This window comes from Narcine bancroftii, chromosome 8 (genome assembly GCF_036971445.1).
Source record: "Narcine bancroftii isolate sNarBan1 chromosome 8, sNarBan1.hap1, whole genome shotgun sequence".
In the NCBI taxonomy this organism is placed as follows: domain Eukaryota; kingdom Metazoa; phylum Chordata; class Chondrichthyes; order Torpediniformes; family Narcinidae; genus Narcine; species Narcine bancroftii.
Window position 1 is genome coordinate 149,479,121 of NC_091476.1, and position 993,682 is coordinate 150,472,802.

The following is a 993,682-nucleotide window of genomic DNA, read 5'->3' on the forward strand; positions in this document are numbered from 1 at the left end:
GTCACTACGGTGTAGCCTGGGAGAAATTCCAGTGGAAGAAGGAAAACAATACAGGGTGAAACCTACGGCTGGTTTTGAATTCCAGTTCCTGGTCTGGGCGAGGATGTGGAAGAAGTCTCAGTGCTTGAAAGTGGGCCAATCAAATGGCACGGAGCAGGGTTGAGTCATAGAGCTAGGACAATCTGATTGGGCAGCCAATCCAGCTCTGATCCACAAAAACTCCCCTCTCGCTACGAGAACTGGTAATACACCTGACTGAAGGAGTGGTGTGTGTTGATCCTGAATCAGAGCAAACCCTTCCTGAAGCAGGCATGGCAACTGTGAGGAGGAAGCTGGTGGTGGTTGGAGATGGGGGCTGCGGCAAGACCAGCCTGCTCTTTGTATTGAGCCGGGATGAGTTCCCTGAAGATTATGTCCCCACTGTCTTTGAGACCTACGTGGCAGACATTGAGGTGAACCAGAAACAGGTGGAGCTGGCTCTGTGGGACACAGCGGGGCAGGAGGACTACGATCGCCTGCGACCCCTCTCCTACCCTGATACCCACGTCATCCTGGTCTGCTTCTCGGTCGGCAGCCCTGACTCCCTGTGGAACATTCCAGAGAAGTGGATGCCTGAGGTCAGGCACTTCTGCCCTGGGGTACCTGTGGTGTTGGTGGGCAACAAGAAGGACCTGAGGAGCGATGAGAGGACCAGGCGGGAGCTGGCATGGAGCAAGAAGGAGCCGGTGAGGTGGGAGGAGGGCCAAGCCATGGCGGAGAAGATCGGCGCCCACGCCTACCTGGAATGTTCAGCCAAGACGAAGGAGGGTGTCTGGGAGGTGTTCGAGATGGCCACACGGGCCACTTTGAAGGAGACCCAGATGGGATGCTTTGACTGCCAGTGCATCTTGCTGTAACAATGTACTTGAGCAGACAAAGGGAACTCGTGTTTACTGAAGACTGGTGATCTGGTGCAGGGGCAAATGACTGCATCAGACAGAGGACAAGCAGCATCAGATAGAGGTGACAATATTTGTTGAAAATACTATCAAGGGATGTGTAAAAACTTGGATTGTCAGTCTGTGAGAAAGAGAATGAATTTTAAATGTTTTCCAGCCTGTTAAAACTGATGTGTTTAACAGCTCTTGATTTCTTTAGTCAAATTCTAATGAACAAACAAAATAACTTTCTGTGTTGTGTACAGCCGTTAATTAACCTAAATTGACCCTCTGGTCTCTCTAACATCAGAGGCTGAGCCTGTTTTCTCAGGTGGATTGTTTCTCAACACATTCCTTCTCAGGACGGTGGAGGCACCCAGCAAGTCCGGCAGCATCAGGGAGGTGGATACAGAATTCGATGAGCCTTCCTCAGAACCAACAATGATTTCCCTCCACAGATGCTGCCCTGGCTGAACAGTTCCAGAATCATCTTTTTGAAAATCGCTAGAAATCTGCAGGTGCAGGAAACATGTGATTCAAACTCAGAAAATGCTGGAAGGTCCAGGTCGTAAAAGATTGTCATTTGTATGAAGGACATTAGCATGGATTGGGATCATGGAAGAGGTGGGTTGAAGGGCTTTACCAATTTATAATGCCATGACTCATTGAATGCGTCAGGATGCAATAGTATGTGTAGGCATCAAAGTTGGTGTTTAATTTGGGACTTGGAGGCAGGAAGGATGATGCTGTGTGGACCTGCTGCATGAGGTTGGTTGAGGTGTGGGGGGGGGGGGTAGTGGTGGCTAGGCATAAGTACCTATCTTGCTAAGTATGTACCCCCCCCCCCCCCCACAGAGGTGGTAGCTCTATTTGGCTTCTGTTTTCAGGGTTGGGGAAAGAGATGGGAGAAAAGGAACAAACCCTAGTGTCATCCCCAAATAACCATCCTCTTTTCTGTGCATTTACTTTGAACTGGGGTTAGCTATAGCCTCTGAAGTTAGAGCCCACAGACTCTTTTAGTCATATAGAACATGTGGCTGTGAAGTATGTTTGCATGATTAGAGTTCAGGGAGACTGTAGACAGAAAAAAATCCATCCAGAACTAGCATTAATTAAGTATAAACCATTCTGGAGTACATTAATGAAGGGAACTGTATCTTTATTTTTGCTGTATAAAGTACACTGTTTCACCTGCTGAGTTTCTCCAGTGTTGTCATTTTACTTCTCCATGGTGTCTGCAAACTTTCATGTTTTACCTTTAGCACCTAGTTACTTGTCTGAAATGTATTAGATTCCTTGTATTCCTAGGACGGGATCCCAGTGTGTACAGGGAAGAAAACCTTTTGAATAATGTGTGTATAATAGTTTCAAAAATATTTTTTAAAAGATATTATTTAATTGTTTTTGGTTGTAAAATTATATAATCATGTTTTTTTTTACACTGAAAACTAAACACTGAAGCAGAAGAAAAATAAATATTTCACAGCAAATGGTTGTGTTCTGTTTTGGAAATAAAACTTTCATTTGAATAAATTAATTTAATATAATGAAAACCTGTGCGGTGGTGTCTGAGTGAAGGTCAGTTTTGATTGAGGGGTTACTGAAGAGCAAAAGCTATACCCAGAAATTTCTGGAGCTGTGGGAGTCACTTACCTTTCAAAGAAGCAGTGGAGGAATGATGGTCTGTTTCCTTAATTCAAGATGGCAGGAGCTGTGGATTTGGAAAGGTTCTATTTCCAACCATGCAAACTCAATGGAGGTGGTGTTAGTGGATGAGCATAAGAAATAGGAGCAGGAGTCGGCCATCCGGCACGTCGAGCCTTCTCCACCATTCAATAAGGTCACGGCTGATCTGATGATCAGCTCATCTCCACCTATCTGCCTTTTCTCCATATTCCTTAATTCCCTTACTATGTAAAAATCTACCCAACCTTTGCTTAAATATATTTACTGAGGTAGTCTTCACTACTTCAATGGGTAGCGAATTCCATAGATTCACCACCTTCCAGGAAAAGTAGTTCCTCCTCATCTCTGACCTAAATCTACTACCCTGGATCTTGAGGCTCTGTCCCTGGTTCTAGTCTCCCCACCAATGGAAACAACTTACCTTCTTCTATCTTATCTACACCTTTCATAATTGTATAGGTTTCTATAGGATCCCTTCTCATTCTTCTGAATTCCAGTGAGTACAGCCCCAGACGACTCAATCTCCTCATAGGCTAACCCCTTCATCTCTGGAATGCAGTGGGAAAGAATTCAGTTCAGTTGTGATGCCCTCCACAATCTGATTGATAGCTGACTAAGGTCACCAAATAAGTTATGGAGATAAACTACTGCTGAAACTTGCAACAGAAAATGATCAAGGTTTTTAGAAGAGGGGGGATGGGGAGGCTTTGTCCCAACTCACACTAACTCCCATGAGCCCCTAAACTTGTTCTGTGTGGATTACAGGTGACTGATGCCATGGCTTTAAAATTTACACTGCACCTTTTAAACCCCTCTACTATCCCTCTATCTCTCTCTCTCTCCCTCCCACCCTCCCCATTGCTGATCTTGACATCCCTCCAGTATTTGAATCCTGGTGTGATCCTGCCATCGGGAACTGTACTAGAATCTGAAATCCCCTCAAATTCTCACCCTCATTAGCATGTTTTTCGAAGCCCACTGTTTGGACCTAATTTGTGATCACCTGACACCACATCTATTTTAACAACTCAGTTAATGGTGTCCATTTATACTGCTGAGATTCATCTTAAGGCACTTTCACAAGGACAGAAGCAAATAGTAACAGGAGAAGGCCAATGACCTCCTGCATCAGATCCACCTCAAATAGGGGGATTAGACCTCAAATCTTCCTCTTTCAAAAATGTATCTCTCTTTCCCCCACTCCCCCTTTAAATCCCTCCAGTGATCTAACCTCCATAACTTGCCACAGTGGAGATTCAAAGTTCAAAATTATTGTCAGAGTAAATACATGACATCACATAAAACCCTGAAATTCTTTTTCCTGTGGGCCAGGCAGAATCTCTACTTAATCGTATCTGTAACTGTACTCAGGCAAAAAAAAAAGAGAAATGTAAACAAACTACCAGTGCAATACAGAAAAAAAAATTCAGTAATAAATAATGTGAAAAGAAAAAGTCCTTAAATGAGTCTCTGAATTTGTTGTTGAGGAGTCTGATGGTGGAGAGGTAGCAGCTGTTCCTCAACCTGGTGGTGTGAGTCCTGTGGCACTGATAACTCTTTCCTGATGGTAGCAGTGAGAACAGAGTGGATGCTGGGTGGTGTTGATCCTTGAAGATTACTACTGCTCTCTGACTGCAGTGTTCCCTGTAGTGGGGAGGGTTTTGCCTGTGATGTCCTGGGCTTTACACTCAGGGTTATTGGTGTCCCCATTCCAGACCATAATGCAGCTGGTCAGCACACTTTCCACGACACACCTGTAGAAGTTTGTCAAGGTTTCTGATGACATATGGAATCTCTACAGTCCTGAGGAAGTAGAGGCACTGAAGTGCTTGCTTCACGATGACATTAGTATGAAAGATCCAAGAAAGGACTTCCGAGGTAGTGACTCACAGGAATTTAAATTTGCTCAGCCTCACCACCTCTCATATTCCAATGATCAGGGCATTGTATACCTCTGGTTTTCCCAAATTCTTGGTCTTGGTGACATTGAGCGAGAGATGATGAGAGATTCACCATTTTCAACAGGAGGAAAGTCCTATACATCACAGTTAGACATCATCATTTTAAATAACCATCCCTTTATCTTGTATATGGGTCCTTTCATTAAAATTATTCCCATTAGCAGAAATATCTCAAAGTCTATCCCATCATACCTCCTTAGGATTTCACATGTTGCAATAAGATGACCCCTATAAACTCCAAGGAATTCTGCAGTTATGACTGCACAATTTTCCCATCCCACAAATTAGCCAAACAAGTCTGTTCTGGATCAAGTCCCAAGCTGCTGAAAAAAAAGAGATCAAAACTAGACAATGCACTCCAGATACGGTCTCCACAAGATTCCTCTTTCTATGTTGAAGGTTCAATGCAAATTTAATTTTAGATAAGGACATCCAGCAAGGTAACAGGCCCTTCTGGCCCACAAACCCTTGCCACCCAATTACACCCAATTGACCAACAACCCCACACATTCTTGAAGGGTGGTAGGAAACTGGAACATCCGGAGGAAACCCACACAGACTCAGGGAGAAGTTACAGACTCCTTGCAAACTCCTTAAAGTCAGTGCCGAATTCGAGCCTGGGTCATTGGTACCAAATGTGTCACCCCAATGCTAATGAGTTGCCGGAGAGAATTAAACCTACAATGTTGCACTTGGTTGCTTTGAGCTAGTAAAAGGAACCATCTTCACTGAGTTCAGCAAAAGTGCCCAGAAAGTAATAAAACCTGAATGAAGAAAGAATAAGGTTAACAGGAATTTTTAGGGTGAAAGGTCAAGGTGCAGGACCCCATAAACACGAGATGAAAGCAGAAAGCCGACAAAAGATGGACAGAAGGAGATGAATGATGAAAGGTCATCATGGTTGTGGTTCATAACCTTCAGGAATAGCAGCAAGGAAAAGATTTGGTTCAATGGCAGGGTCTATTGTGATTATTAGCTGATAGGCAACCCATGACTGGGTTTTTAATCCAAGACATTTTGATGCCATCCCGCCTCTTCTAAAAACCATTATTGTAAAAAAATCACAGCTGTAGAGGCACTGTCTCTGTTCGGCACTATTAGTTGCCCCAATAATTACAATGACAAAGACTTGAGGGGAACGATAGGCTTTGTTGAACAAAAGACTTGAGCTGGAAGTCTAGGGAAGTTCAGGGAAGGGAAATGTGGCCCAACCTTTATGACCTGGGTCCCAGGGGAGGAGTCCAGGTAAGAGTGTCATCAGGAGGCGGGCCAGCCCGAGCCAATTAGCATATACAATCCATACCATTACAGTCTCACAGCACTAGAGACTTGGATTCAATCCTGATCCTGCCTGCTGCCTGCGTGGAGTGCGGTGCACATTCTTCCTGTGACCTTCATCTCACATCCCGGGCTGTCAGGTCACTTGGTCATCTTATGTGAGCAAGTTGTACTATCTGCGGGGGAATTGAGGGGATGTTACGAGGATAAACCGGGGTTTGTTCACATTGGTGTTGATGGCTTGCTTGGACTTGATGGGCTGATGGATCTTTTCCTTGCTATATCTCTCCATTACTCTATGAAGTGAAATCTGCCTTCATCACCCGATCAGACTTAAATGTGACTGGATCCACCAAAGTCAATGATGCCAACGTCACTCTGGAATGAGCAGGCAAGCCTCAGAGTTCAGAGATAATCATGTCAATAAAAGCGAAAATTGTGCAAAATACTCAGCAGATCAGACAGCAGATGCAAAGAGAGAAACAATTTTTCTCTTCAGAGGTGGGGTAGGGTCGTTGCATCCAAACTCAACAAGACCCATTGATCATTGTCCAATTTCTCAGCTGGAAAATAATTCTAATGTTCTCTGAACTGAAACAGTACCTCGATTTCTTTCTCTCCACAGATGCTGAATGTTTGTAGCATTTATTGTTTTATTTCATTTTTCCATTGTCTGCATATTTTTTCATTTTGATCAGGTCAAAAAATGTTAATCATGTCCTCAATGTTCACATCCTAAAAACAAATAAATCCCATATATACTGACATATATGATGGTACTTGAACTTTTAAAATGCCATCCCAAAACTATGGGTTGTCTTACACTTCAAGTATAAAATCCAAATCTTAACACTCCTCCACGTGTCCATTCGTCTCGTTTGACTGCCATCAGGTTTTAAAGGGCCTGTTAAAGGAGTTGACACTGGTTTATTTTAAAATATGCTATTAAAATTTAAACTTTACTGGGTAATTTGCTTTTAAAATATTTTGAATTAGTGTATTAAAGCAGCGTCACTCCACTGGTCAGTGGGAAGTCCGAGACTTGGGGAAGTCTTTATACAGCGAGGACATTTTAGGTGGAAATTCAGGGGGTCGTCTGATGCATAGCCGATTTATACACTGACCTATATCTGTTTAGATTTTGAAAGCTCATGGCAGTGAGTCCTGGGATGGGGAAGAATTTATGGGGAGCCTCTAGTGATTAAGAGAGGATAAATTCATCGAAAGATAAGAGTTGGGCAGTGCAGTTCATTAGACTTGCTGGAAAGGCATCTGATGGAGATAATTTAAAAAAAAATAATTACAACATGGTAGAAGCCGATTCCAGCCATTTAAACCTGTGCTGCCCAGTTACACTGAAATGAACCTACAACCCCATATGATTTGGAAGATGGAAAGAAACCAGAACATCTGGGGAAAACCCCTGCTGACATGGGGTGAACATACAAACTCTTACAGACGGCGCAGGATTCAAACCCAGGTCACTGGCGCTGAGGAGATGGGGTGTTTAAAACACCCCTAGATTCTAACACAAGGGTGCAGAATCTGGTATTTAAACTCTATCAACTTGACTTCAAAAGTGCTGCCAGAATTTTCAGAATCAGAATTTATTGTCATTAACATATGTCACAAAATTTGTTGCTTTGCACCAGAATTACAGGTGTAAAATTTGCTTTAAATAACATTAAAAACAATTAGTGCAAACACAGAGCAAAAGTGAAATAGTGTCTATGGTTCATTGTCCATTCAGAAATCTGATGGCAGAGGGGTAGCTGTTTTTTTTTACCATTGGGTGTTTGGCTTCAGGCTCCTATACCTCCTTCCTCATAGCAGCAATGGCCTGGGTGGCGGGAGTCCTTGATGGTAGAGACTGCTTTCTTGAGACACTGGGTCTTGTAGATGGCCTTGATTTTGAGGGACTACCTGGCCTGTTTCTGAAGTAAACTCAAGCTGTTTACATCTTTGGCCTGTCCTGTCACAAATATTTCAATGTTTGTTTTAAATAACTGCGGATGAAGAGGATAGTTGATGATATGCCTGTGGTTGTTGATGTGGATGAGAGATATTAGTGAACATTATCAAAATAGTATGTGGCTTGAATCCAGCTGGTAAAGGAAGGCGACTTCCGAATGCCTGTCGGCTCGAGAGTCAGTTACAACAGATTGAAAGAATGCAGTTGAATTTTTTATGATCTGACATTACCACATATGGGCCTGGAACAGGTCTTCCGTTCTGGTTAATTCTCACCCTCCCACTCATTTCCAACTGCTTCTAACTTCATTGCGACGTGGGGTGTGTCTTCTTTTTCCACAACACACTCCTTCCCATCCCAACCACCTTTCTGAAATGCCTATTACCTCTGCCAATTGCTTTATAACCCTCCTGAGAAGCAATTTGGCACATCTGATGTCAATGCAACATGTTGTCGGAAGGGAACACACCAAGAACGGCCTCTTGTGGAACTCTGCACAGATATTGGAATGACTAAGGTAATTCTGAGGGTATTTGGCTCATTATAGATCATTCACGCTGCATCCAATGTATATTTTTAAACCCTTCCAGTCCTTTGCTACTCTCCACAGGTCCAATCAGTGCTGTTTCAAGGATCTTGCAATGTATGTTCATTGCCACTCACCTACATTACAATGCTGATGAGAACTTACCTCATGTATCCTACTATTAAAAAAGCCCAGAGGTTCTGAATGATGTTAAAACTATCCATACAAGTTCTTTATTATCTTCAGATTCCCATTTTCTGATGGAATTTGGTAGGTCACCAAAGACTCTTGAAAAGTTCTACAGGTGGAGTGCATCCTGTCTGGTTGCATCACCTTCTGGTATTGAGGGGCCAATACAAAGACAGGAATAAACTCCAGAGAGTTGGGAACTCAGCCAGCGACATCACAGGCACCAGTCTTCACTCCATCAGGACATCTACAAGAGAAAGTGTCTTAAGAAAGCAGCCACTATCCTCAAAGACCTTCACTACGCAGGTCATGTCCTCTTCATACTGATGCCATCAGGAGCCTGAAAGCGAACACTCAGTGGCACAAGGACAGCTCCTTCCCTTCTGCCATCAGATTTCAGAGTGGACAATGAACCACAGACACTACCTCACTTCCTCCTATTTTCTTGCACTATTTATTTACAAATGTAATTTACAGCAATATTTTCACAGTCACACTGCTGCAAAGAACACATTTCGTGATTTGTTCATGACAAAAAAAATTCTGATTCTGGTTCTTCTTGGAGAAGTAAAACCTCAGACACTGAGTGATGAAGTAGAAAGACAGCAAAGGTGGAGGAACTCAGTAGGTCTCAAGGCGTCCACAGGAGGTAAAGAAGTACCAACCGATGTTTCAGGCCTGGGCCTTTCTTCAAGGTGATGAAGTGTTTGGTGACTGAAATACTTGGTTTGAAGGGACTCTGTCTGAAATGAATTCCTGCTCAGAAGAAGCCTCTTCTTTGACTTAAATGCACAGCACTTATTTCCAAAAGTAAATAAGTTTATAATAATTAGTTTGCCACACTGAAATTCTCTCAGGAATGTTAAGATAGGCAGGAATCAAATTATTTTGAACTAGTTAAAATTTAGATTATGTTAAATGTCCCGGCGAGACCTTGCCCATTCTAAAATCATCACCGCCACTGAGTTCTAGTTTTAACTCCTGTCTCTGGGTCTCCTTCCAGAACTCTGTTGCCTGAACCTAATCTACAAAGTTACATTCCTTTATGGCCCCTTGTTTACCTGTAATCTAACTTTCCTATCTCTTCCAGTAGCAGGGATCCACGCCAATTTTATCCTGTCTTGGCAGGATGTGCTGGAAGTATTTCTCAAGGCTTGACCGTAGAGAGATGGAGACAAACTAAATAGTCAAGAATCAAGGGCCCGAGCTCAGTTTCTCAGTTCCTGAATCACTTTTGACTTCAGCTGTTGCTTAATTGACAGTGTGTAAAGGGACTCTTGAAATATTCAGTGTGCCATTCCTTTGCAAGCAAAATCTGATTCGTGTATTAGCTTACCCCACTGCCACCTCCAGCCCAATCCCAGGCCTTGTCAGTTCCCTGTTTTAGCCACGGTCTGACAGCCTGATTTCATGCCTGAGAACTGAGCCCAAATGATTATGTCAGGAGCTCTGCTGATGGATTCACACAGCAGTTAGCTGGTCTCATCAGCCAGGTACCTGGGGAGCTCTCATAAATGACATACTCTCAACAAAGTTGACATCTGGGGCCAAGGCAAAGGCAGGTATGACTCATCATTTATTTTTAACATGTTGCGTATTGTGATCCAGTTAATGACAGACCAGTGAGTTGTAGATAAGGTTCTGCAAACGAATATGAATAAGACCTTGGAGCATCTGAATAGGAATGAAACACAGGCCATTGAGCCCTTCTCATCTGCGCTGACCTACAACTATCTATTCACACTAATCCCATTTTAGTCTCCCCTCATTCCCATCAACCTCTCGCCCCCTCATTCCCATCAACCGCTCACCCCCTCATTCCCATCAACCTCTCACCCCCACATCCTGCCACTTGGCAATTACCCAACTACACACATCTTTGGAATGTGGGAGGAAATAGGAGCATCCTGGAGAAACCCCCAAGTTGATAGGAGAAGGTGCGACCTTCACACAGATGGGGCCGGAGGTCAGGATCAAACCTAGGTCACTGGAGCTGTGAGGCAGGAGCTTGACTCCCTGTGCCATTGTGTTGTCTGAAAGGTAGTCATTAAAGGTAGGCCATTACATCCATGACTGGAATCTTCCCAAATGAAATTGTTTCATTTCAGGATGGAGATCTTGACAGGGACTCAGAGCGATGTTAGCTTAAGGTTAGCAGAGCTGGGACTTTTCTCTTTGGAGCGTAGAAGGAGGAGAAGAGATTTGACAGAGTTCTACAAGATTATGAGAGGCATAGATAGGGTGGACACCCAGCAGCTGTTTCCCAGGGCAGGAATAGTAAACACCATAGGTACAAATGACCTAAGTACAAATTTAGGGGAGACATCAGGATAAGGTTTTTGCACAGAGAATTGTGGGTGTCTGGAATGCTTTGCCAAGGATGGTGGTGGAGACTGGAACAATGAGGGGAAGGGGTGGCGGTGGATTTAAGAGATTCTTAATCAGGCAAATGGATGAAAGAAAAATAGATGGTTATGGGTAGGTTAGGTTTAGTACTTTTTTTTAAGGAATATATGGGTCAGAACAACATCAAGGACTTGTACTGTGCTGTAGTATTCTATGATGTTGCTCCATGCATTGGCATCTCTGTAAAATTATTGACATTGCATTTGCATTGGTTTGGCTGAAAGGAACAGATAGGGTAGAGTGCCATTCTTAACTTTTTTTTGGCTATGGCCCCCTTGGGACTCTGCTCAAAGTTGATGTGCCCTCTTTCCTGTGAAGCAGTCAAGTTTTGGTTTGTTCCATTCTCCTCTCCGACTGACTACATATATAAAAAAAAATTATATCATGCGAGGTGAAAAGAAAACAAGGCTTTTACTTAAATGTGCCGTGATCTCCCCAGGGGGGCAATAGTAAGGCCCCCGTTGAGAATGGTTGGGGCAATGCCAACTGCCTGACAGATTGTAACAACTGAGAGCCCCATCTTTGTTTAATGTTCTGTAGCGTGAGGAAGGCCATGAGCCGGCTGGGGGAGGCAGAGCTGGGGCAGGGGTGAAGGGAATAGTTAAATATAAAGAGCTGCTTTCAGAAAGTGGCTGTGTGGAATTTTTTCACCATGACTCATGCAGCCATGCATGTAATCAAACTCATCCCACAGAGAGCAAAATAGTTCGGAATAACAAGGCAGAGCCTAATGGCCAGCAATAGGCGACAACTTCCACACACTCTCATATGAATGGGAAAAATCAGTGTCGATTAAATTCTGCCTCCACCCCCATTAACCTCAGGCAGGCTTGTTCTTAGACTGGCAAAGCTCTGGGGATCTTGGTCCACAATTAAGTCCAAGCAGGCAGGATGTTTTGGTGCACCATTGAAAGCAGACTTGCTAGATGCATCACAATGGGGGCATGAGCTGCTCTACTCAGGAATGGAAGAAGCTGCCGAAGGTGGTGAATACAGAACATCATTCCTTTTCTCTATGGACTCCATCTACATCTCCCACTGCCTTGGAAAGGCAGCCAACCTACTAAAGGACCCATCACACCCTGGACACACCCTCTTCTTTCTCCTCCCATTGGGTCGAAGGCTTAACAGTGTGAAAGTGCACACTAACAGGGGAAGTTTCTGTTACTTCCCTGCAATCACCAGGCTCCTAAATGAACCCCTCAGCAGTGTTCTAATGTTGCTTTTATGTGGTGCTTCCCATGTGGTCACAGGAAATACCACACTTGTGCCCACACCCCCTCACTCACCACCATTCAGGGCCCAAAGAGCCCTTTCAGGTGAATCAACACTTCACTTATGTATCTGCGGGAGTGATCTACTGCATCCAGTGCTCCATTTCTGGCCTTCTCTACATCGAAGAGATTGGGTGCAGACTGGGAGATCACTTAACTGAGCACCTTTGCTATGTCCACATCAATGACAGATATCTCCCAGTGGCCAACCATTTCAATTCTGCACCTACTCCCATGCTCACATGTCTGTGCATGGTCGCATGTACTATCCCACCAAGACTATTCATAAATTTGAGGAACACTTGATTTTCTGTCTGTGCACTCTCCAACCGGATGGTATTAACATCGAGTTCTCTAGTTTCTGCTAACCTATTCTCCATTCTCCCTCCCTTCCCCATCCCTCTGTCTCCTTTCCTCTCCAGCTCTCCACCCCCTTCCCTCTCCATTCACAGAGCTATCCCGCCTCCCCTTGCTTGCTGGTGTGCTCTCCCCTACCTTATCTCCTGCCTTTGGGACGGTGCTCCTTCCCCTCCCTCTCCACCAACCCACCATTTTGTTTTGGCGCCCCTGCCGACAGTTTTTCATACATTGATGAAGGACTCAAGCCCAAAACGTTGGTTATGTATCTTTATCTTTGCTACATAAAGTACACTGTTTGAGCTGCTGAGTTTCTCCAGCTTTGTGTTTTTACTTATGTGGTGCTAATAGAGCTTCCTTTTCATTATAATCCTGTATTTTGTAAATTGTGCTCTTGACAAAAGAATACCTGATAGTTTGCCCATTGAAGAACCTTTCTCACTGTACTAGGTTGTTACTTGTAACAAATACATTTGAACTAAGCCACACACAAAATTCTGGAGGAACTCAGCAGGCCAAGCAGTATCCTTGGAAAGCAATAGATAGTCAATAGGACCTTTCAAGCAAGGAAAATGCCCGACTATAAAGGCAGAGGTTCTTCGCCCTTACGCCTCGAGACTTACCTTTTTGATTACATCATGGCGGGCTCTGAGGCGCCAAATCCAAACCTTCTCGGGGAAGGATTTTCAGCGGAGCGCAGCGCTCCACCGCCTGGCTTGAATGTACAACTGCTGCAATTGTAAAATTGAGGCCGCATTCACCACTTCAGCTGCAAGTTTACACTCCCACCACTCTCTGTGTGAAGAAGTTCCTCCTTATATTCTGCCTAATGTTTTACCATTTTTCTCCGGTTTGCATCTCACCTACCCTCAGTGGAAAAAGCCTACCTACATTTACTCTGTCCATCCCTCTCATAATTTTAAATACCTCGATCAAATTTCCATTAATTCTTCAATGCTCCAGGGAATAAAATCCTAACCTGCTTAATTTTCCCCTGTAACTCAGTTCTTGAAGTCCTGGCAACATCCTAGTAAATCTCTGCACTTTTTCAATCTTATTGATATCTTTCCTGTAGTTAAGTGACCAAAACTGCACCCAATACTCCAAATTTGGCCTCACCAATACCTCATACAACTTTACCATAACATTCCAGCTCCTATACTCAATACTTTAATTTATGAAGGCCAATATGCCAAAAGCTCTCTTTACAACCCACGCCACTTTCAAGGAATTATGTATCTGTATTCTTAGATCCCTCTGTTCTGCTGCACTCCTCGGTGCCCTACGTTTACTGAGTATGTCCTTTTTTGGTTTGTCCTTCCAAAATGCAACACCTCACAATTGTCTGCATTAAATTCCATCTGCCATTTTTCAGCTTATTTTTCCAGCTGGTTCAGATCCCTCTGCAAGCTTTGAAAATCTTCTTTGCTGTCCACAACACCTCCAATCTTGGTATCATCTGCAAATTTGCTAAACCAATTGACATTATTATCATTGATATAGATGCCAAACAACATTGGCCGCAGCACTGATCCATGAGGCACACCACTAGTTACAGGCCTCCAGTTTGAGAAGCAACCATCAGTACTTCAGAAACTCTGTGGGACTCAAATATCAGAGCTGGCCTGGATGGGGGAAATGGGCCTCTGTCGGGAGCTTTTTCACATGGGACAGACTCTGTGAATGTCGCAGAGGAATGCCAGACTGAAGACTTAGCTTCATGTTTTATCCTTCGGGCAGAGAAGATTTCCACAATTACGCAAAAGTAAGTTTAAGAGAAATTTTTACATCCTGAAGTTGACTGATTTATGCTGCAGTTCCAGGAAAGGCCAGTACAGGCAGGAATGTGGCTCAACAAGGAGGCAGGACCAGGACCAGCATCTCAACCACCATGTAATTGAGCTGAGAACCTACAGGGGCATGGGCAGGCAGCCCAAGGTTAGTAAACATTGTAGGCCCTTTCAGGTGGCCTGAACACCCCCTTGTAAAGCCGCCGAATCTCTCCCCTTGCAACTATAGACACACTCACCTGAGTGCGCCCAGAGCACCTACGAGGCTCCTCCGGGAGGGATAATCAGCGGAGACAGCGCGAGAAGTAGTAGCACGAATTTTAAAAGTCCGACATTGTGCATGGAGGAGATCAGAGATTCATCAGCATTAATGGCCTTACCAAGGATTCGGCATATCTCAGACTGAACACCGTGACAGGCTGATAACATGATATGCATTTACCTTGCCTGCTCCGGGTCCGCCATAATCCCGTGCTCTTCTGCTTCGGTGCGGTTCAATTGATGTCACATTGGTGGGCGGAGCTACGGGTCCAGACAGCCATACTCCATGGGCTTCGGGGGGGGGCGCACCTTTCAGGTGGACCAGGTAACACTGCAAGCAGCCTTTTAGGGGGCTGCCACCTGAAAAGTGAGTCAGCAGTTTAAAATCCATTCCTGCCGCTGCTCTCAAGGCAGAGGGTCCATCTGAAAGGGCCTTGTGATGGACTTTCAGACAGATAGTTCCTAAACTAGTGTAAACGCCAAGGCTTCTTCAAATCCTTTTTATCTGCTTACAAATTAGGTAGCAGCCTGCAGTCATGAGCTGTCTGATTCTCTGATGAATAAACACACTTCTTGGTGTGGCCCTGAGCTCCAAGCTCATTCTGTGATGAGATGTTGGATCCCGAATGTGCACAATGTTATGGTTGGCATGAGGATTGGCCACCTGCCAGGGACACTGCTCTTGATAACTTCCAACTGATTTTGATGATATATCACTAGGTGTTTTTGTGGTGCAACATTGCATTAAACCTGGTTCATTGAAAAAAAAAGGTGAATTTACCTTTTTATGGAGAAGGCCTATAAGGCTGATCCAGCGTTGCCTTCATAGAGCAGCACTGGGAGTCATCTTCTGGAGTTGAGGGAGGCAGGGCAAGTGGTGCAATCGCGCTGCTCATCGTCATGACATCATCCATATGCACTGGCAAGTAAAACATTAATGTAGACATTTCCTCCCACCCAAAAGATCAAAAAACTTTAGCCACCACTAATATGAACAGAGTAATGATGTGATTGATGTGAGCAATAAGTATCTGGACACAATGAGCTCCTTAAAATTCGCTCTGCTGGGTTGCAGGCTAACAACGTCATCACGACATCATCAGCCTGCCCCTTTGAAGCTGCTTTCAGCAATATTGCCTTCATGGAGGAGGTGGAGAGGGTTGCTCCACCTCTGAGTGTACCCCCAGGCGGATCATAGTTTGCCTGCTGAATCCGCTCTCAGAGCTTTCATGAAGGTAAGTGAAGGAATGTAAAGGCAGAGAATATATTACCTGTATATATTGTTTAGCTATTAATTAATTATGTAGCTTTTAAGCTCTTCAGCGCTTGACGTCCTGCTTTGCGGAAACTGCCAAAATGTTTGGCCTGGAAGTCAGCCTGAAGAAAACTGAGGTCCTCCATCAGCCAGCTCCCCACCATGACTACCAGCCCCCCCACATCTCCATCGGGCACACAAAACTCAAAACGGTCAACCAGTTTACCTATCTCGGCTGCACCATTTCATCAGATGCAAGGATCGACAATGAGATAGACAACAGACTCGCCAAGGCAAATAGCGCCTTTGGAAGACTACACAAAAGAGTCTGGAAAAACAACCAACTGAAAAACCTCACAAAGATAAGCGTATACAGAGCCATTGTCATACCCACACTCCTGTTCGGCTCCGAATCATGGGTCCTCTACCGGCATCACCTACGGCTCCTAGAACGCTTCCACCAGCGTTGTCTCCGCTCCATCCTCAACATCCATTGGAGCGCTTTCATCCCTAACGTCGAAGTACTCGAGATGGCAGAGGTCGACAGCATCGAGTCCACGCTGCTGAAGATCCAGCTGCGCTGGATGGGTCACGTCTCCAGAATGGAGGACCATCGCCTTCCCAAGATCGTGTTATATGGCGAGCTCTCCACTGGCCACCGTGACAGAGGTGCACCAAAGAAAAGGTACAAGGACTGCCTAAAGAAATCTCTTGGTGCCTGCCACATTGACCACCGCCAGTGGGCTGAAAACGCCTCAAACCGTGCATCTTGGCGCCTCACAGTTTGGCGGGCAGCAACCTCCTTTGAAGAAGACCGCAGAGCCCACCTCACTGACAGGAGGCAAAGGAGGAAAAACCCAACACCCAACCCCAACCAACCAATCTTCCCCTGCAGCCGCTGCAACCGTGTCTGCCTGTCCCGCATCGGACTTGTCAGCCACAAACGAGCCTGCAGCTGACGTGGACTTTTACCCCCTCCATAAATCTTCGTCCGCGAAGCCAAGCCAAAGAATTATGTAGCTTTTAATGTAATGCAACAGAGAACAAGAGTAGAGTCAACCTTTGAGAGATACTCAACAACAACCTCCTCTACCATACAATGCCCAACCGCAAATTGTCATTGTGTAGGATTTCAAGGTGGTGACATACTCCACAGAAGCAAAATCATCTGGAGTATTCTGTGCTAAACCATTTGCTCTTATTGTGGGTGAATAATCTACTGCTTCCTTCCCTGATATCTTTATCAAATAGCAGTTGAATTGAAGAAATAATTAGCCAGGCCTTCTGGTTTCTTACTCACACCCTGTTTTGAAGTTCTAGCCTTTCTAATCATCTCCATACTTTCAGATGAAATGAATTGTACTGTTGCAACATTTCAATCTGGGCAGGGAATTGCATTGCAGCTGAGGAAACCACAGGATCAGAATAAAAGATTTGGACAATTGGCTGCTCTCTTTCCTCTTGAGACTACAGAACTTTGCACATTAAACACCACAATCATCTCATTCCATTAGGTGTATGTTTGTGTCCAATTGGACCAGGATTTTGTGAGCAAGTTGAGGCCACTCTGCCTACAACAAGCATGGCAGCTCACCATTGTTACACATAGCCACTCTGCCCACAACAAACATGGTGATTTAACCCAACCCCAACCAACCAATTTTCCCCTGCAACCGCTGCAACCGTGTCTGCCTGTCCTGCATCGGACTTGTCAGCCGCAAACGAGCCTGGCAGCTGACGTGGATCTTCGTCCGTGAAGCCAAGCCAAAGAAGATATGACCACTCTCCCTAAAACAATCATGTAAGTTCTGCCTGAATAGTGTTACAGAGTTCTGTTCTGAGCATTGACCTATGTATTGTGTGGCTTTATGTTAAAAAGTGACAGTTTGCCTTTGAGAGCCAAGGTGAAGGTGGACTGCTGAGAGAGTGGGAGACGGACTGGGCATGTGCAGAAAATGATTTAAATATTTCTGGACTTGGACAATAAACCACCACTGGGGGTGCTGTGGAGTGGAAGAAGGCCCAGAGCATGAGTCATGGTCTAGAGGACAGTTTAGAATGTTGGGATTTCAAAAAGGATGAACATTCTGAAGGCAACCAGAAAGATCCAGACCAATCCAAAGGTTCCTCTCTCTGTAAGCAACACAAGACAACTTCGAATTTTGTGCTTTCTCTCTCTCAAAGATCTTTTGGCTTCAGTTTACCAAACAAACTGAATTTTGTTTATGATCTTTGCTTTGGATGAGATTGAAGTTTTGTGAGTCTTGTGTGTTTTGTGTTTGTTTTGTGTCTAAGTTTTTCTGTGGGCTGGTTGGAAATATAACTTAGACTTTAATTACTTGTGTTATATTTAGGCTGGGGAATTTATTAGTTTTACTCTGTTATAGGAATTTGCATAGTATTGTTATAAAAGGGGGGATTTTTTTGAATTAAAGTTTGAAGGTGAATTTTTGTTAATAAAGTAATTGTTCATCTTTACTCCTGTGTGATTTGCCTTCTTTGTGGTTGCTGGTTTGATCTTGTAACATAATTTGGGCGTATCATCCGGGATCAAACCAATTTGGAAGCTTTAGGGGCGATTGACTTGTGCTTAGTTATGTCATCTGAGTTTGACTCAACCTCCAGCTTGAAATTAAAAATAAACGGTGAGTGATTAGATCACCAGCAGAAAAACCAGTAACTATGAATATTGACCAGGTCATAGGTAATCCTTCAGTGGTTAATGTAAAAATGGCTAAAAAGTCAGAACTGATGGTTATAGTTGGCAAGTTAAAACTTCTTACAGTAAGGACTGGGATGGAAAAAAAGGAAATTGCCTGAAAGATTGTTAAGCACTATGTAGGAAAGGGGGTATTTGACAAAGCTGCATTAGAACAGTTTCCAAAGGAGAAAACTTCAGAGGAAGTAAAGTTGGCTTTGAGAAAACTAGAAATAGAGGAGAGAGAGAAAGAATGGAGGCATGAGCTAGAACTAGCTAAATTAAAGCTGACCCTAATGCAAGGAGAGGGAGAAGCCCAAAACCAACGTGCTGGTCAGGAGGAGAGGTTTCTGGTCAGTAGAGAAGTGAGGTTAGTTCCTCCATTTGAGGAAGCTGAAATAGACCAGTATTTCCAGCATTTTGAGAAAGTAGCTGTAACTTTAAAATGGCCACCAGACCAGTGGTCCCTCCTGCTACAAAGTGTTCTTAAAGGGAAAGCCCAACAGGTGTATTCGTGTGTCACAGTACAACAAGCAGCTGATTACGAATTTGTAAAGCAGGCTATACTTCGATCTTATGAACTAGCCCAGAGGCTTATAGACAAAGGTTCAGGAGTTTAAAAAAAGCAGCAACTCAATCTTACCTGGATTTTGCTTATAGGAAGGTTGTATGTTTTGATGAAAGTAGAAAATAACTTTGATTTATTGAGGGAAATCATTCTGATTGAGGAGATTAAAAATTGTGTTCCTGCCGATATTCAAGTGTACTTGGCAGAGAAAAATATAAAAACTTGGTAAGAGAAGAGGGCGCACAAAATCAGTGAACCGGTTCGGACTCGAAAGGCCAACATGGCCTGTTTCCGCTCCGTAAATGGTTATATGGTTATATGGTTATGGTTAATTGGCTAAATTCGCAGAGGAATATGCTTTAACCCACAAGCCTAAGTGGAGACCAGGGAAAACCTTTCAAAGGAATACTGCTGATAATCCAAGTAGAGTAGAAAGAAAATCTAGAAGTGAGGTTAAAGGAAGAGAGGAAGAGAAATTGGTGAAGGAAAAATATTTGCCACTATTGTAAGAAGCCAGGACACATAAAAGCAAATTGTCCTGTAATGAAAAGGAAGAAAGAGAAAGGGGTGATACCAACTGCCTGTGTTCAGAGTGAGAAAGTTAGGGATATTTTTAAACCATCCATGACTGAAGGTTTCATTCTGGTTAAAGAAGGATCCAATCAAGTGCCAGTTAAAATCCTGTGGGATACTGGATCAGCCCAATCACTTGTATTAAGCAACGTTTTGAATTTTGATGAGGAGACGGATACTGGAGATGTGAATTTAATTAAAGGCATTGGTGATGAAGCAGAGCCTATACCTTTGCATAGAATAGCGATCAAATCAGACTTAGTTAATGGCCCGGTTACAATAGGGATTAGATCAAGTCTGCCAGTGGATGGAGTTTCTCTTTTGTTAGGGAATGATTTAGCAGAGAGTAAAATCATACCTGCGGTGAAACTCACAAGTAAGCCATTGGTTTATGAGTCCGAAAAGGATTTGGAAATCTACCCTGCGTGTGCCATTACTAGAGCCATGTCTAGAAAAAAAGGTAGAGGTAGAGAAAGTCTGTGATGATCCTATAGTGGAGGCAAGCATTGAGGACAAACCTAAGGATCCAGCTTTGCTGTTGTCAAGAGAAGAATTAATAGTTATCCAAAAGCATGATTCTGATCTTGCTGGGATAAGAGATAAGATTCAGTCTAACCAGGAAATTGAAACTGTGCCAGTTGGTTACTTTGTTCAAGATGGGATATTGATGAGAAAGTGGAGACCACAAGTGATACCTGCCAGTGAAAACTGGGCAGTAATAAGGCAAGTTGCAATTCCCAAAATTTACAGGAATGAAATATTCAAGTTGGCTAATGGTACAACTTTAGGAGGTCATCTTGGAGTGAAGAAGATGGTAGAAAAGGTAAGAAAACAGTTTTATTGGCTGAAATTAAGAAAGGATATTGTGAACTTTTTGTAGAACCTGTCACACTTGTCAACTGGTGGGCAAGCCTAATCAAGGATCACCAGTGGCATCTTTACAACACATCCCTGCTTTCGGGGAACCCTTCTCAAAAGTGATAGTAGATTGTGTTGGCCCATTGCCAAAAACCAAAGTGGGAAATGAATATTTGTTAATACTCATGTGCACAGCTTCAAGGTTTCCAGAGGCTATTCCCCTGAGAAACATTAAAGCAAAGACGATTGTGAAGGCCATGCTAAAATTTTTCACACTGTTTAGCCTACCAAGGGAAATTCAGTTTGACCAAGGGAGTAATTTTATGTCTGGAATATTTCAACAGGTGGTGTATGAAATGGGAGCCCATCAAATTGTGTCGTCTGCCTATCATCCTGTAAGTCATGGGCCTTGGAAAGGTTCCATTTAACTGTGAAAAATATGATGAGGGCTTATTGCATGGAAAATAAAAAGGATTGGGATGAAGGAATCCATTTATTATTGTTTGCTGTTAGAGAGGCCACTCAGGAGTCTCTTGGCTTTTGAGTTGGTGTTTCGTCATGAAGTCAGGGGTCCATTACTATTGTTGAAGGAACAGTGGATACATAGTGATATACAATCAAATCTGTTGGATTATGTTTTCAAACTTAAAAACAGATTACATCAGGCTTATGAGATGGCAAGGAAAAATTTAAAAACTGCTCAGAGAAAAATGGAAATTTGGTAGGATCAAAAAAGCAAAAATTAGGGACATTAAACCTGGCGACAAAGTATTGGTTTTGTTTCCAATGCAGTCAAACCCTTTGAGAGCTCAGTTTTCAGGACCATATAAGGTGAAATCAAAAATTAACCAGGTCACCTATGTCATTAAGACGGCTGATCATCGAAGAGAGACACAGGTCTGTCACGTGAACATGCTTAAATTTCTTACTTTGAGAAAATGACTGAGGAGGAGACTAGGATTCCAACCAAGGTGCTAGTATAGAGGAAAGTAAGGAGGAGATAAGTTTTGTGGAAGGTCATGGAGCACAGAAAGTGATAAGCCCCAGGCTGGAAAATTCTATAGTTTTGCAAAACTTAGACACCAAGTTAATGCATTTGTATAAATCAGAAAGGGAAGAAATGAAGACATTACTTATGAAATTTAAGGTCAGTGATGCTAAGTCTATTAAGTAGGATCCTCACCGAGTTAAGATGGAAAAGAGCAGATTGTTGGATCAAGAGGTGGATTATATGCTCAAAAGTGACATCATCTGAAAATCAAGTTCAAATTGGAGTTCACCCTGTGTTCTGGTACCTAAGCCAGATGGCTCAATTAGGTTTTGTACAGATTATCGAAAGGTAAACATGGTGACAAAGACTGATGCATTCCCTATCCCCAGAATAGATGATTGTATAGATAAGGTGGGGAAGGCTAAGTTTCTTACAAAGATTGATCTCTTAAATGGATACTGGTATATTCCTTTGACAGAGAGAGGCAGGGAGATTTCTGCATTTATTACACCTTTGGGATTGTATGAGTATAATGTTATGCCTTTCAGGATGAAAAATTCACCTGGCACATTTTAGAGAATGATTAATGCAGTAATTCAGGGTTTAGAGCTCACAGGAGTCTATATCGATGATTTAGTAATTAGTATGGACACATGGGAAGAGCACACATTTGAATTAGAGCAGTTATTTCAGACACTGATGGAAGCACACCTCACAGTGAATTTGCACAAGAGTGAGTTTGGACATGCCACTGGAATTTATCTGGGTTATGTGGTAGGACAGGGACAGGTGGCACCGATTGGAGCAAAAGTATTGGCTATCACTGTGTTCCCTATCTCCGGTAATAAGAGATTTCTAGGTATGATTGGCTACTATCATAGATTTTGTAAAAACTTTTGCAGAAATTACACTCCCATTAACAAAACTTCTTGGAAAGAAAGAAAAATTTATCTGGTCAGATGCAATGCCAGGAAGCATTTCTGAAGTTAAAGGCCATTTTATGCCATCACCCTGTACTTGTGTCCCCTAATTCTGAAAAGCCATTCTCTTCAGCCGTGGACGTCAGTGATGAAGCGGTTGGTGCTGTACTGTTACAGAAGGAGGATGGTGATGGAGTAGAACATCCTATTTCGTACTTCTCAAAAAAGTTTTAACGACCATCAACAAAATTATTCAACCATTGAGAAGGAGTTATTAGCGCTTGTTTTAGCGTTGTTACATTTTGATGCTCAAAAACCATTAATAATAAATACTGATCATAATCCATTAGTTTTTCTATCTAAAATGAAAAATAAGAACAGACGGTTATTGAACTGGAGCTTAATGTTACAAGAGTATGATTTAATTATTACACATACAAAAGGGAACAGATAACATAATGGCAGATTGTTTGTCAAGATGTTAATCTGGGTAGATATGAATCTAATCACATACTTACTGTAAAAAATTGAGTATTTATTTTATTGTATTTATGTAATACCTTTATTAATTGTTAAAAATTTGTTCTTGTGGACAAAATTTTTTTTTAGCAGGGGAGGTGTTACAGAGTTCTGTGTTGTGTATTGACCTATGTGTTGTGTGGTTTTATGTTAAAAAGTGACAGTTTGCCTTTGAGAGCCAAGGTGAAGGTGGACTGCTGAGAGAGTGGGAGATGGACTGAACATGTGCAGAAAATGATCTAAAAATTTCTGGACTTGGACGATAAACCACCACTGGGGGGTGTTGTGGAGTGGAAGAAGGCCCAAAACATGAGTCATGGTCTAGAGGACAGTTTAGAATGTTGGGATTCTGAAGGCAGCCAGAAGCATCCGGACCAAGCCAGTGGTTCCTCTCACTGTAAGCAACACAAGACAACTTCTAATTTTGTACTCTCTCTCTCTCAAAGATCTTTTGGCTTCAGTTTACCAAACTGAATTTTGTTTATGATCTTTGCTTTGGATGAGATTGAAGTTTTGTGAGTCTTGTGTGTTTTGTGTTTGTTTTGTGTCTAAGTTTTTCTGTGGGCAGGTTGGAAATATAATTTAGACTTTAATTACTTATGTTATATCTAGGCTGTGGAATTTATTAGTTTTACACTGTTATAGAAATTTACATAGTAACCAGTGGGCATTGTAATAAAAGGGGGGGGGGGGGAATTTTGAATTAAAGTTTGAAGGTGAATTTTTGATAATAAAGTAATTGTCCATCTTTACTCCTGTGTGATATTCCTTCTTTGTGGTTGCTGGTTTGATCTTGTAACAAAAGTCATTGCCACACTATACACAACAACCATAGAAGACATGACTGATCAGCCCACAAAAAACATGGCAGATTACCCAAATATTTAAATATAAATTTAGATATACAACATTGTAACAAGTCCTTCTGGCACACAAGTCCATTCTGCCCAATTATTCCAATTAACCTACAACCCTCATCTGTTTCTTTTGAAGTGTGGGAGGAAACCCACATAGACATAAGACAAAAGTACAAACTTCTTACAGACAGCACCATATTCAAACTCAGGTCACTGGTGCTGTAATAGCGAGGGCCTGACCTCTATGCTAACTCTCCTGCCCTATACATTGCTATTCTGTCCACAAAAAAAACAGCATTTTTCTCCTATAGGTATGGCCACACCATCCACAACAAAGATGAAATTTGGAACAGAACCATTTGCAATATGTCTCACCATCAACAAGTAAACAGCATGCTCACTGGCTACACCTCACCCACCCCTGCTTTTTGATCTTGGAAAATGACATTGAAACCCAGCCGCTTTAGCAAAAGTTCCTTACAAGAAAAATCCAGAACAGAAAATCCATCAATGGCAAATTACACAAATCCCCTCCAAGGTTTTCACAAGCTGACGTGACCTCTGGTGCCATCTGTGATTGAAGTTTGTGTGATCTCCCTGTGACTATGTGAGTTTTCCTGCTGTTTCTCCAGTTGCCTCCCACATCCCAAAGATCTTTGACTTGGCAGTTTAGTTGGTGACTGTAAACTTCCAATAGCGTGTTGGTGAGGAGAATCTGGGAAGGGTTGATGGAAATGCATTGAAGATAAAATGGGATTAGAGTAAATCGTTGCTTCATGGTTAGTAGGAACTTGATAGACTGAAGGGCCTCTTTCTGTGCAGTATGAATGCAGGACTCATGAGTCTGTTCCTGCAGTGGGTGAATGTCGCAGTGGTCTTTCCATGGTGAAACACACACACACACACACACACACTTTCCTGGGCATTATAAAACAATGTCTCGTAATATTATACAATTGCAATAAGACTGCAAAAAACTGCACACAGTTCCAAAAATCAAGCTCATTTCTGCATTCCTTGCTGCTCTTAGTATCCCCCTCTCCACACTTTCCCATCCAACTCCATGATCATTTTGTCCCCTGAAGGCTCTGAGGCTTCAGTTCTTGCTAGAAGAGAGGCCAGCTCTAAAAGTGTGGTTTGTGGAGCAGGCTGTTGTTGCATCCCAACTCTGCACTACCTGGCTGGGCTTTGTGGCAACTGTCTAATCTCCCCAGCTCAGTGGGTATCAGAGCCAGCACCACCAGGCTGGGAAACACCTTCTTCCCATGGGCAGTGAGACTGCTGAGTGGCCAAAGGGACTACTCGCACTAACCATCCAAGGCTCCCACACTAATAAAACAATACTTAGCAATTTACTTGTATATATGAATATTTATTCTGCATATGTATTTTTATCGGTATGTGTGTTATGTTTGGTTGTGCATTTGCATGTTTTTGCTCTAACAATTGGAGAATGCTGTTTGGACGGGTTGTACTTGTGCAATCAGATGATAGAAAACTTGGGTTGACTTGACTTAAAACTCAAGACTTACCTCCAGCATAGTTGGTTGAGGGAATAAGTCACGGCCACTTCCCTGCGCTTCTTTGAAGATATTCACTAGGATCCTTTACATCCACCCAGGATTCTTGGTTTAAGAACGCAGGGCAGGGTTCATTAGAGGGTGGGTTTTAAGAGATGGGGAGATGAGTGCAGCAGTATTTGGTGCAATGGACGGCATCGCAGGCAAATTTCATTGTTGTCTACTTTAACATAAAAGGAACCTAAAACAATCATTGTTATTCCAGACCACGTTCAGCAGAACTACAAAAGGCTGTAATTCACCTGATGACATTAACGCCATTCAGGAGCCATTTACACATCCAAAATAAATTAATGAATGATTATGTTAAAATAGCAATGGATTCTTGTCTCAACAAGGCCTGCAAGTCACACCCGGATTACTAAGTAATACAATCTATCCCAATAAAATTCTTCCCTCTATTAGACATTGCTTCAGCTTATTAAGTTTGGGATACATTAACCTCTCACCATTCTTATCTGGAAAGGGAGATAATTCCAAATTTACTGAGTAAACGAGTTTACCTGATATCATATGATCAAAGAATGACGCAGTACAGGAGAAACCCATTCAATCTACCACCCTCTGCTAGTTTTTTGAAATAAATATTCATCCCACTTTCCTGTCTCATAGATTTTCTCTTTCAATATTTAATCAGTTCCCTCTTGAAAGGTATTATTGAATTTGACCCTGCCACTGGGATTCACTGGTAATGTGTTGTGCTGATGGCTGGCTCCTCCCCCATCTGCTCACATATAACCCTGGGTTCCCACCTAAACCCAGAACACTTCCGAAGATTACCCATAGTTATAAGCTAATAAAAGCGTTTGTTCTACCTCCAGTCGTGAGAGCTTTTATTTGTGCTACACCCCCTTTCAAGAACTATGTTCCCAATTTGCTCTAAGACATTTAAATTTCCTTGTTCTTTTGCAAGTTTGTAAGGATGTGAGTTCCAAGTTACAGATTCTCCTCTCACCTTGAGGAAGGACTTGGATCTGAAATATCGGCAATATTAATGATTTGGAGGAGGGTGTGGTTAATTGGGTAAGCGAATATGCAGATGATACGAAAATAGGGGGAGTGGTGGATAGTGAGGAAGGTTTTCATGGATTACAGAAGGATTTGGTTTGTTTGGAAGAGTGGGCTGAAAGATGGTGGATGGAATTTCATATAGACAAGTGTGAGGTGCTGCATTTCAGAAAAAATAACCAAAATAGGACATATACATTTAAGGGGAGAGCATTGAGGTACACAGAGGAACAGAGGGACCGGGGGGGGGGGGGGGTTATGGTACAGAGTTCATTGAAGGTGGATTCCCATGTAGACAGGGTGGTTAAGAAGGTATATGGTTTCTGGCCTTCATAAATCATAGAATAGAGTATAGGAGCTGGGAAGTGATGCTGCATCTCTTTAAGGCATTGATGAGCCCAGGTTTGGAGTATTGTGTTCAATTCTGGCCTCCAAATTACAGAAAAGATATAGATAAGGTGGAGAGGGTGCAGAGAAGATTTACAAAGATGTTGCCTGGCTTACATCATCTAGATTATAGAGAAAGATTAAGGAGACTAGGACTTTATTCATTGGAACATAGACGGCTGAGAGGGGATTTGATAGAGGTAAATAAAATTATGGAAGGAATAGATAGACTAGACGTAAATAGACTCTTTCCCCTGAGGGGAGGGGAGGTTGGAATAAGAGGGCATAAGTTAAGGGTAAGGGGGAAAAATATTAGGAGAAATATTAGAGGATGCTTTTTCATCAGAGAGTGGTGGCAGAATGGAATGATCTTCCAGAAGAGGTAGTTGCGGCAGGGTCCCTTCTATCATTTAAGAAAAGGTTGGATGTGTACATGGAGGGGGTTGGAGGGTTATGGGCAGAGAGCGGGAGGGGGGAGCTAGTGGAGTTGTTCAAGTGAACAGGCATGGACTTGAAGGGCCGACATGGCCTGTTTCTGTGCTGTAAACGGTTATATGGTTATATCTTTACATCCTTTGAACAATGGAGACTGGTTGAATTCCTCCAGCATCTCTGTGCTTTTACTACAGATTCTCTTATCTCAAGAAACAGTTGTATTCTGGAAAAATCCATTAATGATTTAGAAAGGTGACAACCATTCATTGAAAAGGTTGGATAAATGTACCTGTACATAACATCTTTCTAAATTATAGCAATCTCCTCACATTTGCATTGAGGAATTACTCTGGTTTATTGTAAAGAGAAGGAGACGCAGAAGATACGAACCTACTGGATGGTGACCATGGTGGCGGACCATTGAGGGGCTCTGCAGCTGAACAACACACAGGCAGCAGGCTGTTGGCGACTTGAGGTGAGGAACCAATGCAGGCTGCAGGCTGCTAGTGACTTGTGGTCAGAGGACTCACACCAAGCTGCAGATTGCTGATTACTGGCTCGAGACTGTTTGAAGGGATACTAGGTATTGGAACTGGGATGTGAGAGGTGCTGAGGGCAAAGGGCTGTGGGCACTGAAGGGTTTCTGATTGTGTTGGAGGCTTGCATCTGGAGCTCAGGTTGCCCAATGATTTAAACAGGAGTCTGTGTAGCTGCAGAGGCTGTGGCAGCACTGGATGTGAAACCACAGACACTCAATGACTCTTGTGGTGAGGGGGGGGGGGGGGGGCACGACTCTCTTTTGCTTCTCTTTTTCCAACTATAAGGGGTGCCAGGCAATTTCTTCTGATGGCGAATCTGTCTGACTTAAGGCAGACTAAATGCCATTTTGTGTAATATTACATTTATTTTATTACATGATAATGGAAGAGTAAAAGGAATCTTGATTTAGTAAACCTTGATTGAGCCTCTTTAATCTGTGTTTCAAAGACAACCACCAGATACTCCACACTTTCCTTGGAACTGATGTCTTTCCTCCCTGCTCCCATTCCAGGATATCACTTACACCACATCACCAAAGTAAAAAGGTTTCTAAATCCCACACTGTCGGTAAGGAGTTTATACATTCTCCCGTGCCTGCATGGGTTTTCTCCGGGGGCTTCGGTTTCTCTCAACATTCAAAACATACTGGGGGTTTAGGTTAATGGGGTGTAAATTGGGCAGCATTGACTTGTGGACCAAAATGGCCTGTTACCGTGCTGTATATCTAAATTAAAAAAAATTAAAGTGTGGTGCCCTGAAACAGACCGAATATTCCAGCTGAGAAGAGAGCAGCTACCTTGGTTTCACTCTGTGCACCCAAAATTCCCATTTGTCTTTTTCCACAGATGTCATGAAGTTGTCCTGCTTTCTGCCAGAACCCTGCTGCCCCAAAATGTGTCTGTTTGAAATGTACTATCACACGACCCATCCAAGGGAGGATTAGGACTGGTCAATGTACTACAGTGAAATATCCCTTCCTTCCTGCCCTCTTCATGATTCTTTGCTTCTTCCTCATCCTGTTTGGTATTTGTCTGACCTTCAATGTACCTTTTCAGGATTAACTTTCCTTTACTTCACTGGGGTTAAATGAGTTGTTCTGCTTCTGAGTGGCTCAGAGTCTGACCTGCAAGCAGGCTCGACACAGACCAGACTCTAAACACTCTCCCACTTATCAACATCCCAAACTTAGCAAAGGCAGGTTTAACTCCTCTGATTAAGCAATACCTACAATCAATGGAACAATTCCCTTCAGCACTGTGCAGTCTGGAAGTTGAATCGAGGACTCACTGGACTGTGTGTCACATCGTGTTATTACAGGTTGCTAGAACTGTGTGCAACAGCATGTTATTATGGGTCACCAGGACTATGTGTTTCAGTGCATTGTAATGGGCCACTAGAACTGGGTGTGGGAAAGCATTGTTAATGGCCAGGAGGACTGTGTATTACAATCGGTGATAGAGTGAGCTATTATGAGAGGAAATATAAGGATGAATTTAAACTTACCACAAGAAGTGCAACCTGTTGGGAATTTCTGGCTTTTTCTACTCCAAGTGGAGGAGGTAAATTTGGGAAGGCACAAAGATACTTTGTGTCAGCAGTGGAAAGAGAGCCCCACCTCACAAACTACCCACTCATCCATTCCGTCAACTTATCCCCTCTATTGGAACATCAGAGGTTCCCACATCATCAGTCACATTGGACTTCACAAAACTGTAGTGGAAATAAGTTATCCTTGATCCTCAGGAACTGCCAAAGTAAAAGACAGAGCACCACCAGAACTGAAGGTTATTTTGTGCGAACGGGTGTTAGGTTAAATGTCAGCTGGTGCGGACCCAGGGAGAAAGCATAGAGTGGAGACACAGAGTCCTACCATCCAGTCCTACTGCTGACAGCTCCATACCGGTTTAAATGGTTTGTTAAAGAAGCCAATGGTGTATTATTTAAAATCCCGTGACCACAAGGTCTGAGACCAAGATGGCAGCAGCAGTCTCGAGGAGAAGCCCACTCCGGGGAACAGTGGTCTGGCACAAGGCACCTGTAACAGGGAGAATACCGCCCATCAAGTAGAAACAGAGGAGATGATGCTAAAGATGCTGACCACGGTGGCAGACATACGAGGGACTCTGCAGCTGAAGGACACCCACAGGCGATGTTGATCTGTTGGCGACTTGCGGGCGAGGAACCCACACAGGTTGTGGGCTGCTGGAGACTGACACATGAAAATAAGATATTGAAATCAGGATTCAAGAGGATGCTAAGGGCAAGGAGGGCTCCCAAAGGGCCCTGGGCACTGAAGGCTACCTCATCATGTCGGAAGTTTGAATCTGGAGCCTGGGTTGCTGATGGTTTGGACTGAAGTCAGTGGAGCTGCAGAGGCTGTGGGAAAGCTGGAGGTGAATCCAGGGACACTCAGTGACTCTGGGGGGGGGACTCTCTTTTGCTTCTCTTTCTCTGCACTGGGCAATGCTAATGGAGAATCTTTGTCTGCCTTCTGGTAGACTGAAGGCAACTTTGTGTAAAATCACATTTCTGTTTTATTACATGACAATAAATAGTATCTGATCTGAGCGAGAAACACCAGTGGATAAAATCATATTTACTGTTTGATAATCCCATCAAATACTGGAAGGGTTGTGAATCTTGACTTCAGAAGCCATTCATGGCAGAGACTGGCCACTATGGAAATTAAGATACACTGATTGATTGATACTGATTTCTGCAAATGGCAGAGAGGCTCAAGTGGACCGACAAGCTTATGAATTTGGAGTAGGAGTGGCCCTCGAGTTTGTCATTAAGTGAGATCAATAAGGGGTTAACAAGAAAGACTGCAGATGCTGGTAAACTGCAGCACCACCCCAAATGCTGGAGGAACCCAGCTGGTCAGGCAGCGTCGGTGGAAGGTAATAGTCAATGTTCGAAATCCTTCATCAGAAAAGGAATATCAACGAGGGGGAATCAGCTGATCTGAATGTATCCTGAACTCAGTATTCTTATCAGACAGTAACCTTTCACTCCCTTGTTTATCAATTATCTGTCTGACTTTGTCTTAAAACTATTCAAAGAATCCCCATCCACTGCACTTTGAGAGAGAGAGAGAGAGAGAGAGGTCAAAAGATTCATGAGGGGAAAAAAAAATCACATTATCCTTGTCTTAAGTGGGTGACCCCATACTTTTTAAACAGTGTCTCCAAGTTTTGGATTCTTCAACAAGTGGAAACATCCTCACCAGATCCATCTTGTCAAGACCTCATGGAAAGTAATTGTTTCAATTAGGTCTCTTTTTAAAGCTTCAGCTAAACAGGCATCACTTATCCAGCATTTTCCTTTGGATGATAACCCAGACATTCCAGATTCATTCTTATTTGGTTTCTGTTCTTGCTGTAGATGAGAAAACAGTCCGGGCATCTTCTCCCCAATCCCACTGAAAGCCTCGATGCTATTTAAAGTTAACAGCCACCATTTATGCTTTTTTTTATGCAACTGCTGCGTTCTGGGAAATTATTCTCAAATTTCTGGAATGCAGCCTGTGTAAAAGGATCAGAACGGAAATGAGGGACTCATTCCCATTCCAAAATTTTGCCTCCTAGACCCCTCGTACATTTTTTGGAACTCCTGCAGTCTAAAGTTAACTGCAGGCATTCCGGAAACAACAGGCTAATGAATAGCAGGTATTTGCAAGTCCCGCCGCTTTAATCACTGCACGTCCTGTATGGGGGGGGGGGGGGGGGGGGTCTAAACTCACGTAAGGAAATTGAGATTTTGAGTTTTGGTCGTTCATGTGTGAATGGCCCCTCCGGAAGTTAGGAAGACATTTTTGAATAGAAAAGAAACAAAAATTCGATGTTAAAAACATAATTGATTGGAAACATTTGGATGTGTCTCCTACTGCATACTAACTGTAGCTTCAATCACTTCAGGCTGAAATTAACATGTTCTATTTCCCAGGCCATCATCTCACATGGGTTGTAAAACACAAAAGTCTGCAGATATCACGAGTGAATTAAAAGCACAATGCAGTAGAAACTCAATAGGTCAAGCAGTGTATCTTATATAGCAAAGATAAAGATATATAACCAATGTTTTAGGCTTAAGCCCATCATCATGGACGGGTGAAGATGGAGATGAGTTTTTTTTTGTCTCACATGAGTTTGTGGGGATCTTGCTGGGCAAACATTGGCTGCCATATTTCCATCATTGAAATGGTCTCTTTCTTTCTTTGGCTCGGCTTCGCGGACGAAGATTTATGGAGGGGGTAAATGTCCACGTCAACTGCAGGCTCGTTTGTGGCTGACAAGTCCGATGTGGGACAGGCAGACACAGTAACCACTGCTCTAAGCACACTTCATGGTCTTTGTGATGTGCAGGCTTGTGAAAGTTGTGGTGTGCTATTTAATGAGTCATGGGAGGTGTAACATGAACCATGTTTTTCTCAACGGCATTCATGTTACAATACCTTGGAACAGCATAGTTGGCCCTGAAGGCCTTTGGCATGAGTCGCTGATACCATTGAAGTGAAGGCCTGAACAATGAGGGGGTGGGGCATGAGACGAAAAGGAGAGGGCGAATGAGGAGGAAACTTGAGCATTCAGATATTTTTGTTTCCACCATCAATAAGTGACATCATCGAATGACATAATTGAATCCCATGGTCAGAGGGTGGGGTTGAGAATGGGGAAAAGTCAAAATATGGTGATGCAGGATTCTCAGTAAAATGTTAATTTGCCATATTACCTTTTGTGTCAACTAACCTGCCAAACAACCTCTAATTACCAGGTTTGCATGACTCAGTGTCATCTCATCCTGTCAAAAGCAAAATCTGCCAAACATCATTTCTGGTTTTCTGTGTGTAGGAGAATGTCATGTAGTGAAGTTGCTTTTGCCTGCAAAATTAAATGTGAAAACATGTTTTGCTGATTTTGACAACTTCCTCTGGCCACACAATGCTCTCACAAGATTGGAGGAGGCTGCAGAAGGTGGTGAATGCAGATCAGAATTCCCTCCCCTCCATCTACATCCTTCACTGCCTGGGAAAGGCAGCTAACCTACTGAAAGAGCCATCATAGCCCAAATGCATTCTCTTCAGCCTCCTTCCAGCAATGGTGACTCCGGTTAAAGAGAGTTTCTTTCCTGCACCCATCAGGCTCCTGAATGAACCCCACAACAGTGCTCTTATGATGTCCTTTCTCTGTATTAAGTTGATCTACTTTAAATGGCTGTATGAATGTGTCGAATTGACTTATGTATGATCTTTTCTTACTGTGCCAGCTATAACATAACAATAAACCTAAACCAATGCTCTGATATTTGCATGTCTGAAAATCTATGCCATGTGCATTTTGATTCTCTTCACCACACTTCTGCTGCCATACAGGCAGTCCCCGGGTTAAAAATGATTTCCGTTACCAAGTTCTGTTTTTAATTCGAATTTGTATGTAAGTTGGAACAGGTACATATGTTCCTTATTTAGCATCAGTTAGTCAAATATTTATCTTAGTATATAGTATATATTTTAATTTTATATGTATATAAAACACTTCCCAATACACTAAAGTATCTTAAACATAATAACACAGTTAATAATAGAGCAATATAATAAAAGTAACTATATGTGGTCACTTGATTTAAAGTTAACACTCACAGGAGAAGATGATGGAGAGGTGACTACAGTACAAGAACCCCTCGGCCCCCCCGAGTCTTTGCTCCTTCTGATCAGCACCCAGGTTCCTTCGCTTGCTCCTTGCTCCCCCCTCCCTCCCTCCCTCCTCAGTGATGCCTTGCCCACCCGTTGCTTTGCCCAGGCCACGTGCTGTGTAGCCTGACAGCGGCCTCGCCATGGTGCATGCTGCTGCTTCTTCTTCTTTCCGCCCTCCCCTCCCCGCTACTGGGCTATTCTCCCCCTCACCCACCCACTGCTTTGTCCAGGCCATGTGCGGCATAGTCTGACAGCATCACTGACCATTTGACATTGAGGAGACATTGGTAATCTATCACACAATACTATGACTTCAGATGTACGTAGGTCAGATATTGGTTATCCTTCAGAGAATAACTTGGTTCACCAAAGCTTTAACAGCCATATTAATTAGAAATCTGCTGTGCAGAAACTTAATTCAGCAGATATCTTAAAGTTAGCTAATGGAAATTGAGGTCTGCTCGAACTGGAAGGAGACGTCATTCTCCTTCTGGTCGGGTTGTTGGCTCGTTACTGTGGGTTGTTCGTAAATTGGACGTTTTCCACCCGGGGATTGTCTGTATTTTCCAACCATTGAGATCCTAAGCTTTGGAATTCCTTTTCCAAATCCTTCCCTCTTCTTTAAATTTATGTCTGATTAAGGTTTTTCCTGCCCTGATATCCCTTTAAATGGCTTACTGACCTTCGATCATTGAGTGAGGACATGGACAACAGACCTGTCCAATACTTGCTCTGATGGGAGGATCTGCAAAGCCAATGAAGCAAGATCAGTTAGGCAATTTATATTGTTCACCAGTTGGACAGACACACTGCCAGAGCAGCTTCTAAACAGGATGGAAACACAAAACCGATTCTTTTGTCGTAACTTCAACGTGTAATTATTTTTCAATTAACAATTCAATATCCAGAGAGGGAAGAAAGGACGAGGTCAAAGGAAGAACAGATGAATGGAAGAATGAGGGGACGCCGTCCAACCCCTAAAATCTGCTCCATTCAATTAGACAGAAGAATTCTGAAACGATAAGCAATGAAGGAGAATCGTCAACCCATCCATCCTACGATCTGAAATAGTGTTAACAGACTGAGTCACATCATTCTTCAGAGACAAACAGACCATTGAGGAAGAAAATATATTAAGAAGCTGATGTAACGTCAGACACATTTTGAACTTTTGTTGTAGGATCCTATCCTTTGTATTACATTTCTGAAGTTGCCAGACCCTGCACCAAAGCATACACTATTTGTTACGAAAAGACACATCTGGAAACCTTACATTCACAAAGTCATATTTTTTCTCTCATTTTTGAGGCACAAGTGCAAAACTTCAATTCTTAATGAATTCAAAAGCCTCTGCAAGGGATATCACTTGAAACAAAATCAGCAAATAAAATGTTTTGTCATGTTGAGTAGGGGGTGAAACACGAAGGCAGCTGACGCTGTGATGGAAGTCATGTTGAGAAGTTTATAATGTTCTGTAAATAAATGAATTGAGAAGGTGCCAGTACCCTTGTTCTCTGTTCTCTGGAACTCTCCCATGCAAAAGCACAAACACATCCCTTCCCACCCCCCCCCCCCACCCCCCACCACCCATTGACATCGGTCAACTGGAGAAAGAAACTTCCTCTTGCAGATATCTAGTTGTGACTCAGTTGACAGCACTTTGCCTTGGAGTCACAAGGTTATGTGTTCAAGTGCAATAAACAAAAATGGTGGAGAAACACAGAAGGTTGAGTTATTACCCTTTACTTCATATCAATAAAGAGGTACTCCTTTATGTCGGAAAAACACACCAAAATGTTGGAGGAACTCAGCCGGACTTTCAGTGTCCGTGGGAGATAGATACATTGCTGATGTTTCGAGCCTAAGTCTTTCTTCAAGGAATAGGCAAAACCCCCCCAGGAATTCTCAGAATACAGTCAATGCTGGCTGGAGGAGGGTCCAAACCAACAAAAGGATATGATAAGGGGAGAGGTGAGAATGGATTATGTATGTGTGAGACAGGGAAAAGGGAAAGAGACAGAGCTGGGGGAAGGTGACAGGGGAAGAAGTGAGGTGGGTTGGGGGGGGGGGAAAGTGGTTTAACATATGCGAGCAAAATCAATATTAATGGCTCTGGAAGGTGAGGTGTTGTTCATCCAAATTGCAGGTGGTCTCAGTCTGGCAGTGATCGAAACCATGGACAGACATGTCATCAAAGGAATGGGATGGGGAATTGTAATAGATGGCCACTGGGAGATCCATGCTGTTGTGGTGGGCAGAGCTGCTATTTCCCATTGGAGTATCAGAGTTGTCATGACCAGGTTGAGGAACAGCTTCTTCCTACAGGCAGTGAGAAAGCTGAACAACCAAAGAAACTACTCACAGTAACCGACAGAGACACTCATATTTCCAACATAATATTTATTTATTGGTATATATGAATACTTGTCCTGCATATGTGTTGTATCTGGTTGTGAGTCTGTGTGTTTTGCACTGGGGACTGGAGAACACTGATTTGTCAGGTTGCACTTGTGCAATAATAAACTTAACCTGATAAATGCAGTAGGGCTCAGGTCCCAAATGTTGGTTACCTCTTCCTTCCTATAGATGCTGCGTGACCTGCTGAGTTTCTCCAGCACTTTTATGTATTGCACTACAGTCACAGCATCTGAAGACATTCCTGTTAAATTTATGTTCAAACCCTGCTTCCGACCAAACTCTCGTGCAGCACACAGAGACTCTGCTGGACTCCGCTGCTGCTGTCTTTCAGATGAAGCTCAATACAAGATCCATCTGTTCCTTCAGGTGGATATAAAGGTCCAGTCATGCTGTTTTCAAAGGAGAGCAGAGGGGTGTCCCCAGTGCTCTCGCCACTATTCAATACCCAACAGAAAGCATCTTGAGCCTTTTGCCCAATTCAATCAGATCTTCACTGATATTTGTGCCTTGGCTTAGTTTATCCTCCTTGGTTTTCATATCTTGTTATATTCTAAGCCAGCCAGTCTCAATGGACACCCTGGGGACCACAGCACATTTAGGTCGAGGGGCACAGACTGAAATCATAAAATATTTATATAGTCAGTAGAAAAAAAAACTTTAAATTGACTGCTTCACAGGGAAAGGGGCCATAGCTGATTAAAGATTGAGAATGGCTGTAGTCTAAGTTTACAAGACTCCAACAACTTGAATTTAACATTTTCAATTGACCTCTCCCCTGCCTCTCCCACCCTTGAGAGCTTTTTTGTTTAGAGATGGGGAGTAGCATCGAAATTTCCACACCTCGCAAGCCTTTTCTGGACAATGAACTCTATGTTCATCTATTGACCTCGGTATGTGGTTCACTGATACTAACTTCAAACTGAAGTGGCTGAACAATAGCAGTCTATTTGACCTCAAAAGGCATCACAGACCTCGCTCTTTCTGTAAAGATGTCTGCCCTTTTTAGAAGTAAAAAGGTTGATTGGCACATCTGATGAAGAACAGTGAAGACTCCTATGGTGCCCTCCACCACAGCTGTCCCTCATTCAACTACTGCTAATAAGGTCACTATCACCTGACTTGCTCTGGATTCCTTGTTTGCTGACACAAGAAAAATGATGGCAGAAGCACTTTATTGTAAAGTGCTTTGAAGAGTGCTTTAAAATTCCCAGTTTTTATTTTTTTCCCAACCTCGCGGTTGCCAAGGACACCTGCCACATAGAAAACCAGCCATCTGCAATGTATGATTGCACACAATGCATCCACAACGTAGACCTGCTATTTTCAACAGGGCTATACAGATCCCACATTTAAAGAGGGAGCATGGACTTAAATCCTAAATTTTTTTATGTAGTCAGCAAGAAGAAACCAACTAAATGTCTGCTTCACAGGGAAGGGAGCCCTTAAACTTTCACTAGAGTCCAAAGAGAGCCCATGGTCAAAAGTCCAGCCATTCTCAACCTTTTCTCAGCTCAGGCCCTCCTCAGACTCTGCATGGTTTATGGGCACACTTCCCTGTGAAGCAGTCAAGTTTTGGTTTCTTCTGCACTTCTTTCCTTCTGGGCACATAAAGATAAACCATAAAAAATATTTTTCATCACCCAAGGTGAAAAGAAAACAAGGCATTTATTTGAAGGTGCTGCGGGGTCCATGTTGAGAATGGTTGATCTAGACTGTAGTAGAGCCTCGTAACATGAACAAGCAGACTGACAATATGGGAATATTAATTATTTTGCTCAATCAGACCAATGTTGTCCGCATGCCTTGTTTAAATGTTCAAACATCTGGTGCAATAGTTAATAGCATGAAAAGAGAAATTCAGCTTTCCCAAGGATAATGACAACAAAGTTTAAACATAGCTGCTTTACATCAACATCTGTTTTTCCTGCATTGAAGATGCTTTCATTCAATATCACTTTTGTGCCTTTTATTTATTCTTATTTATGAACATTTTTGCCTTAGCTGCAGGGACACTTTATGTATTGAATCAGTCACTTAACAGTTGCTTCACCAGATGGTACAAAAGTATTATGTTTCACATGTATTCTCACAAGTAACTTTTCCATTAAAACCCCATTTTGTCAAACAAATATCAGTTTGTCTGCATTTATGCTTCTGGAAAATGCAACTAATTTTAAGGAAATAAGCTTGCCTTTTGGAATTCTCACCCTTAATTTGAAATCTCAATCTCCCTTCTCTGAAACTTGCTTCTGTGACAAAACTTTTGGTCATCTCATCCAAATGCTCCTTTTAAATGAGACATGGGAACAGAATTAGGCCATTCAGCCCATTGCATCTGCTCTGCCATTCAAATCATGGCTGATGTACTTTTCCTTTCAACTCCATTCTCCAGCCTTCTTTTGAGACTCTTACAAATTAAGAACCTATTGATCTCCACTTTAAATAACCCAACGATTTCCTCAACACCCATCTGTGGCAACAAATTCCACAAATTCACCACCCTCTGGCTGAAGAAACTTTCTCTCATCTCCAATGTAAAGGGGCGTCCTTTTATTCTAATACTGAGCCCTCTGGTCCCAGACTTTCCCTCTACTTGAAACATCTTCTCCGTGTCCACTTTATCTATTCTAGCCCTTTCGATATTCAGAAAGTTTCAATGAGATCCTCCCTCATTGTTCTAAACTCCAGTGAGTACAGGTCTGGAGCCATCAAACACTCCTCATAAATTAACCCTCCCATCCCTGGGATTATTCCCATAAACCTTCCCTTGGCTCTCTCCAACACCAGCATATCCTTTGTTAGATTATAGGTTCCAAAACTGCTTTCAATACTCCAAATATGGACTGACCAATGCTTTGTGAAGCTTCAGCATTATTATCTTTGCCTTTAAATTCTACTTCTCTTGAAATGAATATAAACGTTGCATTTGCGTTTCTTACCTGCAGGTTAACCTTTAGGGAATCCTGCGCTAGGATTGTTAATGAGCTCCCTTTAAACCTCTTTCTGAATTCTCTCCCCATTGAGAAAATAGCCTTCCTTTTACCAAAGTGTATGACTATACACTTCCCTACGCTATATTTCATCTGCCATTTCTTTGCCCATTCTCCCAACCTGTTCAAGACCTTCTGCAGACTCCCTACTTCCTCAACACTACCCATCCTTCCTATCTTCATATCTACAAACCCATCAATTCTGACATCTAAATCATTTACGTACACCATGAAAAGTAATGGACCCTATATCGACCCCTGTGGAATATCACTGGTTGCTGGCAGCCAGACAAAAAAGGCCCCTTTATCCCCACTCTTTGTCTTCTGCCAGTCAATCTATCCATGCTAATACCTTTTGCGTAATACCTTGGGCTCCTGCTTTGTTTAGCAGCCTTATGTGTGGCACTTTGATGAACATCCACTGACTCTTTTGTCTGTCCTGCTCCTTACTTCCTCAAAGAATTCCAACAGATTTATCACCAAATCATTAATTGCTTTTTCCCTAGTGGGCTCAACCACAAACTGCTCTGAAAGCTATCTCATAGGCATTTGACAAATTCCTTCTCTTGGCATCCAGTGCCAACTTGATTTTCCCCATCTATCTGCATATTGAAGTCCTCCATGACCAGTGTAACCTTGTCTTTTTTACATCCTTTCTCTAACCTGGCTGCTATTTGGTCGTTGTGTGTAATTCTTATCAAGGTCTTTTTAACCTTGCATTTTTTTAAATTAAAATTTTTAAATTTAGACATACAGTCCGTTAACAGGTCATTTCAGCCAATGAGTCCATGCTAATCTACACCCAATTGAATGGTGGGAGGAAACCAGAGCCCCCAAGGAAAGCCCATGCAGACATGGGGAGAAAGTACTGTTATGGGGTATATTATATTTTATGTTATCTATAAATGTCTTTAAAAAAGATAGATTGTGTGTGGGGGGTGGGGGTTTAGTGTGTAGATCACTTCACAAACAGAAGGCCCTTTCAGGTGGGCTGAACACCTCAGTGTAAAGCCACATATTCTCCCCCAATACGGCTAAAGACATACTCAACTGAATGCTCCGAAAGCGCCTCCGAGGAGCCGACACTAATCCTCCTCAGGGAGGGATAATTGGTGGATTGCCAGGCTCCGCCGTAGCTTCTGAATGTGCAGCCGCTCTAAGCGGATGCCTGGGGGCGAGCTGATGACTCTATCAGCCGGCGACCTAACTCCCTGCTGCCTGTCAGCCCCCCACCACATGACCTGCCAGACACACTCCCTGCTGCCTGAGAGCCACCCCCGTCCTGCTGCCTGAAGCCTCCCTCCCTGCTGCCCGACAGCTGCTCTCCCCGCTGCCTGACAGACCCTACCCTACTGGGGAGGAGAGGTTGGCGGTACGTTGGGGCAGGGGCAGCCGGGGTGGTGGGGGGGGAACATCGGGGCAGGGGCAGCCGGCGGGGGATATTGGGGAGTGGTTGGTGCGGGCTGTCACAGTCCGGCTGGCTGCTCTCTGCAGCTCAAAATGTGACATAGTAATGGCGGTCTTCCCTACCCATAATCACCCAATTATCTGGAACTGTGTGGGCAGTTCCACCTGCGTGGGGAATTATGGGCATTGCTATGGCGCATATTTATGATGGGTGGCGCTACGGCACCAGTTTCCCCACCTCCATCTGATTTGGAGGCATTTAGAGGCCTGAAAGGTGAGTCTGCAGGTTAAGATCTGCTCCTGCCACCACCTTCGAGGCAGAGGGTCCACTTGAAAGAGCCTTGTAACACCACAAAAGAGATCTCATTTAAAACGCAAGAGCTATGGAAAGAGAGACATAATTTCCACAGTGACTTTGAAGAAACTTTCAAGAATGCCTATGAGACTTCACAAGTAGGTGTTAATTGGACTGATGTTGTGGAGTAAATGGACTATTATGTTTAAAACAATGCTAGAGATGGCCAGGCTCAAGAAACTGATTCTGGTACCGGAAATCTGTCTGGTTGCAGTTTGCTGTTCTAAGAGGGGTCGTGTGGGGGCTGATATAGGGCTGTGAGGAGAGCACGGGGGAGTGGGATCAGTGTGGGGACTGATACAGGGCTGTGGGGAGAGCACGGGGCAGTGGGATCAGTGTGGGGACTGATACAGAGCTGTGGGGAGAGCACGGGGCAGTGGGATCAGTGTGGGGACTGATACAGGGCTGTGGGGAGAGCACGGGGGAGTGGGATCAGTGTGGGGACTGATACAGGGCTGTGGTGAGAGCACGGGGGAGTGGGATCAGTGTGGGGACTGATACAGGGCTGTGGGGAGAGCACGGGGGAGTGGGATCAGTGTGGGGACTGATACAGGGCTGTGGGGAGAGCACGGGGCAGTGGGATCAGTGTGGGGACTGATACAGGGCTGTGGGGAGAGCACGGGGGAGTGGGATCAGTGTGGGGACTGATACAGGGCTGTGGTGAGAGCACGGGGGAGTGGGATCAGTTTGGGGACTGATACAGGGCTGTGGGGAGAGCACGGGGGAGTGGGATCAGTGTGGGGACTGATACAGGGCTGTGGGGAGAGCACGGGGCAGTGGGATCAGTGTGGGCACGTCCCACGCTGGCCGCCCCAATGCTGGCAGCCAGCCATCCCAAATCTGACAGCTCGAAGGGATAGGAACAGGAGTGTGTTCTGAGGCACATCCCGTGAAGCTGTCCCTTTCAGATGGCCAGCGGTGCGTTTTCAATGCTGCTGCTGAACGACCCTTCCACAGGTCTGAATCCGCTTCTGCAGGCGCATTCTTGGCGGAAAATGCACCTGAAGAAGCCTAGAGAAAGAGAAAGAGAAAAACGTGATTCTTTGGAGAGAGAGGGAGAAAATTCAGTTTGAGAGTTCAGCAAGAGCAGCTGGGACTGGAACATGGCAAGCTGGCAGGCTTGTTAAAACCCCATTTTGAAGATGGGTTGTGAGTTCTGAGTTCAGCCTGTTCAAAACATTTGTAGTCCTTACAAGAGGAAATAGCTGGCTAGAGGGTTTCACCTGAAATAATAGAAACAAGTGGAACTCTGTGGTGACCTGGAAGAAGAGGTTATCATTTGGAAAACCCATGATGGGGCAAGTTTCTTCAGCAAGACACTGAAGTGACTGTTTGGAGGAAATCAGTTGTGTGTGTCCAACGAGCAACAAATCTCTCTCTGAATCCAACAAGAACCTTCCTGAGTGGTAACCATTTACCTTTAAACACCAGAGCTTGGTGAAAATTCATAAATGTTAAATTCTGTACACAGTATAAGAATTGCCTGATACCAATGAACTTGGAGAAGTGAGATTGGACTGTGAATCTAAGAACTTTCCTGAACATATACACATTACACATACGTGCACTTAGAACTAGAAGGGGGGGTTAAGTTAAGTTAATAGTAATAAGTTAAAGTTTGATCCTGTTTTTATGTTTAAAGAAAATTAAAGGCAACTTTTGTTTAAGTAACCATTTGTCTTGGTGAATTTCTATTGCTGCTGAGTTTTGGGAACCTGTGGACTTGTAACAGTACAAACACCTTACAGACAGCACAGGATTTGAACCCTGGTCCCAATCGCTGGCGCTGTAAAGATGATGCCCTAACTGTGCCGCCCTTCTCAACTTTACCCACAAGGATTCTACCTCCTCTGATCCTATGTCCCTTCTCGATGAAGAATTGATTTCATATTTTACCAACAGAGCCAGCCCACCCCTTCTGTCCACCTGCCTCTCTTTTCAATTGGATAAAACATGAAAGCCTGCGGATGCAGTGATCGAAGTTAAAAACACAATGCTGGAAAAACTCCACAGGCCAAGCAGCACACTTTATATATCAAATATATACAACTATGGTAGTCTTCAGCTGATCCCAGAGGGTTTCAGGGGACGAGTCCGTGAGGCGGATTGCATCCTCGAGCTTTGCTTTGAGGTTTGCCTGGAAGTTTCCTCTCACATCGTCTGACTGCAGGTTTCCAACATTGAACCTCTTTCTGGGGGCTTTACTGTTCCTGGACTTTGGCTTCAAGTGAAGGTTGAGCTTGCAGCGAACCAGCCGGTGGTCAGTGTGGCATTCCGCGTTGGGCATGACCCTGGTGTGGAGCACATCTCGTTTGCCTCTTTCTCGCACCAGGACGTAGTCCAGGAGGTGCCAGTGTTTGGATCGGGGATGCATCCAGGTAGTCTTTAGGCTGTCCCTCTGCTGAAAAAGGGTGTTTGTAATGACAAGCCACTGTTCTGCGCAGAGCTCCAACAGGAGGCGCCCATTGTCATTGCACTTGCCGACACCATGCTTGCCCAGGATTCCTGGCCAGGTTTCTGAGTCTTTGCTGACGCAAGCGTTGAAGTCGCCAAGGATGACAATCCACTGAAGAGGTACTGGGCTTCTCCTCCAGGAAAAACAAGGACTGGTTCAACGAAAACAGCCAGGAAATCCAGGAGCTGCAGGCAAAGAAGCGAGCTGCCCACCAGGCTCACCTTACAAAGCCGTCCTGGCCAGAGAAGAAACAAGCCTTCCGTCGCGCATGCAGCCATCTTCAGCGCAAACTCCGGGAGATCCAAAATGAGTGGTGGACTAGCCTCGCCAAACGAACCCAGCTCAGCGCGGACATTGGCGACTTCAGGGATTTTTACGAGGCTCTAAAGGCTGTGTACGGCCCCTCACCCCAAGTCCAAAGCCCGCTGCGCAGCTCAGACGGCAAAGTCCTCCTCAGCGACAAGATCTCCATCCTCAACCGATGGTCAGAACACTTCCAATCTCTTTTCAGTGCCAACCGCTCAGTCCAAGAATCCGTTCTGCTCCAGCTCCCTCAACAGCCCTTAAGGCTAGAGCTGGATGAGGTCCTCACCCGGGAAGAGACATATAAGGCAATTGAACAACTGAAAAGTGGCAAAGCACCAGGTATGGATGGAATCCCCCCAGAGGTCTGGAAGGCTGGTGGCAAAACTCTGCATGCCAAACTGCATGAGTTTTTCAAGCTCTGCTGGGACCAAGGAAAGCTGCCTCAGGACCTTCGTGATGCCATCATCATCACCCAAAAACAAAGGCGAGAAATCAGACTGCTCAAACTACAGGGGAATCACGCTGCTCTCCATTCCAGGCAAAATCTTTGCTAGGATTCTCCTAAATAAAATTATACCTAGTGTCGCCGAGAATGTTCTCCCAGAATGACAGTGCGGCTTTCGCGCAAACAGCGGAACTACTGACATGGTCTTTGCCCTCAGGCAGCTCCAAGAAAAGTGCAGAGAACAAAACAAAGGACTCTACATCACCTTTGTTGACCTCACCAAAACCTTCGACACTGTGAGTAGGAAAGGGCTTTGGCAAATACTAGAGAGCCTCGGATGCCCTCCAAAGTTCCTCAACATGGTTATCCAACTGCACGAAAACCAACAAGGTCGGGTCAGACACAGCAATGAGCTCTCTGAACCCTTCTCCATTAACAATGGCATGAAGAAAGGCTACGTTCTCGCACCAACCCTCTTTTCAATCTTCTTCAGCATGATGCTGAACCAAGCCATGAAAGACCTCAACAATGAAGACACTGTTTACATCCGGAACCGCACGGATGGCAGTCTCTTCAATCTGAGGCGCCTGCAAGCTCACACCAAGACACAAGAGCAACTTGTCCGTGAACTACTCTTTGCAGACGATGCCGCTTTAGTTGCCCATTCAGAGCCAGCTCTTCAGCGCTTGACGTCCTGTTTTGCGGAAACTGCCAAAATGTTTGTCCTGGAAGTCAGCCTGAAGAAAACTGAGGTCCTCCATCAGCCAGCTCCCCGCCATGACTACCAGCCCACATCTCCATCGGGCACACAAAACTCAAAACGGTCAACTAGTTTACCTATCTCGGCTGCACCATTTCATCGGATGCAAGGATCGACAACGAGATAGACAACAGACTCGCCAAGGCAAATAGCGCCTTTGGAAGACTACACAAAAGAGTCTGGAAAAACAACCAACTGAAAAACCTCACAAAGATAAGCGTATACAGAGCCGTTGTCATACCCTCACTCCTGTTCGTCTCCGAATCATGGGTCCTCTACCAGCATCACCTACAGCTCCTAGAACACTTCCACCAGCGTTGTCTCCGCTCCATCCTCAACATTCATTGGAGCGACTTCATCCCTAACATCGAAGTACTCGAGATGGCAGAGGCTGATAGCATCGAATCCATGCTGCTGAAGATCCAACTGCGCTGGGTAGGTCACGTCTCCAGAATGGAGGACCATTGCCTTCCCAAGATCGTGTTATATGGCGAGCTCTCCACTGGCCACCGTGACAGAGGTGCACCAAAGAAGAGGTACAAGGACTGCCTAAAGAAATCCCTTGGTGCCTGCCACATTGACCACCGCCAGTGGGCTGATATCGCCTTAAACCGTGCATCTTGGCACCTCACAGTTTGGCGGGCAGCAACCTCCTTTGAAGAAGACTGCAGAGCCCACCTCACTGACAGAAGACAAAGGAGGAAAAACCCAACACCCAACCCCAACCAACCAATTTTCCCCTGCAACCGCTGCAACCGTGTCTGCCTGTCCCGCATCGGACTTGTCAGCCACAAACGAGCCTGCAGCTGACGTGGACATTTACCCCCTCCATAAATCTTCGTCCACTAAGCCAAGCCAAAGAAAGATATACAACTATATAAACTATGAAGTATATGTAAACTATATAGAGTACACTGTTTGACCTGCTGAGTTTCTCCAGCATTTGTGGTTTTACTGCCTTTCAATGCGTTGTATCCTTGGATGTTCTTTTATCCACCCCCAAATCTCTCCATTATTTCAATGCTGTTTGTGGGATCTTGCTATGCTTCCTTCATTGCAATGATTCGGAAGTACTTGACACTTTGGAGCATCCTGAGGTGTTGGAATATAACCCTCTCCCCTTTTGACTGCTAGTAATTAAATTGGAATGGGATGATATGTCAGCAATTTTTCAAATCAAGAGACAGTCTACTGTTAAAACTGGCTGCAGCCTTCATTTTATTTTACATCAGGTTTTACAAAATTCAGAGTGTTAATCTTGTACAGCAATATTTTTGAAAGATAATGTGTGGCAGAAAAGCTGTGATACACATTTAGAAGGTTGTCAAAAAAGTTTTAAGGCGTCTGGACCAGTGGCTGTATTCACAAGACGTGTCTAAGCCTTGGAAATGGGCTGAAACTGGAGCCACCTCCCTGTCCCCTGTTCCTCGCTGCTTATCCCCACCTTTAGCCTGCTATGAGTGGTTCCAGGGGCAGATGAGTTTCTTCACTCTGGACACCGGTGGCCTGCACAGGGGTCAATTGAGGCTGATCACTGGCACCTCCCCTGCTCATTTTCTGAGTGGCATCGGTGGGATTTGGTCGCCACCAACTGGTGGTATCCCTCCATCGCACTCTCCCGATGGAAATAAATTGCCGTCACCTCATCGTCACTGAGCCTACTTTCTGGCACTTTCCTCTCCATCAGTTCTGTGGGAGCACTTTAACCAGCCAGGTTGCCTTAATCCCTGAAAGGGCCTTTCTATCTCTTTATCAAGGGCCTGTAAAAATGGTCACCTTTGCCACCAATGCCACATTCCAAAAAACAGGCCAGCTACCTTTCGGCTATGCAAGCTGGGATAGGGTTTATTCTAGGGTGCCCCGAGAGGAAAGGTTCAGCATCCAAAAGTGTTGTTGCAAAAAAATCCAAGAACTAAAAGAGCACTTCTTGAGAGATTTCCTTTGGTGTCTGATGAACTCAGTGACATTAAAGGGAAATGATTACCAATGGCCCCAGCTGGAACCTAATCCAACAAACTTCTGCTCTTCACTCAACCAAGGCTTGTCAAAGGCTACATTTTTTTAAAAACTGGTCCCCAGACTTGGATTGTGTGGATCTTCCTGCACTAATAAGAGGGCAAACATCTACCACCTGCCAGATTAAAGACACGTTTCCATTTAATAGCTAGTAACCAGACTCCTCAACGGAAATGGTGGAGTGACTATTAGATCTTCCTGGTAATACAAAAAAAACATCAAGACCATCCCCACCCCAGATAGCTTATAAATGTTAAACAGCACAAAGACCACTAGACCTAAAGACATGGATACAAATCATTGTCAGGATATCACAAATAGGCTGACACCAAAACCTTCTCACCCAACTTTGCTCCTGCTCATGTTTCACCCTGTGTCACCTCCCTGGTTACTCTCCCAATGCATGGAGGATTAAGTACCCCACAATTCAGACCACAACGTCACAGGGCCACTCCCACTACAAAATGGCAATCATTTACCCCAAAAATGCAACAGGGAAAAATGATCCCTGCTCCTCCCCCAAAAAATTGTGGGATAGAGAATTAATGGCGCTTGGATATCTTGAAGGTTATCTCTCTTACAAAGTACCTTGTATCACCTCAACAGTAAGCACCTCAGAACAATGAGGATTACTGTTGCATTGGGTTGCAGTCAAAGAAAAGCCAATAAGTTGAGACCTGTTGACAAAAGAAGATTTCAGGCCACTTTTAGACTGGGGGCACATTCTGTGAGGTACCAAAATAGGTACCAAAACCTATTTATGGTGAATGGAATCTGAAGAAGGGCACACTATAGCCAAAATCATCAAACAGGTCATCAGCACCAACACTGGTTCTGACCAGATAACTCAATAATTATAGAAAGAATGAGGTACGGGCCCAATGATTTCAGTTGGACTTGTACTCCCACCGGATGTCCCATGACTGAATCATTCTGCTCCTTCAAAAATAATCAACATTATGTACAAACAGCCCACAGTCAGAACACTCAGGAAAGCAAGTACAGAATTTCAAACACAAAGAGAACGCAAACTGTTTTCTGGCACCCGAGAATGCTCCCAACCATCTCGTGGATCTTGGTGCCACAGCTGGTTTGATGGCCTTGCCTGTGTCCACATCTTCCTGGTGGTCAGATGAACACCACAAAACACCAGTTGGAATCGGAAGATGTGCAGCAGTCTTTGCAATCCAGCCGTCCAGAATCAGCGTGGGCAGACTTCGTTGACAAAATTGCAATTGCTTCTTTCCAATTGGACAGTGGAAACACACACAGGGCCCAATTTGCTCACCTGACTGGCTAAAAAAAACTGCAGCTACACAGGGATCAATAGCACCACCCTCCACCCTTATTTCTCTTGACCTGAGCTATTGCAGATACCACCTCCTTGTAAATTTTAAACATTCCTCTTTCCAAGGGCATCTTTGCAGGGGGAAGGACTGCTTTGTGAATACAGCCAGTCATTATGGACATCCAACATCAGAGGGCGCCAGTATCCCTGTCTAATCCTAAAAAATTCTCTGGGCTCTGTGAAGTTTCAATGAAATTTACAACTGGTTACCACTGAAGTTTCACTACAATCCTCTTGTACTTCATTTTTTCTCTCTCTCTCTCTCTCTTTGTGCCTCTTGGAGCATTCTTATTGTTTGACAAAATTCCCAAACGTGCCTGCTTTTGACAGTTGGTTGCAGACTGAGTCCATGCCCCTTGTTTTCTGCACCCCGGTTCCTTTATGACCAGGATGTCCCCTGTTTATTCTGACCTGGAGAGGAAAAGAAACTGCAGTCAATTCCATTTGCATCCAAAAGAAGAGATTAGTTCAGTTTTATAAAGGCTTGTGATAAATGCAAAAAATTCAGCAGGTGTCCATTGGAGGCAAAGATACATAACCAATGTTTCGGGCCTGAGTCCTTTGTCAAGGTATATGACGAAGGTTTCAACGTTGCCTCTGGGGAGACTGCATCAAATCTGGTTTAACATATCACTGATGATTCAATGGCATGATGAGCCCATCCTGTTGAATATTCTTTGCCATAACATATAATTTATGACCAGTATAAATAATCATACAGCACAGAACCAAGACAGTGGCCTAACTTGTCCATGCCATCAGGTCGCCTGTTAATATGTCCCCTTTGCCTGCAACTGGCCCATATCCTTTTAACCCTTTCCCAGAAATGTACTTGTCCAAGAGTTTTTAAAATGTTGCAATTATACTCACCTCCTCTGGCAGCACATTCCATACAACTTGCACCCTCCCCCCGCCCACACACCTTGGATCTGCGTTCTTTTGCATTACCCTGGGAAAAAGACCATATTCACCTTAACTATGCTTCTCGAGATTTAATAAGGTCACCCTGAACATCTCAAAATTCAAACACTCCTGTTCTGAAAAATAAAAATCTAGGAACTGCAGTCCCAATTGATAAATGTGCAAGGAAAATTAATGGGGTACACAAAATGTTTCAGATAAACAGTAATTATTGGGAATACTCAGCAGGTCATTTGGCCCCTTTTAAGATGTACAGAATAACATTTCAGATTCAGCTTTATTGTCAGAGTTCGCACGTGACATCACATACAACTCTGAGATTCTTCTTCCTGTGGGTGCAGCAGATTTATCACTGATTGGTAGTGCAAAAAAAACCCTGTACATAGCATGTACATATAAACAAATAAAGAATTGTCAACAGATAACGAATGTAAATAAACTGTGCAATAAGGAAACAGAATTTATTTTCAAGAATGTCATGCGTTTTGGGGTTTTGTGACAGCATAATAATGCAGACATACATATTGTAACCATCTTATGACACTACTATAAAAATAAAATAATAATAATAATGACAATGACAGGGCATGAAAAATAAGGCAATGTCTTTGGTTCATTTCTCATTCAGGAATCTGATGGCAACAGGGAAGAAGCTGTCCTTGTGCCACTGAGTGCTCGTCTTTAGGCTCCTGTACCTTTTCCTGATGGTAGCAGAATGAAGAGGGGATGGCCTAGTTGGTGGGGTCTTTGAGGATGGAGGCTGCTTTTTTCAGACATTGCCTCATGTATGGAGTGAAATCTGGTGCCTGTGATGTTGCAGCCTGAGTTAACAACCCTCTGGAGTTTATTCAGAGAGAATAAAAAAAGAAAATCAATAAAGTTCACAATTAAAAGTCCTTAAATGAGTTTCTGATTGAGTTTGTCATTGAGGAGTCTGATGGTGGAGGGGAAGCAGTTGATCCTGAACCTGGTGGTGCGGGTCTTGTGGCACCTAAATCTCTTTCCTAATGGCAACAGCGAGAAATGAGCATGTGCGGTGGTGAGGGTCTTTGATGATTGCTGCTGCTCTCTGATGGTAGTGCTCCCTGGAGATGTTCTCAATAGTGGGGAGGGGTTTGCCTGTGATGTCCTGGGCTGTGTCCACTACCTTTTGTAGAGCTTTACGCTCAATGATATTGGTGTCCCCATACCAGACTGTAATTCAGCCGGTCAGCACATTTTCCACACCACACCTCTGTAGAAATTTGCCAGGTTTTCTGGTGTCATACCAAACTTCCGCAAACTCCTGAGGATGTAGAGGCACTGACGTGCCTTCTTCATGATGCCATTGGTGTGTTGGGTCCAGGAAAGATCCTCTGAGATAGTGACTCCCATAAACTTAAATTTGCTCACCCTCTCCACCTCTGATCCCCCAATGATCACTGGATTGTATATGTATATCTCTGGCTTTCCTTTCCTATTCAATAATCAGCTCCTTAGTTTTGGTGACATTGAGTGCAAGTTTGTTGTTGGTGCACCATTCAGCCAAGTTTTCAATCTCCATCCTGTATTCTGACTCATCCCCTTCCTTTATACAACCTACTACTGTGGAGTCTTCAGCAAATTTGTAATGGTGTTATTGTCGTATGGAGTCACACAATCATAGGTGTAAAATGAGTAGAGCAGGGGGCAAAAAACAAAACCCTGTGGTGCTCTGGTATTATTGGAGATTGTGGAGGAGATGTTCTTGCCAATTTTCACTGATTGTGGTCTGGCGGTGGAAATCCATAATCCAGATACATAGTGGGGTGTTGAGGCCCAGGACTTGGAGTTTTCTGATCAGTTTTGAGGGGATGATGGTGTTAAATGGGGAATTGCAGTTGATAAAGAGCATCCTGATGTAAAGTTAATTCTGTTTCTCCTTCCATAGTTGCTTCCCACCTTACCTTGATGAGTAACTCCCTTGGTTTTGGATCTACCTTTTAGATTTCCAGCACTGTTTCTATTTTTAATTTTTCTCAACTTCCCTGAGATTTTCCTTCTTGGAGGTTGTTTGAAGCCATGCTAAAGTTGACACTTTCTAATCCTTGTTAATTGAGGTCCATTGCAGGAGGCGGGCAAATTTATCTGATACGTCAAATGTAAAATAGAGCTCACACAACTCCTTTTGCAGTGCCTTTGACAAGACACGTCACATCAATGTTTTTTTTGTTTTTTTTAAAATTTTTTATTTTTCACACCATAAATCACATTAGCCATGATATACACTATTTCTTTTTCACACATATACAGTGACTTTTTCGCCCCCCACCCCTCCCTCCTCCCAAGCCACCCCCCCACCCCCCCCCTCTCATCCATTTTAGGTATACAATCTAGGTTGCATTAAGCCAGTCAGACAATGTTGTCATTCAACAAAAATACACCAGAAATTCTACTGAGTCCATTCTTTTCTTTCCTTCTCCTTCCATCAACTTAGGTAATGTTTGTCCCCGGTAGGTTTTTGCTATTGTATTTAATGTAAGGCTCCCATACTTGTTCGAATATTTCAATATTATTTCTTAACCTTTCTGTTATTTTTTCTAATGGAATACATTTATTCATTTAAATTTAGTAGTTTCTTCCTTTTAATTTGGTTATGTATTCCATTAATATTTAAAGTCATATAGTTCAGCGTAGCCATTTTATATTTTGTTTATCTTCTCTTTCCGTTTTTCCATCATTACCTTTCCTCCTTTTCCATTTCTGTTTTCTTATTTTCAACTCTTTATAAGACAACATTCCTACAACATCCAACATTTTCCTTATTCTCCTATTTATATCTTCTTTATCCCCAATCTCCCCTTCCCCTCCTGAGTTGTCCTTTATCCCTTGTCGGACAGCCACATCTCCCCTCTCCATTTGCATTTGCGAATCCACTCGCAAGCGTCAACTGATTTTGCAGTGACCGCTATTTCCCCCCACCCAGCGCCCCCCAGAAAAGATTTCACTTTTCATATGTCACAAAGGTCACTCTTTTAATTCCCTCCTTATTCTCTCTATTCCATTACCTTCCCTTATTAATTCTTGTCTATACTATCTATATTTTCCTCTAAGTACAGATACATTCACGTATGCACATTGTCTCTATTCACTCTTATACCTCTTTACCCGCATACATATCAATTGTGATCATTTTTACTCTCATTACCCGTCTTCATCCCTCAGTCTATTTTTGTCTTTACCCACATACATATCAATCGTGATCATTTTTACTCTCATTACCCGTCTTCATCCCTCAGTCTATTTTTGTAATTGTTCTGCAAATTTTCGTGCTTCTTCTGGATCCGAGAATAGTCTGTTTTGTTGTCCTGGAATAAATATTTTCAATACCGCTGGATGCTTTAGTATAAATTTATACCCTTTCTTCCATAAAATCGCCTTTGCTGTATTGAACTCTTTTCTCTTCTTTAGGAGTTCAAAACTTATATCTGGATAAATGAAGATTTTTTGCCCTTTATATTCCAGTGGTTTGTTGCCCTCTCTTACTTTTTCCATTGTCTTCTCCAGTACCTTTTCTCTTGTAGTATATCTTAGGAATTTTACTACAATAGATCTTGGTTTTTGTTGTGGTTGTGGTTTAGAGGCCAATACTCTATGTGCCCTTTCTATTTCCATTTCTTGCTGTAGTTCTGGACATCCTAGGGTCTTAGGGATCCACTCTTTTATAAACTCCCTCATATTCTTGCCTTCTTCATCTTCCTTAAGGCCCACTATCTTTATGTTATTTCTTCTGTTATAATTTTCCATTGTATCTATTTTTTGAGCTAGTAGTTCTTGTGTTTCTTTAGTTTTTTTTATTAGATTCCTCCAATTTCTTTTTTAAGTCTTCTACCTCCATTTCTGCTACTACTGCCCGCTCTTCCATCTTGTCCATTTTCTTTCCCATTTCTGTTAAGGTCATATCTATTTTATTCATTTTCTCTTCTGTGTTGTTTATTCTTTTTCTTAAATCATTAAATTCCTGTGTTTGCCATTCTTTAAATGACTCCATGTATCCCTTAATAAGAGAAAGTACCTCCTTTATCTTGCCTTTCTTTTCTTCTTCTATTTCACTGTTCTCTTCCTCTTCTTCTTCCTCTGGGTTGGCCATCTGTTGTTTCTTTGTTGCCCTTTCCTTCTCTTTTACTTGTTTCTATTGTCTTCTGTGGTCTCTTCTTGCTGCAGGTGTTCTGCAGCTGTCGTTGCCGGCTGTGGAGATCGACTCCCCAGCTGGTCCCCCCTCCCGTCGGTGTGTTTTTTTTCATGCGCATCGTGCATGCGCAAGGAGTCGTGCATGCGCGGTTGTGCACTTTTACTCGGCTCAGCGAGCCATTTTTGTTAGTCCATTATTTACCGACCTGAGGGAGCGGGTTTCTCTCTCCGCAGCGGGCCTCTTCGGACAGGTAAGGCCTTCACCCTTTTCCTCCGTTGTCTTCTCTTCCTCTCTTCTTACCATTGATTTTGATTTTTCTTTTTTTGTCGCCATCTTCTTTCCACCTTTATACTCACTTTTCTGTAACTTTTATTTCTGTGCCTTTGTGTTTTCCTTTGTTTTTCCCGACTTTTCTGGAGAGGGCTGGAGTTCACCGTCCGGCCACTACTCCCTCACGTGACTCCTCCACGTCACATCAATGTTGACGGCAACATTTTACGTTAAACAAGAAAATGCAGACGCTGAGGTTGAATGAGATACTCAAGCATGTTGGAGAAACTCAGCAGATCACTCAACGACTGAAGGAATTAAAGGGTAACCAACATTTTGAGCCTGGGCCCTTCACCCACATCTGCAGGACAGGGACTGAGTGGAATTGCCGTGGACTTGACTTATACTTTGTATTCAACCCTTGACTGATCCCCACCACGCCAATAAATTTTCCTACGTAGGTCTAATAAAACTCAGGTACTAACTACAGTGAAATTCCATGCTGGAAAAACTCAGCTGGTCAAACAGTGTACTTTATATAGCAAAGATAAAGATACATAACCAATGGAGAGGGAAGGGAGTGGAAATCAGGAGGAAAGAAGTCATAGTGATATGGAAGAGAGGGAGAACGGGCAATGGTCTAGCAGACACCAGAGAAGTTGATGTTAATGCCATCTAGTTGGAGAGGGCCCAGATAGAATATTAGGTGTTGGTACTCCAATTTACAAGTGGTCTTGGTTTGACAGTACATGGAATGACGTGCCAGTGTGGGGAGTGGGGCACAGAATTGAAATGGTTGACCTCTAGGAGATCCCTGTCATTGATGCAGACAGAGTGAGGGTGCTCAGCGAAGCAATCTCCCAGTCTCTCAGTGCAGTGGCTGTTTGGTGAACTAGCCCTCAGGAGGTGGAACGTGAGGACCTGCTCTCCCAGGATCAACCTAATGTTCACTTCCAAATTTTTCTGATAATCTAAGGCAGCTGAAATAGTTAAAGAAAGAAAAAAATCATGAAATGTCATAAAAACATTTTACAAATATAAGCAGATTAAAAACATTAAAATAAAGAAACAAAAAAACCCCCGAATAATTTGCCTTTGCCACCTAGCTTGGCCAAACCCATTTGATGAAGGGAAGTATTAGATACTTTTTGCTCAACATAGCACCACTTCATACTGCACTCAGTGCTGAGTCCAGCAATGGAGTGTCTTCCATCCCTCATGCTGTTGCCCACAGATGTTGAAAGCCAAGAGCAGATTGTGGAAATTCCGAACGGGACTGCTAGTATTATCGGAGCACCATCCAGCCCATTAAAATGGGCCAATAACAGAGCAGCATTGAAGTCATAGTCACAGAAATGTGACCCAGAACGCTGAGTGGATGCCACAATTAGACCAATCAGAACACAGGAAAAGAAAGAAGTTGTGAATAGACAGATGAGGGTTACTTACCAGTGCTCCTGGATGGAATTCTGAAAGAGAAGTTAATTCATTTAGTCAATTTGTTATTCTGCAATCTTTTTGGAACATTCTAAAATAATTCCATTTATATTACTTGTGGTGAAACACAGTAGTGCAAGTGTGACCTCATTACACTGTACAGGCTGGCCCGCCTCCGATCTTGTAGCTCCTTCCCGTCGATTTCCAATAAAGGCTGATGGCCCTAGTCTCCTCCCTCCATACCAGCCTTTGATCTGAGCCAGCAGAATGTAGACACATGCCTGATGTTTCTGGATATTAAAGCCTTTAATCACTTGCTTCGTGTCTGCTTGTGGTTGTTGATCGCACCACAATAGTATCCGAGAGTTGACTGGTCTTCTTGCTCTTTGAGAGTCTCAATCTCCAGAAAAGGGTAATCATCTCCCATTTGTTATGGGCCAATGTGAACAGTATAAAATAGGAGCAGGGGTAGGCATCCAGCCCAATAGGCCTGCACTACCATTCAATGAGATCATGGCTGATGTAATGATGGGCTCATCTCCACCTACCTGCCTCTTCACCTTATCTCCTAATTCCCTTACTATGTAAAAATCTATCTAACCTCTTAATACCCTTACTATGTGAAATCTAACTAACCTTGTTTAAATTTTAAATTTACGTAGGTATCTCAGGAATCAACTTGGCGAACCTCCTCTGCACTGTTTCAAAAGCCAGTACACCCTTCCTCAAGTATGGAGATCAGAACTGCATGCAGTACTCCAGATGTGGCCTCACCAGTACCTTGTACAATTGCAACATAACCTCCTCAATTCATATTACCCGACTTTGACCATCTGAACAAAGTTAGTTGAATTGATCTTCACCATAAAGAATTCCTGTAAACAGCCTCATGGCAAGTTTATGGTTTGACACCAGACTTCAATAAAAACAATATGAACTATTTTGTCATTCCATGCATCGATGAAAAATAGAGCATGTCTCACAGATGATTAAAAGGATTTTATAGGAAGGAACAACATTTCCTCCAACCTCTGTCCATTTTGGAGATAATAAATCAAAACTATTTTCACAAGGGAGCTTGTTATTTTTTTGAAGTTTCTTTAAATTTTGGAAGTCTTGGTTTGAAATATTATACTGAAGTGAAACGCGGAAGTTTGCAGAAGCTGTGATTGTAGTAAAAACACAGAAATGTGGAGGAGCTCAGCAGGTTTTGCAGCGTCCATGGGAGGTAAAGATATATCTATCTCATTCCTTGAAGAAGGGTTCAGGCCTGAAATGTTGGTTATATATCTTTATGTCCTGTGGGTGCTGCCTGACATACTGAATTCTTCCAACATTTTTGTGTTTTTACAGTAAAACCTCTGATATCTGGCACCTATGGGGATTGGTAGGTGCTGGGTAAGTGTACTTTCCGGTTGCTTGAGACTTACTTTTACAATGCCTATAAATAATGCACATGCATTAAGAATTAACAGTTTGAAAGACAAAAAAAAATATACTGAAAGTGAACAAATTTCACTTGCATGAATATATAAACCTTAAAGCATTTTACTTTCTTTTTGTCACATTCTTTGAAAACATTAAACTATCATTGCATTTGCAGGACCCCCCTCCCCCCCCCACCTTCCACAGAGCCATCTGAAAGATGATTACAGATAATGATCCCCTCCTCCCTTACAGATAAAGCCTCTGACTTGGGCCAGTCTTACTAAGCAGGGATAAGGAGACACTTTAAGGAAGTCACCCCAATGGCGAGCGGCAGTGACGAGCTCTTTCTGGGCAACACCATTACTGCTTCCCCACAACTTTATTTAAACAGCTGCTCCGAGTAAAGCACGACCAAGGCACGCCACTGGCTGAATATTTGCTCCCATCTTCACCAAAGGTTAATGTGTTACTTTAGAGAACATTTAGTTTTACAATTTTAAACACGTATTTTTTACCTATTATTTTATTCTTATTTATTTTACATTTAAAAATTTATTTTCCTCTTTTCTTTTGCCGGTGCTTGAGGCTGACGGATGCCTGAATTCCAGATACCATTATTACTAACCTGCTTTTAATTGGACTTTACTAATTTGGGAATTTTGAAATATTGTAAGTTGACGTAAAATCATGAGAAAATCTGTTGGGGTGGTTTCAGTGATTGACTTTGGTGAGTGACTGTTACAACTGAGGAATCTTCCCCAATCCTCTTTCAACAGGAAAATATCACCACATCCATATACTTCCTTGTCTAACTGTGCATTAGCCATTGTTATTCATTTCAACATGAATGCAGGAGGTATGATCAGTAAGTTTGCATATGACACAAAAGTGGGTTGTGTTGTTGATAGTGAGGACAGTCACAGGTGAAATAATGACTTTGGTTGGTTGGCTGGCTGGGAAGAGCAAAGACAAATAAAAGAAATGCACTTTGGGAGGATTAACAAGGATTGGACAGACACAGTGGGATCGGGCATAAGGAAGAGCTGATAAAAGAGGGTTCTTGGTGTAGAGATCCAAGTATTCCCTGAAAGTGGCAGCATAAGGAAATAAGGTGGTGGGACATTTCCCTTCATTGGTTGAGGCACAGAATATTGTAACAGTGAGGTCAAAATACAACTTCATGAAACATTTTGTTCAGCTACAGTATGCAGTTCTACCACCGCCACAGGCATTGGACCTAAGATGGAGCTTCACGTTTACATTGAGAGACTGGAGGCTGGACTTGCGGAGGGAGGATCCTGATGGAGCCATGCAAAGTCATGAGGTGCAGAGAAGGGAGAAATGGAATTTTTTTTCCCTACAACAGAGGTGTCTAAAACTTAAAGGGCATTAGTTCATGGTCAGGCTAAAAGCTTTAGAGTACCTCTGAAGAGTAATTGTTTTGAAATCTAGAAAAACACAAACAGAGTGAGACAGGTGCCCTCACAACTGTTAAGCAGTATCTGGATGAAAAATGGCAATGCTGCAGGAGCTGCTGTTATGGCTGTGCTTCCACTGGTGTAGCCCCATGACAGTGGAGAACGGAGACACAGCACTGCTCTGAAGGATTCAACCGCCTGCTCCTTATACTGGCATCTCCGTTCAGGCTTTAAATGGTCTGTTAAAGGAGCCAAAGGTGTTTGTAAGATTATGGCGCCTGTGCTTGGTAGCAGTCACAGGGGTTGCACACTCTGGGAGAGCAGCAGACCTGTGCAGAAACGGGGAGAATGATTCCCCCCCCCCCAGTTGAGAACGAGAAGCATAGGAAATGCTATAGGATGGTGACCATGGCAGCTGACCAGTGAGGGCCTCACAGACTGAAGGATCCACACAGGCTGCTGGCTGTTGGCTACTTGCAGCCAGGGTCTGTGGACTGCTGGAGAATGGCTCATGGGAACCAGGTTTGGGAACTGGGATTCGTGGGGTTGCTGAGGGAATGAAGGGCTCCCGAGGGCCTCGGGCATTGAAGGCTTCCCCGTCGTAGTGGTGATTTGGACCTGGAGCTCGGGTTGCCGAGTCTGTGCTGCTGCAGAGATGGCGGGAGCGCTGGTGGAGCATCCACGGGCACTCAGTGACTCTGAACGGACTCTCTTTTGGTTCTCTTTCTCTCTTACTGTAAGGGGCAGCAGGCAACACTAATAATGACTTTTTGTATTTTTTCTTTCTTTGGCTTGGCTTCGCGGACGAAGATTTATGGAGGGGGTAAAAAGTCCACGTCAGCTGCAGGCTCGTTTGTGGCTGACAAGTCCGATGCGGGACAGGCAGACACGCTTGCAGCGGTTGCAGGGGAAAATTGGTTGGTTGGGGTTGGGTTTTTCCTCCTTTGCCTTTTGTCAGTGAGGTGGGCTCTGCGGTCTTCTTCAAAGGAGGTTGCTGCCCGCCAAACTGTGAGGCGCCAAGATGCACGGTTTGAGGCGTTATCAGCCTACTGGCGGTGGTCAATGTGGCAGGCACCAAGAGATTTCTTTAGGCAGTCCTTGTACCTTTTCTTTGGTGCACCTCTGTCACGGTGGCCAGTGGAGAGCTCGCCATATAACACAATCTTGGGAAGGCGATGGTCCTCCCTTCTGGAGACGTGACCCATCCAGCGCAGCTGGATCTTCAGCAGCGTGGACTCGATGCTGTCGACCTCTGCCATCTTGTGTACTTCGACGTTAGGGATGTAAGCGCTCCAATGGATGTTGAGGATGGAGCGGAGACAACGCTGGTGGAAGCGTTCTAGGAGCCGTAGGTGGTGCCGGTAGAGGATCCATGATTCGGAGCCGAACAGGAGTGTGGGTATGACAACGGCTCTGTATACGCTTATCTTTGTGAGGTTTTTCAGTTGGTTGTTTTTCCAGACTCTTTTGTGTAGTCTTCCAAAGGCGCTATTTGCCTTGGCGAGTCTGTTGTCTATCTCATTGTCGATCCTTGTATCTGTTGAAATGGTGCAGCCGAGATAGGTAAACTGGTTGACCGTTTTGAGTTTTGTGTGCCCGATGAATAAAGGAATCTTGAATTACCAGGGCATCGAAAGCTGCAGGCCAAGTGCTGGTCAATGAGATCAATTTGATCGATAGCCAGCACATATCATGTCCTACTCCTGCATTTTATGGCTCCATGCATCTATCTTCATTATGGATCTCAATAAATGAAAAGGATTGGATAAACATGGAACATTACAGCACAGGAACAGGCCCTTCAGCCCATGTGTCTGTGCTAAACATGACGTCCAAATTAAACAAAAAAAAATTCTGTTGCTTGCATATGATACATATTCCTTTCTTCCCTGCTCTTGAGAGGGAAAAGTGTGAACTGTTTGGTCATAAATAGGAAGACGGGGACTAATTGGATTTCTCTCTGAACAAGCTGGAACAGGCATGGTGGGCCATACGACTATTTGTATGGTGTACCATTCCATTGGATGCAAGGATCGACAACGAGATAGATAACAGACTCGCCAAGGCAAATAGCGCCTTTGGAAGACTACACAAAAGAGTCTGGAAAAACAACCAACTGAAAAACCTCACAAAGATTAGTGTATACAGAGCCATTTTCATACCCACATTCCATTTCGGCTCCGAATCATGGATCCTCTACCGGCATCACCTACGGCTCCTAGAACGCTTGCACCAGCGTTGTCTCCGCTCCATCCTCAACATTCATTGGAGTGACTTCATCTCCAACATCGTAGTACTCGAGATGGCAGAGGCCGACAGCATCGAATCCACGCCGCTGAAGATCAAATGGCGCTGGGTAGGTCACGTCTCCAGAATGGAGGACCATCGCCTTCCCAAGATCGTGTTCTATGGTGAGCTCTCTCCACTGGCCGCTGAGACAGAGGTGCACCAAAGAAGAGGTACAAGGACTGCCTAAAGAAAGCTCTTGGTGCCTGCCCCATTGACCACCGCCAGTGGGCTGATATCGCCTCAAATCGTGCATCTTGGTGCCTCACAGTTCGGCGGGCAGCAACCTCCTTGGAAGAAGACCGCAGAGCCCACCTCACTGTCAAACGACAAAGGAGGAAAAACCCAACACCCAACCCCAACAAACCAATTTTCCCTTGCAACCGCTGCAACCGTGTCTGCCTGTCCCACATCGGACTTGTCAGCCACAAACGAGCCTGCAGCTGACGTGGATTTTACCCCTCCATAAATATTCGTCCGCGAAGCCAAGCCAAAGAAAGAAAGATGGTGTAGCATTCCATGTTTTGTTTCAATGGAAATTACCACCAGGTTCAATCCCCTCAGATCCCTCCTCTCTCCACAAAAAAGAACTTATTTAGTTCCACTTCTTAGCGCATTCCATGGGCTGGGGACACCTGGTCAAAGATGAGATGACAAATCTCAACCAGGAAGTAGAATTGACTGCATCTGTGATACAGAGCTCTGATTCCTTGTGGATTTATCCCATTTACCCCATATGAACCCTCTGTGGTTTCAGTCTCCTCCAGGAAGTTATACCTTGTCAAGAGGGACAATCCCAATTTCTCCAGCCTCCCCACATATGTAGCCGTAAGCGCCAGATCCAAATGAGTAAAAGGGAATAAAAGGGAAAGAACTATTGGCAAGCTTTTGGACCCAGTATTAGTTTGACAGGGAGGCAGTTAATACACAAGGGGGTCAAAGGTTCCACAGCTATAAATAGATTCTTCCCACACAGCTTTAACCTGGCTTCAGATATTCTACAGGTTACAAATCAATTACACTGCTCTCCTGAAGTTTCTGAACTATGTGATAAATGAGTTTCCAATCTATAAATTACTGTGTTAGTAAATATCACTGAAAATATTAATTAAAATAGAATTAGTGCAACGACACAGTATTGCAGATCTTGCTCTCCCAGATCCAGTTCATAATTAATCAGAGCTGTCAACTGACATCTTCTCTGCCTGAAATCACAACTGACAGCCTTCTATCCTATGGAACCCTCCCTCATTTGGTAGACACCAAGATAACTGTTCTTAGACAGCAATGCTCGCCTGAAAACAATGGCAGTGAACACTAGCGGCACTGTAAACTGCTATGTTTACCTTTTGTTTTGTGTCACCAGCAGTGGAAACGTATGAGTATCGAGTTTACTGTTAGAAGGTTGCAGCTAAATCATTGTTTTGAAATATTATTTAATGCTTTTCAATCTTAAACAATTTAGAAATTTAGTGACTGTAAAAGACGCTGATCATGTATTAAAAATAACAGATCAATAGGTACAGTGAATTTTACAATTTAAGCCTTTCTGGGTGGGATGACACTTGGATCGGAATAGAAATTGCAACCGTTCAGCCTATAAGCTTTCTGACCGAGTTTATGTTCCTCTCATGATGCTACCAACCGTGCTTCATCTCATCAATGCACTATTTCTGTGTTAGTGTGTTTGTTACAAGGAGATTGGATCTATTTGGAGCTCAGTGTGGGATCTGATCAAAGGGCAATCTGACTTCAAGAGAACAGCTTGGCTTTTCAAATGAATCCCACGTAACTAAATCCCACTGCTTCTCTTCACATAAGTACACACACATACACATGAACACACACAAACATACACGGCACATACTTACACACGTATATACACACACACACACCCTCACACACACGGGCACACACTCACACATGTGAGTTTGCGCGCACGCACACACACACACACACACACACACACTGCACACAGATACAAACACATACAGTACAAGCACACATATACAAATACACACCACCTTCCTGCTCTCAACATCTGCTTTTAATACTCAATCCAAAGGATGGGAGAGAAATCCCATGGAGATAATTAAAGGAAAAGAAGGAACAAAAAGTGTGCTGGACGAGAATGAAGGAACAGGGAGGATAAAGCAATGGAGAAAGGGGAAGGACAAACACAACTTGGAATGTAAGGAGCATTAATCAGCTTTCATAATGAAGAATTAATTTTATGTTCTTGTTAGTTTGACATGAAATTTACTATTCCAGTTTCAGTACAGAGTTCAAATATGGAAATTTATGCAAAAATATTGATATGCAACCAAGGTAGAATTATTCATTCTTTAAAGGATGATATACTGCAGTTTCTTTTCCAAGGCTTTGTGTTGTATCCATGGGCTACAATAAAAAGATGAACTTACCTTATGAATTATAAGGGTCTTTCAGTGGTTAAAAAAAATGCTGCACAGATGGGGGACTTAATAGGTATTCAACGGATAAAAAATTATTCATGAATTGTAGATGTGGTAAATTCTTGGGCACCCCATGGTTTGTAATGAGTGATGTATTCTTCCCCTCTGCCATCAGATTTCTGAATGGACAATGAACCACAGACACGACCCTACTTTATCCTATTTTCTCACACTATTTATTAATTTTTGAAATGTGAAACCTCGAATTTCGTGACATGCTCATGACAATAAATTCTGATTCTGATTTCATTGAACCTGCCTTGGGAACAGTTAGAAGGTGACGTTGGTGTTAGACAGTCACAAAAACTGCCCCTTGGATCCATTGAGTCTGCACCCACCACAAAGCAACCATTTATACCAGTGGTTCTCAACCATTTTCTTTCCACTCACATCCCATTTTAAGTATTCCCTATGCCATCGGTGCTCTGTGATTTGTAAGGGATTGCTTAAGGTGGTATGTAGGTGGAAAGAGAAACGTTGAGAACCACTGTTTTAATCGTTCCTAATTGACTCGTTACGTGCACAGTTTCATAACTCCAAAGGAAATGGGCCAATGACAATGTTTCTCAAGCAAAATATTTCAGTAACAATTGGGTCTAGAGCAAAGATTCTCAACCTTCCCTTCCCACTCACATACCACCTTAAGCACCGATAGCATAAGGATTAATTAAAGTCCTACACTGATTGTATTTTATTTTCCCCATATTTCCAAAGAACCCCTTCCTCCTGGGATTCTATCACTCAGCTGTGCACTGGGTGTGTTTTATAGTGGCCAATAAACCGACAAGCATCAAGTCAAATTTATTGTCACCTGATTGCACAAGTATAACCCGACAAAATAGCGTTCTCCAGTCCATGTTGCAAAATATGCAGACACACAACCAGACATAGATACAGACAAATGATACCTATTCAGGACAAGTATTCAGAAATACAAATAAATAAATAAACATTGTTTCATAATAGTTTGAGCAGCGTCTTTGCTTGTTCTACATTCTCACTGTCCGTGGAAGAAGTTTTTCCTCAGTTTAGTGGTGCTGGTTCTGAGACTCTTGTATCTCTTTTCTCATGAGAGCAGTTGAAAGATGCTGTGCGCGGAGTTGAAGGGGTCCTCAATGATTTTGCATGCATTTCATTGAGGACCCCTTCCATGACCGCTATTAAACACCCCTCAGGGAGCCACTGAAGGTGCGGTCAAAGTTGTGAGGTTCAGCTGGGTCTTCAAAACCATTTGCTGAGTCAAAAAGCTGCATTTATGTGACTCCCATCTCACATACACGTAGTTCTGGGAATATCAGATTCAAACAAGACCACACCATTAAATTGTATGAAATGTAACGGACACTCAGGGTCAATAGATTTCATCCCGAAGCAAAGCAATTTGTTGGGGAAACTCACCAGAATCAGGAAAACAAGGCGGGCTTTAAAGTCTGATTGTGGAGCAGAGCAGGACCTTCACTCCAGAAGCCTCCTCTCGGAGCATCATGTTGAATCTGACAGCACACTAGTACCTATGGCTGGTATTTGGAAGAACAGTTGGAGCCAGGGAATGGCATCAGGACTGAGGGTTGGGAGATGGGGGCGAGGGAGATTTTCCCATTTGGCTTGTTCTCTGCTGGTTCTTCTTTTATAGCAGGTGTCAGACCAGATAGATTTTGAGGGCATTGCCCCCATCTCCCCTTATGTTAGTCCTGGGCACTCCCCCACTCTCCCCTTGTGTCAGCCCCGAGCACTCCCTCATTCTCCCCTTGTGTCAGTCCAGGGCACTCCCCCCACTTTCTTCTGGTGTCAGTCCCAGGCATGCCTCCACTCTCCTCTTGTGTTAGCCCCAGGCATTCTCCCACTCTCCTCTCATGTCAGCCCTGGGCATTCCCCCACTCTCCCCTTATATTAGCCCTGGGGACTCCTTCACTCCTTGTATCAACTCCGGGGCCCCACCCACTCTCTCCTCATGCCAGCCCTGGGCACTCCTCCATTCTCCCCTTATATTAGCCCTGGGGACTCCTTCACTCCTTGTATCAACTCCGGCGCCCCACCCACTCTCTCCTCATGCCAGCCCTGGACACTCCTCCACTCTCTCCTCATGCCAGTCCTGGACACTCCCCCACTCTCTCCTTGTGCCAGTCCTAGGGCCTCTCCCAGGCCTCCTTGCCTCCTTTGATGCCAGTGCTGGTGCTATCTCTATGGCAATAGCTTCAGTCCTCTCTCCTAGAGATGGATCAGACCTTGAGAGACACGAAACGGAAACAAAACCAACATGCAACTGGGCCAGAGGTGAGAAAGGGGAAGCTGGATAAAGAACCGAGGACGCAATAGGAACAATGTGGTGATGGTGGAGTTGGAATGCTGGTGTAAAATCAGGCTGAGGAAGTTGGTGTGAAGTAAGAAGCCTGGCTACATGACTTCTTTCCATGTCAGAGCCTCAGTGTATCTCCATGTGTCTGTGGAAAATTTTAAAAAGCTACACAACTGTTTGTTTGAAAAGTACCAATGATTCTGTTCATTTCCACCTTTGCATGGCTTCAGGAATATCTCATTTTGACAATGGACATAATCATCTCTCCCCTTGCCTCCAACCACACAGAATGATGACTGAAGGTATGAAGGGCAGTAAGAGCCTAGGAAAGGTTTGGAATCCAATTACTCCATTACATTGTTACAATTCATTGACTTATATAAATTGGAAACAGACCCTTCAGCCCATCAAATTCATGCTACCATCAACCACCCATGTACAAGAATCCCAGTTTTTAAAAATCTCCCCATATTCCCATTGAATTCCCCCAGATTCTGTCAGTCACCTTCAGACTGGGGATAATTTACAAGGAGAAATTAACTGACCAGTCTAGATGTCCTTGGAATGTGTGAGGAAAGCGGAGCACCAGTGGGAAAACCACATGGTCCCAGGGGGATCATGCAAACTTCGCACGGACTGCTCTGAAGGTGAGGGTTGAAGAGCAGAAGCTCTGTGAGGCCCTGCTTGGAACTGAGGAGAGATGGTGTGGTGGATGGGAAGGGGCAGGGGGAATGAGTGGAAATGGAGGGGCTTGAGGATCCAGTTCCTCACTCTCACCACACTAGTTGGCAATGGAGATGAGAGAATACTTACAAATGCTGCGCCTGTGTTTAAGATATTCAAAGCTCGCTGGCTCTGAGCTTTCCTTGTTCCCCTGTGAATGCCAATTAGCAACAGCCATCACAGTAGAGGGAGCAATAAAATTAAAGATGTTTCTCCCAGACAGGCATTAAAAATAAAAAATGGATTATTATCCTTGGATAACATCTCCCAGAGGATCCGCACCAGACAGACATGGGAGGGGGAGGGGTTGGAAAGCACCACAGCCACTGCTACCAGTTCCGCGGGGAATGTTGATGATGCCCTCTCCCTCCATGTGAAACACTTACGTGTACAGAGGCTGCAACTGTAAATGAGAGGTCTTCTGAGGGGCTTGGTATCCATAGGAGTCAAATCCTCCAATGAAGTCAACTGGAAACAGAGAGAAACTGTTTTTATCCTTGAAGTTCAAAATAATTACTTACTTTCTGAGAGATCAAGCCCAGCAGAAACCTATTTACTTTGCATTTGCTAAACACAGCATCTCTACGTTAAACCCTACCCCTGAAATGTGGCTGCTTTGACACAGAATTTTGCAACAACGCACATGTGTTAATCATTGTTTGATTGATTTAGTTTTGGAGATACAGCATAGTTACAGGCCCTTCCGGACCATGAGCCTGTGCCTCCCAAATATACTACAAACCCTGTTCATTTTTGGAGGGTGTGGGGAAACCGAAGCACTTGGAGGAAATCTGTGTAGGACAAAACAAAGCACACTCCAACAGGCTGAAAGAGTTTCTTCACCACAGCCATCAGGCTCCTGAATGAACCCCATCAGAGTGTTATCAGGCTGCCTTTGCTTGGTGCTAATGATCTTCCTTTTCATTGCAATTCCAAAATCTGCTCTTAACACAGCGGTATGAATGTTGGAGGTCTGCTCGCAGAAGACTTCTATTGTAACAAATACATTTAAACTTAGATATTACATCCACACTACACACCTGACCTGCAATGTGCAGGAAAGTCACGAGATTGCCACTGTCAATAAAGTGATAAGTACAGTCATCTCAAAAGCCAAGGAGAAGCAGGTCATCCTCAATAAAGTTCAGATGATGTTAAGTGTGTATTAGTGGTGGATTTTACCAACACCCTCCATTTAACTGACATCAGCATTTAATTTTGAATTTCTTAAACCAGAATTCTAGCCACTATATTGCCAGGACCTGGAGCTTTATGAGTAGTTTTGGGATCCTCATTTAAGAAAGGATCTGCTAACACTGGAGAAGATTCAGAGGAGGTTCACAAAGATGATTCTGGGAATTAAAGGGTTAGCATATGAGGAACATTTAATGCCCCTTGGACTGTAGTCCTTGCAGTTCAGAAGAATAGGGGGGGGGAATGGAATTCATAGGAGGATTTAAAATGTTGAAAGTGCTGGTGTCAAAGTTGCTCCAATGGTAGGGAAGTCTAGGACAAGAGGCCATAACTTCAGGATTGAAGGATTCCCATTTAAAAACAGAGATACAGAGGAATTTCTTTAGCCAGAGAGTGGTGAACCTTTGGAATTTGCTACCACGGACAGCTGTGGAGGCCAGGTCATTGGGTGGATTGAAGGCAGAAATTGATAGGTATCAGAATAGTCAGGGTATCAAAGGTTATGGGGAAAAGGCAGGGGAATGTGGCTGAGTGGGAAAATGGATCAGCTCATGATGGAATGGCAGAGCAGACTTGAAGAATCAAATGGCCTACTTCTGCTCTTATGGTATATAATACAAGGAACTTCTGTCTACTAACTAATGTTATACGGGCTGGTAGCTTGGTTTGTTTACGCTTAGGAAGATCCCACAAAAAAATGGCAATTAAATCCAATTTAATGATGCAGACTCAGGGATATATGGTGGCCTCGACACTAAGAGGACTACCCCAAAGTGGAGCAGAGGATCCTTTAAATTCAGCCAAACAACCAAGCTCAATAAATTATTCGAGACAAACACCTACAACTTTGTAAAGCAAATGCACTGGAAGTTCAGTTGATGTTTTTATTCGAAAAATGTTCAAAACCTCAGAGACAGCTGCTATATTTCACAATGAAATTAAAAAAAATTACTGTAGGATTTCTACATACATAAGTTATTCCAAATCATCAGTAATCTGCCAGGGATCTGGCATTTACCTGGGCCATCTGTACTCATTAGAGATATGCATTTACATTTCTGATTGGAGCTGGTTCAGTATTTGGAAGAAACAACTTTAGCCTCCTCAATGTGTTTTGCTGAAATAGGTACAATTTGTGAGGAAAAGGGTATCAGAAATATACTGTTAGAAGCCTTGGCTTTAATTCCCAATCTCTTCTGTGCTAGTTTTGTAATTAGCATTCTTGGGTGGAATGTTTCTTCAGGTTCAGAGTTCTCGCTGAGTTTGTATTTCAATTCCCTGTGACATTACCTTTTGATCTCAAACCCTCAGAGAAGGTGGAAAGAAAACTGCCAAACAGAGAACATTTACTAACTCCTTTATTGCCACATCACCCAGCTTAATGACTGATGCTGGTGTTTAATCCCCCCCCTCCACTCTGCCTGCCATGCTAGTCCAAGCTGACCTGGATAGTCCTGTTTGCTTGTGCTCAGCCTATAATCCCTCCTTTCATATTAGCGGACCGGACTAAATTACTTTGAAGACAACAATTGTCCCTGTCTCCTTCACTTCCTCTGGCAGCTCGTTCCATACATCCACCAACCTCCATGCGAAGAAGGTACCTCCTGGATCCCTTTGAAATCTTTCGCCTCTCAGCTTAAATCGATGCGCTCTGGAAAATTAATTTTATCTATTCACCTCATGATTTTATAAACCTCTGCAAGGTCCTCCCTTGGCTTCCAACACCAGGGAGAAAAGTCCCTGCCTTAATTATATATCTCTTGTAGCCGGCTCCTTGTTGCGCTCAAGCTCTATGATCCTGTTCTGGATTCCTGGCCTTCATAGTTTTCCGTCTGAAACTTTCCTTTACTTTACTTGTACCTTGAATAAGTAAAGTGCCCAGGTTTGAAATGTTGGTAATATGGACACGATGAGACTCGTTGAGTTCCTCCAACATTTCTGTATGTCTTTATTACCCTCTCAAAACTCACACAGGATCGAAACTTCATGGAAATACAAGTGTCTGCAGATGCTGGAACCTGGAACCAAAAAATACAATAACCTGCTGGAGGAACTCAACAGGTCATCTGTGGACGGGGTAAGGAACTGTTGATATTTCAGTCCCTCATCAGGACTGAGAAGGAGGAGCGGAGACAGCTAGTGGAAAGGAGGTGGGAGCGGGGAAGGCTGAAAGAGGAACCAGTAGGTGACTGGTTCCCCCAGCAGGGGGGGGGTGAGGGAGTGGTGAGAGTGGGTCAGATGGAGCCAGATGTTGGAGTGGGGCAGATGGAACCAGATGTGGGAGGAGGGGGGATGGGTGGATGCAGACTAAGGAGAACAAGGCATAGTCAGGTGGGGGAGGGGAGGATAAGCAGACAGCTGCTGGTGGGTAGTAAGTAGAAACACAGAGGTTGCTAGTGTTGGATTCTGATAAGTAAAGGCAGGTGATAATGAGGGGTGAAAGATGGGGGGGCCAGATAGAATCAGACAGGTGAAGGGTTCCAGTGGGTGAATCCTGGAGGAAGAGTGGGTGAAATGCATGATGAGGGCTGGAGTGCTCTCCTCCTCTCCCTTCTGGTTCCATCGTCCTTCATCCACCCATCACCTTCCGCCCCCTCTCATTCATTCCTGCCCCTCTTTCCCCTCTCTGTATTGCAGTCAGTTTGTTTAAACTTCTTTATTTTTTTTTACATATGTACGCATCTTCTTGAGTACAGTTTTTTTGCCCAATCGATAAGTGGTAATTCTGAATGTCCCGCAGGAAAAAGAATAACAGGGTTGTATGTGATGCCATGTTTGTACTCTGACAATAAATCCAAACTTTGAACTTTATTTCGCCAGCTTACCATCCTTCTCCACTCAGTCCTGATGCAGCCTCTCAATGCAAAGCTTTAATTCTTCCCCCCACCCCCCCACCGCAGATGAGCTCAACTCACTGAGTTACTCCAGTAGTTTATTTTTTTCCCCATTTTATGGATAGATTACTCCCAAAAGTAACAAGAGCACTGACACCCCTTTGCTAACGGAACTGAACCTGAAGGCAGTAGCCCTAGATTGTCAGAAAACTTTTGAATAAGATGTTTCACCATAACTTTTTTCTCAGGAGGATGTAAGTGCCCTTGAGACTCATTCGATGAGGAGTAGGTACATTCTGTCAGTGAGCTGGTGAATGTTTATCCCTTAAGAAACAACCAAAAATAAATGATCTCATAGCCATCGCATTGCCCTTGTGTGAGATCCTGCTGTCTAAAAATGAGCTCCCTTGTTTCCCACCTATGGGTCCCTGTAAGTACTTTGTGAAAGGCTCTATATAACTGCAAGTCTTTCCCTTTTTCTATCCTTGGCTCTCTGTACTTTCCTTCAATCATTTCTCAGCTTTCCCTTCTACCTTCCCACCTGTATCCACATTTAACCTCTCATATGTTACCCTGTGCTGCTCCCCCTTCCACCATCCCCGCCCCGATGAAGGGCTCAGGTGTGGTGTCGATGGCCTGGATGCTTCATAACGTGCTGAGTTTCTCCAGCTCTTTTGTGTCTTGCTCTAGACCCACATCATTGACAAATTTTTGGGTTTAACTCTTTCTCCTCTTCACCAAGAACCTGGGCTGTTTCTGAAGATTCTTGGTAGCTAGGAGGAGTTTATGCATTTAAAAAAAATTCTTGCTTTCATAAAATTTGGAAAGCTTGCATCCACAATGTGGTGCCTGTGTTAAACTATTGAAAGAATAATTTTAATTCAACTTTCAAATTGGAGCTGTGCTTCGCAACCTTCTGAGACCTGCTCTCACAACTGTAAACATTGGTCAGTCAAACTGGGGGAGTAAGAATGCTGGAATTCTGCTGATTCCTGTAGAGTTTGCACATGCAAGAACTGGGTTAAAGTAGCCAATAGGTTCCATCAGTGTTACGACAGAAAAGGTTCAGATACTTACAGCTGTCTTCCTCTTCCATAAAGACTTTACTGACGTAACAGGCGTAAACAAAGCCACAGAGCTGCAAAAGAATAGAATTGGTTATTAGCCACCATTTCAGTTAATGTGGTAATGAGTTGGAGAGGAGACGAGGCATCTAACATACAGGAAACAAGGTATATTTACTGGGCAACAGAGCCAAATGAAAGAGCAAAGTGAAGCGGAACTGCAGCAATTTCTCCCCATAAAAGCAGTGTAATTTCTTTAGAAAATTATAACATGCTGCACAGAAAATCAACCTTGGTAGCTCAAACCAGCGTGGTCATTGGATTGTACAAAAAAGCTTAACGACCAAGACATCTTCTCTCTAGCTGGTTAGAGTGTGGTCACTTTGCTGACGATATTGACCCAAGCTGTGCGACTGACTTGAGAGGAAACTTTTAGTAGGCACCATGGCTGAGAGAAGCATTACTTGATGTACCAATGGTCATGGGTTGGTATAGAATTCAAAGGATCCTGGTGTGCAAGATCAAGGAGGGAGGAAAGGAAGGTGATGAAGAAGGCATGTGGATGCTTGACTTCATTGGTAAAGGCACAGAATGTAAGAGCTGGGAGTCATGGTACATCTTTATAGGCCATTGAAGGGGGCACAGCTAGAGTATCGTGTACAGTTCTGGCTAGGAGAGGGTGCAGAGGAGGTTCACGTGTTGCCTGGGTGGAAGTATTTCAATAATGAGGGGAGACTGGATAGGTTGTGTTTGTTACTTTAGGCTGGAGGGGGCTAAAGACAGTACACAAGAGACTACAGATGCTGGAATCTGGAGCCAGAAACACACTCCTGAAAGAACTGACGTCAGACCCCAACCCAAAGTTTTGCCAAATCTTTTGCCTCCATAAATGCTGCCTGGCTCGCTGAGTTCCTGCAGCACTTTGCTTTTTTGAGGCGAAGGGGCTGGCAGTCTGACAGAGCATTGTGAAGTAGCACAGGGTGCAGTGGTACAGGTGCAAAGTGTAGGCTAGAGAGAAAAGAACAGTTGAATAATGCAAGGACATAATGTAATTCAATCCAATTGAGAGTCTGCAAGAGTAGGAGGAAATCTGTCCTTGAATCTGGAGGTTGAAGATCATGTATAATCTGCCCATTGGAAGGAGGTAAAAGATAGTGTGACTGGATTGGGATGGGTCCTTTAATATGTTGGCAACTTTCCTGAGGGGTGCAGATGAAGTCCATGGAGGGGAGCTTGGTTTGTGCATACACTAACTCTCTGCACTTTCTTCTGGTCTTGGGCAGAGTTCCTGTACCAAGATGTGCTGCGTCTGGACATGACACTTTCTATGGTGTATCTCTCTGGCAGTGGTTTCCTAAAACAGAGGACATCAGTTTGCAAAAGGGATAAATGATTTAGAGGGCACCAGAAGAATAAATTTTACATCCATATTATGTGGGACATCTGTAACTCAGCACACACTTCCTGAGCATATGCTAGATGCAGGTACTCTAACAACAATGAATAAGGATCAGGACAAGCAATTGAATTAGTCAGGTACAGAAAGTGGACCAAGTGCTGGTAAATGGGATTAGTGCGATGTGTACTTGATGGTCATGCAAACAAGGATGGCCAAAGGGCTTGATTCTGTGCCTTTACATTACAGTAGAAGTCCAAAATCTAGATACCAGAAATCGAGACCACCCGAGAATCCAGACTTTTCAAAAACTCTCAAACTTTTAAAATTTAGTGTTTTTTTTTGTGTATGTGTGTGCATGCATGCGTAAGCGCCACAAGGGACCACGAAAGTATGTTACTATAAATAAGATTTATTTGTATAAAATAACTTCTGCTTTCATTTGTACACCGTATTTGATTTCTTTTACAATGTTCATTTTAAACATTTTAACCATTACAAGCTCTTTCTTTTGTAGTGAAAACATTTTATGTTTACATTTTTGTCAAGTGTTGACTTTATTTTTCTTTAAAATTGCTCATTTTGATAAATGAAACATGCTGTATTTGCTAATGGTTAAACTAGCAAAATTTATCTGTTCATCTGAAAATCCGGACCAAACCAATCCCCAAGCAGTCTGGATTTTTTGACATCTAGACATCACTGACATCCATCTATGCACCCATGTCACTGACATTCACCTGAACACCTAGGTGCATCCACCCATGACATTGCATCACCTGACATGCATGTTTTCTGAAAAGATGTAATTTTTCTGAATGGATAAAAGGTCCCCACCTGAAACCATTTGTATGCTGCCTGGCCTACTGAGTTCCTTCCAGCAGCTCATTGTTTATTCATGATTCCAATTTCTGCCAACTTTGAGCTTCTCTCTAATTTTCTTAAGTTTGGCTCACGGAATCCAATCTTCCAAAATTTAGTTTCAAGCACCAGATGAAACATCAGAAGGCTTTAACCTCAAACTGATACATTTCCAGTTCATTAACTACTGGAGGAAGTGTTAGGAACTTTGCTGATTTCCTGAGTGACTGAGATCATCCACCATCCTCCACTGCCTCTCACTCCCCACTGCCAACTACCACCCCTACCTATCCTCTTTCATGTGGAATCCGGCCTAATGATACTTCATTAGAAGTTTGAGGAGATTTGGTAAGTCACCAAATACTCTTGCAAACTTCTGCAGGTGCTCATTTTGACTGGTTGCATCCTTGTCTGGTAAGGAGGGCCCAATGCCCAGGATTCGAAAGCCTACAGAGAATTGTGAACTCAGCCAGTGCCATCATGGGCATCAGTCTTCATTCCATTGAGGACACCTAAAAGAGGCGGTGTCTTGCTTCCATCATCAAGGACTCTCATCACTCAGGCCATCCTCTCTTCACACTGCTACCATCAGGAAGGAGGTACAGGAGCCAGAATAAAAACACCCAGTGGTACAAAAACAGCTTCTTCCCCTCCACCATCATATTTTTGAATGGAAATGAATCACAGACACTACCTTACTTTTTCCTCTTATTTTGCACTCATTTATATATTTTAAAAAAATGTAAATTATGGTCATTTTTGCACCTGTAATGCTGCAAACAATGAATTTCGTGACACATTCTCATGATAATAAATTCTGATTCTTCTTCTTTTTCTGAACTCAAGCAAACTTACCAAACCAGGGACCATATTTCTCCAAGAGAAAACTTCATTCTTCAATAAGTAGTAGTTGTTCTACTCACACTTCTAATTAGAAAAGGGATTCCATATCATGAATAAGGCAATTTATGTAGGTGAAATCATATCTAAAGACCAGCAGTACATCACGTCGCCTCGTTGTTATAGCAAACTTTAACAATACAAAATATAATGGGAGCTCCTCAAGGTTTGCCTGTGTCAGCTTTAATCAGCCAAAAATGTCAAGCAGAATAATAGATTTTCACAGTACGTTGAATAATAAGCAAAGCTTATTCTTCTTTTTGTTTTATACATTACAACCCAGAACTTTGATTCTTTGTTCAAATGCTAGGAGATTAGGAAGTTATGACTGAATGATTTAAGGTTAAGAGGTGATGCTTGCTAACATTTGTGTTGTGTGATGTTAGAGAAGTCAAGACATCCCTTCAACAAGTTTATTATGTTAAATTCACACTATGTGAAGATTGTTGGTTTGCCAGAAGGTATGGAATAACAAGATCCTCTTCGTTTTTTTACCGAATGGATTCCACAAATACTGGGGCAGGAATTTTTCTCTGGAGGTCTGGTATTGGAAAGAGCTCATAGAGCCTCAAGAAGAAGACCTCTGTCTGGTCAACCACCGAGACCCGTGATAATTCGATGCTTGAACTATTTGGATAGAGAAACAATACTTCGTCTAGCAGTGCAAAATGCGAGACAACGACAAGCCCCGTTGATGATTCAGAATAGTAGAGGTTTTTTCTACCCTGATTTGAGTCAAGAGTCGATTTAATCCAGTTAAAGAAATTTTGTGGCGTAAAAGTTATAAGTCTACTTTTCGCTATCCGGCAGCGTTGAAGGTGTTTTGTGGAGACTTTCAATTTCGGTTTTTTGAGAATGAGTGTGAAGCAATGAGTTTTGCTGACTCATTGCCAGACGTAAGAGGACAAAGACGTAGCCCACCTAAAGAAAAATCTGGTTGTTCTGGAAATTGAAGAAACGGCAGAAATGGGAGAAATGGGAATGGAAAGAGTTCAAGTTCCCTTGAAATGGGGTCGCCGAGTCTGGAATCTCTTGGATGAATAGAAGAACGTTTTTATTTTTTTTACTTTCTTTTTATGTTATAATATCTTGTTGTTATTCATTGTTTGGCTGGGGAGGGAGATATTTGCTCTATGTTCTATTAGTCATCAGCCACAGGTGGGTGATCCACTCCCAATTTTTGTTTAGGGATTACTATCTTTTGGCAGTTTTTTTTTGGGGGGGGGGTTTCTTTTTCCTTTTATCTTTTTTTTAATTTTCATTTTATTTAGACTTTAATTTGTGGTTTCTTTTTCTCCTATTGCAGGGCCTATTTACGTTGATCTGAGTCTTTATATATTGATATTATTAGTTTTTAGTAATATTAGTGGATATGTCAAAGTTGAAGTTTGCTACTTTTAATGTTCGGGGTTTAAACAGTACAATTAAGCGTAAGCGTATTTTTATCAAGTTCGATTTTTGGTAAAACATGTGTTTGGTAGCGATATGATTTTACCTGAAATGACTAAATTTGAGACTTTTCTTATGAGGGTACTAGAGGAGGGTTATATTTTAGTTATGTATCAAATATTACAGGATGGTATGGATTAAAAGGGTTGGGATAAATCTAAAGGTAAATGGGAAGTCGATATTGGTTTTATTTTTTCCGAGGATGACTGGTTAGATATTTGTTATGATAGTGTAACTAGACTGATAAATGCATGTTATGCGATGATTAATTATAATTTTTTACATCAACTATATTTAACACCTGAAAAATTGAAAAAATATGGTCTTTAGGAATCAGATGTATTTAGCGCTATCTGTAGCGAAAAAATGTATTGCTAGTATGTGGAAAGATACGAATATGATTGATATTAATAGATGGCATAATGAGATGAAATATTGCTTAATAATGGAAAAAATTACATATGTTTCACGTGATAACTATAGTTTTTTTTATTAATAAGTGGTTGTTATATTCAGAATATTTACATTTTGATTTACATTGACTAGATTTTAATATGTATGCTTTACTTTTCTTTATTTTTTTCTCTTCTCTTTATGTCTCTCCTTCGGAGAGTTGGCTGAAAGGGGGGGCAGGGTTTCTTTTTTCTCTCTTTTTTTTCCTTCCTTTTTTTATATATATAAAATATAATGTTCATGCTTTGTTTATTGTTATATATGTTACTTATTATCTGTATTTTGAACGAATAAATAAAGTTTAAAAAAAAAATTAAATTCACACTGATGAAGTTGGGATGTTGACAGGCAAAAGAGTGCTGTAGAGTGGTGCAGCAGGTAACATTGGTGCCTCAGCTCCTGTCACCTATGTTCGATCCTGACCTCCAATGTTGTCCATGTGGAGTGGATGACTCCCTCCCCCCCCACCACCTTGTACTCTGGTTATCAGTTTGTTGAAGTATTCTTTCACTTCCATCAACACCTTTCATGGTTAATTGGTTCAGGCCTCAACTAATCCTCCTCTTTATCATGTTCCATGAAAATGGGACAATATGCTGTTCTTCATGTTTAGAACTTTTCATTCCCGGTAAAAATGCTTACCAACTCTTTCCCACCTACTACAACACTTCACCTGGGCTTAAGCAATGATTTATTTTTGTTGGAAATTTTAACTTTTCTTTTCTTTACAAATCCTCCAGGTAAAAGATCCAGAATCCTATTTTATGCAATCATTCATTTTGGTAAAATAATGAAAAGTTTAAGATTCAAAATAGTCATATTTTTAACAAAAGAGGAGAGATTTATGGATGAGGAAGAGATCTATATAAAGGATAACAGGCATGTACAATAAACACACATGACAAACATGTACACACCTAAATTCCACATACATGAACACAAATATGCACACACACACACATATATATATATATATATATATACACACACACCTGTTCTTTGAAGCTTTGAAGGATGTTTCCAACACTAATCCTCCAATTGACTTAAACAAGAAAGTCTGCAGATGCTGTGATTGTAGTTTAATATACAACAGTGATGGAGAAATTCAGCAGGTCATATCGTTGCTTCTGACACTATGTGACCTGCTGAGTTTCTCCAGCATTTTTGTGTATTAAAATAATCCTCCTGTATTCAGTTTCAAGCACCAATCATTTTATTTTATCCTTTAAGTCTCAAAGTGGTTGTTTTCTAGTTCTTGAGAACAATCCACGATGGGTGTTGAGAGGTCAGCAGAAGCCTTTAGTTATCAGGTCAAGGTATTAAACTTGTGAATGACAGCAATAACCTGCAATCAGAAGTAAGCACTGGATTTAAGAGTAATTTGACTTACTTCCATTTTCTCTCTCCTGAACATGATAACACCTTGTTGGGGAGCAGTTCCAGGAGCACAGATTGTTCACTGGTTCCTTGCTCATCTGCTCAGTATTCATGACGAATATCTTCCACCTTTGATGAAGTGCAGACTAAAAACTGACAGGCCTTAAATGAAAGTGTCCTGTTTGCATTCGATTGTTCACTGCTTCTCATTTACACTGCTTCACAATATCACTGAAAGTGGCAGCAGAAATGTTGCAATTGATGGAGGAGAATCCACAGATGCTTAGTGACTCTGAAGGGACTTCCTTTTGCTTCTCTTTTTCTCTTTCGGTAAGGGGCGCCAGGCAACACTAATAGCAATTTTTTGTCTACCTTATAGCAGGCAGAAGGTACTTTTGTGTAATATTTCATGTCTACTTTTATGACAATCAAGGTTGGGACATAATAGGGATATGGGGAAAAGGCAGGTAGGTGGAGATGAGCCTATCATCAGATCAGCCATGATCTCATTGAATGGCGGATAGGCTCGATGGGCCGGATGGCCAACTCCTGCTCCTAATAAAGGAATTGAGAATCTTGATATTATTACTGTAAATTATAAACATTGAGAGACTTTGGAGAGCACCTTAATCTCCAATCTCTCTTTATCAAGAAGAAAGTGTCAAAGGCTCAATAGGAGACAAATGAGAATAAATTGAAGGTTGCCACAAATTAAGACTTTGTAGCTGCATCAAGGGACAGGGTAATCCATCCAACTCCTGACGTCTGCTGGGAGTGAGGACAATTGATATCATCAATTTTTGATCCATCCTTTACAATGACAGGCTCCAGTCCAAAAGGTCAGTCCATGGTCCATAACAGTAGTAATTGTCTGTTATGGACCATGGACTGATGTCAGAAATAGTTTAACAAATCAAACAAACTGAGAAATCATGAACAAGAACCTAAACAATTATTCAAAGATAAGAAAGAAGCTTTCCCACAAACTTGTTAACAAGTGAATAGCCTTCAAATGATTACAGCAGTTGTTGACGTACCATCCTTCTGCTTCTGGTAGTTGGCTCCAAAGATTTTGTAGGGCGTCAAGTGGCCCTTGATGCTGGGATGGTGCTGCGGCTAGCCCGGCTTTGGCAGCCCCTCCTCCAGCGTACATGGATTGTAGCTCCCTGGCCTCGTTCTCTTCTTGTGCTTGCTGCCGCCAGAGATCCACCTGCGCAGCCATGACCTGCTGCCTCTCAGCGATCAGCATGCACTTGGAACACATGCAGTTCTTGAGCACCGAGACCACACTGTGGTGGCAACAGTGAGCGCATTTTAGGGTTTGGGGGTAATGCTCGGCTGAGCCTCAGAGCAGCAGGACAGGAGGCAGACCTCAGACCCACTTTTTCATTGTTCACACCAACTCATCGTGACGTGTGATGGGTGGTGACGTAGTAACGCCATCATGGAGACACAATCTCGCAGGGAATCATGGCCACAACCTGCAGTACAAACTATGTCTCTAAAAGCATTACTTGTTTACTGAAATGTTTGGACCCTAATTTAGGTAACAAAATAGTATTTGTAATGAAAATGATGTTTACAAAAGTACTGAGATATCTTTGGCGGATTGGGCCCCTTTACTCTCCAGGACCCTCGGCTTCAGTCTCCTCAGCCTAATGGTTAATCCAACTCTGATTTTGGTTTGACCATGTAGACATAGTCCCCTCATTTCAGGACATCATAATATTTGGGACATAGCAATGATATGTATATTAATCATGTTTAGTACTTTAATTCATATCCCTTGCACACCCAATGATTGCTTGAAGTCTGTGATTCATAGACATCACTAGGTGATGAGTATCTTCTGTCATCAGCAGGGGAGGGTCTTCTTTGGTTTACCAGTCCCTTTGCAATTACTGAGCTCATCAGAATGATGTTCCAGATCATTGATTTTTGGTAATCCTAAGGCTTGGGAAATGTCTCATACTGTTTTATTCAGGATTCATGAATTTCCTGACTTGTTCATGACAATAAATCCTGATTCTGATTCATCATGGCTTCTTTGACTTTCATGGGCTTAAGCTCTCTTAAACCTGCACCGATAAAGCAATTAAACATACCTGAGTCATCACAAACACCTGTGAAGCCAAATGTCCTAATTGACAAAATACCTACACAAGAAGTTATTCAACAATATTAGAAGCTAATGCATTTTAGGAAATGGCTTGGATTATGGATGGGTTAACAGACAGTAAGCAGAGGATAAGGAGTAAATAAGTTATTTTCAAACTGATGCAGTGTAACAATGGGTGTGTGTGGGAGGGATTATTACTGGGATACCCACATGTTCACATTAACTGTAACTGATTTGGATGTGGAGACCTTGGTAAAATGATAAAAGTAGGGTTGAGCTATGAGATGTGAGGAGGTTGTAGAAAGGCAAGGTTCATGGGAAAGGGCATGGAAGACGAAAAATAATTCAGTAAAGTACAAATCTTCCCCTTGACAGAAAAGCAGAATTTTTAAATGGCCAGAGATTAAAACAAAGAGTGGGCATTCAGAGAGACTGAAATTTAATATGCAGATACAACAGCAATTGAAGAGGTCCCAGCAATGTCAAACAGCAGGGAATTCCTCCTCTCTCTGCTATGGCGCACCCCAAGGATGCGTGATTAGCCCACTGCTCTACTCGTTATACACCCACGACTGTGAGACCAGGCACAATTCCAATGCCATCTACAAGTTTGCCGGTGAGGCCTCAGTTGTCGGCAGATGATGAAGGACAACAACGAGATTCTGGATTACATGAAGAGCACCTGTCCATGAAAGCTGATATTGATTTCTAAGGAAAATCAACGGCTCAAATCATTCTGTATTCCCTCTTGCATGTTTTGGAGCCTTGGAATTCCTACAGTTAAGAACCCCAGCACAGTGTAGAAATACCACTTTGCCTTCATCAATTAGTTTAGAACCTACAAGTGTGGAGACAAGTCATCCTGAATCAATCCACTCAGTTTCTTGAGGATATTTCTGAGTTCCTTGTACTTTGAAATGAAGATCACAAGCTCTGGTGTTCCTTTTCTCCTTGTGCTACTTTTAACATTTTTTTACAGTTTAAAAAATTTATACATACAGCACGGTAACAGGCTTTTTTGGCCCACAGGTCTGTGCCATCCAATTACACCCAATTAACCTATACCCAGTATGTTTTGAATGGTGGGAGGAAATCGGAGCCTCTGGGGAAAATCCACGCAGGCATGGGGAGAACGTACAAACTCCTTACAGACAGTGGGGGAGTTGAACCCTGGCCCCAATTGTCCCTGTTTTACGCACTGTAAAGGCGTGGCGTTCACCACGACACCAACCATGATCTGCTCATTTCAAACACACAGTGCTGCTCAGCTCTGAATTCACAATTCTAGGTGTCCACATATGATATATTCTGGCAGTAAATGAGAAGTGTGCAATGCTTCTGTTGAATTTCACCCCTTTTTACTTCTCTATTCCAATGTTCACAATCTGGTCTCCAGTTCATCCCAAACCTATTCAAACTGGGTGGTATAGAACATTGACAGAGACTTGACTCCATTCTTTCTGAGGAATTCAGCAGGTTTAGCACCCATTTTCCATCACAAGCGGCTCTGGAAAATCATTATTATGAAGGTCGTTACAAATATGAAATCAATCACTTGAGATGTAGAAGTGTCCATAGGAGTGGCTTATCGTGGCAGCAATGTGAGGTTCCAACAGAACCACATCATCCTGAATATGTTAACAATGTGTCATCTTCACATTCTCTTTTCAACCCAGGAAGGATGTGTCTGCACATCCGTGAGAGGGTGAGGTCATGTCTTGCCTTGGTAACAAGCTGTTGGTTTGTGACTGGGTTACTGCCGTATGATTCCAGCACTAACACAGTTCTATCCGGTGTTCATGTCTGGAGGTGTGCCAATTGCAAGCTGACTCAGACCGACCCACTCAGATCAGATCACACCACTTAATCTTGTACTTTAGAATGTAGCCACGTGCATAGAGTGTTGATGCTTATTTCTGTGCTTTGGTTGAACACAAGGTGTCACCGAAAATGCCTTGCAGAAGCTTGTAGTACATGCTTAACCATGTCAGCGTTTAAGATGCTTGAGGGACCTTGACACTTGAGGGTGGCATGGTTAGTATAGTGGTTAGCGGAATGCTGTTAGAGCACTAGTGATCGGGACCGGGGTTCGAATCCCATGCTGTCTGTAAGGAGTACGTTCTCCCCATGTTTGTGTGGGTTTCATCCAGGTGTTCCGGTTTCCTCCCACCCTTCAAAAAAAATGTACTGGGGGTTGAAGGTCAATTGGGTAGTGTGGGCTTATGGGCTGAAATGGCCTGTTACTGAGCTATATGTCTAAATTAAAAATATATTGATATAGCGAAGTTAATCTTTGCTCAGATGTGAGGGTCCTTTCTCTGCTTTGGAAAGAGACATTGATACAAAATTAAAAGGTTGTTCATTTTCCTTTTCCAAATGGTAACACCAAACTACATCAAAGCCATGAGGCAATGTGTCACACCTACATAGTGCTAACAACTTCCACTTTCACAACAGAGTTTGCACGATTCCTTGTTCACTTCTACATTCCTTTGCAGGTTCAGCAGCTAGTTCTGACATCCAAGGTAATTTCAAAGTTCATCGTGAACCTTGTTTGTCCAACCAACTTTGTCCTTAGTTGGCGCAAAGCCTGTTAACTAAGGTAAAGCTTGAGGGAGCAGGTCATCATTGGAGTTGACGGAGTCAGAGTGGAAAGGCTTTGGCATAAGGGGCTTCGGCGAACAGGGGCTAAGGTGGTGGTGTAGGAGTTGAATTAAGAAAGGGGCACCCTACACCAGGAACAAAAAGCACTCAGCAGGTAGGCACAGGTTAAAAGGTAGGTTTTATATATATCTTTTTTTTTCCCTTTAATCATAGACAATAGAAATAGTAGCCAAGGCCAGGCAGAAATATCCCTGATGACTTCATCTGCGAAAAATGTATCCAGCTGCAGCTCCTGACAAACTGAAGCTGGAGTTGGATGAACTGCAGATCATTTGGGAGGCAGAGGGGGTGATAGACAGGAGTTACAGGGACACTATTACACCTAGGAGGCAGGAGGAGGGTAGATAAGTGACAGTCAGGAGAAGGAAAGGGAACAGGCAGGCAGTGCAGGGCACCCCTGTGGCCATTCCCCTCAATAACAAGTATATTGTTGTGGGGGACCACCCCCAGGCACAAGCCATGGCAATGAGGTCTCTTGCACAGAGTCTGGTCCAGTGGCTAAGAAGGGAAGGGAGGAGAAGAGACGAGCTGTAGTGATAGGGTATTCCATAGTGAGGCGGGCGGATAAGAAGTTCTGTGGAAGGAGACATTGTGCGATTAGTGAAACTTGGTTGCAGAAGGCACAGGACTGGCAGCTCAATGTTCCGGGCTTCCATTGCTTCAGATGTGATAGAACAGGGGGAATGGAAGGGGGAGAAGTGGAATTGCTCATCAGGGAAAATATCACAGCTGTGTTCAGACAGGACAGACCAGTGCTCATCTGCTGAGGCTATATGGGTGGAGCTGAGGAATGGGAAAGGTATGACAATACTCATGAAGTTGAATTGTAGACCGCCCAATTGTCAACAAGAATTGAAGGAGCAAATCGGTAAAGAGATAGCAGACAATCGCAGGAAACATAAGGTTGCAATAGTAGGAGATTTTAACTTTTCACATATTGACTGGGACTCCCATACTGTAAAAGGGCTAGATGGCTTGGAGTTTGTCAAATGTGTTCAGAAAAGTTTTCTGTATCAATATATTCTGTTTCTCAAGCTTTTTTCCCCCACTCACATACCACTTTAAGTATTCCCTATACCATAGGTGCTCTGTGATTAGTAAGGGATTGCTTAAGGTGGTATGTGGGTGGAAAGAAAAAGTTTGAAAACCACAGTTTTAATCATACCTAATTGACTCGATATGTGCACGGTTTCATAACTCCAAAGGAAATGGGCCAATGACATTTTTTCTCAAGCAAAATATTTCAGTAACAATTGGGTCTTGAGCAATGGTTCTCAACCTTCCCTTCCCACTCACAGACCACCTTAAGCATCCCTTGCTAATCACAGAGCACCAATGGCATAGGGATTACTTAAAGTGGTCTGTGAGTGGAAAGAAAAAGCTTGAGAACCACGGATATAGAAGTATCAACTAGAGAGAGTTCAATACTGGTTCTCCTATTATAGAACGAGACAGGAGAGTAACAGAAGTATATGTAGGGGAACATTTTGTGTCCAATGATTATAATGCCTTTAACTTCAAGTTAATTATGGAGAATAGGTCTGGGCCTTAGGTTGAGATTCTAATTTGGAGAAAGGCCAATTTTGAGGAAATGAGAAAGGATCTTGAATGCATGGATTGGGATAAGCTGTTTTTGGGAAAGGATGTGCGAGTTAAGTGGAAGACCTTCAAAGTTGAAATTTTGAGAGCATAGACTTTGCATGTTCCTGTCAGGATTAAAGGCAAAGTTAACAGGCAAAGGGAACCTTGTATTTTGAGGGATATTGAGGATCTAGTTTGGAAGAGAGACAAAAGACATGTATATGCCACACAGAGCAAATCGGGTTCTTGAGGAGTGGACGAAATGCAAGAAAAAAAAACTCAAGGAAGAAATCAGCAAGGTTAAAAGAAGAAACGAGGTTGCTTTGGCAGACAATGTGAAAGAAAATCCTAAGCGTTTCTTCAGATATATTAAGAGCAAAATTGTTCCCCTCGGAGATCAGAGTGGTTGGCTTTGCATGGAGCCAAAAGAGATGAGGAGATCTTAAATGTTTTTAAAAAAAATCAGTATTCACTCAGGAAACAGGCATGGCATCAAGGGAAGTAAGGAAAAGAAGCGAGGTCATGAAACCAATACAGATTAATGGAGGTGGTGCTTGCTGTCTTAAAGCAAATGGGGTGCATAAATCCACAGGGCCTGACAAGATGTTCCCTTGGACCTAAGGGAGGCTAGAGTAGAAATTGCAGGGGCTCTGGCAAAATTTTTAAAAATTGACCTGAGCCGCGGGTGAGGTGCTGGAGGATTGGAAGGTAGCTCACTTTTTTTTGTTGTTTAAAAAAGGCTCCAAAGGTAATCCTGGAAATTATAGGCTGGTGAGCCTGATATCAATAGTAGGTAAATTACTGGAAGGTGTTCTAAGAGATTGGATTTACAAATATTTGGATAGCAGGGACTGATGTAGGGATAATCAAAATGGCTTTGTGCTTGGTAGGTATTTGTCGAGAGGTTACCAGGCAAGATGATGAAGGAAATGCTGTGGATGTTGTCTACGTGGAGTTTGTAAGGCCTTTGACATGGCCTCTCAGAGGAGATTAGTCAAGAAGGTTCAGATGCTAGGTATTCATTGTGAAGTAGTGAACTGGATTCAACAATGGCTGTATGGGAGAAGTCAGAGAATAGTTTGCTTCTCAGACTGGAGGCCGAGACTAATGGTGTGACTCAGGGATCAGTGCAGGAACCATTGTGGTTTGTCACCTATATCAATGATCTGGATGATAATGTAGGAAATTGGATCAGTAAGTTTGCAGATGACACTAAGGTTGTAGCATTGTGGACAGCGAAGAAGAGTTTCAAAGTTTGCAGAGGGATTTGGACCATCTGGAAAAATGGGCTGAGAAATGGCAGATGGAATTTAATGCAGACAAATGTGAGGTGTGTTTTGGAAAGATAAACCAGGATAGGACATACATAGTAAATGGTGGGGCACTGAGGAGTGCAGTAGGACAGAGGGATCTGGGAATACAGATACATAATTCTCTGAAAGTGGCAGCACAAGTAGATAGGGTTGTAAAGAGAGCTTTTGGCACATTGACCTTCATAAATCAAAGTATTGAGTGTGGTTCAGAGGTTCTCAGCTGCTTCAAAAGGGCATCTATCACCCTGGTGCCCAAGAAGAGTATTGTGAGCCTCCTCAGCACCCAGCAGCACTGTGATGAAATACTTTGAAAGGGTGGTTATGGCTAGAATTAACACAAGCCATCAGATTCCTGAATAATCAATGAACCAAATTCACTGCTTTACTTTTCTTACACTTTTTAAAATATTATTGTTGTAAAATGGTTTATAATATGAAGGATTGGAGTATCATACTTCAGTAAAAACAATGAATTTCGTGACTTGTTCATGACAATAAATTCTGATGGGAGTTGGAATGTTATGGTAAAGTTGTATAAGACATTGGTGAGGCCAAATTTGGAATATTGTGTGCAGTTTTGGTCACCTAACTACAGGAAAGGTATAAGATGGCAAGAATACAGAGAAGATTTACTCATTTTAAATTTTTAGACATGCAGCATGGTAACAGGCCCTTTCGGCCCATGAGCCCTTGCTTGCCCAGTTACACCCAATTGACTTATAACCCCTGTACATTTTGAATGGTGGGAGGAAACCAGAGCCCCCAGGGAAAGCCTTCCCAGACACGAGGAGAGAGTACAAATTCCTTACAGACAGTGTGGGATTTGAACCCCAGTCCTGATTGCTGGTGGTGTAACAGCGTTGCGCTAACCGCTATGCCAACCTTTCCACCCAAGTATGTTGCCCAGACTTCAGGAACTGAGTTATGGGAAAAGGCTAAACAGGTTAGGACTTTATTCCCTGGAGCGTAGAAGATTGAACGAGGAGTTTGATGAAGGTATTTAAAATGATTAGGGGGATTGACAGAGTAAATATTATACACTTTTTGCACTGAATGTAGGGGAGATAGAAACAAATGGATATGGGTTAAGAGTGAAAGGGGAAAAGTTTAGGGGGAATATGAGGGGAACTTCACACAGTGATTGGTGGAAGTGTGGAACGAGGTGTCAGCTGAAGTGGTGAATGCAGGCTAAATTTTAACATTTAAGAAGTATTTGGACAGGTACCTGGATTGGAGAGATATGGAAAGCTATGGACTGGGTATGGGTCAGTGGGACTAGGCAGAAAAATGGTTTGGCACAGACTAGAAGGGCCGAATGGGCCTCTTTCTGTGGTGTGCTGTTCTGTTCTATGGTTCTACTGCAAACAATGACTCACTCATCTTCCACTCAGTCAGTCATATTTCTACTTTTTTGAAGTCATTCTATTCCAAAATGTCTTTTCCAATACTAACAATGTCATCCAGGTTGCCCATGACACCTAGCAGACACTGTCCACTGTAAAATGCTTGGATATGAAGTCTGTTGTCTTGGTAAATTGGAAGAAGTGCAAAGCAGTTGATACTGTTGTTTGTGAAGATTTGTCCTCCCAAAATATCAAAATGATCAATCAGAAATAAGGGGCATCTGTCTACCTCAAGGCTCCTTTTAAAGTTCATTAAAAATGTACTTTAACTTTTGCCTGCTGTAAGACAAACAAAGAGTCATCATGTGTATTGCCTGGCATCCTTAACAATAGGAGAATGAGAAGCAAAAGGGAGACCCTTCAGGGACATTGAGTGTCTGTGGATTTGCCTCCAGTGCTCTTGCAGCCTCTTCAGCTGCATAGATTCCTGCTCTGTCCATCAGCTCCAGGTCCAAGCATCCGACATGATCAGGAAGCCTTCAGCACCCAAGGACCTTCAGGAGCCCTTCTTGCCCTCAGCACCGTCTCGAAACTCGGCTCCGATACTTTGTTCCCATGAACCAGTACCTGCAGCTTATCCAATTCACCCTGGAACCAGAGGGAACTGCCCTTCGCTTCCCACTCCAGGATCACACACCCTTGTCTTGGTTTGCTTTCAAGCTGGTTCAAACTGTTGACAAATATTGTCACAATTACTTTATTCAGACTCTGTCTGCAATAATTACCTGGGGATCACGTGCACCATCTCACCATTAACCAGCTCATGTGTACCAATAATTACCTGGGGATCACATGCACCATCTCACCATTAACTAGCTCATGTATACCAATAATTACCTGGGGATCACGTGCACCATGTCAACATTAACCAACTCACGTTTACCAATAATTACCTGGGGATCATGTGCACCATCTCAGCATTAACCTGCTCACCTGGGGATCACGTGCACCATCTCAACATCTCAACATTAACCAGCTCACGTGTACCAATAATTACCTGGGGATCACGTGCACCATCTCAACATTAACCAGCTCAGATGGTTTCGAAAGAGCCAGGCCTTTCCTTGTTAATACACTGAGCCTTCATTGCATATTGATATGAATCTGGTGCTTCTTTGACCATTGCCTCCACTGCCCGAACAACTGAACAATATTGAATGCCTGCTTCATACTTACTTACTTCTCAGCCTCCTTTGAGGATGCACATCACAGATTCCATGTGATCCTGTAATATCTTTTCCAAACCTGAAAAATTCTCTGTGTTCCACAATGCGTCTCAGATGTGACACAAACTCCACAGTAGTTTTAAATTTATACCTTTGAGAAAGGAGTGTGAGGGACGTCAACTGTTCATCTTGCTTACTTAACTTTCAGATGTGTCATCTCTTGGATTGCCTGGAGCCAGTGAAGTTTTTAATTAACTAGACATGACCTAAGAAGGAACCTTTCTTTCTGCAATATTTTTTATTGCAAAAACAAGAGGCATAGGGCATGAAGACACACGTTCAACATTATAAAAACAGCTTCTTCCCCTCTGCCATCTGATTTCTGAACAGACAATGAACACTCCTCCCAGAAACACATCAATGCTTCACCCACCCTAATGAAACAGAGTCTAGTCAAGAATGCATCACTATTTCACCACCAGCTCATTTCATCTCTAGGTCATTTCAGACTTCTGCATTGATTGGAACGTGCATAGACATCTGAAATGGGCTAAACCCCAAGTGCCTGCTGGTCAGGTATTCCCTAGTGAACTTCTCGCTGACAGCCAGATCGACTCTGCTTTTTACCTTTGCTGTACTTTTGCAGGCCGCTGGGAGAGAGCAGGACAGCAGTATTATTATTAAAATTATTTTTCCTGTTGTCCTTCTTGCATGTTTTGTCCGAGTTTTAAATGCTCACCTGTTTTAAATCATTTTCTTCTTTGTCTCACCTTATTTGAGTTCTGTGTTATCTGATTGGTTTAGGAAGGTAAGCTTTCAGCATCATTCAGTGAGGCTGGTAACACTCCAATTGCAAAGAAAGGTAAGATCCTATAGAGTACTCCTCCTATAGACCATTCTCTTTATTAAATGTTGATGCTAAAATTTTGGCTAAAGTTTTGGCTTGTGGATTGGAGAATATTTTACCTGTGGTGGCCTGCGGCAGCAGCAATTGAGCTGGTGCCCCGGGGGGTGAGCACATCCAAAGGCCAGCAGCCCTGGCCACAAGCGAACCGGCAAGTGAACTGCAAGGGCAGCTTAAAGGCCAGCAACCCAAAAATGGTGCTGGCCTTGCTGCACAGCCAACGGACGGGGACTGTGAGCGAGGAATAAAGGCTCACAGTACCCGCACACGGGAAACCTGCTTTTGTTATGCATGCTGTGATGTCAGCCAAGGGGAGGGGGGCTATGGTGGGAACAGTGCAAGTATAAAAGTCAGGCCTGAGCCCTAATAAAACTCACTGTGTGTGTGTGTGTGTGTGTGTCTTCTTTTGAGTGGCACGTGGCTACATACCATCAATTATATCCGAGGATCATACAGCTTTAATAAAAAATCATTACTCTTATTTCAATAAATGTTGCTTATTTGACATTTTATGCTCACCCTCAGGTGAGGTTCCTGAATGTGTCCTTTCTTTAGAAGCAGAGAAAGCATTTGACTGTGTGGAGTGGAGATAATTATTTATGATTTTTTTTAGAAAAATTTAATTTTGGTCCAAGTTTTATTTGCATGGTTAAGATTAATGTACGTGTGCCCTTTGAATCTCCAATGGGGAACCTGTCAAGGGTGTCCTCTAAGATCATTACTTTTTGATTTGGCTGTAGAATCATGAGCAATTACATTTTGAAGCTTCAAGGACATCTTAGGGATATGGAGGAAGGAAGTTTCCCTTTATGCACATGATCTCTTGCTCAATCAGACCTCTCTTATTCATATGTTTTGGACATGCCCAAGTCTTTAAAAAAAATGGAAAGATGTTTTCCAAACCTTATCCTTAATCCTTAATTTAAATCTTGAATTTAACTCGAATTTGTTGCCCTCTTTGGTACCACTGGAGCGCATGACGTTCGCTGGACTCTAATTACATTTCGGGTTCAGTCTTTTGCCTCTCTTTTGGCCAGATGTGTGATATCTCTAAGATGGAGGGATGTTACCCACCCTTGCTCAGTGGCTGAGAGATATTATGCCCAGTTTAAATCTAGAAAAGATTTACATTTTGTTAGTAACGTCAACATCAGGTTTCAAAACCTATGAGGACCAACTTTCAGAATCTCTAGTTTTTTATAAAAACTGTCCTCCAACATTTTATTATATTACTCCAAGTTCAAGGTGTACTTTAATTATTGAACGTTGGATTGTTAATGGGTTCAAGAAATGGGGGAGAAAATGAAAATATATTTTTCATGATAAAATTGTAAGATGTTCTTAATTTATATCGTCTATAAATTAGGCAACTTTGTTGATTTCTCTATATTTGACATCTCTGTTATGTATTTCACAAATTTTCTGTGTGTTTCTGTTTACTTAATTAAAAAAAATATTTCAAAAGGAACTGCTCACCTGTAAATACAGTTTTAAAATAAGGGCCACCTACACATCCTTACCCGAGTTGATCTTGAAATGCTGGATTGCCCTTTTACACAGACGATGTTTCAACCATGTTACTAACTCCGCTGCTGGAGTTACTAACTCCGCTCCACCCCCCATCATTCCATGTCGGTGCTTTTTATACAGCAAGTGTAGTGTAAAAAAGCCACAAATATGCCGGCTGTGTCAAAGACTTTTCAGATTCCAGCATTTTCAGAATCCTCTGTCTCTCAGGAAGTTTAATTTTTTTATTGTCTGTTTGGCTACAGAAGAACATGGGGAGCGGCTGAAGCTCCAGAGGTGCTGTAACCGTCCATAACACAATTACTTCATCAGAGAAAGGGAACTGATTGGAATCGGGTATGAATGGGAGTGGTGGGTGAAGATAAATGGTATTCTTTGTGGCAACTCCATTGAGAAGGGGATGAATTCTATTCATTTTATGGAAAACGCTCTTCATCTGACACCAGTGTGACTAGCAATGACAGTAACATTAAGTTAAGTGTGAAAGAGCAAAGAAATTGTCTGGAGTGGAGATGAATGATTAGAAATTTTCACTATTCCAACTCCATAAATCTGTGAGATCCACTGAAATGATTAAAAATGTCAAATGGAAACCATTGAATGAGATCGGCCAAACAATATTTATCATGTCAATCTCAATAAGGAACCAGACACCCTGCATTATACAGGAACAGTGGCATGAATTAATCAGTCATACCGTGCTTGGAAAGCAAAAAAGAGGCATCTTGATGAAGAGTTCTGAAGTTGTAACTAATTTATTTGAATTGCAACAGAATTAGAATTTTTATCATTTTGTAATATCTGCCACTGCCTCCAGCACATCTCTGAGCCATTCTAGCTGATCACAAATAATCTTTCTTACCACCTTGAATAATTGAGTTTGCAGAGGTCACTGGTTAATGTAGAAATTGTTAAAGACCTGTCCTTCTACTGTCCTTGTTAAAAAGTTGAAACTCAGGCAAGACCAGAGAGGGAAGAAACTTTGGCCAGGGGTGAAAGCAGAATAATAATTGAAATGGGGAAAAGTAACTTACAGAAATAGAATTAAATTGGAGCATTAACTCAGTTTTCTGCAAAGCCAGTGCTCTGCTTGCTAGGCATTTCCAACAGATTCTGCAGCACTTCCTGTCTCTCAATTCCAAATGGTTACTAAATTTTTAGATTTTTACATTTAAATTTAAGGTTTAAATTTTTTCACTTAAATTTCGACATACAGCACACTAACAGGCCCTTTCGGCCCATGAGCTATTTACACCCAATTAACCTACATCACCAGTACATTCTGGAAGGTGGGAGGAAACTGGAGCATCTGGAGGAAACCCACGCAGACATGGAGAGAACGTACAAACTCCTTACAAATATCAAAGGATTCAAAGCCTGATCCTGGCTGCTGGCGCTGTGGCAGTGTTGCGCTAACTGCTACACTAACTGTGCTGCCCATCTACTCTCCCCTCCTCAAATTTGTGTCTCATTCAAACAACTTTAATGATTAACAAGCTGCCACCATCTATCTCAACTGACACCAGCACTTGGGTCACTCAGAAGTCCACAAGGCCAGCAAGTGTAGTCAGCATGGAACATCTTGCAGCCACCAAGAGGAATTGGTGGTTCCCTGAGCCAACTGTCCAGATCATCTGGCAAAATGCCTCATTGCCAGTGCTCATGAACAAGCACCAGGACTTGGCCTGGCTGGTGGTGAGAGGATCCCTCTCAGTCAGATCCATCCTATACAACCGGAACATCACCCACCAGGCACGTGGTTCCCGAGATGGCTGCACCCACCCTTTTTGCAGAATGCAGATTTGCTAAGAGTATGTGGAGAAGGATGCAGGAGTCCTTGTAACAGTTCATCCCCAGCAGCAGCGTGGCAGACTCTCTGATTTACAGTTGCTCCCGGGTCGCACATAGAGACAGACATCTAGAACTGCCGGAAGACCATTAGCTTGGTGAAAGATGTAATTTGGTCTGCCAAAACCTGTTGATCTTTCAGTACATGGAGATGTCGGTGCAGGAATGCTGCTGACTGGCACATTCCAGGCTGCAGGAGAACATGCTGAGGCTTGGCACAGCCAACAAGAGGGCACTGTGAGGAAGGATCACAGTCTAGAGTCCACCCATTATCAGGCATTGAGGGGCTGAGACCGAGTGGGGAGTAACGACAAGATGCCACAGTGGTGGTAATAACGTAAATATGAATGAATGTAACAATGTACAGTGATGGAAATGTATGGACACGAAACTAAAGGCAGGAAGAGACTGAACAGTTTTCCATTTTGTAAATAATTTATTGTGAACGGTCTATTTTAGGAAAAAGATTCAGTCTCCCTTGGTCTAGACATTTGCATTGCCTTCTCCACTGCTCTCCCCTCCTCTGCAACATGTTCCATGTCTACTTCTCTCAGCTCTGATGAAAAGTCAGTGCCATGAAATGTTATCACTGCATTTCTCTCCACAGATGTTGCCCAACTCACTAATTTCCTTGTTTCTTTTTTTATTTATTTCAGATTTTCAGTTAAGATTGAGTGGTGGGAGTTCACTGTTTGAAGGACGTTAGCAGTGTTTAACAAGGAGGTAGGAGGATCAAGGGAGAGAAGGGAAAAAGGGTGAAATAGTGAGATACAATTTGCTCATGTTACAACAAATCTAAAGCAAAATAAATTGTTGAAAATACTGATCAGTTCAGGTAGCAGCCTGGAATACTGAGTGAATGTTACAGCTTGATAATCTTTTTTTCAACCAGAGAGATTGGTAATCTGAAATTGTTGAGTTGAATATGGCAGCGAACCAGTAGCTGAGGGACCCACACAGGCTGCATCGTCTTGCAGTCGAGGGATCCACGTGAGCTGCTGGAGTCCAGCCCATGGGAACCAGGTATCAGAGCTGGGATTCGAGAGGATGCCCAGGGCAAGAAGGGCTTGGGGCACTGAAGGCATCCTGATCGTGTCAAGGGTTTGGATCTGGATCTCAGGTTGTTGATAAATCGGACAGGAGTCTGTGCTTCTGCAGAGGTTGTGGGAAGGCTGGAGGCAAATCCACTCAGCGACCCTGAAAGGATTCTCAATTGCTTCTCTCTATCTCTTACTGTAAGGGGCACTAGGTGACATTAAGAGCAACTCCTTGTCTGTCTTACGGCAGGAAGAAGGCAATTTTGTGTTATATTACATGTTTTGTCCTATTACATGAGAAAGAAGGAATCTTGAATCATGCCTATTTGGGCAGGGAAGTGCTGTTGCTTGAGTTTCTGATGAGGGTCATTGGCATAGAGTTGGAAGCCAAAGACAGGCTGGGACAAGGATGGAGAAGTAAAGTGATATGCACTTGGAAGCTCAGGGTCACAGCTACAGAATGGATGGAGATGTTCCTCAAACAGGTCACCAATTCTGCGTATGGTTTTTTTCATTGGCAATTATTGGGTTGGTCTTAAGTGAGATTCATACTCTGTTATGTACTTTAGTAATGCACTTGCTCTCTCTGGAGATTCCTGATTGCAAAATATTGCATTTTAAAGCACTGTCCATCCAAATGGTACATTACATCAATGGGCTGCTTAAGCCTTTTCAACAGATGGTATCACTCCCCATTTGTATCGGAGTCAGAAATTTGCACTACAAAACATGAGGCATTTCAACCAACGTCAGTGCTTCAAAAATCTTTCAAATTGTCACACTCTCATGAATGGCCGAGCATTTTTTTTTTTAGGTATCCATCCAACCCTCATGGAAGTTACTTTTGAATGTGCTTCCCATCCTTTCAGATAGTGCATTCTTTTTTTTTCAAAAATAGATTTTCTTTGCAATAAATTATTTACAAAAGAGAAAAACAGTTCAATCCTTTCATATCCATTGTACCAATAATATGTACACTGCTGGATTTGCTCTCCAAATATATTAAGAGCAAAAGGACAGTAAGGGCCAAAAGGGATGGGGGAAGAGTTTACTTGGCTTTTTTTGTTTGCATCAGTATCCACTCAGGAAGCTGGCACAGAGTCAAGGAAAATAAGGAAAGCAAGCAGTAAGTTCATGGAACCTATACAGATTAAAAGGGAGGAAGTGCTTGCTGTCTTAAAGCAAATAAGGGTGAATAAATCCTCTGGGTCTGACAAGATATTCCCCCAGACCTTGAGAGACTAGTGTAGAAATTGCAGGGGTTGTGGCAAAAATATTTAAAATGTCCTTAGCCACGAGTGTGGTGATGGAAGATTGGAGGGTAGCTCACGTTGTTCTGTTGTTTAAAAAAGGCTCCAAAATTAACCCTGGAAATTATAGGCCAGTGAGCCTGACATCAGTAGTAGGTAAATTATTAGAAGGTGTTCTAAAAGATTGATATACAATTATTTGGAGAGCCAGGGAATGATTAGGGATAGTCAACATGGCTTTATGCGTGGTAGGTCATGTTTAACTAATCTTATAGAGATTTTCAAGGAGGTCACCAGGAAAGTTGTCTACATTGGTAAGTCTTTTGACAAGGTCCCACATGGGAGGTGAGTCAGGAAGGATCAGATGCTAGGTATACATGGTGAAGTAGTGAACTGGATTCGACAATTGCTTGATGGATGATTACTTCTTAGACTGGAGGCCTGTGACTAGTGGTGCACCTCAGGGATCAGTGCTGGGACCATTGTTGTTTGTCATCTAAATCAATGATCTGGATGATAATGTGGGAAATTGGATCAGCATGACACTATGATTGGAGGCATTGTGGACAGCAAAGAATGTTTTCAAAGCTTGCAGAGGAATCTGGAACAGCTGGAAAAATAGGCTGAAAATTGCAGATGGAATTTAATGCAGACAAGTGTGAGGTGTTGCATTTTGGAAGGACAATCCAAAAAACGACATGCACTGTGAATGGTAGGGCATTGAGGAGTGTGGGAATACAGATACATAATTCCCTGACAGTGGTATCACAGGTGGGTAGGGCTGTAAAGAGAGCTTTTGGCATACTGGCCTTCATAAATCAAAATACAGTACAACTGCAATTATCCAAAAATCAGATTCTCCAAAAATTTTTAAAATTTTCAGATAAATGAGGATATCCAAAACAAATCAGAAATTCTAATTTATCCGAAACTTTTTCTGAGCCAAACTCACCGGGGGTGTCAAGCGCCCGGCGGCAGCTCGGACTTTAGGCTCCCAGAGGTAGCGTGGACCTTGGGCTCTCGGCAGGAGTGCAGACTTCAGGCACCCAGGCAGCAGCAAGGACCTCAGGATCCTGGGCAAGAGCGGGGACCTCAAGTTCCCGGGCAGGAGAAGGGCTTTAGTGGTGTTCTGCAGCAGCCAGAATTTTTTTGGTGAGAATTAAACATTATTTAAATAGTTAAAAAGCCTTCCCTTGTTGTTTGTTGTAGTTTAAACGCTATTATAAGTGATTTGCTGTTGCTACTGGACTGTTTTTTAAAAATGACCAGTTCTCCAAAAAATCTGCTTATCTGCCTAAGGCCTGGTTCTGACCATTTTGGATAATCGAAGTTGTATTGTATTGAGTAGAGGAATTGGAATATAATGGAAAAGTTGTATAAGACATTTGTGAGGCCAAATTTGGAGTATTGTGTATAGATTTGGTCACCTAACTACAGGAAAGATATCGATAAGATAGAAAGAGTGCAGAAGAGATTTAATAGGATGTTGCCCAAACTTCAGGAACTGAATCACAGAGAAAGATTAAAGAGGTTAGGACTTTTTTCCCTGGATTATAGAAGAATGAGGGGAGATTTGATAGAGGTATTTAAAATTATAATAGGGATGGACAGAGTAAATATAGGTAGGCTTTTTCCACTGAGGGTAGATGAAATATAAACCAGAGAAAATGGGTTAAAGGTGAAAGGGGAAAAGTTTCTTATTTTGACATACAGAACGGTAACAGGCCTTTCTGGCCCACAAGCCAGTGCTGTCCAATTATACCCAATTGACCTACAACCCCAGTACATTCTGAAGATTGGGAGAAAACCGGAGCTTGCAGAGAAAACCCACGTACAAAATCCTTACAGACAGCGCTGGATTCCGGATTCTGTTCCTGGTCACTGGCTCTGTAACAGTGTTGCGCTAACTGCTACACTAACCATGTTGCCCTAAAGAGGGATTATAAGTGGGAACATCTTCACACAGAGAGTGGTGGGAGTGTGGAACGAGCTGCCAGTTGAAGTGTGAATGAAGGCTCAATTTTGACATTTATGAAAAATTTGGACAGGTACACAATGGGAGGGGTATGGAGGGCTATGGTATGGGTGCAGGCCAATGGGACTAGGCAGAAACATGGTTCAGCATAGACTAGAAGGGTTGAATGGGCCTGTTTCTGTGCTGTAATGTTCGATGGTTCTAAATACACCATTACCAGTACTGTGGCACCTTGTCGCTTTTCCCTGTTCTTTTAGTTGAAGGACTTCCTCTCAGTTCCAGCTCTTCAATGCCCAGTAATGGAAGGATTGAGCTCTTGTGCAGGCAGTGCCAAGCCTCAGTGCAAGCCTTAGCATATACTCCTGCAGCCTGGAATGTGCAGTAATCCCTCACTGACATCTCTGTGTGCTGAAACAGGCAGACCAAAGGGCATCTTTACAGAGTTGTTGGTCTTCCAGCAGTTCTGGATGTCTGACTCTGTGCACATCCCCGGGAACAGCCCATCATTCAGAGAGTTCTCTGTCATACTTCTGCTGGGGGTGAACCTTGCATTCTTCTCCACACATTCTTCGCAAATCTGTGCATTCATTTCCGAATACTAAACTTGCTGCATAAAATGAGACCTCTTCTTCTCCCCTCTGGCTTATTTGGCAATTTATAAATCTCGTTACCACCTCTAATGCTGCTGGGAACGTAACTATACACAAAACTCTTATTGCCTTCCTGCTATGCAATGGGAAGCAGTCCTATCCTGTCAGATCACCAAGCACCTTATTGGAAATAAATGGGAATAGAATCTGAAATAAATTGAAACACAAAAGGTCATATTTCCACTTAATCTTAAAGTACTTGTAAGGGTGGAGTAGAATGGTTTGCAAATCTTATTTTTGATCAGTTGCTGATCATTTCAATGTTATATTTACAATTGTGTGAAAAACTGAAGAGCTTTGTCCCCCTGCCCCATTACTCACAGTTTTAACTACTGACGTAGCTACCCTGTGAAGGTCACTATTTACAAGGACAGGCAGAACAATATAGAAGGAAGATGAGAAATTTGTGCATCAAGTGTCTGAGATTTCTCTTGAGAGGCTGTTAGTGCCAGAGGAGTGAGCTTCCAACAACATTCTCACGTAACAATTGAAACATCCATTTGCAATACATTTAGTTTGGTTGCTTATAAATCATAACATGCACTCAAATATTTGTGCAAAAATTACATTATTTGACCGAACACCTGCTATTCTGACTGATATATGTCAACACAGCAGTCATGGTTAACAAATAATTTTCACAATGATTGCAAAGATTTGAGTCAACACAGTAAAACTGTGTGATGAGTCATGGGCTCCCATTGGAAGTGATAGGACCCAATGGGAACATTCAAAGCCTAAGGTAGGGACTTGTCCAAGGATCCACGTTGAGCATAACAATGGAGGAGCAATGAGGAGAAGTCTCACAAAGCCACATTAAACCAAAGTATCAGCTATGGTTCAGATGGAAAGTTTCCAGTCCCTTGAGTTCAAAGTCCTAGTGTCCTACGATATAGAAAAAAGCCCTTCAGCCCACTGAAACAGCAGGTTCCCATCTTATTCTCCTCGCATTCCAATCAACTACAGTTCTTGTTGCCTCATTAGAGAAAGCATGTAGATGATTTAGAGAGGGTTCTGAGGAGATTTACTAGGATATCATCTGGATTGGAGAACATGCTTTACCAAGCAACGTTGACAGAGCTAGGACTTTTTTCTCTGTCGTGAAGAAGGATGAGAGATAACTTAATGGAGGTACATAATATCACGAGGGGTTTAGATAGGGTGCACAGCTAGTACTTTTTTCCCCAGGGCAGCAACAGAGAATCAGATTAACATGGTAGCAAAAGTAGTATTTCAAGGACCCTGCACTAAATGCTTGCGCGGTGACTAGAGTACTGCACCTGCTCTATAACTATAGTGCTATACTGCCTTCAACTTTTAACTGGGGTTATTATTTTAAACACAGTAATTAAAGGGAGTTCAGTGTCAATGGCCATCTTTGTTACCCATAATCCCCCACGCAGCTGGAACCACTCTGCATTTTCCTGGCGCTAGGAGAGCGGTTCCAGCTGCATGGGGGATAATGGGTAACGAAGATGGCCATTGCACCCTCCCGCCTCAATGAAGTGTCGAAGCATCGGGTAAATTTTAAGTAGTGAGTCTTCACCACTCAGTTTACCAAGGTCTAGAGGATTGTGAATATTTCAATTCAAAAATTAAAAATTGCAGACAGAATCCTTTGAATTCTAAAATACAATGGTTTTTTTTGTCTTTTCAATTCTATGTTTTTGTCTTCAATGTACACACTTTGATTAGGAATGCATTTTCCTGGCGCTAGGAGAGCGGTTCCAGCTGCATGGGGGATAATGGGTAACGAAGATGGCCATTGCACCCTCCCGCCTCAATGAGGTGTCGAAGCATCGGGTAAATTTTAAGTAGTGAGTCTTCACCACTCAGTTTACCAAGGTCTAGAGGATTGTGAATATTTCAATTCAAAAATTAAAAATTGCAGACAGAATCCTTTGAATTCTAAAATATAATGGTTTTTTTTGTCTTTTCAATTCTATGTTTTTGTCTTCAATGTACACACTTTGATTAGGAATGCATTTTCCTGGCGCTAGGAGAGCGGTTCCAGCTGCATGGGGGATAATGGGTAACGAAGATGGCCATTGCACCCTCCCGCCTCAATGAGGTGTCGAAGCATCGGGTAAATTTTAAGTAGTGAGTCTTCACCACTCAGTTTACCAAGGTCTAGAGGATTGTGAATATTTCAATTCAAAAATTAAAAATTGCAGACAGAATCCTTTGAATTCTAAAATACAATGGTTTTTTTTGTCTTTTCAATTCTATGTTTTTGTCTTCAATGTACACACTTTGATTAGGAATGCATTTTCCTGGCGCTAGGAGAGCGGTTCCAGCTGCATGGGGGATAATGGGTAACGAAGATGGCCATTGCACCCTCCCGCCTCAATGAGGTGTCGAAGCATCGGGTAAATTTTAAGTAGTGAGTCTTCACCACTCAGTTTACCAATATTTCAATTCAAAAATTAAAAATTGCAGACAGAATCCTTTGAATTCTAAAATACAATGGTTTTTTTTGTCTTTTCAATTCTATGTTTTTGTCTTCAATGTACACACTTTGATTAGGAATGCATTTTAACAATCTGTTTACTCACGAGATAACTTTTTATAACAACAGGTAGTCTACACTTGCGCAAGGCCATTTTAAAAAAACGTATTCTCATATGGTTAATTATCGCATGCAGAGGCACAGTTTTATGTGTTTTAATATTTTTGTGTATTTTTTAAATTTAGGGCCCCTTTATAACAAATACTACAGGCCCCACACTAGCTTATTCTGGTAGAGAATATCAGAGGATATTTGTTTAAGGTGAGTGGAAAGAATTTTATTCACTTTGCTGCTAACTTTCACTCCAACCTTAAAATCCAGTGACCATCTCCCTTTTCTTGATCTCTCTGTTTCTATCTTACTTCAATCACTGCATCTACAGACTTTCATGTTTCACTCCAGAAGTTCAGGGAAGATATCTGCAGACATTTTTGGTTTACTCAAAATACATAACATCTGTCAGTCTTTGAAAACCCAGGTCATAGCACTGGAGAGCACCAAGTTCCTTGGAGTCCATTTAACTAGTGACCCATGTTGGACACACAACACCTTCTCACATGTCAGGAAGGCACAACAGTGATTGAATTTCCTGAGAAGACTGAGAAGTGGGCAAGGCCTCCGGCCGCCAATATGGCAATCTTCTAGAGGAACTCTCTCAAGAGTGTCCTGGCCAGCTGCTTCTCAGTGTGGTGGAGCTGCTGCAGAGAAATGGATCGGAGGTCAATCCACAGAACCATGAGAGGCAGACAGGATCACTGGGGTCTCCCTTCTCCCCATCGATGTGATCTATCAGGATCATTGTCTGAAGAGGGTATGTAAAATCATTGAGGACCTCTTCCACAATGCACACAGCATCTTTCAGCTGCAAATGTCGGGGGAAAAGATAGAGGAGTATCAGAGCCACACCATCAGGCTGCAAAACAGCTTCTTCCTACGGGCAATGAGAATGCTGAACAACAAAAGGAACTGCTCATGCTAACCATCTAATACTCTGTCTGAATTTTGCGCCGAGGACCAGAGAACACCGTTTTGTCAGGTTATACTTGTGAAATCAGATGACAATAAACATGACTTAGCCATTCATCAATTCTGATTGACTTCATTGTAAGCCCTGCTCTGCTCGACCTTGGTGCTTTCCTTCCTGACCTCGACCATGTCCAGAAACTTTCCAGTATTTAAAAATAAGAAGCTAAGTTGTGGTGTTCATACTCAACACTTTCCATGGCCTCGAATTCTGCTGTGAAAGGCACCAAGATCAGCACTTACTGCAAGCAGGATCTGTACAGAACTGCTGGTGACTTCAATGTATTGGTAGTCAAGCAGGCATCCTGTCACCGTGATAACATGATGGTCCTGGGGAGCTTGGTCAGCGGGGGTCACTGAGGTCACCACACATCCTGGTCCATTCTCCATCCACCACGAGCGGTGCATAGAGGTGTTGAAGGTCATGAAAAAGTCTCTGTCCTGGAGAATGAGAACACAACAAAATCCATTAGCCACGTGTGGAAACATTGGGAGAGCCATCAACAATGTGCGTGGAAGAGATTGAGACTTTCCCCACTGTGTTTATTCAATGTATAGTAAAATTCCTGGTTTCCAGCACCAACTGGGATTGCGAATGCCGATTATGAGAATTTTCTGGTTGCCTGATATAGATCCTTACATTACCTAACAAACCTGCATTAATAAACAGTTTAAAAAAAAAGACAGGGGAAATATAATTAGAAAAAACAACAGCATTGTCGTCCTTAATTATGTAAAGTTCACTTTAATCAGGTAATTCTTGCAACTTACAAAATTTAAATTTGAACCCCAGTTGCTGACACTGTAACAGCAGACCTCTAACCACAACGTTAACGGTGCTGCCATCATAATGAACACCCCCTTCCCCACCAAGTTTACATATAAAGCCTTCTGAATATACTTAATAACATACTAATAAAGACTCATACTAAGCAGGGATAAGGAGATTCTTTGGGAGAGTTCCCCAGCGGTTAGCGGCACCGACCGGCTTTTCATCCTGGGTGCTGCCATTTTATTCAAACACAACTTTATTGAAACTTTATTCAAATGGCTGCTGCGGGTAGGGCACGACTGGGGCTCTCCACTGGCTGAATGTTTGCTCCCAAGGGAATGTTGCTTCGGAGAACATTTACTTTTATAATTTTAAATAATCATCGAATTAAAAAAAAATTATTCTTATTTATTTTAACCTTTATTTATTTGTTTATTTCCTCTTCTCTTTTGTTTTGTTGCCACTTACATGGAGCTGCCAGTTGCTTGAATTATGGATACAGAGGACTTTACTGGAGTAATTGACAGGAAGAATTCTATCCTTTGAAGTGTTGGCTCTATTAGATAAATTATTTTTGTTCAGGGACCACAATGAATTTACAAGCACTTATTTACATCCCAATTCTCAGAGGATCTTTTACTTGAAGTAGCTTCACATCTCCGCACTTCCAAGCGCTGTCTCTTTACTGACGGTACAGCTCCACAGGTAAGGTGATCCTTGCAATAGAGATCCCTCGCTGTTTTATGGTTTTCAACAATAGCAAAGGGTTCCACAGGTATTTATTGGTTAAAACATAATACTCAGCGGGTCAAACTGTGTACTTTATCAGAATTTACTGTATTGAACAAGTCACGAAATTTGTTTTTTTCTGGCAGCATCACTGTGCCAACATTCATATCAACCACTTTTACAACAATAAATTTTTTAAAAAGTGCTTGAAAAGTAAGGCAGTGTCTTTGGTTCATTGATTATTCAGGAATCTGATGGCAGCGGGAAGGAAGCTTTAGGCTCCTGTACCTTTACCCTGATGACAGCATAGCGAAGAGGGCCTGGCCTGGGTGATGGGGGTCTTTGAGGATAGAGGCTGCTTTTATAAGACACCATCTCTTTCAGATGTCCTCGATGGGGTGAAAGGCTGGCGCCTGTGATGTCGCAGGCCAAGTTACCAACCCTCTGAAGTTTTTGTTTAGGAAAGATAAAGATACATAACCAATGTTTTGGGACTGAGACCTTCATCAAGGTATGAAGAAAATGTAGGCAGGCGCCTGACAAAATGGTAGGGGGGAGAGGGTAGGGCGGAGCAACACAGCCCCACAGACAGGAGGTAATAGGTGGATAAGGGAGAGAGGGCCCACCAGCAAATGAGGTGATGGCTCAGTAAATGCAGAGGGAAGGGGGTGGAGATCTGAAGGAAAGAAAAAAGAGGGAAGGGGAAGAGAGGGAGAATGGGGAGTGGGCTAGAAGAAACTGGAGGTCAATGTTAATGCCAACAGGTTGGAGAGTGCCCAGATGAAGAATTAGGCATTGCTCCATAAACCAGAGTCTTTTAAAATTAAAAAAAATTTTTCACCCTATGAACCATTTTGACCAAAATACACAAACATTTCCCTCTTGAATATACAGTGTCATTTTCTCCCCTTTTCCCCCCTCCCTCCTTCCCACCCCCCCTCCCCACCCACTCAACATTCAACATATACGATACATTAAATCCATTAAACAATGTCATCACACAATGAAAATAAAAAAGAAATTTGTGTCATCTACTTTTACACACTGGGTCAGTTCATTTCGTCTTCTTCACATTCTGTCATTTTAGGTGGTGGAGGTCCGCGGTAAGACTTCTCTGTTGTGTTCCATGTACGGTTCCCAAATTTGAATTATATTTCTTGAATTATATGTTATTTTTTTCCAATGGAATACATTTATTAATTTCTATGTACCATTGATGTATTCTCAAGTTATCTTCTGATTTCCAGATTGACATAATACATTTTTTTTGCTACAGCTAAGGCTATCATAATAAATCTTTTTTGTGCTCCATCCAAATCGAGTCCAAGTTCTTTACTTCTTATATTACTTAGAAGAAAGATCTCTGGATATTTTGGTATGTTGCTTTTTGTGATTTTATTTAATACCTGATTTAGATCTTCCCAAAACTTTTCCACTTTCTCACATGCCCAAATTGCATGTACTGTTGTTCCTGTTTCCTTCTTACAGCGAAAACATCTATCTGATACTGTTGGGTCCCATTTATTTAACTTTTGGGGCATGGTGTATAGCCTGTGTAACCAATTATATTGTATCATGCGTAACCTTGTGTTTATTGTATTTCTCATAGTTCCGGAGCATAGCTTTTCCCATGTTTCATTCTTTATCTTCATGTTTAGATCTTGTTCCGACTTTTGTTTGGGTTTACAGCTTATTTCCTCATTCTCTTTCTCTTGCAGTTTGATGTACATGTTTGTTATAAATCTTTTAATTATCATTGTGTCTGTAATCACATATTCAAAATTGCTTCCTTCTGGTAACCTCAGCCTGCTTCCCAATTGGTCCTTCAAGTAAGTTTTCAGTTGGTGGTATGCAAACATTGTACTGTGAGTTATACACTTAATTTGCACTTCATTTGTTCAAAAGATAATAATTTATTTCCTGAAAAACAATTTTCTATTCTTTTGATCCCTTTTCTCTCCCATTCTCTAAAGGAAAGGCTATCTATTGTGAAGGGGATTAGTTAATTTTGCATCAATATTAATTTTGGTAGTTGATAATTTGTTATTTTCCTTTCTACGTGAATCTTCTTCCAAATGTTGAGCAGATGGTGCAGTACTGGTGAATTCCCATGTTGCACCAGCTTTTCATCCCACTTATATAGTATATGTTCAGGTACCTTCTCCCCTATTTTATCTAGCTCTAATCTGGTTTTTCCCTTGTTTGATAAAAATCTGATAGGTATCTTAATTGTGCTGTTCTATAATAATTCTTAAAGTTTGGTAGCTTTAAGCCTCCTTGTTTGTACCATTCTGTTAATTTATCTAGCGCTATCCTCGGTTTCCCCCCTTTCCATAAGAATTTCCTTATTATTTTCTTTAGCTCCTTGAATTTCTCAGTTAGGTGAATTGGTAACGATTGAAATAGGTATTGTATCCTTGGGAAGATGTTCATTTTAATGCAATTTGCCCTTCCTATCAGTGTTAGTGGTAAATCTTTCCAATGTTCTAAGTTGTCTTGTAATTTCTTCATTAATGGCTGATAATTTAATTTGTATATATGGCATAGATTATTATCTAGTTGAATACCTAGGTATTGGATTGCTTGTGTTTGCCATCTAAATAGTGATTCTTTCTTAAACTTTGTGAAATTCGCATTATTCATTGGCATCGCTTCACTTTTATTTGCGTTGATCTTGTACCCCAATACTTCTCCATATTCCTTCAATTTATTATGTAATTCTATTATTGATAATTCTGGTTCTGTTAGTATACTATGATGTCATCTGCAAATAGACTGATTTTATATTCCTTCTCCCTCTTATTTTATTTTCTGTTGTTATCAGTTCTGCCAATGGTTCTATAGGTAACACGAACAGTGAGGGAGATAGTGGACATCCCTGCCTAGTTGACCTGCTTAATTTAAATTGGTTTGATATATATCCATTTACTGTCACCTTCGCCAATTGTCCCTTATATAATTCTTTAATCCAATTAATATATTTCTCTGGTAGGTTGAATCTCTGTAGTACTTTGAATAAATAATTCCATTCTACTCTGTCAAAGGCTTTCTTTGCGTCTAAGGCAACCACCACTGTTGGCGTCTTGTTTCCTTGTACTGCATGGATTAAGTTAATGAACCTACAGATATTGCTGTTCGTCCTTTCTTAATAAATCCAGTTTGATCTAGTTTTACTATTTTTGGTACACAGTCAGCCAATCTGTTTGATAATAGTTTAGCTATTATCTTATAATCTGTGTTGAGTAGAGATATTGGTCTATACGATGCTGGTGTTAGTGGATCTTTCCCCCTCTTTGGTATTACTGTATTGCTATTTTGCATGAATTTGGTATGTTTTGAGTTTCTTCAACCTGGTTCATTACTTCCAGGAGAGAAGGAATTAATAAGTCTTTAAATGTTTTATAGAATTCTATTGGGAGTCCGACCTCTCCTGGCATTTTATTGTTCGGTAGTTTTTTTTTTAATATATCCTGTATTTCCTCTATTTCAAATGATTTTATTAATTTGTTTTGCTCCTCTTCTTGCAATTTTGGTATTTTTTTTTGTCTGCCAATTCTCTTTTTGTTGTATCTTCCCTTGTTGCTAATTATTTTTCTGTACTTGCTATTTCCCTTTCCAGCTGTTCTTTTTCCCGATTGTAGTCCTTCTTCATCTTAGTTACATAAATTATTATCTGCCCTCTGATAAACGCTTTCATTGCATCCCATAGTATAAATTTATCTTTCACTGATTCCGTATTTATTTCAAAGTACATTTTAATTTGTCACTCAATGAATTCTCTAAAATCCTGTCTTTTATGTAGCATGGAGTTTAATCTCCATCTATACGTTCTCGGTGGGATCTCCTCCAGCTTTATTGCTAATAACAGGGGTGAGTGATCCGATAACAATCTAGCTTTATATTCCGTTTTTCTAACTCTCCCTTGGATGTGGGTGACAACACGAACATACCTTGAGTATGTTTTATATCTACCCGAATAATATGAGTATTCCTTCTCCTTTGGGTGTTGTCTCCTCCATATATCCAAAAGTTGCATTTCCTGCATCGATTTAACCATAAATTTAGTTACTTTGTTTTTTTTCTGCTAGTCTTTTTTCCAGTTTTATCCATCTTTGAGTCCAAATTAAGGTCCCTTCCTATCAGTATATTCCCCTGCGTATCTGCAATCTTCAAAAAGATATCTTGCATACATTTTTGATCCTCTTCATTAGGTGCATATACATTGAGCAAATTCCAAAATTCTGAATATATCTGACACTTTATCATTACATACCTCCCTGCTGGATCTATTATTTCCTCCTCTATTTTGATTGGTACATTTTTATTGATTAATATAGCTACTCCTCTGGCTTTTGAATTATATGATGCTGCCATTACGTGTCCTACCTAGTCTCTCCTTAATTTCTTGTGTTCCACTTCAGTTAGATGTGTTTCCTGCACGAATGCTATATCAAATTTTTCTTTCTTCAGTAAATTTAACAGCCTCTTCCTTTTGGTTATGTATTCCATTAATATTTATAGTCATATAGTTCAACATGGCCATTTCATACTTTGTTTACCACTTATTTCCGCTTCCTCATCACCACCTTTCCTCCATATCCATTTCTGTTTTCTTTTTTTGAACACACTGTAAGACAACACTTCTAAAACATAAAATATTTCCACTATTCCCACATCTAAAATTCCCTTAACCCCAAATGTTCCCCCCTTCTAAGTTGCCCCTTGTCCCTTGCCAAGCAACCACAATTCCCCTCTCCATTTGGATTTCGAACCCGCTCGCAGGTGTCAAATGATTTTGCAGTGACTGTTATTCTCTCCCACCCAACCCCCTCCAGAAAAGACTTCTATCTTCACATATAACAAACCTCACCCTCTTAATTCCCCCCTTACTTCCTTTCTTCCCTTTTATTCCCCTCCTTAGTTCTTACTTATATGTTATTTTTCTTCTTTATATGAAGTTTGTCATCATTCTTGTTCTTGTTACATCTCTTCATCTCTCTTTCTGTTTTGCAGGCGTTCTGCAAATTCTCATGCTTTCTCCGGATCCAAGAACAATCTGCTTTGCTGCCCCGGGATAACTATTTTAAGCACTGCTGGATATCTTAACATAAATTTATAGACTTTCTTCCATAGGATCGATTTTGCTGCGTTAAACTCCTTTCTCTTCTTCAGGAGCTCAAAACTTATGTCTGGGTAGAAAAATTTTTTTGACCTTTGTATTCCAGTGGCTTTTTGTCTTTTCTCATTTTTTTCATTGCCTTCTCCAATATATTTTCTCTTGTTGTATATCTCAGGAATTTTACTAGAATGGATCTTGGGTTTTGTTGTGGCTGTGGTTTAGGGGCTAATGTTCTATGTGCCCTTTCTATTTCCATTCCTTCCTTTATTTCTGGCATTCCCAGGACATTGGGGATCCATTCTTTTATATCTTTGCCTTCTTCATCTTCCTTAAGGCCCACTATCTTTATATTGTTTCTCCTATTATAGTTTTCCATTATATCCATCTTCTGAGCTAACACCTCCTGTGTTTCTTTAACTTTTTTTTATCAGTTTCTTCCAATTTTCTTTTTAAGTCGTCCCCTTCCATTTCTATGGCTGTTTCTCGTTCTTCCACCTTGTCTACTCTTTTCCCTATTTCTGTCATGACCAGCTTTAATCTACTCACTTTTTCTTCTGTACCTTTTATTCTTCTTTTTATTTCACTAAATTCTCATGTCAACCATTCTTTTAATGCTTCCATATATTCTTGAAATTTTTTTTATCTATGTACTGTCCATTCCCTTTATCTTCTATTTCTCTGTGCAGAGCTTGATGTTCTCCTTCTTCTTCTGTGTCTGCTCTAGGCTTTGTGTCTTCTACTTCTCTTCCTTGAATCTGTGTCTCTTCTGACTTTCTTGTTGGGCTGTTTGTCTCAGTTTGTTGGGTATTTTTTTTAATATGGTGTCTTGATGTTGGTCCTCTTCTTCTGGGCTGGTTATCTGTTGTGTCTCTGGTTTACTTTTTTCATTCTCATCCCTTCCGTTCCTGTTATTTTCTGTATCTTCCCGCTGGGAGCCCTGCTGTCGGGTCTTTCTCAGCTGTTTGTGCTGTGGAGTGGAACTCCACAGCTGGTCCCCCCTCCCGTCAGTGTTGTCTTTGTCGTGCGCATGCATGGTTGCGCACCTCTGTTTGGCTCCTTGTAATCCTGCGTTCGGTGAGTTGCGACCCTGCGGGGTTTCCACTGACCTCAGGGAGTGGGCTCCTCTTTCCACGGCGGGTCCCTGCTTCTTCGTACAGGTAAGGCATTCATCTTTTTCTTCCGGTGTCTTTCCTCCTTCTTTTCTTCCTGTTGTCTTTGGCTTTTCTTTCTTTGGTGCCATTTCCTCCACACCTTGATTTTTTATTTGTTGTGATTTGTGTATCTGGGGCTTTGCTTTTTCTTCACTTTTTTCCTTCTTTTCTGGAGAGGGCTGGTATTCTCCTACTGGCCACTACTGCATCACGCGACTCCAAGTAAACCAGAGTCTTGATGAAGTTTGTATATTGCATTCAATATGTAGGCAGGCAGGGGGAGGTGACAGAGAGCGGAGGTCAGAGGGGGAGTGTGACAGAGAGCGGAGGTCAGAGGGGGGAGGTGGCAGACAGAGGAGGTCAGAGAGGGAGATGGCAGTCAGGGGATGTCAGAGTAAAGTTGGGGGTGAGACGACAGGTTCAAGGGCCATGGGGATGGGAAGAAAGGGGAAGCCCAAAGGAATAGAGGGGTTGCGAGCAGGGAGTGGTGTGAAGGGACGGGCAAAGGTAAGGAGGGGTGGTTTTTGGGGTGGGGGGGGGTGGAGAGATATGAGCCTGTAGGATCCAGCAGTAGAGGAATCCAAGGTGCCAGCCTTGCAGAGGCTGAGGTTTTTATTTGTTTTATTTATTGGGGCACAAGTTCCCTGGTCAGTGTGGAAGTGGCTGTGTCACACCTCTATCACACATTCATAATCCATTATATGTAACTGTGTATTCTACTTAGTTTCTAAGCCGCACTGAACACACCTTCAGTTCTCACAGCTCTGACACCCATTCTACTGTCGCCACTTCTCTTTAATACATTCTCAGCTTGGCCAACATTTCTGGTTAGTCCCCAATTGCCTCTGAACTAGGCTGATCTCACATTATGAGCCAACCATTTGGTAGATTTCTCTCCCTGAGAGAAGACGGTGAACTACAACCTTTTTTTAATAAATAAAAGTCCAGCAGTTTCATGGTTCTAAAAATAATTTGGATAATGAGTTCTTGGCCTGAAATATTTACCCTGCTTCTCTGTCCACAGATGCTGCCTGACCTGATGAGTATTTCCAGCATTTTCCATTTTTATTTGTTTTTCAGTTGTTGCCCTCACCATTGCTCATTTTTTGAGTCCATTGAAGGTGAATGCTCCAACTGATGTCACGTGCTTAGATCAATTATTCATGCCTCAATTTACCAGTCCTGCAATTCCATCACCATATTCCTGCACTCTTGCACTGCGGAAATGCTTCACGCTGGGCGAGCGTTCGGTTATTAAATATCCCACTGCTGATGCAACTATTATCCTAATTGAAATACTAAGTTATTTGCATCAAAAGGTACATTGGATGAAGCCTGTGGTTTTCCTTAAGAGAAAAAATTTGATGAACTAAAATACAATAGCGAGCAATTCTATTTTTATTTATCGGAGAAGAAATTTCATAGGAACGCATGAATGTGGGTTGGTAACATAGCAGTTAGCACGACGCTGTAACAGAGCCAGTGATCGGGACTGGGGTTCGAATCTGGCGCTGTCTCCAAGGAGTTTGTATGTTTTCCCCGGGTGCTCCAGTTTCCTCCCACCCTTCAAAACATGCAGGGTTGTCAGTGAACTGGGTGCAATTGGGTGGTACGGGCTCGTGGGCCAGAAGGGACTGTTACCGTGCAATGGAATAAACAATGGAATAAAATAGTGCATGCGATTTGACTGAGATTAGACTACACTATTTTCTTATTGATTTGCGGTTTGCTATTATGGATGCGTTACAGGCAACTGAATCAAAACAAAACTCAATGCAGAGTTATATTGATTTGAAGTAACTCGTGGATTAATATTCAAGATGTGAATTTTTTAAAAAATGCTACAGCATTGAAAATATTGAGGGAATGGAACCACAATATCACCACTGATGACACAGGCTTTTAACACCCAACCACACGGTCATCAGCTTGGCATCCTCAATAATCACGCACAAACCAGGGTGCTGCAGGGAAAGAGCTTGAATGGAACTATTTAGAAGATCAATAATCTCTGAGGCAGTTCAGGAATCAAAAGCAACAGCTCCCACTTATGGTTCTCTCAGATGGGGGGGGGGGTGGAAAAAGGTGGTCAAGAAACACACCAGTTTCCCTTGCTCATCTAAGGTTACTCTTCCGGGACTTCAACGATCTTGCAATCAGCGTTGATTTCAAGGGCATCATTATTGAGAGTTCGTGCATCGATTCCCCTTACAATCACTTTGTGAACTTTGCTGCTTTTTGAAAGTCACTTCCTGGCTTCCATCTCCACTGCACTGTATCTTACCTGTTCCATACTGTACATATGATGGGTGTGCCTCGGTATAACAACAACACCATCTACAAATTCGCTGACGTATAAAAAGGGATGATGAGTCAGCATGAAGGAGGGAGACTGAAAATCTTCCATCCACTCTCACCAAAACCAAGGAGCAGATGGTTGACTTCAGGAAGGGTAGGATCCAGTTATCATTGGTGAAAATCGGAGGTGGAGAAGGTGAGCAAATTTAATTTTAGGAGTCACTATCTCAAAGGATTTTTCCTGGACCCAATACATTAATGTCATTGTGAAGAAAGCACATCAGTGCCTCTACTTCCTCAAGAGTTTGCGGAGGTTTGGTATGACACCAGAACCCTAGCAAATTTTTATAGATGTGTGGTGGAAAGTGTGCTGATATGAGGACACCAATACGCTTGAGCATAAAGCCCTGTAAAAGGTAGTGGACACAGCCCAGGACATCACAGGCAAAATCCTCCCCACCATCGAGAACAGGTACAGGGGAATCATCAAGGATCCACACCATACAGCACATACCTGGTACTTGCCGCTACCATCAGGAAAGACTCACACCACCAGGTTCAGGAACAGCTGCTACCTCTCCACCATCAGACTCGTCAATAACAAACTCATTTAGGGATTCATTTAAGGACTCTTACTTTTGCACTTTGTTTTTTTTCCCCTCTCTCTGTATTGCACAGTTTATTTACATTTCTTTAGCTGTTTACATGTGCACTTTGAGTACCGATTATTTTGGACTACATGATTAAAAGCTTGGTCACAGCAGAAGTTTTTTTTCCATAGCATCTTGAAGTGAGGTAGAGATACAGAGAGCACAAGAACATCAGAGAGAAGCAGGAGTCGGCCAGATGACCAATTCTCACTGTCTTCCCCCGTGCCACCCAGAACTGGCTGCAAGTTGATTAGATTTAGATTGCAAATTTATTGGATGGTGAGGGATGGAATAGAGGGTGTCGTATAGGGTAGGGTAGGAAGGTGCGGTTAGATGGTGAGAGAGCAGTAATTCTGGTGTGCCCGCAGGAAATAGAATCTCAGGGTTGCACGTGAGGCTGTATGTACTCTCACAATAAATCAGAAATCTAATTGATGCAGCCAGTTCTCGGTGGAACGGAGGGGAAGACACAGTGAGAATTGGCCAACTGGCTGACTCCTGCTTCTCTCTGATGTTCTTGTGCTCTCTGTATCTCTACCCTACTTCAAGATGCTATAAAAAAGAAGTTCGGCTACGACCAAGCTTTTAATTATCTGTTTGAAATAACATCATCTGGCTTGGCTTGTTGACAGAGAAACCTTGATGTTTCAACCAACGCTCAAGCAAGTGTTAAAATGACTACAGGGGAATCATGTCTAAGCTGCATTGGGCCAATTTGCGATTCACAGGGGGCACTCTGGGCGACAAGCTAAAATGCTGCAAGCTGGCAATGTTAACTCTGGCTCGGTATATCACTAGGTTGTTTGAGGTATCTTTCCCTACAACTCTGGGAACTAATCCCTCAAGACTAAAAACCTACCTCTGACTCAGAGGCTGCAGGTGGAAGGATGACAAATCACATAACGGTTTCAAAGTGACATCAGTGTGCTGATAACAGGAATATCACCTCCTTGGCTTCATTTTCTGTCAGTACTGTTTAAATGTGACTTTACTCTTGCAGGTCAACAGTGATTGTTGGGCAGTCGGAAGTTTGGGTTGTCGAGGCTGGAATTTCTACATTTCCCTTTGCTTCCTTCCCAACTTGAATAGCAACTTTCATTCAGACAGCATCTTTAATATGGCAGAAATGTTGCTTCTGCTCAAGGATCCCTCTCTCTTTCCTGAGATAAGTTGAAATAATTTTGAGTTGTTGCTGTTTGCTGGTAGATTTGACAGTTGTCGCTGGCAAGGGTGGGGGGGGGGGGGTAAAGGGTGCAGTTGGACAAGGGAATGGGGTAGATCGTTAGGGGCTAGAGGGTGGGGGCTAGAGGGTGGGGGCTAGAGGGTGGGGGCTAGAGGGTGGGGGCTAGAGGGTGGGGGCTAGAGGGTGGGGGCTAGAGGGTGGGGGCTAGAGGGTGGGGGCTAGAGGGTGGGGGCTAGAGGGTGGGGGCTAGAGGGTGGGGGCTAGAGGGTGGGGGCTAGAGGGTGGGGGCTAGAGGGTGGGGGCTAGAGGGTGGGGGCTAGAGGGTGGGGGCTAGAGGGTGGGGGCTAGAGGGTGGGGGCTAGAGGGTGCAGTTGGACATTTTGGGTAGAGGGTAGGTTGAAGGTTGTGGTTGGATGGCAGTGGTGGAGGGTAGAAAGTTCCATCTATGATTCCTTCTTATTACTGTGGAAATTCTGTACAAATGAATCTGGTATAGATGCTTGGGATGGGGGAAAAGGGACATAATCATAACTATTATGCTCTCCAGACCTAACATTACACTACACCCAGAAGAAACCAGCAGACATGGCCCTAAGACAGGGACTATGATGGTGGACCAGTGAGGGTTCTGTGGCTGAAGAACACACACAAGTGGCAGGCTGTTGGCAACTAAGACAAATGATTCACACAAGTCTGTGGGCTGCTGGAGAATGGCTTATGAGAACCAGGTATCGTATCCAGGATTCGACAGGATGCTGAGGGCAAGGAGGGTTCCCGAAGGGCCCAGGTGCTGAAAACTTCCTCAGTGACAGAGATTTGGATCTCACCTTGGGTTGCTGATGGCTTGAACTGAAGACTCGTGCAGCTGCAGAGCTCTCTGGGGGGACTTTCCTTTGCTTCTATTTCTCTGACTGTAAGGGGCACAGGGCAACTATCTGTCTCATGGTGGACTCAAGGCATTTTCATGTAATATTACATGACAATGTAATCTGATATCTGATCTGGAAGGAGGTTTGTGGTAAGAAAATCAACATTGAAAAATGTATTTATTTATATTTTGGGATCCATCTCTAATGGCCCATTGTGAATATGATTGGAGTTCACCTTAAATCATTGTCCTCCAAAAGTCACGATTATTACATAACTGAGTAAAACCACTTCAGAGTGAAACATGAAAGTCTGCAGACACGGTGATTATAGTCAAAACACAGAAATACTAGAGGAACTCAGCCTGCCTCACAGCATCCATAGGACGTAATGGTATATTTACCAACCAACATTTCAGGCCTGACCCCTTCCTCAAGGCATGAGTGGAAAATAGAGACATCTGAATTAAAGGCTGAGGGATGAAAGGGGGACGAATGAGAGGCAGAGGAGTACAGACCAACAGATATAATAAAAGGAAAGGTGAGAATTTCCCAAATGTCAGTATAGGTCCCAAACCTTTTATCCAGGATTGTCGGGCCCGGACATCTGCCATTGTTTGGAATTTTGATTTTGGTCCCTTTAAGCAAATGCCTCACACCTAGCCCCCACCATCCGTTTCCCTCACTTCCTCCTCTGGCTGTCCATCCATCGGCTGCCCCCACCCCCAGGGCCGGAGCCAGACTATATTGCACCCTAGGCCAGGCTGAGAAGCAGGAAGGGTGGTGGTTTCGACGTGCAACCTACATGAGGCTCACGACCAGTGTGTCGATCAGGTGCAGGCTGGAGACAATGACAGGATGGGCCGGGAGCTTGGCCAAAAAAAGCTGTCAGAATCGGCTGCGAGGAGCCAGCAGCCAAGTGGGGCAGAAGGCTATACATGAGGTGCAGGGCTGCAGGAGGAGTGGGCTGTCGAGACGGTGGTGCCAAATGCCGGCGGCTTTCAGGTGCTCCACCAGCTCGTTGGGTCAGCCCTCAGGCACACGCTGACAGTGCAGCGCCGTCCATCACCCGCCCCCATCTAACTCCCGATGCGGCATCAGGGGTGCAGTGCTGTTGAGCCTGGAGTTCACCGAGCGCTGCACCATATCACATTGATGGCTCAATGTGGAGCCATGGCTATTTTCATTATCCATAATCCCCCATGCAACTGGAACCGCTCTGGCATTGGCAAAGTGGTTCCAGCAGCAGGGGGATTATGGGTAAGGAAGATGACCATTACTCCTGTATTGATCCAGCCACCACCTGCTTCTCTCCCATTGGGTGCTGGGGGCCAAGAGTCATCTTTCTCCCAAAGGTAAGAGAGGGTTCTCACAGGGATGGGGATGTAAACAATGGGGAGTGGGTCTACCTCAGAAAATTGAGAATATATTATGGGAAATTAAGATTACTTATGTATAATGCCATCTAGTGAAAAGAGTGTTGGTTTTTGGAGTTATTGGTTTGTGGAATTCTGGATAAAAGGTTAGGCACCTGTAATATATTTTTACCTCCCATGGACACGAGTTCCTCCAACATTTCTGTGTTTTGAATACCACTTCAGAGTCTGCCATGCCAAACTCCTTTAATTTAAACTTTCAGAAATGTAAATGTCCTCAGCTGCCAGGGTGGGATTTGAGCACAGGTCTTCAAATTACGTCCAGTATTTCACCTCTACATCATGGCCACAGCTAATTTTATAGCGAAAACTGGCATTTTGTGAAGATAGGTTTCCTCTGCCTTTAAAATGCTCCACTTAACTGCATAAATGGTCCAAAAGTGAATTGGTGGGTCCCATGAGATCCAGGTTCCCTCCGCCAAGGGTGGTTGTGTCACAGGTGGAGCAAAGTCGCTCCACCTCCTGCATAATAGGGTTGTCACTGAAAGCAGCTCCAAACAAGAAGGTAAGATGATTGATGTCGTGCTGACAGCCCCGTCGCCCTGCTCAGCTGTCACAGAGCGGCCGATGGATCTGTCAGGCTGCTCTTGCTCAGTCCATCACACTCATCAATCAGCCCCGCTCTCTCCCACCCCACCTGCTTGCCCACGCTGCCCTGCTCTGGCAGGCAGCGGGGCGGCAATGCTGGCAGCCAGCAGCCGCTACTGTGCTACCCATCCTGCCCCCTTTTGCCTTGGGAAGCTGGCACATTGCTCTGGGCTACATAAAAGGACCGTGTGATCTGCCTTTTCCATCCTCTGCATAAATATGCCTTTTCTTTTCAAAACACGAGCAGGCAATAATGTGGTTTTTGTGTATAAAAACCCTACTGTGAAGCAGATATCCAGAACAAAAGATCTGTCAGGTAAATCATTTACATTAAAACTCTAAGCAAAATGCTCCAACTGCCCCAGTGCTCATTTAAAATCACTCATATTCAGGAAAAATAAAAATAATTACTCCATGCGACTGACAACAGCTATATTTTTGATGCAGAGCAGTACAGGAAATAATGGCTGCACACACTGTAAACTTTAATCGTTTACTGCTGTTGAAAGTCTATTAGCTTGCATTAACAGGGAATGTACACACCATAAGTACCTTTGGAATGGAGTCACTGGCATGCTATCTGCCCAGCCCAGACATGGGCTGTTGCTGTCACCCACATTTCACACAAGGGAGGGAAAAAGCTTTTTTTAATCCCAGGGAACTGTGTCTGCACTGGTGCGATAACGGAAGACACAGAGCAAAGTAATGCTTTAAACATTTGGTTTAAAAATAAACAGCAGAAAGCTATTTATCCAGATATTGCCACCTTAAAACGTTGGTCATCAGAAGCCCATAATGGAGTTATCAGAATGGAGGGAGATATTCATTAATATTACAACCATGCATGCAGACTTCCTTTCACCTCATGAATTTTATCTCAGGTGCTCTGGTTCAACTAAATCTGATCATTTACCAGGTGGTTAGTGGGATCTGCCTGCAGGTCTACAGACTTTCTTGTTTAACCCCAACTTTGGCACTGTTAGTCCAATGCTGTCACAGCGACAGTGACCTGGGTTCAAATCTGGCATGTCTATAAGGAGCTTGTATTTTCTCCCCGTGTCTTTGTGAGTTTCCTCCGGGTGCTCTGGTTTCATCCCACCCTCTAAATACATATGGGATTGTAGGTCAATTGGGTGTAATTAGGTGGCACAGGCTTGTGGGCCGAAGGGCCTGCTACTGTGCTGCCTGTCTAAATTAAAAATTGTCAAGATCAGTTTGAACAGGGAATTAAATATTGACCTGAGTTTGATGTAGCCTCCTCAACCATTCTCTTATTCCCATCTCCAATTGGAAGATAGGGCTTCAATTCTCAACAGGATGCACAAAATTCCCTAATTTGCTCCCATTTCTTCAGCTGCCACATGATGTATTCTGAATTTATTTTTGCTTCATTCTGGAAATTGTTTTTGGATATTTTGGTCAATGAAAAGGGCAGAGTACGAGCAAACAAAAAGATACACAGGAGACGGTGAATGCTGAAATCATAAGCCAAATATGTTCTGCTGGAGCATCAGTGGGAGAAAAATAACAGTTGATGCTTTGAGCTGAAACTCCTCAGTTCAGATTTAAATTAAAAAAAAATTAGACACACAGCACAGTAACAGGCCATTTCAGCCCACAAGACCATGCTGCCCAATTTACACCCAATTAATCTGTACCCGTGGTACATTTCGAATGGTGGGAGGAATTTGGAGCTCCTGTGGAAAACCCGTGCGGACAAGGGGAGAATGCACAAACTCAGGATTCGAACCCTGGTCCTGATTGCTGGTGCTGCAGAGGTGTTGCGCTAACCGCTAAGCCAATCATGATGAAGAGATTTGGCTCAAAACATTGATCATTCTTTTCCTCTAACTGATGTTGCTTGACCCATGGAGTTCCTCCTGCAGAACACGTTTGGAACCAAATGAGTCGAGGTGCATATGGCTGGCTGCTTTAGAGGCCCATCTCACCCCAGGGAATAAATCCCATTATAATCATACCTCCTTGATGTATCCACAAGTGGCCTTTTTTATTAAGTATAGCCTAAAATGAGGTTAGAGTGATGAGACAGCTGAATCTAATCAATGTTTTGTAATCCACTCCTAGGATTTTGAGCCTTTTAAATGAAAGATTTCATGGTTTAGAATGTAACTCTTTATGTGTTGACAGCTACAACTTCTACTCTGCTTGTAAAATTAAAATGGAGGTTCGGAAGGAACGGGCAACTTAGGAATGGTGAGGCAGCTCGTGGAATAACCACAAGACAGAGCAGAAATAAGCTATTCAACCCAATGAGCAAGCCCTGCCATTTAGACATACAGCAGGGTAACAGGCCCAATCAGCCCACGACTCTGTGTTCCCCAATTTTATTCAATTAATGTACAACCACCCATATATTTTTGAAGGATGGGAGGAAACTGGAGCACCCGGAGGAAACCCACTTAGACACGAGGACAATGTACAAACTCCTCACAAAGAGTTGGTAGATTTGAACCCCGATTACTGCCTCTGAATCAGCATTGCGCTAATCGCTGCGCCAACCATGCTGCCCTTAATCACAAGCTGACCCATTTTCCCCACACAGCCTCACTGCCCGGCCTTCTCCCCATAACATTTGATGCCCTGGCTAATCAATAACCTTGTACTGTCAATAACCATGGGGCTTCTGCAGACTTTTGCATAATGCCCATGTTTTCCACAGTTAGAACAGACATTTTCTCTGGCAGGGCAGAGGGCTCTGGGGTGCTTTCTTTGTCCACAGAAAAAAAGCACTTGGGACCCTCAAGGTTTGTTGCTGCTGCTGTGAATTCCTGTGAGGCAGCATATTTTTCTTTTCATGAGGCGAGAGAGTCCAGCAGTGTGACATTTGTCCCAGCCCCAGGGTCCTGTGAGTACTCCTCCAATTCTTTCCTGGTGCTTTCTAAAGCTTCTGCAATAGACTCTGCCTCATCTAGCGGCACCATTCCTTTCTCCAGCAATCAATGTCTCGTCTCAGTGGACCGCATGCCTGCAACAATTCTGTCCCTAATAAGGTCCTCCGCATACTCCTGAGCTGATACTGCTTTAACGTTGCAGCCTCTTGCCAGTTCTTTCAGATAGAGTATAAAGTCTCTGGCAGACTCCCTTACTTGTTGTGACCTGGTCATGAGTCTGTACCGGGAGTGGAGTTCGCTATCCCCCTTACTGTAATGCCTCTGTAAAATGCTCATTGCCTCTTGGTAGGACCTGGCATCCTGTATAAGGGAGTAAGGGTGGTCTCCCAGCTGGGCTAACAGCAACATTAATAGCTCTTTATCCGATGCCTCAGCACCCTCCATGTAATTCAGAAAGCATCTCTACCAGTGGCCGAAGTGCATGCCGGCTCCAGAATTTCTGGGGTCGAGCTCCAGCCTGTCTGGTCGCAGCACGTGGCTAAGCCACAGTCTCTGGTCCCTTAGGTGTAGCAAGGGTGGACGGACCCTGGGGTACTGGTAGCTGCTGGTAGAGCCTCTGTGGGGCTTGTGTCTACTGGAGGAGTAACCTGGGTGCTTGGGGCTGTTGGCTGAGTCTCTGGCTTTCGGACATTTGCAGCGGGCTTGGGGGGGTGGGCATCTCAGCGGTAGCGTCAGGTCTCTGTGGTACTGGAGAAACTGCTGCTGGGGGAATGTCGGTAGCGGTGTCTGCTTTCCCTGGCTCTGGAGTGGTCGGGAATTCTGCACATATGTGGCAATCGGGAGCATGACTTGTGGAGATCCTTTCACCCGTGCTTGTAGTGGCCTCTTTCTGATCGGACTGGGGTTTAGGGTCGGCAGCGCCTATATCAGTGAACCCACAGGCAGGCAGGGCTCTTGGCCATTTATTACCTGCCCTATCATATTTCTGTGGTCTTCCCCCACATTCCACCACGATTCCAGTACAGCGGTCCCTCGCCGTCTCGGTCCTCGGATTCCATTCCTCAGGAAGAGTCTCCAGGTGGTCGGGAATGCGCATTGCAGCAGAAACAGCTTCCATCCTAGTAGCTATCATATTAGTTTATTAAATTGTACTGACAATAACCACACCAGAAGTGTAAGCATAAGACAGCTTTAAGAAACTAATATGTACACTAAGAGGTCTTGTCTCTCTGCAAGACGAACCTGGAAGGCTAGACTGTAGCTCGGGACTGCTTTATATACAAGGTCACTGGGATGACCCCTAGTGGTGTAATTACATATCACCACAAACCTATCAATTTCTCTCTTATTGTACCCAATGACCTGACCTCCACAACCGCCTGATGCAACAAATTCCACTCATTTACCACCCTCTGGCTGAAGAAATTCCTCCGCATCTCTGTTCTAAGCAGACACCCTTCAATCCTGAATTTGTGTCCTCTTGTCCTAAACTCTCCCGCCACAATAGATTATGTTGAAAACAAACATTAATGCTTAACTCAATCAGTGCAGATATAATGGGCTGAAGGGTCTGTATCTGTGCAGTACTGCTCTATGTTCTATTAGTTACTTATTTTTGTGCTGTTTACGTTTACAGAAAAAATTGGAGGTGATGCTGGAGATGCTGCACTGGAAGCATTGCCACTGGGAGAGTGGGGAGTGTGGACACAGCGCTGCTCTGCAGAGTTCAACCTCTTGATTTGAATGCCAGCAGCTCTGTACGAGCTTCAGACGGCCTGTTAAAGGAGCTGACAGCATAAGAAAAATCCCGAAATCTCTGTGGCCAATATGGCGGCACCTGTACTCGGCATCGGACATGAGGGGTTGCAGACTTCGGAGGAGCAGTGTCTGGTGCAGAGCTCCAGAAACAGGAAGAACAGCTTTCCCCCAACCCTGGTGAAAAGGAGAAGTAGAGGATCCAACCTCACAGGGAAGGTGACAAATGGTAGCAGACCAGTGAGAGGCTCAGCGACTGAGGGACCCACACAGGCTGCAGGCTGTTAATAACTAGAGGACCCACCGGGGCTGTGGGCTGCTGGAGACTGGCTCATGGGAACTAGGTATCAGAGGCAGGATTCAAGAGGGTGCAGAGGACAAGAAGGGCTCCCGAAGGGCCTCGGATGCTGAAGGCTTCTGGATTGTGGTTTGGATCTGGAGCTCGGTTTGCCAATGAACCGAACAGGAGTCTGTGTGGCTGAAGAGGTTGTAGGAGCACTGGAGGCAAATCCATGGACACTGAATGGGACTCTCATTTGCTTCCCTTTCTCTCTTACTTCAAGTGGTGCTGGGTGAGACGAATGGCAAGTCTTTGCCCACCTTACAGCAGGTAGAAAGCAATTTTAGTTCGTTCTATACTTTATCATGGCAATAAAAGGAATCCTGAATCTTGAATTTTGCAGTCTTTCAAACCCATGTTTGTCAAACCTGTTTTTATTCACTCTTTCAGCATATTTTTGAATATTTCTGAATGTCAGAGATCACTAGAAAACTGTATATATGTGAAAAAGCTTTGACATGTGGTTGAACATCAGCTTCTGGTTCAAAACCTTTCACCCAACTTCCATTCTTCAAGAGAACTCAACACCTCAACATCTCTTTGTGCAAAGAGACTGTAGATTTCCAAATTGACCGAGTGAATGATTTTAACATTACGTTGGGTAGGAAGGATGAGGAGGTCCTGCAAAGAGAGTTTAGGGAGTTAGATGCAAAGCTGAAGGATAGGACCTCTAGGTTTGCGATATCAGGAGTGATTACCTGTGCTGGTGAGGCTAGAAATAGGAAGTTAATTCAGCTAAATGCGCGGCTAAAGAGACGGTGCAGGAGGGAGGGCTGGACAATGTTCAGAACCTGTTCTGATGGGATGGTTTACACCTGAACTGGAGGGGGACTAACATCCTTGCGGGTAGGTTTAGTAGTGCTGCTCTGGGGGTGGGGGAGGGTTTAAACTAGATTAGCAGGGGGATGGGAACCAGAGTGTTAGAGTAAAGAGTGAGGTGGAGGAGGATAAAGGTCATACGAGGACTAAATGTATAGACAGAAATCAAAGGTTTGTACATGATAGACGTGTTCTCAGGTGCACTTATTTCAATGCAAGGAGCATTGTTGGAAAGGCAGACAAGCTTAGGGCTGGATTGGCATGTGTATAAGGAAGGAAGGGAAAGAAGCAGTAGTGGCATGGAACATATAGAGATTAAAGAGGAGGAGGTGTTTGCTGCCTTACAATGAATAAATGTAGATAAATCACCCAGGCCTGGCATGATATTGAGGGAGACTAGTGGAGAAATTGCAGGGGCCCTGGCTGAATATTTAAAATCTCCTTAACCACAGGTGAGATACCAGGGGATTGGAGGGTAGCTCATGTTGTTCTGTTGTTTAAAAAAGGCTCCAAAATTAAACCAGGAAATTAAAGGCCTGTGAACCTGATATCAGCAGTATATAAATTATTAGAGGAGTTCTGAGAGATTGGATAGACAAGTATTTGAACAGCCAAGGGCTGATTAAGGATAGCCAGCATGGATTTGTGTGTGGTAGGTCATGTTTCATGAATCTTATAGAATTCTTTGAGGAGGTTACCAGGAAAGTTGATGAAAGAAAGGCTCTGGATCTGGGGCCTTGCCAAAGTAGGTTAATTCAAAAGGTTCAGACACTGGATATCCATGGAGAGGTTTTAAAATGGATTTGAAATTGGCTGGATGGGAGAAGACAGAGAGTGGTAGTGGATATTTGCTTCTCAGACTGGAGGCCTGTGATTAGTGGTGTGCCTCAGGGATCAACGTTGGGACCATTGTTCTTTGAACTGTGGATGAAAATGTGGGAAATTGATTCAGCATGTTCACTGATGACTCTAAGATTGGAGGTGTTGTGGACAGCCAGGAAGGCTTTCAAAGCTTGCAGATGGATTTGGACCAACTGGAAAAATGGGCCAGAAAATGGCAGATGGAATTTAATGAAGGCAAGTGTGAGGTGTTGGATTTAGGAAGGACTAACCAAGGTAGGACATACATAATAAATGATAGGGCACTGAGGAATGCAGAGGAACAAAGGGATCTGGAAATATAGGCATCACAGTTAGACAGGGTTGTAAAGAAAGCTTTTGGCATCTTGGCCTTCATAAATCAAAGAATTGAGTACAGGAGTTGGGATGTTATGGTGAAGTTGCATAAGACTTTGGTGAGGGCAAGTTTGGAATATTGAGTGCAGTTCTGGTCACCAAACTACGAAGGATATCAGAAAGATTGAAAGAATGCAGAGAAGATTAACTAGGATGTTGCTGGGTCTTCAGGAGTTGAGTTACAGGGAAAGATTATATATGTTGGGACTTTATTCCTTAGACTGTGGAAGAGTGAGGGAAGACTTGATAGAGGTTTAGAAAATGATGAGGGGTATTGACAGAGTAAATGCAAGTAGGCTCTTTCCACAAATTAAGAGAGATAAATACGAGAGGACATAGCTTTTGGGTAAAAGGGGAATAGTTTAGGGATAACACTCAGGGGAACTTCTTCACTCAGAGAGTGGTGGGAGTGTGGAACAAGCTGCCATATGACGTGATAAATGTGGGCTCACTCTTAAGTTTTAAGAATAATTTGGATAGGTATATGGATGGGAGTGGTATGGTGGGTTATAGAATGGGTGCAGGTCAGTGGGACTAGAGGAATGATGTTTCAACACAGACTAAAAGGTCGAATGGCCTGTCTTTTTTATGCTGTAGTGTTTTATGGTTCTAAATCCTTCTCCTGGATTGTAACTATCAAAACCATCCCAAGTACTGTTTCATACCCCACACCACTCTGGGGCAGGAGAACCACCAACTGAACCTGGACACTAGGTCTCGATTCCTTCCATCTTGAGCTCACCATGGGACATTAATAACCCAATGCAACTTTAATATCAACTTTACAGCCATGAACTTGACTGGCACCACTGAGAAAACACTGGCATAATAACATGACAACTTTAAGTAAAAAAAAAACTGCACCTGCGGAGGTCTGTGCTCAAGATGGTGATGCCAGTCCTTGGCATCAGCCACAAGTGGCTGCAGACTCTGGGGGAGAAAGGGACTGGCGCAGTACACTAGAAACTGGGAGAACACCATGCCCCCTCCCGCCACCCCCACTGAGAAGTAGAAACAGAGGAGACAACACCACAGGGAAGTTGACCATGACAGAAAAACAGCGAGGGGCTCAGCGGTTGAAGAAACCTACATGACAGTGACTATGGCAGCAGACCAGTGAGGGGCACAGTGGCCAGTTACTGAGTTCTTTTTGATGAATATAGAAAGTGGTCTCGTTCGAGCTTTTGGGAGCTTTCTGTATAATAAGCTTATATTTACATTGTAAAATTGGTCATTTCTAAAGCCATCCATAAACCCTCTAAAGTGAGCAGTGGGATTTCACAAATGATCTGCTTAAACTGCAACTGCTTATCTTTCTGTGTCAGCCTCAAGATCCCAGGAGATCAGAGGCACGTTTCCAATACTGCTTTAGAATGCTCTTAACAATATTAGCATTTTTAAGTATTTCTCTTTTTTGGTTTATTTTCTTTCAGATCATACAGAGATCAGAAACCGAGTGACCAATGTTTATCTCGCTGGTCAAAGTCATCCATCAATGCCTCAGGATAAAGTTTTGCCAGTTTGGAGGAATTGAATACCAATCTCCTACGCAAATAACAGCCAGAAGAAGAAAAAAAAAATCAAGGGGCTTATAAGTGATGGTATGTTATTTTCTTTGAATATTTCTGAGAATGTATTCTGAGATGAAACTATTGGGCAGAAAGAAAAATGCTGCTTGAATGGCTGAGGTGTGAATCTTTTGATGAAACATCCTCGCAGGACCGGTTAAGTCTTGACAATATGGGGATCATTGATGTCAGGTTGAATTGTTTGTCTAGAAGCAGCTGGGCGTCTCGTACATAGTACAGCAAGTAAGAAATGCAGAGTTACACAGAGAGATCAGTTGGTACAAACAAAAGCAGCAGAATTTTACTATTAAGAGTCTGATGATGGCATTAAAGATACTGCTGTTGAATTTTGTGGCATGTGAACTCCAACTTGTTAATCTTCTTCACGGTGGAAGGGGTGAGGAGAATGCGGCCTTGGGTACTTGGTTGGTTTTCCGGGTAGCAGGAGACACCACAGGGCTGCGTGCTCAGCCCACTCCTATTCACACAACTGACCCACGACTGCATCGCCAGATCCTACTCCTACAGTGTCATCAAGTTTGCAGATAACACAACAGTAGTCGGCCTCAGCAGACACAACGATGAGTTGAACTACAGTGAAGAGGTGGAAAGTCTCGTGATATGGTGTGAGAGTACCAACTGAGTCGCAACATTGTCAAGATGAAGGAGATGACGGTAGACTTCAGGAGCACCAGGAGCGACCACCCTCCACTACACATCAACAATTCTGTAGTGGAGAGAGTGCAGAGCACCAAGTTCCTTGGCATTCACTTAACTAGTGACCTATCATGGACGCTCAACATTCCCTCACTTGTCAGAAAGGCACAACAGCAATTGCACTTCCTGAGAAGACTGAACCGGGCAAGACTACCAGCCACTTTCATGTCAACCTTCTACAGGAGCTCTATCGAGAGTGTCCTGGCCGGCTGCATCACAGTGTAGTATGGTTGCTGCAGAGAAATGGATTGGATCAATCCACAGGACCATAAGAGTGGCAGAAAGGATCACTGATGTCTCCCTCTCTCTCCTCCCCCCGCCCCATTGACATGATATTCTGGGATCATTGTCTGAGGAGGGTGCACAAAATCATGGAGGACCCCTTCCACCCTGCACACAGCGTCTTTCAGCTGCTCCCATCGGGAAAGAGATACAGGAGAATCAGAGCCAGCACCGCCAGATGGAGGAACAGCTCCTTTCTCAATGCTGAATGACCAAAGGAACTGCTCACACTAACCATCCAAGATTCTCATATTCACAAAACAATATTTATTTGTACATATGAATACTTGTCCTCTATGTGAATTGTATGTCTGTATGTGTGCATTTCTGGTTGTGTGTCTGCAATGTTTTGCATCGAGGACTGGAGAACACAGATTCTTCGGGTTGTGCTCGTGCAAACAGATGACGATAAACCTGACTTGACTTGAGATACAGATGGAGTCGTTAGGGGAAGGTGGGAGGGCATGATGTGTGATGGATTGAACTGAGTTCACTGCCTTCTGTAGTGTTTTTTTGTTTGCAGTTCTTGCATCACCTGGTCATGCATCCTGACAGAATACTTTTAATGGTGCATTTATAGAATTTGTTGTGCGTGGGTGACATGTAAAGTTTTCTTAGGTTTCTGAGGAAGTAGAGGCGCTCATGGCCATCATGTTGACATGGGTGGACAGATCAAGTCACTGAAATGCTGAACCCCCCCCAGGAACTTAAAACTAGATGGAGCCTTTCTTTCTCATGCTTTGGTATGGGGAAAATAAAACATGTAGTACTCAATCGATTTTCCCTGTCACTGCAAGGAACTGAAGTCACATGCAAAAGTTCTCCTTCCTGAATAAAGTTAGTATAAATACTGTTAAACAAGCAGATCTGTAGATGCTGGGGTAAAGTGCTGGGGACACTCAGCAAGATATGGAGCATGGATAGGAAATAAAAAGTAACCAATGTTTCAGGCCTGGTCCCTTCACAAATTCTTATGCACCTCTGCACAGCGCAACTCCAGTGCTTTTACAACATTTCATCATTTCACAGTAATTTTAAGGGGACATTGAGTGTGGTTTTGTATTTCACAACCTGCAGTGTTGATGGGCGTGAATCTTGGATTTGTAATGTCACAATCAGAAGTAATAGGTCAGAGTACAATGCATAATTTCTAATGCATATAGTTCAATGAGTTTCTATTCCAGGAGTCTGTACAGGAATTGCCCGGTCCATCAGAAGATGAACCACACTCTGTCCTTATCCTTTCCACAGAAAATGCTAGGAACATTCACAGGCAAGGAGGAAAAATAGAGGGTTATGGGGTAGGGAGGGTTTAGTACTTTTTTAAAAGAATGTACTGCTCAGCACAACATTGACGGGCTGAAGGGCCTGTACTATGCATGTGTGCCTACATGCACACAAGTGACACATGCCAAAACCTGGAAAAGCCTGATAAGAGCTAGGATTTCCTTTTAATTTGGTGTTTGGTTTAAACAGAGCAAAAAGGACTTGTGGTTCCTTGTCCTCACAGCAGTGCTGCGTGCCTATCAGTGGTAGTGAATGATTTTAATGGAGCTTCCAGGGTTATGGAAACGCTAGGAACTAATTGAAAATAACAGTAGAGATCCCTGGCCTTTTATGTGCTTGCCAATTTTGTCAGTGGTGATCCCTGAATGTTTAAATGAAACAAATCTCGTTTTAAATGCTTGGTTGGTGCTTCTGGGAACAAAAAAGGAAAATGTAGGTTTTGTACAGATTTTTGATAGACTGGTTACTTGCATTCACTGCCTCCAAATCCAGCAGATTTTATGGTATTTAAATGTACAACCTTAGCATCTCATTCAAATAGACATTAGCGGAGTTCTGTTCATCTCGTTAAGCAAGGTATGTCAGTACCTAAAACGGAGAAGTGAATGTTTTACTTCTTGTGTTGAATAAACTTAGATTGCATTCTATTTGTTAACCATGTGCAGTTATAGAGAATGAAGAAGTGGACAAGCACTTTACAAGCCCCTGCATCTTGAATTCTTACATCCAACATTGAGAGACAATCTTTATCCTGGTAGGTAGGTTGGGTTGAATTGAAACTCAGAATTCACTTAATAACTGAAGCACCACCTCCCTTGACATAGAACATAGAAATCTACAGCACAGTACAGGCCCTTTGGCCCACAGTGAGGTACTGACCCTATAACCTATTCGAACAACTACATAGAATTTTCTGACTGCATAACTCTTCATTTTTCTCAATTCCATGTAGCTGATTGCTGGGTTTGATGACAAACCAGGCTGCAATGGTCATATTTAACCCTGAAATGAGCTTAGGACCAGATGTCCACCCCATCACTTCCACCTCAATAAGTACTGATAATCCTCCATTTCACTGATACAAATTATGCATGATTAGATGCTTGGTAAGTGGCCCTGGGGTGGTGGCTGATGGTGAAAGAAAATAATTTATATGTCACTGGTTCCAAACCTGGCAGATATTATGCCTCATGTCTATAAGCATTTATGATTTGTTACAGACATTTATTTACCCAATTCATATCCATCTTAGCTAATACGCTGCTGTAATGTATCTCTGCCTGTATCATTCGTACTGTTGCTGCACCGTTCCAACACAGTTCTGATTGGTCTCTTTCTGCACTTAAATAACTCGTGATCTCATGCCTGTTTCCAAACTTTCACCAGGTCTTCTTCACCCACGACTTTATGCTTGCTACCCACACTGACTCCTGCTTAAGAAAGCCCTCTGCAAATTCCTTACCCCTTGCTATTCCTCAACCTCCTGCAATTTCTGAAATCATTCAATTCTGGCCCCTTGAACAGCTTCTGCCAAGGCCCAAGGTTCAGGAACTCCCTCTCCGAAACCCCTTGCTTCCTTCTCTCCTTCCTCCTCCAAAACCTGCTTCAAGCCATTGACATTTATTATTAGGTTACCTTTACATTTTTCTGATAACCCTCTTGTGAAGTGCTTTGGGATGTTTTCATTAGTGGTAGTTTAGAAATGCAGAAGTAAGACATGAAAATCTGTGGAAACCATGGTTGAAGTAAAAACAATGCTGGAGAAACTCAGCAAATCAAACAGAGTACTTTATACAGCAAAGGTGAAAATACATAATCGACATTTCGCGCTAGAGCCCTTCATCAAGTTATGGAAAAATGTCGGCAGGCATGCGAACATCTCTCCTCCCCTTAACCGCTACTGTCCTCTTTCTCCCTTCTTCACCCATCACCTCCTGCCTTTGTGACCACACCTCCCTCCCACTCTTCTGTTGGGATACCTGGCGACATTTTTCCATACCTTAATGAAGGGCACAAGCCTGAAGCTTTGGTTATATATTTTTACCTTTGCAATATAAAGGACACAGTTTGACCTGGTGTGTATATAAATATAGGTTTTCTTCAAGAAAGAAGCAGGTTTGACAGATTTCAAGGTACTAATGTAATTCTGGGGCAAAAATACAGTCTGGTCATCATTTAAGATTCAAGATTCCAGTTATTATATACACAAAAATATTCCATTTGTCCACCCTAAAAAGGCACACAAAGAGTGCTATTAAATGTAGTGCCACTATTAAAACAAGAAGCAAAAGGGAGTGAGTCCCTTCAGAGACATGAGTGTCTGTGGATTCCATTTCCTCCTTCCACACTCTGTCACAACATATAACATAATGTAAAATCCTTTGAACAGATCAATGCCTTATAATCAACCCCAATTGTTGAGATATTATCTTAGATATCCATACAGCAAATGTAAAAACACAAGCTGGATTTTGACAAAAGGTATTTTTCTGACTTTTGAAAGAAAAAGTTGCTTTAAAAACAGATGATAGCAGGAGCAAGAGTGATGGGCAAGCAGATTGGATTTTTGTTACAGGCACTTGACGGTGGAATAAATCAGCTCTGCCTTCACTGCAGTGATGACCGGAGTTTAGAAATAGATTTCTTTTGTTACACTTAATTAGTTCCGAGCATTGGTAACATACATCAACTGAGCTGAACCATGAATCAAATAGACAGCACCTATCTGCTTGTTCCCAACTGCTGTGCCTACTCAACTAAGCACAAATGATTGTCAATCTTCCCCACAAATTTCTGGAAAGAAAAACTGCATTCTGTACGTGTGCAAACAGCTTTAATTTTCACTTCTGATTACTTTTTTATGATGTGTATGAGTTGATGGGTCAGACGGCAGTTAATAATTCTAAGTCACTTTTAGTGAAATATGGCCTTACCATTCTATAAATTGCAACAAGCTTCAACCTGTTCTATTATTTAACAGGCTTGCACTGGATTGCACTGGTGTTGGCTAAAGCTTGCCACTGCAGAAGGATTTGGTTGGAATGCAAATGGTACTGGCTTTCCCATTCAGATCCCCCAATGTTATTTGTAGTAAAAGATATCACCCGGATCCTGGACAGCACCATGGTTTCAGTGGCAGCTCTCCAATACCCCAACTTCCAATTTCTTATTGATGGTTTCCAGACTTTCTGTTGAATTGTGAAAGGAGAGAGAAGGGAAAAGAGAGAAATAAGAAAATGAAAGTAGACAATTCGGGAATGATGGGAGAAAGAAACAGAGTGAGAAATAGCAAATAAGGAACAGATGTCATGAGAGGGAAAAGAGAAGACAAGCAATAACAAGCAAAGATGAAGAGAGAGATTTTATGGAGTGCATTTCCAAGTGCATATACCATTGAATTTAGCAGTGTAACTCCATGAATAAAAGGTGTTTGGATGCTTGGGCTTGTATATCCATCAGCTTCCATGTCAGAATTACTTCTGAGGCTTTTTGAAGTTCAAAGATGTAAAGCTGAGAATAATTGTGAGGTTTTCTGTATTGTTCAGATATCACACCTGCGCCAGTAGAACAGAGAAGGCTATGAGGAGATCCTTTATGAAGGTGAAGAAAATCACAATAAACGTGTCATGCCAGTAGATTATCATTATTTATAGGAAATGATATCATCTATACCACACCATCAACTTGCATTTATATAGTCAATTCAACATAGAAATTCAGCCCAAGATATTTTGTGGGAGTATAATCACCTACGGCTCCTAGAACGCTTCCACCAGCGTTGTCTCCGCTCCATCCTCAACATCCATTGGAGCGCTTTCATCCCTTACGTCGAAGTACTCGAGATGGCAGAGGTCGACAGCATCGAGTCCACGCTGCTGAAGATCCAGCTGCGCTGGGTGGGTCACATCTCCAGAATGGAGGACCATCGCCTTCCCAAGATCGTGTTATATGACGAGCTCTCCACTGGCCACCGTGACAGAGGTGCACCAAAGAAAAGGTACAAGGACTGCCTAAAGAAATCTCTTGGTGCCTGCCCCATTGACCACCGCCAGTGGGCTGATATCACCTCAAACCGTGCATCTTGGCGCCTCACAATTTGGTGGGCAGCAACCTCCTTTGAAGAAGACCGCAGAGCCCACCTCACTGACAAAAGGCAAAGGAGGAAAAACCCAACACCCAACCCCAACCCACCAATTTTCCCCTGCAACCGCTGCAACCGTGTCTGCCTGTCCCGCATCGGACTGGTCAGCCACAAACGAGCCTGCAGCTGACGTGGACTTTTACCCCCTCCATAAATCTTCGTTCGCGAAGCCAAGCCAAAGAAAGAATCATATGTAAGTTGACACCGAGACGCAGAGATACTGAGGCATCATAGTCAAAGAGCTTGGTCTGAAGCAGCTCTTTAGAGTAGTTTAGAGTTAGACAGCAGAGGATGTTTGGGGAAAGAATTCCAGATCTCCTAATTCTATTTGCATGAAGGCACAAACCACTAATGCAGGGAGGTGGGAAGTCAGATATGCACCGAGGATTGGTCTGAACGAATGCAAGTCATGAGGTTTGTAAGGAGTTACAGAGGCAGGGAGAGGCACAAAAGGTTCCGAAAACAAAGAGAAGGATTTTAAAAGTGCTGGACTGAAAGCTGGAATGGGTGAGCAAAAGCAGGCAGTTTTGAGTAAGCAGGACATGGCAGGGATGGAACATGTCTGTGGACCTTTGGATTAGTAGCTCTGTTGAGTCTGACAGTGGGAGCTATTTGACGCAATGCGATGGCAGGTTATTGCTTGGAGGCATTCTCTAGGTACCCTGTCACATTTCTCTTGGCCTGTTAAACAAAATGAACGTGACATTTCCACTATGGATTTGGGGAACTACACATGGGAGTAACCGATGTGTATGTGTGAATTCACATGTGTCACATTTCTCTTGGCCTGTTAAACAAAATGAACGTGACATTTCCACTATGGATTTGGGGAACTACACATGGGAGTAACCGATGTGTATGTGTGAATTCACATGTGTCACATTTCTCTTGGCCTGTTAAACAAAATGAACGTGACATTTCCACTATGGATTTGGGGAACTACACATGGGAGTAACCGATGTGTATGTGTGAATTCACATGTGTCACATTTCTCTTGGCCTGTTAAACAAAATGAACGTGACATTTCCACTATGGATTTGGGGAACTACACATGGGAGTAACCGATGTGTATGTGTGAATTCACATGTGTTATTTCCCTTTGCCTCCAAAACTTTATTGAGCTGTCACTTTTCATTTCAACTCCAGCTCCTGTGAACAGCAAAAGAATCTGTTGCTATTTTACATCATAAAAAAGGTGAAATTGTTCTCCAGGTGCAGAGAAAGCAAACATATAGAACACTAAGAGGGGGTTTGATCAACATTGATGAATTATTTCACTGGCAAAAAGATTGGTAAACATAAGGCTTAGATTTGGTTCATGAACAAATGAACCAAGGGTAGAAGTGTATTTTTTTCCCCCAATGCAATGAGTTCCTGACATCTCCAATCTGAGATGGCAGTGGAAACAGATTGAAGATTCATTTTGAGAAGAAACATTGGAAAGGCAAAGAAGGAAGAGCAGGTGAATTTGGGACTATTTACTGCAGCCATTTTGGCTATGGCCTCCTTAGGACTTTGCTCAAAGTTTATGAGGCCCCTTCCCTGTGAAGCAGTGAAGTTGAGCTGGTTTCTTCTGTTCCTCTCTCCTACCGACGACATAAATAAGACTTAAAAAAAAAATGATTTCAGACCGTGACCCACCCTTAAAAGCACTGTGCCACACACACCCCCTCCACCCCCGGGGGTGGAGTGGAGATCACATGACCCCCATTGAGAATGGCTGAAAAAGAAAACACCACCCAAGACTCAAAATGGGTACTGGGGTTTCAAGCTTTTCATCATTCCTTTTGCAAATAATCCACGTACTCAGCCAAGGGGAGCCTGCAGGTAATTGCTCTGAAGGAGCAATCATTTGGCATTCCTTCAAAGTCCACATATGGGTCAGTTCCAATGTACTTGCCCACCAGTCTCTCGAGGTGACAGAACAAGATGGTTTTCAGATCATCACACTCAGTGAAACATTCACACAGCTGGCCTATATGTGATAACCCAGTGATTTACTCCCCTGCTGTTAACGCTACAATTATGCATAAAACGCTTAAAGTTTGAGCTGATGGTTTATTTCCATTTTAATTAGTATGATGAATGCCGCATTTCGTCACTAAATGTGTAAATCAGTTTTATGTCAAGATTTAAACCAGTTTACACAATTGCAACCAGCAGAAATGTGTGAATCTAAATTGCTTCTTTAATTCCAGACAATAAATTTTGTACGCTTGGCCTTTAAAGGGAGGGGCCCCTGACTGCTTCAAATATTCCAGCTTTGTTCCATTATCCATCTGCGGACTACCCTCCCTGTGGAGAGGAGAGCGACGCCGGCATCATAAGGCAGCTTTTAGATTGCACGCCTGCTGTTTGGGATTAAAACAACTCTGTGTCATAAGCAGGATGATCCATTATCTGAACATTGCAGTTCTTCCTGGTTCCACCTCTTCTCACCAGTCTGCCTGATTTAGCCATGCAGCCTGCTGTTTGGGGAGGGAGGTTCCCCACTTGGCCTTAGATAACCCGAGTTTGACAGGCTGTTCTCTTAGAAGAACCCTTCTCCATTAACAATGGCGTGAAGCAAGGCTGTGTTCTCGCACCAACCCTCTTTTCAATCTTCTTCAGCATGATGCTGAACCAAGCCATGAAAGACCCCAACAATGAAGACGCTGTTTACATCCGGTACCGCACGGATGGAAGTCTCTTCAATCTGAGGCGCCTGCAAGCTCACACCAAGACACAAGAGAAACTTGTCCGTGAACTACTCTTTGCAGATGATGCCGCTTTAGTTGCCCATTCAGAGCCAGCTCTTCAGCGCTTGACGTCCTGCTTTGCGGAAACTGCCAAAATGTTTGGCCTGGAAGTCAGCCTGAAGAAAACTGAGGTCCTCCATCAGCCAGCTCCCCACCATGACTACCAGCCCCCCCACATCTCCATCGGGCACACAAAACTCAAAACGGTCAACCAGTTTACCTATCTCGGCTGCACCATTTCATCAGATGCAAGGATCGACAATGAGATAGACAACAGACTCGCCAAGGCAAATAGCGCCTTTGGAAGACTACACAAAAGAGTCTGGAAAAACAACCAACTGAAAAACCTCACAAAGATAAGCGTATACAGAGCCGTTGTCATACCCACACTCCTGTTCGGCTCCGAATCATGGGTCCTCTACCGGCACCACCTACGGCTCCTAGAACGCTTCCACCAGCGTTGTCTCCGCTCCATCCTCAACATCCATTGGAGCGCTCACACCCCTAACGTCGAGGTACTCGAGATGGCAGAGGTCGACAGCATCGAGTCCACGCTGCTGAAGATCCAGCTGCGCTGGATGGGTCACGTCTCCAGAATGGAGGACCATCGCCTTCCCAAGATCGTATTATATGGCGAGCTCTCCACTGGCCACCGTGACAGAGGTGCACCAAAGAAAAGGTACAAGGACTGCCTAAAGAAATCTCTTGGTGCCTGCCACATTGACCACCGCCAGTGGGCTGATAACGCCTCAAACCGTGCATCTTGGCGCCTCACAGTTTGGCGGGCAGCAGCCTCCTTTGAAGAAGACCGCAGAGCCCACCTCACTGACAAAAGGCAAAGGAGGAAAAACCCAACACCCAACCCCAACCAACCAATTTTCCCTTGCAACCGCTGCAATCGTGTCTGCCTGTCCCGCATCGGACTGGTCAGCCACAAACGAGCCTGCAGCTGACGTGGACTTTTTACCCCCTCCATAAATCTTCGTCCGCGAAGCCAAGCCAAAGAAAAGAAATAAGCAGTGACTGTGCAGCTTGACTTCCTCGGGTGAGGAAGTGCTAGCAACCGACCAGCTCAGGGAGGGAGACTCCCCTCTGAAGTCAGATTCTGCATTTTAATGCTTTCCCACATGCAGGGGGAAATGTAAAATATCCATTGCAGGTGGGCAGTTGACAGACGCAGCAGCAAAAGGGGAGGGTGGGGGTTTGGCTATTTTGAGAAGGGATGCTTTAAGAAGGAAATGCTGTTGGTAGGTCAAAGAGAACACAACGTCACTCACATATATATGCATATTTCAATAATATGTACAAATGTACATTTATGAATTTATCCACACAGACATAAATACACGTATGATCCATGAGCAGCCTGGTAAGGGAACTGCTCCAAACAAGACTTCAAGATGCTGCATAAAGTTGTAGACAGAACTCAGGCCATCACACAGACCATTTTCCCCTCCCCAGTTGACTCCATCTTCACCTCCTGCTATCTAAAAATAACTGGCAACACATTACAGGACCCATCTCACCCTCTTCACAGCTTGAAAACATATAGCCCCAGATTAAGGACAGTTTCTTTCCTGTTCTTATCAGGCTCTTAAATGGACTTCTCACTCCCAAACTAAGACACCCCTGCACCACTTAACAATACTTTTCTCCATATTCTGAACATTATCTTTGTAAAACGACACCCTGCACTTCTGTTTTATTATTACATGACTTTCTTCTCTTAGTAAGTATGGGTTGATTGGTCTGGATGGCACACAAAACAAAGCTTTTCTCTGCATCTTTCTACATGTGGCAAGAAACAATGTAATTCAAAACCTACTCACCAATGCTCATTTTGGGCTTTGCCAGGATCATATGGGCCCAGATTACATTCGTACCTTCTTTGTATCACAATCATTTCACCAATGACTACCAAAATGTTGTTATAAAGGAAAATAAACTTTTATTTAATTAAGTACTTAATATTCAGAAGATATGTTTTTTCTAACCTCAGTTCATTTGCTCTTGCAACATCTCTAAAAACTTTCTGGAACAAATGCAAGCACTAAGCCTATTTATGCAGTCTTACTGACCCCTGCCACAATGTTGACTGAACTATTGTCATAAATCTCCTTACATCTTTCTCCTGGGGGGGGGGGGAAGAAATAATGCAGATTTCACTGTTTAGCTGAAACAAATATGGAATCTCAACAGGTGCTGTAAAAGCACATAGATCTGGCTGTGCTTTTCTCTCCTTGCAGAAACTGGCATTGGCCCCTTGGGATGCACCGTTGTTACTTCAGTTCTCGTATCTTACTCTGGGGATTGTGCGTCTCTCTTTCAATTAACTGAAGCTGTCGTAGGAACTTGCTATCGGAAGTGGTGAATGCATCAATGATTTTTTGCTTCTGTGCAGGACGGGTAACGAACCCTTCACTGGTGCACCCTTCCACGCCAACAAATGTAAACATTCAAAGTTACGGAATTCCTTGCATTTCCTGAAAAGTTCTCAAGGGGGTTTACAAAGTTCTCAACTTTTCCACTTTGTGCTTACAAAGATAGTAATCTCAGCTTCCAAAAACCTCACTTCTTTGTAACTATGCAATTTCTGCAGACTTAAATTATAGCTCAATATCAGTAACTGAGAAGCCTTGATTTCCAAATCGAAAGACAGACCATTTAAGTACTCGTGGCAACATTGTAACAATAATCAAATGGAAATTGAGGATAACTCACGACAAGCCTTAGTCCACAGTTGTGTCACAGTGTGGTGCTGAAATAAAGTTTCTTTACTTGCCATACTTGGATGTGCCAAATATATAACGCTTTGAAATGTGCTGTTTAAATTAGGCCATTAGAGACAATCACTGCTCCTTTCACACTTGCATCCTACTAAGTTGGCCATTCAGTGTCCTGGAATAGGATCACTCTTCACACTTGCAAGGAGCCATCCCTGAGGTTAGGACTGTTCTACCTTCTACCAGTGACATCATGACACATTGAGTGATGGTGGACCTGCCCTAAATCCTGTTCAAAGTATTATATTATGCTTGAACAAAATTAATCATGCCCAGTTATAACACGATTGAGCTTTATGTACAGCACAGTATGAGCCCTTCAGCCCCTGTTGTTGTTGTTTTGCCAACTTATATAAACCTTTATAAGGGACCACGGGAAAGAGGTAGCAATAAATAGCAATAGCGGACATTTTTTTTAAACAGGGTGGGAAAGTTGCTAATGCTATAGTGCGCAATTTATATAGCATGGGAAAGTTGGTAGCACTATCACGTACAATTTATAAATATCATGGAAAAAAGAGATGACAGACCTGCCCTCCCAGAATTCCATGCAGTAGAGAAAGAGCTGTATGCCCAGCTGCATGCAATAGCATTCATAGATGGGTTTCTCTGCTGCATGGCATTCTGGGAAGTCAGGTCCACCATTGATTTTTCCTATGATCTTTATAAATTGTGGGCTGTAGCACTACCAACTTTCCCATGCTTCATTTTAATCTCTTTTTCCCTCATGTTCCTGCACTCATGCAAAAACTTGGGTCATTTCAATCCCACAATGCAATTACCCGTTTCACACTTACATAATTGCGGCGCTAGTGTCTGCAGATGTCGGGGATTGTACAAGAGGTCAAGGGCGTCAATCCCCAGTGTGAAATGACGTCATCTGATGCTGGTGTTCAACTGAGTTTGCTTTCATATGAGGCATTTTAAAGGCCAATTCAAGTGTAAAAGGGGCTTCAGACAATATTCTGTGCCAACATGTGTCAAGTGAGAAACTGGTACACTAAAAACATTATAAAAACTGGAAATAAAAAAATAAAATATTGGGTAAATGTACAGTGTATGCAAGTTTGCTTGGCAGAGGCAAGCTCTGGTTGTGAACCTGGCACAAGATTCTGCAGGAAGTCCAGTTATTGCAGTGTTTTTCCCTGAGGACCAAGGACATTAGCTTGATCAAGATCCCTTGACATTTATGAAGAGAAAAAGAAAACAATCCAGATTGATGATCGTAATGTGAAATTATTAAAATCAGTATGTCTTGAGTGCTACAATATGCCAGTTAGAACAATGGTTCCCAACCTTTTTCTTTCCCACTCACATACCACTTTAAGTAATTTCCATGCCATTGGTGCTCTGTGACTAGTAAGGGATGGCTTAAGGTGGTATGTGGGTGGGAAGGAAAAGTTGAGAATCATTGCTACTGAAATATTTCGCTTGAGAAAAATTGTCATTGGCCCATTTCCTTTGGAGTTATGAAACTGCGCATATAATGAGTCAATTAGGTATGATTAAAACAGTGGTTTTCAAACGTTTTCTTTCCTTAAGCAATCTCTCACTAATCACAGAGCACTGATGGCAAAGGGAATACTTAAAGTGGTAGGTGAGTGGAAATAAAACGGTTGAGAAGCACAGAATTAGAAGATGTGATGTGGTTCTTCAACCCTATCCCAGTGTCACAGGAACAGTCCACAATGACAGAGTGGGATGGAGAATCAATGGCAGACAACAAGGCCAACCACAGGCATTCTGCCAATGTAACTCGATCTTCTTTTGGGTTCTAATTTGCTTCACCTGGAAGCATGTTTTGGTCCCTAGATAGTGGGAAAGGAGGAAATAAAATGGCATTTACTTCCTTTAAATGGTAAAGTGCAGTAAGATGGGGGGTGGGGGGGGGGGGGGCTGGAAGAGAGTTCGTGAAAAGTAGCAGAAACCACTGTCTTTACAAAAAAAAACATTTCCTTCTTGGTTGATTCTGGTTGAGATGGTGAAGACAATATTCAGACACCTCTGATTTGTCCCATTGACATTTGAGCTGAAGAACAACTCAGAACTGTTTCATTTGTACCTTCATGATTAACTGTTGCCAGGCCGTGTTTCCAACTGGAAGTGTTTCACAGTCATTAATTTCTTGCAGGAAACACTCACAGGAAACAACATCTGGCAGGTAGGCTGTAATCAATGATTGGCCAACACATCATTTTGACTTGTTTAGACAATACTTTAAAAGAAAACCGTACTCTGAATACCATTCTCAAAAATCTCTCCGGTGTATAATTTCCTGAATTGAAAACCACTTATTCCTCCAGTTGATGATCAGTTTCAACATTCACTCTATCTTGTCCATGTTACAGGAATCAGAATCAGTTCTTATTATGAACATGTGTCGCAAAGTTTGTTGTTTTACAGAAGCAGTAGTGTGAATTACGGATGCAAAAATTGGTATAAATCACATTTCTGTAGAAATACTGTTTAAAAATAAATAATTAGTGCAAAAGAAGAGAAAAAAAAAGTAAAATAATGTTTGTGGTTCATGGCCCATTCAGAAATCTGATGGCAGAGGGTAAGAAGCTGTTTGTTTGTAACTTGGGTATTCATCTTCAGGTTTCTGCACCTCCTTCCTGATGGGGACAGTGAGAAGAGGGCATGGCCTGGGTGGTGAGGGCCCTTGATAATAGATGCTGCTTCCTTGAGACACCACCACTCAAAGATGTCCTCAGTTGAGTGAAGCCTGATGCAGGCCAAGTTCACAACCCTCTGGCCTTTTCTTGCCTTGTGCATTGGCACCTCCATATCAGACTGTGATGCAACCAGTCAATACTCTCCATGCTACACCTGTAGAATACCCACTGGTGAGCTGTCTTTATGATTGTACTGCAGGAAGTGCAAAACTTGACCCTACAAGTCCCTCCCTCACCTCCACTCAGAGCCACAAACAAATCTTCAGTAGCGGGTGAGCTGACATGTTGATGAAGTAAAATGTCAACTGATCATTTCCATCCATGTCTGCTGTTGTCACTGTTGTTCCTCGTTTCTCATTAATGCCTCATTTCCACTTTTTGTGATGCTGATTCCTTCCCACAAGCATTTGTCTGCAAAATGATTGCTCCTTTGCACTTGTTAGACAGACAGGTACCAGGCCCTTTGGGCCCACGAGCCTGTGCCGCGCGGTACCAGGCCCTTTGGGCCCACGAGCCTGTGCCGCGCGGTACCAGGCCCTTTGGGCCCACGAGCCTGTGCCGCGCGGTACCAGGCCCTTTGGGCCCACGAGCCTGTGCCGCGCGGTACCAGGCCCTTTGGGCCCACGAGCCTGTGCCGCGCGGTACCAGGCCCTTTGGGCCCACGAGCCTGTGCCGCGCGGTACCAGGCCCTTTGGGCCCACGAGCCTGTGCTGTCCAATGATACCCAATTGATCTACAACCCCCATACAATTTTGAAGGGTGGGAGGACACTGGAACACCCTGAGGAAGCCCAGGCAGACAGTAGAAAGTCTATTCTGACAGCGCCAGATGCACTAATCGCTATGCTAACGATTACAATTATACCAAAGGCAAAAGCAATGACACCAAATTATACTGTGCCACAATTTTCTCATGTGAAATACATGGTTCCTCCCACAGTTCCAACAATGAATTCTTTGAGTTGCTTCTGCCAAAACTGGAAGCTTTTTCCTTTCACCTGACAGAGTTCTTTGAGTTTATATTCTGCCCTCTCATTCTCTTGTCGACTCACTGATGACTAACTTGTACCATTTGTCTTTTCTCCAAGGACAGGCTGGTTTCTTTCTTGGATCCTAGACTATGCAATTCCAAATGCAAGGCTGTCTTTGAATTTTTCTTCCTGCCCCCTTCAGTGAGTTTTCACAAACATTTTCTGTTCAATTTATGTTTCTCAAAGGAATTTCCTTTCTGTGGTTGGCAGGACTGAAATTTCTCACCTATAACCTTGTATCTATTACTCTCTTTAACTCAGTGTGTCGAAGTAAAATAAGCTTCATATGCGTCCATTCTCTCACAATAATACACACATGAAACAGGAGTAGGATTAGACCATCTGTTCCTCCATTCAATAATAACATGGCCAATCTGGCCATGTTCTCAGCTCCATCTATGTGCTTTTTTTCCCTCATAACCCTCAATTCCCCAAACTAGGCAAAAATCTATCTAACTCGGTCTCAAATATATCTAATGAGGCAGACTCCACTGCCTCCTTGGGCAGAGGGTTCCACAGTTTCACAACTTGATGGGAAAAACTGTTCCTTTTCATCCCCTTCCTAAAGTTACTCCCCCAAATCTTTAGACAATGTACCTTAGTTCTAGTCTCAAAGTGACTAATCATGGTTAAGGAGCAGAATTCTGAAGGTGAGAACATAATGATCACCCTTCATGTTATTCGGGTGTGTGGAACGTCAAGGGATCTTGATCAAGCTAATGTCCTTGGTCCTCAGGGAAAAACACTGCAATAACTGGACTTCCTGCAGAATCTTGTGCCAGGTTCACAACCAGAGCTTGCCTCTGCCAAGCAAACTATACATTTACCCAATATTCTTCAAGAACCATCTACGGTGGAGCATTTCTTGAACTAATTTTTCCACACAATCATGTTTCTGTGTAATATTGAGCACAGAACATAGAACACCACAACACACTATGGCCCTTCAGCCCTGAATGTTGTGCCGATCCATATATTCCTTAAAAAAAGTACTATACCCTTCCTATCTCTATTTTTCTTTCATCCATGTGCCTGTTTAAGAGTTTCTTAAATGCCTCTTATATTTCAGCCTCCACCATCATCCCTGGCAAGACATTCCAGGTACCCCCTAAACTTTCCTCCCTTCATTTTGTACACATGTTCTTTGGTGTTTGCCATTCCTGCCTGGCAAAAAAGCATTGGATGTCCACCTTATCTATGCCTATCATAATCTTGTACACCTCTATTAAATCTCCTCTCATCCTTTTTTGTTCCAAAGAGAAAACTCCCAGCTCTGCTAACCTTGCCTCATTAGACTTATTTTTCCAATCCAGACAACATCCTGGTAAATATCCTCCACCCTCTCCGTAGCTTCTAGATCCTTCCTACAATGAAGTGACCAGGACTGAATGCAACACTCCAAGTGTGGTCTCACCAGAGATTTGTAGAGTTGTAACATGAACTCTTGACCCTTGAACTCAATCTCCTTATTAACGAAACCCAACATCCCTTAGCCTTCTTAACTATCCTATCAATCTGCACTGTGACCTTGAGGGATGTATTGATTTGGGCCCCAAGGTCCCTCTGTTCATCCACACTCTTAAGTAATTGACCATTATCCCTGTACTCAGCCTTTTGGTTTGTCCTTCCAAAATGCATCACCTTAAACTTATCCAGATTGAACTCCATCTGTCAATTTTCCACCTAACTCTGTATTCTGTCCACATCCTTTTGCACCATCCATAACTCCTCCAACCTTTGTATTATTGCAAATTTACTGACCCATCCTTCCGTCTCTTCATCTAGGGAATTTATAAAAGCATGGAGGACCTTGTCAAATGCCTTATTAAAATCCATGTAGACTACATCTACCGTCTTTCTCTCATCAATTTCTTTTGTTACCTCCTCAAAAAAACTCAATTAGGCTTGTGAGACATGACCATGCTAACTACTCTATTCAAGCAACACAGCTCACTCCAAGATGCTCCCCAAAATGTGGTGAGCTTCGGATGATACAGTGAAGAGAAATAAAGCATGATGTGAGTTTGAAGGACAAGGAAATTATTAACTAAATTGCAGAAGAGATCGCAGAGCTTTTTGATGAAATTGTTGCAGAGAAGGTAGTGTAGCTCAAACTTAATCTGACATTCAGTTACACCAAGACCAATCTCAGCTCCGTTCACTTCAACCCTATTCTTGAATATTGTCTACGACATGAAAAGATGAATGTACTACTGTTGTAGCAATGTTGGGAGCAAGCCATCCTTGCTGGGACTCAATACCCCTCTGTAACTGGAACCTGGACTTCCTCACAGAAAGACCACAGACTATCCGGGTCGAAGCAGAACATCAAGCACCATTACTCTGAGTGCTGGTGCACCCTCAGGGTTGTGTGCTCAACCTGCTCCTGTTCATGCGATTGACCCACGAATGCATCGCCAGATCCAGCTCCAACAGTGTCAAGTTTGCAGATGACCCAACAGTAGTTGGGCCTCATCAGCAACAACAATGAGTCACATTATAGAGAAGAGATGGAAAATCTTGTGAAATGGTGCAAGAGTAACAACCTGAGTCTCAACATGGACAAGGAGATGGTCGTGGACTTTAGGAGGACAAGGAATGACCACCCTCCACTATACATCAATATCTCTGTAGTAGAGAGAGTGAAGAACACCAAGTTCCTTGGAGTTCACTTAACTAGTGACCTACTATGGACACTCAACATCTCCTCACTTGTCCAGAAGGCACAAAACCAACAGCACTTCCTGAAAAGACTGAATTGGGCAAGGCTACCAGCCACCATTATGTTAACGCTGTATAGGAGCTCTATCGAGAGCATCTTGGCCGGCTCCATCACAGTGCGGTACGGTTGCTGCAGAGAGATGGATCGGCCCCCTTCCACCTTGCACAGAGTTAATTTCAGCTGCTCCCGCTGGGGAAGAGATACAAGAGTATCGGAGCCAGCACCACCAGGCCGAGGAACAGCTTCTTCCCATGGGTAGTGAGAATGTTGAACACCCAGAGGAACTGTTCACACTAACCATCTGAGACTCTCATTTGTAGAGAAGAATATTTATTTATTTTTACAGATATATTTGTCCTGCCATATGTATTATTTGTTTGCATGTGTGTTATGTCTGGTTGCATGCTTATGCACAGAGGACTGGAAAACGCTGTTTCGTTGGGTTGTACTTGTCCAATCAGATGACAATAAACTGGACTTGATTGGGTTACAGGCAGCTGGTGTGAACTGTAGGTTGTCCAAAACATATGAATTTACTTCAGTTAACTCTGGTACAAGTCCATCTCTCCCAAATCCAAGGATTGCCTTCAGGAAGATTGTTGAATAAATTCTATCCATGATTTGCCCAGAATCTTTCAGTTTCAATGTTTTATTTAAAGCCATAAATTTCCCTTAAGTTAGTGAAACAATTAATGAATAGTTAGTTGCCTGAAATCCATATGTTGGGGATGAATATCACAAACTGGGCTGCTTCTCCTTCCTTTGTGAAAATACTGCAGAGTGAGCAATGCTCCTTTACAATTCGGTCTCTGTGAAGGGTTACTGTGGCGTCCGACATATCTGTGTAATGCCTGCAGGACTTTGCACAGAAAGGTCAGATAATCTAATATCACTGGAAAATGAAGGATTGGCTGTGATGGTGCAGTAGATCCCAGCTTTTATTAAAGTGAAGAATGATATTAAGGTCTACAATTTCTGCTCAGCTATTTTTGTCAGGAGGATTTCGAGCTCTGAATGTTCTTTTAATTTGACTGATGTGCCAATGGTCGGTCAGTAGAGGCAGTGCGCCGGAGACAGCAAATGGTTCAAAATTACTGATTGTTCTTTACATTGAAGCAGTTCCATCTGTTATCTCCACAAACAACCTTGAGTAATAACCTAGTAAATACTCAAAAGTGCTTGAGAAACCGAGTAGGTCCCATAGCGTCCATAGGAGGTAAAGATATATAACCAATGGTTTGGGCCTGAGCCCTTCATCAAAATGCAGGGAGGCAGATGTCAGTAATATCCTGCATCTTTTCTGATAGGACAAAGGTACAATGCTTTGAGCACAGAAGGGACAAATTCATCTGTGCCCTAAATTGGTACATTCATTTGTTTATCTTTTATGAGCTATAGAGTTGTACAACAGGCCCTTCGGCTCAACTCATCTATGTTGTCCAGTTTGGCCTTCTGGCTGTGCCTTTTTGCCTCCATTTAAATTTAAATTTTAAATTTAGACATACAGCACAGTAAAAGGCCTTTTCGGTCCACGAGCCTGTGCCACCCAATTACCCCACAACCCTCGGTACACTTTGAAGGGTGGGAGGAAACCCACCTAGACACGGGGAGAACAAACGCCTTACAGACAGCATGGGATTCAAACCCTGGCCCTTACTGCTGGTGTTGCAACAGTATTGTACTAACCTCTATGCCGGGGTGGGCAACATTGTTTTTTAAAACTCACATTCCACCTTAAGTATTCCTGATGTCACATGTGCTGTGATTAGTAAGGGATTGCATAACTTGGGAAGTTAAGGCTGAGAATCACTGCTCTAGATCCAATTGTCATTGAAATATTTTGCTTGAGAAAAATTGCCATTGGCCCATTTCCTTTGGAGTTATGAAACCGTGCACATAACGAGTCAATTAGGTACGATTAAAACAGTGGTTTTCAAACTTTTTCTTTCTACCCACTTACCACCTTAAGCAAACCCTCACTAATCACAGAGCACTTATGACATAGGGAATACTTAGAAGTGGAATACAAATTTTAATAAAAGGTTGCCAACTCTGTTCTATGTTAACCAAGCTGCCCAATTTTTATCCATATTCTTCCAACTCTTCCTGTCTGTATGTTTGTCCAAATGTCTTTATAACATCAACATTGTGCTCATTTCTACAATTTTCTCTGCCAGCTCATTCCAGATGCAGACTGACCTTGGAGTTAAAAAAGATGCTCCCTAGGTCCCTCATAAATCTCTTCTTCCTCGTTGTGACATATGCCTTCTACTTCCATAATCATCCGCCCTGGGAAAAAAGTCTGAACATTCACTCTCCATGACCATGAAGATCTTCTCAGAGATCAGATATACAATTATTTGGATAGCCAGGAAGTGATTTGGGATAGTCAACACGGGTAGGTCATGCTTAACCAATCTTGTAGAGATTTTTGAGGAGGTTACCACTCCCCTAGCTCTGGAGTTGAAGGAGGACATCACCACCTGGCCCACCCATCCCTTCTTTAACTTTGTGTTCTTGTTTTATATACTGGGTCTACTGCAAAAACACTATGGTGATCTGCATTTTCCTAAGGTGTGTCAAGACTCTCTTTTGCTTTATCTTCCATTTATCCCATTTACATTAAAACTCATAAATTTGACTTTTATCCAGAACCCCAAGATCTTTCCATTGTTTTCTCCCTCATGATACTTAACTTTTGTCCAATTTTGCTTCCATGGGCCTCCAATGCAGGCGGCTGCACTCCACATAAAACTTAAACAAACTAAAGAAGCTAAAATCAAAAAACTTAAAAAAGAAAATAAAACTCCAATACCCCTCCACTCTCCCTCAGTCACACCTTCCCCTTCCCGGCACCCATACTCATGCAACTGGTGCCAATTACCTGCTTCTCAAGCGTGCCCTACGCACTCATTTACCTACTACTCTACTCCTCCCCCACTTACTGAGCACCCCTAAATGAACTTTAACATCAATATCTTAACAATACATAGCCAATCCCCTCCATTTTCTTATCATACACAATATATACAGCCCCACAATCCATTATTTTCTTCCCCAGTCCTCATTACCTTTAGTCCCTGAGGATATCCCATTTTTGGCATATTTCATCGCCTCCCTTGTGACCATAAAGAATTTCTTATCCCCTCCTGGCCTTGCTATTTTTAAGATAGACGAGGGTGTATTCTATTCCTTTTGTCTCAACACCTTTTTTTTACTGTATCAAATTCTTTTCTGCACTTAAGAAAAGCGCAGTGCTAATATTAGGGAAAAAGAATACCTTATCCCCATCCTACACCACTGCCCCCCACCCCCCCAACCTTCACTCCCTCTGCCGTTGCCTGTAAATTTTTTTCCCTGTCCTGGTAGTGAAGGAGTTTGACCAGGACTGAGCAGGGCCTTTGACCTGGAGCCAAGCAGGGGATTAGAGACCGGTGGCCTCTCTCTATATCCAAATTGCCAATTTTGTCCCTTCCAAGGAGCTCCAGTATCCACTTTTTGAACTCCCAAATTCTACCTTATCCCTCTCCCATGCAATCCACTTGCTCTCCCTTCTTTCCAATCTCTCCTCCACTCATCCCATTCTCTCCTTCACCATTGTAACTTTTGTGGTTAATTTATCCATCTTTTCTATAATTTCCTCTGCCCTCCCAATATTAACATTTTAAACTGTATAATAGCATCTATAAATTCTTTGATGGAGGGGCCCACTCCCTCTGTATCCTTCCCCTTCCCTTTTTCTGTCCCCCAGACTTTCTTTTTGGTTTCTTTTTTCCTCCTCTGTATCCTCTTCTACCTCCTCCAGCTCTGCCTGGAGGTGCCCACAACCTCCAACCAGTCCTCGGGATCAACATCTGACCACGTGAATTTGTGACTGATGCACCTTTTTTGTTTTGCATTTTATACTTTACTCCCGAATGCGTGCATTGTTGGGCCCCACCGGGCCCAACAATTCTATCCGTCGACACCACCTCACCATCATTCTCCATCCAGACTTCTCTCAGCTCACCTCTACCAGATAACTATTCTTTTTTCCTTGACAACCTTGGGGGGGCCTCCACCATCACCGCCATCTCTGTCGACGCCGCCGCAGCTCCCACGTCATCGTGTCCCCTCTTTCAATTGCAGGCCTCTCCCACTGTCCTCCTCACACCAGCTGGCACCCCAATTCTCCCCTCGCTGCCTCTTCACGGATCCAGCAAAATCTTGCCACCTCGGGGCCGTCTAACCTTGACCTCCTCTGGGACCTCTGCTCACTTGGGAGGTTCAGAGGCTGCATCAACGCTGCCGCTGCTGTCAACCTGGTAGGCCCATCCTTCTCACGCTCGCCATGCGGCAGCCCTTTTCATGAGGTAGGTACTTCTCATCCTCTTCTCTCTCCAATTTTTGTTTTCTTCCCATCTTCTTGCTTTCTCTATTTTTTCTTTGACCTCTGGTCTGAATTCTGCTGATTTCTGTGGGGTTTTTGATGCTTTTATTATTTTTCCTAAATCTCGCTATGGGGAGCTCTCCTAACCTCTTACTGCTCTACCGCTGCCATTTTGCTCTCCCGAGGGGAAACTTCTTCACCCAGAGAGTGGTGGGAGTGTGGAACGAGCTCCCAGCTGAGGTGGTAAATGCTGGCTTAATTTTAACTCTTAAGGTACATGCATGAGAGAGGTATAGAGGGCTATGGATTTGGTGCAGGTCAGTTGGACTAGGCAAAAAAAAGATTAGAAGGGCTGAAGGGATTTGCTTCTGTGCTATAATAGATCTAAGATCACAGTGAACTTTGCTGTTTGTTAAACAGTATCCAAGATTCATGCACGCATTCGGGAGTAAAGTATAAAATGCAAAACAAAAAAGGTGCATCAGTCACAAATTCACGTGGTCAGATGTTTGAGATTTTAGCTGTAAATATTTATGAAACTTGCTCAATTGGAATTATAAAATTGATCTAACATTTAACAACAGGTTATGACAGCACTTCAGCCAAATGCCTTAAAGCTGATTTGGATTTGAGTTGAAAGCAAATCAGTTCTTTGACATTAGAATGATTCATCCAGAAATTGGGATTGATCTGAAATGGCAGAGTTTTAACTCTCTCAACTCATTATGATTTACCAACATGACAACAGCAGTGAGAATTCAAGTGTGTTTCACTGGCTGGGAAGCACTTTGGGATATCCAGTAGACAGGAAAGGCATGATACAATGGCACAGCTTTGGAAAGCAAGCAAATCAGGATGCCAGTAATCTGAGGTAAAAAGCAGAAGTGTTCACAATACTCAACAGGTCAAGCAGCACCCAAGGAGGGGAAAACAGCATTAATACTTCAGCGCTGAAGGTTATCAACCTGAACCACTGACTTTGTTGATGACCTTTCTTCAGTTTTAGGAGGACCAGGAATGATCACCCTCCACTGCACATCAACAACTCTGGAGTAGAGAGAGTGGAGAGCACCAAGTTCCTTGGAGTTCACTTAACTAGTGACCTATCAAGGGCACACAACATCTCCTCACTTGTCAGGCAGGTGCACTTCCTGAGAAAACTGAGACAGATAAGGCTACTGGCCACTATCACATCATCCTTCTACAGGAGCTCTATCGAGAGCTGTACTATCACAGCATGGTTGAGTTGCTGCAGAGAATTGGATTGGTCAACAGTCCACAGAACTATAGAGTGGTGAGAGGATGACTGGGGTCTCCCTTCCCAGCATTGATGTGATCTACTGGGATTGTTGTCTGAAGAGGGCATGCAAAATCGTTGAGGGCCCCTACCTTCCAGTACAAGGTACCTTTCAGCTGATCCTGTCAGGAAAGAGATACAGAAGTTTCAGAGCCAGCACCACCAGGCTGATGAATAGCTTCTTCCCATTGGTAGTGAGAATGTTTCACACTAACCATCCAAGACTCTCATATTTACTTAAAAAATGTATTAGTTCATTTTTTAAATTTTTGTTTACTTGTCCTGTGTGTGGTATTGTTTGTCTGTATATGTGTCATGTTTGGTTATGTGACTGCATGTTTGGCACCTAGGACCGGAGAACACCATTTTGCCAAGTTGTACTTGTGCATTCAGATGACAATAAACTTGAACTTGCTGTATTTCTCTCTCTGCAGTAACTGACTGGTTTGCTGAGTACCTCCTGCACTCGTTTCTTATATTGCAATTTTTTTTTCCAGTTCATAAGTAGAACAATTTCAACTTCTTACCTCCTAGCAAGAAAGCCTTCATCTTTATCCTGATTGTTCAACTTCTAAAGGGATCAAGTTTGAAAATGATTGAGAATGTACAATCATCAGGGCCCAGACCAGTCCTTCCAAGAGGCTTCAAAGAGAATACATTCGCAAGTTCCAAATGACAGCTATGTTTAACCATCAAGCGAATCTCTAAAAATTTAAAGGTTTAAAGGCTCAGACCCAATTATCAAAAGCTAATAACCAACAATGGTGATGGGACAGGAATTTCTCAGGCCAAGAAAGATGATTGAACTGGAAAAAAAAGTACATTGCAATGGCATTTTGCAAAGGGAAACCAATGACCATTGGTTTGGCATGGCAGACACAGTGGACAATCATATGAGGTTTTTGGACACTTGGTATTAATCATGAGAATCTGGTAGTGGTGCATGCAGTGAGGTTAATGTCTACATTTAAAAGGCATTTGGGTGGGTACCTGAATAGGAAAGGGGCAGAAGGAAAAGAACAAAATGTAGCTAAAAGGAATTTGCATAAATAGGCATCAGACAGTATGAACATGCTCTTGGGAGTCATCATCTTGGACCTGACATCCTGATGTCAACATGAAAGAAAGCACATCAGTGTCTATACTTCCTCAGGAGTTTGCAGAGGTTTGGTATGATATTGAAAACCTTGGCCAACACCTACAGATATGTGGTGACTGGCAGCATCACAGCCTGGCATGGGGGGGGGGGGGGAGGTGGTGGTGGAACCAATACCTCTGACCGGAAATCTCTGCAAGAAGTACTGGACGCAGCCCAGGACCTCACAGACAAAATTCTCCCCACCATTGAGAAAATCTACTTGGAACGCTACCATTGAGAACAGCAGCAATCATCAAGGATCCACATCACCCAGGATATGCTCTTTTCTCACTGCTCCCATCAGCAAAGAGGTATGGGTACCATAGGACTCATACCACCATGTTCAGGTACAGTTGCTATCTCTCTACCATCAAACTCCTCAACAACAAACTCAACCAGAGATTCATTTAAGGAGTCTTGTTTTGCACATATTTTATTATTAAATTTTTGTTATGTATTGCACAGTTTGTTTACATTTCTCTTTTGTATATGTGTCATTTCTTGTGTACAGTTTTTGCACTAGCTGCAAGTGGTAATTCTGTTTGGTCCACAGGAAAAAATAATCCTAGCGTTGTATGTCATGTCATGTCTGTACTCTGACAATAAATCTGAATTTTGAGTTGGGCCAAAGGCCCTGTTTCTGTGTGCTGCACAACTTTATCTCGCTATGAAAGGCTTTTTTCTGTTAATAGTAAGCTTTGGGTTCAGCTGATGATCTTCTCCAGCATTTTGAGTTTTTATTTCAACCATGGTGTCTACAGATTTTTGTGATTTACTGGTCTTCTAAGCCTGTGTTCTGGGAAAGTCCATTAGCTCACAATGCTTGATGCTCTAACCCAAGTGCAGGGGATTATTATGTATAATACTGTATTATTAACAATTATTATTGTATAAAAATTGATACCATGTAAAAGTCAATCCACCCGACTATTTATGGCCGAAAAATCAGGTATTTTAGTCTCTCACTTCAGTCCCAACCACCCACCCATTGATGGTCCCTATGCCTCAACTGTAGGCTCTTGCCTTGGCCCCGTACGCCTGCCCTCTGAACTCCTTACGCCTCAAACGTGGACTTACCACCCGGTCTCAGCAGACGGCCACCTATTGGAACACTGATCGTCGCAGTCAACGCTGTCAAAAGTAGTATCCATGTAATAGTTGACCCCATAAATGTAATGTTAAAAAGTGGTCCAAAAATCGACTTTCACATGAGTACTAATGTGGCGCATGCCTGCCACCTCCACTGGATAGAAGCTTGGTGGTTGAGTGGGATGCCAATCATCAGCTCCTCGGGATTTCTCAGCTTTCAGGCTAATTGTCCAATTGAACAATAATTCCTTGCTCATATTTTATTAACTTCCATTTTTTTCATTGGAACCTTGGAGGCAGTGGGGGGTGGGGGGGGGGTGGTTCTGCTGTATCTTCTGTGAAAACAGACACAAGTTATTATTTTGTTTCTTTGTCATCTCCTTATTCCCCATTATAAATTTTACCAGCTGTAAGGGCTGTATTTGCATTGCTAATCTTTCTTTTATAGTTCAGAGAAGTTCAGATATAAGCACACTGTATAATATTTGTGTAAAACTTGATACCATGCAAAAGTTGACTCCCATATTTTTGGGACAAAAATCTGGTATTTTCCATGTTTCGTGCGTAAAGGTAGAACTTGGTCTTTCACCTCAGCCCCAGTCGCCCACAGGCCAGAGCTTCCGACACCTCAAATGCCGATTTACCACCTGGTCCCAGCCACCCACCCATTGGAGCTATCAACGCCTCGAATGCCATTTTCCCACCTGCTCCAAGCTGCCCACCTATCGGTGCTCCTGACACCCTGAACGCGGACTTGCCACCTGCCCACTGGATCTCCCTACGCCTCTGACGATACAGGTACTTACCGTGGTCAAAAGTAGTATCCATGTAAGAGTTGACCCCCATAAAAATGGTCTACAAAATTGAACTTTTGCACATGTACAATAATTGTAATTTGTGCTTAACTGAATGTCTTTGGGTGAACACTGACCCTCTAGAGACAGTCCGAGTAATGTCTCTTTCATGGTAAAAGCAGCCAATCAAAATACTGCTTAACCTACCCAATAAAGGTAATAAAACAACCCCTTATGAAATCAGAGAAAAGAAAACAAGTTCTCTTTGCCGTAGGTTACTACCCTGAACGTACAATGAGGATTGATTTGGGATGAAAACCATAGATCCAAGGAGGAATGCTCAAGAGAATTACAAAAAGTTGGAATAGGGGAGCATCAACCCAAAGACCCAGTAACATCAGTCATCGGCTCAAAGCAGTCCAATAAACTCCTCCAATTGAACCATAGAATCATTAAGGAGCAAGGAGGTGATCGTTCAGCCCTCTGAGTCAATACCAGCTCCAAGTAGAGCAATGCCCTCAGTCCCATATTGCTCTGTAGCCTTGCCAATGATCTTCTCTCACGTGCCTAACCAAATCCACTTTGAAGGCTGACAATGTACATTATTAATCACACTTTCAGTGTCAGAGAAATTATGATTAATATCTTGGCTATTACACGGATCTTTTTAAAACCTACCACCAAAAAAAGCAATTAAACTTTGGCCTTCTCAAGGCTGTATCCATCACAATAAGAAATTCAAGACTAGTTTTTCCATATGATAACTGTACGTTTACAAGCAGGGCCACACAAGGCCCAAGGTGTAACACAAGGTGCTGCGCATTTTCCACATTCTCATATTTTAAATCCTAAAGGTAAATATTCAAGTGAAACACAAAAGTCTGCAGACCCTGAGATTGTAGTCAAAACAGCGCCCATTAGGAGAGAAAGATAAATAATCAACGTTTCGGGCCAGAGCCCTTCCTCAAGGTCTGAATAAAAAGCAGGCAGGTGCCTGAAAGAGCAGGTTAGAGGGAGGTGGGTGGCGGTGCGGGGGGGGTGGGGGGGTGGGGGGGTGGTGTGGGAAGGGAGAGTACAGACCAACGGACAAAAGGTGATAATTGGACATGAGTAGGAGGGACAGAAGAGGAAAAGTGTAAATTTATCAAGATGGAGTGACTTTGTGAATGCAGATCTGGAAGAAAGGAGAAATAGGGGTGGAAGGGTTGTTAATGGAAACCAGTCGATGTTCATGTTATCTGGTTGGAGGGTGGCCAAAAGGAATACGAGGCGTGATTCCTCTAATTTGCGGGTGGCCCCAGTCTGGCAGTGCACGAGACCGTGGACAGACATCGGGAAGAGAATGGGGCAGGGAATCGAATGGGGTGGGCACTGGGAAATCCCCGGCATTGCGGAAGACAGAGAGAAGGAGCTCCAGAAAGTGATCTATCAGTCTGCCTTCAGTCTTTTATGATGGAGAGAAGGCCACAACGGGAGCACCAGATGGAGTAGATGACTCCTGCAGACCCACAAGTGAAGTAATGCTTCACTTGGAAGGACTGGTCTGGGCCCTGAATGACGCAGAGTTTATTTTCAAGTTAATTATCACATTCTATCTGGCTCTGTCTTTAAGGAGACAACAACTTGCAGGTAATAATTCCTTGTTAGGCCACACTGAGCCCACCCTGTCACAGCAAGGCTCTCCTGCTATTGTTGGCTTGATTTGCCTATTGAACAGGCAGTAGCTTAATTTTAAAATAGTCACCCTTATTTTTAACTCCCTCCCGTTTGTATGATACCTCCTGACAAGTCTGAGGCTTTGGCACTTCTCTGCTGCAAGCCTCAGATCTAATCCTGATCTTAATCACTCTATCATTCATGGTGGTGCCTTTAGTTAGCTACCTGCATCGGAGAGTCTGGAATATCCTTGCTGAATCTCCCCCATCATTTTTATTTTTGTCTGTGCTAAATCGAGCTGACAATACTCCCACAAAATACATTGGGATGCATTGCTGTATTAAATACACAGTATATCTGAAAATTACTGTTTGGTCAGAGAAATTCATAATGCAATCAATTGGGAGCTCCCCGTTAGAGCCACCTACACAAAATCAAGATTATTGCTATCTTCAATATTTGTGCAAAGTTGTAAGCTCTAAACAAATTTTGTTGCACATGTCACAGGATAGCATTCTGCCTCAGTATCACCGGGTTCACTGTGGACAGTGAGTATTTATTAAGTTCTTTAGATGCATTGTTTCTGGAGACGTGACCTACCCAATGGAGGACCATCGCCTTCCCAAGATCGTGTTATATGGCGAGCTCTCCACTGGCCATCGTGTCAGGGGTGCACCAAAGAAGAGGTACAAGGACTGCCTAAAGAAATCTCTTGGTGCCTGCCACATTGACCACCGCCAGTGGGCTGATATCGCCTCAAACCGTGCATCTTGGCGCCTCACAGTTCGGCGGGCAGCAACCTCCTTTGAAGAAGACCACCTCACTGACAAAAGACAAAGGAGGAAAAACCCAACACCCAACCCCAACCCACCAATTTTCCACTGCAACCGTGTCTGCCTGTCCTGCATCGGACTTGTCAGCCACAAACGAGCCTGCAGCTGACGTGGACATTTACCCCTCCATAAATCTTCATCCGCAAAGCCAAGCCAAAGAAAAGATGCATTGTTTTCTCAATTAGGCTTTTCTCAATTGATTCAAAAGTGCCACAAAATAATAGTCAAAATATTTTGCTGTTTTTATGCTTCACTTTAACCACCAGCAGAATGGATTAAAAGGATTCACTGATGTCTGACTCATGACATTGAGCAAAAGTCAGATTCAGTGCCTGGAGATGTTTCAACCTACCTGCAAGTCTGATCCCAGGAGATCATCACCTTAGGGGTTGTCATTAATACTGGAACGCTTTTGATTAAAGGACTATTGTCAAGCCTCTTGGGAGGATAAGGTCATGGATGATCAAAAATGCCAGATTATAGCTTGAGGCTGCATCAAATATCAATGACATGATGCAGGATAATTACCTTTTGATACTGTTATACAGTAAAATGTTTAAAACAATAGGGTCATGACAAGATAATGTGTTACTTGTGGACAAACTTAAGCATAAGGTGAAAGGTACAGTTAGCGTAGTGGCTAGTGCAATGCCATTACAGTGCCTGCAACCCGGGCTCCAATCTGTCTGTTAAGACTTTGTACATTCTCCACATGACCTGTGTGGGTTTCTTCCAGGTGCTCCCATTTCCTCCCACCTTCCAAAACGTACAGGATTGTAGGTTAATTTGGGTGTTATTGGGAGGCATGGGTTTAAATGGTCAGAATCGGCTTCTACACATCGGCACAACATCGAGGGCCAAAGGGCCTGTACTGTGCTATATTGTTCTATCTTCTACCGTGTTATAAATGAAAATGAACTTGAATTTATGCGGTGCTGTTAATTTAGAGTTTAAAAAAAAAGAACAAAGAATAAAACTGATAGCTTTTCTTAAGTGAGGAATATATATTAAAAAAAGCAAAAACCTTTAACACTACGAGTAAGTTGAATTTTATTTCTCACAAAGTAATTTATTCACAACAGGGACCCATTCTTGGCACACACAGCTCCATATTATAGGTGAATAGCATTGAACAGAGAACGAATGGAATGAATATTTGGAACAGAAACAGAAATTCTACTTCTGTAAATGTCGGAAGGCAAGGGAAGTGCTAATTAAAGGCTGCTACAGTGCTGTAGTGGATTAGTGGAGTTCTTGGTAAGTTACTTAAAGTTGCCAGTGATCAGCACCTTTTCCCTCTGTCAGTTGTTCTTTGACGTTATAGATTCACTAGAAGGCAAGACTATTGCCAGTTTAAGAGTCTGGCTTTTTGTAAAGACAGGGATTCTCTTTTCTATATATTTTTTAGTTCAATAGAACCATAGAAAACAGCCCATTTGGCCCATCTAGTCTTGTGCTGAAACACCATTCCTCTAGTCTCACTGACCTGCACCAATTCCATAACCCACCAGACCCCTCCCATCCATATATCTATCCAATTTATTCTTAAAACTAAACAGTGATCCCACATTTACCATGTTAGATGGCAGATCGTTCCAAACTCCATCACTCTCTGAGTGAAGAAGCTCCCTCCTAATGTCCCCCCTAAACCTTTCACCCTAAAGCCATATCCTTTCTTATTTATCTCTCCCATTCTAAGTGGAAAGAGCCTACTCACATTTACACTATTTCCCACATAATTTTGTAAACCTCTATCAAATCTCCCCTCATTCTTCTACAGTCTAAGGAATAAGGTACCAACATGTTTAATCTTTCTCTGTAACTCAACTCCTAAAGACCCAGCAACATCCGGGTAAATCTTCTCTGCACTCTTTCGATCTTACTGATATCCATTCTGTAGTTTGGCTATCAGAACTGCACACAATATTCCAAATTTGGCCTCACCAATGTCTTCTACAACCTCACCATAACATTACAATCCCCCCCTCCCCAGTCCCCCTCCCCACCCCCCACTAACTACCCCAAAAGAAAGAAGAAAGGAGTTCCACACATATAACAATCAACCAGTCGCCATGTTTAGTGCAACCCAAACAAGGGAGGAAAAAAAGACTACTATGTATTTAAACCCATATGTTTCATATACAGGTTTCACAGCTTGACAAATAAAGAATTATTACATAAATTATATGTCATCTTTTCCAATAGAATATAGGTCCTCATTTCCATCTGCCATCTCTGGATACTTAGCTCAGTTTCATTTTTCCAAGTAATAGCTAAACATTTTCTCGCCACAGCCAATGCTAATCTTGTAAACACAATTTGAAATTTATCTAATTTTAATTCCACACTCAGTTATTTAATATAACCCAATAAAAATACTACGGATCAAATGAAAATTTAAATTTAAATAAACCTTACAAAAATTCCATAATTCTACTCCAAAAAGAATTCACTGTCTCATACAACCATACTGAACGTAAAAAGGAACCAACTTGTTTACCACATCGAAAACACAAATCAGAAGAAATAAATTCATATTTCTTTAATTTCTCAGGAGTTAAATAAAGATAATGTATAAAATTATAATGAACTAATCTGTATCTTACATTCACAACTTTAGTCATACCATCTTCACATTATCTTGAGAAATTGAAACAGACAAGTCCTTTTCCCACTTAATTCTCACTTTATAAACATCCGGCTTAAATATCTTATGCTGAAATAATGCATACATCTCTGAAATAAATCCCTATTTACCTCCTTCAGTAAGTAAACTTTCAAATCTAGATCGTCTGGGTAATCTTAATGTACATCCAAAATGATCTAACAGCAAGGCTCGAATCTGCACATATTCGAAGAAATCTCATATTATTCCTTCATTCTATGAAATGAGATAAAATACCCATCTTCATAACAATCCTCCACCAATCCAATGCCTCTCTGTTCCCAAAGTTTCAAAAGTTGATTATTCATTGAAAAGGAAAAAAATTATTCTGATACAAAGGAGTTTTGGCTAAAATGTTACATTCAGTACCTATGTTTTTTTTTAATACCATGACTCCATTAAATGTTTCAACACTGGTGAATTATAACTTTGCAGAAGCTGAAAGTTCCATTTATATATAAACTGCTCCATTCTTTGTTCATTAATCTGAGCCATCTCAATTTTAGACCAAACCAAAGGTTTATTCACTTCAAACATTTTAATAATAAATTTTAGTTGTGTCATTTCATAATAATGTTGAAAATGTGAAAGTTGCAATCCTCCTAAAGCATACTACTAAGTCAATTTTTCTAACAACACCCTTGCCAATTTACCCTTTCATCAAAAATGTCCTCACTAAAGCATTCAAATCTTTAAAAAACTTTTTTTTGGAATTTTACACAGAATCGATTGAAAAAGATATTGTATATGGGGAAAGATGTTCATTTTAAACACAATTTACTCTCCCTATCAAAGTTATTGGCAAATCTTTCCACTGACTTAAATCATATTTAATTTTAGTCAATAGGGGAAAATAATTCAAATCATATAAATGATGATAATTATCATCTACAATTATTCCCAGGTATTTAATTTTATCAGACCACCTATATTTTGCAATCTGCTTACAAGCTGAATAATCTACCGTGCTAAAGGCATTATTTTACTCTTGTCCCAATTAACCTTATAACCTCACAATGCACCATATTGTTCCAATCATGTATGAAGACACCCCAACGATTGCATAGGTTGTGTTAAATATATTAAGATGTCATCTGCAAATAAATTTATTTTGTACTCATCTGCATTCACCTTAATATTACCATCTTGTCTAATCATTTGTGCAAACAGCTCAATAACCAATGCAAATAGAGCTGGTGACAAAGGACACCCCTGTCTAGTTGATCTAGATAATGCAAATGAAGAAGATACTTGCCCATTTGTCACCACCCTAGTGATGGGTTTTTATATAAAGCTTTTGCCCAGCAAATAAAAAGTGGCCCTAATTTAAAAATTTCCAGTACTTTAAACATAAAAAACACATTCCACTCTATCAAGGGGCTTCTCAGAATTGAAAGCAACTATCATAGGTTGGCCAGGTTGCCCCGAGAACTATTAATTAAAGAGATCAACTTTACAATGTTATCCGCAGATTACCGGTTTTTAAATAAAACCAGCATGGTCTACATGAATCAAATCCAGTAAATACTTAGCCAATCTATTAGCTAGAACCTTGGCAACAATCTTATAGTCCACATTCAATAAGGAAATAAGACCCTACATTTAATGGATCTCTATCCTTCTTAGGAAGAACCGTAATCAGTGCTGCTTTAGAAAAATAATCTGGAAAAGAACAGCTCTCAGTGGTCTGTTTCAAAACCTCCATCAATAAAGGAAACAACAAGTCCTAAAATTCTTTATAAAATTCTGAAGTAAAACCATCCTCACCTGGGGATTTCCCACCAGGCATTGCTTGCAATGCCTCTAACTTCCACAACTATAAAAAAAGCCATCAAAATTTTTAACCTTTGCATCCTTTAAAGATGGTAAAGCTAAATCAGACAAAAATGCATCAATTTTAACATTATCTTCCAAAACTTCAGAAGTATACAACTTCTCATAAAATAAACTAAATTCATCATTAATCTCCTGTCGTACCCTGTCTAATAGCATTTATTGTCCAAGAAACCTGTTTAGTCTTCAATTGCCACACTAACATATTATGGGCACATTCACCCAACTCATAATAACATTGTTTAGTTCTCTGTAATAATTTTTCAAATTTATAAGTTTGCAAAGTATTATATTGTAACTTCAACCTAGTTAAATGAGCTTTTTAAAGTTCCATTGCATCTTGCATTACCTATTTTCCCAACCTATCTATCTCTTTCTCCAAGTCATTACTCTCAACCAAATGCTGTTTTTAAATTCTAGCTGTATAACTAATAATTTGTCCCCTCAAGTAAGCTTTCAATGCATCCCAAACATCTCAATTCCTGTATTCAATACTTTGATATATGAAGGCCAAGATGCCAAAAGCTCTCTTTACTTTACAACCCTGTTAACCTGTGACACCACTTCCAGGAAATTATGTATCTGAATTCCCAGATCCCTTTGTTCCTCCACACTTCTAAGTACCCTACCATTTACAATGCATCTCATACCTTGATTTGTCCTTCCAAATTACTACACTTCACATTTGTTTGCATTAAATGCCATTTACCATTTTATGGTCCATTTTTACAGTTGGTCCAGATCCCTCTCCAAGCTTTGAAAGCCTTCCTCACTGTCCATAACTCTTCCAATCTTAGTGTCATCATCAAACTTGTTGATCCAATTTCCCACATTATCATCCAGATCATTGATTATAGACAACAAACCACAATGGTCCCAGCACTGATCCCTGAGACACACCACTAATCACAGACCTCCAGTTTGAGAAGTCATCATCCACTATCAGTCTGTCTTCTCCCATTCAGCCAATTGAGAATCCATTTTACAACCTCTCCATGGAGACCTAGTGTCTGAACCTTCTGAACTAACCTCCCATGTGGGACCTAGTCAAAGGCCTTACTAAAGTCCATATAGACAACATTCACAGCCTTTCCTTCATCTACTTTCTTGGTAACCTCCTCTAAACAAGATTTGTTAAACATGACCTACCACACACAAATCCATGTTGACTATCCTTAATCAGTCCTTGGCTGTCCAAATACTCTCCAAATACTTGTATATCCTGACTCTCAGAATACCCCCAATAATTTACTCACTAGTATGTCAGGCTCACCAGCCTTTAATTTCCTGGTTTACTTTTGGAGCCTTTTTAACAGAGCAACATGAGCTGCCGGCAATCATCTGGCATGGTATCTGTGGCTAAGGACATTTTAAATATTTCTGCCAGGGCCCCTGCAATTTCTCCACTAGTCTCCCTCAAGGTCTGAAGGAATATCATGTCAGGCCTGGGTGATTTATCTACCTTTATTTGCTGTAAGGCAGCAAGCACCTTCTCCTCTATATGTTCTATGCCACTGCTACTTCTTTCCCTTCCTTCCTTGTATACCATGCTAGTTTCCTAAGTAAATATTGATGTTAAGATCTCCCCCATCTCATTAGGCTCCACGCGTAGACAACCACCCTGATCTTCTACGGGACCAATTTTGTCCCTTACTATCCTTTTGCTCTTAACATACTTGTAGAAACCCTTCGGATTTACCTTCATATCATCTTCCAAAGTAACCTCATGTCTTCTCTTTGTCTTCCTGCTTTCCTTCTTAAGTATTCGCTTACATTTTCTATACTCTTCTAGTACCTCATTTGCTCCTTGTTGCCTAAATCTGCTATCCACCTCTCTCTTCCTCTTTACCAGATTGCTAATATCCCTTGAAAACCAAGGTTCCCTATACCTTTTAACATTGCCTTTAATCCTGACAGGAACATGCAAACTCTGCACTCACTGAATACATCCTTGCCAGAAATCCACTCTTCCTAGATCCTTCTCATTTCCACAAAATTGGCCTTTCTTCAATTTAGAATCTCAACTCGAGGACCAGACTCGTCCTATTCCATAATTAAATTGAAACTAATGACATTATGGTCATTGGACTCAAAATGTTCACCTATACATACTTCTGTCACCTGACTTGTCTGGTTCCCTAATAGGAGATCAAGTACAGCATCCTCTCTTGTGGACACCTCTATATATTGATTTAGAAAACTTTCCTGAACACATTTGACAAACTCTAAGCCATCCAGCCCTCTTTCAGTGTGGGAGTTCCAGTCAATATGTCGAAAGCTAAAATCTACCATCATAACTTTTTGTTTCTTACATTGGTCTGCTATCTCTCAACAGATCTGCTTCTCCAATTCTCTCTAATGGGCTGTCAATAATACAACCCCATCATGTAGTCACACCATTTCTGTTCTTCACCTTCACCCGTGTGGCCTCTATTCAGGAACAGCTGCTCAAATATTCTTGATGCAAATTAATTTATTCTCCCCTGATTCACATCAGACTGGGTTTCCTGAGAATTATCCCTTCAGATAATCTTATATTATTTCTGGGAACTCCACAACTGACTCCAGATGAGCCACCTTCTTGATTTGCTGCAGTCAATGTGGCAAAGCTGTCCCCAGAACTATATAGCAATAGATATCTGTTTCTGAGTGTATGGTTTGGAGGGGAACATGGAAAAAATGCTCTTTTCCTGTGCCAGGTGCCCTTGTCTTTCCAAGCAGCAGAGCTGGTGTCTTTGGCAGGTACTCTGAGAAGTGAGTTGAGTGGTAAATCCCTCACTGTAGTGGAGGGAGCGAATATTAGTGTTGTCCTTACCAGTATTGAGCTTTGAGAAATAATATACCTGCATCCACCAGGGCAAGTACAAAATTATCCATCAGACCACTGACTGGAGTGTGGCAATTAGCAGAGAGACTGTGGGAAGTCAGGAACTGTCCCAATCATTCGAGGCTATCCATCCTCTGACTTGTTCCAGTCGCTTGAGCTGACGAGACAGCAGAAGCACTGGAGGCAAAGCCATGAGCATTCAGTATCTCTCTTCTGCTTCTCTTTCTCTGGCTATAATGGTGCTGGGCAATTTCTGCTGATGGCAAATCTTTGTTAGCCTTACAGTAGATGAAAGGAAATTTCATGTTACATAATATTTTCTGTTTTATTACATGATAATAAAAATAATCTTGAGCTGTCTCCATTAATGACGGAGGAATTAGACACAGATATTAGTGGAAGTGTCGAAGGCTAGGCTTAAAGAACACTTCAAATGGAGGAAACAGCACCTTGCATAATTTAATTCATACCTGATGCCACAGCATGCTGAAGTACCTTGGGACTACTGAAGTAGAGCACAGGAGAAGCACTATAGGTTCATGTACAATTTGTCGGTCTCCTTGAAATGCAGAGATTAATGCAAACATGAGCTGGATGGGAGGGATAAACAGATTAGAGGGGAGAATGGGATAAAACTCATTCTGCCAACTAAGGAAATAAAAACACACAGAATACAAAACCGTTGTTTTGTGCCAAAGCCCTTCTTCAAGGTACAAGCAAAAAACAGGCAGGAGTCTAAGAATGAGAGAGAATGGGGAAGAATGGGAGGGGGAAGGACTCAAGACCAACAAACAAAAGTTGTTAATTGGAAATAAAACATTAAAGAAAAAGCAGCAAAACAGATGCGAGTTAGTTGCTAATTTTAAATCAATTAAAATGTTCTCAGAGCAATGAATTTGGAGGAATAGTCTCCTTTTGTAGTTGGTACAAATATTTTGGCAGTAGCATACAGATTAAACACTGGTGAGCATTTGACAAGAGTATTATCAGCCATTACAAGGTTTACCAATATGAATAATGAGGGAGGATCAGAAGTGGCTGATTAACCTATTTCACTCATTAATTCTTTCTCCACACTCTTCCTTCATTGCTGATCAAACGTCAGGATTGAAATGGATGCCCGGTGTCTTCAGTCTACCGTTGACGCAAGGTCTTTGCTATTTGTAGGAGAAGCCATTTCTGTAGTTCATTGCACAAATGCTTTGCTTTCAGTTGATTTTGGGGCCCCTTACTCTGGATTTTCCACCCACAATGGATTTTAGGAACAGGGAGGGAAATTGCACAGAAATATCTAAATAGGGACCGAGTGCATAAAATGTGCAATTTTTTCATCAACACCCATTAACATGAAGGAAAACATAGTGAAGGAAAACAGTCAGGCTAGTGTAATGTTTTTAACAGGGAATGTCTCCAATTGCAGAAATACAACACGACGATACAGCATTGTCCGGTTGGTGCAAAATACACGGACACACAAGCAGACATAACACAAGTACATATGCAGGACAACTATTCATATCTACAAAAAATTAAATAAATATTGTTTCATAAATACAAGAGCCTCGGATGGTTAGTGTGAGCAGTTCCTTTGATTGCTTAGCATTCTCACTGTCTGTGGGAAGAGGCTGTCTCTCAGCCTGGTGGTGCTGGCTCTGATCCTCCTGTATCCCTTTCCTGACAGGAGCTGAGGTGGGAAAGGGATGTTTAAAATATAAAGTACCAACCACTGCCCTGTCCAATTTCCCATAAGGCACTCCTCATGAGCTTGATACATCATTAGAATAGTGTGAGCACACGATCATGGCCTGATGTCTCCTCCTCTGCCAACTCCCTTGGTTGTCAGTGACAGTCTTTGTCCCATTGCTTCCCAATCCCTCCTCATGCTCTGTGCTGTGACGAGTCCCCTTGCATTCTCTGTCTTTACTTATTAATTCTTTGTGTTCACTGGCAAGGACAAGAACAAGGACAAAAACATATTATTCACTCCACTGAAGCTCATCCTTGCCCTGACTTCTACATGTTACACCAGGTACATACTGAATGACGTTTTGTGCACCTCCAGCTCAGTAAATTAGCAAGTTCCTGCGTTGCATATGGCAACGAAAACAGACGCCAGTCCAACTGATGTACATCAGTATTTACTCTCTAAAAGACCTCTTCCCCTTTTTTCCTCAACTCACACTGGTACCAGATTTACCTCTTCCACCTTCCTTCTTGTTGCACCACATTTCTGGTGTACCTTCCTCACTAAATTTATTTCTGACTTTCTTTCATTTTACACACATAGTTTTTCAATTCCTCACATGCAGAAATGCCCTTCCCCCCCCCCCCTCCAAATATCTCCTAATTTTGAGGTCAGCCTCCAACGACGTTCAGTTATCACTCATTGGCCATGACTTGGCAGTAATATTTTGCAATATTCTTGATACTTTGTCCTCCTTCACTTTATGTTGCCATATTTTCTAATATATTTCTCACACTCTTTTTAAAGTTACATTAGCAAGTCGAACGTTTAGATGTGGCGTGAAAGGAAGTAGAATACAAGCATCTAAAACGAAATGAAACACAACTCCGGCACATCATGTTATTCCTTTTCCAGTGCAATTTTTCTGGACTGCAGCAAGACTGAGATTTGGGGAGACCTGCTGAGTTTCTCCAGCTCTTCAGTGCTATTACTATAATCACAGCGCCTGCAGACCTTGTATTTCATTGCAGGAAGACTGCAAATGTTGACAGGTCAAATTGTGCCAGCACCAAAATTTGACCAGCCGCTTTGGTGCACAGAAACACAGCCCTTCAGCAGTGCACCCTTGGAGGCCTGAAACAATTCCCACAGGAGCACCAGAAGGAACACAACAAACTTTGGAGCACTGTGGGGAGAAATTACAATCTATTGGTCTCAAGAGTGATGACACTGGATAACTCCAGGACAACTAAGTCTTCACAATGCAGAATTGGACTGAAGCTCAACTTCCATGCCTCCTTTTTACCCAGACAACACCCCCCTCCCCATTCCCTACCCATAACACCCTTTGGGAATCTCAACCTAATAATCTTATCCATGAATACTCCAAATAGCTATACCCTATTGACCTGATCACTGAATTTCCTTTGCCCCCTGGATCTCAGATATCCTCTCCTGTCACAGACATGAAGTCCTTGTGGCTACCATCCCTCCCTCCCTGTCTCATCCACTTGATCCTCCAGACCCTCACTTTGTCCGGGGCAATGCTTTATCAACCTGAAAGCTCTCATCAGCGTCCAAGATGAATCCAATTTGTAGCAGGTACAGGGCCATGATTAAAATGGTCATTGGCATCACTACATCAGCCATGTCATGCAGAGGTGATTCGCCTCCCTCCCTTCTCCACCTCTCATCCCCTACTTTTGCCAACCCGACCCCATCTTTTTATTCGGACACCTGCTGACATTCTCATCCCTTGAGAAAGGGCTCAAGCCCAAAATGTTGATTATGTATTTTTACCTTTGCTACATAAAGGACACTGTTTGACCAGCTGAGTTTCTCCAGCGTTTTGTGTTTTTACAGATCTACAGATTTTTGTGATTTACTTGTGGCACCTATACCTCTTTACTGAAGGCAGTAGTGAAATCATACAAATTAAATTACCACACAAGAGAAAAACAAAAAAAAAAATCAATGATTTTTATCACATTATTTAGCGCAAAATAATGTGATGTTTATAACAATGCTGATGGATCTATGGTGGTTCTGGTATCGTGTTCTGGTTAGGGAAGTTCAGGAGCCTAACTGTTGTTAGAAAGAACTGTTCTTGAACCTGGATGTGCTGGAACTCAGGTTCTGTTCAAAAGGAGGAGTAAGAAGAGTTTGTTACGAGGGTAATGGGGGTCCTTTGTTACGAGGGTAATGGGGGTCCTTTGTTACGAGGGTAATGGGGGTCCTTTGTTACGAGGGTAATGGGGGTCCTTTGTTACGAGGGTAATGGGGGTCCTTTGTTACGAGGGTAATGGGGGTCCTTTGTTACGAGGGTAATGGGGGTCCTTTGTTACGAGGGTAATGGGGGTCCTTTGTTACGAGGGTAATGGGGGTCCTTTGTTACGAGGGTAATGGGGGTCCTTTGTTACGAGGGTAATGGGGGTCCTTTGTTACGAGGGTAATGGGGGTCCTTTGTTACGAGGGTAATGGGGGTCCTTTGTTACGAGGGTAATGGGGGTCCTTTGTTACGAGGGTAATGGGGGTCCTTTGTTACGAGGGTAATGGGGGTCCTTTGAGGTCTTGGCTGATTTCTTGAGGCAGCACATCACAACGATGTGTTCAAAGGTTGGGAGATCAGTGCCTGTGAGGACTGTCTCTTTCTTTAGCCTTCTGACCTTCTGGACACTCAGATTTCCAAATGTCTCATAATATTTGTTTTCATCCTGATCAGATACGGAGCAGGAACTGTTACTCAATTTGGAAACACTTCTTTCTCATTTAATCATCCCTTTGGAGTTGGCGTTTCTCATCTTAAATGAGCATCTATTTTAAAATATAACAATTTTTATGTTCCTCCTTTAACATGCCACTCTATTCAAATAATTTCACCCATTAACCTGCCTGTCAATTTTATCTTCATTCAACTGCTCTGGCCAGGAGGACAGACAATCTTAAATTCACTGATCTGATATTCAGCTCTTATAGTGGAATCCAAGTTTTCAGGGGAATGTCCAACTTTTATGGATGCTCCTGAGATGGTTACAGGCAGGACCTTCTGCAGGAAGCCAGCAGCCTAAGATGTATCTGAAGTGCGGTCCCTTCAACAATACTGGAACACAGTAGCCAATCAGTGTAAGGCAGGGTAGGATTAGTAGCAGTGTTAGCTACAAGTAATTTGTTTTAGGATGATGGTTGCGTGATACATTGTGATAGTATGGGATACTATCACCCATGTATATATTTGTCTATATTTACATAGACTGAGATTGGCTGAGAGCTGTGGCCATGCCTACTGGCAGGTCATAAAGGGCTGCTCCAGACCCAGGTCAGTCTGGACAGGTCGATCAACAGGACGCTCCAGTCGTTGGTTAATAAAAGCCTTGGCTTGAGTTAACAAGTCTTTGAGTCATTCAACATGCTACATATAAGAGCCTTCATCAAACTGGCATTCTGGGCTTTATCCATTTAGTCCACATGCTTCTAACCCTTCTTATCCAGATATCTGTCCATGTTTCCTTTGAACATCATCATTGTATCAACTCTTTTTACCTTCTCTTTCTCTGACTGTAAGGGGGGTACCAGGCAATGCTAATGGAACAAATCTTTTTATGTCTTATGGCAGATTAAAGGCAATTTTGTTTAACATTACATTTCTGTTTTATTACATGAAAATAAATAGAATCTCATCTGGTATCCAAGTTTTTTGGTGCCACACAACATGGAACAGGCATTTGGCCCAACCCATCCATACCAACCAAGCTGGCATTCAGGGCTCGTCCCATCTCCCTGAGCTTATTCCAGATATGGACCCCTCTCTGAATGAAAACATTGCCACTCAGATCCCTCTTAAATCTCTCTTATTTCTACATTCAACCTATGCCCGATAGTTCTATATTCATCGACCCTGGCAAAAAGACTTGCATTCACATTATCCAAGAGCTTCCTGCCATACTTCAAAACAGTAAGATGGGTTCTTTAAAGTTCTTTCAGGGATGAAGGTGGAACTTTGGTTAATCACTTATTCTGAAATGCAACAGTGCTCCCTGACTAACGCATGGTGCGTTAGCATGGTTGATGCCCTCAAGTCTCTGTAGTGGGACCTGAAGCCACAACTGCCTGACTCAGACACATCAGACACTATGAGCTAGTAGATGCGCCATCTTGAGAAAAGGACAATAAACCTGTATTGATGATCTCAACAAATCAAGGACCAAATTAGATCCTGTGATATATTCAAATACTAGGTGTGGTCTCAATTGTGCTAACCAATTTATGTCAAGCTTTATGCCAACAATGCAAAGAAAGTGAATTTAAATCTTTCCCTTGTCCAGACTGACTGGAATGTGTCTCCAGTGGCCATCAATGTGGTTGATTCTCAATTACTCTCAAATAGTGCCTCAAATATGTTCCAGGAAATGTGAGTGGCACGGATGGCATAGCAGATAGCGCAACACCTTTACAGCACCAGTGATAGGGTCTGAGTTCAAATCCTGCACTGTCTGTAAGGAGTGTGCACGTTCTCCCCATGACTGTGTGGATTTTCCCGGGGGGCTCTGGTTTCCTCCCACTGTTCAAAAATATACCAGGGATGTAGATCAATCGTATAGACCAATATCTCTACTTAACACAGATTATAAGATAATCGCTAAACTATTAGCAAACAGATTGGCCGTCTGTGTACCAAAAATAGTAAAACTAGATCAAACTGGATTTATTAAGAAAAGACGAACAACAGACAATATCTGTAAGTTCATCAACTTAATCCATGCAGTACAAGGAAACAAGACGCCAACAGTGGCAGTTGCCTTAGACGCAGAGAAAGCCTTTGACAGAGTAGAATGGAATTATTTATTCAAAGTACTACAGAGGTTCAACCTACCAGAGAAATATATTAATTGGGTTAAAGCATTATATAAGGGACCATTGGCTAAGGTGATAGTAAATGGATATATATCAAACCAATTTAAATTAAGCAGGTCAACTAGGCAGGGATGTCCACTATCTCCCTCACTGTTCGCGTTAGATATAGAACCACTGGCAGAACTGATAAGAACAGAAAATAAAATAAGAGGGATAAAAATAAAAGGGAAGGAATATAAAATCAGTCTATTTGCAGATGATGTCGTAGTATATTTAACAGAACCAGAAATATCAATAAAAGAATTACATAAGATATTGAAGGAATATGGAGAAGTATCGGGGTACAAGATTAACGCAAATAAAAGTGAAGCAATGCCAATGAATAATGCGGATTTCACAAAGTTTAAGAAAGAATCACCATTTAGATGGCAAACACAAGCAATCCGATACCTAGGTATTCAACTAGATAATAATCTCGGCCATCTATACAAACTAAATTATCAGCCATTAATGAAGAAATTACAAGACGACTTAGAACATTGGAAAGACTTACCATTAACACTGATAGGAAGGGTAAATAGCATTAAAATGAATATCTTCCCAAGGATACAATACCTATTCCAATCGTTACCAATTCACCTAACAGAGAAATTCTTCAAGGAGCTAAAGAAAATAATAAGGAAATTCTTATGGAAAGGGGGAAACCGAGGATAGCGCTAGATAAATTAACAGAATGGTACAAACAAGGGGGCTTACAGCTACCAAACTTTAAGAATTATTATAGAGCAGCACAATTAAGATACCTATCAGATTTTTATCATTCAAGGGAAAAACCAGATTGGACCAGATTAGAGCTATGTAAAATAGGGGAGAAGGTACCTAAACATATACTATATAAGTGGGATGAAAAGCTGGTGCAACATAGGAATTCACCAGTACTGCACCATCTGCTCAACATTGGAAGAAGATTCACGTAGAAAGGAATAAAACACATTATCAACTACCAAAATTAATATTGATGCAAAATCAACTAATCCCTTTCACAATAGATAACCTTTCCTTTAGAGAATGGGAGAGAAAAGGGATCAAAAGAATAGAAAATTGTTTTTCAGGAAATAAATTATTATCTTTTGAACAAATGAAGTGCAAATATGGTATAACTCACGGTACAATGTTTGCATACCACCAACTGAAAACCTATTTGAAGGACAAATTGGGAAGCAGGCTGAGGTTACCAGAAGGAAGCAATTTTGAATATGTGATTACAGGCACAATGATATTTAAAATATTTATAACAAACATGTACATCAATAGAACTGCAAGAGAAAGAGAATGAGGAAATAAGCTGTAAGCCAAAACAAATATGGGAACAAGATCTAAACATAAAGATAAAGAATGAAACATGGGAAAAGCTATGCTCCAGAACTATGAGAAATACAATAAATACGAGGTTACACATGATACAATATAATTGATTACACAGGCTATACACCACACCCCAAAAGTTAAATAAATGGGACCCAACAGTATCAGATAGATGTTTTCGCTGTAAGAAGGAAACGGGAACAACAGTACATGCAATTTGGGCATGTGAAAAAGTGGAAAAGTTTTGGGAAGATCTAAACCAGGTATTAAATAAAATCACAAAAAGCAACATACCAAAAAATCCAGAGATCTTTCTTCTAAGTAATACAAGAAGTAAAGAACTTGGACTCGATTTGGATGGAACACAAAAAAGATTTATTATGATAGCCTTAGCTGTAGCAAAAAAATGTATTATGTCAACCTGGAAATTAGAAGATAGCCTGAGAATACAGCAATGGTAAATGGAAATGAATAAATGTATTCCATTGGAAAAAATAACATATAATTTAAGAAATAACATCACAGTATTTGAACAAATTTAGGAACCGTACATGGAACACAACAGAGAAGTCCTACCGCGGACCTCCACCACCTAAAATGACAGGAGGAGAAGACGACGAAATGAACTGACCCAGTATGTAAAAGTAGATGACACAAATTTCTTGTTTATTTTCATTGTGTGATTACATTGTTTAATGGGTTTAATGTATCATACAAGTTGAACTTTGAGTGGGTGGGGAGTGGGGGGGGGGGGGTGAAGGAGGGAGGGAAGGGAGGGGGAAAAGGGGAGAAAATGACACTGTGTATATTCAAGAGGGAAATGTTTGTGTGTATTTTGGTCAGTGTGGTTCATAGTGTGAAAAATAAAAAAATTAAAAAGGGATGTAGATCAAGTGGGTGTAGTTGGGGGACACTGGCATGTGGGCCAAAAATGGCCTGTTACCATGTAGCTTGTCTAAATTAAAAAACTTTAATTTAAAATTCTCAAGTCACTGGAAATGGCCAAAATGGTGGCTTTTCAAGTGACCCAGAAAATGAATCACAGGTCCGAACCAAATTGTAAAGTTCTATTTTCCCATTAATGCAATTTTCTCCCTGATCTTTCAGTGAAGAGGCACATAAATATTACTAGATACGAGATTAAAAAAATTATTCAGCTAATCTAAAGTTGAAAGTCTACAAACTCCCCCAACACACTACCATCATCAAATACAACAATCAAATCTTTGACTCTCTCATAAGGGTAAAGAATGTCAGTGAGGACCTTGATAATCATAAATGGCAATAATCTTAATTAATTGCTCGGGTAGCTGAGAATTAGAAATAATGAGCTCCCGGAGCAATCGTCAAGAAAAATAATCCTTTCTATCTAGTTCTATGTTTATCTAATTCAATGCCATTTTATAATTTCATGGTCTCTTATTCATTTGACTGTGACTGCTCCATTGAAAGTATTTCAAGGTTTCAGGAAAACATCCATCAAAGTATTCTACAGACTCTATTCCTGTAACACCTTCCCTCCAGGAATGGGTGTAGTTGGCTTTTCAATAGAATTCCATTGTTTTACATCATTTACCTTGTTTGTAGCCTGCATGGCCACCTCTTTCTGGGGGCTTTATTGTTCCTGGGCTTTGGCTTGAAGTGAAGGTTGAGCTTGCAGCACCACCTACGGCTCCTAGAACGCTTCCACCAGTGTTGTCTCCGCTCCATCCTCAACATCCATTGGAGCGCTTTCATCCCTAACGTCGAAGTACTCGAGATGGCAGAGGTCGACAGCATCAAGTCCACGCTGCTGAAGATCCAGCTGCGTTGGATGGGTCACGTCTCCGGAATGGAGGACCATCGCCTTCCCAAGATCGTGTTATATGGCGAGCTCTCCACTGGCCACCATGACAGAGGTGCACCAAAGAAAAGGTACAAGGACTGCCTAAAGAAATCTCTTGGTGCCTGCCACATTGACCACCGCCAGTGGGCTGATAACGCCTCAAACCGTGCATCTTGGCGCCTCACAGTTTGGCGGGCGGCAACCTCCTTTGAAGAAGACCGCAGAGCCCACCTCACTGACAAAGGCAAAGGAGGAAAAACCCAACACCCAACCCCAACCAACCAATTTTCCCCTGCAACCGCTGCAACCGTGTCTGCCTGTCCCGCATCGGACTTGTCAGCCACAAACGAGCCTGCAGCTGACGTGGACTTTTTACCCCCTCCATAAATCTTCGTCCGCGAAGCCAAGCCAAAGAAAAAAAGCCTGCATGGCTGAGCATTGTATAGTAACAAGATTTACTGAATAGCCTTAACCAAACTTGGCTGTTTGCAATGCCCCATGAAACTGTTCACTGTTGTGATGGACACATATTTAAAGTATCCAATTAATATCATCTTCCCCACATGTCAGTCTACTCATAATAGCATTTTGGTCATTATCTATCCCCCACAAAACAATAAGCAAAACTCTGATCATTTTTCACATTGTTGTTTGCAGTTATTTGGCTGTGCACAAATTGATATACTCTTGTTCCACCCCAACCGTGGCTTCAGATTGCTTTATTGGTTGTCCCACCATAATTACTTGTCTTAAATTGGCCACCTCTGACACTGCAGCAGTCAAAACTTTGCAATATTTTGTTTATTATTGCAACATATTTCTGTTCCTTCTTTCCCTAATGCTTCTTCCTTCCAATAACCTTGAGTAAACTATATTCGCCTATGGTTATAGTTAACTATATTGGTCACGTTGTGCTCTGCTTGATACATTTCTTCTTCCTGAAATTACTCCAGGTAACCTTTCAATCTTCTCATTTTGTCTGTATGAACCTTGATAGCTATTTGACATTTTAAGACCAAATGCAATCAGGCCTATAAGCGTGAATTAGATAGCAGAGGTTTCTCGCTTGATTTTGCTATGCAAACATGCTGTTTCAAAGTAATCGGTCTTCAAAGGGAAAACTGGAGATCATATAAACAGTGGGCTGCAGATGAAATTGTTAGGCAAATGATCTTGAGTGAGAAATGCTTCATCCTTCAAGGCAAGAAGCTAATCTCACACTTACGTTGATTGCAATCAATCTTTTATTTTTAAATTTTTTTTTAACCAGTTGAGGTGGATTTTTACCTGTTTCAGGTTGTCATTTTTACAACCTGTATAACTTCACTCTTGAAATACCCATACTTGCTGGAAAACAAAAATGCATGGAGACTCTGTACCTTCTCCCTGAGCTCTGTCTCCCCTCACAACAAGATAGCGCACTACCCACTGAAAAATGAACCTAGGCCTCAACCAAGATTCTTCTCAGGAGCAGTAGCACACAAATCCTGGCATAAACCACAAGAGGTGTATTGACAGGGAACAAAACCTTGATCATGGTCAAAAGTGTGAAGGAGTACCTTAGGATTAGGAAGACAAGAGGTGACCATTTACTCCCTGGTACCTCAGTATCATTCAATGAGATCATGGTTGCCACGTAACCCAACCTCAATTTCCAATTTCCTGAACACCAAGGGGAATAAAGTCAATTTCTACCAGAATTAACCTACATATATTCCCATATTCTTCCCCATCTCCTTTCCTCCAGTTTTGTCTCTCTCTCTTCTTTTCCTTTCACAATTCTCAACTTTCCTCTTATCATAGCCATCTAACATCTTTTGTCTGTTGGCCTGTACTTCCCCCCCCTCTCCCAATTCCCCCCTTTTTTACTCCACCCTTTAATTCAGATGCTTGTCTTTCTTCACTCATACTTTGAGGAAGGGCTCAAGTTCAAAAAGTCGGTAATATATCTTTACCTCCTATGGAGGCTACAAGCCCAGATGAGTTCCTCCAAGATTTCCGTGCTTTAACAACAATTACAGTGTCTACATACTTTTGTGTTTCACTCCAAATGCCCACCAACCTTTATATGGAGAGGAGATTCCAAACTTCACTTTTGAAAATCTGGACTTTAACTTTTAGATTGTGCTCCCTCATCTGAGGGATCAGCTTTCCTCTTCTTACACAATCAATTTCCAATAACATATTTAAAAATTGATTTAAATACAAGTGAACCATGAAAGACTTCAGAGACTGTGATTGTAGGAAGAACTCAGCAGGTCCCACAGTGTCTATAGGAGGTAAAGATACATAACTAATGTTTCGGATCTGAGCCCTTCATCAAAGAACACCTACACCAAGTAAAGTCAAGGTTATTGTCATCTACTTGTACAAGTGCAAGCCGATGAATCAATGGTCTCCAATCCTTGGTACAAAAAAGAGACATACAACCTGACTAACACACATACAGACAAAGAATACATATGCAGAACAAGTATTCATCGATACAATAAGTAAGTAAATAAATAAATATTGCTTCCTGAATATGAAAGTCTCGGATGGTTAATGTGAGCAGTTCCTTTGGTCGTTCACCATTCTCACTGCCCGTGGGAATAAGCTGTTCCTCAGCTTGGTGGTGCTGGCTCTGATCCTCCTATACGCCTTACCCGATGGGAGCAGCTGAAAAGATGCTGTGTGCAGGGTGGAAGGGGTCCTCAATGATTTTGTGCGCCCTCTTCAGACAACGATCCCAGTAGATCATGTCGATGGGGGGGGGGGGGGGGGTCACAAGGCAGAGGGTGGAGGGAGACCCCTGTGATCCTCTCTGCATCTTATGTAGGTTGACCTCTGAGGACCTTTGCTCCAGGGAATTCTCCACTTTACTCCCAACTCTTGACAATTTCATGGTAATCAGAACCCCTGCGTCTAAACCCTCCATCACTCAAAGACCTAGTCCTTTCCACAGTCAGGACTCAAAACTAATTTCTCTCCCATTTTCTTTCCCCCTCTTCACAGCAGAATTGGAGCCACATAAAACATCAAAAGATAAAAGCTTTTTCACTTTCATTCAGCAAAATGCTATCTTTATCCTCGAAAACCTGAGAAAGATAGAGTCTGGTAAATGAGTTTTGGATTGCATAGTATGATTAACTACACTGTAAGAATCATCTTTTTGGAACATAAGGTTGATAATTACCTGTGACAATTGGCCAACTTCTAGATAAAAGCAGATGATGAATGTGTTCCAAGCCACCCACAGCAGCAGCCAGCCTGCATACTGCAAAAACAAAGAGAGAAAAAAAGCACTTTAGATTATTGAAAACTCCATTGACACAAAATAAATCTGATGAATATTTTCAATCTTCTGTTGAAGCAGCACATTTCTGGACAGTGCTAACCATACTCAGCTATAAGCAATCTTGTCTCTGTGTCAGCACAATGGGTTCAAGCCCAGCTCCACGTGCAACTTGCGCCAATCCGCCAATGCAGGTCGATGTGAGGGAGTGATGCATTCTGGGATTGCCGGATAAAACTCAATTACATTCTCAGCTGGACATTAGAAGAACTGTTTCATAGAAGGGCAAGGTGAGGCGAGTTATCCTTGATGTCCTAAGAACATAAGAAATAGGAGCAGGAGTCGGCCATCAAGGCTATTCTTCCGTTCCATAAAATATGGCTGATCTGACTGTAGCTCCACTTACCTCTCTGACCCTAATTTCCCTATTCTTCAAAAGTCTATCTCTGTCTTAAATACATCGACCAAGGTAGCCTCTAATACTTCATTGGGCAGAGAATTCCAGATTCAAATTTCTCTGGGGGAAGCAGTTCCTCCTCATCTCTGCCTTAAATCTACTCCCCTGGATCTTGAGTCTATACCTCCATGTTCTAGTCACTCCTGTCAGTGGATGCAACCTCCCTGCTTATATATTTCTTCTATATGTCTCCATAGGACCCTCAGCCTCATCCTTCTAAGCATTAATGAGTATAATTGAGGACTCTTCTCATAAGATAATGTTTTCATTTCTGGACTCAACCTGGTGAACCTCGTCTGCACGACTTGCGAAGCCAATGCTGTATATCTTTTTACAAGTAAGGAGATTAGAACTGCTTCCAGATGCTGCCTCACCAGTACCGTGTATAGTTGCCGTGTAACTTCCCTGGTCTGTAATTTAATCCCTATAGTAATGCAGGACAACATCCAAGTTGTTTCCTTAATTACTTGCTGCACCTGCCCAGCTAGATTTTGTAATTCATGTACAAATGCTCCCAGTTCACTCTGCACAACAGCATGCTGTAATTTTTTCATCATTTCAACCACACTACATAATAAAATGGATGGTCTCACACTTAATAACATTTTATTCCATTTGCCAGATCCTTACCCACCTAATTAACCTATTTATACTCTCTGAAGACTTTTGTATGTCCTCTGTACAACTTGCTTTTCACTCAGTTTAGTACCATCAGCAAACCTAGATATGCTACACTTGGTCCCCTCTCCCAAATCAGTCATGTATATTATGAACAGCTGTGGGCCCAGCACTAATCCTCAAGGCATCCCATTTACCACAACTTGTCAATCAGAGACACACTCACTCATCCCAACTCTCTGCTTTCTAATGGTTTACTAATCCTCTATCCATGCCAATACATTTTCCCCAACTCTGTGCACCATTATCTGATGCAGGTCTTTTGTGTGGCACCTTACGCTGCACAGTTAGCGCAACACTGTTACAGTGGCAGCGACCAGGGGTTGAATGCTGCGCTGTCTGTAGGGAAATTGTATGTTCTCCCTGTGACTGTGTGGGGTCAGGTGCTCTGGTTTCCTCCCACCATTCAAAAATGTACTGGGGTTGTAGTTTAATTTGGTGTAATTGGGTGGCATGGTCTCGTGGGCCAAAAGGGCCTGTTTCCCTGCTGTATGTTTAAAATTAAAAATTTATGAAAATCCTTCTTGACTGACATCATCACATGGTTGCTTGTGGCAGTGTGTGCTCAAGTTCATAACACTGAATATCCTGCATTCACTATCAATACATTGACTAGCCATAAGCAACTTTCAATATCCTCAGACTGTGAAAGTCTTTTTTTCTTTCTGTACATGACATGCTTTACTTGGTAATATTGTAATGATGGTTTTCAGGGGATTCTTTGGCTTGGCTTCGCGGACGAAGATTTATGGAGGGGGTAAAAAGTCCACGTCAGCTGCAGGCTCGTTTGTGGCTGACAAGTCCGATGCGGGACAGGCAGACACGATTGCAGCGGTTGCAAGGGAAAATTGGTGGGTTGGGGTTGGGTGTTGGGTTTTTCCTCCTTTGCCTTTTGTCAGTGAGGTGGGCTCTGCGGTCTTCTTCAAAGGAGGTTGCTGCCCGCCAAACTGTGAGGCGCCAAGATGCACGGTTTGAGGCGTTATCAGCCCACTGGCGGTGGTCAATGTGGCAGGCACCAAGAGATTTCTTTAGGCAGTCCTTGTACCTTTTCTTTGGTGCACCTCTGTCACGGTGGCCAGTGGAGAGCTCGCCATATAACACGATCTTGGGAAGGCGATGGTCCTCCATTCTGGAGACGTGACCCATCCAGCGCAGCTGGATCTTCAGCAGCGTGGACTCGATGCTGTTGACCTCTGCCATCTCGAGTACTTCGACGTTAGGGGTGTTTTAAAACGTTAGGTAGTTTTAGGGCTGGAATTATCATGAATTTCTGAGGCTCAAACTGGAATATTATAACAATGTAAAACTAGGACCGCTTACTGAGCATCTCATTTAGAATCAGAGATTATGGCAGCTGACATCCAAACTCAATTGGGATACCACATCCAACATTGTTCTTGGTATGATGGTGAAAACAGTTCACTGTAATGTGAGTGCAAAATCACAGCAGCTTTGTTTTGACTGCCGTCAAAACTCCCAGAAACTCTACAAATGTCAATAATGTCTCAGGACATAAACATACCACAGGGCACATCAACCGTCCAGCAAGATCCCAGCCTTGATCACTGTCAGAATCTGCCACAGCTGAGAGGTTTAACTGCTTGGTTGGAGGTATGGGGAATAGAGAAACCGGTTTCAGATTCACACTCAATCATCAATCTACTTTGAACCAATTGGAAAATTTAGATTTCTGACATCTATATTTCGTGCATTTTCGAGGATGTTGGAGTCAATTTTTTATTTTTTTTATTTTTAAAAAACAGCCAAATACCATGCAAGAAAAAAAACATACAAATCAGAACAGCTAAAACAGATTCCAGTGAAATCGTAATCTCATCCCAAGAGGAGTATTGTATGATCCGATTTATCCTGAATAATCAAAGAACCAAAGACACTGACTTACTTTTCGTGCACTTTAAAATAAAAATTATTGTGGTAAGGTGGTTTATACGAATTTTTGCACTCTGATTCTGCTGCAAGACACCGAATTTCGTGACTTGTTCATGACAATACATCCCGATTCTGATTATATCGATTAGTGATAATTTCATCGAGGTAGTTTGTATCATTTAGGGCAGACAAAGAAATTCTGGAGGAACTCGGGTCACACAGCAACCACAGGTAGAAATGGGCAGTCAATGTTTCCGGTGTGAACTCTTCATCATGAGAAAATTAGTTCTAGTTCAAGTTTATTTGTCATCCGATGGTACCAGTATGAGAAACATTGATGCAGAAGAGTCCAAAGAAACGGACAGACATAAGACACATACAGACAAACAATACATATACACAGTACATATGTAAATATATTAAAAGAAATATTATTGATAAATAGTTGAGTCACAGAAAGTAGTTTTAGCTGTTATTCAGTATTCTCACTACCTGTGGGAAGAGGTTATTGCTCAGTCTGGTGGTTGTGGCTCTGATACTTTCCTATCTTTTACCTGACAGGAGTAGCTGGGTGATGCTGTATGTTGGGTGGTAGGGGTCCTGAATGATATTGTGAAACCTCTTCAAACAATTGAGGGGAGGGTGGGGGAAGGGAGACCCCAGTGACTCATGGTCCTGTGGATTGACCTCCTATCTGATGCTCCACAGCAACTATACCATGCTGTGATGCAGCTGGCCAGGATGCTCACAGACATGATAAAATCTACCTAGTCCCTTACCACACCTTTTATTGGTATGGATTCCTCCCCCATTGTTTGAATTCTGAGACTTACTGATATATCCTGCCTCTGCCTTTTCAGATTTTTTTTTGAAGAAGGGCTCAGGCCTGAAATGTCGGCAATATATTTTTGTCTCCTATAGATGCTGGAAAGACCAGCTGAGTTCCTCCAGCATTTTGGTGCTTTTACTCTTGAAAGAGCTCCTGTAGAAAGTTGACAGAATGGTGGCCGGTAGCTTCGCCCGCCTCAACCTTCTAAGGAAGTGCTGTCGCTTTTGCTCCATCCTGACAAGTAAGGAGATGTGTGTCCAGGATAAGTCATTTTTGAGGTGCTCCATTACCAAGCTATAAAGGTAAAAGGAAACTTAGGGAGGGGCCCAGAGGTGTGTGAAAGAATGTGTGAGAGGTGGAGAGACAAGTAGAAGGAGAAACCATTAGGAAGGGGATTGAGAAAGAAGTTACAGAGAGAAAGAAAAAAATAAGTACAGGGATAGGTTTTTAAAAAAAGAGATGGAAGCAGTAGAATCAGGTAGGGAAGGGGTTACCTAAAATGAGAGAAATCAATATTCACGCCATTAGGTTTATGGCTATCCAGGAGGAAAGGGATGCTTTGATGGTTAAGTTTACATCGGTCTCACCCCGACAGATCAAGGACAGACATGGCACAAACATTTTTACCTTTGCTATATAAAGGACACTGCTTAACCTGCTGAGTTTCTCCAGCATTGTGCTTTTACCTTACGTCACTGCGGGTATGGTTTGGCGAGTTGAAACTTCTGAAAATAAGAGAGCGCAAGGTTTGGAGGCCTACTCCAGAGCTTGGAGCCTGTGTGGGGGTACACCACCAGCCTACTGCAGGGGGAAACGTCTGTACCTGCAGGAGTATAAGGGGACAGGACAACACCTGGCCGGCCGTCAATCAGTTGGCCTGAATGGATCACAGCAACAGCACACCTTGAGGGTCCAAAGTACTTTTTTCTGTGGACAAAGAAAGCACCCCAGAGCCCTCTGCCCTTTCCAACTGTGGAAAACGTGGGCATTATGCAAAAGTCTGCAGAAGCCCCAAGACTACAGCCAAGGCCCATTCTCATGTTAATGAGAGGCGGGAAAGCTCTTCTTTCCCCACAGATAAACAGAAGAAGAAGAATGCCATGTGCAGCCGGCCATCTTGCACAAATGCTACAAAGCAGAGGACACAGTCTTCAGGAGACGAATATGACGCTGAGTACTATCGGATGGAAGGACACGCCAGACTTGCTTCCCTACGCATGAATCAGGCGAGTCCACACAATTTATCTGATGCCACTGTGTGCATCAAAATTAATGATGTGAGGGTAAATTGCTTAATAGATAGTGAAATTTTTATTGACCAGGGGTTAGTCAACCGCCTTGCCCTCCCCACATGCCCGAGTGAGCACCAGATCCTGTTAGCAGCCCACAGCCTTGTGGCTGAGGTAAAACAGTTTTGCAGGGTTACTCTAGAAATCCAGGGCACAAAATATGAAGGGTTCATATTACTAATACTCCCTCTCCTCTGTGCCCCGGTACTATTGGGATTAGATTTTCAGTGCCAGTTAGAAAGCATTACAATAGGGCCTCAACCCCCGACTACACCTTACGAAGAAACAACACTGCAGCCTGTCTGTCCTGAACATAGACCCCCCTCCGCTGTTCACACACCTGACCACAGAATGCACACCAATAGCCACAAAGAGCAGGAAGTACAGCCCGAGGGACAGAGCCTTCATTAGGACAGAGGTCCGCAGGCTACTACAGGAGGACATCATAGAGCAGAGCACCAGCCCCTGGAGAGCCCAGGTGGTTGTAGAAAAGTCACAAGTAAAACTGCGCATGGTAGTGGATTACAGTCAGACAATCAACAAATTTACACAACTAGATGCCCACACTCTGCCACGCATAGCAGACATGGTCAACAACATTGCACAGTATAAGGTGTTCACCATAGACCTGAAGGCAGCATCCACCAACTGCCCATTAGAAACAGCGATCGCATTTACACGGCATTAGAGGCAGATAGCAGGCTGTATCAATTTCTGTGACTCCCCTTCGGTGTCACCAATGGAGTGTCCCTGTTTCAGAGAGAAATGGACCGAATAGTAGATGAGTTCCAACTGAAAGCGGTGTTCCTCTACTTAGACAACGTGACAATCTGTGACCATACTTAGGAGGATCATGACACAATTTAAAAAGCTTCTTCCAGGCAGCTGTGGAAAGGAACCCAACGTACAACAGGGACAAATGCGTCTTTAGCACCAGGAAGTTGCCAATCCTGGGCTACATAGTGCAGAATGGGGAAATCAGCCTAGCCCCAGCCCGTATGCGTCCTCTCCTGGACCTCTCAGTGCCACACATGCTGAAAGCACTAAAAAGGTGTTTGGGACCCCAATGGATGCCCAACTACGCCTACAGGGCCCACCCACTTATAAAAGCCTCAGTTTTCCCACTGTGCCCAGCAGCCACCAGAGCATTCAGGGACATTAGGGACCATATTGCTAAAGCTACCATGCGGACCATAGATGAGTTGATCCCGTTTCAAGAAGAAACAGATGCATCCAACATGGCTCTGGCAGCCACCCTAAACCAAGACTGACTACCAGTGGCCTTTTTCTCGCGAACCCTACAGGGGTCAGAGGTAAGACACTCAGCAGTAAAGAAGGAGGCCCTAGCCATTGTGGAAGCAGTAAGGTACTGGCGACATTATCTGGTGTTCAAACACTTCACCCTCATCACGGACCAATGGTCTGTGGCTTTTATGTTTGATAACCAGAATAGGGGGAGAATGAAGAACGACAAGATACTGCACCAGCGGATAGAATTGTCTACATTTAACTACAACATTCTATACCACCCCGGGAGACTCAACGAGCCCCCGGACGCACTGTCCGGAGGTACTTGTGCCATCCTTAACCACACGTCCCAGTTCAGAACTTGCACAATGAGCTGGGCCACCCGGGGGGGCGGGGGGGGGGGGGGTCGCTAGACTGTTTCTCTTCATTAAAACCCAAAAACCTTCCTTTTTCAGTAGAGGAAGTGAGGTCAGTGAACAAGAGCTGCCCCATCTGTACGGTATGCAAACCACAATTTTACCGGCTAGACAAAGCCTGATAAAAGCTACCAAACCTTCTGAGCGCCTCAGCCTCGATTTTAAAGGCCCGCTCCCATCCAATAATAGAAATGTCTATTCCCTAAACGTGATAGATGAATATTCCCATTTGCCCTTCACAATCCCATGTTCTGATGTATTAGCAGCCACTGTTATAAAATGCCTCCTACCCATCTTCAGCATATTTGGGTATCCGAACTACATACACACAGACAGGGATGCTGCATTCATGAGCACAGAAGTACAGCAGTACCTGCACAAGAGAGGGATTGCTACCAGCTGCAATACAAGTTACAATCCAAGGGGGAATGGACAAGTCGAAAGGGAAAATGCCACTATCTGGAAAACAGTCTTAATAGCAAAAGAACTGCCTGCTACTAGATGGCAAGAAGTGTTGCCAGAACCCTACACTCTATATGTTCTTTGTTGTGTACTGCCACTAACATGACCCCACACGACCGTATCTTTTGTTTAACAAGAAAAGCCACAATGGGCACAGCACTGCCTAAATGGATGATGACACCAGGAACTGTTCTCCTCCAGAAGCACTGCAGACCCCACAAAGCGGACCCGCTGGTGGATCAAGTGGAGTTGAGGTACGTGAACCCTCAGCACGCCTTTGTCACTTTCCCAGATGGAAGAGAAGACTCGGTGGCCACCAGGGATCTCGCTCCAGTCGGGTGTGTGAACAACGCGGAGGAAACACAGATGTCTACGGATCAACAAGGAGCACAGCAGCAGTCACTAGAACAGTCGTCCATCGAGTCACCCCAGAGGACTATACCACGCACCCCAGAAATCAGGACCCTGGGTACGCCCGCCACACAAAATATCACCACCCTAGACTTGATGGCAAGACCTAATCCCATACAAGAAGATCCCCAGCCCACATGGCCATCTAGTACTTCCCACTCCCACACCTCCACCAAGAAATGCCAAAAGGCAGACCGCACTCCCCACCCCTATACCACTACTGAGGAAGTTCAGAAGGCAACGGAAACCACGAAGCATTTTGGACATGAACTTACAAACAAGGAAAGGAGGACCGGAAGGGGGGGGGGCGATAATTTTTTAAGGGGGGGGGGTGGTGAATGGGGTGATATGTAATTATATCACTAGGTCACCAGGGGTCATCCTGGTGACCTTGTATATAAAGCAGTCCAGAGCTACACTCCAGCCTTCCAGGTTTGTCTTGCAGAGAGACAAGACCTCTTAGTGCACATATTAGTTTATTAAAGCTGTCTTATACTCGCACTGCTGTTGTGGTTATTGTCAGGACAACACCTGGCTGGCTGTCAATCAGTCAGCCTGAATGGATCAAGCCCACCCGGTTGGGTGTCAATCATCCTCCGGGATATAAGCCTGCACCGTTGGCCTCACTCAGAGTTGCTGCAGCCACAGCCAGCCTGGCTCCGTGGAAGTCTGTGGATTTAAGTCTGTTGTACAGTCTTTGGCCTGGAAGTCAGCCTGAAGAAAACTGAGGTCCTCCATCAGCCAGCTCCCCACCATGACTACCAGCCCCCCCACATCTCCATCGGGCACACAAAACGGTCAACCAGTTTACCTATCTCGGCTGCACCATTTCATCAGATGCAAGGATCGACAATGAGATAGACAACAGACTCGCCAAGGCAAATAGCGCCTTTGGAAGACTACACAAAAGAGTCTGGAAAAACAACCAACTGAAAAACCTCACAAAGATAAGCGTATACAGAGCCGTTGTCATACCCACACTCCTGTTCGGCTCCGAATCATGGGTCCTCTAACGGCACCACCTACGGCTCCTAGAATGCTTCCACCAGCGTTGTCTCCGCTCCATCCTCAACATCCATTGGAGCGCTTTCATCCCTAACGTCGAAGTACTCGAGATGGCAGAGGTCGACAGCATCGAGTCCACGCTGCTGAAGATCCAGCTGCGCTGGATGGGTCACGTCTCCAGAATGGAGGACCATCGCCTTCCCAAGATCGTGTTATATGGCGAGCTCTCCACTGGCCACCGTGACAGAGGTGCACCAAAGAAAAGGTACAAGGACTGCCTAAAGAAATCTCTTGGTGCCTGCCACATTGACCACCGCCAGTGGGCTGATAACGCCTCAAACCGTGCATCTTGGCGCCTCACAGTTTGGCGGGCAGCAACCTCCTTTGAAGAAGACCGCAGAGCCCACCTCACTGACAAAAGGCAAAGGAGGAAAAACCCAACACCCAACCCCAACCAACCAATTTTCCCCTGCAACCGCTGCAACCGTGTCTGCCTGTCCCGCATCGGACTTGTCAGCCACAAACGAGCCTGCAGCTGACGTGGACTTTTTAACCCCTCCAGAAATCTTCGTCCGCGAAGCCAAGCCAAAGAAGAACAGTCTTTATCTTTGATTGTGTCTGATTCTGGCTAACAGTCCACCACAGCCTGGAAGGTCAATTATGAGGGAGTGTGGTGAAAGTCAAGTTTACTCCAAAAAAAGTATAGATTATCCAGTTTTATATTAGTCTTGAAGGGTTCACACTTGAAACATTGACTGATCATTTCTACCCATGCATGCAGTCAGACCTGCTGAGTTCCTCCACTTATTCTTTGCTGAAGATTCCAGCGTCTGCCCTTTTAGGGACTCTCTTACATTCATTTACAGAGGCACGAGACGAGAGAGAGCACACACTTTATCAGGAATGTGTGGAAAAAAAGCCAGAAAATAATGAATGCATTGGTTTGGCTATGTCCATCCTTCATCACCATACTATTTAAGTTTAACTGCATTTAACTTGGGCTAACAGGGAGGAAGCAAGAAAGAACATTTACAGATAGGCAATTCAAAGACAAGAATGAGCAGGAAAATGTGGGATTAAAGATATTTCCACAGGGCATGGTGATGGTCTGAAACTCACAGGCCAGCGAGAAGAAATAAAGTCAAAAAGGAACTGGACATGTGATACTGGAAATCAATTCACAGTTTTGTGGGGAAAGTGAGAACTCGATCAATTGGGCTGGTGTGGGGATACCAATGCCCCTGAGAGTAAAGCCCTGCAAAGGTAGTGGACATCACAGGCAAAACTCTCCCCACCGTCGAGAACACCTACAGGGATTGTTGCTGTCGGAGAGCACCGGCAATCAACGAGGATCCACACCACCAGCACACGCTCTGTTCTCACTGCTGCCATCAGGAAAGGTGTATAGATGCCACAAGACTTGCACCACCAGGTTCAGGAACAGCTGCTGCTCCTTCACCATCAGGTTCCTCAACAACAAACTCAATCAGGGACTCATTTAAGGGCTCTTACTTTATTAATATTTTTTTCCTCTCTGTATTACATTTCTTTATTTGTTTGCATGTAAACAAATTTAGACATAGAGCACGGTAACAGGCCATTTCGGCCCATGAGTCTATGCCACCCAATTTATACCCAATTAACCTACACTCCCAGTACATTTTGAATGGTGGGAGGAAACTGGAACTCCTGGGAAAACCAATCAGATATGGGGAGAAAATACAAACTCCTGACAGACAGCGCGGGATTCAAATTCTTGTCCTCATGACTAGTGCTTTAAAGGAGTTGCCCTAACCGCTCTGCCAATCGTGCTGCCATTGAGCACAATTTCCTGCAGGAAAAAGAATGTTAGGATTTTGTGATGTCATGCATGTATTCTGGCAATAAATCTGAAACTGATAGACTGAGATCTGTCAGAGACTCAGTGAGCAGAATCACCTCCTATTCTGACACTGCATTATGACAGGGAGAAGTTAACTGGCCAGAACAGAAGTTACCAAACCTGTGGTGGAACAGATCTCACACACTGGGATTTCATGCTGGTGAGGAGGTGCAGAAAATACTCACCAGGATATTACTGGGGATGGAATGTTTCAGTTATGAGGAGGGACTAAATAGGCTGGCTTTGTGTGCTTTGGAGCAGAGATTGAAGATGGAAACTGACAGATGTAAACAAAATTATGAGGGGCATTGAGAGAGTAGATCAGTGGTTCTCAACCTTTTTCTTTCCACTTTAAATAATCCCTATGCCCTAAGTGCTCTGTGATTAGTAAGGGATTGCTTAAGGTGGTATGTGAGTGGGAAGGGAAGGTTAAGAATCACTGCTCTTGACGCAATTGTTACTGAAATATTTTGCTTGAGAAAAATTGTCATTGGCTCATTTCCTTCAGAGTTATGAAACTAGGCACATAATGAGTCAATTAGGAATGATTAAAACAGTGGCTTTCCAACTTTTTCTTCCCACTCACATTCCACCTTAAGCAATCCCTTACTAATCACAGAGTTACAAAGATATGGGGAATGCTTAAAGTGGTATTTGAGAGGAAAAAGTTTCAGAACCACTGGAGATCCATTTCAACAAAACATATTTGGTGGTATTTTTCTTGGTTCTGTTGAGAGCACCAGCTCTCCCGAGTTAAATGGCAGTGGGGTTAAGATCCACACTAAAAGACCAGTTGCTGGCTTAGTCCTCAACACAGAACAGGAATCTAATTACAAATGCATAGGCTCATTAGTATGGGCTCATCCACACCATAATTTACTCAACTTTCTGCATCTGTTTTTCCATTCACAAGATGAATCAAAATATTTTACAGACAATCAAGGTCTTTTTGAACATAATGCTACAGCCAATTTGTATACAGCAAGTTCCCCAAAACAGCAATATGATCACCAGTGAACAATGGCACCACAACTCTCCACTTCTCTGAAGTTCATGGCTGTTTCATATCCAGACTATGTACCACATCTTCAATCGTATTACCATTCACCCAACTTCTTTTTCATTACATAGACCATGGATAAATATTGGCTAATCCACTGGATCAAAGTTGCCTGCTCTTCTGTGAAATTGCATCATGGGATTGTTTTTATTCACCCAAATGGCAGATAGGTCTCAGCTTTTTTTTTGTTAAAAAAGGTTGCGTCCACTAACAGAGCAATGCTGGGGGAAATCAATACAACTTTGAGGGCTTAAGACTCTGAAGAGGGACTTCAGCCCATAGGCAAGAATGCAGTCGACTGAGCAATAGCTAACACGACTTGTTTTTATGTAGCTCCTTTAAAAGAGTACAATGTTCCAAACCATAATTCGTCGAATCACTCCAGACCTTTGCAGAAAAGTTGACCCAAGTTAAAGTTTCAAGTTTAAGTTTATTGTCATACACAAGTATTGATCCAACAAAAGTATTACAATTGACGTTCAAACATCTTAAAATAAGAGAGCAAGATTTGGGGGCTGAATTCCAGAGCTTGGAGCCTGGAAGGCTGAGGACTTGGTCAAAAATGACAGGTGTGGTGAATCAGTAAAGCACACAAGGCTAGAATTTGAACCTACAAAAGGTTACGGAGATAAAAAGGTGGTTGAACAATTCATATTTCAGATACACATTTTCTGATTTATGGTCAGAGTACATACATAACATCAAATACAACCCTGAGATTCTTTTTCCTGCAGGCAGAATTACCACTAATTGGTAGTGTGTAAAAAACTACACAGTGCAAACATGTAAAGAAAGAACTGTAAACAGATAACAAATGTAAACAAACTGATTCTGCAATGCAGAGAGAATAAAAAAGAAAATCAAAGAGCATAAGTAAGAGTCCTTAACCGAGTTTTTGATTGAGCTGGATTTTGATGGAGGAAGGGTAGCAGCTTTTCCTGAACTTGATTGGTACAATAAATGGTAAGACCATTACTTCAACAATTTTAACCTGTTACAACCTAATCTTTTAAGAGCCCCTTTACAAATGTTTGTTGCCACAGGAAATTTTAACATTGCAAGTTATGAGATGAAGGAATGGTGTGTGCAAATTACAGAAATAAATTTGGCTAAAAAAAATGTTTGACCCACATAGCCGGGCTGTGACATAGATAGAGGGGGGTTCATTATGGAGTGAATTTAGTTGCCTTTGTTTATATATGCTGTATCTGCCAGATGTAAAATCAAGCTCACATTCACCGTTCATAGTGACAACTTGATTTATATCCATATTATTAAAACACTTATTATGAAACACATGTTCAGATTTTTTTTTTAAATCTCTCGTATTAAGTGCTGTATGACAAATCCAAGTAAAAATATCCACATTCTGCTCTGTTACCTTTGTTGTTAGTCAATTACAAAAAAGACATTGATTTGACAATGGATTTGGATTTATAGATTGAAATATTGTCTTTGCAGTCTTGATAGTTAATAATAAGTAGAAAGTCTAAGAAGTGGAAATGTATTGATGTTTTGTCTCCCAAATCTAGAAATCCATCTATTCATAAGATAGAGAATTGGTGGCTTTTTAATTGGTCACCTAATACCTGGCTTTTACTGATTACCGATAGACCTACATTTGACAAAATTGATTGCTATTATCAGGAAGAATAATTGGAATTTTGCTTAATAATTTATTCATATCCAAATTGTGTTTCATTTTATTCAGCATCGAAGCTTGAGCTATGGGTCACCTAACAAAGCTATTTATCTCCTGCCATAACCCTTTGATGTATTTTACTGTAACTGGCTGGTGTCTGATTACATTCTCAGGCATAATAAAAATCAGCTCTAATTGGTACATTGAGTGGTCCTAAACTATTTGATGAAATTCATCTGTACTAGGAAAACAGAATTCAAATAAACATTTGATTTAAGCAGCTTGAATCTAAAATTTATTAACACATGAAGGGTCAACCTATGACAGAGTGCATTGAATTTCTTTACTAAAATAATTCAGTGGCCAAAAAATAACTTTTTGAATGGTCAACAATGGACTGAATCATGCTTCCTAGTGAATAATGGTTCCATAGAGGGAAAGGGAAGATGGAGGGAATCTGTGGATCAGGCAATATCCATGGGTAGAAATGGTCAGTCAGTGCTTTGGATTGGTACCCTTTATTGAGACTGTAAGTGAGAAGGTGACAAAACAAGTATAAAAAGGAGTATTTTACTCCAATGTAATTAAATTGTTTGACTTATATCTTTTCCACGTTCCTTATATTAACTTTTTTTTTTAAAACCTCCATTTTTCTTTTAATACCAGTCATTAATAGCATCAGGTAACACGGTTAGGTAAGGGGTTTGAGTTTTTCTCTACTATTTTCTTCTTTTCTCCTTTTTCTTTTGTATTATTAGTTTTTTTCTAAGATACATACTATTTAGAATATGAATTATGGATATGATTTACAATTTATGTTTTAGTGATATATGGGATATCTTTAGTTTATGTAACTATCCATTCTCTCTTTTTGAATTGTACCCTTTTTGTTTGTACAAGTTCTTTATTAAAATCAATAAAAATATTTTAAAAAGGCATGCTGTCCAGGAAGAATATGATATTTTGTTCCTGAAGTTTATACTTGGCACCACCCTGGCAATGAATGAAGCCAAAACAGAGATGTCAGTAGAGTAATGGTGAAGGGAATGAAAATGACTAGTGAGAAGGAGTCCCAGGCTGGAACTAAAGATAGAACATGGGTGATGGAGAAAGTAGACATCCAATCTGCATTTGACCTCACCAACGTGTTGCTGCTGGAGACTGCTGTCGGGAAATATGCGCTGGACTGAGGACTGCTGGAGACTGGCTCGAAACTGGTTGAAGGGGTACCAGGGATCAGGTATGTGAGGGGGTGCCAAATGTGCTGAAGAGTTCCTGATTGTGTTGGGAGGTTTGGATCTGGAGCTCGGGTTGTCAATAGCTTGGACTGGACTCTGTGTGGCTGCAGAAATGCTGGAGGCCAATCTACAGACACTCAGTGACTCTGGATGGACACACTTTTGCAACTCTTTCTCTGATTGTAAGAGGTGCTTCAGGCAATTTCTGCCGAGGGCGAACCTGTTGGCCTTACAGCAGGCAAAACCAATTTCATGTAATATGACACTGTTTTATTACAATGACAATAAATTGAATCGTGATCTTAATGTAGAGCAGGCCACATCTAATCTACCCTGCAAGTGTACTTGGCTGGGTACTGAAAATCTGTACAAACTAACTAGCTGAAATGTTCATGGACATTTTCAATTTCTCATTGCTGCAGGATTCCACCTACTTCAAAGGGGTATCAATCATCCCGATGCCGAAGAAGAGCAGAGTGAGTTGCCTCAATAACTATCACCCAGTAGCCCTCACAACTATTGTAATGAAATGCTTTGAGAGGTTGGTCATGGCCAGAATTAAATTGTACCCAAGTTCTGGTCCCTCTGCAATTCAGCCACTGCCACATTTGCTCCACAGCAGATGCAATCTCATTGACTCTCCATTGAACCCTGGATCACCTAGACAATAACTTATATACAGTATCAGGCTGCAATTCATCCATTACAGCTCAGCTTTCAACACCATTAACCCTTCAGTACTGGTCGGCAAACTTCAAAACTTGGGTCTCCATTGAACCCTGGATTACCTAGACAATAACTTGTATACAGTATCAGGCTGCAATTCATCCATTACAGCTCAGCTTTCAACACCATTAACCCTTCAGTACTGGTCGGCAAACTTCAAAACTTGGGTCTCTGCACCAGGATCATTGACTTCCTCATTGGAAGACCAGTCAGTGTGGGTTGGTAACAATGCATTCTCCTTACTGACAATCAACGAAGGCGCACCTCAAGGATGCGTGAATTCACTCTCCTCTCTCTACACCCATGACTGTGTGGCGAGGTGCAATTCAAATGCCATCTACATTCATTTTAGTGCAACCCATTCTCATATGTAATTTATGATGGATACATTTAGAATAATATTTTGCCTTCAGTTTTTTTGATGCTTAATTTTATTTTATTTTTTAAAATTTGGACGGAGATCCAGTAATAGCAAAGCCCTCACTTCTCAAGGTGTCACAAGCTCTTGATTTATCTTTCCATTGAGGCAATGATGATGAATGGAACACATTAATAAATCTGAACTGCACCAACCAAATAAAGTCAGGGAATAAAGACATCACTAAATGCTTTGAAGTTTAAACCTGTTTCAGGAAAGGCTTTTGGGGGACAAGGGAAGAAATTACAGAAATTATAACATTTCTGAAATATCAAGTTATTCCAATCAATTGCCTGCAACATTAGGCATTAACCTCCCCCCCAGAAAGAGCCTTAGATTTGAACAGTGGCGAAAGCTCAGTGCATTACAAGTCCACTTTGGACGCAAAGAATTGCTTTAAGTGACCTAGAGATGATTAAAGCACAAATTGAAGTTAGATATTTTAATCAGCTTTGTTCCATTATGAGACAGATTTTCTGTAACCATAAAAACAATTTAGTTGCCTGCTTAGTTACTAGGAATGGCTTGGAGGAACTCTATACAATAATGACACACATCATTCCCAGCAGAAACCAGCCGCAGTCCTTTGCTCCTGAGCAACTTTCCAATGAAGCCTTGCTTTGTCCATCTCTGACACCATGTGACTGTCCTCGAATTGTGTTTCATTGTGTATAGAACAAATGGACAGAGGCAGGTACAGTTACAACATACAAAAACTTCTTGCAAAGGTGTATTGATAGGATAGATTTTGAGGGATATGGGCCAAAAGTTCAACTTAATGAATCTGTGAATTTCCCATTGTAGTAACTCCATCATTGCCGATTGTACCTTCATCAGCTCAGCCATGGGCATGGAATCACATCCCTAAACATCTTCATATCTCAGTCCTCCTAGGATATGCTTCTAAAAATGTAACTCCATCTGGTTTTCACTTATTTACTAAATATCTCTAACTTCTTGTAGATGTTGAATCTCTAGACGTCTCAACCACAGATGGAACTTAAAGAGGGGGGCAGATAATGTTTTGATAGATTAGAGAATTGCAGACTCCGCAGAAGTGGCACCAAAGAGGAGCAGAGACCAGGAACAGATCAGCCATGATCATAATAAAAGGTGATGCAGGCTAGAGGATTATAGTGGTCTACTCCTGCTACCATTTTCTTCTGCTCTAGTTGCCATATTCTGTTGAATATATCCATACGAAACATCTTGGCATTGTCATTTCACAACTACTATACAAAGGCACCTTAAATATACTTCTGGGCCTAAAGAGTGACTTCCACCACATATGCTTTTTACACAGCCACTTCCTTCTGGGATATTATTCCCTTCCCCCCCCCCCCCCCCCCCCCAAATGTGTAAAAAGCATGGAATTGGAATAGGGATGCCATTCCAGTCCCTTTTTTTTCCCCACCAAGGCACCGAGTCATTTTCCTGAACCATCTGCAATGTAAACTGCATTGCAGGCATTTCTTAGTATATTGTGTCTAGTAATTTTTTTTTTAGTGCTGCCTGCTCTCTCCCACAGTGCACAGGCCTGGTGGTCTGCTGCCTGCTCGATGATATGGGCTGCTAAGCCTAACCCTAGATCTGCCAGATTGTGAGCAAACTGGTCTGTGGGTTCATTCTGTTTGAATAGAATGAAGCCCACTGTCCCATTCCCCCACCGACAACCTGCCACAGCCCCCAATGAGATTTAGCAGTGATTAGTAAGCAATAACTTAAGGTGGTATATGAGTGGAAAGAAAAAGGTTTGAAATCGACTCCTTTAGATCAATACTTGCAGTAGATTTTCCCATGCTCTTATAAATTGTGTGCGTTTTCCCCACTCTTTTATACCTTGTGCGCGTACGTGTTTTATTCCTGCTATGATCCTCCCATTCTTCTATTAATTATTGTGTGTTAATAAAAGTAATATTTAATAGCAAACCCTTGTGTCCAGACTCATCTCTCACAAACCTGACATTTCAACACAATACTGTCCAGTGTGGGGACCGACAGCATTACTTGTCAGTGTTACTCACCATAACCAGAATTTAAACCTGGATTCCAAGACTGAGCCATTTTAGGAGAAAAACAAGTGGGTCTAACATGCCATCAAATACGATATGTTGTATGCGACATTAGATGTAGGTGCCAACACTGTTGAGTTACACATTCTGCCCCTATTGTTTTCAGAATGCCAGCTTGCTGTGTAAAAACATGCATACTCCAAAAAAATGCTGGATTTGTTTGTTTCTGTGTGAATGACCAATGGTGACTCATCAAAGGCTCTTCATAATGGGAAAAAAAAAAATCACACAAATACTGCATTAAACCTAATAGAGAACCAAAATAAACTTCTGGAGAAGTTCACAGGTCAGGCAATGTCCCTCCATGGATACTGCCTGACCCACTGAGTTCCTGCAGCAGTTTGCTTTTTGCTCAAGGTTCCAGCATATGTAATTTATGTCCTCTACTGCCTATTGTATTTATCTATTTCTCCTTGGAACCGTTCCTTCTTCTCTTTACTAAATATTAAAATAATTTTTCTTCTTTCAACAAGAATTTACCCATAGAAACTGATCATTCAATTCATTTAGTCAGTGCTGGCATTAAAACTTACAGCAAGCCTTAAATGCACCAATCATCTCAGCATTTTCAGCATGTACTGTTCCAACTTCTCTTGAATTCTCTGATACTATTTAGAAGTGGTTTTTCAAACTTTTTCTTTCCATTCAAATACCACTAAGTAATCCCTATGCCTTCAGTGCTTGATGCAGAGAAAGTGTTTGATCGAGTTGATTGGATATATTCATTTGCAATCTTAGAAAAATTCAATTTTGGACCATGTTTTATTACATGGATTAAATTATTGTATGCCCTATGGCTTCAATTCCATTTAATTTTCAACAGTCACAACCTTTCAATCCCCAACAGGTAACGTGTCAAGGGTGTCCTCCAAGTCCATTATTTTTTGACTTGTCCATAATCATTAGCGATTGTATTCCAAGAGTGCAAGATATTTCAGGGATTTGTAGGAAGGGAACTGAACAAATTTTTTCCTTTATGCAGATGATCTTCTGCTTTTCTTTTCAGGATACAGATTAAATCTACATAAAAGTGAACTTTTCTGTTTTTAATACACCTGCATCAGTGTACACTAATCTTCCTTTTAAGATAATTAAATTGATTTTCCACAATCTTGTTATGACAGTTACAAATAATCAAACTTTAAAAAATATTTTCTTACATTAAAGCATGTGAAACAGTCTTTAATACAATGGTTGTCCATTTCTATATCTCTGGTCAGTTCTATTAATGAACATCTTACCTACACCTTTATATCTTTTTCATTCGCATATCATTTTTTTGATTCACTTGATTCAGTTTTATCATTTTGTATATGAAGGGCAAGCACCCTCGTCTAAATAATGTTCCTCTTTAAAAATATAAAAGGAATGATGGCAGATTTTATTATTGGACAATCAATATACGTAACCTTGTGTTGTGGTTACATTTTCATATCTGAGTGGACCGTCCAGTACGGATTGCAACTGGGCTGAATTCTGTCAAAACTTTTCATTCCAGCACTTTTGGGATCCTCACTTCCCTTTTCTTTAAGTAAATCAATTGATAATCCTGTTATCAGGCACACTGAGAGTGTGGGTGCAGTTCAGAAAACACTGGACTACATGGTTTTTGTCTTTCAAGTCCTATTTTATCCAATCACCTTTTCCAACCTTCTTTGTATGATCTTGTTTTTCATGAATAGCATAAATTGGGGTATTGAACATTTCAAAGATCTTATTATTGATAACAGTTTTGCATCATTTGAACAACTTTCTGAAAAGTTTTTTTTCCCCAGATATCTTCAAATCAGGCATTTTCTTCAATCTCAGATATTTGATTTTCCTGGGGTACCTGACACAAACATTGTTGATTTTTAAAAAATATATAAAGTTTACAACATTCTCACAAAGGCTTAATACAGTGAAACCCTAATTTATGTGCCCTGATTTAATTCAAATTCAGTTAAAACGCGGAGTCATTGAACTCTGGCGTCGGGCCCCCAGATTGATTTAAAATTCATACAGAATAATGGGGATCTTCCAAGGAGAAATGGAAATGCTGGTATGCAAATTAAACCAGCAAATAGTGAAACTCTATTTAGTGCAACCCTGCTTTTTGTGATTAGATTTTATGGACCTCAATGATTGCGTTATAATGGGGTTTCACTATATCCAGCATTTATGCTAAATTAATGTGTTTGAGACATGCCCCTCTAGTTAAAATTAAAAATGTTTGGGAATAGGATTTAAACCTTTCATTATCGGATGAGGTTTGAGATTTAATTTTTAACATGGTTAATACTACATCCTTATGTGTCCATAACACTTTGTTATTCAAATGCAAATTCTTGTTGTGATAAATGTAAGAGAGGAGAGGCTTATTTAATTCATATGCTCTGGACGTTTCCTTGCTTTGAAAAATACTGAAGGGAGGTATTTCAAACTTTATCTTTAATTCTTAATGAAAATCTAGAGCCAAATTTTTGGTCGCTTTTTTTTGGTACAACTTTTAACTCCTAATCAAGAGTCGTAGTCTGACTGACTTTTGGCCAGATGTGCAATATTTGTTAAATGAAAAGATGCTGCCCCCCCCACCCCCACCCCCCCCCAACAACTCAGTAGCTGGGGGACATTATGTCCTCTTTAAATTTAAAGAAGAGCTGTTAGTTAATAACTCAAATACAAGATTTCAAATGCTATGGGCACCATTCCTGAATTATTTTCATAACCTCTAGGCCTAATATTAATCCTGAATTTCAGTACTTTGTCATTTTATTTCAGGAATGAAGTACTTTTTTTCTTTAATCATACAGAGTTTGTTTGGGAGAGGCAGACCTATACATGATAACATTTTCTTTTCGATGTACTTTTGTATTATGGATGTGCTTTTATATTTTGATTTGTAACTTGGCATTATTGTGTATTCCATAAATGTTTTGTACATGTTTATTTGTGTAAAATCAATAAAAATATTTAAAGAGAAAAAATCCTAGAGAGCGAAGTCCAAAATCAGGTGACCTGGCATTAATTATCTTTCAGCTAAGATTAACGTGGTCAAGTTCTATGGCCATTGACTGGCTGTGGAGCTTTCTGTGCAGAAAAGTACAACAGTGTTGAGTAGGTTGTACAATTGAGCCAGATAATTGCACATTTTAAACATCTTTTGGGCATGTTGTTGAAATCAAAGCTCTCCTTGCTAAATTAGTTGATTCACTTTGCAGACATAAATTATCATTGCTCCTCTGGGGTGCATTTTCTCCTTATGTTGCTGGGACATCACTGAGCCATTACCATTCTTGTGTAATTACCACAAATTGTCCCTGTTCATGTGTAATTGATGTTAATGTGACTTGTATGCCAGTCATTAAATCGGAAACTTAAAATAGAAATAATTTCAAAATTATATGTACTGCACCCACGATTCATAACCATTTTAGAACTTGTTTTATGCTTTTAAGTTTGTGTTTTGTGCACTTTACCAAGCAAATTCCCTAAAACAGGATTCAAAGTCTCATTCTACGTTCAACAACAGATGTTTATATTTTAGTTTTCTGCATCAGTGCATGATCACCCATTGTTTTTAAGTAGGAATTTGGACCACATAGAATTAAAAAAAGACAGATGAATAATTAGCATGGGCCACAAATCCATGGGTGTGTGTAATAAGTTCTTTTTGCAGTAACAATTCTACGAAACCAGCCATCAGATCAAGATGTCCCAATCCACCACAGCAGGCACTTTGGAGAAAAAGATAGTCCCAAAAATAACCCAGTCAGTGATCACTTTTAAAATATTTCACTTGAAAGCTGGGTGTAATCTTGAAATATGTATGCCGTCATATGTTGTAAACACTTAATTGAATGAAATTTATTGTTTTATTTTATTGTCATTTAATTTAACACTAGCAGGTGACTCAAAGCAAGTTATGTTTCCATCCTAGCTGATAGAAAAATGAGCAATAAATATCTGAATAGTCAGGGTATCAAAGGTTCCGGGGAGTTGGGGTTGAGTGGGATCAGCTCGTGATGGAATGGCAGAGTGGCCAGCAGGCCATATAGCCTACTTCGGCTGTAAATCTTGCATCTCATCTTAAATAAATAAAACCCACAGGAGTGGCAGTTCAATTAATAATTTTTTTTTAATCCCTCCTGCTTGCTCATTCCACTAATTATTACATTAAAGCAGAGATGTTAAAATCAGCCAAAATTAATATTGGCTCATTTTACATAATTGTACCATCAAAATTATCCATTGTTTGATAGAAAGGCTCTGGTAGATCAATCTTACTGGTGTTTGTGGTATTAGTGCATCATTTGAATGCTCTCACTCATTTTTCCATCATCTAGATGGAACAGAGGCTCAGTGCATGACGGATGGAAACAGAACTTGCTTCGAGTCACCCATCATTAGAGGTAAATTAAATGACAATAAAATAAAAACAAATTTAATTCAATTAACTATTTACTCTACAACATAATGACAGCACACATATTTCAAGATTAAATCCAGCTTTCAAGTGAAATATTTTAAAAGTGATCACTGACCGAGTTGTTTTTGGGGCTACCTTTTTCTCCAAAGTGCGTTGGATTGGCAAAACAGAGGGTCTTAAACACAAGAGGTGCCCTCGTTGCCATGGTGATGACGAACAAATTGGTGCATTCAGACCAGTGTTTCTGGATCTCAGTGTTACATCGTTTAACGCTGTACTGACATTTGTCCTTTCATCTCAGATGTCCAGATACAAAAACAAGAAAGTAAAGCAGAAAGGGTCACCTTGAGATCCAAAGGCAGGGTTAAACTGTCGATTATTACCAGCACAACACTGGTCCCTCACAGCTCCGTTGGTCTGTCTATGTGGAGTTTGCATGGTCTTCTGACAGCAGGGGCTTCCTCAAACAGGTGTGTAGGTGGCTGTTAGAGCCTGGGGAGAATCGAGAGGTGGGGGCAGGATAAAATGGGACAAATGTAAAATCAGTAGGCTGAGGGCCTGTTTCCATGTTGTACGACTTTGTAACTAGACTGCGTCTGAAGTCACGGAATCTGTAAGTTCAGCATCCATTGGGGAGAGAGCTGATCAATAATAACTTAGAAATGTAGGGGTGTATGTCATGTTGAAGTGGAGCAATTGCTCAATTCTTGAGACTGTTTTTAAGAAGCAGTACAGAAATCAAAGCAATTCCACTAATGCAAAGAAAACTTCTGACATGGTTATATGATTCATTGCGAAAGATGGAGATAAAATAGCTTTAATTGTGTGGGTTGCAAATGACATACGCATCACAAGCCCTTCAGGGATACGTTATCTGGCTTCTTCACTAAGTCCCTTCAACCTCTATCCATTTGCCCCATTGTTTATCTAATTCAACACACTCAAGGTCACAATTGGTCACATAGTCCGGATTCCAATGGAAATGGCATACGCTCTCCATCAAGACAACATCGTTCAGCTTTGCATAGATTTTGAATTTAAGACACGCCAAAAGGATGAACTTACCATAACCAAGTACTTTGGTCTGTACTGGATGGTTCCAAAGATACCAAGGATGATTGCCATAATGTGTAAAAAGTTGGCCAATATAGGAACCCATTGGTAGCCCAGGAAATCAAAGATCTGTCGCTCCAAAGCAGCTACCTAAAAGAAAGTGAAAACAAATTGACTTTGCAGGAATCTGCACCAGATTCTTCATTTATAGCAATACCACTCTACTGTCCCACCGAAACTTTGCAGGTGACATACAGAAACAGATGGAATCAAATATTGGTTTGAACTGAGCTTCATTATTTTACCATTGAACCATCATCATTAACATATCATTGAACATTATCAAGTTGCAGTTGGCCTATTGTAGTAACCGGTCTACGCCATCTCATTGGCTCTATACAAAGTCCTGGAACACTGGACAGCAAAGATGCATTCATCAAAATGCTCTTTATCAACTAGTTTGCCATTTAACACCATTATATCCTCTAAACTGATCAGCAAACTCCAAGACATGGCAGTTAAAACCCCACTGTGCAATTGGATCATAGATTTCCTCACCTCCAGACCACAATCAGTGAACATTGGCAAGAACATCTCCTCCACAATCACTATTGGTACTGGAGCACCACAGACCTTAGGCCCCTGCTCTACTCATTTTACACCTACGACGGTGTGGCTCGGTACGACAATAACACCATCTACAAATCTGCTGCTGATACCACGGTAGAGGGTTGTGTAAAGGATGGGGATGAGTTTGCATACAGGATGGAGATTGAAAACTTGGTTGAATGTTGCAACTTTGCACTCAATGTCACCAAAACTAAGCAGTTAATTGTTGACTTCAGGAAAGGAAAAGCAAGAGGTATACAGTCCAGTGGGGGAGAAATCAGAGTTGGAGAGGGTGAGCAAATTTAAGTTCATGGGAGTCATTATCTTGGAGGATCTTTCCTGGACCCAACACATCAATGGCATTCTGAACAAAGCACATCAACCTCTTTAATTCCTCAGGAGTTTGTAGAAATTTGCCTTGGTTTCTGGTGTTATACCAAACCTCCAGAGGTGTGGTGGAAAGTGTGCTGACTGGCTACATAATGGTTTGGTATGGGGACACCAATACCCATGAGCTTGAAGCCCTCCAAAAGGTCGTGGAGACAGTCGAGGGCATCACAGACAACACCCTCCTCACCATGGAGTACATCCAACGCTCCTGTCGGTGAACAGTAGCAATCATCAAAGACCCAGCGCATGCTCGGACCTCTCTGCTGCCATCAGGAAAAAGGTATTGGTGCCACAAGACTCATACCACCAGGTTCAGGAACAGCTGCTACCCCTCCACCATCAGACTCAATGGCAAAAAAACAGACTCATTTAAGGACTCTCACTTGTGCACTTTATTGATATTTTTTTATTCTCTGTATTGCACAGTTTGTTTACTTTTGATATCCATTTACAGTTCTATATTTGTTTACATGTACACATTGTGTACAGTTTTTTTGCACTACCAACTAGCTGTAATTCTGCAGCAACTGTAGGAAAAAGAATCTCAGGGCTGTACGTGATGCCATACCTGTACTCTGACAAATCTAAAATCTGAATGTTGGTTCAGTGAACCTATTTCCAAAAGCATCTTTAGGGCGGTGTAGTTAACATCATGGTTTTAGCACCACACTATTACAGCATCAGTGATCCAAGTTAGAATTCAGCATTTTCTGTAAGGAGTTTGTATGTTCTCATGTCTGCTTGGGGTTTCCTCCAGGCACTCTCCTTCAAAAATATACTGGGTTTGTAGATTCATTGAAGTACTTGAGCAACATGGGCTCTTGGTCCAGAAGGACCCGTTTCCTCCAGGCACTCTCCTTCAAAAATATACTGGGGTTGTAGATTCATTGGAGTACTTGAGCAACATGGGCTCCTGGTCCAGAATATGAAGTTTTCATGATCCAGGCACCACTGGGCAAAGCCCTGCACTTGGGAAGCAAGTGATGAGCCCACCTTCTTGAAGAGCCTTCAATAGTCCTCCTGCAACGCTGACAGATTAAGATTTCTAACATTTAGACCAGCGGCAATAAAGAAACACCAATACTTCTCCAAATGAAGATGGTGCAAGACTTCAGAGGGGACTCTTCATATGGTAGGGTTCCAATGCTGCCATCGTCTTGCTTGTAAATGTTATACATTTAGGAGATCTTGTTAAACTGGCTTGAGTGACAAATTGCAGAGCACTTTCTCAGGAAGTTGTGGAGGTTTGGTATGACATGGGAAATACTACAGATGTGTGGTGGACAGTGTGAAGTGACATGATCTAATGGTTTGGGCCATTAGAGGCACAAAATGAAACCTTTGGGAATTGAATCCACCAAGGGACTGTCTGAATGAGGTCCAAGTATTTCAAGAACAATGGCTGGGCACCCTACGCTTGGCAATGGGCAACCAGAGTATTGCTATTTTGCACTGACACTATTACTGGTGTTACACAAGCACTGTGGATATCAGTGGTGGGGAAAATGCTGCAGCCCATTTTCAGAGCTGTGGTCATGGGGCAACAATAAAATTATATCTGATTGAATCAATAGAGATTCAATGAAATGGAAACCATATTTAAGATATATACTGGCATTTTTAAGGTTATAACTTAATAGTGGATGTAGTGAAATTGGATTTTCTTTTCGCAAAATCTTTACAGGAGCTCATTGCAGAAGACTGGTGCTAACACATTAGAATTGATTGAGGGTTAACTAATAGATTAAAAAAATGAAAGCAGGAACAAATGGCTCAACATTGAAATGGCACCTGGAAAACCACAAAATTGGCACCACAATTCATGCCCAGGCTTCAGTTATTTATCAGTTTTATCCAACAATGCACTTGAAGATTGGATTTTGAAATCAGAAACATTTCCACACCCTTTTGCCTCACTTCAGAGATACAGCAGTGTATTTTAAGCAACAAGTCACTCTTTCACACAGGATGACAGTTTGCTGTTAAACTCCTTTCAGAGCATGGTGGAGAAACTTAGACATTGGTGTGTTGGGAAAGGCCACCATTGGGATGATCAAGTTTTTGGTTAGAAGGCAGCCATAGCTGGTGGATTGGCCCATCAGGCACATCCATTACTGATTTTTTTTTCTTTGAGGAAGAACAATCCAACAATATCTCCAATTCCTCCCTGCTTGATGTTGCTGCTTTGCACAAATCTCAAACCCAGAGTCCAATTTCTCCAACTCCCACACATCTGAAACCTCCAGCTTTGCAAATGCCAAGGGCATCAAGGAAACCCTCCAACTCCTCTTCTTTTCCCATCCTATCATATCACCGATGATGCTATGCAGACCCACTTCCATTGCTTTTGAATGGTCATTAATTTGACACATTTCACTCTCACCCAGATGATTGCAGGATAAGCTCTATTCCTCCTGACCAAAGATACCAACAATAACTTGATCAGTAGCCAGTAGACATTCCTGCAGAGAGTTGTGACTGCAGCTCCAGACCAAACTCTATCCTATATGTCCCACCCATACCTTCTGCAGCCATCAGATCCAGGTTACACTCTCTTCTCTCCTTTTCCATTGGGCAGAAATGGGCTTGAAATACCATCTTCAGATTCAAGGACAGTTTATAGCACGAGCACACACTGTGATGTGGCCAGCCAGGTCACTCTCAATAGAGCTCCTTTAGACAAATTGGTGGCTGGTAGCCTTGACTGCTTCAGCATTCTCAGGAAGTACAATCACTGTTATTATGGTCTTCCGGACATTGAGTGTCCACATTAGGTCACTAGTTAAATGAACTCCAGAGAATTTGGTGCTCTCCATTCGCTCTACTACAGAGTCGTTGATGTGTAGTGGAGGGTGATCATTCTTGGTCCTCCTGAAGACCAGGATCATCTTTGTCCACATTGAGACTCAGGTCAGGGTCAGTGCCAGAATGTATGTTAGAAGGAGGCATTAATGATTTTGAGGGGAGCTTGTTCAGTAGGAGCAGGGACCTGTCAACCAGGGAGGGGTGTGGGGTGTTCTGGCAGGGAACTACCTGGCGTTAACACCATCTGCCCCTCGGATGCTTTTTTAGTGCTTGACGCACACTTGTGATGCAGTCGGGGGCTGGATAGAGTGAAGTGAAGGCTATAGTATCGTCTGTCGAACAGTTTCTTCTTTAGGCAAATTGCAATGGATACTACATCTCTGGGAGGTGTGCTTTGATGTGTTCCATCACCAGACACCAAGCATTTCATAATGGTGGTCAGTGCCAAAGGGCTGTAGTTAGTGAGGCCTGTTATCATCACCCTCTTGGTTTCCAGGATGATGGTGGCTGTCTGGAACCCTGTGGGAACGATGGACTGCTACAGTGAGATGTTGAAGATATCCATGAAGACCTGTCATTTGGTCTTCAGTACCTGACCAGATATTTGTCTGGCCCCACCACCTCATGTGGGTTCACCTTGGACAGGGTTCTCCTCACCTTAGCCATAGCTATGTGGGGGGGCCCATTCATCAGGGAGACATGAAGCTTTCTTTAGCATCATCCTGTTCTTCTCAAGCTGTGCATAGAATGTGTTCAGTATGTCCAGAAGGGAGACTTCACGGTCCTTAATTTGCAGGGTTGACTTGTGATCTGTAATGGTCTTGATCCCTTACCACATGTGCCTCATGTCGCTGGTGTCGCACAGGTAGCTGAGGAACTTCTGTGCGCACCCTTGGCCTTCCAGATTGCATGGGAGAGTTCAGCCCCAACTGATCATAGTACCATCTCATCCCCTGTCCTGAAGGCAGTATCACAAGCTCAGAGAAGGCCCCGGACCTCTGCATCCAACCAAGCTTTCTGGTTAGTTCTCAGGCAACTGTCTCTCAGACAGGAAGAGCTGAGATGAACATAGGACAGCAAAATACAAGGAAGAAGAAATAAAGTATTCAAGCATCAAAACCCAGGTATCTGATAAGCTTCTTTGCCATGATCTATAATTAAAAAAGTAAGATATAAACAAGGTCTGTGATTTTGAGCATGAGATAAGTGTGATGTGACAGATAGAATTTCTGTTACTTCAGCTGGTTCCCAGGTTTTTATTGTCTGAGAGGATGGCTAATACATTTCTCTTGGGTTCATTTTCCCCACATTTATCCAGCCCTCCATTTTATATGTGGCATAGTCAGTTATTTAATGATGAATGTAGTTATACAGAAAGAACAAAGCTTGTCATAATACCTTTCACACTCATGTCATTCCAAGACACTTCAAACGGCAATAAAGAATTCGGAAGTGAATACATCATGGGATACGCAATCCCACAACCACGGGGCACATGGTAAATGATTGATGTCATTTAGATTACCCCTTTTCTGTGGGATGGTTGAGACAAAGTGGGAAACTTTAGGTCCTTATTTTAAAGCAGCCATTCTTAACAGGGGCCATATGCAACCCACACACAGCACATTTAAGTGGGGTGGGGGGGGGCACAGCCTAAAAATCATAGAATTTAAAAAAAATCTTTGTAATCAGTAGAGAAGAAACCAACTAAACTTGACTGCTTCACAAGGTAAGGGGCCATAAACTTCAAAAACAGTCCAAAGGGGGACATAGCCAAAAAAAGTTGAAAATGGAGGTTTGAAAGTCACATTTTATAGAGTTCAGGTGCAACAATCTGTCAGTACTACTATGAGGTATTGGAGTTCAGATCCAAATCTCTCGATGAGATTTAGGCAGTCATAGGTAGTCATTGAGCTTTGCAATCTTTTCACAAAACCAGTGAATATCAGGAGCTAAAACTAGCAAAATAGGATTAGCTAATACTGTCAACATTAGAAGAGTCATGGATTGAGCAGAGGCCCTTTGACCCATTTTGTCCATGGTAAACCAGGCAGCATTCTGGTTTAGTTCCATTTGCCTGCATTTCAATCATGTCCTTCTGAAACCTTTGCAGCCATATATCTGTCCACAAGTCCTTTCAACATCACAATTGTTCCCATTTATAGATTTTCTTCCAGCCATTCTTTCCAGATGTGGACCGGGCTCTGATGGATCACTTTCAAATTTCTCCCATCATTTTAAATCTATGCTTTCTAATTCAAGAATCATCTGTCCTGGGAAAAGCCTGTGAGCCTTGATCCATGGCCCTCATGATTTTACAAACCTCTGCAAGGTTACCCTTCAGCCTTTTATGCTCCAGAGAATAAAGAGTCAGGTCAATGCAACCTGTCTCTGGAACTCAAGATCTCCAGTCCTGTCAACATCCTAGTGAATCTCAAGCCCACCGATTCCAATCTATTGGTATCCTTTGTCCATCTGGGTGACCAGCACTGCACACAATAGTAAAACATGAAAGTCTGCAGACATCCTGATTGAAGTAAAAACACAATGCTGGAAAAACTCAGTAGATCAAGCAGTGTACTTTGTACAGCAAAAATAAATAAACAACCAACATTTCAGGCTTAATCCTCTCATCAAGGTATGGTCAAAATGTGGGCAGGCACCCAAACAAGAGTGATGGGGAGGAGCTCAGTCCCACAGGATTACTCCAGCACTTCCCTCTCCATTCATAGAGCCATTTCCCCTCCCCTGTTTGCTGATGTGCCCTCCCTCCCTTATCCATCTAAAGTCCCCTGAGAGACAGTGCCCCTCCTTCTGCCCCGACCGCACAGTCTGCCTACATTTTGTCCACAGCTTGAAGGGCTCGAGCCCGACACATTGGTTATGTATCTTTATCTTTGCTATATAACATACACTGTTGACCTGCTGAGTTTCTCCAGCATTGTGCTTTTATTACACGCAAAGCTCGGACTGTGGTCCCACCAATGAATTAGACAGCTCTATCATGAAGACCCAACTTTTGTACCCGGTTTCTCACCCAGTGAAGGTCAGCATGACAAGAACTTTCTTCACCACTCTTTCTAACCAAGGCATCTCTTTCAGGGAACTTGGGCCTGGTTGGCTGAATATCCATTTCATAGGTATACCCTATCCATGGATTGTCACCTTGTCATAGTGGAGAAGCTGATGTTGTCCTGAGATCCCAAGAGTGATGCCATCTGGAGCTCTAACCCGGTAGGGTCACCCATGGCTGTAAAGTGGAGGAGGAGGTCCCTGACAAAGAACAATCCAACCATGACCTCAACGGTGGAACAGGTGGATGAAATTACTTCAAACTCAATGACTAGGAAGGCAGATGAGGTCTGCAACAAAACCAGCACTGTAATTTTCATGCCTTTGGAATTAGTAGATTGATTTGTGAAGTATCATTTGCTTCTTGGGAGTGCAACATCAAGTACATGTTAAAGAAATACATGCACAGACATCTTCACTCTGTGGGATCAACGAAGACCATCATTCTTGACTGAGGGATGGCCATCTTATTCTCTTCATTGATCAACACCCCCCAATAATTTCAAATGCTGAGAGTCAATTTAAAAGCAAAAACAGATTTGAAACATTGAGGAAATAAGTAGTTGGACTTTAATCACATTGATTTCACCATATTTTTATTTATTTATTTATGTTCGTGTCACAATTCTGTGACCAATTCCAGAGTAAAATGGTCATATTTTGCAAGCCAACTCCTTTGCTACTTGATGCTGATCATACTCTAGTAAAATTGGTGTAACAATACAATCTCTCCTTCATCACTGCCTAATTAGCTTGCTCCATGGTACACTAACCTGTAATTCTTTGAACAAACCGTTCTGCTTAATTGCAGTATCTGCTGTCTTATTGTTTATGTACCTGGGGATAAAAAAAACATTTTTTCTTGTTTCTATGCGAAACAAAAAAAATTCCTTCATTTACAATATTTGAGAAGAAAACTAATTTGTGAAACTGCTGAAGAGAATCCTGTGAATTTGAAACAATTGATGGTGTGATTTTGGACCAATATCAAACTTTACCCATCCAACTTCAATTACACTGGACAACAATTTCAGGTTTGATTCCTGATAATAGACAACTTTAAGCTGAACACAAAGATAACTTCAGATTTGTAGCATTGTGAAGGAAGTTGGAGAAGCATTAAATCAACTTTTGTTGAAGTGGACACTCGCCACAAATGTAACTGAATGTATCATAGCTATTGCAACATTGACAAGACATTTCTGATGTATTGCATCTTCCTGAAGACAATAAATACTATTGTTATGTACACTCACTATTCTATTGCCTGAAGAACATTTGCATCAACATGCATTCAATCAAGGCAATACACAGCATACGTGTATGTGAGCTGCTTTCCTAGCCCATCTGCATCTATCCTGTGTCCACATGACTAGGTCAAAGACAAAATTTGGATAGCACTTGCACTGAGTGCATACCCAGGCATGTTTGGACTGACCAAAGCAGCTTGCTTTGTGGGCAATATACTGGTAGACAAAATAGGACAGGAAATCACAAATAGGTTATTTCCTAAAAATGATACATAATAGGAAATTTTTAAGGCAATTTTTTGTGATCAGCTGCCCAAAAAACAAAATACATCCAAAAGTGTTCAGGAAACAAAATCTCCATTGTTCAGTGTAATTTGACTTTTTAATGCTGACAAAAAGATTTTCAATCTGAAACATTCATTCTGTTCTCTTTCCATAGATGCTGCAGACCTCCAGAGTGTTTCCAGCATGTGTTTTTATTTCAGATTTACATCTGCAGATTTGGCTTGAAGATGCAATGCACAGCTGGTAGAGCTGTTGCCCCAGAAATCCAGGTTAAATTCCAACCTTTAATTCTACCTTGGTGGAGTTCACACATTCTCTCAGTGATTGTATGGGCTTCATCAAGGTACTTTAGTTTCTTCCAACACTGGTGCAGAATAGAACATTATTGGCCAATGGAAGTTGTAGAATAGAGGAGCAATTTTAAATTTAAAATAGACATACAGCATGGTAACAGGGCATTCAACCCCACAAGCTCGTGCCACCCAGTACAGTACAACTCAAACCATGAGAGAAAACCCACGCAGGCACAGGGAGAACATACCAACTGCTTACAGACAACATGGGGATTCAAAGCCCGGTCCCAATCACTGGCGCTGTAACAGCGTTGCACTAACCACAACACCAACTGTGCCACCCACATCTATTTGGAATGTGGGAAGAGTAAAAATAGGATTTTGGTAAACAAGCACTTTATGCTTAATGTGAATTTGATGGGCTGAAGGACCTTTCTCAACTTTTATGCTGCTAACATCTAAGTGTCAGGTCACCCGTTGTGCACAATAAGCCTGAACTATTATGAAAGTTTCAAGTTTTAAATGGGCCTTCCTCATTTTTAAAATACTCCACTCATGATCTCCACAACATTACCACCCTCCACATTCAACAGTACGTGGCATGATGAGGAAAATGGTGCTGTGAACTTGGCACATGGAGGTTCCTGTACTGTCCATGAGAATTTAGCATATACCACTTCCTCACCCCAAATGGCCTTGGCTGCATCTGTTCAGGCCTTAAATTCTGCAGTCTCATCTCATTAATCTCCATTAATGTGACCTAGATGTGCTTCGTAAAATTGTGCTCATTGACACATACAAAAGGACGATGTACAGATGCAATGAAAGTCTTTTGGAACAGGAAAGTCTGCAAACATTGTGAATGAAGTAAAAACACAAAGCTGGAGATAGAGGCCACTGAGCAATCCCTGTCACCGATGCAGACATGTAGACTCTGCCCACATCAGTAACAGGGATCTCCCAGTGGCCAACAATTTTAATTCTGCGCCCCGCTCCCACACTGATGTCTGTCCATGGCCTTGTGTACCATCAAACGAAGACCACCCACAAATTGTTTGAGCAAACACTAATTTTCTGTCTGGGCACTCTCCAATATCAGCTTCTCCAATTTCTGCTAGCCCACTCCCTCCTTTTCTCCAGCTTTGCACCCCCTTCCCTCTCCTTTCACAGAGCTAGCACCCCTCCCCATTTGCCAGTGTGCCCTCCCTCGCTTATCCATTTCTTACCTCCTGCCTGTGGGCCTGTGCTCCTCCCCCTGCCCCGCCACACTCACCATTTTGTTCGGGCAAATGCCTACACTTCGATCATACCTTGATGAAGGGCTCAAGCATGAAACACTGGTTATACGTCTTTATCTTTGCTATACAAAGTACACGGTTTGACCTGCTGAGTTTCTCAGTCTTACTTGCTGCAGCTTCCCAGGAACAAAATACACTAACAAGAATTTACACAGACACCATGAAGAGGAAAAAAATAAAAGGATGAGTATAAATAGATAAGCAACATTTGTAGTGGCCTCCTAGAGAATAAATAAATAAATATTCCCAGTTCCCAGAAAGTGCACTGTGCCAGTCATGTAGACAGATCTTTTATGGCCATGCAATAATGTTGTGGAGAGGTTCAAGAGCCTGACCAGCCTCTCACTAGGCATCAAAACACCAGTTCTAATGGATTGAACCATGCCACCTGTGGAACTACCATCCTCCTGCCATTGAAACTGACCTGAACCCAGGAGCAGGCAATACAAGACTGGAAATTATCAGTAGTTTCTGGAGATTCTTCAGCACTACAATGGGGAACAACTAATGTGAACCTGAGGTATGTCATTTTGTACATGATCAGATACACCATTGATTTTATTGAGACTTCTAGGCCTGATGCAGAAGCAAAAGACAAAGGTATATTTTAAATTTTTAACATTTCAATTTTGTTTGGCTTTAATTCTTATTTCTGAAAATATCTTTAACATTTATTCAATTCAATTTTGGTTGTTTAAAAAAAATACTTGAACCTCAAACATTGAAAGATCATTAAATTCAATGATAATTTGGACAGCTTTGCCCCCATCAAATGCGGTCTCATTTTCTCCATTAAAGTTGCGACAGACAAATAAATTTGAATAAAGGTGACTCCTGTGTGCATGACAGCAGGGCAGTGAGGGGACTGTTGTGTTCCTGCAATACAGTTAACAACACAATTTTCTGCGATGCCGAGGCTCAAATGTGTCAAAAAGTTGAAAAATGTCATGCACATTTACTTTTTTCCCCCCACCTAAATTTTGAGAGAGCAGATTTTTATTATGTATCCCAGATTTTTGATTATAACTTACGAATTCTGTAAAGGCAGAATTTTATTACTTGAACTGTGGTAACATGATAGGTCTTACTAATTCAAGTAAAACACCCATTACCTCTTCTGATTCCCTCTCCCCACCATTTATTCAGGTGCCTGCCTACCTACATTTTTTTCATACCTTACAAAAGGCTCAAGCCTGAACAGTTGGTTTTACATCTTGACAATATAAAGTATGGTGTTTGACCTGCTGAGTTCCTCCAGCATTGCATTGCTAATTCAAGCTCTAGATCCAGAGGACCTGGTGAAATAAAAAGGAACCTGGAAACTGCTTCTTGCCTTAGAATTGTGTGGGGGGGGGAAGGAGTAAGGAAGGAAAAATAAATTCACCTGCCCCAACCTTACGCCATGCCTTCATTCCCTTTCCACAGATCTGTTCACTGAGGGAGAAATTGATGCTGCCTGCTTGAAACTTATCCCCCAAATCCATTGATCTTGATGCAATAAAAAAAAAATCATGCTTGGCTTCCTTCCTGAACTCAAGTTGTGCAGCCTTCACTTTTAGCACTTAAATCATGACCCAGATGAATCGGCCATTCTCCTCTGATATCAAAATTATTTTGTCATAGACTCTTCATATTCCACCTGTTTAAGCATCTGGCCATAACAAGACTGGAGGTCATTCATTAGCTTATGTGAAAAGCAGGTTGATCCATCAAGGGGACAACCAACTGATGGGTGAAAACTGTTTCTAGTCATAACCTTCTTCCTTGTTTAACTGGTGACTTCTGTTGCATAGCTGATGCTCTCCAGTACCACACAAGGGACGAAATCAAAGATCATCTGAAATTCATGATGTACAACCCAAATCCATTATATTCATGCATTCCCTTTGCTTCTTCCCTTAAAGGATCTCAGTAGATATATTAGATACAAAAACCTTTCACAAAGATACATTCACTTAAATTTATATTACTTATAGTCAGATGCTATTGAATTGCTGTAGATGTCAGTCTAACAAGCCTAAAATTCCCCAGAATGATGCTTTTTACAAGATTGAAACTCGACAAATATCACCTCTCATTAACTGAGCTTCAGAAAATTTATACTACAGGTACTCCCCAACTTATGACCATAATTGGGACCAAAGGATAGATCTCATCTTGAAGTGGATGCAAGTTGGAATTTCGCACATATACATGGAGTACTGAAGTCTTAAAGCAAACTTTTTAAAATCAAACCTTTGTTCATTGATGATTAAAACTTCCTGAATTTATAGATTAACTTTGGCGGATTGTGGTGAGGGAGGAGGAATGGGCACAAGTGTTGCACCTCCTGTGAGCACAGGGGAAGGTGCCAGAGCTGCGATGGGTGGGGAGGGATGAGTGCACGAGGGAACAGAGGAGGGAGCAGTCCCTGCAAAAGGCTGAGAGAGGAGGAGCGGGAAAGCAGTGGGATCATGCAGCATGCTGGAAATTCCGGTGGATGATGTGCTGGATGCAGAGGATGGTAGGATGCTAGGTGAGAATGAGGAAGATTCTATGCTTGTTGCATCTAGGGGCAGAGGGGACCAGGGCTGATGAGCAGGAAATAGAAGAGATGCGAGTGAGGATTGAGTCGATAGCGATGGAAGTGAAGCCATGTTTGTGAAAGGCAGACATTTCAGAAGCTCTGGACTGGAAGACCTCATCTTGGGAACTGATGTAGTAGAGATAGAGAAATTGAGAGAAGGGGATGGGCATGGTGTGAGGAAGTGTTGTCCAGGTAGTTGTGGGAGTTGGAGAGTTTGTAGTACATGTTGGTGGAAAGCTGGTCTCCAGAGATGGAGACAGATAGATCTAGGAAGGGGAGAATGTTATTAAAGATCAGCCAGGTTATGATAGTGTAACTAAAGTGATAAATGTACATTATGGAATAGTTCATTATAATTTTTAAAAAATTTTATTTTATTTTTTTTAAACATCAGTTATATTCGACTCCAGAGAAAGTGGATTTAGTAATTCGGATTCTGGTTTTAAATGTGGACTATGTACTGCAATTTTTTTTTTTTTTTTTTTTAAACATGCTGTTTGGTCTTGTTTTAAAGTACAACATTTTGGGAAGGAATTAGATTGGTTTTGGAAAAATTATTTAAGATTAAATCTTTTTGTTGGGATAGATGGTTTTTTGAAAGGACTAGGGTTGGATGAATTTCAAATTGCATTTGTATGTCTAGTGTTATCTGTCGCACGAAAATGTGTAGCTGGTACTTGAAGGATAATGTGGAGGTTAATATAACACGCTGGCATAATGAGTTGAGAAATTATACTATTATGGAAAAAATTACATGTAATCTGCACGATAATTATTCATTTTTTGTTAAAATGTGGTCTTCTTATTTGGAGTATATGAATTTAGAAATACTTTGAAATATTCTTTATAATCGCTGTATTATCTTTATATTTGGCTCCCTTTAAGGGGGCTGGCTGAAGGGGTGGTTGGGTTTTTTTTTAAATATATCCAAAAAATTGTTTCTTTTTCTGTTATGTTTGATTGTAAGTTGTCTAAATTCTTTTAAATAAAATTTTCAAAAATGGGCCAGGTGAGTTTGAGCTCGGGGTGGAAATTGGATGCGAAGTGGATGAAGTTGACAAGCTCATTATGGATGTATGAGGAGCCACAATATAGTTGTTGATATACTGAAGAGTTAGGAGGTCTTGCCTGTGTAGGCTTTTAGCATAGATTTCTCCACAAAGCCTACAAACAAGCAGGCATATCTGGGACCCATGTGGGTACCATGGCTACTCCTTTAATTTGGAGGAAGTGGGATGAGTTGAATAGAAGTTATTGAGGGGGAGGACAAGTTCTGCCAGGAAGAGGAGGGTGGTGGTAGAGGGTGACCTGTCAGATCTTTGGTCCAAGAAGTGAAGTGCTTTCACACCTTTTGTGTGGGTAATAAAGGGATTGGACATACATCGTGAAGATGAAGTGGTCCAGTCTGGGGAATCTGAAGTAGTGGAGGAGATGAAGGGCACGTGAGATGTCGCAGATGTAGGTGGGGAGTGATTGGACCAGAGGAGAAAGGATAGAATCAAGGTAGGATAAAATTAGTTCAGTGGAGCAGGAGCAAGCAGAAACAATGAGTCTACCTAGATGGTTGGGTATGTTCATCTTGGGTAAGAGTAGAAATGGGCATTGATGGGGTGGGAGAAAATGAGGTCTGTTACAAGTACACTCATTTTAGCTCTTACATGCCCTGTATCCTTGTTATAGTTTGTCAAATACAACAAACTGTGTAAACTTTTTTTTCCTTCTATTTTAAAATAAAAATTGGTCATTTGTGCAGATGGACACAAGTCACATAGATTGCAAGTCAGGGAGTATCTATATAGCACCCAGTGGCCTTGCTTTAATTTTCTTTCATGATCTTTCCTTGCTGATTAGGCACTTCTAACATTCAGTAGCTCCCCTTGTATTCCAGGACCAATTAGTTATTGATTTCTTGTTCTGCATTACTGTTCATTGTTTCTGGGTGGACAATGTTTTCCTCGATCCAGGGGGTGTTGACTCCGTGGAATTTGTTGCCGCAGTTGGCTGGGGAGGCCAGGCCATCGGATATATTAAAGATCGGTTCTTGATTAGGAAGGGAATCAAGGGCTACAGGGAGAAAGCAGGAGAATGGGACAGAAAAGGCTAATAAATCAGCCATGATGGAACATGGTGGCAAACTCAATGGGCTGAATCCCTTGACGAAGGCCTCAAGCCTGAAATATTGATTATATATATCTCAATCTTAGCTATAGAAAGTACAAGGTTTGACCAGCTGAGTTTCTCCAGCATTGTGTTTTTAACTTCAACCAGTCTGCAGACTTTTGTGCATAACGTTTGATGGGCTGAATGGCATATTTCTGCTCCTATGTCTTGCGATCTCATAGTTGAATACTTTGGTCATATTTATAAGATGGAACAATGCATTTTGCCTGCTGACCTGATTCATTGGATTATTATCCCTCATTTGGACAGACATCCTGGAATTCTCCTTCAACCAATTATGAATGCCCAGGCACTTTTCAATCCACCTGAATTGACTTAGAATATTGCAATATCAGACTAAAACTTGATTTGGATTTTGTATGCCACCTACTCCAGTAATGATTTCTCAACCCATCTTTACAATCCAATAAGTGAACTGCAAAACTTATTCTTCCATTTTATTCTACTGTCCACACCTCTCATGAGCATAATGAGACATAATAAGCCAAGAGGAATTTATGGAATAAAGATCTGCTACTTTTCTATATATCAGTATGTATCCCAGGATTTCCCTCTCAAACAACCTTAGCTCATACATATCCACAGGAAATTGTTCCTGCCAATTCTGCTCATCTGTCTCTTTCTGAAGTCTAGTCTCATCCTCTTGCTTTCTTGCAACCAATTCTAAAGAATGTGCATCAAGTCGAAAAGGGGATGAAAGGGTACAGAGAATTCAAGGGCAGAGGGGTAAGTTTTTAAAAGGAGGGAGTTGCAAATTCTAGGCAGCAATACAGACATTGCAGGAGAGAAATGAACCCTTGTATCTTAGCAGTCATTAGCACAGTCTTGAGTTGTCCTTCAAACCTTGACAGCCCATTGATCATCATTTTTATTGTTGCATTTTTCTTGTACTTTAAGCAAGTCCTAGTAAAGCAAGGCTGCATCCTCGCACCAACCCTCTTTACTCTCTTCAGCATGATGCTGAAACAAGCCATGAAAGACCTCAACAATGAAGATGCTGTTTACATCAGGTACTGCACGGATGGCAGTCTCTTCAATCTGAGGCGCCTGCAAGCTCACACCAAGACACAAGAGCAACTTGTCCATGAACTACTCTTTGCAGACGATGCGCTTTAGTTGCCCATTCAGAGCCAGCTCTCCAGCGCATGACGTCCTGTTTTGCGGAAACTGTCAAAATGTTTGGCCTGGAAGTCAGCCTGAAGAAAACGGAGGTCCTCCATCAGCCAGCTCCCCACCATGACTACTAGCTCCCCACCATGACTACCAGCCCCCCCCCCCACATCTCCATCGGGCACACAGAACTCAAAACGGTCAACCAGTTTACCTACCTCGGCTGCACCATTTCATCTGATGCAAGGATCGACAAAGATAGACGACAGACTCTCCAAGGCAAATAGTGCCTTTGGAAGACTACACAAGAGAGTCTGGAAAAACAACCACCTGAAGAAACACAAAGATCAGCATGTACAGAGCCGTTGTCATACCCACGCTCCTGTTCGGCTCCGAATTATGGGTCCCCTACTGGCATAACATATGGCTCCTCGAATGCTTGCATCAGCGCTGTCTCCGCTCCATCCTCAACATTCATTAGAATGACTTCATCACCAACATCGAAGTACTCGAGCTGGCAGAGTTTGCAAGCATCAAATCCACACTGCTGAAGACCCAACTGCGCTGGGTGGGTCATGTCTCCAGAATGGAGGACCATCGCCTTCCCAAGATCGTGTTATATGGCGAGCTCTCCACTGGCCACTGAGACAGAGGTGCACCAAAGAAGAGGTACAAGGACTGCTTAAAGAAATCTCTTGGTGCCTGCCACATTGACCACCGCCAGTGGGCTGATATCGCCTCCAACTGTGCATCTTGGCACCTCAGTTCGGCGGGCAGCAACCTCCTTGGAAGATGACTGCAGAACCCACCTCACTGACAAAAGACAAAGGAAGAAAAACCCAACACCCAACCCACCAATTTTCCCTTGCAACTGTGCCTGCCTGTCCCGCATTGGACATGTCAGTCACCAACGAGACTGCAGCAGACGTGGACATACACCTCCATGAATCTTCGTCCGCGAAGCCAAAGAAAGAAATAAAATTAGATATTTCTGGGAATATTTTGGAACTTGAAGTTTAAACTGCAGAATAAAACACTGCTGTAAATTGCACCAAGCAGTACTGACAGCAGTCATTCAAACACTTCTACCCCAGAGGTCTCTTTTTTGTGCTCCAGTTCAGCCTACCTGCACTGCTCCATCCCACCCTATCAAAATAACCCAATTCTATGATACCTTTTGAGCTTTCTCTCAGATGTTGGCATTATCTCAACTCCAGCATGTCGTCACAAATTTCATAATCCAGCCAATTAATGGATAAGATACTTTTAACTGGAATCATTCAGGGCATTGGTATCCCAATTGTTCTGCTCGTGGACCACTAATGGAATTTAAATTCAATTAATTAAATCAACTTGAAATAAAAGCTAACATTAGCAGTAGTGACCATGAGTCAATCCAATTGTTGTGAAAGGCTACTGGGTTCATTAACATCGCTCAAGGGAAATAATCTACCGTCATGCCTGGTCTAATCTGGTTGTGACCCATGATCCTGTAATAAAATGGCCAACTCTTCTGTGGCCTCAGCAATGGCCCAGAAAGCTAATGAAAATTGCGGGCAATAAATAGTCATCCTCAGCAAAACCTACATTCTCTGAATGAATTAATAATATTAAAATCAATCTTAAATGTATGGATTGACCCAACAAATTACACATGTGATTCAATATGAAGTGAATATTGAGTTAATATTTTAATCTCAAACTGGGCTAAGAGGATTTCCAAATGCAATCCATAATGGAGCAGTACTTTCTAATATGAAACCATTTTGCTGTCATGCTGTTATAATGTACAGCACCAGCCTCAACCCCACAATGGAGTCAGAGTTGGTTGGTCCTGTTAAAAAGACAGATTTGAACTTGAAGTGGAAATGAAGGAGTTTAAATGGTTCTTATGGGGGAGCCTGCATGCTGGCCTTCCATCTCAATGATGGACACTCTCTCTGGAGAGAGTTTCTTTTCTTGGTGAAGAATCTCAGGTGGGACACATTATTCAAAAAGTGCTTGACTGCAGCAATACATTTTCATTACATGACTTTATGTAGAATGTTCCACACAGGAATGGTGCAGGTGGGAAAGAGCCCACAGTCAAACTTCAGCAGATCCCTTGCCAACCACCCAAGAGTGGTGGGTGCTTTATTGCCCTGACATTTCAAGAAGTCTTCATTACTGAATTCATTGCAAGGATCCTTCAGTTCAGTATTCATGCTGCATTGAGAGTGAATATAATTGGACAAATATCATCCCACATATAGTCTCAGAATGAAGAGCTCCCAATAAAACATCACACAATGCTTCATCGAAATTGAGTCACCTTATTCTTGGCAGTTCAAATCAGCCACACAGAATTGAAAAGGCCATTTGGCCCAACCTCTCCATGCTGACCAAACTGGCATTCTAGGTCAGTCCCATTTGCCTACATTTAGATGTTATTCTTCTGCACCCTTCCTACCCAAGTACCTGCCCATACAGCTTTTGAATGTCAACAATCGTACTTGCTGTCTCTGCTATCTTATTCCTGATTCAGACTGCCCTTTGGGTGAAAAAGCTGCCCCACTGGTCCACAACCCTCTCCCCAACTTATCTTAAATCTCCATCCTGGTTCTAGAATCATTTACTCTGGGGAAAAGTGTTCGTCATTAATATTGTCAAAATTCTAATTACCTTGAGGGGTGAAAACTAGACAAGAAATTATAGATTTAAATTCTCTTGCAGAGTGCTAAAATTACCTAGGTAGACAGATGTTATTGCTGGAGGGATTTTAAAAATATTAATTTTAATTTGGACTCTCCAAGGGACAGCAGTGAAATGGGAGTGCACAGGCTTCACATACTTCTTTCTTCAGGACTATACACTCACAAGCTTAACACGACTGAAGTGTCTGGAAACTCTCAAAGTGAAGAAAGGCTCCTTGGACAAACTATCAGACAGAACCTCAGCAGGAATTTAAATGGCCCATTGTTTTGGCTCTCAACTGCTCTCAGCAGCCAGAGACAAAAGTCAAACCATCCTGAAGGAACAAGGCATAGAAACAAGCCCTTCCGCCTACAAATCCCCAGCAAGCTCCTACTATCCATTTACATTAATCCTGTATTCTTATCAACTCTACACTGGAGAAGCTCATCAAGTCTCACAACATAGAAAGTAAAACATTTCAGGCCTGACCCCTTCAAATTAATTTTCCATCTTTAGGCAAATTGATCCCGCAATAATCAAGATTAGGTCCCTTTCTCACCCTGTTTCTTTTAAAAAAAAAGTCATGCTAATGATCTGTACAATAGGCTGGCCCACTACATTTCTCATTTCCCTGTGACATCGAAGGAGCCATTCAACCCAGCTCTCAGGAATTCCATCAGTTTCAGGCCCTCTATTTCCCAGCAAACCATTCTTTTTTGCAGGCCCATTGACAATGACTCCTCCTTTATTTCCCTATTCCTCGGAACTTTAAGGATTATATTCCAATATGCCTACTACAGCAACAGGTCTACAGCAAATACCATTTCACTGGCTCTACACAAAGCCCTGGAACACCTAGTCAGCAAAGATGCATACATCAGGATGCTATTAATCATTTACAGTCCAGCATTTAGCACCATCATCCCCTCAAAATTGATCCGCCAACTCCAAGAGCTCAGCCTCAACACCCCACTTTGTATTTGGATCTTGGATTTTCCTCACGTCCAGACCACCATCAGTGAGGATTGGTAGGATCTTTTCCTCTACAATCTCCATCACCACAGGGCTGCGTTCTTATTCTCCTGCTCTGCACCCATGACAGTGTGGCCCAGATAACACCAACAAATTTGCCGACGATACTAAAGTAGTTGGTTGTATTAAAGGGGTGATGAGTCAGCATAAAGGAAGGAGATTTAAAACTTGGCTGAATAGTGTTCCAACACCTCACTCTCAACGTCACCAAAACAAGGGAGCTGATTGTGGACTGTAGGAGGGAAAAACCAAAGTTGTATGATCCAGTGATCATTGGGGGTAAAAAAGAGATGGAGAGGGTGAGCAAATTTGAGTTCCTGAGAGTCACCATGTCAGAGGACAGTTCCTGGACCCAACACGAAAGTCATCGTGAAGAAAGCAGGTCAGTGCCTCAACTTTCTCAGGCATTTTCAGAGGTTTGGTAGGACTTGAAAACTTTGCCAAACTTCAAAAAAGTGTAGTGAAAAGTGTACTGACCAGATGTATCACAACCTGTTACAAGAGCACCAGTATCGGACTTGAAATCCCGACAAAAGGTAGTGGACACAACCCAGTACATCACAGGTAAAACTCTCCACACTATTGAGAAAATCTATGTGGAATGCTGCAATCAGAGAGCAGCAATCAATCATCGTGGATCCACACCACCCAGTTTGGTTCTCACTGCTACCATCAGGAAAGAGGTATAGGTGCCTCAGGACTCACACCACCAGGTTCAGGAACAGTTGCTCCCCCTCCACCATCAGACTCCTGAAGAACAAGCTCAATTACAGACTCATTTAACAACTTATTCTGCACTTTATTATTGCATTTTTTTGTACTGGAGTCAGTTTACATTTGCCTCTTTGTTTAGAAAAGAGATTTACAGAGAGAAATCTAGAGTACAGTTTTTTTTTTGCACTAATGACAAGTAGAAATTCTGCCTGGCCCACAGGAAATGAATCTCAGGGTTGTATGTGATAAGATGCATGCACTCTGACAATAAATCTGAACTTTGAAATTAGATCCGACTGAATTTCAAGAGTTACCCCCTCAGAATAGGATCCAGATATGAAAGGGAACTAAAGACCAACTCACTTTTCAAGTGGCTTAGGGTGTTTTAGAATTTAACTTATCAACCAGCAAGACATTGGGGTGAGAGTGGGGAAACCAGACACCCAGTCACGGAAAGAATGTGCAAACTCCACACAGATATTTAATGCTGTAATTGAACTTGGGTGGCTGGAACTCTGCAGTGTAATGCTGTCCCATGCAGATTCAAATAGAGGTCTCTCGTATTATTTAATGAGTGACTGCAGGGACTTCTTGCACCCCAACATTTATCCCTCAAAATGATCAGATCACTTCTTTCTTGCTGATGCTGCGCTTGTTCCAGTTGCACACATCCCAGATATTGGGACAACTCAGCTATGGCATTCATGCTGGTTAAAGTCCCTCTTCATACTCAGGTGAGGAAACAACAATGTGCATTGATACAGCACCTCTATCAAGGATGTACTCCATGGTGAACCAGTATTTACAGAAGAGGCAAAAGGAAAAATGTAATGGATTCAGGCTGAGGTGTGGCATGGGTCACAAACAAAATAACATAGGAGGTCAGGCTTAGAACACTTTACATCAACATTTTACTTGTGTAGAATCTTAATGATTCTTAGCTGGACAAAGATGCCCCCCCCCTTTACTTTTATGTTTGATACCACTCCTTCCCATTCTAGTCTCAATAAAACTCCCAAAGCAAAAGGCTGACTGTTCATTTCTTGCCATGGATGCCACCTGAACCAGCAACTCCCTCCAGTTTCTCATTGTTGGCTCAAGATTCCAGCATCAGCAGATCTCATTTCTCTTCCACTATGTTGCCCCCCTGGGCATTTGTTCATGTTGATTTTTTTTATTTTTTAAATCCCCTCCTGTTCATTCAGACACGCTTCATTCTTTGGGTTAAAACTCCTCTCTAGTCCATGATCAATTACAGGTAATTACATGAGAGGCAGCAGGTTGGACATAAACTTGCTTCCATTATTCAAAATTAGAAAAATGTTGAAAATATACAATTAGAAAATATAGCAATTAATCTTTTGACTATTACTTAAGTAGCTATTTTCTGTATATACATGACATTGCTTCGACACTTTAAGAGTTGAGCATCCTCTCGAGTTTCAGCTAACATCAACATTTCGTGCTTGATAAAAATCAGCCTCTCACAAGTCCCTATTGATTGCAAGGGAAAGCACTGAATTGGGTAATTGGGAAATTACGATGAGTCTCCAGATCACCCAATTCAAAAGCATTAGCAGACAAAATACAACTGTACATTACATTCCAATTGTAAGAGTATACTTTTGATAAAAGAAGAAAAAACAATATCCTTGGAGCAGAGCAACCTGCAACGATCATTCCAGGATTAATACAGTACTCCCTCTACACCCATGACATTTGGCCAGGCACAATTTAAATGCAGTCCACAAATTTGCCGAAGACACCATAGTCATCGGCACAATCACATTAGGCAATGAGGAAGCGAACAGGAAGGAAGTAGATCAGCTTGTTGGATAGTGTCACACCAACAACCTTGCACTCAATGCTGGCAGAACTAAGGAGATGATTGTGGACTTCAGGAGATCATGAAACATCCTCACTGAGGGATCAGCAGTGGAGAGGGACAAGAACTTCAAATTCTTGGGTGTCATTGACTGAGGATCTGTCTTGGAGCTCCACGTTGAAAACTCGCCAGCAGCTATACTTCGAGAGGAGTTTAATGAGATTTTTTTGTGTCACCCAAGATTTGCAAATTTCTATAGGTGTACCATGTAGAGCATTCTGACTGCATCATTGTCTGGTTTGGAAGTTCCAATACACAGGATAGGAAAAGGCTACAGATAGTGTGATGTTGATGGACATCACCAAGAGGCCACCTTAAGCACCTACGCCATGCCCTCTTCACACTGCTACCATCAGAAGGAGCTACAGGAGCCTGCTCCATTTATTTATTTTGTGTAATGTATAATAATTTTTGGACTGATGCTGCTGCAAAGCAACAAATTTTGTGACATGTTCATGACAATTAATTTTGATTCTGACAGCCATGGACCTGACCAATATAATCAACCTCAACAGGCCACAGTCACTTTCCAGAGTACATTCTCCTTGAAACACTGAAACATTTGGCTTTGGCAATTAACATTTCACAATTCCAACATCTTCCTCCCCAAAACCACCCACCCCCACCAAAGCTGCACTCTACTCTTCACCTGGGAGACTCAGTTGAAGGGCTGTAGTTCATTTCCCAAGAGTCTGTAAATTTTAAATGGACCAGAAAATGCCTGTCCATGTGAGGGATGGAGGAAAGAGGAAATACAAAATTGCAATCGACCTCAGGACCTGTAGACTTTGTTTTACTCCATTGTAAATGACTGAGGACTTGGGGTGAAATTACTTAGCTCATGGAATTGTTAGAAAGTAGAGAAACTAGAGTTATTAAGTGCAGCACAGTTGACACTGTGGTTGGAGCAACAATGATACAGCACCAACTATTGGGACTGGGGTTTTGAACCCTGCATTGTCTGTACATTCTCCTGGTGTCTGCATCGGTCTCTCTGGGTGCTCCGGTTTCCTCCCACCATTCATAAAAATTAAAAGTACCGGGGGTTGTAGGATAATTGGGTAGCACGGGCTCATGTACTGAAAGGGCCTATTACCATGCAGTATGTCTAAATTAAAAAATTTAGGGCTTACTACATCAAGGTGTTGCAGAAGTAGCACTGATGGAAAAATCCAGGAGGAAAAAATGAAGAGGGAGGGTTTGGTGATAGGTTGATACTTGTGGAGCTCAAGCACCAAGATCAACTAAGACACCTGGCCTGTGTCTCCCTTGAGTTCTCTTTGAAACTGTTGCCTAGAAGCTTCGACGAAACAGTAGACAAAAAGGCTTGCGTACTATGGGAAAAAGTGGAAAGGATTGACCACGTATGGAATAAACTGGGAACTGGAGAAGATATCCTGGCAGTAATGGGAATTTTCAAGACTCACAATTGAGTGAGTGATCATTTCGTCACTCACTGTGATGGGGAGCAATATAAACAATTGCCTCTAAAATTTGATTGTGTTTACTGGAGATTTACATAGTAAAAGAGCATTAACCTGGCTTGCTAGCTTTAATTTTGAACTGAAGTGGTGCAGTGAAATAAAGAATTTAAATATTTTCTTTGCTCAATATCTTGTCAAATGAGGAGGTAGGATGGGATAAAATGAGATTAATAATAAGGGATTTTAATGAAGTGAATTGGCCTTCACAAATGGGGAATATTGATACATGGGAGGTGGAGGCCATTCTGCCTTCCATGCCAGTTCCTGAATTGAAAGATTCAAGGGGAGGGAGAAGAACATTAGGAGATGAAAAGTATTCATTTAAATACAATTCTGTAGCGGCAGCTACACTGCTACTGAAAGAACACACAACCAGACGGGTTGAGCTCAGTGAACAGAAAAACTGGTTTATTGCTGGTTGCCGGGCTGGACTTGTACTCCCAGCCTGGACTTGGCTGAGAACTGTGCTGGGGGCGCTGACGTTACTCGGGTGTCACGTGGTCCCCCAGGGCGGGCTTCTGAGCCCAGTGCCAAGAAGGGGAACCCCTGATGGTGCCATTTTGGTCGGCTGCCCCGTTGCATGGATTACAAGCGGGGACAGTTCGCCTGCCTAGTGGCATGCCACCACGATTCCATGGTTATTTTGTACATGTTTGAGATGATTCACAATCCTCCCAGTTTGTTAATGCTAAAGAAATTGGAGATAAACACTTATAAAGGTGAGAGTTCAGTCACAGTGAAGGTAATTTTACTGAGTTTTACTGCAAATGACAATGGCTCGTTTTCTCACAAGTCACAAATTATTCCAACATTTGCTTCCTCTAACCATTCAAGAGGAAGAGGAATGCAATCAGATTGCACAACGGGGAAACTTGCATGCCTGCATCAGTTTTATGGAAAAAAAACTATCCGATTAATCACAGACCTCTCCTCATTCCCCACAGCCCAGCAATTCTCTCCCTTTGCTGTGACCAAGTGAATCCTTTTTTTGAAAATTAAATCTGCTTCAACCACTTTTTCAGGCAGGGTGTCATAAACCGTAACAATTTGTTGCATTAAAGTGCCTTTATACATCAAGTCCTCCAAATACAGATGGTCTTGCCAGAGGAATCAATTTTTCCCTCCTGCTCTACAATATCTCAGAATTCTGAGTATCCCTGTTAAATCTTTCTTAACCTTCTCCAAGGAGAACAACCCCAGCTTCCTCATACATCTGAGGACAACTCTTTGGGATAAATCTCATCTCTTACAAGGTTCAATTAAATCTTCTTCATTTTCTAAACATCAGTGAAGAAAGAACTGACAGCTCTCTTTTTCCACAGTGCAACCCTCTGTTGCTGGGGGAAAAAAGTCCTTTAGCCCAAGTCTACACTGATCATCAATTTATACTACACCTCCAGTAATCCCATTTTATTCAACCAACATTCCCATAATTTACCCCCAAACTCATCAACACGAGGGCCAATGAGTGGGTTGTGGGAAGAAATTAGAGCATCCAGGTGAAACAGTCACAGGGAGAACACGTGAACTTCATACACCCACAGATGCTGGACATAATGCCATTAGATTAACTAGCTGTGCCACATGCATTGATTCCGATGCGAATGTCATCAGTCTTGACTAAGAATTGAAATGAACAGTTCTCTTGGTGCCATCGCATCAAAGTCCTTTATGACCTCACAAGGTCTTTCATTTTTCTCTTCAACCCCTTGCAACAAAGGTCAAAATCCCATTAGACGTCGCCGCTGTGGGCAGCTCCTGCATTTTTAAAATTTAGACATACAGCATGGTAACAAGCCATGTCAGCTCATGAGCCCATGCAGCCCAATTTGCACCAAATTAACCTACATCCCCAAGACATTTTGAACAATGGGAGGAAACGGGAGCCCCTGGGGAGGACGTACAAACTCCTTACAGGCAGTGTGGGATTCGAACCCCAGACCCAATTGCTGGTACTGTAGAGGCATTGCGCTAACCGCTACGACAACTGTGCCATCCTTTCATTGTTCATAATGAACAAGCATTCATGGTTTCTGAACAAGCACCATCCTTCCAAGGGTCACTGTCTAGTTTTCACCAATTAAAAAAAAAAGTGGTTTATCATACTTCCTCTCCAAGTGAATAATTACATATTTTCCAAAATTTTACTCCATTAGCCATCTTATTGTTCACTCATCCAAATGGTTTAAATTCCTTTGAATACTCTTTAAACCCTCATCATTGTGACTTTCCATTCCAGCTTCAAAAATATCACATCTAATAAATGGATTTTGGACTAGAATAGCTAGTCTTCTATCCATGTCAGGGGTTCTAGGGGCCAGGACCTGGGCACACAAGGGCCAGTGTTCCAGAGCAGCCCTGAAAAATAGTGCATTAACAATGGTCTGAATATTAAAATAAAGCAGATTCTGGGAATGTGACATAAAAACAAAGTTCCAGAAACACTCAGCAAGTCAGACAGGATCCATGGAACCCATGATAAATATATATATTTTAAAAAAAAAATCAGTTGTTTCTCTTTCCACAGTTATGGATGATGGTCACAGAGTTATCCAGTATAGAACAGGTCCTCTGGCCCAACTTGGCTATGCCAACCAAGTTAGAATTCTGGGCAGGTCCCATTTGGTCCATATCCTTCTAAGCCCTTTCAATTGATAAATATGCTCATTTGTCTTTTGAACATGTTTATTATGCTCCTTTCTATAGTTTCCTCTGGCAGCTCATTCCAGATGCAGACCACCCTGGGAGCAAAAATTGTCCAATCCTTCAATTGGGAATGAAACCCCAAACCAGTACAAATGGTCTGGTAATACATTTATGGACTTGGTGTCTTCTCTATCGATCTTTGAGAATAATTGGATTTTCTTGTAGTCAAGATTTTTCCTTCAATTGATAGTACGAAAATTGCACTAATTGGATTATTGATGGGTCCAGAGCAGGAGCAACAATATCATGGCTCCAGCAGTCTTCCTGAATGTCATCATCATATCAAGTAAAATCAATACTACTCTGCCCACCAGTGGAAGGATCCATGATAATGTTGGCCCTGCTCACATACTGAAATGTGAAGTTGGGTCGTCTATAACTGAACAAGGAAATGTGATCCTCTACCTAAGGTGGCCATTTTCCAATTTCCAAAAATGAGGATATGGTTGTAGGTTTATATAAAAATCGTTTATTAAAACATACACTAGATTGCAAAAAACAAATGCAAACATGTATGTAAGTGCATGGGTATGTATGGTAATCTATGACCATGTTCAGCTTTTTGGAATGGCCACCTTATCTCTACACCTGCTGAATTATCTAATCAGTTGTTTGAGATAACCAGTCAATCATACATTAATGAAACATCATCTCTCAAATGGTTAATGACTTCCAAAGAAATCCATTGGCTTAAAAGAGCATTGCTACAACTTTGGGCAATGTAATCACTCATAAGACATTGATGAGAAATTGCACATCACTAAATTATTGGCAATTAGATTCTTGTAGTAGAGAGCTGATGGAGTAGCTTTGCATTGATTTTCTGTACTAATCTCTTTAAGCTAAAGCAATAAAGTTAGTTTGATATAATACAACAGTATTGATGATATTTACCTGTTGGATTTTATTAATATATTCTCAACTTAGTAAGGACAATGTTCCCTGATATCAAAGTTTCTAGTCTTACATATTTAAAAGATACCCACAGGGATGAGACAAGAACACAAGAAATGGGAGCAGGGGTAGGCCATCTGGCCCATCAAGTCTACTCTGCCATTCAATGAGATGATCATGGCTGATCGGATGATAGGTTCATCTCCACCAACCTGCTTCCACCCCCACCTCCCCATCCCTTAATTTTCTTACTATGTAAAAACCTACCCAGCCTTAAAAATATTTACTGTGGTTGCCTCCACTGCTTCTATGGGCAGCAAGTTCCACAGATTCACCATCCTCTGGGAAAAGCAGTTCCTCCTCATCTACTTCCCTGGATCTTGAGGCCATGTCCCATAGTTCTGGTTAATTCCAGAGTTTCTTGAATAGAGTGGAGCAGAGTCAGGACCTTCAGGGAGGAAAAAGAATCATAGGTTTGATGAGAAGTTCTCACCTCTGAGCAGATATTTCCACTTTGAAACAAGGTCATTTAATGATCACAGTTTTGTTGCAGCAGACCTCCTGTCAGGAGGCCAAATTCCACTGTGGCAATTTGTTCAATAGAATATAGGTCTGGTTATTTGCAAGCTCCTGCTGCAAAATAATTTAAAGTTTTTGGAATACTGTATCTTAAAGATCTTTAAGGAAGTGAAGCAGTTACTTTAATCTTTGGTCAGCACATAACTGCAGCCCCATATTGCCCTGTAAAATATTCTCCATCTGGATGTGAAAATGCTCACTATCGAAGCTACCTGAAGGAGCAAACCATGAACAGCTATGGATAATGTCAAGTCATCAAGTTTATGGTCATCTGATTGCACATGTACAACCCAACAAAACAGTGATCTCTGGTCCTCAGTGCAAAGTACAGACATACCACCAGACAACACAAACATACTGTATCTGCAGGACAATAATTCGGATATTCAAATAAATAGTTTTGTAAATAGGACAGTCTCAGATGGTTGGTGTGAGCAGTTCCTTTGGTTGTTCAGTATTCTCACTACCCGTGGGAAGAAGCCATTCCTCAGCCTGGTGGTGCTGGCTCTGATCCTCCTGTATCTCTTTCCCTGACAGGAGCAGCTGAAAGATGCCATGCTCAGGGTGGAAGGGCTCCTTTTGATGATTTTGCATGCCCTCATCAGTCAATGATCCCAGTAGATAGTGTCGATTTTGGGGAGAGGAAGGACGACACCAGTGATCCTCCCTTCCACACTTTGGGTCCTGTGCATTGACCTCCGATTTAGTTCACTGCAGCAACTGCACCACCCTGTGGTGCAAATGGCCAGAATGCTCTCGATAGTGCTCCTGTAGAAGGTCAACAGGAGGGTGTCGGTAGCCTTGCAGATAGGAGGACAAAAGAAAATCGGATCAGGAACAGGGGTATGCATCACTTATTACCTGTATTCAAGACAATTGTGGCTGATGTGACATTGGCCTCAGCTTCCTTTTCTTGCCAGTTTCTCATATCTATCAATTCCATTATATTTCAAAAATCTGCCCAACCCAGACTTTATTACAACCATAATTCAAATTTAATTCCTTGGAGATAATTTAAAGATTAATGACTGTGGGAAAAAAAAATTTCACATCGCCTTCCTAAATGTCAAGCTTTATTCTTGATCATCTCATTTGTGGCAAGATATTCTCAACACTTACCCCGTCTAGTCCAATCAGTATATTACAGGCTTCAAAAGAAGATCTAATTCAGTGAAACTCCAACAAATGCAGTCCCATTGGGCACCTTCTTCACCTCATGAGTTATAGAGTAATATAGCACAGAACAGTCACTTTGTACCAACTTGTCCAGGTCATTCTGGACCCACCCCATCCCTGCATTTTCCCCATATCTTTCCAAATATTGTCCTGCTCAAACATTTCTCTAATGCCCTGAGTGTTTGCTTCAATAGTTTTACCCAAGGCACCTCATTCCAGATACAGGCCACCCTGAGTGAAAAAGTTACCCTTCAGGTCCCTTTTATAAACTGTTCCCCTTTCATTTTAAACTTGCACTAGTACCAGAATCAACAACTTTTTTTTGGTGGGGGGGGTTAAAACATTGAAAATGAGTATTTTATCCATTCCCCTCATAACCTTATCAAGCTCTACAAGGTCACCCCTCAGTCTTCTACATCCCAGGGGATAAAGACCCAGCTGATCCTGAAACTCAAGCACAACAGACCCTGAAACCTTTCGATAGGTGTTCATGGTTTGCTCCTTGATAGCCTTACTGTAGCTGGGCAACCAGAAATGTACTCAGACCTCCAGGTGCAGTTGCAATAGCATCTTGTGGAGCTACATCATGAACCTCAACTTTTATACTCAATACCTTGCCCAATGAAGGCAAGTATGCCAAAAGCCACCTTGCCTTCTCTTTCCACCCAAGCCTGATAGTTCCGTGAAACTATCAAGTGGACTCGGAAACTATCAACCTTCATCCCTTGGTCTCTGTTCTGCAACATTCTCCTGGGTTAACTCAATTACAGCATCAGCCCTAACCTGGTTTGATTTACCAAACCACAACACTTCACACCTGTCAGAGTTATATTCCACTTGCCACTCCCAAGTTCACCTTCCCAAATGATCAAGATCCTCTAGTAAACATCAGTATCCTTCCTCACTGAACACCATACAACAATTTTGGGGATCATCTGGACCTTTAATTTATTAGTGATGCCCATATCTCAAGAAAACTCCCCCTACATCTTGGTCTTCTGCACCCATCAACTTTCAGAAGGTGATTATATTGTCACACGAGTATCTGTGGTACTTTTGTAAATTACTTTTCTCTATTTTTGTGCATTGGCAGCTGCCACTGACAGATTAAAGGATATCAAACTTGATATTGTAAATACTGTAGTAGGCCAACACTCAGAGGTCATTAAGGAAAATTGTTGAAAGACTGGCAGACTCATGACCCCCATTGGAATGGACAGAAAGTTGAAAGAAATCAAAAGGCACAAAAATGCTCGCACCGAGTGATTTAAAGTGGGTTTAAAGATATTCTCAGAATACATTTACTTTTTGGCTTTTCCTTCCATTTAAGTGTAAAAGCTTGCATATTACCTCTGCTAGATTTCCTTGAACAGTTTTCAATGGAGCATTATTCTTTTGAACAGAAGATGGGCATCATTACAGGCAAATCTCCAAAAGAGGCATGACCAATGGATTATACACAGTGAGAGTAAGCTGCTTGAAGTTAAGCCACAGAAACCTCAAAATTGGAAGACTAGTTTGAATCAACATTAAATGCCTTTAATGTAATAGGCATTCTTGAACACTTCAGAGATAGGAGAGGACAGGGAGACTTTGAAGGATCAAAAGTTTGATCAAAAATATTTTCTGAATCCAAATCTTTGAATGCGATAGAGGAAGGGAACAATGCAAAGACAGGTGAGCCTAAGAACTCAGTTGGGCCAAGATGGGCAAAAATGGAAAAGAAGAAATACAAGGGAGGCAAAGATTAGAGGAGCAATGAGAAGGTTTTGGGTCAATGACCTTTCAATGCATATGACCCAATTGTTTAAAGTGCAGCAAGATATATCACGTGATATTATCAACCATTCATTCCATTTAACTTTCCAGTGTGATTCATTCCATAATCTCACTGTAGAGTGTGCCGAAAGAACTAAAGACTTGTTGATCCAAATCAAGGCTTTTATTAACTAAAAGACTGGAGCATATCACAAGTAGGTCGACCAGTCCAGAATGGAGCAAATGGAAGCAGATACAAGTTTGGGTGAAGTAAATCACAAAAATTTGTAGACATCATGGTTGAAATAAAAGTGCTGGAGAAACTCAGCTGGTCAAATGGTGTCCTTTATGTCTTTGGCTTGGCTTCGCGGACGAAGATTTATGGAGGGGGTAAAAAGTCCACGTCAGCTGCAGGCTCGTTTGTGGCTGACAAGTCCGATGCGGGACAGGCAGACACGATTGCAGCGGTTGCAGGGGAAAATTGGTGGGTTGGGGTTGGGTGTTGGGTTTTTCCTCCTTTGCCTTTTGTCAGTGAGGTAGGCTCTGCGGTCTTCTTCAAAGGAGGTTGCTGCCCGCCAAACTGTGAGGCGCCAAGATGCACGGTTTGAGGCGATATCAGCCCACTGGCGGTGGTCAATGTGGCAGGCACCAAGAGATTTCTTTAGGCAGTCCTTGTACCTTTTCTTTGGTGCACCTCTGTCACGGTGGCCAGTGGAGAGCTCGCCATATAACACGATCTTGGGAAGGCAATGGTCCTCCATTCTGGAGACGTGACCCATCCAGCGCAGCTGGATCTTCAGCAGCGTGGACTCGATGCTGTCGACCTCTGCCATCTCAAGTACTTCGACGTTAGGGATGTAAGCGCTCCAATGGATGTTGAGGATGGAGCGGAGACAACGCTGGTGGAAGCGTTCTAGGAGCCGTAGGTGGCTGTCCTTTATGTAGCAAAGGTACAAATACATACCTACATTTTGGGCTTGAACCCTTCATCAAGGTATGGAAGAATGTCAGCAGGCATCCGAACAAAAGGATGGGAGGGGGGGAAAGGGGCAAAGGCAGGAGATGATGGGGAGGAGGGATGGCTGGGTGGGTGGAGAGGTGGAAACAAGAAAGGGGAGGGGAGAAAGGGGCAAGCAGGTTAAAAGAAAGTCGATGAGTTTCCAGATAGAAAGTGCCCAGATAGAAAATAAAATGCTGTTCCTCCAATCTGCAGGTGGTCAGAGTGGGAGAGTGCACAAGACCATGGACAGATATGAGAGCCTGGGAGTCTGACTCAGATTTGAAATGGCTGGCTACTAGGAGGCCTCAGCAGAGATGCTCAGTGAAGCGATCTCCCAATTTGTGACCAGGCTCATAGAGAAGGCCGTAAAGGGAGCACTGGATGCAATAAAAATCAGTCCTATGGCTATACAGTGAAGTTGTTGCTTCACGTGAAAGGCCTGGACTGTGGAGAGGAAGGTGGTGTGTGTGCAAGTGTTGCACTTCCTGTGGGCACAGGGGAAGGTGCCAGGGTTGAGGGTGGGGGTTGGTGGAGGGGTGAGCACACAAGGGAAACACCGAGGGAACAATAGTTTGGGTGAGTGTGATAGTACAGATTCTATCACCAATATGTATAGATTGTAGTGCAGGATGACTGTGATTGGCTGAGATTGTAGCCACACCTACTGGCAGGTCTTAAAGGATTGCTCCTAGCCAGATCAGGTCATTCTGGACTGGTCGACCTACTTGTGATATGCTCCAGTCTTTTAGTTAATAAAAGCCTTGATTTGGATCAACAAGTCTTTAGTTCTTTCGGCACACTCTACAGTGAGATTATGGAATGAATCACACTGGAAAGTTAAATGGAATGAATGGTTGATAATATCACGTGATATATCTTGCTGCACTTTAAACAACTGGGTCATATGCATTGAAAGGTCATTGACCCAAAACCTTAACATTGTTTCTCTCCCCATGGATAGCAGCTGACTTGCTGAGAATTTCTAGAATTTTGTTTAATTGGCTATTCCCTGATCCATGGCTAGACCTGGTTTCACTTCCATCACCTGTTTAGCCAGATCAGGACAAGCAGAAGTCCTCATCCGATATGAGCCTGACGAGATCCACATCAGCCTCTGCCGAGAAATCCTCTTCATTCAGCTGCCGTATTCTGACAACTCAAAGCTTGGAATTTTGTAACCAAGATACATTTCCATATCCCCCTCTAAATAACTGAATATTTGAGTGATTATCATGTAACAAATGAACCTTTTATTAACCTCACCCCTTGACCCTTTCAATTAAGAATATAAACCAAATTGATTCGTTTTTTTTTGGCTTTAACTCAAAGTTTGGGGTAAAGGTTAAATGCCTTCCAATGAAATAGAAATTGTTCTTGCTGAGCCAAGACTATTCAAATGTTGTAAATAATTCTGAAGTCAATATTCAGTGAGATAAGCCTGGTATCCAGGTTAGATGCCTATGCTTGAAAGAAAAATCAGAACTCAATTAGAAAAGGTGATTTTTTTTTCCAGGCAATTTCTTGCATGTTGAATGCTTTATTTGAGTTTAAAATTTTTAGTTTTTAAAATTTAAACATACATGAGTCCATACTGCTGAATTTACACCCAATCAACTTACACCCAAGTAAGTTTTGAATGGTGAGAGGAAACTAGAGCCGCCTGGGGAAATCCCACATTAATAGAGAGAATGTACCAGCTCCTTACAGACAGTGTGGGATTTGAACCCTGGTCCTGATCGCTGGTGCTGTAAAGGCATTGCACTAACTGCTATGCCAAATGTGCCAGCTTCTCAGAAGACTAAAACCCTGAAACAGGTCCTTAAGACTATCTAGTCTGTGCCACATTTATGCCACACCTGTTAAAGAGAACAGAGGTGCACCAAGACAAACGCAAATATAACTGCAAAAGCAAACTTCCGCTTTGTAAAGTGTAAAAACTGTTACAGCATCGAGCTGACAACTTACTACAAAAGAGGCGACCTCTTGTCTTACAAAATCCCTTAATTTATAATCTCTAGTTTCTGCAACATTTGAATGGGCTGCTCCATTCAAGTACATATCCTGAGAGAATTTGAAGGAATATGTTAATTGGTCTCACACCACTCTGCCAAATAAGGACCTCCTCATCACTCTTATCAGTGTCTATGCTCCAACCCTTCAGGCAGAACCAGCAGAAAAAGGACAAGTTCTACACTGATCTGCGCAAGTTCATCCAACGCACCCCTACAGCCGACAAGATTGTCATCCTTGGCGACTTCAATGCTCGCATCAGCAAAGACTCAGAAACCTGGCCAGGAATCCTTGGCAAGCATGGCGTCGGCAAGTGCAATGACAACGGGCTCCTCCTGTTGGAACTCTGCGCAGAACAGCAGCTTGTCATTACGAACACCCTTTTCCAGCAGAGAGACAGCCTGAAGACTACCTGGATGCATCCCTGATCCAAACACTGGCACCTCCTGGACTACGTTCTGGTGCGAGGAAGAGACAAACAAGATGTGCTCCACACCAGGGTCATGCCCAGCGCGGAATGCCACACTGACCACCGGCTTGTTCGCTTCAAGCTCAACCTTCACTTCAAGCCAAAGTTCAAGAACAGTGGAGCCCCCAGAAAGAGGTTCAATGTTGGAAACTTCCAGGCAAACCTCCAAGCAAAGCTCGAGGATGCAAACTGCCTCACGGACACGTCTCCTGAAATCCTCTGGGATCAGCTGAAAATGGCCATACTGCAATCCACTGAAGAGATTCTGGGCTTCTCCTCCAGGAAAAACAACGACTGGTTTGATGAAAACAACCAGGAAATGCAGGAGCTGCTGGCAAAGAACCGATCTGCCCACCAGGCTCACCTTGCAAAGCCTTCCTGGGCAGAGAAAAAAATGAGCCTTCCATCTCACATGCAGCCATCTTCAGCGCAAACTCCGGGAGATCCAAAATGAGTGGTGGACTAGCCTCACCAAATGAACCCAGCTTAGCGCCGACATTGGCGACTTCTGGGGTTTTTAATGAGACACTAAAGGTGGTGTACAGCCCCTCACCCCAAGTCCAAAGCCCTCTGCGCAGATCAGACGGCAAAGTGCTCCTCAGCGACAAGATCTCCATCCTCAATCGATGGTCAGAACACTTCCGATCTCTTCAGTGCCAACCGCTCAGTTTAAGAATCCGCCCTGCTCCAGCTCCCTCAAGAACCCTTGAGTCCGAGAGCTGGATGAGGTCCTTACACGGGAAGAGACATCAGCTCCCAAGCTGATAACAGATGAAGCAGCACATCCCCTATTCTCTTCCAGTCACCATTTTAAAACTTGCATTTTGTTTACATTCTAAAATCTATTTTCTCACACCCAATGGGGTGACAATTATTTGATGTCTCAAAAAAGAATTCTTCATCAAGAAAATGACAGATATTTGGGGGGGGGGGTGGTGGGGGCAGGTGAAGAAAATCAGGAATTGGACAAAGTTGAGTGAATTTTCCCTATCCCAATCATCTTCCACTCCTCAGGAGGTTTGTTGGGATCAAGGATGACTTGTTCCCACTCTGGTGTTGTGGTTCTGAGGCAACCAATAAAACCCAGTTTTATTATGAGATGAGTGACAAACTCTCATTAAAAATCTTCTGCAGACCAATATTACACACACAACTTTTATCATTTGGGGAAATTTCATGAAGTATCAGATAAAAAATTGCACCAATATTGAGGTTACATTTCTTGATGGGAGCCAATTATTCAGAACTATATTCAATTGCTATATTCCATGTTAACCTGTTCTTAACTGCTTTGCATTTGCTTTTATTCCTTTAGTAATTCCCTCAAGAATTACTATAAAGTTTGATCATATTGTCCCTTCAAGTAATAGATGCTCTCAGTGGAACAAGCGCGAGGCTTTGTAACATTGAGATAGCAGAGGCATTTCTATACAAGTGCATTTCATTTGAAGTAGATCAAAGGCAATTCCTTCTGGAGAGAAAAGGGACAGAGTTAAGGAAAGTAAAAAGAAAGCTTTATAGCTATTATAACTGTCAATGTCCTACTTATGCAGGACACTGAACATAGACAATGATGCATGGATTTATGCTGCACCAAATGAGTAACCTTTTGTACATCTGCGTTTCAGTAAGATTTTTTTGTATTAAAGGCACAGTTTGATGCCTGTGTTACACTTATCCTTTCAATAAAAATTTGAAATGCTCTTAAAAAAAATGCCCGAGACTGCTTTGCTACTCAGAAATCAAATTCCTTTTCATGGAAAGAATCTACAGAATTGTTTCCCATTAGCTGAAGAAAAGCACTCTTGGTAAAGAAATTATGCTTTTGTAGCAACTGTGTTGTAGTGCAAAAGAGAAAATGATCAGACATAGTCGAAGTTCAGTAAAAGTCATTAACTCAAACAGTCACCTCCAGCTTTTGAAAACACCCGCGCATTCCAAATGACGTAGTCATTCAGAACCCCCCCAAGCCCATTCAATCAAGTCTCTGGTGAGCTGCTACATTGCCCTCTCCCTAAACCAGCGATAGAACTATTACTGTCCACTGCTCTTGAGCAGTCATCCACACCTTTGCATCGGGGGTCGTGGCAGTGGAAAACTGCGGAGTGACAATGTCCAGAAACTCTGCAAGAAGTTTGGCAGATTCATTATTAGAGTACTCAACAGTGACTAGGTGGAGGGCAGAAAGTTGGGAACATTGTGGTGTTCACCAACTGGCACCCTTTTAAGTCGACCATCAATGAGTGGTCTCTGAGGAGATCAGAGCTCAGCAGTGAGAATGAACTTCCATGTGAACTTATTGTTGCTGAATTGCAGGGGTATAATCCATGTGCCACATGTACAAATCAAACTGTTATTCACCACTGTGAGTGCAAGACCTGCATTCCTGGCACAGGTGTCAAAGGATGAAGTAGGATGGACACTAACCTCCGCACCCATGTCGACTAGAAATTTGCACTGGGAGAGAGTTTGTCCCAGACGTAGAGTAGGCTGTTACGGTGACCAGCTGCTGTAGCCATTAGCGCCAACTGACCATGGAGTTTCCTGGAAAAGAGTGGGGGGGGGGGGGTTGGCAACAGTGAGCTCCAGAACCCCCAGCGCAGATAGTAAAAATGGCAGGTGGTTATCAGAGGGAACGTGCACCCTCGTTACCAGTACTCAGAGCCTGGGCATTTGGGTGTGATGCAGCACTTATTTCTGTTGGCCTTGCTGGTTTGCACATCACTGAATGTCTACATGAGCAGCCACTGTTCAGTACTTATCAGCCAATACGAAGCTAATGTCTTCTGGCATATGCTCTAAAAACAATTGCTCGAAGAGCAAGCAAGGCAGATGGCCATCTGCCAGTGCCAACATTTTGTTCATCAACTCCAGAGGGGTGCAGTCCCCCAAGTCATCGATATGGAGGAGCCACACAGCTTGATTGCGCCATTAGAGACCATAAAAACAGATCAGGAAGGCCTTTAGGGCTTCATACTTGCCGAGGGCTGGTGGGTCCTGAATGAAATCCATTATTCAGCCAGTCCTGGTCAAGGGTGCTTACCAATTAATAGTACTTAGTGGTGTCCACTTCTATCTTGCAAATGTGGAACTGTGCCTCAGGTTTAGTGGTCCAAAAGACAGGCAGTTTGAGTTAAACTGTCTCATTTCCATGTTGGGTCCAAAACACAGGATCACTGTGTTGTAGTGCAAGATGAAGAATGACACAATTATCAGATGTAGTCAAGTCGAAGTTCAGTAAACGTCATTTACTCAAACAGTCACCTTCAGCTTTTTAAACCAAATTATGTCATCACTATGTAGCATCATTCAGATCCTCCCAAGCTGGTTCAATTAAGTCTCTGGTGAGCTGCTACACTTTAATCTTTAAAATCTGTAAGATGGGCTAGAAATGTCATAATGCATTCAACAATAAATGATTTTTTAAAATGTAGACATACAGCACGACAACAGGCCTTGCTGGCACATGAACCTGTGCCGCCCAAATACACAAATCAACCAAAACCTCATTGTTTCTTTGAAAGGCGGGAGGAAACTGGAGCACCCATTGAAAACTCAGGCAGACATGGGGAGAACAATATAAACTCTTTACAGACTGGTCCAGTCTCAAACCCAGGTCGCTCATGCTGTAATTGTGTTGTGCTATCTGAATACTTGTCAAGAATATAGAAGGACCTCAATAAGAACTGGAGTTGCTATTTTAGCAGGGTCTGTTCTCTTTATTCATGGAGATATACACTACAATGTCACCTTCTCATAGAACACTACAGTCTAGGAACAGGCCCTTCAGCCCATCTAGTCTGTGCTACACTTATTCCACCTAGTCACGTCAACCTGCAATTATTAAAGTGGACCCAAGGTGCTCCAATACAAACAAACAGCTTAAAAAAATTTTAATCACTTTGTAAAGTGTAAAAACTCAATTACAGCAAGAGACACAGCCACGAGCTGCCATCTTTCTACAAAGGAGGTTACCTTGTGGTTTACAAAATCCCTTAATTTATAAACTCTAGCTTTTGGCACATTCAAATGGGTTGTTCTATAAAAGTAGATATCCTGAGAGAATGTTAAAGAATGTCAATGTTTCACACCACTCTACCACACAAGGAGCTCCCAAGCTGATAACAGAAAAGAATGCAGCCCATCCCCTTTTCCCTTCTAATCTCCATCTTAAAAATTCCAACTACCATTTTAAAACTTGTATTTAATTATTATGCCAAAATCTACTTTCTCACACCTAGATCCTTCCCATCCATGTAACTATCCAATCTTCTCTTAAATGTCAAGATCAAACCATATCCAGTATTTCCACTGGCAACACATTTCATAATATCAAAACCTTTGAGTGATGGGTTCCTAGAATCAAAAATTATCAGGAAATTCATTGTTTGCAGCAGTGTCTCACAGGGCAAACATTCATATAAACCACCCAACAACAATAAATTAAAGGAAGAAAGTTTCTTTGGTTCATTGGGATGCTCTTTGGAACATCATTAACATTCCCTTTAAACATTTCACCCTCAACCCAAACACAGTAGAAAACTGTTATTTACATTTGCCTTATCTATACCCCTTATCATTTTGAATACCTTCATCAAATCTCCCCTCATCCCCCAGCACTCCATGGAATGAAGTCCTAACCTATTCAATCTTTGAAACCAAAGCAGAGCGTGCAACAATTATTAGTGAGCAACGCCACTCAGTCTCACCATGGGAGGAAAGTCTTTGATGAAATTGTGTCTAGAATATCACCTCAATGAACTCCTGCAACAACTTCTACACCATCGGCATTCCGGCAGTTACCAATGATGAGAATTTAAGAGAACCAGTCAGTACCACAAATACGTCATTTTTTTTGACGAGAGACTCCCCAGCTCCTTTCCACCCTTCACAAAGCATAAGAAAAGTATGCAAGGGAACAGTCTGCATCTGCTGCACAAGTGAAATTTCATCAACAGCCAACAAGTTCAAGTCCACCAAATAAAGCATTTGCTTTCAAACATTACCCACCTCTACTTCTTTTCTCTTTGGCTTGGCTTCGCGGATGAAGATTTATGGAGGGGGTAAAGTCCACGTCAGCTGCAGGCTCGATTGTGGCTGACATGTCCGATGCAGGACAGGCAGACATGGTTGCAGGGGAAAATTGGTTGGGTGTTGGGTTTTTCCTCCTTTGTCTTTTGTCAGTGAGGTGGGCTCTGTGGTCTTCTTCAAAGGAGGTTGCTGCCCGCTGAACTGTGAGGCGCCAAGATGCACGTTTTGAGGCAATATCAGCCCACTGGCGGTGGTCAATGTGGCAGGCACCAAGAGATTTCTTACTACTGACTCACCATAGTAACACTGTCCATTCACCACAACTCACTGCCCATTCTTAAGCAGCATCTTACTCCTTCTGCCATCCACTAAGCCAATACCAAAAGGTTAATTACATACTATGGTCTTCGAGTTAGCTACTGTTGTGTCGCCCAACAAGGTTTATATAGTGATCATTCCTAATCTATCAGTCTTTGAACTGTACACCTGTCAATAACGTGCCCTTTGTCTCTGTTGAAAGATCTATTGGAGTGAACACTGCATTAATTCACAGGGCAATAAGGGTCCAGCTGATGTGATTTGTACTGATTAATTAAGTTGTTTTAATTAGCTTGCATCACAATCTGTCACTGGGTTTGACATTCAGCTGCTGAGAAACTCTGTTCCCTCATTTAGGGCTCTATGTTAGCAGGTTCCCACTAAATAATCTGCACCAAGCATAGTTTCTTTGAAGAATCATTTAATTCTTTGATCCTAACAATCGCAGCAGAGAATTGGCTGAAGATGATGAGAAGGATCTTGTTTTCTCTACCCTTAAACATAATGTAATCCCTTTGTCCATTTCAATGCTTCTTAACTGATTCCAGTTTATGCTTTATCTCCACTATTTGCAAGATGGCAACATGTGGTCATTACAACTGGGGAATGAAATTGATCTAATTTTCTTTCTCATTGCACCTGGGGATCAGAATTGGTCTCATTTTCTTTTAAGTTCAAGCCTATTGCAATCAATTGGAGAATCACTGTTGTCAAGGGAACCAAAAACCATCTCCTGTATGAGAGACTGCAAATGTAAGCTGGGATCCTGGTCGATCTGCAATTTCCAACAAAGGATATGCTTTACACCCATTTCAACTTTTAATCCGATGTCAAAAAAAAATTGTAAGATGATCTTTCTCAGTAAAAACAAGGCAAAGGCAGTGATGTTGTAGCAAGTATGAGACAATCTGCAGCTGGGAAAGAGATAATGGTCCACGTGTGTCATTGTGACCAGTTCCAATGGATTTTGAGTTTCTGACAGCACAGTACAGGCCCTTCAGCCCATGATGTTGTGCTGACCTGTATATTCCTACCAAAAAAAACTAAATAAACGAAACCCTCCCTCTACCTCATAACCCTCTAGTTTTGATCCATGTGCCTGCCGAAGAGTGTCTTAAATGTCCTTATTATTCCAGCCTCCACTACCACCCCTGGCAATACATTCCAGGCACCCACATCTCTCTGTGTAAGGAATTTAATCCTGATGTCTCCCCTGAACTTTCTTCACTTTGTACAGAGGTCCTCTGGAGTTTGTTATTCTTGCCATGAGAAAAAGGCGCTGGCTGTCTACCTTATTTAATGCCTCTCATAATTTTGCAGGTACTAATTCTTCCAGGTCCTCAACATCAGCACCTTGTTAAAGTTCCATTAACCCTTTAAAGCTGCAAGTGCACTGTCACCTGGTCAGTAAAGTGCAAAGATCAGTGGAAATGGGGACTCTGTTCCTTCTAAAAAGTTGTTGACCTAGGGTTGATTGATATTTTGAAGGCTGACATTGTACTGACAAGAACCACACCAGCAGTGCGAGTATAAGACAGCTTTAATAAACTAATATGTACACTAAGAGGTCTTGTCTCTCTGCAAGACCAACCTGGAAGGTTTGACTGTAGCTCTGGGCTGCTTTATGTACAAGGTCACCGGAATGACTCCTGTGACCTAATGGTGTAATTGCATATCACCACAGACATCATCAGGTTTGAAGTAACATAAAAGTCTGTAGACACCAAGGTCGAAGTAAAAGCAAAATGGTTGAGAAACTTAGCAGGTCAAACAGTGTACAATACACAGCAAAGACAAAGATACATAATGAATGTTTTGGGCTTGAGCCCTTCATCAAGGTATGAACAAAATGTCCGCAGGTGCCCACACTAAATGGTTGGTGGTGGAGAGGGGGAGAGGGGGGAAGAGGGTGACACACCATCAAAAGACAAAGTTATATAGAAACTGATAGGCTTTTATTAACAACATAATGAAGGCAGGACCATGCTGGTCAACTGTCCTGTACTGAGAAGGAAGCTGTGGCACAGTCACCTTTTTTCAGGGGTCTGTGGGAGGAGCCATAGGCGCAGTCAGCAAGAGGTGTGTCCAGATGGACTATTACAAGTACAAACACAGCCAAAACATATATACAGTGGTTTAACACAAAGCGGCACAGCCCTGCAGCCAGGAGGTAATAGTTGGATAAGGGAGGGAAGGCATACCAGCAAACACATGAGTGGGGGTGGGGGTGGGGGTGGGGGTAGGGTCTGTGAATGGAGAGGGAAGGGGTTGGAGAGCTGGAGGAAAGAAGATAAAGGTAATGGCTCCATTACTGTCACATAATTCTACATTTGGAATGTAACGTGCATGAAATTCTTTAACTTTTGTCTACTGTAAAGCAGACAGAGAGCTGTCACTTTGTCCAGCGCCCCTCACAGAAACCCACAGCACCTGGTGTTCTCAGGGAGTCTCCCCTTTAGGTACTGACCAGACATGAGCCTGCTTAGCTTCTGAGATCAGACTGCCTATGAACATCAGGTGCCACATGGGGAAGAGAGGGAGAACAGGGAATGGGCTAGCAGAAACCAGAGAAGTGTTGCCCAAAGATGCTGAAGGTCAAGGAATAACAGAGTTGAGATGTTAGTACTTTGGAGGCTTTAGGCATTAGAGCTGATTGTTTTTTGACAATCCATCTTCATACTTCCCATGTCTAATGTTAGCTGCAATTGTGGCACCGATGCACTGGATGGGAGAGAGAAAGCGAGATCGTTTGCTTGGGTTTTAGAGTTTTACAGCATTGAAACGGGCCCTTCATCAATCCAATAATGTTCACTGGGAAGTTCAGTGAAATATAAACCAGGACACCTGAAACGGACAAGCCAGTCAAAACTGAGAAGAACTTTGCTTTTGAATGCCAGAGGTAAACAGATGTTGGAGTATCAGACTCTTAACCTATTCCTGTTAAGAAGTCAGTATTAGGAGGAGTGTTTGGCAGTGGCCCTATATTCTGGCACTCATTTAAGTACAACCAACTATTGGTCTCCTCAGATATCACATATCTTGGAAAGCAGCAGTTCCATTTCTCAGCTGCAGTTTCCAGAGAGCAGCACTTGTAATTCAGGCATACTTGATTGGCAATATTACTTCTCCTCCATGGAGGAGAGGCATTCAGGGGAACAGATTTTCATCTTCCCTTTCAATTAATGCACCTTCATCCTTGAGTCAGAAGGTTATGGGTTCAAAATGTCCACTAGAAACCCTGGCACATTCAGGCTAATGCTCCAGAGCAGTATTAAGTGAGCATCCCACCGTCAGAGTGCGTTCCTATGAAACATAAAACAAAGGTTTCATCTCCCCCTCAGAAACATTGAGATACCATGTCATAACTTTTAAAGAGCGGAAATGATATTGTATGTTGGCCAATATTCATCTCTCATCCAACATCAGTGCAGCTGACTGCACAGTCATTCTCAAATCGCAAATTGTGAAATCTTACTATGTACAAATTGCCCGCAATCCCAGTGATTGCATTCCAAGGTATCTCATTGGGTATGCAGCACTGTAAAACATGCCACAGAAATGACATTGCACTCTCTCTGTCTACAGCGCTCTCCAGGATCCTGTCATTTACGAGTGGGCCAACGGCTGTCTTAATGCACATTAGAATGATCCCATTTTACTTCATATGACATGATCTTTCAGAGAAGCTCTGAGACAGAAATTTATCCAGGAGCAAAAAGCAAAAATTGGCAATGAAAAGCAAGAATAAAAATCAAGTGCTACATAATTTAAAATGAAAATATTCATTTCAGTTGGATTTTTAAGCATCCGGACCTGTGCTATTATCCAATCTGCATTCTTCGTCAGGAACAGCCACACTTTCAGGGCTCATTTTCCAGAATGACTGGACACTGTTTGCTGGATCCTGATAAAACTGACTTGTTTTAACTTCAGTGTGCCCACTGAGGACTTCTTTCATCAAAATACTTCTGCAGAACTGTGGCACATAGCTTGGAATTTGCTATTTAAAATGAGTTTGGATAACGATGTTCGTATTCAGTAAAACTCCTAGTATTCAGCACCCTTGGGGAATGGTAGATGCCAGTTAAATATATTTTCCAGATGCTTGAGACTTAGTCTTACAATGCCTAAAACTTGCTTGCTGCCTCGATCTGCTATTGGTCCTCACCAGACAAGTCTAATATACAGACACAATGGTGAATCTTGAATCTGCTAAAAACCAAGCCATTTGAAAAAAAAACCCGTGCCTCAATATTCATCTTCTTGTGGAACTCCTTTCCTTTTTCATGCAACATGGGTCCTGATATGCCACATTTCAACCTTTTCAGACAAAAAAAACCCTGGTCGGGGTAAGTCCATCTTGGAGGTGAGAAGAGTGTGACGTCGCTAAACACTTTTGTCAGCGTCAGATTTCATATAAAACTGCTTAGTTTTCTGAGACTGGGCCTTAATGTCACAGATGGTTGATGAACCAATGTTAAATTCCTCCATAACCACTGTATGACTTTCACTTTTTTCCAGTCTCTTATATTTCTCCATCCTCTACTAAAGGGTATGTACTACATGTTTGCACCAGCCTGATTGTTTTTTTTTCAGCATGGTAATGGCTAGGGGGGAAGTTTGTCCAAAATAATGTCCTGTGAAACGGAATCTTTTTTTTTATGTTGGTCACAAGGCGGGAACTGGTTGCAGGTGTCGCCTGGCCCGCAAGTGGTGGATTGGCGAACTAATGGCGAGGCGCATCTATTTGAAACATATGTATTTTTGATCTATTATTTTATTCTTATTTATTTATTTATTTATTTTAAAAATGTTCCTCATTTTTTTTTTGGTGGTTGCTTGAATTCTGGATACCAGGGGCTTTACTGTAATTCTCTTCCACCTTGACCAATCTTGTATGGGAAGCCAAAATATTTGTGTGGCCAAAGCAAAGTGGGAAAACCAACAATTAATCTGGCTATTCCAGAAACAATTATTGGATTAATCAGTTGACTCGATTACTGCTTCCTCTGTCATTGGTCCAGCACAGGGTCAATTAGATGATTTCTTTCATTAACTTGGGTCTTGGACATGTCATTTGTTGTGCAATTCTTGGTTTATCCTGTCTCCATTAAAAAAAAATATTCAATACAGGGAAGTTTTATAAACACTGTGGGGACAAATGCCTTTCAGTTAAGGACTTGATGGAAAACTTGAAGTCACTGTTAAGAAATAAAATGGCATCCAAACATTTATATCAATGGACTAAACACCAATATTTTTCTTGTGGCACCGTTCCTGTTGCAGCTTCTGTCAAAATGTGATGGGCGCACCAACTGCAGTGGAAACAAAATCTTTTCAAGTCTGAAAAATAATGAAGCTCTTTCCTGACAATTTGTGCTGCAATTAACAGATTTATTTGACACTGGATGGATTCATCTTTGTGATCTACAGAAAAGACTTTCAGGAATTCAGTCATGCATTGGACACTTACTGAAAACTGACAAAAAATCTTGTGTTTGTAGAGCATCTTTCATGACCTCATAACGAAATGTGGTTTACAGCAAATTGCAGTTACTGTTGTAGTGTCGGGGAATAAAATGGCAAAATATCAGACAATTCTAGTGTGATAAATAGCCTCTTTATATTATAAAAGTTGGTTGAGGATGGAATATTAGATAACTTTCTTGCTCCTCCATTAGCATGGCACTGGAGTTAATCAGAGATGGAGGGTGATAGATGATTGGATATTGATAACTGAAGATTCCAGAAGAATTAAAAGAAGCATCAGAATTTATAGTCATGGACGTATCCACGACATCCGTTATTTTGTGGCAGCAATCACAGTGCAAGTATTGGTCTGAAATTAAATTTAAAAATAAATAAATAAGTTCAAAAATAAGAGAAAGTTTTTGGTAGTTTCATTGTCCAATTAGAAATCTGATGGCAGAAGCTGCCCTTGTGCCGCTGGGTGTTCGTCCTCAGGTTCCTGTACCTTCTTCCCGATGGCGGGAGTGTGAAGAGTGCAAGGCCTGGGTGGTGAGGGTCCTTGAGGATAGAGGATACTTTCTTAAGACACCACCTCTTGTAGATATCCTTGATGGAGTGGAGGCTGATGCATGTGCTGGTCGAGTTCACAACTCTGTAGTTTTTTTCTTTTCCCGTCGTGTACACTGGCACCTTCATACCTGACAGTGATTCAACCAGTCAGAATGCTCTCCTGTAGAAATATGCAAGAGTCTTTGGTGGCAAACTCCTCACGAAGAACATCTCCTAGTGAGCCTTCTTTCATGATTGCATCGACATGGAGGTTCCAGGACAGATTCTCAGAGATGTTGACACATTTTCCACTGCTGACCCCTCAATGAGGACTGCCTTGTGTTCTCTTGATTTCCCCTTCCTGAAGTCTACAGTCAGCTCCTTGGATTTGCTAATGTTGAGTGCAAAGTTATTGTGACACCACCAACTAGCTGACCTATGTCCCTCTTGTCTGCTATCTCATTGCTGTCTGTGATTCTGCCAACAACCATAGTGTCATCAGCTAATTTGTTGATGGCATTTGAATTGTGCCGAGCTACACAGTCGTGGATGAACAGCGAGTAGAGCATCCTTGAGGTGCCCCTGTGTTGATCGTCAGCGAGGAGGAGACGCTGTTTCTGATTCATATTGACTGTGGACTTCCGATGAGGAAGTTAAGGATCCAGTTGCAGAGGAGGGTGCAGAGGCCCAGGTTTTGGAGTTTTTTGACCAGCACTGAGGGTATAATGGTGTTGAAAGCTGAGCTATAGTCGATAGCCTGATTTATGTGTTGCTGTATTCTACGCGATCCAGAGCTGTATGGAGAGCCAGTGATAATGCATCTGCTGTGGAGCAATTATGATGGTAGGTGAATTACAGTGGGTACAGATCTTTACTGAGGTGCAAGTTAATTCTGGCCATGACCAACCTCTCAAAGCACTTCATCACAGTAGATGTTAGTTCTGCTGGACAATAGTCACTGAGGCAGCTGCCCCTGCTTTTCGTGAGCCCTTTTGCAGAAGATGGGACTGTGGGGGAGCAACATAACCACTGGGGAGCTTGCTCTAAATTACGACCAGCTTCATCTGTACCAGGAATCTCTGCAGCACACATGACTTTGAATCAGAAGGCTTATGGCTCATCCCATCTCAGGCAAAGAGACCATCACCAAATCAAAGCAGAATTCAAGCTTGACTGATGGCAGACTCCAGATGCTGGAATTTCGGACAAAGCAGACTGTGAGGAAGCAGGACGTGGAATAATTGCTGATTGTCAATTAGTTGCTAAGTTGATGTGCTTGTTCACAGCTCTTGAGGGAAACATGGAAGTCTGCAGATGCTGTGATTGTAGTAAAAACACAGAAATGCTAGAGATACTCAGCCAACCTTGCAGTGTCCATAGGAGGTAAAAAAATAGATTACCGACATTTTGGGCCTGAGCCGTTCTTCAAGTTATAAGCTAAAAGCAGGCAGGTATCTGAATGAAAGACTGGGGAGAGAAAGGGGGTCGAATGGGAGGGGGAGGAGTCCAGACCAGCAAACAAAAGGTAATAATTGGATAATGGTAAGAGGAAAGGTGAGAATTGATTTTGGCTCTGTGAACGGAGAGAGAGGGAAAAGGGAGGAGAGAAAGAAAACTAGAGGAAAGGAGACAAGGGGGGGGAGGGAGGGAGCCAGAGAAGTTGATATTAATGCCATCTGGTTGGAGACAGCGATGAGGCACTGTTCCTCCAATTTGCAGATGGTCTCAGTCTGGCAGATCTTGGACAGATATGTCAGCAAGGGAATGAGGTGGGGGATTGAAATGGGTGGCCACTGAGAGATCCATGCTATTGCAGCAGACAGAGACGATGAGCTCAACGAAGTGATCTCCCAGTCTTGCACCCAGTCTCTCCGACGTAGAGGAGACAGCTCTGCCCATTTTTAAAAAAATTCTGCAAAGAAACTCAGTTGTTTTGAAAAGAGATAAAAGAACTTCATCCGGTATTTTAATTATTCATACAGAGGCATTTCAATGTACTTGTCATCCATGATGTCTTTATTCCGAAGTCTTATCAAGTTTTTAATTTGTCTCCATGGCAGCCATATTAAATTTGCAAAAAACAAATAAAACCTTTGAATTGTGTTGGGTTCTAATTAAGATTTATATCTCTTGATTTCACTGAACTTTGGTACTATTAATCGCTGGAAGCGGTTTTGTTTTGGCTGTTGCGTGCACTGGGATTTTGAGCACTTTTGCTAATTATTGGGCCATCCCTTGGAAATGAATATTTACATAAAGATCTCGCTCAGCATGAGATCTCCAGAGATATTCAGGCATGCACTGGGATTTTGAGCACTTTTGATAATTATTGGGCCATCCCTTGGAAATGAATATTTACATAAAGATCTCGCTCAGCATGAGATCTCCAGAGATATTCAGGATAATACCAATGGTTCTTCACAGAATTTGCAGTGATATACTGGTAGTGTCTTCAATCAGATATTAGGAGTGAAAGGTGGATGAGGCATGTCTAAAACTTTTCCAGTGCAAAGTTAAGTAACTTGTTCAGATAAAAGGAGCATATTTCTGTTCACGGTGGAAGCCAATTAGTATAAGAAAGGATTTGCTAGCATTGGAAGCAATCCAAAAGAGTTTCACGATGCTAAATTCTGAAATAAGAAGGCTGCACAATTGTGAGTGTCCAGTAAAATTAGTTCTATATTCTTTGAAGTTTGAATGAGGGGTGATCTCATTGAAAGATTTAAAATCCAAAGGGTGGATATCGAAATATTTTTGCTGGTGGGAGAACTTTGAACATGGAAACAAAAGATTAAAGATTAAAATTAAGGTGTGCAGAAATTTCAGAGATTGGTGAATGTCAAGTTTTCTACCCAGGAAGGATGTGGAGACTGAACCACTTGTGGGGGAAGGGAGGAGGTGTTAAAAAAGAGGTAAACACATTTTTGAAGAACTGTACAATTGAGGAGAAAATGCAGTGCAGTTTTGGGGGTGGGATGTGGTGAATGGTCTATTGTTGCTCCTGCTTTCTCATGTGCCTTTAAAGGTTTGAGACTGGGATTGTGCCCGTGGACACAACAGTGCTGCAAATAACCACCAGTGTCTTCTATTGATGCTCGGGATAAGTACACTCAAAATGGTGGTACAATCGGCTAGAATATGCAGGAACAGCATTTATTTGAGAGATAAGGGGTTCACAGGGAAAACCAGTATTTAATTGCCCACCCTTAACCGCCTTGAGGTGTGTATGTAGTTGGGGAGAGAATTCCACGATTTTGACCCAGTGACAGCACTAGATTTCTAAGTCAGGAAGGGTGAGTCTTGGACACCAACTTCCTGCTGGTGGTGCTCCCCTATGCTAATGCTGCCCTCCTCCTTCCAGCTGGTAATGGCCGTCGACTTGTAAGGTGATGTCTCAGGAATCTGGGTGAATTGTGGCAATGCATAGCATGGATGGCGCAAACTGCTGTGACTCTGTGTTGGCGGTGGAGTGACAATTTAATGGAAAGTAAGGATCACAGTGTCAGTCAATGGTCCCATAAAAAAAGGAACTGCCTGCCAACTGCTACAGTAGAAGACATCAATCAAGTCAGGGTCGGTGCCAAGGAGGGTGGGGCGGGGGGGGGGGGCATTCGCAGGCATTGACCCTCAAATGAGGTATTGTGACCCCCCCACCCACTCACGACCATTGCCCCCACTGCCTCAGCCCAGCGTCGCTAGTGTCTAGTGCTGCTAGCATACCCAGCGTCGCTCGCATGTAGCGTCACTAGTCCGCAATATAAGCAGCGTGTTTGTCTGTTATGTGGGGGGGAGAGGGAGGGGGAAGGCGGTGGCCCATGGAGGAGGTTGATGGCTGGAATGTAGGCTCCATGAACCCCCTCCCCCTGCTGAGGAAGTTTTTGAACATCATATTGTGTCCTCCCACACTTACCCTACTCCCCCCACCTTTTTGAATCGGGGAGAAAATCAAAGAGAATGTTACTTCTTTACATCTTCTTTCATGAGATATGAACATTGCTACCCAGACCAGTAATGGTTGCCAATATCTGCCTATGAACTGAGAAAACAGTCAGGAATTAAGCAGACTGGTTGGTCTAGACTCTGGAGTCACATACAGCCCAGACCAGGCAGATTTCTTTCCCTGAACAACATTAGTAAATTAAGTAGTCTTTCCAACAATATGGTAAGGACAGAAAAGCAAAGGAACATGAAGAATTTAACAGGAAAGAGAGGAACATTCCAACAGCACTGGAGCATCACAGGGTTGTGAACTTAGCCCCTGCTCTACTTCTGCTACATCTCTGACTATGTGGCTCAGTACGACAGCAATACCATATACAAATTTGCTGACGTTACCATCATAGTAGCCTTTAATTCAGATGTCTGTCTTTCTTCACTCATTCCTTGAGGAAGGGTTTAGGCCCAAAATGTCGGTAATATATCTTTACCTTCTATGGTCGCTGTAAGCCTGGCTGAATTCCACCAGCATTTCTATGTTTTGTTGTATAAAGAGGGGTGATGAGTCAGCCTACAGGATACTTGGCTGAATGATGCACCAACAACAACCTCCCACTCAATGTCACCAAAACCAAAAAGCTGACTGTGGACTTTAGAAGGAGAAAACCAGACATCTACGATCCATTAATCATTGGGGGAGTTATTATCTCTGAGGATCTTTTCTACTAATGCCATTGTGAAGAAAGCACATCAGCATCTCTATTCCTCAGGGGTCTACAAAGGTTCAGTATGTCATTGAAAACCTTGGCAAACTTCTACGGATGTGTGGTGGAAAGTGTGCTGACCAGCTGCATCATGGCCTGGTAAGGGGGCACCAATACCTCTGACTGGAAGGCCCTGCAAAAGGTCATAGAAACAGCCCAGAACATCACAGGCAAAACTCTCCCCACCATCAAGAAAATTTGCTGTCAGAGGGCAGCAGCAATCATCGAAGATTCACACAACCCAGCCCATGCTCTGTTCTCACCGCTACCATCAGGAAAGAGATATAGGTGCCATAAAACTCGCACCAACAAGCTCAGGGTTAAATGCTAACCCTCAACCATCTGACTCCTCAACAACGGACTCATTTAAGAACCCTAACTTTGCTTATTATTTATTACTGAATATTTATTTTCTGTATTTGCATAGTCAATTTGTTGATATTTCTTGCTTTGTTTGCATTTCTTCCTTTTATATACATTTCTTTCTTCTTGAGTACAATTTACAGTTACTGGTAATTAGAAATTCTGCCTGGTCTGAAGGAAAAAGAATCTCAGGGAAGTATGTGATATCCTATATGTACAATAAATCTGAAATTTAAGATGGCCTCTGTGATGCCACAGATGTCAGTCCAGACACAAATGCCTCTCCCTCTCGCTACTGTGTACATCCTCCCTCACTTCCCACTGCACTTCTGTTTGTTGCTGTAAAATGACGCACTGCTCCAGACAAATTCAGAGCGGCCACAGCAGTTAATGTTTAGTGTGCATTACACTGTCATCTACTTCTGTAATTCATTGCACAAAATGAGCCGGGAGCAAAACATAAAGGGTTCTCACCTTTGTTTTAAAAAAAGGTCAGCAACATGATCTTTCTCCACTCCCCATACCCCGTGTGCATGCAAACCGTGGCCATGGCAGAAAGCTCGTTATCCAGATAGCCAGGGACATGCCAATGAGGCAGCTGGGCCTTACCACCAGAATAATTGACCACCCCTGTTGTTCAGCATTTGGTCCCATTCAATGGGAATGGTGTGAAATTCACATCAAAAAAGTCAAGTCACTGTGCAGAGAAGGCACCAAGATGCAATTTTATCAGTGTTTGTGCTCAGGCTTAATTTTAGGGGAATAACAAACAGGAATAACAATCTCTACCTATTGATGTGAGGATGCATGTTTTTACTCTCATTAGAGAGAGTAAAAATATATTGGCGTCTCTGCTTTAGCAGAAGGTCCAAAATTCATTTTGAAAATTTCTCATTAATGGGTGGACATCCTTGAGTAAAGACCTCACAGTGTTCAGTTCGAGAATTTTTTTGGTTCATTGTGACCATGGTAACTCTTTCCCAGGACCATGCAATATAAATACAACTGTCTCTCTTTTCCCCCAATGTTTTGCAGTTTCCTATCATTCTATCAAAAAAATAAAATGGCGGTGCTGTTCGAGCTGCTGTGACTGTGCAGCCCCGTGGAGAGCAGGTCACATTGTTCTTGCGGTGTCCAACTGCCCTCAGCTCCGTACACGCTTCAAAAGGATCCAATAGTGGTTTTATTAAAAACTCTTTCTTCTTTGGCTTGGCTTCGCGGACGAAGATTTATGGAGGGGTAAATGTCCACGTCAGCTGCAGGCTCGTTTGTGGCTGACAAGTCTGATGCGGGACAGGCAGGCACGGTTGCAGCGGTTGCAGGGGAAAATTTGTTGGTTGGGTTGGGTGTTGGGTTTTTCCTCTTTTGTCTTTTGTCAGTGAGGTGGGCTCTGCGGTCTTCTTCAAAGGAGGTTGCTGCCCGCCGAACTGTGAGGCGCCAAGATGCACGGTTTGAGGCGATATCAGCCCACTGGCGGTGGTCAATGTGGCAGGCAACCTTAATAGCGCCTGTGCTCAGCAGATGCCACGAGGGTTTACAGGCTCTGTGGAAGCAGAGGACTGGGGCAGAGCACCAGAAAACGAGGAGACCACACCCCCCATTTGAGAAGAAGCAGAGGAGAAGTCTACCGGGACGGTGACCACGGAAGGGGGGGTGGTCTGAGGCTGAAGAACACACTGGCGGTAGGCTGTTAGTGACTCAAGGGTAGAATCCCATGCAGGCTGTGGACTGCTGTCAACTGCGGTCGAGGGATTCACACTGGACTGTGGACTGCTGGAGACTGGCCCAAGATTGGCTGAAGGGGGACCAGGTATCGAAACCGGGATGCAATCGAGCGCCAAGTCTGTTGAAGGGTTCCTAATCATGTCAGGGGTTCGGATCTGGAGCTTGGGCTGCTGATGGTTTGGACTGGCTGCAGGGGTTGTGGGTGCTTGAGGCAAATCCACGGACACTTAGTGACTCTGAGGGGACTCTCTTTTACTTCCCTTTCTCTGACAGTAAGAGGTGCTTTAGGCAATTTCTGCCCATGACGAATCTGTCTGCGTTACTGCAGATGAAAACAAATTTTGTGTAATATTGGACTACCTTTATTACATGACAATAAATTTAACCTTGAATCTTGAATCACTCAAATATTTATCTAAATTACTGCTTTCTTTTGAAATAACTGCAGCACACATTCTGTAAACAGACAGAATTTTAACTGGAGAATTAGAAGACCTTTTGTTTTGTAAAATTACATCAGCCTTTGCAAGGTGAAAGCTGAGCAACTATGGAGAAAGGAGGAAGGATTGTGGTGTCAATGGTGAATGATGTGCAAGTTAAAATTGTTCCAGGAAAAACTGAATGAGATTAGGAAGGTATTTGTTTCAGGCGGGAGAAGATCTCTACATAGTGCATCTAACACTGCCTTTCTAGTTCTTCAGAATCGAATGTGTTGGCAGGAATATTGGAAAAGCCAAGGTGGAAAAAGACCCAGGTACTTTTGTAGTTCAAAGCAAGTATCAAGTTGTCAGTGATACATTGGCCTTCATTGCAAGTGGACTTAAGTAGTGGAGAGAGTAGTAAGCATCAGGTTCCTCAGAGTCCAATTAAGAAGTGAACTGTTCTGCACACACAACTCCTCATTTGTCAGGAAGGCGCAACAGCGACTGCACTTCCTAAGAAGAGAAAGGTGGACAAGGCTATCGGCAAACATCATATCAACCTTCTGCAGGAAGGAGCTCTATCAAGAGCATCCTGGCCGACTGCATCACAATTGCTGTAGAGCACTGGACTGAGGACAATGCACAGAACCATCAGAGTGGCAGAGAGGATCACAGGGATCTCCCCTTCCACCCCCCTCCCCCCAATGACGTGAGCCACTGGGATGGTTGTTTAAAGAGGGTTCACAAAATCATGGAGGACCCCTATCACTCTGAAGTGAACTGGGATTCACTAGAAGTGTGCTGTACTGTAGTCCTGCCTCCCACCTCCTCCCCCTGGGGAGGAGAATTAGAAGACCTTTTAAGTTGTCAGCTAATAAAAGCATTTGTTCTCCCTCCAGTCGAGTGTGAGCTTTTATCTATGCTACACACCCCGCACACAGCATCTTTCAGCTACTCCTGTTCGGAAAGAGATACTCGAGTATCAGAGCCAGAACCACCAGGCTGAAAATCAGCTTCATCCCACGGGCAGTGAGAATGCTGAACGAATGATAAACTGCTAATAAAAAACCCTCTGAGATGCTACTATTCATTAAACAATATTTATTTATTTGTATATATGTGTTGCATATGTTTCATTTGTCTGTATGTGTGTTGTGTCTGGATGTTTGTTTTCATGGTTTTGTGTGAGGACCAGAGAACACTGTTTCATCAAGTCAAGTTGTCACCTTTATTTGCCATTCATACCGCAACTACTAACACAATGCACAATGAAGACGAGATAGTGTTTCTCCAGGTTCATGGAGCAGATTTACCTAGATAGGAGTTAACTGGTTGTACCTGTACAATGGATGATAATAAACTTCAACCTGCAGCTGTATAGGAGCTTGCTGAGACTCTATCTGGAGTATGCTGAACAGATTTTGTCCCTTTATCAGAGGAAGGATGCTCTTACCATGGAGGGAGTGCAGTGCAGTGAAGGTTAACCCGACTCTGACAGTAAGACTGATAGAGAGATTAGGTCAATTTGGCCCATATTCATGGTTGTTGAGAAGACTGAGATGGGACTTATAAAATCATAACAGGACTTGACAGTTCAGAAGCCGAGAGGGTGCTCCTGAACGTCAGAGTCCAGAACCAGAGGGTCACAAGTTCCGGCAATGGGTTATGTCATTTGGAATGAAAAGCCAGGAGAAATTTCTTCAGCCAGATGGTGGTAAAGTACAGTAGAGTGAGGATGCCAAGTATTCCAGAAAGAGCTCAATGCTTTTTCTTTACACCAAAGTAGTCATCCGATATTGGGAGAAGATAAGAGCAGGATCCTGAACGATCAGTCATGTTGGTGTTCAAAAGTGGAGCAGTCGCCTCTCCTGTTCTTATTTTCAATGTTCCCATATAAAGCCTTATTTGCTCCAAAGGTATGCTTCAAACTTCTAAACATGCGATCAACAGCCATATAGAGCAAGAAAACATTATGTTTTGAGAAGGAAATATATAGATTCTTGCTAACAAATTATGTCTGAGTAACCAGAAATGGACCAATGCACAATGAGGATGAAACACACACCACTTGAATTCGAAACCTCCTTAATCGTTTTCCAGTTTTTCTCAGCAACAATTTTAAAGTGTGCTTCTTTCTTCTTTGACCACTATCCCTCTATGTTTCCCCAACCAGAGAAATAATAGTTTTTCTATTTCATCATCCTTCATGAGTTAAAAAAACAATCACTTCTAATTTCATTCTCAGTCTTCTCTGCTCCTGCAGAGATTGTGCCAACTTCTCCAATTTCTGACAGTCATGGAATGTAATGGAAATCCGTTCACTTTCCAACAACAGTGAAGATGGCGTGTTGGATGTCAACGGTCAGTTGGTTGGGGCAGTGGATTATGTGTCAACACCTTTGGAAAAATGGTAACTTTAGTTTTATTCCCTATTAATCATAAGTAATGCTTTGGGGTTCATTTTATTGCCAAAGTCCAGGGAGTTATTTGAACCAGTAAATTTCTTTTAGATTAAATACAGCATACTGAAAAACAAATGTAACAAGGCAAGTGGTATCAGCGGCAAGTGAAATAAAGTTTACTTTTCAGGACAAAGCACAATGTGGGGAAACTCAGCAGGTCAAACAGTGTAGTCTATATTTACAAAAATAAAGATACATAACCAACATTTTGGGCTTGAGCCCCTCATCAAGGTATGAGCAAAATGTTGACCTGCAGCTCCAGTGACCCTGTGTGTGGAGTTTGCACGTTCTGGCTTTGACTGAGATTTCCTGGGACCTTCAGGTCACCCCACACACACCCCCCCCCCCCCACCCTGTTATTCCAACATCTCCTTTCCCATTGGTGATTTCCTACTCCTGATGAAAATGAGTGGGAGAAGATCAGGGTAGAGCTTTTGGGTATATGTGAGATCACTAGATGATAGGACATGAGGACATTGCAAGATAGTTGCTCCAAGGGGCTAAGTAAAAACAACCACCTCGTTCCAAAGTAAGTAATTATATGTGAAAGATAATGCAATTTAGAGATAGGATGAAAAGCTTATATAGACACAAACCTTTATTAAATAGGTTCTCCCAACACATTTTCTCATTCAAACTTAAAAGGGTCTTGACGCGATCTGTTGACTGACCACTTCTGCCTGACCTGCTGAGTCCCTCTAGCATGTCAGAAATATTTACTGGTCATTTGTTCATCTGCTCTTTGTCATATTTTCCTATGGAGAACATGTTTGCAGGCACTAAATATTTGTCTGTGCCTCCATTGGGAATTTCTACAATTACAAAGCCCCAAAATAAAGGCAATTTCTTCCCTTGCCCAGAATCAGGTCTTCCCAGATTTGCCATCAGTGAAGAATGCAATAGCCCTGATGCACAGTCCCCAAGTGGGAACTCACCAAGGGGAAAGGGGGTGTCTAGGCAATGCTTGGGAAGAAAATAGAGGCTAAAACTTTCTATGAATCTCTTGGCTTCCAAGAGATGTGAAGTGGAATTAGGAGAAAGAGCTCTGTTTCCATTGCTATTGACAAGGCTTTTGAACTTTAAGCTTCAATGACACAAGAACCACATTAAGCCTTTGAACTGTTGTACCACGTTATCTCAACCTCATTACTGCAATTCCTTCCAATCTATTGACTCCATCACGTTATTACAAGCTAAGAGAAAGCTCCAAAGGAAACTCCTTCATCACACACCTGATGAAGGGACCCAAGCCTGAAACATTGCTTACCCTTTGCTTCCTGTGGATGCTGCGTAACCAACTGAGTTTCTCTAGCACATTTGTGCCTTACATTCAACCCGAGCATCTGCAGACTTTTTGTTTAACTCTAACACTTCCAAAGATAATGTCTGCTCCATACAGTTCAATAACAAAAGCAGCTAACCTTATTCCCTAATTTGAAAATGATGCAAAGATGTTGGGGTGTGATCCTCCCAGTGCAACTGACCACACCAGGACATTTGTTTCCCTGATCCAGTGACAAATGATGAATGAATCTCTCCATCCAGTATTGCCACCACGCTCTGTGCCCGGCAGCATGTTGGAGCTCTGCCGAGTGCCTGAAATGAGGGCATTTATCACTTGAACAGGTTGCTAGGTGACTGCAAAGAGACCTGTCCTCGTGAAACAGCTGCTGTTCAATGAACTCCTTGGCTACCTGCTATCGTCATAGCCGTCCTGTGCACAAATACGCTTAGTCAGAAAATTAAACTAATGCAAAAAGGTCCTCACTGCTGTTAACAGTTTCTCATTCTCTACCTTGGTGCCTTCCCCTCACAAACAGACATGTGGCTTGATCAGAAGCCATGATCCTGCTTTGGTCGATACATGTGAAGGGTCCAATTAAAAATGGATAATCCTTTCTAATCAGGATGATGTAACCTGGAGCTGGTTGTTACAAAGTTCATCGAAAAGCTTCAAATATTGTGGGAAAGGTGAAGTGAGGTGAGGTGGTGCTTGGCAGCATGTGCACCACAGAAACTTTCTGTCTTCTTTGGATTTGGTGGGAGAGTGGAACAGAAGAGGGCCAGATATATTAGATGACAGATGGACAGAGAGTTGAGCACAGCATCTTGGCTGATGCTCCTGTACACTGCTGAGAAAGGTGTATGAGACATTGAAACCTGTCTAGCCTGTAATGCAACTGTAAAAGATCCAATGGCCTTTATTTCCAAAGGAACCAGGAGATTTTCCCTCATTCTTTGCCAACTCCCATTAAGATCAAGATTCCTTTATTGTCATTTAATAAAATAAGTGTAATATTACACGTTATTTGCTTTAGTCTGCAATGTCAGATGGATTCAGCATCAGTAGAAACTGCCAGCCACCTCTTAGAGAGAAAGAGAAGGAAAAGACAGCACCACCCCCCCCCCCCGCCCCCGAGACATGTTCATGGATTTGCATTCAGTGTTATGCAGCCTCTTCAGCCATACAGTCCAAAGCAGATCCGAACCACCGACATGATTGGAAGCCTCCAGTGCCTTTGGCACCCTCTCACATCCAAGTTCCTGGTGTGAGTCTTCTGACCGCAGTCGCCTGCATGGGTTCCTTGCCTTGAGTCACCAACAGCTCACCGCCTGTATATTGCTCAGCTGCAGAGCCCTCGCTGGTCCGCCACCGAGGTCACCATCCCATGGGTCTTCTCAAAAGGGAGAAGAGTTGGACAGGGGGTGGTGGTTTCCCCATTTGCTGGTGCCCTGAGCCTGTCCTCCGCTTCCTCAGAAACTGCAACCCCTTGAGGTTGCCGCTGAGCATAGGCATGGTGCCACCGTCTTGGGCCCAGACCCCACACTCGCAGGATTTTAAAATAAGCCACCATTGGCTCTTTTAACAGACCATTTAAAGCCTTTACAGAGTCATCGATAATTGTTCTGAGTGATAGAACCCTGCAGAGGAGCACTGTGTCTCCACTCCCCACCCTCCACGGATCTGCACCAGTTCTCAATCAGCAGTTTCAAACAGAGTTGCATTTTCTTAACAAAATCAATCTCTGTGTCCCCAACCCCTGTCCCCACTTAGGGCGACATGGCTGACATAGCGTTTAGAACAATGCCCTTACAGCACCAGTGATCGGGACCTGGGTTCGAATCCTGCACTGTCTGTAAGGAGTTTTTACGTTCTCCCCGTACCATGGGTTTTCCTTGGGTGCTCTGGCTTCCTCCCACCATTTGAAACACACTGAGGATTGTAGGTGTAATTGGGTGGCACGGGCTCATGGGCCGAATTGGCCTGTTACGTCTAAATTTAAATTTAATGTAATCTGGCCACACATTAACAAAGACTGAGAAAGACACAACAATCAACCCATTATGGAATGCCTTCTGTACACCACCACTCTAGGATTGGTGTGCTGGCAAACTGGCCAACGTCACTGATAAATAAACCAGCATAAAATTACAAAGAGTAAAGAAGCAATTCATGTGTGGCAGTGACAAGCAGATTTGCATGCCAGTGCAGTCAAACCCACTGAAAAGGAAGGTGCTTGAAGGTGAACATAAACCTAATAAAGAGAAGGGAGGAAGCAATAAGCACAGAGATATATCACCAGCTGCTCAATGAATCAGAATACCAGGCTCACATCTGTCATGCCAGATCACGATGAATTTTTAATATTGTCAGGTCTTGGGATGCCAATGACAAGTTCTCTTGCCAGACACTGATGGAGTAAATGATGAAAAAACTGCAGTAGTAGATAAAGATGACGGGCTGTCAATTTGCATCGAGACTGAAGCATTTTATCAACACATTACATGAGTGGATACAGAGCATTGGACCAGGAGCAGGCACCCTGACCCCTTGAATCTACCCTGACCTTCAGTAAGGTCAAGGCTGATCAGATTTTTGGCATCCACTTTCCTGCTCCTTCCCCATAATCCTGATTTCCCTGAAATCCAAAAATTTATCTATCACAGTCTTTTATAGACTTAATGACTCGACACCCGCAGTCTCCCAGATAAAGATATCCAAAGAATCACAGCTGGCTGAGTGAAGAAATTCCTCAGTCTTGCAGTTTTAACTGATTGACTCTTTGTCTTGACTGTGTTTCCTGATCCTAGATCCATTAAGGGTAGGGAGTATCCCGAGCATATCTATCTTATTAAATCCATCTTTTGAATCTTCGATGAAATCACCTCTCACTCTTCTAAATTTCAGAGAGTACAAATTCATTTTGCTTAAGCTTTTCTGATAAGAGCATTTGTCTATTCCAGGAATCAGCCTTATGAACCATTACAGCACTAGGGCAAGTTAAGGCTTCTTGAATAGAGACTGAAACCATCAGAGGTGTTTCAGGAATGGTCTTGCCAAAGCATTGTACTAACATAATGCTAACAAGTTTATTTTCATACACACAAGTGTATGCATGGTTAGTGCAACACTGGTACAGCGCCAGCAACCCGGGTTCAAATCTGTAAAGAGTTTGTACGTATGTACTTTCTCCTGTAACATATAATCTGTTATATGGCGAGCTCTCCACTGGCCACCGTGACAGAGGTGCACCAAAGAAAAGGTACAAGGACTGCCTAAAGAAATCTCTTGGTGCCTGCCACATTGACCACCGCCAGTGGGCTGATAACGCCTCAAACCGTGCATCTTGGCGCCTCACAGTTTGGCGGGCAGCAACCTCCTTTGAAGAAGACCGCAGAGCCCACCTCACTGACAAAAGGCAAAGGAGGAAAAACCCAACACCCAACCCCAACCAACCAATTTTCCCTTGCAACCGCTGCAATCGTGTCTGCCTGTCCCGCATCGGACTTGTCAGCCACAAACGAGCCTGCAGCTGACGTGGACTTTTTACCCCCTCCATAAATCTTCGTCCGCGAAGCCAAGCCAAAGAAGAAGAAGACTTTCTCCTTATGTCTGCTTGGGTTTCTTCTGGGTGCTCCCTTCAAAACGTAAGGGATGGGGGGGCGGGGGTGGGGAGGGAGGGGGGACGAAGGGTTGTTGGTCAATCGGGGCATGCACTTTTTTTGTTTTTTGCAGAAGTACCTGCTTGACTTGAGTAGGAATTTCAGCACGTGTATACATTGTAAATTTTAAAATTAGACCTATATCACGGTAACAGGCCCTTTTGGCTCATGGAATATGTCACTCAGTTGACCTACAAATCCCCCTCCCCTCCCCCAACTTCGGTACGTTTTGAAGGGTGGGAGGAAACCCGAGCAAAAAAACAACTCTAAAGGTACACATTGATTGAGATAGTAAATATAAAAGCTGGCTAATAAATGTTCACAGTTACAGTTAGTACCAGATAAAAATGGGTTTCACTAGTGCAGACAGGTAGCTTTGTGAATTGTGGATGAGAACATGTGGATCCCCCTTCCACACATTCTCTCTATTCACATAATAATTTACTTGTTGATTTCTCTTACTGAAATGCACCACCTCACATTTCCCCACATTAAACTCTGTTTGCCAGTCTTTTGCCCACTCACTCTCTCTACTTGTACTTTGACGCAGAAGCAGTTTCCTTATCGCGTTATGCCCTTCCATCTGTAAAGATGAGGCACTTTCCTCACCATCAGCACTCTTTGTTTCCCATCTGTTTCCAGACCTCTTGCTGTTATTGGAGACACACTGGATGCAGCCGATGCTGGAAACTGAAACTTCACACAATCTGCTGGAGGAACTCAGTGGTTTGACATCCATGAAAGAATGGTTGACATTTTGGACCGAACCCTTCTATCTGACTTGATGAAGGGGCTCAAGCCTAAAACGTTGATGGTTCTTTTTCTCCCACTGAAGCTGCTCGACCTAAATCACTCCAGCAGATTGTGTTTAGCTCTTGCTATTATTTTCTATTATTTTTCTTTTTATTGAACTTTGTAGTAATCTTCAAAATGTTTCACTGCAGCTGGCAAACATTCTCAGTGAAATTATTTGAAATTTGGCACAGTGGAGAAAATAGTGTAACAATTTAATTTTTCATACTTCGTACAACTGCTGGGTGTAGATAATGAAAAAGGAAAACAAGCCATTCTACAGTCCTCTTCATGTCTTTTGTCAGGAAGCCCTAAAGTTATTAAAATCCTTCTAAATCACACATGTCAAACTCTGGCCCACGGGCCAAATTTGGCCCGCGATATAATTATATTTGGCCCGCAAGATCATTTCAAAAATGTATTAGAGGTGGCCCACCCTACAGTGAGAGCCGATGCTGTTTTTTGGTAACGTCACCCTCACCATCCTCCCCATTCATTGCACATCCTTCCCCATTGTAACACGAGAAATTGTAACACGAGAAGTCTGTCGATGTCATCAGCTGGCAAGCCAGTTGGAAGGCTCCCCGCACAACCAGTCATTTCTCCCACCTGTCGAGCGGTGCGGCGGATTGGCGAGCGCCTGTGATTTCCTGTCGGCGCGACGGGCATGGCAGGCTGCGCACGTCCCCCGGGCAACGCGAGCCCGCGCGACTGGCACCGGACGGCCCTTCCACAGCAAGAGCGCACTTCTCCCAGTCGCCACGGCCTTCAGCGCTTGCACCCGCGCGGACCCCAGGGACGGCTGGTTCGGCCCTGCACGTGAAGAGAGAGATGGTGGCTGTCCGCAAAGGCTGATCAGCAGCGCGCTGGGCCTGAGTGAATGGGTAAGCAGGGGTGGGCAGAGGGTGTAGGTGAGGAGTAATGGGCAGGGGAAGTTATGGTGGTGCGAGGGGCAGTTAGAGGGAGGGATGAGTAGAAGGAGGGGTGGATAGGGAAGAGGTAAAAGGGGAGGGGCGGGGCGAGTAGGGGAGGGGTGATTAGAGGGTGAGAGACGGGTAGAGGGAGGAACAGGTTGAGGGGAGAGGCAGTAGAGGGGCGTGTATAGGATGGGGTGGGTAGAGGCAGAGCGAGTGGAGTGAGGGGTAAGTAGAGGTTGGGTAAAGGACTGGTCAGGTAGAGGGATGGTGGGTCGAGGGTGAATAGAGGCCTAGAGCCTGAGGAGTGAGCAGGAAATGCTGAGTCCTGATGCAGGCCAAAATGGACACAGCCTGTGAATGCTGACTACATCTCCACAGGGACCAAATAGGTTTCCCTCAGGTCAAGCAAAGGGTGAACTTGAGCTACCTACTCCTGACCTGTAACATTATCCTCCTAAAGTTATATCCTAAAGTTTAACATTACATATGTTGAAAGAAGAGAAAACATGCAGATGTTGTTGAAAATTTTCAATAAATATTTAGTTCGGCCCTCGACTTTGTCCAAGTTTTAAATTTTGGCCCTCCGTGAATTTGAGTTTGACATCCCTGTTCTAAATTGTAGATGGAATAAATTGTAGATGTTTAAAAATTTAATTTAGAGCACAGTAGAAGCTGATTCCAGCCATTTAAATCAGTGCCCCCCAATTATACCCAAATTAACCTATAACCCCATATGTTTTTTTGGAGGGGAGAGGAAACTGGAGCATCCAGAGGAAGCCCACACAGACACAGAGAGAATGTACAAACTCATTACAGGCAGCGCCAGATTTTAACCTGGGTTGCTGGCGCTGTAATAGCGTCGCGCTAACCACTAAGCTACCCGTGTCACTAGATGCAAGAAACACAACAGTTAATTAGTACACAGCAAGCTCCAATGAGGACTGTGTTCATGTCCCGATAAGCAATTAGTGTAATATTGAAGGACAATTATCAGCCATGAATAACTCGCTCTCCCACCTCCTTCTTGAAATAATACTGTGCAACCTTTAATGTGTGCTTGAGAGTGCAGATGGTTGAACACCAACTGTTCCCTTCAGTCCTGTGCACGAGGCCTTTTAATGGTACAGGAAATCCCTGTGATATGCAGTGGTTTCATTCCTGAGAAAGCTGCCGCTCTCAACCTTTATTTGGCAATTCCCCTGCTGAGAACTCTGGACAAAGTTTATGGGCTTCCTTTCCTATAAAGCAGCCAAGTTCAGTTGGTTTCTTCTGAACTTCTATTCTACATTAAAAAAAAATATAATATGATTTTAGATCCTTTAAATGTGCTTCGTCCCCAGTTGAGAATTGCTGCTATAAACCAATATCTCTGCAAATTGTAAATGTCTGTTTCTGTAGTTGCTACCAACATTTGCGATAATTCTTTTGTTTATCAGATATTCACTCAAATGCTACAAATAATTAAATTAATGGAATATGAAAGTCTGCAAGCACTGTGATTGTAGTAAAAACCCACAGAAATGCTGGGGGAACTTAGCAAGAGTTAAAGATATATAACTGACTTTGCAGGTCTGTTCCCTTCCTCAAGGTATGAGTAAAAAACAGGCAAGTGTCTGAATTAAAAGGCCGAGGAAAGGGAAGAAGGGGCAGGGGGAGGCGCACAGACTGACAGACAAAAGATGATAACTAGATATTGATAGGGAGAGCAGGAGAGGAAATGGGAGAATTGATCAGAGAAGAGGTGGCTCTGTGAATACAGAGCTGGAGGAAGGGATACTGAGGGAAAAGGAAAGAGAGAGAGAGAGAGATAACTAGAGGAAAGGAGGGATACATGTTGGGGGGGTGGTGGATTAACAGAAATCGGAGTAGTCAATGTTAATACCATCTGGTTAAAGGGTGCCCAGGTGGAATATGAGGTGTTGTTCCTCCATTTTGTGGGTGGTCTCAGTCTGGCAGTGCATGAGACCAAGGACAGGCATGTCAGCATGGGAATGGGGCAGGGAATTGAAACAGATGGCTACTAGGAGATCCACGCTTTTGCGACGGACAGAGACAAGGAACTCGACTAAGTGATGTCCCAGTCTATGTCCAGTCTCTCCAATTTAAAGGAGACTATTATACAGTATCAAGGCATAAACAAGCAGCGCAAAATATTTTATTTTTACCATCTTGAAAATTGCTATATACATGGAAAATTGCCATAAAGTTGGACTTTTGCAAGTCATCATCCAGAACACCCAAGATTCAGATCAGATTTCAGATTTATTGTCAGAGTACATACATGACATCACATACAACCCTGAGATTCTTTTTCTCTGCAGGCAAGGAAGATTTACCATTTATTGGTAGTGCAACAAAAAAAAACTGTACTCAATGTAGACATGTAAACAAATAAAGAAATGTAAACAAACTGACTGTGCAATACAGAGACAAAAAAAATCAATAAAGTGCACAGTAAGAGTCCTTAAATGAGTCCCTGATTGAGTTTGCTGTTGAGGATTCTGATGGTGGGCGACAGCATGCGATGCCACGAGAGATGACACACAACCTCACAATCCCCGTGGGATTAGTTAAAAAAAGTACCTATTTACAAAAGTTTTTTTTAAAAGGATTCTGATGGAGGAGGGGTAGCAGCTGGAGGTTACGAGCTTTGTGCCGCCTATACCTATTTCCTGATGGCAGCAGTGGGTGGTGTGGATCTGTGATGATTGCTGCCGCTCTCTGACAGCAGCGTACCCTGTAGATGTTCTCAATGGTGGGGAGGGTTTTGCCTGTGATATCTTGGGCTGCGACCACTACCTTTTGCAGGCCTTTACGCTCAGGGGTATTGGTGTCCCCACACCAGACTGCGATGCAGTTGGTCGGCACACTTTCCACCGCACATCTGTAGAAATCATACCAAACTTCCACAAACGCTTGAGGAAGTAGAGGCGCTGGCGTGGTTTATTCACGATGTCAATAGTGTGTGGGGTCCAGGAAAGATCCTCCAAGATAGTGACTCCCAAGAACTTCAATTTTCTCACACTCTCATTGGATCGTACATCTCTGGCTTTCCCTTCCTGAAGTCAACAATCAACTCCTTGGTTTTGGTGACATTGAGTGTGAGGTTGTTATTGGTGCACCATTCAGCCAAGTTTTCCATCTCCCTCCTGCATGCTGACTCATCGGCTCCTTTCATACAACCCCTTTTTATACAACCCTAGAACCAGAAGCGATAATCATTGACTCTGAGGGGCAAGAGTCTTGACCACAGGGATGTGGATTTGATTTTTCTGATCGTGTTTCTGCGGTATTCCTCAGCAGTTTGGCGCAGAGAGAACCATTTCACTAGAAATGATTTTTATGCAGACTGACTGACCAGCAGCTACGATAACATACAGAACAATCAAGTGTAAGTGGATAGTGGAAAGATACAGCTCAAAAAGATACTATCAGTGCATTTGCTAACTCTGAAATAAATGATACAATTAGTCCCACTCTCCCTGGTTTCTTTATAGCCTTGCAAATGTTCCTTCCGAAGCTACTTCTGTAACCATTTCAAGCTCAGTATTCTGCACAGGGCCTGGAAGCAAAGTGGTCAAGTCTCTTGTGTTTTATCCAGAATGTTTAAATCACATTAAAAACATACAGAACTGCTCGAGGAACTCAGCTGGTCTCAGAGTCCATAGGAGGTGAAAATATATTACCAATGTTTCGGGCCTGAACCTGCAACATCGGCTGAGTTCCTCCACCATTTTGGTGTGCAATTACTGCAATCACACATCTGCAGATTTTCGTGTTTCACTGGAATCACGTTGAGCCAGGAGAGTTATTTAAATTCAGATAAATCTAGAGTTAACGATAAAGCTGGTCTCCATAAATAGTAATAACCATGAAACCATCAGATTGTCATAAAAGCCCAACTTGGATCATTAGTGTCCTTCAGAGAAAGAAATCTGCCTGATCTGGCCACTCTGGTTAACTTCTCAGCAGTTGGGGTGGGAACTCAGTCACAGATTCCACATCCATCGATTCATTGATCGGGGGGGGGAAACAGCCTGAACTTCAAAAAGAATTCCTCTGTCTCCCACTTTGGATCAATGCCACTAATTTGTATAAGCATCACATGACATCATCTCAACCGGTTCAGTGCAATGAAAATTCTTATCGTTGGAGGGACTTCAGAGAGAGCAATTTGTACAGGATAAAATGCCTTTGATGGAGAATGGCAGTTGGGGCCTGCTGCAAAGGTAGTATGGACTCAAATCTCTGCTCAAGAGTGCGGCCAGCTAAATCAAGTTAACTTCTAAACCGTAGAAGCATACATTTATTGAGAGAACAGTTCAGTAGCGGAAGTGGGCTGGGCCTGCGTTACAGCAATATTAAACTACCCTGCGTTTCCTTCTCAGTAACTCTGTACCTTTCACAAGCTCACCTGACCAATTTTCTTAGGAAGGAGAAAATAACATCTGGCTCAACTATTCCCTCTAATTAAACATGTTCCAGCAACTCGTAGTCGAAAGAGATTCTCCTTTGCACCTCTCCTCACTTTTCTACTACCATCTTTATTTGACAGGACTGGAATTGTTCCCATCACAATCCACCACCCTCCCATTACCATTGGAACAATTCCAATCTTTCCCAGGAGGTAATCTTATTGAGATATATACAATTCTAAAGGGGTCAAACTGGATAAGATAAAGCAAGTAATAGATAAGGAGCAGTAATAGAGAAATAGGCTATTCAGCCCATCAAGTCTTCCCCATCATTCATTAGCTAATCCATTTTCCCACTTGGCCTCAATCCCGGGCCTTCTCACCATAATATTTGATGCCCTGGCTAATGAAGAACCCATCAATCTCTGTCTTAAATGCACCCAATGACTTGGCCTCCACAACCGCCTGTAGCAACAAATTGCACAAATTCCCCTGCATTTCTGTTCTAAGTGGACACCCTTCAATACTGAAATTGTGCCCTCTTGTCCTCAGCTCTCCCACCATAGGAAACAACCTTTCCACGTCTACTGTGGCCATGCCTTTCAACGTTCAAAATTTTTCAATGAGATCGTCCATCATTCTCAAAATTCCAAAGACTACAAGCCAAGGGTTTCCTGTGGTGATGGAATGATGGACACATAGTCATAGCCTCAGTTGTTCAGTGAAGGGGGAGATGAGGAATGAATTCATATCTCAGAGGGCTGAGAATTTTTGTCATTCCCTCCCCCAGAGAGTTGTGGATGCAGAGTCATTAGGCGCTTTCAAATTACAGCACCTGGGTAGCCCTCCTGGGACCCGAGTGAGATTACTGGGTTATGTGTGCCCACTGCACCTTTCAAGTAGCAGCCTAACCTACTTGTTAAATCACCAACCCAGCAATTTAAGGGGGAATCCCACCCCTGCGATGACATGATGAGTGACACGTCACACAACCACAGCGAATCCCCTGTTCCTGTGTTCTTTCTGTTCCCTTTCTGTTTAAAGTTCCAGTGTAACTGGGTGAGCCATTTCCCCTTTCAAATAGGGAGAGGAGGACGCCAGGGTATGTTTTGCTGGGTTCCCTGACCACCTTTGAGGTAAGTCTAGGAATTGGGTAGATTTTGTTCGGGTTTGCCCGGTTCAGCCCTTTCAAGTAGTCCAGTACTTCAACCTACTAAATTGCCCAGTTAACCCCATTTTACAAGGCAATTTGAAAGGGCCTATTGAATGGACTCAAGGCCAAGATTGACAAAAGGACACCTATTCTTTAATTCTTAGACTTTTTTATGCATTAGAACCCCTTTAAATGCAATGCATACATTTACATTGCACCTATAACAAAAATGCATCTCATAGCATTTCATGGAATAATTTTGAAACTTAATTTGACAATGAACCATGCAATAATGAGATGTCTTATTTAGGGTGCCTTAAATGAGAAGAGAAAGAAATAAAGTTTAGGAATGAAACCAATTAATTGTACTTCTTTAAAAATACCCTGAACCTGCACCATGTTTTTCTATTTTTCTCTCTATCCTGCATTATTTGATTTATTGTAACATAAATCCATGTACTGCTGTTTATTTATTTGCTGCAGTGCACTAATTGGTGTGTGAGTTGACTAGTCTGGATAGCACTCAAAACAAAACTTTTTACCATATCTTGGTACACATGACAATGAACAATTCAAAATTCTGGTGCTTTAAAAAAAATCAAGTAAAAACAGTAAAATAAAACAAAATATTCTCTTGTGTTTGTTCTTCATTCAAAGTTTCAGTCAAATGAAAGTTGACATGAAGTCTGAGCTGCAGCCTTGACGCAATGATGAGTTCAGGAGGTCACGTGAGGCAGAATCGAAGCCCCCTGACCTCCGCATTGAGGTTCCACAAAGCAGTGCCAGGAATCCACTGACCCGCATTCTGGAACTGGATGGTGGCACACAGCAGGAACTATTGCAGACAACACCACCTCTGGCTATAAACAGGGATTAGGACTGCCTCTGTGACCATCAACTCTGGGGAAGTTGTAAATGGTCCTATTATTTTATGTGAATATGCATTTTAAGGTTAAAGCAAGTTACAACATGCTTTCCCAAGTGTTTTTATAATACATAAAATTGGTGGAGGAGCTCAGCAGGTCAGGCAGCATCCGTGGAAAGCAATAGGAAGTTGGCATTTTGAACATCAGCAATGCCATCTTTCAGATTTCATCAGGCATTTTAATATCTTTACTTTGGCATTAGAGCTGTGAACATAGCTCTGGCTATCACGCAAACCAACCTCCCATCTACAATTCGGGGAAACAGCCGCCATGTGAAAAGCCCCATCCCACACCAATCACGCTCTCTTCTCACCTTTCCCATGGGGTTTGGAAGCATACACCACCAGATTCCAAAGGCAGTTTCTTTCTAACTTTTATCACACTACCGAACAGTTCTCTCATTACTGAAATGATGCTGGTCTTGCACTATTTAACTGAGCTTGTTCTCTGCAACAGTATACCCTGCACTTCTGTTTTATTTTGCCCGACCCGTTGTATTGAAATATAGTTTGACTCATCTGGATACCCCACAAAGCAAAGTTTTAAAAAAATCTATCTCCATACATGTGGCAACAAACAATTCAATTCATGTGAAACATGAAAGTCTGCAGATGCTGTGATTGTAGTAAAAAAATCAGAAATGCTGTAGAAACTCAGAAAGTCTCGCAGCGTCCATAGGAGGTAAAGATAACTTGAAGAACAATGCATCAGCAATCACCGGGAAGTTGGCAATCTGCGATTCACCACAACATCAATTTAAGAAGAAAATAATCAGTTCAAATAACTAAGACGACGATTTCTGAAAAGAGCAGAATAATTTTTCTGGAGAAAATATCCACCGAGTGGAGGAATGTTCACTTGGTAGTTGTGCGTATAAAATGAAACTGTCACAAAGAGCAGTGTTGTCATCATGTGTGATTGACAGGAGAGCTGCCAATCATCATTCTGCCTCTTGGTACCTATTGTCTGAGATCCTCTCTTGGGATCGCAGCACCGACTTAATGAGAAGGTGTTCTTTCTCCCTCTCCGTCCCAACTTTGCCTTCCTTCATTATTCCTCAAAACCTAACGCATTTGTAACAGATTTTGGTTCTAACAAAGGGACTCAGGCCTGAAACATTGACATGGTTTCTTTCCCCCTTCTCTTTTGCCACTGCCGGAGTCTTTCAATCATTGTCTGTTCCCAGCACCCACTTTACGCATAACTGCTCCAAAAAATTAACTTGTAACAGTTAACGCAGGAGATGCTTTCTAATCACGCCATCCAATCTGTAACTGCAAACAGAGATGCAGGTCACTGGGCAAAGGCTTATTCTGAGAAGTGTTGCTGTATGAAGGGATGCTTAGCAGTCTGCGGCTTAGACTGAGAGGTAGGTAATACTATAGAACCTAAATGTTCTGATGAAGATTGATGTAATGAATGCTGAGAGGATTTCAAAATCTGATACTTTGAGTTCAGTAAAATAAATGCTGCAGTGCCAGTTACCATCATTCATATGAAACCTTAAAAAGATGCACCACCTGTTTCAGATGAAGCGGGGGCCTGGCTATCGTAGCATTTAGCATCACACAGTAACAGTGCCAGTGACCCAGGTTCAAATCCTGTGCTGTCCTCAAGGAGTTTGCGCGTTCTTCCAGTGTCTGCGTGGGATTCCTATTGGTTAATTAGGTGTAAATGGGCGACACGGGTTACAGAAGGGCCTGTTACCTTGCTCCATGTCTAAAATAAAGATGAACACAATCCATTCACAAGGTTCTCTGTGGTGACCTTGCCAGTCTTTGACCATCAATAAATATCAATAAGGGCAGAAGATTATTTGGTCATTATCACTTTGAGGGAGCTTTCTGGTTATGAATCGTCTGTTAGATTTCCATTTAACACCTCAAAAACAGTTCATTATAGAAAGCCCGCAGGCATGTGCTGGGTAACTGCAAATCTTTTCCTTCCTTCTTCCTTTGGGGGCAGGGGCAGAGAAGACAATTAATCCAGCACAGCACACTATAATTTTATCCCTGGGTATTACATCTATCTGGAAATATTGATACAAATAATGAAGCATAATTGAAAAAGCAAATTAGTCAGATCAATTTTCAAATTAGAGCACTTAAATGATTTTAATAAAGTAGATGATGAATTGAGGTTGAGTGTACATTTCATAATAGCATTTGCCAAAGTTGAGCTATCTATCCAGATGGGGTGGTTTCTATTTGAACAGCAGAACTGATTGGACACACAATATCTGTCTATTTCAGACCAGCAAAAATCTCAATGCACTCTCTCAAAGTGCTCTCAAACTATTGACATTAAATGAATCAGATAGCACCTTTACATAAAGGTTGAAAACTTAACACATCAATTTTTATATATGGCACAATTAAACTTTATCAAAAATGTGCGTGAGCCTGACGCAAGATTTTAATTCCACATGTTTGATGCGGGAACACACTGAAGGTTCTAGTTGCCTGCAGTAACATCAGCTGGAGTGCCACACATTTTGATGAAATTTGCACAAAATTCTTTTCCACATACAAGGATGTCAAACAGCAGAAGTCTCGCACTTAAAAGCAGACTCGCTTCTATTCAGAACTCAGCCAGCTGTGAGACGTAGACCAGCCTGATGTCACGGAGGCTCAATCTTTTGTTGGCTGTGTGAAATTCTTGTGGCATGCTTTTTTTAAAAAAAATTAAGTGCCTACTCCAATACTGTCTGACCACAAATCAATCTGCAGGGAGGCGTCTGACCTCAAGTTATTCATTTCTCGCAATATCTGTGAGGACCCCTACCACAGGATTATACAGCTATTCCTGTCGGGAAAGAGATACATAAGTATTATAGCCAGAACCACTGGACTGAGGAACAGCTTATTCCCATGGGAAATGAGAATGCTGAATGGCTGATGAACAACTGAAAAGCTCCCCTTGACTCTACTATTTATTAATAATATTTCTTTTAATATATGTATAAATGTTCCGTGTATATCTATTGTTTGTCTGTATGTGTGTTTGCACTGTATTGCACTGAGGAACGGAGAACACTGTTTTGCCAGGCTGTACTGATAGAAACTTGTACTTTCAAAAATAATGATTTGCCTATATTTGTACCTTTTATTCCTTTTCATTTTGAGACTCAAGTCAAGTAAAGTTTATTGTCATCTGATTGTACAAGTACAACCCATCAAAACAGCGTTTTCCAGTCCTTGGTGCAAAAACATGCAGACACACAACCAGACATAACACACATACAAGAAAAATCGTACATAAGCTAAGGTGGAATTGGTGCCCCGCCATCTTGGAGGCTCGATCTCAATCCTTCCATTGAAGTTTGCTTCCAAAATGCTTTCTTGGATGAAACACAGAATCTGTTGAATTATTGTTCAGTCAGAGTAGTTTAAATTTAAAATTAGACGTACAGCACGGTAACAGGCCATTTAGACCCACGAGTCCGTGCCACCCAATTTACACCCAATTAATCTGCATTCCTGGTGTGTTTTGAACAGTGGGAGGAAAACGGAGCCCCCGGGGAAAACCCACACAGACACAGGGAGAACGTGCAACCTCCTTACAGACAGCGGGGGATTCAAACCCCGGTCCTAATCCTTGGCGCTATAAAGGAATCGCTACACCATCCGTGCCACCCAAGTCACTTCCTGACTCTGGCCTTCTATAGTAGGAGCTGCATGCAGGAAGCTTGGCCCAAAATTTGATTGTACATTTATTAATTGTGCAAAATGTTCATTTTGTTGCTGTCACTTTCTGTTGAGCTCCCTCACCCTCACCTCCCACGGACCCTTGGTATGCATTGAATTATCCTGCCCATTTGCACAGTTGTTTCTTAATTATTTTGCCTCCTGTGGTTTGCTTCCCTTTGCAGAGGACATGACAGGAATAAAGATTTGTTACATCCAGTTAAATGATCTCTGGTGATTATCACAGCCATGCATCTCTCTGCCCACATTTGACATCTGCATTTAGATGGTTAGCAGACGTCATTATCCTCGCCATTTCTCTTGCTCTTCAATTCAGTGCAGTTCCAAGAGCAGCATTGTTTTAAAATGAGGCTCTGAAATTATAATTTCTCTCTAACTAAAACATTGAGTGTACAAACCCTCTAAAGCATGAATGCATTCGGACTTTTCATTTCACCTCTCCACACCAGATCTCAATCCAAGGTGCATTTACCAATCACCCCTACATACACAGACCAATACTGGCACCCACTGTTAAAGATTATACTTAATCTTCACACATGCAACAGCATTTGCTCAATACTGTGGCCAAATTTTCCCCTTAATTTACCCCTTTAAAAATATCACCTGGTCATTCATCTTTGGGTCATAGAGTTTTTGCGCATGGAAAAGAACTCACTGGCCCAACTTGTTCATGTCGACCAGGTTGTCCATCCTAACTTGCCTACATTTGACCCATGTCCCTCTAAACCCTTCCTCTGCAAGTACCTTTCTGAATGTCTTTTAAATGTAGGGTAAGGGAGGCAGGATGTGCCTGAAGGCAGGAGGTTGGGGAGGTCCTAAATAAAAACTTTGTGTTAGTATACACAAGAGAAAAGGTCGTTGATCATGGTGAGGTCAAAATTGAACAGGCCTTTGAGCTGGACATTGTGGAGGTTAAGGAAGTGGAAGTATTCAATCTTCTTAGAAAGATCAAGATTGATAAGCTCCCGAAGCTGGACGCAATATACCCCAGGTTGCTGTGGTATGTGAGAGACGAGATACCTGGGGTAGTAGCTATGATCTTTGAATCCTCTTTAGCCTCAGGGGAGGTGCCTGAGGATTAGAGAATGGAAAATGTAGTCCCCTTCTTTAAAAAAGATAATAAGGACAATCCTGGGAATTATAGACCGGTGAGACTTTTGTCAGTGATGTATAAACTAATGGAGAGGATTCTTAAGGATAGATCTATGAGCATTTGAAGAAAGTAGTCTACTCAAGGATAGTCAGCATGGCTTTGTGAAGGGAGGGTCATGCCTCACATGTCTAATTGAGTTTTTTGAGGAGGTAACAAAAGAAATTGATGAGGGTAGGGCAGTAGATGTGGTCTTCAAAGATTTTAGGAAGGCATTTGACAAAGTCCCCCATGATAGACTCATCCAGAAATTCATGAGTCACGGGATTAGTGGAAAATTAGCTGCATGGTTAAAAAATTGTCTTGTAGGAAGAAAGCAAAGAGTAGTAGAGGAAGTGAAGTATTCTGTTTGGAGGTTGGTGACTAGTGGAGTGCTGCAGGGATCTGTTCTGGATGAAGAGGTGGAAGGATGTGTCAGTAAGTTTGTGGATGACACAAAGGGTGGAGGAGTTGTGGATGGAGCTGAAGGTTGTCAAAGGTTACAAGAGGATATAGACAGGGTGCAGAGTTGGGAAGAAAAGTGGCAGATGGATTTCAATCCAGATAAGTGTGACTAACCAGAATGCTGAGTACAGGCTTAATGGTCAGTTACTTCAGAGTGTGGATGAACAGAGGGACCTTGGGGTTCAAATCCATACATCCCTCAAGGTTGCTGCACAGGTTGATTGAATAGTTAAGAAGGTCTATGGGAGGCTTGGATTCAGGGGGATTGAATTCAGTAGTAGAGAGCTCATGTTACAAATCTACAAATATTTGGTAAGACCACACTTAGAGTATTGTGTTCATTCTGGTCACCTCATTATAGAAAGGATGTGGAAGCCATGGAGAGGGTGCAGAGGAGATTGACCAGGATGTTGCCTGGATTGGGAAACAAGTTTTATGATGCAAGGTTAGCAGAGCTCGGACTTTTCTCTTTGGTCTGTAGAAGGATGAGAGAAGACATGATACAGGTCTACAAGTTTATGAGAGGATTGACAGCCAGTGCCTGTCACCTAGGATAGGATCTGCAAACACCAGAGGGCTTATGTATCAAGTGAAGGGAGGGAAGCTTAGGGGAGACATCAGGGGTGATTTTCTTTTTACACAGAGAATTGTGGATGCCTGGGATGTCTTCCTGGTGATGGTGGTGGAAGCTGAAACATTGGGGGCATTTAAAAGACCCTTAGACACGTGAATGAAAGAAAAATAGAGGGTTAAGAGGTAGGGTTTAGTACATTTTTAAAAGGAAGGGATATATGAGTCAGCACAACATCAAGGGCCAAAGATCTGTATTGTTCTAGGTTTTAGGTCACCATTGCACATGGCACGACATCTTTCTCAAGAAGATTGTTCCATTGAACCACCATCCACTGTGCAAAAAACATTACCCCTCCGTTCCCTTTCAAATCTTTCCCATCTCACTTTCAACCCATGCCCTCTTGTTTTAGACTCTTGGGAAAAAGACTGTGACCATTCACATTATTTTGACCTTCATGATTTTATCTACCTATGTAAGTTCACCCATTGGCTTCCTACCCTGCAGAGTAAAAAGTTCCAGCCCCTCGTTGTAATCCAAGACCCCGCCCCCCACCAGTCCTGGTAACAGCCTTATGGATCTTTTCTCCAGCCTTTCCAGCTTTGTGGGACCTCCCTGTATTGGAGGTTACCATTCTACAATTCTTTGAGGGATCCTGAGGATGTGGAAAGCGGAGTTGAAAAACAAATGTTTTTGCTTCTCCTCGGAACTGGGACTAATTGTTTTACCACATTGACTGAGATCAAATATTGCACAGACTTCAAAGGCAACCGGGATTTCCCCATCTGCGCTACTTCAGATACTAGATATCTTTCGTGCATTGGAAACAGAATCTAAATGTGTATTTTAGCTGTCTGAGCAGCAGATTAATCTCACTAAGTGAAGCCTCTTATTGAGTTTTTGTCACAGTATCATACTGTGTTAATAGCAGAGACCGTAGAAGAGAACGAGATTATGAAGCAGGTCTGGAGACTTGAGCTCACCCTCACAACAGGAGTTTGTTCACAAACTCCTACTTTATAGTCCACGATGAGTTACTTGCCAATAGATGCATGTCCTTGGAGAGGAACCCCTTCAATTGTACATTTACGCTGATCAGGTCGACTTCCATTATCTTATCAAGTACAAGTTTGAGTAATGAGAAGATTTTTAAAAAATAACTTAAATGTTGGAAATGTGAAATGAAAACATAAATGCTGGAAATAAACAGCAGGCCGGGTACTTCTGTGGAAATAGGATCAGTTAAGGTTTGAGGTTCCAGACATTAACCCCGACTCTCTCTCCCTACAAATGATGTTGGACCTGTTGAAGGTTTCCGTCCATTTCTGTTCTTTTAATTTATCAGATCAGATAGTATCTATTGTCAATACAAGTTGAGTACCCCTTATCCAAAACGCTTGGGACCAGATGTTTTTCGGTTTTGGGGTTTTTTTGGATTTTGGAACAATGGAACGAAGCAGCACAGTAGCATCAGCAGGGATACCCATATCAGTGGTTAAACGGCAACAACAAACAACGACAGGCTTTTTGAGCGTTGGCGTGACGCCACAAGTGGAAAATTCACATGAAATAACGTTTAGTACTTACCAAAACAAAACTTGACCTCTGCTCACGAAAGATGCCTCCCCGACATCTCCCCACTGCCGCTGGCGGTACCGACACCTCCCCACTGCCACCACCACTGGTCACCAACTATGGACCCTGCTCCTACCTGAGAGCCCGAGGCAACTTCTTTGATGCAGACCGCACTGCACCTGATGTTGAGAATGAAGTCACCAATGCTAAAGACTTGCACCCAGCTCCATTTAGCACTTCTCGGCCAGAAGCAAAGATTTTGTAATCAAACTGTAATCAAATTGGTGCCAAAAGAGCATCAGAACCCCACATGGGCAATAGGATGTTGAATTTTTTTCCATTTGCGACATCATGTCGGCGCTAAAAAAAATTTGGTTTTTGGTTCTTTTCTGATTTTTGGAAAAGGGCTACTCGACTTCTATTACACAAAATAGCATTTAGTCCGCATAAGGTAGACAGTAACATTGTCTGGTGTCCCTGAAAGTCTGAGAAAGAGAAGCAAAAGAGAGTTCCCACAGAGTCACCGAGTGCTCATGGATTCACCTCCGATGTTCCTGGAGCCTCACAGTCTCCTATTCAAGACATCGGCAACCCAAACCCAGATCTAAATACGATGAGGAAACCTTCCCCAGGGCCCTTTGGGAGCCCTACTTGTCCTCAGCACCCTCTGGAATCCCAGTTCAAATACTTGGTTCTTATAAGCCAGCCTTCAGCACCCTTTAGCCTGGTGTGAGTCCTTTTACCTCAGTTGCCAACAACCTGCACCCTGCATGCGTGTGTTTTTCAGCCATAGAGCCGCTTGCTAGTCCACCGCCGAGGGCACCGCCCTTGGGGTTGACTCCTCTGCTTATGAGCAGGAGTAATTTCTCAGATACATGCCTGGATAACAGTGCTACTTGAACTAGTAATAGCCAATCCAAAATGGGGCTCTTTAGGTAACTCCCACTTTCTAACCTCTCACTCTGTAACCTTGTGGAGTGCCATCTTCAGGTCCGTTAAAAGTAAGGATGCTTTCTGTAGTGTGGATTTGTGGAGGGTCATGTGACCTCTCCAGTGAGCCAGAGATCAGAAGTGGCACCACCTGCCAATCAAAGGTTAGATCTGCCTACCTGTGAGACCAACATGCGATTGGTCTGAGCAGGTCACATGAATGGGCCCTGCATTGATTAGCCTCGCATGGAGCCTGTTTGGTCCCTTTTTTCCTGCTGCCTTGAGACCAGCACTGAAGCCCAGGCTGCTTGCCACAGGCAGGCACCAAGGGTGGTTAGCGCAATGCCATTACAGCACCAGGGATCACGACCAGTGTTCAAATCCCGCACTGTCTGTATGGAGTTTGTACGTTCTCCCCATGTCTGCATGGGTTTTCCTTGGAACTCTGGTTTCTTCCAAAAAGAAGTGGTCTGTGGTCAGGTGGAGCAGCGAGTCTCCTGGCTGGTTAAGGGGCGTGCAGAAGGGGGGAGGTTCGTAGTGCATGGACTTGGAGATATGCAATGGGTGGCATTACCAGAGGAAACAGGAATGATTTGTCTACAGGCACACACACAAAAACTAACCCAGAGAGAGTGAGTTTCCTTCATTCACGGGATGATTTGCCTCCGGGTGCTGGAAGCGGTGATGGCGGCACTGAACAGTGGTTGGATGTATGGCTGATGGACTCACCAACAACTTGAATGCTACCGAAGGACTGCCATGAACACTGATCCCTGCCGACACTGAAAACAGAGACTCTCGGGGCAAACTGTCCAGATCTGCACGTTTTGGGAAGGTAATGATCACCAGCCAACTTCACCCTACACCAACCTGGCCAATACAAATTCCCAACTCTCATAGTGAGTCCCAAACTGTGAGCAGGTCTTAGGAATGTTTGTGCAGATGGTACAGCCAGCACTGCTCCGAGCAATCGGTGGGAGTGTGAGCAGGAACAGTATCCAGGCACAAGAGGATCTGCAGCTGACAGCCCAGTGAAGGTGGGTGCTCCCTGGAGGCTAAATATATGTCCTGGATGGATGGCTGCCGGACTAACCCCTGGTTATCCATGAGACAGTACAACACCTACTATCTGGGATACATGCCATCATTTGCCTCGTAAATCTGAAGGAGCACCCAGACGAATGGCCGCCATAGTGGAGATGCTGGCCAATGAGGTGGCTGTGGTACTTCGGCATAAGGATGGGTCAGGATGGCCTTGGACAGACAACCTGCTCGCAGACGGAGGTGGTGTTGTTGATAAATAGTGGTGTACTTGCGTTCTGGCCCAGTCGAGGAATATCACTCACTCACCACATATGAGAGCCGGTGAACAAATTAAACCAGCCAGAGACCAGTCCCTTGGACACAAGTCCCCATGGGGAGGCTGGTTGACCTGTGAGGCTGGGGGGTAGTTGGCAGACCATCAGTGAGTATGGCTGTGTATAAATACAATATATATATATTGTATGTATGTATATGACCAAGAGACAATGCAGAATAAATGCTTTATAATGCGTGCTTTATCATCTCTCTTTGGTTCTAAATCTGACAAACAGTACTGTAGCCACACAGTAACTCTGATCAAACACCATTGGCATAATCTCGAAAGGATTTTCTGTCTTACTCAAATTTTCTGCAGTTATCTTTCTCGTAAGGGTCATTTGCAGAACAATCACAGAGCAATCTGCAGAAAATGTATGCATTCGGAAGCTGATATCCATGATTAATAGAGCTAGATACATAATGGCATGATGGTGACTGCTGGCAATCTGAGCAAGATCACAGATTGGCGAAACTCTGGATTAGCCAGAACAAAAAATACAAATCAAAGAAATTGCAATTTTTTTTTACTTGTGGAAAAACCAAAGGCAAAACTAAAATCCAATCCATACAGTAGTGAAGATCAATCATTAACTGGTTGAACGGTATTTATTCTAAAGGATCTCACTGAACCTATCTACAGAAACACAACACCCAAATTAAAATCATTTGACATTGTCTCCTGTTTGCAATTCTAAATGTAAAAGATTGCCCAAATATTGCAAATGTTTTCTAATTAAAAATGGAAAGCAGTTTTGCATATTTAAGACATTTAATTATTTTTGAAAGCTTTTTGCTGTCTTGGTTCCCCTGAAGCTTTTCAGTTGAATTTTTTGAAGATAGATTTATCTTCTCAACCTTAAGCAAGTATCTTTCAGCATCTATTTCTTCCTTTTGAAACACCATGGGATAGAGGCTACCTCAGTATAAGTTAAACAGGACGCTGATACTGCAGTGCAATAACCTGGAGAAAATCAGCAGGTTATGCAGTGTCCTCAGAAAGCAAAGGGCTGCAGCCAATGTTTTGGGCCTGAGCACTTCATCAAGGTAAGAGCAAAAAGCAGGGAGAACATGCAAACTTCACATGGACAGCACCCGAGATTGAGATTGAAATCAGATTTCTTAAGTTGTGCAGTCCTTTAGTCCAGCCATTCTCAACCTTTCTCTTCCAGCTATGCCCTCCCTCCCCGGTTTCTGCTCATAGTTAATGGCCCCCCCCCCCCACTTCCCTGTGAAGTAGTCAGGTTTTGGTTTCATCCGCACTTTCCTACCGACGACTTGAAAAACATAAAATATATTTCTGTTACGTGATGTGAAAAGAAAACAAGGCTTTTACTTAAATGTGATGTGGCCCCCAGGAGGGCTGTAAGCCCACCATTGAGCATAGCTGCTTTAGTTGATAGAAACTATCAATGCTGACTGGTCTTCAAACAGAGCAATGCCTCACATTTGACATTTTAAAAAATCTCTTCTTATCAGAGTGAAGATACCATGTGGTTCTGATAGGCAAAGCCATGGCATTATTAACTGATTGCAGGAGTGAAGTGTACGAAGAAGGCTTGCCAACAGCTATACTTTGTGAGGTGTTTGAGGAGATTCAGTATGTCGCCAAAAATTCTCAAAAACTTCTGTGGAGAGCCTTCTGGCTGGTTGCAATAACTGCCTGGTCTAGAGGTGCAAACGCTCAGGACAAGAAAAAACTCCAGAGGGTTGTTGACTTGGCCTATGACATCACAAGCACCAAACTTCACTCCATCGAGGACGATGACTTAAGAAAGCAGCCTCAATCCTCAGGGACCCCCACTGCCCAGGCCATGTCCTTTTCACCCTGCTACCATCTGAGAAAAGGTACAGGAGCCTAAAGACGAGCCCTCAGCGGCACAAGGACAGCTTCTTCCCCACTGCCATCAGATTCCTGAATAACCAAAGACACTGCCTTACTTTTAGTGCACTATTATTTTATTTTATTGTTTATAGTAATGTCATAAGCTGGTTATAATATGTATCTTTGCACTGATTCTGCTGCAAACACCGAATTTCATGGTTTTTCATGACAATAAATCCTGATTCTGATAAACATTAGGCAAGAGGACTTACACAGTTGTTATGATCTGGAATTCTCTGCTTTACAGAGGATGGAAACAGAATCAATGCAGACTTTTAAAAGGGAATGGGATGGGCAACTGTGAGTGGATGGTTTGCAGCTCAATGGCAAAATGAAGAGGAGAGGGTTGTTCAAAGTCAAAGCTAGGATAGATTTCATAATCTGCAGGAAATTCTTCTACTGAAAACATTCTATAATTCTGCATCAGACATTTGTATTCACAAAGACACAAGAGTAGGAATACGAGTAGGACGGCATGGCTAGTGTAGAGGTCAGTGCAGTGTTGTTACAACGCCAGCGACCAGGGTTCGAATCCGACGCTGTCTGTCAGGAGTTGCTATATTTTCCCCGTGGCTATGTGGGTTTTCTCTATGGGCTCCGGTTTCCTCCTGCCCTTCAAAAAGTATCAGGGGTGTAGGCCAATTGGGTGTTATTGGGCTCATAGGCCGTGCTGGGAATTTATGTCTAAATTTAAAATAAGAAGCAAAAACAGGGGAGATGTCCCCTGAAACTTCCTCTCCATGTTATTAAAGTCATGACAAGCTAAATCCTATTTCCCACACATTCACAATTTTTTTTGGCATTCAGAGACTAAGAGCTTAATGATAGCTAGAATCAATTAACACAGGGTTGGGCAGAGGGACATCAGATGTTAAAAACCTGGAAATCTACAGGAATCCATATTAGACATGGAATTAAATGGGAGAAAGGCACACCTACACATCTCACTGCTGGACAGCAGCATTATCTATTCATGAATTAAATGACAAATCAATGAGTTTAGGTGAATTCGTTTCATCCATTGCTATTGCAGTTACTTCTTTAGGCTGCAGGGAAATGGAGTTCCTGAAAATCCAAGTGCAATCAACAAGCTCTTAAAACCAGGCCACACTTACCTTCTGACCTTTCTATGATTTTATTCAATTCCTGCTTTAATTGTTCATGATGACACATCAAATGTTCCTCTCCACAGTCATCGAATGTTGTTTCTGCTTATATCATTTCTCTAACGAGCCAAACAAAATTCACTTTCAGACCAAACCTTTAGCAACAGAAAGAGGGATTTAATTCTATTGTCAAACCAGCTGGTTTCAAAGAGTTTCAGAATGAACGAATCAAGCTTTACTTATGACTACAGCAGAAAGACTAACAGAGATGGATCCTGCCCCTATCTCTGAGCTCCAGAAACCAGGTAAAGTTTGTGAATATTCATTTTATCATTTAGAGGTATAGAAAATCAGACTGATGGGTACACATCTAACAGTGAGTAAACACCAGATGTAGTGAAACACTAAAGTCTGTAGATACTGTGATTGTAGAAAAAAACCACAGAAAATGCTGGAGTAACTCAGCAAATCTCGGAGTGGCCATAAGAGGTAAAGACATATAACCAACGCTTCTTCAAGGTATGAGTGAAAAGCAGAAAGGCACCTGAGTTAAAAGGTGGGGAAAAGGAAAGAAAGAGCAGGGGAAGGAGCACAGATCAACAGACAAAAGGTGATAATTGGACATGGATAGGAGGACAGGAGAGGAAAAGGTAAGAATTGGTTGGGGGACGGGTGGTGGCTCTGTGAATGCAGAGCTGGAGACAAAGGGCAAAGGAAAGAGAGAGAGACAGACCAAGAGGAAAGGAGAAACAGGGATAGGTTTGGGGGGGTGGGGGGAAACAAGGGAGAGTAATGGAAACCAGAGAAGTTGATGTTAATGCCATCTGGTTAGAGGGTGGCCAGACAGAATATGAAGTTTTGTTCCTCTAATTTGCGGGGTGGTCTTAGCCTGGCAGTGCATTATTCCATGGGCAGACATGTCATCATGGGAATGGGGTGGAGAACTGAAGTGGGTTGTCACTGGAAGAAATGGGAGATCCATGCTATTGTGTGGACAGGTGGGCCAAGTTGATAGTCAGCCATCAACCTGGAAATGATCATGAGCAAGATTTTAACATGGCCCAACTGGATTTTATGTGAAAACTGTGAATCTGAAAAATTAGGGGCCAATTTCTGGACAAATAGAAGTGATAGGGTGGCATGGGGAAAACTGGGATGATATTGAGCAGTTAGCGTAGTGAATAGTGCAATGCCTTTACAGCACCAATGATTGGGGCTGAGATTCGAATCCCGCATTGTTTATAAGGAGTTTGTACATTCTCCCCGTGTCTGCATGGATTTTCCCTGAGTGCTGTGGTTTCTTCTCACTGTTCAAAATATACTGGGGTTTTAGGTTAATTGGGTATAAATTGGGCGGCATGGACTCGTTAGTCAAAAAGGTCCATTACTGTGCAGTATGTCTCAATTTAAAATTTAAATTTAAATGATATCCCAAATTTACCTCACCATGAATGTTGCTCAGTGTTCCTCTGTCTGACATCAAGAAGTGGAATTGTTTAGAAACCAATCTGATCTTCAGTCAGTTCCAGAGGGAAAAAAAAATCTGAAAATGCAAAGCTAAACCCTACTCAACCCCATTGTCATCAATATCACAAAGCATATTTCCCAATATTTTCTTTCCTCTGATTCCGTTGAATGCAAATGATCTTTTTCTTAAAAAGAAACACAATGAGATGGCATTACATAGACTGTGAAACTCAGATGCAGGTTTTTTGGCCAAACTGATCAATGTGTTTCGGTCAATATCTTCCCAGTTCTCCCATGCCACCCCTATTCCTTTCATCCTTATGAGATTATCTAATTTCCCACATACTAGATGCTTTAATATTACTTCCCTCCAACCCCCTTCAGGCTAATGAGTTCCACATTCTCTCCACTGGATACGAAGGTTATCCTGGCTGTCATATAGGAACTATCAGTGAATCCCTCACATTTATGTCTCCCTCAATTTGGACAATGATATCTCATCAGTTAACCTATTTCAATAAATACATACAGCTGCAGTTCGTCTCCTGAACTGTGCCCAGGACCGATAGTTACTTTGAGTTGTTATTGTATCAGCCAGAATCTTATAATTCCTGCTCCAATTAAGTAAATAAAGAACAAATGCAATAACATTTTGTTGGGTAAATCTCGAGGCTTGTTTCTGGATCTTACACTTTCGATGTAATAACAGGAATTGTGCATGAACTCACAAAGCAATAAACGAATCCATCTATATTACCTCCTTTGACAGTTGTGCAAATGAATAATATTTTCCCTTTCCCATGAGGAACTACCTGCCAGTGGAATCTATTATCATGAACAATGCACAACTGTGCCTAATTTATTGGTAATTATTCATGTGCTCATTCAAGAATCCATTTCATACATGTTTATTCACACTGTCCTCTTTGCCTCAGCTACAGTATATGCTCAATGACCTTCTTTGGCTTCTGACTCAACAGTATACAAAGTTCAGATTAATTGTCAGAGTACGTTCATGACATCACATAAAACCCTGAGGTTCATTATCTGTGGGGTCAGGCAGAATTTCTACTTAGCGTTCATGCAAAAAACTGTACTGGAGAAAAGAAATAAATGGGATGCACGGTTAAAAAAAATCATACTGGAATATATGCCACAGCAGGATTTGAACACCAGATTGTTAAATCAGACATCAATTTAATTAGAACACTATTTGCAACTTCCTACCCAATATATTACCTTCATAAAAAGGATGGTAGCAATTCAAGTTCAAGTTTATTGTTATCCGACTGCACAAGTACAACCCAACAAAATAGTGTTGTCCGTTCCTTGGTGTCATACATGCAGACACACAACCAGACATAACACACATACAGACAAACAATACATTTGCAGGATAAGTATTCATATATAATAAATAAATGAATGAGTAGATATGAGAGTCTCAGATGGTTAGTGTGAGCAGAACCTTTGGTTGTTCAACATTCTCACTGCCCTTGGAAGACGCTGTTTCTCAGCCTGGTGGTGCTGGTTCTGAGAGCACTGTTTCTCTTTCCCGATGGAAAAAGTTGAAAGATGCTGTGTGTGGGATAGGCCCTTTTGTCCACAATGTTGTCCGACCTTTAGACCTTGCCTCCCACATAATCCTCCACTTTAATTCCCAACATATGCTTGTCCAGTGGTCTCTTGAAGTTCACCAATGTACCTTCATCCAACACTGACCCATGTCCATGCACCAACCACTCTCTGGGTAAAAACCCTTCCTCTGCTATCTCCCTACCCATGACCTTAAAGCTATACCCTCTTGTATTGAATGTTGGTGTCCTAGGAAGGAAGCACTGACTGTCCACTCTATTTATTCCTCTTAATATCTTGTATACCTCTATCATGTAACTCACATCCTCCTTCTCTCCAAAGAGTAAAGCCCTATTTCCCTTATTCTCTGCTCATAATGCATACTCTTTAAATCAGGTTTCATCCTGGTAAATCTCCTCTGCACCTTTTCCAATGTTTCCACATCTTTCCTATAATGAGGCAACCAGAACTGGACACAGATCTCCAAGTGTGGACTAACCAGAGTTTTGTAGAGCTACATCATTACCTCTTTGCTCTTAAGGAAGGAATAAGAAGGGATTTGGGGAGTATTGAGTGGGACAGGATATTTTCAGGTAAGGATGTAAATGAAAAATGGAGGATATTCAAAAAAGAAATTTTGAGGGTACAGAGTAGATATGTCCCAGTGAGGATCAAAGGAAAGGCTGGAAGTCATAGGGAGGCTTGGTTTCTAGGAATATTGGAAATTTGGTTAGGAGAAAAAGGGAGGTGTACAAGAGGTATAAAGAGCAGGGAGCTGAGAGTTTGAAGGAGTATTACAAGGAGTGTAGAAGGAATCTTAAGAAAGAAATTAGAAAGGCCAAAAAAAGGCACGAAGAGGCTTTGGCAGACAGAGTAAAAATAAATCCAAAGGGTTTCTATAGTTACATTAAAAGTAAAAGATTAGTGAGGGATAAAATTGGAACCCTTGTAGATAGCGAAGGTAGGCTGAGTGAGAAGTCAGAGGAAATGGGGGAAATTTTGAAAGATTTCTTTGCCTCGGTATTCACTAGGGAAAAAAATATTGAACCAGATGAAGTAAAGAAAAATAGTGGGGAGGTCATGAAGCATATAAGGATAACCGAGGAGGTAGTGATGGCTGTGTTGAAAAAGAAAAAGGTGGATAAATCTCCGGGACCGGACAAAATATTCCCAAGGACACTCAGGGAGGCTTGTGGACAGATAGTGGGGCCATTAACAGAGATATTTAGGATGTCACTGGTCACAAGGGTAGTGCCAAAGGATTGGAGGGTGGCGCATGTGGTTCCGCTGTTTAAGAAAGGGTCCAAATTTAAACCTGGGAATTATAGGCCTGTGAGTCTGACGTCTGTGGTGGGTAAGTTGATGGAAAGTGTTCTGAGGGATGGTATTTACAAATATTTGGAGGTACAGGGATTGATAGGGTGTAATCAGCATGGTTTTGTCAGGGGTAGATCATGCTTGACAAACCTGATTGAGTTTTTCGAGGGGGTTACAAAAAAGGTTGATGAAGGGAAAGCTGTGGATGTTGTCTCTTTAGACTTTTAAAGCTTTTGACAAAGTTCCCCACAGGAGGTTAGGAATAAAGGAGGAAGCATTAGGTATAAAGAAGGAGGTAGTGAAATGGATTCAGCAATGGTTGGATGGGAGGTGTCAGAGAGTAGTGGTAGAAAATTGTTTGTCCAATTGGAGGCCGGTGACTAGTGGAGTTCCTCAGGGATCGGTCCTGGGTCCACTATTATTTGTTATATATATTAACGATCTAGGGGTGTAGAATTGGATAAGCAAGTTTGCGGATGATACAAAGATTGGTGGTGTTGTGGACAGTGAGGAAGATTACCGTAGATTAAAAGGTGATTTAGGAAAGCTGGAGGTGTGGGTGAGAAATGGCTGATGGAATTTAATACAGATAAGTGTGAGGTGTTACATTTTGGAAAGGCAAATCTAAATAGGTCATATGCATTACATGGTAGGCTATTGAGATGTGCAGAGCAACAAAGGGATTTAGGAGTGATGGTAAATAGTATCCTCAAAGCTGATTCTCAGATAGATGGTGTGGTGAAGAAGGCATTTGGAATGTTGGCCTTCATAAATCTGAGTATTGAATTCAAGAGTAGGGAGGTTATGGTGAAATTGTACAAGGCATTGGTGAGGTCAAATTTGGAGTACTGTGTACAGTTTTGGTCACCAAATTATAGGAAAGATATAAACAAAATAGAGAGAGTACAGAGAAGGTTCACGAGAATGTTGACAGGATTTCAAGGTTTGAGTTACAGGGAAGGGTTGTGCAGACTAGGGCTTTTTTCTCTGGAGCATAGAAGATTGAGGGGGGATTTGATAGAGGTGTTTAAGATTTTAAAAGGGACAGACAGAGTAAATGTGGATAGGCTTTTTCAATTAAGAGTGGGGGAGATTCAAACTAGAGGGCATGGCTTAAGATTGAAGGGGGAAAATTATAAGGGGAACATGAGGGGAAATTTTTTACGCAAAGGGTGGTAGGGATGTGGAATGAGCTTCCGGCAGACGTGATTGAGGTGGGATCATTGGTTACATTTAAGAATAGACTAGATAGTTACATGGAGAGGAGAGGACTGGAGGGGTATGGACCGGGTTCTGGTCAATGGGACTAGGAGGGTGGGAATTTGTTATGGCATGAACTAGTAGGGCCGAACTGGCCTGTTCTGTGCTGTAAGTGGTTATATGAAAGCTAACATCCCTTAAACTCTCTTAACTACCCTGTCTACCTGTGAGGCAACTTTCAAGGATCTGTGGAGATGCCCCCCCCCCCCCCCAACCCCCCAGATCCCTCTCCTCTTCCACACTACCAAGAATCCTGCCATTAACTTTGTACTCTGCCTTGGATTTTGTCCTTCCAAAGTGTACCACCTCACATTTATATAACCATATAACAATTACAGCACAGAAACAGGCCATCACAGCCTTTCTTGAACACATACTCTCCTAGTCCCACTGTCCTGCATTCTGCCCGTAAGCCTCCATACCTTTTACATCCATATACCTATCCATATTTTTCTTAAAAAGATAATATTGTATCTGCCTCCACCACCTCCACTGGAAGCTCATTGCACACAGACTCCTCTCCCTGAGTAAAGAAACTTACCCTTGTGTTGCACCTAAACTTTTGCCCCCTAACTCTCAGCTCATGTCCTCTTGTTTGAATCTCCCTATCCTTTATGGAAAATGTCTATCTACATCTACATTATCTATCCTCCTCAAAATTTTTAATAACTCTATCAAATCCTACTCCCCCCCACCCCCCCCCCCCCCGCCCCCCCCCCCCAGCCTCCTAAACTCCAAGGAATAAAGACCTAACTTGTTTAACCTTTCTCTATAACTTAGGTGCTGAAACCCAGGTATCATTCTGGTGAATCTTCTCTGTCCTCTCTCTATTTTGTTCACATCCTTCCTATAATTTGATGACTGGAATTGAACACAATATTCCAAATTTGGCCTCACCAATGCCTTGCACAATGTTATCATTACTTCCCAACCCTTATACTCTGATTTATAAAGGCCAGCATTCCAAAGGCCTTCTTCACCACCCTATCCACCTGAGATTCCACTTCTAGGGAACTGTATACCATTATTCCTAGATCTCTCTGTTCAGTTGCATTCTTTAATGCCCTACCATTCACCATGTATGTCCTATTTTATTAGTCCCACCAAAATGTAACACCTCACACTTGTCAGCATTATACTCCATTTGCCAACTTTTCTAACTTGCCCAAATCTCTCTGCAAGATTTGAAAATCTTCCTCACTATCCACAACGCCACCTCTCTTAGATTCATCTGCATACTTACTAATCCAATTTACCACCCCATCATCTAGATCATTAGTGTATATTGCAAACAACAATGGACCCAGTACAGACCCTTGAGGCACATCACTAGCCACCAGCCTCCAACCCGACAAACAGTTATCCGCTACCACTCTCTGGCATCTCCCATCCAGCCACTGTTGAATCCATTTTACTACTTCCATATTCACACCTAATGATTGAACCTTCCTAATTAACCTTCCGTGTTGGACCTTGAACTTCATCTGCCACTTCTCAGCCCAGTTCTGCATCCTATCAATGTTACTCTGCAATCTTCAACAATCCTCTACATATCTATAAAACACCACCAACTTTTGTGACGTCTGCAAACTTGCCAACCCACCCTTTTACCCACATTCAAGTTGTTAATAAAAATCACAGAAAGCAGAGGTCCCAGAACTGATCATTGAGGGACTCCACTAGACACAATCCCCCCCAATCCAAATGTATTCCCTCCACCACAATTCTCTGCTCTCTACAGGCAAGCCAATTCTGAATCAACATGGCCAAGTTATCCAGAGCATTTCATGCAGTAGTTGAAGTGCACCACATAGGGACAACTAAGAGAAAGCTGGATACATATTTGGGAAATGGTTATATTATGATTCAAAATTATTTTATTTTATAATCATGTCATAAAACAGAAAATGTTATATTTCATGAACTTTCCTTTCATCTACCATAAGGCAGACAAACCTTTGCCATCGCAAAACTTGCCCACCACCCTTGACAGCCAGAGAAAGAGAAGCAAAAGAGAGCCACGAGATAAAAAAAAGTCCATGGATTTGCCTCCAGCTCTCCCGCAGCTTCTGCAGTCACACAGCCTTCAGTCCAAACTATCAGCAACCCAAGCTCCAGATGCACACCTCTGATATGAGGCACCCTCTCGGATACCTGGTACCCCTTCAACCAGTCTCACGCCAATCTCCAGCAGTCCACAGCCTGGTGCAAGTCCCTTGTCTGCAACTGATAGTCGACGTGGGCTCGTCGCCTTGAGTCAGCAACAGCCCGGAGCCTCTGCATTTCTTCAGCCTCAAAGCCCTCACTAATCTGTCACCATGGTTACCGTCCTGTGGGTCATCTCTTCTACTTCTTCTCAAACTTGGGATGCCCTGCGCCAGTCCTCCATTTCTCTGGAGTCTGCAACCCTTCGTGGTCGCTGCCAATCATAGGTGATGCCATCTTGGGCCCAGACCCCACAGTCGCAGAATTTTAAAATAAACCACCATCATAACAGGCTATTTAAGGCCTGTACGGAACCAACAGCAGTTGGACTGAGCAATTGGACCCCTCGGGTGAGCACTGAAACTTAGCTCCCTGCTCTCCGCAGGTCCACACCAGTAGCAGTACAGCCATTACAGCAGCGCCACCATTTTTAAAATGCTAACAGGGTGAGTTTAAATTAAGTTAGAGATCTTGAGCGGAACATAAATATCAGCAGGGATCAGCTGGGCCAGTGCTTGTCACTATAATGCAGATTCCGTAACTCTGTACAACTGAAATGTATTTTGATATGAAAAGAAAATTAAGAATCCCTTCAAGGCCCCACAATTATAATTGACAAGAATACAAAAGCATGGCAATGAAGTGGCTGGTAGCAAATCAATCTAGTTCCAATCTTGTTTTCACATTAGTATAAAATGGAAAAAAATAAATGTGAGCTTAACAACTGAATGTTGAAGCTGATTGGGACCATGTAATCAAAATATTGGATTTATAACAATGCACTTGTAATACTCATTTTAAAATCCCGAGACAAGAATGATTTCAAGGTGATATTTTCTTGGAGGTTATGCAATCTGCAAATATTTATACCAAATACAGTACGATGAGACAATGGAAAATTTCCCTCACCAAAGAGGCTAGAAGGTCAATTAAATACCAATTGAGAGGATGTGAAGGTGGCTGGGTCAATTTCCCTATGTGATGGTGAGAGGTAGAATCTAGGGTGTGTTGGCGGGTAAGTAAGGAGAACAAAATATAGGATTAATGCAAGATTAGTGTAAGTGATTGGTTGATAGTTGGTGGGGACTTGATGGGCTGAATATTTTGGGTTTTTTATTGAGTCCAAAGTTAGATATTCAGAGACCATAAGACCATAAGTTGGGGAGGTCCTAAATGAATACTTTTCTCTGCATTCACAAAAGAAAAGGACATAGATCAGGGTGAGGTCAGAATAGAACAGCCCTGTCTGCTGGACAATGTGGAGATTAAGGAAGAGGAAGTGTTGGATCTTCTTAAAAACAACAAGATTCATGAGTCCCCGGGGCCAGATGCGATATACCCCAGGTTGTTGTGGGAAGTGAGAGAAGAGATAGCTGGGGCAGTAGCGACGATCTTTGAATCCCCTTTGGCTGCAGGGGAGGTGCTGGAGGATGGGAGAATGGCAAATATAGTCCCTTGTTTAAAAAAGGTAATAGGGAGAATCCTGGAAATTAAACACTGGTGAGTCCAACGTCTGTGGTGCGAAAACTATTGGAGAGGATTCTTAAGGATTGAATCTATGAGCTTTTGGAGAAGTACAGTCTACTCAAGAATAGTCAGTATGGCTTTGTGAAGGGAAGGTTGTGCCTTACAAGCCTAATTGAGTTTTTTTGAGAAGGTAACAAAAGAAATTGATGAGGGTAGGGCAGTAGATGTGGTCTACATGGATTTTAGCAGGGTATTTGACAAGGTCCCGCATTAGAGACTCATCCAGAAAGTCATAGATCAGTAGAATCTTGGCTGTATGGATAAAAAGAATTGGCTTGCAGGAAGAAACTAGAGAGCAGTAGTGGAAGGAAAGTATTCTTCATGGAGGTCAGTGACTAGTGGAGTGCCACAAGAATCTGTATTGAGACCCCTGCCCTTTGTGATTTTTATAAGTGGCCTAGATGAAGAGGCAGAAGGATGGGCCAGTAAGTTTGCAGATGACACGAAGGGTGGAGGAGTTGTTAAAGGTTACAAGAGGATATAGACAGGATGCAGAATTGGGTAGAAAAGTGGCAGATGGAGCTCATTCCTGATAAGTGTGAGGTGATGTATTTTGAAAGGACTAACCAAAAGGCTGAGTACAGGGTTAATGGTCGGTTACTTCAGAATGTGGATGAACAGAGGGACCTTGGGGTTCAAATCCATACATCCCTCAAGGTCGCCACATTGGTTGATAGATAGTTAGGAAGGCCTATGGGATACCGGGCTTTATTAATACGGGGATTAAGTTCAGGAGTAGAGGTCATGTGGCAATTCTACAAATTTCTGGTGAGACCACACTTAATTCAGTTCTGGTCACCTCATTGTAGGAAGGATGTGGAAGCCATGGAGGGGGTGCAGAGGAGATTTACCAGGATGTTGCCTGGATTAGAAAGCAAGTTTTATGGAGGCAAGGTTAGCAGAGATTTGACTTTTCTCTTTGAAGTGTAGAAGGATGAGAGGATATTTAATAGAGGTCTACAAGATTATGAGAGGCATAGATAGGGTGGACAGCCAGTGCCTGTTTCCCAGGGCAGGAATGGCAAACACCAGAAGATATATGCACAAAATTATGGGAGGTAAGTTTATGGGAAACATTGGGGGTAAGTCGTTTACACAGAGATTTGTGGGAGCGTGGAATGCCTTGCCTAGGATGTTGTGGAGGCTGAAACATTAGGGGGATTTAAGAGACTCTTAGACAGGTACATGGATGAAGGAAGAATAGAGGGTTACAGCTTAGGATGGTTTTAGTACTTTATTTTTGGGGATATATAGGTGGGCACAACATTGAGGGTGAAGGGCCTGTACTGTGCTACAGTGTTCCATATTCTAAGAGCAGAAAAAGGCTGTCCCGCCATTAAATCATGAACTGATCCATTTTCCCACTCAGCTCCACTGCCCGGCTTTCTCACCATTACCTTAGATGCCCTGGCCAATCAAGAACCCATCAACCTCTCCTTTAAATACTCCTAATGATCTGGCCTCCACAATTGATTGTGGCAACAAATTCCACAGATTCACCACCCTCTGGCTGAAGAAATTCCTCCACATTTCTATTCTAAGTGCTAACTTCAATCCTGAAGTTGTGCCCTCTTGTCCTCAACTCTCCCATCATGGGAAACAACCTTTCAACATCAATTTTATCCATGCCTTTCAACATTCAAAATGTTTCAATGAGATCCCCCCCACCCCCCCATTCTCCTAAATTCCAATGAGTACAGGCCAAGAGCGGTCAGCTTCTCTTACGGTAACCCTTTAATTCCCGGAAACATGTTCATGATGCCTCTCCAACGTTAGCACATCTTTTCTTAAATGAGGAGCCCAAAATTGTTCACAGTACTCCAAGTGAGGTCTCACCAGTGCTTTATAAATCCTTAACATCACCTCCCAGCTCTTATATTCTTTCGTCTTGAAGTGAATGTCAGCATTGCATTTGCCTTCTTCATTTGCCATCTCAACCTGCAAGTTTACCTTCAGGCAATCCTTCACGAGGACTCCCAAGGCCATTGGCATCTGGGAATTTTCAACAATGGAATTATTGACCTTTGAGAGTTGTGTATGCTCACCAGATGAATCGCTGGAAAGAGGAAAGCCATAGATTTGGGGACAAGCTGTAAAGCGAGAAAAGCACAAGATTGCTGTATGGCAGAACACACTCATGGTGCCTTTTGCTTCTATTTTCTTATATTCTGAGACACTATGAAGACTTCAAAGAACAATTTGCATGATCACTTTGTATTTCAAACTATGTCCAATGTCAGGGTTTCATTTTCAAACAGTGACGCACGTCAGTTCAAGCCATCCATCACTGATCAAACTTGAGAAAGGGCACAGGCCTGAAACGTTGGCTGCCCTAATGCCTTCCAAGGATGCTGCGTGACCTGCTGAGCTTCTCCAACATTTTTGTGCACTGTTTTAAATGCTGAATCAAAGCTGGCTTGTACTTTCTAATGTGAAGGTACTTTGTGGCTTGAAGTGGAAGGTATCCTGCCACTAAAACTGATGATCATAAACACCAGCTGGTTTAGAAACTTGCTTTGCATACTGCTGTGGTTTATTTAGCTGGAGCCTCAGATTTTCAGATTTCAGGTTCATTGTCAGAGAACATACATGACATCACGTACAACTCTGATATTCTCTTTCTGTGGGTGAGGAAGAATTACCACTTATTGGTAGTGCAAATAAATGTGTATACATGTAAATAAATAAAGAACTGTACACAGATAATGAATGTAAACAAACCAACTGTGTAATATGGAGATAATAAAATAATCAATAAAGTGGACAGGTAAGAGCCCTTTAATGAGTCCCTGATTGAGTTTGTCATTGAGGAATCTGATGGCGGAGGGGTAGCACCTGTTCCTGAACCTGGTGGTGCGAGTCTTGTGGCATCGATACCTCTTTCCTGATGGTAGCAATGAGAAGGTGGGTGGTTTGGATCCTTGTGATTGATGCTGCTCCGTGACGGCAGTGTTTCTTGCAGATGTTCTCGATAGTGGGGAAGATTTTGCCTGTAATGTGCTAGGCTGTGTCCACTACCTTTTGCAGGGTTTTACGCTTGGGGGTATTGATGTCCCCATACCAGACCATGATGCAGCCAGTCAGCACACTTTCCACCACACATCTGTAGAAATTTGCCAGGGTTTCTGGTGTCATACCAATCCCCTACAACTCCTGAAGAACTAGAGGTACTGACAAGCTTACTTCACGATGCCTTTAGTGTCTTCGGTCCAGGAGGGATCCTCCGAGATAGTGTAAAGGTTCCATTATTGTCACATAATTCTAATTTTTGTCTATTGTAAGGCAGACAGAGAGTCGCTACTTTGTCCAGTGCCCCTCACAGAAACCTACAGCACCTGGTGTTCCTTGGTGGTCTCGCCTCCAAGGAACTGACCAGTCCTGTGCCTGCTTAGCTTTCAAGATCAGATAATCCCAGGTGTGCTCAGGCTATGATTCCCAAGACCTTAATTTGCTCATCCTTTGCACCACCAGTCCCCCAATGATCGTTGGATTGTATTCTTCTGGCTTTCCCTTCCTGAAGTCATCAATCAGCTCCTTAGTTTTGGTGACACTGAGTACAAGGTTCTTTTTGGTGCATCATTCAGCCAATTTTTCAATTTCCATCCTGTACGCTGACTCATCCCCTTCTTTTATGCAACCCACTACTGTGGTATCGTTGACAAATTTATAGATGGTGTTATTGTCGTACTGAGCCTCACAGTCGTAAGTGTAAAGTGAGTAGAGCAGGGGGCTAAGAACGCAGCCCTGTTATGCTCTGGTACTAATGGAGATTGTGGACGAGATGTTCTTGCCAATCCTTAGTGATTGTGATCTGGAGGTGAGGAAATCCATGATCTGATTACACAGTGGGATGTTGAATCCCAGGACTTGGAGTTTGCTAATCAGTTTGAGGGGATGATGATGTTAAATGCCGAACTGTAGTCAATAATCCTGATGTATGCATCTTTATTGTCCAGATGATCCAGGGTTTTGTGTAGCGCCATTGAGATGACATCTGCCATAGACCTGTGCTACGATAGGCGAACTGGAATCTATAAATGTCACCACTCAGTAAAGAAGCAGATATGCTCAACACTTGATGCAAGTGCTATTGGCCGATAGTCATTAAGGCCGGTTAAAACACTCTTCTTGGGCACCGGTATGATTGATGCCTGTTTGAAACAGGTGGGTACCAAACCCTTCTGGAGTAGTATGTGGTAAGGCAGCAATAATGAGGTTTTTTTTAAACCAAAAATAGACTTTATTCACAACAAATTATTTGCAAAAGAAAAACTGTACAGAATCTGTTCCCACCCTATTTTCATATTCATACATTCCAGTCACTGTGCCTTGTTGCATTCAATTCCATTTACACCATTACCAGCATGGTGGCACCTTGTCACATCCCCACCCCCTGCTCCCCACCCCTCCCCCCCACTCCTCTATTGTCTGATGGACTTCCTCTCATTCTCAATCACCTCAATGCCCGGTAAATGAAGGACTCAACTTGATTTGAAATTTACCATTTGCAGAGGAGAACTGGGACACAATTTTAAATTTGATTAACAAGTTCTCTTTCTGTGTACAGTATTGCTTGTTGCAATTGAAAGCAGTGCACAGAGTACATTCTGCATATCCAAAGTTAAATTATCTCACTTTTATTCTGATATTAATCCATTCCATTATGTGATAAGGGGAAAATAATTTTGAGGCTTCACTGATGTTTTGGGCTTGCCCTAGTTTAGAAAAAATTTGGAAAAACATTATTCAAACTTTATCACTGATTTTAAAGATCAAATTAGAACCATGTCCCTTAATTCCTTTATTTAGTTTTTAACAAAAGCAAATTCTAGCTTTTACCTCTCTGACAGCTGGATGGGCAATTTTGATGAAATAGAAAGACAACATTCCACCTACTCATTATTCAGTGGTTACATGATATTATTGCCTCTCCTAAGTTTATTAAAAAAATTCAGATATAACGTTAAAAATGTAAAGTTTAGTTTTTATAAGGTGAGGGGCCTATTCATGGATTACTATCATAATTTCAAGAATTAAGGTGTTTGGGTGTTCCTGGGATGTGTTGTCCCATTTCTGGATATCGTCATTCAATTCATATGTATAGTATTTATATACAAGTTAAAGTTTAGATTAAATGGGGATTTTCTTCTTTATTTATTAGTTATATAGTATTAGATAAGTAGGAGTTTAATTGAAAATTGTAAACATTGATTATATTACAGAAGATAAAGTTAATATCTGAGAAGTATAAATTCCTTTTTTTAATAAGGGAATTTTATTCATAACTTACTTTCTTTTAAAAGAAAGTATTTTTCTGTCTCAGGTTTTATTGTTTCTTTTTCTTTTTTTTAACTCTCTGCCTTACTGGGGAGATTCTTCTTTTCAATATTATCTTTGACATATTATGAAAAAAGTGTCGATTGTTAATTCAATCCAATCTTAGATATACTGTTTTGGCTAAGATTAAGTTAGCTAATGATTTATGGCTAAGTTTTCGATTTAAAATTTATGTAGGATATGTCCATGATGTGGCTAAGGCCATCCATGAGATGATTATGTACATGGGATTTTTTAATTAAACTCAATTAAAATATTTTTAAAAGAAAATAAAAGGAACGACTCTAGTCTGTGCTCCTTCCCCACAGCACGCTCGCATTGGCTGCGCCAAGCCTCAGTGTGTCCCTCAGCACTTAATCCGCAGCCTGGAATGTGTCGTCGATGGCAATAATGAGTGGCATGCCCCCAGGATTGAGTTATTACTCAGAGCCAGCCTCCTGATGGTAAGATTGTGTGATTCCTGCTGCCCATCACAGTAAGAGAGATGCAAAGATTTGAAGGCATTTCATTATGCTGTGGATAGTGGCAGTCTGCAAAGCCTCACCACATGGACGGGCAATGACCATTGTGCTTTCTATAGGAATCAATCTTTTGAAGTGGAAGAAGATACAGTACTCTGTAAAATGCAGAGGCAGAAATGCTTCAGAAAGGTGAGGTGAATAGTCTCCTTCTTAAGTAATAACTGAGAGTGAACTTGCCCACTAATTCAGATGTGCTCTGCAGAAGAAATTAAGGTTCAAAAAAAAGACCCTGCTTGGAGTTAAAGCCAACAAAGAGCCAAAATTTGGAGACAATAAAACAATTGGGACCAAAATTGTGAAGCTGGACACAATCCTTCAGCACAAGACATACATGTTTGACAGCAATGTACACTAAATGTCGAAACATGTCTCTTGAAAAGCTAAGGTGTTAAGCTCGGAGAGATAAAAATCAAGCACTTACAACAGATTTTTTTTAAAATCAATGGTTCACACACTACAGCCAAGGTGTAACTGTTCATCCATTTTCCAGAGTTTTCATTCCTCACGCTAACAAGGGAAGAGAAAAACCATGGCAACTTCAGATCGATGGTAAAAGACTGCATCAATTTAACTTTTTCCTCATACAGCCAGACCAAATGAGATAAAATGTTCACCCATTAATTAGTCATGAGCAAGAAAGTTGGCATTTAATTAACTTTGGATTCAAAGCACCAGTACATTTCCCTAAAGACTTTAAAACTCAGATCTACCATCAGGTAACCACTGCCTCCTGATATCATTCAGCCTCCCAGTGCTGGGATGCTGACTTCAAAATTCAGATTGATTGACAGAGTGCAGATATAACTTCACATATAACCCTGAGATTCTTTTTCCTGCAGGTGAGGCGGAATTACCATTAATTGGTAGTGCAAAAAACTATACTCGAGAGAAAAAAAAATCAATAAAGTGCACAAGTAAGAGTCCTTAAATGAGTCTGATTGAGTTTGTTGTTGAGGAATCTGATGGTGGAGGGGGAGCAGCGGTTCCTGAACCTGGTGGTGTGAGTCTTGTGGTACGTATACCTCTTTCCTGATGGCAGCAGCGAGAACAGAGCGTGTGCTGGGTGATGTGGATCCTTGATGATTGTTGCTGCTCCCCAATGGCAGTGTTCCCTCTAGATGTTCTTGATGGTGGAGAGGGCTTTGCTTGTGATGTCCTGGGCTATGTCAATTACCTTTTGCAGGGGCTTTACAATTGGTGTCCCCATAATAGACTGTGATGCAGCCAGTCAGCATGTGGAGATTCAAGTTCTGACCAAAAAATTATTTCAGGTGATTTGCAAATTATCTCCATTTATTGGTTCCATTGTTGGTGTAGCCAGTAGTTCAGGATATTGAATAAATGAATCTATTTCTCCCTCTTCCAGAGGGTTGAGAGTTCACTAATGTCCACTGAAGTGCCAGCGGAATTATCCCCATAATGATCAAATCTTTACAAGTATGCTTCTGAGTTCCTCCTCAAAATTGATAAAGATAAATCAACCTCACAAATACAGGGTAAGCAAGTTGAAAGGAGACATATGTACCACTGCCAATTGAAAAACACTTGTCTTCTTCTGCATAGAGCGATTGAAAAATAGAAAATAACACTGGACAATGAAGATTTTGCTTCCTGAATACTTTTTGGTGTATTTTTTGGATTTTGGGTTACTGATCATCAAAATCACCTTAAAATGTTCCTATTGGGAACCATTTTTTTTTTAAGAGACAACTTATTTTGGTGATTTTCAGTCATTTTAAGAATATTTCAAGCATACAAAACCATGAAGTGCAGCATGCCATTGAAAATTAATTTTCTGCATTCACACTTGGACTTCTTCCCTGTTGATCTTAGTGCAGTCAGTGACGAACACAGTAAAATGTTTTACCAGGCGATTGCGAAAAGTGGCATCAGGGCAACTGGAATCCATCAATGCTGGCCAACTACTGAGGGACACTGACACAAGGTGCATCATTCACTGAGTACAAATAAAAATCAGCGGCAAAATATTTTTAGATCAATTGAACGTGTCAGCATCATTTTGCGATTAAACATGCTAAATTTAATCAAAGTTCATTTAATGTTTCTTCATCTTCCTACATGATACAGCAAATCTGAACTTATCTTTGTGTTCAGCTTGAAGTTGTCTATCATAGTCCCCAATTTTATTTTCAGGAATCAAACCTTATGGAAAAGATAGATGTCCCATTGGAGACACAAGAGTATCCAGACACGGGAATATTTAGCAAAATACAATCTGCTTTGCAAAGGACAATTGCAGAACTCAGCAGGTCCAGCAGATTCAGAGGGAGAAAAAGAATTATTCAAATATCCTTTTTATCTTTCAAATTAGACAGCGAAATGAATTCAAATTCACCATGTAAGTCCTATTGTGAAACCTTTCGATTGTTGTAAAAGCCCAAAGCTTTATGGGCTTTTATGGAAATCTGCTGTCATTACGTCATCTGACCTGTTGGTGAATCTCTTTCCTAAGTACCTCCCTGCATTGGCTTAGTACTCCACTCAATTATATCTAAATGAAGGAAGGCTGGAAGAGAGTAATTTAAACAGAAGGGCAAAATATGGTGACCTTGCCAGTGACAACCCCATCCTAAAGATAAAGTAGAAAATATATCAGCTTAATCAGATTCAGTAATGATACGAGTCACATTAACATTTGCAAAAACTGTTCCAACAGATGGTCTACACCTGAGTCATTAACTCAGCTTCTCTTGTTAAAAGATGATGCTGCCTATGTTGCGTGCATCTGACGACTTGAGCGCTGATCATAAACTCTGCTGGGACCATCAAAAGATCTGTCTGGGCTATTGAGACATCACTTATTTACTAGCTCTTTTACGGCATATTGTGGCAAGTTAACTTATACCATTGTAGTTGGTGTATCTAATGTACCTGTTTGGCTGCAGCAAGAATTTTGGGGCATTTGCACATTGTACGTGTGTATATGACAATAAATAATAATAAAGTTTTGGTGTTTTTGGTATGGCTCTCAATTTACTGCAGAGTTGTGCAAATACTTTAAGTGTCCCCAGCAACTGGACTTATAATGATCAATTACAATACCATGCACGCATTATCACAGCACAGTGCCGGAGACCTGGGTTCGAATCCGGTGCTGTCTGCAAGGAGTTTGCATGTTATCTCTGGGCGCTCCAGTTTCATCCCACCCTGCTAAATGGGGGTTGTAGGTCAATTGGGTGGCACAGGCTCATGGGCCGGAAGGGCCTGTCGCCATGCTGCATGTCTAAATTTAACATTTTTAAAAATTATCCGAATGGGTCCTTGCTTCACTCGAGTTGCCTTGGGTCTGTGCCAGGCATCTTTTCCTTCATGGCACACACGTGTGCAGGAACTTGAATTTAACCCCTTCTGGAGGGGCATGTTGAGCAGACAATGCCATATCCTGAAAATGCTCACTAATTACTGTGTGCGAAAACAGGATCTATGCAGTTCCTATCTGGACACAGTAATATTGTGCATTCCATTCAGCTTATTGGAGCTATTGTGAATTACTGAGTACCTGTGCAACTAACATCCCCAAAGTGCCATCAAAGCAGTAAACATCACGGACAAAGCAAGTGGTCGGTCATGTGATCAGAAATTATTCTTTTACTGCACATTAAAAGGGAAATTTCCACCAAAAATTTGATATCACATTCAGGCCTGGTTGCAAGCGGTCGGTGCTGGGGCTATGAAAAAAGGTAGTGTTACATTAGCTGTCAAAAGGGGTTCCGAACGGCAAAAGGAGCACAAGCACCATGATACTACTCCAATGGTGTTGAGTCATGTTTTTTCAATGATAGTATCATTTAAAATAATTGGGAGTAGTTCTACTCATCTTGAGAGATGCTCTCTGAGAACTGATTGTTTTACCTCTCAAGAACTAATGTTTCTTCCTTTGCAAATCTGTAGCTGGAAGTACCCATGTCTCTCATTCCCTGTCCCTCTATCTCATTTTCTCCAGCTCCCCACCCCTTTCTCTTTCTTCTATCAGAGATCTATCTCCTCCCTTATCACTTCTCAGCTTTTATCTCTTCTACTCTCCCAAAATGCCCACACCAATTGCCTCTTAATACTAAACCTGTCCTCCTCCCCCCACCTTTTTAGAAACATAGAAGATAGGAGCAGGAGTAGGTCATTCGAGCCTGCTCCGCCATTCATCTGCCTATTTCTTTTTGTTATTCCTGACAAAGGGCTTTTCATCTCATACACCTCTGGTTTTCCTTTCTCAACATCTAAAATCAGCTCCATGGCCCTGGTGACATTGAGTGTGAAGTTATTGTTAGTGCATTATTCAGCCAGGTTTTCAATCTCCCGCCTGCACACGACTATCAGCAAAATTGCAAATAGTGTGGCTGTCGTATCGAACCACACAGTCATAGTTGTGGAGGGAGAAGAGCGAGTATGGGTGGTGCTTTTACGTTTTTAAAGAATAAGGGCAGTCAGGGTTACAAGGAATAGGCGGGTAAGTGGAGTTGAATCAGCAGCCAGTTCAATCTTGATTTTATTGAACGTGGAGCAGACTCAACAGGCTAGATGGCTAACTCCTGTTCCTATTTCTTATGTGCCTGTGCTTATGCTCAAGTAGGAAGGGAATCGCATATGAAATTCAAAAGTCAATTTTCTGATCCCGTGCAGGCAATATATGAATGATTGTTAAAATGCAGAAAACCATTTCTGCTGTGATTTGTTCATCAAGGCATGCATTTCATGAGATAATTGAACTGTCATAGAGGGTGGGATAGTTTAGAAGAAGGCTGATTGGCTTTAGGTGGGTTAAATGGCTCTTTTTAATTTATGTTATTAATTTAGACACACAGCACAGTAAGGCCCTTCTGGCCTATGCGCTTGCACTGCCCAATTACACCCAATTAATCTACAACCCATACATTTTGAAGGGTGGGATGAGACTGGCGTACCTGGAGGAAACCCATGCAGACACAGGGAGAACATATAAACTCCTTACAGATAGCGCCGGATTCGAACCCAGCGCTGTAAGTGTTGCACTAACCGCTACGCTAACCGTCTGCTTGGCATAAATAAGTAATCCTTTTGAAGTGCAGTTACGTTACCCTCCATCACCACCAAAGGTATTCATTTTTGCTTTCAACATGCGCTGTAGAAATCTGTCATTGTCATTGCTACAATGCCAAAATGGACTGCCAGAAAATAAGAATTCAGACAGGAAATTGGATCAAAAGGAAAACAACAAAAAAGAAGGGGTTTGTGGAATGGCAAGGACTGGAGAAGTTGCTTTAAAATATTGCTTGCTTTTGATCACGTCTATCATCACAGAGAGCAAACCCCACAAGAAAATCCCCAGATCATCTGATCAAAAGGATAAATGTGAGCCAAAACTCCTTTGATGCGATAAACCTGGCAGATTCGTATCCGGAAGAAGAAAAAAAAACGGCTGAATGAATGTGGCTTCAGAATGACCAGATTTAATCATTAATTTTGATTAAAGCAAGCGCCAAATTTACTGAAGTTGATGCTTCTGGGGACTGGCAAGAAGAACATTTGTGGGAGGTTACTTAATATTTAAATATTGCTGAACAATTTTCATGAGGCAAATTCTATTACTGATACTACGGTGTTCTAAAATTTCCCACTAATATTGATAGGAACAAAATATCTCTTGGCCTTTAGTTTTGCTGAATAACTAATTAATTGCATGTGCAACTGATTTAATGGAGGATAGGATTTCAAGCCTCACCATCAGTTTGTTAACTTGTTAGGGTTCTTTGAAAAAATATTTATAATTTTAAGATAGTCATCTTTGTTTTTCCATTCTTGCTATTCCCCAGATTGAAAACCACCTCCTTCCCAACACCCTCTGAGTTTTCAATGCTCTCCATATTCTGTGCTTTTACACACCCCCAGTGTTTTTATTATTTCATCACTGGTGTGTTCTGCCATTGGTTGCCAAGTTCCCAATGGAATTCTCTCTGGGAATGTTCCCTCTCCTCCTTTAAGGCCCTCCTTGATATTGATGGCTCGTAGAGAAGAAGGCCATTCAGCCCCAATATCTACCTTTCTTTTCTTTTTAAAATATTTTTTATTGAGTTTAACATATAAACTTACATACAAAAATTTTAAGGAAAACACACAAGTCATCTATATATACACACATGTATACACACACACACACACACACGTACAAAATAAAGATGGTACTACATTAGACACTTCCTTAATCCACATGAAAAATAAGTTATTGGATGAATATATATTAAACACATATTTTCCAAATTAATCCAAATAAAAATTGATAAAAAGAGAGAGAAAAAAGAAAAATAAAAAAATCTAAAAACTGAATCCCTCTAATCAAGGTAACCTTTGTAAAAGAAAATGGAAATTATGGAATGGATAATGACCTCTAGACTTCGGACAGAGAATCTCTAGAATATGCAAAATTCTTAATTCTTCAATCATGGCAGTATTCCATTAATGGGCCCCACATCTTTAAAAATTGAAAGTTTCTATCTTTAATGTTGTATCTAATTTTATCCAGGCTTAAATACGACATTACATCATGTAACCAACTGTGTATGGGTAGGCGAAGAGTCATGTTTCCATTTCAATAAAATTGCTCATCTGCCTATCAGCGTGGTAAAGGGTAAAACTTTCTATATCTACCTTCCCATGGCTGAACTATGTCCTCAATGCCACTTTCCCACCCAAAACTCACATCACTGAATTCCTCAAGCATTCACAAATCACAAAAAATGTGGACAATGAAATGTCCTTCATTGAAAAAATAATATTCCAGAAGTAGTGGATTATATTGAAAATGGGATCAGAGAGGATGAGGAGGTTATTCAATTGGAGAGATTAGTCTGACATACAATGAGCACTAACTAATCTGGTAGCATGACAGAAAGCCAAAGATTTTAGTGTTTTTTTTTAAATTTAGCGATCCAGCAGAGTAACAGGGCCCGACTGATCCCGAATCTGCACAACATAATGACACCCATGATCCATTAACCTACTAACCCCATATATCTTTGGGATATGGGAGCCAAATAGAAGCATCCAGGGAAAACCCACACGGATGCTCCTCATAGACAGTTGTAGATTTGAACCTGGGTCGCTGGCACTGAAAGAGTGTTGCACTAACTCCGATACTAACCATGTCGTCCCTAATAATAAATGATTCAATTAATGTAGAGAGCCAGAAATTAAAGAATTGTTTCAGTTCACAACAATTTGGGATAGATGGCCAGAGGGATGAAGCAGCAGGAAGAACACTCAAGAGATGCTACCTTCTGGTTGAGGATTCAAGTGCATTCAATCATCACAGAGGCAGCACAGTATTATGTGTGGCTGAAGAAGAGATTGAAAGCTGTAGCTTGTAACTACAAGCCCAGAGGAGCTCATCAAGGTTGTGCGAGCACCCATCCATTCATAGAGATAGAATCTCTTCTTTGGCTTGGCTTCGCGGACCAAGATTTATGGAGGGGTAAATGTCCACGTCAGCTGCAGGCTCGTTTGTGGCTGACAAGTCCGATGCGGGACAGGCAGACACGGTTGCAGCGGCTGCAGGGGAAAATTGGTTGGTTGGGGTTGGGTGTTGGGTTTTTCCTCCTTTGTCTTTTGTCAGTGAAGTGGGCTCTGCGGTCTTCTTCCAAGGAGATTGCTGCCCGCCGAACTGTGAGGCGCCAAGATGCACGGTTTGAGGCGAGATCAGCCCATTGGCAGTGGTCAATGTGGCAGGCACCAAGAGATTTCTTTAGGCAGTCCTTGTACCTCTTCTTTGGTGGACCTCTGACACGATGGCCAGTGGAGAGCTCGCCATATAACACGATCTTGGGGAGGCGATGGTCCTCCATTCTGGAGAGGTGACCTACCCAGCGCAGTTGGATCTTCAACAGCGTGGACTCGATGCTGTCGGCCTCTGCCATCTCGAGTACTTCGACGTTAGGGATGAAGTCGCTCCAATGAATGTTGAGAATGGAGCGGAGACAACGCTGGTGGAAGCGTTCTAGGAGCCGTAGGTGATGCCGATAGAGGACCCATGATTCGGAGCCGAACAGGAGTGTGGGTATGACAACGGCTCTGTATACGCTGATTTTTGTGAGGTTTTTCAGTTGGTTGTAATCTATTTATAAGGAAAATACAGACACTGAGTTTGCATTGCATTGAAGGTGATTCCAATGAAGCCATACATTGCTTGTACATTACAAGTGACACTGTTGAGAAGCAGCAAGATTTAAATAAGCGACTATGGATACAACAATGGGTTGTTTTATCATGCACAGAGATAGGATATTCAGTTAGTTATCATTGACAGGAAGCACATTTACTCTCTCAAGGCTCTCGAAAGCACTGAATGAGATAAGACACGCAGCGTTATAACAGCCAATAGTCATGACTAACTACAGAGCGCAACCAACAGCTCAGCAAGGATGAGATAACAAAAGTGAAGATCGATTGGGCAGACACCATCCAGTACAACTGCAGAATTTAGTCAACACACAGGAGACCTGATGATGTTGTATCAGGAGCAATAAAACAATCCGCTTGAGGAGCTCAGCAGGCCGAGCAGCATCAGTGGCGGAAAAAGAATTGTCAATGCTCTGAACCAGAAACATATTCGAGCCACCTCCCTTCTGCACTCTCGGTCCTGGTGAAGGGTTCTAACCTGAAACGTTGACCCGCTGAGTTCTCCCAGCGAGTTGACACTACATTCTGTGGTAATAGACGATCTTCTGAACAAAATGTAATTGTGGATGCTTTATCCAGGTGACCATGAGAATATTCTGGCACTGAAAAAGACAATATGTCTTCACTTTGTGAAGAGTAGTGTTATGAGCCCAGAGGACCCCAAAACCCAGCAGCAATAGATACTCACTGACAAATGGTGACTTAAACAAAAGTTGCTTTTAATTATCTTTAAACATGAAAACAGAATCACACCTTAGCTTATCACTATTGACTTAACTAACCTAATGTGTGTGTAAGTTCAGAAAAGTTCTTTGATTCATAGTCCAGTCTCACTTCTCATTCCTCCAAGTTCACTGGTTGCAGGCAATTCTTATACTGTGCACAGAATTTAACATTTGTAAAGTGCCCCAGGCTTTGGTGCTTGAAAGATAAATGGTTACCGCTCAGGAAGGTTCTTGTCCGTTTTCAGAGAGAGATTTGTTGTTCCAGGACATCCACAACTGATTCCTTTTTTTATCAGCCACTCCAGTGTCTTGCTGATGAAACTTTTTCCCCTCAGGGTTCTCCAGATGATAACCTCTTTCTTTCAGGTCATCACAGAGTTCTTTTTTGTTTCACTTATTCCAAGTGAAACATTAGACAACTAGTCCTCTCCTCTTGCATGAACCACAGGGGCTTTGACCAGGCTGAACTAAGAACTCACAACCAGTCTTCCAAATGGGGTTTTCCACAAGCTTGCCAGCTTGTCCTGTTCCAGTCACAGCTGCTATTGCTGACTGTAACACTGTAGGATGATCTATCTCTCTCTCTCTGAGAGAAAGACTGTTTGACTCTCTCTGCTTGAAAAAACACATGACCTTCTTTAGAACAACAGCAAGTTCCCTTCCAGACAACATGCAGCTCCGATAAGCTATTTCATCTGTTGCCTTTTTATAAACAACAATCCATTAGTGGTCTCTTGCGCACTCTCCAAAGCTTTTGCAAAAGCTCTGAGGCTCTGACATGTCTAGCATTGGCAGAGCTCCAGTATTTTAAATAGGATCTGTTTTAAAGTGTTTGTAAATGACCTGCACTAACAATCCCTGCCCCAATTTATCTCCCCAAAACATATCTCTATACTCTGACACAGTAGTGATAATGCTTCTCAACCTCACTGCATAAACCACAGAGACAACACAGAAAACCACCTACCCAAAACACGTCCAGAAACACAGATTGGAATAACTCAGATTGTTGTCTCAATATGACATGCAACTTTTTTTACAATAACAAGTTCAAAGTATCCACTGACTAATGAAATCTGAAATGAGGACATAAAATACAGCAAGATGTTTTCAGTAGTAATCTATTTCTGGTTTCCTACTTGAGTAAGGATGTTCTGGCTTTGGAGGCAGTGCAGAGGAGGTTCACCAGGTTGATTCCTAAGAAGCCATTGAAGAGAGAGATCAAATCATCTGGGACTGTACTCTCTGGAATTTAGAAGAATGAAAGGGGATCTTATAGAAATATATAAAATTCTGGAAGGCATAGATACGATAGAGGTAAAAAGTAAGTGGTTTCCATTGGTGGGGAGACTAGAACTAGATAACACATCCTCCAGGTTCAGGGTAGTAGATTTAGGACGGAGATGAGGAGGAACTACTTTTCACAGAAGGTGATGAATCTATGGAATTCACTGCAAGGTTGGATAGATTTTTACATAGTCGGGGAATTAAGGGATAAAAGGAAAAAGCAGGTAGGTGGAGATGAGCAGATTATCAGATCAGCCATGATCTCATTGAGTGGCCGAGCAGCCTCAATGCTTCTATTTCTTATGTTCTTAATTTGCTGAGTTTGGATGAACTACATTCAGAATATACTCTCACTGTAAACATGAAAACTATTGCAAGGGGATTTGTAAAGTGACCAATTATTAAAAGGATCCACACAGTTTAAAATTAACAAATACTGTCTGTCAAGATTATGGATTGAAATCGCCCAAGATATGTTATAAACATGGAGGGAACTAATACAACTATTAGTTATATCCACTGTGATTTTTTTTTGTTAATGCGATAATGACAAATCAACTGGACATATTCAGATATCTTTAATCACCTTGACTATGGTGCAGGTACCGCATCTCTTCACAGTAGGGGCGGCTGATATACTTTTCGTCGCTTGTTAATCATCTCCCTCTTTGAGCCATCATCTGGTTCAGAGAGACTTAAAGTTGACAGTTAAAATCCTACTGTGGAGATTTAGATGCACAAGCTCCTGAAGAGGAAAAACAACCTTAAAATATGGAACATTCGCGTCAAAAGTGATCCATCGGCTGAAGCGCTGGGAGATTCTTTGACATAATGAAGCATTATAACAATACAGCTTAAGTGCTCAGATCATTACATCACCAATCACCTCCATCATCAGGAATTCCTTCATCTACAGTATTTTATAAAACAATTTCAGCTTCAATTTTCGATAGCAGTGACACCAGGGTTTTATCCAAAAGGCACATCATCAGCCAAAAGTGACTGCATAAAGATAACATCTTTCAATGCAAATTGTGGCTGGTCCAAAGATAAAAAGTACTTCATGTGCCTTGCTGTAATATTACACAGCAATACTGAAAAACAATCTGTTAAACAATCCATGAAAAATGTGCAACTTTGCCTCTGGTTTTCCAGTTTGAGATGCCCATGGCCTTGAAACTCATTGGCACTGCTGGTTAATGAGTTTCTAATGAGTTCACTTGAAGGGTGGTGACACTGACAAATACAGCAGTGCTCACTACATCAGTGAAGGCTTCTGAAATTGGCATTCAGCCACGTTACTGGCTGAAGCAGGCTACTACTTACTCTCCCTATCATGGACCTGGGCCCAGAGTCATTTGGCCCATGGTGCTCGCATCAGCTTGATAATCCCATCAGCCAATTAACCCGGCCCTTTGCTCTCATGCTCCAAGTTTACTGACAAAGGGCTCGGCCCCGAAACATTGATTGCCTTTTACTGCGTGACCTGTTGGGTTTCTCCATCACTTTTGTGGATTGGCAGGGTACTGAAAATCTGTGCCAACCAACTAGCTGCAGTGTTTACGGACATTTTCAATCTCTCATTGCTACATTCAGAGGTTCCCACCTGCTTCAAAAGGGCATCAGTCATCCCGGATCTCAAGAAGAGTAGAGTGAGCTGCCTCAGCGAATATCGCCCAGTAGCACTCACATCTACCGTGAAGAAATGTTTTGAGAGGTTGGTCATGGCCAGAATTAACACGTACCTAAGCAGAGGTCTGGACCCACTGGAATTCACGCATCATCATAATCACTCCCCAGCAGATGCAACATACTGGCTTGCCACTCAGCTCTGGATCACCTCAAATACAGCAAGTACATACAGCTGCCCTTCATAGACTACAGCTCAGCCTTCAACACCATTATTCCCTCGGTGTTGGTCAAGAAGTTCCAAATCCTTGGCCTCTGCAATTGGATCCTTGACTTACTCATCGGCAGACCATAGTCAGTACAAATTAGAAATAAATATCTCCTCCTCACAGGCTCACCTCAAGGATGAGGGCTTACCCCTATTCACTATACACCCATGACTGTGTGGCCAGATACAATTCCAATGCTATCTACAAATTTGCTGATGACATCATGGTTATTGGCTAAATCATAAACTGTAATGAGGAAACGTACCGGAGGGACATGGATCAGCTCATTGAGTGGTGTCACACCAACAACCTTGCACTCAACATCAGCAAAACCAAGGAGATGATTGTGGAATTCAGGAGGAAGTCAGAAGAACACAACCCAGTCCTCATTGAGGCTCAGTAGTGGAGAGGGTCAAGAACTGCAAATACTTGGGTGTCAACATCTCCAAGGATCTGTCCTGGAACCTCCATGAAATTGCAAAGAAGGTTCACCAGCAACTGTACTTTGTGAGGTGTTTTAGGAGATTCGGTATGTTGTCGAAGACTCTCAAAAACTTCTACAGGTGTTTTGTGGAGAGCATTCTGGATGGTTGCATCTCTGCCTGGTACGGAGGTGCCAATACTCAGAACAAGAAACAACTCCAGAGGGGTGTTAGCTCAACTTGCAACATCACAGGCACCAGCCTTCACTCCATGGAGGACATCTACAGGAAGTGCTGTCTAAAGAAAGCAGCCTCCATCCCCAAGGACCCCCATCACCCAGGCCAAGCCCTCTTCACTCTGCTACTATCGGGAAAAAGTTACAGGAGCCTAAAGACGAGCACTCAGCCACACAAGGACAGCTTCTTCCCCGCAGCCATCAGATTCCTGAATGGTCGATGAACCAAAGACACTGCCTTACTTAGAATTTTCGTGCACTTTAAAAAAATTATTTTTATAAGATGATTTATCTGAATGTTTGCACTATATTGCTGCTCCAGAACAATGAATTTTGTGATTTGTCCCTGCTTCTGATTTAGATTGCATGAGACCCCTGCATCCATGGATGCAACTGTTTAATTCCTCTCTTCCTCCACCCAGCTTTGCTGCCGCCCCCAGTAGACACTATGACTGATATGCCCCATGCCTTCCCTTTGATTCCACTCCATTAGTACAGGACTAAACGAGCTACCTACTCTTGAGATCGCAACTGAAGTACCCATCTTGCTTCAAAAATGTAAATGAACTCAGTGCACCAGTACTAGTGTGACTCTGTTTCCAATCATCGCTATGCCAACATCACATTCCAGTTAAGAAGGAATTAGTAATTGGATTACCGATAGTTACCCAAGTTTTTCTGTGCATTAAAATCAAGCATAAATGAAAGCATCATTGATGTATAGAGGGATATGGCGGGACCTGATCCATAGCTCCCTGAAAGTTCAAGTTGATTTATCATCTGATTGCACAAGTGCAACTTAATGAGACAGCGTCCTTGGTGCCAACATGCAAATACACAATCAGATGTAACGTCCATTCAGACATACAGATGCAGAAAAATATACATATATAAAAATAAAATAAATATTTTTCAATAAATAGGAGACTCAGAGGGTTAGTGTGACCAGTTCCATTAGTTGTTCAGCATTCTCACTGCCCATGGGAAGAAACTATTCCTCAGCTATGATACTCCTGTATCCCTTTCCCAAGGGGAGCAGCTGAAAGATGCTGTGTGCAGGGTGGAAGGGATCCTCAACGATTTTGCGTCCTCTCTTCAAACAACAATCTCAGTCGATCATGTCAATGGGAGAGGGGGACCCCCCTGTGGTCCTCTCTGCCATTCTTATGGTCCTGTGGATGAACCACTGATCTAATTCTCTTCAGCATCCATACCATACTGTGATGCAGTGGTCAGGCACTCTTCATAGAGCTGCTGTAGAAAGTTAACATGATGGAGGCCGGTAGCCTTGCCTACTTCATTCTCAGAAAGTGCCATCCCTGTTGCACCTTCCTGCAAAGTGAGAAGATGTTGTGTGTTCAGGATAAGTCACATATTAAGTGAATTCAGAGAAAATGGCCACACAAGTAGAACTTGTGGGAAGGACATGCAGGCTTTGGAAAAGCTTCAGAAGAGATTTTCCAGGATGCTGCTAAGATTGGAAGGTAGAGATATCACAAGAGGTCAGGCAACTTGGGTTGTTTTCTTCTGTAGCATCAGGGGCAGAGGGGCAACTCCATAGCAGATAATGAAATGGTAAGAGGCACAGAAAGGGGAGACCGTCAGAATTTTTTCTCCAGGGTGGAAGTGTCCATGCAAGAGGTTCATCCACAGGACCATAAGAGTGGCAGAGAGGACCACAGGGGGTCTCCCTCTCCCATTGACATGACCTTCTGAGATCATTGTTTGAAGAGAGGACGCAAAATCGTTGAGGATCTCTTCCACCCTGCACACAGCATCTTTCAGCTGCTCCCCTTGGGAAAGGGACACAGGAGTATCAGAGCTGAGGAACAGTTTATTCCCATAGGCAGTGAGAATGCTGAACAACTAATGGAACTGGTCACACTAACCCTCTGAGTCTCCACTATTTATTGAAAAATATTTATTTTATTTTTATATATGTATATTTTTCTGCACCTCTATGTCTGAATGGACGTTACATCTGATTGTGCATTTGCATGTTGGCACCAAGGACGTTGTCTCATTAAGTTGCACTTGTGCAATCAGATGATAAATCAACTTGAACTTGAACTTTCAGGGAGCTATGGATCAGGTCCCGTCAGATCCCTCTATACATCAATGATGCTTTCATTTATGCTTGATTTTAATGCGCAGAAAACTTGGGTAACTATCGATTTAAGAAGGGGAAAGTAAAGATCATGGATATTAGGGGCAGCAAGTCCCCTCCCCTGCCCCCCCCCCCCCACAGAGAGAATGCTGGGTTCCTGGAAAATGTTCCTGTGGCTAATAGTGGAAACAAATATGTTAGAGGCTTCTGGATAGACACATGAACATGCAGGGAGTTGAGGTAGATTGTGGAGCTGTTCTTGAACCTGGTGATGTGAGTCTTATGGCACCTATACCTCTTTCCTGATGGTAGCAGTGAGAACAGAGCACGTGATGGGTGATGTAGATCCTTGATGATCGCTGCAGCTCTCAGATGACAATGTTTCCTATTGATGTTCTCGATGGTGGGGAGGTTTTTGCCTGTGATGTCCTGGGCTGTGTCCACTACCTTTTGCGGAGCTTTATGCTCAGGGGTATTAGTATCCCCATGCCAGGCTATGATGCAGCCGGTCAGCACACTTTCCACCACACATCTGTAGAAATTTGCCAGGGTTTCTGATGTCATACCAAATATCCGAAAACTCATGAGAAAGTAGAGGCACTGACATGATTTCTTCATGATGACATTGGTCTGTTGGGTCCAGGAAAGATCCTCCGAGATAGTCCAAGAACTTAAATTTGCTTACCCTCTCCACCTCTGATCCCCCAATCGTACACTTCTGGTTTTCCCTTCCTGAAGTCAACAATCATTTCCTATATCTTGTGATGTCCCATCGATTTCATGAACCTCTGATATTAGCTTAGCCCTGGACTCAACCAATTCTCTTTGCAAGGGTAAATAGTTGGTGGAAATTACCTAATAACCTTTTCTTAGGATATTGAACAAAGCAGAATCAGGGCAGATGGATCATTTTTGCTAGAGGGAATTATTTTGCATCAGTTTCAAAATAACTTCCTCTGGCATGCACTGCTTTAAGATGAGACATCATGTCATGCATGCAAATTTCATGTCCAATTTTATTTGCCTCATAGATTCAGAAGTAGGGTTCCTGTGGATCCAAGGATAAATCAGAACAAGCTTGCAAAGTTGTTTCACCATTTTTTCATGGACACACAGCATCTCCTCACTTGTCAGGAAGGTGGCACTTCCTGAGAAGACTGAAGCGGGCAAGATATTGACATCATTATGTCAAACGTCTACAGGAGCGCTATTGAGAGCAGCCTGACCAGCTGCATCACAGTGTGCTACAGATGCTGCACAGAAATGGATCGGAGGTCAATCACAGTGGCAGAGAGGATCACTGGAGTCTCTCTTTCCCCCACTATTGATGTGATCTACTAGGATCATTGTCTGAAGAGGGTACGCAATGACCCCTTCCACCCTGCACATAGCATCTTTCAGCTGCTCTCATCGGGAAAGAGATACAGGAGGATCAGAGCCAGTACCACCAGATGGAGGAACAGCTTCTTCCCACAGGCAGTGAGAATGCTGAATGACCAAAGGAACTGCTCACACTAACCAGCTGAGACTTCCATAGTCATTAAACAAAATTCATTTATTTATAGGTATGAATACTTGTCCTGATACGTATTGTTTGTATGTATATGTGTTATATCTGGTTGTGTGTCAGCATGTTTTGCACCAAGGACCAGAGAACACTGCTTAGTCAGGTTAAACTTGACCTGAATGCAGGTATTGCAGACAAGGCTAGCATTTATTCTTCATCCCCTTGGCTTTACTAGACCATGTCAAAGGACATTTCACAGATGATCATATTGAAGGAAATTAAAAAGAAATTGCAGGGTTTTTGGAAATCTGAAATTAAAAAAAAACAGAAAAAAAACTGGGAACACTCAGCAAACCAGGTAGCATCTGTGGAAAGAAAAAAGAGTTTACGTTTCAGTCAGTCCCTTTGGGTCCACATTAAATCTCAGACTGGGTAAGAATGTCAGATCTCCTGCTCACCGGACTGAACGTGCAGAATGCTGCCACTAGCTGACAATCACTATAACTAATACAAGCTTTTAAAAAAAGCGACTTTTTGTGAGTTCCCAATTTAGCATGCAAAACCAAGCTTTGTGCTGTTTCTCTGTTTATGTGGCAATAAACAATTCAAATTCAAAAACTAATAATTAAAAAAAGATTAATTGAAATTCCCAATGGTTCTGACAGGATTTGAACTCAGATCAATTAATCAATGATACCATACATTATCGCACCAGAGTTCGTTGTTGACCAGGATGGATTATCTGTGCGTTTGATTAATTATTCCCTCTAAAAATTCAAAAGACTTCAGCTGCAATGAATTATTTGATGTACCGTCACTCTGCAGAACCCTGATAAAGTCATCCTGCACACAGTAAGATCCCAGAATTAGTTCAAGGCCTGGAATTGTGATAAAGGTGAAATGAACAGTGTTCACCATTGTTTTACCAAGCAACTCTGGGGTTTCTGAGTGTGTAGTCATTCAGCCCTCCTCCTCAGATTCTGCAGTGTTACAGACATTGCACATATATCCAGAAAGTACTACATTTAGATGTCAATGCCTGAATGAATTTTTAAATAGTGTATCAAGCCATAATGTCTGCCTAGTAAACTCCCAAGTCCTTGAAAACTAATTTTATGTGCAGTTCATAATTTATGTAGATTGATATCTCAAAACACAACGGGCTATTTAAAAAAAATACTGTATTTCAGTTTCTTCTTTAGGGTTTTTTTTTTCCATGCTTTGTAGGTACTTCACTCTGTGCTGGAGAGAATGGCTAATCTTTCCCTGTTGCGCGGTCCACAGATCACAACATGGCTGCATTTTCTAGCTTTCTGTGCATTTTTTTTTACTTGAAAGGGTCATTAAGATTAAAGCTGTGCCTTCCTCCCGACCTGTAAGAACCCTTTAATATGATTGGCTCATCAGCCAGCTTGATGATTATTCAGCACCCGGGAACTGCCGTGCCCATGATCAGGGAGTCTGTGTCATGGTGGTTATTAGATCCATGGGTCCAGCTTTCTTGGAGGGGCTTATCACTTGCCAGTAGTTGCAGAGACCAAGATCCTTAACTATTCAGCCCCTTGAAAATAATATCATGGTCGATCCAACTTGCTCATTGTCAAATAAAGGTGTGGGATTGTCAATGATCGGCAGCAGAACCCTTGGATATGAACAGTTAGTGTGACATCTTGTCTGCAAAATGGAACAACTAACAGGATAGCTCTCTCTCCGTGACTGTACACGAGTGTCAGCCAGTTACTGATTCAGAATCCCCATGAAAGCTTCAAAAGTCACTGCTGCTCTGACCTTGATGCAAGAGTGCTGTTGGCCAAGACAAGCAAACATGTTTATGAGACTGGAAGCAGAACACTGTGAGGCGACTTGTCCTGATTTCAAAAGCAATGTCTGACAGTGTGAGGGCAGTCTGAGAGAAAATGATTAGCAATCAAAAAATAAAAGTTTCAGGTGTATGCAATTCTTCCGAGGCAGAGATGCAGCTTATTGATTCTACTGTGTGCAAATATGGGCAGGAATACATCTGCCACTGCACTATTAATAGAATTAACAGGAAGAATTTGTGATATTTTAAAATATGTGATCCATTCAAAGTAGTATCTGACTTAGACTGTCAAATGAATGTACTGCATGTCTTACTTCAGAAATCCTACACACACGCTGAATGGGATTCTGTGACTGGTGTTGAAGTTTGTCCTCTTAATCCGATTTCATTGCTAACAAGCATTGAGGGAGCATTCCTCAATGCTTCCTCCTCATCGTCGCTCCACCAATGGTGAATAACCAATGGTTACCTCAGCTGTTACCCCTGCAACTTCTTCCCCATTCTCACCGTGTTCCTTTCTTCCTCTGAGCCTCACCTGAATATTGCTGCTTTGACCAATCTTCGGTTCCTATGTTGGCAAATGGCCCTAATTTGGACACCACAAAGAGGCTGGGCAGAAGTGGCCTGTTTCCATCTTGTATGACTCTAATTGAAGATCATTTCCCCATGTAAAATCAAAGCTACTGCAGAAACCTACATTTTGACCAAGTTGCACTTTTTTCTGCCTTGCCACGATTGGAGCACTGGGAGATCCATGCTTGTACTGTAGATTAACAGTAACGATATAGCTGATAATATTTCATTCAACTGAATTGCAACATTCAAAGGCATCAGCATGATCTTCACAGCTCAAGGATTGGAGGCAACCTGTGCTTTATTTGCACCTTGAACTGAAGAAAGCATTTTATATTTGGCCATGGTATGACCAGCCATGTCAAGGTAAGCTGAATGTAGAATCAATCTGGTCACAGCTGTGATGCTCAGTCTCATTGCCTTTTTTCCCCATGGCCTGTCCAGTTTGATTAACATCCAAGTCTCCTCTGAGCTGTAATTTACTCCACAAGATAACATGTCCTTCTAACTTTGATCTCTTGTGCATCTTAATTTTCATTGGTCCATTACAGTCAGTTGTTCCTCCACTCAACCTCTCTGTTTCTTTATTTATGCCATGCCATCTTGTCCAAGCCCATGGTGATCAACCCGAATAGTTTGAGGTCAACTTTTATTTGTTAATACTTCAAATAAATTGAAAACTTAGCTGCATGGTGCACCAACAAAAACCTCATATTCAATGTCACCAAACTTTCTAAGCAGAGCTGACTTCAAGAAGGGAAGACCAGAGGTGTAGGATCCAGTGATCCTTGGGGGAAATCAGAGATGCAGAGGGTGAGCAAGTTCTTGGGAGTCACCATCTCAGAAGCTCTTTCCTGGACTCAACACTCTAATTTCACCCTAAAGGAAGCACGTCTGCACCTCTATTTCCTCAGGAGTTTGCAGGTGTTTGGTGCAAAACCTTGGCAAATTTTAAAAGATGTGCAGTGGAATGTGTGCTGACTGGCTGCATCACAGTCTGGTATGGGGACACCAATACTCCTGAGCGTTAAGCCCTGCAAAAGGTAGAATGAAGCACAACCCAGGACATCACAGGCAAAACTTTCCACACTGTGGGGGACATCTACAGGGAATCTGCTGTCAGAGAGCAGCAGAAATCATCAAGGATCCATATCACCCATCACATGCTCTGTTCTCACTGCTACCATCAGAAAAGAGGTATAGGTGCCCCAAGACTGGCACCACCAGATTCAAGAACAGCTGCTATCCCTCCACCATCAGACTCCCCAGTGACAAACTCAATTAGGGACTCATTTAAGGACTCTTACTTTTGCACTTCTTAACTTTTTTCTCTTTGTTTTGCACAGCTGGTTAACATTTCATTATTTGTTTACATGTGTACGTTGAGTATACTTTTTTTTCACTACCTATAAGTGGTAATTCTGCATTGCCCACAGGAAAAAATAATATACTTAGCCCTGTTCTTTGCAAAGCTACAAGTCATGGTTTTGAAGGAAACACTCTCATCTAGATTGTAGGTTCAAAGTCCCCTCCAAGCACCTCAGCTTGGCCAATACAGTACAGTGAGAGTGCTGCACTGTCGAGATGAAGTGAGAGACCTCATCTGTCTTCCTTGATGCGTGTGAAGGATTCCATGGCATTATCTTCAAAAGGAGCAATGTGTAATCCTATACTTTGGCTAATATTGATCCCTCAGTATGTACAACAGAAATTATTTAAATAAAAATACAATGCTTGAGAAACTCAACGGGTCAGACAGTGTACTTTATACAGCAAAGTTAAAGATATATAACCAATACTTCAGGCCTGAGTCTTTCACCATGCTATGCCTTGATACCTCGCTGAAAGGCTCAGGCTTGAAATATTGGTTATTTATCTTTGCTCCCGCATCGGACTTGTCAGCCACAAACGAGCCTGCAGCTGATGTGGACATTTACCCCTCCATAAATCTTCGACTGCGAAGCCAAGCCAAAGAGAGATAAAATACACTGTTTGACCTGCTGAGTTTCTCCATGTGATAGTACAGATCTATCACCAATGTATATAGTGTATATAGTTACAGTATCTAGACTGTGCTTACAGCGATTGGCTGAGAGCTTAGCCACGCCTACTGTCTGGGCCTTAAAGGGTTGTGTCCCGAGCCAGGTCGGATCATTCGGGACTGGTCGACCACCTGTGAAGAGCTCCTGTCTTTTGCTAATAAGAGCCTTGGTTTGGATCAACGAGTCTTTGGTTCTTTCGACGAGCTCTACACTCCAGCACTATGTTTTTACTTCAATCACAGTGTCTGCAGACTTTCGTGTATTACTCACAACAGAAATGATTATTTGCTAAATGATTTTTGTTTACTATGGGAGCTTGCAATGATGCCATGTTTCCAAATTTGCAACAGCAGTTGCTCTGAAAATGGCCGCAAGGCAAAATGGAGAACGTTAAAGAGGTGACAGGAAGTGCACGCCTTTCAAACTTTTTAAAGTCCAGTGGAAGCTGAGAGATGGGATTAAAACTCTCTCACCAGAACTTAATATTTTTCCACATATAGAAACAACCGCAAAATGGGGTCATTTTATCCAACATCACCTTGAAGATCAAAACAAAATATCTTGTGGTTATATTAAAAGAAGGAACTTTAAACATGATAGACACTTTTGACTGACAAATTCCATTACTACAAAGCTGAATTGAATTGCCGCTCACATCTTCCATGATCTTCTAATTTTCTTGTGTAATAAGTACCTCTGTGAAACCCATACAGAACCAAGATATGCCTATATTAGCTCAGTTGTTTCAGAATCTATTTTCAATAAATATCACCACTAATGTTGCTTTGTGATAGTCTTTCGTTTGCCCCCCTGATCATCCCCTGACTGTAGGTGAAGTTGTGTTATACAACTGATGGTGCAACAACCAATGGCAGCACATTCGATGGCATTTTCATGGTTGGGTTATCCGAATCCCAAGAGGTATCCCAACCTGCATCCAAGTGTGTGTGGGCAATAAATGGCAACCAACATTTCCTCCTCTCCTCACTTGTAGTATTGTGAGCAGTTTTGAGCTCCTCGTTTAAAACAGGATGTGCTGAAGATGGAGATGGTCCAAATGAGGTTCGCCAGATGATTCCAGGAATCCAAGGATTATCATATGAAGAGCTTTTGACAGCTCTTGGCCTGTACTCACTGGAATTTAGGACAATGAGGGGAAACCTTTTGAATGTTGAAAGGCAAGGACAGAGTAGATGTTCCCCATGTTTCCCATGGTGGGAGAGTCTAGGACAAGAGGGCACAACTTCAGGTTTGAAGGGTGTCTGCTTAGAACAGAAATGCGTGGAAATTTCTTCAGCCAGAGAGTGGTCATCCTGTGGAATTTTATGCCATAGGCAGTTATGAAGGCCAAGTCATTAGGTGTATTAAAGACAGAGATTGATAGCTTCTTGATTAGCCAAGGCATCAAAGGTTATGAGTAGAAGGCCAGAAAATGAGTCAGAAAATAGATCAGCTCACGATTAAATGGTGAGGCAGACTCGATGGGATGAATAGCCTATTTCTGCTCCTAAGATTTATGGCCTCTCTTTTCTGATTATTTGTTTTCCACTGGCTTTTTGTTCAAGCCTTTGTGAGTTTTCCTGTGCTGGTGAGCTATCTCAATGGTACTGAAGTGGAGACAATGGATAGCTTCATGTTCTTTGGAGTAAACATTTCCCGTGACCAAATATAGTCCAGCCACATCAAAGTGCCAGTTAAGAAAGCACACCTGTGCCTCTCCTTCCTTAGAAAGTTTGGCATGTTCTCCATGTCCCTTAACAATTTCCAGAAGTGCCACATTGAAAGCATCCTTGCTTAGATCCATCACAGCGTGGTTACAGGGGCTGCTGCACTTACGATTGGAAGCAGCTGCAGAAGGTGATGAATACAGGTCAGAACAACAAACAAACTCCTCCCCCCTCACCCCCATCAGTACTTCCCATTGCTGAGGAAAGGCAGACAAAATCCCATTCCATCTAGGACACACTCCCTTCAGCCTCATTTCTTACCCACAACCACTAGGTTTCCAAATGAACCCTTCAGCAGTGATCTCATGTTTCCCTTGCTCCGTGCTAATCAGTCTTTTCACTGTAACTGTTACTGTGCTCTTCTACTTTGTACGGTTGTGTGCACAAGAAAGTTGACATGCTGGACTGCTTACAAGACAACACTTCTCACCATACCAGGTATAAAGTAAAATAAACTTGAACAGCTCCTCTTTGAAAACCATCAGGCCTCAATCATTACCAAACATCAAGAGTATAGATTTTACCTATTTTGATGCAATCCAATATAGACACCTTGCAGATAAAATGAACCCGCTGAGTAAATTCCATGTCCATCTGGGAATTCATCAGGGACATGGCTAAACATCTCATGCAAAAAACAACCTCTCCACCTGTATAAATAGCACTTTCTCCATCCAGAGCTCAGTCATCAAACTTAAACTTCTGTCCTTCTGATTCTCAGACAAAGGTATTAACAGTCACATCATTGCAAGGCCATCTTTCGGTATCGCAGCTTGGAAAGGTTTTGCTTTTCCTTCATCAGTTCTGACTCTCTGCCTTCAATCTTCCTGTCCAACAACACTGAGCTTGGGAGGCAGAGTGGTTATTAGCAATGAAGAAAATAAAATGTCAGTCTTGTCACTAATGCCTTTTTTTTTAAAAACGAAAAAATTGGGGCAAGATACTGTTTAAACTAAACACAGGCATCAAACCCACACAAGTGGGAAGTGTTAAAGACAGCTGCAATATTACAAGAGGTTGCAACAGATCATACCCAGGCTCTATATACAGTAAAACCCTTGGTATCCAGCACCTATGGGGATGGATATATGCAAGATAAGTGAATTTTCCAGTTGCTTGAGATTGCTTGTTGCATGGATTCGGTGAGGTGTGCCAATTTTAAACTTTTGGACTTTTACCTCTTTATTTTCTGTGATTTTTTTTCCAGTTGCTTGAGGCAGTGGTGAGCATATCCAGGACAGATAGGCTTGTTCCAATGTGGATACCCAGGCTTGATACAATCAAGTAAAAGCTCTGGGAAAACAATGAGAGGAATAAATAATATGCCAGAATTAAGGCTCTTCAAGCATGCACGACAGGCTGTTCAAACAAAGGAGGAAGCATTGAACAATGAGTGGTGCATCTGACAGAAAATGAGCCATAAAGAAAACAGTACAAGATGAAAGCCCTCGATATTTAAGTGTGTTAGTGCAGGAGCACCATATGGCCATTGAACAGTGTGCCAAAGCCCATTTCACTTGGAAGCTCACAACAGGATTTGAATCTTTCATTCTCAGATGAGTTCTATATGCAATCTGATTAATACTACCTCCTTTCGTGCACGATACTGTTGCCATTTAAAGTAGTCCATAGAGAACATGTGTCTAAAGTTAAATTGTCTTGTTTTTATTCAGATATAAATCCTCTATGGAACAAATGTAAAATTGGTGAGGCTTCTTTGGTTCACATTTTCCGGACTTGCCCTCATTTAGAAAAATTTTGGAAAGATATCTTTCAAAGAGTATCAATGATTCTCATGTTCAAATTAGAACCTTGCCCTTTAATTGCTCCATTTGGATCATTTTAAGACGATGATACTTTACTGATTCCAAATCAAAACTGAATTTAATCTTTTACTTTATTGATAGCCAGTCGTGCAATTTTGATTAAATGGAAAAACAATACGCCACCTACACAGTGGTTAAGTGACATCATGTCTTGCTTAAGTTTAGAAAAAAATTAGATATGCCATTAAAGAGTCAAATATTAACTTCTAAAAGATGTTGGGCCCATTTATGGACTGTTATCATAACCTAAAGAATTAGGTTATGAAGCTTTGGTGCTCTGCTGTCCATATCCAGGTGTTGTTACTTGATTCCTATGTGTTAGCTTTCAACCCTGCTTAGTGGTCCGGGTTCTGAACTAGAAAGTTTTTTTTTGCTTTTTATTTTCTTCTCTTGAATTTTACAATACAATCTATAACTGTACTGTTCAATTGTGCAGAATGTAAACATCAATAAAAATATTTTAAAAAGAAAGAAAAGAAACCCACTGCTGCCAACTTCATTAGCACCGGAGTCCCAAAGCACATTGAAGGAAAATGCCATCTGAGACAAAGGAGGAAGGGGAATGGGATGCAGAGGTGGGGGAGGGGTGAAGAGTAAAATCTATAAGGTTTACTCTGGCATAGTGCGCTGATGCACTATATTTATTCTGGGAGCAAACAGTGCAGTCTTATGCAAGCCATGAAAATGAAATTGTATCAGGTGTGCAAGTGCAATCCAGGAAAGAAACAAACTCAGATAACAACTGGACAATGAAGACTTTGCTTCCTCAACACTTTTGTATTGTGTGGATTTTGGGCTGCTGATCACAAAGAATCACCTTAAAATTCTTATCATGTTCCAGATTTTAGTTATTACCTATTTTTTTTTTGATTTCCTGCTCTATTTTAAGTCTACTTCAAGCACAAGAAACCTTCAAGTGCAACATGACATAGAAAATTCATTTTTTGCCTTCGCCCTCGGACTTCTTCCCTGCTGATCTTGGTGCAGTCAGTGGCAAACACGGTGAAGGGTTTCACCAAGACATTGCGACCGTGGACAAACAGAATCAAGGCAAGTGGAATCCATCACTGCTGGTCAACTATTGTTGGACACTGACATGAGAGGCATTACATGTTGAGAACAAATGAAAATCAGTGGCAAAACATTTTTAGGTCAGTTGCAATGTTATCATTATGCAATTAAACATGGTAAATTCAACAAAAGTTAATTTCATGTTTCTCCAACTTCCTATGTGATACAGCAATTCTAAAATTACCTTGAAGTTGTCTATCATAATTCCCAATTTGTTTTCAGGAAGCAAATCTTTTGAAACAGTCTTATTTCCAGAGTGATGCAAAGAAACTATAAATTGTAATTTTGCATTTCACTCATGGAAAAGTGTTTCTTCACGTGGCATTAAAACTAACCTCAAAGTGCGATTGAATTTCACATCACCAATATTTTTTCCTCAGAAAGATACAGCACAGAAACAGGCCCAATGATTCTGACCCAACCAGCGACCCACCCAATTTGCACTGACAGGAACACAAGGATCTGGCCCGTCAAGACTGCTCTGCCACTCAATAAGAACAGGGCTGATCCAGCCATTAAAGTAAGTTCTACTTACTTGCCTGTTTGTCATATGTCTCAATGCCATGATTATTCAAAAATCTGTTTGTCTTGGGGCAGAGCGATTAGCTTGAGACTCCATGTTGTGTGATTGGAAAACTCATGGAGAGGCACGCCAATTTAAAATTTTTGCATTTTTTACCTATTTATTTTCCTCATTTTTTTTTTTTGCCAGTCGCTTGAGATTGCCAGCTGCTTGAATTCGGGATAACAGGAGTTTTACTCTATTTAGGATGTGGGAGGAAACCAGAGGATCCAGGGGAAACCCATGAAGTCACAGGGAGAAGGTGCAAACACCAACACAGACAGCACCAGAAGTCAGGATCGAACCCGGGTCTTAGGCTCTGTGAAGCATCCGGTAGGAAAGCATTTTATTTTCTCATATTTCCAAAGGCCATATTTATAGGTTTTATACTCCTGAGTGCCAGGCTGATATGATTTGCTATAGTGGAGTTTCAAATTGAAGTCTTGTAACAATCATTAATTTATTATTTCTCTTCCCCCTTACTCCCCATCCCCACCCCCCCCGCCCCCCCACAAACCCCCCGGTTACGATAATAGGCTAGATCCAACTCTAAAGTGATGTCTTATATTCATTGTGGCAGGAAGGTTGGTGCAAAGATTATTAATGATAAAGAAAATCATATCAAATGCAGACATCATGTTCCAAGAAACTGTGAGAACATTGTTCCCCCAAGTACACCAAACCAGTTGATATCTTCTTCTGGACTGCAGACTCTAGAATCAGGAGCAAAGAATGAGAAGTTGGAGCGACTTCGTACAGCATCCATGGAAGGATGGGACACTTTTTCATACTCTCCTTCGTTGGCATTCCCACTGATGAGCTACCACAGAGATGCAGAGAAGAGATAGAAGCAGGAGATACTGAACTGAAAGACCAGATCCACATCAGTGTCCGTCCCTCAACTCTCCTCCAGGGAGAGCAGGAATAAAGTGAAGTTTCCAACCTTGATGAATGGAAGAGCAGGGAACAGGTTTGTTTACTTTTTTTTCCAAATTAAATTCTAATATATTAAATTTTATTTAAAAAATAGCTGATGTTAAAATGTCAATATGAAATAATCTGAATAAATTCCTAACATCTACAGTTATTTAAAAAAAAATAAAAGTTTAAAGTTTCTTTGAAAGCAGTGAGTTGGCAAAAATTTCCACGACTGTTTAAAGATAGGACTTCAGACTTTGCAGTCCAAGACCTGGTTATCACCTGTCATTTGTGGCCAACTTTGCCTTCTGCTTTGGGTAGTTATGGCTGCCACACTTCAAGCCTCATTAGAACCACGGGGGTATGACTTCCAAGCCTTGGCCATTGGTGAAGCTAGAGGTACGAGTGTGAGTGGAGCCCCAGATCAAACACAATCCAGCCCTGGGTCTCAGATTTCTGTCTGTAGTCAGTGGGGCTTTGATCTTCAAGAATTTGATAGTCTCTTCCTCCAACCTCTGAAATGTAATTGCAATCATAGTCCCGTACTTCCAAGAGTCATTAACCCCCAACAGCAAACGGTGGCAGCAAGCCATGCAGCAATGATTCACGTGCCAACAATAGGCAGTAATTTATCCAACAACTAATACAGATATTGTGGAAATATGAAAGCCCGGAAATAAGCGAACAATTCCCAAATGATAAAGATAATTCATCACCAAAAGAATTTGGAATGCTTGAGCTAGTCTCATTAGAGCTTCCAAAAGGCATGGATAAAACCTCCAAGGCTGATTCCTTCAGCTGATGATTACCAGAATTCTTTGTTTACTCACTTCTTGCTATCGATTTTGCATAATCCCTTGAGCTCTCATTTAGCTGTTACCTTTTCCTGCCATCCTGATGTGTAACATCACCAACACTGCCCGCTCATCCAGGTTTATGAATTCAAGTAAATAAAGCCAACACTTTTGGGAGTTCACCTATGTGAAATACTGGCCCTCATTTTACTGACTCAGGGAGGCTATCAAGATTGAATCAATTAGTGTCTGCTGTGCACATGTTGTTTATTCCCAATTACCAACCAAATTTCAAAGAGCAATCCAGCAAATACAAAAACTGAATGCGCCATTGCTAGAATTAATGGCTAATTAGGGAACAATTCAGAGATTCCAGTGGTCTATTCCAAACCATTATAGATCGGCTACAAATGTTTATTTCTGCACACAAAGCTATTCTTTCCACATCCAAGTTCTCATTGCATGTGACTAAAAAAACTATAATTACTCCCAGGTATCCATTATTTCCTCATGTAATCTCTCATCAAAATTCTATCTTCCACTGATATTTGAGTGGGGGATACTATTGTATCATTAAATAGGGAAAGCATTGGTGTTATTCTTTACTTTATTGACATATAACATATCAGGAGTACAGAATGTTTTGTATATATCATACCAAGTCAAAAATTAAACTAAAAATCAATCTCTAAAGAAAAAAAATAACATATCCTTGAAAAGCTTAAAACAAATTTATGGAAATTTGGATTAAAACAGAAAATATTCTAAATGCTCAACAGGTTAATCAGTATCTGTAACAAGAGAGAATTAATGTTTCAGGCTAAATATCCTTAATTAAAACTGGGAAAGAAAGAAAACAAGTTAGCTTTAAGTTGCAGAGAGATTTTAAGTTGCAGAGTGGATAGGACAAAGGGAATGGTCCTGATATGGTGAGGCCAGGCTTTCAGAGGGGATAAGCAGCTGATCAAGTTACCTGATTGACAGGTTAATGAGGGAAGTTAGAGGGAAAATAAAACATAAAGAAAAGAACAAACATTACATAGTTGCTTCAAATGCCTAGCAAGTCCAACTAAATTATAGTCTACAAATGAGCACTTCAGGGTTCAAACAGGAAATGCTCTTCCTCAAAGTTGAAACGGGAAGTGCTCTTCCCCTTGGTTGAAGTTGGAAGTGCTCTTCCCCAAGGCTGAAAGTGAAGCAGTGCAGGCAGCCAAGAAAAGAAAAGACAGAATGGTTGCAAGGCATAATTAATGCAACTAACCACCAGGGCTTTGAATCAATCTTGTGGATTCAAGTGTTCTGAAAGATGAATTGTTATATCACATTTCCAATACCCTCCAGGACTTTAGCTTGTCTCATTTTCTTCATCCATATGCAACTTGTCTGTGCAGCATCTCAAGTGACCCTTTATTAACTGCTTGATACCCCCCATCACTTGCAACATTTCACAAACAGAAAATGAACCAACTTGACCATATTTTATTGATTGTGTCAACTTAAACATTTTACTCAATTCCTTGCCTTTTCATCATATCCCCAAGGTCTCCCCTTAAAACTCCTCACCTGAGATTGATTTTAGGCTGCCCTGTATTCCAGATTTTCACACCTCTATGTGAGACACTCTTTCTGGCATTCATTGTTAACTCATCAGATTTGATTTACAATGTCACCAAGGATTTTCCCGCAAGAGAGAACAGTTTTTGTGTGTGTTACCAAAAGACAAAGGTCTTTTTAAATTTAATTTATAATATATACAGAACAATGAAGAAAAGGTAATGAAACTGAAAATACAATATCACACACACACACACACACACACACACACACACACACACACACACACACACACACACACACACACACACACACACACACACACACACATACAATATTTCCATAATTGGGATTGTTTTTCATTGTACAAGCTGCAGCTCAGTGATAACATCCCCTTGAAGACACGTTCTGGATGCTTGAGTAACAGTCCAGATCATCGTTCAAGGGAATGCTCTCACTTTGTTGAAGGTATTAACTCTTGCTGAGACTGCAGGCCCTGCTTGGTGTAATTCAGAAATCTCAATCAAATTGCAGGGAAAGATTAAGTGGTGAGCAATGCATGGTAATCTTCACAATATGTATCTCTTGAACAGCACCATCATATGGAATATCAATTAGTAATTAACTTCATAATGTCCGTATAATTCAATGTCCTTAAAGTTGCTATAAACCTGGTGGTTCAGGCTGAATACTCTGGCTGTGGGAGCACCGGAGGCAAATCCACTGACAGTCGATGACTGGAAGATCTCTCTTTTTCTTCTCTTTCTCTGGCTATAAGGGGCATTTGGCAATTTTTGTTGATAGTGAATCTTAGTCTACCTTATGGTAGACTAAAGGAAATTTTGAGTAATATCACATTTTCTGTTTTATTACATAAAATAATCTTGAAATATCCTGATATTGATATATATGGGTCCATGTACAGAGAAAACAGAAAATGTCAAAATGCTCAGAGCAGACAGCATCTGTTGAAATGAGGAACCATTTCAGGTCAAAGATGCTTGCACACATTGTATAAACTTGGTTCCCCCATTCACTGCAATGGGTGAAGACAGAAAAGATGTAAAAAAAAGTATATAAAACCCCACCTAACCTCCTGCAGCCAATGTTTTGTGGGGCTAGCAAATGTTTTATTCCATCCAGCTTGGGATCACTCACCTATCAGTGAGCTGCACAATAGTTAGCGTAGTGATTAGCACAGCGCTATTAAACAATTGGCCCAGGTTTCCATCCAATGCTGTCTGTAAGTAGTTTGTATGTTCTCCCTGTGTTTGCATGGGTTTCCTCCAGGTGCTCCAGTTTCCATTCACCTTTCAAAATGTACGGGGGTTGGAGGTCAATGGGTATAATTGGGTGGCACAGGCTCATGGGATTGAAGGGTCTGTTACTGTGTCGTTGGTCTAAATATATAATTTTAATTCATCTGGAGAATCTACATTGGAGGGGAGGTGGGAGGAATAGAGGAGCATGAAAGGGGAATGGGGGGAAGGGTAAAGGTAGACTAAAGATGATGACTTGAATGGAAGAGAGGGAGAAGAAATTTTATGTGACTTTGTATAACTTCCAGTTATAAAGCATCTTTCTTGACCATTGAATATCCCGAATCACATCAAGTCCAATTATGTACATTTGAAGAGTAATCCCCGTTGTATTGTTGGAAAGTTGGCAAACAATTGTGCACAGCAAGCCTTCATAAACTGCAATGATAAATACCGCACAGTCAGTGTCGTTTGGTGATATTGGGAGAAGGAAACCTCGACTGCACTTTTTTTTCCAAAAGAAATGCCAGAAGGACACCAAAAAGAACAGATTTCCTTAAGTTAACATTTCATTCAAAGGTTAACACTTTCACAATGTGGCACTCCCTTGAATCTTTAGTGAAGCATCAACCCAAGCTTCTCAAGATTCCTTTATTGTCATGTAATAATGCAAATAAAAATTAATATTACATGAAATTTTCTTTTGCCTACCGCAAAGCACTCTGCTCTCAATATAGAGGGGAGTGAGATCATCCAGTATCTGGTCTGTCAGTCTCACCCCCTGCAATATCAACCCATCCACAGTCACTGCTCCAATGCAAGCATCCATTAGGGTTATGGTTGAAATTAATCAGCAATGGTTCATTGATGGGTTGAATTAAACAATATTGTCCAATCAATATACAGTGAGATCCCTTTATCACATCATTCCGATCCATTACAGGCACTTGGAGATCTTTGTAGTTCTTGAAGAATATGAATGGACCCTTCAACCAACCTAACCCATTAAAAATCACATTTTAATACCATTTCAAAGTTCAAATTACAGATTACATATGGTTGGGCAGTACAGTTGGCGTAGTGGTTAGCGCAACACCTTGACAGCCTCAGTGATCGGGACCAGGGTTCAAATCCCACACTGTCTGTAGGGAGTTTGTACATTCTTCCCGTGTCTGTGTGGGTTTTCCTGGGGGGCTCTGGTTTGCTCCCACTGTTCCAAATGTACCGGGGGTGTAGGTTAATTGGGTCTAAATTTGGCATCACAGACTTGTGGGCCGAAATGGCCTGCTACCATGCTGCATAACTAAATTTTAAAAATTAAATTAAATTAAAAATACATTACATCACATATAACCCTGAGATTCTGTTTTCTGTGAGCTAGGCAGAATTTCTACTTATCGATAGTACAACAAAATTGCACTCAGGAAACTGTACACATACAAAAAAAAGAGAATCCAGATGGACACCTTCAACCAATAAAGATCTATTGCTCCTCATTAGTTAGATTAGAATGCACCTCAGAACAGACTCCAAAAAGAGTATTACAAGGTTCTAGATGAAATTCTATCTCCAAGATACTGAAATTACTTTGCCTTTCATTGTATAGGTTATGCACTTTAGCCCTTATTGGATGGTAACATTTCAAAATATCAAAAGTGCACAGTTCCATGTGCTCTGCTGGAAGGCTGAGTCCAGGATATTAAAGGCCTGTCCATATTTCTCTATTGATCCAGAGTCTTCTAATTTCCTATCATTTCTGGGTGAAGGTCCGGTCCCACTTTCATTAGTCATTTTCATAACCAAAACAAGTCAGAGTGTAAAACACCTAATTGCGTCTCATGAGTGACAGCTCATCAATATCAAACATATAGGCTGTATTAGTAATCTGAATTGACATCTCATCAATACTCATCACCCACTTCAGATTCTGCTGTCTCCTGCTATTCATTTTCACAAATTTTCGAATAGCACCACACGCTAAATTCTTTTTTTCAAACAGTCACTCAGGGTCAAGAATGACTGACTTTCATTCCAGTTCACCTGAAATTACCAGAGATAAATAGGAGAAATGCAGACAATTCCATGGGAAGATGGGGTGAGTGGTTAGTTGGTAAGGCCATGTCCACCTTCTACTGAGCTTGTGTACTCCAAATGCATGGATCCAAGGATCTCAAAGCCATCCCAAATGCTCCAACTTAATGACCATGGGCCAGAAATTTCCAAAAATCTGAGGAGACATTGTATTTTTCAAAGCAGCTTTGAGCACACCATTGAATCTTTGTCAGTCTATAAATCTCCTACCATGACAGAGCTTGAATAGAGATCATTTTGAATATCTAGTGTCAGGCATGAGTATGACATTGCCTGTCCAACAGAGTCAACTAATGGCCTCAGTGCTGGGTTTGTTGGCTATGGAGAGTTCACTGATAAGGTCAAAGAGAGGTACAGCACAGAACATGGCCCATTGAGCCATAAAGACCACACCAACCATCAACCATCCATTTACACAAATCCTACATTGGTCCCATTCTCCATCATCTCATACTTTCTATCCACTCCACAGATTGTAGCACTCACCTACACACGAGGACCAATTTATGGTAGGTTACCAACCTGCACATCTTTGGAATGTGGGGGGAAAATAGAGCACCCAGATGAAACTCATCCAGTCACAGGGAGAACATGTAAACTCCACACAGATAGCACAAGGATAGATTGAATGCAGGTCTCTGATGCTGTAAGGTCATGGCTCTACAAGCTATGCCTCAGTAGTGTTGGGGTTGCTTATCCTTTCAGTGGATATCACAGATTTTGTACAGTATCAGTGTGATGCCTTCTGTAGGTAGCCCAGGACTCAGAAGCACATGGGTAGGTGGGGTTCATTGTTGTATCACTGCATTTTAATGTCTATTGAAACCTTACAATCTAACTCAATCACAAAAACAGTTAATGAAAGAAGCCCCGCTTTATCCAAACGTGACTGCCACGTAGCTAAGGAACCATGTTCATAAAATTACAATTGCCATGCAGGACACAAATAAGAGTGATGCGAGCCATTGAAATGTCACACTGTTGGCTGCCTTTCCCAAAGATAGATCAGAACAAAACTCTACACCACATCATACCTCATGCATTCATTACTAAAACAGAAATCAAAAAGTAGGAAAATAATTTAGTTCATAACATCTTAAAGTTTGATCAGAGCAAGCAGGGGTTTAGGATGAGTCTATTTAGACCTTTGAGCCTGCAAGTCCATTCAGTTACATCCGTCACTCAACTGAAAATCTTTGATTCACAAAAACATTATTAATCTAAGTTTTAAAATTTTCAACTAGCCTATCTTCAATTGTCTCTACCAGGCGAGATTTCAAACTTTGTCCCATCCTCTGTGCCCATTAGCATTTCTTAACTTCACTCCTGACTTTCTGACTACTTCCCTTGGACCTAGATCCCAAGAAAAAAATAGTTTCTCTCGATAACACTTTCAGTTGCCTTTAAGAAAACATTCATCAAATTATTGCTCGACTTGACAAATTCCAGGGATGACAAGCTGGTTTGTATCATCTATTTTGTAAAAGCAACTCTGTAGTTTTAAAAAGGAGAAGAACAAAATCACAGAATGATGTGATTTTCTTCAGTCGTCCAGGCTTTTTTTATTCCAAGTCAAGTTCTGGCCAAATCAAGTGACTACCTGCATCCTGATGCAACTTTTCTTTTTTTTAATGCGGGACAGAACTCTGTTGGACTTGTCTTGTTCCAGATTATCCCATCCATCATGGCTGAGTACCCTTTGCAGTGCAACATTTTCTATCAATTTTTAATCTAATACTTTCCTGAGGTTTCTGCAGAGGTGCAACTAGGATGGGTTACTGATTGCTGAAGGGCACCATGCTTTGTTTTATATCACCTCAAATCCAATAGCTTTACAACAGCCAAACAAAGTCAGGCAAGATCTAATTTCCTTGTGACTTCTGCATTCTTAGAGAAGAATAGTCAAAACAGTAATTTGGAAAATGTCTGACATGTAACACTGGACAACAATTTTTTTCAAAAGGTTTATTTCCTGAAAAAAAAATTGGGGATGGGTTTGGGATGTGCGGATCCATCATGCATCCCTCAAGGTCACCAGAAAGGTTGATAGGATAGTTAAGAAACCCCATGGGATGGTGGGATTCATTAATAGGTGGAATGAATTCAGGAGTAGGGAGGTCATGTTGCAACTCTACAAATCTCTGGAAAGGCCACATTTAGAGTATTGTGTTCAGTTCTAGTCACTTCATTATAAAAGGATGTGAAGCGGGTGCAGAGGAGATTTACCAGGATGTTACCTGGATTGGAAAATAAGTCTTATGAGGCAAGGTTAGCAGAGCTGGGGCTTTTCTCTTTGGCATGTAGAGGATGAGAGGAGACTTGATAGAGGCCTGCAAGATTATAAGAGGTATAGATAGGGTGAACAGCCAGCACCTATTTCCCAGGACAGGATCAGCAAACACTAGAGGACATAAGTACAAAGTTAAGGGAGGAAAGTTTAGGAGAGACATCAGGGGTAAGTTTTTTTTTACACAGAGAATTGTGGGTGCCTGGAATGCCTTGCCAGGGATGGTGGTGGAGGCTGAAACATTGGGGGCATTTAAGAGATTCATAGACGGAAACATGGATGAAAGAAAAATAGAGTCACAGGTAGGGAGGGTTCAGTACTTTTTTTAAAGGAAGGAATATACGGGTCGGCACAACATCGACGTCCAAAGGTCCTTTACTGTGCTGTATTGGTCTAAATAGATTATATCTGAAAAAAAAAAATCAGTATGTGATCGGAAAATGTTAAGGTGATTTTCATGATCAGTACCCCAAAATCCATAAAATACACCCAAAAATGTTCAGGAAGTAAAATCTTCATTGTTCAGTGTTGAGTGAATACGAGTGTATTACATTTCTACAGCAATCACCCTTCTGACCAAACTATCCACACTGATCATGTTGTCTACCTGAGATGGTCAGATTGTCTACATTTGGTTCATATCTCTCTGAACCTTTCTTATCCACCCATCTGCCAAAATGTATTTTAAAGGTCATAATTGTACCTGCCTCTTCCACTCCTCTGTCTGCTTTACTGAAAGAGTCTTGCTGTCAACAAAAAGTGTTAAGGCTTCTCTTTGTCAAGAGTCACCTGAGGCTGTACCCTCTGGTCCTAGATTCTCCCGCTACTGGAAACGTCTTCTCCACTCCATCGAGCCCTTTCAATATTTGGTACATTCTAATCAGGTCCCTGCTCATCCTTCTAAACTCCAGAATGTACAGAGGCATCACACATTCCTCATTCGTTAACCCTCTCATCACCGGGATCATTCTTATAAACCTTCTCTGGTCCTTCTCTGATGTCAGCACATCCTTCATTGGATATGGGGCCCAAAACACCTCACAACACTCCATATATGGTCTGACCAATGCCTTTTAAAGCCTCGGCATTATATTTTTACATTTATATCCTTGTCATCACTAAATAAATACTAACATTTGCCTTCCTTACTATTGACACAACCTGCAAATTAACCTTTTGGGAATACTGCACTAGGATTCCTAAGTAAATCCCTTTGGATCTCTGCTTTCTGAATTCTCTCCCCATTTAGAAAATACTCTGCACCTTTATTCCTTCTCTGAAAGTGTATGACCATACATCTCCCTAAGCTGTATTCCATCTGCCATTTCTTGCCCATTCTCGCAATCTGTCCGAGTCCTTCTGCAGACTCCCTACTTCAACACTACTTGCCCCTCCACCTATCTTTGTATCATCTGCAAAATTGGCCTTAAAGCCATCAATTCCGACATCTAAATCATGTATGTGCAACTTGAAAAGTAGCAGACCCAATACTGAACCCTGTGGAATACCACGAGTTCCTGGCATTTCATTACCTCATTAAATCCAATTTTTAATTTAAAAATTGACCATGGAACCATCATATTGATAAAACACAGCTGATTTGTTGAGCTCCTTAAGAGAAGGACATCTTGTCAATGTCCAAGTCCTCAGCAACTCCAATCTCTCGTCAGCTACTCCCACATTTGGTGAATGAATGAATATTTCTTTCTGCATGAGGATACTTTATAGAACTGAATTTAACAGTTTAGTCAAGATAAGAAGAGTGCCACGGTCCGTTGCTCTCAGTCCCTGAAGTTCCTCCTACCGCTCCTCCCACCCTTGTGCCACATCCTATGTTAAAGCAAGCCTCAAGCAAAAGTACCATCTGCCCGATGTTTTCTTCCATCGAGACGTCTCTGTCAATGTCCAACAAATTTATCAAGCGAGAAATATTCAGACAGCTTAGTTTTATCATTATTAAAAAAATTAATTTCTTGATTAGGACAAATCAAAAATTTACATGAACAATTCATGCACAAAATGAAAAGACATTGAGTGCACTGATTAGTATCTGTGAGACTACACTCTCGACCCCAAGAGCCACACTTCCATTCTTAAACAGATTCGTTGGGGATAAAATATACAAGACATTGCAACAGACTGAAGCCCATTTTGGTTTTGCTTCAGAGGGACCAAGCACAAGAAGATCTTGAATTTAAAATGTAATTACATTATTCTTTCTCTTCTCTCAGAGGACAGTGGCCAATGGAGAGAAGTTAATCCACAATCGAGCTAGTGACCTCACCAGTTCAAATATTCAGTAGACCTCACCAACTTCCACTGTTACAGGTCACAACTATGATCGTGTTAAAGAATTTGCCACTCTCACCAGGCTGGGGTGTTGACGGATGGATTCAGCATCCATGACTGAAGTTGTACAGTGATTTCTGCTCTGGGGTTGGTGAGATCACACATGGAGAAGTGCATGGAGTTGAGGTTGCCCAGCTCTGGAAAGGACATTAATACATTGGAAACGGTGAAGAGGAGATTCACCAGGGCTGAAGGGCTTTAGTTATTGAGAGAGAGACTGGGTCTTGGAGAACAGTAGGCTGAGGGGTAAGCTTTATGAAATCATGAGGGAAAAGGATAAAGTGAAAGATCACAGTCTTTTTCCCTGGACAGGTGATTCTAGAAATAGAGGGGTTAGATTTAAGGTGAGAGGAATGAGATATAAGAGGGATCTGAATGGCAATTATTTCCACTCAAGTTCGACCTGCCAGAGGAAGCTAGAGAGTGGATATAATTATGGCAGTATAAAGACATTTGGACCAATATGTGGGTTGGAGGGGTTTAGATGTACCAAATGCAGGCAGATAGTACTCGCCCAGAATACCGTCTTGCTCAGCACACACAAGTTGTGTCAAAAGGCCTGTTCTGTATGATTTGTTTGGATTAAAGTGCAGAATTCTTTGAATGGGATAAAAATCAACTAAGCATTATAACTATGAGAGATAAGAATTCATCACTTGCAGATTCCCCTCCAAGCAGCCCGCTATACGGATGTGGAATTTCCTTCATTGTTGCAGGGCTTACAAACTCCTACTCACAGCACTCATAGGAGAACTATTGACAGACAGACTGACTGAAGCAATTCCAGTAAAACACACAGAAATGCTGGAGGAACTCAACCAGTCTCACAATATCCATAGGAGGTAAAGATACATCACTTTTGTTTTGGGACTGAGCCCTTCTTCAAGGAATAAGCATATAACAAGAAGGAGTCTGAATAAAGACGAGAGACTGGCTGGGGGTGGAGTCTAGACCAACAAAAGGTGTTAAATGGATATGATAAAAGGAGAATTAATTTTGCCTTTGTAAAAGGAGTCAGAGGGAAAAGGGAAGAGAGAGAGAGAGAGAGAGCCAGAGGAATGAGAGAGAGAGTGAGAGGAGAGAGAGATGGGAGGGAAGAGAAAGAGAGAGACGACGCGAGAGTGAGAGAGAGAGAGAGAGAAGGCCCTTTTATAGGGTAAAAAACTGTGACTGTAATAGTGGAGATTTTCCAACCTCGCGTCGCTGATCCTACCTTCATAAATGCTTCAAGAGCGGCACCAAGATACCGATTCCGATCCTTCTAGGGGATAGTCCCAGCAGTGGAGTGAAGCGCACCACCTCGCTTCATAAATGTACAGCCGCTGCAAGTGGCTGGCTCGGGGCAGGCTGATGGCATCACGGTGATGGGGTCAGCCCACGCCCCAGGACCTAACAAAGCTGTTTAGTGAACCTGTGCTACACAGTTTGTATCAGGCAGTAATTCCTGCAGACATTTGCCTAATGACCCTCCCCTGAGGTTGTTGCTCCTGTGGCTGCCTATGCTAGTTCTCCCCCCCACCCCCCTCGCCTACCCCCTCCACCCCTGTGAGCAAGATGGTGTTCACCTCTTTCCGGGGGTGCATGGCTGTATGCCCATTTTGGGCTGACCACGGACTGCGGTCCCGGTCTCTAATGATTCCCCTCCCCCTCTTCTCTCCCTCCCCCACTAGTCATCCCAAGAGAGAACTCTGCAGTCGGGGGTTGGAGGAGGAAATGGAAGGCAAGCCTCAGGAGGAGCACCCTGTCAGCTTCACACACTGGAGAGGTGGTGCTGAGAGGATGCGCTGGACACAGGGTAGAGCTGGCATGCACCCCCAGGGACTGCAGGCTCTCCTGCTCCGACTTGGTGGTGGCTGAACTATGAACCTGCTTCCCCCCCCCACACCTCCCTCTAGCCAACCAACCTAAATCATGGGGATTCATCAGCAACATTTCACCTGTCGGCTGGGAGCAGTAGGAGGGAGGTGAGGTGTGGTAAATGGTCTTCCCTCATATTCATGCATGAATCTACCTCCCCCCTCCCCACCTCAACCAACCAGCCGAAATCTTCTTGGGGGTGCCTCCCTCCCTCCCCCACCAGTCACCCCATTCCAAGAAAGAGCTCTGCAGTTGGGGGTCAGTGAGAGGATGCATTACTTCTTCTCTCCCGTGGTCCTGGTCTCTAATAAGAATGATCAATGACCAACTTCATTAACCATAATCCCACACTGCATTTCCCAGAGCAGTTCCAGCTGCATGGGGGAATTATGGGTTATAAAGATGACCATTGCTCGCAGCGTATTTATGCCATCATATTGACGGGCGGTCTCATGGCAACAGTCGCCCCACATACAGTGGCTCCGGAGGATGCACTGAGATGCCGCTCCATATAATAGCAAAACTGGAGCAGCTTTTTAGGGTTGCTTTATAAAAAGGTAAGTTCAGATTTGTCTCCATGAAAGGAGTCAGCCTTGAAGTGGAGTCCCGGCATAAAAACAGAGAGAGAGATGGGAGAAATATGACAGGGGAAGAAGAAAGTGGGGAGAACTAACGGAAACTGGAGAAGTTGATGTTAAAGCCATTTCCTTGGACGATGCCCAGAAGGAAGAGGAGATGTTGGTTCTCCAATTTGTGGGTGGTCTCAGGCTGGTCGTGCATGAGATCTTGGGCAACATGTCAGCAAGGTAATGGGACGGGGAATTAAAATGGGTGGCCACTTGGAAATCCACATTATTGCAGACAGCAGTTCACTTGCAGCATCTCAAAGGTAATGAGAGATGATGAAACTAAGTTGGCTTTGTCAGCAGTGCTCTCATCCCATCAATGATTAAGACTAAGTAGGTAAGACTGGATCTTTGGTCGAAATCACCAAATCTGGAGATCATGGTTCAGACGAGCATCTTGTCATCTCTTCCCATGTTCCTTTCTCCCTCAATGTTTTTTATCCAGTTTTCTATAAACTATGCCCAGGGCACATTTTGCTACAAAGGCTGTTAACAGAAAATGTTTCAAGATGGGAAGGACTACGTTTTGGCCAGTGAACCTCCTTTTTCCATGCCACCATGGGCAGTCCTGTCCCATCCACACTGTTCTACTTCCCACCACAATTCTGCAACCAGACTTCCCTGATTCAAACCTAATTCGACTCATGATCCCCAACATTCCTGTCCAACAACCACCTGGACCACCCCTGAACTGAGATCTAGCGGATGCTTTCTTGCATCACACTGCAACAGTGTAGCACCAGAAGGGATGTGTACATGAGCCCTTCACCAGCACCTGATGGATCTCCAGCATAGCTGCATTACACTGCAGAGAGAGCTCAATTTGTCTCCAAGATCTCTGACAACATTTTAATATTCAATTAAAAATAACTCACAGGGTGATTCTAGTTTCAAACATCCCCCTCAACAACACACAAGAATTTAAATATTTTCCAAGACTTGCCTTTTATGTCACTCCTGCCTTTTATGTCTTTCCTGTCACTAACCTAGAGCCTTGTAGCGTAATGCCATGGAGCATAAACACTCTGCATCAAGTGGTTCAGGGCCTATTCATTAGTATCAGTTCCAGCATCTTATTTAATAAACCAATCTCAAATTGAGACTGAGTGCGTGAATGACACTTCAATCCATTCTACCATTCTGCTCGAATCCTCAGACCATAAATCAGATGTTCCTTTCAGGTCAGTTCTCTTTTTTTTTCTCCCTAACCAATTCCGCTTTCTATCTGACCAGGGTAATTGGTCCACTCTGAAATACCACAGATATCATTCACTTTCCATTCCTTAACAACCTTCAGGAAAAATGGGTCAGATATTTCCCCCCACCCCCAACCCTCACTATCTGCAGTTATATTTGAATCTTGCTTCTCCATTTCTACGCAGTCTCTCACTCCATGTTTCTCAATTCTGTAAGTGATGGGACAGTGCCAATGTGTAAAGGTCAGATGAACAACAATGGAACACAGAACACAGGATAGACCTTTCAGCCCACAGTGTCAATCTAAACCACGATGCCAATCTAAACCAATCCCATATTCCACATCCGTCTATTCTCAAACAGAATAGAGTAAATATTTTTTTAAACATTTCCAAGGGAGGTGGTAAAAGGAGATTTGATGGCAATGCGTTTCAGGTACCTACCACACTGTGTGTAAAATTAAACATACAAATTGCCTTTAAACTTCCCCTCTCCCATTTCAAACACATTTTGGGGAGTATTTGATATTTCTGTCATACCCTGATCACACTTTTCAGAATTTTACATACCTCTATCCTGTGATGGTACAAAAAATGTGTAACACCCTCGGGGTTGTAGATGTTTGGTGCCTTATAAATCCCAGTGAGAGGGACTACACTTTTTTTTTCTACAGTTCATAAAACATATACAAAGATTGATTTCTTTCTTATATTTCAGTCACTCCGTTGGTGTTCAATGTGCAATTGGCAATATTATAATATCAAATCAGGCTCTCAGTCTAAGAGAATATAGTCGCATAGATGGAGATTTAATTCATCCTTGTGACATGATTCAATATTTAGGAAAGCATTGAGACAATAAATCAAGGAGTATTTAGAGTTAAATACACCTAAGGCCTCTTCTTCAGGGATTAATTGGGAAGCCCTGAAGGCAGTTCTAAGGGGATAATACTATTCCACATACAGTACTTTTTATATTAAAATAAACAGAATAATCAGAAAATTACAAATTTAGAAAATAAAATCAAAGAGATTGAGATAAAATTGAAGCAGCAGATGTCATCCAAAGACTTGAGAGAATTAACACAGATGAAATATCAATACAATCTAATATTATCCCAGAAAGCAGAATTTTGGCATTTTAGGGCAAGACAAAGGCCATTTGAATTGGGGGATAAAGCTGGCAAACTTCTAGCAAAGTATAAAAAAGGAGAGAGAATCAATGGCAATCATCCCAGCTATGAGATCAGCAAATAGAATAGTTGCAAGACTGAAGAAGGTACATTGTTTCATATGTTTTCATCACACTCTTCTCTTTCCATCTATTGGAAAAGTATTTTTCATTCCTTGTCTTTGGTTCTTAATATTAATTTTATTTTTAACCCTTTTCTTACCCTGTTTGGAACGAGTAAGCCAACTGACTTGAATTTGTCTGGGCTACAATGCCTTTGCTCTATCGCTAGAAGAGCTATATTAATGAGGGAAAGATGCTGTCCCTCCTACTCAATGGCTCTCTGATGTGATGGCATGCCTGACTTTGCAAAAATAAATGTTCTACTACTGAAATTAACTTTAACTTTGTAAGTTTATGGGGTTCTTTTCTTAATTATTTTCAAAACTTATATGATTATTTGGATCCCATTTTTTGTTTTGGTTGTTTTCCCTTTCATAGTAGTGGAACACAAATGTTCAACCAATATCTTTCCAAGAAAGGGGTTAGATTATTAGCATAATTTTTTTTACATGCTGTGTCTTTTTTGTCTTTTTATCATAGTTTATTTGTAGCCATATGTAATAGTATATTTACTTTGTTGGATATTTATTATTATAACCTATGCATAATTTACTTATAAAAATCAATAAAAATATTGAAAAAGAGATCAGCAAGTGGTGATATTTTGACAACGCAAAGGTATTTATGATGCATTTCAAGAGTTTTATAAGGACCTATATATGTCTCCCTCCAACTCTAGTGAAGACGAACTTGATAGTTCATAACCATAGGGTTACCTAAGTTGACAAAAGAACAGCAACAATATGTCAACTCAGCTACAGCATTGGAAGAAATTATATCAGTGATTAAGATGTCACTTACTGGGAAAGCTCCTGGTCCAAATGGATTTACTGTGGAATTTTTAAAATCTTATGTGGAGGAGCTACTCCCACAACTGTTGAATAAGTATATCAAGACTATAGAGCAGGGTAATTTATCCCCTACGTTTATCACAAGTGCTAATTACATTGATTCTGAAAGAGGGTAACGACTCATGTAAATATAAGAATTATAGACCCATTTCCCCAATTCCAATAGATGTGAAAATCTTATCAAATGTTTTTACTAAGTTTAGATACAGTAATAACTTTCTTGATACATAGTGATCAGGTGGGATTTATTAAGGGCTGTAGCTCATATGATATCAGGGGCCTTGTGAATATTATGTGGTCGGTGGTCAATAAACCTATTGCAGCTATTTTCACTCTATGCTGAAAAAGCTTTTAATTGGGTAAAATGGGAATATTTGTTTAAGATTCTTCATTTTAAAAAATTTGGACCCATCTTTTTAAAAAGGATTAGATTGTTATATAATAACCATGAGGCAGTGGTTCAAACTAGTGGTTACATTTCACCTTATTTCTCGCTTCGGAGGGGTATCCGACAGGGTTCACCATTTTCCCCATTATGGTTCTGTCTAGCTTTGGAGCCCCTGAGAGCAGCTATTAGAGAGAATGAGAATTTTGTAGGGATATCTGTGGGAGGATAGATTCATAAACTGATACTTTATGCGGATGATATTTTATTATTTGTGTTGGACCCTGGTCAGTTGGTGTCATGCCTTTTGAATATTATAGTCTTATTCTAGATTCTCAGATTATAAGGTTAATTAGACAAAATCAGAAGTATTATTGATGACTGCACACTGCTCGGCATCTGCTTTCTTGGCCAAAGAAGAGTATACGATATTTAGGTATTAATTTTTCCCTCCAAATGGAAATTTTGATCCGTTATTGCAGAAAATTTCATGTGATCTAGATAGATGGTCACCATTGTACTTGTCAATGTTGGGAAAAGTAAATGCCTTGAAGATGAATAGTATTCCAGAAGTTAATTACCTGTTCCAATCATTACTGGTGCAAATCTCATTAATGTATTTTAAGCAACTTGATAAAATAATTAAGGCTTTTATTTGGAATGGTAAATGCCCACACTGAAACCTTGATAAATTACATTTGCCAGTTGAAGGTGGGGGGGGGGGGGGGGTCGGTGGCTTAAGTTTCCCAAAGTTAATGTACTATCTTTACGCTTTTACTCATAAGCATTTAGTACATTGGTCTCTCCCTCCTTGAGTGTTCTGCTCTTCCTCCTAGCCCTCCATTACAATGTTTGTCTGTCAATTTACCTCCTGAGGCAAGATCTCACCCAATTATATCACATATGCATTTGTTCTGGAATAAGTTATTCATATTATTTAAATTTAATTCCTATTTGAATGAATCCTCGAGTATTTGGATGAATCCAGAGTTGTGTAATGATTATCCCTTTTTTTTCTGGAGGGAATGGGAAGGGAAAGGTATAATTAAATTGGGAGACCTTTATAAAGGAGACAATTTAAAATCTTTTAATCAATTAATCCAACAGTATGATATCTCTGGGTCACAATTCTGGAGATATCTTCAACTGCATCATGTGCTACTCATAACCTTTGGTTCTACACAGCACAAGCTGCTATACTACTGTCTAATGTTCTGGGTGCATATGGTAAAGGTCACGAAGCCTCATTTTATTATTCAACCTTAACCCAAATCTCAGGTGATAAACTTCTGTTGGGTATTCAAAGAGCATGGGAAATAGACCTGAGTGTGGTTTTTAAGACCGAAGAATGGGACAAAATTTGTAGATATCAAAATAATGTAAAGGGAACTGAGAGTGCACCTAATTCATTTTAAGAATCTGCACCATTTATATTGGACTCCAGCAACCCCTGAATGCTGACGCTGTGAGATGGATAAAGGGGACTTAGTACATGTGCTTTGGCCTTGTCCCAAAATTCAAGAATTTTGATTATGATACACAAATATGACTGCAGTGTATCAGGTATCAAGTTTCAGGTATCCAAATTCCTTTTTTCCCCAGACTCTTTGTCTTGGGTTATTTGGGAATAAGTACTCTCAAAATTTGATTCAGACAAGTATAATGGTAGAAAGACAAACTTAGAGATTGGAAGAATTTAGGGTGAACTATTATTTTAGGGCCTGTGAAATGGCCCTAAGTGGCAGCGTTTGAACGCATGTCTGACAAATAGTTTGATAAATTGGACATATCGATACACAAAAATGGGGTAAATATCTAGGTTTCTTGCGGGGAAATAGTGGCAGATGGTGGTGAAGCATATTAATGAACCGCAGTTTTTTTGTTATTAGCGATCTAAATAAATTCACAAGGATATTATATTGATATTTTTTGCTGCCATGTTTGTTTCTACTTCATGGATAAGTTTATGTTTTGTAATTTATGATTTACATAACTAACATTGACTCAAGGATTTGGGGAAACTATTTTTTTAAAGAACTCAATAAAATTTAAATCATTTAAAAAAAAATCGCCATCAATTTTTTTTTAACCACTTCCCTTGTCAATGCGTTCCAGGTTCCTCTGTGTAAAAAGAAACATATACATCACCTTTAAACCTCCCTTCTTCCATTTCAAACCCAAGCTGGGGAGTATTCTGTCATAGGAAAAAGACCATCTATCCTGTCCACACCTTTCAGAATTTTACATAATCAGGTTGATCCTCTGCTTTCAACACTCCAGAGAAAACAATTCATGTTTGTTCAACCTCTCCTTCAAGTTAATATTCTCTAATCCAGGAAAAATCCTGGTAAACCTCTTCAGAACCATCTCTACATCTTTTCTGTAATGCAGCGATATGACTTTAATTAATCCCTATGTCATCGGTGCTCTGTGATTAGTAAGGGATTGCTTAAGGTGGGATGTGAGTGGGAAGGGAAGGTTGAGAATCACTGTTCTATACTCAACACCTCGATCAAAGAGACAGGCATGCCACATGACTTCTTTAACCCCCTTTCAATCACCTGGCCAGTCTCATTTCCCAATACAAGGGCCAGTAAGGTCACCTTCCCTGATTGGACAATCTACACACCATTTCAAGAGGTCCTCTTGGATGTATTAAACAAATTCTGAACATTTAAACAATTGGCAGTTATGGAATTCCAGTCAATATTAGGGTAATTAAAATCTTCCACTGCACGATCCTGTTGTTTTTAATACATGAACTGCTTACATATTGGCTTCTCTACATCCCACTTGCTGTTAAGGAAGGTGAAACATAAAATGTCAGAGTGATTGTATCTTTCTCTTTCCTGAGTTTTATCCACAATGCCAGAGAAGGATTCTCATTCTCTCAGTGCTTATTGCACAAGTGATGCTTTTCAGTCCATTAGAAAAGCAGTCTCTAAGATAAAGACTGTACAAATGAAAAGTCAACTGCAAATTGTGAACATCAAAATTCCATGATGTATCAGCTGTTTTTTTTAAACTTTTTGCTATAGTAACAGTGTATAATGATATTAGCAACAAGTAACAATGTCCTCGCTGTGCACATACAATTTATGTGATGATAGCTTAGAATTGTTCCACAATGAAGGACTTACAGTATATTAAGAATGTTTCTTATACTTCAAGAAGGGAATATTACCCTTGAAGGGTTTGCAGCACTTAACCCAAATGTTTGCCACATGCAATGTCTTCCAACAGCTTGGAATCACCTCTGGATCAATTTAATTATACAACTTACCCAAAAAGCATTAACATTAATGGCGGCACAGTTAGCGTATCCGTTAGCATACTGCTATTACAGCACCAGTGACCCAGGTTTGAATCTGGCGTTGTCTGTAAGGAGTTTGTACATCCCGCCCCGTGTCTGCGTGGTTTCCTTTGGAGGCTCTCATCCTTCAAAAGTGTACGGAGGTTGCAGTTTAATTGGGTGCAATTGGACTGAAAGAGTCTGTTACCATGTTGCAAGTCTAAATTAAAAATTAATTTAAGGATACCTCACCCAAACTGGTATTTCCAATTCATCTGCAGCCAGCATTTTCAGGATTCTCATTCTCTTATTGCTTATTGCACAAGTGATGCTTTTCAGGCCATTAGAAAAGCAGTCTCTAAGATAAAGACTGTACAAATGAAAAGTCAACTGCAAAGTGTGGAAATCAAAATTCCATGATGTATCAGTTGTTTTTTCTTAAACTTTTTGCTGTAGTAACAGTGTATAATGATATTAGCAACAACTTGAATCTGTCCATCCTTTGGGTGGTCCCAGAGCTTTTCAGAGACAAGATCTCCATTAGAGGTTTTCTTTGACAGTTATAGTCTCACAGTCATATGACACACATCATCCAGTGTCCAGCTCCAAACTCTCTCCATCCAGGATGGATGATGCCAGGATTCCCACAACCAACCAGGACTCAAGCTTTTGGCTTTTTGTATTTAAACATTTGCTTTTTTAAGTCACAACTGAAATACCAGTCATTGGAATTAGGTTATTGGGGTCAAATAGGATTGAAAGATCTTGCTTCCTGAACACTTCAGGTGTATTTTAAGGGTTTTGGACTGCTGATCATGAAAATGATCTTAACATTTTTCTATCATGTACCGTTTTTTGGGATATAAGCTATTTTTAAATCATATTTTAAGTCTACTCCAAACACACACAACTAGGAAGTACAACATGTCATTGAAAATTTACTTTCTGCATATCTTGGTGCAGTCAGTGACGAACATGTTGAAAGGTTTCCAACAGACATTGTGACCATGGAAAAGCAACGGCAACTGAAATCCATCAGTGCTGGCCGTCTATTGTTGGAAACTGACGTGAGAGGCATCAGATGCTGAGTACAAATGAAAATCAGCAGCAAAACATTTTTTAGGTCAGCATCATTATTCGATTAAACATGGTAAATTCAATAAAAGTTTATTCCATGTTTCTCCAACTTCCTGCATGATACAGGAAATCTGAAAGTATATTTGTGTTCTGCTTGAAGTTGTCTATCATAATCCCCAATTATTTTTCAGAAAACAAACCTTTTGAAAATATTTGTTGTGCAGTGCAATTGTGTTTTTTTTAAATATACAGCGCAGTAAGTAATAGGCCCTCCTGGCCCACGAGCCCATGCTGTCCAATTCCACACACACCAATTTATTTGCACATAGTTAAAGTTTAAGTTAGATAATTGTATATACATTTCATTAAGTTTAGATCATTTAGGATCAACTGCAAGATGAAAATAGAATAATTGAAACATTGCAGATCCAAAATAAAAATTTAGCAAAAAAGGTTGATTATTTGGAGAATCAATCTAGATGGAACAACGTGAAAATTGTTGGTTTGCCAGAAGGCATAGAAGGACCAGATCCAAGAAAATTTTTTACTGAATGGATTCCACGAGTGTTAGGACAGGATAAATTCCCTGAAGGTTTAATACTGGAACGTGCTTATAGAGTTTTAAGAAGAAAGTCTTTTTCATGACAGAATCCAAGATCTGTTTTGATCCGTTGTTTAAACTATTGTGACAGAGAGACAATTTTACATACGGCTATTAGAAATGCCCAGTAATAGATCTCCTTTGATGGTTCAGAATAATCCTGTTTTCTTCTATCAAGATTTGAGTCAAGAAATTATGTTTCAACGATGCGAATTTAATTCTGTGAAAGAACGGTTGTGGAAAAAAAGACATAAGGCAACATTCAGGTATTCTGCGGTACTGAAGATTTTTTAGGATGGAAATTAGCCAAAGTTCTTTGACAATCCTAAAGAGGATATGGACTTTGCTCAGTCTCTACCAATCATGCAGTTTCAGGAATTATGTAGTCCTTCAAGGTCTCCAAAGAGAGTAGAGATGTAAGATGGGATCCAGATTTTTAAAAGAAATGGAAGCAATGGTGACTGAAGTGGTAACGTTGATTTAAAAAAATAAATCTTTTATCTTTTTTTTGAGAAGAGTTTAAATAGTTTAAATAATGATCATAGTTTAATGAAATGGGAGTTGGGAGAGGGAACTGGGTGGGCACTAGTTTCCAGAAGTCATCAGCTACCTGTGAGTTATCTCACACCCAATATTTTGGGGGAGTTACCGCTTTGGGCGGTTTAAACAGGAGGAGGTAGTTGTGACCTCCGACCTGTTTTTTTTTCTTTTTAATTTTTGGGTTAAGAAGTGAAGGTTTTTTTAAATATTTTTTTAAAATAAATAATTTTTTTTTAACTCTTTTTGTTTTCTGATTGTAATTGAGAGGGAATTAGGAGGTTTTTTTTCTCTTTTTTGGGGGGGATTTTTTTCTCTTTTTTCTTTCTTTTTTAAGAGGATGATGTCACAGAAGATAATAAGTTAAAAATTGAGGATGTTGAATTAGATGAAGAGGAAGATGAGGGGAAAGGTGATAAGAAGAAAAAGAAGAAAATTAAGTACAAATACATTGAGGGAGAAGAGTTTAATAAAATTAAGTTAATTTCGATAGAGAATTTTGAAGATGTTATAAATGAAGAATATGGAGAATTTTATAAGAGTTTGAACGTTTTTTTCTTTTTTTTATATAAGGGGAGGGGAAGGGAATAAAAAGTTTATCTGATTGTTTTTCTAAGGGATGTTTTTGTTCTCTCGATGAATTATAAAGGAAACTTGGTATTAATGGAAATTCTGTATTTATGTATTATTAATTATGATTTTTTGTATAACAGATATGTGGTTGATATATGATTTTAATATTTGAACTTAGTTTTAAAGTGGATTTCATTTGTTAAATACATGTATTATGTTTGATTTAAATATATGTTTAAGGGTATTATTTTAGTATTGATTTTTTTTTGTTGTTAGTAATTTTTTTTGTTGTTAAGTTTTATCCTTTTTTTTGTAAGTGGGGTTTTTTCTATTTTATTTACAACATTGTTAATTAATTCTTCACTCTTTATTTTGGGGAGGGAGGGTTGGACTAATTTTAAATTAGATGATTAATGTTGTGTTATAATTATTGGGGGGGGTTAATTTGTGTAGTTTAATGATGTAGTATTCTAATTTTTATTATCTTATTTTTTATTATTTCTTTAAATGTCATTTTTATTTTATTCATGTCATAAAATTTTAAATAAAGTTTAAAAAAAAAGTTTAGATTATTTAAATAAATTAGAGTAGGTGTTATATAATTGTTAATTAATAACTAAAATATTATTTTAATATCCAACAATGCCTGGACTAATCTTTATTACTGCTGTCGTGTACATTACAAATCTAAATACTTCAGTTCCCAAAAAAAAAACACAGGTGTCACCTGCGTCAAGATGACATTTCTTCAACATAAATTATGCATGGTTAAAAATACAAAGTGAATCTACAATGGTGTGCTGTGTAATTTAAAATGTATTGATATAGGTCAGAAATAAACAATTACTTGGCTAGCTGTAGGCGATTGAACAATTAGATTATTAGACTCATTGTTTTGATTGCTCTGAAGATCTACCTTGGGGCACTCATTTTGATGCAATCATGAAAAAGGCTCAGCAACAGATATAATTCATCAAGAGTTTGAGGAGACTTGGTATGACACAAAAGACTCTTCCAAATTTCTACAGGTGTTCAATGGAGAGCATTCTGACTGGTTGCATCATTGTCTGGTATGGAGGTGCCAATGCACAGGACAGGAAAAGGCTACAGAAAGTTGTGAACTCAGCCAGCACCATCATGGGCACTAGTCTTCATTAAGGACTTCTGCAAGTGGCGGTGCCTCTAGAAAGCAGCCGCTATCATTAAGGACCCTCATAATCCAGGCCATGCCCTCTTCTCACTGTTACCATCTGGAAACGGGAACAGGGTCTTGAAAATGAACACCCAATGGTACAAAGATAGCTTCTTCCCCTCTGCCATCAGATTTATGAATGGACAATGAACCACAGATACTACCTAATTTTTTCTCTTCTTTTGCACTAATTTTTAAAAAAATGAAACTTATAGCAATTTATAACAATCTGAGATTATTCCAGCAGAAAATAAATTTTTAAACATTTAAGGAGCTGCGAGAGCATGATGAATCACTGCCCCAATGACCACATTGGACCAAAGCAAGTATAAGAGTGAATTGAGAGGATTCTAGAGAAACACAACGGCAGATGTTGGAATCTAGATAAACATTGACAAGCAGGTCAGGCAACGTCCATGGAGAGATATGGAGAGTCAATATTTATCGAGTTTCGGACAAAGAATCCCAACTGAAACACTGACTGTTCGTGAAGCTGCTTAACCTGCTAAGACCCTGCAGCTTCTCATTTTGAAGAGCATGATGGTTGGCAGATTCAGAGAAGAAATTGATAGTTGCACATTTGCCAACCTTGCTTGGACTTCTGGAGGAGTCGTCATTATCTCTTGTCCAAAACTACCACCTCCAATTCCATTCCCCCCACCCCACCTCACCTCTGTTTATCCTTTCCGTGTCCAGCCTTGCTGGAAACATTTTGACATGGCTATTGCCTGATTGGATAATTATGTATTGTCAGTCCAAATATCAGTGCAATGCCTTTACAACGGCAGTGATGTCTGTAAGGAGTTTGTACATTCTCCACGTTTCTGCGTGAGTTTTCCCCGGGGGCTCCAGTTTCCTTCCACTGTTTGAAACGACCTGGGGTTGTCGGCTAATTGGGTGTAAATTGGGCAGCACGGACTCATGGGCTGAAATAGCTTGTTACTGTGCTGTACGTCTAAATTTCTCTTTAATTAAAAAAATAGATTTTACCTATGGTTAATATTTTTATGAATAACTCAATGAATGTGTTCATAAAGAGTTAAGTTTATTTTAAATTCCCCCTTTATTACTTTCTTTCCAGGTGTTGGTCATACAAGATCTTAGAAATTAATCACTAATTGCTGGAAGCTCGTGTAGACCTGGGGAAATAGCAGCCGGAATCCGTTGTGGCCCACTTCTGCTCCAGCGGCCAGGCTGACTCTCTTTGCACTGACAGCTAAAATAAAGAAAATTGATCCATTGCTCAGGGCCGCATCTAATCTTGAAAGAGATTATTGGTTCTCTAACATGCAATAATACTGCTATTTTAGCTTATAGATTTTGATAGACACTTAATATTTCATCACACCAGGGTTAATAATCATCAACACTGATATCTTGCACCTTGGTGAGATTCAATGCGATTGATTGATTTTAACAGAGTTGGAATTGTGGGTGTTGACACTGTGTTGAACAAGAGGGAAAAGTGGAACAAAATATGTGTTACTTTTCTCTCCTGTCAGGATAGGAAATGAAGACTCAGATACCAATTGTGTAGGAGTGCCAGAAAACTGATAGAACTAATGGCCAATTTGGCTGGAATCCGACAGCTACCAAGGGAAAGGAACAATTAAGACAGAGGTAAATATTAAGTATATTATGTGCAAAAAATAACGGATTTGAGGAATAACAATTTAATGTAGCATTTATTTTGGAATGTGGATTTTCTGATGAGGACAAGTGAGATTAGATTTTCTCATAGTGCCAAGTTATCTAGTCCCTGTTGGCGTCAGGGGAGATGTCTGTAGTTTTGTCAGTCCAGTGGTTACATTCTTGTCTCTGCTTCAGAAGGTTGTGGATCTGAGATCACTGATGAAAATGGGCAGTTCATTTGAACACTGGGTTCAAGAGCAAGCCAGAGGCTAGGTATCTTCCCAACACCCCAAGGAGTTTCTACAAAAGTGTGATGGAATTCTCATTACTTGCCTGGAATGAAGAACATTTGCTCTCTCAAACACCTATAACAATTGGATTTTATTAGGATACTGCAGGATTCTAAAATGTGTGTGCGTGTGTCACACGTATGAAAAAGTGCCTAGCAGGAAAGTGCACACTTCCATTCCACCATTGTACATGCATTTACCTGAAGGACTGTTAACTTGTGAACTGGGATTGTGTGTATTTGTCTTGCCATGAGCCTTTGGGTGTGTTCTCCCTGCTTATGGAAGGCTTGAGACGGAGTCTCCAATGGTGTTTCCTTTCATAGCATCTATCACCTTGATTAAATCAGAAGACCCATTGAATTAAACCTTGAGGCATTATGAAACAAAAAAAAACATGGTCAGTGCTGGATGAATCTTCTAGTAAAAGATCAGGAACTCTTCTTTGGACTGACTGATCAAAAACAGCAAAACATTTGATTTCTGGCAAAGGACCAATTAAAAATTAATTTTGGCACGAACTACTTCTGAGGAATAAATCAGCCTCAGTGGTCAGGGATAATAGCTGAACATCAGTCAGATGATCTCGTTGTAGAGGTGTATAAAATGTCAAACATTGCTGGGCAATTAAATTGTGCATGGCCATGAACACTTAATGTGAAAGATGATTGTCAGAAACTGCTTCAGATGATGATATCAAACCAGAAATGGAATTCATGCACAACACCTCGTCATTGGTTCTGATTACTTGCTATATAACACAGCTTTTTTAATGTCATCCATTAACCTCAGAGGGAACAGGGAGAAATAAAAAGATATCTATCTAGATTAGGGAGGAAAAATAAGGATCTGAATTTTTACACAGCAAAAAAAGGTTTAATATGTTTGAAATCTTAAATTTAGACATATAGCATGGTAACAGGCTATTTTGGCCCACGAGCCCAATCTGCCCAATTTGCACCCAATCAATCTACACCCCCAGTACGTCTTGAATGGTTGGAACAAACTGGAGCCCCCAGCAAAAACTGTCACAGGCACGGGGAGAATGTACAAACTCTTTACCGACAGCGTGGGATTTTAACTCCACACCGTTCGCTGGCACTCCAAAGATGTTGAGCGAATCGCTACGTCAACCATGCCTCCTCTCCTGTGCATTGAAGTGCATCAAAAATCGCCAGCGGCAATGTTGTTCCATTGTGGACACTTCATAGCTAGAGCTGAAACAACTGTGCAAATCACAGTTACTTGCATTTATACAAGACAGAAAAATATTTCAAGGTGTTTTTATTTCTGTTATTATCCTGGATTTTAGTCAGTGGGTTATAAAACTGACTTGGGCACCAGCCTTTCTTTGAGCTTGTGAAAAGAAATAAGAGCAGAACTTGGCAATCCGGCTTGTTGAACTTGCCCCATCATTCAGCAAGATCATGGTTATTTGGACATTCACTCAGCTCCACTTACTTACCTGTTCTGCAAGAATTCTCAAATCCCCTATTCTTCCAGCACCTCTCTGTGTCTTGAATAAAATTAATGAGGTTGCCTCATTTGGCAGGAAATTTTACAGACTCACTACTCTCTGGGAAAAGCAGTTAATCCTTATCTCAGTCTTAAATCTACTCCCTTGAATCTTGATGCTATGTCCCCTATTTCTAGTCTCACCTACCAATGGAAACAATCTTCCTGATTCTGTCCTATCTATTTATTTCATAGGTTTATATGTCTCCATAAGATCCCCTCTCATCCTTTAAAATTCTAATGGGTATAGTCCAAGACTACTTCATCTCTCCTCAGAAGCTTAACTCAAATTTCAGAATTAACCTGGAGCATCTCCTCTGCACTTCCTCCAAAGCCAGGGTACTGTTGTAGCGGAACCTCCCTGCTCGTAAATTCAGTGCCTCCAGCAATAAAGGCCAAAATCTCATTTGCCTTCTTGATTATCTGCTTGACCTGCAAACCATCTTTTTTTAAATTCAGGCACAATCACTCCCAGGTCACTCTGCTGTGACATTCACCCCATTTTAAAGTTAATTTTATTTGTGTGGGACTTTCAAGAGAACAGATTTAACAAACTGCCTGCAGAAACTGAGCTGGCAGGCTGAAGACATTGGGTTCTGAAGATGGATACATTTGAAGAGAAGCAAAGCAGCATCTCTAAAACCTAGGTGCAGAGACCATGTGACCAACAGATTAAGAATGAATACACAGGAGTGCCTGGAGGCCATTATTTATAGGAAGCAGCACAAGAAAGACATCTCTTCGACCTCCTCTGTGGGATTGAGAAACCCACTCTGCCTCATTGTGTGGTCATAGATAATACTGTCAGAGTTCCTCCTTTCGCTTACCGAGGAATGAGAGACCACTCTACTTCTACTGACCCATGAAAGGGGTTCACATTGATGAAGAAGGCACTCATCTAAGAAGGACATTTCTCTAAAGCCCTTCAACCAGGGTGTCGTGAGTAATCAACATTCTGTCTTCCCTGGTCTCTTTCACCCAGTTCAGGAATATTAACTTCATCTAAGTCCTGTGTGCCTCAACTACACACACACACACACACACACACACACACACACACACACACACACACACACACACATACACACACACACACACACCCACACACACAGACACAAATACTAATATATTCACGCATAAAGTTAGACAATTGTATATAAATGTAAAGTTTAGATAAGTTAGTTATGATCCATCAGTTAAACAAGCATATGAGTTATATAATTGTTAATTAATAATTAAAAATATAACACCTTCTGGGCTAATGGTTATTGCTGCTGTCATGTACATAACACTGCAAAACAGCATGCAGCGATATTACACCATTTAAATAATGGTGTTTTACTTTCCATAGTGGATGACCTTAGAGCTGCTGACATTGTATCCCTTGCCCACTTGCATCTTATCTATATCTCTCTGCAGACTTTCTAGACTCTGCACAATTTACATTTCTGTTCAATTTAGTCTCATCAGCAACTTAGACACACTACACTTGATGGCCCCATCCAAGTCATTTATGTATATTGTGAACAGTTGTGGGCACAGCACCAATACCTGTGGCATCCTCTAGCCACTGATTGCCCATTTGTCTCAACGCTCTGTCTTCTACTGGTTAACTAATCCCCTGTTCATGCGAACAGATTACCCTGAACTTGATGCACCCTTATGCCAAAGCCCTTTACCTGGCATTTTATTGAACACTTTTGGGAAATTCAAGTTTGCAATATCCACTTGTTCCCCTTTATCTACTGCACACATTATATCTTCAAATAACTCCAGTAAATTAATTAAACATGACCTGGCCTTCTTGAACCCACGCTGCATCTGCCTGTTGGAATAAAGTCTATCCAGATGTCTTGCTGTATTTTTCCAACTACGAACATTAAGCTAACTGGTCTTTCAAGCTAGTCAAGAAGAAAGGGTCCCATCTTCAATTTCCCACTTGATCTCATATTTCTGATTCCCTTTACACTCCTCAATCTAACCACAAAAACTCTCAGCAGAGCCAACCACTTCCAGAAAAGAGTTCCAAACATTTGCATTCTTGAGTTGAGGAATATTTTTATCATTCCAGTCCCTTACCTTGAAATTTAACATGAAACTTTTCACCACCCCCACCACCACCACCCCTTCCCCAATACCCTCCCCCCCCCCCCTCCCCAGTGACACAGCCTTTTAACATCTACCATCTCTCCTGGAACCTTCTACATTTCAATGAGATCACATCTCATTCTGAAAGACATCCAATTCACTATCCTCTCACAGGACAACTTATTCAAACCAGGCAGCAATTCAGCCAATGTGGCCATTAACATTTACCTCTGGACCTCCTGGCCAAACTTGAGTTTTATGCTGCTTTTTAAAAAAAAACTCCTAAACCAGAGGAACAAGTTTTCCCTTTCAAATCCATTAATCCCGTTAAAACCCTTCAAATCACATCTCCTCAATTATTTTTTTTCTCTGTGTGATGCAGCAGTATCTAGTTTAGAGGTACCATCACGACTGACTGAAACAACGGTGGAATTCTTAAAATTAGCCCTATGGCTCCAAAGTGGAGTGTAAACCAAACCCTTTCTTACAGTCCAGGTCAATATTCCTTTTCAAGCATCTACATAAATATAGTTTACAGTTATTACAGATACTGCTCTAATAACTCCTTCTGTTGAATGTCTACCATCTGTGCAAAGACATCGCCCCCAGACTCTCTTTAATTCTGTTTGTGAACATCTTGCTTATTTGCTTTTTACTGCTGTCTCACTAAACATTGATCCTTGGCTAGACACAATCTATTGGAGGAACTCGGAGGGTAAAGCACCATCAGTGAGAGAAAAAGAATAGACAATGATGAAGAAATTCAGCCCAAAATGGCAATCTTTCTTTTTCTCCTACTGATCCTGATTGCCCCAACAACTTCCTCAAGCAGATTGTATTTGGGTACAGGTTCCAGTATCTGAAGTCTCCTGTTTACTCCATATTTTTGAGCCAGGAGACACAAATATCAATCCATCACGAGTGAATCAAAAAGGATCGAGTCCAAGAGCCGTGAGGTAATGTGACAGCTGTACAAAACCTTGGTTAGTCTCCACTTGGAATATTGTGTTTAGTTCTGGTCACCTCATTAAAGGAAAGATGTGGATACTCAAGAGATTTAGTGGAAAGAGAAGTGTTACAAGGACGTTGCCTGGATTGGAGAGCACGCCTTAGCAGGATAGGTTGAGTAAACTTGGTTTTCTTCTTCCTAAAGCCATGGAGGATGTGGAGTGACCTGATAGAAATGGACATGATAATGAAAGGCACTGATCATGTGGATGGTTTGTTCCAAAGGCTGAAGTGAAGGAGCATAGTTTAAAGGTGTATGGGAGTAAGTACAATGGATCATTTTTTTCATGTCGAGTGGTGGGTGCATGGAATGAGCTGCCATCAATGGTAGGTACAATAGAATCTTTTAAGAAGTTATTAGGTCACAAGGAACTGAGAAAAATGGAGAGTTATGCAGTAGGGGAATTCTAGGTAGTTGTTAGAATAGGTTATGAGGTTGGTACAACACCGTGGACCAGAGCCTGTGTTTGCTGTAGATTTCTATGTTCCATATCAGGCACAACTTCTTTGCTCAGAGAGAGAATGTGGAACACCCTAACACAAAGGGGGATTAAAGCAAGCAGCTGAGATGCAAGTCAAAAGCCGGAAACTGCATCAGAGAGAGTGAGAGAAGGATGTGGAAAGGGATGTGCTAACACAAGATGAGAACAGATTTAAAGGATATACAAATGCTGCTGCCATATTCAGCTGCATGGCCTATGCCTGGCCTTTGGACTCTTTGTCATACCAGCTGTATCCTATAATGAACGTTGCTCATTTTTCCTATATTTTTACTGAGGGGTGACCAAAAACATCACTACTCCTCCAAAGGCACCTTGTAAAGGGCAGCTGCATCTCCCCATGTGTTCTTTCTCAATACATACAAAGCTAAGAATTCCATTTGCTTTGTAATTAAACTACAGTGCCTGTCAACTTTAATGCTCACACAAAGACTGACCTTCCATTATATTTTAGAGTTAATTGCCTCACATTAATCTACAATGAACTGCAGTAACCATTTAACCACACATTGCATTGGCTCAGAACAATATTAAAACTCTGTTACAACATGGTCTTTAATTTTTTTTTGCAATTATTAAATTTGCATTAGCATATTCTGATATTGTTACTTCCCTTCTCAGCTCCAGATCATTTGTACAGATACACTAACCAATAAAAGATGAGAATTCATGTAAAATGTTGTAAAATTTGATCATTCAACTCCAATATTGCATCTCCATCATATTAATGTATCATGTTCGCTGTGCTGTAGAGTCATAGAGAGATACAACCTGGAAACAGGCTGATCGAGCCCACAATCAACATTCATTACTAAAATGAACCAACCCCTAACCCATTTAATTCACTTTATTGACATGTAATAGTACAGAACATGAAATTTTACAGCAACTTGCCTTGTGATTGCTGTAAGACAAAGAGTCACCACTGGTGTTGCCCAGTGCCACTTACAGTAAGAGACAAAGAGAAGCAAAAGCGAGTTCCTTCAGAGAAATGGAGTTGATTCACATCCTCAGGTGCACAGACCCCTGTTTGATCCATCAGCAATCCAAGCTCCAGATCCAAATCTCCAAAACAATTAGGAAGCCTTCAGCACCCAAGGCCATTTGGGAGTGTTTTTGCCCTTAGCACCTCCATGAATCCAGGTTCCCATGAGCCAGCCTCCAGCAGCCCATACAAGTCTCCTGACTGCAAGTCACCTACAGTATGGGTGGGTTCCTCAGCCTCTGAGCCTACTTGCTGATCCACAGTCATAGTCACTGGACTGTAGGTTTGACTCCCATGCTCCTTCTCAATTTGGGGGGGGTTGGAGTTCTTCCCATTTTTGGTGCTGTTCACCAGTGTCTACTGCCGCCATATTCAGGACAGAGATTGTAGGATTTTAAATTAAAAAACCGTTGGATCCTTTGAGAGGTCCTTTAAAGCCAGTGCAGAGCCACTGGCATTGGGACTGTATGGTTGAACCCTTTGGATCAGTGCTATGTCTTTGCTCTCTGTTCCCCCAGGTCTGCGCCAGGGTTACAGCAGCTCTGGCAGCATCACCCTTCTATCCTCCCCACATTTCTCTCAATTTCCCCCAAAATTCTACTACGAGGGAGTTAGTTGCAGTGGCCAATCACCACCAAGCCACATATTTTTGGGTTGTGAGAGGAAACTATTACATGAAAGACGAGAAAGCTTTGGAGAAGGTGCAGAGGAGATTTTCCAGGATATTGCCTGGATTAGAGAACGTGACTTATGAGGTAAAGTCAACAGAGCTAGGGCTTTTCTCTTTGGACGAAGAAGGATAAGTGGTGACTTAATGGAGAGCTACAAGATTATGAAAGAGATAGATAAGGTTCCCTGCATGACAGACACAAATACCAGAGGACATTTGTTTAAGGTGAGAGGAGGAACATTTAGAAGAGATGCAGAACATAGAACACTACCGCACAGTACAGGGCCTCGGCCCTCAATGTTATGCTGACCCATTTATTCCTTTAAAAAAGTATTAAACCCTCCCTACCCTGTAACCCTCTATTTTACTTCCAGCCATGTGCCTGTCTTTCTTTCTTTGGCTTGGCTTCGCGGACGAAGATTTATGGAGGGGGTAAAAAAAGTCCACGTCAGCTGCAGGCTCGTTTGTGGCTGACCAGTCCGATGCGGGACAGGCAGACACGATTGCAGCGGTTGCAAGGGAAAATTGGTTGGTTGGGGTTGGGTGTTGGGTTTTTCCTCCTTTGCCTTTTGTCAGTGAGGTGGGCTCTGCGGTCTTCTTCAAAGGAGGCTGCTGCCCGCCAAACTGTGAGGCGCCAAGATGCACGGTTTGAGGCGTTATCAGCCCACTGGCGGTGGTCAATGTGGCAGGCACCAAGAGATTTCTTTAGGCAGTCCTTGTACCTTTTCTTTGGTGCACCTCTGTCACGGTGGCCAGTGGAGAGCTCGCCATATAATACGATCTTGGGAAGGCGATGGTCCTCCATTCTGGAGACGTGACCCATCCAGCGCAGCTGGATCTTCAGCAGCGTGGACTCGATGCTGTCGACCTCTGCCATCTCGAGTACCTCGACGTTAGGGGTGTGAGCGCTCCAATGGATGTTGAGGATGGAGCGGAGACAACGCTGGTGGAAGCGTTCTAGGAGCCGTAGGTGGTGCCGGTAGAGGACCCATGATTCGGAGCCGAACAGGAGTGTGGGTATGACAACGGCTCTGTATACGCTTATCTTTGTGAGGTTTTTCAGTTGGTTGTTTTTCCAGACTCTTTTGTGTAGTCTTCCAAAGGCGCTATTTGCCTTGGCGAGTCTGTTGTCTATCTCATTGTCATAATCTCAAGCCATGAAAGACCCCAACAATGAAGACGCTGTTTACATCCGGTACCGCACGGATGGCAGTCTCTTCAATCTGAGGCGCCTGCAAGCTCACACCAAGACACAAGAGAAACTTGTCCGTGAACTACTCTTTGCAGATGATGCCGCTTTAGTTGCCCATTCAGAGCCAGCTCTTCAGCGCTTGACGTCCTGCTTTGCGGAAACTGCCAAAATGTTTGGCCTGGAAGTCAGCCTGAAGAAAACTGAGGTCCTCCATCAGCCAGCTCCCCACCATGACTACCAGCCCCCCCACATCTCCATCGGGCACACAAAACTCAAAACGGTCAACCAGTTTACCTATCTCGGCTGCACCATGTGCCTGTCTAAGAGTCTTTTAAATGGCCCTAATGTTTCAGCCTCCACCACCATACCTGGCAAAGCATTCCAGGCACCCACTGTTCTCTGCATAAAAACCTTACCCCTAATGTCTCCCCTAAATTTCCCTTCCTTCAATTTGTACACATTTCCTCTGCTATTCCTGCCCTGCGAAAGAGGTGCTAACTGTCCACTTTATCTATGCCTCTTGTATCTATGAAACTTGTAGACCTCTATTAAGTCTCCCCTCATCCTTCTTCTCTCCAAAGAGAAAAGTCCCAGCTCTGCTAACCTTGCCTCATAAGACTTATTTTCCAATCCAGCCAACATCCTAGTAAATCTCCTCTGCACCCTCTCCATAGCTTCCACATCCTTCCTATAATGAACACAATGCTCTTAAGTTTGGTATCACCAGAGATTTGTGGAGTTGCAACATGAACTCTTTACTTTTGAATGCAATCACCCTATTAATGTACCCCAACATCGCATAAGCTTTCTTAACTGTCCTATCAACCTGTGCAATGACCTTGAAGGATACATTGGATTTGGGGACCCCCCACCTCCAATGTCCCAATGTTCATCTACACTCTTAAGTAACTGATCATTAACCCTGTACTCAGCCTTCTGCATATAGTAGTGGGTGCCTGGACTGCATTACCAGAGGTGGTGGTGGAGGCTGGTACAATGGAGATATTTAAAAGACTCTTAGACAGGCACATGGATGCAAGAAAAATAGAAGGTTATGGGTGTGAGGTAGAGAAGATTGAGATGTATAAGTTGGCACAACGTCATGGACTGAAGGGCCGGAACTATGCTTTAATATTCTATGTTCTATGAAACTGATCGAATCAACCTGTGAATGAATTCCAAAATGTTAGACTAATTAAAGGGTTCATAGTCATCAACATTTGTAATGGAATAATGAAAGTAGAATTTGGACAGATCTGGATCTTTTGATGGAAATATATCACTACCCCTTTCTTTTTACTGTATCACAATCCGAGAACCCTGCCCAAAACCACAGTGGAAAGACCTACCATAGAAAGACGGTGCAAAAAAAACGATTGCCACCTCAACCTCTTCAATGGGCAATTTTGATGAAACACAAGTGTTAGCCTTATCAGCCATGCCCAAATGCTAAAAAAAATTAACTATTTTAACAAAAGTTTCAATCGCCTGATCTCATATGCCATTAAATGTGAGCACCCCCCCCCCCACCCCCCGCAACCCCACCTAGGGGCATTCTGGCTGGTTGCAATACTCTCTGGTACGGAGGTGCCAATGCTCAGGACAAGAATAAACTCCAGAGGGTTGCTAACTCGGCCTGCGACATCACAGGCTCCAGACTGCACTCCATCTACGTGAGGCGGTGTCTTAAAAAAAAGCAGCCTCTATCCTCAAAGACCCCCATCACCCAGGCCACGCCTCTTCACTCTGCTACCATCGGCGAAAAGGTACAGGAGCCTAAAGATAAGCACTCTGTGGCTCAAGGACAGATTTTCCCCCGCTGCCATCAGATTCCTGGATAATCAATGAACCAAAGACACTGCCTTATTTTTCGTGCACTAATATTTTTATTATTATTTTATTTTTATAGTAATGTCGTAAGATGGTTACAATATGTATGTTTGCACCAGGATGCTTCCGCAAAGCACCAAATTTCATGACATGTTCAAGACAATAAATCCTGATTCTGATTTAGTTTAAAAACCAGCAGCTGATGGAAGAACAGGCTTGTTCATTTCCCCACTGAGGAGTTAACAATGTTCAATTGCAAAGGAACAGAATGTTGGATGGATTTAAAAACAATGAACTGGTAAATGAGCATTGGAATAAAGGAATCAATGCAAGAGGCTTTCCAGATCAGAACTGACCCAACCTCTGCAATCAGTCACGTCTCTGCTTCATAGCCAAAAGAATGATGAGAACAAAATGTACAGTCGTGGAACACTGGGAACCACTGTAATGGGAAAACAGATAGCAATTTAAATGAAAAGTCTTAGATGGCATCATTAGCTCTGACCAAGACCTTAGGGACTTCTGGATGTGGATGTTCATGCAACAGCCGAATTAAATTGGAAGAAGAAACTCACTGTTAGATTACTTTGGAAGATCGACTTTGTATCTTTTTGCCAAAAATATTAATTTCTTGGATTAGGTTTAAGCTCTCTCTTTCCCTGATCCTTAATCATTTAATTTTACTTTGTTTTCCTACGTTGTGACCAGTGATCCATAATTTAATTCTCATACACATTTATTGTGAAACAGACATCCTTAATATACAGAAGTATAATATCCATAAGCAAGAAGTTTAGAAATTTGTGCAAAAATTATAGGCAGACCATGATTCGTCAAAAGAACTCCCACTGGAAGTAAAATACAAAAGTCTGCAGACACTGTGGTTGAAGTAAAAACTAAACACTTGCCGACATTTTTCCATTCCTCGATGAAGGGCTCAAGCCTGAAACGTATTTTTATCTTTGCTACATAAAGGATACTGTTTGATGAATCCATCGAGAGAGGAAAAACTGCTGATTTTTCAGAACTAGAAAAAGATTGGAGATGTGATACACGAGGTTCAAAGGCAGGTGGGGAAGCAGACAGGAACAAAGGAGAACAAGTGTGATTGTTTGCAAGGCAAGACTGACTAAAACTACAATCTGAAAAGGAAATGGAAGCTGTGGACTTAAACACAAAATGGAAAAAACACTGCGGATGCTGCAAATCTGACAGCAAAATAGCCAGGCAGCGTCGTGGAAATTATTCAGTTCTGATCCTTCACAGCCCAGGACATTACAAGCAAAACCCTCCCCACCATCGAGAACATCTGCCATCGGAGAGCAGTAGCAATCATCAAGGATGCACACCACCCAGCACACGGTTCTGGAAGGAAAGAGGTTTAGGTGCCACAGACTCGCACCAGCAGGTTCAGGAACAACTTCTCCCCCTCCACCATCAGACTCCTCAACACCAAACTCAATCAGACACTCATTTAAGGACTCTTACTTGTGCACTGTGTTGATTTTTTTCTCTCTGTGTTGCAGTCACTTTGCTTGCATTTCTTTATTTGTCGACATGTGTACATATCTTCGAGTACAGTTTTTGCACTACCAATAAGTGGTCATTCTGCCTCACCCACAGGAAAGAGAATCTCAGGATTGTTTGTGATGTTGTGTATGTACTCTGACAATAAATCTGAATTTTGGAGTAACATCCTAGAATTGCTCCATCTGGACTTGAGGCCACCCTACAAATGGTGCAGGTGCTTAGCATCAAGCAGCCTGTTTTTAAGCATCAACTGGCTATACAAACAAAATAATTGCTCATAAAGGAAGCAACCAATCTTCCTGTCCTCTCAGAGATAAGATAAAGTCAAAGCACTGAAAGTAGCAGCCTGGTCAAGAGCAATGGAGATGGAAAATCCCTGCAGGGCAACTAATGCTGAGAATGGGGAAGTTCTTATAAGCAACCCAGGGGAAAGAGACTGTGAAAATTTGTTAAGTGCCAATCATGCTTCACCAACTTACTTCCAGAATGTTAACACAAGAGTTGGACAACATGGCTAGAGTACTAAGGCAGGGAAATGGGCTAGAATTGGATAGAATAGGTTGGATAGACTCACGTTGCTTCCTTCAGGATTACTATGGACTTCAATTGTCTAGGATTCATTGCAAGAAATGGTGAATTCAAAAAGCCTTGTTGCCTGTCCCAGCTCACTGAATAAATACATATTTCTAATAGCTGGAAAGCAAATAAAAAAATATTCTTGCCCGAATGCAAGAATAAATTCAGACTTTCATCACTCCTGCAGAGTGTACAATGTAATGGCATTATTCAAATACAGCACAGAAAAGAGAACCAATAATAGTCTGTGGGTGCTCTAGCATGGAGGGGCGAGAAATATCAATCAAGCTTCCTTATAAAGAAAGCATGCCGATCCCGTGCTGTCTGTAAGGGGTTTGCGTGGGTTCCCCCCCCCACCACCCTTCAAAACATACCGTTGTAGTTCAGTTGGGTGTAATTTGACGGAACGGGCTCGTGGGCCAAAGGGGCCTGTACTGCGCCTAAATTTTAAAAAGAATTAGTAGGCCAAATTGCATTATAAGAAATATTGACAAAACAGCCATTTGAACTGAAATAAAAGGCTGCAAGCTGACGAGCAAATCCAATCACCCTGGATCTTAAAGTTAGAAGCAAACCAGTTAAGTGAGCTTGATTGAGATACATCAGTGACATCGTTCCCAAGCTCCAGTGATTCTGATCTGCCACAAAACAACTATCTGCTATTGGGGGCTAGGGAGATGGGGGTAATGGAGAAAGATTAATTTGCTATAAAAACCAACCAACCCCAAAAATGAGATTATGCATTATATCTGTCAAACTTAATTGAGGACATCTGAAAGAATGATTGATGTGTTCTCTCACCATCTTCCACAGTGATTAACATTTTATTGAGCTTTTCACATATTCCCTGTGGGCTGTTATTTCTCATTCCTGTTCCCGACAGAAATGCCTTCCAAAGACACACAAATGAAAAGATAGGCAGAGGAAGAGATGCCAATTATAATCCAGATGCATTCATTCCCAACTGTTGGAGTAAAACAAAACTCACTTCTCAAATAGGAGATCATGGTCACCCATAACAGACAGTGCCAGGAATAAGGGTGAGAACTTCAGAGACTTCTGCACAGAATGCACTGAATTGGCTGGTCAGGTTTCGGAAGCAATATCCCTGACTCTCCAATGCTGGCGTCTTTGTGGGCACCGTGGTTCTGTCGTAGCAGTTGGTACTGCTGTCCTGCAACTTCAGGAGCCAAGGTTCAAACCAATATCGGGTAATACATGCCTGGAACTTCTCAGTTCCTTCTGTGACTACCTTCCCAAACCTCAAAGATATACATGCATATGGTGTTTTCTGACATGTTAATGACAAAAATAATATAAAAAAGGATATGCGTAAAAAAAATATGTTGCAGTGAATGAAATGCAGGGAGATGGAGTAGGATTAATGGGATTGCATCCCTGCTGGTCAACACGAGCCCGATGGGCTGTATAGCACTCAAGGTCCTGAGAGCCTGGTGGCACGTGCTGAAATTCTCCAGCATGATTTGCACCCGACAAGTCCTTGCTTTTGAATGTTCGCACTGGATTTGTTCAGGTGAAGGCGGCTGGAAATCCAATCTTCTTTTCTCTCAGAATGAGATGTTGGAAGACAATCGAAAACTCTGACACTGAGCTTGTTGGATTATAGTTAGGCAAAGGAATCAAGGATATAAATGAATGGCAGAACAGGCAGCAAAGACCTCTCCAAGTGTACAGCTAGGTTTCACTCCGCTCCATCAAATCATTGCTCAGAAGTCAGCAGACAATTTGTGTTAGGGAGAGAAAATGATTCAAAACATTGAAGAGCATTCACAGAACCAAATGAGATTTTGAGTATATTGTTTTCATTTGCAAAATTACCTTTAAATTGTTCATGAAAATTGGAATAAGGGAGAGATTCAATTTCTCATGGGTTCCCGTACAGAGCACCCTGAGACATTTTCCATTTGTGGCAATGCTTACGGTGTTAGCTTTGGATTTCATACAAACTTCTCTCCCACTTTCCCATCTTCATGATTAGTTGGGCTGATTGATTTGTTTCTGTGCTGATATTCAAACAAATACTATTTTATGCTGGTCTCTCATGTGATTGGAAAGAGTAAGGGGACAGGGAGACAAATACAGCAATGGCCAAGTTAGGCCAGAATTGAATAAATAGTGTGGATAGTCCAGGGTGGTGCTCTTTTCTTCAACAAATGTACCGTAAGAAATGGAGGACTCAGACAATAATCTTTATTTACCCTCCCCACCGTATGGAGATCAAGGAGCTCCCCAAACATGCAATTACATCAGTTTATAGAGCCCACCGCAATCTGACAACCAATTACAAAGCAATCTTCTACCATGTGATAATCCCTAATCAGCATTAAGCTACACACTATTCATCTGCAAATTATGTCATTTTGTGAACTGGGATCCCCCTTTCTTCAGGCATTGTTCTTGCGAGTCACCCGATCTGGGGAACTCCGGCTGATGGAAATTTACTAGCTCGGTTGGAGTTATCCGGCAACATGCGTCAAGGAGCCCCTCACTTCTCTTAAAAATATGTACAACCCCCAAAGCACACGTAGGCATCATTAACATTTATGTTTTTTTTTACACCGAATTCCAGGAAATTATTCCCATTTTCCCAGAATGCATGCTGATGTAAAAACCTTGGAGCATGAATGAGGCTGCCATTCCTGTTCCGACATTTTATCTCCGGCATTCCGTGACCAAGGGGATAATGGATACGATGTAACGATGACACGGGAAGATGCACTGCCGGTATGCTATCTAAACTCACAGAGAGAAACGGAGATTTGCAATTTTGGTTTTTCCTGTGTGAATGACCATTGCCGGGATGTTGGGAGACTCTTCCTAACAGTAAAATCCCACAAAGTCTATGTAAAAAACACATTTGGGTCTACGCCAGGCAGAACCTTATTTCCACAATAGGTTAAGTTGACTCAGAAATACCATCTTGCGTGACTATAGAATGAAAGAGTGAAGCCCCCAAACGATATTGAATTTGCACCCTTAACTCTCACGCATGTGCTAAATGAACTCCAATACGCCAACATACCGCGCATGAGCCAAACAAAGACTCGCGCATGAGCACAGGAATCAAAATGGCCGGCCCCAGCCTACAAACCCGAGGGATGCTAACAAGGTAAGTACGCACATTTTGGCTCTTACATGCCCTGTGTATCCCTGTTATACTCTGTCAAGTACTTAATCCGCATAAAAATTATATATTTATTTATATTTTAAAAATGTTTGGACGTATGTGCAGATGGATATAAGTCGCAAGTTGTGGAGTACCTGTACTGTATCAGATGTTTGGGGCCTGAGCCCTTCTTCAAGGCAATCCTCGGGGCAGTGGAGGGCACTTTCATTCATGAGTATAGTGATTTTCTTAGCCAAAAGATTGTCGTTTGTGAAGACCTTCTCAATGAAATTCAGAGCAATACATAATTTCAACCAGAGGAATTCAGTGGGTTGAGCATTGTCAGTGAAAAAAAAATGGTCAACATTTTGAGGCGGAACAGTTCACCAAGCATTCTGGTCTAAAACATTGACCATTTTTTTTCTCTCACTATTGCTGCTTCAACCCACTGACGATGGCAGATTGTGTGTTGTTCCAGATTCCAGTATTCGCAGTTCCTCATGTGCAACTTCAAGTTTATTATCACCTGATTGTACATATACAACCCGATGAAACAACGTCCTTTCACACTGAAGGGCACAACTAAAATCCCACAATACACAGCACATAATGATCACCTAAATAATCAAAGTCCAATTCCGATTATCCAAAATGGTCAGGACCAGGCCTATTTTGGATAAACAACATCTTTGGATTACAGGTCATCTTTTAAAAACAGCCCAGTAGCTACAGCAAATCACTTGTAACAGTCTTTAAACAACAAACAACAAGGGAAGGCTTTTAAAGGATAAAATAATGTTTAGTTCTCACTAAAAAAGAACCTGAAAAAAAATCAATGAATTCAATACCAAAAATTCAAAATTCTACTCAGAGGTTTTTACAAAATTCCGAAGATTTTTCTACCTGTGATATCCAGTTTAGCTTTTAAAAGAATTTGGATAAGTGAAGATTTCTGACTGTTTCAGAAATCCTCATTTATCCAAAATTTTTCGGAGGCAAAATGACGTAATTTCGGCATCTAAATTCTTTCAGATAAATGAGGATTTCTGATCTTTTTTAAATTCTTAATTATCCTAAAAAGATTTTGGAGCAGAACAGACGTCATATCTGGGTCCAAAATTTTTTTTAGATAACTGAGGATTTTGGATAATCTGATTTCAGATCATTGGAGTTGTACTGTATTATATATTATATATTTGGGATAATTGTCACGGTTACAGCCTGTGGGAAGAAGCTATTCTCCAGCCTGACAGTCCTGATTTTGATGCTCCGATACTTCCTTCATGATGGTAGAGGGTTTAAGATATTGTACAATGGATGAAAAGGGTCTTCTATAATCACTTGAGCCCCATTTAGACACTGATCTCAGAAAATGTCGTCAATAGGGTAAAGGCAGATTCCAGTGATCCTCTTGGCTGTTTTAATGATCCTCTGTACAGACTTCCAGTCTGATGCTTTGAGCATCATGTGTCTCCAGTTTAATGAAATTCAGTCAGCCAAAATTGCTCTCTTGTTAGTGAAACCGCACAACTACTTTCAATGGTCTTTAAAAGCATTTAAGTCATGTTTGTGAAGTGATTTACTTTAACGACAGGCAGTTTTTTTTGTTAAATATACATCACTGGACAATGGCAGCTTTACTGCAATTCAGGAAAGTGAGTGATTCTGTGCATGGGTCACTGCAAGAGCAGGTGAGCTCTGAGTCTGAGTGACAAGCCCCAGAGGTTACTCAAACAGGGATGGCCAAGAGGATGGTCAGAGACCTCTGTGCAACCATGGGAGGCTGAGTGAGAAATCGGAGAGCTCAAGAGTGGCCAGAGATTCCACGAATGGCTGACAGGAAGGTCACATGCCTCAGGAGCACAAGTGAGTCAGTCAATTCAACCTAATGAGAAAGAATATTTGCAATCTTACCCACTTCAGCCATGCACTTTTAATGAAATCACCAACCGTACTCTGCAGAGAAAATGGCCAAGTAGTAGACCAAATTCAAAAATAAAGTGGAATCTTGAAGTTTTCTTTATTTCATCCCCAGTGGTGTAGAATATCTCATTTAGTTAGTTGTCACTTAAAGAAGAGTTTTCTTGCACTGTCTGTCAAGTAGGGACATCTAATTAGTGTTACATGTATGGGGAGCACAGTGCTAGGAATTCATTTCTATGAGGAAATGAGAATTGTTTCTCACATTTTACAATAGATCTTTAATGAACCACGGTCTGTTGATTTTCTTATGATGATTGGATTCCCCTCCACCCCCCTACCCACCCACCCCGAATCCATATCACCCAAGGGCAGGATGTGAGAAGGTCAGCATGTTTCTCTCAGCAGTAGAGTCTACACTTATTGATCAGAGTCTCATGGAATCCAACCAGGCAACTTCACAAAATTCCTGGCTTTTTTCATTTTTTTCCACTGTTATTCTTCATATAGATATTTAATTGATAAGAATGATTTCCCTGATTGAGGTCCATGAGAAAAATAGAAATTTGTAAAACTTCCCTTTACAAATCAGGTCGACCATTAGTATCTGCAACATCTTTATGTCAATCGCTGCAAAAATGAATGAAGACATTTGGCAGATAGATAGAACCCCTCATGGAATAGCTTAACTGCTTTGGGTCAGGAACTTGCACTTTCAAACCCCACTCTTCAGATTTAAGTGTGGAACGGGGAGAAAATAGAACTTATGAAAATTAAGTTTGGTGACAAATTTATTCCTTAATTTAATGGAACCATCGATCTCTTTATTTTAATGAGATAAATCAAAGAATTTGACAAGTTGTCCAAGCAGAAATATTTTAGCAGAAAAATGGCTTTTAGTTTATGGCCTTCGTTTACATTAAACCACATCTCATTTCCCAAAATGAGCATCTAAATAAGTTTGGTCTTGATGATGGAATAAGCCATTTGCCTCGTTGGCAAGATCATTAGCCACATGGAAATATTATTTCCCTTAAGTCACATAATTGACAACTCAATGGCATTGTGATCAAGTTACTGGATGAGCATCATGCCTGGTCACTAAACTACATGCCTTGGACATGAATATGAATAAAAAAATAGAGGGTTACGAGGTCAGAAGGTTTTTGTACTTTTTTTTGGTAGGAATATATAGGTCAGCACAACATCGAGGGCCGAAGGGCCTGAATTGTGCTGTAATGTTCTATGTTCTATATTCAGTATAGAGATTACATCCCACTACAAAGAGTAATTCAGGCAATTAATTAAGCTTAGAACAAAATATCACCATAAACCATCATGAAAACAAAAGGAATGAAGAGTTTGGTCCCTTGATGCCTCATAGGAAATTAAATCTACTCTCTGTGTTCCCATAGTTCTCAATTTTACCACAGACTCAAATGTGTTTGACACTTCACTACTTTAGTTCAGGTGGCACTTAGAAATGGATAATAAATTCTTACCTTAACAATAATGTCTGCTTGAATAAATAAAATAACAGTGTGGAAATGCATCAATGGGTCTAAATCATCACTGGGTCGAAATCTTTGTACTTCCGACCCAATGGCATTGTGGAAGAACTTTCACAATTAAAGGCTGTAGGAGATTAAGAAGTTCTTCCATCATGACCTACTTGTGGGCAATTACGAAGGGGAAGAACATGCTAGCCTTGTCAGGAACACCCACAAACTACAGAGGAATAAGAAGAGGAATGTTTGGATACACATCCTATTACATGTGAGGCACAAGGATGGCAAGGAGGTTCAACTGACATTGAGCATCTTGAAAACAGACTATGTGAGCAAGTGAATTTCTCCCCATTACCAATCCTTTTTCAGGATTCAGGTTATACAGCCAGAGTGTGGCTGATCAGTCACATACCAAATATCATAAGGAATGTTCTTTTTTTTTGCCTCCAACTCATTCTTAACTCCTGTACAACCCTAGGCATTGATGGCCCAATGTTTGAATGTTAATACATTGTTCAGCAATCTTTCTTAATGATCTTCTAATTTTGTTAAACCTAAACCATTAAACAAAAACTCGCCTTCATACATTTGTACACTTGGCCTTGCATTAATGAAGTGCTGAGAATGGCATGGAGTATGAAGATCAAGGAAGATTCAACAATGATTCAGAATAAAAAATGGATTTCTGTTCCCGGGATAATCCAAAATGTGTCTGTCTAATTGTTTTCAAACCATAAAGCATTTGTGTGCTCAAAAAACCTTGCTTAGCAATTTGCATAATCAATACATGGTGGAAACAACATAACATGATTTATTAGTGCTACAGGGATAGACAATGTCAACAGAAGAGAAAGCTATCATGCCAGCAGAACGAGAAGGAAGCTTTTTTCAGGCACTTTTGAAATAGTTCCAGTGCAATCAGGATTCAGGTTAATTTTTGCACCAAGCTTTTCTAGAGACAACACAAATCGCAGCAAGAAGTGGGCATCTGCATGTGTATAATGAGTAGATTGTTTATTCACTGGTTGAGCGATTTAACTAGATAAGCGGGAGATAAAAGCAGAAGCCTGGAAATGCACGCACAGAAACACAATTAGCAAGACTTGTCACCAATCCTTCCAGCTACCAGTCAATGCTCATGAGGTACAGTAGATGACATACAACTAAAATCTTCACATGGTGTGACAGTGATGTCAAGTCAAGTCATTGTCATCTGATTGCACAAGTACAATCCAAATAAACAGCATTCTCCAGACCTCGGTGCAAAACATGTACTCAACCAGATAAGACAAACAGGACAAGTATATCATCTATACAATAAAATAAACAAATATTGTTTCATGAATGAGGGTCTCGGGCGGTTAGTGTGAGCAGTTCCTTTGGTCGTTCAGCGTTCTCACTGCTCAGGCCTGAAACGTTGGCAATATATCTTTACCTCCTATGGACACTGTGAGATTGGCTGAGTTCCTTCAGCATTTCTGTGTGTTCAAGTTCATGTTTATTTATCATCTGATTGTACCCAAGACAACCTGATGAAATAGCATTCTCCGCTCCACAGTGCAAAACACATAGACATAACACACATACAAACAGTTACATATACACAGAACCAATATACAAATATTAAAATAAATATTATTAATAAATAGTGAGTCATTCCATAATCTCACTGCCTGTGGGAAGAAGCTGTTTCTCAACCCTGTGGCGCTGGCTCTGATAAACCTGTATTTCGTTCCTGACGGGAGCAGCTGAAAGATGCAGTGTGCTGGGTGGAAGAGGTCCTCAATGATTTTGCGTGTCCTCTTCTCACAATTATCTCAGTAAATCATGTCAATGAAGGGGTGGGGTGGGGGGGGGGGGTGGGGGTTGGTAAGGAGATTCCAGTGATCCTCTCTGCTACTCTTATGGTCCTGTGGATTGACCTCAATCCATTTCTCTACAGCAAACGTACCACACTGCGATGAAGCTGACCAGGATGCTCTCGACATGATGCTGTCCATGCCAAGCATGGGTCCAATAAATTGATTGTCTCAGTTGTAACAAATAACTTGAAAACTCATCGATTTTAAAATTCTCTCCATTTCACATGCACTGAGATTCCAGCAACTTCCCAGGTACATGAAACACACTGACAAAAAAAAAATTCTAACCATAATTAGCACAAAGGTGCCACAAAGAGAAAACAAAAATAAGGAATATAAGAGGAAGAGAAAGAAAATCAAATAAATATGTATTCATAGCTGGGTGGTGGTGCTAAAAATGAGCAGTGTCTGTCATGGAGACAGATGGTCTTGGAGGTGTGTATGGGGATGTTCGGGAGACTGAAAACTGTGGGTGGGGGGGCGGGGAATGGGACAGTTCATTTCTGCAGAAAGTCACAAAGGTTCAAGGTGCACAGAAAGGTTTGTCTTTTTTGGTATTGAAAAAGAAATTTGGAGAGGAAAAGAGAAAGGAGAGAAAAATAAACCTCAAACAAATTAAAGAAAGCAGCTGTTGCTTTTGTGCCACATTTTAGGTTCCTGACTGACATATTAAAAATAAACAAAAGACTTGCCTGCTTAATAAATTTGTCAAAAAAATAATGAAGCCAAAAATACTGTCACATTCCTCCCACTGTTTTTTTTTTAAAAAATGTTTTTTATTCATTCTATTAATGTAATCAATGAATCTTAACAGATTTTACAATAGTGCAGCAGAGGAGGAGGAGATTATTAGGTGAAATCTTAGCCTCCGCATTCTAAATTAATCCCTCCTCCTTATTTTACATTTGCGTAACATTTCATGCATAATAATTTCTAACTTTTGTGGGTGGCATGGTTGGTGTAGCAGTTAGCGCAATGCCTTTACAGTGCCAGCGATCAGGACCAGGGTTCGAATCCCACGCTGTCTGTAAGGAGTTTGTACGTTCTCCCCATGTCTGCGTGGGTTTTCCCTGGGGGCTGCGGTTTCCTCCCACTGTTTGAAATGAACCAGGGGTGTAGGTTAATTGGGTGTAAACTGGGCAGTTGGACTTATGGGCCGAAATGGCCTGTTACTGTGCTATATGTATGCATGTCTAAAATAGTCACACATGCTTAAAATAATCTTCCATTTGTTGAAATAGGCTTGCTCTTTTCCTTTTAAAGTGCAATGGCTTTGGAACTAACTGTTCCCCCTCTTAAAATATTATACGCCCTACAACTTGGCAAAAAGAAACACAGTCCCACATTTCCGCTTGCCCTGTTATGCCATTTTACGATTGAGGTCTCTCGTCACTCACTTCCCGACCAGACACAATTGTCTGACGATATTCACACTATGCAATCCTGCCATCATTTTGAAAGCCTCTATTGAATCTCCTCATTGCCTTCTCTCATCAACTGGAAACCGCCTCAGTCATTTCATCTTTCCTCATCACTTACTTCCAATACCCAAAATGCTCGTGTTTAAGAACCAGAAAATATGAAATTTTTTAAAAATTCCCACAGAAGCAACAGATTTATGAGCCAAAATTACAGACTATACATTTTTTTTAAAAATCACACAGAGATTTTCCCAAGTGTTGATGATCCATAGAGTTAATTTACAAAGCGACACTCAGAATATAGAACAGTGCAGGAATAGACTTTTCTGCCCACAGTTTCTGCACTTAACACCTTGCCAAATTAAAGTAAATCACTTCTGCCAACACATGATCCACATCCCTCCATTTCCCGCATATTCAAGTGTCTATCTGGAAGCCTCTTAAATGCACCCATCGTTCCTGCTTCCACAGTTACTCCTGGCAGGCTGTTTCAGACACCCACTGCTCTCTTGGAACCCAATCTGCGTGATAAAGACTCACCTAAACACACTCTGACAGCTGAAGCGGCATTCACAAGATGAAAGAGAACAAAACTGCTTTTTACTTCAATAACAACACATTCCTTCCGAAGTGAAGGAAACTGTGCGATCTGTTTAGCATTGGTTTGGTCCCCATGCCAGGAGCCTGCATTGAGGGTGAACATGAAGCGGAACCCAGAATTGCAATGCAGCAAAAAAATTTTAATTTTCTCCATTCACACGAGCAGCTGAAGACAACAGTAAGAAAATTTGGCACACTTTTTCACTCATTAAATTAACAAAGTCATCACCAATCATTTCAAAGCTGATATTTAATTTCTCTTCCAACCATTTCAATAACATTAAGAATACTGTGCGTACTACTTATATACTGGGGCCTTCTTAGCTGGAGCTTGTCTTGCACCATATCGCAAACATGTAAAGCAAATTAAACTGATTACAGATTCACAGGCATTTCAGATGAGGGATTGGTCACTCAACATGCACCAAGTCCATAGACTAAGGAGAAAGGAAGATGAAAGAGGGAAGTGGAGGAGAGGGAGAAATAGAGAGAGAAGGAGGGTCAGATAGGAGAGAGGAAAGGGAGGGAGATGAGATGGATGAGGAAAGGATAGGGGGAGGGGGAGGGAGGGCTGGGGATGGGGAGAGGAAGAGACCATATATGTGGGCTCAAGGCACATGTGTGTGTGTGTGTGTGTGTGTGTGTGTGTGTGTGTGTGTGTGGAGAGCACATGGGAAGATGTGTGAGAGAAGGAAACCAACAGACAAGGCAACTAGCCTGAGTGGGATAGATTCAGAACACTGTGAAAACACAGTACCATGTGAATAAAACAGATGAAAGAACCTGCATCAAAAAGAACCTTTCAGAATATCCTAAGAACTTTATCACCAAAGTACCTTAAAATTTCTTTCATTTGTAAAATGGCTTTATTATGTAAATAAAATTTGGAAGTTAATTTGAGCAGTTACTCAACTATTCCAAATGCCAAATTGATATCTTTGCCCCCATATGGTGTAGAAGGGATAGAGATGAGGATGGGGGGGGGGGGGGGGGGGTCCAGTAGCTCCTGTTTGTCATTGCTTTGAAAGAGTAAACATTCAAATGTTCCACACTGATTTGTAACAGGCTTACCCACTGAGGGGCTGGGCTCTTCGGTTGTGGTGTTACTTGAGAGGGAGAAGCCTCCTCCCCCCCCCCCCAAAAGGTTCAGCACTCCCTCGAGAGTGTCATCACTGAGCTTCTGGCTGCTCATCAACTCACAGCGTGTCAGAAAGTAGAGAGCCATAGGGAGCAAAGCCAGCTGAATGCAACAGCCGAGGAGTGAACAACGATGAAGCAGTTCCAGAGCCAATTGAGAGGAAAAGTGATCGGAAACTGATGATCGGCAAAACTATTTTCAGTCATGCTCAAACACCCAGCCCACATTGCTATTAAACACATAAAAATGGGCATTCTGAATTTTGGATGTGAGTTCTCATTTCTCATTCCTCATGTACACAGATAGATTTAGAACCAAGCACAAAGACTGACTGCACTTTTTTTACACACTGATTACTGTGACTATCTATTTTATGTATTTCTTGTCATTTTTTAAAAATTCCTTTGTTTACTCTTATAGTTTTTTGACTTTAAGTACAAATTTTGGTGCGCATGTACATTGTATAATGTTTTTGTCAACAGTTAGAGTTAAGCAACCTAACTGACCAAGCAGTGAGCCAGCAAGCTTGCAGGTATCCAGAGCAAAGCAGAGCAGTGTGTACATGCAAACAATGAGAAGCTTGAGGGACTCAGCATGTCAGGCAGCATCCATGGATAGAAATGAACAGGCAGCGTTTCAGTTCAGGGCTCTCTTTCAAGTCATGTACGTACTTCAGTTCAGAGGACGGGGCAAATTAGGAAACACTGATTCTACGGATGTAGTAACCAACAAAATGGTCTACTTGCAGACAATGCCATTGATTTTCAGGTTCATAGCTGGTCTAATTCCTTCACTCTTAAAGTTAGTTGTTGAGTCATTCTGGGCTTATGCGAAACCTATGCCTTGTATCACCCATGTTTAAACATGTTTAAGTTCCCCTCCCCAGAAATCATTCTACCATGGGCTTTAATTCACCCCCCATGGATTGTATTGGCTTAAAGTAAAAGTGGCCAAGAACTTCCCAAAGGCAACTCGAGATGGAAAATAATTGCAGGACTTCCCAACAGCAAAAGTAATTTGCTGCCCCCTCAAATTGCCTTAGTCATTCTCGGTGTAAAATGATGTTAGTATACAATACTCTCTTCATGGTTTTCTGGGGGCCATTTGGAGTTGGGAGAGAGGGAGTGACTCTCTGAGAGAGAGATGTTACTCCAGTCACCGGAGCATTGAGAAAGTTGTGCACATTCATGTGATGTGGTACCTGTCACTCAAACCAATTTTCTAGGTGCTCAGGTTTACTCCCACCATTCAAAATATTTACCAGATGTTGTAGTTCAATTGAGTGTAATTGGGCAGCGCAGGCTCATGGGCCCTTAGGACCTGTTATCATACTGTATGTCTCAATTTAAATTTTAACAAATTAACATTTAAATTTAATTTCAGCAGGTTACGCGGCATCTGCAGGAAGTAAAGGATAACCAATGTTTCAGACCTGAGCCCTTCATCAGGACTTGATTTGTTGATTACAGAAATATGTTAATATGGAAATGAAATACCTTGACAAAGGCCTCAGACCCGAAACATTGATCACCCTCTACTTCCAATGGATGCTGCTATGCACTTCACTCGACGCCAGCATCTGCAGACTTTCTTGTTTACATCCTTAAGTGGCAGCTTCTTTTATTTCAAGGAATGGAGCCTGTGCTGGATCAGGGCAACCCTCGATTATTTTTGCAAGACAGAGATCAAGTGTCAGATGTGGACACCCAGGCCAGGACCATCAGAAACCCACCAAGAAGATCGATTTACCTGGGGCATGGATATGTTCAGGAGATTGCATTTTCCTCCCAGACTCTGATGGAAATTGACATGGGTGCAGGCCTGTCAACTCAACTGGGGCAGACTTTCACCTGCTTCTGAAGGTCTTTTCCTGCAACTAGTCTGTGAAGTGCTTAAAAAAAAGGCACGTCAGCGGCATAAGTGGTGCCTTACTCGCTCGTCATCCCCACGGCTGGTGGAAAAACACGTGCAACATAAAAATGGGCCTCAGCTACAATTCCCCAAAGTGGTCTACACACTCACAGGGTCACTAAATGCCTTCAGCCATAGTTTCTCTGAAAGCAAAACATCCACCGTGAGGAAACTCTGTCACACAGTCGGAATTCCAGCTGGTAATTTTAACTAAAAGGTCACAAAGCCTGCAAGAAGAATCTTTGTACAGGAGCCACTTTTTTGAAGTTGTTGCTCATTTCAGAGAGAGAGAATGGAAAAAAAAATATTTGGACCAGTGACCATTCGCTGCTAGGAGTGAGATCCTGCTGAAGTAAATAAATGTTTTATGCATTTACTTCATTTCCATGTTCACATATTTCTGTAATCAACAAATCGGGTCTTTCATTGATGCTGGATGCCCTGTGGCTTAGCTGTCATTGAGCTGGATGTTAGATGTCATTTGGTTACTATGGAAATTGTTGAGGCACTTGGCCCTGCCGAGGTTGTATTCCCCAAAGTATATCGAGCGAGAAGTTTCATAATTAGAATAATGGCAACTCAGAAAAGATGTTCCAATTCAGCTGTTTCATTCAGGGCTTTGAGCTGAAGGCAAAAAAAAAGGAGGGAATGGATTTTTTTTTAGATGAAAGAATATTCTCTTTTCTCCACAGCGTTAACAAGCTTCCAGTCGTGATGTCCACAAGCACTCAAAACACTGGATATTTCTCATCAATGAAAAAAAACTTATATAACCAGATGTTTCTAAAAATATACAATTTAACACAAACTGATAATAATTGATAGGCAGGCAGGTGATCTTTTCACATTCGCCTCTTTCACTCCCCAAACAGCAAACCAACTCATGGCTGAGTATTCCACTGGGTGAGAGGTTGCTCAGTACCTTGCCTGAGCAGGTATTTTAATGGCCTAATATAGCCCTGGGCTGTAGTAAATTGGAGCAATTGCCATTGTCCTTCCGTAGTTTCCAGTTTAAAGCTGGAACATGAATCACAGATTGACAACTCCGATCAGAGTTGCCATTGCAACAATCACCAAGCGACCTCCTGCCTGCCACCAATCACTGCAGCAGGTCAGCTAGTTCCTCTTCCCACGTTCGGGAGTGCCGAAAGGTAATGGAATCCTGAGGAACTCAGGTCAGACAGCATCCGAAGAAGGCAATAGATCGTCAACGTTTTTCAGCAGAACTCTTCATCAGGAAAGCACCAATCATGGAATACCAACATTTCCTTTAAATGTCAGACAGTAAGTCACAGCAAATCAAGGCATTCCTGGACTAACATTCTGTCAGCCATGCATGAGGGTGGTCTGTGGGTATTTTGACACAAGTGATTTCAGAAAGACAGACTTTTTGGGGTGGCATGGTTGGCATAGCAGGTCAGCAGAATGCCTTTACAGCGCCAGAGATCTGAACCAGGGTTTGAATCCCACGCAGTCTGTAAGGACTTCGTACATTCTCCCTGTGTCTGAGTGGGTTTTCCCCGGGGCCTCAGATTTCCTCCCACCATTCGAAACATACCGGGGATGTAGATTAATTGGGTGTAAATTGGGCGGCATGGACACATGGGCCGAAATTACCTGTTACTGTGATGTATATTTAAATTTTTTAATTCATTACGGATACAAGCCAACAATTAACTGACATTGAGCACTCTCCCTCAAATGGCAAGAAGATACTCTCTCTAGTAATTTTAAAATAAAATGGTGCTGGATGCCATTTTATGTCGGCCGTCACAATTTGAGTTCATGGGTATTTTGTCTTGAATCCCATGTGATGTCTAAACAGGGAAAATAAGAACCTGCAGGGAGTAGATTCCATCTCCCCATTCACCTTGAAACAAAGTATAGGGCTAGAAGTTAAACACGAAATTCTACAGATGCTGGGGTCGATTGCAATGGTGGAAACAGCAAGTTAGAAGAAAATGCTATATTTGAACACTGGTAGAAATGACTTTTAGTTGGTTCCTTGTCCTGTGTAATACACAAAAGTGCTGGAGAAACTCAGCAGGACATTCAGCATCGACAGGAAGGGAATATGAAGATGGGCTCAGGTCCAAAACTTTGATTGCCTTTTACTTCCTGTCGATGCTGCGTGATCTGCTGAGTTTTTATAGCACTTTTGTGTATTACACAGGACAAGGAATCTGCTAAAGGTCACAACTACCAGTGTTTAAATATAGCTTTTCTTTTTAACTTGCTTTAATAATCCTTTCGTTCCACTGCACAGAAATTTCACAGGCTGAATTCAAGCTCATGGAAAAAGAATAGTGTTTAGACATCTCCCTACAGCTATATTTTCCCCTTGACTGACTTCTCATTTCAGGGTTCAGTTAGATGGTGACAGGGAAACAGCTGGATTTGATGTGAGCAAAAGTTGCATGGATCAGAGTTATACACACGTGTTGAAGATCACAGAAAGATCCACATCCCTGGCACTACTGCTATACTCTGGCAGGAGGACACAAGCCACCAGATCTCATTGGGATACAATTTTAATTTTACCAGTTGCAATAACATAAATAAATTTGTACATCACTACTGACATAATAGCACAACAGTATTAATGCACCAGCGACATAGGTTTGAATCCGGCTCTGTCTGTAAGGAGTTTGTATGTTCTCCCCCTATCCGCATGCATTTCCACCAGGTGCTCGGGTTTCCTCCCACCCTTCAAAAAACGTACCGTGGGTTGAAGGTCAATTTTGGGGTTTTTGGCTAGCATGGGTTCATAGACCAGAAGGGTCTGTTACCATGCTGAATGCCCAAATTTTAAAAATTAAACGTCTTAGGGGCTTTGATACGATAGATCCTAAGAGGCTTCAGCCAGCAGGAATAAAATCTCAGGATAGGAGGTTGACCATATAGGACAAAGATCAGAAGAGATTTTCTCATTCAGAAAGGTGTGAATTTTTGTAAGTCTCTTGGCCAGGACTATGGATATTCATTATATTGGATTCATGAGAGAGCTGAATGGACTATAGGAGATGTCAGGGATTGTGGGCTAAGGAGAGAGTGGGAAAATGCTGATAATCAGATGGAATCTTTCAATGGTGGAGAAGGCTTTTTTCTTTTTCAAATTTTTATAAGGTTTCAGAAGAATAAACATGAATGATACAAAGAAACTGTGGATGCATTCACAATGGTTAACATACACAAACAGAGACATCGAGTAACATCTGTAAACTGCTATAGTTTGGGAAAACCATTGAAATATATTTGATGGTTTAGGGTCTTTCCATTTGAGAAGAATGGATCTCCTGGCTAATAAAGTAACAAATGCAATCACATAACAAGCTGAAGCAGATAAGTGGCCAGACTCCAAAACTGGTCGTCCAAAAAGGGCAGTAATAGGATGAGGTTGTGGGTCAATGAGCAAAACTGCTGAATATCAAAAATATCTTTTCAATATTTTTTTCAGGGAAAGGCAGAACCAAAACATGTGTCAGGGAAGCCACCTCAGAATTACATCTGTCACAGATAGGGTTTATATGGGAGTAAAAACAAGTTAGCTTGTCCTTGGACTTATGGGCCCTATGAACCACCTTAAACTGTATCAAAGAGAGTCGAGCTCACATTGAAGAAGTTTTAACTAATTGGAGAATTTTCTCCCATGTCTCGATAGGTAAAGGTATCTGAAGTTCTCTTTCTCATTCATTCTTCATTTTGTCAGAAATCACTGAACGTATTTACAGGATCTAATCATAAACTGTTGCTATTAAACTCTTTTGAAAAGGGTTTGAACATAAAATTTTATCAATAACTTCAGTCTGATATGGCATCTGAAAAGTAGATAATGTTTAAAAAGTTCCTAATCTGTAGATATCTGAAAAAAATGTGATCTAGGCAAATTATATTTTTAGACAACTGATCAAAATACATGAGATAGTTATCCATAAATAAAGCGCAAAAATGTATTGTTCCCTTCGTATTCCATAAAAGAAAAGCTTGATCAATTCTAGATGGTTGGAAGAAAAAGTGAGATAGAATAGAACAGGAGGAAAATGCTTGAGGAAGCATACACCTCTCTCCTTCTCCTATGGTCTATGAACCCATGAAAACCAAAGTATGGAGTTTTTCCCCCCCAAAAAAAAGTTATTCAAAATAAAATATGTGTTCATACAAAGGAAAAAAGAAGTATGTGCTCTTAACATTCTTACTGTCCTTTGTTCTATACATTCAGGTTCCATCCACAATAGTTTTGGTACTTCTCTTTCATACAGAGTAGCTTTGCCATTCAGGGTGATACAACACTGCTGCAAGCTGCAGCTGCTTGAGGGATTTTTGAGCCTGGAACTATTCATCTCACCTCAGAAATGAACCACATTCAACTCCAGTAACTATCAATGGCCCAGAACTATTTTGGCATTGTGTTGGGTTCTGCTTCTGCCCTTGACCTCTGTGATGAGATACATACTAACCACTTGGGCCCAAGGCATTTGTCATGAAGGTTATTGATCAAAAATTGGGCTCCAAGCCACATCAGGAGGTATTTAGGACTCATGGCAAAAGGTTTGGATAACTAGGTAAAGATTGTCACAATTCTGAGATAGGAAAGGGGTGTTTGTGAAGATAATTCTGGAGCTGAAGACCTCAACAGATGGAGGCAGGGCCATCAAATGTAGAGGGTTAAAATTAGGGTTCAGCCAGAAGGAGAATGAGCTGAATATGGATCCACAATGATCGTGAGGCAGGTGGAGTCACAGAGAAAGCAAGAGGATAACACTGACTAATCCCCCTGTTGCCCACTGGTACACTAAGCTGGTGACTGACAGAGTACTTGCAAGCCACTAATGCCTTCTTTACTTCCCTCGTTTAAATGATACATAAACATGGAGCAATGCAATTTCACACCTGACAACCTGAGCTCTTTGCAGTAAGGCATGGACACGAACACAATAGCTGAGATGGAACTTAATGCCTTTGCAAGGATTTGGTGAATTATTAATTATTAGTCATTGAAATAATTCATAACCACAAAGGACAGCCTTTACACGAGGCAAGTGTGTCAAATCTACATGCTTAGAAATGATAAGGCGAAAAGGAAGGAGGTCACAAATTTCCTATTTGCAATTCTATCTCACAACTAGTAGGTTCAACATTTAGTGCTGGTATTATGAATGAAAACAAAATAGCTAAGATTGGGTGAGAGGGGTCTAATCTAATAAAATGCATGTTCATATTGTATTATCCATGGAATAATCTCAGAGGCTAGAGGACAAAAGACCGTCTTTCCTGTGCATTACATTTGCCACAGTGACCCAGGATAAATTTGAAGGCATATATACACATTTACATGCATGAATATATTGCATTTCACATTTTATTCCATATTTAGCACCATTTGGTACATCGAGTCTCTACTAGCTCTGAGATAAATCCCTTCAGTCCATTATTCCACTTATTTCTCTATGGCCTAATGTCTCTCACAAGTCCATTAGTTCCATCCTGATTTTCCTTGCATCTATCTGGCGGAAGGCCAATTAGCTCATTAACCAGCATACCTTGAGAATTTGGGAAACCAGAGAACCCCACCCGGTCACAAGAAAAACAAGAAAACTCCACACCAACAGCAGTGAAGATCAGAACCGAACCCAGGAAACTGCAGATGCGAGGCAGTGATTCTCCACTCTCCTATCTATCAATTTAACATGTGTAGTTATACTCAAGCTTGTGTTTTTAGCCAATTTTATATAACTATTTAATTTGAAGCATTCCTTTAAAAGAACACATGATGCACAGGTATCACAGTGTAACTTTCTACAGATGAATAGTTTAATAATGATTCACTGCAGCACTGAAGGAGGCTGTGTTAGCTGTCACCATCAGTTGGATTCAGTGTTAACCAAGTTCCCAACTCTCTCATGTGAATGGAAAGATCCTGTGGCATTGTTTATGATGAAGAACTGGAGAGTTACTATTTCTAGTTTCCCAGCCAAGATTGATTATCCTCAGAAATGGATGAGCTTTCATTAACATATTTGCTACTTGCAGAAACTCCCTGTGCATCAACTGGAATCATAGTTCTGACATTACAAAGCAGACAGTACTTCGTAGATAAAGGGTTGCAGAAGAGATTCACCAGGATGTTGCTGGAACTAGAGGACTTGAGTTATAGAGAGAGATTGGATAGGCTGGGTCTTTATTCCACAGGAGGCTGAGGCATTATCTTTTAGAGGTTTATAAAACCACGAGGGGCACAGATAGAGTGAATGCTCGCAGACTTTTTTCCCAGGGTAGGCAATTTAAAGTCAAAGTTCAGATTTCTTGTCAGAGTACGTGTATGACATCACATACAACCCTGAGATTCTTTTTTTCCTGTGGGCCAGGCAGAATTTCTTGTTATGGGCAGTGCAAAAAAAAACTGTACTTGAGAAAATTCAAGAATGAAAGCATTGGTTTATGATGAGATGGAGAGATTTAAGAGGAACAATTAATTCAATCAGAGGGTGAATGAGCTAGAAGTGGGTACAATTTACAAAGCATTTGGACAGATGTATGGACAGCAATAACTTGTGAGGGAATGGACCAAGTCCAAGCAAAAGGGACAAGAATGCAAACTCAGTCAGCATGGATGAGTTGGGCCGAAGGACCTGTTCCGTGCTGTGTGACTCTGTGGACAATATAACATTTAAAATTTGGTTAGATAAATTTTTACATGATAGAGGAATTAGGGGATATGGGGAGAAGGCAGGTAGGTGGAGTTAGGTCATAAATTAGATCAGCCATGATCTTATTGAATGGCGGGGCAGGCTCGATGGGCCATTTTTGGCCTACTCCTGTTCCTACTTCCTATATTCCTATTTGGACCCTCCTGAAAGGGCTACAAAAGGAGCTATAACAATGCAAACCTCTCTTTTTCCAGTCTGTTGATTTGAATTAGAGTTCCTGTTGATATATATTGCCCTCCATAACGTTTGAAACAAAGACACTTTGTCCCTTTATTTGGGCCTAAGCACCAGTTTTATATTTGTAATTAATTGACATGAGATCCCTGTGCATGTTCCAGATTGTTTATATTTGGTGTGACCCTATAGAAATTACAGCACTTTATATACATAGTCTCTGATTTCAGGGCACTGTAATATTTCAGACATAACAATGGTATGCATATTAAAGTTGTACTTGCATTTCCTTGGCATGTAATGTCTGCTTGAAGACTGCAATTCATAGACATCACCAGGTGCTGAATATCTTCTCGAGGGATGCTCTGCCAGGCCTCTACTGCTGGTATTGAGGGCTTGTTCCCTTAAGTTTTCTCTTCAGCATATGGAAAGGCATGCTCAATTAGATTTAGTTCAGGTGACTGACTTAGCCACTTAAGAATTTTCCAGTTCGCTTTTTAGTTGCTTCAGCAGTATGTTTGGGATCATTGTCTTGCTGGAGGATGAAGCATCGCCCAAAGAGTTTGGAGGCATTTGCTCAAACTTGAGCAGATGTTTCTACACACCTTAGAATTTATTTTGTTTGAGAACGGTCTTGAATACATCAGGCTGATGTCCAGCAGCACTTCATGTTTGCAAGCAACTCCGTTAGAGAGACGGACTCCACAGAGAGGCAGGCGGATTACAATCAACCTGCTCAAACTCTGATAATTTGCCCCATACTAACAATGCAGGAGCAGAATGATCACACAATACTTCTTAAAAATAAGTGCCGCCTTAAAATGGGTCCCTTGAACAGCCTTTGGTGGGGATTACATTTTGTTCACAGGATGTGAAATCCACTGGCAATGCTACTGTTTATTATTTATTGCCCCTGAATTGAAAAGGCATTTGAGTGTCAGCCACATTTCAGGAAGCTGTAGCACAATGTAGACTCCAGCATGGCAGACTCCCTGATAATAATGGGTTCCTTCAGCTTCTAAATGTAGATCTCCAGCACACCAAACTCCCTGATAATATGAACCAAATGAACCAAATTTTCCTCAAAGTTGTTGGAGATTCTGTCTTTTTTTTAAAAAAAACTTTATTTATTTGAAGAATCATTAATAGTAATACAAAGTACATTCCATAAAGAAAATTTTATGAATATACATTTTTTTAAAAATAATAAAATAAAAAAAACAAGCTGGAGATTCTCTCTGACATAATCGAGGAACTAGTATTTCGTCTCAAATGTCATCTGTCTACAATAGGAAGAAAGTTTCATTCAGATGTGGAGACATTGTACAGTTCATAATGAATATCTCCTTCATGCTTTCTTTCCCACGAGAAGAACTGATGAATTCACTTTATGATTATAGTCAACTATTATTCAAAAGCTAAAATTTATTTTAATTTGCATATTCATGAAATTCGCAAAGGATAAAGTTCTACCTGAGCTTTGTTCTCACCAGTACAAAATATAATTTTAAAAAAAATCACAGTCCATCATTTGCATTTCCATTGTAGCAATAACTAGGCTTCTGGTTCATAATGAAAATCAGTCATTGCTGAATGATAAATCAAACTCAGAATATCAAATGAGATTTAAATTGAGGTTAAGCATGCCTGAAGCTACCTCGCCAAGGGAGTGGAAGACCATCCAATCAGGTATTGGACCATCCAAAGTGCTGCTCCAGGCTTATGTGTCAGAGTTTTGTAGCCATGAGTCAGCGCCCCATTGGTGCTGCACAATCTACAAAGACATTACCTCCAACAAAATGGCATCTGAATTTCCTTCACAATGTGTGCAAGCATCTTTGACCTGAAATGGTTCCTCATTTCAACAGATGCTGTCTGATCGCTGAGCATTTTGACATTTTCTGTTTTCTCTGTACATGGACCCATATATATCAATATCAGGATATTTCAAGATTATTTTATGTAATAAAACAGAAAATGTGATATTACTCAAAATTTCCTTTAGTCTACCATAAGGTAGACTAAGATTCACTATCAACAAAAATTGCCAAGTGCCCCTTATAGCCAGAGAAAGAGAAGAAAAAGAGAGATCCTCCAGTCACCGACTGTCAGTGGATTTGCCTCCGGTGCTCCCACAGCCAGAGTATTCAGCCTGAACCACCAGGTTTATAGCAACTTTAAGGACATTGAATTATACGGACATTATGAAGTTAATTACTAATTGATATTCCATATGATGGTGCTGTTTAAGAGATACATATTGTGAAGATTACCATGCATTGCTCACCACTTAATCTTTCCCTGCAATTTGATTGAGATTTCTGAATTACACCAAGCAGGGCCTGCAGTCTCAGCAAGAGTTAATACCTTCAACAAAGTGAGAGCATTCCCTTGAACGATGATCTGGACTGTTACTCAAGCATCCAGAACGTGTCTTCAAGGGGATGTTATCACCGAGCTGCAGCTTGTACAATGAAAAACAATCCCAATTATGGAAATATTGTATGTGTGTGTGTGTGTGTGTGTGTGTGTGTGTGTGTGTGTGTGTGTGTGTGTGTGTGTGTGTGTGTGTGTGTGTGTGTGTGTGTGTGTGTATGTGTGTGTGTGTGATATTGTATTTTCAGTTTCATTACCTTTTCTTCATTGTTCTGTATATATTATAAATAAAATTTAAAAAGACCTTTGTCTTTTGGTAACACACACAAAAACTGTTCTCTCTTGCGGGAAAATCCAGAACGTGTCTTCAAGGGGATGTTATCACTGAGCTGCAGCTTGTACAATGAAAAACAATCCCAATTATGGAGTGTGTGTGTGTGTGTGTGTGTGTGTGTGTGTGTGTGTGTGTGTGTGTGTGTGTGTGTGTGTGTGTGTGTGTGTGTGTGTGTGTGTGTGTGTGATGTTTGAAAAGCAATCTTTTTAAAATCTGGCTCATTAACTCGTTCACAGACACAAAGCCTCAGATTATCCCAAAATAAATTATGCCAACAGATGTATAGAGCTTGTTGGAGTGTAGAGTTAAAAGAATTTTAATATTCACCAGCAATGGGTTTGAAATTGTGTTTCATCTAGAAGGGAGGCCTCCGATAAGTCAGTGCATGTACTCTTTGGAAGTAATATTCTGTTGTATCTGGAGTCCAGAATGATGTACTCTGCACAACAGAACAGGCCACCTGTGACTGAACACATACAAAACATTTCAAGCAGTAGTTCCCACTGCAGGTGATCTTACAGAAAAAGCCAGAATGCAGGGGTCTCTAGGGGTATGGGTGGAGGTGATGAGGATTGCAGACAGGGAATCAGAAAAAGATGGAGGAAAATGAAGCATTTGGGGTTGAAGTCAGCAGGGAGTCAAACATTGGGAATGAGGGTTGGAGTTGCTTGATGAGCTGGGTTGGAGGAAGATCATTAAAGGGTGAACCAGCTTCCCAAATCTTGGCATAACACTATGTACATAGGATCTACTGAATTAACAGTCCAGTCCAGGCCTGTTCCAGCATCAGGGCCCTTGTGATTCACCAGTCACGCTTGCCCAGACAACATTTTGCATAACTGCCAATAAAACATGTGCTGCTCATAATTTAACATTCCTGGTCACAGCTGGTGGCCTCATCCATGAGTCTGCCCATTGTGTACAAGGGAAACAGAACACGGACAGGATAGTGGTGTGATAGTTGGCACTGTTGTCTCGCTGCTCCAAAACCTGGATTCAATCCGGACATAAGACCACAAACAAATAAGAAATTGGAGCAGGAGTAGACCATCTGGCTCATCGAGCTTGCTCTACCATATAATGAGATCATGACTGAGATGACATGGAGTCGTCTCAGAAGCCTTTTCCTCTTAACCCTTAATTTCCCTAAAATGCAAAAATCCTGCTGTGTCTTAAATATATTTAATGAGTCTGACTCTACTGCTTCCTTGGGCAGAAATTCCACAGATTCACTACCGTCTTGGAAAAGTAGTTCCTCCTCATCTCCGTCCTAAATCTACTCCCCCAAATCTAAATCAAATTGTTCTGCTCTCACCTTCCAATGGAAACAATTTTCCTCCCACTATCTTGACTATGCTTTTCATGATTGTATACATTTCTATAAGATTCCCACTCATTTTTCTTATCCAAAGCCAGTATATAATTTCTCAAGAAAGGAGACCAGAACTCCCGGTGCGACCTTACCAGTGCTCTGAACAGTTGTAACAGAACGTCTCTCCTCTTAAGTTCAATCCCTCCAGCAATGAAGGTCAACGTTCCATTTGCCTTCTTGATTACCTGTTGCACTAGCAAATCATTTTTTTTTTGCAATTCATGCACAAGCACTCCCAAGACCCTCTCTACAACAACATGCTGCAATCTTTCACCATTTAAATGATAATCTGATCTACTATTTTCCCTCCCAAGTGGATTACCTCACATTGACCAACATTGTACTTCACCTCCCAGTCTCTTGCACACTCACTTAACCTATCTATCTCTCTGCAGACTCTGTATAATTTGCCTTTCCACTCAATTGAGTGTCTTCAGCAAACTTTGATACATTACACTTTGTCCCCTCTTCCAAATTGTGATATGGTGAACAGTTGCAAGCTCAGCACTGACCCCTGCTGCACTTTGCTTACTACTGATTACCAACCAGAGAAACACCCATTTATCTCAAATCTCTGCCTTTTATTGATTAACTAATCCTCTATCTGTGCTCATACATTACCCCAACTCCAAGCCATCCTTATAGAAAAGTCTCTTATTGCAACACCTTATCAAACACTTTCTGTTAGAAGAGCTAAATTTGTGCTCCCATATGACCTGTGAAACTGGATTGAACATGTCTGGCAGGATATTGGTTCCAAATACAAAAAGTATTTAACCGTGTGTGCTAAATAAAGTCTAATGTGTCATCCAAACTGAAATATGAGCTAATAGCTTCTGTGCTATAGCAGGCCATTCATTTCCATAATAAGCCACTCCTCTCAGTCCTATTACCAACGAGGACCTGATGAAGTAGACTTCCACCACACCTATGGTTCCCCACCTCACAGAACCTTCAGAAGATAATGATCCATGCAGCCTCACAAGATGGCTTTGACCTCTTCCAGGCTGCCTCTCTAACATTGTCCTCTCTCCAATGCTTGTATCCACTGGCAACTTCTTCAACTGCTTGAGCATCCCTACAAGCCATTCTTCCTTCTCTGGATGCATTTTAATAGGGCATTCGTGTAATCCAGATTGGTTCAATATGCACATTCCTAGATCACAGGGACAGTGAGTAATAAAAACTGTCTGATAAGCACTCAGTCCAATTTCCTGATTTTACCAGAAAATAGGCACAAAAACTTCAAGACAAGAGCAAAATCATTTATTATGGGTAAAGATTATGAATGGCTTAGATAGGGTGGACAGCCAGTATCATCTTTCTGGAGTGGCAATAGCATATACCAGAAAACATTTGTTTAAAGTGAATGGGGGAAAGTTTCAGGGAGATGTAAGAGGCAAGTTTTTTTTAAATTCAGAAAGTGGTGGCACTGCCGGAGTTGGTGATAGAGGCTGGTGCCATAAGGACAAGCAAAGGACAAGCAACAAAGTCTTAGACAGGCACGTGGATTGGAGAAAAATGGAGAGTTGTGGGTGTGAGATAGGGAAAAATTAGATTATTGAGGTGTAGGCTTACATCGTGGAGTGAAGGGCTAATATTGTGCTGTAATGTTCTATGTTCCAAAAGGTTCAAGGTTCCATTTATTGTCACAAAAGGCAGACAAAAAGCCCTTTTACAGTGAAAATTAGCGATCTGTAAAGACGGGTTTCCTCTGCCTTTAAGACGCTCCACTTACCTGCAACAATAGGTCCAAAAATGGATTGGCTGGTCCAACAAGTTCCAGATTTCCTCCATTTTGGGTGGTGGTGGAGCAAATTCACTCCATCTCCTGCATAAATGGACTGTCACTGAAAGTGGCTCCAAACAGGAAGGTAAGATGATTGACATTGCGCTGACTGCCCCGTCACCCTGCTGAGCTGTCACAGGGCAGCTGGTGAAGCTGTCAGCCTGCGCTCGCTCACTTTGCGTTGCTCCTCAGGCCACCCACTCCCTCATGCCGCCCCATTCCCAATGGGGCTGCCAGGCAGTGGAGCGGTGGAATCGGTGGACTGATAGGGAGGAGATGGGGCAAGAGGAAGGGGGAATGGAACAGAGGAGGAGGGGATGGAGATGGAGGGGAATGGAGGAGGAAGGGAGTGGTGTGGCGGGGCTGTCAGGCAGCAGGGCGGGGGACTGTCAGGCAGCAGAGAGAGGAAGCCGGTGCGCTGCTCTGGGCTACATAAAAGGACTACTCAATCAGCCTTTTCAGTCCTCAGTATAAATGGTAAATCTGCCTTTTTTTAAAAGGTGAGCAGATGATAACACAGTTTTTGTGCATAAAAACCCCTGCAGAGTTGCCATTAGTACAGTAATGCCTGGCACCCCTGACCGTAAGAGAGAAAGAGAAGCAAAAGAGAGTCTATTCAGAGTCGCTAAGAGACTCCAACGCTCCTGCAGCCTCTGCAGCCGCATAGACTCCTGTTCGATTCATCGAGATTGAAGCTCCAGTTTCCAAACTTTCGACACAATTGGACCCAGTAACTGGGCACTTGAAGCAATCAAATTAATTCTAACATTCTTGAAAGAACAAGAAATTATAAAGTTGCTTTCAGGATGTCTAAAGCAGCCATTCTCAACGAAGGCCCCGGCTACCACAGCACGTTTAAGTAACAGTCTTGTTTTCTTTTCACCCCACACAAGTTTATGTAGAAGGGAAGAAACCAAATGTTGACAGGGAAGGGGTCTAGAGACTTTGAGCAGAGCCCTGAGTGGCCACAGCTGAAAACATGTTGAGAATGGCTGCTCTACTGTAAGGAGTTTATAAGTTTTCCCCATGTCCGCATGGATTTCCTCCAGATGCTCCAGTTTTCTCCCTCCGTTCAAAATGTATTGGTGGTGGTAGGTCATTTAAAAAAAAAAAATTATAGCTCTTCAAAACCAATTGTGTACGTTGAACCGCAGTCACTCCTGTTTCACCGATGAAGATGTTCCGTGAACAGCTTTGGGAGACAACCACTGCACCAGGCATTGTGGAATATAGCACATGGATGATGGAAATTAAATGCATTGCGCCATACAGGCAGTCCCCAGATTGTGAATGTCCGACTTACGAATGGACTACACGTGGCTTCAGCGGTTCATCTGCCTGAGAAAGGAGAACGCAGTCTGCCATTTTAAGGCAGATCACCATTTCCTTAACACTGCGTTGGGTGCATAACTTTGTGTTTGGCTTAAATTGCTCTTTTATTTACTCTTGTAACCATGCCTCCAAACCGTCAATCCAATGCAAGTGCCGGTGATGCATCAAAGAAAAGGAACACAATCGTGATTGAAAATAAAGTGGAAATAATAAAACGATCGGTCATTGCAAAAGTGTAAGGCTACAGTCAGTCAATGATCGGAACAATTTTAAAGGATAAAGTGAGAATAATGGAGCATGTAAAAGGCCCTGCTCCGATGAAAGCTACAATTATGACTAAGCAACGCAGTGGTTTAATTATTGAAATGGAAAGGCTATTGACAATTTGCTTAGATGATCAAAATCAGCGAACCAAATACAGGGAGGTTCACCAATGTTTACCGTATAGTTATTAAGGGCCTCAGCTGCTGCAAGGCCATTTATGACAAGAAAAGCTCTGTACAAATCTCCCTTGAAGGCTACTTCAGGAAATTGATTCCAGTTGTTTTATATGCATAGCAAGGTAAAATATATACTAGATATAAGACAAACATTTGACTAACTGATGATAAATAAGAACTGTTTGTACCTGTTCCGACTTGCCTACAAATTCGAATTAAAGACAGACGTAGGAACAGATTTTGTTCATAATCTGCGGACTGCCTGTTGTTGAAGTAAAAACAAACTTGGGAAACAAAAACATGAAAGACATGAAGAATTTGGACAAGGCAATTAACTCTTTCAAAGAGCCAGCCCTGACATGATAGGTTGAATGTCCTTTCCCTCTTCCATATCATTTACGAGTCGTCATGGGAGTTCTTCTACCGTGGAAATACCCCAGTCATCAGGTCTTTCCTGCCATCTTCAGGAGTGGGGGGGGGGGGGGGGAGGAAGGGGGGGAAATAATCCAGAATGAGCCATGATTGAGGTAGGTCTTTCATATCTTTAGATACAGCCAAGAAAACCATCTGAATCCTCTTGTGTAAGCCAAGTCTTGCTCCCAGCTCTCACATACAGCTGTGAACTTAGCTCTCCCTGTTGCCCTCTAAACACAAAGCAAAAGATGATTTCGGGGACTGATCACAAAACGCAGTGTCAAGGGGATGCCATCCTCAGGCTCATCTGCTAATCTAAGGTCCATCCTCCCTCTTACCTGCTTCCCAGAGCATGATTTCATGGAGTTTAGCCCAATGTGATCATCTGTCCACCATGTTTATTTACTCCACTGTTGCATGTGGGACCTTGCGTACTAATTGGTGGCCACATCTCCTGCATTTTAATATGGAACACATTTCAGAGTTGATGAGGAAATTCTTTGGCATATCACACAACGATGAAGGGCATTGTGGAAATGTATATTCATGGCTTGTTTCTCAGTCAAGCTATCACTCTCAGAAATGAAGCTAACACTCAGTAGCTGACAATTTTCCCATTTAATTCTTGCTCACAATGTGTGTGATACTGATCAAGGCATTTTCATTGTCCAACTAGTGAGAGAACAACCAAATAGCATGTTCAAAATTCCAGACTGACAATCCCCAGATTAAACCCAACTCCCATCGGCACTGACTTGCTCCATCCGTAATGGAAAACACAACTTTACCAAAAACATAACAAGACACTTTTGCAGAAATATTATTATGAAGGATTGTGCAACCAGTCAGGTAAAATGGAACCAGGGCAGGGGAACTTATCAAAGACTTAAAGGGGTTGTTTTAAAGAAGGTGTTAAAGGGGAAGAGTCACCGAGAAAGAGAAGGGAGAAATAGGGAGCAGAAAGGTGGGGGAGAGGGAAAAAGTGAGAGAGAGAGAGAAGGTTCAGTGACTTAAAGGGTGCAGAAAGTAAGAGTGATGCAGAGAAAGGGAGGAGTATGGAGAAGGAAAGAGAAATAGAAAATTAGAAAGAGGAAGGAAAAGAGAGGAGAGAGAAAGATCAGAGAGTGAAGAGAAAAGGAAAGGTCTAGAGAGAATGAAAGAGAGAAAAAGACTGAGAGAAAAGGAAAGGAATAAGGGGAAAGCTGTGAGATTTATGGATAGAATTCAGGAATGTAAGGCTAAGGAAGCAGAAAACAGAACTACCATTGAGCTGAGGATCTCATGAGCTTGTAGGCTGAAGATGTTTGAAGAATTGGAGAGAGTCAAGACTGGTGAAACCCCAGTACAAGGATGAAAACTCATTACAATCTTCCAATGGGCATCAGGCTTAAAGTTCAATGAAATGCAAAGCTCACTTTAGTGATACTTCATGCACAGTGGTTCCTGCAGCCAGTAAATAAAACCAACCTTTCAGAGCGGCAGTTCCTTGGGGGCATCACAAGGGAGTTAAATACAATTACAAGGGTGCATGAGGACAGGAACACATCACTGCAAACTGCAATATGATTGGAGGGAAGAGGACAAAGAGCCAATAATTGTTTTTCGTGGCTGGTGGTTTGAGATCATTTATCAAGCATTCTTTTTTTTTAAGTGGCTGGTTTATTAGATTTCCGGATTGCACTTGTACTCATCAGAAAGGCCTGCTCTGCATGACCACTGCAATTAAGCCTGGGCCCTTTGAAATGTGAGCCTCAGATGGCTGGCCTTGGCGAAGGCAGCTGTTCCCAGGAAATGCCAATTCTCAGAAGTGGCATTGAAGGGCCCCTTTCCGCACACGTTTAAGTTGCTGCCATTCACCCAGTGTGCAAAAGGAGCAGACAAACATCTAGTCAGAACGAAGTTACTTTCTCCAAGTCCCCCCGTGCCCCAGCAGCGTGTTGTCCCACCCCTCACACTCCCGGTCCGGCAACCCCAGAACACGAACGTTAAATGCCACCTGTATCATTCTCACCCATCCCCCCCCCCCCCCCCCCCCCGCCACCCCATGCAGCATAATAAGAGGCCTTTCTCATGCGGCCCAGCTTGGTCACCATAGCAACAACCATTTAACCTCACAAGGAAAGAAAATCTGCCTGGTAAGTACATTCTTGCTCATGGGAGGTGCTGAGGAAATTGAGAATGTCAGGTACAATGAGACAAGCAGAGACATGGACATGTACTGAGAGTGGGGGGGGGGGGGTGGGGGGTAAGAGACAGAGACCGAGAAAGAGAGAGAAATCGTCACTGCAGATAGAGAGGGTGAGGGAGAGATAAAGAGAGATAGAGGATAAAAGAAGAAAGACAGAAAGAGACAGAGAGAGACATTGTTATCACAGAGGCAGAGAGCAGGGACGGGAACAGAGAAAATGTAAACCACAAGGTTTGATAAGGCACAATGATGAATCATGTTGGGTCTGCGCAGATAGCCAATCCATTCCCAAACTCCAGCCTGCATGACAATAATGAAGAGAAGCCTGGTTTGTCCTTTAACCTTAAGAATGTCAGTGCTGCTTGGTGTTGTAGCAGCCCATTTTTCATGTCAATTGAAAGATTTATGTTGAGCAGATGCTCCCCAATAATGAAGATGACAGAACATAAGCAGGAAGAAGCGAGAGCCCATTTATCGAACGTCCCGCATCATCTCCTCCATCAGTGTGTTCAAGCCCCCTTGAGTTTCTATCAGTATAAAAACTGGTATACCTTTCTTTACTGCAAACTGGGAGGGGTTTTTTTAATCCTGAAACATTTCCCAAGAATCGGTGTCTCAGGTGAATCTCGCATCAGATAAGCTTCTGAGCGGTGCAAATAAGGAGGTCACATGTGAACAAAGAAGCGCATTAGTCCTAACCAGATGAAGGGCACCTTCACCAGGATCACCTGTCCTGGTAAAACATACACATCAGCTGCCCACTAATCACAGCAATCAATCTTTATCCATTAGTATGCAGCAGACTCAGACCTGAGCTCAGGGAGATTCCTGGGGTTGGAGGCATCAATCAAAGGTCAGATGTTCCTCCCATGACACTACACTTACTATCAGTCACTTTCCAATTGTTCACATACTATCACACAAAATAATGTTCTCTGAAATTAATCTAACTTGCATTTCTATGATTCAGCTCCTATTGCCTCTAGGGGGAGGCAGTTCAATCGACATATCTCTGAGCACCTTGTTTAGGTTGGATGATAGCTGAGAGAAATCAGGTAATTATAGACAAATTTGCTTGACTTCAGTCATGGGGAAAATGCTGGAGTCAGTTGCTAAAGATGTCATTATTTGGAGGAGAGCAACACATCTTCCAACTGGGGACCCTCCAACCAGATGGCATTAACATCGACCTCTAGTTTCCATTAAACCTACACCCCCACCCCCACCATATTCATCGCCCTGTCTCCTTTCCTCTAGTTCTCTCTCTCTCTTTTCCCTTTTTCCTCTGCCTCTTTCACAGAGCCAAAATCAATTCTCACCTTTCCTCTTATCGCATCCCATTAACACCTTTTGTTTGTTGGTGTGGACTCCTCCCCTCCCATTCTTCCCCTTTTCTCTCTCTGTCCCTATTGAGATCCCTACCTGTTTTTTGCTTATGCAGTAGGACCCCGATTTAACACAAATTTGGATATAACGTGATGAGTCATTGGACTCAGGTGTCGGGTTCCCAGCAGGAGCAGGGACCTCTGGCTGCCGCGAGGAGCGAGGACCCCGGGCTGCAGCAGGGATTGGGGATTGTCGGTTTACTAAAAATCAATTTGTGTTTTAATTTCAACTATAAATACAATGATTTATTGAAACCCCAATTTAGCATGACCCCGCTTTTTACGCGATACGATTTTTTTGGGACCCAAACTATCGCATTATAACGGTGTTCCACTGTACCTTGAAGAAGGGCTCAAGTCTGAAACACTGGCCATATAATTTTACCTCCTTATGGACACTGCAAACAGGTGAATTTCCTCCAGTATTTGCTTTATGTTTTTACTACAATCACAGCATTTGCAGACTTCTGTGTTTCACTCCAACAACAGGATTAGTCCAAATCAGCATGGATTTCAAAATAAGAGGACAAGGTTAAGAGATAAAGTATTGACATGGGTAGGAACTGGGAAGCATGTTCAGCGTAGCAGCAATGCTATTACTGCGCCAACAACCGGGGTTCGAATCTGGCGCTGTCTTTTAAAGAGTTTGTACGTTCTCCCCGTCACCTACGTGGGTTTCCTCCGGGTGCTCCAGTTTCCTCAAAAACACAAGGAGTTCCATGAGCTGGAAGAGTCTTCTACCATGCTGTATTGTTAAAAACCTAATCACTATGGGCTCCAATGAACTGTGCACCGAGTTTGGATGGGGACAGGCAGAGGTTAAAACAATGTAATATAAAGGTTAGAAACATCAGGTGCACAATCTATCAAAGGAAACATTTCCAAAATATACAGCTGTGATAAATTGGGTATATAGTAAATTAGATTCCAAAATATGGTTAACATTAGGTGGAGTAGCTAAAAGACTCCACAGAATAATACGTTGACCACAATTGAAAGGAACAGAAAATCACTCGGAAAATAAACAACATATGCCAAGTAAATCAACAGCAGATCATCAAGGAAATAGACAGCAGGTGTCTGGGAAATAAGCAGGAGACGTCTAGGAAATAAATTACAGAACACACAGGAATTAAACTGTGGACACCAGTAGATAAATGGCAAAGACCTAGGAGAGGAACAAATATTGTTTGCCAAGCTTTTGATAATTGATGGTGGAGATTCTCCAATGGCTTCATGTCATAGTAGCAGCCACATAAGGACAAAGCATGGGATAGTCCATGGATTGGAAAAAGCTAGTGAGTCGTTCGGTGATCACTTCACATCAGCCTCACACTGCCTGGAAGAAGAAATGTTGTTGGATGTCCCATAGGATTGCTTGCCATTGAAGTTACGGATGCCGGTGATAATATAGCAATGTAATAAGACTGTTTGTGTCTGGGGAATATCAGTGCAATCTCCACTTCTCCATCCGGTATCTAAGCTTTCATTATTTTATGGATCGTATTTCGACACAACGTTAACTATCCAATTGGATTCTATTCCAGCAAATAAATACACAAAACAGGAGTCTGTGAACAGGTTCATTTACAACTTTGCCATTTCTGTGAATTATTGCCAGAGCATAAAAATAAACATGCCCTGTGTTTCTCGTCTGAACTCTTGTTGTTTCAGTTTGACCAGAGTCAAGGTCAGTACCAGCAATCAGTCGCACCTCCTGATGCCATTACTCAATTAAATTCTGGGACTGGAAGACGAAAGACGTTGACAGCAAATCCCCACAGGTTTATAAGGGTTATAATTAGCATATTAAAAAAAATTGGTATCCAAAAGTAATTCTTATTAAAAATACAATTTAAGACATTTAAGTTCTAAAAAATGCTTCAAATGAAAATAATGAAGCGAATAGGGAAAATGTCAATTATATCTATCTCACATTAGTTACATAGACAACTAGAGGAACTACCGATGCTGGAAACCTGAGTGAGCAAGGAGAAGATGGAGAGACTCAACGGATGAAGTAGCATCCATGGAGAGATATGATTAGTCAATGTTTTGGTTTGGAACTCTTTATTGTCAAGTCTTGATAAAAAGTCCCAATGTGAAACATTGACTGACTGTTTCTAATCATTGTGTATCACTGATGTATCATGGAAAACAGCGCAACCAATTCATCCACAGAAAAGCTTCATGGACAGAAACCTGGTAATGACCAATTCATGCATTTCAGTGAAGTTGATTCCCACTGATCAAATATTTTAGCAAGTCGATACAAAGGGACTACTTAACGATTCATTCAAGAGATGACAACTCCTTCAGATGACAACAGCCAAAGGAACTGCTCGCACTAACCATCACATTTTGAGACAATATTTATTTTATTATTTGCATATATGAATATGGATTGTTCGCCTGTGTGTGTGGTTTGTCTTGTTGTGTGCCTGCATGTTTTGCACCAAGGACCGGAGAACACGGTTTCATCAGGTTGTACTTGTGCAATCAGATGAACTTGACTTCAGTACCACACCCAGCGTATTAGACTTTGTTCAACGAGAATGTTTACATGGATTGATGAATGGCAGTATGGGAAACTAGCCCAATACCATGTTTTTTTGCTGTTGATCATAATATCTACTCAAATTTCATGCTCCCCTATCATTTTTGGGCATATTTAGAAATGTAACTTGTATTTTGCACCAGTGTGAACATTTATGCACAAATGCAGTTCTAATCAGTAGTTTGCCGCCAATATATTTCAACTTCTAAAACAGTTTACTCTGTTAATTCATAAACCAATGAACTACCATCATACCCAACAGACTATAAAAGTGAAGAACCAACCATCCAAGAACAGGTGCCTGTCTGTTTTTTGCCTCATACCTTTGCGAAGGGCTCAGGCCAGAAACGGTGGCCTGCTGAGTTTCTCCAGCACTTATGTGCCTGGCACTACAACCCCAGCTGACTTTCCTGCTTCATTCCATTCATGAACATTTATCCCTTGTGTGAAGAGCAGTCATTTTTATCTCCATTGATCTTGAAAGGGCATGACGTCAAAGAACTTACACACCATTTTTTTTTTTAATTCCTCTGATTCTAAAACCTCCTTAATTGTAGTTTTTTTTGGTGAAGAAATTATTTCATAACTTTGTTATGGTTTTCAAATGACTAGTTTTCCCAATCCTTTAGTTTTTGTTAATAATGAAAACCATTTTGGAGTTATGTTTTATATATTCACTTTAAGGTCAAAGTCACAAACTTCAAACCATACGGTAATTAAAAACCATGAGAAATATAAAACCTTTTTTTTATATATATTGGTGGTCCTGAAAGGTGATTATTGTTAGAGTTGATGTTATAGGCCCATAAAGCACAGAAAAGTCTGTTCACTCCATTTCATCTATGCCAACCAAGATGGACTCTGATCTAATCCCATTTACCTGCATTTGGCTTTTCTCAATTCCTACCTATCCCAATATCCTTCCAAATATCATAATTGTATCTGCTTTCTTCTGTCAGAAGAAATGAGGAGGAAAGTGAGCAGTGTATTTCCCTTGTTAATTATTTCCCAAGCAGTTCAACTAACCCTTAGCATTTATTCATTTCAGGTATGTTCTGTCTACACCACCTTACTCTCCACATCCTACCTTTGTCAGAGACTCCATACATTCACAGATAACTCTTATTTTAAATTAAATTTAAATTTCATTTACAACGCAGTAGAAGTCGATTCCAGCCACTTAAACACCAAATTACACCCATTCAACCTACACCCCTGTGCTTTTTGAACAGGGGGAGGAAACTGGAGCACCCCGAGGAAACCCACGCAGATACAGAGAGAACATACAAACTCCATATAGACAGCACTGGATTTGAACCCCGGGTCGCTGGTGCTGTAACAGTGTCGTACTAACCGCCAGGCTAACCGAGCTGCCCCGTACATGTATTGTTCCCTATTTCATGCAAGGACTCAATGTGCACCATACCCTTATCCATCTGTCAGTGACTCAATTTGATTCAAAACCAGCTTGCATTGGATTTCAAGAACACGTCTGGGTCAGTACCCAAAGCTCAGAAAGACCTCTGATTCATGTCGAGACAAATTTCAATTTGAGTTAGTACAAATAAAAGCGAGGGCAAAAGGCTTCATTACTTATTGATATTTATATAATAAAATTAAAATTCCCATTTAGCTTTCAGTACTTCCAAAATCAGATTATTACTATTAGTGTCTTGGCTAAGCCAAACAGCAATTTAGCATTGTATTCAGGCATTATACAGTATAATAATACATTGATTTTTTTTCTACTTTTTGTTTCAAAGAATGTTAAAAGATAAAATGCTGATTGGTTTCTAAAGATGGCACTTGTTTTATTGGTTGACCATCAGGAAATATTTTTCTTCTCACAGATGAATGGAAAGAGATAAAGGAGGCTTGAAGAGAAACACCAAAGCTATTCACATTCATCCCAAGTTCCTCCACTATGGTAATGACACCATTAAATCAAATGCCAATATCCTCAACTTCTACCTCAGGGTGATTGATCAGTGCTGTTGGTAGAGGCTCCATGCAAAACAAATGCTTTAAACATGATACCAGAGATCCTATCCCTTCCCTAGAAACAAAAGATCTTAGATGGGAGTGAGTTTCATTGCAAATGTTCTTTTTGTGGGATTTTCCCCATGCACCAATGAGTGACCAGAACAAACAGCTGCAATTTACAATTTAATAATCTCAAAACACATCCCAGTGGCAGGCTGAATTTATTGATTGCTTCACTTCCACTACATGTTTTCAGCAAGTACCTATCTCGTTGCATTGATATTGTTCCACTGTTTCTTGCCACCCACAGTTAATTAGCAGAAAGGTTTACAATCTGTTCACCATGGTGATTGTACCTTGCAAGTTGGGCAGAAGACTCAAACCATTGTACTGCCCGAGAAACCCAAAGACTGCACTTGCTGGAATTTTGAGCAAAGACCATGCTGGAGGAACTCAGCAGGCTTGACAGCATCCATGGAGAGTGTGATAAACTACTGTTACACTGTGATGGGCTACTGCCGGTTGGACATACCTCCTGAGACTGATCCTACCCATAACCCCTTGCATTCTCCCCATTCACCCTGCCATGATCAGTCAATGAGGTTGGTTAGTGCTCCAATCTATGGTCAATAAAAGCCTATCAGTTTCACAACCTCAGTCTTTTTGTGGTAATTAATGGTGCATCAGGCAGCAATGGTCATGACCCAAATCTTTGATTGACCGTTTCTAACCACAGGTGCTGCTGGACTCGCCGAGTTCCTCCAGTGTTTCTTTGTTTGCTACTGAACTTTGTGCTTTCTCATGCCATAGTCAAATGGATACTAACACCTGTCCCAGTTCATCCCCAACACTCAATAATGCTCATGCTCCATGGATCATTCCCAGTAATGTACACTGAGATTTGCAGTTTGCAATTGCTGTTGCAAGGCCATCAATGAAGCATGCTTTGGTTCAAATAAAACCTGCCAGGTTAAAGGAACCATCTACAACTAAGTGATGTGAGAACACATATTCAGAAGTCCCGAAGTGGGATGCACTCATCCTTGGTGCAACCTGTGAAAGGACTGTGGCGAAAAGCTGCTACAAAAACTTTCCAATTACCGTACATCATCTTCAAACATTAAACAAAAACAGACAAAATTAGAAATGTACAAAACTATTTTCATATTTAAAAATACATATAATTGTATCTAATGTTTGATTTACTAAACTCTTGAATGTGTTTTAAGATTATTAATTGAAAAACCATGAAAAATTCAGGAGCTGTAACCCAGAGTGTGATCACAGGGAAATGGCGTGAAGGGCAAGTTCCTAAAATATACCAGGATCATTTTCTTAAGCAGTTTGTTTCTTGTCCAATAAGGATTGATAGGCAAACATTTCGGAGATAGGGATTGCATATCATAAAGTTTAACTCGGCTGTAGAAAAGTGGGAGGAGCAAAAATACTTACTATAATTACAACAAAAATATTGACACATGCCAGGTTGTAAATGATAAGGAGAACCAAAAGGATCAGAGGGAAAATGGAAATGTTGAGGTTAATTGGAAACTCAAAATTCTGAGCTTTAACAACAGATGTATGGACCATAAAAATAAACAAATTATGCTGATATATCTAAAGAAGACGCTTTGGTATTGTCTTTGATTCTAGTTACCTCATTGGTGGAAGATGTGAAGACTTGGGAAAGGATCCAGAAAAGATTTAAGACAATGATTCCTGGGAAGAGGGACCATATTCACTAGAGAGACTTTGGGGAAGAGGAGACTGAAGGGAAATGACAACAAACAAGAGCAGTCTTGCTGAGCGTAAGAAAGAGCAGGTAAGCGCAGGTGGCCTTTTCTGGTGGGCAAATGAAGGAAAATGAAATTTAATCCAAATAAGTGTGAGCTATTGGATCTGAGAGCAGAAACAAGACAGGGAGAACATTATGAAGACAACATTGGAGGAACCATAGTCTGCACAGATATAGATCCTTAAAAGAGGTAGGACAATAAGATTATTTAAAAAAGGATCAAGCAACTTTCCTTTATTAGTTGAGACAAAATCAAAGCACAGCGAGTTTAAATTAGGTAGTCTGAAAACTGTATGCAGATATATCTTATTAAGGGCAGCACAGTTAGTGTAGTGGTTTACACTATGTTGTTATAGAGCTAGTGGTCGGGACTGGGGTTCAAATCTGGCGCCTTGTGTAAGGAATTTGTACATTCTCCCCGTGACTGCGTAAATTTCCTCCGGGGCTCCAGTATCCTCCCATTGCTTGAAACATACCAGGGACTGTAACTGGGCAGCCTGGGCCGAAAGGGCCTATTACCGTGTCATCTAAATTTGAAGAAAAAAAATTCACAGGAAAGATGTGATTGCACTGGAGACGATGGAAGATTTTTTAACTCTGATTAAGAGTGGACGAACTAGGTTTATTTTCTTTGGAACATAAGGGAGTGAGGAGAGATTTAGTTGAGCAGCATAAAATTAAATAGGGCTTAGGCATTGCACCTGACAGCAGTTTAGCTCATTAATCCTCAAAATAAGACGGAGAAGGCAGAGGGCAAGTCAGAGAGCACCTCCAGCAAGTTCCCATCACCACTGATCCTATCATAGAGGTGACACGTCTACTGAGGCAAATGCAAGGGGAAAAAAAACCTCAAAACCAGGACGCTTCAAAGAGCAATTTCTGACAACAATTATATTGCCATGTTCCAAGTCTGTCTGCAACATTACATTAGTGTCAAACTTCACAACATTTTCAATAAATTTCCTCCTAGAAATGTGTCCCTCAAATGAGTGCTGATTGAATCTTCTAATATCAAACATAATTTTCATTCATTGTTGACTACATTATTTCAGAACGCCCTCAAATTATATTTTCTCTCTCACAGCGCAGTCTTTTGAACAGACCAACAGGTATTGAAAAAAAGCTTCAAAATTGACACATAGTTTATGGTACACCAAAATAAAGGAGAATGGATATCAAGAAATACTCAAAGAAAATAAAATATGACTGCAAGAGATTGTGATCTTGACTCAGAATGAGATAGCCTTTGGCAAAGGTAACTCATTAACAGGAAACATATCAACATGTCTAACTGTCAGTCAAGGTATTAAAGTGGTTCTCGTCTCAAGAATCCCATTGACAGGGCTCCCCACTTTCGTCATGGTGGTTCTGTCTAGCTTGGGAGCCCCTGGAAGCAGCTATTAGAGAGAATGAGAACTTTGTAGGGATATCAGTGGGAGGACAGGTTCATAAATTGATACTTTATGTGGATGATATTTTATTATTTGTGTCGGACCCTGGTCAGTCGGTGCCATGTCTTATTCTAGATTCTCAGGTTATAAGGTTAATTGGACAAAATCAGAAGCATTACAGATGACTGCACACTGCTCGGCATCTGCTTTTTATCGTGGCCAATTTCATTGACCAAAGAAGAGTATACGATATTTTGGGATTAATTTTTCCCCCCAAATGGAAGATTTAGTAAAGGTAAATTTTGATCCGTTATTGCAGAAAATTTCATGTGATCTAGATAGATGGTCACCATTGTACTTGTCAATGTTGGGAAAAGTAAATGCCTTGAAGATGAATAGTATTCCAGAAGTTAATGTTCCAATCATTACTGGTGCAAATCTCATTAATGTATTTTTAGCAACTTGATAAAATAATTAAGGCTTTTATTTGGAATGGTAAATGCCCACACTGAAACCTTGATAAATTACATTTGCCAGTTGAAGGTGGGGGGGGGGGGGGGGGTCGGTGGCTTAAGTTTCCCAAAGTTAATGTACTATCTTTACGCTTTTACTCATAAGCATTTAGTACATTGGTCTCTCCCTCCTTGAGTGTTCTGCTCTTCCTCCTAGCCCTCCATTACAATGTTTGTCTGTCAATTTACCTCCTGAGGCAAGATCTCACCCAATTATATCACATATGCATTTGTTCTGGAATAAGTTATTCATATTATTTAAATTTAATTCCTATTTGAATGAATCCTCGAGTATTTGGATGAATCCAGAGTTGTGTATTGATAAGTCCCCATTTTTTTCTGGAGGGAATGGCAAGGGAAAAGTATAATTAAATTGGGAGACCTTTATAATGGTGACAGTTTAAAATCTTTTAATCAATTAATCCAACAGTATGACATCTCTAGGTCACAATTTTAGAGATATCTTCAACTGCATCATGTGCTACACACAACCTTTGGTTCTACACAGCAACCCCGACAAGATGCTACGATACTGTCTACTGTACTGGCTGCATAATGATAAAGGTCACGACGCCTCATTTTATTATTCAGCCTTAACACAAATCTCAAGGGATAAACTTCTGTTGGGTGTTAAAAGAGCATGGGAAATAGACCCGACTGTGGTTTGTGAGACGGACAAATGGGACAAAATTTGTAAAGGTATCAAAATAATGTAAAGGGACCTGAGAGTGCACCTAATTCATTTTAAGAATCTGCACTGTTTTTATTGGACTCCAGCAAGGTTATATAGATTGGGGTTGGAAAATACCCCTGAATGCTGGTGCTGTGAGGTGGATAAAGGGGACTTAGTATATGCGCTTTGGTCTTGTCCCAGAATTCAAGAATTTTGGATTATGATACACAAGCATACTGGTGAAGTTTCAGGTATCCAAATTCCTTTTTGCCCCAGACTCTGTCTTGGAGACACACTTGGGTCATTTGGGGATAAATACTCTCAAAAATTGGATTCAGGCAAGTATAATGGTAGGAATACAAATTATACAGAGGTTAGAAGAATTTGGAGGATCATCATTTCAGGAGTGGGCCTCAGAAATGGCCAGAGAGGCAACGTTTGAATACAAACAGTTTGACAAATTGGACCTCGATACACAAAAATGGGGTAAATATCTAGGTTTCCTGCGGGGAAATAGTGGCGGATGTTGTGGTGAAGCATATTAATGAATGGCAGTATTTTTCTGTTCATAGAGATCTAACTAGACACACAAGGTTATTGTATTGATGTTTTTTGATGCATTGTTTGTTTCTATTTTATGGATAAGTTTATGTTTTGTAACATAGTTTACTGAACTTCAACACGGACTCGAGGATTTGGGGAAATTTTTAAAGAACTCAATAAAATTTAAATCATAAAAAAGAATCCCATCGAGCTTTGATAGGAGATTGGCACTTTTTTGTCCATTAACAGGCAAGAAGCATATCATCCTAAATTAAAGCAACAATTTGCATAAGAGCATTAATTCTGTGTTTCATATTAAACACATCTAAACAAACATAGAAACATAGAAGATAGGAGCAGGAGTAGGTCATTCGACCCTTCGAGCCTGCTCCGCCATTCAACGAGATCATGGCTGATCTTAAAGTTCAGTAACCCGTCCCCGCCTTCTCTCGGTAACCTTTAATACCCTTATACTGAAGAAATAGATCTAATTCCCTCTTAAATAGATTCAATGAACCTGCCTCTACTGCCCTCTGTGGCAATGAATTCCACAGATTCACCACCCTCTGGGTAAAGAAATTCCTCCTCATCTCGGTCCTAAATGGTTTGCCTATTATCCTCAAACCATGGCCCCGGGTTCTGGATTTTCCCATCATTGGAAACATCCCATCTGCATCCATTCTGTCCAGTCCTGCCAGAATTTTATATGTCTCTATGAGATCCCCTCTCAATCTTCTAAACTCCAGGGAGTACAATCCCAATTTGTGCAATCTTTCCTCATAAGTCATTCCTGCCATTCCAGGTATCAGCCTGGTGAATCGCCTCTGCACTCCCTCCATTGCAAGAACATCCTTCCTTAGATAAGGTGACCAAAACTGCACACAATACTCCAGGTGGGGTCTCACCAAGGCCCTGTACAGCTGCAGTAAGGTATCCTTGTTCCTAGACTCAAACCCTCTTGATATGAAGGCCAACATACCATTTGCCTTTTTAACCGCCTGCTGTACCTGCATGCTTGCCTTCAGAGACTGATGTACAAGTACCCCTAGGTCTCTCTGCACTTTCCCATCTCTTAATCTATTGCCATTCAAATAGTAATCTGCCCTCCGGTTTGTATTACCAAAGTGGATAACCTCACATTTATCCACATTGTAGTGCATTTTCCATGTATCTGCCCAGTCCCCCAATTTATTCAAATCACACGGACCATTGATGAGGTTCAGCGACTTTACAACAGTATCAGCCAATCCACAGCAAGATCGTCTCCTACAAATAATAATCTCGATGTCAAATTCATTGCGGCGACTTGGAAGTCCAAATCTAGTCTTAGTATTGAACGATGGAACAAGAAAATGCAGAGCTGTGTTCCCCTGGAGAAAATAACTTACAACCTGAGAAAAAAAATACAGTACCTTTCGTAAGATCACTACATAGGTGCATAGCAGTGATTGGTTTCTCCGTTCCTTGCTGCAGCTTCCTCTCCCTCACACTGATCCCGATCAAGGAAAGTCAGGAATGAATATCGGCCCAGAGGCCGCCCACTGAGCTGCGACAATCCCTGCTCCTTGTTATTTATTTTCCTGGTGTTAAAGTTTTGTTGTTGTTGGTTGAAGTTTGAGTGAGTGGTCTTGTTTTATGTGTGGAGGGAGGAGCTTTGGTAGAGACATGGTCTTGTAAATATAATCATAAAGAAAATGAATATATATATTTGAATGTGAAATGCCATTGTTGGCATGACACTGTATATAGCCGTACAAGTTTGTGTTAAAATATTTTAAAAATGTGTTCCTGGAAAGAATTCCTTTTCCTTTTATGGCCAATACAAAATACAATAAAACCCTTGGTATCTGGAATTCAAGCAACTAGCAAAAAAAAGTGGAAAATACATTTTTAAAATTAAAATAAATTAGATCAAAAAAAAGGGAAAAATGTGTGTGTTGAAAATCTGAAGAAACTCATAAATCTTTGGTGGAGAGGAAATATTCACCCAGAGGAGCATCTTGGCCGTACTTTGCTCATAGCAGTTGTTGACTGAAGTTGTGTAAAACAGCAATGGCGTCAACCAGGATAAAGAGCTGGTTGATGCCACTCGCCATTGGGGTAACTCTCTTAAAGTGTCTCCTTATAAGGTTAAGATGTCGCTCCAGTCAGAAGCTTCATCTATAAACTTGGGGGAGGGGGGATGTTAATTATCTATAATGTCATCGTTAATCTTTCGGAAGGCTCCGTGGAGGGGGAGGAACCTGCAGATGCAGCAACGGTTAAACGTTTTCAAAGAATGTGACTGAAAATAAAGTAAAATGCTTTAAGTTTATATATTCATGCAAGTGAAGTTTGTTCAGTATAAGTACAGTATTATATTTTTGTCCTTTCTTTCTCAATAATTTTTATTGATTTTTTTTTATAGGAAATACAGTACAATGAAGAAAAGGGAACAAAACTGAAAATACAGTATCACATATTACATATATATATTTATATAAAAATTCAAACAGTATAAACTCGATTTCCCCCCTCCACTGCAATAGCTGAAAATGAAAAAAAAAACAACTAACCTTCTCTAATAAAATAAAACTAGCACAAAACAGCTGAGCACCATATCCTGAGGGTTATGTATATCTTATAGTTTTTGGATCCTATAATAAATCAAAAAAATGTAAGACTATATCTACATCCATATTAACATCTCAAAGAGTACATACATCTAATCACATTAGAAGCATTTACATCATATGACAATAAGACATAAAAGTTCATATTTTTGTCTTTTAAACTTTATTCTTAATGCTTGTATTAGTTTGGCGTTGTAAGAGCACATCTCAATCAACCGTAAAATCTTTGGCTTGGCTTCGCGGACGAAGATTTATGGAGGGGGTAAAAAGTCCACGTCAGCTGCAGGCTCGTTTGTGGCTGACAAGTCTGATGCGGGACAGGCAGACACGATTGCAGCGGTTGCAAGGGAAAATTGGTTGGTTGGGGTTGGGTGTTGGGTTTTTCCTCCTTTGTCTTTTGTCAGTGAGGTGGGCTCTGCGGTCTTCTTCAAAGGAGGTTGCTGCCCGCCAAACTGTGAGGCGCCAAGATGCACGGTTTGAGGCGTTATCAGCCCACTGGCGGTGGTCAATGTGGCAGGCACCAAGAGATTTCTTTAGGCAGTCCTTGTACCTTTTCTTTGGTGCACCTCTGTCACGGTGGCCAGTGGAGAGCTCGCCATATAATACGATCTTGGGAAGGCGATGGTCCTCCATTCTGGAGACGTGACCCATCCAGCGCAACCGTAAAATACACATCCAGCAATCCTCATAGGTGCTGGACAGCAGGGGCTTTACTGTAGATTGGAATGCAGAAAGAATTGCAAACCATATCCTAAATTTCAAAACAGGGTTCAAATGAGCTGGAGCAATGGTTAGCTTTTCACAAAAGAGCAAATGGAGGTACAATGGGTTGAATGGCCCTCTTCTAAATTATTGTGAAACCAATTTATAAATATACTGCTTATTGCAGTATAAGTGTGTACCCCTTGGAGAATTGTCTGACATGACCAATTGTTCCTTGGTATGTATATTTAAGTATGGAGTTGGTTGGAACTGGTTGCTGATCTGGAATGCCATATATAAAAAAAATCTCTTTTTCTCAACTGATAAGGCATAACATTCTCAATTCTCCAAAGAGAAATAATGATTTCTATTTCTTCTTGTCTCTTTATTTCCAATTACTCTCACAGGAAATAACAGATTAATAGTTGAACTGCTATGAAAAATTTGGTGAGCTGTACAGAGATGGATAGGCATCATCTGCCTGGTCAGGACTACCTGTCTTTACCACCTGGATGGTTAAGAACAAAAAAGTAACAATGTGGAGAGTAACTGCTGGCCCTTCAAATCTGAGGAGCATGCAAGTCAAATCTCCAGCCTTTCATCTGATCGTTCACCCTAAAGTTCATGTATGCTCTGCAGGAGAGTGGCACAGCTGTTGCCTCACATTGCCAGGGGCCTGGGTTCAATCCTGGCTCAGAGTGCAAGCTGGGTGGAGGTCCCTCGCTGAGATCCTGATAAATCCTCCCTCCAACCTCTTCAAGACCACAACTCCATCTCATAATTTGGGACCCAGAAGTGGACCCAGTGCTCCAGTTTCATTGTAGATGTTTACCAACATAACTTCTTTTTATTTGCAACATGGTAGAAGCCAATTCCGGCCATTGACACCCATGCCACCAATTACACCTACAACCCCCTGCATTTTTGAAGGATGGAGGGGAAACAAGAGCAACTGGCGAAAACCCACGCAGGTGACAGGGAGAACGTACAAACTCCTTACAGACAGCATCGGATTCAAACCTGGGTCACTGGTGCTGTAATAGTGTCACACTAACCACTAGGCTAACCATACCAAATATATTCTCTATTTATAAAGATGAAGCATTTTTTTATACATAAATGAACCTATACATGGTTGATAACTATGATAAAAAGACATTGTAACTTTTATCATTAAGTGAAATGACTTTTTACTCATTTTCTGATGCTGTATCTCTGAACACATTTTTGCTTAATTTTCCATTTTGTCCTAAATGTCAATACATTTTGACATGCCTGCATGCTCATTTTATCCACTAACAGTTCTGCTTGACAATAGTTCAGTGGGCACCACGATCACCAAGTCAGAAAGTCACTGGTTCATGTCCCACATCAGCCCCATATTCCAGACGGACAATCAAAGTACTGACAGAGCTTTGCACTGTTGAATCTGCTGTCTATCAGGTGAAACCCTTGGGCATATGTGAAAGATCCCATGGCATTATCATGGAGACAGGTGGGGAAATCATTTCCTGTCATGGCCAACGCTCTCCAATTAGATTATGTGGGTTTTGACAAAAGGCTGCTCCATTTCCAAAAGAATTGTAACATAAAAATACATCATTAGCCATAAGGCCCTTTTATACAGAAAAGAAATTGCGACTGTAAAGGCGGATATTCTCCATAAATCCTCCATGTGTGGCTCTGAGACGCTGAATCTGATGCTTCCTCAGGCTGGTCGCCTTGCTCCATAAATGTACTGCCCTTTCAAGTGGCTGGCTAGGGGCAGGTTGATGACTTCACAATGTCTCCGTCAGCTCGCGATCCAGGACCCAGTCATTGTCGAAGTAACACCGCATCAGTGCTGGAGTTTGGAGTCCTTCGGCATGCCGGAGGGGCAGCGCCGGACAGAAGAAGGATCAATGGCTGTCTTCGTTACCCATAATCCCCCACCAACTATAATCGCTTGCCACATATGTATGCCGTCATGTTGACAGGCAGTGCTAGCGCAGCAGTCGCCCTGCTTCCATCAGCTCCGGAAGACGCAATAAGGCGCCGCTCTTCATAAAAGCGACGCTGCAGCAGCCTTTTAGACCTCCTCTATAAAAAGGTAAGTGCAGGTTTTTCTTCACTGATGGAGCCAGCCTCAAAGTGGCGCCCCTCCATAAAGACACCCATAGACTTCTTTGGAATGTTCTAAAACTAATGTGAAAGGTGTGATAAATACAAGCCCTTCAGCTGACCTTATTCAAATCTTTCAGCTGGTCCTTCTTTCTCATTACCTCATTTCTGCATCATGTTTTAAATTTAGATTTTTTTGGAAAAATTGAAATTGAAACTTTTACATTTTTAATCTTTTCAAAAAATTTAGATATACAACACAGTAATAGGCCATTTCAGCCTATGGGCCCTTGCCACCCCATTTTCACCCAATTATCCTACACCCCGGTACATTTTGAATGGTGGGTGGAAACCAGAGCCACTGAGCAAAACCCATGCAGACACAACGAGAACAGTGTGGGACTCAAACCCTGCTCCCAATTGTTGGCACTGCAAAGGCATTGCGTTAATCACTGCGCCAACCTTGCCGCCCAAGCTCACCTCATGTCTGAGAAGATGAAAGTACACCGGATCGCCTGAGAACTGGTCGTTAGTCATTGAGACAATATGAAACATGATTGTGGGCTGAATCTATTGCTAGCACCAGAGACACAATTGTGAGCTCTTAGTGTCACCTTGCATCTGTGGTTAGCACAGTTAACGGAGCGACACATTTTGAGAGCTGAAGATAAGGGTGGGCGTGGCTTCATTTCTGGAGCACAACTGCTGCGATCTCCCTTCAACTCTGCAAAATTGGTTGGCAACTGTATGTCCCATCGTCGGAGGATTGAAGTGAAGTTGATCCACGTTGGGAGAGAGAATAGGTTGTGAGGGAAGAAAGTGGGGGAAAAGGGAATGGATAGGGTTCTCAGAGACCCAGAGTAAGTTCAATAGGTTAACTATCCTCCCCTTACATTGAGTATATGAGAAGAATGTTGAGAATCTTTACCTGTTCAAACTGGATGATGCTAAACAATAGATGAAATAACCACAGTGACTGCAACAAGACTAACTCTAATCACCTTGAAACTTTCCCAGAAAGCTCTTGAAGAATTCCCAGAGCTTGGACAGATCTTTAATTTCACGATTGCCTGGAGGCCGATGCTGATGAACAAGAAAACAAGGTCATGTGCCAATTCATGAAAATATTAACTGCTGGAGCAGAATGACTAATCTTCACACTCTGTGACACATACTGATCTATCAATGGAGTGCGAGCCTTGCACATAAAGGCAGATTATGTTTTAACAAGTTAATAGCAAGAGAGAAAGGAGCAAACCAAGGCCAGCACAATGGTTTCAACATAATGTACATTTATGAAATAGAGTTCCATTACATCAAGCTGATTCAGACGACCGCTTAAAAAACATTCTGCTTTTAAATTTAGAAGAATGGGCAAGGCTTGCACAATCAAAGATACGATGGGTGGGGGGCAAGGGGAAATGAAATTAGTCATGTTTTTCAGAAGATCAATCTCGGCTTTTCCCAGACATTTCAAGGAATACTGGGAAAGAATCCCAAACTAGATTATCAGTGTGAATGTGAGTGAGGCATTGTGTGATGTGTGATACAAGTACACATATCTTTAGTGACTGGATGAAGTGAGAGCAATTAATGCTGCATAAAGGACACTCACTAATGGAAATTGACTAAACACCCCCCCCCCCCACCCTCGCCATGCATTTCCCAGCCTGATCCCTGCCTCAATTCTCTCGTCTGCTCTCTTAACCTGATGCTCACCTGCTCATTGTGACCCTCCCGTCGCCCAAGAACCCTACTTGATCTCCAACATCCTGATCCGCCACAAGTCTCCACAACCACCAATTGATCCCTCCCTTCCTTGTATGATCCAGTCTTAACAAATGTCCACAAGGTGCTCGACTAAGAGAACGCAGAAGGCCACGATTCCTCATGCCACATGAAGCAACTCACCTATGAACAGCTTGGATTGCCAATGGTTTGAACTGGAGTCTGTGCGGCTACAGGAGCACTGGAGGCAAATCCATGGACCCTCAATGACCCTGAAGGGACTCACTTCTCATATTGTTAGGCATGCTGCGCAATGCTCTTGGTGATTCCTTGTTTGCCTTACAACAGACAAAATTTGAAGTAAATCATGTATCTTACATTTTTATGCATTATTATGTGACAATAAAAAGGAACCTTGAATAATAACAAACAATGGAAAACTTTGTTTTGCGTGCTATCCAGAAAAGTCAGCTCAGACTTAAATACAGCAGGTAGTGCGAGAATAAAACAAAAGTATAAGTTCTAATGTATTAGTAAGTCAGCGAGTCATTTTTAGTCACAGCTGCACCTGAAAGATGAACAATAACATTATAAATAATTAACTTCCCACCCTTACCCAAGTTTACAGATAAAACTTCTGACCGGGGCAACTTATTAAGTAGGGATAAGGAGATATGTTAATCGAGGCATTCCATTGGCGAGCAGCATCAACCAGATCTTTATTCTGGGCAACACCATTGCTGTTTCACACAACTTTATTCAAACAGCTGCTATGAGCAGAGCATGACCAAGGCCCTCTACTGGCTGAATATTTGCTCCTGTCTTTACCAAACATTTATATGTTACTTCAGAGAACATTGACTTTTACAATTTTAAACTTGCGTATTTTTATCCATTATTTTATTCTTATTTATTTTAATATTTTCATTTATTTTCATCGATGTTTTTGCTAGTTGGTTGAGGCTGCCAGTTGCTTGAATTCTGGATACCAGGATTTTTTTTAAACTGTAGATGGTGTTAAGACAAGTGCAGTGCACAGAGAAAAGTGCAGTTAAAAATTGTTTTGGGAATTTTATTTTTGCGAATAGAAGATCTACTTAAGATTTGATGTTCCTGAATCTGGAGAATCATGTTTATGAAGTCATCTATATTCTGCCCATTGGAGGAGGGGAGAAGAAAGTATAGCCAGCGTGGAATGAGTCCTGTGATATGTCGACAGATTTCTCCAGACAGTGGGAAGTATAGATGAAGTCAACGGAAGGGAGGTTGGTTTGTGTGAAGACCTCAGAAATGTAAGTTAGAGTCCATGGGAGCCAAAGGAACTTGGCAAATAGGATCCAAATGTGGCTTGGTAACAAGAGGCAGGAGTTAATGATAAAGGATTATTTTTGTGATTAAGTTCAGGATCCATGGAATACTACAGGCATGAATGCTGGAACCCTCACTGTTTGGATGCAAACGTAGGAGCTGTGTTTTGGAAGTTTGCAGATAATGTGAAAATCTGTAGATTTGTTGATAGTGAGGAGGTTAACATTAGAATACAGGATGAGATTAGTCAGTTGAATTTAATCCTGATAACATGAGGTGATTCAATATGGGAGGATTGATAAGGATAGAGCATATATAATAAATGATGGGGGCTGAAGAAATATTGAGGAACAGAGAGACCTCAGTGTACAAGCTTAAGGATTCCTGAAGGTGGAAGTGCAGATGGTTAAGATGAAAAGAGGCAGATGGGATACTTTTCTTCATTGGTTGGATGTAGACACAAGAACATGATTGTTATATTATTTTATTGGTCAGGTTGTAGACAGTTCCAGTGACTACATAAGAGAAAGGACACAATTACACCATGGAGAGGGATCAGAGGAAATTCCCAGGATCTTGTCTGGGAGGGAACATTTCAGGTTTCCAGAGAGATGGAATAGTTAGTTTTGCTTTCCTTGCAGCTTTTGAGGCCTAGGGTAGCTGCTGGAGAAATGTAAAATTATGAGGCACACAACAGGGTATATTTGAGGAAACCTTTCCATATAGCGTACATATCTAAAATTAAATGGCATCAGTTTAGGGCAGCTATTCTCAACCTTTATTTTAGTCCCCTTAGGACTCTGTTGAAAGTTAATGGGACCCCTTCCTTGTGAAGCAGTCATGTTTTTGTTTCTTCTGTATTTCTCTCCTACTGACTACATTAAAAAAAAGTTACATGAAATGAAAAGAAAACAAGACTTTTACTTAAATGCACTGTGCCCCCCCCCCCCCCCCGGGGGAGGGGCAATAGAATCCCTGTGGAGAACAGCTGGTTTAGGGAAAGAGATAAAAGGTTTAGATAGAACATTCTCACCAGAACGTGATTGGAATTTGGAACACATGGCTTGAGTGAGAGAGAGAGAGAGAGAGAGAGAGAGAGAGAGAGAGAGGGGGGGAGGGAGGCAGAGAGAGAGAGAGAGAGAGAGAGAGAGGGGGGGGAGGGAGGGAGGGAGAGAGAGAGAGAGAGAGAGAGAGAGGGGGGGAGGGAGGGAGAGAGAGAGAGAGAGAGAGAGAGAGAGAGAGTTAGAGAGTTGCTGGTAATTGGGATTCTTATGAGAAAGCTACGTGAAGCTTTTTATGTATGTGGTGAGCCCAATGCCCTGTTCGCATCCTTTATGATCCGGGTTTTTTTGTGATGGAAAGCCAGGAATCTATTCCTCACCATTTTCAGCTTGCTACTGTCCTCTTGTCTCTCACAATACCTCAAAACTCTTCCCCATAAGTTTGCACCCAAGCCCTCTCGCCCAAGGTTTATTGAACAATGGTGAGAAGCTGTGGTGAGAAGAGTTGTATAAAGGAGGGAGACGAGTCAGCATATTCAGGAGAGAGATTGAAAGCTTGGTTGAATGAAGCACCAACAACAACTTTGCACATATGTTCAAGAGGGAAAATGTATGTATCTTGATCAATGTGGTTTATAGTGTGAAAAATAAAAAATGTAAAAAAAAACAACAACTTTGCACTCATTGTCACCAAAACTAAGGTGCTGGTTGTTGACTTTAGGAAAGGAAAGCCAAAAGTATACAATCCAGTGATCATGAGGGGGGTCAGAGATGGAGAGGGTGAGCAAATTTAAGTTCTTGGGAGTCACTATCTTGAATGATCTTTCCTGAACCCAACACACTGATGGCATCATGAAGAAAGCACGTCAGTGCCTCTAATTCCTTAGGAGTTTGCAGAAGTTTGGTACAACACCAGGAATCCTGTCAACTTTCTACAGAGATGTGATGGAAAGTGTGCTGACCAGTTGCGTCATGGTCTGGTATGGGAACACCAATACACCTGAGTGTAAAGCCCTTCAAAAAAGTAGTGGACGCAGCCCAGGACATCACAGGCAAAACTCTCCCCATTATTGAGTACATCTACCGTCAGAGGGCAGCAATGATCATCAAAGACCACACCGCCCAGCACATGCTCTGTTCTCACTACTGCCATCAGGAAAGAGATCTAGGTGCCACAAGACTCGCACCACCAGGTTCACGAACAGCTGCTACCCTTAAGACTCCTCAACAACAAAATCAATCAGGGACTCAATTAAGGACTCTTACTTGTGCACTTTATTGATTTTTTTTAATAGTCTCTGTATTGCACAGTCAGTCTGTTTATATTCCTTATTAGTTTACAATTCTTTTATTTGTTTACATGTTTACACTGTATACAATTTAATTTTTTGCACTTCCAATTAGTGGTAATTCTGCTGCACCCACAGGAAAAAGGAATCTCAGGGTTGTATGTAATGTCATGGATGTACTCTGAAAATAAATCTGAAATCTGAATCACTTCCCTTCCCATGGCTAGCGGACAAACCAGCTCTCCTGCTGTTGTCTGATTGACAGCAGCTAGTCAATGTAGATTTAAGATCGAACATTTCTGAGGTTGCTCTCATTGTCCCCCGGGCACATCATTTACCAAATTAGACCATCAGTGGTACTCGCAAGTGTAACTGAATGATAAATTTGTCGAGGAGCTAAAGCAGCTAATGTTCAGTGCCAGAGAAGTAATGATCATCGGAGTTCACACACAAGATAGAGGCAAATTTACTCATTGTGCCTGCATCAATTCTTTGCAAGAGCAATCAAACTCAACAGTGCCTGGCATGAACTAACAATCTTTCCTCTTAGTTTAACAGTTTTCTTTTGCACATTATTGCTGAATCGGTTTCCACTGAGCCTTCTGACAGTACACTTCTCATCATCGTCGGTCAATGCACGAAAGATTCTTCCTGGGACTCTTTCCTCAGTTACCCTAAAATAGCAGCAGCTTGTGACCAATCCTCTTGGTGACTGAAATTGTGTCCACTCTATCAAACCCGACATGGCTTTGAACACCTTAATTAAATCTGTTTTCTCACTGCGCAAAGCAGAACAATCCACACTGCTCCAGTCATTCTCTACAATTCTCTCATTCCTGACACCACCCTAATTAATCTCCTTTCCAAGTCCTTGGCATCCCAGACAAGAATGCAATCTTTGGAACAAACAGCCCTGGGAGTCAACAATTCTACCATTGGAAACTCAAAACCAGGCACTGGAAAGGAAATACTACATTTAGTGATCGTGTCGTACTGCACAGAAACAGGGCTTGCTTGGGTCCTCTGTGACCATGCTGACCTTTTTGCTTAGCTGTATTAATCCTGTTTTCCTCCATTCAGACTAGACAATTCTATGCTTTGCCATCTGTATCAATTCCTCTCTTTCCAATCGTTCCTCTACTTCCAGCACCAAGTTCTTTTTTTATAGATGGTTACAGGCATTTCAGCCCGTGAATCCATCCCACCCAATTTACATCCAATTAACCTACACTCTCAGTACGTTTCAAACGGTGAGAGGAAACCAGAGCCCCCCCCCACACCGGGAAAACCCATGCAAGTGTAAGGAGAACATACTAACTCCTTACAGACAGTGAGGGATTTGAAACCTGGTAACAATTGCTGGCACTGTAAAGGCGCTGCGCGAACCGCTACGCCAATCATGCCAACCATTCCTTGGAGTTCACTTAACTAGTGACCTATCATGGACACTCATCATCTCCTCATTTGTCAGGAAGGTCCAATAATGACTGCACTTCCTGAGAAGACTGAAGCGGGCAAGGCTACCGGCCACCGTTATGTCAAACTTCTGTAGGAGCTCTATCAAGAGCATCCTGGCCGGCTGCACCTTCACAGTGTGGTACATTTGCTGCAGAGAAATAGATCGGAGATCAATCCACAGGACCAGAAGAGTAGCAGAGAGGATCATAGGAGACTCCATCCCACCACCAACCACACAACCCCCTCCCCCCCACCCCAATCACCATCAACATTATCTACCGGGATTGATGTCTGAAGAGGGTACACAAAATTATTGAGGACCCTTTCCATCTTGCACACAGCATCTTTCAGCTACTCCTGTCGGGGAAGAGATACAGGAGTACCAGAGCCAGCATCACCAGGTTGGGGAATTGTTTCTTCCCACGGGCAGTGAGGATGCTGAATGACCAAAGGACCTGCTCACACTCCCCCTCCAAAAATCTCATATTCATGAAGCAATATTTATTTATTTATTTGAGCTGATGAATTTCTTGTCTGTGTCTGTATTAGGGTTGGCTGTATATCTGTGTGATTTTGCACCAGGTACCAGAGATCGCTGTTTCGTCAGATTGGACTTGTACAATCAGATGACAATAAACGTGACAACTCACAAATGCAGTACTTCAGTCCAGTCCCACTACCACCTCCAGTGACATGCTCCAGATGTGAACCACTCTCTGAATAAAAATATTCACTCCTCGAATCTCCTTTAAAATTCCTTCCTCTCACCTGAAACCTATGCCCTTTTGTTTTCGACACTCCAAGAATGGAAACATGACTTTGGCTCTCAACTCTACATGTGTCTCTCATAATCCTATCTACTCCTACAAGGTCACCCCTTGGACTTCTTTCCAGAGCACGTCCAATCAGCACCCATAACTAAAACTATCGAAATCTTCTCCGCAATCTCTCGTGCATAATATTTCCCTGTGACGTAAAGTTTTACCTGGAGCTGCTCCACTTGATCATGACTTGCTTTCTTGAGAGCGGCATGGGGTGCAGATTCAAGCAGAAGTTGTAAGGGGGCAGTGTTGTGTTAAACGTGGATTGTGGAGGAACATGTGGTCTCTCTCTGTCTGGAGCATTGTGGATTGCAGAGGATCATGTGACCTTCTTGTCTGAAACTTATTCAGACCACCTGCCAATCAAGGTTGGACTCCAGCCATACACTGAAGATGTCTGGAGCAACCTTACGGATGGCTCATTTAAATGACTCAATGTCCTCAATAGCCAGATGCTCAGCTCAGAACAGTATAAAACATCAATACATAGCACATTTCTTTCTCTCGGTGCAAGCCCCGGTCATCACTTTATGCCAGGTCGTTAGTGTGGACATCACTGGAGGAGTCGCGGGTTACGTGTACCCTACACTTAAGTGAGCCATAGTACTGAGATAGATCAGTGCTTGCAGAGAACTACACCCCCATTGGTACAGGGAATCAGGAGTGTGTTTGAAAGTGCCTGTCTGTTAAATGTGTACATGTGCATGAGCATGGACGATAGGCGGGTACTGGTATTGGAGTCCAACCTGGGTTCAATGTGAATGTCTATGTAGTTGTTTAGAGGAAGAGTAATTAAGTATCATTTTGACGTTTTCCTCTGTTTGTCTCCGGTGTTTTCAATAAAGTTACCTTTGATTGTAACACATCTCAAGACTTGCCTCTCTGTGAACCCATTGAAACTGATACATTCCAAACGCAACAGGTCATGAGCATAACTTTACCCTTGTGATAGTACCTTGTGATAGTACAGATCTATCACCAATGTATATAGTGTATATAGTTACAGTATCTAGACTGTGCTTACAGTGATTGGTTGAGAGCTAAGCCACGCCTACTGTCTGGGCCTTAAAGGGTTGTGTCCCTAGCCAGGTCGGATCATTCTGGACTGGTCGGCCACCTGTGAAGAGCTCCTGTCTTTTGCTAATAAAACCCTTGGTTTGGATCAACAAGTCTTTGATTCTTTCGACGAGCTCTACAACCCTATGGCCACAGAAAGTATCACACATATGCATCTGGTGCTCCCATTCTGGCCTTCTCTACATATGAAACACTGAGTGCAGACTGGGCGATCACTTCATTGAGCAACTTTGCTCTGTCTTCATCCATGACAGGGATCTCCCAGTGGTCAACCACTTCAATTCTGCATCCCCCTCACATGTCTGTCCATGATCTCATGTACTATTCTACCAAGACCACCCATAAATTGGAGGAACAACATTTGATATTCCATCTGGGCACTCTCCAACCAGATGGCATTAACATCGACTGTGCCGGTTTCTGCTAACCTACTCTCCATTCTCCCTCCCTTCCCTTTCCCCTGGCTTTCAACCCTTTCCCTCTCTATTTACAGAGCCATCCCCCCTCCCCATTTGCTGGAATGCCCACTCTCCCTTATCCACCTATTATCTCCTACCCCTCTTCCATTTTGTTCAGGTGCCTAACAACATTTGGTCCATACCTTGATGAAGGGCTCAGGCCCAAAACATTGGTTATGTACCTTTATCTTTGCTACATAAAGTACACTGTTTGACCTGCTGACTTTCTCCAGCGTTGTGTTTTTACTATACTCAGGACCATTTTTAAAAGGGTCTAATAATAATCATCACCCATTAAAAGAAAGTATTTTCATATTATTTAATTGGTGTTATTGTTTTGTGAAAATTGAGTGCCAATAATCCCAATATCACAACAGTGGTAGCCTCCAAAGCATATTATTAGCAATAAAACAACCCAAGATCTTGAACAACACTGTATTACCTTTTCTTTTCCCTTCAGTAATTTCCATTTATATAGTGGCGTCCGTGGCTTATTATGGCCCAAATCTTTTACATTCAACTGAGTACTTTTGAAGTGCAGAAACATGCAAATTAATACCCAGTAATAATGTGGTGTAATCTTTACACCGTTAGACCAATAAATCTCATCATGGGAGCTAGAGGTAATTTTCTAAAATAAAACCAGTAAAAAAATGACCACACTGGCGTGAAAAGCCAGCTAAAGGGAAATTAACATGCAGCTGCTCCCCAGTCTGGTTATTATACTCTAGTCCCAGACTCTTCGTTTAGCTTTTAATGCCACTCAGCTGTAAATACAATCAGTCCTCTAGCAATCAGGAATCAGCAGGGAATACAGTCCCATCAGTATTACCTACACCCCAAGCACAACCCTCAATGGTTTAGACCTTGTAATTGTGATTAATTATAGAGACTCACTGCCAAGTGCAATGTAAACAATGGCTTCTTTGTTTTTGTCGCACACAAGATGCTGAACGTGCTCAAAAATATGCAGTTGTAAATATAAAATATATGCATAAGGACATACGAAATAGGAGTCAGAGCGGGCTATCTGGCCTGTTGAACCTGCTCCACCAATCAATGAAGATTATGGCTGATCTGATGAGAGGCTCATCTCCACCTACCTGCCTTTTCCCCATCTCCCTTAATTCCTCTACTATGTAAAAATCTAGCCAACCTTGTCTTCAATATATTTACTGAGGTCACCTCCACTGTTTCAATGGGCAGTCAATTCCACAGATACACCGCCCTCTTGGGAAAAGCAGTACCTCCTCATCTCAGTCCTAAATCTACTACCCTGATTCTTGAGGAAACCTGAAGTAGCACAAAAAATGCTGGATGTATTCAAAAGGTAAAACAGCATCTATGGGGTGAGAGATAGTTAATATTTCATTCATGAATCCTTTATGAGAATTCAAAATTCAAGGGTAGTAGTAGCAGAGGTGAAGGGGTAAAGGAAATAGGAGAGATGCCAGCATTATGATGCAGAACAAAACTATCAATTAAAATATTACTTAAAAACCAGCAATTACATTCAGAAAAAAAGCAAATGACATCCTTCGAAAATGAAAGGTATAGCCATATCTGTGGAGAGGGGGCGGGGGGAGAGAGGAAAAGGAGAGAAGGGGGAGGGGGGAGAGGGTGGGGAGGGGAGAAGAGGGGAGGGGAGGAGAAGAGGGAGAGTGAGGGGGAAGGGAGGGATGAAAAAATGGTTGAAGAATGTTAAATTCAAAATTCAGCCCTCAGAGCTACAGCTTTTCCAGGTGGAACTTGAGGTGCTGTTTGATGTGGGGAATCACTGGAACCAAAGGCAGAGTGTTGAACAGATGTTCTGCAAAGCAGAGACTGAAAAAGATGCCAGCTATGAAATGTTGACAGAGAATATGAAATTGAGAACATCTACAGGGAACACTGGCATCAATGAGTAGAAATGATCATCATGGATCTACGCCACCCAGCACACACTCTGTTCTCATTGCTACCATCAGGAAAAAGGTATAGGTGCCATAAGACTCATAGCACCAGGTTCAGGAATAGCTGCTACCCCTCCACCACCAGACTCCTCAACAACAAACTCAGGAAGAGACTCATTTAAGAACTAGGACTTTTGCACTTGTATAGTTTGTTTGCAACTCTTTATTTGTTTACATATGTACATATCTTCTGGAATACAGTGTTTTTGCACCACCAATAAATGGTAATTCTGCCTTGCCCAATGGAAAAAGAATCTCAGGGTTGTACCTGATGTCATTTGAACTTTGATTCTCTTCCCACAGATGGTGCTTGACATTTTCTGTTTTTGTGCTTGATGAGGAAATGCAGGACCAATGCAGATTTCCACCAAGGTCCAACAGAGAGAGGCTCAAAGTTGGCCAACGAGAATTAGGTTTGGATTTTGAATTAATGACATGCTGACAAATTAATTGAAACAAATTCCAAGGATCAATCGTAAACATATTAATTGTCTTGATAGAAGTAAAATGGAGAGAGTGGTGCATAAACCACATAAACCAAAACTCCAGTAGTACTCCCCTTAAATCACAACTCAAAATTTAAATAGTCCTACTTAATGCTTGCTATTATAACTAGAGTAATTGTAGAGATGTATACTGTAAGGTTACAATGGTGAGAGGCATGAAATAGCCTCACATTCTTAGGATTATAGTATCAGCTACAAGTTTCTGATAAAAGCAATGACTTACTAAAGAGAAATTACAAATGACTTTGTAATATTTGAATTCATTGATATCAAAGATGAATTTTCAGATAATGAGTGCAGATAACTGTTATAGGTTAAGACATTTCCACAGTATAGATAGAGTATAGATCATTTAACCAAAGCCAATTTAATTATGGGCACACTCATTGTACTTTTGGAAACCCATGAATGCAGAAGCAATCTCTTTTGATGTGACACAAAGCCAAGAGATTGTTTCCATATTAACTTGCCTTCCAAAAGAAAATTGAATGTGGCCCATAATTAAATTGGCTTTAGTAAGAAGAGTTTAAAATATGCTTATTTTTAAAATTTAGGTCTCCATGAAATACAAGGATGATAGCAGTTACCCATGATAGCTCACTGCTGGTAGAAAATTGCTTTGGATCAATTGTTACTGTAGTTACCGAGTCAAAAGTAGATGAGCATCGAACTTATACCAAGTCTTTAAGGTTGTGTGGAGGACCAATTTCCCCTCCAGCAAAGATGCAAATGACAATTGAAATTTGAAATAAAATTGCATGTTAGAAATCTGAAATTAAAACAGAAAATACTGGAAATACTCAGGCGGTCAGGCAACATTCGAGGAGAGAAGAAAAACAATTAACATTCATTCCTTTTCTCTCTCCATGGCAGCTTGCTGATCTGTTGAATATTTCCAACAATTTGCTTTAATTTTGTCAAAGAAACAATCTGGATTTTTCCATTGGAAAACAAGGCTTCAGGGAAAAAAAGATACCTTAAGAAACAGAAACCACACACACCCATTGACCATCATAACACAGAGCATTCCTAGTGAGCAACCTTGTCAATATCCCAGCAAGTGCAACTCTGTCCTTCAAACCATACATCACAGTTTAACTTGTAGAGAGCATTTCTAATAATCTGCTATAGAATTCAAACATATTCTCTTTCGCTTTAAGATTTCCAATGATTACTAGGTCAAATTTTTATAAATTGGATTAAGGCATTTTACAATGAGCCTAGAACCAAAATGGAAACTAACGGACAAATCTCAACATTGTTCCAGATGACAACATCTAGTAGACAAGGATGTCTGCTATCTCCAGCCCTATTCATTTTCACTGTAGAACCACTTGCAGAGAAAATCCATTGAGATTGAGATATTAAGGAATTTAGGGTCAACCAGGAAGAATACAAGATTAATTTACATACAGCGACCTTGTTACAGAAACTGTACTCAACACTGGAAGACCATGGGAAAGTTTTGAGTAATAAAATATATTGGGATAAGAGTTAAATTATGTCTCTTACAGGAGGAGATTATGCTCATTGTCAAAGAGATACGCCATTTAAATGGCAGGTAAATGGGATAAAATACTTAAAAATACGTACAGATAATAACTTCAAAAATGTATACAAATTGAATTATTTACCTTTACTTAAAAAGATTGAAAAAGATCTGAACAGATGGACAGTCTTACTTATAATATTAGTGGAAAGAGTCAAATGTATTAAAATGAATATATTTCGAAGAGTACAACATCTCTTTAAAACACTGTCCATACCATTAGCTCAGAGGTTCATTTGGGAGTTAAATAAATGTCAGAAACTTTCTTGGAAGTGGGTGTCCATAGAAAAATTAACTTGGAAATATAAACTGGGATGTTTACAGCTCCCTAATTTAAAAAATTATTATTGAGCTGCTCAGATGAGATTTCTTACTTTCTTTTTTTTTGAGGAAGGAGATAAACCTACATGGGTAAAAATAGAACTGGATAAAATAAGAAAAAGAAAGGCAGAGAATTTTATACATAAATAGGATGTGAAATTAGTTATTGGTGAGAAAGAAACCCCTTTGCTAATCAATACTTGTTATAAAATAAGTAGTGATATTGGAACAAGGGGCTGGGGTTATCTCCAAAAACCCCCTTGACTCATAAAAGGCTTATATCAATGGACAGAGGGTAACCAAATTTTTGAAATTTGGTCTCACAAAGGGATCAGATACATCAAAGATTGTTATGAGATGGGAAAACTGATGTCACTTCAATAATTAAAAAATCAGTATGAATTCTTAATAACACAATCTTTTGCTATTTCCAAATAAGAGCATATTGGGCCCAACAATCTTTTTACCAAATCGTAGTGATGTGGAGACTGATTCAAATGGGAAACACAGAGAAATTCACTTCAGCAAATGTATCTCTTACTTCAAATGGGAACCAGTCCAGACAGAGATGGGAATTAAACTTAAGTGAATTGGCAAGCAAAACTCGTCTGAACTATGTTGGAATAGTATGACTAACATGATAAATTTAAGATATAAATTAGTACAATATCATTTTTTTTTTGCATCAATTATATCTCACACCACAGAAACTAAATAAATTAAAATCAGACCTATCAGACAGATGTTTAGATGTGGAAAGGAGGTAGGAATCTATTTTCATGAGTATATTCCAACCAATCTCAGTGGAGATGGCGAAGGAAACAACATAAGATTCCAATGAACTGAGTCATGGAGTGATACATTCATCATGTAATGACTATAAGGCAATGATACAAATTTCTGTGAAAAGATAAGGAAAATTGCAGAAAAGACCAAATAGAAGTTAAATCCAAAAATAAATTTGAATCTTTCTTACTTTGGGAAAAAAAAGTGCATTGCTACATCTGTAAATGCGTGGCCATTGCCATTTCTAGTGATAGGCCAACGATATAGTCAATATGCAACTGCATTGACAACAAGCTAAAATACAAACACAGATTCTCTCTCCAAAAATGCTCAAGTTTCAAATTATTTAGTCTTCCCTGTTTCTTCTTCTTCTTTGGCTTGGCTTCGCGGACGAAGATTTATGGAGGGGGTTAAATGTCCACGTCAGCTGCAGGCTCGTTTGTGGCTGACAAGTCCGATGCGGGACAGGCAGACACGGTTGCAGCGGTTGCAAGGGAATATTAGTTGGTTGGGGTTGGGTGTTGGGTTTTTCCTCCTTTGCCTTTTGTCAGTGAGGTGGGCTCTGCGGTCTTCTTCAAAGGAGGTTGCTGCCCGCCAAACTGTGAGGCGCCAAGATGCACGGTTTGAGGCGTTTTCAGCCCACTGGCGGTGGTCAATGTGGCAGGCACCAAGAGATTTCTTTAGGCAGTCCTTGTACCTTTTCTTTGGTGCACCTCTGTCACGGTGGCCAGTGGAGAGCTCGCCATATAACACGATCTTGGGAAGGCGATGGTCCTCCATTCTGGAGACGTGACCCATCCAGCGCAGCTGGATCTTCAGCAGCGTGGACTCGATGCTGTCGACCTCTGCCATCATATATAATATATATATATATATATATATATATATATATAATTTATATATTTTTTAAATCCATCTATCTATTTGTTTGTTTATTTATTTTTAAAAAAAATCAATTGGTCCTGATTCTGAGGAACCAACCTTTCATCTGACTCACTGTGTATCGATTTTGGGAATGGCTTCATCATCATCAGGTGTCCATTGGTATAAAATTCCTTAAGGCACTGAAGGGAGCCATTAAGGCCATTAAGTCATACATAGCATTTTCATCAGTCCCATTCTCCCTACCTTTCCCAAAGGAAAATATTCTGTCTCACATGCCAAGCACATTCCCCACCCCACCCCCCCACCCGATTCTCGTATCACCCAGCTATACCAGGAGATATCACCTACCAGCATACCTTTGGGATGTTGTACGTGCAAACTCCACAGCTATGGTAGTCAGATACCACTGTGTTGCCTTGCTTGCTGTAATTATTTCATCTGCATTGGCATTTCTAACATGACCTGGATGAATCTACCAAAGTCCAATTACTCAGTTTCATAATTGCTCGCTAGTCTATTAACTCAACTCCCACCTAAAATTGTTTTTTTTTAATTCCTTGAAACCTCAAGAGACAATCATTAGGCCAAACTAAGATTTTTTTAAAAAGTGAAGATGATGGATTAACTGAGGAGTCTTGCAGTATTGAACAAGAAATTGTCTAATTGATGGCTTATCATGAAGGCAGAAAAACCTTGGAGCACTTGGTTCTTCAAAGCTTCTTTTTTAACATGTCTGTGTTCCCAGTGGAATAGTATGAAGATATCATTGATGCTGTTACATTACTTCTCATTTACTTTAGAGATATGGATGCAGACTGGGAGATTGTTCTGTTGAACACCTTCAATACCAAGGACCTCTAAGTGGATGGCTATTTTAACTCTACACACCATTTCCACACTGACGTTTCATGCACAACCAACCCGAGACAACCCGCAAATTGGAAGAACAACATCTTGCGTTCTGTCTCAGCAGCCTCCAACCAGAAAGCATTAAGATTCACTTCAGCAATTTTCATTAAAAAACACTTCCCCTCGTCCTTTTCTTCCCCTATGCCTCTATCTCCTTTCCTCCTGCTCCCCACCCCCTTCCCTCTCCATTCACAGCTACCCTCTCCCCCATCACTTCCCAGCTTTATCTCTTCTCAGATTTAGATTTATTGTCAGAGTACATGCATGATCTCACATACAGCCCTATGATTCTCTTTTTTTCCTGCGGACAAGGCAGAATTACCACTTCTTGGCAGTGTAAAAAACTGTACACAATATGCACGTGAACAAATAAAGAACTGACAGTGCAATACAGAGAGGAAAAAGCAAACAATAAAGTGTAAAAGTAAGAGTCCTTAAATGATTGAGTTTGTTGTTGAGATGTCTGATGGTGGAGGGGGTGCAGCTGTTCCTGAACCTGGTGGTGCGAGTCTTGTGGCACTGACACCTGCAGCAGTGAGAACAGGGCTTGTGCTGGGTGGTGTGGAATCTTGATAATTGCTGCAGCTTACCGACAGCAGCATTCCCTGTAAATGTTCTCGATAGTGGGGAGAGTTTTACCCATGATGTCTTGGTGTGTGCGTGTTACCTTTTATAGGGCTTTATGCTTGGGAGTATTGGTGTCCACATACCAGACGGGGATGTAGCTGGTCAGCACACTTTCCATGACACAACTATAGAAATTTTCCAAGGTTTTCAATATCATACAAAAGCTCCGCAAACTCCTGAGGAAGTAAAGGCACTGATGTACTTTCTTCATGATGTTGTTTGTGTGTTGAGTCTAAGAACTTAAATTTGCTCACCCTTTCCATTTCAAATTCCCCCAATGGACAGTAGATCGTATATATTTGGTTTTCCCTTCCTGAAGTCTACAATCAGTTTCTTGGTTTTGGTGACATTGAGTGTGAGGCTATTGTTGGAGCACCATTCGGCCAAGTTTTCAATCTCCTTCCTGTATGCTGATTCATCATCCCTTTTTATATGACTCACTACCATGGTATAATCAGCAAATTTGTAGGTGTACAGTGAGTAGAGCAGGGGACTGAAAACACAGAACTGTGGTGCTCTGGTACTGATGGAGATAGTGGAGGAGAGGATTTTACCAGTCCTCATTGATGGTGTCTGGAGGAGAAGAAATCAAGGATCCAATTACACAGTTGGGTATCGAGTCCCAGGTCTTGGAGTTTCCTGATCAGTTTTGAGGAGATGATTTGGCATTAAATGCCAAACTGTAGTCAATGAAGAGCATCCTGATGCATTTTTGCTGTCCAGGTTTTCCAGGGCTTTGTGCAGACCCAGTGAGATGGCATCCTGTTGCTACAATAGGTGAACTGGAATGTATACTCAGATAGGAGCTGATAGGCTTCAACACCAGCTTTTCAAAACACTTCATACAGTTGACGTGAGTCCCACTGGTCGATAGTCATTTAGGCGCGTGGCCATATTCTCCTTGGGCATCGGTACAATTAACACCTGTTTGAAACAGGCAGGTACCAATCCCTGCTGGAATGAAATATTGAAGATATCCATGAATACGTTGGTAAGTGGATCAGCACAGATTTTTAATACTCAGCCGCATACTCCATCCAGACTGGATGCTTTCTTTGGATTCACTCTACTGAAGGTAGCCCATATGTCAGTATCTGATATGGGCAAGAGATGATCATCAGATGGCATGGGGATCCACAGTGGTGGTTCTTTCTTATTCTTGTGGTCAAATTGGATGTAGAAGACATGGAGTTCTACTCTCCCAGCTATGACCTCACCTGTTTGCCTGTGCTCCTTTCCCTGCCCCTTCCTCCCTCATTTCATCTCCTCTCCTACCCCCAGCAACCTTTTCATTCCAGCAAGTGCCTGTTTTTGCTTTTACCTGACAAAGGGCTCAGGTTCTAAACATAGGTTACTTCCTGTGGATGCTGTGTGACCTGCTAAGTTTCTCTATCACATTTGTGTATCACTTATGATATTCATCACAAGTATCCACGTGTGGGACTCCAACCCACTTGGAAGTGGGCAATGAGCAAATTGTTCTCATTTTGACATGGGACAACATAGATTTGTAGTGTCAGCTGCTTCCATGGTCACACTGGTCAGAGATTCATGGGATCATAGAGCAAAGATTGCCACTGCCTCTCACATAATGCCACTCTCATATCTGGGCAAAATCATGATCCAAATGCAGTAAAATCCCTGTTATCCAGAATTCAAGCAACTTGCCAAAAGAAATTGTGGAAAATAAATAAGTAAAAAATACAGCAGTTTAAAATTAGCATGCCTCATCATTAGTTTGCAAATCACGCAACACACAATCTGAAGCGACCGGGAAATTCACTTACCTTGCATCTACCAATCCCGATAAGTACTGGATACCTGAGGTTTTATTGTATTCTCCCAGTACAATAGTTTCATCGGTCTTTGAAAAAAACGATATGATAGAACATAGAACACTACAGCTCAGTACAGGCCCTTTGGCCCTCAATACTAAACCCTCCCTACTCCATAACCCTCCATTTTCTTCCATCCACATGCCTAAGATTCTTCTAAATGCCCCAGTGTGTAAAAAAATCTTAGCCCTGAAGTCTTTCCTAAACTTTCCTCCCTTCATTATGTATACAAGTTCTCTGGTGATTGCTATTCCTTCCCTGGGAAATAGGCTCTGGTTGTCCACCCTATCTATGCCTCTCATAATCTTGTAGACCTCTATTAAGTCTCCTCTCATCCTTCTACACTCCAAAGAGAAAAGTCCCAGCTCTGCTACTCACCGTTTCTCCAAGTATGCTGAAATTATAACTCTGCACTCTAACAGCTGTGGATGGCTCTGAACTACCCCTGCAAGTGAGTTGTGATTCACTTGGATTTATTCTCTTACTGTATCGTTGAATGCATGCGGATGCTTCCCACATGTTCTTTACACCATGAAACTGCCGATGAAACTGGTTTTTGGTTGAAATTCCATTCCACTATCTTGCCCAACAATGGATCTACAGTATTTAACCTTCCTGTGTGTTGGCAAGCCTTCTTCCGGCCTGATCCACCAGTTGCAGAAATGCATTTTTCTTGCTTTAACTTTATTTCTAAAATTGTTCGATGCCATTTTATGAGCACTGCATTTATAGCCAAGGAGACCTGGCTGGTGTTCTCTTTTTGGTTTGACCCAAAAAACAATAGATTTAATTGGATGCCATTGGGAGATTAAATTTTCAGAATCTTTTGCCTGACCTTGTAGTTAGTGACCTTGGGATTTACACACACAGTGCACAAGATAAGAAAATTGCTCTTAAAACATTGAAGCTTCCATTTTTTTTAAACCCAAAAAGAAACTCTGGTCAACTTTGACAATAGTAGAGTTCCAAAATTCCATGCTCCCCCAAAACTCATCTGCTCACTGTATTCTCTTAGTATCCTACCTAACTGCCCCCCTTCAGAGTCTTGCCAGTCCCCGTTCTCCCCCATGTCCTCTGGAGACTCACTGGGACATGCACGTTCTGGAGACTTAATAGTCCTAATTCCATTGTTATTCACTGGTCTGCTTCTCCCTTGAGTCTCATCAATCCCTGCACTTCATTGAGACTCAATGGGACTCCCATTTCTCAAACTCATCTGAAAAAGTTATGACACTGTTCAATATTTTAACAAGAACAAACTAAAAGTGTATTGGGGAATTAATGTGGAACAACATCCAATTGTTCAGATAGTCCTCTAAGTTGCCACCCGTCCCAAATGTGCCAGATGAAGAGAATTTTACTGAGTATCTTCAAAGCTGAGTGCAGTTAAGTTATACTTTAGGTTCAAACATCCTTCACCAAGTTCTTGACTCAGAACGTCATCTCTCCACTTCCCTCCACATATTTGCGCGACCTGCTGAGTTCTTCCAGAAACCTGAACTTTGCTCCAGATTGCAACATCTGAAGTCTCATGTCAACACAAGTGGAACATGTCCAGCATTAACTGTCATATTCCCCAATAAACAAAGAGAATAAATAATTCCAGCTCCAATTTCAACCATTTAATTAGGAAAAATATACACCAAATTGAAGCCATGTACAGGTATGCACCACTTAACATCTGTTTGGGCAACATCCAACTGCCTATACATCCATAGTCCTTGGTCCCATAAGGTTATAATAGTTCAGAAATCCCGAGAACAGGATGCAGTGAAAGTAACCAGATATATACACATCTTCCCGCATGCAGCACGTGTATCTCGCGTCTTTTGTATATGTAGGTAGTGTACTTTCTATCTATCTGGACATATTCCTGAAGAAGCCAACACCTCCCCAAGAAGAGCTTCAGCCAGGTCCTTCAGGCATCACAGAGTGACAGTTCATCACTGGAGGTTATTCGACCTGAAACTCTTCCAGCAGATCACTATGAGGAAGTTGAGAACCGTGACGTGGATGATCCTGATCGTCCTTGTTAAATTGTGTATGATTATAGCCTAAGAAAGTGTCTACATAAAAGTTTAAAAAGTGAAAAAAATAAACACTTTAATTTCACGCAAGTTCAGTATCCCATGTAGATTTGTTGAGTCTATACAGTAATATGGTGCTCGCACAACATCCACATCGCATAACGCCATTTCACAGAACGTATCGTGGATGTTAAGTTCTTGTGCTTTGTCATTTTTATTCCAAACACCCTTGAATTCTTCTAGAATTATAGATCATTAATTCATCTCAAAACTCCATTGCTGAGGGCACCGTCCAAAGAGAAAGCATCATTTTATCAATCCATTTATTGATAGTTTAACAAGCGTGCCCATTCATACTCAGGCCACAGTTCTCTTTTCCTTTTCTCTGTCCTTTTTCTACACAACATCCCCCATTTCTGACAGAATATTCATAATTACCATCAATCCAACAATAATCTTAATTTCCAGAAGGAGGAAAAGGGAAAAGGCATTAGCATTTCTGTAAATGAGGCTACTGGTATAAAGGATAAATAGCACGTTCTGACTTGCTGCCTCCAGGCACGTTCCATGAACTAGTCCCTGCATCCATCAAGGCAGACAGGAGTCTTGAACCTCATAACTGAACACAGATCGGGCGGGGGGGGGGAGGAAACTATAAATGCAAATGAATGGACACCACTCGAAGCATTAATCAATCCATTATTGGAGTTGACATCACTGTACAAAATGTGTCTCAAAATAAAGGCATGTGTACATTGGTATTCACCTCAAACAAGAAGACATTTCAGTATCTGACTGGGTGATCTCCACCTGTGATTCATCTGCCTTCAAACATCAGTGCAAGCATGTTATTATTTTAAAATATAGAAATGAATGTTTTCTCCTGAACCTTTAATGCCTCAAAGAGGAAAGTCTCTTTCTTCTCTGGTGCTCTGATGAAAGATCATTAACATGAAGTATTAAAACTGTTTCTCCATCCAGGGATGTGGCCTCACCTGCTGAGCATTATCTGGTTGTAATTCCGAATGAATTCCTTCTTAAGTATGCTTTGCACAACGTCATGCTGAGAAATGCATCTTCCCCACTGCATGTCTGGATCCAAGTTTAGAGATCAAAGCTCTAAGTCCCTGTCTGGAGGTGATATATACTACTAATAGTATTTACAGATTCTTCAGGTTGGAACAATCAACCGCCTCTTGTGGCAATGAAATCACACCAGGTTCAACACATCAATAGTTTAAGCAGCTTGTATATTTATCTATTAAGCAAGACAGTGAATTGAAGGCCATATGGGTTGGAGGATGGGATGAATATCAGGACTGGGATGTGGGGGAATCTTTAACCAGCCTGACTGAATAATTATCTCAAGGATCCACATGTAGACAAGAATCAAGAGCCTTGAAGAAGGGCTTAGGCCCGAAACATTCCAAATATATCTTTACATCCCATGGATGCTGAGAGACTTGCTGAGTTCCTCCAGCATTTCAGTGTGTCTTTACAACAATCTCGGTGACTAAAGACTTCCGTGCTTCACTACAGAGAATTGTGAACTTGTTCAGAATCATTGTGGGTACCAGTCTCCATTCCATCAAGGACATCAACAAGAGGCAGTGTCTAAAGAAAGCAGGCTCTATCCTCAAGGACCCTCACCACCCAGGCCTTGCCATCTTCACCCTGTTACCATCAGCAAGGAGTTACAGGAGCCTGAAGACAAACACACAATTACACAAAAACAGCTTCTTCCCCTCTGGCATCAGATTTCTGAATGGTCAATTATCAAAACTCACTTTTTCTCTTTTGCCCTTTTTTTTTTAAAATAAAGTAATTTTGAGCAATTTTTGCACTTGTAATGCTACCACAAAACCATTAATTTGGTGACAGGTTCACAATAAAAAATTCTAATTCTGAGCTGAACAGTCTTCCCAAAACCTGGAGGTTCTCCAGCTTATGCAATGTAGTGTAAGGTGATAACTTGACATGGATTGGAGGACAGGAGAGGAAAAGTGAGAATTGATCAGGGAGAGGGGGGGGCTCTGTGAATGCAGAGCTGGAGGAAAGGAGACAGAGGGAAAATGTGGGGGGGGGGGAAGAGAGAAAGAGAGAGAGAGAGTGAAATGTTATTTTTTTGTTTACATAGAACTTGTGATTTTTCTGTACGGAAGTGTCTCCCTACCTCCAGAAGTGGCTGCTCACACAGGAATGACCAAAACTCCAAATATCCATATCACACCACGAGTTTAGACAGAAGTGCAATATTTAAGGAGACTGGACATCCTATTCATTAGCCCATTGTTCGTGAATCACCTGCAGTTCAGTTTAGACCGCAGGTGATCCATGAAAATTGCTAGAGGTTGAGGAGGTGAAATGTCAGAATGGGAATGAGTTCCATTCCAATCTTTTTAGACAGACTGCATTCCGGTAAGTTGGGAATAATTTCCTGAAGGGGGGGGGAAGAGAGAGAGAGAGAGAGAGAGGGAGAGAGAGTGAATAAAGGAAAAAGATGGGATGTGGGGGTGTTAATGGAAACTGGAGTAGTTGATGTTAATGCCATCTGTTGGAGGGTGTCCAGATGGATTAAGAGGTGTTGATGTGTGTGAAAGCATGGCTTGTAAACATTCAATACTTCTATAATTTTTGCTTAATTTAGGGAAGGTTTATATTGATTATAAACAGAAATATATTTATTAGAGCACTGTACAATGTAGTTTATCTATTTATATATATTCTGATTAAATATTTATTTCAATATAAAATCATTCCAGCTGGGCCTTGTTGGGACTGAATTCATAGGACTATTTCTTCATACATCAGTTGTCATTGTCCTCTGAATGTCTGTCTCTGATGCTAGGGAGGGTGGAGAGTGGAGCTGCTGTGTTAGGAGACTCGATAGACAAGGAGACAGACAGGAAATTCTGAGGCCATGATCACAACTCCTAGATGATACATTGCTTCTTAGGTGCTGTGGTCATAGGATGCCATTGGTGCCCTGTGGTTCATAAGGGATTACTTATGTGAGTGGGAAAAAAAGGTTGCGAACCACTGGTGTAGATAAAAAAAAGGAAGGGGGTGCTGCAGAGGACCTTCTATCTGTTCTTCCAAGAGCAGGAGGGCATTACTTTAAAGTTCCATAGTAAAAGGCAAACCCCCACACAGTGCAAAAACATTCAAATACAGGTGTTACACCTCTTGAATTGGATGCACCCATATCCAAGGGAACATCGCACTAAGCCATGTCTGACACCTTTCCCTCCTAGAGAAATACAAGTCTCCAGTGGGTCTTGTTTGGTGTTTGGTAACAGATATTAACAATACCCTGCTTATTATTTACAAGTTACTATACTTGATCTACAGTGTTTGCAGGAGTGCAAAAGAAAAACACCCCAGGCTCAACAAAACATACAGGGACAGAGAGAGACAAGGAAACAAATTCAAGCAGTAATCTTTCACTGAGGACTGCAATTGTTGTTACAAACCTCAGCCTCATGGCAGATAGGATTTTTATCCAATGGAAATCATTTTGGCTGTTTACTCCTGGATATTCAATGTGTGCACCAAAGCAAATCACAGATATATTCTTTAAGAACTGAAGATACATATTCTTCAATAAATGCTGTCTTTTGATTTTTAGCAAAATCATTATTTGAATGATGAAAATCTTCCAAAATGCTTCAATGTACATTTTTTTTTCTGATCACCAAAAAGGACAAATCAGTTGAAATGCTCCTGGTCGAAGCAAATACATTTGACAGCATGTCTTCATTACTCAAAAGCTTCGTTCATTATGGCTTTTTACATCTTTGACTCAAATGTACAATCAGAACAGATTACAACAGGCATTTCATAAAGTGCACAATCTGTCTTGTTGTCAAGGTAACACATAAATGAATTGCTACAGTCAAAATGTTGATCCATGCGTGCCGTTTAATTGCAAGAGTTGGAATGTTACAAGTATTCCAGCGGTTTTCAAAGTGAGCCTCACAGTAGCCGATGCTTTTTTTGCAAGAGCCCCCAAGAGCAAAAGTCTTCAGGCTTCCTGGGTGACGAAGGCCCTTTTCAGGGAAAAAATAAATCAATGAAGCCTTCAGGCAATTCTAGGCTGTGATTTTTCCTTTCACTGAGATGACTCTTCCCCCCCCCCCACATACTCTTTTCCGATGACCTTGGAACAATTGGTAATCCTAAAATAGACATCATTTTTGACCATGACTGCACCTGCAATCCAGCTAACCCTCAGGCACAAATGACTTGCATCAAACAGATGCTTGTCAATCATTCCCATCTTAAAATATTGATAATTTTGACAATTAATTTGTTGCCCATCACCAAAGAGACCAAATTTCCTGATCAATCACCTCAACTGTGTCAGTCTCATTTCTATCATTCTGAAACAATGTTGAAAATAATTCTTGCAGCTGAAGGAATTAAATGCTCAGTTTCTTTGTGCATTCAGGAATATGTGAATGTGTAGTACACATGCAATTAGAGAGAGTGGAATAAATAAAATGCACATGTTCCAGTATTTCTACATCTCTTGTTGATTCATTGTATTCTTGGCACGATACGCAATTAGAATAAGAACACGCATATGCCTTTCAACAAGATCACTGCTGCTGTCTCTCAACTCAAACCATGGCCATATATCTTTTGATGAACAAATTCTTAAGCCCAGTTTCTGGCAGCTTTGCAGCAACAGTCAAATGCCAACTGGTCAGGCTCTGGGAGGAGTTTAGGCAGCTGCTTTCAATATTAAACTACTTTCGGGGGTAAGAGGTTGGAAAGAGGGCAGTGAGGGAAAGGTTATGTTGCTGGTAATCCCACATTGAATGGAAGCTCTATATTTAAATGGGAAATGGGCTCTTCTCCACATTATGGAGACACTCATTTTCTTTTTGACTCAACGGAGGAGTATTATAACACGGAAAAGGTAAAGGAAGTGACATCTGGAACACAAACTGAGTGGGAAGTGCAGGAAGGCAATCTCACAACATTGAAGTATCTTGAGATGCACTTGGGTTGCTGAAGTGTGGAAGGTTCTAGATCTGCTGGGAAACAGTGATGGGAAAATTTGAAGTATACACGCTGTACCTTTCTGAGGAGTGGGGTATCCTCATATCCCCACAAACTGACTGAAAGGAACCATCATCATCCTATGGGATAGATAGGCAGAAGATGTCAAAATACAAAGTGAATTTAGAATTAGAAGTACAAATATCTCTTAATTGCTTCCAAGTAATGAAGAGTTTTGCCCCAAGTCATCACTACTGAATGAAAAGTAATTTTCGATTTAAAGATTAACCACTTGGATCCCTCAAAACAAGGAAGAAAACATTCAAATGCAGGTCCTGTTTGAAAGAATTATCCCAAATCCCAGAATAGAATTCTAACTTGTAATGTCTCGCAGATCTTCATGCTTAATTTAAAGGAGCATTTGTAGCAGGAACAGGGAGAAGCTAGAGTTATTAATATAGATACCCAGAAGCTTTTCAGATAAATTAAATGATCTTGAAATGTGATGGTAATGACAGAAGAAATGGTAGTGGGACATGACCATCCTCACACCTCCATCACCATTCAATAGGACCACAATAAATTTACACTGTGGAATTACCTGCCTGTACAATCACATAAGTCTCAATTGCTTCAATATCAAATGATGTTATTTCTTTTAAAGTTACAGATACAGCATGGTAATAGACAGTTCCTGCCCATGAGCCTGTAGTGGCCAATTATACCTATGGGGCCCATTAATCTACTAACCCCTGCATGTCTTTAGAACATTGGAGGAAACTATTTAGCTTTATCTATAGCAAAAAAAATGTATAGCATGTATAGCAAAATGTATAGCAAAAAAATGTACATGAAAAAATGCTAATGTAATTGATATTAATAGATGGCATAATGAGATGAAAACTTGTTTGGTAATGGAAAATATTACGTATGTTTTACATGATAATTATTCTTTTTTTCTTAATAAATGGTCTTTATATTCAGAATATTTACATTTAAATTTACTTTGATTAGATTTTAGTAAATATTTTTTAGTTTATATTTTAGTTTTCTTTCTTTTTGGCTCTCCTAAAGAGAGCTGGGTGGGGGGGGGGGGGGGGGAAGGGTTCATTTTTTTTCTTTTTCTTTTTTATTTAAATTGTTCACAATATGTACTTTTTCTACTCTATGTAATAACCTTGTTGAACGAATAAATAAAGTTGTGAAAAAATAAACATTGGAGGAAACTAGAGCACTCGAAGAAAACCCATGTAGACACATGGAGAACATACAAACTCCTTACAAACAGAGCCGGATTTGAACTCGGGTCACTATAAAAGTGTTGCAGTTACTTTGAAGAAAGGAAGATTTCACAATAACATAAATAGGCCAGTGCTTTGTTTTTGTTGAAATGGAGAAAGAGGGATTGTGAACCAGAATATCCAAATATGCACTGACTCAACCACTGGACACGGTGTCCAAAGGACCTTGTTGTTGACAAGAAAGTGCATTTTCAGGAGATTAAACACACTAAAGAGTATAATTCACTTTTGCAAAATTCATAAATTCCTTTGCTACTTTATTGTCAACTTGCAATTATTACAAAGCAATTATTTTTCATTTCATAATATATTCATCCCTATTCTTCACTGATAAAAAGACAATAACCAAGTTCACAAAAGTGAGAGCATTGAAATCATGCCATATATTATGGAACTGGCTCCATCACCCATCCAAACTCCCAGTCCCTCTCATTCCATCCCAAAGTCTCAAGCAAGGCAAGATATGACCATAAATCAGAAAGCGGATGGAAGTGCTTGAAAGGATAAATTGTTCCAAATTTGACACCAGGGTGTTAATTTCAATGAATGTTAACATCAGGTCATTTTCAAACATCAGCCTCTCTTTCCATTCTGAGTGGAATCAAGAAATGCACCAGAAAAATGTCATCAATCATACTCAGGGGAACTCAAACGCAAAATCACTAATCATCTTCCAGTGGCCTATGCATTTCAACAAAATGTTGATCCAAAGAATCTTTAAGCCCAAAACAAAAAAAGTAAAATATAACCATCTCCAATGAGTGAAAAACATTAAAGAAGCAACACAGTTGGCTGGGAGCTTAGATCAAGCTTGCTTCCTGTTGAATTTCCAAGTCCAAGGGCATAGGAGATCATTCAGCGTAGCCTGATCTTTTCTCCTGAGGTAACAGTCACCAGCAGTTGATTGGTTCTTCTGGTGCTTCTTTGTATTTTGTGATTCTGTATCCACACAGCATTCAGATGATAGTGGAACTACAAGAGTGTTGAATAGCTCCAGTTCATATTCAAAGGATTTTGTAAGTGAATTTACATCGGGAATTTCTGAAGGCACACTGTAGAACTGTTGGAAATGGTTCCAATAATAACTTGATTAGCTTGTTAAAATAGCATGCAAGTCAATATATTGAAAGCACAGTTGAAATCTACTTTAATTTAGAACTCTGCTAGTTCAACTGGTAATATTATATGGTGTAATTGTTGACAGCTAATCTACATATTCCCCAATTCCAATGCATCACCACTGTTTCGTAGGAACAGCAGAATAATTAATTGAGCTAAAGTTCCACTGGGAACACTTTAACTTATTTTTTTCTAAAAACGAAGAAGAATGAATGATAAGATGGTTAATTTTCAAGTAATCAGAACCTAGCAATTTACTGTAAGCTATTAATGGAAGTTTGAAAAGCCAAGTCTACAAAATCAATGGTATTGATTAATCTGGCATAAACCATGTGATTTATGACTGATCACATCTTGCAGGTAATATTTCCCATTCCTGCTCAGCAGATTTAGATGGCTGGCATGGCTACTTCCATTAGGGAATGAGCAAGCATTCTTCACATTTCTTTGCAGTTCAAACAAATGACTTAGGCCTATAGAAAAGCAGATCAAAAAACCAGGTTTTTCTGTTGTCTGTTACTGGGACAGTAAAAAAACACAATGCAGGAGAAACTCAGCAGATCAAACAGTGCACTTTATAAATTTTATGTACTTGATGTATCAAGGTATTTTGATGAAGGGCTCAAGCCTGAAACATTGGTTATTTTTGCTGTATAAACTACACTGTTTGACCTGCTGAGTTTCTCCTGCATTGTCATTTTACTTCAACCACTGTGTCTGCAGACTTTCGTGTTTTACATCTGTTACTGGAAGAGGCTTGAATTATATAAGGAGAGTCTGGATAGGCTGGGACTTTACAGCTGGAGCTTGGAAGGGACTTGGATAAGATAACTAGTCTCTTCCCTCCTCATGCCCAAAGGTTGGCAATTTTATTTGCTTTGCATACAGCTAATTTCTAATCCACATTGAGGAATTTTTTTTTGTCACTCAGCCTTTATACATTAGTGTACAGTTCTAACACGAAACAAAAATTGGCCTTGGTTGTTCGCTTTACTGACAGATTAATCACATGACTTCCTGCCACCTATTGATTGTGGCATGTCCAACCTTCTGATGCTCTCCGTGGTTAACTGTTCCCCCATTCTTCCAAATGTTCCAGTGAAGACATTGTGCCTCAAGGATTGCATTAGCCAAAGTCCTGATTTTGCGGTCAGCAGTTAACCAACGTGACAAGTCATTCTGTACGCTTATTCATGCCTCCAATGGGTTTTTGGCATTTAAAGATGCAAAACTTAAAAATTCAATACAGTACTGCTCTATAGAGGCTATCTGAAACTTGTGTGAAGGTAAGTAAATGCACACCTTCTCAACCAATCTGTTTAAAGAATCTTTACTGAGAGGCTCAATGTCCTAATGAGGAAAGGTTGGTTAGAACATTTACTTCAATGTTAAATCATGACAAATAAAGAAATCCAAATGTTATTTGATACAACTTATTTGTTAGATCTTCAAAGATAATGAAAATATGAAAGAACAAGTCTCCATGTTTGTAAAAACAAACCATCGCAAGTTGATTTTCTCCCCCATTCACATACCACCTTAAGTAATTCCTTACTAACCACAGAACACCTATGGTGGAAGATCCCCATTCCCCTCTAAACCTTTCCTATCCTTGCTTCTATCCAAATGTCTTTTAAACATTGCAATTTTACCCAAATCTTCCACTTCCTCTAGCAAGTTGTTCCTCATATACACCAACCTCTCTTTCCCTTCCCTCCTCCAATCTATACTCTCTAGTTTTAGAGTTCCCTACTCTGAGGAAAAGATGACCATTATTTACCTTATCCATATCCCTCGTGATTTTATAAATCTCTATAAAGTCCCCCCTCTGCCACCCAGAAAGAAAAGTTGCAGCATCTCCTTACAATTCAACCCAGTCAGTCCACGAACAGTCATGTGAATCTTTTCTACACTATCCAGTTTAATATCTTTCCTATAGCTGCACCCCCAAATCTATGTCCACAGGAATGAGCAGCGGCATTCTTTCTTGAAACAATAAGAAGCTGGAGGGTATCAGCATCCACGGCTGGAAATGGTCAGTCAGCATTTCAGGTCCGGTCCCTTCACAATAAGTCTTGATCTTCCAGCCTTTGCAGTTTTTGCATTTCACTGTTTTTCTCAATTTAGCATGCTTAGCAAATACCTCTCTTGCAAATATGGCACATGATATCAATATCACTGGCTGATCTTGCATACGCTGGCAGTTCCTTGTTCCTCCAAATCTTTTTATCCTGTCAAATCTTATACTTTTCCCCAATGTGTTCTAGAAATTTACCAGGATGTTGCCTTTGATTGGAAAATAAGTCTTTAGATGAGCAGAGCTAGGACTTATTTCTTTGGAGCGAAGAAGGATGAGAGGTGACTTAATATGGGTCTACATTATTCTGAGAGGCCAAGATAAGGTAGACAGCCAGCACTTTTTTTCCCCCCCAGGGCAGGAATAGCAAAGTCCAGAGGACATCTGTACAAGGTGAAGGGAGGTAAGTTTAGGGGAGACATCAGGGGTAAGTTTTTGTTTTAAACACAGAGAGTTGAGGGTGCCTGGTGGGGACTGAAATATTAGGGTCATTTTAGAGACTCTTCTTACCAAGGATGAAAAAAAAAGAGGGTGATGAGGTTAAGAAGGGTTTCAGTTTTTTTTAGTAAGTGTACACACGTAGGCCACATCGAGGGCCAAAGCGTCTGTGATGTAGTATTCTGTAATATGAAAGTCTTTTGGAAATTTACCAATGTGCAGTATATTTCACCAAGGATTAGCAAAAAGGAACCTTGTTTGGGATGAGGAAGGGAGCAGGGCCACTTTCACTGTCCATTGTAGGAGAAGAATGCTGCCAGAATTCCTGGCACTTCCACAGGGCCAGCAGGCTGACAATCACCAAAACAAAGGGGTGCACTAAGCACAATTTGAATCACAAATAAAGACACAGCAAACAGCAGAGATACTCAGTGGAGAACCTCTTGACATCATTCCCAAGTACCCTGAAGATCCTCAAGGACACAGGATTTTGTTTCTGCAATTTAAGTTCTAACCAGTTAAAATTCTGCCCTTTTTTTTTCTAAAACACTATGATTTTTCATTATTATGTTTTTTTTTTAAATTCATGACCAAATTTCAATCCTTGCCAGTTTCAAAGCTCTTCATTACATTGGATTCAAAAGGTTGATGGGTATGTTACTGTATTTAAATGCCAAGTCCTTCTTACAGTTAAAGCAAATAATCCTGGAGAAGCAGGATAATTCAGATAGTAATTTCTTGATTTGTGGGGTTAGCTGCACAGTTGCTGAAAAGCACTGTTGATTTGCTCTTTTGTACTAAGTGTCATTAGTTTCACTGTCACTCTTGAACAATAAACATGAGAGCTCTGCGAGATCTGCATTCATATCCCAGTATTTAATTCCACTCTGTCCCTAACGCGCCTGAGATTGTCTGATCTCAGAAGCTAAGCAGGCTCAGGACTCGTCAGTACTGAACGCCAGCCAGGTGCTGTAGGTTTTTGTGAGGGGTGCTGGACAAACTAGTGATTCTCTGTCTGCCTTACAGTAGACAAAAGTTAAAGAATTTCATGTATGTTACATTCTAAATGTAGTATTACATGACTGGCCAGACTGCCAAAGACCAACCCTCGTACAGCCCAGCTACACTTGATGGTGGGCAGATCAGGGTGGTAGAGAAGGAATTGAAAGGTCAAAGGGGAAACTTATTCTGGGTTCATTTTAATCTATTGGCTTAACATAAAGAATGTTCAAGCGTTTTGTGAATGATTTGTAAGGAAGTGGGCATCATAGGCTGAGACAGCATTTAATTACTCACCCCTAATTGTCCTTGACTCAAAAATCAGTGGTAACACCCAGTATGCTAATAGTTGAGCGTAGCACTAGAAACTCAATTTGGCACCTTGTCTGTAACTTTCAGCCTTCTGGGATCAATCTCACCCCACCGCCAATTCCCCAACATCCTGATATGGTCCCCGAAGTTCCCTCCCAAATCTCACTCCTCCCCCCCTCTCCAAAGCCCAGAACTATATATTCTTGACCGCTCCAGTGAGTCAGATGAATGAAGCCTCAAGATTACAGATTGGGTCAACACCTTCCTTTGCAGAATGCAAGTGCAATTTCCAGTTCAAGATCCTGATAATTAAATGAACAAAGTGCAACAAAATATCTTCTATCATGAATGAAAAGAGCAATCACTGAAAGATAGACGGGAGACGGAAATAAGAGGTGCTGGGCCTGTCTAGATTTACAAAAGCAGCAGTTAATATCAGCCACTTGGTTATTACTGTATTAGAATCCAGGGATTGGAAGATGAGGGCGAGAGAGACACAGCAAATGTAAGCCTTTTGAGGGATAAAAAGATTACATTGAACTCGGAGATCCAATTTTCAGTGCTGTTAACAGCAATTTCTGAGTGGTATTTGGATTTGTCTGTGAATTGAGTTCTCAGTCAGTTGCTCACAAAACATAAATCTTCACTAAAATAACAAATTAAGAACATGCATAAAATGTACTAAATCTTCTTTACATCCAACCAAAACTGAACAGTGAGAATGTTGAATTCTTGAGCCCAGCAGGGTTACAGATAAAAAGTTTCAAGACAGATTCAGCAATTTTCATACAAGCAGGAGGCATGGCACAAGATTCAGGCCATATTTGAATGCAGTTGATGGAATTCCCGCAGAATTTCAATGACCTGTCCATTTGGGATCGTCAGAATTCCCATGGAAGATATTCACTTCAGTCTCTTCTGTCAGATCCGGAGGCGTATGAATGATTCCAGGCAGCTTTAACAGAAAGATGAGGAACAGACTGATCATCCTCTCACTTGACTGTGGTTCTAAAAGTGGGTCTGCAAAGAATATGGTTGCCTCAGTAATCCGAAATTGAATGCATAGGAAATACAGTGTGATGTTTCATGGAATGGCATTTTCTTTTAGCACAACAATGAAGTCGGACTCCACAGACCAGCATGGCTTCCAAATGAAATTTGACAACATAATAAAATTTTCAACACCAGTCAGATTGAAAGTAAAGCTTTGCTTTATGTATGACAGAGTATTATTGCAAAGAAACAGACCCTTCCACCCACTGACAAACATCCATCAGTGTTCATCCCATTTACCAGCACTTGTCTTCCTGTGTTGGCAATTCAAGTGCCCATCTGGACTCGCGAGTACCTACCTCCACTCAGGCATGTAGTTCAGATTGCAACCATCCTCTGGGTGAATAAAATCCACTCAAAAGCTCATCCTTAACCCCAACATCTACTAAACGATAATAGTCTCAGGAGGTTACAAGGTTCTTTAGCAAGCTCAAATAACCTTCCTTGCCCTTTTTCAGGTCGAGATGAAGGAAAAGAATTGTAAGGCAAAGACAGATTATATATCATATTTTACAAAATAATAACTGAATAGATAGAACATACTGTAGATAATAGAAGAGTACAGCACAGGACCAGGCCCTTGGGCCCATGTGTCTGTGCTAAACACGATGTCTAAATCAAACTAAAACTCTGCACTTTATCGACAACACTCCATTCACTTCTTATTCCCAACATAATCCTAATGTATGCTCGGAAATATCATGCTTTTCAATGCAATTCAGATATAGTCATAGTTCATCACGAGTCAGCGAAAAGTAGCAAAAACACTAAAAATAAAAAAATATATTGAAATTGGAATGCTTTAACAATAACAACTGAAGAAATTACATTAAATAATTTGTATTAACCAATTAATGTTCTTTGCTCCTTTCCAGTCCTTCCTCTGCAAATAAATTAAATCACCGTTCCTGATTCAGTGTCGGCTGCATAATGCTTCTGCACAAACTTGAGGCAATTTACCAGTGGATATGTTTGACCACTTGTCTCCATAAGGTGTTGAACGCAGAACTGGAAAAATCACCGGTAAATAACAATTGGCAAGTGTTAAACTGGGTTATACCAATCTGATGGCTCAACATGTTTTTTAGTAGTTAAATCATTTTAATATTTTATATTCTTGTGGGAATCCTTAAGTAAATAGTAATTACACAAAGAAGCGCTGGAATTCTATCCTAGCATTCTGCACTTGCTCGCAAATTGCAGCTCAATGATTTTAAGGGTGGTCATAAAAGGTGACAATTAAACAGGTGGAAAGATTTACTGAGTAAATCACAGGAATGTGGGCCTGGGTACTTCAGGTCAAGTCAAGTTTATTGTCATCATCGGGGGGGGGGCGTGGCAAGATGGCGTAGGGAGCAGACGTGCATTCCCGGTCTCCCCCAGGCAGTTATATAAATACCCGTTTTAAGAATATTTAGTTTCTGTTAAAAGTCTTTGTTTTGTTTATCAATTGTTTTTAGTTTAAAATGGCAACAAAGATTAAGGAAAATAGAGTTCAAATACAGAACAAAACTACACTCTCCGACTTTGGAAGAAACTTGGCCTACTTGCCCAGACAGAACCACAGAGTCAAGGCTGGAATTTTCTTAAGAACGGAGCTCATTAATTGGACTGTCGGATAAGCTGGCCTTGGACACCCCTCTGAAAGATGGTGATGAATATTGATTTGAAATGTTTTATGAAGATAAATTGCAGTAATTGGCATTGGCTGCCCGTGAGTTTTAAAATCCAGATAACATTAAAGTTTATTAGTGATTTTTTTTGGATGGAATATCGGAAGGATGAAATTATTATCTATAAATACAGAACAAAATTACATTCTTTGACTTTGGAAGAAATTTGACCTATTTGCCCAGACAGCCGGAGTTGGTGCTGGAATTTTCTCAAGAACAGAACTTATTAAAGTTGATTTCTGACTCCTTTTTGAAAGATGGCGACGAATGTTGATTTGAGATATTTGAAATATTTTCTGAAGATAAACATATATATGGAACTCCTTGACCTGCAATAAGGTTTATCAGTGATTTTTTTTTGGATGGAATATTGGAAGAGTGAATTTATTATCTGTGAGTATGCATACATTGCAAACAGATTTTAATAGTTTTGAAAAGGTTTTTTTTTAAACTAAACAACAAGATCAGTTTAATATTGAGAAAATTGGAAAAAATGGAAACTTTATTATTAAATTTGGAAATTCAGTAGAAAGAAACTATGAACAAGATTGATGATTTATAAAATTAAAGTCGAAGGAGCAATGTCCAAGAAGAGTTAAAAATTTTGAATAAGTTTTTCTTGAAAATAAACAATAATTTCAACTTAACATTGAGAAGATTGACAAAGTGGAAAATTTGGTATTAAATTGGGAAACACAGAAGAAAGAACTTATGAATAACATTGATGCTTTAGAAGATCAAGACCGAAGGAATTATGTTCAAGAAAATTTTAAAAGATTTGAAAAAAACTTTTTTTGAAAGTAAGCTATAAATTCAACTTGAGACTGAGAAGAATGGAAGATTCGGTGTTGAATTGGGATGTTCAGAGGTGTTTTAATTCAGTGGATGAAATTCAGGAAGACTTGAAAAAAAAATTTTTTTTTAAACTTTTATTGATTGTAAACAATGTTTAACTCAGTGTTGGGAGGGTGGAAAGGGTGCAAAATTTAATATCAAGTTTGGATTTTCAAAAAAAAGAGTTTATGAATAAGATTGGTTAAATTGATGGACCGGGGTTTTATGGATATAAGAAATTATGATTTTTCGGTTTATACGTGTATTTTGTCTGCCTGGGGTGGGGGGGAGGGGGTGGTACTTCTCTCCCGAAAGTCATATGCCACTTGTGGTTTATACCACACCCATTTGGGTTTTTGGGAATTAACCACCACAAGGTGGTTTCCAAAGGGGTGAGGGGAGGTGGGGGGGGGGTGAAAATTTGAAAATTATTTAGTATCTATTATGTAATATTATACTAAGTCAAATTGAAATGAATGTATGGAGATACTATAAATAAATTTCAAAAAAAAAAAGTTTATTGTCATCTGATTGTACAAGTACATTCTGACAAAATAGCATTTTCCGGTCCTTGGTGCAAAACATGCAGACATACAACCAGACATACACACAGACAAACAATACATATGCAGGACAAGTATTCATAAACACAAATAAATAAATATTGTTTTGTACAAATGAGAGTCTCTGAAGGTCAGTGCGAGCAGTTCCTTTGGTCATTGAGCGTTCTCACTGCCTATGGGAAGAAACTGTTCCTCAGCCTGGTGGCGCTGGCTCTAATTCTCCTGAATCTCCTCCCTGATGTGAGCAGCTGAAATATTGCTGTGTGTGGGGTGGAAGAGGTCCTCAACAATTTTGCACACCCTCTTCAGATAATCCCAGTCATCACGTAGATGGGAAGTGGATACTTTCTTGAAGATACTGAGAGCAAAGTTGGAACAAAATTTAGGAATTCACAAGAGATGATGATTCTGGAGAGGGGTTACAGGAATTGGGGAGAATTCGAGTCAAAATAGAGATTTGGAATGAAAATGTTATGAAAGACTGCTAAAAACTCTCCATGATCATTTTTAAGAATATTTATTTTCAGGTAGCCCATGACTAGTGGAGTGCCTCAGGGATTGGTACTGGGTCCATTGTTGTTTGTCATTTATTTTAATGATCTGGATAATAGGGTGGCATATTGGTGTAACATGATCAAAGATACTCAGAGACTTGTGAGGAACAGAAACATGTTTTTATTAGCTTACAATTAACGGCCAGTATCTACAATTGGAGGCAAGGCAGGAAAACAGGGTTTATTTCGGGACCGACGGAGGCGGAGCCGTATACGGTTGGCCGTATAATCTATACATAGACAGTGAATTCCAGGTCACTGCAATTGGATTCGTAAGTATGCAGATGATACTAAGATTGATGGTGTTGTAGACAGTGAGGAAGGTTTTCAAAGCTGGCAGTGGGATGATATAGGTCAGTAAGAAGAGTGGGCTGAAAGATGCCAGATGGGGTCATTACTAATAAATGTGAGGTGCTACATTTTAGTAGGATTAATCAGCGAAGGTCATACATGTTCAATGGCACACAATTGAGGAGTGCAGTAGAAAAAATGGATTTAGGAATTCTGATATCATAATTCCCTGGAAGGGGAGTCACAGGTAGATAAGGTGGTGAAGAAAGCTTTTGGTATGTTGGCCTTCATAAATCAGAGTATTGAGTCATATTGAAGTTGTACAAGGTAAGATTTTGAATATTGTGTGCAATTTTGGTCATAAAATTAAAGGATATTCACAAAATGGAGATAGTGCAGGGTTTGAGTTACAGGGAAAGGATAAACAGACTATTGCTTTATTCCCTGGAGCATAGAAGTTTGAAGGGTGATTTGATAGAGGTATTTATAATTATGAGGGGTCAGATAGAATAAATTTAGGTCGGCTTTTTCCATTGAGGATAGGGGAGATGCAAACAAGAGGATATAGATGAGATTGAAGGGGAAAAATTTAGGTGAAACATGAGGGGGAATTTCTTTACTCAGAGGGAGTGTGGAATGTGGTTTTGGCCAAAGTGGTAGATGCAGGCTTGATTTTAATATTTAAGGAAAAGTTGGATAGGTATATGGGCGAGAGAGGTGTGGAAGGTTATGAACTGGATGCAGGTTAATGGGACTAGATGGGATAAGGTGTTTGGCATGCACTAGAAAGCCAAACTAGCCTGTTTCTGTGCTGTATTTGTTATATGGTTATACATTGGTTCTGTATATATCTATCTATATATATATATATATATATATATGTATATATGAAGACGGTGTTTACATCCAGTACTGCACGGATGACAGTCTCTTCAATCTGAGGCGCCTGCAAGCTCACACCAAGACCCAAGAGCAACTTGTCCGTGAACTACTCTTTGCAGACGATGCCGCTTTAGTTGCCCATTCAGAGCCAGCTCTCCAGCGCATGACGTCCTGTTTTGCGGAAACTGCCAAAATGTTTGGCCTGGAAGTCAGCCTGAAGAAAACTGAGGTCCTCCATCAGCCAGCTCCCCACCATGACCACCACCCCCCCCCCCCCGCCCCCACATCCCCATCAGGCACACTGAACTCAAAACGGTCAACCAGTTTACCTGCCTCAGCTGCACCATTTCATCTGATGCAAGGATCGACAAAGAGATAGACAACAGACTCGCCAAGGCAAATAGCGCCTTTGGAAGACTACACAAAAGCATCTGGAAAAACAACCACCTGAAGAAACACACAAAGATTAGCGTTTACAGAGCCGTTGTCATACCCACGCTCCTGTTTGGCTCAGAATCATGGGTCCTCTACCGGCATCACCTACGGCTCCTAGAACGCTTCCATCAGCGCTGTCTCCACTCCATCCTCAACATTCATTGCAATGACTTCATCACCAACATCGAAGTACTCGAGCTGGCAGAGTCCGCAAGCATCGAATCCATGCTGCTGAAGACCCAACTGCGCTGGGTGGGTCACGTCTCCAGAATGGAGGACCATCGCCTTCCCAAGATCGTGTTCTATGGCGATCTCTCCACTGGCCACTGAGACAGAGGTGCACCAAAGAAGAGGTACAAGGACTGCTTAAAGAAATCTCTTGGTGCCTGCCCCATTGACCACCGCCAGTGGGCTGATCTCGCCTCCCACCGTGCATCTTGGCGCCTTACAGTTCGGCGGGCAGCTACCTCCTTTGAAGAAGACCGCAAAGCCCACCTCACTGACAAAAGACAAAGGAGGAAAAACCCAACACCCAACCCACCAATTTTCCCTTGCAACCGCTGCAACCGTGCCTGCCTGTCCCGCATCGGACTTGTCAGTCACCCACGAGCCTGCAGCAGACGTGGACATACCCCTCCATAAATCTTCGTCTGCGAAGTCTAGCCAAAGAAAGATATATGTATCATTTGTCTCTATATCAAAATACATTTTTCAAATATATGAAAAATGGATGAACAAGGTTTCAGTGCCACAAGACTCACACCACCAGGTTCAGGAACAGCTGCTACCCCTCCACCACCAGACTTCTCAACAACAAACTCAAGCAGGGACTTATTTCAGGACTCTAATTGTGCACTTTATTGATTATTCTCTCCCTCCCTCTCTCTCTATTGTACAGTCAGTTTACATTTCTTTATTTTTTTTTTTACATGTGTACATTGAATACAGTTTTTTTTTTCACTGGTAACTCTGCCTTGCCCGCAGGAAAAAGAATCCTATGTCTGTCCCCTGACAATAAATCTGAAATCTGAATCTGTGTGTATGCTTTGCACCAGACTGACCACTGTTTTGTCAGATTGCTCTGGTACATTCAGATGACAAACAAATTTATTTCAAGTCATGCCTTTGTTTGCAGGATTGGTTAGCTACTTCCACTTCAAACTAATTTGTGGAAAGGCAGACAACCACACTGTCCTCAGATGCATACTGTGAAGCCCTGAGATGCTCTTCTCAGTCAGCACATCTTCCAGTTCCTTTAAAATTGAAGAGCGGCTCTCATACACCAAGAGAATGGCCTGACATCAATAATGTCAACAGCTAGAAAACTATTAAAACAGCCTACCGTTTCCAGCTCTCACTGCCAAGTTGCAGACCTCTTATGCAGAACTAAAGCACCAGAAAATTGGAAAATAAATTCACCTGTCAAAAAGAAAACCTTTGACATTCTTTGCAAATATGTCTGTCATCTGTCAACTTAATTATTTGTGGTCAGCAATGGAAAAGATTAATTGGCTAATTCTCTGCCAAAGGTCTGCATCAGCAAATAACCAACCATTTTTCAAAGCTGGAACACACTGCCAGGGGTGTCATTTTGTGCTAACATTGGGCCATTTCATTTTTGGTTTCATTTCAACCCCTGTTCCCCTGGGTGCTATAACTCAAGGAGGTCTGACCTTTGAAAACAGGATGCCTTCACTCAAGCCCATTCATAAAACAAGAGAGGCCCAATGGGTTAACAATGTTGACTTTAAAATGGCTCATGGCAATTGGCAAGGGAGTAATCAGGCACAAAAGGAGAGTGGATGAAAGAGATAACTCATGTGGAGAGGGAAAAAGGAAAGGACAGGAGGACAAGCGAACCAGGGCCGGATTAACGTAGTAGCTACGGGCCCCGTCATTTCAAGGGCCCCCGCGGATCTTTGTGCAGTGGCTATGGGACACCGCACTGATAGTTTGTGTTAATAACCCTGTTTAAAGGTGATAATTGACCAAAATCAACTAACCTTAAATTTAAGGTTAGCGATCTTAGCCCAATTGCTACCTTTAATCGGGGTTTTCAAACATAGTCTACGGGTGTGTTGTAATTTGTGTAGTGAGCTTTTTTTATATAAATCGGGGTTATGAACATAGACTATCCTTGGCAACTCGCTGCGATGGCTCAATGCAGAAGCCATGTCCGTCTTGGATACCGACAATCCCCCATGCAGCTGGAAACACTCTGCCAGTGACAGCGCCAGGGAAACACAGAGCGGTTCCAGCTGCGTGAGGGATTGTGGGTAACGAAGATGATCCTGCATGCCGATGCCGTAAGTTGTTTTAACAAAATGTGCAAGTTTTAACAGGGAAAGGGAGGGGTGCAATTTCAGTCCAAGTGCTTCCCCCTCACTGTGTATGCACCAGCCAACACTATTTAGGGTCCCTTTAAAATATTTGCTATTTAGGACCCGCAATACCTTAATCCAGCTTTGAAGAGATCGTGGGGTTGGTGTGGCTGGGGACAGTCAGGACAAAAGCAAACGTGAGAGGCAGAGAAAAATTCAGAGTCTAAAGAAAATAATTATTGCTAAAAAAAATACAGTAAAACCCCTGGTATCCGGCACCTACAGGGATTTAAAGATGCCGGATAAGCGAATTTTCCAGTTGTTTGAGACTCAATCTTACAGTGCCTGACTAATACACCAGCATTAAGAGTAAACAATATAAAAGACAAAAATACTATACTAACACTGAACAAACTTCACTTGTATGAACATATAACCCTTAAAGCATTTTACTTTATTTTCAGTCACATTTTTTGAAAACATTCAACTGTCGCTGCATCTGTAGGTTCCTCCTCCTCCTCCATGGAACTGACTGAAAGATGAACAGTAAGATTATAGACAATTAACTCCTTTTCCCCAGGTTTACTGATAAAGCCTTACTAATACACTCAATAAATAAGAAGGTAAAGACTCCTACTCAGCAGAGATACGGAGATGCTTTAAGAGAGTCACCCCTACGGTGAGCGGCATCAACCAGCTCTTCATCCCGGGTGACACCATTGCTGTTTCACACAACTTTATTCAAACTGCTGCTAGGAGCAAAGCATGACAAAGGCCCTCCACTGGCTCAATATTTGCTCCAATCTTCAAAGGTTTGTGTGTTACTGAAAGAATATTTACTTTTACAATTTTAAATTATTTTTTTTAATTCATTCAATCTATTTGTTTATTTATTTATTTCCCACTTTTTTTGCCACTTGCTTGAATTCCAACAGACAACAGGGATTTTAATGTACCAGGAAAAATAATGATATTAAAAGCTGATATCACATTTAAGTATCACGCTGCCTTTCTATTTCATCCACCTGAGGAGTTATCCAAGTTATTTGCAGCTATTCGCATTATTTCAACACCTCCCATATCCCTGCTGACTTTCTTAACTTGCTAAAAGCCAAGTAGCTTCTTTGCATCCTCCTCCCAACTCACAATTCCACAAAACAATGTTGTGTGGTAGAAGGTAGCGGCAAACTGATCACGGAGAGAAATTATTTCAGAACCAGCTGGCAAGAATTTGAAAGTTTATGCTTGGTTCCAAATGCAAGTGAAAGAAACGGACTTCAAGATTAATTCCAAACCCTCGGTGTAGAATTACCAGATGTTCCAATATGTGACAATCAATAAACATAAGGCATTGGCTGGAATCAGGGGCTTTCATACATTTGCAAGAAGCAATGGATTGGAGAAACCTATTCGTCCCCCTCCCCAGCCTCTGAATGAGGTGCAATATTTATCTTTTAATTTTCTCATCATACTTCGAAGATTTAAAAGCAGCCGCGTAAGGGCTCTGTGGAACGGATGTGGAGATGTTTCCATCTGTGTGAGGAAATAAATACAAGATAATCCTTACTCAAGCCATTAAGAAATTCAAGAGATAACTCCAGGCAGAAACTGATTAAAATGTGAAACTTGCTACCACAGCGGATGAGGCATTTAAGCGGAAACAGGATAAGCACCAAAGGATACAGTGATCTGGTTTGTTGATGGGGAGTCGGCTCTTTGGGCCTTCTGAATTCAATGGTCAATGTAAACCCTCAGAAGAAAGTTCAGTCTCAATCTGTTACAATGATTAGTCGCTCTGAAGAGAGTCAGCCAAAGGACATTCCGAGCCAAGCAACTGAAATGGAAATATCAGAGTGATTTGTTCAAATCATGAATGGGACATTGATGTAAACTCTGCATGGTTCCAAAATGTTCCGAAATTTCCACAAGAGGGAAAAATGAAGGAGACAGGAGGAGGAAGAGAGGCACGTGGAGAGACACTGGCTGAGAGATAGAGGGACACACAGACTGATGACAGAGTCTCCCTCCCCTTTTCCACATCAACGTGATCGACTGGGGCTGCTGTCTGAAGAGAGGGCACAATATCATTGAGGATCCCTTCCATCTTTTAGCTGCTCCCATCCCATCAGAGCCGGCACCACCAGGCTGAGGAAAAGTTTCTTCCCACGGCCAGTGAGAATGCTGAACAACCCAAAGAATTGCTCACACTAACCATCTGAGACTCTCATAGTTTTGAAACAATATTTATTTCATTATTTGTATATATGGATTGTTTGTCTGCAGGTGTGCTATGTCTTGCTGTGTGTCTGCATGCTTTTCACCAAGGACTGGAGAACACTGTTTTGTCGGTGTGAAATTGGATGACCATAAACTTGACTTGATTGAGGGGCAGACCAATAGACAAATGGGGAAAGTGGCATGACCAGCAGACAGAGAAAAAGAGGCAGAAGATTGAGGCAGTGAGAGAGACAGTGTGTGCATGTAGGTAAGAGGGAGAATGTGGAAGAAAGAAAAAACAAACACGCAAAATGCAAAAGAAATTCCAGCAATAAGTTCATTAAGTCTTATGATCCAAGACAACGTGCTCATAAGATGCAATGTCTTTGTTTTTGGCAACTCTTGAAACAATTGATTCAAAGATGGAGTTGTTGACCTTCCAAAAATGGCATGGTTGGCGTTGCGGTTTACAGCACCAGCGATCAGGATTCAAACTCCGTGCTGTCTATAAGGAATTTGCATATTCTTCCCCTGTCTGCATGGGCTTTCCTCGGGGCTTCGGCTTCCTCCCACAGTTCGAAACTTAACAGGGGTGTAGGTTAATTGGGTGTAAATTGGGCAGCATGGACTTATGGGTCGAAATGACCTGTTACCATGCTGTAAGTCTAAATTTTTTTTTAATTAAATGAATTAAATTTAAAAAACTAAAACAAAAAAGTTTGAACAAGATAAATTCCTTTCTTTTCCTTCACACTGTTCTACTTTTGTTATTTTTGCAGCTGGCCTCTCCAATCCAGTTCCACTGCAGAGAGAGTCAAACTAGCCACCAGTCAAATGCAAAACTACCTCTTCACTGGGCACTGCTTGGTTTTCCATTGACGAAAAATTGCACCCACTGCAGCTGAATGTGGGTGGACCTGCCTCAATTTTTGTCCCTGCTTGTAAACTATTTAAACAGCCATTGTTTCACACCGGACTGAGTGATCACATGGAGGCACAAGCCAAGGAAATTACTGAAGGAACAAAAATGCTTGATGAAATTCACAAAACTTGGAAGGTCAGCATTTATCGATCCTTCTTAATTCCCCTTGAACTGTACGGTCTGCCGGACTTTGTCAGGGGATGTTAATGAATCATATTACCCTGGCTCTGGAGTTACATATCATTCAGAAAGGCAAGGCTTTCCCTATGCAACAACAGTGAATCAAATGCACCTTTAAAATTAACATCACTGATCCTAGCTTTTTATTCCAGATTATTTAATTGACTGAATTTCAAGTCCACAGCTGCGCCAGTAGGCTTTGAATTAAAGCCCTTTTTTTTATTATTGGCCAAAGCCTCTGGCCGCTCAACAATACAACCCTCCTATGGCCAGACCCTTAAATTCACTGTTCTCTGAGAGCCTCAAGCAGCATTACACTAAGGTATGGAATTAACCAAGAATTACCTGCAATCCTGCAAAACAATACACTTTGAAAAATTAAAAGGTTAAAGTGTCTTTTTCATTCTGTTGTTTCACTCTCTGAAATGTTTCATTAATAACTTTCTGAGAGGAATTGGTTAAGCACTTGAATTCTAAACTGTCCAAACCAATTGGATAATTTATATTAATTTTATTTGTTTTTTAAAAAAATATTTTATTTTTGGCTTTTCCCCCATAAATATACATAGAAAAATTATTTATATACAAATAAATATGGAGAATATATATAACTTTTTCTTTACATAAAAACAACCCCTCCCCTTTGCCAGTTGCTTGAATTCTAGATAACAGGGGCTTTAAATAGGAGATCAACACATGGAGATTTTGTAGAACGATATCTGAAGTTGAGTGACTTTCAGTTATGTGAAGTTGAAGAATCTCAAATGGAAAAGAAAAGGGGATTTTCTCGAAGCATTCAAAATGTTAAGAGGTTTTAGCAATAAATAAATTGATTTTGGATGGCAGAAAATTGTAATTAAAAGGGTTCAGATTTAGAAGAAGATACATGGAGGTGAATTGAAAACAATCTGCTGAATAAACTCAGTGGGTCTGGGCTGAGCAACATCAAGATTGAAGGGCTCAAACCTGAAACATCCACGATTCTTTCTCCCCCACTGATGCTGTTTAAGCTGCGGAGTTCCTCCAGCAGATTGTGTTTTGCTCCAGATTCCAACATCTGCAGTTCTGCGTGCATCTCTCATGGCTGAATTGAGTTGGATTAGCCCTGGAACCTGGTCTCATTGAGGACTGTCCCCAATAACATGGGCCACACCTAGAGTGGCAAACAAGCTGGGAAGCAGGTGGGGAGACCAAATGGAGTAAAGACAGCAAAATGGTGGAGGAACTCACCAGGTTTCACAGCGTCAATAGGAGGTACCGGCGTTTTGGGCCTGAGCCCTTGTTCAAGGGTTAGGGTCAAGATCACGCCCAAAATGTCAGTTTACCTCCTATGGACTGTGAGGCCTGAAGAGTTCCTCCAGCATTTCAGTGCTTTCACCACAATCACACCGTATGCAGACTTTTGTGTTTCAGGCCAAATGGAGACCCAGTGGCAACCATGCTGTTAAAAAGGATGAAGCTGAGGCAATGCACCAATGCCTTGCACCAGAAGGGTGATACTGAGGTCCCACTCCATCAATGTACCATTGCCATGCACCACGAGCCTTTAAAAAACTGCAGCAGAGCCTCACTCCTGTCCATCTATAAGGCTTTGTACTGGTTTTAACTAAAAAATGTCAAAATTACTCAAAAATAATTTCCCACATTAAAAATATAAAACACTCTTCTTTGGCTTGGCTTCGCGGACGAAGATTTATGGAGGGGGTAAAAAGTCCACGTCAGCTGCAGGCTCGTTTGTGGCTGACCAGTCCGATGCGGGACACACTAAACATTGATTAAAGTACATTTAAAAACTTTTAAGTAGTTATTAGCACTTTAAAGTAAAATAAATAATTTATACATGAAACCTCGACCTTCCTACTCTGTGGTACAGGGTGATGCATTGAAATGTATATTAGTTCCAATTCTTTTCCAGGTCTGGTTGACCAAAGGTAGGAGCAGGTGGAGTCACCACTGCAAGGCATCGGTCACTCAACCTGTCTGTGGATTACAGCAAGTTCACACATGCTTGGGGCTCGCTGACCTCCGAGCAGCCACATGACTTGCAGAAATTTGAGGAGGAGGCATTTATTGTGCAGCCTGCCACAGACGCGCAAAGCGCACCACAAAGAGATAAGACAATAGATTTAATTGTAATCTTATCGGAATCAGGATTTGAGAGGGTGCTGAGGGCAAGAAGGGTTGTCTCAGGGCCTCAGGCTCTGAAGGCTTCTTTGAGGTTTGGACCTGGAGCTCGGGTTGCTGATTCGATCAGGAGTCTGTGCGGCTACAGAGGCTGAGGGAGCACTGGAGTCGAATGCTCGGACACTCAGTGCTTTTGAAAAGGGGCTCTTTTTTGCTTTTCTTTCTGACTGTAAGGGGCCCTGGGCGACACTAATGGCAACTCTTTGTCTGGCAGATATGAAAGGATATCATGTTACATTTTTAATGTATTATTAAGTGACAATAAAAGGAACCTTGAATCAGAAAATACAAAATTTTTCTAGGAGCTGACACAACGGGCCAAATTATCTCCTGTTCTGTACAATTCTGCGAAGTAGCTTGTGAAACAGACTACCACACAGCGTAGACTGTTCCCTCATTTTTCACAGTCTTTTAAGGCAATAGCCTCCATATCCACACAGCTCTTGTGCGTTTAATAGATTGTGGAAGGTAATTCAATAAAACACACTATTTCTTGAAATAAAAACCATCCAGAGTGTAATAAAGATGAACGAGTCAGTTGCAGCTGTTCATTTTGCAAATTCTGACATGTAAAGGTTTTTTCCCTTCAAGCACTCTTTAACCTAATATGTAGTCAGGTGAGTAATTTCACATTACCACACTCCACATTATATAACAAAGGAACCATTTATCCCAAGTAGGCAGGCAACTACACGGCAGGCCTTTGGCTGTTTCAACCAGACAGAGAAATGCTTCAAGTTGTCAGGGAATATATTTAGTCACAGCCATTTTGAGGTCTCTCCACCAAGATATGCAGAATACCAACTTATTAATGCTGATAAAGAGAGGAACCCTTCCATCTTGAAAATATGTTTGTCTTACCCTCTGGTAAATGTCAGTTACAGGAGCATCATTCATGAAGAGGTTAGTTGACTGGTTTAGTGTCAGGACTTGGTGCAGAGCAAGATAAATAGTGGGAAAACTGTTAATGAAGGAAATGACATATTGTATATTGTCACATCATTTAAAATTATCTTGTCCATAATGGTCAATTCACCAATTTTAAACACACCTTAAGTGGTTAGCACCATGCTATTACTGCATCAGCTACCCAGCCTCAAATCCAGCGCTGTCTGAAAGGAGTTTGTATGCTCTCCCCATTATCTGCACGAGTTTTCCCCCACATGCTTCCTTCCACCCTCCCAAAATGTACGGGGTTGACCGTAAGACCATAAAGCAGAGAAGCAGAATAGGCTATTCAGCCCATCAAGTCTGCCCTGCATTTTAATCATGAACCGATCCATTTTCCCATTCAGGCCCACTGCCTGGCTTGGTAGGTTAATTGGGCAGTTTATCTCAAATAATTTATGTAAATCTGTTACGTATACAACAATAATCTGACATTGAATGTTGAACACATGAACACCAAAACATAATCGCGACTTCTCCCCAATTGTCCACAATACGATGCCCTTCTCGCTACCCATCAATCACATGCTGATTCTCCTCCAGGAACAACAATCTCTCCCTCTAACTCACTAACCCACTCCTGACCAGCATTTACACAAGACCCTTCTGCCATCACTACCAGGAACCAATATTCATCTCATCCAAAATACCTCTTTCCCCAAACATCTCTGGCCATGGAGCTGATTTATTTTGTGACTCCAATTTGGTGCAATCTTTCCTGGTGCATCAGCAATTCAAAAATTACTGAAGCCCAGAGCATCAGGTATCATTGAATTCCTACTATTAAAGGTACCATTGCAGTCACTGAGGAAAATCTACACCAATATACAGTCACAATGGGTCATGAGCACATTAGCTGCTCCATTATAAGAGATGGCACCTCCAAAGTACCTGTTGCCACTGACAATGCAAGATTGCAAGGACCAGAAATATTTCTTTCGTTGCTGTAAATGCATGTTGCTTTATGTTTTCATTGAACAAACAGATTATTTCAATTTTCAAGGCTTTCATCAACTGTCAAATTTGCATAATGCTCAAATGCAACTGAAGAAAACATGAAAATCATAACATTTCATATTCCTCAAGGAAATTGTTGAAGGAACACTTTTAAAAAGGAGTTGGATTTTTCCGTAATTGCGTTGAGACATGAATTATGTAGTGTTATTTTCTTTAAAAAAAAGAGAATAATAGAAGAAATTCACCACAAATTAAAGCGAATGAAGAATTTAATCATTGAAGATCAAATGTTCTGTCCATTCGAGACCAGTTTCAATTGTATTTTATAAGCAAATGCCCTAAAGTTGTGAGATTACTTTGTTACATTGTGACTCACTGCTAATATTAACCACAATCAACGAAAAAAATAAGTTCGCAAAATGCCGATAAAAACAGCTGCAAGTTAAATGGAATCAATTTATTTAAATGCAGTTTTCCACTGAGATATATCTGCAAATGATGGATCCTTTCTCCCTCATTTAATTGGTTCAGGATCCATGTAAATAAAAGTGAGAAATACAGCCAGCAATATATTGTACAAGAAATGCAGAGACATTGAATATTGCATTAAAATCCATGGAACATGCGAAGTGCTCCCCAAGGACAAATGCAGAAACCTTTAATAAAAAAAAATTTTAGATGTGTATTTCTATAGCACCATTCACAACAGCAGGATACCCCAAATGCTTTATAACCAATGAAATGTTGAAATATGGCATGCAAATTGTTTTCAGCAAACTCCATTGGGCAGCACGGTTAGTATAGCAGTTAACGAAACTCTATTACAGTACCAGCAACCAGGGTTCGAATCGTGTGTTGTTTGTAAGGAGTTTGTATGTCTCTGTGTCTGCGTGGGATTTTTCCTCCCACCAAAACATATGAGAGTGGTAGGTTAATTAGTGCATTATGGGGACATGGGCTCGTGGAAGGGCCTGTTACTGTGCTGTACGCCTAAATCTACAAAAAAATTTAAACTCCGAGTTATGGGAATGGGATAGTAAATTGATTGGGGAATAAGCATTAACTGCAGCACCAGGTGAGACTTGTTTTCTTTTTAGCAGTATATTTACATCCACCGAAGATGGTCAGACAGGACCTCAGATGAACATCCAATAGCAAGCACTTCAAATCTTGCAGTTTGCCCTCAGCACTATACCAAAGCTTTGCATTCAAACCATTGAAATAGATCACAACCTAACTCAGAACTGGGACTCTTATGGAGAGAACCATGATGTTTATTCACCATGTGCATTAATATCGATGAAGGGCTCAGGCTCAAAAGGTTGATTATATATTTTTGTATTCTATGGACACTGTGTAAACTGCTGAGTTTCTCCAGCACTTTTGTTTATTAACTGCATTAATACTCCATTCTTTAAATCCCAAATTATAAATAGACAAATCCTACAATTCAGTTCTCAATCCTCACAATTCTCTTTATCCCATTTACTTTTGACACTTTTCTTCTTTGGCTTGGCTTCACAGACGAAGATTTATGGAGGGGTAATGTCCACGTCAGCTGCAGGCTCGTTTGTGGCTGACAAGTCCGATGCAGGACAGGCAGACACGGTTGCAGCTGTTGCAAGGGAAAATTGGTGGGTTGGGGTTGGGTGTTGGGTTTTTCCTCCTTTGTCTTTTGTCAGTGAGGTGGGCTCTGCGCTCTTCTTCAAAGGAGGTTGCTGCCCGCCAAACTGTGAGGCGCCAAGATGCCCGGTTTGAGGTGAGATCAGCCCACTGGCGGTGGTCAATGTGGCAGGCACCAAGAGATTTCTTTAGGCAGTCCTTGTACCTCTTCTTTGGTGCACCTCTGTCTCGGTGGCCAGTGGAGAGCTCGCCATAAAACACGATCTTGGGAAGGTGATGGTCCTCCATTCTGGAGACGTGACCTACCCAGCGCAGTTGGATCTTCAGCAATGTGGATTCGATGCTGTCGGCCTCTGCCATCTCGAGTACTTCGATGTTGGAGATGAAGTCGCTCCAATGAATGTTGAGGATGGAGTGGAGACAACGCTGGTGGAAGCGTTCTAGGAGTCGTAGGTGATGCCGGTAGAGGACCCATGATTCTAAAGCAACATAAAATACTGTAACACTGTATATTTCATTGTTTGATACAGCTATCCCATTGTACTAACATCAAACCTATAGGTTGGACCATGTCCATACCTGGCAAACTACGAATTACTTAATTAGTTTTACTATTTTTCATTCTACAGGTTAACAGCTGAAAATATTGGAATAATTTTGTGTTTTGGAGGATATAATCTTCACTGGAAGCCAATTGCTGAATGAAATACCATTTTAGTTATATGCTTGGTGAACCAGAGGCTGCCACACTTCTGCATCTCATGGAACCCAAATGCAAGTGTCAAGTTCGCATAGAGTAAGATTTGGGTTGGTTGTAGATTGGGTCATATTCAGGCAGGACTTTTTAACATGCATTTCCTGCTAATGAGCATATCACACATGATCAACTACACTATTGCTAAATTCTACAGATAGTGCTGTGGTGATGTGTAATTACACCACTAGGTCACCAGGGGTCACCTTGTATATAAAGCAGTCCAGAGCTACAGTCTAGCCTTCCAGGTTTGTCTTGCAGAGAGACAAGACCTCTTAGTGTACATACTAGTTTAGCTATTAGGATGGAAGCTGCTTCTGCTCCAATGCGCATTCCCGACCACCTGGAGACTCTTCCTGAGGAATGGAATCTGGGGACGACCAGCACACACGTACATCTGAGGACAGAGACAGCGAGGGTACAGGCGCCGCCAACATTAAACCCCAGTCCAATCAGAAATGGGCCACTTCAAGCGCGGGTGGAGGATCTCCACAAGTCGTGCTCCCGATCGCCAGGTATGTGCAGAATTCCCGACCACGCTAGAGCCAGGGAAAGCAGACACTGCTACCGTCACTCCCCAAGCAGCAGTTTCTCCAGTATCACGGAGACCCGACGCTACCGCTGGGATCCCCCCTAAGCCCACTGCACCACACACAGATCTACTGGGTGCTCCTCCCACTGGGGCAGTCCTTCACTCGGCGCTGTTGCTGCAACTACCAAACCTTTTGAGCATCTCAGCCTTGATTTTAAAGGCCCGCTCCCGTCCAATAATAGAAATGTCTATTTCCTAAACGTAATAGATGAATATTCCCATTTCCCCTTCACAATCCCGTGTTCTGATGTATCAGCAGCCATGGTTATAAAATGCCTCCAATCCATCTTCAGCATATTTGAGTGCCCAAACTACATACCCACAGACAGGGGTGCTGCATTCATGAGCGCAGAAGTACAGCAATACTTGCACGAGAGATGGATTGCTACCAGCCGCAGTACAAGTTACAATCCCAGGGGGAATGGGCAAGTCGAAAGGGAAAATGGCACTATCTGGAAAATGGTCCTCTTGACCTTAAAAGACAAAAGACCTGCCTGTTACTAGATGTCAAGAAGTGTTGCCAGAGGCCCTACATTCTGTACGTTCTTTGTTGTGTACTGCCATTAACATGACCCCACATGACCGTATCTTTTCTTTCACAAGGAAAGCCATGACGGGCACAGCGCTGCCTAAATGGATGATGACACCGGGACCTGTTCTCCTCCGAAAGCACTGCAGACCCCACAAAGCGGACCCGCTGGTGGATCAAGTGGAGTTGAGGCATGTGAACCCTCAGTATGCCTTCGTCACATTCCCAGATGGAAGAGAAGACTCGGCGGCCACCAGGGATCTCGTGCCGGCCGGATGTGTGAACAACGCGGAGGAAACACAGATGTCTACGGATCAACAAGGAACGCAGCAGCAGACATTAGAACAGTCGTCCATCGTGTTACCCTAGAGGACTATACCACCCACCCCGGAAATCGGGACCCCGGAAATCGGGACCCCGGAAATCGGGACCCCGGAAATCGGGACCCCGGAAATCGGGACCCCGGAAATCGGGACCCCGGAAATCGGGACCCCGGAAATCGGGACCCCGGAAATCGGGACCCCGGAAATCGGGACCCCGGAAATCGGGACCCCGGAAATCGGGACCCCGGAAATCGGGACCCCGGAAATCGGGACCCCGGAAATCGGGACCCCGGAAATCGGGACCCCGGAAATCGGGACCCCGGAAATCGGGACCCCGGAAATCGGGACCCCGGAAATCGGGACCCCGGAAATCGGGACCCCAGGTATGCCCGCCACTCAAAACATCACCACCCTAGACTTGATGGCAGGACCTAATTCCATATAAGAGGATCTCCAGCCCACACAGCCACATGACCAACCAGTACTTCTCACTCCCACACCTCCACCAAGAAAGGCAGACCGCACTCCCCACCCCTATACCACTACCGAGAAGGTCCAGAAGACGGAAGCCACGAAAATTTTGGACTTATGAACTTACAAACAAGAGAAGGAGGACGGGGGGGTGGGGGGTAACAACAATTAAAGCTCAACCCCAGAATCCTGGAGCGGGCATGCACTTCGGCCGCTGGCAGAGATGCTTTCTGAATTACGTGGAGGGTGCTGAGTCATTAAGTGCAGTTGGGAGACAAAATGCCAGGTCCTACCAAGAGAAAATGAGCATTTTATAGAGGCATTACAGTAAGGGGCATAGCGAACTCCACTCCCGGTACAGGCTCATGACCAGGTCACAACAAGTAGGGGAGTCTGCCAGAGACTTTATACTCTCTCTGAAAGACCTGGCTGCAACTTTGAAGCAGTATCTGCTCTGGAGTGGTCGGGAATTCTGCACATACAGGGCGATCGGGAGCACAACTTGTGGAGATCCTTCCACCCGTGCTTGTAGTGGCCCCTTTCTGATCAGACTGAGCTTTAGGGTCAGTGGTGCCTGTACCGGCGAACCCATGGGCAGGCAGGGCTCTTGGCCGATTCTTACCTGCCCTATCATACTTCTGTGGTCTTCCCCACATTCCACCACGATTCCAGTACAGCGGTCCCTCGCTGTCTCCATCTTTGGATGCAAGTGGTGTGAGTTTGTCTTCATTGGTGTCTGGAATCTCTCATTAAGTGTCCCAAGTCAACATGGATGGTGTCTTAACCATTTATCTCAAAAGTTCATCAAACCCCTTCATAATGCCCCTTCAGATATTGAAGAACTGTTGCTCTCAGTATGGTTAGCAACAAATTTAAGAGGTTATTCTCTTTAGGAAGCACAACTAAATGTTATACCATGGCTTCAAAGCACGATTTTGCCAATGAAGCCTGCTTACTGCTGCCCAGATCTAACACCACACTGAGGAACAGCTTCTTCCCATGGGCAGTGAGAATGCTGAGCTTCCAAAGGACCTGCTCAAACGAACCATCCGAGCCACTCATATTTATGAAACAATATTTATTTATTTGTTTGAATATATGAATACTTGTCCTAAATGTCTATTGTTTGTCTGTATGTGTGTTATGTCCGGTTGTGTGTCTGCATGCTTTGCACCAAGGACCAAAAAAAATGTTTCATCAGTTTGTACATGTGCAATCAGATGACAATAAGCTTCACGTTTCATCTTGAGTGCAGCAGAATAACAATGATTATCACGGGGGAAAGAGGACTTCGAAAGCCTCAGCCTAAAGAACAATAGTATGGCATTCATGCAAACACCACCAAATTATGGTGACTTGGACATACATCAGCTTTGTTGGATGACCCCTAGAGTTCCTAGAAATGCCAGAATTGTGGAAGTACGTTCACCTCGCATACTGTCCAATTCAGAGACTTATCCCATCTTTCAAGGAGCAGACAGGAGATAAGAAATGCATGGGGGTAGAAAATGAAAGTTAGATAAGAGAGAGAGAGCAAAAAAAAAACATAGGAGAGCAACAAAGACATTCATGCATAGGGTGAGAGAGATGGTCAGAGAGGTGGAAAGTTAGATGGCAGAAGGGGGAGGAGGAGCAGAGAAAAACAGGGGAAAAGAAAGACAGATGGACAGAGACTGGAGAGAAATGTAGGGACAGGGCACAGACAGAAACAGGACTATCTGGATGTAATGGCCAGACAAAGAGGGCGAGTGGAGAGACTGTTTCTTTAATTCAGTAGATAGTTCCAAAAACAGCAACCACCACCACTGTCAAATCTAACAGCTTTCAGACTAGAAACTTATGAATAACCACAGCAACCTGTTTTTTAATCCAATCATCTTTAATGCTAAAAAAAAAGTGATTCTTGATCTATTAAGTCCATGTCAGAGGTGAGTCATCAGCTGGAGTGAGGCAGCAGTTGCACCTGACAGGAAGAGTTGTATGGGTACCTGACCCAAACCCAAACAGACCCCAACTGTATGAATCAGCAAGGCTATGTGCACATTTAGTTCTTGTAATAGCTGGGTAACGCCTCTCCAGCTCAGGCCAGGCCATCATGCCTAGCATTACCTCTCATGTCCTCCGCTCCGCTTTGCAGCAAAACATATCAAGTTTATTGCCATCCAATTACAAAAGTACAACCCGACAAATCGGCATTCTCCAGTCCACATTGCAAACACGCATACATTCTACCAGACTTAACACAAATACATGTGCAGTATTCATAAATATAAATAATTAAATAAATTTTGTTTTGTGACTATAAGAATCTCAGATGGTCAGTGTGAGCAGTTCCTTTGGTCGTTCATCATTCTCACTGCCCATGGGAAGAAGCTGCTCCTCAGCCTGATGGTGCTGGCTCTGATCCTCCTGTATCTCTTTCCATGTGTTCAGGATGAAAGGGGTCCTCAATGATTTTGTGCACCCTCTTCAGACATCAATCCCAGTAATCATATCAATTGAGGGGGGGGGGTGGGAAGGGGAGGGAAGGCTCCATTTATCCTCTCTACTGCTCTTATAGTGCTATGGGTTGACCGCTGATCTATTTCTCTGCAGTTACATTAATGCAGATGGCCAGGACGCTCCCACAAAGGGAAAACAGAGAAACATTGACTGAGATTCACCATGGTTGGGATGGGTTCGAGTTAAGTATTAATTTGATACCCAAAGAGGCCTCTAATTGGAAAGTTATGTTTGGACAGTACACCAAGACATGAACTGTTCAGCTGGGCTGAAAATCTATTCACAGGAACACATGAGAAGCAGAAATAACATTAAAATTACTCACATTAGAGAGCCACTACCAATTTTAGCATGAAGTATTAAACCACAGCAAACATCACAAAGTACAATAAAGCCATTCAACAAAAATGCCTCGTGCAAAGAAGGTAACAGCTGGCGCTCCTCTCTGCACCAGCAATGCCTTTGTAAAACTCTTCAATCTCCTATTCCTCCAGGATTAGCAGAAATGGTCCACAACATTTCTAATCAAGCAGGCGCCGTTTCTCATGCTGAAGAATTAAAAAACTACTTTTGAAAACCATTGCTGATGCAATTTTTTTTATCCTGATGTTGAAATTAATGGAAAGCAGTGAACCCACCTACATAAGTTTGAAACTGGACAGGATAAATAATTTCCCTCACCCTGTACTTATAACTTCTCACTTGCTTGGCTGCCTCATCGGGATTGTCATGGAAGTAGCCATTAATTGTAATATTGTTCCCCTGTCTGGTTGGTTAATGGAGCACTGCATTTACAGGGAAGTTAAATTATCTAATTTCAAGGAAAGACTTGCACCTATATTAAGATTTTCCTTGGCCTCAGGAAATCCTGATGTGCTTCCCAGAAGATATTTTTGCATTAGCCACAGATATTACAAAGGGAAATACAAGGACTGCATGATGAGTGTAGTAGAATGGTTGGAGTGAAGGTCTGCGCAGTTGTGTAGTGGTTACAGTGCCATCAACCCAGCTTCGAATCGAATGCTGTCTTACGGAGTCTCACTGTGTCTGCGAGGCTTTTCTCCAGGTGCCCCCGTTTCCTCCCACGTTCCAAAGATGTACAGGGATTGTAGGTTAATTGGTCACATGAGAGAATGGGTTTATCTTGACTGCGCGGTCTCATGGGCTAGAGGAGCCAGTTACCGTGCTGTATCTCTAAATGAATTAAATTAAACACCCACTTTGTGCACAGATAGGATCATAAAGAACAATGAGATAATATTGACATGAATGAAGATTTGAATTTAAATTAAAACACTGGAATTTTCTGCAGGTTAGGAAGAGAGAAGCAAAGTTAAATCTCCAGATCATCTTTTACAATAGAACTGATCGAATAGGTTATTATTATCAGAGCAGACGCGATGGGCCATGGGCCTACTTCTGCTCCATTAACGTGATATTTTCAGTCATTTTCTTTTTGAATATTTTATTTTCAAAGAGTCGTGCGAGTGCAAACAATATACAACATTTTCTTGCTATGCAATATAATTTAGAGAGTCCAGTATTTATTTCTTCCCCCTCCCCTACCCCCCACTTCCCTCAACTTATACAAACACACAATAACATACGAAAAACAGCCGAGCACCGTCAGGATCCATGACCTTCCTCAAAATTCAAGAACCCCAGGTGTTAAATAAACCATAAAGGGTAAAGGCTAAATAATAAAAATTAAAATATACATCATCTGTGCCACGACCACAATTCACTCCCTCCTTTATTTACTTGGTGAGATGGTTTGTTTCTTAGCTCCTTACTCAAGGTGGGGTGGGGGGGGAGACGGGGTGCACCTATTGCCTCAGATATGGCCACCATACTTTAATGAGTATGTCATACTTCTTCCTCAAGTTATAAGTAATCTTCTCCAGGGAATGCAACTCTGCATTTCCATACTCCATTGTGTAATACTCAGTTGAGAGTCGGACTTCCATGCAACCGCTTTACACTTCCTGGCTACTGACTAAGCAACCTTCACAAAAATGAATATGGTGCTTGGATAGTCTGAACTGCACTTCACCAATATCTCCCAGAAGGAATAGTCCAGATCCTATGGAAAGTCCACTTTAGTTTTTTTTTTCAGAATGTCCCCTAGATCTACCCAGAAGCATCTTACTCTCGTACGTAGCCTGGTGGAGTGGACAAAGGTTCCTACCTCCACACTGCATCTAAAGCACATTTCTGAAATTTCTGACTTTGATATATGTAATTTTTGTGGCGTGAGGTATAACTGATGCAGGAAATTGTACTATATCAGCTTGTATCTAACATTGACAATTCCTGTCATGCTATTCAGATGCAAGTCTTTCCCACAATGCCCATTAATTGTTGTACCCAAGTCAGACTCCTATCTTTCTCTCAACCGGTGTAGTCCTGGCTTCGGGCCCTCACTTTGGAATAAGAAATACATCCTAGAAATAAACTTAAACAAATTCCCCTGTTGAATTAGAATATCCATGACACTACACTCTGGTAGAGCCATTGTTAATCCTAATTTGTCTCTTAAAATATCTTAATTGAAGGAAGCAGAACAATGTACTGTTTGATAATCCAAATTTGATCCTCAATTGTTCGAATGACAGTAACGGCTTTTGATCATAACAATCCTCAATACACCTGATCTCTTTCTGACACCAGGTGTCCAGGATCTTATTGCCCAGAGTCATGGGTATTAAATTGTTCTGAGTTAAGGACATATTAGGAGACAACCCCACCTTAAATCTAATACATTGATGTATTTTTTCCCATGTTTGGCATACATATTTTAATAAGGGGTTAGCCATTTTTTTGGAAATTAATTTTGTGATCCATTTATATATAAACTCTCCTGCTATCCTTCCCCCATCATGCGGAGTCCAATTTGTGCCCAGGAAGGCCCCTCCCATCTCAAACAGTGAGGCAATAAACCTTGCCTGGGAAGACCAATAATATCTCTTGAAATCTGGCAGTTTTATACCCCCTAATTTATATTCCCTTGTCAACTTTTCCATGCAGATGCTAGATACCTTCCCATTTCACAAAAAGTTTCTGACATGTCCATTGAGCATCTTGAAGAAGCAGTGGGACAATAGAATGGGCAGCATTTGAAAAATATATCACCTGCATTCTTATACAATTCAGTCTGCCCACTAATGTTATGGGCAGAGCTCTCCATCTAACTAAGTCCTCCTTAATCTTCTGGAGCAAAGGGAGATAGTGTAACGTATACATGGCATAATTCTTTATCCACTCTTATTCCCAGGTATTTAATGCCTTCCTATGGCCACTAAATTGGCTTCCCTGTTGATTGGCTCTATAATCCCCCTTAGCCAAAGGCATAATCTCACTTTACTTTATATCCTGAGACCTTCCTTTAATATTCCAGGGTGGGCTTCAGTTTGGCCAATGACTCCCCAGGGTTCGTCAGCAAATAGATTTTTTTTTGTGTTCCACCTGGCCCACCTTGAACCCCTTTATGTCTAGATCCCACCAAATGGCTTCCACCAGTGGCTCAATGGCCAAAATAAACAGAGTTGGTGACTTGTACCAGATCTACTTATCAGGAACACTGGAGACATCTGCCCATTTGTGATAATTCTAGCCTTGGGTTTATGATACAATGGTCTCACACAATTTATAAATGTTTGTTCCAGTCCAAATTTCTCCATATTTTCAGTGACCTTGATTGAGGGATAAGAATATGCCAAGGAATGTCTGTCCAATTATCTGATGTGGGGCCATCAGATTGTTCAGTACCTCAATTTGACCTAATGGGTTTTATTCATATGCCCTTTAAGTGTGGCACTGTTGTTTTCTTCGAGGGCCACCTTTCATGAGCTTCCACTCTGGAGTTGTGTTTTCTCAGGCAGGTCATAAAGTCAAGGTGGAAACTGCCAACTCTGCTACAGCCAAAGCAGCCAGTGGGTAGCTGGTGAACTGATGATCTCCTTCCACTGCTCTACCATGTTTTTCACACCCTTGGAGGTTCTCAACACCATTCCAAATGCTCCTTCTCCATTTTGAGGCCTGAGATTCCTTGAGATGGCACGGTTAACATTGCAGTTAGTCCAATGCTGTTACAGCACCAATGATCGGGACCAGGGTTCCCGTGCAAGGAGTTTGTACATTTTCCCTGTATCTGTGTGGATTTCCCCCCAGGGCTCCAGTTTCCTCCCACCCTTCAAAACATACTGGGTCTTTTAGATCAAATGGGTGCAATTGGGTGGCACAGGCTCATGGGCCGAAAGGGCCTGTTACCATGCTTTATGTTATTCCTCCATCTGGCTAGCAATCTCTTCCCATGTGTGAGCACAGAATGAAATTGTGGTGAATGTCTGCCAAGCTAGCTTTCTCCCCATCTGGCGAGCCTTGCAGTACTAACATCGGCTGTGCATTATCTCTACTGTTAAGGACACTCCCCTTGGGTACAACTGTGTATGCACCTATTGTCTACAACTGGGCAGTCACTCTAGCCAAAACACTGAGAAAGTGCCATGCAGTCCAGTGAAATGCTAGAAACCGAAAAGGAAACATCCAGGAATGCTGGCACCCCGAAGGAAAGAAAAGGGCAAATTCCTGAAAAATGCTACTTTTGGCACCCCAGAAGTAAAGCGTGTAAGGCGAAAAGTACTCCCACTGATAAAAAGAGGAGAAGCACCAAGAAAATGCGTCCTGGAGCTGCAGGAATGGAAGACAACTGTGAAAAGGGGAAATCTTCAGACAAGCAGGCTAAATCGACTTCAAGTGGTGACGAGGTGAGATCCCCTGTGATAGCTCAATTGACTGTATAGCTTGGGGGATGTTACGGACTGGAACGGTCGAGTATGAAGGGAGAGGTGAATGGCAAGGCTCTTGATTGTCTAAGTGACTCGGAGAGTACTGACAGCTACATCCACGAGAAAGTTGCCAGAGTCTTAAATTTGCGGAGATATCCAGCGAACCGAAAGATATCGATAGCTTGGAGTGAACTTACAAAAACTGTATGGGACAAGTGTAAAGTTACTTTAAATTTGCAGGGACATTGCCTTGCTGATGTGTGGTTCTTTATTATGCCGGAGCTGTATGCCCCTGTGTTACTGGGGTTAGATATTTAATCTCAGATGAACAGTGTAGTGTTAAATTTCGGTGGGCCACTACCCACACTTACCATCCCGTGCGCTAGTTACTGCAGTCTGCCCGTATTAAAGATCAAAGCTCCTTCCATTTTCAGTGATTTATCCCGAGTGTCAGCCGATTGCCACTAAGAGCCATTCTTACAGCAAAGAGGATCATGAGTTTATCAAAGCAGAGACCCAGAGACTGCTTAAAGAGGGAGTAATTGAACCCAGTAAGAGTCCGTGGCAGGCCCAAGTGGTAGTCATGAAAAATCACACTAAGAGACGACTGGTTATTGACTACAGCCAGACAATCAACTGTTACACTAACCTGGATGCCTACCCCCACCACACATCAATGAAATGATTAATTTGATAGCGCAATACAAAGTGTACTCCACTATCGACCTCAAAGCAGCTCATCACCAAATCCCCATTAAGAAAAGGGAATGGCCCTGTACGGCTTTTGAAGCTGATGGGGGGGGTTATACCAGTTTAAAAGGGTACTTTTTGGGGTCACTAATGGTGTGGCCCTGTTTCAGAGGGAAATGGATAAAATTGTTAGGACGTATGAGTTACAGGGTACGTTTCCCTATCTGGATAATGTCACTATCTGTGGGAAAACACAGCTGAGCACGACAACTTAAAGAAATTCTTAGCAGCAGCTAAAGAACTCAACCTTACATTTAACGAGGGCAAATATGTGTTCAATGCAAGAGCTACCCATTCTGGGTTACATTGCCCGCAAGGGCAAAATCCGCCCGACCCAGAAAGAATGAGCCCCCCCTTAAGTTACTACCCCCAGACTCAGCAAAAGCCCTCAAGAGGTGTATGGGATTCTTTTCCTACTGCAAATAGGTTCGGGACTACGCCACGAAGGCACATCCTCTGTTTGACACTAAATCTTTTCCTCTCTCTCGTAAAAAACAGACCCCCTAGTCCAACCAGTTCAGCTACTGCATACCAACCCCAACTACGCTCATGTTAAATTCCCAGACGGGAGTACTGACACTGTACCCCAAAGAGATCTGGCCTCGCCTGGTTCGTCCCTTCCTCACACCCCTACTCAGAGTGAGCCTGAGAGATTGGGCTCACCCCCCCCCCCCCCCCACAGCTTGTGACCCCTAGTAAGCTTTCAGATGGCCATGCTGAGGCTCCACTGCCTCACGTTGGCGATTCTGGAACGGGTCCAGAAGTCAGTCTTTCCCACATGACAGACCCAGGACCTGTACCAGTTCCCAGGGATGCAAAGGAGCCACCTGTTTTGAGAAGAAGCACCAGAATTCGTAAACAACCTGTTAGGCTGACATATTCATAAAACATCTCATTATATTTCGATTGCTTGCTAGATACTGGCGTATTTTGGCTGTTAGAGTATACATGGTATCCATGTATCGCTTGCTTCAGTCTTTCCTAGCAACTGTCCTTTTGATTTTAACCCTTCTTCTGCCGGGGATGGGGGGAGACTGTGGTGAATGTCTTCCAAGCTGCCTGTCTCCCCTCTGGCGAGCCTTGCTGTACTAACATTGGCTGTGCATTATCTCTACTGTTAAGGACACTCCCCTTGGGTATAACTGTGTCTGCACCTATTGTCTTTCATTATTGTACCATGATTATTGTTTGACCACATCATCTTTGTATACTTCATCAACTGGCACTTCAATAATAAACTACAATTACAATGTAGGTGTGTGGCCATGCATCCCCAACAAACTGTAGATCAGATTTTTTCATAAAATTCCATTTCAAGATGCAGAAAACATTGCAATAGAAGTTCAAAACTCATCTGCTTCAGTCCATCTAAACCGGACATTCTCAAATTTTTTTGGGCCATGGCCCCGTCAGGATGTTGCTGAATGTTTATGGGTCATCTTCCCTGTGAAGCAGTCATGCTTTGGTTCTTTCTGTACTTTTCTCCCACTGACTACATTTAAAAAATTGAAAAATAATTATGTCATGCAAGGTGAAAAGAAAACAAGGCTTTTATCTAAATATGCTGTGGCTTCCACTGAGAATGGTTGGTCCAAACAACCAGACAGAACATTGATTTAATTAAAGGAAAGGTGGCACCTCTGACACATTTGCACTACTCCCTTCATCCTTCCATCTCTCTTCCCCCTCCTGCTCTATTCACCCAGCCATCCCTCCTCCCCTTGCTTCCTGCTGTTTCCTCACCCCCTTCTCCACCTATTACGTCCAGCCTTTGCAACCACACCTCCCCCCAACCCCCACTCTTTTATTTGGGTGCCTGCTGACATTTTTGCATACCTCGATGAAGGGCTCAAGCCCAAAACATTGGTTATGTATTTTCACCTTTACTATACAGACACTGTTTGACGTGCTGAGTTTCTCCAGGATTCTGTTTTTATTCCTTTTGTTCTTTGATTTAGAGGTCAAAGACGAGAAGGGAGTCTACGATATTCAAATACAAGCAGCAATATTACCACCAAAGCAAATGCAGAAATAAAAAGTGGTGCAAATATCATACCAACTTCAGTGGCGACATTTACGGATCAAAACATCACCATATCACTTTGATGCCATCCCAACTTGCCAATTCTTTGAGGTCCATGAACATGCATTCCACTCAATTAGTTGCATTATTATTGGTCCGTTTGAATCTCAGCCAAAGAACTTTAGTCTCAGGTATTCATCAGACATTCTTCACTTGGTGAATTCTTCCCTGTTCAGTCTGAGGGATGGTTGTAAAAGATAAAAGGAATCAAGTTTTGCTCTAGGTTAAGAATATACTGTGACCCAATTATTTTGGTTGCAGCCAAATTCTATCAGTAGTAAAAAAGTGATGATGGTGATGATGGTGGTCCTGAGAAAGACATGAGTCAATGTCATATTTTATAGATTTTCTGTTAAAGGATAAAGAAAACATTCTTGATTCAGTTGAATAAACGATGAAAGAGTTTGTTCAGTCTAGGATGTCACACACCAAACACAGGCAATTAGAACTAACTCAGTAAGGCACTTGGGCTGACATGGATGAATTGGGCCGAATGGCCTGTTTCCATGCAGTATGACCTGACTCAACAACACTGCCCAAAACAAATCCCTCCTCTTCCACACTAATTGGTTAATACTCAAAAACTGGATTGTGTGCCTCAGCTTAACTTTAGATATTAAATGACCCTCGTGAAATACCAAGTCAACCTCAATCGAAGTCCTTTTCCATCAATTAATTATGGATTATCTTTGCTGAATATGGGGCAAAAGAATGAAGAAAATTGAGTGCCACCAAAAAAATATATTTTCTCTGCTGTCTAAAAAAGACTCATGCTACAATGCACAACATCAAACAAAATAATTTCTGGTCCTTGAGTGTTATTACCTCTTCATTGGATGGTTTACTGTAGAATCCTTTTAAAAGCTTTGCAAGTTATTTGTGATTCCACGAAAAGCTCCTCTCAAGGCCTTCTCATTAGAAAGCATCCATCAAGGCAGCTGTATTTCCGGAACACTGGGACAAATTTTGATGAACTAACTATCCTCAATCATACATTATAGAATTTACTTTTTGCTGTCGGCAGAGGGGCCATCAAGCCTAACTAGCAAATGGATTGGACAGCCTTGTCAAAGTGAAGGTTGCTTTCTTTAAGATTCAATTTCCAATTGTTTTCATTTCCTGTGCAGACAAGGATAGCGCGGGTTTACAAACCTTTGTGGTTAAAATGTTCCATCCTCACCCCTCACTTCTTAGTGTTGTACCCAATAAATATCTTTTGTTCACTTTGCTTCCAAACTGCTAAATGTGAATTGAACTGCTTTTTTTTTAACTTCCGGAAGGCTTGATCACTTTTCATAAATCAAATGGGCTGCCTCCCTCTCAGACCAGCTTCTTAATGTTTCCAGCTTCAGGGTGAAATTCTCCAAACTTATTCTTCAAACTTACTCTTCACTAAACCCAATCTCATCTCTAGTATCCTCATCTTTCCTGAGAGGAAGGACAAGTATCAGACCGATAATAAAGACTGTAAATGCTGGAATGTTTTTATGTCCACAATTTGATGTCAACTTAAGTTTCATTGTGTGTTCAAACAGATAGACAAGAATGATCAATATTGTCAATATTAGCTCTAATGACACTGAATAATCAAGATAGAGTACTGATGTCTTTATTGTAGAATGATAAAAATCTTCCCACCAACAGCAATTTTAGCCTGCAAATGATAAATTTTTGGCATAGATTGTCAAATGGATAGAAGTTGTGCATTCCTCCCTCTCTTACTCTTACCCAGCTTTGGGGAGTGCACAGCCAAGGTGACTCAGAGACCTTGCAACCATTGAAATGTCAGAATCTGAGGTCTTAATCTGGATCCTAACCTTAACAATGAAGTTGGCCAACTGTGTAGTTTCTGACCCTTTTGTACCAGTGCTCTGCAACGTGAAACTCACCTCCTAATGCCCCAAAGACTTGCATCAACGACAAAGCTCAAATCATGAAATGTTCCTCACCTGAAAGAGTGAAACACCAAGAATGCTACACACCATCCAAGACAAAGCAGCCACGTTAACTGGAACCAATCAATATTTACTCCTTTTTCCACATACATCTTCCCCTAAGAAACACTGCAATTACTCACCTCTTTAACTTGTAACTTAATCCAACCAACAGATTAAGGGTAGCAGATGCACTAGATGGTCCACTCCAAGGCACACATTTACTGGACTTCAAACTACAGCATCTATTAACTGGTGATTGCTAGGTCAAAAATCATATAATGTTTTGGAGAGCTGGAAGGTACCCGCAGGTCAGGCAGCATCCACTGAGGGTCAGCAGTTCTAGTCAGGACACCTTTTAAAGACAGTTGAAAAATGTTGACATTTATTTCTCTTCATGGAGGCTGCCTGAGATCAAGTTCTGTCAGCTTCTTTTTACATGTTCATGATTCCTGCATCTGCACTTCTTGCGTATCTCATAGAACACTTAACCTGACCATCTATGGGAGTACTGCAGGCCATTCAACAACACTCTCAGCAGGAAAGATAGGGAGGAAACTTAAATATCAATCTTGAACTTGAAAGCAAAATCCCATGAATAAACTACAAAAAAAGACCTCAGCAATGTGAACATTGCTCAACAAGAGTTTGGGGTCACTCTTGTCCATGACTTTACTCAAACCGCATCACAACCCCACTGCTTCTCATTCTACCTTGCTGGAGAATGCTGACTTTACCTCAGTTCCCACCCTCGCTCTTTGTAGTGGTTTTATACACAGCAATTTCAGGTGGGAAACAGGTCCAACTATTTAAATGAAACTCAGATTGAAATAGCCAGTGGGGGTTAAGGGGAGTGAGGACACCCTCTAGTTTTACACTTTGCAAGATCTAAAAGGTTGCATGACTGCCACCCAAACAAAGACCCCCACCACTGTGTCTCTCCCACCCCCCCTCCACCCCCAACAGCACAACAAATCTATAACCACAATTACAGAAATGTTGGAGGAACTCAGCAGGTCTCACAGCATCCATAGGACACCTTGATGCCCGAAATGTCAGTATTTTATCTTCCCCTCCCATGGATGCTGTGAGTCCTTCAGCATTTCTATGTTTTTACTACTATCGCAATGTCTGCAGGCTTTCACATTTCACTATAACCACAAACATTTCCATCGCAAATCATTATATTTTTCATTCAACTTTATCAATACTATAGAATAAACCCAAACCTATTTGATTCTTGCCTGCTTTCAACATACTCTCCCACCTCACAAGAAAGAACTTTCACCAGAACCATACTACAATCTTCATTCTTCACGAGAATGAGCATCAGCTGTAACTATGGGGGTCCCATCCCATTCTCACATAATTCTCACATAATATCTATAAACACTTCCAAGAGAGGCAACAAGGCGAATGATCTGGAGCTCAAACCACAATTGTTTCCTTTCCCCTTGACATGTCTTCCACAGCAGAGGTCCTGCAGAACACCATCAGCATCCCTGTTCCTACTCTCATTGCAATCAAAACACCCAGGCAGAAACCAAGAATCAGTCCAGTTATCTGCCAAGCTCACTGCTCTGACTCCGACTCCATTAAGCTTTCAGAAGAATACATCCACCCTCTAGGTGGGGGAGCATTTTGGTGAGAGTGCCACAACTCCCTTAGCTTCAACACAGCAATGGAAAGGGATAAAAGCCATCAAGATAGGAAAGTGCTTAACTGGAGATGGGCTAATTATGAAGGGATGAGGCAGGAACTAATGAAAGTAAATTGGAAACCTGTTTTAAGTGTGAAAGCACAGAAGTCATGTGGAGAAAGTTTAGGGACCATTTGTGCAGGGTTCAAAATAGGTTTGACCCACTGGGGCAAGGGAAAGATGGTAGGAAAAGAGAACCGTGGCTGACAAAGCGACAACTAGTCAAGAGGAAGAAAGCAAGCATATAATAGATATAGAAAACATGAAAAAGAATGGGCTCATGAGAAATATATGATAGCCAGCAAGGAGCTTAAGAAAGAACTTAGGAGAGCTCGAAGGGGGCCTGAGACAGCATGTAGAACTAAGGAAAAAACCCTCAAGGCATTCTATGCATATATAAAGAACAGAAGGATGATGAAAATTAAGATGGAACCGATAAAGAAGGCAACTTGTGCCTGGAGGCAGAGGAGGTTCGGGAGATCCTAAATGAATACTTCGCATCAGTATTCACAAGAGAAAAGGAAGTCTGATCACAGCGAGGTTGAAATTGAACAGATCTGTGTACTGGACAATGTGGAGATTAAGTGGAATTGTTGGATCATCTTAAAAATATCATGATTGATAAGTCCCCGAGGACAGATGTGATATACCCCAGGCTACTGTGGTAAGTGAGAGAAGAGACAGCTGGGGCAGTAGCGATGATCTTTGAGTCCTCTTTGGCTGCAGGGGAGGTGCTGGAGGATTGGAGAATGGCAAATATAGTTCCCATGTTTAAGAAAAGGTAATAGGGAGAATCCTCGAAATTATACGCTGGTCAGTCCAACATCTGTGGTTAGCAGAGCTGGGACTTTTCTCTTTGGAGCGAGGAAGGATGAGAGGAGAATTAATAGAGGTTTTCCAGGGCAGGATCAACAAACACCAAAGGACATGTGTACAAAGTGAGGGAAGTTTAGGGGAGACATCAGGAGTAAGTTTTTTTTTTAAGAACACAGAGAATTGTGGGTCCCTGGAATGCCTTGCCAGGGATGGTGATAGAGGCTGAAACATTGGGGGTATTTAAGAGACTCAGATAGACACATGGATGAAAGAAAAATAGAGGATTACGGGGTAGGGAGGCTGTAGTACTTTTTTAGGAAGGAACACATGAGTCAGCACAATATTGAGGGCCGAAGGGCCTGTACTGTGCTGTATTGTTCTGTGTTTTAAGTGCAACTGATTGATGCCTGTGCTGCAGCAGAGGCTCCACACTGAAGGAAAGCACCTCTAGGTGGTGCCTTTATAAAGGGGCATGGCATAGAACCCTGGTGACTAATTCCAGGAGGAGCAAAACTGCCTTTCCATCCAACCACCTCCTTGGATGAGCATGAGATAAACCAGAGCAATCAGTGCAGGGTCAACGCTGTTTGAAGCAGGGTCATGAAGTTACACAGTGCACCAAGTCAAAGGGTAATTGAGGTTGCCCTTGTAGTCTACACTCATTGTTTCGATTCCTTGTTGCTCTGCCCTGAAGGCAACAATGCAGATCTTTGCAACACAGAAAAAAATATTTTTTTTTGCTTTTTGTCTCTCAACAGCTGAGAAATGTTTGAACAACTGCTATACGCTAGCAGAAGTTCTAAATTTAAATGCTATCAATATCTAGTTAAACATAGAATTATGCAATCGAGCTGCCAGGAAAGAAAAAAATATTGTTATAGGGAGAGGGAATACCTGTATTTCCCAGTTGGATGATACATTACACGAGTTGAATAACAAAACAGTGGTAAATCACCACTTAACGACACACAAAATACTACAGCTAATGGGTGTGCAAGGCATCATTTAACATATTTGTTCCTCTTTCGTTTGTGTTGTTCTCTGAAGTGATCAACATCTGGCAGAACAGCCAACTGCCTGGTGTAAGTGGTGAAATCTTTCAGTCTCCACCAGCCTTTCTCCTCGCACCCCCCCCCCCCGACCCCGTTTTAGCACTCCATGGAAGATGCAAAGCTCTTGCTCTTCTTTGACTTGCACAATTACGCAGCTAATATTATCTTTGTCACAAAAATGTTTTTTTTTTTTAAAAACACAGCATCAATTTAACCTTTGAAGTCACGTGTTGGAAAATTCAGTCACACCGGATATTATCAAAGAATATTTTTCATCATGCTTTTGAACATGATGGAACTAGAATAGTGGTAGGTTTTAGTTCAAGAAAAATCTTCATATATATTTGTAAATAAATTTGGAAGAGTAGTTTGGAACCGGATCAGCCACAACCCTCACCAGTGGTGTGCCTTTCACTCCATCGTCCAACATGGTCGTGGCTGATCAAACTACCACCTCATTCACATTAAAGTTCATTGTCACACGCACCAAAGATGCAGTAATGGACCAGTTCGACGTTCACTTTCACTGTACAAGAGAGAATTCAAAAGTTCAGAGTTACAGAGAGATATCAGATGGTACAGAGCAAGAGACAAGATCATTTCACTATTTTGACGCTCATTCAGGTGTCTGGTAGAGGCAGAAAAGAGGCTAACTTGGAATATGGTGATGTGTGACCACCACCCCTCCCGTACTCATGAATCTTCCTCCGAACAGGAGGAGGGTGAAGAGTGTGTCCAGGATGGGATGAGCCTTTTAATATGTTGGCTTTTTTCTGAGATGGCAAGTGTTGTAGATGGAGTCAATGGAAAGGCAATAGGTATGTGTGTTAAGCCAAGCCACATTCACAACGCTCTGCATCTTCTGCAGTCTTGGGCAGAGCAGTTCCCATACCATGTATTAATGCACCCTGATAGGATGCTTTCATTGATAGACCTGTAGGAGTTGTTAAAGGATGCTGGTGACATGCCAAAAGGATGCCAGTGACATGCCAAATGTCGTAGTCTTCCAAGGAGATAGAGCCACTTTCTTGGGCATTGTGTGGATGTGGGAGAATGATGAGATGTTTATCCCTCTAAACTTAAAACTGTCTACTATCTCCACCTCAGCACTGATGTTACGGATTAGAGAATGAGCTCCACCTCTCTTTTGGAAATTTATAACCAGCTCCTTGGCCTTGCTGACACCAAGCCACAAATCCCTTCATCTCTCTTCTCTATTCCTCCCTATTCAGAGTAACCCCTCAGCCCTTTTTGTTTTTAAAAAGTGAGCACCTATATTTGCATTTAAATGATCAAATATTCATTTAACATGAGTTTGAAAACACACACCTCCAGATTCAAGGACAGTTCCTTTCCAGTTCTTATCAGACTCTTGGATGGACTTCCTATTAGTATATCGTGAAGCTTTGCTCTGATGAACTATACATTTTTCTCTAACATTCCACCTTTCCCTACTGTTTCATTGTAACATTTGTTTTTTTTTAATTTTTGCACCATCTGTTCTACAATACAAAGATGGATTTATCTGGATTGCAACCAAAACAAAGCTTTTCACTGTCTCTCAGTACATGCAAGAATAAACAATTCAACTTAATTCCACTGCCCTTTGCAAAAAGTGTTCTAAAGACTCATCAAGTTCAGGTACAAGTACAAAGCTACAGAAAGAAAGCTGGCTTGAAGCAGTGCAGCTAGTCAACGCAGCGGCTCTCAAGAGAAAAATATTTCCTCTCATTTCTGTCTTAAGTGGGTGGCTTGTTATTTTTAAACAGCAGCCCAAATTTTTTTTTAAAAATTTCACACTCTGAACCATATCAATCAAAATACATACAAACATTTCCCTCCTAAATATACATTGTGGCATTTTCTCCCCCTTAATCCCCCCCTCCCTTCCCACCCCCCCCCTCCAAACCCATTCACAACGCATTTAAATGATCAACATATACAATACAATAAAACCATTAAACAATGTCATCACACAATGAAAAATAAACAAGAAAATTGTGTCATCTACTATTACACACTGGATCAGTTCATTTTGTCTTCTTATCATTTTAGGGGGTGGTGGTCCGAGGCTAGCCCTCTCTGTTGTGTTCCATGTACGGTTCCCAAATTTGTTCAAATAATGTGACTTTATTTTTTAAATTATGTTTTTTTTTCCAATCGAATACATTTATTCATTTCTATGGACCATTGCTGTACTCTCAGGCTCTCTTCTGATTTCCAACTTGACATTATACATTTTTTTGCTACAGCAAAGGCTATCATAATAAATCTTTTTTGTGCTTCATCCAGTTTGAGGCCTAATTCTTTACTTCTTATATTACTTAGAAGAACGATCTCTGGATTTTTTGGTATGTTGCTTTTTGTGATTTTATTTAATACCTGGTTTAGATCTTCCCAAAACTTTTTCACTTCTCACATGCCCAAAATGCATGTACTGTTGTTCCCCGTTTCCTTCTTACAGCAAAAACATCTATCTGATAATGTTTAATCCCATTTTGTTTTAAACTTTTGGGGCATGATATATAACCTGTGTAACCAATTATACTGTATCATGCATAACCTTGTGTTTATTATATTCTTCATAGTTCCAGAGCATAACTTTTCCCATGTTTCATTTTTTATCTTTATGTTTAAATCTTTTTCCCACTTTTCCTTGGGTTTATAGCTTATTTCATCATTTTCCTTCTCTTGCAGCTTGATGTACATGTTCGTTATAAATCTTTTTATTATCATTGTGTCTGTAATCACATATTCAAAGCTGCTTCCTTCTGGTAATCTCAGTCTGTTTCCCAATTTATCCTTTAAGTAGGCTTTCAGTTGATGATATGCAAACATTGTCCCATGAGTTATTCCATATTTGTACTTCATTTGTTCAAATGTTTATAAATTTCCCAAAAATCAATTTTCTATTCTTTTAATTCCTTTTCTCTCCCATTCTCTAAAGGAAAGGTTATCTATTGTAAAAGGGATTAGCTGATTTTGCGTCAATAATAATTTTGGTATTTGGTAATTTGTTTTATTCCTTTCTAAGTGAATCTTCTTCCATATATTGAGCAAATGATGATCTTTTATATTGTACCAGCTTTTCATCCCACTTATAAAGTATATGTTCTGGTACCTTCTCCCCTATTTTATCTAGCTTTATCTTAGTCCAATCTGGTTTTTCCCTTGTCTGATAAAAATCTGATAAATGCGTTAATTGTGCTGCTCTATAATAATTTTTAAAGTTTGGTAACTGCAAACCACCTTGGTTGTACCTCTCTGTTAATTTATCTAACACTATCCTCAGTTTCCCCCTTTCCTTATTATTCTCTTTAGTTCATTAAAGAATTTCTCTGTTAAGGGAATTGGTAATGATTGAAATAAGTATTGTATCCTTGGGAAGACATTCATTTTAATGCAATTTACCCTCCCTATTAACGTTAGTGGTAATTCTTTCCAATGTTCTAAGTCTTCCTGCAATTTCTTTATTAATGGCTGATAATTTAATTTGTACAGGTGGCTTAAATTATTATTTAATCTAATACCTAGGTATCAGATTGCTTGTATTTGCCATTTAAATGGTGATTCTTTTTTTAAATTCTGTATAATCCGGATTACTCATTGGCATCGCTTCACTTTTATTTGCATTGATATTTCTCCATATTCCTTCAATTTCTTATGCAGTTCTTTTATTGATATTTCTGGTTCTGTTTAGTATACTATGATGTCATCTGCAAATAAACTGATTTTATACTCCTCTATTTTTATCTCTTTTATTTTATTTTCTGTTCTTATCAGTTCTGCCAGTGGTTCTATTGCTAAAGCGAACAGTGAGGGAGATAGTGGACATTCCTGCCTAGTTGACCTATTTAATTTAAATTGGTTCGATACATATCCATTTACTGTCACCTTCGCCAATGGTCCATCCCTCAGGGTTTACGTTTTATATTGTTCCCTCTTCTAAACTGCAGCAGGTATATCAAGAAAAAAGCCTCGTGTTCTCTCTCAGCACCCTCCAACCAGACAGCATTAACATCTATTTCTCTGGCTTCCATTAGCCCCCCCCCCTCCCCCACCCCATCTCTTTACTTCCTTAACCTTGTCTCCTTTCCTCCATCTTCCCACCCCTTGTCTCCTTCTCTTTTCCTATCCCTCTGTCTCCTTTCACCAGCTCTGCGTTCACAGAGCTTTCTCCCTGCCCTCAATCAACTCTCAGCTTTTCCTATCCGTGTCCGCCTCTGGCCTCTCGGCTGTTGGCCTGAGCTCCTTGCCCTGCCCCTTCTTCCCTCCTCCAAATCTACTTCAAACTAAAACTCAAAAATCAGTTTACCTACAAAGCTAAAATTTACTCTTTCCTGGTTGTCAACATTTTGGCATTGGCCCTCACACAGGAGGAGGAAGACAAAAAAAGAGAAGGGAAATCTTCCAACTCCTTTCCCATTCTAATCAGATTGTCTCCAATTTTAAATTGCTGGTTACATTCCCACACACTCAAAGCCAGTGGGGTTTCTGAAAGACACCAACCTAGCTCCAATGACAGAGAGATGCAGTGGTGGGTTGCTGGTAGCCCAAGTTTTCCTGGTGCAGAATTGAGTGAAGAGGTTCAATAAGAAAATATGTTTCTGGGCTGGGAAAAGAAGGCCTGGAAGGAAAGGATCATTCTGCTTATTGAGCTCTTATCTCTTTAAATATTCAAGTTGCAATAATAATTTTTTTAAAAATCATTTTGGTTAATCCTGAAATTTACCATCCATAATCACAGAATTATACATCTTATTATTCCTCTTATCAGAAAACTGAACCATACTATTTTTAGCGCACAGCCTAGGCTTACAAAGGTAATTGCTAACCCAATAATTTGCGACTCATTCACTTCATACCAGCAATGTTTTGATTTATTGTAGGAAGCCCACACTGGAAGATTCTCTCCATGAAGACAGCTGAGAAGAAAGAATCCCAATGGGATGCCTTACATTGCAAAAATAATTAAATGAACAAACAGCTTGCATGTACACATGTCCCTCATGTTTTAAACTTCCCTAGGTGTTTCACTGGAGTGCTTGCAAACAAAAGTTGCTCCACATTGAAATAGATGAGAAAAGCTAGTTCAAAGTGGTTGGAACTAAATGTAGGATTAAAGGGAAAGATGGTAGGTCAAACACTGTGCTTTATGTAGCAGAGATAAAGCCTGAAACGTTGGCAGGCATCTTTATCTTCAATACATAAAGCAGTGCTTGACCCGCTGAGTTTCTCCATCTTTGAGTTTTTAAAAAGGATGGAAAGGCAAGAAATTCTATTTGATTTCCTGTCTCTTATCTACTCTGATGCTTTGATTTTTATCGAATTTTTTTTAATTTATTTATGTTTGATATCGAACAGTTGCCGAAGGGGCCAACATTTATTGTCCATCCCCATTTGTCTTGAGGAAGGTATCACCTTGAACAAATCCTTCAGATGAAGGGGATTCCACAGTGCTATTGCAGGCTTTAAATTCAGTCATGAAGCAAAGCTGACAACATATTCCCTAAGTCAAGATGGTTATGCAATCAGAGGGGGACCTGGTGTTGTTATACACTTTCTCCTCATCCTTCAAGTGATGGAAGTTATCGATTTATGGGTGACCTGTTGGGTAGCATAAGCAAGTAACTGCAAGACATTTTGCAGATGGTCCACACTAGAGCCACTTTGTGCTGATGGTCTACTGAATTAACATTTATGCTGGATGGTGGATGGATTTGCTCTGCCCTGGAAGGTGACAAGCCTTTTTAATGTGATTGGAACTACATTCACCCAGTTAAGTTAGTTCAGAGCAGAAATACTATTCATCCCATTGAGTCTGCCCCACCATGAGCTAATTCAATTTGTATTTCATGCATTATTGGCTTGTGCCTTGTGGATGGAGAAAGTGATTTGGGATAAGAGGTGACAAATCATCTATTGCCCTTGCACTGGTCTGATTGAGCTTGGGTATATTAATGGCGCTAAGGTTAGGGAATACCCTGGAGAGACTTGCTGCAAATTTTACTTGCCATTTCTTAGGCCACACCCTGAATGCCATCCAGGTCTTGCTGCATGTAGACACATCCTACTTTGGCTGCTGAGTAATTATGAGTGATCATTGCAAGATCAGCAACTTTCACCCCTTCTGATGTTATTCCAGAAAGAATGTCATTAATAAATCAGCTGAAAATGTTTGGATCTGGAACTCCAGCAGTGATGTTATGGGCTGAGATTATGGATTTCCAATAACCATAACTATCTTCCTTTGTGTAGGCTTTAATTCCAAACACTAGAGTGTCCAATAAGACCCACAGACCACAGTTTTAACATGGATCGTTGTTTTGGTCAATCGTTTCCTTCATGTGAGATGACAATGTCTGCACTTGACTTCTGGAATTCAGCTCTTTTGACCAAGGCTCCAATGAGATCTGGAGACAAGTGGCCTTGGTGAAATGGGCAAATTGGGTATCAATAAACACTGCACCGGTGAGAAGGTTCCACTAGATAGTACTATTGAAGACACCTTGCTGATCAATGAGAGAAGATCCTTCGGGGAGTAGTCAGCTGCACTGGATTTGACCCACCTTTAGAGAACCTTGACGCATCGGGATAATGGTCCACATTGTCAGGAATAAGGCTGGAGACCCAACTGTTGCTCTGCATCTTGGATGTTGCCCACTCCTCAACCATGGGCAGGTCTGAGTTTAATTCTTGGTATCATGTGGAATTAATTAAATTGACAGAAGATTGGGTTCTGTTAGCTTTATTTTTCCTCCTTCCTCCCAGAACCTTCCCAGGATTTACATAACATTGGTGAGCGGTTGATAAATGCCAGCCAATCATATGCAGGTACCATCTTTGGCTTCAAGTACCTGCAACTGCACTATCTAAAATGGTAGAAACTGCTACGTTGTGATGAGCATTTAAAATATCACTGTAGAGTTTGAGACATTACTCCCCTCTTGCCTCTAATTATTGATGAGTTTGAATCAAAATCAGGGGAAGAGTAAACGACTTGTTCTTCTTCTTTGGCTTGGCTTCGCGGACGAAGATTTATGGAGGGGGTAAAAGTCCACGTCAGCTGCAGGCTTGTTTGTGGCTGACAAGTCCGATGCGGGACAGGCAGACACGGTTGCAGCGGAAAATTGGTTGGTTGGGGTTGGGTGTTGGGTTTTTCCTCCTTTGCCTTTTGTCAGCGACTTGTTACTTATATACTAAATGGATTAATTTCTAAAAAAATGATACATATTCAATCCAACCACTCAATTTGTCCTTTGCAGTATTCAAAGCCACATTCTACATTGCTATCATTGCAACCAGGAAAAAAGGTATTTGAATTTTATGATCTAGTTATCAAGACAATTTTGTACTAAATTTACTTTTTACCCCCAAACACAAGGGTCAGCGATAGATCGAGTTCAAGAATTCAGACCAAATGGCTTGTTTGCATTTCCCAGAACCAAGTTCTGAGGGCAGAAAGATTTTATTTGGACTGGAGTGGAATCAGCAGAGATCTTTCATTCAGGATCTGCTCAGTGAAGTATGTGGGGAGGAAGAGATCAGGTGCTGGATAACTGTTTTCAGGATGAGCGTTAGTTAATGGGGATACAAACTAAAAGCAAAAAAAGTTGGAAGTGAAAGTAAAAGAGCAAATGTCACTTGCAGAACACGAATGTGACCAAATTACCAGAGAAAGCCATTCAAACAAACAAATTGAACTCTCGGGCAGAAGAGGGATGCGATGAGAAGTATAGGATTTTGTCAAGGCAAAGGAAACAATCTTGCATCATTGCGCTTATCAAAGGCTGGACTTGCAAGTCAGAATCAGAATTTATTGTCTTGAACACGTCATGACATTTGTTGCCTTGTGACAGCATTACAGTGTGAAATTTGCTATAAATTACATTTCAGAATTAAATAAATAGTGCAATAGGGGAAAGTGAGGTGATGTCTATGGTTCATTATCCATTCAAAAATCTGATGGCAGAGGGGAAGAAACTGTTTTTATACTGTTGGGTGTTCGTCTTCAGACTCCTGAACCTCCTCCCTAATGATAGCAGTGTGAAGAGGGTATGGCCTGGGTGTTGGGGGGTGGGGGGTCCTTGAGATTAGAAGCTGCTTTCTTCAGACACCCGCTCTTGTAGATTTTCTCGATGCAGTGAAATCTGGTGCCCGTGATTGGCCGAGTTCACGTCTTTTTTTTATCCTGCCCTGTGAATCGGCACCACCATACCAGACAGAGATACGTGCTTGCCACCATCTTTGCTTCAATGATAGCGAGATTGATTTGAAAGGTTCTAAATGCATTGTTGTTTTCAAACAAAGAGAGTGATTTTGAAGGGTGCCGATTGTGTTGTTTTTAATGAAAATCAGTTGCAGTCAGGTTTTTTTTTTTGCTTTTCAAGGGATGAGTTATATGCCGGATACCACGCTTTTTAAAACAATTTTTATCACTGTCTCTGCTTTAATTTTGTCCCATGCCTTGAGCATGAAGTTACACAGCACATCAAGTGATGCAGCAGGCATTACCCTGCCTTTTGTAAATGACTTTCCTGCACTCCACATCCATGTATTATTCCATTCCTCACGCACATGGTCTTTGAAGAACTTGTTCAAGCAGACATCGAGAGATTGCAATATAGACGCCAAACCACCCGGGATGCCCACCATGCAAGTATTATGTAGTGTTAATCTACTTTCAGTGTTCCCTGTTAAGTGGCTACAAAACGCATCTCAGACCAGCAAACTCCATTCTTTGCGTAAACCGCCTGGCCACCTGTTCCACACATTGCCTATCTGTAGTTTTACACCATTTTCATCCATCCAGTTTTATGAAAATTTACAAAAATACCTGCAGGTAATTTCATTTTCAGTTTAATATTGCATTTGAAGATTAGCATGGGTCTTAACTTTGTCCTGACGGCCATGCCCGATAACACCACGGTAAACCTGGTCCTTTCATGGCCTGTACTTCTGGTTTGGACCTTTCCATTCCACTGTTCTATTGCCTATCATGTCAAAATTCATGGGGGTTTTGTCCATGTTTCTGCTATTTGCCAGTGCAAACTGGTGTTTATGCTGGTTTCGTATAATAAACTGGTGAAAAATTATAACTTTATGATCAAAATCTTTTGGTAGTTTCTGTAGAATTTTTGTTTTTTGGCCTAATACCAGGTTTTTTTTTCAGTTCATGAATCGATTGCACTAGCCGACTGTAGCCTCAAAGTCATCACTGAGGTCTGGGTGTGACTTCGCCCACTGCAGTGCAAATGTTCTAATTTTATTTCAAGTGACTATGTAGCAATCTCACCTCTGTTCATGTACCCATTCTGCAACATGATGATCCAACTCTGGCCAACGAGTGATTCCTTTTCTCAAAGAATATTGCCTTTTCGGTATTTTTCCTAAAATTTGTTCTTTCCTCCTCCAGTCTCTTACCAACTTCTCCCGCACATCTAATTTTCTTGCAACAGTGCAGTTGTTGGTTTTCTTGACCATTTCAATCATTTTCAACTTAAAGCTCACTTCATATTTTCTTCTCATGCTGCATTTTATCAATGGACCGTCCATGATAGCAATCACCTCCAGCCAACGGCCAGCAGCTGAATCCACGCGGGGGGGGGGGGAGAGGAGTTGACATGTAAGCCAGTCAATAGCTCATCTCAGGCATCACAAGCTGGGGGGAGAGGGGGTTGACTTATATCCCAGTGACATTCCAAATCACCTCAAGACTCCTCAAGAAGTATAGCTGCTGGCAAACCTTCTTCATGATCGCATCGACAAGGAGGTCCCAGGACTGATCCTCAGAGATATTACACCCAGAAATTTATTCTTGACCCTCTCCACTGCTGACCCCTCAATGAGGACTGGTTCGTGTTCTCCTGATTTCCACTCACTGTTATTGGCCACCTTGATCAACCTTGTCCACAATGGCCTTGCTAAATACACCTCCACAACATTGTTGAATGGAAAGCTCCAAGATTTATATCCACTGATCTCAAAGGATATTTTCATGTCAGATTGACGAGACACCCAACTATTGTTCGTTGACCTTTCCTTAAAATGTGTGTGGTCAGCCTCTTCTGAACATAACAACATTGATGGAGGACGGAGGTTAAAATTACAATCAATAATGTTGGTGGTTTCTGAGGCACGTACTGTATATTGTGCATCTTCAACATTGACATGTATTGCAGATAATGAGAAATGTTTTTCCATCAAGTTATTAGGAACAACTACCCTCTACTACACATCAACAACTCTGGAGTAGAGAGTGGAGAGCACCGCTCCTTGGAGTTCACTTAATTAGTGACCTCTCATGAACACTCAATGTCGCTTCATTTGTCAAGAAGATGCAGCAGTGACTGCACCTCGAGTAAACTGAAGCAGGCAAGGCTACCAGCCACCATGATGTCAACCTTTTATAGAAACTCTATCGAGAGCGTCCTGGCCAGCTACATCACAATGTGGTATCATTGTTGCAGAGAAATAGATCGGTGGTCAATCCACAGGACCATGAGAGTGGCAGAAAGGATCACTAGATCATTGACATGATCTATCAGGATCGTTGACTGAAAAGGGCATGCAAAATTATTGAGGACCCCTACCACCCTGCACACATCTTTTAGCTGCTCCTGTCAGGGAAGAGATACAGGAGTATCACAGCCAGAACCTCAAGGCCGTGGAACAGCTTCTTCGCATTGTCAGTGAGAATGCTGAATAACCAAAGGACCTGCTTGCACTAACCACCCGAGACTCTCAGTTGTACAACACAATATTTATTTATTTTTATAGATAAAGTACTCATCCTGCAAATGTATTGTTTGACAGTGAGCGTGTTACACCTGGTGGCATATTTTGCACTGAGGACCGGAGAACACTGTTTCAGTGGGTTGTACTTGTACAATCAGGTAACAGTAAACTTGACAATCAGTGTTGTCATTTCAGTTTATTGAGAAAGCAATACATTAAGATACCACATTGCTATCTCAGTTTTGAACAGCAATCTTCCTTGATAATAAAAAGGATTAAAGAGTTATTCTTGAAATTACCTATTCCAAGGCAAAGAAGTATCTATCTTTGCTTCAATTGTTAATTGTAAAAATTAAATTGACCTGGTCTTTATTAAGTGACCACAATCATTAATGATAGTTCTTGCAAGCCAAACTCTGCAAATTCTAAATTATGTTCACTTATTGGGGGCAAAGGCAGTCTGCTTCACACAGGCAGTGTCAGGGCTGCTCGTATGTGGCAGAGGTGCCTTCCACTAAAATTAATTGATGCCACAAGCGGTGTCGGTCTGGCCTGCAAACACTGAAAGGTTTCAGCTAAGTGGGATGGAAAGATGGCTCCTGCATGACCTATTTACTTCAGTTGAAATACAGATTCCCTTTGAGAAAACTTAATTGGCCTTTCATTTGACTCACAAAAAGCAAAGTTCACCTCCAGCATGGAAAAAGAAAGCGGCTGACACGGTTTGACCAATGGAATGGGAAAAAAAAAAATCACAGACATAACTAAGACAAAATGCCGATCCAATGCATCTCTGCCAAAGGTGAAACAGAAATGAGTATAGTATGAGGCAATCAGCAGAGCTTGCTCCACGTCCGACACAGCTACTAGAGCCTCTTTGACTTGTTATTTTTAACCAATATTATTAGAAGAGGAAGTGATGGATCACCAAAGCCACAAGAGTAAATACCCACTAATGTTGAGCCATTCATGCTGTTGGAACAAGAACAATTGGAAACTAAACATTCTTAATTGGACCCATCAGTTTAAGTCTCAGAAAAAAAGCAAATTATATTCCACAATGTCAGAAACATTTTAATGTACTTCGTATGTACTTATAACTGTTAGATGTGGTGATATTTGAATACTAAATAACTTCAAGAATCTAGCTCCCATTCCAAGATAATGAAATAAAAATCTTGTCAACTATTGTGCCCAATCACAGAAAAGGAAATAAATGGCAGAATTATTTCATTGGTGATTTTCCAATAAAAGTTGTTTTTAAAGTCAATGGAGTTTCAAGCTTTCAAAGGGTCCCAAACGAAAAAGTGGACGTGCATTTACGTGCATGTGTCTTCTAGATCTTCCGGAAATTCCAAAGCCAAAAAAAAAAATTACTGTGCAGTCAATGCTATTGCTCTGAACGCGCAATGGTCCCACTAACAACAATGTCTAATTCATCCATTTTTTTTTGTCAGTGAAGGTTAATGATTTTCTTTCAGAAAAGTCTTGTGGAATTTTCTTTAAAATGCCCACCTTGTGTTTCAAGGTCACATTTGAAAGAATTTCAAGCATGTTCAATGTACCACAGCCAGAGTGCTGCAATCATCCTACAAATATGACCAGCTTCAGAAATGATATCACGATCCAAACCAGCAGTCAAGTCAATGGAAAAGAGGCAAAACTCTCAAATAAGAAGATTGAGGAAAGTCTAACCACAGTTGCAGTTACTAAACTTTAAAATGCAAGAGATTTGCATGAGAAGATTCTCTCAAACCTCTCCTCTCCTATTATGATCAGTCTCAATTAATTAAATTAAAGCCTCTGATATTTCCGCATGCGTGTTTGCACAAAATCGCTACAATTACTGTGCAAATTAATGGTATACACCCATTAAGCAAATTACTTTTCAAACAAATTGCATGATTTTATACATTATGCAAACAGTTCAGCATCCCACAGAATTTAATGAAGAACTGAACTGAAAAAAAAAAGTTCTTCATCACCCTTGCCCACAGTAACATCAAAACGACAATATTCTCAAACAATTTGATGTTTCATTAACTGAAGTTTTCTTTGTTCAATGAATAAGCCTGGGCAAGAATAACCAAATGCAAAAACATGTCCATTGCAGATTACCAGCAGAAGCTTGGTAACATGACTAAAAATGGAGCATGAAAGTTCTGCTGCAATGAAGGCAACCCCATTGCAGAGAAAAGAAAACCTGCTCAAATCTCCAGACAGCTGAACTAATGCAAACGATGGCATGATTGAAATATAGTGAGATAGGCAAAAGAACCAAACATTGCAGCAAGAGGAGGTCACTTCATTATGCTCTCTCCAGCATCTGCAGTTTGTTGTTACTTTGCTCAAGCTCTGTTTGGCCTTCCTTTTTGCTTCCATTGATTTCACATTCCCTAATGCCTTCCCCAAAATATAAAGCTCAGCAGATCCACAGCCTAGACCAATGGTTCCCAACCAGTAAGCCACAGCTTGTTTCCATGTGGGCTACAGAGACTTCCCAACCCACTGAGGTCCGGAAGAGTCTGAGGTCATGTTGACAACTTATCTTTAGGCGTTTTTACAGTGGAACACTGCTTGAAGGCTGCTCAATGAAAAGAAAGAAGACTTACAAGGCAGATACAGTACTGCTTTCAACTCAGCAGCATCTGGAGCCGTCTTCCAGAGCAGAGGAATTCAGGGCAAATGATGCATTAGCTTCGCCCATCACCATGACGTCACCCATACACGCCGAGAAGAGAAAGCAGCCTACACCCAAAATGGTGATCAAAGAGCAGGTAAGAGCATTGATAAAGATTTGTCCAAAGAGTCTTAAGACTCAGACAAATTTCCTGCGCAACGTAATTAGCTATATTACAGCATTCAGGATTTTAAAAATCCCGCTCCTGGGTCCCAGGCTGATGACATCATCGTGATGTCATCAGACCACCCTTCGCAGCCACTTTAAGCAGCTTTACCTTCATGGAGCAGGTGGAAAGAGTCACTCCATCTCTGACTCTTCTCCCTTAGGAGGATCGGAATTCGCCTCCTTAATCTGCCCTCAGACCTTTCAACAAGGTAAGTGAAGCAAGGTAAAGGAGGAGAATATCCACCTTTACATTCACTTTTTTTAATCTCCCCACTATAAAAAGACCTTTTGTGAATCAGGCTTTTTGACGTTGGTGCAGTTGAAGACAAAGGAACAAAACTGCATTAAAGTTGAGGCAGATTTCATGGTTCACATTATCTACATCAGAACCAAGGTTGTGACAACTGGTGAAGAAACTTCAGGAACAGGTCTAATTAAATTGGCTTGAGCTTTGATTTTGATTGGGAGTTTTCATGTTTAGTTTATGCTTGCAGTGTTTTTTGTTCTTTAAAAATATTTTAAATTAGATAGAGATGTGTCTCTTATAGAGCTGCCTTGAAAATATTGCTCAGTCATTGCCATTAGTGGGCCATGCATGTTAGACTGGAATCCAGATTGGCCTTAGACCAAAAAAGGTTGAGAACCATTAGCTTAGACAGATTTCTGGGCAGCAGGGAGCTGGTGGGGGGGGTGGTGGGGGGGGGGGGGGGTAATGGACGTGTAAAAGAGATCCCCAGATTTTCACATCTCATTGTGGGAAGACCATGGTGGGTGCCAAGTGGGAGCATTTGCAGGCATGGCCCCTGCTTGTGAGGCCCTGTGCCCCCAAACATTCGCAGCAATCACTCCCCATCAGACCTGCCCCTGTCACTAGTGAGCATAAAGCGTTACTAGTCTCCAGCTTGATACATGCTAATGACTCTCCAAGCAGTAAAAGAATTGCCTTTAGCCGCTATGTCAGAAGGACGATGGAGGCTTACGTCCACTCAGCAGGTAGGCCACCCCCACTGAGCGAGTTTATAACAGTGGGACTGTTCCCCACCCAGGCAGGTAGATCACCGCAGGAGCACTCTCCTCCCTCCCCTCCCCCCCTCCCCGCTGAGCAAGTTTACAACTATCGAACTGTGCCCCACCTTAATTCCCTCCTCTAACACTCTTTCTGCTGCCTATTTTGGTGAAGACATTAAGGGAAACAGACCTTGCAGGAGAGAGTTCAGATCTGTATAATTTGCAGTTGTGAGGCAAGGAGTAAAAGTGTCCATTAGTAAGGCCAGAGATTTTCAGTGGAATAAGACACATGCCCATCATGAATGATGGATGAATGAACCTCGGAAAAGGAAATTAAGAGAGGTATGATAAAGCAGGGTGACAATGGCATTAACTTTGACAAAGGAGGCTGGAATGGCTTCAGGAAGAGTACCACTTCAGAAACTAATTTGGTATAGTTAACCAAAAACTACTGTCCAATTAAATTATTTAAAAATACTTTTAATTTTGAACACTCCGCCCACCCCCTGAACTCAAAAGCTCAAAACTTTGGACTCAAAAAAAAAAGATAGGCTAACAATCCAGGAAATTTGGTGCCTCCACAAGACTCAAGAACAAAACATATGGATGTATTGAAACAGGTGACAGAGATCAATTCTTTTCTGGATTCCTTTTCTAAAGCAATTATTACAGTTATTCTTAAGGATAGGGGCCCAGTAAAAGGAGGATCTTATAGACCTATTTCTTTCTTGAATGTAGATTATAAAATTGTTGCCAAGGTTCTGGCTAATAGATTAGCTAAATATTTACCAGATTTATTTCATGTAGATCAGGTGGGTTATATTAAAAATCGATATTTAGAAGATAATATTGTACAGTTGATTTTTTTTTTTAAATTAATATTTCTTGGGAGCAATCTTGATGCAGAGAAGGCCTTTGATAGAGTGGAATGGAGTTTATGGCACCTGAAACCTGAGGCTGGAAAGTGACGTCACTACCGCATCCCAGAAGGCTCAGCGTGAAACGCGCAGAGGGAACTATAAAAACTGTGGTTAAGCACAATAAAGGACTGATTCCTAACTCTACTGTCTCCAGTGTCATTTATTGCCACTTGTGTAAGGTAGTGCTGTCAGATAGGCCACTACACAGGTATCTTCACCTTGTATGTTATCTAGATTGACCAGGCAAGGCTGTCCTTTGTCACCAGCTCTACTTGCATTGGTCATTGAACCTTTGGTTCAGATGATTAAACAAGGTAGTTCTATTAAAGGTATGAAGGTGAAAGATGATGAATATAAAATAAATTTGTTTGCAGATGACATTTTGATATATTTAACACAACCTTTGAAATCTTTGGGGAGTCTGCATGATAGATTGGAGCAGTACGGTGAAGTATCGGTTTATAAAATTACTGGGAAAAGAATGAAATTATGCTTTAGCTGAAATGGATTATACACTTTGTAGGCATATTTTCAAATTTAAGTGGTCAGATCAGATTAAGTATTTAGGAATTATGATGGATAGTAATTATAATCATTCATATGAATTGAATTATTATCTTTATTGTCTAAGATTAAATATAATTTGAATCGATGGAAAGATTTACCTATAACATTAATAGGATGTGTCAATTGTATTAAAATGAATATCTTTCCTGGAATTCAATATCTTTTTCAATCTATTCTTTGCAAGATTCCTCAAAATTTTTTAAAAAGATTTGATTGTTTTGGTGAGGAGGTTTTGTGGAAAGGTAAAATGGGAAGGGTGTCATTACAGAAATTATCTTGGAAGTATACATTAGGAGGTTTGGAACTTCCTAATTTTTAGAATTATTATGTATCAGCACAGATGGGCTAATATTGAATTATCTCAGATTGGTGAGAAGAGGATGGATCAGTTTATTTATAAATGGAATTCTCAGTTATTACATAATTATAATTTGCCTGTGTTGAAACATTTAATGGAATTATGAAAATAAAAAATGAAAGTATAGGTACTCAAGGTAAAATTTTGGCTAAAACTCCTTTGCTTCAAAATAAGCTTTTTCCTTTTACACTTAATAATTAACTTCTGAAGTTGTGAGAACAGAAAGGAAATTAAAGTGGTAGAAGATTGTAATGAAGCAGAATATTTTATTTCATTTCATTTCAAAGAATGAAAGAGAATTATGAAACATCTCTGAATACTCTTTTTTCTTATTATCAAGGTAAAGCCCTATTGTTGGATAATTTTGGGTGTACTTTACTGATACCTACGCGATCTAAATTTGAAATTTTACTTATTGATGGTGGTAGAAAAAGATTTATATCTGAGATGTATGCCTTATTGCAGAATAAAATGCTTAAGCCTGATGTTTATAAATCTAAAATGGGAAAAAGAATTGCCATATCTCTCAGGATGATTGGATAACCTTATGTGAGGATAGTATGACTAAAATTGTAAATGTAAGGTACAGATTGGTTCATTATAACTTTCTTCATTAGTTATACTTAACTCTGGAGAAATTAAGGAAATACAAGTTTATTTCTTCTGATTTGTTTCAGATGTCATAAGAAAGTTGGATCTTTCTTACATTCTACTTGGTTAAGTGAGACAGTGAAATCTTTTTGGGGTAGACTTAAGGAACTCTTAAAAGCTATTTTTAAATTGAAAATTTCACTTGACCCTTTGGTATTTTTATTAGATTATATTAAGAAACTGAGCTTGAAGTTAAAATTAAATAAATTTCAAATTGTTTTTTTGAGATTGGCCCTAGCTGTGGCTCCAAAATGTTTGGCAATTACTTGGAAAAATGAGACTAATTTGATATTCAGCTATGGCATTTAGAAATGAGATCTTGTATTCCAGTGGAAAAGATAACATATAATTTATGTAAAAATTATTCCATTTTTGTTAAAACCTGAAGCCCGTATTTGGAATATATGGGGTTGAATTACTAATCTTTTTCCCCCACACGTTAATGGCGTTGCTCCGAACCATGGCAAAGAATTGAAGAGTGTTCGGTCATCTGACTTCCTTCTCTTTCTTTCCTTCCTTTCTTTTCTTTTGGGGTAGTTTAGAGGGGGGTTGGGAGGGAGTTGTAAGGGGTAAAAATATGCATGTTTTATGTTTTATTTGTTTGTATATTTACTGTATATTTATCATGATTCATAAATAAAAATTTCAAAAAAGAACAAAATATACTTTTCTCTTTCAACATCAGACAATCCTCAATTTCCAATATTTAGGAATTTTTGATTCAGTTCTGGAGCTCTTAATTTCATCGCCATTACATTTCTGATTCATTTAGTTCAGAATTCATTTGGACCATGATTTGTTTTACTTTATCAAAGGAGATGGATGAGATCTGTGCAAATAGAACGATGATCTCGTTGAATGCCAGAGCAAGGCGAAGGGACCGAATGACTCAGTCCTGTTCCTGAATGAGCAGAGGCGACAAATTAAGGCTTCCTTACTTGTGGTGCTCGAGAAACTTAAATGCATTCCTACACCAAAACACTTCAAAGTGTCACACGCAATTACTGACCCTTCAGGAGGCATTTGGTCTTAAAACCGAAGACATACAAGAGAGTGCCAGATGCTGGAATCTGGAACAGAAAGCAATCTGCTGGAGGAACTCAGTGAGTGGAGTAGCAGCAAGTGAATGGTCAGCATCTTGGACCCTTCATCAAAAGGTCTTGACACAGGGCTTCAGCCCAAACTCTTTCTCCCACTGATGCTACTCCACCCACCGAGTTCCTCGAGCAGACTGGGTTTGTCTCCCTGATAACCATCTACAAAAGCTGGGATTTTCGACTGGAGTCCGGAGCCTGACAGAAGCTCAGCTTTTGATGACTTCACAATGGCATTTCTGAACTCATTTCTTTCAAACAAGATCCCTTTCAAAAATGGATAAAATTAGATACAAATCATTTTTCTTATCTATATTGAATAGTTAGGACTCTCAGTTCCTATTTACCTCCAACTTTAGCGAACAGCTTCAACAAAAAAATCATTTCTCCTCAACGTTCTATCGACCTGTCTGCACAACGTGACCAGCACACAGAAATGTGAGGGGAAGATTGAAGCAGGCTCTCTCAAGTGAGATGCACAAGCCACAACTGGTGGTGGGGACAGTCACAGCAGCAACTTGCCTTTGCAAGCGTCATTGGTGAATTATTTGTTCTCCAAGTCGCAGACAAAATTGCAATCTGGAACCACCCGAGTTGCACTTTGTTCACACCATGAGAAGATGTCTTTTGTGTGTCAGCATTTATTGTGTGGCTCCTGCTTCGCGATCTGGTCCACACTATAACCCGACACGTTGCACAGAAATGTAAAAGTCAACCACAGAAAATTTACACTTGAAATAATATAGGAATGGCAGCGACAAACAGGGTTCCAGCCTCCTTGGATAAAAACACACCACAGCCTCAATTCTCAGGTTCGGAAATATTAATATATTCCCCATGTCATGCAAACCGAGGAGACAGCTGCAAGTCAACTCGCAGCATCGAGTCGCAACGTTAAAAGCATTTACAAGGAGTGGAAATGTCTGAAATTACTCAGGCTGATTCTTTCTTGCTCCGGGATAGCTGACAATCTGTGGTAACCGTTACTTGAAAGTACAACCACGCACATCCCCACAGCACAAATGTTTCATGATACAAAACAAAATTAAAACCACCAAGGCTTTTCGGTCATGTGGAATAGTCATGTTAATGGAGAGATGAGATAAAGGGAATAAAGCATCCCCAGGATCTGGAAATCCTGAACAACTCCAACCGCGACAATAACACTGTATCTGCCGCGTTTGTTGTCCGCAGGGCGCATCTCCACTTGGTCCTCAGGACAAAATTCAAAAAGCGAATCACACCACTTACCAACTGCAAACTGCACAGAACGACCAGGATACAGCGCCCACTGCATTTGCCCATGGTCCCAGTCTGTGCTCCTTCGGCAGCAAAGTTGAGCCTTGAAGGGGTTTCAATGCACACCGCCGAGGCTGGTGCTCACGTCTCCGGCCAGCATACTCCGAGAATCATTCACACAGTCGCTGGCTCTGGTTCCCTTGCAGCCTCGCTCAGTCCTTTTCCGTGGTCCACCGTCGAGGTGAGCGGGTCATTGCCACAGCCGGCCACACCTTCGATTCCCAGAAGAAAACGCTCACTTGCTGCTGCCCAGTTTTTTTTCTCTCTCCCTCTCACACACACACTCACTCTCCTCTCCCTCTCTACTCTCTCTCCTCCCCTCTTTCTGCACCTCCTCTCAACCTCCCCCCTCGTCCTCCCCCCCTCCCTCCCCTCGTCCTCCTACCTCCCCTTTCTGCACCTCCTCCCTCTCCTTCTCACTCTCTGCACCTTCCCCCTCTCCCCCTCCCCGTCTCCCTCTCCTCCTTCTCACTTTCTGCACCTTTCCCCTCTCCCCCTCCCCGTCTCCCTCTCCTCCTTCTCACTTTCTGCACCTTTCCCCTCTCCCCCTCCCCGTCTCCCCTTCCCTCCCTCTCCCCTTCCCTCCCTCTCCCCTTCCCTCCCTCTCCCCTTCCCTCCCTCTCCCCTTCCCTCCCTCTCCCCTTCCCTCCCTCTCCCCTTCCCTCCCTCTCCCCTTCCCTCCCTCTCCCCTTCCCTCCCTCTCCCCTTCCCTCCCTCTCCCCTTCCCTCCCTCTCCCCTTCCCTCCCTCTCCCCTTCCCTCCCTCTCCCCTTCCCTCCCTCTCCCCTTCCCTCCCTCTCCCCTTCCCTCCCTCTCCCCTTCCCTCCCTCTCCCCTTCCCTCCCTCTCCCCTTCCCTCCCTCTCCCCTTCCCTCCCTCTCCCCTTCCCTCCCTCTCCCCTTCCCTCCCTCTCCCCTTCCCTCCCTCTCCCCTTCCCTCCCTCTCCCCTTCCCTCCCTCTCTTCCCTTCCCTCCCCCTCTTCCCTTCCCTCCCCCTCTTCCCTTCCCTCTCTTCCTTCTCACTTTCTGCACCTTTCCCCTCTCCCCGTCTTCCTCTCTTCCCTTCCCCCTCTCCCCCTTCCCTCCCTCTCCCCCTTCCCTCCCTCCCCCCTCCCCCTCTCCCCTCCCTCACCCCCTCTCCCCTCCCTCACCCCCTCTTCCCTCCCTCACCCCCTCTTCCCTCCCTCTCCCCCTCTCCCCTCCCTCTCCCCCTCTCCCCTCCCTCTCCCCTCCCTCTCCCCTCCCTCTCCCCTCCCTCTCCCCTCCCTCTCCCCTCCCTCTCCCCTCCCTCTCCCCTCCCTCTCCCCTCCCTCTCCCCTCCCTCTCCCCTCCCTCTCCCCTCCCTCTCCCCCTCTTCCCTCCCTCTCTCCTCTCCCACTTTCTGCACCTTCTCTCTCCAGCTTTCCTTTCTCTCTCTCTCTCCCCTTCCCTCTCCTCTCTCTTTCTCCCCCTCCCTCGCTGAAGCCCTGGGCGTGCAGAATGGCTGTTGGAAGGCTGCCTGCTGCTACCGGCTGAGAAGGAAGGTGTGAAGACTCGGCGGATGCCCCGGGATTTCCTTCTCTGAACTAGCCGCCGCTCTGCTCAAACACAAAACGGCTCTGCAGTCAAAAGATCAAACCACGTGGCTCGGGTGTGGTGGGACGAGCTTTTTCATTCACGGGGAGGTCTGTGAACACCAACGCCCCTCGCCCGGCCGATCTGTTTCACCGACCCCAGCGCCACGGTTCCCATGAACAAGCCAATGCTCAGCCCCAACTCAGCTCGAGGACCCCACCTCTCCACTTCCAGCACTTCGGCTCAATCAATTATTATTATCGCTGCAATTCCTACATTCATTCCCTCTTATCTCCCACCCCCCAGTTTGACATTCGATCTGGTCACTCCCCGTCTTCCTTTGTCAATTGGACCTTTTGTTTCTCTCACTTTCCGCTATCTTTCTGCAGCGAAAAAATAACTCGTCTCATGCCAGAATCGGCGGGCACCTATTCACATTGCAATTGGAAATAGTGGTTTCCCGGCATGAGCAGAGCAGTTCAGGTCGCGGCCGGATTCGATGCGGGCTCTTGGCGCAGTAACGACCGACACCTAGCGAGCAGTTTCAACGCGTCGTTCCTCTTCCAAGAGACGGTGGAAAACTTGAACAAGTCTACTACAAGTATCAAGACGTTTCTCTTCCAGCCAGACTTAAAATACAATGGCGGAGAAAATCAGCTGGTCAAACAGGGTACTTTATGGAGCAAAGATAAAGATACAGAACCGACTTGAGCCCTTCATCAAGATGTGAGCTAAATGTTGGCTGGTGCCAGAACTAAATGGTGGGGAGAGGGGAAGGGGAGGAGCACAGTCCTAAAGGCAGGAGGTCATAGGTGGATGAGGAAGGGAGGGGACACCAGCAAGGGGTTGGGGGGGGGGGGGTTGCCTCTGTGAATGAATAGGGAAAGGGGGTGGAGAGCTGGAGGAAAGAAGACAAAGGGGAAGGGAGGGCAAACGGAGAGTAGGCCAGTCGACACAGGAATTCGATGTTAATGCCATCCAGTTGGAGGGTGTGTCCAGGTGGAAAATCAAGTGTTGTTCCTCTAATTTAGGGGTGGTCTTGCTGGCCACTTGAGGCCGTGGACCGACATATCATCATGGGAATGGGGTGCAGAATTGAAATGGTTGGCCACTGATGTGGACGGAATGAAGGTGCTCAGTGATGTGATCTCCCAGTCTGCGCACAGTCTCTCTCCGGTAGAGAGAAGCCCACAAAGGGAGCACTGGATGTAGTAAATAATTCCAGTGGATACACGTGAAGTGTTGCTTCACTTGAAAGGATTGTTTGTGGCCCCAAATTGTGGTGAGGGAGGAGGTGTGGGTACAGGGGAAGGTGCCAGGGAAGGGCGGGGGGTGGGGGGGGGGGGTTGGTGTGCTGTTAACCTTAATGAACTCATCCTCAATTTATTTTTGTAAAGCAATAAATTTGCATCCTCTGCATTTTACACCAGCAAAGTTTAAGCAAAACTTTTACTATAATTTTTTTAATGCTTTTACATTTGGACATAGAATCTTCCAGTCCACTAGCCTGTGCCAACAAAAAACCCAATTCACCAACAAACCCCTATCTTTTGAAAGATGGTGGAAACCGGAGCATCCAGAGGGCATGCACACAGACATGGGGAGAGTGTACAAACTCCTTACAGACATGGCTGGACTACAGCAGATGAGTGGAATGTGAAGCCTCTTTTAAACTGCCTGGGACTCAGGTGCAATTACTGGGGCAAAGGTGCTGGAAGCTCCTTTTAAATTGCAGGGGGATCGACCCATTAAATTGCGAACCTGGCAATTTAAGGGGGATCCCCCCCCCCCCCTGCAATGATGCTTCACGTACTCACCAGAGGTCCTGCTGGATGTTCAGATGCTGGCGGCCCGGTGATGTATACACGCAAGCACTAACGTCACCAGAATCAGCGGGTTGCCCATTTTCAGTTTCAAATTGTCTGTGGACGTGACCTAGGTAACTGGGTTTCTTGAATACCTCTGATGTAGGTCAGGGACCCAGTTGGATTCCAACAGGTTAACCCCATTTTACACTGCAATTTGAAAGGGCCTATTGAGATAAAATGTAAATCGGACTCTTTGCACCTTGCCCGAATAAACCACTTTCAGGTGGAATCACCGGGAGAATGCGGCTCCGGAGCCAGCTGCAGGTGTGTGCGAAGCGACATTCAGGTGGCAGCGCTGAAGCTGCTGTTCTGGCACCTGAAAGGTCCACAGCAGGGAGAGGTGCCGCGGAGCAAACCCCGGGTCCTGTTGACTGTGGCCATAGTCCCGCCCACTTTCAGGTGCCATGGGGGAGCACTCGGAAGCGGAGAATACACCTATCCGAGAAGGGTTGGGTCAGGATTCTCCGCTTTCAGGTGGCCTCCCATGAGCTGCATTTGGGTATTTTGGGCAGCTTTATGTTGGAGTATTCTGGCCACCTGAAAGCGGCTTTAAGCCGCCTATAAAATTCTCTGCACACAAATAGGAATCATTATAAGAACATTTTTTTCTTGCACTATGGTAACTGGAGATATTTATCTATCTTTTATCTCTTTCTGTAGTGATTTAAGGTATTCTGTTCTAGATTTTCTTAATAAAATGTGTCCGGCCGCAGCAAATGAGAATTTCGGTGAATATGTGCGTCATTCAATGTATATGACAATGAATTCATTATAATAAAAGCACACCGAAGTGGGGAACTCAGCCGGTCTTGCTGCGTCCATAGGAGGCAAAGATGTATTACCGACATTTTGGGCCCAAGCCCATCCTCAAGGAATCCTATGGATGCTGCGAGACCGGCTGAGTTCCTCCAGCATTTGTTTTCACATCGAATCACCACGTCTGCAGACTCTCTCGGCTCACAGAAATCCGTCTGCTTCTCTCTCACTCCACAAATACCTAAATTGAAATGGTTCGTGGTGTGACAAGATGGTCCGAGTCACACCAGAGACTGCGGACACTGGAACCTGGAGCGACAAACAATCGGCAGGACCAGCAGCGAGAAACGGTCGGACCCCTTCATCGAGACTTGATGGAGATGGTCCGAGTTGTTGAATTGACACAAAGTGACAACCACCAGCCATCACTTCGAGGTGGGGGATAATATTTTGTGGGTGGCTCAGATTGTGCAGACTCCATGTAAGTCGTCTGTTTTATTTTTCTAAATCTTGTGTAAAATACTTCTGTAGCTTTTCAATTGGAAAAGAAAGGTAATGAAATCACCCTCCCAAATATTAGTGCAGTTATATGACAGCCATCTGATATATAAGTTTTCTTCTGTTGATTCAGAGGCATTAATCAGATTTTCAACTTTTCATTATTGCAAGGTGATACAAGATAAAATGTTTGGGGCCACAGAAAGCATCAACAGCATCGATAGTGAAATGCAAAAATATTTTTTAATGGAAAAAAAAAGACAATACAGGCAAATAAACTAAAAGCTTGAACCAAAATATCAGTCATCTGAGGAAGGTGATGCAGAAAGGGAGACACTGAATTCTGGGGGTCGGCCCTGAAATAGAGCGAGAGATTAAGTTGGAGGGGTAAAACACACTGGAGGAACTCAGCCAGGCTCGCAGGGTCCACACAAGCGTCACTGAGGTTTCGGGCTTGAGGAATGCGGCGGAGCTGCAGATGCTGGAGTTCGATCCAACACAAAACGATGGGAAGACCCGTCCAATTCGGGAAAGGGCGGAAAGAAACTTCGCAGATGTCCCAGGGAGGCTCGTTGGGAGCGGACGCGAACCTCCCCAACGGCCGGTTAAAAGGGGGACTGTAGCGCAAGTGCACACGGGTGGCAGGACCTGCAGCATCTGTTGGAAGCCAAGGGTCCCCTTTTGGTTGCCTTCTCTTCCCTCTGGCTGCTGCGTGACCCGCCGAGTTTCTCCAGCACATGAGAGTGTATTGCACGACCACCCCCCCCCCCCCCCCCCCTTGAGTTCATGGGGTTTTCTCTCCCAACCAGAAAAGGTGGGGGGGTAGGTGGGGGGGTAGGTGGGGGGGGGGGGGGGGTTAACGACGGGACCTCGCCACAAAAAAAAGGGAAGAATCGCTGAACCCCACTTATTTTCTGTTGGCTGGGCGATGGGATGGGGCGGATTGTCCAAGATTCCGGCCACGCGTTCTCTCCCTTTGTTCTGAAGTTCCAGAACTATTTTGTGACTCCGGGAAGGAACTTTCAGCGTGATTGAAGATCCCGGCGTCGCAAATGTCTCTTTGGTGCGGAATTTTATTCGTGGTGACGGCAAGCTTCTCGCTGAACGCCCTGTACCACGACCTGTTCAGCGGTCGGCCGCTGGGCACCGCAATCCCAACGCGATTGTTGGGTTCGCTCCAACAGCCCGTGAGAAACGGGGCCATGCCCGGGGAGTTTCGCATGGAGTTCATCAGTCCCGCAATGTTCAACCTCCACCATCCGTTCACCGCCCTTCTGCCCGTTAAACAAGCATTGGACGTTCAGATTGGAGTAAGTGTCCGGGTTGCCTGAGGTCAAATCTAAAAGTCGAGAGGAATCACCTCGAACAGCCCTGGAGTTGTTGGTGGGCTGAATGAAGGGACCTCTGGATTGTCCCTCCCTGTTTTGAATTAGTTTTAATACTAAGTTAGGCAGGGAACTTCCATTTGGGCAAGGGAAAGGTGATATTTCCAAGTCAAGATGACATTGGAAGGAAATATGGGTCCTTTCCTTATCCACCATCACAGGTTAACACATCCAGGTTCCTTCCAGGGAACGCAAACAACTGGCTTGTATTTAATAATGTGTGTGGGAGAAACCTTGTGATCTGTTCATTTATTTCATTGCTCTTCAGGAGACTATCCCGGGGCCATATTATCTTCTGCAAATAAGAATACATCATAAGGACCAGCTGAATCTCCTCTGGCATTCTTTTACCCTGGAGCTGATCCTACACTTGGGGTTCACTTCTCCACCCAGTCTGAACATTCCCTCTTCAGTCAGTGTCCAAAATTCGGCATTGTAATCTAGTCAATCTAGACTAGCCCTTTGGCTCCCCTGTTCCAGTGTTCTAGTGTGAAGAAATAGTCCATGGCCTTGTCAATGGCTTTCAGAATCTTGTAGGTCCTGGTGAGATTTCGATCAAAAAATGAAATTTCATGTTTTTCATTGGCTGCAAAATATTTTGTGGGTGGCTCAGATTGTGCAGACTCCGTGTAAGTCCTCTGTTTTATTTTTCTAAATCTTGTGTAAAATACTTCTGTAGCTTTTCAATTGGAAAAGAAAGGTAATGAAATCACCCTCCCAAATATTAGTGCAGTTATAAGATAGCCATCTGATATATAAGTTTTCTTCTGTTGATTCAGAGGCATTAATCATATTTTCAACTTTTCATTATTGCAAGGTGAAACAAGATAAAATGTTAACAGAAACAGTTTTGAAGCCTTGTGTAGAAACTGAGATGACCGTTATGGAGACTGGACTTATGGTCATAGAAACTGGACGATCAGTTATGGAAAGTATTAAGATTAATCCAATTCAGAGTGAAGATAATGAAGAGGATGTGAGTATACCAATTCAAAGGTTTGCAATCTTCATCATGTGTTACTGATGTTCTATTTTATCTCACTTTGCCACATCTTTCGTTTGCTATATCCAGCTAAATCTTAGGAAGCCCAAGCCCATCAGCAACTCTTTTCTTCACCCATTGACTTCATCCATCTCTCTGTATATTGCTTTTCCCTTTACACCAAGGGTGACTGAACTTGCTTAATGTAAGAGATAACTTCAGATGTTTGAGAGCTGCAAGACATGAAAAAAATTACATACATGTTTTTACTCTTACATGCACATTTTGTTACAAAAAATGTTATAGAAATATTATGAAATACATGTACATCATATTTATTCATGTATGTAGTTTTTAAACTGCTGTTTTGTATTAGTTTTAATACTAAAAAAATACACATCCTGTATACACTTGTGTAATAGATACATTTTGTGAACCAATTATTAGGGTTGACCATTACACACCTAGTACTTTTGACCTTGGTAAGTGTCTGCATTCCTTGTGTTCATGACCAGGTGGCAAGTCCACATTTGGGGTTTCAGGAGCTCAGATTGGTGTGTGGCTGGGTCCAGGCGGCATCTGCGTTTGGGGCATCTGGAGCTCCAGTGTGCAGATGGCCGGGACCCAGACTAGAGTTCATAGTTGGGGTGTTGGGAGCTCGGATGGGAAGGTGGGTGGCTGGGACCTGGTGGTAAGTCTGAGTTTGCTGTTTTAGGAACTTGGATGGGTGGGTAGCTGGGGCCTAAGTGAGCATCCCTAGTTTGGGCATTGGGAGCTCGGATGGGAGGGAGGCCTGTGCCTAGGCGAGAGTTCACAGTTGAGGTGTTGGGAACTCTGGAGAGCAGGGTGACTGAGACTAGGTGAGAGTCCCCAGTTACACCAGCCGGACACCTAGGCGAGAGTGTCAGGAGCAACAGTGGATGGGCGACCTGGGCTTGAGACAGCAATCGGTGTGTCGGGAGCTCTGGAAGGTGGGTGGCCAGGGCTTGGGTAAGAGAGAGAGGTTGGGAGCTTCAGAGGCTGGGCGGCCGGCCTGGGTCTAGGCAAGAGTCTGCGGCTGGGTTGTGTCACTCTGAAGAAGTAGATATCAATGACTCCTGTTCCCAACGAGTCCTGTTTTCTCTAATCTGTCATTCCAGTTATCTTCAGCTTCCCATGACCAATTCCTCCTTCCACACTTACTCAATAATAATTTGTCCAACACAGTTTATTATAGAAAAGACTGCCTAAGTTGCGAAAATTACTATCTTTTTAAATGAAGAATGGATGCAGAAAAGATAGGGAGAGGACTGATTGAGAAGTGCTGTTTCCCTCAATATCTCTACTTCCCCCTCTTCAACAAATGCCCTCATTCCCATTTGCTCCACTGTTACATCTCATCTCTGAACCTCATCCACTCCAATCCCTTTGAAAACATCCAGCTAAATGTTGGGAAGCCTAATCCCATCAGCAACTCCTTTCTTCACCCATTGACTTCATTCTGCTCTCTGGAAGTTGTCAAAGTCCTCGGGCATAAATTTGTGCATTAGTGAAATCTCCTGTTCCCTGCACTGTCTCATTTTGCCTTGATTCTGCTCAACTGATACAGAACCCCTGATCCATGTCTTTGCTGCTTTCCATGTCAATATTGTCTACCTTCTGTCTCTTAATATCTTCCAAATCTCTGGTGTGAGACCCTAATTAAAACCAGATCTGCTTTCACCTTTATTTAAAAAAAAAGTTGTTTGTAGTCATTGCGCTCCCCAATTTTAAAATTCTCATTCCTAATTTTGAATTCCTCCTTATTCTCTATATCTCAACTTTTTCACCTACTTTGATCCTCCATTGATCGAATTATGAATTTTTGCTCATTGCTGAGTTTAATTGCAATACTTTTGGCAGCCATATGTTGGGTTGCCGAAGCCATCTCCATCTCTCCATCTCTCTTATCCTCTGTGAAACTTATTTCTTTGATCAACCAGCTTCCTGAACCTCTCCTCAATGTTATTTGCAACCACCCACCCAATTCTCAATCTTAACAAGTACTCTCTTCATCTAATCAGTTCTATTTATCTCTTTGATACTTTATTTGTTTATCACATTTGACAAAGAAAAACTTTGTCTTGGCTGATATGTATTGGAAGTAAAATTGGCACTGCCTTTTTTTCAATTGAAGTAACTAGAAGTAGATGACTAGTGAATGTTAATATTCGCCTATTTTTAAAAGATCGTAAAATGGAAGGAAGACCCATATTCTCATCTTACTTCTGCTGACCACATGACAGTCTGTCTCTCCCTCTCAAACACCTTTCTTTCTGATCCAAGCCTTATCTCATATTCAGAATCAGAATTCTTTTTGTCATGAACAAGTCACAAAATTTGTTGTTCTGCGGCAACATCACTCTGCAAATATTCATACAAAACCACCTTACAACAATAAATTTTAAAAATTGTGCATGAAAAGTAAGGCAGGGAATTTTCTTCAATGGTCATTCAGGAATCTGATGGCAGCGGGGAAGAAGCCACTGAGTGCTCATCTTTAGGTTCCTGTACCTTTTTCCACATGGGTAGCAGAGTGAAGAGGGCATGGCCTGGGTGATGGGAGTCCTTGAGGATAGAGAGGTTGCTTTCTTAAGACACCACCTCTTGTAGTTTTCCTTGATGGAGTAAAGTTTGGTGCCTGTGATGTTGCAGACTGAATTAACAACCCTCTACAGGGTTTTTCTTGTCCTGAGCATTGGCACCTCTGTACCAAACAGTGATGCAACCAGCCAGATGCTCGCCACAGTACACCTGTAGAAGTTTACAAGAGTCTTTGGTGACATACCGAATCTCCTCAAACATCTCACAAAGTATAGCCACTGGCGAGCCTTCTTCATGATTGCATCAACATGGAGGATCCAGGACAGATCCTCGGAGATGTTGGCTCCACAGGAATTTGAAGTTCTTGACCCTCTCCACTACTGAGCCCTCGATGAGGACTGGTTCATGTTCTCCTGAAGTCCACAATCAACTCCTTGGTTTTGTTAACGTTGAGTGCAAATGATGTATTTTCTAAAGCATTTAGTGAGCAAGGCAACAGTCAGTGAGCATTTGGAATACTATAATTTTTACCCAATTCACACCAAGGAAATATACTCACAAACAGTATTTATGAGAATTTCTCAACATAGATTTTACCTCTGTAACACTTGTGAAATTTTAATATTATTTGAAGAATAGACATGAGGCAGGAAGTATGAGAAGGTGAAACAAAACATTCCAACAGCACAACTGACCAAATTTGCTCCTAAGAAAATAGGAATGGTTTACATTCTCAGATTATATAATCCAAATTCATCTCACATTGACAAGCTTTGGACAAAATGTTAAGGGAAAATCTTGAGGCCTTAATTTAAAAAAAAGCTCTGTACAATGTAAAGGGAGACATCAGTCTGATGTTTAGTTCCATTGTTACTACTTGAACAACCTTATCTGGGCTGACACTTTGTGCAGTGCGAGTGGAGGGATTGCTGCACTGATGAAGGCATCATCTTTCATATGCAATATTAAGCCATTCTAATCTCTTAGATGGATGTAAAATATCCCGCTGGGATCTTTGTTTCAGCAACACCGTGTCAGCTTAAAACGTGTTTGGCCCATAAAAATGCAAATTTCCAGTGTTCTGCTGACAATCTGAACGTTTAAATATAATAATTATTTTGAGGTTCTCATTTGCTCTTTAATAAGTTACTTACATTCACTTGTTAAGAAGCTAGTAATTGGAAATTTGACTGAAGAGCTTTTTTCTATTACTGTTTCACGGTTTATTGAAACAATCATCAAATTGTCTGATTTTCCCATAGCAGCCGTTTTACTCTAGAAACCCAAGCCAAAATGAATTCAGACGCAGCGAAGTGATTATTTTGTCCATTATTCCATCTGTCCTCTCCATTTAGGTACTTGAAGACCCATACCAATTTTTCACCGTAGTTTCACCTGTATTTCTCTTTCAACTAATGTCACAAAAAAAATAGCTTATTTGTTCATTCATTAATTTCTGTGATCTTGCTATGAAAAGACTTGATTGCTGCATTTGGCTAAAGAACAACACAGAATGTTCTTCACAAGGTAATATGTTCTACATGTTCTGCTTTCGGACATTTCGAGGTGTTAATGCTCTATCTTACTAGCCCTTTTATAGAGTAAAAAAATTGTGACTGTATTCTCCGCCCACACGTTGCTGACCCTACCTTCGTAAATCCTCTGAGAGTGGCTCCAAGACGCCGACTCTGACTCTTCCCAGCGGAGGAGTGGAGCGCTCCACCTTGCTTCATAAATGTACTGCTGCTGCAAGGGCAGTCACGATGATGCCATTAGCCCACGACCCAGGACCTAGTCAAGTCGTCCAGTGCTGATTACTGAAGAAATACACAATGTTTACTTTCTGTTATGCACATGAATTAAATAGTTAATATTTCAGGAGGGGGTGTGATGAAAGAGTCCTACAGAATTTACGTGCATGTTTGCATAGGATTGAAACGGCCACTTCTCTGCTTCCAGCACTGAGCAGGGCAGAAGAATGATCACTGGCTGTCTTTATTATCCGTAATCCCACATGCAGCTGTTCCAGCTGCATGGGAGATTATTGATAATAAAATGGCCATTGCTCGCCGCATATTAATACCGGCATGTTACCCCGGCTCCGGAGGACGCACTGAGGCGGCTCTCTTCATAAAAGTGACGCTGAATCAGCCCTTTTGGGTTGTGCTATAAAAAGATAAGAGCAAATTTTTCTCCACCGATGGAGCTGACCTCAGTAAAAACATCCATTTGTAACTTCTCTCTTTGTTTCCCGGGTCATTGAGTATAGCTCAATGAAGTAAATCTAAAATGAATTCAGGGGAACTTGTTTAACAAGAGACTGTTTAGAATGCCTTGTGATGCCTTTGGTTCCTGGAAGTGTCCTTTGTTCATGCTTGAAAGTTCAGCTCTAGCAATCTGAAAAATCCCATAACCTCTTCTAAAGTTCTGGATGCCACTCAATGAAACTTAAATAGGGATTGCATCTTAGGTGCATGAAACAAACAACAAAGATCTTTCCATCGACCTGATAAATATAGTAAAACAATAGGAAGATCATTATTTTAAAGAGTCTCTATTTGTATTATTTTTATCTTTGAAGAATGGATGCAAAAAGGATCAGATCTGCCAAGATTCCAACAGAGAAGTGGTTTTGTCTAAAGAAAATTTGTTTTCTGCCAGGTGAAGAAATTCACAGACTGGACCAAGTTTTGATGACCTTTTGCTGTTCAGTGTAACTCATCTTAGATCAAGAATAGACTCTTGGAAACTTCTACAGGTGTACCGTGGAGAGTATTCTGGCTGGTTCCATCACCCTCTGATACAGAGGTGCCAACACTCAGGTCAGGGAAAAGCTCCAGAACATTGTTAATTCAGCCTGTGATATCACAGGCTCCAGTCTTCACTCCTTTGAGAACATCGACAAGAGGTGGTGTCTAAAGAAAACAACCTTATCCTCAAGGACCCCCAACCACCCAGGCCATGCCCTGTTCACTCTGCTGCCATGAGGAAAAAGATACAGAAGTCTGAAGACAAGCACTCAGCAGCACAAGGACTGATTCTTTCCCCTCGTCCATCAGATTCCTGAATGAACAATGAACCAGAGAGACTACTTTGCCTTTTTCTTGCACTGTTTTCATTTATTTTGTACGGTGGTTTATATAAATGTTTGCACTGTGATGGTGCCATAGAAAAAATGAAGTTTGTGACTTGTTCATGACAATAAATCCTGATTCTGATTCTGAGCAGTAAAGTTCCATCTGTTGTGATAATGTGCCATTGCTTCCGCTTTGGAACTCTTGACATCCATTCAGAGAATAAGGTTTTATTTCTTTCTTCTCAAGCTGTCTGACTGAAAGAGACAATTTTGTCAACTACAGATGGGTTTAAAGTTCCATGCTCATTTGACCATTTATAAATAAAATTCTTGCATTTGGGCAGTCTAAAACTCATTTCCCAAGTGTGTCCCAGAAGGTACATTTCTAGATCCTGTGGAAAATCCACTTTTGTAATTTCTTTTTAAGAATGCCCCCCAAGTCTTCCCAGAAAGATCTTACCTTAGTACATAGCCAGATGGAGTGGATAAAAGTACCAACCTGCACACCAAACCTGAAGCACATTTCTTAAATGTTTGGCTTTAATTTATGTAATTTTTGTGGTGTGAAGTACAACTGGTGCAAGAAATTGTACTGCTCTGATGAGTCCAGTCACATTGTCCAGACATAGGTCGTGCCACCACTCTTCATTGATTGTTGTACCTGTAGAGCTCGTCGAAAGAACCAAAGACTTGTTGATCCAAACCAAGGCTTTTATTAGCAAAAGACAGGAGCTCTTCACAGGTGGCCAACCAGTCCAGAATGATCCGACCTGGCTAGGGACACAACCCTTTAAAGCCCAGACAGTAGGCGTGGCTAAGCTCTCAGCCAATTGCTGTAAGCACAGTCATTACACTCTAGATACTTCCGAACCATGGGTCCTCTACCGGCATCACCTACGGCTCCTAGAATGCTTCCACCAGCGTTGTAGCCGCTCCATCCTCAACATTCATTGGAGCGACTTCATCCCTAACATCGAAGTACTTGAGATGGCAGAGACCGACAGCATCGAATCCACGCTGCTGAAGATCCAACTGCACTGGGTAGGTCACGTCTCCAGAATGGAGGACCATCGCCTTCCCAACATCGTGTTATATGGCGAGCTCTCCACTGGCCACCGAGACAGAGGTGCACCAAAGAAGAGGTACAAGGACTGCTTGTTGCCTGCCACATTGACCACCGCCAGTGGGCTGATATCGCCTCAAACCGTGCATCTTGGCGCCTCACAGTTTGGCGGGCAGCAACCTCCTTTGAAGAAGAGCGCAGAGCCCACCTCACTGACAAAAGACAAAGGAGGAAAAAACCAACACCCAACCCCAACCAACCAATTTTCCCTTGCAACCGCTGCAACCGTGTCTGCCTGTCCTGCATGGACATTACCCCTCCATAAATCTTCGTCTTCGAAGCCAAGCCAAAGAGAGATACATTGGTGATAGGTCTGTACTATCACAGTACCCAAGTCGTTATACTGTCCAAATACCAAATTTCATTCATGAAATTCACCTTGGCGGTAACCAGGAAGTGGAAAGTGGTTTCATAGAAGTCCAACTCCCAATGAAATACCACACAATGGAATGTGGAAATGCAGAGCTGCATTTCCCTGGAGAAAATCACACACAATCTAAGGAAGAAACATGACACATTCATTAAGATGTGGCCACCTTACAAAATATATTAGTACACAGATTGATTAGTTTCCTCCCCCCCCTTCAAAATAGGGGTACTGTAGCAATCCATCCCAGAATGTAAATGAACATGATCAAAGAAGTGGAATATGGTGCTGGTGATGTGTTTCTTTCACTTGTGTTTTGAGTTTCTTTACTTCCTTTTTAATTTAATTTAATTGTATTAATGTAATTTAATTGGTTGTACTTTCAGTTGTACAAAAGTGGGGGACTCAGTATGTTACATGAATGCTTAAAAAATTACATGGTTTGAATTTTACGAGTCAATGAAAATTAAAATGAAATATAAAAAAAAATAAAATCACTGCTTCCTTTCTCTTTTAGGGAGTGAAATCCAATTTGTATTCAGTAGGGAATGTCATTACCCTCAAAAAAGGATCAGATAAATCGCATTTGAGCTGCCAAATAGTATATTTTTAAAACTGGGTAACCGAATGCCCCCTAATCTATAGATGCTTTTTAATTTCTCCATTGATACTCTGGGCAGTTTACAGTTCCATATAAGTTGTCCAATATGTTTATTGAGGGTTTTTTAAAAAAGTTTGGGGTAGTGGAATGGGCAAGAATTGTAAAAGATAGTGTAACCTCGGTAATATGTTCAGTTTCAGACAGTTGATTCTGCCAATTAGAGAAATGGGCAAACTCACCCACCTATTCAGGTCCTCTTCAATTCTACTGAATAGAGGGATGTGATTATGTTTGTAGAGATCTTGCAGGTCTTTAGCTATCATTATTCTAAAAATATTTTATGCCATTCGGAAGCTACTTAGATTGGCTTGTTCGCTGGTACTCAGTGTAGTCAAAATTTGTTAGTGGAATAATTTCACTTCTATCCCAGTTTATCTTGTATCCTGAAACATCACCTTAAAATTTTAATAAAGTCGGGTGAGGGAGTTAATAGGGTCTGTTAATTTTGAAACCCTTTATTTCAGGGTCTTATCTAATTGCTTCAGCTAGGGACTCAACAATCAAGGCAAAAAGTCCTGATTTTATTTATAAATGGAACTCCAGGATTATATCCAACAGGACAGACAACCCTATTTTAAAGCATTTGATTAAAATATGGTGTGATACTTGTGGAGGTTCTGGACTGAGAAAGGGATTATCAGCAAAAACACCATTGAGAGAAAATGAACTCATACCTATGACTTTAAACAACAAAATTCTGGAGACATGGCATCATAAAGGGGTCCAACATTTGGAAGACTGCTAGGAAAAAGGAATTTTTGTTGTTTGAACAATTGAAGAGGAAATACGACTTTCCCAACAAAATCTTCTTCTGTTATCTTCAGTTAAAATCTTTTCTTAAAGCCAACCTGGGCCCTGAAATGACTTTACTGAAGTGGAGAAACTGCTTCATGAAGGAAATGTATATCAATTTATTTCAAAAATGTATTTCTTACTGATGAATGAGGGCTCAAAGCCAGGTCTGCATAAATCTAGAGTGAGATAGGAGTCAGATTTGAACATAACCATTGATGAACAGCTCTGGTCAGATTTATGTCAAGGAAGTTTCTTAGCTATATTAATGTCAGGTATAGATTGGTTCATATAAGTTCTTCCATCAACTGTACCTCACCCCCCAGAAATTACGTAAATATAAGTCTGTTTTTTGTCAGAGATGTGCTTCAAGTGTGGTAGAGAATATGGGTCCTTTTTGCACTCTATCTGGCTCTGATAGAGTGCATGGCTTTCCACGATTCGCAGTGGCACATCACAATGTGCCAACAACTACAAAAAGTTCTGCGAGGGCAGAAGAGCTAAAGGCACCGTGTTCATCTTGGCTCGCGAAGGGATGGGCCGTGATGACGATGATATAGAGGGATGTCCCCAACCCATAGAATTCTGTCCTGTACAAAGTCGCAGCTGAGCAAGTTGGGTTCTAGAGTGCAGGAAGCAGGATGACAGGATTAGGAGAATAGGAATAGGATTGCTGTTGGAGGGAATGCAATGGAAAAGGTAGAGAAAGTGCAATACATATAACCTTAGAGCAGTACAAGACCTTTGGCCCCTCTAGGTTGTACCAACTATTTTTCTTTTTTCTGCCAAGTCCAACTACATCTGTCCATATCACCACCAACTTCCACCTCACCCCGCCCCCCCCCCCCCCCCCCCATCCAATGTCAAAACTAAGCTTGCACTTATCCAATTAAGCTGGCAACTACAATGGTGAAACCCTTCTGGTACGACCTCTGTGACACCCTGGCTAAGATCACAGGAGTCACTTTCCCATTGGATTCAGAGCTTTGCTTACTGGGGAATTTCATGAAGGTTAGTAGATCGTTAACTTCCAAATTAAATTTATAGAAATTGCTTTATGGATGGCCAGAAAATGTATAGCAGTGACATTGAAATCTGACTCCCTTCTCCTCATTGATAGATGGTCTTCAGAAATAAATACTTGTATTCCTCTTGAAAAGATCATTTCTTAGAAAAAGGATATAACACCTTCCTGAACATTTGGCAGCCCTACCTAGAATATATGGGCACTTCACTGATTCCACTATAGGAATGTGATCACTTCTGGCTAACCAGAAGGCCTTTGTAAAGAACACAATATTATGGTAATACCTTGTCTCTATGTGTTTCACTGTACGGACTGGCGATGGTTTTTTTTCTTGTTCTCTTTTTTTCTTTTTCTTTGTTTATTTGGGTTTACGTAGAAAGGGTCGGGAAGTGGGGTTTTCTTGGTGTTTTGTATAATTGTTAACTATACTTAAAAATTAAAAATAAAATCTTATTTTTAAAAAAGTTGTCTGACAAATGGGATTGTTAAGTTAACTTGTAAATCGAGTTTAGAATTAAATGATGGTGATGAAAGGGTAGTGTGCTGGTGCACCAGTCTGTGCTTTCAAGCATGTTTCAATTCACACATAAAGGGACTTCTCTACAATACCTAAATTTGTGTTATTGCAGGACACCATGCTGTGCTATTTGAAGTGATGGTTTTAATGTGAGAAATACAACCACCAATTTGATGAAAAATCCCACAAGCAGGAATTGAAGTAATGTGTTCTTCATGTTTTATCTCATGCTCTTGTGTTCAGTGGCTATTAGTTTATTAAAGCAGAGCTATATAGAGCCAGATGCTGCACTGCATGGCATTCCGCGATTCGCAGTGGCACATCACAATGTGCCAACAACTACAGAAAGTTCTGCGAGGGCAGAAGAGCTAAAGGCACCGTGTTCATCTTGGCTCGCGAAGGGATGGGCCGTGATGACGATGATACAGAGGGATATCCCCCAACCCATGGAATTCCGTCCTGTACAAAGTTGCAGCTGAGCAAGTTGGGTTCTAGAGTGCAGGAAGCAGGATGACAGGATTAGGAGAATAGGAACAGGATTGCTGTTGGAGGGAATGCAATGGAAAAAGTAGAGAAAGTGTAATACATATAACCTTAGAGCAGTACAAGACCTTTGGCCCCTCTAGGTTGTGCCAAACTATTTTTCTTTTTTCTGCCAAGTCTTACTACATCTGTCCATATCACCACCAACTTCCACCCCGCCCCCCCCATCCAAGTACCTGTCAATGTCAAAACTGAGCTTGCACTTATCCAATTCAGCTGGCAACTAGTTCCATGCTCCCACCCCATGCATGGATCCCCCCCTCATGCTTCTTTTAAATGTTTCCCCTTTCACCTTTAACCCATGTCCTATAGTGTTAATCTCACCTCACCTCAGTAGAGAAAGCCTGCTTGCATTTACGTTATCTATACCCATCATAATTTTGTACACCTCTATCAAATCAGTCTTTTGAATGAGTAGAAAAAAAGATAGGAAAATACAGAAATCTATTAAGCAGGCAATTGAAGGAGTAGAGTAGGGAGAGGGGTGGGAGAGGGGAATGGATGGCATTGAATTGTTTATTTGTCACATGTACTGAACTACAGTAAGAAGCTATCCAGGCAAACAGACTTGTCGTCGTTGTAGCCTTCCATCGAGGTTGAGGATGATGGACCTCATTCCGTTGATCTATCTATGGGCTCTCAAGTGACGTCTAAGTCCAATCTTGGCTTTGAAAGATCTTCCCCATTCAGGACAGGTTGTTCTAGATGGCAAATCGGGCTTTGGTTTTTGCTGCTTCTCTTTCCATTTATTTCTCTTTCCTTCTAGTTCTTCACATCTGTTGGCTTCGAAAGTTACTGTTCCTTCTCGGATGATGGTTTGTCAGAGTTTCATGTATTTGGGATTGGTTTCCCAATGATTGATGTTGATACTACATTTCTTCATGTTGACTTTTAAAGCTCCTTTAAATCTTTTCTATTGTCCATCTCTTTTACGTTTGCCTTCAGTGGGAGTAAAAGATTTGTTTCGGCAGACATTCACCTTCCATCCGAACAACATGACCATTCCATCTTAGTTGGTTCTTAATGACATAGGCTTCAATGCATATTCTTTTTGCTTCAATTAGCACACTGACATTAGTTCTTCTATCTTTCCAGCTGATATTTAAGATGCTTCAAAGACAGCATGATGGAACTTTACAAATGCCTTCAGATGTTGTTGGTTTGTTGTCCAAGTTTCCGATGCATGCAGAGGTGTTGGGGTAACCACTGCTTTGTATGCTAGCATTTTAGTGTCCATTTTAATGTCATGACCATAAAAGACTCTTAATCGGAGATGTCCAAAACCTATTCCAGTGCATTTAAGATGATGTTGATCTCATCAGTAATGTAGATATTGGAAGAGAGGAGACTTCCAAGATACAAAAAGTGGTCCACATTGTTTGCTAAGTTGAATTGATGGTTCTATCAGATTTGTCTCAGTTGGTGATGGTTGGTAGATGATTTGAATTGGAATTGATAGTAAGTCCAAGTTTCGTGTGTGCAGTCAAAATCTGTTGTAGGTGCTATTCTGAGAAATTTACAACACTGTTGTCATCTGTGATTTGGAACTCAATGAGGGAACTCATGGATGTCTTGTTTTTGGACTTGAGATGGGGAAGATTGAAAAGTCTGCCATCAGTTCTGTAGACAATTTCAATTCCTGGGGGGTAGATCATCCTTGATAATGTGGATGATTACTGCAGTAAAGAGGATGAATAAAGTTGGGGCGATCATACATCCCAGTTTTACTCCAGATTTGACTTGAAAAGGCTCACTGCTACTGTGGCTGACCATGACTATGGCAAACATACCATTGTGGAGGAGTCTCAGGATTCAATTGTACTTTTCATGTCATCCTTAGGTGGATAGGTAATCTCATAGGAGTTCCCTAGATACCGAGTCAAAGGTCAATGAATCCCATATATAAAGGTTGAAGTTATTCGTGACATTTTACTTGCAGTTGTTGCATTGTGAAGATCGTGTTGATTGCTCCATGTGATGGTCTAAAATCGGCTTGTGTCTCCAAAAGGATCTTCTCGGCTAAAGGCTTGAGCTGGTTATTCATTATGCGGGTGAGGATCTTTCCTGCTGTTGCTAACAGGGAAATTCCACGATAGTTTCCACATTCGGATCGATCACCTTTCCTTTTGTAGATTGTAACGATTGCTGAGTCTCTAAAGTCTGCTGATACATCTTCATTTATCCACACCTTGATGAGAAGTTGATGCAGCAGGAAGTGCAATATAACAAATAAACAAATAGACAAGTAAGTGTCAGGAGTCATTAAATATTGCAGTGTATGTAGAAAGTGCAAATACATAGTGCATGGAATAGAGAGAAGTGTAGCTGCAAAAGACAGTTCAAGGACATCATCTTTCACCTATGTGAGAATCATTCAAGAGTCTGATAAAATTGGGAAAGACTCTAATAGGTTGTGGACCTGGGGATGGGAGCCTTGACAACAGTAGCAATGAAGTGTTGGGAGTTAACACCTATAAAACAACCTGTAAAACCACAAGCACCTTGAAAACAGCAGTGAGGCAGGCAAGTCAGTTCCCTTTAATTCAGAAGCAGCTCTCAATCCCCAAGTAAAGGCACGTCTGCAAGTCTCGTGAGCCAGGAACATTTCGCACAAAGGATGCCAAAAGGTGGCTCACCTGCACCAAGTGCAAACAAGATGTCAATATATTAAAAAAATTGCTGCAGTTAATGTTAAACCAAAATGAAGCAAGTTGGATTCTGTGAAATGTGACAAATTCAACTTCCTTCTTAAATTGCTTCTCACCTCATTGTTACCAATTCATGATGACACTTTCAAAAAAAACTGTGATCAGCATATGGAAAATACTTCATTAAGGCAAGAAATTTAAATAATTCTACTGGATTTCTGGTTGAATCTCACAATAAACCTGCACTGTTTTAAATGTAAGAAAAATAGAGGGGGGGGGGGTGAGATTGATATGGAGTAATTGATGTATGTTTGGAAAATATGACTTGCCTGGCACTACCAAAGTCCCAAATATGCTGGGTATTGGAGTTTTAATGTAATTCAGGTGGCAAATGGAAACATGGCCTTTATTAAAAAGGAAATGGAGTAAAACATTTGTAAGCTTGACGACAATTGTGGAGAGCATCAATGAGACTATCCTGCATTGTCCTAGTCTCCAAGAAATGAAACAGTTCAGGGAAGGTTCACCTGGTTAATTTTTTTTCAAGTGAAGAAGTTATTTGATGAGCAGAGCTTGAATAGACTGAACCTATTATTACTACTGGAGTCTGGAAGAATAAGAAGAAATTCCTGAAACATATAGATTCTGCATACATGCAACAAGTTGGATGCTGAGAGGATAGTTTCCCTCTTGGGCTTTTAGATTGGGGCATGGTTTCAGTAAAAGGGGTCACCCATTCAAGATAGAGATGAGGAGTTTCTCTTCTGAATCTTGTAAAACTTTGGAATTCATGCAGACATGATCATTGAATATATCCGAGGCTGCAGATGTCCTAATGTGGTGTAAAGCTATGAGTATCAGAGAGGATAGTGAAGCTGAACCTAATATCAGATCAAAAAGTCCCTGATGAATGGCAGAATGGGTCCAAGGAGCGAGTGTTTCACTCTTGCTCCTCAATCTTGTATTTTTGCACGGATCCACTGAGCACAGGAACATCAATGGAATCAATTAGTTTTGAAAGTTATCATTCTTTTCCATCCTGTGAATTTATGGTCTTCCCCATAAAAATATCCTTGAATCAAGCTGTAGTTTAAGGCTTGGAGAAGTAAGGGCCATTTTCATTTTTTTTAATAATTGGATTTAAAGTTTCAAAGGAATTCATAATTTTTAGGTATGATTATTTTTCTTTTTATTTACATTTCAGATAATCATAAGAAATGAAGAGTCAGGTGAATCTTTCCCAACATGTCCTGTGAAGGTTGCTGTATCAATCAAACCAACGCACGTGAAAGAAAAACGTGAGATATCTGTGAGTGCTTTCAATTTATAGTAACATTTCATACTGTATGTAATGTGACATTGGTGTTTTTCCATAAATAGCAAGCAAAATTATAATGGCATCCACAGGAATCTTTCTCGACGAGCCAGGATTATCTGGTGAGACAGTGAGTGGCTGATAATATATTTTAACTGATTGTAATCAGTGTTAGTATCCTAGACACAGGACAACAAGGATTTTGCTTGCTGATCACTTTTGGATGCATTTAATGGATTTTGGGCTGTTGAAAAGGAAAATCACCTTAAAATTTCCCATCACATACAATTTTTTAGCTATAACCTATTTTTGTGATTTCCTGTCAAATATTAAGTTTACTGTAAGAATATAAAACCACGGAGAGCAACATATCATTGAAAATTCATTTTCTGTATTCGCACTTGGACGTCTTCCCTGTTGATCTTGACGCAGTCGATGACGAACTCGGTGAAAGGTTTCACCGTGACATTGCGACCATGGAAAAGCGATATCAGGGCAACTGCAATCCATCAGTTATGGCCAACTGTTGTTGGACATTGACACAAGAAGCATCAGATGATGAGTACAAACAAAAATTTTTAGGTGTGTTGAATGTGTCAGCATTTTAAATTCAATAAAAGTTAATTTAATGTTTCTGCATCTTCCTATGTGACACAGCAAATCTGAAATTATCTCTGTGTTAATCTTAAAGTTGTCTATCATAATCCCCAATATGTTTTCAGGAAGCAAACCTTTTGAAAAGATTGTTATCCAGTGTGATCCGTCATACTTGTCATGGTAGAATAATAAATAGTTCAGGTGCTGGTGTTAGAGTTCTGTGTTGTGTATTGGCCTATGTGTTGTGTGGTTTTGTGTTGAAAAGTGACAGTTTGCCTTTGAGAGCCAAGGTGAAGGTGGACTGCTGAGAGAGTGGGAGATGGACTGAGCATGTGCAGAAAATTATCTAAAAATTTCTGGACTTGGACGATAAACCACCACTGGGGGGTGTTGTGGAGTGGAAGGAGGCCCAGAGCATGAGTCGTGGTCTGGAGGACAGTTTAGTATGTTGGAATTTCAAAAAGGGATGAACATTCTGAAGTCAGCCAGAAGGAACTGGACCAAGCCATTGGTTCCTCTCTCTGCAAGCAACACAAGAAGACAACTTCGAATTTTGTGCTCTCTCTCTCTCTCTCTCTCTCTCTCTCTCTCTCTCTCTCTCTCTCTCTCTCTCTCTCTCTCTCTCTCTCTCTCTCTCTCAAACATCTTTTGGCTTCAGTTTATCAAACAAACTGAATTTTGTTTATGATCTTTGGTTCGGTTGAGATCGAAGTTTTGTGAGTTGCGTGTCTAAGTTTTTCTGTGGGCTGGTTGGAAATATAACTTAGACTTTAATTACATATGTTATATTTAGGCTGGGGAATTTATTAGTTTTACACTGTTATAGAGATTTGCATATTAACCAGTGGGCATTGTTATAAAAGGGGGGATTTTTAATTAAAGTTTGGTGAATTTTTTTGTTAATTAAGTAATTGTTCATCTTTACCCCTGTGCAATATGCCTTCTTTGTGGTTGCTGGTTTGATCTTATAACACTGGTCCAACATCTCTTTCCAATCCAAAATTGAAGTTTAATAAACCCAAGATGCTATTATTAGTCAATATAAAGCCAGCTGAACATAGCCTGCTTCCATCTAATATTACATCTAATATCAGTCTTGCTTTGTGTGGATGGACAAAGGGCTGTTGTCCAGAAGTGTCTGAATCAGAAGCCTCCATGTGGAATAAAGCATCAAGAGAAAATCTTAAAAAAAAACTAGAAATGGTATAACCTGGGTTGTAAAGGCATTGTTGTGTATTTCAGGAACGAGGTTTAAAAATAGAAAACTGCTTCCCATTTAATTGTAGAGGAAGGAGCCAGTTGTATAACGTGTTCCACAACTTCATACCCAAATACCAATACCAGCACATCAGCTGTTGGCACTTGAACCAATGTCTTATTATCCAAGTTCCAGGTTTGAATGGTGACCCAGGATGGAACTCTTTAGTTACAATTTCCTGCTTCTGATGCATTCAGAGACATTCCCCCCCCCCCTCCCCCACTATCCAATACACCCTGTATACAAAAGGCGATGCCACACTATGATGAATTAATAGCGGCAGCAATGCAGAATTATAAATGTCCATGACATCAGGAGCCAGTGCTGGGATGGGTGCACTTTGAGTAAAATAAGATCAGATGGAAGCAGATGAAACAAATGATGGGAGACTATTGGCTCTGTCCTTTGAAGGTACTTGGAATTGTACTTGATTTAGTGGGAAAATATAAGATTTAGGGATGCCTTTGTGATAGTGACGTGGAATGAGCTGCTATGAGCAAAGCACTATCAAGGCACTCCACTGGATTAATATTAGCTCCCAACTTCACCAGACGTTTATGTGTACTTCAGAGAACATTTACTTTTTGCAATTTTAAACTTTGATTTCTTTTTCTTCTTATTATTTATTTGGTTGTTATTTTCCTTGATTTTTTTTGCCAATTGCTTGACGTGGCTGGCTGCTTGAATTCTGGATAATAGCTTTTACTGTAGTGTTTAAAAGGGATTTGCATTGTAACTTGAATGGGAAAGAAGCAGCAGGGCATGGGCCTTGTGCAGGCAAATGAGGTCAGCGTGGATGGGATTCATAGTCAATTTCCATGCTGGACAGCTCTGTAACACAATGACTCTAGCAGTGACCCAGTTCTTAAAATTCTGAGTGGCGTAGATTATGAATGCAGTGATGAATGCCATCAGCAAGAGATGGACTCAACACCAATAAGATATAAATGAAGTTTCTTTTCAGGAATAGAGTCATGGTACAAGCAACAGGAGAGTTTGAGTGAATTCATCTCAAAATTTGCTGGAGAGAACGGAATATCCATAAAGCGAAAAAAATTTCCATTCAGAAGTTTGGATTTTCTCAGTTACCGCATCAGCGACAGAGTGACGATTAAGTGCAATGCAGAAGCAAAATGTAAGGTAGACGTACTTTCATATCCGAAGAGGAAATAGCAGGCTTTGTATCAAATTTAAATTTAGACATACAGCATGGTCACAGGCCCTTCCAACCCACGAGTTCGTGCAGCCCAATGAACCTGCAGCCGTTTTGAAGGGTGAGAGAAAACCGGAGCGCACAGAGGAAACCCTCACAGACACTGGGAGAACATACAAACACTTTAAAAACAGTGGTGGATTCAAACCCCGCTCCTGGTCACTGGTGCTGCAATAGCATTGTGCTAACCATGCCATGCCTTGCTCTTTTGATTTTTCACATTGGCATATTAATGGAAAGAGTGAATCACAAATCTTGCTAGGTGCTGAAGCTTCTGTCACAAATGGTTAACCAGGCTGCAGCCTGAATGATCAAGCTTATTCCAGAGTGCTTCAGGTCTGCATGGATAATATCTGTTGTCTATCCATGTGGTGCAAACTGTGGATTAAGGTTTGGTTACCAAAGAAATTTCATTTTCTTGAACTTCATTGTTTACGCCTCTAAGGATGCAAATTCCAAATTAAATGTTATTTTGTTTTTATATTGTCGAATTTTCCTGTTGAGTAACAGTACTCTTCCTATATCTGGCACCAACTATCAATGTGCCATAGAATTAATTGGATGTATCCTAGCCGAGTTCACAACCCACTTCAGTTCCATTCTTTGGAGAAACATTCTTGTATTTGTGCATTATCTGAACATTTCCTTCCCAGCTTTCTGCTTCAGGCTTATCTTGTCTGTAAACTTCAATAATGTCTCTTTGCAAAGTGTTTCCTTGAAATAAAGCATTTATTAAGCAGATTTATCTACCAGATTCGAAGTAAGAAAATATTAAGCATTAAACAAACAGATTTAAAATTATTATTTGCATATTCAATTATTTTTCTTGGAACTGTTAATTGTCTTTTCAGTATTCAGTAATAAATGAGACATGAAACCTAACTGGCCTTCCTTGATTAAATGCATTTTTAAATCAAATAAAAATATAATACTTATGCAATTTGTGTGAAATTGACATAAAATTCTTCCTGCATTTATTATGTAAATTACTCTGCTTCTTTTCTATTGAATATAAGATAGCCATTGGGAAGGAAATATTTCTTTTTCAATCCTCATAATAACATTAGATATATTATGATCACTTATTTATGGTTGGAAAAAGTAACACTAATTAATTACTAATTCATCAATTTCTTGCAGTAATAAGTCATAGAAGTATTTTAAAATATGAAATACAATATTGTTTTATATCTTTTTAAAACTAATTAATATTGGCTTCAGTCTTTTGCCTGTGATGGTCATGTTTGTTTTCTGATTATTTGTGTTTTAAAATATTGTCTTGAGATTAAACTTTCAGCACTGATAGAAAGTATGATCCATTAATTGCAGTGCCTATTTGTAAATAATGTACATGCTTTCCTTTGTTTTTTTTTGTTACTGCGGAGAGTGGAATGCAGATAGAATGTCATAACATCACACATTTCCTTTGGAGTTATGACACTGCCCATAGCAAATCAATTAGGTATGATTAAAACAGTGATTTTCAAACATTTTCTTTCCACTCACATACCATCATAAGTAATCCCTTACTAATCACAGAGCACCTTTAGCACAGGGAATACTTAGCGGTATGTGAGTGGAAAGAAAAAGTTTGAAAACCATTTGTTAAGGTAAGGAGTAAGAGGGGTTCTGAATAAGATGTTTTTTTACCCAGTGGGTAATTGGAATCTGGAATGCACTGTTTGAGTAGATGGTGGAGTCAGGTACTCTCACAATACTGAAGGTGTACAGTAAAACTCCTGGTATCCGGTACCGACAAGGATTGGTAGATGCCGGAGAAGCAAGTTTTCCGGTAGCTTGATACTCATTCGTTAAATGGCTAACTAATAATCCTGCATTAAGAATAATCAGTTTAAAAGACAAAAGTACTATACAGTATTTACACTGAACAAACCTCACTTGGATGAATATATCAACCTTAAAGAATTTTACTTTATTTTCAGTCACATTCTTTGAAAATTTTTAACTGTCTCTGTATCTGTAGGGTCCTCCCTGTGATAGTACAGATTCTATCACCAATGTGTGGTGTCGGGTGACTGTGATTGGCTGAGAGTGTAGCCACACCTACTGGCAGGTCTTAAACGTTTGCTCCTAGCCAGACCAGGTCATTCTGGACTGGTCGACCTACTTGTGATATGCTCCAGTCTTTTAGTTAATAAAAGCCTTGGTTTGGATCAATAAATCTTTGGTTCTTTCGATGTGCACTACACTCCCCTTCCACGGAGCCACCAAAATACAAATAATAACATTACAGATAATTAATCCCCCTTCACCCAAGTTTACAGATAAAGCCTTACTCATATACTTAATATTATATTCATAAAGATAAAAACGCTTACTAAGCAGGGATAAGGAGAATCACCCAATAGTGAGCAGCTTCAACAAACTTGAAAACTTCAACTAAAAAAAAAACCAGTTCTTCATCCTGGGCAATGCCAGTTTTATTCAAACAGCTGCCATGAGCAAAGCATGACTAAAGCATTCCGCTGGCTGGACATTTGCTCCCATCTTCACCAAAGATTTATGTGTTACCTCAGAGAACATTAATTTTGCAATTTTAAACATATATTTAAATTGTATTTATTCTTATTTATTTTATATAAAATTATTTATTTTCCTCAATCTTTTTGGCCTGTTGCTTGAGGTTGCTGGTTGCTTGAATTCCAGATAACAGGGGTTTCTAAGCAAGACTTAGAAGGATATGGACTGTTAGGTAAAAACATCATGAGCTGGGAATGTAGAAGGAGTCACCCAGTGCTGGGCCGTAACAAGATGCAGTTGTGTCCTTGTACTCTCAAGATAAGAGTGGGGATGACAAATTGATGTGCAGGAAACTAGCAGAGAAGGATAGCAACAGTTTATTCATTGGACAATGTCATGGTATGATAATTTACTAAGTACGTATCCTAAGGTATATAAAAAACACCACTTGCTGATAACGGCAGAATGCGCCTTCTCCAACTAACACTGTTAGTTGCAAGTGTTACAATCCGGCAATAAAGAACAAAGAACCTTGATTTCGACTCAGTCTGGTGTTTGACTCACTCATTCATGAACAAAGCAGACCTAACAGGACTGACTGCTGGTAAGCAGGATTGGATAAGATGAGTACTTAATGGTTAGTGTAGATTGGTTAGTGGGTCTGTTTCTGTAAAATATTTTGCTTCCTCGTCATTGTAAAATTTCCAAAACCCTTTCGTAGGAGTGACATCAAACTAAATTTGACAAGAAAACACAAAAGGATAAATGACCAATAGCCTTGACAAAGACTATTGTAGTTTTAACTTGAGTCTTAAATTACGAGAAACATTTAGAGAGAAAATTCCAGAACATAACAACTTGGAAATTGAAGATAACATCACTAGGCATAGAGCAATAAGAATCTTAGCAATTCAAAAGCTCATTGGAAGGCTATAAATATCTTAGAAAATAACGGGACAGACAAATCCCAGAGAAAAAATAAGCCAAACAAAACCAGAGAGAAATTTGAAAATAAAGTTCAGTTGTTTCTGGATTGGCAGACAATGTGGCTTTGCTGGTCAACTGGGACCTTATACAAATTGGAGCATCACTCATTTTCATCTCCAAACCTGGCACCATGAATAATGCGCATCATAGCTTAGGGGGATGTGCTGGAGACACAGCTGCCTGCAGTCTGACCTCAGGCATGGATAATCTGCCTTGGAGGGAAATGTGTAATGAGACTGCTCCAAATTAATTAACTAAAATCACAACAGAGATGGTTGGATAGTGGAGGTGTCATGTTGGGATTGACCAGCTGAGTACAGTAAAATTACAATAATTTTTAACTGACAATGCAGACTTTGCGATGGCTTGGCATTCCCTACCCACTCATGAAGGCTCTAATTTTTGTGTCCCCTACCCATTCACTGAGGCCCCCGTTCCATGCTCCATCTTAATTAACCAGAAGTACAGCCAACCCCCACAAAATTTTGGCCATGCCGTATTATGGGAATTTTATGGGCAAGAGGATGACAGGAGCATGGAGGACTCCATTATGCTCAAGCAAAAGGAGGCTGGAACCTATCGCCTTCACTCTGGAGATCGCACACTTCCACTTGAATGAAGTACCAGCACACAGGGCGTTTTGCTGCATGGAACAAAGCCCTGGAACATCTGGACAGTAAAAATGCATTCATCAGGATACTCTTTATCGACTACAGTTCCCTATTTAACACCATCATCCCCTCAAAACTGATCAGCAAACTCCAAGACCTGGGACACAACACCCCACTGTATAATTGGATCATGAATTTCCTCACCTCCAGACCACAATCAGTGAAAATCGGTAAGAACATCTCCTCCACAATCTCCATTTGTACCGGAGCACCACAGGGCTGTGTTCTTTTCCTAGTGCGCTACTCACTTTACACGTACGTCTGTGTGGATCAGTACGACAATAACACCATCTACAAGTTTGCCAACGATACCATGGTGGTGGGTTGTATAAAGAAAGGTGATGAGTCAGTAGGGTGATTGAAAAACTTGACTGAATGATGCACCAATAACAACCTTGCACTCAATGTCACCAAAACTAAGGAGCTGATTGTTGACTTCAGGAAGGGAAAGTCATTTTCAAATTACAACCCTCCCAGAAAGGTGTAATAACCTTTATATATGATATGCTTTCAAAATTGCATCAGGTTTCCCTCGATAAGATTAAAAGAGTATGGGAGCATGATCTACAGTTTTCCATCTCTGACGAAAATTGGGATTTGATTCTTAAATTAGTTAACACTTCTTCACCATGTGCTTAACATTCTCTTATTCAGTTCAGGTTGTACATCGGTCATACATGTTGTCTTGGGTAAACTTATACCTCTCATTTTGTTCGTTTTAGATTGGTCACAGTGTTTGAGTTACTGAAAGAAAATAGACACACACACACACCGAGAGCAGTTCAGTTTATACAAATGTTTATTACAAATTCAAAAGCTGATTTCACACTACAATATGCAAGCCCTTCCCAACTATACATTTCAACGCTTGGACTGGTCCCAACTGCCGAAGCGAGGCAACGACTGCACACTTGTAGTAGGTTGTCAGGGCGCCGGTAGCAGCTTCTCCCCTGACCGGGACGTTGGCTGGACTCCAGAAGTTCTTCTTGCTGAGAGATATTGCCACCTCTCGGAGAGTCTCAAACTTCAGCAGTGGGACCATGGCTTATATTACCCAAAAACTGCTTACCCAAGCACCTATTCCCAGTGCAGCAGAAAGATAAGCGAGCAAGCTAGCATGCTAGGCTTCTAACGAATAACATAATTTTCAGCTTATCACTTTGAATACAATGGTTTATTTTGCATCAAGGCTAGGCCTCTGACAGTCTGTGACCAAAACAAGCAAGAAGATTAAATGTTCTCGGTACACAGATGTCCTTTCGTCAGATAACAGCATCTCTGGCCCCTCAGTGGAATTTAGCTTATGTCTGCTGATTCTAAAACACAAGCAGGTTCTCAGCCTTGCAGAACCCAGAGCTACAAGTTTAAAAAAAACAGGTTAGTATCTTCCATTACACATGTCTAAAGATAAATTATCCCATATGTTTCCTGATCTAAATCTCCGATGGGACAGATGTAACGACGGGGAAGCAACCTTGATACATATGCTCTGGTCTCGTCAAGCTCTTGAAACTTATTGGAGGGAGGGTTTTCATGTTTTGTCAATAATATTACACATTCATCTTGAACCTAATCGTTTAACAGCTTTGTTTGGAGTGTGAGATGATATTAACGAGGTATTTTCATCAAGTCAAACTATTCTTACAAATTGTGTGTAACAAGCAGTAATAAACAATTAAGTTAATTCTTTTAAATTCAGTGTTAAAGTATAGGCCTTTGGTGTCCAGAATTAATGATGATGGGAAGACTGGAGGATTGTTTATTTGCAGCAGTTCACGAGTGGACAACCATAAGATCTTGTAAAGAGTTGCCTAATGAAAGATTCAAAAAGGCTAAGTCATTACCAAAGAAGCATTTTGGCACAAGTATAAAATTTCTACAGCTTATGTACAGAAGGCTCTTTCATAGTTGTTAATAAGACTGGATGACACGAAGGGTTTGCAAACTTACTCTTTCTCAGAGGATTTTGCAATGTCATGACGAAGAGTGGCCACCTTCAAGAGCTTGACGTACATAATGATAATGGTAATCATTGCAAATAAATTACCCCTCTGGATGAGAGAGCGATGAAGAAGTCAAGTTGTTGAAGACCAGAAACCAGAGGGGGAGTCACGTGATGGAGTAGTGGCCAGACGGTGAACTCCGGCCCTCTCCAGAAAAGTCGGAAAAAACAAAGGAAAACACAAAGGCACAGAAATAAAAATTAAAGAAAAGTGAGTATAAAGGTGGAAAGAAGATGGCGACGAAAAAAGAAAAATCGAAATCAACGGTAAGAAGAGAGGAAGAGAAGACAACGGAAGAAGAAGGAGAAGGCCTTACCTGTTCGAAGAGGCCCGCAGTGGAGAGAGAAACCCGCTCCCTCAGGTCGGTAGAAAGTAGACTACAAAAATGGCTCGCTGAGCCGAGTAAAAGTGCGCAACCGCGCATGCAAAAAAACACACCGACGGGAGGGGTGACCAGCTGGGGAGTCAATCTCCACAGCCGGCAATGACAGCTGCAGAACACCTGCAGCAAGAGGAGAACATAGAAGACAATGAAAACAAGAAAGAAGAGAAGGAAAGGGCAACAAAGAAACAACAGGTGGCCAACCCAGAGGAAGAAGAAGAGGAAGAGGCAGTGAAATAGAAGAAGAAGGGAAAGGCAAGATAAAGGATATACTTTCTCTTATTAAAGAATACATGGAGTCATTTAAAGAATGGCAAGCGCAAGAATTTAATGATTTAAGAAGAAGAATAGACAATACAGAAGAGAAAATGAATAAAATAGATTTGACCTTAACAGAAATGGGAAAGAGAATGGACAAGATGGAAGAGCGGGAAGCAGCAGTAGAAATGGAGGTCGAGGACTTAAAAAAGAAATTAGAGGAATCTAATAAAAAAGTTATAGAGACACAAGAACTGTTAGCTCAGAAAATAGATATAATGGAAAATTATAACAGAAGAAATAACATAAAGATAGTGGGAAGATGAAGAAGGCAAGAATATGAGAGAGTTTATAAAAGATTGGATCCCCAGGATCCTAGGATGTCCAGAACTACAGCAAGAAATGGAAATAGAAAGGGCACATAGAGCAGTGGCCTTTAAACCACAACCACAACAAAAGCCAAGATCTATTTTAGTAAAATTCCTAAGATGTACTACAAGAGAAAAGGTACTGGAGAAGACAATGGAAAAAGTAAGAGAGGGCAACAAGCCACTGGAGTACAAAGGGCAAAAAATCTTCATTTATCCAGATATAAGTTTTGAACTCCTGAAGAAGAGAAAGGAGTTCAATACAGCAAAGGCGATTTTATGGAAGAAAGGGTATAAATTTATACTAAAGCATCCAGCGGTATTGAAAATATTTATTCCAGGACAACAAAATAGACTATTCTCGGATCCAGAGGAAGCACGAAAATTTGCAGAACAATTACAAAATAGACTGAGGGATGAAGACGTGTAACGAGAGTACAAAAGACTGCGAACTAAAAAGACACATAAGTTTTGAACTCCTGAAGAAGAGAAAGGAGTTCAATACATCGAAAACGATCTTATGGAAAAAAAACTATTCTCGGATCCAGAGGAAGCAAGGAAATTTGCAGAACAACTACAAAACAACCAGAGAGATGAAGATATGTAATAAGAGTAAAAATGACCACGATTTATATGTATGTGGGTAAAGAGGTATATGTGTGTATATGTATAATGTGCAAACATGAATGTATCCGTATTTAGAGGAAAATATAGATAGTATAGACAAGAATTAATAAGGGAAGGAAATGGAATAGAGGGAATAAGGAGGGAACTAAAAGAGTGACCTTTGTTACATATGAAAAGTGAAATCTTTTCTGGGGGGGCTGGGTGGGGAGGAGTTGCGGTCACTGCAAAGTCAGCTGACGCTTGCGAGTGAATTCGCAAATCCAAATGGAGAGGGGAGATGTGGTTGTCCGACAAGGGATAAAGGACAACTCAGGAGGGGAAGGGGAGATTGGGGCTAAAGAAGTTTTAAATAGGAGAATAAGGAAAATGTTTGATGTTTTAGGAATGTTGTCTTATAAAGGGTTCAAAACAAGAAAACAGAAATGGATAAGAAGGAAAGGTAATGATGGAGAAACGGAAAGGGAAGATAAACAAAGTATAAAATGGCTACGTTGAACTATATGACTTTAAATATTAATGGAATACATAACCAAATTAAAAGGAAGAAACTGCTAAATTTACTGAAAAAAGAAAAAATTGATATAGCATTTGTGCAAGAAACACATTTAACTGAATTGGAGCACAAGAAATTAAAAAGAGATTGGGTAGGACACGTAACAGCAGCATCGTATAATTCAAAAGCAAGAGGTGTAGCTATATTAATTAGTAAAAATGTGCCATTTAAAATAGAAGAGGAAATAATAGATCCAGCAGGGAGATATGTAATGATAAAATGTCAGATATATTCGGAGTTTTGGAATCTACTCAATATATATTCACCTAACGAAGAAGATCAAAAGTTTATGCAAAATATCTTTTTGAAGGTAGCAGATACGCAAGGGAACATATTAATAGGAGGGGATTTCAACCTGAATTTGGATTCAAATATGGACAAAACTGGGAAAAAAATTAACAGAAAGAACAAAGTAACCAAATTTATAATTAAATCGATGGAAGAAATGCAACTTTTGGATATAAGGAGGAAACAACACCCAGAGGAAAAGGAATATTCATATTACTCGGCTAGACATAAAACATACTCAAGAATAGACCTATTTTTGTTATCAGCTCGTATGCAAGATAGAGTAAGAAAAACAGAATATAAAGCTAGAATACTATCGGACCATTCACCCTTAATATTGACAGTAAAGTTAGAGGACATCCCTCCAAGAATGTATAGATGGAGATTAAACCCCATGTTACTTAAAAGGCAGGATTTTAGAGAATTTATTGAAAAACAAATAAAAATATATTTTGAAATAAATACGGAATCAATGGAAGATAAGTTTATACTATGGGATGCAATGAAAGCGTTCATCAGAGGGCAAATAATAAGTTACGTAACTAAGATGAAGAAGGACTATAATCAGGAAACAGAGCAGTTGGAAAGGGAAATAGTAAATATAGAAAAAGAATTAGCAATGAAGGAAGATACAACTAAAAGAAGAGAATTGGCGGATAAAAAAATAAAATATGAAACATTACAAACATATAAGGTGGAGAAGAATATAATGAAGACAAAACAGAAATATTATGAACTAGGTGAAAAAACGCACAAAATCCTAGCATGGCAGCTTAAGACAGAACAAGCTAAGAAAATGGTATTGGCATCAAGGAAAAAAGACAAACAAATTACATATAATCCAAAAGAAATTAAGGAAAACTTTAGAGAATTCTATGAACAATTATACCGAACTGAAAACGAAGGGAAAGAAGGGAAAATAGATGAATTTCTGACTAAAATTGAACTACCAAAACTACAAAGAGAGGAACAAAATAATTTAACAGAGCCATTTGGAATAGTAGAAATACAAGAGATAATAAAAAAATTACCAAATAATAAGACACCAGGAGAGGATGGATTCCCAATAGAATTCTACAAAACATTTAAAGACTTATTAATTCCGCCCCTCCTGGAAGTAATCAACCAGATTGATAAAACACAAAGCTTACCAGATTCATGTAAAACAGCAATAATTACAGTAATACTAAAGCAAGGGAAAGATCCACTCTCACCAGCGTCATATAGACCAATATCTTTACTTAACACAGATTATAAGATAATAGCTAAACTATTAGCAAACAGATTAGCAGAGTATGTACCGAAAATGGTAAATTTAGACCAAACTGGATTTATCAAAAAAAGACGCACAACAGACAATATTTGTAAATTTATTAACTTAATTCATGCAGTAGACCTGGAAGTCAGCCTGAAGAAAACTGAGGTCCTCCATCAGCCAGCTCCCCACCATGACTACCAGCCCCCCCATATCTCCATTGGGCACACAAAACTCAAAACGGTCAACCAGTTTACCTATCTCGGCTGCACCATTTCATCAGATGCAAGGATCGACAATGAGATAGACAACAGACTCGCCAAGGCAAATAGCGCCTTTGGAAGACTACACATAAGAGTCTGGAAAAACAACCAACTGAAAAACCTCACAAAGATAAGCGTATACAGAGCCGTTGTCATACCCACACTCCTTTTCGGCTCCGAATCATGGGTCCTCTACCGGCATCACCTACGGCTCCTAGAATGCTTCTACCAACGTTGTCTCCGCTCCATCCTCAACATCCATTGGAGCGCTTTCATCCCTAACGTCGAAGTACTCGAGATGGCAGAGGTCAAGCATCGAGTCCACGCTGCTGAAGATCCAGCTGCGCTGGGTGGGTCACGTCTCCAGAATGGAGGACCATCGCCTTCCCAAGATCGTGTTATATGGCGAGCTCTCCACTGGCCACCGTGACAGAGGTGCACCAAAGAAAAGGTACAAGGACTGCCTAAAGAAATCTCTTGGTGCCTGCCACATTGACCACCGCCAGTGGGCTGATATCGCCTCAAACCGTGCATCGTGGCGCCTCACAGTTTGGCGGGCTGCAACCTCCTTTGAAGAAGACCGCAGAGCCCACCTCACTGACAAAAGACAAAGGAGGAAAAACCCAACACCCAACCCCAACCAACCAATTCTCCCCTGCAGCCGCTGCAACCGTGTCTGCCTGTCCCGCATTGGACTTGTCAGCCACAAACGAGCCTGTAGCTGACGTGGACTTTTTACCCCCTCCATAAATCTTCGTCGGTGAAGCCAAGCCAAAGAAAGAGAAGAGAAGGGAATAAAGCACCTACAGTAGCAGTTGCTTTAGACGCAGAGAAGGCCTTTGACAGAGTAGAATGGAATTATTTGTTCAAAGTATTGCAAAAATTCAGTTTACCGGAGAAGTATATTAATTGGATTAAAGCATTATATAAGGGACCGTTAGCGAAAGTGACAGTAAATGGACATGTATCAAAGCAATTTAACTTAAGCAGGTCAACACGGCAGGGATGCCCACTATCACCTTTATTGTTCGCGTTAGCTATAGAACCACTAGCAGAATTGATAAGAACAGAAAATAATATAAAAGGAATAAAAATAAAAGACAAGGAATATAAAATCAGTTTATTTGCGGATGATGTTATAGTGTACTTAACAGAACCAGAACTATCAATAAAAGAATTATATAAGAAATTGAAGGAATATGGAGAAGTGTCGGGTTACAAGATAAACGTAAATAAAAGTGAAGCAATGCCTATGAATAATGCGGATTTCTCAAAATTTAAGAAGGAATCACCATTTAGATGGCAAATGCAAGCAATAAGATACCTAGGTGTACAAATAAACAAAAATCTCGGCCAACTATATAAACTCAATTATTATCCACTAATGAAAAAATTACAGGACGATTTAGAGCATTGGAAAGATTTACCACTAACACTAATAGGAAGGATAAACTGTATTAAAATGAACATTTTTCCAAGGATATTATACTTATTTCAGGCATTGCCAATACAACTGACAGAGAAATTCTTCAAGGAGTTAAAGAAAATAATAAGGAAATTTTTATGGAGAGGGGGGAAACCGAGGATAGCACTAGATAAATTAACAGAATGGTATAAGCAAGGAGGCTTACAACTGCCAAACTTTAAAAATTATTATAGAGCCGCACAATTAAGATACCTATCAGATTTTTATCAAACAAGGGAAAAGCAAGATTGGACGAGATTAGAATTAGATAAAATAGGGGAAAAGATACCTGAACACATATTATATAAATGGGATGAAAAATTGGTACATCATAGAAGTTCTCCAGTATTACATCATCTCCTCAATATTTGGAAGAAGATTCATGTAGAAAGAAATAAAACAAATTATCAATTACCAAAACTAATATTGACGCAAAACAAGTTACTCCCTTTTACAATAGATAACCTTTCCTTTAGAGAATGGGAAAAAAAAGGGATTAAAAGAATAGAAAATTGTTTTTCAGGAAATAGATTCTTATCCTTTGAACAAATGAAAGATAAGTACAATATAACTCAAGATACATCGCTGGCATATTACCAATTGAGATCCTACTTGAAGGATAAATTAGGAAGCAGTTTGAGTTTGCCAGAGGGAAGTAACCTTGAATATGTGATTACAGATACAATGATAATCAAAAGATTTATAACAAATATGTATATTAAACTGCAAGAAAAGGAGAATGAGGAAACAAATGGTAAAACTAAACAAAAATGGGAACAAGATTTAAATATAAAGATAAAAAAGGAAACAAGGGAGAAGTTATGCTCCGGAACGATGAGAAATACAATAAATACGAGGTTACGTATGATACAATATAACTGGATACACAGGCTATACATTACACCTCAAAAGTTAAATAAATGGGACCCAACAGTATCTGATAGATGTTTTCGATGTAAAAAAGAAATGGGAACAACAATTCATGCAATCTGGACATGTGAGAAAGTAGAAAAATTTTGGGAAGATCTAAATCAGATATTAAATAAAATAACAGAAAACAATATACCAAAGAATCCAGAGATCTTCCTCCTAAGTAACATAAAAAACAAAGAATTTGGAATTGATTTGGAGGATGCACAAAAAAGATTTGTTAAGATAGCTCTAGCCATAGCAAAAAAATGTATTATGTCAACCTGGAAATTGGAAGATAATTTTAAAATACAACAATGGTATATAGAAATGAATAAATGTATTCCATTAGAAATAATAACATATAGTTTAAGAAATAATATTGAAATATTCGAACAAATATGGGAGCCTTACATTAAATAAAATAGCGAAAACCTACCAGGGACAATCATTACCTAAGTTAACGGAAGGAAAAGGAAATGAAAAGAATGGACTCAGTAGAATTTCTGGTGTATTTTTATTGAATGACAACATTGTCTGACTGGTTTAATGTATCCTAGATTTTATACCTTAAATGGACGGGAGGGGGGAGGTAGGGAGGGTGGGATGGGAGGAGGGGGGGGTGGAGAAAATGGCACTGTATATGTGTGAAAAGGAAAAAGTGTGTACCATGGTTAATGTGATTTATGGTGTGAAAAATAAAAAAAATTTAAAAAAAAGACCAGAAACCATGTGACAGCTACATTTAAGGATTTGGTGGAGTTCATTGAAGGGCAAGTGGTCGCTCTCACAGATCCAATGTATGGAATTATCAAAGGTGCAGTGAGTAAAGAAGTTGAGAAGTCCAAATTGTATCCTCAACCAAAGTTTTTAAAAAGTACATTTGCCACCTCACTGACAGTGGTGGATAAAGAAATTAAGGAAAATGAAAGTTTGCCTATTGTGAAGAAATGTGTGGTAAACCACTGTAATGGTCAAGCATAACTATTGGCCCGTTGTACCTGTGGCACCTACCCACAAGCTCCTGTATAAAGGTAACTGTTCTTCAGTCCCCTGCAAGTCAGTGCAGGACAACTGAACAGTAGGGATATGTTATGTTTTCAAGTGAATGAAAGCCTATTGGTTTCTCCACAATAGTCTGCTGAGTGATTGATGGTGCATCAAAATCATATTTATCTGTAACGATAAACATGATTTGGAAAAATGTGCACAGATGGAAAAGATGACACATAGTGGAAAAATGTGCTTTTTTGAAGGAAAATGGTGTTAGATTGTGGGAAAAACTTTCAGGATTTTCACTAAATTCTCAACTCTTTCAGTGTCCTGATTTGACAAATATATTGATACGAGTCTTATCTACATTCCGTAAAGAACCTGTCTTCATTACTAAAGACATTCAAGTCAAGTCAACTTTATTTATCGTTCATGCCATGTTCGCATGGTAGGATGAGATAACGTTTCTCCAGGATCACAGAGCATATTTACATAGATATAAGTTAGGAAAGCAGTGAACAAATTAAAATATGAAGGTATTAAGACATTTACACTTAAAGTCCATGGCACACTATCCACATCTGTACTGGAGTTCAGGAGTCTGATGGCTTGGGGGAGAAAATTGTTTCTCCCTCTGGACATAAGGGCCCAAGGGCTAAGGTACCTCCTGCCATATGGCAGAAGGGAGAGCAGTTTATATGTGGGAGGTGTGGAGTGTTTGACAATGTTTATTGCTTTCTGCCTGCATCAAGTGTAATAGATGTCCTTAATGCTAGGAAGAGGTTCCCCAATGGTCTTTTCTGTTGACTTCACTATCCTCTGCAGGTCTTGCATTCTGAGGTGGTACAGCTTCCAAACCAGGAGGTGATACAGTTGTACAGGATTCTCTCAATACATCCTCTGTAGAATGTAGTGAAGATGGAGGGTGGGAGATGAACTTTCCTCAGCCTTTGCAGGAAGTAGAGGCGGTGCTGGGCTTCCTTGGCTATGGAGCTGGTGTTAAAAGACCAGGTGAGATTCTCCTCTCGGTGCACTCTGAGGAACTTGATATTCTGGATGATCTCAACAGTAGAGCCGTCAATAGTTAGGGAAGCATGATGTCCCCAGGCCCTACTGAAGCCAACAATCATCTCTTTTGTTTTTTTTTAATGTTCAGACACAGGTTGTTGGCTCTGCACCAATTCGTCAGTGTCAACACTTCATCTCTGTATACTTCCTCGTCGTTCTTACTGATCAGGCCCACCACTGTCGTGTCATCAGCGAACTTAATGATGTGGTTTGAAGTGTGTTTGGCTGCAAAATCATGGGTCAGCAGAGTGAACAGCAGTGGACTGAGCACGCAGCCCTGGGGGTAGGGGGGGGGGGGGGCACCCCGTGCTCAGTGATAGTCTTGGAAGTGTTGTTTCCGATCTAGACTGCCTGAAGTCTCACCGACAGGAAGTCGAGAATCCAATTGCAGAGGGAGGTGTTTAGACCCAGCAGGCTCAACTTCCTTATCAGGTACTGAGGTATGATTGTGTAAAATGCCGAACTGAAGCCAATAAATAGCATTTGAACATACAAGTCTTTATTTTTCAGGTGGGTGAGGGCTAGATGAAGGGCAGTGGTGATAGGATCCTCTGTGGTGGTTGGATCTATGTGCAAACTGCAGGGAGCCCAGTGAACGGGGCAGCAGGTGCTTGATGTACCCCATGAAGAGCCTCTTGAAGCACTGGATGTGAGTGTGACAGGGCAGTAATCATTGAGGCAGGACTCAAATGACTTCTTCAACATGGGGGACAATAGTGGCGTCTTTGAAGCACATAGGGACCACAGCGCTACTCAGGGAGATGTTAAAGATGTTGGTGAGAACATCTGTTAGCTGAGCTGCACAACCCCTGAGCACTGCCGGGAATGTTATCTGGTCCAGCGGCTTTCCTTGGATTGACTTTGCCTGGTTCTCTCTTCACATCAGCCACTGTAAGTCATAGCACCTGATTGTTTGGAGGAGGGGTAGTCTTCTCCGCTGCCACATCGTTTTTCACCTCAAACCGTTTGTAGAAGTTATTCAGTTCATTAGGGAGAGAAGCATCACCAGCACATGCAGATGGTGTAGTCATGTGGTTAATGATATCTTGGATCCCCTTCCACATGTCGCGTGTCCCTGCTGTCCAGGAAGTGACAATGAATGTGCTGGGCCTGTACGCGCTTAGCTTTCCTGATAGCCTTAGACAGCTCAGCTGTTGCTATCGCTAAGGGTGCTTCGTCACCTGCTCTGAAGGCCACGACTTGGTTCCTGAACAGCAACCGCATCTCCACAGTCAACATGGCCTCACCTGATGGAACATTGAAGCAATAAAGACCATGACTTTTACAATTCCTTTGGTGGCCTGATGGGGACTACAGTCAGAACATGGGGGAAATACAGAATGACAGGGCATTCATTTGGAGCAACTTCATCACCATGTTGTATGAATTTTTTCCTTAGGAAGTGTGCTGAGGATAATATGAAACAATTTAGCTCTCAAGCACCATCAGGAATAACTTCTATGTGGATGACTGTCTCACTTCTGCAGCTACAGTAAGGAAAGCAATACCTCGTTATCATGAGTTAAAGGCAATTTGCAACAAAGGAGGTTTATTAGTTACCAAATGGACAAGTAACAGTCGCCAGGTATTAGCTGACATACCCGAAAGAGAGAGGTTGAAAGAAATGAAGAATTTGGACTTAGACCATGATAATCTTCCTATGGATCCAATGGATAATCTTCTATTGTTAGGTGTACAATGGTGTGTTCAGTGTGTCATTATTAAGTTCAAAATCATTTTGTAGGACCGACTTCTCACAAGAAGGGGTATTCTATCAACAGTCAGTTCGATATATGATCCTCTAGGAATATTGGCACCAGTTGTCCTAACTTTCAAGAACATCCTGCAAGATTTGTGTAGGAAGAAGATTGGTTAGGATGATGAAATACCAGATTCCATTGTATAAAAATGGACATGTTGGATACAGGATCTTCATAAGCTGGAAGACTTCAAGATTGACAAATGTTTCAAAACACATATTTTGGAACTGTAACATCTGCTCAATTGCACATTTTGCTGATACATGTGAAGATGGTTACGGAAGTGTTAGTTACCCATTACTGCACAATAACAAGGATCAGATACATTGTGGATTTGCAATGGGAAAGGCCAGAGTAGCTCCATTGAAGCCAGTCAATATCCCATGAATGGAATTGACGGCTGCTACCATGGCAAGTAGAATGGACAGAATGTTGAAAAAAGAGATGCAGATGAAACTAACAGATTCCATATTTTGAACTGATAGCACCTCTGTACATCCACAATAAAACCACAGGGTTTCGAACTTTCATGGCTAACAGAATCACTGAAATTGATAAAGTCTCACGCCCAATACAGTGGAGATATGTTAACGCAGTTAACATCCAGCTGACCTGGCTTCCCAAGGTTTGAAAGTCTTTTCTGAAGAATGAAATGTAGGTGCCAGGCCTCGATTTCTTCTACAGCCTCAAAAGGAGTGGCCTCAAAATCCTGATAAAATAATTTTTAAAAGAAATCTGAACAAATGAATTCAGTTAATCCATTATTTCTCATCCTGGAATTTTTTGAAAAAGGCACATACACTTTTGCAGTAGTGACAAAATGGTACCTTTAGGAATCTCAAGACACTTATTTAGTTTTGCAAGCAGTCCATCCAGTCAATAGAACAGAGTAACTTTGCAAGTGTTTGCTGGGGACTTTCTCTTTTCCCACCATCAACTTTTTTACAAATATTTTTCAGTTCTGATAGTAGGTCAGTCTTGAAAAATCAATGTTGTCTCACTCCAGAGATGCTGCCTGACGTCCTGAGTATTCCTAGCATTTTCTGTCTTTATTTCAAATTTCCAGCATCTGCAATATTTTATTTTGTGCAATAGATGGAATATTACAACCCAAGATCATCTTGTTCATCAGTTACGAACATACTATAAAGAAGAAAGCTATCAATAATGTCACAATTATTTATTTGATTTCAAAAGAAACATTACTCTTAATTATGTTGTTCCATTTATACATTTCCAACCAATCGTTACTCTCTTACATCGCTTTCATCTCTGAGTATAATATACTTATGAATTCATCATTTTAAAAATTATTTTTTTGACAATCTAGTAACATTTTCTTTTTCCAAAATTGAATATTTTGGACAAGTCATAAACATATACAGGCTTGGTATTTCTTACATTTTGGTGTGGAAAGCATTATAATGCTGACTTTTAAAGAAATAAGTGTCTTGAGATTCCTGAAGGTAGCATACAGATGGAGAGGATGGCATATTAGATACACACCTTTATTAGCTGAGGCATTGAATTTGAGAACGGGAAGGTCATGCGAGAACTGTATGAAAGGCTGGTTAGACTCTGCTGTGCACTTTTCTGGTCACCACACTGCAAGATTACACTGGAGGGCACAAAGGAGATTTAGCAGGATGCTGGCTGGTGCTGGACAATTTTCGTTATGAAAATTGCTTGGCCAGATTGAGTTTTATTTTAGGAACAAATGGAATAGATGGCATATTAAATCAAGAAGAAAAGAAGTAGAAGGTCAACACAGGGTAAGGAAGGAACTTTTTTTTACATGGCACTAGATCAATATCTTAAAGGTTATACATTTAAAGTACCAGTAATTGGTGGAAAGTTTACAGGACAATGAGGATTTATTTTTACCCAGAGATGGATGGATTAATTGTCTAAACGAATAATGGAAGCAGAAGCCCTCACTGGAGTTAAAACTACCCAGATAAACACTGAAACCGCCATATCTTACATGGTTATAGGCAAAGAGCTGGGAAGATAGATTAGCCTAAATCTTTCTTCTTTGGCTTGGCTTTGCAGACGAAGATTTATGGAGGGGTATGTCCACGTCTGCTGCAGGCTCGTTGGTGACTGACAAGTCCGATGCGGGATAGGCAGGCACAGTTGCAGCGGTTGCAAGGGAAAATTGGTTGGTTGGGGTTGGGGGTTGGGTTTTTCCTCCTTTGTCTTTTGTCAGTGAGGTGGGCTCTGCGGTCTTCTTCAAAGGAGGTTGCTGCCCGCCGAACTGTGAGGCGCCAAGATGCACGGTTGGAGGCGATATCAGCCCACTGGCGGTGGTCAATGTGGCAAGCACCAAGAGATTTCTTTAAGCAGTCCTTGTACCTCTTCTTTAGTGCACCTCTGTCTCGGTGGCCAGTGGAGAGCTCATCATATAACACGATCTTGGGAAGGCGATGGTCCACCATTCCTAAATAGTTCATTGCTATTATATCCTACTTCATATGCAAAATGGTCACTTCTCTGCTGTTCAATGGTTCCGTGATACAAGGTCAATGTCAGTTTACATTAATGGATTGAGATTTGGCTTTCAAAGATAAATTACATGCAAGATTGAATATTATAGGGTTAAGATAAGTTTTATAATAGAACTAAAGTAATATTTGATCCTATTTGCATTCCTGGGTCTGATTTTTCCTCACAAAACATTTCAGTTTATAGGAAACAAATAATTTAGCGACCTAGGAATGTCTAATGAGTTCAGATGCATCAACTCTAAGCTCTATAGCATTTCCTCCCCAGGTTATTCTAATTCTCTCTCCTTTCAAGACAAATCTTTAACCTGACATTTGAGATTTTGCTCATTCCTCCCAGTGTCTCCTGATGTGGATCAGTGGCAAGGATGCCCATTAATATTATGAATAGGGAGAGTTTGTTTTTGTGAAATGAGTGCTCACATTTTCTTGCTTAACAGTCAGCCATTTTAATTCATTACAAGAAGAACCAATTACATTGTAAAGCCATAATGAACTAGTTATATGTAATATATATTCACTGCACAGGACAGTTGCCAGGCAGCTGAATTGAATAAAATGTTTCATAAATGAAAATTAAGATTCCATTTAATATCTGAAATAATTTCACAACACAATGATTTTTTGAAGTAAACAAAGCTTATTTGCAACTATAATAAATATATGTAAAGATATTATGTGCAGCTTCCACAATATGTAGCAAATAACAAATGAAGCAAAAGTGCAGTTTATTGAATATTCTTTCAATTAAATTCTGGGATGAGGGAAATAGATTGAATTGGTTTCAATAGGCATTGCACAACCCCTTGGGGCATATCTTGATGCAGAGGCCAATCCTAGGATTTACCTCATCTTCAAGCTATTTAATTACTAAAGTTCATCTGGCTCCCCACAACGCAAATTTAATCCTCCATCTGTCCAATTACTTCCAGAGTGTGAATTTATGATTTTCCAGTTTAAAAACCAGTTTATTCATTGACAGAATGTAAAATGTTACATCTTTGCAGTGACAATTGCTAAACTAAAATAACAATAATGTTGATATGTTCTTGTATAATAGATTTATTGGTGACAGTGAGTAATAAACGTGTAATTCATTTTAGTAGTTCTAGTGAAATTTCAGCAAGATCATGTAAATGATGCGCTGAATTAAGGCCACGATTGGAAGCAAATCTCAGTGGCACAAGTGAAACAATAATCTATTTTTTTCCAATTCCTTGCAATAAGATCTGAGGTTCTATCCATTGTCATATTCATTCTAGTTTATTATCTGTGCTTAACTTGTATAGAAAATGGTGAGGTGAACTTTCATTACCAGATTACAACAAGGTTGATTTTGAGCTATATATGATTGCTTAAAAGCTCATTATGTTAATTCATTGTAACATTAAGGATTCCTTAAAGTTGCAAATCTACCTCCCTCATTAGTAAAAGGGTATTTTTTCTTCAATTTATCCGAAGATTAGTCTTTGAAATATGTACTGTTTGCAATAATATCCTTGTAAGTGCAAAGTTTTTAGCTGGAGCTTGCATGTTCAGTTCAAATAGGGTGGCACGGTTGGTGTAGCAGTAAGCACAATGCCTTTACAGAGCCAATTAGGACCGGGGTTTGAATCTCACATTGTCTGGAAGGAGTTTGTATTTTCTCCCCGTGTCTGCACGGGTTTTCCCCAGGGCCTCCGGTTCCCTCCCACCATTTGAAACATACTGAGGGTATAGGTTAATTGGATGTAAATTGGCAGCAAGGACTCATGGGCCGAAATGGCCTGTTGCTGTGCTGTATGTCTAAATTTAAAAAAGAAATAAGCAAGGCATCTGTGGAGGCATCTGCTTTGCAATTGTAATTATAACCTTTTCAGATGACTGTAGTAGTGCTGCCTGGGTTTATAAAAAGGGAGGCAGACACCAGAGTGAAAAGAGAAACAGATAACTGTAGCAACTGGAATCTGTTAGCAAACAATGAGAAGCTGGAGACTCTCAATGAGTCAGGCAACCCAGCCCCTGGGGAGAGAAATGATCAGTCAGCGGTTTGGGTCAGAACCTGTTATCAATACAAAAGAGAGAAGGGGCATCATTGTGTGGAAATAGTCCTTGCGAATCTGAGGGTGAGTGGATGTTGGTAATGAAGTTAACAATATTGATTGAGTCCGACACTGGCCGCAAGAGGCAGCACCAATGCAGTCATCAGTCATGAAGAAAGAATTGTTCTACCTAAATAACAAAAGTGTGGGCATAGCTGGAGCCCATGAATGTGCCCAAGGATAAATCCTGGGTTTGGAGAATAGAAGAGGAGTTGAAAGCGACATGACGGGTGAGAACGAGTTCTGAAAAGTGGAGGTAGAATGTGACTGAATGGATCTGCATTCAAATGAAGGGCCTAGAGTCATTCCTGATGGGGAATGGATGTGTTTAGGGATTGCACATGGTGAAGATGAGGTGACACAAGCTAGGGTATTGGAAGTTTTCAAAAAATTGGAGAGCACATGTTGTGTTACTGATGTGGATGGGAAGGAAATGGACAAGGGAAGACAAGATAGTGCCAAGATATGAGGAGGATTTGGTGGGACAATGTCTGCCAGGGCAGTCCTCCGTATAAATATGCTTGCTGTTTCCCTTTTCCACTTTACCCTTGATAAGGGATTCTGACAGGAAGCAATGACTGACCATTTCTCTCCATGGCTGCTGCTTGACCACTGAGTCCTTCCAGCTTCTCAATGTTTACTCAGAGAACACACCCTCCAAGGAACACTGGGAAATAAAACCACTTTTATTTCCCACAGTGTTCCTTGGCAGGCACCTTTGACAAGTTACCAGGCAACTCTGTACTAGGCTTTGGTGATACACGAGGCATTGATCCCAGTTAGATTGGTTCACAGAATTCTGTGTTTTACTTCCAGTTAGATTGGTGGTTGATGCAGTTGAAAATCAGAAATTGATATGTCATAACAGCACATGGGAATTCTGAGATGCTCCTTTCAGTTTGGATGAACACATCAGTGAGTGGAGCCATGGGAAGAGATACAGGAGTATTAGAGCCAGCACCACCAGGCTGAGGAAAAGTATCTTCCCATGAGCAGTGCGAATGCTGAATAACTAAAGGAACTACTCACAGACTCTCAGAAACTCTGAGACTTTCATATGTACACAATATTTTTATTTATAGATGAAATATTTGTCCTGCACATGCATTGTTTGTCTGCACATGTTTTGCACCAAGGAATGGAGAACACTGTCTCGTTGGGTTTTATGATCAGATGACAATATGCTGACTTGACTAGTTGCAGTGCAAAGTTTCAGATTTGAACACCAGGCAGAAACAGCAAGGCTGGATCATGGATAGCAAATCTTCAGTCAACATGCAGAAAAGTAGTCAGTGAAGAAATGGATATTCACCAGGTAGAACGATCAGAATTTATTGTCATGAACAAGTCACAAAATTCAATGTTTGCAAAGGCATTATAGTTCCATCATTAATAATTATGAACCATCTTACAAAAATAAAATGTATAAAAAATAGTTGTGCATGAAAAATTAAGCACCGTCGTTGGTTCATTGATCGTTGAGGAATCTGTCGGCAGTGGGGAAGAAGCTGTCTCTGTGCCACTGAGTGCTCATCAAGGCAGGTATTTTGGGTAATCAGGGACTGCATCTCACTCCAAAATCTTTCTCCATGGAAAATGGAGGAGGTAAATGTATCTCAGAATCCAGCCAGAACAAAGATCATGGCACCGTGATTATCTTGTCTGCACAGAGCATAGATCAGGAGTCCAGAGGCATTGGTGATAAACGACTCAACATTGAGGGAAATAATGATGTTTCTCCAGGATAATGTGTACCCTTCCTGCTGGGTCAATTATATCATGGAAATATTGTATGAATTCTGAAGGAAGAGGGTAAGCATTCAGATGTCATGGTTCACATTGGTCCTGATGGCACAGGTAACGTGAATGTGGGAAGCTCAACAGCAGATTAAAGAGCAAGATTTTTAAGATTGTAAACTGGAGATTACCTCCAATGTCATGAGCTAATGCATATTGGAACTTAAATAGAGATTCAATGGATGAGTTTCCAAAAAAATTGTGTAGGACTGAGGCCTCCACATTTCTCATCATTGAGGGGGAAGGTGGGACCGGTACATTTGAACCTGGAACATTCTTGGGGGAAGGGAAAATTGGTAGGGTTATGGGAGAAGGACATGAACTGATTTGGCAGAGAGTGTAGGGGGACGTGCAGTTAAATAAAGATCAAGAAGGCAGGGTATGTATGGAGGGAATTCAAGACTAAATTGCATTTATTTTTAAAATATGATATTGTTGCTATTATAATCACAAATGAGTGTTGAAGGGGACAGGACTATCAACTCAGCACTTCAAGGTGTAGAATTTTCAGGTGTGAAGGTGATGAGGAGGGTTTATAAAAGAGGAGGTAATGCTGCAATTAAGGAATCCATTTACAGCAAGATTGAGTACAACATTCAAAAAAATTCTTCAAATAAAGACCTTACATGAGAGAAACAAAAGGAGGTCAATCACTTTAGAGGCCTGTCATATACTTGCAAACAAAAGATGGAGGATCAGGTATGCTGGCAAAACATGGAGAATTCTAAGAGTTTGCAGTCATTGGGATTTCAACTTTCCCCACATTAACTGGTATTACCTTAGTGGTAAAGGCTTAAAGTAACAGAATTTTGGATGTATCCCACAGAAATCCATTTGAATAAGTATGTAGATAGTCTGACAAGAAAAGGGACTGCTCTGAATCTAATCTTAGGAAATGTAATTGGTAAATCTACAGAACTATCACCTCTTTTTAAAAATGACAACTTGCATTAGAGTCAAATATATTTCTGTTTCAGGTCAATAAAGTCATCAGTCTAGGGGAATCTAAAGATTATTCCGCAAATAGCGAATCTGATACATCGGAGAAGGGTAATGCATGTATATACAGTAAAACACAAATGCCTTTATTACAATGGAAACTCAGGAAATAATTTGACATTTTGCAACAGTAGCTATGCCAGCAAAAAATCTGAGCTAATAAGCATATTTGTAATATTCTTCATGTTAGTTCTATAAATTCAAAACATGACAATCTGTTCTGTTTGCCACTCCTGTTAACTCCCTTAATATGGATATAACCCATACCAGAATGCTCACTACAGGATGTAGCAGAACCATAGATATGGAAAACATGTAGTTCAAAACCTGGAAAGGGACTGTTGAAAATTTCCTTGAGATACGCTTCAACCTCAAAATTCATTAGTTATTTAGAAAAATTAGTTTATTCAATTTAAACAATGACTTTGTTACATCTCAATTAATTATTATGCAACACTTAAAAGTTGTGTTTCATTACTTCTTTTGCTTTATTCCTTTCTAGAGCAATGGAATACATAAACAGGGAAGTAATGAAAAAAATTATTTGGAGTTTTGTTCAGAACACTCATTCTTGTTGCTGCAAAGCAAAGGCAATGTTGAAAATTTTTGAAGTGTGCAATGTTACGAGCCCAGAGGACTCCAAAACCCAGCAGCAATAGAAATTCACCAAGACAATGGTTACTTAAACACTAGTTGCTTTTAATTTTCTTTAAACATAACAGGATCAATTCTTAACTGATTATTATTATTAACTTCACCCACCCCCCCTACCATTCTAATTCTAAGCACATGTGTATGTGTATATGTGCAGGAAAGTTCAGTTTCACTGCCCATCACTTTTCACTTCTCCAAGGTCTCCGGTATCAGACAATTCTCAGACAATACACAGAATTCAACATTTATAATATCCGCCAGGCTCTGGTGCTTAAAAGTTAAAATGGTGTTGGTTTCAGAGAGAAATCTGTGGCTCGTTGGACACACAGTCTGATTCCCTCCAATCAGTCACTTCAGAGTCTTACTGAAGAAACTTGCCCCATCATGGGTTTGCCAAATGATAACCTCTTCTTCCAGGTCACCAGAGTTCCTCTTGTTTCCCTTATTTCAGGAGAAACACTCTAGCCAGCCATTTCCTCTTGTAAGGACTACAACCCATCTTCAAAATAGGATTTTCAACAAGCCTGCCTTCCAGGTCACCACAGAGTTCCTCTTGTTTCCCTTATTTCAGGAGAAACACTCTAGCCAGCCATTTCCTCTTGTAAGGACTACAACCCATCTTCAAAATAGGATTTTCAACAAGCCTGCGAGCTTGCCATTTTTCAGCCTCAACTGCTGCTATAGAACTGACTTCTCTCACTCCAAGATGGAAATCACCTGTTTGTTTTTTCCTCTCTCTCTTTGTAAAGACCAAATGACCTCTCCCAAGGCTCCAAACCCAATTTTCGAAAGATCTTATCAGTACCTGAGTCTGAACATGATCAACATCATGTTCCATTTGCACCTCCTTTTGAAGTCCTTTCCAAAGCAGTTCCATTGTCTCTGCAGAGTCCCTGGTGAGATAATGTCTCACTTCAGCAAAGCTCTTGCATTTTAAATGAGATGTCTTTTGTAAAGTGTTACTCTCTTTGTGAAGTGCAACCTAAACTGCACCCCCCCCCCAATCTACCTCTTTTAAAGACATATTTTACCCATATCTATTCTAACATATCTCAGACCAGTAACAAATTGATAATGATAACTAGAATAGAGAGGAAAATTTCAGCAGACTGGAGGCTGTCTTTTCTACTAAACAGTCCAAAGTGCTAGTGTCCTTTAACATTTATGAAGCTGTTCATTGTTGTGAATACAGAGCAATGTTTACACAGGTAAGCAATTCCATTAAAAAAGTTAAAAAGTAAAAGAATAGAAAACTTGAGTAAGATTGCGAATCCTACTGGTGGCTGAAGTAGATAACCATCACACATGTAGAGGCATGATGTCTATGGGATAGCAGAAAACTAATGTAATAAGTCAGAAATGAGTATAAATACTCAAGTACCAGTTGGACAAAAAAAGCTTTTTTTTGCTGCAAATTACTGTATAAACTTGTGTAATAGTTGCCCCTTCTCCCCTCCCCCCCCCCAACCTTTTGGCTTGAGTCATGTGTTTTCCATATATACGATGTAAAAGTTAAACCCCCATACTTTGGTCCCAACTGCCTGCCCATCCAAGCTTCCAATGCCCCAAAACAGATCCTCGCCCAGCCTACCCACCCACCTGACCATGATGCTTCGACCATGGATCCTCACTTCAGCTGCCCACCTGCCCACCAGAGCTCCTGATGCCCCGACTACAGACTTTCTCCAAGGCCTACCCATCTGAGTTCCTAAAGTCTCAGACTTTACCACCCAGTCCTGGCTGTCCGAGCTCCCATCTCCTTGAAAAACATCAGATACTTACTGTGGTCAAAAGTATGATCCATGCAAAAGTTGACCCCCCTCCCCCCAATTAACCTGAAAAATTGGTCCAAAAACTCGACTATTACACGAGTATGTACGGTCCAGTCAATTTTATTCTGCCTATTTCATAGCAGTAGGGCAAGGAAAAAATGTCAGCTGCCACAAAATTTTTTTTTAACTCAGTGAAGATTTCTGAATGTGTTCAATTATTAAAACAAACTTGATTGACAGCAAAATTGTTCAGATGTATAATTCAAAAGACTACAAGTCTTCACAATAGAACAAGGCTGACCTGGTTTCGATTAACATCCTTGAAAGTACATTAATGGTCATTTATTACTCTGTAATTTTACCTTCTGGAAAATGCAGGTGCTTACCCATTAAACAAATTTCCAATTCCATGCAAATGAAGTAGATCAGAGGCCCCATCCAATTAAATACTTCTTTCAGCTGTACACTCACATTTTTAAAGCTCTTTATTATTATTGGACCAGTTAATGTGATAGTAATGCCCGCTTTTATTTATTTAAATTTTTTTACAGAGTTCAACACAGACCTTTCAACATTTCCATTCCACTTGGAGCATGACGTCATTGTAGTGCTGGCAACTCATTTAACACTTGTCATCTCCGTTCTTCTTTTCGGCTGCAGAAGTTTGCATGTGCAAAACCGCATCATTAACACTGATGTTGATGTACAACAGCTGATTGTTACTGTTGGTTTAGTCAGTTGTATAACAGTTGCACTGTTTGCCCTGTTAGGGGCTACCATAATTTTATTTATTCATATAATGCTAGCAAAATTCCCATAGCTCCATCTTTCCAAAGCATTAAATTTTGTTGTCATCATACAGCATCAATTATTTTGTGGTTTATTTACAGTAAGATGTTATAGCAAGTGACTTTTTATTTGAAGCCTCTAAAGCAAGTGCAAAAATCTATCAGTAATCAGTTTCACTCTATAATTATTCTTACATTAAATTGTGGATTAAAGACTTCTTCCAGAAACTTGACTGGAACACTGATGAAGATCTGAATAGTCAGAATAACTTTCATTAAGACATGTTAAACCAAATTTTCATCTGTACTCAGGTGAACAGAAAGCCAATTGCCTACTTTCTCTCAAAATCTATTTCATTCTTCCCATTTTCCCATCTGTCTCTTCCTTCCTCTCCTTTCCTTCTCCCCCCCCCCCCCCCCCCACCCCACCCCACCATAATATTCTACCAATTGATCCACTCAAAGGAAATTTAGTGGTCAACAGCCTACTAACCTGCATATTTTTGAAAAATAGGAAGAAACTGAAGCATTCAAAACCTGCAGGCAAGACTTCTGAACTCCACAAAGGCAGCACTGGAGATCAGGATTGAAACCTAGTCAGTTCAGCAGTCAAGCAGCGGCTCCAACTCCAGTGCTGAGGTTGTTTACTATCATTTCCAACTGGATAAGAACATAAGAAATAGGAGTAGGCCATCCAGCCCATTGAGCCTGCTTCTCCATTCTATGAGATCTTGACTGATCTGATGATAGGTTAATCTGCATCAACCTGCCTTTCCCCCATGTCCCTTAATTCCCTTACTATGTAAAAATCTATCCAACCTTGTTTTTAATATATTTACTAAGATTTCCTCTTCTGCTTCAATGGGCAGCAAATTCCATTGATTTACCATCCTCTGGGAAAAGCAGTTCCTCCACATCTTAATTCTATATCTACTACCCTGAATTAAGGCAATGTCCCCTAGTTCTAGTCTCCCTACTAATGAAAACAACATACCTACCTCAATTTTATGGATTGCTTTCATAATTTTATATGTTTCTATAAGATCCCCTCTCATTCTTCTAAATTCCTGTGAATACGGTCCCAGATGACTCAATCTCTCCTCATCGGCTAAACCCCTCATCTCTGGAATCAACCTGGTGAACCTCCTCTGCACCACCTCCTCCAGTATGGAGGCCAGAACTGGACACAATACTCCAGATGCAGCCTCACCAGTACCTTGTACAGTTGCAGCATAACCTCCCTGCTACTAAAATTCAAACCCTCTAGTCATGAAAGCCAGCATTCTATTTGCCTTCTTGATAGCCTGTTGCATCTGCAAATGAATTTCATGCATTCCCATATCCTTCTGCATGGCAGCATGCTGCAAATAATAATCTGATCTTCCATCTTTCATCCTAAGTGGATCAGCTCACATTTACCATTTGCCAGACCCACGCCCTCTCACTTAACTCATTTATACATCTCTGCAGATGGATGGTCCATATCCTCGACACAATTTCCTTTTCCATTCCATTTAGGAGCATCAGCAAACTTAGACACATTACATTTTGTCCCTTCTGGACGCAGCAGTACAATCATTGGTATGTTGTGTCACCTGTTGAGCTTACATTTTTATAAGCCTGCAACCCATTGGCCAGGAACTTATGGATTGTGGAGGATTGCAATTGTACTGCTGTCTGGTCTTTAATACATGGAAAATTACAGCGGTGGAAGTGCTAGTTCTATTTATATTCTATCCCCTTGAGTACATCGTTGGGTATTTCTGTGTCTTTTCAAAGCTGAAGCCATATTGTGAAACTGCCTCAAACCGTGCATCTTGGCGCCTCACAGTTCGGCGGGCAGCAACCTCCTTTGAAGAAGGCCGCAGAGCCCACCTCACTGACAAAAGACAAAGGAGGAAAACCCAACACCCAACCCCAACCCACCAATTTTCCCCTGCAACCGCGTCTGCCTGTCCCGCATCGGACTTGTCAGCCACAAACGAGCCTGCAGCTGACGTGGACATTTACCCCCTCCATAAATCTTCGTCTGCGAAGCCAAGCCAAAGAAGAAATGGATTATAGGGCAGTTATTCTTCCCAATGGGCACAAGAACTTACTGCCCTTGCCAACATACATACTCCAAAGTCAAGCAAGTTTCTCATCACCCATTTGGAGGCTCTCAAAATGTGCAGCATTGAGTCAGAGGTACATACATACGAGCTCAGCATGCAGTGTTGACAGTAACCCATCCTCGGTGACCTCCATTCCCTGGAATATAGGATGTAGTATGAGCGGTGATCAACTTGGCGGAAATAGCTAGTCATCACTAGAGGAAGGAGTTGCAAATAGTGGTCAGGTTTCATTGCCATTCATTGACTGATCAAGTGGGTCAATATATTCACTAGAGCCATCCGAATGGTGGACAAGGCACAGAGTCAAATTCAATGACAACACCTCACCAGTCCCTGCACCCCTGATCAAACAGGGTTATTGTGTTACCAATGGGGCAGGATGCTGTGGGAGTTTCTCCCCAATGTCAGAGGGGAGGATAGAGAAAGGAATTTATTTGGTCATCAACTCCTATGCTGGGTTCTCCAGCTTAGCTGGCAAATGTGAGCACCCTTACCAATGTCTGCGAGCAGGCAGTGCAAGGTCATCCATGTGCCTGTCACCGTGCTACCCCATGGTGAGGCAGGGGGCAGGCCAGCAGGTCTACATCCGGGATGTACTTGGGGCGTCTGCTTTTCTGGGCTGACGTTTGACACCAGGATGCCATTCCTGGTCATGTTCTCTTTCAACAGGGGGCCCCAAGTGCCTGCGTTGGATCCCTGTAACGACAGCCCAGAGGAGTCAGGACAGAAAATTAGCCAATTTAGCATTTTTAAATAAATAAAGGTTCCCACAGCCCCCACCCCATGAGGTGTTTTTTCTGTTAATGGGAGTTTCTGGGGTCATTGCAAAATAAAATATATACGATGGTCTGATCATTGACTGGTTAGCTCACAAACTGTAACTTTACATCCACACTGCGATTATGTATCTACAAATTTCAGTTTCTCTGAGGGTGCTTAGAGACATTATGCATTGTAAAAACCACAGCAAATCATGCAATTTTAAAAAAGTTGAAGGGTTGACAAGATAGAATGTCCAGTGATAGTTTCCAGAGCAACAGCTGTTCTTTTACTGATTGTTTTTTCGTAATATATGACGAACTGTCTTGTTAGTCAGTAGTCAGTTTGCTGTCATTGATGTCCTGTTGTCAAATGGGTTGTAGTGAGTGGCAGCACCAGGCAGAGATTTTCTCCAGAAGACTAGCAGGACTCTGCACCCTTGGATCTTCTGCTGGATTCTATCAGCACCTGCCTTACTGGCCGAGATCTGTAATTTAAAAGGAACACCTGCCTGGCAGGGGGCAAGGGGCAGTGCTTGTTCAACAGCTTGCTTGGCTGTGTCAAAAGCAGCCTGTCGTTCTGGTCCCCAGAAGAATGTGGCTTTCCCATGGGAGACCCCACAGGGTGGTTCAAAGAGCAGGGTAAGGTGGGGTAGGTTCTGCTGCCAATAACTTAGGAGGCCCACAAGGCTCTGGGAGTCTGTTTTATTTGAGGGGATGGCAAAATTCAAAGTTTCATTTTTGGCTGTCTCAGAAATATCTCTGGCTTGAGTACCATTGCATCCCTAATTTTCTCAGTCAGGGCTATCACTATCTTTCCTGTAAAATGGGTCCCTCTAATGCTATTTATCCATCTGGGGATCCCATAGCAGGGAATCAATTCCTTCATCAGGATTTTGGCCACTGTCTAGTCATCATCTCTCCTAGTTGGATAGGCTTCTATCCATTGGGTAAACATATCCACTATAACCAGCCCCCACAAGGGGGCATATGGGCAAAGTCAATCTGCAAGTTCTCAAAGGGGGAATTGATCAAATTCGGCAGGTGAGCGTCCCCAATTGTTCTGCTGACAGATTAGACAATTCCTCACTTGTCTTTCGATGTTTGTAGAAATTCCGGGGGCAAACCATACATGCTTTATATTATGCAGCATTCCCGCCTTTCCCAGGTGGGCTTGCCTGTGGGCCAGTTTTACTATGGGTCGATATAGACTTTGCAGGCACACTACCCTTCCATCTTTATTCTTCCACAAGCCTTTGTCCACTCAGCAGCCGTGGGTTTCCCACGTACACTGCTCTTGGGCGGAAGCGGTTTCTTGGGTGGTTTTAAATTCCAGCTCCTGTATTACTTGAAGCTGCTCTGGGGTAGTGACATCTCGAGTGAGTATCATGGGCAACATGGGGACTTGTTGTGACTTGTCATGTTCCTGCTTAGAATCGCACAGCGAATGCAGAAGCTGTTATGTATTACCGGTGGGCAATTGCATATAAACGCTCTCCTCGTTACAATATAAAGTAGCATTAAGTTTGCAGAGAGCTTGTCTCCCTAAAATAAGGACAGGGGTCGTGGGTGATACAATCAATCTTTCCTCTACTTGACTATCTCCCACCTCAGAATGATGGGTTGTGAAACAGGGTCAGTCATAAGGGTCCTGGACACCCCAATGTTATCTACAGTTTTGTCACTCAGGGGTAATCCTGTGGATGGTGGCACAGATGACATGGTGGTTCCGGTATCCACTAACATCAAACTCTCTTTTTCCCCCACCCACACATTAAGCATAGGCGCGCTTTCTCCATTTAAGAACAATTGGAGGAGGGGGGCTTTTACCACCGCCTCCTTCATGCACCCCTATGGGTTGGGCTGCTGAAAGGAGAACTGGGGCCGTTGGTTACAGTCCTGGCCTGCAAAGGGATTTAGATAAGGCAATGGGCATCTACTCTTTGCCATCCTCTTCCCCGAGGCTGGCTTCTACATTCCTGTGCCCGATGATCCTTCGTTCTGCAATTTCGGCCTTCAATCCCATCAATTTCCCCAAGACCATGACCTTAGAGATACTGATTTCTTTCAGTTCCTCCCTTGCATTAGTCTCTATGTTTCCCAACATCCTTGGGAGGTTATTTGTATCCTCTCTTGTAAAAACAGAACTAAAGTAAGAATTTAATTGGTCTGCCATTTCCTTATTCCCCATTATATATTCCCCTGATTCCGTCTGCAAAGGACCTACTCTGGATTTCACCAATCTTTTCCTCTTGACATATTTATAAAAGCTTTTGCAATCGGTTTTTATATTTGCCGCAAGTTTACTTTCGTAATTTATTTTTGCTCTCTTGATTAATCCCTTTGTCCTCCTTTGCTGCATCTTGAACTGCTCCCAGTCTTCGGTTGCGGTACTTTTTTTGGCCAATTGATATGCTCTCTCTTTGGACCCAATGCTGTCTCTAATTTCCCTTGTTATCCACGGTTGAGTCACCTTTTTTGGTTTATTTTTATGCCAAAACGATTTTTGCAATTTCTCCATTAGATCTGTGAATGCTTTCCATTGTCTATCCACAGTCAACTCCCCCATAAACACCACCCAATCAATCTTACTCAACTCCTGTCTCATACCATCATAATTCCCTTTATTTAAATTCAGGACCTTAGTCTCGGTTTTAATTTCATCACTCTCCATGTCGAGTGAGAATTCGATCATATTGTGATTGCTCCTACCCAAAGGACTTCGCACAAGACCCAATCTAAAATGGCCTGCTCCCGAGTTGGTTCCTCGACATATTGGTCTAGATAACCGTCCCGTAAACATTCAAGGAATTCCTCCTCCTCTGTATTTTAACCAATTTGACTAGTCCAATCTATATGCAAATTAAAGTCTCCCATGATGACAGCTGTTCCCTTATTGCACGCTTTTCTAATTTCTCTTTTAATGCCTTCCCTCACCTCTACACTGATCCTGGGTCTTATCCCAGGGCCTGCCCCGCTCTCAGCCACACTCTCCCTTATGTTCATTCTTTGTATACATATAAAACTGCCCTGTCCGCTTCTCCCTCTGTCCATATTGGTCAATGCAGTAACAGTGTTAGCTCAATTCTTTCCCTGACAATCCAATTGCTTCATCTTATACATTTTGGGATAGCAGGCAATTTAGCAAGGTCTGCACAGCCAAGGATTGGTTATCTTGTGAAGGCACCCCAGCATTTTCTTCCCAAGTGTTTTTAAAACAAAATCAATTGTTTCTTTCCCAGCCTTCTGGAGGCAGCACGTTACTTCTCCCATCGGGACGAGGAAAGATTCTTTTACTGCCTGCCAGTGGGATCCGTAGGCAGTTTGTAACAGCATACGGACGGCACTAGTGAATATATTGACCCACTTGATCAGTATTTTTTTTAATTTAATTTTTTTTTTTTTTATACACGTTTTGACTTGTAACATACATAGTTATTGATTGTCACATGAATGGTGAGTGGTGTGACCTCCAAGGGGTGGATTGTATTGGGGACCTTGAGGCAGGTAGAAGATTATCGCATTGCACACCGCCAGCAACTCCTCACTCCCCTTATTAACTATACCTGTTTGGATAGACTGATTAATGAAAATGACCAAATTACCCACCTGAAGAAAAAATTAGGATGAAGTATAAGTCAAGCCCGAGTGGATTTGATTTTCAAGGAGGGACAGTTGATCCAGTCGCAGACCAGGTCACTCAGCTTTCCGCCCATCATTGGTGGAATATTTTTAAGGGATGGTCCCCTAAAGCTAACACTGCACCCAATCATCAGTCTGATTATTGCCCTGTCAGTACTGTTACTCCTGATTATATGCCTATGGATAGGACTTAAGAGGCTGATATGGCAGGTAGAGAAAGGTACAATATAAGTTGTTAAAGGTGACTGAAAGTGCTAGAAGGGGAGAAGGGGGGGGCGTGGCAAGATGGCGTAAGGATCAGACGTGCCTTCCAGTTCTCTCCTGACTCTATCTTATTGTTTTGTCTAGAAATGCCCGTTTAAATTCTTTAAAAGTTTAGATAACTTCAGTGCTGTTAATTTAACTTATGATGGTACAATTGGTGGAAAAGAGCAAAAAAAAAAACAACAGATTATCAAAAAACTACATTTTCCAAAAGTTCAAGTTTTGGAGCCTACCTACAGGAAAGACATCGAGACTCAGCCTGAAATGGATCCCAGGAGAAAGGTACAGCTTTCGAATGTAGAGTTCAATATTACATCGGTAGAGCCCTCTAAAGAGGGCGCGAAACAGCCTTTAGAACAAAGAGTTACTCAGGTTCGCACATGTGCAGTAGCATCTGACGGCAATGTTATGAATGAACCACTTGTAGTAACATCAGTTGAAGTACCGGTTGGGGAAAGGCATTTGTCAACTGTAGAGGTGGCGCTGCAAACTGCACCTTTTGAGATAAAAGAACCTATACAACTTGATGTACTGGGAGAAATTAACACATTATGGACTGGGGAAAATCCCGGCCAGCGTCCTCCAGTCATTGCTGGAGAGGCTGTGGCTGGGATTTCCACACGCAGCTATACCTCAAGGAAGGCAACCAGAATGAAGGAAGCAACAGAAGATCCTTTGGTTATGCAGAAGAAGCAGGAATCTGTTGAGCCAGAATCTCTTCCAATTGAAAAGATTCTTGTGAATCTTGAATCTAAATTATCTTATACAATGCAGGTATTATCTAAGATTATGACTGAACTTGGTACTAGGTTCAATACTCTGATGGAAATAAATCCTCAACAGATGGCTGAGTTTGGAGCTTTTAAGCTTGAAGTGAGAGATAAATTTAATTCGTGTGAAGAAGATATAGATGAAATACGAGATCAAGTTTCAGATGTGACCAAAATGGTTGAAGACTTACAAACTCAAAATAAAAATTTGGTGAAAAAGATTGATTATTTGGAAAACCAATCCAGACAGAACAATATTAAGATTATTGGTTTGCCGGAAGGAATGGAGGGACCAGACCCAAGAAAATTTTTTACTGAATGGATTCCGCAGGTGCTGGGTCAAGAACATTTCCCGGAAGGTATAATACTGGAACGTGCTCAGAGCCTTGCGTAGAAGACCTACTTCAGGTCAAAGTCCAAGACCTGTTTTGGTTCATTGCTTGAATTATTACGACAGAGAAATAATTTTACGAGTGGCTATTAGAAATGCACAACAGAGAAAATCACCCTTGATGATTCAAAATAATCGAGTTTTCTTCTATGCGGATTTGAATCAAGAAGTTATGTTCCAACGACGGGAATTCAACTCTGCTAAAGAGTTGTTGTGGAAGAATGGTTATAAGGCAACCTTTAGATATCCAGCTGTTTTGAAGGTTTTTCAAGATGGTTACCAACCAAAGTTCTTTGATTCTCCAAAGGAAGCTATAGCATTTGCTCAAAAGCTGCCAATTACTCAGTTTCAACAGAGACGTAGTCTGCCGCGATCTCTAAGGAGACAAGAGATGGAAGAAAAGAGCCGTGCTCCAAGAAGGAATGGTTATAATGGTGACTCGGCAGTTGGAACTGATTAAAAGAAGAGTTGTTCTTTTTTTTTCTAATGTTTTTTTTTAAAAAAAGTAATATTAAATAATGATGATGTTAGTTTAAGATGAAGTGAGAGTTGGGGGAGAGAACTGGATGGGCACTATTTCCTGAAAGTCATCTGCTACGTGTGAGTTATCTCACACTCATTTTTTTTTGGGAGTTACCGCATTGCGCGGTTTAGACGGGAGGGGGTATTTTTAACCTCCTACCCGTTTTTTTTCTTCCTTTTTTGTATTATTAGATTAAAGAGTGAAGGGGTTTTTTTTGTGTTTATAAAAATAACATAAAAAAGTATTTGATTGTTTAAAAAACTAAAAATTGATGTGGTTTTTTTTGTAAAGTTTATTCAGTAGATAAGGAATATTTGAAATTTAAATGTGAATGGGATGGATAAGTTTTTTTTATATTTTTTCTTTAAGGTGAAAGGAGTGGTAATTCTGGTGTATATTATTTTGCTATTTTAGTTATAGAACGAAGGGAATAATGGTGAAAGTTATAAATTGAATTGTACAATTCTTAATGAGCCTTGAATTTTGTTTGTGGTTTATGCTCCATTTATTGAAGATATAGATTTTGTTGTAGATGTGTTTTTATTATTTGGATATCTGAATTTTAACGTAATGATTGGGGATATTTAAATGTGGTATTGGAGCTTTTATTGGATAATTATTCAAGAGTAAAAGGGAAAAATGGTGGAAGAGTACTAAAATTGAATTGTACAATGTTTAATGAGGTTTGAATTTTGTTTTAAGATGGTGGTTTATGTGACTAATATGATGATAGATGTGAAGTTAGTTGATATTTGGTGAAGGTTTATCTCTATAGAGAAAGTTTTTTTTCATCTTTTTTTTCTCATGCTACAATTTTTTTTAAAGAATTGATTATTGTTTAAGAATTTTTGATAGACAATGTTACTAACTTTACTAACTTTTTATATTAAGTTTGAGTTAAATATATGTTTCATCTTAACTCTGTTTGTTAAATATATGCATTTAAGTTTGATTTAAATATGTTTTTTAAGTCTGATATCTTAGTATTAATTACTTTTCTTTTTGTTAGTATTTTAATCGGTTATGTTTTTGTTTTTTTTGTAAGTGGGTTTTTTTCTCACATATATTATTAACTTTATTAATTCTTTACTCTTTATTTTGGGGGGGAAGGGGGGTTGGACTAATTTGAGTTGGGTTATTAATGTGTAATAATTATTGGGGAGGGTATAGTTTATTTAGATTACTGATACTGTATTGTAATGTTATTATTTTGTTCTTAATTTTTTTTAATGTAATTCTATATGTTATTCATGTTATAAAATCTTAAATAAAGTTTAAAAAAAAAGAAGGGGAGAAGGAGAAAAGGACATTTATTAAACGGAGTTAGGTATGGGAGGTTGATCTCTGGATCAACAAGGAGGGAAGTGCGGTGGAAAATCTGAAAACAAAGGGTTAAGGGTTCACCCATAAGTTGCTTTCAAGAACATACAAGAGTCAGTTGCATATTGCTTAAGTGGAGGTAAGGAACCTCAAGATTTTGATTTACCTGTAGACACGCTTATTTGCAGACATGATAAGCTTTGGAATTCTGTGAAACAAGGATCAAATTATTGCCAAACGTTGACAATGATAAACTATTGTCAGGTTGACCGCAACAAGAAGCCCACATGAAGGAATGCACTGCCATTTATTGTATATAAACTCTTAAAACTGGCTGTGAGCAGAGCAAGCTCAGGCTGGGTGCTGGGCATGCTCTCCAAGATATCTTGCTAATAAAACTCTTCCGAAGCGTTACCCTGATGTCGGTACTTGATTCTTTCTCCGCAACAAATGCCATCTGATAAATGGTGAGAATGCATAAGTTCTTCATTTCTGTTTACCACTGCCACCATCAGAACACATCTAGAACAGTGACAGAAGAGCAAGACCAAAAAGACATAATTCAGCACATTACTCACTTGCTTAACTCATCCAAGACCAATCTCAAAAATGCTGAGCTGTGCAGGTACCTCTGCGAAAGGCATTGACTGTGCTGGATGTGCCTTTGTCATGTTCGGTTTTTCAATGGTATAGCTTTTAATTGGAGACAATTCATTTAACCAAGTAACCTCAAATTATGTATAGTCAGGGCAGAGAGTGTGACAAAGTAATAAAAGAGTGACATATCCAAAAACAAAAACTATTAAAACAAGCAGCATTTGTGGAAAGAGTTCTAATGAAGGGCCTTCAACTTGAAATGTTAACTCGTCTTCTCTTCCCACTGACCTGCTGAGTATTTCTAGCGTTTTCTATCTCTACTAGATTATGGTGGTCACATCTTAAACTCGAATCAACCAAAGATAGAATGGTGAAATAAAGACTTCTTCCAAAAAATTCAACTACTAAAATGAAACGAGTAATCAGTTAAAAATGTCAAATCTTAGGAGTTATTCTATTTAACATTTTGTTATACACCATTCACGTCAACTTCTGGTCAGGGTTTTAAGCAAAAGAAATATTTATTTCTTCTGAGTATAAAAAGATCTATACAGTCATCATATAAAACTGAACACGAACCAGACTTTACAAGTACAGAAACTGCATTCCGAGTCTGCAACAGTGAGTTTGCATTCACATTTGCTGAATGCACAAACTACCAAAAACAGCCAGGCTCATTTGCCTCGTCATGAAACACAAGTGTGTGTATGTACATTTTTTTTTAAAAAAGATGGCATTATTTTCTTCCCTGGGAATCTTATGGTTTCTGTGTAGCAACTAGATAAAGTCAGAAGGAGGTCCTCTGCACAAGTTTCTCCCCTTTATTGTATTTCTCCAATGTAGAGTCTTTTATCACTGGATGCAGATAGAACTGATGGAATAAAAACAATGTTGATCTGTCACAAGAACTACCATACAATCAATATAACACTACATTGCAGTTTTTTAAAATCTACAACTGTTGAATTGCCATAAAAAAAAAACCACTGCATAAACTAAATTGGACATTAATTGAGCTACCATTCAATAAGCACCAATTTAGCAGCAAGACTGGAAAGCTTTGTTTCCGGTGAAATATCAAACAACCCCTATTCCTTAAGATGTTCAAGACCATATACACAAGCTTTATTACACTGCAGATAATTTAGCACTCTCCCCCCACCCCACGCCCCCCCAAATCTATATGAAACTATAGTTTTATGATCTTATAGTTTTCTAAACAAACCAAGGTTTGTGATTCAAATATAATAGGATTGAGCAGTACGAAAACAGCATGAAATCTTTTACCACCCAGAGACGATATAAAAAGGTTTCATTTTTCTAACACATGTCATATTGAAATATTTTAAAATGTTTTACAATGAATTACAGCAAGGTGACAGTCAGGAAGCCATGAGGCAATCTGCATTAGAAGCCAGTAAACAAATGCCTGTTACATTTCAACAGCCACAAAGGAAATTTTAGAACTTTAATTTGTACGAAAAAGCATCTCAATGATACAACACTTACTGATTGGTTCTTCAGGATGAAATGCCACCTCATTCACTGAGCCTGCATGTCCTGGTAACTTGTATAGAATTCTTCGTGATGTTGTATCCCATACATACACAAATCTGGAAGAAATGTCAACATTCATGGCTGATGGGTTTAACATATAACCATTTAGCTTTTAAAATTTCAATAACATTTAGTTACAGAGATTAATGCGATCTAACTTGGGTACTCAGTAAAGAATAACCAAACAAACAAAAAAAAGCTGATGTCAAATCACAACCATTTTTGGCTTGGTCAAAGATAGCTTCAAAGGACCATTCTCAAAATGAATTTAAACAAGGAGCCCAACAGGTTTGGAGACTTCAATTCACATAGTGGACTCAAAAGGAATAGAACAGATGCAAAGAATCAAAAAGTGGAGAACTTAGGGAGCATGAAACCAAAAGAGATTTGAAAATGATGAAAATTTTGACAGTAAATTTATGAAACAAAAATATATAATGCACAACACCAAAACAAACTGCAAATTCAAATGAGATGGGAATACTATTTTAATACATTATCTGCTTTCTATATATTCATTAACTTTAAAAAAAATAAAGGTTTAGAAGTTAAAAGCTTCCATCACAACATGTTACTTGCTATTTTGTGAAACATTGCTGCAATGCTTACAAATTTACAACAGTTCGGATTTTATTCCCTGGAGCCTTGGAGAATGAGAGGAGGTTTGACAGAGGTATACAAAATTATGAGGGATAGAGAAGGGTAAATGGAAGCAAAAACAATGCTGGAGAAACTCAGCAGGTCAAACAGTGTACTTCATATAGCAAAGATAAAGATATATAACCAGCGTTTTGGGCTTGAGCCCTATCAAGGTATGATTTTTCCACCATTGTGCTTTTACATCAGCCACAGAGTTTACAGACTTTTGTGTTTTACCAAATAGAAACAGGCCTTTTTCCACTGAGGTTGGGCGATACCAGACTGGATGAGATGGGTTAAGAGTGAAAGATTTAAGGGGAACTTCTTTCACAGAGGGTGGTGAGAGTGTGGAATGAGCTTCCTGCAGAACTGGTGGATGTGGGTGTGATTTAAACATTTAAAAGAAATTTACATGGCTACTTGAATTAGGGTTAGGGGTATGTGAGGGATTTGTTCAGCTACAGTCCAGGTGCTGGTCGATGGGATGAGGCAGAATAGTTATTCTGCAAAGACTAGATAGACCGAAGGGCCTGATTCTAGTCATCTTTCATGTTCTATGACCATTTCACAAATTAAATTTAAATTATTTGTTTCCCATCATCCCTGACATTTAAAGAATATTCCAAATATAACTCAGCTGAGTAAACGGGGAAATAATATCTTTAAAGATCATATACATAGACAATGCACTAATAAAAAGTTATTTAACAAATCAAATGCAAATTAATGATACATGTTTAATTTAAGGTCCAAATTTTCATGAAATAACATTTACCTGTCTGCAGATCCAGCTGCTATTTTACTTCCATCAGTTGACCATGAACATCTCAAGAGGTTCTACAAGAGAATGTATACTATCAAATTGGCACAAGAATATTCCACTAGAAAAGACAGACTTGAAAGGCCGACATGGCCTGTTTCCGTGCCGTAAATGGTTATATGCCTCCAACTTGCAATCCAAGTGTTTTCTCACAAGTTGAATATTAATTCACATAGCCACTTATTTCATAAATGAAAACTGCACCATAAAATACTCCATGATGTACAGCACTTGCTTGTATTTATTGTTGGAAAATATTAAGCAAGGATAACCAAAATAAGAATAAATAACAAAGCTCTATTTTAATTGAGGTTCACTTTCCCAGTTATTTTTAATTCACCAAGTGAACACAGTTTTAATTAAAAGGACCTACCTTTTCAAAATTGTGCACGTTGCCCTGGAATATTTTTACACACCTTTCTTTTGGAGCGAATGGTCGCACATCCCAGACTCTCACTGCAAATCAAATAATTGTTTGTCATGGACTTTTCTTCCAATCAGTAACATTTTCATGAAAAAAATGCAGCTATGCAACAGATTTCCAGCAACCTCACCCACCAGTTTATTGTGTAGCTTGTTTTAATCTTCATAAACGTAGCATAATATCAAAGGCGTACACAAAACAGAGAAAACTTTCCCTCCCTTCATCCTATCTATTTTAGTTTAGCTCCAGAAGGCCAAGCGGCTGATTTGAAAGTTAGCAGGTGTCACTGTCAACTGGTGCTGAGTTGAAAATCGCAATGGAACATTGGAAGTCAGTGGCTCTACAGTATTGACAAGAAAAAAAAATCTACAGTTCCCATTTTTTATTATGAGGAATTCAATTCAGCAAGTTTATAAAGTTAGCATGCAGATATCTAGACCAGATGCCCCTATATGGAGCAAGAAAACTGTACCTGCTGGAAATCCTAAACAAAAGAAATGCTGGAAGCACTCAGCAGGTCAAGCAATATCAATAGGGAAATAATCCAAATAAATGTTTGTTGTTCAAGACTTTGCACCATAACTGGAAAAGTGAGGAAAAAAAGTCACACGATCCTTATCAACTTCCTGATTTTATACTCCAAGTTATGGAATCCAACTGTAACTCATTCTTCTCCTCTTGACAGACATTTTTATTACCTGTATTGTCCATAGAATTGGAAATAAGGTAAGAGCCATCTCCACTTAGAGCCAATCCTGTCACTGAGTCTGTATGACCACGCATAGTATAAATTAACTTGTTTTGTCGAAGGTCCCAAACCTAAATGGAAAAGTTCATAACAGTGAATAAACTGCCACAGCAAGATCTTAGAAAGTTTAAAAATCTGACACAGCTGATTTTAAAAAAATTCCTGGTGTTTACTGCCCTTGTGCCTATTTTGTCCCCTTTTATCAGGTATGGACTCCTTGTAGGAATTTCAGTGGGTAGCAGATACTCTTACCTCACATGAACGGCAACATTTAAGTGGCAGTAGATATTAATGGGAAGGGATAAAACAGGATTTAATCTTATTCGCTAATAAATATGCACAGAATAAATATTGTTAAACAACATGGAGGAGGGAAAATTTATGTCAATTATCAAAAGTGACTTGGTAGCACTACCAGAGATTGATGTGGCCAAATTCTGAAGCATGCATCAGGCAGATTGGATCTGCAACTGACTGTGATCTCTGGTAGGCATTTTGGTCCATGATAACATCAGTACAAACGACCATCCCAATCCTGCTGAAGACAAAGTACCATCTTCCAACCAAGAATACCTTTTGTTTGTTTGGCACTATAACATGAAAGGATAAGGTAGGTCAAAATTGGGTTCCATGTAGTGCTACAGGCCATTAACAGCAGCAATGTACGTCACTAAAATTTCCACTCTCATGGTCCAACATACATCTCACTCTATTTCCCAAGCATCAACCATGATTCAATGAAAGGAATGCTGGGAAGTAAAAGTGAGGAACCAATCTGAAGCGGCAATACAGAACTATATGCATGCTAAACAATAAAAGTAGCAGTCAATGGGCAGAATGAAGTCATCTCAAAAGCAGTGCTTTCTAGGACATCTCATTGTGAATGGTAGAAAAAGAAACAACAAATTGAAGGCAGCAGCTTCAAGAACATTCCCATTGATGAGGGAAGGGAACTCCAAAGACAAAGCGGAAGAATTAGCTAAGCCAGAGGTGCTATATTGGCTTTCTCCCGAGACTGCCACCATCATAGAAACCGGTCATTCCACGAAACATTTAGAAATGGCTAAAAGTATTGAATATATCCAAGGTAATGAGACTATTCAACTGGAAGACTGGAGATCTGTGTTCCAGAACTAATCATACCTTTACTCAAATGGTATCAGTGTCTCAGTATGGTTAAAATGCTAGCATTTACCTTACAAGCATACATGATACAAGCATATCAAGTTCACAATGCTAATCTGGCAAACACTTTCCATCTTAACTTTCTAACTGATGGAACATCATGTTGACAATTATGTAATAGGGTCCCTTATAACTCGTTGATGCCCAATTTGAGTTTTTCCACATATCCAAACTGCATCACAGCCACTGTCCAAACATAGACCAAGAAACTCCAGGTGAGACAAGAGTCACTTCCCTGGATATGAAGAAAGTATTTGTCGGAACATCGTATGAAGGGCTCTAGTAAAACTGAAATCAATGGCTTCAGGGAATCAAGGAAAAAAAAGTTTACATGGTTAAAATCAACATTTCCTTTTTTTTTAAAAAAAAATTTACCCTTCTAAGAATTTAAATGTTATATTCTTGGTAAATAAATTCATTATTCGTCTCAAAGTTGCATCTTACCTTAATATCATTATCAATACCACCAGAGATAATCTGATCACTTGTATCATTAAACGTTGTTGCTAGTACTTGATATGTATTTTGAAATGTATGGATTGCAGCCTTCTTCCGAATGTCCCATAGCTGGGTTCAGAAAAATAAATGCAGTTTAGATGCTGACATACTTTTAAGATGACTTTACTCACTAATTTGGTCATAAAAGAACAGCAGCAAAAGACATGACAGCTTTACAATATGCAATTAAAATACAACCTTCAACCAATTGGCTGTGTTTTAGTCAATTCAACCCATTGGCTAAAATGCAGCCAATATCATATACATTTTTCTTTCCTGGTAACATTAACTCTTTTAAGACTATATCTCCATTGATGTCAACAATCTTCTGGTATTTGTCATTCCTGATGTACAAAGCTAAATAATGGCTGTCAATGGAAAAGGTATCACAGCCATATCAATCTCATTCTTATCTAAATTAATATTTTCTAACAGGGAATAAATCAACAATGATGAGAAATTGCTCCCCCATCCTTGCAATGAAGACCAAGGAAACACGGAACTGCAGTTCTGATTTAATTTTGCAAAATCAGCCCAGACCCAAAGTAGAATTTGTGATATGTCTGTCCTGTGTGATTCAGATATTCAACAAACAATTTCTGCCATCAGCAGAGCTCAACTATTCAGGCCATAAAAGTAGAGAATAGTTCTTATGTGGTGGTATCTTTTCAGTCCTTTTGAATTTGTGAACAAAATCTTCAGGTTTTCCACTTTGCAAGGTTCGGTAGACAACAAGACTAGGAAAGCTCACTGTGCCCCAAAGGTTAAATTCTGATCACCTTCACTGTTCCATCATCGCTTCCTGTACAGACCAACTGTGGTCCCCGCCTGGCTGGGTAACATGAATTCACAAAGGATGTGTGGCCTTTAAGTCTCTTGATTCTTTCACCCGTTTCACTGTCCCACACTGCGACAGTTTTGTCTGTTGATGCTGAAAAAAGCATGCTGAGGATAAAACAAGCCAAAATAAGTCATTAGAACAACATCTAAATTATAGCACACACATGTCAAACTCAGGCCCGCGGGCCAAATTTGGCCCGCAAGATCATATCAAATATGTATTAGAGCTGGCCCGCTGGCCGCCACGCCAGTATACAGCTAATACTACAAATCCCAGAATGCTTTGCAAATGAGTTGGCGCCGCTCGGCCCGTCAGCCCGCTTATCGCCCCCACCTCCTCTCTTTACTTTCATTGGCATCTGTGACACGTAATAAACCCCTTACGGAAAATGGCCAAACGAAAGACAGAAAACAGGACCTTTCAAGCTGGGAGGCAGACTCTATGTTCATCATTTTAAAAGACAAACCTGTTTGTCATTGAAGCAAGTTGTTATTTTTTTTTACTTGTTGGCTTGTGAAAACAAAATACACTTAAAAGGAGCTTAAAGAAATATTATTTATTGACTATTTTATTTCTCATTTGTTAATGCTTTTTCTGGAAACAGTTTAACCAAAACTATTATTAAACATTTATTTTAATAAGAAAAAGTTTTACATTACATATGTTGAAAGAAGAGAAAACATGCAGATGTTGTTGAAAATTTTCAATAAATATTTAGTTTGGCCCACGACTTAGTCCAAGTTTTTAATTTTGGCCCTCTGTGAATTTGAGTTTGACACTGAAGCTAGGAAAATATATACATTTTAAAATATGTACAGTACACTCTATTTCATGACATTTTGTTATTTCTTTTCATTCTGCTCCCATTCCTAGGACTATTAACTGCTCTGCAGCCCAACTTTCCTCAGTGCTAATACCAGGTTGTCAAAGATATGAACACGTGACTCAATTAGTATTCAAAAGTGAAGAGGCAACATGGAGTATTGGAAATGAAGGGTCATTGACGTGAAATTGAAACTTTTCCCCCCTCCATAAATGTTGCAGTTTTTGATTTTATTTCATTCAATATAGGGTGGCACAGATTCAGCAACCCAAGTTCAATCTGACCTCCATCACTGTCTTTGAGAAATTTGCACTGTCTTGCTGGCTGTGGTGATTTTCTCCCACATCCCAAAGACATGTGACTAAATGGTCACTGTAATGCCACTGGCAGAATTGGCAGAATTTTGTTGTCTGGGGAAGAAGTAGAGGCGAACAGAGTGGAGGGGGAATATGGAAAAAATAAAAAAGAATCTGAGCAGGATTAATACAATTCAATGCTTGGCCATCAGTATTGACTCAGTGGGCCAGGGAGCCAGATTCTGTGCCACATGACACCAAAATATTATTTTCCATGAAGAAGGGAAGACCAAGGTTTTTCCATAATTTTGAGATTTATGAAATGGTGAAATCAACAAGGTTAGGGAAAGGTAAAGCTTGATTGATGACATAGTCCATTTTGATATGTGGCTAGTGGAGTTGTTCAAGTGAACCGGTACGGACTTGAAGGGCCGACATGGCCTGTTTCCGTGCTGTAAACAGTTATATGGTCACAAAAAATATGCAACTGGTAAGATTTTGAATCAATCCCTTAAAAATTGCTGCAGTTTTAAAGGAGCACACATTTGAAAGATTAGATTGCACACTGAGTTCATCTTAGATTTCAAAGAATTCACTACATGTGGATACAGAACCATTTTAATCAGTAAAGAAGTCAGGCTTTTTAAATGTGACAGCAAAGTACAATATTACAGTACCTGCCATCTGTGTTATAATGCAATTCCATGACTGCTCCACTGTGTCCTTTCAATGTAGCATAATTATCGCAGTCTCCATAAACATTCCAAAATACTACAAAAAAATGAACAAAAGATAATGCATAAAAATTCAAACTACATCGCCTTTGTAGACCTTCCACACACCAGATGGCTTAGGAGCACCAGTTTTAAGCATGATCAATCCAAAGCAACAAAATTTAACAAATAAACATCTCAAATTTTAACAGACACTGAAAAAAATAACGTCAGGCAGCACCCTCAGAAAAATAAAATTTGTCTGGAGGTTCACATACTGCCAAAATACCTGTTTGAAGCCATTGCTCAAATGACCCTTTACTGCAAATGATATTTTACACCTGCAACATCAAATTCACTGTTCTTTCCAGGTACAAATAAAATTTGTACATAATTAAACCTCCTTTATCATAACACCAATATCATCTTTACCACTGTACTTCTAAATGTTTCGCCATTGATAGCAAGGTCAAATGACTTCTTGATTCACTATTTGCTGACAGTAATCCCAAGTGATTTGTGAGCAGAGAATTCCAGATTTTGATGCAAGTTCACATTGCAGGCACAGAGTACATCTTATGGAGGCAGTCAATATTCAGGGTTGTATGAATTTTATTTATTCAGATTTAGGTTTTAAGGCACTTTCAGGTGGCCAAAATCCCCAATTGTAAAGCAGCATATTATACCTATATGCGGCTGTCGGGAGGCCACTTGAAAGCTCAGGAGGCGTCTGCGAGGCGAACTTTGTAACCCTCCTCCGGGAGGGATAATCACCGGAGCACTGAGGTTCCCCCTGCACATGAATGACAGTCAGCTGGCGAGCGCCTGACAGCTCCCCTTCCAGCTGCCCCTGCCTCCCACTGGGCGGGCATGGGCTGTCCCGCATGGGACGTCCCCACACTGATACTGCTGCCCCATTCTCTCAACAGCCCAACATGAGTCCCCACACTGTGGGGTGGTCGGCGCAGGCTGTTGGTCTGGGGACATCCCACGCAGGACGTGCTGCTGCCCAGCTTTCCCAATGGCCCGGTGCGGGTCCCCACACTGTAGGGCGGTCAGCACGGGCTGTCGGTGTGGGAGTTCGTGTCGGGCTGTTGGGGGAGCAGGTGTGGGAGCTCGTGCTGGGCTGTTGGGGGGAGGGTGAGGGGGCTCATGTCGGGCTGCTGGGAGAGAGCAGGGAAGCAGCATCAATGTGGGGATGTCCCTGCGCTGATAGCCTGCGCCGGCTGTCCCAGCCAGCCATCGCAAACCTGATAGCCTGAAGGGACACGAGCTGTAGTGTGCTCAGAGGCACATCCAGTGAAGCTGTCCCTTCAGGTGGCTAGCGCTGTGCTTTTAGCACTGCCACATGAACGGCAATTCAAAGGGCCGCTTCTGCTTCTGCAGGCGCATTCTTGAAGATGTGGACAAAAAGTTGACGCTTTTTTTTGCATTCAACTTGGCAGCATTCCACAATTAAAGCTTTTTGGCTTGATTTGGGTAATTTATTAGAACAAATAAATGGAGTAAGATTCCCACAGGATCTAATGTTATTTTTACTGGGAGATGTTAGAGAAATTAAGCCAAAATTAAAACCTAAATTATGTATCAAGTATAATTTGTTCAAATTGCCTACAAAATAGCTAAAAAAATGTATTGCTGTATCTTGGAAGTCAGATGCTGATCTGGGAATGGACAGATGGCATGCAGAAGTTCACAGCTGTATTCCACTTGAGAAAATTACTTATAATTTAAGTGATAAATATCATACAGTTTGTGAAATATGTTGGTATTAAAATTAAAATTAAAATAATCTCAAGCATACCTTTCATTTATAGGTCTCTATGAATATTTATATGTTTAAATGAATCAAAAAGTACTCCTGTTGTGGTTTTCTTGTCCCTCTTTCATTTTAAAACAAAAGTTTATAGGGGATTGGGGGAGGGGGGGGTTATAGGAGGTTTTTCTTATTTTGTATCTCTTTACTTTTTTTCTTTTTAAAAAAATACCACATTAAGTTAATACCACATTAATGCATTAAGTTGGAAATATTGTGATATGTTTGCTAGTGGTTTTATATTAAAATAAAATATTTTAAAAATTCAGGGTAGTAGGTGTGATGTTAATTAAATGGACATTTTATTTTGGATGGCATCAAACTGTGGAATCACTGGAGTTGCATTTACACAGGCAAGTGAATGACTTATCCCCAACAATAATGGCAAAATGGTTATGACTGCCATGTGATGGCTACTATTGCAACAATCACCCCTAATGTACAGCTCTTGTCACTGAAGTATTCATTTATTTTTGGCTCAATAGTAACCTTCAAGAAATTTGCAGTTAGATGATTCCCTCGTATATCAAGGGGAGGTGTTACATTCTACCTGGAGGTAGTAATTGCCTGGCATGAGTGCTACTGACCAGCCAAAACATGAAGATTGCCCTGGTCTTGCTACATAAGGGCAAGGGCTACTGCACAATGAATATCTTCAATTTTAAGTCTGTAATGGAGGAAAAGTTATTGATGGAAGCAGCTATGGTGGTTCGGCTGCACTGTCTTGAGAAGTACGTACTGTGATTTTCCACAGCTGAGATTACTGGTTTCCAACAGTTACAACCATCTTCCTTTGTGTGGTGTTTTTCTATTAATGTCCATCAATTTCAGTTTTAACAGTGCTCTGTGATACTAGTCTTGTTTAAATACAGTCTGGATTTCAATGTTGATTATGCTTTGCCAGACTCTAGCTTCACAACAGATTTACACACCCAAAATCCAGTACAATGTTGAAGGAACACTGAAATGTCAGAGGTGCCATCTTTCAGAAAATCAGACACTAGACCAACACTATCTATTCCCTCAAACTGATGCAAAAGATCCCAGAACATTAATTCAAAGAGCTTGTGTGCAATCTTGGCTGACATCCATTATTCAATTAAAACCTCAAACTGGATTATCTGATCATAATTTCAGTTTGTTGTGAGATCTTATTGCCGCACTCTTCATCACAACTTTTCAAAGTACATCATGGATTGCATATTGCAATAAGACCTTCCATATTGAATAAAATTATTATTTTCTGTTATCAAGGACATGCACCTCCATTCAAATTCAGCAGTTATCGGTCAGGAGTCAAATAACCCAAATGAACAGGTCACTAACAAGTATCACTTGCAGGACAGTTCCTGGCATTGGGAGGGACGGTTAGCGCAATACTATTACAGCGCCAGCAAACCGGATTTGAACCTGGCATTGCTTATAAGGAGTTTCCTCCAGGTGCTCCGGTTTCCTTCCACCACCCAAAATGTAGAGGGTTGAAGGTTAATTTGGCTGTAAATAACATTTAAAGTGTTTTTAATAATTAAGAGTATACTGATGAGCAGAGTTTGATTTGTCGATATTGACAAGGATAACTTGGAAATTTTCCATGTTGACTAGAAAGCAGGGTCACATCAAGTGGCAGAGTTGGTCCTAATACATGTATGTAGCAGCTCAACCAAGATGCTGTCACAGCACAGCCTTTGTAGTAATTGTATCTTGATTTTGTATGAGGTAAGCAAATTGTTCAAAGGCGAGCTTCCCTGATAGTAATGGCTGCAGCAAATTACAGAGATGGATTTATTTATTTTACACTTGCGACAGAAGACAATTTTATGTTTCAGATTTATCTTGTGTTTTAAACAGAATGCTCAGAATATTGCCATCAGGGATATTTACCATTTTATTTCAAATATGCTCAGGATATTTGCTAAGAAGCTTTGACAAGTGTCACTATTTATCAGCTGAAATTAATCTCTATATAACCAATAATATATCCTTCACAAATATTACACAGCTCAACTGATACAAGAAGGAATGAGTAATGATCTACATTTGCTCTGCTGGGTTCTTAATGTTCAAAAACGATAAATATTTTCCCCACACAAATATTACGCCAACCGATTACCCTTAGCTGATTCAGACTTCAATCCATTTATCCATCTTTGACCAATATATCTAAGATTTCTTCTATCTTCGATGCAGAAAGTGCTGTGCCAATTTAATTTGTACGAACGATCTAATTTTGAATCTCTCTTCTCCTCCTGATTTCACTTTGAGAGAATACTTTTGTTTCTATAACTACCTACTGTTTTAAGCATCTTAATAATTAGCAAATTTCAACATTTCAGCTCAAGTAAACAGAAATGTATCCACCAACTTTCGTAATTCTTCACACCACTTGTTAAAAGTGTTATATTAAATACTGGTATGATGTAGATTACTAATATTGTGTTACAATTAACGGAGGGGGGGTTATTTTGTGTAGTTTTCTGATGTAATATTGTAATCATACTATTTTAAATTTTTTTAAATTTTTCTTTAAATGTAATTCTCTATTGTATTCATGTTATAAAATTTTCAATAAAGTCTTCAAAAAAAAATACTGGTATGATGGTGGGTCTGTTCTAGGTGGATTCGAATGAAGATGTTCTGTACCTTTAAGATCCATTTAACCTTTTGTCACTTTTTGCATCTCGCTTTCAGCAAAATACACACAGTGAAACTCATCACTTTGCCCCATCACAATTTCTGTTCACTATGACGGCATTATGATTTGGCACGGATTCAAAGTGAATGACGTTATACTTTCACTATTACACCAGAGGCTGGAATTTAAACTTTGATTACAATTGATATAATGAGATTGCAATAGCATCACCATTTATAATATATCAATCCAGTACAAGTACTTCCAAAATTAAATACATTTCAATTATACCTACCAAATACTGTCACTTGTAATTTCAGAATAGTTTATAACAGGTACATAATTAAATAATCTGTCACTTACATATGAGTCGGTCAAATCCTGCAGATGCCAATGTTGATCCATTTGGGTGAAATTTACAACAATAAACTTCTCCCTCATGACCTGTCAAAAGCATTATAGGTGCTTGGAGACTTGATGTTCTTGGGGGACCCTACAAATTTGGTATAAAGAGAAAGCTATTAGTATTTCTATCTACACCTTACTGATAGCTACCACTATTCCAAACATCTTGTGTGGACTGTGGAGGCCAAGGGAAATTGGAAAGCTCTCAAAAGACTTCCAATTTAAATTATTGCAGAGAGTCCAATCAGAAATTGCGTGACCGCTTTACAGAATATCTTGACTCAATGGATATCCTGAGTTCCCAATCATTTTCACCTTAATTCTAAATCTAACTCACATGAGTTCTGTAATTCACCTCCCCCATAATGGTCCAGTAACGTCCACGTCAAGCTTAATGAACATCTCATGTACCAATTAGAGATGTTACAATCCCTGGGACTTGATATTCAGTGAAGCAGTTTCACTTAAATCTTTCGCAGATCCCTCCCCCACTGCTCAACAGAGAACATTGCAACTTTACTCCTATTTATCTCTGTATCAATTTATTCTAACTGCTTTTTAAAAGTAATTCTTTACCGTGATAATTTTGACTGCACCCTATTACACACATTTCCCCTGTTCTCGCCACTTTCCCTTACAGAAATTCAACAAAGCTCATTTTCGCATCAACCTAATGCCCTTCTGTTTTTTTTTTAATCATGAGCCAATGTGTGGAAATAGAGAATCGCTCTGGTAGATAGATGTTCATCTAGATTTTTTAATATATATATGTTAAGGGAAACAGAAGATTAGTCAGAAAAGGGGACTTCAAGCACATGATCTCATTAAATGGTGGGGCAGGCTCAGGGCATTGGCTGACCTACTTCTGTTCTCATTTCTATAGGATGCGAATGTGCATTTGCTCCAATTATTTAAGCAGTAAAGAGTCAAACTACATTCTGATGTGTCTGGACTTTTAAACAGCTGCACTTCATTTCCAACAATAAACAAAAGATTTTACAATAAAACAATAGCTTTAATCAGTCGCATCAGTTCCAGATTTTTATTCCAATTTGGATTAACTGAATTTTAACTTCCCATCTGGCATCACTTGAATTTAGAACAATGGGCAGAAGAGCTGGTCTTCAGCCTTCAAAACCTTCTTCCCAAAGGTAGCAATGAGAAGTTGTGACCAGAGCGATGGGGTTTTTCCTAATGTTTCGTACTTCTTGAGGCAGCACGTCGCTTAGATGTCATGAATTGATGGGAGGTCAGAGCCTTGGATGGATTTGGCCTCATAACTGAAACATTCAATCTCAAGCAACGTATTAGTCAATCCTTCCTGCATCGTCCTCTCCAGGGCAACCAGAATTGCACACAATATTCCAGGTGTGCTCTAACTAGTATTTTATGAAGTCATACCAGTACCCTCCTGCTCTCTCACACTATTCCCAGCTATTTAATTCAAGAATCTTGTATACCTTCTTCACCGCCATATCCATCCTTGCTGCCACTTTCAGGGATCCTTGGGTTTGCACACCATGGTCCCTTTGTTTCTAGCAAATATGGTACATGTCATACAATTCCTATCCATATCAGGATTAAATTCCATCTGCCTTGCTCTACCTAATTCAATGATTCATCAATATTTTTCTGTAGCCCAAGAGTATCTTCCTCAATCATATCACAAATTTTCATGTCATCTACAAACTTACTAATTATTTCTCTTCTGTATATTTATTACATTTTTTCTCTTCTACATGAATTATGCTTAAATTGTTGTTAGTGTTTTGTGTACCTTGGAAGCTGCAAGTCTTCCATGGCATCTGTTCATTCTATTTACGTAAATACATAAATGCATTAATCAACCCTCTGACGTTCATATCCAAGTCATTAATTTATTGTCTATCTCTAATTTATCTTAATGGAAGAATTTTTCTTTGACTGCTTTAATATACATTTGAATTGATGTAAAAGAAATCAGTGGATCTGGAGATGCACACACGTCACTTGGGAAGACTTTTAACAGCTTCATGGTTAGCATTATTGACTGCAATTTAATTTTAACATTTTATAAATGTAAAGGTGGAGTGAACTCTAATTCACAACGCAGATGGGATACAAGTAACTTGAACACTGCACTCTATGGACTGGAAAATTTGACAGCTCAGGGAAAATTAGAATTTGACAAGTGTAGCTTCTTCAACAGCTTCTAGTGAATAAAATCAGGGATGATGTACCCATCACTTAATTGACAAAGAGCTGCTAGAGGGATTCAACAGGTCATCCAGCATCCATGTAGAAATTGTCATATTTTCAGGTTTGGAAAATCTGACAGGTCATGGAAAGTTAGAATTTGACTAATGTAGCTTCAATAGCTTCTGGTAAACAAAATCAGGGATGATGTACCCATTACTTAATTGACAAAGAGCTGCTGGAGGGATTCAACAGGTCATCCAGCATCCATGTAGAAATTGTCATATTTTCAGGTTTGATACCCTTTATTAACAGTAAAATAATAATAATAATAATAAAAATCCCTGTGAAAAGCTGAGGGAGGTGGAGAAGGCTGATGGTGGGATAGCACTGAAATTAGTACCAGTCTCTCCACCTTCCTCAACTTCTGTCCAATGCCTTCGGGACATTTCAGTTTATTTCCCCCTTTCAGATGTGCAATATCACCCCTTCTTCATTTCACTTTATTCTTGGTAGAAAGACCCAACTCAAAATGTAGGTGCACAGATCAGCAGGTTGAGTGGAACCTTGCACTCAAAGTTAGCAAAACAAAGGAGTACAGGAGGAAATCAGGACAACACGAACCAATCCTCATCGGGGGTTAAAAACTTCAAATTCCTGGGGGTTGACTTCTCCGAAGATCTGTCCCGGAGCCTCCATGTTGATGCAATCACAAAGCGGCTGTACTTTGCAAGGAGTTTCAGGACATTCAGTAATTCTAAACTTCTACAGGTGTACATTGGAGAACCTTCCAGCTGGTCGCATCACTATCTGGTGCAGAGGTGCCAGTGCTCAGGACGGAAAAAAAAATCCTCCAGAGGGTTGTTACCTCACCCTGCAACATCAGAGACACCAGGTCTTCACTCTATAAAGAGGCAGTGTTGTCAGAAAGCAGCCCCTATCCTCAAGGAACTCCCCCCACCCCACCCCCCCACCCCACCCCCCAGGTCATGCCCTCTTCACTGGGTCACCATCAGGGAACAGGTCCAGAAGCCTGAAGACAAGCACTCAGCAGCACAGGGACAGCTCCTTTCCATCAGTCATCAGGTTTCTGATTGAACAGCAAGTCTGAAGACACGGTGGTTGAAGTAAAAAGTTGACCAGCTGAGTTCCTCGAGTATTGTTTTTACAGCCACCACCTGACTTTATATTATTCTGGCGCAATTTGTCAGAGGGCCCTACATGAATATTTCTTTCTTCTTTGGCTTGGCTTCGCGGACGAAGATTTATGGAGGGGGTAAAAAGTCCACGTCAGCTGCAGGCTCGTTTGTGGCTGACAAGTCCGATGCGGGACAGGCAGACACGATTGCAGCGGTTGCAGGGGAAAATTGGTTGGTTGGGGTTGGGTGTTTCCTCCTTTGCCTTTTGTCAGTGAGGTGGGCTCTGCGGTCTTCTTCAAAGGAGGTTGCTGCCCGCCAAACTGTGAGGCGCCAAGAGATTTCTTTAGGCAGTCCTTGTACCTTTTCTTTGGTGCACCTCTGTCACGGTGGCCAGTGGAGAGCTCGCCATATAACACGATCTTGGGAAGGCGATGGTCCTCCATTCTGGAGATGTGACCCATCCAGCGCAGCTGGATCTTCAGCAGCGTGGACTCGATGCTGTCGACCTCTGCCATCTCGAGTACTTCGACGTTAGGGATGTAAGCGCTCCAATGGATGTTGAGGATGGAGCGGAGACAACGCTGGTGGAAGCGTTCTAGGAGCCGTAGGTGGTGCCGGTAGAGGACCCATGATTCGGAGCCGAACAGGAGTGTGGGTATGACAACGGCTCTGTATACGCTTATCTTTGTGAGGTTTTTCAGTTGGTTGTTTTTCCAGACTCTTTCGTGTAGTCTTCCAAAGGTGCTATTTGCCTTGGCGAGTCTGTTGTCTATCTCATTGTCGATCCTTGCATCTGATGAAATGGTGCAGCCGAGATAGGTAAACTGGTTGACTGTTTTGAGTTTTGTGTGCCTGATGGAGATGTGGAGGGGCTGGTAATCATGGTGGGGAGCTGGCTGATGGAGGACCTCATTTTCTTCAGGCTGACTTCCAGGCCAAACATTTTGGCAGTTTCCGCAAAGCAGGCCCACCAGGTTCACCTTACAAAGCCGTCCTGTCCAGAGAATAAACAAGCCTTCCGTCGTGCATGCAGCCATCTTCAGCGCAAACTCCGGGAGATCCAAAATGAGTGGTGGACTAGCCTCGCCAAACGAACCCAGCTCAGCGCACACATTGGCGACTTCAGGGGTTTCTACGAGGCTCTAAAGGCTGTGTATGGCCCCTCACCCCAAGTCCAAAGCCCGCTGCGCAGCTCAGACGGCAAAGTCCTCCTCAGCGACAAGATCTCCATCCTCAACCGATGGTCAGAACACTTCCAATCTCTTTTTAGTGCCAACCGCTCAGTCCAAGATTCCGCCCTGCTCCAGCTCCCTCAACATCCCCTAAGGCTAGAGCTGGATGAGGTTCCCACCCTGGATGAGACATATAAGGCAATCGAACAACTGAAAAGTGGCAAAGCAGCAGTTATAGATGGAATCCCCCCAGAAGTCTGGAAGGCTGGCGGCAAAACTCTGCATGCCAAACTGCATGAGTTTTTCAAGCTTTGTTGGGACCAAGGTAAACTGCCTCAGGATCTTCGTGATGCCACCATCATCACCCTGTACAAAAACAAAGGCGAGAAATCAGACTGCTCAAACTACAGGGGAATCACGTTGCTCTCCATTGCAGGCAAAATCTTCGCTAGGATTCTACTAAATAGAATAATACCTAGTGTCGCCGAGAAGATTCTCCCAGAATCACAGTGCGGCTTTCGCGCAAACAGAGGAACTACTGACATGGTCTTTGCCCTCAGACAGCTCCAAGAAAAGTGCAGAGAACAAAACAAAGGACTCTACATCACCTTTGTTGACCTCACCAAAGCCTTCGACACCGTGAGCAGGAAAGGGCTTTGGCAAATACTAGAGCGCATCGGATGTCCCCCAAAGTTCCTCAACATGATTATCCAACTGCACGAAAACCAACAAGGTCGGGTCAGATACAGCAATGAGCTCTCTGAACCCTTCTCCATTAACAATGGCGTGAAGCAAGGCTGTGTTCTGGCACCAACCCTCTTTTCAATCTTCTTCAGCATGATGCTGAACCAAGCCATGAAAGACCTCAACAATGAAGACGCTGTTTACATCCGGTACCGCACAGATGGCAGTCTCTTCAATCTGAGGCGCCTGCAAGCTCACACCAAGACACAAGAGCAACTTGTCCGTGAACTACTCTTTGCAGACGATGCCGCTTTAGTTGCCCATTCAGAGCCAGCTCTTCAACATGAATATTTACTGCTGCCGTAAAACAACGAACTTCCTGCTGCGTTCACGACAACACATTCTGATGCTGCCCTCGCCCCATTGAGTTCTTTCAGGAGCCCCGCGTTTGCTCCACCCCCACCCGCACCCCCACCCGCACCCCCACCCGCACCCCCGCCCGCACCCGCACCCCCACCCGCACCCCCACCCGCACCCCCACCCCCACCCCCACCCCCACCCCCACCCCCACCCCCACCCCCACCACTCACCGCCTGCTGCGGGCCTCCCTGCGCCGAGGGCAGCAGGTCACCGCGAGGCCGCTTGGCCTGCACCAGGGCCATCTCCTGCGCCTTGCGCTTCTGGTCGATCATTTTCTCCGCAGGCGCCGCTCACCCAGCGCGCCGCGCGTTGGGGTGACGTCATGAGTCTCCCAATCTCTACTCCTATAGGCGCGCGTCGGTGTCAATCCCCCCCCCCCGCACTTGCCACCATCGCTGTCGGCTGATTGGCTAAGCCCGCTGTCCACCCTCCTTCTTTGAAGCGACGCCTCTGAGTAAGAACCTCCACGATTGGTTGTGTCAAGAGCGGTTGGGAGATGGTGGTGACTGGATAAATGGTGAATTCCTTGCAACCTTTTTGCTGATAGTCCTGTTGTAGTTTAAATGTGGGTGCGAGGCTACGGTTTATTTTTTTTTAAGGAGTGGAAGTTGCCTTGCTGAAGATTAGAGTCTGGGTGGACAGCTGGCTTTGGGTCTGGAAGGGGGTGTGATGGAGAAAGGCGGCTCTGGGTTCCGTTGAGGGAGACAAAATGAACGGTCGGAGGCAGGTCCCCACCTCCGTGATGGTGCACTCTGTCTGCTGGTCTTCGAAAGTTAAAACACGGAGGTCTGCAGGTGCTGTGGTTGCAGTTTTTAAAAAAAGAAATGCTGGGGAAACTCGGGTCTCCATCTGTTATAGATAGAGAATTTGGGTTAAAAAGGGTTTAAGTTAAAATGTGATGATTAGTCATAAAAGGGGGCTAACCACTGGAGTTTAGCTGGAAAATGTTACAACAGACTTGCAACAGATTTAACTACAGAGAGACATGCAGGAGCCAAAGATTGATAAAGAGTGAAAAACAGTATTTGGTGTGAGCAGAGGTCATGAATGATCGTGGTGTGCGTGACTAACAGTAATCAGGATGATTCTGCAAAAACTAACCAATTAAAGCAGTGTAGTGGAGATGCCAAAGGACAAGCAAATTGTATAAAAAACAACGCACTGTATGTATCGGGGCTTGACTTGGCTAGAAGCCGGTTGAGTCCAACTCTGCAGACTTGTGAATAAAGCTTGTCGTGTCACCGATCTTAAAGAGACTCATTTGTGAGAATTTGTGTTTCTGACACCATCGAAGGTAAAGATCTATTTTGGGGCCTGAGCCCTTCAGCAAAGAACAGGAAGGTGTCAGAGAACAAAAAGACTGAAGATTGGCCAGGGGAGGGAGTCCAGACCAACGAAAGGTGTCGGTCGGATATGATGAGAGATGGGGAAAAGGGAAAGGAGACAGGGGGGGGGAGGGGGAGGGTTAACGTAAGCTGGAGAAGACCATGTTAATGCTATCCTGTTGATGGGTGCCTAGATGAAAGATGAGGTGTTACTCCTCCAATCTACAGGTGGTCGCAGTCTGGCAAGTGCGCAAGGCCATGGATAGACATGTCAGCAAGGGAATTGAAATGGATGGCCACTGGGAGATCTACGCTATTGCGGCGGACAGAGCAGAGGTGCTCAACGAAGCAATCTCCCAGTCTGTACTGGATGTAAGGAGGCCATAACGGGAGCACTGAGTGCAGTAGATGACCCCTGCAGATTCACAAATGAAACGTCGCTTCACTTGGAAGGACTTTTTGGGGAGCTGAATGGTGGGTGAGAGAGAAGGTGTGGGCACAAAGAGTTTCCTGCAACCAAATGTCACTAACAGACGCATACCAATGTGCAGGACACTGTGCTGAGCAGCAGAGTGACGCATGGTATAGCTGTGACTCATGGAGAAAGGCAACAACTGATGGCCCTTCCACCACGACATGTTGAGGGGCAGAGTCCTGGGTTTTAAAAAAATTAACTTGTGCTATGTGCAAAGAATGCAATAAGGTGATTATTTACAATCTGAATAAAGTATGTGGGGGTAAGTAGATGAAAAGTTATTACATCATCTTTGCTCAGTGAGATGGCCTCCTTTCCTGCACATTTGTTATGGTATGGACTACATATGCAACATTGTGTTATCAGTGTGACTGGTTATATAACTGCAAGCCTTGGATATATACAAATCTGATCCTAAGTTGGATTAGCAAAAATGAATATGAAAAATCAGTACAGTTAACTCAACAGCGTTAGAGCGCCAGCGATCGGGACCAGGGTTCAAATCCCATGCTGTCTGTAAGGAGATTGTAAATTCTCCCCATGTCTGCATGGTTTTCCCCAGGGGGCCCTGGTTTCCTCCTGCCTTTTGAAATATACTGGGGGTGTAGGATAACTGGGTTTAATTGGGCAGCACAGGCTCTATGTCTAAATTAAAAAATATAATTGTGCTTTAACGGTGTTGTCATCTCTGAATCATAAGACTTCAAATTCAATTCAAAAATCTAGACCTTGTCCTGGTGAGGTCAACAAAGGTGATGTAGAGTCCTTTGTTTTGTTCTCTGCACTTTTCTTGGAGCTGTCTGAGGGCAAAGACCATGTCAGTAGTTCCTCTGTTTGCGCGAAAGCCGCACTGTGATTCTGGGAGAACATTCTCGGCGATACTAGGTATTATTCTATTTAGGAGAATCCTAGCGAAGATTTTGCCTGCAATGGAGAGCAGCGTGATTCCCCTGTAGTTTGAGCAGTCTGATTTCTCGCCATTGTTTTTGTACAGGGTGATGATGATGGCATCACGAAGGTCCTGAGGCAGTTTTCCTTGGTCCCAACAAAGCTTGAAAAACTCATGCAGTTTGACATGCAGAGTTTTGCTGCCAGCCTTCCAGACCTCTGGGGGGGGAATTCCATCCATAACTGCTGCTTTGCCACTTTTCAGTTGTCAATTGCCTTATATGTCTCATCCTGCGTGAGGACCTCATCCAGCTCTAGCCTTAGGGGCTGTTGAGGGAGCTGGAGCAGGGCGGAATCTTGGACTGAGCGGTTGGCACTGAAAAGAGATTGGAAGTGTTCTGACCATCGGTTGAGGATGGAGATCTGGAGGAAACTTGGAGCTATCACACACTTCCAAATTGCAGAACTATAAGCAGAAGGACAAGCTGAAGCCAGCATCTCTCTGCTTATGGCTGCTTACACCCTGAAGGCACATGAAAGATCTTACAGCACTATTTTAATGAAAAGTAAGAAAGTTATTCTGAATGTCTAGGTCAATGATTTTTAAATATTCAATCATTATAATGTTACTGTTGTCCACTTCTCCCAATTATGATGAAAGGCTATTGACATGACACGTTAACTTTGTCTTTATTACATTGTTCTTTACAGAACATATTGAGTATTGCCAGCACATTTTTTTAATCTCAGATTTCCATCAACTGCCATTCTTTTTTACATTGCTGTTGGTGGTAGCTACTGTAGACAAGAGAGCTGATCAATTTACTTCACTACAACAGTGACAAAAATTCAGAAATGTTTCATTAATCAAGTGTTAATTGGTTACTGTAAATTACTTATAAACTACCCTTAAATGAAGTGGAGTGGAGTGGTGATCAGCACAGACTAGAAGGGTGAATGACCTGTTTTCTGTGCTGTAGTGTTCTGATTTTAAGTGAGTGAGAAGTAAATCAGGATGGAATTTGGGGCAGATGAAAGAGAATTGTTTATTGGGAAATGCATGGAAGATTGGGTAGATCTGGCATAAGATTGATGGCCCAGATGGCCTATGTCTTGAGAAATTTGAAAACCTAAACCAAATGTAACAGGTTCAGAGTTTTGGTCAGACTCATTCATTCTGCAAATATTTCAAGATTCTTTTATTGTCATTGCAATAAAACAGAACAATGTAATATTACACAAAAATTTGTTTAGACTACCTAAGGGTGCCACCATTAGTATTACCTGGCACCCTTTACAATACGAGATAAAGAAAAGCAAGAGAGCCCTTCAGAGTCACCAAGTTTTCATGGAGTTGCCTCCAGCCTCACAGACTCCTTGGTAATCCAAGCCAATTTAATTGGTATAGCTCTTGCAAAGCTATTCTATGGTAATAATGAGTCTAAATTCTGTTTTAATTTGGATGTTTGCAAAGAAAGCATACAAAATTTTGAATCCCATAGATTTTATTTCCATCATAAGATGTTTAGCTAAATCATGAAGAATATTTCATATCTAGGTTTAAAATTAAATGTGCACTGGAAGATAAACCAAATATTGTGTTTTGTAAATGATCATTTGGAATATAACTATGAGTTGTCTGATTACAGTAAGAATGTTTCTCTTTTGGGAGTGTTAAATATTAATTTGTGGAACATTTGAATTCCATTGAAAGAAATATGTCTGGAGCAAAATAAATCTTGTGGATAAATGTAACTTTCCCATCACCTAATTGCATCTGGTTTTCTTCATTCAGAATCTCTTGGAAAAATGCAATATATTCCTGGGAAATTGTTATTTTATAGCTACCTTCTGAAGAATCTTACAAGAATTTTCTCTTTCTTCCGTGGATGACTTGTTGCACAAAGATGGAGGACTTGCCTGAAATATACTCAGTCTCCCAAGGCGAGGTACATTTGTTACTCTTTAAATACCCATAGATTTCATTCAACTGTTAGTCAATATTTGAAACCAAATTTCACATTTTTTAGGTAGCATCTGTCACAGAATATGGAGCATTTATTAAAATTCCTGGTTGCAAACGGCAAGGTGAGTATGCTGTTAATGTTTTATGTATTTGCAGCAATGCTTGTTGAGATATACAAGCCTTCTCTCTGACTGAACAAATGTTATCTCTTATTTCTGTGGTGACTGGTCAAATTAAGTAATCCCAGTAACCTGAAAGTTTTCAGTTATTTATTTTCAAAATTTAACATGACAAATCCAATCATGTAACTCGGAAATTGAAGAGGAACTTAATGTTGGGCTAAAGAGGGGCAAGTCAGAAGTCTCTGTGCATTGGATAGTCAGGGGTTGTGATATTACAATTACAGTCAATGAAGTCAGTGCTTATTTTGCTTTACAGGTCTTGTCCACAAGTCGCACATGTCAGCAAGCCGGGTGGATAATCCGTCCGAGATTGTTGATGTTGGAGAAAGGGTCTGGGTTAAAGTAATTGGGAAAGAGGTACAGAGACTTTCAAATTAAATTTTACTTACAACGCAGTAGAAGCCACTCCAGGCCATTGAGACCCGTGCCGCCCAATTACACCAAATTAACCTCCAAGCCTGCCAGTTTTTGGAGGATGGGAGGAAATTGGAGCACCTGGGGAAAATCCACACAGGTCACGGGGAGCAAATACAAACTCTTCCCAGGTAGCGTCAGATTTGAATCAGGTCATTGGCACCGTAATCACATCGTGCTAACTGTGCCACTCACTTGCTACTGCACATTTTTCTCCAACTCTTTTTTTCTCTGATAATCTGTAGGGGAAATAGTCAAAAGGAAATTAATGCAATCAGAAATAACAACAGGATAGCAGTTACTCAACAGCTCAGGCAACATCTATGTAGAAAGAAATTGAATTAACATTTTCAGGTCAATGATCCTTCATTCTGAGGGGAATGTGTACTCTGTTCTACAAGAGAATTAAATTCTATAGTTACAATAACAAAATATTGTAAATTCTCAGTGGATCAGGCATTATCTGTGGAGAGAAGTAGAGTTAACGTTTTAGATCAATGTTTAATTATAAGTGAATTTATCCAGTATTTTTGAAATTTATTTATTGAAAATTAAAGTTTATGTGGATCTCCACAATACACATAAATGTATATGCCAATACATATACATGGCACCGTTAGCATAGTGGTTAATGCAACGCTATTACAGTGCCAGAGACCCGGGTTCAAATCCTGCGCTGTCTGTAAGGAGTTTGTACATTCTCTCCATATCTGCCACTCTTCAGAACGTAAGTTAATTGAGGTATTTGAGCAGCACGGCTTCATGGGCCAGAAGGGCATGTTACCATGCTGTATGTCTAAATTAAATATGCCTGGTGTGGTGAAAGAGTTTGTTTTTTTTTAATTTGTATTTTTCACACCATAAACCACATTGACCATGATACATACATTTTCCTTTTCAAATATATAGTGTCATTTTCTCCCCCCCCTCCTCCCATCCCACCCTCCCTACCTCCCCCCCCATCCATTTAAAGTATAAAATCTAAGATACATTAAACCAGTCAAACAATGTTGTCAAATTAATGAAAGAGTTTGTTTGACAAGCAGTCCAGCAAATCAACTGTCCTTTACACAATTCAGAGAAAAATTTCAAGATCGATATTTTCATCGATTGATTTTTATCTCATTTGTTTGACATTTTCAAAGTAAAATCTTTAAGGAATTGTATATTGTGAGAAGCATGCATACTATTTTCACATTGAGAAGCTTACAATTGTGGATTGGGTAAGGCGGTGGTTGGAAACAAATTTATTTCCATGGAAACATTTGACACTATTTAATTTGATAAAATGATTTGCCAGGTGCTTGCCTATTGTCTACATTGAAAGGTGATATTTGGAGAGTTGGAAAGTGATTTCAAGTGGACCCATGAGATTGGAGTTAAAGAAGCTGTTTAAATTTTTATAGATGATTTAGTGAACAAATATATTATCCTTTATGAGTGGGGAAAACAGCATGTATTAAATTGCATGTGGCAGCCAACAATAATGGCCATAATTCTAAAGATCAATGAAGGCTGGACCAGTAAGAACAAAAGTTGTTAGCTGAATTTAAAGTAAGCTTAATGGTAAATTCAAAAAAGGTAGATTACATCTAAAACGTTTCTTGGAGTTTGGAATTGGAAACATAGAATAGTACAGTTAAACTTGTACAGAAACAGGTCTTTTAACACACCATGTCTGCACTGACCATGATGCTAAATTAAACTCTTTGCATCAGCATGTTCATGGTCTGAAGCCCTCTATTCTCTGGCTGTTCCTGTGTCTCTCTAAATGCTTGTAAAACACTGGTATTGTATCTGCTTCTACCATCTACGCTGGTAGCATGTTCAGGCAACAACCTAGTAAATCTTCTCTGCACTCTTTCTAGCTTATTGACATCTTTCCTGTAGCTAGGTGACCAAAACTGCACCCAATGCTCCAAATTTGGCCTCACTAATGTCATATACAACTTTACCATAACATCCCAAGTCCAATTCTCAATACTTTAATTATGAAGGCCAGTATGCCAAAAGCTATCTTTACAACCCTATCCACCTGTGATGCCACTTCCAGGGAATTGTCTATTGGTATTGCCAGATCATTCTGTTCTACCACACTCCTCAGTGCCCTTCCATTTATCGTGTATGTCCTTTCTTAGTTTGTCCTTCCAAAATACAGCACCTCACATTTGTCTGTATTAAATTCCATCTGCCATTTTTCAGCCCAATTTCTCAGCTGGTCCAGATCCTGCTGCAAGCTTTGAAAACCTTCTTTGCTGTCCACAACGCCTCCAATCTTGGTGTTTTCTGCAAACTTGCTAATTCAATTTACCACATTATCATCCAGATTATTGATATAGATGACAAACAACATTGGTCCCTGCACTGATCCTTGAGGCCCACCACTAGTCACAGGCTCTATTCTGAGAAGTAATCATCCACAGTACTCTCTGCCTTCTCCCATCCCTCCAGTTCTCCAGCACCACACCTGTGGCTAAGGAAATTTTAAACCCAAACTGTGCACAATACTCCAAATGTGTCCTTACTAAATTTCATAGAGCTGCAACAAGTCTTGTCAACTTTTATAGTCAATGCCCCTAAGGAGGAAGACAAGTGTTCTGCCTGCCTTCTTTCCCACCCTATCCACATGTCTTTTCACTTTGAGCGAGATATGGACTTGCACTCTAAGATCTTTTTGTACATCAAAGCTCCCAAGGGGGAGGTGGAGGGGGGGAGTTGGTGGGGGGTGGGGGGGAGGAGGACGACTTTGAAAACCACTGCACTGAGTGAATCATTTTCATGAGTTGTCACTCAGGAAACAGACTTTGCAGTTGGAGGATTCAGCAAAGGTGAAGGTGAAATGTCCTCCCTTTGAAGAAAGCAGGGAAAAACCTGGTATTTACCAATCTGTGCACCTAACATCAGTAAGAGTGGAACTATTGGGAAAATAAATCAGGATTAATAACACTTGGAAAGGGAAAGAAGTAATGAGACATAGCACGGCTTTTTCCAGGGGAGATCGAATCCAACCAATCAATGTTAAAAACTGAATATTTTTGAAGAGGTAACAAAAAACTGTGTACAGTTTTGTTTTGCACAAACAGTAAGTGGTAATTCTGCATGGTCAGCAGAAAAAAAAGAATTTCAGGGTTGTATATGATGTCATGAATGTACTCTGTCAATAATTCTGAATTTCGAAGTGAATTGATTAGGGCAGTGCAGTCTATGTAGTTTACCTAAACTTCAGGAAGACCTTTGACCATATCCCACACAGGAGATTGGAGCAAAAAATTAGGGCTTGTATTCAGGGCAAGTTTGTAAATGGGATCCAAAATTGGCTTGGCAATAAGAGAGAGTGGTTGATGGTAGTGATTCGATGCCAGTGAAAAGCAGTGATCCTTAGGGACTGGTGCAAAGACCATTGCTGTTTGCAATATGTATGAAGATGTAGGATATATAGTGTGCAGATGACAAGAAGATTGGTGGAGTTCTTAATCATGTGGAAGCTATTCGCAGGCTACATGGAGATATAGTGATGTGTCAGTGAATTGGTTGACAAACATTTCATGGAGCTTAATGTGAGCTGATGCATTTTGGGACAACTAATGAGGGTAGCCTTTCAAAATGTACAGGGAGATGTCGGTTAATTGAGTGTAAATTGAGCGGCATGGGAAGAGCCTGTTACTGCACTGTATGTATAAATTTATTAAAAAGCTAAAAATTTAGGACTTGGACCATGGGTCCAAGGGAACAGAGTGACTGGTGTAAAAGTGAATTGAATTGTTCATTGACAAGTTTTGCATATTTGCCTTTACATTGTTCAGTAGAAAGTGCAGAAAAAAAAAAAATGATGTTATAAAACAAATACGTAGGGTATTGTTACAAGTCCAAAGGACCCCAAAACCCAGCAGCAATAGAAATTCACCAAGACAAATAGTTACTTAAACAAAAGTCGTTTTTCTTTAAATGTAAAAACAGGATCAAACTTTAACTCATTACTATTAACTGAACCCCCTTCTAATTCTAAGCACAAGTGTATGTAATGTGTTTATGTTCAAGAAAGTTCTTTGATTCTCTGTCCAATTTCACTTCTCACTCCTCCAAGTTCACCAGTATCAGGCAATTCTTGTACTGTGCTCAGAATTTAACATTTATGAATTTTCACCTATCTCTTTTAAAGACATATATATATAATATAAAATATAATGTAACCCTTAACAGAATAGTGTTAAATAGCACAAGGCACATCTTGTGCTAATGGAAGGTCCATTCAAAAGGCAGAAGAATATAAATTGTCCTTGAATCTGTCCAAAAATCCTGATGACAGGACAGGTGGATAATGTGGATAAGGGATGAATAAAAGTCGAGGATATAGATTTAGGATAAGAGATTTAAAGGGAGTTTAAGAGAGCTCTTTTTCACCCAGAAATCCAGAATATTCGCAGAGAAAGTGGTAGAAGCAGAGTGGTTGACAGCATTTGTCCAGATGAGCACTTCAATTGTTGAGGCTAGGGTTAAAGTGCTGAAAGGTGGGATTAATGTGGGTGGGTGGCCATGACCTCCATGGGCCAAATGACCTGTTTCCATGCTGTATGACTACATAAATCTATTTTACTTTACATGCTGCTTTTCCTTGCTCTTTTATTTGTTATTTGGCTTCATCAACGTTAAGAAATCTGTGAGCATAATTTTTATGGTTCAAATGTTTGTTATTGCAGTGAACATTTTTTCAAAAAATTTGGATGGGAATTTGTTCTTGATATACTAAATACACACTATTAAGGTTGATAGATCCACATTTTTCAAAACGAGTACACTGGCAATCGTACTAAATTGTGCATTTACTGCAAGTGACAAAGACAGATTTCTACCCCTAGATGGATGTAAAGATGCAACCTAATCCAAGCATGTATTTTTAGGTGAAGGATGGCAAAGTCAAGCTTTCTCTTTCTATGAAGTCTGTCAATCAAGGATCTGGAAAGGACCTTGATCCAAATAATGTGGTTCTTGAGTAGGTATTTTTTTTTCATGGATTTTACTTGTTTGTTTATAAAATATGTTCTGAAAACGATTTGTTGAGTTTGGGGCATTTGGTAGTGACTAATTATGCTTCTCCCACACAATGCTTTGTAGTTTCCTGTAATCAAAACAAGTAATTTGCCTTGAGGAAAAAATAAACAGCACATTACCTTGCACACAAAAATAGAACATAATATTCAGGATTGAAAGTAGGTAATGTTTAATATTAACACTCTTCTGTGATTGCATTTATAGCCAGGATGAGAGGAGAAAACGCAAATTCAAAGATTTTACAGCACAGAAGATAACACTTGAAGCCGTACTGAACACATTTTGTAAAAAATGTGGATGTAAAGGTACCTGTACTTATTGTTTGCATTTAAAATACAATTTGTTGGGATTACAAGTAAATAATAGCTGTTTCAACAGAACTCAATTCTGGATCATTAAATTGCCTCAAATTTAAATCTCACACCGTTAACTATCTCTGAGTGCAAGCACCTTGAAGCTGCACCGTTAACTTTGTACTGATCACGAGGACAAGCCAAATGCAGCTGGACTCTACTGACTGAACGTGAATGGAACCGGCTGGTGGAGATGGTATCATTTCACTTTGTTTGGGAATTGGTTTGACATATCCTTTGTATTTTGTAATATGGTTTTGGCTTTACATTGGCTGTAATGTGTAAATGCACTCTTCAGTACATTGTAAAGTTTGGTCTATAATATCTGGATGGGTATATATGATGACAGTTAAGTGGATTTGCTTATCATTTCTTGGTGAATGCATCTTGCAGAGAATTGCTTAAGAATTGTATCAATCTGTAATGTTTAGGTACTCAGTTTGTCTCACTGGAAGGAGATAGTGGTAGGATGGTGAATCTTTGGTTTAAATAATATACAGGTATAAATTGGGAAGTATTTTATCTTTTTTAAAAAAGGAAGCTCTTCTTCTCTGGTAACCTGCTTACATATTCCTAGTTTTGGATTTGTTTAGACTACTTGGTTCTAACCCTCGCAACTGTGTTCCAAACCTAGACTGAGCTGATTTCCAGCAGTGGATTGAGTAACCATTCTGTACAAAGGAAGATGATTGAAGGACACTTATCTCCAATGGCATTGCTGCAGTAGTTCCTCAGAGCAGTCCTAAATCCAACCATCTTTGATTAATCCTTTTGCATGCTTGGAAGTGGGGATGTTTGCTGCTACTTAATGTTCATTTCTATTTGCAACTTTTTGTTAATGGAAGCAGTCCATGCCTACATGCAGCAAGACTAGACAACATTCCAGCAAGTGATGCTTCCACCACAGAAGTGCCAAAGAGTGGCCATCACCACAAAATAGAGAATAACCATCTATTTTTGATACTGTGGGAGGTGGGGCTTCACCCTGACCAGAAACTCAACTGGGTCAGACACTGAATTCCAGCCCCTCAAGAGTAAGTGAAAGGCAGAATGTCATCCTGACACCACATATTCTTTCCACTATGCATCAGAAGCATGATATGGTATGGTCCACTTTCTTGGATTAGTACATTGGCAGCAATACTCAAGAAAGTAGATGCCATCCAGGACAAAACAGCCTGCATGACTGGCAGCTTATCCACCATTCTAAACATTAATTCCCTCCACCACTGGCACACTGTGGTTTCAGTGTGCAGCATTTGTAAAATCTACGACAGGCACTTTCTTTGGAGACTCTGACAGCAGCTTCTAAGTTTATGACCTTTAAAGAACTGCAAGTGTATATGAACAACACCACTTGCATTTTCAAGTTCCACACCATCCTCGCATGGAAATATATTGTCATTCATGCCATTATATTACAGATCCAAATCCTGAAATTTCCAACTCCATACAGTAGAAGTCCAAAAATTCAAATGCCAGAAATTCAGACCACCCGAGAATCTGAAATTCTCTAAAACTCTCAAACGTTTAAAAAATTCAGCAGGGTTTTTTGTGCCAGTGACACAAATGCACAGTGGCAGCAAGTGTTAACTTTGTTTCTTTGAACCTGTTCATTTTGATACATGAAGCATGCTGTATTTGCTAATGAATAAACTCAAAATTTGCCTGTCCATCTCTTTATTCCTCCTTAAATTTGAATTTTAAAAGTTCTACCCGAGAATCTGGAAAATCTAGACCAACTCGATCCCTGAGGAGTCTGGATTTTTGGACTTCAGCTGTAGTTTTATGGAAAATTTTTTCACAAGAACTAAAGAAGGACCTCAATAAGATTGCTCACTTTTCAAGGGTAAAAACATATGATGAAATAAATACTGGCCTTGCCAGCATTGATCACATCCTGGAAAATGAAGCAAAACATTAAATACTTGCAGTTCCATGCCATTGATTATGATCCATTGAATTTTTATTTGCAACTCTATCAATGCATTTCAGGAACGATCATTATCCACTTATAGAATATCCCAGTCTTTAGTCAGGAAGCTAATGTCAGAAGAATAGAAATGGAAATATTTTCATTTTGATGAAAATATTGACTCATAGTTTTGGGCTGTTATCTGAACAAATGACACCATTTCTAGGACTTTTTCTTCAAGAGAATACTTACTGATTAAAAAGGAATAAAATTGTATAAATTATTTTGGTGACTGACTGTATATACACTGGTCTAGATCTATATACATGTCTGTGTGAAGGGCAACACTAGAAACAGTGGTGATGGTCTCTGGTCAAATAATTCATTTGGTCTAAGTGGGGATCTGCTTTCATAGAAATGTCTGGTATGATAGTTCTCCAGGGGCATGCTTTGCACTTAATGGGGATGCTTCACAAGTTCAAACAGACTAAGTAAACTTTGTTTTCTTCCAGGGCATTTTGCCAAAGACTGCTTCATGCAGCCGGGAGGTGTAAAATATAGCCTGGTTCCTGATGATGAAGTGGAATCTGCTAACTGTTCCAGCCAACCTGAAAGTCAACCTCCAAAGAAGAAAAAGAAGGTAATTACATTTTTAATGGATAGAAGCTTAACACCAAATCTCAGCCATCCAGAACATTGCTGTCGCAATTGAAAGACACTTAATATTAATCCAATTTGCTGCTTCAAAATTCAGGGCAGAATTCTTGATTTCTTGTCTGAAGTGATGAGGAAATGCAGTGATGGGTATTTTCAGGATAATTGAACGATATTGAATGTGATTTAACATTTTCAAAGATTGCATCATGTGTGTCTCGCCAGATTTGACATTTGTAGGGTTGGAAGAATTAATGAAATTGAGGGACAAAAAAATAAAGAGACCAATTTCAGAACTTGGCTATTTTTGAACCTGCTATGAGAAAGGAAATAGCAGCTGTTTTTACCAGGGTTATTGTGAATAAGTGTACAATCTCCCGCAGGAAAAAGAAAAAGGACAGAAGAAGGGCAAGGGAAAAACAACTTCCTCCAAGTCTCATTCTCCAGAGCTATCAGACACGAACAGTGAGCAGGACCGTACAGATATGAAAACACATAAGCATTCAAAAAAGACTCAAAAATCACACAAAAAGAAAAACAAAAAACACAAGCATAAAGGATCTAGAAAGAAGGAGTAATCAAGACCTGTAGAAAACCTGAAAATTGATTTTCGTGTTCAAGACTATTGATATGTAAAAGTTAACACTCAAAAAAGCTGTGTGTTTTTTTTTTTCTCTCCCCTTCCTTCACCTGATGGCAATGCATTGTTTTTGATTGCAAGATAAGTTTGAATGATACTGACTGTTATTCAGTTGTAAATTCACAGTATCAATGTTGCACAGAATGAAAGGACTATTTTTCTTTCAAAACCCTCTATTTTTGTCAATCTTCTGTTTCCTGGGTGGAAAATATTGCACTCTTTAACATGAACACATTAGTAATGCATTTGTCTATTTCAATATAAATAGGAATGCATAACCTCCTGAAAGTCATTGACTCACTGATTAGATTGAATTGAAAACAGTTTATTTTAAATGAGTTACAATATTCATTTCAAAACATTGGAAAAATCTAAACTGTGTTTTATGCATTTGTACATTGATCATCTCCAAAGTTTTCTTTGTATACAATTTTAGCTCAGAGAATAAACTTTTGGGGCACATTTCAGATAGCCCAAAAGTTGAGATGTAAAGGCGGGGAAACTCTGCCAAAATGAATGCGCTGCCCCGACAGTCCCCACTGATGGCTCCTGCTGCCCCGACAGCCCCAAGGGCTCCCACTGCCCCTGACTTGGAGATAGAGGGGTGAATGGGGAGATGGATCGCGGGCTGACGGCATCATCAACTCACCCGTAAATAGCCACTTTGCACGGCTGTGCATTCAGATTGATCGGCGGAGGGCTGTGCTGCAGAAATTAACCCTCTCGGAGAGGGGTTGGAATATGTGGCTCAGAGACTGCCTCCGCACATTCATTTTGGCAGAGTTTCCCCGCCTATACATCTCAAGTTTTGGGCTATCTGAAATGGCCTTTAGTGCCCCAAAAGTTTATTCTCTGAGCTAAAATTTAATTTATCACACTTAAATGATAATAAATAGATAATTTCTCTGTAATCTATAGATGCACTGCCTAATTTTTCAGTAAAGGCCTATGAAAGGTCCAGTCCAGACAAAATGTATCTCATAATTCACAGCAAAGAATGACTTGTGGCTATTAGCATATCCAATTGTTTAGCAAGACAGAAATATTTTTCATGTGAAGGTTTACATCAAAGAATCCTCCAAGGCTGCTATTTGCAGCTGCTAAAATTTAGGTGTCAGGTTTAAAAAAATTTTCACAGGAAGAGTTATTTGCTACACTGGCAAAGCTGGTGGGTATTTTGGTCGCCAGTTAGCTATTGAAATTTAAACAAACTGTTCTATCCATGTTATCAAAATAATGATTAAAAGCACATTAATAAGCAATGGTTATAAACAATTAGGAATCCAAAGTATGTTGGTCTTTATTTTATGGTGGTCAATGTGCTCTGAGACCAGGACTCAGCATTCCCTCTGCAACTAGATCTTCGACGTAATGACCTGCAGAGTGCAAGCAACGAGGATTGGTGACAACACTGCTTCCACGATTATGCTTAGTATCGGTGCCTCACAAAGTTGCATACTCACCCTCGTGCTCTCCCAGCATGCTCACAACTGTGTGTCCAAAGACTGCTCTAAAGAGAAAAACCCACACACCTGCAGACGCTGTGCCTGTAGTGAAAGCACAGACATACTGAAGGAACTCAACTGGTCTCACAGTGTCCAAAGGATGTAAAGATATATTACCAATGTTTTGGGCCTGAGAACCTTCTTCAAGGTAGGTATCCTCGAAGAGGGTCTCAGGCCTGAAAGTTCAGCAATATATCTTTACCTCCTATTCTCACTGCAAGCACTGCTGAGTTCCTCCAGCATTTCTGTGTGTTTTAAAGAGTGCTTTAACTCCATCTATAAGTTTGTAAATGACACCCCTGTCATGGGCTGAATCTCAAAGAATGATGGGAAAGGGTAAAGGAGGAATGGAGAGTGTGGTGGTATGATAACAACCTTTTAATGTCAACAAAATGAAAAAGCTGATGACTTTAGGAAATGGGGGTGGGGTGGTGAAACTTGTGATCTGAAGATGGTGGAAAGCTCCAAGTTCTTTGGAATAAATATCATTAACAATCTTTCCTTGGCTAACCAACTACATCGATACTACCACCAGGAAATTTGGCATGTTCCAGAGGTCTGTAACAGATGTATCATAGAAAGCACCCTGTACAAATGCTTCACAGCTTGGGAAGTAGAGAGTTGTGGATACAGCTCAGGCCATTGCACAAACTAACCTCCTCTCTGTCTACTCCATCTATACCTTCTGCTTTCTTGGGAAAGCTGCCAACTTGTTAAAGGACCCTTTCCACGTCTTTCACACTCTTCTTCCCTCTTCGGTCAAGTGAAGATATAAAGCTTGAAAACACAAAACTCTAAATGGAAGGGTAGTTTCTTCTGTTATCAGACTCTTAAATGGATGATGCCCTTGCACTGTTTTTAACTACCTTTCTCTATGCCATGAGCTTTTGTATTTCTAAAACTATTCGCTGCACTCATTTGATTATTGTAACACCACACCCTGCACTTTATTATTTCATTACCTGTTATACTTCAGTGTGGGTTGACACAACTCACACCACCAGGTTCAGGAACAGCTGCTCCCCCTCCACCATCAGACTCCTCAACAACAAACTCAATCAGAGACTCATTTAAGGACTCTTACCTATGCATTTTATTCATTCCCCCCCCCCCCCTCTCTGCATTGCACAGTTTGTTTATATTTTGTTTTCATGTGTACATATCTTGAGTAATTCTGCCTGGCTTGCAGGAAAAAGAATCTCAAGATTGTATGTGTGTACTGTCTGAACTTTAGACTTGACTGGATAGCATGCAAAACAAAGCTTTTCACTGTATCTTGGTACATGTGAAGGTAGACTTGGACCCCCCCCGAATCCCTCTTTACACCAATGTTTTTTGAAGAGTCCTGCCATTAACTGTATAGGTTGCCTTTCCCTTTGACCTTCCAAAGTGCAGCATTTTACACGTGCCTGGATTAAATTCCGTTAGCCATTTCTCTGCTGATATCTGGATCAGAATTTGTATTATTTCTTAACTCTCCACACTGTCGAAAGCACTACCAATCTTTTATGTCACTCGCCTGTCTTATTTTTTCATGCAAGTTATTTATTTATATAATTATGTCCTCTTGTCAAATGACAAGTGGCACAAGCAATACAATTAAATAATTTGATTTAATAAATTCTGTCTCAATTATTTTTTTTGAAAAACAGTATTTAAAAAAAAAAAAGCCTTGCTATACTCTAGCAAATTCTTCAGCGAAAGTGTTGTCAATGGAGGATATTAAATAACATTGAAATAAGTGAATGGAGCCTTATGTCTGGAAACATCTTTTCATTATTTGGTGAGAAGATGAGGAATACAAATAAATATTTTCAGTGACTAAGCCCACAGTTGTTCCTGAATATGTAATATCAGAAATGTGATATAGAGAATTTAGGTTAAAAAGACTTAAGTTAAAATGTGATGATTAATCATAAACATGGAAGCCAGAACGGACAGAGAGTTTACTAGCAGTCAAGGACAGAAGGAGCTGCTGAATATGTTTTTTTAAACCTATCTTTTCATGGTCATAGTGAGAGACATGCAGGAGACAAAGGATTGATAAGAAGTGTGAGAAACAGAATTCAGTGAATGTAGAGTTCACAGCGTACGTAACGAACGTGATAATTAATAATGCAGTTATACTTAGAATGTTTTTGTAATACTAACCAATTAAAACAGTATTAATAAGAAGGGGAAGGGCAAATAATAAAGGTATAAAAATCAATGCACTGTATGTATCGGGGCTTAACTGGTGAGAAACCAGTTGAGTCCAACTCTGCAGACTTGTAAATAAAGCTTGTCGTGTCATCAGTTTTAAAGAGACTCATGTGTGAGAAGTTTTATTTCTGACAAGAAATACATTTTTATCTTTGTCAGAAAAATTACATGTGAAAAGTACAACAACATTGCAGGCAGCCACGACATGATTGCATCAAATGAAAAGGGGCATCCCCATTCTTCTCCTTCTCTCTCTCTCTCTCTCTCTCTCTCTCTCTCTCAGGTGCAAACTCTTTCAACATCATTTAAGGTAAGAATCTAAAGGAAAAAAAATGACTGGATAACAAAAAGGTACCAACTTTAATTCAAATGTGAAGTTGTAACACAACATTTTATTCAGTTGCTACAACAGGGGTTTTAATGGTCCTCCATCTGCTACTAATTATATCCATCTATTATACTCATCATCATTCAGGTGCCTTGCTGTTCAGTGTGGGTGATCATGTCTCTCCATCTTTGAGCTGAGAGCATAGTCGATGTTGAGTTCATGATTATTCAAGGGAAAAATACCGAAGTGGTTTCCTGTTGCCTTTAGTTGCAGTGTCCATACTGGATGGATAATGCTGGCCATTGATCAGCAGATTCATCTGCCCAGCTTTTTCAGTTTTGTAACCCTAAATTCCAATTTGTAGAATGATCTTGTAAAATACCATCCATTATCTGCAATGCATGGCTTCACGTGACCCTGATTTGAGGCTAAACAGGTACTACATCGTGCCCAAGGGTGATCTGCAGACGATCAGATGGAAGGAGCACCTTACACCTCCTTTTGCTGAGCAATTGCGCAGCACCAACACATATATAAATACCCACACACACACCCCCCTCCAATTATCCAAAATGGTCGGGACCTGGCCTATTTCAGATAAATGTTTTTTTTTTGGTCATTTAAAAAAAAACAGCCCAGTAGCAACAGCAAATCACGTGTAACAGTGTTTAAACAACAAACAATAAGGTAAGGCTTTTAAAGCATTAAAATAATGTTTAATTCTCACCAAAAAAAGATGTTGGCCAATGCCGATCACCGGCACTTCCCCACCAAGGCCCCGCTTCTGAGAGCCCGAGAGTTGAGGTCTCCACTGCCGCTGGGAGCCCGAAGTCTGCTGCTGCCGCCAGGTGCCTGATGTCCACGGTCAGTTCTGCTCTGAAAATGTTTTTGGATAAATGAGGATTTCTGATTTGTTTTTGATATTCTCATTTATCCAAAATATGTAAAAATTTCTGATAACTGAGAATTTCAGAGAATCTGAATTTGGATAAGCAGAATTGTAATATAAATATATCTATATTACAACTCCAAAAAAACACACACGCTGTATATATCCATATATATGTGTGTGTGTGTGTAAATTTATATTATTTGTTTATATATTATGTGTGTGTATATAACAAAATGAGTGGTGGACTAGCCTCGCCAAACGAACCCAGCTCAGCGCGGACATTGGCGACTTCAGGGGTTTTTACGAGGCTCTAAAGGCTGTGTATGGCCCCTCACCCCAAGTCCAAAGCTCGCTGCGCAGCTCAGACGGCGAAGTCCTCCTCAGCGACAAGATCTCCATCCTCAACTGATGGTCAGAACACTTCCAATCTCTTTTCAGTGCCAACCGCTCAGTCCAAGATTCCGCCCTGCTCCAGCTCCCTCAACAGCCCCTAAGGCTAGAGCTAGATGAGGTCCTCACCTGGGAAGAGACATATAAGGCAATTGAACAACTGAAAAGTGGCAAAGCAGCAGGTATGGATGGAATCCCCCCAGAGGTCTGGAAGGCTGGTGGCAAAACTCTGCATGCCAAACTGCATGAGTTTTTCAAGCTTTGCTGGGACCAAGGAAAACTGCCTCAGGACCTTCGTGATGCCATCATCATCACCCTGTACAAAAACAAAGGCGAGAAATCAGACTGCTCAAATTACAGGGGAATCAGGCTGCTCTCCATTGCAGGCAAAATCCTCGCTAGGATCTTCCTAAATAGAATAATACCTAGTGTCGCCAAGAATGTTCTCCCAGAATCACAGTGCGGCTTTCGCGCAAACAGGAACTACTGACATGGTCTTTGCCCTCAGACAGCTCCAAGAAAAGTGCAGAGAACAAAACAAAGGACTCTACATCACCTTTGTTGACCTCACCAAAGCCTTCGACACCGTGAGCAGGAAAGGGCTTTGGCAAATACTAGAGCGCCTCGGATGCCCCCTAAAGTTCCTCAACATGGTTATCCAACTGCACGAAAACCAACAAGGTCGGGTCAGATACAGCAATGAGCTCTCTGAACCCTTCTCCATTAACAATGGCATGAAGCAAGGCTGCGTTCTCGCACGAACCCTCTTTTCAATCTTCTTCAGCATGATGCTGAACCAAGCCATGAAAGACCTCAACAATGAAGATGCTGTTTACATCCGGTACCGCACGGATGGCAGTCTCTTCAATCTGAGGCGCCTGCAAGCTCACACCAAGACACAAGAGCATCTTGTCCGTGAACTACTCTTTGCAGACAATGCCGCTTTAGTTGCCCATTCAGAGCAAGCTCTTCAGCGCTTGACATCCTGTTTTGCGGAAACTGCCAAAATGTTTGGCCTGGAAGTCAGCCTGAAGAAAACAGGTCCTCCATCAGCCAGCTCCCCACCATGACTACCAGCCCCCCCACATCTCCATCGGGCACTCAAAACGGTCAACCAGTTTACCTATCTCGGCTGCACCATTTCATCAGATGCAAGGATTGACAACGAGATAGACAATAGACTCGCCAAGGCAAGTAGCGCCTTTGGAAGACTACTCAAAAGAGTCTGGAAAAACAACCAACTGAAAAACCTCACAAAGATAAGCGTATACAGAGCCGATGTCATACCCACACTTTGTTTGGCTCCGAATCATGGGTCCTCTACCGGCATCACCTACGGCTCCTAGAACGCTTCCACCAGCGTTGTCTCCGCTCCATCCTCAACATTCATTGGAGCGACTTCATCCCTAACATCGAAGTACTCAAGATGGCAGAGGCCGACAGCATCGAATCCACGCTGTTGAAGATCCAACTGTGCTGGGTAGGTCACGTCTCCAGAATGGAGGACCACCGCCTTCCCAAGATCGTGTTATATGGCGAGCTCTCCACTGGCCATCGTGTCAGAGGTGCACCAAAGAAGAGGTACAAGGACTGCCTAAAGAAATCTCTTGGTGCCTGCCACATTGACCACCGCCAGTGGGCTGATATCGCCTCAAACCGTGCATCTTGGCGCCTCACAGTTTGGCGGGCAGCAACCTCCTTTGAAGAAGACCGCAGAGCCCACCTCACTGACAAAAGACAAAGGAGGAAAAACCCAACACCCAACCCCAACCAACAAATTTTCCCCTGCAACCGCTGCAACCGTGTCTGCCTGTCCCGCATCGGACTTGTCAGCCACAAATGAGCTTGCAGCTGACGTGGACATTTACCCCTCCATAAATCTTCGTCTTCCATAAATTGTTTTATATATATATATATATATATATATAAATAAAATGATCTTGTATTATAACACCTAACAGGCTAAAGCTGGTTCTTATAGGCTGCAAGTTGATCATCGAAGGGCTATTGTAGGAAATGGTATTCTTTGTTGAATGTGCATGAAAGTCCAAAAATAGCATTTGAGGAATATTAGGATTAAAGGGAGCTTTTATTCTGTAAATGATCCCTATTGATCTCACTTTGGTTTCTTGGTGCCTCCAATAACGGATGAAGTTCATAAAAAGCAAAGAAGCTCATCAAATGTGAACTTCAATTTCAAAGCTGTAGTTATAAATCACATTACTTGGACAAGATTGGAAAAGCTTCACCTTGGGTTGTTTGATACCACTAACCATTCTCAAAATCTGTCCAGATTTATTATCTCAGTAAATGTATACGAAGATTTAACTGCTAAGAAATGTAAATGTGTTTAAAGAACTGAAAGAAAAAAAAATCTTGCTCTTCTCAACAGAACAATATAAGTTTTCCATTTTGGATTTCTTGCGCAAGTGTTTTTGGACAATATAAGTTTTCCTTTTTGGATTTCTTGCGCAAGTGTGTTTGGACAATATAAGTTTTCCATTTTGGATTTCTTAGGCAAGTGTGTTTGGACAATATAAGTTTTCCAGTTTGGATTTCTTGGGCAAGTGTGTTTGGACAATATAAGTTTTCCATTTTGGATTTCTTGGGCAAGTGTGTTTGGACAACATAAGTTTTCCATTTTGGATTTCTTAGGCAAGTGTGTTTGGACAATATAAGTTTTCCATTTTGGATTTCTTGGGCAAGTGTGTTTGGACAATATAAGTTTTCCATTTTGGATTTCTTGGGCAAGTGTGTTTGGACAATATAAGTTTTCCATTTTGGATTTCTTAGGCAAGTGTGTTTGGACAATATAAGTTTTCCATTTTGGATTTCTTGGGCAAGTGTGTTTGGACAATATAAGTTTTCCATTTTGGATTTCTTGGGCAAGTGTGTTTGGACAACATAAGTTTTCCATTTTGGATTTCTTAGGCAAGTGTGTTTGGACAATATAAGTTTTCCATTTTGGATTTCTTGGGCAAGTGTGTTTGGACAATATAAGTTTTCCATTTTGGATTTCTTGGGCAAGTGTGTTTGGACAATATAAGTTTTCCATTTTGGATTTCTTAGGCAAGTGTGTTTGGACAATATAAGTTTTCCATTTTGGATTTCTTGGGCAAGTGTGTTTGGACAATACAAGTTTTCCATTTTGGATTTCTTGGGCAAGTGTGTTTGGACAATACAAGTTTTCCATTTTGGATTTCTTAGGCAAGTGTGTTTGGACAATACAAGTTTTCCATTTTGGATTTCTTAGGCAAGTGTGTTTGGACAATACAAGTTTTCCATTTTGGATTTCTTGGGCAAGTGTGTTTGGACAATATAAGTTTTCCATTTTGGATTTCTTGGGCAAGTGTGTTTGGACAATACAAGTTTTCCATTTTGGATTTCTTAGGCAAGTGTGTTTGGACAATATAAGTTTTCCATTTTGGATTTCTTGGGCAAGTGTGTTTGGACAATACAAGTTTTCCATTTTGGATTTCTTGGGCAAGTGTGTTTGGACAATACAAGTTTTCCATTTTGGATTTCTTAGGCAAGTGTGTTTGGACAATACAAGTTTTCCATTTTGGATTTCTTAGGCAAGTGTGTTTGGACAATACAAGTTTTCCATTTTGGATTTCTTAGGCAAGTGTGTTTGGACAATATAAGTTTTCCATTTTGGATTTCTTGGGCAAGTGTGTTTGGACAATACAAGTTTTCCATTTTGGATTTCTTAGGCAAGTGTGTTTGTACAATATAAGTTTTCCATTTTGGATTTCTTAGGCAAGTGTGTTTGGACAATATAAGTTTTCCATTTTGGATTTCTTAGGCAAGTGTGTTTGGACAATACAAGTTTTCCATTTTGGATTTCTTGGGCAAGTGTGTTTGGACAATACAAGTTTTCCATTTTGGATTTCTTAGGCAAGTGTGTTTGGACAATACAAGTTTTCCATTTTGGATTTCTTAGGCAAGTGTGTTTGGACAATACAAGTTTTCCATTTTGGATTTCTTAGGCAAGTGTGTTTGGACAATATAAGTTTTCCATTTTGGATTTCTTGGGCAAGTGTGTTTGGACAATACAAGTTTTCCATTTTGGATTTCTTAGGCAAGTGTGTTTGGACAATATAAGTTTTCCATTTTGGATTTCTTAGGCAAGTGTGTTTGGACAATACAAGTTTTCCATTTTGGATTTCTTGGGCAAGTGTGTTTGGACAATACAAGTTTTCCATTTTGGATTTCTTAGGCAAGTGTGTTTGGACAATACAAGTTTTCCATTTTGGATTTCTTGGGCAAGTGTGTTTGGACAATACAAGTTTTCCATTTTGGATTTCTTGGGCAAGTGTGTTTGGACAATATAAGTTTTCCATTTTGGATTTCTTGGACAAGTGTGTTTGGACAATACAAGTTTTCCATTTTGGATTTCTTAGGCAAGTGTGTTTGGACAATATAAGTTTTCCATTTTGGAATTCTTAGGCAAGTGTGTTTGGACAATACAAGTTTTCCATTTTGGATTTCTTGGGCAAGTGTGTTTGGACAATACAAGTTTTCCATTTTGGATTTCTTAGGCAAGTGTGTTTGGACAATACAAGTTTTCCATTTTGGATTTCTTGGGCAAGTGTGTTTGTTCTTGATCCTATTTTTTGAGTCTGAATCAATTTTTTTTTAACGTTACAACTGTCTGGAGCTTCAGCTGCCATGATATTACTCTACTTCAGATAATAAATAAAGGATAAATGTTATATTCTCCACAAGTATTTCCCATATACAGAAAAGCCACTGGCATCTGCCAGCTAAGTGAATTTTATGGTTGCTTGAGTTTCCGTATTACGTAGATTGGTGAACTAATGGTGAGACGTGCCAATTTTCAACTTTTGTTTTTTTTACTTATTTATTTTCAGCAATTTTTTTGCTGGTTGCTTGAATTCCAGCTGATAGGGTTTTACTATGCATTGCTCAATTATTATGACACAATTCCCCATTCTTCACCTATCATATCCTGCCCTGCCACCCATCCTTCTCCTTCCCACTCTTATTCTGATGCTTACCGGCATTTTCTCATAACTTGAAGGGCTCAAGCCCGAAACATCGGTTACATTAAGAACACTGTTTGACCTGCTGAGTTTCTCCAGCATTTTGTGATTTTACTTCAACCATGGTGTCCACAGAATTCTGTGTTTTACATTAAACAACTAAATTTCAAGTCAACTATTTAGAATGGTGGTTCTCAAACTTCCCCCCCCCCCCCCCCCCACTCACATACCACCTTAAGTAATCCTTACTAACAACATCCTATGCCATAGGGGCTCTGTGGTTAGTAAGGGATTACTTAAGATGGTATGTGAGTGGGGGGAAAAAAGGTGAGATGGAGCATACAGTTGACTATTTTTCCCATTTAATGTGTATCTCCCATTTTGCTAACTTTAAGCTGTGGATTTCTCCTCCTTCCCACCATGATACTACTTTGTTATGAAATTTTTTTCCTTTGGATACCATATTTTACAGGGAAGAACTTTAGGCACAATCTGAGTGATACCATCTTTTACACACCAGTATCCAGTGCATTTTTGTTCACATTTTCCCAACACCTGAACGATTTTGTCTCTTCCACCTACAACTAGGACACCTCTTGTGGCCTCCACTATTTTGACAACTTCCAACCACTACATCTTCACCGTAAGTGTCCAGTCTTTCCATACTTCCATCATGAAGGTAAGTTCACTCTGCTTTTTAGAACAATGAAACAACCAGTTCCCCTCCATCAACACTTGTTCTTACTCTAAGCAACTTTTATATTGCTTCTTCTCACTTGACACAAATCCAAAGTGTGGTCGTCGTTCCCAGCATGTACTTTTTGTTGGTCATGTGGAACTGTACTTATTCCAAACCTACTCTGACACTACTACCCCTCCCAAAATACAAATACAGTCGTCATTATAGAACTGAGCATGAGTAGCAACCTTGTAACAAATGGTGGAAACTACCTGGGGTGGATAATGGTACAAACACAAGTTGAAGAACAGAAAAGACTGGTCCCAACAGGCAAAGTGGAATTTCAAAAAATTGTCTTGCTACAAATAGTATTTTATTTTAAAAGCATTATAATACTCCCAAGAGCAAAGGTGTATGATTGAAATTTCCAAGAGTAGTCTTGAATTTACATTGCAAAAACTTGAGCCGGAATTTCCTTGTCTTTACATCTTTTTTTTCCTCCCTTCTGCACCTGCACACAGTCATAATGTATAAAATTATATTAGAATATAATTACAATAAGTGAATTTAGGGGATATTTGCTATAAAGATGAATGTTCACCTTGAGCATTGAGATTGTGAAACAATAGCCACTTTCAGATGGCCACAATACTCAACTCTAAAGCAGCCTATTGTACTCCTATGTGGCTGTCGGGTGGCCATCTGAAAGTGGTGTATCCAGCCAAGAGGTTTACCTACCTAACCCTTCTCCTCTGGGTATAATATCCTGCTCCAAGAATCCCTCGTTGCACCTGAAAGCAGCTCCAGCAAAGCTGCTAGTAGCTATCAGGTGCCTAGCAGTGCAGTCAACTGGAGACCCGCTGCCGAAACCTACCCTGCCCGCTACGGACACCTACCCTCCCCACTGCCTGACAGTCCCCTGGCGTGGGACTATGGGGCTAACGCACGCACACAAAATCCCGCTAAATTTAAAAGGCGAGAGCCTTCGATAAGTCAGCCTCGCAGTCCCCCAGCCCTGTACTCCGGCCGCCCCAGCCCCGAACTCCCACATTGTCACTTTATTACTCAAAACATCGGCCTCAGTTTTAAATTTTGTACTACATTCATGAAAAATATGATGCAGCGTGGCAGTTTTCTACTCATAGTTATTCTAAAGATTAATCTGAAAATCTGCATTTTTGATGCATTTTGTTTTCAAATGAAAAGTATCCCAAAACTTATTGTAGTTTTCTAAAATTTTGAAGGGGGGGGGTGTAAAACTCAGTTGATATCACCTACATCACTTATTTTTGTCTTCACTAAATTGTAGTGGTTTATTTAAGGGTTTCACCAATTAAACAAGTAAAGAAAATTGTTGAAAATTATGTGGGGGAAAAACTTCCCCTCTCTGTCAAATAATTAATTTGTGCACTTGTATTTGCATTAATCCATAATCCCAACTCCACATGTAAAGCTCCTTATCTTGTTGGTGGGTCTGCGTAACTGAAAGGCACCAACAATCAAGGTAATTACAAATTCATTAAATTCCAGCAGATTTTACACACATGGATGTATTTGTTAGTCAGTATTGCTTTTCAATGTGCCACATCAACACTAATTTAACCATCCCCACTCATTTTTTCATGCAAAACCGCAATAGTCTAGATGTGCCTTGCACAACATATCACAGAACTTGTTTGTTGTCAAATTGAAGTTTATGTCCTATTTTAAAATTCATTTACAATTTATACACTATATTCTTCATTCGAGTACAAACATTGGCGATACTTACACAGACAGTGGTTTGCTCTAATCCTATTACAATAGGTACAACCTACTCAATACAAAATGTACAGAGATGATGCTGTTGAGTGTATTGCCTGTAGTGAGTATTTTTTAAAGTGAGCAATATGATAATCATCTCTTCACATTATCGTTGGGCATAATTTACAACCAAAATACAAAAGGCATTTCTCCTCTAGGGTATAAAACAAAGCTCCTGTCATAACTTGTGTTCACAGCTTCTATAAGAATATATGCAGGACACTTGAAGCATCCCTGGTTAGGATACACCCATTAATACTTTTTGTAAGCCAATTGAAACTCTCAAGGTATTGATATTTGCAGCTGGATATATAATGACATTTCTTGCTCCAACTTGCTTTAGAAAATAACAATATTCTGCAATGTTAAATCTGTTGAGTTATGATGCAATTCATACTTCTGTGAAGCTACAGTTTTAAAATAATTCTAAGCTGGATTCAGAGTTGTCAGAGGCGAGGGAATTTAGGACAAATGACATTTAAGAAAATATTTTACTGCCCATAAAACACCCAGTTAGAGCAAAACAAATCAAGTTCTAACAAAATTAATTCCATTCAATTTTGAAATGAAACCAATTTTAGTATATTTCGCCCTTAAAGTTTCACTTGGGTTGATTATTAATTTCACTGCTAATATTTTCATCATGTTACCAGCTCAGTGAATTATGGTAAAGATACTTAGTTGAAAAATTTTAACTGACGATTAAGGAAAGTAGGGCTCTTTAAAAATGTGGTGGTACATTGACTAAGCAGAGACAGATGAGCCTCATACAGGTATTCCCCATGATGTGTAAGGGTTCAGTTCCCGAGAAATGTCCATAAGCTGATTTTTTTTCTGCAAGTCAGAAACTCCTATTTTCTGGAGCTAACGATATTGTGTCACTCTATATGCACTTGCTAAAATTCTTTCATTGAATAATCACCCTAATATTGCACATCATTAAACTAATGGAATATGTATTATATTCGGTCATTAATGAAAATCATGAAACTTTTTATTTTTACTAGCTTGAAAAATTCTTTAACAGTGTGGGATAACCGGTGTGGGATCACCAGTGTCAAGTTGGATCTTTAAGTAAGGTCATTTGTAATTGGTGTTCAATTAACAAGTAGGAAAATTCTTAAAAGGGTAAAATCACGTAGTGAATTCAAATTAGTTTCTTTGAAACAAAAATTATTCATACAAATAACATCTTGCCCCAATGACTTCTTAAACAATATGCAATGTTTTAAGCTATCTCAAATACAGGCATACAAAATGAACTTTTTGACATGTCAGGTGAAAGTTTTAAAATATTATTTTTCACAGCTTATTCAGAGTTCATAATTTGGAATTAATGACTTTTAATTTTCATACATATACCAGCAGGTGTCTGCATATCTTTGCTGCCTTGATAGATTTATAAGGATTTACATTGAGGAAAGAAATGGCGATTGAGCACTAAGTGACTGACAGGTAGCAATTAAACAGACAAGCTGCCATTACTCTTTAGGCCTTAATCCAAGTGTCAGTTCACAAAATGTTGGGCTTGACTTCAATTTTCTCTTGATCATCTTCCAGTTTTCCTTTCCATGATGTAATATTAAATTGTTTGCATTGTTCCATTCTGTATATTATCTCCACCCAATCCTCATTGGTGCACTTGGCATGTAGCTTCAATGAATCCAACAGTATTCAGATCACTTATTTAAAGCTTTATTAACACCATTTAATGTAAAGGTTTATTTTCAGCATTTTATGATGCATCTTTCAGCTCTGGACTCTCTGGTGATTCAGGTGGTACCTCTGGTGAAGGTGTCCGAGTTCCTTCTGCTCCTTTATTCAACACAAAAAGAGGAAAATTAGATTTTTTTTTAAAGTATTCTCTAAATTTAGATTTTCAAAGCTTGATGTAGGTAAGGTGGTCATCACAAAATTGTTGTGTCCCGCTGTGCCTTTTTCTATTACAAACACCAGAGGACATATGCACAGGTGAGGGGAGGAAAGTTTAGAGGTGATGCCAGGTATGTTATATTTTAAACAGAGATTAGTGGATGCCTTGAATGCCTTGCCAGGGGTGGTGGAAGCTGGTACAATAGGAACATTTAAAAGACTTGTAGTCGAGTGCATGGATGCACGAAAATTATAAGGTTAAGGGTATGAGGTAGAGAAGGGTTTAGTTTGTTGAGTAGTTTTATATAGGTCAGCACAACATCGTGGATTGAAGGCCTCTGCTGTTATGAGTAAAACTTATCTTAAGTGATTTTATCTTTTAATTTGTAAAATAATCCATTGGCCAATAATTGTACCTCCTTAATGATTTGCCCAATGAAATATCACCTTCAACTGGGTCCACACAGTAGCTCTTATAAAATAAGGTGATCACTGCAATGTTATGGGTAAAAATACATTGTTACCTGCATTCCTAACATTTTATCTCTTGATCCATAAATTGTGGGATATCTGAGTTTTTAAAAACACATTTCCACTTCAGTTTTCACCATTCCATTCTTGTGGAACTAGATCTAATTAGTACTTCACCCTCTAGTCATCAAGCTAAGGCAGTGGTTCTCAACCGTTTTCTTTTCACTCACATACCACTTTAAGTAGTCCCTATGCCATCGGGGCTCTGTGATTAGTAAGGGATTCCTTAAGGTCATATATGGGTGGAAAGAAAAAGTTTGAAAAACACTGTTTTAATCGCACATAATTGATTTGTTATGTGCTCAGTTTCATAAGTCCAAAGGACATGGGTTAATGACAAATTTCTCATAATTGGGTCTCGAGCAGTGATTTTCACTCTTCCCTTCCCACTCACATACCATCTTAAGCAATCCCTTACTAATCACAGAGCAAGGTCTAACTTGTCCTGGCCATTCTTGCATCTGTGAGCTTGCAGAGCAGGGATTGGAGGCAATACAACTTTGGCACACATTTCCCCAGATGAGAAACCATGCTTAGTCAGATTTGATCCAGATTCCTATGAGACAGCAATTATGTAATTTGATCTTAGGATGTATTTGTGCCTTCGATGACAATTGCTACTTTTACCCTTCTGCAAAAGTTGTCCTCCTCTGCAATAAAACAGAAAATGCCATAACTTTTCAACCTTAAAAATTTGTTTCTCTTTCACAGGTACTGCCTGACCTGCATCTGCAGTTTTTTTTTTTAATTTCCACTTAATGCCATTTCTGTCTCAGTTCACCTGACACAAAAATCCCAAATCAGGTCTGCATCAAGCCGTAACCTTTTTAAAGCTCTCTAGAACAATCTTCTTCCTCATCCTTAGTCATCCCAAGTTCTTCTGCCCTAACACTTTCATGTTTGCTGTTCAACACTAGATTTGGTTGAGCAACACCATGATTTTTAAAACTTTTCAAATCTCTTAATGATCTCATCCTCTGTCATATCTGTTCTCCAAATCTGACTTCCTCAAACTTAAATTGCTCTGCTGTTAATTGCCGAAATTAATCTGCTGATATTTCTGTGAAGTATATTGGAATACTTTTAACATGTAATTAGCACATTATAAAAAACAATTTAGCCAATTGACATTTGACAAACATTAAGGGATGTTTGAGTCAAAGGCAATTATGTGGAATTACATCAGCCACGGTCTCACTGAAAGTGATGGCAGACTTAGAAAACTAAATGGCCTAATCCTGTAATGTAAAGCAGGTGAGAATTTTTCAAGTATAGATCGTAACCTCGTATAATACCTCTCATAGGTCATCTAACAAGAAGATAGGCCAGAGAGCAGCCTATACCCATTGTTAATTAAACTAAATATTGCAATAGTCAGTGTTCAGGGGAATAAAGAAAAAATATCAGTAATACTATTTTTGATCACTTGAGTGCACTGCAGCTCAAGAATTTGAGATGTTAAAACATGCTAGATCTCCAAAACATTTTCTGACATCAATGATTCAAGAATTAAAAAATCCTCCCTGATTATTCACTGCACAGGGACAGGCATGCTCCTTCATGTGGTCACAAAATCCCTCTATATTATTGAAGAGCTCAGCCTATATTTATTCCTTCAGCAATATTGTACACTTTCATAAATCCCATTGCTCTTTTTGCTGCATTATGCACACCCTCTGATATTAAAATCGAAAGGGGCAGGTCTGGGGAAGTCAGTATGGCCCAGCAACAGAAAAACAGACATTGTGTGGAAGAAAAATTTGTGCATTTTCTTTGTCCAGATCACAAGTTCTGAATCACTTCCTGGCCATTTGTCAGCATTAGCTTATCTCGGGATCTATGGCAATATCTCCCGTGGAATGTTAAGTTTTGTATTCTGTAGATTAAAGTACAGAAGGGATGAGTTATTTTGACAATGTCTCACCCACATTTAAGAAAACAGAAAGCATCTTGGAACGTTTCACTTTCTCGCCAAGTTTAATCATGACGTATTTTAAATTACAACATCTTGCATCTTTCTTGCCACATCTAGGCAGGGCCACATATGTGCTGGTTACCAGCCTGTACACTCAATTATAGGAAATCTACCCAAGTAAACTGACGTTGAACACAGTCCTTATTAGGTATCACAGGAGAGAAGTATTTGAAATTTATATTTGGTCCTCATTATTTTTGGATTGGATGTCTCTGACATCACCACCTCTCACATTATAGAGAATCTAGAAAATGGAAACGCCATCTGAAACATTCTCTTTCCACAGATATTGCCTGATTGCTGAGAGCTTCCAGTGTTTTCTGTTTTTTTAAAAATTTCCGATTTCTAGTATCTGTAGTTTTTATTATTCTAATTCACCTGTTCATCAGTGTTATCTATCAGGTGTGGCCTGCCCAAAATATTCTTGCCTAATTTTCTTCCATACATTCAGAAAGTCATCCTAAATGCCTCTATCCATCTCTGAAGGCCAATTTGCCAAACAGCCATCTGCTTCCTGACTTGTACCAACTCGAAGCAACAGCTTGATTTAAAAATTCTCATCCTTTCCACATCTGCTAATGTTTGATGCACCTGTGATAATAGTTTGGGACATTTTATTATTTAATTGTCGCAATATTAATACACAATGCTTAACCTGGACACATTAAAGGTTACGATGCAAAGGTCTTTCGACGTTTTATTGGATAATTGTCTTTATAGGTGACTTAATAAAGGACTATTGACACATTGACCTGCCACATTGACCACCGCCAGTGGGCTGATAACGCCTCAAACCGTGCATCTTGGCGCCTCACAGTTTGGCAACCTCCTTTGAAGAAGACCGCAGAGCCCACCTCACTGACAAAAGGCAAAGGAGGAAAAACCCAACACCCAACCCCAACCAACCAATTTTCCCCTGCAACCGCTGCAACCGTGTCTGCCTGTCCCGCGTCGGACTTGTCAGCCACAAACGAGCCTGCAGCTGACGTGGACTTTTTACCCCCTCCATAAATCTTCGTCCGCGAAGCGAAGCCAAAGAAAGAAAGAATAAAGGACTATAAGATTCTAGAGGCACAGTGAAGATGGACAGCCAAGAGCTTTTTCCCAGGGCAGGAGTAACAAACACCAGAGGAGATTTGGACAAAGTGAAGGGAAGAGAATTTGAGGGAGACATCAGGGGTAAGGTTTTTTTTACACAGAGAAGTGTGTTTAAAAAAAAACAACTTTTTTTTAAACAGTGAACAAAATTCTTCGTAAGGCATGGTCAGGGATGGTAGTGAAGGCTGAAACATTAGGGGCATTTAAGAGACTCTTAGGCATATGGATGAAAGGAAAATAGAGGGTTATGAGCCAAGGAGAGTAGTTTTTTTTGGTAGGGATATTGTGCCAATTGAACAGCAGAATCAGAACTAAATAGCTTAATCCTGTAACGTGATACAGGTGAGAACCCGTTGAGTATAGAAATACACCTGGCAATGTATGCCTTGGCTCATAATGTAGGAATAGAACAAGGAGAAGGTAGAGCTATTGTCAATTAAACCATGCCCGATAATAATTAGGGGCAGAAACAATGGAGGGAAAAAGAAGTAGAAATCACAGCAGCATTCCCATCTTCGATCACTTGGGTGCACTGCAGCTCAAGAATAGGAGCAGCTTTTAATTTCTCAGATAAACTGAAGGATAGAAGCGAATGAAACGATGTGCAGAGAAAAGCAGAATGAAAGAGAAGCATGGATATTCTCCTCCTCCATGTTCTGAAGTAAGCATCATTCTGTTTTGCTAAAGGTTGCAGAAACAAAAAGAAGAGCAGTGGCACAGCTGCTTCCATTTAAATCAAAACACACACAATGGCTGCATCCAGGATGGCTCGTACCTGCATTTATGGACAATTCTGCCAGTTTCATGGGTAGTTCAGACGGACTGACCCCTGCAGGCGAGCCGAGGATGTCGGGCAAAGCGTTTCTTCGACCTGTCCGCCCCGACGTGGCGAAATCCAGCACCGGCTCCACCTCCGTCATTCTAGCGCTGTCTCGTAAAGCCAACTGAAGAGGATTGACAAAAGCAATGTTTAGCTATTTAAACAACTCACACTTTCAGAATTTTCAATATCGTAAAACAGAGCAAATACCTGGGAGACAAAAATAGGAAGGTTAAAAGGAGAAAATGAGGTAGTGTTTGGGCATTGTTGCAAGCTCTGTCACTGGAGGATCAAAGGGAAGGAGACAAGAATCAGAGGATTTGAGGAGCACATTGGAAGAAAATCCACTCACAGATCACTGTTTAGAAACCATGTTACACATTAGCCATTTTGTCAACAAGTATAATTGATTGGCATTGAATTCTCAGCTCTGTTGTATGTCACAGACACTTTTAATCCAATATCTTAATTGAACAGTTTGCAACTTGCAAATTATAAATGATCTTTCTAAGTGAACAAGCCAAAATGACATCACTCTCGCGACAGTATAGTTGAGTGACTGGACTAGATCTCATTGACATGAACTGCTCACTTAGGGGCTCTCACTCCCCCAAAACAGGATCACAAGATTAAAGGAATAGTGGTGGTAGCCCAGACAGCCTCTGCTGGAATTCAATATGATCATCGTTGATCTGCCCCAGGCCTCACCTCTTCGGCAAAAGCACAGAAATGCTGAAGGAACTCAGCAGGTCTCACAGTGCCCATAGGAGGTAAAAGTAGATAAATGACATTTCAGGCCTGAGCCCTTCAAAGCATGAGTAAAAAGCAGACAAGATCCTGAATTAAAAGGGCAGGGGGAGGAGTACAAACCAACAGACAAAAGCTGTTTTAATTGGATATGGATGAGGAAAGGTGAGAATTGATTGGTGGGGGTGGGGGTAGTTCGCTTTGGCTCTGTGGATGCAAAGCTGGGAGAAAGGAGACAGAGGGAAGAGAGAGAAAAAGGGAGATGGAGCAAGAGGAAAAGAGACAGGGATAGAGGGGCTAACTGAAAGTGGAGAAGTTGAGGTTAATGCCATCTGGTTGGAGGGAGCCCAGACGCAATATGAGGTGTTGTTCCTCTAATTTGTGGGTGGTCTCAGTCTGGCAGTGCATGAGACCATGGACAGATACGTTGTCAAGAGAATGGGATGGAGAATTCAAATTGGTGGCCACTGGTCAATCCCTGCCACTGCAGGGGTCAGAGCAGAGGCGCTCAACATAGCGATCTCCCAGTCTGCGTCCAGGCTCTCAGTGGGAGGTGCTGCACTTACGTCCACACCTCCTCCCTCACCACCATTCGGGGGCCAGGGAATCCTTCCAAATGAAGAGGCACTTCACTTGTGAACCTGCAGGGGTCATCTGCTGCATCCGGTGCTCCCGTTGTTGGAGAGACTGGGCATAGACTAGGAGATCACTTAGTTCAATACCTTTGCTTTTCACTTGTGATTTGGGAGGAAGACATGGGCATGTGGGATAAATCATTCCTGAATCCTGCTCTCCAAAGCAGGATTTCCCTTCAGATCTGCTCTCAACTCTAGCTGTTGTAAGTTCAATGAATCCTGCCAAACCAGATTTGCCTTTCTCAAACCTGAGAAGCAATGTTAAGCTGCTATAATTTATTTTTTTTTAACGTTACTAAGCCTTGTCCTGTCTTTAACCTCTTGCTAAATTTCACAGATCAGCACATGCATGGCACAGAGGCAGGTTTGAGATTTTATAGCATTAAAATTTACCAATAAAATATTGATGGTAATGGAGTTGCAGTGTGTCATCCACATCGATTGTCAGTTCAAATAAAAAAATATTTGACTCTGCTTTGAGATTCATCTGTTCATTAGGATCTAAACTTAATGAGATCATTATGAGGCCAATTCACTTTGCACACTATAGATCCAGGCATGTAATGTTTGCATTAGATAGTGCCCAATCAATACAAAGCATTAAGGCATGCATCCAGATTCCATCTTTGCATTTAATTTAAATTGATCCAAGACCACATAGGACCAAACCACTACTGACGACTCCTGTTCATGTAATGATGGATACTATTACTACCCCTGTGCCAGCAAACAAAGATATCTCAAATAAGGTTTAAGGTTATATAATATTTAGAACAGGTATGATGGATAAAATGATAGGTGATTGATTTTTAAATTTAGACATATAGCACGGTAAGAGGCCATTTTGGCACAGGAGTCCATGGCGCCCAATTACATCTAATTAACTTACATCCTGGTACATTTCGAACAATGAGTGGAAATTGGAGCCACCAGGGAAATCCCACACAAACACAGGGAAAACGTCCAAGCTCCTTACAGACAGCGCAAGATTTGATCCTCGGCCCCGATCGCTGTCACTGTAAAGGCATTGCGCTATCCGCTATGTTAACCTTGCTGCCCTGATTTGAGACTATTTAATATAAACAGAACCATGTCACTTCAGTTGATTTAAAATCAGCTAAAGGATAATATCACCACAAGTAGCTGGATTGAAGCAATTTCCAAAACTCAGAAGGATGAGGTAGCTTCATTGATTAGATTCAGCTATTAACCCAAGATGCTATGTCATCAGTAACTGAGTCCAATCCCTTAGTGCCAGTTGCCAAGCAGGCTGTTTCCCAAGTCCACAAGACCCTGAGGTATATTCATTCATTTTAAGTAAAATAATTCAGAAATTATTACAACATGAAGAGCCATGAATATTTATGCAATACACAAAATGTGCTGTTGAAACTCAACAGGGGTTTCTCCAACACATTTTTATACTGCACTTGACCCCAGCATCTGCAGATTTTCTTGTTCAACTCTAATTAATATTTATGACAATTTTATTTTGGAAAAAGACATGAATGAATTTCCTTGCCATTGCTTCACCAACTTATCTCAGCTAATGAGCTCCAAGGAAATATTCGATTAAAATACTGAACTTAACGATCACCAATTAAACACTGAAATGCTTAGGACTTAAAGACTGATTTTAAATATTTTATTAAACACCTTTAGTGATCAGGAAATGGTTTTTCAGATATTTTGCCCATGAATATCCATAGGTGGAATCACCAATAAAAAGCACTAAGCAAGACTTTGAAAAGAAAAGCAAAGCACGAAAGACGGAAGACTATGTGGTTGAAGTAAAATTGCACAATGCTGGAGAAATTCAGTAGGTCAAACAGCTACCTTGATGAAGGGTACAAGCCAGAAACATCTGTTATGTTGTGCTGCAACCAATGTATTGTTTGTATTGTATGACCTGGTCCGCCCCCTGAACCTGTGACTCCTCCCTCCCAGAAATCCCTATAAAGGCTGTTACGCCCAAACTCCTCCCCCAGTACCTGCCTTAGAACCGGGCCAGCAACATGTGAGATCTTAAGGTAATTCAAGCCTATTAATCATGTCTCTGTCTAATGTGGTTGCATATGTATTTTTATCTTTGCTAATATAAAGGACACAGTTTGACCTGCTGAGTTTCTCCAGCCTCGTGCTTTAACTTGGAAAAGTTGTTGGCTGTTTTGATATGAGGGTTAAAACAAAATACACACGGTCGTCATGATACAGTGGCCACGATAAATTAGAAGTTTGTCCCTATAAAATGGCAAACATCTCCACTATTACCAAGAACACCCAAACCTGATTTTTTTTTGTTTCTATATGTTCCTCAATGCACAACATCACTTGTGAAAGTCAAGGGTTCAGCTCAAACCTTTGACCGTTCTATTTCTCCCACTGCTATTGTCTGACCTGCTGAATTCCTTCAGCAGATTGGGTTCAGCTAGTTAGTTAGGCCTTAAATTTACATCCGGTACCGCACGGATGGCAGTCTCTTCAATCTGAGGCGCCTGCAAGCTCACACCAAGACACAAGAGAAACTTGTCCGTGAACTACTCTTTGCAGATGATGCCGCTTTAGTTGCCCATTCAGAGCCAGCTCTTCAGCGCTTGACGTCCTGCTTTGCGGAAACTGCCAAAATGTTTGGCCTGGAAGTCAGCCTGAAGAAAACTGAGGTCCTCCATCAGCCAGCTCCCCACCATGACTACCAGCCCCCCCACATCTCCATCGGGCACACAAAACTCAAAACGGTCAACCAGTTTACCTATCTCGGCTGCACCATTTCATCAGATGCAAGGATCGACAATGAGATAGACAACAGACTCGCCAAGGCAAATAGCGCCTTTGGAAGACTACACAAAAGAGTCTGGAAAAACAACCAACTGAAAAACCTCACAAAGATAAGCGTATACAGAGCCGTTGTCATACCCACACTCCTGTTCGGCTCCGAATCATGGGTCCTCTACCGGCACCACCTACGGCTCCTAGAACGCTTCCACCAGCGTTGTCTCCGCTCCATCCTCAACATCCATTGGAGCGCTCACACCCCTAACGTCGAGGTACTCGAGATGGCAGAGGTCGACAGCATCGAGTCCACGCTGCTGAAGATCCAGCTGCGCTGGATGGGTCACGTCTCCAGAATGGAGGACCATCGCCTTCCCAAGATCGTATTATATGGCGAGCTCTCCACTGGCCACCGTGACAGAGGTGCACCAAAGAAAAGGTACAAGGACTGCCTAAAGAAATCTCTTGGTGCCTGCCACATTGACCACCGCCAGTGGGCTGATAACGCCTCAAACCGTGCATCTTGGCGCCTCACAGTTTGGCGGGCAGCAGCCTCCTTTGAAGAAGACCGCAGAGCCCACCTCACTGACAAAAGGCAAAGGAGGAAAAACCCAACACCCAACCCCAACCAACCAATTTTCCCTTGCAACCGCTGCAATCGTGTCTGCCTGTCCCGCATCGGACTGGTCAGCCACAAACGAGCCTGCAGCTGACGTGGACTTTTTACCCCCTCCATAAATCTTCGTCCGCGAAGCCAAGCCAAAGAAAGAAGAAATTTTACAGTCATTAAAATCTGACAAATTCATTTAAATTTTGACAAATTTCAGTGAGCATGCTATTCAAAAGTGCTGCCTAAGTTGGCGAATCTAAGCAACGTTTAAGGAAAAAACCTCCTTCAGGTGTGACTCTAACACTGGTAATTTGGCTTCTTCATATGGTCATGAAATATCTCAACATCTGATCGAAGAGGTAGGTGAATTTTGATCCCTCCAGCAATGTTAAAGAGGAATATTCACTGCTTGTTTGGGTCCTAACACAGAATGTAAACTTTTGTATCCATACTGGATCAGTAATGATGTCTCACGACATTTAATAAAGCATCTTTAATTGCTTCAGAGGTTCCAAGGTTCCTTTTATTGTCATGTAACAATACATCAACATAAAATCTACATGGTACACTTTCAACTTTTGACTGGCACAAGGCAAACAAAGAGTCTCCTTGAGCATTTCCCGGCACCCCTAACAATAGGAGAAAGAGAAGCCAAAGAGAGACCCTTGAGAGTCACTGAGTGTCCATGGATTTGTGTCCAGCGCTCCCACAGTTGCTGCAGCCGCACAGACTCCAGTTCAAATTGTCAGCAACTTTAGCTCCAGATCCAAACATCTGATATGGTCAGGAAACCTTCAGCACCTGAGACCCAAGGGAGTCCTTCTTGCCATCCGCACCACCTGGAATCCCAGAGCAGGTACCTGGTTTTCTGTTACAGTCTCCATTACCCTGTGTACGTCCTTCACCAAGAGCCTGCAGCCTGTGCAGGTCCTTCAGCCGCCGAGCCCCTCAGTGGTCCATGCCGGGTGCACCATTCGGTACGCTCGCCTCCTCTGCATCTCCTTTTCCATGGGGGTTGTTCTTCCCATTTCTGGTGTCCTGCACTGGTCCACTGTCTGTTGCTTATATGTAATTCACACAGGAAATCCAATCGCAGTCGATAACGTACAAATTTTACAATGAATATTAGGAAAATTGTTCATGTCTGTGGCTAAATTTTGAATTTATAGCCAAGAATGTCTGCCAGGTACACTGACCTGCACCCAAGATTTTGATGTCTCCTGCCTAGAGGTACTGGGGTAGGGTCATTTCAAAATGGTGGCTCCATTCCTGACTGGTGCAGCTAGTACCATACTGTCAAAGATCAGCTATTGGACTTTCCAGACCAGACTGAGCCTGCTAGTTATTTTTCATAGCAGTCACATCCTGCAATTTCCTTCTCAATTACAACGTGGAAGCTCAAGAAGGCTTCTCAGTACCACCTTCTCAGGATGGTGAGGAATTGGAACCACTTTCAAGACTTGCAATTAAGAATCATATTCCCAGAAAAGGATTTAAAAAAAGCAATTACAATAAATATTGGATCTGATCTTGCCATCAGTGTCAAGAAATTAAAACTGCATCGAGACATATATGTACAGCATTTTAATTTGTTGCAAGGAAGAGGTCAACCAAATCACCTGATGGTCATCCAGCATGGAACTATAGTTTCCAGATTGAGTCCGGATTTGAGAGATTTCTGTCCACCTCTTGGTTGAGTTGGATAGGCCAGTAGTCTCCAGGCCACTGTTGTCGTCTTTATGCCTGTCCTGTTGTCAAAAACAGCCATTAGCATTTAAAGAAAGAGCAGATGCAATTCAAGCTGTAGTTGGGAAAATGCTTGAAGCTATAATTAAAGAAGTAATAATGAGGCTTCTGGAGCAAAATGGATGCATCAGGCAGACACCGCATAGATTCAGCAAAGTTACGTACTACTTGACAAACTTATTGGAGTTCTTTGAGGATAGAATGAGTACAGTTTATAGAGGGGAGCAGATGGATGTTGTTTACCTGGATTTCCAGAAGGTGTTTAATAATGTGCCGCATAGAAGTCTTAAGCAGAAGACAAGGATGTATAGAGTTGGGGGTGAAGTATTAGCATGGTTGGAGGATTGGTTAACAAATAAAAAGCAGAGGGTTGGAGCAGAGGGTTGGAGCACAGGGGTGATTTTCTGGTTGGTAATCGGCGGTGAGCGGGGTTCCGCAGAGGTCAGTGCTGGACTCACAACTGTTCATGATATATAAAAACAATCTGGAAGAGGGGACAGGGTGTGGTATATTTAAGTTTGCTGATTATACTAAATTGAGTGGAAAAGAAAATTGTGTAGAGCATACGGAGAGTCTGCAGAGAGGTATTGATAAGTTGAATGAGAGGATAAGAGTCTGGCGGATGGAGTATATTGTTAGTAAATGTTAGGTTATCCAGTTTGGAAGGAAAGATGGAAGATCAGATGGCTGCAGCTGTGCAGAAGGACTTGGGAGTGCTTGAGCATGAATCACAAAAGGTTGGTTTGCAGGTGCAGCAGGCTATCAAGAATGCAAATGTAATGTTGGCCTTCATTGCCAGAGGGATTGAATTTAGAAGCAGGTAATGCTACAACAGTACAAGGTACTGGTGAGGCCATATCTGGAGTAGTGTATATATTTTTGGTCTCCTTAAGTGAGGAAGGATGTTCTGGCTTGGAGGTGGTGCAACGAGGTTCACCAGGTTGATTCCAGAGATGCGGGGGTTGGGTTAGGTTAGCCTATGGGGAGGGGTTGAGTTGTCTGGGATTATACTTGATGGAATTTAGAAGAATGAGAGGGGATCTATAGAAGTGTATATAATTATGAAAAGCATTGATAAGATAGAGGTAGGTAAATTGTTTCCATTGGTGGGGGAGACTAGAATGAGGGGACATACCCTCAAAATTCAGGCTCATAGATTTAGGATGGAGCTGAGGAACTGTTTTTCCCAGAATGTGGTGAATTTGTGGAAATTGCTGCACATTGAAGCAGTGGAGGCAGCCTTAGTAATTATATTTAAGATGGTTGGATTGATTTTTATGTAGTCAGGGAATGAAGGGATATGGGGGAAAAGGCAGGATGGTGGAGATGAGTCTATTAGCAGATCAGCTGTGATCTAATTGAATGGCAGAGCAGGCTCAATGGGTCAAATGGCCTACTTCTGCTCCTATTTCTTATGTTCTTATGGTCCTTTTATTCTACAGTAGGTTTTGAGTTTTGTTCTTGCTTCATTCCCCACTTCACCAAAATCTAATGACTGTAACAACAGAGGCTAGTGTGTTGCTTTCCTTCCACAAATAATTTTCAATTTGATATCAGAAGCCAACAGACAATTTAATTACATTGCAGTAAAATTATAAAGTAAGGTAGTGAGTTATAAATGATCCCCATAACTTCTGAAATCTTCTATCTGAATTTTAACTGAATTGCAAATCTTTTCCACATTCAAACAGGACACGATGTCACACAACCATTGATCATGAGTAGGCGGGGCAGCATCCTTCCATTTAAGTAAAATCGCACGTCTCACCAAAAGAGAGGCAAAAGACATAGTGCGACTCTGAACCAGAGAGAAAGAAGAATCGTTCCCTCCCAATGTACTGGAGAGGCCCATTAAAGGGTTCAATGTTAAATCTGCATTGAAAATTTTTGATGAATATGGAAAACCTCTCTCCAGTATTTTTCTAGACTAGGACAGAACATATAAATTAATGATGCTTTTTCGATCTTACATAGTGGAATAAAACTGAGACAATTTAGCCTTAGACAAATGCGCTCTATGTACTGCTTTGAATTGTAATAGACAATGGCGGATTAAGAATTGTGTCCCAATCCACATCCGATTTTGTCAAATTTAAATCCTATTCCCAAGCATTTTAATTATAATTTTACTCCAATGTAATTAAATTGTCTGAGTGGTATCTTTTATTTAAACCTCCCTTTTTCTTTTAATACAAGTCAAATATAGCATCTGGAAATGCAGTTAGGTAAGGGGATTGAGTTTTTCTCCTCTGCTATTTTCATTCTATCTCACCAGACCAAGGAACCAGCTGGAAAATCTATTCTGTCAGAAAGGTGGAAAAAATAGCCAAAATAAAATCAGAATTAGCTCTCAGAAAACTTTTATTACCTCCTTGCAATCAATTTAAAAACATATTTTCAAATGGTGTATTAATTCATAAGAGAAGGGTTAAAATCAGAAAAAAAAAGCTCACAGTTTCACTGATTTTAAAACAACCTGTTCAATTATTCTTGTTAAGAAATGCTGAATTTTTATCCCATGGAGTAGTTGAGGAATGATAAAAGCTTCGATGCTAATGAGGTAAAGTTGACTCCATTTGGTCAGAAACAAAGACTCCACAATCATTTATTTTTACAATGAAAGGCATGGGTCAAAAAGACAGAACTTTTCCAGTTCCTACAAAAGGAAGCTTTATTTTATATCTGAAGACACTGATTGGTTTGCAAAGTGCAGTAGGAAAAGCTGTGAGATGGTATCCAGCTTGAATTACAAAAATCAAAATGCAGAAAAACACAGCTGCAGATCCAATACATTCTGCTTTGTTTATTGTTCATTTTTTTTCCACCAAGATGAGTGATATTAAATATCAGATAACTTGGAAGCAACAGAATTGAGACCCTGTTCAGTTTACATAATGACAGGACGGGAACGATGCAGTAAATTGTCAGGTGAAGCAGTATTCACAAGACAATACTGTTGAACATTTTGCTCTGAAAAGAGGTCACCAAGCCTGCTTTCCTCAGATTTGAACAATGGCATGTTGTTCAAGGCTGATGCAGAACATCGTATTCACATTGAACTTGATATGGACAGTATTCGGCATAAATGTAAATTGGTAGATGCCGGATCATTGGATTTTCCAGTTGCTTGAGACTGCGAGTTGTGTGATTGGTGAACTAACCGTGAGGCATGCCAATTTTTGCTGGTTGCTTTAATTCTGGATAAGAGAGGGTTTTCTGTATTTGATTTGGGTTGGTGTATCGTTCCTGTTCAGTATAGAGAAGGCCACAAAGGCTGTAGAAATATGAAGGAGATCATTTTACTTTATATCAAATGACATCACTTTAACAAAATGTTTAATTGTAAAAGCTGACTTGTTTCTGATGAGCATAGGCAGATTGGATTCCAGCTGGGAAGTCAGTGGATTTGAGAGATGAAGTACATGCTCATGGTGTAATTGTTTTATCCATTCCCTTCATTCCAGCTCCATGTTCCCCACAGGGCAGTGATTTTTTTTTCAGGAATGGAACTCTCCGTTCTGTTATTAAAATGGTACATGGTGTATTTGAAACATACAAAATTCTTCGAGAGAAACACAAAGACTTTCGGATATTGTTCAAGTTTATTATCATCGATTACACAAGTACAACCCGACAAAAAAGTGTTCTCCGGTCCTCGGTGCAAAAAGATGCAGACACGCAACCAGACATAACAAACATACAGACACAATATATACGAAGGACAAATATAAATGCAGTAATACCCTTGGTATCCAGTATCTATGGGGATTGGTAGATGCCAGGTAAGTGGGTTTTCTGGTTGCTTGAGGCTTCATGTTGCATGATTGGCAAACTAACTGCAAGGCATACTCATTTTCAACTTTTGTGTTTTTTACCTATTTATTTTCTGAAATTTTTTTTGCTGGTTGCTTGAGACTGCCAATTGCTTGAATTCCTGATAGCAGGGATTTTACTGCATATAAAAATAAGTATCATTTGGTAAATATTAGAGTCTTGGATGGTTAGTGTGAGCAGTTTCTTTGGTCATTCAGCGTTCCTATTGCCATACTGCAACACTGGGCAAACAATGAACTGCTAGAGGAACTCAACAGGCCAGACAGAATCCTTGGGTAAAAATGGACAACGTTTGAGGTCAGGATCCTTTGACAAGAATTAGTATCAATAACAAGTCCTGGCCTGAACTGAGCACCTCAATTCATTTATGCTGTCTGACCTGCTGAGTCACTTCAGCAACTCCTTGTTTGATAAAAACTCTCAAAGAGCCTGATGCAGAGAGGCTTCCCTTGGCTGAGCAGTCTAGAACCAGGGACCATAATTTCAGAATAAAGTAGACCATGTAGGACCGAGATGAAGAGAAATTTCTGCATGTAGATTGCAAAGTTTTATCATAGCCTGAGACACACACACACACACACACATCTTTCTCTTTGGCTTGGCTTCGCGGACGAAGATTTATGGAGGGGTAATGTCCACGTCAGCTGCAGGCTTGTTTGTGGCTGACAAGTCCGATGTGGGACAGGCAGACATGGTTGCAGCGGATGCAAGGGAAAATTGGTTGGTTGGGGTTGGGTTTTTCCTCCTTTGTCTTTTGTCAATGAGGTGGGCTCTGCGGTCTTCTTCAAAGGAGGTAGCTGCCCGCCGAACTGTGAGGCGCCAAGATGCACGGTTTGAGGCGATATCAGCCCACTGGCGGTGGTCAATGTGGCAGACACCAAGAGATTTCTTTAGGCAGTCTTTGTACCTCTTCTTTGGTGCACTTCTATCACGGTGGCCAGTGGAGAGCTCGCCATATAACACGATCTTGGGAAGGCGATGGTCCTCCATTCTTGGGACGTGACCTACCCAGCGCAGTTGGATCTTCAGCAGCGTGGATTCGATGCTGTTGGCCTCTGCCATCTCGAGTATTTCGATGTTAGGGATGAAGTCGCTCCAATGAATGTTGAGGATGGAGCGGAGACAACGCTGGTGGAAGCGTTCTAGGAGCTGTAGGTGATGCCGGTAGAGGACCCATGATTCGGAGCCGAACAGGTTATGACAACAGCTCTGTATATGCTAATCTTTGTGAGGTTTTTCAGTTGGTTGTTTTTCCAGACTCTTTTGTGTAGTCTTCCAAAGGCGCTATTTGCCTTGGCGAGTCTGTTGTTTATCTCGTTGTCGATCTTTTAATCCGATGAAATGGTGCAGCCGAAATAGGTAAACTGGTTGACCATTTTGAGTTTTGCGTGCCCGTTGGAGATGTGGGGGGGCTGGTAGTCATGGTGGGGAGTTGGCTGATGGAGGACCTCAGTTTTCTTCAGGCTGATTTCCAGGCCAAACATTTTGGCAGTTTCCGCAAAACAGGACGTCAAGCGCTGAAGAGCTGGCTCTGAATGGGCAACTAAAGACCTCAACAATGAAGACGCTATTTACATCCGGTACCGCATGGATGGCAGTCTCTTCAATCTGAGGCGCCTGCAAGCTCACACCAAGACACAAGAACAACTTGTCCATTAACTACTCTTTGCAGACATACACACATATACACACACACATACACACAGATATACATACACACATATACACATAAATATACACACACAGATATACATACACACATATATACATACACTCTTTCTTTGGCTTGGCTTCGCGGACGAAGATTTATGGAGGGGGTAAAAAGTCCACGTCAGCTGCAGGCTCGTTTGTGGCTGACCAGTCCGATGCGGGACAGGCAGACACGATTGCAGCGGTTGCAAGGGAAAATTGGTTGGTTGGGGTTGGGTGTTGGGTTTTTCCTCCTTTGCCTTTTGTCAGTGAGGTGGGCTCTGCGGTCTTCTTCAAAGGAGGCTGCTGCCCGCCAAACTGTGAGGCGCCAAGATGCACGGTTTGAGGCGTTATCAGCCCACTGGCGGTGGTCAATGTGGCAGGCACCAAGAGATTTCTTTAGGCAGTCCTTGTACCTTTTCTTTGGTGCACCTCTGTCACGGTGGCCAGTGGAGAGCTCGCCATATAATACGATCTTGGGAAGGCGATGGTCCTCCATTCTGGAGACGTGACCCATCCAGCGCAGCTGGATCTTCAGCAGCGTGGACTCGATGCTGTCGACCTCTGCAATCTCGAGTACCTCGACGTTATGGGTGTGAGCGCTCCAATGGATGTTGAGGATGGAGCGGAGACAACGCTGGTGGAAGCGTTCTAGGAGCCGTAGGTGGTGCCGGTAGAGGACCCATGATTCGGAGCCGAACAGGAGTGTGGGTATGACAACGGCTCTGTATACGCTTATCTTTGTGAGGTTTTTCAGTTGGTTGTTTTTCCAGACTCTTTTGTGTAGTCTTCCAAAGGCGCTATTTGCCTTGGCGAGTCTGTTGTCTATCTCATTGTCGATCCTTGCATCTGATGAAATGGTGCAGCCGAGATAGGTAAACTGGTTGACCGTTTTGAGTTTTGTGTGCCCGATGGAGATGTGGGGGGGCTGGTAGTCATGGTGGGGAGCTGGCTGATGGAGGACCTCAGTTTTCTTCAGGCTGACTTCCAGGCCAAACATTTTGGCAGTTTCCGCAAAGCAGGACGTCAAGCGCTGAAGAGCTGGCTCTGAATGGGCAACTAAAGCGGCATCATCTGCAAAGAGTAGTTCACGGACAAGTTTCTCTTGTGTCTTGGTGTGAGCTTGCAGGCGCCTCAGATTGAAGAGACTGCCATCCGTGCGGTACCGGATGTAAACAGCGTCTTCATTGTTGGGGTCTTTCATGGCTTGGTTCAGCATCATGCTGAAGAAGATTGAAAAGAGGGTTGGTGCGAGAACACAGCCTTGCTTCACGCCATTGTTAATGGAGAAGGGTTCAGAGAGCTCATTGCTGTATCTGACCCGACCTTGTTGGTTTTCGTGCAGTTGGATAATCATGTTGAGGAACTTTGGGGGACATCCGATGCGCTCTAGTATTTGCCAAAGCCCTTTCCTGCTCACGGTGTCGAAGGCTTTGGTGAGGTCAACAAAGGTGATGTAGAGTCCTTTGTTTTGTTCTCTACACTTTTCTTGGAGCTGTCTGAGGGCAAAGACCATGTCAGTGGTTCCTCTGTTAGCGCGAAAGCCGCACTGTGATTCTGGGAGAATATTCTCAGCGACACTAGGTATTATTCTATTTAGTAGAATCCTAGCGAAGATTTTGCCTGCAATGGAGAGCAACGTGATTCCCCTGTAGTTTGAGCAGTCTGATTTCTCGCCTTTGTTTTTGTACAGGGTGATGATGGTGGCATCACGAAGATCCTGAGGCAGTTTACCTTGGTCCCAACAAAGCTTGAAAAACTCATGCAGTTTGGCATGCAGAGTTTTGCCGCCAGCCTTCCAGACTTCTGGGGGGATTCCATCCATACCTGCTGCTTTGCCACTTTTCAGTTGTTCGATTGCCTTATATGTCTCATCCAGGGTGGGAACCTCATCCAGCTCTAGCCTTAGGGGCTGTTGAGGGAGCTGGAGCAGGGCGGAATCTTGGACTGAGCGGTTGGTACTGAAAAGAGATTGGAAGTGTTCTGACCATCGGTTGAGGATGGAGATCTTGTCGCTGAGGAGGACTTTGCCGTCTGAGCTGCGCAGCGGGCTTTGGACTTGGGGTGAGGGGCCGTACACATACACACATATATATATATATATATATATATACATACACACACATACATACACACACATAAATACAATATAACCCCTTTTCCCCTATTAAGGGAAGGAAAGAGACAGAAAAATGGATGGTAACATATGGATTTAGTTCAAACGGATATTTCTGGAGATGATCAGCAGATCAGCATGGTTCAATGAAGAATGAGGTCATCATGATGCAAGTCAAGCTCATTGTCATCTGATTGTAAAAGTACAACTCGAGAGGAACACTGGGCTCTCCTTCCTGCCTGCAGTGTCCCCACACACCCCCCCCCCCGACCCTATCAATGTGCTTTCAGTTCAAAGTTCAGATTTATTGCTAGTGTACATACATGATATCACATGTAATCCTGAGATTCTTTTTCCTGCTGGTGAGGCACTTATTGGCAGTGCAAAAAAACTGTACTTGAGAAATACTTTTGTCAACAAATAAAGAAATGTAAGCAACTGACTGTGCATGACAGAGAGAAACAAAATCAATAAAGGGCAAAAGAGTCCTTAAGTGAGACTCTGATTGAGTTTGCCATTAAGGAGTCTGATGGTGAAGGGGTAGCAGCTGTTCCTGAACCTGGTGGTGTGAGTCTTGTGGCACCTATACCTTTTTCGTTATGGTCGCAGCGAGAACAGAACGGGTGCTGGATGGTGCGGATCCTTGATAATTTCTGCTCCTCTCCGCCAACAGCATTCCCTGTAGATGTTCTCGATGGTGGGAAGGGTTTTACCTGTGATGCATCCATTACCTTTTATCGGGATTGCTGTTTAAAGAGGGCTCGCAAAATCAGGAAGGGCCTCTACCACCCTGCATGCAGCATCTCCCAGCTACTCCCATCGGGAAAATGATACACAAGTATCAGATCCGTAACCACCAGGCTGAGGAACAGCTAAAACAACTCTGTGACTCTACTATTTATTAATAATATTTTATTTTAACATTTGTATATATTTACTATGTATATGAATAGTTTGTCTGGATATGTCTGTACAAGTGTTTTGCACTGTTCTGCACTGTGGACTGGAGAACAATGTTTCTTCAGGTTGTATTGGTACAATTGGATGACAAATTAACGAGCATGTAAAAATGACACACCAACCTGGAGATGTTGCATCACAAGACTATGTAGATGCTAAATCATGAGTAAAGCAAGATTCATGATTCCTTTATTATCATGTAATAAAATCAGTGCAATATTACTTGGTATTTGCTTTATTTGCAGATTCACCATCAATAGAAATTGCCTGAAGTGTCTCTGAAGAAAAAGAGAGTTCCCTCAGAGTTACCGAGAGTCCATGGATTCACCTCCATAGCCCCACAGAGTGCTATACACAAAATAAATTCAAAAATTGACTGATCAAATCAAAGCTCAATACAGCAGCCATTAGTACTGATGGATAATACAGAAGGAATTGAGAAGACACTGTTCCAGGAATAACACTGGCAGATCACAGTGTGCAAACTAAAAGACGAGGATAAACCATTTAACAACTGTCATTTCACTCCTCTCAAGGTTCCGACCACTGCTATAGCCAGACTAAACCTCTTCAATTCATTAATGCTACATCAGGAAACAGTTGCAAACTTGGATACAGCGAAGATTATCGGATCTGTCAACATTCCAAATATAGTGGTAGTGGTGACATGCCTGTGCTTCCTGTTAAATCCAATTGTGGAGCTGGCCTATTCCTGACCATTTGAAAAATGTGAGATATGCTTTCTGCATTAAAAAAAGCACCTTTCTAATAATAGTCCCTATTTAGTCTATCAACAAGAAGACGATGAAAGGTATTCACCATGGTACTACTGCTGTGAACTTCCTTGCTGTTGGTCAGTTTGAGTTCTGTCTGGATAATTTGGCTCGAAACGGCCTTGGTTCAAACCTGGTCAGTATTATACAGCAATGAAATGGGCTCCTCAGCCCAACTTGCCCAAACTATTCCCATGGGCCTGCATTTGGCCCAATTCCCTCTGAATCTCACCTGTCCTTGATCTTGGCTAAAATGTCAATCTGGGAGAAAAATGGTGAATTACAAGAGATAGTTTGAGAGTGGCTACCCTTGATATCTAGGTCACATTTGACCCAACAAAGGCCCAAAAAATTGGAAGCGTTTGGGAAAACTCTTTGCTGGCTTGTTTTATACTCTGTACAACATGATGTAGGGAACAAGCCCGAAATGTTGGTTATGTATCTTTATCTTTGCTATCTTAAGTACACTGCTTGACCTGCTGTGTTTCTCCTGCATTATGTTTTTACTTCAATCACAGTGTCTGCAGACTTTCATGTTTTATTCATAGACGGTAGTTTCTAGCTTCAATCTCATCCAAAGACATTGTTGCAGAAATGGCAGCAAGCATGTGGTCCAACTGATTTCATTTACTTCAGAGACAAAGGTCCCTCCACTGTTGGGTCAGAACTGGAGATGTTTGCAGATTATCACAAAATCCTTCTGTATTCTCAGCCACTTGGATGACACAGGAAACCCGGAGGATATTCAGACATGATTTCTTAGTTGGCCAAACTGAGACACTGCCTCCACAAGAGAACCTACCCACATCACGACTCCTCCAACATCAACATTCTGGATGTCACCAACCAGAAATTTAATTTGATCAGCCACATCATTTGTTACAAAGGAATGGGTAAATCCTAATGGTTTGGTTTGGAAGCCAATAGCATTTTCCTTCTTGCCAGATTTTCATGAGCCAAAAATACAGAGGTAACATTCCTAAACCCCTTTACATTCAATATTACATGATGGCCTCTGTCCTGGGGCCATGATGTCAATGCAATCAAGATGAAGACACACCAGCAGCTATATTTCATTAGGCGTTTGAGGAGATTTCATATGTCAACAAAGACTCTTTCAAATTTCAATAAGGTGTACCATGGAGAGCATTTTGACTGATTGCATCACTGTCTGGTACGGAGGTGTCAATGTACAGGACAGGAACAGGCAACAGAGGGGTATGAACCTTGCCAGTGCCATCATGGGCATTAGTCTACACTCCATTAACGATATGCAAAAGGTGGTGCCTCAAGAAAGCAGCTTCCATCATCAAAGACCCTCACCACCTCGGCCATTCCTCTTCAAGTTACCATCAGGAGGAAGGTACAGGAGCCTGAAAACACACATTCGACATTACAAAAACAGTTTCTTCCCCTCCACCATCAGATTTCTGAACGGAGGATGAACCTATGGACATGACTTCATTTTTTCTCTTTTTGCACCTATTATTTATTAGTTTAAATCTTGCATTTACAGAATTGTAATTCATAGTCATTTTGCACCTTGTTCTGCACAATATTGCTGCCGCAAAACAAATTTTGTGACATGTTCATGACAATAAACCTGATTCTGATGGTATTATACATCAAGATTTCTTGAGCATTTTATTGCATAGATCAGGCATATCGTGAAGTATCTCAGTCAGCCAATGGCATATTTTGCTGTCATAAACAATACCTCAAGAGTCAAAGTCATATCTAACAATATTGAAAATGCAAGAAAATGTTTATGGGGTGGACACTACTGCATATCCAACATTCTTTTTTGTTAAATCATGGAATGTCCTTTATAAAAGTTGGCTGACACATCAGTGCCTCTACTTCCTCAGGAGTTTGCAGAGGTTTGGTATGACATCAGAAGTCCAGAACATCACAGGTAAAACCCTCCCACTATCGAGAACATCTACAGGGAACACTGCCGTCGGAGAGCAGCAGCAATGATCAAGGATCCATATCACCCAGCACATGCTCTGTTCTCACTGCTCCCATCAGGAAAATGGTATCAGTACCACAAGATTTGCCCCCTCCATCGTTAGACTCCTCAACAACAAACTCAATCAGGGACCTATTTAAGGACTCTCAATATTCGTTGATATTTTTTTCCCTCTGCATTACAGTTTGTTTACATTTGTTTACCTGTGTACGTTGAGTCAGTTTCCTTTTTGCACTGTCAATAAGTGGTAATTCGGCCTTGCCCACAGGATAAAGAATCTCAGGGTTATATGAAATGTCATGAGATGCACTCTGACAATAAATCTGAATCTGCAATGTAATTTCGTTAGTGAAGGCAGGATGGTGAATTAAATGGTGGAGAAAGAAACATTATTCGATGCTGTAGGAAGAAATCACTCCCATTCCAATTAATTTTGCTTTTGTCTTACGGTTCCTTGAACTTATTTATTTCAATCAAATCAGCCAGAACAAACTCTGTCTCGTAACAGTCTAAACAAACTTGACAAATGATGAAAGTATAGCTTACCAAAATTAAATTGCACTGATTCAAGATTCTTTTATTGTCATGTAATAAAACAGAAAATGTAATATTACGCAAAATTTCCTTTAGTCCATTGCAAGGCAGACAAAGATTCACTATCAGCAGAAATTGCCCAGCGCCTCTTACAGTCAGAGAAAGAGAAGCAGAAGAGAGTCCCTCACAGAGTCACCGAGTGTCCGTAGTTTCGCCTCCAGTGCTCCTGCAACCTCTGCAGCCACACAACTGTCAGTCCAAACCATTAGCAATCTGAGCTCAAGATCCAAACCACTGACACAATCAGGAAGTCTTCAGCGTCCTTGGCACTGTCTCGCATCTTAGTTCCGATACCTGGTACCCCTTTTGCTAGTCTCGAGCAGTTTCCTGCAGTCTGCAGGCTGGTGCGAGTTCCTTGACTGCTTTTGCCAGCAGCTCTTGGTCTACATGGGTTCCTCACCTCAAATCACCAACAATCTGCGCGTTCTTCAGCTTCAGAGCCCCTCGCTGGTCTGCTGCTATGCTCACCATCCTGTGGGCCATCTCCTCTGCTTCTCCTTCTCAAATGGGGGGGGGGGGCGCATTCTTGCCATTTTCTGGTGCCCTGTGCCAGTGCTTTGCTTCCCCAGAGTGTGCATTCACCCATAGCCACTGTCAAGCGTAGGTGCCGCCATCTTGGACCCAGACCCCCGTGGTTATGAGATTTTAAAATAAAACACCATCAACTCCTTTGATTGGCTGTTTAAAATCTGTATGGAGCTGTTGGTAGTTGGACTGGGCAGTAGAACCCTGTGGAGGAGCGCTGTGTCTCCATTCCTTGCAGGTCCGCATACATCTTTGCACTTCAATGCTGCAAGCACTTTTGATATCCATTTGCATCAAAATATTCTGCCTTTCTCTTTATTTCAAGTAGTCACCTCATTTTTGGAAGGATGTGGAAGCTATGGAGAGGGTACAGAGGAGATTTACTAGGATATTACCTAGATTGGAAAGTAAGTCTTATGAGGCAAGGTTAGCAGAGCTGGGACTTTCCTCTTTGGAGCACAGAAGGATGAGAGGACACTTAATAGACATCTACAAGATTATGAGAGGCAAAAATAGGATGGACAGCCAGTGGCTGTTTCCCAGGCGTGCCTGGAATGCCTTGCCAGGGATGGTGGTGGAGGCTGAAACATTGGGGGCATTTAAAAGACTCTTAGACAGGCACATGGATGGAAGTAAAATAGGTTACAGGGTAGGGAGGGTTCAGTACTTTTTTTTTGAAAGGAATATATGGGTCGGAATAACATCAAGGGCTGAAGGGCCTCTACTGTGCTGTAGTGTTCTAGGTTCTAGTCCTTAGCCAGTAACTTGCACAAGTCAATTTGTGAAATTAATCTTGGTCCATTTGTCCAAATCATGAACTACTGTCCAGAATTGTTCAGAGCATGTGTGTATACATTGTATACAAAAACAAATTTTGTCATTTTTCTTGTACATGTAACGTGAATCACTTGCTTATAGTAAAAGGTGTTAAATCAGGGCTCTCTGCTTCAAACTGTGGAAGATGAGTTCAAATCTTCCTTGAGGTCAAAATTCATGGAAAGACTTTGTCTCAACAGTAAATTGCAGCTCCAGTGGTTTGCTTCAGGAAGAGACAACATAGGGGTTTAATTAATGTTCATCTCTCACATGGAACAGTTGGTGGTATCTAGCAAGAACTCTGCAGGCTGAACAGCTAACAAAAAAGACAAGCTGCCAGACATCACACACATCAAATAAACAGGTCATCTCAACATCCTCTGCAAGTGAGCATCAACACAATGGATAGCATATGAAACAGCAAAGTGGGAAGATTGTAAATTATAAATTAGGTCAGCAAATCAAGCGTGGGCACTTTTGTTTCTAAAAACACAGAAATGCTGGAGGAACTCGGCAGGTCTCACAGTGTCCACAAGAGGCAAAGACATGTAACCAATGTCTTGGGCCTGAGCTTGAGCCCTTCTTCAAGACGTGCAAGAGGGGCTCAGGCCCGAAACATTGGTTACATGCCTTTACCTCCTGTGGACACTGTGAGATCTGCTGAGTTCCTCCAGCATTTCTGTGTTTTTACTCCAATCACAGTGTCTGCACAAGTTGATCGCTCTTTTGTTTAGTCAGGCCAATGACCATAACTGGATCAGCTATTATTATATCTGTTTGATTATATTCCCAGTCAGAATAGGATTGAACTCAGCTCTTCTATTTCAAGGCAAGATGGAGATGCTGTTTCAGAATCAGAATTTCTTGTCATGAACAAGTCATGAAATTCGATGTTTTGCGGCAACATCATATTACAACCATCTTATGACATTACTGTATATAAAAAAATAATAACCCTAATAGTGGACGAAAAGAAAGGCAGTGTCTTTGGTTCATTGATTATTCAGGAATCTGATGGCCGTGGGGAAGAAGCTGTCCTTGTGCCACAGAGTGCTCATCTTTAGGCTCCTGCACCTTTTCCCCAAAGGTAGCAGAATGAAGAGAACATGGCCTGGGTGATGGGGAGATTTGAGGACAGAGGCTGCTTCTTTAAGACACTGCCTCATGTAGATGTCCTCGATGTAGTGAAGTCTGGTGCCTGTGATGTCACAGCCCAAGTTAACAACCCTCTAGAGTTTATTTTTGTCCTGAGGTTTGGCACCTCCATACCAGGCAGTGATGCAACCAGCCAGAATGCTCTCCATGGTACACCTGTAGAAGTTTACGAGAGTCTTTGGTGACAAACTGAATCAGGTCAGACACCTCACAAAAGCTGCTGGCAAGCCTTTTTGTGATTGCATCAACGTGGAGGCTCAGGACAGATCCTTGAAGATGTTGAATGCCCAGGAATTTGAGTTCTTGATCCACTCCACTACCGAGCCCTCGATGAGGACTGGGTCATGTTCCCCCGACTTCCTTCTGAAGTCCACAATCATCTCCTTGGTTTTGGTGACATTGAGCGCAAGGTTGTTGTTGTTACACCATTCAACGAGCTGATCTATCTCCCTCCTGGATGCTTCCTCATTGCCATTTGTTATTCTGCTGACAACTGTGGTGCCATCAGAAAACGTAGTGGCATTGGAATTATGCCTGACCACACAGTCATACGTGTATCACGAGTAGAGCAGTGGGCTAAGCACGCATCCTTGGGGGTGCACCTGTGATGATGGTCAGTGGGGAGGAGACATTTCCAATTCGTACTGACTGTGGTCTTTCCAATGAGAAAGTCAATGATCCAGTTGCAGAAGGGGGTACAGAGGCCTAGAGTTTGTAGCTTCTTGACCAGTACTGAGGGAATAATGGTACTGAAGGCCGAGCTGCAGTCGACGAAGAGCAGCCGTATGGACGAATTGCTGTCTCACATTCGAATGTCCCAGAAATCGTTAAAATAAGATCAAGTACAAAATTACATTAAATACCTGTCTTCTGTAATGTGGTATGTCCTAAATTTAATATGCAGCAAATCAGAATGCAGAAAGTGTGCTAAAGTCTGTTTTTAGAAATAAAAGTGCCCACCCTTAACAGTGAAGTCAATAGTCATCTGATCTTTGTGCGCAATGATGGCGTGGCCCAACAAATGCAGCTTAATCTTCTGAGTGGTTCCAGCATTTTATTTTCAGTGATTGAGTCCTAGATCTGTGCTCACCTTTTTGCCCTGCTACAGGAATCCACGAGGCATCAGAAGATCTGTAACATTCACCAACTTGCCTATTATGCTAGTTTAAATATCTCTTAAATGCTTCATCACCAACTCTGGCAGCAAGTTTCAGTTCCAGTTGAAATTAATTTTTTTTTAAATTTAGACATTCAGTACACTAATAGACCATTTTGGGCCATGAGTCCCTGCTGCCCAATTGCACCCAATTAACCTACACCCCTAGTATGCTTCGAATGGTGGGAGGAAACTGAAGCCTCCAAAAAACCCATGCAGACACGGGAAGAATGTACAAACTCCTTACAGACAGCGTGGGATTCGAACCCCAGTCCCAATCGCTGGTGCTGTAAAGCCTTTGCACTAACGGCTATGCAATTATGCCACCACTACACCAACTGTGCCGCCCCATAAAAATTTAGACCTACAGAATGGTAACAAGCCATTTTGGCCCATGAGTCCTGCTGCCCAATTTACACCCAATTAATCTACACCCCCAGTACATTTCAAATGGTGGGAGGAAACCAGACCCCCTGGGAAAAACCCAGGCAGACACAGGAAGCATGTACAAACTTCTTACAGACAGCGTGGATTCAAACCTAATCGCTAGCACTGTAAAGGTGTTGCACGAACTGCTTCGCTAACCGTGCCACTCACTGTTTTGTTATAAAGAAATTCCCCTCCCTATCACCTTAAACCTGTGCCCTCTTGTTTTTGATAACCTTACCATGGCAAAAAGACTTTGATCTCAACCCTATTCATGCCACATATTAATATATAATATACCCTGTAACAAGACATAAAATATGTCTTTAAAAGAGATAGGTTGTGAGGGTTTAGTGTGTAGGTCACTTCACAAACAGACAGTAACACTTCAAAGACATCTCATTTAAAATGCCAGAGGTTTGCTCAAGCCAGACAGTCAGGCTCCAAGTGCCTTTGCAAAAATAATGAAACCACTTTGGAAGAAACTTCGCAAGTAGGAATAAATGAACTATTGTATTTAAACCAATAGATATCCAGACTCACAAACTGATTCCGGTGCCAGCAATCTGTCTGGTTGCAGTTTGCTGTTCTAAGGGTGTTATGTGGTTTTGCAAACAGAGAGAGAGTGTTCAGTTTGACAGTTTCACAGTGGCTTTTGAGGCTGCAAACATGGCAAGTTGGCAGGCTTGTTAAAACCCCATTTTGAAGATGAGTTGTGAGTTCTGAGTTCATCCTGTTGAAAACCCTGTGGACCTTACAAGTGGAAATGGCTGGCTAGATAGTTTCTCCTGAATTAAGGGAAACAAAAAGAACCCTGTGGTGATCTGGAAGAAGAGGTTATCATTTGGTAAACCCATGATGGGGCAGGTTTCTTTGGCAGAGACTGAGGTGACTGGTTGGAGGGAATCAGTTGGAGTCTGTGCCCAACAAGCAAGAAATCTCTCTCTGAAACCAACAAGAACCTTCCTGAGCGGTAACCATTAACCTTTAAACAGCAGAGCCCGGTGAAGATTCATAAATGTTAAATTCTGTGCACAGTATAAGAATTACCTGATACCGGTGAACCTGGAGGAGTGAGAAGTGAGTTTGGACTGTGAATCAAAGAACTTTTCTGAACATACACACACATTACATACATATGCACTTAGAATTAGAAGGGGGTTAAGTAAGTAGTAATAAGTTAGAGTTTGATCCTGTTTAAAGATAATTCAAAGCAACTTTTGTTCAAGTAACCATTTGTCTTGGTGAATTTCTATTGCTGCTGGGTTTTGGGGTCCTCTGGCCCATAATGATATTCTATCAACCTTCTTCAGAGAAAGCAAACACAACCCATCCAATCTCTCCCCAAAATTGAAATCTTCCAATCCCTGCATCCCTCTGAGTGAATTTCCTTTGCAGTCTATCCAGTACAACCACACCCCAAACAGAACTGGTTAGCATAGTTGTTAGTGGAATGCCCTTAGAGCAGCAGTAACTGGGGTTCAAATCTGGCGCTGTCTGTAAGAAGTTTCCATGTTCTCCCGTTTGCTTGGGTCCTCCAGTTTCCTCCCACTGTTTAAAATGTACCGGGGTTGTTGTAGGTCAATTCACAGGACCATAAGAGTAGCAGAGAGGATCATGTGATCTAGCCAGATTGTTAACTGAAGAGGGTACACAAAATCATTTAGGACACAAAATCATTTAGGACTTTCTATTTTGCATATAGCATCTTTCAGCGAAGGGATACAGAGCCAGCACCACCAGGCTGAGGAACAGCTTCTTCCCATGGGCAGTGAGAATGCTGAATGATCAAAAAAACTGCTCACACTAACCATCTGAGACTCTCATAAGTACACAACAATATTTATTCATTCAATTTATTTATTTATTTATATTGATAAAATACTTGTCCTGCGTATGTATTGTTTGTCTGTATGGTTATGTCTGGTTGTGTGTTTTGCACTGAGGACCAGAAAACGCTGTTTTGTCAGGTTGTACCTGTACAATCAGATGACAATAAACTTGACGACTAAAATTGGGTGTAAAGGGCGGCTTGGGATTGTGGGACAAAAAGGCTTGTTACAATGCTGTATGTCTAAATTTAGAATTTAAAATTTCTAAATTTAAAATTTAAATACTCTAACTGTGGCTCAACCAGTGTTTTGTGTCATTACAACATGAAGTCTCAACTTTTATATTCATTCCTCTAACCTAAGGAAGCATGCAGTACGTCTTTTCACCACCCCATCTACCTACCACTTTCAGAGAACGATGGAACTATAACCTCAAAGTCCTTTAGTCCATCAATATCCCTGAGCAATCAACCAGAAACATCCTCTTAGCCAATCTGAGCTATGTCAGACAAAAGAGCATTTAGCAAAGTAGTTTATGCAAATAATATCAAATTGACTCAGGTGAATAGTGCTTTATTTTGCCAGATGTCTGAAACAATAACCAGTAGATTTATTACATGGTTAACCAGGCTGCAGCAGAAGGAAGTTAATTTCCTGGCTGCTAACTTTAAGTTTCAAGTCTTTTAATGTTCCAGCTACCTTTTTTCATCTTTTCAGTGAAAAATAATTCCTCACTTTACTGGTCAACATTAGGAAATTCTACAATGTGTCTGTGGCTAACCAAATTTCCCTGCATCTCTGTTCTAAGAAGACACCTTTCAATCCTAAAGTTGTGCCCTCTTGTCCTAGACTCTCCCACCATGGGAAACAACCTTTGCACATCTACTTTTGGTGGTACACCACCGGCCTACTGCAGGGGAAAACCTCTGTACCTGCAGGAGTGTAAGGGGACAGGACAACACCTGACCAGCTGTCTATCAGTTGGCCTGAATGGATCAAGCCCCACCCGGTCAGGTGTCAATCACCCTCTGGGATATAAGCCTGCGCCGGCCTCCCGAGGCCAGAGTTGCTGCAGCCACAGCCAGCCTGGCTCTGCGGAAGTCTTTGTGGATTAAAGCCTGTTGTACAGACTTTATCTTTGTGTGCATCTGATTCTGGCTAACAGTACTCTGCCCATGCCTTTCAACATTCAAAATTTTACTACTAAATCACAAGGTTATCCCAGACAAGACTCAAAGTGGATCCTACATCATATGCACTGAAGGATTCGTTTGAAAAAGAAGTTGGGTTTTAAAATGAATCAAAAAGATCATCAATCAACAACCATTCCCAACTAATTACTGCTTCAATGAAATCAAATGTTCTTCAGTGGTGATAAAGTGATTTGCCATATCCTGAAGTGAGAAACATGCTTTAATAGTGTACTGACAATAACCACACCAGCAGTGTGAATATAAGACAGCTTTAATAAACTAATATGTACATTAAGAGGTCTTGTCTCTCTGCAAGACGAACCTGGAAGGCTAGACTGTAGCTCTGGACTGCTTTATAGACAAGGTCACTGGGATGACCCCTGGTGACCTAGTGGTGTAATTACATATCACCACAAATAGTTCAAATGTACCTGTTGCTTAATTTATGACTCAGTGAGAGGTATTTAGCTTTCGTGTGAGACAGCATTTGACAGAGTGGAGCGTCCAGAAACCCAAGAAAACTGCAGTTGATAAGAATAATTGAAAAAAGTCTTAACACGGACAAGACAAAGGAGATGATCATGCATTTCTGGAAGATCAGGAACGACCATCCTCCACTGCACATCAATGACTCTGTGGTGGAGACACTGGAAAGCACCAAGTTCTTTGTAATTCATTTAACTAGTGACCTATTGTGGACACATAACATCACCTCACTTGCAAGGAAGGCGCCACAGTGACTGCACTTCCTGAGAAGATTGAAACAGGCAAGGCTATCGGTCACCATTATGTCAACTTTCTACAGGAGTTCTATTGAGAGCATCACTGTAAATTTAGAATTTAGTATAGTGACTGCAGAGAAATGGATGGGAGGTCAATCCACAAAACCGTAAGAGTGACAGAAAGGATGACTGGAGCCTCCTCCTCCCGCCCCCCACCCCCCCCACCTCCCCGCACACATTCAACGTGATCTACCTGGATCGTCGTTTGAAGATAGATGCTGTAGAGCTCATCAAAAGAACCAAAGACTTGTTGATCCAAACCAAGGCTTTTATTAGCAAAAGACAGGAGCTCTTCACAGGTGGCCGACCAATCCGGAATTATCCGACCTGGCTAGGGACACAACCCTTTAAGGCCCAGACAATAGGCGTGGCTTAGCTCTCAGCCAATCGCTGTAAGCACAGTCTAGATACAGTAACTATATACACTATGTACATTGGTGATAGATCTGTACTATCACAGATGCACAACAGCTTCTCCCATCTGGAAAGGAATACAGGAGGATCAGAGCCAGGACCACCAGGCTAGGAACAGCTTCTTCCCACGGGCAGAGAGAATGCTGAACGACCAAAGGAACTGCTCACATTGACCTTCTGGGACTCTCGTACTTAATTAACTATATTTATTTATTTTATATATGAATACTTCTCCTGCATGTATTTTGTTCCACCGTGACAGAGGTGCACCAAAGAAGAGGTACAAGGACTGCCTAAAGAAATCTCTTGGTGCCTGCCACATTGACCACCGCCAGTGGGCTGATATCGCCTCAAACCGTGCATCTTGGCGCCTCACAGTTCGGTGGGCAGCAACCTCCTTTGAAGAAGACCGCAGAGCCCACCTCACTGACAAAAGACAAAGGAGGAAAAACCCAACACCCAACCCCAACCAACCAATTTTCCCCTGCAACCGCTGCAACCGTGTCTGCCTGTCCCGCATCGGACTTGTCAGCCACAATCGAGCCTGCAGCTGACGTGGACTTTTACCCCCCTCCATAAATCTTCGTCCGCGAAGCCAAGCCAAAGAAAAGAAGAAAGAAAGAAGAATGTATGTGCGTAATGACTTGTTGTTTATCTGCGTGCTTCTCCCCACCCCCCCCCCCCCCCAAAATTGGGTTGTACTCGTACAATCAGACAACAATAAATTTCACTTGACTTGAAGTCCACAGGAGCTGCAGTCATTCCTTGCAGCTGGGATAGGATAATCTCCGCCACTGAACATTCCAGTAGAAAGTACTAACCCTTTCTTCTTCGCAAAGAGCTGGACTACATCACATGATCAGAAGTGGGAGATTTGCAAATGACAACAGCGTTCAGTTGCAGAAACATTACCAATCTGCCCAAATGGAGGATGGGAACCTGTAAATTATGAAGTAGCATTTATGGCAGACAACTACCAAACAATGGGCATATCTAACCAAGGAGAATGTAAGCCCTATTCCTTAATATTTAACACTAATAACATTTTCATGTTCCATGTATGACCATTGACCAGAAGTGCAGGTCAACCAACCAGCTAAATAGAGTTGCTGCAAGAACATGATTTTTTTTTCCCACCAATAGTGATTCACTTCCATATTCCTCCAACATGATTCATCCAAGAGTAATTGACTGAAATGTATCCGAGTGGGCCCATGTAGGATCAGGTTTTTGTTGAATCATTTGTAACAAAGTTCTGTGTGAAGTGCTGAAAAAAATGATCTGTCTTAGCTATTCCCGCAAGATCCTTGCCTTCGTGGAAGCCAGCCAGTCCCCCATCAATTCCATTCTTGGTGCTGTGAAAAATCTGCTGTGGATAACTAGAAAGAGATTGCAGTAAATATTCAAGGTGAAGATTATGGATATCATTGACAAAATCAAGTTTTTATTTAAAATGTTCCCCAAAGTTTTCAAGAGCACGTGCAGTTTTTTTTCCCCCAACATTAAAAGCCAGACCCTCTCATTGGTGTAAAAGACTATAATTTCTAATTTAACTCTTTGGACTATTTAAAATAACCAAATGCAAAAGGATCATTGCAATGATTTGCTTGCATCTAGAACTATTAATGTTAACAAGATCAATGAGAGCAGATCTAATGCTTTGCCAAACATTATTTTGGAAGTTGCAAATATTTTGGAGATATTGCCTTTCGAACCATTTAATTCATAGGACGCGCACACCTGAACAACAATGTCAACGTTTATCCCTAAATGAACAACGCTAAATAGATTAGTCGGTTATTTTTATTCAGCGCTGCTTGCAGACGTCATTTTTTTGTTCTGCTCATAATTCATTTACCATCTCAGACTGGATACTCATTAATCTACTCCAAAACTATGAAATTAATCAAAATCCTGGGATTATTCAAGGCCAGACACAAATGGGCATTTTTATTTCTCCACTGTTCGAGACTGTGTCTATGGCAGGCACTTTTCCCCAGGCTAAGCAAATCAAGTGAGTGCATCAATTTATAGCCGGAAAGTACTGATGTTAACAGGACTATGGTTAAAACATCCATTGATGAACAAGGACAATTTTTGAAATATCTTTTCAAATCAAGTCAAGTTTATTGTCAGCTGATTGTACAAGTACAATCTGACAAAACAGTGTTCACTGGTCCTCAGTGCAAAAACATGCAGACATACAACCAGACTTAACTCACATACAGACAATTGACGAGAGTTCCCGATCATAGATACAGGCAGTCCATGGGTTAAAAACGTCCGATTTACGTACAACCCGTAGTTACAAACTGACAAGTCGACTGGAAGTAGAATGGCATCAACTTCCAGTTTAAGCATGATTATCATAATTCTAATAGTAATGACAAAAATTGTTAAATTTTAGTGAGCCACCACCACCCCCCACACTCCTCTGACAGCCCACCACCACCCCCCACACTCCTCTGACAGCCCACCACCACCCCCACACTCCTCTGACAGCCCACCACCACCCCCACACTCCTCTGACAGCCCACCACCACCCCCCACACTCCTCTGACAGCCCACCACCAGCCCCCACACCATTCTCAGTAAGGGAAAGAGGAAATGAAGATGCAGTGGCGTATGCCCTTGTGACACCACTATCAGGCTATGCCGCATGGGGCCTGGACAAAGCAGCAGGATGAGGAAATGAGCAGCCTGGTGGAGGAGAAAAGCAGTGTGTGCCATCGCAACGCTCCACAAAATAGCCACTATTTGGCCCCACAAAATGGCTGCCACTTGGCGTTAAAGTGCGATTAAAAGTATTTTTACCTGTATTATTATCGTGTAATAGATTATTATGTACTCTATTATTATGTTTAAGATGTTTTAGTGTATTGGGAAGCATTTTATATGCATATAAATATATATTATATACTAAGATAAACATTTAACTAACTGATGGTAAATAAGGACCATATGTACTGGTTCCGACTTGCATACAAATTTGAGTTAAAGACAGACAATCCTAGGTAATGGAACCTGTTGTGAGGAGCCAAAGTGCCCACTGCAACCTTACATGCTGCCATCTTGGAACAAATATCCATTTCAACAATTGTAGATGATTGAAGTAGAACAGATTTAAAACTATTTCAGATTGCAAATGGAATGCAATGGTTTTTTGCTTTAACCTGGTTTAGTCAGCCACAATGTTTATTCATCATCCTTGCACCAGTCTGACACTACAAGGTGCATTGCAATATGCCGAAAGGTGTTCGCATCCAACCTGGAAATCTGATCCATCAGAACCAATTGAAATGGCCGTAGTGCGCGTCGAAAGAACCAAAGACTTGTTGATCCAAACCAAGGCTTTTATTAACTAAAAACCAGAATGACCTGGTCTGGCTAGGAGCAACCCTTTAAGACCTGCCAGCAGGTATGGCTACACTCTCAGCCAATCACAGTCATCCTACACGGCCATCTGTACATATGCACATTGATGATAGTACAGATTCTATCACAATGGCCAATTTACAATACTTAAAATGCCTTGAATTTTGTGCCATCTCACTGAAGCTCTGGTGAGTATTCTCTAAAAGGAACCTATAAAAATACCAATAGTCTGAGTGTTTCAGCATCCAGGAAAGGATAACCAAGAAACTGATGAAAGATAAAATACTATACTAGAGGATGAGAGGAAACCAGCTCTTAAAAGGGACTGCTATAGACATGTGAAATGGAAAGAATGAGGAAACGCAAATGTGGGTTACTTGCTCAGTTACGAACATTTAGAATGGAGAAAATAAATACTTTGAATGATCTTACACAAAATAACCTGCCAGGGATGGTGGAGAACCAAAGATGGAATGCAGAAGATGAATTTTAAAAAAATACAGGAGAAATTAATACTGCTCCTCAACCTCTGTAGTGAGACAACTGATGCCGTGGACAAATTTCAGATTTATTGTCAGAGAACATACATGACATCACATACAACCCTGTGATTCTTTTCCTGTGGGAGAGGCAGGATTACTAGAGGCCTAATAGCTTGAAAATGCCCGAGATTGTCTGATCTTGGAAGCTAAGCAGGCTCAGACCTGGTCAGTACTTGGAGGCTGTGGGTTTCTGTAAGGGTCGCTGGACAAAGTGGCAACTCTCTGTCTGACTTACAATAGACAAAAGTTAAAGAATTTTATGTATTACATTCTAAATGTAGTATTACGTGACCTTTACCTTTCCTACTTATTGGTAGTGCAAAGTACACAACGTATACATTTAAACAAATAAAGAACTGTAAAAATTAATTAAGTGCACAAGTAAGAGCCTCTGCTTGAGTTTGTCATTGAGGAGTCTGATGATGGAGGGGTAGCAGATCTTCCTGAACCAAGTGGTGCGAGTCTTGTGGCACCTATACCTCTTTCCAGATGGCAGCACGAGAACAGAGTGGGTGCTGGGTGGTGTGAATCCTCGATGATCCCTGTTGATGTTCTTGATAGTGGGGAGAGTTTTTCCTTTGACGTCCTGGGCTGTGTCCACTACCTTTGCAAAACTTTACACTCAAGGGTAATGGTGTCTCTGTACCAGACCTTGATGCAGTTGGCCAGCACACTTTCCACCACACCTTTATAGAAATTTGCCAGGTTTTCTGGTGTCATACCAAACCTCTGCGAACACCTGAGGAAGTAAATGCGCTGACGTGGTTTCTTCATGATGCCATTGGTGTGTTGGGTCCAGGAAAGATCTTCTAAGGTAAGTAATTCCGAAGAACTTGAATTTGCTCACCCTCTCCACCTCTGATCCCCTAATGATCACTGGATTGTACAACAGTATATAGATCAAATGGAAAACTGGTTGGAGCATGTGGGATTTAATCCTTACAACTGTGAGGAGATGCACCATTAGAAGACAAATAGGGGTAGGGCCTGTATTGTTAATGGAAGGTACAAAAAAAACTTTGATGAACAGGGTGTCTGTGGGGCTTCAGTCCCTAGTTTCCTGAAAGTGACCACACAGATAGAAAAGGTGATACATGCCATACTTACCTTCATGGTCCAGGGCAATGAATACAAAATTTGAAATGCTATGTTGCATGAAAAGGGGGTAGTGGCACTGGAGAGAACATGTTGCATGGAGTGGAGGACCTCAGTTCTGGGGAGACATTGGACACATGTAGTATAACTTTACCAGCTTATAGACTGGGAAATCCAGTGGGTGTGATGTACCTTAACAAGATCCCACACTGGAATTTGGTGAACAAGGTTACATGAAATTGCAGGGAAGATACCAGGATGGTTTGAGAATAGGTTATAACTGAGAGGAAATTAAGGTAAAAATAAATGGATCCTTTTAAAGTGTGGCTGATGAGATCTGGCAAGGATCAGTATTTAGGCCAAACCATAAACGTTTAACACCTTGCTGATGACATGAAATTAAGTGGAAATGTTTTCAGCCGTAAGGATGAAGAGGATTTTAAGGATAATTCAGGGGTAATGGAATTCTGTGGATAGCAGGGCTTTAATTCAAACAGGAACCAGTCTTTTTTTTATAATATTTTTAATTTTTTTTAACATTTAAAAAATAATTGAAAGATACAGCACGGCAGCGGATCCTTTCGCCCCACAAGCCTGTGTCACCCGATTCACCTACAACTCTTGTACACTTTGAAAGGTGGGAGGAAAACAGAGCATCTGCAGGAAACCCACGCAGACCCAGGGAGAACGTACAAACTCCTTACAGACAGCACCGGATTCGAACCTGGTCTTTAAAAAAACCCGATAAAAATGTAAAATTACAATCAGTGCACAGTTTAAAATTAAAAGGATAGCTTTGCAAACAAACAGTGCTGTGGAGCACAAGCTACTGGCCTGCAGCCAGCGGCTACCTAAGACTCGTGATCTGCAAATTGACAGATTTGTGACCTTCTCATCTACAACAATGGGGCTACGTTAATTGGCTCACATCAACCGTCATTAGCCATCTCTGAGATCAGTGGTTCTCAACCTTTGTTTTTCCACTCATATATCACCTCATGCCATAAGTGCTCTAAGGTTAGTAAGGGATTATTTAAGGTGGTATGTGAGTAAAAAAAAGGTTGAGAACCACTGCCTTAGTTATTTTGCAGCCCTCAGGACACTAATTTTGGATTCAGGATTCTTTGCCTTCAGAAGCTTTCAGACCATCCATGTGAATTACTTTATCCGAATAAAGACGTTTTGATAGGTATTGTACAGAATGCTCTCACTGTAGTATGCATTTCAAAAGGAACTATTTGTTGGACTCAAAATATTGAAGAAAACAGTGTCATTGTAACCACTGAAATTGAAATGAATCACTTGCTGTTATCTTATTCTTACGAGTATAAAACTCAATGTACTTTTGAATTCAGAGAGATTCTATTAACAGGATCTCTAACAGAATGCCAACTCGTCATGAAGGATAAAGACCTTTTCCATCTATCAAGAATTCTTCAATGAACTAAAGAGAATAATAAGGAAATTCTTATGGAAAGGGGGGAAAATGCCACTGTGTATAGCGTTAGATAAATTAACAGAGTGGTACAAACAAGGTGGTTTGCAGTTACCAAACTTTAAAAATTATTATAGAGCACCACAATTAAGGTATTTATCAGATTTTTATCAGACAAGGGAAAAACCAGATTGGACTAAGATAGAGCTAGATAAAATAGGGGAGAAGGTACAGGAACATATATTTTATAAGTGGGATGAAAAGCTGGTGCAATATAAAAGCTCACCAGTACTGCATCATTTACTCAATATATAGAAGAATTCACTTAGAAAGGAAAAAAACAAATTACCAACTTCCAAATTTATTATTGACGCAAAATCAGCTAATCCCTTTTATAGTAGATAACTTTTCCTTTAGAGAATGGGAGAGAAAAGGAATTAAAAGAATAGAAAATTGTTTTTTGGGAAATAATTTATTAACATTTGAACAAATGAAGTACAAATATGGAATAACTCATGGGACAATGTTTGCATACCATCAACTGAAAGCCTACTTAAAGGATAAATTGGGAAACAGACTGAGATTACCAGAAGGAAGCAGCTTTGAATATGTGATTACAGAAACAATGATAATAAAAAGATTTATAATGAACATCTACATCAAGCTGCAAGATAAGGAAAATTATGAAATAAGCTATAAACCCAAAGAAAAGTGGGAAAAAGATTTAAACATAAAGATAAAAAATGAAACATGGGAAAAGTTATGCTCTGGAACTATGAAGAATATAATAAACACAAGGTTACGTATGATACAGTATAATTGGTTACACAGGCTATACACCATGCCCCTAAAGTTAAATAAATGGGACCCAACAGTATCAGATAGATGTTTTCACTGTAAGAAGGAAACGGGAACAACATTACATGCAATTTGGGCATATGAGAAGTGAAATAGTTTTGGGAAGATCTAAACCAGGTATTAAATAAAATCAGAAAAAGCAGCATACCAAAAAATCCAGAGATCGTTCTTCTAAGTAATATAAGAAGTAAAGAACTTGGACTCGATTTGGATGGAGCACAAAAAAGATTTATTATGTTAGCCTTAGCTGTAGCAAAAAAATGTATAATGTCAACTTGGAAATCAGAAGAGAGCCTGAGAATACAGCGATGGTAAATGGAAATTAATAAATGTATTCCATTGGAAAAAATAACACACAATTTAAAAAATAAAGTCACATTATTTGAACAAATTTGGGAACCGTGCATGGACAACAACAGAGAGGGCCTACCACAGACCTCCACCCCCTAAAATGATAAGACAAAATGAACTGACCCAGTGTGTAAAAGTAGATGACACAATTTTCTTGTTTATTTTCATTGTGTGATGACATTGTTTAATGGGTTTATTGTATTGTATATGTTGGATGTTTAATGGGTTTGGAGGGGGGGAAAAGGGGAGAAAATGCCACTGTGTATATTTAAGAGGGAAATGATTGTATGTATTTTGATTGATATGGTTCACAGTGTGAAAAATTAAAAAAGAATTCAGTCTCTAGTGACAATCAAAACAGAGTTTTTGGGGAGGGGGGAGCACAGACAAAATGGACATTAGAGATTTACCACTATCACCTTTCCACAGAGTCAAAATCAATTCTCCCCTTTCTTCTTATCATATCCAATTAACACCTTTTGTCCGTTGGTCTGGACTCCTCCCCTTCCTATTCTTTCCTCTTTCTCTCCCCAGTCTTAATTATTGAGTCGTCTGCCTGCTGACACATTGAGGAAGGGCTCAGGCCTGAAACGTTGGAGTGTCCATAGCATTTCTGTGTGTGCTTTTACTACAATCACAGTCTGCAGACTTCTGTGTTTCACAACACAAATGCAGTCCATTCAGAAAAATGCAACCAACGTGGATAACAAATGATGAGGTATTTTTAAATGGGGAGAAATTGGAGATGTTGATATTCAAAGCACCCTGGCATCTTTCATCATTAATCACAAAGCTAACATGCAAGTATATAAGTATATAAGGCAATTGTCAATCAATTCACAATTGATTTGTTGTACTTTGCTCTGGAAAAAATTCAGCAGACGAATAAGGATGTTTTAAGACAATTATATAGGCCCTTGATAAAGCATGGGATTCAAACCCCGGTCCCAATCGCTTGTGCTGTAAAGGCATTGCTCTAACCGCTACACCAACCGTGTTGCCCCTAAATCAAGAGATATGGTTGTGGACGATCTTGTTGAACAGGCTCGTGGGGTTGAATGGCTCCTTTTTCTTACGTTCTTTGTATTGACCAAGCTCAAAACCATGCTTAGAAATCGACTGAAATGGAGCAAAACACAAGTTGCATTTTCAAAATCTCATGTATTCTACACTAAAACATAAAAAAAATTCTAATGATCATAATATTTAAAAACATACTTCAGCAATCAGAAAAAAATTGGAGGACTCAGCAGGTGAAACAGCATGCGCAGAGGTGATGTTCTGGGTCGAGACTGAAAGAGGACAGGATGCCATAGGGGAGAGCGATGCCACATAGGCTGGGAAGAGGAACCGGGTGTGGATGGGGGGGGTTGGTGGGAGACGTGAACAAATGGAGAAGTGGATGAGGGAATGTGTGTGGGGAGGGAGGAAGTGGGATAGGTTAATTAAAATTGGAAAAGTCAATGTCCCTACCATGATTCAAGTGGAATACGGCAGCAATGGAGAGGGCAGAGAACAATTAGGTCAGTTTACGAGTGGGGAGGGCTTCAAATGACATCCAACCAGCAGCTCAAGATGGCTGCTGCTCCATAAAATAGATGCCCAGTCTCTACTTGTTTTCACCACCATAAAGGAGGCCACAGAACGACCACTATCCAGTAGACCAGGTGGAAGTGGTGCAGGTCAATCCCAGCCTCACCTGGAAGGTATCTGGATGGTGTTGAGGGAGGAGGTGAAGTGCCAGGGACTGAGAAGGGGTGGGTGGGAAGGAACGAGTGGTCGAGAGGGCGACAGAGGGAGCAGTTTGTGTGGAAAAATTAAAACAAACGAGAGCAGAAGAGCATAGAGTCAAAAGCTGACAATAGCTATCAGATAATTACAATTAATACATTCAATTAACGATGGCAAATTCTGCAGAACAGTCCAGCATAGAAACAGACCATTTCATCCACTACAGTCGTGCACACCAGACTATCTGCCTGTGCATGGCCCATATCCTGTTAGCAGCACGGAAACAGGCCACTTCGCCCCGTGAACCCGTGACGCCCAATTACACCCAATTAACCTACACCCCCGATATGTTTTGAAGGATGGGAGGAAACCCAAGCCCCTGGGGAAATTCACACAGACATGGGGAGAATGTACAAATTCCTTCCAGAGAGCGTGGGATTCGAAGCCCGGTCTGACCACTGGCACTGCAAAGATGTTGCACTAACCGCTATGCCAACTGTTATTCCCCACCCATTCATGTGGCAGTCAAAATGCTTTGTAAACATTACTATCATGCATTCTTATACAACAATCTCAGCAGCCTGTTCCTGACACCTACTCGGCCAGTTCTAAAAAAACATTGGACTTGAAAATCATCCAGTAGCACTTAAAAAAGTAAAATCGTATGGATGGTTTTTAAGGTTGCTATCTAATTCACGAACAAAAATGGTGGCACTGCTGGAGTTGTTCTAACAGTAGCATTGACGGTGATGTGGACCCAGGAAGAGCTGGGAGTAGAGACCCAGTGCTATTCTGCAGAGTTTTACCAGTCTACTACTTTAAACAGCCTGTTGATGGAGCCGACGGGGTTTTATTTTAATATCCTGCCACCGCAGGGTTTGGGTCCAAGATGGTCGCACCTGTGCTGGCAACAGCCACAAGAGTTTACAGATTCTGGGGAAGCAGAGGAGACAACCCAGTGGACGGTGACGGACCAGTAAGGAGCCCTGCAGCTGAAGAACACACAGCCTGCGGGCTGCTGGCAACTTGCAGTCAAAGGACTCACACTGGGCTATGGACTGCTGGAGACTAGTTCGAGACTGGCTGAAGGGATACCAGGTATTGGAACTGGGATGCAAGAGGGTACCGAGGGCGGGAGGGGCTCCTGAGAGGCCTCGGGCGCTGAAAGCTTCCCTATCATGTTGGAGATTTTGATCTGGAACTTGGGTGACTGCAGAGGCTATGGGAGCACTGGAGGCAAATCCACAGAGGCTCAGTGTCTCTGAACAGACTCCATTTTGCTTCTCTTTCTCTGAAAGGAGAGCAAGCAATTTCTGCTGATGGTGAATCTTTGTCTGCTTTATGGCAGACGAGAGGAAATTGTGTGTAATATTACGTTGGTTTTATTACATGACAATAAAAGATTCTTGAATCCTGATATAAGGACTACTCATTGCTATTGGAGATTAGGGATCAAGGAAGGAAGGTACTTAGGCCAAGCTCCAGTTCTCTTGGTGCTACAGGCACTCCAAGTGAGGAGAAAGTGATCCTGCCTGATTCACCCAGGGCGTGTTCAAAAACATTTCATGTGCAGACATGAAAGCAGTAGTTCATTGTTATTAATTACTTCCAGCATATACATTTTGCTCACATAAAATGACTTTCACAATATCATTAAAAAATTTAATATCATGAAAAGGGAATTTCATTTGTTGTGATTAGTATTTGACACAATGTAATTCGGTTCTTTGGCTGACCACTAATCAATGCACTCACACAGAAAAAACACAAATATAAAAAAATTACAAAAAAATCTTTTCCAAGTTTTGTCAGCATAATTGCCTGATTCTACTAACACAATCTCCATTTGTCAGCAAATACCTCATACTGGAGCTCCATTACAATTTGGGACAGTTGAGGAGATTTATATTTTCAATTTATTTACCACACAGTCAAAGCCGATTCCAGCCACTGAAATCCGTGCTGCCCAGTTACTCCCAATTAACCTTCCATCCCAGTATGTTTTTGGAGGGTGGGAAGAATCCTGGGAAAACCCGCGCGTTCATGGGGAGAAGGCACAAACTTCTCACAGACAGCGCAGGATTTGAACTTGAGCCGCTGCCATAGTAATACTATAATAGCATTGTGCTAACCGGTACACGTGCCACCATTTGCTATCGACAGGAAAGCTGACTGAAAATACATCATTATTGTATTAAATGACATTGTTCTTCTGAGGTACATTTATAAATTTTCACTCAGGCCCTTCACACCTTCTAACTATAGGAAACGGAATTCTGAACTCCAGTCTTAATGCAGCTTAGATCAATTAAATGGAGAAATGTGATCGAGTTGCCGGCTGTTTAAGTCTTCTAGATGAACAAGTGAAGCAAACGGTGGAGTTTCACCCTTCCATTGCGTTTGTGCTAAACTGGGTACCTGAAATTGAAAGCATGACAACTCAATTTCCACGCCTGGACACAAATCCCAGTTATAAACAGAAAGAGAAAAAAAAAATGAGATGTTTGAAAAGTGTATGTGGAGGCCTGAGGGGGGAAGTTAAAAAAAAACAGAGTTTGCTGGAACACGAATCTCACCGCAGGATGACAACTCAAGATGAGTCATCTTTCACACTTCTTCCCTTTTTCATGCAATCAGTAACAAGTCGAGAATCCATTCCAGGAACATTTTGCACAATCGATTTCTGCTGACAGTTCAGGGAGTTTAGAATGTGGTCTTGAAAATCAAGTGCACTTGCTGCTAAGTTGCCAGACTAACTTAAATAAGGATGGTCCATATCAGGAACGAGCTGCAAAAGAGAACAAATTCAACGTTCAAAGGGTATCTGGACAGATTTATGGACAAGGAAGGACTTCGAAGGAAATGGACACAATACAGGCAAATAAATCGAGGCCTGAATGCCAACTTGTTTCCAATGCTGTAAAAACAATGCTGGTGAAACTCAGTGGGTAAAACAGTGCACTTCTATACTGTATGACTTTAATGATTCTAAGCAGGTCATCTTGGACGTAACATCAGAGGAACTGTCTGTCTGCACGACAGTAACTCAGTCCCTATATTATGAATGGGTCAGGATTTCCAGTACTCCTCTGATCTGTCAGCAGATATATGAGCAGAGAATTAAATTTATGCTGGCTTGTGGTTTAAATTCACGTTTCAATTTGTACTAAATGATGCCTGACAGGGTGAAAAGGGTTTTTTTTTTTTAAATTCAATTTTGGGAGATCTTAGTACTGCCTACAAGGCCATCTATAATTAGACTTGTAGGTGGCAAAGGAGAAGCAGAATGGTCATTTTCTTATAATATGAAAAGCTCATAACGTCCATATCAGCTCTCAGAACATTTCCCAGCCACTAATTACTGTATACTAGGTACTGTATATTTCGGTGTATAAGTTAAGTCATAAAACCCTAAAAAAAAGTCAAAGGGGGGCAGGAGTCAACTTATACACCAGATATACTTTTGAGACCTCAAATTCACCAAAAAAAAAAACAAATTGACGTCGATTTGGCATACAAGTTAATGCTGGAAGTACCTCCTCACTGCCGGCGCCGCCACTCGCTCACACCTCCCGACCACTGGGCACTGCCATAACTGCTCCTATCTGGGACCCTGAGGTCGCCATTGTTACTCCTGCTGGGCAGGGTGAGGTTGCTGCTCCCACTGGGAGCACGATGTTGCTTCTCCAGCTCCGACAGATGTCACTGCTTCTGCCTGGTAGGCTGAGGTTTTTTTTATAAAAGCTTCCTTAATTTACAGCTTTGTTACTGCGATTGGGGTGTTTTCAAAAATTTTTGGGTTGTTCCTGGGAGGCCCAGATAGCCAGAAAAATGGGGGTCGGCTCATATGTCATATATAACATAAAACCATTAAAATGAGGCTAAAAAAGGGTCAACCTATCTGCCATTCGACATGTACGCCAAAATATACGGTAAATCACAAAAATGTGTAGACACGGTGGTTGAAGTAAAAACACAAAGTGCTGGAGACACTCAGCAGGGCTTGAGCCTTTCATCCAAGTATCTAACTATTACAGTTGTCCCAATCAAAACATGAATCATTTCACAACATTCGTTCATTTTTCTATAGCCTAGTTTTGTCTTATGGAATCCTTACAGACTTCAATGCTTTGAGTGAAGAAATGTATTCTCCATTGAGAGCTTACTCTCTGTGACTAACTCGCTATTCGTTTGATTATAAGCTACTGCCTGCTGTCTTAATCGCAGTTTTGGCTGGATTATTTGAAGAGCGTGGGAGCCTGGGCTCTGGCATTTTTGGCAACTGTCTCCACGAAAAACCAAAGTGCACTTGTGTGAATGACTTGCATATTGGGGCTCTTCCAGCAATCAGAGATTCCAATTTGCACAAGACTATATGCTGCCAAAGTAGGTATCAAAGTCAAATGATAAAATGGTCAAATAAGAAATCATATGTGTGGAGAAAGGATTTAGAAAAACCATGTGACTGCTGAAGTCAAATTGCGTTTTTGATAGTACTGTAAAACACCTGGTATCCGGCACCAATGAGAATTGTAGATGCAGAATAAGTGAGTTTTCTGGTTGCTTGAGACTGCATGTTGCATGAATGGAGAACTAATGGCAAGGCGCGCCAATTTTAAGCTTCCCTATTTTCCAGTTGTTTGATGTTGCCAGTTGCTTCAATTCTAGATAATAGGGATTTTGCTTTATTAAATGATTAATTGGAGAGAACTTATAGAAATTGAAGCCAGCATCAGACATTCTGTAAGTAAAGGCCTAAATTTGTTTCGGTCTTTCCCAAAATGCAAACAAGTGACAATTGCTTAACTTGGAATATAAAACTGAATTCCTAGTTAGGTTGGAAAAAGATCTGATGTTTTCTATAATAGTAGCCTGAAGCTCCTCAAGTGCCAGTCTTCCTAACTGGTTAAATTCACAACCAGGGCAGGGGTGGCTACAATATAATATTTGTATATCATTATGAACATTTCCTGAATGTTATCCAAACTTTGATGAAGGGCTCTAGCCTGAAAAGTCAGTTATGTATCTTTACCTTTGCTACATAAAGGACACTGTTTGACCAGCTAACCTTCTCCAGCATTTTGGGTTTCTCCAGAATCTATCCTTTCTCACCTCCTCATCAATGCACTTTTGATTCTCTTGCCAGTCACCTGCTCGAAGAGCCATCAACCAGCACATCTTTGGTATCTGGAAGGGAATCAGAGCACGTATATGCCAGGCTGCTGTTCATTGACTTCAGCTCGGCATTTAATACAATAATTCCCCAGAGACTGGTGGAGAAGCTGACCTCACTGGGACTCAACACCCACCTCTGTAATTAGATCCTGGACTTCCTAAAGGAAAGACCACAGTGTGCTCGGGTTGGTAGCAGAATATCGAGCACCATCACACTGAGCACCTGCCACATCTCAGGGCTGTTACTCAGCCCACTCCTGCTCACGCTACTGACTCTCGACTGCATCGCCAGGTCCAGCTTAACAGTGTCATCAAATTTGCAGCTGACACACAGTAGATGGTCTCATCAACCACAACGATGAGTTGCACTACAAAGAGGTGGAATATCTTATGAAATGGTGCAAGAATAACAACCTGAGTCTCAATGTGGACAAGACCACATTGTGGACTTCAGGGGAACCAGGAACAACCACCCTTCACTACACATCAACAACTCTGTAGTAGAGAGAGTGGAGAGCACTAGGTTCCTTGGAGTTCATTTAACTAGTGATCTATTGTGGATATTCAACATCTCCTCACTTGTCAGGAAGTCACAACAGCAACTGCACTTCCTGAGAAGACTGAAACAGGCAAGGCTACCGGCTGCCATTATGTCAACCTTCTATAGGAGTTCTTTTGAGAGCTCCGTGGCTGGTTGCATTAAAGTGTGGTATGGGTGCTGCAGAAAAATGAATCAGAGGTCAATCCACAGGACCATGAGTGGTAGAGCAGATCACTGGAGTCTCCCTCACCCCCCCCCCCCCATCGACGTGATCTACCAGGATCATTGCCTGAAGAGGTCGTGCAAAATCATTGAGGACCCCTGCCACCCTGCAAACAGCATCTTTCAGCTGCTCCCATCAGGAAAGAGATACAGGAGTATCAGAGCCAGCGCCACCAGGCTGAGGAACAGCTTCTTCCCACAGGCAGCGAGAATGCTAAACAACTAAAGGAACTCCTCACACTAACCATCTGAGACTGTCATTTGTACAAAGCAACATTTGTTTATTTATTTTTATGGATAAAATACTTGTCCTGCATATGTATTATTTGTCTGTATGTGTGTTTTGTCTGGGTGTCTGCATGTTTTGCACCAAGGACTGGAGAATGCTGTTTCGTCAGGTTGTACTTGTACAATCAGACAATAAATAAACTTGACATGTAAGTAGGAAAGCCTCAAGGATACAGGGAGACCATGCAAAACACACGCACGTAATACTGGAAGTTCGGATCAAGGAAAACCTGCTGAAGCTGCGAGAGCGCTCATGTCTGCTTTTTAACCATCAAACGCTTCATCATTCCCACCAATGGTCTTCCTCAAATCATGGTTGCACATTCATGTATATTTGTTTGTTTAACCAACTTATACAATTTACTTCAATAACCTTCCCATGCGGCAGATATTTATGTACAAATTAAATGCAATTTGAGTTTAATTTATTCTTCATTTAGGACATTGCAAGACTAAATCGAAGCATTTTGATAATCAATCCATGTAGTTGATATGGTAAAAAAATAATACTTAGTTTTGTTTTTGTAATTTGTAATCATGAAGCCTTCTCCCAGAAAATGCCCTGGAACAGTTCCATTTCATTCTCAAGTTTCTAGTCTCCCGAGTTTATCTATCAGATAGATCATACTTAGGGATAAAATCAGGAAATGTTCAAAATAATGATATACAAATATTATATTGTAGCCACCCCTGCTCTGGTTGTGAAACAGTCAGGAAGACTGGCACTTGAGGAGCTTCAGGCTACTATTATAGAAAACATCATATTTTTTTTCAACCTAGCTCGGAATTCCAGTTTTATATTCCAAGTTATTGGAAGCTCAGATTGCTGGAAGACCCCCAATATGCAAGTCATTCACACAAGTGCACTTTGGTTTTCCGTGGTGACAGGTGCCAAAAATGCCAGAGCCCAGGCTTCCACGCTCTTCAAATAATCTAGTCAAAAGTGCGATTAAGACAGCAGGCAGTAGCTTACAATCAAAAGAATAGCCAGCTATTCACAGAGGGGTAAGCTCTCAATGGAGAATTCATTTCTTCACTCAAGGCACTGAAGTCTGCAAGCATTCGGTAAGAAGTAGAAAACTAGGCCACAGGAAAATGAACTAACGTAGTGAAATAATTCATGTTTTGATTGGGACTACTGTGATAGTTGGATCCAGTGCAGGATTCTACATAATCTCCAGTGGCATCATAACTACACAGTTGGTATGCTTTGAGCCAAGATCTACATTTTTTTCCCCCCAAACATATTTAAAGGGCAAAATTCTCATGAAAAATGTATTTGTTTGTTCTGCAAAGGCCCAGTAGGTGAATGTTCCATCTGAGTCATTCAACTAAAATGTCACGGGCTTTTTTGCCTTTGTGCTACAGGTATAAAATTTATTTCTGATCCAGGGTTAGCAAAGAGAGTGGGGACATGACAACCACCCACAGTTCCCTGTCTAACTTGTCAGATTGCATGGACAATGCACAGCCACCAGATTGGTCAAAGGGTCTCAACTCTCTGTGGTCAACTAGCTCACTAACAGAAAAGACCACATAGAACAATACAGCATTGTACAGGCCCTTTGGCCCATGATGTTGTATCAACTGATATATACATAGCAAATTTAAAAAAAGGAACCCTCATGATCTCATAATCTTCAATTTTTCTTTCATCCACATGCTCTCCTAACCTTGCCTCATGTGGCATGTTCTCCAATCTAGGGAACATCCTAGTTAATTTCCTCAGCACTCTCTCCACATCCTTCCTGTAATAAGGTGACCGGATCTGAATACATTCCTTCCAGACATCATTCATGATCATGACATCCACACGGACACTAAAGTATTAGTGTACAAAGTAGTGGTGATCCCAACGGTATGCATCACAAACCTGGACAACATACTGGAAATATCTAAAGACACTTGAAATGTTCCATCAATGCTGCTTAAATATCAGTTGGGAAGATAGAAGAACTAACATCAGCATGCTAAATGAAGCAAAAACAACAAGCCTACATCATCAAGAACCAGCTGAGATAAAACGGTCACCTTGTTCAGATGAAAGACAAAAAACTACCAAAAAAAATCTTCTACTCCCATCTTAAAGAAGGCAAATATAAAAGAGGTGGACAACTGAAAATTTTAAAGAAGTCTTGAAAGCCAGCCTGAAGAAATGTTAAATTAACATCAACAATTGGGAAACAAATGCCAAAGACAGGAAAATCTGGCAAACCATCATCCAAGAAGGAACAGGAACTTTTGAAGCCAACAGATGTGCAGAATTAGAAGAAAAGAGAAGTAAATGAAAAGAGAAGCAGCAACAACCAAAGCCTGATCTGCCCTCTGGAACAACCTGTCTTGAATGCGGAAGATCTTTCAAAGCCAAGACTGGACTCATAAGCCATCCGAGAGCCCATAAATAAATCAACGGAACGAAGGCCATCATCCTTCTCCGATGGTCTCACCAGAGATTTATAGAGCTGCAACATCACTTCAGGCTTTGATGGAAACAGTCAACACATCAGGTAGCATCTATGAAAATAGGAACAACAAATGGTTCAGTTCCAAGAACCTTCATTAGATAGTGTGAAAACAATTTAAGATACAGGGTGGATGGAAAGGACAAAGAGAACATCTATGATAGGCGAGGCCAGTTATTCATTCAATTTGGAGCAATTAGAGAGAGACAGTAAATAAAAAAGGAACAAAAGCCATGATGTGTCCCTCTCTATCCTTTCCTCTAGACCCCAACCCCCTTCCTTTCCCATCAGAGCACTACCCTCTCCCCTTATCACTTCTCAGTTTTTTTTTTCTGTTCAACCCTCCCACTTGCATCTACCTATGACCGCTTACCTGTTACCCTATGCTCCTCCTCTTCCCACTATTATTCTAGTAATACACGAAAGTAATAGAGAAACTTAGTAGGTCTCTCAGCATCTATGGGAAGTAAAGGGCAACTAATGTCTCAGGTCCGAGCCCTTCATCAAGGTATGAGAAAATAGCAGGCAGGTGCCCAAACAAAAAGATGGATGTAGGAAAGAAGAGGGGTGGGGAAGGGGGAAGGAGTACAATCCAGCAGACAAGGTAGATATGGGTAACAGGATAGGCAGGAAAAAAGGTGAGAAGTGGCAGAGGGAGGGGTAGCTCTTGGAATGATGGTGTGGGAAGCTGGAGGGAGAGGCCTAATGGAAATTGGAGAAGTAAATACTAATGCCATCTGGTTGGAGGGTACCCAGACAGAATATTAGTCATTGTTCTTCCAATTTGCAGATAGCCTTGGTTTGACAGTGCATGAGGCCATAGACAGAGATGACTGTATGGGAATGGTATGTGGAAATGAAATGGTTAGCTACTGGGAGGTCCAAGTTATTCAGGCACCCGCATGTTTTTGCTTATACCGGAGAAAGAGATCAAGCCCAAAACATTGGTTGGCCTTTACTTCCTATGGACACTACAACGTGACCTACTGAGTTTCAATGGCATGTTTGTGTATTACAGTTGACTCCAGCATCTGCAGACTGTCTTGTTTAACTCCATGAGGTGCGAGGAAAATGCAAAGAAAGGAATTAAAGTTACAAAACACAGAGCTGTGCAAAGAGTAGAAAACTGAGGCAAAATCACTAATAGATGACATTGATCAGAAATGGCCAGTTCTGATTCAGAGAATGTGTGTTACCTGAAAGAAGAAAATTCTGTACACTTGAAGTTGATAGTTCGGGTTAACTTATGCCCAAAATGACAATGGAGAAATCGAGTCAGAGATGGATACCATGAAAATGGCAGCCACTATGTTACTTTCTAAATCCCTGTCAACAACCCTGCATTTGGAACCACTTCACATTCCTGTGTCTATTTTCTCACTCTCTAACTACCCTGATCTCATTGCTGTTAGTCATATACTCCCGCTCACAAGATGTCCCATTAAGACCATAAGATGATAATATATAGGAGCAGATTTGGCCTGTAGAATTTCATCATGAGCTAATCTATTCTTGCACTCAGCCCCACTCCCCTGCCTCTCCCCATAAACTTTGATATCCTGACTCTTCAGACACCCATCAATCGCTGCCTTAAATACACCCAATGACCTGGCCTCCACAGCTCCCCATGGTAACAAATTCGAGAGGTTCACCACTCTCTGGCTAAAGAAATTCCTCCACATCTCTGTTTTAAATGGGTGCCATTTTAACTCAATGATCTTTTCAACTTATTCCTGCAACAACCCTGCCCCACACACGATATTCCTTTTGTGCTATCCTCTCCAACTCAAAACCATTTTACTTTATCTCTTTTCCAGTTCACACTTTCTCTTTCAACAGGTGCTGCCTGACCTGCTGAGCATTTCAGACCTTTGCTATTTATATTCCTGATTTCCATCATCTGCTCTTTTTGGGCTTTTACCAGCAAATCGTGCAACTTGGGCTGACAGTTCAGATGGCAGAGTGTCACAGCACATGCTGTGGTTCCGGTTTGACCCTAAGCTCAAGTTTCTGCCTGCATGAAATTGCACACTCTCAGTTTCCAATTACCCTAAGGAGGTAACCAACGAGAGAACCGGAGATTCATTTGCAAATGGGAAAACAGGATTGGTTAAATATATACTCCAAATGATGTCCTTTGTTGTAAAGAACAAGAAATGTACCGGTGGGTTAATTGGATGGCACAGATTCATGGGCCGAAATGGCCTGTTACTGTGCTTTTGGTCAAAATTTAAATTAAAAAAAATTAAATATACAAACACAGATATACCCTGCTGTAGGAATATTTGCTTTACGCAAATTAGCTTTTTACGAAGAAACCCATGTTTGCTCTTACAAAAGGACTTTCTAAAAATCTGCCATGGGAGTTGTCAGCATGCGCCCGGCGGGGCGGTCAAAACTCGTTGTTTTCCCAATTCTGGTAAATGAAACTACACTGTACATGCATTATTTCTACCTTATAAAGGCTGTGTATTTATCATATCATTCCTGCTTTTCCTACATATCGGTGTTATTTTCGGTTTTATTGTTATTTGGTATAATTTGGTGGGGGGTTTTTTGAGTCTGGGAATGGTCAAAAAATGTTCCCATAGAAATCATTGGTAATCGCTTCTTCGCTTTTTGCCATTTCGGCTTACGAAAGGTTCCATAGTAACACTATGCTGACTACCAAGCTGTCAAAGAAAAATTCAGCAAGTTTGCAAGAGATAAATGTGGCAGACATTAAAATGGGGGGGTAGGGGGGTGGTGGAATGGTTGCAATGAAAGGAAATTTTTAAGGAAGCAAAATACAGAGCATTAAAGGCACTAAACACAATGCTTCACCGTGAAGTTTGATGGATATCACCCCAGAAAAAAATTAAATTTAGTGCCAGAGGTTTATCAGTCTGGCACAGTACCTGACAATCCAACTGATTGATGTGCAGGGTATGGGATCTAGACAAACATGCTTTCAATACTGCTGTTCTTTCTTTGGCTTGGCTTCGCGGACGAAGATTTATGGAGGGGGTAAAAAGTCCACGTCAGCTGCAGGCTCGTTTGTGGCTGACCAGTCCGATGCGGGACAGGCAGACACGATTGCAGCGGTTGCAAGGGAAAATTGGTTGGTTGGGGTTGGGTGTTGGGTTTTTCCTCCTTTGCCTTTTGTCAGTGAGGTGGGCTCTGCGGTCTTCTTCAAAGGAGGCTGCTGCCCGCCAAACTGTGAGGCGCCAAGATGCACGGTTTGAGGCGTTATCAGCCCACTGGCGGTGGTCAATGTGGCAGGCACCAAGAGATTTCTTTAGGCAGTCCTTGTACCTTTTCTTTGGTGCACCTCTGTCACGGTGGCCAGTGGAGAGCTCGCCATATAATACGATCTTGGGAAGGCGATGGTCCTCCATTCTGGAGACGTGACCCATCCAGCGCAGCTGGATCTTCAGCAGCGTGGACTCGATGCTGTCGACCTCTGCCATCTCGAGTACCTCGACGTTAGGGGTGTGAGCGCTCCAATGGATGTTGAGGATGGAGCGGAGACAACGCTGGTGGAAGCGTTCTAGGAGCCGTAGGTGGTGCCGGTAGAGGACCCATGATTCGGAGCCGAACAGGAGTGTGGGTATGACAACGGCTCTGTATACGCTTATCTTTGTGAGGTTTTTCAGTTGGTTGTTTTTCCAGACTCTTTTGTGTAGTCTTCCAAAGGCGCTATTTGCCTTGGCGAGTCTGTTGTCTATCTCATTGTCGATCCTTGCATCTGATGAAATGGTGCAGCCGAGATAGGTAAACTGGTTGACCGTTTTGAGTTTTGTGTGCCCGATGGAGATGTGGGGGGGCTGGTAGTCATGGTGGGGAGCTGGCTGATGGAGGACCTCAGTTTTCTTCAGGCTGACTTCCAGGCCAAACATTTTGGCAGTTTCCGCAAAGCAGGACGTCAAGCGCTGAAGAGCTGGCTCTGAATGGGCAACTAAAGCGGCATCATCTGCAAAGAGTAGTTCACGGACAAGTTTCTCTTGTGTCTTGGTGTGAGCTTGCAGGCGCCTCAGATTGAAGAGACTGCCATCCGTGCGGTACCGGATGTAAACAGCGTCTTCATTGTTGGGGTCTTTCATGGCTTGGTTCAGCATCATGCTGAAGAAGATTGAAAAGAGGGTTGGTGCGAGAACACAGCCTTGCTTCACGCCATTGTTAATGGAGAAGGGTTCAGAGAGCTCATTGCTGTATCTGACCCGACCTTGTTGGTTTTCGTGCAGTTGGATAATCATGTTGAGGAACTTTGGGGGACATCCGATGCGCTCTAGTATTTGCCAAAGCCCTTTCCTGCTCACGGTGTCGAAGGCTTTGGTGAGGTCAACAAAGGTGATGTAGAGTCCTTTGTTTTGTTCTCTACACTTTTCTTGGAGCTGTCTGAGGGCAAAGACCATGTCAGTGGTTCCTCTGTTAGCGCGAAAGCCGCACTGTGATTCTGGGAGAATATTCTCAGCGACACTAGGTATTATTCTATTTAGTAGAATCCTAGCGAAGATTTTGCCTGCAATGGAGAGCAACGTGATTCCCCTGTAGTTTGAGCAGTCTGATTTCTCGCCTTTGTTTTTATACAGGGTGATGATGGTGGCATCACGAAGATCCTGAGGCAGTTTACCTTGGTCCCAACAAAGCTTGAAAAACTCATGCAGTTTGGCATGCAGAGTTTTGCCGCCAGCCTTCCAGACTTCTGGGGGGATTCCATCCATACCTGCTGCTTTGCCACTTTTCAGTTGTTCGATTGCCTTATATGTCTCATCCAGGGTGGGAACCTCATCCAGCTCTAGCCTTAGGGGCTGTTGAGGGAGCTGGAGCAGGGCGGAATCTTGGACTGAGCGGTTGGTACTGAAAAGAGATTGGAAGTGTTCTGACCATCGGTTGAGGATGGAGATCTTGTCGCTGAGGAGGACTTTGCCGTCTGAGCTGCGCAGCGGGCTTTGGACTTGGGGTGAGGGGCCGTACACAGCCTTTAGAGCCTCGTAGAAACCCCTGAAGTCGCCAATGTCCGCGCTGAGCTGTGTTCGTTTGGCGAGGCTAGTCCACCACTCATTTTGGATCTCCCGGAGTTTGCGCTGAAGATGGCTGCATGCGCGACGGAAGGCTTGTTTCTTCTCTGGACAGGACGGCTTTGTAAGGTGAGCCTGGTGGGCAGCTCGCTTCTTTGCCAGCAGCTCCTGGATTTCCTGGCTGTTTTTGTCAAACCAGTCCTTGTTTTTCCTGGAGGAGAAGCCCAGTACCTCTTCAGTGGATTGCAGTATGGTAGTCTTCAACTGATCCCAGAGGGTTTCAGGGGACGGGTCCGTGAGGCGGGTTGCAACGTCGAGCTTTGCTTTGAGGTTTGCCTGGAAGTTTCCTCTCGCTTCGTCTGACTGCAGTTTTCCAACATTGAACCTCTTTCTGGGGGCTTTATTGTTCCTGGGCTTTGGCTTGAAGTGAAGGTTGAGCTTGCAGCGAACCAGCCGGTGGTCAGTGTGGCATTCCGCGCTAGGCATGACCCTGGTGTGGAGCACATCTTGTTTGTCACTTTCTCGCACCAGGATGTAGTCCAGGAGGTGCCAGTGTTTGGATCGGGGATGCATCCAGGTGGTCTTAAGGCTGTCCCTCTGCTGAAAAAGGGTGTTTGTAATGACAAGCCGCTGTTCTGCGCAGAGCTCCAACAGGAGGCGCCCATTGTCGTTGCACTTGCCGACGCCATGCTTGCCCAGGATTCCTGGCCAGGTTTCTGAGTCTTTGCCGACACGAGCGTTGAAGTCGCCCAGGATGACAACCTTGTCGGCTGTAGGGGTACGCTGGATGAGGTTGCGCAGGTCGGTGTAGAACTTGTTCTTTTCTGCTGGTTCCGCCTGGAGGGTTGGAGCATAGACACTGATGAGGGTGATGTGACGCTTGTTTTGAAGTGGGAGTCGCATGGACATGATTCGGTCCGAGAGGCCTGTCGGAAGGTTTTCGAGTTTGGAGGCAATGAAGCTCTTGACCATGAAGCCTACACCAGATATACTATACTGCTGTAACACAACATGAAAAACAATACTTGACAAGACAGGGACCACAATGGTTAGTGACAGCAGGAACCTCTTGAATACCAGGTCAGTGCTGGAGACTGGACTGATCGATACAAGGAGAGAATCTCATGAGACAAAGTCCACCTCATTATTATTGAATAAGAAAAACCCACAAACATTGGCCTGATGAAGCAGTTCCCAATGGTCTGTGGAAAGTAAAAAATAAAGGGGGTTGGCTGGAGGGAAATGACAGACACCGCAGATTAAACAGAAAGGCTACGAAACTTTAAGTCAGTTGAGAATTCAAGTCAAGTCAATGTCAAGTTTAATATCATCTGATTGTACAAGGATAACCCGTCGAAACAGCATTCTCTGGTCCTCGGTGCAAAACACACCCAGACATAACACACATACAGACAATACATATGCAGGACAAGTATTCATATATACAAATAAATAAATAGTATTTTGTAAGTATGATAGTCTTGGATGGTTAGTGTGGCATGTCCTTTGGTCGTTCAGCATTCCCTCTCCCCATGAGAAGAAGCTGTTCCTCAGCCTAGCTACTCTGCCTCAGCTGGCTCTGATTCTCCTGTATCTCTTCCCCAATGGGAGCAGCTGAAAGATGCTGTGGGTGGGGTGAAAGGGGTCCTCCATGATTTTGTGCATCCTCTTCAGACAGTAATCCCTGCAGATCATGTTGATGGGGCGGGTGGGGGGTGGGGGAGGGATTGAAGCAGGGTCTACTATAAAATATGTAGAAAGACCCACAGCCGCATTGGAACAAAGAATGCCAATGGGATTGGTATGACTGCAGGATGAGAGGATCAGCATCATCGTTAAATTATCATCTGTTCTGCGTCGATGCAACTGAGGAGGATCCTGTTTCTTGCAATTTGTTCCAGAGAAAATTAAGTAATTGGAGCCCTGAGTTTAATGAAGATTCTCCTCCATCTGCAATTCTAATCTGCACTTCAGTTTTTTAATGATGCACTTTATTACCCCAAAGACTTTCCAGCTGCTGTGTCATTTCAGTGACAAAATTTAATCATCAGTCAGTGGACTTGAATAGATGTCTTATTAAAGCTAAATAAGGTATAATAACCGATTATCAAATTCAAACAAGGCCTAAAACATAAAAGTCAACATGGAGTAGCTTTAACCATTGTTTTTTTCTGTAATATTTTTAAATATATACAATAATCAACAATCATACCAAATAGAAAACATCAAGAGAACCCCTCCCTCCGCCCCCTCCCCTCTATACAAGTCCGATTAAATAGAGAAAGAACAAAGAAAAAGAAACACAATAAAAGTCAGTGCATTCAGTGAAACACATGGAGACATGATAATACCACAGTGTTAAAATCTTTACAGAGGTCTACTGGCTCGCCAGTAGTGATTGTAACCCTATATTGCCACCAGTGAGGTTCTATATGCTCTAAATAAGGCTGCCAGATTTTTAGGAAGGTGTTATATCCCTTCCTGAGATTGTATGTGACCTTTTCAAGTGGGATGCAGCTATTCATCCCTGAAGACCAACTATCCATGAGTAGATGGGAGCCAGACTTTCATGTTACCGCGATGCACTTCCTGGCCAAACAAAAGGCCATTTCTGTGAATTTAATTTGAGAATTAGGCAGTGACCTACCAACTGTGGTCAAGTTCCCCAAAAGACATAGCTCTAGGTTTACTGGGAAGGTGACTCATGTGATCTTGGCTAAGGTGTTACAGAGGTCATACCTTCATGCAAAGCCAGGTAGAACGCAAAAAGGAACCAACCTTTACACCACACCTAAAACACATCTCTGATAATTCTGGTTTACCTTGGTGCAATTTCTGTGGGGGGGGGGCAGTATAGTTGATGGAGAAAATTATAATGGACCAATCTGTACCTGGCATTGATAGTAGCTAACATACTTCCTGACACAGATCTGACCAGAGTTGTTTGTCAATTGTTGTGTCCAAGACTGACTCCCATCTCACCCTTGACTTATGCAAACCTGGCTTTGGACTCTCACATAGCAATAAAAATTACATTCTAGAAATAAACACCTCAGGTTTTTTTAAAAAAAAAACATTAGTTATATTGACACATGAGACTACCATTTGGCTCCGTTTGGCTCCCAGGTAAGCAACCCCATCAGTACTCACTACCACTGCAACTTGTTCTGGTCTCACCAACTCCAATGGCAGCTGTTATTATCTTCTGCAAGAGGTCATTAACAGTGGCCAATTATCCTCCCAGAATATCCTTGAAATATGGGAGGAAAGCTATATGGTCACAAAGAGAATGTGCAAACTCCACACAGACAACACTCATCATTAAACAGCACAACATAGACTGCTTCAGACTTTGAGGAATGAATCTCTGGTTTTAATCCACGAGCACTTCATGTTTCAGTGACAAATTCAATTTAATTTAGCCATCTGTTTCAAATTTCAAATGATATCTTTGATTGTCCCTTCAAGAACACCATGTTAACCACCCACCAATAAATCAAATCACATCACTTTTGTTTGTTCCAAAGATATGAGCATAGCAATTTTTTTTAATATTAAAAAAAATGACTACATTCCCAAAGCATAATTATGACGTGGAAAAGTGTATAACAATAAGATTGAAAACACTTAGGGATATTGAACTATAGGAGAGAAGATTAAGTGCATTACACAAGCTCAAAATTCCCGCCAAAGCAGTACTGAAGATTTTTCCCCCTTACCTTGATAGAAAAAATACTAATCATTACAAAGAAAGTTCATTCGGTATACCAAATAATTTGTATTCCTTTCCCTTTCAATATTAATCTTTCTAAATTTCATACACATTTGATTTCTCTTAATAATTCAACATGGCAAAATAATGATGCTGGTGTTTCAGACAAAACCACAACTTTTTTTTAAAAATTAATATCAATTGGAAAAAATATTTACAAAGCCAATTTTCTGCATGTCTGAGCTGATCTTGAACTCAGATACCAAGATGAAAAGCTATCAGATGCATGCCAAGGCAACAGTCTCTCAAACTCCCAAGACAGCAGTATTATCAAGGTCGATGAATTCTAAAAATACTGCATTTTCATGTGGAGCAGCAGATGCATCTTTAATTAGCATTCCTTTTACGAAGAAACAAATTTTATATCAAATGAGGCTTATTAAAATCCACATTTGCTGCTCAAAATCTGTTCACAGACATCATTCAGTCTGTTACAATCACAAAGTGAGGTTTAACTGGTGCTTTCCTACTTTGTGAATAATGCTTAATGTCACCAATTATATTAAAATGTTCTCCAAATCAACATAAAACAAAAGGTACTCTGTGACCAAAATCCATTTTAAACAAATCACAAATATGTGTCCATTAAATTTCATTTTGCAATTTTGTTCAAGAAGGCTAATGACTGGAGGTTTGGCATTAATCACCTGAGCAAACAAACACTGGCCAGTATATTACTGAAGCATGGTTTAGAGGGGTGGTTATGTATACAGGGTTTTAATATATGGCAAACTGTGGGTTTGAAAAAAAAAATTGACAATATTCATTGTAGAAAAATCACTGATGTAAAGAGGCATATGTAAGAAAGGTTAGCAAATGTAAAGAACTCAACAACAAAGAGGTCATCATAGAAGGCCTCCAAACTAGGGGAGAAAGGTGTCCAACTTTGCAAGAATTGTTTTAACACGTGAAGCAAGGCGGGGTGACACAGCTGGTGTAGTGGTTAGTGCAAAACTGTTGTGGTGCCAGCGACCCGGGTTCAAATCCGGCACTGTCCATAAGGAGTTTGTACATTCTTCCCATGTCAGAGAGGGTTTCTTGTGAGTGCTCTGGTTTTCTCCCAATCTTAAAAACATATGGAGGGGGCAAGTTAATTGGGGTATTCGGGCAGCACTGGCTCACTGGCCGAAGGGTCTGTTACCGTGCTGAATGTCTAAATTAAATCTAAATTTAAAAGGATAGCGATTGTAGAAGAAATTTCAATTACTCTAATATTAATGTAATAAAGGAAAGAGAATTCCTGATTTTTTTTTGGTGGGGGTGGGGTGTTGGTGGGAAGAACCTTCCCTCTGGATTGAGTTTCAAGAAATTAAAACTGCTTGGTGAAAGAAGGAACAGTGAGAAAAGCATTTAATTCAGTTAATTCTTAGTTTTGGGGAGGGTAACGTTAAAATAGGAGAGAAGTTCTAAATGAGGGTAATGAGTGGTTTATCGAGTGACGGAGCAAGGATGTTCTGGGAGCCAGTTTTTTGGAGTAAGTCAACATCCAAACAGTTAAGAGCAGATTCCAGGAGTTCTACCCTTGAGGAGAACAAGAAGTATTGGAAAGTAGATCAGGTAGCATCAGAACTTGAAAAGTGAAATGGAAATGTTCAAGTTGCAGCAAAGGTGGGGTGGGGGGGGGGGGGGTGGGGGGGAAGGGTTGGATGACACAAAGGGAATTTCTCTGTGCAATTACCAAATGTGCTGGAGAAACTCAGCAGGTCAATATTTCTCCACTGCATTTCCACTCAACCACGGCATCTGCACATTTTCTTGTTGAACTCCAAGGGAATTTGTTTGATGGAGGAAAACTAGATCGGATTATGCTTCTTCATCTGTGCTATTAATACACCCAGCCCCTAGGTTACAAAAGAGTTGAATTTCTGAGAACCGTTTGTAACCTGAATCTTTTGCAAGTCAGAAAATGAACAAAGATATGGGGAAAGATAGCAGAGGCAGGAGAATGAGCAGGGGCAGGAAGAATAGCCACCACCCAGTCTCACTGATTTGGAGAGTGACCACGTCTACTCTGTGCTCTCGCCTCGATCCAGCTGCCGATTGTTGCATCCCCTTTATACCTCAAGTCTGGCATTGGACACCTGGTCAGAAACTCGAACTAGCTTGTGGGACGTGCGGCAGAAAGTCAAGCTGTCATCCTGGAGAAGGAAAATCTGAACCAATATTGCAGATGGGTTGACCCTTCCTTCACATTCTCTGCATCTTCAAACAAACTGATTTTTCTTTCCCGATCCTGATAATCATTAACTCAATTTCTCTTTCTACATGTGCTGCTGGACCTGCAGTGTTTCAAGCATCTTCTACTCGCTACACATGTCCATCATGTGCATTTTTCTTTTTGATTTTCGCAAAGGATGGTTTGTCAGACCCACCACTAGCAGGAAGGAGGTAAGAAGCATCAAAATGAACACAGCCAGGTTGCGAAATAGCTTCTTCTCACAGGTTGTGAGGTTGATGAACAGTATCCAGTAATCTTGGGTCTCTCATAAATAAAATCATTCCAGAGTATTTGGAGATACAATTTAAAATAAATATATATGTGGATGTGATTATTACGTGCATTGTGAGATAGAGGTTAGAGTGAAACAGTTCCATCTGCAGACGCTGTGATTGTGGTAAAGAATGTGCTGGAGGAGCTCAGTAGGTCTCACAGCATCCATAGGAGGTAAAGATTATATAACCAAAGTTTCAGGAGGGCTCAGACTCAGAACTTTGGTTTTATATCTTGACATCCTATAGACGCTACATGACCTGCTGAATTTCTCCACCAATTTTGTGTTTGAGAAATATATCACGCGTGTACACGTGCGCACCATGGTCCGGAGATATGCTGTTTCATCTGATTGTATACATACAGTCAGATCATGATGAATTATAGTGGCTCAAAGGGGAAGAGAAAGAAAATGTTCATGTTTGACATTCAGAGGTTAAAACTGCAGAAAACCTGGCAGAGTATCGCAACTGCAAGAGTGAAATTTAAAGGGGAATTAAGAAAACAGAGCAAAGGCACGAGCAGGTATAATGAAGGAAAATCCAAAGATATTGTATAATTAGAGAACAAGATCAGCGCGAAGAAGCAGATAGGTTGGTACCTCATGTGCCTGTTTGATATGGGTAAAATTATTTAAATATAATGTCTAAATAAAAGAGGGAGTTGGTGCTGGTGTTGCAATTACTAAGGGAGAGTGTGAAATATGCAATGGAATGTAGGATACAAGGATGTTTAGTGGCTTTATGCAGGGGTGGTACTTCAGGACTACATTTTTATTATTTATAAAAGGGAGCTCTTTAAACCATTGGAATTATTTCCAAGAGAAAGTATAACCTACGCTTAAAAAAAGCAGCATGGGTTTCTATGGGAAATCTGCAGTCAGCACACTGCAGGGAGAACGTGAATACACTGGAGAGAGCGCAGCAGGCATTCGTGAAGTTGTTGCCCGGTGTGAAAAAAATCTAAGCAGTGTTGGAATGACTAAGATAAGATGGGATTGTTTTCTTTCGAACAGAGGAGATTCAATTAAAGTGCAATAGTTATAAAGTCAATGCAGAGTTAAAAAAAATGACCAAATTCCCAAAACAGTGGGAGTCAAAAGCCAGATGAGCACAAATACACACATGCCAGCACACACACAACCGCCATCCCCAACCCCATCCCACGTGCACCCACGCTCACACACCCAGTAACTCAATGCAACAAGAATGTCAGCATTACAAATCCTCATCAATTTGACTTTGACATGTATTTTGAAGAGCCCTGACCTGCAGATCTATGGAGTTAAAGCTAGAAAGTGGGATTTGTCTCAGTAACTAGAGATCATTCCACATGAATGCAGTTTGCCAAATCAGCCTCCTTCTCTGTTAGTTGATTTTCCAGGAAATCCAACTTTGGCAACAATCCACCAGACTGTTATTTGCCCAACTTATCACAGAAGAAAGTCTCTGATGATCCAGAAAATCTCAGGCAGATTTGGTGATACATCATCAGTTCCGTTAAGCTTCTCCCAGCGCCTTTTCTGTTTTACAGTGAAATGAGAAAGCAAGTGAAAGAAAAGCTATTCAGAAATAGTACCTGACATCGTTCATGACATTTGTTTCCGCAACAGTGCAGTAAAATTTTGTGAAGTGACAAATGCCAACTTGCAAGTTCATAGTGTTCCGAGGAGCCAAAACACCTTCAAGAACTTATAAATAGTTCATTTCTCTAACAGCAGAGAACACTATAAACTTAATACAGTAAAACTCCTGATATCCAGAATTCAAGCAACTGGCACCTCGAGCAACCAACAAAAAAAAAAGGAAAATAAATTAAAATAAATTAGAAAATAATAGGTTAAAAATACTCAAGTTTAAAAATGTAAAAGTAAATGTTCTCTGAAGAAGCACAAACTTTTGTGCAGATGGGAGCAAATATTCAGCCTGCGGAGTGCCTTGTTCAGGCTTTGTTGACAGCAGGTGTTTGAATAAAGTTGTGTGAAACAACAGTGGTGTTGCCTAGGATAAAGAGCTAATTGATGGCACTCTCCTAAAGTGGCACTTTATCCCTGCTCAGTACGAGTTACGCCAGTCAGAGGCTTTATCTGTAAACTTGGTGGAGGGAGGGGGTTAATTGTCTATAATCGTCTTTCAGGCAGCTCTATGGAGGGGGTGGAACCTGCAAATTCGGCGACGGTTAATTGTTTTCAAAGAACGTGACTAAAAATATAGTGAAATGCTTTATGATTTATATATTTATGCAAGTGTTCAGTGTAAGTACAGTATAGTATTTTTGTCTTTTAAACTGTTTATTCTTAATGGAGGTGTATCAGTTAGCTGTTGCAAGAGGAAATCTCAAGCAACTGAAAAATACCAAATCCCCGCAGATACCAGATACCAGGGGTTTTTACTGTATTTGCCGTCATAGAAAGCTGGACTTCAGTTTACTTCATCGTTGTATTTTTAAATGATGATTTTATTTGTACATTTCAGTAACATAATCCACATCATTTTTTAGTATCTCTAACACTTCTTCCTTTATAACGGCAACAAAATGGCCACACGAAAGGGAGCATGGGCTGCCTATCATTTCTTGGCTGCATACAACAATGGCTGTGAGACCAGCTCAGGTTCAGTGCTCTCATTTGTCTGTGGTCAGATTTGCCTCTGTGCCATACCCAGACTTGAGACCAACTATAACGAGGCAAAATATTTGTCTGGATTCAGAGGTCACGCTGCCCTCCAACTTGCAGCTTTGATGGGTTGTCATGTGTGCCATCTACTGTAGTAGATGGCTTTCCTGAAAAAAAAAATGCTCAAATATCACGGAATTTTTAAGCTCTGTGGGGAAAAAAGCTATTTAGCCAAGTGTTTTTTTCCCAAACAGTTCATCCTTTACCTTTTTGTCAAATTATTCTTTTTTCTGCGACATTTTCTGTACCCATCATGCATAGTGTTCAGATTGCACATGTTTTAAAATCTTAAATTTAAACATGCACCGTGGAACAGGCCCTTTCAGCCCACAAGCCCATGCTGCCCAATTAACCTACAAGCCCTAGTACATTTTGACCAGTGGGAGGAAATTGGAGACCCCGGGGAAAACCTTTGCGGACACGGGTAGAACGTACAAATTCCTTACAGATTGCTTGGCATTCGTACCCCTGTCCCTGACACTAACAGTGTTGTGCTAACCGTACTACCCCTGACTACTTTTCCTGAAAGTATTTATCCTAGCCTGTCCTTTCCTTCTCTAAGTAAATGTTCAACCATCAATTATTTTCCTCTCCATTCTAATCTTCCATGGAGAAGATCCTCAACATGTCAGATTTCCTTGCCTTTCCCACTGTAAGGTAAAACATCATGAGATGGGAATGTGTAAGGAGTTACCCTGTGCAGGGCTGTAACAAGATGTGAATGCATCCTTGTACTTACAAGATAAGAGAGACATTGATGGATTGAGAGGCAGGAAGCTAGCAGGGAAAGGATAGCAACAGTTTTAGTCATTGGACAAGTAATGATATGATGATGTTCTAAGCACGTATCCAAGGGTATAAAAAATCACCATTTTGCTGATAACGGCAGAATGCATTCTCCAACTAACATTGTTAGTTGCAAGTGTTACAATCCGGTAATAAAGAACAAAGAACCCTGATTTCGACTCAGTCTGGTGTTTGTCTCACTCATTCATGAACAAAGCAGACCTAACACCACTTACAAAAAATCTTCCTTTGGTATCAGCTTTTGAATTTCCTTTCATCTTGAGGTCAATTCCACATCTTCGCAAAAAACATTGTAGTCTTCAACCTGCAATTTATCTATTACATAATTTCAGAAAAACACAAACAGATCAGTTGCTGCCTGGACCTCAGGCAGAGAGGGGGATGTGAAGAGTCAACACATGGCAGAGAGGTTATAGAGCATAGGGCCCAGAAGGTGCATCGATCAGGGCAGTGATGGATAGAAGCAATGTCCCTGGTTGGACCTAGTTCAGTCTTGATGAGGAGTCCTGACCAGAAACATGAGGCCCTTTTACACTGCCCTTGGAAGATGGTAATTAACCACCTTTTATCCGCTTCATTTACCTGTGTGAACGCAACAGGGATGGGGTCATTTTCATCTCGGCACTTACCCTTTAGGTAGGTATTATCAGAGCCAATGCATTTTGCATCAGCTTCAGTGTAAAAGGCTTATTCGCCTTCCTGGGACGCCAATACTGTAATGCTGCAGGTCCCATCTCCTTTTGGAGCAGGATACCAGGTTATTGTGTAAAAGGTCACACTGAACTATCTTTTCTTAGTTCAGTGTGGATACTCCAATCTGACCTGACCTGGTCTTTAAGATGCCAATTTAGTGAGATCTCAGTTTAAAAGGGCCTATTGACTAAAAACACATAGGGGGTAGGGGGGAAGAAGTGGGGAAGAGAGGCAAGGCATTTCAGGCACCCACAACACTGTGCAAAAAGGCTTACCCATGATGTCTCCCCTAAACGTTCCTCCCTTCACTTTGTTCAGATGTCCTTTGGCATTTGCTGTTCCTGCCCTGGGAAACAGGAGCTAGCTGTCCACCTTATCTATGCCTCTCAGAATCTTGTAAACCTCTATCAAGTCTCCTCTTATCCATTTTTGCTCCAAAGAGAAAAGTCCCAGCTCTGCTAATTTTGCCTCCTCAGACTTATTTTCAAAGCCAGGCTGGTAAATCTCCTCTGCCCCTCTCCTTAGCTTCCACATCCTTCCTATAATGAGGTGACCAAAATCGAACACAATACGTGATCTCACCAGTGATTTTTAGAGTTGCGACATGACCTCTCGACTTTTGAACTCAATCCTCATATTAACGAAGCTCAGCAACCCACAGGCCTTCTTGACTATTCTATAAACCTGGTTGGCATCCTTCAGAAAGCTATGGATTTGGACCCCAAGGTCCCTCTGATAAGTATCTGACCATTAACTCAGCCTTTGGTTTGTCCTTCCAAAATGCATCATCTCACACTTATCCAGATTGAACTCCATCTGCCACTTTTCCACCCAACTCTGCATCCCGTCTATCTCCTTCTGTAAGGATGTAAGAAAATGCCTTGATGATCTTCAGCACCACCCACAACTCCACCAACCTTTGTATCATCTGCAAACTTACTTCTCCCAACCCTCTGCCTCTTCTAGGTCATTTATTAAAAAAAAAAATTTACAAGAGCAGGGGTCCCAGAACAGATCCCTACGGAACTCCACCAGTCACCGACCTGCAGGCAGAACACTTTCTGTCCACTAATGTACTCTACTTTCTACATGCAAGTCAATTTCTAATCCACACAGCTGAGATTCCATGGGTCCCATGCCTCATGACTATCTTATGGAATACCTTATCAAAGGCCTTACCAAAATGCATATAGACCACATCTCCTGCCATACCTTCAGGAATTTCTTTTGTTACCCTCTCAAATGTACAAACTCCTTACAGGCAGTGCCAGATTTGAACCCGGGACACTGGCACAGTAACAGTGTTATAATAAATGCTGAGACCAAGTCCACACTCTCCCCTTTCTGCAAAATAGTATTCAGCAGGTGTACCCAAGATGCAGTAAGGCGAGTAGTTCTCAACTCTGAGATGGTGATAGCCACCAGTTATCACGTTACATATGCAAACATTCCCGCACAACTCTTTTCTGGATCCGTTCCACTTTTAGCCTCCCATGTCATTGAGAAAAGTGCTGGAAGAAGTTCACAAGACAACAATCAATGCAAGATAATTGCTCAGTCTGTGACGGGTCATCGAATTAAAAAGTGTGGGGCATTGTCTATTCCAATATGTGACGACAGACTCCATTGGACTGAGCAGATGAGACCAATGGAAGGCCCCAACGGTCAAGAAGGCAGTCTCTGCAAGAGCTGTGGAACGAGAAGAGTACTACAAGACACAGAAGACATCCTGGTCATCCACTGTGCCTAGTCCCATCTCCAGCTGTCCTGACTTTTGTCCTGCCATTGGATCCAGATGGGAATTAGGAAGAGAGAGTGAGGCTGACACTGTGCAACCCTCCCTCACTTTAATCCAAATTGACTGCTGGTCTCAATACCATCATCATCACCTTGTCAAGGCCCACTGCTGAAAGAATGAGCTGCAAAAGTCCAGAGCCATCGGCTATGTGCCAGGATATTCTGTGCCTGAATTGGCTTGACCAGTCATCTTCGGACACACCACAACCAATTTTAAAGTGACTAATGGTGATAAACGAACGATGAGGATTAACTCAAAGGTATTGCTAATCTGATCATTTCTTTTCAGAATTATCACTCTCATTTTCTGCCTTCAGCTTAAATTGTTCAATTTTTATGGGATATGGTCATTACCGGTACTGTTTTTTTAAAAAAAATAACTATTTAGCTTGAAGGCACAGATAATTTCCAGGTCAGATATGAGAAATACAAATTGAGCAATGAAAAGAATAACAGCACTTTTCCGAGTGAGGGATATTTGAATAATTTCGGTGTATAAGTAGGGTCATGAAACCCTAAAAAATTTCTCAAAGGGACTTGTATGCCGAATATATTTCTGAGACCTTAAATTCACCAAAAAAAAAACAGATTGATGTCAACTCGGCATACAAGTTGATGCTGGAAGCACCTCTCCACTGCCGGCGCCACCACTCCCCGATACCTCCCCATCGCTGGGCGCTGCCATGACCATTTCTACCTGGGACCCTGAGGTAGGCTGAGGTTCCTGCTCCTGCCGGGAGTGCGATGTCGCTACTCCAGCTCCATGGGCAATTGATATTACTCTCTGGGAGGCGAGATTTTAAAACAAAAAACTTACTTAATTTACAGCTTTGTTACTTGCAATTGGGGTGTTTTAAAAAGAAAATTTTGGGCTGTGCCCAGGAGGCTCAGACAGCCCGAAAAATAGGGGTTGATTTATACACTGATAGACCTTTAAATTAGATGGAAAAATAGGTGTTTACTTATACACTGGTCGACTTATATGCCAAAATATAAGGCGAGTCTCAACTTCTCCACTTCTGTTAAAACTTACACATTTTACAATACATGCAAGATTTTTTACCTCAGAGGACTACAGGAGGTTAAGGTCAATGGATTCTGGGCAAAAGAATCAGTTATAGTTCAAAATATTAACAGATGTCCTTCAGAGGTAAAAGAAAAAAATTGTCAAAATTTCAAGGTAAAACCATTCAGAAAAATTCATCTTAACAAAATGGGAAAATTAAATGCTTTGCTCTGGATCTAATATTGAATAGGGTTTCAATAAGCATTTGTTTAAAAGAGTGAGTCTCACAATGCTTGGTACTCATTTTAGATGTAAAATGAACCAAAAATAGTGCGCGCTTAGCGAGTGACACAAATCGAATTTAGAAGTCAAACTGTGCCTGGCTCAGAGTTGTTCATACAAGTAATTGGAAGGGAATCTGCTTGCTTATTGGTTTCACTGTGCCAAACAAAAACAGACAAATCAAGAATTCAAATCATCTTAAATATATTCAAATTTAACTATTCTTAGGGATACATTTGATTTAGTGGATGACATTCACTGATGATAAAACCTCTTTTCAACCACCGTGTTACTTGAGCACTCAGTATTATGAAAGATTTTAAAAATGCAGGTGGTTATTAAACACATCCTTTAATCTAAAGAGTTTTGTTTCTCAAAGCAGATTTGAAAAGCCTGTTGTTCAAGAAAAGGAAATGGAATCAAGGACAAAAGAATAAGAACAGATAATATTTGTACATGGTCAGAACATTTCCAAATACCATTTTTACATTTCCAAACGAGGAAATTCAATCACCTGAATGAGAGAGCAACACTGGATTTGGACCTGGGATGAGTAATTGAGTAAAATTCTATTGATTATTAAATGCTGGTTGGTAGTCTTACTAAGTGGAACCTTGAACATTTATGACAAGTCCATAACTTAATCACAAATTATGTCCATATAGATATTTAAAATTCTTAACAGTACCTAACAATTTTCTTTAAACGAGTTGAAGTTTTCATTAAAATTCCAAGTGGACTCAATGTCCCAATGGGATGGTTCTCTCTTCCTTTAGAATCTGCTTCTACACCAACAATTTCAATGCCACATGAATTGTAAACTGCCACTGTTATTTCAAGACAAAAACAATTCACAGGACGACCAGCACAGAACTGCACACCACAGACTCCAAGGTGGTTCATTCCTTCTTGTGTATTATGAAACACCCTTTGGCAATTTGACAGAAAGTAGAATTAGTAGTGTTCTATTAGGAAGACAAAGTTCTGATTAACAGTCTCAAGTGGCACGGCTTTGGCCAATTTTCAGCCACAAAGAGAATAAAAAAAACACTATATCCAACACGTTTCTGTACAGACTTGAGTATCAGCTTCTTGCCCAGAAAGGCAGATCATTGTACTTAACTCACATCAAGGAAATGGAACAAAACACAAGGTCTTTTTCTTTTAAATTGCACAGCAATTCTGAAAAACATGTATTCACAAACCTTCTTTTTCTTTGTCTCAAGTTGACAAGGCTTGAAAGGTTACATTTCAGGAGGGCTTGGACCCAAAATGTCGGTAATATATCTTTACCTCCTATGGACGCTGCGAGACAAGCTGAGTTCCTCCAGCATTTGTGTTTTTATTCAAATCACAGCATCTGCCGACTTTAGTGTTTGCCTCCAAGGCATGAAAGTTTACCATGCATTAGCTGGGTTAAAGTTACAGACAACCATAGGCATACTGAACAATAAAGCAAGTTTTTAGGCAGTCATTCTCTCAACATTTTTATCAGCTTGAGTCCACTTGGGACTCTTTTCAAAAGTTTATGGGGCCCTTTCCCCATGAAGCAGTCAAATTTTGGTTTCTTCCATACTTCACTTCTCCCGACTACATAAAAAAAATCACGTTACACGAGGTGAAAAGAAAACAAGGTTTTTACTTAAATGTGCTGTGCCCCCCCTCTCCCCCTCCCTTGAGAATGGCTGGTTTAAGGAACTGAATGGCCTTTTCCTGCAATTGATTTGCATGTTTGCAAACAGTGAACTTTTAGGAATTTTAATATCAAACTTACCATTTATCCTAATCTCAAAATATTCAACTAAATGATAAAGAAACAACAAAATATCAATCGTCAATTTACATTAAGGCACATCCAATATGATGTTGGTGATGAGTAATCGCTCGGTTAGCCCTTTCTTTCATTGCACTTTGCAATAGAAAAATTGCATCAAATATTCATAGCTCTGAATTCTTACCTTAGATGTAATGCTTGTGTTCCAATTTTCCCCATCCATTTTATTCATTTCCTCCCCCACCTCCAGCCACCACTTCCCCCCCCTTTTTTTTTAGTGTAACTAATCCTGTTGATAAGTGATTTGCTTGTGATAAGTATCTGACGCGTGCATTTGATCAATGAAGGCTCCTCGATAACCCATCAAGGCATGATCCACCTCAATGTACTGTTCTAACTTTTAAAGTAGCATTCAAGGGTAATACAATGCTCATTTTCACAAATCTACTTTCTTCACCATTCATCTGAACTTTGATCAGTTGTCCAAAAACAGGACAGAGCGAGATAAGTTTTTAAAAAAAAATTAGACATTCAGCATGGAAGCAGGCCATTTTGGTCAACGAGTCTGTGCTGACCAATTTACACGCAATTAAACTACACCCCAGATATGTTTCAAACGGTGGGAGGAAACCGGAGCCCCTGTGGAAAACCCACGCAGACAAGGGGAGAATGTACAAACTCCTTACAGACAGTGTGGAATTCGAAACCTGATCTCGATCACTGTTGCTGTAAAGGCTTTGTGCTAACCACTACTCCAACTATGCCGCCCAACAGATTATTTAATTACACTGAAGATCTCACTTTGATCACCTATAAATGGGAACCCAGTGTCCTTGGTTCAAATCTTTTGGAGTTTGTACATTCTTCCCATTACCACGTAGGTTTTTTTTTCCCCGTGTGTTCCAAAGATTAAGGTTATTTGGGCTGGAAGGGCCTGTAACCATGCTGTATCTCCAAATTAAAATCAAATCTTCTGAACTCAACAAATACACAAAAGGTTCTTGCATTCTGTCAACTTCTTGAAGTCCTGATGAATCCTAGTCATGGATATCCATGTCAACAGTCTTTTAAAACACAACGTCAAGCTGCCTGATTCTATTCTTGGAATCCACTGAAGGCTACAATTACAAACGCTCAGAGTCACTGAAATGTAGCCATGTTGGCTACTTAATACCTGGCAACACAGGACCTAGAACAAGCATCAACTGCAAATATTCAGCAGGATTTGCTTGTGGCCTGATTGTTTCTAAAAATACCCTCAGCAACAAATTTTATAAGCTTCTCTGCTCACAAGCAAAAGAATATCACGGCCACGTCCGCTTGCCACAGAGAATGGCCAATGTTGCTTCATCTGGAAGCAACGGGGACACAGACAGTGCTGCCATGGTGATTTATAGTGCCCAAAGCACACAATCAGCAAGCAAAGCTTTGCAGTCACCACAGCCACAGCAGAAAAACAAATCTCCGCACGCTCCCACCATCAAAGTACAGCATTTCAATTAAAGTTGCTTGCACATCCAAACACAATAAACTCATCTTCTGGATTATTTACTTGGTTGTTAGCTCTCATCTGAAATCAAAGTCCAATCACAAATTGGGTTGGGTCACTTTCAATCACCCCAAATGGCTTCCAATAATTCAACCTTTACGAAGAACAAAATGAGGGGCAATAGCTTATTTCGTCCTACTGTGCCCAGAGAACCGGTCCTTTAAAAGCAACTCAGGCTCAAGTCTGCACCACACAGCATTGTTGAAAGCTCCGACCCATCCCAAAAATGTATCTTCCTTTCCTTCTCACATGTGATTGGGTCTAGTTCAGACAGGCAAATTGGTCAGCAGTGATGAATTGGGCCAAAGGACTCGTCTCCATGTACCATTGCTCTATAACTTTTATTCTCAGGTCTTGACCTTCCCATCGGTTATATGCAACCTGCAACTTGAAGTTTGAAAGAGCAGAAAATGCAGCGGTGCCAACAGGTCATGTGTATTAATTAGATCACACGTCTCAGACCTTATTCCTCCCGGTGTAGGTTTGTGCTGCATCTGAAACTTATTTCTACCCTTATCCTCAAGCCCAGCATGAATTCAATAAATCCCCAAACTATAAACCTAACGAGATTAATAATCATCATCTCTCACTGTTTTGGTATCTCAGCCCCTTCGACTAAAGAGCAGTAGAGTTTGATACTCCAAGGGTGTATCACATAAACTTATCAATGAGGGTGATTCTCAATCACTATCATGTCACCTCAGTGAAATCAGCGTGGCAATAAATGTTGACCTTCCAAGAAGTGTCGGCATCTCTTTTAGAATTCAATTTAATCCCCTTAAAAGCAACAAAAAAAAGAGTTAAAAAAAACTAACAATGTTTTCATTAAAACAAATTAGGAGCTAAAGGAATAAGATTGTCAGTTAAAAAAAATATTTTTAGCTTGGGCAATAGATGTTTTTTTTCCAAACATGGCAGAGGATGGTGAATGATGAATTTTGGGAACTATTTGGTAAATTGGGCTTATACGGGTTCAAAATCCAAAATACAGGCCTGGGAAGGGCCTGTTACCATGCTGCACCTCCAAATTAAAATTAAATCTTCTGAACTCAAGAAATACAAGTTAATTTTATGCTGTTCACAAGGCATCATCTTGCATTGACATCAGTTTTGTATAATCCATTATTTTAGGAATGCACTTTAGAAGATATTTTTTACAGTTGGCTCTTCTGACTGCCGTGGACATTCGTCCAACAGTTCCCATCATATTCCTCCTTCATAAGAAAAGACACCTACTGAGCAGATGCTGTACACAAATCATATCACTTTGATTGGTTAAATTTTAGATGGAACATTCAATCTTTATGCACATAAGAACCCATGGACTATTCCCATCCAAAGACCAGAGTTTTAAAGAGCTTTAGAACATTACAGGTACAGGGTAGAGACCTTTCATTTTGCTTTTTGTTACTCCCTTGTGATAGTATAGACCTATCACCAATGTATGTAGTTACAGTATCTAGAGTATGTAATGACTGTGCTTACAGCGATTGGCTGAGAGCTTAGCCATGCCTACTGTCTGGACCTTAAAGGGTTGTGTCCTTAGCCAGGTCGGATCATTCCGGACTGGTCGGCCACCTGTGAAGAGCTCCTGTCTTTTGCTAATAAAAGCCTTGGTTTGGATCAACAAGTCTTTGGTTCTTTCGACGAGCTCTACATCCCTACATTGATCAGAAACAAGTTTATGGAACATACAGGTTCATCCATTCTTATAACTGCCATTCTTTGAAAGATCTCAATACAATTGTCCTATTGCAGGACAAGAAAGAAAAAGTTTGTCTCCTTATTGTGATAACCATCAGTACACTGAAGATTCTTCAGTGATGAAATGCATCAAAGTAATTTTGAAAGTAAACAAAATCACTTACCTTTCAATGAGTCATTTATTATTTAGGACTCTGCAAAGCAACTCTTGGACTGCGATGTTTGCAGATTAGATGGTTTCCATCTTCAAACTGATTCCTGTCCAGCTGTGAAAGATCAAAGTTGAATAAAAAGGTTGTTAATAAAGCACAGAGGTGATGATACAAATATTTTGCATCAATTATGGCCTTGTTTCTCTTTCCTCCTGCCTTTTGCTGAGTGCCATTTATAATCACCAAAAACTCTCTGAAGCCTCATCCAAGTGGCTATATTTTCTTTATTCATGTCCTTTGTAGCATATTCCCCTGTATCCAACAGAATCACTGACACTGCCAAATATTCACACTCTAAACATGGAGAAAATATGCACAAAAATCGAATGAAGTCAAGGGACACTGAGACAGCAACAATTTTGTAGCAAGAGACATATTAATCATTTTTGCTCTTGCAAGCTCTACAAAAATTCTATAAAAATATGCATTAAAAATAACCCACATTCAACTTTCTCAGAATCATGTTGCTTCTTGGGACAGCAAAACGTGACAGATTTAAGACTATTTCAGAGTATTTAACTAGGATTTTATTAATGTTCGACTGAGGAAAAATTGTTGGGCTGAAACATTTCGTTTCCCTGCTCTGCTGTGTCATTGTGACACCTCAGGTTATTATAAAGCAAATATTTGTCGTTAAAGAACTAGCTGCAAAGGGTTTGATGCAAGAAAAACTCAAAATGACATTTGAAGCAAAAAAAATGTTCATGCCTCATTGAATGTCCTTAGGATTCAGATATCCTTTTTAAAAGGGTGGGGGTTTAAGGGTTATGTGGATAGGTGAGCTGGTGGAGCTGAATCCACGGCCGTGAACTTACTGAAAGCGGAGCAAGTTTGACGGGCCAATTTTAAAATAAACCTACAGTGTACAAGATAAAAATTATATTTAAACCCACCCCCCGCATCTTTTAGCTTGGAAAGGACCACTGACAATCACTCAACTGTCCAAACTGATCAGGATCATTTCATTTTCTTCTTAAAAAATATCCTAGCCCATTTATCAAAAACAAAATTACAAATTTAGCCATGAATCAATTTCTAAGACAATATAAATTGCCTCTGTGAAATTGCCTCTCCAAACTCTGCACTGACAACACAATAGTTCGAGGGGCTGTCAGAATATAAAAATTCATGCAAGATAAAAGCATTTGACAAATGGAATGATCTTTTTACACTTTGTATTTGGAAAAGATAGATCAGTTAAAAAAGAAATGGAGGTTTTGACAAAAGCCTGAGGGACAATTCCACACAGAGGGTAATGGTGTGTAGAATGGGCTGCCGGAGAAAATGGCAGAGGCTGGTACAATTGCAACATGTAAATAATAATTCAACAGGTGGATGGGAAAGACTTAGAGAGATATGGGCCAAACAAAGGCAATAGGCTAGTTCAGGTAGACAACTTGGTAGGCATGGAATTGTTGGGACAAAGGTTTCAAAAGACTTGATACCTTGGTTTCTACGCTGTAAAATTCTATAACACCAATAAATGGGAAACTGCCTTACAGAAAGCCTCAGGAACCAAAAAGTAGGGTTACTTAGGGAGAGGAATGGCATCCAACATTGAGCAATGGGCTCCCTCAACAATCAAATAGGCACTTAATACAAGGTCCATGGTTTCACAACTCCAGCTGTATTCCAGACCTACTCTTACAATTCTTTCCTATTGAATGCAATCTATGACAGCACCATTGGAGGGTCCCCAAAGCATTCATCGTCCTACCTTTTCAAGAATTCATGATCAATCCCCAAGCACAGTTTTGAAACCCCTGGAGAACAAAGCTATTTAAGAAGCTTTTAAAGTAAAATTTTAAAGTAAAATGGACTAGATATCAGAAAAGAATGTTTGAACCACAGACAGTAATCTACTTTCTCGTGAATGAGTATAGAATGATTAGGGGATGGAGTGGGGGAAAGGAATGTGTGTGCGATGATTGGAATTTAGAGCACAAACAACAACAATTCCAAGAATATATTCCACCACCGATGTCAGACACCAGTGAAAAGATATGCAAGTGGACATGGGAATGGGAGCCCAAAGAAAAACAGAAACTAATTGAAATGTAAACTGAAACTGCCATCAAGTTCTCAAGTTGGATGACGCAGAGGCAAAGTACAAGGAATCCAGGCTAAATAACAGAGAAAAAAAATACAGTTGAGATCCTGACCATAGTGGATCAGGAGGCCATCTGCCAGCCTTTTCATCAAGCTGATGGAAGTGCACAGAAATAATTCAAGGAGATACCATCAACTTCAGGACACACGTTTACCCTTTACTCCGTTTTATCCGAATGTTAACAGACTTTTGAATGAATCTCATGCTGGCAAAAGATAATGCCCATGCCCTGTCTCTTACAACTACACTTTATTCCATGCACTGTTTTTATACTTTCTCCTTTTCTGCACTATTTTACTGCTGTTACCCTACTCCTGACACTTGCAGGCTCTGGCCTGGTCAGTATTTGGAGGGGAGACTACCTAGGAACATCAGGTGCTGTAGGTTTCTGTGAGGGGCGGACAAAGTGGTGACTCTCTGCCTTATGGTAAACAAAAATAAAAGAATTTCATGAATTTTAAATTCTAAACATAGTATTACATGACAATAATGGAACCTTTACCCTTACTTGTCAATTCATACATTTGCCTGTATATTATTATTGCAGTTCCTGCTGGGTGACATGAATAGCACAAAAAACAAGTTTCTTACGTTGAAAATGAACAACTCAATTCAATGCTTCTGCTTCCATTACATGGATGAGGATGGCATCTTGATCACACCCGCTCATACCACATTGACATTTGTTCCCAGTTAATATCTTAGAGCAAAGTTCCAATACCATATAGATCTTTCTTGGGTGAGGTTTATCGATAAAAATAAACTTTTTTTGAACATCGCCTACATTTAATCAATAATTTAAGAGTGATTAAATGGGAGCCAGTCAGAAGAGAGCATTGCACCATAACCAATTACATCTCATGTTCCCTCCAGCCATCACCACCCCTATATTACAGATGAATAAGTATAGATTGTAGAGCATCATTTGATATCTTAAGAAAATATTATTCAGCATTTGAACTATCCAATTCTTTCAAACTTTTTTTTTAAATAAACAGTTTGCTATTCTTATTTGTTTCAAATCTCTGCCATTTTTGTTGAGGAAAGCAAACTCTTCATCAAGGGCTCAAGTCTGAAACGTTGGTTATGTACCTTTATCTTTGCTATATAAAGCACACAAAACTCAAAACGGTCAACCAGTTTACCTATCTTGGCTGCACCATTTCATCAGATGCAAGGATCGACAATGAGATAGACAACAGACTCGCCAAGGCAAATAGCGCCTTTGGAAGACTACACAAAAGAGTCTGGAAAAACAACCAACTGAAAAACCTCACAAAGATAAGCGTATACAGAGCCGTTGTCATACCCACACTCCTGTTCGGCTCCGAATCATGGGTCCTCTACCGGCACCACCTACGGCTCCTAGAACGCTTCCACCAGCGTTGTCTCCGCTCCATCCTCAACATCCATTGGAGCGCTCACACCCCTAACGTCGAGGTACTCGAGATGGCAGAGGTCGACAGCATCGAGTCCACGCTGCTGAAGATCCAGCTGCGCTGGATGGGTCACGTCTCCAGAATGGTGGACCATCGCCTTCCCAAGATCGTATTATATGGCGAGCTCTCCACTGGCCACCGTGACAGAGGTGCACCAAAGAAAAGGTACAAGGACTGCCTAAAGAAATCTCTTGGTGCCTGCCACATTGACCACCGCCAGTGGGCTGATAACACCTCAAACCGTGCATCTTGGCGCCTCACAGTTTGGCGGGCAGCAGCCTCCTTTGAAGAAGACCGCAGAGCCCACCTCACTGACAAAAGGCAAAGGAGGAAAAACCCAACACCCAACCCCAACCAACCAATTTTCCCTTGCAACCGCTGCAATCGTGTCTGCCTGTCCCGCATCGGACTGGTCAGCCACAAACGAGCCTGCAGCTGACGTGGACTTTTTTACCCCCTCCATAAATCTTCGTCCGCGAAGCCAAGCCAAAGAAAATAAAGGACACTGTATGACCTGTTGAGTTTCTCCATCTTTGTGTTTTTACATAAATCACGACGTCTGCAGACTTTTGTGCTTTACATTCTAAACACTTTTTTGGCTATGGCCCCCTTAGGACTCTGCTCAAATTTTATGGGCCCCCTTCCCTGTGAAGCAGTCGTTTAGTTGGTTTCTTCTGCAATGATGTCTTGATTACTTTAAAAAAATCTATGATTTCAGTCCGTGTGCCCCCCCCCCCTTAAATGTGCCATGGCTCCACCTTAAATATGCTGTGGCCCTCAGGGGGACTGTATGGCCCTGCTGAGAATGGCTAATTTAATCACTTCTTTAACAGTACTTCCACTGCCACCCAAACCCCAACTTCCCAACAGCTTTTAATTTGAAGATGGCAATTTCATGTACCTAAAATCTTCAAGAATCTGGCAGCTTGAAGAGAGTTCATCTAGTGAACAGGTTCAGCACAAATGTTATTCAAACCTAACCCAAGTACAAGTGGAGAAAGACCGATCATTCTGATTGGGCAACGGAAATTGGTTGGAAACTACTGAGGTAGGGTTTCATGTTATGAGCACTATGGGCAAGTAATTCTATTGCACCACTGAACAACTGACCAAGCACTCTACACTCTAGGATTGAAAGTGTCCCACATATGGAGGACAAAGTTGCTTTATGACAACCCACCAACAGTCACTCTCAAAAATAACTTTATCTATGGTCCTCTGCAATGGTCTTAAATTGTGCAGAGAATGATATGATCACATATGCACTGAACCATTCCTAGCATGGAAATTGCATTGGAGCACAAGGGTGACTTGTGTACGCTAGTGTCTGGTTACATTTTTAGAACAATATTAAATAACCTTGTAAATGGTCATTATAAAGCCTTCATTTCATGAAAGTAAAACAGTCCAGTGGCGGAACTATATAGATGTGACTGTGCTGGAGAGAGGTACCAAGAAGGTTTATCAGGATGTTGATGGGATGGAGTAGGAAGAGAAACTAGATAGGCTGGAAAGAAGAAGAGGAAGGGGACCCAACAGAGGCATTGACAAGACAGACAGATATAAATTCTTTTCTCTCAGAACAAGAAAGAGCAGCACGGTTAGCACAATGCTGTTACAGTGCCACCGACCAGAGTTTGATTCAAACATTTGAAAGAAATTTGTACGTTCTCTCCCGTGTCTGCCTGGGTTTCCTCTGGGTGCTTCGGTTTCCTCCCACTCTCCAAAAAATGTACGGGAGTTGTAGATTAACTGGGATTATTTGGGTAGCGTTAGCGTGCTCAATGTCCAAATTTTAAAATTTAAATTTAAAAAAAAAATCTGAATTTTAAAAATCTAAAAGCAGAGAGCATACATTTAAAGCAAGGGATCGGGCAATCAAAGGAAGAAACTTTTTTCAGCCAAAAGGTTACTGAAATCTAGACCAGCACTTGAATCGAACACTCAGAAGTCTGCAGACTAAGTTCTGATGAATGAAATCAATACAGAAAGGGTCAGCATGGACTGAATGGCCTGCTGCTCATGTTGTGTGATTTCTTGGAAGAAATTATAACCTAACTGGCCTGGAGTTTATTTGCTTTACATTTCAGCCCCTCCTTTTCAAATGAAAAGATTTACGGTTTACTGGTTATCTTCTAATCGATGGAATCTTCTCCACATCTGGAAAATTTTGAAAGATTAAAACCAATGCAACATCCATCTCACTGGCTACTTCTTTAAAGTCCCTAGGATGAAGTAAATGAGGACCAGAGATGTCTCACTCAGTCCTCCACCTGTACAATTCACTCAGCACTGTTTCCCTGGTAATTGTAATCCCCTCTATCCCGAGTTGCTCACTCCCATCTAGATTTAAGATTCTTTTATTGTCATGTAATAAAGCAGAAAATGTAATATTACACAAAATTTCCTTTAGTCTACTGTAAGGCAGACAAAGATTCGCCATCAGCTCAAATTTCCAATTTACAGCAATATGTGTGATGTCACTTGTGTGCTCAAAAGCAGCCGTTCTCAACCTACAGCCCCTCCCCCCCCGGACTCCGGGAGCCATAGCACATTGAAATGTAAGGCTGGTTTTCTTTTCTCCTCAAGAAACATTTTTTTTTAAATATATGGTCAGTAGGAGAGAAGTACAGAAGAAACTAGAACTTGACTGCTTCACAAACTTTGCCCATAAACTTTGAGCAGTCTTAATGGGGGCCATAGCAGAAAAAAAGGTAGAGAATGGCTGTTCTACATTAAATGTTATCACTGAATATCTGTTCAATTCATCTCAAATCTCCTCATGTTCCTTCATTAATTCTCCAGGTTTAATTTTTATTGGAGGAATGCTAACTTTGTTATTTTTTTAAATAAAGAATCTCTTGAATTTTCACTTCCAAGTTTCTCACTTGTATTGTTTAATCCATGAACACTTCCTTTCATTAATCTTTGAGGTGTTCCTTGCTGCTTTTCCATACTCTGTTCATCCGATGATCTACTACACTTCATTGCACACTCCATTCACTCCTGAAGGTTTGCTTCCATCTTTACCTTTGTTGTGTGTATGGAAAACGTGGCCTCCCTGCCTGACTGGAATATTGTGGATTGTGGGTCACATGCCCTCCCTGTCTGAAACATATTCAGAAGTCACCTGTCAAGGTTGGACTCCAGCCACCCATAGTGAACACCTTGCTTTTGGCCAATTCATATCACCTAGATCACTGGCAAGAAGCACAGATTAGCACTGTGTACAACTCCAATGCACTGCACATTCTTTCTCTCTGTCTCGGGGTCCAAGCTCCAGACACCGCTCCATGCCAGGTCACTACTGTGGACATCGCTGGAAGTGTCATGGGTAAGGTGTGCACTACACTGAAGCTAAGCTAATAATATTGCGATAGATCAATACTTGCATAGAATCGCACCCCGTTTATCATGAAACTGGGAGCCTGTGTAAGAATCCGTTTATAGTGTGTGAGCAGGGTCGAACATAGATTTACCATTGTCAGAGTCCAACTGATGTCAGAGGTCAACGTCTATATCATCACTCAAGTCAAACAGCATGTGGAGTGTGTGAGCGAGGTCAAATATAGGTTTACCATTGTTGGAGTCTAACTGATGTCTGAGATGACTTTCTGTATTGTCACTTACAAGAATTAGTAATTGTGTACATTCTCCCGCGTGTTTCCCATATGTTAATAAAAGTTACGTGTAATTGTAACGTGTGTGTCCAGACTCATCTCTCTGTGAACCCACTGAACCTGATACTCTTCCCAACACAATGACCTTTTGAAATTTTCTTGGTTCAAATATCAATTTGAACCTCTAAAAAGGTTCAAAGTTCAAGTTTCCTTTTATTATCACATAATAATACATTATAAATGTTACATACATGATGTACTTCAACTTTTTGTTTGCCATGAGGTAAATAGTATGAGCATTACCCAGATCCCTGAACAATAGGAGAAAGTGAATCAAAAGAGAGGCCCTTAAATTTCACCTTAAAGATCTGACATTGTATCTCAATTGACTGATCTTGTCAGCTGTGCCTTTTATTTACTCTTCTCAATGGTTTTTATTTAAGTTTAAAATACTCATTGTGGACCAATTCTTCTTTCCCTCAAGCCAAATATAAAATTCAATCATGTTGTGAACATATGTCAGTGAGTTTGAGATTTCACTACAAGTGTAAATGAATAAAGAATTTGCAAGCAGACCACCTATCTGCCGCTGCTGAACTCTGCACACAACTTAGCCGCCTTTAAACTGGAGATGTTGTGCTACTAAATTTGGCACAAAAATCCTTTATCTGTACAGAAACAAGGTGAAGAAAAAAAATTACATTTTAGATGCAAATTACTCATGCAGTTCAATAATATTTCATTTATATAATTTCATTGCATTTTGAATTATTCAAAATGTCAGATGAATGGGAACTGGGTGTGTGAACTTACCGTCAGGCAAAAGGTTTTCTCAACTAACGTGCGATATCTGACTGGTCCTGTAAAGCAACTATGTCACAGAAGGCCCTGGTTCAATGCCAAGCTTCTCTGCTCAGATCTAACATGTCCCTGGGAAACAATGTTCTTTTTCAATCCTAGAATAGGTGTTCTTCAATTTATGTTGGGGTTACATTCCAACACCCATTGTAAGTTAAAAAAAATCATAAGTTGAAAAAGAATACAGGTATGCCTTGTATAATACTGGCAGCACTGTATCAGTCCCTACACTGATCCCACTGCCCAGATCTCTCCCCACAGCCCTTTATCAGTCCCTACACTGATCCCACTGCCCAGCTCTTCCCCAACAGTGCTGTATGTGTCCCTGAAAGCTTTCCGACTGAACTAAAAGTGATTAACCAAAGAATCTACAAATAATTCACCTTGGAGGAATTATCAGCGTTTATTGGTAAAATCGACTATGTTTGCAATTACCTTACTTTAACACGTTACATAATAGTAAATAATGAGCCACATTATTGTACCACTGTAACTTCAAAAAGTTGTAAGTTGTAAGTAGGGTAGCATTTGAACAGTAAATGGGGGGGGGGGGGGGGGGAAGAGATGGTGATAGAGCAAGCGGCTGGCCCCACCCAGAAATATCCTACTGCCTCCTGGGACAACTGGGCAAGTGGAACCCATCTCCTAGTTGCCACATCATCAAAGGGAGACGCAGATCCAAATCATGGCCATACTAATGTCAAGGGGGTAGAACTAATACTGGCTCTGCCCCCGATCTCTCCCTGTCAATACCTGGCACATTTTATATGGGAGAAACATGACTCCAGACATGTATCAGTGTTTGATCAGTCATTCATTGGTCTGAATGTGCTATGAAGATTAACAGATGACAGCATCTTTGTTTATTTCAATTTAAATTCCCTACAGAAGAAACAGGATCTTGTAAAATCATATTCGAGTTTTTAACTTCCTGGTAAAAATAAACGAAATACTTCCAGGATGTTATTTTTGGCATAAAAAATGAAAGTGCACTAAAAATAAATCAGATAATCAAAGACAGTATGGAGGCATATTATCAAAGCAATTGTTTTTCAGATGAAATTATCTGAGATTTAAACTGATGCACATAAAGATGCAGTTTGGGTATTCATGAATGTCTATTGGAATTAGGCAAACATAATAGCTATAAACCACCGAATGTACTTTTGCCCTCTTTACAAACACTATCCAAGTAGATTTTTTAAAAAATTTAGACATACAGCATGGTAACAGGCCATTTCCCACAGGTCTGTGCTGCCCAATTTACACCTGATTTACCTGCAATCCCGCTATATTTCGAATAGTGGGAGGAAACCAGAGCCTCCAGGGAAAACCCACACAGAGAAGGGGAGATCGTACAAACTCCTTACAGACAGCGCAGGATTCGAACCCCTGGCACTGTAAAGGCACTAACCACTATGCAACCATACTGCTCATATTCTATATTCTGCCCGCTGTAGAGCATGAGCTCTACACCAGGTTCTTACAATAATCATGTGTGACATCTGCAATCCAGGGTCATTCACAGAATTGATGACCTTGCTGGGACTCTGCCTTTTTTCTCTTCTGTTTGCAATACGGTGAACAGTTTATTCTCAGAAAATGACAGCAGTGTTGCAAATGTGTGGGAGGTGAGCATGTTACACATGGTCGGTACGTAGGACAAACACAGAGTGGAACTGTCAATGTGAAGGCATCATATAATAAAACACGTTATACATCGTGAGAGATGAAAGCAGCCATAATCCTGGAAAATGCTTTCATCCTAAAATATAGCATGCATTTAATGCAGAGATGATTTAGATGATGAGGTGAACCACAAGACACAGTTTTAATGTCAAGGTCCCAATTAATCCTTCACACTTATTTTTGTTTTCCAATCTTACGATCAAATGTCCATTGATGCAGTTACTCAATTATAAAAACAAGGGAAATACAGACGACCAAACAATTGAAAAATCTCACATGACTTTACACTGCATTAACACTGTGCAACAGTGCTATTTGCTTCTGGAACACTTTTGAGTGTAATTTATGGATTCTGGACTACTGATCACAAATAACACTGAAAATTTTCTATCATATACTGTTATCTTTTTAAATATAACCTGCTTTGGTGATTTCCCATCATGTTTTTAACATGCTTTAAGCAGACAAAACCACAAAGTGCAACATGTCATTGAAAATTCATTTTCTGCATTGACACTTGGACATTTTCCCTACTTATCTTGGTGAATTTCACCATGACATTGCGACCATGGAAAAACAGCATCAGGGCAACTGGAATCCATCAGTGCTGGTCGACTATTGTTGGACACTGACATGAGAGGCATCAGATGCTGAGTACAAATGAAAATCAGCAGCAAAATATTTTTAAGTCAGTTGAACTAACGCAACGAGTCAGCATCATTTTGCGATTAAACGTGCCAAATTCAATAAAAGTTAATTTAATGTTTCTTCAACTTCCTACATGATACAGAAAATCTGAAATTATCTTTGTGTTCATAATACCCAATTGGTTTTCAGGAAGCAAACCTTTTGAAAAAAATTGGTGTAAAGTAATGCATATCTCCGCCATAAACACCAGAGCTGTATATAGTGACAGTTCACCATCAACTTCTCCAAAGCATTCAAAAAGGGAGAGTAATTGTTGGCCTCGTCATTAGAATATGCATCCCATAAAGGTGCAAACAAAAAGGATAATTTTAATCTTTAATTTAAATTTAACGATGGAACAGGATAGAAGCCAATTTCAGCCACTGAAACCTGTGCAACCCAATTACACCGGATTAACCTAGCAACCCTGTACGTTTCAGAGGGTGGGAGGAAACCGAGCACCCAGAGGAAACCCATGCAGACACAGAGAGAACTTACAAACTCCTTACAGACAACACAGGACTTGAACCCGGGTCGCTGGTGCTGGAATAGCATTCTGCTAACCACTACAAAGCAATAATGCTTCACGTGTTCCATAGTGTTCCATGGAATGTTTAAATTTCTCAGTTCTTCATAACATTTAATTGAGTTCCCAAAAGACAAGTCCCACAATGTTTTCATCAAATCTCTGCTACGCCAGGAATTGAAGGCCATGACATCCTCTGAGGCAAGGCTGAACACTACAAGTAGCTGTGATGCTTCACTAGCTGATGAGCTGAACACCTTTTAGGCTCACTTTGAAAAAGAAAACTGAATGGTACCAATGAGAATCCCTGATGAAGCTGACAGCCCTGTGATATCTTTCTATGAGGCCAACGCAAGAACATCCTTGAAGATGATGAACATTTGCAAGGCATCAGGCCCTAATAGTGTACCAGGCAGGGTACTGAAAATCTGTGCCAACCAACTAGCTGGAGTGTGCACAGATACTTTCAATCTCTCACTGCTATAGTCAAAGGTTCCCACCTGCTTCAAAAGTGCATAAATCATCCCGATGCCAAAAAAAGATTGAGCTGACTCAATGACTACCGTCAAGTAGCATTCACATTTACTGCGTGAAATGCTTTGAGAGGTTGGTCAGGGCCAGAATTAACTCATACCCAAGTACAGATCTGGATACCGCTGCAATTTGCCGACTGCCAAAATGGCTCCACAGCAGATGCAACATCACTGGTCTCCACTCAGCTCTGGATCACCTAAATAACAACAACACATACATCAGGCTACCCTTCATCAAGTACAGCTCAGCTTTCAACAACACCTCAATGTTGGTCAACAAACTCCGAAACCTGGGCCTCAAACTCCCAATGTAACTGGATACTTTACGTCTTCATCGGAAGCCACAGAACGAATTGCAGACGTCTCCTCATCACTAACAATCAATGCAGGTGCACCTCAAGGATGCATGCTTAGTCCACTGCTCTACACCCATGACTATGTGGCTAAGCACAAATCAAATGCCATCTACAAATTTTCCAATGACACGACGGTCATTAGTAGAATCACAGTCACCAATGAGAAAGTGTACAGGAGGGAGATAGATCAGCTAGTTGAGTGGTGCCACAACAACAACCATGAATTGAACATCAACAAAACTAAAGAACTAATTGTGGACTACTGGATGGGAAATCAGGAGAACACAAACTAGACCTCATCAATGGGTGGAAAGGGTTAAGAACTTCAAGTTCCTGGGTGTCAACATCTCTGAAGATCTGTCCTGGGGCCTCCATGCCGATGCAATCATGATGAAGGCTGGCCAGCAGCTATACATCTTGAGGAGTTTGTGGAGATTTAGAATGTCACTAAAGACTCTCACAAACTTCTACAGTTATACTGTGGAGAGGATTCTGCCTGGTTGCATCACTGTCTGGTATGGAGGTGCCAATGCACAGTATAGAAAAAAGACGAGAGTTGTGAACTCAGCCTGCAACATCATGGGCACCAGTCTTCACTCAATCGAGGACATCTAACAGAGGTGGAGAGCCCCATCATCCAGGCCATGCCCTCTTCACACTTTGGGAAGAAGACGAACACACAGCGGCACTAAAACAGCTTCTTCTCCTCTGGTCTCAGATTTCTGAATGAACAAGGACTTACAGATACTTTCACTTCTTTTTGCACTCATTTTTTTTTAAATGTAATTAGGCACAATATTTGCACCTGTAATGTGCTGCAAAACAATGAATTTTGTGACGTGCATGACAATAAATTCTGACTGAAAGATGTAAATTGTAATCTTATTACAAAAAAAAACATTGCAAGAGTGAAACTACAGATGATCTCTTGAAGAATAAACTAATCACGAAGCTTGCACAAACCTCATCTACTAGTGAAGGCAGAAGAGACCGTCACCTTTGAACATTTGGCAGTCCTTCAGACAAAGAAGGACCACTATGTCTGAAATGCAAATTGTTCTTTTTACAGGGATTACAGACTCAACTGGTTGTTATTCCTCACTAATCAGTTTAGCACCCTTTCTTCACCCAGCTCAATTAGCCCTTGTTAATTAATCCCTTTATCCAATCACACACCTTGCTTTTTATAACGGCCTTTCTTCCTCTTTTCTTTGCATCTTCTCATACAGCTACAGCAGTCAACATATCTGCCTCACAGGTTCCACCTTCCAAACCCTTTTCTGCTAGAATTGTTGGACTCGTGGAGAGATGCCGCAGGTTTACTCGTGTTCCAAGTTTTGGGGTTCCGATCCAGTGCGGGAAGACAGGATCAGTGAAGCGACAAAATGTTGCTTTTTCCAGAATTTCCCCACATCCCCAGAATGAAGATCAGGGGCACTTTGCTTGCATCTGCCAAATATTCCACGGATGGACATGTGGTTGGAAGAATATATGTCACAGGCAGAGGAAACTTTATTTAATCTGTCACTATATTCAGCACAGTGGACTGAAGGGTCTGTTCTGTGTTCCACTGTACACATCATGATCAATTAATAAACCTAAAAAAGGTGGTCTTGGCAGCTTCAAGTTGAAAATGATATCAGGAAGAATGACACATGAAAGACAGTGATAGACTGTAAAATTATTTCTACGATGCCATTACAATTGCTAAATAGCTCAAAAAAGTATGTTCTGTTCATATCAATGCATTTATGAGGAATTTCGTCATTATAGGCTTCTTTCCCATTTTGACAGGCAGATATAATGCATACAATTAAAACATGAACATCTGAAGATGTCAATCCCTATACCTCTGTCTCCTTTCCTCCAGCTCTCCACCCCCTTCCCTCTCCTTCCCCCATTTTCTGATGTGCCCTCCTTCCCTTATCCACCTACTACCACCTGTGGGACATCCTCTACCCACATCTACCCACACCATTTTATTCAGGCTCTGGCCTACATTTTGCTCATACCTTGATGAAAGGCTCAAGCCTGAAGCGTTGTGTGGTGAACTGCTGTATACTTATTAATCTGGCTCCGCCCCATCCTGTGACTGGACCCATGGCTCCTCCCTCCCGATACAGTATAAAGGCTCCAACACCATAACCCCTCCCCAGAAAGCCTGGGTCACAGCATAGGATGACCCTCAGGTTTATTGCAAAAAAAACCCCTATAATTCTGTAACTCTAGTCTTTTGAGTTATTGATAGTGCATCACCTTGGTTGTGTATCTTTATCTTTGCTACATAAAGTGCAAGGTTTCACCTGCTGAGCTTTTCCAGGATTGCGTTTTTACTATAATGCACACAAAGCTGGTGGCGGTGCCAACTACAGAGATGGTGGTGATCTATGCCATAGAGGCCTGGAGTCTGAGGGTAGCATGGCATTAGTTGAGCTGTTGCTTTACAGTTCCAGGGACCCAGATTCAATCCCAACCTCCCAAATGGTCTGTGTGAAGTTTACTCATTCAATGCGATCGCATTGGTATGACCCTTGTGCTTGAATTCCCTCCCATATCCCAAAGATTTGCTGCTAGGAAAATTATAGGGCCACTGTATATTGTCAATGGAACGTCAATGAGAACTAGAATTGGGGAAGGGGAGAAGCACAAATAGAAAAGTGGCAAGAATTGGTTATAGGTAAAATTAGTGAGATTTGTCTGAGAGCTAGCATAGACTTGATGGGCCAAATGATGACAAAACAAAAGTCAATACAACATCCCATCATTTGATGTAATTTGTTCCAAACATTACTGAACCATACTGAACATTACTTTTCCCCTCAAGGACGTGACAGTATTTTCTGCACAAAAATTTACAGAAATAAAATGACAAAGGTAGCTTTTAAAGTGAAAAATTCTAAAAGTGGGACCAGCACATAGCCGTGGCACATTTTTATTGGAGCAATTCCATTCAGTCTAGGAGTATAGCCTTTGGCATTCAACATACTTTTGCATGCCTGAAAGGTTCTACCTGGAAACCACATCACTACTTCTAGTTAAGAGCTGGCTTGATCCCGTCAAACACAAGGTTCAATGTTTAAAATTTAATGAATGTTAAAAACACTCAACTCTTGTGTTGTCACTGTAAAACTCAACAAGGTTGTCATCGCGGTAGGATAGGAGTCAAAGAAAGGATAATCCCACAGATCCAGGCAAGGTAGGTTCCTCTCATTGTCACTTGATGCAATATAAATGATCTGCTTCATCTTTTGTCTATCGGAAAGCAAACAAAGAGTCGCCATCAGCATTGCCTGGAGCCCCCAACAACAGGAGAAAGAGAAGCAAAAGAGTCCCTTCAGTCACATCTAGATCAGACTTGCATAGACTCCAGTTCAATCCATCAGCAACGTGAGCTCCAGATCCAAACCTCTGACATGATCGTAAAGCAGTCAGCTCTTCTTGCTCTCACCACCCAGTTCTGAAATCCTGCTCCCAATGAGCCAGTCTACAGCAGCCCAGAGCCTGGTGCGAGTCCTTTGACAGGTAATTGCTATCAGCCCACAGTCAGTATGGGTCTTTCTGCCTCCAAGCCTCTCGCCGATCCGCTGCCATGGTCACAGTCCTGTAGGGTTGTCTCCTGTGCATCTCCCTCTCAATGGTGGGGGAGTGGGGGCGGGGGTTTCCCCAGTTTCTGGTGCCCTACTGCTCCCTGTTGTGGTATGTTACCCACCATCTTGGGCACCTCCGTGATTGAAGAATTTAAATGAAAGTACCGTTAGCTCCTTTAACAGGGCGGTGGGGGTCTTTGATATTTGCTGTTGCTCTCCAATTTATTGTCATGTAATAAAAAAAAGTATCATATAACACAAAATTGCTTTTGTCTGCTGTAAGATAGACAGATTTGCCACCCGCAGAAATTGCCTCAAGTGCGTCTTACAATCAGAGAAAGAGAAGCAAAAGAAAGTCTCCGCAGTCATTGAGTATCACTGGATTGATCCCTGTACTCCCACAACAGCACAGAGCCCAGTCTAAACCATTGGCAACCCAAGCTCCAGATTCAAACCTCCAACATGATCAAGGACCCTCTCACATCCCGGTTCCGATCAACGGTACCACTTTAGCCAGTTTCGAGGTGATCTCCAGTAGTCCGCAGCCCGGTGCGACTCCCTTGACTGCAGTCTCCTGCTGCCCACAAGCCTCCATGGGTCCTTCACCTCAAGTGGACCCAAGTTTACTTAACAAACTAACACAAATATGGTTATCAACTTCATTGCACTTTATTAGTGCTTTTCAGCAAGAAGCACTGCCACTCCAACTTGACTCACCACAAGGGAATCTGCCACATGGTTCACAAGTTGCATGTTTATACAAACTTCCAGTTTTCCAGAACACTCGAACAGACTTTTCCCATATAAGTACATGCTTTTCCAGATAATTCTTAGGATTCGTTAACAAGCCTCATTTCCCTTAACCAAATGATTACTAGTCTTTTACTGTCTTTGCCAAATATTGAATTGTTGTTGTTCTTTGCAATCAGTTTTAGTCTTGCTGAATCATCAACAATGAGAATGAGATGCTGTCTGCTTTTCAACCTTTTTCACTAATTTAGGACTCATATTGTCATCATTGCAATCTGTCAGCAATAAAAATTCTTTCAGCCTCATTAACTGCCTGCCTTGGTCATAGGTGCATTGGTTGGAAACCATATCTTTAATGGTGATCTGCTGAACTTTCCACAGGCTCCCAGGTGGATTCTGCTCCGAAAATTGGGTTGGTCTGCCCCATCTGTTTTCTTTCACTTCCATCAACACGATTGCCACTCAAAAACTCAAAGTCTAATTATACCAAGAAATGCAACATCAAAATATTATAATTCACCATGGCATCCATATTTACTCTGTGCCCATGGACATCCATGGATGCAGTCCAGCTCATTTATACTAGTAGCCCTGCCTCAGACATAAAGCCATGGAGTGAGTGTCAAGCTGCAGAATCAATATAGCCTCACTCAAAACCAACAGGCTCATTCTTCATCAGTAGTTATGCAAGATTAGCAATCACCCGGAACAGTTAGCACAACTCTGTTACATCGCCAGCAACCTGGGGTCTGTAAGGAGTTGGTACGTTTTCCTCAAATCTGCATGGGCTTCCTCCGGGCCCTCTGGTTTCCTCCCGCCTGTCAAAAATGTATGGGGTTTGTAGGTTCAGTGGTGTATTTAGGGGTCCACAGGCTCATGGGCCAGAAGGCCCCCTTACTGTGCTGTATCTCCTACTTAAAGCCAAAGGCTCACATTAGGTTTTCTTTCCCAAGCTCGAACAGCTCGTTGTAGAAGCCTTCTAGGCCGAGAAAAAAATGGCGGCGCTGCTGGAACTGCTGTAGCAGCTGCACTGCCGCTGGCGCAGACCCGGGAGCTGGGGAAAGGAGATACACAAATACTCCACAAGGTCCTACCACTCAGTCTTAAATGCTGATGGCTCATTATAGGCTTTAAATAGCCTGTTAACGGAGCTGATGGTGGTTTCTAAAAAAATCTTACAACCACGGGACTATGCCCAAGATGGAAGCTCCTGTGCTAGGCAGCGTACCATGAGGGGTTCCAGACTCGGGTGGGGGGGGGCAGCTGTTCGGTGTAGGGCACCAGTAACAGGGAGTACACCCTCCCCCACCATTGAGAAGGAAAAGCAAAGGAGACGACCCCACAGAACGGTGACCATGGCAGCAGACCAGAGAGTGGCTCAGCATCTCTTGGACCAACAAGGATGCAGACTGTTGACAACTTGCGGTCGAAGGATCATCCCAAGCCGCAGACTGCTGGAGACTGGAAACTACAGCCCAACGTGGAATCCACGTATCAGAACGGGGATTTGAGAGGGCACTAAGGGAAAGAGAGGCTCCCGTAGGGCCTCAGGCATTGAAGGATTCCCGATTGTATCAGAGGTTTGGGTCTGGAGCTCGGGTTAATGCTGGTTTGAATTGGTGGCTGCAGAGGTTGCAGGAGCACTGGAGATGAATCCATAGGCACTCGGTGACTCTGAAAGGATCCTCTCTTGCTTCTCTTTCTCCTATTATTAGTGGTGCGGGGCAATGTTCATGGTGACTCTCTGTTTGCCTTATATGACACTACAAGGACCAACAACATGATGAGTGCAGAATGGTTGACCTCTTTGTAACTCTATAAACTAACTTACCAAATGCTTCAGTTCCAAAGTGTATGCATTAACTGCCCATTTGGAAAATTGAAATTTATAATCCTTAAAATATCCTTCAAAAACTTGAATGCAAATTCAGGTTTATCACTTCAGGATATCAGCATCATTTCTAAAAATCCATGAAGAGAAACACTGAGTCAACATGGGGTGCGTTACATTGCCACATTAATAATTACTTTCCATTACAAGTTATTTTGAAATGCTCGTTAATGTCATCAAGTATTGTGAAGCTGAAATTGTCTTGCACCTCTGTGGGCTTGCAATTTCTTCCTGGTATAATTTCCCACCCACTCAAAAGAAAAAACACAGAAGTTTGAGCTTGAGTTGGCTAATGATAGGATTGGTCCCAAGCTGTTAATTTAATAAAAGTTCAAACAATCTTACATTACAGGAGGATATCTAAGCCATCATGTCAGTCCTACAAAACAACCCAACCTTTTTCTCTTCTACCCTACCACTTGTATCCACCTCTAACCTGTTAGCCTGTACATCCACCTCTAACCTGTTAGCCTGTACATCCACCTCTAACCTGTTAGCCTGTACATCCACCTCTAACCTGTTAGCCTGTACATCCACCTCTAACCTGTTAGCCTGTACTCCCCGTGCCCATTCCTCCTTCCACTTCTCTCCCCCTCACTATTTTATTCAGGCACCTACCTACTGTTTGATCATATCTTGAAAAAGGGCTTAGGCCCAAAATGTTGGTTACTGTTTACTTTCTATTGATGCTGTGTGATCTGCTGAGTTTCTCCACCACATTTGCGTATTGCAAAGCATTTAATGTAGCATGATGTGTTAGAGAGAGCTTCCCTCGGCCCTCACCCTCCATCTCTTCTCAGCTTTTATCTCTTCTACCCTCCCACCAATGACCTCTTTCCTGTTAGCCCATGCTCCTCTCCCTGCCCCTTCTCCTCTCCTCTCCCCAGCTTTTAATTCAGATGCTTGCCTTTTTATTTTGCTCATAACTTGATGAAGGGCTCAGGCCTGAAATGTTGATTACCGTTCACTTCCTATAGATGCTGCGTGACATGTTGAGTTTCTCCAGCACGTTGGTGTATTGCTTTATCTGTATTTTTAAAATCACATAGGCTTCTTTGTCCAACATACTACCTTCCCTCATCAGTCTTGTGCCTTGATTTTCAACATGGATCTATGTGACACTTTATCCTGAACAACATCAGAGAATGATGTCAACAATACCTCTCGAGTATGAATAGCAGATTGAACCAAACTGACTCACAGATCAGAGCTCACAATACAGAAAATAAGATAAATGGAAAATTAATATATAAGTGATGATGGCAGGTTCATTTTCTTTCATTGAAAGCTTTAACTGCAGGCATCAGTGGGGCAGCTAATAGCCAAAGCAGCTTTACAGATGAGCCTCAAAACTCCAATAATCTTAAAATGCTGTTCACTTTAGACAAAAAGACCACATATTATCTACAATTTGATATAGAATAATCGAGCACAGAAACAGGCCCGACAGCCCAACTAGTCCATTCCAACCTTCTGGACTAACCTTCCATGCAGGACCTTGTAGACAAAGTCCACACAGACAATGACCACCACCATGCCCTCATTAATCTTATTGATCAAGATTTCAAAAATTGCAATCTTTTGGACTTGGTGTCCCTGTTTTTAGGGACTAACAACAAGCGCATGCACTCCACGTTTCCGTTTTCCAGGATTTGTTCTATTACACAACCACCAGCTGGTTCATACTGGTGTTCGTACACTAGTTTACCCATGGACCTAGTCCAGAGTATACATTATGAAAGGTTAAATATGATCGGAGTCCAAAGAGTTAAATATGAGAAATACGATTTCCCACACACAGAATCTTGCTTACTCTCCCTAACCATCCTTTGCCTTTCCAAATGCAGGAAAATTCTGACACTCAGAAACCCCTGCAGTAACTTCTCCACCACTGACGTTTAGCTCCACCACCGGTCCAGATTCCTGTGGCTTGTTCTTACAACCCTTCTTGGGCATGGAAAGTGTCCAATGTCTTGGGCATGATCACTGCCAGGCAGGCTTTACAGAATAGACTGTCTTTTCACTTTGAATTTGTTCATATTTAACAACGGAACCTTTTAGAACAAGATAGCCAAAACCGAAATTTCACTGATCCACAATATTGTAAGTGCAACAGCAACAAAGCAAAAACTTACATGAAAAAGCCTCAAACTAATTTTGGAATAATTAAAACACAGTGCATTGTTATTCAAAAGGCTCAAATGTTTTACAAAAAAGGTAGTTATATAAAAAAAATACAGTTAGTAAAGCATTTAATGAGAATTTCAAATGTGTGAGTTAAGGACACACAGTATTAAACAGGCTGGGTTTTATTGGGGCAAGGTTGATGCTAAATAAAACTAATCCTCTCAGCTTAATGTGACCACTTGATGCTAAATAAAGCTCCAATCCCATCCTTTCCATCACTACTAATATTAAATTACTGTAAGGCAACTTGGAAGTGAGCAGGGAGAGAAGCAATGGTTTCACAACATGGCATTTGAGCTATAAAAGGCATTTACAAAAACAAAATGTATTTACAACTTTCACTTCTAAATTGTTTCCCTTAGTTTCCAACCCCCCCTCCCCCCTCAAGTTGAGGAAAGTCAATTCTGTAAAGACCCGCAAACTGATTTACAATCAGTGCAGTTCCTCAAGAATTTTGAAGGTCACTGTGGTACATTGCAAGATGCTAAAGAGTTTGTATTTAGTGCCATAAAAAGTAAAATGCAACATGATTAGATACAAAATTCCATTGCTCAACATTACCTCAATGATACACTTCAATCCAAACCACAATTATATACAAGGAACAAGTCCCATGGTTTTGCTCCACAAAATGGCTAAGTGACAAGTTGCTGAGAGCTATTAACCAAGTCTAATTGGGCACGGGTCAGGCCTGTATGGATTGGAAAAGACTACAGTACAGATTACATGATAGCATGGAAGCAGCTGAATATCCACTCCTTAAACAACTTAACATCTACCAATGGGATTGCATGGGTTCAACAGTCACCAGAGGAGTAAAACATGAAAGTCTGCAGACACTGTGATTGAAGTAAAAACACAATGCTGGAGAAACTCAGCAGGTCAAACAGCAAACACTCTATCACAAAGGTACATAACCAATGTTTCTGTCTTAAGACCTCTATCAAGATATGATCAAAATGTAAGGAGGTGCCTAAATAAAGTGGTTAGGTGGGAAAGAGGTGGGCCAGGGGAGGACCATAGGCCCAATGGGAAGAAGTAATAGGTGGATGTGGTCCAGGTCACAGTGGACTAATTGGTGAAGAACAAACTAAGATAAAATACCATTGAGCATTTCAGAATGCAAGAACTACGCATGCCAGCAGACAAGTCATAACTTGAAGCACCATGGGATGTTTTAACACATTTTAAGCAGTAACTCAATGCACAGTATGTTGTTGTGCACTTACTATCTGCTCTTCATCCATTCTAAATGCAAGCAATAACTCATGACAGCACTGTCACTTTTGATAAATGCCGATATAAAAGCAATGAAATCCCTTGTGGCATTGCTCATATGGAATGCAATGTCCAGAACACCAATTGCATTGCATGGTTAGTAACTCAGCATGCATTTTTAGAAGCATCCTGCATCTGTCAGAGGGGTTCAGACACCAAAGGTGCAAATCGTTAAGATGAATCAAAGGCTAAAATGTACTGTATGATTGAATTTCAGACTTCAAGCAAAAGTCACATCACCACCTGCATTTTTTCTCCATTTAATGGAGATTTTTTTAAAAACAGTTGATGAACATTGGATAGTCTTGCCTCTATATTGGCCTCCAAACACAAGAGCAAAACTGGAGAGGGCTGCAGGTTTTAAGAAAATGATGCAAGCGGCAATTAGATGTCACTTTTAATAATCCCTCACAGGCAAGGTGGCAATGCGACTGGACTCGTATCTGTAAAGCCGGGAATATAAATCCAAAGAAATACAATTTAAAAAGCAACCAGAGCAGCTGGGAAATTTAAATTCCAGAGACGTTTTGAAAAATAAAGTATCAGTAATGTTGGCCAAGCTAAAGAATTGAAGCAAGCCCACATCTGGTTCACAAACAACACTGGTCAACCTGCAACCCCAGATCCATCTCTATGGCTTAACAGTAGCCTCAGTTCAAGGGCAATTAAAGATAGTCAATAAATGTTGATATTGAGGAACGTTCACATCTTCAGAACAAATTAATAAAAATCATTTTAAAGATTTCAATCCAGTTTTCAGCTGGTCTGAAATCCAACAGAAAGGAAGGTGGCTTTTTCCAATGGCACCTTGTCAGCTATGACCAAGACTTGTCCTCATCCATTCTTTTCCCTTTTGCATTGTGATCTCTTTCAAATGTATTATGTTCAGGGTTTCTTCCAGGGGTAAGAATGAGTGGGCACATATCAAATTCATGAAAACCCCTGCTATTAATGTTCTTGTTAGGCATTGTAAGAAGGAGTCTCAAGCAACTGCCAGAAGAAATGAGAGAAAATAAATAATTTTTTTTTTTAAGTGGATGAACAAGTAAAAATGTCAATAAAAGTATAAAATGGTAAAAGTAAATTTTCTCTAAAGTAACACGTAAACCTTTGGCGAAGATGAGTGAAAATATTCGGCCAGCAGAGTGCCTTGGTCCTGCTTTGCTCGTAGCCACTGTTTGAATAAAGTTTTAAACTTTTAAAATTTAGACAAACAGCACAGTTACAGGGCATTTTGGCCCATGAATCCATGCCACCTAATTTGCCTACAACTCCGGTATGTTTCAAATGGTGGGAGAAATTGGAGCCCCTGGGGAAAACCTACACAGACACGGGGAAAACGTACAAACTCCTAATAGACAGCACGGGATTTGAACCCTGGTCCCAATCACTGGTGCTATAAAGGAGCTGCGTTAACCGACCGCTACACCAACTATGCTACCTTTTGTGTTTGAATAAAATGGCGTCACCCTGGATTAAGAGCTTTGCTCGTAGCAGCTGTTTGAATAAAGTTGTGTTTGAATAAAATGTCACTTGCCATTGGGATGACTCTTTACCTTTATTAGTATATTATTAAATAATATTAGTAAGGCTTTATCTGTAAACCTGGGGACCAGGGTGGGGTGGGGGGTGGGGGTTCATTGTGACAGCAGCATAGCTAGTGGCTGGGGTTCGAATTTAAATTTTGTAAGTTATGGGAATTACCTGATTAAAGTGAACTTTACATAATTAAGGACTACAATACTAAGATTTTTCAAATTACTTTACATTCCATGCTGTCTTTTGGTGTTTTTTTTTTTTTAAAAACTTCATTCTTAATGCTGGTGTATTAATTCTGCATTGTAAGATTGAGACTCAAGCAACCGGAAAACTCACTTGAATGCAGGGTTGACATCAGAACAAGTGTAATAGGGGGGCATTACGGTAACTGCGGTGGGGCACAAACTGACGTTCAAAAACTCTCTCAGCACTGGGTGGGGGTGGGGGGGGGGGTGCATGCTTATATCACGACCTGATGCTAGTGTTGCAGTTGAGAGGGGCACAATAACATGGCGGGGGGGGCAATGCCTGTGAACGTCCCCACTTGGTGCTGGCCCCGATTAACTATCCCAGAAGGTTCCGGATACTGGGGTTATACGGTATTTGTTGAAAGGATGTGGATAGATGTTGCAAGCACCTATTATCTCACTTTAATTGCCCTTGAACCAAAGGTGAAGTGCACCATATCACAGTCAACTGTGGAATCAATGTGGTTTCTAATTATAATGGATTCCAAAGCTATATTCAACTATGACAAAATGCTAATATTGCAAGATTATTGGTTATAATAATTACAATTGAAAAATCAATCTGATTCCTGAAATTCATCTACATTAGCTTTGAAAACAGATCTATTGCATTTTCATGGGCCAGTTAATGTTGCCACTGAGAGGAAATATTCGAGGTTTTTTTTTTATTTGCATAATGAATGGCTTTGTGCAAGGATATATCTTCAAAATATTCCACAGTCTCTTCTCAAATACTGCCCAGATAAATGAATTTAACTCACGAGTCCACTTAGAAATAACCTATTCTGGATACAAAACATCTCACTTGTCAGGAAGGCACAACAGCGACTGCACTTCCTGAGAAGAAACCTGTCAACTTTCTCCAAGAGCTCTATCAAGATCGTCCTGGCCAGCTGCATCATGTAGAGAAATGGATCAGAGGTCCATAAGAGTAGCAGAGAGGATCACTGGAGTCTCCCTCACCCCCTACCCCATGACGTGATTTACCAGGATCGTTGTCTAAAGAGGGCTTGCAAAATCATGGAGGATCCCTTCCACCCCACACACAGCATCTTCTAACTACTCCCAGTTGTAAAGAGTTACAGGAGTACCAGAGCCAGAAATAGAATCACCAGGCTGAGAAACAACTTCTTCCCCCAGACACTGGGTCTACTGAACAACTGGTGAATTCCTCATACAAACCCTCCGTGACTTAACTATTTAATTAACAATAATATTTATTTATTTGAATATTCGTATACAAGTATTGTGCATATGTATTGTTTGTCTCTATGTGTATTATGTCTGTACATGTGTTTGCAGTGTGTTGCAGAGAGGATTGGGGAACGTTGTTTCGTCGGGCTGTACTTGTACAATCAAATGATAAATAAGCTTGAATTTGAAGTTCTTTCAAATTATTACCTACTTATTTTTATTCCAGATAGGTATTTGCAATTATTTTTAAACAAATTTATTAGCTTGGTCTCATGAAAGAACAAAATATATATTTGTGTTTGTCAGAATCTCAGGATACCCCACAGGAACTATCTCGTCTGTGATGTGCATTAGAAACACAGCAGTTCCCCCTTATCCATGGGAGATATGCTCAAAGACTCCCAGCAGATGCCTGAAACCACAGATAGTATTCTAAACCTAGAAAACATAGGGTTTGGTACTATGTTTTCTCCTATACATACATACCTATGATAAAGTTTAATTTATAAATTAGGCACAATAAGAGATTAACAATAACTAATAATAAAATAGAACAATTATAATAATATTTTTAGATGTGTTACTTGAACACAAGCACTGCAATACCGCGATAGTCGAGCTGAATACTATCTGTACTGTATTTTCGGACCATGGGTAACAAACTGCGGAAAGCAAAACCGCGGATAATGTATAATCAGAAATATTATCACACATAATAGAATTGAAATAAAAACGTGATTTTATACCACTCTAACAATGTGATGTTCAAACATGTATGATGTGAACTGTACCATTGGATAGGCCTTTGACAAGGTCTTGCATGAGAGATTGGTTAAGAGAGTTCAATCTCTCAGTATTCAGGTTGAGGTAGTAAGTTGGATTAGACACTGGCTTTGCAGGAGAAGTCAGGGAATGGTAGTAGATGATTGCCTCTCTGACAGGAGGCCTGTGATGAGTGGTGTACCTTAAGGATCGGTGCTGAATTCATTGTTGCTGTCAACAATCTGGATATCACGGTAAGTTGGATCAACAAGTTTGCCGATGACATAGTGGTCAGGAAAACTTTCAAAACTTGTAGCAAGATCTGGATTAGCTGGAAAATGGGATGAAATGTGACAGATAGAATTTAATGCGGTCAAGTGTGAGGGGTTGTACTTTTAGAGAGCAAACCAGGGTAGGACTTGTATGGTAAGGAAACTATTTCACTCAGTGAGTGGTAAGAGTGTGGAAAGAGCTGCCAGCAGAAATGGTGGATGCATGTTTGATCTTGAGATTTAATAGAAGATTGTGGAGGTACATGAATGGGAGGGGCCTGACAGGCTATGGTCTGGGTGCAGGTAGATCAGATTAGGTGGAATAATAGTTTAGCACAGATTAAATGGGCCAAAGGGCCGAATGGTGTGGCAGTGGTTGAACGGGGGGGGGGCACTGATACCACCTTAAATGAAACAAATAAGTGGAATTAATACGACGATGGTCAGGGGAGGCATCTTCAAATTTGGAAATCCACCAAAACTCACAAGCTAGTCATGAAAATGACAAATAAATAAAAAACATAAACGTCAAAAAGGAGAAAAATTAGTCACAAAGAAAACAAATAATAAACCCCAAAACAGAGAGAGGGGGAGAGAGAGGATGTCACGCACAGGGAGGAAGTGACAGAGAGGGATTTATGCACAGATGGGGGGGGGGCCGCACACAAAGAGAGGGATTCACACACAAAGGAATTCACAGAGAGAGAGAGGGAGTCCAATACAGAGAGGCGGATGGTTGAAGAAAGACAAGGAGTCACACAGAGAGATGGGGTCATATAAACACACAGAAAAAGTCTCACGTATAGTAATAGGGAGAGAGGGAGCGAGAAAGAGAGAGAGAGAGGGGTACCACACACAAATAAGTTGAAAAAGCATTACAGAAAGAGCTGGTGTTGCAGAAGGGGAGGGATTCTCACAAATATGGGTTTGTCACAGGAGAGATGGGTTTCAAGCAGAGGAGAAGGCTCACACAGACAGCGGGATATGGACACCATGGGTGAGGGCGGGGGGGGGGGGGTGGGCTGCGCAAAGAACAAGAGAACTGTGCACTGAGGTGGAAGCCGCACCAAGGGGATGGGGAGCCGTGCATCAAAGGTGGGAACCACGCACAGAGGGAAGGAGCCACTGCCCACTATTCCAAAACCCGAATGGCTAAATTCTATCCTAACTTATCTTCTAAATGTGATTAATGTAAAACTGAAGATGGCTCATTGTATCATATGTTTTGGTTATGTCCCTCTCAATTATTGAAAAGGGGTATTTTGCACTCTATCTTTGGTTCTTAATATTAATTTGGCCTCATCTCCTTCTATTATGTTGTTTGGAATATGTGGGCCAAATGATCTGATATTGAATTCTTCACAATCCCATGGAGTAGCTTTTGCCTCTCTGATTGCAAGAAGGGCCATATTAATGAAATGGAAAGATGCTATCCCTCCCATTAAATGGCTGATACGCTGGCTTGTTTGTCTTTGGAAAAAAATAGATTATCCACTACTGTAAAAAAAATACAGAAACGACATCTTTGTGGGGTTCTTTTCTTAATTATTTCCCAAATTTGTAAGCTTAACTAATTTTTGAATTTTGACTTCATTGTTTATTTATCTTTTCATTATCAGATAGTGGACTATGTATTTTGCCAACTGCCTCCATAGGCAGGGGATCGAATTTGTAGAATAGCCAATTTATTTTTTTTCTTTTTGCATGTATTTTTAAAAAAATGTAATGCAGGTTTTGTCCTTTACTGTCACTAGTATTATAAGTTTAATTATTGTTCTATTCATGTTTATTTACTTATGTAGAATTTGCTAAATGAAATTAATTAAAATAATGAAAAATGAAGGGGAGGAGTCACGCACAGAGTGAGGTTGGGGAGGGATGGGGGGCTGCAGCGGCGCACTGGGCCGGATAAATTTCTGGCCTGTGGGCTATAGGTTGCCCTCCCCTGTTTACAATAACAAAACGTCCAACCCAAGAATGTGAAAGAAGGCCTTCCATAATAAACGGAGATCATTATACCCGCCACAATGCAACCACTTCCCGATCAAAGTATCTCACCGCTGTAAAACAATCGGTAAACTCTGAGCAGAGAAACTGAAATGAGATCTCACGAGGCCACTTTTTCAAATTTGAAAGAATGTCACAGAGAGTACACACTTTTAAGATCCTGAAGAATACCATACCTGCAGGAATGGCATGATTCAACTGCTTTCTCTCCACGTTGAGAGGCTGAATGTCATCGCAAGAATACAAACGTCACCGTTAACAAGGTCCCTTTTAAAATCATGGTCCAATTTGCTGTGACCAATTTAATTTGTCTTAAAAATGCAATTGCAACAATGGTCGATAGCATAGAGAGGCTGACATTTTTTTTTCTCCTTTGTGGGGCAAACGGGAAAATAATGCAAAGTGGGATGTATGGCAATTCACAGCAACACCACTCACTAACTCCCCACAATTCTTCATATAACATGCTACCAATCAAAGGTAGCATTATTTTCCTTGAAATTCAATTCTGAAATTCCTGGTAACTGGCGCCTATTTGCCTGAGTGACCTTCCTGACAAGCGTGGGTAAAAACATTTTCCACCATCCTTCTGGTGAATTAGTACTCGAGTAATGAGAGTCGAGCTGTTGCTTGGTGGTGAACCAAAGCCAACCCAAGTCACCCATGGCATATTCTCGAGGACAGCTTGAAGATTGGCCCTTTCTCCTTGTTTGAGAAAGAACGGGAAGAATTTAGACAGTGAGAAAAAAACTGTTTGAATAATAGATTTTAGAAAGTGTCCCAAGGGCAGCACGGTTAGCGCAACACTATGGAAGTGCCAGTGACCTGGAGTTGAATTCGGCACTGTTTGTAATGAGTTTGTATGTTCTCCCCTTGTCTGCCTGGGTTTTCTCCCACTCTCCAAAATGTACAAGGGTTGTAGATAATTGGGGTATTTGGGCGGCACGGGCTCATGGGCTGGAAGGGCCTGGTACCGTGCTGCATGTCTACATTTAAAATACATGTAAAGATTTCTCAATTGAATTTTTTTTTCTCTTTAATTTTGATGCCTTTGAATCAGATACCAAATTAACTGGAATAAGTAGGAGTGCACTGACAGGTCAAGAGATATCAACTCTAATGAGTTTATTTTAAACTTCTACATGCTCTTTACCAATGACATTAGAGCATGATTAATCAGGCACAGCAATGCCTTTTCCTCAAATGGTGACTATGAGGAGTAAAGAACGGAAACACAGGTAGTTACATCCTGAACCTTGATTATTTTCACAATGATGGTGTCACACAGTTGGATGCAACGGATAAATCTAAAAACGGGATCCTTGGCAAATTATGCCATTCAAACAAATTGTGCTAGAGTATTTATGAATGAACACAAGGAATCAATAGAAGGTTAAAACACAGATTGCCCAATAAAACAATGGCTGTTCATAATGTGTATTTCTCTTAGTTTACGGTTGAGAATATGGTTCAATTATTCATTCCATTTATGACAGTCTATTATTCCCACCTCACAAAATTTCACTAGCAAAGCAATAATGTCAAAACGAGTTTGAAAGGAAATATTAATAAGAAAATCAACTGAATGGCTGTGAACCCATATGGAGAGCAAACCCTTTCAGCACAGTCCTTTTCTCATTGAACAGAAGAGATTCAGAATCTGTACAAAAGAGATTCAGTATCTGTGATGGTAATATAACACACAGTTGTAGGAATATTTAGGCAAAACCTTTGGCTAAGAGTGAGGGTTTGCTATCTCCACACACTTCCCAATTTTTTTTTCCTCTTCGTTTTCATCATTCCCTCTCTATTGCCCTGGGTCCCCGAGTTACCCAACCTATTCTGCCTGAAGCAATTTTGGTTTTCTTTTCTGTGCAGCTACCTTCAGGGATTATTTTTTTGTCAAAGTCACTGGGAAGAAACAAGTCTCAGCAGAAGTGAAAATGGCATCACTTTGTCTGCCTGTTATTATACACATCCCTCTGTAGATCAAGGGAACGGAATATAGCACAAGCCAGAATATTTGGCCCCGTTTTGTGCCTCCGCTGAAGGTGCATTTAAGTAAATCAGAGGAAGGCCACATTGGCCTTTCAAGCCTTCTTCCTCACTCATCCTGATCACATGAAAGATACAACCTTACTGAGTACTTTCACTTCCTGGTTCAATTGATTCATTACTCAGAAACTTGAGAATAAGGAAGAGGTTTTGGGGTTGGGCAGGGAGGGCTGTCTCACAGGAGCAGGGTGAAATGGTGTAGACAGTTTCTCTCACTCAAGGAGAGAAATCAAAATCTGGACCTCCCCATTTCACCCTGGAATGGAAGCAAGGATCTTTCTCCACTGTCTAAGTAGCAGGTGAAAATTCAGGGCATCAACCTTGTACAACACAGTTCCAGGCCCTTCAGCCCACAATGTTGTGCTGTCCAATGCAAACCAGCTCCACAATAATCAAATCCTTCCTATCTAACTATCATAACCCTCTATTTTTCTTACATCCATGTGTCTATCGAGGAGTCTTTTAAATGGCTTTCTTGTACCAGCCTCCACCACCATCCACACTAATGCATTCCATGTACCCACCACTCTCTGTGTGTAAAAAAAATTGCCTCTGAACTTACCTCTACTCAACTTGAACAGATTTCCTCTGGCATTTGCTACTGCCACCCCAGAAAAACAGTGCTGGCTGTCCAGTCTACTTTCCCACTAATGTCCTTCTTACATAGCTCTATCATTGTGAAGAAAGCACGTCAGCGCCTCTACTTCCGCAAGAGCTTGCTGAGGTTTGGTATGACATTAGAAACCTTGGCAAACTTCCACAGAAGTGTAGTGGAAAGTGTGCTGACCGGCTGCCTCACAGTCTGGTGTGGGGGCACTGATATTCCTGAGCAGAAAGCCCTGCAAATAGGTAGTGGACACAGCCCAGTAAATCACAGGCAAAACCCTCCCCACCATCAAGAAAATCTACATGGAATCTACATGATAGTGCCAGTCTGTCTCCATCAGGTTCCTGGCAATGGACTCAATCAGAGACTTGTTTAATTACTCTAACCTTGCACATTATTTATTACTGAATATTTTTTCTGATTTGCAGTTTCTTTAGTAGAGTTTAATAGAAATTCTTCCTGGCCCACATGGAAAAGAAACTCAGTGTATGTGATGTCATGTGTGTATTCTGACCATAAATTTTAACTTGAATTTCAACTCCAAGTCACTTTTCATCCTTCATTGCTCCAAAGGGAAAAGCCCTAGCCAAATCAATTTTGCTTCATAAGAGATCTTCTCAAATCCAAGCAACATCCTCTGAACCCTCTCAAAAGCTTCGTCATCATTCCTACAATGGGGCAACAAGAACCAAAAGCAACACTCCCGGTGGTCTAACCAGAGCGCTATAGAGCTATAAATGAATCAGAATTTATTGTCATGAACAAGTCTTGAAATTCGTTGTTTTGCGGCAGCGTCACAGTGCAAACCTTCATATTATAACCATCTTACAACATTACTATAAATAAAAAATAGTGCATGAAAAGTAAGGCCATGTCTTTGGTTTATTCATTATTCAGGAATCTGATGGGAGCAGGGAAGAAACTGTCCTTGTGCCGTTGAGTGCTTGTCTTTAGGTTCCTTTACCTTTTTTTCCCCAATGGTAGCAAAGTGAAGAGGGCATGGCCTGGGTGGTGGGGGTCTTTGAGGATAGAGGCTACTTTTTTTTTCACCTCGATGGAGTGAAGTCTGATGCCTGTGGTGTCGCAGGTCCTCTGGTGTTTATTCTTGTCCTGGGAATATCAGGACATGATGCATCCGCCAGAATGCTCTCCCATAGAAATTTACGAAGATCTTCATTGACATACCGAACCGTGTCAGACCCCTCACAAAGTATAGCCGATGGCGAGCCTTTTTGTGATTTCATCAACATTACCTCATGTCTCCTGAACTTAATCCCTAGACTAATGAAGGCCATCTGCTATTTCTGTGTCCAACTTTTGATGCAACCTATGACAACCTTTCACACTACTGACAACACCTCCAATCCTTGTGTCACCTGCAAACTTACTGATCCATCTCTCTACTCCTTCATAGTCATTGATAAAAATTACAAATAGTATGGGCCACAGAGCAGACCCCTGTAGAACAGCACTCATCACTGGCCTCCATTCTATCTACTACCTCCCTCTGCCTTTTGCAGGCAAGCCAATTCTGAATCCATGCAGTCAAGGTTCTATGGATCCCATGTTTCACGACTTTCTGAATGAGCCTACCATTGGGGGGGGGGGGTGGGGGAACATCTTGTCAAACCTTGTCCAAGCCTTTAATGGAAATTCCTCAATCAATACAATTATACTCAATGTACAATGTACCCCACCCACCATCCTAGATCACACCCAATGATAGGAATTATTACTGGACATATTCTCCAAAGATCTGAAAAGGATCAGTCTCTCAGCACAATACATTGGTATTTCCATTTATGTTTTTGACTTTTCCGAGAGAGAGAGAGAGAGAGAGAGAGAGAGAGAGAAACACAATACTCTCATTAAAAAAATAGCACATACCTCCTTTGTTTCCTTCATAGTTTGCTTGGAAATCTCATGATAGCGAGTTTATTTGAACTCTCTTTTACCCCCCCCCCCCCCCACCACCACCCCATTAAATCTACTTGGTAAATGCAATTTCTTAATTTGTATATTACAAAGCATTCTGTAGAAATAATATTGAGCTCCAATCAGAGATGTTGAGAAAGGTTATCCAAAATTTGGGTGGACAGTTATAAAGAGCAAATTAAAAAAGGAATTGCTATATATATATATATATATATAAAATGTGATTTTAGGATATGAAAATCTAAGCAGTTTTTAAAGAGTTAAAAATCAGTTCCAAGAAACAAAAGATTCTGTTCTAAAACTATTTACAAAGCAACAAATGGGGAAAATAATGCTGGAGGTGACCAACCCAACATCTGATCAGTCATTCCTCATTAAACATCAGGCAGGATTACATACAATTCCAATTAATATGTGGCTGGGTGTTAAATGCTCAGTGCCAGGAATGGATGCAGAACACCTGTTTTTATTCAGAAACACAAGTTTCACAGTGCAAAAAGAGATTGGAAACAGAAAGGCAAGATATGCAACAGTTAGGTTCAGCCCAGTTTTCACTTGATGGAATCCAAGACTGTAGTTCTGTAAAACACAAGGGTAGCTCAAAGCTGCATGCTTAGTCTTCTGCTCTATTCCCTATTCAATCAAGCTTGGCTGCAACACAATCTATAAATTTGCTGACGACACCACAAGAAGCGAGAAGCCAAAATGCAGGATGGAGATGGATAATCCCGTTGGGTGGAGCCAGAACAACAATCTTGCTCTCATCAACAGGAGCTTATTGTTGATTTTACGAAGGGGAAGCCGAGGGATCACGTACTTGACCGCATTGATGTGACAAAGGTGGAGAGGCTTAGTACCTTCAAGCTTCTGGGAGTCAGAACATCTTTGCTGGAGCCATCACATTGAGGCAACTGTGAAAAAGGCAAACCAGTGTCTCTGTTTTCTAAGAAGTAAGGAGATTTGACATGACAGGCACACTGCAGAAAGTATACTGACTGGTTGCATCCCAGACTGGTATGGCCATTTGAGTGCCCAGGAGCACAGAAGGCAGCAGAAGATTACAAATGTAACAAAGTCCATCACAGGCTCCAACCTCCCATCCATTGAAGACATCTGTGTGAGACGCTGCCTAAAGAAGGTGGCCAACATCATCAAGAACCCTCATTACCCGGGTCCCACCCTCTTCTCACTACTACCTTCAGGAAGAAGATTCAGAAGTTTCAAGAACAGTTTCTTCTTCCCCCAACAGCCATCAGGCTCTGAAATCTCCCATGCTGCCCTCAGCACCACACAAGTTCCTTCTGAATCAGTGAAACACAGTTTTTTACTTTCTTGCGCTATAGCTGTAAATTTTATCTATCTTTTTGATTTATTATCTCTGTCCATGCAGGGGTAATTTAAAGTATTCTATTGGATTTGCATTTTTTTTTAAAAAACAGAAGTATCTGATTGGCTGCAGGAAGTAAGAAGTATTGTGCAGATGTATATGACAATGCATTCATTCTCATCACCTCGTGTGGTAAACAGGATAGAGGGCATTAATCACGAGGAAGAAGAGCACAACGTAGCGAAGATGAAGTTCAGGAGGGATAAACAATGGCCAGGCAAGTAATGAGAGAGCAATACCCTTTCCGACAGGCTTTTTTCTCAACCCATAGCCACAAATTGGAAGAAGTTTCCTATGAGGGATTAGTACAACCAAAGCAGGTCTATCCATTAGCAAAACAGATTTCTGTTTTGAAAAAAACAGGAAAAAAAAAGCTGGAAATCTACAGTTCAGACAGCATACAGACGTACAAATTCCACTGCATAGACCCCAATGCAGACCCAGTTAATCACATGGATCAAAAGTTAATATCATTTCCACGCGGTCACGGTGAATGAGGATCCCTTGATACTGCCGGACCTGTTGAGTATTTCCAGCAGTCAAACAAGAAAATCTGCGGACACCGTGGTTAAAGTTTAAAAAAAAGCACACGTAATTCTGGAGAAACTCAGCAGGTCAAGCAGTGTCCTTTAGACAGCAAAGTAAAACTACCTAATCAACGTTTCGGGCTTGAGCCCTTCATCAAGGTATTTCCAGCCCTTTGTTGGATTTGATGTCCACCATCCACAACATTTTGCGTCACATTTCAAACAGCCTTGTTCCAAGTTCATGGTTAACAATGAATTAGATTAAAGCTAAATATTCGCTCTTGAAAATAAATGCGTTGAATGCACAGGCAAACGACACACTTGGAACGCCCCAAATATGGAATGCAATTTAAAAGGAAATGCCACGGTACAAGGTCGCAAGACCATTCTTTACTTGCATCTGGACACAATGGGTGCTTCTATTAATATTGTGAACCACTCAGCATTGCAACCACCTCTGCTCCATCGTTCAATCGTCCTCAGGTACAATAATCACTGCAGGCCGAAATGATGGGAAGAAACTAGACAATTTGATGTCATTAAAGCGCCATTGACCGAGCTGCAAAGATTCAGTCACCGTTCACGCCTACTTCGGGAAGGGGGGGGGGGGGCGAGAGGCGAGATAACACGTCCGTGTTTTTTTTTCCCCCAAGGGCCAAAATGACTCTTGCAGAAACATTACTGTCTGAAAATCCCTAAGACGACTTAGTTTAAGTTTCCATTCAAGGCATCTGAAAATAGGGGATTCATTATCTCCCAAATAGTGACGAAGTCAAACGATTGCGATCCAATGGCACTTAAAAGCAGGATTTTGCAACGGGGGGTGGTGGGATGGGTTCATTTCAGGCTGCTGGACAAACTACGCGGAAATCGATTTAAAATGACTCTTGTAATTAAAATTACAAAGTACTGGAGCGGAACATTGCAAAACTCATTCAAAAGGGTGACAATCCCGACATCCCGCAACATATTACGAGGTAACGCCGAGTAAATCCCCTAACTTACCATGTAATACAGAACTGCACGTTCTCTCCAGGATCACATGATTAAAGATCCTAGCAATCACCATTCCAACCGGCTGCTAAAAAAATACTTGAGTCCGTTTCTTCGACTATCGCAGCAATGTATTGGAGAGAGAAAAATCAAATTTAATGAGCAAAAAAAAAAATCCCTCCTGCCTGGAGTCTTGACAAAAGGAAGAATCTCCGCGCCCGTATTTCACGAATTACTTTGCAACAATTACCCTGCGTGGTAACAATTGGCGCTCAGACATTTAATCGCAATTCGATGACTCGTTGCTTTGTTGCTATGTTCGTCTGAGCAGAAAGACACTGTCCTGGAATCGTGAATTTGACCCCGATTCGCATGAAATAAACCACCAAGGCGTCTTCCGAAAGGGGAAAACCATTGTTTTTCAGTTCGAGAGGCAAAATACTTTACTGTTGGGAACAAATACTCTTCCCTGATCTAGACATTATTAATCCTTGACAATTCTCACAAGTTTCGTTTCAAATCATTTAACAAAACATATGCAGTGAACTTCGCTTACCCGAGTGATTTAAAAGTGGGACAGCGAGTGAGGGGGGGGGGGGGATTCTTTCTTGACTGTAAAGATTTGGAGAGCGGATCAAATGAGAGAGCAGGCAGGAATCCCCTTGTAATTGACACATCTAGACCGCGTCATCCTCTGCAAGGTTCCACAACTGATACAATGTAGCGGGTACCAAGGCAAGGCGCTTTACCCGTCACCATCGTCGCGCTGGTTCAGGGGGATTCGGGAGGAAATGTGCCCGCTGTGTTGGCATCTTTCTCGCCGTGAATGCAGAAAGGCACTGTTGTTTTGCCCCGATAGTCATTACAAAGAGAGAGGATGGACTGTTGCTCTCACTGAATCTTAAAACGATTCGTCTTCGGCTCCGTTCGGCGTTAGATTGCCTGTCGCCCCTCCTACTGTCTGGACGAGGTGGTAGGCTCCACAACAAGGCGCAAGTCCTCGCATTCGACGAGTGTGGCCAAATGCAACACAATGAGCGGAACTGGGAATGGACAGCAGCTTCACAACTGCATGGAACGATGAACCCCGCAACTTATCAATGCAGCACGGCCTTTCTTCTCCCTGGGATATTCCGCTCCACACTCCTCTCCCGGCCCCTTTGTCCAAAGTTGGGATTGTCAATGGAGACCCTCGGATTTTCTGCGCAGTTGCTCGTTCTTTCAAGGTTCGCCTGAATGTTTTGCCAGTTTCAACCCCACCCCGCCTCCATTCTAAGAAATGCAAAGATCCACATAGAATCTTGAGGCTTTGTATCTTGGGTCCTTGCACCCAAACTCGGCAGCGAGGTCTATGGGAAATGTGGGCTTTATGGAACGCCGACCTCTATTACTTGCATTGTCCATCGAATCGGACTCTGAATAAAACGGCATTACCGTTTTCAACAAAGCAGTGTGTGCCCCCCAATGGGCTCTAATTACATCACGTGGGCACTGACAATATTTGGAAAAGAACATGAGAACTGAAACCTTCAATTTACAAAAGTGTCGAGACATTGGGGGAATTCGAGCAACTTGAGTTCATCCAGTAAATGACTTGCGTGCAATTCACAGGACTTCTGCATGTTGGTTGGAATTAAAAAAACCAGAAATGCTGGCCTCGTCCCGCAAGTCAGGCAGCCACCTGTGGTGGGAGTGCAGCGTTAACAGTTCACACCGTTGTCCTTCATCAGAACTGATGGAAGGTCATCCGTCTGAATTGTTAACCCCTCTGTCCACGGGTCTCTCCAGCTCGCGGACAATTTCCTGCATTTTTGCTTTCTTTCCCCCATTTCCAGTAGCTGCAGTGTTGCTTGTGGAATATTATTCAATTAATTGCCTACTTTTGAGAATAAGTTTTCTTCCCTCGTATGGGATCGTCTTTAACATATTTTTTTCTCTTTTTTTAAAAATATAGTACTTCTATGACCACATTTCTCCCTGATTCGACTTTACCATGTGGATTGCAGCGGAAATTCCATTCCAGACATTATTGATACACCCGAATTCTAGATTTCTGCCCAGATCTGTACTTGGCACTCACATGATTTACATAGAGCCAAGTGTTGGCATGTGCATGTACCACCTTCCTCCATCAACACCAAGGCACTCTTTCTTAAAGCTGTCCGGGTCCAGGGCTCCACTTCATACCTCACTAAATTCCAAGATTATAAAAAAAAATCTTCTTTCAATCCTCTCAACTGCCAAGGAATGCAAATAACTCTTGAATTCCATTACACCTCTTGACCTTTCTTTTCCTTCACTTGGCTCTGATCACACCTTTTCCCTCTTCACCTGTGTGGTGCTTTCAGCATTCCTTCGTATCTTTCTCTCTCTGATCCCAAATGTTCAGTGTTCAGCTTCATTCCTTATTTCTCCACCTCTACATACTTTGAGTCGATGTGATTTGGAACTCTTCTTCAACCACTTTTACTATGGTGCCCCCATCTTTGACCAAGGAAGTCTTCATTGTGACCAGAATCTCTTCTCTTTGCCTTGGCTTCGCGGACGAAGATTTATGGAGGGGTAATGTCGACGTCAGCTGCAGGCTTGTTTGTGGCTGACAAGTCCGATGCGGGACAGGCAGACACAGTTGCAGCGGTTGCAGGGGAAAATTGGTTGGTTGGGGTTGGGTGTTGGGTTTTTCCTCCTTTGTCTTTTGTCAGTGAGGTGGGCTCTGCAGTCTTCTTCAAAGGAGGTTGCTGCCCGCCGAACTGTGAGGCGCCAAGATGCACGGTTTGAGGCGATATCAGCCCACTGCCGGAGGTCAATGTGGCAGGCACCCTTTAGGCAGTCCTTGTACCCCTTCTTTGGTGCACCTCTGTCTCGGTGGCCAGTGGAGAGCTCGGCATATAACACGATCTTGGGAAGGCGATGGTCCTCCATTCTGGAGACGTGACCTACCCAGCGCAGTTGGATCTTCAGCATCGTGGATTCGATGCTGTCGGCCTCTGCCATCTCGAGTACTTCGATGCTAGGGATGAAGTTGCTCCAATGAATGTTGAGGATGGAGCGGAGACAACGCTGGTGGAAGCGTTCTAGGAGCCGTAGGTGATGCCAGCAGAGGACCCATGATTCGGAGCCGAACAGGAGTGTGGGTATGACAACGGCTCTGTATACGCTTATCTTTGTGAGGTTTTTCAGTTTGTTGTTTTTCCAGACTCTTTTGTGTAGTCTTCCAAAGGCGCTATTTGCCTTGGCGAGTCTGTTGTCTATCTCGTTGTCGATCCTTGCATCCGATGAAATGGTGCAGCCGAGATAGGTAAACTGGTTGACCATTTTGAGTTTTGTGTGCCCGATGGAGATGTAGGGGGGCTGGTAGTCATGGTGGGGAGCTGGCTGATGGAGGACTTCAGTTTTCTTCAGGCTGACTTCCAGGCCAAACATTTTGGCAGTTTCCGCAAAACAGGACGTCAAGCGCTGAAGAGCTGGCTCTGAATGGGCAACTAAAGCGACATTGTCTGCAAAGAGTAGTTCACGGACAAGTTGCTCTTGTGCCTTGGTGTGAGTTTGCAGGCGCCTCAGATTGTAGAGACTGCCATCCGTGCGGTACCAGATGTAAACAGCGTCTTCATTGTTGAGGTCTTTCATGGCTTGGTTCAGCATCATGCTGAAGAAGATTGAAAAGAGGGTTGGTGCGAGAACGCAGCCTTGCTTCACGCCATTGTTAATGGAGAAGGGTTCAGAGAGCTCATTGCTGTATCTGACCTGTGAGCAGGAAAGGGCTTTGGCAAATACTAGAGCGCCTCGGATGCCCCCCAAAGTTCCTCAACATGGTTATCCAACTGTCATTAGAATAATCTTACTCTAAATGAGAAAAATGGCAAAAAAAAACATTCAGTGAAGGTGATTCATAACTTTGACAAGGAATGCAAAAAAAGTTTCTGGCGAGAAATGTTTTCTGTCCACATTATTGTGGAATGCTGTCAAGTTGCATTCTTGGTTTATAGCCAGGAAAGTTTTAAAAAAAGACTGAACGCTCCCTCAGACAATGTTAAGATGTCAGGAGACAAGCCTCCTGGGAAACTGCTCCAAAATAATGTCCTAATGATAGAGAATTCATAAGTGGTTAAAACAAAATCAAGTTGATGCAATGCACCATCGAGACGGTGATTTCTTCAGCTTACTTTTCAATATTTGCTTCTGGTTGTCATGCTAAGCAGGAGGTCACTGCTCCCTTGACATTTTTCCTCTAAAATAAACATTATTTGCATGCTGTAAAACACAAAAGTCTGCAGACACTGTGGTTGAACTAAAAGCACAATGTGGGAGAAACTCACCTGATTAAACAGTGTACTTTATGCAGCAAAGTTAACGATATATAACCAAGGTTTTGGGTTTCATCAAGATATGAGGAAAATGTAGATAAGATTAGATTCAACTTTATTGCAATGGTGCCAAGTTAAATGCAAAGCCAATTAAATACAATTAGCATCCAACCAGAAGTTTAAAAAAATAGTGCTATATACAAATAAGTGAGTGCAAATAAAAACAAGTGGATTCATCAAGCAAACAATTATAAAACTACTACAATGGGAGTGAAACTACTACAATGGGGTGGGATGGGGGGAATGGGGGGGGGGGATGGGGGGAATGGGGGGGGTGGGGGGGGTGGGGGGGGGTGGGGGGGTGGGTGGGTGGGGGGGGATGGGGGGGTGGGGGGGGATGGGGGGGTGGTGGGGATGGGGGGGATGGGGGGGGATAGGGGGATTGTGGGGGTGGGGGGGGATGGGGGGTGGGGGGGGGAAAGCTCTTCTTGAGCCAGCTGGTTCAAGAGCAAAGGCTCCTGTAGCGCCTATCAGATGGAAGAAGAGTAAAAAGTCCATAGTTTGGGTGTGATACATCCTTGATGATGCTCTTCTCCCTGTCTGCCCATATTTTGCTCATACCTTGATGAAGGCCTCAAACCTGAAACATTGGTTATGCATCTTTGCTACATAAAGTTCTGTTTGACCAGCTGAATTTCTCCAGCATTTGCATGCTGGCCACAAGATAAAATGAAGCCAGCTTGTAATTCTGTCCCTCTACAAACCTGCATGCAGGCATGCAGGCAGTCTGAGGAATATTGAAGGGAGCAATTAGCATCTATTTGAATGCTACCAGGTTAGTGGGGCAGAAGCGTGCAGAAAAAATGGGTCCACCTGGATGATTGGGTTTGTTTATTTTGGGTATTGGTAGAACCTGGGCAGTGCAGGAAGGCGAAACAATGAGGTTGGAGGCCATGGGAGGGAGATGACCAGAAGTGATGAAGTTAGAGATCAGTGGAGGCAAGTAGTAAGGAAGGCAATGTGGCTGTGCAGCAAGTCTGGGTGAGTACATGGTCATACTGAAAACAGTAGGAATGACAGATGGGGAGCAATGAGAGAGATTCCCACAGAACTCTCTTTGGAGAACAAAGGAGAACTTCTGGTCACCACCCTCCCATGGCCTCCAACCTTATTGCTTCCCATCCCCATACTGCCTGGTTCAACATCCTACCCAAGATACATAAACTAAATCATCCAGGTAGACCCATTGTTTCGGCATGTTTTCCCCAATGAACTAGTATCATCTTACCTTGACTCCGTATTTTACCCTGAATCAATTTGAATGTTGGGCATTGATGCTGAATGATTCAAGTTTACAAAGGATGTGCCCAGTGACTGTACCTCAGTGAATTATTCCTCTACATCATTCTCTTGCTGCTTGCAGCCTTTCACATAGTCACCCATATAGTTGACCTTGAATGCCTCTCCAATGTCATCCATCTGCCCTTGCCTGCTTTTAGTTCTGACCAGTAAACCTGCCGGCTTCTCTGCCTGTTACCTGTGGAAGACCACATGAATCTATCCTGAGCCTGTTCTTCTTTATCCACTACTTGTTGCCTCTCAATGCCTTCATACAAAGGTATGAAGAGACCAGTCACAAGTATACTAAGAACAGAGTGAAACATGAACATCTGCTGATGCTGTGATTATCAAAAAAGACACACATGGAAATGTTGAAGAAACTAAGTCAATCTCCTAGAAGGTAAGGATATATTACTCATGTTTCAGGCCTGAGCCCTTGTTCAAGGTATAAGCAGAAAACAGAAATGCATCTGAATAAAGACTGAAGAATGGTTGGGGGAGGAGTCCAGACCAACACAATTCCAACATATTAGCACCTTCCTCACCCACCCCCCCCACCGCCGCTGCCTAGTTCTCAGTCTACTTCTCCAATATCCAAATATGAATGATCTCCAACTAATTAGAACCTTCTCCCGCCCCTCTAATTTGGGGCCCTCCCCATGAATTTCCTCCTGACATCTGTTTTACTAAATTAGTCGAAAACATTGGATCTGGAAGTAATAAAATGTGAGTTTCAGATCAATTGAGACAATAAAGAAAAGTTACTATTTTACAGATTGGCGGCTGGCCGTCTCAACTATGAGACAAGATTTGTCAGTCTTTGGTCAATGGAGTGCAGGAGATGCAGAGGGAGTTTAGGGTGGATGAGTAAGTGGAGTAGAAAAATCAAAGCAGTTACTATTCCTGGACTTTGGCTTGAAGTGAAGGTTGAGCTTGCAGCGAACCAGCCGGTGGTCAGTGTGGCATTCCGCGCTGGGCATGACCCTGGTGTGGAGCACATCTCGTTTGTCACTTTCTTGCACCAGGACGTAGTCCAGGAGGTGCCAGTGTTTGGATCGGGGATGCCTCCAGGTAGTCTTCAAGCTGTCCCTCTGCTGAAAAAGGGTGTTTGTAATGACAAGCCACTGTTCTGCGCAGAGCTCCAACAGGAGGTGCCTGTTGTCGTTGCACTTGCCAAGACCATGCTTGCCCAGGATTCCTGGCCAGGTTTCTGAGTCTTTGCCGACGCGAGCGTTGAAGTCGCCAAGGATGACAACCTTGTCGGCTGTAGGGGTGCTTTGAATGAGGTTGTGCAGATCAGTGTAGAACTTTTCCTTTTCTGCTTGTTCCGCCTGGAAGGTTGGAGCATAGACACTGATGAGGGTGATGCGACGCTTGTTATGAAGGGGGAGTCGCATGGACATGATCCGGTCTGAGTGGCCTGTCGGGAGGTTTTCGAGTTTGGAGGCAATAGAGCAGGAAAGGGCTTTGGCAAATGCTAGAGCGCCTCGGATGCCCCCCAAAGTTCCTCAACATGGTTATCCAACTGCACGAAAACCAACAAGGTCGGGTCAGATACAGCAATGAGCTCTCTGAACCCTTCTCCATTAACAATGGCGTAAAGCAAGGCTGCGTTCTCGCACCAACCCTCTTTTCAATCTTCTTCGGCATGATGCTGAACCAAGCCATGAAAGACCTCAACAATGAAGACGCTGTTTACATCCGGTACCGCACGGATGGCAGTCTCTTCAATCTGAGGCGCCTGCAAGCTCACACCAAGACACAAGAGCAACTTGTCCGTGAACTACTCTTTGCAGACGATGCCGCTTTAGTTGCCCATTCAGAGCCAGATCTTCAGCGCTTGACGTCCTGTTTTGCGGAAATTGCCAAAATGTTTGGCCTGGAAGTCAGCCTGAAGAAAACTGAAGTCCTCCATCAGCCAGCTCCCCACCATGACTACCAGCCCCCCCACATCTCCATCGGGCACACAAAACTCAAAACGGTCCACCAGTTTACCTATCTCGGCTGCACCATTTCATCGGATGCAAGGATCGACAACGAGATAGACAACAGACTCGCCAAGGCAAATAGCGCCTTTGGAAGACTACACAAAAGAGTCTGGAAAAACAACCAACTGAAAAACCTCACAAAGATTAGCGTATACAGAGCCGTTGTCATACCCACACTCCTGTTCGGCTCCGAATCATGGGTCCTCTACTGGCATCACCTACGGCTCCTAGAACACTTCCTCCAGCGTTGTCTCCGCTCCATCCTCAACATTCATTGGAGTGACTTCATCTCTAACATCGAAGTACTCGAGATGGCAGAGGCCGACAGCATCGAATCCACGTTGTTGAAGATCCAACTGCGCTGGGTAGGTCACGTCTCCAGAATGGAGGACCATCGCCTTCCCAAGATCGCGTTATATGGCGAGCTCTCCACTGGCCATCGTGTCAGAGGTGCACCAAAGAAGAGGTACAAGGACTGCCTAAAGAAATTTCTTGGTGCCTGCCACATTGACCACCGCCAGTGGGCTGATATCGCCTCAAACCGTGCATCTTGGTGCCTCACAGTTCGGCGGGCAGCAACCTCCTTTGAAGAAGACCGCAGAGCCCACCTCACTGACAAAAGACAAAGGAGGAAATACCCAACATCCAACCCCAACCAACCAATTTTCCCCTGCAACCGCTGCAACCGTGTCTGCCTGTCCCGCATCGGACTTGTCAGCCACAAACGAGCCTGCAGCTGACGTGGACATTTACCCCTCCATAAATCTTCGTCTGCGAAGCCAAGCCAAAGAAAGAAAAATATTCTAATGACAATATCATCAGTTTCCAATCTCGTCTGAATTATAAAAATTTTTAAAAATGATTTGTACATATTAAAGATAACCTAGACAATTAACTATGAGGAGATATGAGCAAATGCCTTAAATACCCCACTTACATTATAGACAACAAGGCAACACATGGAAGCCATTTACTGTTCGTCTGCATGTCAGTCACGGAAGCAATGGTTTTTAAAAAGCACCAGTTACTCAATTTTGATCTTCGCTTAGCTCTTCACAATTCATTAAAGGTCTGATTACCTTAACCACGCAATTGTGTCCTTAATAGATTTTCACAAGAATATGTACTCATCTCCATTTCCAATGGAAGGCCATATTTGCACAGAACACAACAAAAGGCAAAAATAAACAGCTGTCACAGGGTAGGATGAACAAGATTCATTCAAAATGGAAAACTGTACATAAGCAAAAGGATTCAATTTTTAATGGTTGCAGAAAGAGAAATCTTTAGATGCTTTCATAAAATAAATCTAAAAAGAATTCCTTAATAAAGGAAATTTGATCTTTGAGTGTAAAAAGAAGTAAGTTATATGAAAATATTTGTCAGTGTTAGCTGGAGCAATGTATCGAATTTTAGGCACCATCCATTAGGTATAAAGTTGAGGTCTAGGTGAAGGGGAAAATATCCAAACTAGAATGATGCCAGTGAGGAGATCCTGGAGTCAGATTTCAGCCCATTCAAGATCATTTTAATGTAATGTAATAAAACAGAAAATGTAATATTTCACTAAATTTCCTTTAATCTGCTGTAAGGCATACAAAAATTCGCAATCAGCAGAGATTGGCCGATGCCTCTTTCATTCAGAGAAAGAGAAGCAAAAAAGGGTCCCATCCAGAGTCTCTAAATGTTCATGGCTTCGTCTCCAGTACTCCCACAAGCTCCTCAGCTGCACACCTTCAGTCAAAACTATCAGTAACCTGAGCTCCAGATGCACAGCTCTGACACAATCAGGAAGCCTTCAGCATCCTTGGCAGTGGCTCACATCTCGGTTCCGCTATCTGGTACTCTCTTCAGCCAGTCTCCAGCAATCTGCAACCTGGTGCGAGTCCCCTAACCGCAGTCGTCAGTAGCCCACAACTGAATCTTGAGTGAGCTGAAATCTGACTCCAGGATCTCCTCACTGGCATTATTCTTGTTTGGATCTTTTGGCACCTCATCTAGTCCTCAACTTTCTACCTAATGGATAGTGCCTAAAATTAGATGCAATGCTCCAGCTAATCTCTGACAATTATTTTCGTATAATTTCCTTTCTTTTTGCACTCTGTGCATCTGTTAACGAACTCAAACATCAAATTTGCTTTATTAATGGATACTTTTAAAAAAAATTATGTGGGTTCCTTGCCTCGAGTCAACTGCCTGCTGATCTCCTTCAGTTTCATCCAAAATCTTCGGCCTATTAGGTTATCACATGTTTTGGTTTGGCTCCTTCTATTTAGCGATAAACAATAGTCCTTGTAAGAGATTCATTTCCTAAATTGTGTCCTGATAAAGATATCATCCTGTTCTTGAGAGTTTGTGACCGTGAGTCATTGATGAAAATTCTTTACAAATGTGAAATTTGTTTGTTGCTGAACAGTAAAAGGACTAGTTTATCTGCTGTTTCTTAATTTTAAAAAAATATTTTATTTAAATTAAACCACTAGCAAACGTATCACAATATTTCAAACTTAATCCAAAAACATATGGTATTTTATTAAAAAATAAAGAGATACAAAAGAAAGAAAAACCTCCTATAAATCTTCCCCCACCTCCAACCACCTACAAACTAAAATAAAGAAAACCACAACAGGAGTCCTTCACTTTCTGATACTTTTAAATATATAAATATTCGTAGAGACCTCTAAGAGAAAGGGTATGTTTGAGATTCATTTAAATTTTAATACAAACTCTTTGTAAATATGGGCTCCATATTTTTCTGGTCCTCGGTGCAAAACCCGCAGACACAGAACCAAACATAACACAAATAGAAACAATGCATATGTAGGCCAAGTATTCATACATGCAAATAAATAAATAAATATTTTTTGCTTTGCGAGTCGTAGTCTCAGATGGCTAGTGTAAGCAGTTCCTTTGGTTGTTCAGTATTTCCACTGCCTGTGGGAAGAAGCTGTTTCTCAGCCTGGTGGCACTGGTTCTGATACTCCTGAATCTTTTTCCTGATGGGAGCAGCTGAAAGATGCTGGGTGCGGGGTGGTAGGGTCCTCACCGATTTTGCACGTCTTCTTCAGACAACGATCCCAGAAGATTACATCAGTGGAGGGAGATCCCAGTGATCCTCTCTGCCATAATTATGGACCTGTGGATTGACCTCTGGTCTATTTCTCTGCAGCAACTATACCACACCGTGATGCAGCCAGGCATGACACTCTAGATAGAGCTCCTGTAGAAGGTTGATATGATGGTGGCCAGTAGCCTTGCCCGCTTCAGTCTTCTCAGGAATTAATTAACACTTGGGGATAATTTGAACCTCTCAATCTTGGTAGAAATCAGCCCAGACCAGCCAAAATATTCAGGAAAGGCAACCCCTGCTGAGTCACATGGGGAGCCACCAAGGCTTGAACTGGTATTCAGAGTTTTACTGGAATAAAGACTGTTGTACAGACTTTTGAGTTTCGTGCTTGCTTGCTGCTACCTCAGTGCACCACATCTAACACCAACATTCCAAGATAGCCACTCCATATTGAGCCCAAGGTGATTCATTGCAAACAGGACTGTGATTCATCGCAAGTTTCTGGCACAGTAACACAGGGGTAGATAGGGATGGTTTCATATCAGCTTCCCAACACAGCAACACTATTAATAATACATCTTCATTTATATAATGATGTAATGACCAGTCTTGATGCTGTTTCCATTTACACCCTCTTTAATGGGAAAGCATTCTGAATGTGCGGTGATTCGTGAGTTTACAGGCACCAAGGTCCTCTTTAAGTATGTAACTTGGGTCCAATAGCATCAACTCAATTTCATATGGAGAAATGGAATATAATGGCTTTCCTGCTAAAATACACTCACTAAATCCATACTAGTCTCCAATGGATGTAAAAGATTCCACTGCAGGAATCAAAGGTTAGCAGGATAATTCTTCCTGAATTCTTTAACCCTCTGCCAATATCACTTGAAAAAGTAGATAGAATTATAGGGTACTGTGGAAACGGGTCCTCCAGCCCAACTTGCCCACAAACACCAAAATGTACACCCACACTCGTCCCAACTGCCAGCATTTGGCCCAAATAATTCTAAACCTATTATATGCTTGTATCGAGTGAAAACACAGAATTGCTGGAGGAACTCAGCAGGTATTGCAGCGTCCATAGTAGGCAAAGATATAAAACTTGTGTTTCGGCCGAGCCCCTCTTCAAGTCTACTTCATACCTGAAGCCCGAAATGTGGGATATTTATCTTTATTCACTATCGATTCTGCATCCAATCTTTTCTTAAATATTGCAATAGTACAGCCCTCCAGCAGCCCATTCCATACACTCACCACCCTCTGTGGAAAAAAAAATTATTCCTCAGGTTTGTTTTAAATCTCTCCCTCCTCAACTTAAACTTATATCCTCTGGTTACCTGAGTAAAATACTTTCTGTTGTTACATCATAGACCAGCAGCAATAAAAATTCAGCAAGACAATGTTACTTTTAAAACAATATTTTTATTAATAATTACTAATAATATAACATCTTACTCAAATGAAAACAAAAAAATTATTTTCCACTCTATTGCAAAAATAGAGTACATACAGGGATATATGTTAAAAGTCAAAAAGATAAATCTAAATTTAACCCCAACTATACACAAATGTGTGTGTGTATGTGCGCGCGTGTGTGTGTGTACGTGCGTGTGCGTGCACGTGTGTGTGTGTGTGTGTGTGTGTGTGTGTGTGTGTGTGTGTGTGTGTGTGTGTGTGTGTGTGTGTGTGTGTGGTCTACAGCCTTGGCACAAATCTGGAACGTCACTTTCCAAAGCTCAGTCTTAGAAATCCTGTGTTGAAACTCAGAAATGGTGTTCAGAGACCAGGTACGATCTGCGGAAGGCCATCTCTGAAATAAAATGGCAATTCCAGAGGAATCTAGAGACAGAAACAGATACACACCAGCTATGCTAGGGAGTGCAGGCCATTACAGTCTATAGATGGCTGTGATGCTTTACTACCCAATGAGTTGAACACCTTCTATGCCTGCTTCGAAAAGAAGAACCAAACAGGGCCTACTAGAATCCTTAAAAAGGATGAAGACCCTGTGTCTCTGAGGTTGACATCAGAACATAATTCAAGAGGGTGAACCCTCGCAAGGCGACAGGCCCTGACAGCGTACCTGGAAGAGTACTGAAAATATGCACCAACCAACAAGCCAGAGTGCTCACGGACATTTTCAACCTCTCATTGAGTCATACGTTCCCACCTGCTTCAAAAAGGCATTAATCATCCCAAGAAGAGTAGAATCAGCTGCCTCAATAACTACTACCCAGTAGCTCTAATGTCTACTGTGATGAAATGCTTTGAGAGGCTGATTATAGCCAGAATTAACATGTACCTAAGCAAAGATCTGGACCCGCTGCAATTCACCTTGGTTGAAGTAAAAACACAATACTGGAGAAACTCAGTAGGCCAAACTATACTTTAAATGGCAATGATAAAGATATATGACTGTCATTTCAGGCCTGAACCCTTCATCAAGGTATGAACAAAATATGGGCAGGTGTCTGAATAAAATGGAGGGGTGGAGAAAAGCACAGTCCCATAGGCAGGAGGTAATAGATGGATAAGAGAATGAGGGCACACTAGTAGAAGGATGGGAAAAGGCTCTGTAAATGGAGAGGGAAAAGGTAGGGAGCTGGAGGAATGAAAGCATAAGAGTTGGAGGAGAGAGAGGAAGAATGGGGAGTAGGGTAACGGAAACTGCAGAAGTCAATATTAATGTCATCCAGTTGGAGAATGCCCAGATAGTAGGAGTTACTCCTCCAATTTAGGGATGGTTTGAGTACATGAAGTCATGGACAGACATGTCGGAGCTGTGTGGTCAGCCCACCCATGAATGCATCATCAGATCCAGCTCCAATAGTGTCATCAAGTTCTCAGATGACTCAACAGTAGTTGACTTCATTAGCAACAATGATAAGTCGCACTACAGAGAAGAGTTGGAAAATCACACGAAATAGTGCAAGAATAACAATCTAGTCTCAATGTGGACAAGATGAAAGAGACGATCATGGACTACTGGAGGACCAGGAATGACCACCCTCCACTACACATCAACAACTCTGTAGTAGAGAGTGGAGAGCACCAAGTTCCTTGGAGTTCACTGAACGAGTGACCTATCGTGGATACTCAACATCTCCTCACTCGTCAGGAAGGTGAACAATAATTCTGATATTCATATAATTCCTTGCATCTCGACTGTGATTGATGCAGTTCAGAAGGTTCCATATTCAAATAAACAGAGGCGGACAGCAGCTGGGGCTCCACGATTCATCTCAATTATGCTCCACCTTTGATTGCTCTCCTCTATTGACCCTTGACTTTCCAGGTTGGCACATGAAGTATCATCCAGGTCAGGGAAGGAAAGGACATAATCACCTCCTAACATTGGATTGCCCTTTATACAGTAAATGTTAAACCAGTGCAATTTCTATGACAGGAAGTATTTTAAGGAGTTAGGAGATTTGGGTTTTTTTTGTTTTCCAGTCTACCACGCATCATTTCTTGCTGAGAACATATGGGTGTGATTGTGACTGTGTCTTAGGCTTGCAGGAACTGCCTTCTGATTTTTTTTCATGTGTGGGAGACCTGCATTCAAGGAGTACCCACATGTATTGGAAAAACAGCAAGGCTGGAGAAATTCACTTGCTCAGTGTAGCAAAGATAAAGATACATAATCAACGTTTTGGGCTTGAGCCCTTCAACCCGATGCCTTTGTATCTTTATTTTTTAATTTTAAAAAAATTAATTTTTTTTAGATATACAGCACAATAACAAGCCCTTTGGCCCACAAGCCCGTGCTGCCCATTAATGTCCAACTGACCCTCAATACCCAGTACGTTTTGAAGGGCGGGAGGAAACAGGAGCACCCAGAGGAAACCCACACAGACTCAGAGAGAATGTACAAATTACTTACAGACAGCGTGGGATTCAAACTCTGATCGCTGGTTCCGTAACAGCATTGCGCTTAGTGCTATGCTAACCATGCCACTCCAATACTTTGTTATATAAAGTACACTGTGTGACCTGCTGAGTTTCTCCAGCATTGTCTATTTACTTCAACCACGGTGTATGCAGACTTGCATGCTATAACACATGTATTGTGTCTATTTGGTGCTCAGTAATGTACAAAACCCGAGCCAGCAATCAGCAAGAATTACATTGGGCAGGAATGATAGTGGGGCTGTCTGTACAAATTGACAACCTCTGAGAACACAACAGGATAGCTGATGTGAGAGTTTTTTTTTAATTTAAAGGATAGGTGATATTGTTTGGGTCAGAACAAGCTTTACCTGTTATAAAAGGAAAGGCTAAAAGAACCATAGAACAATACAGCACAGAAACAGGCCCCTTTGACCCTTCTCATCTGTGCCAAACCATTTTTTTTTTGCCAAGTTCCACTTAGTCCTAATCTTGGGTAAAAGACAATCTGGAGGAACTCAGTTAGTCGGTCAGCATCAGTGGGAGAAAAAGGAGGGTCAACATTTTGTGTCGGAACCTTCAATTAATTCAAAAACTACAGAGGCAGGTTTGCACCCACAATATTGAGACAGAATATCTGTTAATAAGGCAAAATGACATGTTAAAATAAGTTGGAAATTTCCATTCAAATTCTTCCTTGATTTTTTTTCAACAGCAGGTTTAATCACTTTGGAATATTACATTTGTAAAAGAACCATCTAAAGATTTACAGGTGTCATCTTTCAAAAGTCACTCTGCTCCTTCCTGTTAGTAATAAACATCTTTTGCAAGTTAGTGAAGCTGAATCTTCTAAAATAGCATCAAAAATGTTCTTTGGTTCATGTTACATTATGGAACAACCTTGTACTTTATATGGAGATCTAAGTACAAGTCTGCAGTAAAGGAATAAGACATTTTCAGGGTGATTGACATGCTGTCCAAACTAGATAGGAGAAAATGTGGAAGGAAAAAAAAAACAGTCAAGGGAAGGAGCAAAACAAGGTGATAAAAGCATAAAAAGATCAGCAAAGCACACCAGAAAGCATGGACAGGGAGAAGCTTACTTAGGTTTCTATATTAAGTTCAGGTTCATTTTGACCCAGTCCATTTATAGAAACAAACAGAAGCTCACTTTTCAAATTTGACATTATAAAACATTTCAACAGGTGGCTTCCAAAAAATTCCATGGCATTATTTCAACAAAGACCACAAGAGTATCTGGCCTCAATGGAATCTCTGACAGGGAATGCATAAAAACAGATGAACTCCTTATTCTGGGACAGGACAAGCCCAAACTGGTTACCATGTCCACCCCATAACAGTGATGAATACGGGTAATTCTTTGGCTGTAAAATAATTTGGAATGTTCCAATGCTTTGAAAATTGTAAATTTTAGAAGAAGCCTAATTCTTTTTTTCTACCTACCTTTAACTAGCTGGTTTCTGGTCAAGAAAATGTTCAGAAGGGATGGATGCCAATCTGAATGGCAGATGAAATTTGATGGTGCAGTTTCTTTTCAGTCTTCATTTGGTGGTTGTGATAACACCAAGAATCTCAAGGCAGATACTCAGTTCCAAAAATAGAGACTGAACACTAATCATATTTCTTCCATGGATGCACAGATAAGTCATGAATATCCAGACGGGACCATCACATCCAACTTCCACATGATTGGCTAAGAGATGCAATCAAATTGGCAGGAGGCACAAGATTCAAGATTACTTTATTGCTGTGTAATAGTACAGAACATATAATATTACATGAAATTGCCTTCTGCTTGCTGTAAGGCAGACAAAGAGTCGGCATTAGTGTCACCTGGTGCTCCTTATGGAGCAAGTCAAGCAAGGGAGTCCCTTCAGAGTCACTGAGAATCCGATTCACCTCCAGTGCTCCCACAGCCTCTGCAGCCGCACAGACCTCTGTTTGATCCATCGACTACCTGATCTCCAGATACAAACTTCTGACATGATGAGGAAGCCTTCAGTGCCCGAGGCCCTTTGGGAGCCCTTCTTACCGTCATCACCCTCTCAAAACCTAGCTCCAATACCCGGTTCCCATGAGCAGGTCACAAGCAGCCTGAATGTGTCCCCTGACTGCAAGTCGCCAGCAGCCTGTGTGGGTCCCTCGGCCACTGAGGCCCTCATTGGTCTGCTGCCAATAGTCTCCTTTCTAACAGGGGGAGGGTGTTTTCTCCCCATTTCTGGTGCCCTGCACCGGTCTGCTGCTCCCTTGGTGTCTGCAATTCCTCATGGCCGATGCCAAGCACAGGTGCAAATGTCTGCTTCACCTGTGTGAATTAGTAATTGGGTACTGTTTAACGTTCTCAGCTGTTTGTTACTGTTACGATTTTCCCATGCTCTTTTATAAATTGTGCCCATGCGTTATATTCCTGCTATGATTTTCGCATGTTCTTCTATTAATTGTTGTGTGCTAATAAAAGTTACGTGTGATTGCAAACCCTTGTATCCAGACTTGTCTCTCTGTGAACCCATCGAACCTGACACTCTTCTCAACACAACAATGGTGATAATAGAAATGAACGTAACAATGTACAGTGATGGAAATGTATGGATACGAATCTAAGGGTGGGAAGAGACTGTGACTAGCTTTCCTTTTGTAAATATATATGGTGAATAAAGTCTATTTGTAGTTAAATAAAAATAACCAGCCACCATGCCACTCATTATGAAGGATGTGAAGATACAAAAGAGATTTTATAGAATTGGTTTAAAATTATGATGGGTCCAAACAGTGTAAAGTAAAGGTGCTCCTATTGGCAAAAGGGTCAGAAACCAAACCACACATATGAAAAGGGAATGAAAAATGAAGAAGGAAAATTATTTGTGCGGCAACCGGATATGAGGTCAAACTTTGCTCAAAATGGTGCTGGAAAATAGATTCAACAAAGGTTTTCCAGCAAGGACAAGTCAAGTCAAGTCGTCACCTTTATCTGTCATTCATACCATACATTGTACTGTTAAAAAATGAGATAATGTTTCTCCAGAACCAAGGAGCAGATTTACGTAAATATAAGTTAAAATATTAAGTTAATATCAATAAAAGTCCACGGTACCCTATCCACATATGTTCTGGAATTCAGGAGTCTGATGGCTTGGGGGAAAAAGCTGTGCCCAATCTGGACGTAAGGGCCCGAGTGCTACGGTACCTCCTACCAGATGGCAGAAGGGAGATAAGTTGACATGACAGGCGTGTGAAGTCCTTCACAATGTTAATTACTTTCTGCATGCATTGTGTGGTGTAGATGTCCTTCATGATAGGAAGAGAGCTCCCAGTGATCTTTTCCGCTGATTTCACTATCCTCTGCAGTGTCTTATGGTATGAGGTGGTACAGCTTCCAAACCAGGCAGTGATGCAATTGCTCAGAATGCTATCAATTTATCATCTGTAGAATGTAGTGAGGATGGTGGGTGGGAGATTACCTTTCCTCAGCTTTCGATGGAAGTAGAGGCCCTGCTGGGCTTTCTTGGTTATGGAGATGGTGTTAAGGGACCAGGTGAGATTCTCCGCTATGCACACCAAGGAACTTGATACTTTTGATGATTTCATTGATAGAAACAAGGTGATTTCAGTGGGGGAAGTGATCCCTCTGGGCCCTCCTGGTTGACAAACATCTCTTTTGTTTTATTACTGTTCGGATACATGATGTTGGCTCTGCACCAGTCCATTAGCAACTGTACCTCATCTCTGCATGCTGATTCATCATTCTTACTAATAAGGCCCACCACAGTCATATAGTCAGTGATCTTGATGATGTGGTTCAAGCTGTGTTTTGCTGAGTAGTCATGAGTTGGCAGAGTGAAAAGCAGTGGACTAAGCCCGTGGCCCTGCGGGTCCCCCTTGCTCAATGTGATGGTCTTGGAAGTGCTGTTTCCGATCTGGACCGCCTGAGGTCTCCCCATCAGGAAGTCAAGAATCCAATTGCAGAGGGAGATGTTTAGACCCAGCAGGCTCAACTTCCTTATTAGGTACTGAGGTATGATTGTGTTGAATGCCAAACTGAAGCCAATAAACAGCCTTCGACAATATGAGTCCTTAATTTCCAGGTGGGTGACAGCTAGATGGAGGGCGGTGGAGATGGCATCGTTCATAGAGCAGTTGGATTTACGAGCCTCTCGAAGCACTTCATGATGGTAGACGTGAGTGCGACAGGGCGGTGACCATTGAAGCAGGACACAGATGACTTCTTCAACACGGGGACAATTGTGCCGTCTTTGAAGTACATTGTGACTACGGTGCTTCTCAGGAAGATGCTAAAGATGTCAGTGAGAACATTGTCAGCTGAGCCACACACCCCCTGAGATTCTTATCCGATCAAATAGCTTTCCATGGGTTGACCTTGGCTAATACTCTCCTCACATCGGCCACTGTAAGACACAGCACCTGAACATTTGGAGGAGAGGTGGTCTTCTTCGCTGCCACATCATTTATCGCCTCAAAACATGTGTGGAAGTTGTTCAGTTCATCTAGGAGGGAGGTATCACCAGCACAGGCAGATGGTGTAGTCTTGTGATTGCTGATATCTTGGATTCCCTTCCACATATGTTGTGCGTCCTTGCTATCCAGGAAGTGACAATGAATGTGCTGGGCATGCACACGCTTTGTTGAATAAGGAAGGAAGGAAATCCAATTGCAGAGCTATGTGAAAAGGGATGAGGACAAAAGACTGGCAATATTATCTATATAAAAGGCCTTCACAACTCAGCTGGGCTGAATGGCCCCCTTCTCTGTCATAAGAGTTCTCTGTTGCTGAGTTTGGTTCTGAATCCCATGCCAGAAGCCTGACACTAAAATCTACGTTGATACTGAATGAGTGATGTCTGATCTCAGATGTTGTTATTCTGCTGGAGAATTAGGTGGAGAAATCTCCTGCTAACCCAGATGAACAGGAATAATCTGATGGAAATGTTCTGAAGAAATTAGAGAGTTCTTCCCAATGTCCTATCTAATATTTAATATAATATACAATGAGTGACATGTTTGGTGTATGGGAAAGCACAGTTGGCGTAGCAGTTAATGCAATTCCTTTACAGCGCCAGTAATCAGGACCCGAGGTCGAATCCTGCGCTGTCTGTAAGGAGTTTGTACGTTCTCCCCGTGTCTGGGTGGGTTTTTCCTGGGGGCTCCAGTTTCCTCCCACCATTTGAAATGTACCAGGGGTACAGGTTAATTGGGTATAAATGGGCGGCATGGACTTGTGGGCCGAAATAGTCTGTTTCCATCCAGCAATATCATCAATAGCAGATGACTCATTCTTAGGGCAGCTGCACTGCGGACACACTATACGCCACATTTTGCACATCGCAATGTGCCAAAGGTACAGAAATCGTTAGGTGGACACAATATAGATCGGCTCAACATCATGAGCCTAAGGGCCTGTACTGTACTGCAATGTTCTATCCTCTGATTCTATGGCTTCTGGAGATGTCCAAACCTTGCAAAAGTTGGCATGTGAATTGAATTAATGTGTTCCCCCCTGCCTTCCACAATATGTCAGATGAGGCACATTTATAAGTTGATTTAAAAAAAAATACGGTATTTAAAAAATTGATATTTAAAACTTGTATAATGATCTCAGTGTTATCCCACACCTAATTAATCCATTCAGCAAGTGAGAAAGTGTACTGAGAAATATGCCCCATCGCAGAGGTTATCAAAAAAGCTTTGTAACTCTTGTCGCAATGAGCTATCTGTCTTCTGGCAAATGTTGTAAAGTAAGGGAACTATCAATTAAAGCGTGGGAAGATGTGTCACTTCTAATAATGTCTTTTCATACTTCGCTGTGACTACACCATGACAAATGTGATCATGTATAATAGAAGAGCATAATTTGAGCAGGCACCATGAAAATAAAGGTGTATGTTAAACTTGCGACGCATAAACGTGCTGGAGAAACTCACCAGGTTATGCAGCATGAATGGGAAGTGAAGGGTGACCAATGTTACTGACCAAGGCCCCAGGCCTGAAACGTTCGATACCCTTCACTTCCTGTGCATGCTGCGTGACCTGCTGAATTTCTCCAGCATGGATTTTGGACAGGGAGATCGGCAGATGCCGGGTTCAAGTGCAACACACAAATGTGCTGGAGTAAACTTGATGCCAGCATCTGCAGATTTTTTTTTGTTTAAAATCATTCTGTATTGGAGACAGAATGAAGCATTGCCAGGTCAGATTAGACATCGTTAGATGTAGCATTAAATGCCCGAGATCCAAAAATATTTTTTGACCACTCGCTTGAAGTAAGGTTGGTGAATATTCAGATATTAAGAACGAATCTTATTTGAATCTGCGGTGTGCTTAGACTTAGCTCTGTTATTCTCATTGGATTTTCCCAAGATTTATTTCTTTGAGGTAGATGGTGACATCTCCTTGTGAGCATCCTTTTGATTCTCTGTGTTTTCATCTGTCAACTGCTGACAGAAATGCAAGGATGCTCTACTTCACCAAAAGCTGGCAATGCAAGGGATAGTATCTACTGACTAATGTCTTCAGATCAGATGTACTCAGAAGTCATCACAATCTGAGAATAACTCCGTGTTGAGTAAGTGAAGCCAGTGCGATGGGCCCCGAGGGTATTGAGTCTGAATGCAAAAAATACACAATGCTGGAGAATGTCAGCAGGTAAAACCATGTCCTTTATGTAGCAAAGGTGAAGGTACATCACTGACAATTTGGGCTTGAGCCCTTCATCAAAGTATGAGAATCCAAGCGTGGTGCGGGCGGGGGGGAGGCGGTGGGGTGGCAAAGGCAAGAGATTATAGGTGGAGAAAGAAGGGAGGGGACAGCAGCAATGAGGGGAAGGAGGGAGGACTGGGTGAATGGAGGAACTGGAAAGACAAGAAAAGAGGGAGGAGAAAGAAAAGGTAAGCAGATATAATGGAAAGCATCAAAGACAATGTTAATGCCATCTGGCTGAAGGGTGCCCAGATGGAAAATAAGGGGTTGTTCCTCCAATCTGTGGGTGGTCAGCGTGGTATAGTACTCAAGGCCATGGACAGACATGTGAGCACAGGAGTGTGACTCGTAATTGAAATGGTTGGCTATTGGGAGGTCGCTGTGGTTGCAAACGGAGCGGAGGTCCTGAGCGAAGCGATCTCCCAGTCTGTGACTTATCTCTCTGATGTAGAGAATGCTACAAAGGGTGCACCGGATGACTGGATGCAGTAAATAAGTCCTCTGGATGTACAAGTGAAGTGTTGATTCACATGAAAGGCCTGTTTGAGGCTCCAGATAGTGGTAAGGGAGGAGGTGTGGGCGCAGGTTTTGCACCTCCTGCAGGCACAGAGGAAGGTGCCATGGCTGGGGAGGGATGAGTGCATGAGGGAATTGCGAAGGGAGCAGTCCCTGCAGAAGGCTGAGAGGAGGAGGAGAAGGAAAAATGTGTCTGATGCGGGGATCCTGCAGTAAGGATCCGGAGACTGGTAGGGAGATGGGTGAGGATGAGGGTGATTCTATGTTTGTTGAGTCTGGGGGCAGAGGGGCCAGAGCAGATGAATGGGAGACTGAGGAGATGCGGGTGAGGGATGAGTTGATGGTGGTCAAAGGGAAGCCACGTTTGTGGAAGAAGGCAGAAGATCTGGACTAGGAGACCTAATCTTGGGAACAGATGTGGCGGAGACAGAGAACTTGAGAGAAGGAGATGGAATCCTACACACAATGCTGGAGAAGCTCAGCAGGTCAAACAGTGTCCTTTATGTACCAAATGTAAAGATACAGAATGGACGTTTGGGCTTGAGCCCTTCATCAAAGTATGAGAAAATTCCGACAAGCATCTGAACAAGAGTGGTGTGGGGGTGGGTGGTGGCAAAGGCAGGAGATGATAGGTGGAGAAAGAAGGGACAGTCTGAATGTGACTGATTGAACAGTAGTGTTTTATTTACACGTGTAGGGGAGTCACAACAGGGGTAAAAGACACACACATATACACACTCACTGGATTAAATGATACATACAACCACTCGTGGGTAGAAGGCTCGACAATCAAGTTATCACAAACAATACCCACCACCCCTCGATATCCCTGGCAGGCATGGCTCTATCTAACTAAACTAGGGACACTAGGTACACAATACTGATGCTCCCCACCTTTTGTCTGTGCATACTTTACCAATGATCCTTCATCATTGCCCACATTTCCCAACCTGGAGTGGAGCTCGGGTTCATCCCAGAAGTGAAAGAGGAGAATGGCTCATGTGCGGTGGGCTTTAGAGCATCATTAGATCAATTAAAGGGGCCAGTGACCAGGTGTGTGCTGACCTGTGGGCAAGGCTTGACCTTGAATGGCAAATGAAGGGCTCCAGATAGAGAGATTACATGCCTTTCTGCAATCCACATTCCCATCAGGTTTCAGATGGAGGGGTTACATGACCCTCCATCATCCATATTGAGGAGGTGAGGCAGAGAAGCTAACCCTAAAGATGGTGACCATGGTGGTGGACCAGCGAGGGGCGCTGTGGCTAAAGCAAACATGCAAGCAGTGGCTTGTGGACATGGGATCCAGACAGGCTGCTGGGAACTTGAGGTCAATGGAGTTGCGCTAGGCTGTGGGCTGCTGGAGATTGCCTCATGAGATACAGGTATCAGAACCAGGATTTGAGAGGATGCTGAGGGCAAGAAGGGCTCCCAAAGGACCTCGGGGATTGAAAGCTTCCTCAGCATGTTGGAGGTTTGGATCTGGGCTTGGGTTGCCGATGGTTTGAAATGGAGTCTTGTGTGGCTGCCGAGGCTGCGGGAGCACTAGACGTGAATCCATGGGCACTCGGTGACTCTGGGACAACTCTCTTTTGCTTCTCTTTCTCTGACTCTATGGGGCATTGGGCAATGCTCATGGATAATCTTTGTCTCCCTTAAGGTAGGTGAAAGGCAATTACGAGTAATATAACATTTCTTTTATTGCATGACAATAAATAAATAGTATCTGAGAGAGCTGGGGGAAAGGCGACAGAGGGAAGAAGAAAGGGGGAGGGGTGTGTTTTAAAGTGGATGTTAATGCCATCCGGTTGAAGGGTTCCCAGACGGAAGATGAGGTGTTGTTCCTCCAGTTTGCAGATGATCTCAGTCTGGCACACATGTCAGCAAGGGAATGGGATGGGGGAATTGAAACGGGTGGTCACTGGGAGATCCATGATATTGCAGTGGACAGAGCTGAGGTGCTCAACAAAGCAATCTCCCAGACAAAAGAATCCTTGGAGACATAAAGCAGTCATTTGATTCAACAATCCAAAATTGTTTTCAGTTCTGATTTTAACTTTACTATATCTTTTCCCTGGTACAGAATTCAGAAAACTAGAGTCACCTTCCCAATTCTTCAATTGGGCTAGCATTGGGTGGGAGTGCTGTTAGTTAGTTATATCCTGTTAGCTGGTATGAATCTGTAGTATGTTCCTGGAAGAGGCAGCTCCAGTGAGCTCCTCTTTAAAATAGTAAAACGGGACTCATTAACAGGCTGCATGGCCTGGCCACATTAGCATAACACACTGCAACTGTCGTTTATTCTGATATGATTGAAAGGAAAAGTGACTAAAATAGTTGGTCAATGTTAATAAAGTGGAAAATCTGGCTCATAACAGAAATAAAAAGTTGCCTTTAAAGAGAGCAGTGTTGCCTGGTTGCAGACCAGGTCTTTCTCTGCCACTCCAAATTGTGGAAGCTACACGGAGCTGTGGGTGAGGGAATGCTGCCGACTTGTTCATTTCAAGCCGCAGGAACTCATGATGAGGGGTGCATTGAGGCTTGGCGCGGCCAACCTGAGGGCACTGTGAGGAAGGATCACAGTCTAGAGTCCTTCCATCACCGGGCGTTGAGGGGCTGAGACCGAGGGGAGGCTCCTCAAACATCAGAGGTGGGGGGAGGGGGAGTAACGACAAGGTGTTAAAGAGATGGCAATGGAGGAGAGAGAAGAGACAAAAATGTACAATGATGGGAATGTATAGACATGACACTAAGGGTAGGAAGAGACCTGGAAGGGTCTTCTTTCTGGTAAATAATTTATTGTGAATAAAGTCTGTTTTTGGAAAAAATAGCAGCTGTACTCTGGGCCAAATAATTGACCCACCACCGTCACAAATACAATGCTGGACTAGATCTTTTCCCTTGTTGATACAATCTATACAAGTCCTTGACCTTATCTACCAGCATTCAACACATTATCCTCTGGAATTTACATTATTTACAACAGGATCCTTCTACCAGACACATCTTCCCCTCTCCTACCCTCTCTGCCTCGCGTAGGGTATGCTGCCTCGGAGACTCCCTCATCCACTCATCCCTCCCCACCAATCCACCCCTGCGGCCGTAGGAGGTGCCACATTTGTGCCTACACCTCCTCCCTCACCGAGGTCCCAAACAGGCCTTTCAAGTGAAGCAACACTTCACTTGTGTATCCAGAGGATTGATTTATGTCATCCAGTGCTCCCTTTGTGGCCTTCTCTGCATTGGAGAGACTGGGCACAAATTGGGGGATTGATTCGCTGAGATCCTCGCTCTGTCCGCACCAGCGACAGAGACCTCCCAGTAGCCAACCATTCTCCCATACTCACATGTCCGTCCTTGGTCTTATGTACTATCCTACCAAGACCACTCGTAAATTGGAGGAACAACAGCTGATTAGGCACTCTCCAAACATCGACTTCCTTGGTTTCTGCTAACCTGCTCTCTTCTTCCCCCCACCCACTTCCCTTTGTCCTTCCAGCTCTCACCACCCCTTCGCTCTCTATTCATTCAGCCATCATTCCTCTCCTTGCTTGTTGCTGTCCCCTCCCTCCCCCTCCGACGTTGTGAACATGCCTCCCCCCATTCTTTTATTCAGATACCTGTCAATATTTTCCATACCTTGATGAAGGGCTCAAGCCCGAAACGTTGGTTATGTATCTTTATCTTTGCTATATAAATTACACTGCTTGAACTGCTGAGTTTCTCCAGTGTTGTTTTTACTTCAATCAAGGTATCTACAGGTTTTCGTGTTTTATTTCTATAGAGTGCTGTGGGTTTGTGCAGTTGAGAGATTTGGCTGAGCATGGGACTTCACATTGAGTGTGCACAAATGGAGTAGGAAGGGCAATGGCCCAGCACAGTGGCTCTGGCCATGAGGGTGAAAGGGAGGCCCATTTCCATGCTGTACAGCTCCACGATTGTGACTTCAGTCAACCGGCCTCGACTGACTGTAAACCCTTGGACCTCCCATCACCCAGGTCAGAACCTCTTCTCACCACCTTCAGGCAGGAGGTTTAGAAGCCTGAAGACTAGCACTTCTAGGTTCAAGAACAGTTTCTTTTCAGCGACTTCTCTGACACCAAAAAGGATTGTCTGCCCTATTGTAACACCACTCTATTTACTGCACTATGGTAACGGTGAATATTTATTATCCATCATTTTTATTCTCTATTTTTAATTGAATGTAAACATTTGTTTTTTATCATGAAAAACCTATCCATCTGGAGCGAGTAAGAATTTTGGCGCATACGTACAACGTAAATGAGAATGTTACAATGACAAAGAAAATGACAAACCACGGTTGGCACAATGCTGTTAGAGTGCCATCGATTGGGACTGGACTTCAAATCCTGTGCTGTTTGTAAGAAGTTTGTATGTTTGCATTGGGTTTCCTCTGGGGGCTCCGGTTTCCTCTCAACCTTCAAAATGTTCCGGGATAACTGAGTGTAATTGGGCGGCATGGGTTGAAAATGCCTGTAATTGTGCTGTATGTCTAAATTTAAATTACGTCTCTATCATTGTGTAGCGTTGATAAAAGCTCATACTCGACTGGAGGGAGAACTAACGCTTTTATTAGATTACAACACAGGTAGGGTTCATAAATAGGCTTCAGAGGGGTTCTGGGTTTAGGTGGGAAACTAGGGTTATATACGGGCCCCTGGAGGAGGAGCCGGGAGGCGGGACCAGTCGTTAGTACAGCACACTTCAGTGAATCCCATTTCACTACACATTGTCATTCTTACTTGATCGCAATACAATCAAACTTTCCAGCCCTCCATTCAACCCACTATAATAAAAGATAAAAGGTGCAGAGCAGTAAAATCTCTGGGTCCTTTTTCCTTCCATCAGCTCAAAAAACATTACTCCCCATAATGGCTCTGGTTTATTGAAGGAGAAGACGAGGTCAGATAAAGCTCATTACTCAGTGATGATGCGCTGTTCTGATAATAGACAGTGAAGAGTATGGACTGCTGAGAAGAGCTCAGGATGATTGATAATCATCATTACAAGAGAAGTGCTCAGATCCCAGCTTGAGATCTTTGATTTCACTGACTCCTAATCAGCCCATGCGGAGATTTTGTTCGACACAAGCGGGCCCTGGCATTTTTTCTCTCGAGTTCTAACAGTTCCTGTATTGCTGCAGTTCCTGGGTTGCTTGGCAATGTTACCACACAACACAAAGGTTAATGCATAGAAATAAATTTGCAGGATAAGGTGTATAACTTTCAGACATCAAATAAGCCATAACGTCTTCGATGCAGCTCCCATTTATAAAATATGAGCAAAGGGGACACCTTTAGGCAAAATGGATTTTTAACTGATTTTCTTATGTTCAAAAAAGTCAGTAGTGAGGGTTAAGCTGCAAATTCTTATGACTTATATATGACAAGAATTTTAAAAGGAGATCTGTACAAAGTTTAAGGGAGACATCAGGGGTAGGATTTTCACATAGATAGTTGTGGGTGCCTGGAATGCCTTGCCAGGGGTGGTGGTGGAGGCTGAATCAATGGGGCCATTTAAATTTAGACATGCAGCAAGGTAATAGGTCATTTTTGGCACATGAGCCCGTGCCGCCAATTACACCAAATTGACCTACAACCGCCCCCCCACCCCCCCCCCCACCCCGGTACATTTGGAATGGTGGGAGGAAACCAGAGCCCCCAGGGAAAACCCACACAGACACGGGGAGAATGTGCAAGCTCCTTATAGACAGCCCGGGATTTGAACCCCGGTCCCAATTGCTGGTGCTCTAATAGGTTGCACTAACTAAAGAGGCTCTCTGTTTGATGGATGAAAGAAAAATAGACGGTTATGAGCTAGGAAGGGTTTAGTATTTTTTTGGAATGGATAGGTTGGCACAACATTGAGAGCTGAAGGACCTGTACTGTCCTGTTCTATATTCTTATGTCTTTACAATTTGAGGGCATGATACCTTTTTTCAAAAATGCAAATTCTTCGTTCATTGAAGGACCAGTATATTTTCACAGTATTCAAGAGTCAAATTACATATATGACTTTTCACCAGGAAGACTTTGGAAATGATGGCTTTTTAACTTTTAAAGGTCTTCAACTTGCCCATTCTGTCTGTTAGAATATTAAAACCATTCTCAGATGAGAAGATGAAAACAACAATAATCTTAATTTAAAATTTAAAAAATATAGCAAAGACATTAAGAATCAAATTTGTTCATTAGAGTATAAATTACTTTTCAAAAGTGCAGGCAAATAGGAGAAAATGAGGTAGTGTCTGAGGTTTTTTGTCCATTCAGAAATCTGATGGCAGAGGGGAAGGTGCTGTCCTTGTACCACTGGGTGCTCGTCTTTGTCTTCAGGCTCGTGTACTTTTTTTCCTGATGGCAGCAGTGTGAAGAGGGCATGGCCTGGGTGGTGAGGCTCCTTGAGGATAAAGGTTGCTTTCTTGAGATATTGCCTCTTGTAGATGTCCTCGATGGAACAAAGACTGATGCCTGTGATGTTGCTGGCTGAGTTAAAAACTCTCTGAAGTTTTATCTTGTCCACCATACAACGATGCAACCAGGCAGAATGATCTCCATGGTAAACCTGTAGAAATTTTCAAGTATGTTTGGTTTCAAGCCAAATCTCCTCAAACACCTCTTAAGTATAGGTACTGGTGAACTTTATTTGTGATTGCATCGACATGGAGTCTCCAGGACAGATCCTCAGAGATGTTGACCCTCTCCTCTACTGACCTTTCAATGAGGACTGGTTTGCGTTCTCCTGAATTCCTCCTGAAGTTCACAATCAGCTCCTTGCTTTCGCTAACATTGAGTGTAAAATTGTTGTTGTGGCACCACTCAATCAATTAATCTACCTTCCTCCTGTACATTTACTCGCATTTGAATTGTGCCGAGTCACACCGTCATGGGTGTAGAGTGAACAGGGCAGTGAACTGAGCATGCATCCTTGAGGTGTGCCTGTGCTGAATGACAGTGAGGAGGAGACATTGCTTCTGAATCGCACTGTCTGTGGTCTTCCTTCGAGAAAGTCAAGGATCCTGTTGAAGAAGGTATTTCAGATGTCCAAGTTTTGGAACGTTGACCAGCACTGAGGATATGATGGTGTTGAAGGCTGAGCTGTAGTTGATGAAGAGTAGCCTAATGTATGTGTTGCTGTTGTCTCAGTGATCCAGAGATGAGTGGAGAACCAGTGATATTGCATCAGTTGTGGAGCAATTGTGACGATAGCTGTATTTTATAGGGTCCATATCTTTAGTTGGGTACGAGTTAATTTTGGCCATGACCAACTTGTCAAAGCATTTCATAACAGAAGATGTTAGTGCTCCTGGGCGATAGTCGTTGTGGCAGCTCCCTCTGCTCTTCTTCGGCACCTTTTGAAGCAGGTGTGAACCTCCAACTACAGCAATGGGAAGCTGAAAATGTCCATGAACACTCCAACTAGTTGGTTGGCACATATTTTTCGTATTCTGCCAGGTACACTGTTAGGGCCTGAAGTAAAACACGAAAGTCTGCAGGCACCATGGTTGAAGTAAAAGGAGAAACTCAGCAGATCAAACAGCGTACTATATATTGCAAAGATAAAGGTACATAAGCAATGTTTTGGGCTTGACTGCTTTATCAAGGTATGGAAAATGTTGGCAGGCACCCAAAGAAAATTGTTGTGGGGGGGGGGGGGTGGAAGCACCCAAAGGCAGGAGGAAACAGGTGGATAAGGAGGTTAAGACACCAGCGGGGGGGGGGGGGGGGGGAGATAGCTCTGGGAATAGAGAGGGAAGGGGTGGAGAGCTGGAGGAAAGAAGATAAAGGGAAAGGGAAGGGAGGGAGAATGGAGAATAAGCGATCAGAAACCTGAAAAATCCACTGTTAATGCCACCCATTTGGAGAGTGCCCAGACAGAAAATCCAATATGGAAGAACAACACCATCAAGGCCCTATGCCTTGTGAGAATTCACCCTCTTGAAAGATATTCTGACATTTTACCCTCAGACTAATTGTGGTCTTCAAATGAGGAAGTCAAGAATCAAGGAGATTTAGCAGATTAAATCTAATTAGTTGGGGCAATACAAGAATAGCTCGGCATTGAGGAGCTGACAAAACGTCGCAGAGCTCAATTCATATGTTGTTTGACACTGTCCTTCATCGACACAAGTGATCACTCAAATTGTTCAGAGACCCAGTGAACAATATTATTTAATGTCAATGACATTTTGTTAGATCAGAAATATGTTAGAGACATGCATCTTTGAAACAAAGGTCTTCTAGCATTGAAGTCCATGGAATTTCACACTGGACATACCTCCAACCTTTATGACTCAAGGCAGTTTTCTTCTCACAAACTTTATGTGGTGTAGTTTTTAAAACAAAAAAATTAAGCACACTGGATCCTGGGCTTTAGAACCAGCAGCACAGAGCAGAGGAACGAGAGGGCCATGATGAACAACTGGAGTACTGTTCAGTATCGAAGTGAAGCTGCAAGGTTCATTGATCCTGCCTTGTGACGTCGAGGGGATGCGGTGACACCTCCCGAGCGGAGGAGCAGCGGGTGTCGCTGCAGCGCGGGGAAGCCGAGCGCGCCCGAGAACCCCCGGAAAGAGCCGAGTGTGAAGAAAGAGGGATCGACGCGAGGGTGGGCCAGGAGGTTGCTCTGCGCTGCTGTCCGACGATGGGAGCCTGCCTGGGCATTTGCTCGCTGGTCAACTGCGTGAGTACCGCAAACCCGAGGGGTTCTGTGTTGGAAGCTGCTTCCGGGGTGTCGATCTTCCTGCCTGCGTCATCAGCATGTCCCCTCACCTCCTCTACCCCCTCCCCCTCTCCTTCCTCCATCTCTCTCTCTCTCCCATTCCTCCCTCTCCCTCGTCAGCTTGTTTGGCCTTGAATCCAGGGGGATTCACGACCACAGATTGTGTCCCCCTTCATGTTGACTGAAAGAGTTTCCACTTTAAAAGTTGCATTGAATCACCAGTTTCAAATAAAAATCAGGAATTTGTAAATTAGGTTGCACTTTTTTTGATGTAATTTCACTTCCTGATTGTGTCAGATCAGGTTTGACTGCGTTTATGTTTATAAAGTCTGGTGTATGTGTTTTTAAGTTTATGGACTGCATATTGTGTTGGTGAACAATTTTGTTACTCAGATCATGGCGACAATGTATCACACAGGTGATGTTCATGGGGTTTCTGCCCATTCCAAGGAACACTCACTCCCTGTTGTTTCTGGTGAGGGTGGAGTTCAATGCATTTTAGTGTCACGTAGCATCTGCAGCTCTCCCAAGCAGAGTTTGTGGCCAAGGATGACATTCCTTGTTCCATTTTGGTTATGGACTGTGAGGGAGGGAAGGGTTAGATTGTGGAGTACATTTATATAGGTTGGCGCAACTTTGTGGGCTGAAGAACAGTTCTGCATCATACAGGGCCTTTGTTCTATTTCCTCGTGTCGGTGACAATGCAGTCTTCTTTGGCTTGACTTCGCGGACGAAGATTTATGGAGGGGGTAAAAGTCCACGTCAGCTGCAGGCTCGTTTGTGGCTGACAAGTCCGATGCGGGACAGGCAGACACGGTTGCAGCGGCTGCAAGGGAAAATTGGTTGGTTGGGGTTGGGTGTTGGGTTTTTCCTCCTTTGCCTTTTGTCAGTGAGGTGGGCTCTGCGGTCTTCTTCAAAGGATGTTGCTGCCCGCCAAACTGTGAGGCGCCAAGATGCACGGTTTGAGGCGATATCAGCCCACTGGCGGTGGTCAATGTGGCAGGCACCAAGAGATTTCTTTAGGCAGTCCTTGTACCTTTTCTTTGGTGCACCTCTGTCACGGTGGCCAGTGGAGAGCTCGCCATATAACACGATCTTGGGAAGGCAATGGTCCTCCATTCTGGAGACGTGACCCACCCAGCGCAGCTGGATCTTCAGCAGCGTGGACTCGATGCTGTCGACCTCTGCCATCTCGAGTACTTCGACGTTAGGGATGAAAGCGCTCCAATGGATGTTGAGGATGGAGCGGAGACAACGCTGGTGGAAGCGTTTTAGGAGCCGTAGGTGATGCCGGTAGAGGACCCATGATTCGGAGCCGAACAGGAGTGTGGGTATGACAACGGCTCTGTATACGCTTATCTTTGCAGTAGTGGACCACTTAACCCACAGGTTAAGAGACAACATTCAAACGTGACTCCAGTCGTATAACAGCCTAGAAACAACATTTCAGAATTTATTGTCATCAACAAGTCATGAAATTCAGTGTTTTGCGAAGGCATCATAGTGCAAACATTCATTTTATAATCATTCATACTCTGTATTGAAAACATTCATACTTCCTTGAAAAGACATTAATGATCCAGTTTTTCTTCATGAACAATGGCATTTTTATTAATACAAGATTTTTATTTCTAATCTGAATTCCAGTTTGTATAACATCTGTGTTACATTAAAATCTTGAAGAGAAGCAAGTTGGGGACTAAAAGTTGTAACCAACTTGATGATGAAGTTCATGTGCATGAGCTTTTATCAAAGTATTTGGATATTTACATATTTCTGCATCCATCAGAGTTGTTTTTTCTGATGGTAACACTCTCCAGCAATGTTACAGTTCACCATAAAAACCCACAGTACAGGATACCATTTTGATCAGCTTATCTGTTCCAGCTCTTCAAAACAGGCTTAGGCGCAAAATGTGCATTGCAGGTTTAATGTTGAAAATGTCAACTGAAAGAACTGTGTTCTTGGTCCCCAGCTCTATTCACTTTATACATAACTGTAGGTTGTATTTTAAAAAAAGGGCGATGAGCCAGCATACAAGACAGATTGAAAACTTGGCTGAACGGTGCACCAACAACAACCTTGTACTCATGTCACCAAAAACAAGGAACTGATTGTTGACTTTTGGAAGAGATAACCAGAGGTGAACAATCCAGTGATGTTTGGGGGATCAGAGGTGGAGAGGGTGAGCAAATTTAAATTCTTGGGAGTCACTATCTCAGAGGATCTTTCCTGGACCCAACACACCAATGGCATCGTTAAGAAAGCACTTCATTGCCTCTACTTCCTCAGAAGTTTGCGGAGTTTGGTATGATATCGGAAATCCTGGCAAATTTCTACAGATGTGTGGTTGAAAGTGTACTGACTGGCTGCATCACCATAAATCTCCATAAATCTGGTATGTGGGCACCAATACTCTTGAGTGTAAACCCCTGCAAAAAGTACCAGATTCAGCCCAGGACGTCAAAGGCAAACCCCCTTCCCGCTATCGAGAACATCTACAGGGAATGCTGCTGTCGGAGAGCAGTTGTAATCATCAAGGATCCACACCATCCAGCAAACGCTCTGTTCTTGCTCCTACCTTCAGGATAGAGGTATAGGTACCTCAAGACTCACATCACCAGGTTCAGGAACTGCTGCTCCCCCTCCACTATTAGACTCCTCAACAACAAACTCAATCAGGGACTCATTTAAGGACTCTTTATTGATTTTTTTTTCACTTTGATTTGCACAGTCATTTTATTTATATTTCTTTATTTCTTTACAATTGTATGTTGTATAGTTTTTGCACTACCAATAAGTGGTAATTCTGCATTGCCTGCAGGACAAAGAAGTTCAGGTTGTATGTGATGTCATATATGTACTCTGGTACCTCAGCCACAAACGAGCCTGCAGCTGACGTGGACATTACCCCTCCATAAATCTTCGTCCGCGAAGCCAAGCCAAAGAAATATGTACTCTGGTGACAGTGAATATGAAAGATACCCTGTATGGAAATTTCCTTCTTGTTTTGAGCTGAGGTAAATGTCCTGTAAACCATGTTCATTATGGATCAGAGAGAGAACAAACAAATATAACAATTGGTAAGCTGGGTTGTTCTGGATAAAATCACCCCTGACTTCCAGCTATGGCAAGTCTGACCAGAAGATTTGAGACTGAACTCCATTCAATAACTTGAGCACATTATCGAGCTGACCTTTCAATGCAATCGTGAGCATTGCAATTTTTGCTCACTAAATAACTGCTACTTTAGTTTGATAACAGCTTGCCATTTTTATTGGACAGATTATGTGCAGATAAAAATAATTTGCATGGTTTATGGATGATAAGTGGTCACCAAACTTGGGAGTTGGAAAAGGTGGAAAATACGTTGAATGCAAGAAAGGAGTGAGCAACAAAAAGCAGAGTTACTGAGGAAAGGAGTTTGAAGTTAAAGCTGAAAGTGTGAGTGATTTTAAAAGTAGTGATCTCAAGTCAAGTCGTTTATTGTCATCTGATTGTACAAGTATAACCCGTCGAAACAGTGTTCTCCGGACCTCAGTGCAAAAAAAAAAGCAGACCTATAACCAGATATAATACACATGTGCAAAACAAGTATTTCATTGATATAAATGAATATTGTTTCATGGATATGAGGGTCTCAGACGGTGGTTTGAGCTATTCCTTTAGTCATTCTGCCTGTGGGAAGAAGCTGTTCCTCAGCCTGGTGGTGCTGGCTCTGATCCTCCTACATCTCTTCCCTAATGGGAACAGCTGACAGATGCTGAGTGCAGGTTGGAAGGGGTCCTCAATGATTTTTGCGTGCCCTCTTCAGTCAATGATGCCATTAGATCACTTTGATGGGGTGGGGGAGGGAGATTCCACTGATCCTCACTGCCACTCTTATGGTCCTGTGGATTGACCTCTGATCCATTTCTCTGCAGGAACTGTACCACACTGTGATGTAGCCGGCCAGGACACATTTGATAGAGCTCCTATAGAAGGTTGACTTAATGGTGCCCAGTAGCCTTGCCTGCTTCAGTGTTCTCAGGAAGTGCAATCGTTGTTGTGCCTTCCTGACAAGTGAAGAGATACCCTATGGATGGAGTGCAGGTGCTCTGCAAAATGGTCTGCACCTCCCTCATACTGTCGTGCACTGCTAATCTTTCCTTTTTCCTCTCAGTCTTGATGGAGGGTTTTAACCCGAAACATGCTTCTTCTACCTCCACCCATGCTGCTTTGCATGATGGAGAATAACCTTTTTATAAGCTGGCTTTGAATATGCAGAACGAAAAATGTGTTGAGTTTGTGGTTCTGTGAGAAAGGATTAAGTGGTATGGAACAATCCTCTCTGAGGTTGGATCACAAGAAAGCCAGTATTTTACTTGGATCCAGTGCAATTCGATGCTATTTGCCAATATATGCAAAGAATAGTTCAAACACTTAAATTGTTCAGTCCCTGAAGAGAAGATGAAGTGGAAGAAAACAAACTGTTAAGATGTCTGAACTGGAGCTGTTTGTGTATGAGATTTGGTCTGTGAGTCCACAGAAACAAAAATGGAATGTTTTCTCACATTGGGAAAGATGTGATTTGCACAAGCCTCAAGAAATGTTTGAAGTAAATCTGCACAAAAAAAAACTGATGATGAACAGCTGGGCCACTTGTGCTGGTTTCTTGTATGCTATTCATCAGTTTCTGATGTACTGAAAGTATGAATGCACTGATGTATTTACAATTTGTCTGTGGCATTTGAGTACTTTGCCAATTCTTGATCCAACCAGATGTTTAAAATAGTCAGAATCAGAATTTATTGTCATGAACATGTGACACAAAATTGCTATAAATTAATTTTTAAACAATAAATACAGAAGCGAAAAAGTGAGGTAGTGTCTGTGATTCATTGTCATTACAGAAATCTGATGGTTGAGGGGAAGTAGTTGTCCTTGTGCTGTTGAGTTTTCGTCTTCAGGCTCCTGTACCTCCTTCCTGATGGTAGCAGTAAAAAGAGGGCATGGCCGAGGTTGTGAGGATCCTTGATGATGGAGGCTGCATTCTTGAGGGCACCATCTCTTGTATATGTCCTTAATGGAGTGAAGACTAATGCCCATGATGGTGCTTGCTGAGTTCTAAACCACCTGAAGCCTCTTCTTGTCCTGTGAATTGGCCCCTCTATACCAGACAGTGATGAACTAGTGAGTAGGCTCTCTATGGTACACCTGTAGAAATTTGCAAGTCTTTGGTGACATACCAAATCTCCTAAAACTGCAAATGAAGTATAGCTACAGGCAAGCCATTGCATTAACATGAGGCCCCAGGATATATTTGAAGTATTGATTGGAAGCCACAGCAGAGCTGTTACCATTTTCCCATGCTGTTGTTTGCAGAATAGTGGTCATAATGTACTAACGCATTGATTGGAACATCTTATCAAATTAATTAGGTCAGACAGAAGGTTCTCCCTTTCATGCAGTAAACAACATGAAATATTCAGAAGCAGACAAATGCATCACTAACTTTAATGCTGAGTTTTCTCATTAAATATTTTTTATATTTGTTTTATCTCGCAATCAGAAGTTTGGAAAATAGAATTTGTAACAATCATTCCTTGGTTCGACAGCCATTTCCTGTATTGGCGCTGTGGGCCGCTACAATACCATGATAACTCTGAACATTCCATGGGCCAATGCTGTCACGATGTTTTCCCCTCTTCCTCTTCAGCCAGTTTATATAAATAGATTGCATTTCAGCAATTCTTGACACCACATTATACACGATCATGAGGTAAATTATATACGTCACTTTCAGAACAGAGGGAAAAGCAGTGTGAAGTTTTTTATCCAATAGTCCATATTAGTGAAATGGTGAGTGACTTAGATCTACCTTAGTTTTCATAGACTTGTGAGTAGATACTTTCTGTTATTGGACCTTCTCTTATTATGAATCTGGCACGTGCAAAAGGAACAAATAATAGCTGAGAGTTAAACAGGAGAAAATCTGTCGTCGTAGTTTTTGCAGTGCAATGCACAAAAGTGCTGGAGAAACCCAACAGGTCGTGCAGCATCTATACACGGTTGAATGACTCTTCGGGCAGTCACATCTCGAATGTTAACAGCACTACAAAACACATTTCACCTACAAGGATTGCAAGTTCCAAGGAGATGGATTCCTTTCATTTTGTTTTAGTGTTTAAGTTTTGAGGTCTGTTGTGTGTTGCCTTACACAATTATGAATCATGGTTTTAGATCCTGGTCCAGAGTTCAAGCTGGGAATGATGGTAAAAGTGTCAGAACCCACTGGAATGGGTTAAATTGAAAACCAATGTTAGGAGCATATGTGGAGCAGAAACACAGAAGTGGTTCACCATTCTACAGGAGAGGCCGTACTGGATCTAGTGCTGGGTAATGAACGTGGTCAGGTGATGGACCTCTCGGTGAGGGAACCATTTTAGTTATGATGACCAGAACTTCTTGAGCTTTAGCGTAAGGATGGACCAGGATAAAAGCAGCCAAAATGGTTAAGGGTCTAATTGTAGAAGGGCTAAATACAATAGGATGAGACAGGAATAAACGAGAATCAATTGGGACTCTATTTTCTTGGGAAAAAGCAAAGAAACAACGTGGAGGATGTTTAGGGACAACTTGCGTGGACCTCTGGATAGGTTTGTCCTACTGAGGCAGGAAACAATTGGTATAAAAAGGGAACTTTGTTTGAGAAAACTGGTGAGTCAGCTCATTAAGAGGAAGAAGAAAATAATCATTAGATTTAGGAAGCAAAAAATAGGAAGAGCTCATGAGAATTGTATGGTAGCTGGGAAGGAGCTTAAAAAGAACAGGAGAGCTCAGAGGGGGCATGAGAAAGCCTTGGCAAGTAGGCTTAAGGAGAACCCTAAGACATTCTATGCATATATGAAGAACACAGATGATGAGAATGAAGGCAGGACCACTTAAGGATAAAGGAGGCAACATATACCTGGAGGCGAGGAGATTGGGGAGGTCCTAAATGAATACTTGGCTTCAATATTCACCAGAGAAAAGGTCCTTGATCTGGGTGAGGTCGGAATAGAACAAGATTGTGTGCTGGATCATGTTGAAATTAAGAATGAGGATCTGATTGTTCAATAGCCTGGTGCCAATGCTGCTGGATGCCACAGATTTCCTATAAAAGGGGCTGGCAGCCACCCATGTATTATTGAGAACTGGTGCAGGGTTCTAGGAAATGATGGTGTATTCCAAGTCCTGATTAAGCTTTCTGAACAAGTTTCTTCCACATCAGCAACAAGTTAGGTCACTTCAATGCTTGCTTGTAAAATTTGGGCCATTATTTCTGTGAAAGGGCAGCAGAGTTAGCATAGCAGTTAGTGCAATGTTATTAAAGGGCCAGCGATCCGGGTGAGAATCCATTGCTGTCTGTAAGGAGTTTGTACATTTTCCCCATGTCTGTGTAGGTTTCCTCTGGGTGCCCGGGTTTCCTCCCACCTTTCAAAACATATGGGGTTGTAGGTTATTTGGGGTATTTGGGTGGCTGGAAGGGCCTGTTAAAGTGCTGTATGTCTAAATGTAAAAATTTAAATGCATTCTTGGTGTGTCAAGGCCTAAAACGAAGCATTATTAAGGATAAAACTGAAATTGGAACCTGTATTGGGTTATTATTTTGATTATCCTTTCTATTTTAGGCTTCTTGCCTGTGTGGAAGTGCACCATGTCTGCTTTCAGGATGCTGTCCCTCGACCAAGAACTCTGTGGTGACTCGCCTCATTTATACCTTTTTCTTGCTCCTTGGAACATTTGTGTCTGTAATCATGATCCTACCTGGAATGGAGACCCAATTGAGAAAGGTAAATTTTTATTCTTTTCATATTATTTGCATGCTTCTCATAATCTCTTAAGGTGACCGTAACACATGATGTCATATCCTTGATAAAAGCCTGCAATCTACAAATATCTCACTCAAAAAGTCATGTTGTTTGAGCCAAGACACTTGAACCCAGAATTTCTAGTCAGTTGTTTTAATATCTCTCTTAATTTAATGCTCAAGTTATTTAATGCTGTGCTGCCTTTGCTCTATTCCAACTAATCTCTCTCTGTAACTCTGCACTTTTGTACTGTGTTTTACTTGTTGGATGAGATGTCTGACTGGTCGGATTGCAAAGCAACCTCTAACACTGCATCTTGGGTACATACAACAATAAAAATTTCATTGCCCACTTCATCATTACATCGTGCTGCTCAAATCCTGATTTCCTCATTCTAATCCGGGAATGTGCTGGTGTGCAGTCTAAAGTGTGGGCTTGATATGACTTTGGAAGGGAGAGAAATATATCATTGGATCATCTAACTCTGAGCAAATGGCAAAGACATTGGAGTCCCTGATTACTAGGCTGTGAAATATGGACCATCAGTTTGAGGAACAAACAGTGGTACTCGAGAATGTTTCTTTCACTGTGTTGCCAGATTTCTCTGTGGAAAGAAAATATCTCTAAAATAAATCTCATTTGAAATGGTGGGGGGGGGGTGGTGGTGGTGGAAAGTAGTGTTCTAAATTGTTACGGAGTATTCAAATATGTTTAAAATCCCAACTGAGCATTGACCAACCTACCTACCAGCCAATTGGGCAAACCCTGACTAATTTTATTTTCCCTATTATGAAAACAGATGCTAGTTCTGATGTATGACTTGTATTTTGAATCAAGACTGCATAATTTCAGTGCACAATCCTGGTTGACATTTGTGGATTGTACTTGGAGAATCCTGAATGTCAGTAATATCTGTATGAATTGTTAGATTAACGCCAGGTGTGCCAGAATGATATTCCCCTAAGAAAATGAGAGGGCTTGTTTGGTAGTAGGCATCAACCAATGTCACCAAACAACATTGATTATTGCTACTTGTGCCAACTTGCTTTGTACATCTGCCACTGTCTTTCTTTGGCTTGGCTGCGCGGACCAAGATTTATGGAGGGGTATGTCCACGTCTGCTGCAGGCTCGTTGGTGACTGACAAGTTCGATGCGGGACAGGCAGGCACGGTTGCAGCGGTTGCAAGGGAAAATTGGTGGGTTGGGGTTGGGTGTTGGGTTTTTCCTCCTTTGTCTTTTGTCAGTGAGGTGGGATCTGCGGTCTTCTTCAAAGGAGGTTGCTGCCCGCCGAACTGTGAGGCGCCAAGATGCACAGTTGGAGGCGATATCAGCCCACTGGCGGATACACTGCCACTGTATCCCTCGCTTAACTCCAACCATAAACTAACCAGCAGCTTTGGATATCTTGAAAATGTCAGGTTTGTTCATTCATGCGACTCAATTAGCTGATGACTACTTGGACAGGTAGGAAGGAATACTATCAACCAACCATATGCACCCCCTCTCCCCCGGGGCTACATCACATTTAAGGGGAGTCGTAGACTGAAATCCTAAATATTTTGTATGATTTTTAAGTAGTCGGAGAGAAGTCAGAAGAAATCAACTAAACTTGACTGCTTCATAGGGAAGAGAACCCATAAACTTTGAGCAGAGTCTTATGGAGCCATAATCAAAGAAAAGGTTGAGAATGGCTGCTATAAACTATATATAAACGATATACTCATAAAGTCCATAATCTGTATTTCAGCTGGCTTGCGCCCTAATGCTTTCCTTCATTTTCAATTTCATTTTGAAAGTAAGATGCTCAAAATAATGCAACTGTTCTAAGCAGGTCTTATATTTAATGCTGGGGGAGTGAGATAAACTTATTCTGTCTTGTCATCAAATATCTTGGGATGTTTTGCACCATTAATTAGTGTTATTGCATCCTGTTGTTTAGCTAAATAATTTCACTGAAATCTCATCCATTTCTTTTCTCTTCACGTCAAAGGGCAACTGTGAACAGGCTTTATGCCTCCTGTAACAGTATAAGAGTGAATAATTTCTTTTGAACACCCTAGCTCCCTTACACACTGCTTTTCCTTTGAAAATTGCTAAAACCCAATTTACATACTTTGGTGTAACAATTACAAAGAGTCATAAACATCTGCTTAAAGTGTTTTTAAGCAGCATCTCAGATATCCCAGTTTCTCAATTTAACTTCAACAGATCTACTTCAGGTCATTTTAGAGCAGGAATGGGCCAAATGATCCCTTGAGTCTGGTCATTCAATAAGTTCATGTTGGTTTGATGCTTTTTTTCCCAATTCCACTTTCCTTCCTATTCCCTAGAATCCTCAACACCCCATTCATTCAAATTTGATAAGCCCTGAATCTATTCCATGACCCCCCCCAGCCCCCCTCCCTCATTAGCATCCTGTGGTAGAGAATTACTATTGTTCTTGATCCTTTGAGGGAAGAAATGTCTCCTCTTCTGGCTGACCTCCTATTCTGAAACCATGGGGGAGGTGCTCTTGGATCCACCCTGTCTTGCCTTTTTACTAGCTCCAATGAGTACAGGCTCAACCCCAGGCTTTGGTCAAATGAACCTATTTTAACCTAGCCCCAGTGATCCTGGATAATGTAAAAGCCTTTTTTAAAAATTAATGGTGTTTTAATTGAATGGATGAAAACCTCCACTTGAAGTAACATAGATGCTATTCAATTTATTTTTTTTCACTACATATATTTTTCAAGGCAAATCGTGCAAAGATTGTTTTAATAATTTCAATTTACTGTAGACCATAAAAATTCAGATTCATGGCAGTGTTCAAGTGAACATTTGCAAATACAATTAATTGAAGTTCCTACAGTCACCACTTAAAATAGAATCTGCACATGTAAAGATGGTGAACTATATTCTGAACCCATTGCCTGTGAAAGTGTTTTGCATTGGTTGCCCATTTTTCACCTTCTCAATTGTAATATGGAATGATTCTTAGCCATTATTTGATGATTTGGCCGTAAAACATGCTGATGTATGTCTTGGCACAGGATAAGGAGTTTTATGTGGAGGTGATTTATGATTGCCCATGATAAAAAGAATCAAGACTTCCACTTCATTGTAATAACATTTTTTAATCTCTTGTTTCAGATTCCTGGATTTTGCGAAGGAAGTTCAAGCATTCCTTTCATTCAGGGTCATGTTAACTGTAACATCATTGTCGGTTATAAATCTGTTTATCGCATGTGCTTTGCACTGGCTGCTTTCTTCTTCCTGTTTGCCTTAATAATGATCCAAGTGAAAAGCAGTAAAGACCCAAGAGGTGCTCTACAGAATGGGTGAGACATCTGTTTGTTTATAATCTCTGGTAACACCATCAGGGACAGAATTTGTGAGTAATTCTCCAGAACTGATTTACATTAGAGATGAAGTTCACTGGGGGGTGGGGCAGGGGGGGCGGGGAGAGAAAAAAGTCCTTATCAGTGTTCAATAACAGAAATAGGATTAACAAATTAGGCAAGAACATTTTCAAATCGACGATGCCAGATCTTGAATTAATTTGCAGTAAAGATCAAAGGTGTGAAACTTGACATTTTATGGTATCTTTCACTACTGAAGTATGTCCAAAAGCATTTTGCACCCAGTGATATTCGGTGAAATGTAATTTGCTTTGTATGTCAATTGACATGCCATACCCTTCCTCAAATAGTGATGCAAGATTAGCATTGATTTTTGCTTGAGAAAATTGTTGGTTGTGATGAAGAAGCAAGCAGCAACAATGAATTGGAGGATCTGATAAACATGAAGGATTCCTAAGTCCTCTGGGTACACTGATTCTTGCTGGGTTACCAAGCATTTTTGTTGATAGCCCTCTATTATCTATAGTCACCTTGATGTTTCCAAGCTACGGTAATAGCATGGGCAGATTAATTCAAAAGAAAAATGTTGTAGATGCAGGATGTCTGAACTAAAATCAAAAGTAAGTATTCAAAGGTCTGGTAGCATTTGGTGGAGACTAAATGGTTGTTGTTTCAGGTAAATAATCTTTCATTAGAATTGTATATCACTTAACAAAATCTCTAAGGCCTAGTACACCCACGGCAGTGATCAAGGACCTTTTTACACTAATCCTAGACCACCCTACTTTTTTTCTCTGAAGGACATCGTTAATATACATCCTTGGAGTCAATTTTGAGTAGGCCATTAATATACCAGTCTGCACATATTGGGATGTGGGGGAAAAAAAATTAGATGGAGAGAACCCACGCTGTCAAGGGGGAAAAATGCAAATTCCACTGAGAGAGCAGGTTATGTCAGGATTGAACCTGTTATTGGATCTGTAAGGTGGCAGCTCCTGTAGCTGTGCAACTTCGGAAAATGGAACATTTAGAGATAAATAATCATTCGGATAAAAGGAAAGATATAAAAGGCCTGTTTTCATTTTGTGATCTTACTTTCGAGAAAGATGTTATAGCAGCTTTTTGTATTTTTGTTTTATTTCTCATTATTCCTTGTGTTTTGGGGGCATCTGTAGAATAGGATATAATTTGTCTCACAATTTGAATTTTTTTAAAGGAAATTGATGACAGCAGAGCAGTAGAAGGTTACAGGGTCTTCAGAGGGGCTTTTGACAAGGTCCCACATGGTAGATTGGCTCAAGGGATGTGAGGGATGTTAGCAGACTGGATCTAAAACTAGCTGGATGATGTTTCTCTGCCTGGAAATCTGCAGTAACGACTGTATGACAGGGATCAGTGGTGGGACGTTGAATTTGGTGTGCATGTGCACATGAGTTGTGTCACTTGGATGAGAATATAGAAGGTGTTTAGTAAGTTTGCAAATGTTATGAAGATTGGTGGAGTTGTAGATTGAAGAGAAAGGTGAGAAATTTAAAGGGGATCTGAGGGGAAAGTATTTCTTATGCAACCTGCTGAATGTGTGGAAAGACAGGCGAAGGAGGTGGTGGAGACAGATATAATTACAACTTTTAAAAGCCTTTTAAACAAGTACTTAGTTACAAGTCTTGTGTTAATTATAAGTAATGTATAGTTACATGATAAGGGGCCGGTCATTTAAAACTGGGATGCATAGAATTTTTTTTTGTTCAGAAAGCAATGAATCTTTGGAATTCACTGGCCTAGAGTGTGATGAAGGACAGATAATTAGAATTATTTAAGGTGAAGATACATAACACTTAATTCCTCTATGTTTCCAATATTTATTTGGAACTGCCACAGAAGAGCTTTGATTAGTCACAATTATAATGAATGGCGGAAGAAGTTTAAGAGGCTGGTGATCTAATCCTGCTCCTATTGTGTATGTTCTTACAATTTTAAACTGACTTGGAGAATTATTCTCTTGGTGGCATTAAGTGTATTTCATTTGAGAGCCTCATGCCTTTAATTGTTCTTTTTTAGGTTTTGGTTCTTCAAATTCCTGGCCTTAGTGGGAATCACTGTTGGTGCTTTCTTCATTCCTGATGGAACATTTACAACGGGTATTGTAAATGTTTTGTGATTTGGTTTTTTCCATGCATAATTGAATGTTGTGGGTGTATGAAAATAAAAATGTGCAAGCAGTTATTTATTCACTTTTAGAGAAGTAATGTCAATAACCAGGTGGGCTAGCAATTAGAAAAGTTAATATTTAACCTTCAGTGTTGTGAAAGCTCATTGTAAATGTTTGATGATGGCAAGAATTACTGATTTTGTTTGCATGTAGATACGAAATCGGTTTAAAACTAGACTCGATAGTCTCTTTTTCTCTCTCCCGCTGCAATCTATGATGGAACAATCTCAATCAACTGAATGATCAGTAAGTTTGCAAATGAAATAACAGTTGATGGTGTTGTGGATAGCGAGGAAAATGTTTTTAAGGTCACAAGAATTAGATTGGATGGAAAGTTGGGTGAAGCTGTTAGCAGATGGAATTTAGTGCTGTCAGGTGTGGTGATGCATTTTGGAAAGTCAAATTCTAAGATGCTCAGGAATATTGGTGAACAGGGGGACCTTGAGGTCCCAGTCCATAGTTCACTGTAAGTGTCAATACCAACAGAGAGGGAAAAAGGCATAGAATATAAAAGTTAGGACATCACTAGGTAGTTCACACTTGGAGCATTGTGTGCAGTTCTGGTCATCATGTTTTAGGAAGGATGTGATTGCATTGGAAAGAGTGTGGAGAAGGATTCACCAGAATGTGACTCGGATTGCAGAACTTCAGTTACAGGGAGAGATTCAATAGACTAAGCTTGGTTTCCTTGGAGTAAAGGAGGTTGAGGGTTGACTTAACAGAGGTATATAGCATTGTAAGATGTCGAGGATAGAATCTATTTGTCATGGTAGAAAATAAAAAAACAACAGAGATAGGCTTAAAGTGAGGGGAAGGTGTATGAAGGGAATTCATAGGAAAATGTGGATACCTGCAACTCATTGGTGGTGGAATCATGTACAATCATTATGTGTAAGAGATCTACAGGCAGATATTTAAATGGACAAAATATTAAAAAATAGAAACTTAATGTGGGCATGTGGGAATAGCATCGATACGTCAACATGTAATTATAAATCATTGTACAATACAATAATTATTTGGATTGAAGAGAATTTCATTCATTACATGATGGTTATACCCTCTCCTTATCCCAATCCCCACCCTTATAAAAAATATATAGTAAAAAATAAAGAAAATAATAAAAAAGAAAGGAAGAAACAGTATAATTCCTTGGATTGTCTGGAGTGTCATGCCCCAACACACTGGGAGTAAACAGATCTTGTTCAATCATTTCATTTTGGAGAAGAAGGTTAACACAGGACTTAAGAGACTAGAAGAGCATTACTATGTATTTATACTTAATGTTTGCATATATGGACTCCAAACTCGCCAAAATATAAGGTTTTTATTTCTAAAATTATATGTTTTTTTCAAGGGGAATACAATTCTGTATTTCTGCATTCCATCTTCCCATTCCTAAATGTGAATCCGATTAGCATTTCCTCGCTACTGCTAATCCTATTTTAACAAATTTCATTTAACAAATAGATAATTTCAATTTAGGTCTTGTTCCTTCTACATTTCCCAATAAGAACACATCTGGATTTAAAGAAAATAAGGCACCTGTAACTTGCTCCAAGAATTTGGATTTAAAGAAAATAAGGCACCTGTAATTTGCTGCAAGAATTTTCCATGTTCCGCCCAAAAAGGTTGTACCTTAGAACTTGACCAAGTCGAGTTTAAAAAAAAAACCTATCCCTTCACCACACCTAAAGCATTGATCTGATAAGTCTGATTTCATTCTATTTAATTTTAGTGATGTTAAATATAGTTGATGTAAAAAAAATTATACTAAACCAATCTATATTTTACATTAATAGAATTTGTCATGCCATCTTGACCATATTGGACCATTTTTGCTCATCAATTATAATATTCAAATCCGTCTCCCATTTCTGTGTAGACTTGTCCAATTTTTGTTTAACATTTTTGTTCTGCAGTAAGAGATATATTGCTGATGTAAATTTCTTAATCTTTCCTCTCCAAATAAGAGTTTCTACCTCACTACAAATAGACAACCACATCTTTAGACCTAATTTTTTCCCTTAAGAGTGCTGTCAATTGGAAATAACAAATTAAAGTACTACCTGTATTAGGGATTCCATATTTATTTCTCAATTGTTCAAATCACATCAATTGGTCTTGTTCATAGCAATCATCGATATTCCTAACACTCTTATTGGACCAGATGGTTAGAAACTGATTATCTTTTGAAAAAGGTACGAGGTGGTTTTGAATCCAAGGGCATTTTAGGTGATTATACATCCTTTTGTTCCAATTTCATAATTTATCCTATACCAAATAGTGATCCAATGTTTCACCAATTTTTAGCCCCAGTTAATAATTTTGGGTCCCATTTATATATAAATTCTTCTGCTAACCTCTCACATATATAATCTCGTTCTATTTTTAACTCATGCCAGTTTTTCTACTTCAAAGAAAGATGAGATTTTTAAAAATGTTCCTTGTCAAAACATCCTGAAGACAAATCCAACAGATCAGCTGATGACTGGTAATGATTGGTTGAATCATCCTAATCATATATTTTATATATTGTATATCTTGGTGCAGCACTACAAGTTGCCTTTCTTGACTGGTTAAATAATATTGTCTTTCATTACCGCTGTTTCTTTTTTCCCCTCCTTCAGTGTGGTTCTACTTTGGTGTGGTTGGAGCTTTTTGCTTTATTCTCATTCAGCTGATTCTTCTCATCGATTTTGCTCACTCCTGGGGTCAGTCCTGGGTTGAGAACATGGAAGAAGGAAACAGCAAATGCTGGTATGCTGGTACGTAAAAATAAGTGGACTATTTTCAGTGTGTTTGAAGGCAGATCTAGCCATGAATTTTCTACCATTCTTCATTTATTTAGTGGTTAGCTAAGTGGAGGCAATAACATCCCTGTAAATATTTATTAAATCCTTGCTGTACCTCAAGCTAAATCTCTGCACAAGATGGAACAACTGCTATTTCTAAAAAGTACAGAGTTGATATGTAAACTATGTGCAATTGGGTGGCACGAGTCTCATTAATTTGAAAAAAATACAAAAAAAATATTGGAGCTCATTGTTCTGGTAATTGTCATGTTGATGCAGTTCATACCATTCTGTGACCTTGTTGGCTGGAAATTTACTTCCATGTAATCTGTTTTTTGATTATTTTTGAACTAATTTGTTGTGCTGTATTTCCTCATCAGTGACTTCCTCCACAATTTCAAACTCTCCATAAATTCCATATTCGGTTTTGAATTTTGCACAGTTGTTTTTGGAGCTGCTTGGCTTTTTTCTCCAAAGTTGTGCAGAAAGTTTGGACATTGGGGAATTGTGCTGAATGAACTCATGCACAACTTTTCCGCAGTTTCATCCTGACTGCACTGTAGTGGAGGGTCAGCATAACACTGCGAAACCTGTCTGCTGAAGCTGTGGCAGTTCACTTCAGCTACTCTGTTCATTTAAGTGGTAGGGAATGACAAGTGTGGAAAGAGGCCAGTTTCAGATACTTTAATTTTTTTCAAATTGAAATTACTTTGGGAATGGCCATGTCCATTTACACATCTTCCCATTTTTGTTACAGCTTTATTTATCTGTACGGCCATCAACTATCTTGTCTCTCTGGCTGCAGTTGTTCTTTTCTATTATTTTTATACTAAGCCTGATGACTGTGTAACAAATAAAGTCTTCATAAGTCTGAATCTCATCTTCTGCATCATTGTCTCCATTGTGTCCATCCTATCGAAGGTTCAGGTAAGAAAACAAAATATTCAATTAGAAGCATGTTGCGGATAACTAATGCAATGTGGTGACTAGGATTTGAAGGTACTCAAGGACTTGATGTTGTTCAAGTTCAGACAAGGGGTGTGACGCTGACTGACCATTTTTACCCACGGATACTACCTGATCTGCTGAGTCTCTTCAATTTCTGTCTGTTTACTGCAGTTTTTTGTACATCTCAATGCAAATAAAACTGATGATTGAAGGTACAATTCTTCATTCACAGTATTTGTTCCAAAATTCTCGGCCAACCTTGGCAAGTGACTGCAGACTTTTAATATAAAATGTAATTTTTTAAATCTGTATCTTTGCAAAATAATCCATTATAAACTCTAAATTTAGTTCAGGTTAAATGTGTCATAATCCAAATGACATTATTAAATACATTAAGGGATAAAATAAGTTTGTGTTGTCATTTTCTCAGTCTGTGATAGGTGTTTGTAGATGCTGTACTGGTTGAAGTGGATATTACTGATTTTTGTTTTGGCTTATGGGAAAAGCCTTTTGCCAATTAATATCTCTCTTTTAATTGAAATCTGTAATGACATTAATTTTTTTAATTGATATTATGGAACGATAAAAAATGTAGAGATCTACTGAACCATCCCAATTTGCTTCAGCTCTTTAATAGACCTGTTCAATTAATTCTAGTCTCCAGAATTTCCTCCACATAGACCCAATATTATTCCCCTTAATTTCCTTTTAATGGTTACTGTTGAATCAGCTTTTCCAACATGTTTAATCCATTATGTTCCATTGGCAGTGAGAGTACAAAAGACTTGAAAAGTAGAAACATGCCTGAAGGAATTCGGGGGATGCAGGCATCAATACTGAGGGAGGAATACTGTCCGTACTTTACCTGTGGCCATTTTCCTCATCCATTCCATAATGCTATGTCCTTAACCTGTTGATATCCTCTGTTCCTTTTGATGCCCAGGAGTATGCCATTTCCAAAAGTGATTATTAAACGAGCAGGAATACATGTTGAATTTTTAAAAAATGTTCCTTGTCAAAACATCCTGAAGGGAAATCCAAAAGATCAGCTGATGACTGGCAATGATTCTTTTTCATTCAAACCAAGTTGTCTCCTTTCTAAACAATCTTCCCACTACACTGTTGCCACTTCAGTTGTCCACTACCTTATCACCTTTTAGCATCTCCCAAGCCCCTCCCTCCTCCTTATGGTTGCTATCTCCCCTTACGACCGTAGTCTCAAAACATTGACTGACCATTTTGCTCCATAGATGCTGCCAGACCCAGTGAGTCTCTTATTTTTGCTTTGCTTGCTAAAGCTGTTAAATGGCTTTTAGAAATCCAAATGTACTATATAAATGGCTATTGTAGAAGATAAGAGCTTAGGGAAGAGGTCAACATGGATTGAAAACTGGTTTTCATGTAGAAAATAGGACTTTTTTCATGGTGGAAGTGCATAACCAGCGCAGGGTTCTTCACCCTCAAGCATTGACCGTCTATAACTGATTTGGAGGAGGGAGCAGAGTATGAAGGCAGAGTTATTATATTTATAGTTGATTTTTCAGCTTTGGCATTTTTGAATTTAATTTCTTTGATAATGTATTATGGAATTATATTAATTGTGTGATGAATTCAGTCGTTAGACCTTCTTCAGAAGTCAAGGAACCAGTTTGTCATTATCACAAAAGGTAGTCGAAGAACTTCCTGTATTGATAATATTTGTACTCTGCAATAGAATATGGATATAGTAAAACTCCTCGGCACTCTATGGGGATTGAAAGATACTGGATGAGTGAGTTTTCCAGTTGCTTGAGATTGTGTGATTGGCAAACTAATAGTGAGGCACACCAATGTTAAACTTCCGTATTTTTTTACCTATTTATTTTCCATGATTTTTTTTGCCAATTGCTTGAGGCAGCTGTTGCTTGAAGTCTGGAAAACAGGAGTTTTTACTGGAGATTGAATGAATGTGCAAAAACATGAAAGGAATCTAATGTAAGAAAGTGTGATATTATGTACTTTGGTAAGAGCAATGAAATGGAGAGAGAATGAGAGTGCAAGGAGTAAAATTTATTGTCATCTGATTCTACAACCCTACGAAACAGTGTTCCTCGGTCCTTGGTGCAAAGCATGCAGACACACAACCAGTTATAAACATGTAAACAAATAAGACATGCAGGACAAATATTTGAAGTATACATATAAATTAATAAATCAATGGATATTGTCTTGTATAAATAAGAGTCTCAGGTGGTTAGTGTGAGGAGTTCCTTTGTCGTTCAACGTTCTCACTGCCCGTGGGAAGGAGCTGTTCCTCAGCCTGGTGGTGCTGGCTCTGATACTCCTGTATCTCTTCCCCGATGGGAGCAGCTGAAAGATGCTCTATGCTGGGTGGAAGGGGTCCTCAATGATTTTGCATGTCCTCTTCAGACAATGATCTCATTAGAGTCTTGCATGGAGCAAGACTCCAGTGATCCTCTCTGCCACTTGAATGTTCCTGTGGATTGAACTCCAATCCATTTCTCTGCAGCCGGCCAGGACACTCTTGATGGAGCTCATTTTAGAAGATCGACATAATGATGGCAGGTAACATTGCCCGCCACATTCTTCTCAGGAAGCGTGGTCCCTATTGCACCTTCCAGACAAGTGAGGAGATGTTGAATGTTTACGGAAGGTCACTAGTTAAGTGAACTCCAAGGAACTTGGTGCTCTCTGCTCTGCGACAGAGTCGTTGATGTGTAGTGGAGGCTGGCCGTTCCTGGTCAAACCTGAAGTTCATAATCATCTCCTTTGTCTTGTCTATGTTGAGACTCCATTCTACTTGAGGAGTGAAGTTAAGAGGGATCTAGGTGCTCCTGTGCATGAATTGCAAAATGTTAGACAACAGATGAGAAATGCAAATGGAATTCTCGCCTTTATTGCAAGAAGTAAGAGTTTACAAATTGAACATTGTGGTTAGAATTGTATGAGGTACAGGTTCAGCCTCAACTAGAGTTCCTCATCCCAGGATACATTGTGCTAAATACTTTGCAATCTGCTTCAGGCTTAGCATCCACCTTATAACATTGTAGTCAAGTGCAAACAATATTTTACAAATGTGTAAAAGTAACTTCCTATTGTGAATTATTTCTATGACAAAGCGATCATAATTAAAAATGCAAGTACACAATATGTATTTTTTTTACTTTACCCAAAATGATGCTTCATGTCGAATTATATGTACAATAATATGGAATTAGTTGTATGCAGAATTTGAGATTATTTGTTCATTCACACATTTTGTTTTTGTGTTTTATTTCTGCAGGAAGCTCAACCTCATTCTGGTTTGCTCCAGGCTTCTGTCATTACTCTTTATACAATGTATGTGACCTGGTCGGCCATGACCAATGAACCAAGTAGGTTTAACTTGGTAACATTCCATCAACATTTCTGAAGTAGGAAGAACAGTAATCGATAAATATATGATTATTTGTTTTCAGTTTCAGAATTTCTTTGTTTCTGGAATAATTTGATGAACATTTGGAGCAGAACATTTTATCATGGTGCAATGGGTTAATTAAAGCCACTAGACCTTCAGAAGTAAATCACTGTTAGAGATGAAACCATGTTTTTAAATATTATGGGATACAGGAAAAAAATAAATGTGGTTTTGTGCAAATTTAAAAGGGAAAATGGGTCTAAATGCAGCACAAGTAACAAAGGATGAATCATTGGAAATGACTGCTGCTCATAATAAAATCCTGCAGTGGTTCAGACCTGAAATTATTGATTGCATTGGGTCAGGAAGTGCTTTATTGGCAAATGGGGTGCTGTACCACATGTTTCTGATTTTTTTTTCTACCTCATCCACATCCCTTTTTTCCCTCTTTCTTAGTTTACCCTCTCACCATTCACGTGTCCCTGAGACCATCAACGCTCTTGACACTTAAATACCCCTTCCTGTTCATCGGACCTTCCCTTTTATTTTTTTCACTACCGATTTTCCATGATTCCCTAAATTCAATGTTAATTCCAGTTATGATGAAAGCTCTTCAATTTTAAGCAGTAACTTTGTTTTTCTCCACGGACCTGATGTCTAATTTCTGATGTTTCAGCTTTCAGCATCTATTATTTGGCCCTTGTGTGGATGGAGATAATATACAGATCATGTACACAATGTACCATTCAATTGAAAATGGGTGATGCATCTTGTACAGTTAGCCTTTGGTGCTTTTAGCTTGGATCACCTATTTTTGAAACTTTAGACCCAGGAATAACTTCTCTGGATTTTAAAAAATCTTTAAAATTAGACATGCAACATTATACAGGCCCCTTCAGCCCACAAGCCTGTGCAGTCCAATTACACCCAATTGACCTACAACCCTGATGTGTTTTGAATGGTGGTGGTGATGGTGGTGGGGGACGACTGGAACACCCAGGAAAACCCACGAAGACATAAGGAGAAGTACAAACTCCTTGCGGACAGCGCTGGATTTGAACCCAGGTTGCTGGCAATGTAACAATATCGCACTAACTACTACACCAACCGTGCCTCCTCTATGATTGGTTGCAAAAAATTAGAAAATACTCTGCAGAAAAATGTTTCCCGATTTTTGAAATTTATTAAGAAGCTTAATTGATCAAAACTACTTCTAAGTGAAGTCCACTGCATGACAGTTTGTAAGAAGTCAGGTCAACAATTTGGCATCTGACCACAGTAAAATGACATGAAACACAAGGCCACTGCTGCACTGGAGGTATTTTTTCAGAGGAAGTTTAACTGGCATCTGAAGTGACGTGGGACTAGTCGTGGTAACTTTGTGGAGTATTTTCTGAGGGATATGTGTTTCATTATTGAAGTTTTATTTCAAATGGCTAGAATATTTTATTTCTTTATCCATTTTTGTACCTCGATGAAATAGGAAATCCTGTGTGCTAACACTTTTTTTTGCTCACCTCTTGCAGATAGAAATTGTAACCCCAGTTTGCTGAGCATCGTGCATCAAACAACTAGCAATTCAACTGTTGCCCCGCCCTCCGATCAAGTGGTGCAGTGGTGGGATGCCCAGAGTATTGTGGGACTGGTCATCTTTCTTATCTGCGTGCTTTATTCAAGGTCTCTTTTTTTAAGTCTTTCCTCCCAGAAAAAGGGTCCCTAATATTTCTTAACCCTAGCAACTACGCAGGACTGCAATTAAGTTTGAAGTATTTTGAGCAGCTTTGGGCTCTTCATTTAAGAAAGGACAAGCTAACTTTAGAGAGGTTTTGGAGGAGGTGCACGAGGAAGACTCCAGAAATGAAAAAGTTATATGAGGAACATTTGGCATCTCTTGGTCTGTACTTGGAATTTAGGAGAATGAGGGTGGGATCTCATTGAATGGACAATGTTGATTGTTTCCCATGGTGGGAGAGTTCAGGATAAGAGAGCACAACTTTAGGATTGAAAGGCACCCACTTAGAATAGAGAATCGGAGGAATTTCTTTTGTCAGAGGGTGGTGAATCTGTGGAATTTGTTGCCACAGGTGGTTGTGGAAGCGAAGTCATTAGTAATATTTAAGGGAGAGATTGTTAGGTACTTGATTAGCCAGGGTTATGGAGAGAAGGTTAGGCAATGGGGCTGAGTGGGAAAATGGTTCAGCTCATGATTGAATGGTGGGGCAGGCTCGATGGACTAAATAGCCTATTTTTTCTTATGATCTTATTTTCTTCTCTAATTTGAATCTAGCCCTCGACTAATGATTTTTATTTTTGGTGATAAGATATTCTTTCCAGATAATCCTCAATTGAACTGACATTGTAGATCGTGGTCTCCATCTTTGCTCTGGGATCAGATTTGCCAGTAGCCTGCCATGTCAACGTCTGCCAGTGGTAACAGATGGGTGCCACTGGACACAGAGAGATGGTGTTTCCAGCTCATCTTGCCATCCCCTTGACACAGAATTGTGGCAGTGAAGAGATTTTTTTTTAAACTAAAATTCAGATACCATATTTACTAAGCAAATTTCTTTCTCTTCAGTCCCTTCACAAATTTTCTTGTGTATTTTTTCTGTTCCAATGCACCCAAACGAGTTCTGAGCAATAAAATGATTTGTTTACTCAAGGCAAACAATTTATTGTGGAATATTCTTTTGGTTTCTAATTTACTTTTTGACATTAAATTGGTTGTAGTATACTGGAAATTGAGATTTAATTGATGTGAACCAAAAGAATAATCAATTCTTGGAAAAGCACTCAACTGCTTTGACTAGCTCTCCTATTGCTGAACTTTGCAACTCGAGTGCCATTCATAGAAATCAGTCACAACCTTTTCATTTTAAAGTACTTTGCAGGCATTTGAATCACAGTCAGAAATATATCCAAATAAGTTACAAGTTACTTTGAGTAAAAAAAAAGCACCCAGAGAATTTTAAAAAGTGGAATGTAAAACAATAAATACCTACAAGCTTACAGGTTTTATTTTAATAATGCATGGAGTATTCTTTCTTCAGCTGCCTTCGTTAAACGGTCCATTTTTTTTCCCTTCTTGTTTGGCAGTATCCGATCCTCCAACAATACTCAAGTTAACAAGCTGATGATGACTGAGGAAGGTGAAGGGGCAGTGAGTGAAATCTCTTCTGCCCCTGAAGATGGTGTACATCGAGCAGTGGATAATGAGCAGGATGCCGTCACGTACAGCTACTCCTTCTTCCACATCTGCCTTCTCCTGTCCTCTTTGTACATCATGATGACACTTACCAACTGGTACAGGTAACTTTGAGTAGTGTTCAAATAAATAGCTGTGCCTTTTGCCATGCTCGGTAAAACTGAAGCTCATAGTTCTTCAGGAGGAGGAGGAGGAGGAGGAGTGAAGGCTGTAAAATGACATGGATCCCATACCTCGTGATGTTCTGAATGAGTGTCCATGGGGTCCTTGTCAAATGCCTTACTAAAAATCCATATACACCACATCGACCATTATACTTTCACCAATTTATTTTTCTTATTGCCTGTATATTTTGCTTATCCTTTAATGCACCTATAAATCTTTTATCATTTGTTGGAAGAAGGGATTAAGAAATAAATGGAAATATCTCTTGCTTGTATCATTCCCCTGCATCCACATGAATTTTATTTATTTTTACTCCTAGTCCCAACACTGATTACTCGACCCTGCAAAGCACTTGGCCGGCTGTTTGGGTGAAGATCTCCTCCAGCTGGGTTGGACTGCTGTTGTATTTGTGGACGCTCGTTGGTCCTCTTATACTGTCAGATCGCGACTTCACTTAAAACAAAATCTGCTAGTCAGAGTGATTGGCTTTTGTCTGAACTTGATGCCTTGACTGTAAATAAAGCTATCTTGAAGTTTACCTTCATAAAATAGAGCCTTAAACAATGCTGACAAAAGTTTCAGGCTCATTGTGCTTATTCTGCCATTTACGATGCAACTTTTTGCTACCTTTTTCCAAATCTTTGCAATGGGACATGTCCATTTTACACGTAATTAACCATTATTTTTCTCCATATTCTTTATAATAGTAGTGTTTGAATCTGATGTTTTGGACAGACATAGGAAAATATTGAAATTTCTTGCACTTGTAAATATTGTTTGCTTCTGTCATGGTAACTGCCAATTGAAAATGGTCACGTTGCGATTCCACCCATCTGCCAGTGGAGATGCTTCCACTAGCCGGAGAATGCAATTACAACATCTTTGCATGGGCCATTTAGGTCATTGTCCACATAGCACTTAAAACAGAATTCTAAAAGTAAGAGAGATGGCAAGGCACTTTAAGGAAGCCTCAGTTTTGTTTATGTGATCTTGCAAACATCGCTTGCTATATCTCTGCTTTGTCTGAAGACCACACCCAGGTTTCTCTTCCGCACAAAACGCCACAGGAAGGTTACCTGGTTTTCAAAGTAAAATTTTTTGTGGCCTTGGCTGTTCCCAAATGGCAGAAATAATTCTATCTACAAAAATTTACCTTGGTCATGACATTAATTAAAAATGGAAGCTAATCGATATTTCTTCAGTGTTTATTTGAGGAGTTTTCACAAACTATGAGAGGTTTGGGAATGTGAACTCAGAGGAAAGAAATGTGTTGCTCTCTGGCATACTATGTAGAGATAGGCCCAAGAACAACTTGTTTACAAATAAAGCATTAAACTAATGGAATGAAACAGTATGCAGAAAGCTAAAGAGTTCAGTGTGGTTTGCATGAAATAAACTATAGGAATAACATAATAGATAGCTTTTCTGAAGGTATTTTTAGTAATTGATAGGAAATGATTGAAGTTGTGCATTATATTCATGAGGCATAGAATGAATAGGAAATAAAGACTCGCTCGAACTGACAATACTTTAATTAAGATCAAAAATGCCTTTGATCCATGGCAGAGGTTCTAATGCTGCTTTTGTGGTGGCACAGGGTCACACCAACAATATAAAATTCAGATAGGCTGGTTACAGGCATGAATCAGTTAGATACAAATAGTGGAGTGGTTATGCTTTTGTGTTGGAGATTTAATCATTGATCTTCTAGAGCAGAACAAGAAAACTGCTTGATTTGTAGATATATTAGAATAAATATATTTTCTACAGTGTTTTAGCTTTCTCTCATCATGGGTAAGGTGGTTTATTTTAATATTGTTGTCTGTGAGGATGTAACAGCAATGCTCCCGATTCCATGTGTCAAGGAAATGTGGAGAAATCTTGTGTGAAGTTGCACTTAATTTCAATGGAAACCTCCCCTCTAAAGGAAATCACTTGCCAGAAAATTGCTTGCTTACATTTCCATGGAAATTGGAAGAGGGAAATATCAGAAGTAGTGACAGTGTCTTAATTGAGCCAAATGATTGTGTGGTGAGCTAATAAATTTCACTGATTTTATGCAATATGTTTTCATTCAGTGTATGGCAGATACTTGTATTGATCTCTGAAAATACTATGTTATAAATATCCTTTCTTGTGGAAAATACGTAAATGAATTTTTTCAATCCTGTAGAATGATCTTAACATTTTGTACCGAATATTGTATCCATGTAGTTAACATGATTTATCTAAATGCAATTAAAAAGGAATCTTTAAAATCACTTAAATTGTATCATGTAAAGATGATTTTATATTTTGTTTTCAATACCAAAAAACATGCCTCACTTTTAAGCATATTTCAAAAGATTTTGTGGTTAAGGTATTTCATTTCTTGACCAAAGTGAACCATTTTGAAGCCCAGGAAAACCCACATTGAATGCAATGGTAAATTAGAATGAGAAAGACCTTTTCTGTATCTTATTTTTACATTTTTATGCAATTTTTTCATATTTTGCTACAGTTTAATAATGCTGACTTTAGAAGAGGTTCTTCACAAGATATTGATAAGATTGAGACTGTACGAGAATGTTGCCAGGTCTTTATTTCATCGAAGGTCAGAGAAAGAAAGGAGATTTGATCGAGGTATTTTAAATTATGAGGGGTATAGATCGGGTCAATGTAAACCTGTTCAGTGAGACAAGAACTAGAGGACATGGCTTAAGGGTGAAAGGTGAAATGTTTAATGGGAAAATATTCAATCAGAGGGTGGTGAGTGTGGATCGAGCTACCAGCTGATGTGGATACAGTTTCGATTTTTTTTTACATTGAGGAGAGGATTGGATAGGTACATGGTTGGAGGGGGTATGGAGGGCTGTGATCTGGATGCAGGTGGATAGGAGTAAGTGAAATAGTATACCTCAGGCTAGATGGGCTGAAGGGCTTGTTTCTGTACTGAAGTGTTCAATGGGTCTCCAAATTATATGAAGGTTATCAATAAGGTAGAGAGGGTGCAGAGAAGATTTACTAAAATGTTGCCTGGATTGCAATATCTAGAATACAAAGAAAGATTGAGTAGAAGGTTGAGGGGGTATTTGATAGGTATATAAAATTATAAGGGGAATAAATAGAGTAGATGTGAATAGGCTGAGGGTAGGAGAGATTGGAACAAGGGGATCATAAGTTAAGGGTTAGGGGGCAAAATAAAAGTAATGTCAGAGGAAGTTTCCTCACTCAGAGAGTGGTGGCTGAGTGGAATTACCTTCCAAAAGAAGTAGTTGCAGCAGGGTTACTTTTGTCATTTAAGAGGAGGTTCGATTAGTACATGGATGTGAGGGGGTTGGAGGGAGCAGGTAGGTGGAACTAGTGGAGTTCACTTAAATTGGTATGGACTAGAAGGGCTGATATGGCCTGTTTCCATACTGTAATTGTTATATGGTTATGTGGTTATAAGGTTCGAAGGAATAATTTAATGATTTTTAGGTTTAACGAGGGTCATAATTTACTGCTTTTAGAGATTATTTCAATGTGTACAATAAATCTGACATGGACATTACGAATAATGACTATTTCTGTTCACCAAGTTTTATGTATGGCTTTATTTCCCAGGTTCAGAAATGTTTACAAAGAAGAGGAGAATCGAAGCAGGGAAACAAAAGGGTGCTGAATTTGTTCAGTCTGTATTTGAAGTGGAATGATGCTGTCATTTCAGTCTGGTAGCATCGATTTTGAGCTGTATTGAGATAATCACCTTGTAGAAGTTTGTGTTTATAGCCTACCATAATATCAATTATGGAAAAAGAAGCACAGATTTTCTTCTGTAACAGAAATAAAGTCACAGGCTTCCAGAGAACAGTTGGAAGGGAGACACAAGTTTTAAGGAACATTCCAGATAGGAATTTAGAATTGATTTTGTTACGGATCGAGTGTAACGAGCAGCAATAAGCAATGAACCAGATAGTGTTTAATTTTAAAACACTAATCTTACTTCTACCTCTTAAACTATAGTCTTAACTTTTAAACATCCTTAACACTAAATCTATTCCCACCTATGCGCAGGTGTCTAGTGTATGTGTGTGTGTGAGATATACCCAAACCATTACAGTCCAGGCCAAAATCTAGAAAGTTACTTCAAAGTTCAATCGGCCATCAGGACTGCCTCCGGGCACCTTGTGGAGCGATCAACCATAGTGAGGAGGTGTCTCGCCCCACGGGAAACCAGCAGTGGCCCCATGATGTTGATGTGGACATGGCTGAACCTACGCTGTGCTGGCTGAAAAGTCTGGGGAGGTGCTTTAATGTGAGATTGCACTTTGGATGCCTGGCAGAGCATGCAGGTCGTGGTCCACTGACTGACTTGTTTGCAGAGACCGTGCCAGATGAACTGAATGGCCACCATCTTTTCTGTGGTTCTGATGGCCAGATGCGCCAGGTTGTGCACCGTATCGAAAACCTGGCATTTCCATGCTGCTGGTACAGTGTAGACATCGCAGAGGAGCATCATTGCCTGGGGCGATGACGACATCCTCCAGCCACAGCCTGGAAAGCACCGTCCTGTACATCAGGATCTCTGGGTCGTCGTGTTGTGCCCTTGCTAAGGCTGAATAGTCTATACCCTGGGATGGGGGACGGATACAATGGCGGAATGGGACGTGCATCAGCCACCACATTGTTCTTGCTGGTGAAGTTTTGGATATCCATAGAGAGTTGGACATGTAGGAAAGGAGCCTCTGCTGCCTGGCTGACCACGGGTCAGACATTTTGTGGAAGGAGAAGGTCAGTTGTCTGTGAAGACCTTGAATTCTCTCCCTTCCAAAAAGTATCGGACCACTGGGTACAGCGCCAATAGCTCCCGGTCAAAGGTGCTGTATTTAAGTTCAGGTGACTAGAGATACCTGCTAAAGAAGGGCAGGGACTGCCTTTGCCCATCCATTATCTGCTTAAGGACCTCTCCGACTGCTGGGCTGGAGCCGTCCACTGTGAGGGCAGTCGGCATTTCTGGCCTGGGGTGAACCAGAAGGGTTTAGCCAGAGATTTAGCCTTTTGGAATGCGTCCGAGGCAACATCTTTATTTTTCTCCACCATGAGTGCGAAAATGGGGCGCATGATCCGAGCTGCAGCCCTTTCATAATCCGAGGTTTCGTGAACTGCCGAACGGCCTCCACCTTCTTGGGCAGTGGGTTTCCCCCCTATCTGTCAATATGATGCCCAGGGAAGTCAATTATGTCCCACCTGAACTGACACTTGGCAAGGTTGATGGTCAGCCCAAACTCCTGCAGGCAGGTGAATAGTTGTCTGAGGTGGGCCTTCTGCTCTGAATGACTGTGGCTGGCAATAAGGGTATTGTTCATGTAGATGAACGCGAATGGTAAGTCCTGGCCCACTGCGTCCATCAGCTGCTGGAAAGAGCATCCTCATGAATTTGAACAGGCCAAAGGGGGTGAATATGGCAGTTTTGGATATGTCCTTGGGGTGCACTGGGATTTGATAATAACCCCTGATTAAATCAACCTTTGAAAACACCCATGCCCCTTGTAAGTTAGAGGTAAAGTCCTGGATATGGGGTATGGGGTATGGTGTACCTGTCTGGTGTGGCCTCATTGAGATGTTAGTAATCACCACGTGGCCTCCACCCTCCTGCTGCTTTTGGGACTCTGTGCAGGGGGGTGGCCCAGGGGCTGTCCGACTGCTACACTATCCCCAACTCCATTTTCTTAAATTTCTCTTTGGCGAGGGCAAGTTTTTCTGGGGGGGCCCTCGGTAAGGATGTGGTGCCTTACCCCGTCCATCAGTTCCGCGGAGGAGAATTGTGGTGCCACGATTGTGGGGAACTCTACCAGGATGCGTTTGTAGGTGTCGTTGGACAGTGTGACAGAGTCGAGGTGCGGAGCTGGTAGTTTGGCTTCCCTCCGGGGCATCATCTGAAAATTATGGTGTGCACCAAACGCTACCCTTTTAAGTCTACCAGCAGGCAGTGGGCACACAGGGAATCTGCTCCCAGTAGCGGTTGCACCATTGACATGACAGTAAAATCCACTTAAATTGGTGGCCAGCAAATTGTAGGGACATGGTGATATTCTATAAGTTCGTATAGAGATGCTGTTCGCTATCCTTAGTGCTGGGCCTGGTTTGGCCGTGGAGGGGAAAGACACTTATTTCATCAGCGGTGTCCATGAGGAACTGCCTTCCTGACACAGAGTCCCATAAATGGAGGAACCTGTCATTGTTGGCTAATCGCTTCAGCCATTAACAACAGTTGGCCATGGAATTTCCTGGAAACGCGCAGGGTGGGCGGCATCGATGGCTTCCTGCACCACATCGTTGATGATGACAGTAATATGGCTAGGTAAGGCGGTCCACTTGCCTCTCCATCTACTGTGACCTTTTTGCTGACTGAAATATGTTCCATTGAGGTGCCATTTTCTTTCTTTGCTCTCCAGAGCATGTCCGCCTGAGCTACAACTTTCCTTGGGTCACTGAAGTCCTTGTCGCTGAGCAAGAGTCAGATATCCTTGGGCAGCTGCTCCAGGAAAATCTGCTCAAAGAGCAGGCAAGGCCTGTGCCCCTTGGCGAGTGCAAGCATCTCACTCATGAGCGTGGATGAGGTCCTGTCCCCCCAAACTGTCCATGTACAGCAAACGGGCGGTGAGCTAGCGCCGAGATAGCCTGAAAGTGCAGGTTAATAGCTCTTTGAGGGCACCCTATTTGCCTTGTTCCAGAGGCTGCCGTTGGAAATCAATGACTCTCGATGACGTGTCCTGGTCAAGCAGGTATTGTCGTTGGAGAACTGTACAGACTCTTACTGCAAACAGAAGCAAATGGGCACCCTCATCCTAATCCTTCTCATTATCACAGCAATAGGTCCTCATCATGGTCTTAAGTGTTGAATGAAATCTTTTCAAGGCTCCTTGAGTTTCAGAATGATATGCAAATGATGCCATTTGTTTAACTCCCAATTTAAAATAATTTGTTGGAGAAGTCCTGACATAAAATGACTTACTTGATCTGATTAAATTTCATTAGGCAATCCCACTAATGTAAAGAATTTAACCAAAGATTTAGTTATGGGTTTAGCTTTTATGTTCCTAAGTTGAATAGCTTCTGGAAACCTGGAACACATCTTCTGATTTCTTCAACTAACATCAGTTCTCTTAATCTGTTGTCATCTGTTTTTATTTCTTTTGATGTGCGCCATCGGTCAAAGCACACTACTTTTTCCATAGGCAAAATCCATACAAGATTGATTCATTGATTTCCTTAGAGTCCTGAATTTTTGTCTGTAAGCATTAAGCACAGTTTTCTTTACTATTTCATAATGACCAGCTTGTTCTGTAGTAAGGGGTGAGTAAGCCTGCTGTGCTTTTCCTTTAATATCACTATATAACATGAGGGACCACTCATCTTGTGGCCATTTCAAACTTTCAGCTACCTTTTAAAAATGTTGAAAGTATATATCAATTCCATTTTCTTCAAATGGAGGAACGAACCTCTCTAATGGCTATAAACCTCAATTGGACAAAAAGGTTGAGCTCTGGTTTACCTCAGCTCTGCCTCAAACCTCCTCTATTTTTCCTCTGCTTCATTCCACCTTTGCCTCTCTTTTTCCTCTATCACTCCATTTGTATTCTTATTTCCTCTGCTTCCATTTTATTTTAAACTCAATCCTTTCCAACACCAGTTGCTGCTTAATGGATTTACTTTCAGGAAATTTTTCTAACTCTGCCTCTTCAAACATTTCCTCTTCTACATATTTCCTTAATATAATTTCCTTTATAAGGGATAATTTTCCTTCATCAAGTCCTAAATGTTGAGCAATATTCATCAAATCATCCTTTTTTTTGGTCTTCTGCAGGAGCTGGTGACTCCAAAAATTATTCAATATCTTTTCTTTGGCTTGGCTTCGCGGACGAAGATTTATGGAGGGGGTAAAAGTCCACGTCAGCTGCAGGCTCGTTTGTGGCTGACAAGTCCGATGCGAGACAGGCAGACACGGTTGCAGCAGCTGCAGGGGAAAATTGGTGGGTTGGGGTTGGGTGTTGGGTTTTTCCTCCTTTGCCTTTTGTCAGTGAGGTGGGCTCTGCGGTCTTCTTCAAAGGAGGTTGCTGCCCGCCAAACTGTGAGGCGCCAAGATGCACGGTTTGAGGCGAGATCAGCCCACTGGCGGTGGTCAATGTGGCAGGCACCAAGAGATTTCTTTAGGCAGTCCTTGTACCTTTTCTTTGGTGCACCTCTGTCACGGTGGCCAGTGGAGAGCTCGCCATATAACAGGATCTTGGGAAGGCGATGGTCCTCTATTCTGGAGACGTGACCCATCCAGCGCAGCTATTGCTGCTTTTACACACTCACACACACTCACACACACACACACACACACACACACACACACACACACACACACACACACACACACACACACACACACCTTCCTCTGAATTAGTTTGCAAAAAAGGAATCTAACCACCCAATCAAAATGTTTTCCATTACAAAGCTCCAAATTCTGTGCTGTCTTCTGTAGCACATACAATATATGGTTAAGCGTCAATTAGCTCCAAATATGTTAAACTTCCCAGAAAAGCCCCTAATTTTCTTAGAACTGTGCGTGACGAGCAGCAATAGACAGTGTTTAGAATTAAACACTAATTTTATTTCTATTCTTAAACTATACTGTTTACTTTTAAACTATCCTTAACATTAAATCTATCCCCGTGCGTGCGTGCGTGCGTGCGTGCGTGCGTGCGTGCGTGCGTGCGTGCGTGCGTGCGTGCGTGCGTGCGTGCGTGCGTGCGTGCGTGCGTGCGTGCGTGCGTGCGTGCGTGCGTGCGTGCGTGCGACCCAAACCATTACAGTCCAGGCCAAAATCTAGAAAGTTACTTCAAAGTTCAGTCTTTTAAATTCGGTGTTGAAGCGCAGGCCTTTGAAATTTGATGCCCAGAATTAATGTTGAACTGTTGGGAAGACTGGAATTGTGGTTGCTACAGACTCTCAAATTCTCCGTGCATTGCCTTTGAAGAAATGTCCATCCACATGAGCTGCGGTCACAACACTCCTGGACTTTTTGTAGGCAAAACTTGAACTGGGCGGCCTCCACGACGTTTCCAAGGCCCTGGCACCGGTCTCTCCAAGTATCTTCACTGTTAGTCTCACTTAAAATGAAGCATTTTGTTTCCCAAAAAACCCTCCAGGCACACGTCAATCCACTAAAAGGCCCAGTCATTCACAGAACAGGCTTTGCCCTGAATTCCACAAAATGGCTGGCAACAAGAGCTGCTTCAAAAAGCTGCTTTCTCTACAGCAGCCAGAATGGTTCTCCCTTGCAAAATCACAATGTCTTTGCAAATGTATTGAATCTGGAACAGACTATGTCAAACCTTCCCTCATTTCTTCAATTGTATCGAATTATCACTGGACTGTGACTCGTGTTATGCTTGTGTGAAATTTTAAATGTTAATCATGACCATTCAGTTCCTCCTGTCTATACTGACCCTTACAACGATAATCCATTTTACTAAGTCGGGAGCTCATAATAATGATCTTTTCTGCCCTCATCATCTAAAAGTAATCACTGTATCTCCAGATTCTAGACTACATAATGTCTTTAACACAAAGACGCTAAATGCCTTACTGACTGATTCCACATCTTGTCAAATGGGCTCTCATTCATAAATCGGCTTCCTGCCCAAACATGGTTGATTGACTCCTCCACTTGTCAGTCACGATATAGCTGTCAAAAGCTGGAGGATGCGCATAGCCACGCTGAAGGCGCCAACGAGACCTAGGATTCACAGATCTTCAAACTAGCAACTCCAGTCGCTATTGTTAGTTTCGATGGCTTTCTGTTTAGGGTTGAACTGGCATTTGCAAGTGTTAATAAGTGATAGAAACTAAACCACATAGAGTACAGAAATCACTATTCAGGTACACAATGCTTTATCCAGAACCCTTGGGGACAGTGTGTTCTGAATTTCGGATTTTTCCGGATTTCGGAAAACCGGATTTAAGACCACCCAAAGTGTGCTGCTGTATCCACCCCCACCCCCTTTCAGTCACGTTGCCGTCTCCCCCACTCCCTCACCCGCCCGGCTCACGCTGCCGGTCTCCCCCTTTCCTCACCTGTTCAACTCGCTCTGCCGTCTCCCCCCTCGCCTCCCTGACTCGCGCTGCCAGTCTCTCACCCGCCCATCTCTCCCTCTTGCCTGCCTGACTCACACTGCGGTCTCTCCCCTCCTCGCTCTGCCGGTCTCTCCCCCTCGCCCGCTTGAATTGTGCTGCCAGTTTCTCACCCGCTCAACTCGCGCTGCCGTCTCTCTCCACACTTGCCGGATTTTTGAGCTTTCTGGATTTTAGAGGACCGGATAAAGGATTGTGTACCTGTATAATGAGGGCAGTTTTCCAAATGCTTCCATTGTATATGCTACAAATTCATATCTTTAAATTATAACATGTAAAAAGCATTTTCCTGTCTTTAGAACTAAAATACTGACTGTAACGCCATAACTTGTAACAATACATTCAAAGAGATAACTCTAATTTTTATGCAAGAATGGTCCTTGTAACCCTCGACTGGATTATTTGATTGAGGTTCAACAGTATTAGTGAGGTGACCTTGTTCACCTGCCTCTAATACTGCTCTTTCCCGCTGGCATGACTCAATGAAATCTGTGTTTTGTACTTTGTGGTTCTGCTGTACATTTTGTACCTTGACAGGAAGCGAGGCTTTAACAACTCCTCTTGCTTTTTTCTGTGCTGATTGTGTTAATGTGAATTGATTTCTTCAGATTTTTGCCAACTCCGATTTCTACCTCATTAACCAGCCTGAAATCTTATTTGTAAACCAGTTTGAAATCTCCATCCTGGAACCTGTTAAACACTGAAAGGTAGAAAGTTTAATGTTCACACTGGACAGAGGCTTGCTTTGCTTTTGGTTTAAAGTTACTGAATTTATTTTAAATTTAAATTTAGACATACAGCAGGCCCTTCTGGTCTCTGAGCCTGTGCCGCCTAAGTACATCCAATTGACCTGCAACCCTGGTACATTGTGAACTGTGGGAGGAAATCAGAGTACATGGATGAAACCCTGGGAGACACTGACAACTGTTACGAGACTAATAAAATCTTATTAGTACTAATAAAGGTACAATAATGGAAAATTCACCAGACAATGGTAAATTCAAAATAATAGTTTTTATTACTACCAATAACATAACATTTCTTACTTAACTCTATCTTTAATCCCACTATGCACAAATGTGTAAATATGTATGTGTGTGGTGTGTGATTAAATCCCAAACTATTACAGCAATGGTTCTCAACCTTTTTCTTTCCACTCACATACCACTTTAAATATTCCCTATGCCATAGGTGCTCTGTGAATAGTAAGGGATTACTTAAGGTGGTTTGTGAGTGGAAAGAAAAAGTTTGAAAATCACTGTTTTAATCGTACTTGATTGACTTGTTATGTGCACGGTGTCGTAACTCCAAAGGAAATGGGCCAATGACAATTTTTCTCGAGTAAAATATTTCAGTAACAGTTGGGTCTAGAGCAGTGATTCTCATCCTTCCCTTCCCACTCACATACCATCTTAAGCAATCCCTTACTAATCACAGAGCACGTATGGCATAGGGATTACTTAAAGTGGTAAGTGAGTGGAAAGAAAAAGGTTGAGAATCACTGTATTACAGTTTAGGCATAATTCTTAAAATTCAATTTTAAATTTCAGTGTCAAATGTCCGATATTGAACTTGAAGATTTTTAAATTGCAGCTCAGAAGTAATTAGGAAGCATTTTGAAACATCATGTCTTCAGACTTCTATAAAATTCACAACTTTCTTTTGTCGAGTTGTTTTCAGAGCAATGTTCCTTTGTGATTTTGCCAACTCCCTCTTATCTAAGTTATGGAGTCTGTTTTCTATGATGTCAAGAGTGACATTTTTTTTTCATGGACACAAGGCTGCCCTCTTCTTAGAGGCAGTTGGAGTGGCTATTTAAAAAAAAATACCACTTTTGGTGTTCCTCCTTTTATTAAGGAGAACACAGCCAGCCTTCCTTCTTTTAAAAGCTGCTTTTCCAATCTTGTCGATACAGGATGGCCTTCCCTTCTTCATCTGATCCAAAAATGTCTGATTTTGATAATATATTCCATACAGATCTTTCATGTCACACAGATCTAATGTTGTAACAGCCTTTGAAGACCTTCTGAACCTTTTAACACCTTCATGTTAAAAAAGCATAATTTAATCTTTATCTACCCAAACTTAAACATCAAACAAAGACATCAAACTCCTGCTTCTGAGTTGTCTAGGATTAAGCAGGCAAATGCTTCTTAAGACAACAGTCCATTGTTCTCAGTATTTCAAGAACCACCATAAAATCTTTCATCTCTCTGCTTCAACTGTAGTCACAGCAGACTTCTGTTTCTGAGATGATGTCAGCTGTCACCTTGAAAGAATCTTGTTTTAAAATGTGAATATGTTGTTTTTGTACCCCTGAAACCAATCCCACAACATAACATTGCCAAGTCATATAAATATGAAATTCCGTACTGACAGGATTCAAACCTCGGTTGCTGGCGCTGTAACAGCGTTGCGCAAACTGCCATGCTATCATGCCACCCAAGCTCTAGAATTACCACAGTTATCCACTTAATAGCAAGTGATCAAGAGAATCGTAACTGATTTAATGAGCCATTTGCAGTTATACATGCATGGCTTAATCTTTGAGACAAGCGTGTGGCACTGGCAGAATCAACTAGCTCTTGCGGAGAGTTTTAATCTTGCCTTCAGATATAACAGTTATTTGGATGCAACAGTCACGCAGAAGAAAGAAACTGCAGAGGATTTTGAACATGTCTCAGGCCTTCACATACTCCCCTCCATCAATTTCATCTATAATTCCTGATGCCCTGGAAAAGCAACCAACATGTTAAAAGATTCATCCCTCTCCAGTTACATTCTCTTCAACCCCCTCCTGTCTGATTCACAACTGAGATCACACATCATCAAATTCAAGAACAGTTTCTTTCTCATGCTATCAGGCTCCTGAATGAACCTCAGAAGTTGAATTACATTGCCTTTGCTCCATCCCAACTGATCTCTCTCCATAACTATGATGTTTCCACTGTGCCTTACCTGTATTACGTATGAGACACCCAATTTGTCTCCTTGCAAATTGACCTCTATCACTGCATCTTGCTACATGTGACAATGAACTTGAAATAGAAATTAACCCAACTCGATAATAAAATGTCTGCTGTGGTTCAGTTACTTGATTTAGACAATTCTATTCTCAAGTTATGCTCCTTACATAGTCTCTTGAGATTGAGATGATATTCTTCTGCTCAGGTGTTATGGGTTCTCAGGAGGCTGATGAGACCAACGTGGGAAACACAGACTCATCAAGAGGAAGCGGCTGGCAGGATGAGCAGGTGGGACATTTATGTGGTGGTGCGATCCTTCCCACACTTGCACAAGATCTCTTTAGGGTTTGAATGCAAGATTGAGGTTCTCAATCCCATCCCAAATGCTCCTCCCTCACTTTGTATGACCACAGGCCACAGGTTCCCAGGAGTCAGCTGGTTTGTTGCATTTCTTCAAGAAAGCACTGAACAAGTCTTTTGAATCTTCATCCTTGTTGGCCAGGTAATCAACTCCATTGATAGAGATCAGAGTAGATGGTCTGTTGTGTAACATATCAGACATGCAAGCGATGTGGCTTGACTGTCGTAGCCTGTTAACTAACTAGAGCCTCAGTATCTCTCACAACCTCTACAGCCACACAGCCTCCTGTAGGGTCCAATGGTGAACTCGAGCTCCCGATACGATCAGGAAGCTGCTAACCCTTGAGGTCCTTCAGGTCCCTTCTTATCATTGGCACCCACATGAAACTCAATCCCTGGGCCTAGTTCCCATGAGCCTGACTCCAGCACCCTGCAGACCCCTGTGAGCCCTTCAGCCACTGAGGCCTACGCTGGTCTGCTGCTGAGGTCTGCTTCCTTTTAGAGTCCTCTCTCAGGCCTCTCCTAGTGTCCACTGTTATCTGAGAGCCTGCAACCTCCTACCAAGCATAGGCACAGCTAACTTGGCCACAGACCTCCATGGGTCCGCTGATGTTTTAAAAAAAAAGCCAGGCCCTAATACAGGCCATTTTAAAACTTGTATGGGAGTGTCGGCATTACAACGGGGCAGTAGGAGAAAGTGTAGCATGTCTAGAGCAGAGTTCTTTGTACTGTTAATGTAGCTATCTCCCCGTTAAAGTTCATAACTCTCGGAAAATGGCAACACTGATGGAAAGGTCAGTGAAGAAGACTGGGATGCTTATCTTCATCAATGGAGCAATTGAATATAAAAGTTGGGCGTTATGTGGTAATTGAACCAAAAGTTAGTTCGGCTCCTCATGGAGTATGGTGTTCAGTTCTGGTCACTGTGGATGCAGGAGGGAGGTGGTAATGTCAGAATGAGTGGAGAAGATATTGATCTGCATGATGAAGGAAGGGCTTTAGTTAGAAGGATAAATTAGCTAGGTAGGGTTTGTACTCACTCGAGTATGAGAGGTTGAGGGGCAGCCTTGTAAAAGTTTCTAAAATGACTCCTCTGTGTCTTTTTCCCCAGGGCGGCACAGGTTTCAGGTGAAGAGAGAAATTTAAAGGCGTCCTGACAGGTAGGCTTTTCACCCAGTGAATATATGGATCAAGTTGCCAGTGGAGGCAGATACAGTGCATTGGGATCAGAAGGGCATGGAGGGAAAAGTCTGTAATGCTATTAATGCAGGATATTTGCTCTCGATAAAGTTAGGTCACTTATCTGAGTACTACTGGTACCATGTAACCCAATACTACCTGTTGCATGGACGGGTGGTCGGCAGCTAAACTGGCTCCCCCACAACCGTCATCACGTTATGGGATGGATAGTCAGGAGAAGACTTCCTCTCTAATATGTAATTATTTTTTTAATTTAAATTTAGACATACAATACAATAACCCAATTAACCTACAACCTTTGTACATTTTTGAAAGATGGGAATAAACCAGAGCATCTGAGGAAACCCACGTGGGGAGAACGTACAAACTCCTTACAGAGAGCGCAGGATTAGAACCCGAGTCACTGGCGCTACGTAATGGTGACGGACTAACTGTGCTGCCCTAATTTTTGATGAAAAGTCATTGGTTTATTTGTCGAAAGTTTTGTTTTAAATCAATGTACTTTATCCATAGTGCACAGCTGGGGAAATGTCACTGTTAGTGACCCTGAGAGCTTCCAAAGGGCCAGACTTCCATTTAGTGTGCCCATGTTGGGGGTTTGTGCATCATTCTGGGAGCTAGGCCTTTCTCCCTGCAATTACGTTGAGCCTGAAAGGAAGTGAAATAAGAAAGTCTGCAGATGCTGTGATTGTAGTGAATACACAAAATTGCTGGAGAAACTCAGCAGGTCCCAGACCTGCTGGGTTTCTCCTGCAATTTTGTGAATTTAACTACATCATTGCAGGGACCCTTCCCCAAGTGTGCTTTCTGCTGTTGATAAGGGTTCATTTTGTGCATCATTCCATCTCCACAGAAGATGGGATTGGTTAAAACCGTCGACTGAGCTGTGTATTTCTGGTTATTGATGTAATAGAATACAACCAGCAGAGGCCACCCTTGTCTGTATTATTTAATCAATTTTTGTAGTTGCATTTCAAAATGATGATATCCTTTTATTAAATAAGCAGAATACTTCCTTGGAATTGGATTATTTTAAAAAGCACAATACATATGCTATCACACCCTAGTCCCCTTTCCCTTGTGTCCATCCAATATCCCCTTAAACTGCTCTCTGCTGTCTTCCTCAATCACTCCCTCTGATGGTGAACTTCAAATTCTGGTTAAAAATTAGTTTCACCTGCATTCCTCATGCCCTTTGTAGACATTTAAAAACTATTGGCCCCTGGTTTGGTCACCAGTCAAAGGTCTTGTGTACATCCACCTCAACAATGCCTGTAAAATTTTAAAGATGTGATTTTTGATCACGAATTGACTTGATCTATTCCAAATTAAAAACACACAGTATATTCAATTTTCCTATTGAGGAGCAAGTGAAGGATATCTGGTCTTCATCTCCCCATGACTCTGTATAATAGGGCCCAGAGACATAATTGAAAGCGTCTCCCCCCCTTCCCCCCCACCCCCGACAGTTTCCCTCAATTCTGCCTCCTTTGGAACAAGAGCCAGAAGCAATGCCTGAAAAGTACAATTCAGTTAGTATGACTGTGAACTTGACCATCAGCAAGGCAGTATAAATACAGTCAAACCCCTGGTATCAAGCAACCTGCAAAAAAAAAAAATCAAGGAAAATACATGTTAAAAATTTAAATAATTAAGAATAAAATAATTGGTAAAAATACGCATTTAAAATTGGAGAAGCATATATTCTCTGAAGTAACGCATAAACCTTTGGTGAAGAGGGGAGAAAATATTCAGCCAGCAGAGGGCCTTGGTCAGGTTTTGCTCGTAGCAGCTGTTCGAATAAAGTTGAGTAAAACACCAATGGCGTCACCCAGGATGAAGAGCTGGTTGATGTTGCTCACCATTGGGGTGACTCTCTTAAAATGCCTTCTTATCCCTGCTTATTAAGAGTCGCCCCAGTCAGAGGCTTCATCTGTAAACTTGGGGAAGGGGGGTTAATTATCTGTAATGTTATTGTTCATCTTTTGGGCAGCTCTGTGGAGGGGAAGGAACCTGCAGATGCAGCGACGGTTAAATATTTTTAAAGAATATGACTGAAAATAAAGTAAAATCCTTTAAGGTTTATATATTCATGCAAGTGAAGTTCGTTCAGTGTAAACACAGTATTTTTGTCTTTTAAACTGTTTATTCTTAATGCAGATGTATTGAGTTGGCATTGTAAGAATAAGTGGAAAGTTTTACACCCCATTAACCTACACTCCCAGTATGTTTGGAACAATGGGGCAGTATGGTTAGTGTAGTGGTTAGCGCAACTCCTTTACAGCACCAGCGACCGGGATTTGAATCCCTCGCTGTCTGTAAGGAGTTTGTACGTTCTCCCAGTATCTGCATGGATTTCTCTGTGGGATCCAGTTTCCTCCCACCATTCAAAATGCAGGATAATGGGGTGTAAATTGGGCGGCATGGACTTATGGGCTGAAATGGCCTGTTACTTGCTGTATGTATAAATTTAAATATTAAAATTTAAATTGGAGCCCCCAGGGAAATCCCACAGAGACATGGGGAGAATGTACAAACTCCTTACAGACCAGCATGGGATTCAAATCTCGGTCCCAATCGCTGACACTGTAACCGTTATGCCCACCGTGCCAGCCCATAGATGGTGTACCTTGCAGGATTGATGGGCAAGATTATCACTTTTCTTGGCAAAGTCAGCTTGCTGGTTCACGTCTTCTTGTGTTTTTAAACTAGTCCTTTGAAACAACAGCGTGACTTGCTGGACCATCGAGATACAGAAAGTTGTTGTTCTGGAGTCACACATACATCAGACCAGACAGACCTCATTCCCTGGAACACATTTTGGAAACAAACACACTGCTTCAAGTCACCACATCCAACGGTCAATATTCATTTCAGGTTATTTTTCTTGCTGCCTTGAAAATATTTGATTTCTTGTTTTCAGATTCTCAATTTGGGCCTTCAGTCACAATGGCAATAACCTATTAACATTTTAAACAATCACTGAAAACTAGAAAAAAATATTCTGAAGCTGAAAGCCTGAAATGAAAGATGGAAAATGGTCATCTGTCTTTATCTATGCAGGAATAAGCCCTTGACCCAACTCGTCTCCACTGACTAAGGATCCCTCCTGTGATAATCCCATCAGCCTGCATCAGCCCCATACCCCTCTCCTCCAAATGTCTTTTTACAAGGTTAATTTTATCTGTCTCTACCATCACCTCTAGCAGCTTGTTCCATATCACTACCATCTTTTGTCAGAGAAAATTACCCCTCAGATATCCTTTTAATGTCCCTGTGGCAGTTGTGTTTGTACATTGAAAGGTTCCACACAAATCAGTGAAACCATTTAGAGGAACAGACGTTGAAGTCACAGCGGCTCTCCTTTGGTAAAGCCATAGGATTTTTCCTACTCATTTGCAGAAGAAGTTCTCTTATCGAAACACTGGAATCTTTGACAGGAGAATACCTCCCATGTGCCTCGCTCAGCCAGAAGTGGAGTAAGAATCCATTCTTTCCAAGACCTCGGTCAGAATGCCACCAGTTGAACTGGAAACCTTGAAAAGAGTATGTTCTTGCTCATGGTGTCACTGTGACCAAAGACACTATTTTTCATTCTGGTAATCTGCTCTGAAAATCATTCTTTGTTCTATATCTGCTCTGTTCTTTCCATTGACCTCTTCTCATATAGGATGAGAAATGATGATCAGAGCAGATCTTCCCTTGTTGAGGAGGAAGAATACAGGAGGATTGAAGACTTGGCATTCATCAAGAATGTGGGAGAATAATAGAATACAAAACTTCTCCATATTATTCAATTATATGGGGCCACTGTGAGGTTGGCTAATAGAAAACCTCAGCTGTCCAAATTCTCTCTTCACATTCACCTCTCTCTCCCTGACCAACTCCTCCGTAACCAATTTTCTTGACACCTAGCTTCCCCTGTAGGCTAGAAGTCAGTGGCCATTTAATTCTCTTCCTCCAGGTGCCACAAAAGTGTATGTTGATATTTCTTACAGGTAAATTGGGGAAAGGATGAGGGATTAAAGTCTGAGCCAATACGACATATAGGAAGAGATAAACCAGTAAGCCATTCATTTCAAGATGCCAGCTCCACCATTATGGACAATCAGACTGGAAGTTCCTATCCACTCATTGTGACATTTCACCCTCTTGCTCTTCAAGGATCAATGAGTGACCATCTTCACCGATTGCTTCCACTTCTGAAGAAAATAATTCTAAGGATGTGAGATGTTTAAGACATTCAGATACTTGGATGTATAGGAAAAATTTAGAGCAGTTATTCTCAACCTTTTTTTGGTGATGGCTCCCTTCATACTCTGCTCAAAGTTTATGGGATCCTTTCTCTGAGAAGCAGTCATTTAGTTGGTTTCTTCTGTATCTTCTACCTATACACTTTTGGGTCTCCCTTATTGAAGGTTTCAGTCCATGGCCCCCTCCCCCTTTTAAATGTGTGGGGTTGGTGGGGGGGGCATATGGTTCCTGTTGAGAATAGTTGGTTTAGAGGAAGACCCTTCTGTATCTTCTGTTGGGTGGTGGCATGGTTGGCGTAGCGGTTAGCACAATGCCTTTCCAATGCCAGTAATCAGGACAAGGATTTGAATCCCGCAATGTCTGTAAGGAATTTGTACATGTCTCCCTGTGTCTGCGTGGTTTTTCCCTGGGGCTCCGGTTTTCTCCCACCTTTCAAAACATACCGGGAGTGAAGTTAATGGGGCGTAAATTGGGTGGCACGGACTCATGGGCTGAAATGGCCTGTTGCCAAGCTGTATGTCTAAATTTAGAAATTGAAAATTTTAATTTAAAATTAAAAAATGTTTACCCTTCAGTCCTCAGAATCATCTGTGTTTTTCTAACAACATTCAAAGTCGTACAATTAAAAGGCACATGCGTGACAATTTAAAGGAAAACATTGCTTCAACTAACAACAACATACTGGATGATGATATGGTTTAATAGCACATATGTGGTAGAGTTAATGCAACCTGACTTCTGATGTGCAAAATTCGAGATTTCTTGCTCATGATGACATAAAAGGAGACCATCTGGCCTGTTGAGTCCATGAACCGATCCCACCAGGCCCCTACCTCCCTCTAATTATTTCCCTGAACATCTGCAATTAACTCTCACAACAATTCTACATTGCCACTCACCTACATGAAGGGGGTCATTTTTAACAGCTCATTAAAAACCAGCAGCATGAGTGTGGAAACCAAAGTATTCAAGTGAAACCCAGGTAGAATGTGCAAGCTCTCCACAGATAGCATCCTGTGGCACTGTGAGGCTGCCTCACTAATTGCTGAACCTTTTTTTTAAAACTGAAAGGTGCAAATGTGGATGAGGGAGATGATACTGATGCATTCAAGAGGGATTTAGATAAAGGCAGGAGAGAGAAGGGAATGGAAGACCATATTGGTGGGGTTGGATGGAGTAGAGTGGGAGGTGAAGCATGAATCTCAAATTGGAACTTTTCGGATGCATGGCTGGTTGCAATGAGCCCTAGCGTCTTGGAGTCAATAACCATGAAACAGGCCCTGCAGCCCAATTAATCCTTTACCAACCATTCTAGGCTAGTTTCATTTGCCTTCATTTGGAAAATATCCTTCAGAGCCCTTCCACTTCATATGTCTGTCCAAATGTTTTTTGAACATTGAACTGTGCTTGTTTCTATAGCTTTCTCTGGTAGCTCGCTCCAGATAAGGAGTACTCCCTGAATGAAAAACTTGTTCCGCAGGCCCCTCTTAAATCTCTCCGCTCTCACGTTAAAAAATATAGTTTGAGAGTCATCTACCTTCATTTTATCTCTGCCTCCTAATGACTTCATAAACTTCTATAAGGACAATAATGCTATAAACAGGTGGAAATGTACACAAAAATGGGAGAGCACTGGTAGACATTTTATTCAAAGGTTCTTGGCATTTTAAAAATATTTACTTGGATGGAAGAATGCTGCCCTGCCCACTCATCCTCAGTGGCTGAGGGACATTATGTCCTGCTTTGATTTAGAAAAGATCTGTTACTCAATTAATAACTCAAATATAAGGTGTCAAATGCTTCGGGAACATTCCTGAATTATTTTCACAATCATTAGGTATAATATCAATTCTGAATTTTAATATTTGCCATTGTATTTTAGAAATGAAGTACATTTTTTCTTTAGACATACAATGTTGGTTTGGGGGTGGGGTTCAGAGCCATGCTAGACATGATCAAATTTTCTTTTTGAAGTATTTGTATATTTATGTTATGGATGCAATTGATATGCTTTATGGTTTGTTGAGTTATCCAATCTGTATTTATTATTATGTATTCCATAAATGTCTTGTACATGTATATTTATTTGTGAAAAATCAATAAAAATATTAAAAGAGAAAAAAATAATTACTTCAGATTTCTGGTTGTCAATTTCCTGTCTCCAACCTCCTGATGTTTGGTGTGATCTCTGTATTTTGTCTGAATTTCGCTCTCCTGCCTCAAGATCAGGGAGCTGATGTAATGATTTGCTGAGATTTTGGAAATGCATTTTCCTGCAGAATTCTCATTTTAGCAAAGGTTCCATCGTTCTGAGTTTTCCCTTTGTGGTGCAACTAGACAGTCTGTACTATATGAACTGGCCTGCCCCCCTGCACCTGTGACTCCTCCCCTAGAAATCCCCATGAAGGCTGTTACACCCAAACTCCTTCCTCAGTTCCTGCCTTGGAACCAGGCCAGCAACACGTGAGATGAGTTGATATCTTCAGGTGATTAAAGCTCATTAATCACAAGTCTTTGTCTAATGTGGTTGATCGATAGTGCTACACCCTTGATACATTTCCACAAGGTGAGGTGAGACGAGGAAGGAGGCAGCTTTGGGAGAAAGTAAGGAAAGCCATATGAAATGGAGAACAACCAAATACCTACTGAATTATTAGAAGCTTTCGATGTGGTTCAGAGAAAAGCATGAAGGAAATATTGCAATTTCAGCCTTGTCTCTAACTTTTTAGAAATACTTAAACTCTTAACAGGTCGTGTACTGCTGGTCAGATTCATAACAAAGTTATGAATTGCACGGAGCTTTTCTTGTCCTAGCTTGATGTTAATCTGATAAGACTTCTGTTATCTTTGAAGAGATATGTGGCATTCCTAATGTCTGAAGCCATAGAAAGAGAAACATATAAATTCTTGGTGTTGCAATCTTAGCTGTACAGCTCAGGGGTAAGGTTTTTATTTGCTTCCAGGGCTTTTGTGGCTTTGTGAGGCAATCAGTATTTAGTGCTCATACAGAAACAAAATGCTGGATTCCTCAGAAGGTCTGGCTGCATAAGTGGGAAAGTAAATTCAGTTAGTTTTTCAGATCAAAGACCCTTCACCGCAATTGGGAAGGAGAGATTGATGTGTTCTTAATTAGCCAAGGCATCTCTGAAAGCAATTGTCAAGGATCCACACCTCCCAGCACGTGCTCTGCTGCCATCAGGAAAGAGGTATCGATGCCACAAGACTTGCACCACCAGGTTCAGGAACAGCTGCTACTCCTCCACCATCAGACTCCTCAACCACTCAATTTAAGGACTCTTGTGCACTTTATTGATTTTTAAAAATTGTCTCTGTATTGAACAGTTTGCTTACAGATGCTATCTATTTACAGTTCTTGATTTGTTTACACTGTATACAGTTTTTTATTGCACTACCAATAAGTGGTCATTTTGCCTCATCCACAGGAAAAAGAATCTCATGGTTGTATGTAATGTCATGTATGTACTATGACAATAAATGTGAAATCAAAGGTTATGGGGAGAAGGCAGGCAGTGGAGCTGAGTCCGTTCATCATTAAATGGCAGGGCAGACTCGATGGAATGAATAGCCTATTTCTGCTCCTATATCTTATGTTCTGAAAATAAATTTGTCTCTAGGGGTGCCAAAGAAGGAGGATGTTTCTGAGAGAGTAGAACTAGGGTCACAATGGGAATAAGCAGTGGTGAATGTTGTCTAATAAATGAATAAATAGGAACAGTTAAAGAGTGAGAATGTATGCAAAATGCAGAACAGGAATCCATGCCTGGCAGGGCATATCCACCACCCCAGAGAGTAAAAGATAGAAGAAAAGGGGAAAAGAAACTGAAATCAGCTCAGCCAACATCACAGATGGACGAATGATGGAGCAGAATAGAAATCAAGTTGAGGAATTCAATATGAGGCGCTGCAGGGTGCAACATGCCCAAACTGAAGGTGAGCTTTTGCATTGGACTGCATTATAGCATTCCTTGCAATTTGCTTGCGAGTAAACGTTCTTAGCGTAGCAGTTAGCGCAATGCTATTACAGCACCAGTGAATGGGGTTCGAATCTGGCGCTGTCTGTAAGGAGCTTGCACATTCTCCCTGTGTCTGCGTGTGTTTGCTCCGGGTGGTCTGGCTTCCTCCCACTCTTCAAAACCTATCGAGGGTGTACATTATTTGGGTGTAATTGGGTGGCATGGGTTTGTGGGCTTGAAGGGTCTGTTACCATGGTGTTTGTCTAAAATTCTCCCTCATTTTTTGGATAGCGAATTGCATTTCCTGAACATTCCCCATGTTTTCATGTGTTTGACAGCCAAAGAAATGGTTCTGGTCATTGTTATAAACAGAGCAGCTAATTTGTACACAGCAGATTCCCACAGTCCTGCAAGTCTGGTCGTATTTGCTGATAATTGAGTGAGCAATAAGCTGAATGAATGAATGAAGTTCATTATTATATACATAACTACAAGGTTCCTTTTATTGTCATGTAATAATATATTAAAAATGTAACATACATGATATACTTGTAACTTTTGTCTGCAGTAAGGCAAACAGAGTCGCCATGAGCCTTGTGCCCCTAATAATAGGAGAAAGAGACACTGAGTGTCCATGGATTTGTCTCCAGCTTTTCTGCAGACTCTGCAGCTGGACTGACTCCTGTTCCAATCCCCAACAAGGTCAGGAAACCTTCAGAAGCCATTCTTGCCCTCATCACCCTCTCAAAATCTGGTTCCAATACCTGGTCCCATGAGCCCGTCATGAGCAGCTCACAACCCATGAGGGTCTCCCAACCGCAAGTCGCCCGCAGTCTGTGTGGGTCCCCTCAGCCGCTGAGCCTCTTGCTGGTCTCCTGCCATGATCACCATCCTGTCAGGTCTTCTCCTAGGCTTCTCCTTCTCTATGGGTGGTGTTCTGACTGGTTCTGATGCCCTATGCTGGTGCACTGCTTCTCAGAGTCTGTAACTCCTTGTGTTCTGCTGCCCAGCATGGGCACTGACAACTTGGGCACAGACCAAGTTGTAGCATTTTAAAATAAAACATTATTGGCTCCTTTAACAAGCCATTTAAAGCATTAGGATCAGGATCAACCCTATTTTTCTATTCTCTTGGGTCTGCAATGACAGCACCGCCATTTTTCCAGAGAACATACAGTTGCAATAAGAGTTTTACTAGCTGCACCTTCCCAGGTACACGAAACACAGTGACATTACATAGAATATACATTGAACAGTTCAGTGTAGGGACAGACCTTTGGCACACGTGTCTGTGCCAAGTGTGATGGCCAAATCTAACTAAAAATCTGCTGCTTGCACTGGTAGATATCTCTCCACCCCCTTCATCTTCACATGTATATCTAGCAGTCTCTTAACTGTTACTACTGCATCTGCTTCCACCACTATTCCTGGCAGCTTGTTCTAGATTAATGAATTAATCTAATGAAGGGATATGGGGAAAAGGCAAGTAGGTGGAGATGAGCCGCTCATCAGATCAGCCATGATCTCATTGAATGGCAGAGCAGGCTCGATGGGCCGGATGGCCGACTCCTATTATATTTCATATGTTCTTATGTACATGGGAAAAAATGCCCTGCGCATTCTCCCTTAAACTTGCTCCCCTTTACCTTAACGCAAGTCCTCTTGTGTGATGCTTTTACCCTGAGGTAAAGATTTTGACAATCCACCTTATCAATGACTCTCATAATCTTATAAACTTCTTTCACATCTAATAATATAAGTACTGTAAAACCTCTGGTATCCAGCACCTGTGGGGATTGGTAGGTAGCAGATAAGTGAATTTTCTAGTTGCATGAGATGGTGTGTTGCATGATTGGCGAATTACCGGTGAGGTGCACCAATTTTAAACTTACCCATTTTTTAGCTATTTACTTTCTGCAAATTTATTATCAGTTGCTTGAGTCTGCTGGTTGCTTAGGGCAGCTAGTTGCTTGATAACAGGGGTTTTACTGTACAATGAATGCATTATAAGATAACATTTTATCTGTACACCTTGAGAGAATCAGTGGAACGGTATGCTTGATGAGTGGTCCTTGCACTATATTTAACCATAACTTGCAGAATTCAAGGAGTAAACAGTTTTGTTTCCAACACAGTGTAAGGTATGATTGATGAACCTGGGGCTTTGGCAACAGAAGGCATTGCATCTTGAGACTGATTACACTAGTCAAACTTTGAAATAGGAGAAAACATATATATAACCATATAACCATTTACGGAGCGGAAACAGGCCATGTTGGCCTTTCAAGTCCGCACCGGTTCACTGATTATGTAGGCAGAGCCTATCCTGTCAAATGCCACATATTTACAGACACTGATTCATTAACTTTGTTTAAATTCTTCCTCTATTTATTTTACCTGCAAATTGAATTTCATGTGGATAAGAAGACAAGAAATGATTCAAGAACTCAGAACGATTGACACCACAGCTCAACACATCACCCAAATGGAGTTCCAGTTTGACAACACCGTGGTCACCAGGAATGTCAGAAACTTCGCAAGCTCAGGTCCTGTAAAATTCCATCAAATGGAATAATTTGTCCCTTCTTGCCTTTGACCTGTCTTTGAAAGAGTGATCTAATAAGCCCATCTTCTGAGAAGCAAATATATCCTTGTGGTTTTCAAGAAGTGCATTGAGGCAGTTAAGCATGAAAAGGGAATGTATAGCAAGTGATGGGATTCTGAGAAGCATAGAGGGACAATGAGATCCTCAAGTATTTGTCCACACATTCCCTAAGATATTAGGACAGTCAAGACAAGTTTATTGTCATCTGATTGTACAATTACAACCCAACGAAACAGCGTTCTCCAGTCCTCGGTACAAAAACATGCAGACCTACAACCAGTCTTAACTCTTTCTTCTTTCTTTGGCTTGGCTTCGCGGATGAAGATTTATGGAGGGGTATGTCCACGTCTGCTGCAGGCTCGTTGGTGACTGACAAGTCCGATGTGGGACAGGCAGGCACGGTTTTAGCGGTTGCAAGGGAAAATTGGTTGGTTGGGGTTGGGTGTTGGGTTTTTCCTCCTTTGTCTTTTGTCAGTGAGGTGGGCTCTGCGGTCTTCTTCAAAGGAGGTTGCTGCCTGCCGAACTGTGAGGCGCCAAGATAAACGGTTGGAGGCGAGATCAGCCCACTGGCGGTGGTCAATGTGGCAGGCACCAAGAGATTTCTTTAGGCAGTCCTTGTACCTCTTCTTTGGTGCACCTCTGTCTCAGTGGCCAGTGATGAGCTCACCATAGAACACGATCTTGGGAAGGCGATGGTCCTCCATTCTGGAGACGTGACCCACCCAGCGCAGTTGGGTCTTCAGCAGCATGGATTTGATGCTTTCGGACTCTGCCAGCTTGAGTACTTCGATGTTGGTGATGAAGTCATTCCAATGAATGTTGAGGATGGAGCGGAGACAGCGCTGATGGAAGCGTTCTAGGAGCCGTAGGTGATGCCGGTAGAGGACCCATGATTCAGAGCCGAACAGGAGTGTGGGTATGACAACGGCTCTGTACATAACTCACATACAAACAAATAATATGTATGCTGGACAAGTATTATATCTAAATAAATAAATTTGTTTTGTAAAAATGAAAATGGTTAGTGCAAGCAGTTCCTTTGGTCGTTCAATATTCTCACTGCCCGTGGGAAGAAGCTGTTCCTCAGCCTGGTGGCGCTGGCTCTGATCCTCCTGAATCTCTTTCCTGATGGGAGCAGCTGAAAGATGCTGAGTGCAGACTGGGAGGGGTCCTCAATGATTTTGCACACTCTCTTCAGATAATAGATAAATAGATGTTAAACACTGCACCAACTAATGTTTTGTACAACACTAGCCCTTAAATGCAATTCCTTTATTGTCCAAGAAATACAATAAAAAGGGCTAGAATTGTATCGAGCATTGGTTGGGCCCATGTAGAGTATTGTACAATGTGATCATCCACTTGGATATGGGAAAGAAGTGATAGTATAAGTTGCTGAGGTGATGTAAAGGATTTGTTTGTATTCGGTTCTTCTGGACATCATTGACGTAGCTGGCATTTATTAGCCATTCCAAAAACTACAGGTGAGTGATTTGTTAGGCCATTTCAGAATCAAGCACATGGAGATGAGGCTGGAGTCAAGCACATACACCAGATCAGATAAGTGTGGTAGATCTCTTCCCTTGAATTGTCTTTGGGGAACCAAATCATTTCTTGGCAACCATTAGGTTATTCTTTTCAAGACTATTACATCTTACAAAATCAATTTAAGTTCTTCAGCTGCCATGGAGGGATTTGATCTTGGGTCTCTGAAATATTATTCTGGGTCGTGGAACATGTTTATTTCAAAAATTATTGACCTGGCTGGGTTTATATAATTTGAATCAAAGGAGGAGCAGCAGATATTTAATTGAGGTATGTAGAGATGAGTGGTCAGAAGATGGTGACCAAGGATTGACGACAGGTATTTCCTTTTACAGAGAGGTTGTTAAAAGGTGGCATGGATTTAGTCAAGTTAAGCTTATTGTCATCAGATTGTACAAGAACAATCTGATGAAACAGTGTTCTCTGTTCCTTGGTGCAAAACACACAGACATACAACCAAACGTAACACACATACAGACAAACAATACATGTGCAGGACAAATAGCTCATCCATACAAGTAAATAAACAAATATTGTTTCCTGGATATGAGAGTCTTGGATGGTTAGTGTGAGCAGTTTCCTTGGGCATTCAGCATTCTCACTGCCCATGGGAAGAAGCTCTTCCTCAGCCTGTTGATGCTGGCTCTGATCCTCCTGTTTCTCTTTCCTAATGGAAGCAGCTGAAAGATACTGTGTGCGGGGTGGAAGGGGTCCTCAATGATGTTGCGCAACCTCTTCAGACAATGATCCTGGTAGGTCACATCGATGGGTGGAGAGAGACTCCTGTGATCCTCCCAGCCACTCTTGTGGTCCTGCGGATTGACCTCCAATCCATTTTTCTGCAACAACTGTACCACACTGTGATGCAGCTGGCCAGGACACGCTTGATAGAGCTCCGACAGAAGGTTGACATGATGGTGACTGGTAGCCTTGCCCCCTTCAGTCTTCTCAGGAAGTGCAATGGCTGTTTCACCTTCCTGACAAGTGAGGAGATGTCTATGATAGGTCACTAGTCTAGTTAAGTGAACTGGTTTAAGGTCATTGATCAAAAGATTAGGAGGAAATGAGGAATGTTCAAGTCAAGATGACACAGTGATGCAGCGAGTGGATTTGTTGCCTTCCAGCACCAGTGACCTGGGTTCAGCCCTGGTCCCAACTTCTGCATAAAATTCTGTTGGTGACCGTGTGGTATCCTCAATTCCCCAAAAATGTGCAGGTTGTTAGCCAAATTGCCTTTGTAAGTTGCCCTGAGTAAATCGTGAAGGGTAGAATCTGGGCAAGTTGTAGAAGTATGTTGGAAGATAAAATGGTTTTATGGGACTAATGCTGACTCAGTGGGCTGAAGGGTCTGTTTCATTCTATTAAAGCGCTTTTCAGCAAAAGGTTGGTGAGGGCTTTGAACTTACTGTCTTACGTATTTCAAAAGTACCTGGATGACCACCTGGGATCCTACACCTTCTCACCTTTAACTTACAGGCCAAAGACTTCTGAGTAAATGATTTTTTAAATTCATTCACGGGATATTAGGTATTGATGGCATCTCTAATTGCACTCGGACTGGAGAATCATTTCTGATGGCAGTTAAAGAGTTAAGAGCAACCACTGTTCTGGAGATCCATTTTGGCAAGTCAAGGTTAATAGGAGATTTGACAGTGGTGAACAATCAGAACAATTTTGATGGATTAAATATAGAGAATCTGCCAATGGCAGAAAGATCAGAAACAAGAGGATACACATTTAATACGACAGGTTAAAAGAATTAGGGTTGATCCAACAATGTCTTTTGATACAATGATGTGCTTTAGAATGCACTTTCCAAAAATAGCGGTAGATGTCAGTTTAACACCGCCCTTTAAAGAGGAAATGCATAAATTGTTCAAGGGTGAGAATTTAGCATGCAATGTGAAAAGAACAGAGAAGTGAGACTAATGTGATAATGAAAGAGAAACGTCTCTTCTACTTTGGGGAAGATGTCTGCTGTGTCAAATTTCGATTGATGATCCAAACTCTGCTGTCATCGATACAATGAGCCTCCTTCTTTGCTCTCTTGTTTGATGATATGTAGGAGGAGCAATTTTGGAAATTGGGGAGGAAAACCTACATTGTTTTAATTTCAGACAAATAGCCAATGGCACACTATATTCGCAATGAATGGATGACATTGTTATATGTTCGTCTTCAAATAATTTTTGTGAGTTTCTGAATAGGCCACTGGAAACTTTACCAGCGCCAGACAACCTTTTTATAAAAACTCACATTCCACCTTAAGTATTCCCTATGCTATAAGTGCTCTGTGATTAGTAAGGGATTGCTTAATGTGGTATCTGAGTGGAAAGAAAAAGGTTTGAAAACCACTGTTTTAATCGTACCTAACTAACACATCATGTGCATGGTTTCATAGCTCCGAAGGGAATGGGTCAATGACAATTTTTCTCAAGAAAAATATTTCAGTAACAATTGAATCTAGAGCTGTGATTCTCTCCCTTTTTACCCCTCACTCACCTACCACCTTAAACAATCCCTTAGTAATCACTGAGCACCTTTGGCATATGGAATACTTAAAGTAAAATGTGAGTTTTTAAAAAAAAGGTTTCCCACTCTTGCTTGAGTCTAAGGAAATAAAACGACCAGCAAGCATGTTCCTTAACACCCAACCAAACAGGGAAGACTGGAAATTCATCTGTCTCCTTTCTCTGCCTGAGGTTAAGCACTTATTGTTCAAAATAATTTTTTTTGCTTAAAATTTTGACAGTCAGCAGTGCAACACTTTTTGATTGGATGAATCTCACTTTCCGATCTATTCCAAATTTATTCATGTTAAGATTAGTCACAGAGTAATACTTTGGAAATTTAATTTCAGAATGGTATGGATAGTGTAGCGGTTAGCACAACACTGTTGCAGCACCAGTAACTGGGATTTGAATTCGGCACGGCCTTTAAGGAGTTTGTATGTTCTCCCTGTGTCTACGTGGGTTCCCGCCATGTGCTCCAGTTTCCTTCCACTGTTCAAAATGTACTAAGGGTTGTAGATCAATTGGGCATAATTGGGCAGTACGGGCTCATGGACCGAAAGGGCCTTTTACCATGCTGTATGTCTAAATTAAATTAAATGACAAGAGTGGTTATTCGTTATTGTCCCATGCAGTGAAAAGTCACCATACTTCAGCGCCCTTTTGAATTTAAACATTGAAAGAAAACCACATGTGGACCAAAAGGGCCTGTTACAATGCTGTATGTCTAAATTTGAAGCTAAATTTAAAACAAAGTAACAAGTGTAAGAGCTAAAGGCTCGATGTTTACCATTGTCGATTTGGCTGCGGGTGTCAGCGGCATCCTGGGGTCTGGAGGCTGCGCACGTTTGACATCTTCCTGTGTGCATATGCTATGGACTGGGGTTTGGTGCATGCATGAGGGTTGTGCACAGTTGGATTGTTGACTCTAATAGCGGGATAGGCAGATGGATTTCTGTTGACCATTACATGTTGGTCATTAGACTTTACACATTTCGTTACCAAGGATTCATGGTTGTTAGCATTAGGAAGATTGTTACCATGTTATAAGTCCTTTTGGGCTAATTAATAAACAATTTAAAATGCATCTGGAATTTGTTAAGAATTTACTCAAATGCGTCATGGACAAGAGCCTACTTAGTCTCCGAGTGGCTTTTTTTATGGATAGTAGTCGCTATATTTTAGTCAACAGAAAATTGTTGAACAGGATTGAACTGGGCATTGTTGGAATAACCCTCTTTAGTTTGGAGCAATACTGAAAGCAAGATGATGGCCATGTTGGAAATGCTGAGTGCAGGCACTGACAGCAATCGGTTGCCATTGGTTCCATGGCTTCTAATCCTAGAGCAGAATGTCCTATGAACACGTTGTCAGAGTCATCTGCCGAGAATCACAGCGATATCATTGACTGCTGTCGTGGTGGAATCTTGTGCGTTGACAGCAGCGCATCACAGCTATCAGAAGCGGTAGGATTACGTTTGTGGATTCCTTCTGTTTGGTTATTTAGTATGAGCACAGTTTGGAGGTACTGCCACGTCCATTGGGGACTGTTGATTTTGTGCTCATGTTGTGCAGGCTTTGTGCTCGAACTTGGCGGACAGTTAGATGGAGATGTGCAAAATGGCTGCCCTCACTGCCACTGCTGCTAACGTTGCCATTGACGGGTCATTAAAACCACTGCAGGAGACATCGACTGAATTTGAAGTCAGCAACTTGGAAATGGTGAAGGTGTCTCACAAAATGGTGGTGAAGAGGATGAAGATCCAAAGGATGCAGAAGAGACAAGTGACATTTGACATTCAGGATGAAATGCAACCAGTGTGTCAAATGTTGGAAGCAGGAGAAGCAAATGAAGTTCTTGTGGATCAAGCTCCAGGGTTTCCATTGGAACATCTGCACGGATAAAGGCTGAGGCTGAAATGGCTGCTCTGGTTATACGACAATAATTGCTGAAAGGATAAATATGCTTTGGAAGAGCAGGAGGAGCAGCTAAGGAGGAAAGAGGAGGATTAAAAAGGAGCAGCTGGAGCTGGAAGCAAACATTGCTGCTACTAGAGCCAATGTGAGGGTACTAGGAGCCTCAAAGGGATGTGGTGTTCGAAGTAACTTTTCTGAAGTGTCTGGAGGTGTGGAGTCATATCTTGAGAAAGGACAACAGGAAAAGAAAACATTTCATGTTAAGGCATATGCTTTTGTACTGCAGTTACAAATCATGCACATGGACAAATCCTCCCAAAGCACGGTGTTACCAATCCACAAACTCCAATAATAACAACCGCAGACAGAGTTGTAACTCAAATCCAATCTCTCACCACAGATCCCTTAACATTTCAGTCAAGCTGCCGAAATCCAAGAGAACGTGCACATGCAATATCTCCAGCTGAATTGCCTGCTGCAAGCAACCATGAACAGAGACAATTCTCAGCCATGGAAAGGCAAAATGAAATCACTGCATTATTATCCAGCTACAGTGTCTCTCTTCCACCCCAAGAAGGAGGTTCAAGTTTTTGATGGTGACCCACTTCAGTGCCAAGCGTTCATTAAATCATTTGAACACAGTATTGAAAGTAAGAACAAAAACCCGAAAGCTTGTCTCTATTATCTGGAATAGTACACAAGAGGACAGCCAAGGGATCTTGTAAGGAGTTGCCTACATATGGCCTTGGACAGAGGCTAAAGTTATGGTGGATTTCCTTGAAAGGCAAGTAAGGATTCCAATAGAGCCAATATTTGGTGATATCAAAGACACTCCAACAGTGACCAAAGGTGTAAGGAGGTCCAAGTCACAGCCTCATCCAAGAATAAAAGGAAGTATCTTTGCCACTACAGTGACAGTTGCAGACAGGAAAGTTTTCCTGCTGTGAGGAGCTGTTTGTTCTGTGGAGGTGGACATGTTTTGAAGATGAGTCCACAGTTGGAAAAGAGGGCACATAGTGAGAGAATCACTTTCCTAAAATAAAAGGGAATATGTTTTAGCTGTCTGTGACAAGGACACATTAGCAAAATTTGTAGGAAGTGACCCGGCTGCAACATATGCGGTTTAAAGCATCCCAGAATGGTGCCTATGCACCAAGGAAAGAAGGAAATGAAAAGGAGCAAGTGAAAAAAGAGCAAGCAGAAAGGGAGGAAGCAGCTAAAAACAGTGCTGCAGCTTTTGTTCAGACAAAAGGTCATACTGGGGCCGGTGAAGATAACTGCAAACTCAAGAACCCAGGAAGGAGAATGCAACAGTGCATACTTATGCATTTCTTGACCCAGGTAGCACTACATGATTTTGCGCTGTGGGGCTAATAAATAAGCTTAATCTTCAGGAAAGAAGATCAAGTATTCTATTGATAACTATGGGTCAAAGGAAGGCTGTTGAAACCAGAATTATTTCGGGCTTAGAGGTCACTGGACTGGACAGCAGTGATTTTTGGGATCACTGTCTGTGCACAAAGGAAACAATCTACTTCAAAACGGTGGTCTCATCTGAAGAATGTTCATCTTCTTGAAATTGGATCTGAGATAGAGTTGTTGGTTGGCTCAGATGCACCAAAGGCTCTGGATCCATTAGATGTAATATGGAATGGGGGAGACAAACTTTGCAATGTCAAAATGTGCTTGGTTGGACGATTAATGGACCATTATAAGGAAAAAAAATGCTAATGCTCAGGAGTGGTCAGTGACAGGTGTCAACAGGAAATCAGTTGTGAAACTTGATGAGCTGTGGGAACCAGCAGTTCAGGACTGACTTTCATGAGTGCCTCAGTGATGACCAAGAACCTTCAAGAGAAGACAAGAAGTTCTTGGATTTGATCTCAAAATCTGCCAAGCTAATTGATGGCCATTAATGCATTGGATTACCTTTAAAGGAAAGTCCGATGAAGGTGTTGGTTAATCTGATCTGGAAGTTAAATAACTAGAAGCATTATGAATCTTGTAACTGGATCTGTTCTTCCTCATCCTAATCACAAAATGGTGGATGTGGCTTCCTTAATCCCTGATCCGCAATCTATTCCATTTGCCGGTTTTGCATCTACTGTTCCCGCTGAAGGTGCTATTGTTGAAGTTTTACAATGCAGCCAGAAAGACATGGATGCTGCAGTACGAGCTGTAAAATAAGAGCTTGCTGTCCAGGAAGGTATAACTTTGGAATGGAAACAGAAGCATGAGGAAAGCCTTGCACAGAGTGCAGAGGTGAATAAAAAATGTTGATAAATATGCTAAAATCAGTTTTCAAATGTTGGAAGACAAAAAAAAATGAAGAGGCCAAGGCAGAGTTAGAGAAAGTAACAAAAATTTCTTAACGGAAATGAATTTGTTTTCTGAGTGGTTCATACTATTTGAGAAACAAGAAGAAGTTCAGGAATGGATGTGTTGGATTCAGGATCTTCATAAGCTGGAGGACTAAGGTTGACAGAAGCTTCAAACCCACAAACCTTGGAACTGCATCATTTTGCTGTTGCATGTAAGAACAGTTACAGAACTGTTGGTTACCTTTTACTACATAAATACCATGGTCAGAAAATGAGCAAACGCATGAAGAATTATCCAGATTCATTTCACATTGTTAACACCAATGGTGCAGATGTAATGAGGCTGTACCTTATTAATTCCCCTGTTTTAAGAGCAGAAAATTTACAAGTTAAAGAAGGAATGAGAGATGCTCTCAAGGATGTCTTCCTTATTCAGAATAAGGAATGCAGATTCCTTATTCAGAATATTCAGAGATTGCAGAAGGAAGAGGATATTCAGTTTCTTTTCAATGGAAGTACAATTGAGGACAGTGACAATATCATGGTTAAATAAATGCTTTCATTTACACAATCCCTAATCCAATTTTTCAAAGCAGAAATGGAAGCATACAGACACTACATTGTGATGCCCAAACTGGTCCAATTTGTGGACAGGTTCACGAACTGGTATGTGTGAATGAATCATAGAAGGTTAAAGGGTGAAAATGGTACTGAGAATTGTGAAAGAGCTTCAAAAACTTTCCTGTTTTATTCGACATGAGCCGGATGATGGCACCCTTTACACCATCTATCACTGAACTCGTACCAGAATGCAAGGCACTTAGTTGATCCATCCTCTGGAGAAAATAAGGATACACAAAACATTCATTAACTCACGCTTCCACAAGCAAGGAACTCTGTTATTGATAAATGTATTGAGGCAGCAGTCACCCAAATGCAGTCAGATATTGAGCTTGGAAGAAAGATCCGAGACAGAAAGACCCTTCTTGTTAAGTACTCTTTGAAAGAAGTTGTGGTAATTCACCAGGATTCAGAAGCACAGAAAGAGCTGTTCGATTACAGATGGCTTGAAATTAGTGTTCTGGAGACTTCATCAAAATTGTAAACACTGCGGAAAATGATCTGCCAGAACTACTAAAAATTCTTGAAAACTCTTTCTCCAGGGAGGTGGAACTGGACAGTTCAGTGCTGTACCTTTAAATCTTATTGGATTAAAAGAAGGGAGGAGTGCAGATTTTGTGGTTACTGGAGCCTGGACTGCGAATGCAGCCAAAGAAGCAGAGCAATATGGAAGAGTGAATATTGTGCACCCAAGCTTGATGCTGACAGAACTATTCCTAATCCAAGCAATTGGAATTTGAACCTGAATGCTTCTTATGTTTGCTATTGTGCCAAGGAGACTGTTCATGGTGTGGAACTCCCCTTTATCTCAGACATAGGAACATAGGAAGTAGGAACAGGAGTAGGCCAAAAATGGCCCATCGAGCCTGTTCCGCCATTCAATAAGATCATGGCTGATCTATGCCCGTTTGTGACATGTCCTCAAGTTTTCTTTCTCAACCAGTGGATTTAAACAAGTTTGGTTTGATTTTTTCTGGTGCTCAGAAAAATATTGGACATGCTGGGGTGACTGTGGTAATAATCAGAGAGGATCTTCTGGGATATGCAAGGAATGTCCAGTCATTTTTGATTATAAAGTGCAAAGGAGTTGCAATTCGATGTGCAACACTCCAGCAACCTACAGTATTTATATTATGGGATTGGTCTTGCAACAAATCAAAAATTCTGGGGGAGCTGAAGCAATGGGCCAGAACAGGGCTGTGAAATCAAAGCTGATTTATGAGGTAATTGATGGATCAAATAGATTCTATGTGTGTTTGGCTTCCTCAACCTGCAGAAGCACAATATGCATTGGGAATGCAAATAGAGACCATGTTCTTGAAACAGAGTTTCTTGACAAAGCCGCTAAAAAGAACATGATAACTTTAAAAGGCCACAGGTCTGTCGGTGGAATTTGAATTTCCTTATATAATGCTGTGGCAGTGAAAGAAACCCAAAAATTGGCTGACTTTATTTTTGTTGGTTTTTTTGGACTTTGCCTCTTGCCCACTACATGGACTACAGACCTTACTGGTCCAAAGTGGTGGTAAAGATCACTCTTTTCAAGGCGATGTGCTGGTAACCGCTAGCCTATGAAGAAAGAAGATCTACATAGTATCGGAATTTTCTGTATTTGATTGTTATTTATAATTGTGTAATTATTATTTGAGACATAATAATTAGGGGGTAAGTGTAAGAGCCAAAGGCTTGTTGTTTAACGTTGTCAGTTTGACTGTGGGTGTCGTTGGCCTCCTGGGGTCTGGAGGCTGTGCGCGTTTGGTATCTTCCAGTGTGCATGCACTATGGACTGGGGGGGTTGGTGCATGCATGGGCGTGGTGGGAGGTTGAAGCAGTTAGTTAGCCTATGTTGACTGTAATGATGGAATAGTCGGTGGGTGAGTGAGGCACTGATATTTTCTGTGGCCATTAAACGTTAGTCGTTAGATGTTACACGTTACGTTACCACGGATTCATGGTTGTTATCATCATTACCACGTTATAAGTCCTTTTGTGTTAATTAATAAACAATTTAAAATGCTTCTGGACTAAGAATTTATTTGAATGCTTCATGGACAAGAGCCTATTTAGCCTCTGAGTAGTTTTTTTTATGAATAGTAGTTGCTACAACAAAATTAATCATGTTGATAGTTAAGATGAGTTTCCAGCATTTTATTAATAGTCATATCAAATATATTCCCAGCGATAAAGAGCAGTTTCTTTGAAAATCCAAACGTTACCATACTATCTTGTAGTTTTTCGAGGTGGTTACCTGGAAAGTTGACAGAAGAAAGGCTGTGGATGTTGTCTACATGAACCCTTTGGCAGGGTTCCACATGGGAGATTAGTCAGGAAGGTTCGGATGCTTGGTATTCTTGGTGAAGTAGTGAACTGGATTCACTAATGGCTGGGCAATGGAAGGCTTCTTAGACTGGAGGCCTGTAACTAGTGTTGTGCCTCAGAGATTGGTGCTGGGACCATTGCTGTTTGTCATCTGTATCAATGATCTGGATGATAATGTGGTAAATTGGATCAGAAAGTTTGCAGATGACATTACAATTGGAGAAGTTTTGGACAGTGAAGGTTTTCAAAGTTCGCAGAGGAATCTGGACCATCTGAAAAAAATGGTAGATGGAATTTAATGCAGACAAGTGTGAGGTGTTTTATTTTGGAAAGGCAAACCAAGAAAGGACATAGAGAGTGAATGGAAGTGCACTAAGGAGTGTGGTAGAACAGAGGGATCTGGGAATACAGATTCTTAACTCCCTGAATGTGGTGTCACAGGTGGATATGGTTGTAAGGAGAACTTTTGGCATATTGGCCTTCATAAATCAAAGTATTGAAAATAGGAGTTGGGATATTATGGTAAAGTTGTATAAGACATTAGTGAGGCTAAATTTGGAGTATTGTGTGCAGTTTGGGTCACCTAACTACAGGAAGTATATCAATAAGGTAGAAAGAGTGCAGAGAAGATATACTAGGATGTTGCCTCGACTTTAGGAACTAAGTTATATGAAAAGGTTAAACAGGTTAGTTCTGTGTTCCCTGGAGTGTAGAAGAATGAGGGGAGATTTGATAGAACTATTTAAAATTATGAGGGGATGGACAGAGTAAATGTAGATAGGCTTTTTCCACTGAGAATAGGTGAAATATAAACCAAAAGACATGGGTTAAGAGTGAAAGGGGAAAATTTGGGGGGGAATTTATTCACATGGAGAGTGGTGGGAGTATGGAACAAGCTGCCAGCTGATGTAATGAATGTGGGCTCCATTTTAACATTTAAGATGAATATGGATAGTTACATGGATGGGAGAGGTATGGAGGGCTATGGATTGGGTGCAGGTCAGTGGGACTAGGCAAAAAAAAATGGTTCAGCACCCACTAAAAGGGCTAAAGGGGCCTGTTTCTGTGCTGTAGTGTTCCTTTGTTCTATGTCTTTATCTTAGAAAATGCTTGACAGCTTTTCATAAAACATTAGCAGGTTGAAGATGATAATATGTGATCTAAAAATATTCCATGTCAAGCATTAAATTCCTTCCTTGCACAGTTACAGTAGGCCATATCATTGTTCTAGCAATTTAAATAAAAGTCTGAACAGAAGTAAAGTTGTTTTCTGACTTGAAAGCTGACTGTGGCCTATTGATTAGAAGTAAGGGTGTGGCCTATTAATTAGAAGTAAGGCTGTGGCCTATTGATTAGAAGTAAGGGTGTGCGCAGACTCTGGAAAAGATGTTTCATCCAAAACTAAGGTTGAAACTGACCGACTGCTATCAATCCATATGATGGCACACTTGTCTCCGATTTCAGATTGTGGGTGCAAATTCATTCCCAAGTGAATCTTCTAGGAGAATACGTCCTTGTGTTACTGAGGGAGTGCTGGACCATGACTGATACCACATTCTAGCACTGAAGGCCAATGTCACTGGACATTGAAGATTTTTTTTCCTGAACACTTTTGTGTGGATTTTGGGCTGCTGATCATGAAAATCACCTTAAAATATTCTTATCACGTGCCATCTTTTAGATATGACCTATTTTTGATTTCCTGTTTTATTTTAAATTTACTTCAAGCATAAGTGCAACATGTCATTGAAAATTCATTTTCTGCATTTGCCCTTGGACTTCTTGGTGCAGTCAGTGATGAACATGGTGAAAGGTTTCACCAGGACATTGCGACCGTGGACAAGCGGTATCAAGGCAACTGGAATCCATCAATGCTGGCGGACTATTGTTGGACACTGATATAAGAGGCATCAGATGCTGAGTACAAATGGAAATCAGCGGCAAAATATTTTCAGGTCAGTTGAACTAATGCAATGTATCAGCGTCATTATGTGATAAAACATGCTAAATACATTAAAATTTAATTTAACGTTTCTCCAACTTCCTGCGTGATACAGCCAATCTGAAATTACCTTTGTGTTCAGCTTGAAGTTGTCTATTATAGTCCCCAATTTTTTTTTTCAAAAAAATTTGTTGTCCAATATAATCTAAATATAGACAATCTCTCAAGACTTTATGTCAGACACCAAGTGTATGCTTTCTCTGTACTCTGTAAAATAATTTTTAGCAGAAGTCACAAAAACAGATGATCTGCTTATTTCCTGATGGTGTTTGTGGGAGATCCAACTAGAGGTATAATTTCTCATATTATGTGACAGAGTATATAGATATGTTTTAGGGAGATAAATTGGGAAAGGTTTGTTAGCGTAGTTACATACAAACATTTTAAAACAGATCTTATTTAAAATACAGGGGCTCTTCTCCATGCTAAACATATCAGAGCCTCAGAGCTTTTCCAAGAGCTTTGAAGAGTTCTCAAGAGACCACTAATGGATTGTTGTTTACAAAAAGCAACAGATGAAAGAGTATGTCAGAGCTGCTTCTGTCTGGAAGAGAGCTTGCTGTTCTAAGAGGGTCAAGTGGTTTTGCAAACAGAGAGAATCAAACAGGCTTTCTCTGAGAGAGAGAGAGAGAGAGAGAGAGAGAGAGAGAGAGAGAGAGTTACAGTCAGAAGAAGCAACTGGGACTGGAACAGGACAAGCTGGCAAGCTTATGGAAAGCCCATCTGGAAGATGGCCTGGTCAAAGCCCTTGTGGTTCATGCAAGAGGAGAGGACTGGCTGTCTGATGTTTCACTTGAAATAAGAGAAACAGAAAGGAACTCAGTGGTGATCTGAAAGAAAGAGGTTATCTGGAGAACGGGCAAGTTTTGTCAGCAAGACACTGAAGTGGCTGATTAAAAAGGAACAACAGATCTCTCTCTCTCTGAAAACTGACAAGAACCTTTCTGAGTGGTAACCATTTACCTTTCAAGCACCAAATCCTGGTGAACTTTATAAATGTTAAATTCTGTGCACAGTATAAGAATTGCCTGCAACCAGTGAACTTGGAGGAATGAGAAGTGAGATTGGACTGTGAACCAAAGAACTTTTCTGAGCTTACATACACATTACATCCACGTGTGCTTAGAATTAGAAGGAGTTAAGTTAGGTTAAGTAAGTCAATATTGATAAGTTAAAGTGTGATTCTGTTTTCATGTTTAAAGATAATTAAAAGCAATTTTTGTTTAAGTAACCATTTGGCTTAGTGAATATCTATTTCTGCTGGGATTTGGAGTCCTCTGGGCTCATAACAATTACAACACTCTTTTGAAATGCTTTATTCACTTTGTGTCACCTGAGGTTCATGAAAGTGATCCATAATGCAAATTTATTTTTATTCCACATGATCCTTCTTCTATAAATTCTACGAATTTGCCAATAATACAATCACCGTCAGCAGAATCACAGATGGCAATAAGGAAATATACAGGAGGGAGAGAGAGCAGCCAGTTGAGTGGTGTCACAGGAACAACCTTACACTCAACATTAGCAAAACCAAGGGGCTGATTGTGGACTACAGGAAGGGGAGATCAGCAGAACATAAACCAGATTTTATCGAGGGGTCAGCAGTGGAAAGGGTTACAAACTTCAAATTCCTGGGTGTCAACATCTCTGAAGATCTATCCTGAGGCCTCCATGGCGATGCAATCATGAAAAAAACTCACCAGCAGCTGTATTTCGTGAGGAGTGTGAGGAGATTCAGTAAGTCACCAAAGACTTGCAATTTATACAGATGTACCCCATAGAGTATTCTGACTGGTTGCATCACTCTCTGGTATGGAGGTGCCAATGCACAGGACAGGAAAAGACGACAGAGAGTTGTGAACTTGGCCAGCATCATCAACAGGAGGTGGTATTTCAAGAAAACAGCCTCTATCCTCAAGGATCCTCACCACTCAGGCCTTGCCCTCTCTCACTGTTACTATAAGGAAGGATGTACACGAGTCTGAAGACAAACATCCAACAGCTTATTTTCCTCTGCCAACAGATTTCTGAATGGACAATGAAACACAGACACTAACTCACTTTTCTTTTGATCTAATTTATTTATTTTTTAAAACAGGTAATTTAGATAAATTTTGCAGCCGTCATGCAGCTGCGAATCAATGAATTTTGTGACACGTGGTTCATGACAATAAATTCTGATTTTGATTCTCTGGAGATTACTGGAATAACATAACCTTGAGAAATGTAGTTGAATTGGTGTTGATTTTAGCTGTTAAAACATCTGTCTTCACATGTAAAAGAAAATTTAATGAGTTTGATTAGTTTTATACAGTAATAATCAATTGAAAATTAAAAAGTAGTTAATAATGCTCAGGGAAGAAAAACTATATTTGGCAATCACCTTTTGCAGTGACTGTTTTGGAAGCTTAAGTGACTTAATTAATTCTCTAGAGGGTAAGCAGAGTCTCAAATTGATACTGTGCCCTCCATAATGTTTGGCATAAAGACATTTTTTTTCCTTTATTTGCCCCTGTGCTCCTCTGTTTTAAATAGGGAATCAAACAATGATATGTGATTAAAGTGCACATTCCAGATTATATTAAAGGGAATTTGTGTACATTTTGGTTTGACCATGTAGAAATTACGGCATTTTTTATTCATAGAGAGGTTTGGAGGGTTAAAGAATGGGGGCAGGTCAGTGGGACTAGCAGTATGGTGTTTTTGGAACAGATTAGAAGGGCCAAATGATGTTTTCTGTGCTGTAGTGTTCTATGGTTCCATGGCTTTATATTTCAGGGCACCATAATATTTGGGACATAGCAATGGTAAATGGCAGTCATGTTTAGTACTTTGTTACATTGACTGCTTGAAGTCTGTGATTGACGGACATCACCAAGTGCTGAATATCTTCTCTGGTGATGCTCTGCCACGCCTCTAGTACAGGCATCTTCAGCTTCTGCTTGTTTCGGGGGCTTGTAAGTATTCTCTTCAGCACATGTGGGCTCATTTGGATTTAGATTTGGATACTGACTTGGCCATTCAAGAAGTATCAAGTTTTTAGCTTTGAAAAACCCCAACGTTGCTTCAGCAGTTTGTTTGGAATCATTGTCTTGCTGTAAGGATGAAGCACCGTCCAATGAGTTTGGAGACATTTTCTCAAACTTGAGCAGATAAGCTGTTTCCATGTATCTAAAAATTAATTTTGCTACTGCCATCAGCAGGTTACATCATCAATGAGTATTAACGGCACCAGAACATGTAGCAGCCCAGACCATAACTCCCCCACCACCATGTTTCACAGATGAGCTGGTATTTTTTGGATCTTGGACAGTTCCTTTACACCTCCACACTTTGTTCTCTGAGACAGGGTAATCTTGGTCTCATCTGTCCACAAGACCTTTTTCCATAATTCTGCAGGCTTGTTTAAATACTGTAATCTGACTATCCTGTTTCTGTGTATAACTAGTGGTTCACATCTTGCAATGTATCCTCTGCATTTCTGTTCACGAAGTCTTCTGCAGACAGTATTCATTGACACATCCACACCTGCCTCCTGAAGAGTGTTTCTGATCTGTCAAAGAGCATTTGGGGATTTTTCTTCACCATGATAAGATTTCTCTGTCATTGGCAATATATATCTTCCTTGGCCCACAGTTCCTTTATGATCACTGAGCTCGCCAGTACGCTTTTTCTTCTTAATGATGCTTCAAACTGTTGATTTTGGTAATCCTAAGATTTGGGCAACGTCTCACTGTTTTTCAACCTCTTAAATTATTAAATTTAGATTACAACACTCTTTTGAAATGCTTTATTCACTTTGTGTCACCTGAGGTTCGTGAGACCATTTCAGCCCATGAGACCATGCCGCCCAATCTACTGGAGCCTCTGAGGAAAACTCATGCAGCCATGGGGAGAGCGCATAAACTCCTTACAGACAGCACAACTTTAAACCCTGGTCCTAATCACTAGGTCTGTAAAGGCATTGCGCTAACTGCTACGCCAACCGAGCTGCTCATGGGTTCTTTGACTTTCAATGGCACAGCTCTGGTCCTCATGTTGAAAAATGGCAACCAGGCGCCAAAGGTGATCAAAAGCTTAGAAGCAAGCCTCGCTCTCTTATACCTGCACCAATGAAGCAATGAAACATACCTGAGTAGTCACAAACGCCTGTGAAGCCAAATGTCCTAAACATTATTGTGCCCCAAAATGGGAGAACAATGTGTAAAAAGTGATGCGATCTCTGCATGGTCAAACCAAAATATTTACAAATAACCTTGAATAAAATCTGGACTGTGCACTTTAATCACATGTGAATTGTTTGTTTACAAATTTAAAACTGTGGGGCACAGGGGGAAAGAAAAAGAAGTGTCTGTCACAAACATTGTGAAGGGCACTGTAAATGGATACGAAAAGAGACTGGAAACAAGTGAATGCCCAATAATTCTTGCTGGTTACATTCAAAGGTGCAATTGTCACTTTTAGTGCCAGTATAATGGGCAACATTGCTTCTCCCATTTTTTTTTGTTTCAATGGAAAAATAATTTAATTTACAACAAAAACAACACATAATTGTGCTCTAATTTTAACTAAATAGAAATGTTCCAAGTACTTCAGAGGAATAGTTGGAATAAAACTGGACACTCAGCTGAATAAGGAGATTTTAGGGCAGATGAACAAATGTTTGGTCATAGAGGTAGGCTTTTAAGAGCAGAAGTAGAGAGGAGATAAACAGAAGAACTGTGGAGTTAATGGCAACTCAAAGTTGAGTTTATGCAAGAAACCAGAATTAGGGAAGCTCAAAGACATTGAATTTTCGGGGGGCTTGGGTATATTGAGAGGGAAAGGAGGACATCTCCTTGGAGGGACTGACTTGTTTGTGGTCATCAATCTAATTTGGATATCATGAAGGATGGGTGAATGGGCTTCGATATTGGGTTGAATATTTTGTAAGAAAAAAAAATGTTTGGATTCAGGCAGACCAGGATCAACAATGAAAAAAATCAAGATGTTCAAATCCAGTTTTCAGAGTGGAACTTGAAAGTCTGCAGACACTTTGTCTGTAGTAAAACACACAGAAATGCTGGAGGAACTTAGCCGGTCTTGCAGTATCCAAGAAAGAAGGGCTCAGGCCATAAATTACCTATTGACGCTGCAAGACTGGCTGAGCTCCTCCAGCATTTCTGTGTGTAAATCTAGTTTTCAGTTTGATTGTGACAGATTATCACCATTACTTCATGCAAAGCTAATGTCCAACAAAAGCACTGTTAAATGTGAAAACTAGTAATGAAAAGTAAAAAAAGGACATTTGAATAATGATTGCTATCAAGAGCTCAAAAACATTCTGTTCTCAGTGTTGCTGAGGTTTTACAAGCCAAGTTCAAGTTCATTATTATCTGATTGTATAAGTACAACCAGGCAAAAAAGCTTTCTCCGGTCTTCGGTGCAAAACACGCGTACATATAACCAGACATAACACACATAGAGACCAACAATACACATGATGGACAAATATTCATATCTACAAATAAATAAATAGATAAATAAATGCAGTTTCATGAATATGAGAGTCTTGGATGGTTAGTGAGAGCAGTTCCTTTGGTCGTTCGGCATCCTCACTGCCCATGTGAAGAAGCTGTTCCTCACCCTGGTGATGCTGGTCTGATCCTCCTGTATCTCCTTCCTGATGGGAGGAACTCAAAGATGTTGAGTACGGGGTGAAAGGGTTCCTCAATGATTTTGTGCGCCCTCTTCAGACGATGATCCTGATAGATCCTGATCGGGGAGGGAGACTCCAAGTGATCCTCTCTGCCACACTAATGGTCCTCTGGATTGACCTTTAATCCATTTCTCTGCAGTAACTGTACCATACCATTTTTGAATGTTGTTGAATGCTCCATTGCATACACAAGCCTCTGCAAGGTCTGTCAGCCCCACAGGGGACCAAGGAGCTTCCAAAACATATAAATACATGGCTTTGTACACCCTGCTGCAATCTGACTTAATCAATCACAAAACAGTCTTCTCCCATATGACAGGCATTATATTATCAGCATTAAGCTACACACTGTTCATCTACAAATTGCATCATTTTGTGAACCAGTCACAGAAATGTATCTCCCTTTCACTGGGCATTGTTCTTGTGAGTCACATGATACAGGGAACTCTAGGCTAGTGGAAATTTACTAGTTCGGCTAGGGTTGCCAGGCACCATAAGTCATGGGGTCCCTCGCTTCTCTAAAGTATTTACAACCCTCTTTGCATTCTTTCACAAAACAACAAGGTACATGTGGGTATCAATTAAAATTGATCAATCTACATCAGGCTACACTAGGCAGAACCCTTACTTCCACATAGGTAATGTGGCATCCATAAGAACTAAAGGATAACCAACATTTTGGACCTGGGCTCTTCGTCAGGAATGGGCCAATTATATTGTTGTTAAAGAGCATTTGGTAATGGAGATCGCCATTACCTGGTGCCAAAATTGCATGAATATTTGCTGTTAATTGTCAGCCCATATTTTGATGATAACCCAAGGTGTAGATGTGAGCATTTTGATCAAAATTATATCACTTCATAGAAATAGCATTGATATAGAGAAAATCTGCTTATCTGTTACAATTTTCACAATTTTCTCTTCTTCATTCCATCAGTTCTGAAATTCTACAACACGAAAACTGTGGGACTTGTTTGTTGGGAACTGTGGTATGAGCTATCCCATGAGATATTCTATTGATGTGTAAAATGAGTGTTTGACTGTGGAAGGCATCTCTTCACAATCACTATTTCTCAAGGTCTCCACTATTGTGAGAATGAGAGAATTCCTTGTGTTATATGTGGATTATGGAGGAACCCGTGGCCTCCCTGTATAGAACATTGTAGATTGCGGAGGATCACGTTACTTCCCTGTCTGAAACCTCTTTGGAAGTAGCATCAGTTGCCAATCAAGGTTAGGCTCTGGCCACCCATTAGTGAACATAATTTAAATGGTTCTTTCAATTTAAAAAAAATCAGACATACAGCATGGCCCATAAGTCTATGGATGCCCAATTCGCACATCATTAACTTACACCTTCTGGTACATTTTTGAACGGTGGGAGGAAACCGGAGCTAGAGAAAACCCATGCAGACATGGAGAGGATGAACAAACTCCTTACAGCTCAGGATTCGAACCCTGATCCCGATCGCTGGTGCTGTAAAGCCATACGCTAAGTGTTACACCAACTGTGCCACCCTAATGTGTCATAATTGGGCCAGATGCCCAACTCAGACAGTATAAGCATCGATGCATACCACATTTCTTTCTCTCTGCCTTTTGGTCCAAGCCCTGGACGTTGCTCCACACCAGGTAAGGTGTGCTCTACACTGAGTTGAGCTGTGGTATTGCAATAGATCAGTGCTTGCAGAGAGCCATTGGAACAGGGAATTGAGAGTTTGTTTGAAAGTCCCTGTCTGTGAAGTGTGTACATGTGAGGGAGAGTGTGGTAGGGTAGGTAGCCACTTGTATCAGAGTCCCTTGTGCCTGGCATGCTTGCTTACACTTGTTTCATACCAAGTAGAAGATAGGCAGCCACCGATATCAAAGTCCAACCTGGGTCCGATGTGAATGTCAATATAGTTATTTAGTAGTAGAGTAATTAAGTATCATTTGACGTCTTCCCTTGTTCATCTCCCTTGTGTTCAATAAGGCTACCTTTGATTGTAATACTTGTGTTTAATTGTAACACTGTGTTCTTTGCGAACCCACCAAACCTGATACTTCCCAAGCTCAACAGCATGGAAACTCAGATCCTGGACAATCATAAAGATACCTGTCATCTCTGTGTGGGTGATGCTCATAGAACTTACTGTTGTTACAGCTGATGTAGCTAAAACATCATAGGTGTGCATTATTTAAAGAGACATCAAGCCTTGCATGTTCATTTAAAGATTAGGTACTCTCAAATCCCAGCCCTTTCACTGTACCCCAGAAAATCTTTTCTCCATGAACCAGTTATCAAAATTCTTTTAAAGACTACTGTTGAATTTCTACCCCATCAGGCAGTGCACTTCAGCTCCAAACTGAAAAAAAGGTGGATATTTTCCTTATCTCTTCAATGGTTATTTAACTGACGGCATTAAAGTTGAGGTAAGTGACTACTGACTTTTCAGATTTGGTAAGTGTTTCTCATTTATCTAAACCTGTCATGGTTTTAAATACTTGTATCAAACCGTTTAGTCTTTACTTAATGGAGATTCACTTTGCACTCTCCAAATTATCCATGTACTGTTAGCCCTCACTCATGGAACCAAAAAAATCTGGGCTGTTTTTGGTCTTTATAGCTGAAATTCTCATTAAACATTGTATATACTTGCTAAACCTCCAGCTCTCATCAGCTATCTTGGGAACTCAATCCATTGTGCACTTGGGTCTTCTGCTTTATCAGTTATCCATGACTAATTCTGCCATTGGAGCTCAGTAGAGTTTCAGGAATCAGGATCACATCTTTATGATTCAGCTTTCTGGGTGCTTTGTTCCTCTTGGAATTTGTATTTCTGACCATCCATTTATGTTTTGGTAGAATCCAAAGGTAAAAGGTAAAAAGGTAAAGATTCCATTGTTGTCACGTAATACTACATTTAAAATGTAACATACATGAAATTCTTTAACTTTCTCTACCATAAGAAAGACAGAGTTGCCACTTTATTAGCGCCCCTCACAGAAATGAGACCCCAGCGAGGAACAAACTCATAACCACTGGTTCACAAGTCCAGTGGTCTAACCACTGAGCTACTGGAGCCTCTGTAGAAACAGTTTTTCACTTTCTTTAGTTCATGTCGATCCTTTATAACAACAGGATTCAGTGTGGATCATTCACTCCCCCTCACATAGAACCATAGAACATTACAGCACAGAAAGCAGGCCCTTCAGCCTTTCTAGTCTGTGCCAAACTATTATTCTGCCCAATTCCACTGACCTGCACCCTGTTCATAGCCCTCTATACCCCTCCCATCGACATTCAAATTTTTCTTAAATGATAAAATTGAGCCCCCATTCACTACTTCAGCTAGCAGCTCATTCACAATGTGTATTTTCTTTGTGTCACGTGTCAGAATCAGAATTTATTATCATGAACAAGCCATGAAATTTGGTGTTTTGTGGCAGAATCACAGTGCAAACATTCATCAACTTACCACAATTTTAAAAAATAGTGCACGAAAAGTAAGGCAGTCTTTTTGGTTCACTGATTATTCAGGTATGCGGTGGCAGCGTGAAGAAGCTGTCCATGTGCTGCTGAGTGCTTGAATTTAGGCTCCTGTACCTTCTCCCCGATGGTAAGAGAGTGAAGGGGGCATGGGCTGGGTGGTAGGGGTATTTGAGAATAGGGGCTGCTTTTTTAAGACACCGCCTCGTAGATGTCCTCGATGGAGTGAAGTCTGGTGCTTGTGATGTCGCGGCTGAGGTATCAATCCTCTGGCGAACTTTTCATTTTCCTGTATAGCAATGCTCCCTGTTGTCATACGAAGAAATTCAGCATCACGTGGAGATGTGGAGAGTATGGAAAAATCATCAAAATTGATTCCAACAAGGGGATGGGGAGGACTGCATAGCAACAAGAACAATCAATAGCAACAAGCTAGAATGGCTGACAAGGTGATGACATATTAACTGATGAGGTAACACTCAATAAGTGAGTTCAATTAACAACTTTATAATCCCTACAAAAAATAAATTGGCAGCCAGCTCCATTGAAAAAATGCATATTTACATGTATTTTGGGGTGATGGCTCTCTCTTTTTGAGTTTACAGAAGGGATTTTAAAAAAAGCCTATTCATTTTTAAATGGAATTCTGTGCATTTCTTTAATAGTGGAAACCATCATTTTCCATTCTGGCACCACATTAAAGCAGCTGCTTTCGGAGCTCACTGTGGGCTCCACAATTAGGATCAAAGATCAAAATTCACTCTGTATTTTTTCCCTAAAACTCTTTGATACAGAACCATAATCAAAAGGACGAAATGACTGACAAAGCCTTTGGACGCACACAAATTAGCTTTGAGGCGAGACACTTCATTGTCGGCGCACATTTCAACATGTGGGCTAGTGGGGAGGAAAGCTCATCATTTTCCTCTAAGCAAACTTAACAAGCTCAATTACAGTTCAGTTGGAATCATCCCAAAAATAACAGTTAGTGGCTTAGAGCAAGAAGTTTCTAATTATTCACTGCTGAACCTTAACAAACATTTGAAAGGCATTGGGCAAAGTATTTTTTTAAGGAAGTGGATTCATTAGCACAGACTCTTCCACTGTAGTGGTCAGGATTGGGAATAAATAGTGCATTACTGAGATTTTTGCTGACTAAACTTTTCAGTGTTATCGTAATGAAGGACCACTGAGCTGCAAGAGATGTTCGCAATAAGTTGCGTTAAAGTATAGTTTGTTGTGATTCCAAGCAGATGAGATTGAAAACTTTCCTGTGTAATCAATGAAATTGTTCCGCCATGAAGATTTTGCAGCCATTTTATACCAATTCAGCTACAAGAGAGGGCGGTACGGTTAGCGTATTGGTTAGCGCAGTGCTGTTACGGCACTAGTGACTGGGGTTCAAATCTGGTGCTGTCTGTGAGGAGTTTGCATGTTCTTCCCCTTGTCTGCGTGGGCTTCTCCTACTGTGCAAAAATGTGCTGCGAGTGTTGGTCATTTGGGTGAAGTTAGGCGTCATGAGCTTGTGGGTCCAAAGGGCTTGTATGTCTAAGTTTAAAAATTAAAAATTTAATTTAAAAATTTAGTACTAACTTTGGCCAAATCATCAGTCTTGTTTGCAACTGCCCACATATAAGGTCTTCTGGATGATTTGCAAAGGAACAAGTCTTCTTTCACTGCCTGCACTCCTCAGTCACAGTCACATTTGCCAAGAATTAAACTGCTCTGTCTGAATAGCTGATCCTGGTGATTGATGCATTCGAGTCATCCTAAATGACCTTATTAATTCAGTGAGTGAGGCAGAATGAAAATCTTGATAAATAGCAAAGTGAAGTTCTATAATTATGATGTCAAAGCTGCAAGCTTTCATAATGCTTCTGATGTGCAGGAATATTTAAAACCTATGAAAAATAGGGGCAGCATGGATAGTGTTGTGCAACACTATTACAGCGCCACCAAGGCCAGTTCAAATCTGGCACTATCAGTAAGTTGCTTGTATGTTATCCCCATGGCCTGCATGGGTTTCGTCTGTATGCTACGGTTTCCTCCCACCCTTCAAATAAAACATCCATGTTTAATTGGTGTATTTGCATGGCATGGGCTCTTAGGCAAGAAGAACCTGTTACCATGCTGTATCTCTCTAAAAAATATCTGTGAGAGAATTGTGTTATTATTAATCTTTAGGAAAATTATGTATATATATATTTTTTTAAAAAAGGCTTTGTGTTGGTGGACAGGGCCACATGGACATTTACACATAGAAACCATTTTGAAAGTTGAAATGTCTGCTATTCTATTGTTGGTTGAAACTATTTAAAGAACCAGTAAACCTAGAAATGTTGAAGACTATGTCATTTACTCAGAGAAACACCTGTATAATCTGTTCAAATAAACAGGATTTTTCTTCAATGACCTCTACAGACAGATCAGAAGCAAAGGTTTGTAAATGGTTTTGGAAAAGAACTTCAAATAAAATCAGCAGTGATGTCAAGTCATCTGATTAAAGACATTTCAAGGAGATATCTTTAATATAGTGCCAGTCATCAACTGAAGTCAGAAACATGCAGAGCCAAACTCAGGAGAGGGTCTCCTGTAGTGTTCACCTTATCTTGGGAGATGCACAAAATGAGTGGCAGTGAAAGAGCCAGTGTCTTTTTGTCAAAGGAGGGAATTCCTCTCATATCCATTTTTTAAATGGTCACTTCATGTAACCCTGCAGGAGTTTGTTGAAATCAATGTGTAAAACAAGTTCCGGAACCTCTATGCAAGAGAGGGAAATCATTCATATGAAAAAACAATTCTCTGAAAACAAATCCACAAACATTATATGAGTTTGAGAACTTTTGAATGGCAGTTTTAATAACTCTGGGTTTCAACACAAAAGTTTTCTGAGAGTGAACTTTAAAATGACCTTTTCAGAATTATGCCTGATCTGTAATGGTTTTAGGATTTGCCACCCACACACACACACACACACACACACACACACACACACACACACACACACACACACACACCCACACACACACACACACACACACACACACACACACACACACCCACACACACACACACACACACACACACACACACACACACACACACACACACACACAATAAAAATTATTGTTTTGAAAATACCATTGTCTTGGTGAATTTCTGTTGCTCCTGGTCTCGGTTGTGATGTGATTAAAATGTTTGCTATAACAAAGACAAAAAAAATTGATAAAAATCATTGGAGCATAATATAAATATATATAATTTAGCTAATTCTATCTTTTCTTCCATTATCCTACTGAGATAAACCTGTGCAGAATGAGATGTTCTACTGTCCAAATCTTGATGATCCTTCATGAGGGCCACAAGATTCAGGAATAGCTGCTTCCCCTCCACCATTAGATTCCTCAATGACAAATTCAATCAGAGACTCATTTAAGGACTCTTACTTTTGCTCTTTATTGATTTGTTTTTCTCTCTGTATTGCAATTCACCTATCGTCACAATCACTCCACAGCTGATGCAATATCACTGATTCTCTACTCAGCTCTGGATCACCTCGGAAACAACAATTCATACATACGGCTGCTCTTCATCGACTACGTCTCAGCCTTCAATACCATTATTCCCTCAGTGCTGGTCAAGAAGCTACAAACTCTTGGCCCCTGTACCCTCCTCTGCAACTGGATCCTTGACTTTCTCATTGGAAAGACCACAGTCAGTACAAATTGTAAACAATGTCTCCTCCTCATTATTTATCAATATAGGTGCATCCCAAGCATGCCTGCTTAGCCCACTGCTCTACTCATTATACATCCATGTACATGGCAATTCCAATGCTACCTACAAGTTTGCTGATGCCACCACAGTTGTCAGTAGAATCACAAATGGCAATGAAGAAGCCTACAGGAGAGAGATAGATCAATTTGTTGAATGGTGCAACAACAACAATCTTGAGCTCAACGTCAGCAAAATCAAGGAGATGATTGTGGACTCAAGAGGAAGTAAGGGGAACACAGCTCAGTCCTCATCAAGGGCTCAGTAGTGGAGAAGATCTTGGGTGTCAACATTTCCAAGGATCTGTCCTGGAGCCTCCATGTTGATGCAATCACAAAGAAGACTTGCCAGTGGATATACTTTGTGAGGTGTCGGAAGAGATTTGGTGTGTAACCAAAGACCTAAAAACTTCTACAGGTGTACCATGGAGAGAATTCTGGCTGGTTGCATCACTGCCTGGTTCAGAGGTGCCAACGCTCAGGACAAGAAAAAACTCCAGAGGATTGTTAACTCGGCCTGCGACATCATTCGATCGAGGACATCTACAAGAGGTGATATTTTAAAAAAAAACCAGCCTCTATCTTTAAAGACCCCACCACTCAGGCCTTGCCCTCTTCACTCTGCCACCATCAGGAAAAAGGTACAGGAGCCTAAAGACAAGCACTCAGTGGCACAAGGACAGCGTCTTCCCTGCTGCCATCAGATTTCTGAATGACCAGTGATCCAAAGACACTGCCTTACTTTTTGTGCACTATTATTTATATATATATATTTTATAGTAATGTTGTAAGATGGTTATAATCTGAATATTTGCTCTAAGATGCTGCAGCAAAACAATGAATTTCATGACTTATTCAGGACAATCAATTCTGATTTTGATTGTACAGTCAGTTTGTTTACATTTCTTTATTTGTTTACATGTGCACATTGTGTTCAGTGTACTTTTTCACAACAAATAAAAGGTAATTTTGCCTGGCCCACAGGAAAAAGTATCTCAGCTTTGTATGTATTCTGACAATAGATCAGAATTTTGAACTTTGAGTTCCCACTCCAGCTCGTGAAGTGGCAAGGTGCAGTGGTGCTCATGCAGTTACTTTGAACCGTCCTTGCTGGCCGTTCTTCAGAGAATCTAACAGTCACCCTTTGCCTGTGGGTCCTGGGACATCGTAAATACTCCCAAGGTACTTTTGCCTGAGGATAATCAAACAGAATTATGACATTGCGCGAAGTTAAATAGCTGATCAAATAAGTTGGTTTGAATGTGCCTCTTAAAGAAATATGAGAGGATTGAGGAAAAAATTCTTGAGATGAGAGCACAAGCAGCTGAAGCAATGGAGAGTAATTGCAGAGAGGGAAATAGAGATGTGCAAGACAACAGAATCAGTAAAGTGCAAAAGCCTTGCAGGCCAAACGAGATAGCTGCAGAAAATGTTAATGAAAACTCCAGTGGTATTGAAGGGAGGGTGTACCCTAAAAGCAGTGTAAAAATGCATCCATTGCGCAGATCTAGTGACTCCAAGATTCAAGATTCCTTTATTGTCATGTAATAAACCAGATGTAAAATTACACTAAATTGGTTTTAGTCAGCATAAGGCAGACAGATTCGCCATCAATAGAAATTGCTGGTGCCCCTCAGAGTCATAGAAAGAGAAGCCAAAGGGAATCTTCTCAGAGACACTGAGTGTCCATGGATTTGCCTCCAGTGCTCCCACAGCCTCGGCATCCACACAGCCTTCAGTGGAGACCATCGGCAACCCAAGCTCCAGATCCATACCTCCGACATGATCAGTAAGCCATCAGCACGCTCGGCACTCTCTTGCATCTCAAATCCAATACCTGGCACCCCTTCAGCTAGTCTTTAGCCAGTCTCCGGCTGTCCACATGCTGGTGTGAGTACTTTGCAGTTATCAACAACCTGTGTACATTCCTTGCCTAAATCGCCAACAGCTCACTGCCTGTGTGCTTGTTAATCGCAGAGCCTGTGACTGGCACCGAGGTCACCGTCCCATAGGGTCATCTCCTCTGCTTCTTCTTCTCAGATGGGGATGATCTGCAACTCCACAAGGCTGCTGCCAAACACAGGCACTGCCATGTGGGCCCAGAGTAGAATGTTAAAATAAACCACCTTTTAAAGCCTTGGCAGTCAGACTGGGTTGGTGGAGCCCAAGTGGGAGTGCTGTGTCTCCACTCCCTGCTGTCGGTTTTTAATTACACTCAGTAACTGTGCATTAATAGAAGGAATCTGATTCTTTGAATCACCTTCTCTCTTTATTTATTTATTTTACAATTCTTTATGCAGCTCAGTTACATGTTCATTCAGCCCATTAGTTTGTGCTGCCAAACTACACCCAATTAACCTACATCCCCCCTGGAAATTTTGAAGGGTGGGAGGAAACCAGAGTACCCAGAGGAAACGCTTACAGACACAGGGAGAACATATAAATTCCTTATAGACAGTGTCAGATTTGAACCCTGGGTGATGGTGCTGTAACAGCATTGCGTGAACTGCTATGCTAACTGTACTGCCCTTGTGAGCTCCTTGCAAGTCCAGGATTGCGGAAACCCCTATAACTGGACCAAATCTTGTACAGTACGTGTTCTTACCTGACTGACACTGGGGGGTGGGGGTGGGGGGGAAATAAATAGCCAGCAAGCTCTTCTATTTTACCTATGACCTAACTTGAAGATTAAGAAGGTGTAGAGTGAAACACAAAAGTCTGCAGACACTGTAATTGGAGTAAAATACACACAGAAATGCTGGCGGAACTCAACTGGTATCACAGCATCCATAAAAGGTAAAGATATATTACCAAAGTTTCGGCCTTGACCCCTTCTTCAAGGTATAAACAAAGAATAGGAAGGTGTCCGAATAAAGACTGAAGATTGGCAAGGGGAGAAGTCCAAACCAACAGAAGGTGTTAACTGGATATGATAAGAGGAAAGGTGAGAAATTATTTTGGCTCTGTGAAAGGAGACAGAGAGAAAATGGGCGGCATGGTTGGTGTAACGGTTAGTGCAGCACCTTCATAGCACCAACGACCAGCACTGTGGTCCAAAGCTCACGCTGTCTGTAAGAAGTTTGTATGTTCTCCCTATACAAGGGAAGAGGGAAACAGAACTGGGGGAAAGGTGACGGGGGAAAGATGAAGGGGGTGGGTGTTTAATGGAAACCGAAGAAGTTAATGTTAATGCCGTCTGGTTGGAGGATACCCAGACATAAGTTGAAGTGTTGTTCCTCCAATTTGTGGGTGGTCTCAGACTGACAGTGCCTCAGACAATAGACAGATATGTCAGCAAGGGAATGTGACGGGGAATTGAAATGTGTGGCTACTGGGAGATCCACGCTATTGTGGCTAAGAGAGCCAAGTTGCTCAACAAACGATCTCCCAGTCTGCATCCAGTCTCTCTGATGTTGAGGAGACCACAACAGGAGCAGTAGATGACCCTTGCAGATTCATAAGTGAAACCTTGCTTCACTTGGAAGGGCTGGTGGTGAGGGAGGACGTGTGAGTGTAAGTGGAGCACCTCCTGCAATCACAGGACTAGGTGCCAAGGGGATGATTGGTGAGGAGGAAGGAGTGAACAAGGGAATCACAGAGGGAGTGGTCTCTGTGGAAGATGGAGAGGGGAATATGTGTCTCATGTAGTAGCTGGGAGAAATGGCGGAGGAGGATATGTTGAACACAGAGGCTAGAATTTATAGAACCATAGAACACTGCAGCACAGAAACAGGCCCATTCAGCCCTTCTAGTCTCTTCCAACCCTTTTTTTTTAAACATCCCTCTGAAATGCACCCAGTTCCTTGCCCTCCATACCTCTCCCAACCATGTACCTGTCACAATTCTTCTTAATTGTTAAAATTGAGCCCACATTCACCACCTCAGCTGGGAACCCATTCTGTGTAAAGTTCCCCCTCCAGTTCAGATGCAAATTGTCCCATCGGAACAGGTTTCACCTTTCCTGGAAGAGAGCCCAAAGATCTAGAAAGCTGAAGCCCTTCCTCCTGCACATTCTCTTGAGCCACATGTTAAGTTGCATTGTCCTCCTTTTTCTAACCTCACTAGCATGTGACATGGGTATCAATCCTGAGATCACAACCCTGGAGGTCCTGTCCTTCAACCCAGCATCTAATTCCCTGAAATCTCCTTGCAGGACCTTCTCACCCTTTCTACCCACGTCATTTGTCCCTATATGGACCACGGCATCAGGCTGTTCACCCTCCCTCCTGAGAATGCCATGAACTCAATCTGAGATATCTCAGACCCTGGCACCAGGGAGGCAACATACCATCTGAAATTCTCTAGCTCTTTCACAAAACCTCTTGTCTGTCCCTCTAACTATGGAATGCCCTATCACAACATCTTACCTCTTCTCCTCCCCTTCTTAGGCACAGGACCATACTCCATGCCAGAGGCCTGATCGCCGTGGCTTGTGCCTGGTCGATCCCACCCAACAGCATCCAAAATGATATACTTTTATTGAGGGGAACAGCCACAGGGGTGCCCTGCACTGCCTGCTTGCTCCCTTTCCCTCTTCTGACTGTCACTCATCTACCCCCACCCCGCTTCCTAGGTGTGATGGTGTCTCTGTAACCTCTGTCACCCACTTTGGCTCCAGAATGATCTGGAGTTCATCCAACTCCAGTTCCAGTTCCTTAACACAACTTGAGAGGAGCTGCAGCTGGATGCACCTCTCGCAGATGAAGTCATTTGGGAAACTGCTGACCAACATTCTGCAAGAGGAGCATTCCCCTGCCTTGGCTGCCATTCCCACCGTTTATGACTAGAGAAATAAAATATATAATATCTAAAACCTGTCCTTACCTGAGCCAACCTGTTGAATCCTTTTTGTTCCTTGATAATGATGGCTCTTTCTTATTTCAAATCCTAATCTCCCTCACCTCTTACTAGTTCTGACTGAAGCTTGCTGAGCCAAAGCCCTACCACTCTGACTGTGCCTCTCCGACGATGACCACTCCTTCGATCTACTGAACTGATAACAATAAGTTAAATAATATTTTCTGTCCTTGGTAAATGAATCTCTCTGGTTCAACAGAGATTACCAGAATTTCATCTGCAGTGCAACTTGGGTCCTAATAATTCATCATGGGCTAGTACCAGGGTGATATGGCTCTTGACAATGAGGTACTTGCTCATAATATGACTTTTACACTTTATTAATAGATAGATTAAATTAAACCATCCAATTTGCCAAAGATCTTGTGGTTAATGGTTTGATTCCTCAAACAATGCAGACTCTTATCATACAAGTTAAAATGGGACATCAGCCACTTGGTTGGGTGGGGGAAGCCAAACAACCTTTTTAACATTGGTGTTAACATTGGAAATTGACAATGAAGAACTCCCTCAGCGCTGCAATGGAAAAATTAAATTTAAATTTATACATATAACACGGTAACAGGCCATTTTGGCCCACATAACTGTGCCACCCAATTTACACCCAATTAACCTATACCCACGGTACATTTTGAATGGTGGGAGGAAACCGGAGTCTCAGGTTAAAACCCACGCAGACATGGGGAGAATGTATAAACTCCATACCATAGTGCGGGATTTGAACTCCAGTCCTGATCACGGGTGCAGTAAACCGCCATGCCAACCGTGCTCAAGTCTCTGGGTAATTCTTTCTCCAAAAAATACTTTCTCTTTTAACTCTCAACTTTTTCTTGTAAAGAAATGAACTCAGCTGTTTATTGTTCTCTTTTCTTCTTGTTGGGGCTAATTTACACCCAATTAACCTATACCCACGGTACATTTTGAATGGTGGGAGGAAACCGGAGTCTCAGGTTAAAACCCACGCAGACATGGGGAGAATGTATAAACTCCATACCATAGTGCGGGATTTGAACTCCAGTCCTGATCACGGGTGCAGTAAACCGCCATGCCAACCGTGCTCAAGTCTCTGGGTAATTCTTTCTCCAAAAAATACTTTCTCTTTTAACTCTCAACTTTTTCTTGTAAAGAAATGAACTCAGCTGTTTATTGTTCTCTTTTCTTCTTGTTGGGGCTAATTTTAGTTCAATATCCAAGTTGACAAAACAGTGTCACATTCAATAATGAGTTTGGGGCTTTGCCATTATGGTGTTCCTTCACAGCAAAAACTCTCAGAATTTCTCTGGCATTTCTGAGACATTGTACACCTAAAAGACTTGAACACCAATATTTGGAATCTCCTGCAATGATTCTTTGTTCACACCTCCACAAAGAGTGCAACTTAAAGATGTTCCTGCCTTAGATGCCAGGGAGAGGCAAGTATTGTGACCAGAAAGCTGTTTGTCAACAAAGGATGTGACCGTGACACTTAAAAGAATGGATATTTGGGTAAATTTAGGCCATCTCTGTAAATTACTTAAGCCAAATAACTTGCAAGCATTTTGAAATGAAAGATTAATTATAGCTAATCTGCATGTGTTCAAAATTCTGTGTTCTAGTTGCTAACACATGATCATGTGAGTCACCTTTACAAAATGAAAATGCGTGAAACAGTGTCATAATTTTGAAAATTGATTTTAATGTAAGTGAGTTTTGTAGAACTGCAGAATATTTAGACCAATCAGAACAGTCGATTTCACAATTACATATAGATACAGCACAAGAATCGCTAAGCCCAATATAAACTATGAATTACATTCCAGGGGAAATAATTCATTTGATCTTTTGCAGGAATAGATCCTCTGACCATAAGTACAACATAACTGCATTTCCATGGTAGCCTTCATAATCATTTGCATTTCATTGCTAATGAAGGAATTACTATTTGAATGTATAAAACACAGAGAGCATCCTCCCATTGGCATAGTTCAATAGAGGTGCCATTGGCCATGAAGGCAACTCTTGCAAGCAGTTCTGGCAAATTAAATGCTTCAAAATTACCTCTGCTATGAACTTGTAACTCAATCTGTAATGCATACCGTTCATCTGTTCTCCTGGCGTTGATCACATTGACAAACTGGCTTTAATCTCATTGTCTCACATAGACTTTACATGTGGGTTTGCAACCATTAATATTCAAGATTCAATTGAAATATGCACAAGATGCATCCAAAAGCTTCTTTTTCTTTGCAGAGTCGCTAGTGCCATAATTACACCAAGAGAGAGAGAAGCAAAAGAGAGTCCCTTCAGAGATATCAAGTGGTTGTGAATCTCACCACGTCCTCCAATGTAGTTGCCTCAAGAACCCCCCCCCCCCACTGCCCCCACGTAGCTCCATAGCCATGTACGACATGTTGTTTAGTGATGAATTGGACTCATGGAGCAGATAGCTCACAGGAGCACATCTTGACCCCTTAAACCACTGGGCTTGAGCGTTGTCATAAGGAAGATCCTCTCATATATGTGTACACATCAAGACGCAAGGCTGTGATTGCACTCAAGGAAATGTAGAGGGGAATCCGATTACTGTACTTCAGATTATTAAATATTGCCAGCATCATTACACCATTCTACGTACAGGTATACCCCGCTCTATGAATACTCACTTTACGTCAATTTGCTTTTTACAAAGAGACCTGTGTTGGCTTTTACAAAAGGATTTTCACTTTTATGAAAGCAGTGAGCCATTATAAAGGCTCCACATGCATCCTGAGGCAATAGACCTACATTCCAGTATCTTATACCTCCCACCCAGTGGCATCTCTAATTTGGTGTCACCCAGTCTGGTAACCCATGGTGTCACCTCTACCCCCCCCCCTCCCCCCCCCCCCACAATGGACTGAGTGTAGAAAAACAGGTCTGTATTCCTTGCATGTCCGGGGTGGCGGCAGTGTTGAGCTGGGGTGGGGGGGTTGGGGGCTCTGACTGGAGCTCATTAGAAGATTCAAAAAGTAAATTTCTACTTTATAGGCTGTGCATTTATCATATAATTCCTGCTTTTAATAAATGTTAGTGTTATTTTAGGTTTTATGTGTTATTTGGTAGGTTATTTTTGGGGTCTGAGAACGCTCAAAAGTTCTGCCCAGAGAAATCATTGGGAATTGCTTTCTCACTTTACTCCATTTCGGCTTACAAAGGACTCTGTAGGAATGCTCTAGCTTCGTAAAGTGGGTTATACCTGTATTACATCAGAGCAAGAAAATCTTCAGAGGATCATGGGGAGAGAAGGGGTTAGCTGGGACCCCTTAACTGAGGTGAAGGTGACTGAGCGGTGACCTGATAGATGCTGATAACATTAAGAGGGACATAGTATGTGGGAGTATCAAAAAAAAGAGGGTATAGGTTTCAGACAAGTGTTTTTAAAGAGAATGTATGGTCGGTACTTGGGACATGCTGTCAGATGTGGCAGTGGAGGGATGCACATCATTTGTTGAGCCATTTAGTCAGACACATGCATGGGCAAAGCTTAGAAGGGATTATTGTAGATAGGTGACAGAATCAGCATGGGTATTGGTGGAAGAAGGATGAAACTGTCACAATCACCCATCCACCTATCAACCACATCCTGTCTGTGGAAAAGTTTGCAGTTTTCACAAGGGTCTCATGAGTCACCTTAGAAACCACTAAACTTGAGTGGAAGCAAGACCTTTTCAATCTGGAGGGACTGTCAAAAGAAGAGGAAATAAGTTATATATTTATGGTCTGGTGTATTAGTTTTTTCAACTGGAGGCAGGTATACTGTATGTAATCCACCATACTGCAGGAAATAGATTCAATAATAAATACCCTGTAGCACAGTTGGAAATTGTTTCTTCTTCCAAAACTGAGCCAATTTAGATTCTTTTTCAGAACAATTTCAAAGCTGTTTAAAGAAGCAATAACTCTAAGCAGTGGGAGAACGAATTTACTCAATCAATTTGAAGAACTGAAGACAGACGATCATCATGTTTAATCGTGTTCACTTTCACAGTGGGAGGTGCTCTCTGCTCTGAGAGGCAGGAAGGGCTTTGTTTCCATGGCTTCCATCAATTGCTAGTCTTATCATTCCAAACTTCGAAGCAAGGTCTAGACGTTAGAATAATGGGGTGTCTAAAAATAAGATTGGAATCATTAGCGAATAACTTACAATCTGCCAAAAGACAGTTGCAGTTCAATATTGCTTATTACTCCGTTTGGCTGCCCTTCAGATTATTAAATATTTCCAGCATCATTAGACCATTCTGTGTATGGTATCAGAGCAAAAAAATGACAGGTAAATATCTGATCATTTATTCCTTCTCTGAACCATGCTGCAATGATGGTTCATTCTTCCTCTGTATTTTGTAAACTACTCTTAACTCGGTTCAGAAGGCTGGTATTTATTGCTCAACACAATATTATCCTTCAGAAATGGGTAGTAAGTGTTTTTCTGAAACAGGGGCAGCCCCTAGTGTGGTGCTGGACAATGAGCTTCAAGGATTTTAACCAGCAATGATAGAAATATAACTCGTGCAAGTTGGTGTGTGACTTGGAGGGAGTGGAGAGATGATGGTGAACACCCATACTGGGGTTTCTTTGTTCTGCTACAGGGTGTTGATTCTGATTCTCACCCTACCATCTGATTCTTGCATCTTTTAGAAAAGGTCCTTGGCTTCTGAAGTCATCATTGTAATTAATGTCATACCACAAATGGTCATGAAGTGTGAGCACAGCCTGCAATTCACAGGCTCCATATTCTACAGAAATATTCTGCAAGAGATTCCGGACAGTGAATTCGGCTACACCTCTGATTGCACCCAGGTGATGTCGTTGTTCTGTTTGTGGGAAGTTAGAGGGAATTGCACGCTGGGCATCCTGGACTTCTCTCCCAATGCATCTGCTGTGCTGAAAAGATGTGGGAGTATCCTAACCACACAATATGCAGTGGTTCAAGGTACATGATTAACATCATAGCCTCCCTCCCAAAAAGCCTCTGATGAGTTCAGAGAGCACTGTGTGCCTGATGTCATAGCTCCCCCACTTATATTTGCAGCTGTTGCAGTTCATGTGTGACTCTCAGAGATTCACAATATGCTTATTTGTCATGAATTTCACCACCATCTTCTTAGCCATTTAAACCCTACCCTTGCAAGTATTCTCTAGCATAAGAATCTCCTGGAATGACGTCTCAGGTCAATAATAATCAGATAATTGGATTTTAACAACTTCCTATGTGCAATGTATGGCGCCAACCAGTGTAGATTTTTATTTTTGACTTGAACGGTAAAAAGAAAAAAAAACATTTTCTCAGCATCTTTCAAAATATTTCTTCCTTGGCATCATTAGATCAAGCTATTTTAATAGAGATCCCGCTACATTTTTCAGGAAGTCTAAGTTTGCCAATGTAACAACACACAGTGCACAAGAGAAATGTGTTTATGGAACCAGAGTTCATGCATGCAATGAGTTTATACCATCCTTGTGTAAGAAAGGCCAATAACTTACCAAATGTTTATTGACATTTTTTCCGCAAATATGAAGTCAAGCCATTCCAGAATGTGATAATTCATTAAGTAGGCACATCCCTTCAATTTAGAACATTACAGAGTAGACTGCAATGGAAACTACTGAATGTAACCTCAAAGACATTCATAGAACCATAGAATATCATAGCAAAGAAACAGGCCCCTTTGGGACTTCTAGTCTGTGCTGAACTATTATTTTACCTCATCTCACTGACCTGCACCCACTCCACACTCCTCCCTTCCATATATCTGTCCAAATTTTTCTTCAATGTTAAAATTAAGCCCTCATTCACCACTTCAGCTGGTAGCTCGCTCTACACTCCCACCACTCTGTGTAAAGAAGTTCCCCCTAATGTTCCATCTAAACTTTTCCCCTGCTGGGTTCTATATTCTCAAGATATGAGCAAAAGTCAGGCAGGCACTTAAATAAAAAAAAGTGGTGTGGGTCGGGGGAGGGGGGTAGGGATGAGTGGTAGGGAGGAGGGAAGAAGGGGCAGGATTGGACCTGGATTGGAGGACAGGAGTGGAAAGCTGAGAATTGATGGAAGGAAGGGGGTAGCTTCGTGAATTCAGAGCTGGAAGAAGGGAGATAGAGCAATAGGGAGAGTGAGAGAGACAAGGGGAGGGGGAGGTGGAGGAATGGAGACATAGGGATAGGGAATGAGAAAGATGGGGGAGGGTGGGTAGCCAAACAAAAACCAGAGAATTTAATGTTAATTCTTTCTGGTTGGAGGGTAACTAGATAGAATATGAGGTGTTTTTCCTCCAATTTGCGAGTGTCTCCTTTCCTCCAGTTCTCTTTCTCTCTTTCTCTGTCTGTCTCTGTCTCTCTCTCTCTCTCTCTCACTCTCGCGTCATCTCTCTCTTTCTCTTCCCTCCCATCTCTCTCTCTCTCTCTCTCTCTTTCTTTCCCCTCCCATCTCTCTCTCTCTCTTTCTCTTTCACCCTCCTTTCTTCCAGCTCTGCATTCACAGAAAAGATGACATCAGGCACACAGTGCTCTCTGAACTCATCAGAGGCTTTTTGGGAGGGAGGCTATGATGTTAATCATATACCTTGAACCACTGCATATTGTGTGGTTAGGATACTCCCACATCTTTTCACAGAGCTACCCCCTCTCAGCTTTTTCTCCTGTCCTCGTATCCATGGTCAACCTTTAGCCATTGGCCTATGCTCCTCCCCGCTTCTTCTTCCCACCTCCCCCTACCTCCCCCTACCTTGTTATTCATTGTTATACAATGATGCCTGCTCTTTGTTCATACCTTGTTGAAGGGCTCAGGCCCGAAACATTCATTATATATCTTTTCCTCCTGTGGACACTGTGGGGCCTGCTGAGTTTCTCCAGCAATTTTGTGTATGTATTAGAATAAATTCCCATGTGCATTTGTGGAGATACTATCAATTTAACAAATGTGTTGTATTCAAACTCACTTAATTCAAACTGACTGTCACAGTGTTCCATATACGACCGGGGGAAGCAGAGCTCCGGCCAGAATTCAAAGTGCAATGCATAAATTTTAAATACAAGTAATAAATAATGCAGTCATTTGGGTTGGGTAGAGGCCATGATGAGTAGAATTGTGGAGAAAATGGCTTGAAGATCAAGTCATTTCATTTGACAGTGTTTTAGAAATTGCCCATCCCTTTTACATGGGCACTGATACAGTGCTACAGGTCACCAAAAGGGGAAGGAATTTAAGTTGAAAGTTGCTCAGATCTACATTGGCATGCTTTGCTTTGTAGCTCAGTACTGCCCTCCTATCCATGTCCACCTTTGGCTGTTGGCCTATGCTCTTCCCCTTGCCCTTTCTTTCCTCCTTCCCCTACCTTGTTATTCAGGTGCCTACCTGCTCTTTGCTCATACCTTGTTGAAGAGCTCAGGCTCAAAACACTGGTTATATATCTTTGCCTCCTGTGGACTGATGCAGGAGGGAAAGATCACAGGAGAACTATCAGGTGGAATTAGAATACTGTATAAGAATTTAGGAGAATTGACCTTTTAAGTCTCAAACTTGATCCATGTAAATAGATTATATCTGATTTGGTGCCACTTCCCAGTTTTACTCCTTGGGGCTTCTTTATCATCCAAACATCCATGGAACTGCCTGGGAACTGTCAAGTTGAATTATCAAACCTTTTCAAGGCTGACAGAGACAGAGTTTTGTGCTGCCAGGGTGTCAGGGTTTTGGGAAATGAATGGGATAGTGGAGTTGAAAGATTAAATCGACCGTGATCATACTGAATGGCAGAGCAGGTCTGATGGGCAATCTAACCACTCCTATTTCTGATGTTCTTGTGTCAAATGTACTCAGCAATTGATTACACTGGACAATGAAGATTTTGCTTCTTGAACACTTTTGGGTGTATTTTATAGATTTTGGACTGTTGATCATGAAAATCATCTTAAAATTGTCCCAATCTACCAATTTTTAAATATAACCTATTTTTGTGATTTCCTGTCATGTTTTAAGTCTACTTCAAGCATACAAAACTGTAAAGTGCATCATGCCATTGAAACTTCATTTTCTGCATTTGCACTTGGACTCCTTCCCTGCTGATCTTGGTGCCGTCAGTGATGAACATGGTGAAAGGTTTCACCATGACATTGCGACCATGGAAAAGTGGTATCAGGCCAACTGGAATCCATCAGGGCTGGCTGACTATTGTTGGGCACTGACTCAAGAGGCATCGGATGCTGAGTACAAATGAAAATCAGTGGCAAAATAATTTTTAGGTCAGTTGAACTAACACAATGTGTCAGCATCATTATGTGATTAAACATGGTAAATTCAATAAAACTTAATTTAACATTTCTCCAACTTCCTATGTGATGCAGCAAATCTAAAATTACTTTTGTATTCAGCTTGTAGTTGTCTATTATAATCCCAAATTTATTTTCAGGAAGCAAACCTTTTGGAAAAAAAATGTTTCCAGTGTTATCCATAGACTTTGGAAGGCGAGAATCCAGGAATGAAGTAATATTCATCCTTGAATTTCAGTGGCAGTTGGAAATAGCTGAGTATAATAGTGAAATTGTTGTGATCTGTTTTCCAAGCCTCTACTGTCTGCCAGAGATGTTTCACCTCTGAGTATGAAGGCATTGCTGATGAGCACCACTCCAGAGACATACGTCAAAATTATGGGTATGAAATATGATAAGATAGTGGTTTGGTTCCTCTGCTTGCCATTCAAAGGTCTATTATCTATGTCTATTGATTCAACTCCATAGCAGCAGAAGGGAAATTCTAAATTCAGTTAAAAGAATCTGGAATAAAAAGATATCTGGCTGGTGTAGGAACTTTTTTATAATTGCATTCATTTATCTGTTGGTCTGTGCCCTTTAGTGATTCCAGAACAATGTGGCTGCCTCTTATAAATGAGTTCAAATTTGGGGAAAGAGAGGCCTCTTAATTGCATTAATCTTATTTACTTTGAGGCCAGTTCTACATTCCAACAGCTCTCTGAAAGCAGATGTTCCTTATTTATTTCTTCCAGTTTTGGAAACCCATTAAGTAAAAATTTTGACACCAGTGAATCCCCTCCAAACGTTAAAGCCCTTCTGTCAGGTCATTGAAGAATGGGTTCTATACTTCGTCCCCTTTTCCTAGTGCCAGTACCAATCGAGCAGGTGTCATGAAATTAGCTGGAGAGTGTTGAAAGTCAGTTGTCCTTCTCTTCTGCATTGACCCGACAATGCACTTCAGCTCCAACGATGATTGCCCTCTAACTGGTCAGAATGCTGTATGATTTAAACCTTGAAAGATGCATTGCTGTTTTGCAGAAATGATTAGACTTGCTTTGCTGATAGGGAATAACAGAGCCAATTGGCCCATCCATGCTTTCATTGCATTAACAATTTAGTTGAAGCAGAAATGAGTTTTGAAAAAAAAACTACTTCAAACTGAACTGAAGCATGGATAGTGTTCCCAAAATTTGTTGCTGTGATGCTATTAGAATTGGCAATGGCAAATAACTTTGGAGTTGAAGCTAAGTAATAGTATGAGTTGGGCTTTACTGTGCCAGAATCTGATTCGAAACATTCTCTCCAACGACAGTGAATGGAAAGTGGCTGGATCAACCACATTTCGATCAAGGATGAATTAATCTGGAATTAATCCAGGTCAATTATCAACAAAGCAAATCACGATCAACTTCAGCATCCTCCTGACTTCCCTGCTCACTCATTTGGACAAATAACTCCTTTCTGTCCATTGATGAAATACTGCCCATTGGCCTCCTGTGGATTCACTCCTATTTGAGGCCAGGCAAAGTTCAGGGCAGATTGTAAGGAAGGTGAAGGGTAATGAGACTCAGGGAGGTGAGTGGCAGTGGAATCACAGGCATATATGGTAAAGAAAGGAGTTATTTGTCCAAATTAATGAGTGTCTATGGATCTTCAAGACTTATTCAGGTTCATTTTCAATGTGATGAGTGCACATTTCTGTCTTCCCAATCCTCTGGTATTAGATACTCTGGACTCCAGCAGTGTGATCTCCAGTGGTATATGGAGAAAGTTTGCCACTGTTCTCTTTTTATTGGAGTGAGCTTCATCCTGTGATCTTGCTACATCCACTTGGAGTGCAGAGGAGGGACTAACCTATGCAGCTGAAACACATTCCTAAAGTTCTTGTCAACCGGGAGCCCAGTGAGGAGATCTTATGTGATCGACAGACCCAGATGATTGCATTACCTCGCCTTTCATCAGTGAAGTGAATAATTGCTGACACATGCCTGCATTAGGTTCAAATTCCTCTGCATATTTTTCATCTGTGCACCTTCCAACCATCTTTCTAATGCAATTATAACTACCAGCTCTTGCAGCTTGTTCCAAATATTCACTGTGACTGGCAACATGAGGTGACTGTTTTTGTCAGACTCCCATCCGTCAGCCGAGGCTCCTGGAATGACAGGAAACCTCTGAATTAATTTGATTTGCCTTTTATGTTAAATTGCTGTAAAGCTAGTTTGACCCTTGTCATGATCATTTTTAAAAAATATTTAGACATACACCAAGATAGCAGGCCTTTCCAGCTCATGAGCTCGTGCCGCCAAAATGCACCAGTTAACCCTCAACCCCCCCCCCCCCCCCCATGTTTTTGAAGGTGGGAGAAAACTGGAGCTTCCGAAGAAAACCCACGCAGATACAGTGAGAAAATACTAACTCCTTACACACAGCGTTGAATTCGAACTCGAGTCACTGGCCCTGTAATAGTGCTGCACTTATCGCTACGTTAACCATGCTGCCCTGATCTTGTTACTTTACTGATCTTGTTACATGTAGTTTTCTGTGAATTTTAAAATTCAAAATTATATCAGAGAGTGGAGATATTTTTTACAATACCTGGAGAGTGCACAGACATAAGCTTTTCACTGTATTTCTGGGCCCGTGCTGATAAAATAAGCTTTCCTCAAAGGGTTCATGAAAGTTTTGACAGTCCCAACTATTACTGGTTGTATAACAGCAAGGGACATTTAATTGTTTTGAAGTCCTTGTCAATGCCTAAAGGCTCCTGCTTTGTTAATACATTGCTTCAATGATCTTGAAATACTTTGGAATAACACAAGGCTGTGAAAGCCATTTTACAAGGTTCAAGTCCACCTTTCTGTAGACTCTTGGCACTGGACTCCCAAAATGGTTCACCTTTCAACATTAAATAGGATTTAGTTTAGATTTCTAGTTAGTTTTGCCGTTTGTTTATTTTACTGAGATTCTAACCATTCAATTCCAAGGTACATTATCATCATCTGGAGTATAAATGGTTTGTCTGAGTCACAGCAACCACCCATTTTAAGCATTTTAGTAATAGTGTATTCATGAATTTGGACATCATTTATTGTCCATCCTCGAGCACCCCTGAACTGAATGGCGTACTCATTGATTTCCGTGGCAGATGCGCTAACTGAAATGATAGGAAGTGTGCAGATCACCGATCGGATGTTCCATACTAAAACACACTAGAAAAGGTTTTCCTGGAAATCTCATGGTTTTATGAGATCACTGTTAATATTATCCACTTGATAGAGTGGACGTGGAGAGACTTTTCCTTTAAGAAAGGGGGAGATACAAGCAAGAGGACATGAGCTGAGAGTTAGGGGGAAAAAGTTTAGAGGAAACATGAGGGGACTTCTTTACTCAGAAAATGGTGGGTGTTTGGAACGAGCTTCCAGACGATGTGTTGGAGGCAGGCTCAATATGAGCATTTAAGGAGAAGGTTGGATAAGTTCATGGACGGGAAAGGAATGGAGGGTAACGGGTTGAATGTAGGTCAGAGGGGTAAGGTGGGAGAAAGTTTTTGGCATGGACTAGAAGGGCCAAGTTGGCCTGTTTCTGTGCTGTGATTGTAATATGGTTATCTCTTCTTTGGCTTGGCTTCGCGGACGAAGATTTATGGAGGGGGTAAAAGTCCACGCCAGCTGCAGGCTCGTTTGTGGCTGACAAGTCCGATGCGGGACAGGCAGACACGGTTGCAGCGGTTGCAGGGGAAAATTGGTTGGTTGGGGTTGGGTGTTGGGTTTTTCCTCCTTTGCCTTTTGTCAGGAGGTTGCTGCCCGCCAAACTGTGAGGCGCCAAGATGCACGGTTTGAGGCGATATCAACCCACTGGCGGTGGTCAATGTGGCAGGCACCAAGAGATTTCTTTAGGCAGTCCTTGTACCTCTTCTTTGGTGCACATCTGTCACGGTGGCCAGTGGAGAGCTCGCCATATAACACGATCTTGGGAAGGCGATGGTCCTCCATTCTGGAGACGTGACCCACCCAGCGCAGCTGGATCTTCAGCAGCGTGGACTCGATGCTGTCGACCTCTGCCATCTCGAGTACTTCGACGTTAAGGATGAAAGCGCACCAATGAATGTTGAGGATGTAGCGGAGATAACGCTGGTGGATTAACATTAGTCAGCATCAGGGTCAGCCCTGCAGAGCTGGGCTGAAGAGCCATTTTCTGTGCTGAGCAGATTTATGATGATGGCAAGTTGGGATCTGCATATTTAAAAGTTGTTTATAACATTTTTTTTGCTAAATAAATAATTCCCACTGATAAAGCAACCTTCAGACTAAACCTTGACTATATTCAGTAAAAATACAAAGCCAGAGAAACACAACAGGTCAAACAGTGTACTTTATACAGCAAAGTTAAAGATAAATGGGTTTGATGAAGGGTTCAACTGCCAGTAATGTATATTTATCTTCACTATATAAAGTAAACTGCCTTGCTGTGTTTCTCCAATGTTGTGTTTTTAACTTCAACCACAGTGTGCGCAGACTTTCGTGTTTTACTTCTTGACTGTATTCAGTTCTTTCATATTTTATTTTATTTCTGTGTGTGGCTCCATCTCTCAATCACTTCCTTTTTTCCCTCAATTAACATATCCTCCCATGATATGGCTGAGAAGTATTTAAATCTATCCTGACTGAGTCATTGTGACTGGTGACCTGCATCTCCTGAATCTCATTATCATTGTTGAAAACTCCAAGGATATTAAACTGTTCACTGTAGATTAGATATTTTGTCTGTAGGGAATTTCTGTCAGACAGGAACTAGGATTATTTAAGCAAATAAAATATAATTCTGCCAGTGTGAACTAAATCTTCTAATGTCAAAACAATTGTGTTTTGTGCAAAATAAATATTTTAACCTCCTGTCATTATCGTTTGGGAAACTACTGAAAGGATTTCGTGGAAGATGTTATTTTCATCACTGGGTTAAGGTTTTCTTTTTGAGGGAAGAAACACCTTCTGTCAAGTGCAATTATTCTCTTCTGAATGCGAGTCTGGTTTGCTTTTGTTCTGCTTTGATGCAGTGATGCAGAAGGCATGATCGATTCTGAGTGGAACCATACCATCCTAAATTACAGTTCCGATGCTATCTGGTCTGTATCAAACTCAGTGTATTGGCCAGCTGTATTGAATTCTTCTGCCTTTAGGTGGCACAAGACTTTGCAATATTTCAGCTGAATTCCAAAATAAACTTCAATAACAAGTAAGGGAGAGGAAGAATTACTTAAGAAAGAATGTCATTTGAACTCAGAGACACAAGAGACTGCAGATGCTGGAATCTCCAGCAATCTTCCATCAGCTTATTTCCACCCCCCCCCCCCCCCCCCCCACCCTGTTATAACTCGATAGCTTTGTTTTTGCTGTTGGTCTTCAGGTCAAGATTCCCAATCGCTCCTTTGTGCTTTGAGTGAGGAAGATACTCCCTTCCAATGAAGGGGTGTAGAATAAGATGCCTCATCCAAATATAGAGCAAGTTCGGTGGGTGATGCCAGGACACTGAATGAAAAAGAAATCTGGAATGAGAGGAGAAAAAGCTGGAAATATTCAGTAAGCCAACCTGCATCTGTTGAGAGGACAGCTGATCATGCATGTGGTCTAACTATTTCTAGTTTTTGTTTTCAGATATCATGTTCAGCGTGTCTATAACATTTCATTCTTGTATCTGTGTACCCTCTGATTCACAAACTTCCAATCCAAAACCATTTTCTTAACTCCAATCCTTGGACTTTGCAGGTAAATTTAAACATAAATTTAGACCAACAGCATGGTAACAGGCCTGTGCCACCCAGGTACTACAATTAACCTACAGCCCTCTTACATTTTTGTAGGGTGGGAGGAAGCCTGCGCACCCAGAGGAATCACAGGCAGACATGAGGCAGAACGTACAAATTCCTGACAGACAGCACTGGATTCGAACCTGGGCCGATGGCGCTGCAACAGCTATGCTCACCGTGCCACCCATTATGGTAGATTGCCCCCAATCCTATTTCCTCTAATTTTGTTCAGTGATTGCTTGTGTGGCAGCTTCTTTAGGTCCTCTAAGGTCCAAATGTGCCATACTCTCTGATGCCCCTTTATCTGGATTCAGCCTCAAAATATCTAGGTTAGTTGGCCACTATAAATTGCTGCTCATGTATAGGTGAGTGGTAGAATCTGGCAGGAGTTAATGCAAACATGAGGAAATTTCAGATTTATTGTCAGAGAACATAACATGGCATCACATCCAATCACTGATTTTTTTTCTGTGGGCGAGGCAGAATTATCACATTGGTAGTGCAAAAGAAACTGACTGCAATACAGAAAGAAAACAACTTGCAGAAGTAAGAGCCCTTAAATGAGATCCTGCTTGAGTTTGTCTTTGAGGAGTCTGATGGTGGAGGGGCAGCAGCTGTTCCTGAACCTGGTGGCATGAGTCTTGTGGCACCAATATCTCTTTCCTGATGGGAGCAGTGAGAACAGAGCATGTGCTGGGTGGTGTGGATCCTTAATGATTGCTGCTGCTCTCCAATGGCACGATTCCCTGTAGATGTTGCTAATGGTGTGTGGGGCGGGGGAGGGGGGGAGAGGGGGGGTGGTTTGCCTATGATGTCCTGGGCTGTGACCATGACCTTTTGAAGGGGTAGTGGTGTCCCCAAACCAAACAGAAAATGGGATGAATATTGGATTAATTTAAATGGGTGGTTGACGGTTGACTTGGAAACAAAGAGTTGAATGGGTTTATTCTCCAGTCTGCTTCTTGATGTTTCCATAACACAATTTCATTTTTATTAATCCACTGAACCCTATCCAATCTAATTTGTTCTTTTCTGAGTGCCTTACCTCCACTTCCTTAAGCGAATATTGCAGCATTTTTCCTTATGAGTGATCTCAGGCTAATTCATTTGCAGTTCATCCCTTTCTTTCTTGCTCCTCTCTCAAAGAGTGGAATTATATCTTCCAATTTATGTTAACTGTATTACAGGCAGTGGGATTTTGGGAGATGACCCAATTCCTCCATTGCCATCTCCACTGGGATGCAGGTTCTCAGGTCCAAGGATTAATTAACTTTGAGTTCAATTAACTACATATAACTGATCACATACATTTGACTGATCTAGTCTAGTGAAAATCTGTTGCTGCATTGATCCTTATTTTGATGCACTAATGATTTTACCATCCAGAGTCATTCTGCTTTTTGCCACAGCATCTGGGGGCCTAGTTCAATTTTCCATTATTCACGCTGGCTTTGACAAAGTGTAGACTTCTTTGTGGTAGGTTTTATCTCTTTAACCCCCTTCTGTGAAGAATTAGTTCAGAGTGCGACCATCTTGGCTTTGGATTTGCGCAGTGATGAGAGAATATAGAGCATAGAACACTACTGCACAGTACAGGCCCTTTGGCCCTTGATGCTGTGCCAACCTTTATATACTAAGAAAGGTACTAAACCCTCCCTACCCCGTAACCCTCCACTTTTCTTCCATCCGTGCGCCTGTCGAAGAGTCCCTTAAATGCCCCTAATGTTTCAGCCTCCACCACCATCCCTGGCAAGGCATTCCAGGCATCCACAAGTCTGTGTACAAAAAACTTACCCCTGATGTCTCCCCTAAATTTCCCTCCCTTCACTTTGTACGCATGTCCTCTGGTGTTTGCTATTCTTGCCCTGGGAAACAGGAGCTGGCTGTCCACTCTGTTTATGCCTCTCATAGTATTGTAGCTGTCTCATCCTTCTATGCTTCAAGAAGTAAAAGTCCGTGCTCTGCTAACCTTGCCTCATAAGACTTCTTTTCCAATCCAGGTAGCACCCTGGTAAATTTTCTCTGCACCCTCTCCATAGCTTTCACATCCTTGCTATAATATGGTGACAAGAACTGAACAAAGTAATCTAAGTGTAGTCTTATATATGATATGTGCACTTCCTGACAGTTAAAGCATTCGTGTCATTTTGATTTTGAATCACCATTTCAAGTGACTTCTTTTACATCTGGAGCAGTAATTTACACCAGACTCACCCACATGCTTACGGATCTGCTTCAGAACATGAGACTACACTATTGTAACAAGACTGCGCGATTGTTCAAATGAGGTTCTACGATTTAGTGTCTTTGAATTTGCTCAGTGATTGATGAAACTACAGACTTGTTATGCAGTACAGAGTCCAGAAAAGTGTCAAAGGTGCTGTGAAAAGGCAGGATCTTCAACGAGACATTGAATTTCCCAATCACCTCACTTCGTTTCTGCTTCCCAGTTCTAAATTTATAGCTGTTCACAATTTCTAACAATTTAGAATTGAAATCGTGCTGTCACTTTTGTAATTGTTCACAAAGTGAAAATGTTCCCTCTGACATTAAGATTGGTTAACCTAATGAATGATTTGAAACCCACAGCAGTAAAAAGAATAACTTATGGTTCCATAAAGGTTCAGTCTCACCACCCAAGAATTTTCAGTCACTTGCATAAGAATGGAAAAGTGGGCAATCATCAAGGATCCACACCACCCAGCACATGCTCTGTTCTTCCATCATACTCTGTGCTACCATTATGAAAGAGGTAGATTTCATCAGATGCAAGGATCGACAATGAGATAGACAACAGACTCGCCAAGGCAAATAGCGCCTTTGGAAGACTACACAAAAGAGACTGGAAAAACAACCAACTGAAAAACTTCACAAAGATAAGCGTATACAGAGCCGTTGTCATACCCACACTCCTGTTCGGCTCCGAATCATGGGTCCTCTACCGGCACCACCTACGGCTCCTAGAACGCTTCCACCAGCGTTGTCTCCGCTCCATCCTCAACATCCATTGGAGCGCTTTCATCCCTAACGTCGAAGTACTCGAGATGGCAGAGGTCGACAGCATCGAGTCCACGCTGCTGAAGATCCAGCTGCGCTGGGTGGGTCACGTCTCCAGAATGGAGGACCATCGCCTTCCCAACATCGTGTTATATGGCGAGCTCTCCACTGGCCACCGTGACAGAGGTGCACCAAAGAAAAGGTACAAGGACTGCCTAAAGAAATCTCTTGGTGCCTGCCACATTGACCACCGCCAGTGGGCTGATAACGCCTCAAACCGTGCATCTTGGCGCCTCACAGTTTGGCGGGCAGCAACCTCCTTTGAAGAAGACCGCAGAGCCCACCTCACTGACAAAAGGCAAAGGAGGAAAAACCCAACACCCAACCCCAACCAACCAATTTTCCCTTGCAACCGCTGCAATCGTGTCTGCCTGTCCCGCATCGGACTTGTCAGCCACAAATGAGCCTGCAGCTGACGTGGACTTTTTACCCCCTCCATAAATCTTCGTCCGCGAAGCCAAGCCAAAGAGAGGTTCCACAAGGCTCGCACCACCAGGTTCAAGAACAGTGGCTGCCCCTCCACCACCTGACTCCTCAACAATAAACTCAATCAGGGATTCATTTAGAATTCAGAGTCAAAATTTGTTGTCATGAACAAATCACAAAATTTGTTGTTTTGGGGCAGCATCACAGGGCAAATATTCATCTAGACCACCTTACAAAGATAAATTAAAATGATGCACGAAAAGACAAAAGTAAGGCAGTTTCTTTGGTTCATTGATCATTTAGGAATCTGATGGCAATGTGAAGATGCTGTCCTTGTGCTGCTGAGTCCTCGTCTTCAGGTTGCCGCTCCTTTTTACCGATGGGAGCAGTGTATAGAGGGTATCGCCTGGGTGGTGGTGGGGGGGGGGGGGGGGGTCATTGATGATAGATGCACTCTTACTTTTCCACTTTTTTCATTTTTTTCTCTCTGTTTTGCAGTCGGTTTATTTACATTTCTTTATTTGTTTACATGTGTACGTTGAGTACAGTTTTTTGCACTGCCAATAAGTGATAATTCTGCCTCACTCACAGGTAAAAGCATCTCGGGGTTGTATGTGATGTCACATATGTTCTCTGGCAATAAATCTGAAATTTAAATCTGAATAATGTTCCATCCAAAACTGACGTTGTCACATTCAAATGCACAACATCTTTGATAGTGTCTGTTTAGTCCACCAGCCAGAGCCTCAAATAATATGGCACGATTAGTAGGATCGCTGCCTCAGTGCTCCAGTGAGCCAGGTTCAATCCGTCTGTGTGATGTTTGCATGTTCTCGCTGGAACCACCTGGTATCCCTTGGGGTGCTTTGGTTTCCTCCCAAATCCGTACAGGCACTGGGAATTGCCCAAAGAGTGTAGGCACACAGGTGGCGGGCTGTTGGTGACTTGAGCTGAGGAATCCACACAGGCTGCAGGCCGTGGGCTGCTGGCAACAGTGGGTCGAGGGATTCGCACAGGCTGTGGGCTGCTGGCAACAGTGGGTCGAGGGATTCGCACAGGCTGTGGGCTGATGGCAACAGTGGGTCGAGGGATTCGCACAGGCTGTGGGCTGCTGGCAACAGTGGGTCGAGGGATTCGCACAGGCTGTGGGCTGATGGCAACAGTGGGTCGAGGGATTCGCACAGGCTGTGGGCTGATGGCAACAGTGGGTCGAGGGATTCGCACAGGCTGTGGGCTGCTGGCAACAGTGGGTCGAGGGATTCGCACAGGCTGTGGGCTGCTGGCAACAGTGGGTCGAGGGATTCGCACAGGCTGTGGGCTGCTGGCAACAGTGGGTCGAGGGATTCGCACAGGCTGTGGGCTGCTGGCAACAGTGGGTCGAGGGATTCGCACAGGCTGTGGGCTGATGGCAACAGTGGGTCGAGGGATTCGCACAGGCTGTGGGCTGCTGGCAACAGTGGATCGAGGGAATCGCACAGGCTGTGGGCTGCTGGCAACAGTGGGTCGAGGGATTCGCACAGGCTGTGGACTGCTGGCAACAGTGGGTCGAGGGATTCGCACAGGCTGTGGGCTGCTGGCAACAGTGGATCGAGGGAATCGCACAGGCTGTGGGCTGCTGGCAACAGTGGGTCGAGGGATTCGCACAGGCTGTGGGCTGCTGGCAACAGTGGGTCAAGGGATTCGCACAGGCTGTGGGCTGCTGGCAACAGTGGGTCGAGGGATTCGCACAGGCTGTGGGCTGCTGGCAACAGTGGGTCGAGGGATTCGCACAGGCTGTGGGCTGCTGGCAACAGTGGGTCGAGGGATTCGCACAGGCTGTGGGCTGATGGCAACAGTGGGTCGAGGGATTCGCACAGGCTGTGGGCTGCTGGCAACAGTGGATCGAGGGAATCGCACAGGCTGTGGGCTGCTGGCAACAGTGGGTCGAGGGATTCGCACAGGCTGTGGGCTGCTGGAGACAGCCTGTGCTTCATGTGAACACTATAACACACTGTAGTTGTTTCATTGTTAGGAAAGAATTTAACAGTTTTATTTGGTTTCTCCTCAGAACATAAAATGCTGTGTGACATAAAATAATAGCTGTAAGACAAAAAAAAAATGGTTGTTCAGTGAAGTATGTTGTAATGATATTGGAAAATGCAGAACCTCAAGGTTGAACAACTTATTTTCTGCACAGATGCTGTGTCTGTCCTTTAGTTTTGTTTCTGAGCTGCAAGTAATGAGAGATAAGGAAGTACAAACTGATACAATAATTGACCACTAATTAGAAAGGAATTTTGTGAGTGCAAAAGGGCATAAAATAGGGAGGATTCCTTTGCATAGTTGGAACTTCGTTCCTGGGCTGGTATCATGAACTTGAATCAGGAATCAGTGCTATCAGGCTGAAGATGGAGAAGAGTGAAGAAAGAGGGAGATAGGTAATAAGTTTCATTTTTTATTCAGGGTGGTTGATAGGTATTTTATACCTGTCTTTGTTTTTCTATACCCTATATAAAGGTACAATAAGTAGTTGTTCTTTTTCCTGAATTACATTTACAGGAATAACTCTTGAAGCTGAATTAGAAAAGTCCATACTTTCATTGCACAATCGATGTTGTCAGCAGAATTCAGCAAAATGTTTCGCAGACAAGGCCATGCCACAGGCAGGACTGAGTATCAGTTGGATGGACAGCACTCATAGTTTTGGATAAGTGGACTAGGTAGCTGAGGCAAACAAAATAAATACCCTCAAATAAATACCCCCAAGGGGCACATATCAGAATATTAGAGCCACCACCACCAGGGTGAGGAACAGCTTCTTCCCATGGGCAGTGAGGATGCTGAACGACCAAAGGAACTGCTCACACTAACCATTCAAGACTTTCATATTCACAAAAAAGTCGTATTTATTTATTTATTCGTATAGATGAATACTTGTTCTGCATTTGTATTATCTGTCCGTACGTGTGTTATATCTGGTTGTGTGTTAAATAGAGAGTTCTCCCAGAAAAACCAGCTACCTAAATTATAAGGGGAATTGGCCCAGCCCAGATATGGCAGATTAATTAACATGGACCCCTGCCACAGCAACAATGTGGTGCCTACTTGCTCACTCTGGTTAAAACCGATTTGGGAACTTTGGTGGCAATGCCTTGCACAATGGCAGATCAGAACAATACTCTGGAGGGATTGCAGATTTATCAATTGTTATGGAGATCTGTGGGAAATGCAAATAATTGATCTAATTTTTCCAGTGCCAGGAATTGTTACAATTATGTTTCTTTTTTTTTCCAATCTTTTTATTATTATTATAATTTATAAACACATACAGTTCAAAGAGATATGAAAAATACATAGTAAATAACGAATTAATACAGAGATATTAAACAATAATATTGCAGAATAAAAATATATCATAAAAAAAATTTAGATCAGTTTAGAGTATGAACTATCTCTAAAAAAAAATGATATAATTAATAAAAATATATAAAAAAAGAGGAAAAAAAACCCCAAAAAGGAAGAAAAAACAAATCTGAATTAAAAACTTAAAAAAAAACTACCGATATAGCTAAACCACGCCGATCACTCCGATCTCATCTAACAGCCCAATTATCATACATAATCATATAAAGAAAACAGAGCCAGATCAACTCACCACAAATGAAAATATTGAATAAATGGTCGCCAGGTTAACTCAAACTTAGAAGGGGATTCATAGACAGAGTTTCTAATTTTCTCTAAATTTAAACATAGTATAGTTTGGGTAAACCATTGGAAAACAGTGGGAGGATTAACCTCTTTCCAATTCAATAGTATAGATCTTCTAGCCATTAGTGTAAGAAAAGCAATCATACGATCCGCAGGAAGAGATAAATAAGTCAAATCTATCATAGGTAATCCAAAAATTGCAGTAATGGGATGTGGTTGTAAATCAATATTCAAAACGGTAGATATAATGGAAAAAATTTCCTTCCAATAATTCTGTAAAGAGGGACAGGACCAAAACATATGTGTAAGGGAAGCTATTTCCAATTGACATTTATCACAAATAGGATCGATATGAAAATAAAAGCGATGGAGTTAATTATGTTTCTAATTCATTAGATGTGATGGGTGGCAGCGCTCTCAGCGTTTACTGCCTTTGCCCTTGAAATGCTGCTTGGCTTGGCCATGATCAAGAGCCAATCGCCCTGCTGCAGGTCTGTAGTCAAATATAAACTGAGCCAGGATGATAGATTGTCTTTATCCCAAATAATCCAGATGGACTTTGCAACAATCAGAAACTTTATTTAAAAAAAAAGGATCATTTAATTAACTGCATTTAAATTCCCTGGGTGCGAACAGTGGAATTTGAATTAATTTCACTCATCACAAGTCCAGACCTCTGGGATTTTTTAATGCAATACCCACAACCACCAAACCAGCAATCCCTTTGCATGAAGCATGTGATTGGAAGAGTTACCAGTACTAGTTCAGCTCTTCTCATTTGCCTGATGATAATTCACAAAATGTAAAGGAGAAGTGAAGATAATGCGTAATTACGTACTTCACAAAAACACATCATTTGACACTTTTGGACAATCCTAGCCTAGCAAGCCCGATAAAGTCATTTAACTCTTCCTTGCCTCCCCACCAATCATCTCTTTGGCACCTATCCCTGTGACTGCAGAAGATGCCCCAGCTGCACCTACACCTCTTCCTTCACCACCATTTGAGGCCCCAAACAGTCCTTCCGTGTGAAGCAACACTTCGCTTGTGAATCTTCAGGGATCATCTACTGCATCCGGTATTCCCGCTGTGGCCTCCTCTACATATGAGAGTTTGGACACAGACTGGGAGATTGTTTCATTAAGCACCTTAACTCTGTCCCTGCAATAATGTGGATCTCCCAGCGGCCACCCATTTGAATTCCTTGCCCCATTCCCTTGCCAACATGTCTATCCATCGTCTCATACACTGCCAGACTGAGACCATCCGCAAATTGGAGGAACAACACTTTGTCTTCCATGTGGGCATCCTCCAACCAGATAGCATTAACTTTGACTTCTCTGCTTTCCATTAACACTCCCCCCAATTATCTTCACCCTGTCTCCTTTCCTCTCTCTCTCTTCCTTCTGTCTCCTTTCACAGAGCCAAAATTAATTGTCACCTTTTATCTCCATTTAGTGCATTTTGCTTGTACTCCTTCCCCTCCCATTCTTCCCCCTTTCCCCAGCCTTTAATTTAGACATTGTCTTTCTTCACTCATACCTTGAGGAAGGGCTCAGGCCTGAATCGTCAGTAATATATCTTTACTTCCTTTGGATGCTGCGAGATCAGCTGAGTTCCTCCAACATAATCCGTGTTTTGACTACAATCACTGCATCTGCAGATGTTCATGTTTCACTCCATTTAACTCTCTTCTCTGTTCCATCCACATGCTCTGATTATTACGTAAGCACTTGCATACCATGTACCGTAGCGTGATTCCCCAGGTGGATTTTAAACTGGTGTGCTAACTATGGCTACCTTCCACTGTCTCACTTGCTCTATAGAACTTCTACTGCACAAAAGGAGATCATTTAGTCCTGTACATTGTTGGCTCTTTGGAATACCATCAGTTCTATTCTCCTTCTCTTTCCAATTTCTCGATGTTTTTATCGAGTTCCTTTATTTTTTGGAAGCTACTGATTGATTCCACAGTCCTTAAAGACAATTGGTTTGAGATCATACCTGTTTATCCAATTTGTCCCTTTTGCTAAAAAAATTAAATTGGCACCTCTTGCTTCTCGTACCCTCTGCTTATAAGGCTGGTTTTCACTTTTCCATCCTGTCTAAATTAAACATTGTCTTGCACACCTCTGTCAAGTATTCTCAATCTTTTTTATTCCCAGGAGAGCAGCCCTATCATTTCCCATATAACTTTGTAGCTGCAATTCCTCACTGATGCTACCATACTGATAAATTGTTTCCTGCCCACATTCTAGGACCAAGGACAAGGAGGCCGTAGAAGGATATGGACACAATATCACTCGCCTGCTTCAGCAAGCAAATAGGACTTGCCCAGAATGGACAAGTTAGGCCAAAGAGTCTGTTCTGTGCCATATACTCCATGAATCTCTTTGAGTTTGGTGACAAGAACTGGACGTAATACTCCATAAGGACCATCAGGGAACCATGTTAAACCATGATTTAAGACTTTCCACATCTCAAGAACAAAAAAAACTTTTGATACATACAGAAAAATCTTACCTCCACTTTTTTTATCGATTTAAATGAATGTATATTTATTCTTCAAAAAATGTCATGCCCTCTCTCTATAAATGCTGCTGAAGATATTTGAAAGTGGAGACCCAAAGAACGTCTGATTGAAGTGTGGTTGCGATTCCCTGCTGGTGGTGCCTGGAGTGACACGCTTTTATAGCTGTTCCTAACCTTTTCAGCTCCCATGCCTTACTTTCTTAATCTACTTTCTCCTTCATGTGGAGTTCTTTCTTCATTTTAGTTCTTCTCCTTTCCCAGTTTATTTTACATTTATACCCTATGACGTCTACTCATGGAGCTAAAGCTGGGAGAAAGGAAGAAGATGCCTCTACTTCAGATTTTTCCTCCATGATGAAATACATTAAGGACCTGAGTAAAGATGTTAAAGAGTTTAAAGACATGCAAGCCTCTCTTGCTCAAGTTGTTGAAAATCTGGGCGAATTACAAGATTTCATCAAGGAACACGACTCCAAAATTAAGGAACTGCAGACGAAAGTTGAAGTTCATGATTTCCTGCTGGATGATGTACCAGGTAATAAACTGAAATTTTTTAAAAATCTAAAGACTTATTATCGAAGAAGGTCACAGTCATATTCAATGGATGTCAGATACGATGGCATGTTTGACTTTGGAAAAAAAATTAGATGTTCCACTACTGAAATTAATCTTAATTTTGTTTCTGTATGGGGTTCATTTCTGAATTATTTTCAAAATTTCTATGATTAATTAGTTTCTGGTTTTTGACCCCATTGTTTACCTTCTTATTTTATTATTAGTAGTGTTTGTGTTAGGCCCAATAGCCTCTGAAGGGAGGGAATCGATAATTACATAATTAGTTTTTTTTTTACTTCTTTTCATTATAACATAGGTTTCCATACCATTTTTATTACTATATAAGATTTGTTAATACTTTAGTTTGTCATGTAATTATGTAACATGTATTTGATGAAACCAATAAAAATATTGAAAAATAAAGAAGTGTGGTTGCCATGGAAGCACGTGGAGAATATTATTTTGAGACCGATCCCAGTGAGTGAAAAGGAGGACACTCAGCTCCTGTCCACTCTGCACTTGACACCATCTTTGAGACTCCTGTGCAGCTCTTGAAGTTGAGTGACACAATGTGTTTCACTCGCCTGCCTCAGCCAAAGTCCCAGCATGGGGAAATCTAACAGTTGCCCATCGGTGTTCAGCAGAGGCGTTTGCGTCAGCCCAGATGTGGCTGTTGCTGAGATTTGGCAGTGAATTGCATTTCCTGCACAGTTATTGCAGTTCATATTAACCTATCAGATGTTGCATCCAGACAAGAATGAAGTGTCTGGTATGTTTGTGGTTGGTCTGGGATGTCAGTTACAAAGAAATTTGACATACACAGAACTACTTTTGGGAGTATTTGATGGCGCTGCTAAAAACATCTTGGTTTGTTGCCAGGGAGGAAATTTAACCTTTGAAGGGAAAGTCAGTAATAAAACTGAGATCTTTTCATTTAAAACTGCAAAGTCACAAGGATTGATGTAGGACCAAAGTAATTGATCCAATTATATGGAATCTTAGGTGGTTCAGTGAAAGGACAACATTACAAAGTATGGTTGCCATTCTCAAATGGAAGACCGCTGCTTGCCTCCACTCCAATAATTCCAATAATCTTTTGAGTGATAAAATTCTTAGATCCTCTCAAAACCTATTACTCCTCATCTAAGCCTAAGCCCATCAGATTTAGATAACTCTGCTATGGGGAATGGTTTCCTGCCATTTACCCCTTCTCTATCAATTTGCTCCTCTCTCCCAAGGAAAACAAACCCAACTTTTTGCTCTTTCTATTTCCATCCCAGGGAACATCCTGATGAATCTCCTATGCACCCTCTCCAGTCCTCCCTTGAGTGTGGCAACCAGAAATGTGCACACTTCTCTAGCCATGGTCAAACCAAAGATATACTACAACATTCCTGTTCTTATTTCCCAGCTAATTAGAGCAAGTATCCCAGATGCCTGAGCTACCACTTTAAAGGATCCTTGGACTTGTACACCAAGATCCTTCTGTAACTTAGTACCCCCTGGAGGCCTACCATTCTCCATATATATTCTATCCATCGTAGTCCTCCCAAAGTGCATAACTTTGCCCTTATCATGATGAAATTCCATCTGCCTTTGCCCTGTCCATCTTACCAGCTGATTAACATCTCACCACCCTTCTCACTATCAGCAATACTTCTGATTTTCATGGAGCTAATGTGGAGATGAGAGATATAATTTCAAGCCACTGGCTTGGAGGAGAACTGGAAAGCAGTATATGCTCACACATTAGTTGGTCATGTCCTTCTAGATGATAGAAGGTATAATGACAGAGGTCTCTAAATTTTAAATTTAGACAAGGCCCTTCTAGCGTACGAGTCCTTGCTGCCCAAATACCCCAATCAACCTACAACCCCCATATGTTTTAAAAGGTGGGAGGAAACTGGAGTGCACAGAGGAAACCCACACATGGGGAGAAAGTACAAATACCTTACAGATAGCACCGGATTCAAACCCGGGTGGCTGGCACTGTAATAGCATTGCGCTAACCGGTATGCTCATCTTTCTCCACTTCCCAATCACTCTGCACATAAAAAGAAATCAAGGTCATTTATTATTGTCTTCCCTAATAACCACTTTCTAATTTCTGAGTTTGTTGTTCAACAGCTTCAACAACTTGCATTGTTCGATATGAGGCCCAGACTTGAGTCACCAGCATGTGTCAGGCCCATTCATTTACTGCTCTATTTGTATTCATAGCAACATTGTCTCTACAACGCTATTCCTGATACTGCTATTCAGAAGTTCTTTCCTTTTGCTCCATTGTAAGACATTATTTGAAAAGTTATTATTTTGACTGATCCTGACCACAACCCCAATCCCATTCATTCTTGGTCTCATTGGGCATATTAGGCAGTTTCCATTTGCTCTTTTCTATTATTTTAGTATTAGATTCCAATACTTACTAAACCTGCTGTTTCAGCTTGCTTTCCCTTGCCTAAAACAGTTGAAGTTTAGACTCATGATGGGTCACTCAATTCACTGTGATTTTGAACTTCAGTAAAGACAGATGCTAAATCAACTTTCCTCGCCCCTGTTCCTACTCATTTCTGCCGAGACTACTTTCTGCCATCCTGCTCCGAGCTTCACTGCTCCGTTGCCACAGGAACTGTTCTCTCTTTGTTATCATTTACTATTTTTACCCCTCATTAAAATTGGCTCTTTTCCAGTCGCTGCCTCATTCCTGCTGTTTGCAAATGTACTTCTCTTGGGTAATTTTTATGCTGACAGCACCTCAAGGCATTGGTGCAGGAAGCAGAAATTTTAAAAAAGGCATGTACGTATCATGACTTCCATGAACTTGCGAAGTCCCAAAGGAACTTACAACCAATTAAGAGTTTCTGAAGACTCGTCACTGAGGCAATGCAGGAAACAAACAGTTCATTTGGTGCACAAGTACTCACAAACAGTAATAATCAGACAATCTATTTTTGTAATGATAAGAGGCACATAAAGACGGAGCTGGATTCAAAACTGATGGGCATGTAGCTGGTATTGTTATTTTACAATCATCCTTTTACATGGAGGTGTGGGCAAGGTTCTTTGTTCCCAAGGAAATGACTATGTGTTGTATACTACTGTCACTCATTTCAATGTAATGCTCTCTTCATTTATAGATCTGGGTGCTGATGTGAGCCGTGATTCAGTGGATACCACTCCCATCTCTCATTTGGAAGGTCTTAGGTTTAAAGACCCATTCAGAAGTCAAGCACGATCCAGCCTGTGCCTCAAGCTGAGATAATAGAGGTACATTGCATCAAAACAGGGCCTGCAGATTTCTGAATCTGTGCTGACCACTTCCAAAAATTCTGCAATAACTACATTTTTTATTTTCCTCGCATTCTCATAACCCCCCCTCCCCCCCATCACAGGTTCTGTCACTCATCTACACGCAAAGTGCCACTTACAGAGGCCAATTAACCTCCCAGCTGCGTCTTTTGGGATGTGGGAGGAAACTGAAGCATCTGGGGGAAACCCAGTTGATCACAAAGAGAACATGCAGGCTCCACAAAGACAGCACCAAAAGAAGGAATTGAACCTGGATTTCCGACTCTGTGTGGCAGCCACCAGCTGCACCATTAAACCAGTTGCACATTGGGTATGTGGCTGTGTTAGAGTAGTGTCATGTTTCATCGAGGCTCTGATTTGTCTTTTTTGGCAGATTTAAAATTTTACACATTGTTCAACATTAGCCACCCTCCATTACTGATTACCATTATCATTGATTATAGTACTTTGTCATATGAAAATTGGCTGTCTTAGTTTTTATTTACAATAGTTCCAAACAATTAACATTTTGCACCATTGGGATGACCTGACACCACAAAATTTGTTGTATAAACTCAATCTCTTTTTCCACTTATTCTACTGGTTCTTCCCATTTTCAGAAGGTTTTTGGACACCTCATTTTCATTTTGTTTTCCCATTAACCATATAACCATTTACGGAGCGGAAACAGGCCATGTTGGCCTTTCGAGTCCACACCGGTTCACTGATAATGTGCGCCCTCTTCAGGCAATAGTCCCGATGGGTTTGGCCCTCGAATTCCAACTTCAGTGGCTGAATTCTTGGCAAACTCCAAAAGTCTCTTTTGCAAAACCTACAAAATGGGAAGATAAAGAGGTCCACGAGCTCCTTACCCTCCAAGCATGAAGACTCAGCACAGTTGTTTTAATTCGTTGATAAAAAAAATAAATCAAGGTCCCGGAGTTGAGAACGTACAGGAAATAGAACAGCAGGTTGTCACACATAATAACTCTGCAGTACACAAAAATCCTGGAGAAGCAATGTTTCAGGTCTAATGACCTGTCTGGTTCAAAGTATTTTCTAACCTAGAGGTCTTTTTAAACCTTACATTAACTAACCAGATCAAAAAGCAAACTACAGATGCTGGACATCTGAAATAAAACTGAAATGCTGGAAATATTCACAAGATCAGATAGTGTGCTTGAACATAGAAACAGACACTTTTTAATGTCAGTCATGTTTTACCTAAAGTCAGAAAAGTTGCAGAGAATTAGGAGATGGGACTCCATGAGATAGGAAACAATGAGAGATTAAATGACATAAAAGGTGTTAGTACTGGCTGAGAGGGTGAAGGTTTGTTCAATATAGTTAATTAATTGCTCAATGCTTTCTCTGTGAAAAGTTCAGAAAAACAATCATGGATGTAGAACACTACCATTATCACAAGTAACCAGAGGGGATACTCTTGTAGATGAATTGGAATTAGTAGAGCGGCTATGTCTTATTAATTCACAGATAAGGAAAAAAAAATATCCAGTCCCTCCGCAAAGTCCTGTGTGACCTTTATTGCATATTACATATAATGCAGATATTGATGATTTAGGAATGGAACATCTTTCAATCTCTCAAGTAGTTTGATGACTATTAACTAACTTTGTCAGTGATTTGTCTCCTAATTCTGAGCTCTAATTTTAAATTATGCCACTATCTAATGCCCCACCAGAAGAACTGGTTCATCTGCCTATCTTTATCAAAACCTTTAATCTTTTTATACACCTCATTTATGTCTCGGTTTATTTTCTCTATTGAAAGCAAAAGAACACAAACTTTCAATTTATCCCATTCCACTAGGTGTTATTCAATGAACTTTGGTATGCCAACACTTAATCTTCACAGACTCTAAATCAGATTTCAAAGGGCACAATTCTTGTGTTCCCTCGTTCCTCTGAATGCAAGGTAGGTATGAGGTGCTGGTTTACAGAACTTATTGTCAATTTATAAAGGACACTGTGGACTACTGGTCAGACATAGCTGTCAGGGTCACAGATTTATTCCATTGGTAGGTGGTTTAAAAACACTAGGTGATCTTCGAGCCTTGGCAGACTAGGGCGACACTGCTTATGAACAAGGTTATTTCTATTGTTGTTGAATAAATCATTTGTTAATTATTGCTGGCCCTGCCACATCATCTCTGCTACTTCATGGGCAGAGAGCGAATAATTCTTAGGAAAGGAAATATCATTGACCTTCCAGCAGTCTCAGTCAGATGCCAAGCTGGCATTACTATGGGAATTAGAAACAGTAACCTTGCAACCGCTGCAACCGCGTCTGCCTGCCCCGCATCGGACTTGTCAGCCACCAACGAGCCTGCAGCTGACGTGGACTTTTACCCCCTCCATAAATCTTCGTCCGCGAAGCCAAGCCAAAGAAGAGGAAACAATAAAAGGTCACTTAGCATTTCAAACCTCTTCATCCATTCATGGATTACTAATTTAATCATTTTCATTTGGTTCTGATACTCTGAGTGTTTGTCTAACCAAAGTGCTTACATCTCAATTTGGGAAAGTTTCAACTGATCATCATCCTCAGAGCTTTATGGGTGGGGAGTGGGGGAGGGAGGGGGAGCAGGGGGAAGGGGGAAGGATTCGTTGCAGTAGGGAAGACGATTCCAGATTTTCACGAAAACCTGTGTGACAAAATGTTACATTGGAAGAAATGTTTCCTGGTATAATCTCTGAATAACCTAACACTAACAAAGATTATGCATACAGTAAAATCCTCTGGTATCTGGCACCTACAAGGATTGGTAGATGCCAGATAAGTGAATTTTCTGGTAGCTGGAGATAGCATGTTGCGTGGACAGAGAAGTGATGGCAAGGCGCGCCAGTTTTAAACTTCTGTATTTTTACCCATTTATTTTCTGCAATATTTTTTGCCTGTAGCTTGAGGTTACCTGTTGTTTGAATTCTGGATAGCAGGGATTTCACTGTATTTTGATTTTTCTCTCTCTCTCTTGAACGAGCTAAGTTTATACCATAATTTAATTCTAAAACCAACTTAAACAGAACCTACCCAGTGTATTTGCCTGTGCTAATTCTAACCTCATGTTTTCTGTTCCATTCTCCCAAATCAGGAATTGATTTACTGGTCTTCACAAGTTTGTGAGGGAGAGGCTTTTTTTTTACTTCAATAGATTGAAAAATTTGGTTCATATTTGCCTTCTCTGAGAAAGAACTAAGTTAAAGATCTCATTGTCTTCTCTATGGACCTGAAAATAACCTCTGTGTGGACCTAGTTCTCCTGAGAGTAACATAAATCCAGTGGCATCAGGTGACCTTGAGTATCAGCATATCGATGCAAATGTTGTCATCACCCTACCTCTACACAGAACCTCTCTGTCAGACAATGACAGCCCATCAAATTGGATGGAAATCCTGGCTGACTGTGCTCGACCTTAAGTGCAAAAAACGGAGACAAATTGTATAGAACTACTTGTCCTGAATTAGAGTAAATAACAATGCAGACTGAGTATTAAGCCACACTGCTTCATTGATGGAGGCACGGGGCTCTTGGGAATGTGCTTGCTTTCAAAGAGTTAATCTTGGGATCATTGTTATGTACCACCTTTGCAACCTGTTGTTTCCAAAAAGAAAATGTTGGTTCCTGATTTTTCTGGAGCACGGAAAACTCAAGTTTCTTAACCAGATAACTTCACCTCCTGGAATTCTAATTCACTTTCTGTTTCCTCCTTTCTCAATCTCTTGCCCTCTCCCTCTGTCTCTTCAAATTGTGCTGCAGGATGACAGCTTCATGCTGCATAATTGCTTGGCTACAGGCAAGGATGTGTGATTAGCAAGAGGAATTGCTTTACAGAATTTATAATGACTTTATTAATACTTCTCCAGGCACCATACTGGCATAAACACAACCGCTTCTGGTATTGTGGATGATGATGAAATGATTCTGGCTTTGAGTGTGCCTATCTGGCCCATCATGTTTGTACTGACTCTATGATCATTGGGTGACTTAGGGCCACATTCAGTCGCATCACTATCTTGCAGCAGTGGAGACCTGGTTTCAATCCCAACCTCAGGAACACCTTGCAAGGAGTTTGCCTGTGATCGCGTGTGTTACCTTGATGAAGGGCTCAAGCCTGAAATGCTGGTTATGTATCTTTGCTATATAAAGGACGGGCACACAAAACTCAAAACGGTCAACCAGTTTACCTATCTCGGCTGCACCATTTCATCAGATGCAAGGATCGACAATGAGATAGACAACAGACTCGCCAAGGCAAATAGCGCCTTTGGAAGACTACACAAAAGAGTCTGGAAAAACAACCAACTGAAAAACCTCACAAAGATAAGCGTATACAGAGCCGTTGTCATACCCACACTCCTGTTCGGCTCCGAATCATGGGTCCTCTACCGGCACCACCTACGGCTCCTAGAACGCTTCCACCAGCGTTGTCTCCGCTCCATCCTCAACATCCATTGGAGCGCTCACACCCCTAACGTCGAGGTACTCGAGATGGCAGAGGTCGACAGCATCGAGTCCACGCTGCTGAAGATCCAGCTGCGCTGGATGGGTCACGTCTCCAGAATGGAGGACCATCGCCTTCCCAAGATCGTATTATATGGCGAGCTCTCCACTGGCCACCGTGACAGAGGTGCACCAAAGAAAAGGTACAAGGACTGCCTAAAGAAATCTCTTGGTGCCTGCCACATTGACCACCGCCAGTGGGCTGATAACGCCTCAAACCGTGCATCTTGGCGCCTCACAGTTTGGCGGGCAGCAGCCTCCTTTGAAGAAGACCGCAGAGCCCACCTCACTGACAAAAGGCAAAGGAGGAAAAACCCAACACCCAACCCCAACCAACCAATTTTCCCTTGCAACCGCTGCAATCGTGTCTGCCTGTCCCGCATCGGACTGGTCAGCCACAAACGAGCCTGCAGCTGACGTGGACTTTTTTACCCCCTCCATAAATCTTCGTCCGCGAAGCCAAGCCAAAGATATAAAGGACACTGTTTGACCAACTGAGTTTCTCCAGCATTGTGTTTTTACTTCAGCCACAGTGTCTGTAGACTTTCATGTTTTACTTCCTCCAGCATCCCAAAGATGGGTGGGATAGTAGCATAACTGGCCATTGTAAATTGTCCTGAATGAGTTGGTGAGTGATAGGGATCTGGAGGGAGTTAATGAGAATGAGGGGAGAATAAAAAATTAACTTGCACTATGGACAATCTGGACTGGGAGGCCAAAGGGCTTGTGTCTCTCTCTCCAATTCTATGATTCAATTATTGCTGCAGAGCAAAGAATCAGAGGTTAATCGATTGGACTATAAGGGTGGTAAAGAGGATCACTGGGATCTCCCTCCTCCAACCCCCCCCCCCCCCCCCACATCCCCCAACATGATCTACCTGGATTGTTGTCTGAAGAGGGCACACAAAATTATTGAGGACCCCTTCCATCCCGCACACAGCATCTTTCAGCTTCTCCCATTGGGAAAGAGACACAGGAGTATCAGAGTTGTCACCACTTGGCTGAGAAACAGCTTCTACTCGCAGGCAGTGAGAATGCAGAACGACCAAAGGATTTGGTCACACTAACATCCAAGACGCTCATATTTAAGAAACAATATTATGTATTTATTTGTATGTATGAATACTTGTCCTGCATGTCTTTTGTCTGTCTGTATATTTGTCATGTTTGGTTGTGTGTCTGCGCGTTTTGTACCGAGGATCGGAAACGCTGTTTCGTCAGGTTGCACTTGAATCAAATAACAATAAACTTGACCACTATCCGGGGCTGGGCTTTCAACTTGCTGTGTTTTTCTAAAAAAAATCCTCATGTCACTTCTGGTCCTTTTGCCAGTGTAAGGTAAAAACATCATGAGATGGGACCGGAGAAGGAGTCACCCAGTACTAAGGAGTAACAGAATGCAGATGTGACCTTGTACACTCAAGATAAGCTTGGCACTAACAAGAATGATGTGCAGCAGACTAACAGAGAAGGGTAGCAACAGCTAATTCATTAGACAATGTCTCTTCTTCTTCTTTGGCTTGGCTTCGCGGACGAAGATTTATGGAGGGGGTAAAAAGTCCACGTCAGCTGCAGGCTCGATTGTGGCTGACAAGTCCGATGTGGGACAGGCAGACACGGTTGGAGCAGCTGCAGGGGAAAATTGGTTGGTTGGGGTTGGGTGTTGGGTTTTTCCTCCTTTGCCTTTTGTCAGTGAGGTGGGCTCTGCGGTCTTCTTCAAAGGAGGTTGCTGCCCGCCAAACTGTGAGGTGCCAAGATGCACGGTTTGAGGCGATATCAGCCCACTGGCGGTGGTCAATGTGGCAGGCACCAAGAGATTTCTTTAGGCAGTCCTTGTACCTTTTCTTTGGTGCACCTCTGTCACGGTGGCCAGTGGAGAGCTCGCCAAAAAACACGATCTTGGGAAGGCGATGGTCCTCCATTCTGGAGACGTGACCCACCCAGCGCAGCTGGATCTTCAGCAGCGTGGACTCGATGCTGTCGATCTCTGCCATCTCGAGTACTTCGACGTTAGGGATGAAAGTGCTCCAATGGATGTTGAGGATGGAGCGGAGACAACACTGGTGGAAGCGTTCTAGGAGCCATAGGTGATGCCGGTAGAGGACCCATGATTCGGAGCCGAACAGGAGTGTGGGTATGACAACGGCTCTGTATACACTTATCTTTGTGAGGTTTTTCAGTTGGACAATGTAATGGTATGATAATTTACTAAGTGCGTGTCCTGGGGTATAAAAAAACACCACTTGCTGATATCGGGAGAATGCTCCTTCTCCAACTAACACTGTTAGTTGCAAGTGTTACAATCCGGTAATAAAGAACAAAGAACCTTGATTTCGACTCAGTCTGGTGTCTGACTCACTCATTCATGTACAAAGCAGACCTAACACCAGCCACCTTCATTCTATGTCATTTTTTTAATCTCCTTGCATGAGAACAGTCTGTGTACCTTCTCTGTCCATGACCCAGATTCTCCAGGCCATTCACATCACTAAATTTGGGATCAATTTGGAAAATCTCGAAAGAAACAATTCCAAGCCTGCAACAAATTGGAGCACCCACATTAGCCCAGTACTTCCATGTGAATCCCAAAGACTTTGCAACTTTTCTTGAGTATTCTTCATAGAAATGGATGCAATAGTTAGTTGTGACTGATCCACTGTTTTCTCAACATCCACCTTGGATGCCTTCCTCACACCATTATTCTCTCCTTTTTTATAAAGTCAAGAACAGCCCAGTGCAAGCCTGAACCTCCATGACCTCATTCACTTGGAGATCAGCGCAGCCCTCTACATTATTTTATTTTTTCTTCTTCTTTGGCTTGGCTTCGCGGACGAAGATTTATGGAGGGGGTAAAAGTCCACGTCAGCTGCAGGCTCGTTTGTGGCTGACAAGTCCGATGCGGACAGGCAGACACGGTGGCAGTGGCTGCAGGGGAAAATTGGTTGGTTGGTGTTGGGTGTTGGGTTTTTCCTCCTTTGCCTTTTGTCAGTGAGGTGGGCTCTGCGGTCTTCTTCAAAGGAGGTTGCTGCCCGCCAAACTGTGAGGCGCCAAGATGCACGGTTTGAGGCGATATCAGCCCACTGGCGGTGGTCAATGTGGCAGGCACCAAGAGATTTCTTTAGGCAGTCCTTGTACCTTTTCTTTGGTGCACCTCTGTCACGGTGGCCAGTGGAGAGCTCGCCATATAACACGATCTTGGGAAGGCGATGGTCCTCCATTCTGGAGACGTGACCCACCCAGCGCAGCTGGATCTTCAGCAGCGTGGACTCGATGCTGTCGACCTCTGCCATCTCGAGTACTTCGACGTTAGGGATGAAAGCGCTCCAATGGATGTTGAGGATGGAGCGGAGACAACACTGGTGGAAGCGTTCTAGGAGCCGTAGGTGATGCCGATAGAGGACCCATGATTTGGAGCCGAACAGGAGTGTGGGTATGACAACGGCTCTGTATACGCTTATCTTTGTGAGGTTTTTCAGTTGGTTGTTTTTCCAGTCTCTTTTGTGTAGTCTTCCAAAGGCGCTATTTGCCTTGGCGAGTCTGTTGTCTATCTCATTGTCGATCCTTGCATCTGATGAAATGGTGCAGCCGAGATAGGTAAACTGGTTGACCGTTTTGAGTTTTGTGTGCCCGATGGAGATATGGGGGGGCTGGTAGTCATGGTGGGGAGCTGGCTGATGGAGGACCTCAGTTTTCTTCAGGCTGACTTCCAGGCCAAACATTTTGGCAGTTTCTGCAAAGCAGGACGTCAAGCGCTGAAGAGCTGGCTCTGAATGGGCAACTAAAGCGGCATCGTCTGCAAAGAGTAGTTCACGGACAAGTTTCTCTTGTGTCTTGGTGTGAGCTTGCAGGCGCCTCAGATCGAAGAGACTGCCATCCGTGCGGTACCTGATGTAAACAGCGTCTTCATTGTTGGGGTCTTTCATGGCTTGGTTCAGCATCATGCTGAAGAAGATTGAAAAGAGGGTTGGTGCGAGAACACAGCCTTGCTTCACGCCATTGTTAATGGAGAAGGGTTCAGAGAGCTCATTGCTGTATCTGACCCGACCTGTTGGTTTTCGTGCAGTTGGATAATCATGTTGAGGAACTTTGGGGGACATCTGATGCGCTCTAGTATTTGCTAAAGCCCTTTCCTGCTTACGGTGTCGAAGGCTTTGGTGAGGTCAACAAAGGTGATGTCGAGTCCTTTGTTTTGTTCTCTGCACTTTTCTTGGAGCTGTCTGAGGGCAAAGACCATGTCAGTAGTTCCTCTGTTTGCGCGAAAGCCGCACTGTGATTCTGGGAGAATATTCTCGGCGACACTAGGTATTATTCTATTTAGTAGAATCCTAGTGAAGATTTTGCCTGCAATGGAGAGCAGCGTGATTCCCCTGTAGTTTGAGCAGTCTGATTTCTCGCCTTTGTTTTTGTACAGGGTGATGATGGTGGCATCACGAAGATCCTGAGGCAGTTTTCCTTGGTCCCAACAAAGCTTGAAAAACTCATGCAGTTTGGCATGCAGAATTTTGCCAGTTTTTAACCAGTTATCTAATGGTCAATTAGTTAGAGAACTTGGTCCATATCTTTTCAAAGAATGTTATTCAGTTAAAAATTCAATAATTCTCATATGACAGCTACTACAAAACAGTAGTGTTAGCTAAGACTAAAAGCTCTCTCTATTGGCTTTGTATCCATGGTCATAGTTTTAAGCCCAATTGGATACTGCTTCCAACTTATACCATCCTAGTGTAACATTGAAGACATAATTGAGATAAAATGTAAAATTGCAGCTTCAACTTCCTTGTAAATGATCATACAGCACAATTTTGAGTGAGAGGTAAGGGATTTTTTTCCCCTGGTTCCCTGGATAATATTTAATCTCCAACCAATATCAATAAAACACATTTTGTTGTCATTGTAAACATTGCTCCCAGGCGCATGCAAATTGCTGTTTCGTACAATACAATGTGATTAGACTTAACGGGTTAAAATGTGGTGTGAGGGCTTCAAAGAACTTTGAAAACAATACATAAATGCGAGAGCTTAGTCAATTTTTAAAATTGCAACAGGGCTTTTTATTCTCAGCTTGAAATGTGATAATGACTTTTTCAGACTTAGTATCTACTGGAAAACAATGATTCATTGGAGAACAAGGGTACTTCGTTAAACAAGAATCCTTCAAAGTAAATGGCCTAATGTCCTTGACAAAAATCTCCAAGATATTAGAAAATAGTGACTGAAATAAGCAGCAAGGATACTTCGTAACAAGTTCTTCAATTTAACAACAGGAGTTCTTTATTAGACAAACTAAAAGATTAGAGATAAGGATTACATTCTTGTGTGGTAGATCTGTTCTACATTAAAATATTTGTACAGTGCTAAAACTTTTAAAGAAATACCAACAAATAACTAACATATGTTTGATTTCCTTAATAATTATTATAATTATTGAAATCCTCCTCACTGACTATCAACATAGGTGCACCTCAAGTATGCGTGCTTAGCGCACGACACTACTCATTAGACACCCACGACTGTGTGGCCAGGCACCATTCCAATGCGATCTATAAATTTGCTGATGACACCACAGATGTCAGCAGAAATACAAACGACAATGAGGAAGCAGGCAGGAGGGAGATGGATCAGTTCGTTGAGTGGTGCGACAGCAACAACCGTGCTAATTCAACGTTAGCAAAACCAAGAAGATGATTGTGGACTTCATGAGGAAGTCAGGAGAACATGATCCAGTCCTCATCGTGGGCTCAGAAGTGGAGAGGGTCAAGAACTTCAAGTTCCTGGGTGTCACCATCTCTGAAGACCTGTCCTAGAGCCTCCATGTTGATGCAGTCAGGAAGAAGGCTCGCCAGCGGCTATTTGTGAGGTGTTTGAGGAGATGTCAATGAAGACTTCCGAAACTTCTACAGGTGTACTATGGAGAGCATTCTAGCTGAGTGCATCACTGTCTATGTGGAAGTGCCAATCCTCAGGATAAGACAAAACTCCAAAGGGTTGTCAATTTGGACTGTGACATCACGGGCACCAGACGACTCCATCAAGGACATCTACAAGAAGCGATGACTTAAGAAAGCAGCCTCTATGCTCAAGGACCCCTTGCCACCCAGACCATCCCCTCTTCACCCTGCTTCCATCAGGAAAAAGGTACAGGAGCCTAAAGACTCAGCGGCACAAGGACAGCTTCTTACCCCCTGCCATCATATTCCTGAATAATCGATGAACTAAAGGCATTCTCTTTTTTTGACTTTTTGTGCACTATTTTTATTTTTATAAGATGGTTCGCAAAAAGACAAATTTTGTGACTTGTTCATGACAGTAAATTCGGATTCTGTTTCTGATTCTAAACCTATTGATCAACTGATAAATTTTAACCATCCAACATCTTAACTCTAGCTCTCGAGAACTATGTTGCTTTTCCATAGTGCATTATTCTTGAATAAAATCGGCCTCATTTATAGGCTATTCCTTCAATCTTAGATTTAGCGAACAATCCCGTCACTTAATCCTCCCTTCAAATCTGCAAAACTATAATTACCTGCTGGAGACACACAGGAGACTGCAGATGGTGGAATCACGAGCAGTAAAAGAAAACAATCAGCTGGAGGAACTCAGCACCAATGGGAGGGAAATGGTCAATGTTTCGGGTCAGAACCCTTTATTGGTGAAATTAAGAGATTAGCATATGACAAATTTTTGCCAGCTCTTGGTCAGTTCTCCATTGGAGTTCATAAGAATGAAGGGGGACCTCAGAGAAGCATTTTGAATGTTGAAAAGCCTTGGCAGAGTAGATGTAGCAAAGTTGTTTCCTATGGTAGAGAAGTCAAGAGGGCACAACTTCAGGATTGAAACCGAATAGAACCATAGAACCAGAGATTACTACAGCGCAGAAAACAGGTTATTTTCCCCTTCTAGTCTGTGCTGAAACATTATTCTGCAAGTCCCATTGATCTGCACTCAGACCATAATCCTCCACTCCTTTCCCATTCATGCATCTATCCAATTTATTGTTAAAACTTAAGATTGAGCCAGCATTTACCACATCAGATGGCAGCTCATTCGACACTTCCACCACTCTCTGATGAAGAAGTTTCCCCTAAACTTTTCCCCTTGCACCCTAATATCATGTCCTTTCATATTTATCACAGCTAATCTAAGTGGAAAGAATCTATTCACATTTACTCTGTCTACATCCCTTATTATTTTATAAATGTTGATCAAATCTCCCCTCATTCTTCTACACTCCAAGGAATAAAGTCCTAATCTATTTAATCTTTCCCTGTAACTCAACTCCTAAAGAATCCAGCAACATCCTGGTAAACCTTCTCTGCACTCTTGAATAAAAAGGAATTTCTTTAGCCAGATAGTGGTGAATTTGCAGCCACAGGTAGCTTTGGAGGCAGGGTCGTTGGGAGTATTTAAGACAGAGATTTATAGATATCTGAATAGTAAGGGCATCAAAGGCTATGGGGAGAAGGTAGAGGAGTGAGGCTGGGTGGAAGAACAGATCAGCACATGATAGAATGGCGGAGTTGAGTTGAATTGTGTATTTCTGCTCCTACATCTTATAAAAACTAGAGGACATGGGTTAAGGGTCAACTTGCTCATATATTAACGGATATAGTCAACATCTCACTCTGGCCGGGCTTGGTACCCACCTGTTTCAAACAAGTGTCAAAGTGTCAATTATACCGGTGCCCAAGAAGAGTGTGGTCACCTACCTAAATGACTAATGACCAGTGGCACTCAAATCCTCAGTGATAAAATGTTTTGAAAGGCTGGTGTTGAAGCATATCAGCTCCTGTCTAAGCAGTGATGTGGACCCATTCCAATTCGCCTATCGTAGTAACAGGTCTACAGTGGATCTATACAAAGCCCTGGAGCATCTGGACAGCAAAGATGCATATATCAGATGCTCTTTATCGACTACAGTTCGGCATTTAACCTCATTATCCCCTCAAAATTGATCAGCAAACTCCAAAACCTGGGAGTTAACATCCCCCTGTGTAATTGGATCCTGGATTTCCTCACTTCCAGACCAGAATCAGTGAAGATTGTTAAGAACATCTCCTCCACAACCTCCACAATACCAGAGGACAACAGGGATGTGTTCTTAACCCCCTGCTCTACTCATTTTACACCTATGACTGTGTGGCTTGGTACTACAACAACAACACCATCTAGACATTTGCTGATGGTACCACGGTAATGGGTGGTATAAAAAGGGGTGATGAGTCAACATAGAGGAAGGTGATTGAAAACTTGGCTTCATGGTACACCAACAACAACCTTGCACTCAGTCACCAAAATTAAGGAGTTGATTGTTAACTTCAGGAAGGGAAAACTAGAGGTGTTCAATCCAGTGATCATTGGGAGATCAGAGGTGGAGAGGGTGTCACTATGTCAGAGGATCTTTCCTAGATCTAACACACAAATAGCATCATGAATCAAGCATTTCAGCACCTCTACTTCCACAGGAGCATGTGGAGGTTTGGCATGACATCAGAATTTTGACAGATGTGTGGCAGAAAATGTGCTGACTGGCTGCATCATGGTCTGTTATGAGGACATCAATACCCCTGAGTGTAAAGCCCTGCAAAAAGTGATGGGCAAAGCCCAGGACAACACAGGCAAAACCCTTCCCATTGAAAATATCTGCAGAGAACACTACCATCAGAGAGCAGAAGCCATCATCAAGGATCCACCCCACCCAGCACATGCTCTGTTCTCACTGCTACCATCAGGAAAGAGGTACAGGTGCCACAATACTCACACCACCAGGTTCATGAACAGCTGGTCCCCCCTCCTCCATCAGACTCCTCAAAACCTCATTCTGGGACTTGTTTAAGGACTCTTCCTTTTGTACTTTATTGATTTTTTTTACTCTCTGTTTTTCAGTTTGTTTACTTATCTTTATTTGTACCACTGGACAATCAGCAATCTTCTTTGCCAAAAGCCATCCCCTTCTGACCAGCAACCAGGTGCATACCCACCCACAAGCCTGAGCACACACTGGCCCCAGTCATTGGCATATTTAAGTCGCTCTCTTCCTCCCCTCCACATGCCGATGCTCTTGCTCCCTGCCCAGATTGTGGTCGCTACAGTAGACTCCACCCGGGAGGATTGCAGGTAACAGGACATTGTGTCCCCTAAGGCTAGCCAGGGTATCCCAGCGTATGGAAATACTGGAGCAGAGCCACAGTCCTCTGAATTCCCCAGAGTGGGAGACTGAAATCCCCACGGGACCCTTTAGGGTCTAGCACTGAGAGAATCCTCCCCTCTTGCCTCCCACTGCACTGAGCCCCTTCCTTCCCTGCTGGGTCCCATGACTTGGGTGCGAGTTAGCGCAAGTGAGCGCAAGTGAGCGAATGCTTGTATGCATGTGTGTAGTGTGCTTGCTCTCTGCTGCACCCCACGAACCCCACGTGTTCTTTGAGTCCTTTCTTTTGCACTGCCAATACTGGTAATTTTGCCTTACCTGCTGATAAAAGAATCTCAGGGTTGCATGTGATGTGATGTATGTCCTGACAATTAATCTGAAATCTGAATCTGAAGAGTGAAAGGGAAAACTTGACTACCCTCTTACAACAAGACCAGGAGAAAATCGATCTCTATCTCTTTCATTCCTATACTTCCGTCACATTTCTGTAATTCTATCTCAATTTCCATTGCCTCCTCTATGATTCAGTGCTTTGATGAGAAGATATTGACGTTAGTGTTGAAAACTTCTCCGGACACTCTGTATCCACAGCCTTTGTGTAGTAAGATTGCATTAATAAGGACCTTATGATTTCCTGGATGCAATTGGAAATAAAATGTCCCATTTTTGTCTGATTTATGTTAAGAAAAGCAATGGTTGACATCTCAGTGCAGGAGGTACAATAGAGTGTTGGCTCACTCACCTCCTCGAACAGCGTGAATTTGTTTTCTCAAACCGTGGTTATGTTTCTACCATCAATCACAGGTGAAGCTCGTCAGTCTGATGGTAACCCATAACACCACTTGCCCCGTTTTAATTTACACGCCGAAGTCACATCGGATGTGCTCATATATTGACCTCGGGGAACTTTAGTGAGAAGCAGCAACCAGGTCTTTATTTAATTTTATGAATGGAAATAAATTATTCAGATTCTGATAAATAATAGAAAGAAATGTTTTTAAAGTTTAACTGAATTATTCATTTATTCATTCATAGCAGAGGTAATGCCAAAAATGTGAAGTTTGCTTTATTTTATGAATTGTATGTGAGCAGCATGCTGATTAAACTCGATGACAGGCCCACGCACCATTCATGTGTACAAGTGTCTTATTTAGCAGACTAAATAGAATTCAAAGGAACATGGGTCAAGCCAAAAGTTCTTCTGATGTCACACATCAAATATTCATCTTGCAGAATTTCCAACCTCACGTCAGAAGCATAAAATGCAGCACCAACCTTTGATCTAAACCATGTTATGTTCTCTAACCACTCTCTGGATTGGACCATTGATCAGTATCTTTAATTTTTAACTTTGAACTTGGATCCTGCCTAACATTTTATCTACTTTTAGAATATCATCTTATGGTTTACAAAGTCAAGAGGACAATTTTTAAATTTTTGTATTTAATTCTGAATCAGGTATTTGCAAGTCTGATAAAAGAATCTCAGGGTTGCATGTGATGTGATGTATGTCCTGACAATTAATCTGAAATCTGAATCTGAAGAGTGAAAGGGAAAACTTGACTACCCTCTTACAACAAGACCAGGAGAAAATCGATCTCTATCTCAGTCCTCATTGAGGGCTCAGTCGTGGAGAGGGTCACAAACTTCAAACTCGTGGGGATCAAAATCTCCGAGGATCCTGTCCTGGAGCCTCCGTGTTGATGCAATCATGAAGAAGGCTCGCCAGTGGCTATACTTTGTAAGGTGTTTAAGGAGATTTGGTACCTCACCAGAAACTATTGAAAACTTCTACTGGTGTACCATGGAGAACATTTTTACTGGTTGCATCACTGTCTGGTATGGAGGTGCCAATGCTCTGGACAAGAAAAAATTCCAGAGGGTTTTAACTCGGCCTGTTATATCATGGTCACCAGATTTCACTCCATTGAGGACATCTCCAAGAGGTGGTGTCTTAAGAAAGCAGCCTCTATTCTCTACTGCTACCATCAGGAAAGGGTACAGGCCTAAAGATGAGCACTCAGTGGCATAAGGACAGCATCTTCTCTGCTGCCATCAGATTTTGAACAATTAATTAATCAAAGACACTGCCTCACTTTGACTTTTCGGGCACTATTTTCATTTATATTTTGTAAGGTGGTTTATATGAAGGTTTGCACTGTGACGCTGTCACAAAACAATCAGTATCATGACTTGTTCATGACAATAAATTCTGATTCTGATTCTAATTCTCACAAGGGATCACTGATTCAAGACTGAGATGGAAAAATTCTTTGTAAAGCCATGAATATTTGGAATTATCTCTGAAACAGACCTGTGGAGGCAGAGTCACTTAATCCACTCAAGGCTGAGATGAATAGGTCTTTTAACAGTAAGAGAATTTGGGAAGAAGCAGGAAAGTAGCTGGGTCCAAAATTAGACCAACCATGATTACATTTTAAATGTAGACATGCAGCACTGCAACAGGCCCTTCTGATCCACAGGCACATGCTGCCCAATCACACCCAATTCACCTACAATTCCAGTATGTTTTAAACGGTGGGAAGAAACTGGAGCATGCAAAGGAAACCCATGCAGATGCAGGAAGTATGTACAAACTCCTTACAAACAGTGCTGCATTCGAAACCCGGTCACTGGTGCTAACCGTGACACCCTTGACCATGATCTTGTTGATTTACACATGTTCAGGAACAAATTACTTTTTTTTTTCCTTCTGTGTGAAACCACATGGTAATAGGCTTTCTGGCCCATCAGATTTATGCTGGCTATCAAGCACCCATTTATGAAAATACCATTTTATTCTCCATGTACACCCATTAATGCACCTCCCCTTCCCAGATAACTTAAATGCTATAAATAATTTTCAGTGCAATTAACTTACAAATCTGTACACACTTGCGACATAGGAGGAAAGCAGGGGAAACCCACATGGTCACAGAGAGAACATGCAAACTCCACACAGACAGTCCTTGAGGTCAGAATTGAAGCAATTTTGCTGGAGATGTGAAGCAGCAGTTCTACTCTCTGTGTCACAGTGCCACCTCTTGTTTGATGTTTTCTTACTGTAATAAAACTGATTGTTTTGGTGGCCACCTCTGAGGAAGGGAAGAATTTGATGGAGTGAATGGCAATTTCTTTCTTGACTTTTACTTTTGTAGGGAGAGGACAGAGTTGTTGATTCAAACGGAGTAAGTAGTACAAGCAAAGGGGGGCCTACTCTGGATCTTTTATCCAATTTCTATAAAAGGTCCAATTAAATTAAACAGTGAAGATTACTGGGTCTCCCTTTCCTCTATTGATGACATTTAATGAGCGTTTTGCTTCATTAAGGCTCAAAGAATTATTGAGGATCCCTACCATCAATCACACAGTATCTTTGACCTACTACCATCAGATAGTAGGCAGAAGAGAATCAAAATCAAGACTGCCAGAGAAATAGCTTCTTTCCGCAGGCTGTGAGATCGATAAACAGTGTCCTATAACCTTGGGTCTCTTATTAGTGAAATTGAGTAAATTATTCCAGAATATTAATACATATTTATTTATATTATAGTTTGATATTTTCATGTGATTATAATGTGCTATGTGAGAAGTATGTGTGTGCACTGTGGTCCAGAAAAATGCTATTTTGTCTAGTTGTAGATGCATCGACAGATGATAATAAACTTGAACGTTCCTGTTCCAGACAAAAGTAAATCATACAGAAGTCATGTTTACAAATCAAAACCCTTTTGAAGGAAATGTACAAGAAGTGTGGTACGTGAGGGATGGATCTCAAATTATTGAGATAGATCACTGGTTTTGGATGTCTCTGCTAGAGAGAAAAGTTTCTTATTATCCACCCAATCTGGGCCCCGGATAATTTTGTATACCCCGACTGTCCACAACTTTATGAAACTTGCTCGATCAATGACCACTCACAGACATGAAGTAAGGGCCAAAGGCTTTATTGATCTAAAGATTCAAGCGTGCCTCAGCATGCTGCTGGCTCAAGTCCAAGGGCAGGTATGAGGGAGGAAACTCGGGCTCTCAGCCTTTGTTAGGTGTCTTAAGGGGTGGGGCTATCAGATCAGCAGATGGGCCAGCCTGCCCAGCTCAGTGGGGAACGTGCCTGCAATACCATGTTCCACCACAGTTTGGATTTCAAATGTGCTCTGAGATTCAGCCTCAACAAACCCACTTGGTACTTGGCCTCCAGATCAGATAGCTCAGCCTCTGACAGGTGTCTGACAGATCGGAGAACCTTTGATTCCAAAGGGAGGATGATACAGGTGCAGATCTCTTGAAGGTAAAGAAGCAATATTAAACGTATTCAAACTTGAGAACTTTACAGGATCTGTAATCTAACTGCATTTTAAATTCTTTTTATACCACTCACAACATTGCGCAACCAGGTAGCTCATCTCAACAAGTATTTCCTCAGTTTTAGTGATGAAGGAAACCATATCTGGTCATGGTTTCTGCTAATTATCCTCTTCTCTATAATGAAGTGAGAGAGCAATGTTAATCCCTTGCAGAACAAAATCTATGAAAGGCTAATATCTATGCCGGAGATACCTCTTGGGTAGGAGAAGAGGTACCAGTTTTGCAAAGATTGGTTTATTCGTTGAATTCATGAATTGTGGCTTCAAAGCAAGACTGATAATATTTCAGGTTCTCATGTCGTTTGGTGACCAATGTGTCTGCAAGAAAACCAGCAATGATATTACCTGGATATCATACACAAGACACGAACATCAGAGAGAATCATAGCCACTAACCTTTTTGTACATTGAGTTGCCATTGCTGAAGACTGAATGCTCTCCTGTTTCATTTTACAATATAGATTTTAGGAAATTGTAGACCAAGGCTGTAATGATACTGATAGTTAATAACAGGGATTATGCAAAATAAGGGACGTGATGCAGAATGTGTAAATAGTTTCCAAATTTGATTCACCTTGCCTAAAGCTAAAGTACTGTAGATCCTTTCCAGTATCCATAGTGTGTTTTAAATCTTGTATTGTAATACTTTGAGTTTAATCTATAGATGCAAATATATCACAAATATATAGATTAAAAGGGGGTCACTCATAAAAACTATGGGACAATAAGCTGATAATGGAGCTCAGATAAATTACAATTGAAATATTGACATTAATATTGCTTTGTTATGGAAAAGAAAGAACCCATGCGAAGTTCCTTTTTGAGACTGACTACAACATTTATCTCTCCCTTCATTGGATCTTTTCAATTCTTCTGCAAATATATTCAGTGTGGTGTGCTGGGGTAGCAGGCAAGGAAGCACAAACTCAACAAACTATAAACAGGCTTTATTCCTGTAAATGTTTGAGCGCCAGTTCAAGCCTCGGTGGCTCCCCATGTGACTGGCTCAGGAGGGTCTGGCTCAGGTTTATATTCAGGTCGGCTGATTGATAGCCAGCCAGGTGGAGTCAGCCCCTTAGGTGGTCTTCCTGATGGTACAGATATCATCCCCTGCAGTCGGCTGGGGTTCGTACCACTACATTCAAGCAAGAGGGCGAAAATCATGTCTTCATGCAGATCTTCTTGTCCAATGTGCTTCCTTTTGGCAAAACAGGTGCTGACTCATTTTGGGGAAGATCCATGACCAAGTACTATTGCCAGTGTTCCAATGCTTCATATAAATCACATTTTTGTCCATGTCAGAAATTTCCAAGCTAAATTGTGGTTCTCAGGATCATCGTCTACCCCACAACATGGAAAACATTATTGTGTTGGTTGCTATTCCTAACCCTCTGGTTTGATCTATTTGAATATGATTAACCTCAACATTTGGAATAAATTATTCTGAACATTATTATCTTCATTAATGGATTTGAATCAAATGAATACAAGTATTTGGATTTACACTTAATAGTGGATCTTGGATGCTCCAGTAAGGTCTGAATCAAGTAAAGACAAAAAACAGGGTTGTAAATTTTTGTTCACCCCCCCCTCCAAAAAAAAAGCACTCATAAGATGAAAATAAAACCACTCATACATAAAAAAAACCCTGAAATAAAAGCAGAAAATGCTGGAAGCACTTACCAGATTAAGCAGTGCCTGAGCAAAGAGAAAAAGAGTAAATATTTTAGGTCAAAGCCTTTTCTCAGCAGAAGTTTGATTACGAGACCTGGTGAAGGGTCATTGAAAGATTGTTCCCCATCCTGCTCCTGTACCAAACTGGTGCAATGCTCTTCAATGAACATTCACTGTATTTACCTTTCCTTTTATGGGTATTATCTCATTTTCTGTCTTGGCATATTGTGACAAGTAAAACACGAAAATCTGCAAGCACAGTGATTGAAGTCAAAACACAGAAGCTGGAGAAACTCAGCAGGTCAAACAGTGTCCTTGATACAGCAAAGATAAAGGTACATAGCTAACATTTTGGGCTTGAGCCCTTCATCAAGTATAAGGTTTGAGGCATATACATTGATGAAGGGTTTAAGCCCAAAATGTTGGTTATGTATCTTTATCTTGGCTATATAATTTAATATACAAGTAAACACCACTTTATGAATACACAAATCACAAAAATTCACTTATATGAAGAAACTTGTGTTCGCTGTTACGAAGAAATTATAATGGGTTTTCGCTTTTACGAAAATTGCCTCCGATGGGTCTTTGCTTTCTGAATTTTTGGTTTCTCAGGAATGGTCTACATTCATAAAGCGAGGTATACGTGTATACTATTGGAGTTAGTGTATCTTAAGTACTTGTGTGGTGCAGTATGTGGGAACATTGGTGCCTCATTGTGTTTTGTTCATGAGAATAAGCACTCATCTCATCGGCATTGAATGTTCCCTCAGCATGAGTCAAAAATGGGCCAATGGTGTCAGCCTCTTCCGTCAGGAAGACAGTCATCTCTTCTTAAATTAGTCAACAAGTCAAATTTGGTTAGTCATTTACATCACCATTAGCAAATATATTTGCCAAGTAGATTTCACATCTGAGAGCTGGCCTTTCCTTTATTAGCCAAAATGAAAACAACCAAGGCTTATAAAATAAGAAAATAAAAGGAAAGTAAGCATTATTTTTCATTTTCAAACATCTTTAATCTGGAAGCATACATTTGAGAACACATTCTAAATTAATGTATCTGTTTTACTGGGTTAAATAATAGTTATCCTTTGATCAGTAGTCCATGAGATATTTTACTTGTCCAAACAAGTGTAATGTACCAACATAGTAGATAACATAAAGATTAGAGGTGTTGCGGACTGCGAGGAAGGCTTTTAAGGCTTGCAGAGGGATCTGGAAAAATGGACTGCAATATGGCAGATGGAATTGAATGCAGACAAATGTGAGGTGTTGCATTTTGGAAAGACAGACCTAGGACATACATGGTAAATGATAGGACCCTGAGGTGAGCAGTACAGCTGAGAGATCTACGATACATAAATCCCTGAAGGTGGCATCACAGGTAGATAGGGCTGCAAAGGCACGTTTTGGCACAGTGGGCTTTATAAATCAAAGTATTGAGCATAGGAGTTGGGATGTTATGGTAAAGTTGTATTGATGAGGCCAAATTTTGAATATTGTGTGCAGTTTTGGTCACCTAACCTCAGGAAAGATATCAATAAGATAGAAAAAGTGAAGAGAAGATTTACCAGGATGTTGCCCGGACTTCAGGAACTGAGTTACATGGAAAGGTTAAACAGCTGAGGACTTTATACCCTGGAGTGTAGAAGAATGAGGGGAGATTTGATAGAGGTATACAAAATAAAGAGGAATATAGATAGAGATAAGTAATATACAAACCAGAGGACATAGGTTAAGGATGAACGGGTAATTTAAGGGAATATTAAGAGAAACTTCTTCACTCAGAGAGTGGAGGAGGTGTAGAACAAGCTGTCACCTGAAGTGGTGAATCCGGGCTCATTTTTAACATTTAAGAAACATTTGGACAGATACATGGATGGGAGAGGTATGGCGAGATACGTACTGGATGCAGATCAGTGAGATTAGGCAGAATAATTGTCGGTACAGATGAGAAGGGCTGAAGGGCTCAGTTCTGTGCTGCAACATTCTGTGTTTCTATAAAGTACTGGCAACTGGAAAAAAATAAAAGAATCTTAAAAGATAAAATGGAATAAATTAATTCAACTCTTCTGGAGTGGGTTTCCAATTCAGAGGCAAGACTGAGCTTCAATGTATACTGATTTGGCTGGCGATTCCCATGTTCCCATTGTTTGCTTTTGGTTTATAACTACAACTGCAGGCAGTGCATGAACCAGCCAGATGATAAGGATTCCAGCCTCCATTGAAGCATATCCATTAAAAGGCAAAATTGAAATTTTCATATTTAATCTAAGGAGAATTGATGCAAATATATTTCAGGGTGCAGAATGCTTGGAGTAATGTCTTTTCACATAAAGGAACATTTGGAATCCAATAACTGCAGAGTTAGATAAACCCATCTTGTCCTGTTTCATATTTCCGTCAAAGAATTTTTGTTTATTGTGACAGCTGACTCTCCACTGAACCTGAAGCATGGTACATATAATAGACAAAGGTTAACCATTCAGTGAAATGTGAAAGACGGCAGATGCTGTGATTATAGTCAAAATACAGAAATGCTAGAGGAAATCACAGTATTTATAGGAGGTAAAGATATACTACAGATCTTTTGGGCTTGAGCCCATTTTAATTAAAAAAAAAATTTAGACATACAGTACTATAACAGGCCAATTCGGCCCTACAATTCCTTGCCATCTAATTTACACCCTGGTATGTTTTCGAAGGGTGGGAGGAAACCAGAGCCCCGAGAGAAAACCCATGCAGAATGTACAAACTTCTTACAGACAGTGCGGGATTTGAACTCAGGTCTAGTCCCAATCGTTGGTGCTGTAAAGGCAATGCGCTAACCACTGCACCAGACATGCCACCCTCAAGGTAAGAGATCTTTACCCTCTTCTGGATGCTGTGAAACTAGCTGAGTTCCTCCAGCATTTCAAGGTTAACCAGTCAGCACAACTTCTTCAGGTGGAAGTGACCCCAAGTAATGAACACAAGGTACAAACCAATATAGTCACACTACAATAACCACAGATAGAAGTTTTTAACAATGACAACTTATCGTGCTCTTTAATGATCCAAATAAAATTGTGTGTAGACGCAAGATTTTACTTTTGATAGATGATGATCTGAAACCCTGTTCTCTCAAGTGGACACAAAACATTCCATAGCTCTAATTCAAACTGTAGCATAGGAGGACTTTATGCCGACTTCATAAGACAGATGATCTATGCATTAATGCTTTGCTGGACTCTCAAGTAGCTCAACACCACACAGGATATGGCATCTCACTTGACAGACACAACCACTCACTCACACCTCTATCGCTGCATAGCAGCAGCTGGTTGCATCATCTACAGACTCCTAAGACAGCACTTTCCAAATCCCTGACCTCACCAATCTTAAAAAAGAAATGCGGCAAAATCATGGAGTACATCACCAACTGTACTTTGCCCTTGAAGCCACACAACATCCTCACTTGAAAGTGTACCATTGTTTCTTAACCATAGCTGGGTCAAATGCCACCCGCCGCGCTAACGCCATTGCGAGTACACCCACATCTCAATAACTGCAACAATTCAAGCTCACCTCCACTTTCTCAAAAGTAGTTCAGGATGGACAGTTAAACTCTGACCTCGACTGTGAAGCTTACATCCCAAATGCACGGTTAGCGCAACACTGTGACAGCGCCAGTCACCCGGGTTCAAATCTGGTTCTGTGTAAGGAGTTTGTACATTGTCCCCACATTTGCGTGGATTTCCTCCGGGTGCTCTGGTTTCCTCCAAAATGTACTGGGCCTGTAGTTAATTGAGGTATTTATGTGGCACAGGCTCGTGGGCCGGAAGATTTACCGTGTTGTACGTCTAAAAAATTAAATGAAAAAATTTAATTTAAAACATTGCTGACTCTTGCAATAGCAAGTTCACCTCAAGATTAATTAATTGGCTCCAAACCATGCAGAATTCATGGAAGACAGAAAGATACAATGGACATGCAAGCCTTGCTAAATACATTAGTTAATCTGCAAATCAATTTAAAATATAACAAAATAATTAATTGGCTTATTTTAATTATTCATGTTCCTTAATTCCTTGTGACAAAAATGCAATAAGACTTTCACCAATGATGAATGATGTTTCATTAACACTTCTTGACCCAAGTAAATCAAAGCTCTGGAGTTATCTGCAGAAGTTCTATCATTGTGCACAGCTAAGTTTGTGTTCCTCGCACCCCCAGGTTCAGGAACAGTTGCTCCCCCTCCATCATCAGACTCCCCAACCACAATCTCAGTCAGGGACTTATTTAAGGACTCTTACTTTTGCATTTATTGATTTTTTTTCTATCTCAGTATTGCACAGTTTGTTTACGTTCTTTTATTGTTTACATGCGTTTGTTTTTTGATCTGCCAGTAAGTGGTAATTCTGCCTCACCTGCAAGAAAAAGAATCTCAGGGTTGTATGTGGTGTCATGTATGTACTCTGACAATAAATCTGAGTCTGAATCATGAATCCATGTTTACGAGAGAGAGCGTGATCTTTCTCCTGCTTCTATTTGATGTCACTGTTAACAAAATAAACTGTTCATTAATTTTTTTTTGACTAAATACTAATGTCTGTGAATTTTCTTGCAATAGTGTGCTCATTTGACACTTGCCAGCTCATTAAACCCACTCTTTCCTCAAGTGGCTCCTGTCGAGGGTATCTTCAATAAATAGTCTCTGACCTGATTGACAACGCAGAGCAATTATCCAACAACAATAAAAAATTTCAACATCCTGTTTAAGACATTAATAATTTTATAATATTAATTAAGTAAATGCAAGTGAAAATACTTTCAAACTATCATAATATTTAAAATAATCAATAAAATGTTTATGACCTGAAACTTGCTTATCTCCCATGAAGTTATTCCTCTCGAGGAAAATGAAGGAGCTAACACAAGCTGTAATCCAACAGCGGGCATTAGCTTTGAGCAAGGTTTGGAATTTCACACTTAACAATGATAAACTAAACTTAAAAGCATTTGAGCCCAACAGGCCAATTTCTTTACTGAATGTTGATATGAAGATCTTGGCTACGGTGCTGGCCCACAGACTGGAGAATATATTACCATTAATTATTTCTGAAGATTAGACTGGCTCATTAAAAATTGTTATTCTTTCTTTAATATATGCTGTTTATTGAACATTTTATATTTACCCCCCACTCTGTCCCTGAATGTGTTATTTTGTTAAATGCAGAGAATTCATTTGATTGGGTGGATGGGGTTAGTTATTTGCGATCTTGGAGAAATTTAATTTTGGATCATGTATTATTAAATGGATTAAATTGTTATATTTATGACCTACTGTTTCAATTCTTACTAATTTACAACAGTCCAACCTTTTAATCTCAATGGGGTACTCGTCAAGAATGTCCTTTAAGTCCATTATTTTTTTATTTGGCTTTACCAATTGCCTTTCGTGGGTGTAGATTTTTCAGGGATTTACAGGAAGGGTATTGAACATAATGTTTCCCTTTATGTAGATAATCTTTTGTTTTTTATATCTAATCCAGATACTCCTTTATTATTTGTTCTATCTTTGCTTTTTCAATTTAGTCAGTTTTCATCGCATTAGTTGAATCTGCATAAGAGTGAACTTTTCCCTCTAAATGCTCCTGTACCAAGTTATTTTAATTTTTCTTTTAAGATTGTGAAAGATCAATTTACATATCTTGGTATTACAATTATGAAGACTAATAAACATCTTTTTACAGAAATATTTTCTCCTTTACTTAAACATGTTAAATTTCTTTAACAAGATGATTCTCCTTTATCTCTTTCTATGATTGGTCAAATTCTTCTTTGGCTTGGCTTCGCGGACGAAGATTTATGGAGGGGGTAAAAAGTCCACGTCAGCTGCAGGCTCGTTTGTGGCTGACAAGTCCGATGCGGGACAGGCAGACACGATTGCAGCGGTTGCAAGGGAAAATTGGTTGGTTGGGGTTGGGTGTTGGGTTTTTCCTCCTTTGCCTTTTGTCAGTGAGGTGGGCTCTGCGGTCTTCTTCAAAGGAGGTTGCTGCCCGCCAAACTGTGAGGCGCCAAGATGCACGGTTTGAGGCGTTATCAGCCCACTGGCGGTGGTCAATGTGGCAGGCACCAAGAGATTTCTTTAGGCAGTCCTTGTACCTTTTCTTTGGTGCACCTCTGTCACGGTGGCCAGTGGAGAGCTCGCCATATAACACGATCTTGGGAAGGCGATGGTCCTCCATTCTGGAGACGTGACCCATCCAGCGCAGCTGGATCTTCAGCAGCGTGGACTCGATGCTGTCGACCTCTGCCATCTCGAGTACTTCGACGTTAGGGGTGTAAGCGCTCCAATGGATGTTGAGGATGGAGCGGAGACAACGCTGGTGGAAGCGTTCTAGGAGCTGTAGGTGGTGCCGGTAGAGGACCCATGATTCGGAGCCGAACAGGAGTGTGGGTATGACAACGGCTCTGTATACGCTTATCTTTGTGAGGTTTTTCAGTTGGTTGTTTTTCCAGACTCTTTTGTGTAGTCTTCCAAAGGCGCTATTTGCCTTGGCGAGTCTGTTGTCTATCTCATTGTCGATCCTTGCATCTGATGAAATGGTGCAGCCGAGATAGGTAAACTGGTTGACCATTTTGAGTAAAATGAACATTCTACCTAAATGTTTGTATCTTTTTCAATCCATACCAATTTTTATTCCTATATCTTTTTGATTCACTTGATTCGCTTATCTCTTCTTATATATGCCAAGGAAAACATCCCCACTTAAATAAAGTAATCTTCAAAAATCTAAAAAGAGTGATGGCTTGGCATTTCCCAATTTTGATTCTATTACTAGGGGGACAATATACATAGCCTGATCCTTTTGTTACAATTTGACAACTGAGTAGACCGCCCCTCATGGTTAGAAATGGAATTAAATCTTACTAAGAATATTTCCACTTCTTGGGTCTTCTTTATCTTCTTATACAAATTAACTGACAATCCAGCCATTAAAACACAGTTTGAGAATGTGGGTACAATTTAGGTTTTGTGGATTTCAGAATTTTTCTCTTGCCTGCCCTATTATATCCAATCACCTTTTTCAACTTTTTTTTGCAAGGACTGCATTCAATGACTGGCATAGATTGGGTATTAAATGCTTTAAAGATCTTTTTATTTGAAAATAATTTTGTATATTTTGATCAATTGGTTGTAAAATTTAACTTACCTAAAGCTCTTTTTTTAGATATTTACAATTTAAGACTCATTGTTCAATCTCAGATTCCTGATTTTCCTGGGACTCCCAAGGCGAATCTCAACGATACATTTTTTGGACTACAACCTCCCTATAAAGGCTTAATATCTCTCATTTATGACAAATTGGTTGGTCTAAAACAAGCCCCATTAATCAAAATCAAGAATGCCTGGGAGCAGGATTTGAACCCTTCATTGTCCACTGAGGTTTGGGATTCTATTTTCAAACTGATTAACACTAAATCCCTTTGTTCTTGGCATTGCCTGGTGCAATGCAAAGTGGTACACAGAGCCCATTTGTCTAAAGTTAAATTGCCTCGTTTTTATTCAGACAGGAATCCCCAATGAGATAAATGTAAATCAGGTGATGCTTCTTTAATTCATATGCTCTGGACATGCCCCAGCTTGGAAAAATGTTGGAAAGAAGTATTTCAAATATTATCGCCAATTCTTAATTTAAAATTGAAACCTAATTCTTTAATTGCTCTTTTTGGAGCATATCAAGAAGAGGATGTGTTACTAACTCCAATTTAATGCCACATTTTATCTTTTGCTTCATTGATGGCCAGATGTGCAATTTTGATTAAATGGAAAAATAACACCCTACTTATACATGCACAATGGCTAAGGGACATCGTCGTGTTTAAATTTGGGGAAAAAAATTAAAAAATGCCATCAATGAATCAAATATTAAATTCCAAATGATATGGGGCTCATTCATGGATGACTACCATAACCTTCAGATTTACTGTTAATGTGGAATTTTGGCATGGTGTTGTCCCACTTTGGGATTGTGCCACTTTGTTTTATTAATGCTAATTTTCAACCTTGGTTAGGGGAAGGGGTTTTGAAATTTGTTATGTTCTTACTCTATTTTATTAGCATGACTGTGCTTTGGAACTTATGCTAATTTTTGTAACTTTTTTAACTTCATGGTCTTGTACCACATTTCATAAATGTTCAACTTTTCTATTGTAAAATATTAAGAAAAATAAAAAAAAAGAAAAGCTGGTTTTCATGATTTACTTCAGCCACAGTGTCTACAGATCTTCGTGATTTACTACAAATAAGCTGGTTATTGTTGTTTGTGGGAGTTTGCTTGTGCAAATCATCTGTTCTGTTTTCTAAAGAGCAGGGAGCTTATTTTAGAATAGTATTCAGTTCCATGTTATAATTAGGCCACAGCTTGTAGATTAGCGGGAAGAAGACAGGGAAAAAAAATCTTCAGGATGGTGTATCATGGAGGGTCATCTTACTGATCGGACAATAAAAGAGGTCAAAGGTCACTGCTCCGTCCATCCCCATGTCATTGAACGTCAGATCCGCCCACAGCCAATACCATCTTACAGTTGGTCAACTGAAGTCACCTTATAATTGGTCACCTGGAGTCACATGAATAGTCTCCAGGTACTGCATCTAAAATCCAAGCCACTCTGTCTTTTTCATCCTCTTGTGGAGGTAACTCCCCGAGCCACTCCAGTCTGGGGATTGCAAACAGTGCTGGAAAATTAACTCATCGTGAGATGTGTAGATGGATAGGGGCTCTCTTTCTCATGCACCTCAAAGGGAACCATCGTGGATAATCTGATCTAATTTGTAAATAGCTTCTGTAAGTTGAGTGCCATGCCTGCTTGTTGGGGGAGGGGGTGGCAGGTATTGATGGTCTTTACCCTTTTTAAGTGTGGTCATTTATAGTTAACTCGAGATTCAAGATTCCTTTATTGTCAGGTAATAAAGACATTGCAATATTACACGACATTTATTTTGGTCTCTCGTAAGGCAGACAGATTCACCACTGGCAGAAATTGCCTGAAGCGCTTCTTACAGTCAGAGAAAGAGAAGCAAAAGAGAGTCCCCTCAGAGTCCCCAAGTGTCTGTAGATTTGTCTCCAGCACTGCCACACAGAGACCAGTCCGAGCTCCAGATCCGAACCTCTGACATGATCAGTAAACCCTCAGCGCCTTTTCGCATCCTGATGCCAATATCTGGCACCCCTTCATCCATCTCGAGCCAGTTTCACTAACTTTTGCTTTAACTAGTATTATAGCAAAATCAGTTTTCATGCAGGTGTGCATGTTTCCTGTAGTGTATTTATTCCTCATTGTAAATAAAATTCATATTTTAATACTGCCCAATGGTGACAAGGATCTGGAGCTTTATTCCTGAAATGATGTTGGAGGCAGATACCCTCATCACATTTAAAAGTACATGGATGAGGACTTGAAATGCCTTGACTTGGAAGTGGGAGGAAGGCTGAGGAGCACTTATTAATTTGTACAAAAGCAATGAACTAAATGGCCTTGTGCTGAGTTGTAAATTTGCTATATGGTCTGCACCAGCAAAAGTACATACCGGTAATTGGCTGTGAAATTCTTTTCTTAATGTTATTGTTACGAGTATCAAGATAGAGTGAGAAAATCTGTTTTGCGTTCATCCACCTAGACACTTCTTTGTACAATGCTACAGAAATGGCTGTTTTTCTTTCTTTCCTGTGTGCTTCCCCTATGAAGCAAACCATCTTGTACAGCCCTATCTAAACCCCTGATTTCAAACAAATATGTAATGTAATTGCAAAATAGGTTCTGACTTCTCCAGTCTGTATGTGGCCTTCGCTGCAATTTTCTGCTTTGGCTGGTCATTCTTGTTAAACTCTCCCATTTTAAGGAAGCAGGCATCTCCTTGGCTGTTCTGAGCCCTTCACACATGCAATAACCATGAATCGGACCTTTCTGAACGACTTCTATTGCTGCACATGTTCACTGTCGAAATGCATTGGCCCAGAATTCAATATAATGAGCGCCAGACAAGAGAATTAGCCTTTACTCAGCCACTTGGTGATAAATGCCAATGTATGACATTTTCCCCTTCTTTCTTACATAGCTCTATCCAAACATTTAGAGTTACCTGATTTCAAATTCTAGGGAGCACCTTTATGGTCAGTGATTTGAGCTTCCAGCACGTTAACTTGAGATTCTGGAAATGGAATTATTCCCGTGCAAAAACGGGAATATTTAGACTTGGTGCTGCCATTTGCTTTCAGCTTTGCTACACGAACCATTATGTCATTCCAGAACTTTTTCCTGGGGAGCTCTCCTGGGAGCATTAGCCACAGTAGTGTGCATTTAGCTCATTGCTGAAGCATTTTCCCTTTGTTGATCAAGCCAACTGTATTCCGCTAACCCAAGACATTTTCCCAGACAAGATATGTGGAGGGGAAACTGCACCAAAAAAAAATTTCTTGTCCTTAGCAGAGAGTTTCTCAGCACTAACAATGCCTTTGCAAATTTAACCTTTTGACTGTTGGATCAAAAGAAATGGTCAACGAGGAGATAAATGAGAAGGGCCCAGGTAGGAGGTGGTTGGTTATAGAGGGCCGCTGAGCTGCCGGCAGGCTTAGAAAGGCATACTTTAGCAAAATGGCCTTTCTTGCCTCACTTTGAGCAGAAGCTCAGTAGGTGATATGCCATGTTCAAGTGGCAAAGCTCTGTAACTCAACAGAGCTAGATTCGGATCTGAGCCACGGTCTAGTGCTTTTTTGAGCAACTGTTTAACTGTGCAAACTCTTTTCTTTGCTTTACTGTTTGACTGTGATTGCAGAGGACTTGAAGTCACATGTCAAAAATCATACTCCTGTAAAATTCTGGAATTTTCTACAGTTGTAGCGGAATGCATGCCCCGCTTCTTCTGCCCACCCCAGGCCCACGTTGTGAAGGGCACCCAGCCCTTCAAACACCTCAGTATTGACTTCAAGGGCCCCCTGCCTTCCACAAACCAGAATTTCTACTTCCTCGCAGTGATAGACGAGTACTCCCAGTTTCCTTTCGCCATCCCGTGCCCAGACACCTCCATCAGAGCACTGACACAGATCTTCACTCTGTTCGGCTACCCCACGTTCATCCACAGCGACCAGGGGTCCAGCTTCATGAGTGAGGAGCTGCGCCAATACCTGACAGCAAGGAGCATCGCAACTAGTCGGACGACTAGTTAGAACCCAAGGGGCAATGGTCAGGTGGAGCACGAAAACGGGGTGATCTGGAAGGCAGTCTTCCTGGCCCTGAAGTCAAAAGGCTGGTCCATGGACTACTGGCAGGTCACCCTCCCCGAGATCCTCCATGTTATTAGGTCTCTCCTGTGCATAGCTACCAATGAGACCCCTCGTGAATGTCTGTTCTCGTTCCCTAGGAAATCGGTGACTGGAATCTCCCTCCCAGCATGGTTCACATCCCTGGGACTGTTACTCCTGTGTAAACATACATGGGCCCACAAGGCCGACCCCCTGGTTGAGCAGGTGTTCCTCAAACAAAAAAACCATAAATATGCCTACGTCAGGTACCCCAGCGCCAGGGAGGACATCGTCTTGACCAGGGACCTGGCACCAATGGGGCACCAACCTTTACACAACAGCCCCCACTGTCCCAGGACCACACCGGCCTGACGCATCTCTCCTGCCCCAGACATCCATGGGACACCCAGGTCAACGTCCACCTGCCATGTTTTCCCCACCTTGTGCACCCCTTACACACTCAAACCGCTGGGGACGACCCCTCTCCCAGGCCCCTCCAAAGCCTCACACATGTTCCGACTCTGGTCACCCTGGCCACCCCATCGCACTGTGCCATGCCAGCCACTCCAGCACCCACCCCAGCCCCCCTGACTAGCCCCTCTGCACCCTCGCTGTCCTTTGATCAGGAGCCAACCCTGCGAAGGTCGCAGAGACTCTGACGACCTGTTCCTGCAGGAAGATCACTGGAGGACAGATAACACCTGGCCAGCTGTCAATCAGTCAACCTGAATGGACCAAACCCCACCCGGTTGGCTGCCAATCAGCCGCCCGGGATGTAAGCCATCCAGCCCCTCTCGAGGTCAGTCACTCAGGAGCAGGGCACAGCTACCACAGCAGAGACTTTAAGCTAAATAAAGCCTGTTGTTTCAGTCTTTGAATCTTGTGTCTGCTTACTGACACTACAGTGCATCATACCTCCCTAATATTTCCTCACCAAGTATCTGAGTCCTGGAAAGTGAACAGTACTAACCAGCTCTGCTGACCCTTTAAATTGCCTGAATTATGTGTCTCCATAAAGTTAATTTTAAGCCCTTTATAAGGCAGGGAATGGCATTTCCAAATTCTGAGATGACACCTTTCTCAATTTCAATGACTCACTGTAGGCATAAGCATTTTTGAAAAGTTGTTAATATTGCAACATAGCAAATGCACAAAATAAAACATCACGTTTAAATAAATAGTAACACTGGACCATGAAGATTTTTGTTCCTGAATATTTTTGGGTGCATTTTATGGATTCTAGGCTGCTGATCACGAAAATTGCCTTTAAAATTTTCTATCGTACTGTTTTTTTTAGATATAACCTATTTTTGTGATTTCCTGTTGCATTTTTATAAAACTATGAAGTACAACATGTCATTGAAAATTCATTTTCTGCACTTGTACTTGGACGTCTTCCCTCCTGATCTTGGTGCACCCAGTGATGAAAATAGTGAAAGGTTTCACCAGGATAGCATGACCATGAAAGTTGTATCAGGGCAACTGGAATCCATCAATGCAGGCCGACTATTGATGGACACTGACATGAGAGGCATCAGATGCAGAGTACAAATGAAAACCAGCAGCAAAACATTTTTAGATCAGTTTAACTAATGCATTATGGGAAAAACATGCTAAATTCAATAAAAATTAATGTAATGTTTCTCCAACTACCTATGTGATACATCAAATCTGAAATTATCTTCATGTTCAGCTTGAAGTTGTCTATCATAATCCTTAATTTTTCTTCAGGAAGAAAACCTTTGTAACTAGATCATGATTTACGTTCATTTTAATTGAAATATCTATTTTGGGTAGGACACAGGACAACAGTGTGGGATGCATTGTGTACATATGAGGAGGTTTTAATATCTCATTCCAAAAAAAAACACAGCATTCGCCCAGTGCATTACTAGAATATCAGCCTGAATTTTAACTCTCATATCTCTGGGTTAGGACACTGAATCAAATACCAAACTTTGGTAAAGTTGCTATTCAGTGAGACATGGCTGAAAGTTTTAAACCTATGTGGCAAATATATTAAATAATTGATGAACAAAGATGACACAACTAATATTTCATCATTTCGTCCAAACTACATCTGGTTAATGATTTGAAAGTTGTATTCTTTCTCTATGAAGAACCATGATGCTCACGGTTTCCATTTTATTTTGCATTTTTGACCCATAGGAGTTAGCTCCGAAGTCATCTGTCTTTCCTCAGTGGTGTCAGCTATTTGGTCTAAGCTACACTAATGGTATTTGTTCTATTGCCGAACCCTTTTCAGAAATCCAGGTGCAATGGTGCCATATTAAAAAAAATCATCGTATTCAAAACTAAATTAATTAAAAAAATCATTGTCCATTTTGAAAACTGGTTTCTCCATTTCCTCGGTTACTATGGATACTGTAACAAACTTCAAAATGGGTAACAGTGGATATAGTTTGCAGCTGTATTATTTTAAAATTTTGTGTGGTGGTGTGCTCTGTTTTAAAGAATTATTGCAAGATTTAAATTGACTAAGTTGTTACACAGCCAAAGAAGGGATGAGTATTGCTGAATTGGAGTCATGTTCAGGGAGTAGCTCTTCAATGCTCTGCCCTGAGGTCTGATCTCCTGCTCCCCTGAAGTTTGCATTCACGTTCTTTGCACATGAATACTTAAATGCACTGAACATGCATTCACCCAAAGATCATGCACAGATCAATATACAAGCAAGTGGATACTCACATCATGCATGCAGGTGCACACATAGACACTGAAAATGCCTCTGTGAACATGCAGTACATGTATTTGCATAGCAGGACGTGCAGAGCAGCCACTGAGGAATACAGACGTAGAATGTTTGACTATAATTTTATGGGAAATTGACAAGAATGATGAAATTTTATGAGATTCTTGAGGAGTAACTACTTCAACTGCACAGTACATACTTGGGGAGAAGGTCAGGTAGTGGGGAGGCACACTTAGTGTAGCGGTTAGCACCATACCTTTACAGCGTCAGCAATCAGGACTGGGGTTCAAGTCCCTTGCTGTCTGTAAGGAGATTTTACTAATGGTTGCAGATTCAACCTTTACACTGTCAGCGATCGGGACTGGGGTTCGAGTCCCGTGCTGTTTGCAAAGTGTTTGTACTTAAAACCAGATTCAAATGTTCTGGACCATGGGAGTTGCCGGTCCACGGAGTGCCAGATTAGAGAGGCACAACCTGTCATGTTACTTGCTACTTGTTGTCTATTTCACATCTTGTTGAACTTCCTTAAAGAGCCAAACTCAATATATAAAATCACAGAATTTCCAATCAAAATTGATTGGCCTTGACATTTGGTGTATTACTGGTCATCAGGTACATGAAAGTTCAAAGTAAAAACTCATGGCATTAATAACCATAAGTATGATTAAGTAAGACATATCCCTTTAGATGCTGGAATGTGAGATAGACATATTAATTAGTCTTTCTATGGAAAGATGACTGGATGCAGTCTCTTCAAAGGCATTAGTTGCAGTTAGATCATAGAACAGTACAGGCTCTTCAGTCCACAATGTTGTGCCAACTTATATATAACTAAAAAAAACTAAACCATCCCTACCTCATAGCCCTCTATTTTTCTTTCACCCATATGACTGTCCAAGAGATTCTTAAATGCCTCCATTATTCCAGCCTCCACCACCACCCCTGTCAATGCATTCCAAGCACCCACAACTCTCTGAGTAAAACAAACTTACCTCCTGATGTCTCCTTAACCTTCTTTCCTTCACTTTGTACAGATGTCCTCTAGTGTTTGCAACTCCCACCCTCGGAAAAAGTTGCTGGTTATCTAGCCTCTCGTACACCTCTATTAATTCACCTCACCCTTCTTCACTTCAAAGAGAAAAGCCCTAGCTCTGATAACCTTGCCTCATAGGACATATTTTCCAATCCAGGCAACATCCTGGTAAATCTCCACAGCAACCTCTTCATAGCATCTACATCCTTCCTGTAATGAGGTGACCAGAACTGGACACAATATTCTAAGTGTGCTCTCACCAGATATTTATAGAGCTTCAACATCAGGAAATCCTATTTAAATGATGCATTATTGGAGTAAAAAATTCCAACTCTTTACGTGATCAGATTGCCTTCGGTGATTTGAGAATTTAAAAATCACATTGTCTTAAATACACCGAAATGTTGGACAAACTCAGTCAGTCTTTTCAGCATATAGACAAGACAATGCCGATGTTTGGGACCTGAGCCCTCCTTCAAGGAAAAATCGGAAAAACCAGAAGAGAATGGGACAGAGAATTGAAATGGGTGGCCTCTGGGAGATCCCAGATTGTGGTGGACAGAGCCAAGGTGCTCAACAAACCGATCTCCCAGTCTACATTCAGTCTCTCCAATGTAGAGGAGCCACAGCAGGAGCACTGGATGCAGTAGATCATGCCTGCAGATGCACAAGTGAAATGTTGCTTCAATTGGAAGGACTGTTTGGGGCCCCGAATGGTGGTGAGGGAGGAGATGTGGGTGCAGGTGGAGCATGGCCTGCAGTCACAGGGATAGGTCCCAAGGGGATGATTGGTGGGGATGGACAAGGGAGTCATGGAGGGAACAATCTCTACAGAAGGTTGAGATGGGAGGAGAGAGGTAGTGGTGGGATCACATAGTAGATGGTGGAAATGTTGGAGGAGGATGTGGTGGATGTGGAGGCTGATGGGGTGGAAAATGAGCACAAGGGGAATCCTGTCCTTCTCTACAGAAGATTGAGATTGGAGGAGAGGGGTATATGTATCTAGTGGAGGGATGAAGTAGTAGATGGTGGAAATGGAGGAGGAGGATGTGTTGGATGTGGAGGCTGGTTGGGTGGAAAATGAGCACAAGGGGAATCCTGTGCTCATGTGTGGGGGTGGAGGGAGCCAGGGTAGATATGTGGGTAATGTACGATATGTGGGCGAGTGCCAAATTGATGGTGGTAGATGGAAAGCCATGCTGTTTGAAGGAGGACATCTCTGAAGATCTGGCATGGAAGTCCTCATCCTGGATGCAAATGTGAAGGAGATAGAGGAATTGAAAGAATGGAATGGAATCCTTACAGGGGACAGGATGGGAAGAGGTGTAGTCAAGGTAGCTGTGGAAGTTAGTGGGTTTATAGAAGATGTCTGTCGAGAATCTATCTCCTGAGATGGAGACAGAGAGATTAAGGAAAGGGAGAGTGTTGCTAGAGATGGACCAAGTGCATATGAGGTCAAGGTGAAAGTTAGCAGCTAAGTGAATGAAGTCAACAAGCTCATCATGGGACATGACATAGCACCAAGTAGTTATCGATGTAGCAGAGGAGGAGTTAAGGGCCCTTGCTTATATAGGCATGTAGCCATTTCTCCACGTAGCCAACAAAAAGGCAGACATAGCTAGGAGCCATGTGGGTACCCATGGCTACCCTTTAAGCTGGAGAAAGTGGAGTCAAAGGAGAAATTGTTGAAGGTGAGGGTGAGAAGAAGTTTTGCTCACTGGAAGAGGGTGGTGGAGGAAGGGAGCTGGTTGGGTCTATTGTCCAGAAAGAAATGAAGGGCTTTGAAACCTTCAGTATGGGGGATGGAGGTGTAGAGGGATTGGATATCTATAGTAAATATGAGGCGATCGACTTCATGGAACTGGAAGTTGTTGAAGTGATGGAGGGTGTGTGAAGTGTCCTGGATGTAGGTGGGGAGGGACTGGTCCAGAGGGGATGAAACAGAGTCAAGGTAAGTGGAGACCAATTCAGTGAGGCAGGAACAGTTGGACACAATGAGTCTGCTGGGACAATTGGGTTTGTGGATCTTCAGTAGGAGGTAGAAATGGGTGGTATGGGATTGGGAAAGAATAAGGTTGGAGACTGTGCCAGGGGGGTGACCAGAAGTGATGAGTTCAGAGATGGTACGTGATACAGTGGTTTGATGAGTTTTGGTGGGGTCCTGTTGGAAGGTAAGTAAGAGAAGGTGTCTGAGAGTTGCCTTGTCTGCAGGTTTGTTGGTTTGATGGTTAAGTTTAGATTGGTGTGGAGAGAGGGCCAGGTGTTCTGAGAGGGTGAGATTGGAATGAGTGAGGGGAGTAGTGAAGTCAATAAGGTTAATGTCATGGTGGCAATTGGAAACAAAAAGCTCCATAGCAGGTAGAAGACCAGAATGAAGTGTCCTGGAGGAGGAGGCATGGAGATGGAGCTGATGGAAGAAGAGTTCAACATCATGGCATATGCAGAACTCATTAAGATGTGGGCGAAGGAGGATGAAGGTGAGGCCTCTACTGAGGACAGAGCATTCAGTCACTGAGAGGGGAAGGTCAGAGGGGATGGTGAAGACCAGGCAGGGAATATTTAACTCTGAACTTCTCACGATAGAGGCTTGTATTGCTGGGATTCCCCAATGAGTACACCAGAAAATCATTACTTGGATCTCATGCCAACACTAAACCCCCAAAAGTTTCATTGAAGATTCAAGTGCTGCAGATTAGAAACCAAAGGAAAGGATTTCTTAAAATTTATTTTCATTTCATTATTTCTAAATGTTTTATTAATTTTAATTGCATTTTAAATATTTATTTGGTTGCTATAGTTTTTAAAATGTCTCTGAATATTAGATTCAATTTTTTTAAAAACTTAAATTCTTCCAGTGGGAGTGAGAATAGTTAATTTTCTCCTTCAACATCTAGTGTGTGATACCAGTGTAACAATGAGGAACATCTGAGATCTGGCCCTCCTGACCTCTGTGAGGGGTGGTGCTTAGTAGAAGTGGAACTAAGCAAGGAACATTCAAGCTGATTGTAAAGGTTTTGGGATGAAAAGCATCCAATTTCTTACTTCATATTTTGTGTGGCGGTTAGCGCAATGGTGTTACAGCGGCACAACCTGGGTTTGAATCCGACACTCTGTAAGGAGTTTGTACATACTCCCCGTGTATGTGTGGGGTTCCTCTGGGTGCTCCGGCTTCCTCCCACCCATCAAAGTACACTGGAGTTGTTGGTCAATTGGGTGTAATTGAACGGCTCGGGGTCATAGGCTGGAAGGACCTGTTACTGTGCTGTATGCCTAAAATTTAATTTAATTAAAAAAATTATATAGTTGCCCATCAGAATTCTTCATGTTTAGCAATTAGCTGATAACAAAGACTGGGAGAGACACTTAAATGGCTTATTCATTATGGACAATTATATTTCACAGTTGCCAAAAGATTGGATTAGATGACATGCAGACTGCATTGACAGGATTTTAAAATAGCAAGAAATCTGATGGGGTGTTCCATTACTCAAAGAGATGCAAAGGGGAGGCACAGACCCTTCAAAGTGATTTAAACTGTAGCCCTCCTGGGAAATCTAAGGGACATGGGGAGGAGAAAAATTCCTTTATCTTCCTATTCATAAAAAAACTACTGGAAACTTGGACTGAAACAAGGGTTTTGTGCATAAGTTGGCTCAGAGTCCTACTAGAAATCTACAGTAAATGTGGCTGTTTAAAATCTGAGCCAAAAACAGAGCTGAATAATTTTTTTAAATTTTTTTCTAAACTTAAATTAGAATTCAATGAGTTTGTTGCAACATTTCATCTTTGGAGTTGATACCGATATCTGGTAGCAGCTTGAAGCCTCCTCGTTTCATTAGGCATTTTTTCTTTTTCCCCTCCCTCATCAGCTTTGGATGAGAACATGAGGATGGATGGGTTGTTACTGATCATTTGCCAGAGCAGGAACTGTCACGTGCACGGTCAGCATTTTAAATTGCAATATTAATGAGTAATGTTTTTTTGGGTAAGTTCATTCAGCTGAACTTTGGAAATAGTGGAAAAGAGCAAAACACAATGGATAAAAGTACATGGGGATTACAAGTTGAGCAGGTCTTTCACAAAGACTTCTGAATGGTACATATCCATCGTTCTAATATAATAGCACTGATAACAACATATTGAATTTAGAAAGCATTTGCATTTGCATGCTATATTTTCATACCTTATTTAAGAAGATTAAAATTTACATTTAAATTGAGACAAACAGCACAATAACAGGCCCTTCCAGCCCATGAGCCCTTGCCACTTAAATACACCCAATTAATCTACAGTCCCTGTACGTTTTTGAAAGGTGGGAGAAAACTGGGTCACCCAAAGAAAACCCACACAGACACAGGGAGAACCTACAGACAGCATGGGATTCGAACCTGGGTCCTGGCTGTAGTGCGCGTCGAAAGAACCAAAGACTTGTTGATCCAAACCAAGGCTTTTATTAACTAAAAGACTGGAGCATATCACAAGTAGGTCAACCAGTCCAAAATGACCTGGTCTGGCTAGGAGCAATCCTTTAAGGCCTGCCAGTAGGTGTGGCTACACTCTCAGCCAATCACAGTCATCCTACACTACAATCTGTACATATACACATTGGTGATAGAATCTGTGCTATCACGTTCACCCCTTCTTTGAGAACCAACCCCAGGGTGGATGGAGGTTAGGGGTTGTACCAGTCAGGGGGCCTGACACTCTGGCGTGACCGCCGTGGCATCAAGATTGGGGTCGCCGGAGTCGTGTCGCCGGCAGGCCCTTAGGGTGCGGCCACTGCTTTGCTCAATTCCCAATGGCATTGTCGACAGTCTGGACTGAGCTGGTGGGGTGGTGCTGGTCCCTCTTTTCAAGCACATATGATGTGGGGGAGAAGGAATAGGGGGAGGTTGGGTTAAAGGCACTGCTGCACCTGATCCGGCTTGGGCCAGGTCCCTTACCGAGACTGTGTCCTCCCGCCCGTCCGGGTACTCAACGTAGGCATAATGCGGGTTCACATGGAGCAGAGTCACTCGGTCAACCAAGGAGTCATTCTTTAAGTACCAGATGTGGCGTCGTAAGAGGACCGGACCGGGAAAGTTGAGCTACGCGGTATGGTCGTAGCCGACTCGTATTTCCTTGGGAAAGAGAACATTCTTTCATGGGGGGTAGCATTGGTTGCGGTGCATAGGAGGGAACGGATGAAGTGTAGGACACTAGTGAGCATGTCCTGCCAGTAAGAAGTGGGGAGACCTTTGGACCGGAGGGCATGCGTAACCGCTTTCCAGATGGAGGCATTCTCTCTTTCGACTTGCCCATTTCCACATGGGTTATAGCTGGTGGTCCTGCTTGAAGGACTGGCGGCAAAACTCTGCATGCCAAACTGCATGAGTTTTTCAAGCTTTGTTGGGACCAAGGAAAACTGCCTCAGGACCTTCGTAATGCCACCATCATCACCCTGTACAAAAACAAAGGCGAGAAATCAGACTGCTCAAACTACAGGGGAATCACGCTGCTCTCCATTGCAGGCAAAATCTTCGCTAGGATTCTACTAAATAGAATAATACCTAGTGTCGCCGAGAATATTCTCCCAGAATTACAGTGCGGCTTTCGCGCAAACAGAGGAACTACTGACATGGTCTTTGCCCTCAGACAGCTCCAAGAAAAGTGCAGAGAACAAAACAAAGGACTCTACATCACCTTTGTTGACCTCACCAAAGCCTTCGACACCATGAGCGGGAAAGGGCTTTGGCAAATACTAGAGCGCATTGGTTGTCCCCCAAAGTTCCTCAACATGATTATCCAACTACACGAAAACCAACAAGGTCGGGTCAGATACAGCAATGAGCTCTCTGAACCCTTCTCCATTAACAATGGCGTGAAGCAAGGCTGTGTTCTCGCACCAACCCTCTTTTCAATCTTCTTCAGCATGATGCTGAACCAAGCCATGAAAGACCCCAACAATGAAGACGCTGTTTACATCCGGTACCGCACGGATGGCAGTCTCTTCAATCTGAGGCGCCTGCAAGCTCACACCAAGACACAAGAGAAACTTGTCCGTGAACTACTCTTTGCAGACGATGCCGCTTTAGTTGCCCATTCAGAGCCAGCTCTTCAGCGCTTGACGTCCTGCTTTGCGGAAACTGCCAAAGTGTTTGGCCTGGAAGTCAGCCTGAAGAAAACTGAGGTCCTCCATCAGCCAGCTCCCCACCATGATTACCAGCCCCCCCACATCTCCATCGGGCACACAAAACTCAAAACGGTCAACCAGTTTACCTATCTCGGCTGCACCATTTCATCAGATGCAAGGATCGACAATGAGATAGACAACAGACTCGCCAAGGCAAATAGCGCCTCTGGAAGACTACACAAAAGAGTCTGGAAAAACAACCAACTGAAAAACCTCACAAAGATAAGCGTATACAGAGCCGTTGGGTATGGCTCCGAATCATGGGTCATCTACTGGCATCACCTACGGCTCCTAGAACGCTTCCACCAGCGTTGTCTCCGCTCCATCCTCAACATCCATTGGAGCGCTTTCATCCCTAATGTCGAAGTACTCGAGATGGCAGAGGTCGACAGCATCGAGTCCACGCTGCTGAAGATCCAGCTGCGCTGGGTGGGTCACGTCTCCAGAATGGAGGACCATCGCCTTCCCAAGATCGTGTTATATGGCGAGCTCTCCACTGGCCACCGTGACAGAGGTGCACCAAAGAAAAGGTACAAGGACTGCCTAAAGAAATCTCTTGGTGCCTGCCACATTGACCACCGCCAGTGGGCTGATATCGCCTCAAACCGTGCATCTTGGCGCCTCACAGTTTGGCGGGCAGCAACCTCCTTTGAAGAAGACCGCAGAGCCCACCTCACTGACAAAAGGCAAAGGAGGAAAAACCCAACACCCAACCCCAACCAACCAATATTCCCCTGCAACCGCTGCAACCGTGACTGCCTGTCCCGCATCGGACTTGTCAGCCACAAACGAGCCTGCAGCTGACGTGGACTTTTACCCCCTCCATAAATCTTCGTCCGCGAAGCCAAGCCAAAGAAGATAGCTGGTGGTCCTGCTTGAAGCAATACCATGCTCCAGCAGGTACTGCTGCAGCTCTGCGCTCATAAACAAGGACCCCCTGTCACTGTGGATGTAACTGGGGTACCCAAAGATGGCGAAGTTGCTGTGCAGGGCCTCTATAACTGAGGAAGCAGTTATGTCTAAGCAGGGCACAGTGATGGCCATAAGGATGTAGGTGTTACCCCCTTGAAGTCCACACTGAGACGATCAAAGGGGTGGGTGACTTTGATGACGTGGGTGTTCTCCGGACGGAAGAAGTGGGGCTTGCACTGAATACACACTGAGCAGGCTCGGGTCATGGAACAAATCTCCTCGACCATGTAGGGCAGGTGGCGAGCTTTGACAAAGTGCACGAACCCAGTGACCCTTGGATGACAGAGCTCCTCGTGGAGTTTCTGCAGCCTGTCCAGTTGTATGTTGGCACAAGTCCCCCTGGAGTGTGCATCTGGCGGGTCATTGAGTTTACCTGGCCAATACAGTATGTCATAATTAAAGGTGGAGAGCTCGATTCTCCACCTGGCAATTTTGTCATTTTTGATCTTACCTCGCTGGGTATTGCTTAACATGAAGGAAACTGTGCATTGGTCAGTCAGCAGTGTAAAGCACTGCCAGTGAAGTAATGTCTCCAACGACGTACTGCTTCGACTATGGCCTGGTCCTTCTTCTTGACAGAGGAGTGCCGGCTCTCAGGACCCTGGAGGGTTCTGGAGAAGAAGGCTACTGGCCGGCTGACCTGGTTCAAGGTGGCTGCCAGTACAAAGTCAGACGCATCGCTCTCGACTTTGAATGGAATGGACTTGTCAATGGCATCCAGCATTGCAGCAGCGATATCCGATTTGATGCGGTCCAAGGCGCGTCTGGCTTTGGTTGACAGGGGGAAGGAGGTGGTCTTGATGAGTAGCCGTGCCTTGTCGGCAGCGGTGGCGGCGGCAGTGGCAGCAGGTCCCTGGCTGGCGGCGGTGGCGGGTCCATGGTCGGTAGCGGCAGCAGCCATTGAGGTCGGGGCTGGGGCCTAGTCGGATGTTGCTTTATGAGGTAGGGTGAACGTTATTGCAACGAGGGTGGGTTCTACCTTGCGCGCTCGGTGTCTGCCCCATGACGTCAGGCGCTGCAGCGCAGTGGAGTCCTCGCTTCCTCGCTCTCATTGGACGAGAGCACTGAGGAAGAAGTGTTTGAAATGGAGAGTGGTGACTGAGCTTCACACAAGGCACTGTGTTTAACGGTGGCCATTTTGGAGCAACAGACTACAGCAAAGTGGCCATTTTTAAGGCACTCTGGCACTTGGCTTTTCTCGCCGGGCACTGGGACCTGCTATGCTTGTTCCTCCCACAGAAATAACACTTTGGGGTTGCATCGGGCAGCGTAGCAGCAGTAGTAGGGTAGAGGGAGGGCATCCTACTCACATCAGAGTGTGGGGTCCAGCCCCGAGAGTACATTGTCCATAATTAAGACCGCAGCCTCCATCGTCTCTGTGATCTGGATCACGTCATCTAGGTTTTCTCACCCGTGCTCTAGCAGGTGCTCCCTCACCCCATTCGCTCGGACCTCGGCCACGAAGGCATCCCGAATCAGATCGTCTGTGATCTCCGCAGCAGTTCTGTCTGTGCAGGCACAATCCCTGCCCATTGCCCTTAGTGCCTGAATATAAGCTCTACAGGACTCACCAGGCTGTTGCCTCCTTGTAGCAAGTTTGTACCGAGCATAGACCCTGTTCACCGGTCACTCGTTGAGCCCTTTCAGCACCTTCATGGCTGCGGCGTAAGTGGTTGCGTCCTGGACACTCTGGTAAACTCTTGAGGACACCATAGTCATCAATATTAGTAGTCGATGGTTGTCCTCTGTCACGGCAGGGTCAGAGAGCTGTAAGTATGTTTCGAAGCATCTCACCCAGTGCTTAAAGTCATTCGAGGCTGTAGCTGACTGTGGGTCGATGTCGAGGCGTTTCAGCCATAGCATACGCTCCATCCCTTCAAAATTTTTTTTAGTTAATAAAATTGTAGAGCACGTCAAAACAACCAAAGACTTGATGATCCAAACCAAGGCTTTTATTAACTAAAAGACTGGAGCATATCACAAGTAGGTCGACCAGTTCAGAATGACCTGGTCTGGCTAGGAGCAATCCTTTAAGACCTGCCAGTAGGTGTGGCTACACTCTCAGGCAATCACAGTCATCCGACACTACCATCTGTACATATGTACATACACATTGGTGAAAGAATCTGTACTCTCACACTGGCATTTCACTAACCACTGTACTAACTGTGCCATCACCCATGACTCAGGTATCCGAGTTCAAATCCACTTCCTGACATTTTTCCTGCCTTTAGACTTTCCCTGTTCTGTTAGAGAGACTTCAGTCCTTGTTTCTCTCTATGCAGATCCAGCCTGACCTGATGTGCATTTCCAGAAATTTCTGTTTTGATGTCAGATTTCCAGCATCTGCAGATTCTCATTTTTCTTGTCAATCTGAATGAATTCTTCATCTGTGAATTGCTTCATAGAAGCACATGTTTGGATGGCTTCATATGGCCACATGAGTTGGGAAATTAATTGGCAATTCAACTTGTGGTGCAATCAGGCAAATTTATTTTTAAGGCACCTAATTTTACAATATCAAATGTCAGGTGTAGTGAAAGAAGATTCAATGAGCCCAGTCCCTAGGGAGGCTTGAAACAGAATCTCCCACCACATTTTTGAAGATATCCAGCGAGCTTACAGGGCTATGGATCAACAGCTGGGAACCAAATGATGCTTAAATCAATTTTATGGTCATTATCAGAAAAATAAACAGAACATCCTCCTTTTGTGATGTAATTTTTAAAAATGATTCTATAGTAACTTCCAAAAAGAAAATTTTATGAATAATTCTCAAGGAGGCAATTGCACCCCCGTTATCATTGGTAATAAACCAAGTCAGTTCATTCAAATCTACCCATCCATAGACAATATTCACCTTATTTTGAACTCTGTCAATTCATCTTGTCTCCCAATTAAATGTCCTTTGTGGATATTTCCTGATACTACAAGGCTTTGCATACTCTTCCAGCATCACAAGTCTAGTTATGACTCAATACCTATTCAAGGACAGGACAGGAAAAGGATACAGAGAGTTGTGAACTCAGCCAGCGCCATCATGGGCATTTCTCTTCACTTCATTGAGGACATCTACAAGAGACTATGTCTCAAGAAAGCCATCAAGGACCCTAACCACCAAAGCCATGCCCTCTTCTCACTGCTCCCATTAGGAAGAAGGTAAAAGAGTTTGAAGATGGACACCCAACTTTGCAAAAACAGCTTCTTCCCCTCTGCCATCAGATTTCTGAAAGGACAATGAACCACAGTCACTACCTCACCTTTTTCTCTCTCTTTTGCACTAATTTATTTATTTTAAAACAGTGTATTTATGGAAATGCAATTTAGAGCAATTCTTGCAACTGAAATGCACTACACTGCTGTGGCAAAACAACAGATTTCATTACTCATGTTCAAACTTGATTCTGATACTGAAGACATGTATTCAAATGGTGCAAGGTCTGTACCAACAACAACTTCTCAATTCCCACTCTAAGTCAAATCCAAAGGAAAAATTTATGTCGTAGAATCTTGGTCCCAGAGGAGCCAGATGAAATCTGCTCCAGATGATTGCACTTCAGACCCATAACAGCTGTTGACAGAAACAAGACTTTTATCCCATGTGTCTGGAACTGAAGTCAATCCGTTCTTTAAGGTTTACACCACAATGCACATTTCGCTATTTATCATCCTCTGTTATTGTACAAAAAGTCTGAGATCAAATTATTAACTACTCTGAGTTCACAATATTAAGGGAGAAAGCCTGAATAACAATCAAAGATGAACACAGATGGTGTTATAATCCCCTTCAAGATGAAAGGCTCTTCTGATTAAATATCACTGTGAAAATTCTTCCAGAATTTGACATGGCTTTCTCTTGCTATTATACAGCATTAGTCACAAATCTCTTAGTCTTCATGGAAAATTGTGTGCATGCACACATCAAGCCAGTCCTTCGTTAATGCACAGAATCTCAGCATATTTCCTGCAATATCTGAATACTGCAAAATATTCTACACTAACCGTTTCTGCCAAGACCATAATATTTATTCATGTCATTTAACTTCAACAACTATTTTCTCCACAACTGCTACATTAATTTACTTATGGAATAGTTGTATACATTTATCAATTCACAGAATAATTATGCCTCTTCATAAATTACATTTCACAGGCAATGTAGAATTTTAAACTTCCATTTGTTTTAACCTATATATTTTCACACAATTTGTTTGCTGGTTGCTTGAGGCTGCCAATTGCTTGAATTCCAGACAATGGGGATTTTACTGCATTAGCCTTAGAAGTACTGAAGGAGGAAATTTGGCCCATCTTCCTCATCTGAGGGAATTATCCTCCTCATCTTTTCATAAACTCTTTGAAAACTATTCTTTTACAAATACTTATTCACTTTCATTTCCAAAGTCAGTGTAGACTTTGATGCCACCAAAATTTCTGGCAGAATACTTGATATACTAACAACAATCTGCATAACTAAACGATAGAAGCCCGATATAATTCCTTCCCATCTCTGTGTGGTAATCATAAATTTAGGCCTCAAATTACGAATTGTAACAATAACTTTCCTAAAATAAGTAAACTAATAACCCTAATAATTCTGACCACCACTAAGAAGTCTCTTTAAATTTTCCATTTTCTAGATACAATTTTAACTGGCCTCTTCATAACTAAATTATTTTTGTTCATGACAGCAACTTAATCAAGCGAATTAGGAATGGAATCACTGAGACCACCAGATCACATTGGTGTTTATGCCTCACATGTCTCACGTGAATATCCCCTACCATACTACTGATGAATCTGCAACCTTTCCCTTCAAGTGTATTCTTCCGATTCACCCTCATCTTCCAAAGTGGATTCAGCCTTGGCATTCGGCATCACGTGGCACCAAAATACTGATGCAGAGAGGTCAAAGATGGGGCAAGTTGGGAGCTAAATTATCAAAAGTCCTGACTGAACTCTGTCCTATTTAATTTTCCATGATTCCAGTTCAGTCGCAAAATGCACCAAAATATGTGATATAGTCATCCTGTCCAGAATGGTTCTTGTGCAGATTTTTAATTTATCTAAGTAAAGAAATGGGAAGATCATTCATGATTTGACAGTCAAGCAGGTGTACATTTGAGGAGGTCCATTTGCCCCTTATAATTGCATCCTTTCCTGAACTGCACAGGCAATTGAATTTGTGTAGCATAGTTAGTGCAACACTTTTACAGCGCCATCGACCCAAGTTCAAATCCAGCCCTGTCTGTAGGGAGTGTGTATGTTCTCCTCGTGTCTGCCTTTGTTTCTTCTGGGTGTTCAGGTTTCCTCCCTCCCTCCAAAAACGTACGGGAATTCTAGGATAATTGGTGTATTTGAGGGGCATGGGCTCATGGGCTGGAAGAACCTGTTACCATGCTGCAAGTCTAAATTTAAAACAAAAATGAACCCTGATGGTTCTTAGAAAGATTTGAGGACACCCGCCTCCTCCTCAAAAATAAATTAATGACTAAAATGTTCCATCTGAGCCAACATCCTCTCGAATCTCCTCTGCATCCCCTCGAGCGCAATCAAGTCCTTCTAGTACTTACGATGCAAATTACGGAAAATAATTTCTATATAAAAATTCCCTACAGATTAACTTTGATTTCTAACTGTTTTGCATTTTTTAAATTTGCCCTTCCAAAAACAATATTTCCACTGAAATGTGGATAATGATATAACAACAGAATGGTCAGATGGCATTATATGCTTTGGTATTAGAATGGCTCTCATTTGATCTGAAAACCATATTTTATTGCTGCATTATTCCTGAAGGAAATATCACATGCTTCTCGTTGAAGAAAATTTGCAAGGAATGTGGAAAAATATTTTGAAGGACTGCTGTTGAAAGTCTATACATCTTGGTTTCTACTTGTTTTTAGGTTCTAAAATTCGTACTCATGTTTAAAATAAAATAAATGTCAGAAGAAGTGTATTTATCCCACTGAAGATTTTCAGCACTCTGACTCCTTGGTGCTTAACAGCACCACTGCTGTTGATTGTCACTGCACTAACTATACCCTGTTTCATTGTCTTATCTCTGATGCCCCATCGTCACGTGTTCCGTTTCCTATGTGTGGCCCTTCCATTCATTTTATTCCCCTCAGTTGCATACATCATCTCCTCACTGCCCTCTCTTAAAAACTCCTCATTATCCCCCGATTAATACTCATTCCTTTCATTGCCCTTCTCAGGGTTAAGATTTGATGTAAGTCTCCCAAGAGGAGAGAAGTTGAGAGGTTTGGGGTGATGACTGCAGAGATTTGAATGACAGTAGACTAGCCCCTGGTTGGGGGTAGGATTTGAGGGGTGTCTGAAGAAGGAGAAGCAGAAAGTTATAGATGAAAGTGGTCACAGAAGGGAGACATGATATCTTACAACATTCACAGATTATGCCCCGGGACCAGGATTTAAATAAGGCTGGGCTGCAGTGGTTCAAATGTTTCACTGTATATTCTCAGTTCACAGTAAGCAGCAAACCTGGTTTCTAATGTCCCTGGATTCACCATCCGAAATGGGATATAATTTGGCACTAATTGAGGAATATTACTCATTGGGCATTCAGTGAGGCTAGTATCGGAAATGGAAAACATCATACCAATCAGGAAGAAAGTAAAATGAATCACTTGATGGTTTGGACACAAATCCCTCAAAGGACAATTTCAGTAAATGCTGCGCCAATGAAATTACATTATCCAAACCAAAAAGAATGCACTGCCTGTGCCCAAAATTTTAAAAGAAGACAAAAATCTTCTGGCAACATAATAAGATTCAAAGAACATGCAAAATGTGACTTATGGGTGATTTAAAAAAACTCGACCATGCAGCAGGAACAGAGCAAGATGATTTGTAAAACTTGGACCAGACGACTCGCCTCATTTGGAGATGTCCTGCATTCTAATTTTGGTGAGGATGGATTTGGGAGTGTGGGAAGTAGAGGGTTAAAAGGGGAGGTGATGCAGGAGTTGTTGAACTTGAACAAAGCAAGTGTGAAAATATATTTAAACTTAACAGTTTGCTGCAATCCTTTTCTTCCCCACCCCCACATTCTCCACTGCCACAATTTTGAGCTCTTTTAATATTATCTCAGTCTTTCATGGACATCCCTGTATTTTCAATCTAGATAATGATCTCATTTAGCCATCCCAGCACTTCTTAAGAAAAGGTTATCGACTCATAAAGCACAGAAAAGGCCCTTTGGCCCAACATGTCCACGGCAACCCAGTTGTCATTCTGAGCTCATCAAATTTGCCTGTATTTGGTCTATATTCTTCTCAACCTTTCCTGTCCATACATCTATGCAAGATTATGGAAATTTCAGCTTCTTCCTACAACATTCATTGCAGGATTAAGGTAAGAAGCAAAGCAAGCTAAGAGGAGTTGGAGTGACTCAATGGGTCAGGCAGCATCTGTGGGGATAAATAGTTAATGTTCCAGGTTGGGACATATTTTTCACTATCATTTAATGGGCAGCATTAAAATCAAGTTGATAAGAGATGTAACCCAATACCAGGATTTAATGGCGCATCTTGCATCAACAAAGGTGTTTATTTCACATTTACAATGTGAGAATGATATTATCTTAAGAAAAGCATCCCGTGCCTCTGTACTGCATCATAGTGTGATATGGTTGCTGCAGAGAAGTGGATCGGAGGTCAATCCACAGGATGATAAAAGTGGCAGAGAGGTTCAGGACATGATCTATCACAATCGCTGCCTGAAGAGGGTGTGCAAAATCATTGAATGCCCCTTCCACCCCACACACATCATCTTTCAGCACCTCCCATTGGTAAAGAGATGCAGGAGGACCAGAGCCAGCACCACCAGGATGAGGGTCAGCTTTTTCCCACGGGCAGTGAGACTGCTGAATGACTAAAGAAACTGCTCACATTAACCATCTAAGTCTCTCATATTTACGAAACAATATTTATTTATTTGTATATATAAATACTTGTCCGGCATATGTATTGTTTGTCTGTATATATGTTGTGTCTGGTTGTGTGTCTGCATGTTTTGCACTGAGAACCTGAGAACACGGTTTCATCGGGTTGTACCTGTACAATCAGATGACAATAAACTTAACTTGAGTTACAAAACAAAATTTGACTCTGATTTGTTGAAGATTCTGAGAGAGAAACAAGGTTTAAAGATGATATCTTACCTTCCGACCTGACCACTCCACTTGGTTTACAGCGTACTTCTCGAACTGTGGTGAAGACAAATATTTTTGATGTAATAAACAAGTAATATGTAAAACAAGCTTGTAAACAGGATGACAAAAGACATTTCTCAAAATATGTTCCCAGGAAAACAAAGCAAAATTCAGCCAGTGATCAGGAAAGGTGCTTGAGCTACCCCCCTCCGGATGTCCGTGGATTTGTTATAGGTGGTCTGCAGTAAATAAGGGAAAGTTAAGATGGTTTGTGTGCAATAAAAGTTTGAGAATCACTGATTTAAAGGATCACTTCCAGTTGTTCTGCAGGTGGTCAAGTGTAGCATGGTTCTCAGAGTTTGTGACAGACAACCTTGCACAAAACACTACCGTATCACATCCAGGAACACGTAAAACATTTAAATAAACATCCCTGATAGGTAACAAGGACTTCAACTTCCACAAGATCTTTTATGATCTTAATTTGTCCCTTAGTACTCTACAGCTAGTGAAATATTTTCGAAGCATAATCAGTCTTGTAAAGAAGGAAATGAGTTGGCCAATTTAATTGTTTTTAGACATAGGTTCAAAATAGCTATGGGAAAGGATAAAAACAGTCAAACTGGGAAAGTGCTTAACTGGGGAAGGGCTAATTACGAAGGGATGAGGCAGGAACTAGTGAGAATAAATTGGAAATAAATGTTTAAGGGTGAAAGTACAGATGCGTAGGAAGCTTAGGGACCACTTGTTCAAGACACCTTTGTCCCACTGGGACAAGGAAAAGAGAATAGGAAAAGGGAACCATGGTTGATGAAACAGGTGAGGTAGCTGGTCATGAGGAAGGAGGAAGCATGCATTAGATACAGGAAGCAGGAAACAGGAAGGGCTCATGAGAAGTATATGGTCGCCAGGAAGGAGCTTGTGAAAGGTCTTAGGAGAACTTAAAGGGGGCATGAGAAGGACTTGGCATGTTAAATTGAGGATAACCCCAAGACGTTCTATGCGTATGTGAAGAACAGAAGGATGGCGAGAATTAAGGTGGGGCTGTTAAAGGATAAAGGAGGCAAAATGTGCCTGGAGGTAGAGGAGGTTGAAGAGGTCCTAAATGAATACTTTGCCTCAGTATTCACAAGAGAAAAGGACCTTGATCAGGGTGAGGTCAAAATAGAACTAGCCTGTGTGCTGGACAATGTGGAGATTAAAGAAGTGGAAGTGTTGGATCTCCTTAAAAACATCAAGATGATAAATCCCTGGGAAGTGAGAGAAGAGATAGCTGCAGCAGTAGCAATAATCTTTGAATTTTCTTTGGCTGCAGGGGAGGTACTGGAGGATTGGAGGATGGCAAATGTAATCCCCTTGTTTAAAAAAGGTAATAGAGAAAATCCTGGGAAATATAGACCCATGAGTCCTACATCAGTGGTGGGCAAACTATTGGAGAGGATTCTTAAGGATAGGATCTATGAGCATTTGGAGAAGTACAGTCTACTCAAGGACAGTCAGCCTGGCTAATTGAGCTTTTGAGGAGGTAACAAATGAAATTGATGAGGGTAGGATGGTAGATTTGATCAACAGGATTTTTGTGAGGCATTTGACAAGGCCCCCCACGAGAGACTCATCCAGAAAGTCATGAGGCACAGGATAAGTGGAACATTGGCTGTGTGGATAAAAAAAAAATTGGCTTGTTGGAAGAAAGCAGAGAGTAGTAATGGAAGAAAAGTATTCTGCCTGGAGGTCAGTGACTAGTGGAGTGCCACAAGGATCTGTTCTGGGACCCCAGCTCCTTGTGATTTTATAAATGACCTGAATGAAGAGGTGGAAGGATGGGTCAGTAAGTTTGTGGATGACACAGAGTTTGGAGGTGTTGTGGATGGAGCTGAAGGTTGTTGAAGGTTACAAGAGGATACAGACAGGATGGACAGAAAAGTGGCAGATGGATTTCAATTCAGATAAGTGTCGGGTAATGCATTTTGGAAGGACAAACCAGAAGGCTGAGTACAGGGTTAATGGTCAGTTACTTAAGAGTGTGGATGAACAGCTTGGGTTCAAATCCATATATCCCTCGAGGTCGCCGTACAGGTTGATGGGATAGTTAAGAAGGTCTATGTGACGCTGGGATTCTTTAATAGGGAGATTGAATTCAGGAATAGAGAAGTCATGATGGAAGTCTATAAATATCTAGTAAAACCACACTTAGAGTATTGTGTTCAGTTCCGGTCACCTCATTATAGAAAGGATGTGGGAGCTCTGGAGAGGGAGAAGAGGAGATTTACCAGGATGTTGCCTGAAATAGGAAGCAAGTCTTATGAGGCAAGGTTAGTAGAGCTGGGACTTTTCTCTTTGGAGTGTAAAAGGATAAGAAGAGACTTGATAGAGTCTACAAAATTATGAGAGGCAGAGAAAGGGTGGACAGCCAGCCCCTGTTTTCCAGGGCAGGATCAGCAAACACCAGAGGACATATGTAAAAAGTGAAGGGAGGGAAGTTTAGGGGAGAAATCAGGACTAAGTTTTTCACATAGAGAGTTGTGGGTGTCTGGAATACCTTGCTGGGGATGATGGTGGAGGCTGAAACATTGGGGGCATTTAAGAGACTCTTAGACGGACACATGAGTGAAAGAAAAATAGAGGGTTATGGGGTAGGGTGGGTTTAGTACTTTTTTTTTAAGGGAAGAATATATAGGTCAGCACAACATCGAGGACCTAAGAGTCTGTACTGTGTTGCATTGCTCTATGTTCTATACTGCACAGGAATAGGCCCTTCCGGCCCATGAACCTGTGGAGTCCAAATATCCCAATTATCCTACAACCCTGGTATGTTTTGGAAGGTGGGAGAAAACTGGAGCACCCGGAGAAAACCCACGCAGGCATGCGGATAACAAACAAATTCCTTACAGTGTTGAATTCGAACCTGAATCGCTGGTGCTGTAATAGTCTTGTGCTCACCCCTGTGCTAACTGTGCCATCCCAAGCACAACAAGCCCAGATATGGAAGGTCTAATAGAGGCCAATAGACCAAGGAAAAATCTTTTGCTCTTCTTTAAAATAGTGGAATAGGGGTCTTCCTATTTATTCTTAATCCACTAATTTGGATGAATTAATCTCAGGCTAATGCAGTTAAGAATATCCTTTTTTTTCCATTTTCTAACTTCCCTTGACTTGCCTATCCCATCCATCTCTCATCCGAAAAACCTTTCCACTCCAATCACTCTGAATTCTATTATATGCTTGGCAGATGCTGGGGTGATGGTGAGCTCTCCACTGGCCACCGAGACAGAGGTGCACCAAAGAAGAGGTACAAGGACTGCTTAAAGAAATCTCTTGGTGCCTGCCACATTGTCCACTGCCAGTGGGCTGATATCGCCTCCAACCGTGCATCTTGGCGCCTCACAATTCGGCAGGCAGCAACTTCCTTTGAAGAAGACTGCAGAGCCCACGTCACTGACAAAAGACAAAGGAGGAAAAACCCAACACCCAACCCCAACCCACCAATTTTTCCTTGCAACCGCTGCAACCGTGTCTGCCTCTCCCGCATCGGACTTGTCAGTCACCAACAAGCCTGCAGCAGATGTGGACATACCCCTCCATAAATCTTCGTCCGTGAAGCCAAGCCAAAGAAAGAACATGATAGTGCAGTGATACATTATGAGAAAGTTGTCTTTCTCTTTCCAACATAGATTAATGTGAGTACATCTGCTTCTAAAACAAGAAAATGCCACCCAGTAAGAATTATTGCAGGAAACTAGAGCATCTAAGGTGCTCGTTCTGTGAACAGTTAATAGCCTAACAAGTGTCAGAAAACAAAAACAAAAATATTCTCAACATCCAAATGAAGAGTCTGCCTGGTCTGAACAGGGATCCTTCATCTAAGCAGTTTCCCTTTCAAATAGTTTCTTGAGGTCTGACACTTTGGTGTGCACTGTCCAACATCCAACAGCTCAAAGTTTAACTTTGCAACCAAACCGTTTCACAAGCTCATGCTTAGAAAATCTCCAGAGAATCTCTCAAATAAGCACTCAGTGTAATCTTAGTAGAACATACTGGCAAGTAAGTCACAGAAGTCAGTATTATGGACATGCAGAAGACAAATATTTAATTGATCTACAGAAGGCTTTGGGAATTGGAGCCTTCAGAGCCCTCCGGAAATCTTAGTTAACTGGCCCTGGCTTAATGTTCAGTGTCATCCCAATATTAAAATGAGTTTCTCATGGAACTGGGGATGACAGACACTCAAATTCCTTGGAGACTGAGCAATAATTTATTCTAATGGTGAAGGCTTAGCCAATAGATCTCAGCTCTCTGATCATCTTTCCTATTCCTTTCATAATTTAATGTATTTCTGTAAGACACATTCCTTCATCCTTCTAAACCACAATGAGCATAGACCCAGTCTACTCAATCTCTCCTCATAAGTTAACCCTCTCACTTTTAGAATCAATCTGGTGAACCTCCTCTGCACCACCTCTGAAGCCAGTATATCCAATTCTCCCCACGTTCCCATCAATTCCTTCCATTTCTTGCAATGATCAAATTGAAGGAATATTAAGCTTCCTGCTATTTCTAGCAAACCTGGAAATACTATATTTGGATGAAGTTTCTTTAACAGGATGGTCCTCATCTGTAACTCCCAGATTTTACCAGAATGCCAGATTTCCAGTTTCTCAACCAGATGCTCTGTTGCCTCGCTAATTTACACCAAATTAAGACAGTTTTGTACGGTAGATTGATGTCTGCTTGTAGCTGTTAAAATTTCACACACATTACAAAGCTGGATGCCTCCAGTCATCAGGAGAACATTTCACCAAGCCACAGCTTGGTTTGAAATGAAGTTCAGTCTAACTTCAAAAGGGAAAAGAGTGACAAAGGATGGGGTTTACAACATTTGACATATTATGTGCACATGGGAAGACATTCAGTAGAACAGAAAAATGGAGGGACATTCCAGTGTGTGCCCATAGATTCTTAAAGTAGCAGGGCAGGTTCTGAACATAATTAAAAAGTTTCTGAAACTCAAAATCGGACAAAGGGACTTGGACCTGAAACGTGTGCTCTGCGGCTCTCTCTGCATGGAAGGCCTGACCTGCTGAGTATTTCCAGCATTTTCTGTTTTTAATTAAAATAGTTGCTTTCCTTTATTCACCAAGGTATAGATTATAAAGTGGTGAGGTTATTCTGGCAGCATTTTAAGTGCTGGTTAGATCAACTCCTGAGTATTGCACGTGAATCTGGTCACCAATTACAGGAAAGACGTGATTACAGTGGAGAGGGTCCAGAGGAGGTTGACTAGGAGTAGCTGGGAATAACAAATCTTGCTGTGAATAATGATTGGATAAACTACAGTTGTTTTCTTTGGAACGGAGAGACTGGGGAGATTTAACCGTGATGTACAAAAGTAAGAACCTTGGTAAGGTAAATAAGATGACTTTACTTCTCTTACAAGTGGGATCACAACCAAAGAGTAGAAATTTAATGTACTTGGTAGAAGGTTTAGTAGCAAAAGAAGGAAACATTATTCAACCAGGGATTGTAGTGGTCTGGAACTTATTGAATGGAAGGATGGGAGAGGCAGAAACTCTAAACTACTTTTAAAAGGTACTTGAAGAACCTGACCTTTCAAATTTATGTTGGAAGATTGGATTAGTCTGAGCAGCTATTTTTCAGTGAGGAAATACTGTGCCGGAAGGAGAACATTCTCCTTGAAATGTCTGTGTGTTCTTCAGCAGGTCTTCAGGGTCTTGATTTTCCATATTTGGGCATATTGGGGATTACTTGTAAAGAATAAAACCTTCTATGTTTGATTCTTAGTTAATTTTGTGCTTGACCCTTTAGGAAGACTATTGTTTGTTACCTTAGTGACTATGTCGTAATATCTGCGCAGACTATGAGCTTGCATCTCATTTTTTGATGAACTATGAAGGGATTGTGAAATTGAGATCATTTTCTTTGAATTTGTCATATCTTGTATATCTCTTTCAAGTTGAATATCGTTATATTTTTAACAACAGTATCTGCTTTGTCGATTCATCATTATGGAAATATTAATGTGAAGTTATGCAAAATGTTTATAATTTTATCAATGAATTAAAGCTGCATCTACAGTTTGGTTTATTGGATTAATAAGATAACAATTTGGAATATCGTCCCCACATTTCCTTGAAGATGACACTTCTTGAAATTAGGGAATACTAGAACCTGGAAAGTGTCAAAGTCAAAGTGGTCTCTCCTAGGTGCTGGAGGATTCTGCATGCATTTAGCTTGCCAACGTAAACAGACTACCTTTTTTTGGGTATTTATTCTTTTGTTCAAATGTACTTGTTGAGACACTGCATCCAAATCTCACAACTTGACTTCAAGGATTAAGTTAGAAGCAACATGGCAGAAATTCGCTCATGTTGAGAATGTGGATGGGGACTGAAAGGACGGATGAAGAAAAGTTGTTTTCACTGTTTGGGAATCAAAAAGTGAGAGTCAGGTCATTCTGGAGTGAAGTTAGGATGCTGGGTCAGCTGTTAATCTGAAATATAAGCTAATAAGAAATTAAGATGTGCAGGGAAAGGTCAACCTTTAGGTATCAGATCAACCAAAATATCATTGAATAGTGGATTAGGCATAAAAGCTGAATGATCTCATCCTGTTCTTACAATTTTATTCAAGTCAAGTCCTATTTTTTGCCATCTGACTGTACAAGTACAACTGACGAAACAGCGTTCTTTGGTCCTTGCGTCTCTGCAAAATGCGCAATCTCAACCAGACATAACATGTGTACAAACAATACATAATGCAGACCAGTATTCACATTAAAAAAAATATTGTTTCAGAAATATGAGGGTCTATTATGGTTATTTTCCATAAATCCTTGCCACTTCTTTTCTTGCTTGCAATTATTCCATTCCCTTTTGAAAATTGTTGTCAAGTCTGTGAATGCTGGAGTGTCTTTTTGATGAAAATCTGGTTTACCTGAATGTCCCTTGAGATTCTAAAATTACATCAACAGAGATTGCTCCTTTCAGTGCAGAAACAATTTAATTAAAAAAAAGAGGCCATGCTTCTTCACAACAGCAAACAATGATTGGTTTTTGTGAAGACTTCACCTTCACATCTGTTTGTTTTTAATCTGCAATTTCTCCCTTACACAAAACAGCTGTTAGGGTAGTTATTTCAGAGGAGAGGATTGTGGTTCGAACATTTGCATGTCCAGATGTACAGAATTGTCTCACGATTCAGTCATCTCTGTTGTGGCAGATTAGTGTTAATCGTGATCATGGAATGTTCCGGATCGAGTTGAGGTCCTGCGCGCAAGCCAAAACAAAGTGCTTCAAACATCAGAGCCCGAAAGTTTCTCATGCTTGACCCAGGAATTCCTAGTCTTCTGTCACTCACAGATATCATTCATTTGCCCTAAATGTGCCTGCAAGGTTGGAAATTTACAGGGAAAACAACACTGATGCTCCTTAGATGGATGGAGAAACAGCTGTGAAGAGTACGAGGGCAAAGGTTTCTTGATCATCAGTTGTAAGTTATCTCATTTCAAAGAGGCAATGGCATTGCATGAATTTGTTCTGAGACAGGATACATTTTTGGCATGGTCCATCTCCTCTAGAAGAAAATTTGTGTATCAGTAGATTTTTTCCTCCATAAATTTTCCAGTTCTCTCCCCCCCACCACCTCCCTCCACCCCCACTGACACACAGCCTCACACCCTTCAGATCTGTTAACATTGCTTAAAAATAATGTTGGTACAAACATAATGTGTTGCAGATGCCAGAAGTCTGAAATAAAACCACTTGCTGGAGAAATTCAGCAGCTCGGGCAGCATTATCAGGGAGAGCAGGTAAGGTGGACATTGCAGGTCATTGACTTTTAGTCAAAGCTGGATTGAAGTGGAGACAAAGGGGTGGATATTTGACCATGGACCACCACCTCTTTCGTCATTTAATCTCGACTACTTTCCACGCAACTAAACATCTCAGTTTCTTTTAGCTCTTTCCTCTCCTTCCCCAAATTTATCTTCAAGTTCTAATGAAAGATTTTCAACCTGAAACTCCCTGGCAGATGTTGTCTGTTCTGCTGAGTGTTCTCTGTACTTGCTGCTTGCATTTCAAAACTGCCTTGTTTGACATAATCCATGTTTTATAAAGTGTCAAAATGAAGGGAGCAACCCAATTGAATAGCTGTCTGGTAGCCTATTCTCTCCATATTTTAATCAACACAGAGGGATAGAAAAGGCTACTGTTCTTAAGGATGTAAGAATAAAACCCTCATGTTCCTCATTGTCAGATTTTGTAGTTGGTTTCTCATGGTCATCTGCCAACCTTGGTTGACCACATTTTAAACCATTGTGTCTTATTCTCCTTGCCTGAAATAGGAGGAATAGCTCAAGTTTTCTTTTAATTTGTGAATTCGAATATAATAAACAAGGAATGAAAACATGCTAAGATTTTGCTTTTACAATACATCTGTAAGTGTCCTTCACTTTCATTAAAAGTTACATTTGTTAAATTTTATTAAAAGTAAATTTAAATTTGTTCAGATCATATCAGGTTGAATTATTGTACCTAACACTGTGGGTAGAATTTGCTATACAGGAAGTTTAGTATATCTTGTTTCAGATTTATTCAGTCTCAAGGATTTGACCAAAATGGACATAGTAAAGGGGTTATTTATTCTTTAATTGTCAGTGGGAACAAAAGATTTTGAATTTACATACTGTATTACTTTCAGGACCTTGCAAAATCCTTCGTGGACAATGCTCTTGAGGTGCATTCACCATTGCAAAGTGATGTGCAAGTCTCTTTGAGCTTAGCAAGCCCCAGTTAACAGGAATGAGGTCAATGATCAAGAGCATTGAAGGATAAGGATTGGCTGACACAACTGGAGGACTTTCCATGTTTTCAAATTGCACCACAGGTTCTTTGAATGCTGAACAATCCAACTTCTTTGTGCTTGTATTTCCTGATCATTTGAATTTTAGAGGCCTGGAGGCTTCCACTGTCTGTCTCATGTTGTAAAGGCATCTAAAAGAAAGGAAGGACATTCCAGTTTTTTCCACCCAGTGAATTACTTTTGAAGTTTAGTCATTGTTGACACTTAAGACCCAGCAATGCATGTGTGCACACCCAGGTCCCACAAATACCTGTAGGGTTACAACAGGTCATCCTAATAGCTTTCTATGGAATGAAGGGGTAATTGACAACCAGGGCACTGGGAATATTCTTCCACCCTTCTTCAGATCAGGCCATGAGATTGTTTACTTTCAACTGGTGGAGCGAAGTCTAGATTTAGCATCTGATCCCGAAGATGATGCTCTCACATATACGCAGCAAGGTCAGCTTGAGTTTCCTGCCAAAGTTTATGTTGAGATACTGCAATCTGTAATCACCAGTCTGAGCTATTGCTGATGTCCCTCAGTGAGAGTGGGAGTGTTAAATATATGTAAGTGAAATATGAAATCTATTAGCCAATTACAAAATTTAAATTGGGTCAAACTTAATGCCTGTTATGATAACCCACAGATTTTTAAAACCCAAGCTTGAGATTCCTGAACTATTTGAATTGCCCAACTTTTTTTTTAAGCCATGGCTTATTAACATCAGCAACAAGATGTTTCGTCTGTTTTCTGCATTCCCATCAGTCAATTAAAAAGTGTCTTCCTGCAAAGACTGCTGACAGTACATGCCTGGGGTCTTGAACGATCATTTGTGGTTCTTCTTTGGCTTGGCTTCACGGTCGAAGATTTATGGAGGGGTAATGTCCACGTCAGCTGCAGGCTCGTTTGTGGCTGACAAGTCCGATGCGGGACAGGCAGACACGGTTGCAACGGTTGCAAGGGAAAATTGGTGGGTTGGGGTTGGGTGTTGGGTTTTTCCTTCTTTGTCTTTTGTCAGTGAGGTGGGCTCTGCGGTCTTCTTCAAAGGAGGTTGCTGCCAGCCAAACTGTGAGGCGTCAAGATGCACGGTTTGAGGCGAGATTAGCCCACTGGTGGTAGTCAATATGGCAGGCACCAAGAGATTTCTTTAGGCAGTCCTTGTACCTCTTCTTTGGTGCACCTCTGTCACGGTGGCCAGTAGAGAGCTCGCCATATAACACGATCTTGGGAAGGCGATGGTCCTCCATTCTGGAGACGTGACCTACCCAGCGCAGTTGGATCTTCAGCAGCGTGGATTCGATGCTGTTGGCCTCTGCCATCTCGAGTACTTCGATGTTGGAAATGAAGTCGAGTGGTTAGCACTAGAACAGTAGGTCCATTTATGAACCACATTCTTGAAACAAAATAAATAAATCCTCAGGTGTTATTGTGTCGTAATTTTAGAAACAATTAATCACAAAACAATGACATGCTTTTAGAAAATGCGATGGGGTAGAATTTTCATTTTAGACATCAGCACCAAATAGACAAGATTGTTCCAGTTGAACATCATACCCCATTCCTAAAATTAGATTTAATGTGATCTGTGGCTGGATAGCATGTTTCCTCACTGCATTTCTATCCTGTTGTTTCATGCACTAACTCTGTGCTTTGGATCACATAATGTGTGGCATAACTGCACCATTGATTGCGTGGTGGAACCAAGTAAAACAATATTCACAGTTATGAACCTTTTCCAAATGCATTGCCCTTTTCTTTTGTCTCTTCATCTATCCATCAATCCTTACTCTTCAACATTATTTTCGATCCTTCTTATCTTCTCATAACCTGCAAATGTTTTGAAGTTTTTTGAATTCCTTTTGAAAATGCTTCCACTATTCTCTCAGGCAGTACATTCCAAATGACAAAAAAGATACCACATCAAGTAATTTCTCCTCCTCACTCCACTCCCTTTTTTGCAAATCACCTTAAATGTCTGGAGAAGCAAGTGACTGCAGATTCTGGGATCTGTTCTGAAGCAGGGTCTCAACATGAAACATTGACTGGTTATTTATGGCCAAGCTAATTTTGAATCCAATCTTCCAAGCCACTCTGGATCCCATACCTTAATCTTGTACATCATGAGAAACCTTCCCTTACTAAAGTCCATGGACACAACATTCGCTGCACTGCCATTGTCTCCTTATCATCTCCTCAAGAAACTCAGTCAACTTCATCAAAGCCAAGATAACTATCAATATTAAGACCAAAGGTGAGTAATTCTGTCCCAAAGAACCCTCTCTAATGCAGCTGATGTGGGGCTCACTGGCCTAAAATCGACTGGATCATGCCTATTCCCCTGGTGAAACAAAGATGTGCTTCTGCCCTTTTTTCTGAGAGTGATTTTGAATGCAAGCACACTCTGTTTTCCCAGATATTCATTACATTGTCCTCATTCTCCGAGTGGTAATGCTGGATCCCTTTTAACATGTCAACAGTTGCTCTTCACATGTTGTCCAGTGGGAAACACTTCTAGCCGGGTGAAAAATGAATGTCTATTTTACTGTCCTGCAGGTGATTTACATTAACATTAGGAGTTACAGTCTGAATTTACAGAAAATATTTTGGTTTGCTGAGTTTTGTGGTTTTGAAATCTGAAGACTTCCCACAGTTTCCACTGCTGAAGCAGGTGTGTCTCTTTATTTTTCTGCTTGAGGGTTTGTACAGCTGACAACTGGAATCACTTTCGATCATTGCTACCATGTTCCTTTCACTCTTACAGCCACTCTGTGGCTGGGACTAAAATGTATCTGGAACAACCAAGTAAGTGTTAGGTGACATCAGTGCTGCCCAGTCTGGTAAAGGTGCATCTTTGGCGTACCCTTACCTTTTTTATTGAAGTAATATTGCTCTATTGACATATCAACACATATTTAAATTAGACATCCAGCATGGTAACTTGCCATTTTGGCCCATGACCCTGTCCCGCCCAATTACATCCAATTGACCTACAATTTCGGTATGTTTTGAATGGTGGGAGGAAACTAGAGCATCAAAAGGAAACCCACGTAGACATGGGGAGAACATACAAACTCCTTACAGATGGTGCTGGATTTCAACCGGGGACGCTGGTGCTGTAATAGTGTCGCGCTGACCACTAAGTTAACTATGCCGCCCTTTCTCTCATAACTCCACATCTACCAGAAGCCACATGACACCTTCTGCTGTCATGATTTTTCAAGGTGCAGTAAAACCCCGATAATCTGGTACCCATAGAACTTTGGCAAAGCTGGAGTGGCAGATTTTCCAGACTGCTGTGCTCACTCTGAAATAATACTGTGACAGATTATAGATATGTTTTGAAGGAGATAAATTGGGGTAGGTTTTTTAGTGTAGGTCACATACAAACAGATCTCATTTAAAATAATGGAGCTCTGCTCAAGATAGACAGGCTGGCTCCGAGAACCTTTGTAAAAACTTTGAAGAGTGTCCAAGGGACTTCACTAATGGATTGCTTTTTGAAAAACAACAGATGAAAGGACTTAGAGGAGTAGGTTCAGAGCGGCAGGCTGTCTGGGAGTGCTGCTTGCTGTTCTAAAGGATCATGTGGTTTTGCAAGCAGAGAGGGAGTCAAATAGGCTTTTCTTTAGGCGCTTTCAGGTGCATTCTCTGCCAAGAATGCGCCTGCAGAAGCGGAATCGGACCTGTGGAATTGCCATTCAGACGGCTGCCTGTAGGTGCCTGAGTGCTCCGGGGATTATCCCACCCAGAAGAAGGTTACAAAGTGCACCTCACAGGCGTCTCCTGTGCCTTTAGGTGGCCTCCCGACAGCTGCATAGGGGTATAATATGTGGCTTTACATCAGGGTATGTTGGCCACCTGAAAATGCCTTCAGTGAGAGAGAGAGAGAGAGAGAGAGAGAGAGGGAGAGAGAGAGAGAGAGAGAGAGAGAAAGAGAGAGAGAGAGAGAGAAGAGAGAGAGATAGCAAAAAAAATAGTTCTGCAGTTTTTACAATCCACAGCAGGAACTGGAACAAGACAACTTGTGGAAAAAGCCCATTTTGAAGACAGGTTGTGAGTGCTTAGTTCAGTCTGGTCAAAGCCCTTGTGGTTCAGACAAGAAGAGAGGTCTGGCTTGCTAATGTTTCATTTGAAAAATAAGGGAAATAAAAAGGAACTTGTGGTGACCTAAAAGAAAGAGGTTATCATCTGGAAAACCCTGATGGGACAAGTTTCTTCGGCAAGACACTGAAGTGGCTGATTAAAAAGAATCGGTCATGGGTGTCTAGCGAACAACAAATCTCTCTCTGAAAACTGACAAGAACCTTCCTGAGCAGTAACCATTTACTTTTCAAGCACCAGATCATGGCGAACTTCATAAATGTTAAATTCTTTGCACATTATAAGAATTGCCTGCAACCAGTAAACTTGGAGGAATGAGAAGTGAGATTGGACTGTGAATCAAATAACATTTCTGAACTTACATACACATTACATGCTTAGAGTTAGAAGGGGGCTAAGCTAGGTTAGTTAAGTTAATAGAGATAAGTTAAAGTGTGATTCTGTTTTCCATGTTTAAAGATAATTAAAAGCATCTTTTGTTTAAGTAACCATTTGTCTTGGTGAATATCTATTGCTGCTGGGTTTTGGTGTCCTCTGGGCTCGTAACAATACCAAGAACCTTTTTTTATTTTTTTCTTATGTTACCCTGTGAGTTACAGGGAGCTTTAGATCCATATTTCGGGCCACTGGTATCCCTGACCCACCTCTGGCTTTGGGGTCATGCACCCAGCTCATGGACAGATGCCACCTCATCAGCAGGTTTTCAAAAACAATAAGGGATGTGTAATAAACTGGCCCAGTTTTTGATCACAAAATGTGAACAAAGGTAAAAGGTTAAAAAAAAGTAAATACTACATTTAGAATGTAACATACATGAAATTCTTTAACTTTCATTTTCCGTAAGGCAGACAGAAAGTTGCCACTTTGTCCAGCACCCCTCACAGAAACCTACAACACCTGGCGTTCCTAGGCGGTCTCCCCTCCAAGTACTGACCAGCCCAGAGCCTGCGTAGCTTCCAAGATCGGAAAATCACAGGAGTATTCAGGCTTGCTGGTGTGGATAATGGCTTGAAATACTTGGTATGAATTTTGTGATTAGCACATTTTCACCCAGAAAAGAAAATCGCTAATGCATTTTCATCCGAGTGAAATTAAAGTTGGATCTTTTTTTTGGAGCGATACCATTCAATTTCTGGGTTATAAAGTGCAGTGTCAATTTACACGAGTGAGTCAATATTCATGAAGATTTATACAGGCTTTGAAATAAGCTATATTTATATTGCATTTTTACAACCCAGGACATCCTGAAGCACAATTTTAATATATTATGCTATAATAATTGAGTTAATATTTACAAATTCTTTGAACAACAAAAGAGACGGACCTCTTATTCAAAAATCATTTATTTTCTTACACAAAGAATTACCCCCACGGGAAAAAAATGATTTGCTTCCAAACTCTACAATCATTTGGCATCCTAGTTTTCCATTTTTCCACTTGAATTCACAAAAAAATATACTCCCATGCAGCATGTGGAACATGAAGCATTTAACTAAACTGACATCATGTACTCCTCAATGGATTATAATTTCCAGCATGTTACTGTAATAAATCTGTGTCATTCCTTGGCACCATCAACTTACCCACATCCCCTCTATTTCCAGTACATCTGCACTGGCCCCCTCCTCCCCCAGACACAACAAGGACATGATTCCCTTTACCACACCTATGACCTGCTAGCCTCCATATCCAACATATTCTCCTCCGCAATTTATGCCACCTGCAGCATGACACTCTCCCCCACTCTCTCTTCACCTTCCACGAGGACCACTCCTTTCATTACTCCCTCATTCACTCATGCCTTCCAATTAATTGCTGCTTTGGTACCTACTCCTGTGACTGGAGGAAATGCCACACTTGCACCCACACTTCCTCCCTCACCAGCATTCAGGCCCACAAAGAGACCTTCCAAGTGAAGCCACATTTCACTTGTGAATCTGCAGGTGTCATCTACTGAATCCAGTGCTCTTGTGGTGGTCTCCTCTACACTGGAGAGGCTGGATGCTGACAGGGAGATCATTTCACTAAGCACCTTCGCTCTGTTCACTGCAATAGTGGGGATCTCACAGTGGCCGACTATTTCAATTCTGTGCTCCACTTCCGTGCTGACATGTCTGTCCATGGCCTTGTGCACTGCCAAACCGAGGCCACCCGCAAATTAGAGGAACAACACCTAATATTCTGACTGGGCACCCTCCAACCTGATGGCATGAACATTGCATTCTCTGGTTTTTGTTAGGCCCCTCTCCTAGTCTCTCTCTCTTCCTTATCCTTCTGTCTCCTTTCTTCCTGCTCCACAGCCCATTCCCTCTCCATTGAGAGGTATCCCCTCCCCCTATTACTTTCTAGCTTTTTTATCTTCTGCCCTCCCACCCGTATCCACCCATGACCTTTGCCTGTGGGTCTGTGCTCCTGCCCCCACTGTTATATTCAGGCGCTCACCTTGTTTCTTGATGAAGTGCTCAGGACTGAATCGTTGGTTATGCATCTTTGCCATAAATAATGCTGTGTAACCTGCTACATTTCTCTGGGACTTTTTTATTAACATATTGAATCACAGTCACAGTGTCTGCAGACTTTCTCATTTAACTCAAAGAGGATATAGAGATATTTATTTCAGCTGCCGAGATTGGAAAGCAAATGATTGATGAGATTTACCTGATAGCAATATGCTTACAATTTACCTGATAGCAATATGCACACTGGTTCCATAGAAGGTTTTGAAAGGACAGTTGAAAAGGCAGGAGCTGATCAGAGAGAGTCGGGATTGCTTTGTGTTGGGGGAGATCCTGCCGCACTGATTGAATTGAATATTTTGAGGAGATAATTATGACATTTGATGAAGCAAAGCATTAGATGGTGCCTCTATGGATGTCAATTAGGTCCCACATGGTAGGCCTGCTCCCAAAGGTTAAGGCGAACTCGCTAATTGACTTTTGTCACTTTAATATGATTGCTTCATCCTGAAGGTCATGTGGTATCCAGAATAGAAGCAGATCATGGAACCAGTTTCTCATCTTCTAAATAAAAGGTTAAAGATTGAAAAGGATCTAGACAAAGGCAAGGTGAATTACAGTCAACAAAGATACAGATAAATAAATAAAGTGAGAGAAAGAAACCCCTGCAAAAGATAACGGACACAGTCCAGGACATCACAGGCAAAACCCTTCCCACCTTTCAGAACATCTTCGGGGTACACTGTGGTCAGAGAGCAGCAGCGGTCCTCAAGGATCCACATCACCCAGCACCTGCTCTGTTCTTGCTGCTACCATAAGGAAAGAGTATTGGTGCCACAAGACTCGCACCACCAGGTTCAGGAACAGCTGCTCCCCCTCCACCATCAGGTTCCTCAACAACAAACTCAATCAGGGATTCATTTAAGGGCACTTACTTGTTCATTTCATTTCTCTCTGTATTGCACAGTCGGTTTGTTTACATTTCTTTATTTGCTTTCAAGTGTTCGCTGAATACAGTTTCATTGCACTACCAATAAATGGTCATTCTGCCTTGCCCGCAAGATAAAGAATCTCAGGATTGTATGTGATGTCATGTATGTACTCTGACAATAAATCTGAACTCTGATTAAGTTAAGAGCAAAAGCATTAGAACTTTACCATTCCAGAGATGTGCAAAGCATCATTTGTTTAATTGGGAGGTGAAAAAGGAGGAAGAATGAATGTCCTTCATGCAAGATGCAACTGCCCAGCATATTCTGGAATATATTAAGCTACAGAGGTGCGAGGCATTCTTTTATGTTTTACCTGAGGTTATTTTTTTTATTCTTGAGCTAATAAAACAAGCATAATATCAAAAAAATACACAAAATCAGCATTTGGAAACAATGGACCTGCACTTTGAGGCTCAACTTCAGGTCCGAACAGTGACTTTGATTTGATCAATAGAACAAATATCTTTTCAGTTCTTCTGAATTCAATCACATTCTGGTCACCTTCTTTCAAACATCTTCATTTGTTTGTTCCTTCTGGTCTTTCTGAGCCCAGAATTCTGTTGTTTCTTGAATATGCTCAACTGATGATGGTGGTAAACCACTGTTTGTATATTTATCTGTCTGGACACTCCCCTTGGCTGACTGTAGCTGTGGCCCCTCCCACAGACTCCTGAATAAAGGTGACTGTTCCACAGCTCCCTCCCCAGTTCAGGACAGATGACCAGCATAGAGGGCCGCCATTCTGTTGTGAATAAAAGCCTATTGGTTTTACATAATTTCCAGTCTTTTGGAGTTTATTGTTGATGCCTCACTTTTATTCATAAAATATTTTGACAATGGAGCAGATCCTGAAGTTGGAGAAGTTGGAAATCGACCCTCGATCACCTGAAGCTTCCACCAACTTCGAACTCTGGCTGCGTAGTTTTGAAACATTCCTGCAGGGATCATCTGCTGTCGTCCAATCAGAAAATGACAATTTTCAGATACTACACTCCCAGGTCAAGCCCCTGATGTACTCAATGATCAGGGATGCCACATTGTACTCGGAGGTAATGGACATTCTGACAGGCCAGTATCTGAAGAAGGGAAATAAGCTCTACGCGAGATACCTCCTGGTCATCCGTAAACAGCGCCCCGGAGAATCAAGCACTGAGCATCTCTGGGCCCTAGGAACTCTCGGACAGTCCTGTGACTCTAATGCCATGAATGACAGCTGATTTGAGACATGTATGTCGCAGGCATCTGGTCCAACTACATCCGTCAGAGACTGTTGAAGCAAGGCGAGCTCAACTTGCGGAGGGCGATTGAACAGAAGGGCATGCTGGAGGTGGTCCTCCAGAATATGGAAGCCTACTCGGCCGCATCGAGATTTCCCTCAGTGCTGCCATCTTGAAACATTCAGCTATCACCACGCACCACCAGCAATCTGACTACGGCTGCTGTACTCTGCAAGCACGTAACGCCACTATCGCCACGTCCCACCAGCGACCTGACCGTGGGTGCTGTACTCCGTGAGCACCTGAAGTGCTACTTCTGCGGCCTGAGCAAGACCCGAGGAAATGCTGCCCGGAGAAAGACCCAGTCTGCTCCAACTGCGGGAAGAAAGAGCATTACGCTAAAGTGTGTAAGTTCAAATCACCCCAACCAGCAGCACCACATATGGACTGTGGGGGCTTCTGTCTTGGACATAGAAACATAGAAAATAGGTGTAGGAGTAGGCCATTTGGCCCTTCAAGCCTACACCGCCATTCAGTTTGATCATGACTGATCATCCACTCAGCACCCTGTTCCAGCTCTCTCTCCATACCCCCTGATCCCCCTAGTCACAAGTACTAAATCTAACTCTCTCTTAAATAGAGCTATGGAACCGGCCTCAATCACTTCCTGTGGTAAAGAATTCCATAAATTCACCACCCTCTGAGTGAAAAAATTCTTCCTCATCTCAGTCCTAAAGGACTTCCCTTTTATCCTTAAACTATGATCCTTGGTTCTAGACTTGCTCAACATTGAGAACAATCTTCCTGCATCTTGCCTGTCAAATCCCTTTAGAATTTTGAACGTTTCTATTAAATCTCCTCTTAATCATCTAAACTCCAGCAAGAAAAGCCCAGTCGTTCTAGCCTTTCTTCATATGCAAATCCCTTACTTTTTCTGCACTCTCTCCATGGCAATGATGTCCTTCCTCAAAGTTCTCTGCCACCCTGGAGTCATCAGGTTTTTCCACTTTATCAAAGCCTGCAATCTGCCTTACTCCGTCGAGGAGATCAGGACTATGACTAGAACTGCCAGGTCTGCGCGGAGTGCAAACCGCACTTCTAACAACCAGACAAAGCACAGCTGATAAAGGCCATCTGCCCCTTTGAACGCTTCAGCATCGATTTCACAGGACCCCTCCCCATCTCTGACCGCAATATGTACTTCCTCAACATCATCAATGAGTATTCATGTTTTCCGTTTGCCATCCCCTTCCCGGACATAACAGCTGCCACAGTCATCAAGGCCTTACTCTAATGGAGTTCCCCTGCTATACCGTGGGCTCTCCTTTATGAGTGATGAGCTGTGCCAGTACCTGCTGGTCAGAGGCATCGTCACGAGCAGAACTACCAGCTACAACCTCTGAGGGAACAGGCAAGTGTAAGGAGTGAACACTACCGACTGGAAGGCCATCCTCCTAGCCTTGGGGTGGCGAGGACTTCCAGTCCTCCCTGAGTCACTCCACTCCATCAGATCACTCCTACATACTGCCACCAATGCCATTCCACATGAAAGAATGTTTTCTTTCCCCAGGAAGACTGCAACAAGGACCATACTTCTGGCCTGGCTGACATCCCCAGGGCTGGTCCTACTCTGGAAGCATATGACCACCCGAAATACTTCATTTATGATAATACCAGATGCACTTCACCCTGACAAACTCTTTTTAAAAATAAGGGGTGAATGCGCTAAACCACTGTTTGTTTAATTATCTGGACATGCTGACTGTACCTGTGGCTCCTCCCACAGACACCTGAATATAGGTGACTGTTCTACAGTCCCCTCCCCAGTTCAGAACAGTTGATCAGCATGGACAGGCCTCTATTCTATTATGAATAAAAGTCTATCAGTTTTACATAATGTCCAGTCTTTTGGTGTCATTGGTGGTGCATCAGTGATATGTAGAAAACCTCACTGAAAATAGTGTTTTTCATCCTTCCCTACCTGTAGGATTCTTGACTTCTGTAAGATTTAAAGATGGAAGGACATATTTCAGTACAGTATGACGAGTGTCTTCTATGCAAACAGAAGGTGGCGCTTTGAGCCATGAGCAAGTCGCTTGCTGAGGTAGGAAAACTTGAAGTTTCCTTCAACCACAATTCTCGAAAACCCCTCAATGCCTAATACCTAGATGAAGGATGGGAATACAAGGATGGGAGTTGGCCTTTAAGTCACATCCTATTTTGGTTTTTGAAATGCATTCTCCCATCATTGTTGGGTCTAAATCCTGGAACTCCCTCAGCCAGAGTTCTGTTGAGAACCTTCAGTTGATGGACTGCAGTGGGTTTAAGAAGGCAACTCCTCATCATCATCTTCTCAGAGGCTACTAGGGAGGGGCAAAAAAATTATTGACTTGCAAGTGAAAACCACATCCTCAAAGATATCCTCAATCAGCAACATTTTCATTGCTTCCAGTGGTTAATCCAGTACTTTGGCATCAACTCCAGTACATGTTGATAAATGCAGTTATCTTCACTCTCAGCCCATTTATCTGAAAATCATTGCTTTTCTCAATAGCTGATTCTGGGCTTCAATGATGGGAGTTATATATTCACAGAAAAAAAAGCATTGCTGGGAAATGTATTAGAAACAGCAGTAAAAGCAGAGAGCTTTAGCATGACTCTGGCTTGGAAACAGAGGCCTTCATCAGTGGGGATCTTCATCCCAATGTTTCAGTATATTTCTAGATTTGAAATGTACTTATTAATTCTTGTGCATGGAATGAGTTGCATTGAAAAGCTTAGAAATTCTTCCAATGTCTCTTTAGGTGTTTTCCATATATCTTGACATTATTGAGAAAGTTTTTAGCTCATGATTTAAAAGACGAACATTTGAATATTGCCAAACTCAAGGTGGTTCAATTAAAATGAATTACAATGCATCATTGAGTCTTTCTTTGGCTTGGCTTCGCGGTCGAAGATTTATGGAGGGGGTAAAAAGTCCACGTCAGCTGCAGGCTCGTTTGTGGCTGACAAGTCCGATGCGGGACAGGCAGACACGGTTGCAGCGGTTGCAGGGGAAAATTGGTGGGTTGGGGTTGGGTGTTGGGTTTTTCCTCCTTTGCCTTTTGTCAGCATGATGCTGAACCAAGCCATGAAAGACCCCAACAATGAAGACGCTGTTTACATCTGGTACCGCACGGATGGCAGTTTCTTCAATCTGAGGCGCCTGCAAGCTCACACCAAGACACAAGAGAAACTTGTCCGTGAACTACTCTTTGCAGACGATGCCGCTTTAGTTGCCCATTCAGAGCCAGCTCTCCAGCGCATGACGTCCTGTTTTGCAGAAACTGCCAAAATGTTTGGCCTGGAAGTCAGCTTGAAGAAAACTGAGGTTCTCCATCAGCCAGCTCCCCACCATGACTACCAGCCCCCCCACATCTCCATCGGGCACACAGAACTCAAAACAGTCAAACAGTTTACCTACCTTGGCTGCACCATTTCATCTGATTCAAGGATCGACAAAGAGATAGACAACAGATTCGCCAAGGCAAATAGCGCCTTTGGAAGACTACACAAAAGAGTCTGGAAAAACAACCACCTGAAGAAACACACAAAGATCAGCATGTACAGAGCTGTTGTCATACCTACGCTCCTGTTCGGCTCCGAATCATGGGTCCTCTACTGGCATCACCTACGGCTCCTAGAACGCTTCCATCAGTGCTGTCTCCGCTCTATCCTCAACATTCATTGGAATGACTTCATCACCAACATCGAAGTACTCGAGCTGGCAGAGTCTGCAAGCATCGAATCCATGCTGCTGAAGACCCAACTGCGCTGAGTGGGTCACGTCTCCAGAATGGAGGACCATCGCCATCCCAAGATTGTGTCATATGGCGAGCTCTCCACTGGCCACCGAGACAGAGGTGCACCAAAGAAGAGGTACAAGGACTGCTTAAAGAAATCTCTTGGTGCCTGCCACCCCTTGACCACCGCCAGTGGGCTGATCTCGCCTCCAACCGTGCATCTTGGCGCCTCACAGTTCGGCAGGCAGCAACCTCCTTTGAAGAAGACCGCAGAGCCCACCTCACTGACAAAAGACAAAGGAGGAAAAACCCAACACCCAACCCCAACCCTCCAATATTCCCTTGCAACCGCTGCAACCGTGCCTGCCTGTCCCGCATCGGACGTCAGTCACCAACGAGCCTGCAGCAGACGTGGACATACCCCTCCATAAATCTTCGTCTGCAAAGAGAAAACAAAGAAATAAAATATGCTGTTTGATTTGCTGTGTTTCTCCAGCATTGTGTTTTTACTGTATTATACAATGAAGACTTGAATGGCCAACAAGTTGATTTAAAGGCAAATCGAGAGCCAACTGATTGAATAAAACTGTCATACCAATTGGCAAGAACGATTAGGGATGCTTTTAATGACCTCATACGTGAGTAGGTGTCGTGAAAATGTCAATGTTGATGCTCATGCATGAACTAAAATTCCCCATGTGTCTCCCTCAATTCCTCTGCAAGTGAGATCTACTCCCACACCATCACAAATTACACACCACTCATGATGTCACCATGCTTCAGAATGAGTGGAAGTTGTGAATACCTCCTTTTCACTGTGCAAAATATTGTGGGAAGTTGGTTTATCTGCTTGATACATAAATATTTTCTAAGCTTCTTAATACAGGAGTGTTTCAACAAATCAATGAATGAGCAACTTAAGTTCTCTGAATATATATGGCAATTTTCTTCACCTAATATTCCAATTGTCTGGCTGGCTATGTCAGCTAATAACTCGGCATGTCGTGGGATGCCGTCACCAATTTTAATGGATTGCTCTGAATTGAGATCTGTTTTTTGGGGGGCGGAAGGCATTGGGGTGGGGTTTAGAGTATGAGGGACTGGTCTGGAAGGGGATTGGCAAGCATGAGTTGAGGACCTGGGCCAGGGATACAATAGGATACTAGAAAAATTAGACTTGGAAAGGATGCTTTGCTATTTATACAAAGAGGCACAAATGTTTCAGCTGCAAGATCTCATGAATATGAGCAACCATTTCATCTTTATCATGGATGATTATTTAATTCTGTATTTTGGTGGTATTGGTTCAGGGATAATGGTGACCTAGCCAGCCAAGACATCTTTCTTATGTTGAAATAACTTTATTGCATCTCCGAACTTTGACTTCTGCACTGTAGTTGGGATCTGTGTCCCACCTTGGAATCCACGCTTCATTCATACACTTAACTAAGCATCTGCTTCGAAAAGAGATGAAGATTAATTTCTTTAGCTAGAAGATGGTAAAGCTGTGGAATTTATTGCCACTGGTGGTTGTGGAGGCCAGGTCATTGAGTGTATTTAAGGCAGAGATTGATCGGCTTTTGATTAGTCAGGGGGCATCAAAAGTTATGGGGAGAATGCCAGGCAGTGGGGCTGAGTGGCGGAAATGGATCAGCTCATAATGAAATGGCGAGGTAGATTCGAGGTAGAATCTATAAACTCTAGACTGTAGAAAATTATATTGTAAAGGCCAAAGAGATTGTTAAGCAGTAATGGTGACTTTGGATGACATATAAGCACTCAGTAATGTTTTATTCAATAAATTGAATATTTTTTTCAACAGCAAGGATACTTTTTGGATACTCATTGATTCTGTTGCTTTCAGTGAGGAAAACAATATAACTTTGCTTCTGTTCATCAGGAGAAGTGTGAACTTCAGAAGTTACTGGCAATCTACCTGTTATTCTGACCACAAGTTCTTGGCTACGATGATTTTGTTGTTTACCAAATGTCTGTGTGTGCCTGTGGACTTTGTGAAATTAGAAAAAAAAAATGACTGCAAATGAAATAATTACTTCTCCCTCTTAACTGACGTCCCAATGCATCAGAATTAAATTGTATCAGCTTGGTGGAAACTGAAGCGCCTAACCATCCTAGAATGCTGGTTCTCAAATATTAGCTGCAGACTCCACAGATCACCAGACACCTTGAATACATGCATAAAATAAAAAGGGCCACCAGTAAGATTTTCTTTGTAATTTTGTCTAAAAAAAATGAGATCAAAAGCCAAAGGATTTGGCAAATGTTAGAAGAAAGAAAGCATGCAACACTGAAAAGGTTAAAAAAAACCCCAGTTTTTAAGCTAGTTGGTGAATTTATTCAAATAAGGGAGTGAAACACGAAAGTCTGCAGACGCTGTGATTGTAGTAAAAACGCCCCGAGATGTTGGAGGAACTCAGCGGAACTTTTCAACATCTTCAGGAGGCAAAGCTATATTGCCAACGTTCTGGGCCTGAGCCCAGGAGAAGTAAGCAGAAAGGTGAATGTATTCACACCACGGTGAGGGAATAATGGTGTTGAAGGTTGAGCAGTTGTCAATAAAAAACAGCCATATATATTGTAATGATAGAGTGCCAGTGGCTGTTCAAAGATTTATGCTGTACCTGCAAGTCATTGGACTCAATAGCAAAGCTGATGCACTGCTACTTACTGTGGCATGGACTCAGGCACAAGAGATTTTCAATACATTTGTTTTTGCCGAGGCAGCAGACCAAAGCAAGTTCAACAAGGTTATCGAGATGTTTGATGAACACTGTTCACCAAAGAAAAGGGCACCAAAGGGTGGAAGGGCATCCAAGATATCACCAACCACAAGACTACACCATCTGCCTGTGCTGGTGATACCTCCCTCTCAGATTCATTGAACAATCTCTACACATGTTTTGAGGCAAAAAATGATGTGGCAGCAAAAAAACTACCTCTCTTCTAAATGATCAGGTGCTGTGTCTTACAGTGGCCTATGTGAGGAGAGTGTTAGGCCAGGTCAACCCTTGGAAAGCTATTGGACCGGATAACATTCCTGGCAGAGTGCTCAGGGGATGTGCGCCTCAGCTGGCAGATGTTCACACTGACATCTTTAACATCACCCTGAGAAGCGCTGTGGTCCCAACATGCTTCAAAGCTGCCACCATTGTCCCCTTGTCGAAGAACTCATCTGTGTCCTGCCTTAATGACTACCACCATGTTGCACTCAAGTCTATCGTCATGAAATGTTTCAAGAGTCTCAGGGGGTGTGTGACTCAGCTGACCATGTTCTCACTGACATCTTTAGCATCTTCCTGAGAAGCACCGTAGTCACAATGTCCTTCAAAGATGGCACAATTGTCCCCGTGTTGAAGAAGTCATCTGTGTCCTGCTTCAATGATCACCGCCCTGTCGCACTCACGTCTACCATCATGAAGTGCTTCGAGAGGCTCGTAAATCCAACTGCTCTATGAACGATGCCATCTCCACCGCCCTCCGTCTAGCTGTCACCCACTTGGACATTAAGGACTCGTATTGTCGAAGGCTGTTTATTGGCTTCAGTTTGGCATACAACACAATCATACCTCAGTACCTAATAAGGAAGTTGAGTCTGCTGGGTCTAAACACCTCCCTCTGCAATTGGATTCTTGACTTCCTGATGGGGAGACCTCAGGTGGTCCAGATCGGAAACAGCACTTCCAAGACCATCACAATGAGCTCGGGGCCTGCAGGGCCGCGGGCTTAGTCCACTGCTGTTCACTCTGCCAACTCATGACTGTGCAGCAATACACAGCTTGAACCACATCATCAAGTTCACTGGTGACACCAGTGTGGTGGGCCTGATCAGTAAGAATGAGGAGTTAGTGTACAGAGAAGAGGTGCAGTTGCTAATGGACTGGTGCACAGCCAATAACCTGTATCTAAACATATCATAAAACAAAAGAGATGGTTGATGCCTTCAGGAGGGCCCTGGGAATCACTCTCTGCTGACCATTGACAGCTCTACCACTGAGGTCATCAGCTGAGGGACTTGATACCTTGGAGCGCACTTGGCTGAGTATCTGCCTGAGCCCATAACACCAACCCTATAGCCAAGAAAGCCCAGCAGTGCCTCTACTTCCTGCAAAGGCTGAGGAATGTTCTTCCCCCACCCTCCATCCTCACTACATTCTAATGAGAAAGCTTTGAAAGCATCCTGTGCAACTGCATCACTGCCTAGTTTGGAAGCTGTACCTCCTCAGACCATAAGACCCAGTAGAGGATGAAGTCAGCGGAAAAGATCACTGGGGGTTCTCTTCCAACCATGACGGACATCTACACCAAACAATGCATGTGGAAAGCAATAAACGTTGTGAAGGACTTAACACACCCGTCATGTAAACTTTTCTCCCTTTGACCATCTGGTAGGAGGTACCCCAGCATTTGGGCCTTTACATCCAGATTGAGCAACAGGTTTTTTTTTCCCCTCATGCCATCAAGCTCCTGAATTCCCAAAACATATGTGGTTAGGGTACTGTGGACTTTTATTGTACACGTCTTAATGTTTGAACATCTACTTTAACTTATATTTATGTAAATCTGCTCTGTGGCCCTGGAGAGATCGTCTTTACCACGCGACCATGGTATGATTGACAAATCAAGGTGACCTCACTTGAAGTATATGTTTCACTTGCACACGCAGCTGCAGGGAGAGAACTTTGATACTTTTTTAACAGACTTGAAATTAAAAACAAGAACATGCAATTTTGGATCGATCCAAGATTCAATGATCCAAGATCAAATTGTGTTTGGGATTAATGATAAGAAAGTAAGAGAGAGGTTGCTGCGAGGGACAGAGCTTACTTTAGCTAGAGCTGTGAAGCTATGCCATGCCAGTCAATTAGCTCTGCAGGACATGAAAAAGTTTGGTGAGAGTGCAAAAGGTAGAGAAAACAAAGGTATGGCCATAGTCACAGTGTGTGTCCACATATATAAGCAAAAAAATGAGATGAGGAAACAACAAAAAGGTGGAAAGACAATCAAATGCAAACAATGTGGCACTCAACATGCACCAAAACACTGTCCAGCCTGTGGAAACGTCTGTAATAAGTGCAAAGGGCAGAATCACTATGCAAAGCAATGTTTTTCCAAAGGGAAACAAAACGGAAGTGCAAGCATGCACTCTGTACACACTATAGAAGAAACTGCTCTCAGTGATACACTTTACCTTGGCATGGTAGTGCAGGAAGATTACAAACCAACAGGAACTGAACAGCCAAGCACGAACAGAACCGAGCAGGACAAGTGGACTGTGTCATTGCATACAAATTGAACAAATATTCCTTTCAATCGGGACACGGGCAAAGGTCAGTTTGATCTGTGAGCGCGACATCAGGGCAATGAAAATAAATCCATGCAAATTTTGTGCCGCTCAAAGCCTACAATAGACAGAGCATCATCGTGAAAGGAAGACTTAAACTCAAGGTGAAAGTTAAAGATAGACCCACATGTGCATGAATCACTGCTTGGTGACTAAGCCTATGAAAACTTAAGCCTAGTGAAGAGGATATATCACATTAACAGCACTAATGCATGGAATAGTGTAGAGAAAATACAAGATCAATTTCCAGACATCTTCAAGGGGTTTGGAGTTCTACCATTCACCTATAAAATTTAGTTAAAGGAGGATACACAGCTTGTGGCAGGTCACAGCACCACTAATAGAAAAGCTCAAGCTGGAACTCGACCGAATGACATCATTAGGGGCCATAAAGAAAGTGAAGGAGCCCACAGAATGGGTGAATTCAGTGGTGTGCATCAAAAAGAAGAGCAGTGACCTATGCATGTGCATGGATCCAAAAGACTTGATTGTGAATGTAAAGAAGGAGCATTATCATATTCCAACCAGGGATGAAATTACAAGTGAGATGGCCGGTGCAAAGTTTTTCACCAAATTGGATGCATCTCAAGGCTTCAGGCAAATAAAACTGCATGAACATAACACAAAATACTGTACACAGTTTGGCCAATAGTCCTGTCTGAGGATACCTTTTGGAACTTCCTCAGCTCTGGATATGTTCCACAGGACAATGGAGCACATCATAGAGGCATAAATGGGGTACATGTGTACATGGAGGATGTGATCCTGTGGGAGAGGCTATTCAAAGTGCTACAACTCATGCAGAAGTAAGTTAAACAGAGAAAACTGTCAGCTTGGTGTGAAGGAAATCTCCTTTCTGGGAGATAAACTTTCAGAGGTGTGGAGCCAGACAAGAGCAAGGTGAAATCAATTCTAGAGATGCCCAGACCATCTGACAAAAAGGGTATATTGAGAGCGCTGGGAATGATCAGTTTCATTGGTAAATTCATACTAAACCTATCTTCCAAACAATGTACCTGAGGAAGTTGTTACAGGACAAATGTGAATTCAAGTATATAGACAATCATGAGGAAGAATGGGGACAACTGAAGATCGTTCTAATTACAGAACCAGTACTTTGGACGCTCTTTGGCACATCTAGAAGGAAGAAAATATCTACGGACACTTCAAAAGATGGAATAGGTGTCGTACTACTTCAGGCTGAGGGAGAAGATTGGAGACCAGTAGCATGCGCATAAAGGACGATGGTAACATTTGAATGCCAATATGTACAAATCGAGAAAGAGTATATAGATCTGATCTATGGACTCGACAATTTCCACAGATATGTGTATGGTCTACCAACATTCGCGGCAGAGACAGACCACAAGCAATTAATAATGATAATCAAGTAAAATCTCAGTGAAATGTTGCTGAGAATCCAAAGATTGATGATGAAACTACAATGTTATGACTTTGAATTGGTGTACATACCAGGGAAACTTATTATGTTAGCTGATGCGTTATCCAGGGCAACGATGCAGAGTGAAACACACAATGAGAGTTCCACAGAGACAGATGCGAATCTCCACATGAATCTGATCACTGAATCTCTTCCCATCTCTGACATGAAATCTAAGCAGATTGCAGTTGAAATAGAAAAGGACACTGTTCTACAGAAGGTCATCAAGAATTTGAACGAAGGATGGTCGAGAGGTGAATGTTAGCCATACTACAACATCAGAGCTGAGCGTTGTCAATGGGCTTCTACTCAGACAGACCAGAATTATCATTCCTCAATCACTGTGTCAAGAGATGCTGAAAAGGGTGCATGAGGGGCAAGGGGAGGGCCAAACCTGCTGTTTATTGGGCAGGGATAAATGCTGAATTAGACAGAATGGTTTCAAGCTGTGAGACATGTTTGAAACATCATGCAAAACAGGCAAAGGAACTCATAATAATAACTGATGTACCAGCAGAACCATGGCAGAAAGTTGCATCTGATCTGTTCCACATGGATGGAAAGAATTACTTACTGGTTATTGATTATCTATCGAACTATCCAGAGATTGTGCTGCTTCCTAACATGTCTGCTGCTTGTGTGATCAAATATATGAAATGGATCTTTGCAAGACATGTAATTCCTCAAATTGTCTACATTGACAATGGACCATGCTACAGCTGTAGAAAATTCCAGAATTTTGCAGGAGTATGATTTTTGACAGGTGACTTCAAGTCCTCTGCAACCACAGTCAAACAGTAAAGTAGAGAAAGGAGTTTGCATAGTTAAACAGTTGCTCAAGAAAGCACTGGACCGTGGCTCAGATCTGTGTCTAGCTCTATTGAATTACAGAGCTTTGCCACTTGAACATGGCATATCACCCACTGAGCTTCTGATGGGATGTAGACTATGCACCACACTTCCCTACTCTACAGACCCAAACAAGAACAGAGATGTCTAAGATGTCACATGGAAACAATAGCATCTGCAACAGAGATTTAAAAAAAAACAAACTATGACAAGTCAGCAAGAAGCTTAGGGCCACTGGCACAACATGACACAGTGAGACTCAGAGTTGCCTACACTTGTGACAAAAAGCTACTGTTCTGGATGAAGTAAATCCAAGATCCTACACTGTCAGAACAGAGGACGGTCAAATATTGAGAAGGAATCAAAAGAGCCTGTTGAAAGTGCAAGAGACACTGCAGGAACAGGCAGACGCAGAAGATCCAGCTGGCATAGCAACAGAGGGCACACCATCAGTGCTAGATAGTAGTGGACCAGCAGAGCCGACACAAGCACCTGTGTTAAGCATGCATATAATCAAAGCACCTGAGAGACTGAATCTCTAAAGGAAAAGAACTGCACCCTTACAAATTTGGTGCTGCTGATGTTTGTGTTTACGTTTGTGTTGAACTTTAAATTGATATGAATGCTGTATTAGTGTGTCATGATAGAGCACTAGTGATCCTCCTGACAGGGAGTCGGAGACTATTTTATGGCAGCTGCGGTTGGATTCAAGATGGATGCCTCCACACGGTTATGAGTGAGTTCTTTAGCTAATAGTTGTTATAAAAGAACCTAAGTTTCTTTATTACAATAAAAGAAACATCACATGTATGGGTTGCTATTTTCAAGGTGATCCAGGGCTGAGTGGAGAGCCAGCAAAATTAGGTTCTTTCAAGACGCTGTGTAAAATGGGGCCCAGTTAGTGCCCCACTCACCCGGCAGCTTGAAAGGGTCTAACCCGGTCAACATGGTTCAAATCCAACTGGGACGCTGACCTACCTCAGGCGTAGTCAGGGAACCCAGTAAAACTTACCTAGGTCGTGCCCACTGGTGGCTTGAAAATAAAATGGTTGTTTCGGGTGACATCCGTGTTTGCGTGCGTGCATCACCAGGCTGCATCTACTGAAATGTGCAGTGCTTACATCCTGCTGCTCCTCCAATGGCTGCACCATTCGCCTGACAGCGGTGGTCACAACAGTCGCCTGCTGTACCGCAGCACAGCAGCGTTGATTAGCCAGCACCCGAAGATCGTTCCCGTTCCCATTCGGACTTCGATTTGTCACTTCTGGTAGTACTTCCAGTAAGAATGTGGCGCGCCATTCAACAGGTTGGCGATTTAATGGGTCGAGCCCCCTACAGCTTAAAAGGTACCTTTGACCCAGTCATCGCACCTGGATCTCAGGAGAGCTACCCAGGCGCTGCAGCTTGAAAGCGCCTATTGAGTCTGCTGTGCATTGATTGTGACAATAGGCGAATTGGGTGCAAATCAAGCACCCAGTGTCCACAAATACATTGCAATTGTTCTTGTGTGGATTGAAAACTCGAACGCCCACATTTGGCCAAAATGCCATTAAACTGAGGGGAGAAAAGGTGAGGACAGGACATGTTTTCCCATGGGTTGCCTATATCTTGTCCATACCTTGAAGGGCTCAAGCTCTAAATGTTGGATGGGTATCGTTACTACATTACACTGTTTGACCCGCTGAGTTGCTTCTGCATTATGTTTTTCAGACTTTCATGTTTTACTCCTACAGTATTTCAGGGGACAGGGTCCCTTTTAAAGGTGGAGGCTGGAACCCGGGGGAAGCCATACGCCCATGCGGAACGTTCGCGTGGAATCTGCGGAATGTTCCATGACGTAGCGTGGATCGGAACGCTGAGACACACTGGTCGCTGGCGGAGAACGCGCCGTGTGACTGACGGTTGCGACGGCCAATGGCGCCGCGAGGAAATGTATCCCAGCGCCCGGCTCACGAGGGCGCCAGCTGAGCGGGGCGCGGCGTGGAATGTCATGTATCATTTTCAATGTTGCCCTCTGCGTCACTCCAGAGCGAGGTAGCAAAGTGTTTGTTGTGGTCCTATGCCATCGGCTGGAAGGTAGTGGTGTTATTTTTGCCCTCCCTCAGAAACAGTAACCATTTGAACAACAGCAACATTCATACCAATAGTAGGCTTAAAAACAGTAGCATTTTTGTTTTTTTTTCAGTACGTTGTTTGCATTACCGTTTTTACCCCAAGAGTACGACCCCCCCCCCCCCCAAGCTTTCCAAGGGATTTTCAAATTTGCAGGTCATCGAAAAGGGGGAGGTTCGTCTATACAGGAAGTGTCAGGTATGCATGTCAATCCAATCATTACTGCGGAACAGTATGCATTTATTAAGGATAATCATGCGTAATGTTATTGTAATTTTACTGACGTTACTTTAAAAATATAGATATTTTCACAAATTAGAGCTACCAGGGAAAATGAGTGATTTTATCCTTTCTCTGTTGTGGAATTGCAGCATTTCCACGAAAAATCCTGCCGAGCAGTATTTCTTTGTCGCTACATTTTGAAATCGTATTTCTTTTTAGCTCTGTCACGTCCACAAAATAGTCTCATTTCTTTCCGGCTGCCTTTTTAACCAGGGTGCCTTAAAAAGCCACGCACTCTTTCAAATCATTGGGAAAGGTGTCAGAATTATAGATGGAGTTGTTTGGTGTATGGTGTAGGATAAAAAAAAATCACCAGTCTTGCAGCTTTTTAGCCGAATGCTTGTTGGGCATCACATATCAGAGAATTAAAGAATACACCATTCTTTATCCACACGTTTTCATGTTCTGTCTATTTGTGAAACGCCTTCAGAACATTTTTTTTCCTATCAGTACTTTTCCCAGAATAATTTCTGGTTGACTCATTTGTAATCCTTAATTTCTGAAATTTCAGCCACTAATTCTTCAGATGGATGAAAACAGCTGTTTGAGTTGGCCAGCACCTTTATCTCTGTTGAGACTCCAGGAAGTGGCTACCAAGTGGTGATGTTAGTTAGCTCAGTGGCCCACCGAGCACTTTGCCAGATGTTCATTTCTCATGGAGTGAAAATCAAAAGAGCTGCAATGGGTTGATGAAGGTGATATTGAAATTCTCACCCTTTGTTTCCAAACCCCATCGTGCTCTTACTCCTCTTTAGCTCTGCGGCCTCCTTTATCCTGATCCCTGTAGATATTTATCTTTTTTGAGTTCATGTTACTTTGATTGTTTCTGATTTTGTAGTTATAATCCAAAACTCTGGAAACGTATCTTCACGTTACTCTCCCTCTCGACTTCCTTTCCATCGCTAAAACCTCCCTCGTTGACCAAAGGTTTGGTCATCAGCCCTTGTGTTTCCCTTTTGTGGTTTGTTATAGGATGTTGTTCAGTCATGTTCCTGCGAGGTCGCTTGGGAAATATTTGTATTGAAAATGCAGGGATACATGGATTGGTAAAGGCATGATAGGCATAAAAATTGCTGCTCTTGTAGATCTAATATTACTTACACCTTTCTTCTTTTTTTTTTTGGCTTGGCTTCGCGGACGTGATTTATGGAGGGGTAAATGTCCACGTCAGCTGCAGGCTCGTTTGTGGCTGACAAGTCCGATGCGGGACAGGCAGACACGGTTGCAGGGGAAAATTGGTTGGTTGGGGTTGGGTGTTGGATTTTTCCTCCTTTGTCTTCTGTCAGTGAGGTGGGCTCTGCGGTCTTCTTCAAAGGAGGTTGCTGGCCGCCGAACTGTGAGGCGCCAAGATGCACAGTTTGAGGCGATATCATTGGCGGTGGTCAATGTGGCAGGCACCAAGAGATTTCTTTAGGCAGTCCTTGTACCTCTTTGGTGCACCTCTGTCACGATGGCCAGTGGAGAGCTCGCCATATAACACGATCTTGGGAAGGCAATGGTCCTCCATTCTGGAGACGTGACCTACCCAGCGCAGTTGGATCTTCAACAGCATGGATTCGATGCTGTCGGCCTCTGCCATCTCGAGTACTTCGATGTTAGGGATGAAGTCGGTCCAATGAATGTTGAGGATGGAGCGGAGACAACGCTGGTGGAAGCGTTCTAGGAGCCATAGGTGATGCCGGTAGAGGACCCATGATTCGGAGCCAAACAGGAGTGTGGGTATGACAACGGTTCTGTATACGCTTATCTTTGTGCGGTTTTTCAGGTGGTTGTTTTTCCAGACTCTGTGTAGTCTTCCAAAGGCGCTATTTGCCTTGGCGAGTCTGTTGTCTATCTCGTTGTCGATCCTTGCATCCGATGAAATGGTGCAGCCGAGATAGGTAAACTGGTTGACCGTTTTGAGTTTTGTGTGCCCGATGGAGATGTGGAGAGGGGCTGGTACCAGCCCCCCCCCCCCCCCACATCTCCATCGGGCACACAAAAACTTACACCTTTACTCAAATGTTAAAGCTACTTCCATTGGGTTTGAATGTTTCTGCAGAGATAGGCTGAATGAGGAAGCTGAACTTCAACATTGAGAATGATGGAGTTCTACATTGATTCTACTGCATCGCTTTTAAAAAAGATATATAGGGCTGGGGCTCTGCTACAGGAATGATCTCATTGTGTAATGAAAAAAATGCAGGAGGCTTCCTTTGGTGCTGGCAAGACCTTTCTCTACCAATTTATATCTTCAAAAACCAATGAACCAGTCGTGCATCTTATTCTTGTTGATAACATCTTGCCGAGAGTTTGCATTGTGCAGGCAGGTGGAAGTAGCAAAATAATAGAAACCGTGAAAGAAACATAATTTCTTGAAATCTAAAAATAAAATTCCATCCTCATTTGTTGTGTTGAACCGATGTTTCATTTGCTAATGACCAGTCGTGAATGCAAAAAAACAAGACAAAACTGGAAATCTTTATTTATGAACCCAAAAAAAAGGTGTGGTTTTCTCTCTGCTGCATCAAAGTATGGCCATGTGTTGCTAATGTCAGGCAACCTGCAAAGGTATGCTGATTCTGGACTTTCTTTAATATTTGTTTTACAATATGTCACTGGCAATGTTGGCGTTTATTGCCCATCACCAGTGTCTGGGGCTACGCTGGCATTTACTGCCCATCCCCCATGACCGGGGCAATGCTGGAATTTACTGCCCATCCCCCATGACCGGGGCAATGCTGGAATTTACTGCCCATTCCCCATGACCGGGGCAATGCTGGCATTTACTGCCCATCCCCCATGACTGGGGCAATGCTGGCATTTACTGCCCATCCCCCATGACCGGGGCAATGCTGGCATTTACTGCCCATCCCCCATGACCGGGGCAATGCTGGCATTCACTGCCCATCCCCCATGACCGGGGCAATGCTGGCATTTACTGCCCATCCCCCATGACCGGGGCAATGCTGGCATTTACTGCCCATCCCCCATGACTGGGGCTATACTGGCATTTACTGCCCATCCCCCATGACCGGGGCAATGCTGGAATTTACTGCCCATTCCCCATGACCGGGGCAATGCTGGAATTTACTGCCCATCCCCCATGACCGGGGCAATGCTGGCATTTACTGCCCATTCCCCATGACTGGGGCAATGCTGGCATTTACTGCCCATCCCCCATGACCGGGGCAATGCTGGCATTTACTGCCCATCCCCCATGACCGGGGCAATGCTGGCATTTACTGCCCATCCCCCATGACTGGGGCTATACTGGAATTTACTGCCCATCCCCCATGACCGGGGCAATGCTGGCATTTACTGCCCATCCCCCATGACCGGGGCAATGCTGGCATTTACTGCCCATCCCCCATGACCGGGGCAATGCTGGAATTTACTGCCTATCCCCCATGACTGGGGCAATGCTGGCATTTACTGCCCATCCCCCATGACCGGGGCAATGCTGGAATTTACTGCCCATCCCCCATGACCGGGGCAATGCTGGAATTTACTGCCTATCCCCCATGACTGGGGCAATGCTGGCATTTACTGCCCATCCCCCATGACCGGGGCAATGCTGGAATTTACTGCCCATCCCCCATGACCGGGGCAATGCTGGAATTTACTGCCCATCCCCCATGACCGTGGCAATGCTGGCATTTACTGCCCATCCCCCATGACCGGGGCAATGCTGGAATTTACTGCCCATCCCCCATGACCGGGGCAATGCTGGCATTTACTGCCCATCCCCCATGACTGGGGCAATGCTGGCATTTACTGCCCATCCCCCATGACTGGGGCAATACTGGAATTTACTGCCCATCCCCCATGACCGGGGCAATGCTGGAATTTACTGCCCATCCCCCATGACCGGGGCAATGCTGGCATTTACTGCCCATCCCCCATGACCGGGGCAATGCTGGCATTTACTGCCCATCCCCCATGACCGGGGCAATGCTGGAATTTACTGCCTATCCCCCATGACTGGGGCAATGCTGGCATTTACTGCCCATCCCCCATGACCGGGGCAATACTGGAATTTACTGCCCATCCCCCATGACCGGGGCAATGCTGGAATTTACTGCCCATCCCCCATGACCGGGGCAATGCTGGCATTTACTGCCCATCCCCCATGACCGGGGCAATGCTGGCATTTACTGCCCATCCCCCATGACCGGGGCAATGCTGGCATTTACTGCCCATCCCCCATGACCGGGGCAATGCTGGCATTCACTGCCCATCCCCCATGACCGGGGCAATGCTGGCATTTACTGCCCATCCCCCATGACCGGGGCAATGCTGGAATTTACTGCCCATCCCCCATGACCGCGCCACACTGGTATTTACTGCCCATCTCCCATGACCGCGCCACACTGGTATTTATCGCCCATCCCCCGGAGGTTACGGAGAGAACATGAAATTGGAAAGAAAAAGTAATTGAGCGAAGAGTTTTATTTTCCATGGGAAGTGGACTTTGGTGGTCCTTGAAGATGCTGCTGAGGGAGCTCCCTCCTTGTGCTTCTCCCGTCTGTTTGGGGAAGGTGCATTAAGGTGTTGTCGGAAGTGGAGTTCAAACATTTTAAACCAGAGCAATGTGACTGATAGGATTCTGCAGAAGTTGGTGTTTCCATCTGCCTCCTGCTTTCTTCCTTTTCATTCTCGGTGAGAGCTATTGCAGTTTCGGACGTGTGGTTGAACAATGACCGGCCTATTAATGGTGAATTTTCCATATTGCTGCGTCACATTGCCAATAATGGGAGGGGGGTGGGGAGTACATGTTGATGGTGATTGGCACCAGTCAGTTGGTCTGCCTGTGATATGTGTGCGAGGTGAGTCAGGTCTTTAAAAATTGCATGTGGCTGCTGAACATCTGAAGGAGTAGTGGAAAGATTTGTGCAGAGAGACCTTCGAGGTCCCACAGCATTCACGGCCATTCAAAAACGTTTGAAGTGCTGTCTTGTTTTAACGTGGATGACTTTATTATCAGCTCTCATCATGAAGATTAACAGTTTGTTCAGGTGGTGACAGAAGGATGATGATTGGCTTGGACACTATTGAACTGCTGGGTGTGGTGTTGCCGAGAGCCGCACTTGAATTTCAATGGGCAGACTTAGCTTGGGAATATTGACTATACTCAGACTGCATTGAAACAAGGAGGCAGATCACCTTTTTCTTGAGAATGTTTTCATTCAAAGCTGGCCCTGCCAGGAACAGTCTTGTACTGTGATTACGCAATGATAATGTCTTCCTAAGGAGTAACAAACCTATTTTTACATTAAACTGCACGTATATTGTAGAGAAACAATTTAAATGAGCAATTTATAACAAACACATTGCATGTCAAATTGCTCCAACCTTCAGTTCAGATTTCTTTTTTTCTTTTGAAGCCTCAACTGAAAGGTTTGCTGATGAGGTAAGAACAAAGAAGTCAGCCCTGGGTGGTGTCTGACCTTTGCTTATGGTGGCTAATCTAATAGGGGAGGTGAAAGACTTGTGGAGAGGAGGAATTTAGTCAGGATCTCTGTTATGCTGTCTTTAGTCCTTTTTTAAAGAAAGGAAATTTCTGTACTAATAAAATGGCTTGGAATTTTTTTTCCTCTTTGATTAGAATTAAGAATTTGTCTCTGAGCAACTTGAGCTTCAGATGTTCACATTTTTTAAAAAATGGGTGCAGGTCATACATAGTCAGCTGCGAGCACACCTAGTTTCCAATACCAGTTCATCAAAACCTGGGCAACTCAGCCCTAAACTATTCTGTTTCCTGGTCTGTTCTGTTGGAATTTTGGGCTTGGAGGTTTCGACAAAGGTGTTATTGGCGGTGGAAGCGAAAGGAAATTAACTGCAAACCCCAACCATTCAGTTTGACATCAGCAATGTGGCTTTAGAAGGCCACTTTGATTTTTTATTTTGGTCAGTTGAGTTCAGCCCACATCTCTGCATTTCCCAGATACAGCTTTGGATGACTTTAGCCAGTGTCCCACAGTTGTGAGTTTTGTCTCTTCCTCATTCACAAGTGTCAGACTCTATTTCCCTCTCCTCAAATTCTCCGCTGGTGCACCCTGCACCCGACAAGGATGAATCTCTCTCGCTTTTATACTGTAAAAGTCCTAAAATCTGAACTGCTTGGGGATTGGGTCGGTCTGGATTTTCAGAATTTTCTGATTCTCAGGCAGTACTTTTAAAGTTCAAATTTAAGGAAGAATAAAGAAGAGATGAGCTCGTAAATTTTGATTGTTTAATCGTTAGCAAATACAGCATTTATCAAAGTGAGCAGTTTTAAAGAAAAATACTTGACAAAAACGTTGATGTACATTTTTACAAAAAAAACATGTAATGCTTGAAATTACATTTAAAAATTAACATTGTAAAACAAAAATACAGCATGCAAAACGAATTTTTTTGTGATTAGCTGACCTGTGTTAACCATGGTCGTTTGTTGCCACTGTGCATCTGTGGTGCTTACACACACATCCATAAAAAAGGCTGCTAAATTTAAAAAGTTTGAAAGTCCAGATTCTCAGGTGGTCTGGATTTATGGCATCCAAATTTTGGGACATTTACTGTATTTTAGTTTTAATGCAGTAAACTATTCTGAGGCATGTCAGTGAAGTGTTTTCAAGTAAGATGGGTTCCCCCAAATAAACAGAGAAATGCACAGACAGCACTGGAAATTACTCAGCAGGTCAATTGCCATTTGAGCAGAGATGCAAGAATTACCATTTCCTGTAAATATCTTCAGTCTCCAGTTAGCTCAGCAAATGTGGCTGACTGTAGCTTTTTATGAACAACCTCAAGGTTGTTTGTCTCTGATGTTGTGTTCAGCCTAATAGTGTCAGTGGGATAAATATTGGAACACTGTGACCCATGCTACACAGCAGAAGGATTACAGTTGCATTGGACCAAGGGATAACATTTCAACATCAGGCAGCTAGAAGGTGTGATCTGGATTGACTTTCAGGGTTGTGAACTTGCACTGTTTTAGCATAAACATTTAGAACATTTCAAAAGCCATTGACGTAGGCATGGTAGGTCTTCATACCTTTATGAAGGGCTCAAGCCTGGAACAATAGATTTGTATTTTTACCTTTACTATATAAAGAACACCATTTGACATGCTGAGTTTCTCCTGCATAATGTTTTTACTTCAATCACGGTGTCTGCAGACTTTCATGTTTTTCTCTAGACATGGTGGGTTTTTAGTTTGCAAAAATAAATGGTCAAATTAAATTTGTTTTGGTGAAACTGGTAAGGTTTCAGATCTGAGCATTGGCAGATTTTTGTATGAATTGAAATTTTAACAGAGAATTCCAGTGAGTTGCATTTTTAAGTCAGTTCTGGTCTGTGGGTGGATTTGCACACTTGTGCAAGCATTTGGAAAAAGAAACGACATTTTGGGTGATGTTGAACGATGAGGACATTGGGGGAATTCCACTACTCTTCAAGTCGAAATCTTCAACCCATTCTTCCTCTAACTCCCCTGTTCTTTCCCACAATTCTGGAAATTCCTTTTGTTTTATTTTTCAAATGGAAATTTGATTTATCATTACTTTTGCAATTTCTTTCCCCCCCAGCAAGTGTGTTCCATATCAGGGTGCATTGATGACCTCAGTGTGTGCCTGAAGTCGTCAAAAGGTGCATCTCCAACAATGTGCCCTGAACTGAAAATGTTTTTTTTAAAAACTGTTGGGCAGCCAGTCAAGTTCATTTTCATCTGATTGTACCTGATAAAACTGCGTATCCCTAGAGCACATTGCAGACAGAGAGGCCCACAGTACACACAAATGACATGTAAACATAACGATCCAAAATAAATGTATATAAAAACAATTTGCAGGTTTATAGGATTGTTCAACAGTCTCGCCGCCTGTGAGAAAAAGCTGTTTCCCTTCCTGGCTGTCCTGGTTTTTATGCTCCTGCAGCCACTGTGCATCTGTGGTGCTTACACACACATCCATAAAAAAGGCTGCTAAATTTAAAAAGTTTGAAAGTCCAGATTCTCAGGTGGTCTGGATTTATGGCATCCAAATTTTGGGACATTTACTGTATTTTAGTTTTAATGCAGTAAGCTATTCTGAGGCATGTCAGTGAAGTGTTTTCAAGTAAGTTGGGTTCCAAAGATGGGTTTCAAAGATACTGCAGGCCGGATGGTAAAGGACACCAATGATTCTCTGAGCCCTCTTTAAGCACCCCTCAAAGAACTTTGATCCAGCAAGTGGGATAGGAAATAATCGTGCATATCCAAATAAAGAGTGTATGTGCTGTGTGTGTTATTCAGAGGTGATGTGGAGGTTCCCATGCAGATTGTGCCTTTGTCCTTTGTATGGTTTGGGAGGTCCTGTTAAAGTAGTCCTGAATAGGTGCTGTTTCCTATCCTTCAATTTAATATTCTGCCATAACATTCTTGTAATGAAGGATGTGAATGTTATAATTTGATTGCAAAGATTCTGAGGAAATAGACCTCTTGAATTCTATGAATTTATTTGTTAAATATTTTGTCTATTTTGCCATTGACATGATGTAGCCTAAGTCTGCAAGGCAAATTTGGCATTGTAGTCATGATGTCTTAATCTGATTTTGATTGAAGGAAAAGAGTTTAATTACTCGAGTTTCAAGAGTTGTGGCAGGTGAGAATTCTAACTCTGAACCACCAGTGGTGCCTGAATCAAATGATTGTGAAGGTTTCGTCAGGATCTTGGAAGTTTTTTAAAATCCGACGAAATAAGTAGGTTTAGTGTAAAGAAGGGACTGTCCTTGCTATTTAGTCTTTTGAGAGGGAGCAATGGGAGGGGGGTAGGGGGAGGGTTTGGAATTGGAATTTTCTATTGTTCCTACTTATCTTGAGCTGAGATAAGTTGGAATCGTGCATGTCCATTCATGTTCTCTCAGCTGATGCTCACGTCTTTCCTCCCCGCACCCCAAAATAGATATCTAAAAGAAAGGCAAAACTGGTGTTCAGGAGTAGAGATTGGCTTGGGTACATGATTAAACCCTGCTTGGGGCTGGAACCTCGTGATGCTAATTTCTGATCCCTGATTTATTGCGGAGATATGTGCAGGAGAGTGGAAAAATGGATCTGTTGTGCTGCTTTGGCATTGTTGCTGATCAAAAGAGGGCATGTGCGATCATATTAAGCTGATCAGCCTGCCTTGGATTAAGTATTGAGCTGACTTATCTCCAAACCTTTCGGCAGAATATACATCAAATCCAACCTGGACACGGGTCACGCCAGAAGTGTTGGCCAGCCAAGTTCTGATCAAAATTGTATCTACTCAACTTTATTCTACAATTCAACAATGACTACACTTCATGTAAAGCTGTTTGTAGAAAGTACCAGATAAATACAGTAAAACCCCTGGTGTCTGGCACCTATGGAAATTAGTAGATGCTGGAGAAGTGAATTTTCTGATTGCGTGTTTCATGATTGGTGAACTAGCGGTGAGTCGTGCCAATTTTAAACTTCCATACTGCTGGTTTCTAAAATTACAGATAATAGGAGTTTTACTGTATATCCTCTTTGCCGAATTACATAGCCTAGTCAACTGCCGTGGGAATGAAACAGCCAAGATTGCCACTGTTAATTTTGTCCAGCATAATGGTCACATTCTTCTTCAATGATTTATCTCTGACTACACAGATGCAGAGTGATACAGCATGAAAACAGGCCCTGCAGCCCATCAGTTCCATGCAGTCCAATAAATACTTTTATTCATCTCACTTAGCAGCATCTGGTCTATTGCCTTCCATACATTGGGAAAGTCTGATATTGAAATGGATCCCTTTTAATCTCAGTCTCTTCCAATTTTGAAAGAAACTAGATGATACATGTTTAAACCCTTGGGTATTGTCAAGGATGATTTAGCCCTATAAAGCATGTAATTCAAGTTCATTTATTAAGTTCAGCACTGCAAAAAAAACCCACATTTAATTAAACCATGGTAACTACTTCAACTGCATAACAAGGTAGTCAGAACAAAGACAAAATTGAGTTCTGTCTCTGTTAATTGGAACTTGAGGACTTTACAGGCTTTCATTTATGTCTCTTTGCCAAAGGACTTGTATTTGAGAGTTGCCCTTTTATGAATTCCTGAAGCATTTTGTAGCTCCCAAAGAATGAAAGAAGAATGAAATTCCAGATGCTGAAACCAGGAACTAAAAAAAACAGAATGGTGGAAGAACTCAACATGTCAAACAGCATCTAGGGAGCCAAAAGATGTAAATTGATGTTTTGGGTTGGGACCTTGCATTAGGACTGAGGGGGAGGAGAAAAGATTACCAGTATGAGTCAAGGAGTGGGTGGCACCAAGACTGGTGGCTGATGGGTGTAATTAGATGGGGGGGGAGAAATAATGGACAGATGCAACCGGGTACGCATGGAGGAGCGGATGGGAAGGTGAACAAAGGGAGAAGAAAACTAGGTGACAGGTTGAGTGTGTGTGTGAATTTAACCAAGGTTTTTAATCAGTCATTGTGAGTGTTGATGCTCAATAGATGCTAGAAGAACAAGGGTATGATGTATAACCTATACTCGAAGTTCCTAGTTGGAAGTCATCGGTCACGAAATGGCAATGTTGCACGTGCAGCCACTGTGATGACAAATTAGCTGTTGGAGTGTTGGGTTGCACCAACTCACAGTCCAGAATTAAAATGAGGCAAGTAGGAGAAACTCAGCAGGTCAGACAGCATACTTTACAAGTGTAGGCAGGAGCCTACACATTAAATGCAGTACAAAAAAAAAAATAAAATATATTAATAAAAATAGTGATTTTATTCAAGTGGCTGGCCACATTCTTCTCATACCTCGATGAAGGGCCCAAGCCCGAAATGTTGCTTGTGTATCTTTATCTTGGCGACATATGCACAATTCTCCAGCATTGTGTTTTTACTGCAATCACTGCGTCTGCGGCCATATAACCACTTACAGCACAGAACAGGCCAGTTCGGCCCTACTAGTCCATGCCGTAGCAAATCTCCACCCTCCTAGTCCCACTGACCAGCACCCGGTCCATACCCCTCTAGTCCCCTCCTATCCATGTAATGATCCAGTCTTTCCTTAAATGTAACCTATGATCCCGCCTCGACCACGTCTGCCGGAAGCTCATTCCACATCCCCACCACCCTCTGCGTCAAGAAATTTCCCCTCTGTTCCCCTTATAATTTTCTCCCTTCAATCTTAAACCATGTCCTCTAGTTTGAATCTCCCCCACTCTTAATTGAAAAAGCCTATCCACATTTACTCTGTCTGTCCCTTTTAAAATCTTAAACACCTCTATCAAGTCCCCTCTCAATCTTCTACGCTCCAGAGAAAAAAGTCCCAGTCTGCACAACCTTTCCCTGTAAGTCAGACCCTGAAATCCTGTCAACATTCTCGTGAACCTTCTCTGGACTCTCCCTTTCATGCTTTACTCTGTGAAGAAAACAGGTGCTGTCAGACATGGGATGATGATTTCAGGTGGGCTTTGATGGTGCACGATTGCAAATCAGAGCAAGATGCTCAGATAAAGTGGCTGCATGTTTATACAAGATCTAACCCACTGAAATATTAATGCATTTTTGTTTGTAAAAAATACAAGGTTGAAATATTGTCTGGAATCAATAAGCACACACCTTGATTGTGTAATATATTGATCCTTTCAGATGGGGGAGTAAACTCATGGAAATATCACAATTTTCATGAAAAATACTTGCAGAAAAGATTGCATGAATGTTATAGTAAAATCCCCATTATCTGGAATTGAAGCAACTGTCAAATAAAATCACGGAAATAAGTAGGTAAAAAATGCGAGAGTTTAAAATTGGCATCCCCTTGCAGTTAATTTGTCAATCACGCAACACACAATCTCAAGCAACTGGCATCTGCCAATCCCCATAGGTGTTGGATACCAGGGGTTTTACTTACAAAGTGGTAGGTTGGAGGAAGACCTTGTCTGTCAATCTTGACAGCCTTCCACTATCATGCTATTCTGAATTCAGCATAAATCTTAGAAGTAGAGAAAGAACCTTGAGCAAATCTAGAGAAGTTGATGGGACTCAACAGGTCAGGCAGCAAGTCTTGAATTACAGTCCTGACCAGAAATGTTGACTTTTAATTTCTCTTCATGGATGCTATAGTCTCTGAACTGTTGGAGGGGACATCCCACAGATGAATTAAGGCCCTGTTCAGTCTTTTGAGATGATGTGAAAGGTTTTGTGACTTAATTTTATTGAAATCACAGTAAATGGTTTCAACGGGATTAAAGGTGGGAATTATTCATGGATATTTGACTGTTTGAGTGACCTGAAGGAAAATGTGAGGTGGAGAGGAAATAAAGTTGTGAGAAGTTATCAAGGTTTAGATGCATAGTTGATTTGGGTTGAGGCTAAAACCAGTAAGGGAGGGGAGGCATTGTCAAGCTGAAGGGTACATGACTGTAAAACAGTGACTGCGTATTTTTATCTCTATGTACGTTGAGATAATCAAGTTGGAAAGCGTAGAATGGGATTTTAGACCAATAAATAAGGGAGGGAACAATAAAGCAGTCTATCTTGGATCTGGTAATCGGTAAAGAAAAAACTCCAGGTTAAAGGCCCCCTAGGAAGTAGCAATTCAAGTAGAATTTTTTTATACACGCAGGGATAACTTTGATGAGAACTGCAAATATAGAAAAGGAGGACAGACAGATAAAAGAGAGAAAATAATCTGGGGCAAAGGAAGAGTATAAATATGAATGGTAAGAGAGTGTAAGTGATTAATAAGGAAGTGATGTCCCAGTAAAGATTGGTTCCCAAGAGAAAGTATCAGAACGACCAAAGGAACTGCTTACACTTAACTATCTGAGAATCTCACATGTGCAAAGCAATATTTATTTATTTATTTGTATGGGTGAATACTTGTCCTGCATATGTATTGTTTGTCTGCATGCATGTTATGTCTAGTTGTGTATCCTCATGTTTTGCATCAAACGCTGGTTCTTTGGGTTGTACTTGTACAATCAGATGACAATAATCTTGACTTTAAAGAGGCTGAGGAAATATCATGGGGAACAAGGAAACGCCAGTGTGAGGGGAGGTGGGGGGGGGGGGGTTAGTGGGAATGTTAAACTGATAAGTTGCATCAGTCTTTTTGGTTGAATATACTGCAATCATCATATTATACTGAGCAATGCTAGGAGGAATTACTCACAGATGAATTGGTAGACTAAACCCTGAATGTTCCTTAGCTTGGATGGCTTACATCGGAGAATGCTGAAGGATGTGGTTACAAACATCTCTGAAGTATTGGCTATAATGTTAAAAATTGCCAGGGGATTGGAAAACTAGAAGAATGATACCAGGAGGGAAGCAAAAAGTGGTAACTGGGGGCCAATTAGCATAAAATTTCATTTTGGAAAAATGTTAGAATTAATTAATAAGTTATAGCAGCAAACTTGGAAAATCTAATCATGCGATGTCAGCATGGCCTCAGGAACGGGAAACTGTGTTCAATAAATCAGTTTTTTGATGAATTCTCAACTTGTGAAGACAGAGGGGAACCAGTCGATATGCAGTAAAATCTCCGTTATCCAGAATTGAAGCAACAGGCAGCCTCAGGCAACAGGCAAAAATATAGCAGAAAATATAGGTTAAAAAAAAATGAAAGTTTAAAATTGGCGCCTCCTAACAGTCAATTCATCAATCACGCAACACACAATCTCAAACTACCAGAAAATTCACTTATCCATCAAATACTAATCCCCATAGGTGCTGTGTTTTTTTTAACTGTATTTTGATTTCCAGCTACCACAAATGATTTAATCCTTGAGGTAAGAGCGGGTGATATGGAAGGAAACGATTAGCATGAACAGGATTGGCAAACAGATGGGGGAGAGCAAGGAATGAGGGTTTTTCAGGAAGGCATCCAGTTCTGTTTGTATGTTCTCCCTCTGTCTGTGAGAGTTTCCTCCGGATTCCTCTCACCTTTAAAATAATGTATGGGGAAGGGAGGTAGGTTAAATGGTTATATAGGTGTATTTGGGCAGTGTGGGCTTGTGGGCTGAAAGGGCCTGTTACCATGCTGTTCCTCTAAAATGTTAAAAAAAAGGCAGTTATGGTCATTAACCTACCAAAGTGATCATTGTTTTGACTGCAACTATTGACAATACATGGGAGATGTTGAGGTAAAAGTAAATGTACCTCGGCAAAAGAATTGATAAAGCAAATTGTGAGGAACATAGTTTCCAGAGAGATTAAGATTGGTTAGTTGATATGCAAAAAGATGGCAAATGGAGTTTGATGCTGGAAAATGTGAAATTGTTCATTGCGGCAGGAGAAACAAAACAATGGAGTTATTCTCTTGGTTAAAAATTGCAGTAAGTTACAGCAAGATGGCTTTTGGGGTTTCTTGAGGATGAAATGCAGAAAGTTTCAGTAGGAAGGCCAATGGAGCACAGACTGCAATGTTGGTCTCTTGAGTAAACGAACAGACTCAGTTGGTCAGGATTCAAACGGTCAGTCAACTTTTCAGGTTGGGACCCTTTATTGAGGCTGATGGGATCATGAAATGTTGCCCCTCATTTCTACATGGTTGGGGTATAATTCTGGGGAAACCTTACTGAAACTACACAGGGTGCTGGTGAGACCATAACAGGAATATGATGAATAATTTTGTCCCCCTTCCCTTGGAAAAAAAGATATTTTACTGGAGGCAGTTCAGAGAAAAGGGTGCTCCTCCCAAGAAAGATTATGCAGATGTGGGCTCGTTGGAGAATGAGAGGGCATGCGATTGTTTGGATGAGACATGCATCACCACTGAGGGGATGTTTCTTTTCATGGGTGGGAGGGGGGAGAGAGAGACAAACAGACTGACCAACTAGATTGTCAGAACCCTTTAGCATGGTTAAGCCTGAGATCAATACATTTCTAGTTAGTAAGAAAATGGCAGGAAAATAGACTTGAATGCTGGATCAGCCATGATCCTGTGGAATGGCGGAGTAGACTCAAAGGATAACTAACCTACTCCTATTCCTGGCGGGGTCTTTTCTTGTCCAATTTGTGGGATGTGGGCATTTCAGGAAGGCCATCATTAATTTTCTATCTCTAAATGTCCTTTGCACAGTCAGCCTGAACAGCTAAATGCAGATAATATTCCATTATGTTCTTTTGCTGGTAGATGTTCAATTATTCTTGGTTTACAAACATCTTTAAGGAGCAGGGAGGTGTAGCAGAAGCACTTTTGATAAAATTTTGTGGTACAATTGCATTTGCAAGAGACAAACGCGCTTTTGTCGTTCGTATGCACTTTTAGAGCAATTGTGGGTGGTACTTTAAATAAAAAGTTTTCTTTTTTTTTCTTTGTAAAGTTTGCTACTGTCCTTAGAGTAAATAGTGCTTTGTAAGGAATTCTAAATTTCCTGCTGCATTTGCAGTTTATCCCTTGGCTTGTGAAAGTTGTTCACAGAAATCCAGTCTGATGTTTCAGTTCTTTTCCTTGCAGAATTGGAATGTTCGGATGGTTAATTTCACCACATGGTCACGTGACTCAGGCCCGAAACATCAGCAATATGTCTGTCTCCCATAAATGGTGTAAATACCAGTTGAGTTCCTCCAGCATTTCCGTGTTTTTTTTTACTACAATCGCAGCATCAACAGCTTATTGTGTTTTTCACGGTGTATTTCTGCAATATATAGATTTCAGCTTGCTGCAGGTGTCTTTGTCCACAGGAGATGTAGGACATAGAGCAGGACATTGCAGCACAGGGCAGGGCCTTCAGTCAATGATGATGTGCTGAATACCTACTCAACAATCTAAACCTTCCCGACCTCACACAATGTTCAATTTCAATTCTTAAGACATAAGAGTGGCAGAGAGGATCACTGGAGTTTCTTTCCCCTTTCTTCCCTCCCCAATTGATGTGATCCACTGGTGATATTATCTGTCAAGGTCATGCAAAATAGTTGAGGACTTCTACTGCACAGCATCTTTCAGCTACTCCTGACTGGGAAAGAAATACAGGAATATCAGAGCCAGCCTCACCAGGCTGAGGAACAGCTTCTTCCCACAAAGGGAGCACCAGATGCAGTAGAAAACTCCCGCAGATGCTCAAGTGAAGTGTTGCTTTGATTGAAAGGACTATTTGGGCCCCGAATGGTGATGAGGGAGGAGGTGTGGGTCCAAGTGTGGCACTTTCTGCTTCCACGGGGTGGAGGGGGGGGGGGGAGGGAAGGATGGGTGGATGAGGGAGTCGCGGAGGGAGTGGTCCCTATGGAAGGCAGAGAGGGGAAGTTGTGTCTTGTGGTGTGACTCTTGTAGGTGTTGGTAGTAGATGCTGAAGGGGTGCTAGGTATGGACCACGAAATCCTATGTCTAGCCCTGTTTTGTGGAATTAATTCAGTCATACTTGAGAGAGAAATTCTCGCCTTTCCTCTCTCCTGGCCTCGCTTTCATATCCAATTATCACCTGGTCTATACTCCTCCCCCAGCTATTTCTTTTATTCAGGTGCTGTCTACTTCTTCCCATACCTTCAAGAAGGGCTCAGGCCCAAAATGTTGGTAATGTATCTTTTCCTCATGTGGACGCTACAAGATTGGCTGAATTCCTCCAGCATTTGTGCTTTTATCTCACGAGAGAAAACTTGTTATCTACCATGGCTTAATAATTGCCGATTTTGAGACTCAATTGAAGTGTTGTGGTTTTTTGCTATTTTTGCTGCTGTTAACTGTTCTATTCTAATTAGAGAGTGCAACATCGTGAGGCACTGACATTTCTGTCCATGACCTAGTGTACCAAGGCCACTCAGAATTTAGAGGAGCAACATCTAATATTCCGTCTGGGCACTCTCCAATTAGATGGCATTAACATAGACTTCTCCGGTTTCTGCTAGCCCACTCCCTGTTCTTCCTCTCTTTCCCATCCCTCTGTCTTTTTTTCAGAGCCATTCCCCCTCGCCTTGTTTGCTGGTGCAGCCTCCCTCCCTTATCCACCTATTACTCCTGCTTGTGGGACCGTGGTCCTCCCCCTGCCCCCCCCCCCCCGCACCATTTTGTTCTGGCCCCTGCCTACAGTTTGTTCTTACCTTGATGAAGGGCTCAAGCCTGAAACATTGGTAATGTACCTTTCCAATATAAAGTACACTCTTACCTGCTGAGTTTTTCCGGCATTGTGTTTTTACATCATTAGATGTGTTACACATGCAAAATGAAAGATTAGAAAAGCAAAATAAACTTTGTTTGCATAGTGCTATCCACGACTTTAGGTTCTTTACAGTCAGTGAATGTCGGAAACAAAACAGTGAATTTTCACACAGCAGGTTGCTAAAGCAACAGTGGGATAATGACTTTGTCTTGCTGTAATGGCTATTCTTCCAAGTGAATTTTATTGGCAATAAGGTATTTTCTTGAAAGGCATATTCAAAGTACTGTATTGATGCCTGCTGCCTTCTTGGTTGACTTCAGTGTTCTTCATGTGGAAAGACTCCTGGCTAGCTTCTCGCAATCTGTCAGGGGATATTCTATGTGACAGCAGATTCAAGGTACCCAATTGAATGAAGGCAAAGATTAATGTTCCATTTCCCAAATGGATGATAGATGTCTTTTATTGTACCAGGCTCACTAATTTGTAAAGTCTGTTCCACGGTGTATGTGCTCCAGACCTGGATTTGTTATTTGTAATGAGATACAAATTGGAATCAGATGCGTTGAAATCAAGTTGTGCTCAAACAAGACACTCAGGTCTGATGGGGCAGTAGCCAAAGGAAATAACAACAGGATACTTTGCTGATGAACCTCTACAGCATTATTTTTGTTTAAAAAACAACTATCAACTATTTGAACTCCATGTGTCCTGAGGTAATAAGCAACAAAAGACAAATTGTTTGAGACAAGCTTCAGTGCATTAGTATGAGCAGGCTACTTTGAACTCTGATCCTCCGTGTTTGATGCAACCATTTCATCAGATTAATATCAAGGTCCATGAGTTAACTGATGAACCAATGGAGGTGCTGCAGTTAGCTTCAGTGAACCATTGGATGCCTTGTGGGAATAGGAAGCAAGTGAAGCAGAAATGAAGACGTCATTCCAAATTACACTGCAAAGAGTGGGGCTGTTGAGCAAGCTCTCTCTTTCATTGTCCTTGAGTCATTACCTAATGGACATGACTGTACTGACTCTTTGAAAGAGATCATTATCAGTCCCAATTCCAGTATAAATTCCTTGTTTCAATTGATTACTTCATTTCCTCATTAGTCAAAGGGGTTTATTGGCCATCCCAATCCTCCCCAATTGATCGGTTTGCTGGCCAATTTCCAACAGCGGCTAAGAGTTGGTTAGGGGTTTGTGATTCTATTTGGACTTTGGCAGATGAACAGGTTAAATGGATCTGAGGCAGGAGATTGGACTGTTTTAAACTAAATTCTTTTGAGAAGGCAATAGTTTCATGCACACCATTATGGATTCTTACATATTTTGATTTGATTACTTTAATTTGAGTTCTGCAGTTGCCATAATGGATTTGAACTGATGTTTTCAGGAGAATGGTACTGATTGCTGGTGGTAGAATCAACTTCTCTTATCCTGATTGGCAGCGCCTTCCAAACTATAGCAGTTCACTGTATAAAAGTAGTTCCTCCCCATCTCCTCTGTGGATACTGACCCTCTTGATCCTGAATTTCTTTCTGTACACTTTATTACCTGTTTCCCTCTTGCTGTTCTCAGGCACTTGAGTGGACCTCATTAGCTGTTTCTCTATATCCTGCCCTTTGTCCTAAAAAGAGTACAATTGTTTCATGTTGCATCACTTAAGTATGGATTGACTTGTCTGAAGGGCATGAAACACAATGTTTATCACTATATTTTGGAGCATATGACAATAATTTTACGAACAGCACCCATTGATCTCTTTTCCTCTTTAGGAACAATGTCTGCACTCTCTACGTAACTGAAATTCCATTATGGTAAATCTCGTCTCTACCCCTTCCATTTGTCTAGAAAAAAATGTAGGAGACAGATTCTCACACAGTCGTCAAAATACTGAATCCCATCAACTCTAAATATGTGTAATGCTGTTCAGGTTTGTAGCTCCCAATGCTATGACTCTATTTGCTAGTTGAACAGCATTTGTGAATAGCCCCAGCTGAGCTCAACCCAGAGATTTAAAAGTTGAGCATAACTTTCTGCAATTGTACTGAAGGCTATATTTCTAAAGCCAATGAAAGGGTCTTTTTTTAAAAAATAAAAGATCTTTGTAGCTTTTCTTGCCACTTCCACAAAGGAGTCTATGCGAATCCCAGGATCTTTAGTTTCTACACTGATGTAAAATGTGTGCCACCACCTTGTTATTGTTCCTGATGTTGTGAAGAGTCATTGGGTGGTAATTGTTTTTTTGGTCAAATAGAATGGTGTGGTGCGTTGTTAGCCAGAATCAGACATACACAAGGTAAAAACTGTACAACAGGCTTTAATCCACAAAGACTTCCACAGAGCCAGGCTGGCTGTAGCTGCAGTAACTCTGAGTGAGCTTCGGGAGGCCGGTGCAGGCTTGTATCCCGGAGGGTGATTAACACCCAACCGGGTGCGGCTTGATCCCTTCAGGCCGACTGATTGACAGCTGGCCAGGTGTTGTTCTGTCCCCTTACACCACACTTGTCAAGCACTGGCCCGTGGGCCAAATTTGGCCCGCAATATAATTATATTTGACCCGCAAGATCATTTCAAAAATGTATTAGAGATGGCCCGCTGGCCGCCGCGCCAGTATAGCACATGCACAGTAATACTACAAATCCCAGAATGCATTGGCCTCAGCCCGCTAATCGCCCCCACCTCCTCTGTTTACGTTGCAGGGTCTCACCGTGGACTTTGGTTTTGGGGCCTGGCCGGTGTCACGGCAAGCCAAGGCCGCTTCCCAGCACCCGGAACCGGAGGCCTCGGGCTTGACCTCACCAGTACCGTTGCCCAGTCTCCCTCCCTGCCGCAGACTGACCCGCAACTCACGGTGACGGGGCCGCTGATCCCCCGAGATGCCGCCCTGCAGCGAGAGCCGATGCCCCCGCACTGTCGTGTCCCCCCGCCCGCCCCCCCATCGCAGCGCGGCCTGGCCGGTGTCAGGGGAAGCCAAGGCCGCTTCCCAGCGCCCGGAACCGGAGGCCTCGGGCCTGACCTCGCCAGTACCGTTGCCCATTCCCCCTCCCTGCCGCAGGCCGACCCGCGACTCACGGTGATGGGGCCGCTGATCCCCCGAGATGCCGCCCTGCAGCGAGAGCCGATGCCCCCGCACTGTCGTGTCCCCCCGCCCGCCCCCCCAACTGCAGCGTGGCCTGGCCGGTGTCAGGGGAAGCCAAGGCCGCTTCCCAGCGCCCGGAACCGGAGGCCTCGGGCCTGACCTCGCCAGGACCGTTGCCCACTCCCCCTCCCTGCCGCAGGCCGACACGCGACTCACGATGACGGGGCCGCTGATCCGCCGAGATGCCGCCCTGCAGCGAGAGCCGATGCCCCCGCACTGTCGTTGTCCAACCCGATCGCCTGCAAACCCCGCCCTCCCGCACACAGGCCTGAGTAAGTATTATGAACTTTAATCTCAGGATAAAACGATCTTCCAATAGTTTCATGTCACAGTGATAAATATATTCCTGGTTAAAAATGGTCCTGCACCTGGATACAAGCTCATTTGGCATAAAACTTGAAAAGTGTGTAAATCAAAGGATATCTGTACCAATGGAAAAAGGGCATGGCAAATAACCCTGCTAGAGTTCATGCCCACAATCAGTCACCCATTTGATTGTTTCAGGAATCATGTTATTCTCCCACATTCTCAATAGCCGTCAGATTTTACTATTCGACAGCACACTAGCAACATTTGACAAATCCTCTATAGAGAAATATTATTTATTGAATATTTTATTTCTCATTTGTTAATGCTTCTGGAAAGAGTTTATCCAAAACTATTATTAAACATTTATTTTAATAAGAAAAGTTTAACATTACATATGTTGAAAGAAGAGAAAACATGCAGATGTTGTTGAAAATTTTCAATAAATATTTAGTTCGGCCCTGGACTTAGTCCAACTTTTTAATTTTGGCCCTCCGTGAATTTGAGTTTGACATCCCTGCCTTACACTCCTGCAGGTACAGAGGTTGCCCCCTGCAGTAGGCCGGCAGTACATTCCTGCAGGTACAGGTGTTGCCCCCTGCAGTAGGGAGGTGGTGTACTACCACAAATGGGCATACATAGAGCGAGGTACCAGAGGCTTTGAGTGCTTGTAAAATCTTTCCCCATTAGGACAACAAAAGTGTAAAGCTTGTCAAAGTATCTGGGAGGAACTACTGAGCACTATTTTCAGTCAACAAAACTTCCCACTGAAAGTGGTACAATTCCTCAGTTCAACTTGAAACCGAGAAGTAGGTGATTGTATCCTGAGCATATTGAAGGGTGAGGGACAATCTCCTTCTTTCTTCACTGTTCACAAGGCAGTGCAATTTACTGTGGAGGTCGATGAGATATTGTACTAGTAGTCAGCTAGGCATGACTGGAACCAGGGAGAGATTCAGGTTGTCTTCACCTCAGCAGTCATTTCCTTTTTCTTGCATGGACCACTGTGTATTTAGGTAAGTAACCATATCATATTTTTCTAATGTTGATTTTCCATATAGACCACCGTGTAATCATTTTTCACTTTTATGTTCTGTAGGTCTGCAGAAGTAGTCATTTGATTGCTGTTGCTTCATCATCCACTGGAGATGTAATTCACAGAGGACCTTCTCTTCATTCTACAGAGCAAGCTACCGATATCTGTAGAGCAAATACAAATGCAGCATGCAATAATGTGGCGGTGCTACAGGTTAATGTATAATTCAGATGCCTGGACTGATGATCAATGTTGTTTCAAATCCCACCACGCCATCGGGGGCATTCAAATTCCTTCAACTAAACAAACCTGGTGGATGGGGAGTGAGTGGTACAGCATTGGTGACCTTTAAAACACCCATTTACTGTAAAACCCCATCTGGCTTACAAGGGTTTTACTGAAACCAGACCCCTGCAGTGTGCTAAATTCCTAACTTTGCTGTAGAGAGCAACTCAGCAAACCAAAGTGGTGTTCCCAACTGCAGTTGTACCTTATTGAGCAGCACGGTTAACATGGTGGTTAGCGGAATGCTATTAGAGCACCAGCGACCAGATGGGTTTCCTCTGGGTGTTCTGGTTTTCTCCAACTTAAAAAAAAACGTACTGGAATTGTAGTATAATTGGGTGTAATTGGGCTGCATGGGCTCGTGGAGTGAAAGGGCCTATTTCTGTGCTGTATGTCTAAATTTTTAAAAAATTCTTGACGGTTCTGGTCTTGCCATACCTTATGAATGCATGGAAAATTGTGAAAAAAGCTACCAAACTTGGAGAAATGGAATAGAAATGCAGGGGAAAATTTAAAAAAAACTAGAGATGCTGAAAATTTAAAACAAACAGAAAATGCAGGAAATACACAGCAGGAGAGGCCACATCAGTGGGAAGAGAAATAGAACAAATATTTCAAGTCTCAGAGCCTTGGAAAAAACACAAGAAGGTTTGGGGGGGGGGGGTGGCAGTGAAAATTAAAACCAGGATGAGCATGGGAATAAGCTGTAAACAAGGATGCAGCCTGGTGAATGGGAGTAATTGGAGGGTAAAAATGCGGGAATTGCAAAATGCAGAACAGGAGCACAAGCCGGGCAGATCCGAATGGGCATGTCCTTCACTCCCAGAAGGAGGGGGAAAAACAAGCAGAGCTTAAATAACAGAAGGCTGACTGATGCAGACTGAGAAATCAAGTTCGCTTAATTGAAAGATTCTCTTTTTGGCCCTGTCATGTCTGTGTCAGATCTTTAAAAGGGCAGTCCAATTTAATTCCACATAACCTGTAAGTACCTGGCTATTATATCAAATTTGATTCCACCACATTTTCAAGCAGCACATTGTTGACCTAAACAGTCCTATATTTCTCCTGCTCTCTTGGCCTCATATTTTAAATCTCTGTCTGCAACTTCCTCTTTCAAGGCAACTTGACTTTCTCCTAGATTCTTCTCTGATTCCGCATACCATCTATTTTTTTAATATGTTCATTGCCATGTATATTGATTAACTTGATATTTTTCTGTTTGTAAAGCGAACACTCGGGCAGTTGTTTTTTGACAATAAAGTTGAAATATTGCTGTTGGTTAAGTGTCTGATTACCATGTTGTTTTGATCTTGGTTTTCTTGATGGTTTTTTTCTTTAAGAATACTTTGCAACCATTACAGAGTCAAGTTAATATGAAACACTACTTTTGACCTGTTGAACTCTTCATTGATATTCTCACTGCCGAAGATCTTGGCATCCACGTGGGTGGTTTCACACAATTGTTCTTGTCCACTGTATCAACATCTGAAGATGCTAAATGACACTTGCCAAAGCAAAATCAAGCACCAGAAATATTTAATCATTGCTTGGGTTTTAGATTGGGCAGCCCGGTTGGTGTAGCGGTTAGCACAACGCCTTGACAGCAGCAGCGATTGGGACCAGGGTTCGAATACTGCGCTGTCTGGAAGGAGTTTGTACGTTCTCCCCGTGTCTGTGTGGGTTTTCTCCGGGGTGGGGGGGGGGCTCTGATTTCCTCCCACTGTTCAAAAATGTACTGGGGGTGTAGGTCAATAGGGTGTAATTGGGCGGCAAGGGCTTATCGGCCGAAATGGCCTGTTACCATGCTGTATATATATATATATATATATATATATATATATATACATAAATTAGAAAAAACCTGATTTTCTCTTCCTTTTATTTATCCTATCTGGCATACATAATTGTGATGATGAGTTTAAATTGTTGTGGCTCCACTATCTTTCAGTAAAATTTGCATCATTAATTGTAACATTACATTCATTCAATTCTTGTCAACCCTGCCTCTTCACCTTCTGACCTAAGGCTCTTAGAGCTATAAACAGAGGGATGGAAAAGGTGTTAACCTCTTTATTACTCAGAATTGTCCAGAGCACGGTTCTGATGCAGTTCATTTAACCCAAAAAGTCCATACTAGTGTTTGTGCTTCATCTTCTTCCCCCTCCTCATGTCGCACTTCCTTTGTCCTTTGCATTTAATTAGCTTACTCTCAAATACGTCGAAAACCTGCACCTCAGTATTGCTTTTTGTTTGGGATGAGATGTTCTACCCTCTAGGCATTCTCTAAAAGAAAGTTAGTTAGCATAGCGGTTAGCGCAATGCTGTTAGAACACCAGCAATTGGGACCTGGGTTCGAATCCTACGCTTTCTGTAAGAAGTTTGTACGTTTTCCTTGTGTTTATGTGGATTTCCTCCGGGGCCACTGGTTTCCTCCCACTGTTTGAAACTTCTCGGGGTGTAGGTTAATTGGGTGTAATTGGTTGGCACGGGCTCAAGGAACGAAATGGCCTGTTACTGTGCTGTATATCTACATTTAAAAAAAAATTAGAAAGCTTCTCCTCCAATCTCTGTGCAGTTTATCTGTCATTTGCATTAAAAACTGCACAAACTTCCCTCTGTGGCACATACACATGTGATAACATTTGCCAATCCTTTAAAACCTCGACCTTGTACATAATTTTAAAGACCTCTAGCCATGTAACTCTGGCTTCCTCTTCTCCAGAGATTCAAAAGTAGTCTTGTAATCTGATTGACAAGTACAACCTGATGAAACAGCATTCTCCTGTCCTCGATGCCAAACTTGCAGACACAAAACCAGACATAACGCATACAGATTAACAATACATATGCAGGACAATTAGTCATATATAGAAATAAATATTGTTACAGAAATATGAGAGTCTCGAATGGATGATGTGAGCAGTTCCTTTGGTTGTTCAGTTGTTCCTCAGCCTGGCGGTGCTGGCTCTGATATTCCTGTATCTTTTCCCTGAGCAGCTGAACGATACTGTGTGTAGAGTGGAAGGCATCCTTAACGATTTTGCTCACCCTCTTCAGACAAACGTCAATGGGCGAGCAAGCTTCCAGTGATCCTCTCTGCCACTCTTACGGTCCTGTGGATTGATATCCAATCCATTTCTCTGCAGCAAACGTACCCAATGTGATGCAGCCAGCCAGGATGCTCTTGATAGAGGTCCTATGGAAGGTTGACATGAAGGTGGCCGGTAGCCTTGCTGTTTTCAGTCTTGTCAGGAAGTGTAGTCATTGCTGTACCTTCCTGACCAGTGAGATGTTGTTTGTTCACGTAGGTCACTAGTTAAGTGGACTCCAAGGAACTTGATGCTCTCCACTCTCCAGAGTTATTGACATGAGTTATTGATGAGAATTACGTGGTTCTGCTTTAATCCTCATTTTTGAAAATCCCGATCGATCTGAGTTAAAAATTGTGCGGGAGAAAACATTCCCTCTCACACCCCATCAGCTTAAGCTTGTAGGCTATTCCTGAAACATTTACTGAAACATTTACTGATGGGTGTATTTTTCCACTCTTTTTGCTGTCTAAACTTGCATGACCTTGCATATCTCCATTCCATCTTCACTCAGCTGCCTTTGGAGAATGACCTCAGCTTCTTTAGCTCAAATCCAAAATGCCATCGCATGAGAAAAGCAATGAAGGCCAACTTAAGTTAACCCCCACAGTGGTTTAGTGTGAAGGAGACACACCAGTGCCTCCCCTTACTCAAAAATCTGAAGAGCTTTGGCACATCGTCGAATATTTTTTAATCAAGTTTCTACAGGTGCATTGCATCATGGCCCGGTTTGGTAATTCGAGTGCCTGGCTGTGCCGACCTATGAACCTCCTCCTCGACAAACTCATACTCATAATCCTCTATTTTTCTTGCGTCCGTGTACAAATATAGGAGTGCAGGTAAAGTGGTTATGAAGCTAGAGTTTGCAGAATAATGAACTGATAACCTGAAGACATGTCTACAACTCTGACCAGATCATCTGAGGAATTTAAATTCATTTAAATCTAAATCATTAGAATCAGAATTTATTGTTGTGAATTTGTGGTTTTGTGGCAGCATCACAATGCAAACATTTCTCAAAACCACATTTAAAAATAAATAAAAATAGTGCAAGAAAAATAAAAAAGACAAAGTGAGGTAGTATCTGGTTCATTGTTCATTCAGAAATCTGATGACAGAGGGGAAGCAGCTGTTCTTGTGCCACTGGGTGTTCGTCTTCACGCTCCTGTACCTTTTTCCCCCGTGGTAGTAAAGTGAAAAGAGTGTGGCCTGAATGGCAAGAGTCCATCCTCGATAGAGTGAAGACTGGCGCTCCTGATGTCGCAGGCTGAGTTAACAACCCTGGACTTTTTCTTGTCCTGGGCATTGGCGCCTCCATTACAGACAGTGATGCAACTGGACAGAATGCTCTCCACCTGTGTAAGTTTTCGAGAGTTTTTGGCGAGATACCGAATCTGCTCAAACTCCTTACCAGGTACAGCTGCTGGCAAGCCTTCTGCTCGATAACATCGACGGGGAGGCTCCAGGACAGATCTTCGGAGATGGTTGCCACCCAGGAATTTGAAGCTCTTGACCCTCTCCCCTGCTGATTCTTAGTTGAGGACTGGTACGAATTCCTCCTGAAGTCCACAATCAGCTCCTTGATTTTGCTAACATTGAGTGCAAGGTTGTTGTGACACCACTTAACTAGTTGATCTATCTCCCTCCTGAAATCATCTGAAATAAATTTAAATAAATCTCCTTAACGGTGAGCATCAATCTATTGCATGGTTATTTCTTGTAAGGGTGGAAGTATTTCATTTTTATCCAGTGTGCCACGTGTAATTCCAGACATGCACAATTATGGCTCTTAATTATGTCTTCTTAACTACCCCATCAGCCACTCAGATCAAAGCAAAATTTGAATCTTATTTGAATTTGTGTGCCTATTCTATATTATTTTAGTTTCATGGAATAAAACAAAGAATGTGATATAACACAAAATTTTCTTTCTAGTCTACTATAAGGCAAAGATTTGCTATCAGCAGAAATTGCCCAGTGCCCTTTACAGTCAGAGAAAGAAAAGCAAAAGAGAGTCCCCCAGTGTTGCTAAGTGCCCATGGATATGCCCCCAGTTCCCCTGCAGCCACGTAGCCTTCAGTCCAAACCATCAGCAATCCAAGCTCCAGATCTAAACCTTCAACACAATCAGGAAACCCCCCTGAGCCCTTGGCACCCACTCACTGTGGTACCCCTTCACCTGGTCTTGAACCAGTTTCCAAAAGTCTTCAACCTAGTGTGAATCCTTCGACTACAATTGCCATGAGCTCACAGCCTGTGTGGGTTCCTCACCTCGAGTCACCAACAACCCGGGTGCTCTTCAGCCTCAGAGCCCCTCACTGGTCCTCCACCATGGTCACTGTCCTCCGGGTCATTGCATCTACTTCTTCTCAAATCAGTGGTTGTCTCCCTATTTCCTGGTGCGCTACACCAAACCTCTGCTTCCTCGAGGTCCGCAACCCTTTGTAGCTGCTGCCGAACATCGGAGCATCCATCTTGGGCCCAGACCCCAAGGATGCAAGATTTTAAAATAAAACACTGCACAGAACTAATGACAGTCGGAGCCTGTGGGAGAGTGCCCTGCCTCTGTTTCCTGCTCTCCATGGGTCTGAATCGGCAGTTCCAATGGTGCTGCCATATTTTTTTTTAAATTATATGACTGACTGAGAATAGTATAAAAACTATTTATCCCTTTGAGTGATAAACAGGGAAGATAACCTAAGTCTGGTGCCTCCCAGCTTCTCTGAACATGGTCATTGTACAAAGGCATAATCCTACAGAATTTTGAACATGCTTTCAATGCCAACATCATGCATAATATGGTGCTTCATTTCCTAAGACATTTGAGAGAATGTGGTGAAGTAAACTTTGATACCAAGGCTCAAGAAGAACCAACAATTAGCACCAGCAGTGGATGTGCATTTTCAGGAACAACTCAATGTAGAAAGACGACAAAGGTTTAGGGAGTGAATTCAGCTGCCAGGCTTGTCTGTGAACGATGCACTGACTTTAAACAAACCCCAATCTTGTTGACAGACTCGTCGTTCCAAAGGTGCATGAACGTAGCATGTGAAATAAATGCTAAATTACCGTAATTACCTCCTTAAAATGGAACAGCATTTGAGTGTCAGAAACCAGGGGTTGAAATGATGTTCGAGACCTTGAGTGAGATTTGTGATCATCTAAACCCTCAGGTCATCTCCTTGCCTGATGTTATCTCCAAGACAACTGGTATTTTGTATAATACATTTGAGTTGTTATTTTTATCAGTAATGGTGGTGACTGAAACTGACAAGACAGCTCCATGAAACACCATTTTTCTTCTGTCATGCGATGAAGGTGAAATACAATTACCAATGAATAAAACCTGCTGAAAAATCCAGCATTTAATTTGCACCTTTCCATGCATCACAACTCGAGATTACAGCTGCTGGAGTCTAAACTTATTTTTAGATATTTCAGAATGAAACTGAAGGCATGATTTACATAACTGTAGCAAGATTTTGATGAAACGTTACTAAAAGACATTGGAAATTCATAGAACTTTTAGGAATATATCTTGCCAGTTCAATTGGTTTCCACACAATCTTCCTCTCACCAATTCTGTCAAGTGTTCTTTTGTTCTCTTAGCCCTCTTGCTCTCTCCCAGCTGCATGTTGAAATTATGTCTACTGTTTACCCCAATTGCTCCTCATGTGAAAATATTCCATATTTTCAGCACTTTTTTAGGATAAAGAATTTTCTTACTGGTGAATGCCATTCAATTTTTTTAAACATTTCTTAGATATTCACCGTAGTAGCACGCCCTTTCGGCCCACTAACCTGCGCCGCACAATTGAAGGGTGAGAGGAAACTGAGCACCTGGAGGAAATCCATGCAGACACGGGGAGAAGGTACAAACTCCTTAGAGACAGTGCCAGATTCGAACCCGGTCCCAATCGTTGGTGCTGTAACAGCATTGCACTGACTGCTATGCTAACCTTATTGCCCCGTAATTACAAACTTTTCATATTTGCATTCCCCCGTGAGCAGAAACATTTCTTGACTTCTGATCTTTAAAAACAATGTGTAATTGGCTATGAATTAGATCAGAGGACAGTCGCTTAATGGTTAAGTTACTAGGATAATATTTAGGGTCCTGCATTATTGATTCAGGCGCACAAGTTCAAATCCCACTGGTATAGCTGCCAAACTTAAATTTAACCAATTAAATATATAAAAGCAAGTGCTTTTAATTGTGAATGTGGATTCGATTGTCCTAAAAACTTGCTATTCTGGTTGACCTTCAATAGCCCTCTGAAATAACCAGGCTGTATACATTGTTTTAAGAGACAAATGTTGGCCTAGACATCTCTATCAGTAATGGCCATATTTCATGGATGAAAGAAATTGAATGTATATTTGAAGATGGTTTATCTTGTAATATTTTCTTCATGGTTGAAAAGCCCAACGATTTTCATGGTCTTGAGCCTTCAGATGAATTTGGCCACTTGGCACAGACGAAAACAAATCCTGTGTAATGTTGCACTGTCTTTATTACATGACAATAAATTGAATCTTGGTAGAAGGGCAGTGACTAAGCAGAGGGGAGGAGGTGGTGTTGGAGTAGAGAGGGGGAAAATCATTGACTGGTGCATATAACCATATGACCACTTACAGCACAGAACAGGCCAGTTCGGCCCTACTAGTCCATGCCATAACAAATCCCCACCCTCCCAGTCCCACTGACCAGCACCCGGTCCATACCCCTCCAGTCCTCTCCTATCCATGTAACTATCTTGTGTTTCCTTAAAAGTAACCAATGATCCCGCCTCGACCACGTCTGTCGGAAGCTCATTCCACATCCCCACCACCTTTTGCGTAAAGAAATTTTCCCTCATGTTCCCCTTATAATTTTCCCCCTTCAATCTTAAACCATGTCCTCTAGTTTGAATCTCCCCCACTCTTAATTGAAAAAGCCTATCCATGTTTACTCTGTCTGTCCCTTTTAAAATCTTAAACACCTCTATCAACCTTAAACACCCCTCTCAATCTTCTACGCTCCAGAGAAAAAAGCCCCAGTCACAACAACCTTTCCCTGTAACTCAAACCTTGAAATCCTGTCAACATTCTCGCATGTTGTACATCTTCCAGAGGACTGGACCTATTTTACCAACTGCACTTAGACTAAAGTTATATGAGTGACCCACCTATTTCTCTACCTGGTTGTGTTTATTTTGTAATGTGACAAATACCTAATGGAAATTACACACTTGTACTGAAATGTATCCAGAACTCTTATTAAGTTAAATAATGAGAATCTCAGAGTGAATGAACTTTTGGAATTTCTTAAAATATTTATCAGGAATTCTTATATTCTATACATACATTTACACAGAACCCTACTGTGCTTTGTCACAACCAGAAATCTTATCAGAAACCTCAGGTGGGTTCAAACATAGCACAGCACTTGTGCCTTAATAATGAGCTTCTCTGAACCGTGGAATAGGACTGTCTCAAATACTGAAGACCCAGTAGTATTTGGAGAAAGAACTGTGTAAGGCAGAAAGACACCAGATGCATTGTTTGAGAGGAATAGGATTGATCTCTGTAAAGTTGAATAATTAGTGTTGCGGAGGAAAGCCACAAATATTGATATTTTAGATCAGAGGTTCTCAACCTTTTTTTCATTCACATATCACCTTAGGTAACCCCTTACTAATCACAGAGCACCTATGGAATAGGATGCCAGAGGTGCTCTGTGGCTAGTAAGGGGTTACTTTAGGTGTGAGTGAAAAAAAAAAGGTTGAGAACCTCTATTATATAATGTGTGATGGCACTTCTCCACTTCCCATTCCGATTATGGTTCTATCTCAACTTCTATAAAACTTGCCTGGATTACTTCAAGAATAAAGGATTGTGGAAAAAATCCATAGAGGGTTCTGCAATAATTTAAGTGCAAATATTTTGCAGGCTTGTCCCAAACTTGATATTGTATGATGCCATTTACTGGATTGAAATAAACCTGTGGGCTTCAGTGTAGATGACAAGAATCTGCCTTTGTGTTGGAATATTGAAAGAAATGGATCTTGGTTGGGAAGAGTCGGGGTCCAGATGAGCTTGAGGAGATAGAATAGTAGAACAGTTTTGAGTGTCAAGAGAGGCCTTTTGCCCTGTTTTGAAACTTACTTCAGCAAAGCAAGAATCTGCACTTAGCAATCATGTTTTTTTTAAGTTTTTAAAATAAACTTATTATCATAATTTGAACTATTTTAGTGATGTATTTTCCTTTCTAATTATACACTCCCCATACTTATGTGAATGTACTCTCTCTCTCTCTCTCTCTCTCTCTCTCTCTCTCTCTCTCACTCTCAGTAAGGTTACTCGTGTAATACTTGGGAACTGCCAGTATGTGGTGGAGTAAATAAAACTGAGATGATAATTGCAGAGACACTGGCAGGAATTCTGATAACGTTTCACTGCATACTGTGAAAGTAAGATTTTAAAAAAAATTAAATTCTCACAATGGCATTTGAAACACTTGACATCTACCATGGAAATCAAATCCCATCTTGGTCGATCACAGTAAGCCGAGCAGTTAGCACAATGCTATTACAGTGCCAGTAACCCGGATTCGAATCTGGCGCTGTCTGTAAGGAGTTTGTATATGTGACCCACTTATGTTTTCCAGGATGCTTTGGTTTCCTCCCACCCTCCAAAATGTATGGGGTTGATAGTTTATTCGGGTGTAATTGAGCGGCACGGGTTTCATGGGACTTCTACCAAGTTGTACCATTAAAATAAATGTCTGTCTGAGCTCAAAGACATTTAACACTTGAATTAGTTGATCCTTGACTTAAAACAAAGCTAAATGAAAGTTTAAAAAGAAATCGCAGCATTCCTTTGCCCACACGTTGCTTCAATTGGGGTGGGGTAAAATGAAGAGGAATAGCATAGGTGGAAAGCCCTTTGGCTGATGTCATCAAAGTTCTCACACACACAGCAAAACCAATGCTGTGGTAATGACACCTCAACCGAAAGCCTGAGATGACTCAGGGTAGGTGCAATAGGGCTTAATCACAGCAGGAGCTCAGCTCTTAATAGAATCAGAAAATTCTGGAAAAACTCACCAGGCCAGATACCACGTATATAAAGAGAATGAGTTCGCATTTAGATGGATTACTGTTCATCATAAATTCTGATAAACATGACATCAGATAAGAAATAGGAGCAGGAATCACCCATCCAGCTATTCAATGGCAGATCTGATGATTGGCTCATCTCCACCAACCTGACTTTTTTCCCATATCCCTTAATTCCCTTAATAAGTAAATATCTATTCAACCCCTCGTCTTAAATATATTTACTGAGGTCGCCTCCACTGCTTCAATGAGCAGCAAATTTCACAGATTCACCACCCTCAGTTGCTCCTCATCTCTGTTCTACTCTACTACTCTGAATCTTGAGGCTCTGTCCCCTAGTTCTGGTCTCTCCTACCAATGAAAACATTTTCTTCCTCTGTCATATCTATGCCTTTCATAATTTTATACCCTTCTCAAAGATACCCTCATATTCTCCTAAATTTCAGTGAGTACAGTCCCAGTTCACTTGATCTCTCCTCATACGCTAACCCCCTCATCTCTGGAATCAATCTGGTGAACCTCTTCTGCACTATCTCCAAGGCCATTACATCCTTCCTCAAGTAAGGAGACCAGAACTGTATGCAATACTCCAGATGTGGCCTGACTAGGACCTTGTATAGTTGGAGCATAACTTCCCTGCTTCTACATTCAATACTTCTAGTAATGAAAGGCCAACATTGCATTTGCATAAAACATCTCTTCCTGCAGATGTTGTCTGATTTGTTGAGTTTCTCCAGCATTTTCTGTTTTTTATCTTAGGTTTCCAACATGCTGTTTTTTTTTATTTTTCAAGTAAATCTCTCCTGTCCGTTGCCTAGTAGTTATCCCTGAACCATTTAGCTCAAACAGATTGTCAGGCACTAAAGTGGTGGATGCTTGTAAAATGTGTGCCTTGATTTCAACAAAATACCAGTAGTTAATTCTTGTGATCACTGGTTTATTGTTGGAAACAAGGCAGTCAGGTCGCTGGCAAAGGGAGACAAGTCAGTGGTACTTGAGTGCTTTCTGTGGGAGCAGGGAGGATAATTCCCCTTGCAGAGCTTAGCATTTGGCAATTGGTTAACTGCAGTGTAAGTGAGCAACAAAGCTTTCAAGTGGGGTGGCACGGTAAGCATAGTGGTTAACACAATGCTGTTACAGCACCAGTGACCCGGGTTTAGCTTCCGTAAGGAGTTTGTACATTCTCCTCTGTGTACTCTGGTTTCTTCCCCCCGTTCAAAAGCATATGGGGTGTAGGTCAATTTGGTGTAATTGGGTGGCATGGGCTTGTGGGTCGGAAGGGCCTGTTACCATGTTGTATGTCTAAATTTAAAATTTTTAAAAGATGGATTTAAAAACGTGATTGCATACAGTTCCAAGGACTTTAGTCACGTGGGTGTATTTGGGCAGTGTAGGCTCTTGGACTGGAAGGGCCTATTACCGTGCTAAATCTGTAAATCTAAATATAACAGTTGGGTCATGGGATGGAGAGTGAGGTGGCGAATCATAGGTGTCAAGATGAGCATTAGAAGGCTATGGGCCAAAATGGGATTAATACAGAAGGGTGTTCACTGTTTTGCATTGGCAGGGTGGCCCCAATGGCCTTGATGCACACTGCATGATTCTGCGTCGAGCACTCATTTACGCTGATCCCACTCTCTCCTCACTTTCCCAACAACTTTCCTCCAATTTTGGCAACCCTCCAACAGGGCAGGGACATCTACAGTGGTTAATTAACCTACTTGCCTACACATCTCTGGGAGGTGAGAAGAAATCAGAGTGCCTGACAGAAATATACAAACAAGGAAAATGTGCAACTCTATACAGGCTCCAGGGGCAGAAGAGCCTGTGACCATGCTGAATGTCTAAAATTAAGGTCCTTGCCATTTACTCTACTTGTGTGGAGTCCTTCACAATGTTCATTCCCTTTCACCTGCATCGAGCATTGGAGATGTCCTTCATGGTAGGAAGAGAACACCCAATAATCTTTTCCGCTGACTTCACTATCCCCTGCAGATGTGGTCCAAGGAGATACAGCTTCCAAACTAGGCGGTGATGCAGTTGCCCAGGATACTTTCAATGCATTCTCATTAGAATGTAGCGAGGATGGAGGGTGGGAGATGAACTTCCTTCAGCCTTCACAGGAGGTAGAGAACCTGCTGGGCTTTTTTGGTAATGGACCAGGTGAGATTCTCCACCAAGCATTTACTCACTAAAGGAAACCATTCTTGTGCTATGATTGGCTGCTGCCTTCCAAGACCAATCCTACCCATAGTCCTTTGCATGCTTCCCATTCCACTCTGCCTTGATCAGTCAATGAGGTTGAAGGCTGTTGTAGTCTATAGTTAATAAAAGCCTGACAGTTCCACAATGCCAGTCTTTGGTGATTATTGATGATGCATCACTCACACCTGTCAGTGTTAAATTTAGCCTGCTGCTGCTCTGCTCAACTTTTTAATTGATCAATGTCCTGATTTATCCTCAGATGCTCTTCACTATCTACGACTCCACCAATTTTGTGGCGTCAGCAAACGTTCTCATCATGCCACCTTATATTATTTCAAGATCCCAAAAGTGTTCCCTGAAGTGTACAACTTGTTGCAGATTTCCAGTCAGAAAAACACCTGTACACCCATGCACACTACCCTCTGCCTCCCATCACCAATAAAGTTTTAGATCCAGTTTGCCAAAATGCTTTGCTTTCCTTGTGCCTTAACCATCTCGATCCACCTTTATCTAAAGCATGATTAAAGTCCATTTAAACCCTGCCTGCTGCAAAAAAAAAACAATGCTGGAGAAACTCAGCAGGTCAAACAGTTTACCTTATGAAGCAAATATAAAGATACATAACCAATGTATGAGCAAAATGTAGACAGGTGCCCGAACATCTTTTCAAGACTATTTGCTTACATAAATTACAGATGACTAAATGACTTTAAATTCCACAGCTGCCATGGAGACATTTGATGTTGGGTCTCTGGAATATTATTCTGGGCCCTGGAACGTGTTTAGTTCAACAAATTATTGACCTGGCTGGGTTTATTTTGTTTGGAACAAAGGAGGCGGAGGAGATATTTAATTGAGGTTTAATTGATGAGGGGCTCAAGCCCAAACATTGGTTATCTAAATCTTTGCTGCATACTGTTTGACCTGCTGAGTTTCTCCAGTGTTGTGTTTTTAACTTCAATCATAGTGTCTGCAGACTTTTGTGCTGCTCTGCCTCCAAGAAATTTTCCAAGTTATTTCATCAAAAAAGCTGAATCATGTTTGTGAGACATGATTAATTTTCTGTAGTAACTCAACCTTGAACCAGTTAGGTCAAGTGGCCTGCTTCTATGATGTAGACTTGTGTAACTTTGTGAACAGAAAGCAAGGCTGCCTTCTCATTTGTGCCTGACAGCTCCACAGTAAGACAAGTTGGCGTATTTTCTTTTAAAATTTCTCTGCATAGCTCACTTGCAGATCAAGGGAAGGCTGAAGGTGCAGAATGTAAAAACGACACAATTACACTCACCATGGACCCATCAATTCCCCTCTTGTCCCCATGAAATTCATACAGTCAGGCTAAAGAATAAGAGGCATTTCATGGAGGAGAATTGTAGATCCAAACTAAAAAAGCATGCTGCAATGGAAAAAAATGTCTGGAAAAAATTTCTATTAAAAAAAAATATAGTAACAGGAGCAAGGACTGCATTCGGAGCATGGAGTCCAGTATTTATCTTGGCAGACCTCTACGACAAAGATTGATGGTTTGTATATTCTTGTTTGCAGAGGACAAACCACCGAACTATTCAGGAAATAGATTTTCTTTGCTGCACACCATGGAACAGAATAGGTTCTGAAACAGCAGCATTGGCTGTTCCCTGGACTGGATCATATATATCCAGCTGCCAACCCCAGTACAGTACCTGGGCAGTGCTTACATTGCCTTTTCTAAGTGCAGGAGAATCCTCTTGCCACCCAAGTGCTCCAATCTTTCCCAACACTGATCATCTGCTAACTTACCTCATTGTGCTTCTTTGCACTGGCTGCAGACATGTACATGAACGAGAAGCGATATGGGTTTTGCCATGTGACCAATTAACCTTCTAACTTCGTAAATCTTTGGAATGTGGGAGGTAACTGGAGCGTCCAGAGGAAACCCATGCGGAGGTGGAGGGAGCATACAAATTCCTTACAGGCAGCCACAACAAGACACAAAGTTGCAATTGGTGTTTGAATTAACTGAAAGTTTGCCTGATTGCATGAAAAAAACCTAGATTTGATTTTGCTAGTATTTAAAATGGTCAGATAAAAAACTTGACTAATTTCTTTGGTAGATCGGTGGAGCTAATTTAAATCAGATGATTTTCCAAAAAGTCTGAGGAGATTGAGCATATCAGCTAGTCTCTATCAAACTTCCACAGGTGCACTGTGAAAAATGTACTGACTGGTTGCATCTCAACTTTGTTAGGTCATTCAAGTGCAGAAGTTTGGAGAAGGTGGTCAACAGAGCCTGGTCCATTGCAGGTTCTGACCTCCTGACTATCGAATGCATCTTTGTGAGGCCCTGCCTCAAGAAAGCAGCCAATATAATATAGGGCCCTCATCATCCTGGTCACAACCTCTTGCTTTCAGGCACAGATGCATGAAGACTTGCCTGAAGACAGTTTTTATCCATCATCTGGGGGCATGGTTAGCAAATTGGGATTGTACTCGCTGGAGTTTAGAAGATTGAGAGGGGATCTCATAGAGACATATAAAATTGTGGCAGGACTGGACAGAATGGATGCAGATGGGATGTTTCCAATAATGGGAAAATCCAGAACCCAGGGCCATGATTTGAGGATAATAGGCAAACCATTTAAGACCTAGATGAGGAGGAATTTCTTTACCCAGAGGGTGGTGAATCTGTGGAATTCATTGCCACAGAGGGCAGTAGAGGCAGGTTCATTAAATCTACTTAAGAGAGAATTAGATCTATTTCTTCAGTATAAGGGTATTAAAGGTTACGGAGAGAAGGCGGGGACGGGGTACTGAACTTTAAGATCAGCCATGATCTCGTTGAATGGCGGAGCAGGCACGAAGGGTCGAATGACCTACTCCTGCTCCTATCTTCTATGTTTCTATGTTTTCTATGTTTAAAGCAGTTAACGCAACGTTGCTACCGTGCCAGCGACCAAGTTTCAAATATTGCATTGTCTGTAAGGAATTTGCGCATTCTCCCCGTTTCTGTGTGGGTTTCCTCTGCGTACTCTACTTTCCTTGTAGCCTCCAAAATGTACCAGGGTTGTTGGTCAACTGGGTGTAATTGGGCATTACGGTCTCGTGGGTCGGAAGGGCCTGTTACTGTGCTGTATGTCAAAATTTAAATGTAATCTTTCAGGCTCTTAAACTTCCCCTTGCCATTCTAACTGTAAACTGCTTCAGGACCATAAAAAGAGCTGTTTACATTTATTGAAATTCTGCACGGAACGCTGGTGAATTTCTGAGTGAGTTGCCAGAGAAGGCAGATATTCTGTGCAACTCCGATGATCCGAAATCGGATTATCCAAAATAATCAAACCTGGAAGTGATAGCTGTTCGGCTCTGAAATTTTTTTCAATTATTGAGGATTTCAGAAAAATCAGAAATCCTAATTTTTCCAAAAAAATTTGAAGCTGAAATGACATCATTTTGCTTCTGAAAAAAATTGTACAAATGAGGATATCTGAAACAATCCTCAGTTCCCTGAAATTTTTTCAGAGCTGAAATGACGTCACAGATTGAAAATGTTTTGGAATTTTGGAAAAAACTCAGAGTAGAATTTCAAGTTTTTGGTGTTGGATTTATCTTATTTTGTTCACGCAGTGTTTTGGTGGGAATTAAACTTTATTTCATGCTTTAAAAGCCTTCCCTTGTTGTTTGTCGTTGTTTAAGCACTGGTACAAGTCAAATCACCTTTATTTATCGTTCATACCATGCTCACACAGTAAAGACAGGATAAATATGATAAATTTAAGTTAGAATAGTTAAACAATAAAATATTAAGACATATACAGTAAAATTCCATGGTACACTATCCACATATGTTCTGGGAATTAAGGAGCCTGATGGCTTGGGGAGGGGAGGAAACTGTTTCCCAATCTGGATATAAGGGCTTGAGTGCGACAGTACCTCCTACCAGATGGCAGAAGGGAGAACAGTTTACATGAGGGGTGTGTGGAGTCCTTCACAATGTTCATTCCCTTTCACCTGCATCGAGCATTGGAGATGTCCTTCATGGTAGGAAGAGAACACCCAATAATCTTTTACGCTGACTTCACTATCCTCTGCAGATGTGGTCCAAGGAGATACAGCTTCCAAACTAGGCGGTGATGCAGTTGCCCAGGATACTTTCAATGCATTCTTGTTAGAATGTAGCGAGGATGGAGGGTGGGAGATGAACTTCCTTCAGCCTTCACAGGAGGTAGAGAACCTGCTGGGCTTTTTTGGTAATGGACCAGGTGAGATTCTCCACCAAGTACACTCCAAGGAACTTGATACTCTTAATGACCTCAATGGTTGAGTCATCAATGGTCCCTCTGAGCCCTTCTAAAGTTGACAACCATCTCTTTTGTTTTATTAATGTTCAGATACAGGTTGTTGGGTGTGCACCAGTCCATTAGCGACTGCACCTCATCCCTGTATGTTGACTCCTCATTCTTACTGATCAGCCCCACCATGGTCATGTCGTCAGCAAACTTGATGATGTTGTTTGACCTGTGTTTAGCTACACATCGGTGAGTCAGTAGAGTGGACTCAGCACACAATCCTGGGGGCCCTCCCGTGCTCAGTGTGAAGGAGTGGAAGTGCTATTTCCGATCTGGAGTGCCTGTGGTCTCCCCGACAACAAGTTAAGAGTCCAGTTGCAGAGCGAGCAGCATTGACCCAGCAGGCTCAATGTCGTTATCAGGTACAGGTACACAATCCTTTATCCGGACATCTAAAATCTGGAAAGTTCCAAAATCCGGCATTTTTTTTCCTGGTGCTGGTACAGTGGAGGGGTGGGGGGGGGTGGCGTGGGGGAGAGAGAGAGAGAGAGAGAGAGAAAGAGAAATAGCAGCACAACTATGTTTGTGGGGGAGAATGTGGTGAATATCTGCCAAGCTACCTGTCTCCCCTCTGGCGAGCCTTGCTGTACTAACATTGGCTGTGCATTATCTCTACTGTTAAGGACACTCCCTTGGGTATAACTGTATATGCATCTATTGTCTTTCATTATTGTACCATGAGTTCCTGCTAATAAAAGCCAATGTTATTGTTTGACCACCTCGTCTTTGTCTATTTCATCAACTGGCACTTCAATTTTATTAGCAGAAATGGATGCAGCCCTCAAGCCAGAGCGGCTGATAATCGACCAGACTGCCCCGAGGGCCAGAGAAATTTTCAACCACTGGATTGCTTGTTTCGATTACAACATGGCTCGAAACAACGTGGTCGATGAGGCGATACAGTGGGGCCACCTGAACTCTCTGCTGGGTGAGGTCCCTTACGCCGTAACGCAAGGAGCTACCACTCTGGCTATAGCCCGGGAACGTCTGACTGGTTACTATGCAGCGCCAAGGAATGTGGTGCTTGCTCGACACCAGTTGCTGACTAGACGCCAGAAGCCCGGGGAAAGTGATGCTGCCTATGCATTGGCCCTCGACTCGTTGGCAAATGAATGTGATGTCAGGGAAGTCAATGTGCAACAACACCGCAATGCCTTGAAGCAGGATGCTTTTGTGAACGGGATTGACTCTAGTTACATCCGACAGAGGCTGCTGGAGACCGAGCCCTTAACCTATGACTGGGCAGTCACTCTAGCCAAAACACTGAGAAGTGCCATGCAGTCCAGTATGACTCAGGTGGGCAGGGGAGGGGGTAGAGAGAAGGCAGTGCGACTCGGTTGGGCGGGGGGAGGAGAGAGAGAGACGGTAACACGACTCGGGTGGGGGGGAGAGACAGGAGCGTGACTCGGGTGGGCAAGGGGGAGAGAGACACCAGCGTGACTGGACGGGGGTGAATACGGCAGCACATTTCAGGTGGGCTTAAATCTGGGGCAGCTGGCTTTTGTTCTGAAATCCGGAAAAATCCGGATAATGGATTGTGTACCTGTACTGAGGTATGATTGTGTTGAATGTTGAACTGAAGTCAATAAACAGCATTCGAAAATATGAGTCCTCATTTTCCAGGTGGGTGAGGGCTAGATGGAGGGCATTGGCGATGACATTGTTTGTAGAGCGGTTGGATCTGTATGCAAACTGCAGGGGTCCAGTGATGGGGGTAGCAGGAGCATGATGTACCCCATGATGTGCCTCTCAAAGCACTTCATGACGATGGACACGAGTGCAACAGGCGGTAGTCATTGAGGCAGGTCACAGACAACGTCTTCAGCACGGGAACAATGGTGGTGGCTTTGAAGCACATGGGGATGACGGCACTTTTTGGGGAGATACTAAAGATGTCGGTGACGACATCTGCTAGCTGAGACGCACATCCCCTGAGCTCTCTGCTGTGAATGCTTTCCGGTCCAGCAGCTTTCTGTGGGTTGACCTTGCCCCTCTCTTCACATTGGCCACTGCATGACACAGCACCTGATCATTTGGAGGAGAAGTGGTCTGTTGCAACTGGGCTCCCTTTAAAAAATGACCAGTTATCTGAAAATATTGTTTACCTGACCATTTTGGATAATAGGAGTTGTACTGTAATTACAATATCTAAAAAATAGGTATTTGGTTGGAAAAGATGCAGAGGAAGATAGGCCTAATGCAGGCAAAAGGAATTAGCATAATGAGGCATCCTGGGCATAAATTGGTAGGAGAAAAAAATAGCAGGAGGTTTAATATATAAGTGGGACACTATATTGATATCAAGGGAAACAGATAATCCCATATTAAGACATAATTCAAACATGTCAAAAAATAAATCAATGTTTTGGGTTAAAGGTGGGATTGTCTCCTAAAATGCCCTTGTCCCAGAATGGTTTAATACCCATGACTGGATTATAAGATCCTGGACGCTTGTGTCATTTGAACAGCTGAGGAATAAGTATGATTTGTCGAATAAAACCTCCTTCTGCTGTCTTCAGTTAAGATCTTTCTTAAAGGAATCATTTGGGACCATCTATAGCCCTCCACATGTGTAGTGAAATGGAGATTCTAATTCGAAGTGTGAATATGCATGTTTATTTATGATGTATCTCCTATTCCAAAGTGAGGGTCCAAAGCCAGGCTTATATAAGGCAAGGGAAAGTTGGGAGTCAGACTTGGGCACATCAACAATGGATTTATGTAGGTACAGTTGATGCAAGAAATTATACTGCACCAGCCTGTACCTACATAAATCCAAACCAGAAATTTTGGAAATGTGCTTTAGGTGTGGTGTGGAGATTGGAACCTTTATCCATTCAACCTGGTTGTGTACCAAGGGTAGATCCTTCTGGGAGGACCTGGGGGACATTCTGAAAAAAATTACAAAGGTGGATTTTCCACTGGATCCTGGGAAACAGTATGGATGTGAGTTTTAAACTAAGTACCAAATTCAGTTTGTGAAGGTCACCTTAGTGGTAACTAGGAAATGTATAATGGTCACGTGGAAATCCGACTCCCAACTAAATATTACACGGGGGAAGATGGAAATACTGAGATGTATTCCCCTGGAGAAAATCATGTACAATTTGAATAGGAAATATGACACATTTGTTGGGGTATGGCAGTCTTATTTGCAGTATATAGGTACACAGATATAGTTCTTCTTTGGCTTGGCTTCGCGGACGAAGATTTATGGAGGGGGTAAAAAGTCCACGTCAGCTGCAGGCTCGTTTGTGGCTGACCAGTCCGATGCGGGACAGGCAGACACGATTGCAGCGGTTGCAAGGGAAAATTGGTTGGTTGGGGTTGGGTGTTGGGTTTTTCCTCCTTTGCCTTTTGTCAGTGAGGTTACACCCCTTCTAAATAGAAGAAAGATTAAAATCCATACTAAGAGTTATTTATGTTTCTTTGGGTTTATATTTGGTTCCTTTAAGGGTCTGTGACTATAGATTTTTTGTTCTTTATGTTTGTTTAATTTACATAATCTTTTCCTTGTGGTATTAGGGTATGGGAGGGAAGGGAGAGGGGTGGGAAGGGGAAAATGGACTCTGAATCTAACATATCATTGTTGAGAAGGTTGTGCTGTTGTTTTGGATTTGTGTGAGTCTTGGAAAATCTAAAATATTCAAAAAATAGGGGCATCGTGGTTAGAATGAACAAGGTGGGCTGGGAGGACCCAGTTCTGTTTTGTACATTTCTATGATTGAGACCAAGTTGACAAGTGCAGAACACTAAAGGTCAGACCTCAGAGGATGGTGCCAGAAGTATCCCAGCAGGAGAGTTAGAAAAAGGAGCATTGTTGAAAACTCATGACAAATAACAAACTAACAGGCCATGAAGGAAAGAACTGTTAATATTGTGAAATCTAATTTTAAATACAATTATCAGATGAGATAGACAAAGAGAATATTCAGCAAAATTACAGAGTGAAACCGTCTGTCTTACTGGAGGAAATAAGACTGAGAGCAAAGCAATTTATGCCTCAATGTCTGCCCTTAATCACTCCAGTAGTCGACATTATCTCCAGCATTCCCTAAGTGACTATGTTCCATGGATCTAGTTAGTATAATCCTAATGAGTTTTCCTTTTCGGCACTACAAATGAATCCCTCAAATTGTCCAAGCAGTTTGTTCACTGCCCATGGAGAAACAGAACCAAGATTCAGTCACAGCTGAATTAAATGCCTCTCAGTTGTGGGAAACAGGGGTGTGACCATCCCCTCAGAAAATGGGAAACCAGGTCCTTGCAGGCGTTCCCAATATGAATCACTGGCTGATACACAGCTAGCGTAATGGTTAGCGCAACACTATTACAACGTCAGCAACCCTGGTTTGCATTCAGCAATGTCTTAAGGAGTTTGGACATTCTCCCCCTGTCTGCGTGAGTTTCCTTCGTGTGCTTCAGTTTCCTCCCACCCTTCGAAACTTAGGGAGTTGTAGGTTAATTTGGGTGTAATTGGGTGGGTTGGGTTTAAAAGGCCAGAAAGCCAGAAACAGGTTCCACTCTTGTAAGTAAAATAAAATAAAAGTTAAAAGATAAACATGTACGCATGAGAATAGATGTTGGTTTTGCAATTAGGGACATCTGCAACATTTCTTGAAGTACACTTCAATTAAATTGACCTGACCACCACAAGGTGCTAAAATGCACATGTTTTAAGTTAACTCAGTATTTGAACGATTAAATAAAAAATACAACCACAGTTATTTTTTTGCTGTCTAATATTTAAAATGTTCTGCTGAAACTTCATTGATTTCTCTGGTAAATTGTACAGCCCCATGAAAAAGCCTATCAAATGTAATATACCTGCCCCAAATCATTGAATTGCTTGTATAGAGAAAATGTCCACAGCAGGAAATATTCTCTTCACCAATGCAGAGTCTTATCTTTCATTACATCCATGTGATAAGAGTTCAGGCTCTGGGTCAATGAATGATTTTAAAGCACTTCTCTCCATCACCAGTTTGGATGCAAGGGTGCATCTCAGTACAGGCCGAGAAGCTGAGAAGTTTAAACTAAATTAAACTGAGCGTTGCTCCCAAAGAAGATACTTGAACTCTATGCAAGATCTGGAAATATTGGATCAAACCAAAAGTAGATAAAGAAATTGGGTGGGGGGGGGGGGGGGGCGGAGAGGAGATTATTGTCTGGAAAAATGCGATTATTTCAGAATAGATTGATTCCATTTTCCATGGTAAATAAATTTTTAAAGATTTGACAGTGTCATGGAATTGAGAAGATAGAAGGTGTTTTTGAAGCAGGGAAATTTATTTCTTTTAATAGAATGAAGAAGTTCAAAATACCTGAAAATACTATATTTTGCTATTATCAAATTATGAAATTTTTATGTGAAAATTATGGTCAAGAGCTGTTATTCCAGTTAGCATAACTTCTTTTCAATGAACACAATACTCTTCACCACATTTATTGACAAAGGAGACCATTTACTGAGTTAGCGGGTATGGAAACAAGCCCTTTGGCCCATTGAGTCCATCAACCCCCCATTTTCACCAGCCTTATTTAATTCTCCCACATTTTTATAAGCTTCCCTCCTCACCCACCTCCATCCCCCCCTCACAAACCCACTTACACACCAGGGATCATTCACAGTGACCCTTTACCTACTGACAAACACATTGTAAGTACTGCTCCAGGGGGTTTAAACTAGATTTTCAGTGGGATGGGAACCAGAGTCCCAGAGCAGATAGAGGAGTGGAGGAGGGAAAAGATGATGTGAAAATTGCATGCACTGTTAGAAGTCAATGGGTTGTTTGTGGTGGACATGTTCTCAGGTGCATCTATTTCAATGCCAGGAGTATTGTAGGAAAGGCAGACGAGCTTAGAGTATGGATTGGCATGTGGAATTATGACATTGTGGCCATTAGTGAAACTTGGTTGCAGGAGAGGCAGGACTGACAGGTCAATTTTCTGGGCTTCTGTTGCTTTAGACGCAATAGAGGTGGAAGGGGGAGGAGTGACATTGCTCAACAGGGAAAATATCAGAGCTGAGGTTGTGAATGTGGGCTCAATTTTAACATTTAAATAGAATTTGGTCAGTTACATGGATGGGAGAGGTATGGAGGGCTATGGACTGGGTGCAGGTCAGTGGGATTAAGCAAAAAAAATTGTTCAGCACAGACTAGAAGGGGCGAAGGGGCCTGTTTCTATGCTATAATGTTTTATAGTTCTATTTTTGGGATGTGGGAAGAGACCAGAACACCCGGGAAAGTCATTGGGAAAACATGCAATCGTGATGCGGACAATCAGTTGAGATCGGGAATTGAACTCAAGTCACTGAAGTTGATTATGGTGTCCTCTATCCTAATACCAGAAGAAAAGAAAATTCTGAAAACTTTTTCCACACTGACATAGTAGTAGTGTATGGGAATGTCACCATTCTGGGGGGATTTAGAGACAGCAATTATTGCAGCTCTTGTCATCAATGCTTAAATCTTGAAAACTTCGTAAATACATTTTTCACAATTTCAAAACTTCCCAAATGCTTTACAACCAACTTTTGAAATAGAATCATTGTTAAGAATGGAAATCCTGTGCTCGAATTCTACACAGCAAGCAACAACAGATTTATTGTCAGAGTACATACATGACAATTACATGCACTTCTGAGATTCTTTTCCTGCAAGCACGGCAGAATTATCACTTATTGGTAAAGGTAAACAAATAAAGAAACATAAACAAAATGACTGCAATACAGAGAGGGAAAAAGTCAATAAAGTGCAAAAGTAAAAGTTCTTAAATGAGTCCCTGATTGAGTTTGTTGTTGAGGAGCCTGATGGAGGAGGGGTACTAGCTGTTCCTGAACCTGATCGTGCGAGTCTTGAGGCACCTATTGAATACCTCTTTCCTGATGGAAGCAGCGAGAACAGAGCGTGGGCTGGGTGGTGTGGATCCTTGATAATTACTGCTGTTCTCTGATGGCAGTGCTACCTGTAGATGTTCTCATGTTGGGGAGGGTTTTACCTGTGTTGACTTGAGCTGTGTCCACTACCTTTTGCAGGGTTTTATGCTCAGCGGTATTGGTGTCACCATACCAGACTGTAATGGAGCTGGTTAGCACAGTTTCCACCACATCTGTAGAAATTTGCCAGGATTCCGACGTCATACCAAACCTCTGCAATCTCCTGAGGAAGTAGAGGCGCTGATATGCTTTTTTCACGATGACATTAGTGTGTTGGGTCCAGGAAAGATCCTCCATGAAAGTGAATGACTGGGTTCTCTCTCTCTCTCTCTCTCTCTCTCTCTCTCTCTCTCTCTCTCTCAAGACAATAAATTAAGAGATAAAAATTGCCATGGAATTCAAGGTACAGAGGAATTGGATCACCACAGCTAGTCTCTGAATAGTGCCACGAGATCTGTTACATCTGCATGGCCTGGTTCAGTGGTTTTCTGTTTAACGTCTCATCTGCAAAGCAGTGCAGTGTGCCCTTTGTTAAAAATGTTGAGAAATGTACATTGAGCAAGTAAAAACGCATGTGTTAATTGGGAGTGGAATGCTGCAGGTCAAGAAGAGAAAAGGTAAGATCCATAGAAATGTAGAAGTGAGAGGGGTTGAGAGGAGACCATGGAAGGAAGATTATGAAAGGAGATTGAAGTGAAAGGAAGAGGCACTTTGCATTTGTGTGAAACATCATTCGAGAGAAATACAAGCATGGGGAATATTTATTTTTGTTTGATGTATTAAAAAAGTTACTTTTCACAATCAGATTATTTTTATGATCATGTCATAAAATTCATTGCTTTCCGGTAGCATCACACTGCAAATATTTATATAAACCACCTTACAAAATAAATACTGCAAGAAAAAGATCGAAGTAAGGCAGTGTTTGTGGTTTATTGTTCATTTAGGTATCTGATGGTAGAGGGAAAGAAGCTGTCCTTGTACTGCTGAGTGCTAATTTTCCTGATGGTAGCAGAGTGAAGAGGGCATGGCCTGGGTGGTGGGGGTCTTTGAGGATAGAGGCTGCTTTCTTAAGCCACCGTCTCTTGTAGATGTCCTCGATGGAGTTAAGTCAGGTGCCCGTAATGTCCCAGACTGGGTCAACAACCCTCTGGAGATTTTCCTTGTCCTTAGTTTTGGCACCTTTGAACCGGAAAGTGAAGCAACCAGCTGGAAGTTTTCAAGAGTTTTCAGTGACACAGAATCTCCTCACAAAGGATAGCCACTGGTGAGCCTTCTTCAAGATTGCATGGACGTGGAGGCTCTAGGACAAATCCTCGGAGATGTTGACATCTTATTTCCGACTGAGCAGTCAGGCTTTTAGCGGAAGCAATGAGCTGGAGTCCAGACTCTGTGTAAAGAATGTCCAAGCTTGCACCATGTTAACCCTGGTGTTCTGGTCAATCAGTCAGTCAATCAAATAATCAATCACTAATACAGATTAATTGGATGTTGCTGTTTGAGAGAGATTACTGTGCATTTATTGACTGCCATTTTCCCCACACAAAATGTAAGATGTTCTCTACTGCTCATTGCCAAGAATTTGGAGGGTTTTTTTGGGGGGCTTTTAACATGTGCTGTGGATACTCTTATCTCCTGAAAAGAGCCCTGAAATTGGACAATGCTGAGTAAAGGCCACACTCATTGTTCTGTGCAGCTCTCGTCAGGATATGTGTGCCACGCTGAGCTTGGGAAAGTGTCTCATTACTGCCCAAGCTTTTGCCATAAAATAGTGGCAGATAAAGCAGCTCAGTGAATTAGGGGACATGCACGGGGATGGGAGCATGAAGCTTCTCTAATGTGCATGGGACGTTCCACACATTAAACTAGGACTGGTGGCCTCAGGAGAGGCTGGGACTTTTCTCCCTGGAGCCATATGAAGCTGAGAGAGGACCTTGTCGAGGTTTATAAAATCATGTGGTGCATAGATAAGGTAAATAATCATCATCTTTTTTCCCAAAGGAAAGGAAATCTAAAACTCAAAGGCATAGATTTAAGATGAGAGGGGAAAGATTTAAAAGTAACTTTAGAGGTCACTTTTTCACATAGAGGGTGGTGGGTACATAAAATCAGCTGTCAGAGGCAGGAACATTTGTACCATCCAAATGATATTTGGGTAGGTGGGAAAATGACAAGAAAGGTCTCAAGGAATGTAGGCTGAACACAGACACAAATGGGGCTAGCTCAGAAAGGCAACTTGATCAACATAGATGGGTGGTGCTGTAAAACTCTGTCTCTGTGGTTTTATCAGCTCCTCTCCTGTGGATGGCCATACACTGCTTCGAAGTAGATTTGACGAGGGTGACAGAATGCAGCTCAGCTTTGTCTTTATTTAGAAACAAAAATGCTGCGATCAGTGGGTCCTTAATATGTTGTTTGTGATTGAAAATATTGTGGTTCTATTCAGGACGCTAATGTGACAGTGCAGACCCTTTGGTTGTTGTCTTCTTCTTGATCTCTGTACAGTATGGAACTGGGTCCTGTGTGAATTCATGACACGAACCTCTGGCACAGTGTAGACACCATAGTTGCGCGTTATACGATTGATCTCGGGCAAATGCCGACAACACTAATGGGAATCGTGCCCACAAAACCCAAGACTGAATAACATTTCTTTTGACCTTTATTCAACTAAAAGTAGAATTTGATCCTTATTTAGATGCTAAATGTTCATGCTTTGCAACTAATGAAGTGAATCATTGGAACTGAGAAATTACCCAAACAACAGGGAATGCACTAGAACCAAGGTCGCCCGAACCTCTGTAGACAGCTGCAGTCCATAGGCAACACTTGTATTTGGTCTTGCTTGGAGACAAAGTACTCATGTATCATTGACTCATTTATTGAACAATGCAAAGGGATCAAGCTGACACTCAATGTCTTCAAAGTATCAACCTGTCTCTGCTCTATCACTTTCCCCTCTGACAATAAAAGTTCAGAGCAAGGCCCTGGCAAACATAGACTATTTCCTCTATCTTGGAAGCTACTTCAGTGAAGTTTGAAGAAATCCATGACCATCTTCAAGGGCGTTTGAAGATCAAGGCCTCAGATCTGGCATAAAGCATGGTTTACCAAGCAGCAGGGATCCTTATCCCCTAAATGCTTCTGAAACCTGGACCCCACCTGCAGAAGACATCTCAAAGCACTGGAAAAAATATCAACAATACTTAAATTCATTGAACAGATAAGCAAACCAATGTTATTATCCTCTCCCAAGCCAACATCCCTAGCATTGAGGCCCTAGCTATACATAATTGGCCCATGGATGAGGCAGGCCACGTGGTCAGGTCACACTCCCAGCATCAGAATCCTAAAATAGATGCTCTTTTTTAAGATTAAATTAAATTAAATTTATTTTTAAAATTTAGACATACAGCATGGTAACAGACCCTTTCGGCCTACAAGTCTGTGTCACCCAATTTACACCCAATTAACCTACACCCCCAGTATGTTTCGAAAGGTGGGAAGAAACCCATGCAGACATGGGGAGAACCTACAAACTCATTGCAGACAGCGGTGGATTCAAGCCCCGGTCTTGATCACTGGGGTTGTGCTAATCATTACTCTGCAGCCCCATATGACTCTATGATTCTGTTGTGAGAAGAGATTATCAGATGGATAGAAAACTAAAGAGTCATTGACGGTCTCCGTGCAGGAGTGCAACATCCCTACTTTCTCCTGGGGTCCTCTCGTCTAGGACTACTCACAGAGAAGGAGTATTGGGTACAGTACTGAGAACCACAAGGCCGCGATTTAGTAGCACCCCAGGTAAAAATAACCTCCTTCCTCACCCCTCTCCTTGGCCGCCCACTATCAGTACCTCCTGCTCCATGGAAGAGTTGGCATATCAATCTTATCAATCACATCGGATGCCACAAAAGCTAAGTGGAAGCATATCATCCTTGATCCCAGGACAAAGCAGGAAAAAATATGTATTGTGGGTCCTTGGAAGAGAAATGTATTTCCAACTCACTTCAATCCTTATTTAAACATGCCAAATGCAATTTAATTCATTAAGTTTGTAACCTTCATTACTCTATAATTAAATTTATTTTATTCCTTATCAGCTTGAAGTATTTCAAGACCTTTTGACTAATTCATTACTTTTTGACTACAGTTGTGAAAGTATGAACTCTTGACTTACCTCCCCTCGAAAACTCATCAAAAACATTGCTTCCCACCGTGTAATACTGTGTATTACATGTAATACAGTCCCTCCTGCTGAACACCACCGATGTTGATGTATTTTGGTTTATAATCTCCCAAAGCTTCCAGCTAGTAATTCTCAAAGTGATTTTCCCACCTCTTCTTTGATTGATTCAGGAAATGAGGGGGTGGGTTAGCTTATGAGGAGAAATAAGTAGCCTGGGTCTGCACTCATTGAGTTTATAAGGAAGTGTGGGGGGGTGGGGGGGGAATGATCTAGAAACATAACACGATGAAAGGTATGCAGAAGATAGAAGCAGGGAGGTTGTTTCCTCTGGCAGGTGAGACTAGAACTAGGGGATATATCCTGAAGATGTTGGGAATGGGTTTAAGATGGAGATGAGGAGGAACTGCTTCTCCCAGGAAGGAGTTATTCTGTGGAGCTCTGCCCAATGACTGCCTCAATAGACGCATTTAAGACACAACTCGATATATTTTTGAATAATCAGGGAATTAAAGGTTATGTGGAACAGGTGTCTGCCTTCTTCCACTCTAAAGCTTCTGAAATGCCTGCCTTCTTCCACAAACGTGGCTTCCCCTCCACCACTATCAACTCAGCCCTCACCCACATCTCCTCCATTTCCTGCTCATCTGCCCTGGGCCCCTCTCAGTCTCGAGAAGTAACAAATGTAGAATCCCCCTCTTCCTCACCTTCCACCCCACCAGCCTCCACATCCAAAATCTACTGGAATTTCCAGCACTTACTCCAGGATCCCACCTCCAGTTTGTTTACAAAGCCATGAATGGACTAGCCTCCTCCTACATCACCGATCTTCTAATGCCCTACTCCTCTTCAAACCCCTCAGATCAGCCAACATAGGGCACTTGGTTGTTCCATGCTCAAAACGTAAACTCAGGGGAGATCACGCCTTCACGATAGCAACCCCCAAACTGTGGAACAATTCTCCTCCCTCCATCAAATCAGCCCCTTCCTTTAACTCTTTTAAATCCAGGTTGAAGTTGTATTTTATACTCGCAAGCGTTTTGAAGTGATTGTTGATTGTTTACCATGTTGTATGTACAATTCTAAACCTCGGGTACCCGTTTTATACTGCACTTTAAATAGCTGCTTAAGTTAAAATGTAATTTATGATCTGTACTACACTTTGGTCAACATGAGTTGTTTTAAAGATCCTATATAAATAAACTAAACAGACACATTTTTCCCTCTCCTCCCCTCTTGGTCTTCTGCAGGGACTGCTCCCTCCATGATTCCCTCATGCATTCATCCCTCCCCACCTATTGCATCCCTGACATCTTCCCCTGTCTCCGCAGGAGGTGCAACAGTTGTGGCCACACCTCCTACCTCACCACGGTCAAGGTCCCCAAAGAGGCCTTTAACATCAACCAACACCAATCTCTTTGCATCCAGAGGACATATTTACTGCATCCAGTACATTCTTTGTGGCATTCTTTACTTCGGAGAGACAAGCTGCAGACTGGGAGATCGCTTTGCTCAGCACTTCTGCTCTGTTCACAACCACAGTGACCTCCCAGTGGCCAACCAGTTCAATTCAGGGTCACACTCCCACATGCTCATGTCTGTCCATGGCCTTGTGTACTGTCCCACCCACCTTATTTTCTGTTTGGGCACCCTCCAGCCACATGGCGTGAACATTGACTTTACTGTTTTCTATTAAACCTGCTCGCCTTTTCTTCCCCCTCCCCCATTTCATGTCCTTCCAGTTCTTTCATCCACACAGCCCTACCATCCCCCTCCCCTCATTGCTGCTTTCCCCTCCCTGTTTTATCTACCTATCATCTCCTGTCTTTGCCACCCTCCCCCTCCCCCCCTACTCTTTTGTCTGGACGCTTGCTGGCATTTTTTCATTCTTTGATGGGCTCAAGCCCAAAATGTTGGTCATGTATCTTTGCCTTTGCTACATAAAGGTCCCTGTTTGACCTGCTGAGTTTCTCCAGCATTTTGTGTTTTTACTTCAACCACAGTGTCTACAGAATTTACCTGTGGAACAGGTGGGTAGCAGGGCCAAACCCACAGCCAGATCAGCCATGATCCTTTTGAATAGTGGAGTAGGCTCAATGTACCAGATGGTCTATTCGTCCTCTGATTCTTTGTGTAACATGTCATATTTCAATTGGGTGGCTTATAGCCACCCCACGGTGCTCTCCACCCACACATTGTTGGAATCTAGGGGTTAAAACATTATGAAATAAATGATTAATTAATAAGTTTATATTTACTGCATGGTTCAGGGGAAAAGAGGAATGTGATTAAGTGGCAATCACAGCATGGAGCAAAGTTGGCTGAGCAAAATGGTCTGCTCCCAAATACAGGGAGAGGAAATGCATAAAACGATTTAGGAGGAATGCTCAAACTGAATGAGGTGGTGAGTAGCACAGGAGACACAGGCCAGATCAGAACAAAGAATGGCCTGTAAGAAACAAAGGGAATGGAAAACAAGTCTAGGAGGAAGATTAAGGCAGGAGGAAGTGTTAAAGAGAACAGCAGAAATTGGCAGGACAAGAACAGAATGGTGATTAGAGATATCTGGGGATGAATTAATTTCTGATCAACACAACGGGATAGTCTGGCCTGGAGGATTAAGATGGGAGTGCTACACCCCAGATATCTGCAAAACAGGAGATGACTTGTGATAACCCTTATGCAAAAAGATCTAGCAAAGGAAGACAACTTTTGTTCTGTATGATAATGAAATCTAGCAAAGGAAGCCAACTTTTGTTCTGTATGATAAGGTTGACCTATATAAACTGAACCAACTGGACAATAGGGGTCAGTCTTGGGGAATAGCTCACTGTGCAGGTGACCTATGAACTAACGACTGACCCAGAGCTCTGTTAAATTTTATTCTTGTGCTGTGTAATAAATTGACTGTTGAACCGAATACCTTCTCCTATCACTTCATTCAAAGAACGCGCTGGACTCAGACTACACATAGACTAAATTAAGAGTAAGTTAAAGCCAGAGTCCGACAACATGCTCATCTGTCCATCTTGTTCCTTTCTCCCTTTATTCCTCTTTCCCTCTGATATGCCATAAACATGGACCAGTCAAGTATTATACCAATCCATGGCTTTTATTAACAGCCAGTGGGAAAGCATCTCCATCTGTTATAACAGTAGGGTGGAGTATCTCTACAGGAATAGCCAATAGCAAGTGATCAGTATAATATGCCCCCCCCCCATTACATCATCACACCCTCACGTTCTCCCCACTGGGTTCATTCGACCAACCATCCCCTGCCCTTCGGTTTCCACCTTTCATCTACCAGCCTCTGTTTCCTCACCCCTTTGCGGAGAAAGGAATGCCACTTCAAATGGGAAGTGGACATTTCCAGAGTGAAGGAATAAACTCCATTTTGAAGTCAGGCCATGTTGACTGACAGTGTTGGGTCTTTCCCTTCCTATTACGGTCAAGAAGTTGTCAGGATTCGGGGGTGGGGCCTGAGCTATAGGGAGAGGTTGAGCAGGCTAGGGCTTTATTCCTTGAAATCCTGGTGGATGAGGGGTGATCTCGTAGAGGTGTGCAAAATCTTGAGAGGAATAGATCATGTGAACGCAGTCTTTTGCTCAGAGTTGAACAAGAGGACATAGGTTTAAGGGGAGGGGGTGGTGGGGGAGAAGATTTAATGGAAACCTGAAGAATAACTTTTTACATGGTGGGTGCATGGAAAAAGCTGACGGAGGTGGTAGTTGAGGCAGTTACTATTGCAACGTTCAAGAAACATTTAGAGAGATACATGGATAGGATGGGTTTCAGGAGATATGGGCCAAATGCTGACAGATGGGAATAGCATGGCTAGGACATTTTTGGCCAGCATGGGTGGGTTGGGCTGAAGGACCTGTTTTCATGCTGCATAAGTCTATGACTCCATTCCTGTCAATCCCATTCCTCCTCCATGTTTCCCTATGCCTCATGCCCATCAACTCTCCTTTGATTCTTTGCCCACCTCCCTGCACTGACACTCAAGTCCCAGCAGCCAGTCAACTGAAGGCGAAAAAGAATGGAATCTGAAATGACGAACAGTGCTGGAGGGAACCCAGTAGGTCAAAGTGGCATCTGAGCAGGCAAAGGGCATAAGTTGATATTTTGGGTTGAGACCCTGCATCTGGATTGTGAGGAAAGAGGAAAGGTTGTGGGTATATAATGATATGAGGGAGTGGTGGGTGATAGGTGAAACCAGAGGGGGAGGGCATGATGGGCAGATTGATGCCGGTGAGGTGAGGGATGTAAGACAGGAACAAAGGGAGAAGATAACAAGGTGGAACATGAATGTGTGTAGGAGGAGCACAGACGCAGAGAGGGCTACCTGAAATTTAGCCAGAGAATCTTACAGCACGTCGGTGGGATGTGTGAGGAAGCACCTATAGCAACAGGGAGAATGTACAAACTCCCCATGGGCAGCACTGAACCCTGATCCCTGGAATTGTGAGGAATAACCTGGAGATTTACTGATTGATTTCCGCAATGGGAAATTTCTCAGAGATTTGTCAGAATTGGACATCATTATCTTACCAGAGAATGCATCGAGAAAGAGAGATAGAGAATCAGAATCAGGATTTATTGTCATGAACAAGTCATGAAATTTGGTGTTTTGTGGCAGCATCAAAGTGCAAACATTCATGACTATCTTATTACATTACTATAAAATCAAACTTGCACTAATGATAGATAGGCAGATGCTGTGGTTCTGAATGTCATTGTGTAATTTATATAATTTCTTCATGTTTATCAGATCCCAGAAACTGACCTTACACAGGTAGGTCGGTACTTCTTTGGAGTCTTCTTAATCAATAGCAGACCCATCAGAAATTTTTCACTATATTTCTAGGAGGATGTGAAAAGGGTTTTCCTTTGATGCGATTGGGATGTTCTTGTTGTTGACCATCAGTTGTCAAAGCAGGTTTTTCTTAGCTCAGCACTAGGCCTATATCAGGGTACAATAAATCCCAGGAAATTACCCCTTGTACCCAGCCCCAGACTTGGTGAGGTCTCTCCTGGTATGTGACCTGCAAGACAGGTGAAGAGATTTGCAATCACGAAACATGCAGTGAGAATGAATAAAGAGAAGCCGTTTCCAAAAGCCCAATAACCAGAGACCATGCTTTCAAGTGATTGCCAAAGGAACTTCAAGTGACATCAAATAAATCTTTCAATGCAGTGAGTGTTTGGGATTTGGGATGCATTCCTTAATTGAGTAGTAGATGTTGATTGAATAATAGCTTTCTGAAGGCAAGTAGATAAATAGTTGAATGCAAAACAGTTACAAGAATGGAAAAGAGGTGGGGGAGCAGTACCAAATCTCTCTTGCATAATTTCTTTGGGCTGAATGGTATTTATTTGTGCAATGCCATTCAATTATCAGCTCAAAATGAATTCAAGGAAATCAGGGATAAAAAGTTAAGTCTTCTCTGTCTTCATTCCCAATTGATAGAGCCAGAATCCTGGGAAAGTGTTATTCAATATTCCTGCGCATTGTTTGCCTGCCAGCTCTATAATTCAATGATTCCCCTACTGCCTGCCCTTTCCGATAGCCTTGTTCTCTTTTCCCCATAAAGTATTTACCCTCCACTTTTGCAAGATTTGCTTCCCTCACATTTTTTGGATAGCATGTTCCAATTCACAAAAAAAATCACTACATTTTAAAAAATACAACAACTTTGCTTGTTTGCCCATAATGTTTGATGTAATTCGCCTTTGATTAGAGGAAGCAGTTGACCAATGTAGTTAAAAGATCCATCCAAGTAGTGTCACTTCTCATTAACTGAGTTGCCACAGGTTGAAACCTGCAGTTCAGAGTTTTCTTAACGAGAGTTTAGGAAGAAAAGATTGTGACTGTTAACTCTGAACCAAAGCTCAGGGTACACCGCTTCTCGATATTTAACAAGCAGTTATTGTGTAGGCATTGTGAATAAGAACAGGAAATATAATAATGTATGGCCTTATTACAGCTCCTGGTACAGTATGGAAATTCCTTTGAACAATTAACCTTTTGTAGTGCAGAGATGGAGGAGAGACTTTTCTATTTCGGGATACAATAAATCCCAGAACATTGCTGTCCGCACCTGGAAGTCAGCTGATTTCTATTTGTGCCCTTGTGATCTCTTGCACCCAGCCACAAATTGAGTAAGGTCTCTTCTGGCATGTTATTGGAAGCAGTTAAAAAGCTTGTCCTTTCCTTTTGACATTCGACACTTTTATCCCTCCTAAATGGTCGGTAGCTGAATGTCACAATCCAGAGTTTCCAACTGGCACCTCATGGTTTGGAGCTGTTACAAAATTGCCTGCTTGTCTCCACATTGAAGAAACTTGTGAAGGTACAGTAGAAGTGATAAAATCTGGATGCCAGAAATCCAGACCACCTGAGAATCCGGACTTTTTAAATTTAGCAGGCTTTTGTGTGTGTGTGTGCATACATGTGTAAGCGCCACAGATGCACAGTGGCAACAAGTGGCCATGTTTGATACAGGTAATCTTATCACAATAAATTAATTTGTACACTGTATTTTTCTTTTACAATGTTCATTTTTAAACATAATTTCAGACACTACACACCTTTTTTGTAGTAAAAAAATTGTTTACATTGTTGTGATGACTTTATTTTTCTTTAAAACTACTCATTTTCATAATTGAAACATGCTGTATTTGCTAATGAATAAGCTATCAAAATTTACCAGTTTTTCTCTTCTTTATTCCTCCTTAAATTTGAAATTTAAAAGTACTGTCCGAGAATCCAGAAAATCTGAAAATCCTGTCTGACCCAATCTCCTAGCAGTCCGGATTTTAGGACTTCTACTGAACTTGTTCGGGACTTCCTAGAATTTTATAGGTGGTGTATAAATCCTTCCTTTAATCTTGGAAACCTTCTATTTACCTCTGACTCTGTTATCTGCTTGTGTTCGATAAGATGCTACCAACTGGGCAGGAGGTTCAGAAGCTTGAAGAGCAGCATCTCTCGGCTCAAGAATAATTTAATTTTAATTTAATTCAGAGATACAGCACGGTAACAGGCCTTTTTGGCCCACAAGTCCATGCCACCCAATTTACACCCAATTAACCTATGGCCCCAGAACAGTGGGAAGTCACTGAAGCCTCCCGGGCAAACCCACGCAGACATGGGGAGAAGGTACAAACTCCTTACAGACAATGAGGGATTGAACCCTGGTTCTGATTGCTGGCATTGTAAAGGCGTTGTCCTAACCGCTATGCCCACCATGCCACCCACAGTTTATTTCCAACAGCTATCAGGCTCTTGAACCTCCCCTTGTTACACTAATCAGGGACTGCTCTGACACCATAGCAAGATTTTCTGCACCATCTTTTCCCAAAACATTTTGCACTAGGAGCAGCCCATGATTAGAGTAGCAACGAGAGGTTCAATAGCCTAACGACTGTTGGAAAGAAAGCATTCTTGAATCGAGAGGTGCTGGCCTTCAGGCTTCTGTACCTTCTGCCCAGAGGAAGCAGTGTGAAGAGGTCATGACCAGAGTGATGGGGCTCTATTATGACGTTTGCTACCTTTTGAGGCAATGCCTCACTTGCAAATATAACTTTGGTTCGCGTGATCACCAGTGTTACTGGTGCAGCATGAGGGAAGTGACAATTCCATGCCAAAATGCTAGTTCTGCTCCAGAAAAGAACTTAATGCAGCTTTGATGTTGAGCTGTTATTTTTAACCAGTCACTTCTTGAACTTGATGTAATTGAAAGATTTTGAGCTAAAACAAGATGAGGACTGTGAATCAAGAAAGGAGCCAGAATAAACAAAAACTTCTAAACAGGATTTTGGAAAAAAAACCATTTCACTTTCATTAGTTTCTATTGCATCCTGAAGGCTAGAAATACATTCACAGAACTTTTCAAAGAAAATCATGTGCTGTTGAAAATCAGGTGCATCTGGAATGGAGCAATTTTGTGCACATTTTTAACCACCTTGTTGTTTCATTCTTTTTTGGTTCTTTTGATCGCTCGAGCATTTTTATAAGCAGGAAACTGTGCCAAATGATGACACACAATGAACACAATGAAAAGTTTAACCTTGTTTGCTTTGTAAAATGGATATTCTTATTTACTCACTTGCAAGCTTTACAATGAAAAGGGGCATACACAACTCTATTCTTTGTCCTTGTTGAGATCTCTGACTTCTTACTTCAAGTGCAACTTCACTTGTGTGCATTAGCTGGTTTACGTCATGGTTATGGTCACTCTCAGCTTTGTGGTCATTCCTGGCAGCTGCTGCTTGTCTGTGCCACATTCCTTGGTTTGTTGCTCACTATTGCATTCGGGAAATCATCCGTCTTCACACTTGAGGAGAGAGGAATGAAGTCAACTTGACTTTCTGTTTGCTCCTGTGGGTAGGAGGACATAGGCATTTGATTGTTTTGCAGGCTTTCCCAGAGTACAAACATTTCCCAGACTGGTTCTCGGAGACATCCCTGGCTATCTCCTGGCAGTGGTCACCTTGCACGCAAGACTGGCCCAGTCCCTCTGATAAGCTCTCCCTCCCACTTCACACTCCCCAATAGAGCAAGATTCCATCTCCCATCCATCATTGCACTATCCGCTCATACTCCCCTATAGCTTGTAGAGAGTATCTCGTATTGTGGAATACGCTTTGATAACTGGATCTGATATGCTGCGTGTTGAGAACATAGAACAGTAATACACAAGAATAGGCCCTTCACCACAAGATGTCTGTGCTGAACTTGATGCTAAACTTAAACTCTGCTGCTTGCACATGATACAAATCCCTCTTTACTCTGTATGCTCATTTGTCAATCTAGAAGTTACTTAAACACTACCATCTGCTTCCACCAGCCCATTCCAGGCACCTACCGTTAGCTGCATAAAAATAACCTTTCCCTATACATCTTCTTTAAACTAATTCCCCCCTCTTCTTCCACACCAATCCTCGAGTCTGTGATATTTTGGGAAAATATTTTGGGAAAAAATATTCTGAGGATCTACTCTGTTTAAACTTCTCATAATATTATCACCTACCTCCCAGCCTTCGAATGATTTGTAAGACATCAAAAGAGGTGCTTCTAAAACATACTGGGGGGGGAGGGGATCTGGTGGTGGTATTGTGTAGGTCAGTTAGGTGTAATCAGCCGGCACGGTCTCGTGGGCTGAAAGGACCTGTTACTGTCCTGTAAGAATAAATTTTTAAAAATACAATAAATTTAACATTTAAAATTTTGAAAGGTGCACTAAAAGTCCAGGATCCATTTTTTTTGAGTAGAGAGCTATGGGATTCCAGATTCACGTGTGAGACATCTCTTTTAAGTGGCTCGGTTCCAAAGTTAAGATCCTGCTTGATTTGAACTGTGTGCCATTTTCCAGCATGAAATTTGTGACCATAAAGATGGTCCTTTATGAGTAGAGAACATCTTGGAGATTTCCCCCATCGGCAGTATTTTCTGAATCAGGTACTGTTGGTTGCAAAGAAAATCTTTTGGAAGTGACCTGCATACCACTGAATAGGAACTGTTTACAACATGAAGGACCTAGGAACCTGCAGGAGCAGCACCGTGTGAGTGACTTCAGAGCTACTCTGGTCTCACACTGCACTCTACCAATACCACATGTATGTGACTTGGAACAGTTAGGAATCTTAGCAACATACCATAATCGTAACGTATCTGACCTCCTTGTTACACAAATAGTCTGGGTTTATGGGAAATCACTACACGAGAATAATTCAACGCTTGTCAACACTTTCTTTACCTTAGTCAACAATCAACAGGAAAAGTTCCCAGCAACAATCTGAGATTCTGAAACATTTCATCAGTGGAGTGAAATTATTTCTGACCCGAAGAGATTCAAGTTTTTTTTGTGTCCTTTTTCTGAAGATGCTCATGAAATGGGCTGTGTGCTTAGGGTGCCTCTGTTTGTTGGCACAAAAGAGTGCTTCTCTCTGGTATGAGAGCCAGTTAGAGCCCAAATTTCTCCCAGTGCAGATTGGCGCTCAAATCTTGGGGTGTCAGTTCCACTGGGCAGTGGTCTTACTAACTTATTTGCTGGAGATCCACTTTGTGCAATGTACATTTCATTTACTTTCGTTTTGACTAGTGGGTTCTACAAGGGCATGCATGACTTGATACGCTTCTCGGCCAAGTGGACCAATCACAAATCTTTATGATCTCCATCTGCTTTGCAATTACTTCAATGTGTATTGCTCTTTTGTGCCACCTCTGTGATCTTCTGGAGCTGGGAAACTTTAGATCCCTATCCTGTCATCTCCAACTCAGTGACATTTCTTTTTCAAATAGTCCTCCTATGAAGCACTTTGGGCCATGTTCCCTCATCGACCTTGTGCAGAAATGCAAGTTGCTGCTGAAGGCAGATCTTTCATCTGGGACTTGACCTGGGCTTCTCCATAGACATCATAAAGGCCAGTAATGGTGCAGGCTTAAGCTAGCAGTGGTACCTCCCAACATGCCTCTCGTGTTGTACCCATGGATTCCAAATGAGGTCCATTGGAGCTATACCAGCAACTGCACAGAACCAAGTTAAACCTGTGGCAGATACAATCGGCCAATGAAATTAATGGGACAGAACATCTGGGAGAATTGACATTTTTAAAATTCAATTCAATTAGTTTATATTTATTGCATTGTTTGGAGAACTTTTGGTGTTTTAATTTCTGGAAATATTCTGTTTCACCCATTTTAATAGTATTTCTGAATGTTTGTGAATGTTAATGATGTTCTGGGTTGGAGGTGGTTACTGATGCTGGGAGAGGCTCTACCCTTTTTCTCACTTGATTGGGACAGATGGTCACCTTTTGGAGTCAGCCTTCCTTTCGAAGTGCCTGCCCAGGTCCACACTGGACAAAGCCAAAGATTGGTCTCTTTGTAGCTCAGTCACAATGCAAACAGCATGCTGCCTCTCGCTACAAGTTCATTCAGCTTGATTAAGATTTATTTATTATTGTCATGTGTAACTGAGATACAGGAGGAAAATCCAACAAAGGGTCACAACAGGTTTCATGAAAAGAAAGGAGAGAAAGAAACACTCTGAGACGATGATGTTTTACTGACTCCAATTCAATGTTGCATTCTTTTTCTTCGTTGATGGCCGGACGTGCAATTTTGATTAAATGGAAAGATAGTATTCCACCTATGCACCCACAATGGCTAAGCGATGTTATGTCTCGTTTAAATCGGGAAGAAATTAGAAGCTATCATTGATTCAAATATTAAATTTCAAATGATATGGAGCTTGATCGTGGATTATTATCATACCTTAAGATTTATTGTTGATTTGGAATTTTGTCACTGTGCCTGTCCCTCTCCAAGACTGTACCACTTGGATTTTTGAATGTGAACCCTCAACCTTGGTTAGGGGAAGGGGTTTAGAAATTATTTCTTTTTTTATTTTCTTTTGTTATATTTTATTGTATCGTCAGGATTGTGCTACTGTGTTTCTGAATTTGTACACATGATCATTATTGGAACTATTTTCCTTGCCCTGTAGCACATTTCATAATTGTTCAATTTTTTTAACTGTAAAATTAGCAATAAAAATATTTTAAAAGGAAAAGATAAAGACGGTGAGTGGTTGAGGGTCACGCCCCACCGCCTCCATTCCCACCACTGCTTGCACCCATTGTTTCCGCGTGTTGCCTGCGGGTACGTCCCTATCTGGCTGTCCATCACACCTTCTCAATCCCTTGATTTCTGATTAGAAGTTGTAGACGCCTCCAGCAACTGCCTCACATCACTTCCTGCATTGCTGTGGTGAGATCGGTTCCCAGGATTGCCAAAGGACTCCTTGAACACTTTAAAAATAAGGGTGCATTGTCAACCAGAATAAATTTGTGGTTTGCAGCTTCAGCTTTCCCTCTGTGTACTAGGATGATCTCCACAGGTGAAGGCCAATGACTCTGCCCCCCCGACCCCAACTCATGAGCCCATGTAATAGAGTCAAATGCTCAGGGATTAGCTTGGAGTATCGTAATTAAAAAAGCAATCCAATTGACATTGCTGCACTAGACAACCTGGAGCAACAAAATAATTCTGGGGCAAGTTGAACTCCCATAATTCAAGTTCATTTATCAATTGATTGAACAAATACAACCTGACAAAACAGTGTTTTCTGGTACTCAGTGCCATACACTACAAACACACATGCAGACTTAACACGCATACAGACAAGCGATACATTTGCACAGTACTTCTACACAAATATTAAAATAAGTAAATATTAATGTTAAATAAATAGTTGAGTCACGGAGGGCTTGTATGAGTAGTTCATCAGTTATTCAGCAGACTCTGTCTGGAATTGACCAAATCCTTTCATCAGCTATGGGGGCTTGGAAATGGCAGGTGAATGAACTGAAGCCATCCAATTGAATGAAGCGACAGTCATCCAGTGATGTCTGCTCCACCTTATGGTATGTGAGAGAAGGCAATGTGTGTGTGAAGATGAGGGTGTCAGATTAATCGAAGCATGGGAGCTTCTTATTTGGTGGAGGCATCATTTTCTGATACCTTAAGGATTAAACCAACCCAGAATGGCAAACCCCCAATCCAGCTCATGGAAGGTGTGTCATAACTGCTGCAAAGTGACAGTCTTATTCAGACCTCGTACTCACTGAGCCTTTCACCACCTTAGAAAGGGCCAGATTTAAACAAGACTAGGCTTTGTAGTCATGTAGTCTGATGTTCTGTTGAAAAAAGAATCAACTTCCTTACGTTATTTTTTTTTCTTTCTGACTTGGTGACAAACTCTTGAATCATGTGGCACAGATCAACAGGAAAATGCAGTTCATGTGTATTGATAAAATGTGGTGGTGAGATTACTGTGAGATTTTGTGACTCCGAGAATGCAGGAAAAAAATTTACTATTTGTTTTACCACAGATTTCACCCGGGTTGCAGCGTGTTGAGGGGGAAATACGGAGTTCATCTCTTATCAGTCGGTGCAGTTGTTTTCTATATTTTCGGCCATTGTGTGGTGAAGTGGAACCCACCATCTCGTCCTTGGCGTTCCTACTTTCAAAACTAGTCTTTGTCTTTTGTCCAATGACACCAGGTCACCTCGTCCTTGGAAGAAAGTGCAGAAATCAGCAGTCAAATTAATAAGTTCCTCTTATATTTTCAACGCTGATTGATATTTTTCCTTTGCAAATGTCTCTCAAATTTCCTTTTGGATGCAACAAGTGAATTTCAGACAGGATTGTGGCTCCTCGTGAATTTCAGACAGGATTGTGTCTCCTCGTGTCACCCTTGGCAGTGTTGTCAATTATTAGATCTTTGGCCTTGGTTTCTTGACCCTTCTGCCAATAGGAACAGTTAATTTTTCTTCACTGCAACTTCATTCATAGACATACAGCATGATAACAGCCCCTTCTGGCCCACAAACCCATGCCACCCAATTAACCTACAATCCCATATGTTTGGAAGGGTGAGAGGAAACCGAAGCATCCGGAGGAAACCCATGCAGGCACGGGGAGAATGTACAAACTCTTTACAGGTGGTGCTGGATTCGAACCCAAGCCACGGCCTCATAATAGATCTCACGAGGGGGGCTTCACTTGTACAAAGAGCCATTTTCACTTCACTTTTGAGATGACAACAAAGAATGGGAAATAATTGGAGACCCGTGAGTTTGCTGACGCAGGAATCTTGAGCAAAAAACAAACTGCAGGAGGAACTCAGCACCTGCGCATCTCACTATTCCCCACTTGTTCATATCTCTGCTTAAATGCTTTTCAAATAATGCTGTCATATCTGCTTCTACCAGTTCCCCAGGTTGCGTATTCCAGTCACCTACTACCTTCTGGATTAAAAATATAGAGACTTGCCTCATAACCTTCTTTTTCTTCTCTTCCCCCTCCCCCATTCATTATTAAACCCTGGCTTCAGATGTATTTTGGCTCTGCATAGTTCCAATTATGAGATTTTTTAAAAACTTTAAATCAAAAATGAAGGCAGAAAGAGCAAAAAAAAATGCTCAGGTGGTCTATCAGTAGTTACAATGGGAAAAATTGTAATATTATTCATTTCTGATGGGAAATGGGAAGATTCCAAGGACTTCTCATTTTGAGAATCATCCATCACATCCAAAATGTACATTTTAAGACCATGTAGCATTTCATTTGATAGAAATATTTAACTTATCCCCAGTTCCCCAAGGATACAGCCATACATCAGGATGCTCATTTGGCACAATGCTCTTATTTCATCCAACCACCAGATGGAAAAATAGTAAAACTATGGAACAAAATTCTAAACTCATACTTGGTGCACACTCAGCAGTTTGCTGAACTGCTAAACAACCTTCCTCATCAATTTGAGTTCAGATCCCTTATCTGCGAGACGTGGGATTTAAATGCAAAGTTAACTTTAATTAACCTGGAAGTTCTGTGGCCTGTTATGAGATGCCAGTATATCTGACTGAAACTGATTCACCAAACTCCCTCCACCCTTCTCATTTTGACCCGTGATGTCCCTGGCTGGACAACCACTTTACCCCACCAATCAAAATTGTTTATAATAAATGTGTCCAAAATCAGAAAATCCATGTAATTTGTTTTAAATCCTCCCTCCCCTGTGATTTTCTTCCTGTATCTTATTAACAGCAGTCTGTTGGAGATTAATCTTCAAATGTGAGCAACTGAAGGACATTCCTGGGCTGCTGGAATCTGTTTATCCCACACACATGCAACATGGTTGATTTTTAATGTCCTCCAGGAGGCCCAATTAAACCCCTTGTGGGGGAAAGGTAAGATAGTTGCTCATATCATTTTTCCAGGCTGGGGGAGACTCAAAATTGAAGGCATAGATTGCACTCCTTTAGAACCACAGAACCATAAAACACTAGAGCATAGAAACAGGCCTCTTAGACCTTTCTAGTCTGTGCCAAACCTTTTTTTTTGCCTAGTCCCACTGAGCTGCTCCCAGTCCATAGCCCTCCACACCTCTCCCATCTATGTACCTGTCCA

General features: G+C 41.7%; 7 protein-coding genes, 1 long non-coding RNA gene and 1 pseudogene across 13 annotated transcripts in view; 6 read left to right on the top strand and 3 right to left on the bottom strand.

Moving 5' to 3' along the window:
• Window positions 1–2,397, top strand: part of LOC138741364 (ras-like GTP-binding protein RHO) — a 2,521-nt gene extending 124 nt beyond the window's left edge. The window contains exon 1 of the mRNA XM_069895320.1: window positions 1–2,397. This exon is cut by the window's left edge and continues 124 nt beyond it. Within this exon, the coding sequence (XP_069751421.1) occupies window positions 312–896 (585 nt within the window). The 5' untranslated portion in view covers window positions 1–311 and the 3' untranslated portion in view covers window positions 897–2,397.
• A 43,450-nt stretch (window positions 2,398–45,847) lies between these two features.
• Window positions 45,848–492,937, bottom strand: nkain1 (sodium/potassium transporting ATPase interacting 1). 2 transcript variants are annotated; one of them, XM_069896123.1, is made up of 9 exons: window positions 492,773–492,937; window positions 491,220–491,479; window positions 196,332–196,469; window positions 173,037–173,117; window positions 100,142–100,339; window positions 70,507–70,567; window positions 65,788–65,869; window positions 54,789–54,808; window positions 45,848–48,409 (listed from the first exon to the last, which is right to left on the bottom strand). In XM_069896123.1, exons 2-9 carry the CDS (start codon window positions 491,271–491,273, stop codon window positions 48,378–48,380), a joined length of 666 nt encoding a protein of 221 aa, XP_069752224.1. In that variant the 5' UTR covers window positions 491,274–491,479; window positions 492,773–492,937; the 3' UTR covers window positions 45,848–48,377. The 2 variants fall into 2 exon arrangements, with proteins under 2 accessions (XP_069752224.1, XP_069752223.1); XM_069896122.1 differs by lacking the exon at window positions 492,773–492,937 and having other exon boundaries at window positions 491,220–491,560.
• Window positions 492,938–496,960: 4,023 nt separating this feature from the next.
• On the top strand, window positions 496,961–543,003 carry LOC138741366 (uncharacterized). 2 transcript variants are annotated; one of them, XM_069895323.1, is made up of 5 exons: window positions 496,961–497,250; window positions 498,143–498,301; window positions 512,828–512,932; window positions 539,697–539,769; window positions 542,696–543,003. In XM_069895323.1, the coding sequence occupies exons 1-5, from the start codon at window positions 496,993–496,995 to the stop codon at window positions 542,962–542,964; spliced, it is 864 nt and encodes a 287-aa protein (XP_069751424.1). In that variant the 5' UTR covers window positions 496,961–496,992; the 3' UTR covers window positions 542,965–543,003. The 2 variants fall into 2 exon arrangements, with proteins under 2 accessions (XP_069751424.1, XP_069751425.1); XM_069895324.1 differs by lacking the exons at window positions 539,697–539,769; window positions 542,696–543,003 and adding an exon at window positions 513,371–513,493.
• A 10,804-nt stretch (window positions 543,004–553,807) lies between these two features.
• On the bottom strand, window positions 553,808–572,631 carry snrnp40 (small nuclear ribonucleoprotein 40 (U5)). The gene is made up of 10 exons (XM_069895321.1): window positions 572,469–572,631; window positions 566,667–566,796; window positions 561,820–561,913; window positions 559,962–560,127; window positions 559,129–559,251; window positions 557,450–557,570; window positions 556,701–556,783; window positions 556,283–556,344; window positions 554,821–554,924; window positions 553,808–554,182 (listed from the first exon to the last, which is right to left on the bottom strand). The coding sequence occupies exons 1-10, from the start codon at window positions 572,568–572,570 to the stop codon at window positions 554,133–554,135; spliced, it is 1,035 nt and encodes a 344-aa protein (XP_069751422.1). The 5' UTR covers window positions 572,571–572,631; the 3' UTR covers window positions 553,808–554,132.
• On the top strand, window positions 572,483–587,131 carry zcchc17 (zinc finger, CCHC domain containing 17). Of its 3 annotated transcripts, none has more exons than XM_069895325.1 (8): window positions 572,483–572,815; window positions 576,782–576,935; window positions 577,017–577,074; window positions 577,391–577,491; window positions 582,447–582,538; window positions 582,802–582,902; window positions 585,378–585,505; window positions 585,903–587,131. In XM_069895325.1, the coding sequence occupies exons 2-8, from the start codon at window positions 576,876–576,878 to the stop codon at window positions 586,095–586,097; spliced, it is 735 nt and encodes a 244-aa protein (XP_069751426.1). In that variant the 5' UTR covers window positions 572,483–572,815; window positions 576,782–576,875; the 3' UTR covers window positions 586,098–587,131. The 3 variants fall into 3 exon arrangements, with proteins under 3 accessions (XP_069751426.1, XP_069751428.1, XP_069751427.1); XM_069895327.1 differs by lacking the exon at window positions 572,483–572,815 and adding an exon at window positions 574,009–574,097; XM_069895326.1 differs by lacking the exon at window positions 572,483–572,815 and adding an exon at window positions 575,190–575,552.
• A 13,506-nt stretch (window positions 587,132–600,637) lies between these two features.
• LOC138741370 (cAMP-dependent protein kinase inhibitor beta-like) lies at window positions 600,638–709,786 on the bottom strand. Of its 2 annotated transcripts, XM_069895329.1 has the most exons (5): window positions 709,434–709,786; window positions 673,793–673,894; window positions 611,641–611,769; window positions 605,216–605,384; window positions 600,638–600,779 (listed from the first exon to the last, which is right to left on the bottom strand). In XM_069895329.1, exons 3-5 carry the CDS (start codon window positions 611,656–611,658, stop codon window positions 600,700–600,702), a joined length of 267 nt encoding a protein of 88 aa, XP_069751430.1. In that variant the 5' UTR covers window positions 611,659–611,769; window positions 673,793–673,894; window positions 709,434–709,786; the 3' UTR covers window positions 600,638–600,699. The 2 variants fall into 2 exon arrangements, with proteins under 2 accessions (XP_069751430.1, XP_069751431.1); XM_069895330.1 differs by lacking the exon at window positions 611,641–611,769 and having other exon boundaries at window positions 709,434–709,780.
• A 29,500-nt stretch (window positions 709,787–739,286) lies between these two features.
• LOC138741369 (serine incorporator 1-like) lies at window positions 739,287–765,612 on the top strand. The gene is made up of 10 exons (XM_069895328.1): window positions 739,287–739,419; window positions 747,111–747,272; window positions 750,424–750,611; window positions 752,691–752,770; window positions 755,472–755,609; window positions 756,394–756,563; window positions 759,868–759,958; window positions 761,508–761,658; window positions 763,078–763,290; window positions 763,671–765,612. The coding sequence occupies exons 1-10, from the start codon at window positions 739,381–739,383 to the stop codon at window positions 763,807–763,809; spliced, it is 1,371 nt and encodes a 456-aa protein (XP_069751429.1). The 5' UTR covers window positions 739,287–739,380; the 3' UTR covers window positions 763,810–765,612.
• Window positions 765,613–776,675: 11,063 nt separating this feature from the next.
• On the top strand, window positions 776,676–784,260 carry LOC138741890 (uncharacterized). Its single transcript, XR_011343850.1, has 3 exons — window positions 776,676–776,748; window positions 777,932–777,980; window positions 782,850–784,260. It is a non-coding gene; the product is annotated as an uncharacterized lncRNA (long non-coding RNA).
• Window positions 784,261–798,080: 13,820 nt separating this feature from the next.
• Window positions 798,081–799,296, top strand: LOC138742128 (phosphoserine aminotransferase pseudogene; annotated as a pseudogene).
• Window positions 799,297–993,682: the final 194,386 nt, after the last annotated feature.

Coding starts and splice junctions, on each gene's coding strand:
- nkain1 (XM_069896123.1), bottom strand. CDS start 491,273: ATGGGCAAATGCAGTGGGCGCTGTATCCTGGTCGTTCTGTGCAGTTTG. Junction 100,340..173,036: donor AAGTTGGCCAATTGTCACAG/GTAATTATCAAC, acceptor CTCATTCTCCAG/GACAGAGACTTTTTCATGAC. Junction 70,568..100,141: donor CTGTACAGATCCTGCTTGCA/GTAAGTGCTGAT, acceptor ATTCTTTTGCAG/CTCTGTGGCTTTGTTTACGC.
- LOC138741366 (XM_069895323.1), top strand. CDS start 496,993: ATGTCTCTTTGGTGCGGAATTTTATTCGTGGTGACGGCAAGCTTCTCG. Junction 497,251..498,142: donor CATTGGACGTTCAGATTGGA/GTAAGTGTCCGG, acceptor CATTATTGCAAG/GTGAAACAAGATAAAATGTT. Junction 512,933..539,696: donor AAGAAAAACGTGAGATATCT/GTGAGTGCTTTC, acceptor TTTCTGTTTCAG/GTCAATAAAGTCATCAGTCT.
- snrnp40 (XM_069895321.1), bottom strand. CDS start 572,570: ATGATCGACCAGAAGCGCAAGGCGCAGGAGATGGCCCTGGTGCAGGCC. Junction 566,797..572,468: donor AGGGAGGCCCGCAGCAGGCG/GTGAGTGGTGGG, acceptor CCAAATTTGTAG/GGTCCCCCAAGAACATCAAG. Junction 556,784..557,449: donor CAATTCTATGGACAATACAG/GTAATAAAAATG, acceptor TTTGATTTGCAG/TGAGAGTCTGGGATGTGCGA.
- zcchc17 (XM_069895325.1), top strand. CDS start 576,876: ATGACTTGTTGCACAAAGATGGAGGACTTGCCTGAAATATACTCAGTC. Junction 576,936..577,016: donor ACTCAGTCTCCCAAGGCGAG/GTACATTTGTTA, acceptor CACATTTTTTAG/GTAGCATCTGTCACAGAATA. Junction 577,075..577,390: donor TCCTGGTTGCAAACGGCAAG/GTGAGTATGCTG, acceptor TTTGCTTTACAG/GTCTTGTCCACAAGTCGCAC.
- LOC138741370 (XM_069895329.1), bottom strand. Junction 600,780..605,215: donor AGAATTGTCCATAAATGCAG/GTACGAGCCATC, acceptor TGTTGAATAAAG/GAGCAGAAGGAACTCGGACA.
- LOC138741369 (XM_069895328.1), top strand. CDS start 739,381: ATGGGAGCCTGCCTGGGCATTTGCTCGCTGGTCAACTGC. Junction 759,959..761,507: donor GGCCATGACCAATGAACCAA/GTAGGTTTAACT, acceptor CACCTCTTGCAG/ATAGAAATTGTAACCCCAGT. Junction 761,659..763,077: donor ATCTGCGTGCTTTATTCAAG/GTCTCTTTTTTT, acceptor CTTGTTTGGCAG/TATCCGATCCTCCAACAATA.